The 1,012,911-nt window shown below is 42.3% G+C and overlaps 3 protein-coding genes and 1 pseudogene across 6 annotated transcripts; 3 read left to right on the top strand and 1 right to left on the bottom strand.

Moving 5' to 3' along the window:
* Positions 1-63,858: 63,858 nt before the first annotated feature.
* ASTN2 (astrotactin 2) lies at positions 63,859-631,445 on the bottom strand. Of its 2 annotated transcripts, XM_088467057.1 has the most exons (22): positions 630,988-631,445; positions 550,774-550,961; positions 506,384-506,738; positions 473,266-473,373; positions 432,177-432,323; positions 382,439-382,606; positions 377,079-377,163; positions 366,343-366,417; positions 362,522-362,659; positions 335,702-335,852; positions 314,099-314,265; positions 311,007-311,195; positions 287,490-287,614; positions 276,317-276,421; positions 275,759-275,938; positions 181,437-181,702; positions 175,212-175,345; positions 172,660-172,808; positions 120,821-120,962; positions 91,359-91,459; positions 88,562-88,745; positions 63,859-64,509 (listed from the first exon to the last, which is right to left on the bottom strand). In XM_088467057.1, the coding sequence occupies exons 1-22, from the start codon at positions 631,268-631,270 to the stop codon at positions 64,272-64,274; spliced, it is 3,678 nt and encodes a 1,225-aa protein (XP_088323183.1). In that variant the 5' UTR covers positions 631,271-631,445; the 3' UTR covers positions 63,859-64,271. The 2 variants fall into 2 exon arrangements, with proteins under 2 accessions (XP_088323183.1, XP_088323191.1); XM_088467065.1 differs by lacking the exons at positions 287,490-287,614; positions 311,007-311,195; positions 314,099-314,265; ... (8 more) ...; positions 550,774-550,961; positions 630,988-631,445 and adding an exon at positions 287,010-287,037.
* Positions 216,394-233,860, top strand: TRIM32 (tripartite motif containing 32). Of its 3 annotated transcripts, none has more exons than XM_088467079.1 (2): positions 216,394-216,478; positions 231,452-233,860. In XM_088467079.1, exon 2 carries the CDS (start codon positions 231,458-231,460, stop codon positions 233,390-233,392), a length of 1,935 nt encoding a protein of 644 aa, XP_088323205.1. In that variant the 5' UTR covers positions 216,394-216,478; positions 231,452-231,457; the 3' UTR covers positions 233,393-233,860. The 3 variants fall into 3 exon arrangements, with proteins under 3 accessions (XP_088323205.1, XP_088323223.1, XP_088323214.1); XM_088467097.1 differs by having other exon boundaries at positions 216,477-216,519; XM_088467088.1 differs by lacking the exon at positions 216,394-216,478 and adding an exon at positions 216,493-216,578.
* LOC148542736 (uncharacterized) lies at positions 452,346-454,107 on the top strand (annotated as a pseudogene).
* A 175,808-nt stretch (positions 631,446-807,253) lies between the features above and the next one.
* On the top strand, positions 807,254-836,485 carry TLR4 (toll like receptor 4). The gene is made up of 6 exons (XM_088467406.1): positions 807,254-807,260; positions 807,441-807,557; positions 808,635-808,748; positions 828,590-828,660; positions 833,925-834,091; positions 834,174-836,485. The coding sequence occupies exons 1-6, from the start codon at positions 807,254-807,256 to the stop codon at positions 836,473-836,475; spliced, it is 2,778 nt and encodes a 925-aa protein (XP_088323532.1). The 3' UTR covers positions 836,476-836,485.
* The last annotated feature ends 176,426 nt before the right edge of the window (positions 836,486-1,012,911 follow it).

Genomic DNA, 1,012,911 nt, shown 5'->3' with positions numbered 1-1,012,911 from the left:
GATGACATCTGACTGCCTTACAATGGACATTTATGATTTGTCCCAATGCCACCAAAACCCAACACTAGTTGTTTGAGCGTAACTGTTGCTGCTAATCCTGCTGCTATGCCTCATACAGCCATTTTCCTTACTGTGTCAGGTCAAGTTGAAATCAATCCAAACAACCAGTCTGCCTTAAATCTTGTCTTCAGTCTGCCATTACACCCTCAGGCTTCGTCCTTAGATACAAATCACAGGGACCAAACTACATCTTTATCTTGAGATGTGTTGATACCTCCTGGTAAAGTCTAGCATAGAGCTTGGAGATCGGATATGATATTATTAATTTTCCGAAAAAAAAAAAAAAGTACTCCGATCAGAATAGACTGTATTCAAAGGAGACTTCTACTAACAACTGGTCATTAATGTACTTGTGTTTTAAATAATCTGTAGTATTTAACAGGTTTTATCAGTATTATATTTTAAGGATCAATCCATAAAGAAAATATTTCCATGAATGATATTTCCATTCATGGATGGGTATTCCTGCTTATTCATGGGAACACACTGCCCTTTTTCAATTTCCATTATCAAAGTTTTATTACCTTTTTTTTTTACCATGGTAGAAGAATTTTGTAGTTAATGTTTGTCATATGTGTTTGCAGCTGCTGTGTTCTAGCTGTTTTCATATAAATTAAATACACTTATTATGTGAATGTTAAATGTGTACGTGAAGGACTCAGAATTCTCAAGTAGACCAGTAATTGATCAGGCTAAAATGAGAATAACATGCCCACAAGTAGCATATACTTTGGTCTCCTTTATTTTGTGATAGCATGAACAGCATACCGAGAATTATTCCTGGAGGGCCAGTCTTGCATAGCAACGCTTACTGTACAGTATACACTGCTTAGCAGTCTCATTTTAGGTTCATATGCAAAATCATGATTGGAGCAGGATAGATCTTATTCTTCGTGCTGCTGCTGAAAGTAGATTGTTCATTTTGGTTTTTTTAAAGCATGATACTGGCACACAAATGATTATGGAGATGTCCAAGGAACAGTGATCTTGTTGCAAAAGAGATGGGATTGTCCTGGTTGTGAGATCCCTGAAAGATTAGGGCATTCCCTGAGGGTGTTTGTAAAGCAGGTTTCAGCTACCTCCCTTCTGGTTTCAATTTCACTGGCTTGAAACTGTCAGTTTTGTTTTAGTTCTTTTTCCTGTGTCAAAAAAAAAAAAGTAAAAAAAAAACATTTGTTGTGACTGTTATGAGTGATATATAGAATTTTTTGAATTTTTTTTTTTAAAAATACTGCACGGTCCAAAATGCGATGCAAAATATATGGTTTTAAAGGGACGTAATGTAACTAATTGCAAAGCAAAAAGCTACATCCACCCCAGGTGGAGTTGGCTTGAAGCATGTTTATTAATCTTATGTATTAGCATCTTTCCCAGTGTGCAAGATTTATTTTTACTGCAAAATTTTTGTGTGATTGTGCTTATATTAGACAAAAAAGGACACAAATAGTTGTTTGCTACCAGTATTTCACTGAGCTCTGGTTACTGCACTCAGAATCTTACTACAGCCATATGCATTGATTTCGAAAAGCTGCTAGTAGCTTACACAAGAATGCAAAATTGCTTAAAATGTACTTTATTTTACTGCAATGCCGTTTTGCCATAGGCACAAACCAACTACTGCTCTCAACTGATTTGCCAATACATGTTTACTCATTAAATAGGCTCCGTGCATTTGTCTTGTATCAGTCAGCTTAAAATGCTTCAGAAAGCATAACTGAAATATTAACAGGACAGCAACAAAAAAACATACATATGTACTGTACGTGAATCACTCCTTATAAAATGTTGGGGGTAGTCAACTTCTTACAAATCCAACAACAAAGAAGAGCTACTCTAAAACAAGAATGAAAAATTGAAAGGGTGAGGTGAGCACACAGACCTTTAAATACCTGGAAAATTGTTCACCAAGTTGGATTGAAAGTATCAATCCATAATATGCAGAAGTGCATTGATCTGTAAATCTATAATACACACAGAAGTGCATCAATCTATAATATGTGGAAGTACATCAATCTGTAATACACAGAACTGCATCAATCTATAAATCTATTATATGCAAAAGTGCATCAAATGATAAATCTATAATATGCAGAAGTGCATCAAAGTCTATAATATGCATAAGTGCATAAAACTATAATATGCAGAAGTGCATCAATCTGTAAATCTATAATACACAGAAGTGCATCAATCTATAAATCTATAATACACAGAAGTGCATCAATCTATAAATATATAATATGCAGAAGTGCATCAATCTATAAATCTATAATATAGAAGTGCATCAATCTATAAATCTGTAATATGCAGAAGTGCATCAATCTATAAATAATTAATAAACAGAAGTGCATCAATCTATAAATCTATAATACACAGAAGTGCATCAATCTATAAATCTATAATACACAGAAGTGCATCAATCTATAAATCTATAATATGCAGAAGTGCATCAATCGATAAATCTATAATAAACAAGTGCATCATTCTACAAATTTATAATATGCAGAAGTGCATCAATCTATAAATCTTTAATACACAGAAGTGCATCAATCTATAAATCTATAATACACAGAAGTGCATCAATCTATAAATATATAATATGCAGAAGTGCATCAATCTATAAATCTATAATATAGAAGTGCATCAATCTATAAATCTGTAATATGCAGAAGTGCATCAATCTATAAATAATTAATAAACAGAAGTGCATCAATCTATAAATCTATAATACACAGAAGTGCATCAATCTATAAATCTATAATACACAGAAGTGCATCAATCTATAAATCTATAATATGCAGAAGTGCATCAATCGATAAATCTATAATAAACAAGTGCATCATTCTACAAATTTATAATATGCAAAAGTGCATCAATCTATAAATCTTTAATACACAGAAGTGCATCAATCTATAAATCTTTAATACACAGAAGTGCATCAATCGATAAATCTATAATACACAGAAGTACATAATTGTACAAATTTATAATATGCAGATATGCATCAATCAATAAATTTGTAATACACAGAAGGGCATCAATCTATAATATGCAGAAATGCATCAATCCATAAATCTAAAATATGCAGAAGTGCATCAATCGGTAAATTTATAATATGCATAACTGCATCAATCTATAAATCTATAATACATAGAAGTGCATCAATCTATAAATCTATAATATGCAGAAGTGCATCAATCTATAAATCTATAGAATTCATAAGTGCATCAATCTATAAATCTATAATATGCAGAAATGCATCAATCCATAAATCTAAAGTATGCAGAAGCACATCAATCGGTAAATCTATAATATGCATAACTGCAGCAATCTATAAATCTATAATACATAGAAGTGCATCAATCTATAAATCTATAATATGCAGAAGTGCATCAATAGATAAATCTATAATATGCAGAAGTGCATCATCTATAAATCTATAATACACAGAAGTGAATCAACCTAAAAACCTTTAATATGCAGAAGTGCATCATCTATAAATCTATAATACACAGAAATGCATCAACCTAGAAATCTATAATATGCAGATGTGAAACAATCTAGAAATCTATGACATGCAAAAGTGCATCAATCTAGAAATCTATTATATGCAGAATTGTTCAATTGCTCAGCATTCCCCTAATTATTGTTTTATTACTTTGCAGGCTATAATTTTACGCTGTTAGAAATGTCGATTGACCACAGACCCTTTTTTTTTCAAAAGTTTCTGGACTACAAGCAATGCTTACACATATTTTTAAAATGTATATTTTATGGCAGGTGCATATTTTTGTAAATAAATGTATTTGTCAGCAGATAATTGAAAGAAACTAAAAAGTGAATTATGCTGTTTTTATACTCTTTCAGACCCACACACATTAATATTTGGCAGAGGTGCTTTTTGTTACAATACAAAGGTCTTTTCGGGTAAGGGTTTGGAAGCTTTGCACACAAATACTGATTTTCACCCATTCCTATTGACAGCTTTATTCCAGTATATTTTAAATCCATGGGCAGTGCTGGTGGAACCCAATTCTCAAATTCTACCACTGGTTATTGACAGAGTGGAATTTTTGCACTTTGACTGGGCTACTTAGGGGCATTTACTTCTTTATTCTTGAAGTGCTACAATGGAGATTTGTCCCTGTACATGGGATCATTGTCCTGAAGAATGGTGGATTTTATTCTAATCTTCAGTTTCCTAGTAGGCCAAAACAAGTTACTTTGCCATATTTCCTTGTGTCTTGCTCCATCTTGGCCCATTTGTTCTTAGTTCCAGGGGCGTAGGAACTGGGGGGGGCAGCAGAGGGAGCAGTTGCCCCCCATGATTTCTGTTGGGTGGGCAAAAATTGTGTTTTGCTGCCCCATGAACTTCTAAACAAAAGCGAATGGTGATGAATGAAATGAAAATGGGGATGAAGAAATAATAGATGTATTTGTACTCACTAACTGTTGTCATTTCTGTTTACCAAAAATGAAGTTATCTTTTGGCAAACACTTTTTTCTTCCTTTTAGAAGCCCCCCTAATTTTGCTATCACAATTTGCAGTAAGCATAAGCAGACACACAAGACCGGGAAGCTTCACTTCCCATTGAATGTTTTTGTACGACAATTGAACAGAGAGAGCAAATGATTGTGGCCTACGGACGGTTTAAAACATTAGCAGCACTCTCATTGTCACCAGATCGTAGAACATACGAGAAACTATAGCACATGCCATAACCAGTGAGGTAGTGACTATAAATTTCAAAATATTCCCACTCAAATGAGATTAGGCTGTTAACAAAATCTGAATAAAAACTAGGTTAATGACTATGAAAAAGAAACAAATGTAAGATTAACAATTGAATTTATCCTTCTTTCTAATTGAATTTATCTTTCTTTCTAACAGCTATTGTACTAATTGGTAATTAATATTAATAATATTTATTTAATAACGTATAAATAGATTTTAATCATAAAATAAACATTGGAACTGGGGTTGACCAACCCCAGAAACACTGACGAAAATTAACATGGGATTGGGAGTCTTTGTAAATCTACAATCACTGTTACAACTGTTGTAAAACAAGATACCAAATGTGAGAAAAAGGGGCTTCAGGCCCTATAGTAGTCTTTGGCCTTTTGCCCCACCCCATGAACATTTTCGTTCCTACACCCCTGCTTAGATCTGTCAAGATTTTCATTGCGGTGCAAATCAGAATGCTTCAGCCATCTTACATAGGCTTACCATACAATCCCTTTAAACCCAGACCACTCATGAATTACAAAGGTTCTGTGGCTGGCTGACTTGAAGCCCGCATTTCACCTGGTTTTAATCAGCCACAGAACCTGTGTAATTCATGATTGTCCAGGTTTAAAGGGATAGTATTGTATTCATAACATTACACCACTAGAAATAGGGCTTGGTGGTGAATGAGCAGTGTTACATTTGTGCAACACATACAATTTTATAATTTCAGTTATAATAAAGGACTATTATCTGGCCACAAACATTTACCTCAAATCTTCGATAGATCACTCTTGTGCTATCTACAAATCTTCATACAGACTATGAGATTGTAACAGTTTCCCTTTAAACTCATTTATACAGTCCAGTTTTCTGCAGAGCACTTGATATAGTTGGTTAATGCACCTTTACATAATTTTCAGCCATAGAACTCTGTAGGTCTTTCAAAGTGATTGTTGCCTTCTCAATGGTTCTCCAGTCTGTGTCAGACTGGGGCACAAAGGGCCCACTGGGGGTATGCAGAGGTAGGGGCCAATGATTGTGGCCAGCCACAAGCACATGGTCCTGGTCCACCAAGTAACTGACTCTCTAAAAGAGTAACAATGTATGTAAAGAGTGCATGGTCTGGAACTTGACCAGTAAGGGAGGAGAAGGGACCCTCAGTTAATGAAGCCCCTTTGTGGACCAGTCCGACCCTGCACAAGTCACCTCTTGTTCAGATGCTGAAGCTTGGGAGGCCATCTTTCAATGCAGTAAGGGTTGATTATGAACTGCCATCACATAAAGTCACAGAGAAAATGCCCATCTGGGGTGTCAGATGCAAACATTTGCTGAAATGTGGTTACTGTAGGTGTATGGAGAAGCACACATATTCTATGCTTCAAGAGGGTGACATTATTTAGGGTGGAAAGGTTTGTACGGGCCGATGGGAGAAATTGGTTCGATTAAAAGCATGCCTGGGATCAAGTGTATAAGTTGAGTCTGTATGTCCTTATAAATTTAAGACAAAATTACACTAAACAGAATTTTTGGAAAAAAAGCTGAAAGGGTTGATTGAGTAAAGGTCCAAAAGTAGTAACAGATACGACTTTGATGCCCTGTGCATTTTTCTGGAGAATCTGCCTCCCTGCAAAATTGCTTTTGCAGTCTATTTCAAAGATAATTACAAACTGTAGATCTGCAACTTCAGTTGTGCTTGAAGGACAAGTACTTTAATTGCCAAATAAATAGCATTGCATGTCCACCGATGTTGTGGTTCGTAAATGACTTGTGTGGGGAAATGTAATAGATTGTGACTTCCTGGCATCTGCAAGATCCCCACGAGTCTGCCCAATGGGCAAAGCCAACCTGATTTTGTCTTTTAAATGATTGCCACTTTAAAACGTCATCCAGACCCACCGGCATCTCACAAGTCGCTGTAGCTTTATTATTTGATCATTCAGATTCCAATAACTTTATCCCTAACTCCTGAAGAATGCTTTATAGTCTGTTCTCATATACAATATTTTTAAGTTATCTGCTTTATCAATGATTCTTAAACAAATATGGAAGGGTAAAGGGTGGGTTATCTAGTAAATGTCATTGTAACTTCAGTGGAGTATAAATAGAAGTACAGCTATTTTTCACCTGTATACAGAACAAAATCAGTTATGCAAGCAGAATATTTCAACTGTTGGCCTTTTTTAAGACACATTACGAATAGAAAAATGTGTAAGTATAATTGCTAATCCAGCAACATTTGAAAACATTCAAATGATCTGTAAAATTTTGCAAGGTAATGAAATAACATATACTGCAGAGCATCTCATACTAAGAAAAAAAAAATCTAAATTTCATTTATTTTTACCCATTACTCTTGGAACATCTACAATTCTTTAGAACTTGAATTCTCTTAAAAAATGTAACATTTTGAAGAAATTTACCAGTCCCTCTGGCTGATGAAATCCATGTACATATCAATAAAGCATCATTCAATAAATTGTCAAAGTGAGGTTGTGAACAGCAAGCTGCCTCTTTATATTTGCAGTCGGTCCATATACAGTGTATATATATATATATATATATATATATATACTGTGTACATGCTGTGGATAATAAATGGAAAGTAGAGAAGTAAAGTATATAGCAAAGAGGCAAGACGTGCATTAATATAAAGTTTTTCTTCAAATCAGGTCTGAGTGCTCAGTCCCAGTTTACACCAGCATTTAATTGGAACTAATATTCACTGCATTATGCAGATATGAAATGACCCGCCTGTGTTAAGAGTAATATAGTGTGTTTCTGTGTATGAATGAGTGTTTGTATGTATGCGTGTGTGTATAGCCAGACGCACTGTTGATTGCTTCTCTGTATAATACATGCCAAGTCTCCATATAAAAACTGTGATCTCCTCAAAAGAAATGTAATGTACTAATATTATGGAAATTGCTCTTCCTTATTTATGTATTGTAATGGAACTTTTATTTGTAATATTATGAAATCTGTAAAATTTTTTGATCAAGAAAAACTGAAAATATTGACTTATCTTAAGAACATGTTACCTACTGTAATGTTATTGTCAAATTTTCCTCTTCCTCATCCTCTCCCTTCCACACCTCATGTGTGTATTTGTGCTGCTCCATATTGTCGTATTTAGAGATTTGTTTTGTTTGAGAAAAAAAATATATAATTGAAAACCTCCAAGCAATATATAAAGATGTAAATAGTAGAGCTTATTTATTAAGAATGTCATACATTTAATTTATATCTACACAGTTATTTTTAAATTATTTTACTTTCATCCAATACAGTTTTTAACTATTATTTTGTGTTTATTTCATTGTTGTTGTTTTTTGTTAATCACATACTGTACACAGGTCAAGTTTCACTCTGTTTTGAAATCATATTTTATTTTTTGTTTGCATTCCTTGTATGGTAATGTATATTGCTATGTGACTTTGTAATCATACTATTGAAATAGTTACATTACCTTTTTGTTATGGCAGTTTAAGGTTTTGTAAGATGGTCCAGGTCTTTTCAACTAACAAGATGAGACATTAATGGCAGATTTACAACTTCAAGACAATCTCTTGTAATAGCTTTGTGACTAGTATCTCTAAATATGCAATGCAACATTGCATGGTAAAATCACCATTATGAATCAGCCATTAAAGTTTAATACTTCACTTACATGCAATGCTGATATGTTCTTAAAGGGACACTACCACCAAAAATAATATAAATAAAGTTATGTTTAATAATTTTATGTCTATCAATTTAGTGAATGTATTTACTATTGGGGGGTGTTTCACTTTGCATAATTCACAGTGACTTTTAAAAGACACCAAAATAAAACAATAAAAAAAAACATATTTGAAATTGTATTCTTAAGGGGTCCATACATCTAACCGCTAATGCGGCAAATCCCTGTTCTGCCGGCAGCAGGGTCGGGGAATTGTAAATATTCAACATGTGGAAAAATCTCGAGTCCCCGATCCCGACCTGAAAATGGTCAGAATCGGCGAGTTAGGGACTTTTTACATGTTAAATTTCCCTGATCAACAATGGATCACTGATCATCAATGGCTGCCAGTCAGCTTACCGGATCGTGGTACAGGTCGAATTGACATAATGGGGAATCAGCCTTAGATGTATTGGCCCCTTTGGATTTAATTTTTTAGAATTCCTAAGCAGAAAATTCTTTGATTAACCTATGTGTTATCTGTTCAGATGCTCTAATAAATAATCACAAAATACATAAATCCTTAGGAAATTATATTCAGTTGTATTCCCATGTTGCAGATTTGACATAAGTTCAAAGGGTTTAAAAAAAATGAGCCTTTCACCAACAGCAGTGTGGATGGAGCTTGTTAACCTATTCTGGTGCTGTGTGAAGCACAGGAAAAATGCCTCCACCACTGGACCTTGGTGGAACATCATAGCCTGCAAGCTAGTGCTGGAGTCCTACCCAACCTTCTATTGCTGCCTGGGAGACAGGACAGATTAACAGCCTTCAGTCTAGTCGTGAAAGTTCTACACTTTCTTTGTCATCAATGTTTGGGAAACACAAGGTGGGTTGTATGATATCTTCAATATGATTGGAGCTGGAAGGTGGTCCGACACATAACCAGCACAGTACCAGCTTCCAAGTAAGTGCAACAATCTTTTATGTCAGCAGGTCCATATTTATGAGCCCTAATGGTGACTAACAATGGATTTTTTTTTAAATGTAGCCCCCATACTCTTCTACTGATTTTATTGTTTTGAACAAAAAGTAAGCAATAGAAAATGCTGTAAATATAAAGGAAAATAAAGTAAAAACCTTCCCATCTATCTAAGGAGCTTTAGGAATAGAGGTTATTTTATAGACTCTCCTCCTTGCTCAACTGTCCACAAAGCAGTGTTTAAAATAATTAACATATTTTCTCATGTATCTCTGTACTAATACCATTTCAGACTGGTTAAAGCTTTCAAGTATTCAATGTCTGGAGGAGAAATAGGCATATAGGGAGCCCATTGCTAAACTAGGGGCCAATCTGTGGACATCAGACACCATCTCCGAACCAGATCCAGGTGTATGAGTAGACTTGGCAGGGGATATATTCTAATAAATATCACAACATAAACAACATGTTTATACATTGCTTATTAAATATATTTATGTGTTTAATCCATGTTTGTATTACATTTCTAGCTCTTACCTCAGGGGCCTGGGTAAAAATAAGTAATAAGTTTAACTGGTCACAGTAGATTAGTATACCGTTGTTATGTTGTCTAAAACCAGAATTGTAAAATGTTTAGCAGTGATAACTAATTAATCTTTGGGCAAAGGACACCAAATAGGGAATTAATATTAAGTATTAAAGACAAGTACACTCAAACTTGATTTTTCTGTGGTTATGTTTGCTTATGTGCACCTAGACCATTCACATTTGCTAGAGCTTGTATGTAGCATCTAGACTTGTGTTGTGTGTCTACAGCTTGTATTTGAAGCATGTCATTGTTTCTCTCTGTGCAACCTCTGATTTCTGCTCGACCTAAGGGCATGTCTAGAAAGGTATTTGCTTGTATGCTCTTTCTGCCTGCTACTGGCACAGAGTCTCCACCAAAATCTTGGTTCGGTAATGTCTGGTTAATGAGGAGTGATTTTCCTAGCAAGAACCCTTGTCAAGCTCACTAAATGTGGGACATAAGTATCTTTGGTACATTTACAGGGGCAGAACTATGGGAGACAATAGAGGTGCCTGCTGTTGGGCTCAAGCTCTGAAGGGGCACCTCCTCCATTGTCCACAACATATTTACCTCACTTAGGACTGTAACTATGTACCCGGAGAGCACTGTCACGGCCGCCCAATACATGGCACCCCTTCCCGTCACCTGAGAAGCCACCATACACTAGTGGAGAGCTCAGTGTCAGACCATCAGCTGCTGCCTTCTTCTATCTATAGCCTGTTTGCATGCAAATTGCTACATTACAGTGTCAGTGGCTGTGACGAGGGGGGGCACCAAGTTATAACTTGCCTCCGGGCATCTGGGATGAATTTACGCCACTGTACATTTATGTGGGAATAAATATGAAGGTAAATAATTATATAGACTTTGTAAAGTCTACAATAAACATCAATGTAAAGTTAATACATTATAAATGGTCAACACAAAAAAAATATCATTAACATCAAGAACTGTGTCTGTAGTTAGTAAGTTACCCAGGTAAATTTATTTCAACATAAAGTGATATAAATGTCAATATACACACTGTACAATATAGGTTACAATCATAATATGATCAGACAATGTAACTGATCATTTACTCCTAATATAACCAAGGGAATTTACGTAACTAATTAAGTCATACACAAATTTAAGCATCCTAGTGTTAGTGCACTTGGTAGAGATTTAAATCTCAGATTTATATTTTGAAACTGGAAAATATATTTAGCATTGTCATGAAGAAGAGTCACTGTCAATAACATTGAGCTTCTTAGCTCAGTGGTAGATTACAGTTAAAATAAATTTGACACTAATGACTATTTTCATTCACTTTATGTCAGATGTAGTCACATACAGCTATAGCTATGGCATTATATCAATATAGAGTAATAGAATTATGGAGATATGTAAATGTAATAGCCTATGATTTGCAGACACTGGCGCAATTTTGTCAACATAGCTGCTGGTTTTGCTTTAAAACTTTTAAAAATTACTGCTTTATCTAACTTTACATAGCTGAAATCATGTCGGAGCCCACAAATCGCAGGCTATTACATTTACACATACACTCGATAATTCTCCATTTCAATATAGCATTATAGAGTTATAGTGATATAAAGTTATAGGGTAAAATTCAGTTAGCCGCTGTAATTTATTGCGGGCTAATTGATCCCCCAGGGCTATTCAATTAGCCCCAAAGGTTTCACATAGTGGGAATTTTTCCTGGATCAGACCGGAAAAAAAAAATAGATACATTTCCTGGTTCTAAGACCCCGTTAACACATAGATCTGTGAACTTATCAGGATCCTATGTGTTAACGTCCATTAACACTTGTTAATGCTCAATAACATGTTAATTTACCAGGTATTAAAAAGGGTCTTGGGTGAAAAAGGGGCTCTAATTGTATAGTCCTGGGCGTTAACAAGTGAAACTACTATTCTTTTTCACATCTGTTAAATTAACGGGTCTATTTGAATTACCCCCCATAGTCTTATAATGATAGTGTTACAGTAATATAGAGTAAGGGATGTATAGTTAAAGTGATATAAAGTTATAGGGGGTTATGTAATTGGTTCTGAGATTAAGGAACCAACAAGATGTCGGTGAGTTTGCTGCCGAATATAATGCAGCAATCAGTTATAAGACAAAAACCAGCCTTATAACAGATTGTTGCTTTAAATTTAGTGGTGAACTTGCTAAAATAACTCTAGTTCCTTAATCTCTAAAACTATTACATAACCCCCATAGATTTATGACAACATAGAGTTTTAGAGTATAGCTAAATTAAGTTCTAGAGTTAGATAGGTGTAAAGTCACATAAAGATATGAAATTATGACTATATATTTATAGAGACATAGAGATCTATTGTTATTCAGTTATAGCAATAGAGATTTATAGTGGTATAGACTTGTAACGATGTAGAGCTACAGCAAGCTACATCATAAAAGGATCAGAAAAGGTTGACATTCAGACCCCGTAGGGTCTTTATCAAAACAGGTCACAGGAGGACAACCATTCAGTATGCAAGCAAGGAGCATACTGACATAGCCTAATGAGCTCCCTAATGTAGCTTAACTAAACACCAATTAATTAAACAATTGACCATAAGCACAACCACCTGTATAATGTAATAGTGCTCCACACTGGAACGCATAGCATACAGTATCAAGGGAACTAACAAAAGTAGTAAGTAAATGGGCATAGACAGAGGGGAAGGAGCAAACAAATCACCAACTATAGCGCTAATAGCAATGTAGTGAAAACTTACCTGCACCAATGTAAATAAAACTATTGCCACCTGTACACGAAACCGGAAGCACGTCACTGCTAATAGTCACAGTCACACCCAGGAGTCAATGTGTGTCAAACTAGCCCATCTCTATGTTCCACAAGCAGGAACTAGATGGGAACTAGTTTATTAGAGGGCGGGATATGTGTTCCACTGGAGGTAGTGTTGCATGTAAAATAGGATAACTACACGTAATGGTGCATACACACGGTAAGATCTGTCAGACGAACGAGTTTCACGTTTTTTAAGTCATAATTCACGGTCACCTCCTCTTGTAGGTTTTGGCATGTGGTCGATGAGCATACACCGCAATGTAGAGACTTGCTGTCCCAAATGTAAATAATGCTTAGCATTTGGTTTGCTGGAATCACCAGTGCTGAGTGCGGCACGAATGGAGGCTCGATGGTTGGCCATCCTTTCTCTAAATGATCTATTGGTCATACAGACGTAATAAAAGTCGCATAGGCATGTCAAAAAGTAAATAACATACTTCATTTTGCACAGCAATTTCTGTCTGATCTTGATCTTCGCCCCACTGTGCGGATGTGGGAACATACTACCACATAACATTGAGTGACAAGTCACACAAGCATTACACTTGAAACAGCCTGCCTTATCAGCGTTCAACCAAGACTCTGCTCTTATCTTAGGTTATAACATTGGGGGCATCAAAAGCTGACGTATGTTAGGTCCTCTTCGATAGGCATTCATGGATGGTGAAACCCTTCCCAATTACAATGAGGAATCAGATGTGACCAGGGGCCAGTATTTCTTGTATATCCGCCCAGCTGTGTTAGATGTATGATCATATGTAGTAACATGTACAATATGATCACCAATTTTCTTTGCCAGTTTGTTGACTATAGGTGGGTGTAACCATTTGTATGCTTTGGTAATACACCAGTTTAATGTCTTCAGTGAGTACCCTCTGTTAAGGAATCTTGATTTCATATCCTCAATCTGTGAATTTGTGCAAGTTTCAGAGGAGTACTCAGAGAAATTGTGATGTACTGTAGGAATACTCTCCTTGAGGGTTACTGGGTGTTGGCTATTGGCCCTTAATATCATATTCCGATTGGTCGGTAAGCTTCCTAAACAGTGTTGATCCAAGTTTATCGCCAGATATATTTAACATATAAAATATAAGTTATAGCAATATAGAGTTACACAGTTAGAAAGATATAGAATTACAGTGATAAAGTTATGACATCATAAATGAATAGTATTATAGCATTACAGAATTATACCAATATTTTTTTTGGGCTATAGCAAAATAGAATAATAGCAATATAACAGTATAATGTTACAGCAATATAGACTTAGAAAGGTAAAGAGTTTTAATGACAAATATTATACAGTTATAACAAAGTACAGTTATAGAGATATAAAGTCATCAAACTACATTATACTGATATAGATTTATAGCCATATAGATATATGACAAAGCTATAACAATATACATTTATATCAATGTGGAGTTACAGTGATATAGAGTTATAGCGATTTAGAGAAGTGAATTGAGTTACAAAAAAACAATACAGAGTTATAGCAATATAAAGTTATAGCAAAATAGAGCAATTTAAAGTTTTAGAATGATAGGGTTCAAGAGTTTAGCAATATAGTTATGGAGTTGTAACAATATAGGATTATAAAACTACAGCAATGTAATTATATAAATAGTTATAGCAATATAAAATTTTAGAGATACAGTACAACATTATAGAGTTACAGAGTTATAGTGATTTAAAGTTATAGCTATACAGAGTTATAAAGTTATAGCAATATAAACTACTAGTAGTTATATCAATATTGAGTATTATTAACATAAAGTTACAGAGTTACAGTATAGCAAAATTTAGTAAAGAGATTTAGAAATGTAGGGTTATGGCAATATAAAGCTATAGTATTTCTGGTGAAACAATGTCAGAAATTTTTGTCAGGATATAAAAAAACATTGACACACATCCAATTATCCATCAGCGATTCCTAGAGATAATCTAACACAAAATACCTCTCTATTAGATCGGCTTCTTGTCCAGCTCTATCCTAATATGCTTGTGTTAAATCCATGTCTTCTTCTCTCTGAGCTTGACAGCTCACCCCTTTACTGAATGAAGAAGACTAGCCCAGTTGTTCTTTATGATCTGTCTGAATGCAACTGGAGACTGAAATCTGTCAGCAGGAATGAGAGCAGAAACACTTCAAACATATATGGTATGTCCCTTACTTTGCCACAAAAGTTATAATGATATCAAGTTAAAACTATATAGTTATAATGACATAAAGTTCATTATACATTTTACAGCAGTGTTTCCCAAACTTGGTCATCAAAGACCTTACACTGCCCTGATTTTCAGGCTACCCATGTACACGTGATTTAATAAATCAATCTTATATTGTAACAATCTGTGTTCAAGCATGGATATCCTTATAACCTGGAATGTAAGGGGGTTTTGAGAAAAGTGTTTGGAAAACACTGTTACTGTATAGAGCTATAGAAATATAGATTTATTGCAATATAGAGTTGTAATTATTTAGAGCTATAGCAAAAAAGAATAGTAGCAATATAGAGTTATAATCAGATACATAGCTATATAGAGATATAGTGATATAGAGTTGTAAAGTTATAGCAATACAGTTTAAAAAGTTCTAGAAAAACAGTAAAAGATGAATAGCAATATAAAATTATAATGAAATAGGGTGATATAATGTTATAGAACTAGTTTAAAAAAATATAAAATTATAGCAATATAGAGTTATAGTGGTACAGAGCTATATAGTAGTTGCAATGATATTGATGAATAGCTGTTTAATGTAACAGTATGTGTTATAGAATTATAGCAATCTAGAGTTATAATTGTATACAGATATAGTGACATAAAATAATAGTGTTATATTGTTAAAAGAGTTATATTGATATATATTTATAATGATACAGAGTTAATACAATATAGAGCCATGGAGATATAGTTATAGCTCTACAGCATTATATCAATATAGAGCTATAACAATACATCTAATACAGTATTATAGAATTTCCAAATACTGTGAATTAAGTATTTCCGAATTGTATTAAGAGATTACTATATATCTACTGTAGTCCCTCTTTTTTGATCAGGTGAATCAACATACTGTAGGTTTTTATTGGGACTGTAAAATTGAAAGTGTACAAAGCTCTGAAAAGCTCACTATAGCTACATTTTACATTTTTTTGGAGAGGGATCTGAAGGAAATGAAACAATTGCATATTTGTGGTCAATGTGAGCACATTGAGAAAGCTGGGTTTGGTCCTGGAAATAAAGTGATAATGGTAACTATCTCCTTACTTTTCTCTCTCATCATGTATGGACTTGTATCTGGAGGAAAGCATGGGCCTTAATGCATTAGCCCCATACAGTTATGGGGGCATATATAAATGATCAAGTTTTAAAACCAATAATTGGAATATGTTATTGCTGCTATTCGTGGCAATAATAAGCAATATACTGCCCAAATCTATCAATATACATGTGAAAGGAGACAGTCTCTGCGATATGTTCGGAGTGAAGTGACCACATCAGCGTCCTCTACAGTCCTCTATTGGGACTACTGCGCATGCACAGTCTACTATGTATGTGCTGCGGCCATTGCCGGGAAGAGTTCAGAAGGAAGCCTCTACCGGTAGTTTTTGTGAAATATACAGTACTGTGCAAAAGTTTTAGGCAGGTGGTGGAGGTTCCTTGCAAGTTTAGGGCTGCATTTCAGCAAATGGAGATGGGCATTTGGTCCAGATTAATGGCATCCTCAATGCTGAGAAATACAGGCAGGTACTTATCCATCATGTAGTACCATCAGGGAGGCATCTGATTGGCTCCAAATCTATTCTGCAGCAGGACAACGACCCCAAACATCCAGCCAATGTCATTAAGAACTATCTTCAGCATAAAGAAGAACAAGGAGTCCTGGAAGTAATGATATGGCCCGCACAGAGCCCTGATCTCAACATCATCAATTACATGAAGAGACAGAAGGGTGTGAGCAAGCCTACATCCACAGAAGATCTGTGGTTAGCTCCAAGATGTTTGGAACAACCTCTCTGCAGAGTTCCTTCAAAAACTGTGTGCAAGTGTATCTAGAAGAATTGATGCCATTTTGAAGGCAAAGGGTGATCACACCAAATATTGATTTGATTTACATTTCTCTTCTGTTCATTCACTTTGAATTTTATTAATTGATAAAAAATAAACTTTTAACATTTCTATTTTTGAAAGCATTCTTACTTTGCAGCATTTTTTCCATACCTGCCTAAAACTTTTGCACAGTACTGTAACTCATAGGCTACTATAAGTTAACACCATCTGGAGATAGCATTACCTTTCAGAGCCAAACACCGGAATGCTTAGAATTCCAGAGTTTAGTAAATCTGACAGATTTGCAGAACCAGTAGAAACCTATGCAGCTGCTGTCGGAAATGGAGCGAGCAAAGCAGATATTGAAGATATCTGCTGTGGAGACTCCATGTTACATTCAGGGGATACTTAATATTTGCAGGTATCCTCCGAAAGTGCCTGCTTTCACGGAATATCCTGCAAATATTATTTGATAAATAGGCCCCATAGAGTTATACAGCCCTATTCATCATTCTTTTTTTTGCATTATTTTAGTTTCACTTAAATGTATTAAAGTGCTTTTGGAGCAGTTTTCATTAAAAAAAAAAACAAGTCCTTTAATGAGCTTATTCTTATTAAGCAAATCACATATGCCATACTGGAAAAATGTGGTCTGTGCAGATTTGCTAAATATGAATTGTAAAAAATACTGGGGAAAGCACAGGCATCAGTCATGGGGGGGGGGGAGAAGCTGGCAGTGCATGCACAGTCACGCTGTCAGGGTATTTTTCTATCCTGAAAAGTGTGCGGACAGGATTTGCAGGGACAGCGTTTTCTTCACCATCTATTTTCTTACAGAACAGCACCTATCCCTACATCTGATGCATCTAATTGTACAAAAATTCCTATTTAAAGTCAAGTGTCACAGAAACTGCACAGTGCTACCAAACATTTGCCTATGGTGTATCCAGGGTACTTCTCCTATTCAATCCCTAAGCAACACTTTTTTGGGTTGGCTGTTAATCCTGTCTCATGGATGGAGTCCAACATTGCTTGAACCCTGGGTAAATAAGATTGCCAATCAGGATGCATGCAGCAACATACTGTCTTTGGGGGCCTTAGAATTCTATCCATAATCCTCTAAAAGGAGGTGGGTGAACCATGTAACCCAAATGGCAACATCTTATATTGGAATAGACCCTTTGGTGTAGAAAAATCTGTCTTTTCTTTTGCATTGTCTGTCAACAGCACTTGCCAGTACCCTTTAATTAAGTCTAGAGTGGTTAAGTACCATGCTGTTCCCAGCCACTCAATGAGTTAATTTTCATGAGGTATTGGGTAGGAATTCATTGCAGAACCATAAGTTCCCATGAGATTTTGGAATGAGTACAATGAGACTTGACCACTCACTATGTGATTCTTCAATTATATTTGACTTCAACATTTTTAAAATTTATTTACACACAAATTCCCATTGGGCTTCTGGTATTTTATTGGGCTTTAGGTTAACCTTAACCTCTGGTTCAGTGATTATGTCATGTTTAATGACTGTTGTTTTACTAGGTATTTCAGAAAACAAATCTCTATTTCTTATGATACATTTTTTATCCATATGCTAATGAATAGTTGTAGGGGTTTTGGCCTTTGTTACTTTGGGAACCAAAGGAACTGCAGTTACTGGAGGGACCGGGGTGGCTGAAAGAGCTACTCTATCTTTCCAAGGTTTCATAAGATTTACATGGTGGATTCATTCTGGCTTTCTTTTCCCAGGCAGGTAAAGTTCCAAAGTGTACCTACAAACACACAATATAAACACCTTTTTCATTCTAATAAAACACAATTAAGTCTGATAGCCATAAACACGAGACTAGTAATACAATGACATTGCTCAGAGAACTTATAGTGTATTCTTTCACAGAGTTAACTGCACCAATATTCTCTCTATATAGTATCAACTAAAAGTACAAAATGCATCCAACAATGTAAGATAAAAATATAGTTGCCAGCAATGTGAAATTGAAAAAATTTTGCCAAATGATCACACTTACTCTTAAGGATCAAACAGTTCACATATGCTGTGACAGTAATAATGGTAAAAAGAGCTCTGTAAGGTGATCCAAACTAATAATGTCAAAGTTCTGATCCCAGTATTTAAAACATCAGAGTCCATAAGCAGAGGAACTCACCCATGTGAAGATGATAGCCAGTAAATGCTGTTATTCCTAGTGCAATGGCTAGTATTGTACTTGGTGGCTCCTTAAGTCAGGTAAACCAGGCAAAGCAAGTATGAGTAGCCACTGGGCAGGAAGATTAATTTGGCTCCTATCAGGTCACTAGTTAGCCACACATCAACAACATGCTCCTCCACATATAGTGTTGAGACCTGATGCAGTGCATAAATGATATCCCAGGAAGTTCAGATGACCTTTATCTTGTAGTCCAGTGGTTCTCAAACTCGGTCCTCAGGACCCCACACAGTTCATGTTTTGCAGGTCACCCAGCAGCTGCACAGGTGTAGTCATTACTCACTGACACATTTTAAAAGATCCACAGGTGAAGCTAATTATTTCACTTGTGATTCTGTCAGGAGACCTGAAAAACATGCACTGTGTAGGGTCCTGAGGACCGAGTTTGAGAACCTGTGTTGTAGTCCCTGTCCAGTCATTGATCAGCTGCACATCAGCAGCGTGCTCCTCCACAGGGAGTGCTGGACAAAGTCTGGCTGCAGAGCAGCAAATGTATCCCGGGAGATTCAAGTTTCTTTTATCCCAAAAAGGAAATAACAGAAGGCTAACAATAGCAAGCTCTAGGTGTCAGAGCTCCTCTGATGGTGTGTGTCTGAGTGGGAATTATATAGCACAGACAATTGCCTTAATGAAAAAAGATTCTTTCCAGCTGCTAATTAGCCAGACTCCTGTGGACTTTTGTTCAAAGACATTATACTAGTGCAATATCTTGCCTTTAATAACCAAGATGTATGTCTCGTATAGACTATTATCCATACATGAGAATAATTAAAAGATACTAAAAATATAGAATAAGAATAAAATAACCTACAGCTGATGATCCATGAGGTATAGCAGAAACAGACAAGAATGAAAAGATATATAAAGTAAAAATAAAAATAAATATGTACAAAATTACCTAGAGAAAAATACAATAATAATAATAATAATAATAATAATAATAAACAATATATGAAATAAATATACTGGTGGCCAAAATTGCGGAACCATTTTGAAATTTGAATGTTTATCAACTTCGATTGCTTATAAAAACTGTTTCACTTCACGCAGTGCAAAGATTCATTTACCAAATGAAAGGAAATTTAATGCTGAATTCAACACAATAAACAAAGGTCAAATATTTGCATTACAAGGGAAGTTATGCCATGAAAAATTAGGGTGAAAAATCACTTAGGGTGAAAATCCCTGTGTACTTATGATGTTACTGTCCTATCAGTATTTCGTTGTGTATCCTTTATTTTTCAAAACTGCAGCACAACGACGTGATCCAGGCTTGTGGTGTTAAGTGAAAATGGTCTTCCGTATGCAGCAATTGCGATAGAAATTGGTGGGAATGTGACAACATCAGGAGTACGAAAGTTTTGTTTACGCTATCAGGAGACACAATCCATACAAAACAAAGAAGGAAAAGGCCGGAAAAAGTGCAAAACAGCTATTGATGATAGGAGAATAAAACAAATTTGCATCAGGGACAGATGGATGTCATCTGCGGCCATTAGCAGTAAACTGAGTGCAACTGAGTGCAACTTGTGTTTTTGTCAGTGCAAGAACTGTATGGAGAAGACTAAAGGAGGTTGGCCTAAAAGGTAGGATTCTCCGAAAAAAGCCATTGCTGAATATAAAGCAGCAGCATAAACGAATGCAGTGGGCAAAAAAACACATTGCATGGACAGAAGGTCAGTGGAAACAAGTGATATGGAGTGACGAAACTAAGATATCGATATTTGGTAGTGATGGGAGAAAATGTGTGAGACGTCGCATCGGGGAAGAGGTACATACAGATTTTATTCAAGCAACAACAAAGAATCCTACAAGTGTTACTATCTGGGCATGTATGACAGCAGATGTTGTAGGCCACCTTTATGTCATAGATGGCACACTGAACAGCAGAAAGTACATTGATGCCATCCTACAACCAAAACTTCTACCTTCTATCAGGGATCTTTTTCCAGATAATGCCCCATTTTTTTTCCAGCAGGATTCAGCTCCCTACCACACTGCACGGACATACAAAAAGGGGTTCACGGAGAATGACATACAGGTGCTGGAATGGCCAGGAAACAGCCCAGATCTGAACCCCATAGAACATTTGTGTTTAAATATAACGACAGGTTGATCATTCAACTCATTCTTCAAAATGGGGTCCAATTTTAAGATGGAGAAGTTGTCCTTAACACAATTCTTAATTCTATGGGCTAAACTAATCTGCTTCATTACAAAAGCAACAGAACTATAAAATGTTCCCTTTTTTGGGTTTGAATTACTTTTAACCATACTGCAAATAGCAGGTCTTTCAAGAATCTGAATATCCTTAAAAGCTGTTTTAAGTAGTTCATTAGGTTATGCTTTATCCCTAAATGCTTCCTTCATAATATTAGCTAGTTTGGTAAACTTATCAACATTGGAACAATTGCGTCTTAATCTGCGCAGTTGTCCTCTTGGTATATTGTTTAACCAGCTCTTTTGATGATTACTGGTGTAACAAAGATAATCATTGCAATCAACATCCTTTTGATATGTACAAGTAATAATTTTATTTTCTAAATAATTAGTAATATCCCCCAAAAAATTTTTTGGTGATGTGCTGTGCTGGTTAAAGTGAGGTTGAACATATTGTGATTAAGTTGATCAACAAAGGAAGAAACATCAGACAGACCCCCTTTCCAAATAAAAAATAAATCATCTACTGTATATAGCAGGCAAAGAGGACCAGATTTGCACCAAAGGGGCCATTCCAGATGTATTGATTTTCAAAGACTCCCATATATAATATCCCATTGCTGTACCAAGACATTGAAGATAGAAAATGGGATCAAATAAGAAATAACTCTGAGTAAGAAAATAGTGGATAGAGGACAGAATGAAATCACGCTGTTGCGCTTAGACCCCAAAATCCTCTTTGAGGGTATCCTCCACAACTGACATCCCTAACTAAAGCAGTATATTCATAGAAAGGGATGAAACATCACATGTGATGAAAATATAATCATCCTTCCATTCAATCTCAGAGATCTTTTGAAGAAAATGGGTTGTATCCGTAATGTGGGACCTCAGTGAAACAGTGTACATCTGAATTAAAAGATCTACGTAGTGCAAGAGATTGGCTGTGAGAGTTAAGTCCAGAGATTATATGGTGCCCAGGTGGTTGGTGAAGTGATTTGTGTATTTTAGGGAGGTGATAGAAAGTTGGAGTGTTGAGATGTGGGGAGAACAAAAATAAATATTCATCCTTCATTATGATCTTATTGGAAGGTGCAGACTGTAACAATGTGAACAGTGGGATCCTTCTCCAGGACCATATCAAATGTAATGTCTGATAGTTGTCTTTGTGCTTCCACAATGTAATCTGCAGTATTTTGGATAACAACTCCAGTACCCTTGTTTAAAGCTACAGAGACCCCTAGGTATCCTTTTTGTGTCAATATATTTCTCTAACATACAATTATATTAACGTATAAATATTTTTTACCTTATTCTGTTTTTTTTCTGCTTGGAGCTGCTTAGATGTTTCAGCTTTTGTCACCAAAAAAATTAGTTTAACATGCTATTCAGAACATTATAATAGGAGACAGGGATATTTTAACAAAACTGACGACCATGAGGTCATTATTGAAACAGATGTGTCTATGCGCGAACAGTTTTTTGATTTAGAGGATTTACTAAAAGATGAGACCAGACATTGGTTGGATAAATGTATGTTCGAGAAATATATTGACACAAAAAGGATACCTAGGGGTCTCCATATCTTTAAAAGATGTTCCTTTCAGAATGATTCGGCATTTTTAGAGAAATGGAACTCTTGAAATACCTGCCTTTCTCTGTATGGATAAAATTAATTCAAACCCAAAAAAGGGAAAATTTGATAGTACTGTTGCTTTTGTAATGAAGCAGAATAGTTTAGCCTACAGAATTAAGAATATTGTTAAAAACAACTTAAAATAGAAGAATTAAAGATTTCTATCAAAATTTTATATACAAATTACAAAAAATCCAGCTTGCATGCAATTACAGTAAGGAATCCATTAACTTTCTGGATATTAATATTTACATCAAAGAGAATAACATCTATACCAGGGGATAAACCTACTGACTCCAATACATATATTAATATTAAGAGTGAACATCATATCTGGATAAATAGTGTCCCCAGAAGTAAATTTTTACATTTACGCAGGAATTGCACAGAGGAAGCAGTATTTAGTGAACAATTGAAAGATATGAAGCAGGAACTCATTGAAAGTGGGTACCAGGTGGAACTCCTTGAAAAGGCTGAAGAAAAAGCAACCACATCTTCAAGGGATCCAGTACTGTTACATCAAAGTAGAAATAAGGAAAATGGAACAAAAGGTGTTGAATGGTCGTTTATTACAGGTTACAACCACGAACACAAATTGGTGGAAAAGAGCTTTCGAAAACACTGGGGAATTTTAAGAAGTGACCCATTATTACAAGACAAACTTCCTCTTGCTCCTTCTTTCATATACAGAAACCATCTTGTTAAAAGCTCTTTGGACAATATAGAAAAACAATATATCTGCACTAAAGGATTCCACAGATGTGGCAACTGCATCGCCTGCAAAACTATTAAAATAATAGTAGTAACATCACAGAATTTACGGTTGATGAGACAACATATATGTTTAACCATTTTATAACATGCCACACCACGAAAGTGATTTATCTAATTGAGTGTAATTGCATACTACGGTATGTAGGAAAAACCACGAGAGCCCTAAAAACCAGGTATGGGGAACATATTAGAAATATCAAAAAAGAAAGTGTTCCCCATACCGTCTCTGAACATTTTAAAAAACATCATAATTGTTCACCAGGAGGTTTGAAATTATTTATTGGGATTGATAATATACGTGGAAACTGGAAAAGGAATAACATTGATACTTTATTATCCAAAACAGAAATGAGATGGATCCACAAACTAAAAACTTTATCTCCCAGTGTACTCAACACAGATTTTGAGTTGAAGTGGTTTTTATGATCTTCTTTCTATATGTATTTCCGATATTAATTATTTTTATATGAGTTTTTAATATTTATTTTTTTTATATAAATTTAAATACATTTTTTATGGGGGTAAAAAATTATTTTATACAAATATTTTTTTATAATCAGATCCTCTTTCTTATACTTGTTTGAACTTATGGTTTTATGGTCTCTCTCTCCTATGTATTTTTTGCTGATTTTAGTCATTATGTATCAATAAGATAATGTATCATTTACTAAGAATTATTCTAATTTTAAGAACACTAATGCACTTTTTATTTATTACATATGCTGATTGTGGAACAATGGGAGTTATGACAAACTACACCTCCCGGAATCCTCTATTTATGGGAGTTAGTGACCACACCATATAATTATGTCCATGAAACTACATTTTGAACGGAGTCTAAGAACACATCTCTTATGACTTTTTCATTTTGACACATCACAGGTGACTGCTAGTTATGGAGCAAAATGAACTACATCTCCCATAACCACCCGCTTTGTTGACAAACTCCCCGTTATCCAGTATCAGAGCAATATGTTCGCCATTTCAAGTCGGACCACATTGTGGATATGAAAACTACAATTCCCATGACCACCCACTTTGTTAGTGGACTTCTTGTAATAATTTACTACCTGTTACCACTTGCTGAACTGACGGATCCCCGTTCTCTCAGGACAGACCACTTCAATTTATGGAAGGAAGTGACATTGAAGGCTCAAGCGGCCACTTTATATTTGTTCATATTTTAATGTAGGGACATTTTTATGTCACCCGCCGATCATCATCTTGGGAGGGGAACCAGCCTGGAACTAGTTACGGAGATACACTTCCGGCTGAACACTAATTTATACATTTTTTAAACATTGAACAAACATACAGTAGCTACATGCGATTTGGAATAAGATATTACACAAGGGAAAGGCATGATTGGAGCTCTGTTTTAACCCTGTACTTGAAAGGGTTTATATGATTTCTATATGTCCCATCCATAAATGGGTGGATCATGAAGTACTCAACTGACTGCTATAAATACCTTCTCTGTGCACACATCCACATGCCTTGAGAAAGACCTCCATAGTTTGAAACATGTCAGCGCTGGATGCATGCACAGACAACATGCCAGGAACCAAGAACATCCCTACATAAGCATTGCAACCCTGCATCTGACCCCTTGGGAGATTTATGATTACCCTAAGACCAGTTACCTAGGGGCCCCAGTGCTCTGCCACTAGATATGTGTTCCTAACCATTTTCATATGTACTGTATATAGAAAAGAATTGCCATTTATTGTCATTTCCTGCATATATATAGTGAAATTAGTACCATTGATTGTGTGCCATTTTTTATTGTTTTCTACTATCTCCTATGTCAAGGGTAATTTATGTTTTGAATAAATAGTGATTACTTTTATCTATTTCTTCCTATTTTGATTAATATTATATTTTCTCAGTGCTTTGGTGGGATTTGTATATTTTTTTGCATTCTCCATCTTAAAATTAGACCCCATTTTGAGGAATGAGTTGAATGATACCCTGTCGTTATATTTAAAAAAGCTGATAACCTTCAAAAGAAGTAATTTTGAATTAGAGCAAAACATGGGTGAATCCTTACACATACCTTCATTGGGGGGAATTCAATTTAATGCGATGATGAATTAGCCGTGGGAGGGAGATCCTGCAGCTATTCAATACACTGTGCTGTTTACCTGGCCGGGAATTGGTTAAGTCAGAGAATGCCGGTTCTAGCGACTTAACCTGGGTGTTTAGTCACGAGAACCGGCATTCTCTGACTAAAGTGCCAGCCGCGAGGCTGTTAGCTCCACGATAAGCAAGCAATTAGCTGCGCGCCCAGCACTTTGTCAGATTTTTCCTCGCATCGCAGATCCTTTATCGTGCCCAAATAGTGCTGTGATTTGAATAGCTTCGGGAGCTCCCTTCTGTGGCTACTCATCATCGCATTGTTTCCCCCCATTGTTATCTAAACCGTTAGGATGTTTTAGGTGCATGACATGGATATGAATATATCGCCATTTATTACCCTTTTCACATTATTTTAGTTTAACATAAATTTACTAAAGGGCAATTGGAGAAGAATTTGTAAAATTCTACTCCAAACCCTAATTATCACATATTTTTAGTAAGCAGATCACTTTTCCCATAATTGTAATGGAACAGTGATCTGGCCAAAGTTACTAAAAATAAAATGTGAAATTATACCGGGCGGGCTGTTGCAGGGGGGGGGGGTGTTTGTATGGTGAGCCGGTTGGTGCATGTGCAGCACCTTCTTACTGTATTTTTTGTAAAAAATACAGTGATAAGGCTGCGGATGGGATTCACAGGGACAGAGCATCATCTCAAGCTCTGTCTCTGCAGCGGATTCTTGATAAATCCCTGTGATATTGCTTAAATTTGCAATGCGAAAATATCACACTACAATCTGCATTTCAAATGTGAATTGTAGTAAATAGAGCCCTCAGACAGCAGGATTTCTGTTACCGTACCATACCGAACAAACAATTACTATTAAAACCTTTCTCAATTGTGAAACAGATTATGTTATCTACTGTACATTCTTTCCTGCTTGTGCAAAAAACAATACATATGTAAGACCACCAGAAAATTTCAAATACATTTCCCGGAATACCGGAGGAACATTTTGAACCATGTGTCAAAACATAGTATACCACATCACTTCTCTCAGACACACTTGATCCTGAGTCGCTTTGTGCGATTGTGATTGAACATATATCATCAACACAGATAGGAGGTGATCATTACTATAAACTGTGTGCTAGGTAAGTTTACTGGATACACTCTCTTGACACCTTATTTTTTCTTCCTCTATCATTGTATTATGTTTTATATAATGGTATGTACATCCCTGCATATGTATATACATATATATTGTCTACTCATGAAAACAATTAACTTTATGTCTGGATACCATATAAATATATATTTTTTTTACATACTTGTTTATATATTTATTTCATATATTCTTTATTACTATTATTTTTGTATTTTTCTCTAGGTAATTTTGTATATATTTATTTTTATTTTTACTTTATGCATCTTTTAATTTTTTTATGGATCAAAAAGTATATATGAAATTGGGTGCCAAACAAATGTGAATCGATAATTGAGTTTATTTAAACCTGCATGGTCTTATGTGGACCCTGAATAAAATATATATATCACATCCAATCAAATATCAGCATGATGTATTAAAGCATATGTCACATACAGTGAATATAAACAGTAAATAAAGAAAATAACATACCATACATTAGAGCAAATAAATAAACGAAAAATGAATAGATAAAAAAACCACAGGACCTTTGTGGAAAAAAGATACAAAATATGTATCAGAACACTCCAGGTGCTAGTTGTTATAAGCTTAGGTGCTTTGTATAAACAGAAAATGTTAGTCTGTAACAAGTAGGTAATGTATCTGCCAAGTGGTAACAAAGTCTCAAAATCTTGGGTGCTTTGTATAAACAGAAGATATCAGCTTGTAGCAAGTTGGTTATGCATCTGCCAAGTGGTAATAAAGTCTCAAATTCACAGGGAAAAAAAGCCTTTCTGTGAAGCGGTAACTGATGTATTAAAAAAACGGAGCTTCTAAAAATGCTGGTGAATGGATCAAATGATCAGTTTTTGTGCCTTTTAAGACATCCCTATGGGGACTAACTTAAGCTGTCTATAGTCTGTAAGTGGAACTCCTAACGGTGCAATATGAAGTGGTGTCCTGCTCTGTACTGGCTTACTGGTAAGCTGTTTTTCAAATCGTCCTCATTCCTCTAATGTCTGGATCTTAGTGTGGCTCGCCTCTGTTTTTTTGCCGGCTTCGCTCCCCAGCTGCACGCTGGTCCGGGCTGTCTTTTAGATGCTATTTGGGCTTACAAAAGGAAGGTATTCTGAGGTCACGTGATTTTAGATGGGGTTCCTGCTTGCATCAAGGAATACCTACGAATGTATCACGCTTTCCAACTCCTGCCTTCTAATGCATTTCACCCATAGGGCTTCGCAGGAGAATGTAGGAATGTGTCAAAGTGTTGCTTAAATCCCCTGCTTGTCTTACTGGATTAATGCTTATTGGTTAATTACTTATTAATGCGGTGTGGCTTATTTGATTGATTGATTGATTACTCTCAAATTACTATGTAGCACACAAACTTGGCTGTTACCACATGTTTATATCTATTAAAAATCTGTCACGGTTGGAGTCTAAGAATTACTTGACTCAGGTGTTGAAGTGGATTCAGTGGAGACCGGTTTGACTGGAACCATGGTTGAGGTAAATAGCTCTATTTGCAAAAGAATTGTATAGCAGTGAGAACTGCCTTTGGTGATAAATGACAGGAACAGGAAACTTGTAACGTTGGAGTGGATCCAGTAGAAGACTTGGAGGAACCAGACCGGGACCGGCAGGAAGACTTGCTGAACTGGCAGGATATCAGTAGATGACTTGGAGGAACTGGACTGGGACCGGAAGGAAGATTAGTTGAATAGACTGAAGGATAGAGTCTTCCAATAATCGCTGAACCTGGAAAAGAAACTGTAGACTTGAAACTTAAATGAACTGGTACTGGATCTCCGGACAGGAGTAATGAGGTTTGAACTTGAGGGATTTGGAACTTGACTCTGGACTGGAATAATGTGGATCAGACTGAAGAACTTGGACTTGGACTCTGGACTGGAGTAACGTGGACTGAGCTGGCGAACTTGGAACTTGACTCCGGACTGGAGAAATGAGAATTGAACTGATGAACTTGGAACTTGACTTCTGACTGGAGCAATGTGAATTGGCTTGGAATATCACTCCGGACTGGAGTATCATGAAATAGACTTGGAATATCACTCCGGACTGGAGTATTGTGGAATGGGTAACTTGGAACTTGGAACCTGGATCTGACTCCGGACTAGAGTAGAGTGGAATGGGTAACTTGGAACTTGGATCTGACTCCGGACTGGAATAGAGAGGAATGGGTAACTTGGAACTTGGATCTGACTCTGGACTGGAGTAGAGTGGAATGGGTAACTTGGATTTGACTCAGCTATGGAGTAGCGTGGAATGAACTTGGAACTTGGAACTGACTACACACTGGAGTAGCGTGGATGAACTTGGAACTTGGAAGCAAAGGTTTCACACTAGGAACTCAGGAACACAGGTCATGCTGCAGCAGGACCTCTGGATATGCCAGGTATTGCCATTAGCAGGATTTCCAAATATGCCAGGTATTGCTGTAAGAAGGAATTCTGAATATGTCAGGTATTGCTGTAAGCAGGATTTCTGGATATACCAGGTATTGCTGTAAGCAGGATTTCTGGATTTATCAGGTGTTGCTGTAAGCAGGATTTCTGGATATACCAGGTATTTCTGTAAGCAGGATTTCTGGATATATCAGGTATTGCTGTAAGTAGGATTTCTGTATATACCTGGTATTGCTGTAAGCAGGATTTCTGGATATACCAGGTATCGCTGTTAGCAGGAATTCCGAATGAACTGGCCTAGGATCCAGCAGGAGCAGGAGCCTGGGATACCCTTGTACTCTGAAGTAGCATGAACTATACACCATGGGAAGTAATGAGATGTTCAGGCCCAGAATGCTATCAGAGGAGGATGTATGTACCCTGGGTTTGGCAGGAATTGGTGGATACGGTCAGGTGGTCTGGTAGCAGCACTCTGAGTGGTGAAGGGCACAACATGCAGAAGGAGTAATCACCCCTGCAGTGCTGGGAGTCAGACCTACACCTGCAATTCCACTCAAGGCTAGCAGTGTTCACAGACAGAGGAGGGCCCAGGTGAACAGTCACTGTGGAAAGGAGAGCACAGTCCAAATGCATACACAGAAGTGCTGCAGCCAGCATGATCAGGACAGATCTCCCAGGCGGATTACACATACAGATCCATGGGATGGCTGACAGGGGTAAGTCTCAAGGCAAAAGGTGAAAATTTAGAAAGGGTCGTGACAAAATCTAAATTAAGGACAAGACATATATGTACTCTTGCATTAAAAAACAAAAAATATATAATAAAAATAATAATAGTGTATATTAAGATAGAAAAGAGTATTAAAAAGGGAAAAGATATTTAGTGGATAGTCAGAGAAAAATGCTAGTATAATGATATGAAAATATAATATAAAATATAAATATGAGATATATAGATCTACTATATAAAAGTGAAAATGTATCCTTCTGTCTGTCTTTCTATACGAATCCACAGTTACAAGCCAAGATCGTGAAATTTTACATATGAGCGTATTAAAACATGGCGGAGGCAACTAAAAAAATTTAAAATCGAAATGAATTACTGTTCATTTTTAATTAATTAAAAAACACAATTTTTGCATAGCATTCGCCCTCTACAGGTCAGGTACGGAATTAGAAAAGGATTTAGCCCACAGTTTACAAGCCAAGATCTCTCATGGTTCTACACCTAAAACACCAAAGAAGAATAAAAGCATTGTCCTGTTTGGTTTATTGTTAGATGCAGATTTGGACACCATTTTTCTTGGTCCATCTGCAAGGTCAATAATAAAAATATTAAAATGCTATTTTGTTTCATTTCATAATTTGATTTTGTAACATGCATTTTGCTACATACTAAGGAATTATGGAATTGTATTCTGTGGCATATAATCTAAGTCTCTGAACATCATTTACTATGGCTCTCGCATGGAGTTTACAGTACCTTTTAAATGCTGTATGAATTTAATAGGGATGAGCGGGTTCGGTTCTCAGAGAACCGAACCCACCTGAATTTTGGGGATCCGAGGCGATCTGAGATAAAGCTTGGATCTCCCTGCCTGCCCCGGATCCCTCACCCGAGGCAAAACCTTGCAATGCCACTGTCGGGTCACGAGGTTTTGTATTGAGTGGGCTTAATGCTGATTGCCTGAGAGAGCCGTCTGTCACGGCTCTCAGCCAATCAGCGTTAAGACCATTTAATATGCACACAGGAATCAAAAGAAGATGGCGCCCGCCATCCCTCGCTGCCTGACACCGCCGGCACCCACCGCTGCCGACACCCCCACTGGCAGCATCCCCCGCTGCCGTCACCACAGCTGCCTACACTGCTGGCACCCCTGCAGTGCTGCCTCACATACTGAGGAAACCGTTAGCAACCCCCACACTGCTGATACTTCTGGCACTCCCACACTTAGGACACCACCAGCACCCCTGCACTGCCAACACTGTCAGCACACATGCACTGAGGACACCGCTGGCACCCCCGCTCTGCCGACACTGCCGGCACCCTGCATTGAGAACACCCTTGCACTGCCGACACAGTCAGCAAACCAGCACTGAGGACACTTCTGGCACCCCCGCACTGCCAACATCGCCAGTACCCTTCCCTGAGGATACTGCCAGCACCGCAGCACTGCCATTCCATGTACTGAGGACACCGTCAGCAACCCTGCTCTGCCGACACTGCTGTCACAGTAAGTGCACTATTGCTGTATCCAACCCACACGATATAACACACTTTATCTGTGTTGGAAATTGGAAGCTGAACTGCCACATGTTAGTGCCGTCCACTGTGTCGCTTAGCTTAGTCAGCCAGCTAGCTGGATGCTACCTTTTGGACTTAACTAGATGAAAAAAATAATATTGTGAGGTGGTCAAAATTGATTGGAAATGACTGGAAATAAATGTTATTGAGGTTAATAATACTGTAGGAACAAAAACAGGCCCAAAAAACAAAACACCAAGGAAAAAAAAACGAAACCAGATTCAGATCCAAAACCAAAACACGAGGATCGGCGCACATCTCTAGAATTTATAACACTATTGACATTAAGTCAGGCTTATTATGAGTCTGAATATGGTAAAAATTGATATCTGCATCCATGAGGAGAGATCAATCTGATTTACAATCAGGCCCATAAAGATGGCAACTATACTTGGATGCAAAAACGCAGCTCTGCAGCACAAATTTTTATTTATACTTGATCATGCATCAGCTTACATAACTAGATGGTGTCAAGAGTGGCGACCAAACTTTTTTGTCTACCTCCTTGGTTGCTGGACTGCACTATGGAACCCACAGAGGCTACTTCCAGTTCATTCCTTTGTCAGCCCCTGAAGAGTAAAACCGATTGGATGAATCTTATACACTGTGGAGACCCTGAATGCCGGAAACAGCTGCACAAGGAACTGGAAGTAGTTGCTGTGCATTTCATAGTGTTATCCAGCAACCAGGAAGTACACAGTCATCCTGGTATCAAAGCAACAGAAGCTCTTGGCCATGTTTAAACTGTACATTCGACAAATTTTAAAAGCTTCTATCTCCGAAGTTTGCTTTACACCATTACAGGTCCTGCTTCCTTCAAAGACTGTGGATGGGGAAGTTTGTCACACTTTTCGTAACGCCTGCCTAAGGAGAGGTTTGTTGGAGGATGATGTGTAAACAAACATTCTTAAAATCCCGGGCAACGCCAGGTACTCAGCTAGTCCTGAATAAAAAATAGAATATGGGAAGGTTTCTGGACTGCACAACCTGACTATATATGTAATGGGAGGTGCTACCTGATGAGACTAATTGCAGGCACAGAAACAGACAAATCTCAGGTGCACAACTCCAAATTATTAATAATATATATATATATATATATATATATATATATGAATGCAATAAAATTTAGCAATCAATAGAGGTTTTTAGCATAATCATGGCCAAGGTTATGGGCCTACCCACCATATCCAGGTAAACTCTTTCGGGTAGGTCCCTAACATACTAGGGTTCAAATCCAGAGCGCAGGACCCCCCAAAAACTGGCCCAGCCAAGCTGCCCCAGGGCACCACCATAGTAAGAAAAGTGCAGTGTAAAGAGATAGTTAGGAGCAGCTTCTGCTGCATATAAAGAATGAAAATAAAAAAGTGAACTACATATATATTAAACACACAGTGAAGGGTTAAAATGTGTTATAAAGGAAAATATGTTATAATGCGGTGCCCTGACTACTTGCTATGGTGGTGCCCTGGGGCAGCTTGGCTGGGCTAGTTTTTTGGGAGTTCTGCACTCTGGATTTGAACCCTAGTATGTTAGGGACCTACCCGAAAGAGGTTACCCGGATATGGTGGGTAAGCCCATAACCTTGGCCATGATTATGCTAAAAACCTCTATTGATTGCAAAATTTTATTGCATTTATATATATATATATATATATATATATATATATATATATTATTAATAATTTGGAGTTGTGCACCTGAGATTTGTCTGTTTCTGTGCCTGCAATTAGTCTCATCAGGTAGCACCTCCCATTACATATATAGTCAGGTTGTGCAGTCCAGAAACCTTCCCATATACTCCATTTAATGTGCTTTATTGCACTTCTGAGGGAAAGGAGATGCCCTCATTCTGGATTAGCACCCTTCCTTATTGGTTTCAAAGCATGGAGTATGGTAATGTATATGCACACTGGTATTAGGCACAATTCTAGGTAAGTCCTACAAGTTATATACTGTAATGCAACTTTGGTTCATTTTGGGGGCGTGGGTCCCCCTGGATTGTGTTGGTTGATCTGTATCAGGGCACCGCATTATAACACATTTTCCTTTATAACACATTTTAACCCTTCACTGTGTGTTTAATATATATGTACTTCACTTTTTTATTTTCAATCTTTGTATGCAGCAGCAGCTGCTCCTAACTATCTCTTTACACTGCACTTTTCTTACTATGGTGGTGCCCTGGGGCAGCTTGGCTGGGCCAGTTTTTGGGGGGTCCTGCGCTCTGGATTTGAACCCTAGTCTGTTAGGGACCTACCAGAAAGAGGTTACCTGGACATGGTGGGTAGGCCCATAACCTTGGACATGATTATGCTAAAAACCTCTATTGATTGCAAAATTTTATTGCATTTATATATATATATTATTAATAATTTGGAGTTGTGCACCTGAGATTTGTCTGTTTCTGTGCCTGCAATTAGTCTCATCGGGTAGCACCTCCCATTACATATATAGTCAGGTTGTGCAGTCCAGAAACCTTCCCAAATACTCCATTTAATGTGCTTTATTGCACTTCTGAGGGAAAGGAGACGCCTTCATTCTGGATTAGCACCCTTACTTATTGGTTTCAAAGCATGGAGTATGGTAATGTATATGCACACTGGTATTAGGCACAATTCTAGGTAAGTCCTACAAGTTATATACTGTAGTGCAACTTTGGTTCATTTTTGGGGCGTGGGTCCCCCTGGATTGTGTTGGTTGATCTGTCTCAGGGCACTGCATTATAACACATTTTCCTTTATAACACATTTTAACCCTTCACTGTGTGTTTAATATATATGTACTTCACTTTTTTATTTTCATTCTTTGTATGCAGCAGCAGCTGCTCCTAACTATCTCTTTACACTGCACTTTTCTTACTATGGTGGTGCCCTGGGGCAGCTTGGCTGGGCCAGTTTTTGGGGGGTCCTGCGCTCTGGATTTGAACCCTAGTATGTTAGGGACCTACCCGAAAGAGGTTACCTGGATATGGTGGGTAGGCCCATAACCTTGGCCATGATTATGCTAAAAACCTGTATTGATTGCAAAATTTTATTGCATTTATATATATATATATTTATATATTATTAATAATTTGGAGTTGTGCACCAGAGATTTGTCTGTTTCTGCGCCTAAAAAATAGAATATACTGATCCTTAATATAAAAAATTCTAAGCAAAACACACATAGAATAAACATACACAGAAAAATAGGAAGACAGAACCATAAGAAATATATATATATATATATATATATATATATATATATATATATATATATATATATACATATAGACATACATACACAGATTCTATATCTGAAATCATGTATATGATGTATCTATGTTGATGAATATAAACATTAACAATGTCATAGAACAAATGACAATGTATTCCATAATGATGTCCATTGGTTTCTTCTTACTGAAAAGTATATGAGAATTGTTTTTGTGTAAACATATATATAGTCCCCCTAGTTAAAATAAGCTTTCAAGGATTGTTAATAATAAAATAAAATAGTTTTATCTTATTTTGAGAAAATTACTGTATGGGAGAATAGATATGCATACATATGGTCCCTATAATATTATAGAGGACAAAACTTTCATTTGCTACTTTGAATATATGCATTTATCAACATAGAATGAATAATGCTCAGGGATATATATTATATATCAGAACACTTGATAAATAAACTCTACTTTAAATAAAACTGAATTTTAATAGTGTAATATATATAAGGTGTATAAATCTCTTGAACCCTCTAATAAAATAAAATAAAATAAATAGTCATTTCCAATAGGTTTGTGCTTATTCTTTTTCCTTCATAAAGGATTCATCAGAATTTAATGGTCATATAAAGGAACTTAATATGTGTATATGCAATTAGTATCTAAAATTATGCAGGAACCCAATATGTGGATATGGAATTGGTATATAGAAACATCTAATAGTTTGATTAGCTTTTACAATAGGTTTGTGCTTTATTCTTTTTCCTCCAAAAAGGTTTTGTTAGCATTCAATGATCATATAAAAGAACCTAAGTCAAAGTCTAAGTTTAGACCATATGTATGTAAGGTTTTCAGATTGTAGAGATCCATTTTAATTCTTCTTTAGAAATTTGGGCTATGTAATCACCTCCTCTCTAGTTCTTTCTTATATACATTTTTTATGCCTATAATTTTGAGGAGGGAGGGGTCACTATTGTGGGCAAGGGCAAAATGGTTAGAAACACTATGGGTATCTACTTTTTACCTTATATTTCTGATGTGCTCCATCCATCTTATATTTAGTTTCCTAATCGTTCAGCCCACATATTGGAGACCACATGGGCAGTCTAACAGATAAATGGCCCCTACTGTATTACATGTGATGTTATCTTGAATTTTAAAGTTCTTTTTCAAGTTCGATGATGTGAAATTTGTGATGGTTTTCGTGCTGCTACGTCTTGTGGTACAGCATGCTTTACATTTCAAACAGTGTCTGAAGCCTGGTATTTCCTTTTTTAATTGTCCGATTGTTCTTAGGGCACTGGGTGCCAGACTTTTTTTTAATATTGTTTGCTCATGTAAAAATGACTCTAGGTTTTTTTGGTAATATACCTGAGCTTTTCATCCTTCAATAGGAGTGACCAGTGTTTTGTCACAATTTTTTTATGTAATGAACATCACATTCTCTTTTTCTAGCATATATGCGGAGTCTGCTTTTTTATCCTCTAATAGTATATCTCTTTTTATTCCTTCTATTTCTCTAAATGCAGTTTCCACTTTATTGTGATCATAGTCTCTTTCCAGAAATCTTTCTTTAAGTTTTTCAGCTTGTGTATGGTTATCCTTCAAGTCTTTACAATTTCTTTGAATTCTTCTGAACTGACCTTTAGGGATGTTTTCCAGCCATTGTTTATGATGGTTACTTGTAGCTGGGATGAAATTATTAGTGTCCACTTTTTTGATGAATGTCTTTGTTAAAATATTCCCTTCTTTTATGAAGATTTCTAGGTCCAAAAAATCCACTTTACTCTTGCTGATATTCGCTGTGAACTTCAGATTCAATGTGTTTTTGTTGATGTGTTCCACAAAGCTATTAAGATTTTCCATGTTGCCTGGCCAGATACATATCACATCATCTATGTATCTGGCCGAAAGGTGAATGTTATCGTGGAATGGGTTGTTATCTCAAAAATTATGATTTTCCCAATTGCCACAAACAGGTTTGCGTACCCTGGTGTGAATTTCGTACCCATCGCAGTACCACGAACCTGCCTGTAGAAGGTGTCCACAAAAAGGAAATAGTTATGCTGTAGAATGAAAAGCATGGAGTCCATTAGGAAAACCACTTGTTCTTCCTGTAGTCCTGATTCTCTAATTAGGATTTCTTTTACCATTTTACATCCCACATCATGTTCTATAACCGAGTATAGAGAAGTAATATCACACGTCATAAGGATGAAATTATTTTCCCATTTGAAGTTTTCAAGTGTCTTCAGGACTTGTGTAGTGTCCTTGATATAGCTTTTCTGGATTTTTACTACTGGTTGAAGGAAGGTATCGATATATTCAGAGATATGCGAAGTTATTGATCCAATACCCACCACTATGGGTCTTCCCGGGGGATTTGATTGGTTCTTGTGGATCTTAGGGAGGTGGTAAAAAATAGGTGTAATAGGATGTTTATTCAACAAATATTCATATTCTTTTTTATTCAAAATCCCCTTTCTTTTAGCTCCTTCTAGATGTTTATATAATTACTTTTCTGTAGGGTCCTTTTTCATAACTTCATACATAGTTTGGTCCATAAGCAATCTCTTTGCTTCCTCAACATATTTGTCCCTATTCATGATCACTATACCACCTCCCTATGTTCTTATTTTTTTGGAGATCCTTCAAAGCTTTTTTTTACTGTTTATATAGATTAGACTTTCTTGTTTTCTTGTATTTTTGATTCCTTTCTAGTTTTTCTATTTCTTCTTCCACTAGCTTTTGGAATTTTTCAATAAATGGTCCCTTCTGATCGTGTCGAAAGATTTTGGACTTCGGTTTTAGGTTGGTATGTTCATAAGTTTCTTCCTCTATAGTTTTTTCTTGTTCCCTATAATTTTTGTTTCCCAGAAAGAACTTCTTTAGAGTTGATTTCCGTATAAACTTTTGTAAGTCAATATATCTATTAAATTTGTCCATTGTTTGGTTAGGAGCGAATTTTAAACCCTTGTTCAAAAGTTTGATTTCATTTTTATTTAGGATATGTCCACTTAAATTGAAAATCCCTATTGGCTTTATATCCTCTTTTGTTTTCATTTTTGTCTGTTTCTGCTATACCTCATGGATTGTCAGTTATAAGTTATTTTATTCTTATTCTATATTTTTTAGTATCTTTTAATTCTTATGTAGGGATAATAGTCTATACAAGACATATATCTTGGCTTTTAATGGCATGATATTGCACTAGTATAATGTCTTTGAACAAAAAGTCCACAGGAGTCTGGTTGTTTAGCAGCTGGAAACAATCTTTTTTCATTAAGGCAATTGACTGTGCTTCTGAAAGAGCCATCTGCCATCAGGGAATACCATTGCCATGAAGGGGTGTACTTGGTCTGCAACAATGTTTAGGTAGGTGGCATGTGTAAGTAACATCCTCAATAATGTAGGACCCAAGGTTTCCATGCAGAACATTGCCTAGAGCATCATGCTGCCTCCACCGGCTTGGGTTTTTCTCATAGTGCATCCTGGTGCCAGCTCTTCCCCAGATAAATGATACGCACACACACACGCACACATCCACATGATGTAAAAAAAAAAAACATGATTCATCAGAACAGGCCACCTTCTGATGCTCTCATGCTCATTGTAGGCGTTTTCAGTGGTGGACAGGGGTCAACACTGGCACTCTGACTGGTCTGCGGCTATGCAGCCATTTACCAGCAAACTACGAAGCACTATGGGCCTGATTCAGTCTTCGGAATAGAGAGAGATATCTCTCTCAACTGATCATCTTGGTGAAACCATGCTGCACTGCAGGTGGGGCAGATTTAAAATGTGCAGAGAGATTTAGATTTGGGAGGGAGATGTAGAAAACTGACATCTAAATTGTAGAGAAATAATAAAGCTGTGCAGTATTTGTGGGCTACATGTAAAAGCAGCCAGTATTTACCTACATGCAAAAAAAAATTATGTATTTACACCCCTTGCATTGCAACATGGTTTGTCCAGGTACACAGTTAAGTGCTATCTCTCTCTCTCTATTCCCAACTCTGAATCAGGCCCAATGTTTGCTGGCGCACATTAACATTTTCAGCAATTTGTTTCTACAGTAGTTCTTCTGTTGGATAGGTCCAGCCAGGCTATCCTTGGGCGACGATAACACTGTCGCCCATTCACTGGTAGTCCTTCCTTGGATCACTTTTAGTAGGTACTACACACTGTATACCGGAAACACACCACATAAGACCTGTCATTGTAGAGATGCTCTGACCCAATCATCTAGCCATCACAATTTGTCCCTTGTCAAAGTTTCTAAGATCCTTACACTTGCTCATTGTTCCTGCATCAACTTCAAACACTTAGGGGGTATTCAATCCTGCACCTGTGGGGTTATTCCTGTAGGGGCAGGATTTTTGCTTTTCAATTACAGTAAATGCAGGATTTTTCTTTTATTGAGTGCCGGGAGGTTTTTTTTTTCCTGCACCTTCAGAGCACGAACAATTTTTCTTAAAATCCATATTTTTATGAAAAATGGTCGGAAATTGCTCTGGGACCCAAGCGGCACTCATCCTAATGACTAATTAAGCGATTGGAAGTTTCCAATTAGCTTAGTCAGTAGTTACTCAGCTTCCGAAGCTGTGTCTTCTTCCTCCAGCGTCAGGACCTGGTCTTCTGCAGCAGCGGTGTGTGTAAGTATGTGTAAGTAAGTGTAAGTATGTGTGAGTGTGTGTGAGTGTGTGTGAGTGTCTGTGTTACCCTCATGTGTGTGTAAGCCCCCACGGAGGCAGCAGCAAGGACAACTACATCTCCCAGCAGCCCCATGGCCTCCCAGCAGCCCTCCTGACTCCCAGCAGCCCTCTCCCCAGTGCAATCATGGAGGGGAGATGACTGGGAGCCATGGAGACCACCAGAAACCATCGGAGAGGTAAGTAAGTTTAATTTTTATTTTTTTTCTCGCACGGCGGGGTTTTCAGTGCTGAAAACCCTGCATACATTTTTTTTCACATTGAATACCACTGGTATTGGGAGCACGAATACCTGCGGTATTCCAAAAACGTGATTTTTTGCGGAGAAAACCTCGCTCCCAATTGATTTCCCCCTTATTGCCTAATATATCCCACCCTTGACAGGTGCCATTGTAATGAGTTGATCAGCAGTTATAATACTCAAATAAGCTGCTAGGTGGTAGAACCTAAGGGCTAGGTGACTGTTGCAGACAATGGGGAGGAGATGATGGTACAAGTGAGGGAATAACAAGCACATGAGAGAAGAGAGCCCTGCTCATGAGAGCTTACAGTCTAAATACTACGGTATATCTTTCCACTGCTGCTCGGCATCCACAGTGCTGCAGCTGCTCATCCTGCCCACCCCCATTCCGCTATCTATCTATCTATCTATCTATCTATCATAATAAGGAATAATAATGATATAGAGTTATATAATTTTATGATAAAGAGCTTTAAAGTTATACTAATATAAAGTTATAGAATTACAGCAATATAAAGTTATTATAACATTATACAGTTACAGAGATTAAGGGCCGTATTCAATTAGTTTTGCATCAGCGAGAAAGATTCACCTGCCTGACTTTTCACCGCCTTTGCGTGTTTTGAACGCAAAAACTTTTTGTGCGTACTCCTGATTTACTCCGTATTCAATTGCCAAACAGGCAAAAACGGGACCCAGTGAATGTGAGACTGGCGAAAGTGCAGGTTGAATTGGGGCAATCACTCTGTACCCCAGAAAAAGATGGGCTGACTTCAGAAATCATTATGTTAGTTTAGTATTAGCCCTAATTGAACTAGTTAGGGTACCTAAGTGGTAGTAATTGTTTGCTATTAGCGTCTTGGTAAAAGTGGTGAAGAATGGCATAAAGCAGTGTTTTTTTGGAGCAAATAAGTAGTTCCATCAAATTTGGGGTGCTTGAAAATGGGTGCTAGTATATGTTTATGTCTCTAAAGTGAAGTTTCAGAAAAAGTGAAATTCCTCCGCCATACAAGCACCTGCAATCCCAAAAACACTTGGCCTCTTCTTAGAGCACCCCCAAAAGCTTATTTGGCTAGTTTTTGAAGTTGTTCCCCCACTTTTTTCAGTTTTGACCCAAATTTCAAATGCGATTTTTGGGTGTTATTTCTTTTTTTGGATGAATTGTCCTTTAGGGGGGTGTACCAAAAGTTCTGAGTGGTTTCCCAACATCTGCACCCCAAAATATAGATTGTGCACTTTTTTTCTCCTGCTATTCTGTGGGGAAAAGGTTTAGCCTATTTCAGTGCATCGACTTTTCGCATAGGCGAAAACGGACTGGAATTGAATACGGAGATAAATTTTCAAGCTAAATATTCGCCAAAAACCATGCTGACACGGCTTTTCGCTCCGAATTGAAAACGGCCCATACTGTAGAGTAGGGGTGACCGGTTTCGGATTTCTGAAATCCGAACCCCCCCGATCCAAGGCCAATCCGAGTCAGGCTCGACTTTTCCTGCCTGACTCGGATCTGAAATCGAGGCAAAACGTCATCATCCCGCCTTCCGGGTCTCGCGGGTTTTGGATCCTATATAAGGTACCCGCGTCTGCGCCATTTTCTCACTCGGCTGTGGACAGTGAAGAGGGAGGGTGGGAGTTAGGGCTGGCTGGGCTGTGTAGTGTAGTGTAGTATAGTGCAGTGTAGTGTTGTGCTGTGCTGCGCTGTGCTGCTGTTGTCTATAGGGGCTGTGTCCACTCCTTCAAAGTCCTAAGGGGCTGGCTGGACTGTGTTGTGCAGTCAGTTGTCCATAGGGGCTGTGTCCACTCCAAAGTCCTGTGCAGTGTCCCAGTCCTAAAGGGGTGCAGTAGTGTTGTCCAGGGGGTGATCTGTCCATCAGGGGTGCTCCCCCCTAGTGCAAAAAAAATATATATTTTTTCTCTGTTTGTGAATTGTGTGCACTGTGGCTGCACGTGCATCAACAAAAGAGCAGCGCCAAGCGTGCTACTGTGTCCCATAAGTAAAAGGCCAGCTGGCTTGTCCGTTAAAGGGTGCTGTAACCCCCAAAGGGCACTCCAAACAAAATAAAAATATATATTTTTTTGTGTTTGTGAATTGTGTGTGCAGTAGCCGCACGTGCATCAACAAAGTAGTTCCAAGCGTGCGCCTGTATCCATAAATAAAGGGCCGGCTGGATTGACCGCTAATGGGTGCTGTAACCCCCAAAGGGCGCTCCAAACAAAATTAAAAAAAAAATTCTGTGTTTGTGAATTGTGTGCACTGTGGCTGCACGTGCATCAACAAAGGAGCAGTGCCAAGCGTGCGCCTGTGTCCCATAAGTAAAAGGCCGGCTGGCTTGTCCTTTAAAGGGTGCTGTAACCCCCAAAGGGCACTCCAACAAAATAAAAATATATTTTTTTGTGTGTTTGTGAATTGTGTGTGCAGTAGCCGCACGTGCATCAACAAAGTAGTGCCAAGCATGCGCCTGTGTCCCATAAATAAAGGGCCGGCTGGATTGACCGCTAAAGGGTGCTGTAACCCCCAAAGGGCACTCCAAACAAAATAAAAATGTTTTTCTGTGTTTGTGAATTGTGTGCACTGTGGCTGCACGTGCATCAACAAAGGAGCAGTGCCAAGCGTGCGCCTGTGTCCCATAAGTAAAAGGCCGGCTGGCTTGTCTGTTAAAGGGTGCTGTAGCCCCCAAAGGGCACTCCAAACAAAATAAAAAAACATATTTTTTTGTGTTTGTGAATTGTGTGCGCAGTAGCCGCACGTGCATCATCAAAGTAGTGCCAAGCGTGCACCTGTGTCCCATAAATAAAGGGCCGGCTGGATTGACCGCTATAGGGTGCTGTAACCCCCAAAGGGCACTCCAAACAAAATAAAAAAAATGTTTCTGTGTTTGTGAATTGTGTGCACTGTGGCTGCACGTGCATCAACAAAGGAGCAGTACCAAGCGTGCGCCTGTGTCCCATAAGTAAAAGGCCGGCTGGCTTGTCCGTCAAAGGGTGCTGTAACCCCCAAAGGGCACTCCAAACAAAATAAAAATATATATTTTTTTGTGTTTGTGAATTGTGTGTGCAGTAGCCGCACGTGCATCAACAAAGTAGTGCCAAGCGTGCGCCTGTGTCCATAAATAAAGGGCCGGCTGGATTGACTGCTAAAGGGTGCTGTAACCCCCAAAGGGCACTCCAAACAAAATTAAAAAAAAATTCTGTGTTTGTGAATTGTGTGCACTGTGGCTGCACGTGCATCAACAAAGGAGCAGTGCCAAGCATGCGCCTGTGTCCCATAAGTAAAAGGCCGGCTGGCTTGTCCGTTAAAGGGTGCTGTAACCCCCAAAGGGCACTCCAAACAAAATAAAAATATATTTTTTTGTGTGTTTGTGAATTGTGTGTGCAGTAGCCGCACATGCATCAACAAAGTAGTGCCAAGCATGCGCCTGTGTCCCATAAATAAAGGGCCAGCTGGATTGACCGCTAAAGGGTGCTGTAACCCCCAAAGGGCACTCCAAACAAAATTAAAATGTTTTTCTGTGTTTGTGAATTGTGTGCACTGTGGCTGCACGTGCATCAACAAAGGAGCAGCGCCAAGCGTGCGCCTGTGTCCCATAAGTAAAAGGCCGGCTGGCTTGTCTGTTAAAGGGTGCTGTAGCCCCCAAAGGGCACTCCAAACAAAATAAAAAAATATATTTTTTTGTGTTTGTGAATTGTGTGCGCAGTAGCCGCACGTGCATCATCAAAGTAGTGCCAAGCGTGCGCCTGTGTCCCATAAATAAAGGGCCGGCTGGATTGACCGCTATAGGGTGCTGTAACCCCCAAAGGGCACTCCAAACAAAATAAAAAAATTTTTCTGTGTTTGTGAATTGTGTGCACTGTGGCTGTACGTGCATCAACAAAGGAGTAGTACCAAGCGTGCGCCTGTGTCCCATAAGTAAAAGGCCGGCTGGCTTGCCCGTCAAAGGGTGCTGTAACCCCCAAAGGGCACTCCAAACAAAATAAAAATATATATTTTTTTGTGTTTGTGAATTGTGTGTGCAGTAGCCGCATGTGCATCAACAAAGTTGTGCCAAGCGTGTGCCTGTGTCCCATAAATAAAGGGCCGGCTGGATTGACCACTAAAGGGTGCTGTAACCCCCAAAGGGCACTCCAAACAAAATTAAAAAAAAAATTCAGTGTTTGTGAATTGTGTGCACTGTGGCAGCACGTGCATCAACAAAGGAGCAGCGCCAAGCGTGCGCCTGTGTCCCATAAGTAAAAAGCCAGCTGGCTTCTCTGTTAAAGGGTGCTGTAACCCCCAAAGGGCACTCCAAACAAAATAAAAATATATATATTTTTTAAGTGTTTGTGAATTGTGTGCGCAGTAGCCGCACGTGCATCAACAAAGTAGTGCCAAGCGTGCGCCTGTGTCCCATAAATAAAGGGCCGGCTGGATTGACCGCTAAAGGGTGCTGTAACCCCCAAAGGGCACTCCAAACAAAATAAAAAATTTTTTCTGTGTTTGTGAATTGTGTGCACTGTGGTTGCACGTGCATCAACAAAGGAGCAGTGCCAAGCGTGTGCCTGTGTCCCATAAGTAAAGGGCCGGCTTTCTCATTTCTTAAAGGGTGGTGTAACCCACAAAGTGCACTAGTCTCCAACAAAAATAAAAATTATTTTCTGTGTTTGTGTGCGCCTTAGCCGCACGTATATATCAATATAACATAAATGGAGGACCAAACTTTCTCCGATAAAAATAAAATCTGGAAAGATCAAGAACCACTTCCTCCTAGTGCTGAAGCTGCTGCCACTAGTCATGACATAGACGATAACATGCCATCAACGTCGTCTACCAAGGTCGATGCCCAATGTCATAGTAGAGGGCGCATACAATCCCAAATGACAAAGTTCAGGAAAATGACCTTGAAAAAAACATTTAAATCATCTGAAGAGAAACTTAAACTTGCCAATATGCCATTTACGACACGGAGTGGAAAGGAATGGCTAAAGTCTTTCCCTATGTTAATGACTAGTGGTTCAGCTTCACATGACGATGGAAGCCCTCCTCCAACTAAAAAATTCAAACGAGTTAAGCTGGCAAAAGCACAGCGTAGAACTGTGCGTTCTAAGAAGATATCACAAATCCCCAAGGAGAGTCCAAGTGTGGTGGTGGTTGCGATGCCTGACCTTCCCAGCACTGGACGGGAAGAGGTGGCTCTTTCCACCATTTGCGCGCCCCCTGCAAGTGCTGAAAGGAGCACCCACAGTCCACTTGCTGATATGCAAATTGAAGATGTCACTGTTGATGTACAATAGGATGAGGATACTGGTGTAGCTGGCGCTGAGGAGGAAGTCGGCGAGGAGGATTCTGATGGTGATGTGGTTTGTTTAAATCAGGCTCCAGGGGAGACAGTTGTTGTCCGTGGGATGAAAAAGCCCATCACGGTCATGCCTGGGCAGAAGACCAAACATTCCACCTCTTTGGTCTGGCAATATTTCTATCCAAATCCGGACAACAACTGTCTTGCTATATGTACCATATGTAAAGGTAAAATAAGTAGGGGTAGGGACGTTAACCACCTAGGAACATCCTCCCTTATACGGCACCTGCAGCACGTTCATAAAAAGTTACTGTCAAGTTCCGAAACTTTGGCTAAGACCGTAAGCAGTCCAGGGACACCTAAATCCCATTGTCCTGTTGTAGCCAATCGCCTGCGAACCACACCGTCAACTCCCTCCTTGTCAATTTCCTCCTTAGTCAGGATCGGAAGTAGTCCTACAGGCCATGTCACTGGCATGACTGACTCTCCTATCCGGGATTCCTCCGGAGGATCCTGCATTGCTATGCCTACTGCTGCCGCTGCTGCTGTTGCTGCTGCTGGGAGTCGTTCATCATCCCATAGAGGAAGTAGGAACACCACTACTTTTACTAAACAATTGACCCTCCAACAGTCCTTAGCGAGGAGGATGAAGTACGACAGCAGTCATCCTGAAGCAAAACGAATAACTGAGGCCTTGACTGCTATGTTGGTGTTAGACGTTTGTCCGGTATCCGCCATTAGTGCAGTGGGATTTAGACAATTGATGGAGGTAGTGTGTCCCCGGTTCCAAATCCCATCTCGATTCCACTTCACTAGGCAGGCGATACCGAGACTGTACAGAAACGTCAGAAAAAGTGTCCTCAGTGTCCTGAAAAATGCCGTTGTACCCAATGTCCACTTAACCACAGACATGTGGACAAGTGGAACAGGGCAGACTAAGGACTATATGACTGTGACAGCCCACTGGGTAGATGTATCACCTAACGCAGCAACAGCAGCAGCGTCACCAGTAGCAGCATCTCAGAAACGCCAGCTCATTCCAAGGCAGGCTACGCTGTGTATCACCGGTTTCAGTAAGAGGCGCACCGCCGACAACCTCTTAGAGAAACTGAGGGAAATCATCGCCCAGTGGCTTACCCCACTTAGACTCTCCTGGGGATTTGTGATATCTGACAACACCACCAATATTGTGCGGGCATTACCTCTGGGCAAATTCCAGCACGTCCCATGTTTTGCTCACACAATAAACTTGGTGGTGCAGAATTTTCTGAAAAGCGACAGGGGCGTGCAGGAGACGCTTTGGGTGGCCCAAAAAATTTCTGGCCACTTTCGTCATTCAGCGACTGCGTGCCAAAGACTTGACTGCCAGCAAACACTCTTGAACCTGCCCCGCCATCATCTGAAGCAAGAGGTTGTGACGTGGTGGAACTCAACCCTCTATATGCTTCAGAGGATGGAGGAGCAGCAAAAGGCCATTCAAGCCTATACATCCACCTATGACATAGGCAAAGGAGGGGGTATGCACCTGACTCAAGTGCAGTGGAGAATGATTTCCGTGCTGTGCAAGGTTCTCCAGCCCTTCGAACTTGCCACACGTGAAGTCAGTTCAGACACTGCCAGCTTGAGTCAGGTCATTCCCCTCATCAGGCTTTTGCAGAAGCAGCTGGAGAAAGTGAAGGAGGAGCTAAGATGGAGCAATTCCGCTTGGCATGTGGGACTTGTGGATGAAGCCCTTCATTCGCTTTGCCAGGATTCCAGGGTGGTCAATTTGTTGAAATCAGACCACTACATTTTGGCCACCGTGCTCGATCCTAGGTTTAAAGCCTATGTGGTGTCTCTTTCTGGCCGACACAAGCCTGCAGAGGTGCAAAGACCTGCTGGTGAAAACACTGTCAGCTGAAGCAGAACGTGACACGTCAACAGCTCCTTCTTCATTTTCTCCCGCAAATGCGGCTGCCAGGAAAAAACTTAGGTATTCTAAGCAACCCGCTGGCGGTGATGCAGGGCAGGCAGGACCAAGTTTGGACATCTGGTCTGGACTGATGGACCTAGCAACAATTTCTGACATGTCTACCGTCACTGCATATGATACTGTCACCATTGACAGAATGGTGGAGGATTACATCGGTGACAGCATCCAAGTAGGCATGTCATACAGTCTGTACCTGTACTGGCAGGAAAAAGAGGCAATTTGGAGGCCCCTGTACAAACTGGCTCTATTTTACCTTAGTTGCCCCCCTCCAGTGTGTACTCCGAATGTGGAGAAGATGTTCATAAAAATTAATTATCAACTCTTCCAGGGACACCAGCCTCCAGAACGTACAGAGAGACCTGTGGTGGTGGATTCCAGCGGGGACGAGTTAATACTCTGTGAGGATGAGGACCTACACAACACTGAAGAGGGTGAGGAAATGGTGGATGAGGAGGATGAGGACGACATCTTGCCTCCGTAGAGCCAGTTTGTGCAGGGACAGATTAATTGCCAGCTTGTTTTGTGGGGGCCCAAACGAACCAATCATTTCAGCCACAGTCGTGTGCCAGACCCTGGCGCTGAAATGATTGGTTTGTTAAAGTGTGCATGTCCTGTTTATACAACATAAGGGTGGGTGGGAGGGCCCAAGGACAATTCCATCTTGCACCTCTTTTTTTTCTTTGCATTTGCATTATGTACAGTTTGGGGCCTAGTTTTTCAAACTGCCATCCTGTCTGCTACTGCAGTGCCACTCCTAGATGGGCCACGTGTTTGTGCCGCCCACTCGTATCGCTTAGCATAGTCATCCAGCTACCTCGGTGCAACCTTTTGGACATAAAAACACTATTGTGAGGTGTTCAGAATAGACTGGAAATGAGTGGAAATTAAGGTTATTGAGGTTAATAATAGCATAGGAGCAGAAAAACCCACAAATTCTGTGATTTTAGCTGTTTTTATGCTTTTTTTAAAAAAAAATACAGATCCAAAACACAAAACCCAGAACCCAAAACACGGAAGGGTGGTTTTGGCAAAACCAATCCAGATCCAAAACACGAAGAAAGATCCAGATCCAAAACCAAAACACGAAAAGTGGCCGGTGCACACCCCTACTGTAGAGTCATAGTTATATAGAGTTACATACTTAAAGCAAATGTCTGCAGAGTTATAGCAAAATAGAACTACAGAATTATAGTAATACAGATTTATAGTAAATATATTTTTCATGGTACATGAGCTGGTCACTAGTTGTAAATTCTAATTACAAAACTGCAATTTGTGTTCAGTTTTTTAATCGGCTAATTAGAAGCCTGAGTCCTCCAGAAACTACATTTAAAATGAAATAAGAAACAGCGCAATAGGTCAACACCACTTAATCAGTAATTATTATACAATGCTGGTACTGTATATACAAAATTAGCTTTTAATAAACACACATATAACAATATAAAACAATGATGACTATTTAAAAAACATATTAGGATTACATTTGGTCTAGTTAGCATTCACATGGTGACTGATTAATATAGAGACTGTATAGTTTCTAAGGGCACACCACAACAGCTGGTGCAGTACACATACATTTTTAATCAAAATAAAAGAACCGATGGGTATAGGCCAAATATCTTGTAACTATAGAACTCCTCACCGATTCAAAATTAATAGTATGTAGCTGAGTATTGATTTATAAAATCAATATATATCTTACAGTTATGCGCCAGTAATATTAGATGTTTTTCTTGAAATTGTATGTGTGGTACACACTTATGTTTCCCCAGAGGAATCTGTGTAAACTACGGTAAGTTACAGCATATGTTACTTTTAGAAATTTGCAGTGTGTTGTAATCATAATAGCTGAAATATATAATGGGCAGCAGTATAGTTATATTCTGTCGGATTAGCAGGCTGTTTGTTAAAGAGATATATATGTTTCCATATGTATCAAAATGTGCTTTTTGAAAACAATCTTAAGGGGCCCATACACGGTTAGATAGGTACATTGCGCTGCGATGGCCGATCCGATGGCCGAGATATCGGGTGGTCCCCACACACGGAGCGATTCGCTGCCCGACCACCCGATATGCCGGCACCCCCCCGCATAGCGCTGCATGGGATCGTACATCGCAACACCAGATCTTATGTGCAGCATGTAAGATCTGGAGGTGCGATTTACGATCCCACGGGAGCGCACACTGGCCAATATCATGCCCGCACACGGTACAATATAGCAGTGATATCGTACCAATTTGTCGGATCGGCTGCAATATTGCACCGTGTATGGGCAGCTTTAGTCTACTACATATTTAGTAGGCGTAATGTCAGTCCCTTCCATAACATATCAGCGGCATTATCTTCACTTGTTACAAAGGTGACGCTTATAGACTTTCTCTCCACTAAGTGGTGTCTAATAGCAATGTGCTTGGACCATGCATGGTGCTTGGTGATGTAGGACAAGTCAAATGCACCCTTCTTGTCACACTCTATGGTCTCATCCTGACTAAGAACACCTAATTCACACAAAGCGGTATATTTACTAAAGGTCGATTTTTTTCAATTTTGATCGATTTAAAATAGATGAAAATCTATAAAAATTGATCAACATTGATGTTGTGTTTCTGTGGCTCAATCACACATTTAGTAACAGACAATTTTTGATTTGTTTTTCTTTGATTTAGTAAATGTGTGATTTAACCCCAGAAATACAACATCGATGTCGATCAATTTTGATGATTTTTATTGATTAATTATTATATTGATCAAAATTTCTTAAAGATCAACCTTTAGTGCGTATACCCCAAAGTCTCTATTAAACATAAAGCGTCCTTGGCAGTTTCTGTAGGTGGCATATATTCTGCCTCAGTGGTAAATAGGGCTATAGTGGGTTCCTTTTTTCTTGCCCAGTTGCATCTGCAAAAGTACAAACAGGTTTCTCATGTATGAATAATGATGGTCGCCCTCATTTGATCCCCTCATTTGATACATTTCAATGTAGAATTTCTAGACTTTGAAAACTGTAATTTAAAGGACGTTGAACACTTTAAGTACATCACGATTCTTTTAGCTGCAGTCCAGTGCTGTTTCCCAGGGTTAATGGCAAATTGGCTACCCTGGCTCACAGCATGTGTTATGTCTGGACGAGTTCCTATACTTGCATACATTAAACTTCCAATAGCGCTCTGATAAGGGATTTTTTTCATGTCCTCTATCTCTGACTCACTTTCTGGTCACATGGCTTTTGCTAGTTTTGTGCCCTTGTCAATGGGACTACTGACTGGTTTTGCATTTGACATTGCATAAATCTAAGTATATTTTCCATATATCCCTGTTGATCAACTGTGACTGTTCCCATCTCCAAGTTTTGTATGATCCTTAAGCATAGTAGGTGAAGTGGAGGCCCTAGGTCTTTTAACTTGAATTTCTGCTCTACCATCTACCATCTATCTATGTACCTCTCCTGACCTGCTAGCATCAGATCATTCACATACATGACTACAATGAACAAATTATGCTCTGTTTTCTTGTGCTATAGACAGTGATTAGTCGCAAATACTACAGTACAGTATCTAGCTAAATGGTCCAACAACAATAATTTTTTTTTTAGACCAAACAATGCTTTCTTCAATAAGCAGACTATCCCCTCTTGGAACTTGTCCTTATTGTAATGCTCTGGAGGTTCCATATACATTTCTTCAATTAGCTCCTCATTTAAGAAATCTAAGTCACAGTGCAATTGGTTCAAATCATGCATCACACATTTGGCTGTGACCAAACATAATGTATTGTACCTTGCCAGAGGTAAGAAGATTTCACCATAGTCAATCCTGAATTTTTGTGTATCTCTTTTAGCAACAAGACTGGGTTAATAACGAGCAATGGTTCCCTCTGCAATTAACTTTTTACAAAAGATCCACTTGTTTTTGACTGTCTTGCGGTGACTTGGCCAGTTAACAACAGTCCATGTATTGTTGTTATGCAATGATGCCACTTCTTCCATTCCTTCAAGTCATTGCTTGACTTTGCTTCTTGAATATTTTGGAGTTCACACAAAACAATATTTGCAAACTCCTCATAATATCTCTTAGGTGGTTTTCCTTTATTGTTTCTCACAGAACTCTTACCCACACTGCTACTCTCTAACTCAGATATGCTTCCACATGTTGAAAAGGTTGTGCTGTGATTCTTGTTATAGCTTCCTGTTTGGTGGCACTGTTTCATGGGATACCACATCTCTGGATTTTATAAGCTTTTTGCTTACAATGTCCCATCATCTGTATCCTTTACTTTTTTGGCAGTATCCAAGCATTAAACACTGAAGTGACATGAGATCCAGCTTACGTATTTTCTCCTTGGGTATGTGTGAATATGCTCTGCACCCAAAGGCTCTGAGATGATTAACATTTGGCTTACTTCCAGGCCATGCCTCCAGCAGTGTTTTGCCTTTTACAGCAAATGTAGGTGCATAGTTCTACAGCTATACCTATGGTAGAAACTGATTATGCTCATAAACACTTTTTTAGGCCAGCATCGCTCAGCATATTTCACTCTCTATCCACAAGTGTGTAGTTGGCACACTCACTGATACCATTCTGCTCTGGCATGTATACAATGGTTAGCTGGTGCTCAATTACATATTTCTTTATTTTCATACTCACTGCCATTGTCAGATCTCAAGATTTTTAGTTTCTGATCCACCAAACTCTTGTAGTCTGCAATTTTGTTTACCACTCACTCTTGGCTTTCATGAAGTAAACATGTGTCATTCTCGTGAAGTCATTGATGAATGTCAGGAAATGTCTCAGCTCTGGTTGCTGACTTTATGAAGGGACAGCAGGTTTGTTTACCCATTATACAGCTCTCATATGTCAGTCTCTCTATCATTTATGGCTATTACTATCACCATCGCAGCAAGGAGTTTCTGGACATTATCATACCCAAGTGGCCTAGATGCCTGTGCTACAGCTCCATAGATTGGCTTGAATCACAGGCCACTATTGCATAACACTATCCACGTCTAATACATACAGTTGTTGGCACCAGGTTACTGTTGCTATCACAGTACCTCTTTTATTCGGCATAAAACACCTGTCCTATGCAAACTCGACCTTGAAACCTCTGTCTTCTCGGACACTTATGGCAATGATGTTGGTCCCAAAATCTGGTATGACTAACAACTTCTGGATGTCTGTGACTGTAATTTCACCTTTAATTTTCCGCGCATTGTGATTGTCCCAAACTTCGTGGCTGTAAGGACTTTGGGCCTGATTCAGACCCGCTCGAGAGCGCATAGCTCACCCACAGCTGTGCAAGCGGCCTGGAGGCTGGAATTAAAAAAAATAGGGAAGCCCTGATTCAGAGCGAGTGCGCACATATAGGTTGTGCCTCTGAATCAGGCCCTTTGTCTCCAATTCCAGTCAGACATGCTCAATGATGTAAACCATTCTTGATTGCAACTGAAATGCATTTTGGTTCCCAAGTCTATATACCAGAAATCCTTTCTGTGACTGGCTGTTATATTTAAAGATGACTAAATTTTTTTGGAATGCTACTTTTGCTGTGCACCACTTGCATCTCTTAATCTACATTCAGAGGCTTTATGCCCCACTTTGTGACAACAAAACACTTGTATTTACAGACCTTTTGAGTTTAGTGTCCTTTGTGAGTAAAGCAGAACTCTCAGCATTTGCTTCAACTCGCATTTGTTCCTAGCACTGCAATAGTTTCACGATCTCCATTGATAGCTTAATTGCACAGGATTCTATAGCCAACACCAGGAAATCAAATCCAGGCATTAGATTCTGTAGTAACACCATTGCAACCTCTTTGTCATCCACCTGGACTCCTGCAGACATCAATTGCTGAGATATGGACATTAGATATGGACATCTTGTCTATGTGCTCATTCATGTCTATGCATGCACTCAATCTGGTACCATAGACTGTACGCCTCATGAGACCTCTATTCATATGTCATGTGCTCACACTTTCCTGTAAATTATGGAATATACGTGCTGTTCTACAGCTAGAAAAATGGAGGGCAAAGTGATTGACAGGTAGTCGGCTTTTTGGGGAGGTAATGGGGTGTGGCCAAAGAAATGCAGGTGTGTCATGTCATTTAAACACTGTATTCTGGGCGTTCATATATTAGTCACTGCAAGTTAGCTAGCAGTGTGTCAGGAGAGCCGCTCTGGTCAGAGTTACTCAGAAGGTCACCCGATCTGGCCGATGTTTCCGATGTTATTGTTATTATTGTTATTAAGTTATTGCACGCTGTTGGACAGATATGAGGGCAGCAGTGGGTGTCCCTATGCTCTGACTTCTGAGTCATTAGCATATATTCGCAATTGCGAAGAGTGTGAAATCGTAAATGGAAATGCAGTTGGGTCCGGATCTGAATCAGGCCTATTGTGTAGTATTAAAATGTTTGACGGAATCAAAAACCCTCAATCTGTTATAAAAAAGGTAAGTGTACAAATAAGAGGATTCTTTTCTTCAAACTATATTGAAGTTTGGTCTATATGGACCAAATCTTTCACAAATTTTCAGCAATGTCTAAAGGTTATAAAAGATTCCTTTGAACATTTTAATACTACACTATAATCTTTGGGCCCGATTCAGCACAGATCGCAAAGCTGCATTAGCATGCACCCCCTCGCTGCAAAAATATTAATGAATGCGATCGCATGGCAACTGCAGCACTATACCAAGATGCCCATCACTGTATAAAGCAGCCCACTTCCCATTACATACAGCCGTAAGTCAGAAAAAACATCGGTAACATCAAGTAACATCGGACCCATATGCACAGTAGTGGTTGACCATGCCCCCACTCACAAATTGCTAAACTTCCTGTCGCCATCTAGACCTCTAGCTGCGTATGCATACGCAGTGGCTTAATTATGCACATCCCTGTAATGGCATTCAAATGTACAGGCTCGCCAGCATTCTGCTGACCACCTCCCCATCACCACCCCCAAATGGACACTTCCTGTCAATCACTGTGCGATGGAACTGCGTGATCTCTGTGATTGCTTCCCAATCACAGCAGCCGGTTCACGCACTGCGATGCATATGCGGAACGCAAACATCAACCGGGTGCGTGCAAACACAGCCTTGCGATTGATGCTGAATCAGGCCTTTTGACCTCTAGTTTGTATGCACTCGGATGAAAAGGTTAGTTCTAAGACTTATTGGAGACCTGTTTTTAAGAAAAGAATGAGTGTAAAGAACCTTTCAATGTCCATGTTTATACTACTAGGAGGACTATATTAGAATTCCAACAGGATTACACTATATTCTGTACCCTCCTTTTATCTTACATATGTCATGCATTAAAATTGTGAGGAGTTGTTTTGATTCACCTCCATAATTAGCAGTCACAACATTTGAATCACAGTGCTGTTTGGCATCCCCCATTCATTTTTGCAGTTTGATCTTAATAGAGTGGATGATCTGTGGGTTACACTTCAGCAGTTGTGCTCTAATATGCAGGTTACTACATTTCTGTTAGTTTTGTTCCACAGCTAGGCCTATGGTCCCAACGATCCTTTCCAGGATTTGTATTGTCACCTGGATCATTTGTGATTTTCCACAGCTTCTCAAGCTTTAGCTGAATCTCCATAGCAAATTTCCACATGACATAATTCACTGAACCTCTCAATTTAATGAAGGTCATGCCGGTCTCTGCACTGTGCATTTCCTGACTTGATCCAAACAAAAACGACTTCACTGTAATCTTCACATGCAGGGTACTGGGCATATAACCTATTGATATGACCTATTGGTGTAGAGCCTGAATTATTACAATAGGCACCAGCGGAATGGAGATTAGTTCACACAGTGGGTCCTTATCCAGACATGCAGGTTTAATGGTAAACATCTGTAACAGCAGTGACAACAGGTTTGGCTATATCAGAGGTAATGCAGTAAATATATAGCGGTGATCAGTCTTACCTGTGAGGAGCTAAGTACGTACTGCACAGCCATGCAGCACCATGACAGTCAACACAGTAATGCGTGCAGGGTTGCGCATGCTCCATAACATCATCCCGCCCTGGTCACAGAACAGTGGAGGAGACAGTGAAGGAACACACTTATCTTCAACAGTATCTGTCAGTTTGCTGCCCGAGATAAACATTGCATGCAGTACTGGCTGTGGAGGTGGCTTGGAGTATTGGTAGAAACAAATCTGTTTAGTCCTTTTTATAAGGCTAGCCTGATAAGTGTAAAAAGTGTTTAGTACATAAATTTCTAATATGTTTCATTTTAAATATGGAAGATTTCAACAGGGGTAAAAAGTAGTTGAGTCCATATTACTTTCAACTCATACTGTAGAAGACTCAAAGAGAGTGCATGTCCTGTGTTCCACTCTGTAAAGCAATTTGAATCACACCTGTTGATTACCCCATCAGCTGTTATTTAAGACCTTATAGAACATATATATATCAGGAGAAATAAGGTGGCACTCAGAGATTATATACAGCAAGTAAGGCACAATCCTTTAATCCAATGTTTCAATGGCACACCATTTTCTTTAGGGACAATGTGATAATGCAAATCATTCACCTAAATAGTGCCTACTAACACCACTTACCTGGGAACAAGGCTGCAATCAGACCCCCAATGCGCATCACAGAGGGGACAGCAACCGGTATTGGCAGATACAACCACCCTGGAATGCACCACATGTCTGACTCTGACCAAAAAGCATACAAGTGATAACGTCATAATACAGTGTGCATCACCATGACTACCACTAAACTATTACATAACAAATGATTTTAAATAAAAATACAAATATACACCACATAAAAGAAGATGTTACTCATTTAACCAATAAATGATAGTGAATATATAAAGACTTAACTGGTAAGTATGATAGTTAAATGGTAATAAGACTCCCAATCATAGCATTCAATAGTATACAATAGTATATAAATATCGAAAGGTAATTTGCCACTAATATAAGACAACAGCACAGTGTTTTATCAGACATATATTATATAGTTCCAAAACAAAAGGGTAAAATATTCTTAAAGCTATTATTCGTCCTAAAGATAACTTTAGGACTGTTGGGAAGAATAGACCTAAATGTTGAATCTTGTTTCAACATCGGAAAGTGTTGCTAATATTCCTCTTGATATCACATGAGCAATCATTACATTTTGAGATATATGCTATACATAAATTCTCAATTCCAAAGTTTGTGAGATAGGTATTACTTTTGTCCTTTTATAAAATTTGGGTGATATGGATAGTAATGTTTTTTTATTTATTTGAATGTCGATAAGTTATAAATGTCGACAGTCAGAACACCGGCATGGTTATTAGGTCCACAATCAATATGTAGACATGTAGATAGGTCGACATGGTTAAATGCTGACACGCTCAGAATGTCGACATTCAAGATAGATAGAGAGATAGATAGATAGATAGATAGATAGATAGATAGATAGATAGATAGATAGATAGATTGGTCTAAGAGAAAATTTATACAGAGTCCAGAGTAAAAACATCTGCCAGAATACAAGCAATGCCCCCAATTTGTATTATTTTATTACATACAGTAAGTAGCATCATTTTTGCCACAGTCCAGATGCATAATTTTACATATGTACTTGGTACGGGACCTGTGTCCTGAGTAAGTAATCTTCCTTTTTCAGTAAGCAGCTAGGCACAAGGTACCCAACATAAGATGCAGCACTCAACCTGTATGATGCAATGTAAAGATGAATCATAGATAAATATATATATATTTAAACAGTTTACTTTACATGCAGATGTGTCCACATATACCTTTCCTAAAATCTAGCCATATGACCCAATTTGGCATGCCATGGACTCTGCCACATAGCCACGCCTTGTGATTTTTCTTAAAATTGCTACTTTACTCTGTTACTTTATACAAATTCTTTTGCAGTAAAAAAAAAAAAAAATTGGGAATATAGCCATTGCTCGTGGTGCCATATGAAGCAAAAAAGGAAAGGTGTGTGAGGACACATCGGTATGTCTACTTTCATGCTTTATCTACCATCTGTAAGATAGATATAGGTGCTAAAATGTATGCTGATCATTAAACTAATACAATAAGCCAAATAAATGTATTTAGGAGATGTCTGCAAACAAATATATATATATATACATATATTATATATATATATATATATATATATATATACACACATATATCACGGAATCTGGCACTCATTGTGTGCTTGCCTGTTATTGTGTACTTGCCTGTTACATTAAGCAGATACTTGAGCACTCATAAAAAGGGGTGGTACTCCAAATCTTGGAGTACAACACAGTCACCAACTCCAATGTTTATTAAAAAAGCCATCATCAGGGATGTTAGTTGTTATATTGGAGATGAGCAGTTTGGTTTTGCTGCAGCATTTGCAGGAGTAAACAGAAGCAGGAGACATTGTTGTGCCATGTGCCTCTTGAGCTGACAACTTGCTCGCAACAACATTTTGTATCTCTTAAGATCTTTGTCAGTTGGGAAGAATGACATTACATAGGACTTAAACCTAGGACCAAGTAAGGTTGCCAACATGTAGTGATCCAACTGCAATATGTTGCAAACTCTTTGGTCCTAGAGAAGGGAATAATGAACTTACCAGTGCAACATACTTCATTTAATCTCCTCCATCATAAAGGGTGCGGTGTACACGGGCCCCCAAGTCCAGGGGGGCCTGCATCGCATGCCCTGCACCCATATTATGTAAAACTTACCTCTCCTAAGTCCTGCGTCGGGTCTCCCAGCGCTGCTCAAACACCAGAAAATGGCAGTCGTGGCCATTTTTCCGGCATTTTGCGCATGCACTGAGAGGAAATCACCGGGAAAATGGAGCCATGCCATTTTCCGCCGATCTGCACATGTGCAATTGACTCCGGGCACACTCTAGTGCCCTGAGTCTATTGATTCTGCGGTAGCCGTCCAGCCGCGTCAGTCGACTGCCATCCGCGTAGTGAGAGGAGGGGGCCAGTGATGGGGGATGCACAAGGGCCCCCATCTCTCTAAAAATGCCCCTGGTGTAACAAATGTGTCGTTGGTCTTTCAGAACATTTTATCTATAATGGGTGCAGGGTATGCGGTGCACACAGGCCCCTAGGTCAAGGGGGGGCCCGCACTGCACACCCTGCGCCCATATTTTGTAAAACTTACCTCTCCGAGGTCCCACGTCAGGTATCCCAGCACTACTCAAATGTCGGAAAATGGACGCGTTTTGCGCATGCGCTGTGAGAGGAGTGGGCTGTGATGGGGATGCACATGGGCCCCTTCCTCTCTAAAAATGCCCCTGGAGTAACTAATGTGTCGTTGGTCTTTGAGAACTTTTTTTGCACATGCGCAGTTGCACATAATTGCTCAACTATGTGTTGCGTGCAGATCGGGTGCGACTCAGCCCAGTGTGTTGCATGATTTCTAATTTTTATATGATTTTGTGTAAATACATTTTTTTATAAATGTAATTACACTATTTTGCTGTCTTTATTTCCTATTTCCCCACAAGTGTGATCATCAACTGGAGTGACTAAGAGTGGAATGTCGAACATGTAAATTAGATTTTACATGTTCAATTTACATATCTCTGACATAAGCACATTACTATAAGAGGTTTTGATTCTGAAGGTGGAAGGACTCACATTTGATGTAATTCTCTTCATATGGGACTTTTTTTACATCTTCTATTTCTAAATGTGCATATAAACATCTAGGGTTACATTTACTAAGATTCGAGTTTGGTCGAGATTGCAATCTCAGGTGAGTTTAGGCATTTTTTTCAACTCGCAAATTTACTAAAGGCAAACTTGTGTGAGGTTTCACTCTTTTCACTGCAAAACTCAGGTGAGGTTGCAAACTCATATAAACTCACCATCGGCCAAACTCGGAAGTACTTTTCATAAAAAAAATGCAACTCAGGAATTTAAAAAGATTCAAGATTACAATCTCAGGTGTAATTGTAGCAAATTCACAGCTAAATTGAAGTTTCAAATAGACCACCTCCTGAGCTGCGAGTTTTTCAGAAACATACACAGATCAGTGTGATTTGTGTATGTTCTGCATATAAACACTATCTAAAGGGTTAATATAAAATTAAATGATGTAGGGTCCCCCCTAAAAAAAAAAGCATAACCATCCCCGGGCTGCTCACCCAGTCCTGGCTCCTAAAAATATCGGGGAAAAACAAGTATGGTTACCCCGTATTTTAGGAACCAGCACTGGGCTGCTGAGCCTGTCCTGGTTTTAAAAATAGGAGGGGAATTGTGTAGGGGCCACCTATTTTTAAAAACCAGCACCAGACTCAAATACGCCCAGGGTGTAATGCCACAGCCAGTGGACCCTTTCACCGGGTCTCTCCAGTCAAAGCATTATCACCCCAAACCAGTCAGCCCAAGCCGGGGATCTCAGGGGAGATTGGGACTCCCCCAATTAGGGGTTCTCCCTCTCCCAAGCACCGCAGACTTAGGCTGAAACCTGGGGCTCTTTCCTGCACCCCTGAGCTGTGGGTACGGGGTTAAAGTAGTAAAAATAGATAGAAATTATTGTTTTTTTACCATGGAACTAAGGGTGCCAGCATGCCTGCCCTTTGGCACTTGTGGAACTACAAGTGCCAGCAGGCGGATGGCACCCATTCCCCCCGCTGTTAAAAAAAATAGTTAAAAAAACACAAGACACACACCGTAGTAATTACAATTTTATTACATATACCTACCACACTCACACATACTTACCTGCTGCAAGATGATTTGTCTCCTTGACCAGTAGTAATCAAATGGGTGTACCTGCAAAAAAAATCCTATACTCCCCTCAGTCCTTGCACTGGTCTTTGTAGCATCCCCGGGTCTTGGCAAAATAACAAACGGACTATAGTGATGCATGTGTGACCACATGCATCAAAACCCAATAATAGTGACCGGAGACCACTCGTGTGAACTGTAAGAAGCCGGAGCCATTAGCCAAAAAGCGGCCGCTCTACAGTTAGCTGCCGCTGATTGGCTGACGGCTCCAGGTACTGAGAGTTCCCACGTGGACAAAAGAAACAAGAAAAAGACAGAGTTATATAATTCGGTGCATTCTATTTACTCTTTAGTTCCACAAAGTATTAGGATAATTTAGGTCTGTTAAAATATTTCATCTTTTTTATTACATTATTAAAATATATTTAATAAGGACACCTTTGCGGCAAAATATTAAAACAAATTGGAAAGTTCTCCAAAAAAGAAAACAAACAAAATTAATGTAAGTGATATAAAAAAATAATGTGAATTAAAAAAGGTTTTTCCAAGTACCGCTGTCTATTTTTTATATATAGATATTAAGTAGCAAATCTCTCTTTAATTATATCTCTCAGACCTGTGTCTTTATATGTAGCGTAAGGGGCCTATCTATTAGCAGATTTTTCTCTACGATGAAAGACAATAGATTTATCCCTTGAAAATTCCTGGGGCTGCGGTGACAGATATCTATCATGTACATGACAGATTTTTACGAACGACGAACGATATTGCATAACATCATTCAGGGACTCGATTTTTTTTTATGTTTCTATTAATTTTCATTAAAAATATCGTTCGTCGTTTACCGCTTATAAATTGACAGATATTTCTAATATCTGTCAGTGATAAGCGATAATTGACCAACATGTTGGAGAGATGAAAGACACAATTTGTCAGCCACGGGAGTGCGCATCTGTCATCATTCAGGGCCTATCCATGACATATACAGTAAATTGAACGACTGAACGATATATCGTTCATCGTTCAAATTTATCTGCTAATGGATAGGCCCCTTTAGTGTGATCATTCTGAAAAAAAAGATGCTTCACACTATAAATACCATATATTCCAAATGGGTCTGTCACTGAAATTTAGTCAGTGTATCTTATCTTTCAAATATATTTCTCCTATGTTCTGGAGGACTACCAATGTAACGTAAATTGTAGCAACTTAGTTGTAATAGTTTATTAGTATCCGTATCTCTGTGCTGCTACCAGACAAATCAATATTAATTCAATCTATGATTACCTATGTTACATCTAGCATATATCTTTCTCCACTCTCATGATACAGTGGAATAGGGCAGAGGCATTACCAGAGTAGGTTATTAATATTAGGCTTAGTTACATTTTTCTATAGCCTGTGTTATAGGTTATATGTGTGCTGACAGTAGTGATAAGTCAGTCATTTTAGTGCTGTCGTATACGGTACATATTAATATCGTTGACATATAGTGTATATAAACCACTGTCCTATTAATATAGTAGGGAGGGAGCATTGAGCTCTGATCTGCTTTCACATAATATGCGCAGTATAATAGACTGTACGTGTGATAGTAATAGCGCTCAGTCAATCTATTCTACAGTTTTCACATGCAACACATATTAATCTTATTACCTTGTGACTTTTGTAATCCTCCATCCCTCTAGTATAACATAAGGAGGGAGGAGAGAGATGCAATATAATGCTTCAATTGGCTCCAAATACTATAAGCTACAGATCACAGATTATCTTCATAATATTTATTATTTGTTGTATATCAGCATTATTATGCATGTAATGACAGAGGCACCCAGCCCGTCAGTTACATATAACAGATGTTAATGTAAACAACATGTAGCATGTATAGTATGGTATGGTCCTTCGTCCTCATAGTATAGTAAGGGCACAGAACCAGACTCTAATCCACTTTTTGCATGTACTGCAGGTTATACATATAATAAGGATAACGATCAGTCAGCTCGCTTTCACAACCATAACTTATAGCTCATAGTAATGCACGATAGAATAATCCTCCATCCTTTTAATAAGACATAGGAGGAAAGAGATATATGCCTTATTCTGCTTCACACATTTACATGCTATAAATCACAATTTCAATAACTAAAATGACAGCGGCACATCATGGAAACGCTGACGCGCGTTTCGCCAGGTGGCTGCTTTATCAAGGCAGATCAACCCCTTTGCTGATCTCAGTCCTTACATATACCCTCAGCTTAATCCTCATTTGTCTATTCAAATTGCATCACTAGCCACTTACTTCTTTCATTGGTTATACTTCTCCATGTCAATGTTTCATCAAGAAACAGCTGTAAAGAGTAATTGAATGATGATGAATTCTTAGTCTGAGCCATTAAGTCTCTGACGTCATTACTCTCAATATGAATTAGATATTAGATATTTTATATATGATTCTATTTATTTACCATATATATGATTTTATGTAAAGTAATTACACAGTGACAAACTACCAATTTGTCTGAAATGCACTGAATTATATAACTCTGTCTTTTTCTTGTTTCTTTTGCTTACAATTTATATAATATACAGAGTTATTGGTAGCACCACCTTGGTACGGAATTCTTGGATGTCACTGTAGGATCGCAAACAGTGAGAAGAAGATATTTATACATATTTTTTGATACCTAGGAATTCACTAATTTACTAAATAAAGTAATAAATATATGATAATTGACCTCATGTAAATTTCCACAAAATAATTCTCTGGTGCGGGATCAATTCTCATTCCAATTTGTATAGTTCCCACATAGGGTCTGAAGTCACTAGCCGGTTAGAGATGCATGTGGTCACACATGCATCGCTACAGTCCGTTTGTTATTTTGCCATGGCCCGGGGATGCTACTGAGACCAGCTCAAGGACGGAGGTGAGTATAGGATTTTTTTTAACAGGTAACCCATTGGATTACTACTTGAAGAAGGGGACCGACCAGCTGGCAGCAGGTGACTATTTGTGAGTGTGGTAGGTGTATGTAAGAAAATTGTACTTACTATGTTGTTTATGTCTTGTGTTTTTTTCACTATTTTATTACAGTAGGGGTACGGGTGCCGGTCGCCTGCAGGCACTTGTAGTTCCACAAGTGCCAAAGGGCAGGCATGCTGGCACCTGTAGTTCCATGGTAAAAAACAATAGTTACTATCTATTTTAACCACTATTACCCCAGGCTTCAGCCTAAGCCTAGGATGCTCGGGAGAGGGGGATCTCTTTATTGGGGGGGTCCCCACCTCCCCTGAGATCCTCGGCTTGGGCTGACTGACTTGGGGTGATAATGCTTTAGCTAGAGAGAGCCGGTGAAAGGGTCCCCTGACTATTGCATTACACCCCGGCTGGATTTGAGTCCAGTGCTGGTTTTAAAAATAGGGGGACCCCTATGCATTATTTCCCCCTATTTCTAAAACAAGGACAGGCTCATCAGCCCAGTGGTCTGGCCCTCAAAGGTTTTTTCTGCTAGCCTCATCTGACTAGCAGGATGCCTAGAATGGCACCCTGTAGCCAGAATCTATGCAGCAGTGCCGCCTGGAGCATCCTTAGGAGAAATGACAGATAGGAGCTGATTGGTTGCTACTTTATCTCTCTCCACTTTAACTTTCTCCTAGGCTCAGTACATCTACCCCTGTACCTCTACATTTTTACCCTGGCCTCCTAGGCATGCTTCTGTTTTGTAGTTGCATTCTGTCCTATGTAGGTGCAAAGCCAAATTGTTTTATGCAACTCATTCAGTTTAATTTGGATCCCTCTTAGATAGTTTTTCAATCTATTTATAATGGCTCATTACAACCATTTCTATTTTTGCTATTTACAATATGCACTTTATACTTTTTTTTCATATTTCCTTTCCTTAGTAATCAATGTCTATATTTGCTATAGTGCTTTCTGAATAACATCATTTGACACTTTTCTTGTAATTGTCTAAACACAAGACCTTTATATAATTGCTACATTCCATTATATTAAAAACATGTAACACAGTGGAGTAACAGTTCCAGTGCTAGGACAGAAAGCGGACACAATATTGGTACTGTAGGAAGATGTTTAATGCACACAGGTTGTAGAACTATACACACAAAATTGAGCAGGTTAAGTGAACTACAAAAGCAAGAAAAAAATTATAAAATTCCCTGCATCATTTCCACATAAATTGGAAAATCAAAAGGAAAATGAAAATATTAGATTGGGGACAACTCCATCCAAGGAGTAAGTTGTATAGAAGTGCCTTGCTGGTACTTGTTTTTGGGTTTTAACAAAATATGTATTAAAAGAAAAAAATGTCTTTGTCCAGTAAGGTTCTTAAAAATGGATGTGTGTCTCCATAGCACCTTATCTGTCCTTAGCTTATAAAAGTTGCTATGACCATTTTCTTGGCTGCTTTTATAATAACCTTGGCATGACCATTGATGCTCTTGCCAGTCCATCCAGAGTAGGGTGGGGTTTCTTGGCCACGCTCATCGACCTTTTGAATCTCCATACGTATTACGAGGCATCGATACCATTTTTTCTTCACATGTAAATTTGCTGTCCCTCAAAATGCTGTACAAAACAAAGCCTGATGTTCGGAGATCCTCGCTGTGACATATAAGATAAGGAATGTTGTCTATCCGTCGTTGGATATGTGTACTTCGCAAAAGTCCAGAGCAATGACTGCTTACTTTTTCCAGTCTTCTGAGAACCAAGTGGGCTTTCCTATAAAAGGAGAAAACACATAAAATGTACTGTAAGCTTTACTGTAATCATTAAAATATAAAAAAGAAAACTGAGTTGCTTGAGGTTAAAAGCTGCTACAAACATTGTCATCCCTACTACAGATCCCAGTCAGCACTGGATGGTACCTGTAGTTCCACAAGTGTCATCATGCTCTGGCAGCTATAGGTATGGCAGCACTTAAAGCAGGGATGGGGAACCTCAGGCCCGTGAACTGTATAAGGCCCGCGGAATCATTTGGTCTGGCCCTCAAAGGTTTTTTCTGCTAGCCTCATCTGGCTAGCAGGATGCCTAGAATGGCACCGTGTAGCCAGAATCTATGCAGCAGTGCCACCTGGAGCCTCCTTAGGATGCTTCAGATGGTCACACCGCTGCCCTTACAGCTCTCTGAAGCATCCTCAGGGTGTTCCGGGTATTGCTGTAATTACTAGCGATTGTGGCCCCGCCCCCATGTTACATCACACTGAGGGGGAATGGCCTGTACAGGGCTTGCGAATAATCTTATATATATCAAAATGGCCCTTGGCAGAAAGAAGGTTCTCCACCCCTGACTTAAAAGGTCAAATGTAATAGGGTGCAGGATTCGGAAACTTGTTGAGTAATGCAAGAAGGTTTCATACACATGTTATAGCTATGTAGACAATTTAATGGTAGACATGGTTAGTAAAAAAAAAGTTAAGAATTAGAGGACTTTGGGCCTGATTCAGACCCACTCGCGAGCGGCTGTCCGCTCGCAAGTGGGTCGATGTTATGGACTGAGCATGCGCACGACGGAGGGAGCTCCGTCGTGCGCATGCGCCAGACGCGACGAGCGAAGGAAAGTCCTTCGCTCGTTGTGTCCGATCAAAGGGGGCGTGCTGTCAATGTTGATTGATAGCACGCCCCCTTAGGTGGGCGTGCCTCCCTGACGGGGGCGTTCCCACGGGAACGCCTCCCGTCAGAAGCCGGCCCACTGACATCACTAGTGATGTCAGTGGGAGTGATTTTGGCTCTGATAGAGCCAAAATCACTCCGGAGCTTGCGGTTGAAAACCTCAACCGCAGGCTCCGGCTCGCAAATTCGATGGTCGCGATGGTCTCGACCATCGCGACCATCACAATGCACGCTCGTATAGCCTGTGGGTGGTGACCCACAGCTATACGAGCGTCCAGGAGGACGCTCCATGAAAATGGAGCCCGGCCCTCATTCAGAGCGTGCGCTCTGCTCAGAGCGTATGGCTCTGAATGAGGGCCTTTATCTGCACTTATGCAGCCAGCATTTGGTATTGCTCCAGGATCTCACATAGGTGTTCAACTAGGCTGAGCTTTAATGAAATACTAAAGGAATAGATTGTGTGCCTTGTCACTGAGTGATATTTCATTTACATTAGGATAGAAATGTTTGAATTTATAGCATTAATTTGCCCTCTATTGAGACAGGGGGACCTATACCATGACAAGTACATTTACATCACAATGTAATAAAGCTGCTAGAAATCATCATCAAGAGAAAGATTAAATTACACAGTCAGTGCCATAACTAAGGGTGTGCGTGCAGTGTCACTGCTCAGAAAACAGAGCCAAGGGGCCACACTATTGCTGTCCAGAGGCACCTACATTTAACTTGTAGGGAGTCTGGAACAACACTCTGCAGCTTGGAGGTCTCCAGCTTCTTCTTGCATTGCCAACCCATCAAGACATCATCATGTCACATAGGTGAGGGTTGTGTCACCAAGGGCAAATTATAATCCTGCTATTGTCCTTTTATTCAGCAGACAACTGACTGTTGTTTAGATACCTCTGTTTCCTCCTCTCTCTATTCAGCGTACCTCCACTCTTTTTATTTTCTTTTTTATCCCACTCCATATCTCTCTTTCCTCTCATCTGTCGTTTTCTCTAATCAACACTTGATTTTACTATATAGATTACCCTTTTGTTAATTCATCTTTACTATTTTGCTATTTGGAACTTTTTGGGACTTCCTCGCCTTTTGTGCTCTACAGAGTGTTTTTTCATTCTGTATGTGACCTGTGCATTCCTGTGTGCATTTGTTTTCTATACTGTTCTAAATTTTTGGTTGTAACTAAAGTTGTGATGTTGTTATAGGTTGATTTTCAGGAGTGTCTGTGTTTTCATCATGAAATGGTATGTGATGACTAAGTAAGGGAAAAAAAAAGTGTTTGGACACTGTAGATGTGTCAGAAATCTCTGAAAGTAACATCGCTGACACTGGTGGTGGTGGTGGGGGATCAGAGTTTACCCAACAGTCATTAAATTCCAACATGGTGTCATCATTTTTATCACTCTTCAATCTTATAATATACTAGTTGCAATGCCCTGTGTTGCCTGGCTTTTATTTATTTCTACCTGTGTAAACCACTTTCCTTCTTATTCTGTCCATCTCTGTCTTTCTTCCCCCTACACTATCTTTCATCCACCTCAACACTTTCTTTCTCCCTCCCCACTAGTACTGATTCCTCACTCTCTGATAGTATATAAAAAAATGAAACAAACAATAAAATATATTCAAAAATGTTGTAAAAATGTGATAAAAACACAACTGTATCAAATTAAAATCAAGTATTTGCAAGAAGACAATTTAAAAACCATTTATAAACAAACAAGGGGCAAATCTGGCTTATACTATTTACCTATACCCCTAAAATATTATAAGTCTATACCCAAAAATAGACTAGTAACCATACAAAAATATTAAAAAGCAAAATAACTAATGAAGCCAAAAATAAAAATGAGAACTAATATTGATTAAAAATAAAAACAGAACTTTTTGTAAAAATAAAAAAATAAACCAATATGAAAATAAAAAAGAGATGAATACAATTTTGAAGAAATGTATATGGAAAAGGAAATATAGATTAAAACAAAATAAGAATAACAAAAATAAAATAGTTGGTAATAAAATAAATGAAACTATATATTGAGAATAATAATAATAATAATAAATATATTCATAAAAAGTGATTGTGCATCTGTAGAATCAATGCAGAGAAGAAAGCTTTGTTGTACCTTTTAAATTTAAATCTGGAAAGTTTTTAATGGCCAGTTGCTGGCAATGACCAGTAAACACCTGATGCTTATTCATTAACCTCCAGGCCTATAAGTCTGTTTACCGTATCTCGCTCACTGCCAATTTACTGAGATTTCCGTGTACCAGACAACATGAAAATGTCTTTAACTGCTGATCTATATATATACTTTAGCTTGCACAACTACCCTTCTAGATTTGTACCACCTGGCTTTGGACGACTATCCCATTCGGCCTTGCCCCCCCCCAGCTTTTCTTTGAACAGACAGAAATACTTAAAGCTACAGATAATTTAACATCATATCCATTAATTGTTGAAACAACCATTAAAAGGGGCCTATCCATTAGGCGATCTGAAAAACTGAATGTCTACCGTTCAGTCCTTCAGGTAGCCGAGTGCGGTGCCTGCACTGAACGGCGTTCACTGAACGTCATTCAGTGCAGGAGACCGACCTCCTATCTGTGAACATGTGGAACCTGATGATCGTCGTTAGGTTGAGGAGCATGTTCCACAGATAATCGGGGTCGGCAATGACCCAGTGTGCACGCGCACTTTTATCCAGAAAACAGTTTTAATACAAAAACATCTTTCATTACACCTGTATAATGTAGCAAAAGGCGTACTGTATGTACCTTTCCTAGATTCCCCTACTTGATGGCTTTTGCTCAGAATTCCAGACCCTCACGTCTCTGCTACCTCTTGCCTGACACAAGCATGTAGCAGTGTTGTTGATACCAATTCTCAGTGAGTTTTCCATTCATACAAGTGGCAAATGCACATTGACAACCTCATTCCGAGATAGGTCCACCCAACCAGGAGATGACTTCCTGCACTAAGCCTTTACCATTACAGACATGGTGCATCTGCTGAATAGTGGTTGAAAGAAGTCAGGTAAGGTTTTATATTTTATAGTATCTCTTTAATTTCTTCCAAAGATAATCATATTGGCTCATCACTGTAAAAAAATTAAATCAGTGCAGCCCTTAGTAACACTGATACACAACTATGTACAGGTTGAGTCTCCCATATCCAAATGCTTGGGACCAGGGGTATTTTGGATATCGGAATATTCCGTATTTTGGAATAATTGCATATTATAATGAAATGTCTTGGAAATGGGATCCAAATATACACACAGAATGCATTTATGTGTTATATACACCTTATACACACAGCCTGCAGGTCATTTTAGACAATATTTTTTATAACTTTGTGCATCAAAAAAAGTTTGTGTACATACGTGAAATTCATTTATGTTTCATATACACCTTATACACACAGCCTGAAGGTTATTTTATACAATCTTTTTAATAATTTGTGCCTTAGACAAAGTTTATGTGTATTAAACCATCAAAAATCAAAGGTTTCATTATCTCAGTCATGCTGAAAATATTCCGTATTTCGGAATATTCTGTATTTCGGAATATTTGGATATGGGAGACTCAACCTGTATAGTATAGGTTGGATCAGTGAGGTTGTGAACAGAAGGAGCATCTGCAATTGTTACAGGAATTATAGGGGGTGCATTTTCATCTATAAATTATTTGTCCTCTTCTATGATTATGAAAAGTTAGGTATTTGCCTCAAGTTACTTTCCTCTAATCCTCCTCCCAGAAGTTAGAGACAGAAGAGTCATCCTCTGTCATTCTGCATCGTTCTGTGTCCTGCAATGATTACTTATATGCCTAGGTTAGCAGAAAGGATGCTGATTATAAGTACAGAAGTTACTATTAAGTAACTGCAGACTCAAACATGTAATTCACCAAGGGGTGCTCAAATATATAATATCCCACATTTGTGCAAACTTTTATTACCTTTGTTTACATTTATAGTTGTTAAAAGTTGCATGACTATTGGTAGAATATTATATGGTAATTAGGTTAAACTGAACAGATAGTTTATACATTTTATTTTGCATGTTTTTATTTCTCTAAATGTATTCATATCCTTCAGCCTGACAAACCCGCCAGTATACATGAAGAGGCCATCTGGCTTTAGACAATTAACACTTCTATAAAAGCACAAACAGAGAAACCATTGCTAATTCAGAGTTCCAAGTGATCCACAAGACTAGCCAAGAAAGGAATCCTCTCCATCAAGGGACTTTGAAGAAAAACAGTAGAAAAGAATTATGAGATGCAACTGGGAGCATAAAGTCTACTCTGACGAAGAACTGTGTTTGGCTGGAAAAGTGTGGGGTCCTTCCATTAACTCTGACATGACCACCACCTGTCACTATAACCTCAACTAATTCCTGTTGCCAGTTGCCTTAAGCTGGCCACACACTAGACCAACTTTCATCCAACCATCCAACTTGTTGATTGGTTGGAATGAAAATCTGGTAAGGAATGGGAGTAAATGATGATCAGCAATTTGCTCCTAAATGTCAGAAAATAGATGAAAACGGTCGTCAGACAAGTTTGTTAAATGTTTGATCTAAACAATTTGTTCAAACAACAGGTTTTGTCCATTTTCCGGCGTTTGGGAGCAAATTGCTGATGTCATTTGCTTTCATTCCTTACCAGATTTTCATTCCAACCAATCAAAAAGTTGGCTGATTGGATGTAAGTTGGTCTAGTGTGTGGCCAGCTTTAGAATGTAGAACAGAATGAGATCTCTGCTATGAGATTTTTGCCATACCCGTGGTAAGGATGTTAGCAGTAACTAAAATGTATTTTTATGTTAAAAAACATAAAATGTAAATAGTATTACACTGTCATGTGGCTCTTGTAATATACATTATAGCTACAGTAGCTATAGGCCTCTCATCATAAATAAAAAAATTAAAAAATAAATGCATCCCACAGAAAGGAAGATGTAATATATAACTGGATCCCAATGACTAAAGTAATGGATTGCTAGTGATTGGCAATGACTGGCTAATGGTAATAACGGAATAATAAGCATGCCATTTCTGCCCTAGGTCATGGGCATTACTGCGGGGTGCCCACACAAACCATAAAATCCAGCTAGGTGTAACATTCTGAAGGGCAGAACTGGTTAAAGTTTAAGGCATAGGCCAAGATCAAGTCTAATAGGCAAAATATCGGGCAAGGTGAGAGTGTTTCAATAAGACAGAAAAAATGGCAAGTTCTTGTTTATATAGTGTGGCAGAAATATATAACAGGTGCCATCTCCTGGATCAGATGATGGCACTTAGTAACACAGCAGTCAGTAACAAATACAAAAGTCCAGTTGTCTGGTGAAACTAGACTGCAACTAGTTTTATTGGTCATTGACTAAGAAGACAATAAATAAATAATAAATTCTAGCCAATCTAACTCTAATTATAATAATAAATTATCTCTGTACTTATGGGTACCTGGTATTCAGCAGTACACACAAGAGCTGTACACAGGAAGCTTGTCCCATGTACAAAAACAGGTGTCTCGCAGAACAAAGCTTCCTTACTTACTTATCTCCCTAGGTAATGAGACACAGACTGCAGGCGGTCACACCCTTTTATTTAGATCTCACAGCTGCAGCATGCAAACCAGAGAGTCCATGCGCTGGGAGGCCAGGAGATTTGAACTGGGCCAAAGGATTGAAGACTCTCCCTCTCTCTGCCATTCACTCCAGGGATACTTAAATCAACTCTAACTTAAGCCAAACATACTGGAAATCTGTAATTTCCAACACACATTGAACTTGTCCTGTAATTTAAAAGACATATGTGACGCACATATGTACATTATATTACTTTTCCCAGTGCTTCTCTAGCAAACTGTAAGTGCAAGCTTAAGTATGTCAGGAAGGTAGCAGATGGGGTTTTCTTGCTGAATGCTGGCTAGGTGCAGGCTAGGTGCAGGCATGTGAATTGTAATGTGCTTTCATGCAAAAGCAAGACAATTTTTGATGCAGGATGTGATATAATCCTAATATGGTACAAATACTTTTCAAGAATTATAAGCGTGTGCGAAGCTTGTAGTTGTTTTTTATATTTATATTTATGTTTCCCATTACATCCCCTTTACATTAGGGCAAGATTGATACATTATCTCTGTTCTGAACAAAATAACCAAAATAAATAATTGTTTTTTAAAAAGTACCTCTGTGTCCCAAACGGGAAGCAGTCGGGAAGCCGATGGACTGAATCCCGACCGTCAACTTCCCAACTGCCTAATCCCGGCGAGGGCAAAATGACAGGTGTCGAAACCTGTCATTGTACCTACCAATCGACGGTAAGCCGGGCGCCTGGCTTGGACAGCTGCGCGGGGGGGGAGGGTTAGGTTTAGGGTTCCCGGGGGAGGGACTTAGGGTTAAGCACCCCCCCGGGAGTTTAGGGTTAGGCTAGGGGAATGGAGGGTTAGGGTTAGGCACCCCTGGGGGGAGGTTAGGGTTAGGCACCCCCCCAGGGGGACTTAGGTTTAGGTGGCGGGGAAGGGGGGGTTAGGTTTAGGCACTTAGAGGGGGGATAAGGGTTAGGCACTTGGGGGGAGGTTAGGGTTAGGCACCCCTAAGGGAGGGTTAGGGTTAGGGGGAGAACAGGTTAGTCAATACTTACCTCTCGACGATCAGAATTTTCTCTGCTGCCAGGATGCCGCTGTCTGGATTTGAACCGCCGGCCATGCGGTAAATCATACTGAATCCATCCCAAGCATATACTTCCTTACTACCTTGGTTAGACATTGATGACATTTAGTTTCATATGGTACCCTGCAAAGCAGGTAAAGGACTGTCTGCTCAGCACAGATCTGCAGCTGGCTGTATTACATAATGTAAAAACAGAGTTTTATGTTAGGCTAGCGAAGGCCTGCTAATTAAATCTGTATGGTCAGCCTGGAATACATTTGCTCAGCTCAGCTCTGCTGCCGGCTGCATCACATACTGTAATTTAAAAAGTTTCTCCCCCCCAAACAACCACATGGAAACCCACTTTTCAAAATCCTGCATTTGTCGCTGTATAAGACTTTTATTTTGACAACTGGTTTGCTGAATCCTTTTACCGCCTCGCTAGGGCCGATTCCATACCTAATACTAATTACTAGATACCCATAGGTTTTATCATGTGAAAATCAGACTGAACATGTAGATACTGATATTTTACAGGAACGCTTCATTTGAACATGCATATGCAAGGTCTGGGGCTTACAGAATGATTTACTATTTGTATGTCTTCTTATCTTCTACCCACAGAAAACTATGTATAGGTGACACTAAGATGTGACCTTTCCTTTACAAAACACTCATATTATGGCATTATCCCCCTATTATGTGCAATCCATCTGTCTCTCTCCTCTATTCTGATCAGGCAGTGCTAACAGTGACCCATATTTTAAGGTAAACATTTTTTTTACAGTTCATCTTATGGTTCTGGGTAACGTTAGTTACTGGCACAACCAATTCCTGATGAATCATGTTTTGACAACTTAGCTCCTGATGAATCATGTTTCTACGGGAAAAGGGCCGCAACTATGGGAGGGAAGGGGGTGGGCGCATAATTTGAGGGGGAACCACAGGGCCGGCTCCATGGCCACTCAATCAATGCATTTGAACCAGGGCAACACCCTATTGGGGGTGCAGTACCACAGTTTGGAGAGAGTAGCACCACCTCCTACCTTCTCTCCTTGCTCCATCAGTGCACACTGTGCATGCATTGCATGCAGAGAGAGCAAGGAGAGAAGGGTGGAGGGGAGTTGGGCCACGACTGGGCTCTTGCAGGCTCAGTCGCAGCTCAGGCGATGCGGCGGCTTGACAGCATAGGTCACGTCGAATTTCACATCGCCGCATGTCATCCCTGCCTTTGCTGAGGCTGGCTGCAGTGGTGAGGGGCTGGTTGAAGAAGGTGCGGGCTGACTGAGGAAGGTGATGGGGGCTGGCTGAGGAAGGTGATGGGGCAATGACGGAACTCCCAAAGACAATGGAGTAATTTGCCGTGGGGCACCAGCCCTGAAGGGGGCACCTGGCTCCATTGTCACTTGGAGCTGAATGGAGTAGGAGCGCTGCTGATCGGCGCTCCACCTCCAGCAGCGTAACTACGGAGGGTGCAGGGCTGAGTGTGTTACCAGCGGGCACCCGGCTCCTTCTCTCCCCCCGGCGGCAGCTGGAGGATGGAGCTCACTCCTGAGCTCCGGTTTCCCAGTCCCACAGTGCACTATGGGAGTGACGTCATGACATCACTCCCATAGTTCCGAGGAGTGGGCACCGGGGACGGGCGGCAGCAGGCACTGGAGTGGGGTTTCAGGTAAGTATATATATATTTTTTGTATGTGTGTGTGCATGCGCGTGTGGGGGGCACTACAGGGGGCTTACTACTGGGGGCATTACAGGGGGCTTACTACTGGGGACTTATTACAGGGGGCTTACTACTGGGGCACTGCAGGGGGCTTACTATTGGGGGCATTACAGGAGGCTTACTACTGGGGGCTTACTACTGGGGTCACTACAGGGGGTTTATTACAGGGGGCTTACTACAGGGGCCTTTCTACTGGGGGCACTACAGGGGGCATTACACAGGCCTTACTACTGGGGGCATCATATGGGGGCACTACAGCAGCATTACTACTGGTGGCATCATATGGGGGTACTACAGGGGCCTTACTATTGGGGGCACTACAGGAGCCTTACTACTGGGGGCATTGCATAGGGGGACCACTACTGGAGGTATTGCATAGGGGGACCACAACTGGGGGGCACTACATAGGTGGGCACTGCATATGGGTACCTCTACTGAAGGGACTGCATAGGGGGACCACTACTGAGGGCATTGTATAAAAGGAACTGCATAGGGGGCGGCGGCAGCTGGGGCTGGCATAGGTGCTGGGGGGTGGTATATTTTAATTTAGGGGGGTGGGGGAGCAACCTCCGGGCACCTGGGATGAAGTTACACCACTGGGTGGGGGCTGGATGAGGAAGGTGATGGGGCTGGCTGAGGAAGGTGGTGGGGGCTGGCTGAGGAAGGTGATGGGGCTGGCTGAGGAAGGTGATGGGGGCTGGCTGAGGAGGGTGACGTCACGCGCGCTGAAGAACAGAGTGTGAGGAGCCTGCCGCCGCTGCCTTAAGGAGGAGCAAGAAGAAGATCCAGGTACGGGAAGGTGGGGACACACAGACAGCTGCATAAATAGCAGGGTGGGGGGTCGCCATATTACTGCCTTTCCCTGGGTGACAAAAAATCTAATTGTGGCCCTGACGGGAAAGACAAAGAAATTCCTTCTAGAAGGTGATTCTTAAGCTGGGTACATACTACACGATATATCGTACGATATATCATTCCATTGCAGATCAGAACAATTTATGTTATGGATCGTGTAGTGTGTACGCCCAATTGCGCATTCAAGCTCGATGGATCATTACATCACGTCTTTCTGTTGCCGGGTGCACACATTGTATAGTGTATACCCATCTAGCAATAAGTTTTGCCAGTAAAACATGTAGAAAACATGTACAATTGCTTACCACTAGGGTTCAAAATTTTACACCTATTTTTGAGAATGTTTGGACGTTTTGTAAGCTAATGAATATGATTGCATTATTTGATCATTTTAATGCATTGTGGATATGGTGCTGTACCCATTTCTTATTTTCAACCTACCAATGACCATTTACTGTAATATTGTCCCTTGCTACTTATATGATTTATTTTTTTTGTTTTGTATTAAAATGGCTGTGTTGGCTTCTATACTATATTATATTTCTAAAACTATAAATAAGATTGATATACAAAAAATCTAATAAAAAAGCTAGACACCAAAGCTACCATAATTATTAGTTCAAAGTAAAACTATTAGCGAGTCCCAACTTTAAAAAATAAGTTAAACATTTAATACAACTGTGGAAACTTTAAACTCACATTAAGGCTTTAGGGATCTACAGTCACTCTTCCTCACTTATTACCCTGCACTTAAGGGTGTTTGAACCTTTGCTGTCTATGCTATGTTCTGTTTTTTTAGTTTCCCCATATATGTCATCACAAATACTTTGGTATTATACTAAAGCCTTTTTTCATGTATGTGTCTTTGGTTAGTCTGTTTCTTTGAACTGTAAACTTCTTGAAAATAGTACTGTATTATACATTTCACAGTTCATTTACATTTTACTTAATGGAATACTCTGAAAATTAGCATTTTGATGATCGTTCCCTGACACGAGAACAAATCATATAGAGAAACACGAGAACAAATCATGTCAAGTATCTAAAATTCTGTCAAACTATTTCAGCTATAGTTTTTATTTGAGCCGTTGTAACAATTCTGAATACCAGAAGTGAGTCAGATGTACAGAAAAGAAAAGGTGTGACCTAAATGTAAAAAAAAAATGACCTATGAAATCATAGTAGGGACTGTAAGTCAAATCATGGATGAGACGGTCATGGCAGGACAGGGAAATTAGGGTGTTTGGGAAGAGGAGAGTTGCTGCTTTGTAACTCTTTCCAATACACTGTTGTGATAGGAAAAGGAGGGCCACATGGAAAGGGAAGGAAAGTCCGTTCAAGCCCAAACATCTGGAAACAATTTTATTCTTTGAGAATAACATATAAGCAGTCATTTAGTATGTTTCCTAGACCCTAATATTTGTGTTTAGCTATAGTGAAGATCAGGCGGACACAGTGACAAGCGTACAATGCAAATCTCTAGCAGTTGGTTTTGTTAAAATAACAAAAAAAGGTCTTTAGTGAAACGGCAGTCAATATATCTTTCAGCAAAATATTAGGGCAAAAGTTTTAAAGAATTCAAAGTTAACTGTATGAAAACAAATAAGATTGCTACAATGAGTAACAGCTGGTAACAATATAGACTGTGACACTAGGTACAGCAGGAACAAAGTCTCAATAGAGTTCTACAGAATGTTATCATGTGTATGAGGTTTGAGAGATAAAGGGGCCGATGTAGAGATGGAAATAACTCGGGCATATCGTATTTATCTTAAAGAACTGTGCACGCAGATCTGACTTGGTGCTGAAAAATGGGGAGGTCTTGATAAAGGCCCTGTTTGGTGACCACCCTATTGCTGCAGGGGAAAACGCAGGATTTCTAGAGGGGGGTCCAAATGCTTGATTTTAAAGCAAGTGTGGCCAGCACCATGAGGGCATAATTAGCACTTAACCAGCTATAATATATGTCATAAGAAGTATAATGTATATAATAATTCTGACAGTGCTCAAAGTGTGCCGGTATGAAACGGTATGTCATACCGGCACTTAATTTCGACACCCGGCACTGGGACTGTCACAGTCCCAGTGCCATTTAACAAGCACTTGCGCTGATTGTTTACACTTGGCTCTGGTCACGAGCCAATCATGGCTCGCAGACTGGTGGCCAATCAGCAGCGATCTGCGGCATATTGTATTTGGCGCTGGCCGCAAGCCAATCAGGGGCAGCCACGTGGCCACCCCAAATTGGCTGCCAGTCCAAGGCGGGAGCTAAATTCAATATGCTGCGCCGACAAGGAGTGAGAAAAAGAGGCGGGAGCAGCGCCCATCAGAAGAGTGCAGAGCGGCACTGGTCAGCAGGGTGCAGCGCCGGTAAGCAGAGTGCAGCACGGAGTGGTGTGTTTGGAAGATGACCTGGGAGGGACTTGGTGGTGAGCTGGTAGCTGTGGTGTGAGGGCAGGTGAGCGGGTAGCTGTAATGGGAGGGCTGGGGAGCGGGTAGCTGTAATGGGAGGGCAGGGGAGCTGTGCTGTGAGGTGGGAGGGCAGGTGAGCTGTTAGCTGTGCTCTGAGGTGGGAGGCAGGTGAGGTGAGACCTGTGCTGGGAGGTGTGAGGGCAGGTGAGCTGAGACCTGTGCTGGGAGGTGTGAGGGCAGGTGAGCTGGGACCTGTGCTGGGAGGTGGGAGGGCAGGTCAGCTGGGAGCTGTGTTGGGAGGGAAGTGACCTGGGAGCTGTGTTGGAAGGTGGGAGGGCAGGTGAGCTGGGAGCTGTGCTGTGAGATGTCAAGGCAGGTTTGCTGGGAGATGTGAGGGCAGGTGAGCTGGGAATTGTGAGGGCAGGTGAGCTGGGGGATTTGAGGGCAGGTGAGCTGGGGATGTGAGGGCAGGTGAGCTGGGGGATGTGAGGGCAGGTGAGCTGGGGGATGTGAGGGCAGGTGAGCTGGGAGGTGTGAGTGCAGGTGAGCTGGGAGGTGTGAGTGCAGGTGAACTGGGAGGTGTGAGGGCAGATGAGCTGGGGGATGTGAGGGCAGGTGAGCTGGGGGGTGTGAGTGCAGGTGAGCTGGGAGGTGTGCTGTGAGATGTCAAGGCAGGTTAGCTTGGAGATGTGAGGGCAGGTGAGCTGGGAATTGTGAGGGCAGGTGAGCTGGGGGATTTGAGGGCAGGTGAGCTGGGGGATGTGAGGGCAGGTGAGCTGGGGGATGTGAGGGCAGGTGAGCTGGGGGATGTGAGGGCAGGTGAGCTGGGAGGTGTGAGTGCAGGTGAGTTGTAAGCTGGGAGGGCAGGTGAGCTGGGAGCTGTGCTGTGAGGGCGGGTGAGCTGGGAGCTGTGCTGCGAGGTGTGAGGGCGGGTGAGCTGGGAGCTGTGCTGTGAGGGCAGGTGAGCTGTGCCATGAGGTGTGAGGGCAGGTGAGCTGGGAGCTGAGATGTGAGGGCAGGTGAGCTACACTGAGAGGTGGGAGGCATGCTGTGAGCTGGGAGATGTGCTGTAAGGGCAGGTGAGCTTGGAGCTGTGCTGGGAGGTGTGCAGGCAGTTGAGCTGGGAGCTGTGCCGTGAGGTGTGAGGGAAGGTGAGCTGAGACCTGTGCTGGGAGGTGTGAGGGCAGGTGAGCTGAGACCTGTGCTGGGAGGTGGGAGGGCAGGTCAGCTGGGAGCTGTGTTGGGAGGGAAGTGACCTGGGAGCTGTGTTGGAAGGTGGGAGGGCAGGTGAGCTGGGAGCTGTGCTGTGAGATGTCAAGGCAGGTTAGCTGGGAGATGTGAGGGCAGGTGAGCTGGGAATTGTGAGGGCAGGTGAGCTGGGGGATTTGAGGGCAGGTGAGCTGGGGATGTGAGGGCAGGTGAGCTGGGGGATGTGAGGGCAGGTGAGCTGGGGGATGTGAGGGCAGGTGAGCTGGGAGGTGTGAGTGCAGGTGAGCTGGGAGGTGTGAGGGCAGATGAGCTGGGGATGTGAGGGCAGGTGAGCTGGGGGATGTGAGGGCAGGTGAGCTGGGGGGTGTGAGTGCAGGTGAGCTGGGAGGTGTGCTGTGAGATGTCAAGGCAGGTTAGCTTGGAGATGTGAGGGCAGGTGAGCTGGGAATTGTGAGGGCAGGTGAGCTGGGGGATTTGAGGGCAGGTGAGCTGGGGGATTTGAGGGCAGGTGAGCTGGGGGATGTGAGGGCAGGTGAGCTGGGGGATGTGAGGGCAGATGAGCTGGGGGATGTGAGGGCAGGTGAGCTGGGGGATGTGAGGGCAGGTGAGCTGGGAGGTGTGAGGGCAGATGAGCTGGGGATGTGAGGGCAGGTGAGCTGGGGGATGTGAGGGCAGGTGAGCTGGGAATTGTGAGGGCAGGTGAGCTGGGGGATTTGAGGGCAGGTGAGCTGGGGGATTTGAGGGCAGGTGAGCTGGGGGATGTGAGGGCAGGTGAGCTGGGAATTGTGAGGGCAGGTGAGCTGGGGGATTTGAGGGCAGGTGAGCTGGGGATGTGAGGGCAGGTGAGCTGGGGGATGTGAGGGCAGGTGAGCTGGGGGATGTGAGGGCAGGTGAGCTGGGAGGTGTGAGTGCAGGTGAGCTGGGAGGTGTGAGGGCAGATGAGCTGGGGATGTGAGGGCAGGTGAGCTGGGGGATGTGAGGGCAGGTGAGCTGGGGGGTGTGAGTGCAGGTGAGCTGGGAGGTGTGCTGTGAGATGTCAAGGCAGGTTAGCTTGGAGATGTGAGGGCAGGTGAGCTGGGAATTGTGAGGGCAGGTGAGCTGGGGGATTTGAGGGCAGGTGAGCTGGGGGATTTGAGGGCAGGTGAGCTGGGGGATGTGAGGGCAGGTGAGCTGGGGGATGTGAGGGCAGATGAGCTGGGGGATGTGAGGGCAGGTGAGCTGGGGGATGTGAGGGCAGGTGAGCTGGGAGGTGTGAGTGCAGGTGAGTTGTAAGCTGGGAGGGCAGGTGAGCTGGGAGCTGTGCTGTGAGGGCAGGTGAGCTGGGAGCTGTGCTGCGAGGTGTGAGGGCGGGTGAGCTGGGAGCTGTGCTGTGAGGGCAGGTGAGCTGTGCCATGAGGTGTGAGGGCAGGTGAGCTGGGAGCTGAGATGTGAGGGCAGGTGAGCTACACTGAGAGGTGGGAGGCATGCTGTGAGCTGGGAGATGTGCTGTAAGGGCAGGTGAGCTTGGAGCTGTGCTGGGAGGTGTGCAGGCAGTTGAGCTGGGAGCTGTGCCGTGAGGTGTGAGGGAAGGTGAGCTGGGAGCTGTACTGGGAAGGCAGGTGAGCTGGGAGCTGAGGTGTGAGGGCAGGTGAGCTGTTCTGGGAGGTGTACTGTGAGCTGAGAGCTGTGCTGTGAGCTGGGAGGGCAGGTGAGCTGGGAGGTGTGAGGACAGGTGCACTGTGATGGGAGGAAGTGGGGGTATGCCTCTGATTGGCTGCTGGTCCGTGGCTGGAGCTAAATTCAATATGCTGCGCCGAGTAGTGAGGAGAAGAGGCGGGAGCAGCAACGGTCAGAAGAATGCAAAGTGGCACTGGTCAGCAGAGTGCAGTGCCGGTCAGCAGAGTGCAGAGAGGCACTGGTCAGCAGAGTGCAGAGCGGCACTGGTCAGCAGAGTGCACCGTGGAGTGGTGTGTGCTGGAAGGTGACCTGGGAGGGACTTGGAGGTAAGCTGGTAGCTGTGATGAAAGGCCAGGGGAGCTGAACTGGGTATGAGGGCAGGTGAGCTGGGAGGTGAGATGTGAGGGCTGGTGAGATGGGAACTGTGCTGTTAGGTGGAAGGGCAGGTGAGCTGGGAGCTCTGCTGGGAGATGTGAGGGCAGGTGAGCTGGGAGATGTGAGGGCAGGTGAGCTGGGAGCTCTGCTGGGAGATGTAATGGCAGGTGAGCTGGGAGATGTGAGGGCAGGTGAGCTGGGAAGTGTGAGGGCAGGTGAGCTGGGAGGTGTGAGGACTGGGAGCTGGGCTGGGAGTTGTGAAGGCAGGTGAGCTGTGAGGGGAGGAAGTGGGGCTAAGGAAATATAAGGGGGGCTCAGGATTGGGCCTGCCTAAGTAAAGCTCCCCTGATATTTCCATACCCCCACTTAAAAATTTCCACTTCGGCCACTGAATTCTGATATATACTGTACAAGACCAGCGATCACAGTATGCCATTATATGCAGAAGTAGGGCCATCCTGCCTGGTCTAAATGGTTTTATTTCAGATGTGGGCTTCATTCCAGATCATTTGAGCAAGTTCGGGAATCTGGGAGAGCAGCACAAGAACCTTGCATTGCCCTGGACATATATGTACAGATTGGTCTCCTTATGCACTGGATAGTGTCTTATTATGCAATATTAATAATCTACTCCATAGATGGTCTATATCAGCGCACGTCTAATGCGGAGTACACACTTATCCAATCCACCGCAGATCAGACCGCAGATCAGACTGTTTATACAATCCTACTCAGGGCCGGCCCGAGCCTTATTTTTTTGGTAAGCGAAGATAGATTTCAGCGCCCCTTGTTGGACTTTGCGTGTGCCAAAGTCACGAACCGGAAAAATGGGCGTGTTCTTGTGGGAAAAGTTGAAACCCAGTGATGGTGATGTTCCAGCTTGTCGGTGGTGTATGACCTTTTAAACCATGTGGTAATCAGCCAACACTGTTTGAATTTTGGTACGAATACACCATACCTCAGACGCATTGTTTTTAGATGTGTTTGTGAATTAAAACTTTTTTTCAGCACTATGGAGCACTCCCTTTTTGCCATTTCACTTGTGGGATTTTGGATTTTCAAGGAGAGCAGCTGTCGGGAATTTATTAGGACACTGGTACTATTATTAGGACACTGATTAAACATTGCCCTGCCACACAGTGTGGACGTATACATTGAGTGGTAATTACCTGCAAACAGTCAAAAGAGGCTGCACACCAGCTAACCTATATATATATATATATATATATATATATATATATAGTATCATAACTATTATCCTTTGTTTAACCTCAGCTAATTAAATTAAAACACTAATATATATATATATATATATATATATATATATATTTGTGTTTTAATTCAATTTGCTGAGCTTAAACAAAGGATAACAGTTATAAGATATATAGATATACTGTATATATAAATCCCAATTGTGTAGTATGTATACTTATATAATGCACCCCCATCCTCCTCCTTCCCCCCTCCCCCAAGGCTGCAACATCTGTGACAAGCAGCCTGACAGGTACGGTAGGTAATCACTGCTCACCTTCACTTCTAATAATCATGTAGGCATCCTAAGAGGAGCGTTTGCATGCAACTCCTCATCTCTGGCACAGCACAGCACTGAAGCACAAGGCAGCGAGCGGGTGTCCAGCACCGGGCGTGACGTCATCACGCCGCGCTGTGGTACCAGAGGAGGGGGAGCTGCTGACTGAGTTAGATACAAGGCAGCCATAGTCCTCCCGGTCAGTAAATCTATTGCCGAGTCTGACCAGGCCCACATTAATTAGATGTTATCGTGGATCGGCAGTCCGGACCACCCCTTAGTTTTGCCACATACAGTACATCATCTCTGTAAATCACTCAGTGTCTTTGGCTGCACCAGGAAGGAGCTGAATTGCAGCCCGGCGGCTTTGCAGTTCGCAGCGCCCTTTGCCTACTGACGCTCTACGCTCGCGTAATGGGTGGGCCGGCCCTAATCCTACTGCAAACCTGCTCGCAGATTCCACATCCAATCCTCACTATTTACTTGTCCAATTTTTCAGCAGACCTCAGCAGAATCTGTAAGCCTGATTCAGCAAGGAACGCAGCCACTAATTTGCACGCACCCGGCCGATCTTTGCGTTCTGCGTATGCATAGCAGGGTGTGTGTGAAAACACTCCACTGCGATTGCAGGGAGCATGCAGTCTCAGCACACATTAATTGACAAGAAGTGACCGTTGAGGGTGGTGCCGGTGGGTGGTCAATGAAACGCAGGCTTGCCAGTGCGTTTGAACGCCGTTACAGGGACGTGCATAATTAAGCCCCTGCGACGGAAGACGCAGCCAGAGCTCTAGATACACACAGGAAGTGGCCCAAATCCTGAGTGAGGTCAGGTCAACCACTATTATGCTAATGGGTTCGATGGTTCTCAATGTTACCGATGTTTTCACTGCATAGCGAGGTATTGCGGATGTGAGTAAAGGGAAGTGGGCGGCATTATGTAGTGTTGGGCGTCTGGTTCTTGCACTGCGGTATCCTTGTTCTGATGAATGTGTGCTAAGTGTACAGTGTTAATCCACGCCGTGTTAAAGCTGCAGTGTTATGTAGTCTGCTGTCTCTTACCACCTTATATTATCCTACCCCCAATGATGTGTGTGTGCAATTTTGCACAGTCTGTTTAAAGCAGACACTTGCATGCTGAAGCAGAAATCTAGTGATTAAGGGCCTGATTCAGGGCCGCTCGCTATTTGCGGTCGTTCTTTCTAGAACAAGGGGTGGCTATTCAAATGAACCGTTCGCTAGATGCGGTCTGTTCACGCCTCTAAGTCTGAACGAGCGAGCAAAACTTGCGGTTGTAATTTTGTAAAATACGCCCCCTGGCCGCTCGCATCCTACGTCATGTCCGCTCTTTATTAGATTAATCGAGCACATCGAACAGCGTATGTACTGCTCGCTATTCTTGTGGCTGGTTTTTTCAAGCGCTATTTTGCGAGCAGTTCCGAGTAAAAAAAAACCAAGTGACGTGGTCAATGACGCTGCTGTATTAATTATGCACTCCCTTAAAACGCCCGTTTTGACCTTTAAGCACGCTTGCATTCGAATTCCACACCCCCGTTTTCAAGCACCTTCCCCTGTTACCACCCACATACGCCTTCCTCTGTCGCTCAAAATAGCAGGCATTCGCTATATAGCGAACAAATGATTTTCGGCCGCACTGACTGGTTCGCGCATGCGTATTACGATCCGTACTCATGCGCAGATGTGCGAACATCTGTCAGAACGAACGAGCGGCCGCTTACGAGCGGCTCTGAATCAGGCCCTAAGACTGGATAAAAGGCAATTTTCACAAGATTGGATGTATGTATAACAACAATAACATATGGATATAGGGTATCTGTCTCTTCTGTGTATAGAGACCAGTGATTACAAATCTGCTAAAAACGTTTGGGAGAACAGAATTTAGGGATTATATAAACCTCCCTTTATTCTGATTTGGTGTTCTCTTTTAATATACCCGTTTATGGAATCTATCTAGGATACTCAGAGGTATATATAGGATCCACCCTATTATAGGTGACAATATAGTTTATTTAATGGTGAATTATCCAGACACTGGTTCCAGGTATTGCTTGCAAAAAATAATATCTTTGGTATATGCGATTTATAATACTAATGAAAGAATTATTCTATATATATTTTTTTGTGATAAGCATACCATATATCTCGCCCTTTCTTTCCCATTGAATCATTAACACCTAAATTCCGGGTCTGACCCCGAGTTGGAACAGGGGGCCTGATTCAGAGCTGGACGCTATTTGCGCTCGCTCGTTCAGAAAAAGGGGCCGGCTATTTAAATTGAGCGCTCGCTTTTTTGCGGTCTGTTGACGCCTCTATGCCTGAGCGAGCGAACGAAACATGCGCTCGCTATTTTGTAAAGACGCCCCCTGGCCGCTCGCATCATACGTCATCTCCGCTATTTATTTCATTAATCGAGTACATCGAAAGGCATCTGAACTGCTCGCAGTGCTTGTGGTAGGTCTATCCTACCGCAATCATGCGAACAGTTCAGGCTAAGAAACAACCAACTGACGTGGTCGATGACGCTGCTTTGTTAATTATGCACACCCTTAAAATGCCCGTTTTGACCGTTTGGCACGCCTGCGTTCGGATCACCACTCCCCGTTTTCAAGCACCTGTTACCACCCACAAACGCCTCATCCTGTCACTCAAATTAGCAGGCACTCGCTATTTTGCGAGCGCTCGATTTCCGACCGCAATGACTGGTTGGCGCATGCGCATTACGACCCATACGCATGCGCAGATGTGCGAACATCGCTCGGAGCGAACGAGCGGCCGCTTACGAGCGGCTCTGAATCAGGCCCTGGGTTCCAATCCGGATCAGACCCGGAATTTAGCCGGCGCTGACCCAGGACATTCCCGAGTCGGCGCCGTTCACACCGGAGTCAGGTCTGCATAGACCCGGCTTTTCCTGCATTGAAGTGGACGCTTGGAGATGATGTCATCTCCAAGCGCCAATGAAGCTGGACCAATCAGCCGGCATGCGGTGCGCTCCAGGTCATCGTGACCCGGAGCGCGTCGTTCACACTGCAGGGTTTTACCCTGCAAGTTACCTGGGTTGGATTGCCAGGTCACTCGACCCAGTGATGCAACCCTCTCCCCTTTTACACCAAGGAGTTACCCGGGTTAACCCAGCAATAACCCGGGTTATAGATAAATTGTATTGAATACAAGCGCTTGAATATTGATAATAATGTATCTATTTGTGTTGCTGCAATATTGTAGCTACGGACCAATGATTAAAATGACACACAATAACAATCAACATATATAGACAGACACTTAGGGCCTGATTCAGAGCCGGTCGCTATTAGCGCTCGTTCAGAAAAAGGGGGTGGCTATTCAAATGAACCGTTCGCCCTTTGCGGTCTGTTGCCGCCTCTATGTCTGAACGAGCGAACAAAACATGCGGTCGTTTTTTTGATAAAAACGCCCCCTGGCCGCTCGCATCATACGTCATGTCCGCTATTTATTAGATTAATCGAGTACATCGACCAGCGTATGAACTGCTCGCTATTCTTGTGGTTGGTTTTTCCTACCACAAATTTGCAAGCAGTTCTGACTATAAAATAACCCAGTGACTTGGTCAGTGACGCTGCTGTATTAATTATGCACACCCATAAAACGCCCGTTTTGACCTTTAAGCACACCTGCGTTCCGATCTCCACTCCCCGTTTTCAAGCACCTTCCCCTGTTACCACCCACATACGCCTCCTCCTGTCACTCATATTAGCAGGCATTCGCTATTTAGCGAACAAACGATTTTTGGCCGCACTGACTGGTTCGCGCATGCGTATTACGATCCGTACGCATGCGCAGTTGGGCAAACATCGCTCGGAACGAACGAGCGGCTCTGAATAAGGCCCTTAATGTTTAAAGCACTTTTGTGGAAAAAATGTGGTGTTTGTAGGACTAAGGACCTCATGCAGAGTCGGTCGTAAGCGGCCTCTCGGTCGTACGCACCCGATGTTTCCGAACCACACATGCGTACGGTTAGTTGTGTGCATGTGCGTACGAGACCTTGCGATCCAAAATGCTGTCGATCGTATGGCTTACGAGCAGGAAGTAGCTTCCGAGAGTTGATTGACATGAAAGGCCGTTTGTGGGTGGTGATGGGGGTGGTGATCTGCAAACGCAGGCGTTCCTCACCGTTTTCAGGGCGTTTTAGGGGCGTACATAAATTACCTGCTACGACCGACATAGAAGGCCGGAAGTAGTAAAACGTCACTCTGCGAGTAGGTTAGAGGCCTGGCTGATCGTACAGCTTAAGGTTGGGTACGTGCACTCTCAAGCTCCAGAGTACAATCGATACTATCGAATGTTACTGATGTTCGGAGTGATGTTTATATTTTGAGCCACACAATGCAAGCAGCTAATAATCGTTTGTTGTAGCTAATAACACTGCTAATTGGCATGTAATTGATTCAGATGCGATTGCATTAGCGAATAATAAGAATAAATATATTTCATGGGGATGGCTTATTCTATGCGTTTTTTTGTTAATTTTTGGTGTAATTTGCACACAACACAAGCGAATGCAACCATCAGAAGAAAATTAACAAAAAGCGACTGACAATGACTGATTACGATTGACTCGATCGTTAGCTGCTATCACTTGCTAGCTAGAGGAGGTGCATTGTTCACGTATGGGCGTCACTTTGGTTGCGACTGACCGGCCGTGCGATTGCTTCCATTTTAAGTTTACGGTCGTTAGGCGTATGACCGAGTGGCTGCTTACGACCGACTCTGAATGAGGTCTAAGTCCCCGCCACTGGCCGCACGCTAGCCGATGTTAGCAGAAGCTTACCCTGTCTCTCCCTATGGTGCCGCTTTCCGTGGAATCTGAGCGCCGGGTTCCCCGTCTGGCTGCCGCTTGACCTTTAATCATTGGCTAGTGTGCGGCCAGTGACGGGGACTTAGTGCTACAAACACCACATTTTTTCCACAAAAGTGCTTTAAACATTGTCTGTCTATGTTGATTGTTATTGTGTCATTTTAATCATTGGTCCGTAGTTACAATATTGCAGCAACGCAAATAGATACATTATTATCAATATTCAAGCACTTCTATTCAATACGATTTATCTAAAACCCGGGTTATTGCAGGGTTAACCCGGGTATCTCCTTGGTGTAAAAGGGGAGATGGTTGGATCAATACAATTTATCTGATATTGGTGTATATTTACTAAGGTGCGGGTTTTTAGAAGTGGTTTTGTTGCCCATAGCAACCAATCAGATTCTACTTAACATTTATCTAGCACCTTCTAGACGGTAATAGCTAGAATCTGATTGGTTGCTATGGGCAACAAAACCACTTCTAAAAACCTGCACCTTAGTAAATATACCCCATTGAGTCACTTTTACTGACTATATAAATAGGAAGCTGCTACAAAACATTTGGGAGCACTAGATATTTGTAAACTAACCCAGGTTTTAGCTCCGGAGTAAAATGGGTATTAGGGAACAAATATAATAGAATTACAAATATGACTTAATATGTAAATTGGTATGATTAAGCCAAATCCTATTTAGTTATCTTTTTGTGACTGTGGTAAAATATTTGCTCAGGAACACCACAGTGCATGGATTGTTTATGTCATGTATGTGTAAAAAAATTCTAATAAATTCCCCCTGTTTTTAGGTGCATATATAATAAAAAGTTATGTTTTATAAATATTTAGTAATGTTTAATAGATAAGTGTGCCCCCCCACAAAGAAGTTTCTCTTGTTGTCCTGCTGTACAGGACAATAACAGATTATTTAGATAATTACAATGCAGGTTGCTTTATATTTTTCTATTTTTGAACCATAGCCATCAGTGAACCATATTTTCTTATTTGACCTGTATCTAAAATTGTGATATGTCTTATACAATGTTTCACACTAATTTTCCAGCTATATTTCAAATTGTCGGATAATTGTTATCAAAGTATTTGGTGAGATTGGAATGTTACCAGTGGTATATTATTTCCTATCTGTTTAAAAATCATTTAATCAGTGGGCGATAGTTAATCAGTATACAACAGAAAGCTGCTTAGTATATAGCTGCTTAGTATATAGGACAACAATACCTATATTCATTTGTTTTACAGGAAAATTGGGAAAGCACAGATATTTACCCCCAATACAGATTTTGATCAGTTATTACATGTGCGCTAATACAAAAAAAATTAGGTACACTCTATCTTCCAAATGCATATTCAGAGCAAAGACCATTATATGGAGCAGCGTAGCAGGGCAATATTACCCCACCAACCTACACACATGATGCCACAACATCACCGGGACTCGGAAACTGAGACCGGGGTGCATTCTAAGGACACGCCAGCAGCTCTCAGGGAGATCTCCAGGCTGCATCCCTAATAGGAAGTTGCAAGGGGCATGGCACAGTGAATTGTATCATTGGGGCCCCATCTCACTGCTCAATGGTAAGAATTGTGCATTCCAGCAGCAGACGCAATCATATTATCAAGCCCCTGGACTGGTCACTTCACTTGGAATGTGTGAGGGATCTGTGAGCCTGGTCTACTGTCTAGATTTCCCCAAAATCACATGGGAGTAGTACTGTATGTGTTTATTATTGTCAGTAGCTGCACTAGTGGATCCCATACTGTAGTATAAATTCTCCCTCTATATTAGATATGTATCCTTTTTCTTAACATTGAGGTGCCATGACCTGGTGGCTCCATGAATACTACAAATGGCGAAATAGATGACTCCTTACCGTGGTCCCAGCTCGTCTTCACTGCGCCACACAAAGTCTCCAAACTTCTCATAGAGGGTATTGTAATGATGCTGGACTCGGAGAAGCATTGAAGCAGAGACTTCCATTAAGGTGTTGTACGCTATCTGCTGCTCTTTCCCACTGGTGTATCCATTGTACAAAGTGTAAATCCTATCAGCGATTTCTGTAAGAGAAACAAGAGGTGTCCAGAACGCAGAAGCTGGGCATAGCATTTGGGAATTTAGCAAAAATGTAACCACATTTAATACATTTAACATTACTGACTCATTAGCATGTACTAGTCATGAATTAATAATGTACTTGTACATATTAAAGTTTACGCCGTTGATAGTTGGGCTCAGGGGCGCCAAGAGGGGGGGGGGAGCAGGTACAGATTACCTGGGCCTGGGCTTCCTGAGGGGCCCGGCGGGGGTCCAGGTCCAGCGCCGCCCCCCCTCCCTCACTCACAGCAGCCTAGCACACAGCGTGTGCTGAGCTGCAGTGGGAGACTGCTCGTGGCTGCTAAGCAGCAGCCACAGCAGTCTCCTATGCCTGTGGGGGGGGGGCGATCACACTGATCTCGCCCCCCCCTGGCTTTGAGCAGGGCTGAGGGGACTCAGAGCGCCCCCCTCCCCAGCGCGCAGCGCCACTTCGCGACGCTGCAAAGCTTTTTGTTTTTCAGGAAGGGTGCGTGGCCACACCTCCTGCAGTTAGGCCACGCCCCCTGTTACCCGGGACTGGGTTTAGGGTTAGGAACTTACCAGCAGGGAGCGTTAGGCACCAAGAAGAGGGTTAGGGTTAGTAAAAAATGTGTCAACCATGCTTGTGTCGACCTTTTGACACTGTCGACCTTCATCTGTGTCGATATGCAAATGTCAGCAAATATCACCTGAGCATTAAGACGCCCACTACTGCCTTCTCACCTACGTAAACAACGGTAACATCAAAGTACATCGGTGGCCATCTTACCCTTGCGGCAGGTCTGACCTGCTGCAGCCGTGGGAGCCCTTTTCTGACCCGCAGAGCTGCATATGCAAACGCAGTGGCTAATTTATGCATGCCCATGTAACAGTATTTAAACCGACAATCATGTCTGCGTTTTTGTGACCACTCACTTGGCGATGGATTCCTCTGTGCATGCGTGACCGCAATGTGGTGCAAACGCATGCACAGTGGCAAACAATCGCTCGATCTGCGAGAAAATTGGATTATCGTCCGTCTCTGAATCAGGCCCTGAGGCTGGGGAAATGTAAAGCCGCATTGTCGCGATGATTCGGTTATCGATGGTTCGAGATGCTGTTGATCGATATTAAATCGATATTAATGTTATGTGTTTACATTTTTTTTTTTTAAACTGTGTTGGATAAGTTATAAATAGATGTTCTTGACTTAATTCAGTAAAAAAAAAACTATTTCTGCACAGTTTTTGGAAAAAATATTAGTCAGTTAAGTAGTTGAAGTGATATTTTCAGTCTTTGCACCATGTGCATTTCCATCTAGACATGAAATCATGTAAAATTAGGCCCAGAGTGATGTTATAGGATAGCTGAAGATATTAGCCACATTTGTGCAAATGCATTTTCCTGTTTGCAAATGACCATTGGCCAGGATGGCACTTGCCAGGGTGCCAGCTGAGGGGGGAGGGCGCCAATCTAACTGTGGTGTGGGGTCTGAGGCCGGGCAGCCCCTGGTGCTTGCCAGCGGCTGCTTGGTACAATGAATAAAGGGCCTGATTCAGAGACTGACGCTCTGAACGAGCACTCGCTCTGAATCAGGGCGTTTTTGTTTTTTATTGTCCGGCCTCCTGGCCGCTCGCATAGCTGTGGGTGACCACAGGTTGATGGTCGCGATAGTCAAGACCATCGCGACCATCGGGCTTGCGACGAGACCCTTGTGGTAGGGTTCTGATAGAGGCAAAAGCACTCCAGGGCTTACGGCAGCGAGACCCTACTGCAAGGGTCTCATCGCAAGCCCGATGGTCGTGATGGTCTTGACCATCGTGACCATCATTTTGGCCGCTCGCTATAGCTGTGGGTGGTCACCCACAGCTATGTGAGTGGCCAGGAGGCCGCTCCAAAAAGGAGGAGGGACGGCCCTGATTCAGAGCGAACACTCTTTCAGAGCGTCCGGCTCTGAATCAGGGCCAGAGTGCGGGGAGGGGGGTTAGGTATAGGCACTAACGGGGGGAGGTTCTGGTTAGGCACTAGGGGAGGATGTTAGGGTTAGGCACCCCTAATGGAGGGTTAGGGGGGGAGAGGGGGGAGTTAGCTGTACTTACCTCCACTGTCAGGATTTCCTCCCTTCCGCCAGCCTCTGTTGGGATTTGAACCGGCGGCTGTATACAATCCCATTCCCTTATTTATTCACTTGACAGATTCTATAATGGACATTGAATTTGAACCGGGCTGACTAGCACATTTATTTTCTAAAACTAGAAATCTAGACCAATTTCACCCTAGGATGGCTACCTATTTATTGACTGGTTTAGAAAACAGACCCCTAAGTGCAATAATTGCAGTACTTAAGAAATTCCAGTTACAGTAATTTCTCAGTGGCAGCCCTCATTCATAAAAAGGAAAGTGACTAGGCAGGTTACCAGCTTGCTGCCGCTTAACCAGCTCAATCATTAATACAGATATATATAGTAAAATGCAACAGGTCAGTTAGATGACATGTTTAGGCTTAGCTATAATATTATGAGTAACATTTTGTAAGACATTACTGTTTTCTCACCCATGTGTTCATTTAAACTTTGTGCAAAATAAGTTGATGCTTTAAAATGTCTTATGGAAAGTACCTTCAGCTTTACTGTCATCCACCAAAGAGCAAGCTGTGCGTAACGTGACCAAACTTTGTGCTGAGTGCCGCCCGTGAGTATCAACAGCAAACAGACTGAACCTGTGGCAAAAAAGGAGTATGGATGAGAGGCACACGTTTCAAACTTATAGTATTAACTCTCCCACAGTACAGATAATGTAAATAAATTACTGTAAACTTTATTTGCCACACAGTGAGATAGGGGTTCACAGGGAATATAGTCGGCATCCCGGGGTGTGGGATGCCGACGGTCTGAATACCGGTACCGAAATCCCGACAGGTCAGGATCCCGGCACCAGTATCCTGACCGCCGGCATCCTGAAGGTAAGTATTGGGGTGTAACGGTGAACTTAGGGCTAAGTAGTGGGGTTAGGGTTAGGCATTAGGGGGATGGTTAGGGTTAGGCATCGGGTAGGGAGTGTTAGGATTAGGGCAGGGCCAGATTATAGGGGGGGCGACAGGGACGGTCCTCCTGGGGCCCCTACACCTAAAGGGTCCCCACACAGCAGCAGCAGCACAAGAGCAGTCACCGTTATTAAGCCCCGCCCACTTTGCGGAAAAATGCGGCGATTCGCGGGTCAATCGGCTGGAGGCGGAGCCAGTATGATGCCTTCCCATTACAATTGTGTCACTTGGCTCTGCCCCTTTCCGATTGACCCGCAAATCGTGGCCAAAGCCTGAGGGGGGCGGAGCTTAATAACATGGTACCTTCCTGCCAGGTCCCCTCCCCATCCACAACATGCAGTGCAGATGGTGAAGGTTAAGTGTGTGTGTGAAATGTGTGTGTGTGACTTGTGTGTGTATGTATGTATGTATGTATGTTTGTGTCTAATGTACAGTATGTGTGACACATGCATGTGTGGTGTATATATGTGTTTTTCTGTATGAATGTATGTGTAAGTTTATAACTATATGTGTATATATACAATTATATTGATAGGGGCCCCCACAAAGTTGTTGCCTCAGGGCCTCCTCAAACCTTAATCCAGCCCTGGATTAGGGTACGGGGAGGGGGAGGTTAGGTTTAGGCACTAGTGGGGTGGTTAGGTTTAGGCACCGTGGAGGTGGTGTTAGGTTTAGGGTGTGGGGAGGGGGAGGTTAGGTTGAGGCACCGAGGAGGGTGGGTTAGGGTAGGGGTTAGAAAAGTACTCACCCTCTCTTCCTATGGGTGTCGGGATTCTGGCTGTTGGTATTCTGACTAGCGGCATCCCAACAGCCGGGATTCCATACCCAACCCAATCACAGGAGTAAACAAGTTAAACATTTTTAAATGCTTATTTTTTTTAGAAGAAAATATTATGAACCCTTTACAAAACTCACACACAGCTTCCATGTGGCAGTGGGGTTATGAGTACTTTCTACACACACATAAAGAAAATTCTTTTATTATTGCACGGCCTTTAAATCAGATGTTTTCTAGTAGCAAATGATTGAGTGCTTGAAGGCATTTATGTACTCATTAGCAGTGTGCGGCCTCACATATAGTTTACTGTGGATTAGGCATGTTTTTGTACGTGGAAAACTAGCACGAAGAGAGGCAAAGTAAATGTTTTTCCACCACTTTCTGACTGGATATAGCTTTTAACCAATCAATGCTCAGGCCTGGTACAGCTCCAGCTGGTGCTCTGCTGTTCACTTAGGGTGGGTACACACCAAAACGATATCGGCCTGATTTGAACGACAAATCAGGCATATCATGCAGTGTGTATGCCCGATTTGCACGTTCACGCGGCTGCATGCGATATCGTGCGATTGGCTGTGCTGCACAGTCAATCACACGATATCGCATGTGAGGCTGCGATAACAGTGTTCCGTCTTTCATTAAATCTTTTAAGTGTGTACCAGCAATCATGCGATGTACAGGGTGAAGACATCAGCACGATTGCCGGTCATTTAGGTGTGTACCCACCCTTCAAAACAACACCCTGAGGGTTATTTCTAAACAAATCAATTTGTTTTAATTTCTGTTGCTGGTTAGATAATAAAAGTAAAAATATGTTGATTAATATAGTTTATGGCAAAAACTGTATACAGGTTGAGTCTCCCATATCCAAAATGCTCGGGACCAGGGGTATTTTGGATATCGGATTATTCCATATTTTGGATACTATAATGAAATATCTTGGGTATAGGACCCAAAACTAAACACAGAATGCATTTATGTTCTATATACACCTTATACACACAGCCTGCAGCTCATTTTATACAATATTTTTTATAATTTTGAGCATCAAAAAAAGTTTGTGTACATTAGGGGTGTGCACCGGCCACTTTTCGTGTTTTGTGTTTTGGTTTTGGATCTGGATCTTTCTTCGTGTTTTGGATCTGGATTGGTTTTGCCAAAACCACCCTTCCGTGTTTTGGGTTCTGGGTTTTGTGTTTTGGATCTGTATTTTTTTGAAAAAAAGCATAAAAACAGCTAAAATCACAGAATTTGTAGGTTTTTCTGCTCCTATGCTATTATTAACCTCAATAACCTTAATTTCCACTCATTTCCAGTCTATTCTGAATACCTCAAACCTCACAATAGTGTTTTTATGTCCAAAAGGTTGCACCGAGGTAGCTGGATGACTATGCTAAGCGACACGAGTGGGCGGCACAAACACGTGACCCATCTAGGCGTGAAACTGCAGTGGCAGACAGGATGGCATTGAAAAACTAGGCCCCAAACTGTACATAATGCAAAGAAAAAAAAGAGGTGCAAGATGGAATTGTCCTTGGGCCCTCCCACCCACCCTTATGTTGTATAAACAGGACATGCACACTTTAACAAACCAATCATTTCAGCGCCAGGGTCTGCCACACAACTGTGGCTGAAATGATTGGTTCGTTTGGGCCCCCACAAAACAAGCTGGCAATTTATCTGTCCCTGCACAAACTGGCTCTACGGAGGCAAGATGTCATCCTCATCCACCGATTCCTCACCCTCTTCAGTGTGTACATCCTCATCCTCACAGAGTATTAATTCGTCCCTGCTGGAACCACAGGTCCCTCTGTACGTTCTGGAGGCTGGTCTCCCTGGAAGAGTTGATAATTCATTTTATGAACATCATCTTCTCCACATTTTGTGGAAGCAACCTCCTACGCCTTTCGCTGACAAGGTTCCCGGCTGCACTAAACACTCTTTCGGAGTACACACTGGAGGGGGGGCAACTCAGGTAAAATAGAGCCAGTTTGTACAGGGACCTCCAAATTGCTTCTTTTTCCTGCCAGTACAGGTACGGACTGTCTGACATGCCTACTTGGATGCTGTCACCGATGTAATCCTTTAACAGACAGACGCACGCTTGTCGCTGCTGCTTTGAGGATTCAAGTGCGGCTACAGCCCACACAATTCACAAAGACAGAAAAAAATAAAGAATATTTTTATTGTTTGTGGAGCACACTTTGAGGGTTACACCACCCTTTAACAGACAGACGCACGCTTGTCGCGCTGCTTTGAGGATGCAAGTGCGGCTACAGCCCACACAATTCACAAAGACAGAAAAAAGAAGAAGAATATTTTTATTGTTTGTGTAGCACACTTTGAGGGTGTCACCACCCTTTAACTGACAGACGCACGCTTGTCGCTGCTGCTTTAAGGATGCAGGTGCGGCTACAGCCCACACAATTCACAAAGACAGAAAAAAGAAGAAGAATATTTTTATTGTTTGTGTAGCACACTTTGAGGGTGTCACCACCCTTTAACAGACAGACGCACGCTTGTCGCTGCTGCTTTGAGGATGCAAGTGCGGCTACATCGCACACAAGTCACAAACACATTAAAAAAATAGTTTTTTATTTTTTGGCGCACTTTGAGAGTTGCACCACCCTTTAACAGACAGACGCACGCTTGTCGCTGCTGCTTTAAGGATGCAGGTGCGGCTACAGCCCACACAATTCACAAAGACAGAAAAAAAAAGAACAATATTTTAATTGTTTGTGTAGCACACTTTGAGGGTGTCACCACCCTTTAACAGACAGACGCATGCTTGTCGCTGCTGCTTTGAGGATGCAGGTGGAATCTAGACGGGATTTGGAACCGAGGACACACTACCTCCATCAATTGTCTAAATCCCACTGCACTAATGTCGGATACCGGACGCACGTCTAACACCAACATAGCAGTCAAGGCCTCAGTTATACGTTTTGCTTCAGGATGACTGCTGTCGTACTTCATCCTCATCGCTAGGGACTGTTGGAGGGTCAATTGTTTAGTAAAAGTAGTGATGTTCCTACTTCCTCTCTGGGATGATGAACAACTCCCAGCAGCAGCAACAGCACTAGGAGGAAGTGGTTCTTGATCTTTCCCTATTTTATTTTTATCGGAGAAAGTTTGGTCCTCCATTTATGTTATATTGATATATATACGTGCGGCTAAAGCGCACACAAACACAGAAAATATTTTTTTATTTTTGCTGGAGAGTAGTGCACTTTGTGGGTTACACCACCCTTTAAGAAATGAGCCAGCCAGCTCTTTACTTATGGGACACAGGCGCACGCTTGGCGCTGCTCCTTTGTTGATGCACGTGCAGCCACAGTGCACACAAGTCACAAACACAGAAAATATATATTTTTTTGGTTTGGAGTGTACTTTGGGGGTTACAGAACCCTTTAACGGTAAAGCCTGCCGGCCCTTTACTTATGACACAGGCGCACGCTTGGCACTACTTTGTTGATGCACGTGCGGCTACTGCGCACACAATTCACAAACACAGAAAATATTTTTTTTTTTGGTTTGGACTGGAGTGTACTTTCGGGGGTTACAACACCCTTAACGGTCAAGCCAGCCGGCCCTTTACTTATGACACAGGCGCACGCTTGGCACTACTTTGTTGATGCACGTGCGGCTACTGCGCACACAATTCACAAACACAGAAAATAATTTTTTTTTTGGTTTGGACTGGAGTGTACTTTCGGGGGTTACAGCACCCTTAACGGTCAAGCCAGTCGGCCCTTTACTTATGACACAGGCGCACGCTTGGCACTACTTTGTTGATGCACGTGCGGCTACTGCGCACACAATTCACAAACACAGAAAATTATTTTTTTTTTGGTTTGGACTGGAGTGTACTTTGGGGGTTACAGCACCCTTTAACGGTCAAGCCAGCCAGCCCTTTACTTATGACACAGGCGCACGCTTGGCACTACTTTGTTGATGCACATGCGGCTACTGCGCACACAATTCACAAACACAGAAAATAATTTTTTTTTTGGTTTGGACTGGAGTGTACTTTCGGGTGTTACAGCACCCTTAACGGTCAAGCCAGCCGGCCCTTTACTTATGACACAGGCGCACGCTTGGCACTACTTTGTTGATCCACGTGCGGCTACTGCGCACACAATTCACAAACACAGAAAATATATTATTTTTTTAGCACTTGGGGGGAGCACCCCTGATGGACAGAGCACCCCCTGGACAACACTACAGCACCCCTTTAGGACTGGGACACTGCACAGGACTTTGGAGTGGACACAGCCCCTATGGAGAACTCACTGCACAACACAGTCCAGCCAGCCCCTATGGACTTTGAAGTAGTGGACACAGCCCCTATTAACAACAGCAGCACAGCACAACACAGCCAGCCCCTATGGACTTTGAAGTAGTGGACAACAGCAGCACAGCGCAGCACAGAACAGCACAACACTACTCTGCACTACACTACACTACACTACACAGCCCAGCCAGCCCTAACACCCAGCCTCCCTCTTCACTGTCCACAGCCGAGTGAGAAAATGGCGCCGACGCGGCTACCTTATATAGGATCCAAAACCCGCGAGACTCGGAAGGCGGGAAGATGACGTTTTGCCTCGATTTCAGAATCCGAGTCAGGCGGGAAAAGTCGAGCCTGACTCGGATTGGACTCGGATCGGGGGGGCTCGGGGGGGTTCGGATTTCAGAAATCCGAACCCGCTCACCCCTAGTGTACATACATGAAATTCATTTATGTTTTATATACACCTTATACACACAGCCTGAAGGTTATTGTATACTGTATTTTAATGAATTTGTGCTTTAAAACAAGTTTGTGTACATTGAACCATCAGAAAGCAAAGGTATCACATTCTCAGTCATACTAAAAATATTCCGTAATTCGGAATATTCCGTATTTCGGAATATTTGGATATGGGAGACTCAACCTGTACAACTTTTCAGTATCGTTAGTAAATAATCTTTCAAATAATACAATAAATCTGCATCATTATATATTAGCATAAAGTTGCAAAGGAAGTACTAGTCTAGCAATAGTCACAATTTAGTTTAGAAAAAATGACTCCACCTACACTACATGTATTACATGATGTCATTTCCTGTCTTTCCCCGACACTAATGGGAAGATTACTAAGGGGTGGTTTTGTACAGTATGCAGTTTCTAAAGCCAGCCTTTGTATGCATCAGAGCCAACCTGCAGGATTTACTATTGTGCAGCTTAGAGGCTGTAAATTCCAGCTCTGCTCAATATGTGTCAGTTTGTAAAACACTTAAACAGCACACAGTTCAGGCCAAACTTTATGTGGTTGAAGCAAAAGTGCATGGTAAAATCAGATGTGAAACATCCAGTTTTACCCCAACACTTTTCTCAAAAGCACAGTCCAGCATTTGGCCAGGTTCTCTAGGCTACCTAGAACGTACTAGCATAATACTGTGAAGGTGGGTCCCTGAGTAATACACTCTTCCTATGGGTGTCGGGATTCTGACCAGCGGCGTCCCGACAGCCGGGATTCCATACCCAACTCGTTCACAGGACTAAACAAGTTAAACATTTTTAAATGCTTATTTTTTTTTTTAGAAGAAAATATTATGAACCCTTTACAAAACTCACACACAGCTTCCATGTGGCAGTCGGGTTAATGAGTACTTTCTACACACACACACAAAGAAAATACTTTTATTATTGCACGGCCTTTAAATCAGATGTTTTCTAGTAGCAAATGATTGAGTGCTTGAAGGCATTTATGTACTCATTAGCAGTGTGCGGTCTCACATATAGTTTACTGGGGATTAGGCATGTTTTTGTACATGGAAAACTAGCACGAAGAGAGGCAAAGTAAATGTTCTTCCACCACTTTCTGAGTGGATATAGCTTATAACCAATCATAGCTCAGGCCTGGTACAGCTCCAGCTGGTGCTCTGCTGTTCACTTAAGGTGGGTACACACTAGGGGTGTGCACCGGCCACTTTTCGTGTTTTGTGTTTTGGTTTTGGATCTGGATCTTTCTTCGTGTTTTGGATCTGGATTGGTTTTGCCAAAACCACCCTTCCGTGTTTTGGGTTCTGGGTTTTGTGTTTTGGATCTGTATTTTTTTGAAAAAAAGCATAAAAACAGCTAAAATCACAGAATTTGTAGGTTTTTCTGCTCCTATGCTATTATTAACCTCAATAACCTTAATTTCCACGCATTTCCAGTCTATTCTGAACACCTCACACCTCACAATAGTGTTTTTATGTCCAAAAAGTTGCACCAAGGTAGCTGGATGACTATGCTAAGCGACACAAGTGGGCGGCACAAATACGTGACCCATCTAGGAGTGACACTGCAGTGGCAGACAGGATGGCAGTTAGAAAAACTAGGCCCCAAACTGTACATAATGCAAAGAAAAAAAAAGAGGTGCAAGATGGAATTGTCCTTGGGCCCTCCCACCCACCCTTATGTTGTATAAACAGGACATGCACACAAATCAATCATTTCAGCGCCAGGGTCTGCCACACAACTGTGGCTGAAATGATTGGTTCGTTTGGGCCCCCACAAAACAAGCTGGCAATTAATGTGTCCCTGCACAAACTGGCTCTACGGAGGCAAGATGTCATCCTCATCCTCCTCATCCACCGATTCCTCACCCTCTTCAGTGTGTACATCCTCATCCTCACAAAGTATTAACTCGTCCCCACTTGAATCCACCACCACAGGTCCCTCTGTACCTTCTGGAGGCTGGTCTCCCTGGAAGAGCTGATAATTCATTTTGATGAACATCATCTTCTCCACATTCTGTGGAAGCAACCTCCTACGCCTTTTGCTGACAAGGTTCCCGGCTGCACTAAACACTCTTTCGGAGTACACACTGGAGGGGGGGCAACTCAGGTAAAATAGAGCCAGTTTGTACAGGGGCCTCCAAATTGCCTCTTTTTCCTGCCAGTACAGGTATGGACTGTCTGACATGCCTACTTGGATGCTGTCACCGATGTAATCCTCCACCATTCTGTCAATGGTGACAGTATCATATGCAGTGACAGTAGACATGTCAGAAATTGTTGCCAGGTCCTTCAGTCCGGACCAGATGTCCAAACTTGGTCCTGCCTGCCCTGCATCACCGCCAGCGGGTTGCTTAGGATACCTAAGTTTTTTCCTGGCAGCCCCAGTTGCGGGAGAAAATGAAGAAGGAGCCGTTGACGTGTCACGTTCCGCTTCAGCTGACAGTGTGTTCACCAGCAGGTCTTTGCACCTCTGCAGGCTTGTGTCGGCCGGAAAGAGAGACACCACATAGGCTTTAAACCTAGGATCAAGCACGGTGGCCAAAATGTAGTGGTCTGATCTCAACAGATTGACCACCCTGGAATCCTGGCAAAGCGAATGAAGGGCTTCATCCACAAGTCCCACATGCCGAGCGGAATCGCTCCATCTTAGCTCCTCCTTCACTTTCTCCAGCTGCTTCTGCAAAAGCCTGATGAGGGGAATGACCTGACTCAAGCTGGCAGTGTCTGAACTGACTTCACGTGTGGCAAGTTCGAAGGGCTGGAGAACCTTGCACAATACGGAAATCATTCTCCACTGCGCTTGAATCAGGTGCATACCCCCTCCTTTGCCTATGTCATAGGTGGATGTATAGGCTTGTATGGCCTTTTGCTGCTCCTCCATCCTCTGAAGCATATAGAGGGTTGAGTTCCACCGCGTCACAACCTCTTGCTTCAGGTGATGGCGGGGCAGGTTCAAGAGTGTTTGCTGGTGCTCCAGTCTTCGGCACGCAGTCGCTGAATGGCGAAAGTGGCCAGAAATTTTTTGGGCCACCCAAAGCGTCTCCTGCACGCCCCTGTCGCTTTTCAGAAAATTCTGCACCACCAAGTTTATTGTGTGAGCAAAACATGGGACGTGCTGGAATTTGCCCAGATGTAATGCCCGCACAATATTGGTGGCGTTGTCAGATATCACAAATCCCCAGGAGAGTCTAAGTGGGGTAAGCCACTGGGCGATGATTTCCCTCAGTTTCTCTAAGAGGTTGTCGGCGGTGTGCCTCTTACTGAAACTGGTGATACACAGCGTAGCCTGCCTTGTAACGAGCTGGCGTTTCTGAAATGCTGCTACTGGTGACGCTGCTGCTGTTGCTGCGTAAGGTGATACATCTACCCAGTGGGCTGTCACAGTCATATAGTCCTTAGTCTGCCCTGTTCCACTTGTCCACATGTCCGTGGTTAAGTGGACATTGTGTACAACGGCATTTTTCAGGACACTGAGGACACTTTTTCTGACGTTTCTGTACAGTCTCGGTATCGCCTGCCTAGTGAAATGGAATCTAGACGGGATTTGGAGCCGGGGACACACTACCTCCATCAATTGTCTAAATCCCACTGCACTAATGGCGGATACCGGACGCACGTTTAACACCAACATAGCAGTCAAGGCCTCAGTTATACGTTTTGCTTCAGGATGACTGCTGTCGTACTTCATCCTCCTCGCTAAGGACTGTTGGAGGGTCAATTGTTTAGTAAAAGTCGTGGTGTTCCTACTTCCTCTCTGGGATGATGAACGACTCCCAGCAGCAGCAACAGCAGCAGCGGCAGCAGTAGGCGTAGCAATGCAGGATCCTCCGGAGGAATCCCGGATAGGAGAGTCAGTCATGCCAGTGACATGGCCTGCAGGACTACTTCCGATCCTGACTAAGGAGGAAATTGACGAGGAGGGAGTTGACGGTGTGGTTTGCAGGCGCTTGGATACAACAGGACAACGGGATTTAGGTGTCCCTGGACTGCTTACGGTCTTAGCCAAAGTTTCTGAACTTGACAGTAACTTTTTATGAACGCGCTGCAGGTGCCGTATAAGGGAGGATGTTCCTAGGTGGTTGACGTCCCTACCCCTACTTATTTCACCTTTACATATGGTACATATGGCAAGACAGTTGTTGTCCGGATTTGGATAGAAATATTGCCAGACCAAAGAGGTGGAATGTTTGGTCTTCTGCCCAGGCATGACCGTGATGGGCTTTTTCATCCCACGGACAACAACTGTCTCCCCCGGAGCCTGATTTAAACAAACCACATCACCATCAGAATCCTCCTCGCCAACTTCCTCCTCAGCGCCAGCTACACCAGTATCCTCATCCTGTTGTACTTCAAGTGACATCTTCAATTTGCATATCAGCAAGTGGACTGTGGGTGCTCCTTTCAGCACTTGCAGGGGGCGTGCAAATGGTGGAAAGAGCCACCTCTTCCCGTCCAGTGCTGGGAAGGTCAGGCATCGCAACCACCACCACACTTGGACTCTCCTTGGGGATTTGTGATATCTTCTTAGAAAGCACAGTTCTTCGCTGTGCTTTTGCCAGCTTAACTCTTTTGATTTTTTTAGTGGGAGGAGGGCTTCCATCGTCATGTGATGCTGAACCACTAGTCATGAACATACTAGGGATCGACCTTAGCCGTTCCTTGCCACTCCGTGTCGTAAATGGCATTGGCAAGTTTACGTTTCTCTTCAGCTGATTTAAATGTCTTTTTCAAGGTCATTTTCCTGAACTTTGCCATTTGGGATTGTATGTGCCCTCTACTATGACATTGGGCATCGGCCTTGGCAGACGACGTTGATGGCATGTTATCGTCTATGTCATGACTAGTGGCAGCAGCTTCAGCACTAGGAGGAAGTGGTTCTTGATCTTTCTCTATTTTATTTTTATCAGAGAAAGTTTGGTCCTCCATTTATGTTATATCGATTTGATATATACGTGCGGCTAAACACAGAAAATAATTTTTTTTTTGGTTTGTACTGGAGTGTACTTTGGGGGTTACAGCACCCTTTAACGGTCAAGCCAGCTGGCCCTTTACTTATGACACAGACGCACGCTTGGCACTACTTTGTTGATGCACGTGCGGCTACTGCGCACACAATTCACAAACAGAAAATAATTTTTTTTTTGGTTTGGACTGGAGTGTACTTTCGGGGGTTACAGCACCCTTTAACGGTCAAGCCAGCTGGCCCTTTACTTATGACACAGGCGCACGCTTGGCACTACTTTGTTGATGCACGTGCGGCTACTGCGCACACAATTCACAAACACAGAAAATAATTTTTTTTTTGGTTTGGACTGGAGTGTACTTTGGGGGTTACAGCACCCTTTAACGGTCAAGCCAGCCGGCCCTTTACTTATGACACAGGCGCACGCTTGGCACTACTTTGTTGATGCACGTGCGGCTACTGCGCACACAATTCACAAACACAGAAAATAATATTTTTTTTGGTTTGGACTGGAGTGTACTTTGGGGGTTACAGCACCCTTTAACGGTCAAGCCAGCTGGCCCTTTACTTATGACACAGGCGCACGCTTGGCACTACTTTGTTGATGCACGTGCGGCTACTGCGCACACAATTCACAAACACAGAAAATAATTTTTTTTTGGTTTGGACTGGAGTGTACTTTGGGGGTTACAGCACCCTTTAACGGTCAAGCCAGCCGGCCCTTTACTTATGACACAGGCGCACGCTTGGCACTACTTTGTTGATGCACGTGCGGCTACTGCGCACACAATTCACAAACACAGAAAATATTTTTTTTTTTGGTTTGGACTGGAGTGTACTTTTGGGGGTTACAGCACCCTTAACGGTCAAGCCAGCCGGCCCTTTACTTATGACACAGGCGCACGCTTGGCACTACTTTGTTGATGCACGTGCGGCTACTGCGCACACAATTCACAAACACAGAAAATAATTTTTTTTTTGGTTTGGACTGGAGTGTACTTTCGGGGGTTACAGCACCCTTAACGGTCAAGCCAGCCGGCCCTTTACTTATGACACAGGCGCACGCTTGGCACTACTTTGTTGATGCACGTGCGGCTACTGCGCACGCAATTCACAAACACAGAAAATAATTTTTTTTTTGGTTTGGACTGGAGTGTACTTTCGGGGGTTACAGCACCCTTTAACGGTCAAGCCAGCCGGCCCTTTACTTATGACACAGGCGCACGCTTGGCACTACTTTGTTGATGCACGTGCGGCTACAGCGCACACAATTCACAAACACAGAAAATATATTATTTTTTTAGCACTTGGGGGGAGCACCCCTGATGGACAGAGTACCCCCTGGACAACACTACAGCACCCCTTTAGGACTGGGACACTGCACAGGACTTTGGAGTGGACACAGCCCCTATGGAGAACTGACTGCACAGCACAGTCCAGCCAGCCCCTATGGACTTTGAAGTAGTGGACACAGCCCCTATTAACAACAGCAGCACAGCACAACACAGCCAGCCCCTATGGACTTTGAAGTAGTGGACAACAGCAGCACTACACTACACTACACTACACAGCCCTATCTCCCACCCTCCCTCTTCACTGTCCACAGCCGAGTGAGAAAATGGCGCCGACGCGGGTACCTAATATAGGATCCAAAACCCGCGAGACTCGGAAGGCGGGATGATGACGTTTTGCCTCGATTTCAGATCCGAGTCAGGCGGGAAAAGTCGAGCCTGACTCGGATCGGACTCGGATCGGGGGGGCTCGGGGGGGTTTGGATTTCAGAAATCCGAACCCGCTCACCCCTAGTACACACCTAAACGATATCGGCCCGATTTGGCCTATTTAGCCAAATCAGAACGACAAATCGGGCATATCATGCAGTGGGTATGCCCGATTTGCACGTTCACGCGGCTGCATGCGATATCGTGCGATTGGCTGTGCTGCACAGTTTATCACACGATATCGCATGTGTTGCTGTACATGTTGATGAAGGACGGAGCAGTGTTCCATCTTTCATTAAATCTTTTAAGTGTGTACCGGCAATCATGCGATGTCCAGGGTGAAGACATCAGCACGATTGCCGGTCATTTAGGTGTACCCACCCTTCGAAAACCACACCCTGAGGGTTATTTATAAACAAATTACTTTGTTTTTATATTTCTGTTGCTGGTTAGATAATAAAAGTAAAAATATGTTGATTAATATAGTTTATGGCAAAAACTGTATACAACTTTTCAGTATCACAATGCATATTGGTAGCTGCTCAATCACCTTGGTAATTTCACCCCGGTACATGAAAGGAAGGATTAGTCTTTACAAGAAATAGCAAAGGTTATCCCCCAGCACTCAGAATGATATCAGCAATAAGACTTGAAAAACTACATGGTACTAGATAATTCATATCTTTGCAAAAATATGTTTAAGCCTCCAGGCCACGTCACGGCATCTCTGATACTGGAGGTTCCTACTTCAAAGTCAAAGTTCAGGGCGCGGAACCTCAAAAAGCCAGTGAAGGCCAACCACCCCAGGGCAGCACACCAGAGAAAGACTAATGGTGCGCACACATTGGGCGATATTAATGAGCGATTGCATGATTACGACATAATTGCGCAATCGCTCAGTAATCGTGCACTTTTATATCAGAAACGACCAGCGATGCGTGCTCCCGCTGGTCGTTTCCGACATTGTCCATCGCCTGAACATGCAGGCCAATCTGCCGATAACGACAGATTGGCATGCTCAGGAATGTTGGACTGTGCCTGGACTGATCATTCAGTGCAGACACTACAGGTGATCAGGAACGACGGTACGATTATGATGTCGTAATTGTACTGTCTTTCCTGGTCGCCCAGTGTGTACGCACCTTAAGGTGTTAGTAAGTGTTAATAATAATATTAATAAATCAAAAGTTGTGTGTTAAAGGGTTATACACAGGTGAAGTGTGCAATTAAAATGATAAATAAAGTAGTATCAGTACTAGTAGAAGTGTTAATAAAGTGCTAAATAGAGTGTTCTAGTGTGCCACCCCAAAGCAGTCCAGCCATACCAACCCTCAGGCTTTACACAATTGTAAACAAACACCAGTAGACAGATTGCATTTGTTTTCAATTGTGTAAAGCCTGAGAGTGCCGCCGTCTGCTGATATATGATATATATATATATATATATATATACACACAGTACATATGGCTTAATCCATGGCTCTCCACCATATTGCAATAATTTCTCCAGCTGACCAACCACGTCACCGCAGATGGAATCAGTATGATTTACTGCTGGCTGCATGGCCGGCGGTTCAAATCCTCACAGCGGCAGCCTGGCAGCGGGGAAAATGCTGATCATCCAAAGGTAAGTATTGACTAACCCTATTCCACCCCATAACCCTAACCCTCCCTTAGGGGTGCCCTAACCTCCCCCCCAAGTGCCTAACCATAATCCCCCCCCCTAAGTGCCTAACCATAACCCCCCTTCCCCGCAGCCTAAACCTAAGTCCCCCGGCGGGGGTGCCTAAACCTAACCTCCCCCTGGGGGTGCATAACCCTAACCCCCCTTTCCCTAGCCTAACCCTAACCTCCCGGGGGGGTGCCCCCGGAGCTCCTAACCTAACCCCCCCGCGGCTGTCTGCGCCTGGTGCCTGGCTTACCTTCGGTCGGTAAGCCGGGTGTCTGGCTCCCGGCGTAGGTCTAATGAGACAGGCGTCAGGATTTTGACGCCTGTCATTAGACACTTGCTGGGATTAGACAATAACTGATATGCCTGGGTGTGGTTCTCTCTCTTTAAGCCAGGACCCAAACTCATGGAAGAAGCATAAATTGTATTACAAATCTATGTGATAGTTGGAGCCAAACGTGGCAGAGCAATGCTCATATTTTTGAGAGTCAGTATAGGGACTAACCAGATGGGAAGACCGTGACGTGGTGGGTCAGATGGACAAATTATTGCAATTATTGCAATATTTTGGAACTAACATTCCCTGAATTTATAGGAATTACAGTTTGAAAAATGCTGAGTTTGTATGATATATATATATATATATATATCACACAAACTCGGCACTTTACACACACACAGTATATATATTTACAGTATATATATATATATAATATATATATATGTATGTATAACAGAAGCTTGCAGCTCCAATTGGGTACAAGTCCCTCTATGTAATATTATATCAAATGTGTGTCTTTTATCTGTAAACTAAAAGTTACAATAATGTAAAACAGTTATCATGCACCCCCACAAACATGTGAGTGTCAGCTCAACCAGCAAAATAATGTACCAGTGGTGATCTGTTACATATACAAACGAATAAAAAATAATAAAAAGAGCTGGCATAGAGCACCTACCGTGCTTATATAACTTATTATAAAGTTCTAACAAGCTTAATATTCATAAAATATACAAGTGATTTAGTATAATAAAGTGCTAATGCAAGGATGGCAATATAAAATTACCATTATCGTCCAATACATATGAAATTATTGATATATATTATGTGACTTATAAAATAAAATAAAAACGGTATGTATGACTAAAGTGCTACTGCAAAGATCCTTTAAGAATCAGTGACTAAACTCCATAGAAATGTGCAACAATGCATAAATGATTTAAAGTGCAAATTAATGAAAGTGCAGAAAATTCATTTAAAATTACATAAATTATTTTATCCCTTGAAGAAGTCCAGGATACGGACTAAACGCGTTGGTGGCTCCTATTTCTCTGTCCATTCATGAACTTGCCCTTTTTTTTATCAGATAAGCTACGATTTTTATCCTTATTTATTCTGATAAATTTACAGCTATTTTTTATACATATACATTCGTCCATGGTTTTATGTGTTTTATGTTGTTTATCCTTCATGTGGGAGGCTTTTTGTTGTGTCTGATTAAAATAATTTATGTAATTTTAAATGAATTTTCTGCACTTTCATTAATTTGCACTTTAAATCATTTATGCATTGTTGCACATTTCTATGGAATTTAGGCCCTCATTCAGAGCCGTACGCTCTGAGCAGAGCGCACGCTCTGAATGAGGGTCGGGCTCCATTTTCATGGAGCGTCCTCCTGGACGCTCGTATAGCTGTGGGTCACCACCCACAGGCTATACGAGCGTGCTTTGTGATGGCCGCGATGGTCGAGACCATCGCGACCATCGAATTTGTGAGCCGGAGCCTGCGGTTGAGGTTTTCAACCGCAAGCTCCGGAGTGATTTTGGCTCTATCAGAGCCAAAATCACTCCCACTGACATCACTAGTGATGTCAGTGGGCCGGCTTCTGACGGGAGGCGTTCCCATGGGAACGCCCCCGTCAGGGAGGCACGCCCCCGGCACGCCCACCAAAGGGGGCATGCTGTCAATCAACATTGACAGCACGCCCCCTTTGATCGGACACAACGAGCAAAGGACTTTCCTTCGCTTGTCGCGTCTGGCGCATGCGCACGACGGAGCTCCCTCCGTCGTGCGCATGCTCAGTGCATAACATCGACCCACTTGCGAGCGGACAGCCGCTCGCGAGTGGGTCTGAATCAGGCCCTTAGTCACTGATTCTTAAAGGATCTTTGCAGTAGTACTTTAGTCATACAGACCGTTTTTATTTTATAAGTCACATAATATATACAAATAATTTCATATGTATTGGACGATAATGGTAATTTTATATTGCCATCCTTGCATTAGCACTTTATTACACTAAATCACTTGTATATTTTATGTATATATATATATATATATATATATATATATTTTTTTTTTTTTTTTTTAAACTGATCTGCAAACATATACTGTTCATTTAGATTAAACATACATTATAACTTACACTTGTGTTATAGCTACTGTATTAAATATAGATAGCAAGGCAAATAGCAATACCTACACAACAACTTCATAGTATAAAGAAATATGACAAATAAAAATATTTATGAGTATTTCAATCACTACAAGTAAAATAGTTATTTTAGTCACTACAAGTAAAAATAAAAGTACAAATACCATATAACATGATGGCTCACGGTTTCACACTACTGCCTTACGGTGCTACAGTTATAGGTTTAATGTCACCCTAAGCCCTATCTGTGTGGAGTTGGTATGTACTCCTCACATTATTGTGGGTTTCCTCTGGATTGTCTGGTTTTCTCTCTATATCCAAAAAACATACCATATATTAATTATCTTCTGCCAAAATGGATCCATTGGTTGCGTGTGTTGTAGGGAATTTAAAATATAAGCTCCACTGGGATAGATGTGAATTATACCATATTCTCTGTACAGCACTGTGTTATATGTACTGTATAAATAAATTATAACAATAATATACAACAATTAATAACTGGCAGAAACACAGCTATTAATGTACAGTACCACTAGATGGTGGTAGAGAATAATAAGAACTAGAGATGAGCAGTTCGGATTTACTCGGGTTATGTTCTGATCTCAAAAACTGCATCTTATTGCCTATCCAGCTCTCGCGTGTTGGATAGCCAATAAAATAAATCCAAACCTGTGCTGATTTGGCAAAAAGAACCAAGTCAAAACCGAACCGCTTATTTCGAAGTAAAACATGCAGGAAGAAAATATTTTAAACAATTTATTCATTAATAAAGACAAAAAAATTCTCTGTCCAGGTTTTATTTTTTTTTATTTCGTGAATACACCCAGTCATCTACTTAGAACTTTAAGTCTGTGAAGAATGTAAAGGACTAAACATTGAGGTGCGTAGTGTGATCAGATTGCTGCATCTAAAGGGCACATCAGCAGCTGTAATTCATCACCAACTTGTTGAGGAATACGGTAATAACATGATGTCATGGAAACAGGTTTGGGATTTTGCACTGCCTTTGATAACGGCAGGACAGAAGTTCAAGAAGAGCAGCGATCCGGCTGGCCAAGCACACCCACCACAGATGACCATTTCTGCCGCATTGAAGGTCTGATTCAGGAGAACAGACTCATTCGAGTTAGTGATATTGCTGATGAACTGAACATCTCAGTGGGTACTGTGCACAACATTGTTTATTAGCAAATGGAGTACAGGAAAAAGAGTTCACACTGTGTACCAAAGCAACTCACAGAAGTTCACAAAACCAATAGGAAGAGATTGACTCTCATGCACTTGACATACTACCATGAGGACTGAGTGCAGTTCCTGCAGCATATTGTTACAGGTGATGAAACTTGGGTGCATCGTGTGACATTAGAGATGAAGCAAGCATCCATGACATGGAAACACGCATCGTCCCCACCTTCAAAGAAATTCAAAACAACACCATCAGCAAAGACAGTCATGGTGACCATGTTTTGGGACCACAAGTGCATGTTTCTTGTTGATTTCCTCACCAAGGGAGATACTGTGAATGCTGTCCGCTATTATAACACATTGAGCCAATTCTGGAGGGCAATTTGTTAAAAATGACCTGGGTTGTTGCGAACAGGCATCGTATTGCTGCACGATAACCAGGTCACACTCAGCAAACCGCATGCGTAAGTTGAAACGGCGCTACCATTGGTAGGTACGGGTCCATCCTTCCTACAGCCCTGACCTGATACCGAGTGATTTCCATCTCTTTGGATCATTGAAGGAGACCTGGGTGGAAGACGATATGCAACCGACGGTAAAGTTCAGCAAGCCGTCATGCCCAGGCTTCAAGCACTTACATGATATGTTCTATGCAGGGATAGATGCCTTGGTGTACTGTTAGAACAAATGGGTTGGAATAAAAGCAATTAAAGAGTTAAAAATTAAAAACAAAATTGTGTGGTTTCCCACCTAAATCCATAACCAGCTCTTGACTTTTCAGCCGGGGGAAAAACCAGTGTGGGGTTCCCCATTTTTTCTTATAAACTAACACCAGGTTGAACCAGCTGGGAGACTTACGCTATAGCAGGAAGACACGCATCATGGGGTTCCTCTGCCATAAAGTAAAACTAACCCAAACTGGGAATCCCAGGGATGGAAATCCTTGGAAATTCTGGTCCCCAAAAATAAATTGGGGTCTCCCTTCCTGTGGATCAACCAGCCCTGTGCTTTTAGCCAATCAGCGGCCGGTTTCGTTGGCAGCGTCTGCTGCTTGGCTAAGAGTCAGACACTCTCAGCCAATCAGTGCTTCCCCCTAGATTCCTATGACAGTAACCCACGTGGGAACTGTCATTTTGGGAAGCGACCTCCATACAGTGTGTGTCTGTGTGATAAAGTCACAGCATTTTTTGTTTTACCAAAATGAGTGGACTACTAACTGAAGAAGGGGACCAAGCACATCCAGGAACTAAGTAAGTAGGACATCTGAGTGTGTTTAATAAAATGTTAACAGTGTCCGTGTTCTGTCATTATTGTAATATTTTCTTTACAGTGGGGCTACAGGTGCCAACAGACTCGTGATGTCCAGGCATTTTGTCACTTGTCATTCCACAAGTGCTAGCATGCCAGGATAGGCTTGCTGGGACCTGTAGTCCCACTGTAAAGAACAATATTAATATCTATTTTTTATAATATTAACCTTGCACCCACCACCATCAGGGCAGGGAATATCGATCCTCGGATGGACGACTCCATTTTTGGTGGGGGGTCCTTACATTCCAAGGATTTCCATTCCTGGGCTGATCAGTTTGGGGTTGGTTTTATATTAAGGGGACCTCACGCTGTGTGTCTCTCTGCTTTAGTATAAACCCCCTGGCTGTTTCAGCCCCGTGCTGGTTATTGGAAAATAGGGGGGGATCTCAAACCGTTTTTTAACCCATATTTTCCTGTACCAGACCAGGCTGAAAGGACCAGGGCTAGTTATGGATTTAGGAGGAACCCCATCCCAATTTTTTTAACTCTTACTTTACTTGTAACCCTAATAGTGATCTGTTGAATGCTTCTCCTAAACTCTCCTGCCACAGTCATGTCTATTATTTGCCCGTGTTTTTTGGTTCGATTTTGGTCGGTTTCTGGTCTTAGGTCTGGTTTTACAAATTGACCATTAGTAAATCTGGGTTCTTCTATTTAAAAGTATCAATTGTGCGTCTGTTGTTCTAAAGTGTTCTAAACACCGCCGTTTTTTTAGAATCCCACTGGGTTTGGCTTTAGTATACTTATCCTATGAAGAACAGCTGAGAAGCAATCTGTCAGTGGAGCTTCTTGAAGCAGTCCATGACAGTGATAGTCCTCCAGAGCAGCTATATTGTAATAAGCACAGCTATGATATTATTATTTTATTATCCTTTATTTATATGGCACCACAAGGGTTCCGCAGCGCCTCACAAAGTACATTAACAAATGAGCAAACTCGTAAAACAGTGACTTACAGTACAAGACAATATAGAATAAGAACATGGTTTATAAACATTGCTGCAGCGATCATAACACTCAAAAAAGCAGCAGGGCGTCAGCTACCAAGTGTTAAGTGCCCTTGTGGAGAGTTTTGAGTAGATGATTGTATGAGTGACGGAAGGAAAAGCACATAAGGGAAGAGGGCCCTGCTCGTGAGAGCTTACATTCTATAGGGGGGGAGACAGACAGGGGTGACACATAGGGTAGACAGTGAGGAAGAAGCATGCAAGCAGCAGGTTAGGATGAGAGCTGGAAGACTTTGAAGTAGTGAGTTTTGAGAGCCCGTTTGAAGATTTGTAGAGCGGTGGAGAGTCTGATAGGGAGAAGGAGAGAGTTCCAGAGGTAGGGAGCAGCACAGACGAGATCATGGAGGCAGGAGTGGAAGGAAGTGATCAATAGGCAAGAGAGGTGGGATGCATTTGTAGTAAAGGGAGGGAGATTAGTGTGATGTAGATGAAGGTGTGGTGAAGTGATAGGGAGAGGAGGGTGGGTGCTGAGCTTAGTGGTTGGGTAGTAAGACCATTGTGGGGGAGAAAAGAATGAAAGAGGCGTAACAGGAGAGGAGAAGGAGGAAAGCAGAGGGGAGGAATACAGACAGAGGAGGGGAGAGAAGGGGAGGAAGAAGTGGAGGAGACTAGGGGGGAAGGATAGAGGTGGGAACAGGGGGCAGAATAAAGGATTAGGTAGGCACTGAGTAAAGTGCGAATTTGAAGAAAACATGGTCACAGTGTGGATGAGCTCAGAATAGTGTATGTGTGAGAACGACAATGTTGAAGGTTTTTCAAAAATGCTGGTGAAAGAACACTGTTGGTGACTGCATATGCTTATCCGTATGATATTACACATAAATGTATGTACTGTATATACAGTTATTTTTTTTTATCATTTTTAATGCATGATAGAAGTATACAAAACAACTAAAACATGCTGACAAATAGGGGCATGGCTTGGAGTGGCATGTAGTAGGGAGCAAACGGGCGTGCTCTCCCTGAAATATCCTGCCTATATTCTGTAGGAGAGGTGCCCCTGCCTTTATACTCACCTACATCGTTGGTGAGTGTGTGCTGCTGCCCCTGGGTCGGTGTTGGGCCATCTCTCCTCTCCCTCCGGCGCTCACAGGTGGCTGGAAGGGGACGCTGCTATCCGGCTGTGGTCTCCTCTCCTCTGCTGGTCACGTGGACGGCTCCCGCTGACACTGCCCGGCGGCTGCTGACTGCGGGTCTCCTCTCCCTCCTGGCTCTGGTGATCCTCTGGGGGCAAGATACTCCTCTTCTCCTCTGTTGGGTGGACTGCTGGCAGGATCAGATCTGCCTCAGGCTGTGGTGCTGGCTCCGGGTGTTGCACAGTGACGGTGGCCATCTTGGACTTGGTCACACACAGTGATCTTGCTGCTGCTGCTGCCAGTTTAAAGTAAAGTACAGTGATTCTCTATAAACAGCTAAGTGGTGTAAAAATGTCTCACCCCTTCCCCCCTTCTGCCTGATCTCTCTGCAGTGGTGCCTGTTTTATATCCATATTATTGCTCACCTGCTGATTCCTGTGATTAGTATTTGCGGGTGACTGGCTGGGACCTGTAGTTCCTCCGTCTGGACTCCTCCAGTGCTGCCTGTATTTCCTGATTTATTGCTGGGCTATAATTTGATCTTTCTATATTTCCTGGACTTTCTGCCTGCATTAATATTCTACTTCCCAGTATTCTCTGGTGATCCCTTTGTGGTATAAAAGGGGAAATCCGGCCATTCCTCTGGGGCGGCCTCTAAATTGGAATGCTTTGCCCTTACCACTGCTCCTTCTCCGCCGGTCGACCCTCCTCCTGTCATTCCGCCACCTCCTCCTCCGGCTGCTGCGTCTGATTTTGCAAGTGACTCTCAGCTTTCACATATCTTACACGCTATTGCGGAGTCGGAAAAGAGTGTCACTGACAAGATAGGTGAAGTACAGATTGATCTCTCCATGATCCGTCATGATCTTCAAAAAATATGGGAATGAGTTGGGGAGGCTGAACATCGTATCTCTGCTGTGGAGGATCTTACAGCTCCAATACCTGGGCAGATTGCGGCTCTGTCCACTGAAGTGGCTGCCTGTCGTTCCAAGCTATCCGATTTGGAGGGACGCCTCCGAATAAATAATCTGCGCTTTGTAGGCCTGCTGGAGCGGGTTGAAGGTTCTGCTCCTGAGGAGTTCCCGGAGGAGTGGTTGGTGAAACTCTTTGGTAAAGATGCCTTCTCACTGCAGCTTTCCGTTGAATGGGCCCACCGCATGCCTGCTAGGCCACCGCCTCCAGGAGCCCCACCGAGGACATTTATTGCCCGCATGTGAGCATGAAGTATAAAACACACAATGATTTATAATAATATGATAATAATATGACCCTTAATAATAATATGACCCTTTCCACATGCATATGCTGAAGAGCAGTGAGGTCAACATAACCAGTAATCTCATCCGACTGTCATCAGTAGCAGCAATGTTTCTATGCCTCTTGATAGGCATCATGGTCCAATAGCATGTGATTTACGCAAACTCGCTTATCTAAAAAGTGTATGCCTTTTCCCATTGTTTGTTAAATCGGGACAACAATGTGTATTTGTGGCAGTTTCTAAACTTTCATATTTCACGCAGTTTAGATATGCCAATCTTAAAATTGTAAGAAAAAAGACCACATTTCACCCTTTAATAAATTTCCCCTTGCTGTGAGACCTCTAGTGGATGGTTATATTTCAATTGAAACACTTCATTACACAAGAATGGACTCTAGTCATTGAATTGTGTGACTTTAACAAACAAACTGTAAAGAAATGAATCCTTATGCAATCAATGGTTGTCTATTATTTATCAGTAGCTAACTTTAAAAGTTGCTTTTGTATTTGATATTAGAGTCATTGATTTTAATGAATGGTAATAATTCCAAAATAAAATTGTCCTATCATACTTTCACTGTCCTGTCTACTTTTGCCTGTCTTGTGTCACATCTATGTTATTTCTCTTTCAATTGTATTCCCTGTTACAATCTCTATCATGCTGCGATCCAACCCTAATTTACAAGTGCTGCACAGATCCCTAGGGTCTGTGCAGGCTTCATAATTCTAAATTGGAGAAGGCTTTGTAGACTTGCACCAATGAAATTTAGGCATGTGGGTTCAGAATGTGCAGCCTGAAATTGTGCTGGTTTCAACCAAACTCCAAAGAGTAGGATGTGGTATATGTGTGTTGATCTAGCAGTTCTGCCAGTTCTGAGCCATCAGGGAATAGTAGGGTTTTGTTGGTATGAATCCTTACCTTTGTTGTGTTTCCATGTGTGTGTCTATCAGACAAATACTGTGCAACTGTCATATCTTTGTATTATAGCTCTCACCTATGGGTGGTATGCTAAAGGCGTTGGACAATCTTACACCTTTGTATGCAGGTGGTTGTATCTACACTGTTGAGCTGGGGTGTCTAATGTAAGGTATACTCCATGGTCCACAATGCAAAACAAAATAGAGTAATCTATTTTAACAATGGTGTTGTGTAGCATTAGATATCTCAATTCTTCATCATTCCAAATAAATAAATATCTATATAATAGTACCAACACCCCAGGTTTGCCTACATTTATTACATTATATCCACAATGTGACATAACTCCAAAGCAGCAGGCTAATTTATAGAATCAGTTAATGAAGAGCTCTTTGCATGAGCCAATTAGGAATTTGGTTAGAAGAAAGGGATTTAATTTATGTGGAACTGTGTGTCTAATTAATGTTTAGGTGTGTCTATAAGATAGAGCAGGTCTGGTCAACCTATTGCTCTACAGCTATAGTGAAACTACAAGTCCCAGCATACCCTTCCACCGATCATCTGGTAAAGCATGCTAGGACTTGTAGTTTCACAACAACTGAAGAGTCACAGGTTGGCCAGGCCTGCAACAGAGTGTCATTGTGGTCTGTTTTATGTCAGCCATGCATCTAGACATATGAGTCTTCTTATGGCTAAACAAATCCATAACATCAGAAAAGGCCTCCTGACACACTCCTTCTCTTCCCATTTCAAAGACTATCATCAGTGCTCAGAGGGTAATATTAAAAATGTTGGGGTATTCATACTATCAAACCCCAATGGATCTAACAGGTCTGTGACTCATGTAAAACCCAGTCTCTCTCCCAGTTGTTTGCCTCCCTAAAATCATTGCCAGAAAATGCTATTGTATCACTCAAGATACCAAGGGGTAAATTTATTAAGGTGCTTATTTCCTGGTGAAAGGGTTTCCCTGGCTGTGGTATTACCCCCCCGCCCTAGAAACAGTCCGGTGCTGGGAACCCTATGCATTTCTTCCCTGTATTTCCAGAACCAGGACCAGCTCAGAGCCCAGTGCTGGTTGCGCTAAATACAGGTGACCCCTACATCTTTTGCCCTTGTATTTTGGCAACCAGGGCTGGTTCTTGGCCAGTGGACGGGGTTTGTGTGACAGGAAGGAATGGGGCCTGGCAGTGAGCTGAAGAAATTGAGTGTTCTATCTTGACACAGTACAGGATCCCGAATGCTGGCAGGCTGGGAGCACTGTTTAATTGGCATACGACCAGGGCCGGCCCTAGCCCAAATTTTTTGGTAAGCTAGTATATGCCCCTTTTACAGTGCCCCCGGTAGTGGTCCCCCCTGTGCAGTGCCCCTTGTGCCCCAGTAGTAAGCCCCTTACATAGTGCCCCCAGTAGTAGTCCCCCTAAGCAGTGCCCCAGTAGTGCTTCCCCCTGTGCAGTGCCCCTTGTGTCCCCAGTAGTAAGCCCCTTATATAGTGCCCCCAGTAGTAGTCCCCCCATGCAGTGCCCCCCAATAGTGGTACCCTTTATGCAGTGCCCTTTAAACAGTGGCCCTAGTTGAAGTTCACCCCCTAAGCAGTACCCCCAGTATTGCCCTTTATATAGTGCCCTCAGTAGTGGTCCCCCCTTGTAGTGCCCCTAGTAGTAGTCCCCCCTTTTGTAGTGCCCCTTGTAGTAGTCCACCCAGTGGAGGTTCCCCCTCTATGCAGTGCCCCCAGTAGTAGTCCCCCCCTGTAATTTCCCCAGTAGTAGTCCCCCCCTTGTAGTGCCCCCAGTAGTAATCCCCCCTTGTAGTACCCCCAGTAGTCGTCCCACCTTGTAGTGCCCCCAGTAGTAATCCCCCTTGTAGTGCCCCCAGTAGTAGCCCCCCTTGTAGTGCTCCCAGTAGTAGCCACCCCTTGTAGTTCCCCCAGTAGTAGTCCCCCGCTTGTAGTGCCCCCAGTAGTAGCCCCCCCTTGTAGTGGCCCCAGTAGTAGTCCCCCCTTGTAGTGCCCCCAGTAGTAAACCCCCTTGTAGTGCCCCCAGTAGTAATCCCCCCTTGTAGTGCCCCCAGTAGTAGACCCCCCCTTGAAGTGCCCCCAGTAGTACTCCCCCCTTGTAGTGCCCCCAGTAGTAATTCCCCCTTGTAGTGCCCCCAGTAGTAATCTCCCCTTGTAGTCTTCCTAGTAGTAGCCCCCCTCCCGCTGTAGAGACACACATAATAAAATAAAAAAAAAACACTTACCTGAAACCCCTCTCCTGCTCCTGGTCCCGCCGCCACTATCAGCTCCTCCGTCCATCCTCCCGGGCTGGGCCGCTTTGCATAATGGTAGAGATGTCATGACGTCATGACGTCTCTCCCATTACCCACTGCGGGAGCCGGAAGATGCCCGGCTCCGGCAGTGGGAGCAGCAGCCAATGAGAGTCTGTCTGATTCTCATCAGCTGCTAAAGCAAACACACAGCTACCGGCGCCGGTGACTGTGTGTTTGTGCTGTGTAGTGCTGACCAAACTCCGTCTGGTCAGCGCTACACACGCGGTGCAGCTGTGTCACAGAGACACAGTCTGCCCGCGGCCCGCATGGTACGCAGCTGAGGCACTCCCTCCACTATGTGGCACCCTACTCAGCTGCGTACCATGCGTAATGGGAGAACCGGCCCTGCATACGACCCATATACTGTATTTGAGCATACACCTGACAAAAATGTTAAGAACTTATTTGAAACTAATACCAGCCCGTACTTCTAACCATCAGAAGGGACCTTCAGACATGGCAACCTAAAAAAATTTAATGAATAGAGAGATTAAACATTATAAAGATCTTTCCAAGGATTTTGTATTGCTTACAGACAATACCTATTTGGATCCCACCATCTTTCTTCCATAATTAGATTCCGCCAAGATATTCTTTGTAGAACTAAGGTAAATGGGGGACATCAGTTACCTAGTTTTCTGCTTTATCACCATCTCAATAGGATTGTAGAATGCTCCAAATTACATTCGGAAAAATAATGTTTTTTTTAGAGGAACATTGCAGCCCAAATCCTTTGGAAGCCCTGCACCCACCTTTGGGTGTGTGCAGCCTTTGGACCCATCACACTATTCCCCCAATTGACCATCCCACTATTTCTCCAACTTTACAAATTTAGAATTAGTTAAGGGTCTTTCCTCCAGTCTACTCCGTTCCCTCCCCTTTGACCTCAGCTATGCATAATTCTGACTTCCCGCCGGGCTTAGTAACTCATACTCTGCAGCATTGGAGATCCCCCAGAATTCTGAGAATAAGCCAACTGGTTCACTCTGAAATTCTTCGGTTATTTTCTGCTTTACGAGAGAAACTAGACCTACCCCTGTCCGAATATTGGTCCTACATGCAACTTGGATCATATGTAGTCAAAGTTAACACACAGGGTGACCTTAGAAGTCTTACTCACTTTGAGGTGCTCTGCTCCCAAAAGGGGTACATACGTCACTCCATCTCCATTATTTATAAAATGTTATTGAATTGTGCTGTTGGTTCTCTGCCTAAGTTTGATCAAAGACTTGTACATCCAGCTCACTGATAAACAATGGTTTACCGTGTTTCAATATTTACATGTATCATCTCAAAGCACGTTTGTTATTACTAGATGGCATAGGTGTTCCAGCATATTGAGTAGAATGTTCTCAGGTCTTTCCAATCTATGTTGGAGATGTAGCAGCAGTGTGAGCTCTCCCATACATATATAAAGGCTTTTGGTCCCAAGTTATTCAGCAAGTCAGAGATATTATGGGGGGTGAGGTGCCTGACGGTCTGGAGTTTTGGATCCTTAATGTAATCTAGTGGCCTATCTCTAGATATAAAAGATCTCTCTTAAGACATATGAACAATGGAGCCAAGGCAGTAATTCCAGTTAAATGGAGATCAACTTCCCCTCTGTCCATTACAGACTTGTTCCTATGGCTGAATAGGTATATGGTTATGGAATAGATCTCATTGTCAGCATAAAGCCACCTTGCACATTTACCACCACAAACTTTTATTGGCTGGAATTTAAAGAGTCTGCCAAGTATAAAAACTTAATGGCTTAAAGCCTATTCTTCTTCAAGATGCTTCTGTGTTTGATATATGATATACCTGCTGGAGACCTATAAACCCCCCTCCCTTCCCATTATCTCATCCCCCCTCCCCACTGTCCTCCCCTTTTGATTATCTGAGTTGTGTCTTATATTTAATTTGTTCTTTTTTTAAACGTTTGGGTGCATTTGTTCACATTGTAATATTTTCTTATGTATGTTTTGGATTATGTTTTGATGTACTGGACATTTGTATCTTTATATAAAAGAATATATATAAAAAAATAAATAAAATAAGGTGTCTGTGTCTCGGTATATAGGGCTCTGCGTTGGTATATATAGAGCTGTATGTCATTAAATGGTCCACTGCAACAAGTGTATCATTATTGTGTTATCTATCAAGAAGTTGGGTGGGGCGGCCAATAATGTTGTGCCTAGGGGCGGCTTGACCCTAAATTGCACCCTTGTTTCCAGTGGTGAGTACATTTGTGCCTGCCTGTGGCTGAAGTTAGAGTGATGTGCATCATTGATAGGTAATACAGATGAAAGAAAGGAATCAGAAAGAGAGTTAGGGAAAGAGAGTAGGAAAGTGTAAAAGTTGCTATTAGTACATAATTATTAAACACGCTGACATAAGAAATATTGTTTGACATTTCTCATTTAATTTACATGGTGAAATCATACCTAACGTATCATGAAGTTGAGACCACTCAGAGTAGAACGGTAAAAGAGGAGCACTTAGAAGTATGTAAGGAATTGGCCTACAAGCTTCTGTATATGTAGTATCATTGCAGACATGTGTTGCACACAAGCATACTTGCTAACAGAAATTACAGAACAAGCACAACACAAATGCAAACAAATCTTGGGAATATACCTGGTAAATAACTATAGTAACTATATATCAAATAAAATAAAATGCAATTTAAATCAGTGGCGTTGCTCTGGGGGTGTGAGAGACACCAGGTGTCACCCTCAGAGGAAGTGACATCAAAATGCTGGGTCCTTCTCAGTGACAGGAGCTGGGTGCTGCAGTGTGATATTCTTCTGCAACACTCGGCTCCTGTAAAAGAGGAGGAGCTGAAAGTGCAGGCACTAGCCTCCAGGGGCATCCCAACATCACCGGGGACGCTGCGCACAGCCCCAAAGACGTTCTGACATTATTTTGAAAAGGAATTGTTTTGTACACCCATATGCACAGTGGTATATTACAGCCACTTTTGTGGACGAATTGAATGGTGAAATCATCACGTCGCTTTAGACATAGAAATTATAAGAATTGTCTCAAAAGCAAAGTGGTTTAAATAACCAAAGTGGATTTATGGAATAGTGACATCATCACAGTCTTCAAATAGAATTATTGTGGACATATTAATTGCTATTTCTTTGGAAGTTTTCTAGAATCCCATTAGGAGCACACTGAAACTTTCTTGTTTTTTTCTTTATACTGTGATTAGGGTGATCAAGTGATAATCACCATTGTTTTGAGTGCGGCCCTATTTAATGTGGATCGCTTTTGTTTAAATTGCCTTTTTGTATACAGCCCCAAAGGGATTTCCTGCGATACCAAGCCTCCTTTATTTTATGTCATGCCCCTTTTTCGGGCACAGCAGCGCGAGGGGGATATGGAGTGCACACCGGGTATCACCAGACCCGGTAACGCCTCTGACTTGAATATAGTTATTTTTACTAATATTTATGCAGTTTTTCCTTATATGTTTATTTTATTGATGTGTGTTTTGATTAGTAGATGGCTCCAGGAAAACACTGGAAATTATCTTAAATAGATGTGAACATCTTTAAATGATTAAATAAGTATTATGTTTAGACATTCTCAGATGTATAGTACCACATTTGTTCATATACTATATGCAATTGGTTTTGTCTTACTTGTAAAGACTATCAGCTTCCAGGCACTTGAAGATGACAGAATAGAGGTTGTTGTCTGCAGTCCCTCCGTGACTACGCCCAGCTGCAATGCAGGCAGTGCCCAAACCAGACAATAAATCATCAGTGAGGCTCAGGGACTCTCCTAGTAATATACAAGATAAGCAAAATAAGATGGAGTGATCATAATAACACAAAATAACAATAAAGTGTAAAAATATTTGGTAACACCTTATTCTTAGGAGACAGGTATGCTTTAATTTAGCATTAAATATCCAGTCCAACATAAAGAAATAATAAACAGAAAATAAATACCTTGGTTCCTAAATAACTTTTCATATATGTGCCACAGGTATGGGTGATAGCAGAGGTTTCCCTACAACTGCAGCCTAAAGGGAAAACAGGGTTTCCCACACCCTTTAGGGTAGACAGATATAAAAATAAGGATTCTCTGGCGCTGGAAGAGGGTAAGATGTAATATCTTACTTAAAATGAATGATTTCTATGATGCTATAATGTGAATAGACCAATACTTACACATAGAGGGATAGCTAATGTGTAGATTGGGAGAGGTCAAAGTAATTATCACAGCTATTGTACAATTGGGTAAACCTCAGAAACATTAATAAAAGATTTAATTTAATAAATGAGTATATCCTTTTTGGCTCAAGTAACATTTATTATAAATTTATAAGTGTTATTAAAAGTACAAAAATTTCTGTAAAGGACAAATGTAATATTAAAACGTTTAAACTTTTTCGCTTTTTACAGACAGTAAATTGAATATGTAAGAAATTTATATTTAAAATAGAACATAATGCATAAAATCAAAATAATCCAAAAAATATAGCATAAAATAGCTCACTTCTAGATGATACATAGTCTGTTTCAGTAGGTTGCAACCAATGTCATAAATATACAGTATCTCTCAACTTTTCTACTTAGGGATTAGAGGTTTAGTGCATACTAGAAGGGGCTAAATTCACATGTCATGGGGGCATGGCCATGTGTCATAGGGCATAACCATGGCTTCTGAAGCCTTAGACTGCCTGCCTTCTTAAAGGCCCCCTTTAAATGCTACATGTACATGTCATGTTTAACAGATAAGCAGTGAACTTGTTTCATACCTCCCAACCTTGTGATCAAACCCTCAAATCCAGGGCCAGCCCTATGGGTATTCCAGGGACGTCATGTGACAAAAAACACAGCACGTCAGATCTATCTTGCAACAATGACTGTGTATTGCATTCACAGTGAAATTAGGAGTACACCGTATGAGCAGGGGCTACTGAATTGTGCATACCAAAGTTCATACCAAATTACATAGGGTCTAACAGGACCTGCTCAATTCGGGACTGTTCCACCTACGTTAGGACAGTTGTAAAATACTCCAAAAAGACAGAAAACCCTACTTTACTATACTGTAAATAGGCAAAGATTATGTGAGCTGGGTATGATACTGATGTGTCCTCCCTCGTTGTTGCTCGGGTCGCATCATACAGGCGTCTTATTTGCATTATAAAATACCATGGGTGGGCGCAGTGAGACGTGACTGAATCCATGGTATGCAATACATAGCTTAACCGCTGGGTGGACAGTGGCCCTGATTCAGAGCCGGACGCTCTGACAGAGCGCTCGCTCTGAATCAGGGCCGGGCTATTTTTTTTTTTAGAACGGCATCCTGGCCGCTCACATAGCTGTGGGTGACCACCCACAGCTATAGCGTGCGGCCAGGAAAATGGTCGCGATGGTCAAGACCATCGCGACCATCGGGCTTGCGATGAGACCCTTGTGGTAGGGTCTCGTTGCCACAAGCCCCAGAGAGATTTCGGCTCTAACAGAGCCGAAATCTCTCCCAGTGACATCACTCGTGATGTTAGTGGGGCCGCCCCCAAACGGAGGCGTTCACATGGGAACGCCTCTGTTTGGGCAGCCACCCCCCGGACCGCCCACCAAAGGGGGACGTGCTGTCACTCAACATCGACAGCACGCCCCCTTTGGTACGAGACCCGGAGCGACGGATTGCCCGTCGCTATCCGGGTCTCGCGCATGCACACGACGGAGCCGGCTTCGTCATGCGCATGCGCTCTGGGCCACCATCGACCCGGTTGCGAGCGCTCAGCACTTGCGACCGGGTCTGAATCAGTCCCAGTGCTCCAATGATGAAATCTACGGAACTAAATACAATAGCAAGGGATGGAAATGGCACTACAGTATAGCAAGCCCTGACAAGCGTACCGCTCGTGGACGCAGCCGCTATAAGGCCGCAGATGTAGAGTACGGCAAACCACCATAGCAGCATTGCACGGGGGAATTTTATGATTTTCTGCATACAAATTGCAAACTTGACTGTTAATATGTCGCATGGGCAGTCTTTGATAAAATATTTTCACGATGAGACTTGAATTCTTGCTCAATGCTGACAATAATGTCGCAGACAGCGGCATTATTCAAAGCTCGAGCTTCTCATACTGCACAAGCCCCTATGCAATAACAGTGAGAATAATCAGGGCCATCAGAAAGGAAGGTGTGCAGCAGCGGAATAGTTGGCTTCTGTGGTATGTTGAATGCTTAACATGTTCTTCAACTGGGGTTCGACTCTGTTGAGGACAGAGGTAGTGAAGAATAATTTTGAATATGATTTTGTTATCAATATTATATACAGTATATGTTTAAAATGTTAATTTTAGAATGCTCTGCAAGTGAACTATTGACAAATGAAAACAAAGTCTATGCACTCTAATGCACATCACTGCAAAATAGAAATGACAGCAAGTACAGCACAGAAAATTAGCATAGTACGTAGTACGCAGCTGCAGTTCTTAAAAAAAGTATGCAAATGTTGCAGCTGCATACAAGTGCCTGTGACTACGACAGTTACATATTGTATTTTACTGTACCTACTGGACAAGAGGACTGAACTGTGCCAGGGAGTAGGGAAGTATGTAGTGTAAGAGGGGGTGAGTGTAAGAAATGAGGGGGTAAGTGGGGGTGAGTGTGGGCGAGTGCATGTACAATCAAGTAATAAAACATACGGTGTCCGTGTCTTGTCATTTTATTTTCTATTTTTACCATATAGCAGCACAAACTAAATCCAATAATTTGACATCTTCACTATTTAAGATTTAAAGCCACCTAAATTGCTAATAGATCTCTATTTTATATAAATAATATTATATTCACTGGGCTTGGAAAATGTGGATCTACACAGTTCAGTGCATTTACACAAAAACTAGGGAGTATATTTACTAAAGTTAGAGTTTTTAGAAGTGGAGTTGTTGCCCATAGCGACCAATCAGATTCTACTTATCATTTATCTTGCACCTTCTAGAAGATAATAGCTAGAATCTGATTTGTTGCTATGGGCAACATCTCTAAAAACTTGCACTTTAGTACATATACCCCTAGATGACTATTATAATATGGAACAGGAAAATGTGTAAATAGCATACAAAAATAAGAAATGAAGCTGTTCGAGAGTTACCATCTTCTTCATCTGTAATTGTTACTAAGAGGACTGAATGTACAGAATACTAGAGAATGTAATTCTACATAATTATTTCCATTCATTTTATAGTACAGCTTATCCTGAGAAATAATTGAAATGTATTGACAAGTGCTGAGATATAGGAGCCTCTTTTATGTATTACTGAGATCTAATGCAAACATAGGTCTTTTCTTTTTTTTTTCTTTTGCTGGATTTGTAAGTTAAATGAAAAGGGTATTTCAAAATAAGCCACTGGCACTAGCTTACATCAATTATATCTATGATCTATAGCCTTAATCACACATGGTCGATATTACATAATGGTAAAAATTATAGACTCTTACAGAATATTATATATATTGTACTGCTCTCTCGTACAATAAAGTATACAGTAGGTGAATACTGAGGTGGAGTTGAATGAACTATCAAGAAGCTTTCTTCAATTTCTATACTTCCACAGCTTATGATCCCAGTTATCATGGATCTTTAAGCACAGTGCAAACCCATTAGCTATAACTAAGGACAATATTACAAAAAGTGCACTCAGCTACTGGTAGCCATGCTAAATATTCGTATAACACAACACACCATCATTGTTTATTTGTAAGGCGAAACTCTGCAGCGCTGGACAGTCAGATTAGCACATCATACAAAACACAAATGGAACAAGTGCAAACAAGATTGACTACATAGAGGGCTAAAGCTGGGCATGTACTGTATGTAACAATACATTGCGCCAGCTGTACACACAGCACGATGCAGTGTATGATAGCAAAATTTATCATTCAATGCTGCATTTAGCAACATGGCGTTGTTCCTCGCATCTTCACACCTGTTGTGCAGCACAGCAGATGGGACAGTACTAGAAACGACCACGGGCACGCACTATTAGGCGCACACACTATGTGGTCATCACGATATACAGCTTCTGATCTGCATTGAAATGATCGTGCAATGGTTCGCATGGTATGTACCCACCTTTACAGTCTTATTTTATCCTATCTGAGCCACAACTGAGCAGCACCCCATGAACTTGAAATCTAGCACACAGTTGTAGCAAAAAGGAGAATCTCTAGGTGATATGTACTAATCCTCTCTAAATGTTGTTCAGCTCACAAGCAGGAAAATCGAAGTCACAGGCCTGGCCACATGTAGGTACACCTCCCTCATCACCTTTAGAACACCATTTGCAGAAATAGTATATACTGTATACTATAGTATTGTAAGTAATATAAATCAAGATCAAATGGCAACTCCAATGTAATCCATTACATAAACACCCTTGAAAATATGTAAAAAAAAACATATTCACAGGTCTGTATGTGGAGTGTTACCTTCATTATTGATAACTTGTCAAACTGCATTTTCCTTTGAGAACATTTGGAGCAAATGTACTGAAGTGGTGAATTAATGTTGCTTTACATTGAAGTCATTTTTTGGCATGACCACTGTTACATGAGGATGAGGTATATGAGACTGTGTTGTGAGTAATGATAGAGGATGTTGTTTGGTCAGGACGTGCCTGGAACTGATTTGCCTGCAGGACTGAAGCATATACCAGATTGTCTACTAGTAATTGAGGTCCAAACATGGGAGTTGTCATCCTGACATCATAAGGCACATGAGAAAGCAGATTATAAATGACAGACTACAGCTTAATTAGAAACGTCTGCTAGGAATATGGGAGCTAGATATCTTTGCATATTATTAGACTGCTCAGGTAAGCCAACTGGGGTTTTGTGGAACATTTGGTTTGCCATGACTGAGTAAAGTACCTTTTTCAGCTGATAGAATTAGAGATAGAATAATTGAAACTAAAGGTGCCCATACACGGTGCGATAAATGGATTAGCACGATATCACTGCTATATCGTACCATTTACGGGCATGATATCGGATAGTGCGGGCACCCGTGTGGTCGCAGATCGCACCACCAGATGTTACTACAGGTTCAGTTGATCTGGGGTTGCTATGTGCGGTGCTATGTGGGGGGGATGGGGGGTGCCAGCATATCTGGCGGTCGGCCTCCCGATCACACCATGTGTGGGGACTGCCCGATATGTAGGCCGCCGGATCCCCCGGCGCATCGCAAGGTGCATATTGCACTGTGTATGGGCGGCTTAAGTGGGATATGTTTAACAAACGCTATAATGGTAATAAGCAACACTCCAAAGAAAACTTGCTTGTAGTATATGCACACTATGGGGGCGCGTTCCAAATCTTGTTTCAGTATTCCATTTGTTTGGAAAAAAAACTTCTTACATTGCTTGCACCAGAACACATAATAAGCAAATATAATAACCAAATTAATAATAATTTTATATATATATATTATATATATATATATATATATATATATATATATATATATATATATATATACAGGGGCATCCTAGGGATTCATGTTGGGGGGGGAATGTATCTTCCTATGTCTGTGACTTTCACAGTGGTGGAAACACTCACCTTCATCTCCCTAGGTTCATTTACTCACTATAAACAGACTTTAGATAGAAGAACAACAACTGTATCAGTATCACTGTGACTATATTTACAAACTGCTGCTACATTATATCTCATTCCTATTATGTATACAAAAGGGATTATGCATGACAAATCTGTTATTAATACCGATCTTGTGGCTATTATTAAGGGATAAAATAGCAATCCTCCTTATTATCCCATTCTATGACTAGACAGGTTATACTGTATTAAGCAGTATTTACACAGCAGCTTTTTGGGACACATTATCCACTGTATCCCCAGCACTTTGATAGACAGTGGTTTCAACCTACTAATAGATCTGATTTTTCCGTTTACCCCCCTTTTACCATTACACCCCTGTAGTCTCTTAAACGATTTGTGAATTTAATTAATGATTTGCTACATATTTCATCACGTTAGGTATCTTATACCAACTATATTATTATCATGAAATAGAAATGTGTATTACCTATTAACACACTACCAGAGATTAGTAGTACATGCTTTCTCTCCATTATAAGAATACTGATAGCAAACTCCAGACCGAATCTGCCTGACTGGCTTATCATGTTGCCTCACAAGCCTATTTGTTACACGCAATATTAGAGCCAGCATTCGCATTATGCAACATTCTGATATTGTAAAAATTATCATTTCGGAGTTTCATGGGAATCAGTATGTAATGCCGGCAGCTGATTAGCTGCCGGATAAAATACAGACGCCAGAAGATAGAAGGATCTACATCCAGACTGGGGCTTGTAAGTACCCTAACCCTCCCCTGTCCCCCCCTAACCCTCATCCTCCCTTAGTGGTGCCCCCTAACCTCCCCCTGGTGGTGCCTAACCCTAACCTCCCCCTCGGTGGTTCCTAACCCTAACCCACCCTTCCCGCACCCTAAACCTAACCCTCCCGGGGGTTTTGTCTAACCCTAACCTCCCCCTGGTCGTGCCTAACCCTAACCCCCCCTCCCGTAGCCTAACCTCAACACTCCCCGGGGGTTGCCTAACCCCAGTTTCACCCAGGGGTCCCCAAACCTAACCTTCCCTCCCCCCCCCACGGCTAACGCTAACCCTCTCCCGCTTACCTTCGTTGGGGATGCCTATCTTTACTCCCAAGTCAGGCTTTCCACTTCTGGATTCTGGCGGCTGGCTTTCTGGATGCCGGCAACATAACTACTTCGCTGTTTCATGTATACTAACTGGTAGAGGTGTATGACACATCAACATCAGATATTATCCTGATTCCTCATATCACACCTTCATTGTGGGGAATTGGAACCACCTAGAACACAGCTCAAGCTGTGACTTTATGTTAAGTCACGCTGTGACACTTAGCCTTGTGGTTCTCATTATTTCTCTGTTATTAATTATAAACCATTTTGGGGAACTTGAACTAATTACCACACAGCTTATTCAGTGACCTGACATTAAGTCAGTGGTTCCCAAACTTTCTTGTATCATTGCTCTCTATAGTATTAGTATTAGCATTTTTTTATGGCACCCCTCAGTGCTCACAGAAAGTTCCAGCCCTGCCAGTCAACCTTCAAGTTCCATTTAAAGCAGAAAGATAAGACCTAATTCTTCAGAAAGGCCATGACTACTGTAACGATGTCTAGTGTGCCCGACATCTTTAGCGACAGGGGGGAGCTGGCATTGGCAAGTCCATACACACTTGCCGATACTGGCAGCGACGGCGGGGGTCAATATCCAGTGGCGTCACAAGGCGGGTGTGGGGGGTGCGGCCCGCACCCGGGTGTCAACCGCCGAGGGGTGACACCAAGGTGCAGGATCCCCCTCAGTGACAGGAGCCGGGTGCTGCACTATAGCATTAAGTGCAGCACTCGGCTACTGTCAGTGAGGGAGCCGGCACTGCCCATGCCCGCACCTCCTGCACCCCCTGCCGGCACCACCCCATTGATACCTAATGTATCATTTTGTTAACCACGGCCACGGGCCGGGTTCGCGCCGCGAGGCCACGCCCCTCCCGAAGGCCCGATATGCCAGGCCACGCCCCCAACACACACCCTCCGAAGACCACGCCCCCATTTCGGCAGGTGCCGCGCGCATGGCGTCCCTCCCCGCACCGGGTGTCACCGTGGGGAGGGACGCCACTGTCAATATCCCTCACTGGACCTGCACTAGATGATGTGCCCGATATGTCGCTCCGATCTGCCAGATCGGACGACATATCATCTAGTATGTACCCGGCATAAGTAAGTCCCAGCATATAAAAAGGGCCTTGTCATACCTTTTTTTTCAAAATCCTCACAGTTTGCTATCAGTAAAGGACAAGTCAGTGTTTTTGAAAAAAAAATGATTACACATTCCAAGTGACAGGATTTATTTTTTTTCACATTTATTAGGCACAGCAACAATATTTGCGGCCTGGTGGGGCTGTCTCTGACTGTGTTGGCACTGTCTCCGACTGTATTGGAGCTGCCTCCGGGTGTGTTGGGGCTGTCTCCGGCTGTGTTAGTGCTGTCTCTGGCTGTGATGGGACTGTCTCTGGCCAAGATTGACTACCCACAGCAGGTGGTTCGGGATGATGGCCCACAGCAGTTGGGTGCAGCTGGCGGTCCACAGCAGGTGGTTGCAGCTGGCTGCCCACAGCAGGTGGTTGCAGCTGGCAACCTAGAGCAGGTGGTTGCGGCTGGTGGCCCATAGCAGGTGGTTATGTCACTGGATGTTTTTGACGTGCCACACTTTGAGGTGGGGGTGCCAGAGGTCGAGATGACAGAGCCTGACTTGGGGAGGTTACATCCCAAGACATCCCAGGTTTTAGTATTGATGTAATTATGCGGTTGTGGAGCATTAAAACTGTATTTCGCAGAATGATATACATAATGGGGCAACAAAGGCCTGTATGGTGGCCAATGTGGTGGTGGCACCACAGGCACTTTTCCTGATTTTGCAGCATGCATTTTCCTTTCCAATTCTTTGCTTTGTTAGTGAAGATATGGCAATAAACTGCCTTGAGGCAGTTGAGAAATCATAAATTACTAAAGCAGTCCTGTTAGTATTGCAGTTTACCACGTACCTGTAGGAAGATAAGGGCATCACAGTATTAAGTCACGGAGTGGTTCAGTAATTGTAACAAATCCAAACTTTATATCATTGGGGGCATGGATGTATATATAATGGGTGGTGGATGTATGATGCACACGGGCCCCTGAGTCCAAGGGGGCCCACACCAGCACACTGCACCCATACATTATTCTTATCTCTCTTGAGTCCAGCATCAGCACTGCAGAAATCGCCAGGAAAATTTGACCAGCAAAGACATAATTTTCTCTAAATAGCAGAAACATGGGTTAAATGATGTGGGACCTGTTTGTTGTGTGCTGTATTGATGGGGAAGGGGTTTCTGAACTTGCAGGTAAGTTACAAGGGTATTTTTTACCAGCTGTTTACAAACTTGTAAATGCACACTTGTAAAATCTATAGAGACAATTTAATGTACCCCAAAATACTATGGGCCAAATGTAATAGGGTGAGAGTTTAGAAAATGTGACAGTTTAGCAGTAAACTTTCTCTCTCACATTGGTTGAGGCTTATCTTCAAAATAGGAAACCATCTGGATGAGAGTTTGAATCGTGAGAAATTGTGGAGTCTAAAAGCATGCGTGTTTGCATGTTCTCGGACTCTATTAAATTGGGCAAGTTTAAAAAGTGTGAGAGTTTACTGCTAAACTCTCACATTTTCTAAACTCTCACCCTATTACATTTGGCCCTATTTTTTCATAATTTATAAAAGTTGCAAAAATTAACCATGTGGCACCATTTCACTCCAGTGATGTGTTTTATGGCCACATACAACCTTCTATACTGTCCTACTTCTTGAGATCCTGAACCCCCTCTTTTTGGGGGGTTCAGGATTTCCCCACTCTTCACATAGGTCGCACACTGCAGAATAAATGCACAAAATCCAGAGAATAGGGAGAACCCTTCAGGAAAACTTAATAGGAAATGTGCGTAATATTAACCCGCTAGCACAGGGCCCGGAACCCAAGGTTAATTGAATCAGCTCTTTAAGGTTGCAAATGGAACTTCACCTAGAACCAATGCTATGTCTTGGTGCAAAGTCCAGTTAGCTCATACAGCCAAACCAGAATTATAATTAAAAACTGAAAAATATCATCCTAATTTAGATGAATTTAAAAGGGCAGACTAGATGGGCCAAGACATTCTTATCTGCCTTCAAATTCTATGTTTCTAAGTGGTGCTGCTGCTGTTCATTTGCCCAGATGATCCTGGTATGAATAACTTGTCAATATCTCGATCAGTGATCCGGCGCATCTTCCTCTTTGGCAGGACCTTCAGACTTCTAAACTGCTTTCTAAGTTTCTATGTGTATAATGGCGCTCTACATATAAATAAAATATATTTTCCTAGCAGTGCATGTGTAGGATCTTTTTCATGGTTGGTTCAAACCTCAAATATAGAGAAATCACAAATACAAATAGTGTAATCCTGTTATCATACTGTATCATGTAAAGGTTTTTTAGTTCCTATCAATAAAAAAGTAGTGAATTCTTCTCAACCACTACTGAAAGAGGCACGTAGAAATATACTCGTACAGGGTCTGCAGCCACCTCATTTTTCTCTGTATTTATATACAAAGCACCATTATACCCATATTGTGCATTTGAGTCTATCCATTGTTGGAGCAGAGGTGTAGCTCCTATTTTGGTGTATATAGGCTGCTTTGTTTTGCTCAATGTAAGATACCAATCTGTCTGACATTGTAGTCTGAAATACACTGCAGTGCCCTCAGTTTACATTATGCCAAACAGAAATCCTACTTCATCATGTTATGATGACATCACCAGTAATTCCCTGTGTGGCAGGGATCCCAATTTCAGTGTACAGGAGATCTATACAGGATCTCCCCTGCCACTATAACTAATAAGTCCTGTGTCACCTGGATCAGTTTTACCTGGTTAACACCCCATCTAATAATTTTAATGTGCAGTTGAAAGCAACCAGAATCTATGCACACTATATTTAGTTTTTCAGAAGGCTATAAATAAAAACTTCAGCGGTATTAATAATATATAATAAAAGCCTTTCTTTCTTTCCCTAACCAAGCCGAAAGATGACAAAATCACTCAAAAGTGAGTAGATATTACACTGAATGACAATCAACCAAAATCTTCCCAAACTGACCATGGCCTAGAAAATATGTCTTCCTAGCACTAGTGCTACCTCTCTTTCCTCCAAGGTTAGAAAACATGCACACGGGTACTTTACACCCTAGTGCTAATGTAGCATATGATTAGGAAAACCAAAACTTAAAAAACTGTCTACTGTATCTTTGTTCCTTAACCATTTGCCTATGTCAGACATGTATAAAGTACTATCATCTGGTACTGTTATACTCGGGAGAACTTGTGAATTTGATTTTGATTAAAATATTTCAGTTTGTACTATTTGGGTGACAGTAGATATCAGAAGACAAATGTTCTCATTTGCCCGCATATGCTCAGATAATAAAAAAATATATATTCTATTGTGCTACATTATCTGTCCTGGAAATAAAATATTATTTCAATAGACTAAAAAATTTTTTTAATTCCCATTGAAAGTAGCAGGTTACCAAAAATGTAACAACTGGTCTGTTATAGAATGTGAAAACCCTCTGAATATGAAGTGGTTAATGTTTGTATGCTCACCATGTTGACTATAAAACATCACTAATTCATGTATCGTGTGATGTTGTAATACTGTTCCATTTGTACATTGAAACTATAAAACAATAAAAAATAACTTTAGGAAAAACAACTCTAATTGTACTTTGATTATATAACACCTGTAAAGTTTAATCTTTTGGAAAAGTTTGCTTTCATCTTAAAGCGCAGCAGAACCACCATTATAAAATGGGATGTTTTATCAAGTTTATTGTCTTTGGTTAATAACCGTGTTTGTACTTTTTCTAATGACAGGAAGGAAGCCAGTGAAAATGATTAAAACATATTCAGCTATAATGCTGTTTGCATGGCCTAATGAGCAGTGAATGTCGGTACAGCATATTAACATTATGCCATTAGTGCATTCAATCATGGAAACAAAAAACAGAGATTATTCTGTTTGTGGAGTTTCTTGTGCCATGACATCACTGTCTTGTAAAGACTTTGGTTACAGTAATACTGACAGCAGAGGTTGGATAGGATCCTAGCTGTCTTTAGTTGGGATTCTTGTCCAGGACAGACTATCAAGTGCCGTCTCTGAGCAACAAAGTCAGAAATACAACTAGTGAGGAGAGTAATCCACCCAATTTTTATATATTAATTTAGACTTTTCTAAGCCTAAATTAGTCTGCCAACTACAATAAGGAAATTAACTTTTTTTATATAAAGGAGAAATCTCCTAAAACATATCTAAACATCTAGGGGTATATTTACTAAAGTACGGGTTTTTAGAAGTGGAGATGATGCCTATAGCAACCACTCAGATTCTAGCTATTAGGTGTTATATAAATGTTATGTAGAATCTGATTGGTTGCTATGGGCAACATCTCCACTTCTAAAAACCAGCACTTTAGTAAATACAGGTTGAGTCTCCCATATCCAAAATGCTTGGGACCAGGGGTATTTTGGCTATCAGAATATTCCGTATTTTGGAATAATTGCATACAATAATGAAATGTCTTAGGAATAGGGTCCAAATCTAAACACAGAATGCATTTATGATTTATATACACCTTATACACACATCCTGAAGGTAATTATATACAATATTTTCAATAATTTTGTGGCTCAAACAAAGTTTGTGTACATACATGAAATTAATTTGTGTCATATACACCATATACACACAGCCTATAGGTCATTTTATACTTTACTTTTAATAATTTTGTGCCTTAAAAAAAGTTTGTGTGCATTGAACCATCACAAATCAAAGTTTTCACTGTCTCAGTCACGCTAAAAATATTCCGTATTTTGGAATATTCCGTATTTCGGAATATTTGGATATGGAAGACTCAACCTGTATACCCCTAGAATCTAAACCTGTTTATTAAAAGTGGTAACAAGTCTAAGAAAGTTAGAACATCAGCTCTAAAATTTGTGTTTGCCAACAAGAGTCTTTATGACCTGACAGTGGTAATTATCTGCACTGATTGCAGATTGTTTAAAACAAATTAAATATAGATAGGTAAAGACAGGTGGAACAAATGTAGTCTGAAACATATATCGCTCCTAATAGGAAATGTCAGGTTGAATTTAACAAAATATGGTATGGTAGTTCCTAAACACAGCATATACAATATTTTCAGCGTATAAAGATGGTCTAACTTCCAAGAAAATTATGTTTTTTGTTTTTTTTAGCTAATATGAACTTTACACAGTTGACTAAGCAAGTTTACATATTTCTAAAAGGAACATGAATATTTAGTTAACATGTAACGTGGTCGTCCAAATTCAATGGATCAAACAATTTACTACATTTTGTTTGTTTCAAGAAACATTAATTGGCTGGTTTGTGGTTTTATTGTTTGGGTTTATTCAGTCATATGATGAATTGGAAAGCCTCAAGTTAAGTAAATGTATAAAGATACTGAATAAGAGAAAACTGACACCTAAAATTGCTGTTTCACAATTTCCACAACTTCTGTTAATAATGTTGTTGCTAAGTTTAAATGTATGCAGACTCTAGCACGGCACCATCCAAACTTTCTTCTTGGAGTGCCATATTAAGAAAACGACTCAGAAGGGAGACTCACAATTTTTTTTTCTCACAATTTGTCTACCAATAATTGAGTAAGGGTTCTTACTCTTATCCTATATCTTATTCACTAAAACTAATACAAATATCTTGAAATAAATGTATTTTTTAATGATTTTACCCAGTAGGATAAGATGCGGTATTAATGCGAACAATGGAGTTGTGACTCTGATTGCCTGATGTACAGTAGATACTTACCGCACTGAAAACGTCCTCCTGATTCTGCCTGGCTTCTATAGTCAATCTGTCCCACGCACTACACTGAATCCAGTGCTTCATGTCCACTGATTCTGGAGGGGCAGGACTGGCAGTGGCGTTGTTGGGCTGTGCCAAGCACTCACCACCTCTGGACTGAAACACCTCCTTTATTAGTGGCTTTCCCATTCTGACCATCTTTACAGTGAAATATGTAAGGTGAGGAAACCATCATCACCACAGTCCTAGTGGTGCAATGCCCCTTCAAACATACATGGATATGAAAAGTGTTTAGCCAAATTTTCCATATAAAATATAACAAAATACAAACACACCAACTTCTATCATTTACCGATTTATAAAATACTATGGGCATTTTATCCTGCAGTTGTTCAAATAAATTTTTCAGTTTCTATTTTACCTTATTTACTTTCTACATATTTGATTGCATACATTGTATTTACTTATTGACTTTTTGGTCTAGTTTTAATATGTAAATGCTGTTTTATGTACCTGCAACAATACTTTTGTAAAATATATATGTTTTTAAATAGCTCTTTGTACTTTTTGAGTAGATACTATTCCAATCTGCGAGTTCTAACCCTCTCTCTGTTAGGAGACAGGACTTTAAATTAAAAGTTTTACTATGTGCATTTAATTATTGCATTAATGTGTCTATTGTAGGTCCATCTGGCTTCCCAAAAGTGGAATGTAAGCATGTTTTATGTATGCACTAGGACAGGGGCGGGGAACCTGTTTTTTGCTGAGGGCCATTTTGATTCATAAAATATTATTCGCAGGGCCAGTTCAGGCCACGACCCCTCCATGTCACACGGGGGCGAGGCCACAATCGCCGGTGATTACAGCAATGCTGAGGATGCTCTGGGTAGCTGTAAGGGCAGCGGTGTGACCATCTGAAGCTTACTAAGAATGCTCCAGGCGGCATTGCTGCATAGATTCTAGCTGCAGGATGCCATTCTAAGCACCCTGCTAGCCAGATGAGGCTAGCAGAATAAAGCTCCGAGGGTCTGACCAATATACGGCACCCGGGCCTGAGGTTCCCCATCCCAGCAGCAGGAGGACCTGGGAGTGCTTTCCCCAAAAGTAAAATACTAAGTCACCACATAGGTGCGGTTAATAAATTACCATTACTGCTTTTATATATTTTATGTATGATTATGTGTTTCATACAACCTAAATATAAGACTGAACATACTTTGGCAGAAAATGTTTGTATTTTAAAAAAAACCTATAAAATAAAACTTTACATTAAAGAGTGCAATGTAACCACTTTTGAGACTAAATGCTTCTTCTAGCTATATAACATATAATGACTATATGACAAAAGATAGAAATAATATGGTCTTGGTAAGATGCAAAGCCCTACTGTCTACAAGGCAAACTGAGTTATCTTTCTCTCAACCCCTTTTATTATACATTGCTTTTTCACATCTGTATTCGCAGCCCCAGTTGGGTTTTCTGTTCCACTAGAATCCAACATTTGTTTGGAGACCTATTAACCTTTGAGGATGACCTCGTCCTAGTAGAATTACCATAAAACTAGTTAAATAAGAAAAGTGTAGAGGGCCTCAGAAGACCACACACAAAAGGTTAGAATTATACTCAAAGCAGTTATTAATAATATCCATGTTTCACTTTATGCTATAGGTTATCATACTGAACTATTAGCCACAGTGGGCCTTTATGTCTACTTTTGGTGAATATAGTCTTGAAACTTTTTATTCCCTATTTAAGTGGTAAAATATATATGTTGAAATACATTTTAAAAGAAAGAGTGGTTTATAAAATGTTTGTTTAAGAATCATTTTTTTTAACATCCCTATTGAATAATATGAGCAGGTTTATTCTATTTCATTCTATAAATTAATCCAAGGTCTTTGAAATTAATGTTTTGCTTGTTTGTCCTTGTATTGTAGTTAGCATTTTCAAATACACTGACTAGTCCTAAATGTAACTAAGTCCAACCCCCATCCAATACTTACTGTAGATATTAAATATGTTTAGCAATCAACTGTTATCACTCTTGAATTCAGACATAATATTATCATACAAGATAAGAGGCTTAATGCTATACTTGGAAGTTGATCTGTCAGTACAGGTGGGGCTCAAACTGAGTAGTCGTAGATAATGTCATTTCAGTTTATGGCATAAACCAGATGACAAACCTGCCGGAAAAAATTAGGTGGTTGTGACAAGTGATGTAGCTCAAAAGCTGCTTTTTGAGCTATCTGATTGATCAGAAGGAGGTGAATCACAACTATTTAATGAGAACAATCATTATGTATCGAATAAGGAAGCAGACTCAATTTTAAATTCTCTTATGGGGAAATTCTGTTTTATTAACATATTAGTGGGAAAATTATTGTTTAATGTTATTAAGAGAGCAACTAAAATGTATTAGTTATATTAAAGAGGCAATATTATTTAATTAATAATTACGGTACATTTTAATATATTTTTTGAAGGGAGCAAAAGTTATTCTTTTATGGCTATATAAATTGAGCTTACGTCGTAAAATAATAAATATTGCCCCATCATAAAAAAACATTTAAACACCCATTAACAATGATTTAATATAATTAATAAATAATATTGCTCTCAAAGAAATTAAACAAATATTTCCCCCCTAATATATTACTAAAATAGTATTTCCCCAAGATAATTATGTAATCTGTCTCCTTATTCAATACATTATGATTGCCCTCAATATGAATGTATAGTTATTGATGACCTACTGATTGGTAAGGTAGATGTGGCGATTTTATGGCAGTTTTTTATGGCAGTTTTGGTCAAAACCAAAGTAAAATACATTCAGTGCTGTTTAAGTGGATCTTGGTAACTCAAATCTCTTTGATTAATGAACCTCATTATTATGTACTTGTTTGCTTTGTAAATAAATAGCAACCAAAATAATATGAATAGTGAACATTACATTGAATGGAGGAAGAGTGGTACTTGTCCTCAGCCCTGCAGTGGTTCAAATGGGAAGGGTTGGGGAGTGGATTTACCTAAAAGTCTCCACCTAACAGTTGAATTCATTGGGAGTTGGAAAGGGTGGGATGTTATGATATAATTAAGTCCTTTTCCCCTTCAGGCACTATACCATAGAAATGTTCACAAGCAAGGATATGCCCCTATATGGCAATCACAGACTCATGGGTACCCTTGTTTGAAAGAGTTGAGTATCCTCTTCGTATGATGTGACCCCCTGAGACATTATCCTCTGGAAATAATATGTGATCACCATTTAATAGCCTCTTTACTGCAGAAATCATTATTGAAGTCAAGGGATAGAGAGTATCTTCCCCATCCCACCTTCAATAAACTCAGGAGCACCCTCACTTAAAAGGGAGGAGTCTGGTGATCACATGTGATCAATAGATTAGATCAACCTGCACAGCAGAAATACTAGTAGAGCTGTCAAATAGGGTAGAGTACTTATAATGCACATTCTCCCTCACCATGGCCCCTTGTAACGGATAAGTTCCAGACGACCAATGGGAGACTGAGATGTTGCAAACAAGTAAGCTTTTATTCCAGACTTGATAAGGAAGAGCCAGTGTGATGGCTTTTTACATAAGATAGACAGTTCAGGAGCAGTAATTCAGTTTACATCAGATTGTCCAGCATAGAGAGAGCTGGTGAAGGTACAACCTCTCCCTCACATTCCACCTGAATAACTCAACTTACCAGGTTTTTATACCTAAGCTGTGTCACAACCTGCGCTTATTACCCCTGCTGCTGGGTCACTTACCGCTCCTGTGGCCAGTCAGCTCGCTCCCTGAGCTCAGCTTGTGCATCCACTATTATCCCTGTGAGACGCAGGCTTCTTTGTTTCCAGCCTGCTAGGCTGCAACACAAATCCAGCCATCCCCGGAGTACTGCTGTCCCAAACAGCAGATCGCAATCCGGCCAAGCACTAGTCAGTATCATCTGACACTGCTCACTTAATCCTGGCTAACCCCGGGGTATATATTCCAGTGTCTGGCTCTCAGTCATTGCAGTACAATGTCTAGCTGAGTTAATATTACTGAGCTTCTGCTGCTTTTGTTTGTATCTTGCTATTGCAGTTTTGATTGTGTTCGCTGCGCAAACTCCTATGTCATTCTACTTCTGTGCAATCTGCATCTCTAAAATTAATAATAAGAGTGCTAGTGATAATGTACAATGTAAATGAAATAAATAGTTTGTGAATAAAATAATGATAATGAAAATAAAAATAAAATAAAGAAAATTAAAATAAAATAAGCATGAAAATAATAAAAAATGTATAATAAACCAAAAATAGAAAGAAGGAAAGAGAATGGACATACAACATTGATCGTTTATAGCTCTTTTGTTTAAAGTTAATGGAGACCTTGTGGGATGTGTGTCAATTATGTCCAGGGGATCACACTATCTTTCCCTACCTCTATCCTTGGATGGAAGTGGCAGCTGAGTCCTGTTGGTATGGTCCCAGCGGCAGTGTGATCCCCGCTGATGGTAGCTGTCGGCATTCCTTCCCAGCATCACTGGCCTCTACTGACCACTGGTGACAGCGTCCCTTGTACAGCCCACGGACAGCAATGGCTCCCGGCTGATGGTAACTGTCGGCATTCTTTCCCGGTGTGACTGGCCTCGACTGGCCGTAGGTGATGATGTCACTTCTAGAGGCCACAGGTAATGTGCGGACAATGCCGCTGAGTATAGGATTGTTCCTGGTGGTCTCTACTGGCAGCCTCCAAAGTGTTTCGTGTGATAATCGCACTTTATCATGAATAGCTTTTGTCCATAAAATGCTCCTTTTTATAGGAGAAAATTTTATTGTTTCCATTAAAAACCGGAAGTGGGTAAAAAATAGTGGTAAGCGCATGAGAAACAGGCAATTTTAATTCTATATATATGTCGAAGATTAGAAAGAACAGAATATTAGTGAAGATGAAAGGTTTTGTGCTCAATTTCTAAAATTAGAGAAATTATATGCACAAGAGGTTAAACAATGGTGGGAAATTACCACCTTGAAAAAATATATTGAAAACGGGATGATACCCAAAGGATTGAGAGTTAATAAAAACGCCACTTTTCAACCTATAAAAAAAAAAACTTCTTCTTTGAAAATTTGAACCTAATCATCGACTCCTGTTCCAATAAACTTATTGAACTAATAATAGAAGATCGAAAAATTGCCCTAGAAAATACCAATGAAAATATACAGACATATGAAAAAAGATTTGAAGGTTTAACTAATATGGAGTACTTTAAAAATTTTATGACAATGACAAATGACAAAATTGAAAAATTGGACAAAAACATCATAGTACAAAAACAGAAAAAATTCAGAAGAGATATGGATCAGCTAACATTTTATCAACAAAAAAAGAATGAAAAGAGAACATCCATTAAACAAATTCAATCAGGCATAAACTACAAGCAAAAACCTTATACAGAAGCAAAGAATCAATATAATCCTCAACCACAACAGAAACCACACTTTCAACAACCTTATAATAATATCAAAAAGAACAATAGAGCTCCATTAATCAAGTATACACCAGCATACGCTAAAACAACAAGAAATTAGTTACCATATAATCAGAAGAATATTTCCTACAATAACCCATATAAATTGATCAAAGAATCCTATCACCTAGGCAAATATACTGCTATAAGGGAAGAAAGAGAAGTTTAACTCACTCATACAAACTATTTCTGAAAAAAACCTTGAACTATAAGAAGATCCTATAAGAAGGAGCCATTCGATGAAAAGAATCCATTCAAACAATACAGACAGTGAGGAGGAATATTTTTTTAAAGGAAACTCATGGAGTGGAGAAACTGCCAGATTGGAACAGAACATTATATTAAAAAAGAATGAAAAGAAATGGAGAACAAGAGGAATAAGAGGAGGTTGTCAAACCAAAAAGAAGAACATAAATAATGAATAAAAAACAACGATATTCAACCTAAGTGGAAATACACTAACAGAGGCCCAAACATCCCAGGCCCAAACATCAATACTTGAAAAAGGACTAAAATTTGCCCCACAATCGGGAATAAACATATTTAATCTTTATATAGATGTCCACAAATTTATTAGAAAATTGACTTTGAAAAAATATTTTGTTAAGGATGCATTGACAAGGACTCAAGTAAATTGTAATCAACAATTCAAACACACCGGAATCAAGCCACCATCTACTTTCAATCCTACATACTGTAGAGGTTCCGAAATCGACACAATCCAGAAATTGATAGAGCAAGAAATAGACCAAATTCCAGATAAACCGAAAATGAAATATAATATATCAAAAGAAGAGAAAAAGGCGCTAAAAGAATTAAAGGAAGACAATACAATTGTTATCAAGCCAGCAGATAAAGGTGGAGGAGTGGCAATAATGAAAAAAGAAAACTACAAAATTGAAGCAGAAAGGTTATTATCAGATACAAATACCTATGAATTAATGAAAACTGATCCAACTGAAAATTTCTCAAAAAAACTTGATAATCTTTTGGAAGAAGGTCTGGAAATAGGTATAATAGATAAAAAAAAGAATATGAATTTATAAAAGAAAAGAACCCCACTTTTTATATTTTACCAAAAATACATAAGGACATAAACCATCCACTTGGACGTCCTATAATATCTGGCATAGGATCGATCACAGCAAATTTGTCTAAGTACATCGATTATTTTCTCCAGGATTTGGTACTACAGCAAAGAAGTTATCTTAAAGACACGATCAGCATTCTTCAAACATTAGAAAATTTAGAATGGAAACGATTATTTTTATGCACCAGTGACGTTAAGTCATTATACACCTGTATCCCACATGATCAAGACTGTGACCATGCCCGACATTATCTTTCTACCATGACTGAAATTTCAAACCAACAAATAAATTTTGTTATGGAAGGCATTGATTTCATCTTAAAAAATAAAATATAAAAATTATAAAAGTATATAATATAAAGTATTATAGTTTATATAAAGTATAAAAATTTAGACAAAGCCACTACAAAACCCAAAAAGGAATTTAAATCAAATCAAACTGGGAAAACATATCATATAAAAGACCATATTACTTGTGATACAGAGGGGGTCATTTATTTGTTAGAGTGCCCCTGTGGCCTTCAATATATTGGCCAAACTAAAAGACAACTTAAAATCAGATTATCCGAACACTTGTATAACATCAAAAGGGGATTAACCACTCACAGTGTATCTAATAATTTTCTAGAAGTACATAAAAAAAGTTCAACAGGACTTATGTTTTCAGCAATACAGAAAGTTAACTGTAATTGGAGAGGTGGAGATCTAATAAAAAATTTAAAAAGGAAAGAATCTGAATGGATATTTAGTATGAAGACTCTACAACCTTCCGGATTAAACATTGATTTTGAACTCAATGCATTTTTATAACTTTATCAAAAAAACATAAACAAGCATTCTGATTGAGAAGTGGTACTTTAGAAATAGGTCATGTTCATTTTTATTCACTTTTTATTTATTATTATTTTTATTTTTCTTCAATTTTATTTTATTTAATCAATTATAACTAATTATTATTCTTTTTCTTTTTTTCTGTGTGTTTCTTTCTAAACACTCATATTATGTTCTTTCTAATCTTCAACATTGATACAAATGGCCTATCTATATATATAGAATTAAAATGGCCTGTTTCTCATGCGGTTACCACTATTTTTTACCTATTTCAGGTTTTTAATGGAAACAATAAAGATTTTCTCCTATAAAAAGGAGCATTTTATGGACAAAAGCTATCCTTGATAAAGTGCAATTATCGCACGAAACGCATTGGAGGCTGCCAGTGGAGACCACTAGGAACAAACCTATACTCAGTGGCGTTGTCCGCACATTACCCGTGGCCTCTACAAGTGACGTCATCACCTATGGCCAGTCAAGGCCAGTCACGCCGGGAAAGAATGCTGACAGTTACCATCAGCCGGGAGCCATTGCCATCTATGGGCCGTACAAGGGACGCTATCACCAGGGGTCAGTAGAGGCCAGTGATGCCTGGAAGGAACGCAGACAGCTACCATCAGCGGGGATCACACTGCCGCTGGGACCATACCAACAGGACTCAGCTGCCACTTCCATCCAAGGATAGAGGTAGGGAAAGATTGTGTGATCCCCTGGACATAATTGACACACATCCCACAAGGTCTCCACTAACTTTTCTCAAAAGAGCAATAAACGATCAATGTTGTTTGTCAATTCTCTTTCCTTCTTTCTATTTTTGGTTTATTATTAATTTTATATTATTTTCATGCTTATTTCATTTTAATTTTCTTTATTTTATTTTTAGTTTTAGCTTTATTTTCATTATCATCATTTTATTCACAAACTATTTATTTCATTTACATTGTACATTATCAATAGCGCTCTTATTATTAATTTTATACACTTTACCTTATAGAGCTGCTTTTGAATCATTTTTAACGCGATCACATTATAACCCACTTCTGAAAAATCTGCATCTCTAGTTGCATAGGTAATATTCAGCATGTTCTGGGGTTGCTGACTCTGGTCTGCACCTGTGCAAGTATACACTTGTCTAGCTCAGTCCCTACTGAGTGAAGCTAAACTGTGCTCCGTTTATAGTCATTGTTATCCTGGTGGTGCAGTTCTGTTTGTTCCTGCTGCACTAACTTCCTATGCCATTCTATTCCTGTGTATTCAGCATTTCAAGTTGCACAGGTATTTCTAGCTAGTTCCAGTGTGCTGAATGTGTGCTACACCTGTGCAAAGCATCCAACTGTCTGCTCAGTTATATCAGACATTCAGGCTTCTCTGGTTCCATGCCAGATTATTCTACAGCTACCATCCATTCTGGTGTTTGGTCTGTATCCAGTCCTGTCATCTCTGAGTGCTCCCAGACTACAGAGAAAACCCAGTCCAAGCCTGGTATATACTCCTGCCAAGATCTGCCACTCAAGTGTCCTGGACTACAGAACCAAGTAAGGAGAGTGCTTTTATTAATATCAAGTAACAATCCAATTCAGCCTGGTAAATCTATTGCCACATTCTTCTCTGCTACTTACATCATACCATCAACAACACTGATGTTCCTGATGGTCTAGAGGGTATGATCCGGCATCTCTCTGCCGAGACCCGGGTCAATTCCCAGTCAGGGAAGCATCTATTTCACATGGCAAGAGGTCTCCCCAGGCCTGCCAGCTTTGCATATACACCTCCCTCTACTCAAACAGACATCTACCCGATCCTGGTTCCACAAACAAACACAAGTGTGACAAGCTGGTCTTAATTGAGATAAGGGTGTGGTCCCTCCCTGTTACAGGAGGTTAACCCTGTCCTCAGAAGTTGGGAGAGGCCCACTCTGTCACATACCTCCCCCATTAAGGGGCAAACCTAAATTGCCCCAGGCAGAAGCCCGACTCTCCAGCCCAGTTTGGGACCAAAAAATCTGCATTCATATGTAGATGCCCCGGTCTGTGCCGGACTTCAAAAGAAAAAGGCTGGAGAGCAAGGTACCACCTTGTCAGTCTTGCGTTAAAATCTTTCATGGACTGCAACCATTTTAACGGTGCATGATCAGTAACCACGGTAAACTTGGCCCCACAAAGATAATATTTCAATGACTCAAGAGCCCATTTTATAGCGAGGCATTCTTTCTCTATTACAGAATAACTAGTCTCTCATGGAAACAACTTTCTACTAAGATATAGAATAGGGTGTTCAATCCTATCAAAGTCCTGACAGAAAACTGCCCCCAAACCCACATCGGAGGCATCTGTTTGTACGACAAAAGGCTTGGTAAAATCTAGGGACTTTAAAACTGGGCCTTTACACAAAAGATGTTTAATTTTGGTGAATGCAGACTGACAGTCCCTAGACCACTCAAGTTTATTTGGGGCAGAATTTTTCAAACAATCTGTTAAGGGAGCCACTAATGTAGAAAATTAAGGCAAAAACCTCCTGTAATAGCCTGCCAAGCCCAAGAAGGACCTTAACTCTTTCTTGGTAGTCGGAAATGGGGCATCAGCTAGTGCCTGTACCTTACTCACAAGGAAATTCAGACACCCACTACCCACCACATACCCTAAGTACTTAGATTCACTTTTACCTAGAACACATTTCTTCAGATTACCAGTTAAATTTGCCTCTCTCAAAGACTGAAGAACAACCCTAAGTTAGTGTCCCTAAGCCTATTAACATGGGCCTTTTAATGCCGACTATATATGACAATATGGTCCATTAACCTCTGAAAAGAGGCCAGGGCACCATGCAAGCCAAAATGCATTGTTTTCCGCTGAAAGAGGCCCAACGGAGTAGAAAAAGCAGTTTTCTTCATAGCTCCCTAAGTCAGCTCAATTTGCCAATATCCCTTTGTAAGATCAAGGGTAGAAATATATCTGGTAGAACCTAACCTATCAAGCAGGTCATCGACCCTTGGCATTGGGTAGGCATTAAATTTGGACACTGCATTAACTTTGTGGAAGTCTATGCAGAATCATGTAGAACCATCTGGTTTTGGGACCAAAACAATGGGGCTACACCAGTCACAAGATGACTCCTCAATTACCCCTCACTTAATTTTTTTGTACTTCCTTGACTACTTGCACTGTTTTTCCATTGGAAGCCTATAGGGTCTTTATCGAACTTCTATCCCAGGTGGGGAATTGCAATGTCATGTAAGACTAAACTGGTCTACCCTGGTTTATCAGAAAAAAACATCTGAGATTCTTTAACAAGGTTCCCCAAGGGAGGCTTCAGCTTGTCTGAATCCAAAGGTTCAAGGGGTGAATTGACCCCATATGGCTGGGGAGTCTGTGGACCAAGGTCACTATGGTCATTACCAGGGTCTACAAAATATCTTCTTGATCCTTCGATGCTTTCAACAGCTTAACATGGTAGATCTGCCCACCTCTATGGGAGTCAGGTTGAGAGACTTACACTTTGCAAACCTTTCTAATTATTTCAAATGGTCCTTGTCACTTTGCTAGTAATTTGCTTCCCTGAGTAGGTAACAACAAAAGAACTTTAACTCCTGGTGAAAAAACTCAAGTACAGGCATTATGGTTATAGAGAAGTTTTTGAGCCTCCTGTGCATTTGCCAAGTTTTCCCAGGCCAATTGACCTAGTAGGTCTAGGCATCTGGACCACATATTGAAACATGCTTTCGCCCTCTATTGGTTGTTCTTCCCATGCTTCCCACAGAAGGTTGCGAACACCCCATTGTTTCCTCCCATAAAGAAGCTCAAAAGGGGCAAAGCCAGTAGAAGCCTGGGGCACTTCCCTGATTGCAAATAACTGTCTCTATAAACTTCTTTAACATAGACTTTGGTGTATGGTTAAATCTTTCAACTAAGCCATCTATTTGAATATGATATACTGATGTTCTGACAGATTTAATTTGTAACAACTTTAACACCTCCTGCATTAATTTGGACATAAAGTTTGTCACTTGATCTGTAAGATTTTTTTTTTAGGTAATCCAACCCTTGAAAACAGCTCTAATAACTTAGTCGCTATCTGTTTGGCTGTAGCGACCCTTAAGGAAAAATGCCTCTGGAAATGGGTGGCATAGTCAACCACAACTAAAATGAATTTATAGCCTTTAGACGGTGGTTCATTCGGACCCACTAAATCAACCCCTATTTTTTCAAACAAAGGGGTCTCCTACAATTGGAAGAGGGATCAGTGGGGCAGGAGACGGTTGGTTTACTGTTGTCTTTTGACACTCTGAACAAGCGGAACAGAACCGTGAGACCTCAGCATAAACTCCTGGCCAATAGAAATGGGAGATTAATCTATCCACAGTCTTATCCCTTCCCAAATGAACACCCCAAAGAACTGCATGGGCTAAAACCAGAACCTGCTTTCTGAAAGGGCCTGAGACCACCAACTGTCGTATCACCTCCCCCATTTGTTTGTGCTTGTCTAGTTGATATAAAACCTCTCTAAGCAACACAAAATGGAGATATTTTACTTCTGTTACATGTGACAACAGGACACCATCCACTGAAAGAACCAATTCAAAGGCCCTTTTTAAAGCAGGATCTTCCCATTGGGCCTTTCTTAAATCAGGCTGAGGCGCAAGAGAAAGTGTTAAGACCTCTTCATTAAAATAACTTAATTGAAATTTAGAATTATTCCCCATGCCACAAGGCTGCTAGACACATCAGTGTTCTAAACCTCTCAGCATTACCATGGACATCAGCATGCATAGGCACATTAGTAATGACAGGTTCATCAGAATTATCAGATTCATTGACATGAGCAGGAACATCAGCATTTACAGGCACATTGCGAGCAGTAGAATTATGGGAAAATACCTTTTGTCCCAACAAAACATCACGAGCAAGCCAGTCTCTGTGATCCCTTCTCCTTTGTTTCTTAGATTTAGGAGCATTTACCCAAGACAGAAACAAATTAGGGGTGAAGGGAAATGTCTCTCCAAGGGTTGCTGCAGGCACCTGTTCCTCTGGTAAAACAAGAGCCCGGAAGTGAGACCAGTCACAACCTATTAGCATAGTGGCTGGTAACCAAGAACACACACCACCCACACAGTTTGGCAGTCTTTCCCTTGATTATCAAAGAAGCCATGGCAACAGGAAAGGCCTGAACATCTCAATGCACACAACAGATATGGACTAGTTTGTGGGGCAACAACAACTCTGCATATCAGCATAGTAGCAGAGCCAGAGTCAACCAAGCCCTCAACCAGTCTATTCCCGACTTATACATTTACCTGTATTCTAGGTGGAAGAGGGCAGGTCTTTAAAGCTGTAAAGACACTGGAAAAAGAGCAATCCATTTGTGGACACGCCCATTCATGATGCCCACCTTGGCCACATGAGGAACACACTTGAGCTGGAAATTTTGGGGAAGCCCTAAACTCTGGACCACCAACTTCTGGTGGGCGGTCATCACCTTCCCCATAGAACGACTTCTGGGCTGAAAACCCTCTTGAAATTAAGAGAATTGCAAAGCTGTGGTCCTCAATTTCCCCGGAGCCATCGTCTGCGAGGGGTACTGTTGCCTTTCTGAATTTCCATCAGTACGCTTTTGTTTAGAGGCCAAACCGATCCGCTATGGCAGCCTTCACTCGGTCATATATTTTTGCATCTTCCATGAAGAGGTCGTTGTATGCAGCTTGGCCCAACCCCGTTAGCAGAGGGGCAATCCGTATGGACCAGGAATCTTTGGCCATGCTTGCAAGATAGCAACCCTTTCAAAAGTGGTAAGAAAGAACTCCACATCATCTGAGGCCTGCATTTTGGGGAGTACTGGAGCAGTTACCACTGCTTGCTGCTGTCCAACATTTGTTGCAAAACGGCTTTCATTGTGGTTACTATAGGACCCTGGCACAGGACCCACTGTATCCCACTGTTGCCACCACAGTGTAGTGAATATGTTCCAGATGACCAATGGGAGACTGAGATGTTGCAAACAATTAAGCATTTATTCCAGGCTTGATAATGCAGAGCCAGTGTAATGACTTTTATCATAAGGCAAACACAGTTCAGGAATAATAATTCAGCTTACATGAGACAGCACTTCACACGAGTAGAGTATTCACAGCACAGTCAGGTTTCAGATAGTCCAGTATAGAGAGAGCTGCTGAAGGTGCAACCTCTCCCTCACATTCCTCCTGACTAACTCAACTTACCAGGTTTTTATATCTTAGCTGGTCTTAATTGAGGTAAGGATGTGATCCCTCCTTGGCTACAGGAGGTTAACCCTTTCCTCAGAATGTTTCCTCAGAATGTGGGGGAGACCGACTATGTCAAACCCCTATATACATAGGGCCTGATTCAGAGATGCACGCAATTCCATCTGTGTGAAATGTGCAATGTTTAGCACACTCTATATGAATACGCAACTTAGAGCAAACATGGGCAATTCAGTTATACGCATCTCAGTCACATCTCCACTTGTGGCTGAGTGGCTGTTACTGGGTGAACAGGACAAGGTTAGTGCAAATGCATACTGATGATGATGGCTACTTTCTCCAGAGGATGGATGGTGGAGGTGTGGTAGCATGGGTGCGGTCGCTTCTGAATGCAGACAAAAATGTATTTCCAAATTTGGCCACTGTATGTGTAATTCTGAATTAGGCTCTTAGTAGATATTGGTCATTTATCGCCAGAAAGTGGAGAAACTTAGCCATATACACAGGTGCACTATGACCTTATTGAATATTACATAGAAAATAATCAAAGACTTTACAAAGCAACAACGACATGTGTTTTGGTATCTTGCTGTGTTCACTGACAACTATACTATGCTGATATAAATGGAATAATGGTGTGCTCAAGATTATAGACAGTGACCATCAGAAGGTGGGTTTAGCCTGCAAGGATTGAATACTGTAAGTGTGCATACTAATGTGTGAGATATAGGAGAGTAAGCTATAGTATTTCCTCGCTCCTGCCTATCTCTAGATCACATACTGTATTCTAATACGTATAGTGAATTATTGGAGAATGTCAGAACCTAGTTATATTATTCTAACCCTATTTACTACCTACACAGAGTGCCTACTATATCAACGGCCCATGAATGTCTATTATCTGCCTGCAGAAGGGATGCAACTGTGTAAGGTACAATAAAGTCTATCTATTTATGCCACAGTATCTTTATCAAATATGATAGTAGATCTTTACATGGAGATAGACATGCAGTGATAGAATACATTGTACTAATTGTCAAATTAAACCAATTTGATATTTGATCTGCTTATGATACACTACATCTGGTATATAAGACCTCATAATCATATTTTGATACATATCAAATGTATAATATCAAAATTCCACTCATCAAGATCAAATTAGTACCAAAAACTAACTGGCGTATGATATAAATAATGAAGTGCTCTGTCTTCTCTAAGGATATAATTATCTTTCTGTATGTTATTTGCAACACAGTCTCTGTGATGAGTAACAACTGTTTTGTTACATCTTATTGCTTACAATGCTAACACTTATAGCATATTAAGAGTGATTTTAGCTGGATTGCTATGAAAACTATTGCAGCACAGCCAGACGTCCAATTGGCAGGGCAATTAGGGGCAAACTTTGTAGGTATCTCTAGTATACTATTGAGAATTTGTTATTACAGATAACCAATGGGACTATTCCATACCCTAATATTAGCACACTGGCGCCCACCTTAAACTACAATAAAGGGATACATCTCACACTGATATTAAACCTTGATATTATATATGTGTACAACAGTACACACAGAAGCACATTTATAGGTTACACTAAGGCTGGGCACACACCTAAAGATTTTCTGTCCAACCATCCAACTAGTTGATTGGTTGGAATGAAAATCTGTAACGTATGGGAGTAACTGATGGTCATCAATTTGCTCCTAAATGCCAGAAAACAGATGAAAATGGACGTTCAGACAAGTTTGTTACTTATTTGATCTAAACAATTTGTTCAATCAACAGTTTTTGTCCATTTTCCAGCGTTTGGGAGCAAATTGCTGATTGTCATTTCCTTTCATGCCTTATCAGATTTTCATTCCAACCAATCAACTAGTTGGCTGGCTGGACAGATAATCTTTGGTTGTGTACCCAGCCTAAGCTATTGTTATTGTTGGAATAAAGTACAGAGATGTTTAAACCTCAGCTTTATTTTCCTCTATAGACACAATGGACCTTATTCAGAGGCGGCCGTACGGTCTACGACCGCACGGCCGCCTCGATGTTTGGCCAGTGCTCAAGCGCACGAGGGAGAGCCGGCTCCCTCGCGCGCATGTGTGAGACCCGCTACGACCGACAGCGCTGGTCGTAGCGGGTCTCTTTCCAAAGGGGGCGAGCTGCCAATGTTGATTGACAGATCGCCCCGTTTGGAAGGCGGGCCGGGGGGGTGGAAGCCCAAATGGAGGCGTTCCCATTGGAACGCCTACCGTTTGGGGGAGGCCCCACTGACATCACTAGTGATGTCAGTGGAGAGCTTCCGGCTCTGACAGAGCCAGAAGCTCTCCGGGGCTTACGACAAGTGAGACCCTGGGTGTGGGTGTAAACAGCTCTAACGACTGCGGTCAGGATGCAAGTGGCCGCCCAGTTTCTGAGCGACCGCTTGCATCCTCCAACCACCTCTGAATGAGGTCCAATATCTTTATGCTATATTTTATTGTTCACTGAAGTACTAACCAATCATTATGTAACTATTTTTTGTTAAACTAATAAAAGAGAAATAATTAACCCCAATGAAATAACCGAAGTGTATATTTGCTATATGTCCACTGCTCCTACTCCTTAACATCTTATAATAAATGGAAATTTTTCTATGTAATATTCAGTAAGATCAAGGCGCACGCCTGTATATGGCTAATTTTTATCGACAAATGACTAGCTACTACTACAAGCCAGGGAGTAGCGGCCCTTAAAGGCAGAATTGAAAAATAATCATCTGACATTCTACATTACTCGAAAAGTGGGGAGACATTACCGCCGATATACATTACCTACTGCAACTCCTAAGCCCATCCTTGTAGATGTCATCGTCTATAACACCCTATAATACAAAATGTGTTAAGAATTAAAGAGATGGGAGTTCTAATGTGCAGATGTCTCTCCATCCTTGTACCAATAAACACTGGGGTCCTCTCATTTCATGCAGTATGTTGTCTACTTTTCAAAATGGTACTGCAGGTCTTGTTGGGCTACCGTATTATTCCTACTTATTTTGTGCGTTTCATCCAAGCTCATTAAACAAAAAAAAAGCATCCTCACTTTCAAGTGTAGATTTTAGAATGAAAATAGAACATCTGGCATTTTGTTGTTTTGAAAAGGTTGATTAATGCCAAAGCATGAACCACAAAGTATTTTTGGGTGATTAGGAAAAAATATACACAGTTAAGTTTTAATTCACTTTGCTGCAATTTCAGTTTAAAAAACAAAATACTTTTTTGTCGATTTTGGTTAGATTTCCGTTGCCGTGTTAGAGGAAATAAGAAACCTGGGGCTAAATGTAATAGAGAGCGAGCCGTCGTCCCTGCAGGAATACATGCGAGTATTCCCGCATTTTAAATCAGCGTGCATGTTAAAGGCTTTAAAAATACAGACATACTCGCATGTATTCCCGCAGCGGCACCTGCCCGCACTCTATTACATTTAGCCCCTAGTGTCATTAATGTCGGTACTGCATAAAAAGAATTACTGATATTGATGTTTAAATGTGACCATCCCAAAAGGTGCCATAAAGGTGGGTACACACTATACAGATATATCAAACAGATCGAGTGATCTGCAGATATATCTGCAGATGATGGTCGTTCATACACACTGAACGGCCATCATCTGTGTCTGGCTGTGGGTCCCGGTGGCCAGGGGCGTGTCCCAGTGGATGGGGGCGTGTCCCGTCCCCTTCCATGTGGCTGCCGCTGTCTGCAGACCGTCCGTACACACACCTACCGATGGACAGATATGTCTGCAGACATTACTGTCCATCGGCTGTGCAGCATAGTCAATACGATATGTCGGTGAATGACGACATTCACCGACATATCGCGAGTACACACTGGCCGACGGGCAGCAGATATATTGGCCGCTCAATTGATCGGCCAATATATCTGTCAGTGTGTACCCAGCATAAGGAGTTAAAGCAACCCTGTATACATGCTAAACAAGGTAACAGTTACTAAGGTAATTAATGCTTTACATCATCAAACAGTAGCAAACACCAAGCTGCATTGTTGTTTGTTGTACTGTAAGTATCTAATTACAGAAAGGGAAGCGGCTTTGTTATGTTTGAAGCCTATGCAATGTCTTGGCTATATGCCTGATCATTTATTTTATAGGTGTTCAAATCAAGTGCAAAATAGAAAAAAATATACGTGTTCTACATATAACCATATTCTCTATTACAAAATGCTGATCTACTTGTACTAAGCAAATTACACATTTCATCAAGCCATTTAGTTTATTAACAACAACATCTGTGGAAATCCAGTAACAAAGTTCTGGGGCTGATGTGAATAGCTCAATATTCTCTGTAAAGCGCTGTGAAATACAGTATGTGATATATAAATAATTGTTCATAAATAACGTCAGCAGATTGGACTTTAAACCTAAATAGTACATTACTGGGCAATCAAACATAGCAGCATAAATTCAAGTTCATATTATATTTTAATGCAGTAGGCAAACGGAATTCCATTTGTAAAATTTCTGGAGAAGGGAAACTGTTCTTGCAATGCATCTGAATTAAGAGTGGGTATATGTGTTCAAACAAATATATGTGTGCAGTCTACACACCGAATAGTACTAATTACAGTTCATAGTGGCCTGTATTTACACGCTGCATCAGACGTGTTTGTCCATTAATGAAGGACCCCTTCTGCTACTAATTCTCTTTGGCTCTGGTTTTACTCTGTGTCCTTAAGTGACTTTCTCCTTTAGTAAAAACCCCCGGCGCTATGTTTGCTTTTTAAAACAGGGATGTAATGAGTCCCCTCAGACTGTGCCTGGCCTGAAAAGTAATGAAGGAGAGCTAGTCAGCAATTCTGTGTGTAACATGACCTCTCCTTACTTCTCTATCTCACAGGGGAGGTCCTGCTGTTTGCTAAGGTAAGAGAAAGGAGAAGGGAGGGGGCAGAATCTGTAGAATTACTATGCTTCTCTGAATCAAGGTATGAGTTTTATTTTGTTTTATAAAGATCCTGCAAAGTATGCATTATGTAACAAGGACAAATAATCCCAAACCTCTGTATGATACATCTCTTGAGCACTGTCAAGTGCTAATCTTTGACCTATTTGCCCTGTAGAGCAGCCCTCGATTCCTTATTCTTACACCTTGCAGCTATGCATACAGCCTTTCTCCCCTTTCCAGGTGCCTCCTGTTCTCTCCATGGCTAATATGTCAGCTGCTCTGGAAACGCATGAACTGTTGAAGAGAGATCATTTGGCAATGAACATACTGTTGGGTTTTGTGATGAATATTTGATGCAGGAGCCCCCTCTCTTGGCCAAAGGTTTAAAGCAACGCACCACAGAAGCACAACTCTGAACAGTCCATCCATAACTTATTCAGTTCACGTGCTGTTTGTTGACTTGTGGATGGTTAAATGATGCATTTAAAATTGAATGTATGGTATTTCAGTGTAATGGTAACAGAAATAGTTAGACAAGAGCCAGACCTAGGGCTCTCAGGTTTTTTTCTCATGAATACACTGGTACTGATTCAGGTGCAAAAATGTTTTGGGACAGATAAAATCAATATGGGGATGAATATCTTTAAAAGACATAAATCTGATTAATGTGTCCCTTCTGGGTTGGGTATGAAATACTGGCAGTCGGAATGCCTGCTGTCAAAATGCAGACAGCGGGATCCCGATGCTCGGTATCCCGACAGGGGTCAAGTATACTAACCATCCCTTCTTGCACCCTAACCCTTCCCACCAAGCACCCTAACTCTCCCCATTAGTGCCTAATCCTAACCCTTCCCTCTTTGGTGCCTAAACCTAACCATCCCCCCTTAGTGCCTAACCCTAACCCCAACCCCAGTGGTGCCTAACCTACAATGCCAATAGTGCCTAACCCTAACCTTCCCCCCCCAAAGCCTAACCCTAATAATTACCTCCACAATCTGTCAGTATTCTGACCGTTGAGATGCCGCTGTCAGTATTCTGACTGTCGGCATCCTGACTACATTCCCTCCAGACAATGTAATAAAAAGCATGACACATATAACATTGCCAGATTTCATAAAGACAATGGACCTCATTCAGAGCCGGTCGCACAGAGCGTGTGGTCGGTCTGAATGAGGGGAGGACGTCTTGAATTTTCAAGACGTCCTCCTTTGCGGTGGTAAGGCTGTGGGTTAACACCCACAGCCTTACGACCGCCTAAGGTGATGGTCGCGATGGTCAAGACCATCAAGGCCATCGGGGCTTACGACGAGACCCTAAGGTAGGGTCTCCCTTGTCGTAAGCACCGGAGAGCTTTCGGCTCTGTCTGAGCCGGAAGCTCTCCACTGACATCACTAGTGATGTCAGTGGGGCCGCCCTCAAATGGTAGGCTTTCCCATGGGAACGCCCCCGTTTGGGCTGCCACCCCCCCCGGCCTACCTTCCAAACGGGGCGAGCTGTCAATCAACATCGACAGCTCGCCCCCTTTGGATCGAGACCCGCTACGACCGGTGCTGTCGGTCATAGCGGGTCTCACGCATGCGCACGACGGCGCCGGCGCCGTCATGTGCATGCTCTGTGGGAGGCCATCGACCCGGTCCGAGCGCATCGGCGCTAACGACCGGGTCTGAATGACCCCCAGTGCCCCTTCACTATCTTGATCAATTTAAGCCATAGATGAGGCTAATTCAATCAGTATTAAGGTGAAAAACTGAAAAGTTCATTTTATTTAAATGGGTGATTATAGGTAGGAGATTTGACTTAGCTGTGACTTTTTACCTCTGGAGATGTTTCCACCTCTCGGCATATGAAGGCTTACTTTGAGCATCTGGAGGGAAATCCTGAAGGATATAATAGGTACGCACCTTCACATGCACTGGGTTGACCTTTAACGCATAACAAAACCAAAGAGTAGTGATGTCAAATGCCGGAAACTGAAATGAGCGTTTTGGAGCTGTCTGTACGTGGCTTTCACCTTTTGCAGCCAACTCGATTGTTTCCTCACTAAACATGTGATAGTAGGATTTTGAACTAGTAGTCACATTGGCGCAATATACTGTACATTGGACACTGAAAGGACTGTACAAATGTGCAGCTACTGGCAGGGGTTGAGTATGGGATGCCGGAACTCAGGATCCCAATGGTGAAAATCCTGACGCTGGCATCCCGACAGGGTTAGGATACCTACAACTAACCCTCCCCCCGGTGCCTAAACCTAACCTCCCCCCAGTGGGGGTATAGTGAACTACTGATCATGTACTTGAAATCCCCAACATGTGCAAATTTGTTAATTTTTTGCTCAAGAACTCCACATGTGATTAGTTGTTATGGGATACAGGGCCTGATTCAGACCCACTCGCAAGTGTTATGCGCTCGCAAGCGGGTCAATGGTGGGGCTTTGCGCATGCGCGGCATTCGTAACGTGCGTGCGCAAGCCCCGGAGCGACAGAGAAATTATCTTGCTCTGGGGCTCGCTACAAATGGGGCGGCTGTCGATGTTGATCGACAGCACGCCCCGTTTTGTAGGCGGGGTGGGCGGGTGGCTGAACAAACGGAGGCGTTCCTGAAGGAACACCCTACTGACAGCCGGAAGCTCACTGGGGCTTGCGGCAGACGAGACCCTACCACAAGGGTCTCGTCGCAAGCCCGATGGTCGCGACCATCGAGACCATCACCTGGCCGCTCGCTAAAACTGTGGGTGGTCACCCACAGCTTAGCGAGCATCCAGGAGGCCGGGTTTTTTAACACAAAGCAGCCGCCCTGATTCAGAGCGAGCAATCACTTTTTGAATCAGGCCCACAATGCACTGCAAACAGGGTTGTCTTAACAGCAGTGTTGGACCTGGGCAAAGCAATGCACTGGGGCCCCTACCCACCCATTCACAGGAATAAAATGTAAATGGTCAATAAAATTAAACCCTCCTGCATGCCCATCAGACCTCCCACACATGCAGAGAGACTGGTCTGAAGCCGGCGGCTGAAGTGAAACTGGTGACTGAGGTGAGTACTCGTCACGGGGGGAGAAGGGGTGGGGGAGGTTAGATCGCAATACAGTGCACTGGAGGCCGTCTTATAAAAATATCACGAATTTACAAACTGGCCGCAGCTGCAGGCGAACGGGTTGGTGGGTTCCTACAAGCTTCGGGCCCTTGGGCAACTGCCCAACAAGCCCAATGGAAGAGATGGCCCTGACTGCAAAGTGTTGTTTTAGCGTTGTGATCACAGATGCACTGGTATGGTTGAGTAGTACAGGTTGAGTCTCCCATATCCAAAATGCTTGGGACCAGGGGTATTTTGGATATCGAAATATTCCATATTTTGGAATTTTTGTATATTATTATGAGATATCCTGGGAAAGGGACCCAAATCTAAACATAAAAAGCATTTATGTTATATACACCTTATACACACACCCTGCAGGTAATTTTATATAAAATTAATGTTTTAAATAAATCTGTGGCTCAAACAAAGTTTGTGTACATACATAAAATTAATTTATTTATGTTTCATATACAGCTTACACACACAGCCTGAAGGTAATTTTATTCAATATTTTTAGTAATGTTGTGCCTTAAATAAGGTTTGTGTACTTTGAACCATCAAAAAGCAAAGGTAATGCTAAAAAAAAATCCATATCTCTGAATATTCTGTATTTCGGAATATTTGGATATGGGAGACTCAAGCTGTAGTCAATTTTAAACCCTGAATAAACCAGGACCAGGTGCACTCTTCTCCTCTCAAAGATAGAGGTAGCATTAAAAGACCACAGCAAATAAACAATGTCATGAAGGTGTACTGTGATCTGTTGTGTTCTAAATGCATTACAGGGTGCAAATCAGGAGATTTCTCTTTCTGTTTCACTGTATACATTGTGGGCCAGAACATCATCACTCCTGCATTGACCTGGGTGTTCCTAATGGAATTGCAGGACATAATATTTGAGTAGGGGTAAGATATAACACTCTGGACACTTAAAACCAGCTTTTTACCTCTCCAGTGCCTGTCCAGGCTAGCGCTGAGGTCCTCTCTTGCTGTGCATCACTTCCAGATAGCACAGAGGTCCTCTCACACTGCACGCCAGAGTTCCGTCTAGAACAACAGTATGGGTACAGCCATGTTGGACTCTGTCACCAGACTCTGCTCCACCATTCAAAGTGCTGCTTCCAGACCAGCTGATCGCAGCATCCATTCCCTGGGGATCCTCCCGTATAAATTCCATTTCCTGACTGGCCTCTGTTGCCAGTACAACATTGCTTCTTGCTAAAGTTACAGCTCTGTGCTGAGCTCCCAGGTACTCTATATATCTGAATGGTCCCTGTCCATTGTATCCAGTTCCTAAATCTGGTAAACAAGTCTCCTATACCATCTTGCACACCAATCTGGTTTTTACCACTGAGACTTGTTCTTAAAGCCACCATTGGTTCCAGCCGATACCTCCAACCATCGGTCTCATCCGATGCTTCCAAAATTGGACTCTTATCAAATAAGTTCCTCAATTCATCAACATCGGTTCCAAACAATCAAGTTCATCAATTCATCAACATCGAATTCATATCAATTAAGTTCCTCTATTCATCAACATCAGACACTTATCAATTAAGTTCCTCAATTCATCAACATCGGTTCCAACCGATCAAGTTCATCAATTCATCAACATCGGACTCTTATCAATTAGTTCTTCAATTCATCAACATTGGTCCCAACCGATCAAGTTCATCAATTCATTAATATAGGACTCATATCAGTTAAGTTCCTCAATTCTTCAACATCGGATTCAAATCCATCAAGTTCTTGAAATCATCAACATCGGTATCAAACTGATTAGTTCTCTTTCCAACCTGCTGTTTAATAAAGACATTCTGTTTCTGTCCTCGCCTTCGGGCCCATCATCCACTGCCATATCTCTATCTCCTCACATCATTGCATAAGGAAGTCCCGGCTCAAGCCACCCAAGTTCCTTCACGCATCTCTGATTTCCACTTCAGCCTCCTATGCCTGTTCCTACCCAAACCAACCCTCAGGTGTGACACTATGTTTGTATTCTTATGAGCCTTATTAAAGAAGAATTTTATGGAGGATCATCTAAGAAGTTATTCTAAACTTTCATATAAGCTTTATCATTCTTTTATATTGGTATGGGGTCACTTTATTTGATTGTCTTGCACTTTGGTTATTTCATACAGTACGTATATATATATATATATATATATATATATATATATATATATATATATATATATATATATAGAAAAGGATGGCACTCACCGGTAGAATTGCAGCTTATTTAATATGTCAAAGGATAGACAGTAGGCTTACATACAGGCGACATTTCGGTCCCCAAATGGACCTTTCTCAAGCAATCAAGCCATAGACAATAAGGTACAGTTCCTCATGAATAGAAGTCCTACTTACTTGACTTCTATTCACGGGGAACTGTACCTTATTGTCCATGTGAAATTCAAGGCTTGATTGCTTGAGAAAGGTCCATTTGGGGACCGAAACGTCACCTGTATGTAAGCCTACTGTCTATTCTTTGACATATTAAATAAGCTGCAATTCTACTGGTGAGTGCCATCCTTTTCTATATATATCCTTGCTGGTGAACCTTGGACTAAGGAGATACAGCTGGTGTGCACCCCACCGATGTGCAAAGTTAATTGATGTGAGTGCTAAAGTGTATATATATATATATATATAAAACTATAAATAAAGAGCCAGCACTCCACATAAACAGAAAATAAGCTCACATTTAATAATGCAACTGGCATATAGGAATAAAATAATTAAAGTAAAATACAATTAAAATAGATTTGTATATGTATGTATGCAATGTACAGCAATGAAATAATAAGATAACATATAATGAGTTGCCTAATTGGTAAATAATTAGTTAAAATAGTGATATCTCTGATTAGGCTACCTTTATAGTGTGACTGGCATATGGTAGTGTAAGTAACCGAGTGAACATCAATCAATTAAATAAATATATGAAGGAGACATAACATTCAAAACCAGCATATGAAAAAATGAATGGTGACAACCGTACGTAGAATGCAGTCTGCAACAATGATGTCAAAAGATTTTGAATAGTGATACATCTGTTGGTTAGGAGAAATGTGAGTGGGATATCTCAATTAGAGTTAATCTCAGATTTTACTGAGGTGTTCTGCAGATGGTACAGTCCTGCACAGATAAATCGCTCATCAGCAAAAACATAGAAATTAAAAATTGTAGAGATGCAAGTGTTAAATAGTTCCGGAGTAATAAATGAAAAAATAGATGTAGCCAGCACAGTGCTGTGAAACTCCAATGTCTTACCCGCTAGATTAACCATGCAGTGCGGGTGCTGTGCGGCGTGAGGAGATCGGCTATCTGTGCACTTGAAGGTCCCAGCCTGGAATAGGTAGAGAAGTGAAGCTTCCTTACGCGGTGCAGCTGTATGTGTGGAGCGGCTGTACCCGAACCCGCTGACCCCACAAATGAAGATGAAGTATCTACACTCTTCTCATCTTCCTACTCTACTTCCTGTCTTCTGGATCCTATACCCTCACAAATCAGTAAAACTATGTCCCCTGTGCTCATCCAAACCTTAACTAAAATCTGTAATCTCTCTTTCTCTACTGGTATCTTTCCATCACTGTTCAAGCATGCAGTAATTACTCCCATTTTGAAAACAAAAATTCTGATCCTAACTCTCTCTCAAATTACCATCCTATCTGCCAGCTCCCATGCCCCTCCAAGCTACTGGAGAGGCTTGCCTACACTCACCTCACACACTTTCTTAACTCACACAACTTATTGGATCCACTTCAGTCAGGCTTTTCGTTCCCAGCACTGACTAAGGTAGTAAATGATCTGGTCACTGCCAAGGCTAAAGGCCATTACTCACTTCTTATTCTTCTAGATCTCTCTGCTGCCTTTGACATGGTTGACCCCTCTCTTCTCATACAAACACTACAATCCCTAGGTCTTCAAGACACAGCCCTTTCTTGGTTCTCATCCTACCTATCTGATTGCTCTTTCACTGTTCGCTTTTCTGATTCTGCCTCCTTTTCCCTACCTTTATCAGTTGGAGTACCGCAAGGCTCAGTCTTAAGTCTTCTGCTTTTCTCAATCTATACCACCTCTATTGGTGAACTAATCAGCTCTTTTGGTTTCAGTATCATCTGTACGTAGACAATACTCAAATCAACCTATCCTCCCCAGATTTATGCTGGTCCATGTCACTGAGTGTCTCTCTGCCATTTCATCTTGGATGGCATCTCGCCACCTCAAACTTAATATATCGAAGACAGAATTAATCATATTTCCACCGACCAATAGTAGTTACCAACCTGATATCTCTATCACTGTTGACAACTCGACAATCAACCTCACCCCACAAGCCCGCTGCTTAGGTATCATCCTTGACTCTGAACTGTCCTTTGTTCCCCATATTCAATCTGTCTCAAAATCATGTTACATACATCTAAAAACATGGCTAAAATTTGACCTTAACTTACACAAGACAGTGCAAATACTCTAATCCATGCACTCATTATTTCCCGCATTGACTATTGCAAAGTCTTCTTAGTGGTCTTCCCCTAAACAGTGTCACGGCCAGGGTTTCTCGGCATGGTGGTCACCGGGTATTACCTGCGAGGTCATTGTGGCGAGGGGTCACTGGCAGTGGTGCTGGAGTGTGGCGAGGGGCATTGGCTGTGCGTGGGTCTGTGCGGGTACATTGTCACTGAGGCCTGGGGAGGCCTGGTGGTGTTTCCGTTCCATTTGGCATGTACGCCATCTTGCCTCAGGTCATGTGATTCAAACTGTCCAATCCTGGTGGGTCATGTGCTCTTTCCAGCCAGTCACAGCATGGCACCTGGTATTTAGGATGGTCCAGAGCCTTCATTAATTACCAGTGCAATGTGTTTCTCAGCTGCGGCTGAGAGAGGGTACCTGTGCCTTACCTGTCTACCTGGAAGCTTTACTAGCCTGTTACCTTGCCTGCTCCAAACCTGCTGGACTCACCCTGCACCCTCCATTTACCTTCCCCTGCCTGAGTACCTGAACCTGCTGTTTCCCTGCACCTTGCCTCACACTCTAACTCCCAGATGGACTTCATTACCTCTGCCTGCACTTCGTTACAGCTCACCAAACCTGCATACTGGACATTTCCAGCCTGTCACTATCTGGACATTCTCCCATTTGCTTCACCACAGTTATCAAGTGCACTTTAGTGCTAAACCTGGACTTTTTCTTTTGCCATTCCCATGTCTGCTAAATCACTTATTAAAAACTCCACCTTTTTATTTAAATCTGCTTCTGTGTCTGCTCCTGTCACCACCCCAGGTCCACAACAAACCCAGACCTTCACAAACAGGCTCTCGCTACTACAATCCATAATGAATTGTCTGCTGATCCACTCTGTCAGTCCCTCCATTGGTTACTGATCTTGTACAGTATTCAATATAAAATACTTACACTCACACGTAAAGCTATTAACCAAACCACACCAACATACATCTCCTATCTCAAAATATCTTCCAACCTGACATCTCCTTCAATCTTTCAATTGTATATATATATATATATATATATATATATATATAGAGAGACAATTGTGCCCTTGGGGATGTAGTCATAATCCAACACCGGTCAGAATTCTGGTGCCGGCATCCTGGCAGTAAGTAGTGGGGTTGGGGGAGGGTTAGGCACTAGGAGGAGGGTTACAGTTAGGCACTGGGGGGAGAGTTAGGTTTAGGCTGTGTGGGGGGCAGAGGTTAGGTTTGAGGACTAAGGGGGAGGGTTAGGATTAGGGAGTGGGGAGGGAGGGTTAGGAAGAGAATAACCCTGTCGGGATGTCGACATCGGGATTCTGAATGCTGGGATCTTGAGTGCCGGAATCCCATACCCAACCTGTTTCCTAGCCGTATATTAGGATCGCAATATCAGTGGTGTGTCAAAATCACCCTGTGCTGCCCGAAATGTGTATGACTGGTATTCTATTGCTGTCTTCCATATGCACTGATTAATAATCTGTTTATGTTTTTGGAACAGGCTTTTCAGTCAGGCTGACTAGAAAGGTTTTTGAAATTGCTCTGGGTGCAATAAACCCCTATTCCCAATCACATAAATATAAGATACTTTCTAACAGTGACCTATTTATAAAACAAGTTTTAGCAGCAGGCTAATTAAGCCTCTCTTCAGATATTCATTGATTTAATTAGTTATCAGTAAGTATCAAGTAATAAAAACAGGTTTCAGAAGCAGGCTAAATCGAGACCAAAGCTGCCTTTTGTAAGCCTTGTAAAAAACAAAGAAACAAAAAGTTTGCTCTTAAAAACCAACAGTATTATAAAACAATATAAAAATTATTAATATATGTATTTCAGTTGAAAGAAAAATTTAAATGTATTCACATATTGAATTACTAAACAATCAATTAACATATATAAGTGTTTCCAATAAAAGACAAAAAAAATAAATATCTATTTTTTCCTTTTGAATAAACCCCTGAGAGGGGAGAAACGTGTCAAGGCTTTGATCTGATGTGACTGCACTTTACTCTGCTCCCCACCAAGTGTTCCAGTAAGACCACGCTACTATCTGCCCAGCTGAATTTGCACTACGGCCTGGCCATTCTCTTGCGGTGGGAATACATTTCAGCCAAGGTCACAGCATCTCTGTTGCCGTGACTTGCGGCTCTGGCATACGGTCAGTGTTACTACAGGCATAAGATCACAGGGACAGTTACTGACAGTGACGTGCGGCTCCGGCATACGGCCAGTGATATTACGGGCGCAAGGGCTACAGGCACTGTCTAGCGCCGCGATTTGCTGGCTCCGGCGAGTGATTTTCATACAGAGTGGCAGCAGCTTGTTCTTTTCCCCACTATTTGGGCATACACGGATCTATATACAAACAGTTGGAGGGCATTATCATGAGATGGATCTCTAGCCCCCATATACTAACTGGTCCATAGGCAAATGCATGGGGGGTTTCCGTCTGCCTGGAAACCCCCCTCCCCAGCACATACCATGACTACAGTATAAATAGTAATGTAATAGAATTTTACTAGTGCTACATGTTCTTCTCAGAATCACAAATTAAATAATTAGCACCACCTGTGGATCGTTTAACATGTATCAGCCAGTAATAAATAACCTGTGCACCAACTAGGAGATCTGGAAAACATGCATTGTTAGAGATGCACGGCTATAGAGCTCAATATGTACATATATGTCCAGGGCAGTGCTAGGTTCTTCTGATGCTCCTCCAGGCTCCCAGACTTGCTCCAATGCTCTGGAATGGTGCCCACATCTAAAATAAAAACATTCAGCTCAAGCAGGTTGGCTTCCTGCCGCATCAAATGACTTACTGTGATCCTGTATATGCTGGAATTATGACACACAATACACATTGTATGACGCATATTAAAGCTGGATAAGTACTAATTCTGCCCTTTTCATGGACTGGCCACACTCGCTCTAAAATCAAGCATTTGGAAACCCCCTTCTAGAAATCCTGCGTTTGCCACTGTGGTCTCTAATACAATAGATCTTGCCTTGCACTGTATGTGTTTCATTGAGTAGCATAATTAATGGGATGTTGATTCTGTTAAATTGTATCTAAATGTTATGAATTTTTAGTATCGATACATTGTGATCCATTTGACTGCAGTCATAGACCCATTATTTCATCAAAGCCTTCCTGCTGTCATTCTAACTCCCTGATACATACACCTTCCTCCCCGTCTGTGCCACTCCTGTTTGTCTTCCCCTCCACTTTTAGAATGTAAGCTCTTATGAGCAGGGCCCTCTAACCTCTTGTACTTCTCCCTACTTTAGTTTCATCTATTTCTTACTCACCACTAGGGCACCTAACACTTGGCTGCTTATGGTCTGTGGCTTATCTGGGAGTTATGGTCACTAATGTACAAATATATATTATCCATGTCCCGGTCCTGTATTGTATTGTTCTGTAAGTCGCTTGTCTACAACTTGTTTATGTGCTTTGTAAGGCGCTGCGGAACATTTGTGGCGCCATATAAATAAATGATAATAATAATAATAATAATTATGTAATACATTTTTATATATTTTTTTGGAAATGTGTTTATGTTTTTAATCCTTACTGCAGACTCATACATTTTGTATGGTTTAATATCCAACAAGTCTGCAAAGAGATTACTGATATATTTTGCAGCAGTTTCTGTTGTGATGACAACTGCAACTATGTAATAAAAATTACAATGTTGTCACCAGATGTATTCTTTTACTGCAATAATTGCTTTTTCTTGTAGCAATTTTGTCTACCGATCACCTCATGAACTGGGAGAGATAAATATATATCTGATATCTTGAAATCTATTTGTGATTTTTTAGAGATATGGGTAGGAAGTTTGCAGAAGATAGATATATACATCTATTCAGTCAAAGACAATTGTTATTCTCATCTCCTACAAGTTCACATGACTATGCTTATATACCTAAAGTACATTAAGTCCATATCCATAAGCTGGTGTCACAAATATAGTAATTAATTCACAATCTTTATTGATCAGTAATAGTGATATAATATATGGGTTCATTATAATGGATGGCATTAAGTATAAGTCACTGCCGCGGCTCAGTTTTTATGAATGCCGCAATGTTGTCTGCTGCCCAATTACATCCATGTCTGGGTCTATAATTTTATAAGTTTTCTTCACTTTTTTGGTTTTAACTTTATTTCACTTGCTTGAGCACATACATTTAATCATTTTAATAGATTTAAATAAAGGTTACATTTTAAACTTTTGTCAGTCAGTGTGTATGTGCACCAATACGGCCTCTTTTTTCCAACTTCTTTGGAAACGGTGTGCTGGACGTGTATTTCCATGGTTACAGCCCCTTATGAAATATAATAATAAAGATATTTAAATTATTATCATATACAGTATTAGATACTAGGAGGGGTTATACTGACTGTTTTTGGATTATAGATACACAAAATTCCAGTGCAATGAGATACTTTTCTTTGTACTCAGGCCCCTTGCAGAGTCCCAGGACCCTTAGGACTGAACAGAGGGCCTAATTCAGACCCGCTCGCGAGCGCTGAGCGCTCGCAAGCAGGTCGATGGTGCCCTAATGCGCATGCGCACGACGGAGGGAGCTCCGTCGTGCGCATGCGCGAGACCCGCATAGCGACAGCCAAGCTGTCACTATGGGTCTCGCACCAAAGGGGGCGTGTTGTCGATGGTGACTGAGGACGCCTTCCGTTCCCATGAGGACGCCTTCCGTCTGGAGCCGGTCCCACTGACATCACTAGTGATGTCAGTGGGAGTGCTTTTGGCTCTGAAAGAGCCAAAAGCACTCCTGGGCTTGCGGCAGTGAGACCCTACTGCAGGGTCTCATCGCAAGCCCGATGGTCGCGATGGTCTTGACCCACAGGGTCACCCACAGCTATGCGAGCGGCCAGGAGGCCACTCCATTTTTAGGTAGGAGGGCCCTGATTCAGAGCGAGCGCTCTGGTCAAAGCGTCCGGCTCTGAATCAGGCCCAGATATCCAAGAAGTTTGCAGTCCCTCCTATAGTAATAGATCCAACAGCAATGTAATTCTAGTCATGAACCCACGTTAATGCAGGCATTTCGGAACTCATGCAGAATATCAGGGACCTTAGAACTGAGCAGGAATCCAAGAAGTTTGCAGTCCCTCTGACAGCACTTGATCCGATAGCAATGTAATTCCGGCACCGCAGTACGTTAATTCGGGCTGTTTGGGACCATGCAGAATCTCCTGCTGGGTAGCACAGACCCTCCCAAATTGCTAGGGTAGGTGTCAGAAATCTCCAGATGCAAGAAATCCTTTAAACAATCCAAAAGTGAAAAGTGCAAGTCTCGTAGAGTGTAAAATCTATAACCGCAGTATGGGCTGTTAATAAGAAGATCCTTTAAGCCTCCAAACGAACGCGTTTCTGCGCTGTCCATGCCTTTCTCAAAGGTAAATATTTTATTTTATTCAAATATTGGCAATTTTATTGCATAGTTACTATAGTTGAACAGGAATCTTTTGAGAGAACTCATACATTACGAACGGCCAATAACATAGGTCCTGATTCAGCAGAGACCTCAACAGCGTATGCAGATTGGCTGATGGTACGTACTGCGCATGCGTATATACACCGCAGTGCTCGTGCATGAGTTGCCGTTGCAATCAAACTGCAATCACCTATGCAAATACAAAGCCATTGCAGTGCAAGGGATGGGATGTCAGCATTTGGGGGTGGTGAAGGGGGAGTGGTAGTAGAAATACGGACATGCCTGTCCGTTTGAACGCCGTTGCATGGGCGTGCGTAAATTAGCCACTGCGACGGCATACGCAGCTTGTGTACTCACTGCGTGCAACAAGGTTAACAATTTCTGAGTAAGGCCAGACCTGTTGTAATTGTGCATGAGAGTCCGATGTTACCCAATGTGTCTGATGTATACGCAGGATTGCAAGGTATTACAGATGTGCGAAAGCAGTAGTGGGAGTCTCTATACTGGCTTTGAGACTGCAGATATTAGCATATTCTCGCAGTGGGTCTGTGTGCGTAATCGCAGCTGCATTCGCAATAGAAAACCATAGTGAATGAGCCCCATGGAACGCCACAGTATCCATGATAGTCTTTTTTTGCGATTTTAGCAAAGCTGAGTAAGGACACATCTGTACCTAATACATAGATCGCACCATTAGACCCTTTAAAGATTAAATCTATGTTTTAGCTTTGAACTGCCCATAGTTCAAAGTCACAAGATCTATTGGCAGAGTGGAAATGTGTATAAGCTCACATTGGGCCTGATCATAAATCGAATGCAAGCTATAAAGAAGACAGATCTTGCAGATTTCAACATAATGCCCATGCATGAAAGAAAGAAATGGTCAACTGCGCATGCACTGAATCAAACTTACACTAACTGACGGAAATCGCTCCTGGCAACGGATTGAAATCTATGGACGGTTCACAGTTTCCGTGAAATGGACATTGCTGGTTGGTAACGGGGCAACGACCATGCGATCGAATGGAACAGCCATATGTTGTGAGAGTATCATGGGCGTGTCGCAGGCAGATAATCTAACTTGCATGCGTGATCGTAGACTTTGGACGGATCTTTTGAACCTGCCATGGGGCTGATACAAGTACAGATACCAGTGATGGCATTTGTGCCTGCAGACAGAACCCCAGCGGGCAAGATAGGGTTCCACTTTCAATTACACAGATTTACTGCACACTCTAATGCAGATTCTAGCATTAGCATATGAAAGTAAGTAGAATTCCTTGGGCATACGGAAAAGCGTATGTATACCACTCAGAATTAGGCACTTTACCCAAAGGACTGGAATTCAAGACCCTATTTACATTTATGGCAGGAGTGGACACCTCCATTTGACTATACATGAGTAGTACTAATAAGAAGATCTGGGATCTTTTGCTGCGGCAGTCCCCCTTGGATATAGGAACTTGTCTGACAGAAGACTATATAAAGTACTCCCCTGATGCCAATGATCTGATGAGCTGGCAGGTACAGAAGCTTTGCTATGGTGGTGACCTAGAAACTGTGAAGTAAAGTGAAAGAGTTGTGCTACACATGGAATGCCATAATAATTACACTTTCCATTTGAAAAGGGCTACTATAAATGTTTTGCCCTAATGCCCACAGGGCTTCCAGTCATAGCATATGAATGCGGTTATTGCATATAATTACAGCGGGTATTAAAACCCCCCACTTATTTTTCTTTTTCTTTTCTTACTATATAAAGAAATATTTACTTGGGAATTCTTCCGTTGATAAAATATTGACCAAATACACTGAAATGTCAAATGACAAGAAACAAACTGCGCAATTTTGCAATTCATGCATAAAAAAACCATATAATTGATTGCATGTACTGTATATAATTAGAGAAATAGAGATTGGAGGCGCCCATCAGTGAAATAGATGAATTGATTAAATGCATTTAAAGTCCAGCTAGAAATGGGGTCTTGGAAGGCTGCCACTCTCTCCATTTTCTGATGGAGTGAATAATATGGACATTCATTACTGATTAGTTTTTTAGGCTTAAGTGATATACCATTTCCTTGTTGCTCTGATTTCAGTAAACATATAACGTATATTCCTATAATGCTCTGTAATCACTAATCCCACATTTCATGTAAGTATGAATATGTTCATGTATATATATGTATGTGGTGTACAGTGTATTATATAGGACACAGAAGAGCCCTCATACACCTTTGCTCTAATACAGATTTGTCCACATATATCTAGCGTCGATACGCCACGAGGTGCGAGAAAGTCTTAGTCGCAATTAGGGATGTGCAGGCTCGGATAGGTTCGAGTTTGCACGCCAAGTTCGGTTTTTTCCCTCCAAAAAAAACGGAACTCAGAAAGAGGCTAAACGTCATCTTGCATGGACAAACATCATCATTCCTGGACAAAAGTCCAGGACTGATGATGTTTGTCCATGCAAGATGACGTTTAGCCTCTTTCTGAGTTCCGTTTTTTTGGAGGGAAAAATCCGAACTCGGCGTGCAAACTCGAACCTATCCGAGCATGCACATCCCTAGTCGCAATGCAATGTACTAGGACGCACCAGGAGACTGTGCTGATTAATTTTACAGTATATGTGACATTTGTATATCTGTGTGCGACTGACCCTGTATACGAAGTACAACAGAACTTGGTGTGGAATAAAGCTGCAAGGGCTGCATGTTTGCACTTCGTATACAGATTCAGACTCAGGTGTACACAGATATACAAGTGTCACATATCAAATGAATCAGCACAGTCTGCTGGTGCATCCTAGTTGCATTTTGGGTGAAAAGGACACCAGCGGCTAGCAGAGGACCTGGCGCACCAAGAGGGTCTGTTTGGCGCGACTGCAGCAATGATATACGAGGGCACATCTGTAGCTCCCTTTGGTGCACCATGGACTTTGGGCCTGACTCAGACCCGCTCGCAAGTGCACAGCGCTTGCAAGTGGGTCGATGTTTGCCCCCTGCGCATGCGCCGTGTCCGGCGTGCGCATGCGCAAGCCCCAGCGAGACGGCTGTCGATGTTGATTGACAGCTCGCCCCGTTTTCTAGGCGGGTAGGGGGGTGGTTGAGCAAATGCAGGCATTCCCAAACGAAGTCCTTGTGACAAAACGCATAGGGGCGTGGCCTAGCGTGACGATCTATGTGTTACGAGATTGCCGAGGACACCACTTGCCGGTTCCCGGAGACTCGTTTGTTTAGCGACATTCACTTGCGGTGGTCTGACTGCTTTTAATGGTACGTGATTCAAGACATATGTTGTCATGTGCTGAATATTAATAAATGTTTTTGAGGTAATGCACCATTGGGCACTCCCTTTGATTTATTTTTTAGTTATTCCCAAAGGAACGCCTGGCGTTTGTGGGCGGCCCTACTGACATCACTAGTGATGTCAGTAGTGGACTTCCTGCTCTATTAGAGAAGGAAATCCACTCAGGCTTGCGGGAGCCGAGACCCTACCACAGGGTCTTGTCGCAAGCCTGATGGTCACGATAATCGCGACCATCTCCAGGCCGCTCGCACAAGCTGTGTGTGGTCACCCACAGCTTTGCAAGCGGGCTGGAGGAGGAAAAAAAAAAAACGCCCTGATTCAGAGCGAGCGGCTCTGAATCAGGCCCTTTGTGACTTAGCTGTGTCAAGCATATTTTTTCTTAAAATTTCTCATTTGCATCACTAAAGCGGCAAAACTACTGTACATTGCAAGTGTACACTAACCACTGGGGCTGGTAGTGCTTGTACTTCTATATGCGAACAAGTCACAAATCTGTATATAAAAGGCTCCGCAGCCATTTTGTTATGATTAATCCGCAACTTTATACACATTATATCAATTTCTTTGCAACAAAAGTAGTAACTCGGCATTCCTTCAAACTGCCTTATGCCTGGAGACTTACCTACAGCCTCTGGCAGGCGGCAGAAACTGAAACCGTGCACATGCGCAGTGACAGCTTGCCCCAGAGAAGTATTTCACAAACGTGAAAGACTTCAACAAGATTCCGGTTACCGCAACCAGTGCTGTCCCTGTGAGTTCCCCTTGGTACATAGCGGGATTACACTACCATTCAAAAGTTTGCGGTCACTTAGAAATGTTCTTATTTTTGACAGAAAAGCTCAGTTTTTTTCAATGAAGATAGCATTAAATTAATCTGAAATACACTCTATACTTTGTTAATGTGGTAAATGACTATACTAGCTGCAAACATCTTTTTTTTTAAAGGAATATCTACATAGGTATATAGAGGCCCATTTCCAGCAACCATCACTCCAGTGTTCTAATGATACATTGTGTTTGCTAAGCGCGTTAGAAGACTAATGGATGATTAGAAAACCCTTGTGCAATTATGTTAGCACAGCTGAAAATGGGTTTGCTCATTAGAGAAGCTATAAAACTGGCCTTCCTTTGAGCTAGTTGAGTATCTGGAGCATCACATTTGTGGGTTCGATTATACTCTCCAAATGACCAGAAAAAGAGAACTTTCATGTGAAACTCAACAGTCTATTCTTGTTCTTAGAAATGAAGGCTATTCCATGCGAGAAGTTGCCAAGAAACTGAACATTTCCGAAAACGGTGTATACTACTCCCTTCAGAGAACAGCACAAACAGGCTCTAACCAGAGTAGATAGAGAAGTGGGAGGCCCCGATGCACAACTGTGCAAGAAGACAAGTATATTAGAGTCTCTAGTTTGAGAAACAGACGCCTCACAAGTCCTCAACTGGCAGCGTCATTAAATGGTACCCGCAAAACGCCAGTATCAACGTCTACAGTGAAGAGGTGACTCCAGGATGCTGGCTTCTAGGCAGAGTGGCAAAGAAAAAGAGAAATCTGAGACTGACCAATAAAAGGAAAAGATTAATATGGGCAAAAGAATACAGACATTGGAAAGAGGAAGATTGGAAAAAAGTGTTATGGATAGACAAATTGAAGTTTGAGGTGTTTGGATCACACAGAGGAACATTTGTGAGATGCAGAACAAGTGAAAAGATGCTTGAAGAGTGCCTGATGCCATCTGTCAAGCATGGTGGAGGTAATGTGATGGTCTGGGGCTGCTTTGGTGCTGGTAAAGTGGGAGATTTGTACAAGGGAAAAGGGATTTTGAATAAGGAAGGCTATCACTCCATTTTGCAACGCCATGCCATACCCTGTGGACAGCGCTTGATTGGAGCCAATTTCCTCCTCCAACAGGACAATGACCCAAAGCACACCTCCAAATTATGCAAAAACTATTTAGGGAAGAAGCAAGCAGCTGGTATTCTGTCTGTAATGGAGTGGCCAGCGCAGTCACCAGATCTCAACCCCATTGAGCTGTTGTGGGAGCAGCTTGACCGGATGGTACGCAAGAAGTGCCCATCAAGCCAATCCAAATTGTGGGAGGAGCTTCAGGAAGCATGCGGTGAAATTTCTTCAGCTTACCTCAACAAATTAACAGCTAGAATGCCAAAGGTCTGCAATGCTGTAATTGCTGCAAAAGGAGCATTCTTTGACGAAAGCAAAGTTTGAAGGACAAAATTATTATTTAAATGAAAATCATTATTTCTCACCTTGCCAATGTCTTGACTATATGTTCTATTCATTTTGCAACTCATTTGATAAATAAAAGTCATTTTCATGTAATATACGAAATTGTCTGGGTGACCCCAAACTGTTAAACGGTAGTGTATATTTTCATTAACAATGAAAATATCTGTCTTGATAAAGATCCTTAATAATCACTGCAGTTCCACATTTATTACTACATAGGCACCGATACATGAGTCAGCAGTAATTCTTAGCTTAGACCACTGCAGCTAAGCAGATCTATGTGTGGCTAGTAAGGGGACAGCAGGGACTCAGTACCTCCTGTTAGCCTGCAGCAGTACATTTAAACCCTTGTAGAATATATGCTATGGTACATTGGCAGCTGACACTGATCTAATGCCCAATACACTATATGTCAGTTTAATTGTATAAAGTTGATTTATAGTTGTGGTGTGTAAATACAGTACCTATAAATGTGTAATAACATTGTTTACATTCATTACACATGACTTGGAATTGAAATAGAATTGCTTATTTTTTTAATATGTTCTACGAGTAACTAATGTCCTTTAAACAAGCAGAGACTCATGCCGAATTGAGTGTGTGCCCAAAATTAGTATCATGTTTAGTTGTGGCAGATACAGTATGCTTCTGTGTGGAGCTGGATAGATCATGCCTCAGACTCATCATATGGGTGTAAATATATTATTTTTACCTGCATTTAATTTTAGCATTTTTCTTTAAACACAGCATCAGTCCTGCAATGCCTAGCTTACCTGTGTACAGTTCTGTGTCCGTATATTCATCCACTTTCTTGTGATGGAGGATATAATCTGAAACTTTGGTTCCAATAGCAGCTTGGACATCCAGCCATTCTAGAGCTACAACGGTGCTTGAGGGCTCCATGCTGGGAGAGAGACGGAACCTAAAAGGGGCACACATAATGGAAAAGGGATATAAATATAATTTGTTACCTTCTGTATACAGCATAAAGAGAGTGGAAAACAATATATGTGTCACAATCCAAAATGTTAACATTGTTAGGCTAGGTACACACGTAAAGATTTTCTGTCCAACCATCCAACTATTTGACTGTTGGGAGTTTAATATATAAATGTGTCCTCGTACACTGTTGCTGCAGTCACGCCAAATATCCCCTCCTGGCATGCCAGATCTCGTGCAATTCTGCTATCGCCGGGCAACTTGTACGCGCAAAAATGTGTCTAAGTGGCAATGTGATGTACTAGGACACACCAGGAGACTGTGCTAATTAATTTGATATGCGACAATTGTATATCTGTGTGCGATTGAGTCTGGATCTGTATATGAAGTGCTTCCACACTAAGGGCCTGATTCAGCACCGTTCACAAACGCAACTATGTATGCAGATTGAACGATTGTTAGCCATTGCGCATGTGTATATGCCGCACTGCCCGTGTGCTGCGATAGCACTGCGATTACGTACGCACAGAGGAATCCATCGCAGAGTGATTGACAGGCTGTGAGCGTTTGGGGGTGGTGACGGGGGTGTGGTCGGAAAAACGCAGTCATGCTTGTCCATTTGAACGCCATTGCTTAGGTGTACATACATTATCCACTGCGATTGCATACGCAGCTTTAGAGCCCACTGCGTCCACAGAGACTTGCAGTGTCTGCGGCTGGTCAGACCTGGTGTAAATGCTGTGTGACTGGCCGATGTGCGTCAATGGTACCGAAATTTACACAGAAGAGCGACAGTGAATGGATGTGAGAAAGCAGCAGTGGGCGTCTTTATGTCGGCGGCGCTTTTGCAAGCGCTAGCATATTTTCGCTGTGTTCTGTGCGAATTTGCAGCTGCGAACGCAATAGCGATCCTTACTGAATCAGGCTCCTTTCAGGTTTCTTTGTGCTTCGTATACAGACTCAGTTGTACACAGATATACAAGTATCGCATATCAAATTAATCAACACACTCTCTGCATCACATTGCAACTAGGGCCCGTATTCAATTAGAGGTGAGAAGTCAGAAAAGTTTAACCTGTCCAACTTTCCGCCTCCTTCGCCTGTTTCAGAGGCGGAAACTTTATGCGCGCGTCCACGCTTTTCTCTATATTCAATTCCTAAACAGGTGAAAACGGAAAGCGGTGAATGCGCAACAGGCAGAAAGTACTGTCAGAAGTGGGGAAATCAGTCTGTACCCCAAAAAGAGATGCACTAACATAGGGAATGAATGTAGATGTGTACTGAAAGCCTAATAAAAGTGTACTTACGTTGTTTAAATTGCTTCTTATTAGCGTGTTTGCATAAGTGGTGAAGAATGGCATAAAGCAGTATTTTTTGGTGAAAATAAGTAGTCCTGTCAAATTTGGGGTACGTGAAAATGGGTGCTAGCATATTTTTATGTCTGTAAAGTGAACTTTTAAAAAACGTGATAAACCACCCTCATACATGCACCTGAAATCCTTAAAACACTTAGCTCCTACTTACAGTACCCCAAGAAGTCTATTTCGCTAGATTTTATAGTTGTCCCCCCACTTTTTCGCCCCCAAAACGAAAGTACTTTTTTTGGGTGTTCTGAGGTAATTTTTTATAAATTTTTTGTTGTTTTGTCCTTTGGGGGGCTGTCCCAAGGGTTCAGAGTCGTTTCCCCACGTCTGCACCCCAAAATAACGATTTTGCACTTTTTTTCACCTGCTATTCATAGGAGTTACTTTTCCACCTATTACAATGCATTGACTTTCTGCTTGGCGAAATCATCCTGGAATTGAATATGGAGATACTTTCAAAACAGGCGGAAAGTCCGAATCTGCGGAAACTTATTTCCAAACTGCACTTTTCGCCTCTAATTGAATCCGGCCCTAAGATGCATTTCTGGGCAAAATCGATGCGAATAGGACACCTGGCACTAGCAGTCGCACGGGTCCTGGTGGCTCACTTATGACTAGATGTATGAGGACACATCTGTAGAAATCCATTGGAGCTGCTCACAATGATGGCAGATACATTATACAGCAGGGTAGGCTTTCTGTATATACTACAATCCCATGCATATCAAATGGTTTCCCATGGAAAGAATGGTTAATAGTGATAGGAGAGGAGCTGTTAGATACACTCTAACAGAGTGCATATAAACAACAAAGCCAGGTTGTAGTTTTTTTATATAAATGACTATTTGGGTTTGAAAAATAACAATGACTGAACAAATGTAGGGGAATCAAGATTCTTTTTTTCCTTTACAAACCTTGGTAATAAAACAAGCTGTAGCATCTGCAGCATAGTCTAAAATCTATTCAGAAGTTGTCAGTTGAAGTCAAGGCCAGGGACATACAATCTGTTGTCAGTGACTTACATGGGTGAGGGAAGAGGACTGCAGTTTGGTAATCCATTCTCATCAAAGGCAGTAAGATCACATCGACACCAGTCTTCAATGACTTCACCTTTCCCAGAACACCAATATAAGCTCATGAATGCACTTTTAAGCACCTGCAGAATGCAAAACATCAATTAAAACGCTTCTTGCTATATTCTGTAACCATTATGCCATAACATTTCCTTACTGCTGTATATCCTAAAAATCTGTATGAAAAGACCTCATTTGTTTCATGCATTGATGTGTTCAGATGGTTGTTTACAATGCCTGCAATCCCCGTATAATAAGTATGACAAGGTGTCAATGCCGAGCAGCTCCAACCTCTAGACAATATTTATTGCAAAGTGGAGTTTCAAGACCCCTGGTGTCAGGCAGAGCATACTCTTTTACTGCCCATGTGGCTTCGCTTTTGTGAACTTTACAATGGTCCAGGTCATTTCCAGGAGTAGTGGTGCCAAGAGACAGTGCGCAGACTGCCATTGAGTATTCATGTACTTTGGCATGACTTATTATCCCCAAATGGCAACCATATAGGGCTCGTGGAACAACCAGTGTCACTGGGGTAGAGCTATTGCAGGATATATATTTGTTGTAAGTAGCTGTGTGAGTAAATGAAAGTCATATTATTGGGCACAGCTAAAATTGGTGACATAGCTACTAATGCTAGTAACATTGGGGGAGATGAATCAAACCTTGGAGGGGGATAAAGTACCAATCAATAACTGCTATTTTACAGGCTGTGTTTGAAAAATGACAGTTAGAAGCTGATTGGTTAGTACTTTATCTCTCTCTACTTTCTCTCTCCAAGATTTGATAAATCACCCCCATTGTTTGGCACTGCTATAAATGGCAGCATTACTGCAGCTGCTGTTATTGTTTACTGAGTTTACTGGTGACTTTAGCCATTACTATATATGCCATTATCACTGGTGACATTATTGGGCTTTTCTAGTGCCATTATTGGTTATCACTACGACTGGTGTCATTATTGTGCATTACTTTTACATGGTACTTACTACTTATCCATAATGGCACTGCTGGCATACTACATCACTACAGCTATGTTGCATATTACACTACAGCTGGTGGAAGAGGCTTCTATAAATTAGACTAACTATTTACATTTGCCATGTCCTGGAGTGTTAAGCTTGATTTTAGCATTTGACCCAGATCTGTTGTAAATCTGGCAACACCCTTAGGGGTTAATTTACTAAAGTAAGAATTTTTAGAAGTGAGTTTTCGAAGTTATATTGACCATAGCAACCAATCAGATTCTAGTTAACATTTAACTAGCACCTTCTAGAAGATAATAGCTAGAATCTGATTGGTTGCTAGGGCAACATCACTTTTAAAACTCACTTCTAAAAATTCTCACTTTAGTAAATTTACCCCTTAGTATGGGAACTGTAATCTACTTCTACAAGGACTGTAATGTCATGGTTCTTCAACACACTGCCGGCATTCCCTTAACCAGAGCACATAGAGTGGGTATTCTGCACTATGGGCCTGATTCAGACCCGTCGCAAGCACTGAGCGCTCGCAACCGGGACGATGGTGGCCCAGAGTGCATGCACACGACGGAACCGGCTACGTCGTGCGCATGCGCGAGGTTCGGATAGCGACGGGCACTCCGTTGCTCTGGGTCTCGCAACAAAGGGGGCGAGCTGTAGATGTTGAGTGACAGCTCGCCCCCTTTGGTGGGTGGGCCGGGGGGTGGCTGCCCAAACGGAGGCGTTCCCATGAGAACGCCTGCCGTTTTGGGGTGGCCCCACTGACATCACGAGTGATGTCAGTGGAGAGACTCCGGCTCTGTTAGAGACGAAATCTCTCTGGGGCTTGCGGCCACGAGACCACAAGTGTCTCGTCGCAAGCCCAATGGTCGCGATGGTCTTGACCATCGCGACCATCATCATAGCCGCTTGCTGTAGCTGTGGGTGGTCACCCACAGCTATGCGAGCGGCCAGGAGGCCGTTCTAAAAAATGAAAAAAGCCCGGCCCTGATTCAGAGCGAGTGCTCTGTCAGAGCGACCGGGTCTGAATCAGGGCCTATGTTTCTTAACAAACATCCAAATTAAGATTTTTTTTTTACAAATATAATATGTTGAGTTAGGGATCATGTATGAGGCCCCAAAATGATCCGGGTTGCTACCACTGTTGTACACCAAACACAATCTAGGCGCTGATGGAGAGTTGGAATTGGGTGTACTGTACATTACTCAAAAGGAATGGGCAGGATAAATAGTGTTTTGCACCCATACGCCTTTCTGTAGGTCATCATCAATGCAGTGTGCACTTGCACATGAACTATGCTGGATGCAACAGTTTAATACCCTTACAGGGTGTTTTGCTTGCATGCTAGTCTGTATGGCCCTTATTAAACTTTGCTTACAGTACATGAGAACGGGATGTAGTTAATTTACCGGCACCCAGGATGACGACAGCCGGCATCAAGAGCGAAGGTAAGCGGGGCCTAGTAAGCTGTTTGCCATGGGGGGGGGGTTAGTGTTAGGGGCCCCAGGGGGAGATTAGGGTTAGGCACCCCCCAGGGAGAGTTAGGCTCCAGGCAGGGGGTGGTTAGGCTTATATGAGCAGGTATGTGTTTCTCTTTTCTCCTGTCCTTTACTTAAGGTTAATTTGAGAAGTCAGTAACTTCCAATGTTGGCTATTACAAATTGTAATTTTTATGACACTGTTTACATAAGGTATGGATTAAAAGTCAATATAATGTATCCTTCATTGGCACCCACTTTAGCATTACTCTGAAAATGGGAGTATGTTTAAAAAAAAAAAAAGAAGGTGGATGTTATTATTTATAAAGTGCCAGCACTTCACACAGCACTTTATACTCTGAGAACGATTATTTATTCGTATCAGTTTGTGCCCCAGTACAGCGCACAGTCTGATTTGTCACTATAGACACATAAATGCGAGCCTGCACACATTCAGTACTAAGTTTAGTTTATTGAGAAGTAATAGACCAATCAGTATATTGGGGGCGATTCAATTCAGCGGGAGTTGAACAGCGTTGGGAAGTTGGTCCTGGAGCTATTCAATTCAGTGCGCTGTTTAGTCCGACACTTACAAATTAAGTCAGAAAATGACAGTTCTTGTGACTTAGCCTGGGTGTTTACTCAGGAGACAGGGCATTCTCTGACTAAAGTGCCGGTCACGAGGCTGTTAGCGGAGAACAGCCTCGAGGCCAGTACTTTAGTCGCATTTCTCCTTGCACCCTCAGGAGGGTGCAAGATGAAATCATTTAGTCACCCTAATAGTGTGGTCAATTGAATAGCTCTGGGAGCCCCCTCGTGGCACTTTTCACCTCCTGCTGAATTGAATCGCCCCCATTGTGCACTGTGGGATGGAAACTGCTGCATCAGGAGGAAACCCACTTAAGAATGGGGAGAACATAATACAAATACCAGCTAAGGTGACCATGAGGTGACGGTGCGAGATGTGTGAGTCCAGTCAGAAGACTTCAAAGTTCTAGTCAAAAATGAGTAATATTATAAAATACAAAAAGGTACAGTATGTAACATGAGAGATAAAGATAAATGTAGATAATTGTAATAAAACTTTGAACATGGTCAAAATATCACATACAGTATATCTACTGTAAGCACAAAAAATTAAAAAAGCATTGCAGGATACTTTGTCAAGTATCTATACGGCTTTCTACATGTGATGAGAGATAATTTTATATGACATAGGATTGCAACACACTCGTATAGTTCTGCAAATATCGATATATATAATCCTCTGTGCTTCCATTAACTATTAATTTTATATAGCTGACAATTGTAAACACACTACAGTACATAGGTAAATATGTTTGTTCTTTTATGTTAGGGAACATAAAGAGCTACTGATTGTAATTACCATTTTACAGAATAACTTAGGTCACTCTCCTTTTACACTAACCCAAAATTTCTGTTTTATTGACATCTTTCTAGAATAAAGCTCTCACCATAGAATAGAAAAAAAATGCACCAAGTCCAATTATTTTTGAGTATAATAACTGTATTCAGTTACCATTAATACATTTTGTTTTCTGAATTAAAACTTTAGGTAGTCTGCATTTATATTAAAATTATATTTTAGTTATATTTATGTATACAATTGAAACTCAGTGGTCATTTGTTATTGCCTAAATCGCTATAGCAGGAACAAGGCTATTCATGTTGCTTGACAGTAGACATTAATCAAGGTACTTCGCCAAATGTACAATGTTCTATGAACATGGAGTTTTTATCAGTTTAGTTTACATTACAGTTATATTGCTTGCAATGTGCTTTATAAACATATGGTTTATAAAGCACATTGCATACATAAAGGTATAGTTTATTTAAACTACCTATCATTTTACAGGCAACAATCCTTATCAAAAGTATGTGGTCAAGCAAGTATCCATTTGTGAGTTTTAAAAGAACGCAAAGTACCCTGGTAATTGTAAATGAGGCAATCACTAATAACCATACTGCTTAGCTGTGTGATTTTGTTATGCTGGTGTTATTAAATCTATAAAAGATTACAATCACAGCATAAAAAGTTGCATTAGAGTCTTTCTGATCCAACACTTGTCTAGAATGGCAATGCACACATTGTACGACCATAGTAAAAGTGAAAAACTACATTCCAAAGTCTTTGATCAGGGTTTATTTACCTCCTTATTGCCAGGTACACCTTATTTGTATAGACTTTATTATCTCCTATCCTAAAGAAACAAACTCTCAACCTTACCTCTCTTCCCAGCTTATATCCCACTTCTCTCTTTTTGTTTCACAGGGTTGGGTATGAAATACCGGCAGTCAGGATGCCAGCTGTCAAAATGCCGGCAGCAGCATCCCGATGCTCGGTATTCTGACCTTAACCCTCCCCACCCCGCACCCTAACCCTCCCTGTTAGTGCTTAAACCTTACATTCTCCCCTTGGTGCCTAAACCTAACCATCTCCCCTTAGTGCCTACCCTAACCTCCCTCCAGTGGTGCCTAACCCTAACCACCCCCCACCCCCCAAGGTGCTTAAATCTAACCCCCCCCCAGCTAACAGCAAAGGCGCCCCGATATACTTACGATCGGGATGGCGGCTGACGGTATTCCGGTACATTATCTAAACTGGCATCAGGATTTCAACGCTTATATTTAGTCCCGGGTCGGGATTCAGACAGTGGGACTTCAACATCCGGCATGCCGTCCGCCTGCAAACTAACTACAGCCCGTTTCTCATCCATCCTTTGTAAATGCTCCTCTACTTCCATCATATCCTCCTCTTCACTCACTCAAACAGTTGGGATCCCTCAAGCTCCGTTCTTGGCTCTCCTCTTGTCTCTGCTACTCTCTCCTTGCAGATGACACATAAAATACATCTCTCCTACCCTAACCTATCTCCTTCTCTTTTATTGCATATGTTAAACTGCCTGTTATATACAATTGGATGTCCCAATGCTAACTGCATCTCAACATGTCCAAGATTGAACTTATCACCTTACCTTCTCCTAGTGTCACAACCCTCCTTGTGTCTTTAACACTTGACAACATAACATTCTCCCCGATAACCCATGCTTGCTACCTTGGTGTCATTCTTTTTTCTTTACTCCACATAACCAGTCCCTTACACTTGGTCATGTTACCTCCTTCTTCTTAACATTGACAAATTGTTACTCTCTCTCACTGCTGATGTTAATAAAACTCATTCCTGCTACATTCCACTCTAAATACCACAGTGAATCTGCTATTAAAGGTCTATGTACTAAGCCTTGGAGAGAGATAAAGTGGACGGAGATAAAGTACCAACTAATCAGCTCCTAACTATTACTTTACATGCTGTGTTTGAAAAATGACAGGATCTGATTGGTTGGTACTTTATCTCTGTCCACTTTATCTTTCTCAAAGGTTTAGTACATAGACCCCTTAATCTCATGTCACTCCACATCTTCTGCACCAATCCTCAAAGTCCTACACTAGCTTCCAGTTACTGACAGAATACAATTCAAACCACTCATTCTCACTTTCAAAACACTCACTGACACATTTTTATATATGACTTGTATTTCATATGATTTGTCATTCAACCAACCAGGAGTTGCATATCGCTGTGGTGCCTTACCTATTGTGAGGGACCATTAACAGGCTGGAATACACATTAATCAGTGTAAAGTAGACCTGGGAGCACTGGTCTAGTCAGTGGAGATAAAAGACATTTATTTACCTCTTTAGTAGCATTATCTTGAATCAGGTTGTACAGGGGAGTGATCCGGTTAATCTCCAGGAGTACTGGGATGGGGCTGACTTGCTCCTTGCCAGCTCGTCGGCACAAATGGCAGCTGGATGGGCATCGCCCCTTTTCCTCACAGTGGATTTCAACACCCATAATAAGCTGGTCATCAGACAACATCTGCGCTGTCAGCAACCCTGAGAGGTAAGTGATGAATGGCATGGACTTCAGTTCTTTCTTGCTCCCCAACTCGGTAGTTTCTATATATGTTAAAGTAGAATTACTGTTTAATAAAAATGTAGTATACGTCAATTTAATAACAAAATATTATTACAATGTACAGTACTGTGCAAATGTTTTAGGCAGGTGTGGAAAAAATGCTGCAAAGTAAGAATGCTTTCAAAAATAGAAGTGTAAATAGGTTGTTTTTATCCATTAACAAAATGCAAAGTGAATGAACAGAATAGAAATCTAAATCAAATCAATATTTGGTGTGACCACCCTTTGCCTTCAAGGTACACAGTTTTTGAAGGAACTCGGCAGGGATGTAGTTCCAAACATTTTGTAGAACTAACCACTGATCTTCTGTGGATGTAGGCTTGCTCACACCCTTCTGTCTCTTCATGTAATCCCAGGAAGACTTGATGTTGAGATCAGGGCTCTGTAGGGGCCATATAATCACTTCCAGGACTCCTTGTTCTTCTTTACGCTGAAGATAATTCTTATTGACATTGGCTGTCACCTCCCTGATGGTATTACATGATGGATAAGTACCTGCCTGTATTTCTCAGCATTGAGGACACCACTAATCCTGACCAAATTCCCAACTCCATTTGCTGAAATACAGCCCCAAACTTGCAAGGAACCTCCACCATGCTTCTCTATTGCTTGCAGACACTCATTATTGTACCGCTGTCCAGCCCTTCAGCAAACAAACTGCCTTCTGTTACAACCAAATATTTAGAATTTTGACTCATCAGTCCAGAGCACCTGCTGCCATTTTTCTGCATCCCAGTTCTATGTTTTCGTGCATAGCTGAGTCGCTTGGCTTTGTTTACACATTGAAGGTATGGCTTTTGGTCGCAATTCTTCCATGAAGACTAATTCTGACAATACTTTTCCGAACAGTAGATGGGTGTACATGGGTTCCACTGGTTTCTGCCAGTTCCGAGCCAAAGGGCTAAAGAGTAGTACAATAATGAGTGTCTGAAGGCAACAGTGACGCATGGTGGAGGTTCCTTGCAAGTTTGGGGCTGCATTTCAGCAAATGGAGTTGGGAATTTGGTCAGGATTAATGGTGTCCTCAATGCTGAGAAATATAGGCAGGTACTTATCCATTATGCAATGCCATTAGGGAGGAGTCTCATTGGCTCCAAATCTATTCTGCAGCAGAACAACGACCCCAAACACAGCCAATGTCATTAAGAACTATCTGCAGTGTAACGAAAAACAAGGAGTCCTGAAAGTGATGATATGGCCCCCATAGATCCCTGATCTCAACATCATAGAGTCTGTCTGGGATACATGAAGAGACAGAAGGATTTGAGCAAGCCTACATCCACAGAAGATCTGTGGTTAGTACTCCAAGATGCTTGGAACAACCTCCCTGCCGAGTTTCTTCAAAAACTGTATGTAAGTGTACCTAGAAGAATTGATGCTGTTTTCAAGGCACGCCAAATATTGATCTGATTTAGATTTCTCTTCTGTTCATTCACTTTGCATTTTGTTAATTGATAAAAATAAACTAGTAACACTTCTATTTTTGAAAGCATTCTTACTTTGCAGTATTTTTTCCATACCTGCCTAAAACTTTTGCACAGTACTGTATAACCAAAAGTCAATTAAGTCAATAAGCTATTTGTGACTCCTTATACCTGTTATTATGCTGAAATTCCATGTCAACAATATTTGTAAAGAACATGTAAAGGGGACACTGCTGCTCCAGGTCTTTCATGACAATATGCTAGTTCTGTAGTAATAATATTATAACTGCTTTTATTCACAATGCTAACGTCACCGACAGAATAGAATTATGATGCAATTATCCATGTGGTATTCCACTGCCATCTACTGGTATAACATGAGCAATAATATGACATAAGGATCTATCGCTGCCTAGTGTGCCTTATTACATGGTACAGAGGATGCAAGATAGAACTCTCTCAGGTTCAGTTTACATTGAAATTTATGCAGCAAAGTTCAAACAGAAGACTTAAAGGAGTGTACAGTATTTTCAGTATCATCCATCATCAATATCACAGTGTGCAGTTGTAGGCAATGAATACACAAGCTGTATAGCATGTGCTTTGTTATAAATAAAAAATAGAAATGTTATCTGTAAATTAAAATTAATGTATATTTTTAGCTACAAAACAAGGTATCTGTACATAAACAAATCTCCCACAATGGAACCCTAATAACTATCATATAATCAATACTCCATGACATAAAACCTGTGCAACACACATGAAGGGGATACTAGAAATAAAATCAAGGCCTGATTCAGCAAAGGACAGAGGGCCTGATTCAGACCCGGACGCTATTTGCGGCTGCTCGCTCTCAAAAAGGGGCCAGATATATTTAAATTGAGCGCTCGCTCTTTGCGGTGTGGGGATGCCTCTATGTCTGTGCGAGCATCCGCTAAATGCGCTTGCTAATTTTTCAAGACACCCCTTTGCCGTTCGCAAATCACGTCATCTCCTGTTTTTATTAGATTAATCGGGAACATCGAACGGCATCTGAACTGCTCGCAGCGCTTGAGGTAGGAATTACTTCCCGTAATCACTGCGAGCAGTTCAGGCTAAAAGACAACCAAGTGACGTGATCGATGACGCTCCTTTGCTAATTATGCACTCCCATTAATCGCCCTTTTGACCGTTGGGCACGCCTGCGTTCGCACAACCACTCCCCCGTTTTCAAGCACCTTCCCCCGTTACCACCCACAAACGGCACATTCTGTCACTCAAAATAGCAGCCCCTATGTGTTTTATGAGCGCTCGATTTCTGACCGCAATGACTGGTTTGCGCATGCGCATTGTGAACCATAAGCATGCGCAGTTGTGCGACCATCGCTCAGAGCGAGCGTGCGGACGCTTACGTGCGGGTCTGAATCATGCCCAGAATTCTGTCCTTGCTAATATGGTAATGCAGCAGCAGTTGTCACGCCTCCTGCATGCATTAATGATCAGAGCTGTGTCCTTGGATGCAGCATTGGATCATCTGTGTGATCCTTGGTCAGATGAGTGACCATGAGGTCACACAAGCCAGCCATCGCAGATGAGGGAAAGAGGCCAGGAAATCTCTTTCAGCCGATGAAGATACCTGCCTCTTCTCTCCCCCTGCAACGGTGATGACACACCTCCGTTTTGGGAAAGAGAGGCCATTGCAGACCCTCCCAGCTCACAAACAGCAGCAGACTGTCAATCACTGACATCCTGCTGCCACTCTGCGCATGAACACGCAGAACCTGTTCTGCGCAGAATGAATCCTGGTGATTGGGCATCTGCATTCAGCGGTGCACTTGCATGTACTGCAGAATGACTAGACATTTAGATGCCATTGGAATAAATCCCACAATAATTGGCTTGTTTTTATCTGTATCTCCATGTCTTCCAGCTAGGTAATCATGTCTTGTCTGTTACATTGCTTATACTCCATAAGGAATAGAATTCACACCTGCCTTATCCATATAATAGACAGACCAAGTGTGATGAGGGATAGCATCACATATACAGCCAATCCCAGGGATACAAGTGACAACAGACTATTGTGCCAGCAACTCAGAGCAAAAACTGGACAAAGCCAAAGATTTTGAGCATAGCAGAGGATACTAAATGTATCATACACAGCAACGCGACTGGGGGTTTTCCATACAATGTTATGCATGGTGAATGGGCCATTATCCAAATAACGCAGAGGCAAATGCATACTTGCCTACACTCATGAAATGGCCCGGAGGCTCCCGAAAATCAGGTGACACTCCCGGCCACCCGGAAATGTAGGCAAGTCTCCCGCACCTTCCTCCATCGCCCGCTAGCACCACCCCAGCCCCCGCGGCCAAGGGGGCCAATGACGCAATGCACAGTGAATCACGTCATCTTAGCCCTGTCCTCACAATACAATGCCTCTTTTCTCGGCAATGTATAGCAGGCGGCTGGGCTACAATGATGCAATCCCCTATAACGCCCACTTTCCCGGCCGCCACACCCTCTTTCTGCAGACCAGACTGCCCCCTCCCGGAAGAAGGGGCGGCAAAGTAAGCAAATATGGGCAAATGCATTTGGTATTAGCTGTAGGCTATAGGGGCCACCAGTGTGTGATGGAGGTTAGTCCACACATTGAAAAACTTAAACCAGTGATTGGATATTAACTAAGTAAAACAATAGGGTGTGAGACAACACAGGGTTAATGCAGCATAACTCAGGTACATACAGTATGATGCACATCCAGAAAGGAGCGTGTTAACAGGGATGGCATGCAGTGCCTGGGCTTTGCAGAGGTATGCAGGGGTGCAGTAGGACTTGTAGTTCCATTAGCAGTGGTGTCACAGTGGTAAGCAGTGGCACCGCCACATCTGTAAGACTTGGTGACACACAGAGACACTAGTGAGCACATCCTACACTTATGAAGGACAGAAGAAGAAGAATGCATGGTAAGTCGCGCAGTGGGTTAGATGTTGCACATGTGCAGTGAGCGTGCCTCTGTTACTATGGAAATGAGACCCGATGACGAGAGAGTGTGAGCGCTCGCCTACAACACATAATGCCCCCCCCTCAGCTCAAGGCTGTTTCTGATTACATGACAGTGTGTAGATCATTCATATATTCATGTAACCTAAAGCACAGGAGGTTACACAAAATAACACAACATGACATAACTCATCAACATTTCAAAGTGCACTTTATTCCATATTTTGGTAGTAAGGCATTAAGCAATGTGACGTCAAACTTTTAGTTAACATATCTACAAGGTTTCCCTCACTAGACACATAAAACACTCTGATTATCTATCTAACAGGTCTATAATCAAATGGTGTCTTATAACATTGTGCTTAGACCAGCCATAATGCTTAGTGCTAGAAGACAAGTCATTTCAGTTACGAAGATTCACTTCAGGCAAATCTCCTTCAACCATAATGCCTCGTTATCTGTTTCTGCTGGTGCCATGTACTCAGCTTCAGTGGTAGATAAGGCAACAGGTAGGATGTTTTCTGCTAGCCCAGCTGGCTGCTGTGCCTGATAGTGCAAACAGGTATCCAGTGTAGGAAAGCCTATCCTCCTTATCTGATCCCCAGTTGGCATCACAGGAGGCTTGCAACTCCAGACTTTCAGTTTTGAAAACTTTAGCTCCAAGGAGCTAGTAGCTTTCTGTCACGCTGCAGACTTTTAAACTACTTTTTTACCTTTGTGATGTCTGTCCCAGCTACAGCTAAGGTCCGCTCATGCTGTAACCGCACATCACTCCCACTTGGGGGGAGATTTAATAAAGCTTGGAGAGAGGTAAAATTGGAGATAAACAGCACCAACCAATCAGCTCCTAACTGATTCTTTACAGGCTGTGTTTGAAAAATGACAGTTAGGAGCTGATTGGTTGGTGCTATTTATCTCCAATTTTATCTCTCTCCAAGCATTATTAAATCTCCCACTTGGTGACAGACAGGGATACTCATTGGCACGTCCTACTCTTATGGAGGTTGGAGGATGAACGTGTGGTAAGCCACAGAAGACACATTGGGTCGGAGGTCGTGCATACACAGTGAGCACGCTTTTGTTACTATGGGAACAGTACCCGACATGGAGACAGCATGTGTGCTCTCCACCAACAATTGGAAAGATCATTGGAGAAATGGACTAACTGAGATTGGGATGACTAGTGTAGAGTGACACAGTAGCTGACACTACATGCAGATGCCCTGGTCGTTCTATTTCCCATCTGTAAGGAAGCTCTTCAGTAGTACATACTATAACCAAGCCACCAGGCATTGAAAGTCATAGAAAGGCTAGAAGAACAAAACACTGAATGTTACAATGTCATAAGATCCTACATGTAGCATTATTTGGAAGATATGGAAAACACATACTGTAGGTTATTGCTTAACTATCCTTTTGGGTTGTGCTCCAGAACAACAATTCTCGGATCTCTTAGGTATTAACAAAGGCATCCAAAGAAAAACTGCTGAAAAGCTGCTTAAGATGCCCCAAGGGGTTGCATAAATCTACTTATACCATAACTGTCCAACATATATACTACATTAGAAAAATAAAGTGATGTTAATATTATGACGTTAAAGCCTTTACAACAGAATTTATATTCCTTTATTTGATTCAAGTGCTTCAGTAAAATAAGTGTATTTATACAGTCCTCACAGAAACTTTTTCATATGATTGCTGTTTATTTTCCCATCAACACATTCAGTGTCTAGAAAAAGATCTCTTTTTTATATTCCATTTAGTTGTAGTGGTGCTGCCATGAGAACAAGTGAGGAACATGTCAACTGATACAAAAGTGAGTTGGATGCAAGAGCACACTGTTATCATTCAAAGTTCTAATTTACAAGCTTGTATATCTGACATTTTGTTCGCCCTGATATCGAGGTTGCCATAGCAATATATATTTAAAATATATCCTACAAAACGAGTGTCTACATAAGTGGTCGCCAACCTTAATTGGGGTGTGAGCTACTCGAGACAAATTATACCTCCTGAAGAGCTACTAAAATTATAGAAAAACTAAAAAGCTGAACTGAACAATTGAAGGTCATTTAATGAGAATTGAAAAAAAATGTTTCATAGAAAACAAAAATGAATTTAATTAATATAGTGATATCGTTGCAATTTGTAAACAAAGTTTAAGAACAGGCAAATTTTAATGTTGCTGCTGTGATTTTCCAGAAGGGCTGGGTAGGAGTCACTCGCGGTGTTTGTCACGTATTGTGCCGCTCCACCGTGGCGTATACACTATGGGTTGAACCACGGGGAAGCACGTCAGGTGATTATAGCGGCTATGGCAATTACTTGACTTGCTTCCCCTTGGCTCCACCCACAGCGTCGAAGCCACAGGGGAGCATGCATCAGAGGTCACTTCCACCTAGTGGGCTCCTAGTTGACATGACAGTACTGCAACTAGGCAAGCTACCAAAATTAAGACTATGAGCTACCAGTAGCTCGCGAGCTACGGGTTGGAGACCACTGGTCTACATCAATTAATTGCACTAAAATAAACGGAATAAACAACTGGACTCATATGGAGCTTGCAAAGAGCGCAAGACTGTGTGTGTATGTATATATACAGTATATGCGCATGTGCCTGAGCGTATATATGTGTGTGTGTGTTTATATATATATATACATATATTTATATATACAATATGTATATAGTGTATATATATATATATATATATATATACATTCTGTCGCAAGATCAGATTAGGATTGCCGTCTCCTGGGGTAAACAGCAGTGCCTTGCACACAGCAGCCAATTAGTAGCACACAGTCCAGGGCCTTGGTAGTTTTATTTTAGAGAATAAAATAAACAAAACATAACAATAAATCCTAGCCTGTCCAGCTCTAACATAAAATTCCCTCTATCAAGGTGGAAGGAAGAGCCTAACATTCGGCTCATAAAACGGCATTTAGTACAGTTTACAATCACACGCAAAGGTCTCTCTCTCTCCAGGCCTCAATCTGCTCCCCTGGCAGAAGGAGACAGGCTAGAGCAGGGGTGGGGAACCTTTTTTGTGCTGAGTGCCATTTTGATATACAGTCAGGTCCATAAATATTGGGACATTGACAGAATTTTCCGATTTTGGCCTCTATTCACCACCACAATGGTTTTGAAATAAAACAAACAAGATGTGCTTTAACTGCAGACTTTCAGATTTAATTTGAGGGTAATTACATCCAAATCAGGTGAACGGTGTAGGAATTACAACAGTTTCAATATGTGCCTCCCACTTTTTAAGGGGCCAAAAGTAATGGGACTATCAACTCAAAAGCTATTTCATGGACAGGTGTGGGCTATTCCCTCGTTATTTCATTATCAATTAAGCAAGTAAAAGGTCTGGAGTTGATTCTAGGTGTGACATTTGCATTTGGAATCAGTTGCTGTCAACTCTCAATATGAGATCCAAAGAGCTGTCACTATCAGTGAAGCAAGCCATCATTAGGCTGAAAAATCAAAACAAACCCATCAGAGAGATAGCAAAAACATTAGGTGTGGCCAAATCAACTGTTTGGAACATTCTTAAAAAGAAAGAACGCACCGGAGAGCTCAGCAACACCAAAAGACCCGGAAGACCACGGAAAACAACTGTGGTGGATGACAAAAGAGTTATTTCCCTGGTGAAGAAAAACCCCTTCACAACAGTTGGCCAAATCAAGAACACTCTCCAGGAGGTAGATGTATATGTGTCAAAGTCAACAATCACGAGAAGACTTCACAAGACTGAATATAGAGGGTTCACCACAAGATGTAAACCATTGGTGAGCCACAAAAACAGGAAGACCAGATTAGAGTTTGCCAAACAACATCTAAAAAAGCCATTACAGTTCTGGAACAACATCCTATGGACAGATGAGACAAATATCAACTTGTACCAGAGTGATGGGAAGAGAAGAGAAGGAAAGGAACTGCTCATGATCCAAAACATACCACCTCATCAGTGAAGCATGGTGGTGGTAGTGTCATGGCGTGGGCATGTATGGCTGCCAATGGAACTGGTTCCCTTGTATTTATTGATGATATGACTGCTGACAAAAGCAGCAGAATGAATTCTGAAGTGTTTCGGGAAATATTATATGCTCATATTCAGTCAAATGCTTCAGAACTCATTGGACGGCGCTTTACAGTGCAGATTGACAATGACCCGAAGCATACTGCAAAAGAAACCAAAGAGTTTTTTAAGGCTAAAAAGTGGAATGTTATGCAATGGCCAAGTTAATCCCCTGACCTGAATCCGATTGAGCATGCATTTCACTTGATGAAGACAAAACTGAAGGGAAAATGCCCCAAGAACAAGCAGGAACTGAAGACATTTGCAGTAGAAGCCTGGCAGAGCATCACCAGGGATGAAACCCAGCGTCTGGTGATGTCTATGCGTTCCAGACTTCAGGCTGTAATTGCCTGCAAAGGATTTACAACAAAGTATTAAAAAGTGAAAGTTAGATTTAGGACTGTTTAGTTTGTCCCATTACTTTTGGCCCCTTAAAAAGTGGGAGGCACATATAGAAACCGTTGTAATTCCTACACCGTTCACCTGATTTGGATGTAATTACCCTCAAATTAAATCTGAAAGTCTGCAGTTAAAGCACATCTTGTTTGTTTCATTTCAAAATCATTGTGGTGGTGAATAGAGGCCAAAATATGAAAATTCTGTCAATGTCCCAAATTTATCGACCTGACTGTATATAACATTATTCGCAGGGCCGGGTGCAGGCCATGCCCCCACCGTGTGACATCATACATGGGCGGGGTCACAACTGCCGGTGATTACAGCAATGCCCGACGCTGTAACGGCAGCGGTGTGACCGTCTGAAGTGCCCTAAGGACGCTCCAGGCGACAATGCTGCATAGATTCTGGTTGCAGGATGCTATTATAGAGACCCTGCTAGCCAGATGAGGCTAGCAGAAAAAAGCTCCAAGGGCCAGACCAAATGACTCCGCGGTTCCCCATCCCTGGGCTAGAGAAACTGACCCACCTTTTATCAGCCTCTCACAGGCAGTCTGGCAATTAAGGTTGCCAAACAGCTGTCTAGCAGACAGAAGCTAGGAACATGGTGCATATGTATCTCCCCTTTGACAACTTCCCCAGTGTTTCACAATATATATAGATAATTAAATAGATATAGATATATAAATATATATTGTATACAAATATTTCCCTCTCACTTGCTGGATTGCTCGCTATTTTCCCTGGAGCTTCAGGGGATATTTCTCCTCTGTTTCACCCACCTTTCCATCCCTTTCCCCCTATTGATCCTATCTCTTTCTATCTCTCCCTCCCTATTCCTCCCATCTCTGTCTCCCCCTAATCCACCCCTCTTTCTCCCTGTCTTCCCCATTTCCTCTCTCACCTGCTACTCTCTAATATATATATATATATATATATATATATATATATATGCATATATACATATACTGTATATATATTATGGATGACCGGGTTTGGATTTCCGAAATCCGAACCCCCATAAGCCCCCCTGATCCGAGCCGGGAACCGAGTCAGGCTTGGATTTTCCCGCCTGGCTCAGATCTGAAATCGATGCAAAACGTCATCATCCCGCTGTCGGTTTCTCGTGGGTTTTGGATTCTATAAAGGTCCCGTGATCGCCACCATTTTGCATTCCGGCTGTGGAGCTGGGAGCTCAGTGTGTTAGACTGTTATAAAAATAAAAAATAATAATGTACTGCTGGCTGGCTACTGTGAAGAGGGAGGGAGGGAGCTTTTGCTGACGCTGACCATAGGGGCTGGCTACTGTTGTCCATATACAATACATAGGGGCTGGCTGGCTACTGTTGTCCTTGTCCATATAGGGGCTGGCTGTTGTTCTGCCCATAGGGGCTGGCTGTAGTGTTGTGTTGTCTAGGGGGTGCTCTGTCCTTCAGGGGAGCTCTCTTTACTCACCCCCAGTGTGAAAAGCTGGGCTGGCTGGCTACTGTTGTCCATATATACATAGGGGCTGGCTGGTTACTGTTGCCCTTGTCCATATATTGGCTGGCTGTTGTCCTGTCCATAGGGGCTGGCTGGCTGTAATGCTGTGTTGTCCAGGGGCTGCCCTGTCTGCTGAAGGGGTATGCTCATACACATAATTTTTTACAGGGGGTGCCCTGTCTGCTTTAGGGGTATGCTCTTACAAATAATTTTTACAGGGGGTGCCCTGTCTGCTGTAGGGGTACGCTCTTACAAATAATTTTTACAAGGGCTGCCCTGTCTGCTGTAGGGGTACGCTCTTACAAATAATGTTTACAGAGGCTGCCCTGTCTGCTGCAGGGGTATACTCTTACAAATAATTTTTACAGGGGGTGCCCTGTCTGCTGAAGTGGTACGATCATACAAATAATTTTTACAGGGGCTGCCCTGTCTGCTGTAGGGGTACACTCTTACAAATAATTTTTACAGGGGCTGCCCTGTCTGCTGTAGGGGTACACTCTTACAAATTATTTTTACAGGGGCTGCCCTGTCTGCTGTAGGGGTATACTCTTATAAATAATTTTTACAGGGGGTGCCCTGTCTGCTGAAGGGGTACGATCATACAAATAATTTTTACAGGGGCTGCCCTGTCTGCTGTAGGGGTACACTCTTACAAATAATTTTTACAGGGGCTGCCCTGTCTGCTGTAGGGATATACTCTTACAAATAATTTTTACAGGGGGTGCCCTGTGTGCTGAAGTTGTACGATCATACAAATAATTTTTACAGGGGCTGCCCTGTCTACTGTAGGGGTACGCTCTTTCAAATAATTTTTACAGGGGGTGTGCCCTGTCTACTGTGGAGGTACGCTCTTACAAATAATTTTTACAGGGGCTGCCCTGTCTGCTGCAGGGGTACGCTCTTACAAATAATTTTTACAGGGGGTGTCCTGTGTGCTGTAGGGGTATGCTCTTACAAATAATTTTTACAGGGGGTGTCCTGTCTGCTGTAGGGTTACGCTCATACAAATAATTTGTCCTGTGGGTTGTATGCTGCCCTTCACCAAACTAATTTTTACTGGAGCTGTCCTGTGGGTTGTACGCTGCCCTTCATCAAAATAATTTTTACAGGGGCTGTCCTGGACAAAAGTCCATGAAAGATGATGTTTGTCCATGAAAGATAATGTTTTGCCTCTTTCCTAGACCCGATTTTTGGCTGGAAAAATGTGAACTTGGCAGGAAAATCTGAACTAATCCGAGCCTGCACATCAATAGTCTCTGATCCTGTGGTAACTCTCCTTTTGATAAGGATGAGAGCTATGACTTCTACTGGATCGGTGGCTGGAAGAGAAATCATATCTGTGTGGGGGAGAATGATCAGATACGTGACTGTACCAACTTTGGTGAGGCTTATAATGTGATGGTGAGTAACTGGGTTTGGCCATTAGTGCTGTGCTGGATCCATGAGGGGTTTCCGACCTATAGAAGTTATTCATCATTGCTTGTCTTTGAAGATTGTCCGGAGGAGAGTAATGGTGCATACACACGGTCAGATATGTCAGATGAACGATTTGCAAACGATTTGCAAGTGATTGAACGATTTTTGACTGTATTAAAATGAATGGAAATCGTCCGTAACTGACTGCAAACACATCAGATGTCTGATATCGTTATCTGACAAACGGGAACGCGCATCGTTCATTGTTGTACACATGTCAGATTTTCCTTCAGATATGAATGACTGAACGATTTTTAAAATTGTTATCGTTCAGATCTGAAGAAAAATCTGACATTGTGTATGCACCTGTTTGAAACAGGAGGTGAAAGTTCAGAGTATTTCGTGAACTCCCCATTGCCATCATGCCTGCGGTCATCTGTTGATGGACTGTTTCCAGTAAAACTGCCATTTCCTTATGGTGAGTAGGCTGCACTATTTGCTTCTGCGGAGCCATGCCTGCTTCCTGATCTGAACTGAATTTTCAACGGCCTCCCAAAGAGTTTGATTCCATTTAACAAACTCATTCCATAGGGAACAAACTCCTCATGTTTGAAATTGACAAAAGCAAATTGTTTCGACTTTCCATCCGTGTCCTTTGGAATTTTAATGTTAATTGCAGGACTAGCCTGCAGAAACAGCTCGAACAGGATCTCCTCGGTGGCCCTGGGATCTAAGTTCCCCACGAACAGCGTCCTATCAGCCTCGGCAGCGCCCATCTCTCTACTGTGTGCCCAGCTGCAGAAGTCGATGGGTGACGCAATAAGTCACCGCGCAGTGCCTTTTAGGGCCTAGTTTTTCAAACTGCCATCCTGTCTGCCACTGCAGTGCCACTCCTAGATGGGCCACGTGTTTGTGCCGCCCACTTGTGTCGCTTAGCATAGTCATCCAGCTACCTTGGTGCAACCTTTTGGCCTAAAGACAATATTGTGAGGTGTGAGGTGTTCAGAATAGATTGGAAATGAGTGGAAATTTATGTTATTGAGGTTAATAATAGCATAGGAACAAAAAAAACAAATTCTGTGATTTTAGCTGTTTTTATGCTTTTTTAAAAAAAAATACAGATCCAAAACACAAAACCCAGAACCCAAAACCCGGAAGGGTGGTTTTGGCAAAACAAATCCAGATCCAAAACACGAAGAAAGATCCAGATCCAAAACCAAAACACGAAAAGGGGCCGGTTCACACCCCTAAAATATATAAATATATATATATATATATACATATACATACATATATATATACATATATATATATATATTGTGATAGGATCATTGGTAAAGTGGTCTGTGGCAGGTACATTTGTCCCAGATTCCTGTCTTATGTGTTTTAAACCCCCAGGAGAAAGTCTGCAGTGTAGCAGGCTTGAGTTTCGGCTTTTTGAAAAGCCGGTTTGGGATCTGGGGGTTGTGGGTGAGAGGAGAGGGAGGGCTCCACCCACGGCCACTCCAGGTTTTGGTTCTCGCAGCCTGGTAACAGGCTTGTTAGTTTTCCACCTGAGAGTGGCCAATATAAGCCTAGTGTGTTTAGGGCTGATTGTCTCATCTGGGAGAGCAGACAGGGAGTTTGCTCAGAGACACTGGAAAACCTAACTGTGAATGTTGTGCTGTGCCTTGTTTGAGGGTGAGGGCATTAGGCCCTGCCAGGTTATGGTAGTGAGGGAACCACCTGTAAAGTTAGAGCCCGGCCAGGGCTAGGTTTTATGTTTATGGTTTCTTTTGTTGTTTCTGTTTTGCACAATAAAGACTGGCGCCGACCAGCTTGTACTCGCTTCCAGACTGGTGTGCTGCTTCCCTGCTGCTGTGTGTGTGTAAGGAAGGAGTCCCCTACCCAGGAGAGGGACCTCCTAATCTGACTGTGTCACAATATGGTGGAGAATGCGGGTATCCACACACACTGAAGTTGCAGCGAGAGGAAAACTTTCCATTTAAAAATTAAATGGACAGACACCCAATTTGTGAGTGTGGAAATAACACTGTGTTCTTGGAGTCCCATAGAGGAGGCATCAGCCAATGCTCAGAGAGGCAAGGTTCAGCTTCCAACCTACACCCCAGGACAAAATGGAGGACATTATTAAGGCCTTGCTCCAAGCTTCAACAGCTCAGCAGGAATCTACCAGAGCTCAGCAGGAGACGAACAAACTTCAGCAGGAATCTACCTGGGCCCAGCAGGAATCTACCAGGGCTCAGCAGGAATCCACCAGGGTGCAACTGTTGCCTTGGAGACAGCCCAGAGGCAACAACAGGTCGCCATCGAGGAAACCCACCAGGCCTTAGCAGAAAACAGCCAGGCCATAAGAGAGGTGGTACAGCACCTGGTCGCCCGGCCCAGAGATGTTACTACTGGTCCTCCCACCACCACTCACTCCATACAAGCCAGTCACTTCCTCCAAAAGATGACTTCGGGCGATGATGTGGAGGCAGATCTCGCCGCATTTGAAAGAACGGCCGAAAGGGAGAGTTGGCCCCAGGAGCAGTGGGCAAGTCTGGTGGCACCTTTTTTGTCTGGGGAGCCACAAAAGGCCTATTTCGACTTATGCCTGGCTGATGCCAAGGACTATAAAAAACTAAAACAGGAGATCCTAACTCACTTGGGAGTCACCACCTTTGTTCGTGCCCAATGGGTCCACCGCTGGGAGTTCCATAAGGACAAGCCTCCACGTTCACAGATGCATGACCTCGTCCATCTGTCCTCAAAATGGCTACAGACCGAGACGCTGAGGGGACCACAGATCGTGGAAAGGGTCGTGATGGACCGGTACCTGCGATCATTACCTGTGACTCTGTGCAAGTGGGTGAGCCATGCAGACCCTAAGTCCGCAGACCAGTTGGTCGAGCTGGTGGAGAGGTACGTGGCGGCTGAGGAGCTGATGAGTATGCCCCACCGAGCCCCAATGGCGCACCGGCGAACTCCCACAGACACTGGTAAGACTGTTCCAGGGGAGAAGGGTGCTGGGCGGTGGAATGTACCTAAGACTGAGGGTGTAGAACCTGGAGACAGGCCTGCCAGGCCGGGAAGGTTCTTGCCCCGTAAACGACTAGACATTAATATGACTCAGTGTTTCCGATGTGGTGGCTTCGGCCACATTGCCGCTAATTGTTCACTTACAACTGAACCTATGCAATGTGATACTGCTCATGTCTACCGCAGGGGGTCGTTCTTTGCACAGATAGCCTGTACGGCTGACCGGCAGGCTGAGACTGATAAGCACATGTGTGTACTCACTGTAGATGGCAACCGAGTAGAGGCACTGTTAGACTCTGGTAGCTTGGTGACACTTATAAAAGCTGAGCTGGTGAACCCCTTGCGGCATGAGGGGAAAACTGTTGGTGTGACCTGCATACATGGGGATACTCGATATTATGTTACTGCCGAGGTGAACATCGAGACACCATGTGGTTCTGCTATAGTTTCTGTAGGTTTGGTGCATGGTCTGATGTACGACGCAATATTAGGGAGAGACTTTGCTCACTTCTGGAAGTTGTGGGAAAGCCGTTTTGTTCCAGAGATGAACAACCCCGATCCATTTGAGAAGGTTGTCGATGTAGTGTAGGAGGGAGTTTCTTCTGAGTCAGAGTTATTCCCTTTTTCTACTATGATTGGCGAACTAGAGAATGCGGAGCGGGCGGTGGCCCGCCAACTGATGTGCCTCCCATTGAGGTGGGAAGTGTTGTTGGGCCAGGTGATCATCTGCCTGATTTAGAGGTCAGAAGAGAGGTCATTGCCGTGGAGCAGTTGAATGACCCTACTTTGGTAAAAGCCAGGGAGAATGTAAAAGTAGTTGATGGTAAACCGGTAGACCCTGATAGTCCTTTGTCCTATCCCCACATGGCAATGTGTCAGGATTTGTTATATCAGGTGACTAAGAAGGGGGAAGATGTTGTGGAACAACTAATAGTTCCCAAAGCCTACAGAAGAACAGTGTTGGATCTGGCCCATGGTCATATAACGGCAGGCCATCTAGGGGTAGAGAAAACCACTGAGCGAATAATGCAGAGGTTTTTCTGGCCTGGGCTTCATAAAGAGGTATCTGACTTTTGCGCATCCTGCCCTGAGTGTCAGTATCATGCTCCCAGGCCACATTTTAAGGGTCCACTAGTTCCATTGCCTATTATAGAGGTGCCGTTTGAAAGAATAGCGATGGATTTGGTTGGACCCTTAATGAAGTCTGCCAGGGGACACCAGTATATTCTGGTCATAATGGATTACGCTACCAGGTACCCAGAAGCGATCCCGTTGCGCAATACGTCAACCAAGACCATTGCCAGAGAGCTAGTTCATGTCTTTAGCAGGCTGGGTATACCTAAGGAGATACTAACTGACCAGGGTACACCGTTTATGTCCAAAGTCATGAAAGAGTTATGCCGCCTGTTCAAAATCGAACAGTTAAGAACTTTGGTTTATCACCCCCAAACCGATGGGCTGGTTGAGAGGTTTAACAAGACGTTAAAACACATGCTTAGGAAAGTGGTCGACAAGGATGGTAGGGTTTGGGATTACTTATTGCCATATTTATTGTTGGCCATAAGAGAAGTTCCCCAGTCCTCCACCGGGTTTTCACCCTTCGACTTGTTGTATGGGAGACACCCAAGGGGGTTACTAGACATTTCCAAAGAGACATGGGAGGGGCAGTCTAGTCCTTACAAAACGGTGATTGAGTATGTTTCTCAAATGCAGGAGAGAATTGCTGCGGTAGTGCCGATAGTGAGAGAGCACCTGGAACAGGCTCAACAGGCACAGCAGATGGTATACAACCGCAATGCTCGGTTACGCAGCTTTGCTCCTGGGGACAGAGTGTTAGTATTGGTTCCCACTGTGGAAAATAAACTTTTGGCTAAATGGCAAGGGCCCTTTGAAATCTTAGAAAGAGTGGGACAGGTCAATTACAAAGTTTACCAGCCGAAGAAAAGAAAGCCGGAACAGATATACCATATAAATCTGTTAAAGCCCTGGAAAGATAGAACGGTACTGTCGGCCGTCCGAGACCCTCCAGTAAGTCCAGGGCCCTTAGTTCCCGAAGTGACAGTGGCAAAAACCCTGTCGGCAATTCAACAACAAGAGGTCAAGGAGTTTCTGATTAGAAATAGGGTGCTGTTCTCTGACGTACCTGGGAAAACCTTGGTCATTAAACATGACATCATCACTGACCCAGGGGTTAAAGTTAATCTAAAGCCCTATAGGTTACCAGAAGCACAAAGAGAATCGGTGTCGAAAGAAATTAAAAATATGCTAGCGTTAGGGGTTATTGAAGAATCACATAGTGAATGGTCAAGTCCCATTGTGTTGATTCCAAAGCCCGACGGGAGTGTGCGTTTCTGCAATGACTTCCGAAAGTTGAACAGTGTTTCAAAATTCGATGCCTACCCAATGCCAAGAGTGGATGAACTGATTGAGAGACTAGGGACGGCAAGGTATTTAACCACTCTTGACCTAACCAAAGGGTATTGGCAAGTACCGTTAACCGAGAGCGCCAAACAAAAGACAGCTTTTTCAGCGCCAGAGGGCTTGTTTCAGTACAAGATGTTGCCCTTCGGGCTACATGGGGCACCTGCTACCTTCCAAAGAATGATGGACAGGATTCTAAGGCCCCATAGATGGTATGCGGCTGCTTATCTGGATGACGTGGTCGTTCATAGTTCTGATTGGCAGTCTCACTTACCCAGGGTACAAGCAGTGTTGGACTCCATCTATAAGGCAGGTTTGACAGCCAACCCAAAAAAGTGTTGTCTAGGCATGGAGGAAGTAAAATATCTGGGATACACCATTGGCAGAGGCCTGATAAAGCCTCAGCTCAATAAAGTTGATACCATACAAAACTGGCCACAGCCTCTGAATAAGAAGCAGGTGAGAGCCTTCTTGGGAATTACGGGGTACTACAGGAGGTTTATACCCAACTTTGCCACTATGGCATGGTAGAATGGAGTCCTGAGGCAGAGAAAGCTTTTCAGGAGTTGATAGTAGCGTTGTGTTCCCAATCAGTCCTGATGACTCCTAATTTTGAAAGGGAATTCATAGTACAAACCGATGCATCAGAAGTAGGTGTAGGAGCGGTCCTGTCCCAGAACAAGGAGGGTGAGGAACACCCTAGTTTCTATCTTAGCAGAAAGTTGAATGTACATGAGAGAAACTATGCCACAGTGGAGAAGGAGGCGTTGGCCATAAAGTGGGCGTTAGAGGCTCTCAGGTACTACTTGGTCGGAAGAAAGTTCAAACTGATCACTGACCATGCCCCTCTGAAGTGGATGTCTGAAAATATGGACAGTAATGCGAGAATTACAAGATGGTTCTTGGCGTTACAAACTTTTACATTTTCAGTGGAACACAGGCCAGGAAGCCAGCTGGCCAATGCTGACGCGTTGTCACGCGTTCATTGTTTGGGGGCTTCAGTTGTTCCGCCCCACAGGTCGAAACAAAGGGGGGGGATATGTGATAGGATCATTGGTAAAGTGGTCTGTGGCAGGTACATTTGTCCCAGATTTCTGTCTTATGTGTTTTAAACCCCAGGAGAAAGTCTGCAGTGTAGCATGCTTGAGTTTCGGCTTTTTGAAAAGCCGGTTTGGGACCTGGGGGTTGTGGGTGAGAGGAGAGGGAGGGCTCCACCCACGGCCACTCCAGGTTTTGGTTCTCGCAGCCTGGTAACAGGCTTGCTAGTTTTCCACCTGAGAGTGGCCAATATAAGCCTAGTGTGTTTAGGGCTGATTGTCTCACCTGGGAGAGAAGACAGGGAGTTTGCTCAGAGACACTGGAAAACCTAACTGTGAGTGTTGTGCTGTGCCTTGTTTGAGGGTGAGGGCATTAGGCCCTGCCAGGTTCTGGTAGTGAGGGAACCACCTGTAAAGTTAGAGCCCGGCCAGGGCTAGGTTTTATGTTTATGGTTTCTTTTGTTGTTTCTGTTTTGCACAATAAAGACTGGCGCCGACCAGCTTGTACTCGCTTCCAGACTGGTGTGCTGCTTCCCTGCTGCTGTGTGTGTGTAAGGAAGGAGTCCCCTACCCAGGAGAGGGACCTCCTAATCTGACTGTGTCACAATATATATATATTTTATTTTTATTTTTTTACAGGGGTCGACAAATTATTGTAAAAAGTTTAGTAGCCAGACCAACGTCCACAACCAAAACATATGAAAACTACTGTAGACCAGCATACATGCCCCTTCAATGCCCCTCGACCTCCACACATGCCATCATACCACCCCAACACCCCAACACACGCTTCTTCAATGGTCTTCAGATTCTGCTACATGGCAATACATACACCCAATTAAAAATATGCCAAACAGTAGGGCCCAAAGTCATAGTATACAACCCAGTATGTCCCAAATACATATTATGCCACACAGTAGTGTCCTCCATTCAGTTAAACAGGAGTGCCCCAAACACAAATGTCCCCAATTCACAGAGTGCCACACAGGAGAGCCCTTAACACAAGTGCAGCCATTTCAAAGTGTGCCACACAGGACTGGCCCCAATCCACAGCATGGCATGCAGAAGAGCCCCACACAGGAGTTCCACACATACAAGTGCCCCCAATTAAGTGTGCCACACAGAAGTGTTTCCAATTAATAACAATATTATAGTGGGAGGTCACTGTAATGAAACCACATACTCATCAGCTCCCCCACAGGACACTATCTTCCACTCCAACTGGCAATTGCTGCAGCTCCCTGGTCGTCACTTTCTTCCTCTGCTGCTGGCAGTGCTGCAGCTACCAGGCAATCACTCTTCTCCTCCATGCAGGGAGTGACACTTTCCCGCAGTCACTCTCCTCTCAATGTCAGTATTGATTCAGCTCCAATGTTGTCATACTCCACCCCAGCACCAGTAGTGATGCTACCAACTGTCACTCTACTCACCAGCCAGCATTGATGCAGTGCTATGGTGGTCACTATCTTCCACTGCTGTTGGCAGGACTTCGGCTGCCCACGGTCACTCTTTTCCTCCTCGCTTGCAGTGCTGCATCTATCCGCAGTCATTCTCCTCCAAAGTGCTGGTAATAATTCAGCTCCTGATGGTCACATCACAATGGCAGTGTTGCAGCTTTCCGTAGTCATTCTCCACCTCCACACCGGTAGTGATGCACTATGTAGGCAGAAGGGAGGAGCCACAAGTGTTTAATTGTGGTAGGCATCCATTCCTCCTTGTGACAGGCCTGCAGCATCCCGCCCACTCCAGTAACCACCAATAGGAGTGCTTTGTAACTTTTGTAACTTTGACCTGGTCCCCGGGATATATATATATAGTGGCAGTATGAAGGCAAATGGCATTGCTGACACAGGTGTTCTGTGTGGAGTAGGAGGGATCCACCCACGCAGGGGAGAAAACCAGATGTGGCATTATTGCTGGAGTGAGACAGAGTCTGCAAGTCAAGACAGGCTGGGGCCTGCGTGTCCAATCCAGGTGGGACTGCAGTTGGAGAAAAGTGTGGGCTGGGAAGCCACTGGTGGCTAGGAAGCCTGGTTCAGACCTACAGGAGGTAGGGAGAACCCTAAAACTCCAAAGACTGTGTATGTTACTCTGCAGGAAACAGAGTGAGACTGCAAGCAGGCCAGAAGCCTGCATGTGAGTAGGCTGGAGCCTGCGAGAAAACCTGCCAGAGACACGACTGGGACTTTAACTCTGAGAGACTGCGTTTTGCAGGCTATCTGCCTAATTGGTCAGGGACGAAGAAGTGAATTAGTTGCCCTAAATGGGGGTTAGGCATTTATTATTTTGTGTTCATTTGTGTTGTACCCGATTTATGCTGAAAGTAAAGCACCATTCCATTTATTTATTTGAAAGTCGTGTTGGAGCACTAAAGACCATGCACAAATTCACCCCTCTGCCGAGCTAATTACCCCAAGTCATCATAATATATATATATATATATATATATATATATATATATAAAGAATCCAATGGCGGCACTCCGTAGAAAAAAAACATCACTCAGAAGACTTAACTTGCAGCAACGTTTCAGCGCCTTTAATAGCGCTTTTATCAAGCCATAGACGGCTTTTTTCTATGGAGTGCCGCCATTGGATTCTTTATGTGTTAGTGTTTTTCGGGATTGCGAATTACACTATGGAAGGTACCTGGACCAGTTATTACACATCGTCCTCATGAGTGCCGGAACCTGGTCCTATATATATATTTTTATGTATATATATATATATTATATATATATATAGATATATAGAGTGTCATGGCAATTGCAGCAACCAACGCGTTTCGTCCGTAGAACAGACTTCATGAAGAAAATGCGTTGGGCTTCTGCAATTGCCGTGACTCCTCATTTGGAAAGATAAGCGGATTATGGCCCTCATTCAGAGCCGTACGCTCTGAGCAGAGCGCACGCTCTGAATGAGGGCCGGGCTCCATTTTCATGGAGCGTCCTCCTGGACGCTCGTATAGCTGTGGGTCACCACCCACAGGCTATACGAGCGTGCTTTTTGATGGCCGCGATGGTCGAGACCATCGCGACCAGCGAAATTGCGAGCCGGAGCCTGCGGTTGAGGTTTTCAACCGCAAGCTCCGGAGTGATTTTGGCTCTATCAGAGCCAAAATCACTCCCACTGACATCACTAGTGATGTCAGTGGGCCGGCTTCTGATGGGAGGCGTTCCCGTGGGAACGCCCCCGTCAGGGAGGCACGCCCCCGGCACGCCCACCAAAGGGGGCGTGCTGTCAATCAACATTGACAGCACGCCCCCTTTGATCGGACACAACGAGCGAAGGACTTTCCTTCGCTCGTCGCGTCTGGCGCATGCGCACGACGGAGCTCCCTCCATCGTGCGCATGCTCAGTGCATAACATCGACCCACTTGCAAGCGGACAGCCGCTCGCGAGTGGGTCTGAATCAGGCCCAATGTTCTTTACATTGTATGTGCAATACCTATCGGTGGACATTTGTCCACATCACTGCCGTGTGTTTTATCCTTGTTTTAATAAAAGTAATTCTATGTAAATATGGTTGGGTTTTTATATGCTATATGGGACAACCAAGGATCTCAAAGATAAAAAAGATAAGCGTATATATTGCTTCTTTTGCACCAATCACACTGTTATATGTTTATATGCACTTTAAGGCGCTGTTTATTTCTTGTCTCTTACCATGTCATATACAAGTGTGACTTATTACAACACCAATACTGAAATAAAGCTGCCACCTACCAAAAATAGGGAGTGCTTACCACACTTATGCTTTATGGGATCCTTGGGTCCTAATGCTGGGTACACATTAGACGATATTTTGTCCGATCCAGTGAATCAGAACGACATATCGGGTACATCGTCTAGTGTGTACCCACTATGTTGCTGACGAAGCTCGCTCCCATGGGTCGTCAGCGACATCCTCCGTCGGCACTACATGCAGGGCCAACGTGGGATGTCGTTAGCGAGGGCCATGCTGGCGACTGCAGTATGGCCCCCACCGTCGCTGCCCACATCGGCAAGTGTGTATGCACTTGCCAATGCCGGCTCCCCCGCCGGGGCCCATCGATGCAGATGTCAGGCTGGGTACACATCGTCTACTGTACATGTTCTCAAAATGTGAACTGTGTGGGGTCCTGAGGACCAAGTTTGAGAACAACTGGTCAAGTGTATACCCAGAGCTTTCACTGTGTAGGACTGTGCCAGTTGCACCTATTGCTAGTTTTATAGATGTTGGTTTGCATTTCCCTCTCCTCATTTGATTTTTCTTTCCCTTACCCCTTGCCCCAAACTCCTTCTGTCTGCCTCCACCCATGGATCCCCCCTCCCCCTTTCATATTGTGTGTGTGTATTCTGATAAGTCTATGGATAAAACACATTACATTTGTTTTGTTTTCTCTATCATTAACCTACCAACAGAGTTTAATGAATGTCCACTTGTTCCATGTCTTTCTATAATTTTAGTATATGGTTCTTCTCTACCAGTATGGATCCTCTTTGTTTTTAGCACTTTGGTTACCTTCATCATATAACGCTTATGTACTCAGTTCTGTGCTGACTACCCCCCTGCTCCCTTATTTTTCTGTACCGCTTTGCTTGTTTGACTCAATAAAAACATACATTAAAAAAGAAATACTTAAGATATGGATGAACTGAAGGAGAAAAACCGCGTACGAGCGAGCGGCCGCTTGCGAACGGGTCTGAATCAGGCCCAGAGTGCATTCTGGACCATCAGTGAAGCTTGAAGATGATGACATAAATAAACAGTATTACAACAACAGCTATAATAATAATAATAATAATAATAATAATAATAATAATAATAATAGTAGCAATTCTGAAGAATTACAATGTAATTGAGAGGATACTTACGGCTTGTTGACAGTAATGCTGTCGAGAATCCATATGTCAACAGTATTATGTAATTGGTGATTGCTGGCACAATTGTAATGTTGAGTAAAGTATTTTAACCGTGTCTACAATATAACTTTAAACACGATGCTTGACGAACATATTTAAAGTTATAATGCCAACACGGTTAAAATGCTTTCATTAACATTACAACAATGGCCCTCATTCAGAGCCGTTCGCTATTTGCGGTCGTTCGTTTAAAAACAAGGGGTGGCTATTCAAATGATCCGTATGCACATTGTAGTCTGTTCACACCTCTAAGTCTGAACAAGCTAGCAAAACATACGCTCGTTTATTTGTTAAAAACGCCCCCTGGCCGCTCGCATCCTACGTCATGTCCGCTATTTATTAGATTAATCGAGTACATCGACCAGCGTATGAACTGCTCGCTATTCTTGTGGTTGGTGTTTGCTACCACAAATTTGCGAGCAGTTCTGGCTATAAAATAACCCAGTGACGTGACCAATGACGCTGCTGTTTTAAATATACACACCCATAAAACGCCCGTTTTGACCTTTAAGCACGCCTGCGTTCGGATCTCCACTCCCCGTTTTCAAGCACCTTCCCCTGTTACCACCCACATACGCCTCATTCTGTCATTCAAAATAGCTGGCACTCGCTATATTGCGTACCAACGATTTTTGGCCGCACTGACTGGTTCGCGCATGCGTACTACAAACCGTACGCATGCGCAGATGTGCAAACATCGCTCGGAACGAGCGTACTGCCGCTAACGAGCGGCTCTGAATGAGGGCCAATGTCAGTTATCTCCTGTCGACAGCATTACTGTAGACAAGATAACTACTTCCTTAATTCAAGATAACCAGCAATATGTATTTGACAATGATAATGGAAGTTGCAGCACCAACCAAAGGTAAAACAAGTTGTAAAACAGGCTGTGATGTGGGAAAATCTCTTTGGGTGTTTAGTAGTGAAGAATTAGTCTGGTTACTTATACATGTAGCAGACAATGACTAGTTATGGTAACTGGAATGACCACCAATGATTTGCCTCTCCAAAAGGAAATATAGGTAGGGTAGCAGCAGCAGGAACCTGGAGCAATGGCAAAAAGACAGGACAAGCAGTAGACAACTGGATTATTTCTGGATGATCCCTGAACTGAGAGCCTGAGTCAGCGATGTATGTTCATCCGATGATGAACATACATATGGTTAGGAGTCTGTGCCTTACGCTCGCGGACTCTCCCAAACCGCAGCTTGACATGCTGCAGCATTTGGGGGGCAGAGCGGGGGCGTGGGTGGTCACCGTTCACAGAAACAGGGGCATGTCATCCCTGTTTCCGAGAGGGATGAGGCCAGTGTCTGCATCAGCGGACGCAGATTCCTGGCCGGTCGCGATGGTAGTGATGGTGCCCGCAAATGCAGCAAGGAGGTGTCTGACACCTCCTTCTGCATTTGCATTAAGATGGACAGAATTGCAAAGCTGCTTGTGTGCAGCTCTGCATTTCTGTTATTCTCTGAATCAGTAAACCCTGTAAACCCTCCTTTCATCTGCACTGTACCTGGGCTCCCACTGTTATTCTGACAGCATTTCAACTGTCTCTGATGCTCTGATCCTCTGGAACAGGCAATTGCCACCTGTAGTATAGCTGGTACAGTAGCTCTAGCAAACTTTCCTGATAGATTGGCAGCTTCTGTAACTTGTCTGTAAGGTTGACAGATTTCTGTTAAAAGTTTAGCTTGTTTGGCAGAATCTGACATCACATCCTGTGTCAAGGCACCACTGAACTGTAGCTCTTGGCACCCAAGCTTGCAACTGGCAGCTCCTTTTCTCCTGTCAATCATCTCCCAGCAGAAGGAGAAGAAGTGAGCAGTGGGTCTGGTGGTTATACACACACAGTGTCGGACTGGGGCATGGAAGGCCCACCAGGGGAATGCAGTGGTAGGGGCCCATGCTTATGGGGTGTGGTCATCCACCAGAGGTGGTGTGGCCAGCCACCACAGACACTTGGCTAACCATTAGGCAAATCTTGGTGTAGTTTCTATAGAAGGGAACCAAGCCCCCATGCTGATCAATGGTCCTGCTCAACCAGGTAACTGACCGTCTAATAGAGTAACAATCTATAATTTGAGGTCTGAAACCTGACACCTAGAGGAGGGGGTGGGCCTACAGGTAGTTGGGCCCACCGGGATTTCCCCTGAACACCTGTTGGCCAGTCTAACCCTGCACACATACATATAAGATGTACACACATAGGGGCTGATTCAGATGCATGCTGTACGGATGGATGTTGCCAATTTTATCATGGTACAAGCAGTGGGTCCACAAGGCACAACTTTGTGCAACTACAGGTGGTTTGCATGCTTGTGGCTAAATGGGTTTAACTGTGCAGCAAAGAGGTTATGTGTTCTATGGTCTTATCATTGCAGTGTAAATGGAATCATCTAATTTAGAGGTGAGGGTATGCAGAAATCATCTGATTTATTGCAGCAAGGATAGGTCTGGTGCAAATGCACACTGCTAGTAATGTCAGCTACTATCACAATCGGCTAGATATGGCCATTGACCATCGATGATTCATAATCGATGGTTTATGGCCGATATCGAATGTTTTTCCCATCGATGGTTTCCCTCCATCGATGGAAGAACATAACCGAATAGTTTTTTTTTTCAAGGTGTCGGGACATGGAGCATAGCTCCGCCCCCGACACCCACGAAGCCACACACCCCAGTTCTGATTGGCCCACGGGCCAGTCATTCATGGAACAGGGATGACCATCGGTCGGTGAAGCCATCGATGGTCATCCATTGCATAGTTGGTTACCATCGATGGTCACTTTCTATTTTGCCATCGATGGTAACCATACCGACGGCCATCCCTACAATCAGCAGTATAGTGGTAGTATGATTGGAAAGATGCAGCCAGTTCTAAATAAATGTGAAGAACGGCATTTATTTCACATTTATAACACACTGCAGATGCAGCTGAATTGTGTGCAACTCTGAAACTGTCCCTTATATAGCAGCGTTACACATTTTTCATGGTGGTGGGAACAAGTGCTCTGTCGGAAATTAAATACCTTTTGGCAGTCGGCAGCATCATCTTAACTAAGTGAAATAGAGTCAGGTAGCATGCATATGATATATCAAATTTCAAATGTCTCACTAGCAACTCTAATCCTATTTTTCTCAAGTGCTCCCAACAGGTCATGTCTTGAGGATTTTTTTTAATCAGCACAGACTCATGAAATGGCTGGTTCTGTAATTATGCCACCTGCTCACACAGAAATTCTCACCATATCAGCTGCTGGAGGCACTTAAGGACGGACACTGAGAAACCCTGCTCTATTCAGCATCCATTATGCTGTGCTAAATGTATAAAACCAGAAAAGTATTTTAAAGCATTGTTTTTGCAATATTATTAGAAAAGATGTAGGAGTTTTGGTATCTGCCCTCCCAGATACAAAATATTACCAAATTAATAGAATTATATTACCTGTGGTTGAAAACTACTGTAACACGTACATTGGCCCTGATTCAGAGCCGGATGCTATTTGCGCTCGCTCGTTCAGAAAAAAGGGGTGGCTATTAAAATGAACCATTCGCTCTTTGCGGTCTGTTCACGCCTCTAGGTCTGAACAAGCGAACAAAACTTGCGGTCGTTTTTTTGAAAACTACGCCCCCTGGCCGCTCGCATCCTACGTCATGTCCGCTATTTCTTAGGTTAATCGAGTACATCGACCAGCGTATGAACTGCTCGCTATTCTTGTGGTTAGTTTTTCCTACCACAATCTTGCGAGCAGTTCTGACTATAAAATAACCCAGTGACGTGGTCAATGACGCTGCTGTATTAATTATGCACACCCATAAAATGCCCGTTTTGACCTTTAAGCACGCCTGCGTTCTGATCTCCACTCCCCGTTTTCAAGCACCTTCCCCTGTTACCACCCACATATGCCTCCTCCTGTCACTCAAATTATCAGGCATTCACTATTTAGCGAACAAACTATTTTCGGCTACACTGACTGGTTCGCGCATGCGTATTACGATCCGTACGCATGCGCAGTTGTGCAAACATCGCTCGGTACGAACGAGCAGTCGCTTACGAGCAGCTCTGAATCAGGCCCATTATCCCTTAATGAAAAGGTGAGGGGTGCTAATAAGTTATTTAGTTAATAATTTCATGTTTTATAAGGCTATAAAAAATAGGATATATAGTTTAAAAAAACCCAATAATAATCTAATATATATATATAAAATAAGAAGTTTGTTTCTTTGTTTGTTGGTGAATATCTTCCACAGCTCTCAAGGTGAAACTGCCAAATCTTACCAAGATATTTAGTAAACAGTAAGCTATTAGACCACATCGCGACAACGCGACAATCCGATAAAGCTTATATATAAAATTAATTGGTCTGTTTGTTTGTTTGTCGGTCCAGTTATGCATTCAGACACCCCTGCACTGATTGGGATGAAACCAACACGAGAAGGTCCAGTAGGATCCTGGCCAGGTTTTAGGGGGTTATGGTCCCGGTCGGACCTCCCGTTGTTGTACGTTGGGCCGAGCTTTGACCTGGGGAGCCTGTTCTGAGCCTTCCACTGGATGGATTTGGACAAAAACTTCACAGAGGGGTGGCAATTAGTCTGGGATGCCTAATGGAGTGGTTGGAGTCCCGGTCGGTTCTCATGGCGGAGTGCCCCGGGCAGTACTTTGACCCAGGGAGCCTGTTCTGGGCCTTCCACTGGATGGATTTGGAGGACATCATATAATAAAACATAATAACTTGAAGATTTAAACCCGGGCAACGGTAGCTAGTAAAAAACTAAAAACATAATCTCCTAGGATTTATACAGAAAAGTCTGCAGTTCTCTGTGTACAGTCTGCGGCAGAGGAAATGTGATCAGTAAGAGTATTTTTATACAAACCCTGACTACGGCGTCCTTTACAAGCAAAGCAGCATGGAAATTGTTGTAAGTTAAATTCAAACTTAACTTTTGATTTTATTACTAGTATATTCGACTTGGGTCACCTCCATTCCTGTCTCCCCCACTGCCCCCCCTCCCCGCAGTGTTGCAGCTGCTCGTCTTCCCACCCCCCTCCCCTTACAATGCTACAGCCACCCCGCCCCCTACTCCCATACTTACGGCTGGTTTTCCTTTCCTAGGTCTGTCCAGTCTTCTTAGCAGACCTACTGGAGTGCATGCTCTGTCGTCCACAGCACAGGCGTATGGGAGACGGGACAGACCTTATGAAATTATATTATAGATCTTTTCAAAGAATGATATGACCAAGCTAGCTATCACAATGTATATTATACCTATGCACACTGTCTTTCCCTTTTCTATTTGCTTTTGTGACATGCTGCTCTCCATTAGTGTTACGATATATCCTGCCTGGCTGACCAAAGGTGTCAGCCAGAGTGCCTAATAACAGCCAATGCCCATCATCAGTTTCCGTTGCCCAGTGCCCAGCACCAGCTAAGTACAGTGCCAATAACAAGTCATTGAATAACGGGTTGTGCTTAGTACAGTTAAAGTGCCAATCACCGGTCACATTGCAAAGTACCAGTCCGTCACAGTGCCCAAAACCAGTTACATTTTCTAACAGAATCATGATGCCTAGAAGCAGCTAATAAACTAATAATGTAAACTAATAAACTGGCTATTTAAATAAAAATTATTTATATATATATATATTTTTTTTAAACCCTTCGCTGTCACAAGTTATACTTGTCCTAAGCACTGATAGAGTTCAAGGTTTTTGAGATTCATTTAAAGTCCCTTCCTACTGCTGAAGGAAGCTGGCAGAGGGACAGAGCTTGTGCCAGGGATATATAATGTTCCAACTCCTCCAACTAGTACACTACATGTAAAAAGCCTGGGAATAGTGGCAAAGGCACTTAAATCACCATCCTGGTACCTAGAGACTGGGCGGTACCATCATTTGAAAAAAGAAGTCACCTTTTTGAAACTGAATGCCCAATAATAAATAAATCATCTATATAGCAGCCACAGTAGACAACAAACTCCAGTGCGAGGTCCAGTTTATTCTGCTTTAAATACAATTTTCATTTATCTTTCACGTACATGTACAATAATAGCCTGGTTCATTTCCTGGTAATGACCCTCGATGCAAAAGTGCAATTCAATTATTACTTCTCTAATTTTTGTAAAGAAGTGGTAAGTAGTACATATCTGCTTACTATAGCAATCAATCAGATTCTACTTAATATTTATCTAACACCTTCTAGAACACAGGTTCTCAAATTCGTGTGCATGTTTTCCAGGTCTCCTCACAGAATCACAAGTGAAATAATTAGCTCCACGTGTGGATCTTTTAAAATGTGCCAGTGAGCTGGCAAACGTGACCTGCGTGGGGTCTTGAGGACCGAGTTTGAGCACCACTGTTTTAGAAGATAATAGCTGGAATCTGATTGGTTGCTAAGGGCAACAACTCCACTTGTAAAAACTCTTACTTTAGTAAATATACCCGAGTCCCAAACTGCTCATGATTTTGACACAGGGCCTAATTCAGAGAAGGACGCTAATGGCATCGCTGCTGCATCTGGCTGAAAATGTGCAAATGTCGCAGCTGCCAAGACTTGTATTGAGATGCCCACCTGCAGCATCTCAGATGCGCCGCTTGCAGCCACAGTCAACAAACTGTACTTGAGAGATGTACAATCCATAACTCTGAATCAAACAGAATCATACCCCTTTTACACCAGAGCTAAAACCCGGGTTATAGCAGGGTTAACCCGGTAGCTCCTTGGTGTAAAAGGGGACAGGGTTGGATTCTCGGGTGCAGTGACCCGGCAATCCAACCCAGGTAACTTGCAGGGTATTAACCGGGAATAACCCGTGAAACCTTGAAGTGTAAATGGCGCGATCCGGGTCACGATGACCTGGATCGTGCCGCATGCCTGACGATTGGCCGGCTTCAGTGGCGCTTGGAGATGACGTAATCTCCAAGCGTCCACTTCTACGCCGGAAAAACCGGGTCACTCCAGACCCGGCTCCGGTGTGAACGGTGCCGACTCGGGAATATCCTGGGTTGGCGCCGGCTAAATTCCGGGTCTAATCCAGTTTGGAACCCTGTTCCAACCACCGGGTCAGACCCGGAATTTAGGTATAAAAGCAGTATAAATAAGTCGTCTGAACTTGGGACAAATCCATTAAAGCTTCTAAAAGAATGAATGTAACTTTACCTCTCTCCTTCACAGAATTGCTAGAATGCCAGTTATTGATTAAATAAATATCATCTGTTGTTGCTTGTGACCTGAAACATGTCTGGAGACATTTACCTTCTCTTTGAAATAGAATCTAGATTGCAATTTCACAGAGACCTTGAATGTTATAATCTTTCACTATTTTATTTGGACAATGTGAAATTTTGTTCCCCTACTTGAATTGGAATGCAAATATCCAGCTGTTAAGTCCATCTGTTGTTGATCCGAAAATGCCTCACTTACTAGTCTCCCATTTACACCTTACAATAATTAATCTGGGCAGACTTTATCAGCTGCGGAGAAAGAAATATCACGAGGAAACACTGCTTGTATCCTAGTTAGTGGATTGAAGTTAGTCACAAGGTTGTCTCTGCAAAAGAGGATTTCAGAGTTAAGCTGGGTACACACTATACGATGTGTGTACCCAGCGACAGAACTCGATGTAAGGAAACATCGCACCGGCTAAACACACTGCACGATCGGGTGCACGCGAGCGATGTATCGTTCCATGCTGCATGTAGCAGCATGGTGTAGTTCATTGCATCGGCCCTTTTGCTGTGCCACACAGCAGATGGGATGATGTGGTGAATGACTGCCATGTACGCGCCATCCCCGTCAGAACTATATATTGTACAATATATCTTATAGTGTGTATCCAGCTTTAGCGTTAGATCTCTTCACCATATAGCAAAGCCGCAACAAGTGGTGTGCAAGCAGAACGGAACCCTGCAGCCAATATAAATGCTGCAGAAGGCAGCGCTTATATTCCTGGTGCAGGCAATTCCGTGCTCTCAGTGTGACGTCATAATGTCACATGTTGGGGGGGGAGGAGCACAGGGTGGAAAACTGCCCTGCTCCGGCACTGCCCTACAGAATCTACCGACCTTCTCCATCAGTGGTGGAGTTGTAGAGTGCAACATTTTCTGAGATGAATTTGGTAAAAAAAACAAAAACAAGTTAAGAAATAAAACAAAGCTCTGCTTACTGGAAGGAAATGTCCTTCATATAAGGTCATATACGCAAAGAAATAAAATCTGATGAAATCAGTTTAAACTTTAAACCAAGCAAACAAGATGATTCATCTTTTCTACAACAGCACCTATCAATCAAACTCTGTCTTAGATGATGAATACTTTTAAAATAATAAAAAATGGACTTTACATCTGTGAAAGGTTGAAAGAATTTTAAATAAATGGCTTAGTTACAATTAAAAAGTTTCAAGACTTACAAACTACATTCTTACCTACTGCATAGTGCAGGTAAAGCATCATTTGTTGTGTTTCCAGGACATTATTTTCTATTACATTTTTGTTAAAAATGACAATAAATGTCAGTAAACTTCATAAAAGAACATATATTTAAAAAGAAATTATTTGACATGCCAGATATTCACAGGACAGTCAGGATTTCTCCATACTGGTTCTAAAGTACATTGAACAAGAACAAATGGGACAATTTTTGACACATTTAAATAGATTAATTTATCTTTGTACTATTAAGAAACCTGTTGGGGATACTTGAGTGTTCTGACTGCTTTTTTTGTTTACTGTTTTTTTCTTTGTGAACTCCAGGGGCCAAATGTAATAGTCAGTGATTTGCGGGAGCCAAAATGATTCCAGCGATAGTTGCTAGATTTATAGTGGCAATTACTTTAAAGGCAAAACCCTGCCTCTCAGTCAGTAAAAGCAACTGCACTGATGGTTTTCCATCAATGGTTACTGCCATCTGTGTAAACCACCGATTGAGCCCATTGATCATAGACCCGTCGATAGGTAAAAAGCTGCTGGCTTCTTCCCCACCAAGTCAGCAGCTGGACTTCCATGTGGATGTGCTGCTGTGAAAATGAAGACATTAAAGAGCATATTTATTAAAGTGTTTTTGCAGAAAATCCTCCGAAAGCTACAATTTTCTTAGGCTATTAAGTATTAAGTATCCCCTACATATATTAAAAGGCAAAAATCTGCTGTGGTCCCCCTATTTAGTTTCAAAATTTGACTCTCAATAGCCAACCCTGTCTTTAGATGACATTAACAATTGAAGCATATGGGTGACTGCTAACCCAATTTTTTTTAAAGGATGAGGATTCAAAAGTAACTAACCCTTTTGCATTTAGTAAGGGGGATCCGTATATGAAAGTAAAGTGATAGCGCTACTCCTAACTTTTCTCTCTTCACAGGGTCAGGCTCTTATCTGAGCCGGTATCTGCAAGAATACCCTAATACAGTGCTTCCCAAACTTTCTTGAATCATGGCACCCTAGAGTATCAGCATATTTTTCCCAGCACCCCTAAGCCAAAAGTTTCTTAGCGAGAAATTTAGAAAAAATTATTAAATTAAGAAATTATTCTTAGGTTCAGTTATTTGGTGGTGGACATGGACAGGGTTGCGCTTCTGTTTGTCCACATATATTATGTTCGGCTAAATCAGAGCTGGTGGCTGCCAATCACATGGACCATGAATAATTTGATTTGGTCCTGGACCTTTAACCCTTTGCACCCCTGCCAGTTTGGGAAGCATTGCCTTAATACATTGTTCTTAGTATTGCCGCGCTAAGAAATCATAGGGGGGAGATTCAATTAAGCGCGATGCTGAATAGACCTGGAAGGGAGCGCCCGTGGCTATTCAATACACCGCGCTGTTTGGTCGGACTAAAGGATTTCTTCTTGCAGCCTTCTAGGGATCCGAAGAGAAATCCAACTAAAGTGCCGGCCGCGCGGCTGTTTTACTGCTGAGTGCGGCGATGACAGACAGGCAACCAGCAGTTTAGTCGAAGAATGCCGGTTCTTGTCACTAAACACCCAGGCTAAGTACCTCCACTTGCCGACTAAGCAAACAACGCGGTGAAATCGGAGCTATTAAGCATCTCGCACCCCCATGTTCTCAGAGCGAAGTGTTACATCACCTGTGATAAATGTCCCTTCATTCAGGGCGGCAATAAAATTTGATGTGAGTTTGGCGATGTAGTGCATACATCAGCTGCACTGTTATTTTTGTAATCGCATATCTTAATACACAACCCTATGGGGCTGCGAACTAAAATGCGCAATTTAGGGGTGAACTTGGGGCAATTTCGGAGCAATTAAGGGTGCCGTTACCAGCGTTCTAACCACACATCACAGGTGTCTATCCCAATTCGCCTCTAATACCCCTTTTACACTGGAGCCAAAACCCGGGTTATTGCAGGGTTAATCCGGGCAGCTCCCTGGTGTAAAAGGGGAGAGGGTTGGATCGAGTGACCCGGCAATCCAACCCAGGTAAATAGCAGGGTCTAACACGGGCATAGCCCGTGAAACCCTGCTGTGAGAACAGCACACTCCAGGTCATGATGACTTGCAGTGCGCTGCAAGCCGGCCGATTGGTCCGGCTTCAGTGGCGCTTGGAGATGACGTCATCTCCAAGCGTCCACTTTCACGCCAGAAAAGCCGGGTCTATGCAGACCCGACTCCAGTGTGAGCTGCGCCGACTATGGAATATCTCGTGTCGGCGCCGGCTAAATTCCGGGTCTGATCCGGATAGGAACTCTGGCCCTGATTCAGAGCCGGACACTCTGACAGAGCGCTCGCTCTGAATCAGGGCCGTCCCTCTGAATTTAAGAGCGACCTCCTGGCCGCTCGCATAGCTGTGGGTGACCACCCACAGCTATAGCAAGCGGCCAAAATGATGGTCGCGATGGTCAAGACAATCGGGCTTGCGACGAGACCCTTGCGGTAGGGTCTCGTTTCCGCAAGCCCTGGAGTACTTTTGGCTCTATCAGAGCCGAGAGCACTCCCACTGACATCACTAGTGATGTTAGTGGGGCCGGCCCCAGACGGTAGGCGTTCCCATGGGAACACCTCCGTCTGGGCAGCCACGCCCCCGGCACGCCCACCAAAGGGGGCGTGCTGTCAATCACTATCGACAGCACACCCCCTTTGGTGCGAGACCCATAATGACGGCTTGGCCGTCGTTATTCGGGTCTCGCGCATGCGCACTTGGCCAACATCGACCCGCTTGCGAGCGGGTCTGAAGTAGGCCCTCTGTTCCAACGCCGAGTCAGACCCGGAATTTTGTTAGAAAAGGGGTATAATTGAATTGACCCCTCTGTGTTTTGGGCATCATTCATAGTCTACATATTGGTAGCCCAGGTATGACTTTAACATTTCACTAAGCACCCAGAAATGTTCCATCTGCATTACACATTATTACACAGATACAGGCAGGTGCTCAGCGGCAGGATCGTAACAAGTCAGCGTTTCTCCAGTCGCTAGTGCTGCTGCTGTGCGCTTACGATCATATTATATGAAAATATAATGAACCCAGCGTCACGGTCACTTAGAGAACTACATCTCCCGTCATGCTTTGGGACTAAGCGGAAGTGACGTCACCGGGCGCCCTCACACACGGCCCGGGAGTGGTGCAATAGGTGCAAGGTAAGCCTCGGTACTGAGCAGCGATCTGTCACCATAGGAAGGTACTCTCGGAAATGTATTGTATCTGTTATTAAGATCAACGTGTAATCGCGCTGAGGAGGTAATAAAAGCACCAGAGGCAAACTGTATTAGGTGTGAATGATCAGTTATGTTAGCAAATTCATCACCAGGTGTAAGTCATAGTGTATATACTTTTATACTGTATATATGGTTTATTTTATAGTCCTAGTCTACGGTACTGCATAAACTTAGCAACGCTCCACTTCTAGGACCATTTCATAATATAGGGTATATATATGGATGCATCTATGTGACATGCACAAATGCCACTTTTGTGGTAGACTTGCATAATATCACAAGGGGCACAGCTATACTAATGTACTGTGCTCGTATAGTTAGCAATTCTCATTATTGATGCAAATATATATGTATGTGTGTTATTTCAAAAAAGGAGAGAAGGGAAGAATCCCTATATGAGTGCACTATTACTTATAATAAAAATAAAATATAACCTTTATTATAATTCTTAAAATACACCCTTGGGTGAACAAACACACAGCAAAATACAAAACATACAATATTACATATAACAGAACATATTAAAATGTGTGGTCAGTCCCATATATTTGTCACATATACACTTGATAGTGTCCCTTTGTGTACCTATTAAATTTATAATGCTCCTAAATTCAATGACAATTTGAGATGTTCTCAAATTATTGGCTGCTTAATAGAGAGTATCAGCAATTAGATTAACCCACATGTGTACGTCTCATTTAAGAAGATCAATTTATAATCGTGTGCTTACAGATCTAATATATCAATCAAATGAATCCCCTTACTAGGGTGTTATATTATAATTAGGGATGTGCAGGCTCGGATAGGTTCGAGTTTGCACGTGGAGTTCGGATTTTTCCCTCCAAAAAAACGGAACTCAGAACGAGGCAAAACGTCATCTTACATGGACGAACATCATCATTCCTGGTCTTTTGTCCAGGAATGATGATGTTCGTCCATGTAAGATGACGTTTTGCCTCATTCTGAGTTCCGTTTTTTTGGAGGGAAAAATCCGAACTCCACGTGCAAACTCGAACCTATCCGAGCCTGCACATCCCTAATTATAATGTAACACATTATAGACCATTTCTCTATTTGTAATTGTGTTTCCACAACACCATGTTGATTCCAGAACAGCAACACAGTATCAATCTCAATAGTCTGGTTTAATAGTTGATAACAAACAGATCATTACAGAGTATCCAGCCTGCCAGTAATTCCTCTAATTTACAGTTGTTTGTTCCCATTCGTCACTAATTAATATTTTGGTTCATACACACTGGGTAATAGTATAATATAAAGCGGCACTGCTGACTCTGGCCGCATAGCTCTCTCATTCAGCTGAGTTATCACATAAGGCAGCGCTGCTTACAGTGGCCACATATCTTTCTCAGCTGGCTCACTTAATATACACAGCAGCGCTTTGAGTCTGGCCACATGTCTCCTCTCAGCTAGCTTGGTATATCTCCTGCTCTTAGAGTATAAGCTGCACTATTTGCACTGGCTCTGCAGCACCGTGCAAAAGCTACAGCTAGAATTACTATCAATTCAGTGGAGCTTCAATTTCTATCATAATATTCAAATTATAGGTACAACAGGTATATTAACATTTAAGACTGGCACAGAGGCTCTGAATCAGGGCTGTTCCTTTTTTTTTTTTTTTTTATAACGGCCTCCTGACTGCTCGCATAGCTGTTGGTGATAGCGAGCGGCCAGGAAGATGGTCGCGATGGTCAAGACCATCGGGCTTGCGACGAGACCCTTGTGGTAGGGTCTCGTTGCCGCAAGCCCCAGAGAGATTTCGGCACTAACAGAGCTGAAATCTCTCCCAAACGGAGGCGTTCACATGGGAACTAGGGATGTGCAGGCTCGGTTCTACTCGGTTCCGTTCGTTTTTTTTTCCCGAATCTTATTGGGTTTCAGCTGTCACGAGTTTTGGATAGCCAATAAGATTCGGTAAAAAAAAACGAACGGAACCGAGTAGAACCGAGCCTGCACATCCCTAATGGGAACACCTCCGTCTGGGCAGCCACCCCCCCCCGGCCAACCCACCAAAGGGGGCGTGCTGTCACCCAACATCGACAGCACGCCCCCTTTGGTACGAGACCCAGACCGACGGATTGCCCGTCGCTATCCGGGCTTGCGCACGACGGAGCCGGCTCCGTCATGCACATGCACTCTGGGCCACCATCGACCCGGTTGCGTGCGCTCAGCGCTTGCGACCGGGTCTGAATCGGGCCCAGAGAACGCCTAGACACGTTTTTCGCTTGTGCTTTCTCAAAAGGCTGACCAGAGCACCTGTCAAACCTGGCCTTAAATACCAGTATCCACCTATCATCTTACTTCAGTCATGATTGACACATAAATTAGCCAATGGGAAACAAATATACTCTTATTAGCTATTTCTGTGTATATTATCAAATTATAAAATTTTACAAATCGAACCATATATTATAACTCCCTATATATTACAGTTTCATAAAGATTACTGATGCATATAGATGTATATCTATTATATAGATATAACACTGTAGGTATTCTAATGCAGATATATATTTGAGAGTTTTTTATGTTATTGGTGATGTCATTATTCATTATACTCCTTTTTTTTTTTTAGAATATAATTGTTTTCTAATTTTTTCACTATATATATTTATATTTTTTCTGATCTACTGATTTTAGAATGGGATTATTAAAGGATTTACTATATTACAGATCTTTATGGAAAAAAATATATGGAGGGTTATAATATATGGTTCAATTTAAGATGATAGGTGGATACTGGTATTTAAGGCCAGGTTTGACAGGTGCTCTGGTCAGCCTTTTGAGAAAGCACAAGCGAAACACGTGTGTGTCTAGGCATTCTCTGTGCCAGTCCTAAATGTTAATAATACCTGTTGTACCTATAATTTGAATGTTATGATAGAAATTGAAGCTCCACTGAATTGATAGTAATTCTAGCTGTAGCTTTTGCACGGTGCTGCAGAGCCAGTGCAAATAGTGCAGCTTATACTCTAAGAGCAGGAGATATACCAAGCTAGCTGAGAGGAGACATGTGGCCAGACTCAAAGCGCTGCTGTGTATATTAAGTGAGTCAGCTGAGAAAGATATGCGGCCACTGTAAGCAGCGCTGCCTTATGTGATAACTCGGCTGAATGAGAGAGCTATGCGGCCAGAGTCAGCAGTGCCGCTTTATATTATACTATTACCCAGTGTGTATGAACCAAGCTATTAATTAGTGACGAATGGGAACAAACAACTGTAAATTAGAGGAATTACTGGCAGGCTGGATACTCTGTAATGATCTGTTTGTTATCCACTATTAAACCAGACTATTGAGATTGATACAGTGTTGCTGTTCTGGAATCAACGTGGTGTTGTGGAAACAATTACAAATAAAGAAATGATCTATAATGTGTTACATTATAATATAACACCCTAGTAAGGGGATTCATTTGGTTGATATATTAGATCTGTAAGCACACTTGATTATAACTGGATCTTCTCAATTAAGACGTACACATGTGGGTTAATCTAATTGCTGATACTCTCTATAAAGCAGCCAATAATTTGAGAGCATCTCAAACTGTCATTGAATTTAGGAACATTATAAATTTAATAGGTACACAAAGGGACACTATCAAGTGTATATGTGACAAATATATAGGACTGAGCATGCATATTTTAATATGTTCTGTTATATCTAATATTGTATGTTTTGTATTTTACTGTGTTTGTTTACCCAAGGGTGTATTTTAAGAATTATAATAAAGGTTATATTTTATTTTTATTATAAGTAATAGTGCACTCATATAGGGATTCTTCCCTTCTCTCCTTTTTTGAAATAATGTCCCTGAGTAGCACCCCTTACCTGATCATCAATTTATAATAGCAATAGGAATTTAAGGTTTATTTGAGAATTTATGATGTTTTGAACATCAGTCCTTGGTGCAACCTTTCTTCCATTACCCCTTACCCTGATTTGTGTATGATGTGTGTGTGTTATGCTTTAATCATTTTAATTAGTTGACACAACATCCCTTCCATTCTTAAGGTATCTGTAATTAGGCCTCGGCTTACAATAGTACGTCAGTCAAAATCTGTACCGTATATTGGTTGAAAATAGACCCATAATAATAATAGGCTGATATCCATCACTGCCCTAACTGTGTGGAGTTTGTATGTTCTCTGTATGCTTGCGTGGGTTTCCTCCGGACATCGGTTTCCTCCCACAATCTCAAAATATACTGGAAGGTTAATTGGCTTCCAACAAGTATTAACCCTAGTGTGTGTACATGTGGTAGAGAATATATATTGTAAGCTCCACTGCGGCAGGGACTGATATGAATGGCCAATTATCATCTGTAAAGCGTTATGGAATATGTATGCGCTACACACATACCTGTTAATAAATTAATCTAAAGTTAGGAAACCAATAACAAATGCTTTCCTCTACATCCCCTAAAGCTGTTTCTGCATCATTTTAAAACTGGCAAAGCTTGACCAAAATGCAAGTGCATGCAATGGGTCTTTTGGCAGAGACAGCTCTAAAAAAAAAATGGGTACTGCACTTTGTAACTGTGGATTGTATATTGAACAACACAGTCTTTCTGTCATACACACACACACACACACACACACACACACACACACACACACACACACACTACACTCTTTGTGTATGTATTGGAAACTGAGCGGGTCCCACAGCACATGCTCTGCCAATAAAAATGTCCCATTCAGCTCCCGTACTTTCTCTTTATTTCGGGATTATTGTCGTTCCACAGTGATTACAAAATACGCACTATAGTGCATGTTTACGGGCTACAGGCATTTGGGGACTTGGTTTTTATAACAAAACGGTTCCTGCAGGACGCACTGTGTCCGTGGCTTGGTACATTTTGCCCTTGCAGTGAGGTGTAGGAGCAGAGTCATAGTAGTGATGTGTAGGAGCAGAGTTGTAATAGTAAGGGCGTAGGAGAAGTCTCCCTGACTACAACAGGTAACTGCCCAGACAGACACCAGCCGGCCCACCACCCCACGTCCTAGTACTGTTAGGCCATGCCAGCTGCCCGGGAGCAGCAGCAGCAAGGCTGCGTCTCCTCCCTGCATTTCCCCTGTTCCCAGGTCGGACTCGGAGTGACGTCTGCACGCGGTCACTCATTGTTGGAACAGGTGAGCGCAACACGATGACTACAGGGAGCCCGGCTCATACACCCTTATAACAGCAGCTGCACCATGTTACCCTCCGTGCTGAGAAGATGGTTTAATAGACCTAAAGTAGAAAGCTCAGTACACCTGGTTGCCCAGCACTACTCTTTCTGCTTCAGTCACACAGTATTCCTCTCTCTCTCTCGCTAAATCCCCTTTACTTTGTGACTGCTTTGACCCCCTATATACTACAGCCCATCCCTATGGGCCCAGCTTGTGTTTACTCTTCCTGAGATATTGACCATCCTACTGTGCAAGTTATAGGATTGGAGGTGTGATTTTTGTTGCAGTGGTCTGGAATATCAAGTGTAGGCTTCATTCTAGCACCCTGCACCTGTCACAACCCATGCAGTTCCTCTATCCTGCCTGGGTCGTCACACTCTGCTCTGGTGCTTCTAGCACATTCAGCAGATGCAACAAGCTGCTGCAATATAGACCATAGTGTGCTAGAAGCACCAGAGCAGAGAGCGACACCCCAGGCAGAAAAGAGGAACTGCATGGGTTTTACAGGTGCAGGGTGCTAGAATGAACACCAAGGGCTCAATCCACTTAGGTGCGAGTAGCGAGTTTGTTTCCTGAAACTCGCACACATAGCAGCGAAGCGTGCTCCCGAGAATACTCCAATCCAATAAAGATTTGCCTATTCGCACTACTCACAGCGGAGGGGTGCGATTTGACTGCCAAATGAGAAATGCATGAAAATGTGGGGTGATCGTTCTGTACCCCCCAAAATGGATAATTTTAGCAGGACCATATAGAAGGCTGTTTGTGGGCATTAGGAAGGTACTGTGGGTTATTAAATGGTGTCAAATGGCTGATTTGTGTTTTTTCGTTTAATCTCTAACGAATTAAACGAAAATGCAAAAAAAAAGTAGGACAACTGGCGATTTTGGGGTACTTTGTGGGCACCTTGAAAAATTTTTAAAAAAATATAAAGACAATTATTTTTCAACTAAAAAGTTATTGTAATTAACTTTGGGGTGCCTAAACTAACAAAGTTGATTTTGGGATAATTCGAGGACTGTTTTCTTTTTTTTTATCCCAAAAAATTAAATGTAATTAAGCTAATTGGAAGCTTCAAAATGCCTAATTAGGGGGGTGTCCAAGGGGTTCAGCGTGGTGTCCCCACATTTTAACCTTAAAATAAAGATTTTAGTTTTCTTCTCTCACCCTCAGGGAGGTGCGAGTGGAAAGTTGCGAATTTATTCTGACTGATTCAGTGCGAGTTGCTAATTGGATTGCAAAATTAATTCGCTATGCGAAAATAGCACCTCGTCATTCGCACCTAATTGGATTTACCCCTAAAAGTGTTAATGTATATGTTGTACCTGATAAACCTGTTCAAGGGATCTGAGCCTGTGTGGAAAAATGACAGAGTGATGGCTCAGCAGGTATGTGTCCTGCCAGTGTTATTTTGTTCCGATTAAGCACACCCTGGTGTGGAGGTACTGCAGGATGAATGACTTTTGTCCTCAGTTCTAGCAGCTTGTAGCCTGTGTAATGTTTATTATACAGTGCTCCAGTAAAGTGTCTTTAGCATGTGGTTTGATAGTACAGCGCTATAGAATATGTTGGTGCTTTAAATAATAATACCTCATCATGTGCCATAGAAGTAAACTTATATAATTTGGCAGAAGTGTGAAAACAAAAAGTAAAATGTAACTACATAGTATAATCAGTGTTGCTATACTGCCCTAGCTGCTATTTACCCTTACTCCCTCCCTACCCCAATTATGCTTGCCCCTAGCCTCTTCCTTGCCCCCAGTACTACCCCAGCTGCCTACCCTTGCCCCCTCCCTACACCCAGCACTATCTGTCCCTAACCTTCTTGCCCCAGTACTACCCCAGCTGCTATCTACCTTTGCCCAATGCATGCCCCTAACCCCCTCCTTGCTCACCAGTACTGCGCCAGCTGTTTTCTACCATTGTCCCCTTCATACCCCCAGCACTGCCTGCCCCTGGCCCCCTCCTTACCCCCCCCAGAACTGTCACAATTACTGCTTATCTACCTTTGCTCTCTCCATACCCACAGTACTGCATGCCCCTTACCACCTCCTTGCCCCTCAGTACTGCGCCAGCTGCTTTCTACCCTTGCCCCCTGAATATTGCACATAATAGCCTCATTGTGGGACCCAATGGCCATTATGGACTGGGACAAAGAGAGGGCGTCGGCGCAGTGAGAACCAGGAGGTGACCCCAGAGAGTCTGTCACTGTGGTAGATCAGAGTCTGATGCCCCTAAGTACTAATGTCTCTAGTGTTTAGATTATGGGTGCTGTTATATAGCTATGATAGTATTATAAATATTTTAAATCGTGGGTTCCCTGGACCCACATAATTTAAATTTTGGTGCAATCAGTGTATATACATATATAATAAGTGAGATTTTCAAAACATATAAACCTTTTATACACTTGTACAAGTATTAAAAGTAATGGGAAAGCCTTTGAACCAACATGGTTTAATGTAATAAATATACAGGCATATATGAACAATATATGGTCTCCCAACCAAAATCATTACACCTGACACCCCTATGCTGTGGGGGCTGGGGTAATAAGATTGGGTACCTTGGAGAGACCTCGGTGGTAAAATGAACACAGGGCCCTAAGACTATTGCCTAATATACCATAAAAGGAATACAAAACTTCCCAACCATTATTCACAATTTTATTTAATAGAAAATAAAAATAAATCTATTTTGTTCTGCCGAGGTCCAAATGGGAAAGTCAACTAAACAGTTCACCTGCTTATCTGTGTTTACTGCTGGTAAAATATTAACATGAGGAGTTCCCAGGACTTCCTATTGTCAGGAGCCAATCATCCCTTCTCCAGGAGCCAATTTGTGATGCTCCTAGGTAAAAGTAATGGTTTTCTGTCTGAGATGTGCCGCCGGTTCCATGCTGTTCCGATAGGCATCACTTTTTAAATGAATTGGTCCCTTGGATTTGATCCCCCTTTTCCACTGATCTTAAAATTCTGGGTTATTGCATATGAACGCACAACAACCAGGGATTTTTGTTAGTGGAAATGGCTCTACCCAGGTATAATCACCAGAGAATCCTTACCGGGTACCTAACAGGGTTTTTTTCTGGGAAGGACCTGGGTGAGCTGCAGTGGAAACGGGTAACCCATGTAGTCTGACCCGGGTATCGTTTACAGCACGGGAAGAGCCGCATTCCGGCGCAAGGAGATGTCCTCTCCAAGCGCCGGAACTGCGCCCGTGTGCACCGTGAACAACGCCAATCTGGGAATAATCCGCATCGTCGCCGCGGTGGAAAAGGGTCTTACCCAGCATGTTCCAAATCCCGGGTCAGAACCAGGACTTTGGTGGAAATGTGGTATTAGTGATTTGTACACTTACACTTTCCCATTCGGGCTACAATGGATAAAACATGTACACTTTTTTTATTTTGAATAAAATGATAAACAAGTATTATTGTGAGTATTTTATTCAGTGGAAGTTTATTTTAAAATCGTGTTCCCTTAGTTATTTTTGTCTTTTGGTATAATGAACCGTGGTCTCTAGGATCTGTGGTCCATTGTTCCATTCAAATGATCAGATGATGTCAATGAGAGGTATGCAACCCTTATTCAGTGTGTTTTTATTAACAAATTTGCATAATTGTTAATAAACTTTATACTGAATCGGGTTTAAATGACTCTTATTTACATTTTTTTTTATTTTAAAAAAATCAACAAATTTAGGGACATTTTGGGAAAAAATATTAGCCGGTTAAGTGGTTAAACCGCACCAGCCCTGAGAAATGATTGGAGGCTGCACGCAATGAAAATGTCGAATAAACAAATGGAAAAAGTTCAGTCATTTTTGAAACCTTGCTGTCGAAATCCCATTTTTAAAACTGATAAAAGTCACTGCATATTGTTTGAATTTTGAAAGTGGCAATTACCCTTTTTTCCTTGTGGCAAGGAGGCGTTTTCTGGTGATTTTTGCCAATTTAAAAAGGGAGAAAATTGACTTGATATTTCCCTGTATTATTTTCTCCTCCTTATTTATAATCAACATCCTGATTTATAATCAACATAGGTTCTCCGTGAGATGTTTTCCTTAGCAACGCCAGCAATTTACCCAAATAAATACATGTCATTAATTCATATGAAGTGACATTGCCTCAGTATCATGGTGTATGCTTCTGCAGACACTGCTAATTCCGGGCTCCAGGTGCTCCACAATAACAAGCAAGCACAACAGGTCACGTATTAGTTATGCACAGCTTGGATGTAATTCCACAGCAGGAGAGCTCACACAATATTAACACGTTTTTCACGCACCATTTCCAAAGCATGACCTGAGGTGAACAATTTATCTGTTAGCAGAAAAGGGAATACTGCAACTGCCAATAGATCTCTCTTGTTTTGATGTTTAAATTATGTAGTTAAATTGCTCTTATCGCGTGGAACTGCTGGCAGGTTGGGCATGTGAGTGTGCAGCTGTGCGTTTAGCTAAGTTTCAGTGCTGCATTGGTTCTCGTTATTAGTCTGTGCCTTCCTGTTTCTCAGTTGTCACTATACACACCTATTGCCTGATCTGAATTCCAACAAGGGTTTGCTGGGATAGCCATTGAAAACTGGACTTATTGGGGGAGATTTATCAAAGCTTGTAGAGGGAGAGCGTACCAACCAATCGGCTCCTGTCATTTTTCAAACAGCCTGTAAAATGACATAGATAAAGTACTAACCAATCGGCTTTTATTAAATATGTAATTTTACAGGCTGTTTGAAAAATGACAGGAGCCGGTTGGTTGGTACGCTCTCCCTCTACAAGCTTTGATAAATCTCCCCCATATGACCTAATGTCTGAGGGAGTGGATTCTACCCATGCCGTTGGCGTATGGAGGGTTGAGCTCAGAAAATGAATCCTGTAATGTATAGTTCTACCACGGCCATAGAGCAAAGGTCTTTCTTGCTCCTTTTACCATTACACAGAGATGAGAGGGGCTCGGTATATGATGTCAACATGTTCACCATGTCGGAACTGATGAAATGTTGACAATGTCTTCTTAAGATAAGTGTAACCCTACGCCTAACCTTAATGATCATATCAACATTTTGTCCATGTCAAATTTTTTTTTTGGGGTGACAGCATTAATGATGTCAACATTCTGGTGGCGACATAGTGACCATTGGCAATGTGACTGATACCAGATGTGAGATTGTGTGCTATTGCTTAGCTTTCTAGTCAGCGATTAGATTGAATATAGTAAATGTGCCCATCCACTAGACGATTAAGTTGAGCGATTGAATAATAACAATCGTTTGCAAATCGTTTGCAAAAATGTCTAAAACGACCAGCAATGCACGTGCCCGCTGGTCGTTTAGACATCTATCATCTTGCAGACATGTTGGTCGACCTGACGAGAACGTCAGGTTGAGCATGTTTGCAGATGATTGATGAGCCTGCACTGAACGACTGCTCATTTAGTGCAGGCTCATCACAGACTAACAAACAACTGCGCAATTACAATTTCGTAATCGTGCAGTCATTTTCATGTCTGCTAGTGGATGGGCACCTTTAGTGTGCTTTAATTAGTAGTAAAAATCATAATTTGAACAATGCTACTTTAATCTTTTCCAAGAAATTAAATGCACGAGAAAACCCAGGACATTTAAGAGGACATTGTTTATGATATTTCAAATATTATTACATCACTGATCACACACAACATCCCATGACACCAGCAGTAACATCCGCAATCACATGATATGATAATGGAAGAGCAATAATAAGTATACAAATGCTTAAAATGTACTTTAAAATGCTGTATTACTGAATATATATGGGTACACATACTGTATATATTACTACTTTGTTTCCTCTGTTGAAATGAATGGGATCATCCTACTAACAGTGAGGAGAATGGCTGGCTGGATCTCTACCATAAATTGCAGGCTGTAAGAATGCTATATGTATCTGTCACCAAGTCCATGAAGTATTCATGGCAAGAAGTTGCTACAGTGGGGGCGAATCAATTCAGAGCGATGCTGAATAGCCCGGGAACAGCGATGGTAAGTCCGAATACAGAATTTCTGCTCTCACCCTCCTGAGGTACATGCAGAAATCCAATTTAAATGTCGCCTACGATGCTGTTTTCCGGCTTAGCACTAACAGCCTTGTGCCGGCACTTTGGTCGGAGAATGTCGGTTATAGGCGCGGTAACCTGCCATTCTCCGGCGTGTGGTTCTAGTCGGACTTAAACCGCGGTCAATTGAATAGCTCCAGGAACTCCTTTCCGGGGCTACTCAACATCACGCTGAATTGAATCTCTTAATTGTACCAAAATCTATATTTGCCATGGCAAAGCCTTCCCATTATCAGTACAAATGATGTTTTCTTAAACAAGAAACCACTAGGGCCATACATCTAGCCTCTATCGGGGCAAATCCTCATTCTTCCGACACTTGGGTCGGGAGATTGTGCAACATGTTGAATTTTCACAATCTAGATTCCCTGATTCCAACTGAAATGGCTGGTCAGGGATTAACATGTTGTTTTTGCCAATCCCCTCACAAATCGCCGATCATCGGAGTCAACCGATTGACATCGGCAGAACGGGGAATCGGCATTTAAATAAATGGCCCACACTAGTTTAGGATGCATGACAATTAATGTTAAGTGGGTAAAGATTTGTGTCAACTGCTAAAATTATTATAATCAGACATCTAATTTTCTTGACCAGCTAGTGCTAGAAAACAACAAATACTGTAGCTAAGAACACTGAGGTACTCCAGTTTTTAGTAGTGTGACTTATTTGATCAAGGTGGTTGCTGATAAGTGATTTTATGTCATAGGATGATGTGTGTGTATGTAAAATATATAACTGCGGGCCGCCTATAATGTGAGACCATTTAGGTGCTCCTGTATAGTACCCATAGATTCCTTCTGCATTATGTGTATATATTTACATTAGTCCCACTTGTACTGCTTCTAAAAAAAAAAAAAGTACTTTTGAGTGCAAGACCCCTTTAATTAATCCATGTTGATGAATTCAGAAAATAAATGAGAAACTTGGGAGCAGAGCATGTTGTACCTAGTAGATTACATTGTGTTAGATTGTTTCTTTGTATAAAATACATATGACAAATTGCAGTCATTACCGTGCAAGCCTGTATCATGCATTTGAGCTAATTGAATTGCAGTGATTAAGCATGTTTATTTCATACGTCTCCTGTTTCTAATGTCTGACTTGCCAACCCTATTTGCAAAGAGCTTGTTTAATCATAAATTTAAATACTAGTGCAGTCAAGTTATTTAAAGGAAAATGCACTTCTTTCTAAGTATGTTTTCATTATACATTTTAAGTAATGTATGATCAGATATTATCATCAAATAAGAACCTTTCTTTTCCCTGCTGCATTCTTCCCTTTGATATGCTTCATAATATTATCCCATACCTCCACACTGTCCTGATTCAGGGGTCTATTTACTAAGCTGTGTTAGGAGATAAAGTGAACGGAGGTAAGGTACCAGCCAATCGGCTCCTAACTGCCATGTCACAGGCTGTGTTTGAAAAATGGAAGTTAAGAGCTAATTGGCTGGAACCTTATCACCATTCACTTTATCTCCTAACACAGCTTAGTAAATAGACCCCTCAGGATGGACAGTTCCGATTTGAGGGCTCTGTCCCGCTATCCTTATCCAGACAGCTTTGTGCTGTGTGTCAGAAAGCTGGGAGGCAGTGAACGGGTCTTTTGATGGAGGGGAAATAAAGGAAACACAATGGGTGGAGCGTCCTCGTCCCCGTCATGCACCCTCTGCTTTATTTGCCATTTTGAACAGGTGCAAAGTTGAGAGCTGTGCCACCCATAGATATTTGTATTATTATCTCAATTAGAGATCAAATAATCAAAAATGAGGTAGTGTCGGGCTTTTAAATAACTTGTCATGGATGTCTCAAATTGGACTCTAAAGCTGGGTACACACTGGAGCAATGTCGTTCCGATTTGGCCAAATGGAACGTCCAATCGTGCAGTGTATGCACGACATGCTCGCTCCTGTGGTCACTAGCAATGTAGTCAGGTTTGGTGTGCCGGACATCAAACTTGACGATATCGCATGCGGCGCCATGCAGTGTATGAAGGACGAACCCAATGATCATTCGACATTCATTTCATCGCTCTGATATGTACTCAGGATCCGATATGTAGGGCCGAAATATCGTCCGAATACACATCGCTCAATTAAGGGGTCAATTCAATTTGATGTGAGTTTCCGAAAGTGAATTTGCATCATAAAACTTGCAAACACCGTGCACATGAGAAATGTGAGATTCAATTAGAAATGGCGATCCACAGGACTTGAGGTGACGTCGCACATTATTTTCTACAAAAATCTACCTGGCAGAAGTGAAAAATGGGGAAATCATCCTGGACCACAAAAAAAGTGTCAACTGAGATAGCAGGACAGTATAGAAGGCTGTTAGTGGTCATAAGTATTAGAGGTTCGGTTCTTAAAGGGAGTCAAATGTTTGATTTATTTTTTTTTAGTAATGGTAGAAAAATTATACTAAGCGTGATTTTCAGTATATTAAAATCTTTATAGCATCTTTGGGTACATTAAAATGTGTTTCATGTGATATTTCAGTATTTTTATACAAGTTTGTAAAATGTTGGAAAAAAAAACTTTTTAGTTGCCATCTGTGAGTTCAGAAACCACTTTCCCATCAGTAGAAGACCTCCACATACTGGTCCCACATTATTTAACCAATTTTTGAGCTTTTTAGAGAATATCACCTAAGTTATTTATATTGTATTTATATCTTTATTGACCAAATAATACTACCATTTATCTTTGATTCATATCCTTCTCGCCTTATAGACATGTACAGGAAAATCTGCAAATATTTGGTAAAGTGCACAACCATACATCCCGGTGATGTTTGACGGCACATCCCCCGTTCTTTTGTGAAGCCTGACAAGGATTACAGTGTTAAATTACTTTTACATTTCTCTTTTATCAGTATAATGTCCCTTGTAGGTCTTAAGCTAGGTACACACTGGAGCGATGTCGTCATGATTTGGACAAATCGTAACAACATATCGTGCAGTGTGTATGCACAATATGCGCGCTCCCCCGCGCATGGGACGTCGTCAGGTTTGATGTGCTGCACATCAAACCTGACGATATCTCAAGCGGCCTCTTGGTAATGAAGGATGGAACGAGTGGTCGTTCCGTCGTTCATAACATCGCTCTAATGTGTACCCCCGGTACTATATTTTGGCCCAACGAGCCACATATCGTCCCGGTACACCTCGTCCAGTGTGTATCTAGCTTTAGATTAATTTTCTTTATTTTGATTTTTACTTATGTTTCAAGTAAACAAACAGTCATCTTGGTTTTTATCTGTTTAGAAAAGGTTTAGGAGTTTTACTATACAATATGGTTGCTGTGCCTGTGGATCAAAAATCAGGTCCCATTATAGCAAACAATCAAGCGTACATCCTCCATGCAGTGCATTGAAAGTGATGGTCAGACCTGGCATTACCAGCATAAAGAGACCTAAATAGCTACACAATTGTACTATGATGACAATGAGTTGCTTAAAGAAACATGATATACAAACAAATAATATTAATAAAAAAAAATATCATCACTCTTCTTATCAACAGACGCAGATGTTATTTTTTAAACAAAGAAAGTTCCCAAATTTGATTTAAGAATTTGTTTTCCATTTTTTTTCCTCCCCAGGAAATCATGGCTGCTGCTTCCTCTTTGAATGTGGATGCTCTTCGAGAAGTGCTTGAGTGTCCCATATGTATGGAGACCTACACAGAAGAACACCTGAGGCCAAAGCTTTTGCAGTGTGGTCATACAATATGTAAACAGTGCCTTGAAAAACTCCTAACCAGTAATATCAACGGAGTGCGCTGCCCTTTCTGTAGCCGGGTAACCCGTGTCACAAACTTGTCTCAGCTGACTGATAACTTGACCATCTTGAAGATTATTAATACAGCAGACCTAGGTCTGGCTGTCACAGGATTGATGTGCAAGATTTGCAATCGTCGGCTACCACGCAGCTACTGCAAGAACTGCGCGTTAGTGCTATGTGAGGCGTGCAGAGAAGAAGCGCACTGTCCTTCAGACCATACTGTACTTTCAATGGCAGATGCTGCAAATGAGCGTCGCCACACGTTGCAGGAAAGTCTCACTAGTCTGAGGCTATGCATGCAGGACCTGGAAAAAAGAAAAGCATCTCTGGACAAGCTTTCCTCGCATATAAAGAACAAATACAAATTGGTTATGCAAGATTACAGCAAAGAGGAATTCAGCGTGCAAGAGGAGCTAGCTCGATCACGCCAGCATTTTGCAGCTTCTTTACATGAGGTAGAGAAGTTAAACAACCAATTGCTGGATGAACAAGCATACCATTTAAACATCTCTGAAGTACAGATCGTGTCAAGGTGCGACTACCTAATGCTAAAGATAAAGCAGTCGGATTTAGCCCTGATGGAAGAGCTGGAGGAAGAAGAACCTAAGCTTGCTGCTAATTTGCCCCAAGATCTCACCTTGCAAGATGTAGAGTTTCTCAAGGTGGGACATGTCGGTCCTATACAAGTAGGGCAAGTGGTCAAGAATCCATACACTGTGAATTTGCAAGAGCCTACTGCTGATGCGTTTCCCATGGCTGTATGCAATGACATGGAGACACTGCCAGAAGTTGGGAACGTTCAGCATTGTGCATCCCCTCCCATCACTCAGCCGACGGATGCTGCGCGCAGCTTGCAGCAGTGCCAGTTTCTGCGGAAGATGGGCTCTAAGGGTAATATGCCAGGTATGTTTAATCTCCCAGTTAGCCTGCATGTTACAGCGCTGGGGGAAGTGCTAGTGGCTGACAGAGGTAATTGCAGAATCCAGGTCTTCAACAGAAAAGGCTTTTTGAGAGAAATCAGACGAAGCCCAACAGGCATAGACACTTTTGTGCTAAGTTTTCTTGGCGCAGATCTTCCCAACTTGATTCCATTATCGGTAACTATGAACTGCCATGGACTGATAGGTGTTACTGACAACTACGATAACTCTGTGAAGGTATATACAATGGAGGGACACTGTATTGCTTGTCACAGAAGCCAACTAAGCAAGCCATGGGGAATTGCAGCCATGCCCTCGGGTCAGTTTGTGGTAACTGATGTGGAAGGAGGAAAGCTGTGGTGCCTGACCGTAGATCGCAGCCTCGGTGTTGTCAAATATAGTCGGCTGTGCAGTGCTGTGCGCCCGAAGTTTGTGGCTTGCGACCAGGATGGAACTGTATTCTTTACCCAAGGACTTGGTCTGAACCTGGAAAACCGTCAGTGCGAACATAATCTTGAAGGTGGCTTTTCTATCGGCTCTGTGGGATCTGACGGCCAACTGGGAAGGCAAATCAGTCACTTCTTCTCTGAGAATGAGGACTTCCGCTGCATTGCGGGGATGTGTGTTGGGACTCGGGGAGATTTGATAGTTGCTGATAGCGGACGTAAAGAGATTCTTCATTTTCCTAAAAGTGGAGGGTACAGTGTCTTAATTAAGCAGGGCCTGACGTGTCCTGTTGGAGTTTCTGTGACTCCAAAGGGACAGCTGTTGGTGCTGGATTGTTGGGATCACTGTATCAAAATATACAGTTATAATACACGCAGGTATTCCTCACCGTGAATTATTTGACCTAGATCTTTTTCACCATGTGCTACATACTGAAAGCCTTTCTAGTGAGAATTTGCTTTAAGGCACTTTAAAAGAAATAAGCAATCAATGCTCCACTCAGCATTCACACATTCTCCTATACTGAAAAAGCTGAAAGGAAATTGTACCATATAACAGCTACTGGATTCAGAGATTCATACAGTATCTTAAACCACTTAAAGTAAGGATTTGGACAGAGGCTTTCAAGCTCTAACAATTGTAAAATAAAATCAATAACCTTGTCTTTATTGTAGGGAGTATTGTTCCAACATTATATTCTACTTTTATAATAACATCTGTTATTATGTCTCTCTATCCACTATACTGTATATCGACTAATACAAAATCTCTTAATAAAGGGGAGCAGATAAGGAGATGTTCTGAAACTTGTATAGAGGTTGTGTTGCCTATATTGCAAGAATAAAGAGAGAGCATTTGGTATTTGGACATTTTATTTAATCTTGTACTAATAATGTTTGTTTAATTAAAATTTTGCAGCAGTTTAAATACACAATATCATGTATGCAGATTGTAAGCCAACTCCGCACATTTTCATTTCAACATGTATGGATACCATGATGTACGTTTAGTAGTATATCTGTATAGCAAAGTGTTCTTTGCATTGTATGATGCAGAAAAATCCTTCGCTCCCCCTAAAGCAAACGCGATGAACAGGCTGCAGTGTTGACTCTGAAGGGATTGATGCCAGGAAGTTCCTAGTCCTATCGTGGAATGAGTTTCTGTGGTACATGTACTAAGCCTTGCAGAGAGTTAAAGTACCAACCAGTCAGCTCCTAAGTGTAATTTTTCAAACACAGCTTTAGAGTGACGGGTAGAAACTGATAGGTTGGTACTTTCTATCTCTCCAAGGCTTGCTACATCTACCCCATCTAATAGTTATATCTCTGCATGTTATCTTGTCTGTCCTGGAAAGTTGCTTTCAGGGAAGAGGGAAGAAAAAAGTGAGGGGTTTGCAGGACCTCATTAAAATTATAGTATTGGATGATTGCTGGATGGGATTCTGTCTATAAGAGTAATATGCCTCTTATGTGTGAAATGCACCAATATGCATTTGCGTTATTGTTTTCCCATTTTATCCACATGGAACTTGTCAGATTACATGTGACAACACAAATTGTGCTTAAACTAATCTATTTTATTTCAGTCTCGCCCCCATCCATCACACATACTGTGCTTTTGTTTAGTTGTAGCCGCTTGCCCGTCTTAAGACCTCTTTTCCATGGCTGCATGGCAGTTGTGTCCTCTGCCTATGGCTGGTGAATGATGGACATGTTCCATCTGTAACACTCACCAGCAAGCTATTAGTGCTGGGACTGTGACTTCAATGACGAGTGACTGACCTTGTTGGGATGAGTGGGGACTGGCGAGATTTGTATGCACAGCACATGCTGAAAAAGTGTTGACCCGTTAGCAGCCAAGGGGAAGCAATCTCCAGCTTTGCAGCTGTTAATTGAAGTAGCTGCATCTGGATAGTACAAGGTTAGGGGGATTCTTTTAGACCCAATCTTTAAAGGTGGAAACTCTTGATAAGTTCTAATAAAAAGTTGGTATTTCGGTACTGTGTTTGTAATAACGGAGGACCAAATCTCGTATTTTGTGATATATATTGTTTGTTTTGTATCTTCAGTTATAGTGGCCGTTCATGAGTCGATCATGCCACTTGATATGAATATTGGGAACGATGTTCTGTTTGGCCATACACATTGGAGGCCAAATGGCCCTTTAGTGCATATGTGAAGCAACAGACAGACTAGCTTCAGTAGTGTGCGCAGAAGATGACTGCACACAGGCTGCTATCAATTCAGTTATTAATCTGACTTTTTACCCCTTTTACACCAAAGTCCCGGGTCTGACCTGGGATTTTGAATACGTTTCTAACTCGGATCAGACCCGGAACAGCCCCCTTTTTACACCGCGGCGCCAACCCGGGCACACCGTTCACACCAGAGCCGGGTCAGCACTGACCCGGCGCAGGTGAGCAGTGCTTGTTACCCTCCCTCCCCCTTTGCAACACCCTTACCTTACTCCGCAGCGTCCCAGAGGCAGAGAGGGCGGGTGGGGTACGCTGCTCCATTCTGGTCGGCCCACCAGCCAATCGGACAGCATGCGGCGCGACCCGGGTCATCGTAACACTGGTCGCACCATTTACACTGCAGGGTGACACAAGAACGACCCATGCTCAACCCTGCAAGCCAGCCTGGTCCAGATCCCCGGGTCACTGGAACCGGATTAATCCGTTTACATCGACAAAAATCCCAGGGTGATGCGTGTTCACATGCATCTACCCGGGATTTTTAAGTCTGTGTAAAAGGGGTATTATAGTATAACAATAAGGTAATAATCACTATTTAGCGTGCATTGGAATACACACACACACACTGATACTAGGGCAAGCCTTACATTGCAGCATGTGGGGGGCATCTTAATTATGCCTTCTGAATGTAAAACCAGTGTAAAATGACTTAACTACAAGTAAATAAAATAACTTTGTGATTAGAAGAGAAATGTCTGTCTGTCATTATTAAACTAATTATGTAAAGAAGTGGTAATGATTTTCTTGAACTCTTTGCTCTGTAAAAACCCAGGTGTCATGTAAGCACTGATGTGGCTTCTCTATAAATAGAATTTTCCGATAAATCCAGACTCCATTTTAAAAGGCTCACTTAAAATAAAATGGAATTTCAACCAGTTGATACCAATGTCCAAAAGGTTTTTAAGTCTGACGCTATGGCACTAAAACACTAAAACTTTTTGATGGTTAAATTATTTAATAGAAGGGAATGGGAAGGGGGAAGTTAACCTTTCATATTGAATACCCCTCTTAGTCTTCCACCTAAGACCAGTGTTGTTGACCCTGCCTACATTCTTACTCCATGTTCTCTCCCCCTGCCTCCCTGGCTTAGTTTTGCACCCCCCTCCTTTAGATTGTAAGACTTAATGAATCTAGCACCTTCTCCTGTCGTCTTATAAGCTCCGACCTCACCCACATATGTTTTTCCTTGCAACAAGTCTTTGGTAAATTCTTTACCTTGCCCATTAACATAAGATTAAGATTATTTATTTGTTTGTATTATTACAAAAAGAACTTATGCTTCCTGAATGTTATGCCTTTTGGGTCTGATTCAAATGTGGGTGCAATACCTATATTTATGCAGATTGAGCGACTGTTAGCAACTGCGCATGTGTGTAAGTCGCAGTGCTCACGCGCAATGGTTGAATTGCGATTAAACTCACTGAGAAGAGTCACTCGCAAAGTGACAGGTAGTCAGTGTTTGGGGGAGGTAACGGTGGTGCTTAGTAAAATCCAGGTGTGTCTTACCATCTAAACACTGTTTCTGGGCGTCCATAAATTAGCCACTGCATACTTGATCGCAGCAAGAGAGCCCTCTGCATGTCTGGATACAGCTATGTCTGCGGCTTGTTAGACTTACTCAGAAGGCGGATGGTCGTCTGATCTGCATTCAGTGTTTGCATGCGGATCTGAATCAGACCCTTTGTTCAGATGTAAAAGAGACTAATTAGGATTGTCTATATCAGTGTTTCCAAAACTCTAAGGGGGACAACTCATACAGCTGAGATGCAGGAGATGTACTGCACACAAAAGTCGCACTTATGGTAGCTTCTAAGTCGTATTTATTTAAATACACACCCTATGTGGTTACTAACTTAAAGCAAAATCTGGGCAATATAGGGTGCCGTTGCCAACATCAACGGCACATCACGTGCATCGCCAGCAATTTGCCTCTAAAGCTGGGTACACACTACACGGTATCTTTAATGATTTGGCCGATACCGACACATTGGATGACAAATTGTTAAAAAATGTGTAGTGTGTGTGCAATACATCCCGTGGGGTCATGAGCCTCATCACCAGAGCTTATGTGCAGCATGTGAGATCACACGATGCAGCTGACTATCTCATGCAGCGCTATGCGTGGGGGCCGCATATCGGGCACCAGATCGCCTAGTGTGTACGGACCGCCCGATATATTGGTCCGGTGGCAGCTGGGTCGTGTGTCGCATCGCTGGGTACACACATCGTTTAGAGTGTAACCAGCTTAACTGAATCAATCCCTAACTGTCCAGGTAATAAGGATCGCTATGCCTGGGTACAAATGACTTAAGTAGTACCGCAGTCATTTTGATTCAACCACTTGTGCTCAAGCATGGATATCCTTAATACCTGGACTGTTAGGGTGTCTTGAGGATCGAGTTTGGGAAACACTGGTCTCTATGATAAAATAACCTTTAAGTAATATAGCCAGCAAAGTTTTTTCTTTACATGGCAGTTCTTCTGAGCACTGTTTTTGCACTTTGATTCTGCCCTTTTATACTTCATGTGCACACTACAAATAGCTTTTGTTTGTCATATGAATGCACAACTGCAGATTAGCACTGTATAAAGTACTATTACAGAAGAATGCAGAAAACCTTGTTACAGGATCAGTAAATCGGTAGAGGCTTTGCCACAAAGGCATTTGTTTGGTTTTCTTTTGCAGAGACTGTTACATACGTTAGTGCACAGATTAACTGTGTGACAGAATTGGTTAAAAAAATACCTACAATGTCAGACATCTAAAGTTATGTAAACTATAGATCAGTGGTTTTAAGCTTGAGTATTATTTGTCTGTGGACGCAGGTAGGATAATTACTCACCACGCAAAATAGACTAAAGGCATGATCAGCAAATCGTTGAAATCCAACATGTTGGATTTCACTGATCCTCGGCATTTCAGGATCGCAGCGTCGTGAGAATCCGTCGCTAGTGTATGGGGCCTTAACTCACTGTTCATGATTAAATAAATCCACAAAACATGACCTGTTACTTGAGGATTGGAGTTGAGCCCCTGCTATAGATACGTGTGAATATATCAAGATGACATTTCAACAGTGGGTCAAACTTTTATACTTCATTTCTCTGTTAAAAGTCAGTGTTTTCACTTCTATTGACAGTGGACCTGCTAGTCTACAAACCCATACAGTGAAAGCAGGTAAAGTTGCTTCCACTAGTATAATACAGTCTGTACATCTAGAACGGCAGTGGGAAAAGATGGGAAGCATTTTTAAAGATACTTCGGATAATTTAAGCATAGTGCTCCAAATTCTGGAAAAGCCTAGGTCCAAGCATTCTGGATAATAGATTCCAGCATACAGTGCTATATTAAAGCTGGAATCCACATAACTCATTTTGATTACTTGTAAGAACAAGCAGATATCAAGTGGTTCTTCTTTCCTTATTGTTTTGATTTAAGCTACTGTTAATGATTTACAGTTTTCCAAATGCTCTGTGATTACTATGGCAACCACAATCGCGCAACATGTAGTGAGTATTGAGGCTTTGGAACGCCCCAATTATCGCCCTGCACGATCAAAGTCTAAAATAATGTAGCCCCACCATGTAACCACCAAAACAGCTTGGTCACTGTTTTAGGGGAAGCAATCGGGAAGCCGACTGCCTAAATACCGGCAGCCAGCTTCCCGACTGTCTTATCCCGGCATGAGTGAAATGCCGGGCGTCTAGATGTAGACGCCCGCATTTCCCCAACGCCGGGAGACCGGCATCACGATTGTAGTGATGCCGGGCGCCATGAGCGGACGGGTTAGGTTTAGGGCTCCCGGGGGGGAAACTTAGGGTTAGGCACCCCCCCGGGAGGGTTAGGGTTAGGCTAGGAGGAGGGAGGGTTTGGTTTAGGCACCCCCTGGGGGGACTTAGGGTTAGGCACCCCCCCCGGGGGACTTAGGTTTAGGCAGCGGGGAAGGGGGTGGTTAGGGTTAGGCACTTAGAGGGGGGATTAGGGTTAGGCACTTGGGGGGGGGAGTTAGGGTTAGGCACCCCTAAGGAGGGTTAGGTTAGTGTATACTTACCTATCCACGATCGGGATTTCCAGCGCTGTCGGGCTTCCGCTGCTTCTAACTCTGCTCCTGTCGGGCTGCCGCTGACGGGAATCGAACCGCCGGTATATCATACCCATTCCCTGTTTTAGACCCAAAGATTAGGTAATGCATGTAAAAAATCCCTGACTCGCCTATCCAAATAATTTTTTTCGTCAGGATCGGCAAATCAGTGAAACCAAATATGTTGGATTCAACCCAGGCGTCGGGGGATTGCAGCAATCGGTCGCAGAAGTACTTTCTTCCATTCAAGAAAGTAGATTTTCCCATGTTCGTTATAATAAATCATGACTGAGTAATTTTTTTTTCTAGTTCCTTGAAAAACATACTTTTGCTATTTTTTCCCCTATTATAGTTCATATCTTACTAAAGCTGAATTGTGTTCTGGTTACATTACGTAAGACCAAAGGAATTTGGAGGTCCGCCTTTGTGAAGGAGTGTGTTACCATGTGGCTGCATTTTACAATAATCCTCGCCAAGTAATGCTAGTTGTAATAAATAAAACCTGTCTACCCATGAGAAAACCTATCGGTGCAAATGGCAATGTCCTGATGATAAAAGTTTTTTCTAGGCAAAAAATATATATATATTACACCAAAGCTAATTACCGGAAGAACATGCTGCACTAGCCTTCTCACACTGTAGACAGTTTTAATCAATCAGTGCTACAAGATAGTTGACATCTCCTAATCAAGAGATGCCACTAGGGTAATAGATCTTAATAAGGACATGTTGGTTTTCTTAAAACTGACTAATTAAAATATAGCCTTGAGTATCTAAAAAGTAAGAGTGCAGCAGGAATTCTTTCAAACCTTAAGTGAAAATAGGTAGTGAACTATTACAGGTGATGTTACCCCCTTTCACCATAATTTTATATAGTTATTCTAGATTGTCTAATGTAAATTAGTGGGTAAGGGCTGAGACATTCCTGTAGGTGTTCTCTTTTACTAAAATATAATGTCAGCATCATAAATAGGATGAACTAGATGGCTTAGGTGTACAGGAGAGGCCGCAAGCTAAGTCAGGGATAAGGTCCACTTAAAGACCCATAGCTTCATTTTAAGCTGTACACACTATGCGATCCGTCCTATGATAAATTGTTTCAACGCTAGATCACACGTGCACACGGGTCATTCATCGCAGCACAGCAGATGGGACAATGTAATAGATGTCATGCTGTTAAATAAAGCATGGAATGACATATCGCATTGTACACTGTGCAGTGTATATGGATGGCACGATGTATCGTTATATCACGTTCCGTCAGCTGTGACCCAACTTAAGGGTTCTTTCCAATCCACTGCTAGAAATGTAAATGGAGGGAAAAAGGTTGCCTTCAGTATAGTGCTGAAAATCTTATCCTCTGGTGGATGGATCAGTCCACCTGCAAGTCTGGTGCCAAATAAATGTGAGCCCTCAAACCGTTTCATGAGAAGTAGATAAATAAACCTATCTTGCCATGAAAAAAAAAAAAAAGTATTTGTTAGGTATCAGTGGTCTGATAAGTATTTTCCCCATCTGTAATGTCTCACAGTATTAGGGATTGTTGGGAAGATGAACCTGATTAGAACCACATTCGGCTGGACCAAATTAACTGCAATATTATTGGACGGCTGGGGCTATTCAATTACAGCACGTGATACGTCCCAGGCTGCTTGAGGGAGGCTCGAACAGAAATCCACGGTAAGTGCCCTTATAGAAGGTGCCCTGATTAATTCATAGCTCTGGGAACTTGACATGGAACCCAGGGGCTGGCTGGCAACTTTTAGCCTGGGGGGCAAATGCATGCAGGCGGCCCTGGCAGAGGAGTAGTGTGTAGCCAGGGTGCCCGAAGAACGTGCGTGCTATGGCGCCGCCCCCCCCTCAAGTGTTTCAGGGAGGAGGCGGGTCCATATGGGATTAATGTAGGGTAAAAATAAAGATTAGGGGCAGCCCCCTGTTGTAGTGCCCCCGTGTGCCACAGGAGAGAACACCCTTATGCAGGCCTCCAGTAGTGATCCCCCCCGATGCAGTGCCCCTTGTGCCCCCAGTAGTGGTCCCCCCTGTTCAGTGCCCCTTGTGCCCCCAGTAGTAAGCCCCTTATATAGTGCCCCCAATAGTGGTACCCCCTATGCAGTGCCCCCAGTAGCAGTCCACCCCCCCATGCAGTGCCCCCAATAGTGGTAACCCTTATGTAATGTCCCTAAAATAGTGGCCCCAGTTGTAGTCTCCCCCCTATGCAGTACCCCCAGTATTGCCCTTTATATAGAGCCCCCAGCAGTGGTCCCTCGCAGTGCCCCCAGTGGTAGTCCCCTCCCCCTATGCAGTGCCCCTAGTAGTAGTCCCCTCCCCTTGTAGTGCCCCCAGTAGTAGTAGTCCCCTCTTGTAGTGCCCCCAGTAGTAGTAGTCCCCCCCCTTGTAGTGCCCCCAGTAGTAATCCACCCCCCTGGTAGTGCCCCCAGTAGTAATCCCCCCCTGGTAGTGCCACCATAGAAATCCCCCCCCTGGTAGTGCCCCCATAGTAATCCCCCCCCTGGTAGTGCCCCCATAATAATCCCCCCCCCCCTTGGTAGTGCCCCCAGTAGCGAGAGACTTAATAAAAAAAAAAAAAACGCTTACCTGAAACTCCTGCTCCTGGTCCCGACGCTTCCACCGGCTCCTCTGGCCGCTTTGTATTATGGGAGAGACGTCGTCATGACGACGGCTCTCCCATTACCCACTGCGGGAGCCGGAAGATGGCTCCCGCAGTGGGAGCAGCAGCAGCCGATGAGAGTCTGACAGACTCTCAGCGGCTGCTGATTACAGCAAACACACAGCTGCCGGCTCCGGCGGCTGTGTGTTTGTGCTGTGAAGCGCTGACCGGACTCCGTCCGGTCAGCGCTACGCACGCGGTGCAGTCTGTGTCACAGTGACACAGACTGCACCGGCCCGCATGACGCTGTGGCCCGGGGGGCACATGGCACCCTGCCCCCCGGCCCAGCCCGCCACTGATGGAACCTATGGGTTAATGAGCGTTAGACGTAATTTTACAACGCCAGGAAAAGGGCTACCATCCTTTTTCTCATGTAAATTAACGCAGCTATTTGAATCCGGCTCATTGTCAATTGGAAGGTGGTTACTGCAAATGATGCTAGAGTGATTTGTAGCTCTCCAGTAGGCAATCCTCTCCTATTCTGGCCCTAATATAATTTTGAGTTGTGAACTCATGCAATAGATTATATATTTACACAATGTTTGTTTTTTAAAGGGCACAAGCAGTTTCACATGAGCTTACCTTTCTTCCTTTGGGTTCCATACCATTTTTGGCATTTTGAACTTATTGCTAAATAGATCTGCTTAAGATCTGGCCCAGGGACAAGTTGTTGATTGCAGTTTTTGTAGCACTGACATAATGATGGGAAAGCACAATATCAAATGTGAATAATTTTTCTACCATTCTAATGCTTATCACCAAATAATTATATTTTTTGGATGTAGTTTATATCCCGGTGGGCGGGATGCCAGTGCCGGAATCCCAACATGGGTCATAATCCTGACTGCTGGCATCCCAACAGTAAGTAGTGGGGTCAAGGGGAGGGTTAAGGTTAGGCACTAGGGGGAAAGGTTAGGTTTAGGGGTAGGGGAAGGTTAAGATACTTACTGACAGCTGTCTGTATCTGAACCCTGTTGGGATGCCAGCGTCAGGATTCTGACCGAACCCAACCCATATTTTTAGCTAATGATCGTTTCAGTCAGCAAAGCAAATATTAGTGGGCCCTGTTCAATTACACATAACTGAAGCCTTTTGTAATGGATGGGCAGATGTATAATGTTTCTTATAAAGCACAAAGAAAAGGCAGGGATGCCAGACTTAAGCTGCATACACACACAACGATTTTGTAAATGAACGTTTTTAGTAAACGATTTTCGTTCATTATTTCAAGGGAAAAATGAACGAAAATCGTTTACTAATATTGTTCATTTACTAAATGTAATGAACGATTTTTTTGAACTACAAACGATTTTTGCATATTCCCTTACTGAAAATCATTGAGTTGGTCAGTCTGACTGAACTACAAACGTGAACGCGCATGAACGATAATCGTTCATCGTTTTAACTCAGAAAGTGAACGATTTTTTTGAACGATAAACGATATTGTTATCGATAATCATTAAAAAAAATCGTTGTGTGTGTATGCACCTTTTACAGTTACAACATAAATTAATACAACTTGAAAACAAACAGGAAAAACTCTCAGCATCTTCTCTACAAGTTGTGTTTAAGTCGTCTTGTGCTGTTTAGTGTCAATTTGTCCTCGTAAAAAGAACACTTGGCAGCCAATGTTATATATTCTTTTTTTTTTGTTAAAAGTTACCAGTTGAATGTTTTGGCTGTATGGTTAATTGGCAAGTTTCATGAGTCACTATAGCAAGCTATCATTTCTGCAAAATAAAAAAATATGATTAAGAGTAATGATTTTTTTTTTTTTGTATTTTCTAGACACCCACTCTGTTCCAGCGACAGAAAACAACAGACAACACCGAACAAAATACAAGTATAAAGCACATAGGTATTATGGGGACACTAGGGGGTAATTTTAAGATTCGAGTTCGGCCAAGTTTTTTTTTTTTTAATCTCTATTTGCATCGCCGAATCTCGGGTGATTATCTCGTTTTTCATCTCGCAAATTTACTAAGAAGTGAGTTTATCTGAAAGTTAGTTTTCTGATGGTGATGCAGAGCGACATGATCCCCCGAGTTGCAAGTTTAGATGAGATTACTCACCCGAGATTGCAGTGTTTTCTCTCTGCAAATCTCTCCTGAGCTAGCAGCCTGCACATATCAGTGTGTTATGTGAAGGTTGCTTGTGTGTTATGCCTGTAAAAGAAGGGTTACATTTTGAAAATAAATTACATAGGGTCCGTCCCCCAAAATCCTAACCAGCCCCAGACTGCTCAGCCAGGCCTGGTTCCAAAAATTACGGGGAACAAATGGAGTAGGATTCCACCATAATTGAGGTACCAGCATCTGGCTGCAGGGCCAGTACTGGTTTTAAATATAGGGGAAAAAATTGCGTAGGGATCCCTATATTTAAAACCAGCATTGGACCCAAACCGACCGAGATGTAATGCCACAGACAGAAGATCCTATTACCGGGTCTCCATGGCCAAAGCATTCTCACCCCAAGCTGTGGATCTCATGGGAGGTGGGGACCCCCAAAAAAGGGGTCCCCCCTCTCCTGAAACCCCAGGCTTGGGGCTCTTCCCCGCACACCTGGAGCCCACGGGGGTGGTTACACGTGGGTCCCAGCCAATGAGCGGCCGCTACATGTAAAGCAAACAGCATCTTTTTTATGAAAAGTACTTGCGAGTTTGCCCGATGGTGAAAAGATTTGAGTTTGCGATCTCACCCGAGTCTTACGAGTGAGATTAAAGAACTCTCTCCCAAACTCACCCTAGTTTGCCTTTAGTAAATTTACGAGATTAAAAACATCCCTAAACTCACCCGAGATTACAATCTCGACTAAACTCAAATCTTAGTAGATTTACCCCAAGGAGTCAAATAAGATCAGCACAAAATGTATTGAATATTTAAACTTGTAAAATGATGCCACTTAGAAACTACATTACCCACTCTCATTACTTAATGTATAACATGTAAGTAACTTTGGGCCTGATTCAGAGCCGCTCGTAAGCGGCCACTCGTTCGTTCCGAGCGATGTTTGCACAACTGCGCATGCGTACGGATCGTAATACGCATGCACGAATCAGTCAGTGCGGCCGAAAATCGTTTGTTCGCTAAATAGCGAATGCCTGCTATTTTGAGTGACATGAGGAGGCGTATGTGGGTGGTAACAGGGGAAGGTGCTTGAAAATGGGGAGTGGAGATCCGAACGCAGGCGTGCTTAAAGGTCAAAACGGGCGTTTTATGGGTGTGCCTAATTAATACAGCAGCGTCATTGACCACGTCACTGGGTTATTTTATAGTCAGAACTGCTCGCATGATTGCGGTAGGAAAAACCAACCACAAGAATAGCGAGCAGTTCAGACGCTGGTCGATGTACTCGATGAATCTAATAAATAGCGGAGATGATGAAGGATGCGAGCGGCCAGGGGGCGTAGTTTTCCAAAAAACTACCGCATGTTTTGTATGCTCGTTCAGACCTAGAGGCGTGAACAGACCGCAAAGAGCGAACGGTTCATTTGAATAGCTACCCCTTTTTTCTGAACGAGCGAGCGCAAATAGCGTCCGGCTCTGAATCAGGCCCTTTGTGCACTATTATTGTATATTAAAGTGTAATGTGAAGTTTGTAGTATAGTGGTAGTAACAACAAGAGACCAAGAAGAAAGAAGACTTTTTGTTGGGGGCACTCATATGGTATTAAAGATAATTAAAATATAACTTTTAATATAATATTACTAAAACAAGGTAACCTACACAAACGGACATACATACATACAACATATACCTTATTAAACCCTTATAATCAAGGGAGCCAGCTCATATACAAAGGGGTTTGCCCTCTATAGATTCAAAAAAGTTTAGTTGAGCGACATTAGATTAACAGAGTGATCCCTCTTGTGCAAAACACTATTGTACCACTAAGATGCCAATATTTTAATCTGATAAAAGTAGTGCCACACCACGAGCAGCAGCAGATAATGGCTGTCACTCACAATATAGTAACACAATAGTACATTTTAACAGATATAATACATCTTAACAGCACATTATAATTGTCTCAAATTTAGCTCCAATCACAGAGCACAAGTACATATGTTGGAATACTGCCACACCACGAGCAGCGGCAGATAATGGCTGTCACTCACACTTTAGTAACACAATAGTATATTTTAAAAGATATGATACATCTTAACAACAGATTGTAATTCTTTTCACAATGTGTGATCATGTGTATACAGAATCATAAACTGCAGCATATCCCTGTAATGGTTAAACTAATAGGTTATAACCAGATCGTAACACTGCAGTGGGTATTAATCAATCCTTCTAATAATATATAAGAAGAAAAAGATTGTTTTAAACAGAGAAAATTCCCAAATGTCCTGTTATCACATCTGTATGTTATATATATAGGGAGTCCCAGTTAATACATCATGATATCCTACTTGAGTCATAGCAGGCTGTTGGAGCAGGAAGGCACCAGCCCGTACGGCAGCGTGCTAGGATTTCCCCGCATCTGCCGCCGAATCTGCACGAGATGGCCAGGTATCTCCCTGGGGAAGCCGCGTGGAAGGAGATTCCCACTGCCGCTACCGTCTCCTCCAAAGCCTGCGCCCTCTGTGCATGTTCACAGTTACCTCTCCCTCGTGGATCAGCGGCACACTTTAAGGATTTCCTCATACAATTTTACTAAGCTAAGTAAACACGTCCATGCAGATACACTCACTATATGCCCTAGTCTCCTAGTCCAAGCACACTGTCACTTGCTATTTGAGTAATATCCTCTTGATATATGCACTCCCAACAGCATTATTGTGGTGATATATTTGGATTAATAATTGGGCATTTTGGATATGGACATCTATAGATTGTATATCATGATGTATTAACTGGGACTCCCTATATATATAACATACAGATGTGATAACAGGACATTTGGGAATTTTCTCTGTTTAAAACAATCTTTTTCTTCTTATATATTATTAGAAGGATTGATTAATACCCACTGCAGTGTTACGATCTGGTTATAACCTATTAGTTTAACCATTACAGGGATATGCTGCAGTTTATGATTCTGTATACACATGATCACACATTGTGAAAAGAATTACAATCTGTTGTTAAGATGTATCATATCTTTTAAAATATACTATTGTGTTACTAAAGTGTGAGTGACAGCCATTATCTGCCGCTGCTCGTGGTGTGGCAGTATTCCAACATATGTACTTGTGCTCTGTGATTGGAGCTAAATTCGAGACAATTATAATGTGCTGTTAAGATGTACTATATCTGCTAAAATGTACTATTGTGTTACTAAATTGTGAGTGACAGCCATTATCTGCTGCTGCTCGTGGTGTGGTATTATCCCAACCATATGCATTTGGGCTCTGTGATCGGAGCTAAATTTGAGACAATTACAATATGTTGTTAAGATGTATTATATCTGTTAAAATGTACTATTGTGTTACTATATTGTGAGTGACAGCCATTATCTGCTGCTGCTCGTGGTGTGGCACTACTTTTATCAGATTAAAATATTGGCATCTTAGTGGTACAATAGTGTTTTGCACAAGAGGGATCACTCTGTTAATCTAATGTCGCTCAACTAAACTTTTTTGAATCTATAGAGGGCAAACCCCTTTGTATATGAGCTGGCTCCCTTGATTATAAGGGTTTAATAAGGTATATGTTGTATTTATGTATGTCCGTTTGTGTAGGTTACCTTGTTTTAGTAATATTATATTAAAAGTTATATTTTAATTATCTTTAATACCATATGAGTGCCCCCAACAAAAAGTCTTCTTTCTTCTTGGTCTCTTGTTGATACTTTTCTGACTTTGGGGAGCACCACCAACCTATAATATTGTCCCACAGAGTGGAGGCTTAATTAATCTAGTTGGTATATGATTATTTGTATGTACTTCAGGTCCTGAGGGACTTGAAAGTAGGTCTCTTATATCAGTCTGGTGCGACTCTCACCCCCATGTGTCTCTGTTAGTATAGTGGTAGTGCAAGAGATAATCCAATTTGTTTATGGAAGTCTCAAAATTCTTAAGCCATGTACCCACTAGCCGATATTTTCAAAACAACCAGCAATGCACACTCTTGCTGATCATTTACGATAACCCTCAGTGGGCTGTACATGCAGCCCAATTTGGAGTCATCGTGAGCGATGTCATGCTGCTGCAGGGACTGTGGGTGAAGCTATAGAAAAACTATATATAATATATATATATATATATATATATATATATACACAGTATTTAGAGAAGAAGGCACTCAAAAGGGACTTTAAAATAAAACTTATCGTATGAAAAATAAATTTTGGCCCAGGACATCACATGAAAGGTTCAGAGCTGATTTCCTGATGAAAAATAGCACACACACACGCACATATGTAACACCCAGTTTTGCACATGTAATGCCAGTTCTTATCAGTTAATTACCCAGGTGCCTATTAATTGATATGCTTGGGGGGAGGTTGTATCTCTTTAAAACTATAGCCGAACAGATTTCAACCCATGAAAAAAGCATAGTTTTGTATTAAATCTATTTGATAATTGTGGCATAGGATGCAGAGCAGTTCTTATGCTTTTGTGAGTACAGGTACAATACTCAAAGGGTGTATAGCAGTGGTTATAAATAATAGCTGTGAAAACTTTACTAACACCAAATTATTCATTCTGAAATTGGAAAATAAGTAGGAAGATTGGGACAAAACCAATACGCATAACATGAAATAAGTCCTGTTCAAAGGCTTGTAAATGTACAGTAATGTCAGTGGCAGAACCGGTGGCGGTGCAGCCGGTGGCTTGCACCGGGGCCCGCCGCTAGTATCCCCACGAGTGTAGTGCAGACCGCAATGAGAGCGGTCAGTACTACACAGTAACAAACACAGCAGACAGACTCTCATTGGTTGCTGTGTCCACGGAGAGAGCCGCCTTTCGGTTTTCCCCCTCAGCGGGTGATGGGAGAGAGGTCATGATGTCTCTCTCATTGTGCAAAAGAGCGGGCCAGGAGGAGTGGGGATTCAGGTAAGTTGTGTTTTTTTTGTTTCTTGTGTGTGTAAGGGGGCACGGGAACTGGCACAGCATGGGGGCACTGTATAGGGGGTGTGGCTGCTACTAGGAGCACTGTATAGGGGGGGGCGCTACTGGGGGCAATGCATAGGGGGGGCCTACTACTGGGGGCACTTCATAGGAGGGACTACTACTGGGGGTGATGCAAAGGGGGGACTACTACTGGGGGCATTGCATGAGGGGGGACCACTACTGGGGGTACTGCATAGGGGGGACTACTACTGGAGACTCTGCATAGGGGGGCTCAAAGCATATTCTTGCACCTGGGCCCACCACTCTCTAGTTTCACCACTGAGTAATAGTATGCTCCCATTAATGCTATGCACATTGACTGAAATATATTTAATTGCTGAGTAGTGATGGTAACTCCCATGAGTGTTTTAACTTGTATTATGTTTTGTTTGTCTGCAAGGAAAGATGTATCATTGACAGTAGCATTCAAATTTTAATCGGAATAGGAGCCAAAATCCATTAGACTATTTTCAGACTTTTAAATGTCTTTACTAACCTCAGGAATTATACATGAGGTTGCAGAGTGTGGCATGGATTTGTTGCAGTAGCTTGAAAACAAAGTATGATAAATTGATAATATTTTTCTTATCTGGTAATACATAAAATGTAACACATGGTGACAAACACAACATTATAGTGACACCTTACTTATCCCAAACACAGTACACGTTTTGTAAAACTCTCCTTTTTTATTTATTTATTTTTTTTAATTAATAACTGAGACATGCAAAGTTCATACTGAAAACAAATTAAATTGGATTTAAAAAAAATAAATAAATCAGCATAAAAACAGGAAATTTGTAATACAGAACCTAAACTATCTTCTATAACTAGGCTACTGGGAGTGTTTTTTTTGCATAATTTAGACAAACTGGATATGTCCTTTGATATTATAACATTAGGGGCAGGGGTGTGCAGTCTCCGTCTGGGGTCCTCTACTCTCTCTCCGGTGGCCGGCATCGCACTGAGTGCAGCGCCGCAGAAGTAGACTCTGGGCACTAGTCTGTGGCCAGAGTCTACTGCACATTCGCAGGTCACCGGGAAAATGGTGTGGCGGCCATTTTTCAGGTGATTTTTACAGCACTAATAGCGCTGATGTGGCACTCCGGAGAGGTAAGTACTACAAATTTGGGTGCATGGTGTGCGGTGTGGGCACATGTGCCCTGCACCCATTATAGATACGCCCCTAATTGGAGGTGATCCAGAGTTTTTGGATGCAGCAGTGATGTAAAATATTGGTAATGCTGCAGGAGGTGTGACAACTCCTGCCGTAATCGCAAATCCGAGTGCTGCAACCAAAGACGCAGCATCGGATCACCATGAAGAGTCGCGGCCATCTGAGTAAGCTTAAGCTTACTCAGAATGGCCACCATAACGCCACTGCCATGGCCAGGAAATCTGTGTCGAAAGACGCAAACCCTGGCCTCGGCATTCCTACAATACAGGGGTGACTCCGTTTTATAAATGGAACCTCATGACCGCCCCCAAACGGCCACAGTCTTATCAGCCAGATTGCAGCTTAGTGGGCACTGTGTGTGACATCACAGGACATGTTTTGCACCTGCGAAAGTGCAGCCCTCCCACCATCGTAGTTGTACGCAAACCCTCGGGTTTGCTAGAGCTATGAATCAGGCCCATTGCCCATAAACTCAGAACTAGTTGACCAAGTATTACAAGAGTGTAGCCCTTATATTTAGATAATTTGCGTCATATAGTCCCATTACAACTCCTTCCAAATCAGGTAATTCACAGGACTAGAAATAAAAAAGTAGAAAAGTGCAGCATAAGTAGAGTGAGAATTACACACGTGTAATTGGAAAAGTAGTGTCCATGTGGGAGGGGTATTTTTGAGTCGGTATGTACCATGTTGGCTGCAGAGACTGCAATGGAACTGCTTCCCAAACTATATTTGTGGTCCAGGCTATTTGGATCTATCGTAATGACAGCAACTAATATAATATAATCTACACAAGTGATGAGTATTAAAAAAAAAGAATAATTTAAAAAAGTCTCCTACAATGCTTTCCCATTCATGATCACTCTCTGAAGCATCATTACACAACAAGAAAACAACTTGTAAGCAATTTGGATACATAAACCAAGATCTCCAATATATGCGCAAACAAATAGATTCATGTGCTATTATTACTTGTGACATTACTCCACTTAATACAATAATTTTGGAGTTTGTTTATCAGTAGCTATTTCATTATTATCATATGCCCCTGTACATATTTCTATTGGAATATGTAAGATATTGTACTGTATATTAGAACTCAGAATAATTTTATATTTAAAAAGACATGTTGTTTATAAAATTGAAGATTGTTATGTGTAACAAGTTCTCCAGCTAGGCTACTATTTCAATCCTAGCCATATGTGGTTGCAGGAGTTTTACACAGACTGGTGGTTTCTGTATAATGCATTGATAATGGTAATGTGTTAGGCAGCCGTTTAATTTATTTATTTATCTGATTTAAAGTATAATAAAGAACTCTACATGTTCATTGATCTCTGCCTCCATGTGACATAATTCTAGAAAGCCATGACACATTTTAATTGCATTAAACAAAAGATAAAAAGGACTCTTCCAAATGAGCTTAGAATTTAAGAGGTATGGGTAACACCGATTCAGAGTTGGATGCAATTAGACCACAATCACACCCACACAATGTACATGTAACTAAATACAGCTATTTGCCCATATGCCGAGTTATAGGCATTTATGAGACTGCCCCGTCCCTACCTATCCACTTGGCTTTATAGCCATCATCAGTATAAGGTTCATCATTAAAAGCTCCCAGAAAGCAGAGCGAAACCGATTAGAGATACCCTGTTTATTCCTTTACAAGTGTGGATCTATTGCTTGGTGCCTGCAGTGGATGACAACTTGCCTGGAGACATCACTTTTGCTGACTGCCAGCCACAGAGGTGTACCCCTACACAGATGCTGTATTGTGACACCAGGAATAGCGGATCTGTGTACGGGGGAGATTTCAACCACCGGACTGGTGACAAGTAACGAACGTGGTTGTACATGCAAGCCGCTCATTGTCTTGAGATGTGGCATAACAGTGAGTACACAGCTAAACAGCACAGCGTTTTATGCACCTGATCTTACACAGGTTTAAGGCACTAAGGTGAATTTAGCCCAGGAGATCCAGTTAACCGGGCCAACAATAACAGGACTTTGGAAATTTGCTCCTTTAAAAACTAATTTGTTGTTGTTCACAGATTTACTTAGATACAACATCGATTACACCCAAAAGAGAAAAAATCTGCTGTGGTGAGCTTTCACACTATTAAAGGGGACCAATGTAAAGACCCCCGGAGTACAAACATAAAAGACGTTATATATTTTCTTTTTGTCTTAATGATTTTATGCCATTTTATTGTGATTTTTTTTATAGGTATATACAAATATATAAAATAGCAACAGTTGCAACCTTTTTACTGTTACATTGTGCTATAAATAACTTTATATAAGTATTTTAGAGTATTTGAGTGTTTAATTCACATGCAATACCTCTTTAATAAGTAGTGCAAAAACTAATATATATTTATTATTTATCATCATTATAAGCACTATCTGCAAAAGATAAGTCTGAAAACAAGCTGATCTCTGCTTATGCACAACTAACCCACAGCATATCCCACAATTCTACACACCCTTGCTTAAAGTACCCTGCATGCAAAAGCCCCATTACTGTACCACCCAGTTGCACTCATTCAGCCGTAAGTGGAAATGTGACTAAAGGCTCATACACAGTAGACAATAAAAGTGAATGATATGGATGATAACAATATCGTTAACGATGTGTGCTCCTGCGGATTGTTGTTGATGTTTTTCATCACCTGAACTTACAGGACAATCTGATGATATCGTCAGACTCTTCAAGTTTGGGGATGTGGCAGACGTCACTGAACGATATTGTTACTGTTATCGTTCAGTGTGTATGCCCAATGTCATTTGCCCGGGAGTTCAAGGGGAAACACTGACGATATCGCTCAGGGAGCATATCGTCTACTGTGTATCCACCTTAAGATGCATATATGCACTGTACTAGCTCTTGATTCCAGACAGTTGATGATGAACAATGAAGTTCATTCATACTCCATTCATTCATACCCAACATGGAGTCTATAAGCCAATAGCCAAACAGCACCAAAAGAGAAAAGTAGTCCATTCACTTGGATGCACAACAGTGTCAATATAGGTATAATAATATTAAAATATAACTTTTATTAAATATACATTATAAAATAAGCAAGTTAAAATCAGCGAAGTAAAACGATAGAAAAGTAATGAAAATTAAAATAAAAAGCTGTATTAACCTCTGTATCCCGTATTTATAATGAGATACTGTATAATTGTATTATCTTGTAACCATTGGATTATCACAAAGTGGAATAAAGGCAAGAGTGTCTGTATATGTTGTTTCACTGATCCTCAATTAATTCACAGCATTAAAGCATGTATATATTTATTCGATCATAGTACAACATATAATCATCTATTAGGATGTAATCCTTACTATTAGATCCAGACTGTGTGTCTTATAATATAGTGTATGTCTGAGTTACATACTAGTTGATCCCATATTGATATCCATCCCCTAGATACAGTAGCAACTATTTAAGCATTTTGTTACAAAGTCAAAAAGTGCCAAATACAATTATTAGAATGGCTCACAAGCAGTTGTCACACTATTGTAGGCTTAGTTCATAATGGACTGCCTATATTGTGGCTATAAATTAGTAGTCACACATTGTCCGATTCTAAACAGATACACACCTATACCTATTACTCCCACTATCTATATCAGAGCTGCATCAGCTATAACATCCAGACTGATATCATGTCAGTTTAATTGTGCCCGAAAATGATATTCTGTGAGCAGCCGTACTAGCACATTCTCACTCCATCTATGGGCATCTATCACTGCATATGGCGTTCCCACACCACAGTCCGTTAATGGTTATTGCTGTGTCGGTTTAATCACATACAGACAGACACAGTCTCAGCGTGCCGCCCCGATGTTACGCTGCATACATTCACAGCGGTCAGCGGTATATTTCTTGTACCAGCGTGCAATCTCACTGCCGCAATGTCACACTGTACAACATCACAGTGGTTACTATCTGGTTAGCATACAATATAACATGATCTCTATTAGGTCGAGTACATTAGTCAGAATTAATACAGCTAAACGCCGACGCACGTTTCGCTGTAGCTTTATCACAAAGGCAAGCCGACTGCTCTCCTTCCCGGGTCTTTTATACGTCATAACACCAATCATCACTCGTCATTCATTTGAAAATGGAAACTAACAACACTGATAGGTCTCCTTATGATTCATTGATATAATATAGGATTATATTAACCCACAAGTTTTAAATTCACCTAAATAGTATCTTTATTATGAGGAATTCTCATTATGATTTTTTCAAGTTATTAATTGATATTTGATTGTGACAATTATTTCTTAATAAAATATAATGATTTTGACTATTTAAACTATATACAATTGATGACCAATAATGATAAATTGAATGCAAATATTATGTTATATAAAATGTGATTAATTCAAATGTGATGAATGTGTATATGTATGTATCTATTATAGTATACATATAATAATGAAATACATTAATAAATATTCTAAGTGTAATAAATCAATGTGTAAATGTATATACACATGTGCACGCTTACACACACATATATATACACATGTGCATACCCCAAATATATGTTGTCCAATATATTATAAAAATTAATGTGCTATAAAAATATCAAAATGAAAAAGTAAGAAAATATTTAAAAAAAAATTTAATGTGACACCACAAAAATACAATAAAATTAGGAAATATATATAATATATTATTAAAGTGCTCAGATAATTATTTATTATTAAAACATTATATAGTAACATAAATATTCTTATACAATATCACAACTGTAATTCAAAATAACAGAAATATTCCCCATATAATCACCAATATACTAAATAGTATCTTCTACATATGTTATATATCAAGCCATAAATAAAAAAACCTTTTAAACAAAAGCTACTTTAAATTCATCATAGAAAGACCGAAAAATTCATATTTTCATTGAGACCCTTTGGTGTCACACTGTCCATTAAGAATATCTGTCTAGCTTCTTTCTTCAGAAGTTCTCGAGTTACATCTCCTCTCAAACCCAATTGAATTTTTTCCATTCCAAATGCTTGTAATCCCTTACTACTTCCTTGATGATATTTCAAAAAATGTTTTGCTACACTAGTGAGAGTTTTATTTCTCGTTTCATCTCTCTGTGCATTGTTGATATTATAGATATGTTCCATTAATCTCTTTTTCAATTGTCTTTTCATCATGCCAACATAGAACTTTTCACAGTGGTCAGATTAGACAATATATAACTCCTAAGGTGGAACAATTAATAAAATCTCTGATCTCACATTTTTTTCCATAGCGATTCACATAATGGCTTTTCTTCACCATGTATTCACAAGCCTTGCAGTGCCCACATTTATGAGATCCTGTATTTTGTTCACAAGATCTTTTTCTCACATCAAAATGACTATGTGTTAAATGATCTTTCAGATTTTTTGATCTTCTCCAGCTTATATCTATTTTAGAACCTAAAATGGTGGCTAGATCCTCATCTGTTTTAAGAATATAAGAATATTTCTGCAAAGCATATTTCAAATCCTTCCATTGCCTGCAATAGGTTCCAATAAATCTAATTGTTTGGTCTTTAACCTTTTTTGATTTTTCTTTAATTTGGAATACTAATTTGTGTCTATCTCTCAATTGAGTATCTTGGTAAGCTCTATTAATAATGTTGTTACTATAACCTCTTGATTTCAGCCTACCCTTAAGTTCATCCGCTCTTTTCTGAAAGGTATCATCTGATGAACAGTTCCTCTTCATCCGAAGGAATTCCCCTTTTGGGACAATTTTCTTAGTAGCAGGGTAATGCGAACTTTGATAATGTAGAATGCTATTAGTAGCTGTTTTCTTTCGATACACATCCGTTTCCAGATTTCCATTATCATTAATTTTAATTTTAAGATCTAAAAAGTTGACTTCTGTATGATCCACTTCTGTTGTTAATTTTAAATTGAGAGTATTATTATTGAGTTTGTCAATAAATTCCATTAACAAACTCTCATCTCCTTCCCAGATGATAAAAATATCGTCTATGAATCTTAGCCATAGCAATAATTTTTCAGTGTATCTCAAATTCTCATCTGCAAATACCACCTCCTTCTCCCACCAGCCTAAATACAAATTTGCATACGTCGGGGCACAAGTACTGCCCATTGCAGTTCCCCGTACTTGCAAATAGTATTTCTCATTAAATAGGAAATAATTTTTAGTCAAAATGAACTTCAATAACTTCAATAAAAAGATACCAAATTCATCATCTCTTCTTTCCATGTTTAGGAAATACCTTGCAGCTTCTAATCCCGAATCATGATTAATGCTGGTATACAAACTTTCAAAGTCACATGGAGCAAGTATAGTATTACTGCTTAGGGATATACCTTCTATCTTTCCTAATAGATCCATAGTATCCCTTAAATATGATGGCAGTTGTGTCACATATTTTCTCATGTGTTTGTCCACAAAATTGCTGGCTTTTTCCCCAAAACTCCCTATCCCAGATATTATTGAGTGTCCTGAATAAAGAACATATTTCACTACTTAGTAAGGGTTTATCATTTTCACCTGAAAATAATTTTGACAGGTTTGAATGGGAAAAAGATCTGAACCTCTTTGCACATAAACTACTCTTACACAAATTCTTTAAGAAAAGATCAGAATACCCCCCAAACCCTTACGAGGAGATATCATACCTGAGGTTACATTGGTTGATGATGATATAGCAATCTTTATATTGGAAGAGCTAGCTGGAGAAACATCTGAGAGTCAGAATGCGTCAGACTATATTAGACCAATTCTAAAAAAGCAGTCGACTTTTGTTCCAGATATCAAAATTTGTCCACAAGTGGAGGTCTATGTCAAATTGGTGTCAAGAGTTAGACCGGATGATGTATGATAAATTTAAAGACCAAAATCTCAGTAGAATGGAAATAAAAAAACCTTAGAGGAAATAAAAAGTTGGGAAGATATTGAAATCAAATCATCTGACAAAGGTGGAAATATTGTTATATGGCCCAGGGAAATGTATTTACAAGAAGCTAAAAGACAATTAACAAATACCAATTGTTATAAAGAACTAATTTTTAATCCAACCCAGAATTTTCTGTTGTTATATCAAAATAAGATTAAAAATGCGTATGACGAGAGAGTGATTACAAAAACAGATTTTGAATATTTGTGGGTAGAAAACCCTAAAACTGCAACATACTACATGCTGCCCAAGATCCATAAGAATGAATGCAATCCCCCAGGACGCCCAATAATATCTGGGATAGGGAGTCTTGGGGAAAAAGCCAGCAATTTTGTGGACAAACACATGAGAAAATATGTGACACAACTGCCATCATATTTAAGGGATACTATGGATCTATTAGGAAAGATAGATGGTATATCCCTAAGCAGTAATACTATACTTGCTCCATGTGACTTTGAAAGTTTGTATACCAGCATTAATCATGATTCGGGATTAGAAGCTGCAAGGTATTTCCTAAACATGGAAAGAAGAGATGATGAATTTGGTATCTTTTTATTGAAGTTATTGAAGTTCATTTTGACTAAAAATTATTTCCTATTTAATGAGAAATACTATTTGCAAGTACGGGGAACTGCAATGGGCAGTACTTGTGCCCCGACGTATGCAAATTTGTATTTAGGCTGGTGGGAGCAGGAGGTGGTATTTGCAGATGAGAATTTGAGATACACTGAAAAATTATTGCTATGGTTAAGATTCATAGACGATATTTTTATCATCTGGGAAGGAGATGAGAGTTTGTTAATGGAATTTATTGACAAACTCAATAATAATACTCTCAATTTAAAATTAACAACAGAAGTGGATCATATAGAAGTCAACTTTTTAGATCTTAAAATCAAAATTAATGATAATGGAAATCTGGAAACGGATGTGTATCGAAAGAAAACAGCTACTAATAGCATTCTACATTATCAAAGTTCGCATTACCCTGCTACTAAGAAAAGTGTCCCAAAAGGGGAATTCCTTCGGATGAAGAAGAACTGTTCATCAGATGATACCTTTCAGAAAAGAGCGGATGAACTTAAGGGTAGGCTGAAATCAAGAGGTTATAGTAACAACATTATTAATAGAGCTTACCAAGATACTCAATTGAAAGATAGACACAAATTATTATTCCAAAATAAAGAAAAATCAAAAAAGGTTAAAGACCAAACAATTAGATTTATTGGAACCTATTGCAGGCAATGGAAGGATTTGAAATATGCTTTGCAGAAATATTCTTATATTCTTAAAACAGATGAGGATCTAGCCACCATTTTAGGTTCTAAAATAGATATAAGCTGGAGAAGATCAAAAAATCTGAAAGATCATTTAACACATAGTCATTTTGATGTGAGAAAAAGATCTTGTGAACAAAATACAGGATCTCATAAATGTGGGCACTGCAAGGCTTGTGAATACATGGTGAAGAAAAGCCATTATGTGAATCGCTATGGAAAAAAATGTGAGATCAGAGATTTTATTAATTGTTCCACCTTAGGAGTTATATATTGTCTAATCTGACCACTGTGAAAAGTTCTATGTTGGCATGATGAAAAGACAATTGAAAAAGAGATTAATGGAACATATCTATAATATCAACAATGCACAGAGAGATGAAACGAGAAATAAAACTCTCACTAGTGTAGCAAAACATTTTTTGAAATATCATCAAGGAAGTAGTAAGGGATTACAAGCATTTGGAATGGAAAAAATTCAATTGGGTTTGAGAGGAGGAGATGTAACTCGAGAACTTCTGAAGAAAGAAGCTAGACAGATATTCTTAATGGACAGTGTGACACCAAAGGGTCTCAATGAAAATATAAATTTTTCGGTCTTTCTATGATGAATTTAAAGTAGCTTTTGTTTAAAAAAATTTTTTATTTATGGCTTGATATATAACATATGTAGAAGATACTATTTAGTATATTGGTGATTATATGGGGAATATTTCTGTTATTTTGAATTACAGTTGTGATATTGTATAAGAATATTTATGTTACTATATAATGTTTTAATAATAATTATCTGAGCACTTTAATAATATATTATATATATTTCCTAATTTTATTGTATTTTTGTGGTGTCACATTAAAAATTTTTTTTTAATATTTTCTTACTTTTTCATTTTGATATTTGTATAGCACATTAATTTATATAATATATTGGACAACATATATTTGGGGTATGCACATGTGTATATATATGTGTGTGTAAGCGTGCACATGTGTATATACATTTACACATTGATTTATTACACTTAGAATATTTATTAATGTATTTCATTATTATATGTATACTATAATAGATACATACATATACACATTCATCACATTTGAATTAATCACATTTTATATAACATAATATTTGCATTCAATTTATCATTATTGGTCATCAATTGTATATAGTTTAAATAGTCAAAATCATTATATTTTATTAAGAAATAATTGTCACAATCAAATATCAATTAATAACTTGAAAAAATCATAATGAGAATTCCTCATAATAAAGATACTATTTAGGTGAATTTAAAACTTGTGGGTTAATATAATCCTATATTATATCAATGAATCATAAGGAGACCTATCAGTGTTGTTAGTTTCCATTTTCAAATGAATGACGAGTGATGATTGGTGTTATGACGTATAAAAGACCCGGGAAGGAGAGCAGTCGGCTTGCCTTTGTGATAAAGCTACAGCGAAATGCGCGTCGGCATTTAGCTGTATTAATTCTGACTAATGTACTCGACCAAATAGAGATCATGTTATATTGTATGCTAAACAGATAGTAACCACTGTGATGTTGTACAGTGTGTCATTGCGGCAGTCAGATTGCACGCTGGTACAAGAAATATACCGCTGTCCGCTGTGAATGTATGCAGCGTAACATCGGGGCGGCACGCTGAGACTGTGTCTGTATGTGATTAAACCAACACAGCAATAACCATTAACGGACTGTGGTGTGGGAACGCCATATGCAGTGAAAGATGCCCATAGATGGAGTGAGAATGTGCTAGTACGGCTGCTCACAGAATATCATTTTCGGGCACAATTAAACTGACATGATATCAGTCTGGATGTTATAGCTGATGCAGCTCTGATATAGATAGTGGGAGTAATAGGTATAGGTGTGTATCTGTTTAGAATCGGACAATGTGTGACTACTAATTTATAGCCACAATATAAGCAGTCCATAATGAACTAAGCCTACAATAGTGTGACAACTGCTTGTGAACCATTCTAATAATTGTATTTGGCACTTTTTGACTTTGTAACAAAATGCTTAAATAGTTGCTACTGTATCTAGGGGATGGATATCAATATGGGATCAACTAGTATGTAACTCAGACATACACTATATTATAAGACACACAGTCTGGATCTCATAGTAAGGATTACATCCTAATAGATGATTATATGTTGTACTATGATTGAATAAATATATACATGCTTTAATGCTGTGAATTAATTGAGGATCAGTGAAACAACATATACAGACACTCTTGCCTTTATTCCACTTTGTGACAATCCAATGGTTACAAGATAATACAATTATACAGTATCTCATTATAAATACGGGATACAGAGGTTAATACAGCTTTTTATTTTAATTTTCATTACTTTTCTATCGTTTTACTTCGCTGATTTTAACTTGCTTATTTTATAATGTATATTTAATAAAAGTTATATTTTAATATTATTATACCTATATTGACACTGTTGTGCATCCAAGTGAATGGACCACTTTTCTCTTTTGGTGTTGTGTACTAATTCAATGGTCCAGTGATAGCACCTCTCATAATTATCCTGATAATTTAAGGGAATTTAATAATAAGAGGGTTATGTGTCATAGGTATTATGTGTTGAACACTCTGGTGCGACCTATTTGTTTTGTATTCAATAGCCAAACGGGAACTTTTTCATACTTTAGCCACAGAAAGTTGAACCCCTGGTTCTAGTACTTGAACCTAATCACCAGAAAACTTTTCAGAATCTTCCGAACTCATTTCCCCCTAGTTCTCTATTATTCTAGGAAATGTTTGGTTGCCCATGCATCATAATGAATGTTATGTGTGCTTTCACTTGAGGATGTTTCAAGTCCAACCAGATCATTATTCTGTCCCTTATACTGTGTCAATTCCTTTTTAAGATGGCTGTGGGTCACCAATTATAACAGAGGATGTCCTTTCCCAACCTGAGTCTGGACAATTGTAAGACGAGTTATTATATTTTTAAACTATGCATTGTTACATAGAGAGACTGGTCAAATTAATAATTTTTTATTCAAGGATGACGTATATGTACAGCAGGTTGGGACCGCAATGGGCACCAGGTTTGCACCTAGTTACGCCAACATTTTTATGGGCGTATGGGAAGAGAATATGGTGTGGAATAACAACCCATATGGTGCAAACCTGATGTCCTGGTCTCGTTACATAGACAATATATTTTTTATCTGGCAGGTAGAAAAATTAATTTTAGATCATTTTTGTGAATTTTTTAATAATAATGGTAAAGGAATTATTTTAACTTTTGATGTTCAAACTGAATTGATAAATTTTTAGACGTCACAGTGTATATTGAGGATGGAAAACTTCAAACTAAAACCTTAAACAAATTGACGGATTCTGTGTCATATTTAAATGCCAATAGTTGTCACCATATCAAATGGTTGACATCAATTCCTGGGGGAGAGTTTAAAAGACTAATACGGAATTGTACCGACACAAGGGTCTTTAATGAACAGGCTGTCATAATGAAAGATTCTTTCAGAAAGAGTGGATACAAAGACAATATAATTATGAAAGGCTTGGAAGCTGCCGAGAGTATGGACAGGAATGATCTATTGATTCCAAAATTAAAAACTCAGAAAGATAACAAATATCAATGGGCATTTATCACCAATTATACTTCTCAATATAGAGATGTTGAAAAAGTTTTGGAAAAACATTGGTCACTAATCCAAAAAGATCCAATTATAGGTAAACATGTCCCCTTAAAACCAGTACATATATACAGGAAAGCCTCTAATTTAAAAACCAAACTGGTAAACAGTGCACACTTAGGAAAAGAGATAAAAAACACACAAATAAAATCAATAGGTTTTTATAGATGTGGCTTGTGCATAGCATAGGGTGCAGAAACTTAAAGAAATCGTATGAAGATAAGAAGATTTTAGAAATTGAGATTAATGGCATAAGAAATCAAGTAAAAAGTGTTATCACTTGCAATACAAAAAATGTAATATATGCCATCGTATGCAAGTGTAAAAAATTGGGGCGAACATCTAGTTAAAAGTGAGAATTGGGGAACACTTGCGAAATATACGAAAGGGCCTTGAATCCCACTCTTTCTCAGCACATTTTAAAAACAGAACATCAGTGCTCTACGGGGGGGATTTTAAATTTTTATGGGATGAAGGCAGTAAAAAACTCAAAAAGATATAGACACTAAATTGCTTTTGGCAAAAGAGGAAATGAAATACATTTTTAGTTGCCAAACATTTTCACCCATGGGCCTTAACGAAGATTTTGAGGTGAAATGGTTCCTTTGAATCACCTTAGACTTTAAATTATGCATTTATTATTTTCTGTTCATCAATAGGATTGTGTTCTTTTATATATCTGGTTTATTCAATTTTTTCATCCTGTTGTTTTAAATTTATTTATATTTTTATTGTAGTGTAAATAGTGTAATAATTGCTCTCCCATGGTTTCACTAATTATTTATTTATTTTGGTTATACTTTTTTAAACTTTCCCACAGTCATATATTTATTGATATGTATTTATTTTTTTATTTTGTGGAGTATATTTTTATATGGTAATTTTTCATTATAATTCTATTGAGAGTTATATTTGCACAAGTTAATTTTTTTTTATTTACATGGCTCCTCACGCTATTTTTATATCTAGATTACCTCATCACATTATGAACTATTTGTATTAATAACAAATGGCTGACTATTACATCTTTGGGACATCTCATACAAGAATTAATATGGATTGACCCATGCGATCAGCCATTTTGTTGTGGCCAATGAGGACTGTTTGCCTGGCTGACGGGGGAACACCACGTGACTGCACGTGTGAGGAGAACAAATGAGACTGCTCTGGAGAAAGGAAAGCCATGCTCTTAGATGCCAACGACATCACTTCCGTAAGCGAATCCGGAAGTTTGGTCCGTGCTGGAATCATGTGGAGAACTGCGGCAGCGACCGGGATGGACTATATGTTTATACAGCGGGGGGGTAACCATAGGGATTATCTATACAGGTTACAGGACTGTTTTCCTTCACAGCTGGTGACGATTAGTTTGATCGAGGAGGGTATGTAAAGCCAAGTAAGTTAGTGAGGTCCCATGCACCTTGAAAAAGATCACGTTTGCTGATCAAAACGCGTTGGTGGAGGGACCTTTTGATATGATGTGAGGGGAGGAGGAACGTGTGACGGTGGAATATCTAAAACACTTTTTTTGGAAAGAATAAAAGAAACCTTGATGAGAACATAGAATTCATTTCAATTGTAAGTGGAGGTACGCACCATCACTCTGACCAATTTGTACTCACTGGGGAAACATTTGGATGAAAGGGAAAGGAAAAAGATACCTTTATATGTCTTTATAGCTCCTACCATATGTGAGTGGGGTATGCTCCAACGACATCGAAAAACTCTGTGACCTGCACAAATTGATTTATAATATTTGTTCAGAAAGGACCTTGATGGTTGTTTTATCCTTGTTGTTTTCTATTTATATTGTGAATTATGCCTCATATGAGCGGGAGTCTGAAGTGACCATAAGGTGGACATCTACACTTTTATATCAAGACGACATAAGGGGTCTAAGTATTACTGTACACATTTTTTGACAACCAGCATTGAATATTCATTCCTGAAATACCTTTGGATTGCATGTATTAGAGTGTATAAGGAGTTTGAATACTATTGCAGGCATTATTGATAACCAGCGCCAAACATCTATTTTGGATTGTATGTATTTGTATTAGAGTGCGGTGATGCTCTTTTTTTACGGTGAACTAGGCTGCAGGTTTCTTGATGCGCACCTCTTAAAGGATCATAAATTTTTTTTTCAAAGTACTCAAAGTGGTGTTGAATTCTCTAATCAAAGGAGAGGCTTTTCTAATGAGGAAAATGAAAAAAAAAAATCGGACACGAGGTGGTCCTTCAGGTTGTTCAAAATGGCATCAGCTAGGTATTTATGGTGGGTACAAGGCCAATGCCTTGCAATTCCACCTACTTTACCTTTTCCCAATTAGTGTGTGTGTGTATGTGTGTATATATATATATATATATATATATATATACACTGTATATGTGTATAATATATATAATTCTCAGAAGAGCTGTTGGTCAGCGAGTATACAATCCGTTGCCAGATGGATCACTTCGGTTATGCTTCAGTGATGTATATTGGTTTTAGAAAAGAGGTTCCTGAGAATATTAAGGCTCTTTCTACTGTTCAATGTTCAATATTATTGAGTCCACAACAGCTGCTTTTGGATGGAAGATTTTGTGCTTGATAAATATAATACATACTCTGGCTTAGGGGGACCTTTGGAATATGCATGTAGTTGCAATGTCCCCCAATTGGATGAAAAGTAAAAAGCATGATTTTTGTACTTGCTTCAAAGTCATTTGTCCTTTTGGAGGACACTGCTTGACCCCCTTTTAATACACTTTTGTTTATTCTGGTGGATATTTAAATTGTATGCTTCCTTGTTCTTGTGTGTTGTTGTCTAGGGCTTAGATAGTTAACAACTACGTTTCACTGATGGGAGGGGATATAGACGGGGAAGAGCTATTCAAATATGTACACAATTCAAATGTTGTGTCTAACTCCTGGACCACCCTCTATACACAATGGTCAAAGCATCTCTCATTGGACTGAGAAATGGAGTTATTGTAAATACAAATCATGTATTTTGCATAGTGTATCTAAAAAATAAACAGCAAAAATATGATTTTTAATCTTAGTAAAGACTGACAGGATCTATCACATAAATCAACTTGTGACTAGTTCACAGATGCCAATCTTGGTGGCATTTGTAGAAAGAAGACACTATTGGTGGCAAGTGTAAAGCAAACCCCAATATCTGGATGCTGCATTGCAATGCAGACACCAAATCTGATGGCTGGTGTGAAAAGCAGAATCCCAATCCTGCTACCTAGTGAAAAATAGAAAGCAAGCGGGGTTGGACTGGCTCACAGGTGTACAGGGGAAATCCCCGGTGGGCCCCACTGCCTGTGGGCCCTTCCCCTCAGGGTCAGGTTCCAGACCATGCACTCAAATTATGCAGTTACTCTACTACAGCATCAGTATCTTAGTGGAGCAGGACCATGGTTGAACTTGGGTGCATGGTTTGTTTCTATGGAAACTATACCAAGATTATCCACCCTGCCAATCAAGGAACCTTGTTCTTTGCAGGCTGACAATGTCCTCTCTAATAGTTGACCAAGTCCCTCTTTGGTGACTGGCCACACCCCTTAAGCTTGGGCCACTACCACTGCATTCCCTGGTGGGCCCTTCATGTCCCAGTCCGTCACTGGAAGCAACCCCCAATCATCGAATAGCAGACATCTCATCCTTGTTGCTAGTTTAGAAATCAGACTCACTGATTCTGGTGGCTAGCATAAAGCAGACCAATGACATTAGTGGCAAAATGTATAAAGAAGACCTTCAATCCTTCAATAACATTAGCAGCAAATGTATAAATAAGAACTTCTTATAACTACTTTGTAACGCAGACCTCCAAACCTTATGTTTACCATGGAAATCAGGGCCTGATTCAGAGGCGCTCATAAGCGGCCGCTCGTTCGCTCCGAGCGATGTTCGCTCATCTGCGCATGCATATGGGTCGTAATGCACATGCGCCAACCAGTCATTGCGGTCGGAAATCATGTGTTCGCAAAATAGCGAGTGCCTGCTAATTTGAGTGACAGGATGAGGCGTTTGTGGGGGGTAACAGGGGAAGGTGCTTGAAAACGGGGAGTGGAGATCCGAACGCAGGCGTGCCAAACGGTCAAAACGGGCGTTTTAAGGGTGTGCATAATTAACAAACCAGCGTCATCAGCCACGTCACTTGGTTGTCTCTTAGCCCGAACTGTTCGCATGATTGCGGTAGGAAAATCCAACCACAAGCACTGCGAGCAGTTCAGACGCCTTTCGATGTACTCGATTAATCTAATAAATAGCGGAGATGACGTATGATGCGAGCGGCCAGGGGGCGTCTTTACAAAATAGCGAGCACATGTTTCGTTCGCTCGCTCAGACATAGAGGCGTCAACAGACCGCAAAGAGCGAGCGCTCAATTTAAATAGCCGGCCCCTTTTTCTGAACGACCGTTTGCAACTAGCGTCCGGCTCTGAATCAGGCCCTCAGATCACAATCCTATTTGTCAGTGTGGAAAGTAGACGTTCCATCCTGGTGACTAGTGTGAAAAGTAGATCCCACCGCTGGGCATTAGTATAGAAAGAAGACTGGATAGTGTGTAAAGTAAATCCAAAATCCTGATGGCTTGTGTGGAAAGTAGTCTACAAACCTTGTGGCTAGCTTAAAGGATAGACCCACCAGACCTTTAGGCTTTTGAAAGATGCAGACCTCATCACTTTCCTGCACCTCCCTATTACTCCTCTCTTATCAGCTCACTTTTTGCTAAGAGCAAGATATCGACACTACTAACCATCATATATTGTTAGGAAATCAAGCACTTGCTTTGCTCTGACTATGGATGCTACTCTAAGATTCATTCAGTATCAGCACTAGGGTATATTTATTAATGATTGATTTTGAGGTTTTTGGTGTATTTGTAGATGATTTTCATTCGATTTTGTAACTCTGAGATCTACTAAAGTTACAATCGACTATAACACCGAATCCCGACCAAAACCGAACATCAACCAAACATCAATACTTTCAAATAGACCAGCACAGGATCCTCTCATTTAATAATAGATGGATTGAGAATGAACTTAAAAATCAGCTATAAAACCAACATTCAAATCCCAAAATAAATATGCCTGTCCAGGTGATTTTGGGAGAAGCACTGCACAGATTACTCTGATCTGTGCATGTTTCTTGGGGTTAAAAGCTTTGTAAAGGTAAAAAAAAATAAAAAAAATTGTGAGGTCCCCGCTAAGTCCCTGGACCTTTAAGTCTGGGTCATGCAACTCCAGAGGAAAAAAACGTTATGGATTTCCCCCTATTTTCCCTTAACCAGTGCCAGGCTGAACCAGCTGGGGTGGTAATGCCACAGCAGGAAAACACACGGTGTGGTGTCTTCCTGCCAAAGCATTAAACCAGTCAACTCAGGGCTGGCAATCCTCGGAAAGTGGGGACCCCCCAAAAAATGGATTCCCCCTACCTAGCATCATGCAACCCTGGGCTTAAAGCCCAGGACCCTTCCCTTCATCCCTGGTGGCGGTGGATGCAGGCATGGTAGTAATAAAGAGTTATTTTGTTTCTCACAGTGGGACTACAGTTACCAGCATGCCTGCCCTGCAGCACTTGGTAGGAATTAGGAAGGGACACACTATTTTTTCATTTTTTTTCAACTATTTAGGTGCTTTTACGCTTTTAGTCAAAGCAATCTGTGCATGCTTTTTATTTTACATGTGTTTTAATTTTTAGGTTGTAATTGCATTCGGTTTTGAACAGAAAGTTCAAAACCGAATGTATTTACACCGGCCAAATCCGACTAACATTGAATTCGATTTTTAAATAGATTTCAAAAATGAAATGTTAGTAAATGAAAGATTTGGCCAGTGATTTATACAGTCGATTTTGAGTCTATTTCAGCTGATAAAATCAACTAAAAAAATTGACCTTTAGTAAATATACCCCATAGATGGGTATTCTATATGAAACATAAACTTCGCTGTCGAAGTTTACGTTTCATATCAGAGTTTTTACCTGCGTTAAAGTATCGGGCGCGCGCCCGCTTATCCTTGTATTCAATATGAAATTAACGAAAACGGAAGTCTGCGAAGTTGGATTTGCGTAAAGTTACGAATTTTTCCTTCAAAAAATTGTAGGACCCTCCTAAAGTTGTAAAAACATGGGGGATCACTATGGGTACCCCCGTTTTAGCCTTTAAATGAAGGTCGGGGATTTAAATAGCCGCAGCAGGTGTTTTTTTCCGACATTGAAGAAGTGATGCAGAAGAGCACTTAGGTTATTTTTTTCATTTTTTTAAGTGGTCCCATCAAATTTGGGGTACATGAAAATGGGTACTAGCATATTTTGATGTCCCTAAAGTAAGTTTTTAAAAATTCTGCAATTGTGCACCTGCCGCTATAAATCTATTCTAGAAAACACCTGCCGCATACTTGCAGAATAGCCCTGAACCTATTTCCCTATTTTTTAATAAATTTTTTCCCATTTTTTTTTTCACCCCAAATTTTAAATTAATTTTTTGGGGTGTCCCTATTTTTTTTAAGACTTTTTTTGACACAGTTCTTTTTTAAATGTTATTCCCAGGGGTGCAGGCTATTTTTTTTAAGCATGCACCCCTAAACCCCAATTCTGCACTTTTTTTCGACACCTATTCAATGGTGAAAAGTTATCCCCGTTTTTATCAAAGACTTTTCTAACCTGCGATAAGTCTTTGAAATTGAATACGGTGTAAAAGTCAAACCTGCGATAATGACGTCATAAGTGCGATATTAACGCAAAAACGATGTTTTCGCTCCCATATTGAATACCCCTAATAGTCTCTCAGTCACCTTTCACTCAGGTAGAGATATAGCTAAAACATCCCCAAACAATATTCTCTAATCTAGTTTTCATCAATCAAATACCATCACCTACCGATTCTAGGGAATAGGATCCCACAATTCTGATACACACAGATATACACACTATTCAAAGCACATTTCTAACATTCAATTGCCTCTTTATTAGTGAGGATTATTCTCACTTATGTAGGTTCATGTCGTCATACAATCCTTAAAGGCATTCAGTGTCTATTGATCAGTGGAGTCCTGGTGATTACTTCACTTGAACACGGTAACCTGGAACCCTGGTAACTGTTCTAACTGATTACGGCAGCCGCTATAGCTCCGGAGTTGATTTGCCTTTGAGCGCCTCCGTTGAGCTGTGTGTCCCACCTGACACTATAGCCGCTGGAGCTCTGGAGTGGGAACTGCTCAGCTGAACGCCTCCGTAGGGTTATGACTAGAATAGAGGGCTGCAGGGGACCTGTGACGTCACACCCACGTGACCCGGCATGACGGGGAGGGGCGGGGATGCTAACGGGGGACCAAAAGTGTCCCCTCACGGGCTCGCTACGTTTGCCACGCTTTGGGCACGGTGGCTCGCTATGCTCGCCACAAATATTTATTCCCCCTCTATGCCCTCGTGGATGGTAACGCAGGAGCGGTCCAGCCCTCCTACAGCGGTCACGTGGCTGATACGTCACAGAGGTCCTTTCTGCACATAGGATCTAGCATCAACCCTGCCTCCGTAGAGCTCCATACATCACCTGGTTTAGCACCCGGCACGCAAGCCACAAGCTCCTTTAAACTAACAGCCAGACAGTGCACTACGGAGACGGGTCAGCCAGGACTCATTTATGGTGCCATTGATCACAGCATATCCTAGAGAGCTCGAGTTTGGTCACCAGGTGAGCTGTTCATTTGTCCGTAATTCCAACATCAAGTTAACAAGTGGGACATTATAGTATTGATTCTTTGTCCCTAGCAATCCTACTACATGTACATGTGGAGATCTTATGCTTATTGATCCCTCAAACAGACACAGTTTTTCTCTGGATCATTAGCCCTATTCATCCTTATATAGTCAGGCATCTGGGCTCTAATAAGGATTGGTTGCATTCCAGCAATACATTGTATTCTTATGGATTAGATACTTTCTACTACCACATGTAATTCTGTTTCTGATGTTAAGTAGATACATTTTACTGTTTGCAAACAGGGCACACAGCTGGTGCCATTTTTTATCTATGTTATTTAGACCATTTTTACTTGTTATTAATTAATACTTACGATTGCTGCCAATTACACTTGTATGGCTATACCATTGAAACTTCATATTAATTAAGGTTTTTTTGAATTATCAAAAATAAAAACATTTGGATTGAGTGTCTTCTTGGTCCGGGTCAGACATTGTAGCGCTATCCGTCCTTCATCTACTATTTTAAAGGCTTCTGGGTTTGTTTAGAACAGCCAAAGGCAAATTTGTAACATTTTAGAATTAAAACATAGAAAATTGTGACAAAATAATATTTGCGAATAAATAAAAAATACAAGGTATAAAAATTCTGAATGTAATCTCTCAATGCAGTTGTTGACACTGCATCTGGGACTGGCATTGAAAGATGGAGGGTGCAAAAATTTAATTTCGTTCCCAAAAGACGTGTGCTTTTGTGACCTGGTACTTTTAAAAACTTCTTATTAAACCCCATCCAACCCACCCTCCCCGTGCCCCCCAGGATGGCCTTCAGAGTGTGTTTATGACTGGTCAGCTAGTTTACTTTTTTATGAGGGTCTAAAACATAATTTTAATCCCTAATGTTTTAATGTTACATATTTTTTTATGAACAGCATATAAACCTGATATAAATGTATCCATGTAATGTTGATTAAGCACAAACTCAGTTTCTCCCCCATTCTCTGTGTGCTAATTATCTGACCTATGAGTTACAATTCATCTTTCTATCTATGAATATGAAATTGTGTGCTCTTAATATGGACATTTATTTGGGCAGAAATCAAATTTGCTTATAAAAGTTATGTTCTAGCAAGTCATTAGTGTGTGGAAGCAGGGGCTTATCTAGTGGTCTGAGTGCCCCTAGCAAGCTAAGGGACAGTGTCCCCCCCCCCATCTCTCTTGCATTTTCCCCTACCACACAGCATACACATACACACACACATATGTGTATATATATATATATATATATATATATACACACATACATACATATACACACACACACACACACACATATATATATATATATATATATGTACACACACATTGATATATATATATATATACACACATATATATATATATATATATATATATATATATATTAATGTTCTATTCTGACAGGGCAGCAAGGGGAAAACGCAGGATTTTCATTATATATATATATATATATATATATATATATATATATATATGTGTGTATATGTGTGTGTATATATATATATAGGGCATTTTACCCCCTCCAGGCCGACCGATTATATCGGCCAGGGGGTCACTATTCCAGCCAACTTCTATATTTTTGGACTCAGTATTACAACCGCTGGTACAAAACCATGTTCATTTCTTGTTAGATAGTACCTCTTTACTCAATAAGCTAAAACCATTTGAGGTTCTCACAGAAAATTTATGGTTTATTACGGCTGATGTATCTAGCCTATACACTATCATACCTCACTGTTATGGTCTTGATGCTGTGAAACAGATGCTAAGAAATAGTGATTTGTTTACCTTGAATCAAATTGAGGTATATCTTTCCCTGTTTAAAATTATTCTAACAAAAATTTTTTTTATGTTTAACAATATATTTTATCAACAAATCACAGGCTGTGCCATGGGGTCCAACTGTTATATGTTTGGAATTGAGGAGGAATAGGGACATCTGCGATGAAATCGTGTTCTATACGAGGTTCATCGACGATCTCCTTATCTTTTGGAGAGGTACTGAAGAGAAATTTATTAAATTGATTGAGACTCACAATGCAACTGAATGTCCTGTTAAACTTACATACAAAATGAGCCAAGAGTGTATTGATTTTCTTGATATCAGATTAATAAGAGAAAACAACAGATTAATCACTACACTATTTACCAACCCTACGGATCGTAACACATTGTTACAATATCAAAGTTGCCATCCCTATAAACTGAAGGCAGGTCTCCCATATTCACAAATGCTACATGTAGTTAGAACGAATAGTGATAAAGTGAGGGCTTCTCAACAATTAGATGAAATGGTATTAAAATTTGCCCAGAGAGGCTATAACAAACAGCAATTGTTAACCACTAAAAACAAAGTCCTAGCTTTGAATAGAGACCAACTACTATGCACACAGCATGATAAGGATGTAAAGAATAGATTCCCATGGGTAACTCGTTTTAATGTACATTCTACAATGATTAATAGAACATCAAAAAAACTCTGGCCAATAGTAGCAACAGATCCAGACCTTGATCTGAACAGGGTTAATCTTATGCCATGTTATTCCAGGAGAAAAATCTTAGAGATCTATTGGTGAAAACAAATTACAGTTCTAAGGATGCATCAGGCTCTCTTCATTTCCTTACTATTAAACAACATGGGTGTTTTAGATGCTTATGTACTACCTGCAGATTCTTGATTCAGGTTAATATATTTTACCATCCGCATACGGGTAAAAAAATTTTCATACAGCATCACCTTACATGCAACAGCATGTTCGTGATATATCAAATAATCTGTCCTTGTGGGCTCTCCTATATTGGGAAGACACAGCGAAAATTTAAAGAAAGGATGGCTGGCCATAGGTCTGCAATTAAAGCAGCAATCATCCATGGTACAAGTGACCAACCCGTGGCGAGACATTTCCAGGAATCCAAGCATACTTTAACGTCATTAAGATATCGGATGATTGACCATGTCCCACCTTTAATGCAGGGTGGGGATCGTGGGAAATTACTATTAAGAAAAGAGGCAGAATGGATTCTGAGATTTGAAGTACTATACTGTAAAGGTTTAAATGATAATATCTCCTTTGTTGGCTTTAGTTAAATTTTGATGCACCACTGCCATTATGTGTTAGACTAAAGTTCCCTTTGGCTAATGATCCATGATGATAGAGTTTTTTGGTGTATGTATGTATTGTGTTTCCATTTAATGGTGTTTATACAGGATAGTGCAGGTATTCAATTGCCCACTTATATAGCATGGCGATGTGCTTTGAGATTGTACTAATATAAGCAATATCGGTTCGTAGTAGGTGAAAATTCAGCATTGTTGCATTCTTTGTATATTGCTTTATGAGCTTGATGTTGAAGCAATTATGACCTATGTGTTGAGATATGTCCCGTTTTAAAATACATCTTGTTCTTATAATTATAACTATGGTATATCTGGGTAAATAGGCTATGTGAGTAGTTTATTTTGATATTGTTAGCACCTAATTAGCCTGTATGTACTGCTGTATATATATATAATATAACTATGTATTATGCGCAGGTGGTGATGTGTTTAAACAATTTGTTACTTTGTTGCTTAGCAACGCTTGGTGTGGGTGTCACGTGGTGTGCGACGAGAGTGGTGACGTCATCGTCAGCGCCGGCGATTCAGCGGGAATGAGGAAGCTGAACATGCGGCGCGGATTGGACACTTGGTGATTGGTGATGGGCTACTTAAGGTATGCTGTTTGTTTGTTTTGTACTTTTCTGAAGACAGTTACATAAAGAACTGAAACGTTATTATCTGGCTCACCGTCGTGTTTCTTCGTATGGGTCCGTGAGTGCCGCACCTCCTGGTCTGTATTTTACTATTTTTGTGGGGGGACCCGGCAAAGCTGCCTATATTTTTGATGAGTGCCGGTCCTGTGTTGTGTTATATATATATATATATATAATGTGTGTGTGTATATATATATATATATATATATATATATATATATATATATATATATATATATACACAGCATACATACACACATGGCATACTAAGAAACACACACCCAGCATACATACACACATAACATACACACACAACATACTTACACACACACACACTAACAGGAAACTGACCTTCTAACAAACAAACACATCCACCCACCCCACCCCCTACCCGGCCAACACTAAAAAGAGACTGACCTGACCTGTTAACCTTTCAGTCCCCCCCCCTGAGAGGAACTGCTGCACCGAACAGCTCCTCGATCCCTTGTTGAGTCACTAGAGAGACTGGAGAGACAGTGCACCACGCGGGAGCAGGGGGAGGCAGAGCTCACATGCTCACAGCAGGGTTGTGGATAGATCCCCTTCCATACATGTACTTACTGAAGGGGATCTATACACAACCCTCACAGCAGTCAGGACAGCCGGGTGCGTTGCTGATATACATTGCAGCAGGCACACGGCAAACAGAAATTGCAGCAGCGTCCGGTCTGTGCGGCTACCCTACCTACTATCCTTTGCAGCGGGTGGCCAGCACAACATACCTGTCCACAGTGGAGCACATGTACTGCTATGGTTGCACTGCCGGGTGGCGCCCCCTTGCGGCCTGCTCCCCTGGCAAGTGCCATCCTGGCCAAAGCATAGATACGCCCCTGTGTGGAAGGGAAGTATGAGTCTCTTCTAATGAGAGAGTGTCTGTGTCTACTTAGGTATCAAACCATGGAGCTGTTTGAGACCTGCTCGCTAGGATGCGATCGCTCGTAGCTGGCCGATATTTGAAATCTGCGCATGCATATGTATCGCAATGCACATGCACGGACCACTGCGAAAGATCGGGAAGCGCTCGCCCGCCCAGCATAGACAGCCCAGTTGAATGAGTGACGGGAGAGGCCGTTTGTGGATGGTAACAAGGGCAGGCCACTAGAAATGGGGGAGTGGAAGTTTCAACGCTGTTTCAGAGGCGTGCATAATTAACAGGCAGCGTCATAGCACACATCTCCTGGTTGTATTTCACACTGAAGTGAACGCAGTGCTTGCGGCAAGGTATAGTCAACCTCAAGCGCTGCGAGCACATCCGATGGTGCTCGATGTACCAATGTTTTCATGCACTTCCAGGAGATGACGTGCGCGAGTGGGTGTCTTAAGACAGGCTGATGGGCGTCTGCATACACAAAGTGATCGCACACCAAGACATAGTGGGCATGCTAATGCCTTGCCGTATGATCGCCTGCCTCGCTGGGCGTGTGTTAGATTTGCATACGCTGGGAGTGAGTGAAAGCATCTAGCGAGCGGGTCTGAATGAGCTCCCATGTTCCCAGCACAGAATATGGCTCACTGCAGAACTTATCTCTAGAGCAGAGCCAGGCCTTGAAGTTTTGGCATGTATGTACACCAAAATATGCTGGCACAGAATAAACCCACTCATACATACACATTTGATATACAGTATTTACAATGCATGTCATTGGCTGCCAGAGTTCGTTACACAAGAAGTACCTGCAGTTTGTGGTTGATGTATCAAACAAGCGGAGAAGTTACCCATAGCAACCAATCAGCTTCAAGCTATCATTTATCTAGTACAAGCTATAAAATGATAGGTGTAATCGGACTGGTTGCTATGGACAACTTCTTAACTTGTCCTCTTTGAAAGGTTTATTGCAAAAAGTCACTGTACCTCTGCTATACTTCTGCCACACTTAACATTTTATGCTTATCTACTATTCTTTCCAAACTATTATACAATACTGGCATAGGTTTAAGATGGTATTGTATGACATATAGAAGGTTTCCTCTTTCTGCTAAATATTTTTTTTTTCATTTGTGTCTTATAGGCTGTAGAAAATATATCTTACCTTTTTGGTACTGAAGCCAGAGTTGTTGCTGGACTTTCTTGCTTGGGAATCGGATGGTGCAGGTGAGCTCGGAACCATAAAGAGCCTCGGAAATGTAATGAGAGCCATAGATCTGTAATATGCGCTGTAACTCTTCTCGACTACTGTGAGGACTTATGATCTTCAGCACATTGGCAAATCCTATAAAAGATATTAATATGAATTGTTTTCCCTATGAAATTATATTCAGCATTGCATAATGACTTTCCACTGATCAGTCAATAGAAATAATAGTACGCTCCCTTCTACAGGGGTGTTTTGGACACAGCCAGCCACAGCTGGTGATTGGTCTGAAGAGCATTGTCTTAATTAGTAGGGGGTGACAGTAGACTCGCCATACTAGAATCCGCTGCTTCCAAAATAATATTATAACTAAGCATGCTGTGATGGGCCTTTTTTCACAGAATAGTTCATGTAAGAATACAAATATTTAGAACATCTTGTAAATACTATTATAAAATGTTTTCGAAGTTCATTCCTGCAAAACACCTGTGAAAAATAATCCTCAAGAGAACGAACCTGTGGCCAGTGAGATGGAATTGAGCTTCACTTTATAGAGGTTGCTGCGTACTCTCCACTGCTGGACTACGGGATATCCCATGGCTTCGTTAAATCTTACTTCACCTAAGAAGAGTGCAGAAAGGGTATTAAAATATTATAAACAGAAATGGTAATGACAATGAAAAATATCTGAGATACCGGCTGAACGTCAAGAACTTATACAACTATCTAGGTGTGTTTTGATTTCAAATATTGTTTTTGATAAAAGTAAAGATTAATTGAGAACTTGATGGGGAAAATGTACTAGCCTGTGACTTGCAGCAGACATCGGGGAGATTATGGAGAGTCTGTCCGATGTATTAAAGTGGCAGTGGCAATCATTTGAAAGGGAGTGTGGCGGGGGAGTGGGCGGCACTCGGTGGGGGGTGTGATGGCACGATCATGTTATTGTGGCACTGCCCCCCCTGCAATGCAATGCCATGATTACCGGTTATTGTGAAGTGCGGGCGTTTGGGAGCGCCAGTCAATTTTCAGGAGCCTCCCGCACGATCAAGGAGAGTAGGCAAGTATAACCTATGGGAGTTTTAACAAGCTCATAGTTAGCTTGTAACTAGGAACTGTGGGTAAGATACATGCGGTGGAAATTACTGGATGTATGTTCAGTCTGTACAATTAGGGTCTCATTCAGGCCTGCTCACAAGCGCCTATGCGCTCGCAAGCGGGTCGATGTTGAAGCCCTGCGCACGCGTAGCAGCCGCACTGAGCGTGCACAAGACCCGGAGCGAGAGAGAAATTCTCTCGCTCCGGGACTCACTACAAAAGCGTTTTGTAGGCGGGGCGGGGGGGTGGTTACACAAACGGAGGCGTTCCCGACAGAACACCTGCCATTTGGGGGCGGCCCCACTGACATCACTCGTGATGTCAGTGGTGAGCTTCCGGCTCTAATAGAGCCGAAAGCTCACTGGGGCTTGCAGTAGACGAGACCCTACCACAAGGGTCTCATCGCAAGTCCCGATGGTCGCGATGGTCTTGACCATCGCTACCATCAATCTGGCCGCTCGCTAAAGCTGTGGGTGGTCACCCACAGCCTAGCGAGCGGCCAGGAGGCCGGCTCTGAATATAGAAGCGGCCGCCCTCATTCAGAGCGAGTGCTTGCATTTTGCGAGCGGCTCTGAATGAGGTCCTTAGTCTGTTGCATAATATACCTTTTTGTAATGGCACGGAAAACAACATACTGTATGTTTTAATTCTTATTTAAAGGTTTGTATCTAAACTATGCAACCAGAAAGAACATACTGTTTTTTTGTACCTGCAACTTCTGAAAGTAATAGAAAAGGTTGGTGTTTCTGATTTTAAGTGCCTGTTTTTGACTTGTCATAATAATTTGTTCCATTTGTTATAAAGTCCATGAGAATGTTTTACCTTAGGCAAATGCTATTTATTTTTCCTAACTCATTGCTTCTATCATTTGTGTACAGAAAATTGGACATGTTTAAAAACAGCAACATGTTGTCTATATCACCCAAAATTCTTATACTTCAGTTACCACCTCAATTATATTTATAGCGTAAAACCATAACTAATATAAAAAGCTACATCTTTTACAATCTAGCCTTCAGTATATATTTAATATAATTTTCCTCACTCAAAATACAAAAAAACGTACCCAGTTTTTCAGTAAAGATATATATAGTCAATATGTAGATAAAGGGGCACTCACCAGAGCATTCAGCAGGCAAAAGTGGGTTTAATGCCCATATACAGTATGTTGATGTTTCGGTCAAACATTACCTTTTTCAAGGCCACCAACAGAGCAACAATCTTGCAAAGACAGCATATGTCCAATGGCATTTTAGCTACTTTTAGACATCTATACTGAATGTTTGTTAATAAGCTAAAAAAATATATTTGAATAAATCATCAGGTCAATTCAATTAGCCCTTTCGCGCTGTGGCAAAATCAGGATAAGGGTGCCATCTCCTGGGATAAATGGTTGCATTTGTCATGCAGCAGCCAAATAGTAGTACACCAGTCCAGGGCCTTGGTATGCCCAGAATGTGAATTAAGCCCCTTTCTAGGGAATTGTCCACCGCCCATAATCTATTTGCAGGAAGACGTTGAGGCTAGTGTCACCTCTTGAGTCTACTGTTGGTGATTCTATATTTTGCACACCATTTATTTCACATTTAATACACAAACCCACTTAGGCCCTGATCTGGGAATCCCAGGATTATCGAAGTCATCCTAAAGGGGACTTGCCATGTCAATGTTTCCTGGTGGTTGACTCCTCCCTTAGGGCCTGTCACCCATGACGTGTGCACATTCCTTCCCCTCTGCTTCCCTTCCTTTTTCATCTCATGACTGTCCTGTTCTACGTTCTGCGCACATGGCTGTGCAAAGCACTAAAGAATTAGCGAGTGTCTTGCAAAGAAGTAGTATAAAGTGTGGTTTGCTTTGTGTGTACTAATATTATGTTGGGCCTGGAGGAGGTTATTCATGTTATGTGAGGGAGGACATTGTTATAGGGGCTGGGTTGAAGGAAATATGCCTATTTATTAAATGTGAATGATATTAATTTAATGTTGAGTTCATTCATGTTTTAGAAGGGCTAACTACAGTACTAAAATGGTTGGTATTTAATTATTGTCAGATAAACATAAATCTATGGTGTATCTTCACCACCTCAAGCAGAAATGTGGATGTTGTGATAGTAGAAGTATTTTGAAAATATAAGTAAATACACACATTATTACAAAAAAAATCCATAAAAAAATGAACATAAATGTATGGTATACCATATAGGCACCTCACAGAGGTCGCAGTGCTGGGATCACCTTTGCGACCATCGATGGTCACAATGGAGGATGGCGCTGGGTGGCCGGCCAATTGTATAAGCCTCAGTTTGCTCAGACTGACCAGCTTGCAAGCCCAGCAGACTGTGTACGTCCATGCAGTCTCTGGGCTAGCCACTCCTGGAAAATGTGGAGGATACGCCCCGTTTCCGAGAACGACAGCCACCCCTACCCCCGCGTTGCCCCTTAAATGCCTCTGCCTGTCAGTCAGGTAGAGGCATTCAAGGGCTAGCGTGCGTGTTAGCAGGACCCATTCTGCACACTCGCAGAATAGATACTGCGCATAACAGATTGACGATAATCGGGAATCTGCATTCAGCAGTGCACTTGCGTGCACTGCTGAATTAGCCCCAATGTTCCTTAGTTAATAGTGCATAGTCCAATACCACTGATGTTGCAAATATCATGTTATAAAGTAATCCACCACAATACTGGCTTTAGTCTAATGTAATTAATTAAACAATAAGGGGAAAGGGAGCTTCTGCACTAGATAAATATAAATTTATATTTCCATCAAATTAAACACCATTTCTATATAATGAGCTTATGCACTACTTTAAGTGGGGGTGCTGCCAGGAGACAATGATTAAACACAAGAAAAAAGGAGAAAGAAATTTTATTTTTTGTTGGCGCAATGTAAATTTTATATTAAAATATAACCTTTATTTATTAGTATTAAAGTTTCTAATGCCTCACCAGTGAAATACATATGTAACAATTGTTATTATTCTAATTATTGATGCAACCTTGTCAAGCGAAATATAAAACAAAAAGTATATTCAAAATAAGAACAAATAAATATTAAAAACACACTGATTCACTATGTGATGCTGCTCTATGAATAATATTATAGGTATAAATAGCCTCTACTTATTATACTGAGTATATGTGATTAAATTAACTCCTCCTCTAAAAAGCTCCAATATCAGTATATCACTGTAAATTATTGTTAACACAATTGCTAACTTAGGAGGGTTGAATATGAAAATTAAATTACAATTAACGTGGATGCATTAAATCATCATAATGTGAATAAGCATTACGAGTGTATTTCACTAAAAAGAGTTATATGGTAGTCAGTCGATATAGTGAATCAGTGTTTTTTTAATATTTATTTGTTCTTATTTTGAATATATTTTTTGTTTTATATTTCACTTGACACGGTTGCTTCAATAATTAGATTAATAACAATTGTTACATATATATTTCACTGGTGAGGCATTAGAAACCTTTAATAGTAATAAATAAAGTTTATATTTTAATATAAAATTTACAGTGCACCAACAAAAAAGACATTTCTTTTTACCTTTTTTCTTATCTAATGTAATTAAATCAGTTAAATGTTTTGAAAGTTAGTGAAGTGTCACAGATCACTGGTCTACTTTCCTAATGCAAGGTGATCAGAGTCCCTTGACACTCAGCTAACCTAAATCGGGACAGTTGTGGGTATACGTAGTTAAAAGCCGGAGCTTGTGAGACTATCCTTAAAACCAGTCTATAAACAGAAATGCTCTGTACGTGCACTGTCCCTGTGAATTCATTTACAGAGACATTGCCAGTGATGTTACAGCAAGCATTGCTAACATACTTTGCTTCATAATTTGACATTTCTTCCTTATGTCTGAACAAAGTTGAACACTTTACAACATCACAAGTGTTTGGATAGAGAGAAAATACATACTTAATGCTTGGAAATAGTATGATTATTTTGGATAATGCCAAAAAGCACTTATGAAAGACATGAAGGCATGGTTGTACAATAATACAGTGTAAAATCATCTACACAATCCCAAGAGTTTATTAAGGATCCACAGTGTCTGAAGGAATGAGAGAATCCTCTATGAATGTTCACATAACTTAATAAGGCTGATCATTTTTGAGCTAAAGAAACCTTTAATATAGAATGTGGGTGTCTTAGTAAACAAAAATAAACTTGAGACTAGAGACTGACAGTATGCAGACTAAAGAAAGAAAGTTTCTTAGGCATAAAGAAGATTACCTAACAGCATAAGTTTAGAATAGATTCAGAATTGAAACCATAGTACCCTATAGAGCGGGAGTGAGCATTTAGCAGCCCTCCAGGTGCTGTTGAACTACACATCCTAGCATCCCCTGCCACAGTTTCTACATGCCCTGATATCAAAATTGTGATAGGGCATGCTGGGATGTGTAGTTCCATAGCAGCTGGAGGGCCACTTAATGCCCACCCCTGTAATAGAGTCACCCTAGGTGGAAGAATGTTGGTAATGAATGGATGAAAACACCATTAAGTGTTCCAATATTAAAAACCAGGCCAATTCACATATTTTGTACATATCACTTAGAGACAGATTTGCATCTTTAAGAATATCTAGAACTTTAGAGAAAAACAAAAATGATTCTTGAGATAGGTCACATCGTAGTTCACACCGCATTGTATTAAATCTCTAAAATGAACCAGGTAAAGATGGACATAGGGGGTCAGGGGGTGACCAAAGCAAACCCCACAAATGTATCCAACTAAATGTACACAATAACACAGATTAGGAGTTTCAGTCTTTCACAACAAATGCTCACTAGACAAGAGATGGCGGTATTAAGTGTTAGAAGGTTCACACTTAAACATTATTTTATTGAAAAAATATGAGGACTTAATATCAAGCTTTGAAAAAAATTAAGAAATGCTATGTGAATCCAGACTGAAACCCAAATCAAACGTCTACTCTTATTGTTAAAAAGAAGCTTTGTACATATTTGTTAATGAACTAGTCAAGAAAGATTTATGTAATTTGAAATCTACTAAAAAAAACTATAAAACTATGAACAGGTTCACCCGTCACGACAAAGGAGTCCCAAAAGGAAGAGAATGAAAATATTGTGCTCAACGTCAAACAAGTGGGTAATGGTGGAGATACAGTAGCAATGTATACAGTATACTAAATTTCTGAAGCCCAGGGACTTATAAGTAATGAGTTACTGTATCATATAACAAAAAAACTTATTAAAGACCGAGTAGCAGAGTCTCTAATTGATGTTAGGTTCCTTTTAGAAAGAGGCTTTAAACATAATATTATTTACAAAGATGAAATTGAATCTATGTTTCAACATCATTCCTTTTATTTCTATATTGTAGTTTTTGCCCAAAGTGCAGTAGTCTATCCAACAATGGCCAATGATCTCAGGCAAAAAAAATCCCTTCTCTCTCATGTATCTGAATATCTGAGTGTTTTTATTAAAAAAATGTGCCTGGATTGTAATCTTATCATATGACACCAGAGCTATGCTTAAGAACATTTGTAAGATCAAGTGGCAAGAAGGATTTCATTGGGCTATTATAGAGGTTTTTAAAACATCTACAATACACGAACATGGTATAGAGGTATGTATATTCTTTCTAAATGCAATCTGACTATGGAGGATAAACATACAGAATTTGTGTGTGATCTAGGAGGAGATTTAATAAAGCTTGGATAGAGATAAAAATGTGAGAAATAAAGCACTGGCCAATCAGCTCCTGTCATTTTACAGGCTATGTTTGAAAAATGACAGTTAGGAGCTGATTGGTTGCTCACAATTTTTTTCTCTCTTCAAGCTTTATTAAACCTCCCCCATAATGAGATATATATTAAGTCATAATTATGTTAAGTATGTAGCTGAGTTTTACCTCCATAAATGTGGCACTGCTATGGGAACTATTTTGCACTTAGTTTTTCTAATCTTGTTTTATGAATCATTGTGAGAGCCAGTTTGTTTACCAGGAAAACTATTTTACTCAGCAGATTGTACTTTATTACCAATATATTGATGATATTTCAATTATTTGGAATGGTAATGAAGATTGTTTTATCTTTAGGTGAATGATACTAATTTGAAGGTCACTATTAATTTTCAAAAAGGTTAATGTGGAATATCTGGATTTTATATCTAAAATTAAAAACACTCAAATTATTTCAAAGAATTTTATTAAAGAAGTCAATACCAACAGTTTCCACCATTTCAAAAGTGATCATCTAAATAAGTGTGAAAGAAACATATTCTCAAAATGTTGTATAATTATACATAATTGTATGTAGAATATGGCCTGTGAGGAACAAATCTGATTGTACAGTAAGAGAATTCTAGACAAGATGCCATTTCTAAAACTAAGAATGTATGTAGAAACATTCTCTTTGGATAAAACCATTCAATATTAAATACAGACAGTCATGAGAAATTTATTAAAATAATTTAAAAAAATATATAGTTGAGCTCTTAAGTTTGAACTAGTTCTAAGTAATGTACTATCAGCTTAACCTGATGTAACATTTAAACTGACTGACAACCTCAAAGTAGTACTGGCCCAAGTATGTTATGGAAGAAGAAAAGCAACAGAATGGATCTAATTAAGATGATTTTACAAATGTGTATGGTGTAGCATTTGTATATTTGCCAGTCCCAGCAAAACAAATATTCTGTGATTCAAGGAACACTAAAAAACACCAGAAGATGCATATAAAAAACAATTACAGATGAGCGGTTCGGTTTTGCTGAATTAGGGCAAGTTCAAATTGGTTTGGATTTATCTTATTGGCTATCTAAAACACATGAGAGCAGGATAGCAAATGTGATGCTGTTTTAGATCTGAAACATAACCGAGTAAACCTAACCACTTTACCCTCTAATTGGCTGAAATAAAGGTTATAAGATTGCCCCATTTTTTTTCATATTAGTACATTTAATTGTTTAATTTTTCTATATATGCAACTTATTGTGGGGAAAGCCAGCATGTTATTTAATTAGTTTTATAGAGTTTTTTTTCTTCAAATAAGCAAACATACAAGAACTACAAATGTACAGCCTAATATTTGTGAATTGTAGCTAACTAATATTGCTTCTCGGACGTGAACCCCTTAATGTTAGGGATGCCAGTATAGAGGAGCCTTGACGATGGCCTGGTGCTTATTCATATATTTGCAAATGTATGTAACTAAAACCTCTGAATCTCTATTATCATGTAGGATTTAAGTATTTTTTGTTGATTTTGCTGCAGTGTGCTGGGGGGCAAATCTCTTTTTTTTCTGTGTTTAGTGTAAACCCCACCCTTTACAAGCACCTGTGCTATGTCATTAAGTTGATATGAGCGACCACCATACTTTTTGTTTGCAGTCTTGAGAGGCATGAAGGGAGCCAGCATTGGGAAGATTTGCTGGTCCTTATAGTGCCATGTGGAGGTTTCTGGGGTACCTCCAAGGTGAGTCAGCTCTTAGCTTATACATGCGCTGTTATCATGCAGTACACCAATTTGTAATTATATGACCCAGAGTGGGTGCTACTATTATGTAGCAATAATTATTTTGGGGTGAGCATTTGGGAGTTGGGCCCCCGGAGTTGTTCTGGCTGGACCTTTTTCAGGGCATCACCACTTAATTCACATAGATATTTTTTATCACTTTTCTAATTGTTTGTTTATTATTTATGTCATTTTAATTCTTTCACATTTCATTAACACTTATTGATTTATATTTACACATCTATCCTTTACACTTCACTATCACTTTTTTTCCCCTTTTCGTGTGATGCCCTGGGGATGGTCCTTGGCTGGATTTTTTTGGGGTACCTTGTTTCTCGGATGTGAACCCCTTAATGTTAGGGACCAGGGCTGCCATCAGAAATTTTGGGGCCCGGTTCTGACAAAATAGGCAGGGCCCCCGGGGTATAGGGCAGATTTGGGTGGAGTTGTGTATAATGTGGGTGGAGCTACTTCGGGGGTGGTCCATCAATTGGTGTGTTATTCAGGGATGGCTAGACATGGTGGAGGTGGGCACAGGGTAGTGAACACTGGATATTAATGAGGGGGCACAGGGCAGGGAAGGCTAAAAAAGCGGGGGCACTTGGCTGGGAAGAGTGGATTGGGGTGGCAAAGGGCAGGGAAGAAATGCTGGCTGGACTGGGGGGTGGGCAGGGAAGGAAGGCTGGCTGCACTGGGGGGTAGGCAGGGAAGGATGGCTTGCTGGACTGGGGTGGTAGGCAGGGAGGGATGGCTTGCTGGACTGGGGTGGTAGGCAGGGAAGGATGGCTTGCTGGACTGGGGGGTAGGCAGGTAAGAAATGCTGGCTAGTCTGGGGGGTGGGCATCGAAGGAAGGCTGGCTGCACTGGGGGGATGGAAGGAAGGCTGGCTGCACTGGGTGGGTAGGCAGGGAATGAAGGCTGGCTGCACTGGGGGGGGTGGGCAGGGAAGAAAGGATGGCTGGGAAGGAGGGGGCTTAGAGAAGGATGGCTGTACTTGAGTGGGGGCACAAGACAGGGTCAACAGGAATATAAAAGTACCTGAGTAGGGGCCAGGGTGGCAGCGGCTAGTAATGCACCGGGCGGCAGGCAGAGGCAAAGAGCATCTGCGTTGCTTCATTAGAACTATGGAACCGGCCGGGAGCCAATCACAGCTCGCGTAACGGCAGCCAATCAGGAGCAGCTGCTTCTGATTGGCTGCTTTTCTGCGAGCTGTGATTGGCTCGCGGCCAGCTGAATACTATTGAGCTGGCCGCGAGCCAATCACTGCTCGTGGAACAGCAAGCCAATCAGGAAAAGTTGCTCCTGATTGGCTGCCGTTATGCGAGTTGTGATTGGCTCCCAGCCAGTTCCATAGCAGCTCAATAGTATTCAGCTAGCCGCGAGCCAATCAGGAGCGACTTCTCCTGATTGGCTGCCGTTCCGCGATCCTCCATAGTAGTGCAAATGCCTATGTATGCTTCCTTGCCGTTGCCAGTGCCACCCGGGCCCCCTCTCTCTCCGGGCCTGGGACGGGAGGCCCAGCAGTCCCCCCCTGATGGCGGCCCTGTTAGGGACGCCAGTATAGAGGAGCCTTGACGATGGCCTGGCGCTTATTCATATATTTGCAAATATATGTAACTGATACCTCTGAATCTCTATTATCATGTAGGCTTTAAGTATTTTTTGTTGATTTTGCTGCAGTGTGCTGGAGGGCAAAGTCTTTTTTTTCCTGTGTACTGTGTGTATTTACACAGAAAATATATTTTATTTTAACAAAGTCATTATAAGAATGGATAATGAAATTGTATCTACATTGCGCCATTAGCATCATTTTGCGAATAACATGCAGCTCTGAATCAGGACCAATGTTACTGAAATGTACAATATAAATGAATTAGGGATGTAGTTAGACTACCAACACACGGGAAGCCGTCTGACGGAATCCCGGCGCCAAAATCCTAACTTAGTGCTAAAGATAGGCAATACCGATGCCTATCTTTAACCTGACGACGTAATCCTGACAGACAGCTTCCTGAACAAAGGTAAGCGGGGACAGGGTTAGCGTTAGCCGCGGGGGGGAGGGTTAGGCTAGGGGAAAGGGGGTTAGGGTTAGTCACCACCGGGGACAGGTTAGGATTAGACACCCCCTGGGAGGGTTAGGTTTAGTGTGTGGGAAGGGGGGATTAGGCACCCCTGGGGGGACTTAGGGTTAGGCACCACCCCAGGAGTTTTAGGGTTAGGCATCCATAAGGGAGGGTTAGGGTTAGGGGGGGGAGGAGAAGGGTAGGACTAGTATACTTACCTGACCTGTCGGGATTCCTGTATTTTGGGCTTCTGGCGTTGGCTTTTCAGCCGCCAGGATTTCATACCCAACCCACTAAGTAATTCTGCATGTTGTAAATCACAATTTCATTTTTCAAAGGCTAAACCCCTGTAACCTCTGTAGGCTACTGTGAAAACAAATTTGTTTTGTTATCTGTTCTCAAGAGCTAGGAGGAGAACCTGTAAGGAACAAAAGGCCCATTATACAGCAGCTATCAATACACTCTTATCTGTAAGCAGTAGTATGTCAGGTCGTGGCTCAGATCTTACCTGTAAGCAGTAGTATGTCTGGTCGTGGCCCAGATCTTACCTGTAAGCAGTAGTATGTCAGGTCGTGGCTCAGATCTTACCTGTAAGCAGTAGTATGTCAGGTCGTGGCTCAGATCTTACCTGTAAGCAGTAGTATGTCAGGTCGTGGCTCAGATCTTACCTGTAAGCAGTAGTATGTCAGGTCGTGGCTCAGATCTGACCTGTAAGCAGTAGTATGTCAGGTCGTGGCTCAGATCTTAACTGTAAGCAGTAGTATGTCAGGTCGTGGCTCAGATCTTACCTGTAACTTGTAGTATGTCAGGTCGTGGCTCAGATCTGACCTGTAAGCAGTAGTATGTCAGGTTGTGGCTCAGATCTTACCTGTAACTTGTAGTATGTCAGGTCGTGGCTCAGATCTTACCTGTAAGCAGTAGTATGTCAGGTTGTTGCTCAGATCTTACCTGTAACTTGTAGTATGTCAGGTCGTGGCTCAGATCTGACCTGTAAGCAGTAGTATGTCAGGTTGTGGCTCAGATCTTACCTGTAAGCAGTAGTATGTCAGGTCGTGGCTCAGATAGCACTCCTCTGCACTGTTCCTCCACAGACAGTGGGATAACAAGTAGTCCATCTGCCAGTTGTGGAAAATCCTTTATGAAATTATTTTCCCTAGGGCAGAGAACACACATTAAACAGATTAAAGTGCTGTGAATTCTTAAATACAAGTTATTGCATACAATAAATTCACAAACCTATGAGTTACAGCAGTTTCTCAGACTTGGAGATACTTAAAATAAGTGATGTTCTTTTCCATTGCAAATATCTTGAATTTAAATAAGATATCCATTAAATATATGGTAAATTGTCCCTGACACAGTTGCATTAGCTCTAGTTCTCCATGCTATTGTGGATTGTAGCAACAGGTAATAATCGGGGTGTCAAAGAAAGATGTGTAGTAAATATAGGGTCTCATTCAGAGAAGGATGGTAATGTGTTCGCAGCTGTGATTTTGTATGCAAAGCAGCTGTGAAAATATGCTAATGACTGCAAAGATCACACGAGCATTGGGACACCCACTGCTGCCTTCTCATCTGCATACGATATTGCTTACATGCGTAAATATCAGTCACATCGAGCAGCCATCTTGCCCTGCGGCGGTTCTAACCAGCCACAAGCTCTTCTCGCACGCTGAGAGGTTTCATTTTGCTATTGCAATCATAATGGCTAAATTATATACGCCCATGAATCAACATTCAAACCGTCAGATACGCCTGTGTTTTTTGACCACCCCCAAACGCTGACTACCTGTCACTCGGTTTGCGAGAGGATCCTATGTGCAAACGTCATCACAAGGCAATCGCGTTGTGTGCGCACTGTGACTTATACGCATGCGCACTGGAAAACAATTTCCCGATCTGCGTAAATATCGGCATTGCGACTGGGTCTGAATCAGGCCCATAGTTCCTTAACACTCCATTTACCAACATTTCACTTACACCAGTTCTAGAGTGGGCCGAGTATAGAAGGACATGTAGTCAATCAAATCATCAGAATATGTACAACAGAACAGCAGTAAATAAATAAGTTACAGTGACACATGCTGGTTAGTGTCTGCTTCCTCAGAACACGTGCGATGATGTAGTATGATCCCTTTCAATGCTGATTAACAAAGTGATGTTTGAAATAGACATTTAAAGTACAAAACTAAAAGAAATCTAAAAATATTTGTGGTCAGTGCAAAACTGTGGTGATTGGTCTGCCTTGCGTGGACTCTGGACCTCATTCAGACCCACTCGCTAGTTGCGGCCGCTCGCTCCCAGCGTATTTACATTTTGCAAAGTGAGGTCAAGGTAGCCGCTCGCTCGGCAAGGTATAACCACGCCCACTATGTCTTGGCGAGCGATCACTTTGTGTTTATAGACACCCACCAGCCTGTCTTTAGCCGCCCACTAGCGTACGTCATCTCCAGGAAGTATATACAGACATCGGTACATCAAGTTCTATCGGATCTGACCACAGCGCTTGCGGTTGGCTGTACCCTACCGCAAGCACTGTGAGCACTTCAGTGTATAATTCAACCAGGTGACGTGTACTATGATGCTGCCTGTTAATTATGTATGCCCAAGAAATGGCGTGAAAACACTCTGGCACGCCTGCGCCTGCAACTCCACTTCCCCGTTACTACTGCCCTGCCCCTGTTACCACCCACAAACAGCCTCTCCTGTCACTCATTCCACTGGGCTGTCTTTGCAGGGCAAGCGAGAAAAATCCGATCGCTCGTACTAGTTTGCGCACACGCACTGCGAACTACACGCATGCGTACATTAGCGAACATCGTCTGCAACGAGCGGCCGCTTGCTAGCGAGCGGGTCTGAATCAGTGCCTCTGTGTTAATGTAAGAGTTTGTTCAGATGAAACACATGTATAGTATTTGAAGCAAAATCAAACTTTTGAAAAATAAATGTGCAGTTTAAAGCAAACAGTGCAGCAATAAACTATTGAAACGTTACAGAGTGAATGGTCTTCCTTAAAATGTCACATGGAAAACAGATTTTAAAAGTGTCTGACAAAAAAGAGATTGTGAAACTAAGGGGACTATGGGCAAAATGTACTAATTGACGGGTTCTAAACCCCGGAGGTTAGGCAGCAGTTTTGCTATCCGCAGATTTACTAAGACCAAAACCGCCGTCAAAACAAATTTTAGAACAGAATAGAACACGGCTGTCATTTAAAAACCCGCCACCAAACCGACGGGGTTTAGAACCCGTTGCTTAGTAAATTTTGCCCTACGGTATGTATTCATAATGACGCTGTGAAATCTCCTGCAATAGGCTATTAGTACTCGTGATGTCAGTGGGGCCGCCCCGAAACAGCAGGCGTTCTCATGGGAACGCCTCCATTTCAGCAGTCAATCCCCTGTCCCGCCCACCAAAGGGGGCGAGCTGTCACTCAACATCGACAGCTCTCCCCCTTTGGTTCGAGACCCGGAGTGACGGATTGCCTGTCGCTATCCGGATCTCGTGCATGTGCACGACGGAGCCGGCTCCGTCGTGCACATGCGCTGTGGGCCACCATCGACCCGGTTGCGAGCGCTCAGCGCTTGCGACTGGGTCTGAATTAGGCCCTGTGTTGCAAAGTAACTAACACTCTAATAGAGTGCTTTCCAGAGGAATGAATATCCCTTCACTCATTGCAGACTCAGGCTGAGTGGATTAAACATAGAAGTTGAGACACCATCCCAATTGCTCATGTCAAAAATAATTATTAACCTGGGGTAACACTCTATAGTGCCTGATTCTGCAGTTCAGCCAGAAATTGGTTCTTAATGAAGAGGCAATTGTAGAGAACAAAGCAAAACGAGAGTTAATAATTACTGTGAGAAGAAAACTATTTACAACAAAGATGCATAAGAACATGGTGAAGTAAAAGCAGAGACTTATGATAACAGAGGTGCTCTGTACTTGGCTTGCTCCCTAATGGAGGCTTTGGAAATGTTGAATTAGATAGCTTTAACAAACAAATGTGAACTGATATGGAGTATTTTAAAAGCACTAAGAAGGTGGCAGAGCAAATATGTACAGCCAAAAGGTGCATACACATGTAACGATTTTTTTAACAATAACGACGTCATCGTTCAAAAAATCTTTCTGAGTTATAATGATGAACGATAATCGTTCATGCGCGTTCCCGTTTGTAGTTCATCGTCCATTTCTGACTAACCAACTTAATGATTTTCATTAAGGGAAGGAACATTTTTCGTTCATCGTTGAAAAAAATTGTTCAAAAAATCGTTCATTACACTTCAAAAAAATCGTTCACTAACAAAATCATTACATGTGTATGCAGCATAAGTCCAGGTTTCTGGACCAGAAACATGTACAATTTATTGATTACCAGTCTGAGTGGTCAGAGCAGTCAAAGTAGGTGCCAGAGACTCAGAAAAAGTCACCCATGCTCTCTGGAGTGAGTGTAATGAGCTAGCTAATTAGGTGTCAAATTTTCTATAAAGGTAATACACAGTGGGCCTGATTCAGAGCCGGACGCTATTTGCGCTCGCTCAGAAAAAGGGGCGGGCTATTTAAATTGAGCGCTCGCTCTTTGCGGTCTGTTGACGCCTCTATGTCTGAGCGAGCGAACGAAATATGCGCTTGCTATTTTGTAAAGACGCCCCCTGGCCGCTCACATCCTACGTCATCTCCACTATTTATTTGATTAATCGAGTACATCGAAAGGCATCTGAACTGCTCGCAGTGCTTGTGGTTGGATTTACCTACCGCAATCATGCGAGCAGTTCAGGCTAAGAAACAACCAAGTGACGTGGTCGATGACGCTGCTTTGTTAATTATGCACACCCTTAAAACGCCCGTTTTGACCTTTTGGCACGCCTGCGTTCGGATCGCCACTCCCCGTTTTCAAGCACCTTCCCCTGTTACCACTGTCAAAACTGGATTATTAGCTGAGACAAGATCAGTTTAAAATTGAAGCGTGCGCGACGCCATCTTGCAAATGGCAGCTAGACTCCATTTTAGAAACAAGAATCTGCAAGACGCCATTTTATGACCAACGTCATTTCAAGTTATAACTCAGGAGCTAAGACCAAGGGCAACTGGAAAAAACAAGCTCTCTGAGTAAAAGTAAATAGAAATAGACAATGGGTAGTTTTACATACAAATTGGGAATGCCTGGATGCAGATAAAGTAAAGTTGTGACAATTGTAGTATAATCCAGGCATTGATATACACAATTGGATCTGTCTGAACTCTAGACAGGATGATCCCAAAAACTTCACAGCTTGAGGTGATAATACATTTGCATTTCACACAAGAGTCTAGGAGGACAAAAGAGGTATCTTTCCTTTGAACACAGGAAAGATGGGGGGGCTTGCTGATAGGATATGTAGAACTACCTCGCCCAGCATGCCACGCTGCTAAAATGTTAGAATCAAATGCACCCATCTTCATACACACATTAATATGTCTTTATACCAAACCCCGAATACCCACACATTTCACAGTCATACATAAGGTTCAATAAGCTTTAAAGTGTATGATTCAAGAAGGTTCAGTTAGTTTAAATGCTAAGAAATAAAATATATTTGTTAACTAAGGCATTATACAAGATAAACACGTCATTCTTGGAGTTGTTCTGATGCGTACTCTTTCCACAGTTTCCCGGTGCTATCGGTGAGGAGATCGCATCATGCATTCTCAAGTTATGGACCGCAGAACCTACAAGCAACCAAAATGTATATTTTAGATTCAACTGTTAGGATGCTGACGAAGGCGTGAGGAGGAAGACCCCTAGCTGTTAGAGGCAGGGAAAGTCTGTTTGAACCAGCCTGTTAGATGCACTGTAACAGATGCTTCACCTCTGAGAACCAATGACATCAGCAACAGACATACCTTTTGTCTTGTTTATACTGGGGGGGTATAAGTATGGGTGCACGGACACTATTTGGGAGTCTTCGTGCTGAATGCTGAATGACGAGGGGTCTCTTGCTGAAGCCTATCTCTGGGTCCAGAAGCGCCTGCGTACGTATACTGTACTTGTGGTCTATATGATTTACTTTTGCGCCTAAATTGTGTCTTGATCAATTGTGTGTAACTGTCTGAACTTTTACCTGAATATCACTTGTGCTTTGGAACCACAGGTTCTATGTCTAAGTCTTTATTTATGGTGTGACTGCGTACGCAAATTAGCGTCATCCTTAGAGGTTTATAGGAAGGATTTTAGAAGGTACAGGCAGGGGTATATAGAGGTTCTGATCCAATATTGTTAGTTGGGGGCTCTTAGTGAAGTCACTTACCTGCTCACACTGTACATACGGTCATCGATATTTCAGCAAAGGGTGGAGTGGCCACATGCAGGGTTTGCCTGCAACCGCTTTGGCTGAAAGGTCGCTATCCATCTCCATGGGAATCAAGGGCACTGACTAGAATCCAGGGACAAGAGAGGAAAAAGTTTGTTTTCCTCTGTTTATAGAACCTTACGTTTAAAGGGGTGTCGCAGTACTGAGTACGCGGCTAAGTCGCAGGTTTGAGCATAGTAAGACGCACTTTTGCATACGCAGTTAAAAGCCATTATACGGTTGTGGGGTGGTCGCATTATTGTGTATGTGGCTGGTCGCACAATAGCGTATACGTACTTCCGGTTGTGCTGCCACGTGTTTAAACAAAGCCATTGAGGTTTACATTTTTTTTCTATTACCAATATCTGGGTTAAACGTGTATTTTTCTGCGCAGGAAAAAAAGTGTGTAACAGTGAATACTTGTTGAAGAAAGTTAAGGTTATCGTATGATCCTTAAGGGCTAGGTGCAAGGGTTAGCGTAGCTGCTCGGTAAGCAGCTTACCGTTCAGTACACAGAGCAGGTGTATGGTTTGTTATTTTTGTTAGGGACCGGCTCTCAGTGTGACTGCAGTGTTCAATAATATTTGAGCATTGTAGTTGAGCCGCACTAGGTGTGATTGTGAGCTGAGAGATAATAGGTGAGCGGGGCATCTAGAATTTCTTCCGTAGGTGAGCGGGGGCATCTAGAATTTCTTCCATAGGTGAGCCGGGGCATCTAGAATTTCTTTCTTAGGTCAGCGGGGGCATCTAAAATTTCTTCCGTAGGTAAGTGAGAGTATCTAGATTGCCTTTCACCAGTTTAAATCTGTATTGAAAAGTGTAGGAGTTGTCTCAGAATGGGAGCCACGCAAACAGTAGAGATGTTAGGCAATGATGTGCTGCTAATGGATGCTCCAATTGGATCAGCCCGTCGTATTATGCATACTAAGTACGGTACTTATGCAATAAGGTATTGTGATTTATGGTTTAATATGACGAGGAAGAGTGTTACACCGTTTCCCAGAATTGGTAGTTTTGATAAAAATGTGTTAGACAATGTCCAGGATCACATCAGTATGGTGCGATCCCGAGAGAAAAAGATTAAGTATTTTGAATGTTTAAAACTATGGCAGCATGAAGGGGATGCTTGGCTTAAAAATGTGCAAACGTCGCAAACTAGCGTCGCGAGCGCATTGCCAGAAAATACATCCGCGACGCTGAATTGCAATACGGGCGAGCCGCTAAATGACGCGCACGTGCGGCAAGGTAGCGTTGTGGATAGTATTGCCAGCAGTTCGCGCGCACCTCCCCCGCCCTATGTGGATGGAGGTGTAAGTACAGTTACCAAAAAAAAACATAAAAATGTAACAAGCAACTTGTACCCTCTCTTAAGTAACCATAAACAAAATGTTTATGATGTAGATGATGAGCCTATTGTAATGTCTGCCATTTCCCATGCTGTGCAAATGATAGATGCTGCATCACCACAATCACGGGTGGTGCCGCCATCTCCATCAGTAACAGCAAGGGAAGTGTTAATACACTCTGCACCCATTGAGGAAGTTGTTAATACCATACGTAGCAGCAGCAGATTAAACCCCCAGCCAGGTAACCAGGACAGCAACCTGCTGCCGGTCTGCATCCCATTCGGACAATAACTGTCCCGAATGGAAATGTGGATGCAAACGGTGTAGTGCCCACGAGGGAAGTAGTAATGCATTGTCCATGGACAAGGGCAGAACTAAATTCCATCATAAATGATTTCCCCAATCCCAAAAAGGAACTAGCCAAATGTCAAAGATTTTTGAGAAATTTGGGTAGTTCTCATGAGCCCACTAATAAAGATTGGCGTGTGGTGTTAAGGGCCTGTCTACCACGCAATACCGACATGACAAAATTTATCACGGACTGTGTATTGGATGGCGATGTTCCCTTAACAGACCAAGTAAACCAAGGTAACATTTCCCGCATTGTAACTCAATTGGGTGTATATTTTCCAGTAGTAGTTAACTGGAACAAAATCTTCACAATCAAACAGAAAGAGAGTGAGACTTCAGAAGACTATTGCGACCGGGCTCTGCAGGCTATCACCCAGTACACTGGGAAAGAAGATATTAAAGATAGCACTCACCACAGGGGAATGATAGTCACGGTACTCATGGACAGTCTGAAAGACGACTTAAAGATTCGGGTTCAGACCTCACAACCTGGCTGGAGGGGACTCACAATAGATAACCTCATAGAGTCCGCCATAGAATATGATAAAAATATCACAAAGAAGAGAGAGACCCAGAGCGAAAAACTAATGGCTGTCAGTATCTAAGCTCTGGAAGGAATGACAATAACATCACAGCCAACCGACACACCTGCACCCACACACACACCTGCACCTGAACAGTTACACGTCCTCACCAATCCTACACCACAGCAAACACATCCTTACCCCACATATCATACACAACCACAGGTCCCATACTCATATCCCCCACAATATCCTTACCCTCCCTATCCTTACCCATACCCACCACCTTTCCCTCTTGCTCAAATCCCACAACAATCTTTTCATCCACCCCGTTCAAAATTATGTTTTAACTGTCACCAAGTGGGACACATAAGTAAGTACTGCAAAGTGAAGAACACCACACAGGAACACGAGTTTCCCATGGGTTCATAGGTAACCCCAGTATCTTCTCCCAGGCCTTATATGACTGTTTATAATCTTTTCAACCTGCCAATGTATCTGTTCTAATGTAAAATGTGGATGATTTATTGTTGTATTTTAGGTCATGTTTAAATAATATTAAACTGTTGTGCTTTATCTCCCACTCACAGGACACGAGGTTGCTAAGGATAAACGGCAGCCATGCCAGGCTAAGGTCAACTACTCGGAATATTATCCAACCCAGTGGCACAGGCATTACTTAGAACAGTAGCTATTAATAACAAGATTTAATTGCAGGAACCTGTATGCAGATACTATATCCCTAGAATTGTTAAAAATGATAGGGGGACTTATTTTACAGGTGACGTTTCCAAGAACATGTGTAAGATGATGGGTAACAACACTGAGATTATCCCAAACTGTCTTTTCCTTTATTTGCCCCCCTTGGAGATACTGTTCAAACAGGCAGCCTCATGTGAAAATATGATAATGAGGTTACTGTGCAGGGTCTCACGAAGATGAATGAGAATAACCGAAATTGAAAGTGTTATTAACTAACATGTCTAATGCAAACTGTCATGATGTAAAAATCTGGAAGAATTTATGATCCAAATTTTTTTTTAGCTCAGGTCGTTTGACTGATCGGTGGAAAGGTCCGTATCTGACGATACAGCATCCTCAAAGGGTGGCCGGGGAAGATACGTAGGTCCATTCCACTCACTATAGGGAGGTTAACCAACTGGTGGAGATACAAGGCAGAGACAAGGCCGATAACATGGACCTGTCCATTGCGAGCTTGTGCCGGAAGAATTAAAAAGGTGACGGTGAGATATCTGAGCTAAAGAAATGTGTAGATCAGTGCTTCCAGCAATGGAGTGGTCTGCTGTAGTCATCCTAGTTCTTTTTCTTTCCAGAGTTTTTGTCATGATGATCTGTTTGGGGAGACTCAGTGTCTGTGATGGGGGACCGATAAAGGAGATGTGAGCTGATGGCGGAGCTGATGGAGTGGAGTCAGGAGGAGTGCAATGCCAATCAGGGGAGTTTCTGACCAATTCTAGTATTGTAATTGTTATGTTATTTGGGAAGAATACTTCCAGAAGTTATGACCCTCACACATGTTGAAATGTTGGGAATACATAAAAAACACACCGTCACCATATCTTCACACACAATATGAACACAGAGGCAAGAGAAATATGATACCTGGTGATATGCATAAAGCCGCTCAGTTAATTAGTGAGACAACTGGCTTTCAAGTTCTGGTCACATTGGACCCCACCAGGATCGCTCGGGGTACATTAAATTTTAGATATATCCAGGAACTTGCTAAATTAATACATAATATCACCGAGATGTACGATGACACATTTAGGTATACAGGGAAAGAATTGCAAGCGTACAAGAAAGAACTGGTGCAACACAGGCTAGTGTTGAATTATTTAACTGCTGTTACTGGAGGGTATTGCGTAACATTGGCCACCCAATTTGGAGTAAAATGTTGCACCTATGTCACTAATGATACCAGCGATGCTAAGGAGGTGATAGACCGGAAGATGGATGAAATTCTGCAGCTGAAGTGGGAGTTTCGCGAGAACCATAATGCTTCAGTAGCTGAAGTAGGGGAAAAGATAGAAGGATGGGTGTCATGGCTGAACCCAGTGAAATGGTTCTCAGGTCTAGGGGAATGGGTTCAGGAAGTGATCGCCAGCATAGGCAAATTCTTAATCCTTATACTGATGGTCATCATAATGATTGGCATATGCGTCCGGTGTGTTCCTATTGTGTTGAAGTATGGAAAATGTAAAAACAGAGTGAAACGAAATAATGAAACTATGATGGTGGTTAGTAATGACAATATGTATACCGAGGTAAATGTAGAACTGCATTACAACCTGAACTAGGAAATACAATCATTTAATGTATTATATCTAGACATGCATAGAATGTATTATTGAAATGTTATTCATAGAACACCTCAGATGATGTAAAGTCTCAATTCCCTTTCAAGACTGCTATTATAAGATTGGTGCACTCCCACACCTTTCACATGACCTTCCAAGGTCCGCGGTGTGCGTATAATAGTAGTTTTATGTCCCCACCCAGAGACACATTATTGATGGATTAAGAACCATTTTGTGCCATCCCATAATAACACTAAATAATATGTAAATGTAAGCATAAATTAAATTTAAATAGCAGATTGTGATAGCATGTTGTTCGCTATCAAAGGGTGGACTGTCAAAACTGGATTATTAGCTGAGACAAGATCAGTTTAAATTTGAAGCGTGCGCGACGCCATCTTGCAAATGACAGCTAGACTCCATTTTAGAAACAAGAATCTGCAAGACGCCATTTTATGACCAACGTCATTTCAAGTTATAACTCAGGAGCTAAGACCAAGGGCTACTGGGAAAAACAAGCTTTCTGAGTAAAATTAATTAGAAATAGACAATGGGTAGTTTTACATACAAATTGGGAATCCCTGGATGCAGATAAAGTAAAGTTGTGACAATTGTAGTATAATCCAGGCATTGATATACACAATTGGATCTGTCTGAACTCTAGACAGGATGATCCCAAAAACTTCACAGCTTGAGGTGATAATACATTTGCATTTCACACAAGAGTCTAGGAGGACAAAAGAGGTATCTTTCCTTTGAACACAGGAAAGATAGGGGGGGCTGCTGACAGGACATGTAGAACTACCTCGCCCAGCATGCCACGCTGCTAAAATGTTAGAATCAAATGCACTCATCTTCATACACACATTAATATGTCTTTATACCAAACCCCGAATACCCACACATTTCATATTCATACATAAGGTTCAATAAGCTTTAAAGTGTATGATTCAAGAAGGTTCAGTTAGTTTACATTCTAAGAAATAAAGATATTTGTTAACTAAGGAATTATACAAGATAAACACGTCATTCTTGGAGTTGTTCTGATGCGTACTCTTTCCACAGTTTCCCGGTGCTATCGGTGAGGAGATCGCATCATGCATTCTCGAGTTATGGACCGCAGAACCTACAAGCAACCAAAATGTATATCTTAGATTCAACTGTTAGGATGCTGACGAAGGCGTGAGGAGGAAGACCCCTAGCTGTTAGAGGCAGGGAAAGTCTGTTTGAACCAGCCTGTTAGATGCACTGTAACAGATGCTTCACCTCTGAGAACCAATGACATCAGCAACAGACATACCTTTTGTCTTGTTTATACTGGGGGGGTATAAGTATGGGTGCACGGACACTATTTGGGAGTCTTCGTGCTGAATGCTGAATGACGAGGGGTCTCTTGCTGAAGCCTGTCTCTGGGTCCAGAAGCGCCTGCGTACGTATACTGTACTTGTGGTCTGTATGATTTACTTTACCTAAATTGTGTCTTGATCAATTGCGTGTAACTGTCTGAACTTTTACCTGAATATCACTTGTGCTTTGGAACCACAGGTTCTATGTCTAAGTCTTTATTTATGGTGTGACTGCGTACGCAAATTAGCGTCATCCTTAGAGATTTATAGGAAGGATTTTAGAAGGTACAGGCAGGGGTATATAGAGGTTCTGATCCAATATTGTTACCACCCACAAACGCCTCATTTTGTCACTCAAATTAGCAGGCATTCGCTATTTTGCGAGCACACAATTTCCGACCGCAATGACTGGTTCGCGCATGTGCAGTTGTGCGAACATCGCTCGTAGTGAACGAGCGGCCGCTTATGAGCGGCTCTGAATCAGGCCCAGTGTCCATTGTATGTAATAGAATAATCACTTTAATTCCCATGGAATGATTTCAGAAAAAATTATGATTAGTAAATATTCTGCCAATTTGTCTAATCTGTCTGTAAAAGAAGATGATAATCTGTTTACATCTGGTCAACATTGTTGTATACAGGCTGTGATTTCCCAAAAAAGGAATAATCTGCTAAAAGACAGCAGGAAGAAATTCAAACCAGAGGATGTTTGCTCAATTGAACAAAACAATTAGGTTTCACAAAATGATGGAGAAAATGAAGAAGAAAGATGTAGAGTTAAATGAAAAGACCAGATGAAAGAAAAGAAAGAAAAAATGTGGAAAGCTCTCAGGAAATAAAATGGGATTGTTGAAGTGCTGAGAGAAAGTACATAGGTGTTGCATATATTTCGCTGGTATATGAAAGTTCACATCATCAACAAAATGGAGGCACCTAATGGATTTGAAGAAAAAGACAAAATGGAACAGTCTGCCTCTTTTTCTCGTTTCTGTCACCACTCTGTCCACCTGGAGAAAGGCATGGGGGAAGGGATCAGGGGGAGGGGCATGGGAGGAAGGGTGGAAGTGCTGGGGGAATCCATTTGTGTTGTGATAGCTCTGGCTCCAGGCACTTCAGGGAAATGTTCACCTTATATCCATAAAGCATTGGCTGGGGGTAGAAGAGAGACCGTCAGGAAGCCAGTGAGAGCTAGAAGGGGGGGTGACTTTCCTCGAGCTTCTTACTATACCTTTGCTAGATGGACACAGAAGCTGATTATGTAATAGATGTTTATATTTAATATATGAATGGCATCAGTGCTTTTTAGGCATTAGTATACTATATGTTTATATCTAAGCTTTATGTCATATATTCCTTGAGTTAAGATCTACTTTAGAAATGTAGTCTTTCTGGTTTAGTTATTTCCTTTTTAGTGTATTAATCTCATGTTTTGCTTCTTATTTTAAAACGCTAATATTTGCAGCACTTTATGCATCCGAATACTTGAATAAGTTTGAGGATAGATAAGCACCCTGTTTGATATGTAATTTTGTTAGGTAAGTTAAGAGTTAAAAGCTGGAGGGGGATGTGGTTAGTATTCGTTACTTGAGGAGTATAAGCCTATGGTAGGATTTAAGGGAGGGCTTAGAGGTTCCATATAAATAGCCTGGTGAGGGGAGCCATCTTCCTCTTTCCAGTTTATTTCAACCAGGCTGGCTAAGGAGCATATGTATAGTATTTTATATGTCTGTCTTTCTCTTCTTCTTTCACATTTCACACCCCATTTATTTCCCCTGGTCTACCACCCTCTCTGTCTCCTGTTAATTTTATCTTTTACTACCTTCCTATTTCTAATTTCCCCCCTGTCCTTTCCTTTCTGCACATGTTCCATACTTTTCTTCCCCCTTCCCCTGCTTGTGTTTCCATATAGTCCCTGTTACCTGCCAGTGCCCTCCCTCCCTGTCATTTCCAGATACACAGGCCCCGTGTGTCCCCCCCCCCCGCCCCTGCCAGGCCTCTCACCTCCGTGGCTGCTTCCCCAGCCACGCGAGGGCCATGGTCCGCTCAGGCGCAAGGCTACACCTGCCTGCACTCCCGCTGCCGGCTCTCGATTGCCGCCCCCCCACATCGACCACCCCTTCCCCGCGGCCGCCTGCTCTCAAGCGGCAGCGATATTAGCTAGACGGCCCCCACTCCCCGTCTCCCCTCACGCTAAGCGCGGCCATCCCGCTCCCTGCACCGGTAGCTAGCTCCACCCACAGGGTTGCGGCGGCCATCTTGTGCAGCCAGGCGCCGCATGGTGCTCTGCCGCAACCCCCCCATGCCCCCACTACTTAAGAACAGGGGGGCACCTCCCTGCACAGCCTCCCCCCTGCTCTGCCAGCACCAGAGACTCCCTTGGTGCGGCGTCCCCTAGCGCGCCACCCACCAACTTGTCCCCTTTCCCCCCCCGCACCCTGGGGTGGGGGTTACACCCCCCCTTGCATTTAGGGGCGGCTGGTGCACAGCACAATAATCCTGCCCCATTCAAGCCTACAATGACGCGCCGCCGGGCTGCCCCCCCCCCTTATTTCCCTGCCACCGGGATGCTGCACATAAGCCCAATGCATTTTTCAGCCCCTTATCATCCGCCCCGCTTATGCACTGCCAGCCACTGCCCCCCACTCTCCTCCAGTTCGCCCCCTCCACTGCTAACGCGGCCCCCCCCCTTTTTTCCCAGGGATTGGCGCATCACTACAAGGCGCAATAGCTATGCCCATCCAGCCGCATGCCACTACAGCTGTTTTCCTGAACCCATACATGTTTCCACCCCCTCCTCACACCCCTCCCCCCAAAACCTGATCCTGTACCCCCGCTGGCTACAGCATCTCCTGCTCTTTCTTCTGCGGAGGGACTTTGTTGCGTGGGTTTCACCGGATATTTTTTCGAGCCCCCAGGTCACAGTTTTTGAGCGTCTAGGACCATTGTCGAAGTCCAGCGGACAGATGGTGCTGATGTCGAATCAAGTCGTGGTGGGCGCACCGCGCAGCGAGGGACTGTTGGCGAACACAAAGGAGCCAGTGGCTGGGCCTTCCACGTCAGGATCAGGTGAGCATGGTGTTAACCCATTTGCGCAGCACACATTCCCCTTCCACTGATGATTCTAGCGATTCTTCCAGTTCATTTGTAAATCCGCGCAAGCTTAGGCGTTACTTAGTGCAAATTTAATGGGTAGCAAGGGTGCCCTTAGAGATTTAACACAGTGTCAGCAATTGAGGTACCGGATGAAGCGCGGGTTATGGTTCACTGAGCGAATACGGCTATCCTTAAAGATTTAAAGTTTTAAAGTAGGGAGCGGTTAGTGAAGAGTAAATTTGTGGATATGTTTGTGATAACGGCTGACGCACGTAGGTTTAGTTCAGGCTAAGTCAGCAGGAGTAATGGCGGGGGCCTTCGGGTATGTTATGTTTTTTGCGGCGTGCTACCTTGAGTCCAGACACAACACGAGGGACAGGCAGTGTTTTCAATTAGGTTTCAAGGATGTTGAGGTTTGGTTTGCTCGACCAACTGCCTAGCTTGCCTGCGGAATCCTCGGTTGGTCGGAAGCAGCCCTTTCTGGCCTGCCCAGATCTGTGGGCATCAGCCGCTGGTAGTGCTACGCGTGTAATAACACGCAGGGTCATATGGGGCAGGCTGTGGATACAGTCATATCTGCATGCTCTGTGGGAGCATTCATCCAGCCAAGGTGTGCGCGTTGGTCTGCCGCACAGGGTCAAGGAGAATATTGCAGCAGCAGCGCAGAGGTGTTCAGAAAAGCACCGTCATTGATTAATTTGGGGGTTTTTGGCGTGGGTTTGCATTTATCTTTGACACAGGAATATCCGTGGTTTCTGAGAGGAATCTGAAAGCGGAAGTCGGGTGGGGGCCCATGCGTGGCCCCTTTTGCTCCACCCACTTTTGGTACGGTTTAGGTGCACCGCCTTCAAGGGGGTGTCGTAGAAGGAATTGGGTAAATTGGAGTTGTTACAGAGTCTCTTACATAAATGGAAGGGTTCGGCAATCACACAAAATATCTGTCAGATCACTGCGCCATTTAACAAACGGGGGGAGGGCTCTACTAGCTAAGGCAGATATCGCATATGCTTTTTGACTGCTGCCCATTTCACCCCGAGTCCTTTAAATATTTGGGGTTTGGAGTTGCAGGGCTCAATTACGTTACACAGAGGGAAAGCCCTTATGGCCTTGTGGTTAAGATGACTGTTTATACATGGCGGCCGATTGGCTTTTTCATTTCGTGTACTTTAGTTGAAGGTTTTAGTTATTTTTTGCAGTAGTTGTCCATGCGGGTATTGGGACATACTGTGGTGTCCCGCTACCTGGATGTTTTCATGTTATGGGGCTAGTAGATACCAGAGTTTGCCAGTATTCAATTAATTTCCTTAGTTTAGTCGTTATGGGAGCCCCGATGGCTCGTGACAGGTAAGAAGGTTCAGTTATGCGCATTATCTTATTTGCGGATAGAAATCGATACCTTGATAGGATTATGCCGCTTGCCTATGGCGAAGGCATGGCGTTTTGGGGAGTTGCTAGAAGCATTTCATTTTGGCAAAAAAAAAAAAAAGTTTCGCTAGTACAGTTGCAGTCGCTATCGGGCCCCCTCAGTTTGGCATTTAGAGTCATACATAGGGGTTGGTTTTTCAGTAGACGGCTAGAAGGAGCCACAGCAGGGGTTAGGAAGCCTCGTCACCTCATATGTGTCCCTCTGGAGCGGAGTGGACATGCTGCGCATTTGTTTGTTTTTTATGCGCAAATTCAACGGAGTACAGTTCTGCACACGTCACCCGTAGCCAAGTCCGAACTTAGACCGTTACGTATGCATCCTGTTCATTAAGTGGTGCATTTGAAGGGGAGTGTGGCACGGAGCCTTGGCCGGTTTCCTGTGGGGTTCAGGGCCTAGACAGGAACATCCTTATTCTTGAGAATTTTTCAATTGTAGTGGCGGTCGAACTGCGGTCCAGCAAGCCTTGCATTAGGCAAATCCTGTTTGGTGATAACTTAGGTGTGGTATAAGAAGGCTCTAATCTAGGATGGACTTGGATCTGGCCTCGCAGTGGTTAGGCATCTATGTGTTTAAGGAATATTGAGTTTAGGGCACGGCATGTTTCGGGCGTTGCTACCAAGATAGTGGACATCTTATATCGTTCAGTAGGACATGTTTCATTCGCTCGCGCCTCCTGCTAATTTACATGGTTTCTCCTTCCCCTTCCATGCCTGGCGGATCGTCACGCCGGCATCCAGGGACTAGCACGGAAGTCATGGGCACCAAGTACATTAAGACCTACACGCTAGTTTTGTGCGATTGGCAAGGTGTTTAGCTTCCAAGAGCGGGCGGTTTCAGATGGTTAATGATTGTATGGCAGAGTTTGTCTGTAGCTGCTATGACAGGGGTCGTTCCAAGGCGGCTTGTCTCCAGCGTTACCCAGTATAATTTTCCAAGTTGCACGTTTGGCGGATCCTGACAAATTATTTGTATTAAACAAGGCATTTAATAGGGTGGGCAAGAGAGTATTAACAAAGGTATTTAATAGGGTGGGCAAGGGAGCGTCCTAACAAAGGCGTTGCGCGGAGCCCCATCAACACAGCCCTATTACAGGATTTGATTGGGCCAGTAAAGGAGTGGCTTTGGTCAAGTGCTAGGCGCCTACCCCCCCCCTTTTTGGTTAGCATTTTCATTAGCTTACTTTAGGGCTTTTAGAATGGGTGAGCTAGTTGCTGCTACTAAGATTTCTGCGCTATCAGGTTTAATGTTAAAATAAGGTGGTTATCAAACCGGTATTGAGCTTGTGCTGAATAGATGGGTCTAAAACAGATTAACTGGCAGGGAGCGAGGGATTTCTATTCAGATGCATGCAGATCCAGTGATTTGGCCAGTTGCTCTTTGGGGTACTTTAATAGGGTTTGCCCTCCAGGTGGCGGGCAGTGGTTATCCATGTTAATCTAACTCCCTTTTGTCGTAGTTTACGAGGGTGTTTCAGAATTATATTATAGCTAGGGCAGTGGAAGTCGTATTTAAAACAAGTAGCATTAAGTAGTTGCGCTCCTTGCGAGTTTGTTGGGAAACCCAGGGGCCTTATGCCTACTGCCGCTAGGGATTCTGAAAGGATTTTCAGCTTTTGCCCTCAAGGAGGTTTTGCTGTTTTTCATCTTCAGATGGGTCACCCAACTATTTGTTTCCCTTTCCTTGTGGTTAGATTATTGTTGTTATTATACATAGCAATTTCTGTTTGTATTAAATACCAATATCTGTCTGTATAAATGCCAATTCTGTCTAGGTGAACTTTCGGACAGGGTTGTCTGTGAGTGCTAACTGTCGGGTGTGGGAAAATTCCTATATTTACTGGGCTAGCCAGCACCCTTTGGAGTTACATGCCCAATTTTGGTTGTGAGTGCGTAAGTGGCATTGCTTAGGATTACGAGAAATGCACTGTAAGTGCCTGCTAGATGCCCCATGGGCAGCAGAGGAGAAGTTTGGGGCCAGACTTGGGAGGCAATGATTTGGTCGCGTTCGTGGGTATTGAACAGATATGGCCATTGCACGCTTGTCATTTAGCGTTTGGTGGACGCGTCATACAATACCCAAGTTTATGTCACGGGGCAGAGAGCTTGCATAGGCCCGACGGGGTACATCTCACGAGCGCGCGGCTAGAGCGGTTGACCGATGACCTCTGCAGTTTTAATTTCATTAAGAAGGTCACAGTTTTGGTGGCGGGCCTGGTTCTGCGAACCGGGCTTTGGCGGGAAGCAGTGCTCATGGGCGGCCTATTATTAGCGCAGGAGTGCCTGTGGTAGCATTCTTCCTTTGAGAGCGGCCAGTTTGTCACCGCCTAAATGGGGGGACATGGTCATTGTTCCAAGGGAGGGACCAATGCTGTGCCAATTAGGGAAGGATGGTACTGCCCCAGGTCAGTCTGTGCAGGGCGGGGATCCGCCCCTTTTTATTTGTATTGATATCCACTGGGCTGTGGCCTTGGAGCACTGCTTTCTTCTTGCCACCTATTCTAGAATTTCAATTTGATCAATAAATTCTGGCTGTGACCTCTTTGAATTCCATATTCATGTGTCAGTGTGTTTATTTCTAGGTTTAGGAATAAGTTAAGTTAACAAAAGGGAATAATAAAACAAATGGGTGACTTATATTCATAGTCTTTATCATACATCACGCCAGCTTCTCTGATTAATTTTATTGACAAAGACAGACAAATATCGCAAGAAGCATCAAAATTCCCTTATTAAATGTGTGACCTCTTCTACACACTTACATATTCACATCCAATTGATTATCTAGCATTCTACTGTGCAACCCAGGTCAACAGATTCAGATTATGTATGTCAGAGAATATTAGTATGAATCTGAGGTGCAACAAATATGATAAATATTGAGTACTAATAGCTATTTAAATGAGTTCTCAGATCTTTACTGATATATTTGGCTGTTTTATTGTTTAATTTGTACTCCCTAATTGATAACTAGATTTTTATTTCATTTTCTGTATAAGTGAAAGATTGCATGTGTGCTCTCTGCAGAAGGAGAATGTGACCCTGGTCACATTAATATACATAGAAAAATTGCAATTTCTCAACATTTTTGTTCTGGGAGACTATTCAGACAATGTATTGCCCAAATCCCCATACATAATGTAAGACAGTCATGGCCTGAAAAAGGGGAGGGTGTGGATTATGCATTCTGAATACTTACCAAGCACAGCAATATGTATGAGCTGACTGTCTTTGTAAATTTACATGATAAGGATGATACAGGACAGTTTTTTTTTTAACTCTTTCAGAGCACTTATATTTATACAGTGCACACAACTGATACTGTATATTTCCTCCTCAAGACCCAGAAATACATATATAAATAACAATGCTTTGAAAATAATTTGAATTTGGGCTATAATTAAAAAACAAATTAAATTTGGACTAAAATAAAAACTCATAACTTTTAATGCATTATTATGCAAACAATACCCAGTTTTAACAGTAACTTTTGCACTCTAAGATAATAGAGACATAATTGCATATTTAGTTTCATGTTGCTGTATATGTTTTGTGCTTTTTATGTTCCATCTTTTGAGCTGCTGAAATGTTTTTTTTTAGTTATTTATTTATTAGGAAATAAAATGCTATGTGTGGTGCTTTTTCCACATCTGTGTGGATCTTGTTCTGATGTGTTTGCTGTTCTTCGCACACATAAATCTCAGTCTCAGTTCATCGTTCACCCACACATGTGGCTTTTTGTTTACAAAGCAGTTTATGTTCTTCCTAAAAAGTGGTTTTTAATGAATTTCAGTATGTTTCGAATTGTTTCCATATTTCAAGGTGTGGGGAAACATGAGTGCTATCTCCAAATATATAATTTCCTGTAATATTGCACCAACACTAGCATTATCTTACAGGAGTCAGGTACAGATAATTTATCACCTTCTGAAAGCATGCATACAATTAATAAAGCACTCGCAGGCAATAATTCATGTAGCTAATTAGGTTCAAACACCTGCAAAATAATGTATATTTATATAACAAAAAAAATCAAAGGATTTTTGTTTAGTGTGAAAATCATAACCATTTAAAAAAAAAAAATAACAATGTTGATTGAAAATCAATGTCAAATGGACGTGGTTTAATAGTGAACAGATTAATTACATTTGTTTTATTCAATCATGTAAAAGTTTATTTTAAACATTAAAAAAGTTAGTGGCAAAGAGAAAAATATAAGCGCCTACATTTTTTTTCGATCAAATTTTTTATTAAAGAATCCGAAAAAGCTTACAGCAAAAAATAAATGATTAAGCACAATAAAAGAATAGATGTCAAATCCAACTTTAAACATCTTAAAAATTAAAAAATATTACATGTAAATAGTGAATTTTTTTTTTAACATTACTTTTTTTTCTCATAAAAAAGAAGAACAAAAAGGAGGGGTGAAAGTTGTGGAGCAGAAAAGAGAAAAATATAGAGAAGCACGTGGCTTAAGTGCAAACAAATTATACTAAAACTGCAAAAGTCCAGAAACTGTAGGTGGAAGAGACAGGATCGTAGACAGTGATAAAAAAAAAATATAATATATATATATATATATATATATATATATATATATATATATATATATATATATATATATAAAATGGGAGCTCTATTCTCTTGCCATTTGAACTCAATTATCCTCAATGAAAGCTAAGCCTTTTTTACCTTTTTGATATATTTATTCTTGGGCACTTCAAAATATTTTTACCATCCTGGATATAGATAGCACTTTAGAACAACTGGTATCCAGTTTATTTTGATTTGTTTTTTTTATACATTTCTTGATCTATTGTATATTGTTATTTGTACTAAATTGTGTACTCCCCCATTTTATTCATATATTTATGTTGCACATGTTCTTGGCACAAGCACTTTATATGTATTTCCACATTTGCACTTTATTGGAGTAAATACGCAGGTTGCTATACCTATTAATTTTGCACATTTTGTTTCAAGTATCTTACCCGTACTTTTATTGGTATTTAGCTGACGCCTTGTGAAGTAGGCATTGCAGTTTTATTATATGTGTGGTATTGGGGAAAACCTCCCATAGGTATTATTAGGTACATATTGATTGGCGCTGTTCCATACTCCCTGTTTTCATATATATATATCTATATATTGTGATAGAAGCACTGGAGAGGTGTGGAATGGCTTCTATATCTGTCACAGATTCCTGTCTTATGTCTTTAAAAAAAAAAAACAGGAGAAGTCTGTTGATTAAAGCAGACTAGAAATGTCGGCTTCTGTGAAAAGCCGGAATGGGTTCTGGGGGTGTGGATGTGAGAAGGGGGAGGGCTCCATCCACAGGCCACTCCAGGTGTTGGGCCTTTCAGCCTGGTAGCAGGCTCATTAGGGCTTGCACCTGGAAATGGCTGATTTATGATGGGTTTAGTTAGGGCTGAGTGTCTCACACCTGGGAGAGCAGGCCCGCAGGTTAGCTTGCTCTGAAACACTGTTGGCTACAAACCAGAAGGTACTGTGGATGGGGATTTATTTAGTGTTCTGTTAGTGAGGGAACTTACTGTCTAGTTAGTGCCTAGCCGGGCTAGGGTTTATTTTATGTTTTGTTTCTTTGATTATTGATATTGCACAATATAACTGGCGCCGACCAGCTTGTATGAAAATCCACGACTGGAGTGCTATTTCCTGGCTGCTGTGTGTAAGGAGGTGTCCATCTACCCCAGGAGAGGGACCTCTTACCCCGACCTTATCACAATATATATATATATATATATATATATATATATATATATTATACAGTATATATAAGGGAAATCTAGAAGAGAGGGGGCAAGCTGGGAAGGATGAGAGTAGCCCCCAGGGGACAGTGAGAGCCAGTAGCGAGAGGTCAGGAAAGACCGGGGAGGACCACACCTGGAGACCTGTACCATGGTGACCATACTGCAGTAAACTTATCCACCATGTTATTTTGGAGGCTTGTTACATATTCCATTTTGGCCACAAATCAAATGCGGTTAAGGAGCTGTTGACGGGTGGCTTCCAGGATCTAGCCATCTGTAATTTAGCAGGGCATGAAATGTGCAGAATTCTTTTTTTTTGTGTTTGGAGAGCTGGCAGACCGGGGCACACAAAAATAATGAGGTTGGGGCAAGGGGGGAGTTAAGATGGACTAGAGAGGAAATCAAAGATTGGACCATTGACCAGAAAGGGGTCATATTAGGTCATGTCCACCAGACATGGATAAAGGATCCATTTTACCACAATGTCTTCAGCAAAGGTCAGAGGTATTAGGGCACATATGGTGTAAATGTTCTGGGACAAGATACCAGCGGGTGTAAACTTTATAAGAGTTTTCCTTGATGGAAACACTAATAGAACATTTTGAAATGTTGAGATGGATGGCCTTACAAGTGTCTTCACCCAAAAAAGTGCCTAAGTCCGATTCCCAGTGTAGTTCACGGGATGCTAGAGGAGGAGAGTACTGGGTTAGGATAGAATAGTAAATTTGGGATATAATGCCTTTTTCTGTAGGTCGATAGATGCAAATACATTCCATTACTGTGGGGTTTCGTAAAGAGTCCGGAGATGAAAGAGATGAAGTAATAAATAAGTGCCTAAATTATGTAAGACTACCTGCACACAATGGTCCTGATTCAGTGTCGCATGAAATGCTGATGCTCACAGAGATGTGCAATAAAATGCACGTGCACAAAGATCGCCAAAAACTCCTACGGTGCATGCGCTACACAGTGTGTATAAACAAAAGCACTGTTGCGATTCAGATGAACGATAACGGAAATGTCTTGGAAAAGTGCTGGGCGTACCTGGGCAGTGACTGGGAGGTGGCTAAACAGATGCATGGCAATGGTCCATATTATTGGCGTGTCACTGATGTGGTTGTGTACACAGACACTCAATCATTCACTTTGGAGGCCATACTACATACATAGAAATTCTGCACCCACCATAAGGCAGGCAAAAGTTTCCATGATGGTTTCTAATGATGGGTAATACAGCATCTACAGACGCTGACAGTGGGCGTCTCAGTCTCATACACAGAGATGTACACCATGGGGAAGGTGTAGAAAACTGCAAAGTCTATGGGGGAAAAAACAAATGTGTTTTCAAAGCCAATTAGGTAGTCACTGATTAGTAAAAGCAAACTGTGCTCAGGGGGTTGGATACGGGATGCCGGCGCTCGGGACACCGGCGGTCAGAATCACAACGCCGGCATCCCAACAGGATCAGGATACCGGCTCCTGTCAGTAAGTATCCTAACCCTCCCCCTAACCCTTTCTACCCGCTGCCTAAACCTAACTCTCCCCCGCTAGTGCCTAAACCTCCGCCCCCGCTTCCTAGACCTAACCTTCCCTCCCTAGTGCCTAACCCTCCCCCTAGTGCCTAACCCTACCCCACTACTTACCATCGGGATGCCAAATTTAGCTAATGGGTAAAAAGGGGGTGGTTTTTAGTAGAGAGGATGTTAGATATGATTTGGTTGTTAGGATGTTCTCCCTTTTATCTTTGTGAATATCCTCCCACAAACCTTTTGCTGTTGATCAACTTGTTCTAAAGTTTGTGCAATAACACATTTTTTTTTTCCAAAGGAGGGGGACAGGTTCTAAATGAATCAGGTTGTGTCAGAGTCATACGACTGCCCCCAATGTTTATTTGGTTATTGGCTGGGGCTTTAATTCATTTGGCAAAGGTGATTAAAGCAAGTCAAGTCTCAAGCTGGGTACACAGCTCAGCGATGCGGCCATGTGATGTAACAATATATTGTATCGCCATACACACTGCATGATCTTTTTGGTCTCACCTGAAACTCATCTGGAAAACTTGACCTTGATTAACTCTTTGCGTCTTGTTGTCAAACCCATGTAGCATCTCTCCAAACAATGTGTCATTCAGGTGATTTTCTGGCCGTAAACACTTAGTGCCTTCACAAACATCTGTCACCATCAGACAAGTTCTGCCATCTGGTGCTAGTCGATATTCCTCAACACAACTACAAACAAACATAGCATATATCATTATCTATATATACACATATATACATGAAGAATAAAAATCATACAACACTATTAAACACATCTTTATATAATCAATAATGCAAAACACTTTAACATGTAACCAAATAATATAAATGTAGAATTGTTTATTCCTCACCTTTGCTTTGTTCATTTATATATGTTTTCCATTTCTCTTTACATACACAAACCATGGAAAAGTCTATTAGAGGATTATGGCTTTTAGAGGATTTAAATATAAATCCGGTTTATTGTCCCTTTAAACTCTACACTTTACTTACTATTTTGCTCTCTGTCTCCTGTTTAAATGGAAATTCCCTTTTGTAATTTAACCACCATGTAGCAACTAGGAATATGCCATTACTTAAAGCCAGAAATAGGTTTGGAGAACTCCCATCATTTGCTATTTCAAGGTAAAACCAGATTACAATAGTAATCCTCTACCTAAAGGGGCCCATACAGTATCAGCAATCATTTGGGGCAATTCTGCATTTTGCAGATGATTGTGTAAAGAAATCGACACTGTATGGGGTTCATCGATCCCTGGTTCTAACCAAAAAATGGACGGAATTGGTGAATCACATTGTTTGATATTGAATGTTGGATTTTGACAACCAATCGGGGTTCTAGATTGACAGCGTATGGTACTGATCAACCGCTTAGCAGACAATTACTAGTAAAGTGATGAGTTTTTCACGATTGGCAGATATATTCTTTGGTGAAAATTATCTTCAAATCGTTGGTACATATCGACAGTGTATGGGCGCATATTGGTGGATGGCAGTGTATGGGCGCATATTGGTGGATGGCAGTGTATGGGCGCATATTGGTGGGTGGCAGTGTATGGGTGCATATTGGTGGAGTGGAGAATTGTAAACACTTTGGCTTCAGTTGCACCAAACAGACCCTCGTTGCGATCCAGGTGTTTTTCCCTCAACTGTACATATTATTTGCATAAATATAGGAACTAGAAGCGTCCAAACTACTCTGCTAGTTTACACTGATCAATATGATGTGTAACATTTACTTCTGTGTTGAAATTGGTCTGAATTAGTGTACAAAGTGCTACAATGCAGCGGGCACAACTTTTTCTCATGGCAAGCTCCGTTATGCTGCATCTGCGAGTTTGCATGTGGTTAAAATTAATTCCTGTGCAGAGTCTCTAGTACACTCTGTAATATATTCAATTAGCTACTGCACCGGACTTAATCAATTACAGGGGATTCCTCGTGCGAGAGTCCCTGAGACCCAGCACGCGAGTCCCCGCTTTTGGACTTTACCTCGCAGCTCATGGAGGTGTGAGGTAAAATTAGTGTAAAAACCCAATGATTCCGCAGTTTACGTGGAATCAGTGTGTTTCCACCCATGAGTCACGATTTTTTGGCACGGGAAAAAGGGTATTTAATTGAATGGCTTTTCCCCATGGGGAACTTCCCGGCAATTAGTAGCAGGGGAAACCCTGCGGATAATTGAATTATGTCCCTTTGAGTGGTGTTTCTCACGCCAAGCTCCATTGTGCTTAATCTCTGATCTGCGTGTTTAAAACTAATTCCTGTGCAGTTAAAGTCGCAGCCCAGCATTTGTAGTACACTGTGGGGCCTATTCATCATCACTTAATTGTCACAAAAGCAGGTGAAAAAGCACATTTTCACATGCAATTGTGACAATTAAGCATTCGGGCCATTCATTAAGAAAGTGAAGCATGAGATATCACAGATATCTCCTACTTACCTTCTGTTTGCGGAATGGCCCACTGTCCCCATACACTAGTATGGGGACAGAATTCATCAAGCTCTGAAAATATTATATTTTTGGAGCTTGACTGCGGGGGCATTCGCCATCTTCAGATGGCGAATACCCCTGCTTGGGGTTCGCAACCCACTCTTCCCTATGGGAAGTAGGTCCGGGTTGCGAGAAGGGATCCTTTCGGATCCCTCCACCCCTGTCCGGCTCTTTCTGCTGGACGTCGGGGCTCTTGTGCGCATGCTTGACCGCCGTCACTGCTCCGACAGGAGTAGTGAAAAGATTCACTGCTCCAAAAAGGAGCAGTGAAGCCGCTCGCGGAGGCAGCTGATTTCACATCAGCTGCCACCGCGCCGGAGCAATGCTGAATTGCTCTGGTGGCCGCGGCGAATTAGAATGTTAATTATCGGGGTCCGTTCGCACCACAATAATTAACATCATGAATGGGCCCCTGTGAGTGGTGTTTCGCTGCATCTGTGATGCAAATAAGTTGCAATATTTAGAAAAAAGTGAAGCCCTGGCTGCCTCGAGCCCTATGGCATATCTATGTAATCTCATTGGTTTTCTTAACACTTATCTATTTATATTTTATTCCTGTTTTTTACCACTTGCACATATTTTATTTAATGTACCTATTTAGTTATTCCTATGGCCAGCCAAATCTGCCCATTGCCCAACACCTTGTTGAGTGTGTGGTACTGGGTGCAAAAATAGGTCAATGAAGCAAACTGGACCAGTCTAGGTTCTGAAAGGAATTTATCAGTTAATGGTCAGAGGAACTTTGACATAAATTTTAGCTATAACTTTGTATTACAAAACGGAAGCAACAGTCAAATTAGGCAAAAGACAGGGTTACATTTGTATGACTACATACCAGTGACATGCTGTTAGGTCAATGGCTGGAGAGGCACACATGTATAAAAACACAGCTTTTGTATCAAAACTCTGGAGCATGACAGGGAGTATGATAAGGGGATGACAGGGGAGGCTCTGCCTACACCGACTGCATGTCTCTGCTACATACTGGGTCATATAACAAATAGTTAGCTATGGCATTCTCCCAAAAATGATCCCCCTACCAACTCCAAATAGTCTGCCATCTATTCTCTCTGTTTATGTCTATAAGGTGCTCTCTCACCCGCAGAACATGTATATAGCACTCTCGCTCGGATTATCTGGCAGGGAGATCATCTGCTGTAGGCAAAGCTGTTCACATCCTCCATTAGATCCGTCTGAACAGTCAATTCCTTTGGTGTATTCATAGCAGCCACTTCCATCCTTCATGGGCTTCAGCCCCGCAGGACACTAAAGGAAAGTGAGTAAAAATCCCAAAAATATAGTATATCCAAAACCTGCTGGAGGTATAACAGCACATTTCACGTTGGCTATATAAGTAAATGTGTTGAAAGGGAGTAGGACTTGAATGTATAAAGGCAAACCTCTCAAAGATACAAAGCCAAAGATACAAATACATAAAAGCTACATAGTGGAGGTGCTATTACTGTACTTCAGCACAGTTGTGTAATAATATGGCAGTTGAGCTGTCAGTACATAAGTCTCATTTCCATCAATTGATGAGCGTTTGAATAGAATGTTAGATGAGCAAAGTTGCAGCACACTTGGATAGTGGTTAACTTTACTGCCTTAAGGTCCTAAGAACACGTGTTCAATTACTGACCAAGGCACTATCTGTGTGGAGTTTGTATGTTTTCTTCGCGTTTTCGTTTGTTTCCTCCCACACTCCAAAAACTCACTGGTACTGTAGGTCAATTTAGTTCTGACAAAAAGTCATGTGTATGTATGTTTATTGGAAATACTGTTGTGAATGACTGAAATATTATCTAAAGAGCTGCCTAATATGTGCATGGCTATATAAATAGCTGTTAATAGCATACTTCCATATTCTCTCGGAATGGCCAGGAGGCTCCCGAAAACCTGTTGGCGTTACTGGCCGGCAGGAAAAGAGGGCAAGTTACCAGCACCCCCTCTAGCCGCTCGCAACCTACCGCAACCGCCCATAGGGAGACCGATGACTATACTGGAGCTGAATCGTACCACCGTTGCCCCATCCCCTGCTATACAATGCCTGTAATCTTGGCACTGCATAGTGGGGAGGCCATGATGACGCAATCGCGTCACCACTCCCCCCTCGCACAGCCCACCTGCCGAAGGGGGCACGAAAGTCGACAAGTATGGTTAATAGACAAAGAGCTTTTGGGAACAAAGTGCCACCTACACTGGCAGTTATCTTAAAAAATATACAAAATATAATACTCAGCAATGTTCACAGCAAAGCTGACCATAATCCACTGCTATAACCATATATAACACTTCAGCCATTGGAATACAATTTTTCTGTGCTTTGTTTTAAAAAATTTAGGAACTGTGCATTGTGAACTAATAGCTCACCAGCATGACAAGAACATCAGGTTTGTTTGACTGGCTGTCTGCTGTTATGACCATGTGTTCCAGCTGTCCAGGGTCACAGGGAAACTACAACTCATTATGACTGACAGAAACAACCTGGAGTACATATATTTAGGATTTGTGCTTAATATTAAAAGCAAAATTACATGTGATTTTGTGTTGTTTTGGAACGTAATGTTGTTTTTAACAACATTAATGTATTTCTTTTTATTTTACATTTATTATTAGTACATATACTTTTATTTTCTGTATGCCCATCTCAATTTATTAAGTAATGTAGGACAGGTAACAATAAATAAATCTGCCTGAGGTAGCAATAATAATTTACTCTCTGATACTTTAATGCTGCCCCTGGAGTAATTAATGTAGCATCAACATGTCCTTCATTTGTAATTCCCAGTTGTTATAATAACATTCAGTCATTTGGCTTATTTTTTAATTATAGCACTGAACGGTCTCTCTTAGGAGAGAAAGCCTGAAACACTTCATACCAAACAGAATGGGAACTATAGATTTCCATTCTCGTAACTTGTCCATTTCAGACATCTGTCCTTGAGCACAGAAAAGAAAATGTTAAAATGAAGCATCCATTAATAACAGTCAGTAACAAGTATTAGAGATGTTCAGCATACTAATATTTTTAAGGAATCAGAACTTAACAATTCAAACTAATTAAAAGGCAGAAAATACAATTGAGTGGAAAATGGGGAGCAACCAAACTTAATGATAAAATACGTATTCCTCCAAAGGTCCTCCAAAAATCACAAATGGGGGAGATGCACTAAGGGCCTGATTCAGAGCCGGACGCTATTTGCGCTCTCTCGGTCAGAAAAAAGGGGTGGCTATTCAAATGAACCGTTCACTCTTTGCGGTCTGTTCATGCCTCTAGGTCTGAACAAGCGAACCAAACATGCGGTCGTTTTTTGGAAAACTACGCCCCCTAGCCGCTCGCATCCTACGTCATGTCCGCTATTTATTAGATTAATCGAGTACATCGACCAGCGTATGAACTGCTCGCTATTCTTGTGGTTGGTTTTTCCTACCGCAATCTTGCGAGCAGTTCTGACTATAAAATAACCCAGTGACGTGGTCAATGACGCTGCTGTTTTAATTATGCACACCCATAAAACGCCCGTTTTGACCTTTAAGCATGCCTGCGTTCTGATCTCCACTCCCCGTTTTCAAGCACTTTCCCCTGTTACCACCCACATACGCCTCCTCCTGTCACTCAAAATAGCAGGCAATTTCGCTATTTAGCGAAAAAACGATTTTCGGCCGCACTGACTGATTCGCGCATGCGCATTACGATCCGTACGCAAGCGCAGTTGTGCAAACATCGCTCGGAACGAACGAGCGGCCACTTACGAGCGGCTCTGAATCAGGCCCTAAGTCTTGGAGAGAGATAAAGTGGAAAGTGATAAATTACCAACCAATCAGCTCCTAACTGTAATTTTTCAAACACAGCCTGTAAACTGACAGGAGCTGATTGGTTGGTACTTTATCTCTCTCCATGTTATCACTATCCAAGGATTAGTGCATCTCCCCCAATGTAATGTTGGAGATAATTGTATTCATTAACAAAAGTAAGCAAAGGCAATATATTACATTTTATTAATTCTTGATTCATTACCCTCAATCAGTAATACAAGTTGTGTCCTCATACATCTAGCGTCTATATGCAATATAGCATGACATGGCCGGTGCTAATGAGCCACTCCGAGAGGTGTAGCATATACTGTCTTGATATTTAAATTATGCGTCATATTCACAATGCAGACGCAGCGAAACACCGCTCACAGTGAACTAGAGAAGCTGGGCTGCGACTTTTAACTGCTCAGGAATTAGTTTTAAACATGTACGAAGACGCAAATGCAGCATAACAGAGCTTGGCATGAGAAAAAGTTGTGCCCGCTGCATCGTAGCACTTTGTATACAGATCCAGCCTCATTCGCACACAGATGTACAAATGTTGCACATCAAATTGATCAGTGTAATCTAGCAAAGTAGATATGTCGCTCCCAGTTGTTTTAAATATTCCAATAAGGCGCACATTGTGAGTGAGAAAGATGCTCAGCGAGACTGAGATGCCCAGGACCTGAATCGCTATTTGGCGTGACTGACGCCACAGTGTATGAGGACACATCTGTATGCATAGAAATAATAAGTCAGGGTAGTAATTCTATGACATATTTTTTCCTTGGAATATTAATATATTTATTTAAAACCCATGATCATTCAAAAAACACACCAGCTAATAAGGGATTATCTCCCAGTGTTAACTCATTGCTGGCAGTTGGAATCCATGGTTACAAAAGCAGTCAGTCATACATATTCTATGTTTGGGTTGGGTATGGGATGCCGGCATCCAGACAGGGTTAGTATACAGACACCTGTAGGTAAGTATCCTAACCCTACCCCTCCCTCCCCCATAGTGCCTAACCCTAGCCCTACCCGTAACCCCACTACTTACCGACGGGATTCTGACTGATGTCGGGATTTCTGCGCCAGCATTCTGAGCCCGACATCCGGAATTAAAACGACATCCCCTATGTTCCTGTTATCCAGCGTAATTTACTGTTCACCATTCATAAACACCCAGGTACATAAAAAGACCTGATTTTTATTAAAATGGCTAAAATGTTATATATTGTTCTACCAGAGCACGGTTAGTGGAAGATATTTATTCTGCTGTAACCATTACGCTAACATTTCACTGCCCAAACTAATGTTCTAGTACATATCCTTGCACATGCAATTATCAATAATAGTTTAGGAATACAAAATAAAACTAAATATTATTAATAACAGTCTCAACCGGAATAGCTTTTTATATATATATATATATATATATATATATATATATATATTTATTTGTATGCAAGTCCATTTTGCTATTTTTTACACTGCACATTCTCTATAGCCGGGAATTGCAACTTTGAGCAATTACGGGCGATTCAAAACCATATGCATCATCTCCATTTGCGGCTGAGTCAGTGTAACAAGGTGGCTGGCAATAGGGGCATTGACAAGTAGGATAAGTGTTCAGTGGGTGTGTTGTGAGTGTGTAGACAGGATTGTAAGCTTTCAGATGGATTTCTTGCACCAAGGATAGAGCTGGTGCAAATGTGCGCTGTAGTGATGATGGCTACTTTCTCAAGCAAATTGATAGGGGCGGTGTAGCCTCATTGATACTACCAACTCGGAATAATGGCGAAATTTCACACTTATTTCCGAGCACACCCTACAGTCGCATCTTTAGCCGACTTTGAATCAGCTTCACTGTGTTTAATCCTCTTGCGTATCGGGGAACCAACATTTCCCATCCTATGCTTCGTATCCTATTTATCAACAAGTCTTATCATACACAACAAGTGTTAAATGCCGATGTTGGCGCAGTTGAGCTATTAATTGCTACTGTGCATGCTCAAAGTATTCTGAAAACCCCATTGGTGCATGCGTTACCCTGGGTGTACGCACAACTGCACTGTTGCGTACGGGACCGCTGGCATTAGAAATGGTGAGGCAAAACCATGGGCTCTCCTAGGCAGTGACTGGGAGGTGGCATGAAGTGAATGCAAAAAATACCATCTTATGGGCATGTAATGGGGGTGTCGTGAGCATGTCAGTGAAAGCGGCTGAGTTCCCTGACGCAGAGCTGCAGCCATAGAGGCCATGTTTAGGTAGAGTTAAGGAGGAGACACTGCACCTGTCATAGACTGCTAAGTGTCGATGGTGAACACGAAAATGCTCCGATGGTGTAGTGTTCCGAACAATCAGTGGAATTGCAGCGCACATGGGCAATGAAAAAGGGCATCTCACAGCTTGTACATTCCGGCATAGACTAGTATGATAGGGGAAGGCTGAAACTAGCATTTAAATATTATGGCCGATGCGACTCCACATTACGCAGCCGCGGCTGCATTATCATGTACTGTTGAATAAGGCCCATTGTGCTGTTCCTCCTATGATTTAATTTCCCCACTGTCTTATTAGGAAGGGTGCAGGCTGAAGATGAAAGCTGAGAGAACAACAGGCAGAGACATGGGGGGGTTCCACATGATTCGTATGCAGCGACAATGTAGGAAGTAACCAACAGCTCCCATTGTCCTAACACATTGGTTAAATAGCAGGTACAGACGCTATTTATCATCCTCAGCAGCTGGTAGCCTGGTTAAGGAGATGTACCTCTTATAATGCTGATGCAGTGATAGAGAGGTTTGAAAATTTTTTTTGCCGGAATACACTGTGAATTGGTTGATTCATACAGAAAGGGATGGGGCCAGTGATATCACCATAACTCAGATGACTACATTCATAGCATTTTGACTTGTGTCATTAGGTCATTGGCTTATAGACGTGATATGAGTTTTAGTTGTAATTGTGAGTGGAGGTGATGCTTTGCTTTTTTACAGATCTGCAGTGGAAATCAGCTTGACATTGAACAAGGTTTTTTGCCTTCTTGGTTTAAAACTGAAAATTTTAATTAAAAAACAAACAAAAAAAACAATAAAATTGCTCCAAAGCCCAAATAATAGTATATATTGGTATAGAAGGTGAAATCATCATAACAGAGACCCTTATATAAACAATAGCCTCTTTCTAAGGAGACAGTTACACCCACTACTGTCTCTAACTGGTCACCTATTGCCAATTAGTGTTTGCTGCATTGGTAGTTAACTAAATGCCCTTTGTTAAGGAGCAATAAAATGTAAATATAGGTGAGCTGAATCCAAGCAGTTTGATATTGAGGGTCCACTGACAGCGCTAAATGTAGCTGATCCTGTACGTGGGGAAAAGGGGTAATGAGCACTCACTGGTACGTGTGTACTAATGAATGAGGTATGTTGAATGAACCATACAGAGAAAGAATACGTAAAATACTACTTTATTACTGTACATTCAATATTGGTGTAAGTGCTTTACCATACTAAATTTAAAGTTACTCTATGATGTCCCTGATGGGTGTAAACTTGGTTAAGCTAACCACTTGAAAATAACCCTTGCTGGACAAAACTCCATACTGGATTGTACTGGTGTCTCCTAGGTGAAAACTTGGTACAGCATTAGACTAGAGTTATATGCAGAAATGGTAGTCACAGATTTATATGTGATGAGTGATTCATACCACTATCGCTCCTTGCATAAGACTGAACCCTATATTGTATTACATTTGAGATGAAAGCAGGTATAAACAATCCTTACCATAATCAACATGGCCAACAGCAGGTCTGGTATGTGTTCTTACCAGGTGGCGAGTATCTCTGCAGTGAGGGTTAAGGTGTTGCTGGTCCAAAGTGGTATGGAGCTTTGAATGGACACTCGGCCTGCTGTGTTGTCACTGTAGCCAGGAGTGCTTGTACGCCTCTGATGTTGAATCTGTAGTTGTCAGCATTCTGGCATAATGCTGAAAACAGTGTGTGGTGGCTAAATCTTGTATGTCTGTAGTCGGTTTCCTCAGGGATGACCTAGTAATGTTGTAGGTTGTCTTTTTATCCTAGTTCCTCCAGTGCTCCTGAAGTGATGTGGGTAGTTGATGGTGGTCCTTGGCTAGAGATAGCTATTGTACTATAGGATACGGATATGGGATTTGGTGTATATCCTGATGTGTGATATTGTTTAAAACCCTATTGTTGCTATTGTCCTTGTTCCAATATATCAACAAAAATTATCAGAACCTGAACTTCACGTCAAGTTAAAGCAAAGAACATGTTGAATTTCTAGATTTAAACATCTTCATAGAGGACAACAAAATCAAGACCAATACATTATGCAAACCAGAGGACATGAACAGTTTTATCTTGTCCTCTAGTAATCATCACAAAAACTGGCTACTAGGGAAAACTGACCAGCTCAAGAGAATCCAACCAATACAGAAATCAAAAACTACATAAGACAAGGACAGCAAATGAAACAACAGTTTCCAGAAGAATCAGTGAACAGAGCATACTGTACAAAGAAGCTACAACATGGGCCTGAAAGATGCCATTGATTTAAAAGAACAAAGTAAGGTACAGTATATAATAACAACAAACAACCCTATTTCATAACCCAATATGCAGAAGCCTATAAGGAGATTAAAATAATCAAAAGAGTCAGGAGACATTGGCATATTGTTAAGAAAGATGACATATTAAGGTTTCCAGGAAAGCATCGGACATCAAAAAGATGGTCAACAATAATCCCCGCAAAAACATATCCAGATCACAGAACACATGGCTACATGCCAAATTACAAAGAAAAACCAGGGTTCTACCATTGTCATTGTGGAGGCTGCAACAACTGCATCAAATAAAATATAAACTTCACAAAAAGAATTACAGAATTAATTTCCACAACCAACAAGAATAAAACATTTCATAACTTATGACACTGAAAAAGTCATGTACTTGGTTACTTGCTAATGCAACGAACTATGCACTAGAAGAAGATTGAGGAACAGAACTGGGAAACACTTAAGAAACAAACAAAGAGGCTTCGAGTCACACAGTTACTCACACCAGTTCAAGTAAGACACCAATGCGAATACAAGGTCTTCCTTGGGATTACCTCCTCTCCTCAATTGGAGAGGAGGGAATCCTTTGATATACATTAACAAACAAAAAACTAGGTTGATTTTTCAAATGAAGACACTCACCCTGTTTGGTCTCAATACAGAATTTGAAGCCCAAACATTAATTAAATTAACAATTTTGTTATACATGTAGGAGATCACTAGCTATTTGACAGAATACACCAAGTTACTAGATAACCTATATATGTTAAACCATATGAGATCAATACAGTTACCACTGTTAACAGTTCAAAATGCAATCCAACATTTTCAGATTAATTAAAATCCAACAACATCACTTGTCAGGATATACTGAACACCACATCTGATAGGAGTGAACCTCCTAACATAGCTATCTCTAGTCATGGACAACTGACAATCACCCACGTTACATCATGTAACTCAAGACCTCCACTACAAAATTGCTATTAAGTTCAATCAGCCAAAACTACATTCAGCACCCCCAAAATTTCAATCCACTCATGCCACTATTTAGGATCGAGTGGGAGAACATGAAACAAGATACTGGAACTTTGAGATTGCTAGTTTGAATGCCAAAATTGAGACAAGTTTCCAGGCACATTAGCAAGATAGACAGAGCCATTGTGGCACAGTATGACCGCTTTAATTATTGAATACATATCACATGATTCGCATAGGATATGTATGAATGAAACATGCAGGTTATGTGCTGGTGATTTCACTATATTGGGACAGCCTGCAATCAATCAATACAGCTGAGCTTTGAGAAGCTGCACTTTGAACATGCCAATCCCGAAGAGCTGCTAGGATACAAAGATCACATGCAACATGACTACGTTATCCCTAATAAAGACATCTACAAACGGAGAAATGAGTTGTAAAAGACCTATATACTCAGGTCCAGGTTTACCCACCACAAACTGGACCTCAATTCAGAGTCTCTCGCAAGATGCGATCGCCCGCTTGCAAAAAGGGGCCGGGTATGCAAATCAAGCGATCGCTCATTGCGCTGTAAGGACGCCCTCTATGTCTTAGTGAGCGACGGCAGTTAGTGTATGCTGGACTATAAAACCTACCACCTATCACTCGCAGCACACGTCATCTCTGGGAAGAGAGTGATTAATCGTGAATATCGAGGGCCATCGGAGCTGCTCGCAGCACTTGGGGGTTGACCTAACCTACCCCAAGCACTGCGAGCAGTTCAGGCTAAAAAACAACCAAGTCCCGTGTGCAATGACGTTACTTTGCTAATTATGCACACCTATTTAAACGCCGTTCTGATGGTCAGACACGCCTGCGTTCGCACAACCACTCCCCCTTTCACAAGTACCTTCCCCTGTTACCACCCACAAACGGCACTATCTGTCACTCAAAGCAGCGACCTGAAAGTGACTTGCGAGCTAGCAAAATCAGATCGCAATGAATGACTTGCGCACGCGCACTGTGAATTATACGCATGCGCAGATGTGCAATTATCGCTCCCAGCGAGCGAGCGTGCCCTAGCTAGAGACTCTGAATGAGGTCCACTATCTTCAGCATTGTGCCAGATTGCTGGCAACAACTGATTCAGCATCAGGAGAGTAAACGCGCTCCTGATCACAGTAATAGCAGAGAAGACGTGTCCATACACAGTGCCCCATAGAGTTTTGGACCAACAACACCTGTACTACCACTGCAGAGTACTTGGGGCCAGATTCATTGCAGATCACAATATAGCATACGCAGGCAGTTCAACTGCGATTGTATGCTAATCCATAGCAATCACAATGCCGCTGGACCACTACATAAGGACGCCCACTTCACCTACACACACATCCGTAATGGATAGCAAGACTGCAAAAACATCAGTACAATCGAGTACCATCGTAGCCTCACGCACAGTTAAGGCAGGTCAGACCTCACTCAGAAATTGCTTACTTCAGCGCACACTATGAGTCTTCAAGCTGCGTATGGTATCGCAGTGGCTAATATATGCAGGCCCCTGCAACGCCATTGAAACACACTGGCACGCTCACGTTCGGCTGCTCACCCCCTGTTACCTCCCACAAATGGCACTTCCTGTCAATCACTCTGCGATGGGTCTGCGTAGCTTCTGCTATTGCAGTCTCACACTCGCACTGTGATGCATGTGCAGAACGCAACAATCGGCCGATTGCGTGCATACACGTATGAGCAACTGCATTCCTTACTGAATCAGGCCCTTGATCTCGAGATAGCGGCGTTGGCATTCTGATGGGTGTCGGGATTCCGGCATCGGTATCATATCATCTGGCATACTTACCACTTGGTAGGAAAACACACCAAATCCGCAATGGGATAGTGGAGTGAATCACTCATAAATTTAGCTAAAACTCTGACAACCTTTTTTGCATATAACTCTAGCCTAAAGCTGTACTAAATTTCATCCAGCAGATGTTTTTTTTTTATCTATATGTTTTTTTAATCTAGGTTTTTTTTATTGAAAGGTTAATCATTTATACAAAAAGCTCAAGAAAACAACAAATAACAAAAAAATAGAAAAGCATACTGTAAACAGAAAAATAAGTGCTGCCAGTACAAACAGTAATAGTACAAATTTGCAAACAAGAGTAAGAATAGTAAGGGTTGAAAAGAAAATAGTGCCACGTAGAGTCATAAGGTATGAAAAAGAAATACCCAGAACTAAAGAGAACATGCATCATAGTGTTATAGCATGGAAGTAAGACACTTATAGCAGGGTGGGGGAGGATTAAGAGCCACGTGGAAGGCCGTTGAAAATACCAAATTGAGAATGACACCAGTGGTCCCAAATCTTGTGATTTTTGGAAGTGGCATTTCTATATGTGTATCAAAATAATGCTTCTGATTAGAGACTTCATTAACAAATGCTCTCCACTTAAAAATATTCAGTGGCAACCATGCTCTGGCTAAGATAACGTTGGCCAAGTTATAGAGAGAGATAGTATTTTATTGTAGTCTTCCTCTAATCCAAGGTCAAACTTTAGGAGATCATAAGGGGAGAGTAGGAGTAGTTGTTTGAATATCGGTCCAAATCCAAGCCCAAAAGGCGAAAACAACAGTGCAAACACAAAGTAGGTGCGAAAATCCAGAATCTGTATCCCCACACTTAGGACAACATGAGTTAGAATGAAGTATCATCCCCAGTAGGAACACACAGGAGCGGTATACCCTGTGGAGAATGTAATAATTAATATGTTGGTATTGAACACAAGGACAAGTATCTTTAAGCAAGCCAAGAACCTGCTTCCACTCTTCATCATATAATGAACCCAAATCTACCTCCAATCTGACTTTCATAGGGGAGAGAACATCTGGTAAATAACAGTTATTGAGGTCAGTATACAGAAAGGTGACACATTTCTGAGGGCCCAAACTAAGAAGCATAGTTTTGAGAGAGGAATGATAAAAGGACAGTCCAGTTCCAAACTGGGCATGCACAGCATGGCACAGCTGAAAGTATCTATAAAAGGCCGTATGGGGAAAGCAAAACTCCACCTGTAGCTGTGCAAAAGATTTAAAAATGCTACTGGAGTAAAGTTGTCCCAGAGATGAAGCACCACACAATAGCCAAATATTGTTAGTGCTGAACATGTCCAGAACAGGGAAAGCAGTATTAAACCATAGGAGAATATTAGGGTTCAGGCTCCCCATCCCCTCTCATATGCTGAATTGCTAAACCAAGATGGCCTGATGCAATATTGGGCCCAAACCAGCACATGTTGATTTAGAAAGCAAAAATTACAACAGTGTATGTTGGGACTCTGGGCCTGATTCAGAGCCGCTCGTAAGCGGCCGCTCGTTTGCTCCGAACGATGTTCGCACATCTGCGCATGCGTATGGGTCGTAATGCACATGCGCCAACCAGTCAGTGCGATCGGAAATCGAGCGCTCGCAAAAAAGCGAGTGCCTGCTAATTTGAGTGACAGGATGAGGTGTTTGTGGGTGGTAACAGGGGAAGGTGCTTGAAAACGGGGAGTGGAGATCAGAACGCAGGCGTGCCAAACGGTCAAAACGGGCGTTTTAAGGGTGTGCATAATTAACAAACCAGCGTCATCGACCACGTCACTTGGTTGTCTCTTAGCCTGAACTATTCGCATGATTGCAGTAGGAAAATCCAACCACAAGCACTGCGAGCAGTTCAGATGCCTTTCGATGTACTCGATTAATCTAATAAATAGCGGAGATTACGTAGGATGCGAGCAGCCAGGGGGCGTCTTTACAAAATAGCGAGCGCATGTTTCGTTCGCTCGCTCAGACAAAGAGGCGTCAACAGACCGCAAAGAGCGAGCGCTTAATTTAAATAGCCGGCCCCTTTTTCTGACCGAGCGACCGCAAATAGCATCCAGCTCTGAATCAGGCCCTGAATCAGGGCCGGGCTTTTATTTATTTTGGAGCGGCCTCTTAGCCGCTTGCATAGCTGTGGGTGACCACCCACAGCTATAGCAAGCGGCCATGATGATGGTCACGATAGTCAAGACCATCGCGACTATCGGGCTTGCGACGAGACTCTTGTGGTAAGGTCTCGTTCATCGCAAGCCCCAGAGAGCTTTCGGGTCTAACAGAGCCGGAAGCTCTCCACTGACATCACTCGTGATGTCAGTGGGGCCGCCCCCAAACGGCAAGCGTTCCCTCGGTAACGCCTCCGTTTGGGCAGCCACTCCCCTGGCCCGCCCACCAAAGGGGGCGAGCTGTGACTTAACATCGACAGCTCGCCCCCTTTGGTGCGAGACCTGGAGCAACGGATTGCCTGTCGCTAGTTGGGTCTTGCGCATGTGCACGACGGAGCCGGTTCCGTCGTGCGCATGCGCTGTGGGTCACCATTGAGGCGGTTGCGAGCGCTCAGCACTTGCGTCCGGGTCTGAATCAGTCCTCTGCCTGCACAGCCAGAGAGCCCACTAGCATAGTATCAGTCCGAGGAGACATCCAGTATGCCAGATGAGCATGTTAAGAAGCCAGGTAGCATAAACAGAGGTTAGAGAGAACCCAACCAGTCTACCCACGGTCACCCCCGCCCCCTCCCCCCAAGAAAAAAAGCAGATAACATGGTCAATGGCAGCAAACACCTTGCTAAGTACATACACTGGAGAGTGTTGGAGAAGATAAAAGTATTCTGGGTAAATGATCATCTTGAAAAGATTTATACAACCAGAAACTGATAGGGCAAGCTTTTTCCAAATATGGGCCCTTTGTTTAAATTCAGCAGTAATGGGATCAATATTATATGGCACACAGGAGCTGATTCAGAGATGAACGCTATTCACACAGCTGCTGCAACTTTGTATATAGCGGCTGTGCGAAATTATGCAAAAGCTGCAGGGGGCGTCTTATATAGAAAGACACCACTGCCAGCTTCTCTGATCCCATGCTGTGTGTGAAGGCGCAGCTTTGGTATTGGATCAACTGTGTGACCGGTGAACATCTGAGTAACACTCAGGTTACTCACAACGTCCGGAGAAATCATGCTGCCGGAGCCAGCGACGTTGCGTCCAAGAAAATGGAAATAAACTGAGAAATTTGCAAACAGGATTATAGACAATAAACTAAGCCTAAACTAACAAGATATGAAAAAGAACAACACCCATCCCAACATGTATTAACAACATAAAACTATGGCATTCCTACAGCCCCAAACAAAACTAAACTAACAAACTAAATAACCAACCAAAACAGGGATATCCTGCACAGGAACTTAAATTGATTATCAGGAATTATACCACATTAGAGTTGTATTAGCGTATTACGAACCAACAATCTCAGAAAAAAATCAGAGAGCAAAAAATTATATGTAGATACAGTTTTTTTTGGCGGTGCTCCCCAAGGTTAACAAAAATATTGAATCATGGTTGAATACTCCAACATAAATCCTAAAGAAGGCGTTCGTAGGGGTTTTGACAACATTCACAACTTATAAAATATGTAAATGATTGAAATGAAACAGTACTTTTAATATTCTTTCAGAGTAAAATAAAAAAATCACCAGGTACCCAACCTAGTGAAAACACTTCTCAATGTGAGGAAAGCACCCTTACGTCACACAATGTGATGATGGATATTCTGAATACATTTGATATCACATAAACACTGTTTATAAATATTGGTGGAAATATTGAGGCAAGAATATACAGGAGTATCAGTATCCCTCCAGATTCATAACAATATGTCATGCAGGGTAACAGTTATCACTTGTTGCATATTAATGCTGCTATGTTTGCCAAAATAAATTAACATTCTGATCTATCTCAGTCATTACAAGATCGTAGAGAATGAAAAGTTTGCTCTCACCAGAAAAACAATATGTATTAACGTATGGTCATGTGGAGCATTTCACATCTATTATTCTCACATGAAGAAAAATTTTTTTTTGTACAGTACTAGCATGTGATGTCAAGGATAATCAAGGCTATTTCACAGCACAAAGAGTTTTAAGTTATCAAAATGTGCTGAAACAATAGTTATATTCTAATTATACCACTCTCAATACATACGGTATGAGGCATGAATTGTAAGAGCAGGTTCGTCTATTCCAGCAGGTCACACATCACAAGTTATTAACACATTACTGAAGGAGTGTCAGTGTCCCTCCAAATGTATAACATGCATTTTACTGGTTGCACGTAATTTGTTCTGTTGCAAATTGTGACAAGTATCACTTATCACATGTTGTTGCTGCTCGTTTGACAAGAAAATTAGACAATCCGGTCTGTCACAATACTTAGAATGCAGATTAGAAGGTTGCTCTCACCCAAAAAACAGAGTATAATAATCAATATCTATTAACACATGGTCAGGTGAAGCAATATATGTATGTTTTTCCCAAACGGAACCAAAAAGTGATTGGAATTGTTAAATCAGTTTGTTCAACATGTTGGATTTCACAGATGGATTGGGGCTGTAGATTGCTAGTGTATGGAGATGATCAGCAGATTTGCAGACCGTTACTAGTAAAATGATGGGCTTTTCAAGATTGGCAGATCTGTGTTTGCTGAAAAAGATCTGTAATGTATGAGCGCAGATTGCTAGATTGGGAAATCCTAAAATCGGGCAACAAATCTTCAAATTGTTCAATTGTGGTTTTCAGATTGCTGATGTATGGGGGCCTTTATATGTGAGATCAGAGATAGTTAACACCTTGCAGGACAAAAACAGGTTTTAAATTGGCAATTTTGTAGAAACAAAACTAATAGAAAGCACTCAGGAGCTGATTCAGACCCGCTCGCTACGATGCGAACACTCGTAGCTGACAGTTGTGACCTGTGCATGCGTATGCATTGCAATGCACGTGCGCAAACCACTGTGAAAGATCAGAATGTGTTTGCTCGTTGCGCATAGACAGCCCAGCGCAGAGTGAGTGACAGGAGAGGCCATTTGTGGGTGGTGACAGGGGCAGACCACTAGAAATGGGGGGAGAGGAGGTGCGAACGCAGGCGTGCCTGAGTATTGCAACGCCGTTTCAGAGGCGTGCATAATTAAAAGGCAGCATCATATTACACGTCACTTGGTGTGATTTCACACTGAAGTGATCGCAGTGCTTGCGGCAGGGTATTGTCAACCTCAAGCACTGCGATCGCATCCGATGGTGCTCGATGTACCAATGTTTTAATGCACTTCCAGGAGATGACGTGCGCATGTGGGCATCTTATGAATGGTTATTGGGCATCTTCATACACTAAGTGATCGCACGCCAAGACATAGTGGGCATGCTAATGCATTGCCGTGCGATCGCCTGCCTTGCTGGGTGTGCACTGGATTTGCATAAGCAGGCTGCGAGCGATCGCATTAAGCGAGCAGGTCTGAATGAGCTCCTCAATTATGACTCTCTCAATACATAAAGTATGAGGCATGATTCGTAACTACAGATACATCTGTTAATGCAGGCAGAGCCGTAACTAGACTTTTTGGTGCCCTGTGCCAGAGAGAGCATTGGCGCCCCCCTCATTTTTCAAAGGAACATAATGCACCCAAAAAAGGGGAATGGCCTCATGTGGAAAAGCCAGGGAAGTGATAGGGGAGACCAGTAGATGCTGGGGATGAAATAAGAGGAAGCTACAAGTGAGAAGGATAATAAACAGAAATTTGACAGGCCCAAACAGCGCCCCCTGACCTGTGGTGCCCTGTGCGATGGCACCGGCTGCACTACCCTAGCTACGGCCCTGAATGCAGGTCATATACCACAAATGATCAGCATCTTTGTGCAACCCATTGCTGAAAGCACATATTAGGTAAATGCATCATGAGCAATAGAAAAAATCGAGAGGTACAGTGATGGACAAAATTGCGGACACTTTTTGAAATTTTAGTGTTTTTCAACTTCGAATGCTTATAAAAACTGTTACACTTCATGCAGTGCAATGATTCATATATCAAATGAAATTAAATGTAATGCTGAATTCAACACAATAAACAGAGGTCAAATATTTGCATTACAAGGGAAGTTATGCAGTGAAAACAATGTGTACTTATGATGTTACTGTCCTATCAGTATTTCATTGGGTATCCTTTATTTTTCAAGACAGCAGCACAGCGATGTGGCATTGAGCCAACCAATGTTTGGAGCACTTCCTTCTTTATTATGTGGTGACATGAGACAATTATAGCCTCAATTAATTGTCTTTTATTGGATGGACGCCTTAGATGTACCAGTTTTTTCAAACAGAACCACAAATGTTCTATGGGGTTCAGGTCTGGGCTGTTTCCTGGCCATCCCAGCACCTGTATGTCATTCTCCGTGAACCACTGTTTGCATATCTGTGCAGTGTGGCAGGGAGCTGAATCCTGCTGGAAAAAAAATGGGGCATTATCTGGAAAAAGATCCCTGACAGAAGGTAGAAGCTTTGGTTGTAGGATGGCATCAATGTACTTTCTACTGTTCAGTGTGCCATCTATGACATAAAGGCAGCCTACAGCATCTTCTGTCATACATGCCCAGATCATAACACTTGTAGGATTCTTTGTTGTCGCTTGCATGCAATCTGGATGCAACGTCTCACATATTTTCTCCCATCACTACCAAATATCGATATCTTAGTTTCGTCACTCCATATCACTTGTGTCCACTGACCTTCTGTCCATGCAATGTGTTCTTTTGCCCACTGTATTTGTTTCTTTTTTCGGGGAATCCTACCTTTTAGGCCAACCTCCGTTAGTCTTCTCCGTACCGTTCCTGCACTGACAAAAACACCAGTTGCACTCAGTTCACTGCTGATGGCCGCAGATGACATCCATCTGTCCCTGACGCAAAGTCATTTTATTCTCCTATCATCATCAGCTGTTGTGCACTTTTTACGGCCTTTTCCTTCTTTGTTTTGTATAGATTGTGTTTCCTGATAGTGTAAACAAAACTTTCGTACTCCTGATGTTGTCACATTCCCACCAATTTCTCTCGCAATTGCTGCATACGAAAGTCCATTTTCATGTAACGCCACAATCCTGGATCTCTTCCTGGGTGATCAGTCACCACTTTGCCTGGACGACATTGTTGTATTTATTTTTTACACCGTCAATAGCACTAAACAATACACACAAACATCCAACCGTAATTGCACTTCAGTAACCAACTTTATTCTGCAAAATGAAACAGCCAAACTGACCTTTACCACCTTTGAACTTGACATCTGATTTGGTCCTCAGAACGACGATTCCAGCTGGCTGTTAGTAGCTGGTACGACATTTCGCTTCTTGATGCTCACGCATCTGTGCTTCTTTGTCTGACTGAAAGTAACATGACTTCCCTTGTTATACAAATATTTGACCTCTATTTATTGTGTTGAATTCAGAATTAAATTTCCTTTCATTTGATATATGAATCATTGCACTGCGTGAAGTGAAACCGTTTTTATAAGCATTCAAAGTTGAAAAACATTCAAATTTCAAAATGTGTCCACAATTTTGCCCACCAGTGTATATCGCTAAGCTCAGTTACCGTTTAATGAGTGAGTCGCTAGTATAGAAACAGAAGTAATTGTGTTGCTGTATATCATACCCCACATTTGGATGTGTGCCTGTAGGAAGTGAACATGCAGCAATAGGGGTTAGATTATCAGCATCATCAACTGAGATGGAAGAAACACAACTTCTGCTGTCCGTATGAGTGTTAGCCGGCGTGTACCCTTATAAAGTATTGCAGGGTGCTTCCCCTGGACCAGATGAGAGAGTGGCTAACATGAAGGGAAAGGAAATATTGAGTACCTTAATGTAATGAAACCTGCATAGTAACCGGGATACTTCCTCTAATAGGATGATAGAGTCTGAGTCCCTGTCGGCACCGACGGGAATGCTGATGCTGCTGGACACGCGTTTCAACCTGGGTCAGTGGGGCTTGTTCACCATTATCAGCATGTTATAAGTTGTGCCCTCCCAAAAAATGGTTTTCCTTTTTTTCAATACCCCTATGGATGCTTTCTTTAGGATTCATGTGGGAGTATTCACCCATGATTTGTAAACTACAAAGCCATCCAGTATAATTTACAAGCAAAGAAGAAGCCGGCAGATCAAGTTGTGAATGGCCAGCACTCTAATTAGAAAAGAGAGTATTGAGTAACTTAATTCTAAAATGTAACAAGAGTGCTTAAGGGCCTTTAACTAATGGAACCCCACACAAAGAATACAATATGGATAGATTAAAAGGCACACTGGTAGGGGAAATAAAGAAACACAAAGTGCATCACGTAAGCAGGATCAGCGAGGACTTTTAGGTTGCTGATCAAGCCAGTCCTCAGTTTCTGTTGGGGTGTTGAAGAGATAATAGTGTCCACCTACCAAAGACAGACACAATCCATTCCTGAAGATTTGTAGGAAGACTCACAATCTTAGATTATAACTCCAAAGTCTACCATCCATGACAGATAACTTGGATTTAACTGCAGCCAGTTTAGAGGCGACCAGTAGGTTTTTCATAGGAGACATACTGTCCTCAAGGTTTAGAGATGTGGTGCTCAACCTCCCCAAACTGCTGTCAAATTTTTTGAAGATCATGTCTGAACCGATAAATATCAAATTGAAGTTCTCCATTCTTAACAGTAACCCTCTGTTCTGGGCAGTAATATACTGGAGATGCAGTTGAACAGAAGGAGTGGGCGTACTGTCGGTACCACCAGAGGAAGTGTGCAGAGGTGAAGAATGACTACCTGAAGAGAGGTCAGTTTGCAGGGCGGGGCTTGAGAAGAGCGAGTCAATTTTTCCATTTTGGCAGCATGGCCATATTTACCCATGGCAGAGCAACACAGGGAGCAATAAAGTATCTAGTCCACCAGAGGCAGGTATAAAACTATGGCAGGGAAACAGGAGACAATAGAGAAGCGAGTAGAGGGACAGCTGAGGAGATGACTAAATCAAGCAGAAATTGTAGCACCACAACACAGGCAGACTCCAGTATCGAAGATCAACTGAGAACAGGAGAAATGACAGTCCCTGGTTTGAAAGAGAGAATAGGAGCAGCTGCAGCCCATTGTGGAGGCAAGGAGGCTTCAAGAATCTAACCTGCAGGGTCTGTAGAGTTAAAATGGCCACCAGGACTCTAGGCAGCCCTTCAATGAAGGAAACCAGCAAAGATGTCTGGGGGAGCAGGCAGTGGAGCAGCCCAAGGAGCACAATGCTGGAACCAGAGGATTAGAGGGTGAGTATCGCCACAGCTCAGAGGCACCAGACCACCAGGAGACAAATGGAGACAATCACAGTGCAGAGTGGGTCCAAGATGGCAGCAACCTAGTCTCAGAATGCCCCAGGCAGCAGAGCACAAAGACAATAGCTAGTGGGGAAGGCAGTCATCAACCACCACGGCCAGGACACCAAAGATCCCATTGGGGAGCTAGGAGAAAATCAGCAGTCCAACACTGCACCACCAGGCAGCCACAGGAGCCGCCAACAAAACCAGGCCACAGAGCAACAGAGAACCCGGCCTCACAAAACAGCAACCTGCTGGTGATGAATCACCAATTGAGGAATCCACTGCGACATGCCAAGGAAGGAAGGACAGTGTCCCCTAGCCAGCAGCCAAGACAGGTGCAGGGACAGTCAGGAGAACAGGATATAATACACCAGGCCTGATTTTCTTTCATTTTGCTAATATTCCTATTTCCTACTGCGTGTCTCCAGTGCATCTCCAAAGCTCCAGAACATTCCAGTGTGGAGTTTTATCATGCAAGAGTTCATTTTAAATGGCTAGCTGGGCCAAGATTACACCCAACAGGGTAGTGCAGAGTAACTTTAAGTACCTTATGGTACAACACTTAGGTCAACATTGAATGTACAGTAATAAAGTAGAATTGTACTCACTCTTTCTGTGTTTGGTTTATAAACCATACCTCATTACAGCTCATTCATTAGTTTGCATATTACACACATACACAGGTGAGCGCTCATTACCCCCCTTTTCACCTGAATTCAACAGTGTTTGGTGGTGAGCAACAGTTGTTGAAGATTCTGCATTAATGGAGCTTTTTACAAACCCTGCAATATGCTGGATAGCTGCATATACCTGATGGTAGTTAAGAGATGGCTAATGTCAGGGCTATCCTGGTTATCAAATACGGTATATAAGTAACACTGAATCTCACGCTGATACAGTATGTAGAATAAGTACTTATACAAATATTTATATTATTAATCAAGTTGTGTACAGTATAAATGTTTTCATTTATACTGTATTTTCATTTGTTTACTGTATTTTGACTCCCATTGACTCTTAAGTATACTTGCACACCATTCCTCAATGACAATGAAATAAATGGCATTTCCACCTCCTTGGATAATTCTCAAAAGCTCCAGTATCATGAAGATCGATTAGCCCCCTTTAGCAGGGGAAGTGGTGGGGAAGGGGGGGTTAGGTTTAGACACTTAAAGGGGGGATTAGGGTTAGGCACTTGGGGGGGAGGTTAGGGTTAGGCACCCCTAAGGGAGGGTTAGGGGGTAGAATAGGGTAGGGAATACTTACCTTGGGATCATCTGGATTTTCACTGCTGCTGGGATGCTGCTGCCGGGATTTGAACCGGCTGGTGGTCATACTGAATACCTTTAGCAGTTGTCTCTGGTTAGAACCTTTGATACTAGGACATAGCTAGTTTAAAATAAACTACCTGCATTCCTGCATATGTTATGATTTCTGTATTTATGTTCCTATAAACTCTCACATTTTCTAAACTCTCACCCTATTATATTTGGCCTGCTGTATTTTGCAATTATTTGCATTGATCATAATGAGATGATAATTTTAGAATATGGATAAGTGAAATAATAGTAATAATAATATTAATAACTAGTATTTTGGACCTGTCATTCGACAGGTCACGAGAATGCAAAATGCGTAAAACAATTGGAACTGAATCGGTAACTGTAAGTGTTGTGCTGGGTGTTGACATGCTTTATTTCTCCTAGGTCTTCCTTTCTCTTTCCCCCATGTCTTGCACTCTCTGTCCTTTCTTCCTCCTATGTATCTCTGTCTCCTTACCTGGGAAAAGGATGGTGTAGAGTTGAGGGGGGTAGGGGGGTGCTCTGTATGCTAAAAGACAGGGCTCTGGAGAGCATACAGTCTTAATTTATAGATCTTCTCTGCATTAAGAGAGTTACAGCTCTTTCCAGGGACAGCTTGGATTAGGGGCTGTCAAACATCTATTGAGAGCTGAGAGTGGTGGGAGGGGGCAAAGCCTTCTTACAGCTCTCTACTGAATCTGGCCAAGACTGACACCATAGGGGATTATATAATAATTTACAATGTATTGATTTGGGTGTTGTCATTTCAATCAGAATTAAAGTTTAACAATTAACCCATATCTACATCAATGGACTTACCACACATCCTGTGGAGTCGACCTTGCGCTCTGAGACACACTTGAAATTGCGTGAGCAGCCACCATTACTGAAGGAACAGTCACGGACTGGACCGAAGGATGAGAGGAGGTCATCAACCGATTCAAAATGAGTTGCCAGAAGAGCTTCTTCTCTGTACAAGTGATAATTAAATAACAGAGTATTGAAGAACAATATGCTACAAGTACACTCACAAGTTACTTATATGCAAAATAATATTTACAATATTCAGAAACATGTATGTTGTATGATATTATATCATTTGACTATAAGAAAAAACATTCCAAAGAGGACTTTTTTTTGTTTTGAATGTCCCCTCCCACCACCAGCAATTGATAGCCACATCTCATATACAATCTTGTTTATTTCAAATAAATTAATTTAAAAAAGTTAAAAAACTTTCATATGGAAAGGTAACTGTATTGGAAAATGAATAACAAAGATATTATCTGACAGATATACATAAATTATCCAAAGTAATGTACATTCAAAAATTTTTATTATAATTTTTCTATTACCAATAATTATTGCTGTTTTCAAACCTTGTTATTAGCCACACATCATCGTCATCATAATAATAATAATAAATATTACTGTACAACAATTTTTCATCCATGGAATATTTAAGATCTTGCTAAATTAACCAGATTTGTATTTTGCAACAATATTTTGAAGTGAAAAATTATAAATTAATTAAATCAATCAATGTTAGAGACATGTGATCAAGGAAAAACATTCTGAAACATAATAAGGCACAGTGGTTACAGGAAATTAAGATATACTTAATTTGAATTATAAAAATATAATAAAGCATGTACATTATTATAGTTTTTAATTTATTTTAACAGCTCAAATAGAAAACTATACTGAAGTTGCGGAAAATGCAACACTGAATATTATATTATTATGTATTATATTCAATACTATCATTGAGATATGCATTTGAAATTGAAAATACAATAAGCCTTTCTACAGCACATCATTTTAGATTTATCCCTTCCTTTTGCTGTTTCATTAACATGTTCAATATCCTTAAGGGATAATCCTTGTGTATTATTATCATGATAGATACAAAAATGTCTGGAGATGCTGTAGGTAGGGAGTTTTTTACAGATTATTTTTTATATGTTCAAAGAACCTGTCATTCAAAGTGCTTGTGAACGAGCCATTAAAATGTAGTTTACACCTAAAGTCTATTAAATATATCAGATTTTTATTTGCAACTGCTAAACCATATTTGTTAATTTTAGAATGGGCTATTTTCTATTTAAATGAGCACAGCTATGAGTAATAAAATTACAGGCAAAACATAATCTTTTACCACACGTATAACAACCTGCAAGATTAGAAGCTAACAAAATTGGTATTAAGTGAAAAGTATAATCTAATATACTTAAAAATGTGTTCTTACTTTTGTTTTGTTTTTTTTAATCATAAAGTGTTGTCTTTTTTGAATATTATTTAAGCGTTAGCATGATAAAGGTTCCAACACTGTAATATGAGGTTTGTATTTATTATTCTTTTGTATGAGAATACAAATTTTATTTTGACACAAATTACCTATCAGTCTTCCTTTTAGACAATTTAGACTGTGATATAAGATTGTAAGTATCCATCTTATCTTTCTCAGATAATAACTTAGCTATGTCGTCATCAGCAGAACAGTTTCTTTTAATAACTGATATTTAGGAATATTGTATAAAATGATTATAATCACCTTCCTTATTATATGTTTCAGTACTTATGGTGTCCTCAGAGGCTGAGTGAGTGAGTGATATCCAAAAACTGTATGTGCAATAAGTAATATTTGTTGGTTAATTTAAGATTATAATTATTGCCATTAAGATGAGTGAGGTTCATCAATAGATTGTGTGCTCCCAGCCCAGATTAAAACTAAAATGTCTTAATTGGTTTCATAGTGCACTAGATTTATCTCTTGTAGGCCATCCTAGATATATATTCTTGTTCGAAGCGGCCCATATTCAGTTTGACAAAGCTCAGAGTGACTATAGTGCCCATGGCAGTCCTGAGTTACTGTAAATAAGAAGTCGAATAAAAAAAATAGTTATGTGACAAATTATATTTAATTGTATTAAAAATAAATTCAAGTTATGCCTCTATCTTGACATCAGGATCCAATAAGCTTTTAGTTAAATTAGATTTCTCCTATGAGGAATATTAGTGCATTTTGATTCAACATCACAGGTTAAAAATATGTGTTTATGCATGTGCTTCTTCCCATTAAGTTAAATTAAAAAATGTGATGTGTGTTTAATGTATTATTTAGGAGATATAATATCATAAGAAGAAATATTAACTAAAACATTCAACAGTCAAAATTAAAGGATGACAAAGGATTTCTATGATTTACAGTAGGTAGGCAATGGTGGGTAAAAAAAACAGTGTGTGAAATAATTAATCTTATGCAATTTCAAGGATATTGTATGCCTAACTACAGGTATCTCAACACAAGTGCTTATGAAAATTACATTTGCCAATCTCCATATTAGAATAATCATTATCCAAACTTTTCAGGATAATTTTTTTTGATAGGTACACAATTGCTCCCCCATCCACTTTATCCCTATCCCTTAAATAAATGCCTTTTCAAACTTCCTTACCTATTTGCTAATAATCATTTCTCTTTCATGATAATTTGGAATGTATTTTAATGGCTGCAAAAAAACATTTACATTTTTTAATCTCCTTTGTATATGCCGACTGTCCTGTAATCCAAATGTAGAAAGAACAACCATACAATATATTATTACAACTGCACCCACAGAGAAAGATCAAACCTTAAAAAATACTCCAACCACAGGATATAGTATGTGAATATTACCAAAATATTTAAATTATTTTTCTGAATAAACACTTATTTTTTTTATAAGGCTTAGCAAGGGTTATCAGGTATGTCAACACTCATTATTATTATTATTTATTTTTGTTTTAGAAAAACTAAAGAAAGTAACAATACATTTTTAGAAATATTAGATGGTACTTTTCAGTTAAATAAAATGTGACTAGCTCCTGAACTTGCAGGTCATTATAGTTGTGTTACAAGATTGTGGATCTGTATTTTTATTACACATAGAAGTGGTACATTTTAATACAATTCAATCCTGCCTGAATATAGTATATACTTTATAGTTTTTGTAATTGTAAAGTAAGCTATGTGATATATTTAGTAGAGAGTAAGTATAAATTGTATGAGGTATACCATACATACATTGAATAATACATTTACAGAAAAAAAATATTAAGACAGCAAGTGATATAAATGCTTTGAGTTACAGTTGCTTTGAATCATCCAAAAGCAGGCCCAATGTAGTTGCTTACATTATTTAAGATTAGTATTATAATACAACTGCAGTAATAAGATAAAATTCAGGGACTCCAGGAATATATTCTCACAGCAATTCCTATTTTGCTATTAATGTTTTCTGCAGTTATTGTGTGAATATTGTGTTAATATTTTCGTGGAGTGTCATTTAATCTATGTATTTAGATAGATAGATAGATAGATAGATAGATAGATAGATAGATAGATAGAGATCTTTAACATTGTCAGTGATCCAAATTCCAGAGGGAAGTTCACGAAAACATGCTTTTCAATGCAAGACCTGATACAATTGTGCCTAGTATCTGATTGGATCAGATTCTATTTTTAGACAGCTTGTAACCTTGAATGAAATAAACATTAGAATAGTCTTTACTATGTATGTAGTATGAACATATCATTGTATGTAATGATCTCATATTGTACTGCAAAGTATTGAAATATAAATAGATTTTGTGACTTTTGGGGGGAATTTTCTGTATGAAATCTTATTATTTGTATCTGTTTGACAACTTATAAACTACAGTAAGTCAAAATAGTAACTGTTTAATCATTTTATCTCCATGTCCATTGTAGTTTCCTCTTTGTGGTAATATTTAATTACCGTATAGATAAACCTAAGTTTAAGTGTACCTGAAACTTTAAATTGTAAGATAATATTGTTTTGGTTGTTTTCAGTAGTATTGCATAAGGTGAGTGACTATGTTGATGCTGTCTGCATACTGATTTGAACACAGCTCACATAATGGGCTTTATGCATAATAAAAGGTAAGCCAGTTTTCATATCTTGTGTGAAATAGCTCTGAGGTGGGTACACATATATGTATGTATGCAGACTTGCATGATTCTATCACTTGCACTTGTGCCAGAGAAATTGGACGGGTTATGTAAGCGGCGTTCTTACAGTGAAAGCATGTTAACACAAATGTGGCAGAAACACACATATATATCTGCTAGGTGACCTATTCTGTGTGCCTGCTACAGGGCAAGTGTAAATACATGTTGATGATGATGAAGAATTGTCATAAACTAGGCACATATGCCTGGTGAGGTGCATCTGCAGATGTCTATGAATCTGCATATATTTCTTGTTTGTTTTTTTAGTAATCCTGGCCATACATCTACAGCATGATTCCTTGTTCTGCCGATCCTATCTGCCAATCAGCGATCGAAACCTGTCAATCGGTAGACATCGATGAACGGCAATCCGTCGGAGAATTAGGGAAATTCAACATGTTAAAAATCCCAGACTAGCCAATTTTGATAATTTTCATGTCAGAATCAAGGAATAAAGAATATCCAACATGTTGGATTGATCCAATTCCGCGACCCCTGTGTTGGCAGTATGGGGAATTGCCCAAATACAGCCTAGATGTACTTATGCCCAATTTGCCAACATCTTTGCATCAGCTGCAATATGATTAAACTATTGACAATATTAGTTCTAAAATATGTTTGCTTACTTGCATGGGCATAACAACAACACCTTTTGTTAAATAGTAGTCTAATCATAATAAACTTAATAGCATACCATTTAGAATGTAGTGTATATGTACAGTACTAGCTAACAGTTCTATTAGTGATGGTTCGGCATTAGATATACACTATGAAAGATACAATGTTGAGACAGACCTATGATTGACAGCTTTTATGAATGGTGCATGTGAGTTACTCAACCTGATGATCCATAGAGTAACTTTGACTATATGGGCTGTTTTATTATATAAAATTTCCTGATATCTTGTCACAGTGTTGCTATGATATTAAAAATTAGTTTTGGTTTCATAATTCAGTTAATACTTTGAATATCTGTAGTTAAAGTTTTATGCTTTAAGTGATGCCCTGTATGGTTTTATGTGTATAAATGATTTTACTTGATACTAGAGATAGACAGGCAAAATTACTTCATTAGGGATTGCTTGCAGCTACTGATGGTGAACAGATGTTTAAAAGGAGCCTAAAATTACTCCTGATCAGTTCCGCTGGAAACAATGTAGACACTTATAAGCTCAGAAACGTTTACATGAGCTGTTAAAGCAACTTTGTTCCAGTGGAGAAGATCTCTAAATTAATATACTCAAAGATACTGTACCTATACTATTGAGCTCAATTAAGTAATAAGGTGGCGATATCAACTCCGTTAACTACACCAATGAATATGCAGCTGGTTTGCTGTTTATAATTGTCACCAGGAGTCATATTCCAGACCAAAGAGCTTGTTTGTACGGGATGGGTACGGGATCCAATCGCTCTGTATCCCAACGGTCAAAATCCCAAAGCCGGGATCCCGACAGGGTTAGGATACCGACACCTGTTGGTAGGTATTCTAACTATCCCCGTCTCCCTACCCTAACCCTACCTGGTGCCTGAACCTAACCTCCCCCCAGTGCCTAAACCTAACTTCCCCCTCCTCGCACCCTAAACCATATCCTCCTTCCCTAAAGCCTAACCCTAACCCTTCCGCTAGTACCCCATTTGTACTTCATGCTAACTTTTTCTTATAACCAGCTGGCTGTATTGTTGATTAATGGACTGAGACTCAACTTGATCACCCGGTTAGATTATATATAATTCTTATCTTCTCAGTAAATTTGGCTCCTTCAAAAGACTGCTGAGTTTCAATATATACAAAGCTTATTATTGCAATTCTTGACATCTTGTGCGACGAGATTTATTACAATTCTTTATATTGTTTGTGTTATTATATAATATAATATTATTTGTTGGTTTAATACTGGTAACAGTTCTTTGCATTTCTTAATTGTATATCTTGTTACTTTTTTCTTTAGTTGCATAGGCAAACAGTGACCCCCATTTTTGGAGGAGAATAGAATTAGCTGATACTGATTTCCCACTAGGCATGTGAGGCATTTACACAAGCGGCCACATGGTTGTGCACAAAAGGAGTTTGCATCGGCATTTGCATAAACTCATAACAGCGACCACCAATAGAAAGTCCTGCATATGCTTTTGCACGCGTCTCAGAATCAGACCCTCTATCTCTTGCACTTAAGGTGATGTTACACTTATACAAGTAGTTCCATTTTTTTCAGCATTATTAATGTGTCATAAATGAAATTTTAAAGACATCACATGCAATGACACCACAAAATATAACATATATCCTGTTTTGGCATCAGTAAGACATTTTCACATAGGCTAAATATACTGCTGATTGGTAAGGACAAATGACACTCATCCCATAAAATGTACTCACGATTGCTTACCATTAAATATGCTCACTCTTCAATTGTTAGATGACTTTGGACTGTGGATTTTCATTTTCTGCCAAACAACATTTAGTGGTGGCAATAGTCCAAGGTCATTCTGCCTTGCATTATTTAGTGCTACATTATATGTGACAATCTGTTATGCTTTGTTGCTCTTTAAAATTTACATTCTCATCAAGAGTAATGGTATTTGAGTGTATAATGATTTTGAATTTTGAGTATAAATTCTTGATTTAAAAGTGAATTCAGCAAAACCTTTATATCTATAAGTGATTGGTACAACAAACAGTCAAAGTGCTGTTTTAAACATAATTATCATAGAAAAGGGAAAGATGTTTATGAGCTCTCTGAGCTATTCTAATGGAGCTGTTCTTTTCCTATTCATTACCTCTTTTATATTTATCCATGCATTATAATACTTTCACTTATCCATGTTTTTTTTTAATCCCTTTTCCTTTTCATCTTGTGTCTGGATCTTGACCTTCGTCTGTCTTGATTACTTCACTGGCTCCTGAATTCTGTTTATTTTTTAACCCCTTGCATTACTTCTATTGTCTTTATGTTGAACCCATATCTGCTACTTGAAAACTGCTACATATGCAGCAACAAGCTGATATTTTCCATAAGACATTTGTGTATAAATTAATGTTTTTATTTTTTTACATGCAAACATTTTTGTATGTACAGTACTAAGATAAATGTAGTAAATATCCTCTACGAGAGCAATGGAAATTCATACAAAATTTAGTAATATACAACTTAAACATATAACAAATACAGTACAATTTGGTCAGTGAGATGACTCAAGGTAGTAGTGAGATAAATAGTAGAATCAGAGAGTGTGGTAGATTAAGTCAACATTCAGTATGTCAACATATACAGTATGTCGACATTGACATAATGACAATTAGAATGTTGAAATGTGATCTTGCATGTAATTATCATCATAGCAGCCTAACCTTATCCCTAACTGCAGCTTAACCTTATCCCTATCTGCAGCTTAACCTTATCCCTAAAATCTGGTATCGATCATCACAATATAGACATTCTAACTGCACACTGAATGGGAGACCTGTGCCTATTGTAAGGTAGCATAATGGCTAGGGTTGCCAACTTTAGCTTTGTAAATATCCTTGTCATAAATATTATATATAAAAATAATTGACATAACTAATCAATGTCAGTACTTCAAAATAACAAAGAACAAAATATAAATATTAATAAACACATGCGTTTAAATCACAATGCAAAAAGAATGTGAAATATCTGTATACAGTAGCAATGGTGGGGGAAGAGTAAGCGCTCTGTGGTGTGGAATGATGTACTGTTTGTCGCTTATTGTATACAATACTTAATTGGGGTGCCTGATAATAAATATTATATCATATATGCTTGTGGAGTTATATGTGATGGCTGTGTCCCAAACTACGAGTTGGCTCCAAGTTATTGATCCAACTGGTCAGCAATAGCTGTAGGCAGAATCTTCAGTTAATACTTATAATCTGTGTGCAAAGTCAATGATGACAAAAATTATGCAGAAGTCAGTTCAGAATTATCAGTATGTCTGCTTGGCAAAAGCTGAAAAGCTGTAGGCAGTGTTTTCAATAATACTGGACTTGAGGTAAAATCCTAATCCTGTATGCTGCTCCCATTATTTCTTATTTGTTGCGTGCATTGTGAACACCTTCTCTATCCTCTACTTCACCTTGGGTACCATAAAACAATGAGTGCAGTATCAGGATAGTGTGGACACTGGTGGTGCAGATATAGGTAAGTTGGATGGTACTTACCCTAGTAGCTAGAAAGATCCAGAACTCAAAGAAGAACAGGTAAACTTTATCTTAGATGGGATAAAGTTCATCTTGACACATAATTTCATGTGGTTTGAGGGGGAATTCTATCTGCAGCGGAGAGGTACCGCCATGGGAACCAAATTTGCTCCGAGCTATGCGAATCTCTTCATGAGTCGCTGGAAAGACGATAAGATCTGGTCGAACCCCGAGCTAGAAGCGAGTTTGGTTCTCTGGCGGAGGTATATAGACGATGTGATATTTATTTGGAAAGGGGATGAAACATCACTACAAAACTTTATACAATACATCAACAACAACAATAGGAACTTGCAGTTTACTGCCAACTATAGCAAAAGAGAAGTACAGTTCTTAGATTTAGATATTTTTATTGAAAATTCTATGATTCTGACTAAAACAGATCATAAGACAGTTGATGTAAATAGCTACATTTTAGCTAGAAGTAATCACCACCCAAAATGGATTAAGGGTATACCAAAGGGTAAATTTACCAGACTAAGACGCAATTGCACGAATATGGAAGACTACGTCACACAAGGAGAAAACCTTAAACATCAATTTGGACAAAAGAAGTACAATATGGGAGAGGTAGAGACAGCTTACAATACATTGAAAGACACATCAAGAGATTCACTGTTAAAAGACTCGACTAAACTATGCACCAAAAATAGTGAGAAAGTATATTTCATCACAGAGTACAGTGGAGCAGGCCCCAAAATCAAGACTATTGTACAAAAACACTGGCACATTATCCAGATGGACGATAAACTAAACCAAATACCACCCAATAGACCAGATCTCGTATTCAGGAAAGCTCCAGACTTGAGAAAGAAATTAACTCATAATCACTTAAAAGAAATAAAAGAATTGAAACAGAGCACAATAGAGGGGCATCCGGCGTCGAAGGGATTCTTCCATTGTGGGAGATGTTCCAATTGCAGAAATTTAGGATTCAGAAGCACAAAACCCATCAATTATATTACATCCAAAATAACATTAAGAAAACATAGCATAAAAGACACCATCACGTGTGATAGTGACCATGTGATCTACATGTTAGAGTGCCCTTGTGGGCTCCAATATGTGGGTCACACAACACAAGACCCTTAAAAATAAGAGTAACTGAGCATCTCAGAAACATTAGTAAAGGGTACCAAAACCATAGTGTATCAGAACACTTTAGGTTAGTACATCAGAGTGATCCAAAAGGATTAAAGTTCACAGGCATTGAAAAGATGCATTACAACTGGAGGGGGAAAAATAGGATAGATAAGCTAGATCGTGCAATAAACAGATGGATTTTTGATTACATACCTTACAACCAGAAGGTCTAAATATTGACCCATGACCATGCTAAATACACAAAGATGCCCGTAAGCCAATAAATCATCAAATCATATGACTGTTGATTGGAATTTCTGAAAATATAGGATGTGTCACATATAATATAAGTATCTTCTTTATAACCTATTGGATTAGATGTATACACTACTTTGGGAATTCAAAATAAATGTAACAAAAAATGGCTGCACTAATTAGATTTATACATATACTCACCACCGTATATGGACATTAATAACAATAATATATCCATAAAAAAAATTTTTTATAAAAAAAATATCCCTTCAAAATTAAGCATATCACGATTTTATTTTATTAATACACTGGAAATTTATGCAAAACATGTAGAGTAAAGGTTTTGGCTGGATCCAGCATATGTTGATTATATACCATTAACATTTGGACAACAAAACATCTGCAAAATACCGCACAAAGAGGGCTTAAAAAATGGCAACATGAATGTATTACTTTGAGACTTCCACAAGATGTCCACCTCCAGGATCAGAGACCAAAGACCAGACATTAGGGAAATTACATTCATAGCATCCAAAGGAATATTCAGTCACTAGAGGGCATCGCCGTCATGCAGAACTCTTACAGAGGGTGGCCGCAACATGAACTTGACGCATGCGCAACATAGGTATTCAACGGGGAACCCATGTGACAAGTCACGTGAGCGGGCACAGTCACGTGAGTGGATGAAGTGACGAACCCGGAAGTGCGGCAGGGAAATACCGCGAATGAACAATTGATCATTATTAAGTGAGTATAAAGCAGAGGAACATGCAGACGACCGCATCTGCCCTTGATAAAGTCCAAATTGTGGACGAAACATGTTGGGACCAGCACCCATCACCCATTATTGACTTTTTAATACTATATCGTAACGTGATTACATTGATGGCATTGTCACCATCTGTTTAATAAATCCTATTACTTTAATCCATACTCCCATCAGTAGCATTATTAGTATATAACACCATATACCCTCTCGCTCACACCTACTGGGACAGGAGCCGGTTACCAGGAGGACCAGCAGAAGCTGCTAGGGTAAGTACCATCCAACTTACCTATATCTGCACCACCAGTGTCCACACTATCCTAATACTGCACTCATTGTTTGAGGTACCCAAGGTGAAATAGAGGAGAGAGAAGGTGTTCACAATGCATGCAACAAATAAGAAATAACGGGAGCAGCATACAGGATTAGGATTTTACCTCAAGTCCAGTATTATTGAAAACACTGCCTACAGCTTTTGCCAAGCAGACATACTGATAATTCTGAACTGACTTCTGCATAATTTTTGTCATCATTGACTTTACACACAGATTATAAGTATTAACTGAAGATTCTGCCTACAGCTATTGCTGACCAGTTGGATCAATAACTTGGGGCTAACTCGTAGTTTGGGATTCAGCCATCACATATAACTCCACAAGCATATATGATATAATATTTATTATCAGGCACCCCAATTAAGTATTGTATACAATAAGGGACAAACAGTACATCATTCCACACCACAGAGCGCTTACCCTTCCCCCACCATTGCTACTATTAATCATAGGAGGTTGGAACACCTCATAGAGTAAGCTGCTAGTGGTGTAGTTAGTGAGAACATTACCCTGAGAGCAGAAGTGTAGCTAGGTTCCATGATGCCCGGAGCAAGGCGCCCCCCTCCCCTGTACTGAATTGGGGGCGCGGTTAAAATGTGGGGGCACGGCTAAAATATGGGGGCATGTTGCATTTAAAAGAAAAAAATCCTAAATTGGAAATTATAAGTGCTCTCCCCCCCTCACTGATTATAGCAGGCCAGGCCCCATCACCTACTGTATAAAACCCCTCAGCCACTGCCAATGCCAGAATTAAATATATAAGTGCCCATCACCCCTTACCAAACCTCACCTCCCTCACGTAGGCACCTAAAAACTATATTTGTATACAAGTGTAGCATTGTCTGTGCAACAAATGGGTGCCGCACTGCTAGTACCACCAGTGTTGGACTGGGACATGAAGGGCTGCCCGGTGTAATGCAATGTTAGGGGCCCGTGGGTGGCAGGGAGAGGCACAGGGTGACTAGGGAAGCAGTGGGTGACAGTGGAAGAAGGCAGTGAGTGATAGCAGAAGGCAGAGAGTGACTAGAGAGGCAGTGGGTAAATGGGGAGACAAAGGGTGGCAGGGGTGAATAGGGAGGCAGTGAGTGGCAACGGAAGACAGTGGGTGACAGAGAGAGGTAAAGTGACAGGGAGAGGCAGAGAGTGACTAGGTAGACAGGGAGAGGCAGAAAATAACTGAGGAGGCAGAGGGTGACTAGGAAGAGGGAGTTGGTGACAGGGAGAGGTAGAGAGTGCCAGGTTGAGGCAGAGAGTGACTGTGGAGTTAGTGGGTGGCAGCGGAAATCATAGAGTGACAGGTTGAGGCAGAGAGTGGCAAGGAGAGACGGAGAGGCAGTGAGTGACTGGGGAGTCAGTGAGTGGCAGCGGAAGGCAGAGAGATACAGTGAGAGGCAGAGAGAGAGATACAGTGAGAGGCAAAGAGTGACAGGAGAGGCAGTGAGTGGCTAGGGAGGCAGTGGGTGACAGGGAGAGGCAGTGAGTGGCTAGGGAGGCAGTGGATGACAGGGAGAGGCAGAGAGTGACAGGAGAGGCAGTGAGTGGCTAGGGAGGCAAAGAGTGACAGGAGAGGCAGTGAGTGGCTAGGGAGGCAGTGGGTGACAGGGAGAGGCAGTGAGTGGCTAGGGAGGCAGTGGATGACAGGGAGAGGCAGAGAGTGACAGGAGAGGCAGTGAGTGGCTAGGGAGGCAGTGGGTGACAGGGAGAGGCAGTGAGTGGCTAGGGAGGCAGTGGATGACAGGGAGAGGCAGTGAGTGGCTAGGGAGGCAGTGGATGACAGGGAGAGGCAGAGAGTGACAGGAAGAGGCAGAGAGTGATTGTCTGTCCTAATCGCCCAGTGTGTACACACCATAAGTGCGTACACACTGGGCGATTAGTGACAGTTGGTGGCAGGGAAAGGCAGAGGGTGACAGCAAGAAGAAGAGAGCGACATAGGGAAGCAGCGGGTGGCAGGGGGAGCTAAACCACCAGCAGCCCCCCCCAACACACACACCACCTACCCTTATCTCGTGCCCTACAACAATTAGTATACAATACAGATAGATAGATATATATATATTGTGATAGGATCACTGGTAAAGTGGTCTGTGGCAGGTACATTGGTCCCAGATTCCTGTCTTATGTGTTCTAAACCCCCAGTAGAAAGTCTGCAGTGTAGCAGGCTTGAGTTTCGGCTTTTTGAAAAGCCGGTTTGGGACCTGGGGGTTGTGGGTGAGAGGAGAGGGAGGGCTCCACCCATGGCCACTCCAGGTTTTGGTTCTCGCAGCCTGGTAACAGGCTTGATTGTGTTACCACCTGAGAGTGGCCAATATAAGCCTAGTGTGTTGAAGGCTGATTGCCTCACCTGGGAGAGCAGACAGGGAGTTTGCTCAGAGACACTTGGAAAACCTATCTGTGAGTACTGTGCTGTGCTTTGTTGCTGGCGAGGGCATTAGGCCCTGCCAGGTTCTGGTAGTGAGGGAACTACCTGTGAAGTTAGTGCCCTGACAGGGCTAGGATTTACGTTTATGTTTTCTTTGTGTTATTTCTGACATTGTACAATAAAGACTGGCGCCGACCAGCTTGTACTTGCATCCAGACTGGTCTGCTTCCCTGCTGCTGCTGTGTGTGTGTAAGGAAGGAGTTCTCTACCCAGGAGAGGGACCCCCTAACCTAACTGTCACAATATGGTGGAGTATGCGGGCACCCACACACACTGAAGTTGCAGCGAGAGGAAAACTTTCCGTTTAAAAATTAAAGGGACAGACACCCAATTTGTGAGTGTGGAAATAACACTGTGTCCTTGGAGTCCCATAGAGGAGGCGTCAGCCAATGCTCAGAGAGGCAAGGTTCAGCTTCCAACCTACACCCCAGGACAAAATGGAGGACATTATTAAAGCCTTGCTCCAAGCTACAGCAGTTCAGCAGGAGACGAACAAAGCTCAGCAGGAATCTACCAGGGCTCAGCAGGAATCTACCAGGGCTCAGCAGGAATCCACCAGGGTGCAACTGTTGGCCTTTGAGACCGCCCAGGGGCAACAACAGGTTGCCATCGAGGAAACTCGCCGGGCCTTAGCGGAAAACAGCCAGGCCATAAAAGAGGTGGTACAGCACCTGATCGCCATCGGCCCAGAGATGTTGGTACTGGTCCTCCCACCACCACTCACTCCGTACGAGCCAGTCACTTCCTCCAGAAGATGACTTTGGGCGATGATGTGGAGGCCTATCTCACCGCATTTGAAAGAACGGCCGAAAGGGAGAGTTGGCCCAAGGAGCAGTGGGCAAGTCTGGTGGCACCTTTTTTGTCTGGGGAGCCACAAAAGGCCTATTTTGACTTATGCCTGGCTGATGCCAAGGACTATAAAAAACTAAAACAGGAGATCCTAACTCGCTTGGGAGTCACCACCTTTGTTCGTGCCCAACGGGTCCACCGCTGGGAGTTCCATATGGACAAGCCTCCACGTTCACAGATGCATGACATCGTCCATCTGTCCTCAAAATGGCTACAGCCCGAGACGCTGACGGGACCACAGATCGTGGAAAGGGTCGTGATGGACCGGTACCTGCGATCATTACCTGCGACTCTGCGCAAATGGGTGAGCCATGCAGACCCTAAGTCCGTGGACCAGTTGGTCGAGCTGGTGGAGAGGTACGTGGTGGCTGAGGAGCTGATGAGTATGCCCCACCGAGCCCCGATGGCGCACCGGCGAACTCCCAGAGACACTGGTAAGACTGTTCCAGGGGAGAAGGGTGCTGGGCGGTGGAATGTACCTAAGACTGAGGGTGTAGAACCTGGAGACAGGCCTGCCAGGCCGGGAAGGTTCTTGCCCCGTAAACGACTAGACATTAATATGACTCAGTGTTTCCGATGTGGTGGCTTCGGCCATATTGCCGCTAATTGTGCTCTTACAACTGAACCTATGCAATGTGATACTGCTCATGTCTACCGCAGGGGGTCTTTCTTTGCACAGATAGCCTGTACGGCTGACCGGCAGGCTGAGACTGATAAGCACATGTGTGTACTCACTGTAGATGGCAACCGAGTAGAGGCACTGTTAGACTCTGGTAGCTTGGTGACACTTATAAAAGCTGAGCTGGTGAACCCCTTAAGGCATACAGGGAAAACTGTTGGTGTGACCTGCATACATGGGGATACTCGATATTATGTTACGGCCGAGGTGAACATCGAGACACCATGTGGCTCTGCTATAGTTTCTGTGGGTTTGGTGCATGGTCTGGTGTACGATGCAATATTGGGGAGAGACTTTGCTCACTTCTGAAAGTTGTGGGAAAGCAGTTTTGTTCCAGAGGTGAACAACCCCGATCCATTTGAGAAGGTTGTCGATGTAGTGGAGGAGGGAGTTTCTTCTGAGTCAGAGTTATTCCCTTTTTCTACTATGGTTGGCGAACTAGAGAATGCGGAATGTGACGGTGGCCCGCCAACTGATGTGCCTCCCATTGAGGTGGGAAGTGTTGTTGGGCCAGGTGATCATCTGCCTGATTTAGAGGTCAGAAGAGAGGTCTTTGCCGTGGAGCAGTTGAATGACCCTACTTTGGTAAAAGCCAGGGAGAATGTAAAAGTAGTTGATGGTAAACCCGTAGACCCTGATAGTCCTTTGTCCTATCCCCACATGGCAATGTGTCAGGATTTGTTATATCAGGTGACTAAGAAGGGGGAAGATGTTGTGGAACAACTAATAGTTCCCAAAGCCTACAGAAGAACAGTGTTGGATCTGGCCCATGGTCATAACGGCAGGCCATCTAGGGGTAGAGAAAACCACTGAGCGAATAATGCAGAGGTTTTTCTGGCCCGGGCTTCATAAAGAGGTATCTGACTTTTGCGCATCCTGCCCTGAGTGTCAGTATCATGCTCCCAGGCCACATTTTAAGGGTCCACTAGTTCCAATGCCTATCATAGAGGTGCCGTTTGAAAGAATAGCGATGGATTTGGTTGGACCCTTAATGAAGTCTGCCAGGGGACACCAGTATATTCTGGTCATAATGGATTACGCTACCAGGTACCCGGAAGCGATCCCGTTGCTCAATACGTCAACTAAGACCATTGCCAGAGAGCTAGTTCATGTCTTTAGCAGGCTGGGTATACCTAAGGAGATACTAACTGACCAGGGTACACCGTTTATGTCCAAAGTCATGAAAGAGTTATGCCGCCTGTTCAAAATCGAACAGTTAAGAACTTCGGTTTATCACCCCCAAACCGATGGGCTGGTCGAGAGATTTAACAAGACATTAAAACACATGCTTAGGAAAGTGGTCGGCAAGGATGTTAGGGATTGGGACTACTTATTGCCGTATTTATTGTTGGCCATAAGAGAAGTTCCCCAGTCCTCCACCGGGTTTTCACCCTTCGACTTGTTGTATGGGAGACACCCAAGGGGGTTACTAGACATTGCCAAAGAGACATGGGAGGGGCAGTCTAGTCCTTACAAAATGGTGATTGAGTATGTTTCTCAAATGCAGGAGAGAATTGCTGCGGTAGTGCCAATAGTGAGAGAGCACCTGGAACAGGCTCAACAGGCACAGCAGAGGGTATACAACCGCAATGCTCGGTTACGCAGCTTTGCTCCTGGGGACAGAGTGTTAGTATTGGTTCCCACTGTGGAAAATAAACTTTTGGCTAAATGGCAAGGGCCCTTTGAAATCTTAGAAAGAGTGGGGCAGGTCAATTACAAAGTTTACCAGCCGGGGAAAAGAAAGCCGGAACAGATATACCATATAAATCTGTTAAAGCCCTGGAAAGATAGAACGGTACTGTCGGCCGTCCGAGACCCTCCAGTAAGTCCAGGGCCCTTAGTTCCCGAAGTGACAGTGGCAAAAACCCTGTCGGCAATTCAACAAGAGGTCAAGGAGTTTCTGATTAGAAATAGGGTGCTGTTCTCTGACGTACCTGGGAAAACCTCGGTCATTAAACATGACATCATCACTGACCCAGGGGTTAAAGTTAATCTAAAGCCCTATAGGTTACCAGAAGCACATAGAGAATCGGTGCCGAAAGAAATTAAAAATATGCTAGAGTTAGGGGTTATTGAAGAATCACATAGTGAATGGTCAAGTCCCATTGTGTTGATTCCAAAGCCCGACGGGAGTGCGCGTTTCTGCAATGACTTCCGAAAGTTGAACAGTGTTTCAAAATTCGATGCCTACCCGATGCCAAGAGTGGATGAACTGATTGAGAGACTAGGGATGGCAAGGTATTTAACCACTCTTGACCTAACCAAAGGGTATTGGCAAGTACCGTTAACCGAGAGCGCCAAACAAAAGACAGCTTTTTCAGCGCCAGAGGGCTTGTTTCAGTACAAGATGTTTCCCTTCGGGCTACATGGGGCACCTGCTACCTTCCAAAGAATGATGGACAGGATTCTAAGGCCCCATAGATGGTATGCGGCTGCTTATCTGGATGACGTGGTCGTTCATAGTCCTGATTGGCAGTCTCACTTACCCAGGGTACAAGCAGTGTTGGACTCCATCTATAAGGCAGGTTTGACAGCCAACCCAAAAAAGTGTTGTCTAGGCATGGAGGAAGTAAAATATCTGGGATACACCATTGGCAGAGGCCTGATAAAGCCTCAGCTCAATAAAGTTGATGCCATACAAAATTGGCCACGGCCTCTGAATAAGAAGCAGGTGAGAGCCTTCTTGGGAATTACAGGGTACTACAGGAGGTTTATACCCAACTTTGCCACCATGGCAGTCCCACTGACTGACCTGACCAAAGGCAAACAAAAAGTCATGGTAGAATGGAGTCCTGAGGCAGAGAAAGCTTTTCAGGAGTTGAAAGTAGCGTTGTGTTCCCAACCAGTCCTGATGACTCCTAATTTTGAAAGGGAATTCATAGTACAAACCGATGCATCAGAAGTAGGTATAGAAGCGGTCCTGTCCCAGAACAAGGAGGGTGAGGAACACCCTATTTTCTATCTTAGCAGAAAGTTGAATGTACATGAGAGAAACTATGCCACAGTGGAGAAGGAGGCGTTGGCCATAAAGTGGGCGTTAGAGGCGCTCAGGTACTACTTGGTCGGAAGAAAGTTCAAATTGATCACTGACCATGCTCCTCTGAAGTGGATGTCTGAAAATAAGGACAGTAATGCGAGAATTACAAGATGGTTCTTGGCGTTACAAACTTTTAAATTTTCAGTGGAACACAGGCCAGGAAGCCAGCTGGCCAATGCAGACGCATTGTCACGCGTTCATTGTTTGGGGGCTTCAGTTGTTCCGGGCCACAGGTCGAAACAAAGGGGGGGGGGATATGTGATAGGATCACTGGTAAAGTGGTCTGTGGCAGGTACATTGGTCCCAGATTCCTGTCTTATGTGTTCTAAACCCCCAGGAGAAAGTCTGCAGTGTAGCAGGCTTGAGTTTCGGCTTTTTGAAAAGCCGGTTTGGGACCTGGGGGTTGTGGGTGAGAGGAGAGGGAGGGCTCCACCCACGGCCACTCCAGGTTTTGGTTCTCGCAGCCTGGTAACAGGCTTGATTGTGTTACCACCTGAGAGTGGCCAATATAAGCCTAGTGTGTTGAGGGCTGATTGTCTCACCTGGGAGAGCAGACAGGGAGTTTGCTCAGAGACACTTGGAAAACCTATCTGTGAGTACTGTGCTGTGCTTTGTAGCTGGCGAGGGCATTAGGCCCTGCCAGGTTCTGGTAGTGAGGGAACTACCTGTGAAGTTAGTGCCCCGACAGGGCTAGGATTTACGTTTATGTTTTCTTTGTGTTATTTCTGACATTGTACAATAAAGACTGGGGCCGACCAGCTTGTACTTGAATCCAGACTGGTGTGCTGCTTCCCTGCTGCTGCTGTGTGTGTGTAAGGAAGGAGTCCTCTACCCAGGAGAGGGACCCCCTAACCTAACTGTGTCACAATATATATATATATATATATATTATATATGGTAATCTGACTCACCGTTCCTCTCTTTGTGGTGTGTGGACAAATGCACGGTCTGTCATCTGTGCCAAGACAGGTGGGGTGGAGGGTTTCTTTCTTTTTTTAAGATGAACTTCAAAAAATGACTTTGTAGGGGGAAAAACGTTTATTATCTGTGCTAATGCTAAGAATATTACCCACACTAGGGGGGGTATTCAATTTGGGAGCGAAAAGTCCGTGCTGGACTTTTCGCTCCACATCGCAGCTTTTCCGGGGATAAAGTATTGCACGCTTTATCCACGTATTCAATTAGAAATCAACGAAAATGGGAGCCAGCGGAAAGGTAAGTATCGCCCAAAAATGGGAATTTTCTGGAAATATTCCAGGGACCCCCCCTAAAGATGTCTAGACATGGGGGATCACTATGGGTACCCCCAATTTTACCTGCTGAAGGAAGTCGGGGTTTCTAATAGCCGCGTCAGGTGCATATTTGCGGCTATGAAGAGGGGGTGAAGAATAGCACTTAGATTATTTTTTTGTAAAAATAACTATTCCTATCACATTTGGGGTACATGAAAATGATGGTAAGCATTTTTTTAAGTCCCTAGAATGATTTTTAAAAATTCTGCAAAAATGCACCTGCCGCTACTCCCGCAATGAAGAAAACACCTGCCGCATACTTGGGAACCCCTCTGAATTTAATTTGGCTATTTTAGAAGTGTGTTCCCCATTTATTTATTTTTTAATCCCCAATATTAAAGTAAATTTTTTGGGGTGTCCCGATTTTTTTTTTTTAAACTTTTTTTTTTACACAGTTTACTTTTAAATGACATTCCCAGGAGTGCAGGCTATTTTTTTTAAGCCTGCACCCCTAAACCCCAATTCTGCACTTTTTTTTGCCATGCAAAACATGGTGAAAACGTATTCCCCTCTATTTTCAAAGACTTTTCGCACCGGCGAAAAGACTTTGAAATTGAATACGGGGATAATTCAAATAGGTGAAAATGAAGTCAAATGACGTTAATTTGAAGCGAATTGTTGGAGCGAAATGTTGGAATCGGCGATAATTTATCGCCGATTCCAACATTTCGCTCCAAATTGAATATGGCCCTAGGGCTTACTAGTACTACTGTATATTACAAGTCTGGTGATATTATTTAATATACATAATAAATGTGTAATAAATGTTTATTTCTTACAACCTCCCTCTCATTCGGTTATATATATTTAATGTTTTGTCCCCCCCAACTCCTGCAGTTTTATAAATGTAGTGATTTTTTGTCCCCCCCTCCCCTGTATATATTTACTCTTTTGTTCCCCCAAACCTTAAGGTGCATACACACTGGGCGATCAGGATAGACGGTATGATTACGACATCGTAATCGTACAGTCGTTCCTGATCCCCTGTAGTGCCTACACTGAACGATCAGTCAGTCAGTGTAGGCACCCTCCCTCATCCCTGAACATGGCCAATCTGTTGTTATCGGCAGATTGGCCTGCATGTTCAGGCGATGATTGATGTCGGAAACGACCAGCGGGAGTGCGCATCACTGGTCGTTCCCGACATTATAGTGCACAATTTGTGCACGGTTATTGAGCGATTGCACGATTACGATGTCGTAATCGTGCAATTGCTCAGTAATGTCGCTCAGTGTGTATGCACATTGACAGTATATAAACTAGGGGTGTGCACCGGCCACTTTTCGTGTTTTGGATCTGGATCTTTCTTCGTGTTTTGGATCTGGATTGGTTTTGCCAAAACCACCCTTCCGTGTTTTGGGTTCTGGGTTTTGTGTTTTGGATCTGTATTTTTTTTAAAAAAAGCATAAAAACAGCTGAAATCACAGAATTTGTTGGTTTCTCTGCTCCTATGCTATTATTAACCTCAATAACCTTAATTTCCACTCATTTCCAGTCTATTCTGAACACCTCACACCTCACAATAGTGTTTTCATGTCCAAAAGGTTGCACCGAGGTAGCTGGATGACTATGCTAAGCGACACGAGTGGGCGGCACAAACACGTGACCCATCTAGGAGTGACACTGCAGTGGCAGACAGGATGGCAGTTAGAAAAACTAGGCCCCAAACTGTACATAATGCAAAGAAAAAAAAGAAGTGCAAGATGGAATTGTCCTTGGGCCCTCCCACCCACCCTTATGTTGTATAAACAGGACATGCACACTTTAACAAATCAATCATTTCAGCGCCAGGGTCTGCCACACAACTGTGGCTGAAATGATTGGTTCGTTTGGGCCCCCACAAAACAAGCTGGCAATTAATGTGTCCCTGCACAAACTGGCTCTACGGAGGCAAGATGTCATCCTCATCCTCCTCATCCACCGATTCCTCACCCTCTTCAGTGTGTACATCCTCATCCTCACAGAGTATTAATTCGTCCCTGCTGGAACCACAGGTCCCTCTGTACGTTCTGGAGGCTGGTCTCCCTGGAAGAGTTGATAATTCATTTTATGAACATCATCTTCTCCACATTTTGTGGAAGCAACCTCCTACGCCTTTCGCTGACAAGGTTCCCGGCTGCACTAAACACTCTTTCGGAGTACACACTGGAGGGGGGGCAACTCAGGTAAAATAGAGCCAGTTTGTACAGGGACCTCCAAATTGCTTCTTTTTCCTGCCAGTACAGGTACGGACTGTCTGACATGCCTACTTGGATGCTGTCACCGATGTAATCCTTTAACAGACAGACGCACGCTTGTCGCTGCTGCTTTAAGGATGCAGGTGCGGCTACAGCCCACACAATTCACAAAGACAGAAAAAAGAACAATATTTTAATTGTTTGTGTAGCACACTTTGAGGGTGTCACCACCCTTTAACAGACAGACGCACGCTTGTCGCTGCTGCTTTAAGGATGCAGGTGCGGCTACAGCCCACACAATTCACAAAGACAGAAAAAAAAAGAACAATATTTTAATTGTTTGTGTAGCACACTTTGAGGGTGTCACCACCCTTTAACAGACAGACGCACGCTTGTCGCTGCTGCTTTGAGGATGCAGGTGGAATCTAGACGGGATTTGGAACCGAGGACACACTACCTCCATCAATTGTCTAAATCCCACTGCACTAATGTCGGATACCGGACGCACGTCTAACACCAACATAGCAGTCAAGGCCTCAGTTATACGTTTTGCTTCAGGATGACTGCTGTCGTACTTCATCCTCATCGCTAGGGACTGTTGGAGGGTCAATTGTTTAGTAAAAGTAGTGATGTTCCTACTTCCTCTCTGGGATGATGAACAACTCCCAGCAGCAGCAACAGCACTAGGAGGAAGAGGTTCTTGATCTTTCCCTATTTTATTTTTATCGGAGAAAGTTTGGTCCTCCATTTATGTTATATTGATATATATACATGCGGCTAAAGCGCACACAAACACAGAAAATATTATTTTATTTTTGCTGGAGAGTAGTGCACTTTGTGGGTTACACCACCCTTTAAGAAATGAGCCAGCCGGCTCTTTACTTATGGGACACAGGCGCACGCTTGGCGCTGCTCCTTTGTTGATGCACGTGCAGCCACAGTGCACACAATTCACAAACACAGAAAATAATTTTTTTTTTGGTTTGGACTGGAGTGTACTTTCGGGGGTTACAGCACCCTTAACGGTCAAGCCAGCCGGCCCTTTACTTATGACACAGGCGCACGTTTGGCACTACTTTGTTGATGCACGTGCGGCTACTGCGCACACAATTCACAAACACAGAAAATAATTTTTTTTTTGGTTTGGACTGGAGTGTACTTTCGGGGGTTACAGCACCCTTTAACGGTCAAGCCAGCCGGCCCTTTACTTATGACACAGGCGCACGCTTGGCACTACTTTGTTGATGCACGTGCGGCTACTGCGCACACAATTCACAAACACAGAAAATATTTTTTTTTGGTTTGGACTGGAGTGTACTTTCGGGGGTTACAGCACCCTTAATGGTCAAGCCAGCCGGCCCTTTACTTATGACACAGGCGCACGTTTGGCACTACTTTGTTGATGCACGTGCGGCTACTGCGCACACAATTCACAAACACAGAAAATATATTATTTTTTTAGCACTTGGGGGGAGCACCCCTGATGGACAGAGCACCCCCTGGACAACACTACAGCACTCCTTTAGGACTGGGACACTGCACAGGACTTTGGAGTGGACACAGCCCCTATGGTGAACTGACTGCACAACACAGTCCAGCCAGCCCCTATGGACTTTGAAGTAGTGGACACAGCCCCTATTAACAACAGCAGCACAGCACAACACAGCCAGCCCCTATGGACTTTGAAGTAGTGGACAACAGCAGCACTACACTACACTACACTACACAGCCCTAACTCCCACCCTCCCTCTTCACTGTCCACAGCCGAGTGAGAAAATGGCGCCGACGCGGGTACCTTATATAGGATACAAAACCCGCGAGACTCGGAAGGCGGGATGATGACGTTTTGCCTCGATTTCAGATCCGAGTCAGGCGGGAAAAGTCGAGCCTGACTCGGATCGGACTCGGATCGGGGGGGCTCGGGGGGGTTCGGATTTCAGAAATCCGAACCCGCTCACCCCTAATATAAACCTAATAATCTTTTGTCACCTTCTCCCTGTATATATTTAATGTCCCTCCCCCACCCCTTTACATATAGAGTACATCTACAACTCTTTCAGTTGTGCCCCTCCTGCCTTTTTTTTTTACTTACCTGTTCCTCCACTTTGCCTTCTGTTGTTTTCATAGGCTGCTGGGGCTGTGCTCTGGCTGGCCAAGTCTCTTGTTGCTGCTGAGCTGTGCTGCAGGTCTGAGCAGCTGTGGTCACCTTTCCTCCAGTAGTTTTGCTGTAATGACTTACTGCTGGGAAGGAAGGAGCCAGGAGGGCAGACAGCTGCAAAGACCTGCTGGTGGGTAGGAGACCCCCCCTCCCCTTCCCCCGACCGCGGTGCGCTAAGCCCCGTCCCCTCCCAGAAAAAGGAGGGGCCCGGAATCAGTGGAAACCGAGCTCACACACTGCCGTCCACTTGTTGTATTGTATCTGTATACAGTAACTGCATGTTTAGCATTAAACAAAACTTCACTTATGAAGATTTTTTCTATTTTTTTTTTATAATAAACTTCCAAAATAGATTACAAAGGAAGTTAATGTATTTAGCTATGTTTTCCATATTTATTTTAACATGATTATAAAAATGTAAGATACTTTCATTAATATATGATTTATTAGTGTTCTATGGTGTAAGGATAACAAATATGTGAATTTTATGCAAAGTTTGCAAAGTTATAGAGCCTAAGATCTACAGTAATGTGTATATTTTAGATCTATATCCCCCTTTCTGCCTTATGATATAACATACTAGCACACCCACAAATGTTGGGGAGAACAATTATTGTGGGCATGGCAACATTATCAGGGGATCTGTGAAACATTTAGACATTTTCACACGATTAGGTGGCACTTTTGTAAAGTCACATACAAAATGTAACATCATCTATAGTAAATGGTAAGTAAGAAAGGAACTAGATTTTATTTTATATTTAACTTATTTTTTTACAACATATTTAATTTTCCTTTCTTAAGTGACGTTTACATAGTGATTTTTATTCTATTTTATTACACTTTAAGGAGACCCAATAGTGAGGAGAGGATAGAATGTATCTCCCCTGCTCACTGACATCATTAGATTCAGTGCTTACAAGTAAGCTGCTGCTAGATCAAGGTAACACTGTGCAGTATCACAGCATCCAAGCTTCTAAATGGGAATGCATTTTGAATTTTTGCATGGAGACACATCAGGTAAATTAATTGATTTCTACAGGCAAGATTGATTGACAGGAATAGCATCCAATTGGGATATGGAGGATTATTACCAGACATGAGTCTTCTTCAACAGAAATACACAAACAATAACAGTAAACAAAAACAAAACACAATCACACTACACTCACACACAAAAAAAAAATCACACAGGACTTAAAAAGAAAGACTATGGAAAACACACCTCAAACAGACAAAAACAAAACAAAAAAAAAAGACAACGTATAAAGAAAAACTCCCCACAATCACTTTATACCTTTCTGTTTATACTTTCCGACAACTTTCTCCTTCTCCACTTAAACTACAAAGTGAAAGTAGCTAGCTGTCTATTTCTAAAATGTCAGGTGAATGTTGTTTCTGTAATAGCACCATTAAATGAATATGAACATAATAGCTTCTAATCCACTGTGGTCTGCTATGATTTCATTTGAATGGTGCTTTCTATAAGACATAGGGCTAAAGGTAATAGCCTGCGAGCTGGCGACGGTGCAGGAATACATGCAAGTATGCCTGTATTTTTAAAGCAGCAAGCATGTTAAAGGCTATACCAACATGCTTGCTGCTTTAAAAGTACTGGCATACTCGCATGTATTCACGCAATGGCGCTGGCTCGCAGGCTATTACCTTTAGCTCATAAAGTAGCACAAGTAAATGGCTATGAATAGAATAGCTCCTGTTCCACAGTGGTTTCAATAGAAACTGCCACCATATAGAACACGCAGTGGCTGGTTGTCATTTCTAATCCAACGGGGATCGATGGCAGATTATGATTAGACATCAAAACCGACATTTAGTAAATGCTAGCAATTTGACAAGAAAACCGCCGTCCATTAACGTCGATTTCCGACGGGTTCTAAATGACACCAAACTCACTGCTTAGTAAATTTAGCCCTTAGACATGTTAAGTTTAAGAAAGCACTGGGACATCCAAGTGAAGATAGCCGAAAGCAGCGCCATAGCACCCTGTACCGGCCATGCCCCTTGAGCACATGATGTCAGGGACGGTACCGTCAGCGCTGGTAAGAACCTGCTCCAGGGGGCTGTATAAGCTGCAGTCTGAATTTCTGGAGCATCCAAAGGACTCTCCAAGTGGGACTTCAAAAGCGATTCTAGCTGCAGGGTGCCCTTCCAGACCCCATGCTAGCCAGATGCAGGTGCCATGGGGCAACAACGGTTTCACCCACAGCGTTCTGTGCTCTGTGCAGCAGCACTGCTCAAACACCCCTAGCTACAACCATGGCAGAAAGGCAGCAGGAGGAGAGTATCATCAGCATTGGGATGATATTGGAGGCTGGAAGAGCTGATGAGCTCACCATGGGAGAAAATGTATAGGGAGAAAAGGAGTGGGTCCTTAATATAGTTCTGAGGGTTGCCAACAGGCAACAAAACAGGGAGACAGGTTGAGTTATGAGTAGAGACAGAGACAGAGTGGTCTGGAAGGTAAGAGGACACACAATGAGAAGGACAGTGTCATGCAGACCAAAGGAGTGAAGAGTAACACTATATGGTAGAGAATAAAGATTCTAAACCCAGTATATAAGTAATGGATGATAAAACCTGTGATGAAGTAGCAACAAAATCTCTGGGTTCCTGCCTCTTCAGATCTTCAGAGAACTGTTGGCTGCCACTGATTAATGTAAATGTACTGTGGCCAGTTACAAATGGGTTAATAAATGTGTTTAATCTTGGAGGAAAAAAAATACTTTGCTCAATCCACCTATAGCCGGATTAATAATTAAATACCTTTTAGCCATTTTAGAACACAGTTCTTGGATTCCTTCATCAACCCCAAATTAGAATATCTTATGCATGAGAATAGACTTCTCATTAATGGCATTTACATGGCAGCCCTTTGAGTCAATACTTTGCCCCCAGGGATTTTATAACCTGACATCCTGGTTTAGTCTTGTTAGGATATATGATCTTCTGATCAGCATGTGAAGAGCTATAGAGAGGAAGATTTTTAAGTTTCACTTCCTAGATACAATGAGCAAGGAAGTAACACTATGGAGAAATATGTTCTCCTAAATATGAGCCTATTATTTGCATGTTATACCTAAGGTTTGCAGGTAAAAATCCTCCAGAATTTCTCATTGTTGTTTTAATTGCTAAAACAGACTAACTCCTCTAGAAACAAATAAAAACAGTTTTAATCAACTAGATTATCATAATCAAAAGGATCAGTTTCTGTGTCAGACACAATGCATGACTATAGTTTATATAGTAACCATAGATTATATCTAAACCAAACATTAATTTAAAAATATTAAATTCAAATCTATTATAGAATGTTTGTTTGTATAGATTCTTACCGGACATCAGCAGGATCTTCCGTCACCAATACATCTGTCTTACAGCTGGCCAATGGACTAATCGAAAGCTCCATTGGGGACACTACAAAGCTTTTACTGACCGGGAGCCATACACCTTGTCCCAAACTGTATGTAGATCTGTAATAATAAATAGTGCAGTATTCTAGTACTTATGTATATACTGTATCAATGATTTTTTTTGTAGTAAAATAAATGGTTTTTTTTATTTAACTATGAATATATTCGGCAAACATATTTGCAAAAATATCTTATTTTCAGGCCTTAAATACAAAACTTTTAATTTCAATAGGATGCACTGAAAACAAATTCAAGATAGGAAGGGCTGACATCCTGCATCGCTGCGGAACACTTGTGGTGCCATATAAATAAAGGATAATGATAATAATAATAATAATAATAATAATAAAATACTATATACTGTCCAAATGATAGTAATTGGTAGACATAACAGTATAAATGAATTATGTATTCTTATTTTTGCATTTATAATCAGTGCAATCTAATGCATTTATTAGGAAAACATGTATTTTAAGAACTAACACATCACCTTCCATAAACTATTATCAGTTTCATAAGACACATTGGGGTTCCATTCAGTACCTTGTTCCTCTATGGCTTGCAATATCCGAATAATTTACAGTATATAGTACATTTTCCAATCTATAATACAAATCAATGTGTTTTGTCTATTTACTTTTTTGGAACCAATATCTGTATGAATGGTTTATTCTGGTGGTAGAAAATACTGATTGTTCATATTACTATCGGTAACTGTTGCGATAGTTCATGTGACCTTCATAGTCAGGTTCACCCCATTTTCTCTGAACTCCCCATGGTTCCAGCGGCTGGTAAATGTGGAGTTAAAGTAATAGTAGAGACCTGGCACATTCACTCAGGGGGGTTTATTTGAGCAGTAGCAGTCGCTACATTCAAGGGTGGAGTCTGGATACGAAATACAGGGCCTGACTTAGAGATGTACGTTATGTCGATATTTACGCAGATGGACAATGTTTTTATTACAGCGCATGCATCTAAGTTACACAGCCCACGCGTCCCAGTGCCTCTGCGGTGCCGATCGCCGAACGGATTTAGACGCAGAGTGATTGACAGTTATCGGCCGTTTGTGGGAACGAGGTGGGGGTGGTTAGAAAAACGTGACAACGTCTTTGCGCGCAGTATCACTGGTGCTGGCGTCTTACTTCCGTCACCCATTCTGAGTAGCCATAGGGTTACACAGACTGATGGTCAACTGATATGTGACCAATGCTGCAACTTTTTTACGCAGATGCTTGGATTCGCAACGCAGCTGATAGGAGTCTCAATACATCTGCTGGCGGCTACGACATTTGCATATTTTCACATAGCAGCTATGTAAAAAGTTGTATTTGTGATGGGATTAGCGTATATCTCTAAACCAGGCCCATAGATTGTAAGCTTTACTGGGGCAGGGACTGAGATGAATGACTAATGGTGGGTACACACTGACAGATACATTAGCCGATCAACTGATCAGCCAATATATCTGCTGCACGTCAAACAGTGTGTACTCGCGATATGTCGGTGAACGTCGTCGTTCACCGACATATCGCATTGGCTGTGCTGCACAGCCGATGGACACATCTGTCTGTCCATAGTCAGGTGTGTACGGGCGATCGTCCTACTGCCCGTGCACACACAGTGGCAGCCGCGAGGAGGGCGGGTCACGCCCCCAACCCGCCCCCCCGGCCGCTGGGACCCGAGGACCCAAGCAGATGATGGCCGTTCAGTGTGTATGAACGACCATCATCTGCAGATATATCTGTCAGGTGTGTGCCCACCTTAAGTATTCTCTGCAAAGCACCATATACTGTATATCTAACATCAAATTACTGCTAACAAGTAATTAAATAATTAATTCATGTATTTGTGATGGAATCAGCTTAAAGGTAGCATCCTATGGTCAACGAGGCAGTGTTTAGGTGCACAAAAGGGTCTCCATCTGGTAAACTTAAAATTTAGAAACATAAATGGGCTTTAGCTGTCAGCAGCTTTGCAGAAAAATGACACTGTACTCCATAATGGCTATTTTGTGCTCTGCAAATGAGCTCCTCAGTGTGATGACAGAGGAGTGAGTTGTAATTCGTTCTTGGGGGAATCAGTATGAAATACTGTCAGGATCCTGGTGGTCAGAATCCCGACGCCGGGATCCCGGCAGGGTTAACATACCGACACTTGTTGGTCTGTATTCTAACCCTCCCCCTCTCCCTACCCTAACCCTCCCTCTTTGGTGTCTAACCCTAACCTCCGCCTCCCCTCACCCTAAACCTAACCCTCCCACCTTAGTGCCTAACCCTCCCCCTTTAGTGCCTAACCCTAACCCTCCCCTAGTGCCTAACAAAAACCCCTAAACCTAACCCTAATCCTCCCCCCAACCACGTTACTTACCTTCGGCATCCCGACTGTCGGGATGCTGACGCCGGGAAGACTGGCATCGGTATTATGGCACCAGGTAAGGTATGTAGCAAGCACATATACGACTTGAATGTGCACTATGTGCTTGTTGTGTTGGGACATTGTAGCAACACAATTGTGTGCTACATACAGTAATATGATTGTGCCAGCTACATACAGTAATATGATTGTGCCAAGAAAAGCTGCCACTTCTGACACTGGCTATAAAATGATCTGGCAACACAGCCAGTGCAACAAATCAAAAAAGGCATAATGCACTAATGATATATCTATTGCCTTTTATAATCAGTGTCCATCTTATTTAAGAAAGAAAATCTTTATCAGTGTTCAAGTTAATATTCAAATTCCGTGCTTTAGTAAAGATGTAATGATTTATAATCCATCAATAAATGAATAATGGTTTTCCTGAAGTCCATTTGTAAAAAAAAAAAAAAAAAAAAGATTGATCATCATGGTACCAGCAGTGCAGAATAACTAAGCCAGTGCATGTTTTCGCAAAGCTCCAATTACATGAAGAACCCTGAGCTAGTAGTATGTAAGGGTCTGATTAAGAGATGGATTGAATGTGAAGTTTACATAGATGAGTGATTATCGGTGATCTGCGTATGCGCCAATTTCACTACCGTTATTGATTGCAGAGAGGATTTATTCACAAACTAATTAATAGGCAGGGAATGTTTGTGGGCAGAAACTGGGAGGGCGCGACTCAAACACCGATGCGTCTCAGCAGGCCAATTGGCGACTGATCTGCAACCGATGCTGCGTCTTTGCAACACAGTAGTTTGGATCTGCAAAGCTACTGGTGGGCATCTTAATACACATCCCGACGGCTGCGACATTTGCATATTTCTGCACGGTCGCTATGTACAAATTCACAGCAATTAACGTACATCTCTGAATCAGGCCCTAAATACAGTAGCCATGGCTGGTTGTCAAGTTCTACTGTAGTGAAAAGGATGTTAGAGCTCTGCCTGCTACCATTTCAAACAGGATTAATATGCAACCAGCTCACAAGTAGATAGGTTAGAAAGAGTTTCAATATATGCCTGTGTTTTTGATAGGAGCAAACAGAAACCAAAAAAATTATTTTCAAATAATCTTAATATCAATTGGAGTATTTAAATTATATATGTACATGGATGTAATTGTATTTTAAAGTAACCAAGAACGCATGTTTTTGATCACTTTATTCATCCTTTCCACTCAGTAAATGATTTTACTTGTACATAATTTGGAAGCGTACATCCATTAAATGACTACTTGTCTGATCACGTCAGCTGGGTGAGTAGCTACTGACCACTTTGGGATGCACACTGTAAAAGGAAGTACTATTAAATAAAGTCACTTACCTGAGGGTCTTCTCAGGTGCTTGCTGTCCTGTCACAAGATCATAACCTCTTTCCAGCGTGTTGTATGGCCATGGCCTAAAGACAGATGGCAATTACGTGTTAATTATAAACTGCCATAAACCCATGAATAATGAAACTGGCATATTACAATGCAATATATTATCACTAGCTCATCATTTCATTTATGTAACACTGCTTAAGCACAGTGCCAAGTGACACATCTTTACTGTTGATCAGTTCCCATTATGATTTCACTGTTCACAGTCAATCTCAGAAAAACACCTGTTTGACTTAATTTTCTTTTATAGTCTTTTTGCCCTGCCAGAAATGCCCAGTTTACAGTATATGTACATAGACATGGTGCAAACTCGGACTGCTTCTAACGAGTAGAAAACCATAACTGTTAAAAAAATATGTACCATATATCTGAGAGTCAGTGTAGGGACTGGCCAGATGGGAATGACCATGAAGTGGTTGGTCAGCTTCACAAATGATCGCAATATTTTGTAACTAACATTCCCTGTATTCAAAGGAACTACAGCTTGAAAAGGGAGTGCTGAGTTTGTATGATATTTTCATGAAGATGTAGTGGTCACATACAAAGGGCACCCCAGATGGTTGAGTGCCTAGGATTAATCCTGTCAGATATATATATATATATATATATATATATATATATACATACACACACAGTGCCTTGCAAAAGTACTCACTACCCTTGGCTATTTACCTTTTTTGTTACATTACAACCTGTAATTTATTTCTTTTTTTAATCTAAATTTTAAGTCATGGATCTGCACAAAATAGTCTAATTTGGTGAAGTGAAATGAGAAACGTATATATAAAAAATAATCTTTATAAATAAAATTCTGAAAATTGGCATGTGCATATGTAATCACCCCCTTTGCTATGAAGCCCCTCGAAAGTTCTGGTGCAACCAATTATCTTCAGAAGTCACATAATTAGTGAAATGAAGTCCACCTGTGTGAAATCTAAGTGTCACATGATCTGTCAGTACAAACACACCTTTTCTGAAAGGCCCCAGAGGCTGCAACACCACTAAGCAAGAGGCATCACACCATGAAGACCAAGGAGCTCTCCAAACAAGTCAGGGACAAAGTTGTTGAGAAGTACAATTCTGGGTTGGGTTATAAAAAAATATCCAAGTCTTTGATGATCCCCCGGAGCACCATCACATCCATTATCATCAAATGGAAAGAACATGGTACCACAACAAACCTGCCAAGAGAGGGCCGCCCACCAAAACTCACAGACCGGGCAAGGAGGGCATTAATCAGAGAGGCAGCACAGAGACCAAAGGTAACCCTGAAGGAGCTGCAGAGTTCCACAGCAGAGACTGCTGTATCTGTGCATGTGACCACAATAAGCCGTACACTCCATGGAGCAGAGAAAAGCCATTACTTAGTGATAAAAATAAGAAGACACAATTTCAGTTTGCCAAAAGACATGTGGGCGACTCCCCAAATGTATGGAGGAAGGTGCTCTGGTCAGATGAGACTAAAATTTAACTTTTCGGCCACCAAGGAAAACGCTATGTCTGGCGAAACCCAACGCATCCCATCACCCCAAGAACACCATCCCCACAGTGAAACATGGTGGTGGCAACATTATGCTGTGGGGATATTATTCAGCAGCAGGGACTGGGAAACTGATTCGAGTCGAGGGAAAGATGAATGGTGGTAAATACAGGGATATTCTTGAGCAAAACCTGTTTCAGTCTGCCTGTGATTTGAGACTGGGACGGAGGTTCACCATCCAACAGGACAATGACCCGAAGCATACTGCTAAAGCAACACTCGAGTGGTTTAAGGGGAAACATTTAAATGTGTTGGAATGGCCTAGTCAAAGCCCAGATCTCAATCCAATTGAGAATCTGTGGTCAGACTTGAAGATTGTTGTTCACAAGCGGAAACCATCCAACATGAAGGAGCTGGAGCAGTTTTGCCTTGAGGGCAAAAATCCCAGGGGCAAGATGTGGCAAGCTCATCAAGACTTATCCAAAGCGACTTGCAGCTGTAATTGCCGCAATAGGTGGCTCGACAAAGTACTGACTTTAGGGGGGTGAATAGTTATACACGCTGAAGTTTTCTGTTATGTTGACCTAAATGTTGCTTGATTCACAATATAAAAAAACACAACTTCACAGTTGTAGGCATGCTCTGAATGAAATGATGCACACCTTCAAACAATCCGATTTAACTCCAGTTTGTGAGGCAACAAATCATTAAAAATGCAAAGGGGTGTGAATACTTTTGCAAGGTACTGGATGGATATATATAGATATATATATAATTTTAGTCTTTCTATCAGGAATTGTTTTTAGCCAACAGAAACGACCATATTAAACATAAACCTATAACATTGAATATCCAAATTACTACACTCAATTCAAGACTTACTGGGGGCTTATTATTGGCAGTTGAAAAGCAATGTGTATTCCTAGGTGATATTACCGTGTTAAGATAATTTTGTATACAACAAGGGGTAGATGGGTTTGTCATGGTATACAATTGGTATACAATTAGTCAATTGACTAGTCAATTATGTTGCCAGGAGTAACCAACTATTTTAGCTAATCTATTCTATTAATTTGCTGAGAAATCCATGTCCCATCTTTCTGCCTACCATGATAATAAACATTGTTACACTGTCATACTCTTTGTTCATGTCTTGGTCAGGTAACTCACCTCTCTGTGTTGGTGACATCCTCTCTTGAGGACAAAGCCCAGTCACCATCAACATCTCATCACTAGAGTTGTACTGAACATAGTCACAGCTGATTCTATCTAGCATTAACCAGCCAGTGTCATTTGTATTAGAACATTTCAGCAAGATGAATATTGCATGTATAATAAATAAGGCTCTGTTTTGTTTGCAGTGGACTCATTTAAAAAGGGTTTGACTTTCCACATTCCAATTTACTTGTCTGCAGATATCCTCCTGCAACTGTCAGATTTTTTTCTTTTGCAAATTATTTTATATCAAGCCATGTATGTTGCCTTTATAAATGATAAATTCAATGTTAATCAGCTCTGCTCACTGCATTCGCAGTAGAGTGACAGTGCTAATTTAGTATCCAACTCACTGCAAGTTGCAGCGGTGAACACTAAAATACTGAAGCAATTCTACATTGCTCCTGTGTGGATACAGTTGATCCAAAAATCAGCTGTCCCCACAATCTCTAACACTGCTGCTTCAGTACCAGTGAAATTTTGCATTGACAGATCGGACCAGTGCATGCATAAACTAAGATTCTAGAGATATCTACTACGGTCCCTCCTTCACACGTTTGGGGGATCCTAAATATTTATGGGGGGTTGGGGTCTTCCTGAAGAAAATAGGTGTATGGGAATATATCGCAGTATATTATTTTATAAATAGGACCATTTGAAAAACTGGCAAAATAGCTGATGAATAATTAATGAAAGTAATCTGATTGTAAAACATGAGGTGCAGTCACAGTCATAATGTTGACACTACAATGTCAACATTTATGATGTTGACATTGTTAAAATATTGACATGGAACATGTCTACATCTGCAGAATGTCGACATGTGAAATGTCAACGTTCTGCAAGGAGCAGAGGGTTAGGGTTAGGTTACGACACCCATGGGTTAGGGTTTTTGCACTAGAGGGAGGGTTAGACTTCAGGACAGAAGAGTTAGGGTTATGCACTAGGACAGGCCTGGCCAACCTGTGGCTCTCCAGCTGTTGTCAAACAACAAGTCCCAGCATGCTTCACCAGCTGATTGGTGAGAGGGTATGCTGGAACTTGTAGTTTCATAACACCTGGAGAGCCACAGGTTGGCTCTCCAGCAATTGGGAGGGTTTGGGGTAGGCTGCAGGAGGGAAGGGTTAGGGTTAGACTGCAGGAGGGAAGGGTTAGGGCTAGGGGTTAGCATTACTCACTGCTGGATGACAATCAGAAGTCACCATCACCTGACGCTGGACCCAGAAGACACCACCGGAGAGCCGCTACCAATTAAGTAACTGCTGCACCGAGATTCACTGTTTTGTCAACATTCTAATCTTTTTGACATTTTATCAGTGTCATCATAATGAATACTGCATGTCGACATTACCACCATATTGACAATCTCATGTTGTAATTATGAATGTTGATATGATGATTGTTGACATAATATACCCAACCCCAAAAGAAAACTATTTAACAATAGTTATCATGTGTTCATTTTTGATAAGAAAGTAAACTGGGTCACCTCACAAACACTTACCTCTAAAAACTGTTTCTCAATGGTGTTTTAGCATTTCCTGAATATGTGCCTAGTTCTCAACTACCCTAAAAATTACCAGATAGCACAGAGGAGTGAAAACTGCCTGGGCTGTGCATGCAGTCTAGAAAAAGGAAGCTACTGATATGTGCAGCCACTTCAATTAGCCTTTCAATGTGACTCAGCTAGAGAGCCCCATCTGTGCCCAACATAATCCGTCAACTTTGTACCAGCCCCTCAAATGAGGACCACTGACATACACTAAAGCTGGGTACACATTAAACAATATGTGTACCCAACGATGCAATGGGCCGACATATCGGGCGGTCGGTGCACAATGTCGGCACCAGCCACATCCCACTACATGGGGTCGTCAGTCGCATTGTCAGATTGAGCTACATGTAGAGCCGACCTGACGATGAAACTGACGGCCAAACGGGAGCGCGCATGGCCCAACATAGAGTGTACACATTAGGCGATTGTGACAATATATCGAACCGATACGTCGGATTGGCTGAAATATTGTCTAATGTGTATCCATCTTAAGCAACAGAAGCCAGTCTCCCGGTAAGTACTCTCCAGGTGTTTACAGATCTTGTAATTAATTAGCACTTTGAAATTACTGTAGGAGTTGTGCCACGAAACTTGTCACCAAACAGCTGACATTTAAATTACATTTAAAGTGTGGCATAAAGAAAAGGAGAATTATCAAGGGTGATTACCTTAAACATATAGAAAATTCCTGTTTCAGGATTGCAGGTAATTATTGTGAGCAAATTCTGATAAGGACAAATACTTACATAACATCTATGGTATTGTTCTAAAGACTTTTTAGTACATTCAGCTTTATCATTACTGTATGGGTCATACAAAAAGGAGGAAGACCAATCAATACAAAGAATCTCAGAAAAAGCTTTCCAAAATTTTGACATGAACTGCAATACAACACTATGATATTTAAAAATATGTTGAATGGAAATGTTATGACAGAACGAGATTTGTAGTGACTCATTTTACCGAATCGATCATTTAAAAGTAGTTCCACATTAAAAACTATTGATAAATGGGTTAATGGAAGTATGCGGCTGCTCTAAGGAAGAGCTCTAGAATTATTATCTAAGTTGTACAGACAGGAACATTCTTTGAAATCTCCCTTCAGGGAAGGTCGCAAAAACAGAGAAAAATAAACTGCTGGCCTTAGAGAACCTAGGATGGTCTGACAAACTGAAGTTATGGAGCATCATTTAGAGTTACGAGGTTAGTAGTAAATCCATCTAAAGTTAGCAAGTTGGACAGACCACGGTATGATGCAAGGCAAATAAATTTGTTTGCATGCTGGGAAAATACTCCCTGCTTTTTAGTGTTGCACACAAATACTGACCAACTTTATTTAAAATGTGATTTAGAGTTGATCTATGACATGCCCTCTCCCAACGTTTGTCCACAAATTTTTAATTTGCCCCCCTGCAGCTCAGTCTGGTTTTGCCTATGTGCAAAATTGCACCTTATTGCTGGATGTATTCCTATGTGTCTAAATGAGGCCAATCAGAAAGAATTGCCCATTTAAATTTGTCTGGAACATAAAGCAAATGGGTGTTTTGGTGGGAGACCATCCCTGATTCTGAAGAATCTGAAAAGATAAGTGTTGAGTTGGGACAGGAATAATCAGAGAACAGGGAGTAATATAGAATTTCTCATGAGGTTCAGAATGCTTTGGGACAACACATCTGTTTTAAGTTATTTTACCCTTGCCTGTAGATGATAATGAGTTGCATCAACCTTAATACTAAAAAGATTAGTTTAACATTAGGATGTAAAACACTCACAGCATGAAATATAAAAAGCAAGGCAGAGAGGGCTAGAGATGAGATGTAAAAATGCCTGATATTTAGCAGTGTCGATGTGAAAACCATCTTTGGAAGTAAGAAAACCAAGAAACAAAAATATCTGCAAAAAATATTAAATTAAAAAGCATGTTCCTCAAGTTAAGCTAACAATTGGTTTTATGCAAATATTCCCAAAATGAGAGTTACATTCTTGCTACTGAGACAGAAAAAAATTCAGATTAGCTACAATGAATGTGAAAGGGTATTCTTTGGAGATATCATACATTTTTGGAAGACTGCTGGAGAATTACATACTGTAAGCTAAATATCTTGACCAGATACTCTTGTATTTACATTTTGAGTATTAACATCAGTTTTTCAAACATCATCCTAATACTTATTAAGTTATAAATACTTACATTTTAGCTAATCAAACTGTTCAGAAATCAATGGAAGAAGACATTTACAATATTTACTTAATAGTAAGATTATAAGAACACTTAATTAATTTAAGATACATATCTCCTCTCTTTCTTAGACACAAAAAACAAGAAGGTGATGCTGAAACTCTGATTAACCCTTTTGATACTCCTATCTGTGAGGAGCAATGTTCCCAGTTTATCCAAAAATGTCTCTACCGATCTACTGGCTATGTATGTAAATGCCCAGGTCTGAGGATCTCCTGGTAAATGAAATATTACCATACTTTTATGTTCTTCACAGTCACAAGTTTGACCCTTAACCTGAGCTTACATTGGGTTCAGCAGCCATAACTATGGCTGTGGGGTGCAATCTGGAAGCCTTCTCATGTACAGATACTCTGATGGATAATTCTTATACATTAACTAGGATAATGCTTGGCTAGAACATAGAAAAAAAGGAAGACCAGATGCACCATACAACCATTAATAATTATACATCATATGCAAGGTTTTTGGCATAAATTTGGCCAAAGTTATGAGCTTACCCACCAACGTCAAGGTAACCTCATCCGGTAAGTCCCTAACACTATGGGGGTTCATGTCTGGGGCGTGGGGCACCGCCAAACCATCCCAGCCAAACCACCCAGGGCACCACACAAAATAAAATAAAAAATAGCAGTGAAGTGTTGAAGGGTTAGGTAAGTGAAAGTGGCTGCTTAGTGTTAAAAAGTGTTAGAAAAATGGAAAATAAATGTGTGAAAATGTTACATAAATAAAAAAAACAAACAAATGATTGTATGATGCATCTGGTTTTTCTTTTTTTCTATGTTGTAGTTTTAAGTCTTAGCTAGGTAGCACACCCCATTAGAAAGAGCTAGGGTGTGCAGTCCAGGCCCCATTTCCCTAAAATAATGCTTGGCTAGACAGGACTTGTGCTGTCTGTTCTGTTATAATGTATTGTGTGAACAGTGTAATGAACACCTATAGCCAGCCATGCATCTTTTCTCTTAGCGTTACTTGCGCTCACCAAAACTCAGTTGCCCTAGGACTTTGGGCATTAGGCATTTTGCATTTGCTGAGTTTTGACACCATGGTGAAGATGGAGGCAAGACCTAGAACAACAAATAGAAATAGGGAAAGACAAACTCATCTCCATAGGGGAACAATAAAAATACATGGGAACCAGCCGGGATTATCAGACAGTGAAGAACTGATACAACTTATACTCAGTATTGTGCAAAGAGGTAGGAGGTCAGATAAGTGGCTAAGATAAATATGTGCACCAAGTATTGATAGTAATTTTTCCAGGCAAGTAATCAGGGCAGGTGGTACATTCCGAGAAGTCTGGACAGGCAGAGTTAGTCAGGAACTAAGCTGAACAGTTGTGGCAGCAATAGTGACAACTCTGAATCAGGCCCAAAGTGTATGGACAAGACTGTTAAGTAAAGGCTGACTACCAATCGAGAGTATCGCAAAGAGCTCCTAAATACAGAGCCTGAAGCAGTCATGTAACTGAAACTTGCATATAACTCCTGGACCACTGAAGTGAGTTCTTGGAGGCCAAGTGTTGTTGTGAAAGGATATGCTGCAGTATGTAAAATATGTACAGTACTTTGTAAACCAAAATCTTCAGCTAACCATTTTGGAAATTAATATAAAATTAAGTAATATCTAATATTTTATTCTTTTGTGTATGCCCAAATTTACAGGAAAGTCCAGTATTCTATTGCCAAAAAGCTGGTGTCGCTAGAAAACCCATTTGAATGTAAATCCTAGTACTACTGAACTATTCATGTGCTGAGGTCATGAGTGTCATTCTGATAAGGGCACTATCATTGTGGTGTTTCTATGTTTGTTTGCGTGGATTCTTCACATAGTCCAAAAACATACTGGTAGTTTAAATGATTTATTAATACCCTGTTGTGTGTGTGCCAGAGAATTTTTCCTGTAGCAAGGCCTGGAATAAATGATCAAACATTCTCTGTGAAGTAATAGGTTAGCACCATATACATAGATAATAATAATAATAATAATAATAATAATAATAATAATAATAATATACATCTAATATGTATATGCTTACTTCCATTGGTTTCATGGATATATAATAAATATGAACTATTTAAATTAATAATTGTAAACAATACATACCCTTAAATGTGTACAAACTTTATATTTTACTTTACCTTGTTTAACTATACACTACAGATACAGGTTATTATCTATTGTGCTCTCAGTGTAATGGCTACAGTACATACTGTAATTTAAAACTGATCTGTGCGGTGTCTTGAAGTGGTTTATTATTCATAACAATTTCTGGTTTCAAAATTAATAAAGTTTCTTATTGATTTTATAAAATATTTAGCGCATAGAGATATGTTTATATTGATTCATTGCATGAGGATGCTACATAACCACATCTAATGATGTTTTGTATACAAATTAAGTCAATTGCACTCTCCAAATTACTAGAAATCGAAAGAACTAGGCATCAATTTATGAACAATGTGCCCTGATTAAATGGTATGTTAGATTTCTGAGTATCATTTGGTAATTTTAAGTGACTACTCTTAACAACAACAAGTGTCTGGAAGTAGTCCTATAAACTTGATTTTTTCTTTGGCAAGGTATATGTTGTATATGGAACATACATTGGATGTGTGGAACATTATTATATTTTTCAGTATAATAAAATATGCATTTGATAGTAAAAAAAAAGGTCCATCTACTCTGGCCTAGATTTTGATTAATATTATTATTATTATTATTTGTGTGTCTTTAAAGGCTTTAATTATTATCCTATCAATAGCTTTATGTTTTTTATCATATAGTTCTGAACTATATTACTGTACGCATTCACACAAGTTTTTTTTTTCACAACCAGTGTGATCTCTTCTGTTAAGCATCAAGTCTAATATAAAGTTAGTACGTGATCAGCTGTTAATATATATGACAAATTGCTAAATTATAGGTTAGGTAATGAAGTGAATAATTTAAGCATTTTTAATGTTCTGATTGTGCTTCCAGTTCCAGCAATCTTCTGCCTAGTCAGGGTTTTCACTTTCAGCAGCCACCTTTTACCTTAGAACGATGTGTATATCACTCTTTGGTTGCTCAGGGGCCTTGAGAAAAACTATAACTATTGTCCAATATCAATAACAGTAAGGCAATCTGATAGCAGTAGTCTAACAAGCTAGGTCAATCCAATCAGTCAATGGAGTCAAAATCAACAGACAAAAAGCAGGATTAGAAACATGTAGCGATTGAAGGCAGTGGCAATAGCTTAGTAGACAAATGCAAGTACAAATAATGCAAATATAAGAAAGCAGCAAATGGTTAAGAAAATGGAACTTATAACACTTATATAAGTGCCAACAAAACTAACGTAAAGTCAAGGTGTGTGGGAGTACCCACTTTTTTCTCTAGCAGCTTCGGTAATAAAGATCTCTATATGAACCTAAGAAAATGGTGTGGTGCAAAAAGATTGACATCAAAAATAATATTATATTACTTTATGTGTGTTCTGGGGATTGATTTAATAATTGTAGACTAAAAACAATAACAATATACAAATATAATTCTTTGTTTATTTCTTTTTTTTATTTAGGAAGATTATAATGCTTTATATTAGTTATGTGGTTGGTAAGAAATTATTTTGCCTAAGGCTTATTACTAGATTGTATTTATTATCCTCATATGATCTAGTTTTAATGTTGTAGCCAAGTAAGAACTATATCAATTAATTTTATCCAGGTTTCATTTAATAAAATATACACTTTATAAGATTGTAGTTTGATTTTACTGTAGAATTACACATTTCTATTTTATTAGATTTTAACTATGAATTAGTGATTTATTTTGGTAATATACACTATGCAGTATTGCAAAAAATTTTTAAAATGCATTAAGATTCAATATTTGTCTAGTCATTAAATAGATTTTTATTTTTGAGTCTGGTTTTTATTTTGTTTTATCATTAAAGAATATAAACTATTAACAGCACATTTAAGGATACTTTTGATCTGGTACACAAGAACAAGAAAAATATTCTTTTAATTTCCAGAGTTTTAGTATATCAATAGTAGTAGCTAAATATAAATCAGCTTTAGGACAACACTGCACAACTTACAGTTATCATGTGATACGTATCTACAGTGTGATGACCTCTTACTGCCAACCCCTGATAAACCCATTGAGCATAAATATGCTGAGTGTGGATGTTGAAAGAACTTACCCTTGGCTCTGTCCCCAGTCACTTCGCACACACAGGTTTGGGTGATTTGGATCTGGAGAATAACCCTCGTGACAGCTGCATTCACCTACGAACACATAGGAGAACCACACTCAAGTAATCTATAAGTCATCAAAAATAACTCAGATTTATGGTTTATATATAGAACCTGTAAATTTACTTAAAATACAGAAATGCTAGCAGGCAAAATAAAGAAGAAATAATAATACAATTATTAAATATTAAATAAAAGTATTATCTTTCTGCTTTCTCGCATTATTCTAATAGTATATTTTGGTGATGTTGGGTTGTGCTGGCTCTGTCAGATTTTTATTGTAATCTCTCTATTACTTATACTGCTTTATACATACAGTAGGTGACTGTCACAATACATGCAAAGATAGTTGTCTCTGAAGCATAGCATTTTATAGGATTGTGCAGTATGACATTTGGTCTTCCCTCCTTGCATGTCCTATTACTGTGTCAACTCACTAGCTACTTGTTTTCCCCTGGACAAACCCTCTTATTAATCCATATTATCCATATTTATTCTTTTCACAGTTGACTCTGATATTGTTATTGAGGAACCCATGGGAAACAATTAGCAGTGAAAACAAAAACTTAAGGGCTGTTTTATTCATCTATCTGCTCTGTTGATTTTAATTTTTTACTTATATTGCTGAACATTTTCATGTGCATCTCATGTCTGGCAGGTTTTCCTATTGGGAATCCCAGTTTATGCATCTTATTAGCATGTATAAATTTCAGTCTTTGAGCCTGATTCAGTACGTATCACAACTGCGAAAGCAATAGCGATTACACATGCAGTCTCACTGCGAAGATATGCTAAAGTCTGCGATCACTATGCCATACGCAGCTTAACATAAGGACGCCCACCTTACCTTACACACATCCATAATACTTAGCAAGACTGCAAAACCATTGGTAACATCGAGTACAATCGCAGCCTCACACAAACTTGCACAAGCTCAGACCTAACTCAGGAATTGCTAACCTTGTCGCACGCAGTGAGTAAACAAACTGCATATGGCATCGCAGTGGCTAATTTATGCACACCTCTGCAATGGCGCTGAAACTTACAGGCACGCCTGCGTTTCGCCAACCACCCCCCCATCAGCACCCCCAAACGGTACTTCCTGTCATTCACTCTGCGATGGGTCTGCATAGTCACTGCGATCGCAGTCATGATTGCAGTGGAGTGTTCACGCACGTGCACTGCGAAGCATACGCATGCGAAGAATGCAACAATCGGTCGATTGCGTGCGTAATCGGAGTTGCGATCGCTGCTGAATCAGCTCTTTGTATGCTCCAAAAAAGCAGTATGGGCATTTACAAAAAGGATCATGTACATACACATGACTTGTGCTCCACTACAAAGAAATGGTCTCGCCAGTCTCTCACTCATTTTTTTTTTTACCAAAGATATAGAACTGAAAATCACAACCAAAACATATTACATTTGTAAATTTGTACCATTGTGAGTTAATTTTTTTTGTTGTTCAGACTGATCACAAAACAATTAACACTAATAATCAAGCACACTTTCAATCAGCTATCTGGCTGTAGAGATACTGTCTAGCCACGCTCATTAGCTGAATCAATAAGAATGTGTCCTTAAACCAGTTCTGAGGCAAATTATTTAGACTGACGAAAATGTGCCAATATGCCTGACATACCAGAAATATTATAATTAATGTATAGTGGAGGTATAGTATAAATAGATAGCTAATAGCAAGGCAAATGCGTTAACAACTGTTTAATAACTTATCCTATTAATCTCTTTATTTAATCACTTTTAAAGATAGGTTATCCAAGACAGTGTTCCTTTTCAACTCTGAATTAACTCTTTGGAATAAATGTAACTGCCTGTGAGTTGCAGGCACCATTGAGTCTTCAGTGATTTGGCCACTAGATTTAAAGGAGCAATAATGTATATGGTCAAAATCAACATTCCTTATGCATGCATTTCTGCATATGTGTATCCTAGATTCCATAACAATTCAGAATGTGAAATCAATTCTTACACACAGTGCTAACTACAACTCTTATTCAGAGCATGTTCAACCCTTATTCCTATATGCTCCATATACATAAACTGCATAATCCCATATGCATCTATCTCATAAAATCCATAGACTGCTATATGTATATCCTACTGTTCAAACTCCATATTATGCTATATATGTCTCACAAGCTTCATAATATCCTATATGTATTACATGCATCATAGTATAGTACGAGGTTGATTTAATAAGTAAGGTACTGTAACAAGACCTCTCACATGTGTAATGTTCTCTATTTCATTGTCATTTCCTGCCAAGCCAGAGCGGGTAGACCTCTGCTTTCCCTCCCGGCTATTAGACTACACCACATATCAGTCATAGTGTCCCATCATCAGCTGTAAGATGCAGGGCTGGTGGAAACATGGTCAAACTTTGAGGTGCATAGGTGTGATCAGATTGATGCATTTAAAGGGCATATCAGCAGCTGAAATTTTTCGCCAATTGTTTTGGGGTGTACGGTAATAACGTCATGTCATGGAAACAAGTTTGGGTTTGGTGCACTGCTTTTGATAATGGCAGGACGTATGTTCAAAATGAGCAGCAATCCGGCCTGCCAAGGATGTCCACCACAAATGACAATTTGTGTCACATTGAAGGTCTGATTCTGGACAGACGCATTTGAGTTAGTGATATTGTTGACGAACTGAAAATCTCAGTGGGTACTGTGCACAACATTGTTAATGAGCAACTGCGGTACAGAAAATAGTGTTCACGCTGGGTACTGAAGCAGCTAACAGAAGTTCACGAATCCAATAGGATGGGTTTGCCTCTCGTGCACTTGACATGGTACCACTAGATGGCAGCGCAGTTCATGCAGTGTATTGTTACAGGCGAAGAAACATGGGTGCATCATGTGACACCGGAGATGAAGCAAGCACCCATGATACAGACACACGTATCGTCCCCACCTTCAAAGAAATTCAAACAACTCCATCAGCAAAGAAGGTTAAGTCAATGTGTTTTGGGACCACAAGGATGTACTTCTCATTTATTTAATCTCCAAGGTAGATACTGTGAATGCTGTCCACTACTGTGACACAGTTGAGCCAGTTGCAGAGGGAAATTTGTTAGACATTACCTGGGTTGCTGCGAACAGGCTTTTTATTGCTGCACAATAACGGCAGGCAACACTTAGTACTGTAACAACTCATGCGTGCAGTTGGCTACCATTGGGAGGTACTGGACCATCCTCCCTCCAGCCCTAACCTGGCACTGAGTGATTTCCATCTCTTTGGATCATTGAAGAAGCACCTGGGTGGAAGACGATTTGCAACTTACGGTGAAGTTCAGCAATCTGTCATGTCCTGGCTTCAGGCTCTTGACACTGACTTATTCTATGCCAGGATAGATGCCTTGGTGCAACGTTGGACAAATGCTTAGACAAGTATGGGGACTATATAGTAAAATAATTCGTACCAAGACCATACTATTGATTTTATATGTACGAGTTACATTTACGCAATGAGAGGTCTTATCACTTAAATGATGGAATCACCCTCGTATATCACAAAAGCATAATAGTATCCTACAGTGTACTGTATATCATATGCATCATAGTATATGACAAAAGCATCATAGTATCCTATATATATCACAAGCAATTCTTTATATAAATAATGATTTACAGGTTACAGTGCTTCACTGTTTCATACCTTTCTTAATCACAGTTCATGCAGAGTTCTTCAAATGAATAAACCAGATCCACTCCCACTCAAAGATAAAATAAAGAAACTTTTATAGTTTATGTATTTGAAAAACTCTGGATGAACTGTGATTAAGAAAGCTACAGTATCAACTAGTTAAGTTCCATAACTTGTACATCCTTTTGTATATCTTTTGAATTGTCAGTGAGGCGACAAGGTTGAAAGATACTTGCTGCATCTTTGTTATATTGCAATTTGCGAGAAATTAGTTTCTAATTCTCCATTATATATATATTATATATATATATATATATATATTACATATTACATCACTAGTTTCCTTAACTGTTAGGAGTGATGGGAAAAAATATGCCCCACTGCGATGTTCTTACTACTGATTTTTCCCAACTTCTTGGCCACTTTGGCAAAGAAGAATAAAATGAGGTATCATTTGTACAATTTGTGTGGATACTACATAAATTATTACTGATATTGACTTTGAATGTAACCAGCCTAACAAGTGCCAAAATAGGGTAAACAATAAAGGGGTTAATTTTCCTTGATCTATTTAACACAATTGGTAAGATGTATTAATCCTTGTAGAGAGAGAAACATGGAGAAGTTAGAAGCAACCAATCAGCTCCTGACATTTCAGAGACTGTGCTTTGGGCAACGTCTCCACTTCATATCTTTCTCTCTCTTTCCAATGCTTCATACATTCCTCCCAATGTCTGGAAAATTTGGAGCTCTCTCCAGATGCCATGGCACCTTTCTATACCACTGTGTGTGGGATCGGTATGAATGACCACCAGACGTGAGCCCGGCAGTTGAAATCCCAACGCCGGCTGCCCGAACAATGCAGATCCCGACAGGGCAGGAAAGTACGCTATCTCCCCCCCTCTATCCCTACTAACCCTAACCCTCACTTAGAGGTGCCTAACCTTAACCTCCCCCTCTAGTGACTAACCCTAACCTCCCCCCAGGGGTGCCTAACCCCAACCCCCCCCTTCCCCTAGCCTAACACTAACCCTCCCGGGGGAGTGCCTAACCCTAAGTCCCCCCCGGGAGCCCCTAAACCTAAAAGGCTGTCCGCTTGCGATGCCCGGCTTACCTTTGTTCAGTATGCCGGGGCATCGTGATTTCGGCAGGTGGATAATGATAGGCGTGGGGAATTTCGACACCTATCATTAGTCCCATGCTGGGATTCCACAGTCGGGAAGCCAGAGGTCAGCATTTTTGACCGCCGGCTTCTTGACTACATACCCCGTGTGTAGTGTTTGCAATCTATCAAAGAAACTCATGTGTTATGTAAGGGAGGATTGCTCACACTGTATAACGTCTTGTTAACCACCTTGCTAACTGGAAAATAAATATCTGATCTATATAACCAACTACATTTTATATTTGAATAAAATGTATGAATGGAAAAATTAAAGGAATCCTTTTATAAAAAAAATTTAAATAAAAAAGTTTACAGAATCAATTTAATATCCAAGCATTGAAATTGATTTATTACTGTTTACTCCTTAGATTATATGAGAGCTGACTGTAATAACAATTAGTTTCATGCAGTGTGCATCTCAAATAACATTTTATTGTTTAAATGTACGGGGTGATGGGTGAACCCTGCACTCACCTGTGTCTGGGTCACATATCTGCTCACAGGCATCTATAGTTCTTTGGCCACAAAGATCCCGAACCCATGGAGAGCTGGCATTCACTTGGTAGAAAAGGAACAGCTGGGCAGGGTTTACCCAGTTTGACACATCAAGAAAACTGCCTTCACTGATCACAAAGCTGCTACCTGCAGATGAAATAGGGGAAAACCTATAGAAGATATCAACAACCAAGTCATTGTGGATCTTTAGGCAATACAATTGGAAGAATTTAAAAGGAGTAGTCTGCATGTATAGATATTTTAAATCAAACAAAATAAAATAGTTTTATACTATAGGATATTTCACTCTAAGTCAAATAATATATTATAACATTGATTAGATACATTCCTTATCATAGTGTACCTATTGGTATCTGTATCTGAAGAGTGTCATCCCCAGTGGAAGGAGGTTGTGTACAAGTGTCTGTATATATCTGGCCCTCACTGCGGCATCATCTGCCCAATGCCAGTGGCTTAAAATTTACTGGAGCCAATAGGTTTTCATGTTACTGATTTCAAACCTGTTGACACAGGAACATACAGACCTCAGATACAGGTACAGTGATATATCTTTGCTAGAAAATGTATAAAAATGTATATAAACAACAGTAAAATATAGAACTTCACTTCTACAGTATTTACTATTGTTCCCATTTCTCTAAAGGAAAAGAGTGCACAAAATTATACTTTCAATTGTAAACAAATATTAGTAAGTAATGTATGTAAAGTGAAATGCTCTAGATATTTAAAAAAAAAACACAGATAAAGGTATATTTATACAAAAATAATCAAGGAAAAGTTTGCAAAAACACACACAAATAGGAAAAGTGATACATACAACAAAAATTTTATCAACATGTACAAATGAAAAGTACAATATGATTATACTTAGCTTGAAGCAAAGATAAAAATGGTGTTTAACATTTTATATAAAAGAAAACATCTTAACTGCAAACTGTCAGATGTTATGTGGCCCTGTAGTAAAATTTGGGGTGGGGCCAGCTATATCAGTCCACCCACCCCATCTGAAGCCCAAATCCATGTCCTGGCTCCCTGCACAGGATCAAAAAAGCAGTCTGGTGCCACAGGAGCAGATGGTCTGGCAATGTCAGGCTCCCCACACTTCGGGGCTGCATAGCCACCACACCACCTGCAGCGGAAGCAGTTCTGTCACATGTCCAATGTGATTCAGCATTCTCATAGTATATACTAATAATCAGATTTTTTGTGATCTGAAAAGTTAGTAAAATTTCACTGTCATTTAGTAGAATACACTATGGCAAGTGAGCTTTGTTATTGCATTTCTGCATTTTATTTATATATACAGTCAGGTCCATAAATATTGGGACATTGACAGAATTTTCAGATTTTGGACTCTATTCACCACTATAATGGCTTTGAAATGAAACAAACAAGATGTGATTTAACTGCAGACTTTCAGATTTAATTTGAGGGTAATTACATCCAAATCAGGTGAACGGTGTAGGAATTACAACGGTTTCTATATGTGCCTCTCAAGTTTTAAGGGGTCAAAAGTAATGGGACAAACTAAACAATCCTAAATCTAACATTCACTTTTTAATACTTTGTTGCAAATCCTTTGCAGGCAATTACAGCCTGAAGTCTGGAATGCATAGACATCACCAGACGCTGGGTTTCATCCCTGGTGATGCTCTGCCAGGCCTCTACTGCAAATGTCTTCAGTTCCTGCTTGTTCTTGGGGCATTTTCCCTTCAGTTTTGTCTTCATCAAGTGAAATGCATGCTCATTCGGATTCAGGTCAGGGGATTGACTTGGCCATTGCATAACATTCCACTTTTTAGCCTTAAAAAACTCTGGTTGCTTTTGCAGTATGCTTCGGGTCATTGTCCATCTGCACTGTTAAGCGCCGTCCAATGAGTTCTGAAGCATTTGACTGAATATGAGCATATAAGATTGCCCAAAACACTTCAGAATTCATTCTGCTGCTTTTGTCAGCAGTCACATCATCAATAAATACAAGGGAACCAGTTCCATTGGCAGCCATACATGCCCACGCCATGACACTACCACCACCATGCTTCACTGATGAGGTGGTATGTTTTGGATCATGAGCAGTTCCTTTCCTTCTCATCTCTTCCCATCACTCTGGTACAAGTTGATCTTTGTCTCATCTGTCCATAGGATGTTGTTCCAGAACTGTAATGGCTTTTTTAGATGTTGTTTGGCAAACTCTAATCTGGTCTTCCTGTTTTTGTGGCTTACCAATGGTTTGCATCTTGTGGTGAACCCTCTATATTCACTCTTGTGAACTCTTCTCTTCATTGTTGACTTTGACACATATACATTTACCTCCTGGAGAGTGTTCTTGATTTGGTCAACTGTTGTGAAGGGGGTTTTCTTCACCAGAGAAATAATTATTTTGTCATCCACCACAGTTGTTTTCCATGGTCTTCCGGGTCTTTTGGTGTTGCTGAGCTCTCCGGGGCATTCTTTCTTTTTAAGAATGTTCTAAACAGTTGATTTGGCCACACCTAATGTTTTTGCTATCTCTCTGATGGGTTTGTTTTGATTTTTCAGCCTAATGATGGCTTGCTTCACTGATAGTGACAGCTCTTTGGATGTCATATTGAGAGTCAACAGCAACTGATTCCAAATGCAAATGTCACACCTAGAATCAACTCCAGACCCTTTACTGCTTAATTGATAATGAAATAACGAGGGAATAGCCCACACCTGTCCATGAAATAGCTTTTCAGTTGATAGTCCCATTACTTTTGGCCCCATAAAAAGTGGGAGGCACATATTGAAACTGTTGTAATTCCTACACCGTTCACCCGATTTGGATGTAATTACCCTCAAATTAAATGTGAAAGTCTGCAGTTAAAGCACATCTTGTTTGTTTCATGTCAAAACCATTGTGGTGGTGAATAGAGGCCAAAATCTGAAAATTCTGTCAATGTCCCAATATTTATGGACCTGACTGTATATATATATATGTAAAACAAGAAAGAAAATTCTGCATCCTAAATGTAAAAAATCAGTGTCTGGAAAAGGCAGACACTTCACTCATCTTAAGTAGTGTGCTAGTCTATGTATGTAAATAAAGTTCACAAAGGCAATAAGAATTTACTTGGCAGTCATTAAATATTTCAAAGTTTTACAATTAGTGTTGAAATATGTTTAAGTGGCTCTACATGCCTAGCTGTTGTGATTGATTGATTTTAATCTCATTTCAGAACACAATTTACTGTATATTGCTTACACAGATATAATACAGTAGTTGCAATAGCATTGAATGTTTTTGTTGCGCATACTACTATATGCCCATACTCCATTGGGCATGTGCTACAGCATAGTTTGTCTATAATTACATCCCTCATAATTTGCACAATATTTACCTCATTTAAATATTATTTAAATCAAATTCTATAAGAGTTGTTCTCAAATCCTTAGTCAATACGAAGGCTGAATAACAGGCACAATCCCTTTGAGTTTGTTTCAAGATAGGTATTAGTGCTGTAGTTTTTACTGGTTTATCTGTCCTAAAATATACTGCATGTGAATTGCTGGGAATTAATGCTTTTAAGTATTACTGGCAGTGCTCGAGGTTTGCCAACAATTTTAGTCTAGCCCTGGCATCATACTGGCTCCAGAGCCAAAACAAACTATCAGCTTCAGGAACTCCTTGTCCACTAGCTCCGAAGCTGCTCCAGAGCAGCTCAGCATTGCTGCTCTAATTGCAGATACTTTTCACAAGCTAGAGCTCATCAACTAAAACCAAACTGAAGTTCTTTATTTGTTTTAGTGGGTATTTAAGTATATGTACTGTTCTGTATGCTATGCATTTGCCTAATTGTAAAGTAATGTGAATTTTAGTCTAATTTTATATGCAATTTCCAAAGTTTAAGCTAGCAATAAGAGGGGCACCTGCAAAAGCTGAGCTCCTGCTCCAAGCTCCAGCACCTGCTCCGTTATTATTTCAGTACTACTTTAGCTCCAGTAGACCATCTCCAGTTTTTTTCTGGCTCTGGGGCATAGCTAAGTTTGATGTTTTGCTACTGGCTCCTAGCTATGCCTGTTTTCACAGTTCTGCAAAGTAGCTGTAAGCAAAATCTTGAAATTAAATGTTTAATGTATAAAAGTCATAAATTGCTTATAAAAGTATCATTAATTGTAAACCCAGAAAATTTGATCAATTAACTTTAGTTTTTTTAAGTAAAATTATTTCCATTAGAAAACATCATAACTACTAAAACATAGTTTATAAACTTATCATTGCAGTTTAATTAATTGTTAATGACTTTTGACTACTAACAATAACACCAAACAGTTGGTGTTGTTGTTAGTAGTCAATTGTCTTAAATCAGAAGAGTGTTTCCCTTTGTCATTATCAAATATAATTATTTATCAGTCATGAGTAGTTACTGTATGCCAAGTGGTGTGTGATGATTGACAAAGTAATAGCGGCAAGTGAATATGATAAGTAATGTGTAGTAAATCTGAGAAATGATGAGTGCATATGGGGCCAGTTTATCAATAATCATATTGCCAATGCAATCTGGGTGCGATATTAGCGCCCAAAATCACATTGCAGCATGTGATAATACTGCCAGAATGCATCAAATACTACATGCAGGGATAAGGGTTCCAAAAGTTGCCCGTCCCTACAATGTGTTTAGAGTGAAGTGACTACATCAGCTGTCTCTTTACTCCTCTATCGGGACACCTGCGAATGCATAGTCTACTGACCATGCATGGTTTGCGGCCATTGCCAGGGAGTGACCCTCTTCCAGTAAAAAGTGTAGCCAATAGGCTACAGCAGCTAACTCCATCTTCAGATGGCATTAGCTGCAGGGACCAAACTCCAGAATGCTTCGCATTCCAGAGCTTGGTAAATCAGACAGCTTTGTAATCCCCATAGAAACCTATAGGGGTTGCGGCTGCTGTCAGAAATGTAGGAACCACAGCAGATATCAGAGATATATTTGATATCCTCCTTCATACATTGGAGTGATGCTTAATATTTGTGGGTATCCCCTGAAAAGGTGTGTTTTCAGGGAATATGCTGCAAATATTTAATGATAAAAGGCCCCTATAAGAGTTGATAAGTGTAGAGTGAGATTACCCAGTAGGAATGAGCACAATAGAGTATTCCATTGTGTAATTGTTTCATTGCATTAGTCTGTAAATTAAGAGAAGTTACAAATGCAAAAGAATTAGGTTGTCAAACTATAAAAATGTCAATGCAAATGGTATTGTAGATTATTTTGGAAGTTATAAGTACAACTGAAAGATTGTGTGTATTGTACTCCAGTTTAGGAGGGCCCATTTCAACCTCCATTATTTCCTCTAACGAGATAATAAATAGTACAAAGTGCTTGTGCTTGTGATGTCCCACTTCAGAGAAAGGCTATAGATGAAAGCAAAAGGATATCAAAGCTTCTTAGCAACTATAATAATAAAATGGGATACCTTACTGCCCCTTCAATCCATATACTAGAATGCTTCAGTTATGCCAAACGCCTTAGAAAAATAGTTGTAAAAATGGATGCAGACACAGCGAAAGAAGAAACTGAGAACACAAGTAGTTGTGGCATTTAATTGCATATAATGTGCTCATTGTTTTATCTCTGATGATATACATGTTTGCGCCATTATTTGCTTTTATACAGTAGTTTTACATCCCCAGTGATTTATGGTTTATTTCATTGGTCAGATGACTACCCTCTTATTGGTGAACTTAATGAATAGCATCTCTACTGTCTTATATAAATGACGGCGTGAAGTGGTCTGTATACAGTGTGAGAGCTGTTTTGGAAGTTGTAGCGACATATGCAGCAAGGTATTTTCTTGTTTACAAGGATTGACATTACTTGTGTATAAAGTTGTTGGTCCGGAACAGTTGACAGCATATGGATCACTTGATATGGAGCACCTCAATTCATATAACACAGACAGAAAGTGGCAAAATATTTATAGAGTCAAAAACAGTAACAAAAACAATTTATGTATTCATGTGATCAGTGCAATTAACTAGAAATCACTTTGAATATAAAGCTACTTATAAAAATGTATGTAAACTGAATAAAATAAATTCAACATGAAAGATGTAAGTGAATATGTTGAGTACAATTTAAAATATGGCTTCTTTGGAATTAATAATTGAATAAATTGGATACAAAAATTTTGGATATTGTGAAATGCTTGGACTGTGTAGGTGATAAAGCAGATTATTTGATTATTGCTACTGAATTGTCATTTTAGGAGACTGATTGTGCTGTTATTTGTACAAACAACACTTTTTCATCTCAAACTAATATTGATTTAATACAATAACTTTACAAGCAAAAAAAAACAAACCTTTTACATACATTATAATGCTCTATTCATAGTTTTTAAAATGGTTTAAATTATCTTTAGATTTTTATAAATGTTCATTTTGCAATAGCTTGTATGCAGAATTAATTATATTTCCTAATAGATCCATAATTAGTATGTATACTTTAAAAACTATTTCAGTGAATATTATTATGAAATTTATTTTGTTTTAAACAGTAACATATTATATATATATATATACACACACACAGTCTCTTTGAGAAGGTGGCACTCAGATGACTTGAAATAATGCAATCACACAGCCCAGTGATGTCGACGTTTCAGAACATATAATGTAGCTCTTTCGTTATCCTGACGAAAGAACTACATTATATATTCTGAAATGTTGACATCACTGGGCTGTGTGATTGCATTATTTCAAAAGTCATCTGACTGCCGCCTTCTCCTCAAAGAGATCGTGTATATGTTTGCTACATTTTTGTATGCAGGAAGGCACCTGATGCAGCTGCATCGTATTTTCAGCAAGGGAGTGCCGGCAGATCCAAAAGTATATATATATATATATACAGTCAGGTCCATAAATATTGGGACATTGACAGAATTTTCAGAATTTGGCCTCTATTCACCACCACAATGGTTTTGAAATGAAACACAAGATGTGCGTTAACTGCAGACTTTCAGATTTAAGATGAGGGTAATTACATCCAAATCAGGTGAACGGTATAGGAATTACAACATTTTCAATATGTGCCTCCCACTTTTAAAGGGGCCAAAAGTAATGGGACTATCAACTCAAAAGCAATTTCATGGACAGGTGTGGGCTATTCCCTCGTTATTTCATTATCAATTAAGCAGGTAAAAGGTCTGGAGTTGATTCTAGGTGTGACATTTGCATTTGGAATCAGTTGCTGTCGACTCTCAATATGAGATCCAAAGAGCAGTCACTATCGGTGAAGCAAGCCATCATTAGGCGAAAAATCAAAACAAACCCATCAGAGAGATAGCAAAAACATTAGGTGTGGCCAAATCAACTGTTTGGAACATTCTTAAAAAGAAAGAACGCACCGGAGAGCTCAGCAACACCAAAAGACCCGGAAGACCACAGAAAACAACTGTGGTGGATGACAAAAGAATTATTTCCCTGGTGAAGAAAAACCCCTTCACAACAGTTGGCCAAATCAAGAACACTCTCCAGGAGGTAGATGTATATGTGTCAAAGTCAACAATCAAGAGACGACTTCACAAGAGTGAATATAGAGGGTTCACCACAAGATGCAAACCATTGGTGAGCCACAAAAACAGGAAGACCAGATTAGAGTTTGCCAAACAACATCTAAAAAAGCCATTACAGTTCTGGAACAACATCCTATGGACAGAGGAGACAAAGATCAACTTGTACCAGAGTGATGGGAAGAGAAGAGAAGGAAAGGAACTGCTCATGATCCAAAACATACCACCTCATCAGTGAAGCATGGTGGTGGTAGTGTCATGGCATGGGCATGTATGGCTGCCAATGGAACTGGTTCCCTTGTATTTATTGATGATGTGACTGCTGACAAAAGCAGCAGAATGAATTCTGAAGTGTTTCGGGCAATATTATATGCTCATATTCAGTCAAATGCTTCAGAACTCATTGGACGGTGCTTCACAGTGCAGATGGACAATGACCCAAAGCATACTGCAAAAGCAACCAAAGAGTTGTTTAAGGCTAAAAAGTGGAATGTTATGCAATGGCCAAGTCAATCCCCTGACCTGAATCCGAATGAGCATGCATTTCACTTGATGAAGACAAAACTGAAGGGAAAATGCCCCAAGAACAAGCAGGAACTGAAGACATTTGCAGTAGAGGCCTGGCAGAGCATCACCAGGGATGAAACCCAGCGTCTGGTGATGTCTATGCATTCCAGACTTCAGGCTGTAATTGCCTGCAAAGGATTTGCAACAAAGTATTAAAAAGTGAAAGTTAGATTTAGGATTGATTAGTTTGTCCCATTACTTTTGGCCCCTTAAAAAGTGGGAGGCACTTATAGAAACCGTTGTAATTCCTACACCGTTCACCTGATTTGGATGTAATTACCCTCAAATTAAATCTGAAAGTCTGCAATTAAAGCACATCTTGTTTGTTTCATTTCAAAGCCATTGTGGTGGTGAATAGAGGCCAAAATATGAAAATTCTGTCAATGTCCCAATATTTATGGACCTGACTGTAATATATATATATATATATATATATATATATATATACTGTGAAAATATACCTAATCTTTATAGTGTACAATCAAGACTCCTTGTTGATTTAGGTAAGATTCCAGATATGTATTGCATTTCCCGCTTTGCCATTTTTTGTATCTTTTCAAAGTGGACTTATATGGGCATTCATACAACTGGTCAACAAACAGACTATACCCTTTAATGATAAAAAATATAAAACAGGAACTGTACAGCTTTTGTTCTTAAATAATTGTTGGTAAGAACAGACAATGATTGATTATATAACACTCCACCTCCTTCTTTACTTTTTTAATAGTTGTCAAAAGCACCTTTGGCTGGAATTAAAAATTTTAGGAGTATGTCTACTAACTGGCGAGTTGTCACAGTTGCCAATCATTGGCGACTTTGACTGACAGATTTAAAATGACAATATAAGTAAATGCTAAGCAAGCCTAGTTTAGAATTCATTTTTACTGCCATTTTAAATCTATGTCAAAGCTTTGACAATCCACTAGTTAGTAAATATACCTCTTTTTGAGTAAGTCTCTTCAAACTTTAAATTTTTTATCCTTCCACTGATTGGTGCTTTTCAATCATCTTTTTCCTGATTTGTTTTGACTGTTCTGTGATCATCATGCTGAAGCCCTTGTTTGGAATTGCTGTAACCAACTGTGAGACCTTTCCTAATCAGGTATGTTTGTGTTAAACTCAATTGTAACACTTAATTATGTGGCCTCTGAAGACAACTGATTACACCAGCATTTGTGTAGTTATCTTTGCAAAAGAAATCAATACTTACAGTATCTAATAAATTATCATTTTTTTATTATTATTTATAGTACACTACTTTCATGTACACATCTAAAACCTAAAAAAGTGTTCTGTGTAATGATGTAACAGAGGGTTCCCTAGAATTTAATATTATCTATAACTAATGACATCACTGCTAACAGAGGGTCAGAAACATTATTAGTTGCTTTGTAGCTAAAGTGACATCCTATGTGTGCTTGCTATCAGTATACATACTGGTCTCTGAAAACAGGCAATTAAGTATCTTCTAAAATTGTACACTGACAATGTACCTTGTTCTTCCATTCTTAACCATGGCCCTAACCCCTAGTTTACCCTTATATCTGGCCAAAATAAAATTACTAAATGTCTGTGGTATTATTTGACAAGTGGTATCTAATAGAAGGAGTATTGAAAGATGTGTCCAAATGATGTATACTTGCATTATGATTGGAATGTCTCAGTATCCAGAATAATTCAGAGAACTTATTTTCACTCACAACATACTGCATATTTCTAATTGATGGTGCACTTACTGTATTCCTCCTATAAATGTTCCCAAAACTTGATGGTAAGAGGGGCACAAATTAGGTTTACAACTAATTTTTTTTTTTTAAATCTTAGTCTCGCAGACCCTGTACACCTGTGGAATAATGTAAATATGATATACTACAGCATTAGAACATGAACAGTACAATATGTGTTGATCATGACTGCTCATTGTGCCAACATCCTCAACAATCATCATCAACTTTACTTGTAAATGTCAATCCTCGATTGCATTGAAAAATACAATTATTACTGGATGATCACAATGATTAAACCTAAATGATAACATTCCTGAGAAATATTTTCTTTAAAGCAATTTGCATTACATTAGATTTATTTTGTGATGCACAAGGAAATACAATTGTACATTTTAATTAGATATTGTTAGAGGTTGACTAACATTTCTAGCACCTGTACAGTTAAAATATGTCAATTCTATAAAAAAGGGGTATATACTCTGCTAATTAGAAAGATATACAAACCAGCACTACCTGTACTGCGACTCTGTTAAACTAATAACAGCCACAGAATTTTCACAAAGTAATGTATTGACTGAATATTGATATGTTTATTTTATGTAGTTATTAGCTACAGTAGGGATCAATTGATTTGAAGTTAACTCTTTTTTTTAAACTTCAAATTAGAGATTAAATAATCTAAATTTAGTTAGTTATTTAGATTTTATTTTATTCCATTTATATTATAGAAAAAAAAATGTTTTTAATCAGATCAGTTGTATCTAGAAGCATATGTGAATTTGTGATCGATAAACATTTTGACTTTATTGTATCTTATACACTTGAATAAATTTGAATGCTGATTTGATATTTATGTGTGTATTTTATACTCTTATACTTCATTTTCTTCTATATAGACTTTAAAAGAGTATTGTCCAGTTTTCTTTACTGTCTTTAAGGCTATTTAGAACACTATAAATGCTGGAGATACAGTACCACATTTGTATTGTCCCTACTAATATATATATATATATATATATATATATATATATATATATACACACACACACACACACACAGTACTGTGCAAAAGTTTTAGGCAGGTGTGGAAAAAATGCTGCAAAGTAAGAATTGCTTTCAAAAATAAAAGTGTTGCTAGTTTATTTTTAGCAATTAACAAAATGCAAAGTGAATGAACAGAGGAGAAGTCTAAATCAAATCAATATTTGGTGTGACCACTCTTTGCCTTCAAAACAACATAAATTCTTCCTTTCTTCTAGGTACACTTGCACACAGTTTTTGAAGGAACTCAGCAGGGAGGTTGTTCCAAACATCTTGGAGAACTAACCACAGATCTTTTGTGGATGTAAGCTTGCTCAAATCCTTCTGTTTCTTCATGTAATCCCAGACAGACACAATGATATTGCGATCAGGGGTCTGTGGGGGCCATATCATCACTTCCAAAACTCCTTGTTCTTCTTTATGCTGAAGATAGTTCTTAATGACATTGGCTGTATGTTTGGGGTCATTGCCCTGCTGCAGAATAAATTTGGAGCCAATCAGACACCTCCCTGATGGTATTGCATGATGAGTAAGTACCAGCCTGTATTTCTCAGCATTGAGGACACCAATAATCCTGACCAAATCCCCAACTCCATTTGCTGAAATGCAGCCCCAAACTTGCAAGGAATCTCCACAATGCTTCACTGTTGTCTGCAGACACTCATTATTGTACTGCTCTCTAGCTCTTCTGTGAATAAACTGCCTTCTGTTACAGCCAAATATTTAAAATTTTGACACATCAGTCAAGAGCACCTGCTGCCATTTTTCTGCACCCCAGTTCCTATGTTTTGTGCATAGTTGAGTTGCTTGGCCTTGTTTCCACATTGAAGGTATGGCTTTTGGCCTCAAGGAATCCTGGAAGTGATGCTATGGCCCCACAGAGCCCTGATCTCAACATCATCAAGTCTGTCTGGGATTACATGAAGAGACAGAAGGATCTGAGCAAGCCTACATCCACAGAAGATCTGTGGTTAAATCTCCAAGATGTTTGGAACAAGCCCACTGTCAAGTTCCTTCAAAAATTGTATACAAGTGTACCTAGAAGAATTGAAGTTGTTTTGAAGGCAAAAAAATGGTCACACCAAATATTGATTTGATTTAGATTTCTCTTCTGATCATTCATTGATAAAAATAAATTATTAACACTTCTATTTTTGAAAGGATTCTTACTTTGCAGCATGTTGCCACGCCTGCCTAACACTTTTGCACAGCACTGTATGTATATATATATATATATATATATATATATCTTCTGAAAGCACCGACCCTATTGTTCTCAATAAAATGCAATTACTGTATTTTTCTGTGTTATTAGATTCCGGTTCATCCAGGTATAAGACTTACCAGGATACTGCTAATACGCTCTAGTCAGGACCGTGAAAAGTCTAACTACAGCTTACTTTTCCTTCTTTCATCCTCCATAAAGTAACACCCTGTGGTTTAATTGGTTGTTTCATTTTATTTTATTATTAAACAAGTGAGGACAGAAAGGCCAAAAATTAATGTTGGATTTTTCCCAGTTTTATATTTTTCGTTGTGTTGTTTTCCTTTGCACTAGATGCCAATCAAATGCATTGCTATTGGGAATCAAGCTTGAGACCACATTGAGACCACCCGTAGAAATGAATCGAACAGCGATTTGTCAAAATTGCAGACATTTGCTGTTGTATTTTTTTTTTTAAAAAAAGGCAAAACCAGGATTGGGAAAGCCATTTTCAAATGGGCAGCTGCTGACCAAAGTATAGGCCGGGCTTGCAGTATCGGGAGCCAATAATTTCACACATGTGCTCACTGGCAACTCTTGTCTGGCAAGCAGTGCCTGGAAGCTGAGGTCAGCTCATGTGCTGAATTTTTCTTGATAATTAAGTAAAAGTAAGATTTTTCTTAAATATCTGTGATTAATCTTTTTTTTTTAGGTCTTAAAAAAAAAGACCCCTTAGGATTCAATCTAGTTTAGAAAAAAAGGCCTTTAACCAAAGTGCCTTGGAAGAGAGGATGGATGGAGTAATTCAAAACAATTTCAATGTCTAAACATAGAGGCAAATCATTATCTTATGTTTTGAAGACATCAGTAGAGTTTTATGTAGGAAATAATAAATTTTTGCTATCATTATATTTTTTTTTAATGCAGTGTTCATGGAGATGTGATTCATTTATTATGCTTTCACATTGTAGTATATGTGCATTGTTAAATGTGTCTCCGGTGTATCTATGTCTAATTTTTTTTCAAGTGAGGCATCAAAATTTTTTTTATTTTTTTGTATTATAGAGTTATGACTCACTGTCAAGCCTCTAAAAAAGTGTATGTTCATTATAACATGAATGCCATATAACTGTTTCTTGGTATTTTCAGCTTGTTGTGGCTTATATGAGACTGAGTAAGCGGGATATCACTGTCAACGAAATGTAGAAAGAAAGCATTTAGTTTATTGTATTCAGCTCCCTTATTTTCTCTTTTATATTTTTGTTGTTGAACGATAAATTGCTCATCCAGTTAAAAAAAATAAAAATAAAAGAAGATGCTTCTGTAAAAGATTGTTGAGATCAACTATCAATACTCTGATCTAAACTTTTCCCCACAGCCAAAATGTCCTTCATTGAGGACATTATGTGTCAATGTTTGTCACAACTGGATACTATTCAGTTTCCTAAGGTTATTCTCTTTATAGTCTTTAAAAACAGAGCATAAGAGAAGATGTGGATGCTCCCAAATTACATTTTGTCATGAAAATCAGGTCAGTATAATTATAAGCAACAACAAGAGTACAACAGCATTATATGAATGTTATAAAAAGAGAAAAAGACAAGAAAAAAAACAATGTTTCCTCACAGTATAAAAAAAATATATTAAAATAAAGCATACAAATAATAAAGTAACATTGATGGGTGCTCAATATTACAAAGGATTTCTATAAAAAAATAATCAATAAAATTAAACGATTGATATGCAGTGAAATACTATATATTCACATATAACAAATTTTATATATACACTGTAAATGTAATATTCTAAAGCACATTGTATTAGCTAACTTAAAATGGAGATAGTCAGGTTCTAATGCTGGATACAGAAAATAGGTCAGTTCTATTGATGGTCTATGAATGTCATAGAATAGTTATTAAGGGCTCTATTTACTACAATCTGCATTTGTAATGCAGATTGTAGTGTGATATTACCAACTGAATTTGCATTGCGAATTCAGGCAATATCACAGGGATTTACTATAAATCTCTTGCAGGGACAGAGCTTGCGAGAAAGCTCTGTCCCTGTGAATCCCCTCCGGAGCCTTAGCATGGTATTTTCGCAAAAAATACCATGACAAGTGCCCCGCACATGCGCCGACCGGCCGCCGCTGCTACCCCCCCTGTCGTCAAGCCTTGCCCCGTCACTAAGCCCCGCCATGATCGCGGACCCACCCGCGTCCCCCCCTCCCTTAATTACACTTACCTGCAGTTATCGGGCCTCCGGTGATGTCCTCTGTCGCTCCGGTCAGCTGACATCCCATACTCCACTCGGACCAAGTTAGGTGATGACCGGGCCCCAGTGCAGCATGGGATACCAGCTGACCGGAGGGAGGACATCACCGGAGCCCTGAACTCTGGTCCCTGGACTCAGGTAAGTTTGATTTTTTTTTACTTTTTTTTACAGTGAATTTGCATGTGGTCTGTTTAGACCACACAGCTGATTACTGGAGCCGGCTCTGGGCTCTGCTCTGCATGCTAGAGCGAAGCAGGAGTCCGGTAACCAGGGGAGACCCTGGATAACGCCACCTCCGGGTGGCGTTATTATCACAGGGCTTTCCCCGTTATTTTTTTCACATTTTATTTTTAGTAACTTTGGTCAGATCACATTTCCCATTACAATTATGGGAAATGCGATCTGCTTACTAAAAATAAGTGAAAATTAGGGGTTGGAGTAGAATTTTACAAATTCTACTCCAATTGCCCTTTAGTAACTGTAGGTGATACTAAAATATGTGAAAAGGGTGTGAAAACACCCCTTTTCACATTATTTTAGTAAAAATAATGTTAACAAATAGAGCCCTAAGAAACTATAACCAAAAAGATCACCCTGAATATTGTCTCAATACATTTGTAAATGAAATATGAATGTCAGTAATACACATTTTGAAATACATGTTTAGGAATATTTTATATAATTGTCCCCACAATATTTTTATTGTGTACATTACCTGTTTAAACATTTATACAGTTGGTGTTAACTTTTTTATTTTATTATTCTATCACCTATTTGATTCCATGAAACATTTGTAATTTTTACATTTTAAAAATGCAACACCATGTTTGTGCCTATATAAGGCACAAACATGGTGTTGCATTTTTAAAATGTTATTAAAACATGGTGTTGCATCTTTAAAATAATATTATCTTATATGCATATAAGATAATATTATTATCTTATATGCATATAAAATAAACATTTGGTTGCAAAAAAAAAAAGAACAATATTAACATATTTGCAAGAGGGATAACTACAGTATGATAAAAGCTCAGTGGGAATGGAAGGATGCTATCTAAGCTACTATCCTATGAAGACAAGCTCTTTGCTTTATAACAGTGAAGTTTCTTTTCATAAACAAACGTGAGTATGTACGGTAGTTTGATGCTGGTTTATCAAGGTCTATTTAAGATCTCTTCAATCAAATGGAATACAAAATAGTTTGCATGTTTTAAATACTCCTATTAAAATATAAAAGGTGCAGTTGTATATAAAAGCAGCAGTAGATTTTTAAAAATACATTAATTATTTTATTTTTCTATTTTTATTTTTGCTATAAATGCTTCTACTCATATAATAAAGGGCATGACATACTAAAAGGGTGTGGCCTCACGGGACTCCCTATCGTGTCACTCCAGAAGCATGCCCAGCATCCCTGGAAATGCTGGGCTGTCCTGTCCCCTGGAGCCTGTTCCTGCACTGCCGACTCCTCCTGTGACAGGACCCGGTGCTGCAGGATAATGTCATACTGCAGCACCCGGCTCCTGTCACTGGAGGGTGACACCCGGTGCGGCCCCCCTAATAGTGATGTCAATGCTCATAATAGAAACTATACTGTACTTATCCATCCAAATTATGACTTTATGCATAATACCCAGGACTGCAGAGAGATGGGGAGAGCGGGTACCATTTATATGGGCCCAGGCTTGTTGGAGGGGCCCGGAGGGACCCTAGTCAGCTGCTGAGGGGGACATTGTATGGTATGGCTTCAAAGTATGGTCACGGTAAGGCAGGCTGAGCTCCTGAGGGGGATATCACACCCCTTGCAGCACAAATTGTCCCTTCTCCCAGGGGCCCGATTGACAGAGTAGAAGGAGCTTGGGATGTGAGTCACATGAGCAACATGTGATATAGATGTGAATGAGAGAGATTGGCATATCATCACACAGGGACCCCACTCCACAGGAATCTCTGTGCCACACACCACCCTGTTTCACAGAAAGCTCTGTGCCACTCACCACCCTGTGCAGTGTTTGTGGTGCCACCTGCAGCACTCACGGTGCTACACTATAGCTTGCAGCACCGGTCATTGTAATTCTTTAAATAATTATGGGAAGGGTGCATGCCCATGGACCCTGTACCTGGGCCCATCCCAACTGTCGATGGCTCTGATAATACACCCACACACACACAGATCTATCCAGCTTGCCATTAGAAAGTTTATTTTGAAGCAATAAGGAGTCCTCAAACTCCACACTTAAATACCAAGTAATCAATAAATAGTAAATTTTCCTTTTAAAGCTGAGTGGGTTATTATTGTCCTGTATATATATCCCACCCTCCCTCCCTCTCCCTTTCAGCCAGCATGGCAGCTCAACCTCAGCTTCACAGCTGCTAGTAATAGAAAGATAGTAGATAACATATATCTGTTAATAGATAGATAATGCCTCTGCTGCTATCCCCCTGAAGGCACCATTAGTAACAAGTTTTATATTAGGAGCACATTTGCTCCCCCTGCTCCTTCCCCCTATAGTGTAGAAGTCAGGGGAACACATGATAACGTTGGTCGGCCTTTCACTGGTGAGTGGAGTGTCCCATGCATTTGGTCACAGGAAAATGCTGATATTTTTGCATTGGGGATCAGGGACACAAATAACATGGTGACATACTCCTGTATATCTGTGACATCTTCTGATATTCCCCCCAGTCAAAGACTATTCCACCAAATTCTATTATAGGTTCTCCACACGTAATAGAGGGTGAAGCTTCAAATTCCGCGGAAAGGTAATTCTGGGCTGAGTTTGACATGTTTAGTCTCTAAAATGATTACCGCACAGTGATAATTTTTCTAGTAGCTATATAACCTTGTTTTGTGACACCTAGCAAGTGCCTCTAATCACCTGCAGCAGGTGGAGATTGCTCAAAAGGCATGAAAATAACATTTGGGTTTTGTAAGTAACTGTAATTCTCAACATTTGTTTTAATTTGGTATGTTAGTTCTGTTGTATAGAGTACCCATTTCTTTAAACATGAACAGCATCTTATTCTCTATACAACTTCCCTTTTGATAAGATTAAGGGCCATATTCAATTAGATGCGAAAAGTCCATTATCGGCAATAATTTATCGCCAATTACGTAATTTTTGCCTATTTCAATTATCCCCGTATTCAATTTCAAAGACTTTTCGCAGGTGCGAAAAGTCTTTGTTAAAAAACAGGGATAAGTTTTCACCATGTAATACATGGCGAAAAAAAGTGCAGAATTGGGGTTTAGGGGTGCAGGCTTAAAAAAAATAGCCTGCTGCCTTGGGAGGGTCCCCTAAAAGTAATCTGTGTAAAAACAAAAAATGTACTTTAAATTTGGGGGCAAAAAAAAATTGAGGAACAAAGTTTTAAAGTAGCAAAATTGATTCCTGAGGGGTTCCCAAGTATGCAGTAGATGTTTTCTAGAATGCGGGTGGTATCGGCAGGTGCATTTTTGAAAAATTAAAAAAAATGACTTTAGGAACTTAAAAATATGCTTGCACCCATTTTCATGTACCCCAAAATTGCTGGGACAAGTTATTTTTTTTAAAAAAAACCTAAGTGCTATTCTTCACTCCTTCTTCTAAAGCTGCATTTATGCACCTGCTGCGGCTATTAAAAATCCTGACTACCTTCAGCAGCCCAAATCGGGGGTACCCATGGTGATCCCCCATGTCAAGACATCTTTAGGAGGGTGACAGGAAGATTTCCTGAAAATTTAATTGACTTTTCGATACTTACCTTTCCGCCGGGTCCCATTTTCGCCGGATCCTAATTGAATGCGGGGATAAGCGGAAATGCGCCCGATACTTTATCCCAGTAAAAAAAAAAATCGATGAGGGCGAAAAGTCCAACCTCTGACTTTTCGCCCCATATTGAATATGGGCCTATATTGCTGAGCACCCTGTGTGCTATATCTAGTGAGGGGTTGGTGGTATAGAGTAATCTAAAGGTGAAAGTAGAAGAAGCAAACACTATTCTGACTTTTTGACTCATCGTAGTCGGATATGAGTCAGCCATCTCCTCGGCATTCACCAAGGATATTGCTTAGAGGAGTTGAAAGTAGAAAAAACAGATAAGGGTCCTGAAAACATTATTGTTATTGTACTGCCCTAATGGAGATAAATGGAGATGTGGCAACAAAGTTCAGATCTGACCATGCGCCCTTGTGAAGTATTATTTATTATTTTGCTAATTTAGTAACATTTTTTTCATGCAAGTTGCTTTGTTAGATGTCTAATCATTCACAGTTGTAACTTAATTTATCTGCTATTTTATTGATTGTGAATTACTTCATCTCAACCATCTTCAACTATTTATTATTTTTGTGATATTCTGAATTTAGACTTTTTTAGCTTCTGTTTGTTGTTGAATTTATCTCAATAAAACAGTCAAGTTTATATTTCTATAGTTATTTATATCTTGGGAGATAGCACTGGAGCTGATGTTCTTTCAGACACCTAACCTTGATGCTATATGTGTATTCATTTTTTCCAGGTGTACTGTGAAAGAGATCATTTCTAAGCATGTGGAGGGAGCTATACCTCTGCAGAAATTAGATTTGCTGAAAAAAAATATCTGTTTAAATATAAAAACACTCTGCATTTTAATGATGGTATTTAAGTTTTCTTTTGCTTTTAGTTCTCTTTGTTATATAGATTTTCTTCCACACACAACTTTTTAAATGTCAGAGTCACATTGGGACCTGCTGCGCGCTTCCACTGATTACCCTTTGTCAGATCTTAATATTGCAGTTATTTTTCAGCTGCTTTTGAACTTTTTGTTCTGTAATTCAATTTTCCTATATATTTTTTTTATTTGCATTATGCTAGAACTATTAAATCTTTTTTTCCTAGTTAGTGGTAAAACTAGCACAATTTTCAGATTAGAATTGTTTTTGCACATTTCAAAACTTCATGTTCAGGCAGTCTGGCTGCTTAATTGTATTGAATTCATAATGATCTTTATAAATCTAGAGTTATATCCTATGGTGTTGATTTTGTCACGTTGAGCTGATTTAGCATTGTAGGTGGATTAGATCGTGCTCACATTTCCTGCAAAAAGACACTTAAGTATTTGAAATAAGATTTAGATCTACTATTTTGAGAAATATATACCAAATATCACCTGCTGTTAAATAGTTACATGGTGTGTAACAATAAAATATTGGGGTAGAATCTATAGTTCTCATTTATCATTTACTTTACCTTGAATTACCTTTGTTACAATTAGTCAAATCCATCTATTTATACTTTGGGTAAATGAATGTAATTGGTTTGGTGGTATAAAGGTATGATGTTCAGGTGGTTAGCATACATCTCCGATGTTTCTGGGTCTGTGCATGCTGCGGTGTTTTGGGGATGGAGTGGGGGCGTGGCTGGTCTCTGTTCCCGGAAACAGGGGCGTATCACCCCCGTTTTCCTGGAGAGACGAGGCACTGGTCTGCATACACAGATTACTAGCCTCTCCAGTGACCAGAACCTGGCCAAGCTGCGGGAAGCTTCAGCTCCTGCAGCCTGACTTAGGGAGCAAACATTGCAATGGTTGCGATGGTGATCCCAGGCTATGTCCTCGGTTGCAGCGCTGAAATCGCAAATGCAGCAAGGTAGTATCTGACACCTCCTGCTGTCTTTTTTATTTTCAGTGACGGATTTGCACAGGGCTTGTGTGTGGCTCTGCAATTCAGTCCATTTCTGAATTGGGTCCTTTACTCGTATTTCCATTTTTGTTTGATATAGAGGTGAACAAGGGATTTGATGAGTATATTATAAAATTATTTTGACTGATTTTTTCGAAGTGTGTCTTTTTTTTAATAATTTGGTATAATGGGCCCCGAGCAGACTTGATGACACAATTGGCGGATTTTTTTACAAAGTTATATTTCTTTGTCTTGTACTGTAACAACAAGAAATATGATGGGTTAGGATTGAGGTGGTTGTTAGTTGCAAAGACCACATGAGGATTGTGGTGCTGTATATAAATGTAGAATGTGTTACAGTTTACATCGGTTTCCTCTCATGAACCTGTACCACAAGAGAAGAGTAAACACTCCATGTTCCTGAACTGTCTTCTACACCATCAAATAAAGTTAACTTTCTGACATAAAAGATAAAAAAACCTATTCCAAATTATACTTCTTTATAAATAAACTTTTGATAGCTTTTGGTACCATGATGCTCCCACTTCCTATATGTCTTGAAAAAGGTTCACTCAGAACCGAAACACGTTGACAAACTGATAATCCATTAGAAAAGGTCTTTTTTCAAAGACTAGTCCTGAGGTATGTACTATCTACACTCATGTTTTTATTTATTTTTTCTAATCATGGAGTGTTAGTTTGTTTACCTCTAGGACTTACATACTGTTTTTGGAATAAATTTTTGGTAATAAAATACCTGTTTAATCTATGAAAAACTGGAATATTTGTCCCCATATATCTTGGCTTGTGACAAGCTTCAAGATACCTTGATGTGAGTCATACATATATGCAAAGCGTGAGTGGGGTGCGCCCATTGCTGACTCACCTCATTTTAGAGGCAAAAAAACTTTTATGCGTGGAATATAGAATATGCACAAATGAGTGGGGTACACCATACATCCATGGTTTATTGAGACACCAGAGATAACAATAGCTGTATTTCACAAAGAAACCTTTACATACTTAATTCACTGTTGCTTAGTGTGAGTCAGGTATGCTTCCCATTTGTTGTCATAGGACTGGATAAAGATTGTGATATTTTAGTCCACAACTACTAGTGGTGTTAAACTCACTCTTGAAGTATTCTTCACAACTTATCAGCGATGACTACACATTGGAAATTCTTTATGTGTGTTTTTATTTTCACATATGAGAAAAAGTAAAGAATATTGAAAGGAGAAAAGGATGACTAAGATTCTTACCTCATTCAAGGGATGTAATCTGTATAATTATTTTTTTACTTGTGATACATCTGTTTCGATCACCTCAATCACCATTTAGCGCTTTATACCACAGTCTATTCCCAATTTTTGTTTTTGTACTGTGTTTTGTGGAATATGCTAGCATTTCAGGGTTTAGACAAAGGTGTAGGCTACTTTGCACCATCTTTAGGAACCATTCACTATTGTTTTATAGAGACTGTGGCCTGTTTATAAAAAAAAAAAAAAATCAAAAATACAATATTTGGCCAGAACATTCTACATAAGTAATGTAATTTGGCCCCAAGGAAACAGGAACAATAGTATTTCAAATCTGAACAATAATTAACATATACTAATCTAAGATACTGTAGGAGATTATACTGGTTTATCATGTGAACCACCTGGTAAGTGCATTCCAAGCAGTTGTTTGCTGCTCGATAGGACGTTATATTAAATCAAATAAAATGTGATATTTTAGTCATTTGTTAGCATGTATATATCAAATCCATACCAATATGTGAAGGTGCTGATAAATAATGACATTTTGCAAATAGAGGCTACCTTCCTATCAGCAGAACCATCCAGAAATGACACAGACCGGTGTACTGGGGATGTGTCCAAATCCGGAAGGTGTGGCCACCCCCTCCAGAAAAAAAACAAAAACATTTGTACCCCTCAGCAGTTGACCCGGGTCCACACTGGGAACCTCAAACAAGACCAGTCCTGGGTAAACAGTACCTGCCTTCCCTCTTTGCACCCCTGCCTATAAGAGTGTTGCTGAATTAGAAGTGATAATGACCGATGTTGTAGCAACTTTATGGAACACAAACTAAAATTAGTGTCATCAAATATTATATATATATCATAGTAAAAGCTGTTTTCAATAGGACTACTGAATCCTGACAAAACTACTAGTAAGAAATAAAATAAAATAAATATATGACATTCAAAGATAAATAGAATTTATTATTTAAAAAGAAAGAAAACATATAAAAGATGTATGCAAATAAATGTACTGAGGGTAATGAATCCAATATACTGTATGTCAATGACAGAAGCATCTAAATTACATACTGGCATGTAATGTTAATGCTAAATAAATCTTGAGAAAACTTGTAACAATACTTATGAAATACTGTAACATAAAGCTAGAGGTTATAAATAATATTGATTGTAATTGATTATACCATTAACTACCATTAAACAAATGTCTACAGTGTCATAAAAACCTTTTTGGTTAATTTAGGAAACAGTCCTTTTTATTATAAACCCCATTCTGATCGGTACTAATAACTGTAATCAATGTGCTCCCAAAAACTCAGAATGGAATCAAAAATATACCCACTGTTAGACAGAATTCCTTCACATCTGATCTTTATAAATAAGGAACGAGTATAGTCACAAATCTCCACTATTCAGTCTGCAATGTGGACATCAATATATACACAGTTCCGTGACCTAGATGAAATCAAGACCCCAGATAATAAACCATTATAACTAGGGAATCCCAGCGGAAACCATCTTAGTTATGGAGGATATTATGGATATTAGTTATGGAGGATCTTATGGAGATAATTAGTCCGTAATTTGAGGATATTTGTCATAAAGAGTTCTGCTAAATGTGGTGGAACAACCACATTGGGCAACAAGACCTTTCCATTGTGACAGCAGTCTGAAAAGTGTCCGTTAATCTCCTCTACCAAGAAATGTAGGGCACCACAGTTCACACATTGCACATCCATAAGACCCAAAGAGTAGTATTGTGTCAAATATGTCATATCCAATACAAGCAGTGTATCAGTTGATCTTGTTATACCTTGTTAAAGATCTTTGAACTGCGTGTTCTTGTAGACCTCTAAGGGTTCCACCACGCTGACATCCTCGATGCTGGCCTCTAGGCATGTTTGGTATAAACAATGCAAGGTGAAGTGAATAATGAAATAGCACAGTAGTCAGTGATTGAGGTTCCCCTCAAGGTGCGCTGATATATGTGGTTGCAAAATAACTGTCACAGTTTTCAGATCAATATAAACACAAAAAAGAGAAAACGTAATTCCTTTGTGGGGCACTCACGTATCAAGACTATACAAGATGGCAATAAGTATGTCAACTGAATCGGGGAAACCTGATGATATATTAAAAAAATATATGTCTGCATGTGCAAGGACTGAGACACCCACTGTGAGCATCTTTAGATACAACCATCGCACTATTGAAACTTGCTCGGTGCAGATTCCCCATCAGGGTATAGCCTCCAATGTAAGCTGCAACATGCCCGCAATACCCCCATAACACACCCATAAGACAGACCATCTCTGTGCTTCTAAATAGTCCCCTTTCAGTCACTGGCCAGGAACACCCATTAAATTTGCCATACATTTCAGAGTTCATGCGTCTGATCTTCCCAGTGACTCTATATGCACACACCATTTGATGCATGCGCACTGCAGCTTTTTGTGACTTGGACACATGTGCAGTTGAAGAACATTGTACGTGAATGTCAGATTGTGTCTAAATCAGAATCAGGCCCCTAGATCCAAAGTGAATCTACTTCTAGATGTTCTCCATATTTTCATGATGTAATTCAAAACAAAGTATAATAAAAAAAAACACGACCACAAAGGATCTATGTAACAGCATTATCTGTAGCCTCGCCTCTGTGCTGCAGACATAAATGTATCTACTTATATGTAGGGTTATGTTGCATACCAGGGCCGTAACTAGGGGTATGCAAGCAGTGCGGCCACATAGAGCACAGAGCTCTGTAGGCTGCACTGCGGCTCGCCCACGGCCCCTGCATCTGGCTAGCAGGGTTCCCTTCCAGGCACCTGCAGCCAGAATCTCTACAGCAGTGCCACCTGGAGCGTCCTTAGGATGCTTCAGGCATACACAACCTGAGGATGCTCTGGACATTGCTGTAATTCCCGGCGTTTGTAGCCCCACCCCCTCCGTAGGCGCCGGGAACACAAGTTACGGCTCTGTTGCATACAATACAGTTTTGCAGTACAACCAGCCCTAAGATAGCATTTACAATCCAACAGAGTACAATATTACAGAATATAAACCATCCACACCAAGTATTCTGTTATCTTCTGTGTCTGAAGCATTTTAAATACTCTATTGAATAATTAAATAAAAAACTTAACTTAATTGAAGCACATAAGAATATTATGTGTCTAGCAGGTATTAAACACCATGTATGAAGCATTTTTGTGCCAGCAGAGACACAACCCAGCAACTAAATTCTATTGTAATACAAAACTACGGCATTTGTTTTTACCAGAGCCTATTGTCATGTTGTGCGTAGGACTCCTTTCAAATGCTCTAATTATTACTATATGACATTGAACTAAAAGGAAGCAGAGACAAGCTTTGTGCATCTACCAGTGCTTTAATGGGCACTGGGTATGACACATTTTCTGCACTAGTCACAGCCCTAAACCGATCTGTGACCAATCCAGTAGGGATGAAAAAGTATTTTTGCTTCATAATTACAGTAACTACAATATAATCCATAAAATCATTTGTGTCCATTTATTACTGTCACTGGAAATTAGGGAAATTAAACAATTAATGTTTGAAGCTAATGCATGGGGTGGAGCAGGAGGAGCTCCAGGCTGGTAAGTAAATATTCTATATATGACCTGTAATTATCAGGGTGTGATTTGTAAAGTGTTTTTCTGTGATTTGGGTGAGTCACAAGCTGACGGAATTATAAATGTCAGATCGCCAGAAAATCACGATTTTCAAACACAAATCATCACAATTCGACATTTCCATTTTTCTTGTTGTTCTAAATATAAATACTGTAATTAGATTTATTACATTTCACAAATTGCTACCAAACCTACCAGAAAAACAGGTGCCTCTGGACGGTGGGAATGCATGCAATCTGTGCTACTTATTCATTAACGTGGGCTATAATCATACATACCGACATTCTGGCAGCCACCAAGTGGGCGGTGAAGGGGCGTGCCGGCGCGATTGCAGCCCCGCCCCCACTTTATAATGCTGATATTACTTGCATTGTAAAGCAGGGAGCGGGGCTACGATGATGTGATTCAGTGCGAATCACGTCATCGCCCCCCGAACCACCTACTTTCGTGCACGGGGGTTGGTAGCCATTCCGGGGGGGCTTGCCTACTCTTGTGGGGGCTGAGAGAGACACACGATTTTCGGAAGGCTCCCAGAAGTCCTGGGAGAGTAGGCAAGTATGCTTATAGTACTTTTGTTTATTGAGACCATATTAATTATGCTCGCACTTATAGTGCCACAACTGTGTAATATAACTTCTGCCTCCATCACTAAACAAATAATATGGCCCAAACTTGCATAAAAATATTATTCCCCCATTATTAAACAAACTATAGTGGCACCTTAAAATGTATTAAATATTATATTGTTTGCTTAATCAATTTTTTATTATGTATTATTAAATTGCTCACAAGAATACCTTCAATATATAAATGTGCCACCATAAACCTATTTATTGTTTTAGCCCCTTAATTACATATTAATTGTTGATTATTAATACATATGTTGAATATGGCTCCTTATTAAAATGGCTCTAGCTGGCAAGTTTGCCAGTCAGAACCATTTTGTGGTGTTTTTTCTTACAATTTGAGCCAAATCACCTTTTAAATCCGCCACAAATCTCCCCACATTGCCGTCAATTTGCATAGTAGGTCTGTTTGTCCTGCTAATCCTGAAGACTGGAGGGCAAATCTACAGCAATTTGTGGCAGGTTTCAAATTAAGGTAAAAAAGGGCACTGATAAATTCCCATCATAGGGGCTAATTACCTGTGCCGCACGGGGAAATGCTATTCAATTGAATAGCATTTTCCCTGAGCGGTAAACCAGGGATTAGCGTGTACTAACCTCCATACGGTGCCTTTTCTGACTTAGCCTCACAGCTCCTGAAGCAGGGATGAAAAGTCCCCCTCTGCAGTTTAAAACAGGGAGTTAACCCCGCTAATTGGATCTCCCGGTGCAAGGTAATAAGCTAAATGTCACATGTTGTAAGCATGACATTGTACTCAGAAGGTGTTGCTAAACGTTTATATGTTCAATTTCATATATTATTGTGCATGCTTAATTTTCAGCAGCAAAAGTCAGAGCAGATTGATTGGTCACCCACTGCTGCATTTGCTCCCAAGTCTACATTACCCAAAAGCTGTTTATGGAACCATTTCAAAACAACAATCACTGTGCTAGATTTTGTACTGAGCTGTGAATGCTTATCACAAACAAGTGCTCTATATAATGACAGCTATTGTGGAAAATAGTGTTATCATAAGTCCTTCAGTGCGTATTTGCAAGGGAACATGTTAAATGAGTGTGTCTGTCTAATATGCATTTTAATTGGCAATTCGGAAAAAGTAAAATCAATGCAAGAGCATGAATGACCAAATATTAATCATTATAAATAATTGTCATCTTCTCATATATTGGTCCAGGAGATGGAGACTCCAGAGAATATGATTTGTGCTGGCCCCTGGGTGTAATGGGCCGTACACAGTAGATGATATGTCGTCCAACGGGCGTCATTATCAGCGAGGGCCATGCTGCCAAATGCTGCATGGCCCCCGCCGTCGCGATGTGGCTCCCGACATCGGCAAGTGTGTATGCACTTGCCAATGCCGGGATCCCTGCCGGGTCCCGTCGCATAACAGGTCAGGTGGGGCGGCTTACATCGCAGCAGCAGCTTACTGCTAGTCCCCACTGACTGGTATGGGCTACGAGAACATGTGACTACCTGATGTCACTAATTTTATTCTCTTTTATTTGTTAAATGTATGTCCTTATTTATTCTATGTATGTAAACTGTCAATAATTAGTACAGTATCTACAGTGTCTACTCCTATTTAAGGCATGCCTTTTCTCTAATTCCTTGATACTGTTTGTTTATTTATTTTAGACTTTAGCAGACTTTACAGTGGGAGGGGATGGTTTTTATTATTGAACACACATGCTTGGTTACCATACTTAAGTTAAATGACTTATTAGGTTATAAGTCATGTTGGCTGCAAAGGTGTTTTTATTCAAAGTGTAATTAGATTTTAAGCATAATTTGGAGTTACAGCGGAGTTATACAGGGGAAACAGAATGAGAACAATCTATCAGCCATCTCTGCTGCTGAAAGACTACTTTTATCAAAATACTGTGAGTTATGTGACATACTAGAGACTGTTCACATTGTAACATACGGTGACACTGCCTCAGCCTGTTCAATATGGGACTGAGGGCTCGATTCAGACCCGCTCGCTAGATGCGTACGCTCGTTCACCCAGCGTATGCAAATTTGGCTAAGTGACGGCATGACAGGCGATCGCACGGCAAGGCATAAGCACGCCCACTATGTCTTGGCGTGCGATCGCTCTGTGTATGCAGACTCCCACCAGCCTGTCTTAAGACGCCCACTTGCGCACTTCATCTTCAGGAAGTGTATGTAACCATCGGTACATCGGGTACCATCGAAAGCGAATGCAGCGCTTGAGGTAGACTATACCCTACCTCAAGCACTGCGAGCACTGCAGTGTAAAATTCAACCAGGTGATGTGTACAATGACACTGCCAGTTAATTATGCACGTCTCTGAAATGGCGTTAAGGCTTTAAGACACGCCTGCGTTTGCACCTCCACTCCCCCGTCTCATGTGGCCTGCCCCTGTTACCACCCACAAACAGCTTGTCCTGTCACTCATTCAGCCTGGCTGTCTATGTTCGGCGAGCGTACGCTTCCCGATCGCTCTGACTAGTACCTGCATGCACACTGCGATGCATATGCATGCGCACATTGCTAAACATCGCCAGCTACGAGTGAACGCTTCCTAGCGTCCAGGTCTGTATCGAGCTCTGAAAGTCCCTAAAAAAAAATGCAGGCCCCCTGCCTTAAGATAAAAATATCCATGTGCTGAAAGCATTGGAGCTCCTCTTTTTCTACCTTGCACTACTGGTCCTAGAATGCCCTGGTAGTCAGAACTGTTTGGCTATACTGGCGTTTGTAGAGCTACAAACACAAACATGCACAGGCATCCAGGGTCCACTGAGAACTCTAGAGCCATATACTGTAAAAATACTGTTGAAAATGAAACAAAGTGAAGAAAATCTTTTATTTAAATAAATAATTCTTTGTTGGCTATTCATTTTTTTAAACTAATTTTACAGGAAACTTTGTTTTTCATCAGGTTTTTAAATCAAGCTTAAGAAAAAAATCAAGGAAACTTTCTATTTATGCAGCTCAAACACAACTGATGGGCTGGGAAGACTGTCATGAATTAAACAACACAGAGCAGCTCCGCTTTGATTGGTCAGAGTTTGAGAAATATACTCTGATTGGACGAAAGTTAATTGCTGTTAGCAAGATTGTTTATTTGTTACATTTTATCAATGAACCTTATTGTACCAATGAATAACCAATCAGAGCCACTTTCAAACATATTAATTAGCTTTCTAGCTCACTGAGCAAAACATATTGTATTGTTCATAGCAGGACCCCTGTACATTCTATCACAGTTTACTTTCCTCAAACTGCTGCAACCATCTCAGGATTTAAGCACAGTTGGGTATGGGCGTACAGTATTGCTTTATTTTCTTACTCTACATTAAAATGCCAGAAGCATCATCAATTTGATTATGATAGTGACGGACATCTCTAAAGCAACAGGATAAGCTTAGAGTATAATATGCTATCAGCGTATAATATTCACATGCAGAAGACTCAAACATACATCATACAGCAATGTTTCAGCAGTAAATGCTCTAGCCTTCTCTGAGCTTCCATTTAGTTCAATGTCACTTATACCCCTTTTCCACTGCTGCAATAACCTGGGTTATTGACCAGCTTACTCGGGTCGCGGCTCAGTGGAAAAGGCTCCCTGAAAAATAACCCAGGTAAAGTGACCTGGTTATCTAACCCAGGTAGCTACTATGGTCAGACCCAGGATGGACCTGGGTAACGGTGCAGTGTAAACAGTCCGTCCTGGGTTATCCGACCTAGGTCATGCCTAAAATGAGCAGATTGGTGGTTGTGGAGCAGTCACCTCCGACTTTTTATGACCTCACAAGTTTGGCAAGGCAGACCTGGGTTCAGTGTGAACGGGGCTGACATTGGTATAACCCAGATCGAAGGTGCAGTATAAACGGGGTCTGACCTGGGTTGGAACCATGTCCGAAAACCCAGGTCAGACCCAGGTTGTTTGTGGTAATTAGTTATTAGAGCATTCCAAATGCATCATACAGAGAACATACACAATTAATGTGTGTAAAGGCTTAACCTACAGTTGCACACACTAAGAAGTGGAAAATGACACAGCACTCTGTAGTAATAGTCATAAACATAAATCACATATAAATACAAGTTTTAATCACTTGTTTCGCTGTGCACAATCACAGTTTTATCAAAAGCTGATAAAGCTGTGATTGTGCACAGCGAAATGCGTCAAGTGACTGGATGACTCACTCTCCACTACTCAGAACCCAACGGGAGCCGATACTTGTCTACTGGTGTTCCTGTACTATTTACCACCTGCAGTTTGGACCTGTGCTACAAGAATTTGTGCTATACTCAAATTTGAATTGGTGTCTCTATATCATCTATACTACTAGTTGGGAACTATGTTACAGGAGACTACCCTCATTCCAACAGACCGGACCAGTGTCATATGGGATTATCAGATTTGCAAAAGCTCTGCCAGCATTGCTAAAAGGATACCACTATCTTGGACACTGGATCTGGTAATTATCACTCCGTGTTGGTTTCAGTTTTTTATAGCACCAAGAGACTTCCCCTTGTAAGGACTCATATATAAACTAAGGTCCTAATCAGTTACAACGTCTGGGACTGAGTATACAGTACATATTACTTGGATTGAGTGATTTTTCACTTTTATTAGTATTGTGCTATTTCATCTTTAATTCTTTTTACACATTTATACATAATATGTATTTTACTATTGTGATTTTATGCATATGAAATTATAAGATTAAAACTTGCATTTATATGTGATTTATGTTTATGACTATTACTACAGAGCGTTGTGTCTTTTTCCACTTCTTTGTTTATATGTGTGAGGACTGACTATCCTCTCTTATATATAGCTGCTCATTACAACGTTGGAGTCTACATCTCGCGGCAGCACCACCTTAGTAATTTCTATTATCCTTTTTTGCAGTTCCACTAAACTGGTGATTTATTTAACTCAATGGCCCAACCTCCAAATACACCAAGGAAGTCGGGTAGAGCCCCAATGTTATTATGCGGTCTGGTTTTCCAGAGAAGTGCCTGGGCTCGCTCACATTATGACATGGGGATCCAACACTGCATGTCTTACCATTATAGTGTAATCTGTCTAGCCTGGTACTGCATACCTAGGGCTTGATTCAGAGTTGGGAATAGAGTATGATATGGCAAGTAACTGTGCACCTTGGTAAAACCATGTTGCTCTGCAGTTGGGGCAGATGGAAAATGTGCAGAGAGATTTAGATTTAGGAGGGGTGTGTCCAAACTAAAGTCTGAAATTGCAGTGTACAACCAAAGCTGTCCAGCATTTGTGAGCTACATGCAAAAAGAAGCCAGTATTTACCCTGCATGTAAAAATAATTTATATAGTGCACAGTTACTTGCTCTATCTCACTCTATTCCCAAATCTGAATAAGGCCCCTATCTTGCAGGGGGAAAGCACATTGTCTTGCAAGCACTGCTGTTGGTTATTCATTTATGGGGGAGTATGGTGTCAGTTTCTTTTATATATTTATTTTCAATAGTACCATACTTGGCAGTGGCGGAACTCCCAGAGACAATGGAGTCATTTGCCGCCGGGCTCCAGCCCTTAAGGGGGCACCTGGCTCCATTGTCCCCCGGGCTGTTCCGGGCACTGCTATGGAGATGGAGCGCCGCTGATCAGCGCTCCACCTCCAGCAGCGTCAATATGGCGAGTGCGGTCGCACCCCCTATTCGCCGGGCGCCCGCTGAGTGTGTTACCAGCGGGTGCCCTGCTCGCTCTTTCCCCCCGGCGGTATCCGGAGGAACGGAGCTCACTCCTGAGCTCCGCTTCCGGGTCCCGCAATGCACTATGGGGTGACGTCATGACGTCACTCCCATAGTTCCGAGGAGCGGGCGCCGGGGACGGAAGGCAGCAGCACTGGAGCGGGGTTTCAGGTAAGTATTGTTTTGTTTTTGTATGTGTGCGGGCTCGCGGGGGGAGCACTACAGGGGGCATTACTGGGGCCTTACTACAGGGGGCATTACTGGGAGCACTACAGGGGGCATTAAGGGGGCTTATTACGGGGGGTTATTACTTAGGGCATTATGGGGACTTTCTACAGGGGGCATTACAGGGGCTTACTACAGGGGGCATTACTGGGGGCTTTCTACAGGGGGCATTACTGGGGGCTTTCTACAGGGGGCATTACTGGGGGCTTTCTACAGGGGGTATTATGGGGGCTTTCTACAGGGGGCATTACTGGGGGCTTTCTACACGGGGCATTACTGGGGGCTTACTACTGGGGGCACTACAGGGAGTTTACTACTGGGGGCTTACTACTGGGGGGACCTCCACTACTGGAGGTACTGCATAGGGGGACCATTACTGGGGGGCACTACATAGGCAGCACTGCATAGGGGGAGCTCTACAGAGGGCACTGCACAGGGGGACCACTACTGGGGGAACTGCATAGGGGAGGTGGCAGCTGGGGCTGGCATAGGTGCTGGGGGATGGTACATTTTAATTTGGGGGGGCACCAACATTTATCTTGCCTCCGGGAACCTAGGATGAAGTTACGCCACTGGTACTTGGATTTATAAATTAATAATTTCCCTGCAATGAGAGTAACAAAGCATATGAAGGAGAAATCAACTTCTTCCCTGGTGGGAGAAAATGGTACTTCATGTAAAACATTTTGATCATTAAATGAAACCACTGACCATGATTCAATGTGCTGAATTCAGTTAGCCCCAGGTTTGCCACGTGAAGAATAACTCAGTTTTATACACTATTCAATTAGGGATTTTTCCCGCTCGGTAAACCATGGATTAATGTGTACTTACCCATAGATTCCACATAAAGTGCTGGCAGTTATGGCTTTCCACACACATTATATTGCAACTCCTGAGGCTGCCATCTGGGGCTTAGCGCATGGGGTTCCCACAGCTGATTGAATGGGGCAGCGTGTTCACTTAGCTGCAGGGTAAACCCCATAACTAATGGAATCTCCCCCTATGAGTTTCCATGGGCAGCCATGGTGCATTACATTAATATTATCATGATGCCAGGGCCGTAACTAGGGTAGTGCGACCAGTGCCATGGCACAGGGCACCGCAGGGCAGGGGGCGCTGTTTGGGCCTGTCAGTTTTCCTGTTTATTATCATTCTTACTTGTAGATTCCTCTTCTCTTATCCCCAGCATCTCCTGGCCTCCCCTATCTCTTCCCTGGCCCTTCCCCATGTAGCCATGGCCCTTTTTCGAGTGCACTATCTTATGTCTCTTTTTAAAAAATGGGGGGCGCCAATGCTCTCTCAGGCACAGGGCACCTAAAAGTCTAGTTACGGCCCTGCATGATGCCCTAGGTGTCAAAATTGCACTCTGTACTTTTTGGCTTCATGAGGATATGCACCTGACATTCAAGGTCTTTTCTTTATATCTTTATTTTCATTTCTCAATGAAAGGACTGAATTGCATAAATAATGTAATGTGATTTTTGCATTTACTACTAATTCTGTCATGCTATCTCTCTATGCCATATATTCACTATCATATGCCATAAGGAGACACATACTGTATGTTACATTTGCCATATGCCTGATGTAAATTTCTCTGACTCCAACATATGCATAATGTCACAGGGAGTGCAATTATTCTCTAAGAGTCTCGTAACTGCATATGCTTGATAGTCGCACTAGTGACCTACCAGTGGGAGACAAATGGGATAGTACAGAGGCAGTGCCAGGAGGATGAATCAACATATGTATATAATAAGGGGCAGGGTGTGCGGTGCACATGGGCCCCTGGGTCCAGAGGGGGCCGCACCCCCTGCTCCCATATTATCTAAAACTTACCTCTCCAAGGTCCCGCGTTGGGTCTCTCAGCACTGCTCAAAATACCGGAAAATGCCCGCCGCTGCCATTTCCCCGGTGATCTGCACATGCGCAGTAGACTCTGGGCTAGTGTCCAGAGTCTATACTGGCAATTTAGGTCTGTGAGCGTGCTCCAGATATACTCTCTTGAGGTGGGGGCAGCTCAGGGATGATGAGGTAACCACCCTCATTTACAGAATATAATATTAAAGAGAAAACGGTCCCCAGCGCTCAACCTGTGGGTGTCATTCAATATGTTTGTTATGTTGTTTCGAGTTATCAATCAAAATGAACACAGCAGGTTTATCAATCATACAAATAACGTTTAATATAGATAAAATTTAGTAAAAAGTCAGACTTTTTCAGCATAAATTCTTAGACTCTTACTAACACGATTCTGACTATTAACAAACCTTAACATTGTGAAACGTGAGATGGTATGTAAAGAACCAAATAGCTTTTTTGCAGTTTAATTTTATCTATAATAAACATTATTTGTTTGATTGATACACCTACTGTGTTCATTTTGATTAATAGCGCGAAACAACATAACAAACATATTGAATGACACACACAGGCTGAGCGCTGGGGACCGTTTTCTCTTTAATAGTGCCCAGAGTCTACTGATTCTGCGGTGGCCGGCCAGCCGCGTCAGTGGAGGGGGGCCCCGTGACGGGGGATGCACTCGGCCCCCTCCTCTCTAAAGACGCCCCTGCATATAATTCAAGCTTTTCATGTGCGTCTTTTGCCTACATACTGTAGCTTGTGAGTACATAAGAAGTGTCCCAGGCTAAATGAGTCTTCTACTTGCACTTTTGTTTCATAACTGTTCTACGAGTGTGAAGAATAAATTAAGTGTATCCACTATCCTAACCATGGTTATATAGGGGTGAATACAAAAGAAGGATTTAAGAGTGCAAATTAATTGTGACAGCTATAGATGCAGTTAATAAGCACATAGTCTTCTGTGTCCCAAAACCTGCTCTTTTTCCTCCCTTCCTGAAACAGAGTAATGATCCTTGGAACTGAGTAATGTTCTTGATGGACACCGAAGTCTTTGCCTTTTCTTGAAGAATGCACTAAATAAAACTTATCTTGTGCATTGGGCTCAGTGATAATTAGAGATATACAAATTAGGTCAGGTATCATTAAAGACACACAATATAGTACACAGGCAGAATATAACCGTACACACAAGTATGGGAGATTGGCACAGGATGACAAAAGCAGAAAATGAGTTTCCTTTGCATGGTAGAATTAATTTAGAAAAATGAGAATGAATCGGCAGAGCAGTAAATTACAAAAACTATCATTGGATAAAAAAGTAGTGATTTATGTGAGATGTAGAAGCTTAGATAATAATTATAAAGATCAAAGGAAAAAGCAGAGTAAGTTGAATGTGTTTCCTAGTAGAATTGTCTTTTTTCACTGTACAGTCCTTAACGTCTGTGTTTATGGTATTTTATTTTTATTTTTAATCCGGTTTCTTTGAGTTTTTGCTTTTTGGAGAGATAAAAATGGATAGAGGTAAAGATAATGAAGCTATAAATGTCACCACAAGAATCATTGTAATTAAAAGACTGTTACATATACAAACAGCTTATGGGTTCACATAAATAGAGAATTTACAGGCACAGTGAGGAGAGAAGATTGTATAAGAGAAGGGGAGGTAATTGGAAATCAACATGTCCTTATCGCCAGACTTAGTAACAGGTCAAAAAGTCTCTTCCTAACCTTTTTCTATCTACATGACCACAATCACAATATTGATTAAATTCTAACAGCAAAGACATATTAACTGCCCCGTTACATCCTTTAGATAAGTCAGGTTCATTGATTACTTGCACAGTCTCAAGGAAACTGTTCAATATCTAATATACACAGGGGCTTCTAAATCTTAGAACACCCAGTCATGCAGCCTGTGCGTGAGGTTGTTGGTGCTATGGCTGAAAACTCAGCAGGGAAAGCTTTGTCATCCAAACTGTTACACGCTATTCATAGCCCAATAGAGGAGGTATACCTTGATGTTCCCTTAGAATGAGCCTGAATTTCAGCTTAGTTCCTTGCAGGCAAAGAGATCTACAGACAGTGATCCTCGACCACGTACCGCCTACTTGCATGCAAATGAGGTGCAATGAGCAGTCACAGTCACTCCTGTTAAAGTAACTATTGACACTACAAAACCCCACTCTGAAGAGCATTTGTAAATTTGTAGATTGATTTTATTTAAGTGGTTTTTGCACAGTAATTATGTTTGAAGGATAGACTTGGACCCATCTATGTGCAAAAGCAAACACTGCAACTACAGCAGAGAAGTTATTGAACAAGTCTATTCTTAAAATTGGAGTGTGTATGTCGACATTTGGCATGTTGATATCAGGTCGACATTAGAATGTCGACATGGGCGAAATGTCGACATGCTTAGCATGTCAACAGTGACCGTGCCCAACATTAATCATCTCTACACAAATAACATGTCTACATGGTAGGATTTGACCTAACGTGCCGGTGGCTGCAGTGGCTGTAGCATCTTTTTCCAGGTTCTTGTGGTCACATGTGAAGCAGTTTTGGTTCAAATGTATGACAAGTGGTGGTTCTGGTAAGTATTATTATCCCCACCCCATATCCTACCCTTACCTCCAGTGTCTAACCCCCCACAGCCTTACCCTACCCTCCCCCACAGCCTAACCCTAATCTCCACCTGCACGCTAACCCTACCCTCCTAACCATCTGCATTCTCATAATGTAGACATTTCACATAGTGACATATCATATGTCAACATTGTGAACAATGGTGCCTGTCGACATGTTGAACCATGTTGACATTTTAATGTTGACATTGTGGTTTGACATCATGTGACAGAATCCCCAAATTTGGTATTTCCTCGTTTATCAATTATGACCAAGGCACATGCTCTACATAAGAGAAAACTAGGAGTTTATGCCAGGACATAATGATAGATCAGAAAGTTTTTGTCCATACTGGTCACAAGCTTCTGGTGAAGTGAAAAGACAAAATAAGATTTTCAAAAACAAAATATCTATGAGCAGTTTAGTTTGGGCTCCGATCTTCCCACCAAGTTCGGATCTCTGAATGAGGCAAAACGTCATCTTTCATGACATTTCGGCACAGATATCTGAGAAAGATGATGTTATTGTCCATATAAGATGATATTTGACTCATTGTGCCTCATTCTGAGATCCAAACTTGGCGGAAAGATCAGAGCCAAAACCAAACCGCTCTTTAAAAATATCCAAAATCTGTGCTGAAAATTCATCTTTCACTCACACCAGGATCATTAATTATGTACAAGCTTAAAACGTCAGAGCTACTAGAACTATTGCCCTTCCGAATAGGATGGCCTTTGATTGTTGGTCAGCCAGCACAGGAGGTGTGGTTACTTTAATGAGTCAAAATGTTGTATATTTCTAACAGATTATTGTGGAAAAAATTAATAACATTTTAAAATAATCTGAGAAATTGAGACCTGCAGACGTCCATGTCTGCGGTTTTTAGTGGCCGCACGTCTGCGACTTTATGCAAATGCTACTACAAAGTCCTTCCCTGGTGTACAGCCATGTGTCTGAATGTGCAAAGACTGAGACCCCCATTTTCATGGTCTGTGGGCCTGAATAAGAGTTGTACATTATGCCAATGTTTTCGAAAATAGAGCAATATTTTTGCCACTGTGTATGCGTCTGAGTTGCACTACGCATGTGTCCAGATACATTGCCGCACACTGTGAGTACTGTATTTATTTGCACTATGATTGACAGTCAGGGAATATTTGGGGGGAGGCAACGGGGAGTTGCAGATGTTTGTTGACCTTTTCAGGGGCGTATCACATCCTGTGCTCCGGTGTCTGAGTACATGCGGCTATTCAACGCGACTATAGGGGTACTCAGGAGTCCGATAATCAAAGTATCTGCGACCAAACTGCGTGTTTGTAGGCAGTTGCTTGGATTTGCGATGCCACCAGTGGGTGTATCATTGCAATCACCAGTGGCAACAACATTTGTATATTTTGGAAAAGCTGCTCTCTATTGGTTAACATAGTTACACCTCACTTTGCACAGTTCTGTCCCAAGGCCTGAGGCTTCTTTGCCGAAGAAGTCTCCACCGCTCAAGAAGTGTGAGCTCTCAGTATTTCCTGCACTTTATGTCAATTTCCCTGCATGTGTGATTATTTATTAATCCATCTAGAAACAGCCTGTCGGAAAGGGACAGAATCACAGTCAGCTGTTCTGCATTCCTAAAACATTCTGTCCAGTACAAATATATAATGATTCCTCTTACATGATTTAGTGACTGCAGTTTTATTCTCCTTTTCATTTACCGGCTAAGGGTAAAGGACGGTAACACAGTCTCACTGTTGATATGAAAAGTTGATACAACTTTTGGCAGAAAAGTTGTATTTTTTGTCAGGACCACTGATTTTCAGATACAGTATATATAACACAGGTCCTTTGCACCATAGTGTTACTCTCCAACCATTCTGACAGTAGGACAGTAATTGTCCCTAGGAACTTAATTAGTAGAAAAGCTGCATCCATTAGTGCTGTAAGTCCTAAATTGAGGTCCCATGGTGCCACTATTGACTTGATGTAGAAACAAATTATTATCACAGCTTGAAGCATATATGTATCATCAATTCTGCTGAAGCCAGTTTTGTCCCCCCCCCCAGAAAAACACACAGCACCTTGAGTGTGGATAAGTTAAGACTCATACCAAGTCCATCTTGCAGTAAATCAAGAATGTTTGGGACAATAGCTTCAGTTGGATCTACTTTGGACTCGCACAATAAAATTTCATTTTTCCAAACTCTGTAGTAAACTACAGAATGGTTAATATTTTTGCTTGTTTGACAGCCTTAATTACTGACCCTGACAATTCCCATTCAATTTACATGCAATTAATAGTAACTGCTCTACATTTGGGTGAAGTATTGGCAACTGGTTCAATAATGTTGAGCAAAGCCAGATGCCATGGTTCTTCCTGTCTCCCAGGCTCCCTGGAACCACATACAGATGTCTCTACATACATCTTACTTCCTTGCATGTTAAACAGTCCTTCTAGTCGCTCCATGCTGTGGCATGACTCAGTAGCGCTGAGCGCCTTTTCGCGCTACTTTTTACAATCAAATGCGTCGTACTCACAAAGCAATGTGAATAGGATGTACAAGTAGCTTCTGCTGATTAAAATGATATGCAGCATGCCTATATTCTGTGTGTGACGTGTATCTGCATGCGAAAAGTTACAATACATTACAGTATTACAGCCACTGACACTGTAATGTAGCATTTCGCATGCATATACATCCTCACTCGCACACAGAATATAGACATGCTGCATATCATTTTAATCAGCAGATGCTGAATGTGCATCCTATTCACATCGCTTTGCGAATAAAACACATTTGAAGGTAAAACATTGCACGGAAAGACGCTCAGCTCTACCAAGTCGCACATGGCTCACGTGTTGTGTTTAATGCAACTTGTAGCACACGGAGGTAAGATGTATGTGGACACATCTGTATACTGTGGCCAAACTGGAGGAATTGCTATTACTTCTCTTTACTCCATATTGATTTTTCTCAACATGCGAAGATTGATAGGAAATACATAGTTAACTCGAAATCTCCATAAGACTGACAATGTAGTGCTGAAACTGACTTTAAGTTTCTTTCTTCCCAAGGTAGTCACTCCCACCATCCTTGTTTTATGTCTGGTGCCCCTTTGATGATTTATGAAGGCTGCGCTGTCACTGTCTGAAATATTCTGATATGCTTCCTCATCATCTTTAGATTAATCTATTGAATTGATTTCCATACTGCTTTCATTTCCAGTGTATTTATGTTAAGATACTTTACTGGACCTTGTTCTATGTTTGATAGGAGGTGAGCTCTTCATCCTTTAGACTTGGAATCTGTTGTTATTATCAACCATTATGATATACTGTTTATCTAGTATTGGTTATTGCCATCAGATTAGAAAGTTCCTTGTGTTTCTAGATGACCTGATGTTGTGATTTAGAGAGGTCGACATGTGAACCCACAGCATTAGGTGTTCTAGCCGAAGACTGTGTGCATGCAATATTGCCCAGGGAATTACCTAAGTGATGGAAAAGGACATTCCCAACAATTTTAGCCCTTTCCTTTCTGTTATATATTGATGAGTCTATACTTGATACATCTTTCAGTTGTTGGCATTTATTATTACTCTTAGAAATTGTTTCTGTTATGAAGTAACTAATTTGCTTTTTCATTGATTCACAATCCAGGCATTTTTTTGCAGAAAAGTTAGCTTTCCCAAGCACAGGATGTCATCTAGATATAGCCACAACGTAACAACCAACTTTACTAATTATGCTATGTCACTAGTATCTTTGTTAACATTCTGGGAGATGTTGACAGAATGAAAGGCATTCAAGTTAACTGAAAATGATGTCCCAGGATCCAGAACCTCAGAAGTGATGGAGCAACCACAGGAATATGAATGTGAGCATTCTATGGAAGTTTCTTAAACTGTCTTGCAGAGCTATTAGATTTGCTGAGTCTGCTGGAGTTCGAAACTACACAAATACATTTTCTCTTGTACACTACTGAAATTCTATCCTGTAGCCATTATTTAGAATATATAGAACCCATTGATCATTTTTGATCTTGAAGGCTGCCTAAAGGTAGAAGCAGAATTATTCCCTTTGTCCTCCAAAAATCATAAATTGTGTATGATGTGCTGATGTGTTGAGGGTGGTTGAAAATATCTATATTTCCGTCCCTGAAGCAATCAAATCTTTCTCCAGAAGATTTTTGTATCATTGTACCTAATATCTACCCAGAAAAGTCCATTCATTTTGAGCCATATTGGAACTGTATGTCTACTGTTCAGAGCCATAACCAAAGGAGCCTTCTAGCCACTACAGAGAAGTACAGTAGTGTTGACCAGAGATGTTCACATACAGTAGGAATGCAATTACCCTTTGCTTAATGTCTATACATCTTAGTAGATACTGTCTGTTTACCTTATACTGGACATAATTCTGATGATTTCCTACCATAATCTTAGTACTCTGGATACCAAAACTATGGTCAAGTGCAGTTCTACCACACAGGATACTGTAGATGTACAGTACGTACAAGGTTTTAGGTAGGTGTGGAAGATAAAGGGTGGTCACACCAAATATTGATTTGATTATTTGATTTAGATTTCTCTTTTGTTCATTCACTTTGCATTTTGTTAATTGATAAGAAAAAAACTATTAGCACTTATATTTTTCAAAGGATTCTTAGTTTGCATCATTTTTCCACACCTTTTGCACAGTACTGTAGCTGCATTTAGTTTAGGGACCCTGCTCCATTTCAGTATATCTACAGTATATCATTGACCATTGAATGGATACATATGTTCTATTCTTTCAAGATTAAGGATCTGAATGAGAGGTGGAAGCAATGTCAATGTCAGAAGCAGTGGAGCAATTTTTTTGCTACTGTGCATGTGCCAAAGTCCCAATGCGCATGTATGGTGATGGATTAGCGGGCACAGGATTTATTCACAAAGTGTGTGACAGGTAGTCAGTATTTGGGGGAGGTTATGGAGGGTGGCTACAAAAACACAGGCAGACCGGGACCAGTTTCTGGGTGTGCCCTAGTGAGCCTCTGCGAATCAGTACGCAGCTTGAGAGGCTCCAGTATCTTAGGTTAGATCTTCCGAGGCAACATAGGGTTGCTCAGATGCTCCATGTGCATTTGACCGATGTTCTCAATGTTTTGTCTTTTGTGCGCAAGTGGCAGATGTGAGATGCCAGGGGTGGGCGTCTCTGTGCACAAGACATCAATTAAGTCATTAGCATATTTTAGGAAGCCCGCTGCATCCAAAACTGCGTCCACCTCTGAAAAGTAGGCCGCAAATCTATAATCAGTGGATATATAGAGAATACCCCTGAATTTTAATGAGGTTTATCAAACAAGAACATTTGTTCATTTGTTTATTTTGAAGCTCCAGTTTGAGTAGAATGTGGGGGATAAATGTTCACTGTATTGTGGGTAACCACTCAGATCCTTACTTTCATTGTTTGCATTGTTTCATACTCATAAAAGCTAATTGTTGATTGGCTTCTGTGGCTCATTAGAGAGTTTGCACTTAAATGCAAAAAGCTAAAGAGTATATATTAGCATTATTTATTTACTTACATGTAAAGTAAGGTGCATAATCAGTATTTACACAGAGTTTTCAGATCAATCAATAACTATAGTCAACAAGGTTTCGGCAACATGGATGAAAACTCTTGTTTTCTGGTAATTTTTATGTGCTGATTCAGAATCTGACACTAAAAATGTTCTCTTTAAAAAATGTTTGAAAATACGTAAAACTTTCCAATGCCATCTGGAAGCAAACTGCATTCCTTTCTATGTTAAATTTATTTATAAAAAATAGGCACAGTCTACCTATACCTACCGAATTCAATATCTGTACCCCCATTTTTTACTAAACGACCCTGCTAGATTATGACGTAATCTTCAGGTTAGATGGTCAAGAGACCTTTCTGAATTAGGAAACATTCAAAAATTGCTTTCACACATATGTACTAAACTGAAAACATTAGGATCCTCTATATTACAGGTGGTCCATATCAAATTCATACATAGAGCATTTATTTCTCAGAATCAACGGAAATACATGATTTCGGGCTTCACTGGTCAATGTCCGAAGTGTTCTATAGAGAATGCATTTTATATTCATGCTTTCTGGTCTTGTTATAAGATCAAGAAATTCTGGCGTAAGGTTTCAAATTTTATTAATCAAACTTTTGATATTAACCTGCCCTTTTTACCTATCCCAATGTTATTTGCACATTTCGAAGCATGGAAAGACGGAACACGTATACGGCATATTTTACCACTCTTAATCCTTATAGTCACGATAGCAAAAAAGCTTATACTTGAAAAACGGATTAAGAGGACAGCCCCTTCCGTTGAAGAACTTAAATCAATAATATTAGAACATATATATTTTGATAGGCATAATGCTCTTTCTGATATTGAACAAGGTGTGCGGAGATTCTACAGTAAATGGGGACCGTACCTTCTCACTCTCCCATTACAATTGCAGACTTGTATAAATATATTTATACCATATATATATATATACTGGTATATTTTTCAAACACAGCCTGTAAAGTGACAGTTAGGAGCTGATTGGTTGGTGCTATTTATCTCCAATTTTATCTCTCTCCAAGCTTTATTAAATCATCCCCGTAGTGCTATAGCCCTTGACATCTCAATTTGATCCTTATCACTATCCAGACATATCTGAGTAGTGTAATAGTAATGTTTGCTAATGTCACTTTTTTGAAAAAAAATTTTCTTTGTTCTTCATTTTCATTTTTAGTCCTGTTAATGTTTTTCTTTTTCCCCTTGGACTGACCTCCCTCCTCCTTTATTCCAATTTGTTAAGCTCAGCTGATATTATATACAGTAGTTATATGTTGGGAACAAGAGAAAAAAAATTACATCAAAATTCACCTTATGTATATGTGAGGTTACATCTATTTCACATGTGTTCATATATATGTTGTTGCTAATAACCTAGTAATTTTTTGAGATGTTTCAATAAAATGCTTTAAAAAGAAATAGGCACTATCGAAACCAAATAATACATCGACAAATAAATGATCGACACGTTACAGTTAGACAATACAAAAAGGTATACATCCTAGATGCTGCAACGCTAATAGCGAATCCCCCGCCGCTACTTTCAACCGTGACACTACAGGTCCCAGCCAGCCCATTCATACCTGCAAGTGCTCCTGGCAATGCAAGCCCCATCATCAACTTTGCAGTCCTTGTCCCTAATTTCTGGGCATCCCCATGCTCTGCAGTGCACCCCTTCATCAGCCACCCCTGTGCTCCCCACTATTCCTGGACACCTTGACCTACGCGCATCTTCACCCTGGCAATAACAAGCCGTCTAGCTTAAGACGTTGCCCTCTAGCTTAAGATGCTGCCCGCTACTACCGCATCCTCCGCTGCTACTTTCAACCGTGGCACTACAGGTCCCAGCCAGCCCTTTCATCCCTGCAAGCGCTTCTGGCAATGCAAGCCCCATCATCCACCCTGCAGCCCTTGTCCCTAATTGCTGGGCACCCCCATGCTCTGCAGTGCACCCCTTCATCAACCCCCCCCCCTGTGCTCCCCACTATTCCTGGATGCCTTGACCTACACGCATCTTCACCCTGGCAATAACAAGCCGTCTACCCCGTGCTCCCCGCTATTCCTGGACCTGGCGGCGTGAAGATGTCAATCTATTAACTGTAGACCTATTTAGTTTTGATCTAGGACTCATCAATCTTTGATATGACGATCTATTAATTATCGAACTATTTGGTGTCGAACTTGGACTCGTAGATCTTTTACATGTCTATCTATTGACTGTCGACCTATTTAGTTTCGATCTTTTATTATGTCTATCTTGTGTGTTGTCGATCTTCATATTGTCGGTATGCTTTGTTTCAATCATAGATAGTGTCAATCTAATGTCCGTGTCAATTTTGTATTTGTCGATACAGAGGTGCGGTCGATCTATGGTTTGTCGACCTATGGTACCTGTCGACCTCGATGGAGTCGATGTATGTATTGTCGATCTAACTGAGGTCAATCAAACAACCGGATACCTTGGTTTTCACAAAGTCTGCTTATACTCCAGAATATCATGAAGAGCGATCAGATGAATTGCAATTAATTGCAAAGTCCCTCTTTGCCATGACAATGAACTTAACCCAAGTACAACATTTCCACTGCATTTCAGACTTGCTACAAAAAGACCAGCTGACACCATGTCAGTGATTCTCTCATTTACACAGGTGAGAGTGTTGATGAGGACAAGGCTGGAGATCACTCTATCATGCTGATTGAGTTAGAATAACAGACTGGAAGCTTTAAAAGGAGGGTGGAGCTTGAAATCATTGTTCTTCCTCTGTTAACCATGGTTACCTGGAAGGAAACACATGCAGTCATCATTGCTTTGCACAAAAAGGGCTTCACAGGCAAGGATATTGCTGCTAGTAAAATTGCACCTAAATCAACCATTTATCGGATCATCAAGAACTTCAAGGAGAGAGCTTCAATAGTTGTAAAGAAAGCTTCAGGGTGCCCAAGAACATCCAGCAAGCACCAGGACCATCTCCTAAAGTTGATTCAGCTGCGGGATCAGGGCACCACCTGTGTAGAGCTTGCTCAGGAATGGCAGCAGGCAGGTGTGAGCGCATCTTCACTCAAAGTGAGGCGAATACTTTTGGAGGATGTTCTGGTATCGAGAAGGGCAGCAATGAAGCCACTTCTCTCCAGGAAAAACATCAGGGACAGACTGATATTCAGCAAAAGGTACTGCTGGGGACTGCTGAGGACTGGGGCAGAGTTATTTTCTCTGATAAATCCCCTTTCAGATTGTTTGGGGCATCTGGAAAAATGCTTGTCCATAGAAGGAAAGGTGAGCTCTACCATCAGTCCTGTGTCATGCCAACAGTAAAGCATCCTGAGACCATTCATGTGTGGGGTTGCTTCTCAGCCATGGGAGTGGGCTCACTCACAATTTTGCCTAAGAACACAGCCATGAATAAAGAATGATACCAAAACATCCTCCAAAAGCAACTTCTCCCAACCATCCAAGAACAGTTTGGTGACAAACAATGCCTTTCCCAGCATGATGGAGCACCTTGCCATAAGGCAAGAGTGATAACTAAGTGGCTCGGGGAACAATACATTGAAATTTTGGGTCCATGGCCAGGAAACTCCCCAGATCTTAATCCCATTGAAAACTTGTGGTCAATCCTCAAGAGGTGGGTGGACAAACAAAAACCCACAAATTCTCCAAGCATTGATTAGGCAAGAATAGGCGGCCATCAGTCAGTATGTGGCCCAGAAGTTGATTGACAGCATGCCAAGGCGAATTGCAGAAGTCTTGAAAAAGAAAGATCAACCCTGCAAATATTGTCTCTTTGCATAAACTTAATGTAATTGTCAATAAAAGCCTTTGACACGTATGAAATGCTTGTAATTTTACTTCAGTATACCATAATAACATCTGACAAAAAGGTCTAGAAACACTGAAGCAGCAAACTTTGTGAAAACCAATAGTTATGTCATTCTTAAAACTTTTGACCATGGCTGTACATGTGGAGGGATAGTGTTATGATTCCTGGCAGTATTCATTCCCTGCCACCAGGGGTCACAAGGCCTCTTGTGCAATCTGATATACAGTTCCAGTTCTCCAGAGGTGTTTCTTTTCTGAGCCTGTTCTCCAGTCAGGTGTCAGGTAATTACCTACTTATCACTAGCATGGATTACACCTGACACCTGGCTATTTAAGTCTGTCTGATCAAGCACTCATTGCCAGATCATCAATCTATCTAGATTTCTGTTTTGCTCTGGACTTCTGTGTTTCTTGTGCGTGTAGGTTCCCAGAAAGAACTTCTGAATACTCATCAGATTTGCCATTGTGACCACTCTGAACTCCGTTTTTTCCAGTATTATCCCAGCTGTAAGCTATTCAATTAATTTACATTAGTAAAATAATACAATGTTTGAAAACAAAGATCACAAGACTATAACATAAAAACGTGACATGTTACAAACTGTTTACTGCCAAATTTGTGTTCAGCATGTACAATTTAGTCAAAATCACCCTATTTTGTGCATGTTTTCCAAAATAAGTTTGAAATTGTTGACTAATGTAATTAAAACCAATTATCCAGCCCGCCATTCATCCTAGCTGGTCCAGTTTAAACAATGAACACTGGAAGGAGAAAGCTGTAATTGGGAATTTAATCCAAGATCCCTAGAAAATTTGGCAGTAATAAATTATAGATAATAATTGTAATCACAAGAATAATCATGTTATAATCAAAAGAGCTAACTATGTATACTGTAGACACAAGGCTTTTTCTTCACCAACTTTAAACCCCATACATCAATAAGCCCTGTTGTCACTAGAGCCAATCTAATTTATTTCCTCGAAATCACAACATAGCTAATGACATGCAGAGTAGATTGATAGATGTTCAATACCTAACTAATGCCAACTAGGCAAATCAAGAAATTCAAGGGTTTTACCTTGTTCATGCCTCTAAGGTTCCCAATTACTAAAACAAGAAATCTGAAAACATCATAACTATATTTTTTTTTTAGTTCAAAATGCAATAAATCATTCACAGTGATTTGATTAATATCAGTCCCATGCTTAGACCTCTCATGGGTTCTGGATAAATTATATTGTATTAATAAAATTCATAGATCCAATGAACTATATTGACACAAAGAATTTAATTTATTGTCTATGAGGAGTCTACAGAAGAGTAGCCAATAATGCCCAAATAAATCGCTTTTCTGATTTAAACATTCATAAAAAACTCACTCATTTCTGAGTTTCTGAAGCTTCAAATATATAATACAGCATTGTATCTGCTAGCTTTAGCACCCTGGGCAAAGTCTTCCATCCTTACCAATATTCCCTAGCAACTACATTATAGACTCTCCTTCCCATAGTCGTACATGTTCCTTTCCATTTATCTTTTCTTATTTCTTTTCTTTTTCTAATTTTTATTCTTATGTCACTTGTAGGCTCCTCTACATGTCTCTTCTTTACAGTCAAGTGCGCTGTAAAGTAAAAGTAGCCAGGAGCAGGAACATGGAAGCTGAACACGTCCATGTTTGCACTGGGTACCTCTCCAGTCAGGTATACCACAAGCTGGGCAGTTGTATCAACCTCTTTGGCCTTAAGCCCTAGGTGAGGACAGTGGACTCCTCTCAGTGATCAAAGCCATGTGAGTGTTTTGTCATGTATACAAGAATTTTTGACAAATATTTAAGCTCTTTTTGTTTAACTTTTGGTGCTTCTTGAATAGCAGTGAACAGTGAGAACATCAATTAGTGCAAAGCTGCCCAATTCCAATTGTTACTTGAATTCAAGAGAAGAAAAATAATTGAAAAAGCTGGATTCCAGGAGCCAAAGCCTTGTATAAGAATACAGCTTCAACACTAGTCTATTTCTAGCAGTCTATTTTACCCAGATGTTCTTTGCAGACTGCATTCCACCTGAATTGCACACAACCTGTAAGCCAAGCAGCCAAACAGACAAACGGATACAGCGGGGGTACTGCTGGGAACATTTTAGGGAAATCAGTCATGATAAGAAATTGACTTGGGCAGCTTTTTATTTATAGAATTTCCCACAGTTCATTAATATTCAATATATCGCTGTCATGATATATTTGGGATGTAGTCAAAAGGTCTACAGTCAATAAGTTGACAGTCAAAAGGTTGACACCAAAAGGTCAATAAGGTCAAAATATTGCCAAAGTTGACAGCATCATATTTTAGATAGTTAAAAGGTTGACAAGGTTAAAAGGGCCACATTGAAAGGTCGACATGGTCAAAATATAGGTAGGTCATAATGTTAACATATACATATTATGTCTTTATGTCATGTTGTTAGCCCTACTACCAAACATCGATAGTCAAACATCGATAATCAAATTACTGATGATCAAAATCATTAGAGTAGACCATCAATAATCGATTTCAAACGATTATCAAATAATTACCTATGTGTTTAACTGTGTTTCCTAACATTGAGTACCGACAAATGAAAGACTTAAAACTTAATGATGGCGGAAATCGATCATCGAAAGAAAAAACTTTACTTATTTTAAGCCCTAATGCTTGTTATAAATGATCATCGGTAGAATCGGTTGCTGACCCATCTTCGATTTTAATTTCAAACTGGTGTATCGAGTTATCTGCACACGTCAAATATAAATGAAAATATATATAGATAGATCAATAGATAGATCAAACTTTTATAGGCAGTAAATATATCTACTTTTATTAATATTGGACATGTGTAGATAAAGTAACCTTATAGATAACCCTAAACACCAGTATGAAACTAATATTAAAGGTGGAACAGCAGCTGATGATCAATGGTACCCTTGTCCCGATGGTCTTTGATATTAATCATTAGGCCTTAAAATTAGTAATGTAATTTGTCGATAATCAATGTTGGGAAACACAGAGTTAAACACATAGGTAATTCTTTGATAATCGTTTGAAATCGATCAATGGTCTACTCTAATGATTTTGATCATCAATGTTTTATTGATGATCGATATTTGTCTATCGATGTTTGATAGTAGGGCTGCTGACATGATGACATAATTATATATATATATATATATATATATATATATATATATATATCGACATTTTAACCCACTTGTAATGTCTAAATTAGGAATGTCAACATTTTGACATGTCAACATTGTGAGTGTCGACCTTTTGACTTATCGACCTTTTAGTCTTTGTAAATTTTTCAAACTGTCTAAATATTGATTGTCTAACGTTTACCAAGTCTAAGTTATGTCCCTGTTGATTTTTTGACTGGCTAAATAGTAAATTTTAACATATCGACCATGTCAACATTTTGATTGTCAATGTTTGACGATGTACTGTAGATGTTTTGACTGTCAATGTGATGTACCCAAATCATATAATTACACAACCTGGCTTTAGTGTAGAAATTAAAATTTTTTAATAAATATGAACTTACAGTATACATTTTAAACTTGGGAAGAGCATAATGTTGATCTGATGGACTGGCATGACAGAGCCCACCTCAGCTCAGTGCTTTATATCCACCTCACCACCTACAACCATTATATATCTACCCCTAACAGTTCTATTGTGTCTGGAAATATTGTAGTACAGTAGTTACAGTCGTCACAAGGTCAAAAGTAAAGGCATTGCTTTTTTATTTATGAATTGTTTACTTTTAAACGTTTCTGATGTATGCTGGTATATGGCAGATTTATATGTTTTCCAGTTACTTTTGGTGCTAAAATGGAATCAATTTTTCTTTTACTTTAGGGTCTTGCTATATAGTTATATAGTCTTCAAACAATTCCTATTTATTTTGCTTTGGATATCGCTTGTCACTAGTATTTCCAGAATAAATTGCAGAATAAATTGTACATATTAGAGACATTTCGTTGATGTTCATATATAATTTATGCTATTTTGTTTCTACAAAATTATACTATATCTTTTTGAAAAGATCAATAAAAACACCTTCACCAAATAATATGTTCTCTATAGACTAGTATCTAGTTGTGGTAAACATTGACACACATAGTACATTTAGTGACATACACTGCAGAACAAAAAGATTGACTGTGGGGAAATATTTAGAACAGAATACTGGTAGGAAATCTTAAACTTTCTTACTGCTCCATCTGTCCCTCCACTCCGTCACCTCTTCTCTTTCTTATTTAAATCCTTCAACTGTGTAAAACTTCACTCTTTAGTGCCTTTCACTCTCTCACCATCCGCGATGAAGTGCTCTGGCACATGTAGTGTGACCTTCACGGTGAGTGGGCAGGATATTTGCGACCCACAAACCACAGCCAACACGCAGGCACTCACCCCGACCAACGTCAGGGCTGTTCGGCTCAATGGACTCTTCAGAGCACCTGAATTAGGGAGAAAAAGAAAGCAACATATTGAAAGTATAATTAGAAGATATCTAAAGATGCTTAGAACAAACTTCTGCAGGATATAATAAAAAAAAAAAAAAACACATAATGGAATGTAAAATTCTGTATATAAAAGTCTGTCCTGAGAATAAACTATTAATAATTAATTGAGCTGCCTAGAAAGTCTAATTGGTCTTTATCTGCTCTGAAAAGTCTGTTTCTATGCACATTGTGCAGGTTTTCCCAATGAGAAACAGTTGCTTTTAACCCATAGAAATCATGTAACTTATTTTTAATAACTTCAAGCCTTAATACACATGAGGAATGGTGATTACATAGTTAAATTTTTCAACCAGTCAATAACTGATTGAAGTTTTAAACCAGAGGTTAGAGGAGAGTGTGTATATGAGATATCATGTATGAGAGTCTGTATATGATATTTATAATGTAAATACCAAATCTAGAATATATATTGAAATCAAGGGGTGCTACCACAGACTATCATGACGATCATTCAGAAGAATAGGGAAAAATGGTCTGTATGAGGTGCACAAATAATAGTAAAATATAACTTTTAATGTTTCATATAAAAATCCATAGATCATAGGATTATAGGGCTATACTGTATTTACTAAAGGTCGATTTTACTCGATTTATTATAATGATCATCTATCAAAATCAATCAACATCGATGTTGTGTTTCTGGAGCTAAATCACACATTTACTAACAGACAATTTTTGATTTTGGTTTTTAAGTATTAGAAAATGTGTGATTTAGCCCCAGAAACACAACATCGATGTTGATCAATTTTGATCAATTTACAGTGATTTCAAATTGATCAAAATCGATTAATCAACCTTTAGCAAATATACCCCATATTTTTTTAAACTCAAACAGCAAAATAGTGGTTTAAAAATAGAGTGTGTAAAGAATAAATAAGTGAGAATAACATAAATTCACACCCGCTTATGTGTCTCAATGTGTCTTCTTGTGTGTTAAATGTGTCCTATATAGTCACAGTGAATATAATTATAGGATAGATGATTTTAATAAACATCTACTGTATATTAGCTAATACAACATTATACTTATATGCTCATTTGAAGTAATATGGTGACCGTATGTTGAGCTGATTAGATAATTTTTTTCTAATTCTCTATTATGATCAGGCAGTTATCATACTCCAAAGTGTTTTATTACATAGGCATAATAACAGAGACATCTAGCATTATTTCATGAAAAGCAATTTATACACTATGTAGACAAAAGTGATTGGACACTGACAGCAAATAGATCAATAAGATTTCATTGATGTCAGTACTTTGTAGGCCCTCCACTTGCAGTGATTACTGCAGACACCCTTCTTGGCAAACTGTCCACAACTTCCTGGACAACAGCAGGTGGTAAGTTTTGCCATTCCGCCTTAAGTACAGTGACCGACTGTGACAATGAAGAAGGTCTAGTTGGTCTAGAATGCACCCTTCATTCCAATTCATCTCAATTCCTTGTGGGCTTAAGATCTGGACTCTGAGCTGGCCAGTCCATCTGAGTTACGGAATTTTCTATATACCAGTCCAGTATCGCTCTGGAAACATGACAGGTGGCATTGTCGTCCTGATAAAAACAATAGTAGCTTCCGTAGAACTGAAGTGTATGAGCCTCCCTTCAAAGTGTTCTTGTTGAAAACACCACATTAGTGGCCATTTGGAACTCATGTGCAATGGTATGCATGGTATGCATTTCGCTTGTGCAGGAGTGTCCAATCGCTTTTGTCTACATAGTGAAAAGACACTGGTACACTACATAGTGTAATAGACACTGGTACACTACATAGTGTGATAGACACTGGTGCACTACATAGTGTAATAGACATCCTCCACTTAATTTGTGTGTCTGAATTTAGTTTTAACACAGATATTCGTACTCCTTAAAAACAATCATTTTGTTGGCACTGTATGTTTTATAAGGACATTATGGGAATTCATAATTAATTCTTTAGATTAAATGTCATTTTATTTTTTCATTTTATTATTTAATTTTTTTTTCTCCTAAAATTTCCTGGGAATGAAATATTTAAACTTTAATTAATACGTAAATTGTATATTTATGCACACATTGCAGGGGTACTTGCAGTCTGTTTTACCTAGTGAAAATTAGGCCTGATTCCGAGATTACGCTAATGCATTTGCAACTACAATCTCTAATGGATCGCAGTTGCTAAAATATTGTAAAGGCTTCCGAAGCTTAGCCGAGCATAGGGGCACCCACTCATATCCGTCCGAGGATGTACAACAGCGTAAACATTGGTAACATCGACGGAGATCGACCAGCCACACAGCTTGTAAGTCAAGTCTGATCTGCCTCTAACACTGCGAAGGAGATCACAATGGCTAATATATGCAAACCCATGATATGGAGTTTAAACTGTTCTGACACACCTGCATTTGTCTAGCCATCCCTCGTTACCACCCCCAAATACTTGACTACCTGTCACTCACATTGCAAGTGAATCCTCTGTGAGAGTGTGATCGCAATACAATCACTGTGTGTGCACAGTGTAGCATTCGTGCATGCGCAATTGCAAACAATGGCTCGATCTGCATAAATATTGGCACTGCCCAAAACTCAAAATTAGGCCCACTGATCAGTGCTATGCCCAGAAAATCTTGCCAGCCTGGTGGCATTAAGAAGTAGCCGAGTGGGGTCTACATTACCTCACAATAATGACTACCCCCCCACCCACCCCTCCCAGCCATAAAAAAATATTTTTATGGGCAACATAACCCCCCCTTTACCCTCCCTCCTTCCCCGTGGCCTAGCCCTGCCCCCTCACCTTATTGCAGAGCGCAGCGGAGCTTGGGGATTGGGGGAGTGATCATTAGTATCCATTGCTACAGGTGATCTTTGCTCACACTTTTACGTTAGACGCATGCGCCCAGAGTGCCTTTCGCACTGCATTCTGGGGCGCAATTCCAGCAATGATGTTGGTGGTCACAGATAGCCGCTTCACTGCAAGGGGGTCCAGGGAGTTAGAGGTGATCCGTTCTGCACTTGTGCAGAACAGATCTTCTCTGCTTAAGCCAGGGGTCTGTGTGGGCTCTCGTGGTCGCATGTGCTGCGACCTTGCCACATGAAGCACTTCTGGCTCTGGTTGCATCACATATGACCACTAGTTAAAGACGAAAGAAGGATCTCTGATTGGAGGGGTCTCTGTAACTATACCTATCACTGTAACATCAATGAAGTCAAGTGTGACTCTAATCAGTGGCACAGTCACAGATCTCTCTTATATCAGTGATCCCTTCCTACATCTTTGAGGCAGACCCCAATCGGACAGCTCCCCCAGAGCAAGCGATCGGCAGAGCATAGCCAGCATTGCAGTTATATGACCGACACAGAGCTCAGACAATAGCACCCCATTGCTAGGCTAGCAATTGCACAAATATGTTCTTACTGAAGTCAGCCTACACTAATACAGTATGTTCGTTCTCTCCAGGTCTACCTCTCACCATCCCCAAGTCAGTCATTGACGCAAAAATATATTTTGAATGCAGCAGCTAGGCTAATATCTGACTGTCATCGTCAGAGTGCCAGGCACTATGTAAAAAGAGGCAGGAGAAAACTGCTGTTGTGTATAACATTTAACTTTTTTTGTCATAGTCTACTGCAGTGTTATAATTATCTTCTTCACGTGACTTTACAATGTCTACTCTAAATAAACACATTTCTAAGGATACAGAAAACAAACTCGACATTGCTAATAAACCTAACCATAGCAATTGTATAAAAAAAATCACACAAAATAGGAATATAAAAAAAAAAAATTATTAACTCTCATCTAAATTAATGCTCCTTCAGACTTCGGTGTTGGTTTCTGGGGATTCACCACCTCCCTGATTCCTCTATCACAAGGCTTAGTACAGGTCCCTCTACTATTCTCTCTCTATACCTTCGCTTGGAAAATGAGTAAGCTCCTCTGGATTATACATCATTATGGTATCAGCTCAATAATGACTGAATGATATTCAAATGTATCTATTCTCTCTGGATCTCCCACCATCTGTGTTGGCCAGTGTTACTGAATGTCTCTGCCAGTTCATCTTGGATGTCCTCTGGCCACCTGAAAATGAAATCTTTAAAAAAACTGAGCCACTGTAATAATATTTCCAGAATTGAACAGAAGCTGCCTACCTGTGACCTATATCTCTATATCCGCAAACAACACAAATATTAAAATAGCTCCCCCCCCCTCACAGGCTCTCTGCTTAACTCAGAACTGTACTTTGTCTCCCACATCCAACATGTAGCCAAATGTGCTACATACATCTAATAAACATTTCCAGAATATGCATGTATCTCACACTATGAAATATGTATTAATGCACTTGTGGGGCAGATGAGTCAGTTGCAAAATGGTCTTAATTTATGCTTAGTAAAAGGCATGCATATTTATACACATACAGATGTGTCCTTTTAAAACACGTATCTGGACTGACTTGGAGAGACAGGGTATGGTAATCTACCTTTAGGGATGCAATGGAAATTTCTGGCATTGATATACCCTGACATTTGCATGAACTGTCTGTTGGGATACCACTTGAATCATAGAAGCATAGACAAATTACTGTCTTGGTTTTTATATATTTACAATATATTATCCAGTACCTGGAGCCCTCTAACTTATATTAGATTACTGATTTTAAATATACAGATTTATTGGAATCAAAATATAAAACTGAACAAACAACAATAATACTAAACCAAAACCTACTATCAATAATCAATAAACCATATTTGAAAAACAATATATTAAGAACGCTATGAGTGAGATTAATTACAATGCAATGTTGAACAGCCCCGGGAGGGAGCTCCCAGAGCTATTCAATTCAGCGTGCTGTTAAGTCTGAGAATGCCAGTTCTCGTGACTTAACCTGGGTGTTTAGTAGCGAGAACCGGCATTCTCCAACTAAAGTGCAAGCCGCGAGGCTGTTAGCACCTCGCTAAGCCGGAAAACAGCCGCCCGACCAGCACTTTTGTTGGATTTCTTCTCGCATCCTAGGGGGGTGCGAGAAGAAATCCTTTAGCCTTGACAAAAATCACGTTGAATTGAACAGCTTCGGGAGCTCCCTCCCGGGGCTATTCAACATCGCATTGAATTGAATCACAGCCAATGTCTGCATATTACTATTTAATGGAACCATGATTATATTGATTTCCACTATAACACAGACTCCTCAAGGGTGATGCTCACAATGTATTTCTCATAGACAACCATCTTGTCAGAATGATAATAATATTTCAACAAGTCCAATTGTCCCTTGGCGACCTCTAGCACTAATCTAACGTATTCTCTATTAGATTGGCAAATTCATCCAGCATGGATTGCTCTGCCCACATAGACTACAAGCCTTTTAATCTCTAAGATCCTACCCAGGTCTAGCCTGATTGAAAGGTGTCAAACTCATGTTTTATACCCACAAAGTCTGATACCTTCCACCTCACCTGTATAAGGTGATCAGAACATGCGTTCTGTTTGTCCTTTCTACAAGGCCTCATTGCAGAGCCTGTTATCTGTGAGAATACACTCTTTGCTAAGTAAACATACATCACTCACTTTGCCATGCCACATATTAGAAAAAGCCTATACAGTATTTCAATCAAATCTAATGTGTGCCTCCTAAAACTGCATCATTTCCATACAGTAGTGTAAATACTCCTTTGCACAATAGTATACTCTTCGTAACATAACCTAATCCTACACTCCACTTGTCTTCTCTGCACTATAGCATTCCCGTTGAAACATATGCTAACAACCAGCTCAACCAAATGGTTTGTCTGCAATTGTACAGTATTGCAAAATATGCTGACAGCCCCATCATGGGGTGCACCAAATATGATTTTGTTTGTTTAAGCTGTGTAGTTCCAGTGTCAAAGCATTACAGACTGTGGTGAGCATTGCTTCTTGTGGAAGTTCTAGAAAATGGGAGACCTGTAAGGTTTGCAACAAAATCAAATTATAGGTGAGTATTTTGCTTGAGCATCCTTGACAAAAGAAATGGCCACTTTAGTTGGTGTATCCACAGCAACAATTTCTAAGTTTCTGATGGCATGTGCATATCGTGGGATGACATCATCAGCTAAGAGGAGTAGTGGCCGCAAACCAAACCTAAAACTGACCGGGAGTGTCAAGCTTGATGAATATTGTGCCTAAAGATGATGGATCTACTGCACCAAATACTGCATTACTCAGTATTCATCTTGAAGAACCTGTTTCCACAAGAAGTGTCAAGATTATATAAATCCTGGAAGTTGGATGCTTGGAAACATGTAACATGGTCTGCTGAGTAATCCTTTATATTGTTTCCTACATTAGGTGTGGAGAACACCTAAGGAAGGCTATAAAACTGAATGCCTGGTTCCAACTTTGAAACACAGAGGTGGGTCAGGGGGTTTGAGATGGTTTGAGCAGCAATGTCCTGGTATTCTGATGGTCATATGATTACTCTCAGGTGCCAGTTTACTGCCAATGACTGACTATGTTTATGTTTTAGGCAACCAGGCACATCTCATTGTCCGGTTATTATTTCCTAGTATATAATTTTCCAAACTGACAATACCTCCTCTTCCCCCATACAAATGGCTAGAATTGTTCAATCTTGGTTTGAGGAGGATAAAGATCATCGTCAGCATCTTCTCTGACATTACAGTACCAGACATAACTGAATATCATTGGAACACTACAGTAAATGTTAGAATAGAGAGAGAAGCAGATTCACACCTCCATCAAGCAGCTTGAAGACGTTATTTAGGAAGAGTGGTACAAAATTCCATTAGCTACTATTTACAATGTATATGAAGTTATTCCAAGAAGGTTACAAGCTATTTTACAAGAGGAGATATCCACTCTATGTATAAATAAATGTTATTAATAATAATTCAATCAGGGCAAATGAACTGATTATCATAATTGTGAATTACTAGCACAATTAATGTCAACATTCTTTAAAGATATAAAACAAAAATGAATAACTATTAAGAAAAGTGAAAAAGCAGCATCATACTGTACATGACAGATGCTAATATTTTATACTTGGAGAACAAAAATGAGCCAGAGATAGCAAAAGCTATTAGATAGAGCAGCCAAACTTGTCTAACGATCCATGAAAACCCCTGAAGATTATAGAGACATTTCGCCATGTAGTTTGTGCTGATACTTTTTTCAATGCTTATTTACAGTATATGTCTATTATAGACACTTTTAATCTAACTAAAAAATAAGGTGCTTAGAATTTGGACCCCAATTCTTTAACCAGTGTGTATCAAATCCAAGAATTAGTGAATGGGGCATATGCTTTATGGTACAGAGACTACGAGCTACAACAGTTGATTGTATGCACATCATGCCGTTACTTCTTTTGCAATGAATTTTAAGCAGCTGTGCAGAACAGTTACAGAGGATGAGGAACCTGAACCTAAGCAATTTAAACTTTCTTGAGTCTACTTTTCTAAGCTTCGCATTTGAAAAAGTAGGACACTCCTAAAACACAATAACCCCCGAAGTGAGAATTGCTAGTGTACCAGAAAAGCAATAGAGTTTTATGACTTCTCATAGTCAAAGTAAAAATAAGACTATGTTTGTTCCCAATTGACATGGTAAAAAATAATAACACTCGGGATAAGGATAAACTAGTACCCCAAGGAGTTATAGCCAGCTGTTTTTATTGTGGGAAGAAAGGTAATGAGAGACAACACTGTAAGAAACTACTTGATAACATCCAGAAAAGGGATCTAGGGGTAGATGTACTAAAGCTTCTAAAACAGATAAGTGGTGGTGTTGCCCAAAGGAACCAATCAGATTATGTCTTTCATTTTCTGGAATGCAATAGAGAAATGATAGACATAATCAGATTGGTTGCTATGGGTAACACCACCACTTGTCTGTTTTAGAAGCTTTAGTAAATCTACCCACGAGACAAAGAGAATGGCTTCTCTGCTGCTGTTTCATCTGCTGCCACATGTTCAGCTAAAAAAAAACATCTCTACTTCTGGGAACTCACTAGTAGTTCTAATGTTTCAGTACATTTGCTATGTAATAAAACAATTCATTCATTGTGGGTTTCAATGGCAAGGATGATTCAAATGATATATTAGATAGATATTTGTCATACTGATGGTATAAATAATGGAGTTGATATAGCAGAGAGAATGGGTGATTCATTTAGGAAGCAGTCATCTGGATGGATGCAAATGGTTTATAAATACTAGTGATTGATTCTCTAAATAAATTCACATTAGAAGTATTTGTCTAACATATCCTGTGAATGCTGAATAACAGTCGCCTGATACAAGTGACAATGTTACATTCAAATAATTAGTATATCAGTTTTTGCCTCATGGACCTCAATATAAAAATAAAATAGATAAAAACTTGCAATGGTTAATTCTAAAGGCAGGATTGTACCTCTCAATCTCAATATAGATTACCACCATGATCTATAGTTGCAACTTCAGATGTCATCAGGAGTACTGAGAGGGGAAGTGGTGGGTGCAAAATACCAGCACCGAACTTGTCTAGGGGCTTAGGCTGCCAAAGAGACCCAACAGTGCAGACTCTGTGATAGGGAACCAAAAGGCCCATCCAGGTGAGACCACACCTACACATAGTGGCCATGTCTCTTTTACGTACTCAGGCCATAGTTGCTGACTTTCAGGTTGATACAGCAGAGGGCGGGCAAGGGGGCATGGCATGGCAAAGGGGATAGTGCGGGGAAGAGATAGTGTGATTGAGTCATCGTGGCCGCGCTGCGCCGGGATTTCTGACTTTGTAAAATGGAGGCGTAACTAAGATGACATGATTCAGCTTCATCAGCCGCCCACTTTACTCGGAAAGTTAGCAGTGACGGGCAGAAGCGATGGCGCGCACTACAGCCTCTGGGAGATCTGAATTCTCTTATGGGCGGCCAGGAGCAGCAGCCAATATTTAGGAGTCTCCTGGCCATTCCGGCAAACTAGGCAAGTATGACCCAGGCCTGACATTTCTAGTGGCAGCCCTGGTGATTAAAGGTGAATTTTGCACAAGGAGTGTTGACAAAAGCTAAATCTGTTTGCAGTAATACAATGTGAGCCCTAAAGAAATTGTCAAAGATCTGTAAGCATTAATGGGTTAGGTGTTATTAGTTAGTTTTAGTGCAACTAGATAAAGGTCATTGGGGTTATGCAGAGAGAAGTTACAAACAAGCCAGGTCATACACAGGACCCAACAAATAGGCAGTCTTAGTATGCTGGAGGCAGGTAGTGAAACCAATACTCTGGCAACCATCTGCAACTTAAATAGGGAACCAAGGTTTGAACAGCCAACCTCCAGTGACAGCAGCAATCACATGACCATAGGGATAAGGTCACAGAAGGCAATTTCAACAGACCTCAGGCAGCGTAAAGCACACCAAAGTGGCGGAATGAGCAGGTAGGCACATGTATTATGCCCAGTATGGTGTTTCATGAAATTAAGATTGGTTATCGGGCTAAGGATATTGCATGAACATATTCTTATCACAGCACCTGTTTTAGCAGATGTTTGAATGAAAAGTCAAAAATCTTTTAAGTATTGTATATGTCACCTTGTTTTTATTATACCACTTGCACAAAGTTAAAAATCTTCCCATTGAAATTAAATCAAATTCCAGTTAATCGCATCAATCATTGGCAAAACTTCTGTGACATTTGGCAATATGTGGATGACATTTTTTTGGGGACAGAAACAGAAGACAAACGTGACTTTTAGGTGCAATGTTTACTGTTGTAGGGTAGAAGAATAAAACTAAAAGAAGTAAACTCGTGTATGAGCTTCTAAAAAATTATGATGATGATGATGATGATAAATCTTTTGCCCATGGATAGAAGAACAGCAAAGAGCATTTAAAATATTGAAAATAAAATTTAAAAACAGCCCTGGCATTGACTGCAGTTGAGCCTTAAATTTGATTTACTTTGCAGGTACGTAATTCTGACAGCTATTTCAGCAGTGCTTCTGTACTCACAAAAAGGTCAATGGAGCATACTAGGCTATTTCTCTAGGCTTCTGACATGTTTTGAAAAAGATTTTGTGACATGTGCCAGATATTCAGTTGGGTTCACTTTGCTGTAAATGCTATTTAGCACATTCTTTGTTTCAACAAAATTACTTGGCCAACTAATTCTCCACTGAAACTTCTGCTTGAAAAAAATATCACATTAGTGATTATCACATCACATCAGCGGTTTCACATCACTGGTTTTGGGGTCTAAGGACCTGATTCAGACCCACTTGCTAAGGCGCGATCGCTCGCCTGGAGCGATTTTCGGCCATCTGCGCATGAGTATAATTTGCAGTGCGCATGCGCAAGCCAGTCTTTGCGATCTGATTTTGGTAGCTCGTAAGCCACTATCAGGTCGCTACTTTGAGTGACAGATAGTGCCATTTGTGGGTGGTAACAGGGGAAGTTGCTTGTGAACGGGGGAGTGGATGTGCGAATGCAGGCGTGTCAGGCCGCCAAAACACTGTTTAAAGGGCATTCATAATTAGCAAAGTAGCGTCATTGAACACATCACCTGCATGTATTTCAGCCAGCACTGATTGCTGTGCTTGCGGCAGGTTAAGGCAACCCCAAGGGCTGCGAGCAGCTCCGATGGCTCACGATGGTCCCGATTTATCCTACATTTCCCGGAGATGACGTGTGTTGCGAGTGGCAAGGGGGCGTCTTTAGACACTTGCGAGCGCAGTTTGCTGTAGCTTGCTAAAACATAGTGTGTGATGAAGTGTGAGCACTTCATTTAAATAACCGGCCCCTTTTTGCCAGCGAGCGACCGCAACTTGCAAGCGGTTCTGAATGAGCTCATATGTACTAAGCCTTGAAGAGAAATAAAGTGGGTGGTGATAAAGTACCAACCAATAAGCTCCTGTCACTTTAGAGACTTTTTGAAAGAGGACAGTTAGGATCTGATTGGTTGATACTTTCTCTCTCTCCACTTTATCTCTCTCCAAGGCTTAGTACATAGACCCCAAAATGACTGGGTGTTGCCTTTGTTACCTAAATGACTTGAGGATTGTCACAATGATAAATATATAATTTCCCAACAAATGTCATACAAAAGGTAAAACAAAGAATATGGGGTAGAACTGGAAGATATTTCTGCTCATTTTCACAAAATAATCAGAGAGAGCTGACCACCTTGTATTTACTCAGGATATAAGTACTAATCTGACCATTTAACACAGAGGTCATGATTCAGAGGTGAACACAGTTGCAGCCGCAGCCATGAATGCATCTTTATGCTCATGCCGTGGCTGATGGTCTTCCTATAGGGACTCCCATTATCAGCAGCGCCAATTTGCCACTGTGCGTCTTAAGCAGCACCATAGGTTGCACCATTGAAGACTGCACCAGCCCTACTGGTGTACAGATTCTCCGTCTGAACATGGCCATCAATGCAACTGCTGACTGCGACACACCCGCAACTGGCTAGCTATCCCCTGCTAGTAGCTTCACAGGTGTGTGTGGGCCGCACCCGGGTGTCACCCGCTGAGGGGTGACACCCAGGTGCAGACTCCCCCTCAGTGACAGGATAACAGGAGCCGGGTGCTGCACTGTATAGTTAAGTGCAGCACTCGGCTCCAGATAATGTGAGGTAGCCAGCCGGAACTGCACGTACCTTTGGCAGCGGCACCCCCATCCTGCCTCCCAGTGATAATGAGACCACGGAGGTTCGGCCGCAAGGCCACGTCCCTTCACACAAGGCCAAGCCCCTTCTTGTGAGGACACGCCACCTTTTGGCACTGTGCGGCTCCGCCGCTAAACAAGACACACCTCCCGTCACCGGGTGACACCGTGGGGAGGGAAGCCACTGCCCCCTGTAACCACCCAGAGATGCCCATTGAAATTGCATCTCTCTTCATCCAAATTGGCTCTGCGTTTCCTGGCAGTAAAAATCAGGGCGCATGCGCAGTGTGACTCAGACACCGTATTCTACATGAATATCGCCATTGCGTGCAGTTAGCGTGCGACACTGATTCAGGCCAGAGGGTCAGGGATGCCATGAGATGATTTTCTATGGAAGTGAGGTTTAGGAAGAATGTAGAAATGAGCCTAGTAGTGTAAACAGATAATAAATATTACAGGACTCAAAAATGAATCATAGTAAAGATGTTCCAAATGGCTACATTGAAGATAATTCAAAGATCATTACAGGAACTGTATGTGGTATGTTGCTTTCTGTTGTATACATTTTCATTTTTTTCCGTGATCATTACAGTGATTTTCAGTTACATGCTGGAATTGGACCTAGAACGAAATGTACAAAATTTCAAGGTACTTACACACAATAATAGAACAGGAACTTTTGAATGTAATTTGAAAGAGATGGTGTTTTGGAGTGTTGCTATAAAAGGGAATAAATGAGTGGAATGGATAGGAGATGTTATATGTGGTATGGTGGAAGAAGAAAGATTGATCAAGAGTTGAATTTGACACAGTACAAAGCTCATTAGCCACTTATCTAAATCCTGATGTACAATATAATGTTGAAGAGTTGAAAGAATATGTTAAAACTTGGAATTGTCAGATAATGATGAATCCCAGACAGGTTAGAATACAAGTAATGAAAAGGATCATTCCACAAGTTAAAATTTACCCACATTCAGTAAAACTGAAAGAAGGGGCCATTTACCCTTGGTATGCAGTACTTGACAATGTTTAACACTTAATTCTGTATTAATAAGGGGGATGGGGATTATAATTTTTGTGCGCCATTTTCTCACAAATCAACACTGAGGAGTAGATTTTCTAAAGCTTCTAAAACAGACAGAAGATGTTGCCCATAGCAACCAATCAGATTCTAGCTGTCATTTCTCTACTGCATTTTAGAAAAAGATACACAGAATCTGAATGGTTGCTATAGGCAACAACATTACTTGTCTGTTTTAGAAGTTTTAGTAAATATTTGGCTTTACTTTGAATCACACTGATTAATGGATAAATAATGGGATAGACTGTGATCGGAATTAATGTTTAAGTACTCATTTTTATGCAGTTATAGAAAGGCAACAAATGTTTCCAATAACAGGATTAGGAATACCTGCTATTGAGTCTTAATATATATTTTTTAATGTAGTTCTGTATACTGAGTTTGCATTTGGCAACAAAAAACTAAAAAAAAAACATATTTATTTATCAAACCAAAATAAGTGGGTTTTTTTAACATTATGGATTTCAATGTCATATTCCATGTTCTGCCACAGTAGAAACAGTTTAAACATCCTATGGTCTTGTTACTTCAGTCAAAGATGGGATCATTCATCTGAAAGTTATGTCACCATGGGAGTGGGTTGAAGCATTCTTTCCTTCTGGTATACACTCTGAAAACCTTACATGAGGATTATATTGTATTGAAAGAGAATATATTGGCATGACCCAAAGATTAATATTTATTTAGTCCTCTCAAGAAATATCAGAGAGCTCCCAGTACAATTTATTATATTTAAAACCGATGAATTTCCTTAGAGACAATGGACAGAAGAAATGAAACAGGAAAAGGGGTTATTAAAAAATATTAATGGAACAACTAGAGGAAGCAAAAATTGTGTTTAAACTCCTGCAAGGTAAATGATAAGAAATTGAACATGAATGGTCTTTTTTATGGCTTCATAGTGGGGAACCGTTAGAATATTTATGTTTGCACATTCAAAGCCAACTGTTAATGCTGCAGTCAAATATTCTCTGCACTTAGGGTCTGATTCAGAGACAGCTGGAATTGTACAGCCGCACACAAGCGGCTGTGCAACTCCGTCCATTTCGAATGCAAATGCAGAAGAAGGTGTCACACACCACCTTGCTGCATCTGTGTGATCCCAGCACTGCGACCGAGTTCACAGCCCGGGGTCACTATCGGAACAATCGCGACCATCAGACGCATTTGATGTCCCTTTGGCCAGGCTGCGGGAGCTAAAGATTCCCACAGCCTGGCCGGGTCTGCGTGGGTGCACACAGTCTTCCTGGCCTCGTTCCTCCCGGAAAACGGGAGCGACACACTCCCGTTTCTGGGAACGCTGCCAGGGAACACCCCCGCTCCGCCTCCGAAACGGGAGACACTGCGAGCGAACCCGCAGACGGAGGGCTGCACATGCGCAGTACACCACCTGCCCATGCGCAGTCCTCCCACCATCGGAGATGTGCACTAACCATCGGATTAGTGTACATCTCTGAATAAGGTCCTTAATCCACTTATCATGGTATTCATCATGAGTCCTTTGTGCATGTCAGACAATGATTATGCTTAAGGGTCACAAAATAAACAATTTGATAAGTAAGGAGGAAAAACAACTAATGTCCTCTACAAAGTAATCTTAGAGGACCTCGGTTAAAAAAGACTAATCGCTGAAAATTTTAAATTTCTCCTGTGCGAAACCGGCGCTAGTATACTATAGATCACGCAAGAAATGTCACAATCCTGACTCATTTTTCCCATATTCATCTATGTTTTACCTCTGCGGTGTTGTTTCAGCTAGCGCTGAGGTCTGCTCGCGCTGTGACCGCACATCACTCCTAGATGATGCAGAGGTTCGCCTGCACTGCACATCGCATCCAGCTGGATATGAGGTCTGTCCACACTGTTCCTGCTCTGTGCTCTCCGTGTGTTTACTCAGCATGCTAGCACTCAGGCTGCACACCAGAGTTCCCTTCAAAACTCAGTATGGGTGCAGCCATGTTGGATTCAGTCACTTGACTCTCCTCCACAACTCAGAGTACTGCTCCTAGACCAGCTGATCACAGCATCCAATCCCTGGGAATCCACCCTTATAAATTGCACTTTCTGATTGGCCTCCATTGCCAGTGCAACGTCGCTTCTGCTGAAGTTATAGCTCTGGACTGAGGGCCTGATTCAGACACGCTCGCAAGCGGGTCGATGGTGGCCCAGTGCGCATGCGCACAACGGAGCCGGCTCCGTCGTGCGCATGCGCGAGACCCAGATAGCGACGGGCAAACTGTCGCTCCGGGTCTCGTACCAAAGGGGGCGTGCTGTCGATGTTGAGTGACAGCATGCCCCCTTTGGTGGGTGGGGCTAGGGAGTGGCTGCCCAAACTGAGGCGTTCCCATGTGAATGCCTCCATTTGGGGGCGGCCCCACTGACATCACGAGTGATGTCAGTGGGAGAGATTTCGGCTCTGTGAGAGCCGAAATCTCTCTTGGGCTTGCGGCAACGAGACCCCACAAGGGTCTCGTCGCAAGCCCGATGGTCGCGATGGTCTTGACCATCGCGACCATCTTCCTGGCCGCTCGCTCTAGCTGTGGGTGGTCACCCACAGCTATGCGAGCGGCCAGGAGGCCGCTCTAAAAAACAAGAAGGCCGGCCCTGAATCAGGGCCTGAGCTCCCAGGTACTTTGTATCTGAACGGTTCCAGTCAAAGCGATTCCAGTTCCAAATCTGGTTGCAAGTCTCCACTCCATCTGTGCTCCGGTCTGTGAATCCACTGAGACTTGTTCCTAACTACAACCATTGGTTCCAGCTGATATCTCCAACCATTGGTCCTAGCTGATATCTCCAATCATTGGTCCCAGCCGATATCTGCAATTATTGGTCCCATCAATACCTCCAACCATTTGTCCCATCCGATACTTCCATCATTCAGTTCCAAACTGACCCAGTACTGCAATTCATCATCATTGGTTCCAAATCGCCCAGTCCTGCAATTAATCATCATCGGTCCCAAACCGATCCAGTACTGCAATTCATCATCATCATCGGTCCCAAACCAATCCAGTACTACAATTCATTAACATCGGTTTCAAATCAATCAAGTTCTTCAATTCATCAACATCGGTCTCAAACTTATCAAGTTCTTTACTATGTCCAAACATTAGTAAGATTTATTCACAAGGTCAGTGACACAGGGGGGTATCTATAATGGGTGCAGGGTGTGTGGGGAACATGGGCCCCTGGGTCCAGGGGAGCCCTGCACCGCACACCCTGCACCCATAATATTACTTACCTCTACGGAGTCCCAGGTCAGCGCGGGTGTCCGGCGCTGGAAAACGACTGGAAAATGGCCGCGGCGCCCATTTTTCCACCGTTTGCGCATGCGCAGTCCAGGGAAAATGGCAGCCGTGGCCATTTTCCTGGTGACCTGTGCATACACTATAGACTCTGGGCACACTCTAGTGCCCAGAGTCTATAACTCGGGCGCTGGCCGCGCACAGCTCAGTGCGCTGCCGGCCGCCGGGCGGAGAGGAGGGGGCCCTTGTCGGAGACTGCACACGGGCTCCCTCCTCTCTAGAAACACCCCTGCAGTGACAGGTAGTCAGCATTTGGGGAAGGTAACAGAGGATGTCTAAATAAATTCAGGCATGTTGGTACTGCTTTCTGGGTGTGCTCTGGTGAACCTCCGCAGATTTGTATGCAGCTGGAGAGGCCCCGGCATCTTAGGTGAGACTCTCATTCTGAGACAGCTCAGAGACTCGATATGCGATCGATGTTTCTGATGTTTTCACTTTTGTACGCAAGCGATGGATGTGAGAAACTGGAGGTGGGCACCGCTGTGCAGAAGATGGCAGCTGAGTCATTAGCATATTTTCGCAAGTCCGCTGTGTACGGGAACACAGTAGAGGCAGCCATTGCATGCATCTTTGAATCAGGCCCTGAGTCTGCTAAATAGTTTCTACAGAAGCAGATTCCCTACACGCTGAAATGGAACAGCTTACAAGAATAATAAACACTTCTGCTGTTTTTTTTCATATGAACCCAAGTCAGCTCCCAGTGATTTAATATGTTCCAATATTAAGAGCCACTAAAGGTCATTTCTGGAAGTAGAAAAATGATGTGATAAAATCATTTCTTCCTGTTTCATCTAATATGGAATAGATGTTTGGGCCACTGCACCTATTTCGATATGTTTGCTCACTGACTGGTAGATGAGTAGTTATTTGAACAATTGTATATCTTCAATAATACACATGATTATGCACATACTGTAGATGCAAAATAGAAACATCATTTGTTGAACTTTACATCATAATAAACATCATATAAAAGTGTGGAGCTTGCCAGTCAGTGTGACATATTTTGCACAACAAATGCAATTTTTTTATTGAGTGAATACTTTAAATTAAAAATGTTAAATTAGGTCACTTCAATAACTCTAGCTGTCTTGTGTGTTTTTTTTTGTTTAAGAAATGTGACCCTACAGTGGGGTGAATTAGAGGTGGATGCATTTGCATACATCTGACCACCTGCTTGGATACTGACCGGATCTTCATCTACTGGTTCAGCTCCTGAATACCCGGCTGCTTATATACCTTCTTTTGGCTACTTGACTTCAGGTACGTTACCAGGGACATGACAGGATACTCGAGCCTAAAATGGAGTCCGCCGAAAATGTGCCTATTAAGTGGCGTGTATCAAGTTCAGCCACCATGATAATTGAGTGCCAGGCAGAATTAAAATTTCTCAAATAAAGTTTTGTGGGATTTGATTCACGGATTAAACAAGAAATGCAAACTATTTCACAAAAAGCCTGGGATGCACATAATGGTTTTCAAGAATTTTTTATGTGAATATCTCAACATGAAAAACGTATATTAGAATTAGAGAATCGATCACCTGCTGTATCTCCCTCTTCTACTACACTTCCTCTCCCACCAGCCAGTTTTGGGGGAGACCCTCAAAAGCTTTGTGGATGTATTAATCAGTGTCAGATGCACTTTGACCTATATAATTCCCACTTCAAAACTGAAAGGCTGAAGGTACGATGTATTCTTTTGTTACTTAAAGATGCAGCACTGACATGGACATCACCCTACATTGAGACCAAGAGCCCCATATTAGAGAGTTTTGATGAATTTCTCAAAGCCATGAGATTAACTATTGATGATCCAAACCGGAAGGAAAAGGCTGAAAAGGCATTACTGAAACTTTGTCACGGTAAACGCACAGTTGCAGAATATACTGCTGATTTTCAGAGATGGGTTCTGGAAACCACATGGAATGCTGAGGCACAACTGTCTGTTTACCGTAAAGGACTGTCTGATATCATTAAGGATGAATTAGCTCGGGCAGATGCACCCACTGAACTGGAACCTTATATACATCATTGCATTCGTATTGACACCCATTTAACTGAGAGATGGCAAGAGAGAAGAGCCTCAGCCTGGACTAATCAAAATTATTGCAAATCTACTGCCGAGGTGAAAACAAATGCAGAATTTGAGATTGAACCCATGCAAGTGGACACACTTCAAAAACGAAGTTTAAATGAAAGACGAGAGCAACACCACCAGGATAACTTGTGTCTTTACTGCGGAAAACCAGGGCATTATGTATCAAATTGTCCCAGAAGACCTAATAAAGCAGTAGGTTGATCTTTCTGATAAAGAATCTGTGAATTCTGATACTCCTCACCAATTAAATGCTATTATCCCAAGTTTGTCTTCTTTAGCAACAATTGAGAAGAATAAAGGAAATCATAATTCTCACTTCACAATTCCAGTTCATTTCCAGGTCAATTCTCATTGGATTTCCACTTCAGCCATGGTGGATTCTGGTGCAAATGGCAACTTTATGAATATAATGTTTGCTAAGAAGAACAAAATAAAGTTCCTAGAAAGACAGACACCCATTTTAATGGAAACTGTAGATGGTTCACCCCTGAACTCCGGTCCTGTTACTCATGAAACTGAACCCTTTGAACTAGCAATTGAATCATGTTACTGTGAGACTATTACCTTTCTCCTGATCTCCTATCCCCAATTTCCCATTATTCTAGGAATTCCTTGGTTAGCTGCAAATAATCCAACCATCAACTGGGAAGCAAAGACAGTTTCATTGTCTCAGGAGATTGGTGTCTCTGAGGCTAAAGCTGAACCCTCTCATATAGAGGAGAACAAGAGTTGCAATTCCCTGCCAGCATTGGAACAATTACCTCCACAATATCAAGAGTTTGGTGATGTTTGTGATAAAAGGAATGCTGACAAACTACCACCTCATGATTGCCCAGTGGAGTTGATACCTGCGGCCACCATACCTATTGGATGCATTTACCCATTAGCTGAACCTGAAATGAAGGTCGTTAAAGAATATCTTGATGAAAATACTACAAAAGGTTTTATTCATCCTTCAACATCACCAGCAGGAGCGCCTATTTCTTTGTGAAAAAGAAGGATGGTTCCTTAAGACCATGTATTGATTATAGGGAACTGAATAAAATTACAATTTAAAATCGCTATCCTCACCCCCTCATTTCAGAATTGTTGGACAGACTTCTACCAGCTAAAATTTTCACTGAATTAGATCTAGGAGGGGGCATATAACTTAATCCGCATAAGACCTGGCGACGAGTGGAAGACTGCATTTCGTAGCAAATATGGACATTATGAAAATTTGGTAATGCCTTTTGGGCTGTGTAATGCCCCTGCAACATTCCAACATTTTATAAATGATGTTTTTAGAGATCTAATTAATCAGTTCATTGTCGTATATCTTGATGACATACTAATCTTCTCAAATTCATAGGAAGAACATCACCAACACATGCGAACTGTGTTTGCAACATTAAGCTGGAGAAGTGTGAATTCCATCAAACTCAAGTTCAGTTTTTTTAGTTACATCATTTCACCTGAAGGCTTAAAGATGGAGCCTGACAAGATTCAGTCTATTGTAGATTGGCCAACTCCAAGAAATAATACAGAGGATCAAAGGTTTATAGGTTTTGCCAACTTCTATAGACGCTTCATTAAAGATTTTTCCAAGATCGTGGCACCAATTACTCTTTTAACCAAGAAGGGATAATCTTTCCATTGGTCTCCCGAAGCTGAAAATGCGTTTTCCTTGCTGAAGACAAAATTTACGACAGATCCCATATTAATTTATACCAACCCAGAGCTCCCTTTTATTCTCGAGACAGATGCTTCAGATTCTGCAGTTGGGGCAATTTTGTCACAAAGAGTAGGAGAGAAGATGTTATTGCATCCATGTGCCTTTTTCTTTTCCGTAAAATGACTGCCTCTGAACGAAATGACGAAGGAAATAAAGAACTATTGGCCATTGTATCTGCATTCACTGAATGGAGGTATTTGCTAGAGGAGGCCTCACACCAAGTGATTGTATGTACAGAGCACTGAAATTTAGAGTTTGTTCGTTCTGCTAAGAGACTTTCAACCCAGCAAGCCAGATTGAGCTTATTCCTGAATTGTTTTGATTTTGTTATTTCTTACAGACCAGGATCCTGCAATGGGAAAGCTGATGCTCCATCCAGAGCATATATTAATGACTCTCCTCAAGTGGAATCAGAAGAAACAATCCTCCCTAAGTCAAACTTTTTAGGAGCTATTGGCACAGGTGAGCTGATATCTGATATCAAAGAAGGCTACAGGACAGATTACTTCCTTTTAAGTCCTCCTTTAGATGTACATTTAGCCACAGGAACAACTTATGGAAATACGAACATCGCTTGTATGTACCAGCATCAGCACGATTAAAAGTACTGCAATTTGTATATGACTCTACACTGGCAGACCACAAGGGTGTACAAAAAAGCCATGAACTGTTATCTCATTATTTCTGGTGGCCAAAATGTAGAGGATGTTAAAAAATTTGTACTATCTTGCAGTATTTGTGCCCGATCTAAGGTTCCCCATAGTTCTGCACTTGGACTCTTACAACCATTACCTATTCCCTCTCATCCATGGGGGTCAATTTCCCTGGACTTTATTGTTGAGTTACCTCCATCAAAAGGTATGACTACAATCTTAGAGGTGGTGGATCGACTCACAAAGATGGCCCACTTTGTGCCCTGTCATGGACTACCCTCTGCGAAAGAAACAGCAGAATTGTTGATTAAAGAAGTGTTTCAACTACATGGGGTACCTGATGATATGGTTTCAGATCGGGGGGGTTCAATTTACTTCACGTTTTTGGAAGCAATTTTGTACAGCTCTTAATATAAAGATTAACCTGTCAACTGCCTTCCATCCACAATCAAATGGTCAAACAGAGCGAACCAACCAGACATTAGAACAATATTTAAGGTGTTATAATTGCCATATGCAAAATGATTGGGTTGATGTTCTCCCAATGGCAGAATTTTCATATAATAACTCTTAACATTCCTCCACCAAACAGAGTCCTTTTTCTTCCAATCTGGGGTATCACCCAAATCTGCTCCCTAATTTTACACAGGATTGCGCTATTCCTGCTGTTGCTGAAAGACTACAATCTCTACAAAGTAATCTTGAGGTGTTAAAAGAAACATTGCATCATGCCCAGGACAGTTACAAGAGAATTGCTGATAGGCACCGTAAAGCTACACCAGTTTTTAAGATTGGCGATAAAGTCTGGCTCTCTACATGAAATCTAAAAATAAGTGTGCCTACTCCAAAACTAGGGCCAAAATTCATAGGTCCATTTAAGATCTTAGCTCAGGTCAATCCAGTTTCTGGAGTCCATGAGGATTCATCAGTTTTTCACAGCTCCCTGTTGAAACCAGTCATGCCAAATCCATTTCCTGGACGCATCTTACCTCCCCCAGATCCTGTCCAAGTAAATGAACATGGGGAATTTTTGGTAGAGGGAATTCTGGATTCACGCATTCATCGAAACAAGCTTCAATATTTGATAAAATGGCAGGGGTATGGCCCAGAAGACAATTCATGGGAACCAAAAGAGAATGTTCATGCCCCTCAATTACTGCGTGAATTCCATCAGAGATATCCAAATAAACCCGGCAAATTACCGTCCGGAGGACGTTGTTGTAGGTAAGAATACTGTAAGGAATTGTATCTGACTATCACACCTCTGACCACAAGAGGTCACTATTTGTTTCTGATTTGCCCTTAACCAAGATGGCCAGTGTTACGTCAGTGGACTCCATCTTGGATCCTGTTTCCTGTTTGGGCCTATAAATAGCCATTTCCTGATTTAAACCATGCTTGAGTATTCTGCTTGCTCAGCTCCTGTTACTTGTTCCTGCATACCTGATTTACCTGTGATTAACTCCTGGTATACGAACATTGGCATACATCTGAGTACCTGCTTGGATACTGACCGGATCTTCATCTGCTGGTTCAGCTCCTGAATACCCAGCTGCTTATATACCTTCTTTTGGCTACTGGACTTCAGGTACGTTACCAGGCACGTGACAATCAGTGATCACACTAAGCCATTAAATGCAGCAGTAGGGCAAAAGGAGTATGGAAGCGAGTCTGGGGGACCTGCAGAAGAACCTAGCACTGCCCTGGACATATATGTACATATTGGTCTCGTTATGCACTGGACAGAGTATTATTATATGGTTTTAATAATTAACCCTATTGATGGTCTAGAGCAGGGAATCGGGATCTAAGCCCGGCATATGAAATACAGACGCCAGAAGATGAAGATTCCACCTGAGGTAACACCCCTAACCCTTCGCTCTCTTCCCCTCTAACCCTAACCCTCCCTTAGCGGTGCCTATCCCTAACCTCCCCCCTAGTGCCTAACCCTAACCTCCTCCCCTCCCAGGGGTGCCTAAACCTAACCCCCTGGGGGGGGCTAAGCCTAAGCTCCCCTTAGTGGTGCCTGACCCTAACCCCTCCTTCCATTAGCCTAAACCTAACCTTCCCGGGGGGGCTAACCCTAAGTCCCCCCAGGCATCCGGATTTCGGCATGGGGCTGATGATAGGCGTCGGTATTTAGATGCCTATCATTAGTCCCATGCCGGGATTTCAGTCGGGAAGCTGGCTTCCTAACTACATCCCTATAGCAGTGCACCCCTAACAGTGCATGTTTTCTAGATCTACTAGTTGATGCACAAGTTTATTCATTACAAGCTGACATATGTTCAAAGATCCACAGGTGGTGCTAATTATTTCATTTGTGATACTTAGAAGATCATGCAGCATTAGTAATATTCTATTATATTACTATTTCTATTGTGGTCATGGTGTGGGCTGGGGAGGGGGTTTCTAGGCAACTGGAAACCACCACTGTGTTTGCCTATGGTGGTGCAAATCCACCGATGTTCATACAAAGACAAACTACTGGTGGACCATCGGATGCAGTCATGGACATTGTACCAAAGGCACCAAATGTCCGAGGGACCATGGCCGCCAGCGACACACCTGTGACACTCCCCCAACTGCTACCTACCACCAGGGATGTGCAGTCAGGGTAGGCAGAGCCTCCCCTGTCACACTCCCTGTCAGACTGCAGAGTTTTTACTATAAAAATTATTAGAATAATACAAAGAAGATATTTATAACTTATAAATATCTTCTTTGTATTATTCTAATTGTTTTTATAGGTAAATCTCACCAAAATTGCAGCACTCTCTGGAAATACAGGGAGAGACAAGAGATGAGACAGTAAGAGCTAAGCCTCACCTCTGATAGCTCAGACACTGCCTGGAGCTGGAGGCTGGGCCATAAAGCAGCAAATAAAACAAATAATAATAGAGCTAATGGGGGCATGCCTCACTGTGAGTGGGCATGCCTTGAGCTCTGATGGACACCTCTGATTATTAGGTGACAAGTCCAGAAAGTACTCAGGCATCGAAGCTCAGCAGCAGCACCAAGGAGGGAAGGAAATTGGAATATTGGTGTAGACGGAGGAAACACACAAAGGGGAAAAAGGTGAAGAGGATCCGTTGCTGGGGGAGATCTGTATGTGTGAGGGAAATCTTCTGTGCTAGTGGGAGATATGTGTGAGGGGAATCTGTGTGAGTGGGAGATCTGTGCAAATGGGACTGGTTCATATATGTATGTGTAAATCTGGCTCTGTTACCAGCCAATGCCTCCCCATCCATTGACCTCACCACACGTCCCCCCATCCATTGACCTCACCACACGTTCATGGTCCACCACTCCATTTACCACCCAGAAACGCCCATCGAAAATGCATGGATCTCCATATAATTTCAATCTGCATCCCCCAGCGGTAACCAATGTGATGCATACGCAGTGCCTCTAGGGTGCATGTGCAGACTTAAAACATCAGGCACTTGCGCCCCATGCTGCACTAGCATCCACCTCTGAATCAAGCCAAGTATCTTTACTTATGCTGGGCATACATTATACAATTATCTGGGCAACCTGTCTGATATCGTCGGGTCGCCCAGATGATTGTTCTGTGTATTTGCTCATATGATCGCAAAATATCAATCGGTTGGACATGCCGAATAATCCAGCATGTTCATCTAATGCAATAGTTTTGGAATTGGAAGTCGGCTACAACAGGACATTTAACCTGTTCCTTTTAAACTTTTAACTTTGTAAACTTTTAAGCTCTCTGCATTAAATACAATCTAAAATTGCAAAGCATGTTATCCACTACAAATACAGTAATTATCACTCCTTTATTAGGAACTTGTCCCACTGTAAAATGTTTTGCACCCTAGGGTTATTGGTATGCGTTTAAAAAACAAGTGTCACTTGTCTCATTACACTAAATTTCTTGAAAGCTAAGTGGTACACAAATAAACTTTAGAGATTTGGAAATTACTTCAATGCACTTGGGGATGTTGTTGTGTATCGCAATTACTTTAATTATGAGGATTGCTGTGTATATTAATTAGTGACTTAAAGTGGATGTTAAATAATTATGACTGTTTTATTGGGTGATCAGGCATGGAAAAGGATTCCGAATGTGTGTATGAGCACTGCACAAGTCTTATGGTGGGTATCATTTCTCAATGATATTGTTTTCGCAACAGGGTGGTATCTGGAAAAAAATTAATATAGCTCAAATGCAATGGTTTTGCTGTGGGAGAAATCCTCTACAACCACCAGCTAGAGATGTGCAATCTCAAACATTTAAAAAAATTATATGAAATATACAGTATCAGTACTCCATCAAGAAAAACAAAATCCTGTTTTTTGCATGAACCCTTGATTTGCCCAATTTCCACCAACAGAAAATTAATCTTAGGAATAGTTGAAACTGCGAAAATCCAATACGGGTTTATGCAGGGCCGTAACTAGGGTGGATAAGGGGGCACGTGACCCGAGTGCCGGACTTGAGGGGGTACCAGGTAGAGGCTTCCGGGAGGCTAGGTTGCTGCTCTTGTGGGTTTGGAGCTGCATTCCGGCCTTGAAAGGCACAGAGATACCGTCAGTCTAATGTGGTGCCGTCAGTCCAATGTGGTGCCGGTCGCAAGCCAATCAGTACTCGCGGATTGGCAGCCATTCAGCAGAGGCTGCCGGTCTGTGAGCTCCAATTGGTTTGCGAGTGGCGCCACATTACTGAAGGCAGTACTGACAGTTCCCCAGCATGTGCCAGCCCCGTCCCGCACCACCCTGAGCTCACACACCGCACAGCCCTGGCAGGTAAGAGAAGGGAGATGAAGCCTTACTGTGGCTTAATGTAAAAGAGGCCTTACTGTGGCATAATGTAAACGGGGCCTTACTGTGGCATCATGTGTAAGGGGCAATACTGTGGCATAATGTATATGGTGCATTACTGTTGCATAAATGTATAAGGGACATTACTGTGTGGCATAATGTGTTGTAAGGGGCATTACTGTGGTATAATGTGTTATAAGGGACATTACTGTGTGGCTTAATGTGTTGTAAGGGGCATTACTGTGGCATAATGTGTTATAAGGGACATTACTTTGTGGCATAATGTGTTATAAGGGCCATTACTGTGTCACAACACTACATACCCTTTTTGTCCTCTATGTTCAAATTTTTTTGGGGTGCCAAATAATGGGCTTGCCCCGGGTGACAAAAATCCTACTTTCAGCCCTGGTTTATAGGATAGGTTGCAGCCTGCAAACAACTAGATTCGTTTCCTAGTTAATAGAAAATAGATATCGTGTAGGGGATGCTCTTGGGGCTTACTTATGCAGAGGGGGGGGGGGTTTGTGGGAGGGAAGAAAAAGTGTGTGGGGGGATAGATAAACAAAATGCAGCTGTAATATGGTCACAATAAAAATTATTTATTCCACAATAATTAAAACAGCAATATTTGTGCTGTTCGAATAGCCATATTCACTGGTAAGTCAAACAAAATATGCATCATATCACACCAATCATCACATGAAGGGCAAGTTTCATCCAATGAATTTCATATAATAATTAAACTTGGTAGAGACTTACACATAACTGGCAATATATATATATATATATATATATATATATATATATATATATATTTATTTATATAATCAAATGTAATCAGAAAGAAACAGTCAAATAATAATGAGCCTGACCAGCCTTGGATGTGGTAAAAAAAAAAAAAGTCCAGAGACCTGTATATCCTATAAATTGCTTTGCCTACCTGGCTATTCAATGCTAGGTACTGTATACATAAGTCAGTTCAGATGGTTGCTGTATTGCATCAGGGTGGAGAACAATTATTACACATAGTGCGCCTGATTCAGAGATGGACGGAACTGCAGAGCCACACACAAGCGTCTGCGCAATTCTGTCCACCTAAAATGCTAATGCAGCAGGAGGTGTCTGTAGGAAGCAGAGACCTCCTTGCTGCATCTGTGATCCCAGTGCTGCGCCCGAGGAGGAAGCCTGGGATCACCATCGCGACCATCGAAGATGACGGCCAGCTATGTCCCCACACGGCATGCGCAGACCCCAAAACTTTGCAGATTTGCTCTAACCATCGGGTTAGCTTACCTCTTTGAATCAGGAACAGCGTTTGTACTGTCTATGCAGCATACAGTAATTCTGGTGATGTGATGATAAGTCCAGAGACCTGATTATCCTAAACAAAGCTACCTGGGATGGTGTTAGTCATAATATGAGCTGCTTCAGTTCCCCTTTTCCCACAATCGTGGTCCAGATAGCAGCGGTGATGGTCCTGTTGCTACTGCATTCACACTGCCTGGCTATGCTGTGCACTTCCTGGTTGCTGGATAACACTATGAAATGCACAGCAACTACTTCCGGTTCCTTGTGCCGCTGTTTCCGGCATTCTGGGTTTCCACAGTGTATAAGATTCCTCCAATCGGTTTTACCCTTCAGGGGCTGACAAAGAAATGAACCGGAAGTAGCCTCTGTGTGTTCCATAGTGCGATCCAGCAACCAAGGAGGTAGACAAAAAAGTTTGGTCGTCACTGTTGACACCATCTAGTTGTGTAAGCTAATGCATGAGCAAGTAGAAATAAAAATTTGTGCTGCAGAGCTGCATTTTTGCATCCCAGTATAGTTGCCATCTTTATGGGCCTGATTCTAAATCAGATGGATCTCTCCTCATGGATGCAGATAGCAATTTTTACCATACAGAGCATGTGCAGAAGTGACGTTATGCAGTTTCACATATCTACAATTAACTCTCAGTTGGACAGATCTCTGCCAGACCTTTACATTATATGGGCGGAAACTGGGTAGCAACTGGGTGGCAACTCACAAAAGATCTGTTTCGTGGGAGTGTCATGGGCATGTAGCTAAAGCTCCATGTGATTCTGAGTCATGTGTACAAGGAATGGGAACCTCTTTCTTAGTGATCTCTTGCACTTGCATGGGGCTGGGGCAAGTGCCATGTTGGTGTGGTTGGCGTTCAATCAGTGAGGGCTCCCCCTCCATCCACTTGCACTCCACAGTGGTCATCCACTTACTGAGCACAAGTTGGCAGTCTGTGGGGGGGGGGGAGGAATCAATGACCCCTACCACCTGCTATAAATGCCTATTTTCTCTGCACTGTATAGCCAGGGGCAGGGCACGACAATGCAATTGTGACTCCATGCCCCCTGTACTGCCCACTTTCCTGGCCGCCACATCACCCCTGTGCCGACCTGGCTACCCCCTCCTGGACTCAGTAAGTATGCGTATTCATGGTGCCACAGTCCTTACACCTCCCACAAGTATGTTTTGTATATACAAATAACATAAATCAATTAAATAAAATGCAATCCAGGGATTGCCCATGCAATTGAATTTAGCAATATATCCCCCATCGTGAATATCAAGGTGCATCCATGAATCACATTTTTAAAAATGTTTTATGGCTCTCAATCAAGAATTACCGTGCAATCTCTAGTTAGAAACTATAGTGCGTATAAGTAATTTTCTTAACCAGTTTTCCAATTTGTCTAAATCAGATATACTATCTTCATAAAAGCATTGTCCTGTTTGGTTTACCAAACAGGACAATGCTTATTTTCTTCTTTGGCATTTTTAGGTCTAATGATTGTCAAAAGGCTGCACCCCCTTTAAATATACACAATCTAATTGGTATAATACAGACAGTGTTGGACTTGTGCAAGGATCCATTATGTCCGTTGTCCCTTTTCTATGAATTTTGAATGGTACTAAACCTACATTGTTTATTGTTATATGCAGATTTGGACACCATTCTTCTTGGGCCATCTGCAAGGTCAATAATAAAAATATAAAAATGTTATGTTTGTTTAATTTCATAATTTTATTTTATAACATGCATTTTGCTACATGCTAAGGAATTGTGGAATTTTATTCTGTAGTATATAATTTAAGTCTCTGAACATCAATTACTATGGCTCTCGCATGGAGTTTACAGTACCTTTTTAAATGCTGTATGAATTTATAACTACTATTGATATTAAGCCAGGTTTATTATGAGTCTGAATATTAATACATTTTACATTTCTAGTGTGTGAAAAAGGGAAACATTGGGTACTTATTAATGCTTTTTGTGCTTTGAAGCCAGGCAAATGCATCATTTAAAATGATCTCTGCGGTACCACACTAGGAACTATAACCCAGACTGAATATATCCAAATTCTAACAATTACCTTAAGTCAGTTATCTATTCCAAGTACTAGTATTATCCCCATATACTGAATATGGATTTATGGCTTTTATTTAAATTTATGGATTTTATCTTTGTTCAACTAAATTAAAGGAATTACATTCGTTTGAGTTAGATTTTTATCCGTCATAATAAGCAACTATACTTCCTACCTAGTCTAAACTGTTGTCTAGATATACTCTTTCTTACAACGTACAGGTAAGTGGAAGGGTCCTTTGTCCTTATGGGTAGGGCATATTAGGTAAACATACTTCTGTTGACATCAGCCGATTGTAACATGAAAAGTTATTTGATGTAGAATTCTAATCTTTAAAGTTAGCAAACTGACACAGCAGCAGGGAATCGGTATGTAATACCGCCGGCCGCAAGGCCGGCAGTTCGAATCCCGGCAGCGTCAGGCCGACAGAGGAAGAGATCCCGGCAGCGGCAGCCCGACAGCGCAGGAAATCCCATTCGTCCCCAGGTAAGTACAAACTGACCTAACCTACCCCCCTAACCCTCCCTTACCCTAACCTCCCCCCCAAGTGCCTAACCCGAATCCCCCCTCAAATTGCCTAAACCTAACCCCCCCCTTCCCCGCTGCCTAACCCTAACCTGCCCCCGGGGGTGCCTAACCCTAACCCCCCCTTCCCCTAGCCTAACCCTAACCCTCCCGAGGGGGTGCCTAACCCTAAGTCCACCCCGGGAGCCCTAAACCTAACCCTCCCCCCCCCGCGGCTGTCCGCTCGCAGCGCCCGGCATCCCTACGATCGGGATGCCGGTTGCCGGTCTCCCGGCGTAGGGGTAATGTCAGGCGTCTACATTTTAGACTCCTGTCATTTAACCCTAGACGGGATTGAGGAGTCGGGAAGCCGGCGGTCAGTATTGCGGCCGCCGGCATCCTAAACGTATACCAGCAGCAGGACTGGGCATCACATGCTATGCATGCCCTATGATAGCAAATGGCTTATTATTATTATTATTTAATTTTTAAGACATCACATAGTGTTCACAACACTGTACAGTAAATTTAAGTTGACGTATATTAGAACCAACACAGAGCAATGACCAATAGACTACAAAAGATGAGGACAAGGGGAGAGGGTCTGGAACCTCACTGTATCTTAAAGGGAAAGTGGTGGTGGGTTGCAGGACAGGGAAGGTAGTTCAGCACTCAATGAGCCTGTACCCAACGAATGGCTGAGCATACAGCATCGTAGTCACTGAATGGAACTTGGAGGTGAGACAAAGAGCACAGGTGGTATGGATAGTGCTAAGGGTAGGTCAGGTGAGAGGAGGAAAGTGGAGATTTAGGAGGAGGGATGGTAGGCTATGATGAAAAGGTGTATTTTCAGTACACCATTGTGGCTAGTGAGACTAGTAGGAAGCCTGACTTGGTAAGTCCCAGAGAGGGAGGTGGACCGGCAGAAATCTTGGAAGTGGGCCTAAGAAGAGGTAACCAGACTTGAGGTGATAATCAGTAGAAAAGTAGCGGGTGCAGGAGGGAGTTTGTACAGACATAATACTGGAGATGTAGGAGGGCAGGAAGTGATTTAAGTGATACTGAGGAGAATGGGGAACCATTAAAGTAGGTTGCAGAGGGGAAGGCTGAAGCAGGCCAACAATACATAAAAATTAAATGTGCAGCATCATGCAGGATAGACTGAGGTGGGGAAAGGAGAGTTATGCTGAGTACACACTTGTCGATATATAATTTGTTCGATTGATGAACAATATATCGCAAGTGCATCGGTGGGTGTGTACACTCGATATGTCTGTGAGCAACATTGTTAACAGACATATCAGGTCGGCCCTGCAGAACAACTGTCTGAAAGATACATTGGTGATCTTCATGTGTGTACGGGTGACCCACCAACCACCCATACACTGGCTGCCGGGACCACTGACACTGGCATCACAACTGCCCGGGCAAATTGAAATGCCCGCCAAGTTGCATTGTCAGGCCATACATATCGAGCAGCAGATTGGCAAGTGTCTATAGCTACTAATGTCGGATACCATCTCAGGGTGGCGTACAGTATCACTGACAAGTTTCGAAAAAAATGCTTATTCGGAACTAGATGAATTTGATAATTTCTATGTTCCCATACTAAAGAATGGGGACTGTGGAAATTATCGGGGGATAATTCTATTGGGGAGATATCTGTGATATCTCCTGTGTTACAGGAATGATGAATGGATCTGACATGTAATTTACACAAAAGTAGCTGAAAATATTAATTATCACCTGCTTTTGTAGAAATTAAGTGATGATGAATAGACCCCTAAACATGTATACACTCATTAGCTCATCATGAATTCAGTCAATATAAAGTATTATTTTTCATTTTACTGTAAGTGCAAAACTAGGAGCATCTATGATGTCCAATCACTGTCATGAAAGCTATAAACAGTGCCTAAATGAGCAAAAGACACAGAGGTTGCCATTAAGGATTAAGGAAGGTATGCTCTTTCAGTAGAAATTGGACTTAATGGAAACTTTTTTTTAGTATCTCCACCACACACTTGGGGGTCTATTCATCAAGATAAAAATGTGATAGGTGCTGCTAATTATGTTTTAAACTCGCAGCGAGTTTAAAGTTATTTTTTGAGGCATTCATCATGCCTCCTTTGCAAAATTATCACTTCCGAAAAGCTACTCTTTCTGCGGAGTCAGCTTCTCGGAAATGTGAATCACTTTATCATCTATGCTGCTGCTTCACATACACCTTCCAAATTACCAGAAACTATGAACCCCGATATCTCTAGTTTCCTGGGGGGCTAGGGAAAATCTCCCAGTAGCCTCAAGTCCCCTCTAAATTGCAAGCCCAGAACCAGGACCCTAGGGTGGAGTGGCGTAAGAGGCTCCCAACTGAGGGGAGTCTGGAGCTTCCAGCTGGGCTAATTACCGGTAACTCTGCACCCCGATATCACAGGTTGCTGGGGGGTAAGGACAAGCTGGAATCACCATCTGACAGCCCTGATTCCCCTGTAAATTTAAAGCCTAAAATCAGCTCCTGGAGTCTGTGTGAAGCAGAGCTAGAGGCTTCCAATGGCAGGGTGTCAGAAATCCACAGCAGGAGAGGCGCTTCACCTTTGACCCCGGTTCCCACCTGGTTCCTGCAATCCAAGAATCTCACCATTGATAGCATCCAAAAGCTGAGAATCTCAGCTTTCCAATGGTACCAGAATCGGGCTTCACCAGTGGGAGATACAGCCTTTCAGCCTGGACCAGCTCAGGCTGCAGAGTCAACCCAGACATCTTATGCTGCGTGGAGCTGGAGGTGATGGCAGGGCACTGTGTGACAGAGGACAGTTCTGGCCGAACAATTTGGTTATCCGCACAGAGACTGCAATATTAAATGGCAATCTTTTCCCTTATATAATTTGAAGCTTTATAGTTGATGTATAGAGGGAGGTGCACCTAAGAATAATTCCTGCCCACTTGGGCTTTAGGTCAGTGGTTATAGAGGGTTCCTAAGGCCAGGTGACAGTGAGTGCTGGCCGGCCAGAACTGTCTTACAAAAAAGGAAAAGAAAACAGGTATTCTTATATAGGCCACACACAGATTTTTTCTTTTATATTTGTATGTCAAAAATCTGCGTAAAGTATTAAAACATTACTTTTATTAAATAATTTATTATCGGCAAAATAATCTACAAACAATCATATGTGATAATGTGTGCAAAAAATGTGTATTAAAATTGTGACTGAAAACCTTTGTAACGTATTATTTGCAATAAAGTATAATTACTTATATGTTTGTACTTTCGTGAACCGCTATATCCTAAAAAGAGCCTCAATACACTATGGATAGGCTTATAATTCACTAAATTCTGTATCACATAAGGTCCAATTATATAATATACTGGAGTTCTGATCAATCTCTTGGGAGAGATGATGGTATATACAGGGCCGAAACTAGGATTTTTGTCACCAGGGGCAAGACAGTAATTTGGCGGCCCCCCCTGGTAATTCCCCCCTGCATCAGTGCCCCTATAGTAATGCCCCCTGAGGTAATACCCCTGTAGTAGTACCCATATAGTAATGCCCCTGTAGTAGTGCCCATATTGTAATGCCCCCATAGTAATGCCCATATGTTAATACCCCCATAGTATTGTCCCTGTAGTGCCCATCATACAGTAATGCCGCTGTAGTGCCCACCATACAGTAATGCCCCTGTGGTGCCCATGCTCCCATATTAATTCCCTTGTGGTAATGCCCTTGTAGAGCCCATGCTTTCATAGCAATGCCCCTGTAGTGCCCATGCTCCCATAGTAATGCCCCTGTAGTGCCCCCACAGTAATGTACCTGTGGTAATGCCTCTGTAGTGCTTATGCCCCATTAGTAATGCCCCTGTAGTGCCTATACAGTAATGCCCCTGTATTGCCCATTCCCCCATAGTAATGCCCCTGTGGAAATGCCCATGCCCCCATAATAATGCCCCTGTAGTGCCCATGCCCCCATAGTAATGCCCCTGTAGTGCCCATGGTCCCATAGTTATGCCCCTGGAGTGCTCATACAGTAATGACCCTGTAGTGCCCATGCCCCAATAGTAATGCCCCTATAGTGCCTATACAGTAATGCCCTTGTATTGGCCATGCCCCCATAGTAATGCCCGTGTGGTAATGTCCATGCCCCCATAATAATGCCCCTGTAGTGCAGCTTATTAAAAAAAAAAATACCTTGAACCCTGTACCTGCATACAGCGTCGCGTCCGGTCCACCCGGCTGCTCTTCGGAACTATGGGGGAGACATCATGATGTCTCTCCCATAGTGCCCGTGGGGAGAGCTGGAAGCTGGAGTTCAGGAGAGAACTCCAGCCTCCGGCTATACCGTGTCGCTGCAGAGAAGGAGCCAGGCGCCCGCTGGTAATAACATCTCAGCGGGCGTCCGGCTTGGAGCCTCTCTGCAGCGCCGGGCTGGAGGACACAGGCGCCGGGTGCAGCGGTGCACCCGGTGCACGTGCACCTCCAGCCCCTCCCCCTAGTTGTGGCCCTGGTACATAATATATATTATGTATCAGTTGACTCTAATAATAACCACCAACCTTAGGGTATAGATATTCTCCTAAAGGTTATATCTGTGGGAGTCACAATACAGTTCTCACTATCTAAGTTCTGTATCACATGTGGTCCAGATGTGTCATATATTGGGATTCCATTCAACCTCTAGGGAGAAGTGGTAATATCTAGTATATATCAATTGACTCTAATAATTATAAATTATAACCACCATCCTCAGGATATAAATATTCTCCTAAAGGTTATATCTGTGGGAGTCACTAATGCAGTTCTCTCCTGTTTATATTATATTATAATAACTTATCCCTTCCTGTTGAGACAACACATATACATAAACAGGATTTCATCAATATTATTGTTGTTCTGCCACATGTGTTAAGGTTTTAGACACTGTGCCGCCAATAATTTATCACATAGAAACAGTGTGTCAATTCATAATCTTAATAATGACGGCCAAGCAGCATGGTGAGTATAGACACTGAGTTTCTGCTAAATAAGTTACACAACCGCATATATTATGTCTCCGTGTGAGGCTTAGATCATACTTCAAGCGCCATATATATATAAAAGGTATATCTTATTAGGAGCAGTTCACATGAGGTTTATCACATGGATACAAAGTATCAGTTCATATTTTAATAACGACTGATTAACATGGTAAGTATAAGCAGCAAGATCTGCTGAATTGATTTCACAGCCACATATATTATGGCTCAGTGTGAGGCTTAATAATAATCAGACCTCATAGTATAAAACACCAAGTTCTGCTAATTTGATTTCACAGCCACGTACACTGTAGCTCATTGTGAGACTTGAATCGCAATCTCACTTCAATCATATATGTGGGCAATGTGTTATATAAAGAACAATTCACATACAGTTTTTTACATGGATACAGAGTGTATATTTTGTGTCTTATTAGTCACTGCTGGATAGCTTGGTGAGTATAGGCAACACGGTCAGCCAGATTTGTTTCACAGCCGCGTGTAATGAGATTCAGTGCGAGACTTAAATAGCATTCATACTTTTGGTATAAGCAGCAAGGTCTGCTGAATTGACTTCACAGCCACATATATTATGGCTCAGTGTGAGGCTTAATAATAATCACACCTCAAAATATAAAACACCAATCTCTGCTAATTTGATTTCACAGCCGCATACACTGTAGCTCATTGTGAGACTTGAATCACAATCTCACTTTAATCATGTATGTGGACAGTATTTCATATAAGGAACAATTCACATAAACTTTTTTCACATGGATACAGAGTATATATTTTGTGTTTTATTAGTCACCGCTGGATAGCTTGGTGAATATAGGCAACACGGTCTGCCAGATTTGTTTCACAGCCGCGTGTAATGAGATTCAGTGTAAGGCTTAAATAGCATTCATACTTTTGGTGTCATATGTATATTAACAGTTTGTCACATAGGAATCAGTTCACAAAATAATAGGCACAGTCTATTAAAAGAGAGGAGACGCCATGAAGCGTGTTCTCAATACCCTGACGCGCGTTTCGCCAGTGGCTTAGTAATAGGGGCCAACCCGTCCAGTGGGCTGTCTTCCCATTTAAAGAGTGTATAACCAATCAATTCTACTTAATGGTGATTGATGGCTCATTTGTCCAATCCGAAATAAGTGATGAGATTCTCATACAAACTAATATGTTTTAATGCCAAAATTGTTTCATCTCTTCTTCAAAATATAATAGCAGAGAAAGGGAAGCTGATAGTACAATTAAATTGAGCTAATAGCTAAGATTAGAAATTGATATAATTAGCCAGATCATATATAGTTAGTTAGATGTGTTAGGAAATGTAATTTAATTTATATGTCTATACATAGGTATATATACAGTATATTTGAGGGATTTATGAGGTGCAAAACCAAACTAATTGAATAAAACCATCCAAATTTAGTGCTTATAAATGATTTATAAATATTTAGTGTAAATATTCTGTGTATAAATATTATAATTATATGAATATATAGTGATTTTTTTATTTATATTACATATGTGAATATCCTTATATGACTATTAATTGTTCGTGAAATGAAAATTAATATGAGTGATTATTAACGAATTTCACATGAAATTTAAAATAAGTGTACAAAATTCGTGAAAATAAAATATAATAAACTAAGAACCCACCATATTAATGATAAATATTAAATAATATTATTAAATCCTTTAATACTAAATTATAGTAATATATGTATATAAAAATTGTTATTTCCTATATTATTGATGAGATATATTATATTAATTAAGATATTTTGCCTTGGTATAATATACCAGGACTATAAAGGAAAATTGGAAACTAAAATTATTAATTCTCATATATCAAACAGAGAATTAACTATAAGAACACTCCAAAATTGATGAATTCATTAAGTCCTATCAGATTTAAACCTCCCATTTTATAAGTCCATCTACTTTCTCTCCATAGTAGTTCTTCTGTTAGGTCTCCACCCCCTAATCCCCAACTGGACTTTTTCAAAACCAAAGACTTTCAAAAGTCTAACATCATTTTGATGACAATCATGGAAATGTCGAGCAATCAATGTTAATTTCTTCTTTTTGGTTATATCAGAGATGGAATTTCTGATATTTCCCACATGCTCTAATACCCTTTGTTTAAGGGGTCTCGTGGTCATACCTATATAGTTTTTCACACAGGGGCATTTAATACAATGTATTGTTCCTGATGTGTTACAATTAATGTAATCCTGGATATGATGTATTTTATGGAATTTAACTTCAAATACCTTTGTTTTTATCATGTGTTGGCATGTTTTTCATCCCCCACATTTATATGATCTGGTCAGTACAGGTTGTTTCTTGGGTCTCTTAGTGAAATTACTATGTACCAGATGATCCCTTAAATTACGTGTTCTTCTCCATGACATTTGTATCTTTAATTTTAGATTTGTTGCCAGATCTGAATCAAGTAGAAGAACATGCCAATATTTTTGCAAGATTGTTTGAATCTCCCTCCGTTCTTTCCAGAATTCACCAATAAACCTCACCTCTGTTAATTCTTCTTTGATTTTACTTTTGGGGTACATCAGTTGTTGTCTATCTTTCTGATCAGCTTCATATTTGGCCTTTTTTATGGCTTGTTTGCTGTATCCCCTACCTATTAGTCTAAGGCTTACGGTAGTTCCTGGCATCTCCATTTGTATTGATTTGGATTTGAACAGTTGTATTTAAGACGCATGAATTCACCTTTGGGTATTCCTTTCAGAATAGGAGGAAAGTGGGAAATACTATGTTGGAGAACACTGTTGGTCGCAGTGTGTTTTCTAAATAGATCAGTTATAATTTGTCCATCCTCTGCCACCTGTATTTTCAAATCCAAGAAACTAATTTCTATACGACTAATCTCTGAGGTGAGTTTTAAATTGAATTTGTTGATGTTGAGGATCTTAATAAACTCCTCCAGTTCTTCTTTGGGACCAACCCACAGTAAAAAGAAAGTATGGTGGTCGCTCACATCAGCTTAAGGATATTGCTCAGGTGCTTGTAAAGGGTGGGGTTTATACTGAACCACAGAAAAAAGAAGATTCCCTCCAGCACACTGCAGCAATATTAGGAAAAATACTTGAATCCTACATGATAATAGAAATTCAGAGGTATTGGTTGCATACATTTGCAAATATATGATTAAGCGCCGGGCCAGCGTCAAGGCTCCTCTATACCAGCGTCCCTAACATTAAGGGGTTCACGTCCGAGGCGCAGGGCAGCCCAAAAGAACCCAGCCAAGGATCACTCCCAGGGCATCACATGAAAAATGGAAGTACCAGGATATCATCTATAAATCGCATCCATAATATTAGATTTTTGGTATATCTTTCATTTTCCTCACTGAATACCGTGTGTTTCTCCCACCAGCCAAGATAGATGTTTGCATATGTGGGGGCACAAGCTGCCCCATAGCTGTGCCCCTCACCTGGAGAAAAACTGGTCGTTAAAAATGAAGAAATTTTTGGTGAGCACAAACTTGAGTAATCGCAACAAAAATTCTCCAAAGTCAGTTGTTCCTTTCATCTCGAGGAAGTATCTAACAGATTTAATACCTGCTTCATGTTGAATACTAGTATACAATGATTCAACGTCACGTGTTGCTAACCAGGTATTTTCTCCAATGTGTACATCTTCAACTTTCTGAAGGACATCCGTGGTGTTTTTGGTATAGGAAGGGAGTTCTGTCACAAATTTCCTTAAATGGATATCAAGAAATATACTTGTTTTTTCCGTTAATCCTTTTATGCATGTTATTATACTGATGTTGATAGTCAGCCATAGGATTGAAAGTAAGTGATTTGTAACATGATTCATCCTGTAGTTGTTTCATAGCTTCTTGAGTATATTTCTCTTTGTCCCATATAACAATATTGCCCCCTTATCGGAGGGCTTTATGACAACATCTTCCCATTTCTTCATTTCTTTGAGAAGTTTCTTTTCTGCTCTTGTGATGTTACCAGAATCAAATTTTGTGCAACTTTTTGCATATAACAAGTCCAGATCCTTCGATACTAAATTCATATAAATGGTAACTTCAGGGCAAATATTTGATTGCGGGAAAAATTTGGATCTATTTTTGCAGATAGGTCTATTTGTGCTTATTGCATCACCAGATTCTTCAGCCAGTTCTTCCAATGTAAGTAGTGCTTCCAATTCTTCAACAGAAACATTATCCTCATTATTTGTCATGGCTGTTTTTTGGGAGAATGATGGTCCATACCATTCTGATTTTTTAGAGAAGAATTTTTTTAATAGGAGATTCCTCCCAAACAATCTAAGGTCTTTCTCCCAGTTGAATCTATCTAAATGGCTAGTAGGGAGAAAGAAAGCCCTCTGCTTAATAAACTCAATTGTTGTTCCGTAAGTGTTCTATCTGCAATATTAATAACCCTTAATGTTGATTCATGTAAAATGTTGTCCTTCTCCAAATTTAATGTCTTTTCTGCTATCGTTTCTGGTATCTTGATTCTCCCACTTTCCTTTGTTCCTTTAACTTAGATAGTGAGAACTGTATTGTGACTCCCACAGATATAACCTTTAGGAGAATATCTATACCCTAAGGTTGGTGGTTATTATTAGAGTCAACTGATACATAATATATATTATATACCATCATCTCTCCCAAGAGGTTGAGCAGAACTCCAATATATTATATAATTGGACCTTATGTGATACAGAATTTAGTGAATTATAAGCCTATCCACAGTGTATTGAGGTTCTTTTTAGGATATAGCGGTTCACAAAAGTACAAACATATAAGTATTTATACTTTATTGCAAATAATATGTTACAAAGGTCTTCAGTCACAATTTTAATACACATTTTTTGCACACATTATCACATATGATTGTTTGAAGATTATTTCACCGATAATAAATTATTTAACAAAAAGTGATGTGTTAATACTTTATCCAGATTTTTGACATACAAATATAAAAGAAAAAATCTGTGTGTGCCCTATATAAGAATACCTGTTTTCCTTTCCTTTTTTGTAAGACAGTTCTGGCTGGGCAGCACTCACTGTCACCTGGCCTTAGGAACCCTCTATAACCACTGACCTAAAGCCCAAGCGGGCAGGAGATGGACACTGGGGAGTTGGAGGATAGGACTGGGAAGGAGATGGAGGATATGGGCAGGAGTTCCATATCAGCCAGGGGGAGATGGAGGATGGAGGCAGGAGCTCCATACTGGGTGGCGGGAGATGGAGGAGGCCGGCAGGAGATCCATACCAGGCGAGGGAGTTGTAGGATAGCGGCAGGAGCTCCATACTGAGTGGAGTGAGATGGAGGATGCGGGAAGGAACTCCATACTGAGTGGAGGTAGATGGAGGATGCCAGCATGAGCTGGAAACCAGGTATGGGGAAAATTTGTAGGAAGAGGGCAGGAGCTGGACACAGGGATGGAGGATGCGAAAGCTGTACAGGGGGAGAATATGGAGCATGCGGGCTGGGGATGGACACTGGGGGAGGGGAGATGAAGGTTGTGGGCAGGAGGTGGGCACAGGAGGCAGCAGACTCTGGCATCTGAGCTGCAGGCAGAGAGGACAAAGCAGGGAGGGATCTGAATAGATCCTCCTCCTGCACATGCTGCAGTGTAAATGGCAGCTTGTGACACATTCGGAGGCTGTAAGCCATCTCAGAATGGCGTACAGTTTCACTGTCAAGTTACGAAAAAAAAGCATTTTCAAAACTTGATGAATTACATACTTAAGTATGGGGACTGTGGAAAATTATTGGTGGAGATCTGTAACCAGGAGATATCAGTGATATCTCCTGTGTTACACTGTTAATGAATAACACTGATACTTAATTTACACAATAGTATGTGAAAATTTAGATTAATTTTTTTTGCCAGCTTTTGTATAAATTAAGTGATGATGAATAGACCTCATAGTGCCTGCAAAACCATAAATGTAAGCACAGATTAATTACAGCAGTATCTCCAAAGACCAGGAAGAGGGCAAGCACTTAACATGCAAATGACGGACAAGCAGGTGCACTAGCACAATTTCAAGAGCAATGTGATGCCGTATTTTATGCTGCTCATAATTTACCATTTTGAATCTGCTGTCACAACCCTCTTTCTCTAGTTGATAAGAAGGTGTTTGATATAAAACATTTTGAAATGTAAATTTTTTTTAAATCGTTTCAATGATGACTTTCATGTCCATACATTTCACTTTACAAGTTTTTAAACAAAAACATTATCTGGTAACTATCAGAATAAGAGATTTTGAGAAAAAGGGGTACACTTTTTAAATTAAAAATGGATTACATATTGGGATTTAAGAATTAGCACATATACATCAATAATCACATGTATACATAAACCTGTTTTAAAAATAAAGCCGTATAATAAAGCAGATGTGTTACACTGCAAAAGACATGCCAATTGGACTCTATCAACATTCAATGATTCTAATGAGACCCAATTAATAATAAATTTACTAAGTGTTTTGACAATTTTTTAAAAGCTCTTGCCGTTTAAATTCTCATTAATATCTATTTTATGAGTGGAAATGTAATGTATTCATTATGTATCTTTTAAAATATATTTTTTCATTTATATATGGCTACTATACATACTTTTTATCTGTGGAAGACTGCTTTGATTAGGATTTTTTACATTAGTAGACCACTCTTACAGACTCGTGCTGTTCTTACCTTTGCTTCTCTGCTGGTTCTCATGCTGCCGTCCTTGGATTGTCAACTGTGTCTCGTCTCCTGTCTCTGATCCAGAGTTCTCCTCTGACTTCAGAAATCCTGTTGGAGCTAAGAAGAAAGCAGCACAATATGAAAAAAAAGTTCCTGCATAGCATATTGTACTACATTTAAATATTTCATTATTTTCTACAAATTAATTTTATAACATATTAAAAAAGTCTAGCTTCCCTGCTTGATATGAACATTTACACTAATAGATATGTAACCTATGGAGATACTTGAAAGTTTTTATTTAATTTCATCATTTCTGTTCATAGGATAATTTTGCTAAATTTTGCTAAGGTACGAGGGTTGTTCAAAAAGTAATGCCTAAATGCTCACAACTCAAATTTTATTATAGATACAGAGTTGAAAATTTGCAGTGAAATACTTTGAAATCTTAGTAACAGAATGACTCTACTCAAAAAATTCACCATCTGCCCTCAAACATTTTCTCCACCTCTCAACCCAAGCTGTGAATCCACTTTGGAAAAATTCCAGTGGTTGGTGTTTGACCCAGGAACGTATGGCATTTTTAACAACCTCTATGTCTTCAAAATGTTGACCCCCGGTGACAGTATTTGAGAGGGCCAAACAGATGAAAGTCAGAAGGGTCCAAATCAGGACTGTATGATGGATGTGGCATTATTGCCCACCCCATTTTGGCAATGTCCGCAGATGTTGCCATCGAAGTGTGAGGTCTGGTATTGTCATGGTGTAAGATGACATTTGACAGTGGATTTGTTGACCATTTTTTGCAGATGGCTTCTTTCAGCTTCTTAAGTGTAATAATGTATCGATCCCTTGATTGATTGGTTTGGTTCCAAGTAATCGATGAGAATAACACCACGGCAATCCCAGAAGAATGTGGCCATGGCTTTGTTTACAGATCTCTGTGATTTAAACTTTTTTGTCCTAGGTGAACTTGGGTGTTTCCATTGCTTTGATTGGGCCCTTGTTTCTGGGTCATAAAGGAATACCCAGGTCTCATCTCTTGTAATGACATTTTCCAAAAACGTCTCAGGGTTGGCTTCAAAATTGGTCAAAAGGTCATTGCACACTTCCACCAACTAGGCCTTATGATCCCTGGTTAATTGCTGTGGAACCCATTTAGCACACACTGTATGATATCCCAAAACATTGATTAGTGTTTCTACAGTGCCATGGCTACATTCAAGTTCATCACTGATATCTCTGATGGTCACACGATCTTCTTTCTGAATCATGACATCGACTTTGTGTCGGTTCTCTGCTGTCACTGCAGTTGATGGTCTGCCACCACGAGGTTTGTCGTACACTGACGATTCTCCCGATTGAAACGCTTCATCCACCTTCTGAAATTGCTATAGTCAATTGTACACTTACCATACACTTTTTCCAGTCTTCTGTGGATTTCTGTAGCACTGCAGCCTTCTTTTTCCAGAAATTCAATGATGGCTCTTTGTTTCGTCTTGGATTCCATGGTATTTCTTGGACTACCTAAACAAATATACATATATAGCTAGCAGACATATTAAACTACAAACTGACAAAGTTTCAAATAAATGTTGCATATTATTTCAGAGTTATGAGCATTTAGGTATTACTTTTTGGACACCCCTCATATTTAGGACATTTGTGCTGTGGTATATAATCAAAATATTTAACATCCTTTACTTTGGCCCCAATATGCAGAATTTACCTTTTAGATACTATTCTAACTATTGTATTTTATTGCTATGGCACCACAAAGGTTCCACAGTTTTGTACATTGGCATGGAACATAAGGATTACAAGGGTACAAGGTGTAAAATTTAGCAAGATATACACAGGTTCACAAATTAACTTAAATACATAATTACAATGCAAAAATTACATAATTACGTAGTGAAAATAGGAGAGAAGGTCCTGCTCACAAGACTTTACCTTTAAAGGAAGATGGATGGACACAAAGATGGAATGGGGTGCAGTTTGTGGAGAGTTAGGAGAAGGGTGGTAGGCAAAAGTCTGATTAAGCATGGGAGGGTATTCCAGATGTTTGAGCCACACAGGAGAAATCCTAAAGGTGAGAGTGGGAGGATACAATTGGAGATTGAGAGGAGGTGATTGTTTGTAGAGCAGAGAACTCAAGGTAGTGTGTGAAGATGAGGTTGGAGATACAGTTTGGGAAAGTGGTTAAGGGCCTTGTAGTTGAGTGAGAGGAGTTTGAATTTTATTCTGCATAGCATAGAAAGCCAGTGGAGCAACTGTCAGGGGAAAGGGGGCAGGTGACAATGGCGGTAGTGATGAGAGGAAAATGAGGTGGGCAGTGGAATTGAGGATGGATTGAAGAGGGGTAAGAAGAGAATGAGGTAGGTCAGTAGGTTACAGTAATTAAGGCAGGAGATAAGTTTGTGGATGATTTTAGTGGCATCGTTGGTGTGAAAGGTAAATATCCTGGAAATGTAGTAGAAGTGAAAGAGGCAAGATTGGGTAAAGAACTGAATCTGGGGAGTTAAAGAGAGGTCACAATTAAAAAGGACACTGACAGCAGATTTGGGAGACTAAGGCGAGTGAGATGTTGTCAATGCAGGGGCAAATGGGTAAATGAGAGAGGACCTTGGAAGGGGAAAGACAATATATTCAGTTTTAGAAATGTTAACTTTTGAAAACAAGTGGGAATGCCCAACAAACAGCAGGAGATCAGGTTTAGAACAGAGGGTGCAAAGTCAGAAGAGGAGAGTATTTGAGGCTGAAGGAGCTGATGAGAACGCATAGGGCAGGTATTGAGGGAGAAAAAAGGGAGCAAGGACAAATCCTTGGTGAAGAACAACAGAAAGGGGGAAATGAAAGAACATGGGGGTAGATGTAGAGACAGATTGAGCGATTAGACAGATATGAGGTGAACCATGAAAATAGAGTGTCACTGAAGTTGTTGCAGGTGAATCTGCAGAAGGAGGCGGACATCGTTGACAACTGTGAATAGTGTAGTGGCCATTGGATTGGTGATCTTGGTGTGGGCACACTTTAAGCACTATTGATATAAACCCAGAGACTGAAGACTAATTGCTGTTATGTTTCTAGTAGCATTAAAAATGTGCTGCTGACATCGTGCAGCAAATGCCGTGTATACATGATCGATCCGACAACCTACATGTTAAAACGTCACCTCTATAATCTTTAGGGAAATTTATCATTCATATAATATATATTTATAAGATATATATTCATAAGATATATATTCATATAAGCTGTCTGAAAAACAAATTGTGGATCGTTCCTCTTATATTTCAGGTATGTATCTTGCTTAAGTCAAGGGAATTGAGTAGTAGTGAAGTTTATAAGAGTTATAAAAGGGAAATTAAAAAAAATTAAATGTATAGTAATAAATGCTAGCAGTCTTCCAAACTAAATACTGTAAGTGAACTAATAATGTTGTAAGAGAATTATGACATAATGGCTATGAAAGAGACTGGGTGTGATTAAAATAATAATTAGGCAGTGAATTTGAACAAATATATAATGTTTATGAAGGATAGAAAATATTTATCCAACAACTTGTTTAAGACTTGCACAGTAGGAGGAAATCTGGAAAGATTATGACAATGTAGAGTCTTCATGGGCAGTTATACGAACTGTCAGGATCCAGACTGGGATTGGCCTTTACTTACCACTGGACTGGTGTCTTTAGGCTCCGAGGCGTTCAGACATCAGTGGCAGTGGAGGGTTATGACTTAGGATTCTCCCCGAAGTCCGGTATGCGTGCATCCTGACTCCTGTGTTTGCAGGCATGAGCACAGCCATGTTGGGTCTTCTCACCTGACCAGTTTCCTCCAATGGCAGTCCCAACTGATCTCAGGATCCAATGACCAGATGCCATGGGGTATTTAGGTTCGACTCCTGCAACAGGTAGTTGCTGTTCAACTTCACCGTATGACTGCATGTAGTCATTTCTGGTGACAACCGGCTCGTGTTCCAGAGGCTATATTGTTTCCCTTGCTGTTCCTGGTTATCTGTGCTTTCCTCGTGATTCCCTGCATTCTATCCTGTATTCACTACGAGTTCGTCCTGTGTGTCCCAAGGTGCACCGCTGTGCATTCCGTTCCTGTGTTCCATACAAGTTACTAGTTCCTGGCTTCCTGTGTGTCTCCAGTTGCACCTCTATGTATTCAAGTCCCTGCATCCTGTGCAAGTCTATCTTGTGTGCCTCACGTCATTCCCCTGTGTACACATCTCCAGTTCATCTGCCAGTGTGTCCGGAGCCGCACTTTTGTGTACAAATTCTCACCACTGTGTACAACTCTCCAGTTCATCTGCCAGTGCGTCTGGAGGCACACTTTAGTGTACAAATTCTCACCACTGTGTACAAACCTCCAGTTCATCTGCCAGTGTGCCCGGAGCCGCTCTTTTATGTACAAATACACATCCTTGTGTACTTCATCCCTGTCTTTAGTACAAATCCTGTGTCTATCCCTCCATGTTATTCCTGGTATTCCCGGTGTCAGTTAAATTGTTATAGTCTTCCGTCATTCCCAGGTACCTGTCCAGAGGGCCGCGACCTGCTCACTTGGTGTGGCGAAAACCATATCCCGCTTGTGGGGATCACTGGAGAAAACCATAATTGTGGGTTAGACTCCGCGCCTCTGGGCAGGTCTCGCCATACCTGGGTTTGACCGCAATTGGGAGACATAGTCTGTAACCCCCTCCATTTCGCATACAGTATCCGAAACCCCTCAGTTCCTGACCTCATCAGATGTAGTCTCAGTAGCCGGATGTGACACGAACAGAAAAACACACTAATAAAGTACTGAATGGGAGTTGTTTAAAAAAATCAGACATAAATTTGATTATAACAAAAATCAGTAGTGAACAATGTAGTCTGCCTCATGTGTTATTTTAACTCTCCAGATATAAGATGGAATAGTGAGACCCTGGTAGGTCTGTCTAATGTAGCATTTTTTTGTTTATCTATTTTAAAAGACATCTACCTTTAGCAACTGGGAGCAAAACGAACTTCATTCAGGGAAAAGTGATCACAACATGGAAACTTTTAATTTCAGTTTGAACAAATGTTTTGCAAGAGGCTTATAGATTGTGAAAGTGTGGTGTACAATAAAACAGAGGCCCAATGGGAATCTTCTAAAAATGTTTAAATAAATACTGTTGAATATCATACGGCAACAACATTTCTTGGAATAAAATTAAACCAATGTTGTAGAATAACACAGTGTTGTAGGTAATGAGGTGAAAAAATAGAGAATTTCCATTTTTGAAACTAGAAAGGAGAAAAATGTATTATTTAAAACAAGGAATGTAGCAATCTATGTAAAAACAAAATCAAGTTAGCAAAAACTGTATTATATATATATATAATATTGAGTTGCTAAAAAATAAAATAATTGTAGAAGATGAAGAAAAAACTAATCTTCTAAATATGTTATATTTCATCTGTATTCCCATAGGACAAAATGTCAGGAAATAGGTTATGTAGCAATAACCTCTGTACACGATTAAATGTTTCTTGTTTATCACAGGATAAGTTGAATTTACGCCTTAACAAGATTGAAATGGATAAAGCACTAGGTCCTGATGCCATCCACACTTATGTGCTAAAGGAACTGAGTTAAGTAATTGATGGAACACAATTTTCTTATACTTAGGGACTCCCTAATACAGTAACTGGGTTAGTGCCACAAGGTTGGCTGAAAGCAAATGTGATACCATTCCTTAAAGTCAAGGAAATGTATACCAGGAATATATAGACAAGAAGGACTTCAGCGGATGTGATTCTGAATTGTACTGTAAGAAGAAATGTTTTTTTTTCTTAAAATCATTTTTTTAAGTGTTGTTTTTAAAAAAAAAAAAAAATGAAATTAAATAAATTTGTTCATTTTAACAGCGTTTTTTTCTTAAGAATTGATCTTGGCCTACAATTGATTTTATATATTTGTTTTTGAAAAGCGTAAAAAAAAAAAATTCTTGTACAAATAATTAAACACTTAACTGATGCAGCCAGATTGTCTTTCTCTGTCACAGCAGCATCCCATGCGGCCGTGCACTTTGCTTCCTTCCTCTGGCATTTTAAGAGGAAATATTTCTGAACACGTGCAGAGGGGATTTCCTACTAATTGTCCGAACCTGGGCAGTGAAGTACTGTAGTGGTCTCTGACCACTGACATCACACGCCGATTCTGCTCCCCAGAATACTGTGAAATCGGCACTCTGGATGCATCGCTTACAAAAATCCGTAGAGGGGAACTTCAGTTCCCACTTAAGTACTATTAGGCTGAGCACAGAAATCAGCGGCAGTAGATGCGACTGATGACCAGTCCTCAGTGAGACTCAACTGAGCTCTGCAGTAGGGGGAGAGAATGGGGTTAATGGCCCAAAGCAGAGGTAATGCCATCGAAGAAGGGGGGGGGGGGGGGGGAGGTAGTATATAGCCACTGTGTAAAACCACTGCAAAATTGTATTGCCACTAGGGGTGCAATACTTTAATGGGGGAGAGCTGCTAAAATATTTAAAAACAAATTTCAAAAGATAATCTTTATACATTTTTGTTTACAATTGTAACTATCCTTTTGTAAAACAAAATCAAACAAAAAGGTAGGGTGGTTATAAATGGAACATATTCAAACTTTGCTAAATGTATTCCTTAAGTAAAGATCAGTGTTGGGGCCAGTCCTTTTCAATCATTTTATTAATGACCTTGTGGATGGTGAAGTGACTAGATTTGCTGATGTCGCTAACATAAGTAGAGATATTACTGTATATTGAGAACTACTGGGGGCACTATATAACGGGCACTAATAGGGGCACTATATATTGGGCACTACTGGGGGCACTGCATAAGAGGCACTATTGGGTGCACTATAGATTGGGCGCTACTGGGGTCACTGCATAAGGGGTATTACTGGGGCACTCTATAAGGGGCACTACTGCAGGGGGCATTGCCAAAGGAGAACTGCTACTGGGGACATTGCATAAGGGGCACTACTACAGAGGGCATTGCATGAGGGGCACTATACTGGGGGCACTGCATAAGGGGGACTACTACTGGAGGCATCAAGGTGCATATGGAAAGGAATGCTCCCAGAGTGACGAGACACGCCCCAATCAATTAGTGCCTACGCCCATTGTGGCATGTGGCCACGCTCACTTTTTTGACGGGGGTGGTGGGGGCTCAATTTTTCATCTTGCCCAGGGCTCCAAATACCCTAGTTATGCCACTGATCAATGGAGACCTGTTGCCAAGTGATGTTTTTGCGATAATCCCCTCCTACTCCTAGTATGTTTCTGCATCTGTCAATAATAGTACTTTGCCAGCGCATGCTCTAACAGTAGAGCACGCATGCACGGACTTGCATTTGTGAGTTCAGAGGAGGAAAGAAGTGCCATGTAACGCTGACCATGTATTACCCGTTTCAGATTGCAAATTTCGGGTCGCACCCGGGATTTGTGCATGAGTCCATCCTGGTGCGACCCGCTTGAGACCGCTTTCAGACTGGCAGATCAGGCCGGCAATATTACCGGGCCGTTGACGCCATCAGCGTTAAGTGATGAGCCGGCGCTTGGAGGTGAGATCATCTCCAAGCGCCAGCTCTAACCGGGTCGCCTTGACTCGGGTTACCCGTTCACACGGCACCACGAGCCATGTTGAACTCATGCTCAACCCTGCTCGTTACCCAGGTTGAAATGCCGGGTCGCTCGACCAGGGATATTTCAACCTGGCCCCTTCACACTGCACAGTAACCCGGGTTGCTGCGCGTTCATGTGCAATAACCCGGGTTACTTGATTGCAGTGTGAAAGGGGTATATGTGACCTGAAAATCTTTCTCTCTCCATGTGTATATATATATATTTAACATTTACTGTGCAAAAGGCTGGTGTGGAAAAAATGATGTTTTGAAGGCAAGGGTGGTCACACCAAATATTGATTTGATTTAAATTTCTCTTCTGTTCAATCACTTTGCATTTTGTTAATTGATAAAAAAATAAACTATTAACACTTCTATTTTTGAAAGCATTCTTACTTTGCAGCATTTTTTCCACACCTGCCTAAAACGTTTGCACGGTACTGTATATACAGTATATATATATTTTTTTTATTGAATATCAAAAAAAGAAAAAAATTACAAAAATGTACATATATGTCCTATAGCTCAAATAATTAGTAGAATGAAAATGTTATTACAAAAATATTAATATACATTCTTGATTACATTGATTATTAATGATTACAATAATATAAATTACAGTCTATTATCAATTCCTATTTTTAACATAACATTTATTACATAAATATTTGCGAAAAAGATACGTCAATGTCTTTACGCTGCTATTTATCGCACAAAAGCTTTGATACATCGGCCCCTTAAAGTGCTTTACGTGGATTTGTTAAGCAATTTGAAGAAAAAAACGCTGCTATTAGCATTCAAAAACTGTTGAAGCGATTAAAGTGCAGGTGTAAGATGCTGTCCATATTACTAATACAGTGAATGACCTGAATTACATGTACGTCACACAGATAAATACCTCCTTACTGTTCAAATCTTGGCAGTATTGTCTTGATTTCAGGAGACAGTCCCTCGATCAGAATGTTCGTCCCGATTTGCCGGGTTTTTGGTATTTCATTCCTCCACTGTGTGCAGCAGAGAATTAACGTTATTTTAGTAAAAGTGATGATGGGGATGAGAACCCACCTTCCATAGGGTTGGCCATGCACCCTATGAAGGGACCTTTCCCTCTGCTTATTTACACATGGACACACTTGTCGACTCTTCCGCAATGGCTGGGATGCTCCCGAAAATTAGGTAGTGCTCTCCCCCTTGCCAAAAAAGGCAAGTCTCCCGGTTCGGCGCCACCCAGAGGAAACTCCATCCCACCCTCCCGGGCAGCCATCCACTTAGAGTGATAGCAGGGGCTGATGATGTGATTTGCACTGAACCGTATCATCGATGCCCCACCCCCTGCTTTACAATGATGAAATCTAGGCATTGTGTAGCGGGGGTGGGGACGCGATTGCACCGACACACCCCTACACCACCTATCATTGACGCCGTTACACCCATTGCAACACCGACCTGGCTGCCCTATTTTCGGCAGGGGCAGCCAGAAAGCTGGTATGTATGCACTTGGGTAATGTTGAGAGATATGCAGATTCTATTGCGGTCGGGGCAGCCAGTATCAGAAACGGGGCGGCAAAGTGGTGGGCATTCCTAGGTGTTGGCTTCAAGTGAAAAAAAATGTTCCAAGGGAGTGTAATGGGAGTGTCGCAGCCATGTTTGTGAAAGCAGCTACGTTCTCAGACGCAGAGCCGCATTCACAAGGCCATGTTCAGATGGAGACACTGCATCTGCCATAGGGATGGAGCACCTGTTGATGGTGCACATGATGTTGAGGCAATGGTGGCCTGTCAAGAATCACCGGCAGTGTTACAGCATGCAGAGACACTGAAAGTGGGTGTTTCAGGGCTTGCACATTCCGACGCTGGCTACTACACCAGAGTGAGGCTGAAACGACTCTACAAACAGACGCACCAGCGGAAACAGCAGCATTCACCTCTGAATCATGCCACTGTCCTGTTAAAATTGATGGGTCCTAGCGGGTGTCACACAGAGCATATTTCCTATTTTGATAGCTGTTAAAAACTGCATGCAGTGTTTAGGGATAGATGAAAAACAACTCTGGCCAGCAAGTGCCTATTAGCTAGAAGTCTATGTTATTTTTCTTCCACCTGTCACATGAGTGAGCATATTGCTGCTGAAAACCTGTGATTTCCTCCAAACAGCTTTCCCTAGTTGTTTTCCCACTGCATGTATAGCTCTCTTGTGACCATACTTTTTGGGTTAATTGGTTTGCAGAGCTGACATATTATTGCAACACTATAATAAAATAGCAGTAATCTTGGCTGCCAGGCAAGTTCTACTGTAAAAATTAGGTAAGAAAGGGGAACTGGAGAGTTCTTACTAATATCTTCGCAAACTGAACTGATACCTGTCAGCTAAAACCTCTAGCTTACAAACAGAAACTGTAGGTTAATGCAATAATACTCGTACTATGCTCATTTCACTAAAATAATACTTGCCCACTTTTAAAAAAAACATTTCAGGGAGATTGTGCAAGCAGCAACTTGAGTGCGGCGTGTAAGATCTACTTGATGATTAAAATACATTGATACTTTTCAGGGTTGGTTCATGTATTGTGTTTTGCAAGTGGCTCCATATAGGTGGCCACGAGAAATCTTATTTGAAAATGCGCAAAGCCACAGGGATCATTGTACCTTAACAAATGCAAGGATATGGCACTGAATGACTTGCTTGCATGAATATATATATATATATATATATATATATGTGTGTGTGTGTGTGTTCCCAACAGGTATATGTGTATGTGTGGGTATATATGTGTACTAACAGATGTACCGGGTTTCACCCAGGTAGACCTTTGATATCTTCATTTGCTTCATACCATCTTCACTTAACCTTTATGCTTAGTGTATTGTATGCCTCTGGTGTAAAGGAGCATGATAGTATCATATCACAGTCCAATATTCAAATAGGAGAGCCACACCAACTGCCACCCCAAATGCTGCCAAACATCACTGGCAGTTGCTGTGGTTCCCCTATTTGAATATTGGACTGTGCTGCAGCCCCACCTCTGAAGCCACCACTCGACGCAGACAATGAGCTTACAGCCCCACAGCACTTGGGACATGTTGCTTTGTCACCAAATCACCTTGTTCGAGAGTAAACATTTTACCACTTTTCACCCCCTTAAGGGGTCGACTTTAAAAAAATCTCTACTTAATGGTTGCTTACGTCATGGAAGGAATATTCCCCCCTGAATTTCATGTTTCTAGGTCCAGGGGTTTGGGCTGGGCTTTGATCAGTCAGTCAGTCCATTTGATTTTATATACAGTATATATAGATTTATATAACAGGGCACTCACCAGACTTATGTGCCACAGAAAGACTTTAATCCATATATATCATATTTTAGGATGATCAAATAACAGCCAATGAGCAGCATCTCCTAAACCTGAACAGGTTTAAATAGCATGACTCTAATTATGATCACCAACACCTGTGTCACGCTAACATGTGCTGCAATCTAAAGGCCCCCATACACCTACCAACAGATCGCTGGATACAGCATTGGGATCAGAAATGCTGATCCACTGGTCGGAATGCCTACCGGCGGCCATCGATGTATTGCGATCTGTCGGTGAGTCAGTGAAATTCTCCATGTTAAATTTCACCGATGTGCCAATCACGATCATATTATGATTGTGATAGGCATATCAGTGAAATCCAATATGTTGTAGTTCACTATTCCTCCTACCCGGTATCGCAAGATAGCGACGATCCACGCAGATGTATGTGGGGGCATAACAAACCAAAGGTTCTTATTGTTACGGTCTCTAGCTATACCTTTAAGGTAGCCGTTAAGAGTCCAGATAGACAGGAAGTAGATGTCAGAACTGGAGTTCCAAAGAAGGCCGGTGGTGGAACAAATGATGCAGGGAGAGATGAGAATCTGGTTGTTGCTGTCTTTAAGAACCGATAATGTGGCTAATGATGATGGTGCAGCCACTGGGCCGATGGTGTGGCTAATTACCCGATGAAAGTGGCCAATGGGCCGATGTTGCAGCTGGTGAGCCTATGTTTTGACCGGTGGGTCGATGTTGCGGCCAATGGGCCGATGATGCGGCAAATAAGCCGATGATGAAGGCCAACGGGCCCAAGTTGCGGCTGGTGAGCCGATGTTGTAACCAGTGGGTCGATGTTGCGGCCAATGGGCCGATGATGTGGCTAATGAGCCAATGATGAAGGCCAACGGGCCTAAGTTGCGACTGGTGAGCCAATGTTGTGACCAGTGGGTCGATGTTGCGGCCGATGGACTGATGATGAGGCTAATAAGCCAATGATGAAGGCCAATGGGCCTAAGTTGCGGCTGGTGAGCTAATGTTGTGACCAGTGGGGCGATGTTGTGGCCGATGGGCCGATGATGCGGCTAATAAGCCGATGATGACTGTCACTAGACCGATGGTACGGCTGATGGTGCTGGAAAGCGATGGATGCTGCAGCTTGAGGAGCCGATGACAACACGAGGATGCAGGAGCTGTGATGATAGCCGATGTCCTGGAGGCGCTGTTGGTACTGCGGTGGCTGAGTGCCGATGATGGAACCGGGTACAGACGGAGGCTGGAATGGCAGCACTGCAGGAGTTGCCAGGGAGTCGGTCAGGAAGCTGAGTAATCTCCTCAGTGTCAGTCGACAGCAGACAACAGCTGGTGCTGCAGCTAGGAGAGCTGGAGGCAGCACGAGGGTGGCCAAGAGGAAGTGTGACCTGGAGCGGCCGAGCAGTCGGAGGAGACACGGAGGACTTGTAGCAAGTAAGTAATGCTGACCATGCAGCAGAGCCGAGCGCTGAAGTAAATGCTATAGACAGTGAGGCAGCAAAAGTTCAGTGAGTTTAAATAGAGGAAGGACTTATCAGGTGACATGGGAGGAACCCAGCCCAGGTCTCAGACGTCCGGATCTCCTGGGGGCTGGTCCAGTGTGAACAGGATCAGGAGAATCTTGAGCCATGTACAAGTCCTGGACTGGACTTGTAACACTTATATAGTATGTACAGAGTAAAATATAATATATACAGTAGGGGCAAAAAACCTTGTTCAGCTGCTTCTGTAGCACTTCATTACGAATTTGGAATTAGCAGTTGTCTGACCATGCGTTCCAACACCCTGAAATGTGTTCCGTTAGCCAGAAGTGCATTCCAAAAAAGCGGAATTCACTTCCAGCTGCCAGACTGTAGTAGAAAGGTGTGCTGAAAATACAAAAGGGCTTTAGAGTTTGTGAAAGCAAACATATACACATCAGAAAAAAGATTTAATATTCAATATAATACATATTTGCATGTATATATAGCCTGTTATAGAGATATAGGACCTCATTCAGAGGCGGTCGTTGCGGCCGCACGGTCATAAGGTAAAAGGGGCCGGATATGCAAATGAAGCGCTCGCAAGTTGTGTCGTTAAGATGGGACCGTTAGCTGGACAAGCGAGGGGAGGATGCGGCCGTAAGACTAAAAATACGCCCCCTTCTCGTTCCCATTACACATCATCTCCGGGCATATAAGGATTAATCGAGACCATCGGGAACCATCGGAGCTGGTCGTAGAGCTTAAGGTTGACCATACCCTCTCTTAAGCACTACGATCAAGTCAGTGTAAAAACCTCCCATGTCACATGTGCCATGACACTACTTAGTTAATTATGCACTCCCATAAAATGCCGTTTGCATAGTCAGGCACGCCTGCGTTCGTATCTCCACTCCCCCGTTCACAAGCACCTACCCCTGATACCACCCACAAACACATCATCCTGTCACTCAAACTAACGACCTGGCTGTGTTCAAGGAGAGAGCAATTTCTGATCGTAAAAGCTAGTTTGCGCACATGCATTGCGAATTTTATGCATGTGCAGTTTAGCGAACATCAGTGGCGTACGACCGTGTGGCCGCAACGACCGACTCTGAATGAGGTCCATAATGCCCAAATACATAAGAATATAGGGGGTGATTCAGGATTATCGGGAATCTGCACGTGCGCAGGACCAATTCTGCGAGTGTGCAGAATGGGTCCTGCGTAAGCAAAACGCAGCCCCTTTGGTGCATCTGCCTGATTGACAGGCAGAGGAATTTAAGAAGTGGTGTTTAGGCAAGGGCGGCCGGTGTTCCCGTTTACCGGGAGTGGTAAGACCAGGGACTGCGTCAATGGATGCAGTTTCCTGGCCTCGCAAGCCGGCCCATCTACGCTGAGGCTTGCTCAGCTGTCCGGAGGCCCGGTGCCTTCCATCATCGTGACCATCGATGATCGAGATTGTGATCCCAGCATGCAACCTCAGTCGCAGTGCTGGGATCGCGAATGCAACAGGGGGTGTCATACTGGTTTGGCATGGGAGACAGACAGTCGGGATGCTGGCTGTCAAAAGATAGACAGCGGCATCCCGAAGCTGAGAATCCCATTAGGGACTCTGTAATAATCAGATTTAGAAAACTTTAAATTACAGTCAGACTCTATGATGGAGGATTTCAGGGTGAGAGGATATCCAGAAGATCTCATTAGGAAAGCCTTCTCTGAAGTGCTTGTCATGGATAGAGAAACATTATTCAAACCGAAAAAGAAAGAAATGAATACTATTGGAGTTATAGATCGAGAACTAGCATTTATTTCAACATATACGGATTCACAAAGAGAGACTAAAAAACATTATAATAAAAAATTATGATATTCTTAAACAAGATAAAATCTTAGGTGAATTAAATCCTTCTAAACCAAATTTTATTTTCAGACGCAACAAATCCCTTAAAAATTTATTAGCCCCCAGCCTACTAAAAAATTCTGAAAGAACGAATCCTAGTATTAGTTGGCTTCCTACTAAACCAATGGGGTGCTTTAAATGTGGAAGTAGTCGTTGTACCACCTGTGATTATATAGCAAATGGGACAAAAAATGTTAGTATACCTAACAGTGGGGAGATATACTCTATAAAGGAGTTCATTAATTGTAGCTCCAAGTATGTTGTGTATGTCACTTGTGGGTGTAATCTAAAATATGTGGGCAGAACAAATCCGTTTTATGGAACACCGAAGAAACATAATCAATCAGGTTCCATCCCATAGTGTCTCCAGACACTTTCAAGAATGTCATAAAGGGGATCCAGGTTCATTGAAACTAATTGGTATTGAAAAGATATCCCTGACCACTAGGGGAGGCAATCGCTTTAAACTTTTATGTAAACAAGAATTGTTTTGGATATTTAAGATGGACTCTCTATACCCTAGAGGTTTAAATGAAATGCTAGAGCTTAATTCCATTTCTTGCTAACATCTTGTTCATTTAATTTAATATATATATATTATAAAAAATTATTTTAGTAATCCTCTATATCTAATATTTTATTGTGTTTGGAATATTGAGTTTTATTTATAGTTCTATTGATTTATCAGTATTTACATTATAGATTATTTATGCATTATAGTATTTATTTACATTGGTCCTTTTTTAGACTAAGATTTTTACGTCTTGTGATACACAATATTTGAGACTATATCAATACATACTGTGTCCCCTTTCTTATATATTTTCCTATGTTCAATATGTTGGTACACTATAGCGCTATGGTTGTCATGTGACATTGAGTTTTGTCACGTGAGCGCTATTTTGTTCCACCATATGTTTACGAGTTACCTTGACTACCTTTTTTTCCCTCCCCCGTGTGTAGCTGACGTCATGCTGCATGGTGGAGGGAGAATAGAAAAAATGAGCGATATAGATCCTCCTGAATCACGTGACTCTGCCACAATACATCAGCACGCTATTACGCTATTTGCAACTCAGTGTCACGTGATTACTATTGGACCTATCACCAGCCATGTTTATAGGTTACCTTGGTTACTCCCCTATCCTCCACGTGTGGTTTGTTTACACCACGCGGCGGAAGGAGAACGGGAGAGACAGGCTGCATTAACAACTATGATCGGACCGCTTGCCTCACTTTATATAGAGATTCCTTGATCTGGGTAAGTCTGTCTCCTTTTTATTATATTACTTATGTGAATGTTTAAATACAGGAAGGTCTCCCTTTACAAATTGTTTGCTAATTAAGAACAGATGGCAATTAGGAGCCATCTTGGATATGCCATATAAAAAGCCCTTACAGCAGCCATGTCACCACCTTTGAAAAAGCTGTGGGTACTACACAGCGAAACGCGTCAGATTGGCTGCCTCTCTACACCATCCATCCACCACAGAAGTGCCGATATATGGTCAAAGCAGCGTGCCATTCAGCCACACAAACGAACTGCCGAAACCTCTGCCCGGGGACCAACTCTTGCGGAAGCCTAACAGCACTGCTAATTAGGACCCCTCAATTTAAGCGGACACTGGATTTGGTAATTATAAGTCTGGACTGACCTTTAGAACTGCACATGCTCAGTACCATTGGATCAATACTTATTGGACTATCATCTAAGCCTCCCAGCATTTAAATGAGGCCAATGTGACTGGTGGATTGGATTGTGTTTATGTACTTTTTGCACATTTTAAACTATATGCATATTGGTATCTTGTATGCCTTTTAAATGATTAAATGTTTCCATTCTAGTTGAGCGCTGTTACTTTCTGTAATTTTGGGACTCTGTAATTATACTATTATCCCTTCACCCCCTAACTCTCCCATTGTGCATCCTAACCCTACCCTCCCCCCTGCTCCCTAACCTTTACCCTCCACGTTAGTGCCTAAACCTAATCCTCCCCCTTAGTGTCTAAACCTAACCCTCCCTGCTTATTGCCTAACCATAACCTCCTGGTAGTGCCTATAAATAACCCCCCATGTCTGCAGTCTAACCCTAACCTTCCATACCCCGCAGCCTAATCCTAAAACCCCTCATGGTGCCTAAACCTATACCCCGTGGCTCAACTGATGTCAGGATTCCGGCGCTGGTGTTCTGGCCGTGGGCCGGCATCCCGTGCGGCGGTATGGTGACTACATCCCGTGTCATACATCTCCTACTGCATTTGCATATTTGCAAGGACACAGTTGCAAAGCTGCCTATACTGATTCATTCAGAGTCAAGGTTCCAAGTTTGTAATTGTGGGATGGTGCTGGTTATCGGCTTTTCAATCAATCAATCAATCAATCAATCAATCAATCAATCAGTCAATCAATCATTTATTATCACATCCACATTACAAATGTTTCTGCGAAATTGTGATGCAAGAAACTCAGTTAGATAAAATTACATAAAAGTATAATAAAAATTAAGAATTTAAGATAACAATCGCGGCAGGAAAAAAACTGTTCCAGAGTCTGTTAGTTCGACACCCAATACACCTATAACGCTTACCAGAGGGCAATAAAGAGAACATAGAATAACACGGGTGGCTAACATCAGCAACAATCTTGTTTGCTTTTTAAACACACCGTTTAGCATACATTTCTTCTAATCTAGGCAGGGATTGGCCATTGGTTCTTTCAGCTGCTTTGACCACTCTTGCTAAAAAAACACGGTCCGTACATTTTGAGTTGCCATACAAAACAGTAATGAAGTATGTTATAAGTCTCTCAATTATACAGCAATAAAAATGTACAAGTAATGGCCTTGATAAACCACTTGCTCTAAGTTTCCTTAGGAAGAAAAGGCGTTGCTGAGTCTTCCCAACTACTGATGAGATATGTGACAACAACGATAGGTCATCAGAAATGTTAATTCCTAAAAACTGCCAAGTCTTGTGGCCACCCTTCATAATGTGGAATCTAGGGCATGACTAAAGTTGCCTGTTATGTATGTATAGATTTTTTTTTAATTAATCAATAATCTTATTGATGTACCTGGGAACACGTGGTTTGTGACAATGGACATATTGTCCCTGTAAACTGTGGAACAGCATCAACAGAGTATCCAGGTAGTGAGTGAAAAACTCACAGTGGGTTCTTTTTATGGCCCCTTAATGAATCTGCTTGTGATCCTATTGAGGCTGTGCTCACCATTAATCACTTTCCATATAGTGACTTTTTTATGTAGAATGCTGGAACCGCAATGGCAACTTGGCACCTGTGTACACAAATCTCTAGGGGGGACCACTACTGGGGGCACTGAATAAGGTGAACTAATGATGGGCTGCATAAAGGGGACCACTACTGGGGGTACTGTATAAGGGGAACTAATGGGGAGCTGCATAAGGGGGACCACTGCTGGGGGTACTGTATAAGGGGCACTACTATGGGCCTGCATAAGAGGGACCACAACTGGGGACATTGCATACTGGGGGTACTGTATAAGGGGAACTAATGGGGAGCTGCATAAGGGGGACCACTACTGGGGGTACTGTATAAGGGGCACTACTATGGGCCTGCATAAGAGGGACCACAACTGGGGACATTGCATACTGGGGGTACTGTATAAGGGGAACTAATGGGGAGCTGCATAAAGGGGACCACTACTGGGGGTACTGTATAAGGGGAACTAATGGGGAGCTGCATAAGGGGGACCACTACTGGGGGCACTGAATAAGGTGAACTAATGATGGGCTGCATAAAGGGGACCACTACTGGGGGTACTGTATAAGGGGAACCAATGGGGAGCTGCATAAGGGGGACCACTACTGGGGGTACTGTATAAGGGGCACTACTATGGGCCTGCATAAGAGGGACCACAACTGGGGACATTGCATACTGGGGGTACTGTATAAGGGGCACTTCTGTGGTTAAGGTGCATATGGAAAGCAATGTTCAGAGTGACGATAAAGGGGTGTGTGCCATGTTGACACACCCCATTTGTAAGTGACCACGCCCATTTTTTTGACGCGCGCCTTGGGCGGCCGCACATAGGGGATGGGGGGGTTCCATTTTTAAATTACCCTAGTTACGCCACTGGCTAAACATGATACAAGTGGACCACTGGGAACAAAAAAAGCGAATTATAGCGACAACAAATCATGACGCAAATTCATCTGCCTTCCAGTTATGCATGCGTAAACATTGGGATCTTGCAGCCACAGATCCTAATTTGGGACTAAGGGCCTGATTCAGAGCCGTTCGCTATTTGCGGTCGTTCGTTCAAAAACAAGGGGTGGCTATTCAAATGATCCCTTCGCAAATTGCAGTCTGTTCCCACCTCTAAGTCTGAACGAGCGCGCAAAACATACGCTCGTTTATTTGATAAAAACGCCCCCTGGCCGCTCGCACCATACGTCATGTCCGCTATTTATTAGATTAATCGAGTACATCGTACAGCGCATGAACTGCTCGCTATTCTTGTGGTTGGTTTTTTCAACCGCTATTTTGCGAGCAGTTCTGAGTTAAAAAAAAACAAGTGACGTGGTCAATGACGCTGCTGTATTAATTATGCACTCCCTTAAAACGCCCATTTTGACCTTTAAGCACGCCTGCATTCGAATTCCACTCCCCCGTTTTCAAGCACCTTCCCCTGTTACCACCCACATACGCCTCATTCTGTCACTCAAAATAGCAGGCACTCGCTATATAGCGTACAAACGATTTTCGGCCACACTGACTGGTTCGCGCATGCGTACTAAAAACCGTACGCATGCGCAGATGTGCGAACATCGCTCGGAAGGAGGGTACTGCCGCTAGCGAGCGGCTCTGAATGAGGGCCTAAGCCAAAAAAGCCTCTGTTTTCCTATTATAGAGGACCCATTTTATGCAATATACTTGCAAGACCCACACTGAATTTTACAATTGATTCGAAGACTGCCTGGCTTAGACAACCACAAACCAGATGTTTTGCACTGGATGTATTACTTGTAGGTCTGTGCAAATTGGCCCTACATTCAGACACTCACATATAGGTGAGAACATTTGACTCAAACGTAGAGTAATGGTGGGTACACACTACACGATATGCTCCCTGAGCGATATCGTGGAGTGTTCTCCCCGGCAGGCTGTGCTCAATGTCGTTCATGACATTGAGCACAGCGGCTGAACGATATCATTAACGATATCGTTCAGCGCCAGGCTCTCTCCCCCATTCCCCAACATGCAGCATCCTGACGAGATCGTCAGGTTGGCCTGCATGTCAGCCCGATGAACGATGATGACGAACGACCCGCGGGAATGCGCGTCGTCGTTCATCTTTTTGGTGTTAAAAATGGACGATAAAGTGGACGACTGAACGATAACGATATCGTTATCGTTCAGTCGTCCACTTTATCGCCTAGTGTGTACGCACCATAAGTTGTACAACAGATCGTGTAATTGACATACTGCACTGCCCATGCGGATTAGTCTATATAGGCAAAACCATCACTATGATTAAAGAAAGAATGGCAAATCATCGCTCAGCTATTAGAACTCCATTGAGTACTGGACAATAAAGCAAACACCTAGCCAACATTTTATGGAAAGCAAACATTCCTTAGCAACACTGAAATGTATGATCATTGATCATATACTCAAATCTATTCATGATGGCAATAGAGAAAAACTGCTGTTAGAATAAAAGGCCTGCTGGATATTCCTTTTGGAAACTATCAGTCCTGAAGGCCTGAAAGAGCATCATTTTGTGATTACAAACTTGGAACTTTCGCTCTGAATCAGTATTCCATTTGTGTTTTTTATTTATATAGATTTTTGATTTATGGATTTTTTTGAACCATGGAGCTCATTCAGACCCAGACGCTAAGCTGCGCTCTCACGCAGCTAAAAGGGGCCGGGTATGCAAATGCCGCGATCACACTGTCTGGTGAATGGACGCCCTCTATGCCTTAGAGAGCAACGGCAGTGAGCGCACGCTGGAGTATAAAGACGCTCCCCTTTCTTTCATAGCACACGTCATCTCCAGGAAGTGTATGATTAATCGGTGACTTCGAGAGCCATCGGAGCTGCACGCAGCGCTTGAGGTAGACCCTACCCCACCGCAAGCACTGCGATCACTGCAGACTGAAATACAACCAAGTGACGTGTACAATGACGCTTCTATTCTAATTATGCACACCTATAAAACTCAGTTTGGACGGCCAGACACGCCTGCGTTCGCAGCACCACTCCCCCGTTCACAAGCACTTTCCCCTGTCACCACCCACAAATGGCGCTGTCACTCAAAGTAGCGTCCAGTCTGGGTACTACGAGTGCACGATTCCCGGCCGCAGTGACTGGTTCGCGCATGCGTACTTTGTTGCATACGCAAATGTGCGATAATCACCCATAGTTCGCGTCCGCAGCTTAGCGAATGGGTCTGAATCAGGCCCCATGTCTCGCAAGGGGGATTTAGTCATCATATTGATAGGCTATATTGTTATATTATTTTATGCTATTATTTTGTTGTACAGATGTGTCCACATGCATCTTACTTTCCTGTGCGTTAAACATCCCTTCTAGTTGCGCCATGCAGTGACTTGGCAGCGCAGAGCGTCTTTTCGCGTGACTTTTTACCTTCAAATGCGTCTTATTTGCAAAGTGATGTGAATAGGACGTACAAGCAGCTTCTGCTGAATACATTGATATGTGGTATGCCTATATTCTGTGTGCAACTGTGGGTGTATCTGCATGTGAAATGCTACATTATAGTGTCACAGCCGCTGATACTATAACATAGCATTTCGCATGTAGATACAGCCGCAGTCGAACATAGAATATAGGCATGCCCCATTAATCAGCAGAAGCATCCTATTCACATCGCTTTGCCTATAAGGCGCATTTGAAGGTAAAAAGTTGCACAAAAGGACACTCGGTGCTACCGAGTGACACAAGGCTCACACGTTATGTTTAGCGCGACTTGTAGCGCACAGAAGTTAGATGTACAGTATGTGGACACAATTGTATTTGATTATATTTTTTTTAAATTCACTTGTATTGTTCTAAAATCTTTTCTAACACTATATTCTTATTTATATGGGCAATATGTCTCTATATCATGAACAGGCTATACATTTTATATTGACTTTTGAGCTTTTAACTCATGTGTATATGGTTTCCTTGACAACCTATTTAGCCCTGCTGTGTTTTCAGGGGACTGGGGAAAACTGCCAGAGGGTGGCTGAAACGCCTGTCGGGAACCTGCTGTGCTGTCCTGATACATTTTTTTCTTCAATACACACGTCTTCATGCTAAATGCAAGTGCTGGTCTGTAGTTTGGCCTGATTCAGGGATGGACGCAATGCTGATGGTTACACAGTTGAGCGATTATTGGTGATCTGCACATGCACCTGAATCACATTGCACTTGCTTCATTTTTTATTATCACGGCGCTTGCAGTGTTGTGTGTGTGTGTGTATATATATATATATATATATATATATATATAAATATATATAAAAAATCTATATTGTGATACAGTTGGGGTAGGGGTCCTTCTCCTGGGGTAGATGGACACCTCCTTACACACAGCAGCCAGGAAACAGCACGCCAGTCCAGGGTTTTCATGTAAGCTGGTCGGAACCAGTTTTATTGTGCAACATAAACAACAAAATAAACAAAACATAAAAATAAATACTAGCCTGTCTGGGTACTAACTAGACAGGTTATTCCCTCTCTACAAGTGACAGGGCCTACTGCCTTACCACAAACACAGCACTTTCAAATATCACAGTGTCTCTGAACAAACCTCAGTGTCTGCTCTCCCCAGGGTATGTGAGACACTCAACCAAAACCTTAACACAGCTATATGATCCATTTGCAGGTGCAACTACTAATCAGCCTGTTCTCAGACTGAAAGGCCCAACACCTGGAATGGCCTGTAGATGGAACCCTCCCTCTCTTCTCACATCCACACCCCCAGGACCCATTATCCAGCTTTTACCAAAAGCCGACATTTCTGGTCTTTGTGGCATAATAGACTTTTCCTGTTTTTTTTTAAAACACATATGAAAGGAATCTGGGACACACATATATGCCACCCCATACTTCTCCAGTGCTTCTATCACAATATATATATATAAATACACTGTATATATACTCATACAAATACCACTCTGTTGCAGACTTACTTAAAACAAATGTTCCTGTTGGATCCTTGGCAGCTTTATTTTCATATGATCAAGCAAGTGTCATATGATAAAAGTTAAAAATAAAACCTCTTTGCTGCTTCTCCCAGCATTACCTCCTACGCAAGCTATCATACTGTCCCACACTGTCTGTCAAGCATCCTCTAGTCACTTTCCATTGGCAAAAATAGCTTGGGATTAATAAAATGGGCTGAATTTTGATCATATAATTAAAATATTTTTTGATAATAGTAATTTGAAGAGAGTTAATATATAAGTTAATTGAGGTTGATTAAGGTTACATCCAAAAAACACCGTAAAGTAAATGCTGTTTCCATTACCATGTGTACCAGTGACAGGTACCTAAATACCATGCGTACCAGTGACAGGTGCCTAAATACTATGCATACCAGTGACAGCTGCCTACATACCATGCAAACCAGTGACAAGTGCCTACATACCATGTGTACCAGTGTCAGGTGCCTAAATATCATGCGTACCAGTGACAGGTACCTAAATACCATGCATACCAGTGACAGCTGCCTACGTACCATGCATACCAGTGACAGGTGCCTACTTACCATGTGTACCAGTGACAAGTGCCTACATACCATGTGTACCAGTGTCAGGTGCCTAAATATCATGCGTACCAGTGACAGGTGCCTAAATACCATGCATACCAGTGACAGCTGCCTACGTACCATGCATACCAGTGACAGCTGCCTACATACCATGCATACCAGTGACAGGTGCCTACATACCATGTGTACCAGTGACAGGTGCCTACATATCATGCGTACCAGTGACAGGTACCTATATACCATGCGTACCAGTGACCGGTGCCTATATACCATGCACCGGTCACAGTGACAGCTGCCTACGTACCATGCGTACCAGTGACAGGTGCCTACTTACCATGTGTACCAGTGACAGCTGCCATCACGATTTGCACCATTTAGCTCACCCCCTCCTCGCGGTCTCATGAATCACATACTTTTCTGGGAAGGGGGCGGTCCTAATTACATCAACAGTCCGGCCCCGCTCCCCGAACCGGCCTGCAGCAGCAGCTCTCCTGGCTGTATATAGAACATGTAACTTTTGCCACTTATTTATCACAGTCCAGACACTATTCTCACCTGTGCATATGACCATACTTGTCGACATTCTAGGGAGAGGCAGCCGGGTCGGCACAGCAGGGGGGGGGGGGCATAAGGGATTGGGGGCAGAGCAGGGGTGTGACTGCTTGATTGTGTCATCGTGGCCCCATCCCCACTACACAATGGCAAGATTACCTGCATTATGAAGCAGGACGAATTGTGTCATCGCACCTTCCCCCCTTCCCCGGCTGCATATGACATTTTAATACGTTAAAATATGGACTGTGGAGCCACATCTCTGTACTATCTCTATAATCATCAATATATGCCACAGTGGGACTTATAATATAATGTCTCAATGCATTCAGCTGTATATGAGACCAAACGTACAATTACTATAATGTTTGTTAGGAAAATATGAAATGTTACAGATTTTATGTTGGGACTAATGCAGAGCAAACAGTGGCTTCTCTTACATGTAGCCCACAAATGCTGGACAGCTTTTTGTTTACACTGCAATTTAGTTTGAACACACCCTTCCCAAATATAAAGCCCTCTGCACATTTAATATTTGCCCCACCTGCAGTGCAATATGGTTTTAACATGGCACACAGCAGGGGCATATTTATAATGGGTGCAGGATGTGCGGTGCACCCCTCTGAAGTCCCGCGCCGGGCTGTCTCGCCAGAGAAAACACCTGAAAAATGGCCGCCGCATTTTTCTGGTGTTCTGTGCATGCGCACTAAGGAAATAACCCTAGTGCAGCCTAGTGCCCAGAGTTTACAAGTCCTGCGGCGCTGAGCGTGTCCGCTGCCGCAGAGAGAGGAGAGGGCCCGGACAGAGAGTGCACACGTGCCTCCTCCTCTGTAGAAACTCCCCTGGCGCACAGTAACTTGTTCTTTTTTGCTTTGCTCCCAACTTAATAAACCCCTGAATCTGATTCTGTCCAATTGATTGTCAGCAGGTCTGGTAGTAAGAATGTTCCAGGGGAACAAAATTTATGCTATTGATCTACACAGGAAATTTTACGCACACAAATGAATATACACAGCACATGACAGTTCACACATAGGACCACCACAGTAAGCATGACTGGTTTTTGTGGCCATCCCCGAAACCCCATCCTACAGTTCGTCTCCTCAGCTGCCAACCCTCTGTGCATCTTAATAAAATAATTGTACACACACATATGCATATAAAAAATCAGGACCATTCCAACCATCCATCATGGAAACATTCTCCACTACAAATGCTGCAGTTACTTGAAATATTCAATTTACATTTTTACATTTTACATCCCCGGCTAGGTTGCTGGCTGAATCATTAAACAAAGAGTGTCACCATGCCAGTGATGTGGGTGAGGTAAATGGCTGGGGAGGCAATGGCTAGTATCAGAGCCAGATTTTCAGATACATATATGAACCCGAGGGTTCATGTGGGCATTATACAAAGGTGCAGCAGTATATAGTGCTGAAAGTTTGGTGTGTTTTGATCAGGGATGTGCATAAAAGATAGACAGGGGAGGCAGTGCCTCACCTGCCATACACCTTTCACGCCAGAGCTTTGACTATAAAAATTATTAGAATAATACAAAGAAGATATTAATAATATTCTCTTTCATTTTTTATTATCATATTTATAGTCAAAACTTTGGATTATACCTATTGTAAGTATGACAGGAAAGGTTCTGCCTCACCTCACCGCACAACACTGCACCATGCGGTACCATACAAACAATATTGACATCAGTGCTAGTAGGAGGTTGGCAATGTACATCCTTGCAGGTTTAGTGAGGTTGAAAAAAAGGCAATAAAGTTAAACATTGTATTAATATCCAGCCGTGTTGATCTAGACTTGGAAGGCAAAACTGAATCACAGTCACCAGTTTAATCTAGAAATATAAAAACATTTCCTTACTGTATACATGGCAATTAGCTTAATTGCCCTGAAGAATCTTAACAATGAAGGCAGCTATCTACTAATTATAGCTACAGATACCATTTATTGTAGGAAAGTCATCTGAGCCATCTTTAAATCTAATAATTAATTCATCAGCACTTCTCTCAGTAGAGAATATCACAACCTGATGACCCTTATAGTGGAGAACCACTTTGTATGATGATGGTGAAACCATTTACCCTCTGGCTGAAGTAAATGCACCTTGTTACACTGTATCTGTTACATACCGTTGCATGTAATGTTTCCCAGATAGATCTCTGAATTGGGCTTTGATGCATGGCAGTTACTGTAGGACATCTCCAAGGTAATCTTGGCCTGACTAGTCGCTGATAAATTTGCATTGCGTGCATTATACCCATTTAGAGGGATGCAGCTGCTACTCTACCCACAAATGAACAACACACACACCAATATTATTAAACAGTCCAGTAAAATCAAAGTTTTTTGCAATAAAGGCAAACTCATCAGAAAACCTTCATTTTAAAACTTGAGTCACTGCAAGTTATTGTCCGTGACTATAGGAATGATAGAATGGATTGTACATGGACATTTGGCCAGAAAAACTTCAGGAGAAGAGGCTTTAAGAGAAGTATGGAAATATTTGTGCATTATACAGATGCTGCTGCACTGACCTTGAACATCTAACAAGACATAAACTGAACATGTCATTTTGGTCAAGCAAGACATTAGCAAAAGTTTGAATTGAATATGTATATATTTATATTTTTATCACATGTCTATAAAGATATTTAAGGAAACTTCATTTCATAGTGACATAGGGGTCTATTTACTAAGCAGTGTTAGGAGACAGAGTGAAAAGTGATAAGAAAGTGATAAGGTACCAGCCAATCAGCTCCCAACTGTCATTTTTCAAACACAGCCTGTGAGATGACAGTTGGGAGCTGATTGTCTGGCACCTTATCACTTTCACTCTGTCTCCTATCACTGCTTAGTAAATAGACCCCTCAGTTATTTGAATGTAGTTTAATCCAAAATTTGGAAAGCTGGTAATATAATAAACAATAGAACCATTCCTTTGTTCTCTGGCTTTGACTGGAATGATCTGTGAAGAATACATTGCGTTCAGACAAACAGAAAATTGATCCCGTTCATTGCGCAGTGGCAAAAGGGGCTTCTCAACTTCTGAGAAGAACTTAGAGGACACTTTTAATGTGTAAACCCTGAAAATTAGTATATTCATTTAATTGCATGATTTTGATATTATTACTTATTTGTACTAAATAAACTGTATTTTCACTTGTTTACATCTTTTATATATTATTTATTGACTCACACCAGATAATTTTGTGAGTAGCACTACATTTGGTACCAGAAGTGGGGTGTCACCGAATAAATAATATTGATGGGCAAAAAGAGTATAAACATAGAGGTGTATAATTACTATTTTGTTTTTGGTTAGCACTGATGTATGAATAGAAAAGTAGTTTTTGTTGTAGCCATAGATTCAAATTTACATTGGGGGGTGATAGCAAAAAGAAGACAGGTCCATTGCTTAATTGGGTATACACAGCCACAAACTGTGTACCGATCACCTGGCAGGATAATAAATATGTTGCTCCACTTCATCTGGCTAACCTGCTTAACTATGACAGAGGAGAAAGTATATATTAACATGGAAATTGACCAGGTCAAACATTTCTTATGGTTGTTTTTACAAGCACATTTGTGAAATGTAGACTCCGTATAGCTGGAGACTTATTCTGCTAAAGTTGATACACTGACACAACAGAATCATTTCAATTCTGAATGTTTAGGAATAGATTGTCATGTACAGTAGAAGTCTAATTTGAGAATGATGACACTGAACTGTCTAGTAGAAAATGAAGAAATTCAACCAGTAGTCAGAAGCAATGACATGAAATTACAATTGTCTGTGGAAAATAATCCCACCGTTATGCCTCCTGTAATGATTAATGAGATCATAACATGGAATGCAGGGGAGAGAGATTTTAGTTTAACAGAAGATACATTTATTAGAAGTGTTGCTTGTGAGTTTCTAGCAGACACAAGGGGGGAGGGGGCAATGTTCTAGCCCATGAGAGAGGGATTTTTATCATATCACTTAAAATATAAACAAGATCATATGTTGTTACCTATTACTGAAAGATAATCCCAAGATGCAGGCATGGGTGCAGTTTAGCGATTTTGGCCCTATTTTAAAGCACCAATAATTTAAAAGGCAAAACTAACGTAGTTTTACTTTTACAATATTGGCGATTTAAAAATATGGGTAAACTTAATGGAATTGTACCCATGCCTACAACTCGCAGGTTATTACATATATGGCCCCAAACCTTTCTTTTAGAAGTTGTTAGACATCTCATGTTGCACCAATACAGACATGTATTGTTATGAACACTAAGAAATGTTTAATAGTAGAGGAAACAAAGAAAAAGGTGGAACTGTAATTGCAGTAGGTCAAATAAGTACTTACATTGTTTTGCTGGTAGGTAAATCCAACCATTTATTTTTCTGCCCATAGAATGATTCCTCTCATAGTCTAAATTGAACATGAGGTAGTTTTACTATGGGTGTGCCTATGGTGGTCTGGAAATGTTTTCTCTTACAAGAGAAGGAATCCAGGAAGACATGAGAGTTCTACAAGACCAATGGCACAACCAGTACAACATATCTAGATGATCATGGGTCATTTAACATTTATATTAGATCATACTTTCCAACTGTTGGGCTGCCCCCTCTGGCACCATTGCCACCCCACAGCAACTTCTCTGCCCACTACGGCTGGCCACTGTCTATCAGTGCAGCGACACATCGGGCAGGGCTTCTTTGGATCCGCCCCTGCCTCAGCAGTGCTGCAAAGAAGAACAATGTACACTGTGTTATTAATGCCACCACTTTCAGGCGAGCATGCAGGGGGGGCTTTCTGAGTACCCAGAAACCCCCCCTGATGGACCAAATTTGTTTTATAGTGACAGAGACAGCTTTGTCTCCGTTTCTGCACTTGCCCCAGGCCTCTCGCGAGCACGATTGACAGCCGCTACTCAGACAGAGAGCTCTGCTTGACAGAGCTCTCTGTACAGGATACACCGAGGGAGCTAAGCTCCGCATACATGACCTATGTGGCAAGCGTCATCCTTCCTCCTGAGCTGGGAGCCCTCGGTTTTGTAAGTGTGTGTGTGCTGTGTGCTGTGAGTGTATATGTATGCATGCTGTGTGTAAGTATGCTTGTGTGTGTGTGTGTGTGTATACGAGGTCTGTCTAAAAAGTTAGGTGAATGGTCTAATATATCTGTATGCAACACTTGCAACAAGGTCGCTCATGCATGCTGACATGCATGGACATGTCTGGACCTGCCCCATGGCGGGGTTTGCCCGAAGCCGCCAACGCACTGCCATTGCATTCATTTCAACAGAGTGTCCCGAGCAGTGTGCGTCAAACAGCAATGGAGCAACGACATAACATTAAGTTCTGCCTCAAATTGGGTAAATCTGCGACAGAGACGCACAAAATGTTGGTGAAAGTGTACAGGTAGGATGCTGTGAGTAGAAAATGTGTGTACAATTGGTTTACACGCGTTCACAGTGGCAAGGAATTGGTGGAAGACAAGCCGCGTTTGGGCTGGCCATACACACATTCGTACACACTGACACACTGACCTTGGCCATCTCTAGTAATATTGTTAGTAGAGGTGCATAATGGCTTTACGCCCCTTGCAGCACAAATGATTATAGTAGTCGCTTACAATTAATTATATATATATATATATATATATATATATATATATATACACAGTACCAGTCAAAAGTTTGGACACACCTTCTCATTCAATGGTTTTTGTTTATTTAAATTATTTTCAACATAGCAGGTTAACACTGAAGACATATGTGTTCTTTCTTAGTTTTGATGTCTTCAGTATTAATCTACCACGTTGAAAATAATTTAAATAAACAAAAACCATTGAATGAGAAGGTGCCCACATACATCTATCCTCCGTGCGCTATAAGCTGTGCTACATATAACGCAGAACCTCCGTATGACTCGGTACCGCCGAACGTCTTTTCTAGCGACTTTTTACCTTCAAATGTGTCTTATTCGCAAGACAATACAAATAGGACACACAAGCAGCTTCTGCTGATTGAAATGATATTGGATAATCATACACCTGACTATAATCCTACAAAATACCTGACATTGTGCAAGTGTACCTAAGAGAATTGATGCTGTTTTGAAGGAAAAGGGTGGTCACACCAAATATTGATTTATCTGTTCATTCACTTTGCATTTCGTGCATTCTTACTTTGCAGTATTTTTCCACATCTGCCTAAAACTTTTGCACAGTAATATACATATATGATTTCACTCCTTGATTCACAAAGGTGGAGGAATATTCTTCTGTTAAAGAAGCGTTAGAAAAGTCCGGGATTTGGACAGGAGCAAGTAATTAAGGAAGATATTTTTGTTAAAGAAGCATTAGAGAAGTCTTGGATTTGTATATGATGTGTTATACAACAGGAGCATGCAATTAAGGAGATATTTTTTTCTCAGTATGAGGACTATACACCTCATTAACGGGAGGCCAGAATTTAGGTCTGAAAGGTAGAACAAACGTTACATGTTCCTATAATTAAGGATTTAAAAATACTCAGAAGCTGTCTAACGAATCAACCAGTATTAGCTGTCATAAAAAGGGTGGTTTCTTACACATTTTGAGACAAGCAAGTAAAAGAAGCCACTGAACCCCTGATGAAGTCGTGATCTACGAAACACGTTGGGTGATTGTCGTCACAATTGACAACGATTTGTTCAATAATCCTGTTCCTTATAATTGGGATAATAAAGGTTATATGTTAATAAGAAAGTTTTATGTATTTTTGAATTTTAATAAAGTGATTTGGAATGATTAAAGTGGTTTGTATGCCATCTCTCATCTTCCATTGACTCATAATCTATATCTATATTGATATCAATATTGTATCACCAAAGGGAATTGAAACTGTGAACATTAAGCGCTCCTCAGGTTACCATTTAATTCACACACATATATATATATATATATATATATATATATATCTCCCTACAGTAGATCTATAGTGCTGCAGATTCCGGCTCTGCCTTATGGTGAGAACAGCTTTTATAACCAGCTATGCTGGATACTGAATGAGCACAGTGCTATGAGCACTGTTCTCTCATAATGATTATTGCTGTTATTATGGCCATTTATAACATATATTATTGGTGAGGGTCAGTATGGATTATACACAGTACTGGGGGTGTTGCAATATCTTCTAACTATGGCCGGTACTATGTATAGCTGAATATACAAGTGACCATCATAAGTATACTTACAGTATACAGCACAGGTGGTGGATATAGACCTAGGAGCACAGTTGAGTCACAGAACAGTTATATACTTTATATATATATATATATATATATATATCTATATACATATACATATATATATAGATATATATATATATATATTATTCATTATAAGGGACTACAATAAAGATACGGACTGCAAGGGGTGAACAGCCCTTACACACCTCTATTAACTATTTTATTAGAGATGATCAAGGTGGTACCATTAATCACACAGTGGAATTAACATGTACATTCACAAAGGGGTTAATCCAATTACTTGCGATGTACTCGTGGGTGCGAATCGTCACAACAATGAGCGCGCTTGACAGCAGCCCGAATTTGCTTAAAAGTGCTCGCAGTCCCATAGGGCTCCGAGCAAAATTATGCAAATCTGGGATCAAAGTGGGCCGTGAACGGTGCAAGGAGCCAGTTAACGCCATTGCAACAGCACCTAGCACCCTTCGCATGTAAGTGGATTGACCCCTATGCTTATATAGCACCGAATGCAGTTAATACGTCAGCTACCGCTGGTCATAACCTGAAACTACATTAACATATATCAGTGGCAGTTATACTGAATAGCGGTACTACTGCAACGAATAATTAGTGACTACAATGCTGTGTTTCCACCTCTGAATAAATACTGAATATAATTGTACACAAATATTTGTTCACTTGGATACTCGTATAGAATTCTAATCTATTCAACTATGTGCTGAACAATTCATCTACATTACAATCTATTTCAGAGGTTATCTACCATTTTAAAACATTCTGGGAAATAATACTTTCCTAAGAAACCAATATAAAAAAATATCACAGTAACAAACTGAAACATTGTATCTATGTTACTCTGTAACCTGATACTATGAATAGAACTCGTACGAATGGACCTGCGAATAGACTCATTATATGTCATAGTGTATTCACAGAAATAGCTATCACATATACAGTATTGGGAGGCAATTAAATTATTGAAATAAAAAAAGAAAGTGAAATATTTAGACTACATAATGCCCCAACTTGGATATCCTATATTTATAAAGGATTATCTATTTACATTCCTATAATTAAAATAAAATAAAATAAAAATAATGCTATTGTTATGTGATTTTATCATACACAAAGACATAATTACTGTACAGTTAGTATTCTTTTCGGAACAGTTCAATAAACAGAGGAAACCAAGAGGTGTGGAAAGAATAGGCTAATTTTTTTTTAAGGTGTTTAATAGATTTAAGCATTCCCAAATGTTCTCGGTAATAGATACCACACCTATATCAGAGCCTTAGGCTAAATCTACATTTTATACAGCTGAATCTTAAACAGTACTTTATATATAGTCTAATCTCCGACCATATTATAATCACACCTTTTATTTCATAATACATGTCAGCGTTTCTGCTAAATACAGCTAAGTTTAGATTATTTTAAGACTTAAATTTATCATAAGGTTGAGGGGCAGTTGGGACAATTTTTTGTACATGTGCCATTTTTTTCCCTAGGGCAGAGCATGCCTATAAATGTACTTCTCTGTCTGCATGCAGGTGAAAAGAAAGGGATACTCTACAGAGATAATTAAATGGTTGGGTTAAAGCCCATGCCACCTGCGATGCAAAAAACTGTGCCGGCAGGGGAGTTTCTGTAAAAGGTGTTTTCAATACTTTCCACTACGCCGCCCGAGTTCTATGTTGGCGCGGTATCAACGCTGTCAAAATCGCCTCAAAAATGGCCGTGGGGCCATTTTCCCAGTGTTTTGCGCATGCGCAGTAGGGAAAACACTGGGAAACTGGCCACGGCGCCACACTCCTGGTGACCTGCGCATGCGCTGTGGACTATGGGCACACTCTATGTCCAGAGTCCACCGGTGCGGCACTGTGCTCAATGCGCAGCCGGCCGCCGGAGAGAGAGGAGGGGGCCTCGGACAGAGACTGCACACGGGCACTCTCTTGAAACACCCCTGTGTGCCGCCACGTTGCCCTATGCACTTTTGTACAGATCAAGGTACAGAGGGTAGTTTAAAGTGCATGACATCACCAAAAATGATTGTGCACCATACCATTTTGCACTTTGTAAATGATGATAATTACATAGCTTCCACTAGATTGAACAAGGTGAATTGTTTGCTAATACTTTTTGCACTTCGTGATTGTTAGATTTCATAATAAATAACTTTGTGTAATTATTGTATACTCTATGTTGTCACTCACCTCTGTTGTGTGCATTCCTCTTTTCTTCTCTTTCCAGTGTCACATGCTTTTTGTACTTCAGCTGAGTTCCTCGTTCTCTACACCTTGGGGTTTCTTCCTCATCACAGTCATAATCATCCAAAATTGGTGTCTCTCGTATGGACATTCTGAGAACTGAGCTGTGAGGTTGTAACTTGGATGAGCGGAAGTCCCGTGAGGGAGGTCCGAGCAGTACAGAGGGGATGTAGTGAATTTCATGTGTGGCTTCAGTGCTGGCACTCTTTTGAGGAATCCTGCTCCGCTTGTGCCAGCGTCGTTGAGCAAACAATGCAACTGAGAAAATGAGCAGCAGCAAAAGCAATGCAATCAGGCCACCCTGCAGAGAGAATAACAGTCCTTGTTTATAAACACACCGACAAATAAAGTTTAGTCAAATTAATTTCTACAACGTTCGAGAACAATTAAAATAAGTAAACAATTAAAATAAACATGTCAATTAAAAATTACAGGTTTTGTTTGGAACGCCAATACACATTGCATAGAAAAGAAACATGATAGAGTTATACAGGTCAAGAATCTTAGCATATTTGGTAAGCGTCTTGCTATGCAATATAATGATTTCACAAAGGAATTCTTTAGTAGCAAGGAACATAAAAATACATAAAATAAGAGAGTTTAAGTGTAGGCTGATCACCATAACTTTTCAAACTTCTAGAATTTTTTGCATTCTTATTTTTTCCCATTGTCACTAGAAATATACAGAAATGAAATTGCTAATACCGCTTTCTCTAGAACAAACATATCCAGTAAAGTAAATTTTCTAATAAGTGCAGATGTTCAATTTTTTTTTTTGCTATCACAAAGGTGCACATTTGCCTTCCTAGTACATAATAGATAGTTGCCACTGTTTTTGTTTTTTTTTACTTCTGAGAGGTTGCAGATTGGACTGAAGGTGCACATTCACTAGGCGATATTAATGAGCAATTGCACGATTATGACATCGTGCACTATAATGTCGGAAATGACCAGCGATGCACACTCCCGCTGGTCGTTTCCAACATCACTCATCACCCGACAATGCCGGTCAATCGTCAGTCTGCCGATAACGACAGATTGACCATGTTCGGGGATGAGGGAGGGTGCCTACACTGAACGACTAATCATTCAGTGTAGGCAATGCAGGGGATGGGGAATGATGGTATGATTACAATGTTGTAATCATACTGTCGTTACCCCATTACCTAATGGATGTGTGCCCTGAGACTGGGATATGTGTGTGATGGAAATATCCCAAACATCATTTAAAAATATATTATTATTATCATTATTATTATTATCTTTATTTATAAGTGTCCGTAGAACTGTACAGCTAACAATATGTTATGTTACATGAGTACAGGCTAGTTCAAACAAGTTTATCACTTTCCCATAAATGCTTAATTACATTGTGTAGTTAGAAAAATTATATGGGGAAGATAAGGGGCAGAGGGCCTGATTCAGACCCGGTTGCGAGCGCTGAGCGCTCACTACCGGGTCGATGGTGGCCCACAGCGCATGCGCACGATGGAGCCGGCTCCGTCGTGCGCATACGCGAGACCCAGTTAGCGACGGGCAATCCGTCGCTCCGGGTCTCGCACCAAAGGGGGCGAGCTGTCAATGTTGAGTGACAGCTCGCCCCGTTTGGTGGGCGGGTTGGGGGGGTGGCTGCTCAAATGGAGGCGTTCCTGAGGGAACGCTTGCCGTTTGGGGGCGGCCCCACTGACATCACGAGTGATGTCAGTGGAGAGCTTCCGGCTCTGTTAGAGCCTAAAGCTCTCTGGGGCTTGCGATGAACGAGACCCTACCACAAGGGTCTCGTCGCAAGCCCGATGGTCGCGATGTCTTGACCATCGCCACCATCATCATGGCCACTCACTATAGCTGTGGGTGGTCACCCACAGCTATGCGAGAGGCCAGGAGGCCGCTCCAAAAAAAAAACGCCCTGATTCAGAACGAGCGCTCTTTCAGAGCGTCCGGCTCTGAATCAGGCCCAGAGGGCGATGTTCACCTGAACTTAAAATCTAAATGAGATATGAGTTTACACAATAGGGAGAAACTGGAGAGCAGAGATTGCAATGTTAGGCAGAGAGGTAGAAAACTAGAATGGAAAAATGAGTTTTAGGAACATACTTGAAGGCTGGATGAAAGATTGTGGATGGGAGCAGTCCGGGAAAAATCTTGAATGTGAGAGTGGGAATAGGTAATCAGGTAGGAGGAGAGGCAGCACCCATTAGCAGAGTGAAGGGAGTATGAAGGTTGCAATGAGGCTGGATATGTAGAGAGAGCCAATGCAATAACTGGCAATAGGGGCAGCACAGATTTTGAGAAAAAAATTAGAGCAGCAGACTAAAGGATAGACTGCAGAGGGGTAAGCAGAGTACAGTAATCAAGGTGGGAACTGATGAGGCATGTATGAGAGTTTTATTAGCTTTTAGGCTGAGGAGGGTCCTGACTCTGGAATTATTGCAGAGGTAAAAAAGGCAGGATTAAGAGAGTGACTGAGCATAGGAGGAGAAAGAAAGGTTAGAGACAAGGGTGACACCCAGATATCTGACTAGAGGAACAGAGGAAAGGCAAATGTTATTAACAGAGAGGGAGAGCATGAGAGATGAGGCTGCCTTGACTGGGGGAAAGATGCGCTTTAGATATATTATTACCACTTTAGGATTAGCTTTCGCGTTATTTATGTATTAAATCATGAGTGCGAGGAGACACTAGGATTAAATGTATCTCATTTAAAATGTACTTTACTATATAACATCCAAAAAAAATGATCTCAACTCCCCAGATAAATAGGAAATGCCCCCTACATGCACCTGCTCCATCCCTGGAATCTCATTTAAATAATCTTGTCCTGCAAATCAGAATCTCATTATATTACAAACAATCAAAAGCTACAAGTAGCAAGTAGCAATTTGTATCTGTAGCAAAGTTATACCCTGCTGGTCTCCCCTGTGGTTAATGTTGTCACGTTATTCACTTACATATAAATGTAAAGTAACACCACAGACCTTGTAAGATATTTCTTCTTTATTATATATTAATAAGGCGCAGCTGTATGGGAAGAAAACATTCAAATATTATATTAATAAAGCGAACATACAACCGTCAGATTGGCACACACCCCTAACAGGATATATTAAATATGGACACCTGGCTCAGAGTGGAATTGTTTCATTTACACTGATGTATTATTGAAATACGGTTTTAGGATGTGTCTGTATTATACAGAAGCTAGATTTTAATGAATTTTCCAGAATATAGAAAGCTATTTATCTTTGATTTGTGTGGATTTAAGGTCAGCTTGGTTCCCAGATATACTGTATAAGTGAACTCTAGGTTTTCTTGAATTTTGTTCTCACCATACTGTAGTTATCCTATGTATTTATATATTATTTATGTAATAGCATTGTTATCACTTTACTGCACTGCAGACACCTTGAGGGGCCACTATAAATAAAAGTTAATAATAATAACTATGCAGTTTTATCCTGGGTTGAGCAACTTTTACTGCTTCCACTACATATGGTATCATCAATCTGGGAGAATAGAAGAAGGCAAAGGAATAAACTTCTAACGTTTCCAAAAGACTGTTGTTTTCACCTTTGCTGATGCCTGTAAATGGTGAAAATCTGATCTAGCTTTAGTACAATGCAGAACCTGTGTATATTTGAGAAGCATAATGTTGATGTACGAGGGTTGTCCAAAAAGTAATGCCTAAATGCTCATAAATCAGAAATAATATGCAATATTTATTTGAAACTTTGTCAGTTTGTAGTTTAATATGTCTGCTAGCTATATATGTATTTTTGTTTAGGTAGTCCAAGAAATACCATGGAATCCAAGATGAAACAAAGAGCCGTCATTGAATTTCTGGAAAAAGAAGGCTGCAGTGCTACAGAGATCCACAGAAGACTGAAAAAAGTGTACGGTGAGCGTACAATTGACTATAGCAATGTCAGAAGGTGAATGAAGCGTTTTCAATCGGGAGAATCGTCAGTGTGCGACAAACCTCGTGGTGGCAGACCATCAACTGCAGTGACAGCAGAGAACCGACACAAAGTCGATGCCATGATTCAGAAAGACCGTCGTGTGACCATCAGAGATGTCAGTGATGAACTTGATTGTAGCCATGGCACTGTAAAAACACTAATCAATGATTTGGGCTATCGTAAAGTGTGTGCTAAATGGGTTAAAAAACAATTAACCAGGGATCATAAGGCCCAGAGGGTGGAAGTGTGCAATGACCTTTTCACCAACTTTGAAGCCAACCCTGAGACGTTTTTGGAAAATGTAATTACAGGAGATGAGACCTGGGTATTCCTTTTTGACCCAGAAACAAAGGCCCAATCAAAGCAATGGAAACACCCAAGTTCACCTAGGCCAAAAAAGTTTAAATTACAGCGATCCGTAAACAAAGTCATGGCCACATTCTTCTGGGATTGCCGATGTGTTATTCTCATCGATTACTTGGAACCAAACCAATCAATCAACAGTGATCGATACATTATTACACTTAAGAAGCTGCAAGAAGCCAAACCCACAAAAAAGGTCAACAATTCCACTGTGAAATGTCATCTTACAACACGACAATGCCAGACCTCACACTTCGATGGCAATATCTGTGGCCATTGCCAAAATGGGGTGGAAAATAATGCCACATCCACCATACAGTCCCGATTTGGCCCCTTCTGACTTTCATCTGTTTGGCCCTCTCAAATACTGTCTCCAGGGTCAACATTTTGAAGACATATAGGTTGTTAAAAACGCCATACGTTCCTTGGTCAAACACCAACCACTGGAACTTTTCCAAAGTGGATTAACAGCTTGAGTTGAGAGGTGGAGAAAATGTTTGAGGGCAGATGGTGAATTTTTTGAGTAGAGTGATTCTGTTACTAAGACTTCAAAATATTTTACTGCAAATTTTCAAATCTGTATCTATAATAATATTTGAGTTGTGAGCATTTAGGCATTAGTTTTTGAACAACCCTCGTAACAATATATTGCATCGCCATACACACTGCACGATTCACTGTACGATGGTGCGATATTTCGTTACATGTCTAATGTAAACTATACCGCATTGTCCTTCGTATCTTCCCATCTGATGTGCAGAACATCCGATGAGAATATGCAACCACCTATTTCATCGTATGGTTAATTGAGTGGTATTCAGGGCGCATACTATACAAAGGTCATTCTGTTCCGTTGCGGATGATATATCACACAATATATATCATATAGTTTGGATCCAGCATCACTTCACAGTGGAATTGGAGCATTCAGATGGAGAGAGGGTGAAATAGGAGAGGAGCCAGCTCTTGTGGTGTACCTCTGCAGTGTTTGGTAATGTAGGGGCTGCTTGTGGTATTAAGACACATAATAAATTGATGTTACCCTGTGCCCAGCTATTCTGAGGCTCTGTTATTATGCAAGATACAAGTCAGTATATAGATTTTTGTGCATAATTGACTTTTACACTTTGGAGAGGTGGTTTGAAGGTGGGCAAAGGGTACCCAAGTGTAGGTTGAGTAATGTAAGGTTGTGTTCATGTACCTGTCACAATATTAGACATTAAGTCATACACCTTTTTCTCTTACAGGGGCTAGAGGGCTGGTGCAATGCTATGCGATGTGTGGCAGGGAGTCCACGGTGCCACAAGACAGAGGCAATACTCACCACTAGATTACCTGGGTGTAGGCTGGTTGTCAGGTCCAGTCCAGGTTTTGCAGTGTGCTATTCCCAACCAAGCAATCAGCACCACCTGTGAATTGGGCTTAAGGCTTTGCTGGAAGCAAAGCACAGTGCTCCTGATGCGGACAAGCTGGCCAGGCGATAGGCTGGGGGTGGTGGCTAGCATTAGAGTGCCAGGATCTGGAAGGTCCACAGATATTGTACATGCTGTCTGTAAGCCAGAGTGGCAAAAACGTGACTTGATGCTGGCTTTGTAGTGTCTGCTAAGCTGCAGTGAATAAACGGTCCACTGTTTTACCATGCTACTGGATGTGTTTCTTCCCGCCTTGTGACAGATGAATATTAATATCAGCAGCACTGTCTAGTCACGTCTGATTGGGTGATTGTTTGTGGACTTTGTGGAGTACTGTAGAAACAATTCTCATTTGAACATTGAAATTGTGATTCACATTTATTAATAACTGTAAATACAATATCCTCTATGAGCATATAGTATACAAATATGGTAATGTGACTAATTCTGTCAAGCTATATCTCTATGCTAACCTTGAGCATTAGTCTACATACTTGTATGCCTGATGTATGTCTGGCGCCAATGCTGCTGTTTTTGAGCTGGGGCTCACTCAACATATGCATGCAGGAAAGCTTTGCAATTTACAAAATCAATCCTATTAACCTGTGCAGGAGGCTTGCGTTGTCAGCTTCTCTTTGATTGGCTGCTTGTTCTATTTAAAAGCAGGGAATTTTGTACAAGGGTACCAGTTATACTGTAGGTGCTGTATTCTGCATTCCTGGTTCCTGCTAATTTACCTGTCTGGCAGTGGCATAACTAGGGGAGGTTGAGCAGGGCGTGGGGGGGGGGGGCCGCTGCTGGCCATGGTCCGACCCGCCCTAGTTAGCCAGTTTAGCGCCGACCATAGTGAGTGCAGTCAGCGCTACACTTTTACACAGGACCAGCGCTAAGCTTCCAGCGCCGGTCCTGTGATGCAGAGCTGAGCCCGTTCCCTCCCCCTGAGCGCTTGCCCAATAGCGCCAGGAGGCGGGCTCAGGCTGTGAATAACACACGGCGATGTGTGTGTTAAACAGCAGCCAATGAGAGTCAGATAGACTCTTATTGACTGCTGCAGCACCCACTGCAAGAGCCGGGCTTCCATCTGGCTCCTGCAGTGGGTAATGGGACAGACGTCATGACATCATGACGTCTCTCCCATAATGCTGAGTGCGCCAGCCCGGGAGGACTGGCGGGCGGCGGCGGCGGGAGTGGTGTTGCGGTCCGGAGCAGCAGCATGGATTCAGGTAATTATATTTGTATATATATTTTTTTAAACCTGTCTGTACTACTGGGGGCACAACGGGGGAGGGGGTGGCTACTACTGGGGCGACCTCTACTGGGGGTGGCTACTACTGGGGGCACCATTACTGGGAGGAATACTATTGGGGGTACTTAATCAGGAGGGGGAACCTCTACTGGGGACTACTACTGGGGGCATTAAAAAGGGGCCTACTACTAGGGGCACTGCACTGGGGGGACCACTACTGGTGGCAATAATAGGAAGGACCACTACAGGGGGCACTGGATAGGGGGGATCACTACTGGGGGCCTGCAGCAGGGGGACCACTACTGGGGGCACTGCATGGGGGGGACTACTGCTGGGGGCACTATGTAAGGGGCTTACTGCTAGGGGCACTGCACTGGGGGGACCACTATAGGGGGCACTAGATAGGGGGGATCACTACTGGGTGCCTGCATAAGGGGGACCACTACTGGGCACACTGCATTGTGGGGACTGCTACTGGGGGCACTGCATAAGGGGGAACACTACATGGGGCACTGCATTTGGGGGGACCACTACTGGGGGCACTGAATAAGGGGAACTAATTGGGGGCTGTATAAGGAGGACCACTACTGGGGATACTGTATAAGGGGCACTACTGTGGGCCTGCATAAGAGGGACCACAACTGCATACTGGGGGTACTGTATAAGGGGCACTACTGGGGTTAAGGTGCATATGGATAGGAATGTTCAGTGTGAAAATAAAGGGGTGTGTCAAGTGACCACGCCCATTTTTGTGCTGCGCGTGCCTTCAGCGCACACATATCGGGGGTGAGGGGGGAGGGGGGCCTCCCTTCTCAAATTCGCCCTGGGCTGCAAATACCCTAGTTACGCCACTGCTGTCTGGTCTTGGCATTGCGTCTGGATTTTGACCTCTTTCACTATCTGTTAGCTGCCCTGACCTTGTCTCTGGATATGGATGACTCTCTGTCTCTCTTCTGCTTAGCTTACAGTTCCACTTGGGCCTGCAGATTTCGGTGCATCTAGAATTGTAATTGTGAAGTCTGCCACTCTACAATTATGTTTATATCAGGCTCTATGGGAAAAAGAGCTGCAAGAGGTCAACAACATGTTTAGCTTGGTTCTACTGATTGTATCCTAATACTGATAGTGTAATTGTGCATACGTTATGTGTTTAGATTTTCTAATTTTACTAATATGATCATCAATTTATTGAGATTTTCACATACAAAGTCAATATTTTCTGCTGCAGAAAATAGATGAAAATAATTAAATGTTTACAAAGAACCATAGCTATTCCAACCCAGCAAATAAATTTAATTCATATTTTTTAATCTCTGAATGTGCAGTTTAATAATTCAGAGATACACCTTCAGAATAAGATTTAATATAATACAAATCCCAGAACCACATACTGATAAGGGCATCGCTGCAGTTGGCTTTTGGGTAGCTTCCAGTTAAATTGGCCAGAGACCAGGTGCTCATAAAGCTAACGAGATATGGGAGAACAGCTGTCCAAGAACATAAGTGTATTACACAGCCAGAGCTGGTCCTATTTGTAGAGAAATCAAATTATGGAAGATGTGATGCTAGGCCGATTCAAGCCTGCCTTGATATATTTTTCACATAGTGCAAGGACGTAATATTCAACACGAAACCCAAAATATAGAATAAAGGTGCCTACATACTTGGCAATGTGCTCACGATGTACGATTTCCCTTGAACTCTCCCCTGGCAGCTGCCCGGCAGTCCTACACATGATTTGGAGCAAAAAATGTCCAATCTGACTTAAGATCTATCGTGCATCCAGTGCATTGTGTCCCAGATTGGCAAATCTGCCCTACAGCACGGAAGATCTGAAGATGCGATGTGTGACCAGCGGGGACTCATAATTTGGGCATTTTTTACACAATCTTTTGTTCCGATGTGTCGGAATCGGCCAGATCGTGTAAAAAATCGCCAAGTGTGTAGGCACCTTTAGTGCTAGTGTGGAATGGGTGAGGTTTATAATAGTGAACTCATATTACTGAAACACCGTACAGAGCAATAGTAACTCAACAGCAATATATATTGACAAGACAAAGTGCACACCCTTTCTATTATTATACTTCATAATTGTACAAACCTGTGACGCAGCACTTGACAATTCAAAAATGTTTATTCAATCATATCAGTCCTTGCTCCAGTGAAGCTTGCAATCTATTTTCCCTACCAGATACACACAAACACCCTTTTTGTGTTTAGATTTAAGCCAATTAACCTAACGATGGTCCTGATGTGGAGTTGAACACAAGTTGGCCATTTGTGCTGCTGAGTTGAGGGTATGGTACTAAATGGGTACACTCACTTTTATGTCAAGTAGTACTCATCTCTTCAGCGGTACTGCCCCTATCCATTCTCTTAGTGCCATCATTATCATTATGAATCATCATCGGTGTGCAAGAGATCCAACTTAAGACAGGCATATTTACTTAGACAAAAGGCTATGCAGAGTTGTGTGTATATGTGAGAATGCCTGGGATGCATATGATGCTTGGTTCTGGAGCTTAGGCATTGTGAAAACACGCAATGGACTTACATCAGCCCTGCTATCTTTTTGGACTGTTGGAGGAAACTGGAGCATGCAGAGGAAGCTTAGGGAGAACACAAAATGGAGATTCACTAACCTGCAGTCTCCTCAAACAGTAGGTTTTCCAGCACACTTTGTTAATTGAGCGAATTACTAAATGCCAAACCACACATCAGACTTAGAGGCCTATGTATCAAAGCTTGATGCGAGGTAAAATTGTGAGAGAAAAAGTAATACCCAATCAGCTCCTAACTGTCATTTTTCAGACACAGCCTATAAGATGTAAGGTAGAAGCTGATTGGTTGGTGAATTATAGCTCAGAATTTTATCTCTCATCAAGCTTTGATACATAGGCCTCTAAATGATTTTAAATGGCAACAGTTTAAATTGACTCTAAATTTGTATACATATGAGGCATTCAAACCACCTCATGTATTAAGTGGTGGCTTGTGAAACGGCATGGAAAATAGATATTTTGTTGTTAGAAAAAACAGATGTTGTTTACATACAGTAGGCAAGATAGCTCAAACCGCATGCTGCTAGAATGCAAAAAAATTTAATTTAAAAAAAGAAATAACATTAACACGCCTCCTCCCTTTTTATAACACCCTGATTACATGCATTTGTGCTAAGTAGCAAAAGGTTCCTCCTGGTACCCCTGGCTTTTTAAATTATAAGGCAAGCGCTTGTGATACTAAAAGTGCAGCACACACTTAAAGCCCGTGAGTGTTATTGCAACCTGTCGATACAGAAGAATCGACTTTTATGGTTATTTCCATGAATTGGCATGTAAATCACTAAGAAATTGCCATTTAGATCACTATTTACAAAACTTGTGCTTCAGTAGTTTTCTCTCTCAGCATTAGTACTTCAAAAATCAAGAAATCCACTTGCAGAAATTATACACATCTTAAAATACAAAATGCACATAAACGTCTACATGTACCGTATAATACTTCTGTCAGAACCCGATAACAAGTATGACAAAAACACTGGTAATACTGAACACGGAAGATACCTTTGTCCCAGGTTTCTGACCTATATGTATTAAAATTAAAACCCCAGGAAAATGTCTGTGATTGCAAAACAGACTTGATAGTGTTGGGTTTTAGTAAAAGCCAAATACTGTAAGAGTTCCAGGGGTTATGGATGGAGAGAGAGGGTGAGCTCCATCCATTATACCCATTTCAGGTATTCAGGTCTTCAACAAGTTAATTAGCACTTGCATCTGTAAGAGGCTGACAAAAGTTTGTCAGGGGTTTTATTCAGAGTCGCACTACCTGGGGAAAGAGGCAGCAGGCCTGTTAAGAGACATTGTGATTTAATGACCGTGAGTACTGTGCATATGCCTATGTTTGTGGTAGGGGCAATAGGTCCTACCACTGATGAGAGCGGGAAAGTCTGTTTAGTTAGAGCCCAGAGGGCTTAATATTTAATTTTATGTTTTTTCTTTTTGTGCACAATAAACTAGCTTTGGTTAATTTGACGGAAACCCTGGACTGGTGTCATGTTTCTTGGCTGCTGTGTGTTTGGAAGTGCCCATCTACCCCAGGAGAGGGCAACCCTAACTTAATCTTATCACACATGTATAAAACAACAGACATAATGGGGCTGATCCTGAGTCACACACAATGTAACTTTAGCTCATAGTTGCCAACATTCTGGGTGCCCCCTCTGGGAGGGGTGAGTGACGCAGCATATGAGGGAGGGGCATGACAGTGCGATCACATTATCGTGGCCCCATCCTCACTGCACAATATCAAGATTACTGGCATTGTGAAGCAGGGGGTGTGGCCATGATTCTGCGCAAATCACATCACACACCCTCGCACTGTGGAAGTGTGTGGGGATATGCAGACAGGTGGCGACTGGCAGGGAGACTTGGCCACTTTTCCAGGCAGCTGGGAGCACCACACAATCTCCCAGCCGCTACTGAAGAGTAGCAAAGTATGCTGTCGTTGCGGCAGACACAAAAGCCTGTTCAACTAATGGGGGTGTTCGTGCATGTGCAAGCAGAGAACCCGAAAACCTGTGCCACCCACGGATTTTATGATGGCAGCTGGAACTGATCAGTCAGAAATATTTTACCCTTCCTTGTACACAAGACTCAGAATGGCACAGAGCTTTATATACATGCCCACAACTCTCCCATGACACTCCCACAAGTCAGTGCTATAATGTGTGATCACATTGGCAGCACCCAGTTCACATCACAAAATGCCCTATTTCAAATACAGCCAAGTCCTGCCCTACTCAGAATAGAATGCACATACGCAAAGATCTGTGCATGAGCTGTATGCAAAAACTCACCATTTGCATCTGTGAACAGAGATTTAAGTGACTCATAATCAGCCCCAATATATTTGCAATACTGTCTACTACTCATTGATTAGCCAGGTCAAAGCACAATTTAGCCGTATTTGTTATGTGCGTTGTTCTCCCCATAGTGGTCAAATGATCTCTATTACTATTTACTCTGTAATCTTCAGCATAAGAGCATCGAAACACAGCTAATACATTTTCGGAGCACTGTAGTAGAAGGGAACGCCCCCCCCCAGAAAAAACAGGTGCTTTTGGCCAATAAGATATAAGAGCAAGTCGCCTCTTTTCTCCTTTTTGTTCTTTGATTGGCCAAAGTAAGGGTGTGCTGATGTGAGCTGCATCCCAAGATAGCCACTGAGCAGACATAAATGCACCTGTTTGGAGTCAGATGACTTATGGGTACTGGTCCCCTGTTGTGAGCTGATGCTGAACACTAATTTTTTTTAAATAAAGTATGTTTCCTAATCAATATGCAAAGTATTAGCGTGGACTTTAAAAGAGTTTAATGTTATATTTTCGTCTTTTTCGATATATTTTTAACAGGCTCCATGTGACTAGTGAACTTACAGTATTAATTACACTTTATGGCTGTTTATTTTAGTGCATAGGTTACTCTCTGGTCATCCTGACATGTATTCACCTGGGGACCACAGGAACTATATGCAAATGGCCTCATCCAAAATGGCAGTTTCCAGTATGGACTTCCCTAATATGGCCATCATCTGGTTACTAGAGGACCCACCGTTCTGTTTGGGATTGACTCAGCAGCCAGAAATGTGAGAAGGAGTAGTGAGTGTTTAGCAGGAACTGCACCCCAGAGGGGATAAAAGGAGGTGTTTTGGTATAAAACGGAGGTCCTGCAGTAGCGGAGATGAAGAGAGGAAGTGTAGCCAGGAGGCTGAAAGCACTGATCACATTAGACTGGCCTTGGAGTGTGGCTGTCAGAGAGTGGACATTGGGGGAAGCTAAACCACTGGGCAAACTATCCCTGTGTTGGCTAGGCAGCAGGCTTCAGTGAGCACACTTCCATCATACTTGACGATGGGGAAACCAGTTTGTCGGCAAATTTGACTAACATTACAGTTACATAAAAAAATATGTGATATACAATAGTAACCAGTTAGACGGTGACTTAATGCATATATCTCACTATGTAGAATAGAGATGTGCGGTTCGGTTCTCCAGAAATCCGGATACACCCAAATTTTGTGAATTCGGGTAAATCCCAGTCGGGGTTCTAATCTCCTGAGGAGATCCAGGTAAATCCAGATTGAGGTTCTGATCTTTTTGCTGTTCGGAATTTGGATTTTAAATCCAAATTTTGGGTTTTGGATTGCATAAATTACATTATTTTAGCTGTTTTTAAAACTTTTTATCTAATTTTTATTTAAAAAATCCAAAACCAAAAGCAAAACACTTGAGGGTGCTTTGCAAAGCCAAATCCAGATCCAAAACCTTGAAGGTGATACAGATCTACAACCAAAACCAAAACACAGGGGTCGGCACACATCCCTAATGTAGAGACAACCATTTGTTATGTTACACGGTATTTCCATACTCAGAATATCAAACATGCTGTTGAAGCGTACACTTAATAACTATGATGCCGGAGCTTGAACTGTGTCTATTTTACTTGTCAGTTTGAACATTTTAGTACTGAGGCATTATCACACTACCAGGAACCTTTAGATATCACCTAATTGTTTGTTTGCTGCGTATCGGTGCATATGTTACACAAAATACAATGTTAGTGAGTGAGCAGTTCTATTATTGACCTTTTGCATAAATATAAATGCAGGTTTACAAGAAAAAAATAACCTTAAGAGAACAATGAACCACTTAAGAGATTGTAAAGATTCTTGTGTTGTGAAAATGGAGGCCACAAAAATGCCTTAGAAAACCACATCTACCCTGGAATCAGTAACTCAGACAATAATTTAGAAAATGGTTTTGTCTTTTTGAAAATGAAGGGTTCAAAATTGCAGAAAAGAAATGTCTAAGAGCTTTCTTTTCAGTCACGCATTAGTACAACAGCAGTGATGTGTTAGTTCCTAGTTTCTCCTTGCTGCTGAATTTGTTCCCCGATGTGCTTTAAAAGCCTTACTGCTAATTAGGAAGCAGGTGTAACATGCAATCAAACCCAGCAGGTGAATCAGTGAGTTAGTTTTTCTTATAACAGATGGTCTAAGATTTGAATTCACACAAATATATAACATATAAGGATTTTTAATCCAGGCATTTCAGCATTTTTGTTTAGCTGATCCAGATCAAATGAATACTGTTTATTAGCAGTATATTACAGCTCTTAGGGGACTGTTTATTAACTACTATCTCTCTAAAAGATTATTTTTTGTAACTATTTATTATACAATTAATGCTTGGACAGTGGCTCCGATTAGAGACTATCCCAGCGAAGAGTAACTTGAATGTATAGCCGTACTTACAGTTATGCAAGTAACAGAATTGCAGCATGGAGCGGAGCTTTAGCAAGGCATACAGACCACCAGCCAATGACTGAATGTTGGAAGCGGTGCAGAATGCAACCATTGAACAACGATATGGATGCAGTATATTGCAAGGTCTCACTGTGCTGTATGGAACACATCCGTTCTAGCACAGTGACAAGGTGGCGAAGCACATGTGCAGAAGTACAGATTCCATATGCTGCTGTACAGAATAGAGCCAATATGGAGACTGCACAGTAGAGCTGACTTTAACCCCCCCTCCCTTCCTCGCTTCAAGGTCCTCCATGTTACACAAGCATAAACTTTCCGCTTTCTTGTAGTACAGAAGGGTTAGTCAAGCAGGAAAATTTCAACATTTCATACAATTATAGTTCACATTTCTTGGTAGGGGCTTCAGCAAGACTCCTCTCACTGACTGTGTAGACTATGGACTTGGACTATGGACTGATTCAGACCCGCTCGCTGTGAGCGAATTTCGCCCATCTGCGCATGCATATAATTCGCAGTGCGGGTGCGCAATGCCATTCATTGCGATCTGATTTTGGTAGCTCATAAGCCACTATCAGGTCCCTCCTTTGAGTGACATAGTGCCGTTTGTGGGTGGAAACAGGGGAGGGTGCTTGTGAACGGGGGAGTGGTGTTGCGAACGCTGGCGTGTCAGTCCCCCAAAGCGCAGTTTAAAGGGCGTGCATAATTAGCAAAGTAGCGGCACTGTACACGTCACCTGCTTGTATTTCAGCCCGTACTGATCGTAGTGCTTGTGATGGGTAAAGGCTACCCCATGGGCTGCGAGCTGCTCCGACGGCTCACGATGGTCTCGATTAATCATTAATTTCCCGGAGATGACGTGTGTCGCGAGTGGCAAGGGGGCGTCTTCAGAAACTTGCGAACGCAATTTGCCGAAGCTCGCTAACACACAGTGGGCATCCATACGCGACGCAATGCGAGCGCTTAATTTTTTTTGCCAGTGAGCGATTGCATCTTGCAAGCGGTTCTGAATGAGCTCCCATATCAACAGTCTCTTATCTCACAAACTCACGACTGCTGTGACTCTCAACATTGTTGATGTCTTCCACACTTGTGAAACTTCATTGACACAAAGTCTCTGCCTATTTTAGACTTCCATTCACACCAATCAGCTCTTGACTTTTGTTTTTGAATATCCAGAGGTTCACTGAAAACATTTTTTGAGAATTCCTCATTGTGTCTTTTCGGTGGTTTTTCAATATTTGATCTTGCAGAAGGTCTTTTCTGTGGTTGAATGTCCACACTGGTAGCGCTGGTTCAGATATGTCTCCAGCTGCTGGCACATCCAATGACACATACTTGTTCTGCGTTTCAGGTTCTAGGCTATCTTCAATTTGTGCTGTTTCTTTAAATATGACATCTTTTGACTTGACAAGCTTTTTGTACTTGGATTCCAGAGTCTGTACCCTTTACTTTCATGGCAATAACCGAGCATGATATACAATCAGGTGCATAAATATTGGGACATTGACAGAATTTTCATATTTTGGCCTCTATTCACCACCACAATGGTTTTGAAATGAAACACGCACTATGGTGGTGGCAGTGTCATGGTCCACGACATGACACTGCCACCACCATGCTTCACTGATGAGGTGGTATGTTTTGGATCATGAGCAGTTCCTTTCCTTCTCTATACTCTTCTCTTCCCATCACTCTGGTACAAGTTGATCTTTGTCTCATCTGTCCATAGGATGTTGTTCCAGAACTGTAATGGCTTTTTTAGATGTTGTTTGGCAAACTCTAATCTGGTCTTCCTGTTTTTGTGGCTCACCAAGGGTTTACATCTTGTGGTGAACCCTCTATATTCACTCTTGTGAAGTCTTCTCTTGATTGTTGACTTTGACACATATACACCTACCTCCTGGAGAGTGTTCTTGATTTGGCCAACTGTTGTGAAGGGGTTTTTCTTCACCAGGGAAATAATTCTTCTGTCATCCACCACAGTTGTTCTCCGTGGTCTTCCGGGTCTTTTGGTGTTGCTGAGCTCTTCGGTGCGTTCTTTCTTTTTAAGAATGTTCCAACAGTTGATTTGGCCACACCTAATGTTTTTGCTATCTCTCTGATGGGTTTGTTTTGATTTTTCAGCCTAATGATGGCTTGCTTCACTGATAGTGACAGCTCTTTGGATCTCATATTGAGAGTCAACAGCAAATGATTCCAAATGCAAATGTCACACCTAGAATCAACTCCAGACCTTTTACCTGCTTAATTGATAATGAAATAACAAGAGAATAGCCCAAACCTGTCGATGAAATAGCTTTTGAGTTGATAGTCCCATTACTTTTGGCCCCTTAAAAAGTGGGAGGCACATATAGAAACCGTTGTAATTCCTACACTGTTCACCTGATTTGGATGTAATTACCCTCAAATTAAATCTGAAAGTCTGCAGTTAAAGTACATCTTGTTTGTTTCATTTCAAAGCCTGTGTGGTGGTGAATAGAGGCCAAAATATGAAAACTCTGTCAATGTCCCAATATTTATGCACCTGACTGTAAGTCATGGACTTTTAATCTAGCTTGTGTCTTATCTCTTTTGGTAAGTGTACATACTTAGTACATCCGAAAACAATTGAGATGTTTTACATTTGGTATTCTTCCTGACAATGCTTCAATTGGTGTTTTGTCTCCTATGGCATCTGTGGGAGATATATTTTTCAAATAAACTGCGGTAGGCACTGTTTACGCGTAAAATTTGTTTGCTTGTTTAGGCCTGCATCCTTCGGCATGCATCTGGCTTTCTCCACTAATGTGCGGTTAGCACGCTCACTTACACCATTTTGCTCTGGTGTATAGGCGATGGTCAATTGATGCTCAATTCCATACATCTTTAGGAAGAATTCCACATCTTTGTTTAAATATTTTCTGCCATTGTCAGATCTCAAGATCTTCAGTTTGCGACTGGTTTGATTTTCGACTAGTGTTTGGTTGTCTGCAATTTTTTTCACTACTTCAGACTTCTCTTTAATGAAGTATATGTGTGTCATTCTTGGGAAGTCTTCAATGAATGTTATGAAATATCTGTATCCAATTATTGACATGAATTCTATTGGAACAAACATAGCTATATGCACTAATTGTAATGGTACTTCAACTCCGCTTGCTGACTTTGGAAATGGTTGATGGCTCTGCTTCCCTATCATACAGCTGTCACATACGAGTTTCTAGGTATCAGTCACGGATATTGAAGTAACCATCCCGTTCACTAATTTCTGGACCCGGTCATATCTAAGGTGATCAAATCTTGGGTGCCAGAGTTCCATAGACTGTGACTCAGTTGTCATCACTGCAAACCAGTGCTGTGTGTCAATGACATATAATTGATGGCAGTGGGTACCTATCGTTATTACAGTTCCTCTTCTGTTCAGTACAATGCACTTTCCTCTTGTGGAATTAACTATGTGACCTCTTTGAATTAGGACACTGATAGCTATAAAATTTATTCCCATCTCTGGTACATAAAGCACATCTTGGATTTATGTGACTTTAGTTTTAGTCCATATTTTCAAGCAAGTAGTAACTGTTCCAACTTTCATAGCTGTATGCACTTAATTTTCAATTCCCTTGATTGTTATAGGATTACACATGGTTAATGTGGTGAACCACTCTTCATTGCTTACATTCAAATGCTTTGTGACCTATTTTGTGGCATATATATATATATACATATATAACTCATGTGCTTGAATTTTTTTAGCTTTTCAGTGTTACTGTGTAATGCAGTATTCTCAGCATTCAATTCCTGCCACACATTCTTGGAACTGTAGCTGTTTTGCTCTAACCATGACTGTTGCTTCCAATGCCACCACTAGAAAGTGAAACTCAGCCATTAAATTTTGCAGCATCGTCATGGCAATCTCCATGTCATCTACTTGGACTCCGACATACATTAGCTGTTGGACATCATTTTGTCAGTGTAATCACTCATACTAATGCATTCACATAACTTGGTATTAAATAATAAAATCCTCAGATGAATTCTTTTCATTAGTCCCCCATCTTCATATGCTGTCTGCTGTGACATCAACATGTCTTTTGCTGAAATTTTCTAATGTATGATAGAATACACTTGTTGCTCTACACAAGTAAAATTGTGGTTGCTCAAATCAACTTAATGGCCCTTCACAGGTGGAGGGAAAAGGGAGGGGTTAATCTAGACAAAAAAAATCAAAAAATTTCCCCCAACACTCTGCAAAGGACCAGCAATGCAACTTGAATACTAATGATAATAGAAAAACAGAGATCTCAGTATGGATATATTTGCAAAAAATATGTTTAAGCCACCAGGCCGCGTCAAGACTTCTCTGTTCTGGTGATCCCTAATGCTACAAGATGTGCTACATAGATATCAATTTATGAGCGCAAAATTGTGGCTTTACATTTGTATTTTGAGTTGCATGTATCCTAAGATACTTTGTGGCTGATGCAGAGTGAACACAAATTAGCCATAATAGCCCTTGCACCAGCCCTATACGTACTTGCCTACTCTTCCTGAACGGCCGAATGGTGCTGCTGGCCACTCAGAAGAGTATTCAAGTCTCCGATATGGAGCTGCTGCTGCCCGCTTCTGCACGGCACCACCCACATCCCAAAGTGAAGTAGGCGTATGGGCGATCGATTACACGCTTCAAGTTGAATCGTGTCATAGTAGTCATGCTCCCGCTTTACTATGCATGTAATCTCGGCATTGTATAGTCGGGACGGGGCCATGATGATGCAATCATTCCCGCACTGCCCACCTATGCCACGACACGCCCCATATAGGGTCAACCTGAAGGCAAAAGGTAAGTCTAAAAACAGGTGTATGCGTATGGCCAATTGTGTACAGCCATCACTAACATTGCATATAGTATGTGAGAACACCCCATTAAAGTCCTGCTCTGCCCTTTCAGTTGCAAGTGAAAATGCTACTGAAATGAGAATGACTGCATGGCTCGGATTTGTGCAGACTTGGTTTGGGAGCAATGTCAATGTGAAAACACAAGAGATACGCTCCGCAAATGGGTTGAACTCTTGCACCAGCCCCTGTATGTGCAATTAAAACTACAAAGCAAATATGCTGCTGTTTACAGATACAGTCTCAGCATATCTTGATACCACTTTATTCCCATCAATATACTAATAATTCTTGTTGTATTTTTTATTTTAAAACATTTGGTTTTAAGTAGTCCAATTAAGAATTAAAGTAGTCCATTCAGAATTAAAAAAAAATAACAAAAAGACTTGATCCTAGCAGAACTGAAATACGAAGGGGAGTTCATTCTATTAAATGATAGCTAGAAGTTGATTGGTTGCTATGGACAAGTTCTCCACCTTTCCTCTTTAGAAGGTTTGATACATCTCCTTTTTAGAGAGTTGCAAGTACAAGTTCCGCTTAATTCTAAGGAGTAGATATACTAAGCCTTGGCATCAGATAAAGTGGAGATAAAGTACCATCCAATAAGCTCCTAACTGTCACTTTACAGGGTGTGGGGGAGAGGTACTAAGCCTTGGAGACAGATAAAGTGGAGAGAGATAAAGTACCAACCAATCAGCTCTGAAAAATGACAGCTAGGAGCTGAGTGGTTGGTACGTTATCTCTCTCCACTTTATCTCTCTCCAAGGCTTAGTATATCTACTCCTAAGTGTGGCTGCATGGTACTGCACAGTGTGGTAAAAGCAAATTTTTCAGGCCTCAGTGAGATTTGAGCTAAAATTCAGAGCAACCCCAAACTGAACAATGTTTAATCTGAAAATACTAGAAAGTTTAGGTTTTTATTTATTTTACTGAAATTGGTGGTATAGATGTGTCCACTTACATCTTAAGCTTGTACACACCTACAGATATATCTGTTCAATCTGTCTGGTGGGAAGGAAAATCTGGTCCGTTTTCCAGTGTTTGGTAACAAATTTCTATTGTTATTTGCTCCCATACATTACCAGATTTTCCATCCCACCAGATGGATTGGACAGATATATCTACTTCCTTGCGCGTTAAACAGCCCTTGTAGTCGTGCCATGCTGTGGCGTGACTAGGTAGAACAGAGTCTTTTTGTGCGACTTTTTACCTTCCTATGCATCTTATTCGCAAAGCGATGTGAGTAGCAAACAAGCAGCTTCTGCTGATTTAAATGATATGCAGCATGCCTATTTGTGCAACTGTGGGTGTATCTGCATGCGAAATGCTACGTTACAGTGTCCCAGCCACTATAATGTAGCATTTTGCATGCAGATACATCTGCAGCCGCGCACAGAATATAGACATGCCGCATATCATTTTAATCAGCAGAAGCTGCTTGTGCATCCTACTCACATCTCTTTGTTTAATGTGAATTATAGCACACAGAGGTAACATGGTAACAACTGTATTAAAGTAGTAGGAAGTTTTTTACAGTAAGCCTCAAAATGTACCTCCTCCACTTCTAAGCTGCAGAGGTATCTCCTGAGAGCAGAAATCAGACATGCACCTTGAAGTACGCTGAGAAGAGGAAGATCATCCAGGTAAATCAGTGCAAACTCCATGAGAAATACATGACTATACATATAGAAAGCCACTTCAAGATCCTTCTATAACTGATGCGAATGCAACCAAAGCTAATGATATATGTGACAGACTTTGGAGAAAATACGCTAATTTTGCTGCAATGCCTTTAGGATCAGGTCAGTAAGAGCTACTTTGTACATTCCTCTGACCTAAACTTTGGCCCTTTTACTCTTGGCATATGTGCTACAAATAGGAATGGGCATGATAGATGCAAGACAATGTTTATGTTTGTGGTGGTGCGTGGTGGAGATATGGTAGAAGCTATTTAAATTGACAGTTGGAAAATAATCACTATGGAAGCACATTTAAGAACTCCACAAAAGCCTGCCAGAAGAGCTATGGTCAGCCTCAGGTACTCTAGTCATTCTCTACATTTGCATCAGCTCTGTATTTGTAGTAATTTATGTCCCTATTGTGGTAACATATAAGATAATTCTTCCAGAAAAATGTGCTGTCAATCTTGTCAGCTGGGACAACCATTATGCCTTGTCGCTATAACTCACCACATAACCAGACTCACTCTCATCCTGTAAAAACATACACTTCACCAGGCTGAAAGAGAGAACACATAGAGGCAGACTATGGGGTCTAAGCTTTGGAGACTGATAAAGTGGACGGAGATAAAGTACCAACCAATCAGCTCATAACTGTCACTTTACAGGCTGTGTTTGAAATATGACAGTTAGGAGCTGATTGGTTGGTACTTTATCTCCACTTTTTCTCTTTTCAAAGCTTAGTACATAGACCCTTTGTTGTATATAAAATAACAATGAGTCACATGGACTGTGCTCCTAAAGGATTATATCTAGCGGATTCCTACATGAGACCAGGGTAGTGAAGGTATATTTTTGAGAGTCCTACCTACCTAAAGAATATAGGCCCTCATTCAGAGCCGCTCGTTAGCGGCAGTACGCTCGTTCCGAGCGATGTTTGCACATCTGCGCATGCGTACGCTTTTTAGTACGCATGCGCGAACCAGTCAGTGCGGTCGAAAATCCTTTGTACGCTATATAGCGAGTGCCTGCTATTTTGAGTGACAGAATGAGGCGTATGTGGGTGGTAACAGGGGAAGGTGCTTGAAAATGGGGAGTGGAGATCCGAACGCAGGCGTGCTTAAAGGTCAAAACGGGCGTTTTATGGGTGTGTGTATTTAAAACAGCAGCGTCATTGACCACGTCACTGGGTTATTTTAGAGCCAGAACTGCTCGCAAATTTGTGGTAGCAAACACCAACCACAAGAATAGCGAGCAGTTCATACCCTTGTCGATGTACTCGATTAATCTAATAAATAGCGGACATGACGTAGGATGCGAGCGGCCAGGGGGCGTTTTTAACAAATAAACGAGCGTATGTTTTGCTCGTTCGTTCAGACTTAGAGGTGTGAACAGACTGCAATGTGCGTACGGATCATTTGAATAGCCACCCCTTGTTTTTAAACGAACGACCGCAAATAGCGAACGGCTCTGAATGAGGGCCATAATTCATATCATGTTTATCCTGGAGGCTTCTTTGATGTGCAGATCCATGACTGCAGTTGTGGTGGAGGAATTTCCACTATGATAGACATCACATGAGTGTGTTCATATAATGATATAAAATTGCTACAAAATGTCATGCACAGTGCCTGTTGGTCACAAAGTTTGGTTCAAAGGGAAGTTGGCTGATTTTTGTGCCAGCAGTGACACATTTCATTTCTGCCTAGTTATTTAGAAGAGCTGGTAGCACGCAGTCTTATCAGTAGTAGAAGCAGGTTACACTACTACAGTATACTGAGATGGGAGATAGAAGTGTGTTTTGCATGTGATTCAGGTAGCATTGGGATGCATTTAGAATGAGATATGAGGAAGTGTTGTGGTGTCACTTTTTTCTGGCATTTTATAGAGTATATCACACACAAATTTTATACAACCATTTGGTTATGATATATTGCTACTTTTATACCAGGATCTTAATTTACATACAAGTGGTTGGATCATTTGGACAGATAATCCCAATTCCCTATATGCCTGATGGGATGCAGTCACAATGCCAGTGGACGGGATCCCGGATGTCAGTATACCGACGCCGTTATCCCGACGCCAGTCAGAATGCAGACGCCAGCATCCCGAAGGGTTCAAGATACCGACGTCGGCATCCCGACTGCCAGCATCCCGAAGGTAAGTATGCGGGTTAGCATAGGGTTAGTCCAGGGATGAGGGTGTTAGGTTTAGGGACCTCCCATGGTGGGTTAGGGTTAGGCACCGACAGGGGGGTTTAGGGTTAGGCTGCGAGGAGGGGGGGTTAGGGTCAGGTACCACCAGGGGGGAGGTTTGGGGAAGGCACCACCGGGGGGAGTTTAGAGCTAGGCACCACCGCAGGAGGATTAGGGCTCGAGGGGTAGACAGGGAGGGTAAGTGTACTTACTGACCCCTGTTGGGATATTGCAGATTGGCATACTACCGTTGTTGGTCTTTTGATCGCCGGTATCACGTCCACCAGCCATTCATACCAATTCCATGCCTGATGTCTTTCTGTCCTACACATCCTCATTTGTTAGAAACCACAAATTGCTTTTAAAAGCCAAAATAAACTAATTAAAATATGATGCAAAGACTTTGGTATTGTAGCTAATTAGGTAACTTAATGGTATCCAGAATATGGTGACAAATATCATGATATTTCATCTTCTTTTTATTGATGCTAATGCTGAATATAAGCCCCAAAAATCTTTTTAACTTCAGCACAAATGGACTTAAAGCATTAGGTATAGAGTCATAGGGCCTGATTCAGGGTTGTACTCTATTCCGATGTTCACGCAGTTGAGCGATAATCGATGGTCTGCGCATGCGTCACAGCCACAATGTGCACGTGCGGCGATTGAATTGCAGTGATGATTCAATCGCAAGTGATTGACAGGAAGCAAACATTTTGTGGGAGGTAACAGGGAGTGCCGACTAAAACAGAAGTGTGCTCCAGTTTTTTTGGGGAAGTTTCCAGCAGTGTCTGCGTTCCTGTACACAGATAACATGACTCCAGAATCTCAGGTATGTTTCGCGACCATAGACTCAGTCAAAGTGTCAGCGATATAAAAATTCCACTAATCAACAACGTGATAAGTATTATTTTAGTAAATACAGTAGCAACTAACAATTACTTTAACACCAAAATAACTATTAACCATCCAATTAAATAAAGAACAACCTAACATCCTCCACCTACAAGTTGTCACAAGAAATACAAAAGTATTTTTGTAATAAATGACAAACTATGAAAGATAAATTTGAATCTAAACTACTATCTAATAGAACTGAATAGCAATCTTGAAGCAATTGAAAACAAAATCTCTCTCTCAGTAATAAAAGGTTGCAGAAAGAAGGGATCACGACTATAAATGTTGTCAGCTTCTGAACCTTTCCTTTTTATTCTTTCGTTTAAATAAAGATCACTCGAGCACTGATTCGTTCCAGCCAAATAGCAGATGACCCAGTCCATGTACTGATAGCAAAGTCACTGCGAGGCAAGATGGATCATTTATACACTGCCAGCAGTTGGCAGCTAAAATCCCAGGAAAGAGAGTGGCATGAAAACAAAAGCGAACAGATTTGTAGATCTGCTTAAAGAGAGTCATGATGATATACATGGTAGGGGAGCCAAACACGTAGGAGGTGCTTCCTTATTTTGTCTAATTAAGTGAATATTTATTTTGCAACAAATGCTCATAGCTAAGAGGACATTTGGCTAATAGTGATCACAATATGATAATACATTATTCCCAGAGTAACGTTAACTCATGTGAATGCAATTGCAGAAAGACAAAAATTGCTGAATTAAGAGCATTTAGCTTACACGGAAATTTCAGAAGAATACATTATTTTACTTTGGAAAGAAGAAAAAGGCAGCAGTATAGTAAAAGAAGCCGGATTACCAAATAGGCAGAGTAGGAACCGGCTTATGGGCCAGTGCCTTTTAGGGGCCCCACGACAACTAATCAAAATAATATTGATTTGATCTTGAAAGAAAGTTACAATCAAGCTTTCTTACATTAAAAAGGAAAGTGAATGCTTTTTTAATAATATTGTTGAATATTATTTAATAATATTTAATATTTTTTGTTTACTAATATAATATGTTAATTTATTTAATAACATTAATAATTGTTAATGTTTGATTTGTGTAATAAAATTGCTTTATTAATATTGTTGGTAAAGTTAAAAATGTATTAGGAGATAATTTGCGAGGGGCCCCGAGATTTCTACTGCCTAGGGACCTCCATAGGGTTTAAGCTGGCACTGGTGATAAATAAAAACTGATATCATTGGTAGACTATGGGGCCCATTTATCAAAGAATATTTGGAGGGTATATCCCGAAAACACACGATTTGGGGGAATACCCACAGATATTAAGTATTCCCTGCATGTATCTATGGAGATCTGCTGCAATTCCCCGTTTTTTATTGCAAAAGCAAGTTTTCAATGGGGACTGCTTCAATGCCGTATTTACTGTACCAAGCCCCGTAATGCGGTGCATTCCAGAGCTTGTCCCAAGGAAGCGTTAATGATTGTAGACTAAGGGCTACACTCCGCAAGAATAACCAGAAGAAGGATCCATGCGCAGTAGCTGGGCAGGCCCTGGAAACTGATTGGTTATTTGTTATATATGCAGTAGTGTTGTATTTTTGTTTTTTACTTTAATAAAGATTTTATAATACTCATTTGCTGAAATGGTTTTATAGACAATGACCAGTAGACAATATATTTCTTTTTCAATACCCATGAAGATAAGATTACTTACACTGCATAATGCACTGTGCTTCACAGATATCTCCTTGAATGGAGCATTTGCATGGGCTTCCTAGTGTCCATCCTAGTGACTTTCTTACTGTTTTATCACTACAGCAAACCATTAAAATAACAGAGGCTATCGGCCTGCTCAGACAGATGTAAATAAAAGAGTGTTCTGGATATTGTAGGGACAGCATTCATTCACATTAATCTGATTGGGCAGTATCTGGCTGTTGTTAGTACTGCAGGTAAAATAATGCATAACTGGTGTAACAAGGGATACTGGAGGTTATTATTATAATGTGGCACAGTTTAGTAGATGGCATAATGTGCGGACACAGAAAACAATGCTGATATAACATGTGGAGTTTATTTTAAAATAAAAATTTAAACAACAAATATGAGTTGAAAAAGCTAAAAGCAGGTTGTTTTTCTATTTTTCTTTACAGTGTGTATAAAACTTGATGACATACAATATGATAAATATTTAAATGATTACATTATTGGCAGTTGCAGTATTTTTATGAGATACAAGAATTAAGTACTGAAAAGGAGAGGGAATGCACTACTGTGTTGCAAAGTTTAGATATAAAGACTAATTTACTACGTTGATCACTAGGGTGCTCCCTGTATTGTATGGCAATCATTAGATGCTCTTTATAATATATGGAAGTTGCTAGGATGCTCTTTGTGCCGTATAGCAGTCACAACAATACTCTATGTATTGTATATTGGTGTCTGGAATGCTCCCTGTATAGTATATCTGTCTCTGGGGTGCCCTCTGTAGTGTATATCAGTTTCTATTAAATGTCAAGTATTTGGATGACCTCTGTACGCCACAATATTTGATAAAAAGGGTTGATTAAGAGGGTTTATCTCCAGTGGTCACCCTATTAATATATAAGATGTGGTGAAAACAAGCCTATTTTGCTGATAAAAACACCCATTTTCAATAGCAAAAGGATATTTCACCCTTTGATAAATCAGCCCCTAAATTCTATACCTAAAACTATTTTATAAGAATGGTCTGCTGCTCATGGGCCAGTGCTGTACGCTTGCACCCCTGGCTAAAATTGCCAGCCAGTCCCTGTTTTACTCCATGTAGTAGGGACTTATTATTTCTGGGTATTACAGAATAGGTGAAGTGGATGGAACAAAGTTCGAGACAGGCAGATATCAAGGGCTCAGTTGGTTCTTATGGGAATGCTCTGTTGACTGCAGCCAGGCAAGATAGAGGTGCCAATAGAGATACAAAACAAGTCTAGCAGACAATCCTAGATAAGCTATCTAAGTTCAGCAGCAGCCAGAGAGCAAGGCAAGTATCAATAAACAGGCTGATAGTGAAAACAGAAGCAGAATCCAAAGGCAGTTCGGTTCTCAACAAGAAAAACTTGCACTACACAGGTCTAGCAAAATGAGTCACAGTAAACTATTACCAGCGGGGGCACCAAAAGGGGAAGGGGAAGCGATTACTACTTACCCAGGTCCGAGCCGGTTGGAGGAGCCCGAGTCAGCGACCACCCCCATTGCTCTTCCCACTACTGCTGGCTACACCTGTATAACAGCGTAGTCGTAGTGGCACATCAGGCAGCAGTATCCTCTCACTGGCCAGTGTGCCACTACGCTGTTATACAGGCATGGACAGTGGTAGTGAGCAGAGAGGAGAAGTGTTACAGGTGGTGCTGACCTCCCCTCCCCTTAAGACGCCTTCCTGTACTGAGCTTGTGGCACTGCGCATACAAGTTTATTATGTTTTTTGGGGGGAGGGGGCGTGGCCATGCCTCCCATATTTGGTCATACACCTCTCCCCAGTACCGGCTCCTGATCACCAGCACAAGTGCATAGAAGAGTGAGCCATAAAAAGCTTAGAGAACCAATAAGAGATAACATGATCAAAGAACCAAGCAACAGTACCTGTCCTGTTTCTTGAAGCACCAGATAAATTGTTGCCTAACTGCTAGTACAGAAGATGGAAGCAGCAGGAATGCCTATATGATGCTAGAACCTGCCATAAACTACAACATTATCTTTTGCTTATAAAGAGCTGATACTGTACAGTACGAGATCATGACAAACAAATGACATAAAACAGAAGATAAAGATGGCTATGCCCAAAGTAGGGTACAATCTAAGAGTTCTGTGTAGCACTTCGTACATAGGGCCTGATTCAGCAAGGTATGCAGTTTCTAATACACACGCAAACGAGCGATTGTTTCGTTCTGCACATGCGTATGCATTGCAGTGCGTGAGCGCAAACCGGCCACTGTGATCGGTACAGCGATCGCAGTGACTACGCAGACCCATCGCAGAGTGATTGACAGGAAGTGCCGTTTGTGGGAGGTGACGGGGAGTGGTCTGCGAAACGCAGGCGTCTCACTGCATAAATTAGCATTCCCGTACACAGTCTGAGGGCTCAAAGCGTGCGATGAGGTTAGCAATTTCTGAGTAAGGTGAGAGCTTGTGCAAGTGTGCGTGAGGCTGCAATTGTACTCTATTGCACCGATGTTTTCGCAGTCTAGCTAAACATTATGGATGTGTGTTAAGTAAAGTGGCGTTCCTGTTTTGTGCTGCGACGGGATAGCTATCGCAAAGAATTAGCATACTATCGCACGTGAACTGCATGTGTAATCACAATTGCATACGCAGTTACGATCTGTAGTGAATCAGGCCCATAATGTAGGGAAATAACAATTTAGCTGATGGTTTTGAATATCTATGTGAAAAAAGTAGCTGCTAGGAACAGTTTTCATTTAAATAAAAAAAAACAACTCTATATTAGAATGAAAATAATCTTTATTATGTGCCTGTGGCTATTGTAAGGTCAATAATAAAATAGTTATTGGCGACTGGCAGTTATCTGCAGCTACTAATGCAAAACATTTATTTTAACCATTCTAATGCATACTGGGGCTAATTCAGAGATGTGCACTAACCTGATGGTTAGTTCAATTTACGGAATTCATTGTAGAAGTGCAAACTCCGGTCAGGCTGTGGAATAAGCACAATGGGACTTGACCACTCACTATGGGATTCTTCAATTACACCCAATCCCAAATTTTTTACATTTCTTTGGACACTGATTCCCTTTGAGCTTCTGGTAATCTATAGGGTGGAATCAGTATGAATGATCGCCGGACTACAGGCTGGCGGTTCAATCCCGATGTCGGCAGCCCGATGGCTCAAAATCAAGACAGCGCATGTAAGAATACTATCCCTAACCACTCTCCCCCCTTTAACCCTAACCCTCCCTTACGGGTGCCTAACCCTAACCTCCCCCTAGTGCCTAACCATAAGCTCCCCCCGTTAGTGCCTTAACCTAACCCCCCCTCCCTGCACCCTAAACCTAACCATCCCGGGGGGTTGCCTAGCCCTAAACTCCCGCCCTAGTGCCTAAACCTAACCCCCTTCCCATAGCCTAACCCTAACCTTCCCCAGGGGAAGTGCCTAACCCTAAGTCCCCCCAGGGGTCCCTAAACCTAACCCCCCCATCCCCGGCTAAGTGTATACTTAGCACCGGCTGAGGACGATCGGTCTGGTGTCCTGTCGGCGTTCCGGCGTCGGAAATAACATAGGCGTCGGTATTTCGAGGCCTATGTTAAATCACTTGCCGAGGTTTCTGTGTCGGGATTGAGACCGACGGCCATGCGGCCGCCGGTCTTATAACTACATCCCTATAGGGCTTTAGGTTAATCTTAACCCCTGGGTCAGTGATTATGTCATGTTTGTAGTTTTACCCGGTATGTCTGAAAACAAAACCCTATTCCTGATAAGGAATTCTTTAACTTCCTGCTGTTGAACGGCCGACAGGGTTTTAGCTATTATCATTTCGGGGACCAACGACCCTGGGTTTACCGGAGGGGCTGGGATGGCTGACAGAGCTGCTCTATCCTTCCAAGGTTTTATAAGATTTACATGGTATATCTGTTTTGGTTTTCTTTTCCCAGGCTGGTAAACTTTATAATTAACCTCCCCCACTTTTTCTAGAATTTCAAAGGGTCCTTGCCACTTAGCCAAATGTTTATTTTCTACTGTGGGAACCAACATCAGCATCCTGTCCCCAGGACCAAAAGAGGCATAACTTGGCATTGTGGTTGTACACCCGCTGCTGTGCCTGTTGGGCCTGTTCCAAGTGCTTTCTAACTATTGACACAACTGCAGCAATTCTTTCCTGCATTTGGGAAACATGCTCAATAACAGTTTTTTATGGACTGGACTGCCCTTCCCATGTCGCTTTGGCAAGTAATCCCCTTGAGTGTCTCCCGTACAATAAATCAAAAGGTTAAAACCCGGTGGAGGATTGGGGAACCTCTCTTATGACCAACAACAATAATGTAACGAGTAATCCAATCTCTACCATCTTTGTACACCACTTTCCATAGCATGTGTTTTAAAGTTTTGTTAAACCTCTCCACTAACCCATCGGTCTGAGAGTGATGCACAAAGGTTCTTAACTGATAATTTTTAAACAGACAGCATAACTCTTTCATGATTTTTGACATATATGGGGTACCTTGGTCAGTCAGGATTTCCTTAGGTATTCCCAACCTGTTAAAGACATGGACTAATTCTCTAGCAATGATTTTGTAGCGTAATCCGTTATCAACAGAATATATTGATGGCCCCGGGCAGATTTTATTAAAAGTCCAACCAAATCCATAGCTATTCTTTCAAAAGGAACCTCAATAATGGGTAATGGGGCAAGTGAACTTTTAAAATGTGGCCTTGGAGCATAATACTGACATTTTGGGCAGGATGCACAATATTCAGATACCTCTTTCTGGACCCCGGGCCAGAAAAACCTCTGTAAAATTTGCTCAGTGGTTTTCTCTACCCCTAGGTGACCTGCGGTTATGTGACCATGAGCCAGGTCTAACACTGTTCTTCTATATGCCTTGGGAACTAACAATTGTTCCACAATATCTTCCCCTTTCTTAGTCACCTGATAAAAAAAAAATCCTAGTGTACTACCATGTGAGAATATGACTACCGACTATCAGGGTCTACGGGTTTACCATCAATCACTTTTACATTCTCTCTGGATTTACCAGAGTAGGGTCATTTAACTGCTCCATGGCAAAGATCTCTTTTCTGACTTTAAGATCATGCAGATGATCAACTGGTTCAACAACATTTCCTATCTCAGTGGGAGGCACATCATTCGGCGACCCACCATCACTCTCAGCATTCTCTGGTTCACCAATCATGCTTGTAAAGGGGAACATCTCAGACTCGGAAGAAACTCCCACTGCAAATGTATCAGTAATCTTCTCAAATGGGTCGGGGTTATTTACTTCTGTAACAAATCGGTGAACAAAGTCTCTCCCCAATATTGCATCATACATCAAGCCATGAACCAAACCCACAGAGACTACAGCGGAACCATACTGCGTTTCTATGTTCACTTCCGCAGTAACATAATACCGAGTATCCCCATGTATGCAAGTCACACCAACAGTTTTTCCCTTACGATTTAAGGAGTTCACCAGTTCAGCTTTCATAAGAGTAACCAGGCTACTAGAATCTAACAAAGCCTCTACCCAGTTGCCTTCTATAGTGACTACTATACACATTTGCTTATCTGTCTCAGCCTGTCGGTAAGCAGTACAGGCTGGCTGATTAAAGAAAGACACTCTGCGATTGACATAAGCAGGATCACATTGCATAGGTTCAGAGGTAAGTGAACAATTAGCAGCAATATGGCCCAAACCACCATATTAAAAACATTGTATCATATTGTTATAAAGTCTTTTATGGGGTAGGAACATTCCTGGCCTATTTCCAGGTTCCAAACCCACAGTCTTAAGTTCATTCCACCACCCAGCACCCTTCTCCCCTGGAACAGTCTTACCAGTGATCACGGGAGATCGCCATTGCAGAATTGGGGCCACAGACAGGAAGGGTGCCACAAGACTTGCCCATGGTTCTTTAGGCCAATTCTCTCTCTCGGCTGTTCTTTCAAAGACTGTATGATACGCTTGAACATCATAACACTGGGTCATCTTTTGTGGCTGGCCCGTATGAAGCGAGTGTTAGTTGGAACGTTATTGGAAGCATCTCCAGACGTGGCTACCAGCTGCTGTACCACCACTCTTAAGGCCTGGCAGTTCTTCTCTATGGCCACTTGTTGTTGCCCCTGGGCTGCCTCAAAGGCCAACAGTTAAACCCTGGTGGATTCTTGCTGAGCCCTGGTAGCTTCCTGCTGAGCTGCCATAGCCTGGAGCAAGGCCTTAACAATGTCCTCTATGTTGTCTTTGGGTGTAGGTTCAAAGCAGAATCTGGCTTCCCTAAGTATCTGCCGACGCCACCTCCATGGACTTCACAGAACACAAGTTGATATCCAACACAACAAATTGGTGTCTGTCACTTTAAATTTTAAATGTAGAACTTTTCCTCTGGCTGCAGTTTTCAGTGTGTGTTGCCTGCATTCTCCACCACTTGTAATAGGATCGGGGTTGGAGGTCCCTCTCCTGGGGTAGTTGAACACCTCTTTACTGTAGGTCAGAAACCTTGGACAAATGTACAGTCCATTTAGCACTGCACCAGTGCTTCTATCACAATATATACATAAGTCCAATTGTATTTCCCAGGTATAGAAAGGAGATAGGGGATACTCACCAGAGGTAAAATTCACGCTATTTAATTATCACAGCCACATTTTTAATGGTTTGTCGACATTTCAGACCTTCCTCAACACTCGAACATCACAGCATAAACAACATCTTTGTGTAGATAATCACATCATCAGGCAGTATGCCCCTTCCTGATCTCTTCTATTCCTGAAAATATGACATACTTAGCATTCCCGCTAGGCTGTTTTAGTGGGGCGATGCGCCGTGCCAGATTTCAAATAAGCAGAGTGCTCCCTGCCCATTTTGGCGGTGCCCCGCTAAAACAGCCTGCCGGGTGCCATCCCCACCTGCAGGCCGCAGTGCCCCATGGGTGAGGAAAACTGCTGTGTAGCGATCACCGCCAGTGAAAATATGCCTGGCCCATGCGCCTGGCATCTTTTCACAGAGAAGGGAGAGCCTGGGGGAAGCTAATCATGTCCAGAAATGCCGGGCACAACCCCAAGAGTTAGGAAAAGGGGGCATTTATTAAAGCCATGCCCCCTATTCTCATGGCAATGCCCCTTTTTCGGACACGCGCGCCTTAATATATTGATCGTGATCAGCAAGTCAGTGAAATCCAACATGTTGGATTTCACCGATCCTGCAACCCGGCATCTCTGCATCGCAGAATTGTGGCAATCAGTCGCTGGTATATGGGCCCCTTTACTCATTCAACCAATTAACCACATTGAATTTAATTTGGTTCAGTTAGACTAGACACAATTAGACTTGATTACTGCCAGCCCTGTTGAATATAAATATCCCTAAAATAAAAGCTATCCAGCAATGTAAAGTTGGCTACAAGGTCTCCACAAGCAGCATAGTATGCCACGAGCAAAAAAAATTCCAGAAGTGTTATAAAAAAAAAAGTTATTGAAATATGTCAGTCTGGAAACGGTTACATAACCATTACAAAAGCTCTGTGACTCCAGCAAACCACAATAAGAACTACAGTACTATCTCCAAATGGAGAAAACTTGGAACAGTGGTGAATCTTCAAATGAGTGGCCGGCCTACCAGAATTCTGCCAAGAACGCATCAACGACTAATCCAGAAAGTCACAAAAGAACCCTACAAAGTATGTAAATTCTGTAGGAAGGAGAGGGACTATTTTTCAATCTTTGATAAATCAAAAAGCAGAAAGATAGAAAGTCTAATGATTTGTCACACAACATCAGTAATATAAATAATAGAATGACAATGTGGCAAGAAATATATAGGGAGAATGAAATGACAATATTCGTATTTTGAAACATATCAGAAATATTACCAACAAAGTCAAAAATCACAGTTCGCCAAGACATTTCCCTGAATGTCAAAATTCCGTCACTCCAGATGATAGAAAGGGAGACATAGCAAATTAATTAGCTAGATATGAAACATACTGAATATATATTCTTCATACTCTAGTTCCCTTCAGCCTAAATGAAGAATGTGATATTGTTCCATTTTTAAGAGAATGAAATTTACTGAATGTTTTGTGTTCCTATTTTTATTTCTAGCTTGATATCCCTCTGGTTTTGACACATGTGCCTGCACAAATCATTGTTGAATGTAACCATTCCAGTATGTGCATTAAGAGATTCTGTCTGTTATTCCTCAAATTTTGTTTATGCACAGACATTTTTATATTCCTATATATTCTTAAGTTTTTATTTTTTTGGATTTTTTTCAACAATGAATTATGTTCAAAATAAATTTTATGTATTCTGAAATATGTTACTGCTATTAAATTTTAGGTAATTAGTGCCATTATGATTCATAGTACAGAACTATAAAATGTTTTGTTAAAGATTACTATTTAATAGAGATATTGATAATTGTATGTTAAGGCAAATTAGTGAAAATTGATACAATGTTACATATCCAATATCTGCTGCTTTGTATAGGCAGGTATCCACTACCCTGATTAAACAGAGCGGTTGAACGATAACGACATCGTCATCGTTCAATCGCTTGTTAATCGTGCACAAATCGAGTAGCTTAATGTCAAAAACGACCAGCGATGTGCGCTCCTGCTGGTCGTTTTTGACATCTATCATCGCCCGAACATGCTGGTCAATCTGCCGATAATGACAGATTAGCCATGTTTGGGGATGAGGGAGGGTTCCTACACTGAACGGCTGATCATTCAGTGTAGGCACAGCACAGACTGTGAAATGACTGTACAATTACAATGATGTAATCGTTCAATCATTTCACAGTCTGCTAGTGGATACGCACACTAAGAGATACAACGGCGCTGGTATGACAACCAACAAACTGGCGCCAGTCACAATGGGGACTATCTTTTATGTATTGTTATTTACATATCGATATGTTTTTATTATTTTGTATTGTTTTAAAAATGGTAATGTAAGAGCCCTGTTTAAAGGGGTTGGAGTCCTGGCTGCGTAATCAGAATGGTGGAAATCCTGATCCATGCAGATAAGCATTCTAACCATTTCTCTAAACCTAACACCCCCCACAGCCTAACCCTAACCCTCCCCCTAGTGCCTAACTCTCACCCCTAAACCGAACCATCCCCATACCCTATTACTTACCGTTGGGATGCCAGTGGTCGGGATTTCGACTGCTGTTGGGATTCCGGCACCGGTATGCTAATCACTGGCATCCCGACTGCCGGGATGCTGACTACATCCCTTTAGGAGTCCCTTACTTGGGTAGGAGTAAAAATACCTGTAATGATGGAAGTATATACTGCTCTACCTTATACAAAGGAGCATTAGCCAAAGTTGGTGACCATACATGCTTCTATTCACTCGTCAGCTTCAGATTTTTAAAGAGATCAGGCTGTTATAATTCCACGGAGCTCCAATTGAAGGCAAAAGTGCTGTGAGCCGTAGTATCTGGCCAGATAATAGATCCACAGGTGATAGACTGACCACTGGTGTATCTGTTGCGGGTATCCGGATAGATGTAATGTGGAAGCCTCGGCTGAGAGAATCAGCGTTAGAAGCCGTAGCACCTACCTGAAGATGTACACCACGTTGTAAACTGCCCACAAGAGGAACTGCTGCAGGACCCAGCTGGAGTGTTTATGCGTGATGTGAAAGAGGACAGAAGCAGCCAGATGAATTTGAAGTGTATAGGGAAATACCGACTGCTCAGATTCAGCCAAATTCACCAAAGTTGATTGGATGGTGCTTCACAGTACAGATGGACAATGACCCACAACATACTCCCAAAGCAACCCAGGAGTTTTTTTAAGGCAAGGAAGTGGAATATTCTGCAATGGCTGAGTCAATCATTTGATCTCATCCTGATCGAGCATGCATTTCACTTGCTGTGGACAAAACTAAACGGAGAAAGACCAATGAACAAACAACAACTGAAGACAGCTGCAGTAAAGGCAAAGCATACCAAAGGAGGAAACCCAACATTTTGAAATATCCATGGGTTCCAGACTTCAGTCAGTCATTGTCTGCAAAGGATTCTCAACAAAATATTAAAAATTAACATTTTATTTATGATTATGTTAATTTGCCCAGTTACATACGAGCCCCTGTAAATGGGGGACTGTGTATAAAAATGGCTGCAATTCTTAAACTTTTCATACAATATTTTTGTTCAACTCCTTGAATTAAATCTGAAAACCTGCACTTCAATGCCCCTCCATTGTTAATTTCAAATCCAATGTGGTGGCGTACAGAGTTAACAATCTGAAAAATGTGTCAGTGTCCAAATATATATTACCACAACATTGCAAATAAGCAAGGATTTATTTAATTATTCATTGTCAATTAATACAGTAGTGATATTTTTAGACTGTGAGTTGCTGTTTCAGAATGTTTCTGTCACTATACAATATTGTTTTTTTAGCTTGTCTTTTGATCCTTAGGGCTCTATTTATTAACATGATTTATACTAAAATAAAGTAGGGTGTTTTCACACGCTTTTTAGTTTCACATACATCTACTAAAGGGCAATTGGAGTAGATTTCGTAAAAATTCCATTCCAAACCCTGATTATCACATATTTTTAGTAAGCAGATCACATTTCCCATATTTGTAATGGGCAATGTGTTCTGCCCATATTTACTAAAAAATAAACTGTTAAAAAATACCGGGGTAAGCCCTGTGATAATAATGCCATCTGGAGATGGCGTTATCCAGGGATTCCCCCAGTTCCCCGACTCCTGCTCTGCTCTAACAGGCACAGCAGAGCCGGGAGGTGGCCCCAGTGATCAGCTGTGTGGTCTAAATAAACCACAAGCTGAACACTGCAACAACAAAAAAAATAGTAATAAAAAAAATCACTTACCTCATCCAGGGACTGGTGATCGGCACTCCGGTGATGCCCTCTGGGGCTCCGGTCAGCTGGTCTCCCAGCTGCTGCACTGTGACCATGGTCAGCTTCTGCATAGAACAGCTGACCAGGGTCACAGTGTACGAAATGGGAGAGACCAGCTGACTGGAACCCCAGAGGACAATACCGGAGCACCGATCACCGGAGGTAAGTGTTACTGAGCAGGGGGTCACGGGAGAGGTCGTGGTATCCAGCGGCGGGCCTTTATTTTTCTAAAAATAGAGGGAGAAGTGTGCGGACGGGACTCACAGGGATAGACCTTTATCGCAAGCTTTGTCCATGCAAGGGATTTTTGATAAATCCCTGTGATATTTCCTAAACTCGCAATGTGAATTTAGTCAGAAATATCACACTTCAAACACATTTTAAATGGGGGTTGTAGTAAATAGAGCTCTTAGTGACAAATTAATAATACATGTTGTTCTGGGATTTCTTATGAGCGAATGGGTATTATATTTCGGAACAAACGATACAGAAAAGATTGAAGTGTTACTAGAGAGAGGATGAATAGAATTGAACACAACTGGGTATTATTGACTGGGGGTCATGGACAGAGATAAGACCATTGGTTTGGGGGATGCCAGATGGATGCCATTGTTGGACCTGTTAGAAATTATACAATGGAAACTCTGTATAAATATTTCATCAACTATATTACTGGATCTTAGAGGGATAACAGGAATTGCCACTAGGCTGTGAAGGAAAATGAATACTATATGGCTCACTTTTCAGTGGAGGAAGCTGTTTGTTATATTTCTTGCCGCATGAAGTGCATGGATTCACAGAATCAATACTTAAATTACTCTTGTTTTCTGAACACTCTGTGAGTTACTATTCATATCCGATATATGTGCATCTTATTTGACCTGGGTCTGATAAAAATAGCGCATTTACCTGGATGCTTAGGGTAATCAATGGACTTCAAAAGGCCTTGGCTATGACAACGAGGTGCATTGCTGATTGTCTGTAGCACGTGAAATCACTGTGAGAACTGTACTAGAGCATCTTCCCCAATTATGGCTTTTGCTGAAGGCCTAATGGAATATATACCTTTGAGCAAGATTTCTTTTATATTTGGCAGTTGTGGGGATTTGCTTCCAATGATGATTCTCAAATTCTAAGTGAGTTTTATGTGTTTCCTATTCATGGAATACTGTGATAGGGTGCATAAAGTATCTCTTGTTTGCCAGTCAATCTTTGCATCATTCCCAGAGAACATGATTCCCTGATACTCTCACTTTTAAGCACTGATTGAAAAAGCGTCCTGAGCTTGTGCACTGCTGAGAACAAGAGAATGGATCCATGCTGATAATAATGTTTTGGAGTTTTTGGAGACATATAAAGATGTTTTCTGATGAGCTGTCTCTGAATAAATATAAGATAGTCAGACCAAGATTTAATATCTGAATGTCAACTGAACATATATCAACTGAACATAGTACAGTACAATATATATTATTCATTTCGTTGGAGGCACATCTTCTCTTGGTACGATTATCAGAAATTACAAAGGCAACATTTACAGCAGAGCACAAAATTGGGTTGATTCTGAATGGAAGGCAGACAGGGCTGTGTCTTTATGTTAATGCTGTTCCAGGGCCCTTCCCTGGTTCACATCCATGTGTCTGTATGCGCAAGGACTGAGACGCCCACTAGCAGCATCCCTAGATGCTGAAATAATGATTGGTGAATCTTTAGATGCACAATCAAAGCTTGCATAGGCGCTATGGCTGGTGCAGTTTCTCAGTCTGAGTTTGGTGTCATATATGAGCGGTTCAGCGTCTCGGTATACAAGCGCTTTCAGCGATACGCCCGCAACATTCTCAACAGATACAACATTTCCATGTGTCTTTTTAGTCACCCCCTGTTACCTCCTAATCATCATACAGGAACGCCCCGTACAGTTCTGATATAGTGCATCCAAATCTGAACTGCGACTCTGTACGTACAAAATCAGGACTCATGCGCATATGACAGTATCACACCACTGTGTCGGCCATCGCCGCTGTGTCCAACTCGGAATCAGGCCCGATGTATTCATTTTGTGTACGTGTATGTATATTGCGTTTATCATTTGATGTTTCACACATTTAATGCACAATACTTGGCGTCCCCTGTGATTTTTTTTTAATCTTTCAGAATCCTTGTCCTGAACAGCTGTGTTATCAGTGGAGACTGCCACAATGTATTAGAGATGTGCGCGGACCTTACTGTTCCCGCCAGGCTGTTTTAGTGGTGTGCCGCGCCCCACCCGATTTTAAAGGGCCACACCTGTAAAACAGCCTGCCCTGTGCATTTCCCACCTGAGGGCCAAGGGGTGTATTTAGAGAAGATGGGGCCCGTGTTGACTCACCATCTGGGGACCCCTCCTCTCTCTCCGGCGGCCGTGGCATACTGACACATTCAGTTGACTCCGGGCACTAGTCTGTGACCAGAGTCTACTGCACATGCGCAGTACACCGGGAAAATGGTGCAGCGGCCATTTTCCCAGCGATTTTCCTACTGCGCATGTGCAGAACACCGGGAAAGTAGCTGCTGCGGCCCCTATAGAGGAGTTCTGTGTAGCGCCTCTCAAGACGACGTGGGACATCGGAAAGGTAAGTATTTGGAAGTATGGGTGCAGGGTGTGCGGTGTGGGCCCCCTAGACCCAGGGGCCCGTGTGCCCCACACACCCTGCACCCATTATAGATACACCTCTGTGTGGGCCACAGTGTCCCGCGGGTGGGAAAAGTTGCGGTGACCTATTTCCGCTCAGTGAATAGATGCTGTGCGCATGCACATGGTACATTTTCACTGTGAGGGGAGAGCTTGGAGGAAGCCCAGCAAGTGTGAAAAATTGTGGATATGTCATAAGCAGATGCCCCCTCCCCCTTTCTGGAGCGAGTGCACAGATCCCCCGTGTCTGGACCCTCCATGCCCTGCCCTTCCCGCAGTCTAGCGGGAACACTAAACCTCATGTTTTGGTTTTGGCAAAATCAGCCTCAAATGTTATAGTTTGGTTTTGGTTTTAGTTTTCTTTAAAAACTTTTTTATAAAAACAGCTAAAATCATGTAAGTTGGACCTGTTTTTGTTATACCTATATTGACACCAATAACATTCATGTCCAGTCCCGGCTGTGGCACTGCTGATATTCTTCAGTCAGCGCTGTATTGCCGCGTGACTTTGCCCGGCTTGCCGATGGTGATGACATCACTATTGCGTGCCGCGGGTGGATGATGTATGTGGGCAATGCCGCTGGATGTAGTTTTTCTCCTGCCGGTCTCCCCAGGTATCCACCAACGCGTTTTGTACATTGAATGCACTTTTTCAAGGATTGAAAAAGTGAATTCAATGCACGAAACGCGTTGAAGTCACGCGGCAATACGGCGCTGACAGAAGAATATCAGCAGTGCCTTAGCAGGAACTCAGCAAACTGAGCCAAGTTGCTGCCACCCTTGAAGATAGAGGTAGGAAAAGTTAGCACTGTACTCTTATAGTGTTCACTCTAGCTCCGGCATGAGGCAGGGTGCCAGAGCTAGAGAGGGCACGTTCGTGCGCGCGCGACCGAGAAGGGGGCGTGCTCATCGAAAAGGGGGCATGTCTATAAGGTGCATCCCCTTTTGGTCACTCTTGGGGGCGTGCCCGGCACTTACGGACACGCCGGGCAGCCCCCAAGCCCTGCAGACAGGGAGAATAGATGCCGGGCGCATGCGCCCGGCGTCTATTCTCCGGCGGTGACCGGGTCACCGCACATTTCTTCACCCGCGGGACACTGCGACCCACGGGTGAAGACGGCTCCCTTCTGGAGGGCAGGGCGCTTTTTGCCCCCCAGAAGGAGAACAGGGCGCCGCGCCCCACTAGAACAGCCTAGCAGGAACGCTACTCTTATGGTGTGTATACTATGTACACGAGCATCACTTATCCGGTCTCCACCAACACTTCAGAAAAGAGCTATAAACATATTTTATACTTATACATACACGTTTTGTTTTCTCTCCCCCCTCTTTCTATTTTTAACCCTTACTCATTTTCACATATAGTAATAGCGCAAATTTTTTTACTAATGTATTTATGTGTAAACCATGTTTAGATATACTTCTTTTTAAGTACAAATAAAATGCCATTTGTTATTTAGTTGTGTCCTGATTTGCCCAATATTACGCGCACCCTAGAATGGAGTGATTTTCACCCCATTTGATTTTCTTAGGTATACAAATTTTATTTAAGGCACAAAATTATTTCAAATATTGTATACAATTACCTTTAGGCTGTGTGTATATGGTGTATATGAAATATAAATTAATTTTGTGTAAGTACACAAACTTTGTTTGATGCACAAAATTATTACAAATATTGTATAAAATTACTTTCAGGCTATGTGTATTATTATTATTATTATTATTATTATACTTTATTTATATGGCGCCACAGAGAACATAAACTAAAAGAGAACAAGAAACTAGTAATTTACAGTACATTACAGTGCAGGACAAGGACATAGTTTATATACATAGCTGCAATAGCAATTAAAACACTAACAATAAGCAGAAGGGAGTTAGCAGTCACGTGTTAGGTGCTCTTGTGGGGAGTAAGGAGTAGAATAAAGTGTAAAGTACATGAGGGAAGAGGTCCCTGCTCGTGAGAGCTTACATTCTAAAGGAGAGGAGCAGACAGACAGGCGTGACACAGAAAGGGTAGATAGGGAGGAAAGAGCATGAAGTGGGTTAGGATTAGAGTTGGAAGGCTTTGATGAAGTAGTGGGTCTTGAGAGCCCGTTTGAATATTTGCAGAGAGGTGGAGAGTATAATAGGGAGAGGGAGAGAGTTACAAAGGTAGGGAGCAGCACGGACAAAAAAGTGTATAAGGAGTATAAATGCATTCTGTGTTTAGATTTGGGTCCCATCCCATAGAAATCTCATTATGGTATGCAAATATTCCAAAATACGGAAAAATCTAATATCCAAAATACTTCTGGCCCCAAGCATTTTGGATATGGGATACTCAACCTATATGATTTGCTGTATCATATTATGTTAGACAGCTTTGATTCTATGACCACACTAACCATATCATGTTGCCTGTAAAATGTATACATTGTGGGATATCGCTCGCTTTTATTTCAACAACATCTGGAGAGCCAGAGGTACCCTCATCTCCTAAAGGTATAAGGGATGGGTAGAAGACTGGAGGTGGCAAAGACTCTAGAAGATACTAGAAGAGCACCATCTGTCATTAGAAATGGGCAAGTGATGCTCCCAGCATTAGGCTGTGAACCATACTTGCCTACACTCACGAAAGTCGCGGGATGCTCTCGATTTTTCGGGTAATAGAGGTGTTTAGTGTTACCCTTGCCCAAAATTGCACCAGGCAGGACCAGTAAGAACTCCCCTGGGCATTGAAGAGTTACTGTATTAATCCCTGGCCCTACAATATAGAAGGCTAGGTTCGGTAGGGGTCAACAAACAATGCTCTCACACATTGGTGCCAAATGTTTTTATGATGTTCCTCAGGAGACATTCCTTTTTTAATTTGCTGTACTTATGTACTGTGTGTATTTGCACAGGGTAAGGGGGTTATAAATTAGTAGAGCCATGGGAGAGCTATAACAGTAATCACAGCATTCATTTAAACCTAAAAGAGATCAAGTTTAATTTAGAGCTGTGATTTCCAAGCATTAGAGGAAACGCAGTGGGGAAACAACAATAAAATACAATGTTATCACATACTGGGACAAGAGAGACAAATACTGGACCATAGTTTAACAGAAAATAATGATAGTGGTAAATAAGTTCTAACAAAGAGACAACACATCCTAGTTATAAAGCACGTTAAGAAGTATCAGTGTGGTCAGTATCAGTGTGGTCAGCTGTGGCAGAACTAGGGGGGGTCGAATGGGGCAAGTGCCCTGGCACCCCCAGCATAGGGGGCACCACCGGCCAGGGTATCACACTCGCACCCCCCCCACCATTTCACCCTGATAGATGAATGTGATGTGACTCCAAAGAGCAGGCAACTGTGCCTGCTGGTGCTGGCTGGGCTGATTGTAGTGGGAGCTGCAGCGGAAGCACGCAGCCCCGCCCAGGCAGACTTCCCATTTTTTTGTATCCTGAGAGCTGCCGGGTGACAGAGCACCGGAGCAGGTGTGTATTCATTTTTTTGTCACAGTGGGGTGGACGAACTTCCGTGGGAGGTGTGTGTGTCTGTGGGTATCTGTGTAAGTGTGTGCGTGTCTGTCTGTGTGTATCTGTGTCAGACTGTATCTATATCTGTGTCTGTGTGTATGTCTGTGTCCATCAAATACAAATGTGGAAATTTGACAAGCCCACAAAAATTTAAAAAGTCACTCAGAAAAGAGGTTAGAGGTTATGGAGCAAAATTGACTAAGCACTCATATATACTTTTGTCTGTGCAGAGTGGTACCCTGTCCAGGTCAGCCCTGTTACTCATAGCTATATACTGTATATATAGGGAATATCCTATATATCACATGTCGTGATGGTGTGCTGAGAAACAACACAGGGGGGAGGTGATGGTGTGGTGAGAGATGATGCAGGGTAGAGGTGATGGTGCGCTGAGAAACGACGCAGGGGGAGGTGATGGTGTGCGGAGAGATGACGCAGAGGGGAGGTGATGGTGTGGTGAGAGACAATGCAGGGGGGGAGGTGATGGTGTGCTGAGAGATGAAGCAGGGGGGAGGTGATGGTGTGCTGAGAGATGACATGGTGGGGAGGTGATGGTGTGGCTGATTGACGATGCATGGGGGGAGGTGATGGTGTGCTGAGAGACTATGCAGAAGAGAAGGCGATGGTGTGCTGAGAGACTATGCAGGGAGGGAGGTGATGGTGTGACTGAGAGATGATGCAGGGGGGTGGTGATGGAGTGCTTAGAGATGATGCAGGGGGGGAGGTGATGGTGTGTTGAGAGATGATGCAGGACGGGAGGTGATGGTGTGCTGAGAGACAATGCGGTGGAGAGGCGATGGTGAGGCTGAAAGACAACGCAGAGGGGGAAGTGATGGTGTGCTGAGACATGATGCAGAGGAGGAAGTGATGGTGTGACTGAGAGATGATGCGAGGGGATGTGATGGTGTGCTAACAGATGATGCAGGGGGAGATGGTGTGGCTGACAGACGCAGAGGGAAGGAAACTACATAGGTAGCATAAGACTGGTTGAACCGCTGTTGTATGATGATTACCTTGTTAATATTCCTAGACCCTAGTTACACCTCTGGTGGTCAGAATCCACAAGTGCTAAATGCCTCTAAAACTACATACGACACACGATGGTGCGACTTAGCGATGCAATGTAATGATACAGCACGCACGCCATACACACTGCATAATTTAGTGCAACATTGTTACATGCTGTATGTAATTGCACCGCATCGTTCATTGCATCATCCCATCTGACATGCAAGACATCAGTTGGGAAGATGCAATGAACGACCTTCGGGAATGAAGGATTGGGCGTACACACTATACCTTGTGTAAGATATATTGTTCTGATCCACGTTGGAATTAAATATTGTACAATACAACATATAGTGTGTACCGAGCTTAAAAGCCCATCTCTTCTATCTTTTTGGCTTTATATACACCCCATAACAGTACGTGTTAGGGTTTTCTAGCAAGATTCACTTCACTATTTATAAAACTTACTGCCAAACATTGCCCCTGAAATAATGTACAAAGGCCACAGAAATCATAACTGTAAACATGTATTTACCAAGCACAATTAAGAACATGAGGTACTGTACAGTACTATCATTTATCACACCTTAGGATTGATTAAACAAGAGTGAAGTATGTAAATGCACTTACCATGACTGATACATGTAGGACGTGAATCTGTTCGTCCAGTTCCTGCACAGGCTCCTGCACAGTTGGAGGGGTGCTGAGTGAAGTATATTCCCTCATGCGCAGAAACAGATGGAAGTAGAGAGTTCCATTTTCCAACCATTTCTGGGTCCAGTGTACAAGAGATAGGTCCTCATTGCTGCCAGACATCTCTGAAAATACAATGACAGAAATCAGCATCGTATGATATCATTGAGGAATTTAGAAGCAATAATTTCTGTAAATTAAATACATTATGTAAGTGACCAGTGACATTGTATACATACTACCTAGTGATGACATAAGATTGCACTGTTTCTATGGTAACAACATTATTACATCTAACCAAATTAACAGTATATTAATCAATGGGGGGCTGATGCAGAGTTGAACGCAAGTTAGCCACATTTTACACCCACATTGTGTGCACAGGGTTTGAGTACGGGATCCCAGCGGTCAGAATCCAGATGCTGGCATACCAACAGGGTTAGGATACAGACACTTCTGTCGGTCAGTATCCTAACCCTTCGACTCTCCCATGCACAGAACTGAATGTGGATGTTCACCGATATGCTTAGTTGTTCGCATTGATGTGACCCATCCGCCTGCATGCTTGCTTTCATAGCCGTCATCATTATCAGTGCCCACGTGCACCAGATCTATTCTTTTTTGCAAGATATCCATTTGAAATCAATTCTGTCTACGTGTCCTCAATATGCCCCCAGTTAATATATGTATATATGTGTGAACGCCCTGTTGCCACCAAGTTATGCCCGTTTGGCGGCAAGTGTTGATGTGACTGAGAGCCTGATTCAGAGTTGGGAATAGAGAGAGAGATAGCACTTAACTATGAACCTGGACAAACCATTTTGCAATCCAAGGGGTGTAAATACATAATTTTTTTTGCATGTAGGGTAAATACTGGCTGCTTTTATATGTAGCCCACAAATACTGCACAGCTTTATTATTACTCTACAATTTAGATGTCAGTTTGGACACCTCCCTCCCAAATCTAAATCTCTCTGCACATTTTAATTTGCCCCACCTGCAGTGCAGCATGGTTTCACCAACATGATCAGTTGAGAGAGATAGCTCTCTCTATTCTCAACTCTGAATCAGGCCCTGAGTTCGGTAAGACTCTGATTAGGCCATATAAGAGGCACAGAATGCACCAGATTTCTTTTTTTATTATTAAATGAATACAGATGGTTCCTGCGCACTGAGCTTATCAATCAATAGTGAGCTGCTTACAGTAATAGGCTACCCTCTGAATATCAATTAGGATCAATATATAAAATAGGAGTATGTAACGCTCAACTTCTTGATAATTAGGTGTTATCTATTTTACCCTATCTTCAACAAAATATATCTGTATATAATTATATTGTATAGATAATGCAGTGAGAAATTGTTGTTACGTAGATTAAAAGATTATATATGTAGTATCTGTATAATACTGTTTAGTTGATTCACAATGGATCTAGTGGATACAGATGTCCTTAATACTATTAGTCACATTTAAAGTGTGGGTCATAGACCATATATCAGCAAGATATAAGTGCACACCTGTTATCCAAACAATAATATAGTGAAAATATGGTGTAGCACTATGATCAATTTAATGTTGATAAATCGGGAAACAATTGTGAAAAAAATATAATAAAACTGAAAGTAAAAATAAAAATAATTGTAAAAATAAAAATAATTATATAATAGTTGGACGATAGTTCGGATAATCAGTCCGTTGTTAGTAGAGAGGCTCAATGAATTCCAATAAGTCAGACTAGCAAATAAGCAGCAGATTGCTAACCTGTTTGTGGTAAGTCCGTGCACATACCGTTGCAGCTGATGGTGTGATGATGGACGGTGGTCGGGGCTCCGGGCCAGGCCGGGTGGTGTTGTATCTCCGGTCTCAGCGCTAAGCCTGGTAACGGGCCTAACACCGTGATCGGGAGCCTCCAACTTGCCGGCTAGGTCTAAGGGGGGGTTTTCAGTCACGGCTATGAGCTCCAGCCGGAACTGACTGCCGGACGAATCCACCACCTGCCAGAGACTTACCCTTCACTCTGTCCTCTCTGCCGTCTGTTCCGGTTCTCACCATTCCTATGCGTCTTCTTTCTTCGGGCGCCTACTGCTTTCTGGCCTCCGTACTTCCGGGTTGCGCACTTCAGCCGGTGGGCGCTCCGGCTAGTGCAGGGAAATAACAGCGAGCTCCTCTTTCTGTGCAGATCCTAGGTTAGGTAGTCAGTTCAATGATGTACTCCAACGCATTTCAGCCTCTTGGGCCTTCCTCTGGGAGTGATTGTGACAAGTGGGTAAAGTCTCTGAGTATTTATAGCCAAGACAAGCCAGGTGTTGTAAATCAACAGGGTCTGGCTAAAGCAATTAGACAATCCCATACTTATCTAGGATAGTCAGCCGTCTCTTCTACTGATTGAATGGTCTATGAGTTAAATGTTTATCATGTTACTAATAGGCCTTAAATTGATATCTATCTTATTGATGATTAAATATATAAGAGTATATAAATAACCATTGAATTAACAGATATTAAGCACTATTAGGACTACTTGCATGGTAATCAAAGATGAGGGGCAATACTAGAGAACCTACCAAGTATAATTAGTCATATATAAATATATATATACACATGTATATACATATAATTATATACACATACATACATACAGACACATTGGCCCCACCTATTGTACCCAGATGGGAAATAACTATGCATACAGGTAACAGAACAGGATGTTAATAGAAATTGTATAAATAAATATAAATACCAAGAATGAACACACATAGTGGTGGAGTACACTCGATTTGGAATGAATGGGAGACTAGTTGTGCAACCTGAAGTTAGGCATTCTATTCTGTGTTTCTGTTAGTGTTTAAGTAATAGTGTGTGAAATTCAGTGGTAACCCACATTTTTTTTTTATTAATTGTGAATATCAGAATTAAAAAAAAAAAAAAAAAACCATCTTGCTAGGGTGTGTGGATTAACAGATAGACAGTAAAAAGGTCGACCCTGTCTAGATAAACACCAGATGTTAGACAGTCAATACAGATGTGTCCACTTGCATCTTTGCTGCTTTCGAGGCAAATCGCATCACATATGGCGCGAGATGCGTACCCGCGACTCCATAGGTTTACATGGTGCGAACACAGCGTACGGAATGACGTAGCGCACACGGCCACGTCTATTCGCATGGTGAGATGCATGCGCACGTTTGTAGCGTGATTGGCAAGATGCAAGAAGACACACCTGTAGGTTGACAGGGACATAAGGTTGACAGGGACAAAAGGTAACACACTAATGGTCGACATGTTAGAAGGTTGATGGGTACAAATTATCAACAGTGTGAAAAGGTTTACCCGAAAATGGTCACCTCATGATTTTTATACCTTATCTTCACCATAACCTTCCCTTTGGGCCTAACCCTAGCCCTCCTTCCTGGTGTCTAACCCTAATCGTCGGGGTAAGTGCCTAACCCTAACCCTCGGGTAAGTGCCGAATCCAAACCCTAACAAAGAAAAAAATTAATAATCAGGAAATTGGGTGGTGCTCCCAGCCTTCTGGAAAAGTAGGGATTTCTCCCAGCTGCCGCCAACCCCTTGTATCCCCCCGCATCACCCTGGACCCCTCCACCTACATCCCCATACAAACACCCCCGCAGCTGGGGAGGAGCGGTGACATGATTGCTTCACAATCCCGTTAATCTCGGCAGAAGGGGCGGGGCTACAATGATGCAATCGCGTGATCATGCCCCCAAGGATTCATCATCACTGCACCACGCCCCCTTTTACTAGCCATGCCCCCCACCAGAGAAGCCTGGCTAGCCCCCTCCCGGAAGATGGGAGCTCAATGTCGGTAAGTATGGCTCCAGGTTTATACCTGAAGACAGCAGTAGCATATGCACCAGGTTTATGCCAGGAGACAGCAGTAGCATATGCACCGTTTATCCCAGGAGAAAACAGTATCATATGCACCAAGTTTTACACCACCAGAAAACAGTAGCATATGCTCTAGGATTATGCCAGGAGAAAACAGTATCCTATGCGCAAAGGTGTAGCGTGAAGCCATGGCACCCGGAGCATGCTATTGTAATGTGCACCCCCTCTACTGAATTTTGCATTTGCTAAACTGGTCATGGGCCACATTTGCCAAAACAGAAGCTCAAACCTATCAATTGTCAGCTGTCAGGGCACACCAAAGATAAAATAAAGGCAGGGAGGGGATGTATGTTTATGCAGTCCACTGGACTGGAGGCAGATGGGAAGGCAGGTGAGTAGGTGGGTGAGAAGAGGAGGTGGGTAAGGAGGCATGCTAGTAGTTGGGAGAGGATTGGAGGTGGGTGAGGACTAGAGGCAGGTGAGGTGAGCAGGCGGGTAGGCAGGAGCGGACTGGAGTCAGACGAGGAGCAGTGAGGATGTGGGCTGATAGGCGGGAGAGGACTGGATGGGGGCAAGGAGACGGGTAAGGAGGTGTGCTGGTAGCCAGGGGAGGACTGGTGGCAGACAACTAGGCGGGGAGGAAGTAGAACGAAAAAGGTAAAAGTTCTCAGAAGTAGAACGAAACACATTAATGCTTTCCAGTCTGCTGCATCCATTCTACACATGGACATTCCAAAGAAGTTGTCACTTCCTATAAGCTAGAAGCTACTATAATCATCTATTGTTCCATTGCCCCTGCACAACGTGAGGGAGTACTTTGAAATTAGGATTAACTGCCTCCCACGGCTGGAACTCTAGCTGGCCAGCAGCTACGGGATTTCCCCAGCACATTGCAATTTCTGGGCGGTCGCCCCGCTGTATTTACTAGGACTGTCAGCTTGTGCATACCTTTGCCACCGTTACACACACTCCCAAGTCCCTAGATGTACAGTAGGGCACAGCGGTGAGTTAAATATAATTTATAGATGTTTCAAGCTGGGGATATGAATATTAAGCAACAATCTATTTTGCTATGAAACTTTTGCGATATATATCAAACGTCCAGGTTGGGACTGTCTATTATATGAATTCGGCACCCCTAAAAACCATCTCAGACTTTTTTATTTATACGGACATATTTTATGCATGTTTCTCTGTTGTCTTTTATACCAAGATGATGGGAATTACAGTTTTATAAATATGTTTTTGATATATTTTTATTTATATTATAAGTGTTGTTATTTCATGTTTTTTCTTTCTTGAGAGAAGCCATTTGTGATCATTTGACAACAGGTATATGTACTAGTACTACTGTATTTTATACACTAGCGCAGTCACTTTAGTTTTAATTTTTAGTTCAAGACTATATGGCATTTAGTCTATTCTGGATTGCAACAGGTGTTATTTCTAAAAATCTTTTTTATTAAACCTTTATATACATACTTAGGAATCGACTTGGCTTACTCTTTTCTTACTCTTTTTTTCATTATTTTTACCTTTAATATCCAATCCAGATTTTGAGAATGGTGAGGCCATATGAGATAGTTGAATCTTGGCATCTCCAGGGTCTCAGGTTAGTATGTCAGTTCTTAGATACGGGGTGCTCCTCTGTCCTCACTTAGAGAGAAAGATCTTTATCTTAATTTCCCTCTCTTTGCTTATTTTCAGGTCCGCAGTTATATTTCACAATTATTATCCCGCTTTACATTAGCTGATTTATCATGCTCTTTTCATGCTCTTTTGATGGTCATATAAAGTTAAGAATACAAAGTCCTCATCCTACTTCGTTAGTTTATGTACGCACTAGACGGAGGTTAGACCTCACTAAATGAACCACTGGGATGGCTAAATGGCAAGATACAGTACTTTTCCAGAGATTGACTTAAAGAAAATCATTGAGCTCTGTGTTAAATTGAATAAACAATTAATATTTTCCTCTTATGCCGAAATGCACTACAAATTACTTCACAGAGCATATTATACTTCCAAATTGAGATTTTTAGTAGGTGTATCTGATAATTCTAACTGTTTTAAATGCTCTAACTCTGATGCGGATATTATACATTGTATGTGGGCATGTCCTCTTGTCCAGTCCTTTTGGACAGATGTTTAAACTTATATTACTAGCGATCTTGGAATAACTTTCATGGTCCATATGACCTGGACTTTTTAGAATCATTATGACTTGTCTATTCCTTGTACCCGGTCGAAAGGTGCTAATATACTTGATAATTGGTGCAGCCCTGGCTGAAGTAAGAAGAGTTGATACTTGATAATTGGTGCAGCCACTGGCTGAAGTAAGAAGAGTTGATAATTGATAATTGGTGCAGACACTGGCTGAAGTAAGAAGAGTTGATACTTGATAATTGGTGCAGCCACTGGCTGAAGTAAGAAGAGTTTATACTTGATAATTGGTGCAGACACTGGCTGAAGAATTGATAGTTGATAGCTAATTGTTGATGCAGCCTCCGGGCTGAGTAGTAGTTGAATACAGAGCTATGATTATGAAGGAACCAGTCATGCAACAGCCTTGAGGGCTGGAACTCTTGGCAAGTTGCGGCTTTACAAAACATTAGATTAGATGTCATCAATGTCATCCCCAACAGTGTGCGCATCCTCCTCTTCTTCACACAATATTAATTCGACCCCGCTGGCATCTACAATTACAGACGCTTCTGTATTTTTTGGACTTAAGTGCTGGTAAAGATCTTCCTCGTGGAATTTGTAATTCATTTTGATGAACATCATCTTTTCTACATTTTGGAGGAGTTACCTCCTACGACAATCACTGACAAGGTTCCCGGCTGTGCTGAAAACTCTTTCAGAGTACACACTGGGCAACTTAAGAACAGCAAAGCCAGTTTGTGTAAGGGACTCCAAATTGCCTCTATTTCCTGCCAGTAGTGAAACGGACTGTCTGACATGCCTATTTGTTATCCCTAAAATAGTCATCCACCATTCTCTGAATGGTGACCGTATCAAACAAAGTCACAGTAGACATGTCACTCATTATAGCCAGTTCTTTCAGACCCAACCAGATGTCATGAGGTTTTGCTGACTGATCTGCATCACCACCAGCAGTGGATCTCTTAGGAAAATTTAGTTTTTTCCTGGCAGCTGTAGAAAATGAAGATGCTGCCGTGTCACATTCCACTTGAGCAGACAATTTTTTCACCACCCAGCTCTTTACATCTTTTCAGGTTTATGTCCGACGGAAAGAAAAGCACAAGGTATGTCTTAAACCTAGGATCAAGTATGGTCACCAAAATATAGTGATCTGATTTCAAGAGATTGACAAACCTTGGATCCTGTCGAAGCGAATGAAGGGCTTGATCTACAAGTCCAACAAACTTAGCAGAAACACTCCATTTCAACTCCTCCTTCACTTGATCCAGCTGCTTTTACAAAAGTCTGATTAGGGGAATGACCTGACTCAAGCTGGTAGTATCTGAATTAACTTCACATGTGGCAAGTTCAAAGGGTTTGAGAACCTTGCACAACACGGAAATTATTCTCCACTGCATGCTCACACATGGCAACCGCAGACACACTTGGACTCTCCTCTGGGATTTGTGATATTTCAGAGCACACAGTTGGTTCTAGTGGCTTACTCAGCTTAACAATTTTAATTTTTTTTGTACCTCTCCTACAAGCAGAGGGGCTTAAATCATCACTAGAACCACCAGTCATAAATAATAAAGGCCAAGGCCTTATCCTTTCCTCGCCACTTCCTGTAGTCAATGGAATATGGACAATTTTTTGTTTCTCTAAAGCTGACTTAAGCTGGGCATCCACTATACAATTTTCTGTTAGATATCTGTCCAATCTGGTTGGTTGGAATGAAAACCTGGCAATGTATGGGAGCAAATGACAATTGTCCATTTGCTCACAAACACTGGAAAATAGCCAAAAATGGTTGTTCAAACAAATTGGTTAAAACACACAAATGTAACCAATTTGAACATTTTTTTTGTCCTTTTTTCAGTGTTTAAAACCATATGATCGACTGTCATTTGCTCCGATACATTACCAGGTTTTCATTACAACCAGCCAGATTGGATAGATATCTGACAGAAAATTGTATAGTGGATGCCCAGCTTAAGAGTAAGAAGTCTTAAGTGAAACATGTGACTCAATCTACATAGGTACAATAATGTAATTTTTTTTATCCGGACAGAAAATGAGGGTAATAAAATAAAAAGTGCATGTACATTCACAGACAATGTCCTCATACACCTAGCATCAATAAGTCATACAGTGCAAGAGGTGTAGCGTACCATCTTTTTCTTTAAATTTTGCATCTTATTTGCATTGCAGATACAGCGAAACATCAAATTGTACTGTGACTTTAGCCGCACAGAAATTGGTTTTAAATACATACAAAGTCGCAAATGAAGCACAATGGAACTTGGCGTGAAAAAAAGCCGCAGCTGCTGCATTGTAGCACTTTGTATACAGATTCAGACTCATTCACACACAGATGTACAAGTGTCGCACATGAAATTGATCAGTGTCATCTAGCAGAGTAGTTTTGTCGCTTCCACTTGTTTTATTTATGCAAATAAGATTCACATTCTGTGCAAGAAAGACGAGAGGCTGAGTCGCCTGGGATGTGGTGCACTGAGAGGGGCTCTTTGGTGTATGAGGATACATGTGTAAAACTTAAATTGGTACAGGCTATGCACAAATGGAGACAGAGGGCCTGATTCAGAAATGCATGTTATGTCGATGCCGCACACAAGATGGTGATGTTTTCAGTAAGGATGTGCGCCGACCCCCGTTTTTTGTTTTTGTTTTCGGTTTTCAATCTGTATCTCCTTCGTGTTTTAGATCTGGACCTGGTTTTGCAAAACCACCCTTGTGTGTTTTGGTTTTGGATCTGGATCTTTCTTCAAAAAATTATAAAAACAGGTAAAACCACATAATTAATGCCTGTTTTTGTTCCTACAGTATTATTAACCTTAATAACGTTTATTCCCAGTCATTTGCAGTCAATTTTGACCACCTCACAGCTCACAATATTGATTTTTTTCATCTAGGTTAGGCCTAGGGCCAAAATGTTGCATCCAGCTAGCTGGCTGACTAAAATAATAGACAGCAGTGGGAGGCACTAACATGTGGTCATTTTTAAAAAAAACGCACACGCACACACAGAAAAATTTTTTATTTATTTTTTTGTCCAGAACTTAGGGACCGGAGCACCCCTGACCGAGCCAGCAGCGATTGATGACACAGGCAGCACTAGGTTGCTCCTGTCTGATATAAGGGGGTAAATTTACGAAAGTGAGAGTTTTTAGAAGTGAGCTTTAAAAGAGATGTTGCCCATAGCAACCAATCAGATTCTACTTAACATCTAAATAGCACCTTCTAGAAGATAATAGCTAGAATCTGATTGGTTGCTATGGGCAACATAATTTCTAAAACTCACTTCTAAAAACTCTCACCTTAGTAAATTTACCCCTAAGTGCGGCTAAAGCAAATGCACACACAAAAAAAATACACTTTTTTATTTTATATATATATATATATATATATATATATATATATATATATAGATATATATTTATTTTTATTTTTTTCATTTTTTTGCCCAGAACTTGGGGCCCAGAGCATCCCTGACCGAGGCAGCAGCGATTGACGACACAGGCAGCACTAGGTTGCTGCTGTCTCATAATAAGTGCGGCTAATGCACACACACACACAGAAAAAAAATACAGTTTTTATTATATATATATTTTTTATTTTTGTCCAGAACTTGGGGCCCGGGGCACTCCTGACCGAGGCGACAGCAATTGACGGCACAGGCAACACTAGATTGCTACTGTCTGATAATAAGTGCGGCTAATGCACACGCACACATAGAAAAAAAATACACTCTTTTATTATATTTTTTTTTTTTTGTGTCCAGAACCTGGGGCCCGGAGCACTCCTGACCGAGGCAGCAGCGATTGACGATGCAGGCAGCATGCTACCAGCCCAGATGGACACAGCACAGCAGCCCAGATGGACACAGCAGACACCACTAGCCCAGATGGACACAGCAGACAGCACCAGCCCAGATGGACACAGCAGACAGCACCAGCCCAGATGGACACAGCAGACAGCTCCAGCCCAAATGGACACAGCAGACAGCTCCAGCCCAAAGGGACACAGCAGACAGCACAGCAGCCCGATGGACACAGCAGATAGCACCAGCCTAGATGGACACAGCAGACAGCTCCAGCCCAAATGGACACAGCAGACAGCACCAGCCCAGATGGACACAGCAGACAGCACCAGCCCAGATGGACACAGCAGACAGCACCAGCCCAAATGGACACAGCAGACAGCACCAGCCCAGATGGACACAGCAGACAGCACCAGCCCAGATGGACACAGCAGACACCACCAGCCCAGATGGACACAGCAGACAGCACCAGCCCAAATGGACACAGCAGACAGCACCAGCCCAAATGGACACAGCAGACAGCACAGCAGCCCGATGGACACAGCAGACAGCACCAGCCCAGATGGACACAGCAGACAGCACCAGCCCAGATGGACACAGCAGACAGCACCAGCCCAGATGGACACAGCAGACAGCACAGCAGCCCGATGGACACAGCAGACAGCACAGCAGCCCAGATGGACACAGCAGACAGCACCAGCCCAGATGGACACAGCAGACAGCACCAGCCCAGATGGACACAGCAGACAGCTCCAGCCCAAATGGACACAGCAGACAGCTCCAGCCCAAATGGACACAGCAGACAGCACCAGCCCAGATGGACACAGCAGACAGCACCAGCCCAAATGGACACAGCAGACAGCACCAGCCCAGATGGACACAGCAGACAGCACCAGCCCAGATGGACACGGCAGACAGCACAGCAGCCCGATGGACACAGCAGACAGCACAGCAGCCCAGATGGACACAGCAGACATCACCAGCCCAGATGGACACAGCAGACAGCACCAGCCCAGATGGACACAGCAGACAGCTCCAGCCCAAATGGACACAGCAGACAGAAACAGCCCAAATGGACACAGCAGACAGAAACAGCCCAGATGGACACAGCAGACAGCACCAGCCCAAATGGACACAGCAGACAGCACCAGCCCAGATGGACACAGCAGACAGCACCAGCCCTACACTACCCACCCTCCCTGTTCACACTTCACAGCCGAAGTGAAATAGCGCCGCTGTGGGGACTCCATATATAGCAGAGATGAAAGCTCGTGAGCCGCGAGATTTCATCTCTGAGGTTTTGCCTCTGTTTGAGATCCGGGCCGGCGGAGGAACCGAATGCACGTTCGGTTCTGGACCCGGAACTCTAAATTCGGGGGGTTCAGGATCTCTGAGCTCCGAACCCGCTCATCTCTAGTTTTCAGTCTGTTTTTCAGATGGTTGCCAACAAAAAGTCACAGAACGAATTTGAACACAGAGAGAGGCAATGTCAGTGGGCGTTCCCGAGTTTTAATAGGGGGTTGGCAAACCAGATTTGGGGAGTGTCAATGATTACATCTTAAGACGCTGCTGCACTGACCCCGGCAGCCATGTTCAGATTGAGTAATTGCACCTGCCATAGGATGGTGCAGCTGATGAGGCTAATGGTGAGTCTTAATACACACGGCCAGTGGCGTATTTATAATGGGTGTAGGGTGTGCAGTGCACACGGGCCCCTGGCACGGTGCCCATTTTCTCGCCATTTTGCACATGTGCAGTAGGGAAGTTGGTGGGAAAATGGCTGCAACGCCATTTCCCCGGTGACCTGCGCATGTGCAGTAGACTCTGGTACAATCTACTAGTTGCCAGAGTCTACTGCTGCGCTCAGTGAGCTGCCAGCCACCGGGAAAGGAGGGGCCCCGGACTGAGACTGCATATGGGCACCCACCTCTCTTAATACATCCCAGCGCACAGCGGCGGCATGAATCCCATCGGCTATGGCATTAGCAAAAAGATGCAAAAGACACATTAGCGTGCACCTCTTTATCATGCCCAGACTTGGGCAGTAAGTATTATTGGCAGTGTAACAGAAATTTGAGAAAAAAAACATATTTTTGTATTTTTTTTTGCATGCAAGGTAAATACTGGCTGCTTTTGTATGTATCCAGCAAATGCTGGACAGCTTTATTTTTACACAATTTACATCTGAGTTTGGACACACCGCTCCCAAATCTAAACCTCTCCGCACATTTTATATCTGCTCCACCTGCAGTGCAGCATGGTTTTACCAAGGTGCAAAGTTACTTTGTTTTGCTTGGGTTTTTGCTTTGTAGGATTTCTCACATCTTGATGGCTGTGCACTAGAAATCCTTTTGTTATTTTTTTGTATTTTCATGGAAATGGACATCTATGAGATTGGAAGTAAACTATGGAAAATATATAAGCTGTTTATGAAACATTCAGATTTACTTTAGTCATATAAGGGTATTTAAACTGACAGGCTACTAGAGAAAAAAAGGAATTCATTAACACTTTATTTTCCTATTATTGGATTCTTTTCACTGGGGTTTAACATGAGAAAATTTCTATAAATGTATTATACTATAGTATCTATTTGTCTATTTTTTCCACACGTACTATAATGAATAGGAATTTTCTGTAAAGAACTGTGGAATCACAGGACATAGCACTGAATAAAAATCGCATTACTGTTTTTTTCCCCTTATAATCCAAATCCAAATTATCTGAAACAAATTGGACACAAAAAATACTTTTGATCCAACCATGAATTTCCCCTACCATTATCACAATTGGAGTAAGGGTTGTTTCATGTTTTAAAAAATTATTTTTAATTTTTGACAAAATGATCCACTTATGTCTTATCTGCTCATTGTGCCAGTGTACATTTTGGGGGGCAGTTGTTTAAATGTGCATACCACTCTGCATTTTACAATTTAAATTCATGAAAACTGTCTTTGAACGAGGTACCTTTAGTCACTACATCAAGTTCTTTGTAACCTCTCCAATTAATGTACAGCTTGCTCGTGGGGGGGCCTTTACTAGGATACTAATAATGATTTGATCTGGGTATAATTCACTACCACAAACTGTGTTGTAAAGAGCGTAGTTACAAAAAAAACTTTTGTGATTTTTATTGGGACATTGTTATCTTCTTAATTGGAACATCTGACTCACATTTCTCCCTTAATAGAGGTAATTATCCAAGAGTTTCACACATTTTATGAACAAAAGCGGTGAATGCTGGGTCAATAAACAAATAAAACACAATTATTGTGTTATTTATAGAGTCATCAATGATCTTTTTCTGTGCTCGCAGCCACCCTACAAAAGTATAGCACACATTGTTCATCTAAAAACCGTCTGTGTGCACAGAGCACTAGGAGTTAGACTCTTACAGGCATATTTAATTAAGCATTGAAGGCAACGAAAGTACACGCATAAACTCACAGAAGGGTGCTACAACACTAGCAGCTATGCCAGGTTTCTGTAAGGAACAACTAGTCTAGTGTAAAGATAATATAGAGTTGTGGCTTGGCAGAGTTAGTAGTGAATATGAAAGTCACGTAATCCTGTTTAAAATTTAAATACAATATAATGTCAAACAAGGAGATAATAGTGTCACCCTTACTATATAAAATCGAATTAAATATAAACACAAATGCAAATTGAATTACATCAATGGAAATTAAATTAAATAGGATGCTCAGGGCGCCTAGGGGTATATTTACTAAAGTGCGGGTTTTTAGAAGTGGAGTTGTTCCCAATAACAACCAAACAGATTCTACTTATCATTTATCTAGCACCTTCTAGAAGATAATAACTAGAATCTGATTGGTTGCAATGGGCAACAACTTCACTTCTGAAAACTCTCACTTTAGTAAATATTCCAGCTAGAGTTCTTAAAGTAGATTAGAGATAGAGTTTCTTGGTGTAACTGAACAGACGAAGGTGACAGGGATGTAGCCATTTTTTTTCCAAAAATATTAAAATATATTTTAAAAAATTATGTCACAGTCATTAAGGCACCAGCCTACATGGCAGGCAGCACTGGAACACCTCCCAACCCCCAAGAATTTGGGATGAGTTTACTGATCGTGGAACTGGCACAGTCCACCGCAATTGAGACTGCTCCGCCAAAAGCGGTACGGTTGGGGGTATGGAGTAACTAATGTTTGGAATGACTATCATTCTGTACCACATATAATGACTGACAATATTTTATCTTGTAGGAGTGGGGCTTGGGCAAGAAAGTATATATCGTATGTTAATTGTATTTTGTTTTAAGAACAAAGGGCCTGATTCAGACCCGGACGCTATATGCGGCTGCTCGCTGGCTAAAAGGGGCCGGCTATTTAAATCATGTGCTCGCACTGCATCGCGTAAAGCCGCCCACTAAGTAATAGCGAGCGACCGCACTATGCGCTCGCATCTGTATAAAGACGCCCCTTTGCCACTCGCAACACACGTCATCTCCAGCAGTTGTAGGATTAATCGGGAACATTGAGAGCCATCGGAGCTGCTCGCAGCGCTTGTGGTAGCCTTTTCCCACCACAACATTGCGAGCAGTTCTGGCTAAAATACAACCCAGTCATGTGTGTAATGACGCTACTTTGCTAATTATGCACACCCATTAAACTCCGTTATGACGGTTGGGCATGCCTGCATTCGCACATCCACATCCCCGTTTACAAGCACCTTCCCCTGTTACCACCCACAAACGGCACTATCTGTCACTCAAAATAGCGGCCCAACTGCGGGCTACGGGCAGCTCTTTCCCATCGCAATGGCTGGTACGCGCACGCACATTGTGACTCATACCCATGCGCAGATTGTGGGTCTGAATCAGGCCCAAAGAAACACCGGTTATATCATTTTGGATTTTTACTATGGACTGAAGATGAAAGTGTATAAATATTTTTCCTTTATTTTTGAAATGCTCATATAATTTATAGTTTTTCGATCCTCTCCTCAAGTATCCAAAACTGTAGTGTTTTGAGAATGTCTGTATGCAAATATGTAGCATAATTACTGTCAGTCTTAGCACCATTTAAGAATACCGTAATCTTAAAATCTGCCTCTTAGGAGTACTTGTAGAAAGAGGTGATAAACTGTGAACCTTTTACTACATAGTTGCTCAGACACTCATAACACCTACTGTAGGTATATGTTGCCTTCACTGACAATTATACAAAGTGTTGAATTGTACCTATTTAGAATTAGTCAGTCAGCAGAGAATGTGTAAAATTGTTAAACTTAACAAAATAGAAACCAATAGGCATATCCTTATCATCTATCTCTCCTACAGTGTCCATTCACTACGCACAATTCCCCTCTTATAGGGGTCTATTCATCATGTTAAGTATTGGGGTCCCCGATAATTAACATACTAACTTGCCGCGAGCGCCGGATTACTCTGTGTGAAAATCAGCTGTCTCCGCGGCCAGCATCACTTCTGCTTTCGAAGCAGTGAGACAAGTGTGCATGCGTGACCTACAGGTCACACATGCGCACAAGAGCCCCGACGTCCGGTGAAAGGAGCCAGACAGGGGCGGAGGGATCCAAAAGGATCCCTCTTCGCAACCCGGGACTCCTTCCCGTAGGGAAGGAGCGAGTTGCGAGCCGAGAGCGGGAGCAAATGCCATCTGAAAATGGCGAATGCTCCCGTAGTCAAGCTCCGAAAATATTGTATTTTTGGAGCTTGATGAATTCTGTCCCCATACTAGTGTATGGGGACAGAGGGACATTCCGGTAAACAGGAGATATCTGTGATACAATACGTCTCCTGCGGCAGTAGCATAATTTCGGAGTAGCTGCTGCGACAACTGTCACAGGTGCTACTACAGAGTGTACAATTTTGAATCAGGCCCAATGTGTGTGTCATTTCAAATACTGTACAGGCAAATCTGTTGTATATTTAGGGGGTTGAATACTTTTGCAGTGTGTACACACTGGACAAGTCATGGTATAGCAGTATGTAAAGGTAATGGTAGGTGGCGTCACCGTACTGTGACATCTTGGAAATGCCCAGACCTACATCTCTCTAAGTTAAATTGAACACTGGCTAGGCTGCCCATGGCAAGGAGAAGTGAATTATCGGAAAGGGGCATGATAGTGGGTGCCCGACGCATGGGACATTAGATTTTCGAAGTCGTGTGGACATTCAATATTCCTCGATCTACCGTGTCATGTGTGTACCGGGAATACCTCATGGAAGGCATTGTCACCGACATGGAAAGCGCAGTGGCCAACCACGGGTGCTTAATGATAATGACCAGCAGTGAGAATTTGTGGCCAGAATTGTTTGTGGTAACAGACAAGTGACACTGGCTCAAATGACATCCACATTCAATGCAGGAGGTACCAGATGTATATGCAGCAGGTTAGTGCAACATTCTTTAGCTTCCATGGGATATGGTTGCAGAAGACCCAGCAATGTACCCCTGTTAACACTACGACACTGGACATAGCGCCTCACCTGGCTCGTGGTGTCCCTAATTGGAACCCGGAGGACTGTCAATATGTGGCGTGGTCTGACGAGTCATGGTTTCAGCTGTTTTGGCCTGATAGTAGGGTCTAGTTATGGTGCAGACCCCATGAGGCCTTGGACCTCAGTTGTCAACAAGGCCCTGTGCAGGCTGGTGGTGGTTCCATAATAGTGTGTGGTGTGTTTCCATGACATGGGTTTTGGGTGCAGTGGTCCACCTGAACACTTAATTGACCGGCAACCGATACTTTGCATTGCTTGATGACCATTTGCATCCATTCATGGACTACATGTAACCACACAACAATGGAATATTCCAGTATGATAATTCACTGTGTCATTGGTCTCAAGTTGTCCAGAACTGGTACAAGGAGCATTGTGGAGAGTTCAGATGAATGATGTGGCCACCACATTCACCCAACATAAACTCACATGAGCATTTATGGGACATGGTGGATAGGTCCATTCGCACTCAAGATCCTGCACCTACAAATATCGTAGCTGTTGGAAGCTATCCAGAAGACATGAGTTGCTGCACTTCACCAGGTTAGAAGGCTCCTACATGATACTAGGCATCTATCCCATGACTTTTGGCACTTCAGGGTATATACTCTGCTATTTCTCTCTTCCCTCTTTGCTCTCTGTTCACTTTTGTCTCAGTAATAGTGAAAATGTTTTCTCCTTCATTATTTACAGATACATGTAAGCAAAGACATAGGCAAGTATCAGTGGCACAGTGTGATATCTGCACAGTGTTGAATCATTGCTCGTCCACACGCGCACACACACACACACACTCACACACACTGGCAACTGCTGCAGCAGCCTGCAATCAGAGACACATAGGACATCACTGATCACCTTGCACTCTCCAGGACTCATCACCTGATCAGTGCACCTCTCCTCTCGCTGCCATTCATAGAGCTTCTTCATCTGCTTCTTTCCTTGAGTCCCTGCCCCAGTGGAGCTTACAATCTATATTCCCTGACAGGCATGTAGGGAATGCTGATACTTGGAGTGCCATATTGGAAAATCCTGTGGTGCATCCAGGTGAATTGGCTCTCAATTTAGAAACACGGGAATATATTACCCAAAGTTAGTCTATTATGTTATGTAGGACCAAAAGAGCAGGGTGCATGGTGTGTGATACACACCACCCATAGAATACTATACTTACCGCTCTGACCAGTCTGCCTCCACCAATAGCTTCGGGAAAATGGTGTGGGCACCATGTGCTTGAGTCTACATGGAAAATGCAATGGTGAGAGAGTGGGGGCCAGCACGGAGGCTGCATATGGGCCTCCTCCTCTCTTAAACCGCCCATGAGTAGAGGCAGCTTGATGCAACAAATGGCTTATCATATATTTGCAAATGTGTTTGACTGAGTCCACTGCATTTTGTTATCATGTAGCATGCATGTCTCTTTTACTGGCCCATTGCAGGGTGATGGGGGATTCTGTGTTTTGCTTTATCTAAACCAGTGGTTACCAACATTCTTGAATCATAGTGCCATAGAGTATCCGCATTTTTTTTACGGCAAAAGTTTCTAATTCAGATATTCAACAACAACAAATTGTGTTTTTTTGTCTACCTGAGGTTCAGTTAAGTGGTGATGGACAGGGCTGTACTTCTGTTTGTCCACATACTGTATAATTTGCAGCCAACAGCACTGGTTTTGAATATCCCATGGACCATAAATAATTTAATTTCGTCCTGGCCCACTATCCATGGCATCCAAGGTAGCCACGACACCCAAGTTGGGAATCACTGATCTAATCTATATTCCCTATTACATGGGACCATTACAATTATTATTATTATTTTTCGTCATAAGCTAATTAACCTAACATTATGTTTCTGGAGTTTTGAGTAAACCAGAGGAAACCATTGCAAACACATAAATAACATACAAACTCCACACAGATAAGATCTTGGTCAGGAACTGAACTCATGACAACCGAGCCATGAGGCAATAATGCGAAACCATTGCACCATCCATACTGTCTCTGAGTGCTACAACCATAGCTCTCAGAGGGGAATCGGTATGAAATATAGCCGGCCGCATGGACATCCCGATCGTCGCTAAGGTAAGTATAAACTAACCTATCCTAACCCCCTAACCCTTAGGGGTGCCTATCCCTAACCTCCCCCCCAAGTGCCTAACCCTAATCCCCCTCTAAGTACCTAACCCTAAAACCCCCCCTTCCCCGCTGCCTAAACCTAAGTCCCCCGGTGGGTGCCTAACCCTAAGTCCCCCCTGGGGGTGCCTAACTCAAACCCTCCCTCCCCCTAGCCTAACTCTAACGGTCCCGGGGGGGGTGCCTAACCCTAATTCCCCCCCAGGTGCCCTAAATCTAAACCTCCCCCCCGTGGTAGTCCACTCGCGGTCTCCCGGCGTCGGGGAAATGTCAGGCGTCTACATCTATATGCCCGGCATTTCATCCTCACCGGGATATGACAGTCGGGAAGCCGGCTGTTGGTATTAAGGCAGCCGGCTTCCCGACTGTATACCCTCAGAGGCGGAGGCGGACACTGCATGCACACACCTCCAAGACTAACTGCACATATCGGGACATACATGTTAGTAGGATTATAGAGTAAGATGCATTTACTATAGCTGAAGGCATACAATTATGGAAGTTACATCTGAGCTAGTTTAAAAAAACAAATCCTAGTTTTGATTAGAACATATTTAGTGTTCACTCTAGCTCCGACGGCAGGCAGGGCGCTGGGGCTAGAGAGGGCACTTCCGCATGCGCGACCGAAAATGGGGCGTGGCCATCGAAAAGGGGGCATGTCTATAAGACGCGTCCCCTTTTTGTCACTCTTGGGGGCGTACCCGGCACTTACGGACACGCCGGGCAGCCCCCAAGAGCTGACGACAGGGAGAATAGATGCTGGGCGTATGCGCCTGGCGTCTATTCTCCGGCGGTGACCGGGTCACTGCAAATTTCCCCACCCGCAGGACACTGCGACCTGCAGATGAAGATGGCACCCGAAGGCTGTGAGGTCAGGGCGGTTTTTGCCCTCTTTCTGGAGGGCAGGGTGCTTTTTGCCCTCCAGAAGGAGGGCAGGACGCTGCGCCCCGCTAAAACAGCCTAGCGGGAATGCTACATATTGTTTAGCTTCCTTAACCTTGGTTTTAAAAAAGGTATATTTATTTATATTCTACAGCCACATTACTCAAACTGGTTTGGATGTGAAATTGAAATCGGATGAACATTGCTCAATAGAATGGAAAATAATGTATGGAAATAAAATCTATGTTTTCTTGCACACGTCATTTCTGCATTCACCTGGATTTGGTACTTGTTTTCATAAGTGCAAACGTACACAGATACTAGGTACAAAATATACGCCTCCAAACAGTTAATCGCTAGATGCCCTCACTGAACTCTTCCTATGTGAGAACACCAGTTTACAACCAAGTTCTACCCCATTGGTCGTAAGTGTAGACGCAATCGTGATGTATATAACTCTGCATCACCTGCTCATGCGTGCGCCCATTTCAGAGCATGTGAAGTGTTTATTTGGGCCAGATACACACCACAAATGGGTGTACATTCAACTCTTCATTAGCCCCAATGTATTATCTACCTAAATGTCACAATTATTTTTATGTAGCATAAAGCGTATACTGTTTAAAGACAACAATGATTGTATATTAGAGAAGTATTATGTATTCACAAGACACTTAGGGCCTGATTCAGAGCCGCTCGAAAACGGCCGCTCGTTTGCTCCGAGCGATGTTTGCCCAACTGCGCATGCATACGGATCATTATACGCATGCGCGAACCAGTCAGTGCGGTCGAAATTCATGTGCTCGCAAAATAGTGAATGCCTGATAATTTCAGTGACAGAAAGAGGCGTATGTAAGTGGTAACGGGGGAAGGTGCTCGAAAACGGGGAGTGGAGATCCCATCAATTGTCTAAATCCCACTGCACCAATGGCGGATACCGGACGCACGTCTAACACCAACATAGCAGTCAAGGCCTCAGTTATACGTTTTGCTTCAGGATGACTGCTGTCGTACTTCATCCTCCTCGCTAAGGACTGTTGGAGGGTCAATTGTTTAGTAAAAGTAGTGGTGTTCCTACTTCCTCTCTGGGATGATGAACGACTCCCAGCAGCAGCAACAGCAGCAGCGGCAGCAGGAGGCGTAGCAATCCAGGATCCTCCGGAGGAATCCCGGATAGGAGAGTCAGTCATGCCAGTGACATGGCCTGCAGGACTACTTCCGATCCTGACTAAGCAGGAAATTGACGAGGAGGGAGTTGACGGTGTGGTTTGCAGGCGCTTGGATACAACAGGACAACGGGATTTAGGTGTCCCTGGACTGCTTACGGTCTTAGCCAAAGTTTCTGAACTTGACAGTAACTTTTTATGAACGCGCTGCAGGTGCCGTATAAGGGAGGATGTTCCTAGGTGGTTGACGTCCCTACCCCTACTTATTTCACCTTTACATATGGTACATATGGCAAGACAGTTGTTGTCCGGATTTGGATAGAAATATTGCCAGACCAAAGAGGTGGAATGTTTGGTCTTCTGCCCAGGCATGACCGTGATGGGCTTTTTCATCCCACGGACAACAACTGTCTCCCCCGGAGCCTGATTTAAACAAACCACATCACCATCAGAATCCTCCTCGCCAACTTCCTCCTCAGCGCCAGCTACACCAGTATCCTCATCCTGTTGTACTTCAACAGTGACATCTTCAATTTGCATATCAGCAAGTGGACTGTGGGTGCTCCTTTCAGCACTTGCAGGGGGCGTGCAAATAGTGGAAAGAGCCACCTCTTCCCGTCCAGTGCTGGGAAGGTCAGGCATCGCAACCACCACCACACTTGGACTCTCCTTGGGGATTTGTGATATCTTCTTAGAAAGCATAGTTCTTCGCTGTGCTTTTGCCAGCTTAACTCTTTTGATTTTTTTAGTGGGAGGAGGGCTTCCATCATCATGTGAAGCTGAACCACTAGTCATGAACATACTAGGGATCGACCTTAGCCGTTCCTTGCCACTCCGTGTCCTAAATGGCATATTGGCAAGTTTACGTTTCTCTTCAGCTGATTTAAATGTTTTTTTCAAGGTCATTTTCCTGAACTTTGTCATTTGGGATTGTATGTGCCCTCTATTATGACATTGGGCATCGGCCTTGGCAGACGACGTTGATGGCATGTTATCGTCTATGTCATGACTAGTGGCAGCAGCTTCAGCACTAGGAGGAAGTGGTTCTTGATCTTTCTCTATTTTATTTTTATCGGAGAAAGTTTGGTCCTCCATTTATGTTATATCGATTTGATATATACGTGCGGCTAAACACAGAAGATATTTCTTTATTTTTGCTGGAGAGTAGTGCACTTTGTGGGTTACACCAGCCTTTAAGAAATGAGCCAGCCGGCTCTTTACTTATGGGACACAGGCGCACGCTTGGCGCTGCTCCTTTGTTGATGCACGTGCGGCTACTACGCACACAATTCACAAACACAGAAAATAATTTTTTTTTTTGGTTTGGACTGGAGTGTACTTTGGGGGTTACAGCACCCTTTAACGGTCAAGCCATCCGGCCCTTTACTTATGACACAGGCGCACGCTTGGCACCACTTTGTTGATGAACGTGCGGCTACTGCGCACACAATTCACAAACACACCCTAAGTCCCCCCTGGGGGTGCCTAACTCAAACCCTCCCTCCCCCTAGCCTAACTCTAACGGTCCCGGGGGGGGGTGCCTAACCCTAATTCCCCCCCAGGTGCCCTAAATCTAAACCTCCCCCCCCGTGGTAGTCCACTCGCGGTCTCCCGGCGTCGGGGAAATGTCAGGCGTCTACATCTATATGCCCGGCATTTCATCCTCACCGGGATATGACAGTCGGGAAGCCGGCTGTTGGTATTAAGGCAGCCGGCTTCCCGACTGTATACCCTCAGAGGCGGAGGCGGACACTGCATGCACACACCTCCAAGACTAACTGCACATATCGGGACATACATGTTAGTAGGATTATAGAGTAAGATGCATTTACTATAGCTGAAGGCATACAATTATGGAAGTTACATCTGAGCTAGTTTAAAAAAACAAATCCTAGTTTTGATTAGAACATATTTAGTGTTCACTCTAGCTCCGACGGCAGGCAGGGCGCTGGGGCTAGAGAGGGCACTTCCGCATGCGCGACCGAAAATGGGGCGTGGCCATCGAAAAGGGGGCATGTCTATAAGACGCGTCCCCTTTTTGTCACTCTTGGGGGCGTACCCGGCACTTACGGACACGCCGGGCAGCCCCCAAGAGCTGACGACAGGGAGAATAGATGCTGGGCGTATGCGCCTGGCGTCTATTCTCCGGCGGTGACCGGGTCACTGCAAATTTCCCCACCCGCAGGACACTGCGACCTGCAGATGAAGATGGCACCCGAAGGCTGTGAGGTCAGGGCGGTTTTTGCCCTCTTTCTGGAGGGCAGGGTGCTTTTTGCCCTCCAGAAGGAGGGCAGGACGCTGCGCCCCGCTAAAACAGCCTAGCGGGAATGCTACATATTGTTTAGCTTCCTTAACCTTGGTTTTAAAAAAGGTATATTTATTTATATTCTACAGCCACATTACTCAAACTGGTTTGGATGTGAAATTGAAATCGGATGAACATTGCTCAATAGAATGGAAAATAATGTATGGAAATAAAATCTATGTTTTCTTGCACACGTCATTTCTGCATTCACCTGGATTTGGTACTTGTTTTCATAAGTGCAAACGTACACAGATACTAGGTACAAAATATACGCCTCCAAACAGTTAATCGCTAGATGCCCTCACTGTACTCTTCCTATGTGAGAACACCAGTTTACAACCAAGTTCTACCCCATTGGTCGTAAGTGTAGACGCAATCGTGATGTATATAACTCTGCATCACCTGCTCATGCGTGCGCCCATTTCAGAGCATGTGAAGTGTTTATTTGGGCCAGATACACACCACAAATGGGTGTACATTCAACTCTTCATCAGCCCCAATGTATTATCTACCTAAATGTCACAATTATTTTTATGTAGCATAAAGCGTATACTGTTTAAAGACAACAATGATTGTATATTAGAGAAGTATTATGTATTCACAAGACACTTAGGGCCTGATTCAGAGCCGCTCGAAAACGGCCGCTCGTTTGCTCCGAGCGATGTTTGCCCAACTGCGCATGCATACGGATCATTATACGCATGCGCGAACCAGTCAGTGCGGTCGAAATTCATGTGCTCGCAAAATAGTGAATGCCTGATAATTTCAGTGACAGAAAGAGGCGTATGTAAGTGGTAACGGGGGAAGGTGCTCGAAAACGGGGAGTGGAGATCCGAACGAAGGCGTGCTTAAAGGTCAAAACGGGCGTTTTATGAGTGTGCATAATTAAAACAGCAGCGTCATTGACCACGTCACTGGGTTATTTTATAGTCAGAACTGCTCGCAAAATTGTGATAGGAAAAACAAACCCCAAGAATAGCGAGCAGTTCATACCCTGGTCGATGTACTCGATTAATCTAATAAATAGCGGACATGACGTAGGATGCGAGCGGCCAGGGGGCGTATTTTTTCATAAAACGACTGCAAGTTTGGTTCGCTCGTTCAGACCTAGAGGCGTGAACAGACCGCAAAAAGCGAACGGTTGATTTGAATAGCCACCCCTATTTTCTGGACGAGCGAGCGCTATTTGCGTCCGGCTCTGAATCAGGCCCTTAGGGGGGACTTCAATTCAGCACAATGTATAGCTACGCACATCACCGTATATTATGGTAGCCAAACAGGGACGTATTTATAATGGGTGCAGGATGTGCGGTGCATACTGGTCCCTGGGTCCAGGGGGGCCCACACTGCACACTGTGCACCAATATTATACTTACCACTCCAGAGTCCCTCGTCGGCACCGATGTCAGCGCTGTAAATACAGCCGCCAGAGAGAGGAGGGTGCCCCGGAAGCAGACTGCACACGGGCCCCCTCCTCTCTTCAAACGCCCCTGTAGCCAAATATTGCTAATTTGCACACCTCTATGTATTGTGATGGTATTTTAGCAATGTTACTGGCACACCATTGCCTAACCATTCAGAATGCATTTATGCCCACTGTAGACCAGGGCCACAGTATTCCCTTTGCGCATGCACTGTAGACTGTAATCATGGGGCATGGCCTCATGGCATGCCCCAGTTTAAGCATACTGGCCGAGCAGAGCTGATTGTCCAGGCCTTCTCACAGCCGGATCGGCCCATATGAACTAGGGGTGTGCACCGGCGACTTTACGTGTTTTGTGTTTTGGTTTTGGATCTGGATCTTTCTTCGTGTTTTGGATCTGGATTGGTTTTGCCAAAACCACCCTTCCGTGTTTTGGGTTCTGGGTTTTGTGTTTTGGATCTGTATTTTTTTTAAAAAAAGCATAAAAACAGCTAAAATCACAGAATTTATAGGTTTTTCTGCTCCTATGCTATTATTAACCTCAATAACCTTAATTTCCACACATGTCCAGTCTATTCTGAACACCTCACACCTCACAATAGTGTTTTTATGTCCAAAAGGTTGCACCGAGGTAGCTGGATGACTATGCTAAACGACACGAGTGGGCAGCACAAACACGTGACCCATCTAGGCGTGATACTGCAGTGGCAGACAGGATGGCAGTTTGAAAAACTAGGCCCCAAACTGTACATAATGCAAAGAAAAAAAAGAGGTGCAAGATGGAATTGTCCTTGGGCCCTCCCACCCACCCTTATGTTGTATAAACAGGACATGCACACTTTAACAAACCAATCATTTCAGCGCCAGGGTCTGCCACACAACTGTGGCTGAAATGATTGGTTCGTTTGGGCCCCCACAAAACAAGCTGGAAATTAATGTGTCCCTGCACAAACTGGCTCTACGGAGCCAAGATGTCATCCTCATCTTCCTCATCCACCGATTCCTCACCCTCTTCAGTGTGTACATCCTCATCCTCACAAAGTATTAACTCGTCCCCACTTGAATCCACCACCACAGGTCCCTCTGTACCTTCTGGAGGCTGGTCTCCCTGGAAGAGCTGATAATTCATTTTGATGAACATCATCTTCTCCACATTCTGTGGAAGCAACCTCCTACGCCTTTCGCTGACAAGGTTCCCGGCTGCACTAAACACTCTTTCGGAGTACACACTGGAGGGGGGGCAACTCAGGTAAAATAGAGCCAGTTTGTACAGGGGCCTTCAAATTGCCTCTTTTTCCTGCCAGTACAGGTATGGACTGTCTGACATGCCTACTTGGATGCTGTCACCGATGTAATCCTCCACCATTCTGTCAATGGTGACAGTATCATATGCAGTGACAGTAGACATGTCAGAAATTGTTGCCAGGTCCTTCAGTCCGGACCAGATGTCCAAACTTGGTCCTGCCTGCCCTGCATCACCGCCAGCGGGTTGCTTAGGATACCTAAGTTTTTTCCTGGCAGCCCCAGTTGCCGGAGAAAATGAAGAAGGAGCTGTTGACGTGTCACGTTCCACTTCAGCTGACAGTGTGTTCACCAGCAGGTCTTTGCACCTCTGCAGGCTTTTGTCGGCCGGAAAGAGAGACGCCACATAGGCTTTAAACCTAGGATCGAGCACGGTGGCCAAAATGTAGTGGTCTGATTTCAACAGATTGACCACCCTGGAATCCTGGCAAAGCGAATGAAGGGCTTCATCCACAAGTCCCACATGCCGAGCGGAATCGCTCCGTCTTAGCTCCTCCTTCACTTTCTCCAGCTGCTTCTGCAAAAGCCTGATGAGGGGAATGACCTGACTCAAGCTGGCAGTGTCTGAACTGACTTCACGTGTGGCAAGTTCGAAGGGCTGGAGAACCTTGCACAACACGGAAATCATTCTCCACTGCGCTTGAGTCAGGTGCATACCCCCTCCTTTGCCTATGTCATAGGTGGATGTATAGGCTTGTATGGCCTTTTGCTGCTCCTCCATCCTCTGAAGCATATAGAGGGTTGAGTTCCACCGCGTCACAACCTCTTGCTTCAGGTGATGGCGGGGCAGGTTCAAGAGTGTTTGCTGGTGCTCCAGTCTTCGGCACGCAGTCGCTGAATGCCGAAAGTGGCCAGAAATTTTTCAGGCCACCCAAAGCGTCTCCTGCACGCCCCTGTCGCTTTTCAGAAAATTCTGCACCACCAAGTTTATTGTGTGAGCAAAACATGGGACGTGCTGGAATTTGCCCAGATGTAATGCCCGCACAATATTGGTGGCGTTGTCAGATATCACAAATCCCCAGGAGAGTCTAAGTGGGGTAAGCCACTGGGCGATGATTTCCCTCAGTTTCTCTAAGAGGTTGTCGGCGGTGTGCCTCTTACTGAAACCGGTGATACACATCGTAGCCTGCATTGTAACGAGCTGGCGTTTCTGAGATGCTGCTACTGGTGACGCTGCTGCTGTTGCTGCGTAAGGTGATACATCTACCCAGTGGGCTGTCACAGTCATATAGTCCTTAGTCTGCCCTGTTCCACTTGTCCACATGTCCGTGGTTAAGTGGACATTGTGTACAACGGCATTTTTCAGGACACTGAGGACACTTTTTCTGACGTTTCTGTACAGTCTCGGTATCGCCTGCCTAGTGAAGTGGAATCTAGACGGGATTTGGAACCGGGGACACACTACCTCCATCAATTGTCTAAATCCCACTGCACCAATGGCGGATACCGGACGCACGTCTAACACCAACATAGCAGTCAAGGCCTCAGTTATACGTTTTGCTTCAGGATGACTGCTGTCGTACTTCATCCTCCTCGCTAAGGACTGTTGGAGGGTCAATTGTTTAGTAAAAGTAGTGGTGTTCCTACTTCCTCTCTGGGATGATGAACGACTCCCAGCAGCAGCAACAGCAGCAGCGGCAGCAGGAGGCGTAGCAATCCAGGATCCTCCGGAGGAATCCCGGATAGGAGAGTCAGTCATGCCAGTGACATGGCCTGCAGGACTACTTCCGATCCTGACTAAGCAGGAAATTGACGAGGAGGGAGTTGACGGTGTGGTTTGCAGGCGCTTGGATACAACAGGACAACGGGATTTAGGTGTCCCTGGACTGCTTACGGTCTTAGCCAAAGTTTCTGAACTTGACAGTAACTTTTTATGAACGCGCTGCAGGTGCCGTATAAGGGAGGATGTTCCTAGGTGGTTGACGTCCCTACCCCTACTTATTTCACCTTTACATATGGTACATATGGCAAGACAGTTGTTGTCCGGATTTGGATAGAAATATTGCCAGACCAAAGAGGTGGAATGTTTGGTCTTCTGCCCAGGCATGACCGTGATGGGCTTTTTCATCCCACGGACAACAACTGTCTCCCCCGGAGCCTGATTTAAACAAACCACATCACCATCAGAATCCTCCTCGCCAACTTCCTCCTCAGCGCCAGCTACACCAGTATCCTCATCCTGTTGTACTTCAACAGTGACATCTTCAATTTGCATATCAGCAAGTGGACTGTGGGTGCTCCTTTCAGCACTTGCAGGGGGCGTGCAAATAGTGGAAAGAGCCACCTCTTCCCGTCCAGTGCTGGGAAGGTCAGGCATCGCAACCACCACCACACTTGGACTCTCCTTGGGGATTTGTGATATCTTCTTAGAAAGCATAGTTCTTCGCTGTGCTTTTGCCAGCTTAACTCTTTTGATTTTTTTAGTGGGAGGAGGGCTTCCATCATCATGTGAAGCTGAACCACTAGTCATGAACATACTAGGGATCGACCTTAGCCGTTCCTTGCCACTCCGTGTCCTAAATGGCATATTGGCAAGTTTACGTTTCTCTTCAGCTGATTTAAATGTTTTTTTCAAGGTCATTTTCCTGAACTTTGTCATTTGGGATTGTATGTGCCCTCTATTATGACATTGGGCATCGGCCTTGGCAGACGACGTTGATGGCATGTTATCGTCTATGTCATGACTAGTGGCAGCAGCTTCAGCACTAGGAGGAAGTGGTTCTTGATCTTTCTCTATTTTATTTTTATCGGAGAAAGTTTGGTCCTCCATTTATGTTATATCGATTTGATATATACGTGCGGCTAAACACAGAAGATATTTCTTTATTTTTGCTGGAGAGTAGTGCACTTTGTGGGTTACACCAGCCTTTAAGAAATGAGCCAGCCGGCTCTTTACTTATGGGACACAGGCGCACGCTTGGCGCTGCTCCTTTGTTGATGCACGTGCGGCTACTGCGCACACAATTCACAAACACAGAAAATAATTTTTTTTTTGGTTTGGACTGGAGTGTACTTTGGGGGTTACAGCACCCTTTAACGGTCAAGCCAGCCGGCCCTTTACTTATGACACAGGCGCACGCTTGGCACCACTTTGTTGATGCACGTGCGGCTACTGTGCACACAATTCACAAACACACAAAAAATATTATTTTTTTGGTTTGAACTGGAGTGTACTTTGGGGGTTACAGCACCCTTTAACGGTCAAGCCAGCCGGCCCTTTACTTATGACACAGGCGCACGCTTGGCACTACTTTGTTGATGCACGTGCGGCTACTGCGCACACAATTCACAAACACAAAAAATATAATTTTTTTGGTTTGGACTGGAGTGTACTTTCGGGGGTTACCAGCACCCTTTAACGGTCAAGCCAGCCGGCCCTTTACTTATGACACAGGCGCACGCTTGGCACTACTTTGTTGATGCACGTGCGGCTACTGCGCACACAATTCACAAACACAGAAAATATATTTTTTTTTGGTTTGGACTGGAGTGTACTTTGGGGGTTACAGCACCCTTTAACGGTCAAGCCAGCCGGCCCTTTACTTATGACACAGGTGCACGCTTGGCACTACTTTGTTGATGCACGTGCGGCTACTGCGCACACAATTCACAAACACAGAAAAAATATAATTTTTTTGGTTTGAACTGGAGTGTACTTTGGGGGTTACAGCACCCTTTAACGGTCAAGCCAGCCGGCCCTTTACTTATGACACAGGCGCACGCTTGGCACTACTTTGTTGATGCACGTGCGGCTACTGCGCACACAATTCACAAACACAGAAAATTATTTTTTTTTTGGTTTGGACTGGAGTATACTTTGGAGGTTACAGCACCCTTTAACGGTCAAGCCAGCCGGCCCTTTACTTATGACACAGGCGCACGCTTGGCACTACTTTGTTGATGCACGTGCGGCTACTGCGCACACAATTCACAAACACAGAAAATAATTTTTTTTTTGGTTTGGACTGGAGTGTACTTTCGGGGGTTACAGCACCCTTTAACGGTCAAGCCAGCCGGCCCTTTACTTATGACACAGGCGCACGCTTGGCACTACTTTGTTGATGCACGTGCGGCTACTGCGCACACAATTCACAAACACAGAAAATAATTTTCTTTTGGTTTGGACTGGAGTGTACTTTCGGGGGTTACAGCATCCTTTAACGGTCAAGCCAGCCGGCCCTTTACTTATGACACAGGCGCACGCTTGGCACTACTTTGTTGATGCACGTGCGGCTACTGCGCACACAATTCACAAACACAGAAAATAATTTTCTTTTGGTTTGGACTGGAGTGTACTTTCGGGGGTTACAGCATCCTTTAACGGTCAAGCCAGCCGGCCCTTTACTTATGACACAGGCGCATGCTTGGCACTACTTTGTTGATGCACGTGCGGCTACTGCGCACACAATTCACAAACACAGAAAATAATTTTTTTTTTGGTTTGGACTGGAGTGTACTTTGGGGGTTACAGCACCCTTTAACGGTCAAGCCAGCCGGCCCTTTACTTATGACACAGGCGCACGCTTGGCACTACTTTGTTGATGCACGTGCGGCTATTGCGCACACAATTCACAAACACAGAAAATATATTATTTTTTTAGCACTTGGGGGGAGCACCCCTGATGGACAGAGCACCCCCTGGACAACACTACAGCACCCCTTTAGGACTGGGACACTGCACAGGACATTGGAGTGGACACAGCCCCTATGGAGAACTGACTGCACAACACAGTCCAGCCAGCCCCTATGGACTTTGAAGTAGTGGACACAGCCCCTATTAACAACAGCAGCACAGCACAACACAGCCAGCCCTTATGGACTTTGAAGTAGTGGCCAACAGCAGCACTACACTACACTACACTACACAGCCCTAACTCCCACCCTCCCTCTTCACTGTCCACAGCCGAGTGAGAAAATGGCGCCGACGCGGGTACCTTATATAGGATCCAAAACCCGCGAGACTCGGAAGGCAGGATTATGACGTTTTGCCTCGATTTCAGATCCGAGCCAGGCGGGAAAAGTCGAGCCTGACTCGGATCGGACTCGGATCGCGGGGGCTCGGGGGGGTTCGGATTTCAGTAATCCGAACCCGCTCACCCCTAATATGAACATCGTCTCTTCTAGTATTTGCAAGATGTGTCAGATGGCCAGTCCAGCTCTGCTACTGGACAGATTTGGTTTCTGTGCATTTGTTCGTGCTGAATCGCGTCATTGCAGCCCCACTCCCTGCTTCACAATAACGGTAATCTCGGCATTTGCAGCGGGAGTGGGGATACGATGAGCCCGAAGGGGGCAGCCAGAATGTCAGAAGTGTTTGTATTAGCCGTAGTTTATGCAGTATCTAACAATATAAAGTCATCAATCAACATTGAAGAACAAACTGACAATTCTGTAAACATGGCTCATTTGTTTACAGGACACCCAGTGGCGTAACTAGGGTATTTGGAGCCCAGGGCAGGCCCCCAGTAGTGATCCCCCTTATCCAGTGCCCCTTACACAGTGCCCCCAGTAGTGGTCCCCCTTATGCAGGCCCCCAGTAGTGGTCCCCCTTATGCAGTGCCCCCAGTAGGGCTCCTTATACAGTGCCCCCAGTAGTGATCCCCCCTATCCAGTGCTCCTTATACAGTGCCCCCAGTAGTGGTCCCCAAAGTGCAGTGACCCTTGTGCCCCCAGTAACGAGCCCCTTATATAGTGCCCCCAGTAGTAGACCCCCCTATGCAGTACCCTTTGTATAGTGCCCCCAATAGTAGCCCCCCCATGCAGTGCCCCCTGTAGTGGTCCCCCTTTGCAGTGCCCCCCAGTAGTAGTCCCCCCCAGTAATGCTCCCAGTAGAGGTCCCCCCCCAATGCAGTGCCCCCAGTAGAGGTCCCCCCCAGTAGTGCCACCAGTAGAGGTCCCCCCCTGTAATGACCCCAGTAGTAGTCCACCCCCTGATGCATTGGCTGCTGATTAACACACACATCGCCGCGGCGATGTGTGTGTAAATGCACTAGCTTGAGCCCACCTCCCACCCTCTGCCTGGTGCTATTGGGTAAGCGCTCAGGGGGAGGGAAGGGGCGCTTTGCAGAACATGATGGCGCTGGGTGCAGGGAAGCCTAGCGCCGGTCCTGAGTAAATATGTAGTGCTGACCGCACTCACTACGGTCGGCACTACACTGGCTATTACGGGTCGGTACCATGGCCGGCGGCGCCTCCCGCATCGCCTGTCCCACGGTGCCCAGGGCACGAGCCCTGGCGGCCCTGCCCTAGTTATGCCACTGAGTACACCACAGTTGTAACAATTTGAATACTGGGCCTAATTCAGACACGGTCGCAAGCGCTGAGTGCTCGCAACCGGGTCGATGGTGGCCCAGAGCGCATGCGTACGACGGAGCCGGCTCTGTCGTGCGCATGCGCGAGACCCGGATAGCGACGGGCAATCCGTCGCTCGGGGTCTCGTACCAAAGGGGGCGTGCTGTCGATGTTGAGTGACAGCACGCCCCCTTTGGTGGGCGGGCCGGGGGGTGGCTGCCCAAACGGAGGTGTTCCCATGTGAACGCCTACCGTTTGGGGCCGGCCCCACTGACATCATGAGTGATGTCAGTGGGAGAGATTTCGGCTCTGTTAGAGCCGAAATCTCTCTGGGGCTTGCAGCAACGAGACCCTACCGCAAGGGTCTCGTCACAAGCCCGATGGTCGCGCTGGTCTTGACCATCGCGACCATCTTCCTGGCCGCTCGCTATAGCTGTGGGTGGTCACCCACAGCTATGCGAGCGGCCAGGAGGCCGTTCTAAAAAAAAATAGCCCGGCCCTGATTCAGAACGCGCGCTCTGTCAGAGCGTCCGGCTCTGAATCAGGGCCACTGTACAGACATTCCTCACTTAACGACCGAGTTCAATTCCTACGACTCGGTCGTTAAACGAATCGGTCGTTAAGCGAGGATGTATAGTGGACGGGAAGCATCAGGACCCAGGCTGAGGGTGACATGTGCCTGCGTGTGCCCCACCTCCTCTGAGAGCTTGCCGTATCCCGTCCGTTCTTCCCTCATGGGAGGCAAGGTGTCCTGTGTGTCCCACGCCACAGCCAGGGCCCCCTCTCGTGGCAGAGTTCTTTTTTTATCACTTCAAGTTACAGTAAGCTGGTCGGAGCGCCAGTAGTAAATCCGAATGGTCACTAATCAGGTATGTCGCTAAGTGAGGAATGTCTGTATGTTCAAAGAATTTCCTGCAATTCTGAATAGCTGTCTATCATATATAATGTACTTAAACAGCTAGTTGTGGGAGTTACATTTATTTTAGCTATTGAGTTTTGCAAATCTTTATATTCCAGCTATTCCAACTAATCCTGTTAATCCAGTTTGTCACTCCCAATTAATCCCATGATGCCCCACATAGTCAACCAGGTCTGTGTGTGTACATGGCAGTCTTGGGTCAATATAGATCTAGTGAATCCTTTATTTATAAATGTCATCAAAATCTTCAATGTATTATTCCCAAAGAAGAGCATACTGTAGGTTAATAGGTAAGTAAACAAATATTATAAACCCTGATTCATACAGTAAATGTATCCTAGCTATTATCTCAACATCACCTTTACAGACAGTCCAATATTTCACAAGTTCTCTCATTACTAAACAATGTGTTAAAGACCATTACAATTTTCACTTGTGCCTTCAGTATTCTTTTCTTATAGTGCTAAATATTTAATAATGCCTGCAGAAAGGGTAACAGAAAAGCATACAGGTCATGTACTATAGGTATTTAGAAATAAAAGTCATTTCCATGTTTTAGGGGCTAAGACTGTTTTGCATTGTGTGTTAATGGAAACATTGACTTTACCATTTCTTATTGGACCTTTCTATTTTAGGGAAATGCTTCTTGCCTTTAACATAAGTTCTTTATCTGCACTCCTTACAAAATTATAAATATGAATAATATGGAATAGTGTAGTCAACAGGAAACACATGGATACGTATAAAATTGGAATCACAGGTATTAAGCTCCTTGGGGTTTTCTTCTACTCAGGATTGAAAATTCACTCTAAAACAATATTGGCGCTTGATTACTTTATGACATAAGCCACGTGCAAAGATAGACAGTAGAAAGTGTATGAGAGTTTAATATTTAATAACTACAGTCCCCAAGTTGGTGTTGATAAAGTCTGTTGCACAAGTATAGCTATAAAATATGCAATATGCAGTATAATTGTGTACAAATATACATGAATAAAATAATTGCCAATGAATAACAAATGTTGGTAAAATGTCATTAGGCAGTAATTTGCAATTATTGCTTTGTAACCAATTCCATTGCCCTGCCTCCATTATAGTATATCATTGTTAGATATTGTATATATTAGGGGTGTGCACCGGCCACTTTTCGTGTTTTGTGTTTTGGTTTTGGATCTGGATCTTTCTTCGTGTTTTGGATCTGGATTGGTTTTGCCAAAACCACCCTTCCGTGTTTTGGGTTCTGGGTTTTGTGTTTTGGATCTGTATTTTTTTGAAAAAAAGCATAAAAACAGCTAAAATCACAGAATTTGGAGGTTTTTCTGCTCCTATGCTATTATTAACCTCAATAACCTTAATTTCCACTCATTTCCAGTCTATTCTGAACACCTCACACCTCACAATAGTGTTTTTATGTCCAAAAGGTTGCACCGAGGTAGCTGGATGACTATGCTAAGCGACACGAGTGGGCGGCACAAACACGTGACCCATCTAGGCGTGAAACTGCAGTGGCAGACAGGATGGCAGTTTGAAAAACTAGGCCCCAAACTGTACATAATGCAAAGAAAAAAAAGAGGTGCAAGATGGAATTGTCCTTGGGCCTCCCACCCACCCTTATGTTGTATAAACAGGACATGCACACTTTAACAAACCAATCATTTCAGCGCCAGGGTCTGCCACACAACTGTGGCTGAAATTATTGGTTCGTTTGGGCCCCCACAAAACAAGCTGGCAATTAATCTGTCCCTGCACAAACTGGCTCTACGGAGGCAAGATGTCATCCTCATCCTCCTCATTCACCGATTCCTCACCCTCTTCAGTGTGTACATCCTCATCCTCACAGAGTATTAATTCGTCCCCGCTGGAACCACAGGTCCCTCTGTACGTTCTGGAGGCTGGTCTCCCTGGAAGAGTTGATAATTCATTTTATGAACATCATCTTCTCCACATTTTGTGGAAGCAACCTCCTACGCCTTTCGCTGACAAGGTTCCCGGCTGCACTAAACACTCTTTCGGAGTACACACTGGAGGGGGGGCAACTCAGGTAAAATAGAGCCAGTTTGTACAGGGACCTCCAAATTGCTTCTTTTTCCTGCCAGTACAGGTACGGACTGTCTGACATGCCTACTTGGATGCTGTCACCGATGTAATCCTTTAACAGACAGACGCACGCTTGTCGCTGCTGCTTTGAGGATGCAAGTGCGGCTACAGCCCACACAATGCACAAAGACAGAAAAAAAAAAAGAATATTTTTATTGTTTGTGGAGCGCACTTTGAGGGTTACACCACCCTTTAACAGACAGACACACGCTTGTCGCTGCTGCTTTAAGGATGCAGGTGCGGCTACAGCCCACACATTTCACAAAGACAGAAAAAAAAAGAACAATATTTTTATTGTTTGTGTAGCACACTTTGAGGGTGTCACCACCCTTTAACAGACAGACGCACGCTTGTCGCTGCTGCTTTAAGAATGCAGGTGCGGCTACAGCCCACACATTTCACAAAGACAGAAAAAAAGAGAACAATATTTTAATTGTTTGTATAGCACACTTTGAGAGTGTCACCACCCTTTAACAGACAGATGCACGCTTGTCGCTGCTGCTTTAAGGATGCAGGTGCGGCTACAGCCCACACAATTCACAAAGACAGAAAAAAGAAGAATATTTTTATTGTTTGTGTAGCACACTTTGAGGGTGTCACCACCCTTTAACAGACAGACGCACGCTTGTCGCTGCTGCTTTGAGGATGCAAGTGCGGCTACATCGCACACAAGTCACAAACACATTAAAAAAATAGGCCCTGATTCAGAGCCGCTCGTAAGCGGCCACTCGTTCGTTCTGACCGATGTTCGCACATCTGCGCATGCGTACGGATTTTAATACGCATGCGCGAACCAGTCAGTGCGCCCGAAAATCGTTTGTTCGCTATATAGCGAATGTCAGCTATTTTGAGTGACAGAAGGAGGCGTATGTGGGTGGTAACAGGGGAAGGTGCTTGAGAACGGGGGTATGGAATTCGAACGCAGGCGTGCTTAAAGGTTAAAACGGGCATTTTAAGGGAATGCATAATTAATACAGCAGCGTCATTGACCACGTCACTTGTTTTTTTTTTAGTCAGAACTGCTCGCAAAATAGCGGTTGAAAAAACCAGCCACAAGAATAGCGAGCAGTTCATACGCTGTTCGATGTACTCGATTAATCTAATAAATAGCGGACATGACGTATGGTGCGAGCGGCAAGGGGGCGTATTTTTCAAAATTACAACCGCAAGTTTTGCTCGCTCGTTCAGACTTAGAGGCGTGAACAGACAGCAATTAGCGAACGGTTCATTAAAATAGCCACCCCTTGTTTTAGAACGAACGACCGCAAATAGCGAGCAGCTCTGAATGAGGGCCATAGTTTTTTATTTTTTGGAGCACTTTGAGAGTTACACCACCCTTTAACAGACAGACGCACGCTTGTCGCTGCTGCTTTGAGTACAGTATCATATGCAGTGACAGTAGACTTGTCAGAAATTGTCGGCACATCCTTCAGTCCGGACCAGATGTCCAAACCAGCCCTTGACTTATGACACAGGCGCATGCTTGGCGCTGCTACTATGTTGATGCACGTGCGGCTACATCGCACACAAGTCACAAACACATTAAAAAAATAGTTTTTTATTTTTTGGAGCACTTTGAGGGTTACACCACCCTTTAACAGACAGACGCACGCTTGTCGCTGCTGCTTTGAGGATGCAAATGCGGCTACAGCCCACACAATTCACAAAGACAGAAAAAAAAAGAACAATATTTTTATTGTTTGTGTAGCACTCTTTGAGGGTGTCACCACCCTTTAACAGACAGACGCACGCTTGTCGCTGCTGCTTTGAGGATGCAAGTGCGGCTACAGCCCACACAATTCACAAAGACAGAAAAAAAAAAGAACAATATTTTTATTGTTTGTGTAGCACACTTTGAGGGTGTCACCACCCTTTAACAGACAAAAGCACGCTTGTCGCTGCTGCTTTAAGGATGCAGGTGCGGCTACAGCCCACACATTTCACAAAGACAGAAAAAAAAAGAACAATATTTTAATTGTTTGTGTAGCACACTTTGAGGGTGTCACCACCCTTTAACAGACAGATGCATGCTTGTCACTGCTGCTTTGAGGATGCAGGAGGAATCTAGACGGGATTTGGAACCGGGGACACACTACCTCCATCAATTGTCTAAATCCCACTGCACTAATGGCGGATACCGGACGCACGTCTAACACCAACATAGCAGTCAAGGCCTCAGTTATACGTTTTGCTTCAGGATGACTGCTGTCATACTTCATCCTCATCGCTAGGGACTGTTGGAGGGTCAATTGTTTAGTAAAAGTAGTGATGTTCCTACTTCCACTCTGGGATAATGAACAACTCCCAGCAGCAGCAATAGCACTAGGAGGAAGTGGTTCTTGATCTTTCCCTATTTTATTTTTATCGGAGAAAGTTTGGTCCTCCATTTATGTTATATTGATATATACGTGCGGCTAAAGCGCACACAAACACAGAAAATATTTTTTTATTTTTGCTGGAGAGTAGTGCACTTTGTGGGCTACACCACCCTTTAAGAAATAAGCCAGCCGGCTCTTTACTTATGGGACACAGGCGCATGCTTGGCGCTGCTCCTTTGTTGATGCACGTGCAGCCACAGTGCACACAAGTCACAAACACAGAAAATATATATTTTTTTGGTTTGGAGTGTACTTTGGGGGTTACAGCACCCTCTAACGGTCAAGCCAGCTGGCCCTTTACTTATGACACAGGCGCATGCTTGGCACTACTTTGTTGATGCACGTGCGGCTACTGCGCACACAATTCACAAACACAGAAAATTATTTTTTTTTTGGTTTGGACTGGAGTGTACTTTGGGGGTTACAGCACCCTTTAACGGTCAAGCCAGCCTGCCCTTTACTTATGACACAGGCGCACGCTTGGCACTACTTTGTTGATGCACGTGCGGCTACTGCGCACACAATTCACAAACACAGAAAATATATATTTTTTTGGTTTGGACTGGAGTGTACTTTGGGGGTTACAGCACCCTTTAACGGTCAAGCCAGCCGGCCCTTTACTTATGACACAGGCGCACGCTTGGCACTACTTTGTTGATGCACGTGCGGCTACTGCGCACACAATTCACAAACACAGAAAATATATATTTTTTTGGTTTGGACTGGAGTGTACTTTGGGGGTTACAGCACCCTTTAACGGTCAAGCCAGCCGGCCCTTTACTTATGACACAGGCGCACGCTTGGCACTACTTTGTTGATGCACGTGCGGCTACTGCGCACACAATTCACAAACACAGAAAATAATTTTTTTTTTGGTTTGGACTGGAGTGTACTTTGGGGGTTACAGCACCCTTTAACGGTCAAGCCAGCCGGCCCTTTACTTATGACACAGGCGCACGCTTGGCACTACTTTGTTGATGCACGTGCGGCTACTGCGCACACAATTCACAAACACAGAAAATAATTTTTTTTTTGGTTTGGACTGGAGTGTACTTTGGGGGTTACAGCACCCTTTAACGGTCAAGCCAGCCGGCCCTTTACTTATGACACAGGCGCACGCTTGGCACTACTTTGTTGATGCACATGCGGCTACTGCGCACACAATTCACAAACACACAAAAAATATAATTTTTTTAGCACTTGGGGGGAGCACCCCTGATGGACAGAGCACCCCCTGGACAACACTACAGCACCCCTTTAGGACTGGGACACTGCACAGGACTTTGGAGTGGACACAGCCCCTATGGAGAACTGACTGCACAACACAGTCCAGCCAGCCCCTATGGACTTTGAAGTAGTGGACACAGCCCCTATTAACAACAGCAGCACAGCACAACACAGCCAGCCCCTATGGACTTTGAAGTAGTGGACAACAGCAGCACAGCGCAGCACAGCACAGCACAACACTACTCTGCACTACACTACACTACACTACACAGCCCAGCCAGCCCTAACTCCCACCCTCCCTCTTCACTGTCCACAGCCGAGTGAGAAAATGGCGCCGACGCGGGTACCTTATATAGGTTCCAAAACCCGCGAGACTCGGAAGGCGGGATGATGACGTTTTGCCTCGATTTCAGATCCGAGTTAGGCGGGAAAAGTCGAGCCTGACTCGGATCTGCCTCGGATCGGGGGGGCTCGGGGGGGTTCAGATTTCAGAAATCCGAACCCGCTCACCCCTAGTATATATGGGATACGTTTAATATCCCGACAGTGGGGACTCTGGAGTCCACAATGCTGACGCCGGAATCCCGACACTTATTGGAATACCGGCGCCGGCATCCCAATCACCGGAATCCCAAAGGTAAGTAGCGGTGTTGGGGGGAGGGTTAAGGTTAGTGTTAGACACTAAGGGGGAGGGTTAGGTTTAGGCACCAGGGAGGGAGGGTTAGGTTTAGGCACTTGGGGGGTGGGTTAGGTTTAGGCACTGGGGAGGGAGGGTTAGGCTTAGGCACTTGGGGGGGGTTAGGTTTAGGCATCGGGGAGGGAATGTTAGGTTAGATATACTTAACTTCAGCCGCCGGGATGCTAACCTAGACGGGATGCCAGCATTGGGATTCTGACCACTGGGATCCAGAATGCCGGCATCCCGTTCCCAACCCATATATATATTCAACATACTTATACCAAAGTACAATCCCTTTTTATTCTGAAACAGATGATGATTTGTATCTCAGTTGCACTTCTTACTTGAAATCCCTTGCTATAAAACTGGACTTTATATTGCTAATTATTTATTATTAACAGTTACTTACACAGCACTTTACAGAGGATATTTCAGTCACTCACATCAGTCACTTCCCAAGTTCATTGTCAGGTTTGACCTTCTGGAATCCCCTACTGAGGGGTTGTGATCTTGAGTTACGAAGAATTTGGGGCGAGAGGCCTGGATATCAGAACGCCTCATCCACAGGTCTTGGATGTTGACGAGACCTGGTCAAAGGTGCGGAGTCTAACCTGCAGGGAGGTGTTCGCAAGTGACCACTCCAAGCGGGATATGGGCTTAGCTGCACCCTGCAGGCAGGTCGCGGTCCTCTGACCGGGTATCCAAGTCCTGTGGGAATAGAGACTCAAATATCAGTGGCCCTAGGGAAGTGCCTAACAAAGGCACTACTACACAAGGAGTTACACCAGGAGATGTTATTTGAGAGATACTTTGGAATAGACACCTGAGAGGTACACTCGAATTGGTACTTGAGAGAGACACAGGAAAAAGCGTGCTGATGCACCTTTGCTCCACGGGGGGACACTCAAGGAAATCACAGGTAGTGGCGTGTGGATGCACTTTTGCACCATGGGGTGGCACTCGAGGGAATCACAGGTAATGGCGTGCAGACGCACTTTTGCACCATGGGGTGGCACTCGAGGGGATCACATGTAATGGTGTGCAGATGCACTTTTGCACCATGGGGTAGTACTCGAGAGAAATACACTGAATGGAGAAACTTGTAGCTTGTAAACTCAGGAACAGATTGCACAGTGGGGCAGCTGTGAGACACACAGGATAAGCTTGTAATCACAGGAACAGCATGCACAGTGGTGCAGCTTTGAGACACACAGGAAAAACTTATAGCTTGTAAACACAGGATCGGCATGCACAGTGGTGCAGCTTTGAAGCACACAGGAGAAACCTGTAGCTTGTAAACACAGGAACAGATTGCACAGTGGGGCAGCTGTGAGACACATAGAATAAGCTTGTAATCACAGGAACAGCATGCACAGTGGTGCAGCTTTGAGACACACAGGAAAAACTTATAGCTTGTAAACACAGGATCAGCATGCACAGTGGTGCAGCTTTGAAGCACACAGGAGAAACTTGTAGCTTGTAAACACAGGAACAGATTGCACAGTGGGGCAGCTGTGAGACACATAGAATAAGCTTGTAATCACAGGAACAGCATGCACAGTGATGCAGCTTTGAGACACACAGGAAAAACTTGTAGCTTGTAAACACAGGATCAGCATGCACAGTGGTGCAGCTTTGAGGCACACAGGGAGGGATGTAGTCGCACTGTTGCTCGAGGGAAACACTGGAGACTCTGGAAACAAACGAGAGACCCAAGAGAACCTGGAACAAGACTCTACTAGCACACTAGGAGTAACAATTGTTGATCAGGCAACTTCCTGGAGTTCTGGAGCCAGATATATACCCAGGGATAGCAGATGATTGGAGAACAGCGTCAGCTGAGCTAGCCCATGCTATCATTGGTTGGGATACTGTCACATGATAGGAACTGTCATGGCGGCGCCCATGCTGGAAACTCCGATCCCTGACACACACGGCCGACCATGGAAGTCTGCAAGCACCTAAGGCAGAATGCTCAACACCTTGCCCATCACTGCACCAGACGTCTGACCGAATGAGAAGTCAGGGGAAGCCAGTGCAGAGGTAAGAGATGGCTGATCCTAGGCTGAACCCTGACATTCATCTTAAAATCTATATTCTCTATCACATGTACACACATTCACACTAGGGATAATTTTTCTGTCAGAAGCAAATTAGCCTACTTGTAAGTTTTTGGAGAATAGAAGAAAACTGGAGCAAACTCCACTCTGATAGGTCTTGGCAGGAATTAAGCTAATGACGTCAGGGCTATGAGGTAGTAATGTTAAACACTATGCAAACTTGGATGCCTCTAGCAAATAAGCATTAAGCATTGAGGTCACTAGCAAAAAGGGACAATAAGATACGTGAGGATTTAGGCATACTTTTTAATGGAACTAACAAGGTCTTTGTTTCAGTACTACAAGAAAGCCAAGAAAATAATAAGAGGCCTTCATACCTTACTTAAACTCCAAAACCACCCTCTTAACTCTGTGGCGTAACCAGGGAGTGGGGAAGGGAGGTTGAAGCTGTAGAAATTTGTAATTTGCAGCAAGTTTATTTAAGTAGTTTATCAAAATCTGGATATCATATATAATGACAAGCAGTCTAGTACATGCAATCTCCACTGCCAACATGTCCATCATCAACCTCCTCACTAGCGATCGGAGGTAGTCTACCTGTATTCAAATTACAAAGGCAAACTGACTCCCCTAATGCAATTTGCTGCTGCTGCTAGGGGTGAATCTTCATCACAGAAGAGACAAAGAAGATTAGTAGTTTCAAATAACAATTGTCTGTGAAACATTAATTTGCAAGAGGAACCAAGTATTATAGCCACCAACCTGTTGAACAGCGGATCACTGAAGCCAAGACGGCTATGTTAGCATTAGATCTGCATCCAATATAATGCATCTGGTCATATGTCCACACTACCAAATTCCATCTCAAATCTATTTTTCCAAAACAGCAATTCCTCACCTGCACTGGGACGTTAAACAAAACATAATTATTTGCCTAGAAAATGCCATTATATTGACTATCCACTTAACTACACATATATGGATAAGCGGTACTGGTCAAACTAAATATTACATGACTGTGACAGCAGGTCATTGGGTGGGTGTATTGCCTTCTTCTCAGGATTTATTTACCATAATGCTAGTAACACTGAACAAGCACTACATCTGGTTGTATCATTTCTTTAAAAAATTACAAGTCTGTGCAGGAGATGCTGTCTATGGCCCATAAAATTTCTGGCTATTTTTGGCATTCAAAAACCGCTTGTAGAAAATTTCAGCAGCTGCTATAAAAGTTCAATTTGTCATGCCACTGAGGTAGTAACAATCTGGAATTCTACCCTTTTGTGCTTCAGCAACTGAAGGAACAACAACAAGCCTTCCACATGTACACATCAAACCATGAAATAGGGAAATGGGGGGCAAGTTACCACCTTACTACAGCACATTGGAGAATACTCTCAGTTTTATGCAAGCTACTGAGACCATTTGAAATGGTAACCTATGAAGTGAGTTCAGACACTGCCAGACTAAGTCAGGTCATACCCTTAATTAAACTACTGAAAAAGCAGCTAGAAAAGCTGGAGGAGATGAAACAAAGCAATTCCACTAAGTATGTTGGACTTGTAGATCAAGTTCTTTATTCGGTTTGCATGGACCAAAGGGTTTGCAACATTTTGCAACTGGATCACTACATTATGGCAACCAGTTAGATTCTAGGTTTAAATATTATATAATGTATTACTTTCCAACTGACACAAATCTTAAGAGATGTAAAGAGCACCTTGTGAGCAAGCGAGCTCAAGTGGCACATAACACATTCCCTGTTTCAGTTTCATTTGCAAATGCTGCTGCCAGGAAAAAGTTACATTTTCCAAGAGACCCACTGATGATGATAAGTCAACTCAGCATACGACAGTGAAAAATTAAGACACCTGGTCAGGCTTAAAAGAAATGCCCACATATATTAACACCTCTACCATGACGCAATATGTTACTGTAAGCATCAACAAAATTGATTACTTTAATTATAATGTGCAAATTAGAATGTCACACAGTCTATTTGAATACTGGGAGAGAAAAAAGGCAATTTGAGACCTTGAGAGCGATTGGTGTAAGAGGCTGTTACAAACAAATGTGGAAAAACTGATGTTTATCAAAATGAACTATAGATTTTATGAGGAAAACTTTTTCCACCAATTATAAACAGAAACTATAACAGTAGAGTCCAGTGGGGATCAGCTAATATTCTGTGATGATAAACAGTGATTATGGTGATGATGAGGGCCCAAACAAACCGAGAAACTCAGTCACAAAGTGGCAGTCCCGGTGCATAAGTGCTTTGTTTGTTAAACTGTCATTTCCTTTTATTATACAACATAAGGGTAGGTGGGAGGGCCCAATGACAATTCATTGTACACCACATCCCACCTTGATGTATTGGTTTAAAGATGGCTAGCTAGCCTGTTACTCCATCTCCATTTACCTGTACTGGCACAAGGCCAGTGATTTGTTGGTTGGCAAAGTTATTATATTTTCACTAGGCAATTACTCTGGCTTGAACTGCCTGTATTGGCATGAGGGCTATGATTTGCTGTTTGATATGATTCAGTTTGCATTTGAAAACTCACATTTGGAAGCTTGGTGTCTAAAGATTTGTTCCATGTTTCAGATTTCCATTTCCTTATAGTAAAAAATGATTTACTTTCCACTAAATACTCCACCTCCAATCTCCTGTACTGGCCTCAGGCCTGTAATTTACAGTTTAGAGTAAATTTGATGGGAATCTAGTATTCTTCTAGACTTTACTCCAGAATGAATCAATCACATGTACTGGGCTGAGGGGCTGATTCATCATTGCACGTATGTTCAGATGATGGTGTATTCATTTCTAACTGTATTTTTGGGTGCATTTTAACTTAAAAAATCGGCCATGATCACCTCTAAAGATACAGAATTTTTTTCTTATTAAATTCTCATGTTTGTAAAAATCTGCAATTTACCCCTTGTGTTTGCAATCTCGAACCATCATGATTGTTAGTGAATTTACCCCTATAAGTAGCATTCTTTCTATCCCTTCAGTCGGTGATCTACACTGCCGGCTCCAGGCTTGCGCACAGTTGTTCTCACAGATAAATCTTGCTGCAGATGCAGCGTCACCAGCGTCCTAATACATCTAGACTCATGATGAGTTATACTGCATAGTTATTGTCTATCATCTGTGCAGTGACACCTGGATACAGGTGAGTACATAGGATAGAAGAGCATTAAAGCTAGAAAGTAAATAGTAATGTTTGAAGAACGGAGATGCATTGTGAGGTGGCGGTGGTGGATTCGTTGAAAACATTTCTAATATGAAAGTATAGAGGGCCTGATTCAGAGCTGAGTGCTATTCTGATTTTCCTGCAGTTGAGTGATTATCAGTGGTCTGCCCATGTGTCCCAGCCGCATTGCGTAAGCATTGCAAATGAATTGCGAACGTGCGTGCTAAGCAATTCATTGTAAGTAAGAGACTGTTATGTGTGTGGTTACGGGGAGTAGTGGCCAAAACGTAGGCGTGCCGTGACCGTTTCCAAGGGCGTGTACTAGCCAGCGATCACCCACGCACAGAACGAATCTACAGCATCTCAATTACCACAGCTATTCTGAGTGACCGTAGACTTACTGGAGTTGCCGATGTTTTGAAGATCTGCGTTTAATGCAGATTTTGTGTACGCACTTGCGGGCAACTACGAGGGCTCCAGTGGGTGTCTCTCTACAAAATCTGCCACCTGTTGCATTAGCATATTTTAGCTACTGTGATCCGTGAGAGTATGCAGTTGCGTGTGCATTACCGTCCCTCTCTGAATCAGGCCCAGAGTGGGCAATACAAATACAAAATACTATTTTGTAAAGTATATTAACAGAACTGCTTGGCGTGTTGTAAAATGCAGAAAGGTGCTATATTTATTCATCTATATGTGTGTTTGCTCACAGCTTCCCATCAGCATTTGTCAGTAATGGTATAAAGAGTGCACAGGACTGCAATGGTTTTATATTTCAACTAGTTATTTTCCTGCATTTATGTTTTTAGGATAACATTTCTGACATTTTATTTTTCAGTTGCTTTAAGGTGTATATAATGCAAAATAACTGTTATGTTGCATTTAACATCATGAAAAGACATATATTTGTAGACCACATTGTGTTTATAGTAGGGGTGTGCACCGGCCACTTTTCGTGTTTTGTGTTTTGGTTTTGGATCTGGATCTTTCTTCGTGTTTTGGATCTGGATTGGTTTTGCCAAAACCACCCTTCCGTGTTTTGGGTTCTGGGTTTTGTGTTTTGGATCTGTATTTTTTTTTAAAAAAGCATAAAAACAGCTAAAATCACAGAATTTGTACGTTTTTCTGCTCCTATGCTATTATTAACCTCAATAACCTTAATTTCCACTCATTTCCAGTCTATTCTGAACACCTCACACCTCACAATAGTGTTTTTATGTCCAAAAGGTTGCACCGAGGTAGCTGGATGACTATGCTAAGCGACACGAGTGGGTGGCACAAACACGTGACCCATCTAGGCGTGATACTGCAGTGGCAGACAGGATGGCAGTTTGAAAAACTAGGCCCCAAACTGTACATAATGCAAAGAAAAAAAAGAGGTGCAAGATGGAATTGTCCTTGGGCCCTCCCACCCACCCTTATGTTGTATAAACAGGACATGCACACTTTAACAAACCAATCATTTCAGCGCCAGGGTCTGCCACATAACTGTGGCTGAAATGATTGGTTCGTTTGGGCCCCCACAAAACAAGCTGGCAATTAATCTGTCCCTGCACAAACTGGCTCTACGGAGGCAAGATGTCATCCTCATCCTCCTCATCCACCGATTCCTCACCCTCTTCAGTGTTGTGTACAACCTCATCCTCACAAAGTATTAACTCGTCCCCACTTGAATTCACCACCACAGGTCCCTCTGTACGTTCTGGAGGCTGGTCTCCCTGGAAGAGCTGATAATTCATTTTGATGAACATCATCTTCTCCACATTCTGTGGAAGCAACCTCCTACGCCTTTCGCTGACAAGGTTCCCGGCTGCACTAAACACTCTTTCGGAGTACACACTGGAGGGGGGGCAACTCAGGTAAAATAGGGCCAGTTTGTACAGGGGCCTCCAAATTGCCTCTTTTTCCTGCCAGTACAGGTATGGACTGTCTGACATGCCTACTTGGATGCTGTCACCGATGTAATCCTCCACCATTCTGTCAATGGTGACAGTATCATACGCAGTGACAGTAGACATGTCAGAAATTGTTGCCAGGTCCTTCAGTCCGGACCAGATGTCCAAACTTGGTCCTGCCTGCCCTGCATCACCGCCAGCGGGTTGCTTAGGATACCTAAGTTTTTTCCTGGCATCCCCAGTTGCCGGATAAAATGAAGAAGGTGCTGTTGACGTGTCACGTTCCGCTTCAGCTGACAGTGTGTTCACCAGCAGGTCTTTACACATCTGCAGGCTTGTGTCGGCCGGAAAGAGAGACACCACATAGGCTTTAAACCTAGGATCGAGCACGGTGGCCAAAATGTAGTGGTCAGATTTCAACAGATTGACCACCCTGGAATCCTGGCAAAGCGAATGAAGGGCTTCATCCACAAGTCCCACATGCCGAGCGGAATCGCTCCGTCTTAGCTCCTCCTTCACTTTCTCCAGCTGCTTCTGCAAAAGCCTGATGAGGGGAATGACCTGACTCAAGCTGGCAGTGTCTGAACTGACTTCACGTGTGGCAAGTTCGAAGGGCTGGAGAACCTTGCACAACACGGAAATCATTCTCCACTGCGCTTGAGTCAGGTGCATACCCCCTCCTTTGCCTATGTCATAGGTGGATGTATAGGCTTGAATGGCCTTTTGCTGCTCCTCCATCCTCTGAAGCATATAGAGGGTTGAGTTCCACCGCGTCACAACCTCTTGCTTCAGGTGATGGCGGGGCAGGTTCAAGAGTGTTTGCTGGCGCTCCAGTCTTCGGCACGCAGTCGCTGAATGGCGAAAGTGGCCAGAAATTTTTCGGGCCACCCAAAGCGTCTCCTGCACGCCCCTGTCGCTTTTCAGAAAATTCTGCACCACCAAGTTTATTGTGTGAGCAAAACATGGGACGTGCTGGAATTTGCCCAGATGTAATGCCCGCACAATATTGGTGGTGTTGTCAGATATCACAAATCCCCAGGAGAGTCTAAGTGGGGTAAGCCACTGGGCGATGATTTCCCTCAGTTTCTCTAAGAGGTTGTCGGCGGTGTGCCTCTTACTGAAACCGGTCATACACAGCGTAGCCTGCCTTGGAACGAGCTGGCGTTTCAGAGATGCTGCGACTGGTGACGCTGCTGCTGTTGCTGCGTAAGGTGATACATCTACCCAGTGGGCTGTCACAGTCATATAGTCCTTAGTCTGCCCTGTTCCACTTGTCCACATGTCCGTGGTTAAGTGGACATTTTAGTACAACGGCATTTTTCAGGACACTGAGGACACTTTTTCCGACGTTTCTGTACAGTCTCGGTATCGCCTGCCTAGTGAAGTGGAATCTAGACGGGATTTGGAACCGGGGACACACTACCTCCATCAATTGTCTAAATCCCACTGCACTAATGGCGGATACCGGACACACGTCTAACACCAACATAGCAGTCAAGGCCTCAGTTATACGTTTTGCTTCAGGATGACTGCTGTCGTACTTCATCCTCCTCGCTAAGGACTGTTGGAGGGTTAATTATTTAGTAAAAGTAGTGGTGTTCCTACTTCCTCTCTGGGATGATGAACGACTCCCAGCAGCAGCAACAGCAGCAGCGGCAGCAGGAGGCGTAGCAATGCAGGATCCTCCGGAGGAATCCCCGATAGGAGAGTCAGTCATACCAGTGACATGGCCTGCAGGACTACTTCCGATCCTGACTAAGGAGGAAATTGACGAGGAGGGAGTTGACGGTGTGGTTTGCAGGCACTTGGATACAACAGGACAACAGGATTTAGGTGTCCCTGGACTGCTTACAGTCTTAGCCAAAGTTTCTGAACTTGACAGTAACTTATTATGAACGCACTGCAGGTGCCGTATAAGGGAGGATGTTCCTAGGTGGTTAACGTCCCTACCCCTACTTATTTCACCTTTACATATGGTACATATGGCAAGACAGTTGTTGTCCGGATTTGGATAGAAATATTGCCAGACCAAAGAGGTGGAATGTTTGGTCTTCTGCCCAGGCATGACCGTGATGGGCTTTATCATCCCACGGTCAACAACTGTCTCCCCCGGAGCCTGATTTAAACAAACCACATCACCATCAGAATCCTCCTCGCCAACTTCCTCCTCAGCGCCAGCTACACCAGTATCCTCATCCTGTTGTACTTCAACAGTGACATCTTCAATTTGCATATCAGCAAGTGGACTGTGGGTTCTCCTTTCAGCACTTGCAGGGGGTGTGCAAATGGTGGAAAGAGCCACCTCTTCCCGTCCAGTGCTGGGAAGGTCAGGCATCGCAACCACCACCACACTTGGACTCTCCTTGGGGATTTGTGATATCTTCTTAGAAAGCACAGTTCTTCGCTGTGCTTTTGCCAGCTTAACTCTTTTGATTTTTTTAGTGGGAGTAGGGCTTCCATCGTCAAGTGAAGCTGAACCATTAGTCATGAACATACTTGGGATCGACCTTAGTCGTTCCTTGCCACTCCGTGTCGTAAATGGCATATTGGCAAGTTTACGTTTCTCTTCAGCTGATTTAAATGTTTTTTTCAAGGTCATTTTCCTGAACTTTGGGCCTGATTTAGACCCACTCGCGAGCGGCTGTCCGCTCGCAAGTGGGTCGATGTTATGGACTGAGCATGCGCACAACGGAGGGAGCTCCGTCGTGCGCATGCGCCAGACGCGACGAGCGAAGGAAAGTCCTTCGCTCGTTGTGTCCGATCAAAGGGGGCGTGCTGTCAATGTTGATTGACAGCACGCCCCCTTTGGTGGGCGTGCCGGGGGCATGCCTCCCTCACGGGGGTGCGTTCCCACGGGAACGCCTCCCGTCAGAAGCCGGCCCACTGACATCACTAGTGATGTCAGTGGGAGTGATTTTGGCTCTGATAGAGCCAAAATCACTCCGGAGCTTGCGGTTGAAAACCTCAACCGCAGGCTCCGGCTCGCAATTTCGATGGTCGCGATGGTCTCGACCATCGCGGCCATCACAATGCACGCTCGTATAGCCTGTGGGTGGTGACCCACAGCTATACGAGCGTCCAGGAGGACGCTCCATGAAAATGGAGCCCGGCCCTCATTCAGAGCGTGCGCTCTGCTCAGAGCGTACGGCTCTGAATGAGGGCCTTTGTCATTTGGGATTGTATGTGCTCTCTATTATGACATTGGGCATCGGCCTTGGCAGACGACGTTGATGGCATGTTATCGTCTATGTCATGACTAGTGGCAGCAGCTTCAGCACTAGGAGGAAGTGGTTCTTGATCTTTCTCTATTTAATTTTTATCGGAGAAAGTTTGGTCCTCCATTTATGTTATATCGATTTGATATATATGTGCGGCTAAACACAGAAAATATTATTTTATTTTTGCTGGAGAGTAGTGCACTTTGTGGGTTACACCAGCCTTTAAGAAAAGAGCCAGCCGGCTCTTTACTTATGGGACATAGGCGCACGCTTGGCGCTGCTCCTTTGTTGATGCACGTGCGGCTACTGCGCACACAATTCACAAACACAGAAAATATTTTTTTTTTTGGTTTGGACTGGAGTGTACTTTGGGGGTTACAGCACCATTTAACGGTCAAGCCAACTGGCCCTTTACTTATGACACAGGCGCACGCTTGGCACTACTTTGTTGATGCACGTGCGGCTACTGCGCACACAATTCACAAACACAGAAAATATTTTTTTTTTTGGTTTGGACTGGAGTGTACTTTGGGGGTTACAGCACCCTTTAACGGTCAAGCCAGCCGGCCCTTTACTTATGACACAGGCGCATGCTTGGCACTACTTTGTTGATGCACGTGCGGCTACTGCGCACACAATTCACAAACACAGAAAATATTTTTTTTTTTGGTTTGGACTGGAGTGTACTTTGGGGGTTACAGCACCCTTTAACGGTCAAGCCAGCCGGCCCTTTACTTATGACACAGGCGCACGCTTGGCACTACTTTGTTGATGCACGTGCGGCTACTGCGCACACAATTCACAAACACAGAAAATAATTTTTTTTTTTGTTTGGACTGGAGTGTACTTTGGGGGTTACAGCACCCTTTAACGGTCAAGCCAGCCTGCCCTTTACTTATGACACAGGCGCACGCTTGGCACTACTTTGTTGATGCACGTGCAGCTACTGCGCACACAATTCACAAACACAGAAAATATTATTTTTTTTGGTTTGGACTGGAGTATACTTTGGGGGTTACAGCACCCTTTAATGGTCAAGCCAGCCAGCACCTTTTAATTATGACACAGGCGCACGCTTGGCGCTGCTCCTTTGTTGATGCACGTGCGGCTACTGCGCACACAATTCACAAACACAGAAAATTATTTTTTTTTGGTTTGGACTGGAGTGTACTTTGGGGGTTACAGCACCCTTTAACGGTCAAGCCAGCCGGCCCTTTACTTATGACACTGGCGCACGCTTGGCACTACTTTGTTAATGCACGTGCGGCTACTGCGCACACAATTCACAAACACAGAAAAAATATTTTGTTATTTGGTTTGGAGTATACTTTGGGGGTTACAGCACCCTTTAACGGTCAAGCCAGCCGGCCCTTTACTTATGACACAGGCGCACGCTTGGCACTACTTTGTTGATGCACGTGCGGCTACTGCGCACACAATTCACAAACACAGAAAATAATTTTTTTTTGGTTTGGACTGGAGTGTACTTTGGGGGTTACAGCACCCTTTAACGGTCAAACCAGCCGGCCCTTTACTTATGACACAGGCGCACGCTTGGCACTACTTTGTTGATGCACGTGCGGCTACTGCGCACACAATTCACAAACACAGAAAATAATTTTTTTTTGGTTTGGACTGGAGTGTACTTTGGGGGTTACAGCACCCTTTAACGGTCAAACCAGCCGGCCCTTTACTTATGACACAGGCGCACGCTTGGCACTACTTTGTTGATGCACGTGCAGCTACTGCGCACACAATTCACAAACACAGAAAATATATTATTTTTTAGTTTGGACTGGAGTGTACTTTGGGGGTTACAGCACCCTTTAACGGTCAAGCCAGCCGGCCCTTTACTTATGACACAGGCGCACGCTTGGCACTACTTTGTTGATGCACGTGCAGCTACTGCGCACACAATTCACAAACACAGAAAATATATATTTTTTTGGTTTGGAGTGTACTTTGGGGGTTACTGCACCCTTTAACGGTCAAGCCAGCCGGCCCTTTACTTATGACACAGGCGCACACTTGGCACTACTTTGTTGATGCACGTGCTGCTACTGCGCACACAATTCACAAACACACAAAAAATATTATTTTTTTAGCACTTGGGCGGAGCACCCCTGATGGACAGAGCACCCCCTGGACAACACTACAGCACCCCTTTAGGATTGGGACACTGCACAGGACTTTGGAGTGGACACAGCCCCTATGGAGAACTGACTGCACAACACAGTCCAGCCAGCCCCTATGGACTTTGAAGTAGTGGACACAGCCCCTATTAACAACAGCAGCACAGCACAACACAGCCAGCCCCTATGGACTTTGAAGTAGTGGACAACAGCAGCACAGCGCAGCACAGCACAGCACAACACTACTCTGCACTACACTACACTACACAGCCCAGCCAGCCCTAACTCCCACCCTCCCTCTTCACTGTCCACAGCCGAGTGAGAAAATGGCGCCGACACGGGTACCTTATATAGGATCCAAAACCCGCGAGACTCGGAAGGCGGGATGATGACGTTTTGCCTCGATTTCAGATCCGAGTCAGGCGGGAAAAGTCGAGCCTGACTCGGATCTGCCTCGGATCGCGGGGGCTCGGGGGGGTTCGGATTTCAGAAATCCGAACCCACTCACCCCTAGTTTATAGTGGACTTAGGGCCTGATTCAGAGCCGCTCGCTATTTGCGAGCACACGCTCTGAATCAGGGCGGGGAGTATATTTTTTATTTTTTCCTGTCCGCTCGCTAAGCTGTGGGTGCCCACCAACAGCTAGTGTTAGTAGGCAGGAGATGGTCGCGATTATCGCGTCCATCGGCATTGCGAGGAGACCCTAAGGTAGGGTCTCAGCACTCGCAATGCCGAGTGGACTTCCAGCTCTAATAGAGCAGGAAGTCCACTACTGACATCACAAGTGATGTCAGTAGGGACGCCCAGAAATGGCAGGCATTCCTTCTGGAATGCCTCAGTTTGTTCATCCACTCCCCCCTACCCACCTACAAAACGGGGCAAGCTGTCGATCAACATCGACAGCCGCCCCATTTTGCTGTGAGATCCGGAGCGAGTGAAGGTCTCAAAATGCAATTTTTTACATAAAGACCTGACAATTTATTACATTGAAAAAGCTGGTACTCCATTCTTTCTGTACTGTATGGTGGTCACTGCGATGCTGTGTGTACTGCATGGTGGTCACTGTGAAGCTGTGGTCAGTGGTCACTGCAATGCTGCGTGTACTGTATGTTGGTCACTGTGATGCTGTGTGCACATTATGGCAGTCACTATGAAGCTGTGTGTACTGCATGGCGGACACTATGAAGTTGCATGTGCTGTATGGCGGTCACTGCCAATGTTTTTTAAACTATTTATATAGTCTTATATAGTCAGGGGCCTTTCTAGAGAGGAGGGGGCCTGTGTGCAGTCTCTGACACGGGTCCCCTCCTCTCTGTCCGGCGGCCGGCAGCGCACTGAGCTGTGTGCGGCCGGTGCCGGAGTTATAGACTCTGGGCATTAGAGTGCGCCCAGAGTTTATAGAGTATATGCAGGTCACCGGGAAAATGGCCGCGGCAACAGTTTTCCTGTACTGCGCATGCGCAAATGACGGGAAAATGGCCGTGGCAGCCATTTTCCAGTTGTTTCTACAGCACCGGCCCACACGCCGACGTGGGACTCTGGAGAGGTAAGTAATACTATTGGTGCGGGGCCATCCTAGACCCAGGGGCCCGTGTGCCCCGCACACCCTGCACCCATTATAGATACGCCCCTGTATATAGTGAATGTAGGTAGGGATACCACTGTAATGTTAGGGGTAATTATTGAGGTAAGTTGGATGCAGATAATCTTTTTAGATGTTGTTATTTACATTTTTTAATGCTTGGTGTGCCAATTTTTCCAACTTCACTCCCCCACATGTCAAAAGGTGGCTATGCCACTGGCTTAACCCTCCTAGATTACTCCAAATGATTACACAAAACATATTTATTCTGTGTCTATACTAAAAGTTAAAGACTATGAAACCAGCATGTTGTGTGACTGGAACATATAGTCCCGCTAAGCACTTTTTGCATTGTAATCAGTCTGTGGCTCTTGGCCACAGACTGCAAACATCTGCTTTCCTACAGATTGTAAATTTGCATCCATTACTTTATTTCTTTGAGAATAAAAATATACCTTTCTTATTTATTTGACTGTTTATTACTATGCTGGCTCCTAATTCTAAGGTGCTTCTAAGTATACATGTAGTAATGTCTAATTGACATAATGCATTACATGCCATTTGTTTCAATGACGTTATGCGATGTGTCAATGTAACATTTCCTACTTCTGTATACTCATGCCCAAGAACGCAGATTCCCCATGGTTGGGAATCTGCACAGGTGACGGACGCATAGTCCTCATGTGCAGTACAGCTCCTGCATGATAGCACGCAGAGTGGCAGCAGACTGTCAGTGACTGACAGTCAACTGCCGTTTGCAGGCAGGGAGGGGGCGGCAACAAGCTCCGTTTTGCAAAACTGAGGTGTGTCACCGCCATTGGGGGGGGAGGGAAGAGGCCAAGATCTCCGTCGGCTAACAGAGATTCCTGGCCTCTTTCTTGTATCTGCAGTGGCCGGCTTGTGTGACCCCATGGGTCATTCAGGTGGCGATGTGATCGCAGATTATCCGATGCTGTGTCCTTGGAAGCAGCTCGGATAAGTAATTCATGTAGGAGACGTGACCCCTCCTGCTGCATTACCATATTACAGCTGTAGCAGCTCACCCCCTTAGTTCACTTTCCCAAATCTTTATTTTTTTTTTTTTACTTTTTAATATTGTACCATTTGTTAATGTCTCATAAAATAGATTTACAAATCCAGGACATCCAAATGTATATAAACAAAAGTTCTAACATTAAAGATCTGTGTCTTAATCAAATATGGTGAATCCCAACTTTCATAATGTGGACCTCATTGAGAATTGGATGCAAATGCAAGTTGCTCCTGTTTGGCTATAACTTGCACTTTTTTTAAGTGTGCATGTTTCTTGTCATTATGCAGGTCTTTTTTCTTCAGCGACCTGGACACAAAATGCTCAAAATGACTTCCAATGCCAAGGAGGCTGTGACAGGTCTTGAAGTGGATGTATAAATATGGCCAAGTACAGTAAGGGGAGTCATTGCAAAAAGAGCCCAAGATGGCCGCCAATAAGGCACAACTACCCCTGATTGGAGATGACTTTAGAGAGATGGGTGAATTGTCCCAAACCTCAGGTTCTCTGCAGATAACAGTATAAGAACAATACAAAAGTAGGAAAATTATTATTTTAGTCATGGGACTCCCCAATTGAGATCTTACTTTTCCTCCTTCCATTATTTTGTATAAACACATGCAGTATCCAATATAAACTATCAATTACTGCTTTGAGAAGTGTTCTAAATAATAACGCAACCCCAGAACACCCCAGAATTGTATTTCTGTGTACTGTGATATTGATCGACAGCTCACCCCTTTTGGTAGGCGGGTCGGGGGGGGGGTGGCTGGCCAAATGGAGGCATTCCCGAAGGAACGCCTGGCATTTGGGGGCGGCCCTACTGACATCACGAGTGATGTCAGTAGTGAGCTTCCGGCTCTATTATAACCGGAAGCTCACTTTGGCTTGCAGCAGTGAGCCCTTACCACAAGGGTCTCGTCGCAAGCCCGGTGGTTGCGACCATCACCTGGCCGCTCGCAAAAGCTGTGGGGGATCACCCACAGCTTAGCGAGCGGCCGGGAGGCCGGCTCCCAAAAAAAAAAACCGCCCTGATTCAGAGCGAGCGCTCTGAAAGAACGTCCGGCTCTGAATCGGGGCCTCTGTCTCTTACAAGGTCACATATGCTACATGATTATACTCATTCAAATACAAAAATGTTAATAGGTTATTTTTTTATTTGTAAATATTGTAGCCCTACTATTTTCATGAAAACAGAAAACACATATGTAGTAGCATTTGAGGCCCTGAGCTCATACAGCAATATCTTCAGTGTTTGTGAGGGGATATGTAGAAAATTGAGACGTATTTTCTCCATGTTTGCAGCAAATATGGTTCCGGCTTCTCAGTTTCAATGGCCATTTTGCACGAGAGTTTGCTAACTGATGAATCTGCGACCGAACCCCGTATTTGTACGCAGTTGCTTGGATTTGTGATACCTCTAGTAGACATCTCAATGCAATCACTGGTTGCTTCAACATTTGCATATTTTTGCTGAGCAGATGCGGTGGCAATAGCATACAACTCTGAATCAGGCCCTGTGTTGGGAAAGTAGATTGTAAGCTCTGCAGCAGGAAATAGTGTGCTGTGCTACATAAAGAGTGGATGAAAAAAAACTGTATTTGTACACTGAAGTGCCAAAAGTCATGGGATTGCAGTATGTAAAGGTAATTGTAGGTGGCTTCACCATACTGTGATATCTAGGAAATGCCCAGACATGCATCAGTTGTAATCTGACATCTCAGATTTGTACACCAGCTAGGCTGCTCATGGTAAGGCAACATGATGGGACATTACGTTTCCAAAGTTGTGTGGACATTCAACATTGATCTATGGTGTCACGTGTATACCGGGAATACCTCATGGAAGACCTTACCACCCACCGCAGACAGCGCTGTGAAAGACCACGGGTGCTTAATAATTATGACCAGCGGCATCTGGCCAGAATTGTCTGTGGTAACAGATAAGCGACACTAGCTCAAATCACATCCACATTCACATCCACATTCAATGCAGGAGGTACCAGCACATATCTAGTAGGTCAGTGCAGCGTTCTTTAGCATCCATGGGATATGGGAACAGAAGACCCACCAGGATGCCCCTATAAACACAACAACAATGGACACAGGGCACTCGGCCAATGTTTTTGCACTGCATATGCATCGCACTGCACGTGCGCGAACTAGTCAGTGCGATCGGGTTAGGGAACGCAGACTACACGCAGTGTGTATGCAGACCCCTTGATATTTACTGAAAGGTAGTGCCATTTGTGGGTGGTGACGGGGGGTTGTCAGACAAACGCAGGCGTTATAACGACGTTATAGGGGCGTGCATAATTAAGGCAGTGCGGCGGTATACATAGCCTTACCATAAGCTGTAAACAGGAAGCACCCAAAATCCTGCAGCAGGTCAGGTCAGCCACTATTATGCTAATGGGTCAGATGGTTCTCGATTTTTCGCTATCTTGCGTGCTGATCAGGCTGTGAGTAAAGGGAGATGGGCGGCGTAGTATGGGACTGGGCGTCTGCATCTTGTGCTGTGGTCTCCGTGCATATGCATTGATTAGCATATTCTCACAGCAGACGGGTGCATGCATCTGCATCTGTGCGTTCCTTGCTGAATCAGGCCTACAGTGCCTCACCTGGGCTAGTGACATTGCTAATTCGACCGTGGAGGACTGGCAACATGTGGTATGGTCCAATGAGTCACAGTTCCAGTTATTTTGGTAGGGTTCAGGTGTGGTGCAGACTTCATGAGGCCATGGATCCCAGTCAATAAGGCACCGTGTAGGCTGGTGGTGGTTCCATAATGGTGTTGGGTGTGTTCACGTGGCATGGGTTGGGTCTGCCTGGACACGCCATTGACCAGTAACCGCTACATTGCATTGCTTGACCATTAGCAGCCCTACATGGACTTCAAGTACCCCCACAACAATGGAATATTCCAGGAGGATAATGCACCATGTCATCGGTCCCAAGTTCTCCAGAATTAGTTTGAGGAGCATGGAGAGTTCCGACGAATAATGTGGGGACCACATTCGCCCGACATGAACCCAATCGAGTATTTATGGGACAGGGTGGAGGTGGAGAGGTACATTTGCACCCAAGATCCTGCACCAACAAATATCAGGGAGCTGTGAGAAGCTATCCAAATGGCATGGGTCAACATCTCTCCAGAAGTCTCCATCCACTTGTGGAATCGATAACGTCGAGTTGCTGCACTTCGCCAGGCTAGAAGGGGACCTACATGATTCTAGTCATCTATCCCATGGCTATTGGCACTTCAGTGTCTGTAAGTATGTATATATACATTAGCTGTAATACCCGGCATTGTCTGCCTTTAATTTATTTTCCATGTCTCCATCTCCCTCACTCCATCTTTCTCTCTCGCTCTCCCCATCCCCATCTCTTTCCCAACATTTTCTCCCCACCTCTCATTCTCCCTTCCCGCTGTTACTTGCTATAACCACCCCCTCACGCCGTCAATTTATCCTGTGCATACCAATAAGATTACATCATTTTTTTCATCAGATGATTTTATTATATAGATATATCATCCTTATAATCTACATAAATTAAGAACTTCAATTTCCTTCTGCATTGATAAATTAATCTACAAGGGGAGTCTGAGGAGCTGGGAATTTGTATAAGGACAGGTAAAGTAAAAAGAGATGGAGGATAAATGGTTTGGAAAAAACACTACTGAAAAGTAAGATTTTAATTGTTTAACCATTCAAGTCCCCATACAATCACATATAATGATACATACTGTACATACCTATATATATATATATATATATAGGTCAGTGTCAGAATGGAGCATGAAGGGCCCACCAGGGGAATGTAGTGGCAGGGGCCCACTGAATGACCAGCCATTGGGTTGGTGTGGTCATCAACAAAGGGGGGCGTGGCCTGTGTCAGAACAGGTATGATGACCCAGTAAGGAACAATGCTGAGGGCACACACAATAACATGTACTGCACCAAAGTACATGTTATTGTGCAGTGCTAAAGGGGAAGAGGACATCCTGTGGAAGAAGCAGGGTCATCCATGCTCATATCTAACACCTGTGCACAAAGAGTGGCGACGTACTTATTATAGCAGGCCTGGAAACATTTCTTGGAGAGTCAAGAGCCGTGGCCAAATGTCAGGAGAGAACAATTATGTAAGTAAATATTTATGTTGTACACTGTATGCTACAAAATAATAATAAGGACAATTTGCATGGTCAGTCTCACACCAATGGCACCCTGTAAACATACCATCACCCTCATACAATTTATACCAGTTTTACCATAGTATATTAGTATCAGTGACTTCACATGCCAGTCTGTGCCCAAATTAAACACTACCACCAGTGCACCCACCTTCTTGGTATTCTCTAAAACAGCCAGTACTGTAAATTAACCTAGTTCAGGAATGGATCCCATTACCTATAACTAGCAGTAGGTATGGGCATTAGGTGCCCTCTATCGATGATCTGAAGCTATGCAATGGCGTACCATCGATGTTTCCTGTTGGTCGCACCACAGGGCTACTGGCTGACAGCCTAGTAGCTCTGCATTACTAGTGAGCGGGGAAAAAAACATTGGGTCCACAGTTCCCTCGATAGCGGGAAACTATCAGCATCTCCACCATCGATGGTAAAACTATCTACATTGGCAGGCAACCATCAATGGTTTCTTGACGGTGAATGGCCATCTCTAACTAGCAGTGTATTATCCTATGTCCACAGTGGGAACTGCAATGTACTGCAATTTGTCAAGCTCTGAAAATATTTTTTAACTCCTCCAACAAAAAAATGTAGATATAATATAATTCCTTGAGACCTCCAAAGGTTTAAAGCTTATACAATAACTATATTATACTTAGGACAGGCATTTCAAACAAAGCTCAGTTAGCTGTAAAATCTAGAATATATTGATTTGTGTCCAGATTTAGAACATGGGCCACTGTTAGACCTGTTCATGAGTACTGTATATTAGGCTTTAGATGAGAGCACTGTATTATGACAAATAAACACTGGGATCACAGTGGCCAAGTTACTGCTTCAAAGAGGAGACACTCTTCGTTCAAACAGACTGAGGCTGGGTACACACCTAAACGGCCGGCAATCGTGCCGATGTTCAGGCCGATTGCCTTCACCCTGCACATCGCATGATTGCCGGTACACAATTAAAAGATTTAATGAAAGACGGAGCTTTTACTGTTCCATCCTTCATTAATATGTACAGCCTCACATGCGATAACGTGTGATTGGCCGTGCAGCATGGCCAATCACACGATATCGCGTGCGCCCGCGAGAGTGCACAAATCGGGCATACACACTACACGATATGCCCGATTTGTCATTCCCATTTGGCCAAATCGTGCCGATATCGTCCAGGTGTGTATGCACCCTTAGATATAAGATTTAATGGCTTTCACATTCATTTTTTATTACTGGGAAGTTTAAAAATACTTTCTCCTACTGGACCAAGTCAATGTCTACTTTATCCTTTTATTAAAATGACCATGATCCCTACCACTTTAGTTGCAGGATATTAATTTGCAAAGATAGATGGTTGAACTGATTTCGGCTTCTGTGCTCAGGGCCTGATTCAGAGCCGGACGCTATTTGCGGACGGTCGTTCTGAAAAAGGGGCCAGATATTTAAATTAAGCGCTCGCTCTTTGTGGTCTGTTGACGCCTCTATGTCTGAACGAGCGAACGAAACATGCCCTCGCTATTTTGAAAAAAACGCCCCCTGGCCGCTCGCATCATACGTCATCTCCGCTATTTATTAGATTGATCGAGTACATCGAACGGCGTATGAACTGCTCGCTATTCTTGTAGTAGCATTTTCCTTCCGCAATCATGCGAGCAGTTCAGACTAAAAGACACCCAAGTGACGTGGTCGATGATGCTGCTTTGTTATTTATGCACACCCTTAAAACGCCCGTTTTGACCGTTTGGCACGCCTGCGTTCGGATCTCCACTCCCCGTTTTCAAGCACTTTCCCCTGTTACCACCCACATACGCCTCATTCTGTCACTGAAATTAGCAGGCATTCGCTATTTTGCGAGCACACGAATTCTGACCTCACTGACTGGTTCGCGCATGCGTATTACAACCCATACGCATGCGCAGATGTGCGAACATCGCTCGGAGCGAACGAGCGGCCGCTTACGAGCGGCTCTGAATCAGGACCTCAGACAGATAACCTGCGGATCCATAGGGCTGGTGCACTGTTCGATCAGCTGTGGCATTAGGATAAAGACGCAGTCGCGATGTGGTAAAAGACGCAGTCATGGCTGCATTAGCGTTCACCTATGAATCAGGCCAACAATATCATACACAAGCAACATGATTTTAAATAGAAAAATAAATAAATGAAGATCAATATCAACCACAACATCCCAGAAAAAAACAGAAGCTGTATAATTTCTGGCATTAGCCATGGGGCACTTACTCATTTTATGACTGCTCAGCCAAAACCCAGTACAAACTTAAGGTAGACCTGTAATCCAAACCTAAAACTGCACTGATGCAAACAAATGAGGATTGATATAGAAGACTGTCTATTAGAAAACAGCAATGACAGATTCACTCCTCTTCCAAAAAGCTCAAATAGCATTATAGTTGTTATTCTTATAGAGCCACATCTGTGAATAAATCTGTCCTCCTTAGTTTCCTTTTACAAGAGGCTGTCTACAATAGGGAGAATAAGTAAGATGGTAAATAACTTAGTAAGCATTTCTGTAACAAATGACTAATGTAGTGTACGGGGAGTTTTGATGTACTCTTTAATCAAAGAAGATGGATGGTGACAGATTTACTTTTCATTAGCCTAGTGACATTAATATATTAACACATCAACATGTATAAAATGTGCTGAGCATTTTTGGTAACCATAATTTAATGACAATATTGAAGGAAAGTTTGCTGTTGGGCAGAATACGCTGCAGACTTACGGTGCCAATACACTGGAAGATAGGGCCATTTGACCAATGTGCCAAGTAGCCGTCTCTTTGACAAATTTTCCTCATCACTTTTTCCACAAGCCTTGATAGAGCTATGCACTTTTTGGGCAATTGTGCTGCGATTTGCAGCCCAGCACTTCAAAAACAGCCTAATTAGGCTGAAAAGATCTGAGTTTATGAAAACTTTAAGGTCACAATGGTTACCTAGACACACTCTGCTGCTCAGCTAGTGCATCCATGCAGGTTACACTGTCTCAATGTACCTTGGAACACTACAATAGCCATCATGACATGTTTACTGAATTTAATAACAGTATACTTTTTGCACTGAAAAAACACTAATTTAAAAAAAATATTAACTTCTAAAGCCTTTGCATGGGAAACAGTTTTCAGTGGCACTCTGAAGATTTACCATATAGGATCCATATGAAAGATCTAGATGTAATAGGGTCCAAGTTTTATTTTACCAGTATGTACTCGCATCATCTCGCAGCACGTATGATGCGAAATTGTACTTAAACTCGCACTGTATACCAGAGTGAGAGTTGGAGTATGTCACAGATGCAAGTACATACTAGGGATGTGCACCGGCCCCTTTTCGTGTTTTGTGTTTTGGTTTTGGATCTGGATCTTTCTTCGTGTTTTGGATCTGGATTGGTTTTGCCAAAACCACCCTTCCGTGTTTTGGGTTCTGGGTTTTGTGTTTTGGATCTGTATTTTTTTTTAAAAAAGCATAAAAACAGCTAAAATCACAGAATGTGTTGGTTTTTCAGCTCCTATGCTATTATTAACCTCAATAACCTTAATTTCCAGTCTATTCTGAACACCTCACACCTCACAATAGTGTTTTTATGTCCAAAAGGTTGCACCGAGGTAGCTGGATGACTATGCTAAGTGACACGAGTGGGCGGCACAAACACGTGACCCATCTAGGAGTGACACTGCAGTGGCAGACAGGATGGCAGTTTGAAAAACTAGGCCCCAAACTGTACATAATGCAAAGAAAAAAAAGAGGTGCAAGATGGAATTGTCCTTGGGCCCTCCCACCCACCCTTATGTTGTATAAACAGGACATGCACACTTTAACAAAGCAATCATTTCAGCGCCAGGGTCTGCCACACGACTGTGGCTGAAATGATTGGTTCGTTTGGGCCCCCACAAAACAAGCTGGCAATTAATCTGTCCCTGCACAAACTGGCTCTACGGAGGCAAGATGTCGTCCTCATCCTCCTCATCCACCGATTCCTCACCCTCTTCAGTGTTGTGTACATCCTCATCCTCACAGAGTATTAACTCGTCCCCACTGGAATCCACCACCACAGGTCCCTCTGTACGTTCTGGAGGCTGGTCTCCCTGGAAGAGTTGATAATTCATTTTGATGAACATCATCTTCTCCACATTTTGTGGAAGCAACCTCCTACGCCTTTCGCTGACAAGGTTCCCGGCTGCACTAAACACTCTTTTGGAGTACACACTGGAGGGGGGGGCAACTCAGGTAAAATAGAGCCAGTTTGTACAGGGGCCTCCAAATTGCCTCTTTTTCCTGCCAGTACAGGTACGGACTGTCTGACATGCCTACTTGGATGCTGTCACCGATGTAATCCTCCACCATTCTGTCAATGGTGACAGTATCATATGTAGTGACAGTAGACATGTCAGAAATCGTTGCCATGTCCTTCAGTCCGGACCAGATGTCCAAACTTGGTCCTGCCTGCCCTGCATCACCGCCAGCGGGTTGCTTAGGATAGCTAAGTTTTTTCCTGGCAGTCCCAGTTGAGGGAGAAAATGAAGAAGGAGCTGTTGACGTGTCACGTTCCACTTCAGCTGACAGTGTGTTCACCAGCAGGTCTTTGCACCTCTGCAGGCTTGTGTCGGCCGGAAAGAGAGACACCGAGAGACACCACATAGGCTTTAAACCTAGGATCGAGCACGGTGGCCAAAATGTAGTGGTCTGATTTCAACAGATTGACCACCCTGGAATCCTGGCAAAGCGAATGAAGGGCTTCATCCACAAGTCCCACATGCCGAGCGGAATCGCTCCGTCTTAGCTCCTCCTTCACTTTCTCCAGCTGCTTCTGCAAAAGCCTGATGAGGGGAATGACCTGACTCAAGCTGGCAGTGTCTGAACTGACTTCACGTGTGGCAAGTTTGAAGGGGTGGAGAACCTTGCACAACACGGAAATCATTCTCCACTGCGTTTGAGTCAAGTGCATACCCCCTCCTTTGCCTATGTCATAGGTGGATGTTTAGGCTTGTTTGGCCTTTTTCTGCTCCTCCATCCTCTGAAGCATATAGAGGGTTGAGTTCCACAGCGTCACAACCTCTTGCTTCAGGTGATGGCGGGGCAGGTTCAAGAGTGTTTGCTGGTGCTCCAGTCTTCGGCACGCAGTCGCTGAATGGCGAAAGTGGCCAGAAATTTTTCGGGCCACCCAAAGCGTCTCCTGCATGCCCCTGTCGCTTTTCAGAAAATTTTGCCCCACCAAGTTTATTGTGTGAGCAAAACATGGGACGTGCTGGAATTTGCCCAGATGTAATGCCCGCACAATATTGGTGGCGTTGTCAGATATCACAAATCCCCAGGAGAGTCTAAGTGGGGTAAGCCACTGGGCGATGATTTTCCTCAGTTTCTCCAAGAGGTTGTCGGCGGTGTGCCTCTTACTGAAACTGGTGATACACAGCGTAACCTGTCTTGGAACGAGCTGGCGTTTCTGAGATGCTGCTACTGGTGACGCTGCTGCTGTTGCTGCGTAAGGTGATACATCTACCCAGTGGGCTGTCACAGTCATATAGTCCTTAGTCTGCCCTGTTCCACTTGTCCACATGTCCGCGGTTAAGTGGACATTGGGTACAACGGCATTTTTCAGGACACTGAGGACACTTTTTCTGACATTTCTGTACAGTTTCGGTATCGCCTGCCTAGTGAAGTGGAATCTAGACGGGATTTGGAACTGGGGACACACTACCTCCATCAATTGTCTAAATCCCACTGCACTAATGGCGGATACCGGACGCACGTCTAACACCAACATAGCAGTCAAGGCCTCAGTTATACGTTTTGCTTCAGGATGACTGCTGTCGTACTTCATCCTCCTCGCTAAGGACTGTTGGAGGGTCAATTGTTTAGTAAAAGTAGTGGTGTTCCTACTTCCTCTCTGGGATGATGAACGACTCCCAGCAGCAGCAACAGCAGCAGCGGCAGCAGGAGGCGTAGCAATGCAGGATCCTCCGGAGGAATCCCGGATAGGAGAGTCAGTCATGCCAGTGACATGGCCTGCAGGACTTCTTCCGATCATGACTAAGGAGGAAATTGACGAGGAGGGAGTTGACGGTGTGGTTTGCAGGCGCTTGGATACAACAGGACAACGGGATTTAGGTGTCCCTGGACTGCTTACGGTCTTAGCCAAAGTTTCTGAACTTGACAGTAACTTATTATGAACACGCTGCAGGTGCCGTATAAGGGAGGATGTTCCTAGGTGGTTAACGTCCCTACCCCTACTTATTCCACCTTTACATATGGTACATATGGCAAGACAGTTGTCCGGATTTGGATAGAAATATTGCCAGACCAAAGAGGTGGAATGTTTGGTCTTCTGCCCAGGCATGACCGTGATGGGCTTTTTCATCCCACGGACAACTGTCTCCCCCGGAGCCTGATTTAAACAAACCACATCACCATCAGATTCCTCCTCGCCAACTTCCTCCTCAGCGCCAGCTACACCAGTATACTCATCCTGTTGTACTTCAACAGTGATATCTTCAATTTGCATATCAGCAAGTGGACTGTGGGTGCTCCTTTCAGCACTTGCAGGGGGCGTGCAAATGGTGGAAAGAGCCACCTCTTCCCGTCCAGTGCTGGGAAGGTCAGGCATCGCAACCGCCATCACACTTGGACTCTCCTTGGGGATTTGTGATATCTTCTTAGAACGCACAGTTCTTCGCTGTGCTTTTGCCAGCTTAACTCGTTTGATTTTTTTAGTGGGAGGAGGGCTTCCATCGTCATGTGAAGCTGAACCACTAGTCATGAACATAGGGAAAGACCTTAGCCGTTCCTTGCCACTCCGTGTCATAAATGGCATATTGGCAAGTTTACGTTTCTCTTCAGATGATTTAAATGTTTTTTTTAAGGTCATTTTCCTGAACTTTGTCATTTGGGATTGTATGTGGCTTCTACTGTGACATTGGGTATCGGCCTTGGCAGACGACGTGATGGCATGTTATCGTCTATGTCATGACTAGTGGCAGCAGCTTCAGCACTAGGAGGAAGTGGTTCTTGATCTTTCTCTATTTTATTTTTATCAGAGAAAGTTTGGTCCTCCATTTATGTTATATCGATTTGATATATACGTGCGGCTAAGGCGCACACAAACACAGAAAATATTTTTTTATTTTTGCTGGAGAGTAGTGCACTTTGTGGGTTACACCACCCTTTAAGAAATGAGCCAGCCGGCTCTTTACTTATGGGACACAGGCACACGCTTGGCGCTGCTCCTCTGTTGATGCACGTGCGGCTACTGCGCACACAATTCACAAACACAGAAAATATTTTTTCATTTGGTTTGGAGTGTACTTTGGGGGTTACAGCACCCTTTAACGGTCAAGCCAGCCGGCCCTTTACTTATGACACAGGCGCACGCTTGGCACTACTTTGTTGATGCACGTGCGGCTACTGCGCACACAATTCACAAACACAGAAAATATTTTCTTATTTGGTTTGGAGTGTACTTTGGGGGTTACAGCACCCTTTAACGGTCAAGCCAGCCGGCCCTTTACTTATGACACAGGCGTACGCTTGGCACTACTTTGTTGATGCACGTGCGGCTACTGCGCACACAATTCACAAACACAGAAAATATTTTGTTATTTGGTTTGGAGTGTACTTTGGGGGTTACAGCACCCTTTAACGGTCAAGCCAGCCGGCCCTTTACTTATGACACAGGCGTACGCTTGGCACTACTTTGTTGATGCACGTGCGGCTACTGCGCACACAATTCACAAACACAGAAAATATTTTGTTATTTGGTTTGGAGTGTACTTTGGGGGTTACAGCACCCTTTAACGGTCAAGCCAGCCGGCCCTTTACTTATGACACAGGCGCACGCTTGGCACTACTTTGTTGATGCACGTGCGGCTACTGCGCACACAATTCACAAACACAGAAAAAATATGTATTTTTTTAGCACTTGGGGGGAGCACCCCTGATGGACAGAGCACCCCCTGGACAACACTACAGCACCCCTTTAGGACTGGGACACTGCACAGGACTTTGGAGTGGACACCTGACTGCACAACACAGTCCAGCCAGCCCCTATGGACTTTGAAGTAGTGGACACAGCCCCTATGGACAACAGCAGCACAGCACAACACAGCCAGCCCCTATGGACTTTGAAGTAGTGGACACAGCCTCTATGGACAACAGCAGCACAGCACAGCACAGCACAGCACAACACTACTCTGCACTACACTACTCTACACTACACAGCCCAGCCAGCCCTAACTCCCACCCTCCCTCTTCACTGTCCACAGCCGAGTGAGAAAATGGCGCCGACGCAGGTACCTTATATAGGATCCAAAACCCGCGAGACCCGGAAGGCGGGATGATGATGTTTTGCCTCGATTTCAGATCCGAGTCAGGCGGGAAAAGTCGAGCCTGACTCGGATCGGCCTCAGATCGGGGGGGGCTCGGGGGGGTTCGGATTTCAGAAATCCGAACCCGCTCACCCCTTGTACATACGGGTTTTTTCTCACAACTTGTAATGCGAGTTTCGTGACAAGTTGCGAGTTTCACAGAAGCCTTCACAGATCAGTGAGATCAGTGAAGGCTTCTGTTATATAAAAAGCAATAAAAGTGTTAAAATAAAATAAAAAAATGACATGGGGTTTCCAACTAAAAGCACAACCAGCACCAGGCTGTGTGAGCTGGTCCTGGTTGTGAAAATACAGGGGAAAAAACACATAGGGGTCCCCCTATTTTCATCAACCAGCACCAGGCTCTGAGAGGCGGTCCTGGTTGTGGAAATACGGGGGATAAAATGAGTGGGGGTCCCCCATATTATCCACAACCAGCACTGGGCACTAACTAGTGAGGCCGCAGCCAGAGGACACACTTCACGGGGTCCCCCGGCCAAAGCATTAAGCACCCCACACTAGTCAGCCAAGGCTGGGGATCTCTAGGGAGGTGGGGACCCCCAATAAAGGGGTCCCCCTCTCCAGGGTACCCCAGGCCAGGGTTGAACCAAGGAGCTATCACCCCACATCCCTGGCAGGTGGGTGTGGGGTTGATTATATTATATTGTCGTTTACAGGAGGACTAGAGATCCCAGAAAGCTTCCCCCGCATGCTGGTACTTGAAGGTTCACAAGTACTAGCATGCGGGGCATTAAGGGCCAGCTGGTACCTCTAATTCACCTGCAAACGAAATTTAAAAAAAATTACAAGATGCACACACCTATGTTGTATATTTTTATTACACATACACTCATGCATTTACTCACTCACACTACATACTACCTTGTCCCTAGCACTGGTCTGTCCCCTTGTCCAGTATTATCTATGATCGGTACCTGTAAAAAAAACATACTTACCTACCCCTTGGTTCCGGTCCTCTCCATTCCCTGTAGGCATCCAGGTAAACTAAAAGGTACCAACTTAATGCCCTGCAGGGTACTTGTGGTTCTCCAAGTACCAGCATTCAGGGGAGGTTTCCTGAGACCTCTAGTTCTCCTGTAAAAGACAATATATTTTCTATCCACTGGCCAGGGATGCGGAGGCCTCAGCTCTGGTCTGGGAATCCCTGGCGAGGGGTACCCCTTTATTGGGGGGTACCCACCTCGACAGGGATTCCCAACCTGGGCAAACTAGTGTAGGGAGCTGAATGCTTTGGCCGGGGGACCCCGTGAAGAGCGTCTCCCTATAAATTTTGTCATCCGTATTTCCACAACCAGGACCGGCACACAGATGCTGGTTGATGAAAGTACAGGGGACCCTCTACATCTTTTTTCCTCCAAATTTTCACAACCGGGACCGGTTCATACAGCCTGGTGCTAGTTCTGCTTTTTTTGGGGGGGGGGCATGTAATTTCTTTATTATTATTTTCATCTTTTTATTGATTTTTATACAGATGTATCCAGCTTCATCTTTGCTCATAGCGTGCCATACAGGCTTCTAAGTCTCAAGGCATGAGAATAACGTGGCATGGCATGGTAAGACCCAGTGACACTTGACAGTATCCACGGCATGCAATACACAGTTTCACTGCTGGGTGGCCAGTGCTCCACTGATTAAAACTACAGTGGAGAATAATACAGCAGTGGATGGATATGGCACTACAGAATACAATAGTACAGAAAGCCCTGACAAGCTTCCAATCACATACTGTACAGTACTGCACAGTGTAAACAGTGTATTTAAAATAGTATTCAGTACTGTAGTAATTCTGCATGGCAGCCTATTTTATGTTAGACTGCCCATGCGATTATGGTAATTTCGGCGGTGATGTGTGGCACTCACACAGTGAATGCATGCCTTAGAAATTGGTAGTGGGGTTTTAGCAGCACTGAAATCATCACTAAACCACAAATCTCAGCCCATAAAGATGAAACTTTGAATTACAAACTGACCGTGCGTCTTCTTTAGCACACTTGCAGCAATGTCGGCACTGCTGATACGTCTGGTGTGTGAGCGAGTGGGTAAGGTTAGCTCCTTATGGAGCCGACACTTCAGGTTCGAAGCCTGGAAAGCGACAACGTCATTTTGTACATTTTTATTTCTTTTTAATCTACAATACAGGATAAAATAAAGAATTACATCATTTGGTGTGTGAGTTCTGTCATTTATAAAAATACATATCTGCATTGGCCAGAAGATGCACTCTCAGAATTAAGTAAAGACAGGGCAATTCAAGTTCAATATTCTTAAGGCAATCCGCTGAACTCAATACATTGCTCCCAACTTGCCACAGCTGCATTTCTATGCTAAAGTGTCCACATACTGTTCATCTATCCTCTGTACACTACAGGTCATGCTACACATAATGCAAAGTCACTCGGTGTTACAGTGTGACTTGGTAGCGCCGAGCATCTTTTTTGCAACTTTTTACCTTCAAATGCGACTTTTTCGCACAGCGATGTGAACAGGACGCACAACCAGCTTCTACTGATTAAAAGGATGTGCGGCAAGCTGCTTGTGCATCCTATTTGCATCACTTTGAGAATAAGCCGCATTTGATGGTAAAAAGTAGCACAAAAAGACCCTTGGCACTACTATATTATATATATATATATATATATATCCGTTTAAAAGTTTGGGGTCACTGTTTTTTTCAATGAAGATAACATTAAATTAATCAGAAATACACTCTAGACATTGTTAATGTGGTAAATGACTATACTAGCTGCAAACAGCTGGTTTTTAAAGGAATATCTACATAGGTGTATAGAGGCCCAATTCCAGCAACCATCACTCCAGTGTTCTAATGGTACATTGTGTTTGCTAAGCGCGTTAGAAGACTAATGGATGATTAGAAAATCCTTGAAAACCCTTGTGCAATTATGTTAGCACAGCTGAAAACGGGTTTGCTCATTAGAGAAGCTATAAAACTGGCCTTCCTTTGAGCTAGTTGAGTATCTGGAGCATCACATTTGTGGGTTTGATTATACTCTCCAAATGGCCAGAAAAAGAGAACTATCATGTGAAACTCGACAGTCTATTCTTGTTCTTAGAAATGAAGGCTATTCCATGCGAGAAATTGCCAACAAACTGAACATTTCCTACAACGGCGTGTACTACTCCCTTCAGAGACCAGTACAAACAGGCTCTAACCAGAGTAGAAAGAGAAGTGGGAGGCCCCAGTGCACAACTGTGCAAGAAGACAAGTACATCAGAGTCTCTAGTTTGGGAAATAGATGCCTCACAAGTCCTCAACTGGCAGCTTCATTAAATGGTAACCGCAAAACGCTAGTGTCAACGTCTACAGTGAAGAGGCGACTCCGGGATGCTGGCCTTCTAGGCAGAGTGGCAAAGAAAAAGCCATATCTGAGACTGGCCAATAAAAGGAAAAGATTAATATGGGCAAAATAACACAGACATTGGACAGAGGAAGATTGGAAAAAAGTGTTATGGACAGACGAATCGAAGTTTGAGGTGTTTGGATCACACAGAAGAACATTTGTGAGATTCAGAACAAGTGAAAAGATGCTGGAAGAGTGCCGGACGCCATTTATCAAGCATGGTGGAGGTAATGTGATGGTCTGGGGCTGCTTTGGTGCTGATAAAGTGGGAGATTTGTACAAGGTAAAAGGGATTTTGAATAAGGAAGGATATCACTCCATTTTGCAACGCCATGCCATACCCTGTGGACAGTGCTTGATTGGAGCCAATTTCCTCCTCCAACTGGACAATGACCCAAAGCACGCCTCCAAATTATGCAAGAACTATTTAGGGAAGAAGCAGGCAGCTGGTATTCTGTCTGTAATGGAGTGGCCAGCGCAGTCACCAGATCTCAACCCCATTGAGCTGTTGTGGGAGCAGCTTGACCGTATGGTACGCAAGAAGTGCCCATCAAGCCAATCCAAATTGTGGGAGGTGCTTCAGGAAGCATGCAGTGAAATTTCTTCAGCTTACCTCAACAAATTAACAGCTAGAATGCCAAAGGTCTGCAATGCTGTAATTGCTGCAAAAGGAGCATTCTTTGACAAAAGCAAAGTTTGAAGGGCAAAATTATTATTTCAAATAAAAATCATTATTTCTAACCTTGCCAATGTCTTGACTATATGTTCTATTCATTTTGCAACTCATTTGATAAATCAAAGTTAGTTTTCATGTAAAACACAAAATTGCCTGGGTGACCCCAAACTTGCTTTTGAACGGTGGCGTGTGTGTGTATATATATATATATATCTATATATATAGATATATATATAGATATACACACACAGCGATCAGTGATCGCAGTGAGTGACAAAATATGCGGGTCCCAGGGACCGTCCACTTTAAAAAAATGGGGTCCTACCTGACTATTTCTGGGTCCCATCATAATTTATGCTTTATAACTCCCCATATGCCTCTCAGACCTCCCCTAACCCCTTACAAATGATGCCACACAGCCATGCCTGGCCTTTACACATTATGCTGCACATTAATGCCCTTTACACATTATGCCACACAGCAGTGCCCGGTTTTTAAACATTATGCTGCAGATTAATGCCTAGTCTTTACACATTATGCCATGCAGTAATACCCCTTACAAATGATGCCACATAGCCATGCCCGGGCCTTTACACATTATGCCGCACATTAATGCCCTTTACAGATTATGCCGCACATTAATGCCCTTTAGTCCCTTTATGCATTGCCCCCAGCAGTTCTCCTATGCATTGCCCCCAGTAGTCCCCCACCATATGCATTGCCCCCAGTAGTTGACCCCCTATGCATTGCCCCCAGTAGTTGACCCCCTATGCATTGCCAATAGTAGTCCCCCTATGCATTGCCCCCAGTAGTAATCCCCCTATGCATTGCCCCCAGTAGTAATCCCCCTATGCCTTACCCCTAGTAGTAATCCCCTATGCTTCATCCCTAGTAGTCCCCTTATGCATTGCCCCCAGTAGTAATCCTCCCTATGCATTTTCCCCAGTAGAAATCCCCTCCTATGCAATGCCCCAGTAGTTTACCCTCTATGCATTGCCCCCAGTATTGGCCCACGTATCTGCCTTTTAGTGACCTAGGCCTAATGCCCAGGTCACTCACACCTTCAATTGGGCCTAATGCCCCCTATGTAGCCCGGGCCTTGTGCCCACCTATATACCCACAGGCCTATTGCCTGAATTTATCCCAAGGGCCTAGTGCCCAACAACCCTGGTGGTCTAGGGCGGGGTTAAATAACGGTGGCCCAAGGCCACCCACCCGTACGGTGGAAGAGGCTGCGGGGGGGAGCTTCGTTAGCTCTTTTTCTTTCCACCCCCGCAGTCCTCTTCGGTCCTCAGCTTCATTCTTCTGCCACTTGCCCATCCTGGGCAGCGGCGCCCACACAGGTGGTGGTGGGGGGGAGGTGTTTCCGAGTACCCTCTCGCAGCATTGACTATCGGTTCAATTGGGAGGGGCCATTATAACATGATTCTATGAGAATCATGTCACTAAGGCCCTGTCCCCTCTCCATAGTCCCACAAATTGTGTCTCTATGCCATAAGGTGGTGGAGCCTAATCACATGAAGCTTCGTTAGCTCTTTTTCTTTCTACCCCTGCAGTCCTCTTTGGTCCTCAGCTTCATTCTTCTGCCACTGGCCCATCCTGGCCAGCGGTGCCGCCTCTACCTATCTTCCTCCTTGATTACGCCTTCTTCTGGCCTCTTGCGAGGCCACCAGAACTGTTGCCGCGCCGCTCTTCTCTTGTCTTCGGGAGGTCTTCACTCCTCCCCTCCACCGGACTGAACTTTCCCGCTCATTGGTGTCTAATTCTAGACGCCGCGAGTGGGCAGGGCTATGATGCGGCAAGCCATGATTGGCTCATCGCGTCTGCCTCCTATTGGCTGCTGGACCGCGAGTCATGTTTGGCTCACGGCCAGTGCCAAACAACCGCCACTTCTTGGCTTCCGGGCAGCGAGCTCCGCTTGATCCCAGCACGGCTTTCCACAGCAGCAGCCAATGAGAGTCTGACTCTCATTGGCTGCTATAACAGACAGCATTGTGTCTTTCTCAGGGGGACGCGCTGTGCTGCAGCCAGCTGTCAGGGATTGGCCACAGCACAGCGCATCTCGGGGACCCGGCTTCTTTTTAAAAGTGAGTCCCCACTACTCAATCCCGGGTAAAATACGCGCTATAGCGCGTATTTGCGAACATATATATATATATATATATGAGAGTTCTATATATGTTTTTCATCTCTGCCTCCCCTCTCTATCTTTAATATTTGTCCCCCATCTCTCTTTCTCATATCTGCCCCCCTATGGCTGTGTCTAGCAGGTAGCCAGTGAGAGCTGTGAGTGGTGCAAATTGTGCTTATTACCTATTCACTAAATAAACCACATTTTCCACACATTTTTCTCTTCTTTCATCTCACCTTTTCCTCTGATTTTTCTGTCACGTTTTATATGAAATCCAACAAAACAAAATAATAGTTGCTTGGCTTAAATACATACCTTATAAAGTGTTGAATGGCAATGCACAGCTCTTGAATATAAAAATTTTATTTGTTCTTACAATTGTATATATATATTAAAAGCAACCTTCTTGAATACATATTTGTTTAAATGATCTACACATCCATGAAAACTTATAACTTCAAGTGTCAGTTGTCCTATTAAAACATTTATAAATTAATTGAATATCCAATATCTAAATCACTAATTCATACAGCTAGATTATTTCATAATTAGATACTCATGTATTCTCTTTAAACAAGTACCAATATACAGAAGTAAACTATATTTTATACCTAATTTATAATGTAACATTATAAATAAAGTAAAGTATCGCTGCTAAAGGGTCGTCGCATGGCTATCCAATTATCCCCGGAGTGCTGCCCAATACCAGCACTTATCGTGGATTTTTTTTCGGGACCTGATGTGTTTTTTTACAGCTGAAATAGCGGAAACACATAGGTCCATCAGCTTATCACGGATCCTATGTGTTTTTGGGAGAAATATTCTATTATTTAGTCTGAAATAATAGGATAAGGTAAAAATAAATATCAAAAAACGGGGATGATCGTCGAAAAATCCCTGTTTTGCCGATCGCAGCTAATTGTATACCCTCCTATTTATTAAATAAATAGTTCCTTAAATCATAAGTAGTCCTGGTATAGGCAGAGAGAAAATTTGTGATTCATAAAAAGTCCTGCGATCCAATTCAACAAGAGTTGAATAGCGCCGGGAAGTTGGTCCTGGAGCTATTAAATTTCTAATTTCTCAGTGTGTACAGCTAATATGCACGCTTCCATGGTCGCATGCGACATCGTCCGGTCGGCCGTGCAGCACGTCCAAACGCATGCGGCCCCGTTGCAGGTAATGAAGTACAGAACGAGGGACTGTTCCATCATTCATTACATGACTCAAATGTCGCATTGGGCCGACATATCATCTGGGTACACATCGCTCAGTGTACACCCAGCTTAAGAAGTATTACATTCACAAGTTACCAGATGAGGGGGCATATGTATCAAAGCTTGATGTGAGATAAATTTGTGAGATATATATGACCAACCAATCAGCTTCTAACTTACATTTTGCAGGCTGTGTTTAAAAAATTATAGTTAGGAGCTGATTGGTTGGAGTTATATATCTCACAATTTTATCTCACATCAAGCTTTGATACATATCCCCCGAGGTTTGAAAAAAATGTGTAGATACAAGGTTGATTCTGTAAATAAATTCAAAGGAATATAATTTTATTTGCGGGGAATCTGCTTACTCTTCCACCCAGCGTCTCCATAGGTGCACACATCATGATGTTTATATCTATCCCTTTTAAATTAGTCTGTTCAGCGAGTTCAATAGAGCTGGGAAGTTGGTCCCGGAAATATTCAATTCAGCGTGCTGTTAGGTCGACTAAATGATTTTTTCTCGCACCATCCTGAGGGTGCAAGGAGAAATCTAACTAAAGTGCCAGCCACGAGGCTGTTTTCCAGCTAGGGCGGCGCTGACAGTCTCGTGGGTCAGCACTTTAGTTGGAGAATGATGGTTCTTGCGACTAAACACCCAGGTTAAGTCGCGAGAACCACCATTCTCTGACTTAACTTGTAAGTGTCGGACTAAACAGCGCGCTGAATTGAATAGCTTCGAGACCAACTTCCCGGCGCTATTCAACTCCCGCTGAATTGGATCTCCCCCTCTGTGAGTTGTGAGTTCATCTGAAAATGTGCATGTTGGAAACAGTTAATACCTAAATGCAATGTCTTGCCCACTACTACTTTATTCATTTCAGCCTGGCTTATTCTCATTTATGTGTTAGAGACAGTCCTAGTCCCCTCACTCTCATGAATTATTAATCACATTAGTCACTTTTGTGTGTTTGAATGTTTCTATTACCTGGGTAAAAGTGAACCTAATAAGTGATTGAAAGTAAAAGTGAACCTACCAGGTGGCAAAGTTGTTCCATTAAAGGCATAGGACCTGCTTTATTGAGGACCTCTTGACTAACCATAAATGACATGTAGTTTGTGTAGAGTACAGTCCTATGAAATTAAAGAAATGCTCTCCAAAATCACCTTATTTCTCAACCACACACTCTTCTTTTTAAATAACTTCATCCTACAAAACAAAATCTAATTTTTACGGGATGTAGACAGGAAGCCGGCAGTTGAAATGCTGACCGCCTCCTTCCCGATAGTGAAATCCCGGAATGGGACTAATGATAGGCGTCTAAATACCGACGCCTATCCTAAGCCCCACGCTGAAATCCCGACGCCCGGCATACTGAACGTAGGTAATCTGGGCGTCGGAAGCTCATAGCCGGGGGAGGGAGGGTTAGGTTTAGGGACTCCTGGGTGGTCTCAGGGTTAGGCTAGGGGAAGGGGGGGTTAGCATCAGGCACCACCGGGGGGAGGTTAGGTTTTGGCATCCCCCGGGAGGGTTAGATTTATGGTGCAGGGAGAGGGGGTTAGGGTTAGGCACCCCTGGGGGGAGGTTATGGGTAGGCACCCCTACGGGAGGGTTAGAGTTAGGGGGGGGAGAGAGGGAAGGGTTAGGGGGCTTACTCACCTCAGTTGGGATCTTCATGTGCCGGCCTTCCGGCATCAGTATTTCATCCGATTCCAATCTGTACATGTGGGTGCATAACTAGTTATATTCAAGTGCCTAACCCACATTAGGCAAAACATTCTCCCATCACAAAATGCAGAATCTAGCATCCCTGCAGACACCACCCACATGGCCTGAAAATCCATACAGTGGAACTAACCTACCAACCAAAAGCATTTGCGCTGCACTTTTCCACTTTGTCAGGGAAAATATTCTAAACTTGCAAATGTACCTGGAAATTGGGGACACTTTGCTACTATGAATCACCAGTTGTGCTAATTGGAATTGATTTTTTTTATAAAGAGAAAAAACCAAGGTAATAAAAATATGATATTTTTCGTAGTGTTCTCTATTATTTAATGGGAAATGAATTCATGCTAGCTGCTAAAACACAAATCCTAATTATTGTCAGATTAAAACTACAGCAACAGGAGCAAATGTGTCTCTCCTAGATTTCCTTCCCCAGGCAGTGGTTAGCTTTCGGACTGGCTAGCCCCTGTGTATGAAATAATGTAATAAAGCCAGATTCAGTATCTGAATTTTGGATACAGTAGCCTTGCTTTGGCTAATGGGATTATAATGATTCAACCAATGAATATATCAGCAGCAATTCCTGTAATTAATCTACAGCACTGTCCATGGTGCTGAAAACATGCCTTGAATTCCAGATGGTATTAGCTAGTGATTGCTGCAGATGTCAAATTGACCAATAATTAAACAAAAGCTTGCATACGCTTGCCTTTTCAAGATAATCAATTTTTATTTTGCCAACATCTAGTGTGATGATATACCTTCAACATTCTAGGTCATATAATTTGGGCTTAGAAGGCAAAAGCTATAGACCTACCAAATATGCACTATATGACATGTGTAAAACAGAAGATACACAACTAATAAACACTGAATATATGAATCTAGATGAAATCCAACCAACTACAATAGGGAACACAAATTAGGCAGAAAGGCAGGCAGGCAGTTTTAGATCATTTATCTCAGGTGTGGCCACAATCACGGTGTGTGGTCACCATAAAGCTTTCCTGCATTCACTGAGGAGATCAGGACATTCATGAGTCAAAAAAAAACCTGTTGGCTAAACTATTGTATGATGGCCACCTCTCTACGATGTCCAACAGTTGATTGGCTGTCGGAGAGAGGAACAGATGATTGGCTGTCGGAGAAAGGAAGCCAAAAGTACAAAGGAATGGTTCATTTTTTATTTTCATATGTTTTGCATATAATGCATTATATAGTAAAACATTGGGTGATACCAAGTGTGCTCATATATTTGAAATAAAAAAATGTCAACTGATTATTTGTGAAATCTGTGTTATAAGTAAAGCTAGTCACATACTATACAATTTTCAGGCCGACCTGATAGATATTGGGCTAATGGCCTGCTAATTGCTAATTGTGCAAGCTGCACATGCTATGTCATTCACGTTGTTTTGAAATTGTTCAGTAAATGCAGTGTGTACGGAAACTGTCCCAATTGCTAGTGTATAGGCACTATCAGTGACATGATTTCAAATTGAAGGGATTGTTTAGAACTAAATTTTTATTGGATAGTGTGTACAATGTACATCGGCTGTTTTCTGGATCATTTTGGTCGGCCTGAATTGGTCTACGCTGGGTCTAACTGTCTCTGTCTATCTCTATTTATCTAACAATCTATCTATAATAATCTCACTCAAACCATATTTACAGTTATTCATCTTCCCCAGGAGATGAAGCAAGTAGCTGATGGGGAGGGGCTGGGCGCTTCATGTGATTAGGCTACACCACCTTATGGCATAGAGACACAATTTGTGGGACTATGGAGAGGGGACAGGGCCTTAGTGACATGATTCTCATAGAATCGTGTCATAATGGCCCCTCCTAATTGAACTGCGAGTCAATGCAGCGAGAGGGCAGGGCTCTGCTTGCAAGCAGCAGCCCTGGTCCATCAAGAGGGATTTCTTGGTACTTGGAAACACCCCCACCACCACCACCACCTGTGTGGGCCATTGGGTATGTAACACAAATACTTTGATCTCTTCTAAACTTGCATGACTAGTGTCTGTAATTTCTAGACCCATTTATCAATCATATATAAAGTTCAGGATCCAAGCATAGCTATACAATGCCTATGTAACAAATGAGGCCTAGGTGCCCTCAAAGTTTGCAATTACTTTTTAGTTAGCTGTTGAGATACATCACATTAAAAAATAACTGTTACTAGTGTTTTATTTATATATTCACTAACTAATTAGTGATTAAAATGGGGGTTCACATAACTCAGTTTACTGATGAGATAGTTTATGGAAAACCTTTGTGTGCTATGCTTGATTCTGGGCCGCATTCCCTCATAACGCACAGCTTTCCTCTTGAGTGAGCTGGGGGCTGTCTGCCTTAGCAAGGGCATGGCACACTGAACAAAATGTCTCTCCCATGTGTTCAGGTATACAGGGAACCCGGTTCTTGGCTTCATACATAGTGCACAAGGCACTTTGTAGTAAAATGGGTTGGGTATGAATTGCCGCCACTTCAAATCCCAACGCCGGAAGCCCAAAGGTCCAAAATTCCGACAGGGATGATAAGAACCCTAACCCTCCCCTGGTGGTGCCTGACCCTAACCTCCCATGGTGGTGCCTAACCCTAACCCCCCTTCCCACACCCTAAACCTAACCCTCCCCGGTGGTGCCTAACCCTAACCTCCCCCTGATGGTGCCTAACCCTAACCTCCCCCTGGTGGTGCCTAACCCTAACCCCCGCTCCCCGCAGCCTAACCCTAAACCTCCCCGCGGGGTGTCTAACCCTAATCTCCCCCTGGGGGTTCCTAAACCTAACCCCCCCATCCCCCGGCTAAGTGTAATACTTATACATATACTTACCTTTGGGATGGCGTGGGTCGGGGTGCCAACTTCGGTATCCTGATGTCTTAGGCATAGCGGCGTCGGGATTCCGGCGTCGGTTTATCAACGCCCGGCATCCAGACCACCAGCATATTAAACATATCCCAGTGAAACAAAACAATTACAACAAAGGAGTCTGGTTACCGGGCCACTTTAAAACACTTTTACTGCTCTCACATTAAAATGTTGGATTTTATAGCTAAAAGTGTAATACACTTTAATCAGCAGAATGACAAATAATGATTTTCCTCTCTTGTCAAAATGATAGCATATTGTACCTGACAGCTTAAGTGTGGATTCAGCCAAAGAAACATGTACAAATACAATCCCTTAATACCATCACCTATGATCAATCCCAGTCACTACAGTGGTCATGTATCTCACTCATAAGTCACATAGAATCTACTGTCACTAGCACTTTAGTAATTAGACCTTGCAGTTCTAGAAGAGCAATATCCATGAAATTATACAATGAAATCACCTTTTAACAATCATTCCTCTTATATGAACATGTGATGCTCTTTTTTTATTCTTTTAGATAATTTACAGATACCATAAACAGTCCCTTTATAAACACATTGATCTATTATGAACTATCCCTCCCCCAATTTACGGTGCTAAGCATCTGATGGCTTTATAAATGCACCCTTGGATTAATTTGCCCTTCACCAATATGTGATTCACACAAACACAAAGGATGGATGGTGCTTCTGTGTGTCCTTGGGTGCTCAGTGTCCATAGCTAAGTAAGCACAATCTATCAGACCTGGAATAACCCTTTTGCATTATATTAATTAATTAATATGAAAAACACGCGTTTTATTTACTAAACATATAGCCATATAGTACAGTCACATTCTTATGTACTAACATCCTGATCCATCTACTTTTCCGAAGACAGCGTGGAAGTAAAACTAATTAACATCTGGACTGCAATTACTAACCCTGGCCAATTTATCATGGCATGTTACTAATCACCACTTTCTCCACAGGGAGACAGCAATAGCCTAAATCATGTACTGGTAACATAGGACTGACCCTCAATGTTGCCCAGCAGGGCTGGATTACGTTTTTTAGGGTCCCTAGGGCACCTAATTTGTGGGGGGCCCTAGCAATAAAACTGTCAGAGATATACTGGCAATGCTATTAGAAAGTATAATGTGAAACAGTCCCAGCACTACCAATATGTTGAACACACTGTAGTGCCCCCGGTTCCCATTCAGCCACACAGTACCCCCCAGATCACATTATGCCACAATGCTCCCACAGTGGTGATGTAGCTATGTGCCCCCCCGGGGATCTCTCCCCATCACCACACAAGGCCCAGACCCCCGTTCTCCCCGGTCCCTCACCCAGAGTGAAGTAGGGCGGCTCGGTATTGTGCAGGTCGTCCCTCACGGACACGCTCCCGGGCGCCTCGCTGTGGACATGTAAGGGAAGCCGGGAATCCCCCGCTCCGGGATGCACTGAGGACACGGCGGCACCGCTCCAGCTCAGCTCCCGCTCCCTCAGCGCCGGCAGCGTGGACACGGTGACAGTCTTCAGCAGGCAGTCCGGCGGGGAGGAGCAGCGGGCAAAGTGCGGGAGGAGGACAGCCAGGAGGCCCGAGCAGAGCAGGCACAGGGCAGGGGGCATGACGCCGGATGGGGGGCACAGGCTGCTGTCTCCTCCGAAGCTGCAGGCAGACGGGTCCGGGGCAGCCGCTCACACCCCGCGTACAGTCTCCTCCCGGGATGTGCCCCTTATACTCCCGATCATCAGCCAGCACCGGGCGGCCAGCGTCTCCCTCATCATCTGCCCCGTAACTGTATGCTCCCTGCAGCCGCCTCTCGGGTGTCTTTTTCTTTCACGCCCTATTAACATTATGTATCTCGGCAACGGCCAATCGCCGTCACGTCTCCCCGCCCGGCCTATGGGCGCCGGTCCCATCCTCTCCCCAATCTCAGGCTGGGTCTCCTGGCAACGGCCAATCAGCAGCGCCGCCATCTGCTGTGCTGTGTCAGTGATGTGGCCGCTGTCGGGTCTCACACGCTGGGTCACCAGGTGATCATATACACACAACATAGTGCCCACCGCCGTGCACCCTAATACTCAGTCACCCCTCTGTACATGGTGATATAACGGAATACTGATCACAGTAATGTACATGTCATTTACTTTACTGCCCATTATACACATATAAGTATCCCTGCTGATAAAGGGACGTGCATAAGATGTTAATAGCTAGAGATGTCTTAAAATGAATTAAACACTTCTACATTACAAGGGTAGCCTGATATTTGGATATTTCTGATGTGTTATACAAGCAGGAAATATATTTCTGTCTATACAGTAGATGTAACCAACGTTATCCCAAACAGAAATGATTTTGCCTAGAGCCACACCACTTCTAATGTAGCCAATATTATTCCAATTGAAGTGTGTTTATTTTACACACACATCACACACTACAGTACACATGTATATGGAATTATTGCATACCAATGTCTATGCATTGCATTGAAACACACAGATATAATTGTCAGCAATGGTTGATGGTGAAGCTTAGAAAGTACAGTAAGAGCATTTTTCCAGTTATACTTATCCTGATTAATACTGAAAGGTACATCGATCAAACCTCCAATCATCCTACAGGGTACCAGACCTGGCATAAGCATAATGGCACAAGCAAACAAGAATAGACTACACCTAGGGACCTATCTATCAATAATTGCAGGATATCTGCAAATATTATGGATCCCCAGAATTTACCATGGAAGGACCATGGCAGATATCTGTAATATGGATATTTTTCAGAGTAGGATTCTCCTGATTGCATAGTATATGGCTGTGATGGATCAGCGATGATCAGACAGTTGCGTATGAAAAATCTTCCAACATGTCCGACTGATCCTATCATTGGTCAGCCACATCTGGCAGTGTTTGTGCTGACGTGACTAACCGCCAGACATCTCCCCTGTTGCTTCACAGGGGAGGAACCCAGATATTGTGTGGCCATACACTGCTAAATATCTCATACTGTAAGACCACGATATCTGCTGGTTTCAGACTGTCAGAAGTGATGATCATGTCTCTTGTGCCCAGGGCCGGTGCAAGGTTTTCTGGGCACCCTAGGCAACACTTCGCCAACTGCCCCTGCTCCCTCCAATTCATAATATGCCACAAATCAGTCTCCCCAGTTAAATAACATGCAACACAGCAGCGTCCCAAATTCATAATATACTATATAAAATATTCCACACAGCAGAGCGCCAAAATCATAATGTACCTCATAACACTTCCGCAAATTCATAATATGCCACACAGCTGTGCCACAAATTTATTATATGCCACTCAGCCATGAATTATGCCATTCTTTTTTTGTGGATTCAGCGGTGCCCTTCATTGGCCGGGAACCCTTAGGCGGCTGCCTAAAACTGCCTAATGGTAGCACCGGCCCTGGCTGTGCCTTTACTGTGGCTGCATCCAGTGAAAGCAAATTTAGTAGCATTACTGTGAGTGTAAAATGTTAGAAGGGGCCTTTCCCCTAACTTTTCATTTCACTTATCTGACAAAATTATTTGCAAAATAATGTTTGTAATATGCTGCCTTTGATTAAAATACAGCTATTATGTTATAAACATATCTGATTCCGTATGGTTTTATATGTTAGCCGTGTTTTAGCTTGGAAGTAATTTAGGGTGAAATTTACTAAGTGGCAGTTTTGCTTGAGTTTTAAAACCCCTGCATATCGCACCAAATTTATTCACCAAACTATTGAATTTACTGTTCAGTGGTTTTGTAAACTGCCGTCAATGCCCAACTGTTTTACAGTGGTTTCATGCTGGTTTATTAATGGGATTTTAACCAAACATCAATAAAACCGATGTAAAATTGATCAGTCAGAAGGAAAGGAATCACAATACACTTATATTGACATCAGTTACTATGTATTGAAAAAGGAAACAGATACTGTAATTATCTTATGAGAGAAATACTATTTAATTTATTAGGGGGAAAATGATTGTTTAATTTTATTGAGAGTAATAACGTGGCAATATAAATTAATTGATCGTTGGTGTTTAAAAATGCTTTTTTTTTACGACTGGGGATGCATTTATTATTTTATGATGTGGGCACCATAAATATATATCCATATTTTTTTTTACTTTTATACCCTCCAGGACTGCATCTATGCTTGTGTATCTTATGCTGTAAGATAACACTCATTGGGGCAAATGTAATAGGGTTCAGACTTGCAAAATTGCATTTAATTCACCATGCGATTTATAGCAGCATTTAAAAAAAAAAAACAATACCCAGCAGTGAAGCTAGGCTTTTTGTCACCCAGGGCAAAGACTCAGCTCAGCACCTCACCTTCCCCCCGTAGATAGTAGTCACCTGCTACCTATGTGACTGTCATATTATACAAAGTATCAGTGACCGCCATATAATACAGAGAATAGCAGTGACCGCCATATAATGCAAAGAGCATCACAGTGAACACCATATAGTACAGAGAACATCAAAGTGACTGTCATGGAATACAGAGAGCATCACAGTGACAGCCATAGAGTACAGAGAACATCACAGTGAGCGTGAGAATGCAGAGAATATCAGTACCTGCCATATAAGACAGAGCATCAGTTACCATAATATAATACAGAGAGCATCATTGACTGCCATATAATACAGAGGAGTGTAACCGCCATATAATACAGTAGGTATTTTTGATTGCCTTACAGTATATGTTTCTCATCAATAATTAACCTCTCCTCAAAATCATTAACTACTTTAGCTTCATAGTAACTGCCCTATTTAAAATAATTCGAAGTAACCTCTTTACAATAATTACGCCTTCATAACCCCCATTATTAATCAGCCCCAACTTCATAAACAAATGCATTATCTACGATAAACTAAACATAACCACTCCCCTATACCCTAACTTACCTGTTGGAGATCTCATCTGTTGCAGCCACATACCAGTGCTCAGGAAGCAGCAGCTACTGTCATGCAGGTCCCGCTGAGGCTGCTATCGGTGAAGAGGAGGAGGGACCCTGTAGAGACAAACGGGAGACAGCCTACTGCTGCACTGCACAGTCACTTGGAGGGGATAACTATATGCTGAAAGCCCATTCTCCCTGCTCACCCTGCTCTCTGGGATCGCAGCTAAAGCATCTGCAACTCCAGCTCCCCCACTGGTGCCCCCCTCCATCCGTCACCCGAAGCAAGGGCCCAAGCCTGACCACCCCCAGAAGTGCCCCTGACAAGACCAACCTGGTTTTGTCTTTAAAATATTGCTGCTTTAAATTCTGAAGAAAAATAAACACATTTGTAAAATTGGACCCTATTGTATTTGTAAAATTGGACCATATGTTTGACCTTTCCTTGTGTAGGACAACCAGCAAGCATTGTTAACAATATCTATATTGCATTCTACTTATTTTAACACCCTAATTGCTTACTCTCCTTCCTAACTATTAATGGAGTGGTTCAAGAACAAATAGGTTAATGTCATATCTTGGCCCAATCAAAGCCAACAACGCAATCCAATTGAGAAACACAGCACTGTTTAAAAAACTGGGCACACAAGCAACATCTGACTAAACATCCTAGAGCACATCGGTCTGGTAGAATAGGGTAAATCACTCTCAGACCCGCTCGTTAGGATGCGTTCGCTCGTAGCTGGCCGATTGTCACAATCTGCGCATGCGTCGCAGTGCGCAAACCAGTGTGAGAGATTGGGAAGCGATCGCTCGTTGAGCATAGACTGCCCAGCAGAGTGAGTGACAGGAGAAGCCGTTTGTGGGTGGTGACTGGGGCTGGCTGCTAGAAAGAGGGGAGTGAACATGCAAACGCAGGCATGCCTGAGAGTCTCAACGCCGTGCATAATTAACAGGCAGCATCATTGTACACATCACCTGGTTGTATTTCACACTGAAGTGATCGCGGTGCTTGTGGCAGGGTATAGTCAACCTCAAGCGCTGCGATCGCATCCGATGGTAACAGATGTACTGATGGTTGCATACACTTCTTGGAGATGAAGTGCGCAAGTCTTGAGACAGGCTGGTGGGCGTCTGCATACACAAAGTGATCGCATGCCAAGACATAGGACCTCATTCAAACCCGCTCACAAGCACTTGAGCGCTCGCAAACGGCTCGATGTTTGGCTGTGCGCACGCGCAGTTGCCGCACTGCGCGTGCGCAAGCCCTGGAGCGAGAGAGAAATTCTCTCGCTCCATGGCTCACTACAAAAGGGGCGGCTGTTGATGTTGATCGACAGCTCGACCCGTTTTGTAGGCGTGGTGTGGGGGTGGCTTCACAAACGGAGGCGTTCCCAAGCGAACGCCTGCCGTTTGTGGGCAGCCCCACTGACATCACCAGTGATGTCAGTGGGAGAGCTTCCGGCTCTATTAGAGCCAAAAGCTCTCTGGGGCTTGCGGAAGATGAGACCCTACCTCAAGGGTCTCGTTGCAAGCCCCGATGGTCGCGATGGTCTTGACCATCGCAACCATCATCCTGGTCGCTCGTTTAGGCTGTGGGTGGTAACCCACAGCCTAGCGAGCGGCCAGGAGGCCAGCTCAGAAAATGGAAGCGGCCGCCCTCATTCAGAGCGAACGCTCGCATTTTGCGAGCGACTCTGAATGAGGTCCATAGAGGGCGTGCTAATGCATTGCCGTGCGATCGCCTGCCGTCCCATCACTTAGCCAAATTTGCGTATGCTGGGTGCGAGCGTACGCATCTAGCAAGTGGGTCAGAATGAGCTCCTCAGTTTGCAGAGAATTAAAGCTGTAATTGATGCAAAATAAGACTTTAATAAATATTAAAGTGTGGGGACTAGGAGTACTTATGCAAACAGCATATTTCAGTTTTTTTCCTGAAGATATTTATGTAACATAAAACAATGTCACAATGCTGCATAAAAAAAACATAAAAACTCATTTACATTTCAGTGCTTTGAAATAAAAAAAAATATCACAGAGAACAAAATATCACTGTAGGATTTGCTCTTCAGTAAAAAGAGAGAATTTTTTTTAACCGTGAATATTTTTGCAATGTATTGTATTTCTTAGCAATGTATTGACTCACTTTTAGATGTGGCAATACATATGCTTCTTTGTCACTTCTAATGTTTTAACAAATTCACTGGTTGATACAATAAATCCCCTAGCTATGTGTACACCAGTATGATTTAATGCAATGTACAGAAAATATTGTGTCTCTCAGTGCATTTATATAAATTATATTGTCTGTATATTTGCAGCTAATGGTGCTAATAACAAGGGGGGTTCCTCTCTACAGGTGCAAGGCCAAAAGGGTGGTACAGTCGCCGCCCCAGTGGCATCTATCTCCGGCTTGTGAGGTGCCTGGATAGGTTCTCAGCAGAATGTCTTTCCGACGCCGGCATCCCCACAGTGTTAGGATATTATTATTATTACATTTTATTTATAGTGCACCACAAGTGGTCCCCAGCACCGTACATACAGTACAGAGTGCACAGAAAATTACATTACAATACAGTAACCAAAATATAAACAGAGCACAAGTAACAATTAGCAACTTAATTCTCCATACACAATACAGCTGGGAAGGTGAAGGCTGTCATTGATGTGCTAGAGAAGAGGGCTGCGAGACAATAGGGAGGAGGACCCTGCTCCTAGGAGCTTACAATCTAGGGATGCCGACAATATCGGTAGGTATCCTACCCTTCTCCTCTCCCTACCACTAACCCTAACCTTCCCTCCTTAGTGCCTAAACCTAGCCTCCCACTTTCCGCACCCTAAACCTAACCCTCCCCCTAGTGCCTAATCCCTAACCCTCCCCATAACTGCACTACTTACCTTTGGGATGCCGACATTCGGGATGCTAGCGCTGGGATTCTGACAGGTGTCGGGATTTGGTGTCATCCCGCCAGTAGTTTGGGCTTTTAATAGTCACAGTGATAGAGAGGATCCAGAGACATTGTCACACAATCCTGGAAGGACGAATGCCCAGGGACTGAAAACTACTTTAATAAGGCTATTTATCATTTGTTGATGTTAGCCGATTTTCTACATTCCATGTTTGCTCTGTGATTGGCCTAATTCTCCACTTGCTTTATTTTTTATTCAGTAAATCTTTGGTGACTTGTGACCAAATTAAATAATTAATCAGTCTTCCGTGCTGTGAATTTTAGACCTTCTCTTCTTCTCCTACTGATTTTGACTATATTGTACTATGTATCTGTAATACCATTTGTCACTTATAGTTGTCATTAGGATCCTGCCCTGTGTAAGAGCAGACGCAGGACATATTAAACATATTGGCCTCAAGTCTTTACCCATGTGGTCTCCTTTAGGTATTTACCTACAGTACAATCCCAGCACACAATTGTTGCCATTTTTATTTTACATGTATTTGACAATGTATTTGAATAAAACTAAGTGAGGAAATACACCAGAAATAAATGTACAGAAGTAAGTGATAAGCCAAAATAGTGCTTAGGAAAAGTCTGCTGCCGGGATAGGAGAATTGATTCTAGAATGCCTCTAAATCCTTTAGCTGTAGAGAAGCTGCTTTCTTTGGAAGCACAACAATAATGAATCCCATCAATTTGCCCTGAACTGTTCAAGCTCTGTGGGGATGACATATCAAAGAGTGATAAGCGCCCTACTAGTGCCGCTCCAAAACCTGTTCTGTAATCACATCTCAGGATGACAGTGACCAATGAAAGTCATTGAAAGCATTACTTTAATCTTAAAAAAATACTTTTTAAAAGGTATAAAGGCTTTTTTACTACATTTTGTTTTATAATAAATGTAATCTATATTTTAAAACATATTTATCTTCTATACTAGTAGAACTGAAAGCCCAAATCTGAGCTTTGATAACTATTACGCATGTAGGAGCTTCCAAGCCGGCACACACACCTACATATTGCCCAATTGACTCTGCAAAATGTTTTCGTAAATTGTTTCTTCTTGTATTGCCACAATTAAAAGGCCTACTTATCGCCGGTGTATGGGACCTATTGGCAAATACATCCCCATAAATTATACCAAGATTGGAGGATGAAGGTGAACTGGGACAGCCGTCAAGGGAAAAAAAAAAACTTACAGTAGAAATCCACTACCAGTCAAGATTACACTTTGCAATGACCCTGTAGACGCCAAGATATAAGATGCTATAAACTCCATGCTGAGGATAACAAGAAAATGAGAATGAAAGACACAGTATGGACCTTACGCCTGGGAATGGCTAGCCTTGGACATTTATTGTTTGGCCCTTTAGCCTCTGCTAATACCAGGACCATAGTGAACTTTAATAGATCTGCACTTTGATTTTACTGTTTTTATTCTTGATTTTTCTCATTTCAGACTTTCTATTTATACCGGTACTACAGTGAACTTAAGTTGACCTGCGCTGGGACTTTACTGTTTTCATAATTGCTAGTGGACAATGTTATTAATAATGCATGGACATTACTGTGCAGCACCTTATACAGTGCTGTGTGTAACTTTCCTTGGCAGCTTTTTCTTTTTTTGTTCAGAATTGTATTTTATAATACAGTATTTTCTTTCTCATCTGAACATTGCAAACATTTTACAGGGTTTCATCTGATGTGCTAAGAATAAATAGCGATTGCTGTGTTTTTATCAAAATAAATTCCATTAATTGCACTTTAGGCATGGCCTGTGCTTTAAGTATTGATTTTTAGAATTATTAATATTGTACAAAATTAACAACTTTTTGTGGTTTTATTTAACCGAAACACATAATAAATGTATTCAGGTGCCTGTCTGTAGAGGTAACAGCTACTTACAGAATATGTAGAATACGTCACCGAATGCCAACTACAATGAGTGAATATGTGTACAAAGATTCAGTACCACTTACTTGTTGCCCTAGTAACATTTATTATTATACAGGACACTGTAATTTTGCAGTTCACAGCAACATCCTCTCTCCAGCTTGCAGGCATAGCAGACATAACTGTATTCCTGTGTATGAATATAGCAAGAATATACTAATTTGCTGTATAAACTATAGAAAAAAAGCATAGAACAAGTAAACTCTAATAAGATGATTCAGAGATGGAAGGAATTGTAGAGCCGCACACAATCGGCTGTGCAATTCTGTCCATCTCTTATGCAAATGATGCAGAAGGTGTCTAGACACTTCCTGCTGCATTTGAATGAGGTTGCAGCCTGGGTCGCAATAGTTGCCCCTTTGGCTAGGCTGCGGTTTCATGAAGCTTACAGCAGCTTAGCCAGGTCTTGGCAGCTGCGAGGCCAGGAAATCAGACCCTGACCTCGTCCGTCCCTGGAAACGAGGACGATATGCCCCTGTTTTGCTCCGCCCCCCCAAATGCCAAAGCATGTCAATCATGCTGCGGCTTGGGGGGCGGGTCTGCGAGCGATATTGCACAGAACGGATCCTGTTCATGCGCAGACCCTAAACTATTGGAGATGTACGCTAACCATCGTATTAGCGTACATCTCTGAATCAGGCCCATAGTGCAGTGTAATGTGTATCACATCCCTTTCAAAGAGTTGGGTACGGGATGCCAGCGCTCGGGATCTCGGTGGTCAGAATTCCGACGCCAGAATCCTGACAGGGTTAGGATACTGACACCTGTTGGTAGGTATCCTAACCCTTCCCCTCTCCCTACTCTAACCCTAACATCCCTCCTCAGTGCTTAAACCTAACCTCCCCCCTAGTGCCTAAACCTAGCCTCCCCCTCCCTGCACTCTAAACCTAACCCTCCCCTCTAGTGCCTAAACTTAACCTCCCCCCCACAGCCTAAACCTAACCCTCCCTACTAGTGCCTAACCCTAACCCTCCCCCTAGTGCCTAACCCTCCCCCTAGTGCCTAACCCTAACCCTCCCCCCTAGTGCCTAACCCTCCCCCTAGTGCCTAACCCTCCCCCTAGTGCCTAACCCTAACCCTCCCCCTAGTGCCTAACCCTAACCCTCCCCCCTAGTGCCTAATCCTAACCCTCCCCCTAGTGCCTAACACTCCCACCTAGTGTCTAACCCTAACCCTCCCCCTTAGTGCCTAACCCTCCCCCTAGTGCCTAACCCTCCCCCCTAGTGCCTAATCCTAACCCTCCCCCTAGTGCCTAACCCTCCCCCTAGTGCCTAACCCTAACCCCTAGTGCCTAACCCTCCCCCTAGCGCCTAACCCTAACCCCACTACTTACCGTCAGGATGCCAGCACCAGGAGTTGCTATGATAATACAATTGATGCGCTTTACAGTACATGCACCTAAGCTAGCCCCATGCTGCTTGTGCCCTACTCCTTATGCAGAGTTGTGCTGTAAAAGTATGTTCCAATATCAATTTGCTGCTAATACTGAGGCAAATACTCTAAAGGGGCACATCCACTAGACGATCTACTCCCTGTCCAATCTCTAAACAATTTTCCCTTGATTTTTTCCCTTGAAATTTTATCTTTCAGTCTGAATGATTTGCAAACTATCTTTAATAGATCAAGTGAAATTGACATGCATGTTCAGTCGACTGACGAGACGCTCAAACGTCCAGCGTTTGCGCGCTTCGTTGATCGTTAACGACCAAACACTGCACGATTTATAAACAACGTCGTTATCGTTCAATCGCCTGCTAAAATCGTGTAGTGGATGCCCCCCTTTACAAATAAAAGTTCCATTTCTGCTCCAAGTTAAGTCTGTGATATACATATGTAGGGCATTTTGGTTAGTGTAGTGGTCAGTATTACTGCCTCAAATCCCTGAAGCCATGAATTCAATCCCTGACTAAAGCACCATCTACAGTATGTGGAGTTTGTATGTTCTTCCCGTGCTTGCATGGATTTCTTCCCACACTCCAAAACAAACAAATTAATATTGGGAATCAAAGGATGGTTCTGGCGCTATCTTGGGTCTATTCTCTATTATCACTTTATTGGAGTATTGTTCTCAATTGATTATGTAAAAAAAGAAGACACAACAATATAGTGTATAACGTTAAAAAATCTTGCTTCTCATAGGAAGGGAACATGCACTCACCCTTTTGAAGTGAGTAATAGGCGTTGAACACAATTTTCAACGTGGTCCTACGGTGGTTGCCAGATGCAATGTAGATCTTGCCAGTGTTGTTAATGAATGACTCCAAACCGTCACATATTTAGTAGGGGAAACACATAACAAGCCTCCTTGGTACAGATCAATATACCCAATGTAAGTCCTACAAATGTATGTAGTGTACTCACCTTGAATGGTATTTAATTAAAGCCTTGGACTTTTATTTCTGATGCCCAATGTCCGTCGGTGTTATGTGCAAAATACGTGGATCACAAAAACACTTTCTGGATCAAAATTATATGCTCTTTGAAAAACACTCTTAAAGGAAAGTGTTACCAAATAAAAATGTGTTTATTTTCCCATTAGGTGTGGTATATTCCACCAAATAACACAAATATACATAAAAAAGATATTTTCCAATAATGTAAAATATAAACTTCAATGAAATGCAAAAAAATATATATTAAAACACATAAAAGTAAAAAAATAGACAAAAAAATTAATGAATGGAGAGTACCAGTAAATAGATTCCTTAACAACGCGTTTCACAGAACATCTGTCTGCTTCCTCAGGCTGATAGGGAATGAACAACCAAGCCATTAAATAGGGAACTCAGGGTAAGGTAATGTTGATTGATAAGATCCTGATGTCTAATTGAAATAAGTGTGAAAGACCAAAAAAAAACAAAGTGTAAATGATTGTAACTGATGAAAAGAGAGAGAATTATATATTCCCTTTATGATTGTCTGAAATCCTGTTATAAAAAGAAGTGAGTGAACTAAAATGGGAGGGTTTAGAAACCAGAGTGCACTCACTGAATAGAGTCATGAGGATCGCGATTGTAGAGAGATACTTTGTATCTCTTCACCATTGCAGCGTGTAAGATGTTACCTCTCTGGTTCCATAGTAAGTGAGAGGTGCAAGCCGATCCTCGCTGGAGCTCACAGTCCATCAACAGGGATGGTTGCTGAGCTGACGTCACTAGTGAACACAGGCACCGGACTGGGCTCAGGATAAGGAAAATGAAAGAGGATACAAAGAGATACAAAAAAGAAATAGTGAAAGATCTATTCATGTGAATGAGCCAAAATAAGCTTGTTAAAGTGTGTGTGAGCAAGTGTCAGTTGTGAACAGAGGGCCTGATTCAGACCCGGTCACAAGCGCTGTGCGCTCGCAACCGGGTCGATGGTGGGCCATTGCGCATGCGCACGACGGAGCCAGCTCCGTTGTGCGCATGCGTGAGACCCGGATAGCGACGGGCACTCCATCGCTCCGGGTTTCGCAACAAAGGTGGCGAGCTGTCGATGTTGAGTGATAGCTCGCCCCCTTTGTGATGTCAGTGGGAGAGATTTCGGCTCTGTTAGAGCCAAAATCTCTCTGGGGCTTGTGGCCACGAGACCCTACCACAAGGCCCTATGGCCTTGATTCAGAGCCGGATGCTCTGGCAGAGTGCTCGCTCTGAATCAGGGCCGGTCTTTTTTTTTTAGAACGGCCTCCTGGCTGCTCGCATAGCTGTGGGTGACCACCCACAGCTATAGCGAGCGGCCATGATGATGGTCGCGATGGTCAAGACCATCGTGACAATCGGGCTTGCAACGAGACCCTTGTGGTAGGGTCTCGTGGCTGCAAGCCCCAGAGAGCTTTCGGCTCAAACAGAGCCGAAAGCTCTCCCACTGACATCACTTGTGATGTCAGTGGGGCCGCCCCCAGATGGTAGGCGTTCTCATGGGAACACCTCCGTCTGGGCAGCCACCCCCCGGCCCGCCCACCAAAGGGGGCGTGCTGTCACTCAACATCGACAGCATGCCCCCTTTGGTACGAGACCCGGAGTGACGGATTGCCTGTCACTATCCGGGTCTCGCGCATGCGAACGACGAAGCCGGCTCCGTCGTGCGCATGCGCTCTGGGCCACCATCGACCAGGTTGCGATGTGCGCTGTGCTCTGTGCGGCGGTGCCGGGACCCCAGAGTCTGAATGGACGCTGCGTGCATGCATGCGGCACCCATTCAGTGCCGTGAGAGGGCTGGGGGAAGCCCACCTAGTGAGGCTCCCCCCAGCCTGACGTTATGTGGAGGCGTGCCATGCGGGCACGCCCCTCAGATAACGTCACGTAAGGAGCCGTGGCCTATGATAATTAGGCCATGCCCCAATTTCGGTCATGTAGGAGCGCAGCAGAACACTCACCCGGCCGGCACAGGGCGCTATTAGCCCTGAATCCAGCCCTGCGGCTGCACTAACATTAGTACCCCCACCCACCCCGGTCGACGCCCCTGTTGTCCTCATCTTCTTTCCTCTGCCGTTGGCCCATCCTGGCCAGTGGCGCATTCTTCTTGCATCTTTTGCGGTGTCCAGAGCTCTTCATCAGACATCTGGTCCCATTCACCGCTGTTGCCGAACTAAAGGCTGGTTCAGCCCACAGGGCAGTGTGCGCTCTAAGCGGTGGCACCGATCGCACCATCCTAGCTATGGCTCTGCTAATGGCCGCTGCCATTTTCCCAGTGATATTTGCTCCTCTGCAGTGCCGGCTCAGCACTGCAAAGCCGCACTACGGTGAGGTAAGTATAAAACTATGGGTGCATGGTGTGCACCCATTAAAGATACGCCACTGAATGGGCATTAGTTAGCTCACGTTCTCCTGCCATCTCTCCCAGGCGCTGGGAGTTCTGAAGACCATCTTCTCAATCTGCTTCCCCATATAGTGTTGCAGGCATGCCTAATGTCCTGGGAGCTGGACTGCACACAGATTGGGCTGAAACTGCGTAGGGACACCACAGGTTTTTATCAATAGGCACCATGCCTATTCTATAAATGTTCAGGTGGTTTGTGATGCAAAAATGAATCTGTTCATGGTTCATCTGTCTGAGGAAGCAGCTGGAAAAATCATCGCAATTTCAGTGAGATTTTTGTACTTTATTTTATGCTTTATTTTTAAGGTACAGTATATCAATTATTATGTCCTATATTATAATTTTTTTTATTTTTTTTTTGTAAGTTTTTCATCAATTATTGTCTGCACTAAAGAAAATGTATTATTATGGAATTTGTTTAGCCAGGACAGTAGCTGTATGTTTTTTTATGCCAATAATAAATAAAAATCTACTATTTATTTACATTTATACTTGGTCACTCTTATTTGGTCATTCCTACACTCCTACATGCCACATTCCTACATGCCACTATAAGTCTCAGCATGGTAGCACCTCTGTGTTCTGTAGGGTGTGCGTTGCTATCCCCAACCACTTCCCCTGTTTTTCCCCTGTATTTGTGTACATAAAATACATTTGAAGGTAGAGATTCCCTTATGCTTGGTACTAACACCCTTCTCATCTGCCCTTAGCTGTTTTTAATCAGCACAGCTTCCTGTATTGCTGTCTACATATTAGGGGCCACCATTATAGTAAGTCCTTGATACATTTATTTAATGCGTTAGTATCAGTAATGTTAGGGATTTGTCTGGCGGGGTTTTATTTTTTTTTTATTACCAGTTATTTATATAGCGCACACATATTCCGCAGCACTGTACACAGAATATTTGGCCATTCACATAAATCCCTGTCCCCAGTAGAGGTTACAATCTATATTCCCTATCACATGCTCACACAAGTACACACTAGGGTTATTTTTTTTTTGGTAGGAGCCAATTAACCTAACAGTATATTTTTGGAGTGTGGGAGGAAACCAGAGCACCCGGAGGAAACCCACGCAAGCACAGGGAGAATATACAAACTCCACACAGTTAGGGCCGAAGTGGGAATTAAACCCACGACCTCAGTGCTGTGAGGCAGTAACGCTAACCATTACATCATCTGTGATGCCCGTTCACTTTGACGTGGTTAATGGACTAACAGTTTGGCTAAATATGAGCTAAGAACCTAAATTCTACATGTTATTTGCAGAGTTTATTATATCTGTTTGACTATCAGTGTTCCTAGAGCTTGTACTTGTATTTTCTTTTTTCCTGCAGTTCTATAGCAGAGCTACAGTAGGTGTACTTGTTACTGCCTGAGAAATGTGCAGTAACCTTATACTGTAGTTCTGACTTTGACCCTTCTTGGAATTACCCATGCCCTGGCCTTTTGCTTGAACTATAAACATTCTCTAGATTGCCACCTGCCCTGATTTTTTCTTTTTAATGTTGAATTTTCTTAGATTGCTGCCTACCCTGACCTCTGCTTAATTACAAGACCTATCTATTTAGACCTGTGGGCGTACCTGTATTTCTCCTGTTATGCTGTCCCGTGTAATGTTTTAATTGATGTCTCTAATAATTTTGTTGTTTCTATCTATCCCAAAATAAGCCTCTGCTATTGTATTCATAACAACTGGGGACCACTGCTAACCACTAAGCAGGTACAGAGCTAACAGAAAAGGGGGATATGTAATGGATAAAGACCACAATTAACCAGGTTCTAGAAATTTATTCCAGAAATTTAGTATCTGACATTATCATTGTCCTTATACCTGGGGTCAAATTGTACTCAGATTTGACCAATCAAGATCAGGTTCTTATCCATATGGTTTCTAGAGTCACAGCCCAGAAAAAGGCTTCTAGAGTTTAACAGGACACTGCTGCTACTGTAGCTAGGCAGAACCAAGTTGAGTCAACCAAGTTCAGTTTGTCTGATTGCTTTTTGTTGACTGTAAATAAAAAAAAATTGTAAGTTGTACTTCAAGTTGATACCTCTCTCTTCTGGTTCAAAACAACAGACAACAGAGAGCTTTCATAATAATTTCACTGTTGCAAGGGAATCTTAGGCATTAGTCTTGAAAGTCACATCACTGGGTCTGTGTTACGGCAACAGACACTTGAGACTCCTGGGAAGAGTCAGGCTTACTAGGAAATATAAACTGAGGTGGTTTTAGGAATTACCTTTTCATGAAATATCACTGGCACGTAATAAAAGTAAATAGAATTTATTCAAGAACAAAAACTGTATGGCAAAGTTCCACATTAAATCTCTATAACACAAAGTTCTTGACATGCACTAACAGGTGCAGGGGCATGCCCCTGTGAGAAACAAAGTTCGAAGTACACACTGAACTGGTGTGGGGTGAAACCCAGAGTCCGACACGAGGCTAGGGCCTCAGGATAGAATGGAGATCAATAACAGGGTTGAGCCCTGTATTGCGATGGAGGTCCGGAACAGGGTTGAGCCCTGAGACGTGATGAGGGTCCGGAACACGTTGAGCCCTGAGACGTGATGAGGGTCTGGAACTGTGTTGAGCCCTGAGATGTGATGAGGGTCCGGAACTAGGTTGAGCCCTGTGATGTTATGAAGGTCCAGAGCAGGGTTGAGCCCTGCAGCAGGATGAAGGTCTAAAGCAGGGTTGAGCCCTGTGGCAGGATGAAGGTCTGGAGCAGGGTTGAGCCCTGCGATGTAACGAAGGTCCTGAGCAGGGTTGAGCCCTGTGGCAGGATGAAGGTCCGGAGCAGGGTTGAGCCCTACGATGTGACGAAGGTCCAGAGCAGGGTTGAGCCCCATGGCGTAATGAAGGTCCGAGCGGGGTTGAGCCCTGCAGCATAATGGGGTTCCAGTAAGGATATACTGTAACGGTGCAGTTGACAACTGTAGAAGAAGTATCCCCAATGTCCGTATGAGTCAATAAGAACAAGTAGAACAAATATTGTAGCATAGAATTTAATAGCAGTAATAGAGCAGGATAACAACGGAAAACCAATGGCAATGCTGAGCTCTGTAGTGCAGCTGATTACCTGTATCAGAACTTGAACTGGAACACGAGCAGGAATGTAGCGAGGTCCACAGCATACACCAGGCACAGCTGGGATCTGGCAGGAGTCCAAGGAAGACCTGAAGTAACGTTGCACAGACAATGAGGCATAGTTAGTAACAGGCTTTATACTAGAGGTCTGTGATCCATAGGAAGTTCAGAACATGTGACCCAAATAGAATCTGGTTTGGAGTAATAAGCAATCAAGGAATCCAACAACCTGACGACACCTAAGAAACAGCTGATCACTTTAACTCTCTGCACACTGCATGTGATGAACACCAGCAAACAGGATAGATCCTCCAACGACCACAATGGAACTTCGGCAAGTGTAGTTTATCTTTATGTACTGAAATAGTCAAAATCCTGACAGTCTATTTTTTAAGTATCTTCTATGATGACTCCTCTAGTCTGGGTCAGCACCATCAAGACAAACCTCTTCTTTTTTGGCAGTACCATAGACTGATGGAAGATATTGTGCATAATTTCTGCATCTGGGTACCATCTTTAATTGGAAATCTCAAGCACAGCACAGTCAATTCAGAGTTGCCATGAAAAAACAGAGGTGACAAAAATCTGGGAAATGACAGGACCTAGATATGTTGAAGGCAACTCATCTAAGTCCACAGGTGATTCTTTAAAAAAATGCTCTCTTATTACTGTACCTATCACATATATTTGTATATTATTGTACAACAAAATGTTCTGATAATGTTTTATACTGTAGTACTAGATGTTAGTCGGAAATGGAGTAAACACAGCAGATATTGGGGATATCTGCTCTGGTCTCTCCATTATACATTGGGGTGATACTGAATATTTTTGGCTATCCCCCGAAAACTGGTGTTTTTGGGGAATATGCTGCAAATATTTAATGATAAATAGGCCGATGGAACAACTCAGCTGCCAACGCCGGCAAGCTCAATGGTATCAGTGAATCGTGTGGTCGTTCACTAGATCGTGCAGCGTGTAACGACCACCCGATACATGGTTCATCGGCACCATTGGGCGTTGCATTGGCACGTCGCTTAGTGTGTACCCAGCCTAAGTCCTTCCTGATATCTAAGTAGTGCTCTAAAACATGGGGTTGGAGGTTCTGGAGCAAAATACTGTAGGGAGAGGAAGTTGAATTAGGTCAAATACACAAACAGGAAACCATTAATTAAAGGTACAGGTAGTGAGATGCTGAGATACTGCAGGGAACAAGTGGGTTACCAGGATTGATGACCATTCTGCACATTCTCAAACCGTTATGTACAAGCCAATGTGCCACTGTTTTTATGAATAAATGTTCAACCTTATATCAATCTCTGCTTTTTATATCCATATGAATCGTATCATGTATTGTGGTAAAAAAAAAAAAAAACACGTACATCATAGAACAGCATATTGATGGCTGAGAGTGGAGTTTTTCTGTGTTATGTGACATCTATTAGACAAGTGTGAATTTCCCTTGAATGTGCATCTGAGAGAGCTAAAGTGGCCATAGCTTATGTGTTATTTTCTGACAGGAGATATATCCAATTTGCCAGTGACTGCAAGTACATTAGTGTAATTATTAAACTCATATTCACTTACCAATTTACTACTTATTGTAGGTTAGTGAAGCATTATAATTTAAAATTGTATTTTGCATGCCTGTGCCTTAATGAACAATTATGATATCTTCTTAGATTTATCCATATATTTTACTTTTACTTATAGTGAATTTTGTGTGGTTCAAGAAAAAATTGTACTTCCATGGTTGGGGTTGACATATTGTACCATCCACTTCATACACCTTTTATCAATAGTGTCTTGTTTGTTTATGTGACTTACATCCCCCTGCTTCCCCTATTTTGCACCAGAACCTAGAAGCCCATTTTAATTTATTTTGATAAACACAACTTTTTTTTACCTTTAGCTTATGGTTATTTTGGAGAGGATTGTTAAATGGGGACAGAATTGCCAAGAAGAATGTCTGTTCTTGCCATAAAATTTTTCTTTTGCTTTCTTGAAATTTACTGGACCTTATATGTTTAGAGCCATTAGCTGCCAAGGATGTAATTTTATGATGTAATTTGAAAAAAACTGTTGACAAACTGCCTTCTGAAATTTTAACTATACCATTGAGTTACTGCCCATTTGTGCATTTCCTCTTAGATTCGGAGTCTAATGCTGGGCACATTAGCCAATGTGTACCCAGCACCATATCGTAGGCGACACTTGCTGACGCCGGGAGCGACAGAGCGACAGCGGGGGCCATTCGGAAGCATTGCCCCTGATGATGATATCGCCTGTCTGACCTGCTTGCAGGAGCGCGCATCGTCAGCGACATAGCCGGTACACACTGACCAATGTGGGCGATATTTCTAGTGTGTACCCTGCTTAAGGCCATGAAATACATTAAAGAAAATACGAAGACAGGGTTTATTAGATGCTCCATATTACAAGTTGACACTTTCCAAAAAAGATGGGCCCAGGATTACAGATAATCTAAATACTGGATCTACAGTACATAAAATAACAGATACTGTTGAGTGCCTTCTACCTTTATTTCTACATTATTTATTCAAACCAGGGTCATTTTCTCTAAGGTTTATCTCAGGAGAAAATTTATAGGAATAAAGGAGGAGGATGATTTAAATATTCTTCTAACACACATACTGGAAACTAAAAGTATTTTGGACCTCATTCAGAGTTGGTCGAAGCGGCCACACGGTCGTACGCCACCGATGTTCGCTAAACTGCACATGCGTAAAGTTCGCAATGCGCGTGCTCAAACTAGCCGCTACGATCAGAAATTTCTCTCTCCTTGAACACAGCCAGGTCGGTAGTTTGAGTGACAGATTGAGGCGTTTGTGGGTGGTAACAGGGGAAGGTGCTTGAAAACGGGGGAGTGGAGATCCGAACGCAGGCGTGCCTAATTATGTGAACGGCGTTTAATGGGAGTGCATAATTAACAAAGTAGTGTCATGGCACACGTGACATGGGAGGTTTTTACACTGACATGATCGTAGAGCTTAAGAGAGGGTATGGTCAACCTTAATCTCTACGACCAGTTCCGATCGTGCCCGATGGTCTCGATTAATCCTTATATGCCTGGAGATGACGTGTAATGCATACGAGAAGGGGGTGTATTTTTTGTCTTCCAGCCGCTTCCTCCCCTTGGTCGGCCAGCTGCCGATCCGATCTTAGGGACGCAACATGCGAGTGCATCATTTGCATATCCGGTGCCTTTTTCCGTACGACCGTGCAGCCGCTTCGAACCGACTCTGAATGAGGTCCTTAGTTCTGTCCTTTGGGCTTTGTAATGCTCCAGAAGAGTGTCAGGATTTTTTTAATTCTAATATTTAGGGAATTTCTTGGGAAATTAATAATAAACAATAATCTTATTTTTTTTACCAAACATTGTCACCATATGAAGCTCTAAAGATATATACATGCTAAGGGAAAATAGTTATCACACATCCAGAAGAAAAAATCATTTTTTAATTCAATAAGGGATAATCTCTCATGAAAATATTATTATGGTTCTCTTTAAGGTACAGGCTATCATTAACTGGGCTCAATTTTAATTTTACTAATTTTAAGGCGATTCAAATATTTTGGGGATTTGCTATTTATTACAAACATTTAATAAAATAATTTTCCACCACTGTTGCTCCCATCAAAGCAAGAATCATAAAAGGGAACCATCCTGGAGATTGGTTTTATGAGGCCATTTCAGCGTTTAAATCTTTAAAAGACAGTTTTTTTCATTTTCGTATTTCTGTTCCAGTTCTACAGCATCCTGGTACTACAAATATGGGTCCTCACTTACTGGGTGTCCGTATGCCATATGGCGCGAGTTTCCCAGGACGACTGAGATGCTCTGAGAGGAGTAGCGTACAGTATTTTGTTTTTTAATGTGTCTTAGTCACATCACAGATGCAGTGAAAAGTCAATCACAGTGTACCAGAGACGCTAGGCTGTGCACAGGAGTTGGTTTTACACAGTACAGCTTCACAGATGAAGCACAATGGAACTTGGCGTGAGGAAAAGCCGCAGCCGCTCGCTCGGAGCCCTTTTTATACAGATTGAGGACTCAGTCGCACACAGATGTACAAATGTTACGCACCAAATTGATCAGTGTACGCTAGCAATGTGGTTTTTTTCGATTTAATGTGTTTTAATTATGCAAATAAGATGCACATTTTAAGCAAAGAAGACTTTCAGCTTGGCCAAGCCATATGGGACCTGGCGTGCCGAGAGGGGCCGCGGCTGCAGCAACAGTAAGAAAGGATTCATCTGTAGTCTTCCCATTATTAGAAAAGAAAAGATTCCAGAGGTACCAGATTGTTTTTTTTTCCAGAGCGTTGTTTATGTCAAAAAGATCATATCCCCGCCTCTCCTTTTCTTAGACAGTTTTTGATGCAGAAAATAATTACAGTATGATATTTGGTGTTTCAATTACAGTATTAGTTCTGTAATAGACTTTTGAGGAATGGTGCCATTGGTTGTTTTGGTTCTGGTCCTGGTTCTGAACATTCTCTGGATTGTCGTGTGCCCTGCCTTTTTGCTTGGACTTTACACATTCTCTGGATTGTCACCTGTCTGACCTTTAACCTGCATATTAAATGTTCCTGGACAAAGGTCTGTTTCCAATCATTCTGGTGGCAGTTGTTTATCTCAGAATAAGCATCTACTACTGCATGCACAAGACCTGGATGCAACAGAGCACTGTTGAGAATGTTGAGCAGGTTGCTATGTATTATACCCACAACTATTCTACTATTGCCGCCTTCTTTTCTACTGTTGTCAAACTGTATGGAAAGGCACAGTACACATACTACAGTATTCCCAGAGACACAGAGATGCCATTGGCTCGGTGGAAAGGTATCCCTAGATGATTGCACTTATAGGTCCCTGTATGTAACTAACCAATATGGGTCAATATTTCTGGATTCTGAAATTATCTTATATTTCAAAAGATATGGAAGATAGTTCTTTGGCATTGGAAGACTTGGCTTCAGTCAACCTAGGTAGGAATGTAGCAGAGTGTTCTCTGCTCATCAGATGCTATTATTTGAGTCTTGTGTAGCAGCAAGCCTCCTGCTCCACTGGAATCATGCTTCATATCAGTTGTGCAAACCTCACTGTGTAAGATAATTCCTGTAGTTTCTGCCCAGGTCTTGGAGCTGTTTCTGTGGAGGGAGAGAAGTCCATTTCTCATGACTGTTAATCACAGTTTCCTATAAGGAACAAGTGAAACCAAGGAGTTACCTTTTTCCTAATTGTCAAGCCGCAGACCTGGAGGAATCATAATATCCCCTTGTATGGTACTGCAAGTTGATTATTTATGTTAAAGTATCCATTTTTGTGTTGCTGACGATAAAGCTATATTTCTGCTTAAGGTGCTGACAAGAGCTGCATTGAAGTTATATTGCTAATTTCAAGCTATTTTTTTCATTCCGTGTTCTAGCTGCTGACAACAAGGAAATAAACTTGCATTTATTTCAACAAGCCGTCAGACTCTCATGGCCTTTCTATTACAATATAACAAATGGAGGATCTAAAAAGGTCTTTGAAAACTGAATGGTTATTTCAAATGATGAAGATATGGTGATGCTGAAAATGAGCAAAGTCAATGTTTAAGTGGCACTAACACTTCAATTATTTCATATCATCATCCTGGGAGAGTGCACAGATTTTGCAGAGATACAGTAGCTAATGAAATCACTTGGTTGACAGATACAGTAGTTATGCTTTTTGGTGCCTACTTCTCTAAGCATATATTTTGGATATACAAAAGCTTATTTACAAAGTGCAAAATCAGCAGCTTTACCAGGAAGTGATTTACTTTATCTCACATGCAACACAATATAGGGTCGTCCTGCGGGCACAGTGTCTTGGGGAAGCTCCGGCTCACATTTTCTCTCATAGGGCCACATTCTGACACAATGTCGAAAGTTTTCAAGTGCGCATGCGTCTATGTAACTAGCAAGTCAAGCAGCCCACGTGTCCCATAGTGTGTTCGCACAGAGTCACAGTAGCGATTTTTAGATGCACGGCCTCAGAAATGTATTGGGCGCTCCTGGGCAGTGATTGGAGGGGGCTATTCAGACACAAGGAGATGAACAGTCTGCTGGGCATGTTATGGGAGTATCGACATAACTGGTTGCAAACTCAGACACTTAGGGCCTGATTCAGAACTGCTCGCGAGCGCATAGCACTCGCAAGCGGGTCGATGGATGGGCAGTGCGCATGCGCGGTGAGCGCACTGTGCGTGCGCGAGCCCCATAGCAAGTGAATTTTTACTCGCTGTGGAACTCACTACAAGACGGGGTGGCTGTTGATTATGATTGACAGCTCGCTCCGTTTTGTAGGCATGCGGGGGGGTGGCTGGACAAACGGAGGCATTCCTGAAGGAACGCCTGCCGTTTGTGGGCGGCCCTACTGACATCACCAGTGAGCAGGAAGTTCACTGGGGCTTGCGGTGGACGCGACCATCGCCCGGTCGCCCACTAAAGCAGTGGGTGGTCACTCACAGCTTAGCGAGCGGCCTGGAGGCCAGTGGGAAAAAAAAACGGCCCACCCTGATTCTGAATCAGGGACTTACTCGCTTGCATTCAAGGCCACACTCTGACGGAGACTCTGCATCTAGCATGGGTAAGGTGCAAGCTTCGCTGGTGCTTCCAATCAGAGGAGTAACTAGACTTTTTGGTGCCCTGTGCCAGAGAGAGCATTGGCGCCCCTCCCCTCCCATTTTTTAAATAGAGACATAAGATAGCTCACCTAAAAAAGGGCCATGGCCTCATGGAGAAGGGCCAGGAAAGAGATAGGGGAGGCCAGGAGGTGCTGGGGATAAAAGAAGAGGAAGCTACAAGTGAGAATGATAATAAACAGGAAAATTGACAGGCCCAAACAGTGCCCCCTGCCCTGCGGTGCCCTGTGCCATGGCACAGGTCGCACTACCTTAGTTACAGCCCTGCATCCAATGATAGTATCTTAGGCAGGGCCGTAGCTAGGGTAGTGCGGCAGGTGCCATCGCACAGGGCACCACAGGTCAGGGGGTTGCTGGTTGGGCATGTCAAATTTCTGTTTATTATCATTCTTGCTTGTAGCTTCCTCTTATTTCATCCCCAGCATCTCCTGGCCTCTCCTATCTCTTCCCTGGCCCTTCCCCATGAAGCCATGGCCCTTTTTTGGGTGCATTATGTCCCTTTGAAAAATGAGGGGGGCGCCAATGCTCTTTCTGGCACAGGGCACCAAAAAGTCTAGTTACGGCTCTGATCTTAGGACACACCAAGCAGTATTGTTGTTTCTAAAGACGCACACAGTGGGCACCCCAGTCCTTGCAAAGTCAGGATTCAGATACCTGCTTGTATATCAAGGAAGGGCTTTAACTATCATTAGTATAAAGTTGCAGACTCGACTACGGCAAAAGATGCTGAAGCATTAGTTTTCCCAATCTATCCAATAGAGCGAATTCCCTGCTTTATGCTTTAGAAATTTCCAGGCAAGTATCCCAGTGGACTATCTCACATAGGGGGCGATTCAATTCAACGTGAATTGAATAGCGTCGGGAACGAGCTCCCGGAGCTATTCAATTCAGTGCGCTGTGTGGTCGGAGAATGCCGGTTATCATGGTCATCATGCCTTAACAAGGGTGTTAAACGGCATTCTCTGACCAAAGTGCCGGGCGCGCAGCTGTTAGCGATGCGCTATGTAGAAAAACAGCTGCGCACCCGGCACTTTGGTCGGATTTCTCTTCGCATCCCCAGGGGGGTGCGAGAAGAAATCCTTAGTGCGCCCAAACAGCGCGGTGTATTGAATAGCTTTGGGAGTCCCTTCTGTCGCTATTCAATATTTATCAATATTATTCTTACTAAAAAAACTTGAAAAAGGGTGTTTTTACACCCTTTTCACATTATTTTAGTATCTCATGAATTTACTAAAGGGCAATTGGAGTAAATTCAGCTTACTCAGGCTGGCCAGCTTGTGAGACCATCAGACTGCATATGTCCACACAGTCTCTGGGCTGGCCACTCCAAGGAATGCCAGCCGCCCCTGCACCACCCCTTAAATGCCTCTGCCTATCAATCAGGCAGAGGCATTCAAGGGCTAGCGTGCTTTTTAGCAGGACCCATTCTGCACACTCGCAGAATGGGTCCTACGTGCACTGTTGAATTAGCCCCTGTGTCAGAAGCACCCAGAGGTGGGAACCAAGTAGATTTACTGTTAGTAATGGGCAGAGCCGCGTCTCCCGTTAGTAGCGGTCTCTGTATTCCTATTGTAGCCACCCTGACAAAGACCAGAAAGGGTCGATATGCATAGGAGCAAGCAGGACATAAAGATACATGTTTATATCTCAGCAGAGGGACCCCTCAAGTGGCCAAAATAGGAATACAGAGACCACTACTAGCGGGAGACGCGGCTCTGCCCATTGAACTTTCCCATGATCACGTGACTCACAAGATCCGGAAGTGTCGGTGGCTGTGCGGCGAAAGGCAGCAGGTGCAGGATGGCGCCTGCTGTGAAGAGGGAGGAAGAAGGAGTCAGATGGGATCCGTAGGTGGGGGGTGCCTGGTTAGCGGTCCTTCAAGGCCAATTACTGGTGTCATCTCCCCCCAAGACTTGTACTGCAGTCTAGTGAGCACAGGGTCAGGGACACGCTGTCCGGGACTAGCGGATCACTGACAACCAGAGCTGCAGACAGACAGTTAGTCCGGAGTCTTTTTCTTTTCTTCAGCCTACACGGCAGATACACCCGCAGGCACTAACATTTCTCCTCCCCAAGGGGCGCCCCACCATAGACTTTGTACTGCATACTGTAGATCTATTTTTTGTAGCGCTACTTCTGCCAAACAACAAGGACATCTTTTTCTGTATTAAGGTGCTGAGCTGCAATAGGAGACCAGGGGGAATGCTTCCGCAGAGCAGCAGCAGCAGTCTCTCTCCTCTGCCTCTGAGGGGGAGTGATCACACTTATTGTGCTCCCCTCTGGATTTGCGCTGGGCTGAGGGGCTCACAGAACCCTCCTCCCCAGTGCACAGTGTCGCTTCACAGTGCTGCACATAGGTTGTTTCGTTTTTTTGTAAGGGAGAGTGGCATTTAGGCCATGCCCTTGATAGTAATGGGTCGGGCTGACTCTCTACGACCCTGGCAGTGAAGTAACATGGGAGGTTGAGTGGGGCACGTGTCCTGGTGGTGCATGGGGCACCGCCGGCCGCAGTCCAGGGCAGTGCGGTCCACGGCACTACACACTAAAACAAACACGCCACCACTGGTAATTTCTATCCTATCATTGATGGAATACAGGTCTACAGACAGTTGAAATTGTCTTTTTTTCAGCTCAGGACTCACTTTCCTAACTTTAATACATACATACCTACTCTCCCGTGATGGCCGGGAGTCTTCCAAAAATTGGGTGGCGCTCCCGGCCCCTGCAAATCTCCTGGCCGCTGCCATCCCCCTGCAACCCCCCGGCATCACTCCGGACCCTCACGCATCCCCATACATACACCCCTGCAGCAAGGGGGGGGCAGTGATGTGATTCCCACTGAATCGCGTCATCATGGCCTTGCTCCCTGCTTCATATTGCCATTAATCTCGACATTATGAAGAGGGGATGGGGCCACAATGAAGCGATTGTGCAGTTACCCCACCCGGCTCCGCCCCAATATTACATCAGTGCAGCTCCACCCCCCCTTCTGCAACACCACGCAGTAGAAGCTGGAACGAGGGAGCTGAATGTCGGTAAGTATGCATTAATATACTGTACTCTCTTACAGACTTTCATAGAGCAGTTTGTACATCAGTTATACTGGGGCAAATCTGGTGCCTACTGCCATAACAAATATTTAAAGATAGTGACAAGAGTTTAAAGAAAAATAATTACGTGTAAGAATTAAGTGCATAGAATCCCAAATAAAATTTAATTATATCGTATCCATTACTACATCTAGATCAAGAACCAACTTAACTGCTTTTATTCCAGGATCATGAGTAAAGTGATTCAACATCACATGTGAGAAATTGATCTGTGGATTTCAATTTGACTGTATTGATCCAATTAAGAAAATGGGTAGTATCTCTGATGTAGGAATGATGGGAGACGACATGTGATGACTAGATGTTAGAGAACCCACTCTCAAAATTATAAATCGTCTAGGTGAATGAGTGTTTGGTAAATTTTAGGTAAAAAAAAAACATAAATATAAAAGGGCAACAATCATAAAGAAAATTAAATGTGTTTTTTTATATCAATCCATCCACCAGAGCATCATCAAATATCTAAACTCCTCAAAAATGTTGGATCTTCTAATTGTCTTAACACCTCCCTCAAAAAGTCACCCATGTCTAAGATCACTACCCATCCACTCTGGTCCGGCGTTTCACTATAATATTCGGATCATCCAAAAGGTTTTTTATCACCCTACTTTCTTGAGACATATTATCACTAAACTGACTGTATCTTTCTCTGCCTTTTTGCATCGTTTTCTAAATCTTTCAACGTTGTCTGATAAAATCACTCTGTACTGTATGTGCACTTCTGTGCTGAAAGGGGAAAAAAAATCTGATTTTGTTCTTGAGTTTATTTAAATTCCTTCCATTCGCATCAAAAATAGGTGTCAAATCCTTTGACTGGTGTAGGTTCTCAGATGTCAAGGATTGTAGAATTTCTACACCTTTGCTATCTGTTTCATAAAGAAATATGGGTGAGAATTCAATATTTCTACTATTTTATTCTTTACTGAGAAAATATCTCTTGCAACATACAGATATGTTGTATTTAGAAAGATCTATAAATACTGTAAGTCAAAAGTTTGCTCGAATGCTGGTGAAAATTTTAGTCCTTAACCTAATACTGTAGTGAGATTTCATCTAAGTTTCGTTAGACATCTTTCTTTGATAGATTAAAAATCCCTTTGATTCTATCTCATTATTTGATTTTTAAATTTTGGATCACCTTCCTCTGCATTCCAACCTTCTTCTTCTATTAAGTTTTTTTTTGTACAGTTTGATCCTACATGTTGACCTGCTGTATATCCTGGTATAGCTCAGAATTAGAAAGCTGTCCCCCCCCCCCCCCCAAAAAAAAATGTCCCTGATACCTTCTGCATCTTCTGTTCTCTTTATGTATGCATCCTAAGGTTGGGAGTTTCTATCTCTAGATGGTGAACTTACAGGATAACATTTAGGATAATTATTTTAAATTCCTCTGTTATCTCTGGCATATTGAGTTTTCTTTATTCACCCAGTATTGTAACCTGTAGTTATTGGAACATTTTCTTCCGCTAATGCAATGGTTTTCTGGGGTGCCGCAGGGCACTTTGCAGGGGTGCCAAGGGTTGGTGATCCTGTACAAAATAAAATGATTTTTGGTCAATGCGAGTCGCAAAATCAGTTCTGGTGGTTGCCAATCATAAAATATGTAGACAACAAACAGCAACACCATGTCTACCACCATTTAAATTAGCCTAAGGATGACAAGACTTCACCATTTACTTAATTTAAGAATTCTTCTTGAGTTTCTCAATAAGAATATTTTAGCCTAGGGGTACCATGGGAAAAATGCTGATACTCTAGGGTGCCATGATTCAAAAAAGTTTGAGAACGATGATTGGGTTGTAGGTCAAGGATATGCTGTTCAAGGGTCTGATATTGGAACTTCAAAGCAATATGCCACTTAACCAATTACCCATTTTCTTGGGTTAGTGTACCAATGAGCCATAGACAAAGAACACCCACTTACATGCACCCTATAAGATGTTAATGGGGGTACTCTCAGATTCCTAAAATGGTGTATAGTGGTGGATTACCAATGGAAAATGAGAATCTCTGTAAAATTGCACCCACCTCAGATGATTTTTCCAATGGAAGTCATTTATCAACTTTTTGGCCAGTTGAAAGAATCAACTTTTTTCTAAAATTGACCTTTATGAAGCTTATATGCATACATGAGGGAGATTGATAGAATACCTATTCTGGACACTATAAATTTTGTGTTATGACCTTTGAGCTGTGCAATGCCCCTGGAATTTGTCAGGACATAATCAATAATTTCCTTCTTGAATTCTTGGTAAATTTGTCATTGTCTTTTTGAGCAATAGTCTTAGATATTCTTGCTCTCTTCTAAGGGATTGTGATCATGTTTATCTTGTGTTACAGAAACTCAGTGCAAATTAACTTTATGCAACTTTAGAAATATGTGAATATTTATTTTTAAAGTTGTTTTTTTTGTGGTATATTATTCTTGCATATTGTTTGTACATGGACGCAGTAATAAAGTGGAAACTACCTACTAACTGTAGTAGGTACTGTAGGGCTAAAGTTCTGGCAGTTTGCCAAGTACTAGAAGATTATTTGTGCCTTCACTGTTTTGGTGGTCTCATCCCTGTATTGCCAGAAAGAAGCTAATCATGGTCCCCTTAGCCTTGCAAGCTTTCTCTTCCATCAAAGAAGCCTTTGTAACTGCCCCTTTGTCTTTGTCATCCAGATTGTGCTGTAAATTTTATTTACACTTCAGATGTTGGAGGCGTGATACAAAAGGTCGACAATAAAAAGGTCACTAATTTGGTTGACACCAAGAGGTCGATATGGAAAAAGGTTGACAAGAAAAAGTTAGACAGTACAGAAGTTTGACTGGTACAAAAGGTCCACAGGTTTAAAAGTTCAACAAGGAAATGGTCAACACAGAAATGGTTGTCAATTTTTTTTTTTAACCCTAATCTTCAATCTTCACTCTCACCCTAATCCTAACCATTCCTCCTAGTGCCTAACCCTAACCGTTGGGGTAAATGTCTTACTCTAACCATCCCTCCTAGTGCCTAACCCTAAAATACAAAAAGTGTTGATAATATCTGTGTCGACCATTTTCATGTCGACATTTTGAACATGTTGACCCTGTATCATGTTGACCTTCTTCCATGTCGACCTTTTGGTGTCAACCAAATCATTGTTGACCTTTTCATTGTCGACCTTTTGCATGGAACCTGATGTTGAGGCTTGTATCACTCTATCAGTTGTCTGCAGTCCATGTACTTTCTTTACTAAGATATTTTCTATAGCTGTAGTAGTAGTTTACTACAAAGGGGCTTATTCTGAGTCAGACGGATCTCTGTGCACAGACGCAAATGGTGAGTTTTTGCATACAGAGCCTGCTCAGATGCAAATTTATGCTTGTTTGCATTCGTTTGTCCTTTTCTGAGTCAAATTGAATTTGGCTGCCTTTCCATGAAATTGGGCATTTCGAGGCAAGAACTGGCTGGCTACAATATGATCACATGTACCTGCCCTGACTTGTAGGAGTGTCATGGCAGCGTCATGGGTATGTGTCAAAATCTCTGTGTGAGTCTGAGTCATGCGTAGGGGTAAGGGAAGTCTGTTTCTGATGGATCTCTTACACCTAGCATAGGGTTTGTGCAAGTGCTTATACTAAAGATGACGGTTGTGGTGGTTAGTTCAAAATCAATGGGCAGCAGAGCTTCACATTATCAGAAGCACGGACCCCTGCATTACTTCGATGGAACCTTACATTAGCATAAGTTAATAATAAAAACCAGCACATTCTGGCTTCTGTGACTGCTCACAACTACAGAATCAGTCCCAAAGTACCCAATGGTGGGAATTTGTGGTGTGGAGGCACTGGCACCCACTCTTCAATACCAAAATTATTCTGTATTTGTGGCTCTTTTCTGGACTTTTATTTCTGGACTCCTATGAATTCATTTTATGTTAATTTTTTTTGCTTATTATCTGCAAACTAATGAACAGACAGAAAGGGTGATTCTATCCTTACCACAGTATTTAAACTGTTTTATTTCTGAGTTGCAAGATAATTGGGCAGAACAGCTGTTTGTGTTTATGGTTTGCCCCCAAATCATCCTTTTTTTCTAACCTGCATTGTACTTTCCACCTGGATGTCAGGAAGATTGCTTGCTTACTAGGTATAGTCTGGGGAAAGGCTTATACATCTCTATCATGGGCTGTTTCCTGCTCTAGACATTTTGTGAGTCATTTTCTAATACTCTACTGAGAATATCAAGCTTCCTCGGCATTTCAATAAATGTAGCCTCAGATTTATTTTGCTATCAAAATTCTAAAGAAAATGAACCTGGTTGTGTTTCAATAACATTTTCCTATTTATTAAAAAAATTAAGAATTCCTAGAACTTTTATACTTCATTACTGAGACCGGTCTAGGGGTCTATTTACTAAGCCTTGGATGGAGATAAAGTGAACATAGATAAAGTACCAGCCAATCAGCTCCTAACTGCCATGTCACAGGCTGTGTTTGAAAAATGACAGGAGCTGGCTGGCTGCTACTTTAACTCCTTTCACTTTATCTCCATCCAGGGCTTAGTAAATAGACCCCCTAGTTTTCTAAAAGATTCCTGAGAAAACAATCTTGCAAATCCTCTTTGGTAAGTGTTGATGGTCATGCAGAGTATATTGAAGAGAATATTCTTCATTCCAAACGAGTACAGTAACAATTCCTTAATTTAGTTCACTGGAAAGGTCCTGCATTTTTGTTAAGGGTCATCATTCAGAGAACTCAAGAAGAGCCTTACATTCCCTAAAATACTTAGGCTTAGGGGTCAGTGGAGCTTTCTCAATGGGGTGGTTAATGGTAGAAACAGCAGGGAATACGCCTAGCTTATGTTAGGGCTAGCAGGCAGACTGTATTTATTTAAACTGCACAGGTGCAGTGGTTATTGTATGACAGGGATGTGTATTCTAGATGCTGGACAGTTACGTGTTTGGGGGGCTTATCTCATGCTGTATCCTCATTGGTGCTTTATGATTTATATTGCATGATCATTGTCAGTCATAGAGTTTCCCACCAGTTATCCCACAAATGTCAAACTTCTGTTGTTCTCCTTGTTCTGACTGCTGCCTGTGTACCCCAACTCTGCTTATTGTCTGCTACTTGGACCATCTACAATCTTATAAGATCAGTTCATAAATGAATGCCTTCAAATATTAATGCACAAAAGCAGTGTTATAAGGAGGCCTGGGCCAAGGTTCGTCAAATATTATGTAAAGCAGTGAGACTCATACAGAAAATTGTTGCTTCAAATTTGCTTCAAATTTACCTCTGTTAGCTTTGTTATGTAAACATTAAAATGTTAAATATTAGGAGTTATTAGTCACATGAGACCAGATTTATTACATTTTAGATGTTACACAGACTACTGTAGATAATATTTAATTACAGATGTGTCCTCATACATCTAGCCTCAATATGCCGTGTTGCATATCAACTTAATTATATGCTGTCTCCTGGTGCGTCTTAGTCGCATTACATTGGAAGTAGAGTCACACGGGACCTGGCACACCAAGAGGGGCTTATTGGCGTGACTGCAGCAACAATGTATGAGGACACACCTCTATGTGTGATATGTAAAACAACAGATTTGACAGAGGGTGCACTTTCATTTTTACATGACTTGGTAAAGGAATTTCTAGGATAGCAAATAACAAAATGGCTACCATAAAGAGGCAGAAAATATATACATTTTATTATCAACTAAGGGTATTGGTAAATAAAACTATTAATTTGAATTCTGGGAATTTATATATTACCCCTGTGTTGTGACGCATCTACTTACAGAAATTCTACATATTTTGTTTGTTATACATTAATAAATAAACAATAATTATAATTAATATCTGTAGATTTAAACACCAAAATAAATTGCAAGTCATTTGCAAATTACAGGTAAAATAGTTTGTATTCCTCTTATATTATTCTAGGATACTATAAAACATTTTACCTATAACCCTAAATTCCTAGGTCACATGAATCCTTGCATCCTGTCTCATATATGTTGAGAATCACTGCCATCTATAATTATTTAATATTAATTTTTATTTTACTATGTCATAATACCAATGGTTACGGTGGGATTGGAAGTCATCAGATCCAAATTAAGGTTTGTGGGGTTGTCAAAATTATATACTGGTGACGCTATTAAAAAGTATAAATGTACATACTCCCAGCACCACAAATGTGTTGAAATGTTGTAGTGTCTGAAATTAGGAGAGAGCTACTGTGTAGTCGCCATATTGTTTCCTTTAGGGAGGCTTCAATCCCTAACCAAGATGGCCACCTTCTGTACTTCTGCGCATATGCGGTGCCATCTTGTCACTATGTTAGAGAGCCACAGTGACACACAGACCTTGAGAGTCTGCAATTACCGCTTGATGAACAATACTGCCATTGCTGATATCGCTAGTATCCTACACCACCGCCAACATACAATCAGCAGCTGGTGGTATGCACGCTCTGCTCAAGCACCGCTCCATGCTGAGCATCTGTTACATGCATAACTGTGAGTACAGCTGAATAAAGCACTTCACTGGTTAAGTACTGACTTGAGGGCATCCACTGGTGTGTATCATTACTCTGCCACACCATCACCAATAGTACACATATACAGTATTCCAACACTCATTACATTAAGCCACATTATGCCATAGTGCCCCCAATGCTGGTGATGTAGCTATGTGTGTGGTGCCCTGCACTGGGGGTTGCAGGGCTTAATGAAAGTTATTTTCCCCCTTTATACTGATGGATTTGCAATGCAAATGTTCTGTCTTAACAGTATATATTAATGGTTTCAATCTTCATTGTAGTTGTAGCATATTCTGTGTAGTGTAGGACTCGATATGAGTGAACCACTCTTGCAAAACTTTTGCTTTAGCCTTAGAAAATGTCATCATGTCAACAAAACCCTACAGAACCTCTGGAAGCTATTTGTTTCCCTATTTAAGATTTTATGTTAATGCAAAGCTCGATGTTTCACGCTACCCAGCCCCACATTAGTTCCTGTTTTAACAGGAAATATTGAACACTGCACAGAGGGAGAGAGAAACAGAGAGGAACATTTGTTTCACTTAGTATTACAGTTTATGTTTATTTTTCAGGAATCCTCCACCCCATTCATTTATCAGCAAGTCTGGAAGAGGTGCTGGGAAAGGAAGCTTTAAGGAGAGTCTACATTTATAAAATGGATATTTGAGTATCCTTTATACCTTTGTGATTCCCATGTAGCTGCATCTAATTAAGTAAAATGAAATCTCAAACAAATATCTTTGAGATATGTTGTAAAAAATACAGACTAGGTAGCGTTTAAAGAATGAAGTTAGGTGACTAGGCAAAGAAAGGCAGTATAGATAGGTATTCATGGGAGTTGAGGTCTTAGGTAAGGGTGTGTAGGAATAGGGAGGGTAACAAGGTTCAGGATAGTGGAAAAGACCAAAAAAACTGTGATTCTATCAACATATCTAATGTCTATGGATCATACCTACTGCACAACACGACAATGACAACCTGTTAAAGGCATCACTCCATGGCTATGGACAGATAAATATAATTTTTATATAGGGTCACTATGTGGCTTCTACTGTACCATCTAAAGATACAATGTAACATTATGGTAATCAATACAGTGACATATATAAATTCCTCTAGGTTAATCATAAGTGAGGCTCTACCTGTTGAGAGTTGGTGTGTACAGTACAGCAGACCTACCCATGCACCTCTTAATAAACAGGGTGCATCTCCTTTTTCCTCAAAGGATGATGAAGTCAGAAATTCATATATTCAGTAGGGTGTGATTCAGAGGTAGATGCAGGGAAGCCATCAGGCGCAAGTGGCAGCACTACATATGTGGCCCGATGGTTACCGCACAGAGACGTAGATCAAAATTGCATTCAGACGAAGACGCAGGCATGTTGGTGTCAGCGACTACGTCTAAAGATGCAGTTGTACTGACATTTGTGGGCATGTAGAGTTGGGCATTCGGCGCCTGCCATAGAGCAGATGCAATGTCAAATGGTGCTGCCAATGGTGCACTGATAGGGCATCTTTGTATGCACAATGGCAGATTTGTGATGCAGCTGTTGGGTGTGTCAATAGGACACCCATTGGTCGCAGCATTAGAATAAATACACAGTAGCATCTGACACAAAATATGCAGCATTTACTGCAATAAAGTCATAGGCGTCTTTATAATGGGTGCAAGGTGTACGGAGCACACAGGCCCCTTGGTCCAGGGGGGCCGACACTGCACACCCTGCACCCATAGTTAATAATGTACTTACCTTTCTGCAGGTTCAGATGTGCCGGATCGGCGCTGCAGAACAGCAAAAACTCACTGGGATAATGGCGGTGGCCATTTTCCCAGTGATCTGCTCATGCTCACAAAAGATGTCCCCGGAAAAATAGGCGCAGGCGCCATTTTCCCAGAGACACGTGCATGCGCAGTAGATTCTGGCATGAACAGCAATATATGTTGGTAGCTGTTAAAAAGTAATCCTCCATCATTCAGAGATCTCAGTTGCATATATTTGCAAAAATATGGCTAAGCCTTCAGGCCACATCAAGATTGTGTGCGTATTAGCATGAACCCAAAATCTATAGCGATAGGTGCACTGACAGAGAGGAGGGGGCCCAAACGGAGCCTGCACACTGGCCCCCTCCTCTCTTAAAACGCTCCTGAATAAAGTCCATCTCTGAATCACCCCCATAGAGTCACATTGGGCTTATTAATGTTGATTTTTAAAAAGTGGTAGTTTGTTATTTATTTATTGTTATAAGTGAATAGTAATTTGATAGTAGAGTAGATTGGTTTGGGAGTATATTATTTGTTATAGGAACAAATAATCTTATGGTGGGTTTTATTTAGGGGTGTGCACCGGCCACTTTTCGTGTTTTGTGTTTTGGTTTTGGATCTGGATCTTTCTTCGTGTTTTGGATCTGGATTGGTTTTGCCAAAACCACCCTTCCGTGTTTTGGGTTCTGGGTTTTGTGTTTTGGATTTGTATTTTTTTTTAAAAAAGCATAAAAACAGCTAAAATCACAGAATTTGTAGGTTTTTCTGCTCCTATGCTATTATTAACCTCAATAACCTTAATTTCCACTCATTTCCAGTCTATTCTGAACACCTCACACCTCACAATAGTGTTTTATGTCCAAAACGTTGCACCGAGGTAGCTGGATGACTATGCTAAGCGACACGAGTGGGCGGCACAAACACGTGACCCATCTAGGCGTGAAACTGCAGTGACAGACAGGATGGCAGTTTGAAAAACTAGGCCCCAAACTGTACATAATGCAAAGAAAAAAAAGAGGTGCAAGATGGAATTGTCCTTGGGCCCTCCCACCCACCCTTATGTTGTATAAACAGGACATGCACACTTTAACAAACCAATCATTTCAGCGCCAGGGTCTGCCACACAACTGTGGCTGAAATGATTGGTTCGTTTGGGCCCCCACAAAACAAGCTGGCAATTAATGTGTCCCTGCACAAACTGGCTCTATGGAGGCAAGATGTCATCCTCATCCTCCTCATCCACCGATTCCTCACCCTCTTCAGTGTGTACATCCTCATCCTCACAAAGTATTAACTCGTCCCCACTTGAATCCACCACCACAGGTCCCTCTGTACCTTCTGGAGGCTGGTCTCCCTGGAAGAGCTGATAATTCATTTTGATGAACATCATCTTCTCCACATTCTGTGGAAGCAACCTCCTACGCCTTTCGCTGACAAGGTTCCCGGCTGCACTAAACACTCTTTCGGAGTACACACTGGAGGGGGGGCAACTCAGGTAAAATAGAGCCAGTTTGTACAGGGGCCTCCAAATTGCCTCTTTTTCCTGCCAGTACAGGTATGGACTGTCTGCCATGCCTACTTGGATGCTGTCACCGATGTAATCCTCCACCATTCTGTCAATGGTGACAGTATCATATGCAGTGACAGTAGACATGTCAGAAATTGTTGCCAGGTCCTTCAGTCCGGACCAGATGTCCAAACTTGGTCCTGCCTGCCCTGCATCACCGCCAGCGGGTTGCTTAGGATACCTAAGTTTTTTCCTGGCAGCCCCAGTTGCAGGAGAAAATGAAGAAGGAGCCGTTGACGTGTCACGTTCCGCTTCAGCTGACAGTGTGTTCACCAACAGGTCTTTGCACCTCTGCAGGCTTGTGTCGGCCGGAAAGAGAGACACCACATAGGCTTTAAACCTAGGATCGAGCACGGTGGCCAAAACGTAGTGGTCTGATTTCAACAGATTGACCACCCTGGAATCCTGGCAAAGCAAATGAAGGGCTTCATCCACAAGTCCCACATGCCGAGCGGAATCGCTCCGTCTTAGCTCCTCCTTCACTTTCTCCAGCTGCTTCTGCAAAAGCCTGATGAGGGGAATGACCTGACTCAAGCTGGCAGTGTCTGAACTGACTTCACGTGTGGCAAGTTCGAAGGGCTGGAGAACCTTGCACAACACGGAAATCATTCTCCACTGTGCTTGAGTCAGGTGCATACCCCCTCCTTTGCCTATGTCATAGGTGGATGTATAGGCTTGTATGGCCTTTTGCTGCTCCTCCATCCTCTGAAGCATATAGAGGGTTGAGTTCCACCGCGTCACAACCTCTTGCTTCAGGTGATGGCGGGGCACGTTCAAGAGTGTTTGCTGGCGCTCCAGTCTTCGGCACGCAGTCGCTGAATGGCGAAAGTGGCCAGAAATTTTTCGGGCCACCCAAAGCGTCTCCTGCACGCCCCTGTCGCTTTTCAGAAAATTCTGCACCACCAAGTTTATTGTGTGAGCAAAACATGGGACGTGCTGGAATTTGCCCAGATGTAAAGCCCGCACAATATTGGTGGCATTGTCAGATATCACAAATCCCCAGGAGAGTCTAAGTGGGGTAAGCCACTGGGCGATGATTTCCCTCAGTTTCTCTAAGAGGTTGTCGGCGGTGTGCCTCTTACTGAAACCGGTGATACACAGCGTAGCCTGCCTTGTAACGAGCTGGCATTTCTGAGATGCTGCTACTGGTGACGCTGCTGCTGTTGCTGCGTAAGGTGATACATCTACCCAGTGGGCTGTCACAGTCATATAGTCCTTAGTCTGCCCTGTTCCACTTGTCCACATGTCCGTGGTTAAGTGGACATTGTGTACAACGGCATTTTTCAGGACACTGAGGACACTTTTTCTGACGTTTCTGTACAGTCTCGGTATCGCCTGCCTAGTGAAGTGGAATCTAGACGGGATTTGGAACCGGGGACACACTACCTCCATCAATTGTCTAAATCCCACTGCACTAATGGCGGATACCGGACGCACGTCTAACACCAACATAGCAGTCAAGGCCTCAGTTATACGTTTTGCTTCAGGATGACTGCTGTCGTACTTCATCCTCCTCGCTAAGGACTGTTGGAGGGTCAATTGTTTAGTAAAAGTAGTGGTGTTCCTACTTCCTCTCTGGGATGATGAACGACTCCCAGCAGCAGCAACAGCAGCAGCGGCAGCAGTAGGCGTAGCAATGCAGGATCCTCCGGAGGAATCCCGGATAGGAGAGTCAGTCATGCCAGTGACATGGCCTGCAGGACTACTTCCGATCCTAACTAAGGAGGAAATTGACGAGGAGGGAGTTGACGGTGTGGTTTGCAGGCGCTTGGATACAACAGGACAACGGGATTTAGGTGTCCCTGGACTGCTTACGGTCTTAGCCAAAGTTTCTGAACTTGACAGTAACTTTTTATGAACGCGCTGCAGGTGCCGTATAAGGGAGGATGTTCCTAGGTGGTTGACGTCCCTACCCCTACTTATTTCACCTTTACATATGGTACATATGGCAAGACAGTTGTTGTCCGGATTTGGATAGAAATATTGCCAGACCAAAGAGGTGGAATGTTTGGTCTTCTGCCCAGGCATGACCGTGATGGGCTTTTTCATCCCACGGACAACAACTGTCTCCCCCGGAGCCTGATTTAAACAAACCACATCACCATCAGAATCCTCCTCGCCAACTTCCTCCTCAGCGCCAGCTACACCAGTATCCTCATCCTGTTGTACTTCAACAGTGACATCTTCAATTTGCATATCAGCAAGTGGACTGTGGGTGCTCCTTTCAGCACTTGCAGGGGGCGTGCAAATGGTGGAAAGAGCCACCTCTTCCCGTCCAGTGCTGGGAAGGTCAGGCATCGCAACCACCACCACACTTGGACTCTCCTTGGGGATTTGTGATATCTTCTTAGAAAGCACAGTTCTTCGCTGTGCTTTTGCCAGCTTAACTCTTTTGATTTTTTTAGTGGGAGGAGGGCTTCCATCGTCATGTGAAGCTGAACCACTAGTCATGAACATACTAGGGATCGACCTTAGCCGTTCCTTGCCACTCCGTGTCGTAAATGGCATATTGGCAAGTTTACGTTTCTCTTCAGCTGATTTAAATGTCTTTTTCAAGGTCATTTTCCTGAACTTTGCCATTTGGGATTGTATGTGCCCTCTACTATGACATTGGGCATCGGCCTTGGCAGACGACGTTGATGGCATGTTATCGTCTATGTCATGACTAGTGGCAGCAGCTTCAGCACTAGGAGGAAGTGGTTCTTGATCTTTCTCTATTTTATTTTTATCGGAGAAAGTTTGGTCCTCCATTTATGTTATATCGATTTGATATATACGTGCGGCTAAACACAGAAAATAATTTTTTTTGGGGTTTGGACTAGAGTGTACTTTGTGGGTTACAGCACCCTTTAACGGTCAAGCCAGCCGGCCCTTTACTTATGACACAGGCGCACGCTTGGCACTACTTTGTTGATGCACGTGCGGCTACTGCGCACACAATTCACAAACACAGAAAATAATTTTTTTTTTGGTTTGGACTGGAGTGTACTTTCGGGGGTTACAGCACCCTTAACGGTCAAGCCAGCCGGCCCTTTACTTATGACACAGGCGCACGCTTGGCACTACTTTGTTGATGCACGTGCGGCTACTGCGCACACAATTCACAAACACAGAAAATATTTTTTTTTTGGTTTGGACTGGAGTGTACTTTCGGGGGTTACAGCACCCTTAACGGTCAAGCCAGCCGGCCCTTTACTTATGACACAGGCGCACGCTTGGCACTACTTTGTTGATGCACGTGCGGCTACTGCGCACACAATTCACAAACACAGAAAATAATTTTTTTTTGGTTTGGACTGGAGTGTACTTTCGGGGGTTACAGCACCCTTTTATCGGTCAAGCCAGCCGGCCCTTTACTTATGACACAGGCGCACGCTTGGCACTACTTTGTTGATGCACGTGCGGCTACTGCGCACACAATTCACAAACACAGAAAATAATTTTTTTTTTGGTTTGGACTGGAGTGTACTTTCGGGGGTTACAGCACCCTTAACGGTCAAGCCAGCCGGCCCTTTACTTATGACACAGGCGCACGCTTGGCACTACTTTGTTGATGCACGTGCGGCTACTGCGCACACAATTCACAAACACAGAAAATAATTTTTTTTTGGTTTGGACTGGAGTGTACTTTCGGGGGTTACAGCACCCTTTAACGGTCAAGCCAGCCGGCCCTTTACTTATGACACAGGCGCACGCTTGGCACTACTTTGTTGATGCACGTGCGGCTACTGCGCACACAATTCACAAACACAGAAAATAATTTTTTTTTAGGTTTGGACTGGAGTGTACTTTGGGGGTTACAGCACCCTTTAACGGTCAAGCCAGCCGGCCCTTTACTTATGACACAGGCGCACGCTTGGCACTACTTTGTTGATGCACGTGCGGCTACTGCGCACACAATTCACAAACACAGAAAATAATTTTTTTTTTGGTTTGGACTGGAGTGTACTTTCGGGGGTTACAGCACCCTTAACGGTCAAGCCAGCCGGCCCTTTACTTATGACACAGGCGCACGCTTGGCACTACTTTGTTGATGCACGTGCGGCTACTGCGCACACAATTCACAAACACAGAAAATAATTTTTTTTTGGTTTGGACTGGAGTGTACTTTCGGGGGTTACAGCACCCTTTAACGGTCAAGCCAGCCGGCCCTTTACTTATGACACAGGCGCACGCTTGGCACTACTTTGTTGATGCACGTGCGGCTACTGCGCACACAATTCACAAACACAGAAAATATTTTTTTTTTGGTTTGGACTGGAGTGTACTTTCGGGGGTTACAGCACCCTTAACGGTCAAGCCAGCCGGCCCTTTACTTATGACACAGGCGCACGCTTGGCACTACTTTGTTGATGCACGTGCGGCTACTGCGCACACAATTCACAAACACAGAAAATAATTTTTTTTTGGTTTGGACTGGAGTGTACTTTCGGGGGTTACAGCACCCTTTTATCGGTCAAGCCAGCCGGCCCTTTACTTATGACACAGGCGCACGCTTGGCACTACTTTGTTGATGCACGTGCGGCTACTGCGCACACAATTCACAAACACAGAAAATAATTTTTTTTTTGGTTTGGACTGGAGTGTACTTTCGGGGGTTACAGCACCCTTAACGGTCAAGCCAGCCGGCCCTTTACTTATGACACAGGCGCACGCTTGGCACTACTTTGTTGATGCACGTGCGGCTACTGCGCACACAATTCACAAACACAGAAAATAATTTTTTTTTGGTTTGGACTGGAGTGTACTTTCGGGGGTTACAGCACCCTTTAACGGTCAAGCCAGCCGGCCCTTTACTTATGACACAGGCGCACGCTTGGCACTACTTTGTTGATGCACGTGCGGCTACTGCGCACACAATTCACAAACACAGAAAATAATTTTTTTTTAGGTTTGGACTGGAGTGTACTTTGGGGGTTACAGCACCCTTTAACGGTCAAGCCAGCCGGCCCTTTACTTATGACACAGGCGCACGCTTGGCACTACTTTGTTGATGCACGTGCGGCTACTGCGCACACAATTCACAAACACAGAAAATAATTTTTTTTTTGGTTTGGACTGGAGTGTACTTTCGGGGGTTACAGCACCCTTAACGGTCAAGCCAGCCGGCCCTTTACTTATGACACAGGCGCACGCTTGGCACTACTTTGTTGATGCACGTGCGGCTACTGCGCACACAATTCACAAACACAGAAAATAATTTTTTTTTGGTTTGGACTGGAGTGTACTTTCGGGGGTTACAGCACCCTTTAACGGTCAAGCCAGCCGGCCCTTTACTTATGACACAGGCGCACGCTTGGCACTACTTTGTTGATGCACGTGCGGCTACTGCGCACACAATTCACAAACACAGAAAATATATTATTTTTTTAGCACTTGGGGGGAGCACCCCTGATGGACAGAGCACCCCCTGGACAACACTACAGCACTCCTTTAGGACTGGGACACTGCACAGGACTTTGGAGTGGACACAGCCCCTATGGAGAACTGACTGCACAACACAGTCCAGCCAGCCCCTATGGACTTTGAAGTAGTGGACACAGCCCCTATTAACAACAGCAGCACAGCACAACACAGCCAGCCCCTATGGACTTTGAAGTAGTGGACAACAGCAGCACTACACTACACTACACTACACTACACTACACAGCCCTAACTCCCACCCTCCCTCTTCACTGTCCACAGCCGAGTGAGAAAATGGCGCCGACGCGGGTACCTTATATAGGATCCAAAACCCGCGAGACTCGGAAGGCGGGATGATGACGTTTTGCCTCGATTTCAGATCCGAGTCAGGCGGGAAAAGTCGAGCCTGACTCGGATCGGACTCGGATCGGGGGGGCTCGGGGGGGTTCGGATTTCAGAAATCCGAACCCGCTCACCCCTAGTTTTATTATGTTCATGGGGTACATTTGACTCAGAGCCGTAACTAGACTTTTTGGTGCCCTGTGCCAGAGAGAGCATTGGTACCCCCCCACCAGGGGCGTATCTATAATGGGTGCAGGGTGTGCGGGGAACACGAGCCCCTGGGTCCAGGGGGGCTCCGCACCGCAAACACCCTGCACCCATAGTATTACTTACCTCTCCGGAGTCCCACGTCGGCGTGGGAGCGGCACTGTAAAACGACGAGCTGCCATTTTCCCGTCATTTGCGCATGCGCAGTACAGGGAAAATGGCCACCGTGGCAATTTTCCCAGTGACCTGTGCAGACACTATAGAGTCTGGGCACACTCTAGTGCTCAGAGTCTAGAACTCCAGCGCTGGCCACGCACAACTCAGTGCGCTGCCGGCCGCCGGGCGGAAAGGAGTGGGCCCGTGGCGGAGACTGCACACGGGCCCCCTCCTCTCTAGAAATGCCCCTGCCCCCACCCCCATTTTTAAATAGGGACATAAGATAGTGCACCTGAAAAAGGGCCATGGCCTCATGGGGAACGGCCAGGGCAGAGATTGGGGAGGCCAGGAGATGCTGGGGATAAAAGAAGAGGAAGCCACAAGTGAGACTGATAATAAACATGAAAATTGACAAGCCCAAACAGCGCCCCCTGGCCTACGGTGCCCTGTGCCATGGCACAGGTCGCACTACCCTAATTTACGGCCCTGATTTGACTATAAAGAAATGTGCAAAACAAAATTGTATTTGGAAAAGGTAACTTTTTTTTGTAAAATGTTTGTATTTAATCTTACAACATATTACTTATTAATTTGAAAATGAAAGATCTTTGAAAATAGGCATGGCAGTGATCTTTAGCTACTAACACCTGGAAACATCCAAGGCTAAGAAGACTCCCAAAGGCAATATGGTTAATATCAGCAGATGTACATGCCTACACTGAGAATTTGGTTTTCCACTTAAAAACTTAGAAGAAAAGGAATCATAAAAATAAATGAAATATAAAACAGAAACAGCTGATTGATACAATAAATATGCTAGTGTATAAGAAAACTGTTATTTTTTGTATCTATATCATCACAATCCAAGTTTAAGCAGCTTAAAATTATACAGATATTAAAATATTTATGTTTACCTTTACAGAATTGTTATGCTTGGCTCAGCATCTATAGCCTCTCAGCATAAAAATCACTGCTTCTCCTGGCAGATCTAATAGAGAGTATTGGGAAATCTGTATTCAGTCTCATTTTCCCCTTGTAAAAAGAATCAATTTTCCCAGTCAAAAACAAGTAAAACCTGTCTTGCTCTCTCGTCCTCTATTTTGCCCACTTTCTTTCTCTTTTAAGATATATTTAAAAATTATTATAGTACATATTGTATTGTAAGATTGTAAGTAGTCTTAGGGGTAAATTTACTAAAGTGAGAGTTTTTAGAAGTGAGTTTTAGACAAGATGTTGCCCATAGCAAACAATCAGATTCTACTTAACATTTAACTAGCACCTTCTTGAAGATAATAGCTAGAATCTGATTGGTTGCTATGGGCAATATCTCTTCTAAAACTCACTTCTAAAAACTCTCACTTTAGTGAATTAACCCCATAATGTGATATACTTTTTTAGTCTTAATTCTCAGTAGTATTACTTGTATACGGTTGCAATATATAATTTTCATTTACAATATTTTCATTCTTTATTGCCTTTTTTATAAACAGTAAAAATAATGATGTTTGTAAGACTTCATTTAAGAAGGTGTTTCAAGTAATATTATATTTTATCTAAGATGTCAGGAGGTTGATGAGTTGCAGCATGACTTAAAGCTGAAATTTCAAAACTATTTTATTCAAATTCTCCCTAAAGTCAGTTCCACAACAGTTAGTGCAGGAAGTGTAAAACATAAAATGTATACCTTCTCAAAGTGCTATAACCAAAATGCAACATCAGACTAAAATCAATAAGTATCACTAAAATTCAAAGCAAAAATTCTGAAAATGCCGAAAACCTAAAAATGCTAAGGATACAGTGGGATGCAGAATAAATGCAAATTGAAGGCCTGTAAATTAAGACATACACTCTTAAAAGAGAAAAGATGTCTGCGCAGTCGTTTATACACAAATATTAAGGCTGTAGATTGTTAATCATATAAATGTATTTAAACATATAATAGAACTGCAGTTCAGTATAAAAACATATTATAACATCAGATTAGAAATAACTCTAAAGTGTACCCATTAGTAACTGATACCTATTGATGGTACACTGGAAAAACGTCCCATACCAATTATTAAGAACAATAGCAGATGTTTGAATCAAATAATAATTGATCCCCTCTATGTTAGAGGGAGAAAAAAGTTATTGTATAGAATTTCTTAATAAATATAGTCACCAGTGTAGACCCCGATAGCAAGGCTGATGTCCTGTGTAACGCTGCTCCAGCGGCTCCCCACTGAGATGGAGAGGGTTCTAGAATCCCAATGTAGCGCCGCTATAGCGTTAACCAGCTCCGGCGTGTAGAAATGATCAGAGGCCCTGATTCAGAGAATCAGGGCCGGCCTTCCTGATTTTTAGAGCGGCCTCCTGCCCGCTCGCATAGCTGTGGGTGACCACCCACAGCTATAGCGAGCGGGCAGGAAGATGGTCGCGATGGTCAAGACCATTGCGACCATCGGGCTTGCGACGAGACCCTTGTGGTAGGGTCTCGTTGCCGCAAGCCCTGGAGTGCTTTTGGCTCTATCAGAGCCGAAAGCACTCCCACTGACATCACTTGTGATGTCAGTGGGGCCGGCCCCAGACGGTAGACATTCCCATTAGAAACGCCTCCGTCTGGCCAGCCACGCCCCCGGCGCGCCCACCAAAGGGGGCATGCTGTCACTCACAATCAACAGCACGCCCCCTTTGTAGCGAGACCCATAGCGATGGCTTGCCCGTCGCTATCCGGGTCTCGTGCATGTGCACGACGGAGCGCATGCGCACTGGGCCAACATCGACCCCCTTGCGAGCGCTCAGTGCTCGTGAGCGGGTCTGAATCAGGCCCAGAGTCCAGTAGCAGGTGCAATGCACCGCTCTGCTGTGAGCCCCAAAATGACACCGCTCCAACAGCTGATAACTCTGGCATTTGGAAAGGGCACAGAGTCCGGCTGCTGATGTGATATGCCACACTGGTGTAAGCCCCAGAGCTATGCGCTCCAGCGGCTGAGTGCTCCAGCGTGTGGAGATGAAGGTACGATCCGGCTAGTGGTACAGCCCACCGTGCTGTTGACCGGAGTGGTGTGGGTTAGGGGATTGTGCCTGCAATGAGTGGCTTGATATCCGCTGACCCAGAGGCACCGCTGATGGAAATACAAATGTAAATAGCTTTTGTGCCAAATGGCTGGAGAAGGGTGATGTATAAAATGAAAAGCAGTCCACTAAGATCCTTCCTTGACACGTTTCTCTCCTATATCAGGAGTTTTTTCAAAAGGCAATGCAGTATCTGTTACAAGTCCAGTCCAGGACTTGTCTCCTGCCAGTATTCCTCCTGCTCCTGACCATGCTTCTAGGTTGCCGGTTGCTAGGAGACCCAGACGTCAGAGGATTTCACATGTTTCCTCCTAGTGTTGCTTGATTGGCAGCTGATCCTATTTGAACTTCCTGGACTGTCGCTGCCTTGTCGGCTATAGAGTTTTATGTGGAACTTTTGGTTATGCAAGCTGCTCTCTGTGCAACCAGACTTCCAGCTATATTTTTTACATGCAGCATGTATTCTGCTCACCGGCTTTTTAGTGACCCAAGCACCCTGGGTCCAAGCAACACTGTCTCCAGGGCCCTCCAGGCCATACAGCTATCCTGCTTCTATACCATGTTTCAAGTAACGCTGTCTGCAGGCCCCTCCAGGCCATACAGCTATCCTGCTTCTATACCACGGTTCAAGCATCGCTGTCTACTGAGCCTCCAGGCCATACAGCTATCCTGCTTCTATACCACGTTCAAGCATCGCTGTCTACAGAGCCTCCAGGCCATACAGCTATCCTGCTTCTATACCATGGTTCAAGCATCACTGTCTACTGAGCCCTCCAGGCCATACAGCTATCCTGCTTCTATACCACGGTTCAAGCATCGCTGTCTACAGAGCCTCCAGGCAATACAGCTATCCTGCTTCTATACCACGTTCAAGCATCGCTGTCTACAGAGCCTCCAGGCCATACAGCTATCCTGCTTCTATACCACGTTCAAGCATCGCTGTCTACTGAGCCCTCCAGGCCATACAGCTATCCTGCTTCTATACCACGGTTCAAGCATCGCTGTCTACAGAGCCCTCCCGGCCATACAGCTATCCTGCTTCTATACCACGGTTCAAGCATCGCTGTCTACAGAGCCTCCAGGTCATACAGCTATCCTGCTTCTATACCATGGTTCAAGCATCACTGTCTACTGAGCCCTCCAGGCCATACAGCTATCCTGCTTCTATACCACGGTTCAAGCATCGCTGTCTACAGAGCCTCCAGGCCATACAGCTATCCTGCTTCTATACCACGTTCAAGCATCGCTGTCTACAGAGCCTCCAGGCCATACAGCTATCCTGCTTCTATACCACAGTTCAAGCATCGCTGTCTACTAAGCCCTCCAGGCCATACAGCTATCCTGCTTCTATACCACAGTTCAAGCATCGCTGTCTACAGAGCCCTGCAGGCTATACAGCTATCCTGCTTCTATACCACGGTTCAAGCATCGCTGTCTACTAGGCCCTCCTGGCCATACAGCAACCCTGCTTCAACACCACGTTTCAAGCACCAGTGTCTACTAGGCCCTCCTGGCCATACAGCAATCCTGCTTCTACACCAGGTTTCAAGCATCACTGTCTGCTAGGCCCTCCATGTCATACTGCAATCCTGCTTCTATACCAGGTTTCAAGCATTGCTGTCTGCTAGGCCCTCCAGGCCATCCAGCAATCCTGCTTCTTCACCATGTTTCAAGCATTGCTGTCTACTAGACCTCCTGGCCATTTAACAACTTTAGTTTGGACTGTAAACCTACAGTATATTCTATTGACTGTCCTATGGTTTCAGCTCCTTATTGCACCATTGACATGTTGTGTTTTCACTGGTCCATCATATCATTTATTTAGTAAACTGCCATGATTTAACTATACTTCTTGTGTTTGTTCTTCGATGTGCCACGTATCTCCAACACCTCCATCTCGGTCCTAGCAATAGCTAGAGGATCATAACATTATAACCGACCAAATCTTTGGACTACGATGGAGCATACGCAGAACCCAGCACAAATTCTGGCAGCTTAAATTCAGACTCTTACTCAAAAGTTAATGAACTCTCACTTAAATTTGAAGATGTCCGTACCTCCTCGTTGCAAGCTGCTCTTAAGGAGCCCAAAATGAACTTGCCTGATCATTTCGCTGGGGACAGAAACTAGTTTGTGAATTTCCGTGACAGTTGTAAACTTTATTTCCGCATGCGTCCAGTCTCTTCTGGTTCTGAGACACAAAGACTTGGACCTATTATTTCCCTGCTTCAGGGTGATCCGCAAACATGGGCATTTGGACTGCCTTCCTCGCATGTTGCCCTTCAGACTGTGGATGCCTTTTTCCTCCAGCTGTGCCTGTTGTTTGAAGAACCAGATAAGGTATCACTTGCAGAATCCAAGCTACACTCTCTTAAACAGGGACAAAAAGCTGCTTTGGATTATTGTTATGAATTTCGTAGATGGGCAGTGGAATCAGGCTGGAATGATTCGGCTTTGCGTAACCAATTTCGGATTGGTCTTTCTGAGGTAATAAAGGACATTCTTGTGCAACATTCCCCAGCAAAGACTCTGGATGACTTCATGCAGACAGTTATACGTATTGACCGTCATTTATGTGAAAGAGAGAGCAGCAGTTGCCAACTAGGTCTCCCCAATCTTCTTTGCTGCTTCCTTCACTGGATCGTGAGGAACCTATGCAAATTGGAGCTTCTCGTCTGTCTCCGGGTGGAAGGCGTAGAAGACGTTCACAAGGTCTCTGTTTGTACTGTGGAGACAAGGCTCATTCCATAAAAGACTGTCCTTTGATATTCGTTAAAAGACAGGGTCTAAGTGTACAGGAGGGATTACACTTAGGTTTAGCCTCAATTTTCTCCAAGAATTCAGTACTTGTTCCTGTATCCATTCATTCAGCTAATAAAGAGTTCAAGAAACAGGCTTTTTTGGATAGTGGAGCAGCAGCTAATTTTATGGACTATGCGTTCATTCAGAAGTTAAAGATTCCTGCAGTTCCATTAGAGCAAGAAGTTTCCATTTGTGGCCTGGATGGAGGCTTAATCCCTAAAGGAACTCTTAAGGTTAAGACACCTTTTATTCGGCTTTCCGTGGGTGTTTCACATATAGAACTAATTTCATTTTTTCTTATGCATAGTGCTTTGGTTCCAATTGTTTTGGGCCTTCTGTGGCTAAGATTACACAATCCTTTCATTGACTGGTCCTCTGGGGAGATTATTAAGTGGAGTCCTGAATGTCAGTCCTCATGCCTTTCACTCCCTGTGCGGATGCTACAATGTCCTGAAGTTTCGTCCGCTTGTAGCATTCCTCCTCAATATTTGGATTTTGCTGATGTGTTTTCTAAACAAAAAGCTAATGCATTGCCTCCACATCGACCATATGATTGCGCCATCAATCTAGTTCCTGGTTCTAAAGATGTTAAGACTGACGCTCTCTCCAGAAGTTTCTTTTCTGACCAACAAGTCTCCGTTTCTGAAGAACCCATCATTCCTAAAGATTTCATTCATATTGCCTTAACCCGGACTCTAGCTGAGACACTCCGGAGATGCCAATCTGAAGCTCCATTGACTGTTCCTGCTCATCTTCTTTTTGTTCCTGAGAAACTTAGGAAAACTGTCCTTTTGGATTTTCGTTCTAAAAAAGCCTTTGGTCATCCAGGCGTTACTAAGACTATGGACATTCTCTCCCGTTCTGTATGGTGGCCATCCTTAGCCGAAGATGTCCGTGAGTTTGTGTTAGCATGTGAAGTCTGTGCCCATAATAAGACTCCTCGGACAGCTGCTCATGGAATTCTTCTTCCATTGTCTACACCTAAGAGTGTTGCTGACAGGCATCGAAGACCATGTTTATTGAAAAAGGGAGATTTGGTCTGGCTTTTTACTAAGAATATCAAGCTGCGCCAACCAACTCATAAATTGGGACCTAGATTCATCGGGCCTTTTCGCATCATTGCGCAAGTGAATCCCATCGCTTTCAAGTTGCAACTACCCAATTCTTTACATATTAACAACACGTTTTTTTCTTCCATGAGATTTGGATGTAAGCCTAGTGCCAAACCTGGTCCAGTGACTGTCCATGGTCAACAGGAATTTGTTGTTAAAAGAATTCTGGACTCCAAGTTCTCCAGAGGTAAAGTACAGTTTTTGGTTCATTGAAGGGGTTACGGCCCAGAGGAACGTTCCTGGGTTTTGGAAGATGCACTCCATGCTCCCAGACTGAAAAGACTTTTCTTTCAGAAGTTTCCTGATAAACCTGGATCTGGGAATTCTTCAACCCCGCGTCAAGGGGGGGTACTGATACAAGTCAAGTCCTGATTGGCAGCTGATCCTGTTTGAACTTCCTGGACTGTCGCACCCTGTCAGCTATAGAGTTTTCATGTGGAACTTTTGGTTATGCAAGCTGCTCTCTGTGCATCCAGCCTTCCAACTATATTTTCTACATGCTGCGTGTATTCTGCTCACCGGCTTTTTAGTGACCCAAGCACCCTGGGTCGTCTCCAGGGCCCTCCAGGTGATACAGCTATCCTGCTTCTATACCACGTTTCAAGTAATGCTGTCTGCAGGCCCCTCCAGGCCATACAGCTATCCTGCTTCTATACCACGGTTCAAGCATCGCTGTCTACAGAGCCTCCAGGCCATACAGCTATCCTGCTTCTATACCACAGTTCAAGCATCGCTGTCTACTGAGCCCTCCAGGCCATACAGCTATCCTGCTTCTATACAACGGTTCAAGCATCGCTGTGTACAGAGCCCTCCCGGCCATACAGCTATCCTGCTTCTATACCACGGTTGAAGCATCGCTGGCTACAGAGCCTCCAGGTCATACAGCTATCCTGCTTCTATACCACGGTTCAAGCATCGCTGTCTACTAAGCCCTCCATGCCATACAGCTATCCTGCTTCTATACCATGGTTCAAGCATCGCTGTCTACAGAGCCCTGCAGGCTATACAGCTATCCTGCTTCTATACCACGGTTCAAGCATCGCTGTCTACAGAGCCTCCAGGCCATACAGCTTTCCTGCTTCTAAACCACGTTTCTAGCTACGCGGTCTACTAGGCCCTTCTGGCCATACAGCAATCCTGCTTCAACACCACGTTTCAAGCACCATTGTCTACTAGGCCTTTCAGGCCAAACAGCAATCCTGCTTCAACACCACATTTCAAGCACCGCTGTCTACTAGGCCCTCCAGGCCATACAGCAACCCTGCTTCAACACCACGTTTCAAGCACCAGTGTCTACTAGGCCCTCCTGGCCATACAGCAATCCTGCTTCTACACCAGGTTTCAAGCATCACTGTCTGCTAGGCCCTCCAGGCCATACTGCAATCCTGCTTCTATACCAGGTTTCAAGCATCGCTGTCTGCTAGGCCCTCCAGGCCATCCAGCAATCCTGCTTCTTCACCGCGTTTCAAGCATTGCTGTCTACTAGACCTCCTGGCCATTTAACAACTTTAGTTTGGACTGTAAACCTACAGTATTTTCTATTGACTGTCCTATGGTTTCAGCTCCTTATTGCACCATTGACATGTTGTGTTTTCACTGGTCCATCATATCATTTATTTAGTAAACTGCCATGATTTAACTATACTTCTTGTGTTTGTTCTTCGATGTGCCACGTACAGTATCTCCAACACCTCCATCTCGGTCCTAGCAATAGCTAGAGGATCGTAACAGTATCACTTGCTAAGAAAGGCAGTCTATTTATCTTGCATCTAATCAATCAATTAGTTGCAATTAGGTACACCATTGGAGCTGCCAATATTTATTAAAACATACTTAATATACAGAATAATAAGACTCAGTGTATAGAGTAATAAGACACAATAGGAGACAAATGCAGATCTCACAAAGAATATTAAATGTATATCCAACTGGATATATGTCCTGAACAATCAAAAAAAATCAAAAAGATCAAAAGAATCCTGAATAATAAACCCACAGTTGATGATAGATGAATGTAACCATTAACCCTTCCTATTATTTAACCCACTAGATGTTTTCTAAATAGACAGATTCGTCAAAAGGACACCCTAGCAAATAAAGATATGATTAAAAATAATCATACATATAAGATATGAAATAAATATGTATATAAAAGAAAAAAATTATATAAAAATTGAGAATAATGTGAATATTATAATTATAATAATATTAGTATTAATAATAATAATAATAATAATAATAAAATAAATATGATAAAATAAAATATAATATATAAATATATAAAAATATATACTAAAGTAACAAATAAAAATATATAAAAAATAGAATGTACAGAAATACATAAATCGTGGGTATATAAAACTCCACTTATTCAAAATCCATATCTATTGTCTCATTGAGGCCCTCTGGATACACAGTATGTAATGTATGTATCCAGAAGGCCTCTCGCATACAGAGTCTACGATACCTATCTCCCCCTCTAGGAGTGGGGGCAATATGTTCAATGCCCACAATCTTTAGTCCCACAGGATTCTTTCCATGTACCAAACTGAAGTGTCTAGAGACACTGTGTTTCTCATAACCAGTCATAATTTTCCTCCTGTGCTCACAAAACCTAATCTTCAATGATCTCGTGGAACGTCCAACATATTTAAGCTTACATGAACATTCAAGGAGGTAAATTACATATATACTATTACAATTAATAAATGACTTAATTGCAATTGTTCTATCTGAATCTTTACTCATGAAAGTCAGAGTTCTATGACAAATAAAGTTACATGTGATATGAGTATGACCACATTTATAACACCCAGTGGTCTTTACAGTTAGATCTAATAAATTGCAACCAACGGATGACTTTGTATTAGGGGTGTGCACCGGCCACTTTTCGTGTTTTGGTTTTGGATCTGGATCTTTCTTCGTGTTTTGGATCTGGATTGGTTTTGCCAAAACCACCCTTCCGTGTTTTGGGTTCTGGGTTTTGTGTTTTGGATCTGTATTTTTTTTTTAAAAAGCATAAAAACAGCTAAAATCACAGAATTTGTGTGTTTTTCTGCTCCTATGCTATTATTAACCCCAATAACCTTAATTTCCACTCATTTCCAGTCTATTCTGAACACCTCACACCTCACAATAGTGTTTTTATGTCCAAAAGGTTGCACCGAGGTAGCTGGATGACTATGCTAAGAGATACGAGTGGGCGGCACAAACACGTGGTCCATCTAGGAGTGACACTGCAGTGGCAGACAGGATGGCAGTTTGAAAAACTAGGCCCCAAACAGTACATAATTCAAAGAAAAAAAAGAGGTGCAAGATGGAATTGTCCTTGGGCCCTCCCACCCACCCTTATGTTGTATAAACAGGACATGCACACTTTAACAAACCAAACATTTCAGAGCCAGGGTCTGACACACGACTGTGGCTGAAATGATTGGCTCGTTTGGGCCCCCACAAAACAAGCTGGCAATTAATCTGTCCCTGCACAAACTGGCTCTATGGAGGCAAGATGTCATCCTCATCCTCCTCATCCACCGATTCCTCACCATCTTCAGTGTTGTGTACATCCTCATCCTCACAGAGTATTAATTCTTCCCCACTGGAATCCACAACCACAGGTCCCTCTGTACGTTCTGGAGGCTGGTCTCCCTGGAAGAGTTGATAATTCATTTTATGAACATCATCTTCTCCACATTTTGTGGAAGCAACCTCCTACGCCTTTCGCTGACAAGGTTCCCGGCTGCACTAAACACTCTTTCGGAGTACACACTGGAGGGGGGGCAACTCAGGTAAATAGAGCCAGATTGTACAGGGACCTCCAAATTGCCTCTTTTTCCTGCCAGTACAGGTACGGACTGTCTGACATGCCTACTTGGATGCTGTCACCGAAGTAATCCTTTAACAGACAGACGCATGCTTGTCGCTGCTGCTTTGAGGATGCAGGTGCGGCTACAGCCCACACAATTCACAAAGACAGAAAAAAAAGAAGAATTATTTATTGTTTGTGGAGAGCACTTTGAGGGTTACACCACCCTTTAACAGACAGACGCACGCTTGTCGCTGCTGCTTTGAGGATGCAGGTGCGGCTACTGCGCATACATTTCACACACAAACACAGAAAAAAAAATTATTTTATTTTGTTGGAGCACACTTTGGGGGTAACATCACCCTTTAACAGACAGACGCACGCTTGTCGCTGCTGCTTTGAGGATGCTGTTGCGGCTACAGCCCACACAATTCACAAAGACAGGAAAAAAAAGAAGAATTTTTTATTGTTTGTGGAGCGCACTTTGAGGGTTACACCACCCTTTAACAGACAGACGCATGCTTGTCGCTGCTGCTTTAAGGATGCAGGTGCGGCTACAGCCCACACATTTCACAAAGACAGAAAAAAAAAGAAGAATTTTTTTATTGTTTGTGGAGCACACTTTGAGGGTTACACCACCCTTTAACAGATAGAGGCATGCTTGTCACTGCTGCTTTAAGGATGCAGGTGCGGCTACAGCCCACACATTTCACAAAGACAGAAAAAAAAAGAAGAATTTTTTTATTGTTTGTGGAGCACACTTTGAAGGTTACACCACCCTTTAACAGACAGATGCACGCTTGTCGCTGCTGCTTTGAGGATTCCGGTGGAATCTAGATGGGATTTGGAACCGGGAACACACTACCTCCATCAATTGTCTAAATCCCACTGCACTAATGGCGGATACCGGACGCACGTCTAACACCAACATAGCAGTCAAGGCCTCAGTTATACATTTTGCTTCAGGATGACTGCTGTCGTACTTCATCCTCCTCGCTAGGGACTGTTGGAGGGTCAATTGTTTAGTAAAAGTGTTCCTACTTCCTCTCTGGGATGATGAACAACTCCTAGCAGCAGCAACAGCACTAGGAGGAAGTGGTTCTTGATCTTTCCCTATTTTATTTCTATCAGAGAAAGTTTGGTCCTCCATTTATGTTATATTGATATATACGTGCGGCTAAGGCGCACACAATCGCTGAAAATATTTTTTTATTTTTGCTGGAGAGTAGTGCACTTTGTGGGTTACACCACCCTTTAAGAAATGAGCCAGCCGGCCCTTTACTTATGGGACACAGGCGCACGCTTGGCGCTGCTCCTTTGTTGATGCACGTGCAGCCACAGTGCACACAATTCACAAACACAGAAAAATATTTTTATTTTGTTTGGAGTGCCCTTTGGGGGTTACAGCACCCTTTAGCGGTCAATCCTGCCGGCCCTTTATTTATGGGACACAGGTGCACGCTTGGCACTACTTTGTTGATGCACGTGCGGCTACTGCGCACACAATTCACAAACACAGAAAATATTTTTTTATTTGGTTTGGAGTGTACTTTGGGGGTTACAGCACCCTTTAATGGTCAAGCCAGCCGACCCTTTACTTATGACACAGGCGCACGCTTGGCACTACTTTGTTGATGCACGTGCGGCTACTGCGCACACAATTCACAAACACAGAAAATATTTTTTTATTTGGTTTGGAGTGTACTTTGGGGGTTACAGCACCCTTTGACGGTCAAGCCAGCCGGCCCTTTACTTATAACACAGGCGCACGCTTGGCAATACTTTGTTGATGCACGTGCGGCTACTGCGCACACAATTCACAAACACAGAAAATATTTTTTTATTTGGTTTGGAGTGTACTTTGGGGGTTACAGCACCCTTTAACGGTCAAGCCAGCCGGCCCTTTACTTATGACACAGGCGCACGCTTGGCACTACTTTGTTGATGCACGTGCGGGTACTGCGCACACAATTCACAAACACAGAAAATATTTTTTTATTTGGTTTGGAGTGTACTTTGGGGGTTACAGCACCCTTTAACGGTCAAGCCAGCCGGCCCTTTACTTATGACACAGGCGCACGCTTGGCACTACTTTGTTGATGCACGTGCGGTTACTGCGCACACAATTTACAAACACAGAAAATATTTTTTTATTTGGTTTGGAGTGTACTTTGGCGGTTACAGCACCCTTTAACGGTCAAGCCAGCCGGCCCTTTACTTATAACACAGGCGCACGCTTGGCACTACTTTGTTGATGCACGTGCGGCTACTGCGCACACAATTCACAAACACAGAAAATATATATTTTTTTGGTTTGGAGTGTACTTTGGGGGTTACAGCACCCTTTAACGGTCAAGCCAGCCGGCCCTTTACTTATGACACAGGCGCACGCTTGGCACTACTTTGTTGATGCACGTGCGGCTACTGCGCACACAATTCACAAACACGGCCCTTTACTAATGGGACACAGGCGCACGTTTGGCGCTGCTCCTTTCTTGATGCACGTGCATCCACAGTGCACACAATTCACAAACACACAAAAAAATATTTTTTTAGCACTTGGGGGAGCACCCCTGACGGACAGAGCACCCCCTGGACAACACTACAGCACCCCTTTAGGACTGGGACACTGCACAGGACTTTGGAGTGGACACAGCCCCTATGGACAACTGACTGCACAACACAGTCCAGCCAGCCCCTATGGACTTTGAAGTAGTGGACACAGCCCCTATGGACAACAGCAGCACAGCACAACACAGCCAGCCCCTATGGACTTTGAAGTAGTGGACACAGCCCCTATGGACAACAGCAGCGCAGCACAGCACAGCACGGCACAACACTACTCTGCACTACACTACACTACACTACACAACCCAGCCAGCCCTAACTCCCACCCTCCCTCTTCACTGTCCACAGCCGAGTGAGAAAATGGCGCCGTCGCGGGTACCTTATATAGGATCCAAAATCCGCGAGACCCGGAAGGCGGGATGATGACGTTTTGCCTCGATTTCAGATCCGAGTCAGGCGGGAAAAGTCGAGCCTGACTCGGATCGGCTTCGGATCGGGGGGGCTCGGGGGGGTTCGGATTTCAGAAATCCGAACCCGCTCACCCCTACTTTGTATTAACCATTTTTCTATTAATTTTATTCTTAAAAAAACGGAGGGGTCACCAATAGTTGAGCAAGATATATCAGTTGAATTAAAACTGGCCTAACATTTTTACAATCCTGGTGAGTGCCCCTCTTTCTTTTGCTTTGTTTAATCAGTGGAGCGCCGTTCAGGACTCCATTGGTGTGGTGGACACCCCAGCATTATCTTCAGAGACTGAGTTTGATGAGAGTGCTGCCTTTTTCCATGATATATATTTATTTCATATCTTATATGTATGATTATTTTTAATCATATCTTTATTTGATAGGGTGTCCTTTTGATGAATCGGTCTATTTAGAGAACATCTAGTGGGTTAAATAACAGGAAGGGTTAATGGTTACATTCATCTATCATCAACTGTGGGTTTATTATTCAGGATTCTTTTGATCTTTTTTTTTTTAATGTTGAGGATATACAGTCAGGTGCATAAATATTGGGACATTGACAGAATTGTCATATTTTGGCCTCTATTCACCACCACAATGGCTTTGAAATGAAACAAACAAGATGTGCTTTAACTGCACTCATTGCAGGCACCATCCCCCTAACCCACACCACTCCGTTCAACAGCACGTTGGGCTGTACCACTAGCCGGATCGTACCTTCATCTCCCCGGAGCACTCAGCCGCTGGAGCGGCATAGCTCTGGGGCTTACACCAGTGTGGCATATCACATCAGCAGCCGGACTCTGTTCCCTTTCCAAATGCCGGAGTTATCAGCTGTTGGAGGGGTGTAATTTTGCGGCTCACAGCGGAGCGGTGCATTGCACCTGTTACCGGACTCTGATAATTTTTACACACCGGAGCTGGTTAGCGCGGTAGCGGCACTACATTGGGATTCAAGAACCCTCTCCACCTCAGTGGGGAGCCGCTGGAGCGGCGTTACACGGGACATCAGCCTTGCTATCAGGGTCTACACTGGTGACTATATTTATTAAGACATTCTATACAATAACTTTTTTCACCCTCTAACATAGAGGGGATCAATTATTATTTGATTCAAACATCTGCTATTGTTCTTAATAATTGGTATGGGATGTTTTTCCAGTGTACCATCAATAGGTATCAGTTACTAATGGGTACACTTTAGAGTTATTTCCAATGTGATGTTATAATATGTTTTTATTCTGAACTGCAGTTCAATTATATGTTTAAATAAATTTATATGATTAACAATCGACAGCCTTAATATTTGTGTCTAGACGACTGCACAGACATCTTTTCTCTTTTCATTCACATGTTAATGAGGGTTATTGGCAGAATACCCTCTGGTGTTAGCAGCATTTGTCTGTACTAAACATTAGTTGAGCGAATCTAGCGCACCCATTTCTTTTTTGGTTTTATACACTCTTAAAATGCTGAAACAAATGGAAGAGCTCTGATATCTTTATCTTCCTTTCGTAACATTATAGAACAAAGTCCTATGTGGGGATAAAGTTAATTGTAGGAAGATAAAGTGCAATAAATCAGACAATACTATATCCATAACACAGAGGAGCTGTACGTCTCAATTTTGTGAGAAGGTTGGGGTTCTTTGGAGATGGAAGATCTGGTAAGGCATGTTAAAGTAATTGTATTAATTATCTAATTATCAGTTATTCTTACAAAATAATGTTGATATAAAAAGTATATAATAAAATATTAAAATAATCTATGAATGAACAGTACAGATATCGTTATCAAACAGTTCACATTTGAATGCTCTAACCTCTTTCTATTGGTCCAAAGACTTTTAACAAAAGCCAGACAAGGAGTTTACAAATTTTCATTTTTGTTACTCTTTAAAACTCCTTTGTTTCAATATATTTATATATATATATATATATATATATATATATATATATTGTGATAGGATCACTGGTAAAGTGGCCTGTGACAGGGACATTTATCCTAGATTCCTGTCTTATGTGTTTTAAATCCCCAGGAGAAAGTCTGCAGTGTAGCAGGCTTGAGTCTCGGCTTTTTGAAAAGCCGGTTTGGGACCTGGGGGTTGTGGGTGAGAGGAGAGGGAGGGCTCCACCCACGGCCACTCCAGGTTTTGGTTCTCGCAGCCTGGTAACAGGCTTGTTAGGGTTTCCACCTGAGAGTGGCCAATATAAGCCTAGTGTGTTTAGGGCTGAGTGTCTCACCTGGGAGAGCAGGCAGGGAGTTTGCTCAGAGACACTTGGAAAACCTATCTGTAAGTGTTGTGCTGTGCCTTTGTTGCTGGTGAGGGCATTAGGCCCTGCCAGGTTCTGGTAGTGAGGGAACCACCTGTGAAGTTAGTGCCCCGACAGGGCTAGGATTTATGTTTATGTTTTCTTTATGTTATTTCTGACATTGGCCCTCATTCAGAGCCACTCGCTAGCGGCAGTACGCTCGTTCCGAGCGATGTTCGCACATCCGCGCATGCGTACGGTTTTTAGTACGCATGCGCGAACCAGTCAGTGCAGCCGAAAATCGTTGGTACGCAATATAGCGAGTGCCTGCTATTTTGAGTGACAGAATGAGGCGTATGTGGGTGGTAACAGGGAAAGGTGTATGAAAACGGGGAGTGGAGATCCGAACGCAGGCGTGCCAAAAGGTCAAAACGGGCGTTTTAAGGGAGTGCATAATTAACAAAGCAGCGTCATTGACCACGTCACTTGGTTTTTTTTTACTCAGAACTGCTCGCAAAATAGCGGTTGAAAACACCAACCACAAGAATAGCGAGCAGTTCATACGCTGTACGATGTACTCGATTAATCTAATAAATAGCGGACATGACGTATGGTGTGTGCTGCCAGGGGGCGTTTTTATCAAATAAACGAGCGTATGTTTTGCTCGCTCATTCAGACTTAGAGGTGGGAACAGACTGCAATTTGCGAACGGATCATTTGAATAGCCACCCCTTGTTTTTGAACGAACGACCGCAAATAGCGAACGGCTCTGAATCAGGCCCATTGTACAATAAAGACTGTCGCCGACCAGCTTGTACTCAAATCCAGTCTGGCGTACTGTTTCCCGGCTGCTTTGTGTGTAAGGAAGGAGTCCCCTACCCAGGAGAGGGACCTCCTAATCTGACTGTGTCACAATATGGTGGAGAATGCGGGCACCCACACACACTGAAGTTGCAGCGACAGGAAAACTTTCCGTTTAAAAATTAAAGGGACAGACACCCAATTTGTGAGTGTGGAAATAACACTGTGTCCTTGGAGTCCCATAGAGGAGGCGTCAGCCAATGCTCAGAGAGGCAAGGTTCAGCTTCCAACCCCCAGGACAAAATGGAGGAAATTGTTAAGGCCTTGCTCCAAGCTACAGCAGCTCAGCAGGAATCTACCAGGGCTCTGCAGGAAGCTACAGCAGCTCAGCAGGAATCTACCAGGGCTCAGCAGGAATCCACCAGGGTGCAACTGTTGGCCTTGGAGACAGCAGGTCGCCATCGAAGAAACCTGCCAGGCCATAAAAGAGGTGGTACAGCACCTGGTCGCCCGGCCCAGAGATGTTGCTACTGGTCCTCCCACCACCACTCACTCTGTACGAGCCAGTCACTTCCTCCAAAAGATGACTTCGGGCGATGATGTGGAGGCCTATCTCGCCGCATTTGAAAGAACGGCCGAAAGGGAGAGTTGGCCCAAGGAGCAGTGGGCAAGTCTGGTGGCACCTTTTTTGTCTGGGGAGCCACAAAAAGCATATTTCGACTTACGCCTGGCTGATGCCAAGGACTATAAAAAACTAAAACAGGAGATCCTAACTCACGTGGGAGTCACCACCTTTGTTTGTGCCCAACCGGTCCACCGCTGGGAGTTCCATATGGACAAGCCTCCACGTTCACAGATGCATGACCTCGTCCATCTGTCCTCAAAATGGCTACAGCCCGAAACGCTGATGGGACCACAGGTCGTGGAAAGGGTCGTGATGGACCGGTACCTGCGATCATTACCTGTGACTCTGCGTAAGTGGGTGAGCCATGCAGACCCTAAGTCCACTGACCAGTTGGTCGAGCTGGTGGAGAGGTACGTGGCGGCTGAGGAGCTGAGGAGTATGCCCCACTGAGCCCCGATGGCGCACCGGCGAACTCCCACAGACACTGTTAAGACTGTTCCAGGGGAGAAGGGTGCTGGGCGGTGGAATGTACCTAAGACTGAGGGTGTAGAACCTGGAGACAGGCCTGCCAGGCCAGGAAGGTTCTTGCCCCGTAAACGACTAGACATTAATATGATTCAGTGTTTCCGGTGTGGTGACTTATGCTATATTGCTGCTAATTGTTCACTTACAACTGAACCTATGATATGTGATACTGCTCATGTCTACCGCAGGGCGTCTTTCTTTGCACAGACAGCCGGTAGGGCTGACCGGCAGGCTGAGACTGATAAGCACATGTGTGTACTCACTGTAGATGGCAACCAAGTAGAGGCACTGTTAGACTCTGGTAGCTTGGTGACACTTATGAAAGCTGAGCTGGTGAACCCCTTGAGGCGTAAGGGGAAAACTGTAGGTGTGACCTGCATACATGGGGATACTCGATATTATGTTACTGCCGAGGTGAACATCGAGAGACCATGTGGTTCGGCTATAGTTTCTGTGGGTTTGGTGCCCGGTCTGATGTACAATGCAATATTGGGGAAAGACTTTGCTCACTTCTGGAAGTTGTGGGAAAGCCGTTTTGTTCCAGAAGTGAACAACCCCGATCCATTTGAGAAGGTTGTCGATAGAGTGGAGGAGGGAGTTTCTTCTGAGTCAGAGTTATTCCCTTTTTCTACTATGATTGGTGAACTAGAGAATGCGGAGTGTGACGGTGGCCCGCCAACTGATGTGCCTCCCATTGAGGTGGGAAGTGTTGTTGGGCCAGTGGATCATCTGCCTGATTTAGGGGTCAGAAGAGAGGTCTTTGCCATGGAGCAGTTGAATGACCCTACTTTGGTAAAAGCCAGGGAGAATGTAAAAGTAATTGATGGTAAACTCATAGACCCTGATAGTCCTTTGTCCTATCCCCACATGGCAATGTGTCAGGATTTGTTATATCAGGTGACTAAGAAGGGGGAAGATGTGGAACAACTAATAGTTCCCAAAGCCTACAGAAGAACAGTGTTGGATCTGGCCCATGGTCATATAACGGCAGGCCATCTAGGGGTAGAGAAAACCACTGAGCGAATAATGCAGAGGTTTTTCTGGCCCGGGCTTCATAAAGAGGTATCTGACTTTTGCGCATCCTGCCCTGAGTGTCAGTATCATGCTCCCAGGCCACGTTCTAAGGGTCCACTAGTTCCAGTGCCTATTATAGAGGTGCCGATAGTAAGAGAGCACCTGGAACCGGCTCAACAGGCACGGCAGAGGGTATACAACCGCAATGCTCGGTTACGCAGCTTTGCTCCTGGGGATAGAGTGTTAGTGTTGGTTCCCACTGTGGAAAATAAACTTTTGGCTAAATGGCATGGGCCCTTTGAAATCTTAGAAAGAGTGGGACAGGTCAATTACAAAGTTTACCAGCCGGGGAAAAGAAAGCCGGAACAGATATACCATATAAATCTGTTAAAGCCCTGGAAAGATAGAACGGTACTGTCGGCCGTCTGAGCCCCTCCAGTAAATCCAGGGCCCTTAGTTCCCGAAGTGACAGTGGCAAAAACCCTGTCGGCAATTCAACAACGAGAGGTCAAGGAGTTTCTGGTCAGAAATAGGGTGCTGTTCTCTGACGTACCTGGGAAAACCTCGGTCGTTAAACATGACATCATCACTGACCCAGGGGTTAAAGTTAATCTAAAGCCCTATAGGTTACCAGAAGCACCAAGAGAATCGGTGTCGAAAGAAATTAAAAATATGCTAGAGTTAGGGGTTATTGAAGTATCACATAGTGAATGGTCAAGTCCCATTGTGTTGATTCCAAAGCCCGACGAGAGTGTGCGTTTCTGCAATGACCTCCGAAAGTTGAACAGTGTTTCAAAATTCGATGCCTACCCAGTGCCACAGTGGAGAAGGAGGTGTTGGCCATAAAGTGGGCGTTAGAGGCTCTCAGGTACTACTTGGTTGGTAGAAAGTTCAAATTGATCACTGACCATGCCCCTTTGAAGTGGATGTCCGAAAATAAGGACAGTAATGCGAGAATTACGAGATGGTTCTTGGCGTTACAAACTTTTACATTTTCAGTGGCACACAGGCCAGGAAGCCAGCTGGCCAATGCAGACGCGTTGTCACGCGTTCATTGTTTGGGGGCTTCAGTTGTTCCGCCCCACAGGTCGAAACAAAGGGGGGGGATATGTGATAGGATCACTGGTAAAGTGGTCTGTGACAGGGACATTTATCCTAGATTCCTGTCTTATGTGTTTTAAATCCCCAGGAGAAAGTCTGCAGTGTAGCAGGCTTGAGTCTCGGCTTTTTGAAAAGCCGGTTTGGGACCTGGGGGTTGTGGGTGAGAGGAGAGGGAGGGCTCCACCCACGGCCACTCCAGGTTTTGGTTCTCGCAGCCTGGTAACAGGCTTGTTAGGGTTTCCACCTGAGAGTGGCCAATATAAGCCTAGTGTGTTTAGGGCTGAGTGTCTCACCTGGGAGAGCAGGCAGGGAGCTTGCTCAGAGACACTTGGAAAACCTATCTGTAAGTGTTGTGCTGTGCCTTTGTTGCTGGTGAGGGCATTAGGCCCTGCCAGGTTCTGGTAGTGAGGGAACCACCTGTGAAGTTAGTGCCCCGACAGGGCTAGGATTTATGTTTATGTTTTCTTTATGTTATTTCTGACATTGTACAATAAAGACTGGCGCCGACCAGCTTGTACTCGAATCCAGTCTGGCGTACTGTTTCCCAGCTGCCGTGTGTGTAAGGAAGGAATCCCCTACCCAGGAGAGGGACCTCCTAATCTGACTGTGTCACAATATATATATATATATAAAATATCAAAAGATGATTAACTTTATTCAAATTTGCTTCATCAATCTACCTTTTAAAAGAATCATAATTATCACATATTCATTTGATTCATTGGTCCCTCACATATATATAGACCCATAATGTTCTCTTGTGTGGTCTTTACTTTTTGTACAGATTTTCTTAACAACAATTTACAACCTTTCAATGTTATGGGTATACATTTCATTATTACATGGTCAATCAATAATATTCACAATATCAATAAAATAAATTTTTCCAATACATGCATCAATAATTTCATCCATGTACCTACTCCTGTAAACCAAGTAGTTAGGTCCAAACATTAAAAAAACTAATCTAACTCTGGTAAGGATATGTTGTGTGTCTTCATAATTTCTTGCTTCATGTATATAACTTTATCCATGTGATAATTAATTATTGCTTCTGGATTATCTGTGTCATTTGTAATATGTGTGCAAATTGTGTTCTTGTCTTTAATTGTAATGTTATCCAAAAACCTTCTGTCTGGGCTGTTAATTAATTCAACACTAAACTGTGCTGTATCAGCTCTGTTTTGAAAGCTTGCAATTATTTTGTAACATACCAAAGAGTTTCATCATAAATATTATTATATTATCAGTTAATTTAGCATGATCTTCAATATATTTCCAATTCAAATTTCCTTAAGCTATTCCTGTCATAACAAATGCAATTAATACTTAAAAACCATGAGACTCAAAGAAAAGGTTTGATACTGACTGGTCTATGGTTTTCATGCTACTTCTCCTATCCCTATTTCTAGACTTTATTACTGTATAATTGTCTTGCACCAGTTTCTTTGAACTGTCATGCCTGAACACATTAATTGCTGAAATTATGCCACCCAGATAACCTAATCTTACTGAATTAAGAGGTAATCATTTATACGCCTTCTTTCCACATATGTAATATATATTATTAGATAAAATATAGGCCCAAGAAACATGCACTATATCACTGCGAAGAATATTTATAAATCCCTATTGGTGAGCTGCCATCATTCTTTACCATCAAATGGGCACCATAATAACCAAAAGATTTTTGATGAGCACCGTACAATGCAGAAACGTCTTTAGCAATCTGATACCTGTAAGAGATGACTGTAAAGAAAAGAACACAACAATCAGGGGGAATTTAAATTGCTGTAATTTACCAAGTGCTAAGTTATCCTCCAGGGTTATTCAGTTACTCCCGAAGGCAGCCCACAGGCTGCACTTAACGGAAATTTTTTTTCAGGTCTGATCAGACCTGAAAAGAAATCCCCAACAAATTGGTTCTTAATGGGTGAAATAACCCCATTGACTCATAGGTCCGTAAACCTTTCAGTTAACATGTGTTAATGCCTGTTAACACGTTAATTAAACAGGTGTTAAAAAGATCTTGAGTGAAAAAAGCGCTATAATTTAATTGTCCCGGGCGTTAAAGCCAGAGGCTACCACCCTTTTTTCACACCCCATTCACACTCATTACATTAACGTTTGTAATTGAATTCCCCCCTAAGTGTTAAATAAATTGAATTAATACAGAACCACATATGAAAGAAGATAGTGTACTCAATAAACCGACAGTTACTGGCACTGATTGGTTTAATGGAAGGGAATGCACAACAACAGAAATTTTGTCCACAGGGGTGCAGTATAAAATATCAACAGTAATAAGGTCATCAGTCAATAGATCAACACCATATGATTTTATATATATATATATATATATATATATATATAGCGCCACACAAAAGTATTCACACCCCTTTGCATTTTTCATGTTTTGTTGCCTCACAACCTGGAATTAAGATGGATTGTTTGAAGGTGTGCATCGTATCATTCGCAGAACATGCCAACAACTGTGAAGTTGTGTTTTTTTTTTATATTGTGAATCAAACAACATTTAGAACAACATAACAGAAAACTTCAGCGTGCATAACTATTCACCCCCCTAAAGTCAGTACTTTGTCGAGCCACCTTTTGCGGCAATTACAGCTGCAAGTCGCTTTGGATAAGTCTCTATGAGCTTGCCACATCTTGCCCCTGGGATTTTTGGCCAGTCCTCAAGGAAAAACTGCTCCAGCTCCTTCATGTTGGATGGTTTCCGTTTGTGAACAGCAATCTTCAAGTCTGACCACAGATTCTCAATTGGATTGAGATCTGGGCTTTGACTAGGCCATTCCAACACATTTAAATGTTTCCTCTTAAACCACTTGAGTGTTGCTTTAGCTGTATGCTTCGGGTCATTGTCCTGCTGGAAGGTGAACCTCCATCCCAGTCTCAAATCACAGGCAGACTGAAACAGGTTTTGCTCAAGAATATCCCTGTGTTTAGCACCATCTATCTTTCCCTCAACTCAAATCAGTTTCCCAGTCCCTGCTGTTGAAAAACATCCCCACAGCATGATGCTGCCACCACCATGTTTTACTGTGGGGATGGTGTTCTTGGGGTGATGGGATGTGTTGGGTTTGCCCAAGATATAGTGTTTTCCTTGGTGGCCGAAAAGTTAAATTTTAGTCTCATCTGACCAAAGCACCTTCCTCCATACATTTGGGGAGTAGCCCACATGCCTTTTGGCAAACTGAAATTGTGTCTTCTTATTTTTATCACTAAGTAATGGCTTTTTCTGGCCACTCTTCCATAAAACTCAGCTCTATGGAGTGTACGGCTTACTGTGGTCACATGCACAGATAAACCAGTCTCTGCTGTGGAACTCTGCAGCTCTTTCAGTGTTACCTTTTGGTCTCTGTGGTGCCTCTCTGATTAATGCCCTCCTTGCTCGGTCTGTGAGTTTTGGTGGGCGGCCCTCTCTTGGCAGGTTTGTTGTGGTACCATGTTCTTTCCATTTGATGATGATGGACTCCGGGGGATCATCAAAGATTTTGATATTTTTTTATAACCCAACCCAGATTTGTACTTCTCAACAATTTTGTCCCGAACTTATTTGGAGAGCTCCTTGGTCTTCATGGTGTGATGCCTCTTGCTTAGTGGTGTTGCAGCCTCTGGGGCCTTTCAGAAAAGGTGTGTTTATACTGACAGATCATGTGATACTTAGATTTCACACAGGTGGACTTCATTTCACTAATTATGTGACTTCTGAAGGTAATTGGTTGCACCAGAACTTTTGAGGGGCTTCGTAGCAAAGGGAGTGATTACATATGCACATGCCAATTTTCTGAATTTTATTTATAAAGATTCTTTTTTATATATATTTTTTCATTTCACTTTACCAAATTAGACTATTTTGTGCAGATCCATCACATAAAATTCAGATTAAAAAAATGAATACTTTTGCAAGGCACTGTATACATATACACATGGGCTTGACTTCAATTTCAGTGCATTTTCAATCAGCAGCACTTCTTCCAATGGAATGCATAAGAAATATGCCTTTGTCTGTAATTGCTTCCAAGTTGTATCCTTATAACTAGACATCGCCATAGTCCTAGTAGTCACTTAGAAAAATGCATGTAGTAAAATATATATAGATTGCCACCACTTGAAACTCATGAACAAGAGATATAAAGCTGTCCATGACAAAAGCAAGATGTCTCCAAGTGTATACCTGGCCCTTTCAGAGTTTGGCCCTGTTTGTCGATGGACATGGCAAACACTACATTCAAGGGGAATAGAAGACACTTAAAATAAAATGGTAAATTTGTAGGTATTATGGGAATCCTGAGTATGAGTACATTTTTTTCCTTTACCGATCCTGTCAAAATGATAGCTCTGATGATATTTTTCAAAGACTCGTAATATGTAATCCTGTAGCATTATACAGTTTGCACTCCTCCATCTTCCTGATTGTTATTATAGCATGAGCACAGTATTCAATGAAAGGATCATAGTGAAATGCCACCTTTAGCCTAGAAGCCCAGTTAGCCCTCTTCAACTTAGCCAGAGTAACAGGTTGCTGTTGAAGCCATGAATTGTGCTGTTTGTCCGATTGGGATGCTTGAAATGAGGTTTGATAGTCAGCAGCAGCCTGTCGGTGCATAATAGGCCCTGATTCAGAGCCGGACGCTCTGACCAGAGCGCTCGCTCTGAATCAGGGCCCACCTCCATTAATATGGAGCGTCCTCCTGGACGCTCGTATAGCGGTGGGTCACCACCCACAGCATATACGAGCGTGCAGGATGATGGTCGCGATGGTCTTGACCATCGCGACCATCGAAACTGCGAGCAAAAGCCTGCGGTTGAGTTTTTCAACCGCAAGGCCAGGAGTGATTTTGGCTCTATCAGAGCCAAAATCACTCCCACTGACATCACTAGTGATGTCAGTGGGGCCGGCTTCAGATGGTAGGCGTTTGACAGCACGCCCCCTTTGATGAGACACTCCGAGCGAAGGAAAGTCCTTCGCTCGTCGCGTCTCGCGCATGTGCACGACGGAGCTCCCTCCGTCGTGCGCATGCGCAGTGCGGACCATCGACCCACTTGCGAGCGGACAGCCGCTCGCGAGTGGGTCTGAATGAGTGCCAATAGTCTGCTCTTGGGTCGCATATGCTTGAAGCTTCATTTGTTGTTGAGCTTGCCTGTGCACTCTCACTTGTGTTTGTGCAGAATTTTCCACTGCACGCAACTTTTACTGCTCTAGCCTTAGCGGATATTTTTGACAAATTGCTCTTACACTTGCCTGGCATTATTATTGGGATAAAATGTGTGTGTTTGATTGTGCAATTAATGAAACAACACTGGAAGCAAACTATATTGGAAAGTGCACAGCACCCTCTGCTGGGGACAGATTGCAATGCTACAGTATATTCTCATAATGCTATATTGTTTTTTTCAGTGCTTTTCAAAGGGAGTTATGAGAAAACATATAGCCTGTGTTCTAGTCCAGCCTCTAAATTATTCTTATGCCAGTTTTTATATATATATATATATATATATATATATATATATATATAAAGATGATTTGCTTTAGTATTCCACCATTAGTATCATAATTATCACATATTCATTTGATTCATCACTCCCACACATGTACATACACTAGATGAATGGCTTAATTCAAAGTTGCTTTACAAGCTATATGAAAAATAAATAGCAATATCTAGTGTATTGCCCTCAATAATACACTGCAAGGGATAGGGGAATGCGCATTGGAAAAAAAATAAAGCATATAAATATGTTCAATATTAGACCAAGGGCCTGATTCAGAGTTGGGAATAAAGTAAGAAAGAGCAAGTAACTGCATCTTGGTAAAACCATCTTGCACTGCAGGTGGGGCAGATTTAAAATCTGCATAGAGATTTAGATTTGGGAGGGTGTGTCCAAAGTGAAATATAATAATAATAATAATATTAGTAATAATAATAATAATAATAATAATAATGTTATTTATATAGCAATTTTCTACTAATAGGACTCAAAGTGCTTTACATTTGCCTTTACTGCACAAAATCCAATACAAATACAGTTAAGTATTGAGTCTATTTTTGAAGAATTCTAGAGTGGAGGCATTCTCGAACTGTGCGGGGAAGCGAGTTCCATAGATTTGGAGCTACAAAACTGAAAGCTCAACCCCCAAATGAATTCTGTGAGATTCTGGGTACTGTTAATAGTCCTTCATCAATGGATTGCAGTAATTGAGCTGGACAGTAAGGGATCAGAATCTGCTTCAAGCACCTTGGGCCCTGGCATGTAGGGCTTTGAAAGTCAGTAAGGCAATCTTGAAAACGATCTGCCATGTTACAGGCAAACAGTGAAGGGAGTAGATAATGGGGTAGATGTATGAAGCCCAGAAACGGTATCAGCGCACGTTATGTGCGCTGATACCGCTTCTCCCCGATGTATGATCGGGGTCTGGGCGGTAAATGACAGGGGTGCTATGCGCCCCTGTCATTATCGGCGCTGCTATCTACAAGATAGCAGCGCTGATAGCCTGGGCTATGTACGAACGGTCAGATCGTCTGACCGTTCGGCCGGCTGTAGCTGTCGTTATCGACAGCTACAGCCTGGCGCTAGCCTATCCTAGCCTAGCCTATGCGGCAACTACCGGCTCCAGGGCTCCACGCAGGGATCTCGCGATACTTGCGAGATCCCGTGCATGCTCAGTGGAGCCGGCCGGGAAGAGACACAGCGCATCAGCACTAGGCTGATGCGCTGCTGTCTCTAGCGGGCAGCGCCGGAGGGGGGAGTTAACGCTCCCCATCTCCGGCCGATGAGATGTTTATACATCTCATCGGTAGTGCTTCCTGCTTCGCCTCAGTAAAGAGGTGAAGCGGGAAGCGTTATAGCGGCACGGTAAGTGCCGCTATAATACATCTACCCCAATGTGTGTTATGTGGCTGAAACAGGGCTGGTTGGTTAATAGCCTGGCAGCTTCATTTTGGACCATCTGTAAGCGGTGCAATTTTTTTGCTGGGAGACCAAGGTAGAGGGCATTGCAGTAGCCGAGGCGTGAAGATATAAATGCATGTGTGACTTTAGGCAGATCTTCTGAGGGAATTAAGTGCTTCGTTTTGGCTGTTCCTTAGATGAAAGAATGTAACGAATATAAAAAAATAAATTGCAGTGTAAAAATAAAGCTGTCCAGCATTTGTGGGCGGCATGGAAAAGCAGCTAGTATTTGTCCTGCATGCAAAAATAATGTATGTATTTGCACCACTTGCATTGCAACCTGGTTGGTCCAGGTACACAATTACTTGCTCTATCTTACTATATTCACAAATCTGAATCATGCCCAACGAACTTTGTTTTCATTTGCTTCAAAATGTGCTTTATTATAGATATTTCTCATATCTATGTAATATGGTGTTATATGGATAAGGAGAATGTCCATTACATTACTTCAGATTAGGGGTGTGCACCGGCCACTTTTCGTGTTTTGTGTTTTGGTTTTGGATCTGGATCTTTCTTCGTGTTTTGGATCTGGATTGGTTTTGCCAAAACCACCCTTCCGTGTTTTGGGTTCTGGGTTTTGTGTTTTGGATCTGTATTTTTTTGAAAAAAAGCATAAAAACCGCTAAAATCACAGAATTTGTAGTTTTTTCTGCTCCTATGCTATTATTAACCTCAATAACCTTAATTTCCACTCATTTCCAGTCTATTCTGAATACCTCACACCTCACAATAGTGTTTTTATGTCCAAAAGGTTGCACCGAGGTAGCTGGATGACTATGCTAAGCGACACAAGTGGGCGGCACAAACACGTGACCCATCTAGGCGTGAAACTGCAGTGGCAGACAGGATGGCATTGAAAAACTAGGCCCCAAACTGTAAATAATGCAAAGAAAAAAAAGAGGTGCAAGATGGAATTGTCCTTGGGCCCTCCCACCCACCCTTATGTTGTATAAACAGGACATGCACACTTTAACAAACCAATCATTTCAGCGCCAGGGTCTGCCACACAACTGTGGCTGAAATGATTGGTTCATTTGGGCCCCCACAAAACAAGCTGGCAATTTATCTGTCCCTGCACAAACTGGCTCTACGGAGGCAAGATGTCATCCTCATCCTCCTCATCCACCGATTCCTCACCCTCTTCAGTGTGTACATCCTCATCCTCACAGAGTATTAATTCGTCCCTGCTGGAACCACAGGTCCCTCTGTACGTTCTGGAGGCTGGTCTCCCTGGAAGAGTTGATAATTCATTTTATGAACATCATCTTCTCCACATTTTGTGGAAGCAACCTCCTACGCCTTTCGCTGACAAGGTTCCCGGCTGCACTAAACACTCTTTCGGAGTACACACTGGAGGGGGGGCAACTCAGGTAAAATAGAGCCAGTTTGTACAGGGACCTCCAAATTGCTTCTTTTTCCTGCAAGTACAGGTACGGACTGTCTGACATGCCTACTTGGATGCTGTCACCGATGTAATCCTTTAACAGACAGACGCACGCTTGTCGCTGCTGCTTTGAGGATTCAAGTGCGGCTACAGCCCACACAATTCACAAAGACAGAAAAAAAAAAAAAAGAATATTTTTATTGTTTGTGGAGCACACTTTGAGGGTTACACCACCCTTTAACAGACAGACGCACGCTTGTCGCTGCTGCTTTGAGGATGCAAGTGCGGCTACAGCCCACACAATTCACAAAGACAGAAAAAAGAAGAAGAATATTTTTATTGTTTGTGTAGCACACTTTGAGGGTGTCACCACCCTTTAACAGACAGACGCACGCTTGTCACTGCTGCTTTAAGGATGCAGGTGCGGCTACAGCCCACACATTTCACAAAGACCGAAAAAAAAAGAACAATATTTTAATTGTTTGTGTAGCACACTTTGAGGGTGTCACCACCCTTTAACAGACAGACGCACGCTTGTTGCTGCTGCTTTAAGGATGCAGGTGCGGCTACAGCCCACACAATTCACAAAGACAGAAAAAAGATGAATATTTTTATTGTTTGTGTAGCACACTTTGAGGGTGTCACCACCCTTTAACAGACAGACGCACGCTTGTCGCTGCTGCTTTGAGGATGCAAGTGCGGCTACATCGCACACAAGTCACAAATACATTAAAAAAATAGTTTTTTATTTTTTGGAGCACTTTGAGAGTTACACCACCCTTTAACAGACAGACGCACGCTTGTCGCTGCTGCTTTAAGGATGCAGGTGCGGCTACAGCCCACACAATTCACATAGACAGAAAAAAGAAGAAGAATATTTTTATTGTTTGTGTAGCACACTTTGAGGGTGTCACCACCCTTTAACAGACAGACGCACGCTTGTCGCTGCTGCTTTAAGGATGCAGGTGCGGCTACAGCCCACACAATTCACATAGACAGAAAAAAGAAGAAGAATATTTTTATTGTTTGTGTAGCACACTTTGAGGGTGTCACCACCCTTTAACAGACAGACGCACGCTTGTCGCTGCTGCTTTAAGGATGCAGGTGCGGCTACAGCCCACACATTTCACAAAGACCAAAAAAAAAAGAACAATATTTTAATTGTTTGTGTAGCACACTTTGAGGGTGTCACCACCCTTTAACAGACAGACGCACGCTTGTCGCTGCTGCTTTAAGGATGCAGGTGCGGCTACAGCCCACACATTTCACAAAGACCAAAAAAAAAAGAACAATATTTTAATTGTTTGTGTAGCACACTTTGAGGGTGTCACCACCCTTTAACAGACAGACGCACGCTTGTCGCTGCTGCTTTAAGGATGCAGGTGCGGCTACAGCCCACACATTTCACAAAGACCGAAAAAAAAGAACAATATTTTAATTGTTTGTGTAGCACACTTTGAGGGTGTCACCACCCTTTAACAGACAGACGCACGCTTGTCGCTGCTGCTTTAAGGATGCAGGTGCGGCTACAGCCCACACAATTCACATAGACAGAAAAAATAAGAAGAATATTTTTATTGTTTGTGTAGCACACTTTGAGGGTGTCACCACCCTTTAACAGACAGACGAACGCTTGTCGCTGCTGCTTTAAGGATGCAGGTGCGGCTACAGCCCACACAATTCACAAAGACAGAAAAAAGAACAATATTTTAATTGTTTGTGTAGCACACTTTGAGGGTGTCACCACCCTTTAACAGACAGACGCACGCTTGTCGCTGCTGCTTTAAGGATGCAGGTGCGGCTACAGCCCACACAATTCACAAAGACAGAAAAAAGAAGAAGAATATTTTTATTGTTTGTGTAGCACACTTTGAGGGTGTCACCACCCTTTAACAGACAGACGCACGCTTGTCGCTGCTGCTTTGAGGATGCAAGTGCGGCTACATCGCACACAAGTCACAAACACATTAAAAAAATAGTTTTTTATTTTTTGGAGCACTTTGAGAGTTACACCACCCTTTAACAGACAGACGCACGCTTGTCGCTGCTGCTTTAAGGATGCAGGTGCGGCTACAGCCCACACAATTCACAAAGACAGAAAAAAAAAGAACAATATTTTAATTGTTTGTGTAGCACACTTTGAGGGTGTCACCACTCTTTAACAGACAGACGCACGCTTGTCGCTGCTGCTTTGAGGATGCAGGTGGAATCTAGACGGGATTTGGAACCGAGGACACACTACCTCCATCAATTGTCTAAATCCCACTGCACTAATGTCGGATACCGGACGCACGTCTAACACCAACATAGCAGTCAAGGCCTCAGTTATACGTTTTGCTTCAGGATGACTGCTGTCGTACTTCATCCTCATCGCTAGGGACTGTTGGAGGGTCAATTGTTTAGTAAAAGTAGTGATGTTCCTACTTCCTCTCTGGGATGATGAACAACTCCCAGCAGCAGCAACAACACTAGGAGGAAGTGGTTCTTGATCTTTCCCTATTTTATTTTTATCGGAGAAAGTTTGGTCCTCCATTTATGTTATATTGATATATATACGTGCGGCTAAAGCGCACACAAACACAGAAAATATTTTTTTATTTTTGCTGGAGAGTAGTGCACTTTGTGGGTTACACCACCCTTTAAGAAATGAGCCAGCCGGCTCTTTACTTATGGGACACAGGCGCACGCTTGGCGCTGCTCCTTTGTTGATGCACGTGCAGCCACAGTGCACACAAGTCACAAACACAGAAAATATATATTTTTTTGGTTTGGAGTGTACTTTGGGGGTTACAGAACCCTTTAACGGTCAAGCCAGCCGGCCCTTTACTTATGACACAGGCGCACGCTTGGCACTACTTTGTTGATGCACGTGCGGCAACTGCGCACACAATTCACAAACACAGAAAATAATTTTTTTTTTGGTTTGGACTGGAGTGTACTTTGGGGGTTACAGCACCCTTTAACAGTCAAGCCAGCCGGCCCTTTACTTATGACACAGGCGCACGCTTGGCACTACTTTGTTGATGCACGTGCGGCTACTGCGCACACAATTCACAAACACAGAAAATTATAATTTTTTTTGGTTTGGACTGGAGTGTACTTTGGGGGTTACAGCACCCTTTAACGGTCAAGCCAGCCGGCCCTTTACTTATGACACAGGCGCACGCTTGGCACTACTTTGTTGATGCACATGCGGCTACTGCGCACACAATTCACAAACACAGAAAATATTTTTTTTTTTGGTTTGGACTGGAGTGTACTTTGGGGGTTACAGCACCCTTTAACGGTCAAGCCAGCCGGCCCTTTACTTATGACACAGGCGCACACTTGGCACTACTTTGTTGATGCACGTGCGGCTACTGCGCACACAATTCACAAACACAGAAAATATTTTTTTTTTTGGTTTGGACTGGAGTGTACTTTCGGGGGTTACAGCACCCTTAACGGTCAAGCCAGCCGGCCCTTTACTTATGACACAGGCGCACGCTTGGCACTACTTTGTTGATGCACGTGCGGCTACTGCGCACACAATTCACAAACACAGAAAATAATTTTTTTTTTGGTTTGGACTGGAGTGTACTTTCGGGGGTTACAGCACCCTTAACGGTCAAGCCAGCCGGCCCTTTACTTATGACACAGGCGCACGCTTGGCACTACTTTGTTGATGCACGTGCGGCTACTGCGCACACAATTCACAAACACAGAAAATAATTTTTTTTTGGTTTGGACTGGAGTGTACTTTCGGGGGTTACAGCACCCTTTAACGGTCAAGCCAGCCGGCCCTTTACTTATGACACAGGCGCACGCTTGGCACTACTTTGTTGATGCACGTGCGGCTACTGCGCACACAATTCAGAAACACAGAAAATATATTATTTTTTTAGCACTTGGGGGGAGCACCCCTGATGGACAGAGCACCCCCTGGACAACACTACAGCACTCCTTTAGGACTGGGACACTGCACAGGACTTTGGAGTGGACACAGCCCCTATGGAGAACTGACTGCACAACACAGTCCAGCCAGCCCCTATGGACTTTGAAGTAGTTGACACAGCCCCTATTAACAACAGCAGCACAGCACAACACAGCCAGCCCCTATGGACTTTGAAGTAGTGGACAACAGCAGCACTACACTACACTACACTACACAGCCCTAACTCCCACCCTCCCTCTTCACTGTCCACAGCCGAGTGAGAAAATGGCGCCGACGTGGGTACCTTATATAGGATCCAAAACCTGCGAGACTCGGAAGGCGGGATGATGACGTTTTGCCTCGATTTCAGATCCGAGTCAGGCGGGAAAAGTCGAGCCTGACTCGGATCGGACTCGGATCGGGGGGGCTCGGGGGGGTTCGGATTTCAGAAATCCGAACCCGCTCACCCCTACTTCAGATGAAGAAAAATGTATTAACATATGCACATAAATAATAGATCACACAAAGTCTATAAACATATTAGCGACAAAAGAAAAGAACAGTGTGTAAAAATAATAGTTTGTTAAAATATTTCCAGATCTGTGAATATAGTATGGCCCCCGCCATCGTTTTGTCGTGTATACCCATCTTAACTATAATGAATATTTAGTAAAGTAAACAGATGACAACACAATAATATTTTTCTTTTTGAATGTGAGGTATGGAAAGGGTCATCATGGTGACCTTGTGAATAGCCACCTCTAGTACGTAGCCCACACCTTGGATGAAGCTAGTAGGGAGAACTGGTAGGTGGCATGCTGCAGACAGATGTTATATAGGAAAACCCATGTTAGTGAGATAATATGTGCCTACTAATGAAATAAACTTAAACTCCCTTACAGTAATAGTGAGGGAATCTTGCATTCTAAGGTAAAGAGTTTTGTGTCTCCAAACCTGTGGCCAACATGTTTATGGCTGTAATAATGTTGGAAAGCACATGTTGTCTCCTCATCATTTGGTAAATTTTATGATTGCTTTGATGGTTTTGTGTGGTCACAAAGTTCACCCGTGTGCATAGAAAATTAGCATTGGCACAATAGTCTCAGTATATGCACCTAACTTGGTAAAGAGTGCCTCCTTCACCAACTTTTTTCAACAGCTGATAGGAATTGCACAGGGACATATTATTTTTGGGGTGACTTCAAATGCCACTTTAGTTCTTGCTTGGGATAGATCCAGCATACCCGACTTCCACTCTGGCCCTTCCTGGGATTCTAGATGTTGTCTTTTCTATTACAGTCCTACAATCTTTCACAAGGAGAATCTTATACTCCTCTAGTTAACATTTTACCCATCACCTCCCTCCCACAATTTATACACCCATAAATTTGATTTTGACAGATCTCCTCCTTACCCTAAGCTTACGTTATGCACTCATCTCTCCCATCACATGGTCGGTCTGTTCTGCTGTTTTTTAGAAATAGACCTCTCTCTCTCCCCTCCCCCTGCTCCAGTTAGAGATTAGATGACACCCTTCTTCTTAGGCAAGACAACTTTATAACCATTTCCAATGCCATCCGAGATTATATTTCCCACAATGATTCTCCAGATGTCTCTCTGTCCATTTTCTCGGATTCTCATAAGGCCACAATCCAAGGTTTATTGATCAGTCTCTCCTCTTCCCGCAAGAAGGCTGAGAAAGTCTGTATACTAGAGCTAGAGAAAAAGAGTTCCTCATTCCCTATACTACACCAACAAAACCCACAACATAAGACCCTCTTCAAACTATTGGCACTTTAGGGGCAATTCTATCTAGGAAAGCAGTTAAGACTCTTCAGTGGTTATGCCAAAAATAATATGAGGAGGACAACAAGGTTGATAAGCTCTTGGCCCCAAAGCTAAGAGAAAAGTAAATTGGTCACCAAGTCCCCTTTGTCCAATATTACACGAGCCAGCTAATATATGACCCAAAGAAAATTGCTAACACTTTTAAGGAATACTATTCCTCTATTTATAACCTAACCCCACAGATATCTGTCCTTCTCTCCCTAAATTCCAAAATCATTGGGTACTTAGATCACTCACACATCCCCAAACTCTCTTCCGCACAAATGCATTTCTCAATAAAGATATAAATATCCTTGTTCATCAAGAAGCTCAAAAACTCTTCTGCGACTGGACCTGATGGCTTATTAAAATGAAAGACTATGATATAAAGAAAAGGAAGTGATTAAAATTGATCTAATATCTACAGAAATGTGTGCGTGATACTAAATAAATTTTAATATACTGTGTATATATATATATATATATATATATATATATATATACTGTATATATAAAGGAATGGGTATGAAGTCCCGGTGGCTAAACATCCAGATGCCGGCAGCCCAAAAGGAAAAGATCCCAACAGGTTAGTACCCTATCACTAACCCTCCCTTAGTGGTGCCTAATCCTAACCTCCCCTCCTAGTACCTAACCCTAACCTCCCCCGGGAGTGCCTAACCCTAACCCCCTTACCGCACCCTAATCCTAACCCTCCCGGGGGATGCCTACCCCTAACCTCCTCCCAGGGGTGCCTAACCCTAACTCTCCCCCTTAGAGGTGCCTAACCCTAACCTGTGTCCCCAAAACCTAACCCTAACCCCACTACATTCCCTAAACCTAATCCTCCCCCCTAACGCTAAGGGCACCCCGGACTTACCTCATTTGGGCTGGCGTCCTTTGGCGTTCCGGCGTCAGGATTAAGATAGGCATCAGTATTTCGGTGCCTATCTTAAATCCCTTATCGGGATTTCCTTATAGGTATTGAGACCGGCGGCATCGCGGCCACCGGTCTCATAACTACATCCCTATATAAATATATATGTGCATGTATACGTGCATATATATATATATAGATATATATATATATATATATATATATATATATATATATCTACAGTATGTGTTTTTTGGGGATATTTTGTTAGATCATATGATGTTTAGTTAAATACTCAGGTATATGGAGTGCTAATCTCCAATGAAGACACCCCTCTTTCGTAGAGTTTCTCAAATTAAGAAAAAAGGAAACTCCTCCTTAAAAAAAACTGCCACTGTTGGTTTCACAATTAAAAAATGAACAACATGCCCTCCTTCCAGTCTGCACGTCTTTCCCCAAATCTTCATCCCGCACCAACTTGAATAGCCCCCACTACCATATAGTCCCTTTCTTTGCCATAGTGAAAACCAGCTGTGCCAGTATAAAGTCCATCCACTGAAACAAAATCACTATACCCTTCAGACTATTTCAGATAAAGATCTTTTATTTCAATTCATTACATCTTCATTTATGCAGATAAATAAAAAATGTGGTTGTTTTTCAATGTGCGGCTGGTAGCCTCTGGCAGGTGGTTACAAGTTATATTGTTCTCTCCTCTCCATAGAGGCTGGTAAGTATTATTACTGCACATAAATATACACAAGTGGTCACATACTGATCAGCTACTTCAAATTCTACTAATATCTCAGGATCAGGTGCTTGCTCAAAGTAACAAAATGACAGCTTTTTCCCACAGCTGTTAGGACTAAGCCTGCGTGCTAAAAGCAGCCAATCGCAATCTGACAGGAGATGGTGCTTTAGTGCAGAGAGAGAGAAGTGTATAGAGAAGAAAAGTGTGGCTGGACAGGTAAGAGATGAAGGTGGTGTGTGTCGCTGCATAGAATGTTATCAACCCTTATCATTTGACACTATTAAAGTCTTAGAATTCCATTATACACCGAGCGGCCAAATTATGACCACCAGGCAATAAAGTTGCTATTTCGATAATATTGATGACTGAATCTGTATAACAACAGAAAGACTAATGGGCACATCTACTAGCAGACATAGAAATGACTGCACGATTACGACATTGTAATCGTGCAGTCATTTCAGTCTGTGCTGTGCCTACACTGAACGTTCAGTCGTTCAGTGCAGGCTGCACTAGTGAGTTATTCAAGAACAGCAGTTGTTAAAGCATATACAGAGTGTACATAGAGTGGAGCAGCAGATAACAAACTCAGTACCTCATTTACCAATGAGTTTCATCATTCACAACGAGTGATAAAACCTGCTGCGTATCATAATGGTGCTCCAGCCAATCAGCTACCAACTGTCATCTGTCTGAAAAATATATATATAAAAGATAAATGAGGCCCTGAGACTGAGCACAAGGCCTGTGGCCATAAAGTGCTACTGGATGCTTGAGTGAATCAGAGAGTGGGCAGACTTGTTCAATCCCACAAACCGGCAACAGTGCATCGAATTATGGATAATGTGATACAAGGATCAATTCAGATGGCCTCTCAATGAACAGTACACTCACATTACATGATATCGGCTACAGAAGCAGAAGACCTGTCTCTATGTTATTTCTGCAAACAGGGTGAAACGCTTCCAGTTTGCTCAGGAACACAGGAATTGCGCAGTAACTGACTGGCAATGTGGACGAATCATGTTCTCAGTAACACCATGTAATTAGTAGGGTGAGAGTATGAAGACAACAGCAGGAAAGCATGGATCCTTTCTGCATCACCATGACTCTTCACACTGGCGGAGGCAACATCATGGTATGAGGCATGTTTTCATGGAAGTGTCTGGACCCTTTGATTCATTTGGACATTTAGTAGAATCCATGCCTAGATGAATTCAAGCCAAATTAAGGGTAAAAGGTCGCCCAACAAAGTACAAACTTGGTAGTCAAAATAATTTGGGCACTCAGTGTATATTGTGATATGATCAGGGTAGGGGGTCCCTCTCCTGGGGTAGATGGACACCTCCTTACACACAGCAGCCAGGAAACAGCACTCCAGTTGTGGATTTTCATGCAAGCTGGTCTGCACCAGTTTTTATTGTGCAACACCAATAATCAAAATAAACAAACATAAAATAAACCCTAGCCCATCTGGGCTCTAACTAGACAGTAAATTCCCTCACTAACCGAACACTAAAATAAATTCACATTCATAGTACCTTCTGGTTTGTACCAAACAGTGTCTCAGAGCAAGATAACCTGCGGGCCTGCTCTCCCAGGTATGAGACACTCAGCCACAAGTAAACCTAGCTTATCACAGCCATTTCCAGGTGCAAGCCCTAATGACCTGCTACCAGGCTGAAAGGCCCAACACCCGGAGTGGCCTGTGGATGGAGCCCTCCATCTCCTCACATCCACACCCCCAGGACCCATTCCGGCTTTTCACAAAAGCCGACATTTCTAGTCTGCTTTGTCCAACAGACTTCTCCTGGGGTTTTTTAAAACACGTAGGACCGGAATCTGGGACAGATATAGAAGCCATTCCACACTTCTCCAGTGCTTCTATCACATATCCCCCCATTTTTTTTTTACCTGTGGGGCGGAACAACTGCAGCCCCCAAACAATGGACACGTGACAAAGCATCTGCATTAGCCAGCTGGTTTCCTGGCCTGTGTTCTACTGTGAATTTAAAGGTTTGTAATGCCAAGAACCACCTCGTTATTCTCGCCTTGCTGTTTTTGTTTTCTGAAATCCACTTCAAAGGGGCATGGTCAGTGATCAATCTGAACTTCCTTCCCATCAAGTAGTACCTGAGAGTTTCTAATGCCCACTTTATGGCCAATGCTTCTTTCTCGACCGTAGCATAGTTTCTCTCATGTACATTTAATTTCCGGCTTAAGAAAAAAAATCGGGTGTTCTTCATCCTCTTTGCTCTGGGACAGGATCGCTCCTATGCCTACATGTCAAAATCTGGGGTCATCAGAACTGGTTGGGTACATAATGCTATTTTTAACTCCTGGAAAGCCTTCTCTGCTTCAGGACTCCATTCCACCATGACTTTCTGTTTGCCTTTGGTAAGGTCAGTCAGTGGGACTGCAATGGAGGCAAAATTGGGTATAAACCTCCTATAATACCCAGTGATTCCTAAGAAGGTTCTCACCTGCTTCTTATTCAGGGGTCGTGGCCAGTTTTGTGTTGCCTCAATCTTATTGAGCTGTGGCTTTATTAAACCTCTGCCAATGGTGTATCCAAGATACTTTAATTCTTACATCCCTAGACAACACTTTTTTGGGTTGGCTGTCAAACCCGTCTTATAGATGGAGTCCAACACTGCTTGTACTCTGGGCAAGTGAGACTGCCAATCAGGACTATGAATGACCACATCATCCAGATAAGCAGCAGCATACTGTCTATGGGGCCTTAGAATCCTATCCATCATTCTTTGAAAAGGTAGCAGGTGCCCCATGTAGCCCAAAGGGCAACATCTTGTATTGAAACAACTCCTCTGGTGCAGAAAAAGCTGTCTTTTCTTTGGCGTTCTCAGTTAACGGCACTTGCCAATACCCTTTGGTTAAGTCAAGAGTGGTTAAATATCTGGCTGTCCCCAGCCTTTCAATTAGTTCATCCACCCAAAGCATTGGGTAGGCATCGAATTTTGACACACTGTTCAATTTCCGGAAGTCATTGCAGAAACGCACGCTCCCATCAGGCTTTGGAATAAGCACAATGGGACTTGACCACTCACTATGCGATTCTTCAATTACACCCAACTCTAACATTTTTTTAATTTCTTTCAATACTGATTCTCTTTGGGCTTCTGGTAAGCTATAGGGCTTTAGGTTAACCTTAACCCCTGGGTCAGTGATTATGTCATGTTTAATGACTGTAGTTTTCCCTGGTATGTCAGAAAACAGCACCCTATTTCTGATCAGAAATTCCTTAACTTCCTGCTATTGACTTGCAGACAGGGTTTTTGCCACTGTCACCTTGGGAACCATGGGCCCTGGGTTTACTGGATGGGCTCGGACGGCTGGCAGTGCTGCTCTATCCTTCCAGGGTTTTATAAGATTTACATGGTATAACTGTTCTGGCTTTCTATTCCCTGGCTGGTAAACTTTATAATTGACCTGCCCCACTTTTTCTAAGATTTCAAAGGGTCCTTGCCATGTAGCCAAAAGTTTACTTTCTACTGTAGGAACCAACACCAAAACTCTGTCCCCAGGAGCGAAGTTGCATAAACGAGCATTGTGGTTGTATACCCTCTGCTGTGCCTGTTGGGACTGTTCCAAGTGCTCCCTTACTATTGGCACCACAGCAGCAATTCTTTCTTGCATTTGGGAAACATGCTCAATAACTGTTTTATACGGACTGGACTGCCCATCCCATGTCTATTTGGCAACGTCTGGGTGTCTCCCATATAACAAATCGAAAGGTGAAAACCCGGTGGAGGATTGGGGAACCTCTCTTATGGCCAACAACAAATAAGGCAACAAGTAATCCCAATCTCTACTATCCTTGTCGACTACTTTTCTTAGCATATGTTTAACGTCTTGTTAAACCTCTCGACCAACCCATCGGTTTGGGGGTGATAGACCGAAGTTTTTAACTGTTCAATTTTGAACAGGCGGCATAACTCTTTCATGACTTTTCACATAAATGGGGTACCCTGGTCAGTCAATATTTTCTTAGGTATTCCCAACCTGCTAAAGACATGGACTAACTCTCTAGCAATGGACTTGGATGACATATTGCACAATGGTATCGCTTCCGGGTACCTGGTAGCGTAATCCATTATCACCAGAATATATTGATGGCCCCGGGCAGACTTCATTAAGAGTCCCACCAAATCCATAGCTATTCTTTCAAATGGCACCTCTATAATAGGTAATGGGACTAGAGGATTTTAAAATGTGGTCTGGGAGCATGATACTGACATTCAGGGCAGGACACACAAAAGTCAGATACCTCTTTATGGACCCCGGGCCAGAAAAACCTCTGCAAAATATGCTCAGTGGTTTTCACTACCCCCAGGTGGCCTGCCATTATATGACCATGAGCCAGATCTAACACTGTTCTTCTGTATGCTTTGGGAACTATTAATTGTTCCACAATATCTTCCCCTGTCTTAGTCACCTGATAAGAAAAATCCCAACATACTTTCATGTGAGGATATGACAATGGACTATCGGGGTCTATGGGTTTACCATCGATCATTTTGACATTCTCCCTGGATTTTACCAGAGTAGGGTTATTTAACTGCTCCACAGCAAAGACCTCTCTTCTGACCTCTAAATCAGGCAGACAATCAACTGGCTCAATAACACTTCCCACCTCAGTGGGAGGCACATCAGTTGGCGAGCTACCATCACGCTCAGCATTCTCTAGTTTGCCAATCATACTAGAAAAAGGGAACATCTCTGACTCTGAAGAAACTTCCCCTGCTACTACACCAGTAACCTTCTCAAATGGGTTGGGGTGATTTACCTCTGTGCAAAATCGGCTTTCCCACAACTTCCAGAACTGAGCAAAGTCTCTCCCCAATATTGCATCATACATTAAGCCATGTACCAAATGCACAGGGACTATCGCGGAACCACATGGTGTCTCGATGTTCACTTCTGCAGTAATATAATACCGAGTATCCCCATGTATGCAGGTCACACCAACAGTTTTCCCCTTATGCTTCAAGGGGTTCACCAGCTCAGCTTTCATAAGTGTAACCAGGCTACCAGAATCTAACAGAGCCTCTACTCGGTTGCCTTCTACAGTGAGTACACACATGTGCTTATCTGTCTCAGTCTGCCGGTGAGCAGTACAGGCTGGCTGTGCAAAGAAACACCCCCTGCAGCTGAAATGAGCAGTATCACATTGCATAGGTTCAGAGGTAAGTGAACAATTAGCCACAATATGGCCGAAGCCACCACATCAGAAACCGTTCACATTATAATCTAGTCTTTTACGGGGAAGGAACCCTCCTGGCCTGGCTGGCCTGTCTCCAGATTCAGTCTTAGGTACATTCCATCACCCAGCACCCTTCTCCCTTGGAACAGTCTTACCAGTGCCGATGGAAGTTCGCCGTTGCACCATCGGGGCTCAGTGGGGCAGATTCAACAGCTCCTCAGCCGCCATGTACCTCTCCACCAGTTTGACTAACTGGTCTGTGGACTTAGGGTCTGCATGGCTCACCCACTTGCGCAGAGATGCAGGTAGCGATCACAGATACCGGTCCATCACGACACTCTCCACGATCTGTGGTCCTGTCAGCATCTCGGGCTGTAGCCATTTTGTGGTTAGATGGACGAGGTCATGCATCTGTGAGCGTGGAGGCTTTTCCATTTGGAACTACCAGCGGTGGACTCGTTGGGCCCGAAAAAATGAGGTGACTCCCAAGCGAGTTAGGATCTCCCATTTTAGCTGTGAATAGTCCTTTGCATCAGCTAGGCACAAATCATAGAAGGCCTTTTGTGGTTCTCCAGACAGGAAGGGTGCCACAAGACTTGCCCACTGTTCCTTGGGCCAACTCTCCCTTTCTGCGGTTCTCTCAAAAACCATAAGACATGCCTTCACATCATCACTTGGGGTCATCTTCTGCAAAAAATGACTGGCGCGTATGGAGCAAGTGTGGGTTGGAGGGTCAGTGGAAGCATCTCCAGTCCAGGCTACTAGGTGTTGTACCACCTATTTTATGGCCTGGCTGTTCTCCGCTAAGGCCCGGCGGGTTTCCTCGATGGTAACTTGTTGTTGCCTCAGGGCTGCCTCCTAAAGCACCAGAAACATCATATACAATAAATAATAGAATATATGTTATGATAAACTCCATCATAGCAGTTTAATAAAGTGCCATTGACTCATATAATGTAATATAATATATTAATTGTATCAGCTATATATTTGATTGAATCAGTGATTTCCCTTCATATGTCATGGTGTTATTTGATAACAGTCTCTGTATGTAAGATGTGAGGGATAGACTATTTATAGTTTAATAAAAAAAAAGGTGCTAATAGCAGTCCTTTTACAAAATTATTTAGTCTGTTGGCTTCTCTTCCTCTCTACACATTTTAAATAAACTGTTAATTTGCTGCTGTTTATCTTAATGATATTAATAATGTTTTAATATAATAATGCTTTGTGTTGCTTTTTCTCAATATTCCATTTGCTGAATAAATTAAAGTCTTATTTGCCTGTAGTGATGGGAATCAGTATGCTAGTTAAAAGGATTTTTGTATATAGCCGACAAAAATATTTTCTATGGCAACCAGCAGAATGACTACTTCAGTAAGAATGAAAATTATTGTTATTATTATAGTTTATTTGTATTGCACCATAATAATACACAGCATTTTCAAGGGTATATTATACTGCATATTTTTGGCTAGGAATGTGAATGCAGTGAAGATCAGATATGTACTGAGAAGCAGATTGAAATATTTGGAAGAAAGAGAGGGTAATCAGTTTGTGGCACTTTGAATGCCCAAAAGTCACAGTCCCGTGAGTAAATAGGATGGGATGTTCTGGATTAAAACATGATACAGAGAAGGTGCAGACAGAAATAGTGGGTAAGACAGTGTAACCAGTAATCAGAGAATTGGGCAAGCAGTGGGACGGTTTGAGGCAAGCAATAAGGTAATGCTTATAATAAAAATTTTGCAAAAAGAACATAAGATGTTTGGTAACTAATTATAGACGTCTTCCAAATAACAATAAAGAATGTAGATTTTGTTGGTGTATAACAACAGCTACAGGCTAAGTATTGCTTGGGAAACTAAAATGGAAGGTTAGTAGTTGGTGTCATTTCTTGAGCTTTGACATTGTATTGTAGCTTATTGGTCAATCCTCCATGTTCTATTGTTTTGAAGTTCTGGTCACAGTAAATGTTTTATTTCCCCACAGTCATACCTGTATGCTGATGCTTAACCTCAAATGTATATTCTGCAACAGAATTATGATAAAGTAGGGATAGTGAAAACATTGCAGAGCAGTAAATTTAAAAGGTTATAGTATTCTTAAGGAGCAAGGGCATTTTAAGAGAGGAGGGAGCCTGTATGCAGAGTCAGTGCAGGCCCCCTCCTCTCTCTAGTGGTGCAGCGGCGGGGGGCAGTAGAGTTGATTCTGGCTTAGTGGCAGAATCTACTGCGCATGCATGGGTCACAGGAAAATGGCACCCACACTGTTTTCCCGGGGACAGCAGTACTGCTCATACACGAGTCACCAGAAAAATGGCAGCACTCTGGAGACAACGGACAGGTAAGTATAAAGACTATAATGGGTGCAAGGTTTGTGGTGTGGGCCCTTCGGACCCAGGGGCGAATGGCGAATGTTCCCGCAAGATGGCGAAAGTTCCCGCAGTCAAGAAACAAAAATATTGTATTTTTGGAGCTTGATGAATTTAGGTCCCCATACTAGTGTATGAGGACAGCGGGACAGATTGGTGCTGAAAGGTAAGCAAGAGATATCAGTGATATCTCCTGCATTACCTCTATGATGAATAGCCCCAATACATAATTTATACAAAAGTAGGTGAAAATGTGAATTTTCGCCTGCTTTTGTAGAAATTAAGTGGTGATGATGATTAGAGCCCTAAAAGCCTGTAATAATAGATGCAAACTAAGGGCCTTATTCAGCTTAGGATGGAATTGGAAAGCTGCACGCAAACAGCTTTGCAATTCCATCTTTGCAATTATACTAATACAGCAGGAGGCATCACGCCTCCTGCAAACATTACTTATCCGAGCTGTGTTGTACAACGCAGCGTCGGACAATCTGTGAGAACATCGGCTGGCTAAGTGATCAATGGGGTCACGCAAACCGACCGTCGTAGATGAGAGAAATAGGCTAGGAAATCTCCATAAGCTGACGGAGATCCAGGGCCCAGGGCCTCCTCCCCCCCCCCAACAACAGCAACACGCCTCCATTTCAGGAAATGGAGGCCATTGCTATCCCCTCCCACCCACAAATGGCAGCAGACTGTCAATCACTGACAGTCTGCTGCCACTCCGTGCAAACACGCAGGACCTGTACTGCACATGCACAGTACGGGTCAGGCACCTGCGCAGACAACTAAGTCTGATTTTTTGTTTATTACTATTGCCCTTTTAAGTCCAGCCCTTAAAGCTGCCAAGAATCAGAGGCTTTGAAAAAAAGCACAAGCTTTAATTAATACGTATACCCCATTGAGAGATACACAGTATCTGCAAGTTATCACATTGATGAGCATACTTAACAAATTGAAGAAAGGACATGTGTATGTGTTCCAGGTACTACAACTGAGCTATATTGGAGAAACTAGTTAAAATTGGTTTGCAAAGAGGGTATAAATGTTGGTATCCGGTCATTAGGTCTACAGTAAATAGATAGACAATGTTTGGGTAGACAATGGAAGATAGTCAGACAATAGGTCGACAGGGACTGAAGGTCGACAGGGTCTGAAGCTCGACACACTAAAGGTCAACTAGAAAGAAGGTCGGCGGGTACTGAAGGTCGACATGGTCATTAGATCGACACACATATGGTCGACACACAAATGGTATGTAATACCATTACCATTATGTATATACTGTATACAGTATAGTGACTCATCTTGATAAAGACACCAGCGAGCGTTGAAACGTGTTGATTTAGAGTTACATAAGTTTGACTTTTCATTCAGAACCAGTTTCTAGCTAACCAGCATCCATAGGAATTACCCATGTTATATGTCTTATGGAATACCATAACAACTTGCTTGTCTGGTATGGATGTAATGGTCTCCTTTTTAAAGTATTTATCTATTAAATGGAATTTTAAATACATGCTGAGTTTTATATATTTTCTTACACATGGAGCCCCTCCAACAGCTTGGAGCTGGATTTCGTACATCGAGCAATAGGCTGATTGTATACTGACAAATGACAGTTTATATAGGTAAAAAACTCATACATAAGCATTTTAACAAGTATAAAGGTCATGTTTGAAAATATACATAGATATTAATAGATATTAATAGACAGTAGGGGGCACTGTTGCCTCAATTATGAATGTTGGCAATCTCAACAATACCTTGTTTTATGGTGTATGCTTTCAGATAAGATGAAGGTAAGACCACTTGACTCAGGATTAAGTATTTCTGGTTACAGAACTAAACAGTGACCTTTGCTTCTCTCTGTCAAAAACACCTTATGCAATGTCTGACCATTATTTAATGCCTGATACATTTATAAAATCACAGCACACCATAGGGCTTTCAGAAACCATTTTCTGCACTCCCATTACAGGTGCGAACATTCCGGGCTATCTGGGACTCCATTCTCTGGGATTTGCATGAAGAGAAACCACCTCTATGAACTTTTACACCAAGGGTGCTGTTTTAGCACAAATATTATGTTTGATACATTTTTTTTATTTTCTTTCATGTAAAATACTATCTGAACACTGGGAGGATAAAAGCATACCTGCGGTGTGGTGAGATTTGAGAACCATTTGAACTGTGTTGTAACTACTCATAGCACAATATTGTGATCTTTATTTTCTGTATAACACTTAACTTGTGTTTTATGAAGATGTTTTGTAGAGTGTGGCTACAAAAAAATAGATGCCAAAATGGAAAGTTTTTAAATATATTATAAGTATGCACTGTTGCAGATACTATATGTACCTTGTGGGTGAAAATGGTAAATAATTCTGCTAAAAAAGAACTTACAGTATTAAAAGTAGAAATGAGTGGATCGGTTTTGCAGAAATCCCAAAACACACAAACTTTTTGTTTCATAGTGGATCTAAGTCAAGGCTCAAGTCTTCCCACCAAGTTCGGGTCTCAAAACGAGGCAAAACATGATTTTCCCCAAAAAGTTTGGATCGTGTTTATTGGATTGCATATAAGAGTCCCTCCCTTGTGATCAGGTGCCATTTCACAAAGGAGAAAGCAAGTGGAGGGTGTGTGGGTTGTAGTTGTGCTGCAAGCAACAATACTGATCACCATTAGAGAATTGTAGTTAGATGGAGCAGGTTTTAAAAGACTGCAGGAGTCTTTGTCACTGTGTATGTGTTTGTTAGCTAACAACTGTAATCCAGTGTGGCAAACAGGCTACAGTCACTGTGTGTTTGTTTTTCCGACACTAGTAACACCTGCTGCTGTTAAAGAAGAATGTGTTGAACAAGAACAAGATGATAAAATTCAGGAAGGTGGTGTTGTTTGTATCAAAGTAAGTCAGCCACCAGTGGCAGCAGTTCTTGCCAATGATAAGAAGAAGCACATTGTCATGCCTGTGCAAAAGACCAAAAAATCCACCTCTTCCATGTGGAATTTTTTGTCAAGGCATCTGTACCATTTGTAGTGTCAAAAGTAAGTTAACCATCCTAGCACCTCCTCTCTGTTATGTTCATTCAAATTATTTATCAAAATCTGGAAAATCATATAAAATAATAACAAGTAGTCCAGCATCCGCTACCATCATAATTACCAGCACATTTAATCTCCACCACCAACACCTTCATTATCAACCTCTTCATTAATGATCAAAGGTAGTCCTGCATCCAATTTGTAAAATTAGGATTGATTCCTCCCCTATCTAGGATGCTCAAGAAGAATCCTTGCATGCTAGGGTTGCTGCTACTAGAGATGAATCTTCATCACAGAAGACTAGAAGACTGAATCACATAACTGTAAAACAATCATTTGAAGTGTAGCCAAGAATGACAGCTGGCATCCTGTTGCACAGCAGATCAATGAAGCCATTTCGGCTATGTTAGCATTAGATCTGCGTCCAATGGGCATGATTCAGATCAGCACGCAATGCTGATATTTACGCAGTTTGAGCGATTGTTAGATATTGCGCATGTGTGATAGTCACACTGCATATACACAGTGATTGTTTTGCGATTACGCACACTCAGACGGTTCACTCGCAAAGTGAGGGACAGGTACTCAGCATTTGGGGGAGGTGCGTTTCTGACCATTTAAACACTGTTTTCAGGGTGTGCATAAATTAGCCACTGCGTCCTTGCTCATAGCACCTTAGACTTAGAGGTTGATGGCTGTCAGATCTGCATTCGATGTTTCTGGCTTTGTGTGTGAGTGGTGGATGTGAGATGCATTTAATGGGTATCTCTAAGAACTGGATGGTATGTGAGTCATTAGCATATTTTTGCAGTTGCTATCTGTAAAATATTGCAGCTCTGATGGCAAACCCTAGGGTTTGCAACAACTTGTAATTGGATTACTACATTTTGGCAACCATGCTTGATTCTAGGTTTACGTACTTGGTAATGTCTTTCTTTCCAACTGACACAGATCTTAAGAGATGCAAATATCTCCTTGCAAGCAAATTGTCAGCTCAAGTGGCACATGACATGACAATGTCTGCTGCTTCTTTTTCTCCTGCAAATACTGCCGCCAGTAAAAAAGTGACCTTTTCCAAGATATCAACTGGTGATGATGATGTGTCAAATGAGCACATCAGAGAGAAACATTATGACATTTGGTCAGGCTTAAAAGCATTGCCTACATATATTGACACTTCTACCATGACTCAATCTGATGCAGTAAGAATTAATAATAGAGGGGAGGATTACTTAAATGATAATATACAAATTAGTATCTCACACAGACCCTTTGAATACTGGGAGGAAAAAAAAGCAATTCTGAGTCACTTGTACAAACTCCAGTGTGTACTCAAAGACAGTGTTTAGCACAGCCAAGAACCTTGTGAGCAATTGGCATAGGATGCTACTTCCAAAAATTTAGACAAATGGATGTTCATCAAAATGAACTACAAATTATATGAGAAAGACCTTTTCCACCAATTACAACAAACAGAAACTGTAATGGTGGATTTCAGTCGGAATGAGCTAATAATGCGTGATGATGATATTAACAACAGTGATTAGGGTGATGATGAGGGTGATGACATCCTACAACTATGAGAATGATAAACACTTTTAGCCTTAAGCCATTTCTTGGTGGTTTAACTAAACCACCATGATGATTTGTTTTGTGAGGGCCCAAACAAACCAAGCACTTCAGCAACAAAAGTGGCAGTCCCTGTCGCTGAAGTACTTGGTTTGTTAAACTGTGCATTACGTTTTTTAATATACAAAATAAGGGTGGGCGCAGAGACAATTACATTATGCACTTCTTTTCATTATGGGCTTTGCCTAGATTGTGTGTGTTTGAAAGGCAGCATATATTATTATTACTGCACCTTATTGGGGCTTTTGACTATGAATAAAAATTTTATTAATACAAAGCAAAATTCTGACTGTATAAAGACAAGGTTACAAGTATCCACGCTATTATCACCACTATGCTCCCATTAATGAAACATAGAACAGAGAAACATAGAATTTGATGGCAGATAAGAAGCATTTGGCCCATCTATATACCCTTTTTTACCTTTTGGTAGCCTCAGCTCTATGTGATCCTTAGTTCTTTGTGAAGATATTCTTATGCCTATCCCAAACATGTTTAAATTGCTCTTCTGTCTTAGCCTCTACCACCTCCACTTATTTACTACCCTTTATGTGAAGTAATTTTTCCTCAAATTTCCTTTGAACCTCCCTCCCTCCAGTTTCAGTGCATTTCCTTGTGTTCTAGTACTTTTCTTCTTTTGAAGAATATCTCCCTCCTGTACTTTGTTAAAATACAGTACATGATATATTTGTGAACTGGTCTACTACTGTTATGATAGAAACTTTCAAAGATAATATTGGATCAGGCCCAAACAGATAAGTACATCCGAATAGATATGCGATCCTAACACTTTCCATTGATAAACAGGATGCACGATCCCCTCACTCTTATAAATACAAGAAATTCCATCATGGGGATAGGACCCTTTCCTTAAGAAACAGTGATTCCAACAGATCAGAGGAAGGTAGGAGCAATATAGGAAGGAATTTTTTAGGGGCTCGTCTGAAAACCAACAGAGAAACACTGAGTTGTTATCCTTGGGATCCCACGAGAACACCACAGAGACAAAGGGATTCAAGCCCAGAGGAAGGAGAGGGGTAAAAAGTAACAAGAAAAACACAAGGATGATGTGAGATCTATTGCAGAAAACAAACAACTAGATACTAAAAATTGATTTAATATCTCATCTTAAATATTAGATAATAACCAAAGTTTTTACTGACAAAGGCCTCAAATTTTCCACCACTAATGAACCCAATATTTATGATTTATATGTGGATCTAAATCGTTTTATCAGTACTTTATCTGTAAATCCAAACTGTTTGGGATCCTGTAAGTTGTTAGATTTGAGATGTTCCACGAGTCTTTGTTTCAATAGCGATTCCTTTATTTCCCCTACTACTGATGTAAGGTTCACTGGTCGGTTGTTACTTGCCTTTTCCTTGCTTCCACTTTTGTGCAGTGGGACTACATTCACTCTTTGTCAGTCCTCTAGAATTATTCCTGTAGCTATTAACTGGTTGAATAATTTGGTTAATGGTGTTACCAGCACCTCTTTAAGCTCTTTTAGTATCCTTGGATGTATCCCATCCAGCCCCATTGATTTATCCACTTTCAGTGATGTCAGTTCTGTTAGGACCTTTTCCTCTGTAAACATGCTTGTATATCCCTCATTATTATGTATATCCTTGCAACTTAACTGTGGTCCCTTCCCTCTCCTTCTGTAGCAAAACCTGAGTACAAATAATAATTTAGATGATCTGATATGGCCTTGTCTCCCTCCACCAGACTCTCACAGTCTGTCTTAAGTCTTATTATTCCACCACTTGATTTTCTTCTTTCACTTATATACTTAAAAAAAGTTTTGGCCCCTTTACCTACTGACTGGGCCATTTTCTCTTCAGCCTGTGCCTTTGCACATCTGATCACCTTCTTGGCCTACTTCCTTCTGAAAAGATATACCTCTTTGTCTTAATTATTCTGAGTCTGCTTATATTTCCTAAATGCCCTCTTTTTTTGCTTTCACACTAGTTGATACTTCTTTTGTGAACCATTCTGGCTTCCTTTTCCATGCTCCTTTCCTAACCCTTTCGATACAAAGATCTGTTGCTTTCAGTATTGCACTTTTTAATTATTCCCACCTCTCCTGCACTTCTTCCTATTTAAATGTGAATAGTGATGATGACAGTATAAATACGTGTAAACTAGTATGCAAAAATGAAGAAGTCAGCTGATTATCTCAGTCAATCTGAATTTATGGTAAATACTAATAGACATCCTCTGGTAAAGAGACTCTCATTTATATTCCCCCTAATTGACTATGATGAGTATAGATCAACTGAGTTGCTCATTTTAGCTTTTCACCCTTCAGTAAATGTTTAAGTATGAGCTCTAGCTTCTCAACTCTCTTCTAGAGGTCATGGCAGCAGCAGACATCTCGTTCTGGACAGCCACTTGTCACAGGCGTTGATGTTCTGTATCTTATATTTTGTATCTGTATATTGTATCTGTATGATTTGATTGGGCCTGTGATTTGCTGATTGGAGAAATTTGTTATTAACTTATTAAATAATTATCTATTTCTACTTTTTACAAATATCAATTTCTATTGGTCTGGGTCCTGTGATTTGCTGGCTGAAGAAGTTTGTTATTAACTTATTACTGACAATTATCAATTTCTTATGGCCTGAGGCTTGTGATTTTGTAATATATTATATTTTGTATTGTACTAGGATTTTACCTTTAGGATGTTAGTTCCTGATTAAACATTCTATAGGGTTGTATAGTTTATTAAACTACCATCCTGTCTGTCACTGCTGTGCCACTATGTTTCATAGATGTGCTATATCCTTTTATACTGCCATGTGTTTGTGTCACTGATCTGTCGCCTAGTTTAGCCAGCCAGCTCACTACAGCCTTTGGTAAATATGTGTGAAAACAATATTGTAAGCTGTGATGTGGTCAAAATTGACTGGAAATTACTGGAAATTAATGTTAATTATGTTAATAATACTGTAAAACCAGGTAAAAATTACATGATTTTAGCTGTTTTATCAATTTTTAAAGAAATCTAGATCCAAAACCAAAACACTTGAGGGCGGTTTTGCCGAAACCAAAAACGATGGTTTAGAATCAGAACCAAAACATTTGGGTCTGCACACATCTCCAGTTAAAAGAAGAAGGGACTTATTATTAAAACATAAATCAAAATAGGAAATATAGAAACTGTTAAATTAATTGGTAAAGGATGTGAGATCCACAAAAATCAGTTTTATTAGCAATAGAACGTTTCAACTGTCCCATTTGGCATACACCCAAGTGTTCTTAACGGATTATTTTCAGTCATATATACATCATCTTTTATTTCATATTTATTGTCTCCATATCTGGATCAGTATCACATGATTTAAAAAGCAAAGAGTAACATCCTTGCCCAGATGATATAAGGTATGTGGTATGTAGGAGACAAGTCTGGTAAAGCTTATAATTAAGGAACCAAAGCCCTGATCTTGTAAAGCTTACCAACAGTTGAGTCCAAGTAGAATCTGATATCCAGGCAAATTGATTCAGCTGATAACCAGCTGTGTTAGTCTATTCCTGATATAGTCAATCACTATCCCAAAGGCGAAGGCTTAGATGGCTAATACTTTCCCAGCAGGACTTAATTGGTTTCCGACTAAATACCATTAACACTGTGAATCACCCGTCTGCTAAAGAACTGAAGCTGAATCGAGACCAGTGCTTATACGCATTCACCTGTAAATATTATACCAATACATACTCATACTCATATATTTTGAGATATTTTCCTAAGTGTGAACTCTGCATTGCATACACTCCTGTTAGCATTCTCTGTGAGTCAAACACCTTGTCTGAGAAATGCTAGTGAGCCTGTCTATTAGTAATGGTACTATTAGCTGGTACGGGCAAGTGAGGGACCCTAACTCATTGGGGTAGATTTACAATATGTTGGTTTTTCAAAGCCGCCATTGATTGGCGGCATAGATCGATGGATTTCAAAGGACAATAATAATTAATGCTAAATACGCCTGATTTCACATTAATTACTATGCTCTTTAGAAACCATCTGTAAAAGCCACCGATCATTGGTATCTTTGAAAAACCGACAGATAGTATATCTGCCCCATGGTGGCATGACCACCCCCTTAAATACACCATCTTTGACTTATGAATGTCATGTACTGTAAATATGTCTTCCTGAAAATTTAAACTATAGTATTTGCATATGGACTCAAACTGAGGATTGCTTAATTACAGTAGGAACAACCTGATATGGGCAGATAGTCACATCAAAAGATGCTAAATATTTTATTGCTTACAAGGATGCATGATGTCACTGAAATCAACGCATTCCCTATACAAACAGGTAGAGTTGCACAAAAATACATTTACAGTATAACACATACTGTATGAACTGCAGAGAAACATTTGTGCACATCGTAAATTAACCCTAATGTGCTTGTCAGGAATAGCCCTGACAACTCTCCTTGTCATTGTGAGACCAGTTAGTCCTGGAGCCCAGCATCTGTGGACCTGTGTTTTTGACTCTCTGAATGCATTAGTTTATTTTTAATAGACTACATTTATAATCTACCACAGCCTTCATACTATTTTTTCTGTGAACTGATACAGCCAGTGGGAAAGTGATTATTGCATTGAAAATTGCTTCTGAAATAAAGGTTTCAAATGTTTTTTTGTAACATATATAGTCCAAAGGCTACTTAATGGTAGTGATGAGTGTCCTAATTCTGGAGGTGTAGACAATAGAGACATTACTAATAGGTAGTATTTAGAGCAGGCACCATTAATGTGGGGGAAAACCACTGGATAATGGCATAAGGCTCTCTGACTGTAGCCAGAATACTTTCAATATATGAATTTGGTGCATAATATAATGTTACATACAACGTTATATGCCTTTGGAGCCTATCTATTATCTGATTAATATCTGTTTTATTTTAAAACATTGACTTTTAGTTTTAACCAATATTCTAGTTAGTGTAGAAAATTATACTGGGATTAAGCAAATGTATTGCGCGTTTAACCTGGTAATAAGACAATGAGATTTATTATAAACAACATTCTACCAAGCATAAAATCAGGCCAGTGTACAGTATATGGTATGCCTGGAACAAGCTTCTCATGAGAATGGCCCCTTTATATTGCTTCCCTTGCATTCAGGTCTTATTGCTGTACATCATGGTATCCGGTCATTAGGTCTACATTGTCTAGATAGACAATGTTTGGTTAGACAATGGAAGATAGACAGGGACTGAAGGTCGACAGGGTCTGAAGGTCGACACACTGAATGTCGACTAGTAAAAAGGTCGACAGGTACTGAAGGTCGACAGGCAATAGGTCGACAGGGACTGAAGGTTGACAGGGTCAGAAGGTCGACACACTAAAGGTTTACTGGTAACAAGGTCGCCATGTATGAAGGTCTACAGGTAGTAGGTCGACAGGGTCAGAAGGTCAACACACTAAATGTCGACAGGTATGAAGGTCGACAGGCAGTAGGTCAACAGGGTCAGAAGATCGACACACTAAAGGTCGACTGGTAACAAGGTCGACAGGTATGAAGGTCGTCAGGCAGTATGTCGACAGGGACTGAATGTTGACAGGGTCACAAGGTCGACACACTAAAGGTCGACTGGTGCCAATGCCGACATGTACTGAAGGTCGACATGATCATTAGGTCAACACTCATATGGTCGACATGCAAATGGTCAGCACATGGTTTGTTTTGTTTTTTAGCCCTAATCTTTACCCTAACCCTAACCCTCCTCTTAGTACCTAACCCTAACCCTCCCTCCTAGTGCCTAACCGTTGGGGTAAGTGCCTAACCCTTACCATCGGGGTAAGTGCCTAACCCTAACCGTCAGAGTAAGTGCCTAACCCTGACAGTAACCCTAACCCTAACAAAAAAAAAGTGTCATCCATTTGACTATATGAGTGTCAACCTACTGCCTGTCGACCTTATTATTAGTCGACCCGTCGGTGTAAGTGCCTAACCCTAACCGTCGGAGTAAGTGCCTAACCCTAACTCTAACCCTAAAAAAAAGAAGTGTTGACTATATGAGTATCGACCTACTGCCTGTCGACCTTCATAGCTGTCGACCTTGTTACTAGTCGACCCATCGGAGTAAGTGACTAACCATGACACTAACCCTAAAATAATAAATAAAAAAATGTGTCGACCATTTGACTAAATGAGTGTCGACCTACTGCCTGTCGACCTTCATACCTGTCAACCTTGTTACTAGTTGACCTTTAGTGTGTCAACCTTCTGACCCTGTCGACCTTCAGTCCCTGTTGATCTTGTTAACAGTCGACCTTTAGCATGTCGACCTTTAGTGTGTCGACCTGACCCTGTCAACCTTCAGTCCCTGTCCACCTACTGTCTGTCGACCTGACCTTCATACCTGTCGACCTTGTTACCAGTCGACCTTTAGTGTGTCAACCTTCTGACTCTGTCAACCTTTCGTCCCAGTCGACCTATTGCCTGTCGACCTTCAGTACCTGTCGACCTATTGCCTGTCGACTTTCTGTACCTGTCAACCTATTGCCTGTCGACCTTCAGTACCTGTCGACCTTGTTACCAGTCGACCTTTAGTGTGTTGACCTTCAGACCCTGTCGACCTTCAGTCCCTGTCTATCTATTGCCTGTCTATCTTCCTTTGTCTACCCAAACATTGTCTATCTAGGCAATGTAGACCTAATGATACACACCTTTACATCATAGCTTGCTGAACTACACTATCCAGAAACATGCAGCAAATGATCGCAAAATGTCAAGTCACAATCCAGTAAATATGCAACCAAGGTTGCTACATAGTAAATTTTTTCTATCTAAGGTCGGGTAACCTCTAGAATGATATCTTCACAATTTGTCATATAGGATTGACAATTCATGAAGATCATTTATTGTGTACTCGCAATTGTGCGCTCCCCCAGGTTGCATATGAGATCTTTTGGTTGGCCTTGCTGCATGACCAATCAGACAATATTGTATGTGGGGCTGTGCAGTTTAATGAATGACAGAATGAGGTATCATTCCATCGTTCATTAAACTGCATAGTGTGTATGGGGAATCCTGAATGGCGCGTGGCATAGGGAATTCCTCCAGACCATTTGCAAAATTGCCCATCGTTTAGATGTGTACCCGGACTAACCCTCCTATCTGTAAATTTCAGTTTTAAACAATCAAAGTTAACAGTGTAATCCCCAAAACCGGAACATCTTTAAACTGGGTTGGGTAGGGGATGCCGGTGCTCGGGATCCTGGCGGTCAGAATCCCAATGCTGGCATACCAACAGGGTTAGGATACCGACAGTTGGTATCCTAACCCTTCCCCCCTCTCACCAACCCTAACCCTTCCTAATCAGTGCCTAAACCCAACCTCCACCCTAGTGCCTAAACCTAACCTCCCCCTTCCCGCACCCTACCCCCTTAGTGCCTAATCCTCACTCTTACCTTAGTGCCTGACACTAACCCCTAACGCTAATCCTCCCCCTAACCCTGCTACTTACCTTCGGGGTTCCAGCGGTTGAGGTGCAGACGCAAGGATTCTGTCATGTGTCAGGATCCAGTGCCGGCATTCTGAGCATCGGAATCCCCGCTGTCAGGATTATGACCGCATCCCCCCTTTGAAATGCATAATGGGATCACAATTGTTCTTATATTAGGGATAAAGTGGGCAGTATGAATGAGAATGAATAATCTTTGACAATATGTACATACACATCAATGTCACACATTTATGAACAGAGTAGGGATGTGCGCCGGACCATTTTTGCCGGATTTGGATTTGGATTTGGTTCTAATTCGTCGTCCGGCTTTGGATTTGGATTTGGATTTGCCAAACTGCGGTGACTGGCTTTGGATTTGGATTTGGATTTGGAATTTTTTACAAAAATTGACAAAAAAAGCTAAAATCACATAAATTGGTCTTTTTTTTCTTCCTAGAGTATTATTAACCTCAATAACATTAATTTCCAGTCAATTTAGACCATATCACAGCTTATAATATTGTTTTCAACATTATTGGCCAAAGGTTGCAGTGAGCTGACTGGTTACTAAGCGACAAAGCAGCGGCACAACGACACAGACACCACAGTATAAAGCACATCTATGACACATTGCCACACAGCAGTGGCAGAAATGAAAAGTAGTGCACCCACCCAGTGGGGTACGGCCAGCAGAGTCACAGTACTTGTTTACAAAGTGGGCTACGGCCCTAGGAGTCACAGTGCACAATCTTATTAGCATTACACCGCACATAGGGCCTGATTCACATTACACCATAAAGTAGTGTCTCTTATTTATGTTACGACACACAGTAGTGCCCCTTTTACACAATGCCCACAGTAGTGACCCTTTTACACAATGCCCACAGTAGCGGTGTCCCTTACACAATGTCCCCCAGCAGTGGTGCCCCCTATGCAGTCCCCTTAGTAGTACCGTCCACTATGCAGTGCCCCCAGTTGAATGCTCCCCAGTAGTATGCCCCCCATTAGCAGGCCTCCCCAGTAGTATGCCCCCCATTAGCAGGCCCCCCCAGTAGTATGTCCCCCATTAGCAGGCCCCCCCAGTAGTATGCCCCCCATTAGCATGCCACCCAGTAGTATGCCCCCCCAGTAGTATGGCTCCCCCAGTAGTAGGCTGCCCCAGTAGCAGGCCCCCCCAGTAGTAGGCTGCTCCAGTAGTAGCCCCCCCTGTAGTATGGGCCCCCCCTGTAGTATGGCCCCCCCTGTAGTAGGCCCCCCCAGTAGTATGGCCCCCCCCAGTAGCAGGCCCCTCAGTAGTATGGCCCCCCCAGTAGCAGACCCCCCCCAGTAGTATAGCCCCCCCCAGTAGCAGGCCCCTCTGTAGTATGGCCCCCCCAGTAGTATAGCCCTGCCCAGTAGCAGACCCCCCCCAGTAGTGCAGACCCCCCCAGTAGTATAGCCCCCCCCAGTAGCAGGCCCCTCTGTAGTATGGCCCCCCAATAGTGCAGATCCCCCCCAGTAGTATGGCCCCCCCAGTAGCAGACCCCCCCCCAGTAGTATAGCCCCCCCCAGTAGCAGGCCCCTCTGTAGTATGGCCCCCCCAGTAGTATTGCCTCTCCCAGTAGCAGACCCCCCCCAGTAGTGCAGACCCCCCCCCAGTAGTATAGCCCCCCCAGTAGCAGGCCCCTCTGTAGTATGGCCCCCCCAGTAGTATAGCCCCCCCCCAGTAGCAGACCCCCCCAGTAGTGCAGACCCCCCCCCCCCAGTAGCGCCCCCGGACCTTTGACAAGTAAAATAATAAAAAAAATAAAACTTACCTGTATCCACCGCTCCAGCGCCGTCCGCTCTGTCACACGCTGAGGAGGGAGCCGGAAGACGGAGCTCATGTGTGAGCTCCAGCCGGCTCCCTCCGTGCAGCAGCCAATGAGAGTCTGTGTGACTCTCATTGGCTGCTGTAACAAACACACAGCTGCCGCTGGCGGCTGTGTGTCTGTGTCTGTGTAGGGCAGAGCGCTATCACTGCGCTCTGCCCTACACGCGAGGAGACCTGATGTCGGATTCTCTAGTGAGAATCCGACATCAGGCGGCCGCCGTTCGGCCCCGAACGGGGATCCGAGTCAGGCGGTGAACACCCGAACAGGGTTCGGGTGGACTCGGATCCCCAATGTTCGGAGCGGTTCGGATTCCACAGAATCCGAACCGCTCATCTCTAGAACAGAGAAGGGCAATTATCATTATCAGTCCTTATATGATGTTAAAGACTCTATGAAATAATACCAGGAGTTCCTCTTCCACATCTATCTGCATTTTGCAGGTGAGCTAGAGCCAATTAGGTGTTGCACTCAACAACATTTAATTGAGATAACAGATATTTATTCCAATTATGAAGTTTACTGTACATTGGCTAGCTTTTATCTTCAAAATACCGATTAAAAGTCTGCTAGGCAAACATAGAGGTTCCTTATCTCCCAAAATGTCAGGTACGGAGACAATCCTAGATGAAAGCAGATTGAATAGTTTTCAGGATTTATCTGGTATCTTATTTTATCTTGTTTGACAGCATTCCAGGGTATGGCTAGGCAATCATGCTGGGCCTGCTGACAGCATGAGGGGATCTACAAAAAAAATAAAGGCTCATGTTCTGGCGTTAACTCTGTGGACAGACACATGGTAAAGAAAATTCAGTCAAAATAACACCCTTTATTTTTTTTAAGGGAAATTCTGTAAATCTAAAGAAAGTTAGGTGCCAAATTGGTAAAACAATAATATAAATGAAATTGGATGCATGCTCCAATCTATAGAAAGTGATGTTTTTGGTAACACTTTATTGAAAAAAGTGTTTCAAGTCAACCTAAGTATATACATAATGCTATGGGGAAGATGAATCAATCCTTCGAACAGGGTGGATTAAGAGAGGAGGGGGTCAGTGTGCAGCCTCCAAGTGGTGCATGTGCTGATCATTGGGAAAATTACACCCACACCATTTTCCCAGTGGTTTCCACTAATTGACAGGTATAGTAAAGGTGGGTACACACCTGACAGATATATCTGCAAATCGAGTGATCTGTAGATATATCTGCAGATGATGGTCGTTCATACACACTGAATGACCATCGTCTGCTGCTGCAGCGGGTTAAGCCGGACTGGGGGCGGGTAGGGGGTGTGGCCTAATCAAAGGAGGCGTGGCCACGCCCCCTTCGGGGGAAAAAAATTCAGACGCGGCGCTGCATGCTGGGGAGGGGGGCGCTGTGTGCCCCTCAGCCCAGCGCACAGCAAAAGGGGGGCATGATCAGCGTGATTGCTCCCCCCTTTGGCATAGGAGACTACTCGGGCTGCTGCTTTTGCAGCTTCAGACAGTCTCCCAGTGCAGCCCAGCCCAGCATGTTCTTGGCTGCTGTGGATGGGGAACTGTGCCGGACCCGGGTAAGTAGTACCCACTCGCGGCTCCCCCCCTCTCTGCACTCTGTGTATGGGTGATTGGCTGATCGCCCGTACACACTTGCCAATGGACAGATAGGTCTGCAGACATATCTGTTCATTGGCTGTGCAGCACAGACAAAGTGATATGTCTGTGAACGACATCGTTCACAGACATATCGTCTGTACACACTGGCCGACGGGGGCATGATATATTGGCCGATCAATTGATTGGCCAATATATAGGCCAGTGTGTACCCAGCATAAGTGTAACATTCACCAGCAGTGTCCAGTGGATTGGGTAGGTTTAGAAAACTTGGTACAGGTGTGCTTTCTCTTTTTTCTTTGCAGAGAGGTGAAGGTAGCTGACCCCAGACACAATAATAATACAACAGTCACACAAAACTTGTTTTATTTATCTGGAAATTGTCAATATTGCAAGTCAAACATAAAATTTCTTAAAGAAATTTTCTCGAACCACATTAGCTTAAAACATAAACATTATACAGTACTGTGCAAAAGTTTTAGGCAGGTGTGGAAAAAATGCTGCAAAGTAAAAATGCTTTCAAAAATAGATGTGTTAGTTTTTTGTTATCAATTAACAATATGGAAAGTGAATGAACAGAAGATAAATCTATATCAAATCAATATTTGGTGTGACCACCCATTGTCTTCAAAACAGTATAAATTCTTCTAGGTACACTTGCACACAGTTTTTGAAGGTACTCGGCAGGTAGGTTGTTCCAAACATCTTGGAGAACTAACCACAGATCTTCTTTGGATGTAGGCTTGCTCATATCCTTCTGTCTTCATGTAATCCCAGACAGACTCACTGATGTTGAGAACAGGGCTCTGTAGGGGTCATATCATCACTTCCAGTACTCCTTGTTCTTCTTTACGCTAAAGATAATTCTTAATGACATTGGCTGTAAGTTTGGGGTTGTTGTCCTGCTGCAGAATACATTTGGAACCAATCAGATGCCTCCCTGATGGTATTGCATGATGGATACATATCTGCCTGTATTTCTCAGCATTGAGGACACCATTAATCCTGACCAAATCCCCATCTCCATTTGCTGAATTGCAGCCCCAAAATTGCAAGGAACCTCCACCATGCTTCACTGTTGTCTGCAGACACTCATTATTGAACCACTCTCCAGCCCTATGGTGAACACCTGCCTTCTGTTCCAGCCAAATATTTAAAATTTTGACTCATCAGTCCAGAGCACCTGCTGCCATTTTTCTGCACCCCAGTTCCTATGTTTTCGTACATAATTGAGTCGCTTGGCCTTGTTTCCACGTCAAAGGTGCAGTATAGCTTATTCCATGAAGACCACTTCTGGCCAGGCTTCTCCCAACAGTAGATGAGTGTACCTGGGTCCCACTGGTTTCTGCCAGTTCTGAGCTAATGGCACTGGTGGGCATCTTCTGATTTCGAAGGGAAGTAAGCATGATGTGTCTTACATCTGATGCACTAAGTTTCCATAACCGACCACTGCATCTATGGTCCTCAATGTTGCCAGTTTCTTTGTGCTTCTTCAAAAGAGCTTGAATAGCACATCTTGAAACCCCAGTCTGCTTTGAAATCTTTGCCTGGGAGAGACCTTGCTGATGCAGTATAACTACCTTGTGTTTTGTTGCTGTGCTCAGTCTTGCCATGGTGTATGATATGAAACTGTCTTCTACAACCTCAACTTTGTAGCAGAGTTTGGCTGTTCCTCACCCAGTTTTAAGTCTCATACACAGCTGTTTCTGCTAATGACTGTTTTTCAACCTACATATGAAAATTATGATCATTATCACCTGTTTGGTATGATTGGTTAATCATACACCTGACTATAATCCTACAAAATCCGTAAGTGTACCTAGAAGAATTGATACTGTTTTGACAGCAAAGGGTGGTCACACCAAATATTGATTTGATTCAGATTTCTCTTCTGTTAATTCACTTTGCATTGTGTAAATTGATGAAAATAAACTATTACCACTTCTATTTTTGAAAGCATTCTTATTTTGCAGCATTTTTTCCACACTTGCCTAAAACTTTTGCACAGTATTATATATATATATATATATATATATATATATATATATATAAAACTCCAGGAAAGAACCACACACACTTTAGTAAGCAACATGGGGTGCCTAAACTCCTTAATGATATATATAAAAAGTGAGACCAGATCCCCTTCATCAAAAAAAAGGGGAAACCAACCTCCGAAGTCAGCACACCAAACAAGCAGTCAATGAAAAAAACATATATTAGTGAAGTACAGCCAAGTTACATCGGGAAAAAAAACACTTGCATGTCACATCTGCAATGCAGTAGATTTTCATGAGCATGATGAAGGTGGTTGTATCACCGAAACGGCCGTCGGGCGCTTCACCCAGCATTCTGCATTAAGTCACCAGGCATTACTGAAAATCTACTGCATCGCAGATGTGACATGCAAGTGTTTTTTTTCCCGATGTAACTTGGCTGTACTTCACTAATATATGTTTTTTTCATTGACTGCTTGTTTGGTGTGCTGACTTCGGAGGTTGGTTTCCCCTTTTTTTGATGAAGGGGATCTGGTCTCACTTTTTATATATATATATATATATATATATATATTGAACAAAGGGTGCGCCAAATAGTGCTTCATCAATGACATTTATTAAACGCCCTCTGACGAAGTCTGTGTGACGAAACGCGTAGGGGCGTGGCCTAGCTTGATTTAAGCCATGGTTGATGTTACCGGAGCAGGTTACTGTACCACCCGGAGATTTTATGTTTGGAGCTTTTAACACTTGTGGTGGTCTGACCGCCACCGTTGGTACGATTTATCATTTATGATACGTTTAATAAATGTCATTGTTGAAGCACTATGTGGCGCATCCTTTGTTAATTTTTTAGATAAATTTAACCTGGTGTTTGGATACGGGGATCTTGGAGAGTGGAAGACGCCGGCCTAATTCACGAGGCATTGCTTACAGACCGGCATTGAATTGTTTGAAAAACTACCAGGACTGTTGCTGTATTTTTAAAAGAATTTGCGCACCATTTGATTTATAATATATATATATATAGTATATGACATAATATTGTTCTCCGTTCACAAATAACAACCCATTTCCCTAATTTGAATACTTATAACTCTTCAAAATCTAACTCTATTTTATCTGCTTATATAATAGTACCCTACTCTCTAGGCAGTAGTCAGATTTTTTTTAAAGTTCCACTATAGCTCTAATCAAAGTCAACTCTTATCTAAAATAGTCTCAATTATATATCAGTTTTTCGAAACCTTACGTAGTACATCTCACATCTTACTGCAGTTTATCAGATGGCTATCGGTGGCACACTTTGCATTCCTTGAATATCCAGATGTTATTTATCCCCAGTGATGGTTTAAATTTGTTTTTTAGTGAGGAGTGAAGTAGGTAATGCTTTCCTGATATTAGTGATGACTCCATTATTCTGAGGGGGCAGTTATGCAGTGTTCTTTTTAAGATATATTATCTGGTAACTTCTTCAGTTTATGCTCAAATTTGATAGACATACTGTAGATGAATTTGTAGCCCTGCATTGTGAGAGTGGAATCACTTCCTTTCCTGGTATCTGTACGACTGTTATGCCTGGAAGCTAAAAGTTAGCTTTAATATTAACTGAGGCTTCTAATATTATTCCTTTCCTAGGGGATGGAAGCTGGTAGCATTGAATATAGTTATATTTTAGCTGAGTCTTATAATCATCGCATTTCACTGAGCTGACTCTGGTGTGCTGGCAATATAGGTTCTGCAAAACTAAAGTGATTGTTGTCTTACTTTAGGGAGATACACAATTCAGTATAGTAGGTGTAGCAGGATGTGCTTCAGGTTTTGTATGTAATTGGTGTAGGGTTGGGTACAATTGCTCACCCACCTCTTCCAGGGTGCTCCAGCAATTTCAGGACCTGGAACAGCAGCTGCTGTGGGTACCTTCTCTCCGGGTTGTTAGCTATCAAGCCCAGTCAGGCTGGAGGATGGCCTCAACAATGGCTCTGCCAGCCTAAATGATGCAGAGCCCCCCACCACTCCACCTTTCATGATGATAGTCATCCTCCTCCTCCAGATCCGGGGAGTCTGCACTTTCCACCACTGTGGTTGCCGGCTCTGGCTTTAGCTCCCTCACAATGCTGTGGCTGCTTCTCCACTAGTCACCGGATAGTGGGGTATATGTACTAAGCTTTTGAGAGAGATAAAGTGGATGGAGATAAATTACCAAAAAATCATCTCCTAATTTTTGCTTTACAGGTTTTTCAAACAAGTGTTTGGAAAATTACAACTAGGACTGATTGGTTGATACTTTATCTCCAAGGCTTAGTACATTGACCCCTCTGTGAGGTAATCTCTTCTCCATCACAGCAGTATAGGCTCCTCTCTCCTATAAGACTCAGGCACTCCGCACAGTCAGTCAGCGACACTTCACTACCGGGGTCCCCCATCTCAGACCACTGCCTCAGGGCTCTCCGCTGTCCCCTTCACTCAGCGCCTGCTCTCCCACCTCAGGCTGCTTCCTGCTCTAGGTAGCTAACTGTCAGAGTAACCCCTTTTTATGCACAGTGGTTGCAAGCTGATAAGCTTCCCGCCAGACACACGCATCCCTCGCTGTCCCTTGGCACTGTCCTTGTGTCAGCCTGATTGCTGGAAGGGTCCTCTGACATAAGCTCAGACTCCATAAGTGGATCTTAGATGTGGATGCAAATAACTCTTGGGGCACAAACTCTAAACACTAACATAACACTGCCAGAAATGTATAAATAAATATGTACAAATAATACAATTTTACTGCCAGCAATTTCATCTAATATATGAGGGTGGTTCCAGTACCAGATTAAGGTCCACATATGCCTGGAGCTGAAATCTATGAAGGGCCTACTGTGTGCTGCCGCAGAGGGTGTGACCAGCGCCGTGGGAGTTTTACAAGTTATATGGAGTGTGAGACCAGTCTTGTGGAAATGTGGTCTGCATAGGTGGTGTGGAGGGGGCACTGTGCTGAGGGGGCTGACTAGTGCCTACCTTCAAAACCTCAATGTCTTTCCATTCTTCACTTAATATGATAGTCTATAAATCAACAAAGGGAAACACTACTTTTTAACTTGACATGACAAAAAAAATGGCACTTAATGATTATGTAAATGTGTAACCCCTCTACTAAATAGCATATGGGTAACTTAGTGATGTCATGAGTGGGAAATTTCTCTATATAAAAAAAAAGAAAGACCTTAACTTACTAATAACTATAGGGGCATATCTATTAAACTATGTGGTCTGCCCTTGAAAATTAAGAATCATAATCACCGCAAATCACAGCAATAGGGATTCTTGTTCTGCTCGGATGTATCCATTTTAATTGCTGGGACAAGGGTTCCAGCCGATCAGGAAGAAGTAAAGTGAACGTATACACGATCACTTCACTTCTTTCTACGGACCTCCATGCGGCTACTGCTTTCCTCTTTTGCCAAAGCTGTAAAACATTTTTGGACATCCTATAGCACACCAGAGTGGGATTGCAAGATCCCCTCTATGGCAAGGCAGTCCTATAGTAGGTGGGGCAGCTGCTGCCTGACCCGGCGGAAGGAGATATCTTTTCTCCACTTTGGTACATCTGAGGCATACTTTAATCTGCCCTTAAATTGCAGTTTCCACATATTATAAGAAATAGAACTAAAAAAAATAAAATTATGTGTGTATATATATATATATATAATATATATATATATATATATATATATATATATATATATATATACATATATACACACACACATGCTTTATATAAATATACACATACACATATATATATATATACACACACACATACTCACACACATATACAGTATATGTATAAATACTATGTGTGTGTGTTAGTTTATATATATATATATATATATATATATATACACATGCTTTATATAAATATACACATTATATATATATATATATATAGACATACATACACACACATATATGTGTATATATATATATATATATATACATACATATACAGTATGTATAAATACTGTGTGTGTATATGTTTATATATATATATATATATATACACACATAAATACATTTATATATATATAATATATATATATAAATATATATGTATATATACATATACTACAAATACATATATATAAACACACACACACAGATATATATATATATATATACACAGTATATACATACATCATACATGTTAGTGCAGCTTGTAGTACCTGGTAACTAATAGCACTGCAGTAGCCAGCAAAACTTCTGCTCTGTGACCCCGATTAGCAGCAGCCAGGAACCAGCAGGATAACGACAGTCCCGTTCTGATACAGCAGGAGGACAGTTCACAGCTGGGCTGCCCTCACGGAGCTCACTGGAAACACACGCCAGGACGCTTCTTTCTGGACATGGACCGGTGACATGAGACGTTGCATGCCGTGAGTACAGTTCTCACGGCGCTGAGCCACTATGTACATGGGGAGGGAGGGCAAGTAAAGCCTTGCTCTGCGCCGCCATCTGTTTAATTTATGTGGCTGTATTTAATGTCTCTGCGCACAGGGTGGGGGTTTAGAGGCCCTCGGTTGGGGGAGCGGGACCTTACACGGACACTAGATGCTGCTGTGGCAGGAAAAAAGATCCTGTGTACAGCACACAGCAGAAGCTATGGGCCTATTTTGAAAGGGGGCCTGGAGCTGTAGCTCCATCCGCCCCATTATCAATCCGGCCCTGGATGGTTCAATAAGTAAGGTAACAAGACCTCTCACATTTGTAATGTTCTCTATTTCATTCTAATTTCCCGCCAGGACAGAGCAGATAGACTACTGTTTCCAATCATGGCCATTAGACTGTGCTTCATGTCAGTCATACTGTCCTAACATCAGATGTAAGATGGTGGGGCTGGCGGAAACATGGTCAAACTTTGAGGTTCATGGTGTGATCTGATTTCTGCACCTAAAGGCACATCAGCAGCTGAAACTAATCGCCTACTTGTCGAGGTGTATGGTAATAATGTCATGTCAGGAAAACAGGTTTGGGTTTGGTGCACTACTTTTGATAATGGCAGGACAGATGTTCAAGATGAGCAGTGATCTGGCCGGCCAAGCACGTCCACCACACATGACAATTTGTCCCGTGTTGAAGGTCTTATTCAGGAAGTCAGATGCATTCAAGTTAGTGATATTGCTGATGAACTGAACATCTCAGTGGGTTCTATGCAAATCATCGTTCATGAGCAACTGGGGTACAGGGAAAAGGGTTCACGCTGGGTACCGAAGCAACTCACAGACATTCACAAAACCAATAGGATGGGATTGTCTCTCATGCACTTGATGCGTTACCATGAGGAGGGAGTGCAACATATTGTTACAGATGATGAAACATGGGTGCATCATGTGACACCAGAGATGAAGCAAGCATCCATGGCATGGAAACACGTATCGCCCCACCTTCAAAGATATTCAAAACAACTCCATCAGCAAAGAAGGTCATAGCAACTGTGTATTGAGACCACAAGGGCATGTTTCTTGTTTCCTCTCCAAGGGAGATACTGTGAATGCTGAACGGTATTGTGATACATTGAGATGCATGCGGTGGGCATTTAGTCGAAAACTTCCTGGGTTGCTGCAAAGAGGCATCATATTTCTGCACAATAACACCAGGCCAGACTGGAGGTACTGAATCATCCTCCCTACAGCCCTGACCTGGCACGGAGTGATTTCCATCTCTTTGGACTGTTGAACAAACTCCTGGGTAGAAGGTAATTCAAAACTGTCAGTGAAATTCAGTAAGACGTCATGTCCTGGCTTCAGGCGCTTGACACTGATTTCTTCTATGCCTGGATAGATGCTTTGGTGTACTGTTGGAACAAATGCTTAGACAAGTATGGGGACTTTGTGGAAAATAATTTGTATCAAGGCTATACTATTGATTATACATATATGTACGAGTTGAATAATTTTATGCAATGAGAGGTCTTGTTACTTTATTTATTGAACAATTCTATATCCATAAGGGCACATTAGCTTGGACAGTTACACCCAGAGTCACATATATGGCTTCTGGTGGGTTACCATAATTACTATCCTGAGGGTACCACATAAATATTGTCTATGGGTGCACCCTTTATAGATACTCCCATGCCTTTGAGATAGATAAAGTCAAGTTACCCAGAGCAACCAATCAGCTTCTGTCATTTTATAGAATGTGCAATATAAATGATAACTATAAGCTGACTGGCCGCTATGGGTAACTTCTCCAATTCATCTCTCTCGAAGGTTTAATACATCTCCCCCTATGTCTTTGTTAGAATCTATTCAATCATTATTTGTCTCACTGTATGATGTTATTAATTTCCTGATGCTAAAAAGCAGTTTACCATCATGACAGCATTAGAATGGCGAGAATTATTTATTTCATAAGAGTTTATAGATTACTACAATTTGACCTGAAAATAAACATATGGCTTCTGCAAGTGTCAAGTATAGACTGTGTTTGTCTACTTGTGTATTTTGTTATTATAAACATAAGTCATGCCATAAATTATGTTTGCATGCAAAATCAATTTACAAATTACTTTTTATTTTCTAAATGTTGTGTCAACAGCTTTTGAACCAGAGATTTGAGAATCGATTCGATCAACCTAGAATTGTTTGCCAATATAACAACTATATTTGCTAGCAAACAATGGGAGATACACTCACATTGATTTTAGTTGTTTATATATCTGTTGGTTTAGTTTATTTACATATTGAACAGTCATTACTAGCTTTCGATTTTGGGATCTACAGTGAAGAAAAATACTATTAATTTTATGCACTAGATGGCAGCATTCGCACATATTGACTCAAGCTATTTTTCTCTGTTGGACATAACCAAATTGTTTCAAACTAAACAAAATAATTATTTGAGGAAAGAACAAGTTAAAAGCACTTTTGGTACATAGTTACCCACATTTAAAGTGTTAAGATTAGTAACAATAAATGAAAGGCACTAGAGAGTGTATTACATTTACAAAGAATGTAATCTATTTTACTTACAGTGCTGTATTATCTGTAATGACACAAAGTCATGACTTCCATTTGGGACTTTAATTAGAGTTTTTAAATTAAATTCCGAAATTAAATTTGGCATTCTACAGTATATGCTCAAGTTTTACAGAACAATCCTCCCTAACTGGATAATTTGCCAGCTATCAGAGGCCAACTAGAAAAACTAGAAGAAAAATAGTAAAGATCATCCATTTAGTGGTCAGTGGGATGTAATTGTCTAGATGGTCAGAGATATATCTCTGGATTGACACTTAAAAATATCTAAGCATTAGGCACAGCTAATTGGATCGGTATGATTTACGGTTCAAATCCCAACAGCGGAAGCCCGGCAGAGGTGAAGATCCCGACTGCACTACAGGTAATTATAAACTAATCTAACCCCCCCTGACCCTAACCTTCCCTTAGGGGTACCTAACCCTAACCTCCCCCCCAAGTGCCTAACCCTAACTCCCCTCTAAGTGCCTAAACCTATCCCCCCCTTCCCCGCTGCCTAAACCTAAGTCTCCCGGGGGGTGCCTAACCCTAACCTCCCCGTGGGGGTGCCTAACCCTAACCCCCCCTTTCCCTAGCCTAATCCTAACCCTCCCGGGGGAGTGCCTAATCCTAAATCCCCCCTGGGAGCCCCTAACCTAACTCTCCCCTCCCCCCCGTGGCTGTCCGCACCCGGCACCTTACCTTTCCCCAGCTAATATAGTGTTGAGCTTGTAGAAAGGCAAGTCCAAATGGACCAAGAAAAGTAAACTTTCCGATTGTCGCAGAGTGGCATGGGGGATTTGTTGTACACTTGTTCCTATATATGTTATGCATAATTTTCTACCAATTATACCCCACCTTGTTCGGAGGAGGACGACTATTTCACGAAAGGGGAGTGGTAGGGGGCTCTGCATCATATATGCATTTCTACCCATGGTACTTTTTTCATTCATGACCTTTCTAGTTTTTTAACTTGTATGTTCGTTGCTTTGTTTCAATATAGAAAAAAAATGTTTAAAGAAAATAACCTATAACGACATCAATGAGTTCCGTGGGGTGTTTAGCCTTTTATTCCAGTTTTAATAGAGGCTTAGAGGGGGGGAATTAAATTAGCCTTGGTAATTTACTGCTGGCCAATTGATTGACTGGGTCTATCCAATTAGCCCTGAAGTCAGCCCCCAGGGTGCACTTAACGCGTATATATATATATATTTTAGGGTCTGAGCAGACCCGAAAAGATATACCCGATAATTAGCTTGTAATTTGATGCAAACAGTGGTTTAACAGATAGGAAAGAAAAACAGTGAGGAAAGGATTTAGCCTCCTGAACTCTAGCACAGCTAACCATCACTAAATGCTGCTCCCTCTAATAGTCAACCCCAAAACCACAAGGACAAAAACAAATACTAATAGAGAGAGCGCAGATAGACTGAAATTATTCTAAAATTTAAATTTTACTATGATTTAAAATATAATCCACATAAACAAATATCATAATATACGTATGTAGCACCCAAATACAATTAAAATAATACCAGGTACCACTATAAAAAATGACAAATATGCGCATATAAACAATATATACAATATATAAATATAATATGAAGACTTGAATGTCTAAGTCCCAGTTAGATAGAATAATGTATTTGCTGCTGAGTGGGTGGTATTCCAATTTCCAGTTTATTCTGTGAAAAGATGTGTTTTAATGTGTCCACCGCTCCCGATGGAGTAATTGTAGTAATTTCAGTAACTATGTTGCAAAACGTCTCTTCAATCACTGCTCACAGAATAAAAAACAAACACAAACACATATTCTTCACATTCTCATTACACAAAATGATCAGTGTGATATTGTGACACCCAAAAAAAGACAACCAAAATTATGGCCAATGTACATATTATGATGTCGTAGGCAAGTACTGTATGTCTTTAAGCCTGTATCAGCAGTCCATTAAAAACTATTCACACAGCCTGGCTAGAACTGACCACAATGACATCGGACATTCCCTATCCCTCTACTAACTTTTCCCTTGAAGGATTAGCCACCTTGATCCCGAATTTATCTTTTGAAACTTGGAGAGCTCGAGCAATCTTTACCTTGGCTGAGGTAACTACCCCTTATTCCTTATTATCATACTCCCAGATTCAATCACTATATTCACTCCCTTCCAGGGACTTCTATAAGTACTTACAACTGTGACATTGGCTAAGTAGTATTACCCCCTCTCCACACATAGTACAGAGACTACCCAAATTTCTCAATGATCAGTTACTAAAGACAGAAAGCAGAGGGGGTATTATGTGGTGGTATTCATATATGACTAATCCCCAGGAATTTACCAAATTTAAATCCTTACTGAAATTGGAGGCATTCCTCTCTTGTATAATATCTGAGGAAGATTCGCATTTAATATTCCGAACCTGTTTTAGCCTTTCCAAGTCCATTTCCCACTCAGAGCAATATTATAGATTATTTCACCGACTATACTTCACACCAGTATTAATGAACACCCTTTGGCCCTCCCAATCTAACTTATGTTGGCACAATTGCGGTAATGTAGGTTCCTTAGTGCACATTTTTTGGTCATGCCCACATATCACAGCTTTATGGTCATTGGTATTTGCTCTAATATCCAAAGTACTGCATGTCAGTATTCCACCTCATCCATTAATAGCAATATTCCATTTATACCATGGTGGCTTGTCCAATAATGATAATTACATTATGGGCAACATCCTCCTTGCCACTAAACTGTTAGCACGACACTGGTGTTCTCCCTACATTCCCGGTTCGGATGCTATTGAGAAAGATGTACAATCTCATTATGAATTAGAGATTGTCACAGTCTCCTACTCCTCTTCAGCTTCTAACCCCTTCATTAGATGGTTTGGTTGGAACAAATATTGGGAAGCAAAAACCAGGGCTTAATTGCAATGTCCTTTCTGTGATTTTCTGTCGATTCCATTGTTATATTCTCTTTGTCTGCTCGGTAAACCACTGTATTGTTTACAGTTTAATGTTTAATATTTGAATTTTGCTGTCTGCAGGTATAATCCCTGTTATTTTTCTTATGCATCTTTCAAATTGACAGTGCTATGGTTCATTTACTATTATTGGTGTATTTGTACATACATCTTGATTATGTGTACCTTCCTTGAATATTTTTCTTTTATTTCCCTCCTTACCACTTTCTTTTCTGTACCCCACCCCATTTTATTTTCTCTTTAAGTAAATTCAATAAATATTTAGTGTTGAAAGAAAAAAAAAACTACTCACATGGGTGAGAAGTTATAAAAGTTATATAGGTGGTTAATTAGGAACCTCGATATCTCAACCTGCTAGAAAGTAGCTCCAGGTTTTTAGCTGCCCAATGTTCCTGTACCAGGCTGTCCTGTATACAGTCAGATAGGGTGTTTATAATATTAGGTAAACAGACCTGTACAGTATGTCTTAAGGTGCATATCCACTAGACGATTAAGATGAGCGATTCAATGATTACGACATCATTATCGTTCAATCGCTCAATAATCGTTCATAAATCGTGCAGAAAAATGTCGGCAACGACAGGCATTCCCGCTTGTTGTAGTCGGCATTGCTCATTGCCCGTACATGATGGTCAATCTGATGATAACATCAGTTTGAGCATGGTCGGGGATGAGGGAGGGTGCCTGCACTGAACGACATATCGTTCAGTGTGGGCACAGTATAATGAACAACTGAATGATAACGATGTCTTTATCGTTCAGTCCTTCATTGTCGGCAAGTGGATACCCACCTTGATACCAGGGAGCGATTACCGATGATAATTGTTTCTGGCTCCCGTCACTTGTAGCCTTGCCTGCAGTCGGATGTGATCTGTCTCATTAATACTGGAGCCGGCTGGGACACCAATGAGGATCAAAGGCAGCTGTCTTTGAACTTCGAAGTTCAGTTTTGAGTCTTTCCTGGTTCCCGTAGCACTGAACAAGTGACGCTGCCAAAGGTCCTGGTATTCAGTGTATACCCCTTCCCGTGATTTTTGGGGGAATTTGTAGCAATATTCAGTGTCCTTGGGGAATAGAAGCAGTAGTGCTGATGTGTTTCACGACCTCAAAATTGGTTGTTCCCTCGGCCGGAAAATGGTAACAGTGGCTTCCTGTATTGCCCTTTAAAAATTGAAGTGGACTCAATGGCTGAACAGCTGGTTGCTGTAAGATATACATAATCACAGTCCATTTCCCTATTGAAAGTAATTAGCTGTGTTACCATTTTCTGCAGATACCTCCTCCCAACCAAAGTTATTTCCTTTAATGTGTTTTGTTCAGCAAATTGTATTCCAGTAATTTCAGATCACACTTTCCAATAACTCACAAAACATCTTCCTTTCTATGTTCCATACACAAAATCTTCTGGAAATGCATACATTATTCTTTCTAACTATTTTCTACATTTTAGATATTTTTTATATTTTTTCAAGTGTTTCCATATGTGTAATTTTTTATAGTAGTACCTGGGGTTATCTTAATTGTATTTGTGTGCTACATACTTATATTGTGATATTTGTTTATGTGGATTATATTTTAAATCAAAGTAAAATTCTAATTTTAGAATAATTTCTATATGCGCTCTCTCTATTTGTTTTAGATTTGGTTAAGTCTGGGAACTTTTCACAGATTATGGACCTCATTCAGACCCGCTCGCAAGCGCTGAGCGCTCGCAAGCGGGTCGATGTTTAGGTCCTGCGCACGCACAGCGGCCGCACTGCGCGTGCGCAAGCAACAGAGCGAGAAAGAAATTCTCTCGCTCTGGAGCTCACTACAAAAGGGGCGACTCTTGATGTTGATCGACAGCTTGCCCTGTTTTGTAGGCATGGCGGGGGGTGGTTTCACAAATGGAGGCGTTCCTTAAGGAACGCCTGCCATTTTGCGGGTGGCCGCACTGACATCAGCAGTGATGTCAGTGGGGAGCTTCCTGCTCGATCAGAGCAGGAAGCTCCCTGGGGCTTGCGGTTGCCAAGACCCAACCTTAGGGTCTCGTCGCAAGCCCGATGGTCACGATGGTCTTGACCATCGCGACCATCAACCTGGTTGGTCGCTAAAGCTGTGGGTGGTAACCCATAGCTTAGCTAGCGACCAGGAGGCCGCACTTCAAAACCCAAGCGGCCACCCACATTCAGAGCGACCGCTTGCATTTTGCGAGTGCCTCTGAATGAGGGCCTATATATGTTAACGCCCAATAATAGATAATTTATTGGGTGAGGAAAAAAAGGGCTGTAATTGAATAGCTCTGGACATTAAACCCTGATGCTACCACCTTTATTCACCCCCTATAAATTATCGAGGCTAATTGAATTCCCCCCTTAGACCTTTCTATGATATATTAATGTTGGCATTATCTTTTGAATCAGAAGGCAGAATTGTAAAAACAATATATGAAGATAAAGGCAGCTGTCTAGATATACCAACATAAATATCTCACTTTGGGGTAGAGTAAGTAAAACGTCTTAGCAGCAAAATAGAGGTGTTGCTCTTATCAACTAACCAAGTGCTAGCTCTCATTTATCTAGTACTTTCTTGAAATTGAGAGCTCAAATCTGATTGGTTGCTTTGAGAGACACCTTCACTTTTCCTTTTCGGAAGGTTTCATAAATCTATCCCTAGGTATCTGAAGAAGTGGGTGTGGGAAGACACAATAATTCACACAAATAACTCTCTGAGCTGCCTCATCTTGCCCTTGCAACCTATTAAGTCTATTTTTTGTTTAATTGCCATAGTAATGATAGTTATACTGGTTGGATGTGGGCTGACCAGAATGAATAAAAAGCAGAAAGACAGCTTTATTTAGTATTTTTTTTTAATATATCCTTCTTTAGATTTGTGGCTCTTCAATGTTTTTGTCGGTAAGTAGCTACAGTGGCTCAAAATGGATGATAGTTACATTTACTGTATGCTTTGTGCTGTTTTTAATGAATTACTGCAATATCAAGGGCTCTTGACTTACTGCTGGAAGCAGGTGTAGCACTGAAGCTTACAGCACCAGTCAGACAGGACTCACTGGAGCCAAGCACTGACCTCAGCGTTCCTTCCTGAATACTGCTAGACCACCAGTGAGATCGATCTTATATGAACTGTTCTATTGTCTGTTAAACAGAGACACCTAAGAGTATTTTTCAACAGTTCTCATATATAATGGTACACTGCATATTTTTCTCATTAAGATTTCCCTTATTAACAAAGGTTAATATTTCATAATGTGATGTGCACATTTATCATAATATAGTATATATTAATTCATTACACTATGTGACTGGGCTTTGTATTTAAAAAATATTATATGCTCCCAGAAAAGGTGGATAAAAAGTCGGCAAGAATGGGTAGGAGATTCCCCAATAGAGATAAGAGCACTGATCACACTGGAGATGACATACAAATACATTTAGTGAAGAGAATACATTACTACACGTGCCCCAACATACCTTAAAATAAAAAAGTAGGTTAGAGCCCCAAGCTCTAGGCCAGATGGCATATTATCATCCCCTGATTCACTCACCATAAAACTCGGTAAACTAGAATCCCCTCAAACACTGAGTATTAGACAGGATGCTATTAATTGTCACTTACCCTAACCAAGTACTGGAGGGATTGGTTAGGGCTTCTAGTACTCGATTGAGGCAACATAACTATATGTCGTCACACATCAGCATGAGCAGAAGAGGTTATGATATATAATCTAGCAACAAATGGTGACATATTCTCATCTCTCCTCTGAGCCTAATGGATTTTCCCCTCCCAGGCATGTAGAGTTTATTTTATACAAATATGGACCCACAGTGCACTGATATACAGTACTATGCTGCAAAAAAAAAATTCTATTTGAACCGGGGTATCCACTACCATTTCTGCCAACACAGCACCTGGCTTCTAGCCACTGAACCAGTAAGAACCAACAGGAAAGTGTAGAATCTTACCGTCAAGTCTTTAACCAGCCTGCTGTAGCATCCAAAGTACACAGGAAGGCTGCCAGTAAGGGGAGTTAAGATAAGACCTCCACTTTCACTGCATATAGAGAACAAAGCTATTAGCTCACTGAACCAACTTATGTTTTAAACACAAAGAGAGAATTCAGTAAATTTCTTTATTTTGCATGTTACTTCTAGCCTGAGTACTACTCTCACTGCCCATAGACAACTTGGTTACTGGTCTTTAACAAGCATGCTGTAACATCTATATTGCTAAAAAGGGCATAGGATTAGAACAAGGGCATCTGCTATAACTGCCCATAGAAAGCCAGTCAACTAAGCAACCACAACTTGTGTAGCATCTTTACATTATGTCTACAGCCAACCTGCTGTAACATCCAAGGTACTAAAAGTGAAGCCAGATAATTGAGCCAAGACCTCCACTATCACTGCTAATAGAACAGCTAGTTACTGACTTACAGTATAGACTCATATTATAAGTGACTTTGGCGCTTTTCCCTCATTTCTTCAACCATTCTTCTTCAACTTCAATGGAATTAAGGGACTCATCACTTACATGATAAATTCCCATAAAGCACAAGATTATCAGCCCACTGTGCCAAACAATGGATGAAACAAGTCTTTCATCCATTTTGTCATATAGCCTACTTTAACATCCAAGGTTATCAATTGAAAAGAAATTGAAATGAAATCGATACTGATAATTTGAAACACCCACACCTAAAGCCAACTCTATCTATTTGGAGTATCTATACTTTATGTCTTTAACCAATCTGCTGTAACATCCAAGGTATTAAAATGGATTTAAACCAAGATCTACAATCTCATTACCGTTGTGCTTGAACCAAGTGGACAGTCTTTTCTGTATGTCTTCAAACCACCTACTGTAAAATCCATGGTATTAAAAATTAAAGGGATTGGAAACAGCATCTACATGTTTTACTGACCATATAGTACTAGTTTATAATCCCACTGCAACAATTGACTCTTTTCTCCATATCAAACAACCTACTGTAACATCCAAGGTAATAAAAAGTAATGTAAACAGATCATTTGAAAACCTAACACTTCTAATATCTAACTGCTGTGACATCTAAGGTATAAAAATGGAGGCCATGATACTGCTGATATATCAAAGGAGTCTCTCAATTACTATCAATCATTATATGCAGCGCCACCTGAGTTACCTGCTTTAGGAATGTCATTCCTAAGAGATGCTAACATGCCTGTTTTAACAGATGCCAAGAGAACCTCTTTAACAGAGCCAGTTACAGAATTGGAATGCCTCTCTTTGATTAAATCTTTAAAAAAAGGGAAAGCACCTGGCCCGGATGATCTGGGAGCAGAGTACTTTCAAATCATGGCACCACATTTTATTCCCCATTTACTGATGTTATTCAATTCTCTTATGGAGGGCAATCGATCCCCATTAGGTTTTAATGATGCTAGGATTGTAGTATTTCCAAAACCAGTCAAGGACCTGACACTTGTCCAATCATATCGTCTGATATCTTTACTGAATCAAGATCTCAAGTTGTTCACCAATTTAATTGCGCAACACTTGCACCTAATTCGTTCCCATATATTACATCCTGCCCAGAATGGGTTTGTTAAAGGTAGGACCTCGGTCCATAACATATAATTACTTGTGGCTACTATGCTTCACTCTTATAGCTAGTCTAATAGTGATGCTATCATAGTCAGATGTGATACAGATAAGGGTTTTGACCGCGTTTCCTGGAACCATATTTTACGAGTGTGTCCCCTTCAGCAATTTGGCCCAGAGTTCATTTGTATTTTTGAAATGCTGTATTGTCAACCTACTGCTTTTCTGACTATTAATGGTCTTCTTACCCCCTCCTTTAGGCTCTACCAGGGTACACGTCAAGGATGCCACCTTTCCCTACTATTATTTAATCTTGCACTAGACCCATTTATTAGAACATTTGTTAGAGAAACTAAATGGAAAGGCGTCCAAGTCGGATCATTGGACATCTACTGTATTTTAGTGAACCTAGACTAGTGATACTATCTAGCTTAGACACTCTTAGAGATATCGAGGGTCCTTGTTAACCCTAATAAAACGGAAGCTTTATCTCTTCATACTGAGGCTGAGGAGGGATGGGGTTCCTTGTTTCCTTTTCGCTGGGCCCAAAATGATTTAACTTATTTAGGATTGAGAATACCTCCCTCACTATCAGATCTGTATTCTGCCAATATACCGTATTGTCACAATCCGGTGAAAGTGATCCTCTGTGGAGGACGGTGAGCCGGAGGGTTCAGGTGACTATCGGAGTGACTGTGGCTAGGTCTCCTATTTGCGGCCGAACCCAGGTTTGGCTAGACCTGCCCAGAGGCGCGGAGTCTAACTCACTTGGTGGTTTTCTCCAGTGACCCCTCCAATTGGGATTTGGTTTTCCGCTGTCGAAGCGAAATAATTGGCTGAGACAAGTTCAGTTTAAAATTGAATCGCAGCGACACCATCTTGCGATTGGCCGCAAGACACCATTTTGCGAAATGGCTGCCTAAGCGCCATCTTAGATAAACTCACATTTTAGTACATGTGGCGATAATATCATTAGCATCATATGAATGCATCTGTGACCATTATCATATGTTACGGTGATTCACTAAAAGCCTATTTCATTACTTTACGTATTATAAAGGATATATTCCAGAAATGGCTTTATAGTATTGATAAGCAAGTGGCCAGGTGACAACTGGCTTGTGTAGATAAGCTTCCTGCATAGTGTTTGCTCACTACGGGTGGTCTGGCTAGAATGTCTCTTGTAGTTTGCATTTTCAAACAAGAGACCGACAGAGGTATTTTCCCTTTGAACACAGGAAAGGTGGGGGGGGGGCTGCTGACAGGACATGTAGAACTATCTAACCCAGCATGCCATACTGCTAAAATGTCCACTCAGTTAGAGACAAATGCATTTTCATACACACATTAAATATGTCTTTATACCAAACCCTGAATACCCACACATTTCATATTCATACATAAGGTTCAATAAGCTTTAAAGTGTATGATTCAAGAAGGTTCAGTTAGTTTAAATGCTAAGAAATAAAGATATTTGTTAACTAAGGAATTATACAAGATAAACACGTCATTCTTGGAGTTGTTCTGATGCATACTCTTTCCACAGTTTCCCGGTGCTATCGGTGAGGAGATCGCATTATGCATTCTCGAGTTATGGACCGCAGAACCTACAAGCAACCAAAATGTATATTTTAGATTCAACTGTTAGGATGCTGAAGAAGGCGTGAGGAGGAAGACCCCTAGCTGTTAGAGGCAGGGAAAGTCTGTTTAAACCAGCCTGTTTGATGCACTGTAACAGATGCTTCACCTCTGAGAACCAATGACATCAGCAACAGACATACCTTTTGTCTTGTTTATACTGGGGGGGTATAAGTATGGGTGCGCGGACACTATTTGGGAGTCTTTGTGCTTAATGCTGAATGACGAGGGGTCTCTTGCTGAAGCCTATCTCTGGGTCCAGAAGCGCCTGCGTACGTATACTGTACTTGTGGTCTGTATGATTTACTTTTGCGCCTAAATTGTGTCTTGATCAATTGTGTGTAACTGTCTGAACTTTTACCTGAATATCACTTGTGCTTTGGAACCACAGGTTCTATGTCTAAGTCTTTATTTATGGTGTGACTGCGTACGCAAATTAGCGTCATCCTTAGAGGTTTATAGTAAGGATTTTAGAAGGTACAGGCAGGGGTACATAGAGGTTCTGATCCAATATTGTTACCGCTGCACCAAGTGAGCAGGTCGCGGCCCTCTGGACAGGTACCTGGGAATGGCAGAAGACCGCAAACTATATTAAGTTATTGCTAGAACACTGGAGATACACTGGAACACAATTAGAAATCCTGATCACCGGCTTGCATGAGATTACTGAGAATGTACTAAGAATCACTAAGAAATCCAGGAGCTGACTAGCTCAGCAGCTGAGGGAGATGTGGACACAGGCAGGTACTGGAATTTGCTAAATATGCAGGAAAACACAAACATATACTAGGGATTGCACATACAAGAGTAGAGTGGACTCAAGGAATATATTGGGAATGCTAGAAATGTGGTCCTGGACAAAGGCCAAATACTGGGAGAGCTAGAAATGCTGGTACTGGGCAAAGGCAAAATACTGGGAATAATTATATATGCAGGTGCAGATTGCAGAGACAAGACATATAGAGAAGATAGGCATACACTGGGAGAGTGGTAGCTGCAAGTGCAGATTTGCACTGACAAGACACAGAGCAGATTGACACAGACATGTGCTGGGAGGTCCAGCTGTGAGCTAATTAATACCAGTAGGTAATCTGACACTTCAGTGATACAGGGTAATAGCCACAGGAAAGCTGCAATAGAATTAGCAGCACATATACAAAGACACACAGGGAAGGGAGATGAAACACTGAAGTACTGTGAGAAAGCTAAAGTCTCAGAGTAAGGTTTAGCATGGAAGCTAATACAGGAAACTGGGAAACTGTGAGCAGGCTGAAGCAACACGCTGAAGGATTTAGCACAGAGCAACAGTGGGAGTTACACAGGCACTTGGAATAACGAAGTTGAACAGCATCTTCCTGGAGTTCTGGAGACGGATTTATACCCAGGGGTAGCAGAATACTGGAGCACAGCATCAGTGGAATGAAATCATGCTACCACAGGTTAGGAGTACTGTCACATGAGAGGAACTGTCATGGCGGCGCCCATGATGGGAACTCCGATCCCCAGCACACACAGCCGACCATGAAAGCACCTAAGGCAGAATACTCAGCCCACATCCATCACTGCACCAGACGTCTGACCACAAGGAAGTCAGGGGAAGCCGGCAAGGAGGTGAGAGAGGCCGATCCTAGGCTGAACCCTGACAGTACCCCCTCCTTTTAGGGTGGGCAGCAAACACCCATAAAGGCTCAACTGGAACTCCTCAGAAAGACACAAAAAATATATTTGAAAAACACAAGAAACTCGAAAATCTTGATTGAAGATACAGTAAGAACTGGAAAATTTTGAAGAACAAGGTTCCCATTACCAGATGGATTCTGAGACTAATAATTGGACTTCCTGGTCACCAGGAAGTCATCAATTCTTCTTCTTTTTCCGAGACTTTTTCGAACCACTTGAAGAAGAAAAAGACTTAAGTTGCAAAGTGTCTTTCATGGGAACTACCAAAATTGTTTTTTCATCGTACTCAGGATCATAGTCAGAATCTGTGTTATAATTCATCATCCTTATGCCTCCTTGAGTCTTATCCTTCTGGACAGGTTGTTTTTGTACTGGATCTTTTTGAGAAGGACTCAAAGAAATGCATCTGAGCTTAATAGCAGAGAGTGGTACCCCAGAACTGGAGACTTTGTTGAGATGAGTATCCTTGAGAGAACTGTAAGGATAAGTTGGACCAAATTCTTTAATGACTGCCGCAGTAAAGGCTACTAAATCTGACAACATCGGATCCTTTGAATCATAAATAGGCTCAACCCAGTCCCAAGCTTTACCTCGGAAAGATGAAATTATAAATTTTACTACATTAGTAGGCTTGATTTCAGACCATGGAGAGGATTTCATAATAGCGATGAAATGATCCACCAAAGCATAATACTGCATTATATCTCCATAAAAAAAAATGGACATAGAAACATCAGATGGATCCTGAGGTATACCTTTAAATGTAGTGGTAGCATCATCTTGAGAACCTCTTAACGGATTGGGCACTAAAGCATTTGACTTTGACACAACACTAGAAGATTCTTCCTTGAGTAAAGAACCGGAGATCTTTCCTTGGGATACAGACTTTGAAATCCCTTTGTGAGATGTAAAACTTGAGACTTTCCCCTGGACTATGAGACTTGATACCCCCTGCCAGGGTACATAACTAGAAACCTCCTCTGGAGGTATGATGCTTGAACCCCTATCTTGGGGAGTAACACTTGGAAACCCTTGTTCTTGGGGTACGACTTGAGACCCCCTCCTGGGGTAAGACTCTTGAACTCTTCTTTGGAAATGTAATACTCAAAATCCCCCCCTGGGGGATGGCACTAGGAATCCCATCCTGGGGTGAGACACTTGAAGTCCCCTCCAGGGGAAAAACACCACGAACCCCTTCTTGGGGCATTACACTGGGAACCCCATCCTGGGGTAAGACACTTGAATTCCCCTTCTGGGGCATAACACTGGGAACCCCATATTGGGATGAGGCACTTGAATTCCCCTCCTGGGGTATAACACTGGGAACCCCATCTTTGGATGAGGCACTTGAAATCCCCTCCTGGGGTTTAACACTGGGAATCCCATCTTGGGATGAGGCACTTGAAATCCCCTCCTGGGGTATAACACTTGAAATCCCATCTTGAGGTATAACACTTGGAACCCCATCCTGGGGTGAGACACTTGAAATCCCCTCCTGGGGTGAGGAAACTGAAACCCCCTCTTGGGGTGCGAAGCTTGAAACTCCCTCCTGTGGTGAAGAACTTGAAATAAGGACTTTCTCTTGAAACGTAACACTTGAAATCCCCTCCTGGGGTATAACACTGGAAACCCCATCCTGGGGTAGGATACTTGGACCCTTGTCCTGGGGTGAAGAACTTGAAACAAGAACTTTCTCTTGAAACGTAACACTGGAAATCCCCTCCTGGGGTATTACACTGGGAACCCCATCCTGGGGTGAGACACTTGAAGTCCCCTCTAGGGGAAGGACACTAGGAACCCTCTCTCTGGGTAAGAGACTTGAAACCCCCTCCTGGGGTAAAGAACTTGAAATGAGGATTTCTTCTTGGGGCATGACATTTGAAATCCCTTCTTGGGGTATAACACTAGAAACACCCTCCTGGGAGATAACATTTGAGGCCCCTTCCTGGGAAACAAGATTTGAAACCTTCTTTTGGGGTGAGAGACTCAAGGCCCCCTCCTGGAGTACAGAACTTGACACTCCCTGTTGGAGTATGGGACCTAAAACCCCCTTCTGGGGAAGCTGACTCGGCTTTTCCTTTCGGGGACGCAATATGAAACCCTGACTGGAGTCCCATATTGGGAAAAGCAGAATCCGGACTGGGACCGGAACAGGCAGAATCCGGGCTGGGACTGATGGAAATGTAATCTGGGCCATGATTAGTAGAAGTGGAATGAGTAGTGTCCCTGACTTTAGAAGGTTGAAATATCCTCCCATATTTCTTAGACGAGGGTTGAAGCATCTTGTAGCAGGTCCCCAATCGAAAACTTGAATTTTCCTTTGCTTAGTGGACATCACCTCCTTATCTGTAACTGAAGAAACGGGAATCACTGATGGATGATGGGGAGAACTGAAAACACAGACATTAGGAGTCACACACTTGTCACCACTTCTCAGTGGGTGCAGAGTACAGTCCTTAAGAAAGTGATCGTCATAACCGCAATATAAACACAGATGCAGTTCCTGGCATCGCTGACGTTCAACCTCAGTAAGTTTAGGGCGCAGGTAACTTTGATGCTTTACTTTAGTTTGCTTGGAAAAGCTGTTAGTCAAGTCAGGAGTAGCATTAGAAAGCTTGGAAATAACTTGAAAAATTTTGGGACGGAGATTTTGTAGTTGTTCTAGAATCCAGTAGAAACTCTTGAAAGGTTCAGGGTCACGAATATCAGGAAATTGGGGAACCAGAGGACACTTGAGAGGTTCACTAGCTTGCACAGAAAATTTTTCATCTGTAGGGGTAATTGAAACTTCGGAACGAAACTGTGGAGAATTCACTGGCGGAACTTGTGGTGTGTCTGGGGACAAAGCAGCTAGAACTGAATGAATAACCGTCATTTGACTAGAGAGTTCTTGCAGCTGCTGTCTGACGGATTGCAAAGCTGTCTCCTGTGCAGACACACGAGAGAGTAAATCCTGAAAACTAGCTTCAACCTGGAACCCGGCGGCTTGCATATTAGGCTGTTCAAACTGTCACAATCCGGTGAAAGTGATCCTCTGTGGAGGACGGTGAGCCGGGGGGTTCAGGTGACTATCGGAGTGACTGTGGCTAGGTCTCCTATTTGCGGCTGAACCCAGGTTTGGCTAGACCTGTCCAGAGGCGCGGAGTCTAACTCACTTGGTGGTTTTCTCCAGTGACCCCTCCAATTGGGATTTGGTTTTCCACTGCACCAAGTGAGCAGGTCGTGGCCCTCTGGACAGGTACCTGGGAATGGCAGAAGACCGCAAACTATATTACGTTAAGTTATTGCTAGAACACTGGAGATACACTGGAACACAATTAGAAATCCTGATCACCGGCTTGCATGAGATTACTGAGAATGTACTAAGAATCACTAAGAAATCCAGGAGCTGACTAGCTCAGCAGCTCAGGGAGATGTGGACACAGGCAGGTACTGGAGTTTGCTAAATATGCAGGAAAACACAAACATATACTAGGGATTGCACATACAAGAGTAGAGTGGACTCAAGGAATATATTGGGAATGCTAGAAATGTGGTCCTGGACAAAGGCCAAATACTGGGAGAGCTAGAAATGCTGGTACTGGGCAAAGGCAAAATACTGGGAGAGCTAGAAATGCTGGTACTGGGCAAAGGCAAAATACTGGGAATAATTATATATGCAGGTGCAGATTGCACAGACAAGACATATAGAGAAGATAGGCATACACTGGGAGAGTGCTAACTGCAAGTGCAGATTTGCACTGACAAGACACAGAGCAGATTGACACAGACATGTGCTGGGAGGTCCAGCTGTGAGCTAATTAATACCAGTAGGTAATCTGACACTTCAGTGATACAGGGTAATGGCCACAGGAAAGCTGCAATAGAATGAGCAGCACATATACAAAGACACACAGGGAAGGGACATGAAACACTGAAGTACTGTGAGAAAGCTAAAGTCTCAGAGTAAGGTTTAGCATGGAAGCTAATACAGGAAACTGGGAAACTGTGAGCAGGCTGAAGCAACACGCTGAAGGATTTAGCACAGAGCAACAGTGGGAGTAACACAGGCACTTGGAATAACAAAGTTGAACAGCATCTTCCTGGAGTTCTGGAGGTGGATTTATACCCAGGGGTAGCAGAATACTGGAGCACAGCATCAGCGGAATGAAATCATGCTACCATAGGTTAGGAGTACTGTCACATGAGAGGAACTGTCATGGCGGCGCCCATGATGGGAACTCCAATCCCCAGCACACACAGCCAACCATGGAAGCTCACAAAAAGCACCTAAGGCAGAATACTCAGCTCACATCCATCACTGCACCAGACGTCTGACTGCAAGGAAGTCTGGGGAAGCCGGCAAGGAGGTGAGAGGCCAATCCTAGGCTGAACCCTGACACGTATTTTATTAACCAAATGTTGGCTGATTTTATTAAATGGAAACTCCTCCCTATCTCCTACCTACAGTAGAGTGTTGCCATTTGTTTAAAATGGTATCCTTACCCTGCCTCCTCTACCCACTCCAAATGCTCCCTTTTCTACTGTCTAAATGTGATCAAAAAGTCATCAACATGGCGCTAACAAAATTTATATATGCTGATAAGTGCACTTGTATATCTTAATTTAAACTGCAAAAAGCACTGCTCCTGGGAGGTATTAATTTACCTTGCATCCAAGACTATGCCCTGGCAGCAAAGTATAGATACGCTCTGGATTGGATAGGTGGAGGCGATAACTTTGATTATAAGACAATAGATCAAGCTTTCTGCATGCAGATTGATCTGGTGAGTCTGTTGCATTTTTCTTCTGGCCGTATACCCTCTCATTTGTTGGATAACCCTCTCCTTATTACCCTATGTTTCGCTTGTCGCACTCTTAGGAAGAGGATGGGTCTAAGTTTTTCTCATTCCTTATTCCTCCCGTTGGCTTCTTATGTTGATTTTCAAAATGGTGAGGCTAGTGAGATTATTTGGCCTTGCATCTTCTGGGTGTTTAGTCTATGTATCAGTTTTTGGATACAGATTGTTTATCAAAACTTACTTTATCTCAGGTAAAAGAGAAATACCCTCATTTGGATATCCCTCTTTTCACTTATTTTCAAGTATGAAGTTATGTGAACCAACTACTTGCCCAGCTCCCAACTGCTGACTTGTCTGGCTCCTTAGATTGTACTATACGATGGAAATAATGAAACCCAGTCCCCACTTCTATTGTATATCTTCAAGCTAGATGTAAGATTGATTTGACCACAATAACTACAGGGATGGCTAAATGGAAGTATGTTTTTTCAGGAAAAGATTTGAAACAGGTTATTGGATTTTGTGTACAATGAAACAGTTGGTTTCATCCTCTTATGCTGAAATGAACTATAAACTGATGCATAGGGCTTATTGTGCACCAAAATTGCGCATTCTTATGGGGATTTCTAATAACTCAAACTGTTTCAAATGTCATGCACCTGACTCAGATTTAGCTCATTGTATGTGGTTTTGCCCGGTAGTAAATCCTTTTGGGATGCAGTCCAAAACTACATTAATATTGAATTAGGTACATCATTCACAGTTCACATGAGTTGGGCTTTTTGGAATTACAGTACCATACCAGACAATAATCTTCATTCTCAAGGCCTTCGTTTACTATTAGTTTGGGTTGCCATGGCATCAAAGAAAAATTATTTTATCTCAATGGATACATGCTGACCCCATCCCCATTTCTCTTATGCTACCTAGATTAATGCACTTATATCAGATGGACTGGTTGGAATATTCGTTAGATGTAGGATCTTGAGCAAAAAAATTATTTTCCATTTGGGTTCCTTATTTACGTCGGTCGCCTTCTCCCACTAGAGAATTTCTCAGGAAAGCAGTTAGTCTTACCACATGGTATAACTTTGAGGTACTATCTACGGAATCACCTCCATTTTAGCGACTTCATATTTTTCCGTAATGAACGGATGCTAATGTAGCTTTATATGTTGTCAATGCATTATTTTTATATTATGCAGAACATATTGTTTCTCTTTGTATTCTAATTGACCCCTTCCATGATAAACTGGACAACTTTGAATTGCTATTATTCCATAAATATTGTGAATCAATGCTATATTGTGCTGCTATTTTACACCCTTTTCCATGTCTATTGTTGATGTATAACGTGTTTCTTTTTTCGATCAATAAAATTAATTTTAAAAAAGGAGGACAGACATGGGATTTGAACTATGACACTAGTGCCATTAGAGGTCCCATCATACTAAGCCAAGTCATACTTGAACAAAGTACTGTAAAAAGTAGTTCTCCATGTCTTCAACCAGCATAAAGTAACATCTATGTCATTGGTTCTCAAACTTGGTACTCAGGACCCCACACAGTTCACGTTTTTCAGGTCACCCAGCAGGTGCACAGGTCAGTGGTGTAAGTTTATCCCAGATGCCCGGAGGCAAGTTATCATTTAGTGCCCCCCTATCCCCCATATTTACAGCCCTAAGTGGGGTGAATACATTGTAAGTGATGGAAGAGGTGCCCCTTCAGTGCTGGTGCCCGGCGGCAGGAGCCTCCATTGTCTCCCATGCTTCTGCCCCTGGCACAGGTGTACTCAATACTCACTGACACATTTTAAAGATGTGGAGCTAATATCTCACTTGTGATTCTGTGAGGAGACCTGGAAAACATGCACTGTTTGAGATCCTGAGGACCGAGTTTGAGAACCTGTCATCTATGTAATGGAAAAGTAATGGGTATATGAACCTGCTGTACATTACGGAATGGGATTGAAATGCTGGTGGCTGTTTAGCCGCTGGTTCAAACCACCCCAAGTGGATGGCCGAAATGAGCAGATCCCGACTGGGGTAGGTAAGTATACTAACCCTCCCCTGTCCCCCCCCTTAACCCTAAGCCTCCCTTAGTGGTGCCAAACCCTAACCTACCCCCTTAGTGCCTAACCCTAACCTTCCCCCTAGGGGTGCCTAAACCTAACACCCCCTACCCACACCCTAAACCTAACCCTCCCGGGGGAGTGCCTAAACCTAACCTACCCCTAGTGGTGCCTAAGACTAACCCTCCCTCTTAGGGGTGCCTAACCCTAATCTCCCCCCCAAACCTAATGTTAACCCCGCTAGACTCCCTAACACTAACCGTCCCCCCGTGGCTAACGCTAAGGGGCCTCGGACTTACCTTCATTCGGGCTGGCGTCCTCAGCGTTCAGGCATCGGGATTCTGCTGTCGGCATTGAGACCAGCGGACATGCGGCCGCCGGTCTCATCACTACATCCCGTAAATTACAGTTAAGTTGTTAGCCTACTAAGTCAAATGATATTTAATACTGTAGATGAGGAGAGTCTTTTCTCCATGTTGGTACACTGGCCCTGATTCAGAGATGTATGCTAATCCTGCTAGTAGTGGTGATGGTGATGACTTGTGTGTGTTTGTGAGTGGTGTTAATTGGAATGTTTCTTCTGGTGGTGGTGGTGTTTTGGGAATGAGAAGGAGGGTGTGATTGGGTATGGAGTGTAGTTTGGAATAATGTGAAAAGGGGAATGAAATAGGATCAAAATGAGGCCAGCGAGACACAGTAATTTGGGGCAAAATCTTTTATTGAGTAGTCACAATGCTGCTCTGTTGAGATCCTGGGCAGGTGGGTGGGGTTCAGTGATGAGTGGTGATGAGACTGGGGAGGTAGGTGGACCCTTTTAGGGGGCTCCTTCCCGTGCGGTTCAGTGACCTTGCACGTCACCCCTGCTGGAGCTATGGTCGACAGTCTAGGAAGTCTCGGAGGGTGGGGGGATTTGCAGAGTGGGTTGGAACACCTGTGCGGCGTCCCGCGTGTTGGTGTGAGTCTTGGCAGTACTTACCTACCGGTAGGTTTTTTGTGATGGTGATGTAGGTCGACGTTGCGGCCGTTGCAGATAGGTTGGAAGCTACAGGTTTGTTGGTGAGCTGGATCAGCGTGTTGCTGGTGTGCTGCAGGTGCACGGCTGTTCTGATTGGTCTGCGGAGGTACCACTACTAGCAGGAAGAGCGCACCTTACCCCCCCTACCCCCATACGTTTTCAATGCAGGAAAGGTACTCCCACACAAAGGTGCAGCACCCCAAAACCACAACACACCACCCCCTGGTCAACGAGAGCGCAGTTCTACCGCCCATCTTCATATGTATGCTAATCCCACCACAGCTGCAAATATGTACGCAACGGCTGTGCAAAAATATCTACATTTTGTAGCTGTCTGTATTTATCTTGAGATGCCCACTGGCAGCTTCACAGATCCCAGCGACTGCATCCAAAGACGCAGCTCAGACCCAGATTAGTTACTTATCAGCTGAGTAACCCTATGGTCATCCAGAATGGCTGATGGAACCCATAAAGTACAAGTTTATTAGACCACTGAGCCAAACAAGTAATGATTTATACATACTGTATATTTTGTAAAAAAAAATCAAACATTGTTACAGCTAAGATTCTAAAAAGAAATCCAGACAGGTAATTTGAAGACCTAACTCTAACCGTTATCTTAAGCCTAACCCTGTTTTTATTTATTTCTTTTATATTTTTATTGCTTCTTATGAGCAGTTGAATGCTTTTTCAATTGTATTTGCAAAAAAAAAAGACACCTTATTTTAACAATCACTGCTAAAGTAGGGTGATGTCTGGTTGTTAAGTCTATGTTTAGTTTCAGATAAATGTGTTGTAGGTCATTTACCAACGTTTGTAAAGTCCAGGGTTAAGCCAATTTTAATTTTCCATTCACCATAATCTAGTTAAATATACGACATCAGATGATCTATGGCAGTGGTCTCCAACCTTAATTGAGGTGTGAACTACTTTAGAAAAATGAAACCTCCTGAAGAGCTACTAAAATTGTAGAAAAAAAAATCTGGTTAATAACCGAATAAATTAAGGTAATTTAATGAAAAAAAAAATGTTTCATTAAAAAATAAAAATGCATTTAATTATTACAGTGATATTGTTGTAGTTTTGAAATAAAATTTATGCACAGGCACATTTCACTGTTAATTACTGGCTCCAAGGAGGTACATGCAGAGGAGCAAAAGATATAGGCAGGGCTGCTGTGTGATTTCCCGGCAGGGCTGAGCAGGAGTCATTCGCTCCACCGTAGTGTAGACGCCGTGGGTGGAACCACGGGGAAGCACTTCAGGTGATTGTTGTAGAGGCTGCGGCAATCACCTGACGTGCTTCCCTGTGGCTCCACCCATGGCGTTGATGCCACGGAGGAGCACACATCAGAGGTCACTTCCTACTAGTTGACTCGGCAGTACTGCAGCTAGGTGAGCTACCAAAATTAAGACCGCAAGCTACCAGTAGCTACAGGTTGGAGACCACTGATCTATGGTAATCAATTATGCCAAAACCTGCAAGGAAACGTCACAGTGAAATTAGCAGTATGTTATCGTGAAACAAAGCAAAAAGAAAATCATATTAAGGCATTATTAGAAAGCAAAGATGTCAACAGTGAAACTCAATCAGAAACCTTTTCAACAGCAATACCATTAGCTCACCCAGCTCTAATGCGGAATCCAACCATGGAAGCTGCCAGCTGACCAATGTGTGGCTGTGCAATATGGAGGAGTAGGAATAATGATCTGAGCGGCCCCATGGCAAGAGAAATGGATTAACACATATTTGTGAAGCTGACCAGCCAGAAGTTGAGTGAAATACCATGATGTACAGTATATCGAAAGAATTTTTTGAGCCTAATTTAATATTAATGGAAGAGTATGCACAAATTTTCCCTGACATTGGAATAGCACTGGAGTTGATAATTCTTTATTATGTGTTGTCACAAGCATGTCCATTTTGAAAAGAAACAATAGTCTAACGTTGACAAAATGAATCAGAGTTTTTTTTTTACCTAGCTTCTGTATATTTGATTAGTCCACCAAGGAACCGAAGATAGCTCATTGGGTAGTATTTCTGAATGGAGTGACACTACCATAATTAGTATTACCAGTTTGCCCTAGAGGTCAATGTCAATGCCCCTACACTTTGGACAAGACACAACTGAAGAGAATTGTATAAGCCCTCTTCTAGTTGGTATAATTTTTATTGCCAAATGAAAGGCATTCAAAATATGAATTGATTACATGTGAGGGAAGTGAGTTGCCCATTTTACACCAGAGATGCCCATCTGAGGGTCAATTTCTGGTTTGATTTTAAAATAAATCATTGATGTGGAATAAGGGACATTTAGTAATAACAAGTCCTAAGGAGTTGCCAAAATCTTTTTTTGTAAGTCTCCTATAGATTGCGTGCATGCAATGGCTTGTCTGCATTTAAGCAAACCTATGTTCGGATAAAAATGGAAATTGGTGTGCCATCACTGCATATGATATAGTCTGTACGAGGACACCAAAAGATCTTGTTATTGTAGTAGCCCAAGTTGGGCCCAACTATTAAAGGGCTGGCCAGGTCAACCCTAAGGGCCCCCACCTGTCACCCCGGCAGCCAGCAGCCAACTGACGCGGCTGGCTGGCCACCGCAGAATCAGTAGACTCTGGGCACTAGAGTGTGCCCAGAGTCTACTGCACATGCACAGATTGCTGGGGAAAAGGCACGGCCACCATTTTCCCACCAATTTTCTCACAGCGCATGTGCAAAACGCCAGAAAAATGGTCACGGCATCCATTTTCCGGCATTTTGAGCAACGCTGAGAGACCCGAAACGGGACCTCTGAGAGGTAAGTTTTAGATAATATGGGTGCAGGGTATGCAGTGCGGGCCCCCTGGATCCAGGGGCCCGTGTGCACCACACACCCTGCACCCATTATAGATACGTCCCTGTCTCCATCTAAGTCTTAGTAAATAGACCCCTATGTCTTCTAAATGTAGACATCTAGCAACGGACTATAGTTGGCATGCCGACAGTCAGGATGCTGGTGCTCGGAATGCCGGTGCCATAATCCCATCAGCAGTCAGAATCCCAGCACCAGCATCCTGACTGTTACCATCCTGAAGGTAAGTACAGTAAGTGTCTGCCTCTTCCGATACAGATTTACTGGCCTTGGTAGTGTAGATGAGGCAACCAATCTGAGTAGCCTTAGGCTTACTTAGATGACTAATGCTGCAACCATCGCGACTGATGGTCATATTGGCAACTTGATGCTGCATCTTCGGACTCAACACTTGGATCTGCGATGCTGGCAGAAGACGTCTTTTGTCTTCAGATGCCTCCTGCTGCATTAGCATATTTGCACACAGCAGCTGCATCCAAAAATGTGGCTGCTGTGTACATAGCACAGTACTCTGATTCAGGGCCCTCTATCAGTTGTTACTGGTTAAGTGCCCCTTATTGCATAGGAATATTTGCTGAATTCTGTGAAGAATCAAAAATTCCACATGTGGCCACCAGAGGGCACCAAAACATTGCAATGTGTTGGAGAAAGATACATCTAATCCTCAGATGAAAAAAACAATAGGTTTTACAAACTGGCAAGGACAACAATACCATGCAGCCTAACTTGTACCAAGGTACAAAGGTAAGTGGGGATACACTGAAGTCATTCACCATTCTGATCTGGGAACTGGTGCTCCCATCAGCAGCAGAGAGCTGCCTGTTGGGAGCAATAACCACCTGTCCTCCTGGATGAGGGCAGGTGTTTGCCCTTCTATGGTTGTTATATGTTCAGTGGGAATTCCTATTATGATTGGGGAAAAGGAGATAGTCAGACCTTCACCATAAGCAGTGTACTTTGGAGAGGAAGCGCTCCCTCTGATGGAGCACAGAAGTGATAAGTCACAACAAGTCACAAGATATAAGTAGCCCTAAGCTGATGTAAATTTCTGAGGCCTAAAGATGAGTTATAAGTTGGCTCAAACATACAAGGATGCAGTGTACTCAGAGAGGTGGGAACCTGAGAACAGATACATCAGTTCCAGTAAGTCACTTATACAAGAATAGCAGCAGAAGGCAGAGCAGAATTATCAGTGCACAGAAGGCTTTACAGGGGCATAAGGGACCTCTGCAGAAAGTATTTGGGTGGCAGTCTGTTTAACTAGTCAGGGAGTCAGGAGCAGGAACTCAGAGAGGGACTCACTCAAAACCGTGTCATGGAGACAGGAATAACCAGAGCTTCTGAGAGCTGTCAGTGGAGGAGCAGTATGAGAGCTGTGGGTCAGTAGATGGTCACAATAGGAGCTGCTATACACCATGGTGAGGAAACTGCTCAGAGCAGGTGAGGCAGATCAGAAAGATGGGTGCCAATCTCAGAATTGATCAGTGCTGCCAGCAGCTTCTATGCCTCAGAACAATTCGGGTACCGGGGGTGGTCAGAGTGGGTCCAAATTGCATAAGGGAGCAATCCCAAATTTTAAGGGAACATTGTAGGCATAGCTCTAACAATAAAACTGTGTGATTGAGCTGATGTATGGCAATTTGTGAGGGGTCTACTCATAAAAACCCAACACTATGCTCCAAATCTATGCCCTCTCTCTAATCCTGTTTATCTGATTGGAGTGCCTTGGTTCAATATCATTAACAAATCTGCTGTAACAATGAAGGTACTAAAACTAACTCAGACATGGGAACAGAACAAAGATCTTCAAACCACCGTCATCATTTGATTTAGTAGACCATTGAGTCCGTTCATGCTTGAACTGAGCAGATGGTATTTACTCCATGTTTTTTTAGCCAGCAGCCTGTAACACCGATGGTAATAAAAAGTAAATAGCATTTGAACTGGCACCTACATTGAAAATTGAAATTTAAAACAGAAGAAGTATCTCCAGCACTGAGAAGGGTACTTTATAGAGCAAAGTAACTGAATATTCAGGTAATCATTCAGCACTGTCTGAGCAAGCAGCCAGGTGCCATGAAACGCGTCGCAGTTTTAAGTGAGACTTTAATTTTCATTTATTTTTATTGCCTTATGTTTAACTTCTGAAACTCTTTTTAATTATTTGTAAATTATTTGTATTTTTTATTATTCTTCTATACATTGTTGTCTACAGTAGTCAAAAGATTTTGTTATTTTTAAATTTTGTTTATCCGTGACAAAAGTGAGATGTATTAAAATTACATTATTCTATGTGATAAAATTTTGATCATTGATTATCATTTTTTGTTGGGTCATACCTTATTTGCCAATTGCAGCCCAGATTTCATGTCTGGGGAAGAGGTTGTTTGACCACTTATATATAAACACTCACACTACCTTTAACAGTCCTCTATTGCTTGGCTCCCATTTATGGAGAGTGAGGGACTAGTTTTACAAAGTGGAAGTGTCACAACAAATTTTCTTTTAAATACCAAAGATAATCTCCTGTTTTCAACAACCTTATGTGATGTCCAAAGTACTAAAGTGTGTTGAGACAGGGAATTTGAAAGCAAAGCTTACTTTATCTAATTCTATTGCTTTCATTACTTAAATGAAAACAACAAACAGCCATGGCCAAAAGTTTTGAGAATGACACAAGTATTGGTTTTCACAAAGTTTGCTGCTTTAGTGTTTTTAGACCTTTTTGTCAGATGTTACTATGGTATACTGAAGTAAAATTACAAGCATTTCATAAGTGTCAAAGGCTTTTATTGACAATTACATTAAGTTTATGCAAAGAGTCAATATTTGCAGTGTTGACCCTTCTTTTTCAAGACCTCTGCAATTCACCCTAGTATGCTATCAATCAATTTCTGGACCACATATTGACTGATGGCCGTCCATTCTTGCCTAATCAATGATTGGAGTTTGTCAGAATTTGTGGGTTTTTGTTTGTCCACCTGCCTCTTGAGTATTGACCACAAGTTCTCAATGGGATTAAGGTCTGGGGAGTTTCCTGGCCACGGACCAAAATTTTGATGTTTTGTTCCCCGATACATTTAGTTAACACTTTTGTCTTATGGCAAGGTGCTCCATCATGCTGAAAAAGGCATTGTTTGTCACTAAACTGTCTTGGATGGTTGGGAGATGTTGCTCTTGGAGGATGTTTTGGTACTATTCTTTATTCATGGATGTGTTTTTAGGCAAAATTGTGAGTGAGTCCACTCCCTTAGCTGAGAAGCAACCCCACACATGAATGGTCTCAGGATGCTTTAATATTGGTACTGGACTGATGGTAGTGCTCACCTTTCCTTCTCTGGACAAGTATTTTTCCAGATGTCCAAACAATCTGAAAGGGGATTTATCAGAGAAAATAACTTTACCCCAATCCTCAGCAGCCCAATCCCTGTACCTTTTGTAGAATATCAGTCTGTCCCTGATGTTTTTCCTGGAGAGAAGTGCCTTCTTTGCTGCCCTACTTGACACCAGGCCATCCTTCAAAAGTCTTTGCATCACTGTGAGTGAAGATGAACTCACACCTGCCTGCTGCCATTCCTAAGCAAGCTCTGCACTGGTGAAGCCCCGATCCCACAGCTGAATCAATTTTAGGAGACATTCCTGGTGCTTGCTGGACGTTCTTGGGCACCCTGTAGTCTTCTTCACAACTATTGAAACTCTCCTTGATGTTCTTGATGATCTGATAAATGATTGATTTAGGTACAATCTTACTAGCAGCAATATGTCCTTTGTGTGCAAAGCAATGATGACTGCACATGTTTCCTTGCAGGTAACCATGGTTAACAGAGGAAGAACAATGATTTCAAGCTCCACCCTCCTTTTAAAGCTTCCAGTCTGTTATTCTAACTCAATCAGCATGACAGAGAGATCTCCAGCCTTGTCCTCGTCAACACTCTCTCCTGTGTTAATGAGAGAATCACTGACATCATGTCAGCTGGTCCTTTTGTGGCAGGGCTGAAATGTAGTGGAAATGTTTTTGGGATTAAGGGCCTGATTCAGGGCCGCTCGTTCGCTCTGAGCGATGGTCGCACAACTGCGCATGCGTATGGGTCATAATGCGCATGCGCAAAACAGTCATTGCGGTCGGAAATCGTGCTCTCGTAAAACAGTGAGGGGTTGCTAATTTGATTGACAGAATGTACCGTTTGTGGGTGGTAACAGGGGAAGGTGCTTGAAAACGGGGGAGTGGAGATCCGAACGCAGGCGTGCCTAACGGTCAAAAGGGCATTTAATGGGAGTGCATAATTAGTAAAGGAGCGTCATCGACCACGTCACTTGGTTGTCTTTTAGCCTGAACTGCTCGCAGTGATAGTGGGAAGAAAATCCTACCACAAGCACTGCGAGCAGTTCAGATGCTTTTCGATGTTCCCGATTAATCTAATAAATACCGGAGATGACGTGTGATGCGAACGGCAAAGGGACGTCTTTACAAAATAGTGAGCGCATTTTTCGGACGCTCGCTCAATTTAAATACCCCTCCCCTTTTTAAGAACGTGCGTCCGCAAATAGCGTCCGGGTCTGAATCAGGCCCTAAGTTCATTGTCATGGCAAAGAGGGACTTTGCAATTAATTGCAATTCATCTGATCACTCTTCATGACATTCTGGAGTATATGCAAATTGCCATCATAAACACTGAAGCAGCAGACTTTGTGAAAACCAATACTTGTCTCATTCTAAAAACTTTTGGCCATGGCTGTACTGCAAAAAAAATTATATTAAGAGTAAATGGGATGTGAACCATTATTTACTGGTTTGGTGCCCATAAATAAACATGTTATTAGCCCACTTCATACCCTGTCTCTAACCAACATTCTTTAACATCCTATGTACAGATGTGTCCTCTTCCATCTTTGTTGCTTTGACAGCAAACGTGCGCACTCATCGCGCCAATGCGACTTGTCACGCACGTGTGCACCGTGCTACACCAGGCCGCGGCATCATTCACACCATGCAATCCTATGGATTGCGGGTGCGAACGCAGCATGTGTACTTGGTCGCGGGTGCGTGAACTGCGCCATACGTGGCGCTATTTGCCGCATCCATGACAAAGATACAAAAGGACACATCTGTACTAAAATATAGGCAAGATACTGTATGTAATATGACCTACAACATGACATACAATACCATTTAGAATGGACGCACAGTGAGACTACTATTGTAATATGGCTTTCCTCCGTCTTCATTCAGCCTATAGTAACATATGTGGAATTAAGAAGTAAATGGGATCTGAACCAGCACCAACCTTATTGTTCACAGAAGACCAGGCTATTACACTACAGAGTTAAATGAGATGTGATACGAGTGATAGGTCGTTACTCCTTTATCAGCCTCTTTGACATGTGGGAAGCCATGTTCAATAATGGTCAGAGTGCAACTGCAGTGGTGAGGTGGTAGCAGCTTCCTTCAGATAATATGCTAATAAACAAACATGTAAGAACATTTTTTTGTCTGTCTGATGCAGAATGTGGTGGGTGGAATAAAATGTGTGTAATAAATGTATATTGAGAGATTGGGTAAGGTGGAAATTAAAAATAAAAAAAATAAAAGCAAAAAATAAAATATATAAAAAAACTGTGTATCTAAATAACAGATCCTCTAATTTCGTACAGATTTGGAATCCTTGGTACTGCTATCAAAATCCCATTTGCTGGGTGGCCTTACAGCCCTTTTGTTCAGACTCTTTCAATTTTATTTTAGCAACGTTGGTTCACACTATGATAGTGTTTGCAATGTTATACCAGCGTGGCCTCCCACTCCCCCCCTTCTCTGTCTCTCTTTTTTTCTCTCCTCTCCTCATTCTCTTCTTTTCTCTTTTTTTTTCCTTTTTCCTGTGTATTTTTTCTTCTCTTACTTTTGTGTTTGCAGCTAATATCGTATAATTGTTTACAATATTTTGTTATATTATATACGATTTTCTAAGTTTAATATACCCTTCGGTTGTCCATTTGACTCACAATGTTTTCCCCTTTTTTATCTGAAGGCCTATATTATGTATGTCTTAAATATTCTAATTAAAAATAAACTATTTAAAAAAAAAACATAGGGCCTGATTAAGCTCTGGACGTAATTGCAAAGCTTCTCGCAAGCAGCATTTCAATTCCGTCTGTGCTGATATGGTAATGCAGCAGGAAGCATCACGCCCCCTGCTGCATTATGTATTCGAGCTGCATTGTCCAACGCAGCATCGGATACTCTGCGGAACATTGGCCGGCTAAGGTGACCTATAGGGTCATGCAGCCGGCCACTGCAGCTGCGAGGAAGAAGCCAGGAAATCTGTCAACCGACGGAGATCCTGGCCTCTTCCCTCTCCCCCCCCAACAGCGGCGATACACCTCTGTTTCGCTCAACGGAGGCTGTCTCCGCCCCCTCCCCAGTCCACAAACGGCAGCAGACTGTCAGTCACTGACAGTCTGCTGTCAATTTACGTGCAGGATCGCAGACCCATTCTGCACATGCGCCTGCGCAGATTCCCGATCATCGCTCTGCGTGCACTGCTGAATAAGGCCCATAGATAGCAATTTATATGTAGGATTCTATTGTATGGTGGGAACTACTGTATGTGTGTATAGGTATGTGTCTTAAATTAGCTATATTGTGTATCTGCCAGTAGAGGCTGTTATGTATGAGAGATGTGTTTGCTGGGAGGTCTATGTATGTAATAATGTGCAAGTTCACAATTCCTAGATGGATCGGTGTGACCAGATGCTATGGTGTAAAGTGGTTGGATAGAGACAGGGCCGTTTCTAGGGGCAGGCGACCCGTGCAATCGCACGGGGCGTGCCGCCTCCGACCCCTGCTGCAGAAACAGCCTGTGAACTGCCGGGCGCCCGCTGAGATTCAGTTACCAGCGGGCGCCCGGCAGAACAGAGCAGCCGGAGACGGAGGCTTCGGCTTCCGGGCTCCCCCAGTGTGCACTATGGGAGGACGTCATGCCATCTTTCCCATTGTGCAGAGGAGCGGACGCCGGAGTGGGGCTGAAGGTTAAGTATTAGTGGAGTTTTTTTTGTGCAGGCAGCTTTTACTAGGGACAATACTTGGGGGGGGGCAGGTCTGCTGGGGGAGGCACTATCACTGGGGGCACCCGGGTACCGCTACTAGGGACATTACTCTGGGGGCACTTCTGCTGGGGGAGTCACCACTGCTGGGGGCACCCGGGCACAGCTACTAGGGACATTACCAGGGGGGCACTTCTACTGGGGTAGACACCACTATTGGGGGCACCCGGGCACTACTAGTAGGGACATTATAAGGGGGGCACTTCTACTGGGGGAGGCACTACCACTGGGGGCACCCAGGCACTACTACTGGGGACATTACTCTGGGGGCACTTCTGCTGGGGGAGACACTACCACTGGGGGTACCCGGGCACTACTACTGGGGACATTACTCTGGGGGCACTTCTGCTGGGGGAGACACTACCACTGGGGGCACCCGGGCACTACTACTGGGGACATTACTCTGGGGGCACTTCTGCTGGGGGAGACACTACCACTGGGGGCACCCGGGCACTACTGCTAGGGACATTAATCTGGGGGGACTTCTGCTGGGGTAGACACCACTACTGGGGGCACCCGGGCACTACTACTAGGGACATTACAAAGGGGGCACTTCTACTGGGGGAGGCACTTCTACTGGGGGAGGCACTACTATTGGGGGCACCCGGGCACTACTAGTAGGGACATTATAAGGGGGGCACTTCTACTGGGGGAGGCACTACCACTGGGGGGACCCAGGCACTACTACTGGGGACATTACTCTGGGGGCACTTCTGCTGGGGGAGACACTACCACTGGGGGTACCCGGGCACTACTACTGGGGACATTACTCTGGGGGCACTTCTGCTGGGGGAGACACTACCACTGGGGGCACCCGGGCACTACTGCTAGGGACATTAATCTGGGGGGACTTCTGCTGGGGTAGACACCACTACTGGGGGCACCCGGGCACTACTACTAGGGACATTACAAAGGGGGCACTTCTACTGGGGGAGGCACTTCTACTGGGGGAGGCACTACCACTGGGGGCACCTGGGCACTACTACTGGGGACATTACTCTGGGGGCACTTCTGCTGGGGGAGACACCACTACTGGGGGCACCTGGGCACTACTACTGGGGACATTACTCGGGGGGCATTTCTACTGGGGTCATTGCTTAGGTGGCACCACTACTGGGGGCATTACTCATGGCCCAGGGGCACTACTACTGGGGGCACTACTACTTGGGGCTTTACTACTTGGGGCACTACTACAAAGGGAGCATTACTATTGGGGGCACTAATACAGGGGCATTAATACTGGGGAATTTATACAGGGGACACTACTACAGGGGGCATTACTATTGGGGGTAATACAACTGGGGACACTACTACTGGGGCACTACAACAGGGACCATTACTATTGGGGACATTACTGATGGGGGCATGACTACAGGGGAAATGACTACAGGGGGCACTACTAATGGGGGCATGGCATAGGGGGCACCACTCCTGGGGGCACTACTACTGGGTGCACTGCATAAAGGGCACCACTATTGTGGGCTCTGCATAAGTTGCACTACCACTGTGGGCACTGCATAAGGGGCATAAATACAGGGGGCACTGCATAAGGGGCACAAATACAGGGGACATTGCATATGGGGACAACTACAGGGGGCACTGCATAATGGGCACTTTTGCCTGAGAGCCAGTGGGGGGGGGAGCCTAAGACCTGTCGGGATGTAATGGCAAGGGAGGGGGCTGGAATGAAGTGTGTATTATGTGAATCTTGTTTTTTCAATGTGTTTTATGTGGTTCTGGATTTAATAATGTATTTGAGGTGGATGTGGTTTTAAAACGTAGTTTAAGTGCCTCTGGCTTTTCCAATATATTTTATGTGGAAGTGGTTTGTTGCAGTGTATTTTATGTGGATCTGGCTTGTATTTTCAATGTGTTGGGTTCACTCCCAACGCGACTAAAAACGGGTGTGATGCAAGGTCATACTTCTGCAAATGTCACACAAAAGGCATACACACAGAAATGCGGCGTGGGCTTGTGACAGCTAGGCCACACCCCATTTTTTGAGCGCTCATGCTGTCTGTCTTTGATTTAGCTACATATATTTTTCAGCACTTTACCTCTGACAGGTTATCCAGCCTTGTACTCAGTAGTCACAGTGGCTGACATTCTGTGGTCTTTCGAGATCACGCTCCCTTACTGTGATATCACATTCCCTCATGATGAGGCCACGCCCACTCCACAATATTACTGTTTTTGGGGGAGGGGGGGCGCATTTTGACTACTCGCACTGGGAGCCTCAGACCCTAGAAACTGCCCTGGATAGGGAAGGAAGAAGGAAGGTTGGCAGAGCAAAGGGTAAGGTAAGTGGAGGGGAATAACAAGAGATTAGCCAGCTGGATCATTAGGAAGAAGGACCAGTTCAACCAACTGCCCGGACCAGTGTGGCACCCTGTCAGTCTTGGTATCCTGTCCTAGGTTGATAGATAGGGAGATTATCCCTGGTGTTAGCAGCAGGACAGTTGCTAGCCTCTGGATATGGTCTAACCACCAGGAAAGACATCTTCTTCCTATGCAAATACCAAACTAGGTGCAAGGTCAGAACAGGGCCCCCTTGACTGCAGTGCTCAAGGGAGGTCCTGGTAGTCTTTAGTGTGGAACCTCTTTACTTGTGTTAATCATTGCTTTCTGGGATGTGAATGTCGGTTGTGCAGAAACAGCTAGACTTTGTATCAATGGAAAAAGGTTGTCTGGTTGAATAAATGTAATTTTCTGTTGCATCATGTTGACAGCCAGTTATGTGTGCATTGTTTACCTATGGAAGAGATGGCACCAGGATGCACTGTGGGAAGAAAACAAGCCATGAATAGAGTGTGATATACCATCTACCTAAACATTGTTGCAGTCCACGTACATCTTTCATGGCAATTGTAATCTCTAATGGAAGTGGCCCTTTCCACGATATACTATGCCCCTCCACACTACGTGTATTGTTTGAGAATGGTTTGTGGAATATGATGAAGGGTTCAAGGTGTTGCTCTGGTCTCCAAATTCACCAGATTTCAGTACAATTGCGTATCTGTGCTATGTGTTGAAACAACAAGTCAGATTCACTGTGTCTCTACCTTACAATTTACAGGAGTTTAAGGATCTGCTTGTAACATTCTGGTATCAGATATTACAGTGTAGAGATCCTGTAGAGACTACACCTTTGCAGATAAGAAGTGTTTTAGAGACACTATGCATATATGATGGTATACACATTGTAAGTTCTCTCTAATTACTGCCCCATCTGTTCAAGGATTTTCCCTCCTTGGACCACTGTCGGTAGGTACTCCCTGCAGCGGGATGCAGTCAGAAAGCTGACGGTAGAAATGCTGTCTAACTCCAGCAGGGGTCTAATGACAGGCGTCGAAATCCTGACGCCTGTCATTTTACCTATGCCGGGAGCTGACGCCCAGCATACCGATCGAAGGTAAGCCGGGCACCAGGCATGGACAGATGCAGGGGGGGAGGGTTAGGTTAGGTGCTCCTGCGGAGGGATTAGGGATAGGCACCCCCATGGGAGGGTTAGGTTTCGGCTAGGGGAAGTAGGGGTCAGGGTTAGGCACCCCCGGGGGGAGGTTAGGGTTAGGCACCTCCCCCCCGGGAGACTTAGGTTTAGGCTGCGGAGACAGGGGGGTTAGGTTTAGGCACTTACAGGGAGGTTAGGGTTAGGCACTTGGGAGAGGTTAGGGTTAGGCACCCCTAAGGGAGGGTTAGGGTTAGGGGGGGTTAGGTTAGTTATAGCTGAAATACTCACCTATCAGGATCTTGACTGCCGGTCTTCCATCGCCAAATTCGAACTGCCGAACATGCGTCCATCAGTATTTCATACCGATCCCCCTGCAGCTGACATTGAGCACTCCAAATGCCTTGCCATTTTGAAAATGCTAAGACCTGTGATTTGGAAAGTATTAAAGTCGCATCTCCTACATTCAATACAATGACTAAGAATACCTAATGTCAATTTACTGTCTAATATAAAAGTTTGAGCTCTTTAAAATTTATAGCCCAAGGCAGTTACCAGTTAGCAGTCCAACTAGCAAAGACTGAACAAAATCAATACATTGATGCTAACAAACATGCATTACAAATGGAACTAGCGTAGTTGTATTAAATTAAAACTAACATATTTGTTTTTTAAACATTTTTCCCACTTATCTCTGTTTTTCTTAAATTCTAAACTTGTATAACATTCAGGCACAGGCAGAGGACTTTGTCGCCAGTTAGGCGACAACCCAGCATTAGCTGGGTCAAGGCATGGAATCTAACAAACTACACAAGGCACCAGGAGCCCGTTGGCCCTCTATCTGCTACCTTTAGTGGTTAGCTGGGACTTGTGTATGGAAAATGTAGGCATGCTACGAATTGGAAGACAGGAGCAAAGTCAGAATGTCAGGGTCACTAAAACAGACTCACAAACAAGAGTGCAGTCAGGGACACAGGAACAATTTTGTAAATAAGAGGCCAGGCAAAGATTCTGGAAAAGGTCAAATATATAATAAACGCTAAAACTAGGGATTGGACCAAATACCCTGGCAAGGAACAGAGGGCCTGATTCAGAGCCGGACGCTATTTGTGCTCGCTCGTTCAGAAAAAGGGGCTGGCTATTTAAATTGAGCACTCGCTCTTTGCGGTCTGTTGACGCCTCTATGTCTGAGCGAGCGAACGAAACATGCGCTCGCTATTTTGTAAACACGCCCCCTGGCTGTTCGCATCATACGTCATCTCCGCTATTTATTAGATTAATCGAGTACATCGAAAGGCGTATGAACTGCTCGCTATTCTTGTGGTAGCATTTTCCTACCGCAATCATGTGAGCAGTTCAGGCTAAAAGACAACCAAGTGACGTGTTCGATGACGCTGCTTTGTTAATTATGCACACCCTTAAAACGCCCGTTTTGCCTGTTTGGCACGCCTGCGTTTGGATCTCCACTCCCCGTTTTCAAGCACCTTCCCCTGTTACCACCCACAAACGCCTCATCCTGTCACTCAAATTAGCAGGCATTCACTATTTTGCGAGCACACGATTTCCGACTGCACTGACTGGTTGGCGCATGCGCATTACAACCCATATGCATGCGCAGATGTGCGAACATCGCTCGGAGCGAACGAGCAGCCGCTTACGAGCGGCTCTGAATCAGGCCCTGAGCACAGAATGAGAGTAAGTAGATAATGGCCGCGGCTGAATAGCCGCCGGATCAAATACTGACAGCGGAAGCAGACGGACCTAAATCCCGTCGGGCTGGTAAGTAACCTAACCCTCGCCTCTACCCTCCTAACCCTCCCTTAGTGGTGCTTAACCCTAACCTCCCCCCCTAGTGCCTAAACCCTAACCTCCCCCCCTAGTGCCTAAACCCTAACCAACCCCCCCATTAGTGCTTGAACCTAACTTTCCCGCCCCGCAACCTAAAACTAACCCTCCCGGGGGTGTGCCTAACCCTAACCCCCCATAGTGGTGCCTAACCTTAAACCCCCCTTTCCCTACCCCAACCCTCCTGGGGGGTCCCTAACACTAAGTTAGATTGACAGTGAAGTGTTTTATCACTTTGATATTTAATAAATGCACCTTTTAGTCATCCCATGGTGCAGTCTAAATGCTGTAGCCTGTAGTCCATATTCACAAGTATTAACAAAGCAGGTTTCCATTGTAAAATGTATTTAAAATTACAATTAAGTTATTATCCAAATCCAAAAGCAAATAGTTGAAATTTGTCTGTCAAATCAGACACGACTGTCCCACACTTAAGCTGAGCATACACATCTAGATAAAATGCCTGTCAGACCGACAGACATTTTATTTGGCAGTCTGCCAGCCGCAGATGTCCGCTGCATACACTGTGAGATTTCTCACAGTGTATTTGCCCAACATCTCCGCCGGGGGAGAAGACATTTCCCTGTTCCTTCCATGGGAAGGAACACAGGAAATGTCTGTCTGTCGGCCATAGCTGGGCATACACTGCCCGATGTGGCCAACAGTTTACCTCATGAATATTGCATCGAAAGGGCATTCTGGGCAATCCAGCATGCCCGACCGAGCAATATTTAACCCTCGGTCGCCCGCATACACGCTACAAATATCGGGGCGATCCGCGGATATCGGGCAGATTGCCCCGATATTTGTAGTGTGTGTGGCCAGCTTAAGGATTTTCTATTTACACAATTTATAAAATAAACTGAAAAATTACACTGTTAAAGATGTTAGTAATTGACATTATATACATAGAAGAACTAACACATTATATTGATATCACACATCTGTTATGAACAACTACATTAGCAATCATATTAACAAAGATGTAACTCATCAGCTGAGCGCTCGCAACAGGGTCGATGTTTGCCCACTGGGCATATGCTCCGGGTCTCGCTCCAAAGGGGGCGAGCTGTCGATGGTGATTGACAGCTCCCCCCGTTTGGTAGGCGTGGCCGAGGGGTGGCTTCACAAACGGAGGCGTTCCCAAGCGAACGCCTGCCGTTTGTGGGCGGCCCCACTGACATCACAAGTGATGTCAGTGGGAGAGCTTCCGGCTCTATTAGAGCCAGAAGCTCTCTGGGGCTTGCGGCCACGAGACCCTACCGCAAGGGTCTTGTCACAAGCCCAATGGTCGCGATGGTCTTGACCATTGCGACCATCTTCCTGGCCGCTCGCAATAGCTGTGGGTGGTCACCCACAGCTATGCGAGCGGCCAGGAGGCCGCACAAAAAAAAAAAACGCCCAGATTCAGAGGCAACGCTCTTTCAGAGCGTCCGGCTCTGTATCAGGGCCTCTGTACAGTTCTTAGTCAACACACTAAAAGCACCTAGAACCCTGGTCTTTTCTATTTCATTGCTGGCTCATGTGGAAGTCTATGATAATTAAAAGTAACCCATTAATAAAAAGAGTTTGCTATTCAACATTACAGAGTGACTAATTACCAGTTCCTCTCACTGCTGGCTGGTATGTCCTGCTCAGACTCCTCTTCTCTCCTGGATTACATTCGAGTGACCTCTCTGTGCCACTGGTACTTCACTTCTAGGGTCGGGCATGTGGCTCACCATCAAATTTAAAGTGGTCATCAACTGACCACTAATGTCACTATGATGCAATATATTTTAAATAATTTTGGCTATATTACGATGCAGTTAGGATACTGGCAGGCGCTATCCCGCACGCCGATAACCTGACACTGACAGCCCGACAGGGGACTAAAGATAGGCGTTGAAATCCCAACGCCTATCATTAGCCTCACTACAAAATACCGACACCCGATATACCGAACGAAGGTAAGCCAGGTGTCTTAGCGTCTAGCCACGGGGGGGAGGAGAGGGTTAGGTTTAGGGACTCAGTGCAAATGTTACTAAGAATATTATGTAAAATAGCGAACCAAGGTTAGTTGAGAGGTTAACCTTAATTTTAAAGAGCCCAAACTTTTATATTAGACAGTAAACTGACATTAGGTATTCTTAGTCATTGTATTGAATGTAGGAGATGCGACTTTAATAATTTCCAAATCATAGCATTTCCAAAATGGCAAGGCATTTGGAGTGCTCAAGGTCAGCTGCAGGGTGATCGGTATGAAATACTGCCAGACGTATGTTCGGCGGTTCGAATCTTGACGGTGGAAGACCGGCAGTGAAGATCCCGACAGGTGGATATTTCAACTATAACTAACCTAACCCCCCCTAACGCTAACCCTCCCTTAGAGGCGCCTAACCCTAACCTCCCTGTAAATGCCTAAACCTAACCCCCCCTTTCCCCGCAGCCTAAACCTTAGTCTCCCGGGGGGGTGCCTAACCCTAACCTCCACCCCGGGGGTGCCTAACCCTAACCCCCCCTTCCCCTAGCCTAAACCTACCCCTCCCAGGGGGGTGCCTGGGAGGGTTACTTGTGAATATGGACTAAAGGCTACAGAATTTAGGCTGCACCATGGGATGACTAAAAGGTGCATTTATTAAATATCAAAGTGTTGCTTCTGCAAAGATTTGTCTTGATAAAACACTTCACTGTCAATCTCCTATTTAAGCATCAACCATGTTTATGGCATGTTCTTGATTATGCCTACTTAAAGCATAGAAAGTCCATTTAGATACATTTCAAACATTTCAAATAACTTATAATGCTTCAATATATATTTAATTCTGTTTTCTTATCCACGTTTTCCCCCATATACAATTTTTTCAGCATAAAACAACTGTTATCTGTTACTTTCTGTGGGGGACCTGCTATCATTGATGGATCGAGGAAAGAAAGAGTTGTTAAATTAAAGTCACTTGAGACAATTTCATGGTTCACTTTGTCTTTTGGATTTTTTAAATTTATTATGCCCTAGGGGGTTTGTAAATGTAATTATTTTTATTCCTTTGGACGTTTTCATTTAACATTTATGGAATGTTGTCTTCTTAAGCAGAGAGGTATTTTCAGTGGTTCTTGTGTAGGTAAAATGAGGATGTTTTTGGTGTGGCAGTAAGCAAATAACATTGCTCTGGCTATTGGAGTAGCATCTCAGCTGTGATAAATAAAGTCCATTTAACAATTATGCTTCCTTTGGGACTTATATAGAGTTGGACACATTTATTCTAGGACCCTATACAGGAAAAGATACACGCATGAAAAAATACATTTATGTTCACATGTTCTGTTGGACACAACTCAATGCCACATAATGCCTTGTCTGTGCAGTGGCATCACAAGGGGTGTGTGTTCCGCACCGGGTGTCACCCGCCAGGGGGTGACACTAAGGTGCAGACTCCCCCTCATTGACAGGAGCCGGGTGCTGCACTGTAGCTTTAAGTGCAGCACTCGGCTCCTGTCACTGAGGGAGCCAGCCGGAACTCCACGCAGAGACCTCCTGCACCCCCCCCGTTACCCCCCAAGTAATAGGCACGGGGGTTCGGCCTGCGTGGCCATGCCCCCTTTTCATGTGAACATGCCCCTTCTCTTGTCGCCACGCCCCACAACGGGTGATACTGCGGGGAGAGACGCCACTGTGTCTGTGCTGGTGTCAGCTGCCTAATTTAAGATCTGGATCTTTTCTTGGCAGTCTTGGCATTATGTCACTGTCAGCCGATACTGCAGGAAGACTGGGAAAGGGGTGCACCTTATCCTACCTTGCCTAAACTGTGCTCAATGGACAGACACCTATGTACCGAACTTGGCCTGCTATCTAGATCTGCACTGTTGAACAGTCATCTGGGTATTGAACTTTATCTGTCACCTGGAACTGGACCTGCTTAATGCCTTCTGGCCAGCTTTTTGCATACCAAACGCAGCCTCTTTCCTAGACTTGTATCTCCATCTTCCAAGAACGGAACCCTGCATGCAATTCTATTACCAATTGTTCATTTAAGCTGTATTCCTTTGCATACTAAGCCCACATTAGAACTTGAGTTATCTCATAATCTGTGACACTAAAGATAACGAGCAGCTGTACATCCTAGCTTTTGCGCCAATTGTACATCAACAGTAACAATTGGGTATTTTTATGCCTCAAGATACGGCAAAGTAAATGGTGACAAAGTGTAGAGATGTGGCTTGTCAGTTTTAGTAGCGCATGCGAAAATGACAGATGTGTCCGCACGGTTTGGGAACGGGATGCCAGCGCGTGGGATTCCAATGGTCAGAATCCCGACGCCGGTGTCCTGACAGGGTTAAGATACCTACACCTGTCGGTCAGTTTTCTAACCCTCCCTCTCTCCCTACCCCTAACCCTAACCTTCCCTCCCAGCTGCCTAAACCTAACCCTCCCCCCGTACTGCCTAAACCTAACCTTCCCCCCCTAGTACCTAACCCTAACCCTCCCCCTTAGTGCCTAAATCTAACCCTCCCCCTAGTGCCTAACCCTAACCCTCACCCTAACCCCAATACTTACTGTCGAGATGCCTGCAGCCGGGAATGTGACAGGTGTCGGGATTCCGGCGCCTGAAACCTAATTTAAATCTGATGGCGCTGAAATAATACAGTCTTTCACATATAATTCAATCCAAAACACACCCAGATTGCAGCAATATAAAGAGGTGTCTGCAACCTCCAATAATGAGAACAAATAAAAAACTAAATAATTGCGCTATACTGAGTAGTGTTAGGGATCAAAATAAAAAGGTCTGGTTTATAAACAATTTATTCTGAATAGATAGAAAAGAGGAAAATATTGTACATTTTTAAAAAATAGTAACTTCATCATATAAACATAAATACAAATAAAAATAAATACAAATAGCTGTAATGGTCCCAGCTAAACTAGTTAGCCAGATGAAAAAATTCTCAAGAAGAAGACACAAAAAAAGAAAAAAGAAAAAAATATACAAAATTAAAATAAATTGTTATTGTTGGAAACACCTGCTCCGTTTATTTCCAATAATTTTTGGAGCTTTCTAAGCACCGGTGTCCCAACCGTTGGGATTATAACTACAACCCATCCTCGCACATCATTGCTGCAGTAGCGCCAAACAGCCCCTCTCGGCGCACCAGGTCCTGTGTGACTCTGCTAGTGCTGCGCATCTTTTTTGCATTTTTTTTTTCTTTTTGCCAAAAATGCATTGCATTACGACTAAGACGCATCTTCAGCAGACAAGACGCCTAAGGCTAGCAGAGTTACACGGGACCTGGCGACTCACTCACACCAGGCATCTCTTGCCACGTGGCTCACTGAGGCTAGATGTGTGAGGACAGATCTGTATGTTACTCTATTTGTGCACAATATAATAATGTCGTGTAATGAAGTCTTACATAAACAAGAGACACTTTAGTGACAGATATTAATAAAAGCAAAGGTAACTCGTAATAATATAAAATGTATTTTAATACTAATTGCATTCAACTAAATATACTGTAAATATCAGGTGTTTCCCCCACTGAATTACAAATGGGAATTTCTTTCCTTCTGCAATCTAAATGGAAAGGTCCATTTAATAATGTTAATAGATCACCATACAGGGGTGTATCTATAATGGGTGCAGGGTGTGCAGTGCACCGCACACCCTGCACCCATATTATCTAAAATGTACCTCTCTGAGGTCTTATGTCGGGTCTCTCAGCGCTGCTCAAAACACTGGAAAATGGTCAACGCGGCCATTTTTTCGCCGTTTTGCGCATGCGCTGTGCCCAGAGTCTACTGATTCTGCGGTGGCTGGCCAGCCACGTCAGTTGGCTGCCAGCCATCGAAGTGAGGGGAGGGGGCCCATTACGGGGGTGCACACAGGCCCCCTCCTCTCTAAAGACGCCCCTGTTGCCATAACTTTATATAACATAGCAGACACACAAGTGGACATACTGCATGCATACAGTGCTGTTTGTATGTATGCGCAGTAAGAAAGTGCATATTTTATGCAACTAAAATAGATTCAAGTCCAACTTTATCTACTTTTGTCCCAGCTACCACAAAAATGCATATAGAATTTATTTATGGTTGAACACAAACATCAGGTTAAATAGATCAATGCTTTAAATGAATTTTAGGTTTATTGTATTTTTATATTATAAAAACGTAGCCAATAGAAAATGTAGACCTTTCATAGTTCTAAGAATGTTCCTACTACTTTTATTTACATTATTAGCCTTATACTTCAGATTTACATTTTTGTGTCTTTGTTTTACCTATCTTTCAATTATGTATCCCTAGCTACCGCCTGTCACGACTGTTATGTATTTCTATTTTTTTTAATTTACATGTTATTGTTTTCTTGTCTTCCATCAATATAATAGTTTCTTTCCCAAGAGCTTATTGCATTTTAAATGACCATGCAATAGCAATACAGAGTGTTCTAGCTTAACATATTATAGAAGATTTGTATAATTTTCGTCTTCAAGTCTATGATTGTTAAGACCAATATCTATTATTTATTCCAGGATTGTAATAAAATATTGATAAGCTACTTCCATAAGGATTATATAAAACCTTGAGTGCATTGTAAATTGTGTACAGGGCCGACAACAGATCAGCCGTGCCCTGTGCTTAGGCAAACATGGAAAAATGTAGGGGCATGGTTACACCTGTTGTGGGTTCTCTGCAGAAGCTGTGCGCCACTGTAAATCGGTGGTGAGCCCCGAGGGAGCATGGTCAGTCTATCTTGAGGGCACGGTTACGCCTTCCAGGACCCAGTTTCTTTGTACACAAAGCTCTCAACGCCACTGATTGTTCACTGCAAATCATGATAGGCATATCACATTGTACATTCTGGATTTTGCTATAATGAAGGCTTTCTTCTCTTTAAAAATTATAGTTGTTTTTGGTAAGATTTTATGTACAAAAATACATATGCCAATTTTCTAACACATATTCCTATTAATATATGTTAATATTATAATATAATAATAATTGTGCATACAGTAATTTAGAGCCATACTACTGTACATGCCACTATGATATTATTCTACAGAATTCTAACATTTACTTATATTAATCTGTTTTTGATTATTGGCGATAATGTCATAACTGATATTGAGAACCATATTTCAGATTGTCAAATCTAAGAATATTCTTGTGTGGTCTTAATTTAAGTTAGAAACATTATGACTATTTGATGCTAACTGTGATGCCCTGCTTTTATTTATATTTATCTCTCTCTGTTTCACCTTTCTTTCTCTCCATCTCCTTCCTACCCACCCTTTCTCTCACACCAACTCTTTATCACCACCAGGGCCGGTGCAAGGTTTCTCGGCACCCTAGGCAAAACTGCAGCCTACTGAACCGCCCCCCCACCACCACCAATAACCACTTTCCAGCCCATCAGGTGAAAGTGAAGAGGCGTCATCTTAGTTCCACAGCCGCCACCTGCATTTAGTACAACAAGAATGTTTCTCTCAGAGACATCCTTAATATTGTGGTGGGCAGACTCTGACACCCCCCCAGATCCCGGCACCCCTAGGCAGCTGCCTAAAGTTGCCTAATGGTAGAGCCGGCCCTGATCACCACCTCTCTCCTACACATTCTCCCTCTTCCCCCACACATTCTCTCTCTTCCCCCAACACATTCTCCCTCTTCCCCAAACACTTTTTCTTTTCTCCCCACCTCTCCCTCCCTCACTGCCCCTTCACTCTCTCCGGTTCGTCTCTGAAATTGGTGGCAGAGGTCCATATCAACTGTCATTACATTTCAAAGTGATAACATAATTTTTTTTATTAGCAGTCAATTTTATTATATAGATATATACATTCTTGACATCACATATACTTCCAATGAAAGTGGCAAGTGGAACAGAGCTGGGATAAAGCAACATTCTTGAGCTTTCTACTCAGGGGTGGTTAAAGAGAGGAGGGGACCTGTGTGCAGACCACATCATGTAGGCCCCTCTCACTCTGTGGTGCAGTGGACTCTGGCATTGTGCATGCGCGGGTCTCTGGTAAGATGGCATCCGCACCATGATCCTGGAGACACCTCACCTGCGCATGTGCAAATCTCGCGCTATCTTCCTGGTGATTTGCGTTGCTACTGCAGCGCCGACGCGGTACTCTGAAGATGTAAGTATTAATAATGGGTGCAAGGCGTGCAGTGTGAACACACTGCACCCATTATACATATGTAAGTACCTCTACTTAATTTTCTAAGGGTTCCTATAATGCCACATTCCTATCCTGTCCAGAAACACAAAATAAATCTTTGCAAAACCTTGTCAATATATAATATAAACCAATTGGCAGATCACCTTCAATAGTACTCTGGAGATTTGTAACAGTATTAAGCATGTGGTCACAGAGCACAGCGCAGTATACTTCTCAGAATACATCACGGAACATTATGGCTAACATAATTATAAATGTGATACTTTCACTGATTTTAGTTTAATTAACCTGCCTTGGCCTATATCAAAACTTTGCTCATTCAGCAAACTACAGACTCATATCCACATTATTTGCTGCTGGTATATGATGGCCAATGTGGTCTGTGCAGAATAATACCATTTATTTTTCCTTCTCTCATACCTCTGTATGTGTTTTAAATGGATATTGTTATGGCTGTGGTATTTTTAGCAAAGCAATGCTTCCCCCCAGGCTCAAGTCAAGATGAAGAATTTCTGAGACAAACAACGTGATTGGGCACCACTGCTAAGTGCTTCTATCCACTCTGAGGATTATGTGAATGAGTGTGGCTAATATGGAGTGCTTCTGTGAACTGACTTCATTTAAACAAGCACCAAAGAAAACCATTAATCTTAAAAAAGAGGTGCTTTATCTGTATAGATTGCTCAAGATTAATATATTGATTTCTCCAGGCTCAAGTATACTTGCAATGCTTTGCTTTGCACAGACTCTTCGCTATATTTTGCTAAACATTGTTTCCTTCAGGCTCAGTTATATGTTCCAATAATTCTAACAGTCCAATTTCTGCTGCTGTACTAAACCTTATTTACTTATTTTTCACTACAGAACACTTACATCTACCCCCACTTAAGTCACAGTAATACAACAGAGAACTCAGGAACGAACACATTCAGCTACATGTAACCTATATACTATTATATGCTACGACTCCTGAATTCCACCCTCCTACAACTTCACCTGGTAATTCATCACATTGTGGCTGATTCCACGGGGTATATTTACTAAAGTGCAGGTTTTTAGAAGTGGAGTTGTTGCCCGTAGCAACCAGTCGGATTCTAGCTATTATCTTCTAGAAGGTGCTAGAAAAATAAGTGGAATCTGATTGGTTGCTATGGACAACATCTCCTCTTCTAAAAATCCGCACTTTAGTAAATATACCCCTAAGTCGGAGGCAGTTGAGTGCTTTTGTTCTCCTGCACATGTGACTAAGGGATCTATTGACCAAGCCTTGGATGGAGATAAAATGAACGAAGATAAAGTACCAGCCAATCAGCTCCTAAATGCCATGTAACAGGTTGTGTTTGAAAAATGACAGTTAGGAGCTGTTTGGTTGGTACTTTATCTCCGTTCACTTTATCTTCATCCAAGGCTTAGTAAATAGACCCCTAAGTTGCATGTGCATGCCCCAGAGGCCATCGCAGCTGTGATTGAGACGCACGTTCTCAGAAATGTCTTTAAGAGTATGTTAAGCGTCCCTGGGCGGTGACTGGCAGGTGAGAGGGAGGTGGTTATGCGGATTGTCGAAGCCAGATGATTGGCTGAGACCAGATCCTAAAATTAATATCTGCACGACTCCATTTTGCGTTGTCCACATGATGCCATTTTGCTGTGCCTACACGATACCTCCGTGTAATGCGCTATATTATGATTATTAGCATCGTGTGTCTGCCACTGCCCTATGCCAAAAATCCTCATTACACAAATACGTACATTTATTAATACATATAATATGAACAGCCCCACAAAGCACGTTTCATAATGTACTCCACAAACATGTAGACGCACAACGCATACTAGCGTCTTTATTTAATATCCCTATACTCACACATTGCACACTTACACTGAAAGGTTCTCTAGCATTAAGGTTAATATTAAAGGTTTTACTCATTATCAACCATGTTGTGAAATGCATGTATTTAATATCTAAGGTTTATTGCATGATAAGCCGACCATGTTTGGTGCCATTCTAAACCACTGTTTATTTGCAGATCTCCGGTTCCATCGGCCAGAAGATCACAACATGCGTCTGCAAATTATGGATCATAGAGAGTTAGGCATTGAAATGTACTCTGTAATGTAATGTTTATTAACCAGTTTAGACTTGTTCTTCGGCGGGAATAGATACATAAAGAGCCGTTGGAGGGCTGAACTACCACTGTATTGCCTATTGTATTGCCCACTCTCTGTACTGTATATATTCAGGCGCACTATTTCCAGTAGTTAGTCATCATATTCTTTCTTTTGACAGAGGCTTCACCTTTGATGTGGGGAAATCTGGATCCAGAGCACCTGCATATGTATCGACTGTACCTTGTTTATGTATAATCTTTTGCGCTAATTGTATTTAGATCACAGCGTGTAACTAAATGCTTTTTATGTGAATAATAACTGTTTGTGCTTTGGAACCACACTCAGTCTGGACAGCAATTATTTCTTGTGCGACTTACAACGCTAAATAGCGACATTAGGGTATAAACATCATTAGGTATTCATAGATGCACGTAGATGGCCTGTCTTATGGTCGTGTTATGGGAGTGTTGTAGGCACATCACTAAAGTGGTTGTGAACTCAGATATATAATAGCTCACATGGGAGACCATGCTATGACGGAGAACCTGCACCTAGCAGGGGCTGGTGCAAGCTTTCATGGTGCGACCGATGGTTGTGTCTAAAGGAAACTGGGCGTCTCAGTCCTTGCACATTCACACACAGCTGTACACCAGGACAGGGCTTGTAGCGTCATACAGCCGCAGATGTGAAACCTGGTAAAAGATGCAGACATGGACGCCGCTGTGTGCCACCCAGAATCAGGCCATTGTTGCTTCAAATTGACTATTATTATGACTACTATCAGACCTGGCGACAGTGGGGTACAAAGGGTACACCCATCTCGGGCCTCGAAGTTCAGAGGGGCCCCCGAGGTTCAGGGGCACAAAATGGGGCAGTGGTGATTAATAGCTTTTTTTAAAACTAAATGGTGCTGCTAACTGTCCCGCACATGTATTAAGTTGCCCCAACACTCCTCAGTTACCCCCGTCAGTTGGTCTGGTCCGGCACTGTGTATTATAAGAATGATGTCGTGGTGCGTGACGTCACTGCATATGACATAGCGCAGGGCGCCAGCCCTCCCCTACCACCACGGCTCCCTGCAGGCAGAGAGCAGGAAGTAATCACCACCCGTCGGGCACAGTGACAGCACAGCTTCATCAAGCATCAAGCTGCAGGCCTGCAATGTTGCTGAGGGGGTGAGGGGAGGTGGGGGGGCCCCCAGACATAACAGTGTACCGGGCCCCAACATTTCTGTTGCCTGCCCTGACTACTGTTATTACTGCATTCTGTCCTCACTCATTTAGCAGTATGGCATCTGTGTTATTGATCTATTTTACTATGTAATTCTATCTGAAATACACAGACAGCTTCCACCATCCCTCTCCTGTCCCCCTTCTTCCCAATCCATCTTACCCTATATCTTTACCCACTTCAACCTACTATACATTTTTTCCTGTAATTCCTCTCTGCATATTACACTTCTGTGAATTATTGCTCATCTTGCCCACTGTAATCTATGTAGTGCACCTTAGATGGCTGCCTCGCCTGGTGGCAGGATGAGTAACACGTGGAACTAGTCATGGAGTATTAATATTACCCTTATATGTCTTATTTCCATGTATTGTTTTTCCTGCCCAAATCATAAACTACGGGTGTGTCCTCATACAATGTTGCTGAAGTAGCTGGATATAGCCCCTCTTGATGCTCCAGTTCCTCTGGTTGCGCCAGGTGTCTCTTTTATCTGTCTTTTTTGGGTTAAAAAATGCGTCTTAGATGCGATGTGACTAGGACGCACAAGGAGACGCCACTGATTCATTTGATATGCTGCACTTGTGCGATTGATTCTGAATCTTTATACAAAGTGCTACGATGCAGCGGCGGCACCTGTTTTTTCATGCCAACTTCTGTCGTGCTTCATTTACACACTCAGTCGCACACCGATATGCCAGTGTCGCATATCAAATTAATCAGATGCATTTTCGGCTGAAAAAGACGCTTGGCTCAAGCAGAGTCACTCACGCCAGGGGTCTCGCCCTGCATGGTGTATTGAGGCTAGGAGTATGAGGACATATCTGTATGTAGTATGCCCAAGATGGCTGCCTCAACAGGTTCTTTTGGATACGGTCAATATCCCGGCACAGGGGATGCCGGCGCATGGAATACCAGTGCCAGAATCCCGACACCTGTCTGATTTCAGGTGCCGGCATCCTGACCACCAGCATTCCAAAGGTAAGTAGTGGGGTATGGGGAGGGTTAGGTTTAGGCACTAAGGGGGAGGTAAGGTATAGGCACTGGGGAGGGAGGATTAGGGTTAGGGGTAGGGAGAGGGGGAGGGTAAGGAAACCTACTTACAGGTGTTGGTATCCTAACCCTGTCGGGATGCTGGCACCAGGATTTTGACCGCCATAGTCTTTTTTCTCTCCCATTACTGGCCTGATTCAGAGGTGCACACAAAATCCACTGCTCTTGCGTCCAAATTCCTCTACGGCTGCCGGCAGTAACCATTGCACAGTGCAACTCAGACACATGCACAGACCGGGTCGGACTGGCCCACAGGTGTACAAGGGAATCCCCCGGTGGGCCTCACTGCTTATGGCTCACCCCCTCCTCTAGGGCTCATGTTCAAGACTGTGCACTTGAACTATACATTATACCTATGTTACATTGTATGTTATATGTTACATTATACTGCACAGGAATATGGTGTATTTTCTATAATGCATTGCTTATATTTATCTGGTACATTATCATGCATGCACTAGCAGTATTTACTATATATACATTTTTAAGGCTCCCAGTCCATGCGCTCTAAGGTTTACCAAGCCTCTGTGGAGGCTGGCCACACCCCCTCTTGCTAGCCATGCCCCTAAGTATGGACACCTATCACTGCATTCCCCTGGGGGGGCCTTTCATGCCCCAATCCGCAACTGTGCACAGACTAAAAACATTGGCCAGAGAAAGAAAAAAGTGTGAGAGCAGGCACTCTGTGGTGGGTAATGAAGTGGGAGCAGCAACTAACCAAGGGGTTCACCAACACACTTTAAACATATACCCAACACCAACAAAGAAAAATGTCAGCGCCTATTTCTCCTATAACAAATGGTGGAGTAGATAATAATATAAGAGTAAATGAGATAAAGAATGAATATGATATAAATAATATTAAATGATACTAAGCTCCAATATGCACCAGATCTATTAAAAAGTAAATTTATTATAAAATTAACATTATCAAAACAACATTAGCAGCAACAACACTAACAAGTAATAATAGCAGGATAAAACTCTATTGTCTGATCAGTATGATCATGAACATGTGTCGTAAGCACAACTGTCAGTGAGAACCCAAATTCCAAGACGTGCCTGAACTGCTTTAAATGTCTTAAATACTACTGACTAGTATGCATAAATGTGACACATTTCTCACAGTGAATGAGGAGCGCTATGTACCCAAATGTTCACCAGCCCCAGTGAGTTCTTTAAACGCCTGGGGAGATATGAGTTCCTGCTAAAGTTGATTGTGCAGAAGTTCACTGTAAGTGCCACTCTGTGCGGTACTGGCTGGATGAGGAAGCAGAGCTTCCTGTATGCTTTCTCAATGCTGTCCAATATGTATCAATCAGCTGTCCCATAGTAGAGGGGATGCTTAGTGCTCCCAGCAGTGTTTAGGCAGGAGAGGCAGTTAGCTGCTATCCAACTCAGCAGGGCTCACAGGGAAATGCTCTTTGTGTAATTATCAGAGCCTTTAGCTGTCTCCCCTCATGGATAGTCACAGAAGTATTGTAGTCAGACAAAATATTGGTATGTGACTGTAACCCTTGACTAGTTTCTCTTCTTCTTGGAAAGTTTGCTCAGAATAAAACTTTCCAGGAGAAAGAGACACTAGTCTTTTAAACCAGTTCGGTACATGACTTGGAATTTGGATTTTCACTGACACTTGGGGTAAATTTACTAAGATTCGAGATTGGTCGAGATGTCAATCTCAGGTGATTTTAGGGTTGATTTTCATCTCGCAAATTTACTAAAGGTAAAGTCGGGGGAGATAGAGAGAAGTTTCTCTCTTCTCACTCGTAGAACTCGGGGGAGGTAGCTAACTCGAATCAACTCACCATCGGGCAAATCGGAAGTACTTTTCACCTAAAATATACATCTCTCAAATTTACCAAGAATCAGGATGACAAGCTCGGGTGAGATGACACAATGCACAAGGATTTCTACTTGGGACAAGTGGACCGACCGGCTGGTACAGGTAAGTATGTGTGATTGATGTATGTGTGTAATAAACTTGTACTATCTAAGGTGTGTGTTATGTCTTTATTTAACTATTTATTTTACAGTGGAGGTACAGGTGCCAGCTGCTTGCTGGCACTTGTAGTTCCACAAATTGCCAGGCATGCTGGCACCTGTAGTTTCACTGTAAAATACAATGGTTTACTTTGATTTTACACATTATTACCCCCGCACCCACAGCCCATGGGTGCGGGGAAGAGCCTCGGGCTTCAGACCAAGCCTGGGGTTTTGGGAGAGGAGGGGCCCCTTCTTGGGGGGTCCCCACCTCCCCTGAGATCCCCGGCTTGGCCTGAGTGGCTTGGGGTGATAATGCTTTGGACCTGGAGACCTGGTATTAGGGTCCCCTGGCTGTGGCATTACACCCCAGTCATTTTGGGTCCGGTGCTGGTTTTAAATATAGGGGGACCCCTACGTAATTTTTCCCCCTATATTTAAACCAGAACTGGCCCTGCAGCCTGGTGCTGGTACCTAAATTACAGTGGAACCCAACTCATTTTGTTCCCCGTAATTTTAGGTACCAGGACAGGCTGACAAGTCCGGGGCTGGTTATGCTTTTGGGGGGGACCCCAGGTCATTTCTTTTTAAATGATTTAACCCGTTTTTTACAGGTACAAGACACAAGCAGCTTACATACATACTGTATCTCACTAATATGTGCATGCTGCTTGCTCGGGAGAGTTAGGCAGAGAGAAAGCTCTGCAATCTTGGGTGAGTAATCTGCTGCAAAATGAGATACTGTGGAGAGATATCTCATTCTGCTTCACCATCAGCCAACTCGATTTGCCTCAAATCACCTGTTGGTAAATTTGAGAGATAAAAAGTGATTAAATCACCTGAGTTTTGGCGAGTTCCAGCAGGATTGATCTCATTGAAAATTGGGGCCATCTCGATTCTTAGTAAATTTACCCCTTGTGCTTATCAAACACGTTTATGATCATACTGGTCAGACAATAGAGTTTTATGCTGCTGTCAGGGACGCTGAGAAAGTAGAGGAGCATGTACTGATAACCCGGACCCGGGCTTGATGGAGGAGCCCGGTGGGGACCCGTGTCCGCCATGGCCCCCTCCCTCCCTCTTGCCTATCAGCAGCCTTTGGTTTTGGCAGCCCAGCACACACTGTTGTGTTCTGGGCTGCAGTGGGGCCAAGGAGGCTGATGCCACTGATCAGCAGCAGCTGCCCTTTCTATCTGTTGGGGGGATTTAGCCCTGGCGGAGGGACTGAAGGCGCCCCCCCCTTCTGTATCGTGCATTGCAAATCATTTTTAAATTTTTTTCCAAAGGTGGGCATGGCCACGACTCTCACGAATAGGCCATGCCCCCCAAAAGTACTGGGACACAGGACAGCTCTCTATGGGCCTGCCTGCTACAGTATTATCACTTGTTAGTGTTGTTGCTGCTAATGTTTATTTGTTAATGTTAATTTTGTTTTTTAATAGATCTGGACCTTAGTATCATTTAATATTATTTATATCATATGTATTCTTAATCTCATTTACTTATATATTATTATTTACTCCATCATTTGTTATAGGAGAAATAGGCGCTTACATTTTAAAAACATTGGCCATTTGCATCCGACATCACCACTGTGTCCTCCTCTGAATCAGGCCCCAAGGGTCATTTTTGAAGTCTATTTTGCTTTACCTGTTTAAATGCCATTTTATGATGTGACTATTTTTGCACTTGTTTGGAATTGCACATGCATTTGTGCTTCAATATGATGTGAATGTGTGAGTGGAAAATGTTGCCACAGCTGGTCATAATGGTTATTTTTTTTTTCAGTGCATCATAGGTAAGAAATGCTATTCTGTATAGATGTTACTTTGAGTTCAAATATCACAGATTCATTATTACCTGATTGCATCAAGATAAATTGCTCTAACTGTGGCATGAATGTTAGTCAGTGTACTTCCTTTTCTCCACACCATAACAGAGAGGCAATGATTCCCATCCCCGGACACAGGAGGAATGCACAACCAGGGAAATACAAATATTTACTTTTAAATTATTAATAATGATCCTCAAAAGAATGCTTCAAATAGATAACCATCTTTAAAGTAATACTTGCAGGGTTTTTCTATTTTACACACACTATAGTGCAATTTTTAACAGTAAGATCTAAAGTCTGCAATGAAATATTCATTCTCAATAATATTACTCAGGGTGTATATTATCTGGTTTGGCCCAAACACATTGGTACAGTATAACAGTCTGAATGTAAAATGCAAGCTCTCTCATAAATAACACTTTATATAAAGTCTTCAATATTATTACCACAAATGTAGACTAACTGGCTTTTCATTTTACTATGAATCTGCAGACCTATTTACTGTTGAGCAGTAGCTTCTACAAACCTAACATATAACCAGGCAGCTCCACCTGTCATCGTTACAATACTAGGTCCTATCATAGTGGTAATACAGCTTAATGTGGTGATTTGACTTGACAGTCCCGGACATTGTTGCAACTGACATCTCTCTGTATGCTTGAATGGTGGCAGCTTGGACCACTTAGGGGTCTTTAAGTACACTGTTGGTGCAGTTTAACACATATACAGGAGGTAGTCTATAGTTGCAACACTTTTAATTAATTCTAAAAGGCAGCAATGTCTATTGCAAGAAATAGTTGCAAGCCAATAGTTATGCATATGGTTTTTTTTCACCAAATTATGATGGATATCTTCCAGGAGTAGCTCCTTTTCCAGATGATCAATATAGCTTGACACAGGAACACATGTTCTAGGGAAACAAACAAAGTCTCTGATGCTATCTCCCATTTAAGATACCAACTCTGCACTACAGTCGCACACATAAGGGGGGATGCATGACACATCACAGTTTGCATGCAATGCACCACGCCACTCGTTGCATGCATGCTAGTGATAAATATGCTAGTATGCATGAAGAAAAATGCAAAGGACAGCTCTCCTGATAAGATCTGTCCTTTGCGAGAGAGAAACTTCTGGGTTTATGACCCAGAAGTCCCTCTGGAGTCCTTCTGCACATGTGCAAAAAGACGCGTGTACAATGGGGGGTAGGGGCTGGGAGAGATTAGATTAGATCCTTTCCAGGGGGGTGTCACGAATAGTAGCCCATAGGCATTTCCCACTGCATCCAAGCCCTGGAATGTATCGAATTCCGGGGCTTGATGCATATGAGAAATGTAGTCAAACCCCCGAAAATGGCATATTGGTGCATCCCGTCCATAGTGTTTCAGTCTTGGATGTCAGTTCTCTGAAGGACAGACTTAGCAAAGTGACTTATTTTAGGTACAGTCCTCAAATGTGCCTTGCAGTGACTTAGGAGTATCACCTATCTGGGGTTTCCCTCTTTACTCTACAACTAAGACAGCCATAGAACAGCTGGACAACCAGTGTGTCCACTCAGTCCCAGAAGACAAAGAACAGAGAGCTGGTGGCAAGAAGAGATGACATTGTGAGGGCCCTTATTAAAACTGCACTCGGGTTGGGTACGGGATGCCGGCGCTCAGGATCCCAGTGGTCACAATCCCAATACTGACACCTGTCACTCAGTGTCCTAACCCTTCCCCTCTCCCTAACCCTAGCCCACCCTCCTTGCTGCCTAAACCTAACCCTCCACCCTAGTGCCTAAACCTAACCTCCCCTAGTGCCTAACCCTAACCCTTCCCCCTTAGTGCCTAATCCTAACCATCCCCCTAGGGCCTAAACCTAACCCCAGTACTTACCATCGGGATGCTGGCGCCAGGAGTCTGACAGGTGTCGGGATACCTGCACCGGCATTATAAGCGCTGGCATACTGATTGTTGGGATTATAACTACATCCCCCCATGACTCCACCCCCTTGGTAACTTCCCCAATGTATCTCTCTTGAAAGTTTGATACATCTTTCCCCAATTGTGTTTTCAATGCAACAAAATTGGCCAGCGCCCATCATCTTCATGCAACTTGGCAATTCATGCAGTGTAGCAGTGCAGTTACTGGGTATGGCAGGCTTCTGACTCAGTACATGGCTCCTAGCACACTAATTGGTGGGTGACACTAGACTAGAGTGGTGTGCGGTTTGTTAATACAAATTGATGAATGGCTAGAAATATCCACCAATCAGAGTGCAGGGAGCTGTAATATTTTCCTTTCAGCACAGTGAGAGGTTTGGCAATACATCTGGATACATCTGAATCACCACCAGAGCTATGCAGTTTTTTGTCACCAACAGCTTAGGGTGGGAGGTGAATATGCATTATATGCATATTCATTATTAAGCCACCAGAGGTCTAAAGTCTGTATAGCAAAGTCACCTGAGATCTAGGGGTATATTTACAAAGTTTCGATTTTGGATTCTGTTAAATTTTATATTCGATTTTGGTTCGATTTTATTATAGGAGATTTACTAAAGCCCAAATCGAATGTCAAATCGGACAGAAAAATTAATTTCATTCCAAATTGAATTTCTGTAAAACATCAATATTTTCCCATAGCCGAATATAGGATCCCTTCATTTACTAACATTCGATTTGCAAATCAAATGTAACTCAAAATCAAACTTGAAATCCCCAAATTAATAGAAGTGCCTCATGCCTTCAATTTTAGCATGAGCAGTTCTATTTGACACAGATGCATGCATACATCAATGAGATGCAAGCATGTATCTTAGTGTAAGAAGCTAGTTAAGTGTTAATTAAAAAAAAAAATTGATGTGCGGTCCCCCGCTAAAAGCACAACCAGCCCCAGACTTTTCATAGCCAGTCCAGGTTGTGTAAATATAGGGGAAAAAATGCATAAGGGTTCCCCTGTACTTAGTGCAACCAGCACCAGGCTCTGAGACGGTCCTGGTTCTGGAAGTACAGGAGAAAAATGCATAGGGTTCCCCTATAATTTTAATAAGTAGTACCTGGCTATTTCTAATGGGAGGGGGGTAATGCCACAGTCAGGGAAACCTATGCACTGGGAATGCTGGGGAGGTGGGGACCCCCCCAATAAAAAGGTCCCCCTCTCTCCAGCACCCGTTGGTGGTGGGTGCCGGGTTGATTGTGTAAAACTAAGTGAAAACATTGTCTTTAACAGTAGAACTGCAGGTCCCAGCAAGCCTCCCCAGCATGTTGGAACTTGGAGAACGACAAGTACCAGCATGCGAGGAATTAAGGGCCCGCTGGTACCTCTAGTTCACCTGTAAAGAATGTTAAAATAAAGACAAGACACTCACACCGTGACAGTACAAGTTTATTACACACATACACACTCACACACTTATGTAAATCAGGCGTGGGGTCCGTTTATGAAGCGGCCGCCGGGTCCGGTTCTGGGCTGATCTGCTGCAGGAAAAGTCAAGAATGTCTAGGTGAAGGATCAAGCGGGTGTTTCAGATGCATTTCAGCCTTTTGGCCTTCTTCCAGGAGTTACTGGTGTCATATGGTCTGATTGCTTTATGCTGTAGTTCTGGGGTGGATTCGGGGCACGTGTTGTTTGTCTGCCAATCCATGGTGTGTGGGTGGGCTCTGGTGGGTGTATCAAACATCATACCCTACTCAAACCTTAACTAATAGGGTGCTGGTGGGCAATGTCTATGTCTCCAGAAATACACAGATAATAGATATGTCATGGTCTATGTGATGTAATGAGATGATATTGTGTTCTCTATCGGGAGGTGGAGCCTACAGTATTAGGATGGGATGTGTATGAGAGGATTGGAAAAGACTAGGGGTGAACGGGTTCGGATTTCTGAAATCCGAACCCTCCCGAGCCCCCCCGATCCGAGGCCGATCCGAGTCAGGCTCGACTTTTCCCGCCTGACTCGGATCTGAAATCGAGGCAAAACGTCATCATCCCGCCTTCCGGGTCTCGCGGGTTTTGGATCCTATATAACTAAGGTACCCGCGTCGGCGCCATTTTCTCACTCGGCTGTGGACAGTGAAGAGGGAGGGTGGGAGTTAGGGCTGGCTGGGCTGTGTAGTGTAGTGTAGTGTTGTAGTGTAGTGTAGTGTAGTGCAGTGTAGTGTTGTGCTGTGCCGTGCTGTGCTGTGCTGCTGTTGTCCATAGGGGCTGTGTCCACTACTTCAAAGTCCATAGGGGCTGGGTGGACTGTGTTGTGCAGTCAGTTGTCCATAGGGGCTGTGTCCACTCCAAAGTCCTGTGCAGTGTCCCAGTCCTAAAGGGGTGCTGTAGTGTTGTCCAGGGGGTGCTCTGTCCATCAGGGGTGCTCCCCCCAAGTGCAAAAAAAATTATATTTTTTCTGTGTTTGTGAATTGTGTGCACTGTGGCTGCACGTACATCAACAAAGCAGCAGCGCCCAGCGTGCGCCTGTGTCCCATAAGTAAAAGGCCGGCTGGCTTATCCGTTAAAGGGTGCTGTAACCCCCAATTGGCACTCCAAACAAAATAAAAAAATATATTTTTTGTGTTTGTGAATTGTGTGCGCAGTAGCCGCACGTGCATCAACAAAGTAGTGGCAAGCGTGCACCTGTGTCCCATAAATAAAGGACCGGCTGGATTGACCGCTAAAGGGTGCTGTAACCCACAAAGGGCACTCCAAACAAAACAAAAAAAAATATTTTTTTGTGTTTGTGAATTGTGTGCGCAGTAGCCGGACGTGCATCAACAAAGTAGTGCCAAGCGTACGCCTGTGTCCCATAAATAAAGGGCCGGCTGGATTGACCGCTAAAGGGTGCTGTAACCCCCAAAGGGCACTCAAAACAAAATAAAAAAATATTTTTTTTGTGTTTGTGAATTGTGTGCGCAGTAGCCGCACGTGCATCAACAAAGTAGTGCCAAGCATGCGCCTGTGTCCCATAAATAAAGGGCCGGCTGGATTGACCGCTAAAGGGTTCTGTAACCCCCAAAGGGCACTCCAAACAAATTTCTGTGTTTGTGAATTGTGTGCACTGTGGCTGCACGTGCATCAACAAAGGAGCAGCGCCAAGCGTGCGCCTGTGTCCCATAAGTAAAGAGCCGGCTGGCTCATTTCTTAAAGGTGGTGTAACCCACAAAGTGCACTACTCTCCATCAAAAATAAAAAAATATTTTCTGTGTTTGTGTGCGCCTTAGCCGCACGCATATATCAGTATAACATAAATGGAGAACCAAACTTTCTCCAATAAAAATAAAATAGGGAAAGATCAAGAACCACTTCCTCCTAGTACTGTTGCTGCTGCTGGGAGTTGTTCATCATCCCAGAGAGGAAGTAGGAACACCACTACTTTTACTAAACAATTGACCCTCCAACAGTCCCTAGCGAGGAGGATGAAGTACGACAGCAGTCATCCTGAAGCAAAACGTATAACTGAGGCCTTGACTGCTATGTTGGTGTTAGACAGACGTGCGTCCGGTTCCGCCATTAGTGCAGTGGGATTTAGACAATTGATGGAGGTAGTGTTTCCCCGGTTCCAAATCCCGTCTAGATTCCACCTGCATCCTCAAAGCAGCAGCGACAAGCGTGCGTCTGTCTGTTAAAGGGTGATGTAACCCTCAAAGTGCGCTCCACAAACAATAAAAAAATTCTTCTTTTTTTTTCTGTCTTTGTGAAATGTGTGGGCTGTAGCCGCACCTGCATCCTTAAAGCAGCAGCGACAAGCGTGCGTCTGTCTGTTAAAGGGTGGTGGCACCCTCAAAGTGTGCTCCAAAAACAATAAAAAAATTCTTCTTTTTTTTTCTGTCTTTGTGAAATGTGTGGGCTGTAGCCGCACCTGCATCCTTAAAGCAGCAGCGACAAGCGTGTGTCTGTCTGTTAAAGGGTGATGTAACCCTCAAAGTGTGCTCCACAATCAATAAAAAAATTCTTCTTTTGTTTCTGTCTTTGTGAAATGTGTGGGCTGTAGCCGCACCTGCATCCTTAAAGCAGCAGCTACAAGCGTGCGTCTGTCTGTTAAAGGGTGGTGTAACCCTCAAAGTGCGCTCCACAAACAATAAAAAAATTCTTCTTTTTTTTTCTGTCTTTGTGAAATGTGTGGGCTGTAGCCGCACCTGCATCCTTAAAGCAGCAGCTACAAGCGTGCGTCTGTCTGTTAAAGGGTGGTGTAACCCTCAAAGTGCGCTCCACAAACAATAAAAAAATTCTTCTTTTTTTTCCTGTCTTTGTGAATTTTGTGGGCTGTAGCCGCACCTGCATCCTCAAAGCAGCAGCGACAAGCGTGAGTCTGTCTGTTAAAGGATTACATCGGTGACAGCATCCAAGTAGGCATGGCCTCCAAATTGCCTCTTTTTCCTGCCAGTACATGGACGGACTGTCCATGTACTGGCAGGAAAAGAGGCAATTTGGAGGCTCCTGTACAAACTGGCTCTATTTTACCTGAGTTGCCCCCCTCCAGTGTGCACGCCGAAAGAGTGTTTAGTGCAGCCGGGAACCTTGTCAGCAAAAGGCGTAGGAGGTTGCTTCCACAAAATGTGGAGAAGATAATGTTCTTAAAAATGAATTATCAACTTTTCCAGGGAGACCAGCCTCCAGAACGTACAGAGGGACCTGTGGTGGTGGATTCCAGTGGGGACAAATTAATACTCTGTGAGGATGAGGATGTACACAACACTGAAGAGGGTGAGGAATCGGTGAATGAGGAGGATGAGGACGACATCTTGCCTCCGTAGAGCCAGTTTGTGCAGGGCCAGATTAATTGCCAGCTTGTTTTGTGGGGGCCCAAACGAACCAATCATTTCAGCCACAGTCGTGTGGCAGACCCTGGCGCTGAAATGATTGGTTTGTTAAATTGTGCATTTCTGTTTATACAACATAAGGGTGGGTGGGAGGGCGGCCCAAGGACAATTCCATCTTGCACCTCTTTTTTTGCTTTGCATTATGTACTGTTTGGGGCCTAGTTTTTCAAACTGCCATCCTGTCTGCCACTGCAGTGTCACTCCTAGATGGGCCACGTGTTTGTGCCGCCCACTCGTGTCGCTTAGCATAGTCATCCATCTACCTCGGTGCAACCTTTTGGACATAAAAACACTATTGTGAGGTGTGAGGTGTTCAGAATAAACTGGAAATTAGTGGAAATTAAGGTTTTTGAGGTTAATAATAGCGTAGGAGCAGAAAAATCAACACATTCTGTGAATTTAGCTGTTTTTATGCTTTTTAAAAAAAAAAATACAGATCCAAAACACAAAACCCAGAACCCAAAACACCGAAGGGTGGTTTTGGCAAAACCAATCCAGATCCAAAACACGAAGAAAGATCCAGATCCAAAACCAAAACACAAAACACGAAAAGTGGCCGGTGCACACCCCTAGAAAACACTATTGGCCACTAGGAATAATGTTATAGGATGATTGTAAACAATGACTCTGTGAGTCTGATGTGTCTCTCAAAAAGAGGAACCTTTAGTCGAGATAAAATATAAGGGTATTAATGGGGGGCATAAAGGGGAGCAGGAAGATATAGCCTTGATGTGATGTTATTGTCAGGTGACTCGAGGGTGTATCGTTAGAGAATGCTCATTGAAGTGCAGACCACCCAGAGGCAGGGCCGGATTTACCGCTATGTAACCAAGGCGCCTGCCTAGGGCCCGTCGGTACCCAAGGGGCCCATGGTCGGGGTCCCCAAAATCTGTCCCTGGGAAGCAGCCACAGTCCACATCTAGGTTCCGATGTGGAGACAGGAAGACATTGTCGGCGTCTTCCTTTACTTCCAGGCGCCAGCAGGAGGAGCTACTGAGAGGAATACCTGCTTTCTTAGTGTACTCCTGAGTGACTCCTGGGCAGCTCTAATACTACAAGCTGCGAGGGGGCTGTTACATACTGTGTGGCCCTGCCCTTTGAAGTCACAAATTAAGTATTTCTGCTCTGCCACAGTGAACTGTGGACCTCATTCAGAGCCGGACGCTATTTGCGCTCGCTCGTTCAGAAAAAGGGGCTGGCTATTTAAATTGAGCGCTCGCTCTTTGCGGTCTGTTGACGCCTCTATGTCTGAGCGAGTGTCCGAAACATGCGCTCGCTATTTTGTAAAGCCGCCCCTTGGCCGTTCACATCATACGTCATCTCCGCTATTTATTTGATTAATCGAGTACATCGAAAGGCGTATGAACTGCTTGCTATTCTTGTGGTAGCATTTTCCTACCGCAATCATGCGAGCAGTTCAGGCTAAGAGACAACCAAGTGACGTGGTCGATGACGCTGCTTTGTTAATTATGCACACCCTTAAAACGCCCGTTTTGACTGTTTGGCACGCCTGCGTTTGGATCTCCACTCCCCGTTTTCAAGCACCTTCCCCTGTTAACACCCACAAATGCCTCATCCTGTCACTGAAATTAGCAGGCACTCGCTATTTTGCGAGCACACGATTTCCGACCGCACTGACTGGTTGGCGCATGCGCATTACGACCCATATGCATGCGCAGATGTGCGAACATCGCTCGGAGCGAACGAGCGGCCGCTTACGAGTGGCTCTGAATCAGGCCCAGTGACAGGGAGACAGGTGAGTCAATTGAGTTTTGTACGGAGGGGAGGAGGGTTACTGTGCAAGCTGCCAAGTGATGAGTTTGAAAGACTCTGCTGAGTGAGTGACGTGTTAGTGATGCAGTGTGTCCTGGCAGTGTGAGGTCAGTGCTAGTTGATGCAGTGTGTTCTGGCAGTGTCAAGTCAGTGCTAGTGATACAGTGTGTGCTGGCAGTGTCAGGCTAGTGATGCAGTGTGTGCTGGTAGTGTCAGGTCAGTGCTAGTGATGCAGTGTGTGCTGGCAGTGTCAAGTCAGTGCTAGTGATACAGTGTGTGCTGGCAGTGTCAGGCTAGTGATGCAGTGTGTGCTGGTAGTGTCAGGTCAGTGCTAGTGATGCAGTGTGTGCTAGCAGTGTCAGGCTAGTGATGCAGTGTGTGCTGGTAGTGTCAGGTCAGTGCTAGTGATGCAGTGTGTGCTGGCAGTGTCAGGTCAGTGCTAGTGATACAGTGTGTGCTGGTAGTGTCAGGTCAGTGCTAGTGATGCAGTGTGTGCTGGCAGTGTCAAGTCAGTGCTAGTGATACAGTGTGTGCTGGCAGTGTCAGGCTAGTGATGCAGTGTGTGCTGGTAGTGTCAGGTCTGTGCTAGTGATGCAGTGTGTGCTGGCAGTGTCAGGCTAGTGATGCAGTGTGTGCTGGTAGTGTCAGGTCAGTGCTAGTGATGCAGTATGTGCTGGTAGTGTCAGGTCAGTGCTAGTGATGCAGTGTGTGCTGGCAGTGTCAAGTCAGTGCTAGTGATACAGTGTGTGCTGGAAGTGTCAGGGTAGTGATGCAGTGTGTGCTGGTAGTGTCAGAATCAGTGCTAGTGATGCAGTGTGCGCTGGCAGTGTCAGGTCAGTGCTATTGATGCAGTGTGTGCTGGCAGTGTCAGGTCAGTGCTAGTGATACAGTGTGTGCTGGCAGTGTCAGGTCAGTGCTAGTGATGCAGTGTGTGCTGGCAGTGTCAGGTCAGTGCTAGTGATGCAGTGTGTGCTGGCAGTGTCAGGTCAGTGCTAGTGATACAGTGTGTGCTGGCAGTGTCAGGTCAGTGCTAGTAATACAGTGTGTGCTGGCAGTGTCAGGTCAGTGGTAGTGATACAGTGTGTGCTGGTAGTGTCAAGTCAGTGCTAGTGATGCAGTGTGCGCTGGCAGTGTCAGGTCAGTGCTAGTGATGCAGTGTGTGCTGGCAGTGTCAGGTCAGTGCTAGTGATGCAGTGTGCGCTGGCAGTGTCAGGTCAGTGCTAGTGATGCAGTGTGTGCTGGCAGTGTCAGGTCAGTGCTAGTGATACAGTGTGTGCTGGCAGTGTCAGGTCAGTGCTAGTAATGCAGTGTGCGCTGGCAGTGTCAGGTCAGTGCTAGTGATACAGTGTGTGCTGGTAGTGTCAGGTCAGTGCTAGTGATGCAGTGTGTGCTGGTAGTGTCAGGTCAGTGCTAGTGATGCAGTGTTTGCTGGTAGTGTTGTTAGTGATAGTGTTGGTAGTGCCTGTCTATTGTATAATGGCCACAATTCTGTAGTGTTTGCAGTGGTGATGTTTGATCTTTTACCTCATAAACAGGGACACACTATTGTGGTCAATGTCCCTGTTAATGAGGTAAAAGATCAAACAAGAAGGGGTTCAGCAATAGTGTGAACACCCTTCTTGTCGCCTGGTTCCCTAGCAGCATCTTATTCACAGCTGCCAAGATCCATGCCGGGCACAGGTGAAGGGGCATGGCCTTATCGCGGGAGGCATGGCCATGCCCCCTTAAGAAAAAAACAAACATTGTTACAGCTCCTCTGAGCATCGATGCGCGCTGGTTTTTCCCTGTTTGCCCCTCAGCCCAGTGCATATCCAGGGGGGCGCGATCTGGATGATCACTCCCCCCCTGAGGCAGAGGAGACCACTGTTGCTCTGCAGCAGCAAGCATACTCCCTTTGCAGCCCAACACACAGCAACTTTGCTGTGGGTGCATTGAGGGTGGTGTGATGGTAGATTCAGCAACTAATAATGTTGGGGTTAATGTGTAAATTACACAGTAGATTCATCAACTGATAACATTACACAGTATCCACCATATTAATTACACCAGTAGACTTTATTAATGCAAATTTCTGATCAGCCAGTCATATAGCAGCAACTCAATGCATAAAAGCATTCAGAATAGTGAAGAGGTTCAGTTGTTGCTCAGACCAAATACCAGAATGGGTTAGAAATGTGACTGAAGTTACTTTGGTGTCAGTGATGTAAAATATTAAGAATGTATTGTACATTGGTCACTAAATCTGTTCCTGTATTGTATATACAGTAAGTCCCCTAGAATGTTCTCTGTGTTATTTTCCTTTTATGTTTATTTGTAATGTTTAAACATAAAATTTTAAGGCAGTTAAGAACTACTTGGCCCATCTAGTCTGCCTGTACACGCACACACTAGGGTTAATTTTTTTCGTTGAAATCGAACCCATGAACTCAGAGCAGTGAGGCAGTAATGCTAACCATTACGCCATGTTTGTAATTTCCATAATGTTTAAAGCTTTGAACATAAGGAGGAAAATTGACATATAATGTAACGAAAGGTGTAAGGGTGGATTGGGAAAGAGATACGTGAATGGAATGGGATGCTACCTAGATGTGAAATGGTATGGACTTAATACACTGACCGCTAGTGTGCACCCCATGGGATCGTGGAGACCTAGCACACACAACAGGAGTCTGTCCACAGCAGGACGCGGTGAAGTGCAGTTCCGGGTAACAGACCCCAGATTATGAACTGCCTTATCCACCTACGGTACCACAAGGTGATACTACACCCAGAAGGTGAATCTCCTACTCCATAGACATTGCTTCAGAGCCAAGTGCTCCCTAGCAGTAGGTAAATTTTTTATAATCACCCATGCGGGATGCCGCCACTCTGCCACTCAGGGCACCATATGTTTTTCACCCATATTGACTGACTGCTCACTCTAAGACCGTAGACCATAGGTCCAGCAGCGGTAACGTGCTGGTCAAGAACAGCACGTCAAGGAGCCCCCTGAAAGGGTTTACCTACATCCCCATGAGCTAGCCACACACCATCTGTACTTCATTACTAGCCCCATAGTGGGACATTTTACTTTTTACATTAGAACCGCCATCCGGAGCAGCATTGTGACTTCCCAATAAACGGTTTGGCCCCACATTTCAGTTGGTTGCCTACTTAATTTTGCCATGCTACACCACACCCATACACCCCCATCCACCTCTCAATTTCAGTCTTCCCTTTCTCTGTATCCCCACCCCACCACATTCCTGAGAGAGCGCACCCTTCTCCTCTAATGTATTAAAAAAAAAGTCTGTCCCAAATGGATCGCATAATATTGTTCTCTATATGGTATAGAAGTCACTAGATTGGTCACTATAATGTTTTTTGTATGGAATACATTTTATTAGAATGCTCTCTGTATTGTAGAAATATTATTGTAATGCAAAATATATCCCTTATTCACTTCTATGGAGAGTGACCGGGTGTGACCTTGCATGTGTGACAGGGCTATGTAAAGAACACTAGCAATGTTTTTTTCATTTTGCCAAGTGTAGGGATTCTACATGGATGTAAGAAGATGTGACCTCTTCTTCTTAATAAATTGGTGAATGAGGGTGGTGTGGGGAGTGTTTATTTTATAAAGGACTACAATACTCTTTGTCCTTGTCTTGTCCTTGATTTAATATATTTTTTACAGGTGGATTACAGGTGCCAGCGGGCCATTAATGCCCGGATATACTGGTTCAACAAGTGCCATCATGCCAGGACAGGCTAGCTGGAACCTGTAGGCCACCTGTAAAAACCAATATTATATAACTATTTCATTAGTATTACAGTACCTGCACACTTTCCACCACCAGGGGTGTGGAGAAAAGCCCTGGGCAATAAGACCAGGGCTGATTGTCCTTTGGGATGGGGAACTCCGTTTTTTGGGATGTCCCCACTTCCCTATGAATTCCAGCCTTGAGCTGAACAGTTTGGGGCTGGTTGATATTATGGCAGTACCCCTGTATGTCCATCTACTATAGCATCAGCCTCCATCTGATTAAGCCTGGTGCTGGTTATTGGAAAATAGGGGGAACCCCACTCTGTTTTCCCCCATTTTCTAATACCACCTATGTTTAGAGGTATGTGGCTTGTTATGGATTGGGGGAAGGGGGACCACACACTTTTTTTTCCAGTTTTTAACTATTTAAACACATTCAAAGTCTGCACAGAAATTAATCTGTATAGGACTTCAGCTCTGTAGCACATTGCCGGAAAGGTTTGCCGTAGGATCGGTTTCAGTATAGGGGTTTGAAATCCAATGGGTGTTGAAGTAGGATTTTAAATGTCAGCCAAAAACGATGCTCAGTAAATGCTATATTTTTAGACTTCAATCCATCATCATCACCCATCGTTGTCCATATTAATTTTGAAATAGACCCAAAACCGACACTTAGTAAATTAACCCTCAAATGTTCATAGCACTGTACAGGGAAAATCACAAAAGTACACACAATCAATATAATATAAAAAGGTTAAAACTGATAGTACAAGGAAACAAAACAAACTGAAAACCAAGAGATTGACAGTTATTTAGCATATTTTCTAATACAGGTCCATTTCATTCAGCGCTTTACACCAGCCTAGTTTCTGTCTGAGGCGGAGAGAAGATCCACTTCTTAACTCACTGTTTTTACTGGGGCTCAGACTAGGGGAATCAGCAGGTTGAATAAATGTTGGTGGTAGTTCCGCTTTAAGGCATTAAAGATGCTCCAAAAAGCAGATTTGTAGGTGCACAATAAGATATGGTAGTTGTAATTGATTAATAATATGTTTGTCAAGAAATATTACTAGTTAGAACTTTGGAGTGATTGTTTCACTTTTTCAAGTATGTGTACAAGGAACTGAAAAGGGGTGGGATGTTTGTCATGGCCTGATATACAGGGGTGGGATGTTTGTAGAGACCCGATATACAGAACAGGATATGGTCATGTCCTCACACTCTTGACCTTGTCCCAAGTAAAATAAAAAAAATCTCCCAGCAGCCCTGCATGTGTATTCAACTCTCAACTAACAGACAAAGTAGTGGTTGCACAAGTTCATCTGGTCTGAGGCTTTTCTGAAAAGCAGAAGTGGATTTGTAGTGTACCAGTGTACATTATGAGCATGCAGTTCTGTAGCTTTGTAAATGACAAAATCTTTGGCTACAGAACAAGGTGATCTGTTATTTAGGTACTTTGTAATATGTTTTTCCTCCAGGCTCTAAAATAAGTTGAAATATTTTTTTCCCCAGTGTTCAGGTAACAGGAAACTAATGCATTATATGCTATATTCACATTCACTACACTAGCAAAGTAATACAAACACAGTAACATAAATTATTACAAATATATTTAAATTTTAATGTAGCTTCAGACATATCATGCAATGCATTGCTCCCCTATGCTTAAGCGATTGTTGTTACTCTGTACAGTTTGTCCCTAAAGGCTATAGAATATGTTACAATACCCTATGGACTATGCAGCTATAGTTCTAATAGGATAACCACCATCAAGCCTTCTCACTACTCGCTACCAGTGGAGGCTGCAGAGGTGGGGCTGTAGCACAGTCCAAAATTCAAATAGGGGAGCCACACCAACTGCCAGTGATGTTTGTCAGAGTTTGGAGTGGCAGTTGGTGTGGTGCCAATATTTGAATTTTAGACTGCGCTGCAGCCCCAACTCTGGAGCTGCCCCTGTCTGCTACTCATGTATGGAAACCTTATGGAATTCTCTACTATACCTGATTAGACTGTTCAGCAGCCTTCATATACAGTAAATACAGTAATCGCCTTCTCCGAAAATCCACCATGTTATTAGAGGTGACCTTACAACACCCACCTATACCTCAACTCTGGCCACACATTTTTGTGCCTAAGCTGTTCCCTCTTCCAACTGGATGGTAAGCTCTCTCATGAGCAGGGCCTTACTTATTTTATTTTCGCATTTATTTTGTTTACCCCATATGACCTTCTTTTATTTATGGCCTGCCCACAACCTATTGCCCTCTTGCACCACACCATCTCCCCCTTATCTCCCATGTCTCCCCTCTTTATGTATTTCTTTAATCCTCTTCTCTTCAATGTGAAAGATAAAGCCAGTGTAGTTGGCTGCCCAAAAAAAGCAACATGGGCAAATAGAGGTGTAACCGTGTAACCATAGCTAAGGATGGCAGGTGAGCACAATTTTCTTATTTTCTTATGTTTTGCTTAGTATTATAAAATCATTTGGAAGTGTAGTTTCAGCACCCTTTCTTCATTTATTCGGTGGTCGGGAGGTATTCACCTACTGCACGCAGCTAAGAAGGTGCCTCCTCTGCATACAGCAATTTAATGGTGTTTTCCCCTCTGTGTAGGGTTTGGCTATGCCCTCTCTGACACGGTCATGCCTTGTTGTGTTATAGTCATGCTGCCCATGATAGTACCTGTTTTTACACATTTTTCCCCAATGCTTCAAAACTTGGCTACATCAGGTACGTTTCCTCTAAATGAAGTACTCAATCCTCCTATAAATTGCAGACTTCTTGCTTCCTCTGTAGCAAACTCCCCACACAGACATGCATGCACACACATACACATGCACGACACATGCACATACACACATACACCACACAGGCATACATTCCCACACACACGCATACACTACACAGGCACACATTCCCGCACACACATACATGCACACACTCACACACACATACACCACACAGGCACACATTCCCGCACACACGCATACATACACATACACTACACAGGCACACATGCACACACACACACACTAGTTTTATATAAAAGTAACAGTTTGCAAATGTTCTCTTTATTACATTATAATCAGCAATGTACTTGGCTATGTTTACAAGATTCTGCATTTTTTAATGACCAGGTTGGCAAGCTATAAATAGCTTTTAAGTCCAGCAAATCATGCAGTAATGTAACAGATAATAAGCAAATGTTTAATTAACAATAACAGAATGCATTTATGTTTAAAAGAGGAAGAAGCAATGTATTCTGACGTAAATCCTCCTAGTCAGAATTTGACTGATTTTGTTGTTGCAAAGAAGGAAGTGTAGGACCTCCCAAACTGTTCAGAGAGACGTAAGCTATTTCATAATTCTGTCCTTTAATTGATGCTTTTTTAATACAATATATATATATATATATATATATATTTATGAAGTCGGCGGCACTTCGGTCGATCAATAAATAATGATAGTAGCTACTGTCATTATTTATTGATCGACCGGAGTGCTGCTGACTTCATAAAAATATCTATTGTCATAGCCTTTGAGCTGTTTCCATGGAGGGCACCTGGGCCAGAAATTTGTGGGAACCATTAGAGTGCCGGAACCTGTTTTTATATATATATAATATGATATAATATAATATTTAGCTTCTGACAAATCATTCAGTACATCATCAGTGAATTTGAGGAAGTTACATTGTTCTAGTATTTTCCTGTACTTTCACACAATGCTTTTGGGTTTTGTTTGGCAATGCGACACATACAGCTGAGATAAACGTATATATTTAACTGAAACTGTGCTCTGCTTCAGGCAAACCCTTTGAGGGACGAGAGAAATCAATTTTTATAAGGCATGGCCCATCCTTTGATATTACTGTTGAGTTTATGGTTAGTATTCCACAGCGCAGACAGTTGCTGCAAAGAGGTAAGAACCTTTGAAGGAAAAAAAAAATCTATATGTTTTATTATGCAGGCTAAAACCATCTAATAAAAAACACACACATATAAACATAAAATCCTTTTGGCAGTTAAATACCAATTACCCGTCTGGTCTGCTTGACTGTCCACTTTTGATGGTTTATCCACAGAATAGACCAGGATTTATCTGTAATGTATTTAAATTGCTATTTTTGCTAATCTGCCTGTAGTGGTTCTGAGTTTGTTCTAATAGTTTATACTACTAAAACTAATACAAACTATTAATGGTTTATCCTTAGAGTAGACCAGTGATTATGCATTTTAATATATAATAACATTTTGTCACCAGTTTTCGGAGAACACTCCATAAAGTCACTTACCTAGTGCTATATTTTGGGGTATATTCTGCAATATCACACATGATTAATGAGGGTAGATATTGAGTTGTAATTCAATAGCTGACAGTCTATTTGCTGGCATGTGTTATTATTAGATGTATTATTTACTAAAAGTTTTCTTCTTGTGTTAAGTTTAGTTTTTGTTTTTATGGTGTAATTGTTTTTTTACATTTCTTATAATTTGCTTACAAAGTTTTATTTTAAATTGGTGTTACTTGTTCCCATGAACATTTGTCAGCTTACTTTTAATGAATAGATTTATTGCTTGAGTAATTTTATATGTATTTTTATGTCACTCTTATTTACCATTACTTTCTAAGAAAAATAAGCTATTCTAGCTTACTTTATTGTTCACATCTGGTGCTGCATTGGGGAAATCTGGTTTCATTATTTTGTATTGCCTATTAGTGATCGGCTGCTCGGTAACACAACCAAACATTTATGGGGCATGTCTAAGGACAACAAAAATAAACACATACGTTTGAATAATTTAATTATCTGAGGGTCCCTTTTTAGCAATTAATAAAAGGTATTTAATTTTTTGCTGTATTTCTCTATACATTTCATGTCCTATTGTGTGATATAAAGAGAAAATTCTGCCTTCCTGGAATTAAATATTTTGTTGCATTGATAGCATGAAATTTACCCTTTTAGTATATTTAAAGTAGGGATGAGCAGGTTCGGATTCCAGAAATCCGAACTTTAGAAATCCGAACCTCCCTGAGCACCCCCCCGATCAAAGCAGGGAACCGAGTCCGGCTCGGGATTTCCCGCCAGACTCGGTTCCAGGAACGAGGCAAAACGTCATCATCCTGGTGTCGGATTCTCACGAGACCCGGACTTTGCACATTTCGCGCTCTCCCGCCCCACCGTCTTCACTCCAATCCCTGAGAGGGTAGTGAGAGGATGTGTGTGTCTAGTTTCTGTGGGAAGGTGGCGTGGCGACCTGCTCTGCTGTATTAGTCTGGGGGTACCTGCTCTGCTGTATCAGTCCAGTCCACTGGTGCTGTGCTGCTGTATCAGTCTGGGCTGGGGGTGACCTGCTGTGCTGTATCAGTCCAGTGCAGTGGTGTTGTGCTGCTATATCAGTCTGGGGGTGACCTGCTCTGTTGTATCAGTCCAGTTCAGTCCAGTGGTGCTGTCCTGTGCTGTATATTCACTCCAAATAATTTTGACAGGGTTTGCCCTGTGTGGTGTAGGGGTATGCTGCCCTGTGCCCTGTGTATATTCACTCCAAATAAAAAGGGGTGATTTAATTCATCCAAATAATTTTTACAGGGGCTACCCTGTGTGGTATAGGGGTATGCTGCCCTGTGCCCTGTGTATATTCACTCCAAAAAAAAGGGTGATTTAATTCATCCAAATAATTTTTACAGGGGCTGTCCTGTGTGGTGTATGGGTACACTGCCCTGTGCCCTGTGTATATTCACTCCAAATAAAAGGGGTGATTTAATTCATCCAAATAATGTTTACAAGGGTGATTCACTCCATAAAAGTAATGCACTCCACAAAAATAATGGAGGACAAAACTTTGGAGGATAACATAGGGAAAGATCAAGAACCACTTCCTCCTAGTGCTGAAGCTGCTACCACTAGTCATGACAAAGATGATGAAATGCCATCAACACCGTCTGCCAAGGCCGATGCCCAATGTCATAGTAGACGGCATGTAAAATCCAAAAAGCTAAAGTTCAGTAAAATGACTGAAAAAAATAAATTTAAATTGTCTGAGGAGAAACGTAAAATTGCCAGTATGCCATTTACGACACGGAGTGGCAAGGAACGGCTAAGGCTCTGGCCTATGTTCATGACTAGTGATTCAGCTTCACATGACGATGGAAATCCTCCTCCCCCCGCTAGAAAAATTAAAGGAGTTAAGCTGGCAAAAGCACAGCAAAGAACTGTGCGTTCTAAGAAGATATCACAAATCCCCAAGGAGAGTCCAAGTGTGTCGGCGGTTACGATGCCTGAACTTCCCAACACTGGATGGGAAGAGGTGGCTCCTTACACCATTTGCACGCTCTCTGCAAGTGCTGGAAAAAGCACCCAAAGTCCAGGTGCTGATATTCAAATTGAAGACGTCACTGTTGAAGTACAACAGGCTGAGGATATTGGTGTAGCTGGCGCTGAGGAGGATGTTGATGAGGAGGATTCTGATGGTAATGTGGTTTGTTTAAATCAGGCACCAGGGGAGACAGTTGTTGTCCATGGGATGAAAAAGCCCATCATCATGCCTGGGCAGAAGACCAGAAAATCCACCTCTTCGGTCTGGCAGTATTTCTATCCAAATCCGGACAACAACTGTCTTGCCATATTTAGCTTATGTAAAGGTGTAATAAGTAGTGGTAAGGACTTTAACCACCTAGGAACATCCTCCCTTATACGTCATCTGCAGAGCCTTCATAAAAAGTCACTGTCAGGTTCAGAAACTGTGGCTAAGACCGTAAGCAGTCCAGGGACACCTAAATCCCTTTGTCCTGTTGTATCCAAGTGCCTGCAAACCACACCAGCAACTCCCTCCTCGTCCCATTTCCTCCTCAATCAGGATTGGAAGTAGTCGTGCAGGCCATGTCACTGGAGGATCCTGCATTGCTACGCCTACTGCTGTCGCTGCTGCTGTTGCTGCTGGGAGTCGTTCATCATCCCAGAGAGGAAGTTGGAACACCACTACTTCTTTTACTAAGCAATTGATCATCCAACATCCTTTGTGAGGAACATGAAGTACGATAGCAGTCATCCTGTTGCAAAGCAGATAACTGAGGCCTTGACAGCTATGTTGGTGTTAGACATGCGTCCGGTATCCGCCATTAGTACAGTGGGATTTAGACAATTGATGGAGGTAGTGTGTCCCCGGAACCAAATCCCGTATAGATTCCACTTCACTAGGCAGGCGATACCGAGAATGTACAGAGACGTCAGAAAAAGTGTCCTCAGTGTCCTAAAAAATGCGGTTGTATCCAATGTCCACTTAACCATAGACATGTGGACAAGTGGAACAGGGAAGACTAAGGACTATATGACTATAACAGCCCACTTACGCAGCAACAACAGCAGCGTCACCAGTAGCAGCATCTCAGAAATGCCAGCTTGTTCCAAGGCAGACTACGCTGTGTATCACTGGTTTCTGTAAGAGGCGCACCACTGACAACCTCTTAAAGAAACTGAGGGAAATCATCACCCAATGGCTAACCCCACTTAGACTCTCCTGGGGATTTGTGATATCTGACAACACCACCAATATTGTGCGGGCATTACATCTGGGCAAATTCAAGCACGTTCCATGTTTTGCTCATACAATAAATTTAGCGGTGCAGAATTTTTTAAAAAACAACAGGGGCATGCAGGAGACACTCTGGGTGGCCAGAAAAATTTTGTGCCACTTTCACCATTCAGCAACTGCGTGCCAAAGACTGGAGCACCAGCAAACACTCTTGAACCTGCCCTGCCATCACCTGAAGAAAGAAGTTGTAACGTGGTGGAACTCAACCCTCTATATGCTTCAGAGGATGGAGGAGCAGCAAAAGGCCATTCTAGCCTATACATCCACCTATGACATAGGCAAAGGAGGGGGTATGCATCTGCCTCAAGTGCAGTGGAGAATGATTTCTGTGTTGTGCAAAGTTCTGCAGCCCTTCGAACTTGCCACATGTGAGGTCAGTTCAGACACTGCCAGCTTGAGTCAGGTCATTCCCCTCATTAGGCTTTTGCAGAAGCATCTGGAGAAAGTGAAGGAGGAGCGAAGATGGAGCAATTCCATTTGGTATGTGGGACCTGTGGATGAAGCCCTTCATTTGCTTTGCCAGGATTCGAGAGTGGTCAATTTGTGGAAATCAGACCCCTACAATTTGGCCACCGTGCTCGATCCTAGGTTTAAAGCCTACGTGGTGTCTCTCTTTCCAGCGGACACAAGCCTGCAGAGATGCAAAGACCTGTTGGTGTAAACACTGTCAGCTGAAGCGGAATGTGGCACGGCAACAGCTCCTTCTTCATTTTCTCCCGCAACTGGGGCTGCCAGGAAACAACTTAGATATCCTAACCAACCCGCTGGCAGTGATGCAGGGCAGGCAGGACCAAGTTTGGGCATCTGGTGCAGTCTGAAGGACCTGACAACAATTTCTGACATGTCTACTGTCACTGCATATGATGCTGTCACCATTGAAAGAATGGTGGAGGATTACATAGGTGACAGCATCCAAGTAGACATGTCAGACAGTCCGTACCTGTACTGGCAGGAGAAAGAGGCAATTTGGAGGCCCCTGTACAAACTGGCTCTATTTTACCTGAGTTGCCCCCCCCTCCAGTGTGTACTCCAAAAGAGTTTTTAGTGCAGCCAGGAACCTTGTCAGCGAAAGGCATAGGAGGTTGCTTTCACAAAATGCGGAGAAGGTGATGTTCATCAAAATTAATTATCAATTTTTCTGGGAAGACCAGCCTCCAGAAAGTACAGAGGGACCTGTGGTGGTGGATTCCAGCGGGGACAAATTAATACTCTGTGAGGATGAGGATGTACACAACACTGAAGAGGGTGAGGAATCGGTGGATGAGGATGAGGATGACATATTGCCTGTGTAGAGCCAGTTTGTGCAGGGACAGATTAATTGCCAGCTTGTTTTGTGGGGGCCCAAACGAACCAATGATTTCAGCCACAGTCATGTGGCAGACCCTGGCACTGAAATGAGTGGTTTGTTAAAGTGTGCATGTCCTGTTTATACAACATAAGGGTGGGTGGGAGAGCCCAAGGACAATGCCATCTTGAACCTCTTTTTTTTCTTTGTATTATGTACTCTAGTTTTTCAAACTGCCATCCTGTCTGCCACTGCAGTGTCACTCCTAGATGGGCCACGTGTTTGTGCCGCCCACTTGTGTCGCTTAGCATAGTCATCCAGCTACCTCAGAGCAACCTTTTGGCCTAAAAACAATATTGTGAGGTGTGAGGTGTTCAGAATAGACTGGAAATGAGTGGAAATGAATGTTATTGAGGTTAATAATAGCGTAGGAACAAAAAAAAAATTCTGTGATTTTAGCAGTTTTTATGCTTTTTTCCAAAAAAATACAGATCCAAAACCAAAACCTGGAAGGGTGGTTTTGGCAAAACCAATCCAGATCCAAAACACGAAGAAAGATCCAGATCCAAAACCAAAACACAAAACACGAAAAGTGGCCGATGCACACCCCTAATTTAAAGTATGTTTCCCCTATTTTTACTAACACCAAAGAAAGAGCAGATCCATTGAAAATGTTTATGTTGAAATCTTTTGCCACAGAAGTTATTCTCACACCTGTGTAGACCCTATTCTGGCAATTTTAGCATGGGTCACATTCCAAAATCAGGATGTAGTCAGGAAGCCGGCGGTCAAAATGCCGACCACCGACTTCCTGACTGTGAAATCCTGGAATGGGACTAATGATAGGTGTCTAAATACCGATGCCTATCATCAGCCCCACGCCGAAATCCTGATGCACGGCATATCGATCATAGGTAAAATGGGCGTCGGGAGCACTTAGCAGCGGGAAGGGATGGGTGTTAGGATTAGCGACTCCTGGTGGGACTTAGGGCTAGGCAGAGCCGTAACTAGACTTTTTTGTGCCCTGTGCCAGAGAGAGCATTGGCGCCCCCCGAACATTTTTTAAATAGGGACATAAGCTAGTGCACCTCAAAAAGGGCCATTGTCTCATCTGGAGGGGCCGGGGAAGTAATAGGGGAGGCCAGGAGTTGCTGGGAATAAAAGAAGAGGAAGCTACAAGTGAGAATGATAATAAACAGGAAAATTGATAGGCCCAAACAGCGACCCCTGCCCTGTGGTGCCCTGTGACATGGCACTGGTCGCACTGCCCTAGTTATGGCCCAGCGGCTAGGCACCCCCCCGGGAGGGATTGGTTTAGGCTAGGGGAAGGGGGGTTAGGGTCAGGCACCACCGGGGGGAGGTTAGGTTTAGGCACCCGTCCGGGAGGGTTAGGTTCAGGGTGCAGGGAGGGGGGGGTTAGGTTTAGGCACCCCTGGGGCGAGGTTAGGGTAAGGCACTATGGGGAGGTTGGGGTTAGGCACCCCTAAAGGAGGGTTATGGGGGGAAAGGGGAGGATTAGGGGTGTTACTTACCTTAGTCGGGATCTTCAGCTGCCGGACTTCTGGTGTCGGTATTTCATCCTCCGAGCTTGGGTCCGGCGGTGATTCATACCGATTCCCCAAAATCAATATTAGCAACAGTACTGATGTGTAAATTACTCACATATATCATGGGGCATATTTCGGTGTCTTCTGCATGTTATCTATAGAAGGCTGATTCCAGAGGCGGTTTAAGAGATGTGGGGGTCCTTGTGCAGGTTCCGATTGGGCCCACTCCTCTTCGACGGTGCAGTAGACTCTGACATTGTGCCAGAGTTTACTGTGCATGCGCAGGTCTCCGGGAACATGGCACGTGCCCCGTGGACCTGGGACATCTCTACTGCACATACGCTAATCACCGGACAATAGCCCTGGTGGCCTTTTTCCCAGTGATTTCTGCAGTCAGTGCCGGCCCGATGGAGCAGTAAGTATATTTATATGGGTGCAGGGTGTACTGTGTGCGGGGCCCCTGTGCACTGCACACCTTGTATCCATTATAGATACACCAGTGGCTGATTCTGCTTGCAGCCTATGTAGGTGTGAGCAGAATCATCCTGCCGTAAAGGGAAGTTAAAAAAGAAGACTTTTTCAGAAGACTATGAAATTTCAGAAAAAAACATCTACAGTACCCAAAATGACCAAAAAAAATGTTTCATTTAAATATTTAGGGGTAAATTTACTAAAGTGAGAGTCTTTAGAAGTGGAGATGTTGCCCATAGCAACCAAGCAGATTCTAGCTATTACAGTAACTTCTAGAAAGTGCTAGTTAAATGTTAAGTACAGTCTGATTGGTTACTATGGGCAACATCTCCACTTCTAAAAACTCTCACTTTAATAAATATACCCCTAGTGAAATTATATTAAGCATACTGTATTTTTTTTGTCTGTCAAACCACCACAGAGATATACTTTGTGGTTCTAGCTTCAGCATTAATCTATCTTTCCAAAACAATACGGCAGGATTTTACACATAGGCTTCCATAATAAAATCTGCATTTGAAAATCATAATGTTTTTTTCTTACTAGTTTGAATGAACCATATACTATATGTAATAATTATATAGCAGTTCATCAAGGTATACTATTTTAAATATGTAGACAATGAGGACATCCCTATGCTTAATGATGCCAAGATGGATGAGATCTGTGCAGAACCCAGAGTGAGTCCCCAGTAGTGGCGGTTTTTACCTAGAGGCTTGCAGGGCTGCAGCCCCCCATTAAAACCACTGCAAATCCACCATCTCAGTGAGCTCCAGTGCCAGTCGTGGCCCTCGCATTCCTGTCCCGTAACTTTCACTGCCCCGTGAGCACGATAACTGAGTCCTCGGTGCAGGACAGTCACAGCATGGAGCAGGAGACAGTCTCCCTGTTTAGACCTGCCTAGCGAGCAGAAGTTTGCCGTGTAGTGGTTTCCTATTGGGAGTTGCTGCCGCTAATCCTATACAGGGCTGGCAGTCTTAGGAGGGAAACAGCTTCTTAAGGTGCCTACACACTTGGTGATGTGCTCACGATCGGACTTGGTGTACGATTTCTCTTGAACTCTCCCCGGGAGCTCCCCGGCAATCATGTTCACGATTTGGTCTTAAAAGCTGCCAATTTGAATCACGACCTCACGATCTATCGTGCAATGTATCGGAAGTCCAAATTCATGAGATCGTGCACGATAGATCGTGAGTTTACCAAACAACAAAAGGAGGCTTCTATTAAATAATGGGCGTAGCTAGCTAGGGGGTATAAAAAGCAGGCGCCATTTTAACTCTGTGCACATTCTGCTCTGCTACTAGTGAGGCTAGGTGTATACCTGCTGAACCCTGTACAGTGCTACTGTGCTCTGCTTTGCCTTTTACAAAGTGTGTTCTACATGCAAGTGTGTGCTACCTGCATTCTATCCTGTTCCTGAATTCTGTACTGATGGATCCCTATCGATATAGAGTGATGGTCGCCTATGCTGGGTTCAAGGTGATGAAGGAGAGGGCCTAGCAAAGGAGGAGAGCATGCTGGGCCAAGAAGTGGCTGCTGCAAAGGGATACTCGCTCTCACATGTCCCTGCTGATGGAGATCAAGGAGAACAACCCGGACGACTACCACAATTAACTGCACATGGATGACGACACCTTCCAGGAGTTGCTGCAGTGGCAAACGCAGGATTTCTAGAGGGGGGTTTCCAAATTCTTGATTTTAGAGTGAGTGTGGCCAGTCCATGAAGAGGGTAGAATTAGCACTTAACCAGTTTAATATGCGTCATACAAAGTGTATTGTGTGTCATAATTCCAGCATATACAGGACCAGCGATCACAGTAAGCCATTATATACGGCAGTAGGGCCATCCTGCCTGAGCTCAATGCTTTTATTTTAGATGTGGGCACCATTCCAGAGTATTGGAGCAAGTCTGGGAGTCTGGGAGCAGCAGAATAACCTAGCACTGCCCTGGACATATATGTACATATTGGGCTCTATAGCAGCACATCCGTAACAGTGAATGTTTTCCAGATCTCCTAGTTGATGCACAGGTTATTTATTACTGGCTGATACATGTTAAAACATCCACAGGTGGTGCTAATTATTTCATTTGTGATACTGAGAATAACATGCAGCACTTGTAAAATTGTATTATATTACTATTTGTATTGTGGCCATGGTGTGGGCTGGGGAGGGGGGTTTCCAGGCAGATGGAAACCCCCCCTGTGTTTGCCTATGTGCTGAGTATGGTGACCCCCCCACATCCAGAGGCAGGACACAAGGCTGCGGAGGGCAATCCCTGCTGAAGAGAGGCTGGTGGCTACCCTGAGGTACCTGGCTACAGGAAGGTAACTGGAAGACCTAAAGTTTGGGACTCTCAGTCCTTGGGCACCATCATCCCGGAGACCCGCAAGGCTATTGTTAAAGTACTGCAGTACTAGTATTGCAAGGTAAGAAAAAATAAAACACACAACACAGTTATATAAAAAGTAAAAAAAAAAATGTGTTATCAGCCAATAAGGCTGCATTAACAACACTGTGCCAGCAACACTGCAAAGTGATAAATAAAAAAATTTTGTGTAATTTTTTAATATATCCATTTTTAATTATCCATATAAAATGTAGAAAACAGCATAATCACCAAATGTTATCAATCCCAATAGGTAGGCTGCTGTATGCTATACGGTGGGTCAGACGCCAGATTGAACAGGCCAATACACACATGGCACAAGAACAGATTGTGGCCACGGCTTCCATCACTCTGTACTTGCGCCATGTGTATAGAGACCTTGTCCAATCAGCGTCATCACCACCGCATACCATACAGTACCTATTGGGAGTGATAAAATTTGGTGATAGTACAGGCAACAATAATATATGTCATGTTTTAACCCATTTTTTTATATTTTTCTAGTTTCCAAACAACGTGGATGAGTGGAAGAGCATAGCTGAAGAGTTTGAATAACATTAGAATTTCCCTAACTGTGGAGGAGCCATCGATGGAAAACATATACGCAGCAACCCACCTGCCAACACCGGATCATATTACTACAACTAGAAAGGCTTCTTCAGCATCATTCTCATGGCAGTGGTGAATGCCAACTACAAATTTTTGTTTGTGGATGTTGGGTAGAATGTCCGTGCTTCAGATGGTGGGTCCTTCAAACAGACGGCATTCTACCAGAGCCTCACCAACAAAACCCTCAACTTGCCGTCACTGGATGAGACAAAGCACAGCCTAAATTACATTTTCATTGCAGACGAGGCTTTTGCTTTACATGAACACATGATGAAGCCATTTGTACAGAGGGGCCTGACCAGAGAGAGGAGGATCTATAACTATCGTCTATCCCTTTGAAATACCAAGTAACTGGTTCCACATTTTCCAACCACCATAAACCTACATGTGGACAAGATAGACTCGGTTGTGATGGCGTGCTGTGTACTGCACAACCTTTTGCGAAGGAAAACTACACAACAAGGACCAGTCACAACTAGACCAGAAGATGCAGGACATCTGGAGGAGATTGCCCAGTTTACATAAGTGTTTGCACCTCCAATTCCAACAACATCAACCGCACGTGTCAAAGAAATGAGGGAGGAGTATATGGCCTATTTCAACGGACCAGGTACAGTGCCATGGCAGGAGAACTGTCTGTGAGATAACTGACTATAGTGGACAATTGGGATTGATCTAAAATTTTTGTTTAAAAAAAGAAAAGGTTTTGGTTTATGAACTGTCTCTACTTACCAAAACTTCCTCAGATAGTCCTCTCACTTCTGCCACCTCTTCTCCCTATCACTCGGCCATCAGGACAGCAGACTGGCATTGTGGCTCCTGATCGCTGATGAAGCTTATCATGTTATAGTACCACAGCGTTGGATGATAGAGGTTGTCTGTGCCCGCTCCGGAGCGCTTGGAATTGTCCACTTTTTTCTTTTCCTTAACATACACGTATGCAAGTTCTAGATTTTCTGGCGGACTGTTTTCAGGGTAGCATCCGCTACAAACTTTTTGGTGAACTCCAACAACACCTTCAAAGCTGCCAATTTTGGGACTTATTATGGTATTGTCTACAGCTTATCCACCATAGACACTCTTTGGACTGCAGGATCTCCAGGAATCCAGTCATAAACTCTCACTCACTATCCATAGACATTCCTAGGAAAAAGAAAAATATGGACATATACATTTTTAGCTATAATTGTAAATTGTTTTGTGATTTTTAATGTTGTTAATGTTAAATGTTTTAATTTTGTTTTAATATTTTTTTTACAGGTTTTTAATATGTTTGTAATGGTATTTTAATGTTTTTTACAGGTTTTTAATATGTTTGTAATATTATTTTAATGTTTTTTTACAGGTTTTTAATGTTTGTGATGGTATTTTAATATGGTTTTTTTTACAGGTTTTTAATATATTTGTTTATGCTGATATAATATATTTGTTTCTGTTGTTGTAATATATTTGTTTATGTTGTTGCAATATATTTTGTTTATGGTGTTTTAATATATTTGGAGTGTTTTCTTATTTTCTAGGTATTTATTAGGTGGGCCGTGACATTGGTGGGCAGTGAGTGGGTAGGTGGGTAGCACACATTGGTGTGCATGGGAGTTTAATGTATGACCCATCCACCGCCCGCCTCTTATAGGTGGGCGGTGGCTGGGTCATGCATTTATAGGTGGGTGGCACACATTGGTGGGCATGGGAGTTTAATGCATGGCCCAGCCACCACCCACATCATATAGGTGGGCAGTGGCTGGGTCATGCATTTATAGGTGGGTGGCACACATTGGTGGGTAGGTGGGTGGCACACATTGGTGGGTATGGGAGTTTAATGCATGACACAACCACTGCCCGCCTCATATAGGTGGGCTGTGGCTGGGTCATGCATTTATAGGTGAGTGGCACACATTGGTGGGTAGGTGGGTGGCACACATTGGTGGGCAGTGGGGTTGCAGTAGCAATACTCACCAAAACTAGGAATAGCAAACTTCAGTTGTGCAATCGCATCCTTCTCCTTCAATCCACGTTGCTGCACAAGATGGCGATTGGGCGTGTACAAGGTCCTGTCATTCAAAATAAGCGACGTACGATGAATCGTGCAATAGATCACGATCGGCACCGCATCATGTGCCAGATTGGCAAATCTGCCCTACAGCACGACAGATCTGAAGATGCGATGTATGACGAGCGGGTATGTGCATCGTGATCATGAGTGAAAACTCACGATTTGACCATATTTTACTCGATTTTCATCTCACGATTCATCGAAATTGGGCAAATTGTGTAAAAAATCACCAAGTGTGTAGGCACAATAAGGACTGGAGAGTACAGTATGTAGTCCTAGAAGCCATTTTACTGCAGTTGTGCATGCTAAACATTTTGGTGACTCTGATAAAGCTGAATGCACCAAAGAAGTGCTTGAAAAATTCTATCATCTACAAATAACCTGTCTTTTATTCTTTGTTAGGCCAGTTTGAACCAGTTTTTTTTACCTATAAATTTGTAGATGATAGAACTTTTTAAGCACTTCTTTGGTGCATACCTTTCAGCTGAATTAGAGTCACTGAAAGTTGTAGCTCCATGGTAAAATCTATCACCACCAGTAAACCTCTATTCCTCCAGTCTGTTCTCTGGCTTGCTACTGGAAGTCTTTTTTTTCTAATCTCACGCAAGGCTGTCAGTGCCAGTGGGAGGTGTTTTGTTTTTTTCTCCCTGGGGCTGCCAGCCCAGACTGCCATTATCAGAAAGCATTTCCAATGGTAAGCCACTTTGGCCTCTATTATGGCAGCATTAGGCTTCTAGGGACTCCATTTCTTCCACTAGCGCCAATGTAAACTGTAGCCTTGGCAGACCCCCAAACTAAAAAAGGTAGGAGCTGCCACTGATCATGCACAATTTGCCAACACTCACTTAAGAGTTTGAATCTCCACCACTCTTGTTATAAAGCAAAGTCATACTTAGCATTCAATGCCAGGTGATTGCTAAGTATGGGTTTGCTTTGGCTTGCTGCTACATACCACACTTCAGCTTGTTCTCCTGTTTACTTATTCTGGCTGTGACTCATACATATTCTCTTGTCTGCTCCCTTATACTGCTGACTTAAGTCCAGGACTGTACAGATTAAGGGTGCATTGGCCCACCTGGAACTTGGGAAAGTTACTGCTGGGATAGCTCATATGTGTCCCTCCCCCCTCTCTCAGTGCAGGTGGGTCCCAGGGCCATCCGCTATCTCATTGTCCTTGGGCCAGGCTGCATAAAAGTAAGCACAGGTTCAGTGTCTAGTACTGGCTGCGCTGGCAGCACCATGGCAAGCTACACCTCTGCACATCTTCCAGGGGCTGCAGACTCCCGGGTAATCGGCCCCTGTCTGAGTGAGCTGGAGTCTTCATTCCTCTCTCTCTTTATTCAAGTTTTGCAGAGGGAGACATACAGACCTGTCCCCTGCCATAGACGCCGCTCTGCTGTGCAATAGGGATGGACATCGATGGTCGATGTTTGCCGACCATTGATGTTTTTCTTGTGGTGGTAGTGTTTTTTTCCACTTGATGACAGCATTCAGATGTTTGCCGCCATCGAATGGTAATGATTCTATGGTGTTGTGATGGTTACTTTCTTTTTAATGCTGTCCCTGCCTGCAGCTCTCAGCATCTGGCATCTTGCCCCGCCCCCAATCCCACCCAGTCCCGCCCCCAGTGCCGGCCCCTGCCAGCAGTGAAATAGGGCTATTGCGCATGTGCAAGAAGGTTTTTTTGCCCATGAGTATATCAAATGAATTGTTTTTTTCATCTAATACTTTTGATGCAATGGTTACTTACCAATGCATCGAAAGTTTTGATGGTGGAAGCCCAGCCATCATTTGATGGTGGACTACCGATGTCCACTCTACTGTGCAATGAGAGTGGCGTTTGGGCTGTGCACGGGGTCTCTGTGACAGGAAGGGGTGGGGCCTGGCAGTAGCTGGAACCGGGGAGTCATAGTGTGGGTTTTTCAATGCCTGCAGCCTGGGAGCATCATGACTGCATCCAATGGTGAGCTGGTGGGCTGCAGGTGACTGTCACTATTGTTACATAGGTGCTCTGTTACATTATAGGTGACTGTGTGTCGGTATAGAGGGGCTGGTTACCTTATAGGGGCTGTGTGTCTGTATATAGAGGGCTGTGTGTTTGTATATAGTGGTATGTGTGTCTGTATATAGGTGGCTGTGTGTTGGTATATAGTGGGTTGGGTTGTTATATAGGGGCTGTATACAATAGAGCTGTGTGTCGGTATATAGGGGGTTATATAGGAGGCTTTGGTGTTACATAGAGCTGTGTGTCAGTATATTGGGGGCTGTAGTGTTATATAGAGCTATGTGTTGGTATATAGGGGGCTGTGATGTTATATAGAACTGTGTGTCAGTAGTATACATGTATAGTTGGCTGTGGTGTTACATAGAGCTGTTTGTTTTTATATAGAGGGGGTTGTGGTGTTATATAGGGCTGTATGTCAGTACATAGGAGGCTGTGGTGTTATATAGAGCTATGTGACAGTATATAGGGGGCTATGGTGTTATATAGGGCTCTGTGTCGGTATATAGTAGGTGTCACGATCCTGGCTAGTTTTTCACCTTTTTCCCTTGAGACTTACCCCTGCCAACTGTCCCATGGATCTGTGTGTGTGATTTGCCTGGGAGATCTGCTCTAATCATGCTGGCTGCAACACTTCTGAGTATGCATTTGTGCTCTCCTTTCCACATTGATTATTCACCTGGATCCTTTCCTGTCTGTGAACACTTCTAGTCTTGATTGGAATCACAGGTGTAGTTCTGACTCTCAGTACTGCAGATATGTTTGCTCCCTCTGCATGTTGTGCCCTTCAACACTCAGAATGCTACTGCCAGACCACCTGACTGTATCCACCAATTCTTGCAAGAGCCAGGGTATAAACATCCTCCTCTGATAGCATTCTGGGCCTGAACATCTCATTACTTCCTGTGGTGTACAGATTGTGCTATTTCTGTCTCTCTGTGTACAAGTATATCCCAGGTTCCTGCTGGCAGCAACCCCTGGTGCATCTGGAAATCCTGCTGGTTCCCAGACCAGTTCATCTAGTAATCCTGCTAATAGCTATACCTGGCATATCCAGAAATCCTGCTGGTTCCCAGACCAGTTCAACTAGTAATCCTGCTAACAGCTATACCTGGCATATCCAGAAATCCTGCTGGTTCCCAGACCAGTTCATCTAGAATTCCTGCTAACAGCTATACCAGGCATATCCAGAAATCCTGTTGGTTCCCAGACCAGTTCAATCAGCAATCCTTCTAATAGCTATACCTGGCACATCTGGAAATCCTACTGGTTCACAGTCCAATTCAGCAAGTCTATCTACTGGTTCTCAATCCAATTCTGCAAGCCTACCTACTGGTACCCCGTCCAGCTCAGCAAGCCTTCCTGCCGGTCCCAGTCCAGTTTCTCCAAGTTTTCTACTGGTTCCACTCCAACGTTACAAGTTTCCTGTTCCTGTCATTTATAATCAAAGGCAGTTCTCACTGCCAAACAGTTCTTATGCAAATAGAGCTATTTACATCTTCCATGGTTCCAGTCAAGCCGGTCTCCCCTGAGTCCTGTTCAACACCTGAGTCAGGTAACTCTCCAGCACCAACCGTGACAGTAGGATGCAGTGTTATATAGAGCTGTGTGTTGGTATATACTAGGGATGTGCAGGCTCGGATTAGTTCGGATTTCCCGCCATATTCAGATTTTTCCCGCCAAAAATTGGGTCTCACAAAGAGGCAAGACATCATCTTTCATGGACAAAAATCATCTTTCATGGACTTTTGTCCAGGAATGATGTTGTTTGTCCATGAAAGATGACGTTTTGCCTCTTTCTGAGACCCGATTTTTGGCAGGAAAAATCCGAATTTGGCACGAAAATCCGAACTAATCCGAGCCTGCGCATCCCTAGTATATACAGGCTGTAGTAAGTGTATATCACTAAAGGGACCCCCATGCTGTATGTCTGTGCTTTCTCCTATTGGTCCCTATATATTGTTATGTTGTTGTGCTGTAACTATCTGTTGTATGCTGAGTTCTGGATTGGTAAATATATCCAGGGACGTATTGGGCCACCGCAAGCATGGGACAGTTCTGACTGGGCCAGCCATGCCCTGTGCTCCCCTTGGTAACTTATCACAGCCTCTATCCAATTCTTAACTGTGCCGCCTACCGTGATCAGAGCTAGCCACAGCAGCACCTGTCATGGGCCTTTACTGAGCTCTGGGACTCTTACTCCTCATGTTAATGGATCCAGCAAGGAGGTAAGGGGCACCATCTATTCTTTGCACTACTGTTTATATTCACATTCAGTATGCGCTTAACTGGTGCTAAGAATGCATATTTAACAAACAGTAATGATAGCAATACCAATGCCTTCATAGCCATATATACTGAAGTGATCATATTAGCGAAAGAGAAAGTATGTTTTCAGGGCACTAGTTCTGCCAAGGGGCTTCTTCCTCTTTATATGATTAATTACAGAAGTTAGCAACCACCTTCCTTTACAGTTCTGGTCATGGTTGCATATTTTTTTTTACAACTGCCCAAAATGTTGATTGTACAAATGAGTCAGGAAAACCACCCCTAGAATGTGTATTATGTGGAGGAAATTCAGTTTTTACTGTGCAGTGAGTAGGTTATATCAGAGCTTCCTATCATCTGGTGTTCATTGTGTCTGTAGGCATCCAAGGTTGGTGTATTGGATGGAAATAATGTTTAAACATTGCTTGTATGTTGCATTAGGCTGGGAATGAAGCTGCCCCTAATCCTAGGTACAGTAATTATTTTATTTCTGGCATCAAGAATCAAAATTTTGGCAATTGACAGCAGTTGCCCTGGCTGACCTGTCACACCCCTGGGATAGGTGGATACTATAGACCCCGTATAAATGATTTCCAGCTAGGTAGGTGGCATCGAGATGGTCCTATCTATTCAGTTATACTTTACACTGACAGGACAAAGGGTTCATTGTGCTCAATTGGGATGGTGGATTTGTAATCCAGCCCTGCGGCCAGTATGTTTATTTCAGTGCCATCTTTGGACACACGTGTGTTCTGTGCCAACTACCAGGATAGTAAATGTGTCTGTCTCACAGTCCAATGGAGATCTGCTCAGCATTAATATATCTCCAGGGTGGCAGTTATTAATACCACAACTTCTCTAGGTCCTGTGTTGCTGTCAGAGGTGTCACAATGGGTGGTGAAACCCGGTGAGGCACCTCTAGACCCCATGAGCGTTGCAAAGGTGCGTGCATGCAAAAGGACCCTCCTCTCTGTCTACTGTGTCCCCAGCCAGCCATCCTTGTGTCTCCAGCCATCCCGCCTTCTGTGTCCCCAGCCTGCTGCCTTTTATGTGTCCCCAGCCAACCCCCCTTCTCTGTCTGCAGCCCAAGCAGTCCCCCTTCTGTGTCCCCAGCCCCAGCAGCCCCCCTTCTGTGTCCCCAGCCCCAGCAGCCCCCCTTCTGTGTCCTCAGCCCCAGCAGCCCCCCTTCTGTGTCCTCAGCCCCAGCAGCCCCCCTTTTGTGTCCTCATCCCCAGCAGCCCCCCTTTTGTGTCCTCATCCCCAGCAGCCCCCCTTCTGTATCCTCAGCCCCAGAAGCCTCCCTTCTGTGCCCTCGGCCCAGCATCTCCCCTTCTGTAATCTCCACACCTGCAGCCCCCCTCCTACATTTTCAGCCCCAGCAGCCCCCCTTCTGTGTCCTCAGCCCCAGCAGCCCCCCTTCTGTGTCCTCAGCCCCAGCAGCCCCCCTTCTGTGTCCTCAGCCCCAGAAGCCCCCTTTCTGTGTCCTCAGCCCCAGCAGCCCCCCTTCTGTGTACTCAGCACCAGCAGCCCCACTTCTGTGACCGCAGCCCCAGCATCTTCCTTTCTGTAATCTCAGCACCAGCAGCAAACCTTCTGTGATCTCAGTACCAGCAGCCCCTCTTCTGTATCCCCAGCAGCCCACCTTCTGTGTCCCCAGCCCCAGCAGCCCCCTTCTGTGTCACCATCAGCAGCCCCCCTTCTGTGTACTCAGCACCAGCAGCCCCGCTTCTGTGTCCTCAGCACCAGCAGCCCCCCTTCTGTGTGCTCAGCACCAGCAGCCCCGCTTCTGTGTCCCCAGCAGCCCCCACACTTACCTTCTTGTTGCTGCTCACTGCCCACCTCACGCGAATCGGCTCCTCTCTTTCTGCGGAGTGTTGCTACATGATGTCATGACGTGACATACGCCAGGTCTTTTAAAAAAAACTTAATGAAAGGCGCCGGCAGATGGGCAGCAATCATAGCAGCTGCACGGTCCAGGGAAGGCTGACAGCAACCTCATCCTGGTGGTGACCGTGCAGCTGCAATAAAGGTAAAAAAAAGTATCCTAAACAACACGGGGGGCACGTGCCTGGGTGCCTCCCCCCCCCCGCCTGAATCTGCCTGTGCTACCAGAGCACTGTTAAAATGAGGAGGGTGTTAATGATTTTCCCCTTAAGATACTGTAGGTGTGCAGAAAAAAAATAGATGTACAATCTAAAGTCAGCCACATTTGCTATATTTTTTCGGTGCAGATGTCCTGAAACCCACAAGGGATCCCAGTGGACCTACAACCCTATTACAACAAATGTGTTCTGCTTTTGTATAAAGGAGCATTGACGCCTCTCCTATTACAGGCGACATATGATCAATAGGCTGATAACACAGTAACATTAATGGTTAGCGACAGAACAACGAAGGATGTCATTAAACATCTAACATAATATAACCAGCTACAAGGGCCCTGACTAAGAAAAGCAGCTCATGAAAATTCTGCCCCACATATTCCCATCTCCCTTCCAATTTGCATCTAAACACCCCCAACTGCTGATGCTACAGTATTATTTTCTAACTTTAGTGTGACACCTCAGCCTTTCATGCTAATTCTATTATTGTAGGAAGATTTTGTCATTCCATATCACTAGAAATCGGTAATGTGAAGCACCACTGTGACTTGGGGGTAAATTTACTAAGAATCGAGATAGGTCGAGATGACCATCTCGGGTGATTTATTCATTTTTTTCCTGCTTGCAAATTTACTAAAGGCAAAAGTCGGGTGAGTTAGAGAGAGATTTCTCTCATCTCACTCGTAAAACTCGGGTGAGATAGCAATCTCGACTCAAATCACCATCAGGCCAAATCGGAAGTACATTTCACCTCAAACATACAGCTCTCAAATTTACCAAGAATCGGGATGACAAGCTTGGGTGAGATAGGAGCAAACTCTCTGTCAAAATCACTTTTCAAACTCTCAACCCCCTGAGCTGTGAGATGGTAAGAAACAGACACAAATCATTGTGATTTGTGTATGTTTCTTTCTGTAAATGGATAACTTTTTTAAAAAATTAAGTGAGGTCCCCCCCAAAACTCTAACAAGCCCTGGACTTGGCAGCTAGTCCTGGTTCTTAACATTACAGGGAAAAAAATGTGTAGGGTTACACTGTAATATAAGAACCAGCATAAGCCAGCAGGGACAGAGCTGGTTTTAAATATACGGAGAAAAAAATTGACATGAGGTACCCAATATATTTAAAACCAGCCCTGGACCCTTTCTAACGGGGGGACTGATGCCACAGTCAGGGGTGCCCTTTCACTGGGCCCCCCAGCCACAGCATCAGCCCTGACCACTAGTCAGCCCAGGCCAGGTATCCCTGGGGAGTTGGGAACCTCTCCATTAAAGGGGTCCACCTCTCCAGGGCACCCCTGGCCTAGGCTGATAGCCCGGGGCCTATCCCCGCCGCCCCAGGGTGGTGGGTTCCTCTCTAGGTGAACTCATCAGCTCTTTTGACCTCCATTATCATCTCTATGCTGATGATACTCAAATCTACATTTCCTCCCCTGATCTCTCCCCCTCTCTTCTGACTCGTATCTCCAACTGTCTCTCTGCCATCTCTTCCTGGATGTCCCAGCGATTTCTTAAACTTAATATGTCTAAGACAGAGCTGATCGTCTTCCCACCCTCCCATATAACCTCACTTCCCACTCTTTCTTTATCATTTGATGGTATAACTATCTCATCTAGCCCCAAAGTGCGCTTTCTTGGAGTTATCCTGGACTCGTCCCTCTCCTTCAAACCACATATCCAAAACTTTTCACAGTCCTGTCGTTTTCATCTCAAAAATATTTCTAAGATCAGACCCTATCTCACCCAGGATGCTACAAAAACCCTCATACACTCACTGGTCATCTCCAGATTGGACTACTGTAACCTCCTCCTACCTGGCCTCCCCAAATCCCATCTCTCTATCCTTAATGCTGCTGCACGGCTTATATTCCTCTCCAAACGCTCTACATCTGCATCCCTTCTGCTACAAGCCCTCCACTGGCTCCCCTTCCCTTTTAGAACAGAATTTAAGGTTCTCACGCTCACTTACAAAGCCCTCACCCAATCTTCCCCATATACATCTCTGATCTCATCTCCCTTCACTCTCCTCTCCACTCTCTTCGTTCAACTAATGCACGCCGCCTTTCATGCCAGCTGATTACTTCCTCCCACTCCCGCCTCCAAGATTTTGCCCGCACTGCTCCCCACCTCTGGAACTCTCTCCCACTCCCCATCAGACTCTCCACCTCTTTGCAATCCTTCAAACGGGCTCTCAAGACCCATTATTTCATCAAAGCCTTCCAGCTGTCATTCTAACTCCCTGATGCATACACCTTCCTCCCCATCTGTGTCACCCCTGTTTGTCTTCCCCTCCCCTTTTAGAATGTAAGCTCTTATGAGCAGGGCCCTCTAACCTCTTGTACTTCTCCCTACTTTAGTTTCATCTACTTCTTACTCACTACTAGGGCACCTAACACTTGGCTGCTTATGCTCTGTTGCTTATCTGGGTGTTATGGTCACTAATGTAGAAATATATATTATCCATGTCCTGGTCCTGTATTGTATTGTTCTGTAAGTCGCTTGACTACAACTTGTTTATGTGCTTTGTAAGGCGCTGCGGAACATTTGTGGCGCCATATAAATAAATGATAATAATAATAATAATAATAATAATAATTAGTGTGTAGTGTAAAATAAATGGTTAAATATTGTCTTTAATTGTGGAACTACAAGTACCAGCAAGCCTCCTCCGCATGCTGGTATCTGAAGAACCACAAATACCAGCATGCGGGGCATTAAGGGCCCGCTGGCACTTGTAGTTCCACAACCAAACTAATAAAAAAAAAAACACAACATACACCGTGAAAGTAAAATTTTATTTTAACATACATGCACACTCATACTCTGTGTCTCCAGCCAGCCACCCTTGTGTCTCCAGCCATCCCTCCTTCTGTGTCCCCAGCCAGCTGCCCTTATGTGTCCCCAGCCAGCCCCCCTTCTCTGTCTGCAGCCCAAGCAGCCCCCATTCTGTGTCCCCAGCAGCCCCCCTTCTGTGTCCCCAGTCCTTCAGGTGCATTTTGGCAAACTTCAGGCAAGCTGCCATGTGCTTTTTACTAAGGAGTGACTTCTGTCTGGCCACTCTAATGTACAGGCCTGATTGGTGGATTGCTGCAGAGATGGTTGTCCTTCTGGAAGGTTCTCCTCTCTCCATAGAGAAATGTGTTAGCTCTGACAGAGTGACCATCAGGTTCTTGGTCACCTCCCTGACTAGGGCTCTTCTCCCTCAATTGCTCAGTTTAGATGGCTGGCCAACTCTAGGAAGAGTCCTGGTGGTTCTGAACTTCTTCCATTTACGGATGATGGAGGCCACTGTGCTCATTGGGACCTTCAAAGCAGCAGATATTTTTCTGTACCCTTCCCCAGATTTGTGCCTTGAGACAATCCTGTCACGGAGGTCTACAGACAGTTCCTTGGACTTCATGCTTGGTTTGTGCTCTGATATGCACTGTCAAATGTGGGACCTTATATAGACAGGATGCACCTGAGCACAATTTTGAGCTTCATGGGCAAAGGTTGTGAATACTTATGTACATGTAATTTCTTAGGTTTTTGGTTTTTTTTAATAAATTTGCAAAAATCTCAAAAAAAACTTTTTACACGTTGTCATTATGGGGTATTGTGTGTAGAATTTTGAGGACAAAAATTTGGGAATAAGGCTGTAGCATAAAAAATGTGGAAAAAGTGAAGCGCTGTGAATACTTTCTGGATGCACTGTATATAAGCCCTATGACTTGAATAGAGCTGCGCTTGCGACATAAAAAAAACTTAAGTAATTCTATTGTTTGTACTGTTTGGTGCACTTTGTTCACGTGCATATATAAGCCCTGTGCATTCATGCAGTGTGAGGCATGTGCCATGTTTAAAGTTGAACTGCCACATATTTGTGACGCCCACTGCTGTTGCTTAGCTTAGTCAGTAAGCTTGGTGCAGCCTTTTGGCTTAAACTGGATGAAAACAATATTGTAAGCTGTGAGGTGGTCAAAATTGACTAGAGATGACTGGAAATTAATGTTATTGTGGTTAACAATACTGTAGGAACGAAAACAGTCTCAAGTAATGTGATTTTAGCTGTTTTTATAATTAAAAAAATATATATACTGATCCAAATCCAAAACACGTGAGGGTGGTTTAGTAAAACCAGAACCAAAACCAAAATAAAAAAGTAAATGCAGATCCAAAATCAAAACCAAAACATGGGGGTGAGTGCACATCTCTAATTAGTAGTATTTTCATGAGCATACTACACTATTGTATTTTCATTTTCTTGGGTTTCCTTTGACCTACAGTATTTAGATACTGTTTGCAAAAACTTAAAAGATCAGGTTCCATTCCATTGATATTGCACAGATAATCACACTTAAGATGTATTTCTGGTATGCAGAGCATATTCACTTTTTATATGCAGTATTTTATGTTTCATTGAATTATACTATGTTTGGCGTCCCCTGTTTTTTCTAACCTATTAAAAAATATTAGTCTTTAACAAAAATGGTTTATTCTAAGAATAAAACATTGTTTTACAGTAATGCATTCTCTTCTGGATGATGTTAGCAGGACGATTGCGGACATACGTGTCACGATCCATGCTTTGCATGGTGAATCTATCAACAGTAACTTGACGTACAATGCTAAGTTCTTTCTCTGGCAAAAATAGGCATAATATAGCTTTTTGCTGTTTAATTAATAAATAACAAATATACTTATTTCAGCTGGATTTCATATAATTAATGCCAGGCTTCCTCAATTCCAGTCCACAAGTGTTCTTTAATTATGCACAGGTGAATTAGTCTACTTGACTGAGACAGTAATTATCTCACCTATTACCACAGAGGCAAATCATCAATAAAGATCTGTTAGGAGGTACTTTGAAATATTTCATGACATTCCCACATTTATTATGCTGTGTTGGGTCATCAAATATTTATACTTTATTAACTATGCTGGCAAAGTGTTTCATTTTTGTGCATTTCCCGGTTTCCATCTGTTCAATTTATTTTTTCAGTACAGTTTTTGGCATTTGTTATAACATGTAATCTGTCTAATAGTGTGGCATCCCCGTAGCAAGGAATAGCACTTATTCATGTCTTTCACCCACTCTTAAGCTGGGTACACCCTTGCCGATGTGTGCCCAGATGATATGTCGGTCCAACGAGCCGACATATCGTACCGCAGGTACACATTGAGCGATGTAATGTGCAATGGCGCCACTTGTGATCTCGTTCGGTTGGCCATGCAGTGCAGCTGACCAGATTATATCGCATGCGACTGCAGGAGCGCGCAGATAGTCTGTACACACTATGCGATCCATGTGACCTGTTGTTCCGATACTTGTCAGAACAATAGATCGTTGAATGGATTGCATAGTGTGTACCTAGCTTTACGCCAAAAGTTAGACTGAGGGGCTCATTCTGAGTCCCATGCAAAGTGACTGTAGTTGTGGAAGCCTGATTTACTACCTTATGTTAATGTGAGAATCCGTGGGGCTAATGCGTGGGTTCGTGCAACTGCCACCAATTGCTTTTACACCAGCCTTAGTACCGACACTTCAACCAGCCCCATGCTAATTGCAAGGGTTCCGTCAGTCACAGGCTTCCTTTCCCCATGCACATGATTCAGAATTGCACTGAGCTTTAGTCACATGCACACAACACTCCCATAACACTGCCACATGCCAGGGCGGTTCTATGCACTCACATCGTTGCCATCAGTTGCTTCCCCCGTAACACCCAATTTCATGGAAAGACAGATCTGACCAAGTTCCATACAACTCAGAATAGGCTGGAGATCTGAAAAAACAATCTATAAATTGTCATTTGCGTCTATACACAGAGATCCATCTGACTCAGAACCAGTCCCTTAGTGAGGAAAAATAGCACGGGGCTGTAGTCCAAACCACGCAACAAGCAAAAAGGCATAAAATAGTCAGGTCAGATACAGATCAGGATGGGCAGCACAGCAACAGAATGATAATAAGACAAGTCAGAGCTCGAGCAGACAGCAATTCCTTTGTGACATAAATAGCAATCCTAAGTACCAAAATAAGCAATTTTGGATATGAATAAGAAGCTAAACTCAGAAAATAGTATGAAAGTCTGGTAATCGCTATCTGTGGCAGAGCATAAAATTTGGGACAGGTCTTTGAAGACACATCTGGAGGTGTGTGGACAGAACTTCAAACACACTGTATATTTACAAAGACACACAGGGAGAAATGAAGATGCTTGCAAAAATATTGTACGAAATACAAAATTAAAACTTGCTTTCATGAAATTCACTTCTACCACTGACTTATCAAGGTTAGGTACAGATGTGTTTTTGCTCATCTTTGCCGCCGCTGCGACTTTCCATGGCACGTATGCAGCGAGTCACATGCCAACAAGTGGGAGTGCGTGGCTTTTCCGCTCCCACGATCCATAGGATTGCATGGTGCGAATGTCACCACGGCCTGGGGTACTGTGGCATACGCATGTGCGGCAAATCACATACCGTGATGTGTGTGCACGTTTGCAGCATCGGTGGAAAAGATGAGCGTGGACACATCTGTACATTTTTGCCACCTATGCCCTTAATTACCCTTGCAACATCACCTCTATAACCAGCAGGCACTCTTCATGACTGTTGCCACTAGAATTCTGCTACCTGTAATCAGGTTCTCACCTCTCCTTATGATCAATGTTTGTAGGACATAGTAATTTGTGAATGTTATAGTGCCAGACATGGAATTCAACTGCTTGCCCCATTGTATTTAAGTTGACCCAATGTGATCAAATATTAACATAATTTTTTGTTTTTGCACTACAGGATATTCCGCAGATCTCCTTGAATTGTTGTAACTGCAATTTATCTGTAGTACCTGAGGATGTGCCACAAAGTCTCAGGATATTAGATCTTAGCTTTAACACTCTTCAACATCTTTTTTGCAAGCAATTCTCCCGAATATCCAAACTCCAACTTCTCGACCTCACAAGGTGATTGTAAGTTCTCTATGTAATACAATATGTATAGTGATTGTGATACATACAAATCTTCATTCTGTTTATCTCTAAGCAGGTGCAGTATCAGATCAATAGAAGATAATGCATTCTCTGGTCTCGACAATTTACACACTTTGATCCTCACTGGAAATCCAGTAACTCATTGGTCTCCATTGGTTTTTTCTGGCCTTACTTTATTAAATAGACTTATTGTAGTGGAAACATCTCTTACCTCCTTATACGACCTGCCTGTGGGACAACTCACCTTGCTGAAGGAATTAAATGTTGCTAGAAATTTGCTGAAGAGCCTGCATGTTCCCTCTTTTGTAATCTCTCTCCACACTCTGGACCTTCGTGCAAACCAGATTACTGAGGTAAAAAAGAATGACCTTGAAAACCTGCGCAGTGCAAATACCTCCGTCCTGACTCTCATATTATCTCAGAATCCAGTACAACACATGTCTCCAGGTGCCTTCACGTTCATTTCATTACAAGCTTTAGACCTAAAGGGATGTTTTTCTAATGCAGATTCTATGAAAGCTAACATAAATGCACTGTCCGGACTTCATGTTAGAAACTTAGTGATTGGTCACTACAGAAACTCTTTGAATAAGATTAACTTCAAGAATGCACTTCTTGAGGGGCTGTGCGGAGTGGACATTGAAGAGTTGACAATTAATGGTATGCACTTTCAATCTGTGCAACCTTTTTTGGACTGTATCGAAAACATCACATCTCTTCGCATATTAAATACATATATGAAGAATTTCCTAAATGGTTCTGTAGCTTCAAACATGGAAAAGTTTGAGCTCAAAAACTCCCTGCTCATCAGTGTACCTTCTGCAATAATTTCAAAGTTCAAATACCTTAAAGAGATTCGAATAACAGATAACCGTAGACTCTCCAGCTTTGATGATGATTTTAATGGATTAACTAGGCTTGAGTTACTAGACCTGAGCAATAATAAGCTACTTATTGAAGCTTGCTGTTCGCAAATTAGTTCTGGTGTAACTGTTCTTCAACATCTGAATTTTAGCTACAATACTCATATTGGCTTGAGGTCTGTTTTCCTGAATTTGCCTAATCTTCGTTCACTAGACTGTAGTCACTCAGAAGTAGACAGTGTGGGGCAATTCCCACTTTTTATCCTTATGGATAAACTTACATACCTTGATCTATCACACACCGAATGCCATTTTCTTATTGATTGTTCTTTTTGCGGCCTTAGCCTTTTAGAACAGCTATATCTATCTCATACCACCTTTTCCACTGAAATATTGGAATTCGTATTCCAAAATTTGACTCAACTCCGCATCCTGGACATGTCATCTTGTGGTTTGCAGCACATTCCTGCAGAGACCTTTGCTCACCTAAAATTGTTGCAAGTACTGAATCTGAGTAAGAATATACTGCGGGAACTCCAGTCATCAGTACTGACCTCACTAATGGCTCTCACCAAGTTAGACATTAGTGATAACTTATTCCAGGGTTTCTCTGAAGATACATCACAAATAATATCCCAAAATGTGGCAACAGTGGACATTTCACAGAACCCATATGATTGTTCTTGCAGCCAGCAGACATTTTTGCTGTGGGTCCGTAAGCAGAATGGCACAGTTCTAAATTTTAGTGAGCGGATGGTGTGCAAAACACCTGAGTACCTTCAGGGCGTAAAGCTCAGTGATGTGTACTTGAATTGCAGTTTGACCCTGTATGTATTTACCGGAGTTTTTGTTATTGTAATATCTAGCTTAGTTGCTGTCTTCATGTATCGCTGCTATTCACAAAAATACTTTTATGTTTGTTATTTATCCTGCCAAACCCCCAAACATCATATTATAGGAAAAGAATATGATGCCTTTGTTATCCATTCCAGTTTAGATGAGGAATGGGTGAAGGAACAGCTGGTTCCCAAACTAGAAGGTAGTATTCCCCCTTTTCAGCTTTGCCTACATTACAGAGACTTTTTACCTGGTATTACCATTACTTCCAACATTGTGAATGAGGGCATTCGTAGAAGTCGCAATGCTTTAATTATTGTTTCTCAAAACTTTATTGAGAGCAAGTGGTGCAGCTTTGAGTTTGAGATGGCCATGTCCTGGCAGTTTTTGGAGAGCCAGTGTGGAATCATTGTAATTGTTTTGGAAGCCATTGAAGATGCACAGCTTAAACACATGATTGGTCTGAACAAATATCTGCGCAAGAACACTTACCTCAAGTGGGCAGATGGATATTTAGAGAGGAAAGTTTTCTGGATGCGTTTAAGTGAGGCCTTAAGGCAAGGAAGTCAAATAACAAGATCTGCCCAACAGCTGGAGGATACCAGTGAAGATAAATTGTTTGATAAACAGAATGAACAAAACAAAATGAACCTATGAAAATAATGAATGTAGACACTAATGCATTATGCACTTACTCTGTGTAACATTTACTGTATGTACTATTAGCATTTAAGGTGCCCTTAAATGCTGCGACTTTGCTGTACAGTTACAGTAGGTCCTTTTTGAACTAGTGGGCCTGAAAGAGGGTCCAAAAAAATGATTGACAGTACATATAAAGTTCTGAATAGGATCATCCAGATAGTATCCAAGATGGCTGGTAGATCCAGTTGGACAATGACTAAATCTGACTGTGTACAGCCCCTTTTATGATATATTCTGCCTCAATTCCAAATGCTGGGTCATTACATATTTGGCAAATACGTATATTTCAGCGTTACAGAGATCTTTACATTTAAAGGGACTTAAAGTCTCTCAAGTGAGCCTGTCCAAGGCACTTAGTGGTCCCAAACTTATAATGTTATCTCACCTCTCGGATGTCTAAAAGTGTAGGAAGCTGGGTCCTGCTTTATCAGCAAATAAATCACCCCAGCTGTGCATCCTTGGCAGTGTGGTGTGCAATGCTCTGACTACCAGAATCAATACTCTTGGAGCCGTGCAGTGAGCCGGTGTATGAGGCAGGCAGGAACCTTTAGTTAGCCGCAGGATGTGCTCACCTTGTATTATGGGTACTTTGGAAGTAGCTGGTTTGAAGTGCTGGAACACTCGGCTGTTAGTGATAGTTACCAGTGTCTCAGTCTTCTTCCGGCAAAGTGGGATAACTGACTCTTGGGGACTTTAGTGCAAAATTGCAATAGACAGCAGTATGGTGACGTATTTGTAGTGGGTTTTGAGCTCCCGGTTTCTTCAGAAGGAGGGCATGCACTCCTTCTGAAGAAACCAGGAGCTCAAAACCCGTCACCACACTGCTGCCTATTGCGATTTTGCACTAAACAAACTCCCCAAGAGAGAGTTATCCCGCTTTACCAGAAGGAGACTGAGACACTGGTAATTATCACTAACAGCCGAGTGTTCCAGCACTTCAAACCAGCTACCTCCAGATTGCCCGTAATACAAGGTAAGCACGTCATGTGGCTAACTAAAGGTTCCCATCTTCCTCATACACCACCTCACTGCACGGCTCCAAGAGTATTGATTCTGGCAGTCAGAACATTGCACACCACACAGCCAAGGACGCACAGCTCGGAGAAATTATTTGCTGATACACAGGACCCGGCTCTATTTACTGGACTTTTGGCCACTCGAGAGGTGAGATAACATTATAAATTTGGGACCACTAAGTACCTTGGACCAGCTCACTTGAGAGACTTTGAGTCCCTTTAAATGTGCAAGAAGGTTTATAAAACTCTCTTATAACACAATATGGTAGGGTGACAATTTGAATCTAATGTGCCACATTGCAACATTGTCATGCTTTTTGTTATGTGTGTTTATTAAATAGTTTATTTTTTTATTATCTATCAGTGCTATCTATATTTTTTTCTGTGATTATCTTATTTCAGTAGGTCGCAGTCCTCACTTAGTATCGCTGCTCTAATTAGACAATTAATAACAAACCAAAACTTAGAGCTGTGCACCCTTTTGTTTGGTTTGACAGAGATCTTGTCAATGGGGAGTCAGACCGAGCAGCTGGATAAACTACTGTATGAACAATTTTTGAAAGCCTATTATTCTCACTGAGCTTTCATTGAATAACATGAAGACTACTGTTTAGACAAAAGTTTTAATCCAATATTCAATTTCTAAATGAGTTACTGTTATAGTATTCTTGTCAACTCCCTTTGGGCCTTATGCAGAGAGAGGGGTAGATGTACTAAGACTTGGAGAGAGATAAAGTGGATGGAGATAATGTACCAGCTCCTATCTATCATGTTACAGGCAGTGATTGAAAAATGACAGTTAGGAGCTGATTGGTTGGTACTTTATCTCTATCCACTTTATCTTTCTCCAAGGCTCAGTACATCTCCCCCTTTTGATTTTGTTTACTGTGCATTTGCGTTTTATCACATTCTTCTGCGACTTTGGGGCTGAGACCAGGGGCCAAATGTAATAGGGTGAGAGTTTAGAATATGTGAGCATAAACTCATACTTTTTAAACTCGGCCAATGTAATAGAGTCCGAGAACAGGCAAACTCGCATGTTTTTCAGACTCAAACTCTCACGATTTAAAGTCTCATCCAGATGTTTTCCCATTTTGAAAATACAACATGACCAATGTAATGGTGTGAGGGATTATTGCTAAACTCTCACATTTCTAAACTCTCACCCTATTACATTTTGCCCCAGGGCTGGACTGGAAGTGAACTCTCGGAAATTAGGCACAATGCGACTGCAAAGGATGTGCAGTTGCAACGTAAGTACATTAAGGGTATGTTCTGGGCATATAATCTCAAATTGAGACAAATATTGCTGCCAAAAAGTCACAAGCGCAAACTCATGAAGAGGTCTGAGCTACGTAAACTCTGTCCCTGGTATAAGTGTAAAATTTGTTATTGATGACTGGGTAGATACTAATGATGACTGCGTCTGACAGAGAAAGTTAGTAGTAGGTAAATTGAAAGTAGGTGGGAAGGGTGACTGGCTGCAAGCATCTTTCTCACTGTGAGTGTTTATGTGTGCTTGTCAGGCACGCTAGCTAGCAACAATAACAGCAATCCAGTGCAAACAGGCTTCTGTGTGTTTGTCAGACATAGTAGTACATGCAATCTAGTGCTGCAAAGCAAATAGGCTGTTGTGTTTGTTTTATGTACAGTATGTTTGTTAAAGTGAACTTGCACTTGTTTTTTTTTCACAATGATATATCAGTATCTCAGATCTCTACACTGTAGTATATAATATATAGAGGGGTATTCAATATGAAACGTTAACTTCACTGTCGAAGTTAACGTTTCATATCGGAGTTTTTTCCTGCGTTAAGTCTGGTGCGCGCTCCCGCTTATCCCCGTATTCAATGTAAAATTAACGAAAACGGGAAACTCCGAAGTTGGATTTGCGTAAAGTTACGAATTTTTCCTTAAAATAATTGTAAGACCCCCTAAAGTTGTAAAAACATGGGGGAACACTATGGGTACCCCCGTTTTAGCCTTTAATTGAAAGTCGGGGATTTAAATAGCCGCAGCAGGTGTTTTTTTCCCGACATTGAAGAAGTGATGCAGAAGAGCACTTAGGTTATTTTCTTCATTTTTTTAAGTGGTCCCATCAAATTTGGGGTACATGAAAATGGGTACTAGCATATTTTTAAGTCCCTAAAGTAAGTTTTTAAAAATTCTGCATTTGTGCACCTGCCGCTATAATTCTATTCTTCAAAACACCTGCCGCATACATGCAGAATAGCCCTGAACCTATTTCCCTATTGTTTAACAATTTTTCCCCATTTTTTTTTTTTGCACCCCAATTTTTAAGTAAATTTTTTTGGGTGTCCCTATTTTTTTTTTTTACTTTTTTTGACACAGTTCTTTTTTAAATGTCATTCTCAGGGGTGCAGGCTATTTTTTTTAAGCCTGCACCCCTAAACCCCAATTCTGCACTTTTTTTCGACACCTATTCAATGGTGAAAACTTATCACCGTTTTTTATCAAAGACTTGTCAAAGCTGCGATAAGTCTTTGAAATTGAATAGGGTGTAAAAGTAAAACCTGCGATAATTATGTCATAATTGCGATATTAATGCAAAAACGATGTTATCGCACCCATATTGAATACCCCTGTATGTGTCAGTCATTTGTGTATGAGGGCAGAGACCAGTGTGATTTTAACTTCAAGCCTATTTGTTCAAATATATCTGTGCAGTGTCACTCTGAGTGAGCGCCACCCCAAAGACTTCTTTTCCTGGTGTTTAAAAATAAACATTCTTAATCCAATGTATTCTCCGTGTTCTTGTCGAATTCACAAGCCTGTGAGGTCAAAACTATGTACCTATATGTAAGTGAATGTGCATATTGAGATTTGAGGGGAGTACCTAACGACTCCCGCAAACTTCGTTGGTGGTGGCAGTACTATGTTAGATTAACCGCATGTGCTGAGGTAACCATAAGTCACTGTTGGCGATTCTCAGATTGAGGTATCTGGAGAATCGACTGGCTGGTTGTGACAAAATGGTGGCAAGCGGTGGGATGTTGATAATGTTTGTTTTTATCACAAGAACTTAAGTGAATTCATGGTGTGTTATTCTTGAGAGATACTACATCATAAATTCACCAAAGAATTACACTCAAGGTTTATATTTTAAATAGATATACATAGCAAATAGTTTCTGTTCCCTTTTCCTCTTGTTTTTCTTTTCTATTTTTATTTGGCAAAAAGTGTGAGGTCCAGAATGACCATGGAATACCTGCAGCTGAAAAGGGATGAACTTGTGGCCATATGTATGGAAAGAAACATTGCCTGGTCTGGCCAGAACAAAGATCGACTGGCCCGAGCACTCAGGGAGGCTGATCAGAACCTTGCTGCTGAAGGTAGCCAGACAACGGACAACCCCGCTGCAAAGGCTCAGTCTGTACTGGACCTTACAACGGATGTCCATTGGGGTTTGGACACCTCTGCTGGGTCAAGTGAGTCTGCACTAGAGAATTACCTTCAAACTGCTGTCAGGCATATGAAGGAGGTGGACCCTGCCACAACTCTGCAGCTGATGCAACACTACCAAGCTACTTTGGACAGGGAAGCTGCAGCACGCTGAGCTCACCAGGAAGCTGCTGCATGTCGAGCTGACCAGGAAGCTGAAGCTGCCGAGCGAAGGGCAGACTGAGAGGCTGCAGAGTGCCAGGCCGAACCTGAGTTCCAGCTGGAGCTGGCAGACTCCACGGCCAGAATGCCACTTGTGACCCGGGTAGGAAAAAGCCCTGACACAACCAATTCCCTGTGTTTCTAGAAGGATGGTGACCTTGATATGTTCCTAAGGGGGTTTGAAAAAACTTGCCGACAGTTCGCACTGGACCCCAGTGAATGGGCAAGTTATTAAACCTCTGGGCTGAGGGGAAAAGCTTTGGAAGCCTTTGCAGATCTTCCCCAGAAATTGGACAGTGATTATGCTGCGATTAAAAAAGCCTTGTTACAGCATTTCAACATCACCCCTGAGGCTTACCGACAAAAGTTCAGAGACTCAAAGACCAGACCCTCTGATACCTATGTGGGACTGTTAGTGCAATTGTCAACCCTCTTGCGTCAGTGGGTTGATGGATTGCATGTGACGGACTTTGACCAACTAAAAGACCTCATTCTCCAGGAACAGTTCCTTGCACTGTGTCCAGCGGAGGTCAAAGAGTGGGTCCTGGATCGGGATCCCAAAACATCTCAGGAGGCTGCCAGCCTGGCAGACAAGTACACCAGAACTTGGGCTTCTGTGGTGAAGAAGAGCTAGGGGGTGCCAGGACAAGCAGCATGGAGAGAGAGATGACCTGGAGGATCACCCCCGCGGTCCCCTGAAAAACCAGCTGTTGCTGCACCTTTTGGGTGGGCAGGGGAAAACCTGTTTTGCCAACTGTCCGCAGATGTTTTACTTGCAATGAAATGGGGCACATCAGTGTCAATTGCCCCAAGAAAAAGAAAGCAACACCCTCTCCTGTGAGTGGCCTGGCAGGGTAACCTGTGCCACCCATCCTCTGTGTGGAAGAACCCCAAGTACACTCCCAGGACAATCTAGAAGCAGTCTAGGTAGGAGACCAAGTTGCACTTGGGTTATTAGAATCTGGCCCAGCCCTGACACTCATCCACCCAGCCCTAGTGGGCCCAGAGAACATTATTCCAGGGAAGACTATTGCTGTGTGGGGAGTGGGTGGGGTGCACCCAAAGGTGCCTGTGGCTCAAGTGTATCTTAACTGGGGGGGTTGGGAGAGGTATCTGGGATGTTGGGGCGCTGGACAATTTTCCTGCTACAGTACTGTTGGGATGTGATTTGGGGAAAATGCACACTACATATATAATGGAGAGTGATGTTGTAAATGATGCAAGGGTACAATCTAACCCAGTTTTTCCCCAGGTGACCCCTGCTGACCAACCCAGCATGAGTACAAATGAATGTGATTATATCAGTGATGTACAAAGTTCTGTTCTAGCAGATAACCCTTTGCAGTTCCACAGGGTGGAGTCTGGTCAGTAGAAATGGGTCTAACTGTCTATCCTAATAAAAAACTGTGTAATGTACTGTTAACAGATGATATTGCAAATGTACCATCATCAGGGGTTGAAGTGAATACTGTAGGTAACAAAGCAATCCCTGTAATAGCAGTAATGACCTGGGGAGCAGCAGCTCAAAGTAACTGTGAATTAACCCCTGCACCTGTGTCATTAGATATTAATCTCCCTTCAAATATAGAGGTTAATCCCTCTCATCCCCCCTCCCTCCCTGTACACAGTTCAGTCTCAGACAGTGACACTGAATTGGGAAAGGGCGGGGCAGCTGCTGCCCTAAGTCCTCACAATGACCAGGTATTCCAGGGGGATGCTATCAAAGCTGAACAGCAAACTGACCCTAGCCTGGAATCTGTAACAGCAAGAGTTAGCCAAGCCGATCAGGAAGGGAAACATGATAGAATCAGCCAGGAATACCAGGAAGGTAAACCAGATCTAATTTTTGTGGAAAATTACATATTTTGGGAGAGAAGTATCAGGGTTGTACAACAAGGTGCAGATACTGGCATAGCTGAGTGTCCCACTGTATATGGTACTGGTGGAATTACTCCAGTCCTTGGTGCAAATTATCTGGCAAAGTTACAAGTACCATGGATCAATGGTAACGAAATGTTTAAACACGTGTCTGATGTGATTCCTGCCATAATTATAAGTACCAGGGAGGAAGCAGCTCAGAGGAGCTGTGCAATAATCCCTTAAGGAATAAGCATTGGTCTGCTAGCAGTCACAGAGGACAGTAACATTGTGTCCAAAGTCCCCCCACACTCACACACAGACCCTCATTCCAGTAGATCTAGGAAGACAGGAAGTTTTCAAGATGGAACCTGGTAGAGTCAGTGATGTTCTAGAGTCTACCCCTGTCTCTATGGCAACTGATGGTCCAGATATCAGTGTCAAAGCATATGTTTCCAAGTATGTAATGTCTTTCTGTGCTAAGATGGGTCATGAGGGGTAGGAAAGGATTTTAGCCCCAACTAACAATGAGAGAGAAAACGTTAGCCTCAAACTCCCTGCTGCTGAGCATGTGCTTATGATCCTGTCACACACCACTGACCAAGTCATAAGCCATACACCCCCCCTAGAGTGTTGGATAAAGACCTGACTGGAATGCTGGATCGCAATGCATTGGATGATCCTGTGAGGGAGGAGGGTGTGTCAGAGTCACAGCTGGCAGTGTTAAGCATCCAACCCCTTGAATTAGAAATGCAGGCTGGTGACCAACTTTTTAAAAATGTGATGTCTGATTGTACTTTGTCTCCAATGACTGACATTGAGTTTGCAAAAGTTCCCTCTCCTGTTGCAGGTCTCAGGGAGCTAGAGATTGACAATGATCACTCCAAGATACTGTGTAAGGAGATGGAGCCAGGGCAGAGTAATAAATGGAAGTACTCCCTTCCTGAACAAGCAGTGATTCAGACAAGTTCAGATAACCTGGAGGCTCAGGACTGCCCAGAAGGCATAAGTGAGGTGCCATATTCAAGGCACAGAGTAAGAGTAGGTATCTTCCACCCACAACAAGACATATTGGAGGCTTTGGCTGCATGGTCTACCCCTAAAGTTGATGAGAAGGTTGTGTCTATGTTAGATACAGCCAAGTACTCCCACAGGTCTGAACCCCCCTCTAGCACCCTAAATCAAATACTTAGGACTTTCATGGAGTCTAAGGGAAGAGACCAGGAGGGATTCCTGCCATGTCTCCTCTTTGCATACCGCGAGGTGCCACAGGAACCCACTGGCTTCTCACCCTCTAGACTCCTATATGGGTGCTGGGTGTGCGGACCCTCAGATTTGGTTAGGAAAGAGTTGGAAGGTAAATTGATTCCCCCTGAAACATCAGTGGTGTCATACATGGTGAAGTTCAGGGAGGAGTTACAGTTCCTAAGAGGAATGGCGCAGAACAACCTGAATGCTGCGCAGGTGAAACAGAAGCTCTGGTATGACTGCAGCACAAGGGAGGACACATTTGAGTTGGGCCAAAAGGGCCTGGTGCTGAGCCCTATGCAACTGACCAAACTACAGACTGCCTGGGAAAGTCACCAGCTACTAGTACCACATCTCCAAGATATCAAGTATGTGTTGGCACAAGGGGATGGGTGAAAGAGGCAGACTGTGCACCACAGTAATTTGTTCAGAGCTTGGCATGACATGGAAACTTGTGTAATAGCCATGTGTCACCTAAATGAAAATGATCAGAAACCTGACTCCTTGGTGGATGTGGCAGCTGCTCCTAAAGAGGCAGATGGGCGCTGCCATGAGAAGACATGGTAGTGGGGGTCACAGGAGAGAATGTGATAGGTGGATCACTGTCTCTCCTGTGTCCATCTTCAGGGGGGGGTGGCATTTAATCTTAGGAATAATCGGCAGAAATGATTCCATGCCAGTGCATATATATAATATTGTACTCAAATGTGTTTGGTTTGTGTGTCCTCCATTTGACCTGTGCTAATACAGACTTGGGAAGAAGGAACAATTCTGTCTTTCTAAAACCAGAATTCGAGATAACCATCTCTGATATCTACAGGCCATAAAGTTTGGGGAGGAGATGGATCCTTCATTTTCAGATGGTCAGACTCAGTCAAAACAGGCCACAGGGATATAAATCCTTTAGGATGAGGATGGCAGGAATGTAAGTTATGTTACCTGTTAACTGGTTTCCAAATCCCCATCCACCCTGTTTCAAGAACCCCTACTTCCTATAGACAATTATGTGGAAGAGTGTGTCCGATTTCTTAATGTACAGTGTACAGCACAGAAAGAGTTAAAAACCCAAAGGGTGGGGGCTAATGCAGCTGTGAGGGTGTAACTGTTCTTCTCCCTCAATGACATGTGTTCTTGTGCCTAAGGAGAGTCCTGATGACTGGCCTGGACCCAATGCTCCTGTGTCTCCTTCACAACCGAGTCTAGGTATAAAGACTCTGGGTTTTCTATCATTTTAATTCATTTTATTTTCTGAAACTTATTTGTGATATATTTGTATTATCCATATTTGAACTACCTTTTTCTGTAATCAACCTTGGAAATAATTTTTTGGATTAAACATTCTTAATCCAGTGTATTCTCCATGTTATTGTCAAATTCATGAGCCTGTGAGGTCAAAGCTATGTACCTATATGTAAGTGAGTGTGCAAATTGAGATTTGAGGGGGGAACCTAACGACTCCCGTGAACTTCGTTGGTGGTGGCAGTACTATGTTAGATTAACCGCATGTGCTGAGGTAACCATAAGTCACTGGTGGCGATTCTCAGATTGAGGTATCTGTAGAATCGGCCAGCTGGTCGTGACAGTGCCATATACCATGTGCAGTGGCAATGAAAGACTCAGACCATGGCATTTCTTTGTGAGTTGTGGTCCTGCTGCTACTGTTTCATACAGTAGAATGCCTATTTCAAAAGCCGGAGCAAAATACACAGGCATCTTTTGTAACCTTGCATGCAATGCATTCTTATTCTGAGTCTAGGGGGTAAATGTACTAAGATTCCAGTTTGGTTGAGATTGCAATCTCGGGTGAGTTTAGGCATGTTTTTCATCTTGCAAATTTACAAAAGGCAAACTCTAGGGAGTTTGGGAGAGAGTTCTCTCTTCTCACTCGTAAAACTCGGGTGAGATTGCAAACTCGAATCTTATCACCATCGGGCAAACTCGGAAGTACTTTTCACCTAAAATATACAGTTCTCAAATTACGTAGAGTGGCACCAGGATGGAGGTGAGTATGGGACCTTTTTTCCAGGGACAGCTGTAGATTCTACATGGGAGAAGACCAACCGGCTGGCACAGGTAAGTATGTGTGAGTGGGTTAGGTGTATGGAATAAAGATACGGTGTGTGTGTACTGTGGTTTTTTAACTATTTATTTTACAGTGGGTGTATGGGTGCTGGCCACCAGCTGGCACTTGTAGTTTCACAAGTGCTAAAGGGCAGGCATGCTGGCACCTGTAGTTCCACTGTAAAATACAATAGTTTTCTTCTATTTTACATTTTATTTCCCCTGTACCCCATCTCCAGGGGAGCGGGGAAGAGCCCCGGGCTTCAGACCAAGCCTGGTATTTCAGGAGAGGGAGGACCCCTTTTTTGGGGGGTCCCCACCTCCCCTGAGATCCCCGGCTTGGCCTGACTGGCTTTGGGTGAGAATGCTTTGCCATAGAGAGCCAGTACTAGGGTCTCCTGGCTGAGGCATTACACCCTGGTCCGTTTGGGTCCGGTGCTGGTTTTAAATATAGGGAGACAAATACGCTATTTTTTCCCCCTATATTTAAAACCAGCACTGGCCCTGCAGCCAGGTGCTGGTTTCTAAATTACGGTGGAACCCTACTCGTTTTGTTTCCCTTCATTTTTGAAAGCAGGACTGGCTCACCAGTCCGGGGCTGGTTATGGATTTTGGTGGGGTTCCTGCATTTTTTTATTACAAATTAACCCTTCTTTTACAGGTATAATGCAAGCAACCTTCACATATCTCACTAATATGTGCAGGCTACTAGGTCAGGAGAGATTTGCAGAGGGAAAACACTGCAATCTTGGCTGAGTAATCTCATCTAAACTTGCAACTCGGGGGAGATATCTCAGTCTGCTTCACCATGGAAAAACTCACTTTCAGCTAAACTCACTTCTTAGTAAATTTGCAAGATGAAATCTGGGAAAATCACCTGAGATTCGGCGATGCAAATCGAGATTAAAAAAATCAAATCTTGACCAAACTCGAATCTTAGTAAATTTACCCCCAGATTTGTCTTCTTTAAACCAGGAAAGTCTGTGCACAAAAGGAATATAAAGGCTTAAGAATAAATTGTGTGTTCTCAAATTTTGCAGATATCTGATGAGAGTCTAAAGGTGCGTATACACTGGGCGATTAAAGTGGATGACTGAACGATAATGATATCGCTATCGTTCAGTCATCCACTTTATCATCCATTTTTAACACAAAAACGATGAACGATAATGATGACGTGCGTTTCCGCGGGTCGTTCGTCATCATCGTTCATTGGGTTAACATGCAGGCCAACCTGACGATGTCGTCAGGTTGCTGCATGTTGGGGAATGGGGGAGAGAGCCCGGCGCTGAATGATATCATTAATGATATCATTCAGCGGGTGTGCTCAATGTCATGAACGACATTGAGCACACCTTGCCGGGGACACCCTAGACAATATCGCTGAGGGAGCATATCGTCTAGTGTGTACGCACCATTAGAGTGTCTATAAGTGCTGTGTGTGAGTCTGACATTTTTGACACTGTAATTCTAGAGAAGCCTCCTTCCACATGTTCTGAACCCTCTGCAAATGTGAGGATGAATATTAGTAAAAGTAATAATGATGGTATAGAAATTGAGGATTCTACTTTGATAGTACTGTATATAAAGACTCTCCAACTGACAAGATGTAGTCATGATTCTGGCGGACGGGATGCCGGACATCAATATACTGACACTGGAATCCCAAAGAGGATGAAGGTGCCAATGCTGTTACCCCAAACAAGATGATACCAATGTCGGCAACCTGACCACCGGCATCCCAAGGGTAAGTATGCAGCTTTGCGGCTTAGGCTTAGTGGGGATGGGGGTTAGGGTTAGGCAACCCTGGGGGGGAGATTAGGGTGCAGGAAGGGGGGTTAGGGTTAGGCATCCCTGGAGAAGATTAGGGTTAGGCACCACCAGGGGGGAAGTTAGGGTTAGGCACCACTCGGGGAGGGTTAGCGGGCAATTGGTGGAATGTAAGTATACTTACCAGCCCCTGTCGGGATTTTTGCAGATTGGGATGCTGATGATGGTCTTCTCATAACCGCATCCCGTCCACCTGCCATCCATACCCATTCCCCAACTGACTCAGATCTCAAGAGATGCAAATAACTCTTGGTGAGAAAGTTGTCAGCTCAAGTGGCACATGGCACTCCTGCAAATGCTGCTAGGAAATAACTGACCTTTTCCATGAGCTGACCTTTTCCACTAATGATGGTGAGCAAACTCAGTGCACAAGAGTGAACAATAGGACATCTGGTAAGGCTTAAAATTAATTGTCCACATATATTGACACATCTACCATGATTAAATCTGATACATTAAGCATTAACAAAATGGTGGAGGATTACTTTAATGATATGTACACATTAGCATGTCACACATTCCCTTTGAATACTGGGAGAAAAAACACGGCAATTTGGAGCCCCTTGTACAAACTAGCTTTGCTTTACTTAAGCTGCCACCCTCCAGTGTGTACTTGGGCAGAGTATTTGGCAAAGCCAAGAACCTTGTGGGCAATTGGTGTAGGTGGTTACTTAAAAAAAAGAAGGAAAACTGATGTTTTTTCAAACTGAGACTCCAGTAACAATGGATTCCAGTGGGGATGAGATAACATTGTGTGACGTTGATATTAACAACAATGATGACGGTTATGATGAGGATGATAATGACATCTTCTAACTGTTAACAACCTACTAACTGTTAACAACCTTAAGTCCGTTGGTAGCTTGGTTTGTAGAGACCCAAACAAACCAAGAACTTCAGTTACAAAAGTGGCAGTCCTTATCACTGCTTTGTTATTTAAACTGTGTATGCCCTTTGTAATATGCAAAACAAGGGTGGTTGGTAGGGCCCAAGGACAATTCCATCATGCACCACTTTTCATTATGGACTTTGACAAGATCGTGTGTGTTTGACAGGCATTGTAAATTACAGTACTTTATTGGGGCGTTCTTCTGTATCTTGCAAAGCCATCCATCACCAGCTTCTCATACAAGCATATAGTATCCAGCAGCTTCTACACAGATATAGTATTATCCTCCTTATCATCCTTTATTGTGTGTATTTGACAGGCAGCATATATTATTGTACTTTATTGTGGCATTTACTTTTCTTTATTGTTATTAGTTAGTAATCAATCAATGATTCAATGAATCCTTTAACTTGCTTTCACTATTCTCTACCTTCATTTACCTGTGCTGGCCTTGAGTAGATCTAGTTCTTGATTAATGAAAACATTCTATAGCATTGTATAATGTATTAAACTGCCATTCTGTCTGCTATGACTGTGCAATTATGTTTTATAGATGTGCTATATTTTTTTAAACTGCCATGTGTTTGTGCCACTGCTCTGTTGCTTACTTTAACCAGCCAACTCATTGCAGCCTTTGACCAATATTGATGAAAACAATATTATGAGCTGTGTGGTAGTCAAAATTCACTGGAAATTAATGTTAATGATGGTAATAAGTCTGTACCAACAAAAACAGGTCCAAATTACATGACTTTAGCTGTTTTTATCAATTTTTAAAGAACTTCAGAGCCAAAACCAAAACACTTTATGTGGTTTTGTCAAAACCAAAACATGACAAAGATTCTGCATCAAAACCAAAACATGAGAGTCTGCATACATCTCTAGTTCCTACATAATTTTATGACAAAAAGCTTGATAAATAGATTCCTGGATCATTCACAATGGGGATGAGGAAGTCTGTACTAGCGATGTGCGTCGATCCCCGTGTCTTGGTGCTAATTAGAGATGTGCGTCGACCCCCGTGTTTTGGTTTTGGTTTTGGATCTGGATCTCCCCTGGTTTTGGATCTGGATTGGTTTTGCCAAAACCTCACCTCCGTGTTTTGTTTTCGTGTTTTGGTTTTGGATCTGGATTTTTTCTTAAAAAATAAAGAAAACAGCTAAAATCACATAAAATGGGCCTTTTTTGTTCCTACAGTATTAATAACCTCAATAACATTTATTTCCACTCATTTCCAGTCAATTTTGACCACCTCACAATATTGATTTTTAATCTAGTTAAAGGGCCAAAAGGTTGCATCCAGCTTGCTGGCTCAAAACTGATTGATATAATTATTAATATAGTTGAGGGACTGTTCAAAGATGATGGTTGGAATACCCTTGAGGATTGAAGAATTGATAGTTGGTGCAGCCTTTGGCTGTAAAATTGATAATAAATTATTTTAAAAAACAATTCATTGGTGCAGCCCCTGGCGGTAAAATTGATAATAAATAGGCCGTTGTATAGCCCTGGATGGCCTTTTGCTGTTTCTCCATCCGCTGAAGCATATAGAGGGTAGAATTCCACTGAGTTACTACCTCTTGCTTCAGCTGATGGCAGGGCAAATTTAACAGTACCTGCTGGTCATGCAATCTTCGACAAGCATTTGCCGAATGTCTAAAATGTCCGGATATTTTGTGGGCCACCAAGAGCATCTCCTGCACGTCCCTGTTACTTAAAAAAATATTGCACCACCATATTAATTGTGTGAGCAAAACATGGGATGTGTTGGAATTCGCTCACATGTAATGCTCTCACAATATTGGTGGCATTGTCTGAAATCCCAAATCCCAAGGAGAGTCCATGTGGGGTAAACTATTTAGCAATGATTTCCCTGAGTTTTTCTAAGAGGTTCTCAGCGGTATGCCTCTTAGTGAAACCAGTCATACAAAGAGTAGCCTGCCTCTGTATCAGCTTTGCTTTGGTAGATGTTGCTGCTGCTGTCGTAGGCAATACACCTACCCTGTGGGCTGTCACAGTCATGTAATCCTTAGTTTGCCCTGTCCTACTTGTTCACATATCAGTGGTCAAGTGGACAGAGGGTACAACAGCATTTTTGAGAACATTAATAAGGTTTTTTTTAATGTCCTTGTACAGACTTGGAATTGCTGTTCTAGGGAAGTGGAATCTAGAAGGGTTCTGGTAGCGAGGACACAGGACCTCAATTAAATGTTGAAAACCCACTGCAGTAATGGCAGATACTGGATGCACATCTAATACCAGCATAGCTGTTATGGTGTCAGCAATCCGCTGTGCAACTGGGTGATTGCTGTCATACTTGTTTGCCCTTGCAAATGATTGTTTGACAGTTAATTGTTTTTTGGAGCATACACTACAAGTAGTCTTCCTCCTGGTCCCCTTCTGAGATGAAGATCCACTCACTGCAACAGCAGCAGCAACAGGCATATCAAGGATCCTTCTGAGGAATCACGGATAGGAGAGGAGTCAATCATGCGTCGAATAACAACATTGGATGTAGCAGGACTACTCCCGATGGCGAATGAGGATGTTGATGATGCAGGTGTTGGTGTTGGAGATCAAAGGCACTTGGATCCCACAGAGAGGGAGCAGGTAAGTGATACTGGACTTGTTATGTTTGGAGTTTTGGAACTTGGCGACATACAATTTGATATATGATGAATGTGCTCCAAGTGATGTAACAAGGAGGAGGTTCCTAAGTGGTTTAAGGCAATCCCTCTACTCACTCTTGCTTGGCAATGGTTACATATGGCTTGACAACTGTTGTCCAGATTAGGGTTAAAATAATTCCACACGTGAGAAGTAGATTTTTTTGTCTTTTGCCATGGGCATGATAACAATGGGTTTTGGCTTTTTCAATCCATGGGCAACAGCTGTTGCTTTACTTACACAAAGGACATCCTCGGCATCAACATCCTCATCACCAACATCTTCATCATCAACATCCTCATCACCAACATCTTCATCATCAACATCCTCATCATCCTTAGCACCTTTAACTACCAAAATATCCTCCTCCTCCATGTGCAATTCCACAGAAGCATCCTCACAGACTACATCTGTAAGATGTTGACTGCCCTTTCCAACATTTACAAAGGGCACACAAATGTTGGAACTTGGAGGATCCTCCAGTACACTAGTATTTAGGTCTGGCTCACACATGGCAACCGCGGACACACTTGCACTCTCCTCAGGGATTTGTGATTTTGATTTCTCAGGGCATACAGTTGCTTTTTCCAGAGCTGTCTTACTCTTCTTAACAACTTTAAATTTTTAATGGTACCACCACCACCACTACTACTACAAGCAGAAGGGAAATTAGAACCAGCAGTAATCATAAATAAAGGCCAAGGCCTTATCCTTTCCTTGCCACTTCGTGTAGTGAATGGCATATTGCCAATTTTTTGTTTATCTAAAGGCAACTTGCCTTTCAATTTTTTTTTCTTTACTACAGTAAAAGTAGCTTTACCATATCCATGGCATGACTTAAGCCATGGGGCATGGGCCTTCATAGAGAGCAAGGAAGTTGATGGACTTGCATTATCATCATGACTGCTGGTGGCAGCTACAACATGTGGTTCCTGGCCTTGCTCTCCTGTCATGTGATAGCCCTCCATATTTTCTGCAGTCTTGAAGCAGTGTCACAAGCACCAATAGTGTAGCCAAGGTGCAGTTACAAAATTCACACCCGTGCAGCCGTGCGCACACAGAAATTTTTTTTACAAAAAAAAGACACTATTTGTTTTATTTTTTTTTCAGGTCCACAACTTGGGCTCAGAGCACCGATTGATGCTGACTGGAGTCGGGCAGCACTAGGTTGCAACATGTGTTGCTGGCTGTATCTTGTGCGGCTAAGCCTAACACACACAGACACTCAGAACAAAATTATAGCAAAAAAAAAATACACTATTTGTTTTTTTCTATTTTGGGGTCCACAACTTGGGCCCAGAGCACCGATTGATGATGACTGGAGTCAGGTAGCACTAGGTTGCAACTTGCATTGCTGGCTGTATTTTGTGCGGCTAAGCCTAACATGCACACACAGAAAAAAATTAGAGCAAAAAAAAAATACACTATTTGTTTTTGTTTTTTTTTAGGGTCCACAACTTGGGCCCAGAGCACAGATTGATGATGACTGGAGTCGGACAGCACTAGATTGTATCTTGTCTGGTTAAGCCTAACACGCACAGAAAGAAAAAAATAAAAAGACAATTTTTGGGGGGGAGTCCAGAACTTGGGCCCAGATGGATGCAGCAGACAGCACAGCACCAGCCCAGATGGATCAGCAACAGCCCAGATAGATACAGCAGACAGCACAGCAGTGACAGCACCAGATGGATCAGCAGCACACCAGCCCAGGACACAACAGACAGCACCAGCACCAGCACCTCTCCCAGCCCTACACTACCCACCCTCCCTGGTCAGTCTCCACAGCCAGAGTGAAATGGCATCTTCCGCGTGGTCCCTTATATACAACATAGCCTTGGCTTGAGATCCGGGGCCGGCGGAGGAACCGAATGCACGTTCGGTTCTCACCCCGGATCTCAACATTCGGGTGGGTTCGGATCTCTGAGATCCAAACCCACTCATCTCTAGTTCTAATTCATCATCGTGTTTTGGTTTTGGAAAAACCACTCTCAAGTGTTTTGGTTTTGGATTTAGATCTCAATTTTTATTTTTAATTGATAAAAACATCTAAAATCATGTTTTTGTGGCCTGATTTTGTTCCTATAGTATTATTAACCTCAATAATATTAATTTCCAGTCATTTCCAGTCAATTTTGACCACTTCACAGCTAGCAATTGTTTTCACCACCAATGGCCAAAGACTGCACTGAGCAAGCTGGCTGACTAAATTAAGCAACAGCAGTGGCACAAACATGTGGCAGTTCAAGTATGGCACATCTAGTGTTTGTGGATACTAAATCAGGATTATTATTAGCATTATTCAAGAAACGAGAAGAGTGTCCCCGCACAGGCTAAGAGATTCAAATAAATATTGCCAAATGTTTACAGTTGTATGGCAGTAAATGATCAATCTCAAATTGTGGTTGGAAATGTCACTAATTCTAATGCCATCAACTTATATATACACGATTGGCGGTGCTCCCCTAGAGTTAAGACACAATGGAATCAAGAAAAGAAAGGAAAAGAAAACTCTTTTGGCTGGGGGCACAAACTTAAGGTAATCTATTAAAACAAAGTTTATTACATAATCTTCAACTTACATACATAAAAGACATAACACCATATATAGACAGACAAATTTACAAAAAGGTTGTGTTTTGGTATCCCACTGTTTATTAATCTATTGTGGGACAAATATATCGTGTTCTGGTCACTTAGTAGTCATAAAAAATACTTGTTGTAATCCAGAATATGTCCTCCAAGTATGAACCGCCGTTTTCATATGTCATGGCAAAAAATATTTCTAAAAAACATATAGGATGAAGTATCTGTTGGGAATATCACCAGACTGCCCCCTTGTGGTATGGGGTAATATCTGTCAATAATTTGGACTGCCGTAGAGAAAGAAAGAAGAAAAGAATAGTGGGTATAAAAGAACTGCACACTTTGAGGAGTGAAATACTGCTGTTAATTCATCTGCATGCATCGAATGATATTAATGAGTGTTAAACTTCTCAGTGTCAGTTATAACAGTCAGAGGATTAAGATGAGTAATAGTCATACTGAAAAGAAAGAATCAAAAATGCCATGCATCTGCTTTCAAATCTCTATGCTTCAGCGGTATCGTGCAGAGGAGATAATGATGAGAGTACATATAATGACAATAATTGATCCCTTTTGATAGGTGCATCTGCTTTCGGCCCTACTGTGCCCGGCTCCTGCAGGCCAGTACCGATGAGAGTGCGAAGAAAGATAGTAAAATACGGCTAAAGTCTGTAGTATTCCATATACATATTAAATAAAGTAATGTACAAATACATATGTGTACGTTTAGATACTTTGACAAATATCGTTCAGTTCCGATATGCAAGGTACCTACTAAGTAATTAAAGACAATTGCTAATGATATAATGCTCCATCCTCTATCAGAGTATTCTCCCTAGTTTTATGTCTTAACTCTTAGCTAATGATATGTGCTTAGAGTGTTGATACTACTATCTATCCAGTGACTAGTGTCTTTCGCTTCACATAAAGTAGTAGGTGAGAACTCATGCCTTGTAGTGTACAGCTGAGAGTAACTATAGTCACAGCACACCTGAGGATCTAGACAGCATTAGGTATGGTAGAAAAACTCTAACACCATCGTTTGCTGATAGATTGTGGTCTGATTGATTTAATCGATGTTTCTCTGATAGTACCTGGAAAGAATCATCATGATAGACATTCCCCTATAAATTGGGTATTTCAACAATCGATGGTAGTAACGTTGTACCAGGTATCACTCAATATTGTTCACCTGTTATCACTGGCTTGAATATACATTTCCCAATGAATTGGAAAGTATCATCACGTTAGACATTTCCTTTGTAAAAGGGTATGGTTACAATCGATGGTAATAACGCTGTCTCAGATATCCCTCAATATTAATCAATGGTTGTCACTGGCTTAAATATAGGTTTCCTTTGTTAGACAAAGAATATGACAATGAAATTATCACACAAAACGTACATGGATAGAAACTGATGTAATAGATTCAACCTACATTTCCTCTTTGATACTCATTAAACAATCATCATGATTTACATATCCCTTGTGAATAGATGCTGCGACAATCGATGGTAATGATACTGTCTCAGATATCGCTCAGTATTTGATCTAAAAGCTGTCACAAGCTTGAATATACATTTCCTTTATCTCTGTCACCTCATTGTTCTCAATTCTTCCAACTAATAGCATAAGGGTGAGAGACTGTATGGCAACAGTTGTCACTGGCTCGAATATGGGTTTCCCTTGTCAAACAGCATATAACTATGGCAGGGAAATTCTCACAACAAGCGTCAGTAAATAAACAAAATTGTTAATAGCAGTAAGGTTGAGCATTATAATTATGTATGTGTAGTGAGAAGTGCCCTGTCAGTAACCAGTGATGTATTAATATTCACTTGATAATCCGACTGTGGGACAATCTAGATCCTGCATGGCACGGGTAATAATTATCCCTTGTCTGCAAGAACCACAAACCACAAAGTATGTGTTTTATCAATCGAAAATGTTAGGTACAAGATGCAAATGATTTGTTACCTTATTTGGCTGTAATAGTAGGATGAAGCGTCACCTGGTCTGTAACATCACCTGCTGTGCGCACAGCGGGAATGGAGGTGCTGCGTCTGTCTCTGACGATATAGTTTTGCCTCTGCTCGCTTGTTCACGGTACATTCAGGGTCTCTACCTGAGATCCTCCTAATAACAGACCACGGACCAATGAGCGGCTGCCTGAACGGTATCCCGCCTCTTCTGCTGATTACCAACATGTGTACTAGTGTGGGCTTTCACTTGTGATGTCTGCATCACAGCTATGTGTTTCACTTAGCATTCTGCATGTGTTTGTTCATAATTAATGTGCAGCTGCATGCAGGTTGTACCTAGTAGGGTATACATCAAGGCTATGTGCCTTAATTAGTAAATGGCACCTGTCCATTATTGTTGAGCCCTAGACTGCTAAACCACATGGTCTCTCTGTCTGTTACATTGTATCATCCCTGTATTTCATAGTGAATTAATCCTATAGTAACAGCGCAGTTTAAAATGAAAAAAATATTTGTAGTGTAGGTTATGCAGCGTTTTGCAAAGTACATAGAGTAAAAATGTAGGGGGGGAATGTAGGGGGGGGAAAGGGGGGGGATTGTGCACTTTAAAAGAATTGATTAGTTCTCATACATTATCTGAATATAGGGGTAATATATGATTGGACATATCATGGAATACTAAGTAAAGAGATAGAAACATGCTGTGAAATTGGGAATCAGATATTTATCCTCACATTATAGATGGGGGAGGTAATTGAGTAGTTGGTACACTGAGTCTTTATAAAAAGGTTATGATAGTGACACCTTGTTGATTATATAGTGTCCTTTGCGGGAAAAATTATTATTAAGAATGGAGCATTATATATTGTGGGGAAGTTGTTATTAACAGCCCATTTACAGGATCTTTTCACTATCAATTCTATATTATTGATGGTAGTTCCCGTAGGACCTAAGCCAAAAATGCCCCATAGCTATTGTGCTCATTGAGGCCATGTGGTGTGAGGGTGCCCAGTTTAAATATCCAATGGCTTTCTTTCCTCAGGAGTTCCTTAGTCAGATCCCCACCATGGATGCCTAATTTGACTCTTTCTAGGCCATAGGCCTTAACCCCTGAGTATTCCCCATTGTGGGTCATATTGAAGTGTCTCGCAACCGATGTTAATTTTTTCAACCTTAGTAGATCTTTGGTCGCATTGCGTATGATACCAATGTGCTCTAATATTCGTATTTTTAGTGGTCTAGTTGTCATTCCAATGTAGCGTTTACCACATCTACATTCTAAGCAGTAGATGGTCCCTGTCGTATTGCAGTTGATGTAGTCTTGAATTTTGACAGTTCTTCCATATCGATATTCTGTTGTCTCTTTTTTAGACATATATATGCATGCCTTGCATGTACCACAGGCATGAGAACCTTTTAGTCGTTGCTGTTGTTTGGTGTTACCTCCATAGTGACTACTAACCAACATGTCCCTAAGGTTCGTTGACCTCCTCCACCCATCTGTACCTTCGGTTGTAATATTGGTCCCAGGTCCTCGTCCATGAGTACTATTGGCCATTTATCTTGAATTATCTTGCTAATAGTTTTCAATTCCTGGCAGAAACTGCCTATGAATCTGATTGTCAAGAGTTCCTTTTCTTTGTTTTTATTTTGTGGGAAAATCAAGGTTTCCCTATTGATGTTTTTAGTATAGTTGATTGCTCTCTTGACACTCCTGTGACTGTAGCCCCTTTCTCGTAACCTATTTGACAACTCTTGACATCTGATTTTGAATTCCGCGTTGTTCGAACAATTGCGTCTTAAACGGAGAAATTCCCCTTTGGGGATATTGCGGATAGTAGGTGGAAAATGTGAGCTGCTACTATGGAGAACACTATTTGTCGCTGTCCTCTTTCTGTATAAGTCAGTACTGAGTTCATTGAACTCATTTTTTGAGATCCTGAGATCTAAAAAAGTGATTTGCTGGTTGCTGATTTCCGAGGTTAGGTATAAGTTCAACTCATTATGGTTAAGTATGTCCAAGAATGTCATAAATTGTTCAGCGGTTCCTGTCCATATGACAAAGATGTCATCTATGTATCGTAACCATAGACTGACATACAGTGTCAGTTCTTCATTTGCTTCGCTGAAGACCAGTTTTCGTTCCCACCAGCCCAGATAAATATTGGCATAGGTGGAAGCACAGGATGAGCCCATCGCTGTGCCCTGTGTTTGTAGATAGAACTGTCCTGCAAAGGTAAAGTAGTTATTTTTGAGGACAAAATCCAACAAGTCAAGTAGAAAAGTATGAAATTCACTTGTATCTTCCATTTTAAAAAAATATTGGACCGCTTGGAATCGTCTGTCATGGTTGATGCTGGTGTAGAGTGACTCGACATCTAGTGAAATAAGAAGATCATTCTCATTCACCTTAATCCCCAAAATCTTCCTAAGGACATCTGCCGTATCTTGTAAATAAGATGGGAGGCTAGTAACGTGTTTGCGGAGGTGGAGTTCCAAGAACTTACTGGCCTGTTCTGATAGGCCTTCTATACTAGAGACTATTGGTCTCCCCGGGGGTTTGTCCCTATTTTTGTGTACTTTAGGTACCATATAGAATGTTGGTATTCTGGGATTAGTTATCCCCAGGAAGCCATGTTCTTGTTTGTTGATGATTCCGTTGTTGTAGGCCTGATCAATCAACCTTCTATATTTGGTAAGACAATTATCTGTAGGATTGAGAAGTAGCCATTTATAACATTTGCTATCGGACAGTTGTCTCTCAACTTCTCTCAGATACATCTCTTAAAGGACCACATTACCCCGTTTATCAGATGGCTTGATCACTAAGTCATCCCATGAACCTATTTCCTTCAAGGCTTTTCTATCCATCTTTGTTAAATTGTCCCCTAATTTGGGGTTTTGAGTTGTACTCAGATATAATTTATCTAATTCTTTAGATACCATTTGTCTAAAGACCCCTACTTCCGGACAGATGGATTCTTGAGGATAAAAGGTTGATCATTTTGAGGATATTACTCTTGACTGTGTTATTTATGGCATATCTATGCCTCCTGTTGAGTCTCGGAGTTCCTCTAAAGTATCAATCATGGCCCAATCTTCCTCATCAAAAACATCCAAGGGTGTATCTTCTTGTGTCATTCCTAACTATAGAGGTGGAGAAGTCTCTAAAGGACTGATGGAACTAGTCTGTGTTTCTCGTTTACTGTGATATTTCAGAAGTAGTAATTTTCTACAGAATAAGTTGAGATCTTTCTCCCATGTAAATCTGTCAAAATGACATACCGGGGAAAAGGAAAGTCCCTTACTCAATAAAGATCGTTGCATTGTTGTCAGAATTCGCTTGGTGAGATTGATCACCTGTAGTGTGTCTGAATTGTCTAGCGATGTTGTTTCTGCAGCCTCTTGGATTGACGTTGAGGAGCCAGAAAATCACATTACCCTGGATGTCCTCTGTTTTTTGCGGCTCCTCCGCGTCTTCCTCTTGGATTTCGATAGTGCTCCCTCGCTCCTCTGGTGTCCCCTAAAAAAGGAACTGTGTTAAAATGAATGTTTGAGCTGGAAGTGTATCCTGATTTGTACGTAGTATCCTGGAATTCCTCTATTTCCGATGAATCAAGTTCCGAGGAACTGGACTGTTGAGAGGGATTCTTGTTTTCTGATCTCGACTTATGTTGTTTCCACCTAAAGGCTGTTCCTGTGGCAAAGTCTCTCTTATTTCTTAGGAATTTATTTTTCTTACGATCTACTATGGTTTGTTCATATTTAGTCAGATCATTTTTGATCTCCGTGAAAGAGTTTTGAAAATGTGTATCTGTCTCCCATTCTTCCAATTGTTTGCCTAGGGTCTCTATGTCCTTGTCTATCCCCTCCAATAAAAGTAAGTTGTGTGATGGACCTTAGGGGTGAGCGGGTTCGGTTTTACTCGGATTTACTCGGATCTTTAAACGGCATTTTATTGGCTATCGCCTATCATGTGTTTTGGATAGCTAATATAATAAATCCGAATTTGCGGTAAAGTGGCGATAAGAACCGAGTAAATCTGAGTAAAACTGAACCCGCTCACCACTTTGACTAGAATCGTCATAAGATCTAGAGAGCACTTATTGAGACAGTTCTCCCATTCATTTTTCAGATTAGTTGTTGCTAACTCAAAAGATGGGAAAACTCTTGGTCTGAGCCCCCTCGGGGAGATCTTTTGTTTGATATAATTCTCCAATGAGGTTATGTCCCAATTAGTGCTCACTTGTCTTTGTAATTGATATTTAAGTTTTTTAAGATTTTCCTCCCAATTTGTGTCATTTATTGTTTCAGAAAGTGTGATGGGAAATATACTGCTTAGATCTTCCCTGACTTTGCTTCTACTGCTTAATTCATTCTTTAGGCTAAAGCTACTCATATTACCATGATTAGTTATTTATAATTGCTTTGTATAATGTGGTGTGTCTGATGTCGTTTTTATATAATGATATATTGAAGAGTCATATATACATAATTCGGAGATAATTGGCTGTGCCTGGGACTACAAGAAGCTGAGAAAAGAAAGGCTCAGCAAAAAATAGCTGTATTCAAGAAACGAGAATAGTGTCCCCGCACAGGCTAAGAGATTCAAATAAATATTGCCAAATGTTTACAGTTGTATGGCAGTAAATGATCAATCTCAAATTGTGGTTGGAAATGTCACTAATTCTAATGCCATCAACTTATATATACACGATTGGCGGTGCTCCCCTAGAGTTAAGACACAATGGAATCAAGAAAAGAAAGGAAAAGAAAACTCTTTTGGCTGGGGGCACAAACTTAATGTAATCTATTAAAACAAAGTTTATTACATAATCTTCAACTTACATACATAAAAGACATAACACCATATATAGACAGACAAATTTACAAAAAGGTTGTATGTTTTGGTATCCCACTGTTTATTAATCTATTGTGGGACAAATATATCATGTTCTGGTCACTTAGTAGTCATAAAAAATACTTGTTGTAATCCAGAATATGTCCTCCAAGTTTGAACCGCCGTGTTCATATGTCAAGGCAAAAAATATTTCTAAAAAACATATAGGATGAAGTATCTGTTGGGAATATCACCAGACTGCCCCCTTGTGGTACGGGGTAATATCTGTCAATAATTTGGACTGCCGTAGAGAAAGAAAGAAGAAAAGAATAGTGGGTATAAAAGAACTGCACACTTTGAGGAGTGAAATACTGCTGTTAATTCATCTGCATGCATCAAATTATATTAATGAGTGTTAACCTTCTCAGTGTCAGTTATAACAGTCAGAGGATTAAGATGAGTAATAGTCATACTGAAAAGAAAGAATCAAAAATGCCATGCATCTGCTTTCAAATCTCTATGCTTCAGCGGTATCGTGCAGAGGAGATAATGATGAGAGTACATATAATGACAATAATTGATCCCTTTTGATAGGTGCATCTGCTTTCGGCCCTACTGTGCCCGGCTCCTGCGGGCCAGTACCGATGAGAGTGTGAAGAAAGATAGTAAAATACGGCTAAAGTATGTAGTATTCCATATACATATTAAATAAAGTAATGTACAAATACATATGTGTACGTTTAGATACTTCGACAAATATTGTTCTGTTCCAATATGCCAGGTACCTACTAAGTAATTAAAGACAATTGCTAATGATATAATGCTCCTTAGCCTAACATTTTCGATTGATAAAACACATACTTTGTGGTTTGTGGTTCTTGCAGACAAGGGAGAATTATTACCCGTGCCATGCAGGATCTAGATTGTCCCACAGTTGGATTATCAAGTGAATATTAATACATCACTGGTTACTGACAGGGCACTTCTCACTACACATACATAATTGTAATGCTCAACCTTACTGCTATTAATAATTTTGTTTATTTACTGACGCTTGTTGTGAGAATTTCCCTGCCATAGTTATATGCTGTTTGACAAGGGAAACCCATATTCGAGCCAGTGACAACTGTTGCCATACAGTCTCTCACCCTTATGCTATTAGTTGGAAGAATTGAGAACAATGAGGTGACAGAGATAAAGGAAATGTATATTCAAGCTTGTGACAGCTTTTAGATCAAATACTGAGCGATATCTGAGACAGTATCATTACCATCGATTGTCGCAGCATCTATTCACAAGGGATATGTAAATCATGATGATTGTTTAATGAGTATCAAAGAGGAAATGTAGGTTGAATCTATTACATCAGTTTCTATCCATGTACATTTTGTGTGATAATTTCATTGTCATATTCTTTGTCTAACAAAGGAAACCTAGATTTAAGCCAGTGACAACCATTGATTAATATTGAGGGATATCTGAGACAGCGTTATTACCATCGATTGTAACCATACCCTTTTACAAAGGAAATGTCTAACGTGATGATAATTTCCAATTCATTGGGAAATGTATATTCAAGCCAGTGATAACAGGTGAACAATATTGAGTGATACCTGGTACAACGTTACTACCATCGATTGTTGAAATACCCAATTTATAGGGGAATGTCTATCATGATGATTTTTTCCAGGTACTATCAAAGGAGAAACATCGATTAAATCAATCAGACCACAATCTATCAGCAAACGATGGTGTTAGAGTTTTTCTACCATACCTAATGCTGTCTAGATCCTCAGGTGTGCTGTGACTATAGTTACTCTCAGCTGTACACTACAAGGCATGAGCTCTCACCTACTACTTTATGTGAAGTGAAAGACACTAGTCACTGGATAGATAGTAGGATCAACACTCTAAGCACAAATCATTAGCTAAGAGTTTAGACATTAAACTAGGGAGAATACTCTGATAGAGGGTGTAGCATTATATCATTAGCAATTGTCTTCAATTACTTAGTAGGTACCTGGCATATCAGAACGGAACAATATTTGTCGAAGTATCTAAATGTACACATATGTATTTGTACATTACTTTATTTAATATGCATATGGAATACTACAGACTTTAGCCGTATTTTACTATCTTTCTTCACACTCTCATCGTTACTGGCCCGCAGGAGCTGGGCACAGTAGGGCCGAAAGCAGATGCACCTATCAAAAGGGATCAATTATTGTCATTATATGTACTCTCATCATTATCTTCTCTGCACGATACCGCTGAAGCATAGAGATTTGAAAGCAGATGCATGGCATTTTTGATTCTTTCTTTTCAGTATGACTATTACTCATCTTAATCCTCTGACTGTTATAACTGACACTGAGAAGTTTAACACTCATTAATATCATTCGATGCATGCAGATGAATTAACAGCAGTATTTCACTCCTCAAAGTGTGCAGTTCTTTTATACCCACTATTCTTTTCTTCTTTCTTTCTCTACGGCAGTCCAAATTACTGACAGATATTACCCCATACCACAAGGGGGCAGCCTGGTGATATTCCCAACAGATACTTCATCCAGGGCCGAAACTAGGATATCCGTCACCCGGTGCAAGGCAGCAATTTTGCGCCCCCTCCCTTCCTGTACCTGGATTTTGTCCTTGCTCCTCCATAAGGCAGTGCACTACTCAGACGTCCCTGGTATAGTGACTTACATTATTCCACACACCATAATGCCCATTATATATTATGCCACACACTGTAATGCCTATTACCAAAGTGCCACTTACATATTTGCCCGACACCATTTTATATCCCACAGTAAGGCTTCTAATTACTTTAAAATTACCTGCTCATTGCCAGGGGGTTTATTCTCGTTGCCAGGGGTTACATGCTCGTGGCCATGGGGTTTCATGCTCGTTGCCATGGGGGTTTCATGCTCATTGCCATGGGGGTTTCATGCTCACTGTCAGGGGAGTTATGCTCATTGCCAGGAGTCCCATGCTCGTTGCCAGGGGTTACATGCTCGTTGCCATGGGGTTACATGTTTATTGCCATGGGGTTTTATGCTCATTGCCATGGGGTTTTATGCTCGTTGCCATGGGGTTTTATGCTCATTGCCAGGGGTTTTCATGCTTGTTGCCAATGGATTTATGCTCGTTACCAGGGGTGCCATGCTCATTGCCAGGGGTTTCATGCTCGTTGCCAGGGGTTACATGCTCGTTTCCAGTGGGGTTTATGCTCATTTCCAGGGGGGTTTATGCTCGTTTCCAGGGGGGTTTATGCTCATTGCCAGGGGATTTCATGGGAGAAGATGCAGCTTTCAGCATCTTCTCCTGGCAGCGCCAGCGTTCCCGGCACTTCCGGGAACGCTGTGTTCTTTGCGCTCTGCTAACAGACACTAGAGGTCCAGTAGGACCTCTAGCATCTGTCTCTTCCTTGGTGGCGGCCATTTTTGGTTAGCGATTTTCAGCAGAGTCTATGCGGACGGCTAGTCCGCATGGAATCTGCTGAAAATGGCCATCTAAAAATGGCCACCGCCAAGGAGGAGACAGACACTAGAGGTCCAGTAAGGACCTCTAGCATTTGTCTCCTCTTTGGCGGTGGCCATTTTCGGATGGCTGAGTCAGCTTTTTTCACCCCCCCCCCGTAATCACCACCCGGTGCATGTGCACCTCTAGCCCCCCCCTAGTTGCGGCCCTGCTTCATCCTATATGTTTTTTAGAAATATTTTTTGCCTTGACATATGAACACGGCGGTTCATACTTGGAGGACATATTCTGGATTACAACAAGTATTTTTTATGACTACTAAGTGACCAGAACATGATATATTTGTCCCACAATAGATTAATAAACAGTGGGATACCAAAACATACAACCTTTTTGTAAATTTATCTGTCTATATATGGTGTTATGTCTTTTATGTATGTAAGTTGAAGATTATGTAATAAACTTTGTTTTAATAGATTACATTAAGTTTGTGCCCCCAGCCAAAAGAGTTTTCTTTTCCTTTCTTTTCTTGATTCCATTGTGTCTTAACTCTAGGGGAGCACCGCCAATCGTGTATATATTAGTTGATGGCATTAGAATTAGTGACATTTCCAACCACAATTTGAGATTGATCATTTACTGCCATACAACTGTAAACATTTGGCAATATTTATTTGAATCTCTTAGCCTGTGCGGGGACACTATTCTCGTTTCTTGAATACAGCTATTTTTGCTGAGCCTTTCTTTTCTCAGCTTCTTGTAGTCCCAGGCACGACCAATTATCTCCGAATGATGTATATATGACTCTTCAATATATCGTTATATAAAAACTACATCAGACACACCACATTATACAAAGCAATTATAAATAACTAATCATGGTAATATGAGTAGCTTTAGCCTAAAGAATGAATTAAGCAGTAGAAGCAAAGTCAGGGAAGATCTAAGCAGTATATTTCCCATCACACTTTCTGAAACAATAAATGACACAAATTGGGAGGAAAATCTTAAAAAACTTAAATATCAATTACAAAGACAAGTGAGCACTAATAGGGACATAACCTCATTGGAGAATTATATCAAACAAAAGATCTCCCCGAGGGGCTCAGACTAAGAGTTTTCCCATCTTTTGAGTTAGCAACAACTAATCTGAAAAATGAATGGGAGAACTGTCTCAATAAGTGCTCTCTAGATCTTATGACGATTCTAGTCAAACACAACTTACTTTTATTGGAGGGGATAGACAAGGACATAGAGACCCTAGGCAAACAAGTGGAAGAATGGGAGACAGATACACATTTTCAAAACTCTTTCACGGAGATCAAAAATGATCTGACTAAATACGAACAAACCATAGTAGATCGTAAGAAAAATAAATTCCTAAGAGATAAGATACTTTGCCACAGGAACAGCCTTTAGGTGGAAACAACATAAGTCAAGATCAGAAAACAAGAATCCCTCTCAACAGTCCAGTTCCTCGGAACTTGATTCATCGGAAATAGAGGAATTCCAGGATACTACGTACAAATCAGGGTACACTTCCAGCTCAAACATTCATTTTAACACAGTTCCTTTTTTAGGGGACACCAGAGGAGCGAGGGAGCACTATCGAAATCCAAGAGGAAGACGCGGAGGAGCCGCAAAAAACAGAGGAGATCCAGGGTCATGGGATTTTCCGGCTTATCAAGGTCAATCCAAGAGGCTGCAGAAACAACATCGCTAGACAATTCAGACACACTACAGGTGATCAATCTCACCAAGTGAATTCTGACAACAACGCAACAATCTTTATTGAGTAAGGGACTTTCCTTTTCCCCGGTATGTCATTTTGACAGATTTACATGGGAGAAAGATCTCAACTTATTCTGTAGAAAATTACTACTTCTGAAATATCACAGTAAACGAGAAACACAGACTAGTTCCATCAGTCCTTTAGAGACTTTTCCACCTCAACAGTTAGGAATGACACAAGAAGATTCACCCTTGGATGTTTTTGATGAGGAAGATTGGGCCATGATTGATACTTTAGAGGAACTCCGAGACTCAACGAGAGGCATAGATATGCCATCAATAACACAATCAAGAGTAATATGCTCAAAACGATAAACCTTTTATCCTCAAGAATCCATCTGTCCGGAAGTAGGGGTCTTTAGACAAATGGTATCTAAAGAATTAGATAAATTATATCTGAGTACAACTCAAAACCCCAAATTAGGGGACAATTTAACAAAGATGGAGAGAAAAGCCTTGAAGGAAATAGGTTCATGGTATGACTTAGAGATCAAGCCATCTGATAAAGGGGGTAATGTGGTCCTTTGGCCAAAAGAGATGTATCTGAGAGAAGCTGAGAGACAACTGTCCGATAGCAAATGTTATAAACGGCTACTTCTCAATCCTACAGATAATTGTCTTACCAAATATAGAAGGTTGATTGATCAGGCCTACAACAATGGAATCATCAACAAACAAGAATATGGCTTCCTGGGGATAACTAATCCCAGAATACCAACATTCTATATGGTACCTAAAGTACATAAAAATAGGGACAAACCCCCGGGGAGACCAATAGTCTCTGGTATAGAAGGCCTATCAGAACAGGCCAGTAAGTTCTTGGATCTCCACCTCCGCAAACACGTTACTAGCCTCCCATCTTATTTACAATTTACGGCAGATGTCCTTAGGAAGATTTTGGGGATTAAGGTGAATGAGAATGATCTTCTTATTTCACTAGCTGTCGAGTCACTCTACACCAGCATCAACCATGACAGAGGAATCCAAGCGGTCCAATATTTTTTGAAAATGGAAGACACAAGTGAATTTCATACTTTTCTACTTGACTTGTTGGATTTTGTCCTCAAAAATATCTACTTTACCTTTGCGGGACAGTTCTATCTACAAACACAGGGCACAGCGATGGGCTCATCCTGTGCTCCCACCTATGCCAATATTTATCTGGGCTGGTGGGAACGAGAACTGGTCTTCAGCAAAGCAAATGAAGAACTGACACAGTATGTCAGTCTATGGTTACGATACATAGATGACATCTTTGTCATATGGACAGGAACCGCTGAACAATTTATGACATTCTTGGACATACTTAACCATAATGAGTTGAACTTATACCTAACCTCAGAAATCAGCAACCAGCAAATCACTTTTTTAGATCTCAGGATCTCAAAAAATGAGTTCAATGAACTCAGTACTGACTTATACAGAAAGAGGACAGCGACAAATAGTGTTCTCCATAGTAGCAGCTCACATATTCCACCTACTATCCGCAATATCCCCAAAGGGGAATTTCTCCATTTAAGACGCAATTGTTCGAACAACGCGGAATTCAAAATCAGATACCAAGAGTTGTCAAATAGGTTACGAGAAAGGGGCTACAGTCACAGGAGTGTCAAGAGAGCAATCAACTATACTAAATCATCAATAGGGAAACCTTGATTTTCCCACAAAATAAAAACAATGAAAAGGAACTCTCGACAATCAGATTCATAGGCAGTTTCTGCCAGGAATGGAAAACTATTAGCAAGATAATTCAAGATAAGTGGCCAATAGTACTCATGGACGAGGACCTAGGACCAAAATTACAACGAAGGTACAGATGGGGTGGAGGAGGTCAACGAATCTTAGGGACATGTTGGTTAGTAGTCACTATGGAGGTAACACCAAACAACAGCAATGACTAAAAGGTTCTCATGCCTGTGGTACATGCAAGGCATGCATATATATGTCTAAAAAAGAGACAACAAAAGATCGATATGGAAGAACTGTCAAAATTCAAGACTACATCAACTGCAATGCGACAGGGACCATCTACTGCCTAGAATATAGATGTGGTAAACGCTACATTGGAACGACAACTAGACCACTAAAAACACGAATATTAGAGCACATTGGTATCATACGCAATGCGACCAAAGATCTACTAAGGTTGAAAAAAATAACATCAGTTGCGAGACACTTCAATATGACCCACAATGGGGAATACTCAGGGGTTAAGGCCTATGGCCTAGAAAGAGTCAAATTAGGCATCCATGGTGGGAATCTGACTAAGGAACTCCTGAGGAAAGAAAGCCGTTGGATATTTAAACTGGGCACTCTCACACCACATGCACCTCAATAAGCACAATAGCTATGGGGCATTTTTGGCTTAGGTCCTACAGGAACTACCATCAATAATATAGAATTGATAGTGAAAAGATCCTGTAAATGGGCTGTTAAATAACAACTTTCCCACAATATATAATGTACTTTGCAAAATGCTGCATAACCTACACTACAAATATTTTTTTCATTTTAAACTGCACTGTTACTATAGGATTAATTCACTATGAAATACAGGGATGATACAATGTAACAGACAGAGAGACCATGTGGTTTAGCAGTCTAGGGCTCAACAATAATGGACAGGTGCCATTTACTAATTAAGGCACATAGCCTTGATGTATACCCTACTAGGTACAACCTGCACGCAGCTGCACATTAATTATGAACAAACACATGCAGAATGCTAAGTGAAACACATAGCTGTGATGCAGACATCACAAGTGAAAGCCCACACTAGTACACATGTTGGTAATCAGCAGAAGAGGCGGGATACCGTTCAGGCAGCCGCTCATTGGTCCGTGGTCTGTTATTAGGAGGATCTCAGGTAGAGACCCTGAATGTACCGTGAACAAGCCTGCAGAGGCGAAACTATATCGTTGGAAACAGACGCAGCACCTCCGTTCCCGCTGTGCACACAGCGGGTGCTGTTACAGACCAGGTGATGCTTCATCCTACTATTACAGCCACATAAGGTAATAAAGCATTTGCACCCTGTGGCTAACATTTTCGATTGATAAAACACATACTTTGTGGTTTGTGGTTCTTGCAGACAAGGGATAATTATTACCCGTGCCATACAGGATCTAGACTGTCCCACAGTCGGATTATCAAGTGGATATTAATACATCACTGGTTACTGACAGGGCACTTCTCACTACACATACATAATTGTAATGCTCAACCTTACTGCTATTAACAATTCTGTTTATTTACTGACGCTTGTTGTGAGAATTTCCCTCACATAGTTATATGCTGTTTGACAAGGGAAACCCATATTCGAGCCAGTGACAACTGTTGCCATACAGTCTCTCACCCTTATGCTATTAGTTGGAAGAATTGAGAACAATGAGGTGACAGAGATAAAGGAAATGTATATTCAAGCTTGTGACAGCATTTAGATCAAATACTGAGCGATATCTGAGACAGTATCATTACCATCGATTGTCGCAGCATCTATTCACAAGGGATATGTAAATCATGATGATTGTTTAATGAGTATCAAAGAGGAAATGTAGGTTGAATCTATTACATCAGTTTCTATCCATGTACGTTTTGTGTGATAATTTCATTGTCATATTTTTTGTCTAACAAAGGAAACCTAGATTTAAGCCAGTGACAACCATTGATTAATATTGAGGGATATCTGAGACAGCGTTATTACTAGGGGTGTGCACCGGCCACTTTTCGTGTTTTGTGTTTTGGTTTTGGATCTGGATCTTTCTTCGTGTTTTGGATCTGGATTGGTTTTGCCAAAACCACCCTTCCGTGTTTTGGGTTCTGGGTTTTGTGTTTTGGATCTGTATTTTTTTTAAAAAAGCATAAAAACAGCTAAAATCACAGAATTTGTAGGTTTTTCTGCTCCTATGCTATTATTAACCTCAATAACCTTAATTTCCACTCATTTCCAGTCTATTCTGAATACCTCACACCTCACAATAGTGTTTTTATGTCCAAAAGGTTGCACCGAGGTAGCTGGATGACTATGCTAAGCGACACGAGTAGGCGGCACAAACACGTGACCCATCTAGGCATGAAACTGCAGTGGCAGACAGGATGGCATTGAAAAACTAGGCCCCAAACTGTACATAATGCAAAGAAAAAAAAGAGGTGCAAGATGGAATTGTCCTTGGGCCCTCCCACCCACCCTTATGTTGTATAAACAGGACATGCACACTTTAACAAACCAATCATTTCAGCGCCAGGGTCTGCCACACAACTGTGGCTGAAATGATTGGTTCGTTTGGGCCCCCACAAAACAAGCTGGCAATTTATCTGTCCCTGCACAAACTGGCTCTACGGAGGCAAGATGTCATCCTCATCCTCCACATCCACCGATTCCTCACCCTCTTCAGTGTGTACATCCTCATCCTCACAGAGTATTAATTCGTCCCTGCAGGAACCACAGGTCCCTCTGTACGTTCTGGAGGCTGATCTCCCTGGAAGAGTTGATAATTCATTTTATGAACATCATCTTCTCCACATTTTGTGGAAGCAACCTCCTACGCCTTTCGCTGACAAGGTTCCCGGCTGCACTAAACACTCTTTCGGAGTACACACTGGAGGGGGGGCAACTCAGGTAAAATAGAGCCAGTTTGTACAGGGACCTCCAAATTGCTTCTTTTTCCTGCCAGTACAGGTACGGACTGTCTGACATGCCTACTTGGATTCTGTCACTGATGTAATCCTTTAACAGACAGACGCACGCTTGTCGCTGCTGCTTTGAGGATTCAAGTGCGGCTACAGCCCACACAATTCACAAAGACAGAAAAAAAAAAAGAATATTTTTATTGTTTGTGGAGCACACTTTGAGGGTTACACCACCCTTTAACAGTCAGACGCACGCTTGTCGCTGCTGCTTTGAGGATGCAAGTGCGGCTACAGCCCACACAATTCACAAAGACAGAAAAAAGAAGAAGAATATTTTAATTGTTTGTGTAGCACACTTTGAGGGTGTCACCACCCTTTAACAGACAGACGCACGCTTGTCGCTGCTGCTTTAAGGATGCAGGTGCGGCTACAGCCCACACAATTCACAAAGACAGAAAAAAGAAGAATATTTTTATTGTTTGTGTAGCACACTTTGAGGGTGTCACCACCCTTTAACAGACAGACGCACGCTTGTCGCTGCTGCTTTGAGGATGCAAGTGCGGCTACATCGCACACAAGTCACAAACACATTAAAAAAATAGTTTTTTATTTTTTGGAGCACTTTGAGAGTTACACCACCCTTTAACAGACAGACGCACGCTTGTCGCTGCTGCTTTAAGGATGCAGGTGCGGCTACAGCCCACACATTTCACAAAGACCGAAAAAAAAAGAACAATATTTTAATTGTTTCTGTAGAACACTTTGAGGTGTCACCACCCTTTAACAGACAGACGCACGCTTGTCGCTGCTGCTTTAAGGATGCAGGTGCGGCTACAGCCCACACAATTCACAAAGACAGAAAAAAGAAGAATATTTTTATTGTTTGTGTAGCACACTTTGAGGGTGTCACCACCCTTTAACAGACAGACGCACGCTTGTCGCTGCTGCTTTGAGGATGCAAGTGCGACTACATCGCACACAAGTCACAAACACATTAAAAAAATAGTTTTTTATTTTTTGGAGCACTTTGAGAGTTACACCACCCTTTAACAGACAGACGCACGCTTGTCGCTGCTGCTTTAAGGATGCAGGTGCGGCTACAGCCCACACATTTCACAAAGACCGAAAAAAAAAGAACAATATTTTAATTGTTTCTGTAGAACACTGTGAGGGTGTCACCACCCTTTAACAGACAGATGCACACTTGTCGCTGCTGCTTTAAGGATGCAGGTGCGGCTACAGCCCACACAAATCACAAAGACAGAAAAAAAAAAGAACAATATTTTAATTGTTTGTGTAGCACACTTTGAGGGTTCACCACCCTTTAACAGACAGACGCACGCTTGTCGCTGCTGCTTTAAGGATGCAGGTGCGGCTACAGCCCACACAATTCACAAAGACAGAAAAAAGAAGAAGAATATTTTTATTGTTTAGTGTAGCACACTTCGAGGGTGTCACCACCCTTTAACAGACAGACGCACGCTTGTCGCTGCTGCTTTAAAGATGCAAGTGCGGCTACATCGCACACAAGTCACAAACACATTAAAAAAATAGTTTTTTATTTTTTGGAGCACTTTGAGAGTTACACCACCCTTTAACAGACAGACGCACGCTTGTCGCTGCTGCTTTAAGGATGCAGGTGCGGCTACAGCCCACACATTTCACAAAGACCGAAAAAAAAAGAACAATATTTTAATTGTTTGTGTAGCACACTGTGAGGGTGTCACCACCCTTTAACAGACAGACGCACGCTTGTCGCTGCTGCTTTAAGGATGCAGGTGCGGCTACAGCCCACACAATTCACAAAGACAGAAAAAAAAAGAACAATATTTTAATTGTTTGTGTAGCACACTTTGAGGGTGTCACCACCCTTTAACAGACAGACGCACGCTTGTCGCTGCTGCTTTGAGGATGCAGGTGGAATCTAGACGGGATTTGGAACCGAGGACACACTACCTCCATCAATTGTCTAAATCCCACTGCACTAATGTCGGATACCGGACGCACGTCTAACACCAACATAGCAGTCAAGGCCTCAGTTATACGTTTTGCTTCAGGATGACTGCTGTCGTACTTCATCCTCATCGCTAGGGACTGTTGGAGGGTCAATTGTTTAGTAAAAGTAGTGATGTTCCTACTTCCTCTCTGGGATGATGAACAACTCCCAGCAGCAGCAACAGCACTAGGAGGAAGTGGTTCTTGATCTTTCCCTATTTTATTTTTATCGGAGAAAGTTTGGTCCTCCATTTATGTTATATTGATATATATACGTGCGGCTAAAGCGCACACAAACACAGAAAATATTTTTTTATTTTTGCTGGAGAGTAGTGCACTTTGTGGGTTACACCACCCTTTAAGAAATGAGCCAGCCGGCTCTTTACTTATGGGACACAGGCGCACGCTTGGCGCTGCTCCTTTGTTGATGCACGTGCAGCCACAGTGCACACAAGTCACAAACACAGAAAATATATATTTTTTTGGTTTGGAGTGTACTTTGGGGTTACAGAACCCTTTAACGGTCAAGCCAGCCGGCCCTTTACTTATGACACAGGCGCACGCTTGGCACTACTTTGTTGATGCACGTGCGGCTACTGCGCACACAATTCACAAACACAGAAAATATTTTTTTTTTTGGTTTGGACTGGAGTGTACTTTCGGGGGATACAGCACCCTTTAACGGTCTAGCCAGCCGGCCCTTTACTTATGACACAGGCGCACGCTTGGCACTACTTTGTTGATGCACGTGCGGCTACTGCGCACACAATTCACAAACACAGAAAATATATTTTTTTTTGGTTTGGACTGGAGTGTACTTTCGGGGGTTACAGCACCCTTAACGGTCAAGCCAGCCGGCCCTTTACTTATGACACAGGCGCACGCTTGGCACTACTTTGTTGATGCACGTGCGGCTACTGCGCACACAATTCACAAACACAGAAAATAATTTTTTTTTTGGTTTGGACTGGAGTGTACTTTCGGGGGATACAGCACCCTTTAACGGTCTAGCCAGCCGGCCCTTTACTTATGACACAGGCGCACGCTTGGCACTACTTTGTTGATGCACGTGCGGCTACTGCGCACACAATTCACAAACACAGAAAATAATTTTTTTTTTGGTTTGGACTGGAGTGTACTTTCGGGGGATACAGCACCCTTTAACGGTCTAGCCAGCCGGCCCTTTACTTATGACACAGGCGCACGCTTGGCACTACTTTGTTGATGCACGTGCGGCTACTGCGCACACAATTCACAAACACAGAAAATAATTTTTTTTTTGGTTTGGACTGGAGTGTACTTTCGGGGGTTACAGCACCCTTAACGGTCAAGCCAGCCGGCCCTTTACTTATGACACAGGCGCACGCTTGGCACTACTTTGTTGATGCACGTGCGGCTACTGCGCACACAATTCACAAACACAGAAAATAATTTTTTTTTTGGTTTGGACTGGAGTGTACTTTCGGGGGTTACAGCACCCTTAACGGTCAAGCCAGCCAGCCCTTTACTTATGACACAGGCGCACGCTTGGCACTACTTTGTTGATGCACATGCGGCTACTGCGCACACAATTCACAAACACAGAAAATAATTTTTTTTTTGGTTTGGACTGGAGTGTACTTTCGGGGGTTACAGCACCCTTAACGGTCAAGCCAGCCGGCCCTTTACTTATGACACAGGCGCACGCTTGGCACTACTTTGTTGATGCACGTGCGGCTACTGCGCACACAATTCACAAACACAGAAAATAATTTTTTATTTTTGCTGGAGAGTAGTGCACTTTGTGGGTTACACCACCCTTTAAGAAATGAGCCAGCCGGCTCTTTACTTATGGGACACAGGCGCACGCTTGGCGCTGCTCCTTTGTTGATGCACGTGCAGCCACAGTGCACACAAGTCACAAACACAGAAAATATATATTTTTTTGGTTTGGAGTGTACTTTGGGGTTACAGAACCCTTTAACGGTCAAGCCAGCCGGCCCTTTACTTATGACACAGGCGCACGCTTGGCACTACTTTGTTGATGCACGTGCGGCTACTGCGCACACAATTCACAAACACAGAAAATAATTTTTTTTTTGGTTTGGACTGGAGTGTACTTTCGGGGGATACAGCACCCTTTAACAGTCTAGCCAGCTGGCCCTTTACTTATGACACAGGCGCACGCTTGGCACTACTTTGTTGATGCACGTGCGGCTACTGCGCACACAATTCACAAACACAGAAAATAATTTTTTTTTTGGTTTGGACTGGAGTGTACTTTCGGAGGTTACAGCACCCTTAACGGTCAAGCCAGCCGGCCCTTTACTTATGACACAGGCGCACGCTTGGCACTACTTTGTTGATGCACGTGCGGCTACTGCGCACACAATTCACAAACACAGAAAATAATTTTTTTTTTGGTTTGGACTGGAGTGTACTTTCGGGGGATACAGCACCCTTTAACGGTCTAGCCAGCCGGCCCTTTACTTATGACACAGGCGCACGCTTGGCACTACTTTGTTGATGCACGTGCGCTACTGCGCACACAATTCACAAACACAGAAAATAATTTTTTTTTTGGTTTGGACTGGAGTGTACTTTCGGGGGATACAGCACCCTTTAACGGTCTAGCCAGCCGGCCCTTTACTTATGACACAGGCGCACGCTTGGCACTACTTTGTTGATGCACGTGCGGCTACTGCGCACACAATTCACAAACACAGAAAATAATTTTTTTTTTGGTTTGGACTGGAGTGTACTTTCGGGGGATACAGCACCCTTTAACGGTCTAGCCAGCCGGCCCTTTACTTATGACACAGGCGCACGCTTGGCACTACTTTGTTGATGCACGTGCGGCTACTGCGCACACAATTCACAAACACAGAAAATAATTATTTTTTTGGTTTGGACTGGAGTGTACTTTCGGGGGTTACAGCACCCTTAACGGTCAAGCCAGCCAGCCCTTTACTTATGACACAGGCGCACGCTTGGCACTACTTTGTTGATGCACGTGCGGCTACTGCGCACACAATTCACAAACACAGAAAATAATTTTTTTTTTTGGTTTGGACTGGAGTGTACTTTTGGGGGATACAGCACCCTTTAACGGTCTAGCCAGCCGGCCCTTTACTTATGACACAGGCGCACGCTTGGCACTACTTTGTTGATGCACGTGCGGCTACTGCGCACACAATTCACAAACACAGAAAATATTTTTTTTTTTGGTTTGGACTGGAGTGTACTTTCGGGGGATACAGCACCCTTTAACGGTCTAGCCAGCCGGCCCTTTACTTATGACACAGGCGCACGCTTGGCACTACTTTGTTGATGCACGTGCGGCTACTGCGCACACAATTCACAAACACAGAAAATAATTTTTTTTTTGGTTTGGACTGGAGTGTACTTTCGGGGGATACAGCACCCTTTAACGGTCTAGCCAGCCGGCCCTTTACTTATGACACAGGCGCACGCTTGGCACTACTTTGTTGATGCACGTGCGGCTACTGCGCACACAATTCACAAACACAGAAAATAATTTTTTTTTTGGTTTGGACTGGAGTGTACTTTCGGGGGTTACAGCACCCTTAATGGTCAAGCCAGCCGGCCCTTTACTTATGACACAGGCGCACGCTTGGCACTACTTTGTTGATGCACGTGCGGCTACAGCGCACACAATTCACAAACACAGAAAATAATTTTTTTTTTGGTTTGGACTGGAGTGTACTTTCGGGGGATACAGCACCCTTTAACGGTCTAGCCAGCCGGCCCTTTACTTATGACACAGGCGCACGCTTGGCACTACTTTGTTGATGCACGTGCGGCTACTGCGCACACAATTCACAAACACAGAAAATAATTTTTTTTTTGGTTTGGACTGGAGTGTACTTTCGGGGGATACAGCACCCTTTAACGGTCTAGCCAGCCGGCCCTTTACTTATGACACAGGCGCACGCTTGGCACTACTTTGTTGATGCACGTGCGGCTACTGCGCACACAATTCACAAACACAGAAAATAATTTTTTTTTTGGTTTGGACTGGAGTGTACTTTCGGGGGTTACAGCACCCTTAACGGTCAAGCCAGCCGGCCCTTTACTTATGACACAGGCGCACGCTTGGCACTACTTTGTTGATGCACGTGCGGCTACTGCGCACACAATTCACAAACACAGAAAATAATTTTTTTTTTGGTTTGGACTGGAGTGTACTTTCGGGGGTTACAGCACCCTTAACGGTCAAGCCAGCCAGCCCTTTACTTATGACACAGGCGCACGCTTGGCACTACTTTGTTGATGCACGTGCGGCTACTGCGCACACAATTCACAAACACAGAAAATATTTTTTTTTTTTGGTTTGGACTGGAGTGTACTTTCGGGGGATACAGCACCCTTTAACGGTCTAGCCAGCCGGCCCTTTACTTATGACACAGGCACACGCTTGGCACTACTTTGTTGATGCACGTGCGGCTACTGCGCACACAATTCACAAACACAGAAAATAATTTTTTTTTTGGTTTGGACTGGAGTGTACTTTCGGGGGATACAGCACCCTTTAACGGTCTAGCCAGCCGGCCCTTTACTTATGACACAGGCGCACGCTTGGCACTACTTTGTTGATGCACGTGCGGCTACTGCGCACACAATTCACAAACACAGAAAATAATTTTTTTTTTGGTTTGGACTGGAGTGTACTTTCGGGGGATACAGCACCCTTTAACGGTCTAGCCAGCCGGCCCTTTACTTATGACACAGGCGCACGCTTGGCACTACTTTGTTGATGCACGTGCGGCTACTGCGCACACAATTCACAAACACAGAAAATAATTTTTTTTTTGGTTTGGACTGGAGTGTACTTTCGGGGGTTACAGCACCCTTAATGGTCAAGCCAGCCGGCCCTTTACTTATGACACAGGCGCACGCTTGGCACTACTTTGTTGATGCACGTGCGGCTACAGCGCACACAATTCACAAACACAGAAAATAATTTTTTTTTTGGTTTGGACTGGAGTGTACTTTCGGGGGATACAGCACCCTTTAACGGTCTAGCCAGCCGGCCCTTTACTTATGACACAGGCGCACGCTTGGCACTACTTTGTTGATGCACGTGCGGCTACTGCGCACACAATTCACAAACACAGAAAATAATTTTTTTTTTGGTTTGGACTGGAGTGTACTTTCGGGGGATACAGCACCCTTTAACGGTCTAGCCAGCCGGCCCTTTACTTATGACACAGGCGCACGCTTGGCACTACTTTGTTGATGCACGTGCGGCTACTGCGCACACAATTCACAAACACAGAAAATAATTTTTTTTTTGGTTTGGACTGGAGTGTACTTTCGGGGGTTACAGCACCCTTAACGGTCAAGCCAGCCGGCCCTTTACTTATGACACAGGCGCACGCTTGGCACTACTTTGTTGATGCACGTGCGGCTACTGCGCACACAATTCACAAACACAGAAAATAATTTTTTTTTTGGCTTGGACTGGAGTGTACTTTCGGGGGTTACAGCACCCTTAATGGTCAAGCCAGCCAGCCCTTTACTTATGACACAGGCGCACGCTTGGCACTACTTTGTTGATGCACATGCGGCTACTGCGCACACAATTCACAAACACAGAAAATAATTTTTTTTTTGGTTTGGACTGGAGTTTACTTTCGGGGGTTACAGCACCCTTAACGGTCAAGCCAGCCGGCCCTTTACTTATGACACAGGCGCACGCTTGGCACTACTTTGTTGATGCACGTGCGGCTACTGCGCACACAATTCACAAACACAGAAAATATTTTTTTATTTTTGCTGGAGAGTAGTGCACTTTGTGGGTTACACCACCCTTTAAGAAATGAGCCAGCCGGCTCTTTACTTATGGGACACAGGCGCACGCTTGGCGCTGCTCCTTTGTTGATGCACGTGCAGCCACAGTGCACACAAGTCACAAACACAGAAAATATATATTTTTTTGGTTTGGAGTGTACTTTGGGGTTACAGAACCCTTTAACGGTCAAGCCAGCTGGCCCTTTACTTATGACACAGGCGCACGCTTGGCACTACTTTGTTGATGCACGTGCGGCTACTGCGCACACAATTCACAAACACAGAAAATAATTTTTTTTTTGGTTTGGACTGGAGTGTACTTTCGGGGGATACAGCACCCTTTAACGGTCTAGCCAGCCGGCCCTTTACTTATGACACAGGCGCACGCTTGGCACTACTTTGTTGATGCACGTGCGGCTACTGCGCACACAATTCACAAACACAGAAAATAATTTTTTTTTTGGTTTGGACTGGAGTGTACTTTCGGGGGTTACAGCACCCTTAACGGTCAAGCCAGCCGGCCCTTTACTTATGACACAGGCGCACGCTTGGCACTACTTTGTTGATGCACGTGCGGCTACTGCGCACACAATTCACAAACACAGAAAATAATTTTTTTTTTGGTTTGGACTGGAGTGTACTTTCGGGGGATACAGCACCCTTTAACGGTCTAGCCAGCCGGCCCTTTACTTATGATACAGGCGCACGCTTGGCACTACTTTGTTGATGCACGTGCGGCTACTGCGCACACAATTCACAAACACAGAAAATAATTTTTTTTTTGGTTTGGACTGGAGTGTACTTTCGGGGGATACAGCACCCTTTAACGGTCTAGCCAGCCGGCCCTTTACTTATGACACAGGCGCACGCTTGGCACTACTTTGTTGATGCACGTGCGGCTACTGCGCACACAATTCACAAACACAGAAAATAATTTTTTTTTTGGTTTGGACTGGAGTGTACTTTCGGGGGTTACAGCACCCTTAACGGTCAAGCCAGCCGGCCCTTTACTTATGACACAGGCGCACGCTTGGCACTACTTTGTTGATGCACGTGCGGCTACTGCGCACACAATTCACAAACACAGAAAATAATTTTTTTTTTGGTTTGGACTGGAGTGTACTTTCGGGGGTTACAGCACCCTTAACGGTCAAGCCAGCCAGCCCTTTACTTATGACACAGGCGCACGCTTGGCACTACTTTGTTGATGCACATGCGGCTACTGCGCACACAATTCACAAACACAGAAAATAATTTTTTTTTTGGTTTGGACTGGAGTGTACTTTCGGGGGTTACAGCACCCTTAACGGTCAAGCCAGCCGGCCCTTTACTTATGACACAGGCGCACGCTTGGCACTACTTTGTTGATGAACGTGCGGCTACTGCGCACACAATTCACAAACACAGAAAATAATTTTTTTTTTGGTTTGGACTGGAGTGTACTTTGGGGGTTACAGCACCCTTTAATGGTCAAGCCAGCCGGCCCTTTACTTATGACACAGGCGCACGCTTGGCACTACTTTGTTGATGCATATGCGGCTACTGCGCACACAATTCACAAACACAGAAAATAATTTTTTTTTTGGTTTGGACTGGAGTGTACTTTCGGGGGTTACAGCACCCTTAACGGTCAAGCCAGCCGGCCCTTTACTTATGACACAGGCGCACGCTTGGCACTACTATGTTGATGCACGTGCGGCTACTGCGCACACAATTCACAAACACAGAAAATAATTTTTTTTTTGGTTTGGACTGGAGTGTACTTTCGGGGGTTACAGCACCCTTAACGGTCAAGCCAGCCGGCCCTTTACTTATGACACAGGCGCACGCTTGGCACTACTTTGTTGATGCACGTGCGGCTACTGCGCACACAATTCACAAACACAGAAAATAATTTTTTTTTGGTTTGGACTGGAGTGTACTTTCGGGAGTTACAGCACCCTTAACGGTCAAGCCGGCCCTTTACGTATGACACAGGCGCACGCTTGGCACTACTTTGTTGATGCACGTGCGGCTACTGCGCACACAATTCACAAACACAGAAAATATATTATTTTTTTAGCACTTGGGGGGAGCACCCCTGATGGACAGAGCACCCCCTGGACAACACTTCAGCACCCCTTTAGGACTGGGACACTGCACAGGACTTTGGAGTGGACACAGCCCCTATGGAGAACTGACTGCACAACACAGTCCAGCCAGCCCCTATGGACTTTGAAGTAGTGGACACAGCCCCTATTAACAACAGCAGCACAGCACAACACACCCAGCCCCTATGGACTTTGAAGTAGTGGACAACAGCAGCACTACACTACACTACACTACACAGCCCTAACTCCCACCCTCCCTCTTCACTGTCCACAGCCGAGTGAGAAAATGGCGCCGACGTGTGTACCTTATATAGGATCCAAAACCCGCGAGACTCGGAAGGCGGGAAAATGACGTTTTGCCTCGATTTCAGATCCGAGTCAGGCGGGAAAAGTCAAGCCTGACTCGGATCGGACTCGGATCGGGGGGGCTCGGGGGGGTTCGGATTTCAGAAATCCGAACCCGCTCACCCCTAGTTATTACCATCGATTGTAACCTTACCCTTTTACAAAGGAAATGTCTAACGTGATGATACTTTCCAAATCATTGGGAAATGTATATTCAAGCCAGTGATAACAGGTGAACAATATTGAGTGATACCTGGTACAACGTTACTACCATCGATTGTTGAAATACCCAAGTTATAGGGGAATGTCTATCATGATGATTTTTTCCAGGTACTATCAAAGGAGAAACATCAATTAAACCAATCAGACCACAATCTATCAGCAAACGATGGTGTTAGAGTTTTTCTACCATACCTAATGCTGTCTAGATCCTCAGGTGTGCTGTGACTATAGTTACTCTCAGCTGTACACTACGAGGCATGAGTTCTCACCTACTACTTTATGTGAAGCGAAAGACACTAGTCACTGGATAGATAGTAGGATCAACACTCTAAGCACATATCATTAGCTTAGAGTTAAGACATAAAACTAGGGAGAATACTCTGATAGAGGATGGAGCATTATATCATTAGCAATTGTCTTTAATTACTTAGTAGGTACCTGGCATATCGGAACGGAACGATATTTGTCGAAATATCTAAACGTACACATATGTATTTGTACATTACTCTATTTAATATGTATATGGAATACTACAGACTTTAGCCGTATTTTACTATCTTTCTTCGCACTCTCATCGGTACTGGCCCGCAGGAGCCGGGCACAGTAGGGCCGAAAGCAGATGCACCTATCATTTTTGATTCTTTCTTTTCAGTATGACTATTACACATCTTAATCCTCTGACTGTTATAACTGACACTGAGAAGGTTAACACTCATTAATATCATTCGATGCATGCAGATGAATTAACAGCAGTATTTCACTCCTCAAAGTGTGCAGTTCTTTTATACCCACTATTCTTTTCTTCTTTCTTTCTCTACGGCAGTCTAAATTATTGACAGATATTACCCCATACCACAAGGGGGCAGTCTGGTGATATTCCCAACAGATACTTCATCCTATATGTTTATTAGAAATATTTTTTGCCTTAACATATGAACACGGCGGTTCATACTTGGAGGACATATTCTGGATTACAACAAGTATTTTTTATGACTACTAAGTGACCAGAACACAATATATTTGTCCCACAATAGATTAATAAAAGTGGGATACCAAAACATACAACCTTTTTGTAAATTTGTCTGTCTATATATGGTGTTATGTCTTTTATGTATGTAAGTTGAAGATTATGTAATAAACTTTGTTTTAATAGATTACATTAAGTTTGTGCCCCCAGCCAAAAGAGTTTTCTTTTCCTTTCTTTTCTTGATTTTATTATTAGCATTAGCATTAGTTCCATCTAAAATGAGTGACATGAAAACTATAGCTTTATGAGGAACCTACAAATTGTGAGCACATTGAATCATTGATTAGACTTTTAATTCTTTAGACCATCTACATTATTTCTATAATAGTTTTAGTTATAAAATGATTAAATGATTGTATTGTTTGGATTCCATCCTCTTCCCTTTTTTTATCCAGTCCCTGGAAGTAAGATACTGTTGTGTTTGTTTTTGTTTGTTTTTTCATCTTTCCATTCCTTTTTTTAATTTTTTAATTTAATTTTTTGTGTGTGCTCAATCATCTTTCTTTTTGGTCCTTTCCTACCTCCCTCTCAATGGGCTCTATTTATTAACATTATTTTTACTAAAATAAAGTGAAAAAGGGTGTTTTCACACCCTTTTCACAATATTTTAGTTTCACCTGTAGTTACTATAGGGCAATTGGAGTAGATATTAGTAAAATTCTACTCCAACCCCTAGTATCACTTATTTTTAGTAAAGCAGATCGCATTTCCCATAATTGTAATGGGAAATGTGATCCGACAATAGTTACTAAAAATTAATTGTAAAAAAATACCGGGGGAAGCCCTGTGATAATAACGCCACCTGGAGGTGGCGTTATCCAGGGTCTCCCCCGGTTACCGGGCTCCCACTCTGCTCTAACGGGGAGAGCAGAGCCGGGAGCCGGTACCAGTAATCAGCTATGTGGTCTAAATGGACCGCAAGCTGATTGCTGTAAAAAAAAAAAAAAATGAAACTTTTTTTTTTACTTGCCTGAATCCAGGGACCGGTGATTGGGCCTCCGGTGATGGCTCCTCTCCAGTCAGCTGGTCTCCCACAGTGCACTGCTGCCCGGTCATCAGGTGATCAGGCCCCAGTGCAGTATGGGAGATCACCTGATCGGGAAGCCCGGAGAAGATCACCGGAGGCCAGGAGGATGCAGGTAAGTGTAATGAAGGAAGGGGGGGTCGCGGGGGGGGGAGGGGGGGTTGCGGGGGTCCGCAATCATGGGGGTTGGGGCTTTGCGCCGGGGGGCGGGGCTTAGCGCCGGTGGGGGGGCAGCAGCGACGGTGTACGGCGCATGCGCGGGCTCTTAGTCGCAGTATTTTTTCAGAAAATACCGCGACTAGAGTGCGGATGGGATCCGCAGGGACAGAGCTTTATCGCAAGCTCTGTCCCTGCAAGGGATTTATAGTAAATCCCTGTGATATTTCCTGAATTCGCATAGCGAATTCACTCAGTAATATCACACTACAATCCGCATTCAATATGCGGATTGTAGTAAATAGAGCCCTTTATCAAGGTTTATAACGTTATCTTTTGAGAGGAGAGTTGAGAACTGAGTCTTGGCTGCAAATCACTGGTGGAAATTGAGGAGTAGCCTTTTGTTTCCTACTTTTTTTGGGAAAGGAAAAATGCTACGTTTTAACCAATAAAGTGAACAAGCTGCTTTTGTCCCGACTGGAAAATTGGACCTCCTGCGGAGGATCAGACTTAACTGGGGAAGATTTTGGAAGCACCAACAGTGGAGGTTTAAGGTAAGTTTTCCGCATAGAGTAACATTGACAGGAAATGTTGGAAATGAGGACTGACCCAGGTTGTATGAATAATGCAGTATTTATTGATATCTTGGGGAATTACTGGGAAGTCTATAGATGCGTCTGTAGATAGGTGCAGGGTTGAGCCCTGAGGTGATCTGTAGATAGGTGCAAGGATGAGCCCTGAGCTGATCTTTAGATAGGTTCAGGGTTGAGCCCTGAGATGAGCTGAATAGGTGCTGGACAGAATCCAGTGATGAACTGAATGCAGTTGCTGGGCTGAACCCAGTGATGAGATGAATACAGGTGCTGGACATCCTCCAGTGATGAACTGAGCACAGGGTCTAGGCTGAACCCAGTGATGAGCTGAATACAGGTGCTGAGAGCAGTGAGAGTCTTTAGGGAAAATGTGATACACAGCAAGAGTTCAAAGCAAAAGGGTGCTGAGCTATGCTCAGTATAGCCAAGTTCCAGGGCAGAGGCTGAGCAGCGCCCATTATAGCAACAACAGGAGCAGTACAGAATGTAGATCTGTCAGGAGCCAAAAGGAGACCTAGAGGAGACGTTGCACAGACACTGACTGAGTGTCTGTGATGAACTTTTATACCTAGTGTCTCATGTTGATTGGAGCATGTGAACAGCTGACCACAAGGGACTTTAGGATGGGAGATCTATACACCACCTGACAGAACCAATATGGCTGCGCCCATGCACCGGAGGATATTGGCAGAAGCCACAGGACATGCCAGCAAATCAAAGACACAGAGAGGCGGACATCCCTCAGACAGAGCTAAGTAACTTCACGCGGCCGACACTGCACACAACCACGTCCTGGACAAGTGCGCCAGAGTAGCCATTTGAATCTGGGCATGCGAGGCACAGACACCCTGGGACTTGGTTGCAGTCTGATAGTCCGGGTCCTGACAGCTTTGTTACAATAAAACTAAATGTATACCCAAAAAAACTATAAAAAAAACTATTCAAAGACCAAATGAAATATATAATTTTGCAAGCAACACAACACCAATACCCCAGCAAAGTATCATAATATATGCTGCATCTCAAACACACACAATCTTGGCAAAGCCCATAATAAACACCGGTGCACGATGGAACAGTCCTTTTCGCTCACAACGTTTCCGACTGTGGTAAACACTCTTTCTGAGTACACCCTGGGCGGGCAGCTCAAGTACACCAAAGCTAGTTGTTCAAGGGCTCCAAATTACTTTTTTCATACTAATTTGTACATTGTCATTAAAATAATCATCCACCATTCTATTGATGCTTAGTGTATCAGATTGAGACATGGTCGAGGTGGCAATTTTATGTTTTTCGGCCTAAATTTTTCTTTTATTAGAGGTTATCATAACATTGTGAAATATTATTAGCTTTCAAGTGCCCTTTGTTAAACTTTATTTCCACTTGACCACCTTTAGTATACGTTGAAGCACTATCACGACTGCTGACAGCAGCTACCGCACTAGTATCGACTGATAAATATCGACTCACAGCACCCCTAGCTTAAGCCAGATGGCACTCTAATGACGTTATATTGTAAAAAAATTTAACTGTGCCGGAAAACACGAGAAACTGCCTCACAGTGCCCCTAAGCTGGGTGGCGCCATAATAATGACTTTATATATTTTAACACACAAGTTTTGGATTACATTTTTTTTACTGTGTCTGAACACACAATAAACTACCTCACAGAACCCCTAGTATAAGCCGGGTGGCAGCCTAATAATGACTTTATATTTTTTAACACAAGTTTTATTGTACTATTTTTTAACTGTGCCTAAATATATAATACAAACTGCCTTACAGCGCTCCTAGTATAACAGGGGCAATGACGTTATATTTTTTAACACACAAGTTTTATTGTAACATTTCTGAAGGCCACAGCACTCCTATCCCGGGTGGCACCACAATAATGACATTATATTTTTTAACACACAAGTGTTATTTTAAAATGTTTGAAATGTGTCTGAAGACTAAAACAAAATGCCTCACAGTGCTCCTAGTATAAGAGTGGTAATGATATAATAATTTTTTAACACTCAAGTTTTAATGTAATTTTTTTTAATTGTGCCTGAACACAACAAACTGCTTCACAGCGCCCATATTATAAGCCGGATGTCACCCTAATAATGATGTATATTTTTTAACGCACACATTTTATATTAAACATTTTTAATTTCTGCCTCTCAGTGATCCTATTGTAAGGGTGGCACCCTAATAGTAATGATGACATTATATAATAGGTTTTTTATGTTTTATAAAAAGTTTGTCCCTGTAGGCTTTTTAAGTAACACAGTAGTGCAGTCCACCCCTATGGTGTTTTTGTGCCTCACAGTGCTGCAGCAGAACATAGTGCCCCTTTCACACAGTGCTCCTAATTGTGTTTGTTTTTTTTAGAAAAAAGTGCCCCAGTAGCCTTTTTTTTCTTAGTAGCAAACTAACAGCACTGTGCTACAGTCCACTCCAATGGTGTTTGTTTGTGCCTCAAAGAGTGCTGCAGACAGCCCACAGCACACAGTGCCCCTGTAATAACAGTGCTCCTAATCATTTTTTTTAAGTGCACCTGTACCAACACCCTTTCCCTCTGGTCTCCAGTATGAAATGGCAACTGATCACAAGGGTGTTATGAAACTCCTGCACTATTACATAAGACCCCTAGAGCCCCTATTTGGAGGGTCTTGTGCTTATAACAACTGTCTGCTGTTCCCTTAGTGTTAGACACACACACACCAGTACTTAGGATGCCACCAGGTCTTATACCTCCGAACAGTAGAGGCTTATGTTACAGACAGGAGATCACTAGGTAATAACTGGTGTAGTAGTATTAAGCAGCAGTAATATGACAAGGACACAGTTAGCTGAAGTACTGACAACAACTAGGTAGTAACAAGGGTATAATATGCAGGCAGAGGATGTGGACATCATATAGAGTAATGCAATTCCTAAAGTGCACCACAGGTGGAATCCAAGTAATAGTATACACAGATCTGCACCAGCTCTTAATGCAGTAGCAATGGTTAAACACAGTGGTTCATGCTATACACAATAGATATCCACAGCTAGGAAAATATACACAGCCACTTATTATTGCAGCAGCAGTATTGCACAGCAACCCAATATAGGAAAGCTTTCGTATTAAAACAGTGATTCTACTAGGCACAGGTGGATTACACAGCAGATAATGAATGCACAGGTCACACAGAGGTATACTTAAGGAGTATTGTCATAGTAGAATAATTGGATATGATTGCTTGCAATTATTATCTGAACGATTTAGTCACCTATGGTCTGATGACGAATTGCTTGGATGCTGCTCTGTGTCAGCACATTTCTGATGCGCACAAATACAAGGTTTAGTATGGAAAACAGGTTTGGTGTGTATGCCTGTGGGTGTTTGCATATGTTTTGAGAGACTCAACATGCTAATACGGTATGCCTGTGACAAATAATTAAAAAATGTAGCACAGTCTGAATGCAAGGTTGAGAACCATTATCAGAGGCCTGCAGGTCATTAGCAATTAAATACCTTTTTGTTTGGTGCTGTTTTGGTGCATAGGAACTGACACCTATACTCTAATTAAGTGGAGAGGTGCCTGCCGCAAGCTACCAGTGAGAGTGGCAACGGCATAGCTGAGGATCTCCCCCTACTTAAAATTAAACCTGCTCTTCAAGCAACTTAGAATTTGGTTCAAGCAATATCTAAATATTAAAATAATGCCAGTAAATAGATAAAGCGAGGGATATATATATATATATATATATATATATATTAAATCCATCAGAAATCCACTGAATTACATAGTACACACACTTAGACTTACATGGTTACACATCTTGTATGAGTAACTATATGCACGCACCTTTGAGTGTGCATGCACCCACATATACACACAACGCATACTAGCAAATTTACGCAATTATCTTACACTCACATATGCACAACTTATAAAAAGGTTCCCTAAGCATTAAGGTTAATATTAGAGGTTTTATACATTATCAAGTCTATTGTGAAATACATATATTTGGTATCTAAGGTTTAGTACATAATAAGCAGACCATGTTTGGTGCCATTCTAAACCACTGTTTATTTGCAGATTTTCGGTTCTATCGGCAAGGAGATCGCAGCAGGCATTCACAAGATATGAATTATAGGTTAGAATGTATCTCTGTGTGTAGTGTTTCTTTATAAGTTCTCTGGAGGGAAACCTACACAAGAAGCAGTTGTAAAGCTGATGACACCATATGAACTAACCAATGAACGGAGTGACCTGAGGCCAGAACCAATGAGCATCTGTTATTCTGTACCTTTGTTGTCTCTGAAACCTGTACTGAATATAGGCTTGTGAGCTGAGGCAGTAGACAGTCATTTCCTCCATATCCATGGGTGACGGTGACCGCAGATTCAGGATTGAAATACTGCATACTTGGCCAGTGCGCATGCGTAAGTATTGGTTTTGTACTTTGTTAATGTATCATATTTTGCGCTAATTGTATTTAGATCACAGCATGTAACTAAATGCTTTTTATGTGAATAATAACTTTTGTACTTTCATATGCGTATGCTATGTGAAACAGTGAAATTTTGGGTATAAAGGTTATTAGGAATTCATAAATGGGGACTCATCGAGTGAAATTGCGCTACCAATTTACACGGTAACACCCGGTTATCGGTCTCTCCCCAAAGAACTCTTTGCCTTCGAATACCTGCTACCACTTTGTTGCTGTGAGACCGCTACCCATTATTGTGTGAGTTCAATGAACGCTGAGTAGAACCAGGGACGAGGAAGGAAAAGTGTGTTTTCCTTCGTTGTTAAAGTTTTGTGTTAGGAGGTAAGTCGCACAATAGCGTCTGCATGTTTCCTGTTTTGCTGACACGTGTTCAAACGGTCATTGTATTCATAGCGTGATTGCTTGTTAAAAGAAAACCACTGAATTATACTGCTTTATTTAGGGAAAAGGTTTTATTTGTTTTCTCCGCAGAAAAGGTGTGTAATTGAAAAATGTGATTGTAAAGGCTACTGTCTGTTAAGCCTAAATAGTGGAGGTTACTGTCTGTTAAACCTTAGTGGAAACTCGGTAGGGGCCTGACGGGGTCGTACAAACTACTGGGTCAGTGTACAAAGCAGGTACATTGTGGTTTAGGTTATCGAGAAACTAAGGGGTTTCTTGGTCCGGCACCCATTAATCGCAAAGTCCATTGATCAGTTAGGTTCTTTGGGCAATGCGATCGAACCGCATGGTTATATAAACCGTGATTGTGAAGTGGGTTGTCGTGGGAGTGAAACTGCTAGCAAGGTTAGCAGTTATTGGAACTTCTAGATGCTACCAGCAGGAGTAAACTCAAAGTAGGAAGTGAGCGGCAGAAGCTTGGGTTAATATCATCGCAAGTAGGATAATTTGCAATAGGTGGTTATTCTGCTCCTCGTTGTGCAAACCGACTGTAACGCCAGGCGGGTCTGCTGTGTATAACGGGAGGGAGTGTGTCAACGTAGCTCTTTGAAAATCGTTAACCAATCGAAATTCTTTTGAAATAGCTAAGCATTTCCTCAGATGAGTGCAAGCAATCTCTAGTAATGGTCGATGATGTGCTGCTGGTAGAAGGGCCGCTGGGGTCGGCCAGGTATGTTATGTTTAAAAAGTATGGTGCGTACGCTACTGCGTACTGCGACATATGGGTCAAAATGACCAAGAAATGTAGAACACCTTTTCCTAAGATTGGTAGCTTTGATTCAGAGGTTCTGAGCAATCTCAGAGACAGTATATGTTTAGTGAAGTCTCTGAAAAAAAGGATAAAGTTTAATGATTGTTTAAAGTTGTGGCAGCACGAGGGGAACACGTGTATAAGGTAGCGTGCGATGCAAGATGGCGCAGGCGTACTGTTGCCCTATGTGATGGAAGTTGATGGTACAAGCCGATAATTAAAATAATAGTTAAAAAATTGAACAAGTAATATTTTTTATTTTTTTCCCTTGTATTAAGGCACTTTAAGGTCAGGTTATTGAAGAAGAAAAATAAACCCACTGTAAACTCAGCCATGACTGAAATTGGTGAGATTAATGTAAAAAGTAATGGTTTAAGCAAAATTATTTATTATTGTTATACAAGAGCAATTATTAACATTTTAGATACTTAGGTGGTTTCATGATTTTGTAATGTACTGTATTAATCTGTGTGCATTTCAGGAAAGTAAGATGTCTTTGTTTACAGTAAATATTGGGATTGGGAATTCAATGCAGAATAGTTACTATATGCTGATAAGAACAGGGTTTTTTCCCCTTGAAACTATAAGGTGACCACCTCAATAAGAATATCACTCCAGCGTTGAATTCTCATAGTACTAATTATAAACGTACTTATGTTAATTTTTCTCTATTTTTGAAGAAATGGTAATCGAAGGTATCTTGTATTAACCCTGTCTGTGCTGCCTATATCATACAGGCCACTCAGCAGCATATCTGCAGTGAAAATTGGGCATTAAAGTCACACATGTACAATGCTTGTTTTAAAGTACTAGGGGAATTCATAAGTAATGGCAGCCAATGCAGATATGACTAATTTTTAGATATTTGAAGCAAATTAATGTAGCTGGAAATTCACATTTTTAGTGATGATAAAAACTATTTTACATAGTAGAATGTGATATATTGAAGGATTGTTTACTTAAAACACACAGAAGTTTTGAGGTTTATTTGTCCTCACAGGATCTTGGTTTTCCGGGAGAGGGTTGGTATATGCAGCGTATGAAAGTTTTTTGTTTTTTTTTCCTGCGTATAAGATTAATAGGGGTATTCAATATGGGTGCGATAACATCGTTTTTTGCGTTAATATCGCACTTTTTAAAGTTTTTGCGTTAATATCACTTGTTTTAGTTTTACACCGTATTCAATTTCAAAGACTTATCGCAGTTTTGAAAAGTCTTTGATAAAAAACGGGGATAACTTTTCACCATTGAATAGGTGTCGAAAAAAAGTGCAGAATTGGGGTTTAGGGGTGCAGGCTTAAAAAAAAAGCCTGCACCCCTGAGATTGACATTTAAAAAAGAACTGTGTCAAAAAAGGTTAAAAAAAAAAATAGGGACACCCCAAAAAATGAATTAAAACATTGGGGTGCAAAAAAAAAAAAGGGAAAATATTGTTGAACAATAGGGAAATAGGTTCAGGGCTATTCTGCAAGTATGCGGCAGGTGTTTTCTAGAATAGAATTATAGCGGCACTTGCACAAATGCAGAATTTTTGAAAAAAATTACTTTAGGGACACCAAAATATGCTAGTACCCATTTTCATGTACCCCAAATTTGATGGGACCACTTAAAAAAACGAAAAAAATAACCTAAGTGCTCTTCTGCATCACTTCTTCAATGCCGGAAAAAAAACACCTGCTGCGGCTATTTAAATCCCCGACTTTCAATTAAAGGCTAAAACGGGGGTACCCATAGTGTTCCCCCATGTTTTTACAACTTTAGGGGGGTCTTACAATTATATTAAGGAAAAGTTCGTAACTTTACACAAATCCAACTTCGGAGTTTCCCGTTTTCGATAATTTTATTTTGAATACGGGGATAAGCAGGAGCGCGCACCATACCGTTACGCAGAAAAAAACTCCAATATGAAACGTTAACTTCGCCAGGGAAGTTAACCTTTCATATTGAATACCCCTCCATATGTGCTAATCTGTGTGCAGTTTATATGTACTTCTGAAAATTTCCTTGTAGGTACAGCAGTTTATAGATTTATTTCAGGCTAAGAAATTCGGTTCTGAAGTGAGTTATGACATGTGGTGTGTTATATTGTAACATCTGTGTATTAGATCGCATGTGAATTACACATTACCTTGCAGTTATAACTAAGTATGATTTGAGGGTTTGCTGAATATGCATAGTATATTGTTTAAAGATGATCAGGTTACTGGATGTATTTTTTTCTCTCCCAAGGAAATAAGTGAGGTTATGGGCCCTGGGGAAGCTGACATGTTTAGTTCACAGGAAGCTTTGATTTACTAGGCGAGGATGACCTAGTGTCTGGGATCTGTAAGTGGTATAGGATAAAAGAAAGCTGTAGGGAAAAGTCAGCAATGTTGAGAGATATAAGATGCTTAAGAATATCTGAGATGTAGCGGTAAAAGCACTTATCGTTGTTATGTAAGATATTCTGTTGTTTTAATTATAACCCTTATTTCCGATAGAAGCATGTCTATAATAGTTGTCTGCCGAGTAATGCATTTGGTGACGTGGTATATAAGTAACATCGACGTGAAGCTTAGAACCAGGTGATTAATTTCTAAGCAGGGTGTGATTAATTGGATCATATGGCAGGTTTGCAATAAGTCCTGAAATAATCGTTCTATATATACTAATAAGTAGGGATGTGCAGGCTCGGATAGGTTCGAGTTTGCACACCGAGTTCTGATTTTTCCCTCCAAAAAAACTGAACTCAGAAAGAGGCTAAACGTCATCTTGCATGGACAAACATCATCATTCCTGGACAAAATGCTGTTGAAGAGTGCAGATCAGTATAATATCAAACATGACTTACTTATCAAACCTTAGCTACCAAATAACCTTTATTTCTCAGCAATTATAATAAATGAACAAACTTGAATCTTATACTTTAAAGCTTATGAGACCTTTTATGTGAATGTGTACTGTGTAAGTATTTGGGGTTTGATATAAAGACGCTAGCTAACTTGGGGCAGATGCGCGTGCATGAAGCTAATAAACAGCGTTTTCATACAGGATCTTATGCATTTGCTAATATGTGACTAGTTAACAGCGCAATTGTGAGTATTAATGTGTGTATGAGAAATGGTGAAAGATGCAATCGCATGATGCTAATAGTAATATCGCCATATGTACTTAAGTGTGAGTTTACCTAAAATGGCGCTTGGACGGCCATTCGCAAAATGGCGTCTTGTGATCTCATTTTCTAAACTGGCGTCTTGCGGCCAGTCACAAGATGGCGTCTTTACAATCTAATTTTAAGCTGATCTTGTTTCAGCCAATTATCCAGTTCGACAATACTGATGATAGGTAAGTATTGCAACCCCTGACCAAATTCATAGGAATTGGAAGATGGATATACAAAGTTTGGTTTGTAAGATATTGGAAAGATTAATAACTAAACATAAAGTGTATATCTCATGATGTAATGTATGTGTTAAATGACACCGAAGTTGTTATAAGTGGTAACAGTTCATACGGAATGGTTTTAGAGATCTCCAGTGATTGTTGGTAGCAGATACAAATGTGATATCTTTATTTATGTATATCCCTGTAAAACCTGGTTAAATTGTAATGTAAGTAGTATGGATAACCAAAGGTGGAGGTTTCATCCACCAGAACAGGAGGATTGTCATAGATCACAAAAATATGCATATGATCATACTGTTTTGAAAGTGTTGTAGTGACAATAACTCACCGGAATGTAAGTTTTTCTCAAAAACACCTGTTGTAATTTTAATGTTTTACCTCTTGTGACCAGTAGTGACACTCACATATCCTAGGAGGAATAGTAGTGAAAGGGAAAATATACATCCATTTCCCAGCAGAGGTGGTAAGGCCTGCAAATACTAGGGGTTTTCAATGAGAAAAATACATTTATTATTGTTCCAAAATTGGTCTTATATTTAAACAGGTTTCACAGGATAATGTTCTGTTATTGCTAAATGAACTGGGTATATCTATTAACAGTTTGTATGTCTAGAATAGATAATAATTAGTTACATATTGACATACATGTATGATGTATACTAACATTTATTCTAGTTCCCCGGAACATCGGAATACAGGTCAAAGTGTATTTAGAATTTCCTAGATTAGGGATAATTGTTTGGAGATTTTCATAAAAAGTGAGAAAGGAAAAGGCATATTAGGATCTTGACTGCCACCTAGTGGAGAAAATGAGGTAAAGTTGAGTCTGTAAACACTCGTCAATGTCGATAAGTTGTATTTTTTGGAAACTCCAATATGGAGCTAACAAAATTCTAAATTGTCACAGTGGGGGGGGAGACTACTAACACTCGAAGATTCTGTTTTTCATTCATGTAGGCAAATCAAGTCAACATCAGGATATCTGAAGACTGCAGACGGATCGGGTGGAAGACGTCAGATTGGGTAGGAAAGATGGAGACATTCTAGAGGACTGATATCTCAAATTTCATATTCTAGATGCTGACAAGGCCCAGCTGTGGACAGATGATATTCCTGGTAGATGACGAAGATAACCAGACAAGACACAGATTGCATAATGGGGCTCATCCAGAAGCGTGCCCTCACCCCATTGGGCGAAGATAACATAATAAGAACAATCATAAGTTTTCTTGACTTTTAGAACTATGAAAATTATATTGTTATGATTCTCTCCAAATTGAATTCTCTCTCTTTTACCACCTGTATGATCAACCCACAGTAACACATATGCTAATATAGTGAAGGATTGCATTACAACCCCAACATGTGCCTACAGGTAATAATATGTGAATAGGCAGTCATGTATAATAATAATACTTATTGTAAATGTTCCTTTAAACATCCTAGATAATGTAGTCTCATTTCCCCAGACTTCCTTTATAGGTTCGATGAGATCCCACATCCTACCCATGGTCCCGTATAGATTCACTGAGTGCGTATAACGGGTTGCTCTACCCTCTTGAAACCCATTATTAACGGTTCAATGACCGACTTGTGTCATACCATTTAGAACATTGAATAATAAATTATTATGCATGACTGGAAAGGTTAAGATTGTGATAGTTTATGTTTACTATCAAAGGGTGGGCTGTCGAAGTCGGATAATTGGATATGATCGCTTGCAATTATTATCTGAATGATTTAGTCGTCTATGGTCTGATGATGAATTGCTTGGACGCTGCTCTGTGTCAGCACATTTCCGATGCGCACAAATACAAGGTTTAGTGTGGAAAACAGGTTTGGTGTGTATGTCTGTGGGTGTTTGCATATGTTTTGAGAGACTCCGCATGCTAATACAGTATGCCTGTGACAAATAATTAAAAAATGTAGCACAGTCTGAATGCAAGATTGAGAACCATTATCAGAGGCCTGCAGGTAGTTATCAATTAAATACCTTTGTGTTTGGTGCTGTTTTGGTGCATAGGAACTGACACCTATACTCTAATTAAGTGGAAAGTGGCCTGTCGCAAGCTACCAGACAGAGTGGCAACGGCATAGCTGGGGCTCTCCCCTACTTAGAAATAAACCTGCTCTTCAAGCAACTTAGAATGTGGTTCAGGCAATGTCTAAATATTAAAATAATGCCAGTAAATAGATAAAGCGAGGGATATATATATATATATATATATTTATATATATATTAAATCCATCACAAATTCACTGAATTACATAGTACACACACTTAGACTTACATGGTTACACATCTTGTATGTGTAACTATATGCAAGCACCTTTGAGTGTGCACGCACCCACATATACACACAACGCATACTAGCGAATTTACACAATTATCTTACACTCACATATGCACAACTTATAAAAAGGTTCCCTAAGCATTAAGGTTAATATTAGAGGTTTTATACATTATCAAGTCTATTGTGAAATACATATATTTGGTATCTAAGGTTTAGTACATGATAAGCAGACCATGTTTGGTGCCATTCTAAACCACTGTTTATTTGCAGATTTTTGGTTCTATTGGCAAGGAGATCGCAGCAGGCATTCGCAGGATATGAATTATAGGATAGAATGTATCTCTGTATGTAGTGTTTCTTTATTAGTTCTCCGGAGGGAAACCTACACAAAGAAACAATTGGAAAGCTGATGAACTAACCAATGAACAGAGTGACCTGAAGCTAGAACCAATGAGCATCTGTTATTCTGTGCCTTTGTTGTCTCTGAAACCTGTACCGAATATAGGCTTGTGAGCTGAGGCAGTAGGCAGCCATTTCCTCCATATCCTTGGGTGATGGTGACCGCAGATTCAGGATTGAAATACTGCATACTGGGCCAATGCGCATGCGTAAGTATTGGTTTTGTACCTTGTTAATGTATCATCTTTTGCGCTATTGTATTTAGATCACAGCGTGTAACTAAATGCTTTTTATGTGAATAATAACTTTTGTGCTTTGGAACCACACTCAAAGTCTGGAAAGTGATTATTTCATATGTGTACATTACGCTAAACAGTGACATTTTGGGTTTAAAGGTTATTAGGAATTCATAGTATATAGCAGCAGAGGCAATGCACGGTAGTTAGACACTTAGCTGAGTAAATATTTTAGGAGGACAGCTAGGATATCAGGAACAGTAACCAGGAACAAGGACTGATCAGCACTCTAATTAAACATATGAGTTGCAGCTGCTGAGCTCCACATAGCAGTAACACATCCAGCACCAGAAGGTACTGTGACTGCAAAGAGTCCTGGAAGCCTAGCAACCACTGGGACCATCAGATTATGCAGCTTCTGTGACGCGGTGTCCCAGTCGCCTTGCAATGACCGGAACCCATGATGGAGGAGAGCCACGAGGGCGGCTCATAACAGAGGGAGGGACTTTAATATGCAATCCAAAACATGTGAAATCCAATGCCGGGAAGATGACGTTTTGCCTCGTTTTTGAGATCAGAACATAGCGAGAAGACCCAAGACCCAGCTTGGTATGACTTGTTGTAACCCTTAAGTTTGGGTGCGTTCGTTTTGAAATTGAACCACACATCTCTAGTTTGTACTTACATCTATATGTGTAGAAATGGAAAAATAAATAAAAATACATATGTGTCTGATTCATAGAGCAGTTCTTGTGCTTAAAGTCACATGGGTACTTATTAGGTGCCATATCTTTTGTGTGCTGCAATTTTTACCATTTTGTGTACTGTCCATGAAGCCATGTCTCCAGTTGCAATCCAGTCCCATCATAGCCAGGTACAACAAAGGGAAGTAAGCCTAAGGAAGGGTATTGCAGAACAAGATTTTTGATGAGACTGACTGTCCCGAATAGGACTGAATATGATGCAGACTTTTTTAAAAATCACAAAATGTGATAAAGTTTCAGGCTGACTCTGTATAAGGCCCTTTGTGCATTACTGAAGGACAGTACAAAGTACTGAAATGAGATCACTAAGTCTCTGCATCACAATTCAAAAGAAGTCTCTTTAACTAGTTTGCCATTCTATAAGTCCATTAAATATGCTATAAATATATTCACACCCTTTGACATTTTACACATATTATTTTCTTTCATCATGCAATCAGATTTGATTTATTTAAGAGTTCTGACCAATGATCATCAGAAAATGGAATGTAAAAAAATAACAACTGTAAAACTGTTTCCTAATTATAAATGAAAAACAACTGATCACAAGTATTCATCTATTTTGCTAACATACTGTACATCTAAATATAATAGTATTACTTATAGACAACAATCATTGACAAATTAATTTGAAATATTAAAGTATAAAAATATTAAAATATAGTTGCCAGAGTAATCAATTCTTCAACAAATTACTCATCTGTCAACCATGATAATATAATGAACCGCTGCCCAAGTAAATACTCAAATTCTAGCCTCCTGTCCAATTAATTGAAATTCAAAAGATGGGATGGCAAGAGAGTCACATCTAATGGGATGATTGCATAGAAACGGGGCAATATGAAATGTAAGAGCCCTTGTTAAATCTCACCACTGCAGTCATATCTGGAATATATTGGTCTGTGTGGACGTGGATCAAGCTAGCCTTTCTGTCACCTGGGCCAAAGACTCAGCTTGGTACTCCCAACCCCACTCCCGACCACATGTGGCACCTTATAAATAAAGTTTATTATTATTATTAATAATAATAATAATAATAATAGGTATTAGAGAAGTATTTGTAGCATTATTGATATCTAATACCAAAGAGAAATAACCTTGGGCATATGTGATGTATGCCTGGCAAACCGGTCGCAGATGTCACTTGTGCCGGTATGTTGCAATAGTTGCAACTTTTCATATACAAGTCATTATAATTTTTTTAGTGAATGCACTATGAGAGAACACTCCTTCACACCCCATCCCACCTCTCCAGTCGTAGGATGGTGTAAGTACTAGGAGGACCATGCAAATCAACATAGCTGTATATGCTGATTTAGACCTTATTGCTGCCTTAATGCTTGACACTATCTTTATTGCAAGCCTAATGCCTAGAACACTATGGGGATGCTAAAATAGTAAAATAGAAAACAAACAAGACATGCAGTAGAGAAATGTTATAGAATAACCTACTAAAGCCTGCAAATGTCCTAGATCTTTGAAGAAGAGTTACATTCCATCAGGACAAAGCAAACAAAAAAACAAACAAAAACATATATTTATATATACTGTGATAAGGTCAGGGTAGGGGGTCCCTCTCCTGGGGTAGATGGACACCTCCTTACACACAGCAGCCAGGAAATAGCACACCAGTCATGGATTTTCGTGTAAGCTGGTTGGCGCCAGTCTTTATTGTGCAATATCAATAATCAAAGAAACAAAACATAAAACAAACCCTAGCCCGGCTGGGCACTAGCTAGACAGTAAGTTCCCTCATTAACAGAACACTAAATAAATCCACATCCACAGTATGTTCTGGTTTGTAGCCAACAGTGTCTCAGAGCAAGCTACCCTGCGGCCTGCTCTCCCAGGTATGAGACACACAGTTAAAACAAAACCTAGCTTATCGCAGCCATTTCCAGGTGCAAGCCCTAATGACCTGCTACCAGGCTGAAAGGCCCAACACTCGGAGTGGCCTGTGGATGGAGCCCTCCCTCTCCTCACATCCACACCCCCAGGACCCATTCCGGCTTTTCACAGAAGCCGACATTTATAGTCTGCTTTATCCAACAGACTTCTCCTGGGGTTTTTAAAAGATATAAGACAGGAATCTGGGACAGATAAAGAAACCATTCCACACTTCTCCAGTGCTTCTATCACAATACACACACATATACATATATATAGTACAGTGACCTAATGAAGCCTATGACTCGCAACTTCTAAGTATATGCAATGCCAATATGTGCAAAGCTGGTAGAGATTTTTCCAAATGTTAATGTAATTCATTATTGTCAAGTTTTTTTTTTTAAATTAAGACAAATATTTAGACTTTTTTTTATTTAAATCAACTTTGATTCTAAGGGGTAAATTTACTAAGAATCGAGTTTGGTTGAGATGACAATCTTGGGTGAGTTTAGGCATGTTTTTCAGCTCGCAATGGGTGAGTTTGGGAGAGATTTCTTTCTTTTCACTCATAAAACCCGGGTGAGATCGCAAACTCGTATCAACTCAACATCGGCCAAACTCAGAAGTACTTTTAATGAAAAAGATACAACTCAGGAATTTACCAAGAATCGATATTACAATCTCGGGTGAGATTGTAGCAAACTCGCTGATAAATTGTAGTTTCAAACACTCCACCTCCTGAGCTGCGAGTTTAGCAGAAACATACACAGATCAGTGTGATTTGTGTATGTTTCTGCCTGTATACCTAATCTATTATTATTATTATTATTATTATCCTTTATTTATATGGCGCCACAAGGGTTCCGCAGCGCCTTACACAGTACATAAACAAATAAGCACACAAGAAAACAGATATTAACAGAACAAACAAAGCAGGACAGATACATGATTTATACATTGCTGCATAACACTTAGATAAGCAGCATGGTGTCTGTAACCAAGGGTTGGGTACTGTCATAAATTACAGTATAATTAAGTGAAGGAGAAGCAAATTAGGGAAGAGGGCCCTGCTCGTGAGAGCTTACATTCTAAAGGGGAGGTGGCAGACAAACATGGGTGACACAGATGGGCTGGATACAAGGGTCACAGTAATATAACATCTATGGAAAGGTTTGTCTAAACTTAAGAGGAAAAAAACAATGAGTTCAGCAAAATTGCACCAAGCCTCATGATTTGGGGGATAACAACCAAGAACCATTTGAGAGGTCATCTTGCTGCATCATTCAGTAAGGCATAGTTGGATTGGATAAGCAGATTGCATGGGGAGATCAGGAGGGATTTGGGCAGCATTGAAGATCCAGGTGCAGGCACAATCCGTAGGCATGATGGAAGTGTGGTGGTAGATAAAAGCAGTACTTAATAGCAGAAATTGCTGATTTGTTAAAATCTCCTTCTGTTCTCCTTCTGTTTAACTCGTGAATAACTCCGGCTTTAACTTAAATGTTCTATTTACACTTTAATCTAAGCACTTTCAAAACTAGGCACTGTTGCTGAAGCAGCCCAGCTATGGCAGCCTAACAGTGACAAGTGTTTATTTTAATTTAAAAAATGATGTAGGGTCCCTCCCCTAAAAGACATAACCAGCCCTGGAGTGCTCCGCCCGTCCTGGTTCCTAAAATGATGGGGAAAAAATTAGTAGGGTTCCCCCATAATTTAGGAACCAGCAACTGGCTTCAGGGCCAGTCCTGGTTTTAAATATAGGGGGAAAAAATGTGTAAGGGTCCCCCTATATTTAAAACCAGCACTGGACCAAAACTGACCGGAGTGTAATGCCACAGCTAGGAGACCCTATCACTGGGTCTCCACGGCCAGAGCATTAACACCCCAAGCCAGTCAGCCAAAGACAGGGATCTCAGGGGAGGTGGGGACCCCCCAAGAAGGCACTTGGGAACTTCAAGTGCCAGCAGGCAGCCGGCACCTGTGCCCCCACTGTAAAATAAATAGTTAACAAACACAGTACACACACACACCATCTAAAGTACAACTTTATTACATCCACCTACCTCACTCACACATACTTACCTGCTGCCTGATGTTCACATCCACTTCTCCCATAGAATCCATGGGTGTACCTGTAAAAAAGATCCCATACTCACCTCTGTCCTTGCGCAGCTCTCCATAGCATCCCCGGACTTGGCAAAACAACAAAACAAGTGAACCGATCCAAGGTGGACAGGTGTAAGTATATGTTGTCACATACAGTATACTTGCACCTCATGAAATGACAGATGATCACTATCCTCTGTATTTCCCACGGGCCACTAGCCAGTCAGCTCCTGCTTTACATGTAGCGGCCACTCAGCTGGCAGCAGGTAAGTATGTGTAAGTGAGGTAGGTGTATCAAAATAAATTATACTTTAGACAGTGTGTGTGAACTGTGGGGGTCATTCAGACCCGCTCGTGAGCATCAGTACGCTCACAAGCAGGTCGATGTTCCCCCACTGCGCATGCGCACGATGGAGGGAGCTCCGTCGTGCACATGCGCGAGACCCGGCGAGCGACGGGCTCTCCATCGCTCCGGGTCTCGCACCAAAGGGGGCATGCTGTCGATGTTGATTGACAGCATGCCCCCTTTGGTGGGCATGCCAGGGGCGTGCCTGCCAGACGGAGGCGTTCCCATGGGAACGCCTACCGTCTGAAGCCGGCCCCACTGACATCACTAGTGATGTCAGTGGGAGTGATTTTGGCTCTGATAGAGCCAAAATCACTCCAGGGCTTGCGACAGCAAGACCCTACCGCAGGGTCTCCGTCGCAAGCCCGATGATCGCGATGGTCAAGACCATCGCGACCATCATCATGGATGCTCGCTATAGCTGTGGGTGGTAACCCACAGCTATGCGAGCGTCCTTGAGGACGCTCCAAAAAAAGGTAGGAGGGCCCTGATTCAGAGCGAGCGCTCTGGTCAGAGCGTTCAGCTCTGAATCAGGCCCTGTGTTTTTTTAACTATTTATTTTACAGTGGGGGTACAGGTGCCGGCCACCTACTGGCACTAGTAGTTCAAGTGCTAAAGGACAGGCATGCTGGCACCTGTAGTTCCACGGTAACTTCCACGGTAGTTTCTCTTTTTTTTACAATACTATTACCCCCATACCCACCACTCCAGGGGTGTGGGGAAGAGCCCAGGGCTTCAGCCTAAGCCTGGGGTGTTGGGAGAGGGGGGACCCGTTGACAGGGTCTCCTGGCTGTGGCATTACAACCCAGTCGCTGTTGGTCCGGTGCTGGTTTTAAATATAGGGGATGCCTATGCATTTTTGTTCCCTCTATATTTAAAACCAGGACTTGCCCTGCAGCCAGGTGCAGGTTCCAAAATTACGGGGGAACCCTACACGTTTTTTTCACAATAATTTTAGAAACCAGGACTGGCTGAGCAGCCCGGAGCTGATTATGCTTTGGGGTGGCCGGGGACCCTATGTAATTTTTTTAAAAGATTTAACCATTTTTTAACAAGTAGACCACACAGGCAGCCTTCACATATCTCACTGATGTGTGCAGGCTGCTTGTTCGGGAGAGATTTGCAGAGAGAAGACACTGCAATCTCGGGTGAGTACTCTCCTTCAAACCTTGCTACTCGGGGGAGATATCCCAATCTGCTTCACCATCAGCCAACTCACATTCAGCTAAACTCACTTCTTAGTAAATTTGTGAGTTTAAAAACGGGAAACTTACCCGAGTTTCAGCGATGCAAAGCGAGTTTAAAAAAATAACAAACTCGATCAAACTCGAATCTTAGTAAATTTACTCCAAAGTTTTATAAAGATGTGAAAAACACTAAAGGAGAATACAGTTTATAGCCTGTGTTTGTATACCTACTGTACAATGATCAGTAGAAAACTAAAGGGTTAAAACAGATAGTAGTAGGAACTAACTTAAGCAGACAGAGCGGATATCTAGGTACTAGGGATGTGCGCCGACCCCCTAGTTTTGGCTCTGTATCTCCTTGTGTTTTGGATCTGGATTTTGATTTGCCAAAACCGTCCTTGCATGTTTTGGTTTTGGATCTGTATTTTTACAAAAAAAATCATAAAAATAGCTAAAATCACATAATTTGGGCTTGTTTTTATTCCTACAGTATTACTAAACCTCAATAACATTCATTTCCAGTCAATTGACCACCTCACAGTACACAATATTGATTTTTTTCATCTAGTTTAGGGCCAAAAGGTTGCATCCAGCTAGCTGGCTGACTAAGCTAAGTGACAGCAGTGGGCGGCACTAACATGGCAGTTCAGCTTCCAACATGGCACAGAGTGGCATTGCAGTGGCAGACAGGATGGCAGTTTAATAAACTATACGACCCCTAGGAATTTTAAAAACCTAGAATGTTTTCCTTAACTAGGTCAGGGGCCCAACGGAGTTGGAATATGTTTATGGACTGAAGACAGGGAAAGGACGGAAGGATTGATTAGTTTTTTACTTATTTATTTTAATGTTTTGATTCTTAATAAAATTTATGAGGGAAGATTAATCTAGGATCAAGTTCTTCAGTTCTTAAAATACATCTTTGATCTGGAGGAGGTTTTTAAATTTGTAAACATCTGATAGAAGTGAGGTGGCCTTGCTTGTGGAGGTGCTACTAGAACATACTGAAAACAGACATTTACTTTGTACTCAGCAAGGTTATTAGGGATAATGGGACCAAGACTTGCTGTTTACATCAGAGGAAAGCAGCCTGTAGTTCTCCGGCTGAATTAGAACTCCCAGCATCTGTGATGTTTGCTGGGCCTACTGTAAGTTATTTGTCAACAACAGGTGGCGTGCTTCAGGTTATCTCAGCCTGCTTTACATACTGTATGTACCATGTAAATATGTATGTATGTGACCAATATACAAAATAAATTTTTGTATTAAATGTATTTGCATTTTATTGCACACATCCTGGCAGGAAGATGCTCTGTGCAGCTCCTCATATTTGCCCACTCCATCAACTTGGTGGTTCAGAATTTTTTTTATTTTTTATGAAAGGGACATACAGGAGATGCTGTCTGTGGCCATTACAATTTCTGGACTTCCATAAACCATAAAATTTTAAAATGTCAGACAGCAATGCCCCAAACAGCACATAATGCAAAGAAAAGAGGTGCAAGATGAAATTGTCCTTGAACCCACCCACCCATCATTTATGTTGTATATATGAAACAGGATATTCACAGTTTAACAAACCAATCACTTCAGCGACAGGGACTGTCAATTGTGGCTGAAATGATTGGTTTGTTTGGACCCCCACAAAACAAGCTGCCAATGCGCAGTGGACATTGGTAGCAATGATCCCATACACAAACTGGCTTTACAACATAGGTAAGATCAGATGTCGTTATCATTATCCCCATTAGTGTGTACATCTTCTTCTTCACACAATATTAATTCGTCCCCACTGGAATCCACCATTACAGGCACCTCTGTATTTTTATTTATTAATTGCCGGTAAAGGTCTTCCTTGTGGAATTTGTAATTAATTTTGATGAACATCATCTTTTCCACATTTTGGGGAAGTAACCTCCTATGCCGATAACTGACAATGGCCCTCATTCAGAGCCACTTGCAAACAGCAGTAGGCTCGTTGCGTTCCGATGTTGACTAACCACGCATGCGTCGGTGTTACACTGCGCATGTGCTTACGGCAGTTTGCGAGCTTTTTATCTGTCGTTCCTAAAATAGCGTACAGGAAGTGACATGTCAAATGTGATTGACAGAACAGGGCGTTTTTGGGTGTTGACGGGGGTGGAGATGGAAAAACGCAGGCGTGGCGAGGCGTTTTTGGGGCGTACATACATTAGCAGATGCGAACGTCAAATGTGTTCGGACCGTCACATACGTCACTGGAACATCCTCTTTCCCTTCAAAATGCTCGCACAGTTTAGCGTCTGGATTACTCGACCACATTGGCGATGGCCTTCTCCTCCGTCCCGGGACTCCACGATGTTGCAGCGATTAATCGCGGGTGGTCACAAAAGCAATTAGTGTTGTATTGAAAACCGGCTTGGTATGTGTTTGGAAAGCAGTTTATTGGGATAGCACAAAACCGTACGCAGGTGGAAATCATACCTGCTAATGTCAGGATTACACAATCAATTGGCGTACATTTTTGGGGGGTTTTTTTGGCCTCAATTTGTTGTTTATGGCCTATTGTGACAATAATGTCATCATGTTTTAATTAGCTCCCCTTTTTTTTTATAATGTGCAATTTGCATCGTTATGTGTTTTTTTAAACGTTCCTTCAAGAGGGCTTTTTTTTATACAAATGAAATGGTTTTTGGTGTCCTTTTTTGCCTTTAGGGCCAGGATTAAATGTAACCCATTTGTCCAATAATGTCACAATACAATGTCAGATTTTTTTCATAAATTTATTGTTTAAACACAAACCAATTGGCATAATATTTTTTTTTTGTTTTTCTGCCAAAGATACTTTTTATCCAAAAAAAAAATCAATAACTGATAACATAAACGTACAAAAATAACTTAAAAACATTTCACAAGAAAGGAGAGGGAAGTTTTGACCAGAAAGGAATATGAGCCAAGCACAGAAGGAGTGTGGGAAAAGTCGCCATTGCTGTCACCGTTTTTTCGCCCGTTTGGATGGGGGAGGGTGGGCGCCAGACCGGGTCCGGGATGCCATCGGGCTGGCCTGTCCAGAGGCAGATGTTGTGGCCTCTGGACTAGGCACAGGGCTAGGCACATTTGGAGGATTGGCTGATGTTGTGCCAGAGGTGGAGGATCCAGATGTTCCGGCAGGAAGGGAGGTCGGCTCCACCATGTGCTGGCGAACGAGCTGCTCCAGGGCATCGGCGATGCGGATGTTGGCCCTGGTATTTTCCGCCAGGGCCTGACCAATGGTCACGTTGGCCGCAGCATTTTGCTCCAGGGCCTCAGCCACCCGTAGCAGACTGGCGTCCATCCTCTGCAGAATCTCCGTATGGAAATCCGATTTGAAATTGAGTTCTGTGAGGAGGCCCACTGCCTGCGAGGGGGCACGCCCTGGACTGGCTTCTGCAGGGTCCTCAGCCGGATGTACTGCTTCCTCCCCTGCAGAGCCAGCAGAAATTCTGCGGCCAAGGCTTCCCTCTGGAGCAGACTCATCCGCCTGTGTCTCTGTTGGAAAAATGAGAAAAGACTCACATTAGAATCTACATATTGGCACAATAGCATTTCAGAGTTGGTGACATCACAATACTTACCTGGGCCAACATGAGGAGCCGCAAAGTCTGGCATGTCCGTATCCATGTTGGACACGCCAAACACCTCCACAGGCTGCACACACCCCTGTGCCAGCTCTTCTAAATCCGTCAACTCCAATGACACAGGGGTGGGACCCCCACCTGTCCCCCTTGCATGCCTAGCCCTGTCCGCGAGTTTTTGCTTTAGGCGATATTTGAAGTCGCCCCATCTGTGGGGAAAAATGGAAGCCATTATCCTTTGGTTTAAAATGGGGTTTGTTTTTAGGGGGGGCAAGGGTTTACTCCATCTCCTTTCTTGTGAAATGTGGCTGCCTTTTTTTTTTGGCCGCTTTGGCCGGAATACTGGGCCCAGCAGCCTCTTCCATGTCATCCTCCTCACCTATTTGTGTAAATTTACAGAATTCACAAAATCACAACTTGCCTCATCTTATGTTTCAAATTAATCGTTGATAGAAAATGCATGAAAGACTTACCGCCTGACTCTTGGGCATTTTTTCCCTGGTCTGTCGCCATGTCTGCGGTCCAAACAAGAAATACACCAGAATTTGAATGTGTTTTCGTGACGTATTTATACATGCGTCCTTATTTTGCGGCCGCATCATTGATTGTGCGGCCCTATGATCCCTCCTTAATTTGTGCGGGAAACGAAACACTATTTATGGCTTGGTGTGTCTCAAGTCGAGGTGGCGTTTTTGGATTGTTGGAGGTTATCTTGGCTGGAGTTTATTCATTGTGTAGAAAGGAGTTGGAGGTTGGAGAATCGTTTGTTGGTTAGATTTGCGTTTTTTTTTCCGTTATCTTTGTTGGTTTATATTTTTGGGACCTCGTTTGTTGATTTGGTAAGTTTTGTGAAGTCTAACTTTTGTTCAATTGTTGTTTCATTGTGTTTCGTATATTTTGTAATTTTTGGATACCTAATTTATTCTATTTTAGATTTTGTTTATTTTCGACCCCAAAGACCTTTTTTGAATCTTAGATATTTGCTCTTGGTAAGTCCATTTTTTATCTTGTATTAGCGAACTAATTAGCGCATTTTTAGTAGTTACTCTTGTGACTTGTATTAGCGAACTAATTAGCACATTTTTAGTAGTTACTCTTGTGACTTGTATTAGCGAACTAATTAGCGCATTTTTAGTAGTTACTCTTGTGACTTGTATTAGCGAACTAATTAGCACATTTTTAGTAGTTACTCTTGTGACTTGTATTAGCGAACTAATTAGCGCATTTTTAGTAGTTACTCTTGTGACTTGTATTAGCGAACTAATTAGCATATTTTTAGCAGTTACTCTTGTGACTTGTATTAGCGAACTAATTTGCGCATTTTAAACAGCTTAATAATCATTCTAACTTTTTGATGGTTTAGCTTTCGCTTTTTGAGCCAACATTTCGACCCGTTTTGATGTACTGTGTTAAATGTCGCTTTGCGGTTTTGCTAAATGGGTGTTTGGCATATTTGAACTTTGGTCTAGCACAAAATGTATCCACAAAAATGCACAGAGTGAAATGTGTCAAGTAATTTTGTTGTTTATTTTCAGTTTGGACGTATCATGACAATACCCCGGCATGTAAGCAGCAATGGTTGGTATCATCAAGCTAAGTTGTTTTAATATAGTTTGGGGGTGGGTCAAAAGCCTTACTTTTAAATTTTGGAATTTCAGGTTGATCTGGAGAGGATTGTTCTGGCCATGCTCCCGGAAGCCGACCAACCTCAATCTCATCCCAGGCGTAGGCATCGTAGGCATGCAAGGCCCCAGATATTTCGAACACGTGTCACCCTTTTTGGAATGCCCGATGATGAGGTTTTAAGACGCTACCGTCTACCTCCCAAAATCATCATAGACACTCTCTCATTAATAGAAAGTGATCTTGAGCGGCAAATTGACAGTCCAACAGCAATACCACCACTGACGCAATTTATGGCGGTGTTACATTTCTGTGCCTCAGGATCGTTTCAAACAACGGTGGGAATAGTGGCGGGCATCTCCCAATCCTCCTTTTCCCGGATCCTGAGGGCAGTGATGGAGGCACTTTTCAAGCACCTCCATCATTTTATTCAAATGCCTTTGGATATGGGTGCCCTTAGTGTTGCCAAGGCCAATTTTTACCAAATAGCTGGCTTCCCACACATCATAGGGGTTGTGGATGGTACTCACATACCACTTCAGCCTCCAGCACGGCTGGAGGCAATATTTCGAAACAGGAAACACTATCACTCCCTGAATGTAATGGTGGTATGTGATGCCTCCCTCCAGATCCTGTCCCTGAATGCTAAGTTACCAGGAAGTGCACATGACTCCTTCGTCATCTGGCAATCAGGGATATGGCAGAAATTAACCAACCTACAAACTGGTGATGCGTGGCTTCTGGGTAAGTGGAGACCTTTAGTACATAACAATGTTAAGCTTGATACACAGTGTTCCTGATGTTGTCTCTTATTTTTCACAGGAGACAGTGGATACCCTTGCATGTCCTGGCTGCTCACTCCTTATTTGGCTCCCACACCAGGCCCACAAAGTGAGTATAATTCCACACTTACAGCCACCAGGCAAGTGGTGGAGCACTGTATCGGCCTTTTAAAAGGCCGATTCAGATGCCTCCACCGCTCTGGTGGCGAGCTCATGTATTTGCCGGATATGGTGTCGAAAATTGTGGTCCTGTGTGGGATATTTCACAACATCGCCATAAGGAGTGGTGTCCCAATGCAGCCAGAGGATGCCTTACCTGAGGATGGCCCCCCCGAGGTTGGTCGGAGGTCAGTATGTGGGGGGGCCATACGCGATGATGTGGTGGCCAGATTTTTTAGGTAAGTTTGACCCAAACTACAGTGTTTATACCTAATGTGTTTGTGTTTGTTTGCGAACATCTAATTTATTTTTATTTTTTCACCATCTTCTGTTTGTTCACATAATCTTTGCCACTCCAACGCTCACTACTTCCTGCTACCCTTACCAAACCTGGATCTGATGATTTTGTCCATATATTCTGGAACCCATATCGCAACGCCATGTTTGTGGAATCATGTTGGCATGGTCCTTCGTCAACCAGTTCTTGATTGTTTTTTTAAATTAAATATTTTATTTGTATGTGTTGTATTTGAGATTATCACTGTTTTTTGGTTTTGGGACTGACCACTTTGATTTCTCATTTAAGTTGTGAATAAATGTTTGGAGAGTGAAATGGTCTTCCTTTTTTTGGACGTTAACAGCAAGTGGAACCAGGTTAACACACCTTACAATTGACTAAGGGGTAATCCAGTACTGACACCAGTTGATGTAAACTGAAATATGTTAGCAGGTTCCCAACCCACACCAAAAGGAAGCCTGTCCAAACCTTTGGATTTTGAAGATTGGCCTAAGCAGCTTGCACACCAACTAGGAACCTGTAAAATGGCGAAATATCTAATTGACACTACACCCAAAAAGGGAAATGACATTGTTACTGTTATGTGTTTCTTGTGGCTGTTTAACATACAAATACAAAATACAATCTAACTTTTAAAAAATGGAAATCCGTGCAGTAACAGTCTACTTATGTCAGGGAAAACTATTTGTGTTTTAGAAAAAAAGAATGAGCCAGAACGTATATTAGAACTACAAAATTTATTTACAAAACGAATAAAAAAAAAAAAAAACTACTGGCGAAGGATGCCAGACAGCCGGTCAAGGGCCACAAGAAGGCCAATTACATGTTGCCGCATCTGGCCAACACAATCCTCCACCTCTTGACGACGCCTCTGTTCCTCTGTGGGTGAGAAAAGTGTGTGGATTAATAAAACAATAGGGAATCCACATTAAAAAAACAAAAACACAACGAAATCACTCCTAAACCGAAAAAAAAAAAAAAAAAACAAAAAGGGGGTGCTGGCAAAAATACAAGGCCTATGTACAAATTCACACAGGTGTGATATGTGTATGTTGAAATCAGCAGGAAGAGGTAAAGGCAAACTGCTAAATCACCAAAAGTAAACCAAACAAGCACGAATAAAGGCACGACACATGATTACATACAAACAGTTTGTGGTTAAAAAAAATGAGAAATAAAAACATACCGGGAGCCAAAACGGGAGCTCCGGAAGTCCCTCCATGTTCCTCCTCGGAGGAGCCTTCATTCCCCAAAGAACGGGGAGGAGTAATGATGGACTCCGGGGAGGGGGTAATTGGAAGAGGGGTGGGTGGAGGAGAGGGGGAAGTGGGACGGAGGGGAAGGAGGCCCGACAGTTCCGGGAGAGGGTCTGGGAAGGCTGGGGAGGAGTGGGGTATAGGGGAAATATTTGGGGTGGAGTGTTGGCTGGGGGTTGGGGATAGTGGCCGGGAACGCCGTCTGGCCGGACGGTGACGGCGTAGTCTTGGCTGTCCTCCTAAAATATGTCAAACAAATTGAGGTTAGTTTCTGGGCAAATCCGGGGCCCAAATTAAAAAAAAAAAACCAGCAACAAAAAACATGCAAAAAGGAGTAGAATGAAAAAAACAGAAATAGAGGGAAAACAAGCACACGCTGATATGAGGACAAATAATTAATAGGACAGACAGGAAAACATGCACACGCAGATATGAGGACAAATAATTAATAGGACTGACAGGAAAACATGCACACGCAGATATGAGGACAAATAATTAATAGGACAGACAGGAAAACATGCACACGCAGATATGAGGACAAATAATTAATAGGACAGACAGGAAAACATGCACATGCAGTTTGCCCCATAAACACAAACATGGAAACCACAATACATAACACTTACTTTCAACGATCTGCATGCGAAAGCATGCCAGCAAGCGGGGCGTTCGCCGTTGCAGGTCTGACCACCTGCGCTCAAGCTGCCCGATGTTGCGGCGTGAACCCATCGACCGCAGGCGGGACCGTGCCTCCGCATACGCGGAGCGCTTCTGCCGGTTGGTGATGGGTGGAGGCTGGCTGGTGATCCGCCTATCCATCACCTCCGTAAGCACCAGCAGCTCGCGCCTGGTGAATGCGGAGGCTCTCATGATGGCAATGGAGTTTTTCATACAAAACATTTTTGATAAAGTGTGGCCAAAATTTCTGATTGGCTAATGTATTTTGGAAATTAACAGGAGCAATTTTATTGGTTAGTGTATGAGTCATGTGTTCAACAGGGCCAGGAATCTCTGGAGAGTTATGATAGGCTTGATGCAGTGACATGCGTTTGCAAATTTAAATAAAGAAATGAACCCCGGAAAATATGCGGGGATCCACAGCAATAGAACAATTGTTTAATTGTGGTTCACATGTTTTTTGAACAATAAAAGCGAATGTTCCATCCGTACGTATTCTGCGGGTAAACACAAACACGGACAAGAGTAAAGTTTCTTGCATTGTGTTGAAAAAAAAAAAACAATTAAGCTAATTGATACATTGATTGGCATGATACGATTGAGGGAGGTAGGCAGAATAAAGGAGCAGGTAATCGACATCTGACAAGGCCACTTCTGGTTTCACTTGTGCGTGCGTTCCCTTCAAGCCATTTCGGGGATGTACGCTCGCTATTTCGCACGCTCGTTAGTTAGAGGAGGGGTCGCCGGAGTTTAGGGAGGAATTTTAGATGCGAACGAAAATACGAGCGCGCCATTGAATTTAAATATTTTTGTACGTACGCCTAACGTACGTGCGCCCGCTTGCGAGTGGATCTGAATGAGGGCCAATGTTCCCAGCTGCGCTAAAAACTCTTTCAGAGTACACCCTGGAGGGTGGGCAACTTAAGTAAAGCAAAGTCAGTTTGTTTAAGGAACTCCAAATTGCCTCTTTTTCCTGCCAGTAGTGAAACAGACTGTCTGACATGTCTGTTTGGATGCTATCCCTAAAATACTCATCCACCATTCTCTGAATGGTGACCGTATCAGACAAAGTCATGGTAGACATGTCACTATTTGTAGGCAGTTCTTTCAGACCCAATCAGGTGTCATTAAGTTTTGCTGACTGATCTGCATCCATGCTCTTTGATAAAGCCTCCTCACACGGAAGCGAAACGTGTCAGCAGTACTTGCCACTTACCTTGCCGGACACTCTTTCAACTATAGCCGGTGGTTCTATTATAACAAGTGGAAGCTGTTTTACTGTATGCGGAGATGGAGTTCCTACTACCCGGACTGAGACAGCAGCTAAACAAAGGCGGTCATGAGCTGACTGAATTATTGCCTCCGGAGCTGCACAAATTGGGAACATCGGGCTGATTAATGAGGAATAAAAGCCTATATTCCCTGATATATGACTGTGATTTTGGTACATATTTCAAATGAAATTGATGTTCTATAAGGACAATTTTTTACACTGACTAGTCAGTAATTTTTGTATTTATGCAAAGATTCCCTATTTTGGTCTTTATTGAGACTTGTTACTTGTGCATGATTAATTTATTATTATTATTATTGTTTTGCTATTTTGTTTTATATATAAAAATGTATGAATATATATTAGATTGGCGTCTTGGTGTTTATTTCTGACATGTCAAGTCTTAAAAGATATTTATGAATATTAGCGCAACACCATACAAGTTTTTTTATAGTTCTGTAATGACTGCCTTTGGACTGTCTGTTTTAAGTAAGTTCACACAAGCCTACAGGTGTATGCTCTTTGAATCAATTATACAACTATTTTAATTAGCACCCAACTGAAATTGTGTTGTGATCTGCATCACCAGAAGTGGGTCTCTTAGGAAATTTTAGTTTTTTCCTGGCAGCCGCAGAAACTGAAGGAGGAGATGCTCCCATGTCACGTGCCGCTTGAGCTGATAATTTTTTCACCAACAGCTCTTCACATCTCTTCAGATTTATGTCCGTCAAAAAGAAAGACACAAGGTATGACTTAACCATAGGATCAATTAAGGTCGCCAAAATATAGTGATCTGATTTCAAGAGATTGACGACCCTTGGATCCTAATGAAGTGAATGATGGTCCTGATCTACAAGTCTGACATACTTAGCGGAATCACTCCATTTCAGCTCCTCCTTCAGTTTCTCCAGCTGCTTTTGCAAAAGTCTGATTAGGGGAATGACCTGACTCAAGCTGACAGTGTCTGAACTAACTTCACATGTGGCAAGTTCAAAGGGTTTGAGAAATTGCACAACATTGAAATTATTCTTCATTGCGCTTGACTAAGGTGCATTCCCGATCCTTTCCCTATTTCATTGGCTGTTGTGTAGCCTTGGATGGCCTTTTGCTGCTCCTCTATCCACAGAAGCATTTAGAGGGTAGAATTTCACCTAGTTACTACCTCTTGCTTCAGCTGATGGCAGGGCAAATTCAACATTACTTGCTGGTGCTGCAATCTTTGACATGGAGTTGCTGAATGTCGAAAATGTCCCAAAATCTTTCGGGCCACCGAGAGCATCTTCTGCATACCCCTGTCATTTTGAAAAAAAATGTTGCACCTCCAAATTAATTGTGTGTGCAAAACATGGGATGTGTTCAAAATCGCCCAGATGTAATGCTCGCACAATATTGGTGGCATTATCAGAAATCACAAATACCGTGAAGAGTCCAAGTGGGGTAAGCCATTTTGCAATGATTTCCCTGAGTTTTCCTAAGAGGTTCTCAGTGGTATGCCTCTTAGTGAAACTGGTGATACACAGAGTAGCCTGCCTCTGATTGAGCTGACATTTGTTAGATGCTGCTGCTGTTTGAACTTTTGGAGTCAATACACCTACCCAGTGGGCTGTCACAGTTTTGTACTCTTTAGTTTTCCCTGTCCGACTTGTCCACATATCTGTGATTAAGTGGACAGTGGGCACAACGGCATTTTGGAGGACACTAATAAGGTTTTTTTTTAATGTCCTTGTACAGACTGGGAATTGCTGTTCTAGTGAAGTGGAATCTAGAAGGGACAAGGTTGCGGGAACACAGGACCTCAATTAACTGTCTAAAACCCACTGCATTAATGGCGGATACTGGACGCTCATCTGATACCAGCATAGCTGTTATATGGCATCAGTAATCCGCAGTGTAACTGGGTGACTGCTGTCATACTTGTTCCCCCATGCAAAGGATTGTTTGACAGTCAATTGTTTTGTTAAACTACTAAAAGTAGTCTTCTTCCTGGTCACCTTCTGGGATGAAGATCCACACAGTTGGTTCATGTGCCTTAGCAATATTCATTTTTTTGACACTTCTACAGGGAGATGGGCTTACATCATAAGATGCAGAACCACCAGTCATAAATGAAGGCCAAGGCCTTATCCTTTCCTTGCCACTTCGTGTATTAAATGGCATATTGCCATTTATTGTTTCTCTGCAGCTAACTTAGCTTTTTTTATTTAACACTGTAAAACATTGCTTGTTTGATTTTGACTTAAGCCCTTGGGCATCGGCCTTCATAGATGACATTGACCACCTTGCATCATCATCATGACTGCTGACATCAGCTGCAAGACTGGTATGTGGTTCCTGCTCTCCTCTTATTTGATCGTTCTCCAAATCAACAAACTTACACTGCGGTCCGACCGGCAGTGTCACCGAACAATATTTTATTCGACACTGGGGAAGAGCACCCCTGAACGAGGCAGCAGCCCCTTCATGAACAACAGACAGCACCATTTTTTTATGGACAACAAAGCACCCCTGCCGAGTGCGGACAGACCACCTGCAGAGTCACAAATATGTGGAAGATTAACTGCAGCAGTGTCACCATACAATAATAGTGCAGCTAAGTTGCTAACGCACACACATGAAAAAAAAAGCACTTTTATTTTTTTTTACACTGGGGAAGAGCACCCCTGAATGAGGAAGCAGCTCCTTAATAAACAACACAGACAGCACCCCTTTTTTATGGACAACAAAGCACCCCTGCCGAGTGCGGACAGACCACCTGCAGAGTCAGAAATACATGGATGATAAACTGTGGCAGTGTCACCGTACAATAATAGTGGAACTAAGTTGCTAATGCACACATACAAAAAAATTAAAAAAGTACTTTGATTTTTTTTTACACTGGGGAAGAGCACCTAATTGACAGAGCACCCCCCCTTGGACAACACAGCACCCTTTTATGGACTGCAGACCAAGCCTGAAGCACAGGACAAGTGACACAGCAGCTGCAGCACCCACTGAAGGAAGCCCCCCTTTATATACTGCAGCCTAAGGCCCTTTATGGAAAACACAGCAGCAGCCTTCAGGCCAAGATCCTGACTGGACACACACACTGAGTGACTGAGAGTGACTGACTACGTCTGCTTGCTTCTCTCTCCACAGCCAAAGTGAAAATGGCACTGATCGCGGGGAACCTTTATATAATCCAAAACCTGCGAGAATCTGACACCAGGAGGATGATGCATTTTGCCAAGTTTTTTGGATCCAAGTCAGGTGGGAAAACCCGAGCATAGCTCGGTTCTCACCTCGGATCTGGAAGTTTGAGTGGGTCCGGTTCTCAGACACCCAGACCCACTCATCTCTAGTAGGTACCTCTTGCCTAATGTGACTGAGAGGCAGGACAAGCATAGGAGGCAGGCAGGAATGAGGCAAGCAAGGGGTACATAAACAGAAGTCCAGTAGAAAAGCCAGTCCTGAGATGGTAGACATGCAGACAAGGTTCAAAACCATAAAGTTAGTAAGACAGAACCGAGATAAGATGCATAGTATCACTGCAAGTAGAGATGTGCGCTTATGCCCTTGTTTTGGTTTTGGATCTGGATTCAACTTCATGTTTCGATTTTGGTTTTGGTTCTGCAAAACCACATTTAAGTGTTTGGTTATGGATCTGGATTTTTTTTTTTTAAATGATAAAAAGTTTTTAAAAAACAGCTAAAATCATATAATATTTTTTCATACAGAACCCGAAATTCAGATTTAAAACCCAAATCCTGAACTGCTGGATGATCATTACCATAACTCTGATTTATCTGGAGCTCCTCAGGAGATCAGAACTACGACTTGTATCTGTCTGGATTCACAACATTCAGGAGGATTCAGATTTCTGGAGAACTGGACCGCACATCTCTAAACAATCTCTATAAGCAGCACACAGACACAACATGTGAGGGGTAGGAAGAGAAAAGGTTCTGAAATAGATTATTGCTGGAGACTGGAGTTCCCAGTCTTAGGGCCTGTTTCAGAGTAGCAACTATGCAGATATTCACACAAATGACCAATGATTTTTCTCCTGAGTATGGATCATAGTCGCACGGTGCATGTGTCCCAACTGTTACCACACAGGGATGCAGAACAGATTTGGACGCAGAGTCTATGAATATCAGTGGGCATTCCTGGGAAGTAACAAAGATGTAACTAAGCAGATTTGGATGTGTCGCTGTACGCCAAAGATGCACCGCCGCTCACACAGGAGGCCATACTCAAAAGGAGTCACTGAACCTCCCATAGGGCTTTTGCAAGTTTTGATGGTGCGCCCGATGATGTACCGATGGTGAGTCTAAAGACAAAAATGCACCAGAAATGCACCATCACAAGTCACTGAAAGTGGGAGTCTCAGTTTTAAAAAAAATTGCTTGCGGCTGTGTGCAACTCAGGTGTGCACTATAGCAGCAGTCTTTCCCCTCATTTTACTCATTTGCATGTAAATGAATGCCTGGAGCACCATTGCTATAGGGAGAACCCAGCAGGCCAGTGACCAGCCCCGATGGAGTTTAAGGGGCACCAGCTAAAATCTTCCCTAGGGCACCAACTTGGTCAGGGCCGCCCCTTCTCCTTTGGGTATTCAGATACCCTAAGAGTTGACTTTGAAATGCCAATTTACAGTGGGGGGTGGGGGAGAATGAATGGACCATTACTGGATAAGAGCAGACAAAGTAACAACAGGACCAAGAAGTAGGCTACACAGACAAAATGACTAAGGCAGTGCTGATACATGTCAGATCCAGGGCTGTAGAGAGGTGTGCTGGGCCCTGGTAATTTCCAGGTGCTTGGACTAATGTAAGTAGGCATGGCCACGCCCCCTTACAAACAAAAGAAAATTTGTATTTGGTGCTCCACAAGGAGGGCATCATGTGCCTCTCAGCCAGGAGCAAATCTGGGGGGTGGGGCACAATCAGTGTGATCACTCCTCCCCCGGCACAGCCAGGGGAGACTGCTGCTGATTAGCATAAGCAGCCTCCCTGGTCCCACTGCAGCCCAGCACACAGCAGAGTGTGCTGGGCTTGGGAGACACATGCTTCTGCCATTGACTGGTCCAGGGCCCCAGCCAGGCCTCTCCATCAAGCCCGTACCCGAGTATTTAGTACCTGCCCCCTCTCCTCTCGACACAAAAAGTATTGTACACAGTCACTCAGGGGAATACATGCGGGTTGTGTACAGTAATGCCATCAATTGTCAGTATGTTGACAGTATTATGTCGATAAGGGATTGCTGACACAGTTGTAATGTGATATAAAGCATTTTAACAATGTCGACATTATAACTTTAAACATCATCTTTAAAGTTATAAGGTCAATACAGCTAAAATGCTTTAAATAACATTAGGCATGGTATCAGGTGTGTGTTGGTGAGGTGTAAAGAACACACATAAGGCTGGATTAGTGAGTGGAATGGTAGATATTTTATTCGTGTGATTGATTCGTGTTAGTTGCTGCTGACACAAAGTCCCTTCCTTCGTGTGGAGTCACAGTGCTCCTCGGGAATTCGTAGTTTCTAGGTAGTTTATGGGGCGTGCTGCCCTGTCTTGACCATCGCGACCATCTTTTTGGCCGCTCGCATAAGCTGTGGGTGGTCACCCACAGCTATGCGAGCGGCCAGGAGGCCGCTCCATTTTTAGGTAGGAGGGCCCTGATTCAGAGCGAGCGCTCTGGTCAGAGCGTCCGGCTCTGAATCAGGCCCTGTGTCCGCACGTGCATCAACAAAGTAGCGCCAAGCGTGCGCCTGTGCCATAAGTAAAGGGCCGGCTGGCTAGTCGGTTAAACGGTGGTGTAACCCCCAAAGTGCACTCCAAACAAAATAAAAAATTATTTTCTGTGTTTGTGTGTGCCTTAGCCGCACGTACATATCAAATCAATATAACATAAATGGAGGGCCAAACTTTTTCCGATAAAAATAAAATAGGGAAAGATCAAGAACCACTTCCTCCTAGTGCTGAAGTTGCTGCCACTAGTCATGACATAGACGATAACATGCCATCAATGTCGTCTGCCAAGGCCGATGCCCAATGTCATAGTAGAGGGCATATACAATCCCAAATAGCAAAGTTCAGGAAAATTACCTTAAAAAAAACATTTAAATCATCTGAGGAGAAACGTAAACTTGCCAATATGCCATTTACGACACAGAGTGGCAAGGAACGGCTAAGGTCTTCTCTATGTTCATGACTAGCGGTTCAGCTTCACATGACGATGGAAGCCCTCATCCCGCTAAAAAAGTTAAACGAGCTAAGCTAGCAAAAGCACAGCGAAGAACTGTGCGTTCTAAGAAGATATCACAAATCCCCAAGGAGAGTCCAAGGACCTCATTCAGAGTCAGTCGTTGTGGCCGCACGGTCGTAAGGGAAAAGGGGCCGGATATGCAAATGATGCACTCGCAAGTTGATTCCTTAAGATCGGATCGTTAGCTGGCCGACCAAGGGGAGGATGCGGCCGTAAGACAAAAAATACGCCCCCTTCTCGTACACAATACACCATCATCTCCAGCCATATAAGGATTAATCGAGACCATCGGTAACCATCGGAACTGGTCGTAGAGCTTAAGGTTGACCATACCCTCTCTTAAGCACTACGATCAGGTCAGTGTACAAACCACCCATTTCACGTGTGCCTTGACACTACTTTGTTAATTATGCACTCCCATAAAACGCTGTTCGCATAATTAGGCACACCTGCGTTCGGATCTCCACTCCCCCATTTTCAAGCACCTTCCCCTGTTACCACTCACAAATGCCTCAGTCTGTCACTCAAACTACCGACCTGGCTGTGTTCAAGGAGAGAGAAATTTCTGATCGTAGCAGCTAGTTTGTGCACGCGCATTGCGAACTTTACGCATGCACAGTTTAGCGAACATCGGTGGCGTACGACCATGCGGCCGCAACGACCGACTCTGAATGAGGTCCTAAGTGTGGTGGCGGTTGCGATGCCTGACCTTCCCAGCACTGGACGGGAAGAGGTGGCTCTTTCCACCATTTGCACGCCCTCTGCAAGTGCTGAAGGAAGCACCCACAGTCCACTTGCTGATATGCAAATTGAAGATGTCACTGTTGAAGTACAATAGGATGAGGATACTCGTGTAGCTAGCGCTGAGGAGGAAGTTGGCGATGAGGATTCTGATGGTGATGTGGTTTGTTTAGATCAGGCTCCTGGGGAGACAGTTGTTGGCCGTGGGATGAAAAAGCCCATCACGGTCATGCCTGGGCAGAAGACCAAACATTCCACCTCTTTGGTCTGGCAATATATCTATCCAAATCCGGATAACAACTGTCTTGCCATATGTAAAGGTGAAATAAGTAGGGGTAGGGACGTTAACCACCTAGGAACATCCTCCCTTATATGGCACCTGCAGCGCGTTCATAAAAAGTTACTGTCAAGTTCAGAAACTTTGGCTAAGAACGTAAGCAGTCCAGGGACACCTAAATCCCTTTGTCCTGTTGTATCCAAGTGCCTGCAAACCACACCGTCAACTCACTCCTCATCAATTTCCTCCTTAGTCAGGATCGCAAGTAGTCCTGCAGCCATGTCACTGTCATGACTGACTCTCCTGCATCCTGCATTGCTACGCCTACTGCTGCCGCTGCTGTTGCTGCTGGGAGTCATTCATCATCCCAGAGAGGAAGTAGGAAAACCATTACTTTTACTAAACAATTGACCCTCCAACAGTCCTTAGCGAGGAGGATGAAGTACGACAGCAGTCATCCTGAAGCAAAACGTATAACTAAGGCCCTCATTCAGAGCCGCTCGTAAGCGGCCGTACGCTCGTAGTGAACCGATGTTGTGCAACCACGCATGCCCCGGTGTAACAATGCACATGTGCGTACGGCTGATTGCGATCTTTCTTTCCGTCGTTCGTCGACTAGCGAACAGGAAGTGACATGTCAAATGTGATTGACAGAACAGCCCGTTTTGGGGCGTTGACGGGGGTGGAGATGGGAAAACGCAGGCGTGCCGAGGCGTTTTTTGGGCGTACATAAATTATCTCATGCGAACGGCCAATGTGAACGGAACAATTGATACGTCACTGTCTGATCCACTTTCCATTCAAACTGCTCGTTCAGCTTGTGGACTGGTATTCTCTACCGCAATGACGATGGTCTCTTCCTCCTTCCTGTGCCTCTTCGATGTTTATCCGATTTATCAATTGTTGCCAGAAAAACAATCAACTTAGAATTGAAAACAAGCTTGTAATGTGTTTATCAAATAGTATTTTTTTAGTAGCACAAAACCGTACGCAGGTGAACTACTCAGCTGATAATTTCAGGATTAGACAATCAATTAGCGTACCAATTTTTGAGAAAAATATGTTTTTTTGCATTTTGTATTTGGAGTTATTTTATTGCAACAATATTGTCATTATGTTTGTGTTTTTTCTTAATTTTTTTTTTCCAATATATGTTTATTATTTTTATCAAAACAAATAAACAGTACATCAGAATGCAGAATAAAGATCACACACAACATAGACTGATCATTCAAATATACTCAAAACATAGTAATCGTAACCAAAAGTTGGTATCTAGTCCAATGAGAAAAACTATATATAATAAAAAAAATATATATATAATAAAAAATAAAAGATTAAGATATAGGTAAACATAAAAATAAATAAATAACTTAATTAGAGACAAACAGAGAAGGGAAGGGGTTGGGACGAAAGGGGAGGGAAAAGTGTGGGGAGGTGGGGGGGAGGAGTTAGATGCCTCAAAATACAAATAGAGTTGTTAATTAAATCCTGTCCTTAACCAGATCTACCATTAGAACTCCATCAGTGGAGAAGTGATCAAGAGCATGCCACAGACGTCGGATATGTTCCAGAAGAGTTAAAGTTCAGCCATGGATGCCAAGTAGAGGTGAACTCTTGACTCCTTTCTGGGGTCACTCGGAGGTCCTCCATAGACATGTACATGTCTATTCAGGCAAACCACTCTTTAAGAGTGGGGGGGGAAGTAGACCGCCAGTGGACTGGGATAACAGCTTTCGCAGCACTGTTGAGGAACTTTAAGAGGGATTTTTTATATGTTGCTGGAGAACCATGGTATAGATTAAGAAGCCAGAAAGAAGGATCAGAGGGTGTCTCCGAGCCCACAATCGACTTGGTGATAGATATTACTTGCTCCCAGAAGGGGCGTAGAAGCCTACATTCCCACCAAATGTGTAGTGGAGAGCCAATTTCCTCATTGCACCTCCAGCATCTGTCGGACACCCCAGGAAACATCTTAGCCAGGGTAATGGGGCACCTATACCAGCGTGATAGAACCTTAAATTGTGTTTCAATTACAGAGTAGCTAACAGAACTAACAAATGTATTCTGGAAAATTCTGTTCCAATCAAAGTCCGTTAAGTCCAGCTGTAAGTCACGTTCCCAGTCTTTAACATATTTAGGGAGAGCAGAGTACATGTGCTCAATCAGAAGTCCGTATCCTCTCGAGAGGGAATGTGCCGGGCGTAAAGGTGCCAAGCACATGTCCTCAAAGAGAGTCAGGGGTCTGACAGAAGCAGCACGTAATTCCCCGGACTGTACGAAATGCTTTAATTGTAGGTATCTCCAAATCTCAGATGGGGGGCGGTCCCATTTAGTCTGCAATACAGAAAAAGAAGACACACCCCCCTCCTCCACCAGCTGGCCAACTCGCTGCACTCCACGTCGCATCCAAATGGAAAAGGCAGAGGTAGCAACCCCTGGGGGAAAGTCAGGATTATTGAACAAGGGAGTCAAGGGGGAAAATTTTGAGGACACGCAGGGAAGTTTACGCAATCTATTCCAGCAAGCCAAAGTTGGGCCTATAGTGGGATGGGAGACAACAGGAATCTTAGACATCCAGGGATACTGTGCTATATGTATGGGCAAAGATACATTTTCAAGGTGAACCCACTGTTTAATGTCAGTTGTCCGGGACCACTCCATGATCCTGCCCAGCATTACTGCGTCATAGTAACCTGAGAAGTGTGGGAGTTGAAGCCCTCCCATATGTCTACGTCTAAAAAGGATAGCATGCTGAAACCTCGGTCTCTTATTACCCCATACAAAATTTCTAACAACATTGAGTAATTCCCGGAACCAGGCTTTGGGGATATGTATAGGTAGTGTCTGAAGAAGATATAGAACCCTAGGTAGTACATTCATTTTCACTACGCTAATTTTACCAAGCCACGAAAGCCTTTTGGTACCCCAGTCTTTGAGTTCAGAGTGGAGGGTATGTAGTAGCTTTTTTAAATTATCGGCAAAGAGACGGGAAAGGTCAGTGCATAGGGTGACCCCGAGATATTTCAGGCTAGAGGGATGCCAGGAAAAGGAAAAGGATTGCTTGAGCCCAGCTATGGAGTGGGGGGGAGCCGACACATTCACAGCTACAGACTTTGAATAGTTCACCTTAAAATTAGAAAGAGAGCCAAATTTCTGAAATTCGACCATCAGAATGGGTATTGAGACAACCGGATTGGATAAGACGGCTAACAGGTCATCTGTGAACAGAGCCAATTTGTAATCAGCATCCCCAATTTTGAGGCCAGTGATGTTTGGGTTGAGTCTAATAGTGCATGCAAGGGCTTCCATACATAGTATAAAGATAAGGGGTGAGAGAGGGCACCGCTGTCTGGTACCATTATTTATTTTTACCGGGTCCGAGAGTGCACCATTGATTTTAATCCGTGCCGTGGGAGAACGATAAAGCGCTAATATTCGATAAAAGCCTACAGGGCCGAAACCCATGTGTTTCAAAATTCCTTCCATAAATATCCAACTGACTCTGTCAAATGCCTTCTCGGCATCAGTGGATAGCAGGACCACTGGGACGGAACCACCAGAAGCTAAATGTATTAGATCTATTGGCTTTAGTAGTACTGTCCCGCACCTCCCTCCCAGGCACAAACCCCACCTGATCCGAGTGTATTAGGGTAGGAAGCAGGGTCTTAAGCCTATTGGCAATCAATTTCGCAAACAATTTAACATCAGTATTAAGGAGGGATATCGGGCGATAGCTGGCGCATTGAGTCGGGTCTTTACCTGCCTTAGGAATGACTGTAATGTGTGCTTCCAAAGATTGGGGGGAGAACCCACATTCATTCGAAATTGTATTAAAGGCATCAAGCATTTTGGGCAAAAGAGAGTCTTTAAAAAGTTTATAATATGCAATGGTGAATCCATCTGGACCTGGACTTTTTCCAGATGGCGTGTTTTTAAGGGCTGTCTCGAGTTCTAAAAGGGAAAAAGGAGAATCTAACCAAACACTGTCTTCCTCTGACAGTCTGGGCAGGCCAGAATCGCGGAGATACTGGGCCACAAGCTCCCGAGACGAGGCCAGGGACTCAGGAGTCAGAGGGTCTTGAATGTTCTAAAGTTTGGTGTAGTACGAGCGAAATGCATCAGCTATGTCACGAGTAAGCGTGCGCCTGACACCCCCAGAATCCTTAACCATTTGAATATATAGAGTGGCTCTTTGGGAATGTAGGGCTCTCGCTAACAATCTCCCCGGCTTGTTACCCCACTGGAAAAATCGATTCCTACAGAGTCTATAATCCTTTTTTACATCGTCGAAGAGCAAGGCATTCAGGGCAGCTCTAGTCTCAATCAGGTCAGACAAAACCTGAGGGGAGGGGGAAGACTTATGCGTTGTCTCGAGATCTTTCAATCATTGGAGCAGGGTAAGTTTCCTACTTGATTTCTCTCGCTTTAACATTGAACCTAGTTGGATGAGTTTCCCCCGGAGTACACATTTCTGCGCCTCCCACACCGTGACCCCCGAGACCTCGGGCGTCTCATTAATAGAGAAATAGTCATTAATTGATTCAATTATTTGAGACTTACAGCGTGGATTGGCAAGAATTTGCTCATTAAGCCGCCATACACATTGTTTGAAGTGGGGGCAAGAGGTCTCGAGGGTCAGAGCGATAGGGGCATGGTCCGACCAGGTAATTAGGCCAATGGTGGTGGCCTGAAATAGGTGTAAAAATCTATGTGGAAGAAGGAAATAATCCAACCTGGAGTATACATCGTGAGGTCGAGAATAAAATGTATAATCCCTGTCACCCGGATGTTGAAGTCGCCAAGTGTCAACCAGCTGGTGGTCATGGAGGGTGCACCTAACCCTACGGTGGGGAGCCAATGAGGACCTGGCGGGGGATCCCGAGACATCAACCTCCGGCTGGATAGGCCAATTCAAGTCTCCGCCCACAACCGGTATACCCACGACCAGCGGGGCAATCCGATCGAGGACTGTAGAAAGAAAGGCAGGCTGATTCTGGTTGGGGAGATAAAGGTTGATAAACGTATAAAGCTGTCCATACAGTGAGCACTTAACCAGGAGTGTTCTGCCCTCCTCCAGAGCCAAAGAAGTCACATCTTGGAATGGGTGACGCTTAGATAGGAGAATAGCAACTCCGAGAGATTTACTTTTACTATTGTTATTATAAAAGGAGACAGGAAAATTATGGTCTTTGAGGGTAGGGGCTGCATCAGACCTAAAATTAGTTTCTTAAATAAACGCTACATCAGCTTTAGTAGCGAATAGGTCTCGAAGTAGTCTAGACCGTTTCTCAGGCAAATTTAGACCTTTTGCATTGAGCAAGACCAATTTAATGGTCGATGCTCGAGTGCTAACCGCCATCATCTACTATACAGGGTACAGAACACAAGCTGAGGAGAAGGGCATCAACTCCGCCGGGAAGAAAGGACACACTAGGGAAAAAAGGAAAAAAGAAAAATAAAACAAAAAAAACACAACACATGGTGAAAACTAAAAAAATTAAAATTCGTGGACAGGGAGAAAAATAAAATAAAATGAGTAGAAACAATACACTACCGCCACTTGGGAGCTCGGGCATGAGGGGCATGACCGAGTCCAAGAAAAACGAGGCGGTTATGGGGTCATCGGGGGTCTGTGACAACAGCAACCTTAATTAGAATACAAAATATAAAACAGAGAATAAAGTATGCTCTGAACACTATATAAAACATTAGAAACAGAGTAAAACCTATACCATATTAGCAAAACGAATACTTGATTGCGTCACTCAGAAATGTCAGTAGAAAAATACCAAATGCCTATTTAGCATATAAACTCACAATACAATGGAACATATATGAAAATAGAAGGGAGTTAAAGTCAGAAAGGAGGCTTTTGACCATCAGTCCCTATGTATAATCACAAAAGTAAACATCTCCCGTTGAGACCATAGTATGGCACATTGGTTTTATACCTACTTCACTAGTGAATTCTATCTTACGCTTAATATTTATCTAGGCTTAATAATTCTATCTTAATATGAGTCGTTATAGTGAAGCCGGTGCCATGGATGTACATTGAGTCGCAGGGGGTTTCGGGTTGCGTTGTACTAGACGCCAATCATTGTTGGGATGAGAAAGCTCTGGCGGGATAGACTGCAACAAAGACTCCTGCCAATCTGGGAGAGAGACCAGAGGAATGTCTAAGGCAGAGCAGAAAGAAGCAAGGTCAGCTGGATCCTTGAAGATAGACAGCTTGCCGTTGTGAGAGACTTGAAGGCTGAAGGGAAAACCCCATCTGTATTTGATGCCAAGTTTGCGGAGTTCAGCAGTCAGAGGTTGTAATGCTCTACGTTTTTGGAGGGTCATCCAGGATAGGTCTTGAAAGATTTGGGTCGGTTGATCATCAATATTGAGAACGTCCACACGACGGATCTTACGGAGGATATCTTCCTTCTGAGAGTAATAGTGTAGGTGACATATAATGTCTCTCGGTCGATCTGATGGTGCTCCTCTAGGCCGTAGTGCACGGTGGGCTCTATCAAAGTCAATCGGAGAGCCGGGGTCATGGCCCAGGAGCTCGTTAAAAACTCTGGTAAGAAAGTCAGTGATGCCTTGTGGAGGGACATCTTCCAAAACACCTCGAATCCTCAAATTGTTTCGCCTCCCTCTATTGTCCAAATCATCCAGTCGGTCTTGAAATCGCTGAAATTCAACCGCCTGACGGAGGACAGCTGCTCGAAGAGCATTGTGAGCAACAGCAGATTCAGAGGTGAAATCTTCTAGAGAATTTAGTCGAGTGCCCAGCTGAGACACCTCTGTTTGAACGGATGCAATCTCGGAACGGACAGTATCCTGGATCCTGCGTTCCAACTGTTCAAAATCCTGTTTTGTCGGCATGGAGCGTAGAAGCTGCAGGATCTGTGAAATACCGCCCATCTCTGATGTAAGATCCGGGCCCAAGGTATGTTCCTCTGTCCTGGAGGGGGAATCAGAGGCCAAGGAGAACCTAGGGGAGGAAGGGGATGAGATATCACCAGAAGGGACATGTTCTTGTGGTCGTAGAAACTGTCGCAAATTGGTGGAAGAAGGGGTATCCATCGTGCGAGTGGAGGTCTTTGCTTGGGGTCTCTTCCTGTCTTTTTGAGAGCTTTTCCTGTCTTTCATCATGAGGCAAGAGGTAAATATTAACTGCGAAGCAAAAAAAAAAGATAGGCACCGTGGAAATTATATGTGAACAGAGTATATGGCGTTCAAGGCTGCCGTTAGACCATTCCCCCTAGAAGATGGCTAAGCTGGCATCAGCATGCGGAGGGGCCCATTTCCATGTAGTACAGGTGTTGTCACGGGGTGAACCACTCTCCGGTTGCAGCCGTAAAGTGGAGAGTGTAGCTGTGCAGAAAGTGTCTAGGCCATATAAGAGTAAACTCGAGAATATGGTGGAGACATGTAAATTATATTGGATAATCCAGTGTAATAGCAGTGAGCAGCCACCAGAGGGCGCAGACAAATGGAGATAGCTCAGTCACTTCAGTGTCACTACAGGGCTGCAGATATCTGGGGAGTATCAGACCATATCCTCTTAGGGCAAAAAGGGGCACTTTCAAAGAATACAGGCAGTATGAAGAGGAGAGGGACAACAGCAGCTACCTCTGTGGCCGGAGTCAGCGCCAGTGCCACCTCCAAGATGGCGGCCGGGTCCGTTCGCGGGTCTGTAGAGCTGGGAACCGTCAGCCAGAGGCCTTCCCTGCAGCCGGGTAATAAAGCCTGGGGTCTGCGGAGATGCTGGGGGGAGGTAGGAGGAGGATCTGCGGCCAGACGAGGAGATTGCTGCGCGTCGTGGCGGCGGGAAGCCACCAAATCGAGGCCGCGGCTTTGAGATGGTGTAGGCCGCGAGTGGGATATTCAGCGTGCAGGGGACCGGAAACCAACGGGAGCCCAGCTATTTACAGGTGAGCAGGTAGAGGCAGGTAGAGGCACTGTAATTAGTGTGCTGGGGTTGGGGAAGCACCCGAACACCACCCAGTTATGAGTGGAGACGCAGGAGCTTGCCTGAGGCACGTCTGCTCCTCTTGCCAGCCAAGCCACGCCCCCTTTTTCTTCATTTTTAAGGGACCAAGAAAAAACTCGTCCTTTTTTTTTGGCAAAGTGTTCATTTAAACTCCTAAATTGTTTTTAACCCTTTGGTTTCGGAATCCAAAATAATGTGTAGATTTCCGTTCATTTTTTTTTGTGGTTTTTTGCGGGATTACCTATGAACCAGTTTTTGAATAATTTCACAATACAATTGAGCAGATTTTCCAGATGTTTTATTTTTTAAACACATTTTTTTTTCATGTGTAATTGTCATAAATCACATCTGGATAATGTAAATAAAAAAATAACAAAACACACAAACACAAATAGTGGCAGTTGCCCAACACAAAATAACACAATTTAAAAACAATTCACAAGAAAGGAGAGGGAAGTTTTGGCCCTCAAGGAATATGGGGCAAGCACAGAAGGAATGTGGGAAAATTAGCCAGTGCTGTCATCGCCTTTTGGCCCGTTTGGCCGGGGTAGGGTGGGAGCCTGACCGGGTCCGGGAGGTCATTCGGCTGGCCTGTCCAGAGGCAGATGTTGGGGCCTCTGGACTAGGCATAGGGCTAGGCACATTTGGAGGGATGGCTGTTGTTGTGCCAGAGGTGGAGGGTCTTGATGTTCCGGCAGGAAGGGAGGCCGGCTCCACCATGTGCTGGCGAACGAGCTGCTCCAGGGCATTTGCAATCCTGATGTTGGCCCCAGTATTTGCGGCCAGGGCCTGAGAAATGGTCACGTTGGCAGCAGCATTTTGCTCCATGGCCTCCGCCACCCGTAGCAGACTGGCGTCCATCCTCAGCAGAATCTCTGTGTGGTGATCCGATTTAAAATTGAGATCTGTGAGGAGGGCAACTGCCTGCGAGGGGGATTGCCCTGGACTGGCTTCTGCAGGGTCCCCAGCCGGATCTACTGCTTCCTCCCCTGCAGAGCCAGCAGAAATTCTGCGGCCAAGGCTCCCCTCTGGAGCAGACTCATCCGCCTGTGTCTCTGTGAGAAAAATGAGAAAAGAGTAACATTAGAATCTACATATTGTCACAAACACATTTCAGAGTTGGTAACATAACAACATTTACCTGGGACAACATGAGGAACAGCAAAGTCTGGCATGTCCGTATCCATGTTGGACACGCCAAACACCTCCTCATCCTGCACACACCCCTGGGCCAGCTCTTCCAAGTCATTAAGCTCCAATGACACAGGGGTGGGACCCCCACCTGTCCCCCTTGCATGCTTAGCCCTATCAGCCAGTTTTTGCTTCAGCCGATATTTGAAATCGCTCCATCTGTGGGTGAAAAAGTTGGCATTATTCCTGCAGTATTTGGCCCTGTAACCACTTTTTATTAAAATGTAGTTTTTACGTACCGGCGTTTGACATCCCGGGTTGCACGGTCAAACTCACCCACCCTATTGACAGCACTGGCTATGTCATCCCACATTTTCCACTTCTGGCTTCCTTTCTGCCTGTGGCAGGTTGTCATGGCACATTTGGACCAAAACCTCCATCTCCTTTCTTGTGAATTGTGGCTGCCTTTTTTTTTTCCGTTTGTTTCTTAGGCCGACTAGGCCCAGCAGCCTCTGACATGGCATCCTCCACTCCTTTTGTAAAAAACATTTTTAAAATTTTTATGTCAAACGTTCCCAAAATTATTGGTAGAAATAATCCTTTAATACAAAAGAGACAAATACTTACCGGGCGCCTCTTGACCAGTGTTTTGCTGCTCTGTAGCCATTTTAGAGACTAAAGTTTCACTACAGCAGACCGTTTGTGAATTTCAGTGAAGTATTTATACATGCGTCAGCATTATTCGTCCGCATCATTGATTGTGCGATCCTATTATCCGTCCTTAATTTGAGCGGGAAAATAAAGACTATTTATGGCTTGGTGCGACTCGAATCGAGGTGGCGGGTGATGAATGTTGGAGGTTTAGCTTGGAGGAGTGGATTGTTGGCGTGGTTTGAGGCGGTTTTTTGGAGTTGGTTATTGGTTTTGGTTTTCTGACTTTTTTAGTTTCCGTTCGCTTTTTTGGAATTGGTTATTTTCTTTTTTGGTTCTTTTTTGAGTAAGTCTTTTTAAAAAACCTCCTTAAAAAAATAATGGATCTAATAACCAAATGCTAGTACTTTTTTTTTTTTAAGTTATTTAGGCATTGCCCCATTGACGTTTTTGGACTGTGACTTATTTGTCGGATTTTGGTAAGTTTTTTTTGGTTCATGAAGTTACAATTTCGATGTGTTGGTCTTCGCATATGTTTTGCAGAGTCATTTTTTATTTTGAATTTAAACAATCATGTCTTAACAAGAAATATAACGTACTCTTTAGCGAAATATAGTTAGAGTTGTATTTAATTAAAAATGCAAACTATTTAGTGCACTAATGTGTCCTTATTAACCAGTAAAAAATGCAAACTATTTAGCGCACTAATGTTTCCTTATTAACCAGTAAAAAATGCAAACTATTTAGAGCACTAATGTTTCCTTATTAACCAGTAAAAAATGCGAACTATTTAGCGCACTAATGTTTCCTTATTAACCAGTAAAAAATGCGAACTATTTAGCGCACTAATGTTTCCTTATTAACCAGTAAAAAATGCAAACTATTTAGCGCACTAATGTTTCCTTATTAACCAGTAAAAAATGCAAACTATTTAGCGCAATAATGTTTTTTTTGTGTAAAAAATGTAGTCATGTTTTATCACTAATTGTAGCGTGCATTTCCTAACTAATGTGTGCTCCCTTCTATATTTTTTTGAAAAAAAAAATGTGTTTAGAATACAAGTTTTTGTGCTAAAAATACTAAATATATTTTAAAATTTTGAAATGTAGGTTTTTCAACTCATGACAATACCCCGGCCTGTAAGCATCTTGGGATTTATTGGAAAAGATAAGTAGGTTTTTTGGTTCACATTTGTCTCAAACAATAACTACCTGGCTTACCATTTCAGGTTGATGTTGGTCATATTATCTTGGCCATGTTTCCAGAACCCGACCAACCTCAACTTCGTCCCAGGCGTAGGCCTCGTAGGCGTGCAAGGCCCAGATATATAGAACACGTGTCACCCTTTTTGGAATGCCAGATGATGAGGTCTTAAGACGATACCGTCTTCCTCCACAAATCATCCTAGACACTCTCTTATTAATAGAGAGTGATCTTGAACGGCAAATTGTCAGTCCTACAGCAATACCACCACTTACGCATTTAATGTCGGTGTTACATTTCTGTGCCTCAGGATCCTTTCAAACCACGGTGGGAATAGTTGCTGGAATCTCCCAATTGTCCTTTTCAAGGATCCTGAGGGCAGTGATGGCGGCCATTTTTAAACACCTCCATCATTTTATTCAAATGCCAGTGGATATGGGTTCCCTTAGTGTGGCGAAGGCCAATTTTTACCAAATAGCTGGCTTCCCACACATCATAGGGGTTGTGGATGGCACTCACATACCACTTCAGCCTCCAGCAAGGCTGGAGGCTATTTTTAGGAACCACAAATACTTTCATTCACTGAATGTAATGTTGGTATGTGATGCCTCCCTCCAGATCCTGTCCCTGAATGTCAAATTTACAGACAAGGAATGAGACTCTAATAAATTAAAATATATTATATTATATTATATTAACAACTTTTTGAGGGGGGAACAAACAAAAAATTTAGTGCCACAGGACCGCCAACATGTGATCCAGGACCACAAGCATCCCGACGACATGGTCCCTCAATGTGTGCAAGCCTTCCTGCATTGCTTGCAAACGCCTCTGGTCCTCTGTGGGTTTAAAAAAAAGTGTGGATTACTAAACTGACACCTTAATTTATATGTTACCAAACAGCTTAAAATTCAGACTATACTTAAAAAAAAAAAAAAGTTTTGAAGAGAAAAAAAGAAATGGAAAACACAAAGATTGTATAAATACAAACTAGAAAAATTACACATAAAAAGACAACCATAAAAAGGGGGAAGTACGCCCAAAAACTACATTTGTTGTTACCGTAAAGTAGAAAGACACAAGTATGTACGTGTTTGGACATGTGTGATATGTGTAAGGGGAAAGCATCCTAGACATTATTTTTCAAAGATATATCTCCAAAACATTCGAAATACTTAACAAATTGGAAATGCACAGGCAAAAGGACAACATCACCCAAAAACCAAAAAAAAAAAAAAAAAAAGCATAGTTTCAAAGGGAAACATACCGGTCAGATTGATGTCTGGTCCAGGAGCCCCGACATCATCCTCCTCTGAGGTGGGCCAGTGCTGGTCCAATGGAGGAGGGGAGATTTCACTTGGGGTGGAGGGGGAGGAAAAGCGAGGGGTGGGTGGAGGGGAGGGTGATGAAAAGAGAGGGGGGGTGGAGGGGAGGGTGAATTTGGAGGGATGGGAATATTCGGAGAGGGGGGGACCTCAGGGACTGGCTGGTCTGGGCTGCAGGGGGAATTTGGGGAAGGTTGGGGAGAGGAGGTTTGGGTGGGAGTGGGGGATAGGGGACGAGGCCGACGTCTTCATCGCATTAGACGTAGGAGTCTGCGCTCAGCCCCTAAATGATGGATAAAAATGTTTTAGTTTTTTTTGGGGGGGGGGTTTAGATAAAAATTTACACCACCAAAAATTTACCAAAAAAAAAATATATATATGGCAAACATGCACACGCAGGTCTGTCCAAAATAAACAAACAGGGCTAGATGGAAAACATGCACACGCAGGTCTGTCCAAAATAAACAAACAGGGCTAGATGGAAAACATGCACATGCAGGTCTGTCCAAAATAAGCAAACAGGGCTAGATGGAAAACATGCACACGCAGGTATGTTTGCATTTTTTAGGTTAAAAAAACAACTTACTTTCAGCTATTTGCTGACGCAAATTCGCCAAAAGGCGGGGGGACCTGCGGTGGAGATCCGACCACCGCCTTTCAAGCTGCCCGATATTGCGGCGGAAGCCCATATTACGCAGCCGCCACCGCACCTCCGCATAGGCGAGCCGCTTGTGTAGGTTTGTGATGGGGGCCGGATGAGTAGTGATTCTCCGGTCCATCACATCTGTGAGGACCTGGAGTTCGCTTCGTGTAAATGCTGCGGCTCTCATGATGGCAATGATTTTTTTCCACTAAAAACAGTTTTAATAAAGGACCCTGAAAAAATTTGATTGGCTAATGTACTTTGAAAAATAACAGAACGCATTGTATTGGTTATTGTATGAGTCATGTGACCTACACCCTCACAAATATAATGTGAATTATGATAGGCTTGATGCAGTGACATGCGTAAGCTAATTTAAATAAACAAATTAAAGTACTAAAATATGCCTATTAAAAACAAAGGAAAACAATAGTATCAATCCTAAAAACATGTAATTTGTAAAAAAAAAAAACATTGGTGAAACCGTACGTATTCTGCGGTAAAAATGACACACACTGACAAGAATAAAGTTTATTGACAATGACAAAAAAAAAGGATTGAAAACATGTGAAGAGCAATTAAGGTAATTAATATATTGATTGCCATGAAACGATTAAAGTATGTTTACAGAATGAAAGAGCGAGCGACCAAAGCAACCAAAGACGAGACGAACGGTCACTATTTTGAACGGTCGCAAGCTAGAGGAGGGGTTGGGAGACTATAGGGCGGAAAATTAGCTACGAGCAAACATACGGATGAACGCTTGGATTTAAATATTTCCGCTTGTACGGCGGACGAGCGTACGTCCACTTGCGTCCGGGTCTGAATCAGGCCCTAAGGCCTTGACTGCTATGTTGGTGTTAGACGTGCGTCCGGTATCCGCCATTAGTGCAGTGGGATTTAGACAATTGATGGAGGTAGTGTCCCCCCGGTTTCAAATACCATCTAGATTCCACTTCACTAGGCAGGCGATACCGAGACTGTACAGAAACGTCACAAAAAGTGTCCTCAGTGTCCTGAAAAATGCCGTTGTACCCAATGTCCACTTAATCACGGACATGTGGATAAGTGGAACAAGGCAGACTAAGGACTATATGACTGTGACAGCCCACTGGGTAGATGTATCACCTTACGCAGCAACAACAGCAGCGTCACCAGTAGCAGCATCTCAGAAACGCCAACTCGTTCCAAGACAGGCTACACTGTGTATCACCAGTTTCAGTAAGAGGCACACTGCCGACAACCTCTTAGAGAACCTGAGGGAAATCATCGCCCAGTGGCTTACCCCACTTAGACTCTCCTGGGGATTTGTGATATCTAACAACGCCACCAATAATGTGCGGGCATTACATCTGGGCAAATTCTAGCACATCCCATATTTTGCTCACACAATAAATTTGGTGGTGCAGAATTTTCTGAAAAGCGACAGGGGTGTGCAGGAGACGCTTTGGGTGGCCCGAAAAATTTCTGGCCACTTTCGCCATTCAGCAACTGCGTGCCAAAGACTGGAGCGCCAGCAAACACTCTTGAACCTGCCTCACCATCACCTGAAGCAAGAGGTTGTGACGTGGTGGAACTCAACCCTCTTCAGAGGATGGAGGAGCAGCAAAAGGCCATTCAAGCCTATACATCCACCTATGACATAGGCAAAGGAGTGGGTATGCACCTGACTCAAGTGCAGTGGAGAATGATTTCCGTGTTTTGCAAGGTTCTCCAGCCCTTCGAACTTGCCACACTTGAAATCAGTTCAGACACTGCCAGCTTGAGTCTGGTCATTCCCCTCATCAGGCTTTTGCAGAAGCAGCTGGAGAAAGTGAAAGAGGAGCTAAGACGGAGCGATTCCGCTCGCATGTGGGACTTGTGGATGAAGTCCTTCATTCACTTTGCCAGGATTCCAGGGTGGTCAATCTGTTGAAATCAGACCACTACATTTTGGCCACCGTGCTCGATCCTAGGTTTAAAGCCTATGTGGTGTCTCTCTTTCCAGCCAAAACAAGCCTGCAGAGGTGCAAAGACCTGCTGATGAAAACACTGTCAGCTCAAGCGGACCGTGACACGTCAACAGCTCCTTCTTAATTTTCTCCCGCAACTGGGGCTGCCAGGAAACAACTTAGGTATCCTAAGCAACCCGCTGGCGGTGATGCAGGACAGGCAGGACCAAGTTTGGACATCTGGTCCGGACTGAAGGACCTGGCAGCAATTTCTGACATGTCTAGTGTCACTGCATATGATACTGTCACCATTGACAGAATGGTGGAGGATTACATCGGTGACAGCATCCAAGTAGGCATGTCAGACAGTCCGTACCTGTACTGGCAGGAAAAAGAGGCAATTTGGAGGCCCCTGTACAAACTGGCTCTATTTTACCTGAGTTGCCCCCCCTCCAGTGTGTACTTCGAAAGAGTGTTTAGTGCAGCCGGGAACCTTGTCAGCGAAAGGCGTAGGAGGTTGTTCCCACAAAATGTGGAGAAGATGATGTTCATAAAAATGAATTATTAACTCTTCCAGGGAGACCAGCCTCCAGAACGTACAGAGGGAGCTGTGGTGGTGGATTCCAGCTGGGACAAATTAATACTCTGTGAGGATGAGGATGTACACAACAGTGAAGAGAATGAGGAATCGGTGGATGAGGACAACATCTTGCCTCCGTAGAGCCAGTTTGTGCAGGGACAGATTAATTTCCAGTTTGTTTTGTGGGGGCCTAAACGAACCAATCATTTCAGCCACAGTCATGTGGCAGACCCTGGCGCTGAAATGATTGGTATGTTAAAGTGTGCATGTCCTGTTTATGCAACATAAGAGTGGGTTGGAGGGCCCAAGGACAATTCCATCTTGCACCTCTTTTTTTTCTTTGAATTATGTACTGTTTGGGGCCTAGTTTTTCAAACTGCCATCCTGTCTGCCACTGCAGTGTCACTCCTAGATGGGCCACTTGTTTGTGCCGCCCGCTCGTGTCACTTAGCATAGTCATCCAGCTACCTCGGTGCAACCTTTTGGACATAAAAACACTATTGTGAGGTGTTCAGAATAGACTGGAAATGAGTAGAAATTAAGGTTATTGAGGTTAATAATAGCACAGGAGCAGAAAAACCCACAAATTCTGTGATTTTAGCTGTCTTTATGCTTTTTTTCAAAAAAATACAGATTCAAAACACAAAACCCAGAACCCAAAACAAGGAAGGGTGGTTTTGGCAAAACCAATCCAGATCCAAAACACGAAGAAAGATCCAGATCCAAAACCAAAACACAAGACACGAAAAGTGGCCGATGCACACCCCTACTACTAACACATCCCCGGTAAAATACAAAGTCCACATCATCTATCACCTTAGTGACAAACATACACCACGGTACCTCATCAGCAATGCCTGTACCCAAAACAACGGACTACACACAAGTCCACCCTGCATATACAACAGCACCCACACACAAATCAGAACAGACAGAGGGACCCACACACTGCACACAACCTAGGCCTCACACATAGGTACTATACAACCACATATCAACAACAGACCCACCCATTTAAAACAGATACACATATCCACCACATGTAACACATACACATCTAGTCCACACAACCACACTCCACACATAACCACACTCGACACATAACTCATACTCATTACCACCCCCACGCACACTTAATCCACAACCCCATGATCCGCCAGATGCACAATAACCACCCACTGATCACGATCCCGGACCACCCCTGTGATCCGCCAGCCATACCACAACCGCCCCCCAACCACTCCTCCAAAACACCACCCACGGCCACCTCACCAGTAAAGTTGCAATAAAAACCATATAAAGCGACACTCAAAGCCCCGCAAACACACACACTACCAGCCCCCCACCCCAAACGCCCTGATCCACACACCCCATATAATTAAGTAATCCACAGCAGCGTGTTAACACACCACCTTGCACAGATACTCAAGCTGGTTACTATGACTCCCCAGCAGCCACACACACTCCCACACACCTCCACCTCCCCATTGGACACCCGCCCCCCGCCCACACCAGTCACTGCACCTGCTCCACATCACTCCTACACACATCCTGATTGGCCCAGCTATCACACCTGACCAGTCAACAGCTGACCTCTCCTGCTGATAAATACCCAGCCTCTATTTCAACTCAGTAACTCCTTAAGAAAGTATAAAGTGGATCTGTCGTACACTGGACCTGTGTCTGTAAGGGGTCCTTAAGAAAGGCCGCAACGCGTCGGAGACCGTCATACAACTATTCACATCCACTTGAACTTGAACTTGCAATCTGCCAAACCGGAACCTACTCCAATTCTTAAAACACTGCAGCATTTTCCCTCCCGCAAGCATCAGCAACACCACTCACATCCGGGTCCAGCAGCAGTTGCACACTCCCCAGCAGGCGTGCACTCCCCAGCAGGCTTGCTGGTCAGAGTCAGTTACCCACGGCCGGCGCTCACCCATGTCGCAGCCCCCAACAGTACCACGCGGACTGCCGAGCACCAACACAAGGGCTATCACGCACAGCAAGCAGGTAACCCCTGCCTACACCCACAGGCACGCGGACCACCCACGCAGCCGCAACCAGACAACTGGGCCTCAACTGGAAACTGTGAGAACTGCTCCCTGCCACAGAAGTCGGGTACCTACTGGTAGGTAAGCACTACCTCTCCCCACCAGTGCGGGATGCCACTACTGAAAACACCCCCGTTTCACCACATCCAGGGCATCCCAGTTCCCAATACTGTAGACCATAGGTCCAGCAGGGGAACATGCAGTAGTCAGGACTGCATGCACAAGGAGCCCCCTCAAAGGGTCCACCTACCCCCCCAACTGTGGATTGCACCTGCTCACCCCACCTCCTTCTCACACCAACCAGGCAGCACGCCCCCACAAACTACCTAGAGACTTCGAATTCCCGAGGAGCACTGTGACTCCACACGAAGGAAGGGACTTTGTGTCAGCAACACTAACACGAATCAATCACACAAATAAAATATCTACCATACTACTCACTAATCCAGCCTTATGTGTGTTCTTTACACCTCACCAACACACGCCTGATACCACGCATACTGACCACCACCACTCCCCACCCCCATCTCCCCCCCCCCCTCATCCCCACACACACCACCAAGGACCACGTAACCTAACCCTCCATCACGTACTTAAAAGTAGGATCTAGTACCCCTAATCATACACTGTAGCACCACGACCACCATCCCAACCACCCCTCCCCCCACCCCCACAATCCCAACACTAATCCCTGAATCCCACTCTAAAGTGAAGCGCATCCGACCCAACAATCAATCTTTAAATAACATTATAAGCGTGTCTGCAATCTCCCGTCGACATAATGCTGTCACCATAATGATTGTCGACAGCATTACTGTAAACAAGATAACTTCTTCCCTACTCAGGACCCCATTCAGAGTTAAATGTAACTGTACAATGCACCCAGTCATATTCCAGTGTATCTGTTCCTGCGTCTTACATGGGGAGGGAATCACATTTGCTACCTACTGTATTCTGAATTCATCGCAGACACAAGATGTGACCAACTCTGCGTAATTAGCAAATGCGGCAGGAATATGATAGATCATGTGGCTGCACTGTGAGTGCAAAATGTTCAAAAACACAGGAAAATTTAGATAATAAGTATCCAAGGGGTGTATGTACTAAGCAGTGATAAGTGACAGAGTGAAAAGTGATGTCTGTGATAAGTGGCAGCCAATCAGCTCCCAACTGTCATCTCACAGGCTGTGTTTGAAAAATGACAGTTGGGAGCTGGCACTTATCACAGACTTATCACTTTTCACTCTGGCACTTATCACTGCTTAGTACATAGACCCCCAAGTCACTTTAAGCATGTGAAACACCAAGCGGACACTTCATGCTTGTCTACTCTCCCGGAAGTTATGGGAGGTTCATATTTCAGATAGCCCCCCGTAACCCCAGAAGAGTAGGCGGATCTCTCGCATCCCACCTACTTCCTAGTAAAGTGGGCAGGACGTGGAGATTTTGAGGGGAATTCACAGGTCCGTAGGGAGGGGGTGGGGCTAAAATTATACAAATCACATAATTTAGCCCTGCCACTCCTCACGGACCTGCAAATCGCGTCCTCTTCCCTGTGATGAGGTGAGGGCTAATGACATCTACAGTCCGGCCCCGCCCCCCGAAGATGTCAACAGAATCTCCTCTCCGGGCTTCTCCCAGGGAGGAGTTTTGTAAAGTCAGCAAGTATGGAGCCATAGGCATTCTCCTCTGTGATTTCAATGAATAGTTCTTACTCCTGTAAGTTTACCCTTACACCAAAGGCACCTGGGAGACCATTCAGAGTAGGGGTGTGCACCGGCCACTTTTCGTGTTTTGTATTTAGGTTTTGGATCTGGATCTTTCTTTGTGTTTTGGATCTGGATTGGTTTTGCCAAAACCACCTTTCCGTGTTTTGGGTTCTGGGTTTTGTGTTTTGGATCTGTATTTTTTTTTTAAAAAGCATAAAAACAGCTAAAATCATAGAATTTGTGGGTTTTTCTGCTCCTATGCTATTATTAACCTCAATAACCTTAATTTCCACTCATTTCCAGTCTATTCTGAACACCTCACACCTCACAATAGTGTTTTTATATCCAAAAGGTTGCACCGAGGTAGCTGGATGACTATGCTAAGAGATACGAGTGGGCGGCACAAACACGTGGTCCATCTAGGAGTGACACTGCAGTGGCAGACAGGATGGCAGTTTGAAAAACTAGGCCCCAAACAGTACATAATTCAAAGAAAAAAAAGAGGTGCAAGATGGAATTGTCCTTGGGCCCTCCCACCCACCCTTATGTTGTATAAACAGGACATGCACACTTTAACAAACCAAACATTTCAGCGCCAGGGTCTGCCACACGACTGTGGCTGAAATGATTGGTTCGTTTGGGCCCCCACAAAACAAGCTGGCAATTAATCTGTCCCTGCACAAACTGGCTCTACGGAGGCAAGATGTCGTCCTCATCCTCCTCATCCACCGATTCCTCACCCTCTTCAGTGTTGTGTACATCCTCATCCTCACAGAGTATTAATTCGTCCCCGCTGGAATCCACAACCACAGCTCCCTCTGTACGTTCTGGAGGCTGGTCTCCCTGGAAGAGTTGATAATTCATTTTATGAACATCATCTTCTCCACATTTTGTGGAAGCAACCTCCTACGCCTTTCACTGACAAGGTTCCCGGCTGCACTAAACATTCTTTTGGAGTACACACCGGAGGGGGGGGCAACTCAGGTAAAATAGAGCCAGTTTGTACAGGGACCTCCAAATTGCTTGTTTTTCCTGCCAGTACAGGTACGGACTGTCTGACATGCCTACTTGGATGCTGTCACTGATGTAATCCTTTAACAGACAGACGCACGCTTGTCGCTGCTGCTTTGAGGACAGTATCATATGCAGTGACAGTAGACTTGTCAGAAATTGTTGGCACGTCCTTCAGTCCGGACCAGATGTCCAAACCGGCCCTTGACTTATGACACAGGCGCACGCTTGGCGCTGCTACTGTGCTGATGCACGTGCGGCTACATCGCACACAAGTCACAAACACATAAAAAAAATAGTTTTTTATTTTTTGGAGCACTTTGAAGGTTACACCACCCTTTAACAGACAGATGCACACTTGTCGCTGCTGCTTTGAGGATGCAAGTGCGGCTACAGCCCACACAATTCACAAAGACAGAAAAAAAAGAAGAATTTTTTTATTGTTTGTGGAGCGCACTTTGAGGGTTACACCACCCTTTAACAGACAGACGCACGCTTGTCGCTGCTGCTTTGAGGATGCAAGTGTGGCTACAGTCCACACAATTCACAAAGACAGAAAAAAAAGAAGAATTTTTTTATTGTTTGTGGAGCGCACTTTGAGGGTTACACTACCCTTTAACAGACAGACGCACGCTTGTCGCTGCTGCTTTGAGGATGCAAGTGAGCTACAGCCCACACAATTCACAAAGACAGAAAAAAAAGAATTTTTTTACTGTTTGTGGAGCGCACTTTGAGGGTGTCACCACCCTTTAACAGACAGACGCACGCTTGTCACTGCTGCTTTAAGGATGCAGGTGCGGCTACAGCCCACACAATTCACAAAGACAGAAAAAAAAATAAGAATATTTTTATTGCTTGTGGAGCGCACTTTGAGGGTTACACCACCCTTTAACAGACAGACGCACGCTTGTCGCTGCTGCTTTGAGGATGCAAGTGTGGCTACAGCCAACACAATTCACAAAGACAGAAAAAAAAAATAAGAATTTTTTTATTGTTTGTGGAGCGCACTTTGAGGGTGTCACCACCCTTTAACAGACAGACGCACGCTTGTCGCTGCTGCTTTATGGATGCAGGTGTGGCTACAGCCCACACATTTCACAAAGACAGAAAAAAAAGTCGAATATTTTTATTGTTTGTGGAGCGCACTTTGAGGGTTACACCACCCTTTAACAGACAGACGCACGCTTGTTGCTGCTGCTTTGAGGATGCAAGTGCGGCTACAGCCCACACAATTCACAAAGACAGAAAAAAAAAGAAGAATTTTTTTATTGTTTGTGGAGCACACTTTGAGGGTTACACCACCCTTTAACAGACAGACGCACACTTGTCGCTGCTGCTTTGAGGATGCAGGTGGAATCTAGATGGGATTTGGAATTGGGGACACACTACCTCCATCAATTGTCTAAATCCCACTGCACTAATGGTGGATACCGGATGCACGTCTAACACCAACATAGCAGTCAAGGCCTCAGTTATACGTTTTGCTTCAGGATGACGGCTGTCGTACTTCATCCTCATCGCTAGGGACTGTTGGAGGGTCAATTGTTTAGTAAAAGTAGTGGTATTCCTACTTCCTCTCTGGGATGATGAACAACTCCCAGCAGCAGCAACAGCACTAGGAGGAAGTGGTTCTTGATCTTTCCCTATTTTATTTTTATCGGAGAAAGTTTGGTCCTCCATTTATGTTATATTGATATATACGTGCGGCTAAGGCGCACACAAACACAGAAAATATTTTTTTTATTTTTGCTGGTGAGTAGTGCACTTTGTGGGTTACACCACCCTTTAAGAAATGAGCCAGCCGGCTCTTTACTTATGGGATACAGGCGCATGCTTGGCGCTGCTCCTTTGTTGATGCACGTGCAGCCACAGTGCACACAATTCACAAACACAGAAAATATTTTTTTATTTGGATTGGAGTGTACTTTGGGGGTTACAGCACCCTTTAACGGTCAAGCAAGCCGGCCCTTTACTTATGACACAGGCGCACGCTTGGCACTACTTTGTTGATGCACGTGCGGCCAGAGGTGTCACTAGTGTTGGTGTCACCCGGTGCTAGAACTCATGGTGACACCCCCCCACCAAAAAAAATAAATAAAATTGATGCGCAGCTCCGCAAACTCTCCCCAAATACCAGTCCAGCAGACACATTTACACAATGCCCCCAGTAGTGGTGTCCCGTATGTAGTGCGCACAGTAGTGGTGCCCCTTAAGCAGTGCCCCTATGCAATGTCCCCAGTGGTAATGCCCCCTAATAGTGCCCCCAGCAGTAGTGGTAATGCCCCTTATAGTAGTGTCCTCTATAGTATTAGTGCCCCCTATAGTAGTGACCCCAGTATTAATGCCCTTAGTAGAAATGCCCCTAGTTGTAATGCCCCCATTAATAGTGCCCCTAGTAGTAATGCCTTCAGTAGTAATGCCCCCTGTAGTAGTGCCCTCAAAAGTAATGCTCCCTGTAGTAGTGCCCCCATTAGTAATGCCCCCTAATAGTGCCCACAATGGCAGTGGTAATGCCACCTATAATATTACCCCCAGAAGTAATGACCCCTATTGTATTGCATAGAGTGTAACAGTGACTGCCAGATAATGCAGAGAGCGTCATGGTAACCGCCAGATAATGCAGAGAGTGTCATGGTAACCGCCAGATAATGCATAGAGCGTCATGGTAACCGCCGGATAATGCAGAGAGCATCGTAGTAACCGCCAAATAATACAGAGAGCATCGTAGTAACCGCCAGATAATACAGAGAGCATCATAGTAACCGCCAGATAATACAGAGGGCATCGAGTAACCGCCAAATAATGCAGAGAGCGTCATGGTAACCGCCAGATAATACAGAGAGCATTGTAGTAACCGCCAGATAATACAGAGAGCATTGTAGTAACCGCCAAATAATTCAGAGAGCATTGTAGTAACCGCCAGATAATACAGAGAGCATTTAAGTAACCGCCAAATAATTCAGAGAGCATTGTAGTAACCGCCAGATAATACAGAGAGCATCGTAGTAACCGCCAGATAATACAGAGAGCATCGTAGTAACCGCCAGATAATACAGAGAGCATCGTAGTAACCGCCAGAAAATACAGAGAGCATTGTAGTAACCGCCAGATAATACAGAGAGCATCGTAGTAACCGCCAGATAATACAGAGAGCATCGTAGTAACCGCCAGATAATACAGAGAGCATCATAGTAACCGCCAGATAATACAGAGAGCATCGTAGTAACCGCCAGATTATACAGAGAGCATCGTAGTAACCGCCAGATAATACAGAGAGCATCGTAGTAACCGCCAGATAATACAGAGAGCATCGTAGTAACCGCCAGATAATACAGAGAGCATCGTAGTAACCGCCAGATAATACAGAGGGCATCGTAGTAACCGCCAGATAATGCAGAGAGCGTCTTAGTAACTGCAAGATAATACAGAGAGCGTCGTAGTAACGGCCAGATTATTCAGAGAGCATTGTAGTAACCGCCAGATAATACAGAGAGCATTGTAGTAGCCGCCAAATAATACAGAGAGCATCGTAGTAACCGCCAGATAATACAGAGCGCATTGTAGTAACCGCCAGATAATACAGAGAGCATCGTAGTAACCGCCAGATAATACAGAGAGCATCGTAGTAACCGCCAGATAATACAGAGAGCATCGTAGTAACCGCCAGATAATACAGAGAGCATCGCAGTAACCGCCAGATAATGCAGAGAGCATCGTAGTAACCGCCAGATAATGCAGAGACCATCATTGACCCACATATAACCCATAACATGAATACACCCCTTATACACACAGAAACACAATGAGTATACCCATGCACATACATTAATACACCATCCCCAGCATAGACACTCTCTCCTCACTGAATTAGTTACTTCCCACATTACACCTACTGTATACATTAGACCATAGTCACTGTGCTGGCTGCTGCTGCTGCTGTCTCCCAGCTCCTTCTCATCCTCTCTGACTGGGAGGTCAGAGGGTCACGCTGGGAAGAAGCAGGGACAGTGTACAAACTACTTGTCAGTATTCAAGTGTAATCAACAGTATTTGAATACACTTGTAAACTGGCAAATGTTTTGTAGACTGTCCCTGCCTGCTCCCAGCATGATGATCTGTAAGGCATGGAGTGAGCTGATTCATTGAAGAGAGGAGGAGCAGGAGCTCAGCTGCCATGATCCACCCCGGCGGCGGCTTCAGTCAGGTTGATCGTCTTTACATTGACAGCAGGTAATCAGCCCCCTGCCTCTAGCGCCCCCCCCCACACATGGAGGGGACTGTATGAAGAGCACAGCCGCACTTGCCACTTACTGTATAGTAGGCTGCCGCTGGCTGTCTCAGTGTGACAGGCGCAGCGGCAGCCGGCAGAATTAAAAGCTGTCTCAGCAGCTGCTGCAGGGAGAGCGCCTCTCCAGCCTGGCGTCTCCCTGCAGTGCAGGCTCTGCTGAGTGGGGGGCGGGGATGAGTCAGATTTTGGTGTCACCCCCTTGGAGGGTGACACTCGGTGCGGCCCGCACCCACCGCACCCCCCTTGTGATGCCACTGCGTGCGGCTACTGCGCACACAATTCACAAAGTCAGAAAATATTTTTTTATTTGGTTTGGACTGGAGTGTACTTTGGGGGTTACAGCACCCTTTAACGGTCAAGCCAGCCTGCCCTTTACTTATGACACAGGCGCACTCTTGGCACTACTTTGTTGATGCACGTGCGGCTACTGCGCACACAATTCACAAACACAGAAAATATTTTGTTATTTGGTTTGGACTGGAGTGTACTTTGGGGGTTACAGCACCCTTTAACGGTCAAGCCAGCCGGCCCTTTACTTATGACACTGGCGCACGCTTGGCACTACTTTGTTGATGCACGTGCGGCTACTGCGCACACAATTCACAAACACAGAAAATATTTTTTTATTTGGTTTGGAGTGTACTTTGGGGGTTACAACACCCTTTAATGGTCAAACCAGCCGGCCCTTTACTTATGACACAGGCGCACGCTTGGCACTACTTTGTTGATGCACGTGCGGCTACTGCGCACACAATTCACAAACACAGAAAATATTTTTTTATTTGGCTTGGAGTGTACTTTGGGGGTTACAGCACCCTTTAATGGTCAAGCCAGCCGGCCCTTTACTTATGACACAGGCGCACCCTTGGCACTACTTTGTTGATGCACGTGCGGCTACTTCGCACACAATTCACAAACACAGAAAAAATATTATTTTTTTAGCACTTGGGGGGAGCACCCCTGATGGACAGAGCACCCCCTGGACAACACTGCAGCACCCCTTTATGACCGGGACACTGCAAAGGACTTTGGAGTGGACACAGCCCCTATGGAGAACTGACTGCACAACACAGTCCAGCCAGCCCCTATGGACTTTGAAGTAGTGGACACAGCCCCTATTAACAACAGCAGCACAGCACAACACAGCCAGCCCCTATGGACTTTGAAGTAGTGGACACAGCCCCTATGGACAACAGCAGCACAGCGCAGCACAGCACAACACTACTCTGCACTACACTACACTACACTACACAGCCCAGCCTGCCCTAACTCCCACCCTCCCTCTTCACTGTCCACAGCCGAGTGAGAAAATGGCGCCGACGCGGGTACCTTATATAGGATCCAAAACCCGCGAGACCCGGAAGGCGGGATGATGACGTTTTGCCTCGATTTCAGATCCGAGTCGGGCGGGAAAAGTCGAGCCTGACTCGGATCGGCCTCGGATCGGGGGGGCTCGGGGGGGTTCGGATTTCAGAAATCCGAACCCGCTCACCCCTAATTCAGAGTAGTATAATAAATATTTAATAACAAATATAAAACAGCTTATACACTCTTACTTAAAATAATATTTTATAGACATCAAACTGAACGTCAGCAGTAGCTGATGGTATCAGCATATGCTTATAGCATTTATTGTAGATTAGCTTCCCGTTTGGTCCATATTAAAACATTGAGCCTTGTACTGGGGATTGAGCTAATCAATGCCGGCCGCCCGCGGCACACAGACTCCAGTGCGGGTTGGCACAGCCATACAAGGGGGCGGGCATGTGTGCAGCTGCGCAGCGCAACCTTTATGATGTCACATGCAGCCACACAGCTGTAAGAGGCCTGAGGGCAACATCTGAGGCGGCAGAACTAATGCTCAGCGCTGCCCTCCCAGCTGAAGACAAGCCTCGCCAGACCACGGTGCCTCCAATCCTGGGATTGAAATTCCGCTGTTTTTGCCCTAAATCCCAGGATTCCACTGAACCAGATCTCGGGATTGGCTTCCCTAGTCTCCGTACGCAACAGCAGTCGCAGGCATTAGAAACAGCTAGGCAAAACCATGGACGTTCTTGGGTGGTGACTAGGAGGTGGCCTGAAGTTAACACAAAAAAGGCTGTCTATGGGAGTGTCCCAGGCACAGAGCCGCAGCCACAGAGGCCATGTTTACTGGAATCTCAGAAGGAGATACAGCGCTTCACGGTGAACGTAATGATGCGCAGATTGTGGAGCATTTGGAACCACTAAGTTGCACCGTCCACGGGCATTGACAGTGGGTGTCTCATGGCTTGCACGCTAGTACACAAGGGGAAGGCTGAAACTAGCATTTGTGTATTATCCCCACTGTGACGCTGCAAACAGGCACAGTCGTACCGACATTAGTGTCCACCTCTGAATCAGGTCCATTAGAGTGGATTGTAGTTACGTACTTCTCAAGGTGGATCACGCCTTCTTGTTGTTTGTATTGCTTGTGATATGTATAAACCCCATATACTGTAACACATTGTGCTGTAGCAGATAATTCAGATATGTGGCTCTGCTAACCCATCTAATGCTTTGAGGGAGCAAAGAAATGAATTCTATTCACTGTACCTAGTACTGCAGTTAGTGCAAGGGACAGCAATTAGGTAAAGCTATAATCAGTGTTAAAGTAAAAAAAACTTTAAATAGACCATTTAAAGGCTAAAAATAAGTACAATACACAAATGTCTGAAAAGGGAGAAGTAGACTGTAAATATTAATGAAGGATGAAGGAACCTTTGTTATTGTGTTACATAGTGAGTAAAGATAAGCAAAGATTCAAGTTCTACGCTTTCCAAATGTTAGCTGCATTAAAGTAAACAAAACCTCCAGCTGGAAATATAAGCACACAGAGAAGTGCTTTATGTTAATAACCATATTTATTTATTATTTATTTTAAAAAAAATTGTAGAGCACCGACATAATCCCATAGAACTTTACAATTTGGAACAAACACAATAATTAAAGGAGACAGTGTATTAAAAGACAGACAAGCAGGTAAGAGGGCCCTAAAGTGCTTGCTATCTTTAGGAATGTAGGAGCCACACCTAGGTAGCTGTCATCTTCAGAGACACCTTACACGGTAGGTCATCTAGAGATTTATTCTAAACATGCCTTGTTATCAGTGGCGTCACAAGGGGGGTGCGGGCAGGGGCGCCAAGAGGGGGGGAGTGGGTACAAATCACCCGGGTCCGGGCTTCCTGACGGGCCCGGTGGGGGCCCGGGTCACAGCGTCTGCTGAGCTGCAGTGGGAGACTGCTCGCCACAGCAGTCTCCTATGCCTGTGAGGGGGAGCGATCACACTGATCGCACCCCCCCCTGGCTTTGCGCTGGGCTGAGGGGGCTCAGAGCACCCCCCTCGCCAGCGCTGAAAATGTTTTTTTCTTTCCGAAGGCGGCATGGCCACACCTCCCGCGATAAGGCCACGTCCCCTGTTACCCCGGCCTGCCGCGGCTCTTGGCGGGCCTGGGTGCGGGCTGCACCCGGGTGTCACCCGCTGAGGGGTGTCACCAAGGTGCTGGCTCCCCCTAAGTGACCGGAGCTGTGTGCTGCACTGTAGCATTAAGTGCAGCACTCGGCTCCTGTCACAGTGAGGGAGACGGCATTCCGTGCCTCCAGCACCCCCCACCACCACAGTGATGATAACCATGGGCCGGGGTTTGGGCTGCGAGGCCACGCCCCCTGTCCTTGAACCAACGCACCCTAACTGGGAGACCAAGCACCCTTTCGGCAGTGTGCGGCACCGGGTGTCACCGCGGGGAGGGACGCCACTGCTTGTTATGCTGGGCATACACTGTGAGATATAATGTCTGTCCGACCAGCATTATATCTGACAGTCTGAAACAATCAGATATCATGGTTATACACTGTGAGATATGTCACAGACACAGTACATGGCCACGGCAGCACATACACTGGCAGATGTGGTTGATCAATAATCATAACTTTCAGACAAGCTGGATGATTTTGCATGTCCGACAGACCGATAACACAGGTCTGCGATGAAAAAGCTTTTTTTAACGAATTTATGTGATACTTATAGATTTTTGGCTTCTGAACATGAAAATGACTCCCGATTTTGCATATGACATCACATTTTTCTGCAAAACTTGTATTTATGAATAAGTCATTTTTTTCAATATTCTTTAAAGTAATAAATGTATTCTGCCTACATTATAAAACATTGTCTTAAATTAATTCAGTCTGTAGTATAGAACATTGCAATTCAGTTCTCATCATAAAACTTCCCCCCGCACAGTGCCAGATTAAGGTCCACATGGGCCTGGAGCTGAAATTTACAAAGGGCCTAAACCCCATACTGTCTAAAGGAACATTGCAGACACACAACAACTACAAGTACAAGGTGAACTGGCGAAGGTGAAACCAAATACAGCAGATGCAACACAGTTTTGCCCTGTGCCGGCTCATTTTAACCCCTACCTACCACCACATACACACACACAGTACACACTACACACACACAGTACATACACAGGGTCTCATTCAGACCCGCTCGCAAGCGCTGTACGCTCGCAAGCGAGTCGATGGTGCCCAAGTGCGCATGCGCACGACGGAGGGAGCTCCGTCATGCGCATGTGCGAGACCCAGCGAGCAACGGGGAAGCCGTCGCTCCAGGTCTCGCACCAAAGGGGGCGTGCTGTCGATGGTGAGAGACAGCACGCCCCCTTTGGTGGGCGTGGTGGGGGCGTGGCTGCCCAGACGGAGGCGTTCCCATGGGAACGCCTACCGTCTGGGGCCGGCCTCACTGACATCACTAGAGCCAAAATCACTCCAGGGCTTGCGGCAACGAGACCCTACCGCAAGGGTCTCGTCGCAAGCCCGATGGTCACGATGGTCTTGACCATCGCGACCATCATCATGGACGCTCACATAAGCTGTGGGTGGTAACCCACAGCTATGCGAGTGTCCAGGAGGACGCACAAAAAAAAAAAAAAAACTCCCTAATTCAGAGCGGGCGCTCGTTCAGAGCATCCGGATCTGAATCAGGCCCTCAGTACACACCACTCATACAGTACAAGTGATTTAAAAATTTTTAGGCAATGTCAAGGATCCAAACTATAAAGAAATTGTCAGGGAAATGCTTAATAGTTACAGAAACTTTGGCTGCAATATGAGTTTAAAGGTACATTTTTTGAATTCCCATATTGAGCATTTCCCAAATAATCTCAGAGACTACAGTGATAAACAAAATAAATGGTTCCACCAAGACATTAAAGATGTACTGTAGAAAGAAGATACCAGGGTCGTTGGGACGTGCGGCATGATGGCTGACTACTGCTGGATGATACACAGAGATGACACAGAAAAAGCGTATTTGCAAAAAGCGACAAAACGAAGTTTGAAGACAAAAAAAAAAGACATTGACAATTTTTTCAATAATTATGGTTTTGTTTCTATTATTGTTTGATTTTATTGTTATTTTATTATGTAATTAAGACAAAAACACAGTGATATAATCTACACTTCTTCGTATTTCACAATAAATATGTCAAAAACAATTAAACTTCTTGTTTTTTCTTACAAATGTATGTAACCCCTTTATAAGTAAATGTGATTTGGTAATTTTTGTATAAAAGTATTATTAAAAAAGCTTTCAATACCTTAAATTTCGCAGACCTGTGTAATTACTGATCAATCAAATCAATACGCTGTTCAATTAATGGCCTGATCAGATTATTATCACTGATTGGACTGATAATTGGATAGTGTATTGGACAGCATTAGGCATACAAACACTATGGTTACAGAGGTTAGTTGCTATATTGTTTGTGTACCTAGCAAGACCCCCATACAGGGGCAGATTAACACCCAAGGGGGCCTGTGGGTAGAGTGCTCCCTTCTCTAAGCAGAAGCCCCACCCCCCCATCCCACCTCTTCCCTTGTACTGGCAAGCGGCTCCTTCCTCCTCCTCTGCGGCTCTATCTTCCTAGTGATAGTTGGGAAAATGACGCATGCGCACAGGAGAGCAAGGGCTGCGACACAGTTTCAGAGTCTTTGCTGTCACTGCGTGGCAGCATCTTCTCAAAGATGTCACTGGGAAGATGGAGCCGCAGAGGAGGAGGGACCTGCTTGCTAGCACAAGGTAAGTATACTCTGGGAATGCACTGCGGGACCCCTTTTCCATACATACTCCCTCCCACTCACTTCATTCTGCAGCCTCACCTTCACTCAGATTATTTCTTCCTACTCCCACCTACTGGACCCATTGTATACTTCCCTAACACCCTCCCCGGAATACTCTTCCTTGTTCAAATTGATTTTCACCCAGCCTTTAAAATTGCCCTTAAGACTCTTCATTAATGCCTACCACCCCTTGCTCTAACTCTCCATCTTATGTATTCCCCATTTATGCCCCCCCTCTTTTTGTCCACCCACATCCCCTCTAGAATGTAGATAGTACATGTGTAAACTTCTCTGTAACTGTAGTTTGATTTATATTTTATTCCCTGTGATCAGAGCTACAGAACCCTAGTAGCACCATATAAATAAAATATGATAATAATGGTATATGGATAGATAGAAATCTAGGTATAATGTTTCAAATATTACATCTACTGCATTGTTGAAATCCAGTTTGCAACTGACTATCTCATAAAAAAAGAATCATATTGGTCTGACACAACAAATCCTTTATAAAACCTTGCTGAATCCTTGCTATGAGTCTATCCTCTGTAATATAATTCTGAATAGCATCTCTTAGAATTCCCTCCAATATTTATCCACAATATTCTCACCCTTCTCTTCTGTATATTAGTGCTGGGTACCAAATGTATTTCTTTTTTACATTTTGTTGGTACATCTGCTCCCCACCAGTCTTGTGTTACAGTGTCCATAAAAATATGACATAAAGACTTTAATTGAGCTTAGTAACCTTAGCACGCATGAGTGGATGCCATCTGGGCCAGTTGCTTTATCAGTGTAAATTTTGTTTAGTCGTAGCTGAATTTCCTCCTGTGTTATTACTTTATATTATACGTAGGTCATTGCAACTCAATATACTTTATAGCAACTTTTATCAGTTATGATCACTGGGGAAAAATAATGCATTTAAAAGGTCAGTTATCTCTACCAATTGATCTTGAGTTAACATTTATGTGCCTATTCCTATTATTTTTTTGTTTTTTGCCATAATGGTACTAAATTATCTTAAATGAGTACAATGCACACTTGCCTACTCTCCTAGAGCTGCCGGGACCCTTCCAAAAATCAGGTGCTGCTCCCAGCCCCCCGCAAGAGTACACAAGTCCCCCTGAATGGCCTCCATCCCCCTGCATCCGCATACAAAAGTGGGCGGTCTGGGGTTGAGATGACTCGATTCGCGCTGAATTGCATCATTGTAGCCCCACCCCATGGTTTGTAATGGCGGTAATATCGGCATTATAAAGTGGGGGGTGGGGACGCGATCGGGCCAGCGCGCCCCACACCAACCACTTCAGCTGTCCCCACACCTCCTTCTGCACCGACCTGGCATCCCCCTCCCGGAGGACCATGGTAAAATGGTGCTAACAATGGTACTAGTTTAAGATATTTTAGAAATGCTCTTTTGTCTCTATAACTTTAGGATTTTTAACATTGGTGCTTTTTGTAACTATGGTTCAGAGTTGGATGAAATCCGATGGTTTGCATACAACTCTGATTGATGGAGATTTGCACATGCTCAGGATCCGCACTGTGCATGTGCAAGTCTCTTTCTATGACTACAGTTGCAGTGCCCGTGTTAACCATGCCGCGGCAGTTTGGGGGCGGGGAATGGGCAGCGATGAGCCGCTTTGCCCCTGTTTTCTTGGAATGGCGAGGCCAGTGTTTGGGTCTACCAATGCAGATTTACTGGTCATGGTTACTGAGCTGCGATGGCCATTCTGAGTAGCCTTAGGCTCAATCAGATGGCCGATGCCATAACCGATGGCTGCGCTGGTAATCCGATGCTGCGTCAGGGGGCGTTTTGTCCTCAGACACCTCCTGTGGCATTAGCATATTTTTAAAAGTCAAAACGTATAATAATAATGATATAGATAAACAGATAACACAACGCAGGTCGAGATCACATTTAAAAATTGTTTTACATTTCTGGGGAGAATGTCAAACCATGAAAGATGGTGAATGAGTAGCGGGAGAATGGGGAAAAGATGAGATGAGGAGGTGTCCAGGCATAGATTTAGAAAAAACCATGGGGAGGAGAAGCGCAGTTGTAGTGCTTAGTAGTCATGTGTACATGGGCTCAGTTATCAAACAGGTAAATTGCTGAATGTATCTTGGACTTACATTCTCGTAATAGCCATAAGCTTTAAACCTGGCCAAAGATTTGTCCCCAATCCTAGAGATAATAAGTTATATTCTCCATAACAGTGATGTAATAGATATTATGTATGCATTTCTGATAAAAAGAATAAACAGAGTGCCTGATTCAGCAAGGATCGCAGTTGCTCATACGCACGCAATTGGCCGATTGTTTTGCACCGCGCATGCTTATGCATCGCAGCGCGCCTGTACGAACCAGCAGCTGCGATCGGAACATCGCAGAGTGATTGACAGGAAGTGCCGTTTGTGTGTGGTGGGGGGGTTGGGCGAAAGCAGGCATGCAAATGCGTTTCAATGGCGTTGCAGGGGCATGCATAAATTATCCACTGTGATACCCTACGCAGCCTGAGTGCTCATAGCTTGCGCTGAAGTTAGCAATTCCGGAGAGATGTCTAACCTGCCTTAACTGTGCGCATGGGTCCGATGTTGCTCGATGTTACCGAGTATTTTGCTATGTTGCCAAAGTATGCAGATGTGAGTAAGAGGAAGTGGGCGTCCTTATGTTAGGCTGCGATTGCAATGCGAATGTAAACATTTGCATATCACCACTGATATTAGTAACGGCATTGCATGTGTATTAGCAGAATAACAATCCTTGCTGATTCAGGCCCAGAGTTCTTCCAATTATGGGTTGGTACACATTTGGCGGAAGTTAGAGCATGGGAATTAAGTTATTAGAGTGGGTTACCGGAGGTTGGGGTGCCGGCGGTCAGAATACTGAGAGTGGCATCCCGACAGTCAGAATCTCGACCCAATTAGGTAATTGTCCTAACCCTAACCCTCCCCCTAACCCGCAGCCTAACCCTAACCCTCCCCCCAGCAGCCTTACCCTAACCCTCCCCCTTTACATCCTAACCCTCCACCTAGTGCCTAACCCTAACCCCTAACCCTAAACCTAACCCTCCCCCTGACCCTAGTACTTTCTGTCGGGATGCTAGCAGTCAGGATTCTGGTGTTGGGATTCTGACTGCTGTCGGGATTCTGGTGATGGCATCCTGAGCGCCAGCATCCTGAGCACCGTCATCCCGACCGCCGGGATTGTAAGTAACTACATCCCATTAGAGTATATGTTAAGGTTTGGGGGGTAGTAAAGGGGAAAAATTCATAGATGCTGTATTTCTAATGTGGGGCATCCAGAACAGAGACCAAGAGGCCATGATCCATGTCCCAGTACAGAGCAAAAATTGACCAAGACCATCACATATGAAACATAGGGCCTGATTCAGACCTACTCACTAAGATGCATACTCTCGCTGCTGTCGATGGTATGCAGTGTGTGTGTATTGTGTGTGCATTGTGCGCATGCGTATACATCGCAGCATATCTTAGCGAAAGTCCACAATGCATTCGCTCGCTGAACATAGACAGCCCAGCAGAGTGAGTGACAGGTGGAGCCATTTGTAGGTGGTAACAGGGGCTGGCCATTAAACACGGGGGAGTGGAGGTGCAAACGCAGGCGTGCCTGAACATCTCAATGGCATTTTAGAGGTGTGCATAATTAAAAGACAGCATCATAGTACACGTCACCTGGCTGGTTTTTACACTTAAGTGCTAGCAGTGCTCGCGGCAGGGTATGGTCAACCTCAAGCGCTGCGATAGCATCCGATGTACCGATAGTTGCATACACTTCCTGGACATGACGTGCACAAGTGGGCAAGTTAAAACAGGCTGGTGGGTGTCTGCATACACTATGTGATCGCGCTGTAAGAAATACTGGGCGTGCTAATGCGTTGCTGTGCGGGAGTATTGCTTACGCAATTTGCATACACATCTTGCGAGCGATCGCATCCTTGCGAGCGGCTCTGAATCATGCCCATAGTTTCCATATGGTCACAGTTCCACCATTATCTGGGATTGGCATTAACAAACATCCTATTCCGTCTATTTGGGGTAGGATACATATAATAATCTTCATTAAAGGTCTTCTCCATTTTAGTTGAAATTAACTTTTCACAATTTCCTTTCCCATGTTTTAATGTTGCGGCTAATTTTAAACTTTCAGCCGAAACTTATTGTGATAAATATCTATTTAGTGACGATTGCAAAACCTCTGACTTGTAATTGTAAAATAGTAGAAATACAATATTTTGGTATGTATCATCATCAGATTTTCTAGCTCCTGTTTATCACATGCCTTAGATGGTATAGAAATAGCTTTTTCATAAGATAAAGGTAGGAGATGGGGCATCTGGAGAGCCCACCCATGTACATATGAGAAGACCTCCCATGTAGTGCAGCTCTTCCTTTTCCTTGGCCTACTTGTTACTAGTGAGCAAGAACCTTCATCACAGACCACTTCAATTGAATGTTTAACTATTATTATTCTGCACGTATAAAGCTGGGTACACATTAGACGATGTGTACCCTGCTGATCTATCCTTCGCAATAGACCAGGCTGGGGTGCCGGCAGAGATGGAACGAGGGCGGGGGGGGCGTAGAGGGGGCCATGCAGCAAGTGGGTACATGGCATCACTAGTTACAACCTCAGATCTTTCTGTATGTACGAAAGATCTGAGGATGCAGCGGACGACCCACGGGAGCGTACACACTGGACGATAGGAACGATTTGTCGTTCCAATGAGTTGGAATCAGCCAAATTGCTCGAAATATCATCTAGTTTGTAGAGGCCTTAAGTAAATTGATCCACAATATATGAGTAATTCTTAATCCTATGTTACTAGTAATGGGTAATCAAAATACTGTATTTTATTGATGTGAAATAATAGTAGACACATGGCATACTGTATAACTTGCAAGTTTTTTAATCATTTGTTGGAAGTACGAGAATTTTATAATTTGTTTAATTATGGACAAATGTATCAGTTAATAGGTTCTACACCAGATAATTTCATATTGCTGCTTATGATGGCAATGTGTTGTTCTTTTCTTGATTGAGCATGCTCTCTTTAATAGGGTTAAAATGCGAGAGGAAAATGAGAACGCATTTTGAAAATTATTACGGGCGCATCGCATTCAGGATGCGATGCATCCTGTCAGCCTTGGTAATGCCGGTATGCATGACGAACACTGCAAAGGGAGGGCCGCTCTCTCAGTAAGGGCGGGCCATTTGCAATTGAGGGACTTCCGTGTTTAATACCCAGAAGCCTCTCTGGTGTCCTTCTGCGCATACTCAGAAAGGCACATGCCCATGGATTCCTCTCTCAGCACTCTCCCAATAGAAGCCCATAGGTTTCACCTTCTCCCACACCCCCCGGCCTGGGGGTCGCAATGGTGGTGGTGTTAGGGTCCTTCTATCCACCAGTTATTCCTACATGCTAATACCTTCTGAACCATCCCTTACATTCCCCACATTTGAGGTTCATGCTATACACCTCTTCCAACCAGTAAACCTCAGAGTAGCTGTAATTTACCATCCCCCTGGCTCTCCCTCCAAATTCCTTGACAACTTTGCTTCCTGGCTCCCTCACTTTCTCTCCTCAGATCCTCCCTCCATTATCCTAGGTGATTTTAATATTCCTATAGACATTCCCACAGAATCCTCTGCAGCTAAACTCTTTACACTCACCTCTTCATTTGGTCTCGCCCAATGGACCTCATCACCCTCCCATGTGAGTGGGCACTCACTTGACCTGGTCTTTACTCACCGTTGTGATATTTCTGATTACTTCAATTCCCCATTCCCCCTCTCTGACCATCACCTTCTCTATTTTAGCCTATCCCTCTCTCCTTCCCCTCCTTTACCTCCTAAGGCTACCATTACTAAGCGTAACATTGAGGCTATTGACACTTGCTATTTTCTCCCTGCTGGACTCTCTTCTCTCCTCTATCCTTTCTCTCTCCTGTCCTGAACAAGCTACTTCCCTGTACAATTCCTCCCTTACTTCTGCTCTTGACTGTGTTGCTCCCGCAATAACTACTCAACCTCGCAGATCCACACCACAACCCTGGCATTCCAAATGTACCAGATACCTGCAAAAGTGTTCATGAATTGCCGAGCGTCAGTGGAGAAAATCACGCTCTATGGCTGACTTCCTCCATTTCAAATTTATTCTTTCATCCTACAGTGCTGTCCTGTCCCTCTCCAAACAAACATATTTCAAGAACCTCATCTCCTACCAGTCCTCAAACCCCTCGCATCTCTTTGCCACATTCAACTCCCTCCTCTGCCCTTCCCCTCCTAGCCTCCCCTCCTTGCTCTCTGCCCTTGACTTTGCCACCCACTTTACATCTAAAATTGACTCCATACATGAGGACATCATATCCCATCAGACCCTCAGCACTCCTCCCCCTCCTTTCCCTGATCACCCCTCCCCTTCTGTCACACCAACTCTGACATCCTTCTCCCCTGTTTCTGGAGAGGAAGTCATGGCCCGCATCTGGTCCTCCCCACCTTACACCTCTCCTCTTGATCCTATCCCTTCCCATTTCCTCTGTTACCTATCTCCTTCTGTTCTGCCTGTTCCCATCTTGCTCACCTCCTTAATCTCTCCCTATCATCTGGCACTGTCCCTTCTGCGTTCAAACATGCCCTTGTCTCCCCCATTCTTACAAAACCTACCCTTGATCCTAACATACTTTCCAACTACCAACCCATCTCTCTTCTCCCTTTTGTTTCCAAACTCCTTTTGAAACAAAACAGAAAAGAAATATGCCCGCGCTTGGTTTTACCCATATCATACATGGTACCAGCAGCATGGCAATATTAATGCCATATATGTATACAAAACAGAAAAACTTTTGCTATCGGCGCTAACAATAATATACTGCAAATTTATGTGTGTGCAGCAAATAAAACAAAGGGGATTTTGTCATGATTTGATCAAAGCATTTAAGTCTGCAGCCCAAAATTTTGTTTCAAAAGTTTGCCTTATGCTATCATGGCAGCTTTCAATTAAGGCTATAAAAAGCCTAGTTGGGTGTGGCTAACAGCCAGCCCCTGTATAGATGTGTCCCTCTGTATCTAGGAGGTGAGTACATTTAACTGCAATGTAATGATGTGCTAGGCATATATGCTAGTGTTAGGGACTTGCAGAAAAATGGGGTCCCTTGATGCTGGGCTGCAGGCTTAAATGCTTTGATCAAATCATGACAAAATCCCCTTTGTTTTATTTGCTGCACACACATAAATTTGCAGTATATTATTGTTAGCGCCGATAGCAAAAGTTTTTCTGTTTTGTATACATATATGGCATTAATATTGCCATGCTGCTGGTACCATGTATGATATGGGTAAACCCGAGCACGGGCATATTTCTTTTCTGTTTTGTTTAAAAATTTTGCCTTGTGCTATCATGGCAGCTTTCAATTAAGGCTATAAAAAGCCTAGTTGGGTGTGGCTAACAGCCAGCCCCTGTATAGATGTGTCCCTCTGTATCTAGGAGGTGAGTACATTTAACTGCAATGTAATGATGTGCTAGGCATATATGCTAGTGTTAGGGACCTGCAGAAAAATGGGGTCCCTTGTTGCTGGGCTGCAGGCTTAAATGCTTTGATCAAATCATGACAAAATCCCCTTTGTTTTATTTGCTGCACACACATAAATTTGCAGTATATTATTGTTAGCGCCAATAGCAAAAGTTTTTCTGTTTTGTATACATGTATGGCATTAATATTGCCATGCTGCTGGTACCATGTATGATATTGGTAAAACCGAGCACGGGCATATTTCTTTTCTCCATGAGCGTATTGTTTACCACATTTCTTCCTCCCACTCCCTCCTTGACTAATTTCAATCTGGCTTCCGTTCTCCCCACTCCACTGAAACTGCCCTCACGAAAGTCAGCAATGATCTCCATGCTGCCAAATCCAAGGACCACTACTCTCTGCTCATTCTCCTTGACCTCTCTGCTGCATTTGACACTGTAGACCACCCTCTCCTCCTGCATATCATTCACTCTCTTGATTTACGTGGCACTGCCCTCTCCTGGCTTTCCTCCTATCTCTCTTATCATTCCTTCTGTGTCCTCTCATGACTCTTCGCCCCACTTCCACTAACAGTAGGAGTTCCCCAAGGTTCTGTTCTTGGACCTCTCCTGTTCTCCCTATATACGTCCTCTTTAGGTGAACTCAAACTCCTTTGACCTCCAATATCATCTCTATGCTGATGATACTCAAATTTGCCTTTTCACCCCTTAGCTCTCCCTCTCGCTCCTTACCTGTATCTCCAACTGTCTTTCTGCTGTCTCTTTATGGATGTCCCAGTGCTGTCTTAAACTTAACATGTCTAAGACTGAGCTGATCATCTTCCCACCCTCTTCCACTACCTCACTTCCCACAATTTCATTATCTATTGATGGCACAACTATCTCCTCTAGCCCCAAAGTGCGCTGTCTTGGAGTTATCCTAGACTCCTCCCTCTCCTTTAAACCACACATTCGGCATATCTCGCAGTCCTGCCATTTCCACCTAAAAAATATCTCCAGGATTAGACCCTTCCTCACCCAGGATGCCACTAAAACCCTCATTCACTCACTGGTCATCTCCAGATTGGACTTCTGTAACCTTCTCCTAGCTGGCCTCCCAGTCTCTCACCTCTCTCCACTACAATCGGTTCTCAATGCTGCTGCTTGGCTCATCTTCCTCTCCAGACATTCTACATCTCCTTCCCCTCTCTTTCAAGCCCTACACTGGCTCTCCTTCCCCTTCAGATGCAAAATCAAGGTTTTTACACTCACCTACAAAGCTCTCACCAAATCCTCTCCCACATATATTTCTGACCTTCTCTCCCTTCACACTCCCGCCCATCCACTTCGCTCAACAAATGCATGCCGCCTCTCTTGCCAACTGATTACTTCCTATCCTGTGATGATGTGAACAAACCCTCTAGGCGAAATGATCGTCATCTCCAGCAAACAAGGACGCAGCCATCTCCATTGGAATATGACCACTGAAGCAAATACCCATGCAGGGAGATGGTGATATAATCTACCAGCATCTTTTGCCCTATCCTTTATTGAAATAGTACTGCAATACCTGCATACAGACCACTGCACATGCTTTTAGACACCCCATTGTTTGTGCTCTCTCATTGGGACCTCCCCCGTCTAGTGCTGCACTGTCATCTGACACCAGCACAGATGGGTGGTTACTGTCAGGACAGCAGAAGTGCATTTCCAACTATCTTTCACTCCAGACAGGGCCTCTCCACTCTCTCATCTATCATCCTCTACTATATGTATGGTGATCAGACAGCAGAAGTGAAAGGGGATTCACCTGCCTGGATTCTGTCAACCTACTAAAGGTTAAACGATGCATTCCTTGCAGTGAGTCAAATGTCTATTAACCCAAATCTGTGTCAATTATATTTTCTACAGCACATTTATTAAGGTTAAAAAATAGCAATTAGTATATACCTATTAAATGTGATTACTACAATGCACTCTGCATTACCTGTTTTGAGATCCAAATATATCTCTACTGCTGATTAATTTCATGTAATATATTTCTTACAGCAGGACTGTGTTCTATCCACTGAGTGAAAAAAATGTAGGGATTTGTTTCTCTGTTTTTTTCTTGCTTCATGAATAACAATTGTTTCTCTGCTAGCTCTTCAGCTGCTGCATTGCAAAGTGCTGCAACATATTGGTACTAACTGTCTCTCTGCTAGCTCTTGAGCAACTGCATTTGCAACATGTTGCAACATATTGGTACTAAATGGATACAATGATATCTCCTATATCACAGGAATATCTTGATAGCACAGGAATATGCGGACTGTACATGTCTCGTCAGCAATTCATGAATATATGCCTGCTTATGTATATCACTATTACTTTTATTGCAATTAAGAATGTATAGAAATAATTGAGAATATATAAATTAGTTGTGTGAGTTGCAGAAGACCGTATTTGTCGAATGGCTTCAGGCTAGAGCGGATAGGGCCTTGTCTATCACCTTTAAAGTAGGCAAATCCTGTGTCTGATGCAGCAGCCATCTTGTTTAGTGGTTAGCAATAAGAATTGTAGCTTTAAAATATCAGTATTTAGTGTGTACAGATGAGGAGGCAGCAAGTCTTAGATTTTATAAATAAAAAGAGTTAAATCAGATAGCCTTGGTCTACAAGAAGCAGGAGCTGAAGGCTAAATGAGAACAGAAAGAGAAGATAACATATTATATTGTCAATATTTAGGTTAGGACATATAAACAATTAGGGTCTAGTACGTATGAATATTAAATACATTAATATTCGCCATTATTGGGTTAACTGGAGATATAGCCAAAAAGTATAGTATAAAGCTAATGAGAGAAAGAGGGAGGGGGGGGGGCAGTCGGGGAGCATTCAGAGGAAGGAGGAAGGAGCACACAATGAGGGTGCTGGGTGCAGTTGCCATACGTATGTATGAAATTGGCTGACTGGTATGCTGCACTGGGTGTCACAAATTTATTTTACAAATATTCCCTACTGCTGCTAATATAACCTTTTGTTGTAACTCTGCAATGGCAAAAATGTATAATTACGCTGTCTTTAAGTAAAAGCATTGTCATTTATTTTGGTGTGAATTATTTAATTATCCTTTATAACAAGTAAGATTTATAAATAAATCTAGAACACATCGCGTTATCAGTATGCAGGATAAACCATCTGACAAAATACTCCTTCAAGTATACTAGAATCTATGTAGATTAGGGGTGTGCATCGGCCACTTTTTTGTGTTTTGTGTTTTGGTGTTGGACCTGGATCTTTCTTCGTTCTTTGGATCTGAATTGGTTTTGCCAAAACCACCCTTTATGGGTTTTCATTTTGGATCTGTATTATTTTGGAAAAAAGCATAAAAACAGCTAAAATCAGAGAATTTGTTTTTTTATGTTCCTATGCTATTACTAACCTCAATAAAATTAATTTCCACTCATTTCCAGTGTATTCTGAACACCTCACACATCACAATATTGTTTTTAGGCCAAAAAGGTTGCACCGAGGTAGCTGGATGACTATGCTAAGTGACACAAGTGGATGGCACAAACACGTGGCCCATGTAGGAGTGGCACTGGAGTGGCACTGCAGTGGCAGACAGGATGGCAGTTTTAAAAACTACGCCCCAATGAGTACATAATGCAAAGTAAAAAAAGAGATGCAAGATGGAATTGTCCTTGGGTCTTCCCACCCACCCTTATGTTGTATAAACAGGACATGCACACTTCCACCACGTCACAACCTCTTGCTTCAGGTGATGGTGGGGCAGGTTCAAGAGTGTTTGCTGGCACTCCAGTCTTTGGCACGCAGTTGCTGAATGGCGAAAGTGGGCAGAAATGTCATAGGTGGATGTGTAGGCTTGAATGGCCTTTTGCTGCTCTTCCATCCTCTGAAGCATATAGAGGGTTGAGTTCCACTGTTTTACAACTAGAGATTAGCAGGTCTGGTTCCCTGAGGAACCGGGAGATCCATGCTACATGCATCTGTGTGATTGACACATAGCAAGGACAGGTCAGTGAGACCCATCTGTGCTGCTGTGTATTTCAATGCTGTAGATGCATGCACAGACCAGGAGATCCGTGCTACTTGCTTCTGTGTTATTGACACAGAGCACGGACAGGTCAGTGATACCTGTCTGTGCTGCCGCTGTAAAAAAAATAAAAAAACCTGTGTAAAAAAAAGAACAAAATGGCGTACCCACCCGCCCCCCCCACAAAAGCAACCAGCCCCGGGCTTTAGTGACCCAGTGCGGGGTGTGCTTAAATACAGGTGGCAAACGACGTAGGGGTTCCCCGTATTCTGGGCAACCAGCACTGGGCTCTGATCCGGTCCTGGTTCTGGAAATACAGGGGAAAAAAATTTGTAGGGTTCCCCTGTATTTTCCAGAACCAGCACTGAACTGTTTCTAGTGGGGGGCTGATGCCACAGCAAGGGGAGCCCTTTCACCGGGCCCCCAGCCACAGCATCAGCCCTGACCGCTAGTCAGCCCAAGCCAGGGATCCCTGGGGAGCTGGGGTCCCCCAACAAAGGGGTCCCCCACTCCAGTGGACCCCAGGTCCAGGATGTAGCCCGGGGCTATCCCCGCCACCCCTGGTGGTGGTGGGTGGTGGGTTGATAGTGTAAGTGTTGTGTAAAAATAAATAAGTTTAAATTTTGTGTTTACAAGTAGAACTGCAGGTCCCAGCAAGCCTGCCCCACATGCTGGTACTTGGAGAACCACAAGTACCAGCATGCAGGGCTTTAAGGCCCCACTGGTACCTGTCATTCACTTGTAAAAAATGTTTAAATAAACATAGGACACACACTCCGTACACAGTATAAGTTTATTAAACATACATGCACTCACACATGTACACACACATACACACACACATGTACACATGCTCACCTATGTATCCCTGTAGCATCGGTCTGATATTTTTTAAAAATTAGAAGGAAAGTTTTTCTGGCATTATTTTCAATAACAAGGGATGTTTTTTGAATGATCAATAATAGATATATATAATGTGTTGAATCTAACCACTTACAACGATCGCGTTTTGCCTGTATTAACAAAAATTGCCAGCGAACTATATTGATTTCTTTGTTTGTTTGTAATTATTGGTTGTATTTAAATATTATTGGAGGTTGAAAAATAACCTCTTCCCCCTTATATTCTAAAACCTAAAAAAAATAAAAGTTAAGTTTTAATCTATTCATATTACTTTAAGAGTGCCTCCAACAAAGAGTCTCTTTTCTCTTCCTTCTTATTAATGTTAATTCTGGTAATAAATAGTAATCTGTTTTGTCTGTATTCACTTAGATATGCTCAGATGCCTTCTGGCACTCTCATGCTTTAAAATGTTTCCAAATATGGGAATGTACAAAAAAAGCACAATTCAAATATTTAGCATTCAGTAATTAGAGGATTCTCCAATATCTATTGAAATACTCACGCGTTTCATCTCCCCTGAGGAAGTTGCTGCATAGCAATGAAACAATCAATGCATGTATGACCGGCCAGCATTAATCATATCAAAATATTTTGATAAATTGCATTTTTCTTACTGCAATCTTACCAGAGTTTTCCTGCCGCTGGCAAAATAGGCACGGCTACAATCTAAAGAAAACAAAAGGGGGTCTTATTGTAGTTATTTTACAGCATTCCTGAAGTGGCAGCTTATGCCAGGGAACTAGTGAGTGCAATGTGGTTGAAAAAGATAAGTCATAACTAGCTGTCACATGCTGAGAGCAATTCAATGAATACACAGTATAAATCCAGATTTGCATTCAAGCTGATGCACAGATATATGAAAGCCACAGTTGTGCTATGTCAATATATTTGTTATTTCTTTATTTTTGTGTTAGAATCATTAACTACCCAGTCATGAATAGGAAAATGGAGTGGTACTAGATTTATTATATACATAGCTATATATTTATGTGGATGGCAATTGGAGATGGCTGCACTTTTGATTAGCTCTGTGTTTAACCCCCAAAATGATTAATCGTTCTCCCACAAATATAAAGCATCTAAAAATGTGTGAATGCACTGGGAAAAAAAATAATGTAATCATGGGGTCTATGTACTAAAGCCTTGGAGAGAGATAAAGTGTCAACCAATTAGCTCCTAACTGTAATTTTCAAACACAGCTTGTAATGATACATTTAGGATCAGTTTGGTTTGTACTTTATCGCCATCCACTTTATCTCTCACCAAGGCATAGTACATAGACCCCCATGTGTCCTAAAATGTCACCAAATGATGCTAAGGTGTTAGAGATGCTCAGATATCTAACAGATGGTCATGCTTGGTGTTCTAATGGATTTATTAGGAAGAATCACACATCCTTAGACTAAGTGCAAACTTATCATGAAAGTGTCATATACAGTACAAGCTTTGATAAATCTCCCCCGTAGAAATATATCTGTAATAGTGTGGCAGAATTCCCAGGTGGGTGGAGCTAATGAATAGCTAGCAACTAGTACCTATGTCCATATGGTAATCTTAAACTGATGTCCAGTTTTTGTATACTTAAGTACTGTATACGGTTACTCCTTTGTAGCCTGTATGTTCCTTTAAGTGTGAAGTGAGGATTCCGATCCCTCCTGAGAATCATTCCTCAGATATTATCAACTGACTGTCATGCAGGGTACATTCCTCATGTGTGTACATAGCCCTAACAAATGTAGCAGAGTATCAGGCTTATGAGACATTATAGAACTAATTAGTACTTCAAGTTCTTGAATCATACTTAGGTCTAGTTAATGGTCCCTTTTGGTGTACTTTCTTTAGTACCTCTTGATTTTTGTACTGTAGCTGTGTAAAAAGATGAACTGTGTGACACAAAACCTACTGTGATCATTTCATCTCTGTATCAGACCCATTAGACACAGCCTGTCATTACTATAATAACAGGCTGTGTCTAATGGGTCTGATACAGAGATGAACTCAAGCAAACTCAAGTTGATTTTGAGGATGTATCTTGTGTGTTCTCGCACTGAGCATGCTCTGGAGCTGTATGAGTGATGCATAGTCATACGCAATTCAGTAGCATCTCCAATTGCAACTGAAGGGCTATGGTAACTGGCATTTAGCAGTTTAGAGAGGGTGTGGCAATGGAAATGTAGGCTATGAAGAGTTGTGCATATGCATAATTATTATTTTTAGCCTGAACTTTGCGCCGGACATAGGGCTGGAGCAAGTGCATGAAACTAAGTGTGCAGATTGGGGAGGTTCAACCATAGAGATTAGCAGATGTATGAATATACTCATTCAACTATACACCAGCATCACTGTTATTCAATCAGAGGACAAAAATAAATAATTTACAGTTTGTTGAAAGGTACCACTATCTCATTCAAACAAGCGCTTTGATTTCCACTGTGGAACACAAACTAACTCTATGTATGATGGCTTGTTAAAGACGAAAATGATCTTCCAAAATGTTTCAGATGACACACCTTAATCAGGGGAATATCTGACAGATGTGTATGCAGACAGCTATCACTGTTCATGAGATCTAAATCTATAAGTTTGGCAATCTTGAGAGAGCATCCCAGTGACTTGTATACAGTACAGACAGCATCCCAGTGACTGGTATACAGTACAGACAGCATCCCAGTGACCACCATACAATTCCAAAAGCATCCCAGCTTTGGGTCCCTTACAGTGCACCTGCTCCACCGTCAGTAGTTTTGCACCTCATTGGTTGTGTGTGTCTGTAATCCAAGAAATTACAGTTACAACATATGTAGTAAAAATAGAAACCTGCCTTGTGTTTGTGGTTTGTTGTCCAGTTGCTACTACATGACTTAAGTTGAAAGTGGCTGGACATCAGTTGTTTATATTAGATCTAGTTCTTTGCAAAAAACAACCTCTGTATAGTCTAGTAAAATACATCTTTAAGTTACAATGTGCCAATATTTCTTGATGATCCCATGGATTTTGGGTAAAGAGTTGGAAAATTTAGTAATATAGAATTGTAACTTTTATTAGCCTCTCCCTCATGATGTTTTTATGTAACATGTCACAATCCATAGCTTTCACTTTGTTAAAAGCTTTGTATATACTGTAGTTTTTGATTGTATTTTTTTCTTCCTTATAAAGTTGGGTACGCACTATAAGATATATATTGGTCAATTTAGCTATCCACGATGGATTGCAATGACCAACGTATAGTGTGTAACTCATTAACAGATTTGCATAGCTCAGAAAATGGCTGCTACTAATTGAGCCACAAATTGTTAGGTTACAATATGAATCGGAGGCTTTGTAAGATGAATTCTTTCTGGACTATGTCCAGGGCCTTACCTTCTTAAAGAAGATGTTTGGCAATACCTTACTCAAGTTGTATTAGTGTGTATGGGGCAGTAATATCACATGACACTAGGACTGGGTACCGTAATATCTCTAGGAGTTTTTAATACGCAATTAGTATCCTATAATAAAAAGTGCTTTCACATATTTATTCAAAGAGCCATCTATGTAGTGGGAGAGGTTTGAGGTCAGTGAAAGTTCTGTATTTTAGGAACATAATAGTAGAGCATAGTGGAATCCTTGGATAGGTGATATTAATATAATTATATTCATCTGATCTAAGGAGTGGGTACTTATTGTGATAATGTCAAGGAATCATCACACCAAAATAAGGTTGTTTAGAAGATTTGCTGAATACCATCTCAGTTCAGTTGCTTGTCCCAGTGAAATTAAAATCATTGCTGTTGCCATCTCTATTCTTCCTTTGTTGATCTCTGCTGCCTTCTTGGTAACAATAGGTGGCACTGAACATGGGGAAGAACTGTCCTGGAGAGCATGTCATGAAAAGGACAGTGTTACTTAAAAGTGACAGATAACCACAAGCCGGGTGTGGAATGATATGTTGACAGTCATAATGTTATATATGGTCAACATTGCAAGCCAATTATACCATCACCAGCTACACTGGTAGCTGAAAACTGGGAGTTGAAAATGCCGCCACAAAACAATAGCCACCTGCACTACCCCCATAAATAAATATTTTTGTAATTCTGATGCCTTTTTCATGTATCCTCAATGCTTCTTAGATTGTACAATCATTTGGGCTGGTTCATATTTACATTAATCTCATTGTATGTAATTTGTTTGTCTCATGTTATAATCCCCTCAATGTACAATGCTGTTTAATGCATCAGAGTTTTATACATATTGGGCTATGCCTCGCATTTTGGATGTGGTACATCCCGCCACTTATCGGGTGCATAGCTGCATTAATAACGCTAGTAACGATATTGAAATGAACCTCTATATACCCTTGCCTGTACCTTCTAAAATCCTACCTATAAACCTCTAAGGATGACGCTAATTTGCGTACGCAGTCATACAGTAAATAGAGACTCCAGACTTAGAACATGTGGTTTCGAAGCACAAAGTATTATTCAAGTAAAAGTACAGTCAATTACACGCTATTGATCCAGACACAATTAGACGCAAAGTAATTATACAGACCCCAAGTACAGTATACATACGCAGCGCTTCCGGACCAGATGATAGGCATCAGCAAGAAACCCCGTCATCATTCAGCATTCAGCACGAAGACTAAAAACCCAGTGTTTGAGCACACATATTTATACCCCCCCCAGAATAGACAGGACAATAGAGAAGTTTCTTGCTTATGCCATTGGTTCCCAGGGAGGAAGCATCTGTTACAGAGCATTTAACAGGCTGGTTCAAATAGAGTCATCCCAGCCTCTAACAACTGGGGGTCTCTGCCCTCCCACCCCATGCAACATCCTAACATTTGTTCATAATATACATTTTGTTGCTTGACGTCTCTGCGGTCCATAGGTTGAGAATGCATGATGCGATCTCCACACCGATAATACCGGAATTCTGTTGAAAGAGTACGCATCAATATGAAACCAAATACGGCTTTCTTAGCATGTATAAAACCTTAGTTATCAAAATATCTTTATTTCACAACATTTATACTAACTGAACCAACTTAAATCTTATACCTTAAAGCTTATTAAACCTTTTATGTGGATATGTAATGTGTGAGTATGCAGGGTTTGGGATAAAGATGCTAGTTAACTTGGGGCAGTTGCGTGCGCATGAAGCTAATAAAACAGTGTTTTCATACAAGGTCTTATGCATTCGCTAATATGCGACTAGTTAACAGCGCAATTTTGTGTATTAATGTGTGTATGAGGAATGGTGCACTTAAATCTCACTTACTAAGTGCACACCTAGCAGTGTGGAATGCTGAGCCTGATAGTTCCACATGCCCCCTCTCTCAGCAGCCCCCACCTTTCCCAGGCTCAAAAGAGAAGCCCTTTATTCTCCCAGACTCTTGTGTGAATGCAAATAGCCCAGCTACAAGACCCAAACCTAAGATAACACTCTTGGCTTTCAAGTTATTTCATTGCAGGAAGCCTGCTAATGTAAGGTGTGTATTCTAGCCGGGCCACCTGGAGTGAGAGCAGACGTTATCCAGGAAGCTTATCTACACAAGCTAGTTGTCACGTGGCCATTTGCTTTGTTCAGCTAATGCAATCCAATTTTGACATACTGTGAAGACATTTCTGAAATATATCCTTTATATACGTAAAGTTATGAAATGGGCTTTTGGTGAATCGCAGTAATTTATGGCGATGGTCACAGATGCATTCGCATGATGCTAATAGTATTATCGCCACATGTGCTAAAGTGTGAGTTTATCTAGAATGGCGCTTAGGCGGCCATTTCACAAAATGGCGTCTTGCGGCCAGTCGCAAGATGGTGTCGCTGTGATTCAATTTTAAACTGATCTTGTCTCAGCCAATAATCCAGTTTCAACAGTCCACCCTTTCATAGCAGACAACATGCTATTATAATCTGCTATTAGAATTTTATTTAGGCTTACAGTTACATATTATTTAGTGTTATTATGGGATGGCACAAGGTGGTTCTTAATCCATCAATAATGTGTCTCTGAATGGGGACATAAAACTACTATTATACGCACACCGCAGATCTTGGAAGATCATGTGAAAGGTGTGGGGATGCACCAGTCTTATAAAAGCAGTCTTGAAGGGGAATTTAGACTTTACATTATCTGAGGTGTTTTAAAAATTACATTTCAATAATACATTTTTATGCATGGCTAAATATACTACATTAAATGATGGTATTTCCTAGCTCAGGGTTGTAATGCAGTTCTGTATTTACCTCGGTATTCATACTGGCCACCATCATAATTTTGTTTTACTCTATTTTTAAATTTTCCACACTTCAACACAATAGGAACACACCGGACACATATGCCAATTATTATGATGACAATCAGTATAAGGATTAAGAATTTGCCTATGCTGGTGATCACTTCCTGGACCCATTCCCCTAGACCTGAGAACCATTTCACTGGGTTCAGCCATGAAACCCATCCTCCTGTCTTTTCCCCTACTTCAGCCACTGAAGCATTATGGGTCTTACGAAACCCCCATTTTGCTGCAGAATTTCATCCATCCTCCGATCTATCACCTCATTAGGGTCGCTGGTATCATTGGTGACATAGGTGCAACATTTTACTCCAAATTGGGTGGCTAACGTTATGCAATACCCTCCAGTAACAGCAGTTAAATAATTTAACACTAGCCTGTTTTGCACCAGTTCTTTCTTGTATGCTTGCAATTCTCTCCCTGTATACCTGAATTTCTCATCGTACATCTCGGTGATATTATCTAACAATTTAGCAAGTTACTGAATATGTCTAAAATTTAATGTACCTCGAGCAATTCTGGTGGGATCCAGTGTGACTAAAACTTGAAAGCCAGTTGTCTCACTAATTAACTGAGCGGCTTTGTGCACATCACCAGGTATCATGTTTCTTTTGCCTCTGTGTTCATATTGCGTGTGAAGATATGGTGATGGTGTGTTTTTATGTATACCAAGCATTTCAACATGTGTGAGGGTCATAACTTCTGGAAGTATTCTTCCCAAATAACATAACAATTACAATACTAAGATTGGTCAGACACTCCTCCTGATTGGCATTGCACTCCTCCTGACTCCACTCCATCAGCACTGCCATCAGCTCCCATTTCCTCAATCGGTCCTCCATCACAGACACTGAGTATCCCCAAACAGATCATCACGACAAAAACTCTGGGGAAAAAAAAGAACTAGGATGACCACAGCAGACCACTCCATTGCTGGAAGCACTGATCTACACATTTCTTTATCTCAGATATCTCACCGTCACCTTTTTAATCCTTCCGGCACAAGTTCGCAATCAATGTAGAAGAACAAAGAGAGACTCCACACTGGATTGATATAATTAGAAACTTATTCAGAAAAAACCAACATATAAATTACTCTTAAGGGTGTTGAAAAACACATCCCTGGTTTATGAACTGGTTGGTGGTGCTCCCCAGGAGTAAGGGTTATATACAACTGGAGAAGGTTGTCCTATAAAGTAGGACAGCAAAAGAAAACTCCTTTTTGGGGGCACTCTTAATAGATCATATACAAGAAATTATTATTACTTAATATGTAACCTTTATTAAATGTATGCACTAAAAAGGACAAAGACAGACAAACAACAGTAAACATAAACCATGGTATATAAATGTTTTAAAAGAAAGAGAAATATCAGCTCCACAGTGTTTAGTACCATATATAACTGTAGAGCGTGTACATAATTTGTACCATGGTATTAGCAAATCAAGTCTGGTCTTTGTGTATAAAACACAAAGTAGAAGTGGGACTGGATATATAGTATAATATCCTATTATATCCCTTTACCATCCAAATGTGATGAAAGAGAATCTGGCGAAAATATTCAGTATGCTTGATACCATAAACAGCAATAATCAGTTATCATATAGATTGGTTCTTGTATTCAAGCAAACATAATGGCAGGCATCTGAGATTGCAATTCTTGCACTCTAGTGCATAACCATAAAATCTTTGTTAAGTATAAATACAATGGTTCAAAAAACCGGTACTAAATTGTACATTGCAACCTTCATATACCAGAGAGATATATAATTGGTAATAATAGCCCAATAAGTAAACTGTTTCCTAAATTAATATTTCATACATATGCATGTTGTGATAGTCCTCCTCTGAGTAGTAGCTTTTTATGCCAATCCAGGATTGGCACACATAGCTCCATATACTAGTATCAGGTAGCTAGTTCATGCAAAGAATGAGATGGTCATCATACAACATAAATTAGATAAAGTGATAATCAGTAGTTACAATGAAATCAGGCAGTCTGCAACCAATTATTCCTTTTGGAAAGTTGATAGTACCACAGTCCTGTGACCAGTTTATAGGTCCTTTATAATCTCAAGGGATTAATCACCCATATCAGTCAGAACGTTATATTCTGACCGTGTAAGCCCATAGACAACTGGATGATCCGAATTGCTATCAACGTACACTGCTTAACCCCATGGAGAATTGTAAAGAATTTTACAATAGAATTTTGGATAGAGCAGTACAAAACAACACTATTACGAAACAGGAATATCAATATCTACAAACTGAACATGCTAGAGTACCCACTTTCTACTTGCTGCCAAAGGTACACAAGAACCTCCATAACCCCCCAGGGAGACCGATTGTATCGGGTACTGGAGGCTTATTGGAAAAAGCTAGTACCTTTGTGGATATTCACCTTAGGAAACATGTATTATCTCTACCCTCATACGTACGCGACACATCTGACGTACTTATGAAATTGCATGATGTAGCTATGGAGGATACTTACATACTGGCTAGCCTAGATGTAGAAGCCTTGTACACCAGTATTAGACATAGATCAGGGATTGAAGCAGTTAGGTACTTCTTGGCCATGGAAGGCATGGATGAATTCCATGAATTTATCCTGCAACTTCTACATTTTATTCTACATAAAAACTTTTTCACCTTCAATGATACATTTTATTGGCAGGTGAGGGGCACGGCAATGGGATCAGCCTGTGCCCCCACCTATGCCAATCTATATCTAGGGTGGTGGGAGAAGGAGGTGGTCTTCCATGAGAGTAATGATCAATACACTGACAATATCATCAGTTGGATGCAGTATATTGATGATATCCTGGTCATATGGGATGGTAGTGAAGAAAAGCTTCTTGAATTCATTAATCTACTGAATAATAACAACCTGAATCTGAAATTAACACATGATATTAATAAAGACAAAATCACCTTTTTGGATTTGGCCATTTACAGAGATCACAATGATATGCTGGCAACAGCACTACATAGAAAAGATACTGCAACCAATAGTCTCCTGCATAGTTCGAGTGCCCACTTCCCATCCACAGTGAACAACATCCCAAGAGGAGAATTCCTCAGACTGAGACGAAACTGCTCTGAGGATAAGGTCTATAAAGAAAAAAGTTTGGAATTGGCTATGCGACTTAAAGAAAGAGGCTATATCAACAGACTTATCAAAAAAGCCAAAACATCATTACATAATACTAAGAGAGAATCCTTAATATTCCAAACCAGAACTAATAAATCTGATAATCAAGAAATCAGATTTGTCGGTAATTACTGCCAAGAATGGAAAGAGATACAAGAATCTATCAACAGACATTGGCCGGTATTACTCTCTGATATGGATCTTGCAACTAAACTTAAAAGAAAGGTATCCATGAGTTGGAGACGCTCACCCAATCTACAGGACCATCTTGTTAAGAGCCATTTCTCTAACACTAAAGTTGGTCAGCCCAAGACAAAAGGTACCTACCCATGTGGCTCATGTAAAGCCTGTCAGTACATCACTAAGATGGATCATATCTATGATAAAAGTGGTATGGTGATATCTCTTGAAGATTTTACCAACTGTAATACTTCGGGTTTGATATACTGCATCTCATGTACTTGTAACATGAGATACGTTGGCATGACCAAAAGGCCTTTCAAAACAAGGATACTGGAGCATATAGGAAATGTGAGAAATGCCAGTTCAGACCTGGCCAGGATGAAACAAATTACATCTGTAGCAAGACATTTCCACACTAAGCATCCTGATAAAGATAAGGCCATGAGATTCTCTGGCCTAGAAAGGATAAGATTGGGAATTAGAGGTGGAGACATTACAAGGGAGCTTTTAAAAAAAGAATGTCAATGGATTTTCAGATTGGGGACTGTAGCACCCAAGGGCCTAAACGAACAAATCAACTATGGAATTTTTCTACCCCCATGACATATGTACTATCCTACGTAGTTAACATCAGGGCTTCTTTATCTTTTCTTTTAATTTTTTTGGTATACATACACTTTATACTGTATATTATTAATGTAATCGGGTTTTACACCCTGATCATGCTACCCAAGTATCACCCCCTTGATTAATAGATAGTAGCTTATATTCTATTCATGTTCTTCCTTATTCATTTTTCTTGTTTTTGTAATGTCACAAGCACATACTATTTAATATTGATATAACATAAATGTATTTATCTTATCACCTTGTTACCTGTGTACACTATTTATTTCACTACTCTTCTTTTCCTCTCACTTATCCTCACATTTCTTATTATTTAGATTATATATATATATATATTTTTTTTTTTTCAATAAAATTTTTTTTTTATTTTCACTGTTATATGCACTATATTATGCATAATGATATCACTACCCACTTCCTTATATAGATGGTATGATGTGGGTATCACTTATTCCTTTCTATTCTATTCTTTTTTATATTTATATATACATACACATGTATTTTTCTTTATATATATATTATATGTTTCACTTACACATAAACTTTTTGGGTAATAATACCCATTTTTTCACTTGCACTTACGTTTATATATAATCTTTCTCAGATCTGGTCACATGTTTTCACTTCCCTTCTTTCTTTACCGAATATGTAGTATTTTATACTTTATAATCTCATGATACATTATCCTGTTTCTTATTTTCATATGCATTTCGAGTCTGTCCACTATGACTTACTCACAGGTGTTATACACCTAGAAGCTATTATCATAATTTTTCAACATCTATTTTATATCTACTCCCTTATATTGTTAATTTCTTTTTTTGGTTAGCAAGTTCCAAGAGTACGCATAAAGAGGCTTTAACAGTGTATATATATATTATACCAATGGCTTGGCAATATCTCTCTCCTTATACTGTACTCTTACTTTCGCACCTAATCACTCTCTCATTCGGTCCGTCAGATATGCCCTGCAATGCCTAAACTTCTACAGCTATACCACCCCGGACATGCCCAATCTCGATTGATCTTGGAAGCTATGCAGTGGTGGGCCTGATTAGTACCTGGATGGGGGACCATCTGGTTATATCAGGTGCAGTAGGTTTTGAAGCACCAGGGTTTTTATCGGTTAACATGATACACGAAAAGCAGAAGTGATTGTATCTTTCTTACAATTGAGATCCTATACAACACATACCTGAGTGAAGTCTGTTCACTGTGATTACACACACGGACTGAAAGGGTGTTGTGGCTATAGGGTCATGACTCGTTTATACTGTTACTACTTATATCACCAAGATTACCAATATATCTATCTGAGGGCCATGGTATGTGGATCTATTACCATCAAATTAACAGGCTCACGATTCTTGTTCCCGTTTATCGATCTATATTTAGACATACTCCTTGAGTGGAGTCACGTTTTCTCCTATTCTTACCTTGATACCTTTCATCACTCTCTCATTCGGTCCGACACTATACCCTGCAATGTATGCATGACACCAGGGTTCATGTCGGTTAACAAATTATACGAACAGCAGAAGTGACTTTACCTTTCTTATAATAGCTATCCTATACAACACATACCTGAGTAGGGTCCGTTCACTGCAACATTGCACACGGACGGAATGGGATTTTGTGGTTATAGGATCGCTACTCGTTTTTCTGCTATTTTATAGCCACATATTTTCAAGTATTAAATGTTTATTTAATCTTTCGATATAATGTTGTTCTTGTGTCTGATCTAATGCTGTTGATCACCATAATTAATATTTATTTATTGTATTGAATTTTTGGCACTTTTTGCCTATTCATTCATATGTGTTATATTATATATATAATGTCCAGCACTTTCTTTACAATGTGCCCACCATTAATATTCAGCATGTTTTGGCTATTTAGAATTATTTTAGTTTTATGAAGTTATTTTCTCTATATGTATACACTATTCTCGTGCCTCTCAATGTTTCTATTTGTTATTCATACAAATGTACTGAGATTCTATTCAGTGACATACTGCAGCTTAAAGTATACTGCGATCATGTGTGTTACTGATTTAACCTATGTGAACAAGATTCCTTTAAGGTAAACAAGAACTGCTACTATGGCAACCTATTTTGTTGCTGGTCTGTCCCTCCCCACGTTGTGTACGAAGATAGGGGTGGAGACTAGTGACATCACTACACTGTGCAGCGTATAAAGGAGCTGCTAGGATATGACACCAACACTTGGCTTCCTGTTTGATAAAGCCAGAACGGCAAAACGCGCGTCCAGGTCATGTGAGTATCAGCTGGGCTCAGCTGACTTCATGGCAGGCGTTTGCACATAGCTCCGCATTACTTCGCGGTGTCCCCAGAGAGGTACCCTATTTATTTCTGTTTCCCTGATTTGCTCTTAGTAGCGATATTCACCACCCAGACTCGATCATTATGCCTAGCTTGTCTTGAGCAAATTATTCCAGGATATCTTGCTACTCAGGGGGTTTTGCTAATCGGAAGGTGATGGTCACAATGTAGTGTTCTGCTCAATCTTTTCTTTATTGTGACTTAGATGGTATTACCACTTAGATGGTTATGGTCAGATCCAATAATTTGACTGACAGGTGTGATTAACCCCTTGATTCCTCAAAGGGAACTGTCAGACCATAATGATCTGACTGACTTGTGTAATTAACCCCTTGACTTTTTAAAGGGATTGTATGCCTGTTACAAAAGTGTGAGATTATTAAACATCAATTTTATGATTAATCGGCTGCAGACTGCATAAAGGTATTGTAAATACGGTTACACGGTCAGAATATAACGTTCTGACTGATATGGGTGATTAATCCCTTGAGATTATAAGGGACCTATAAACTGGTCACAGGACTGTGATACTATCAACTTTTCCAAAAGGAATAATTGGTTGCAGACTGCCTGATTTCATTGTAACTACTGATTATCACTTTATCTAATTTATGTTGTATGATGACCATCTCATTCTTTGCATGAACTAGCTACCTGATACTAGTATATAGAGCTATGTGTGCCAATCCTGGATTGGCATAAAAAGCTACTACTCAGAGGAGGACTATCACAACATGCATATGTATGAAATATTAATTTACGAAACAGTTTACTTATTGGGCTATTATTACCAATTATATATCTCTCTGGTATATGAAGGTTGCAATGTACAATTTAGTACCGGTTTTTTGAACCATTGTATTTATACTTAACAAAGATTTTATGGCTATGCACTAGAGTGCAAGAATTGCAATCTCAGATGCCTGCCATTATGTTTGCTTGAATACAAGAACCAATCTATATGATAACTGATTATTGCTGTTTATGGTATCAAGCATACTGAATATTTTCGCCAGATTCTCTTTCATCACATTTGGATGGTAAAGGGATATAATAGGATATTATACTATATAGCCAGTCCTACTTCTACTTTGTGTTTTATACACAAAGACCAGACTTGATTTGATAAAACAATTGTATAAATTATGTACACGCTCTACAGTTATATATGGTACAAAACACTGTGGAGCTGATATTTCTCTTTCTTTTAAAACATTTATATACCATGGTTTATGTTTACTGTTGTTTGTCTGTCTTTGTCCTTTTTAGTGCATATATTTAATAAAGGTTACGTATTAAGTAATAATAATTTCTTGTATATGATCTATTAAGAGTGCCCCCAAAAAGGAGTTTTCTTTTGCTGTCCTACTTTATAGGACAACCTTCTCCACAAGTTCGCAATCGACAGGTCCACATTATCTGCCTTGTCTCCACCTTGTATCTCCACCGGTTGGTTAACCTCCCTATAGTGAGTGGGATGGACCCACGTATCTTCCTCGGCCACCCTTTGAGGATGTGGTATCGTCAGATACGGACTTTTCCACTGATCAGTCAAACAACCTGAGCTAAAAAAAATTTGGATCATAACAAATTCTCCAGGTTTGACACCATGACAGTTTGCATTAGACATGTTAGTTAATAACACTTTCAATTTCGGTTATTCTCATTCATCTTCATGAGACCCTGCACAGTAACCTCATTATCATATTTTCACATGAGGCTGCCTGTTTGAACAGTATCTCCAAGGGGGGGCAAATAAAGGAAAAGACAGTCTGGGATAATCTTAGTGTTGTTACCCATCACCTTACACATGTTCTTGGAAACGTCACCTGTAAAATAAGTCCCCCTATCATTTTTAATAATTCTAGGAAAATAGTATCTGCATACCGGTTCCTGCAATTAAATCTTGTTATTAATAGCTACTGCTCTAAATAATGCCTGGGCCACTGGGTTGGATAGTATTCCGAGTATTCGACCTTAGCCTGGCATAGCTGCCGTTTATCCTTAACAACCATGTGTCCTGTGAGTGGGAGATAAAGCACAACAGTTTAATATCATTTAAACATGACCTAAAATATAACAATAAATCGTCCACATTTTACATTAGAACAGATCCATTGATAGGTTGAAAAGATTGTAAACAGTCATATAAGGCCTGGGAGAAAATACAGGGGTTACCTATGAACCCATTGGAAACTCGTGTTCCTGTGTGGTGTTCTTCACTTTGCAGTTCTTACTTATGTGTCCCACTTGGTGACAGTTAAAACATATTTTTGAATGGGTTGGATGAAAGGATTGTTGTGGGAGTTGAGCAAGAGGAAAAGATGGTGGGTATGGGTAAGGATGTGAAGGATAAGGGTATAGTGGGAGGTATGAAGTTTGTGGGTAGTATGAGGCCTGTGGTTGTGTATGATATGTGGGGTAAGGATGTGTTTGCTGTGGTGTGGGATTGGTGAGGATGTGTAATTGTTCAGGTGCAGGTGTGTGTGTGGGTGCAGGTGTGTCGGTTGGCTGTGATGTTATTGTCATTCCTTCCAGAGCTTGGATACTGACAGCCATTAGTTTTTCGCTCTGGGTCTCTCTCTTCTTTGTGATATTTTTATCATGTTCTATGGCAGATTCTATGAGTGTATGTATTGTGACTCCCCTCCAGCCAGGTTGTGAGGTCTGAACCCGAGTCTTTAAATCGTCTTTCAGACCGTCCATGAGTACCGTGACTATCATTTCCCTGTGGTGAGTGCTATCTTTAATATCTTCTAACCCAGTGTACTGGGTGATAGCCTGCAGAGCCCGGTCACAATAACCTTCTGCAGATTCACTCTCCTTTTGCTTAATGGTGAAAATTTTGTTCCAGTTAACCATTACTGGAAAATATATACCCAATTGAGTTACAATGCGGGAAATGTTACCTTGGTTTACTTGGTCTGTTAAGGGAACGTCACCATCCAATACACAATCCGTGATAAATTTTGTCACGTCGGTATTGCGTGGCAGACAGGACCTTAACACCACCCGCCAATCTTTATTAGTTGGTTCATGAGAACTACCCAAATTTCTCAAAAATCTTTGACATTTGGCTAGTTCCTTTTTTGGATCGGGGAAATCATTTATGATGGAATTTAGTTCTGCTCTTGTCCAGGGACAATGCATTACTACTTCCCTCGTGGGCACTACACCATTCGCATCTGCATTTCCATTCGGAACAGATATCGTCTGAATGGGATGCAGACCGGTAGCGCTGCTACCTTTGACCTGGTTACCTGGATGGGTGTTTAATCTGCTGCTGCTACGTATGGTATGAACAACTTCCTCTACGGGTGCAGAGGGTGTTAACACTTCCCTTGCTTTTACCAATGGGGATGGTGGCATCTATCATTTGCACAGCATGGGAAATGGCAGACATTACAATAGGCTCATCATCCATATCATAAACATTTTCTTTATGGTTACTTAAGAGGGGGTACAAATTGCTTGTTACATTTTTATGGGTAATTTTGGTAACTGTACTTGCACCTCCATCCACATAAGGTGGGGGAGGTGAGCGTGAACTGCTGGCAATACTCTCCACAACGCGACCTTTCCGCACGTGCACGCCATTTTGCGGCTCGTCTGTATTGCAATTTAGCATCGCGGATGTATTTTCTGGCAATGCGCTCGCGACGCTAGTTTGCGTCGCTTGCACATTTTTATCGGCGCCTCCATTAGCAGCACATCATTGTCTAACATATCTACTGTTTGCATGGCTCCCATTCTGAGACAAAATCCTACGCTTTTCAATAAAGATTTAAACTGGTGAAAGACAATCAAGATACTTTCACTTACCTGTGGACGATTTAAGTCGGCGGCGCCCACACACCTGGATAAGATTTGAAAAAGGCAACTTCCACACCCGGATAAGATTTAGTAAGGCAACTTCCACACCTATGGAAGTTTATATGTCGGCCACTTCCACGCACCTCTCTACAACAAAGACAACATGTACACCTGCTACTGTGTATAGAACGGTAAAGCTACTTACCAAGCGGCTAGACTAACCCTTGCACCTAGCCCTTAAGGATCATACGATACCCTTAACTGTCCAACAAATATTCACTGTTACACATTTTTTCCTGCGCAGAAAAATACACATTAACCCAGATATTGATAACAATTGAAAAATGTAAACCTCAACGGCTTTGTTTAAACACCGTGGCAGCACAACCGGAAGTACGTATACGCTATTGTGCGACCAGTCACATACAAAATAATGCGACTACCACACAACCGTATGACAACTTTTTAGCTGCGTACGCAAAAGTGCGTCTTTTCTGTGCCCAAAACTGCGACTCCACTGCGTACTCAATACTGCAGCACCCATTTAAACATTAGGTTCTATCAACAAAGGAAAACAAACTTCTTCCTCTCTTGTCCCTGGATTCTAGTCAGCTTCCTTTGCTCACACAAAAACGGATAGCGATTTTTCAGCACAAAGCGGTTGCAGGAAAACCCTGCATGTGGCCACTCCACCCTTTGCTGAGATATCGATAGTCGTATGTGCCGTGTGAGTAGGTAAGTGACTTCACTCGATGAGCCCCCATCTAACGATATTGAAATTAACCTCTATATACCCCTGCCTGTACCTTCTAAAATCCTACCTATAAACCTCTAAGGATGATGCTAATTTGCATATGCAGTCATACAGTAAATAGAGACTCCAGACTTAGAACATGTGGTTCCGAAGCACAAAGTATTATTCAAGTAAAAGTACAGTCAGTTACACGCTATTGATCCAGACACAATTAGACGCAAAGGAATTATGCAGACCCCAAGTACAGTATACATACGCAGCGCTTCCGGACCAGATGATAGGCATCAGCAAGAAACCCCGTTGTCATTCAGCATTCAGCACGAAGACTACAAACTCAGTGTTTGAGCACACATATTTATAACCCCCCAGAATAGATAGGACAATAGAGAAGTTTCTTGCTTATGCCATTGGTTCCCAGGGGGGAAGCATCTGTTACAGAGCGTTTAATAGGCTGGTTCAAATAGAGTCATCCCAGCCTCTAACAACTGGGGGTCTCTGCCCTCCCGCCCCCATGCAACATCCTAACAGTTGTTCATAATATACATTTTGTTGCTTGACGTCTCTGCGGTCCATAGGTTGAGAATGCACGATGCGATCTCCACACCGATAATACCGGAATTCTGTTGAAAGAGTACGCATCAATACGAAACCAAACACGGCTTTCTTAGCATGTATAATACCTTAGTTATCAAAATATCTTTATTTCACAGCATTTATACTAACTGAACCAACTTAAATCTTATACCTTAAAGCTTATTAAACCTTTTATGTGGATATGTAATGTGTGAGTATGCGGGGTTTGATATAAAGACGCTAGTTAACTTGGGGCAGATGCGTGCGCATGAAGCTAATAAAATGTGTTTTCATACAAGGTCTTATGCATTCGCTAATATGCGACTAGTTAACAGCGCAATTGTGCGTATTAATGTGTGTATGAGGAATGGTGCACTTAAATCTCACTTACTAAGTGAACACCTAGCAGTGTGGAATGCTGAGCCTGATAGTTCCACATGGCCCCTCTCTCAGCAGCCCCCACCTTTCCCAGGCTCAAAAGAAAAGCCCTTTATTCTCCCAGACTCTTGTGCAAATGCAAATAGCCCAGCTACAAGACCCAAACCTAAGATAACACTCTTGGCTTTCAAGTTATTTCACTGCTGGAAGCCTGCTAATGTAAGGTGTGTATTCTAGCCGGGCCACCTGGAGTGAGAGCAGACGTTATCCAGGAAGCTTATCTACACAAGCTAGTTGTCACGTGGCCATTTGCTCTGTTCAGCTAATGCAATCCAATTTTGACATACTGTGAAGCCATTTCTGAAATATATCCTTTATAATACGTAAAGTCATGAAATAGGCTTTTGGTGAATCACCGTAACTTATGGTGATGGTCACAGATGCATTCGCATGATGCTAATAGTATTATCGCCACATGTACTAAAGTGAGAGTTTATCTAAAATGGCGCTTAGGCAGCCATTTCGCAAAATGGCGTCTTGTGGCCAGTCGCAAGATGGTGTCGCTTTGATTCTATTTTAAACTGATCTTGTCTCAGCCAATAATCCAGTTTCGACACTAGTATGCATTTAGAATTGAAAGGGACAGCTCTTTAAGCGATAATAGGACTTTCGCGCATGCACATGCACCGGGTGTCACGGGCACCGCAGGGAATTCTATTGGATCCCTCTCAGTGAACATTGCAAAGAGACTTCTATTAGGCATCTATAGTTGGCATTGCATAACAGATCCAAGCTCCAGAGCTTGGCACATATGAGGAATGCTGCCAGAACCTGTTAGTTTTAGCCACATTTTGCTTTTAGTTCATCCTGCCCATAGAAAGAAAATGATAAGAATAATAGTTATGAAGAAGTGATGTAAGAAAAAAAATATTCATACCCTTTCTGTATATATTCCATACACTTCTTCAATGTTCTAGGCTTTCTAGAGATAATACCAGGGAAATACACTTATTTTTCTTGCTCTTCAAGATACCGAAACAACATATTTTATGTCACAATTATTTTACATCCAATGATCACACAAGTTTTCTTTTTAGTATTGGAAGACAAAATAATCTGTGGGCTGGGTCTGGACTATAGGATGGATTAATCAGTTCTTCAAGGCCATAGTTTTTCCATGTGGCTTTGTGTTGGGTATTCATGAAAGCTTGGAGAGAAATCAAAATAATAAAATACCAATCAATCAGCTCTTAACTGTCATTTTTTTTATCTCTCTCAAAGCATTCATGAATAACCCCTTTTTGAGGGCATTCTCGTGCAGAACAAGAAAACCCTTAATAAGTGAATTGTCTTATTTCTGCTTTACTGAATGCCTTACATTACACAGAGTATTTCCCTGAATACTTTTTTATGGTCCATGTATTCCACCAACTGATTGCCCTACAAATTGCAGAACACAATGGACATAATCTCCCAGTAGAATCCTATTTAGATTCCACTAATGGCTTTACATACAAATGTTTCTGGATTTTGTGGAGCTCATTATTTGTATTTCAATGAAGGATTATTATCATTGTTGTTTCAGTTACATTTATTTATCTTGGGAGGAGATTTATCAAACTTTGAAGAGAGATAAAGTGGAAAAAGATAAAGCTCCTAACTTTAATTTTTCAAACACAGACTGTAAAATGATATTTAGAAGCTTAATGGTTAGTACTATTAGCTCTCTCCACTTTATCTATCTCCAAACTTTGATAAATCTCCCCATTGGTATTTTAGTTGCTTTCATAGACCAGTCTTACAACTCAAAACCAGCTCTATGAATCGTGTTTGGGCAAATGATACATGATGGACATTGCTGAGATTCGCATGTGTTTTTTGCAAACAAAATCACAACCTTATTTATATGGAGAGGTGATGAAGGTGATTTGAACAATTTTTGCCAATATTTAAATTCAAACTCTCTAAATATAGTCTTAAGTTTCTGTATAAGCAAAACTTCAGTTCATTTTTAGATCTTAATTTAGAGGTTATAGGCAGGGTTACAACCAGTAATTATATAAAGCCTACAGACTGCAACACATATATTGATCTAGATAGCAACCACCTTTGGTTAAGTAATGTTCCAAAGGGTCAAATGTTACAATTAAGATGCAATTGTTTTAGTGATATCAAATATAAAGAACACGCACATTCTATGAAAAGTAATTTAATAAAGATAGGGTATAAACCTACACATCTTCAAACAATTATGGATGAGGTAGAGAAAAAAGATAGAAAAGAGTTATTAAAGACGGATGCTGGTGAAGTTAAAATCAATACAAACTTTCAAATATGTTTCAGTACTCAGTTTAATCAAAGATACAGAAAAAAAGAAAAGATTGTTAAGAAAAATTGGAATACCCTATTAAAAGATGAAATCCTAAAGAAGATACTACTACCCAGGCCTAAATTTATTTATAGAAAGGCACCAACGATAAAAAAAAAATTGTTTCTAGTGCCCTGCCTATGGATGGCAAATGTTTTCTACCTAGAAACAAAGGGGTTTTTTTAGGTGGGGAATGCAAAATGTGTAGGTCATGTCACAGTCCCAACTCTAAAATTACAGAGTTTTCAATTAAAGATCAAACAGTTAGGGATAAATTTATTAAGATTCGTGTTGATCCGAGATTGCTATCTGGGTGAAAATATAACTTTTTTGCAAATCGGGAATTTACTATCATTAAAGTTGGATGATTTGTTAATTTTTGGGGGTTGAAATTGGGTGAGTTAATGCCGCAAATTCGGCCGTTTTTTTCAATACAACTGAAATCACCTTCAGCTCAAATCGGAAGTGCTTTTCATTCATTTCAGCCTAAATCAGGAATTTACCATTATTTGTTTTGCTATATTTGGCCATTTTTACAGCCAAATCAGGGAGTCAATAGAAGTATCAAATGCACCACTTCCTAATCAGCGAGTTGCCATCAAACATACACAAATCAGAGTGATTTGTGTATGTTTACTGATGAATAGTGTGTTTTTAGGCTTTTTTTTTTTTTAATTGACGCGGCCCCCTCTATTGTATTTTACAGTGGAATTACAGGTGCCAGCATGCCTGCCCTTTTGCACTTGTGGAACTATAAGTGCCATCAGGTGGCCTGTACCAGTACCCCCACTGTAAAATAAATAGTTAAAAAAAGACCCAACACACACCGTAGATAGTATTAATTTATTACATACCTTCCTCAATCACACATACTTACCTGCTGCCAGATGTTCGCCTACACTTCTCCCATGTAGAATCCATTTGGAAGTACCTGCAAAAAAGATCCTACACTTGCCTCCATCCTGGCACCGCTCTCCGTAGCATCCACGATCTTGGCAAAACAAAAAAATGAATTTGTGTAAGTAAATGCTGTTACATATACTTACACATCGTGAAATGACAGATAAGCAAAATCATCTGTTATTTCTCACAGGCCGCTAGCCAATCAGCGGCCACTGATTGGCTAGTGACCCATGAGAAATAACAGATCATTTTGCTCATCTGTTCAATTCGCGAGGTGTAAGTATATGTAACAGCATTTACTTACACATGTTCTGCAATGTTTGCATAAGTCGTTTTTTTGTTTTGCCAAGAACGTGGATGCTACGGAGAGTGGCGCCAGCATGGAGGTGAGTATAGGAACTTTTTTTCAGGTACACCCATTGGATTCTATGGGGACAAGGGGACAGAATATCTGGCAGCAGGTAAATATGTGTGTGAGGTAGGTGTGTAATAAATTTATACTATCTACGGTGTGTTGTCTTTTTTAACTATTTCTTTTTCAGTGGGGGTACGGATACCGGCTGCCTGCTGGAACTTGTAGTTCTACAAGTACCAAAGGGCAGGCGTGCTGGCACCTGTAGTTCCACTGTAAAATACAATAGTTTATAACTATTTAACACTTTATTACCCCCGTATCCACTGCTCCAGGGGTGCGGAGAAAAGCCCTGGGCTTCAGACCAAGCCTGGGGTTTTTGGAGAGGGGAGACCCCTTTTATGGGGGTCCCAACCTCCCCTGAGATCCCCAGCTTGGCCTGACCAGCTTGGGGTGAGATTGCTTTGGCCATGGAAACCTGGTAATAGGGTCTCCTGGCTGTGGCATTACATCCCGGTCGTTTTTGGTCCGGTGCTGGTTTTAAACATAGGGGAACCCCTACGCATTTCCCCCCCTATATTTAAAACCAGCACTGGCCCTGCAGCCAGGTGTTGGTTCCTAAATTATGGGGAAAACCTACTCATTTTGTTCCCCGTAACTTTAGGAACCAGGACTGACTGAACAGTCTGGGGCTGGTTAGCTTTTTTGGGGGGGGACCCCACGTCAATTTTTTAATTAAAATTAACCCTTAAAATAAAAAATAAAAAACAAGCAGCCTGCACATATTTCACTGATATGTGCAGGCTGCTTGTTCGGGAGAGAAAGTCGGGCAGGGAACTCGGGGCTTCAACACGGACAGGATCAATCAAATACAAAATCAAACAAAACAATCCTGTGAAAACCAGGAGCTTGGTAAATTCACAATTTCTTATTGAAAAAAACAGCCAATTTAGGTCCATCCTATCCGAATTCAAAATCGGGACAAATCGGGACCAACATGAATCTTAGTAAATTTACCCTTAAGAGTAGGGATTTTATTACTTGTAAAACAGGTTATGTTGTTTATGCCATTATATGTACAGTACATGTGATTTAATTTACATAGGGAAGACTAAAAGACAAGTAAAAATTAGGTGGGTGGACCATGTCCAAAATGTCCTTAATGGCAATGAGAATCACTCCTTCTCATTGCACTTTAAGGAAAACATGAAAAATCAGTGAAGGGGTTAAAAAGTTTCTTTGGAATTGCTTGGGTTAAAAACAACTGGAGGACAAAAGACAGATACATAATGTTGGCAAGAACTGAGATGAGATACATATACGATTTAAATACTCTCAAACCAATAGGTCTTAACCATGATTTTGCGGTCAGGTGGTTTCTTTAAACTTATCCTGCCATTCATTTTTCCTAATGAATCATTATTTATGAAATTTGCTATAAATTCTCTGATTATTTGAATATATGATATATTTTATCTATTTATATTGTAAAAGATGCAAATCGGGTATTTATTCATATTTTTTATTCAAATTTATCAGTTCTTCATACTACCAGTGGTGAGATTTCATCTTAGTTTATATATTTCTATTCATTCACAGAGGGTGGAACGCATAATTGCATTCCACAACGCATGCTGGAAATCACTGTGTCCCGTTAGTCGTCTCCACCATGTCATTATGACGCCCACCGCTAAAGATTATGGGCGTGAGCTAACCCGGTCACATGGTCTCGGCCTCAGCTGACACAGGGAGAATACAGATGTGACGCATTGTCACGGCGCACAGAGATCACAGAGGGGAATACAAATGTGACGTGGTGTCGCGGCTCACAAGTGCGCAGGGGGCGTTTTTGTCTGTCACTCGTGGCTCCAGCGTCTTCCGGGTATGTACCACAATGGGATGTTTATTGCATAAGTGGGTACGACTTCCTGTTGGCCCTGAAGATACGGTTGCAGGGCAAGCATACCCTATTTAGCCACACAAAGGATTGTGGGGGCTGTTTCTCACAGCTCAGCACTATGGCTGGAATCAGAATATAGCAGTCCAGGAATTTTGTTCTTTAGAGTGGTGAGTTACTTTTGTCTGAAATTTATACTGTGTATGTTAGATTTGTTGAACTTAATATATTTATTTACTATCAAGCTTGTTATAATGAATATATGGTTTAGACCAGTGGTTCCCAAACTTTTTTGAATAACAGCGCCCTAGTGTATCAGCATTGTTTTCACGGCACCCCTAAGCCAAAAGTTTGTTACAGGTTGAGTCTCCCATATTCAAATATTCCGAAACACGGAATATTCCGAAATACGGAATTATTTTGGCATGACTGAGATAATGAAACCTTTGATTTTTGATGGTTCAATGTACACAAAGTTTGGCTAAGGCACAAATTATTAAAAATACTGTAGAAAATTACCTCCAGGCTGTGTGTATAAAGTGTATATGAAACATGAATGAATTTCATTTGTGTACACAAACTTTGCTTGAGCCACAAAATTATTGAAAATATTGTATAAAATTACCTGCAGCTGTGTGTATAAGGTGCATATAACACATAAATGCATTCTGTGTGTATATTTGGGTCCCATTCCCAAGATATTTCATAATGATATGCAAATATTCTAAAATACGGAATATTCCGTTATCCAAAATACCCCTGCCCCCAAGCATTTTGGATATGGGAGACTCAACCAGAATTGGAAATTCAGAAAAAAATGTAGTAAAGTAGTACAGTGAAGTAAATCGTGCTTAACTGACATCCTTAGGTTTGGTTATATAGTGGTGGACAGGTTTGTGCTTCTGTTTGTGCACATATTTACATTACATTGACCATAAAGAATTTGATTTGGTGCTGGAACACCAACCTGAGGCACCCCTGCAAGTGTTCCGAGGCACCCCAGGGTGCCGTGGCGCACAGTTTGGGAACCACTGGTTTAGACTAAATTCCTATTATATATATGTTGTATATTTTGGAACATATACCCTTTGTGTATAATTATATTATATTTTATATTTTTTAGTCTATTTATATTGATACTCATCTTGAAAAAGACGCTGCAGTGCATTGAAAAGCGCAGAAAGAAAGGAGTGTCTTACATTGGTTTATAGAAGCTTGTATGCATATGATTTAGTGAATATACCCAGGTTTCATCTTCAGTATTATTACATCAATATGGTACGGCTACTTATAACCTTTGTTTTTATTAATAAATTGTATTTTATATTATATACTACAATTGTATTTTTTCTACCATTCCATATTATCGGAGATTTATTGAAATCATCCATTCCCATTCTTTATTGGTGGATTATTGGGAACCAAAGAAACCTTTATGTGCTTTGCACCAACTTGTTTGAAGTAAGCATTCATGTAAGAATCCACAACGCCTATTATTCTTCATGAATTCGGTGTTTGGATTGGGATTTTGAAAGTGTGACCTATCGGATCTTTGGAGTGTGATTTCTTGGAAAGGACTGTTTGCACCTATTCCCTTTCACAAACACAGTTGCACCTTTGAAAAAGTGTTAACAATATTATACTATTGTGGAATTTTTTGTTCTTTTTATTCACATATATGAATGGTCCCATTGTTGAATAAAACAACCGTCATCCTCATTCGTTGTTGAAAAATTTGGAGTGCAAGTGAGATTGTTAACTATTTGTTATTTGTGCATATTTATACAAGTTTGGTGACTTATTTGTAACATCTTTGCTGCTCTGAAGTGCAGCACCATTGGTTTGGATACAACTTTTTAGATTTTTACAAAGAATCCTGTTTGCCTGTCTATTTTGATCCAATGGTGATACTGATTGTGCTGTATCATGTGCGAATTCAGTCATATTGACTCTTCTCAACAGACTGTTGCTTTTGTGTGAGACTGTTCTGAAAGTGTTGGATAATAGAAAAAAATCAGTGTGCCCCCACCTCCCAAGAAAAGCAAACCAGCCCTGGGCTTCTGAGTCCATTCTAATAATGGACATTTTTTTGGGAAATGGCATGTGGTTCCCCCATTTTTCCAGTAACTGGCACTGGGCTCAACCAGCTGAGGGGTAATGCCATTAGAGGTGGACACACATCACGGTGTCCCCCTGCCATCACATTAACCAGCCCCAAACTGGTCACTCCAGTCCTGGGATACCTCTGAAAATGGGAATTCCCAAACAAGGGGTCCCCCCTCCCAAGGATAGTGTGAAACCCGGGGTTATTCCCTGCACCACTGGTGCCTGTGGTTGCAGAGTTAATGTGTGATAAATAGTTAAAAATATAGTTATATACTGTGGGACTACATGTCCCAGCAAGCCCGGACAGTAAGGGCCCATGGGCATGGTATCATGATTGGTTTGGTTCTTTGCCAAGCCCCCTGGATATCTACCTGGGGAAGGGGACCAACCAGTGCCTTCCTCGGAAGAGGGACCACTTTTTTGGGGGGGTCCCCACTTTCTGAGGAATCCCAGGGCTGGAGTGACCAGTTTGGGGCTGGTTAATGTGATGGCAGGGGGATCCTGTAAAAAATGTGTCCACCTACCATGGAATTACCCCGTGCTAGTTGAGCCTAGTGCTGGTTACTGGAAATACAGTACGGGGGAACCCTGTAGAATGGGCTTAGTGATCCGGGGCTGGTTATGCTTTTGGGGGCGGAACCCCATGATGATTTATTCCTAATTTGTAACCCTTTATTTACACTAACACACAAAAGCTTCGACAGAATATGCAACTCACAGGCACGTCTATTCATTTATTTTATTCTGCTCTCAGTGCACTCCGTGTTCTCTCCTGTTTTTAAACACAATTCTTAGTAAATTTGTGATTTGTGTTCCTGTCTATGGAAAGTACTCACGGGTTGGTTTTATGATCTATTGACTTCTATTCACAGTCTATTTCTGTGCGGGATCATGATTTTGCATGCAGGTTTGCACGATTCTTAGTAAATTTACCTATAGTAGTTAATGAAAGAACTTAAAAGATCTTAAGAGTAAACAGCCAATCATAGTGGATTTTTTAAGATCCAGCCAATCAGAAGTCAGCTGTTCTGCTTAGCTATGCAGTGAGTGCAGTTAATTTTGAAAATTATAAACAAATTTAATAACTACATTGCACAAAGAGAAGATCTGAAATTTTCCCACAGAAAAGGGAACTATAAATTTGAATATGTAATATGGACATTTGCTTTAATAAATGTAGGCATCTAGACAACTAAACATTCAATTTTGGCTCCATGATGTCTGTACATAGCCATTTTAACATGTTTTTTTAGAGGTACTTAAATAATTTATGTGGGCTGTTATTCAGACTGGTAGAGATGTAATTTTCTTCAGAATGCAGTATTATTAGCTAAATCAGGTTAGATTTTTCAAATACTTTTTCAAAGAAAGTTGCATTTGTAAGCAATGTAACTTATCCTCTGGATCCCATATACTATTAATAAAACCTAATGTAGTAACAGTTCCTGAAAATATTTTACCTGCCTTGTTATTATCGAAAAATTGTTTCTCTTCTGGAATCAACCTTTTCATGCTACTTAGTATAAATCTTATGTTTATTTAGCATGTTTTTTTTGTTTTGTTTTTAAACTGATGTATTTATGTGTTACTTTTGTATTAAAACAATTTTGAATTTGAATATTTTATACATAAATTATGATAGTCATACTAATCATTGGCCTTGGCAGATTCTTAAAATAATATACATTTGATGTAATTATTTTAATATATTTTAATTGTTTTATTTTTCCAATTTATCTTGAAACTCTAAATATAAAAAAAAAACAGTAAACCCTTCTAGGTGCTAAATTAAAATCTACAAATCTCTCTACATTAATAAATCTAGTGTAACATACTGTACTTCCAATTTGCTTGGATCTATTAGAGTTGTCTGGCAGCGGAAACTTGGGGGTTTATTTACAAAGTGGCACTTCTGACTTTCTGCAGAGAATACATTGGATTTAGAATAGAATAAGAACATCGGTGTATCATCAATGTTTTGCCAATAACAAGTAAACAGTAGAAACCTTAATGGGTATTACTAGTAAACAACTTTACCCTGATAAGTAACATATCTTTTAAAGATTTACTGTCATTATATAGGGAAAAATAGAACCTGTCCTGAGCTGATACATTCTCTGATTAACACTTCAACAAAAAATTCCCCTGATTCTTATCCTGGATTCACCTATGCCCTGAATGTTCTTATGCAGTTGTCGCCTTTTGAAAAATTGCCTCTTTTCTGGCATATCTGCTCTGCTGCTAAAGAGGTTCTTATGCTATCAGTGTGTCCTGGAGAAATCTGGTGATGTCTAGGATAAAATTCTGAGGTAGTGTATACCAGTACAGCTTCTGCACTGTCACAAACTCAGTAACAATTTTCTGCAAATTTAGTGATCCTGTTATATTTTTGCAGACTGGGATTTGAAGTATCTCATTGACCAGCTGTTGGCAATGATTGGTAAACATCTGACGCTCGATACCTCAACTTCAAACCTATATAACTAGCTTATTGTGAACAAGTTAGTGCCAGTTTTTCTAGGTTATTTCTGTGAACTAGCATTCTCAATCTTGAACTTTGCTTACTATTTTGAACCTTTGCTGTAGAGTATACACCTCTGGCTTTTGACATATGACTTGGATTATTTTCCCTTTGCACTTGACACCTGGTTTGAGCAAGTACCTGGCAATTGGCCACTGGCTACTCTCTGCTGAATTTTCTCCATACTTACCCTAATACTTAGAAGTAATTGTATTTTGAACCCCAAAAGTGATCCGAGATGGAACTTGATTTGCCTTAGAACCCCTAAGTTCAGGTGTGTTCGTTTTTCTGAAAAAAACCTTACAATGTTGGTTACTTCTGGGATAGAATACTTTCCTGGGGTAGTTATTAAAAACACAGCATGACCAGTAAGTCACTCAGTCTTTAGAGAACTGTTATGATGGATAAAGTTGAAGTCTATGAGTTGTAAAAGCTAGAACAGTGAGAGATGAAGCTGAAGTCAGTTGGTTGAAGAATGTAGACAATTGAGGGATGAAGAGAAAGTTGTTAAACAGTCAAACAAAAAACTCCTGCAGAACCAGCAGAGAAACCAAACTCTAACTTTGGTCGTGCAAAGGTTGTTATGAGTGAAGAACTTATAAAGACTGCTGTCTCAATTTCACACTTAAAAAAACAGAAGAGATATTGTAAGCCTTTTTTCCTGTTGCCTGGCATTTCTAGTGTGTATTTGTACAGCTATCAGTCCCTGATCACAATTTTCCAGCCGGTTCTGACAATCTTCCAATACCACCATCTCTTCTGTCTCTGCTCTCCAGTTTTGTTATAGATGTACATAGAAGAGGTTTTATTAGTCCTAATTGATTTGACCTTCAACAAAGTGCTGATGACAGAAAGTGAAAAGCAATGTACAGTTGTCACCAGTCCTACGTAACTGGCATTGCTGTGAATTCTCACATTTATATCCAAGGGTATCACCATTTGGTACATGTCTCACTGAATTAAAGAAAAGGTTTAGGAATAAGGAATTCTCTTTAGCCTCTACCACTCCCGATCAACTAAGTTTCCATTCCATTCTTGGTCCACAATTACCAAAAAGGAGCCCATATAATTTGGGTGGATCCATGACCCATTAACAAAGAAAGAGTCCAATGTCAAAATAAAAATATATTAATGTTTTTAGAATATTTCCTTTTATATCCATTATGTGGCAAATACACGTGTGGAGCAAGAAAAGCTATAACTTAGATATCATAAAGTGTGGTTCTCTGGATTCCGAGAAACTTCCACTTTAATACCTGCAGCTGTCATTACTAGATGTTACAGTATGTCTTCCTTTTGCTTCAAGTTAAAGTACAGAACAACATGGTTACCATACCAGCTCTTGTTGATTCAGAGTCCCCTCATTTTTCAAAGGGACATAATGCACCCAAAAAATTGGAATGGCCACATGTGGAAGGGCCAGGGAAGAGATAGGGGAGGCCAGGAGATGCTGGGGATGAAATAAGAGGAAGCTACAAATGAGAATTATAATAAACAGAAATTTGACAGGCCCAAACAGCTCCCCCTGACCTGTGGTGCCCTGTGTGATGGCACCGGCCACACTACCCTAGCTACGGCCCTGATGGGAAATTTCTTGTGTGAATCATGTTTCTTTTGTTTTTTTATTGAAACTCTTACCAATGTCTGCTTCACCTATCAAAGTCCAAGGATAGCTGGTATACAATGCCAGCTATCCTTCAGGATATTCTGAAGTCAGAGACCAGTTTCAATATTTTATTAAATCGAAAGTTTGATGGAAAGATTGTAGAAGCCTGCAAACAACGCAACACATAAAAAAGGAGAAAAATTCACAGTGCTTCAAAGTCAATATCTATAATGAATGAATAAATGAATAGATAAAATAAAATGCCACAGCATATAACCGTCTGCCACAAACTGCTACAAATATATGTGAATTTGAGGAATGAATAGAGAGAAAGACAAAGATCAAACAGTCAGCTCTGGCAGTGGTCTGTTGTGGGATATATATGAGAAATGCCAGGAGTCAGAAATTCAATACTAATTATTTATAACCAATACGAAATGGTCTCACTATAAATAACTTACTAAAATGCAGTTAAAAAACAATGTTGCCATATTCACTAAGCAATTGTATACATATGTATTATGCAAATGTAGCAATAACCATGTTTGATCTTTATCTGTTTCTCTAAACAGTGCAAGATGTCGAATTGCTTCTTATTACTCTGAGGAAGCCTATGTTACCTGGAAAGTTCAGGAATTATAACCTCCTGTATTGACCCAAATCTTAAATAAAGGTCCTCCAAAAGCTTACCATGCTTCTTAAGCTGGGTACACGCTGGCCGATATCAATTGATTGGCCAATATATCGTGCCCCCGTCGGCCAGTGTGTACAGACGATATGTCTGTGAACGTCGTTCACAGACATTTCGCATTGGCCGCGCTGCACAGCCAATGAACAGATATGCCTGCAGACATATCTGTCCATCGGCAAGTGTGTACGGGTGATCAGCCGATCGCCCATACACAGGGGTGCAGAGAGGGGGGGAGCCGCAAGCGGGTACTACTTAAGCAACTGCAGCACAGCTCCCCATCCACAGCAGACCAGCACATGCTGCTGTGTGCTGGGCTGCACTGAGAGACTGTCAGAGGCTGCTAAAGCAGCAGCCCGAGCAGTCTCCTATGACAAAGGTGGGAGCGATCACACTGATTGTGCTCCCCATTGGCTGTGCACCGGGCTAAGGGGCACACAGCGCCCCCCTCCCCAGCACCGCAAATGTTCTTTTTTCCCCTTCTTTTTTTTTAAGGGGGCATGGCCACGCAGTCCATGATTAGGCCACTCCCCCTGTCTGCCTCCCTTTCCATACATCTCCATCAGATGCTTCAAGCTGATCCTGGGATCAGAGTACATCACATTTTGAGAATTGTCCTCAGTTGATTAGTCCTTCTTAGGGACAACATTTTGCCAGCTGTCTACTGGATCATATACAATTTTGGTCCTTCTTAGGGACAATATTTCGGCAGCTTTCTATTGGATCATATACAATTTTGATGTGTATATCCCTGATGAAGTCCTAATGGACGAAATGCGTTGGGTTGTGATTCTTAATTCATTGGTCAGAAGTGAGAAACCTGCCTTGAAATTTGACCCTATAAGGGGAAACAGCAGGATAATTAATGCCATCCTCCACTGCTATAACCAATGGAAAACTAATTGTGTAAGCAATTTTTATGTACAAATCTTTTTATGTCAGTTTGACAGAAAATTGTTTTAATACATTTATCTACCACATCTAATAATAGGCCATTGCTTGGGTGTTCTTTTTTGGTGAGTGGGTCTTTTTTAGAAATTTACTTTTGGAGCCTATGGAATCTACTATCAACTCTATTGGAGTTTCTATCAAAGAGATCTATATAAAAGGACTATATTGGACATTTTATTATAAAACAACTGAATTTTTTCTATATGCCAAAAACATTTAGACTTTATTGCGCCCTCTAAGTATTGTTTGTTTATATGTATATATATATATATATATATGTATTTATATTTATGTACTATATATAGTAACAGGATTAGTGGGACAAGTACCATCTCCTAGAGTAGACAGTAGTGAATAGCAGCTGAGAGTTCACACAAATCCAAGGTTTCGGGTACAGCTGACATCAGCCAGTTTTATTAAACTTAGACATAAAATGAAACTTCAAAAGAAACACCTTACTGTCCAGCACTAGCTTAATACAAATCTTTCCTGACTAACAACTACAAAAATATTGGAAGTTTCAGCAAGTATAGTTCACTTGTACCAAATAGCAGATTTTCTCTCACAAAGACTCTGCAGTTCCTTCTCCAAGGCAGTGAGAGAGTGGGTGTACAGCCTGAAAGATTTGTCACATACTCACACAGGTGCAAGTGCTAATCAGCTTACTCTTAGGCTAGAGGGCCTAAAGACCCGAAATGGGCCTAATGGATGGAGTCTGCCCCCACTCTCCAACCATAACCGGTTAACCGGAGGGATCCTTAACCGGCTTTTACCAAAGCCCAAAACCATTTAAACAACAACAAACATATTTCTGGGGTTTTTATAACATATAGGTCAAACATATCATAGATAATTTTACAAGAACACTGAAATAGTGTTTGTGGACAGGTATATTTGCCCCAGGTGTTTTTGTACACAAGCTCCAGCACTCCCAATACACACTGCAGTAAACTTGCCAGGGTGTTTACCTTAAATAAATTCTTAATCATTCCAATGAAGGTGGAACTCCGGGACTTGTAAAAATTAGTAGTACAAACAATAATGGAGAACTTAAGTAGAAAGCAAGGATGCTACAATGGTATAAACTGTACTTCATGCAGATACCAAGAAGTAGGTAATTCATTTGCACATCCACAGTCTGGAAAAAGTTTTCCTTAAGGCACATTCTTACCTTCACAAGCTGTTTTGAGGTTTACTACATATTGTATATTGCTCTTGCGGATTGTTCTATGTAGAAAAGACAACAAGACTTTTTAAAGAAAGAATGGCCCTGTATCGGTCCGCTATCAGGACAGCTGTGGAAGACAAGGAAAAGGGTCAACCTGTGGCAAGACATTTAAAAAAAAAAAGTCAGCATGGATTGGCCACACTTAAATAAAAAATCATTGACTGCATTCCAGCTTCATCGAGAGGAGGATACAGGGTAAAAGCCCTTCCCCAGTTAGAGGCAAAATAGATTCATTGTTTAAGCATGGTGTCTCCGAATGGCCTCATTAAGATGTTGTTTTTAAATTGTTATTGAAAACTAAATTTGGCTTCTAGACTTCTGGCAGCATGGGTTTCGGGTTCCACAGTAGGGTCACAATTGTATAGAATATGGAGATTAGATGTATAGTCCAGCTCATAAGCATGCGCAGGTGCCAGCACAGGGAGTGCCAATTTGGCACTTCCCCCTCAGCGGGGTCAAAGACTACCATGACCCCCTCCCTCTTTGAAATACACTTCTCAAGTGGACTCACCGGGTCATCCAGGTGAGTAGTCTATGTCCTGTTGGGAGGTGTGGATGGGGTTGTCCATGACCTGGCAGATGGGAAAGTGCCAAAGTGGCACCTGCACACACCTATGGTCCTGCTTCTTGCATGGTGTCTGCCTAACTGTTCTTTATTTTTCCTTAACAGCTTACCAAGTGATCCCTAGTGTTGTAGTAGGTTGTTGCGCCATGATATAAGGGCAATGGTGAGTACCAATAGTCTACAAGATATAGCAGTTTTGTAACTTTGTACTAGAGATATGCATATGATATGTTTTGGTCTTGGCTCTAATTCATCATCGTGTTTTGGTTTTGGTAAAACCACCCTCAAGTATCTTGGTTCAGATTCGGTTTTGGTTCAGTTTTGGATTCCTTTCAAATGGATAAAAATCAATAAGAGATTTAAAAAAACAGCTAAAATCATATAATTTGGACCTGAGTTCATTTTTTAAATCAAAGTTTCAAACTGACAGCAGATATGAAATGGGATTTGGTTCGACTCAGAACCCCAAAGTGATTCCAAACTGGGAATCTGTTTAACTCAGAACCCCTAAGTTTGGGTGTGTTTGTATTTCAGAAAAACTGAACCGCTCATCTCTACTTTGTACAATCACTTATTTTTCCATGTTCCCTGTTTTTGGATATCAGATATTATTTTGGTTTGTTATACATACAGTATGTTTATAGTGCCAACCAAACATATAAGCACCAGACTGTTAGTTTATTTTTTGATGGCACTGTTTTTTTATGTTCTTTTTGATATAATTTATTTTTTTAGTGTTCAGCCTGTATGTTGGTAAATGCCTTTTAATATGCATTAGTAGATGTTATACTCATAATATATTTTATTATAATCTTTTTGCCATCTATGTTTTTTGTTATTATTATTTGTTTTGTTTATGCAGGGTGCAGTTATAGGGTTTGTATGCACTGTAATTATGCTTACAGCTAGTGTGGCTGATGATGCCTGGCATGGCTGCTTCAGACACTGGGAGAAGACACCACCGTGCGCCCTCCGTGAGATCAGTGCCAAAGCAATGACCACTTGTAATTCCCCAATCTTTTGTTAGGAGCTGTTGCTAGGGGTATGTGCCTATCCTGTCTGATGTACCCGGGGGGCACCACCATGTACACAGCATCAGAGGGGACCACTGTTTGCAACATGGAGCTGTTTCTCTACTGCAACTGGGTGTTATATGGTTAAGGGTATTTAAGGTATTTAATTGCACTTTGCATTATATATTGTTATCACTGATGACGGTTTTGCAATTAAGCTGAAAACTTGGAATCTGTAACCATGTTGTACTTCTACTCATTTTTCCAAGTCCTGGAGTAATGACTGTTTGTGCAATGACACTGACTGTTAGAAACAGATGAACTTCTTCACATTGCCCTCCAGGTTATATGAGCAATGTAGAAGCAGGCAGATGCCGGTGGCACTAAGGAACAAATCACTCAGACAACAGGGCTGCTTATCAATGTTTCAATGCAATAAGGATACAAATATATTAAGGGTGTGCACCGGCCACTTTTCGTGTTTTGTGTTTTAGTTTTGGATCTGGATCTTTCTTTGTGTTTTGGATCTGGATTGGTTTTGCCAAAACCACCCTTCCGTGTTTTGGGTTCTGGGTTTTGTGTTTTGGATCTGTATTTTTTTTATTCCTACGCTATTATTAACCACAATAAGATTAATTTCCATTAATTTCCACTGTATTCTGAACACCACACACCTCACAATACTGTTTTTAGGCAAAAAGGTTGCATCGAGGTAGCTGGATGACTATGCTAAGCGACAAAAGTGGGCGGCACAAACACGTGGCCCATCTAGGAGTGGCATTGCAGTGGCAGACAGGATGGCAGTTTGAAAAACTAGGCCCCAAAGAGTATATACCGCAAAGAAAAAAAAGAGATGCAAGATGGAATTGTCCTTGGGCCCTCCCACCCACCCTTATGTTGAATAAACAGGACATGCACACTGTAGCAAACCAATCATTTCAGCGCCAGGGTCTGTCCCTGCACAAACTAGCTCTACGGAGGCAAGATGTCGTCCTCATCCTCCTCATCCACTGACTCCTCACCCTCTTCAGTGTTGTCTTCATCCTCGCAGAGTATTAATTCGTCCCCGCTGGAATCCACCACCAAAGGTTCCTCTGTACTTTCTGAAGGCTGGCCTTCCTGGAAGAATTGATAATTCATTTTGATGAACATCATCTTCTCCACATTTTGTGGAAGCAACCTCCTACGCCTTTCGCTGACAAGGTTCCCGGCTGCACTAAAAACTCTTTTGGAGTACACACTGGAGGGGGGTCAACTTAGGTAAAATAGAGCCAGTTTGTACAGGGGCCTCCACATTGCCTCTTTTTCCTGCCAGTACAGGTACGGACTGTCTGACATGCCTACTTGGATGCTGTCACCGATGTAATCCTCCACCATTCTGTCAATGGTAACAGTATCATATGCAGTGACAGTAGACATGTCAGAAATTGTTGCCAGGTCCTTCAGTCCAGGCCAGATGTCCAAACTTGGTCCTGTCTGCCCTGCATCACCACCAGTGGGGTTGCTTAGGATACCTAAGTTGTTTCCTGGCAGCCCCAGTTGCGGGAGAAAATGAAGGAGCCGTTGACGTGTCACGTTACGCTTCAGCTGACAGTGTGTTCACCAGCAGGTCTCTGCACCTCTGCAGGCTTGTGTCTGCCAGAAAGAGAGATACCATGTAGGCTTTAAACCTAGGATTGAGCACGGTGGCCAGAATGTAGTGGTCTGATTTCAACAGATTGACCACCCTGGAATCCTGACAAAGCAAATGAAGGGCTTTATCCACAAGTCCCACATACTGAGCGGAATCGCTCCATCTTAGCTCTTCTTTCACTTTCTCCAGCTGCTTCTGCAAAAGCCTAATGACGGGAATAACCTGACACAAGTTGGCAGTGTCTGAACTGACTTCATGTGTGGCAAGTTCGAGGGCTGGAGAACCTTGCACAACACAGAAATCATTCTCCACTGCGCTTGAGTCAGGTGCATACCCCTTCCTTTGCCTATGTCATACTGTAGGTGGATGTATAGGCTTGAATGGCCTTTTGCTGCTGCTCCATCCTCTGATGCATATAGAGAGTTGAGTTCGACCGCGTCACAACCTCTTGCTTCAGGTGATGGCAGGGCAGGTCCAAGAGTGTTTGCTACTAATCCAGTCTTCAGCATGCAATCTCTGAATGGCGAAAGTAGCCAGAAATTTTCAGGCAACCCAAAGAGTCTCCTGCACGGCCTTGTCATTTTTCAGAAAATTCTGCACCACCACATTTATTGTGTGAGCAAAACATGGGACGTGCTAGAATTTGCCCAGATGTAATGCCCACAAAATATTGGTGGCATTGTCAGATATCACAAATCCCCAGGAGAGTCTAAGTGGGGTAAGCCATTGGGCAATGATTTCCTTCAGTTTCTCTAAGAGGTTGTCGGCAGTGTGCCTCTTACTGAAACCAGTGATACACAGCATAGCCTGCCTTGGAACGAGCTGGCATTTCTGAGATGCTGCTACTGGTGTCGCTGCTGTTGTTGCTGCGTAAGGTGATACATCTACCCAGTGGGCTGTCACAGTAATATAGTCCTTAGTCTGCCCTGTTCCACTTGTCCACATGTCCATGGTTAAGTGGACATTGGGTACAACCGCATTTTTTAGGACATTGAGGACACTTTTTCTGATGTCTCTGTACATTTTCGGTATTGCCTGCCTAGTGAAGTGGTATCTAGATGGGATTTGGTACCGGGGACACACTACCTCCATCAATTGTCTAAATCCCACTGCACTAATGGCGGATACCGGATGTACGTCTAACACCAACACAGCTGTCAAGGCCTCAGTTATACGTTTTGCAACAGGATGACTGATGTTGTACTTCATCCTCCTCGCTAAGGACTGTTGGAGGGTCAGTTGCTTAGTAAAAGAAGTAGTGGTGTTCCTACTTCCTCTCTGGGATGATGAACGACTCCCAGCAGCAGCAACAGCAGCAGCGGCAGCAGTAGGTGTAGCAATGCAGGATCCTCCGGAGGAATCCCGGATAGGAGAGTCAGTTATGCCAGTGACATGGCCTGCAGGACTACTTCCGATCCTGACTGAGGAGGAAATTGACGAGGAGGGAGTTGACAGTGTGGTCTGCAGGCACTTGGATACAACAGGACAAAGGGATTTAGGTGTCCCTGGACTGCTTAGGGTCTTAGGACAGTTACTGAACTTGTCAGTAACTTTTTATGAACGCGCTGCAGGTGATGTATAAGGGAGGATCTTCCTAGGCGGTTAACGTCCCTACCCCTACTTATTCCACCTTTACATATGGTACATATGGCAAGACAGTTGTTGTCTGGATTAGGATAGAAATATTTTGAGACCAAAGAGGTGGAATGTATGGTCTTCTGCCCAGGCATGACTGTGATGGTCTTTCTCATCCCACGGACAACAACTGTCTCCCCCGGTGCCTGATTTAAACAAACCAACTCACCATCAGAATCCTCCTCATCAACCTCCTCCTCAGCGCCAGCTACACCAATATCCTCATCCTGTTGTACATCAACAGTAACGTCTTCTATTTGAATATCAGCAAGTGGACTGTGGGTGCTCTTTCCAGCACTTGCAGAGGGTGTGCAAATGGTGGAAGGAACCACCTCTTCCCGTCCAATGTTGGGAAGGTCAGGCATCGCAACCATTGCCACACTAGGACTGTCCATGGAGATTTGTGATATCTTCTTAGAATTAGAACGCACAATTCTTTGCTGTGCTTTTGCCAGCTTAACTCGTTTCATTTTTCTAGTGGGGGGAGGAGGGCTCTCATCGTCATGTGAAGCTGAACCACTAGTAATGAATATAGGGAAGGACCTTAGCCGTTCCTTGTCACTCCGTGTCGTAAATGGCATATTGGCAAGTTTACGTTTCTGCAGAGACAATTTAATTTAATTTTTATTGGTAATTTTCCTGAACTTTGGCATTTGGGATTTGATATGCCCTCTACTATGACATTAGGCATCGGCCTTGGCAAATGACGTTGATGGCATTTCATCATCTATGTCATGACTAGTGGCAGCAGCTTCAGCACTAGCAAGAAGTGGTTCTTGATCTTTCCCTATTTTATCCACCAAATTTTTGTCCTCCATTTATGTGATATTGATACGTGCGGCTAACGTGCACACAAACACAGAAAAAGAAAAAAAAGAAAATGTTTTAATTTTTTGGGGCACTTTGGGGGTTACATCATCCTTCAACAGACCAACCAGCCCTTGACTTATGACACAGGCACACACTTGGCGCTACTACTTTGTTGATGCACGTGCGGCTAACACACACACAAACACAGAAAAAAAAGAAAATTTTTACATTTTTTTGGGCACTTTGGGGGTTACACCACCTTTCAACAGACCAGCTGACCCTTGACTTCTGACACAGGCGCACGCTTGGCGCTGCTACATTTTTGATGCACGTGCAGCTAAGGCGCACACAAACAGAAAAAGAAAAAAAAGAAAATGTTTTAATTTTTTGGGGCACTATGGGGGTTACACCACCCTTCAACAGACCAGCCATCCCTTGACTTGTAACACAGGCGCACGATTGGCGCTGCTACTTTGTTGATGCACGTGCGGCTAACGCGCACACAAACACAGAAAAAGAAAAAAAAGAGAAATATTTTTATTTTTTGGGCACTTTGGGGGTTACACCACCCTTCAACAGATCATCTGGCCCTTGACTTATGATACAGGCGCACGCTTGGTGCTGCTACTTTGTTGATGCACATGCAGCTAATGTGCACACAAACACAGAAATAAAATATATATATTTTTTGCACTTGGGGGGAGCACCCCTGATGGACAGAGCACCCCCTGGACAACACTACAGCACCCCTTTAGGACTACAGTGACACAGGAGCCACTGAAGCCCCCCCTCTTCTGTCTGCACACACCTCCTATGGACAACGCAGCCTTTATGGGACAACAGCACTGCACAACACAGCCCAGCCAGCCCCTATGGACTTTGGACACAGCCCCTATTGAAAACAGCAGCACCAGCACAGCAACCCCAACCATCCCTATTCACTGTTCATGGCCGGAGTGAAAAATGGCGCAGACGCGGGGACCTTTTATAGAATCCAAAACCTGCGAGAATCCGATAGCACGAGGATGACGTTTTGCCTCGTTCCAGGAATCGAGTCTGGCGGGAAAACCCAAGCCGGACTTGGTTCCCGGCTCGGATCGGGGGGGCTCGGGGGGTTCGGATTTCTTAAATCCGAACCTGCTCATGCCTAATATATATATATATATATACATATATATATATATATATATATATATATATATATATATTTGTATTAGGGATGTGCAGGCTCGGTTCTACTCGGTTCCGTTCGGTTCTTTTTACCGGATCTTATTGGGTTTCAGCTGTCACGAGTTTTGGATAGCCAATAAGATTCGGTAAAAAGAACCGAACGGAACCGAGTAGAACCGAGCCTGCACATCCCTAATTTGTATATATATTTGACATGCACATATACTGTACATCTGCATAGAGTGAGCACCTTGTCCCAGGTGTTTTGCTAATTGTTGCAGGTATTTAGGTGAATGTTTGGTTTGTATCACATTGTCCCTGATGAAAATGGCTTTAGACCATTGAAACGTTGGAATGAATTTTTTTCACCATATCTCCCTCCTTTCAAGTACTTATACCCATATATAATATTATTTAAAAAATCCCATTAATATGTTAATACATGGCCACATCTACAAAGACCTGTTTTATTTTACCTAGGATACGTTTTATTTCAGAACATGGAAGCAGCATGTCTCAAAAGAAACAGTCAGAATGTCTTACTATGAAATAGCATTGTTTCAAAATGAAAAACTATGGATTTCTCACTTGAGCAAGGGCGAAGGTGTTTGGAAGGAATTCATGTTGATAGTTTGAAATCCTTACAGTAATACAGCACAATAACACTGAATTACCTACTTCATCCCTGAAGCCCAATAATCTTCTGCAAGGAGGAATGGTTGCATCATCAAAAACAGAATAATATAGTAACAAATAAATGTAGATGAGTATACAAATGTAAAAAAAAACTGTCAATCATGCACAAAACTACAATAAAATATATTGTGGACTTCAAAATTCCTCTTACTTTGTGTCATCCTGAAGTTATTTCTGCACTGTTGCCGCTGTTTCTATGTACGCATACAGTGGCTCAGCAAGATGGCTGGTAGCTTGTTGTTGCTGCAACATCTGTATTTGCATCTGCAACTTTATGCTAATGCTAGTATAGGCCCTTCTGCTAGCGTACAACCTTGCATCTGACTGCGCAAGGGTCGGGTGCCCACTTTAAGTGGCAGCAGTTGCAACCATTGGAAGCACTATCCAGACTTGCACCACCACCATGCCAGGTGTGGAGTCTTTGTCAAAGTAAGGCCACCAATGTATGCAAACAACTCCAGCAACATGCCCGGAGCACTTCCATAACACACTCATCTGATGGAATATCTTTGTGGATCTGTTTAGCTTCCTCCCAGTTGCTGTCAAGGTACACTCAATATATTCCAGGGTCAGTGTGGATAAATCAGTCCTGTAACTCTGGGCCTGATTCAGACCCACTCACTAAGAAGCATACTCTCGCTGCTGTCGATGGTATGCAGTGTGCATGTGTATACCTTAGCGAAATTTCACAAAGCATTTGCTCGCTGCACGTAGACAGCCCAGCAGAGTGAGTGACAGGAGATGCGGTTTGTAGGTGGTAACAGAGGCTGACCATTTAAAACGGGGGAGTGGAGGTGCAAATGCAGGCATGCCTCAGCATCTCAACTGCGTTTTAGAGGTGCGTGCATAATTATAAGACAGCATCATAGTACACATCACCTTGCATGTTTTTACACCGAAGTGCTCGCAGTGCTTGCGGCAGGGTATAGTCAACCTCAAGCGCTGCGATAGCATCCAATGTACTGATGGTTGCATACACTTCCTAGACATAACGTGCACAAGTGGGCATCTTAAAACAGGCTGGTGGGTGTCTGCATACACTATGTGATCGCTCTCTAAGAAATACTGGGTGTGCTAATGCATTGCTGTGCGGTAGCACTGCCTATACAATTTGCATACACATCGTGCAAGCGATCGCATCTAGCGAGCGGCTCTGAATCAGGCCCTCTGTGCGCAGACACAGTAGATGCATGCAACTTGTGAACTCTTTGTTCTTCAGCCTTAGTGGCTTTTTTTTGTGCACTAATTTGCCTGTTTTAAAGGTGACACATCTAGACTCTGTCTAGACTCTGTCTTGGCCATGGTCTGACCCTTTCCTTGCCACTGCATGTGGTGTATGGTATGTTGTCAATTTTACATTTTCCGGCAGTAAGTTTTCCCTTCATAGTTAGAGGGGATGTTTTCTTAAAGATAGTCAAACATTGTTTAGGCTTGGAGTGTCCTTTATTACACCTTCTTCTTACCCCTTGACCTTTTTTAAAAGCAAATGTTGAAGAAGTATTATGACTGCCAGAACTAGTACTTGGATGTTTCTATTCTTCTATAGACTGATTAATAATTGATTTACACCAGGACAGCAGTAAAGCTACAGTTCTTGAAGTTGTAACTGCCACCACACCAAATGAACGTACACATAATAGGGAAATTAGGGACTGAACATAAAGTTTTATTAAAAGACTTGCATTTTTTTTAAACCAGAAAAAGATGTCTTCTTTTAGCTTTTATTATTTTGGAGTACGGCTGAATGAGCCACAACACCTAGTAAGTACAGTAATTGACCACTTGCTGGCAGATATTTACTGCCCGTCAAAAACACACAACCATCCCCTGAAATATCAATTGACTTAAAAGACTTGAGAAATTCTTTTAAACCAGAAAAATATGTCTTCTTGGTTGCAGCTCACTCAGACACAGCACAGTATTTTTTGGTCAGCTAAGCTTGCAATCACAATACTGTCTCCGCTTGTAATCTACAAGATATATACCCAGGGGCTGGCTGGGCCGGGGGGCACTATTGGGGTGTACTATTGAATGATATGGACCGGCAGCGTTACTTGGAGATGTGTCCAGCTGGGGACACACATCTCTGATCAGCGCTGGCTTGACTGTGTATCAGGCCCACTGCCGTTTATAGTTGTCGCCGGCCGTGAACCAATCATGGCCCGGCTGCCAATCAAAGAGGAATCAGCGATGGCCCTTTAAGTTTGGCACCGGCCGCCAGCTAATCACGGCTTGCAGTCTGGCAGCCAATCAGAAGCAGTTGCGTGGCTGCTTTTGATTGGCTGCTGGTCCGCGCCGTTTTTGGTTCACGGACATCGCAAAGTTTAAACTGCCGCCGCATGAGCGCTTCCGCCCTCATGCCCTGGCACTGGGACCCGATACTCTGTCCCAGCGCAGATGAAAGATTTGTGTGCCTGCCATGGGACGGGGAGGAGGAGAAGAAGTGCTCCTGCTTGGTTCCTGAGCCACCCGTGTAGAGCCCTCTGCCATCCAGGGGATGGGGAGGAAGAGATTAAGCCACTTTCTGTCAGTACAGATGGACTGAGAGGTACTTGGGGGCGATGTGAACACTGTGAGGTGCAGGGGGTGAGGGAGGGACATAGGCAGTCAGAGATGCAGGGGGTAGGAGAGGGACATAGACAGTGAGAGGTGCAGGGGGTAGGAGAGGGACTTAGGGAGTGAAGGGTGCATGGGCTAGGAGAGGGACATATGCAGTGAGAGGTACAGGGGTATGAGAGGGACATAAGCAGTGATAGGTGCAGGGGGTAGGAGAGGGATGTAGGCAGTGAGAGGTGCAGGGGGTAGAAGAGGGACCTAGGCAGTGACAGTGCAGGGGGTAGGAGAGGGACCTAGGCAGTGAGTGCAGGGGGTACGAGAGGGACGTAGACAGTGAGTGCAGAGGGTAGGAGAGGGACATAGGCAGTGAGAGTGCAGGGGGTAGGAGAGGGATGTAGGCAGTGAGTGCAGGGGGTAGGAGAGGGACGTAAGCAGTGAGTGCAGGGGGTGGGAGAGGGAAGTAGGAAGTGAGTGCAGTGGGTTGAGATGGAAGCAGAGGCAAAATTCTATTATCAAAATCCCTAAAGTTGGGGGGTTCAACTGACATTTTCCATACCCCTACTTTAAAATTCAGATAGCACTGCCTCCGGGCACTGAGAGTGGTAGGCTGCTCATGGGCCAGTGCCATGTGCTTGCCCCCCAGGCTAAAAGTTGCCAGCCCCTGTATATACCCTTCAAATTTGTACTCGGTAAGTGCACAAGACACAATACTGAGCAAACTAGATCTTTGGTCAGCTAAGGTTGAAATCACAATACTGTCTCTGCTCTCATACCCAATATATACTGCAGATAGATACCCTTGTGAAAACATACAGTTGTGTCGTCATACATCTAGCCTCAATACGCCTCGCAGTGCAGGATGCACAGGGCAACTTTTTTTTCCTAAAAATGTGAGATGTCACTAAGATGCAATGGGAGACTGCACTGATTCATTTGATATATGAAACTTGTATATCTGTGTGCGACTGAGTCTGTATATGAAGCACATACACAGACTCGTAGCACTTAGTTACAGATTCAGGGATTCAGTCACACCCAGATATACAAGTGTTGCATATCAAATTAATCGGTGCAGTTTCGTGGTGCTTCGTAGTCACATCACATTGTGACTAAGATGCATTTTTGTAGATACCACCCAAAAAGATGAGTACCAAGAGGGGATGTTTGGTGTGACAGCAGCAATGGACACATCTGTACACAGGAAGAGTCTGTACTACAGATTGCTTGCTATAGTGTCTGACCCTCACAGATCCACAGATTAAAGATGATTTATTTTCCATCCTTTCCGCCCACTCCAACCACCTACAATTCTCTACAATGGCCTCTACTGCAGCACAACTACAGCCAAAAACCCTCTTTGTGCACCCTCCTATCTAAATTTCACCTGAAATCACAAGGGAGGGACAAATATGCAATCCAAAACATGTGAGTGCTGACATTTCTGGGAAAATTATGTTTTGCCTCATTTTCAGCATCGAATCTGATGGGAGGAACCGAGCCATGCTCAATTTGGTACGCCAAAATTCTGTTCTGTCAGATTTCAAATCCAAAAACTCTCATGTCTAGTCATTGGTAAAGTTTATATGGGTCTGTTAGAGTGTGTATATTAAAATCAAGATATAGTACAATAACAAATATATATACAGTCAGGTGCATAAATATTGGGACATTGACAGAATTTTCATATTTTGGCCTCTATTCACCACCACAATGGCTTTGAAATGAAATAAACAAGATGTGCTTTAACTGCAGACTTTCAGATTTAATTTGAGGGTAATTACATCCAAATCAGTTGAACGATGTAGGAATTACTTTGGTTTCTATATGTGCCTTCCACTTTTTAAGGGGCCAAAAGTAATGGGACAAACTAAACAATCCTAAATCTAACTTTCACTTTTTAATACTTTGTTGCAAATCCTTTGCAGGCAATTACAGCCTGAAGTCTGGAACGCATAGACATCACCAGACATTGGGTTTCATCCCTGGTTATGCTCTGCCAGGCCTCTACTGCAAATGTCTTCAAATCCTGCTTGTTCTTGGGGCATTTTCCCTTCAGTTTTGTCTTCATCAAGTGAAATGCATGCTCAATCGGATTCAGGTCAGGGGAGTGACTTGGCCATTGCATAACATTCCACTTTTTAGCCTTACAAAATCCTTTGGTTGCTTTTTCAGTATGCTTCGGGTCATTGTCCATCTGCACTGTGAAGCATTGTCCAATGAGTTCTGAAGCATTTGACTGAATATGAACATATAATATTGCCCGAAACACTTCAGAATTCATTCTGCTGCTTTTGTCAGCAGTCACATCATCAATAAATACAAGGGAACCAATTCCATTGGCAGCCATACATGCCCACGCCATGACACTTCCACTACCACGCTTCACTGATGAGGTGGTATGTTTTGGATCATGAGCAGTTCCTTTCCTTCTCCATACTCTTCTCTTCCCATCACTCTGGTACAAGTTGATCTTTGTCTCATCTGTCCATAGGATGTTGTTCCAGAACAGTAATGGCTTTTTTATATGTTGTTTGGCAAACTCTAATCTGGTCTTCCTGTTTTTGAGGCTCTCCAATGGTTTAAATCTTGTGGTGAACCCTCTATATTCACTCTTGTGAAGTCTTCTCTTGATTGTTGACTTTGACACATATACACCTACCTCCTGGAGAGTGTTCTTGATTTGGCCAACTGTTGTGAAAGGGGTTTTTCATCACCAGGGAAATAATTCTTCTGTCATCCACCACAGTTGTTTTCCATGGTCTTCCGGGTCTTTTGGTGTTTGCTGAGCTCTCCGGTGCATTCTTTCTTTTTAAGAATGTTCCAAACAGTTGATTTGGCCACACCGAATGTTTTAGCTATCTCTCTGATGGGTTTGTTTTGATTTTTCAGCCTAATGATGGCTTGCTTCACTGATAGTGACAGCTCTTTGGATCTCATATTGAGATTCGACAGCAACTGATTCCAAATGCAAATGTCACACCTAGAATCAACTCCAGACCTTTTATCTGCTTAATTGATAATGAAATAACCAGGGAATAGCCCACACCTGTCCATGAAATAGCTTTTGAGTTGCTAGTCCCATTACTTTTGGCCCCTTAAAAAATGGTAGGCACATATAGAAACCGTTGTAATTCCTACACCGTTCACCTGATTTGAATGTAATTACCCTCAAATTAAATCTCAAAGTCTGCAGTTAAAGCACATCTTATTTGTTTCATTTCAAAGCCATTGTGGTGGTGAATAGAGGCCAAAATATGAAAATTCTGTCAATGTCCCAATATTTATGCACCTGACTGTATATATATATATATATATATATTAGGGGTGAGCGGGTTCGGATTTCTGAAATCCGAACCCCCCCGAGCCCCCCCGATCCGAGTCCGATCCGAGTCAGGCTCGACTTTTCCCGCCTGACTCGGATCTGAAATCGAGGCAAAACGTCATCATCCCGCCTTCCGAGTCTCGCGGGTTTTGGATCCTATATAAGGTACCCGCGTCGGCGCCATTTTCTCACTCGGCTGTGGACAGTGAAGAGGGAGGGTGGGAGTTAGTGCTGTGTAGTGTAGTGTAGTGTAGTGTAGTGTAGTGCTGCTGTTGTCCACTACTTCAAAGTCCATAGGGGCTGGCTGTGTTGTGCTGTGCTGCTGTTGTTAATAGGGGCTGTGTCCACTACTTCAAAGTCCATAGGGGCTGGCTGGACTGTGTTGTGCAGTCAGTTCCAAAGTCCTGTGCAGTGTCCCAGTCCTAAAGGGGTGCTGTAGTGTTGTCCAGGGGGTGCTCTGTCCATCAGGGGTGCTGCCCCCAAGTGCTAAAAAAATAATATATTTTCTGTGTTTGTGAATTGTGTGCGCAGTAGCCGCACGTGCATCAACAAAGTAGTGCCAAGCGTGCGCCTGTGTCATAAGTAAAGGGCCGGCTGGCTTGACCGTTAAGGGTGCTGTAACCCCCGAAAGTACACTCCAGTCCAAACCTAAAAAAAAATTATTTTCTGTGTTTGTGAATTGTGTGCGCAGTAGCCGCACGTGCATCAACAAAGTAGTGCCAAGAGTGCGCCTGTGTCATAAGTAAAGGGCCGGCTGGCTTGACCGTTAAAGGGTGCTGTAACCCCCGAAAGTACACTCCAGTCCAAACCAAAAAAAAATTATTTTCTGTGTTTGTGAATTGTGTGCGCAGTAGCCGCACGTGCATCAACAAAGTAGTGCCAAGCGTGCGCCTGTGTCATAAGTAAAGGGCCGGCTGGCTTGACCGTTAAGGGTGCTGTAACTCCCGAAAGTACACTCCAGTCCAAACCAAAAAAAAAATTATTTTCTGTGTTTGTGAATTGTGTGCGCAGTAGCCGCACGTGCATCAACAAAGTAGTGCCAAGCGTGCGCCTGTGTCATAAGTAAAGGGCCGGCTGGCTTGACCGTTAAGGGTGCTGTAACCCCCGAAAGTACACTCCAGTCCAAACCAAAAAAAAAATTATTTTCTGTGTTTGTGAATTGTGTGCGCAGTAGCCGCACGTGCATCAACAAAGTAGTGCCAAGCGTGCGCCTGTGTCATAAGTAAAGGGCCGGCTGGCTTGACCGTTAAGGGTGCTGTAACCCCCGAAAGTACACTCCAGTCCAAACCTAAAAAAAAATTATTTTCTGTGTTTGTGAATTGTGTGCGCAGTAGCCGCACGTGCATCAACAAAGTAGTGCCAAGCGTGCGCCTGTGTCATAAGTAAAGGGCCGGCTGGCTTGACCGTTAAAGGGTGCTGTAACCCCCGAAAGTACACTCCAGTCCAAACCAAAAAAAAATTATTTTCTGTGTTTGTGAATTGTGTGCGCAGTAGCCGCACGTGCATCAACAAAGTAGTGCCAAGCGTGCGCCTGTGTCATAAGTAAAGGGCCGGCTGGCTTGACCGTTAAAGGGTGCTGTAACCCCCAAAGTACACTCCAGTCCAAACCAAAAAAAAATTATTTTCTGTGTTTGTGAATTGTGTGCGCAGTAGCCGCACGTGCATCAACAAAGTAGTGCCAAGAGTGCGCCTGTGTCATAAGTAAAGGGCCGGCTGGCTTGACCGTTAAAGGGTGCTGTAACCCACAAAGTACACTCCAGTCCGAACCAAAAAAAAATTTATTTTCTGTGTTTAGCCGCACGTATATATCTAATCGATATAACATAAATGGAGGACCAAACTTTCTCCGATAAAAATAAAATAGAGAAAGATCAAGAACCACTTCCTCCTAGTGCTGAAGCTGCTGCCACTAGTCATGACATAGACGATAACATGCCATCAACGTCGTCTGCCAAGGCCGATGCCCAATGTCATAGTAGAGGGCACATACAATCCCAAATGGCAAAGTTCAGGAAAATGACCTTGAAAAAGACATTTAAATCAGCTGAAGAGAAACGTAAACTTGCCAATATGCCATTTACGACACGGAGTGGCAAGGAACGGCTAAGGTCGATCCCTAGTATGTTCATGACTAGTGGTTCAGCTTCACATGACGATGGAAGCACTCCTCCCACTAAAAAAATCAAAAGAGTTAAGCTGGCAAAAGCACAGCGAAGAACTGTGCTTTCTAAGAAGATATCACAAATCCCCAAAGAGAGTCCAAGTGTGGTGGTGGTTGCGATGCCTGACCTTCCCAGCACTGGACGGGAAGAGGTGGCTCTTTCCACCATTTGCACGCCCCCTGCAAGTGCTGAAAGGAGCACCCACAGTCCACTTGCTGATATGCAAATTGAAGATGTCACTGTTGAAGTACAACAGGATGAGGATACTGGTGTAGCTGGCGCTGAGGAGGAAGTTGGCGAGGAGGATTCTGATGGTGATGTGGTTTGTTTAAATCAGGCTCCGGGGGAGACAGTTGTTGTCCGTGGGATGAAAAAGCCCATCACGGTCATGCCTGGGCAGAAGACCAAACATTCCACCTCTTTGGTCTGGCAATATTTCTATCCAAATCCGGACAACAACTGTCTTGCCATATGTACCATATGTAAAGGTGAAATAAGTAGGGGTAGGGACGTCAACCACCTAGGAACATCCTCCCTTATACGGCACCTGCAGCGCGTTCATAAAAAGTTACTGTCAAGTTCAGAAACTTTGGCTCAGACCGTAAGCAGTCCAGGGACACCTAAATCCCGTTGTCCTGTTGTATCCAAGCGCCTGCAAACCACACCGTCAACTCCCTCCTCGTCAATTTCCTCCTTAGTCAGGATCGGAAGTAGTCCTGCAGGCCATATCACTGGCATGACTGACTCTCCTATCCGGGATTCCTCCGGAGGATCCTGCATTGCTACGCCTACTGCTGCCGCTGCTGCTGTTGCTGCTGCTGCTGGGAGTCGTTCATCATCCCAGAGAGGAAGTAGGAACACCACTACTTTTACTAAACAATTGACCCTCCAACAGTCCTTAGCGAGGAGGATGAAGTACGACAGCAGTCATCCTGAAGCAAAACGTATAACTGAGGCCTTGACTGCTATGTTGGTGTTAGACGTGCGTCCGGTATCCGCCATTAGTGCAGTGGGATTTAGACAATTGATGGAGGTAGTGTGTCCCCGGTTCCAAATCCCGTCTAGATTCCACTTCACTAGGCAGGCGATACCGAGACTGTACAGAAACGTCAGAAAAAGTGTCCTCAGTGTCCTGAAAAATGCCGTTGTACACAATGTCCACTTAACCACGGACATGTGGACAAGTGGAACAGGGCAGACTAAGGACTATATGACTGTGACAGCCCACTGGGTAGATGTATCACCTTACGCAGCAACAGCAGCAGCGTCACCAGTAGCAGCATCTCAGAAACGCCAGCTCGTTACAAGGCAGGCTACGCTGTGTATCACCGGTTTCAGTAAGAGGCACACCGCCGACAACCTCTTAGAGAAACTGAGGGAAATCATCGCCCAGTGGCTTACCCCACTTAGACTCTCCTGGGGATTTGTGATATCTGACAACGCCACCAATATTGTGCGGGCATTACATCTGGGCAAATTCCAGCACGTCCCATGTTTTGCTCACACAATAAACTTGGTGGTGCAGAATTTTCTGAAAAGCGACAGGGGCGTGCAGGAGACGCTTTGGGTGGCCCGAAAAATTTCTGGCCACTTTCGCCATTCAGCGACTGCGTGCCGAAGACTGGAGCGCCAGCAAACACTCTTGAACCTGCCCCGCCATCACCTGAAGCAAGAGGTTGTGACGCGGTGGAACTCAACCCTCTATATGCTTCAGAGGATGGAGGAGCAGCAAAAGGCCATACAAGCCTATACATCCACCTATGACATAGGCAAAGGAGGGGGTATGCACCTGACTCAAGCGCAGTGGAGAATGATTTCCGTGTTGTGCAAGGTTCTTCAGCCCTTCGAACTTGCCACACGTGAAGTCAGTTCAGACACTGCCAGCTTGAGTCAGGTCATTCCCCTCATCAGGCTTTTGCAGAAGCAGCTGGAGAAAGTGAAGGAGGAGCTAAGACGGAGCGATTCCGCTCGGCATGTGGGACTTGTGGATGAAGCC

Source organism: Taudactylus pleione, unplaced genomic scaffold (genome assembly GCF_031769625.1).
Source record: "Taudactylus pleione unplaced genomic scaffold, aTauple2 ptg000009l, whole genome shotgun sequence".
Taxonomy (NCBI): Eukaryota; Metazoa; Chordata; class Amphibia; order Anura; family Myobatrachidae; genus Taudactylus; species Taudactylus pleione.
This window is presented reverse-complemented; position numbering and strand designations above follow the sequence as displayed.

Bases quoted from the DNA above. Each gene is read 5' to 3' on its own strand.
- TRIM32 (XM_088467079.1), top strand. From the start codon at position 231,458: ATGGCTGCTGCTTCCTCTTTGAATGTGGATGCTCTTCGAGAAGTGCTT.
- ASTN2 (XM_088467057.1), bottom strand. From the start codon at position 631,270: ATGCCCCCTGCCCTGTGCCTGCTCTGCTCGGGCCTCCTGGCTGTCCTC. The intron at 432,324-473,265 runs GTAAGAACAGCA...TCCCTAATTCAG, and splicing joins GAACCAGCAGAGAAGCAAAG to GTGCTCTGAAGAGTCCATTG. The intron at 311,196-314,098 runs GTGAGAGAGCAC...GTTTGTTTGTAG, and splicing joins GCTATATACATGTTCTGCGG to TTGTGTTGAGGAATATCGAC.
- TLR4 (XM_088467406.1), top strand. The intron at 828,661-833,924 runs CTTAATATGTCT...TTTGCACTACAG, and splicing joins TGTCCCAGCGATTTCTTAAA to GATATTCCGCAGATCTCCTT. The intron at 834,092-834,173 runs GTGATTGTAAGT...ATCTCTAAGCAG, and splicing joins CAACTTCTCGACCTCACAAG to GTGCAGTATCAGATCAATAG.